Source organism: Lissotriton helveticus, chromosome 10, assembly GCF_964261635.1.
Source record: "Lissotriton helveticus chromosome 10, aLisHel1.1, whole genome shotgun sequence".
NCBI lineage: Eukaryota > Metazoa > Chordata > Amphibia > Caudata > Salamandridae > Lissotriton > Lissotriton helveticus.
In genome coordinates this window covers 131,083,017-131,941,724 of record NC_136071.1, presented here as the reverse complement: position 1 = coordinate 131,941,724, position 858,708 = coordinate 131,083,017, and the positions used below count along the sequence as shown (strand labels likewise).

Genomic DNA, 858,708 nt, shown 5'->3' with positions numbered 1-858,708 from the left:
ATTAATTCAACATAAGGCTAAAAAGGGCGCCCCAAAATACGCCAAAAGGAACTTGGACAATGTCTGAAATGAAGGGAAAAAAATACATTTTAGATGAATAGATTCAAATAGTAATTCAATATTCAGACGACCAACCACGTATCCAAAGAAACAACGAATGACTTAAAAAATACAATGTCATCAATTATTCACAACAGCCACAATAACAGAAAACCGTAAATGGCAAATTGAAGGACTTTTATTTTCTAACAAAAAAATGTAGAAGTAGATAATGAAACAAATATGCAGATGTGTTCAAACATGATGATCAAGGACGTGGAAAAATAGTGTAGATTATACACACATGGTACGTGAAGTGAGGCAGCATTCATTGTCATCTCAATAGACTGAAAACAAGTGTATGAGGGTTCCACACTTTCACTCCTAGTACACATGTAGTATATCAAATGGCGTTTTAATCCAAACTGAGCTGATGAATCATCAGGACAAAAAAGTAAAAAAGATCTGCAAACTAACAAACACGACTATAAGAATTGGGAGTAATCCATAGTTATTGAAAAGGAATGGGTATGTCAAAACATCTCTCGCTACATCCACACCAGTTTCACTGTTCTTCCCTCACCATGTCCACAAAAATGGTATGTGTGTGTTGGCATACACTAACACTTGCACGTTATCTCACGCTGGGACATCCAGAAATCCACCAGTGGGCAAGGTTCACTCATACTGAAATTCAGCTTTACTTGTGGAAATTTGCAAGCAATAAATCCAATTTACGCCAGTGCTCTGTGAATCCAAACTGGAAATTGGAGGCATTCATTTCCTAAATTCTTTCAGTCTACGAGCTGTCTCCACTGTCATGTCAGAAAAAATATGAAAAGGAACTTCATTATGGGCTGAACATTATATCTCCTTGAATAACTTGTCAAGAATGGCTTCCTTCGGCCTATAATCTGAGAAGTTCACCAAGATAGTTCTGGGGTACTTGGCTTGGGTGAGGGCTTGAGCAGAGATTCTATGAGCTCGCATAATATGTATTCTTGCAGAACATATGATTTTAACAAACTCTCAATGTGTGATCTAGAGCCCATGGCATCCTCTTTGTGTTCTCGTACTCCGGTGAGACATAGGTTGGAGTGTGTGGAGTGATTCTACTGTTTTTCTTGCTTCTCTCCGAGTGATAATAGCTCCCTTTCAAGTTGGCCAATTAACTCCAAAGTAGTGTGGATTTTATCCTTGCATTCTGACACTCACTATTCCATCGCCTCATTCCGGCCAGCAGCTTAACCATCTGTAAAGTCATGCTACCCAACTGTTCATGATATCTAGCTGGGTTGTTTTAATTTATTAAACGTCCTTCAGCACATCCTCTAGCATATCGAAAAATTGGCCCAGTGCTTGGGGGCCAATTTCCATTCTCCCTGTGGTGTCTGATGGATCTCCCTTTGTGAATATACCTCTAATAATCGCTGCCCTCCTAGAACCTGCTGAGCCCCCAGTTCAGGGCTGGTCAATGATTGATTGCTTGGTTACTCTAGTTGATTATCTTTGCCACTGCTGTTAATGGAAGTTTTTGTAGCAGCCTTATGAGGTTGGAATATCACAAATGTTATGCCCCTAGCGTTCCCCCTATTTCTATTTATGCCGGAGGCCCTTTTGATTGAGCAGGCAAAACGAAATACCATGATTTCGAGCTAAGGGAGTACAGGCATCTCAATTGCTCAACTGTCTACATGAAAAATGTGTTGTATAAAGAGAGATTTCAAATGTTCCACTTGGTTAAAGATGCTGCCAGTTTCCTGAGGGCCGTGGGTAAAATTTGACATTAACAAACCGATTTGGAAGAGGGGGAGAAAGAGATAGGAGGTGGGTACGGGGAGTGGTGGGGGGGTGCAGAAGTACAGGAACGTTTTTATGGTCTCAAGATGCAATAGCCAATTAAAGAGTAGGAGGAGCAGGAATAGGAGGTCAGGCGAAGGCCCCGCTCCAGCGCTCAGGTCCACCCTTTTGTAAAGCGCTCGGATATCCTTCGGGATCTTGTTTGCGCTATATAAAACTTTATAAATAAAAAAAATAAGGGTGGGTATTCTTGGATGAAGGGGCTGCAGTTGAAAGAGGGGGTAAAGGATGAAAACAGAAATTTGATGTGCGGTCTTGATGGGGTGCACAAGTTTGTGCGTTTAGATAAGAGCGACGGCAGATCATACTTTGGACTAGAAATGGTGTCATAGGTGATATGCATTTTTAATTAATTCTTGGTTTCGCAGCGCTTTACAGGCAATTGTTTTTGCTTGCGCCTACACAATGTAGTTTTGAGGCAGGATTTCTCTTTTATAATGTATAGCACTAGAGGCACTATAACTTTTAGACTGGGGCTATTGCGTCACCAGAGTATGGTGTATTGCCTAAGCTATTGGTGTTGTACACAGCTTGTCACTTTTATGAGCTTAAATTAAAAGAAATATTGAAGGCTTTTCATTGAATGTCAATGGTTTAAACAACTGGAGGGAAAAGCAAGCGTGTGAAGCTGGAATTAGTGGTCACAGCTCAACACGACGGAGTACCGTCTCCACCAAGCTGAAGGTCTGCCTGCCTGATTTATAGACGGGTAGACATTAAGTATGTCGGCGTTGGAGACTACTCCAGCTCCATATCGGACTAACTCTTCTTATGGCCATACAGAGTTGGACCCGCGAGAGGTTTGACCCTTTCACCAACCTTTCCAATTTAGAATGGCCAGTTTTTATTCTTCCTTACAGCTGTGAAAAAAGTGGTGGCCAGAGCAGTAAAAACCTTTAAATTATACCCACGCCATGGGAGACAACTACCATGATTTTGGAGTCACTAGTTCCTACTTTGGAATTTTGTTTTTGAAAAAACAAAAACATGTTTAAAGTTTGACGGATGGTACCATCTGTAAAACTATTCATACATTAACAAATCCTGCCATGTCGGCAGTTCCTGCCAATGATAAGAAATGTCCACTGGACATCTTTAAATTCGGAGAGCGGTTACTTTGTCAGGGCGATGGAGTGCTTTACTATAATCTGAAGTATAAATCAGGCCCTTACTTTAAATTTAAAAATGAACTATTTTGAAAAAATTAAGTTAAAAGTATTTTTATCAAGTTTAAATTAAAAATAAAATTCACTGAGAAAATAAGACATATTTTATTGCCTATCAATAATTATTAAAAGTGATATGTATAATGAGCAAACGGTAGTTTAATTATATTTTAATAAAACGTGTTACATAAATTTTTTTAATTCAAAAAAGGTTATTAAATATTTTAAAATACAATTGTAAATGTTTTATATGTCTGTTAATTTTTTATACATTAAAATAATGTTTTTATATTTTTATTTCGTTTTAATAATATAGTTTAACATTATTTCCTATGGGATCTATTTTAAGTCCCTACCTCCATAGTTTAACATTATTTCCTATGGGATCTATTTTAAGTCCCTACCTCCATTACTTTATATTGCAGAGTATTGCAGTAAAAAGTGATTGGCCATGAGGTGTGCTGGACTTACAACATCTCTAATGAAGTACATTTACAAATGTTTTGGGTCAGATCAGATAATACTTTATCGTGGCAGTAAAACAAACCCAAAAAAGCACAATTCAAACATTAAAACATCTTTAAAAACATATCTCATGACCTCATCAAAATACAAATCTAAAAGCAACAGATAAATATTTGTATATTAAAAACAGCAAAATAACACATTAAAACAACATAATAGGGGCATCCTGCCATGAGGCTCAATGCCCCATTATCATCGCTTAAACAAATCTAACTAATGACAACAGACTGTTAAAACGGCCTTTGTTTTCTCATAGCTATAGCACACTTTAGAAAAGAACAAATGCAACTACAGAGTGCAGGCAGATTTAACCCTCGGCGAGTCTTCAGATGGTGCAAGCTCTGATTAAAGGGAATAAAGACCTTTTAGAGTATGTCAAGTAAAATTTGGAGAAAAGGCGTTTTGCCAATAGGTAAGGTTATGCTGTAAATATAGCCAGCAGCCTTAGCAAACCTTTGAGAGGTTTTATATATAACTACAAGGACTCCAGTTTTCCCTAGCATCAAAAATAAATACCCATGGGTGGGTGCAACACGGTGACCTTGTAGAAACACACTTTTCATCTTAAGACATTTGGGGTCACAGAACATAGAGAAAGGTTTAGAATGGTTCATGAATAAGCTTAAGGACTCCATAAAGTTGGCAAATTCCTGAAAAAAAATGTTTAGGCTCTTATGTGTTCTTCCAAATAGAACTTCGTCATCTGTGTAGAGTAACGCCAGTACTTTTTTCTTACCCACATATGGTACATCTGCAGCGCAAGCAGAGAGTGCTTCCTCAAGACCGTTACTGTACAGTAAAAATAGTACAGGGGCCAATACGACCCTTGGCATACACCCTTTTCCAGCAGAAGCTATTCGCTCGCCGGCATGGCCATACCTTACGGACGCTGAGAGATTGAAGTGCAAGGTTGGAATAAAACGTAACAAGCCCCAAGTCCACCCCTATACCCTCCAGCAATGCCCACAGCTTAGATCCTACCACACTTTTGAAGGCGCTCAACAAATCCATGAAGGTTAGAAGATGGAGCCCTGCTTTGCGGTGGTACATTTGCTAATGAGCAAGTGAAAGTTTAAGCGTTGCTCCACAGTAGCCAGTCCCTCCGTGAAATAGTACTACATCTCGGAAAGCGGAATTGTATCCCTGACACAGGACAACAAGCACTCCAGCACAACCCTCCCTACAATATATACAGCAGAATCCAGCAGGGAAATTGGGTAATAACTGGAAACTGCGAGTTGCCCATTTTAAAAATAGGCACGATGGCAGTGTGCCATGATCTGGGGAGGCCAGCGCTAGTAAAAGCATTGATACAGTTTCATAATAATGGGGACTGATTATATATGTTCATAGGCACCCAATCAGGTCCTGGGGCCTTTTTAGCGTCCCAGACTTTCTCCAAGGTAAATTTCAGGTTAATTGTCAACTTCTCTGATTCAGGGCCTTCTTGATAAGTCAGAGCAATATGAGGCACTAAAATGGGCCACCTCTGCCTCTGAGCGAATAGTGGTGAGGTCCGTGTCAACACTGGATCCCGAGGAACCAATGTCCTTAACCACCTTCCAGAAAGTCTTGGCGTCCTTCGTTCTACAAGACTGAATAAGCATCTCCCAATATTTCATTTTAATCTCCTTGCGCCTCCTGCGCAGGTTACCTTTGTACTCAACTCTAAGCACTTGAATCTTTTGACTGTCTCTGGGGTTCTCCTTCTGCAAGTTGGCAGAGGTCTTCTTGCAAGAGGAATAAAATCACTTGGCCCATAGGTTGACAGATCTGATTAGCTTAATAAGGAGATTGATAATAGCTAGCAACTGTTTTAAGTCATTTTTGGCTGCAGTTACTTTAGCAATGTTGTTCATGACTCGCAATGGGCTTACTGTTTTGTATGTTGATAAATGCCCCTTCTTAAACCCCTCCTTGGTCTTTTCTAACCCCCTCCCAGTTAATAGAAAGAATGTCCCATTTAACATCTACTTCCCCGCTTCCTTTTACATTTACTACTAAAGGGCCAATTCTGATGTTATTCGGAAAGGTTCCAAATGGAATACAGTATTGCAGAATCCGATTCGGAACACTCGTTTCCGAACAAATAGTACACATTTCCGAATGACCGATTATGATGCCCAGAAACCGTTCGGGTAGTCCAAATCGGTTCCGAAAGGAATTCGGACAGCCCGAGTCTTTCGGAGCCGAAGCAGACCGCTCTATGGACATGGTTTCCGAACAAGCGATTACGATGACCAATTTGGACAGCCATTCTGATTGTCAGCCCAACTTGAAACGGCTGTCAAAATTTGTCTTTGGGGGGCCATTGGCAGATCCCCCTTAGCCCGGGGCCTTACGAGTCGGTCCCATGGGGGTACCCATGGGACCCCTCTTCACAACCATGCACAGTGTGGCAGGCACCATTGGATGCCTGCCACAGGTTGCAAGGTTTTCCCCAAACTTCCCTTTTTTCACAGGGAGCCTGTGTTCTCGTTCAGAACACAGGCTCCCATTGAAGTCAATAGAAGTCCGACCGGATGATGTAGGAAAGCATCATAATCAGTCGTTCGGACTAGCAGGACCCGATTTGTTCTGACACTATTCTGAGACAGATTTGTTCAGAACAGTTTCTGAACAACAACAGAATCTGCCCCATAGTAGTACACTTCCATGTGGGAGGATCTCCCAATATAATACAATAAACAGGAAAGTCTCCACTCAGAATAAATCAAAAGGTGCTATTAAGGTCACCAAAAATACACTCACCCTCCCGTAAGAAAATCAGAGAACACAATTTTGGGATATATCCTTAAATAACTTTTAATCAACAAATCATAAATATACAATTAATTAATTTTTGTAAATGCAAAATCACAAGGAAAGAAAATAACGCAAAGATACAACCCCACAGCACAATCATTCAAACACTCGCGCCATCTTGTATTTCTCATTCACTCAATCACATTCGTCCTGATCCTAAGGGATCCAGTCATTCAAATTAAATTAAAGTACTTCAGTCTACAAGAGGTAGAGAACCACAATTCTTAATAGTAAGCAAAGAAGACGGATATCCTTCCTGGGAACAATTTGTTTTGTCTAAAAATGGACACAAACTCAAAATTCAAATATTGTAGATAAAATAACAGAATCAATACAGTCTAATGAAAACTTGACACATAAACCAAGACAGTAATTTACAAAAATAGCTCGTCATGAGTAACAGTAGAGCTGTGCTCATGACGAGCTGGGCTCGTCACAACCCCGCCCACTGATTAATTCTCCCGCACAGGCGGAGAATAAATCGCACGTAGGCGGCGAGCAGCCATTATGACGAGCCCAGCTCGTCATGAGCACAGCTCCACTGTGACTCATGACCAGTTGGGCTCGTCATGAGCATCGAAGAGGTTAAATTTGCAAAGGCAAAAAACCCAACTTTTTTGATCACTTTCATTGAGCAATTAAGAATTTGACCCTTGTATGGGTCCCAGTGGCGGACAAACAAACTTATGAACGATCAGACTGACTACCCAGTCCAAACTGTTAATAGGCCACAAATTGAATTAGCAGGTCTCAGGACATAGCGTTATTCTTATTTACTAATGGCTCATGACAAAAATAAAGATGAGTGCTACTGTGCATAGGGAGTGTTACCTGACTTCCTGCAACCTCCTATTTTTCAATTCAACAGGTCCATATAGCTCTATGTTAGAGCTTAAGGCACCACACCTTTAAGTTAAGAAACTGATAACATAAGAATACATATTTTATGTTAGGAATTTAAAGGAATGTTACTTGGCCAATGGGTTAGAGAAACAATTCTGGCTGGATCACATAAGACCCATCAGAATAATCTTTCCAGTGCCACAGCATTTGACAGTTTTAATTACCTTGAGAAGAACAAACAGCTTTAGACTGATCTACTTTAAGAGCTCAGAAGAAAGGTTTACTCGAACAGAATTTGGAGTTATATTGAAGGTGCAAAAATCGGACCTTTTAGAAACTGTATTCATCATAACAATTCAATTACCTTCTAGTTCATCTACCGTTTTGGGGATGTATTACAGATGTGCCCTGGAGGCCCAACAGGGGCTGTATTATACATTGTGTCCTAGGAGTGCAACGGGCGAGTGTGCCTGCTTTGTGAGCCCCCAGGGCACAATGGTATTACAGAAGGGACCGCAGACAGTTGTGCGTCCACTGCTGTAATACTGATAGTGCTGGTGCACATGTAGCACCAGTGGTATCATGAGAGGGCATTCCCTCATTTGCATGGGAGCAAGCCCCATGCAAATGAGGGAATGACTGTCTCCGCGCCCATGCTATATTATGGTCACTGACGCAAAGGCAAACATGTCCTTAAGAGGCGGATTGAAAGTGTGTCACAAAAAGGTGGCACAAGTTCACTGAGTCATAAAGGCACCCCTCAGGAGGAGAGAAAGGGGTCCTATGGACCCCCCCAGACATCCCCCTGCAGGCTGGTATAGGCACTTGCTGCACCTGCCTGCAAAGGGATCTCTCTCCTTTCTTAAAAGCACAGGTGGCATGCCGCCTGCACTGCACACGCGAAAAACGGAGCAGCTTTGAAGCACCAGCTACGTATTTCACCTGGGTTCGCGACTGCCCTGGTGGCAGCACATTCTTTCTAATACAGTGCACTGTCCCCGTTTACATTGGCGCACCTTTAGAAAGTATAGAGAAAGTTCACTGTATGCATAATACGGCCCTATTTTGAGTGATTATTCGGTCACTTACACGGGGGTGTGGCTTCATGCAAATGAGGAAATCTCTTTGCCTATGTATTTGTGACGTATTATGCACGAGTGCATCAGCAAAGTAGCCGCCTGGAGGTGCACTGACACAAAAAGGAGGTACACGGTTTACTGCTGCCCCGGAGGGCAATCCTTTGTAGAGGATGAAGTTGATCCCATTGACCCCGCCCCCGAACATCCCTCTGCAGGCGGGTGCAGTCACTCACTATTCCCTCTCTGAGTACAGACTGATGCCCCTGCACAGTGAACAGCGGAGCAGCTGATTAAAGCAGCCCCTCTGTATTTCACTGAATGTGATGCTCCCCAGGGCAGCCCCGAGTTCTAACTGCCCTGAGGGCAGCGCAATTATTGTAATCAGGCAAACTGTTAATGTTTGCGCCCAGTGCGCCTGTTTTAAAGGAGAAAACCATGACTGAGCTGAGTAATAGCTACCCATTTACAGCTCAGAGGTTATTTCTGCAGCACTCGTTTATGTATTTTGGTCAGAATAGGCTCATGAAGAGAATTTTAACAATTTCACGCTTGTTGAATTTCTGTAGTGTGGAATTTGAGACTAAGTAGCAGGCGCTTTGTCACCATCACAATAGATTTGAAATAAAGGCACTTATCACCCTTTTAGACTTTTTATATAGGAGGTATTTTCCCGCTAAAGGTCCAAAATACCACAATATTACTTTTAACCTTCAAAATCTGCAAGGAATTAAAAATATAAAGATGACAGTGATTGTCTTGAATTGCACCTCTTTGGGTGGAAGTGCACATTGCTAAAGAAGTTTGGTCTCCGTCCAAATCTTGCATTTCGTTGAAGCAATCAACCTCTGGTCATAAACAGCAAAAAGTCTGCCCCTGCAGATAAAATATTGCAAAGAGAGTCGCCTAGTGCATGAGCTTTGAGAAGGATGTTCTCACACTCACATGAGGTGAAGCATCTAACTAAAGGAGGAGTATTGGGTAGAGTTACAGAACCTGAAGAACAAAGGCGTGAAGGTGAAAAGAAGCTCTATGGATCATAGTAAAATGAACCCAATTCAGCATTTAGGCAAAATGATGTATCATTTTAAGCTGTTTTTACTGAGTATTACCGGTTTTACTTCAGGGAATATGACAAATTAGCATTTCAATCTAGAAAAGTTTAAACCATGGAGAACTTACAATTCCAGATGTACGACGATGACCCACAACAAAAACATCTAAGGAGATTACACCGCAAAACACTAAAACGTATTGCCTTGGACATATCCAAGTACAACACAAGAAAGCTTTGCCTGCCTTAACATGGACAACAAGGAAATGTTACTATAAAAAAGCTTTTGGGTACAAAGCTGAATTCCAGGCCCTCATTGCTAGGAGCAGCACTGAATGATAAAGTTAAAGAAAAGTGGACATGGTTATTCACTCCCATTCTATGTACCCCTATTCAGCACTGTTACCCAGGGAGGACAATATTTGCTGAATATACACTGCGTTGACGTACAGTCCAGATAGATTCCCGTCTCAGAGCAGAACTAATCACCTCGTTCACAACACCAAATTAAAGTACTGCAACAGTCGCCTAGCAACGGTTTCAGAGCCAGGTTGCACGGCTGTGCCTACAACTCAACAGATGAGACTGCATACAGATGACCAGAAATATCTCCACAAGCAGCTAGGGCCTCGAACAGCCAATTTCAAATCTCAAATTCCCAGGTACATTGCAAACAGACGGAAGAACTGGCCACCCAATAATCTTTGTGATTCTCTACAGCATATCAGAAGCATAAAAGTTGGTAAGTGGCCAAGAGTCAGCTAAACTTGATGAACCAGATCCAGGCAAGAATGGCAAGGAGGGATTCCTTTTGGACAAAAGATGATGTGACATTCAGGAAAACTGCTAAGAAAGAGCACAGAGAGGGCTTGACTAAGCCCATAAACATGGTGGATACAAACATTAGGCTCTCTGATAACCAGCGCAACCTGGGAAATTAAACCTGAGAGCACTCGAAAGGATTGCAGGGAGGAGGCTGACACAGGGGAAGATAACTCGCATGAGATAAACTCATGAGGCAACCGAAGAAAGGAGCAGTGGTCCCGGCTAACCCTGATCCTTGATCAGCGCAGTTGGCAGCCCCGATGTCAGTCGACATCAAGAGGCAAAGACTGGGAGTATTCCAAGATGTCAGAGCGGGGAGGACGCCTTTCTAGATGCAAGAAAAGGTGGCGAGAAAGGAAAGAGCACCAGAAAGAGGCGAGACATGGCATGCAGAAACGGAAAAGGGCTAGAAATGACAAGCCTAAGTCAACATTAAGTGAAGGGAGAAAAACAAATTAAGAAATGACGCGCCTTTAGAAACTTGAGCTGATAATGATTGCTTTGGGGAGCTTAGCTGAAATGAAATGAAAGAAGGTTACAGAGATGACATTAAAGGAGTCTACCACCATTAAAAAATGTATGAAAGAGACCGATCTTAGACTTGTAAACTCAAAAATGCATAAGCCAGGCACAGATGGGTTTACAGCTGGTTAACAAAGACTCAAGAAAATAGGGAACTACATCACAGGCTGGTAACTTACAAGTGAAAGAAGTTCACAGGAGGAGAAGATCCCTGCTCACCTATACAAAAAGATCATGCTTTCAAAGCAAACACACTCTTGCAAGGGGGCAAAAGGTGATCAGAATAATAGGAACAGGGAACTAAAAGCATCCCCACAAACAGATGGCAAGACAGAAAGACAAGATGGGATTGAAGAAGGAAAATATAAAGGCATTACTGCAGGATCTAACAATATCTCTAACAAGAAATGGAAGCCATCAATATGTTATGTTATGTTATATATTTTTCTATAGCGCTCGGCTGCCCCAGCAAAGGGGAGTCCCGGTGCTTTCTACCAGAGACGGAAAGAGGACCACTGCAGCTGGAACTTGCAATTAACATAACATTTAGCAGAAGAGGTAGATTTTTATGGCTTTTCTAAAAGACAGGAGGTCGTTCAGTCCACGAATCTGGAACGGCAAATCATTCCAGAGCTTAGCTGCAAGATACCGGAAGGAACGTCCACCCATCCTGGCTAGCCTAATACGGGGGACAACTGTCAAGTTCTGTCCTTCCGAGCGCAGAGTGCGACGGGGCACATATGCAGTGAGAAGTGTACTTAGCATAGGTGGAGAGGCCCTTTTCAAGATGTTGAATGCGAGGCAGAGGGTCTTAAAGTGGATCCTCTTCTCCACCGGGAGCCAGTGGAGTTTGATTAGGTTATTTGCCACTGACTGATGTCGGGGGAGGCCTGTCAAAGCTCTAACTGCGGCATTCTGGATTTGCTGCAGTCTTACTTTCTCCGCTACGTTTACCCCTAACAATAGGGAGCTTGCATAGTCCAGCCGCGAGAGAATGGCTGACTGTACCACAAGCTGGCGTGTCTGATGGTCAAAGAACTTTAAGATCGGCCTAAGGTTCCGCAGGATCCCAAAGCATGTGGCAGCCACTTTTTTAGTCTGATGTGTGAAGTTGAGGGCGGAATCCACCCATACTCCAAGATTTTTCACATGGTTTTTAGGCTCAGGCAGTTGGCCCAATGCCTCAGGCCACCATATGAGCTTGACGTCAATATTGAACTAAGGACCAGCATCCCAAGTTTTGTAATATTTCTGTTTCAAGGTTGCCAACTCCCATGAAAGGGTCATAGCTCAATTTCCATTATTAATACAGAATTTCACACGCTGAGCAGTGTCAGGTCTGCAAAGATACAGATAACAATCTAAAGAACAATCACTGTGCGGCGTCAACTCGCACGCCCGCAAAAACGCTCTGACGACACTTCCGGTCGTCAAGCTCCCCATAAAAAAACATATCACATTAGTAAAATTAAGAATCTCCATTGAAGGGAGCTGACAATGTTCTACCAAAGGACCCGAGTTTAAATGCAGTAAATAGCTCTATTCCTTCCTTTTCGAATTAAGAACAGTGTAATAAGCGCACTCAGCCCATTAACCTTTGTCTGAAGAGAGGGGCAGCAAAAATAACTGCTTAAAACTGCGTGTTTTATGCCGAAGAGCAATTTTAGATGGGTATTAACTTTAATTACCAGCACTCATCCTTTTCTCTGTATTTTGCCTTAATGATAAGGAAAAAGGTCAAAGACACAACGTGTAATTATTCAGCATTCAAGTCGAAAGCTGTGCAGATATTAAACTAAAAATGATTTTCATCTAAGCTGTATGAGCCACAACTCACTTCTGGGCTTAGCCTGTGGTGCGCCTTATGACTTCCAGAAGGTCAGGCGCTTTAGAGGATAAAACTCCTCCCACACAGAGGAGGCCATTACCTGCACTTTCCAATGACGCACATATAATGCAGACGATAACATCAGTGACCGAGACATTCTGCAACAGTCGAGGTCAGCAAATACATTTAAGACAGCATGTACTGGTTTTTACCGAAACTGGAGGAAAAAAACCTGTTGTGTTTGTCAATATTCAGGCTCTCAACAGACAGCACTGAAAGTCCGCAAAGCACTTAAAATGTTAGATTATGTATGAAAGTCTATTTTGGTTCAATTTGTGAAAATAATACCAACTTTTCTGTCATTCCCACAAAAAATGACAAGTTGTCGGCAACCAGCAAAGATAAGAGCACCGGGCCCAGTTCAGCAATAAGACATTTAAAGTATGGGAACAGTTTGAGGGGCATATTTACTAGAAAATGACCCAGCGCAGCGCTGCAAGCCATCTTGCTGCGCCGATCTGCGTCATTAGAAAAGTGCAGAGATGCGTCGTGTTTACAGCGATACATAGCACCCCTGTGCTTTCCTCTGCACAGGGGCACAATTGGCTGCCTAGAGCCAACACAGGCACCCTAGCACCCTGGTGATCACCTCCACCACGGATTCTCTTACCACCACCTTTTAACAGTGCCTCTCAAGGCTCTATAACCACTCTCTTTCAGATGCATTTAATTAGTTATAAAGCGGTACTCATTGTATTGTATTGTAATTGCATTTACATAGCGCTTACTACCCCTAAAGAGGCGTCGAAGCACTCTTTCGGCGAGTAGCACGCTACTCCGGAACCCATAAAGGATTAGTGTTGAGTTAGTATAGTGAAATATGGAAGTAATTTGAGTGGTGGATAGGTTAGCCAGTTATTTGGATTCAGAAGGATAGCGGAGGAATAGAAGAGGGAAAAAAGGTTTGCATTTATATAGCGCTTGTTACCCCTAATGGGGTGTTAAAGCGTTTTTTTCGGCGAGTAGCACGCTACTCCGGAACCCATAAAAGATTACTGGTGAATTGAAAGCGGAACACCACTGTTGGTTTTTTTTTTTAATAAGAATCGATTTCTACCCAAATTAACCCTTTTTGCAACATTAATATATGCTCTAATCTATACTTTGCAGTGTGCATGCAGTTCTTTGATGACCGTCAATAATTCCCTGTTCTATATTAGGATTTTAATTTATAAACTGCAAGTAACAAAAGGATCTCTTACAAAACCAGTAACCCACTGACCTATTTAAATTATATGCACTTTGTGATCTGCACGGTGCACGTTCTTTGCAGCAAGCAAATGAATCCTCTGTGCTATTTTATGATCAGTCAAAACCTGAACTAGACATCACTCCAATCTCTCTCCAGGAAGAACATTAATCACCAGAGTTATCTTGACATTTTTATTGTTGCCTGGAAATTGCTGGAGGCAGGGGAACGCAGCAGCAGGTGCTTTTAAATCCAAAATAAACTTGCAAACCGGCGTCCCCTTAAGTCAGTACCTGGTGCGGTGGCACCGCCCTAGAGCTGGCCCTGGGCAGTCATATGAATATGTCATATGACTAATGTAGTAGCAGTGCTTAATTTGAGAAAAAATAATTGTTGCAGCCATTGTCAAGAGGCCACTGCAGCTTGCACCACTGTTTGCCACTACTAGCACAGCCAATATCAGTACCAACACAATGAATAACCTTAACAAACAACTGTTGTTGTGCAGGTCTTTAATTTAGTCAAACGCCGCCATTATGAGGCAGACTGTCATAAGTGCCGGTGTTGAGAATTAAGTGCTGGTGCCGAGCACCGGATCAAATTAAGCACTGTGTTGCAGGCTCTTATTAGGACGGTATGGAAATTTAGATAGCATGGTAATCCACACATGAGGTGTGGAGATATCAGCACAACTGAATATCCTCTGCAAATGCAAGGTTACTTTGACTCCACAGGGAAAACGTTTTTTGCAGTGCAGAAATCTCTTCACCTAAACCCAAGCGAAAACTAGGTGCGAGCCATTCCCCTTTCCATCCTGAAAAGTAAGATATGCCCACAAACGTAAGGTTGCAGGTGGTGCCAACATTCCACGACAAACCACATCTTGGAACAACCACATCCCAATCGATGAGGGGGATTTTCTTCTGTGGATTTGTCCACTTGTGACCGAGAAGTATGCAGTAGTGAATAAGTTACTTACCTTCGGTAGCACCTTACCTGGTAGAGACTATCTATACATCATAGGAATGAGGGATGCACACCCTCTTAAAATACGGTTCCTTCAATTTTTTCATACTTGTTCATCCTACGTTGCGTGCTCAATGTTACAGTGCCTTGCCCTGGTGGCACGGGAGTATTAAATTACATCGTTCTTGGGGCGATTTTGCGCCCTAAAACCAATGGCGCAGCCCAATGTTGCTTCTTCTATTTCTTTTGATTACTTTACTACTTTTTACTCCATGTACTCATATGTTTCATCACACTTTTCACTGTAAAACCAATTTGTTCCACACACAAGGTGATGCAATTTTCAATGGTTTCTCATATTCAAGATGTGCCCATCCGGACGGACGGTTTTGTTGACAGTTACCTCTGACGAAGGGCCCCAGAAGCCCGAAATGCATTGGGTCTTAATGAAAATTGTCCTGGATGAACAAATGCGTCAGTACGTATTCTTGAAGAGACGTCCGGATGCTCAACAGCACGGGAAACCAGACTCTGTGCTCAGTCCAGAGCCACAAGAATGACTTTGGAGCGGTCATTCCTGATCTTCCATGAGAACTCTGTGTAAAATGTAAATGTAAATTGATACTTGTATAGCGCACTACTCACCCGCAAGGGTCTCAAGGCGCTTGTACGAATACCGCTGTGGAACCCATCCTGGCTTTCCCTGTGAGGTGTCCACTCCTTGGCACGCCCAAGGTGGAGGCCAGGCATCCTTAGCGTTGTGGGGGCCGCTGTGAAGATTAAGCAAGCTATTGCCCAGAGTTGCAGAGTGGGACTCCATGATTGGAATAGGCACCGAGGCGAGAATTATCAGGTCCGTGGAATTTTGAGCCCAAGACCCGCCGAGGCGGGGAATTGAACCCTGGTCCCGGGCTAGACCTCTGCATCAGGGTCTGCCGCTCTAACCATTGAGTGTTATGGGCGGAAAGGTGTACAGGAGGGCTGAGCTACACTGGAGACGAAAAGCACCTTCGAGCAAGAGCAGTCTTGGAAACTCAAGCACACAGAACTGTTGAAATTGCATGTTCTCAGCAGTGGCGAACAGATCGAACCACGGCTCTCTCCAATACTGAAAGAGATCTTGCACTACCTCTTCAGCGGAGTTTGTCCGCTCTGGTGTTCAGAGAACTAGACAGATGTTGAACCACTAGGGATATGCCCTGCTGTTTGAGCCAATTCTAGATCCGCAGAGCCTCTTGACAAAGGGTCCACGGCCCTATTCCGCCCTGTTTGTTGCAGTACCACATGGCAGTGGTGTGATCTGTGGACACCTGCGCTAGTCTTCCCTGGATGGAGGGCAGAAAGGCTTTCAATGCCAATCAGATCGCTCAGAGCTACAACAGGGTGATGTGGAGTCCGGATTCTGCCGGCAAAGTCCTCTAATCTTCACCTCTCCAAGATGGCCGCCCTATCCCAGGAGCAGTGGCGGCTTGCACAGTTAATGTTGTGAGGCGGGGCGGGGGCAGAGCCGGTGGGGGGTAGTGGAGTTCAACATATGATGGGAAAGTGGAGAGTAAAGAAACAAATAAATAAAACCACTTACCTTGCGTTCGCCGTATCGCCAAGTCAGCGATGCGGCGAGCACAAGGTAAGTGGTTTTATTTATTTCTTTACTCTTCACTTTCCCATCGTATGTCAAACTCCACCCGGCCCAACCCCGCCCCACCGCGTTACTTATGTGAGCTGCCACTGCCGAGGAGTGATACATCAGTCACCACTGTCAGACCTGGTTGTGGAAGGGAGAGGGATCTGCCGCTGACCAAATTGCGGGTCGTAAGCCACCACTGCAGGTCCTTTGCAGTTCCCTCCAAGATCTGGACCATGACAGAGAAATTCCCCTGATGCTACGCCCACTGGAACTTCTGGTCGCACTGCGAAGCCCGCATTTGCCAATGGGCATGTGTCACAGGCAGGGTGTAGGAGGCCATGAGGACAAACAGCCTCTGAATCAGTGTAACTGAAATCCAGGATAGAGGCTGAAACATCAGTATCATAGCCTGAATATCCTGGACTCATCGATTGGACGATAGGCCTGAAACTGCATTGTGTCCAAAACAGCTACCATGAAAAGGAGCGCCTGAGAGAATATCAGGTGTGACTTTGGCACATTGATAGTGAACCCCAGCGAAGGTCCGACATAGTCTGGAGGTAGGAGAGGACAGCCTGGGGCGAGCCCGCCTTCAACAGCCAGTCATCAAAATTGGGGAAGAATGGCAACCCTGATATCTGCAGATGAGCTGCAACCACCACCATCACCATGGTCAACACTCAAGGGGTGCTGGTGAGGCCAAAAGGGAGTACAGCGAACAAAAAATTATTGTGGCCCACCGTGAACTGCAATTAACGTCTGTGGGCAGGCAGGACGGGAATGTGGAATTACACGTCCTGCAAGTTCAACACCACCGTCCAGTCTACAGGATCCTGGGCAGACAGGAACAGAGCAAGAGTGACCATCTTGAATTTCTCCTTCTTGAAGAAGAAATTGAGAAAGTGTGGGTCGAGGATAGGACAAAGGCATCCGTCCACCTTGGGCACCAGAAAGTAGCAGGAGTAACCACCACAACTTACTTCTAGCACTGGCACTCTCTCTATGGCTCCTTTGTGCAAAAGAGCCATCACTTCTGGTGGGGAAGAGATAAGTGGTCCTCCGTAAGCATGCCATAAGTAGGTGACATGGAGGGAGGGGCAGTCTTGAAGGGGAGGGAGTAGCCTTTTGGACAATCTGCAAAACCCACCAGCCTGATGCTATGGACTGCCATTGGGGCAGGTGAAGGCTAATCCCGACGTCCAATGGGTGCCCATGATGGTAAGGGTGCAGACTAGGAGGGTTTTCAGCCTGCTGGGGTGTTGGTGGACTGACCTGACCGCTGGCCACTCGACCCACAGGGCCAGTAGGAACACGTCCATGACCACATTGAGGCTGGAAAGTTTGCACGCTGCACTGGCTGGGTGGGTAAAGAGGTGGCTACCGCCCCTTTTGAGCCATCAAAATGAGCGAAAGGTGGATGGAGGGTCACAAGGGACCATAGAAAAGCCCATGGACCTGCCCATAGCCCTGTTGTCTTTAAAGCACTTCAGCACTGAAACAGCCACATCTCCAAAGAGACGGGAGTCAACAAAGGGCATGTCCATGTGTGAGAACAGAACATCCCCAGAAAAGCCAGTCATACTCAACCAGGTGGGGCATGAGGGCCACCGTCGACGAAACCACTCTGCCTTGCGAGTCAATGGTGTCTAGTCCACAGCGGATGGGGAACCCCGCAGCATCCCTCCCATCAGCAACAGCGTGGGAGAGCATGGCCTGGACTTCCTCCGGGACAACTGTATCCCACAGAGAGGGGAATAGTGGACCAAAAGGCACATGGTGTTCACAGACTGCAGAGCCAAGCTGGCAGAAGAAAACAATTTTCCTACGATTGTCCAGCCTTTTAGATTCCCAGTCCGGGGGTTGCAGTAGGGAATGCGCAGAGATTTACATAAGACGTGGAGGCTTGGACCACCAAGCTCTCTGGGGTAGGGTGTTGGGTGAGGAAATTTGAATCCCCTGAAGGGGTGCGGTGGACAATCACCCTGTTCATAGGAGCCCCTGTGTTGGGCTTGGACCAAGTACCAAGCAGGATGTCAGTAAGTGCCTCATTGAAAGGGAGAAGCAGTTTGTATGGATACACTCCCGGCTGAAGCACTTCCGTAAAGACTGCAGTCTTGACTGCCACCGATGGCAAGCTAAGGTCCAAGACCTCAGCTGCCTTCCACACCACCGTTGCGAAGGAAGCTCCCTCCTCCGTAGCCACGAAAGCATACCAGTATCTGGCAAAGCATCCAATTCACCCAGATCCTCACACAAGACCATTTGTTCCTCAAAAGGCTAGTATTTCCCAGGGTTGAGTGACCCCTCCCAGTCCTCCCCGAGTCCTAGCCAATTAAAATAGGGCTCTGGCTCAGTCCTGGAAGGCATGGCTCCAGTAGATGCCAGAGTCGGACGACACCACTATGGCTCCGTGTTGGGGAGGAGTATGGGGATGGCAGCGTGGCACTGGCCTCGGGATCGGTGCCAGGAAAGGTTGCGATGGCACAACTGCTGACGATCTGGATCCATCTGTGAATCCTTTAGGCCCTACTGATGCCGGAGTAAGTGCTGTGGAAACAGTATGGGCCCATCCCAAACCAACAGGGCCCAATGGCGCATCAAAGGGAACCAATGGCCCACAGATTTGGTGCAAGGCCTGATAAAACTCTCAATTGGGTGGGGTTCGCAGAAACTAGAGGAGGTGTGGAGCAGACCCAGGCGCTGGCTCAATCACAAAGCAAGGCCTCGACTAACACTGCTCCCTCGTTTTCGTCAACAGGCAAGGTGAATTCGAAGCACACTTCAACTTCATTTTTTTCTTCTGGGACTTGAACTTTACCTGAGTGGCTAGACAACTTAGAGTGTGGCAGTAACCTCGGGCACCGCAACTGCTTCCAGGTTCTTTCTCTCAACCGGGTCCTCGATGGTCGTGGCGTCGCACATCGAGCAACCATAAGCTTGAGGGATCACTCCCTCAAGGCCTAGAGGTGCATGACGCCGCAGTTTGCCTGAAGTTTGGGCGCAGTTTGGGCACGCCTTCAGGCGTGATCCTGCTCGAGGCACCAGAGGCATACAAGGTGTGGGTCTGTCAGTGACATCTGTCAGTGACAGGTGCCACAAGGCTTGAAGCCGGCCTTCTAGAATGACATTGCTGCCACACCAGGAGGCAAAGCCAAAAAAGACATTTACAAAATTTCAACAAAATAAATAAAGCCAAAAATTACTAAAGGTAGCTCTTCCTGGATCTGCGCTGGCTGGCGCAGAAAGAAAAGAACTGACATCATCACCCCTGGGTGGCACCTATATAGGCACTGCCTACGTGACTTCCGGCGTGGACGACGCCAACAATGCCACACGGAGCCCAGTGATGACACCTACTGGCGTGCCGGGGTACTGCTCCTGAAATATTTCCTATCCAGTCTGACGCCTGGGGATAATTCTAAGGTAAGGAATCTGCCGCTAGAAGTCTCTATCAGATAACGCTTTTACACCCAATCACTTGTCAATCCTAGCAGGCTTAAAGGAGGTATTCTCAACCATAAACTTATATTTAATGTTGAAAATGCCTTTGTGAAAAGGCCCCATAATGCATGGAGCAGAAGACAGCAAGCAGGCACACTCTGACTATACTAACACTCGAGAGTTGCGCCGACCTTCCAAAGGTCAATACAACCAATAAATCTCAATATATTGCACAGTGCACCAAACAGCTGCCATATGTGCACGTGTACACAAGCGTTACGGCATACACAGCAAGATGTATACACACATGTGCTTCATAAAGCGATGGCGTCCATTTTACTTTAAAGTAAAAAAAATAAAAATAAAAACAGGACGTTGTAAATATAAATGGAGCAGGCAGGTAACATTTTGCAGCTACAGTAGCAAGTAAAAAAAATAATTCAAATTTAGTGAGACGGAGAAGGGTCGGGCAGAACTGGAGAGAGTCAGGCGGGGTGGATCTCATATTTGTGGAGCGGGTGTGAACGTGGCATACTGAGGACATGAACTACTTTTTTCAGAAGTCAATGACTGACAGCCCTATAAAACCCTCAGTATGTTTGCATCCATGTATGTTAGTCTGTGTCTCTGTGCGTGCTTGTTACATGCAGTGACATAAGGTCTCACCAGATAGCTAAAGCTGTCTGTAGGCGAGACCTAAAGAGATGATACTTCATCTCAACCTTATTACCTGCTACTGAACTATGAATGCATCGGCCAAGTAGTGTCAAACTGTTAAACAAATGTACTATTTTTAAGGTTTGGCACCGTAATGGAATTCACATAGCTAATTTTCTGCTCGTATTCATCTCATTATGTGCCCATTATAGGCTAAAATGCAGGCCAATTATCCTCAAGTGTTGCATTCCTTCTCAAGCATTAACTGCAGTGAATGCAGAATAGATTGCTTGACTTGCATTTGCTATTTGTACTGGAAGATAATCAGCAATTCAGTGTGATTTCATGTCCTTAATTGGGGCTCAGCAGCAGCTTACTGTCACAACCTGGATTGTCAAAGCACAAGCAAAATATTACGGAAAAGTAGATGTTGTGTTATTCATGATACAAAACAGGTAAATGAATTCCTGTAAAGTATAAAGGCTCATTTGTAAATTGACAAACGCCTACAATTCCAAGATCTGTAACAGAATGTTTGTGTAGTAACATGATATGCCTGTGTATACATGGGCTGAGTGGACATGCAGTAGAATGTTGAGTGTGGATGCTGTGAGAATGGGGATGATGAATGGAAGAGAGAAACCCCGATAGAAGCTAGCATGTTGTGGCTGTAACTAAGTGCCTGTCATAGAATAGAAACTTACCTCCTACCAAAGCATTTTCTGACTTGTTTTCACTCAAGATTCTGCCCACCACCTACAGCAATTTGATTATAATAAATGTAAGCATACTATTTTATGAAAACAAGATTTTTTTATTTAAATGTTTACAAAGTAATTTACAGCCCTATAGAAGTTTCATTGCATAAAATAGGGCCAGACTTAGCGTTTGGCAGACAGGGTACTCCGCCACTAACGGGGAGGAGTATCCTGTCTGCCAAACTGGCAGTCTGTGCACTATTTTGAGTCAAGTGGACAGTCATGTTTCCAATAGTGGTACCAAAGCTGACTCTACAGACAGAACCCCTACACGTATGGTCTGACAAGACTTGAGGCTGTCAGTGTAGGTATGTGAGACCGTCCACCCTATTTTTCTAGTTTGGGACCGCCACTAAACAGAACAAAAAAAAATTGGCACTCACGCGATGGGAGAAAACTCCATGTCAGGGTCATTAGTATTTGTTTTTCAAAAAAAAGTTATTGATTTGGGAGGTTGTTTTTGAAAAATAGGAGAATTTACTGTGCGGCTGCTTGAAACATAGAAATTCCTCAGCAAACCTTCAGTGGCTTCAGAAGAAGGCACAAAGTTCTCCACAGGACCAGCGGAGATCTAACATTATGGTGATGGGAGGAGTCCAACCAGGGTGGTAAACATAATTACCTCTGCTGATGGGCAGTGGGCCAGCCTCCATAATCAAAATCAGGTCCTTAGTTTCAAATATTGGCCCGTCGGACATGGCAGCAGACAGGTCTTCAGTCTCTCAATCTCTTTTTGATCCCTCTCCAAATAGCCGGCTCTTTGGTTGGGGCTGCGGCACCCAAACTCTCACTGTCCTCATCGGAACTGCCCTCACTCTTTTTTGCAGGGTTTTTAGAAAGTGCTTGCTTTTCACCAACAGTGTCATTTTCTTCTTCCTTGTCTTTTTCTTTCTCATTAACATCCTCCTCACCACCATCTTCCACCTCCTCCTCCTCGTCATCATCATCATCATCATCATCGGTGTCTTCACTTTCATCAGTATCATTCCCTGTCACTGGCATCATTCTGGAGAAGAAATTGAGAAATTTAGGTTTAACTCAAAATGAACCCAATACATTGAGAATTGAAGAATTCCAGGTTTGTACTCCAACAGCAGAGTTTACGGAGAGTCACAGAGTAAAAAGTCACTTATTCTCTAAAATCTACTGACCTGTTGGGATTTGAAAATTCTTTTCCTGAATCAACATCAAATGGATCTAGAAAGAAAGAAAAAAGAAAACATATTCATTGATTTAGAAATCAGATCCACAGACAAATGGAATGAGCTCAAGGACTAAAACATAATTGCACAATGGATGTGGGGCTGAGCTGATCTGAACATAAGCTAATATTGTGGAACTATAAATCCGGTGAAGATGCATTACAGTATTTTGTTTTGGAAAATGCTGGGTCAGCAATAATGTGAATATGCCGTTTTCCACATATGACTTTGGCTTCTGAATATTAAAAAACTGGTCACATATTTTGAAACATTAGAATTCTTACTATTTGTTAACAAATTACCTAAAATGTTTTCTTCATTATGACAAAATTCTGAAAAGACTGACTAATGTTCTGAAAATCCACATTCAGACTACATTACAATGTCTGGAAACAGGACTGAAGTGAGTTGGCTTCACTTGAAAAATCTGCATTTCATCATTAAAGCAGTTTAAATAAATTTCAAGCAAAAATGGTGTAGATTTCCACACCTTATTGGCTTGTTCATTTTGTCTATTCCCCTCGCCAGCCATATCTATTTGAATGTTTTTTTTTTTTTAAATGTAATCTGTGTTTAACTTTCTATTGTGCAATCCTCATCGTTTTAAATTCTGTTTATAGAATAAGAATATTTTTTTTAATTATAAATATATGATTTAGATTTATGCTTTTTTCCTTTGATCAAGAAAGCATGTAAGATATTGAACCTTTTTAATCAGACAACACACAATACAGAAGTGCCCAATGTACTAAAAAACAGGCCACATATTGTGCACAAACATTTGTGACCTCTTGTTCAGTTTCAACTGCAACCAGAGTGAATCACACATTTTTCGACATTTGAAAGGAAGGGGTATTTTACGGTGCCCTGATAGCCATCTTTCATCAATGGTATCTCAATTGTAACCAAGACCTCTGATTAGAGGCCCAGAATTCTCATGCTGAGGTAAGCTAGCTTTTTCAGAAGCCTACTCGGAACATGGAACAGCAGCAGTTTACTCTCTGTAGATCTGAAACACCATTGAATGATAAAATCGGAAGGATTGCAAACAATGAAGAAGCAAACTGGTGCCCAGATACCTCCTCCCACTGGATTCTCTGCCTTGAGGCACCCCATTTCCAATCCAGTCATCCCACTACTACTTACAAAACAATCTCTGTGCACTGAGAATCCAGAAAGCGTGTGTCTAATCTGTGAGCTTCCTTGCATCAGCAAACTTATGTAGGAACAGTGAGTTGGGCACTCCAACATTAGTTTGAGATAATCTATTCAACTAGGGTGTGATGCCAGTTAGCCGGTGTTAGACCCAGCATCCTTGGCATGTTTTTCTCCCCTGTATTGCCGTCAGACGTCCTCTTTTTGCTGACTTTGTTTTGCTGGCCATAGGACTCTGCCAACCTGTTCTAGAGTGCTTGTGCTCTCTCCTTAAAACATGTTAAAGTGACTTATACCCGATTGGTGTATTTAATTTACTTGTAAGTCTCTAGTAAAGTGGCACTACACGTGCCCAGGGCCTGTAAATTAAAGGCTACTAGTGGGCCACCAACACTAATTGTGCCACCCGCTTAATTAGCACTTTAAACAAGTCTTAGGCCTGCCATTGCAGCCTGTGTGTGTGCAGGTTTAAACAGCCATTTCGACCTGGCAAAGAAAACCTTTTGCCAGGCCCAAACCGTCCATTTTAATACAGCCCAAAAGACGGAGTGCAATGTATTTAAATTCATTTTTCCCTAATTCAAGGCCTACCTTGCCCCCAGGATAACACTGGAGATGCCTTATTATATTTTATATGTGTCATTTGCAAATGGGAACAGGTAACCATTCATGTTTGGGGTCTCTGGTTTTGAAGCGAAAAATCCTAACTTATGGTGAAGTCAGATTGTAAATTACAATTTTGAAAATGCCATTTTTATAAAGTTTGCATTTTCCTGCCTTAGCCATTTGGTACCTGCAGCCTATTTCTGGGTCACATGTCTGGGTGTAGTTGATAATTAGGCTTTGTGTATTCCTTCATATATAGCCACACACAACTGGGAGCTTAGGTGTGACTGGGTGGGCCATCACTGGAGGATGAGACGGAGAAGCTGGGCCCAATCCCACTTACACTTGAATAAACGGTGTCCTGTCTCCGTAAAAAAGGGCTGCACACTCCCTGTAGTTAGTCTGGAGCCAGGGCAAAGAAGGTAGGGCACCTGTGTACTTCAAAGGCATGCCTCTAGAAGCTTCTCCCCACTTCAAAGGTGCAAACGTAAATACTAGACCTTAGACACCACCTCTTCAGGACACTTCTGGACCTTTAGATACACTGCTAGGAAGGTGGACTGCTGTGCTGCTGAAGGACTGCCACTGTGCTGGATTGCTGCTCTGAAGGACTGCTGCCCTGCTGTGCTGACCTGCTGTCCTTTTGCTTGGATGAAAAAGACTGGGCCTGCATCTCTTGAACCCAGAGTGATTCCAGGGGTTAGTTAGCTGGCCTCTAAATCTGAAGCCTCAGGGGCATGAAGCTTCAAACAACCTGGCACCTGTACTCTGTCATCTATGAGTCTACCCTGCCAAGTGGTGCCATCCCAGTCTTGGAACGTTGGAAGTTGGCTTAAGGTGCTTTGCCAGCCTCTGTGGGACCAGCAAAACCAATGCATCTCCTCTGCTGTGCAGTGCAAACCCAAGCAGAACCGACTGTTGCATGGACTGCACCCATCGCAACGACTCATATCGCATCGCAGCCCATCTGAACCACTGCTGCATGACACATCCTCAGCTTAGGCCCTTGCCTTTTGATGGCAGCCTTGACTAGAACGCTGGGCTCCGCATCGCAGCTCAAAACTTTTTTTTCTGCAAGCTTTCTAGCCCTAGCCCCCGCTCCTCTGTCTCCTAGGTTTTGCATCCCTCAGCGCCAAGAAAGCGCCTGGTATACGTGCGCTTAACAAATGTCTTTAAATTCAAATTAAATTCAAATCGCAGCCCTGCAGCTCTTTGAAACTGTCACATTGCCCGATGCCGGACTTTGCATTGCAAGCCCCATTAACAGGGTTCTTGACCACGATGCAGGCCCTTGCATCGCAGTCTGGCAGCTTTTGGAACCGACGCATCACTTCTACTGCGCGATGTTTCTTCAGCGCGGACCTTCCCAACGCTCCACAAACCAGGATTTAAGGTGCTCTGTTCAGCGGGGCAAACTGGGTCTATGTAGCCGGCCCACGCTCCAGTGCAGTCGGCCTGAACTTGTGACTTTGTCCTGGTCCAGTGCATCTAGATATCTACAGTTGGCGCATTGTGCTTTTTGGCGCTATTCTCCCTACAATGTTTAAAACATGCTTGTCTCAGGTTCTACTGATTGCATATTTGTTGTTTTGGTCTTGTTTTATTTATTAAAGGAAGTACTGTTTTTGTAACTTGGTGTGGGATCCTTTTTGAGTGGTGTTTTAACACTTTAGTACTCTTTGAAGTGCTCTGCAAATATGTTACACATTGTCCTTTGAGATAAACCGGACTGGTCTGTGCCAAGCTAACAGAGGGTGCAGCATAGGTTAGTTTAGGGTTGGCTTGTGTCTCACCCTGACAAGGATTGTGCTTGCTGCTTGACTTGACTAGGGCTCACACCCCAGTCAACCAACAACTCAATTTCTAACAGCCGGACATTCTTATTGTACTTTATTTACCAGCACTCTTCAACTAAGTAGGCAACCAGATTCTCCTTACACACCGATACGACTGGAAGACTGGTGTACAATGCCAGGCTCTATTTTTCACAGCTAGCATCTGTGCTCTCTCTTCTACTGGTGCCAATAGGTTAGATAGGCACATTTCTCCCCATAACCAACAAGGAAGTCAAAAGTGCTCCTCTCTAACACCTTGTTACTCCTCATCTAGCACCAGGACGTTCAATGATGAATTTCAAACATTTGAAGAACGGCATAGTTACTAGTTATATGTGTAAGAAAATACATTTGTGTTATCACCGGTCTCCAAAACGATCCCTAATTGGATGAAGTAGAGCAACCTCGTAACAAACTGCGAAAAATAAAATTTTCCTTCCATCAGAAGCACTCATTCCCAATCCTGTGCCTTCAACATACTTGTGACAATATTGGGTTAACACCCCAGCCACAGTTAATTTGGTGCAGTACCTTGCAGTCTGCTTTGCAATCCAAACAAAGTAGCTAGACTCCTCTTCAACATAAGCCACCAAGAGTACACCACTCCAGTTGTGAAATATCTTTATTGGATACAAATAGCTTGAAGCATCAATTTTGGGACAATCTTTTTGCTTGCAAAATATACCATAGCAAGGGTTACTCCAACTTCTTCTCAAGAATCATCAAATACCACCAGAGAAGGAAGGAACAATTACTTACTCTTAACTCTAGGTCTCGATTACTGGAACATTCAGAAACTCATAAAACTTTGATAGCTCTACCAACGTGCAGGATCCCAGAATATTTTAAGAGAAAATCACCTAACATGTTGAATCAAAGGCATATTACTCTTTAAATGATGGCAATTAAGTATATGATTACAAAACAAAGAGGCAGCAATCTGCACCTTTGCCTAATGTTTAGCTCTAAAATAGAAAAGGGAAGGAAAGTGTACAGATAAGAACTACAGCCTTTGAGAGAGAAAAACCTACACAGTTCCTTTCCTGCTCAAGCCTGATTCTGCAACTGAAGAGGGCACTGCTTTAAGAGCGGAGTGGCATGTCATGCTTGAATAAGGCATTAGAATCTTAAATGCCTCCCTAAGTCCAACCCTACTACCCCGGGCAGGCATGCAGATTGTTAATGAATGGAGTGAAAACTCTTGAGGGAGAACTAGGATTACTAGTAACTTTTTTTTCACTTTTAAATGATATTCATTAATAGTGTCCATCCCATCTTGCAGTAAACTCCAATGCAAGAGAGCAGAGAGGTGGAGGATATGTCATTAGGCCGATGCACATCTCCATGTCCCAGTTCCAAAATCTCTTTCACTTGAATACATATGAAGACTTGACAGAAGTCTTGTAGGCTTCTTTTAAATATTTAAAAAGGCTTCTGTCAGGTTTACTAGACTGTACTGAAGCTATTCAAGGGCTAGCAGTCCAAAATCAGATACTCAGTTGTGGTGCAGAATTCTGTCCTTTACCTTGGGTAGTAAATAGTGTCTACATAGTAATCTTCTGTTTCTTTATGTCAATAGATGAAGCGGTTCTGTAAACCACCATTTGCAAGGCCACCCTGAGGCAAGCTACATCTTTCTCATCTTGAACTCTTTCAGCTCTAACTTCCAGCTTAATGATCACATTTGCGTTTGGGTGAGATATGTGAAAAAGTGTAAAGTAATGTTTTTTCAAGCTCATCAAAAGAGCATTACACCCTTTGGTGGCTGTATAGTGGTACCTAAATGCAAAATCTTGACATTTTGCTTTCTTGTTGCAATTACTATAAGTTCTATCTGAGGTTCTCTCCACTGATGAAAGACTCAACTAAGAATGTCAGAGCAGAATGGACCATTTGCGATTTTGTGATGATTCTGCTTAGAATGTAATTTTGCCAATTCTGTAGTCCTGGCAGGTGGTAAGCTATGAGGTACTACATCTTGGTGATGAGCTACCGCCAGGTATCTTACTGTGCACTCAAGAGAGTGCCTGACCTCATGCTTTTCAGTTTGTTCACACAGTACAGTGGTGCTTTGCTCTTTGTTGGCATCAGGACAGAGTTGTCCGTTTCTACCGACCAAAAATAACTATGCTAGCCATTAGCCAAAGCATGTACATGTAATAAACAGCCTCCTTTTAAACCATACCATCAAGATCTGGAAGTTCCCAAAATATATATTGAATTGTTAGTGAATATAACGCCCCTCCAAGGAAAGATAGTAAAGCAGTCACCAGGAGGGTCAATTGTTTTTCTGGTTTTTTAAGTCCTGATTTTCCCCGCCCTATTATGCGGAGTTTCAGATTCAAAACTATGAAGACACAAGAGGCCATCAAGCCAAGAAGCAATAAAATCAGACATTTTTAATCAGGCTTCATGAATGACACTTCTTCCGAATGGAGAATCAGTGCCCTTTTGAAGGATACACCTGAATGATACACCATTGTTGGTTTTCCTGGTTTGCATGTTAAACTTCTGCCATTGAATATGAATAGTGATGATGCATCAGCCAAAAATGTTTCATAGCTTTGACCCAAACAATTGGTTATATGCTTGGCCTCGAGGAACTATTCTTCCATATAAAGGTAGATGAAAATGTATTTTCCTTATGGAGGGATGCCACTGCGGACAGGTACTTGCAAGAGAGTAGTAGAGCCATGTGTGAGGCTGAAAGGAAGGATTTTTGTTCACCATAGGTTTTAGAAGTTGCTTGTGGCTCTGTGCATCAGGGATGTTGAAATACAAACCATGCAGCTCTAGGACACACAGTCACATCTTACTGTTGAAGCTATGATAAAATCAGATCCAGTACAGGCATTCTCAATTATCTTTTCTTTACCCACATATATGCTGTTCCTAGGTCTGAGATGAGGCTATAAACATCTGAAAACCCTTGTTTTCACCCCAGGAAGTATCCTAAAATAAATGTTTTTATTCTTCGGATACTTTCATACAAACTCAATTGCCTGCAGATACTGTAACAAATGACCTCTCCGTAGCCGTGAATCTCTAAATGGTATTCCCTGGACCTTGTGGGAGTCTGCTTGAAGGAATTTTTTCAGTTTTCCAAATTTGATTGTTTTCTTATTAAGTCACTGAGTGCAAGACATACAAATACATTGACAATTACACCCCCAAAAATGAATAAATATTACATTGTCATACCAACGTAAGTCCCAATTCACAAATAAGCAAATACTTATGGAAAAATATGAAAATGAACATTAAAGTTTAGAAGTGTAGAAGCCTACTCTACAAGGGGAAGACTGACACACACACACAATGCCAAATATAAAACATATAGAATTGAATTAAGTACTTTTATCTGGCTTCACTTTCACAGTTGTAAAGAAATTGGATCTGCGCATGTGATCCACCTGGAGTTTTTTTGCTTTTTAATCAGCTGTTTCTTGTCCTTTTTACTGTGAGTGGTGACTCACTCACGGTAAACATACAGAGTATGTTTTGGGTTCCCGTCAGTGTCTGCCTTTTAAGATAGGCCGTTGTGATGCAGGCACTTGGATGGTTACACGTGAACATGTGTGCACCAGTGTGAGGGCAGCACGTGTGAGACTACCGTTGTGCGCACCCGGGTAACTGCGGATATGCGCTTGGCGTAGAGGGGACTCTGAAAGGTTAGATTCTGATCTGGGTTGGCTTTATGACACTCATAGGGAAAGTCTGTGTGGTTTACGGTCTTGTCTCTGCTGACAGTTTATTATACACACCGGTGAAAATCTGCCATAGAACGCAGCGAGGCTTCCCTTTGGTCTACAAAGTGAATCAACATATCAAAATAGAGAGAAATGTGCGGCAAGAACAAATTTTCGAGTTCATGGAAGGTAATTGTACATCTTACGATTCATCTTTCAAAGGGCTCGGGGTCGACACGAGAAGCCTTTTAAATTAAGAATCCTGGGAGGGGGTGTTCGTGGGGCAACTCACCAGAGCACAGAAGTCTCACGAATCCCATCCCCTGGGCTGGACTGTATATACTGGGGACCGGGAGCCCATCCCTGTGCCCCCCACCACCACCATAGGAAAACCAGAGGAGTGCCGTCGTGCGAATGCCCCCTCCCTCATCCCCACTTGTCTAGCAAGTACAAGGGCCCGAGAAACCATCACCGGGCCACCGTGGCAAGTGGCAACTGGGGGAGTACTATTGTGCCCCCCCCCCCCCCCCCCAGTGGAGAAGGAGGGGCCCTGGGCCCCATCTCTGAGTTCTGAAACAAGTTGGAGTAGAAGGAGTGCCTGTCCCTCACTCTCCGTGACCGTGTCGTAGGGGAGTAAAGCTACCAACACATTGTTAGTTCCTGCCCACCGCAGAGGAGAAGAGCTCCCGCAGCGGCGAAAGAAATGCTGCTTGAAAGTTGCAGCAGGGGGTGGGCCCTCCATCTGCCCCCAACGAATGGAGAAGAATGCACTGGCCCTAGATTAAGAGGGTCAAAGAAATTAGGACCACCCTAGGCATTACTTGTAATTTTCAAGTACTTCCAATATGGAGCTTTACAGCAAGCAGTGTAGCATCCTCTAAGGACTGGTTATGTGGCTGCAGGTTATGTGGCCTACAGTTGTTTAAAAAGGACAGACCCATGGTTCATGTTTGTCCAAGGCCTTATTTAAAAGTATTATTGACAATGCTCTTTTAAAGGTGTTGTTATTACAGTAATGTTTATTCCTAAAAGGCTGCAATGCTTTGTTAATTACAATGTGTGCGCATGGTTGCAATGCTTTATAATTTATAATGATCACAGATGGATTATGTTTACTGAAGTCAGTGATGAAATGAGCAATTCTGACATGTGATTTTGGTGTTAACATTGACCTGATATAAAGTGAAAACCCCATATGGGTATTTGCTGTACTGTACATGGAGGGGGGATACTGTGATGTTTGGGGTCATGACTCTTTAGGGGTCAAATGTAATGTTGCCATAGGTATTTCCACTAGAATGCACAGACAACGGGAGGGAGGGCAGCCGGGGGCGAGGGGAGAAGGCACAGACAACGGGAGGGCAGGGGTGAGAAGGCACGGACAACGGGAGGGTAGGGGGGAGAAGGCACGGACAACGGGGAGGGCGGGCGGGGGAGAAGGAACAACGGGGAGGGGGGGGGTATGAGAAAAAAGGCACCAAAGCACCTGGTGCCTGCAGTAGTAGAACCTCATTAAAGAAAATAGCGCTCACAGTCTAAATAACACGTGCCATGTAACAACTGAAGTAAGGAGGCCAGTCGCCATGGGAGGTGACAAATGAAAAGGTGGTGGTACTAAGGAGGGACTAACCAGCCTATCAACGAATCAGAAGCCAGCATTTAGAACAGACAATGACAAGCCAATAGCAAATATGGGCTGAGAGTGGCAGAGCTTCTATTCACCTGCTCCTCTACAATAAGACTAGTAGAGCAGAGTGTGCACATTGGCTCTAGGCTCAACCTAAAAAAAGGGAATTAGCAAGACCGTCGGAATCCCTAAATACTGTATACATTATTCTGTAAGCCTCATTGATTTTACCACAATTCAGACCTATTTCGGCGTCATCCCATTTATTTTGCCTTCTAGAAAAAGGATCTGCATTGTCTAGCCGTTAGAGGAGTGCCGCGCACAGAGACCCTGTTCTTCTTTCCGATCCTATCCACCCTTGATTTATTCATACTAGATTCTGATTTAACCAATTAGCTATAAATATTTAAAACAGACTCCTCCTTACACTAAAACAAAGTCGGTTTGTGTGAATTCAATTTACCGTTTAAAGGTGATGATTTAAACCTCTTAACATAGCCAGCCACTCCTCAAAATATACAATGGTCTTGGTTCTTTTTTGGCATACTTACAGGTAATTGCAGACACCCCTCCACAACAGTGGGTAATAGAGTAGGTGCTTCAGAGCAGCAAAGGCCTTCCCTATGGGCCATCGCTCCCCTTTGATAGGAAGATGTGACCTACAGGGAAGCCCTTTAATGAATTTGTATTACTTTTGCAGAGAAGATTGGTGCTAACAAAGCTGAAGATCACACAATTAGTTATAGCATTGTTCCAATCTGCTGCAGTGAGCTTTGCTCAATCCCTCTTACTTTTCGAGGCCTGCAGCTCTTAAGGGTTCAGATTTTGCATCTTGTCAACATGTGCATCAAACAGTGGTTTACCAGCAAAAGCCAAGATTCATTATTTTCTGCAGCACATTACTTTCAAGGTCTATAAGAATGTGGAGTCATGACATGTACTGGAAGTAAATGTTGTGGTAACAAATATAAACCAGCAGGTCTGCAATGTCTTCTTAGCACTAATGGTTTGTATCAAAATTCGCGTATTTCTGTTCACCAGTTCCAAAACATAACCCGATCATGTGGAGCTTCACTGAAAACTTCTAGACCGTCTCAAGAGTACCATATTTAATTAACAGGAGAACTCTCTGCCTTAATGGCTGTAGATTTTGTACCAATCACTAACCTGCCTTCAGTATCCATTGTGTAGCTTTCCTTCTTTGGAAGGGCTAACATCATTGACTGAAGGTATCCAAGATGGTTACTTTTTTATGAGATGCAGGAGAATATGACCTCAATCTGGATTTTGACACATTATCTCTTTTGAGAGCCCATGATATTATTGGAGCATAAGGAACAAAGGTATACTCACCAGGAGTATTGTCATGAGGCATTTGATCAGGATTCTCCCTTGGTATTTCTCTCGGAGGAGGCATAATACTGAATCCTTTCATAAGAATATCCATTTTGAATTACCCTTTTCATGGGTTCTTCACCAAATGGTTTTAAAGAAGTCCTGTTCCCCAACAACATTCTGCTGGGAGGCATTCGGTATAACTGCCTCTTCTGTTTGAGATCCTGAAAGGAAACAAACGACCAACTCGACATGGAAATGCTTCCCACCACATGCCTTCTTGATGGTAAGCCCCTTGAGGTAGAAGGTCTTGACCTCGAGTGGGATGACTTCTTTTCTTCAACGCTGAACATCTTGATAGAGCTTTGTGACATCAATCTGAGTGGAAATGTGGGACTGTTGTTCCCTATTATTAGTTCTCCTGTTATGCTTTTAAAATTGTTTTAAAGAGTGGTTACTAAAGATTCACTGAGGTCTTCTGGTGGTTGAAAAGTACCAGCTGGATGACCCGATGAGTGTCAGATCCTATTTGTGGGCCACAGAGATGAAATGTAGCAGTGAGCCTCAACCGTGGTGGTTGAGGTCATATGGCACTGGAGCCCTCGGAAAACATTCTGTTATGGCTCTGCAAATTGGGAGATTACACCCCTTTCACACTTGACTTTCAGGATAGTGGGGGCAAGCAGGAAATGGATTCTCAGTGAAGTAGTGTGGGGACAAGAGCTCAGAACTCATCCGTCCACAAACAGACAAAACCATACTGTCCAGCCCAGTGCTTATTTTTTTTTTTTTTAATAAAAGTACTTTAATCTCACAGCAAAATCTTCAGTAAGGAGCTACCACCCTCTTCAAGTACTTTCTCCCTACTTTAGATGACTACTAATGGCTATAGTCCCTGGTAGACTATATACGCACAGGAAGTAATTAGCCATAGCTGCAGATTAATTTAAGTTACCCTACTGATCAGATGTGATGTCAGTTCATCCCTTCCGTTCACTTGGGGGGAAATCATTAAGTCCATGAGTCAGATTCCTCTGCGCATTGTAGTCTCTCCGTCCGGTCTCAGGCTTAGCCTACTTCCACATGCTAGAACACATTGCAGTCCTAGGTTTACAGGGGGTGCGGGAAGAGTACCGGCTCTCGCAAAAGTAGCTTCACGTCTGTTGGGCCACAAGGGTGGGTTTTGGTTTTAACAGGGACCACTGGACGGAGTCAGTGTGGCAGGACTGCGCAGAAGCACTCATCTTTGACAGCTGTAGGCTTCTGGCTGGGTGCCGACAAGTGCTCAGATATGGCAATTGTGATTTCTAGGACGAGTCATCTGCGATGGTGTATCGTTAGCAGTTGCAGCTTCCGGGTCGATCAGGGCTTCTGCTTCAGTAGTACTGTGGCTCCTCATCCTGCCAGCAGTGGCAGCACAGTAATGCTTGTTCTCTCTGAGACTTGGTGCAATTTATAGAAGGAACTGTGCAGAAAATCTGGGATGATCCTTACAGCAAAGGCCACTCTCGACTCTCGGTGGCCTGCTTTTTTTGTAGGCTTTCCTCCCACCGGGAACATGCTGTTCTTCTCCTGGGCAGTCTCTTCTTCTGCAGGGTTAGGCAATTGCTTTCCCTTTCTCATCAGGGCGAGAGGCTTCCAGACACTGGGCAGCCATCAGCTCCTCCAGCAGAAAGTGCAGACTTTAGGTAATGTCCCGATCACCTGTTGAAAACTGCCTATAAGGGTGACACCATCCTTGGTCGCACTACGGTTCTTTCAGTACTCTGCTGAGCACTCCTATCCCTGAACAAGAAGAACCAGGAACTGGAACCACAGCTTAAGACTTCAGAACTGGTTCGGGTTGGTTCTCCATTTCTCTTTCGAATGTCATATTAAGGCTGTTCCTCAGAGATGGCTCTGTGTATGATTATGGTTCACAAGGCAGGTTCCAATGTGGCTGGCTCCAAGCAAGGGCATACAAAACAAGGACACAATGTAGTGTGAGGTCTCTGCACCTGTCTGTCATTACCCATCTTGAAGCAACAATCAGGCAAAGACTAAAGGAAAGGTAGTCTTCACTGTTACCAACCACCAAATGACAATGCAAATGCCAATGCCTTTTGTTAACAAGGTCTGCGTAGAGTTTCAAAGGGAAGCGCCGCCTCCATCCTCCGTCCCCTCAGTGTCCTCCCTCCGGCAACAGAATCCAGGGAAAACACTTCCAAAGCCGGTAAGCTGCCCTTATCTTCCATCTTGTGCCATGCTCAACTAGGGGCATCCCAAATTGATTTCACGGGAACTGGTACTTAGGCACATACCACACTGAGAGTCCTAAAACTTTACATATGATACACATTCACCACACACCCAAGCACTCGATCTGCACTTTGGGTGTAGGTGAAAGGTTCTGGGGAGATACATAATAGCAGAACTTTAAACGAGAGGGGCAGAAGACTGCACTCTCTCCGACAGAGAAAAAGTTCTTGCCACAGCACAGATTATTAAACAAGGTACTCTGCCACTACCGTTTTATGTTATTCATCGGATGCATGGACATTAGTTCTATTCCCACTGTGAGAGCATGCTTGGTGTGCCCCTCCAGGTCACAAAACAGGTTCCGAACCTCGCATTACCAGAGACAGGCAAAGGGCTCACCATACACACCAGATCAGTGTGGCGCCAAGGCCAGACAAAAAAATGTCAGGACACCAGTTTCACATGCAATTGGGCACTCAGGGCAGGAGTACACAACTGTTTATCAAGCAGGAGACATCCCTATCCCAACAATGCGTTTTTGGAATGTTTCTTACCAATTAGGGAAATAATCTTATGGTCTGTCGGTGAGCACTGTATAGTTCCTGACACACCTGAACCATGTGGGTGTGAGCAAAGCACAAGAAACACAGATCATAAAGGTCTTTTTTGCACTTCTTTCTCCCATTTGAAGGGCAGTTTACACACAGTAAAGGCATGAAGGGAATTTGGTGAAATGGTTGGTAAAGTTCAGTTAGACCGGTCAGCCTTAGGGTGGGCTTCCACCAATCTTTTAGCCTCCACATTTTGTAGAATCTTGTTGTTGGCCTTAGGACTTCGAGCACTTTACAATTGTGAACCAGTGCTAAAGTACTTCTTCCCTAAACATGTGTGTTTTGGTGCATAAACAAATAAAAAAGGGCCTGAGGGGGTTTAAAAACCTGCAGGAGACAACTCCCCTTTACCACAACTAGGAAACACAAGATAGGCCCATGGGTCTGCAATTGGTGTATACTCGATTGACATATTCAATGTACTTGTAAGTACAGTGTAAGGGGGAATACCATATACCCAGAGCCTGTAAATTAAGTGCTACTAGTGGACCTATAGCACTGATTGTGCCACTCACAGAAGTAAACTTTCAAACCTGTCTCAGGCCTGCCACTGCATTGCCTGAGTGTGAAGGTTACCCCCACTTCGACTTGGCATTTAAAACTACTTGCTAAGCTTTGAATTCCTGTTCTACTACATATAAGTCACCCCTAAGGTAGGTCCTAGGTAGCCCTATGGGCAGTGTGCTATTTAAGTAAAAGGTAGGCCATGTATTTGTATTTTTTGCATGTCCTGGTAGCCTATTTCCTTTCTCACTACTGTGAGGCTTAATCCTTTCATAAATTAGCATTGGTAATTTCTTAAAATATTTTTAATCTGTAATTCCTGATCAGAGAGATTTAGCTTTTTCATCTTTCATATGTTTGGAATGGTGTTGATAAATCCTACTTACCGGTGAAGTTGGATTTAACATTACTATTTTAGAAAAGCCACTTTTAGAAAGTGGACATTTATCTGCATTTACTACTCTGTGTGCCAGACAGCCTGTCCCCAATACACGTCTACAGTGGGTGACAACTGCACTTAGTGCATTCCCTCTAGACAGTCATAGCACAGGAAGGATAGGTGTATCTAAGTACCGATCTACATACATCTGTTTTCTGATAGCCTTACCTGGGCAGGATGGAAGAGAGGGGCTAATACTTCACTTGATTAGGTAGTGTCTTGTCCCCACAGAAAGTGCGTATTTACCCCCCCATAGACAGCCTGGCAGAGAGGACTGGGCTGAAAGGGGAACCTGTGCACACCAGAGAGCTGCTTTGAAATCACCCCCAGCCACATCAAAAGCACTTTTGGGTAGAATTATTGGGTCTCTGACCCCATAAAATCAGACACTACTGGACTTGTAACTGAAGCTCTGCCGCTTAAAGGACTCAATTGGACTGCTGATCTGGAAGGCCTGCTTTTCTGATTGTTGCCCTGCTGCCTGCTGCTCTCTGATTCTGTTGAAGGAGGGCTGGACTCTGCCTTCACTCCAAGTGATTTCCAAGTGTTTGTGGGCGTGCCTCTTGTTGCTTGAGGCTCAGGGAAATCAGAGTCTCTACCCCTTCCTCTGTGCCTGGCTCACTGGATGTGGCCCAGATACTTGCAACATGGATTTGAACACATCTCCTGTCTGTGTGTAACAGAACCGGAGCATCGACCCAGTTGCTAGAGTAAAAATTAGGGCATTACATCAGAACCTGCACTTTGCCTCCAGAGACTAACGCATCGGACTGCATATCATCACCAATGCAGCTTGGGGAGATCCACGCATCCTTGACTGCGTGGTAGAATCCAGTGCATCACTTTATACTTTTCGAGTCTGGCACCCGTTTTCAGAACGGACGCCTGGTGCATGGAGAGGATTGATGCATCTCGTTGCTTGCGACCAGGAAAGGTACTTTCTTCACCAGGCCCGGATTGGGTCCTGTAGCCGGCCTGCGCTTCCACAAGGTTAGCCCGAACTTTGACTTTCCCCTGATACAGCGCAACCTAAAGTAACCTCTTTAGCAATACTTGCTTCTAAGCTATGAACTGCATTTATTCTTTTAAAATTCAATATCTCAAATTCTGTACATTGGATTTTTGTTGTTTTAGTCTTGTTTTTTCAGAATATAATCTATTTTGCTAAACCTGTCTGGAGTCTTATTGTGGTGTGTTCATAGTGTTACTGTGTGTGTGTGTGTGTGTGTGTGTGTGTGTGTGTTGCACAAATACTTTACACATTGCCTATTTAGTTAATGTTATGTTATATGTTATAAAAGGTTTTCTAACGCACTCAAATACTCTGGAGTGTCCTGGCGCGATCTAATGCAGAGAGGCAGAAGGGATGAAGAAGAAAGTTAGAGTGCTATGGTGAAAAGATGTATTTTTAGTGCTTTTTTTGAAGAAAAGAATATCCTGAGTGGCACGAAGTTGCAAAGGAAGTGCATTCCAAGCCCTAGCTGTTTTTACAGAAATGGATTGTCCACCTAACCGAGCGCACCGGAATCGTGGGAGGATCATCCGGTACTGGTTGGCCGACCTAAGCCGGCGGTTGGGAACATACATGGAGAAGCGCTTTCTCAGGTAGTGAGGACCTTAATCATGAGTAGCTCTGGAAGATAGAACCAGAGATTTAACCAAATCCGTTGGGCCACTGGCAGCCAGTGTAGACTACGCAGATATTGCCGTACGCTAGACCTCCTCGAGATGTTAAAAAGAATTCTAGCCACAGCGTTCTGAATAATCTGAAGACGCCTGATCAGGTAGGCTGGGATACTAATGAACAAAGCGTTCGCGTAGTCTAACCGAGAAAGAATGAGGGTACGAGACACTGTTTCTTTGGCCTCCCTCGGAACCAAGGGGAAGAATCTGCGTAAGGCTTTGAGAGTGCCAAAGCAAACGGCTGTTAATTTTTTAATGTGGTCCTCAAATTTAAGATTTTCACTAAACCACACTCCCAAGTTTTTTGACGGATTTCCCATTGAGTTGGGGCAGGGAGCATCCGGTGGCCACAATAGTTCTCTAAAATTAGTAGGAAAATCACCATAGAGGAGAACTTCAGACTTTTCCTCATTGCACTTCAGTTGGGCAAGTGCAAGTCACGGAAAACCGATGAGAGGCAGAGCTGGACAGAGGAGGTATCCAGTTTAGCCAGACTGCTCTGTGCCAAGCTACCAGAGGGTGAGCACAGGTAAACATTTAGTGTGCATCTTACTTACCCGGACTAGGATTGTGGCTTCTGCTTAGACATGGTGCAGATCTTTGCCAACCAAGAACCCAATTTCTAACAAGTTCACTCACAAAAATATTGCTACAACAGAAAGAGTACACAAAGTCAAATGGTGTGAACATTGTCATATTAGACAAGTTAAAAAAAAAGGCAGTGCCCGGGTTTCAGGGATTCAAACTGCACATAGCATAAAAATGAACTACAGTGATTTCGGGACATAGGTCCAGCCATTTAATGCCACAGTAAAGTTTGACTGTAAGGTTGTACTGTCTACCTAAACACTACTTTCCATGTTTAGGTATTAAAAAAGCATCAGGAACTTTAATGGCTGCCACCTCTACCACGACAGTTTAATGTTTTAATTGCCTGTCAGAAGTATGACCCAGCCTGCACTGTAAAACAAATAGAATGTGGTGGGATACAGTGTGGGATATTCCATTTTCAGACACTAGAGGGACCCACTACACTGTAAAACAAAGCTCAATTTGAAATGCATAATGCCACTTCAAGCACGTATTGCATTTCTTGTGTGTTTTTTTTTGCAAAACAAGGACCAATATAGTTAAAATAGCGATGATCTTTTTTACTTTTGTTGGATACAGTGAAATGTAACCATTGTTTAAGAAAGAACACAAAGAAGAATAAAACTGGGAGCAATTTGAAATGAAACCCAGAAGGGGAGAGACTGAGCTTGTAAAAACACGAGCACTTGTGTAGAGTTCTCAAACACAAAGAATAAAGTAGCTCCGAAAATGGGAACAGCGAATGGACACAAGTACTTGGTCCATGTACTGGGCAAGGGCTAAACAGAAGAAGAGACATGACGCATGCATGCCATGGACAAAGGATATGAGGCAGACGATGGAGCGAGCAATTTAAGCCTATGGGAAGGCTGGAGCCCACAAATTAAACACAACGCGTCTCGTCAAGACAGCACATGCGCTGTTTAGCGAAGACCTAAAAAGCAGAGTTTGTATTCTATTATAAAGCATATATAGCCACTGAAGAGGAGTAAAATGGTTGTTAAAGGCCTTGACCCCGGGGTAAAAACGCTTCAAGGCTATTATACCATTCCACTCACTGTGGGTAGAAAGTTCTAAATTAAAAGGAGAGAAACTAAAAGAGAAACATTGAAATGCTGGATCAGACCTGCACCAGTCATTATTGGTTGTGAACCACTTCATTTTCTTCCATTGAGCTCTCAAAATCCCACTGTTTTTATAAAGCAATAATAAACCTCTCCATAAAATTATGTCCACAGCATGACATTGATTGTAATGCAAGTAATCGTGAAAAATATGAGCACCTATTACGTCAGTCTCTTCTTCAAGATCAGCAGCTAGAAACTCCTTCTCAACCTGCTTCACTTCCTCCACAGACTGACAAGCAGCATATTTATCCAGCAGATGTTTATTCAGTTCCAGGAAAACTTTTCCCCATTTAAATTTCCTTAAAAGTATGACAGCCAAATCTGTAAAACCTGAAATGAAGAATAAGAAAACAGATTAGGGAGTTTCTTCTGAAAGACATTTAGTATAATGTTTTACTGTGCTTTACAACATGGTGCTCTATAGGTAAGTTAAAAACTGCTGGCTATTCAGTAGATGTGTAAAGTATAACTAGCGGTACAAAAGGGGGTGGTGATGGACGGAGCATCTGAATCAATCAAACACTCACACCCAGTCAAAAGATCTGGGTTTAATCCATCACCGTTCTTTAGCCCACTCTGCCACCCCAGTTCTGACATGGCCATATGCAAATCAGTCTGACCCTGTGCCTCATGGGAACAGTCCAGCCCAAACTGCCAAGCCATGTCTTCCCTGGACCGGAAACAAGCTTCCGAGGACCGGTTTCTGGCCCAGGTCCCAGGATGCTTGTTTCCGGTCTTGTATGCTTGTATCGCTTTGTTTGCCCTAAGTGTGGCAGGGTATGCTCAGACGAGAGTCCCTTGCTCACTTGGCCACTGGATTCAAGATAGCCTGGCTGATGAGGATTATGAATCCGAAACCGGTCCAAGGATGCTTGTTTCCGGTCCAGGTAAGACATGGCTTGGCAGTTCGGGCTGGACTGTTCCCATGAGGCACAGGGTGAGACTGATTTGCATATGGCCATGTCTGAACTGGGGTGGCTGAGTGGGCTAAAGAATGGTGATGGATTAAACCCAGATCTGTTGACTGGGGGTGAGTGTTTGATTTGCTCAAACGCTCCGTCCATCATCCCCTTTTGTATCGCGTTAAAGTATAACTAGGTCTGAGGGATGTTCAGGAATGAAAAATACAATTTGAAATGAGTTCTGTCTCTGACACTGAAGCACATGGAAGCAAGAGCAGAAGATTAATTAAATTAATTGAGAAGAGATTGGTTACAAGTCTAGATGACAGAAGAGGAGTGCTCGTCAATGGACAGGAACTTGGAAAGTCTTGTGCAGGCACCATCAGTACTTGCCTGCAACAAAAACTATGCGACAGGCTAATTTCTTCATGGAGAAGACACAACCCATCTACAGGAGCAATACATAGGCCAGGACATGTCAGACCTCCAGCTCCCAACTTGCCTAAAGTATCAGTGGACACTGGAGAGGAGATTCCCCACCACTGCAGAGAGCGAGGCGTTTTCTCTTTTGTCATCTTTACCTCTGGGTCTCCTTGCAATATCTGCTTTTGATGTCCTAAAGGATCATTCTCAAACTTTTGTGCCACACTTACTTCCATGCTATACACTTCCTTTCCTTCTAGGGTACCACAGCACTGCTGGATGGTGGAGCTAATTAAGCCCCTTATGAAGCTGAGTCTGGATGAGTGTTAAGTGCAAGTCATAACAAATCTCCTGGTTATTAACAGTTATTACTATTATTTAGAAATATCTGGCACGTTGGCTCTCTAACTGTTACAAACCATAAATATCTTGGAGTTCTCACAGAGGACCCTCTGTCCAGTGAGGAGGACCTAAATTACACATGTAACTGTTTTAAACTACATCAGGCTGTGCCTCGGTGCATGCCACTCAGCGGATCACCTTTTGTTAGATCCTCCCAGTGGATTTGATGCAGCGGATAATTTCATCCTGATCGACCACCTTGTTGTGCTAGGCCTGCAAGCATGTGCTCTGTTTTGGTTTTGATTCCTCCCTTGTCCGATCCAGTCTCTGGCCCTTTTCCCATATCGCTGAAATCAGATGCCCGGATCTGGTTTATCCTGCATCTCCTTCAAGATCTGCTGAGGGACACTATTCACTGCTATTACGTGGGCTCAGCATTAATGCACACGACACTCAGCTCATCCTGAACTTTAATCAGTTTCCATATATACTTTAACACAGTTTAGAGTCCTGTTTACTCTATGCTTGATGAGTAATAAACAGCTGAATCTCAAAGTGTTAATCCTGGGCTTGGACAGATTGTGGGGCAACAGAACATGGCCAAGCAAGATGAAATCCACACTTTACAGTCGTCTCCCAGGTCAAGAATCTTGCCTTTCATTTTGACAAACACTTATCTGTGGGGAACATGTGAACTGAGGTCACCGCCTGCTTCCAATAAATATAACTGCTCAGAAAGAGCATACCCTTCATGGTTTTACCTATTACCCCCATCATTTGCATGCCCCACAGGTGGGACTTAATCAAAAATTTAATAAGGCAACATATGCTACCGAAGGGCTCCATCCAGCTGATCCAGAGGCTGCGGCGTTTTTAGAATATGGTGGTTGAGGTAGTCCAAGACATCCACAAAATTTGACGATGTTGCCAATGCCTTTCTTCTGCTTCACTCGCTTCCAACAGCACCGGAGAAATAATTTAAGCAATAATCAAGGCGCTTTGTCTTTTTAAGGCTCTTTTGGATCAGGCTCTGTTCATTAGGTTTCTGTTTTATGCTTGAAGGCATTCTCGGTGTTTACTTTCCGGCCTTTCTGCTGCCCTTCAGTTGGGAGTCAATCATGGAAGATTCTGCAAGTCTCACTTATTCTGTTAGATATTGCCTTTTACTTTTAGAGAGGCCACATCTGTTCTAGTCACAATATGCTCTTCAGCAAATCTTGTGATTACGAGGACTTCACTCACTCTCTGCGGAGCACAGAATGGCTGCATCACTTCACGACACTTTGCGACAATACAACTGCATTAAAAGTGACGTTACACTGCACATAAAATCTTTTGATCTCAATCTTAGCAGCGAAGTTGGAGCAATGACCGGTTGTTTGTTATAAGAGATTTGAAAACCCTCACAGTTCTTAGGTTCTAAATCTTTTCAGTGTTTCACAACAAAAGACTTAATCTGCTCTGTTCGGTTGAGGCTGCCACCAAGACCAGTCTTATTCCCATTTCTGCACCAAAAAAAAAATGCAGGCACCAGGATATGTCATTAACAAAAGTGATGGGGCTGGGGGTAGAATGTAGCTCACAGTAATTGATAGCAGCTTATAATAATTTACGAAGTCCACCAATCAACTTGTTGATTGGCTCAATGTGACACTCAAAATGTTAACAGTATGCCCAAACATCGGTCCAGTGACCAACTGAGCTATATGACTTAAGCTGCACCTCTCTGATGAGGACCAACAAGGCAGAGACTAGTCCGGGCACTGAAGGGAGCCAGTGACCCATATGGGCGAGTTAAATCGCTGAAACATGCCAGCAGAAAGAATGATGCATGAAACATTATCTTTCAGGAAAAAAACTTTTTTTTTTCTTTTTTTAACAAGTACCCTGTTTTATCCAGATACAAGAAGTTAATAATGAACTCATAACAATGGTTGAGTCCATCTGTGTGGTATTATCTTACCCGGATGAGGAGGAGGCACCCATCATGAAGCATGCAACTATAAAATTGTGGGTGGAATGTCTTCTGCTAATATCTTTGGTATCTGAGAGGTTCAAGGAGTCTAACACCATGTGGAATATCCATAAGTAAACCCATGCTCCATTTGCAGTGGATGAGACTAGCCAGGGGTTGCCGGTGTGGTCCTTCAGGGGGAGGAGGCAGATTGGGATGGACTGTTTTTACTGGAGCAAGAGCAAGGCTGATTTGCATATGATGCAGTGGCACAGTGATCAAAAATGATGGACTGGGACACACCCACAATAATTTCCAATGGGCGAGAAAAACTAGACATTCAACCAATTGCTTCTTGTTTCACTGAGAAGATTTCATTAGACACTCATTAGGAGTAAGGTGACAGCAAGAAGTGAGCCTTTGCAACACTGGGAAACGGAGTGTCATACTATAAAGCACATCATTACATTTAAGTATGCAGCTAGTCAACAGAAGCATGATTCCCATATAATCTGCCCCCCATGATGTTTTTAAATGACACATGTAGTGGCATTTAATAGCTTCTAGGTACAGTAAACATATTTCTAGGCTGTGGGGTTTTAGGTTTAAACCTATAATAACAGATAAAACCCCACTGAACGAGAAATAGCCCTCACCAGTGAAAACATATAAACACTGAAAAAACACCTGCACAACCACAAACTAAAGGAAAAAGAGTTAAAGAGTCATTTTTTTTCTTCCTGAAGGGGCCAATACAATGTAACTTTGTTATACAAGCTAGCAGTAAAAAAGACTGGGCTAACATTATTCGGCTTGAGATTAGATGTTTAGGGATGCCACTAAAATATTGTTTCTTCTTCCTTTTGCTTTTTTCAGTTTTGTGGTCTTTGGTCTAAAGATGCAGGGTTTAGAAGCAAGTTTTAGGTCTCGTTTAATTATTTTATAAACTGTAGAGCATCAGGAAATATCAAAAGCATATTTGATATTTTGGCTGTGTTTGATTCTTTCACTGATGGCTGGTTTCATAAGAATCTTTCCTAATATGTGTCATCACATTTACCCACAGAGAATAGGTAAAACCCCTTAATACATCAGCCCACAGTTTCTAGTGGGTCAGTATTGATAGTAGGTGAAATGCCAACACCTCAGGCTTTAAACATTCAACGCAAGGTATAGTGACAAGTATATTTATATAGAGCGCTATCACCAAGCATCTGGGATAGTGGTGAAAACATGACACTAGATGTTTGGTAAACATGGAGCGCAGTGTCACTTGAAATGCTCTGCAAAAAAGGTTCTTTCCAAGATCAACAACGATTTGAGTGATATTGTTTGTATTTGCAGTGATTCAGCTACATATATAACAAAGTTGTGTGCTGACCTGTCAAAATTGATACCCGAGCTGAAGTGATTCCCTGTAGGAGATCCTTGCCATTTGATAGATGGTGTGCTGAAAGCATCTTTACAATCTTCAGAGTTAATGAGGGATGCTGTTTACTTTTTAGTCCATTCTGGTACACTGTTTTCTTATGCACAGGAATTAAAATGCAAATATTTATCATTTCTTGCTTTGTGTGGCATCAAAGAAAGAGTCATACCAACTGTGTCCTTTAGCTGATTGTTCTCAGTCCAAGGGGCTACGAATGCTATATTATCCATGTGGCAAAGTTTACCGAATTTTTGCTGAGTGATAAAGACAAAGGCAAGCAATGTGAGGATCTTTGATCGCATATTGATAGTGATGTGAAAAAGTACACTCTACTGCACTATTAGATTTTTACAGGAAAACATAACTGCTGTAGTGGACATAATAAGAAAACTAGAGTCTGAAAAAAACCTTGTCTGCCAAGTGTTCAGCATAATTGGTGTAGATGTGAAACATCTCCTTGAGCGTTGGCTTGGTGACACCTTTAGTGACTTTGGCACTGCAACATGTTCCATGTTAGAGTGCTTGCCACTTGGTAAGCAAAGCAATGTTGAAGAGCAATTCAGAAACGTTTATTTTACAATGTATGAGAAATGGCTTGCAATGATGCATAGAAATGCCCCTTCCCCACCAATGGCATTTGAAGTCAATGAAATTGCACTGTGGTACTCTGTACAAGTTCTAGATCCCTTCAGTAAAGGGGAATTTCCTCCGTAGTTTCTAAAGTGCTGCTTCATTTTTTACCGCAGATGAAGAAGCAGAGCGAGGACGAGATAGAGCCAGTTTAGCCGCCATGTTTTGAATCCTCTGCAACTTTAGGATCAAGATCTTAGGGGCTCCCAGAAGTAGTGCGTTACAGTAGTCTAACCTACTGAGAATAGAACTACGAACTACCTCTGCTCTGGCTCCCCGGGGAAGTAGTGGCAGGATCTTACGTAGGGCACGAAGCAGGCCCATACAGGTCGCTGCAGTCCTATTTACAGAGGCATCAAGCTGTAAGTTAGGGTCAAACAGAACTCCCAGGTTACGAGCCGATTCTGCGGCCTCCACCGAGCCCGGAATGGAAGTTGGCCAAAAGTCATCAGGTAGCGCGCGGGGGAGTCGGTCTAGGGAGCAGTGGAGTACCTCCGTTTTTGACCCATTAAATTGGAGTGAGTTAGCTCGCAGCCACTCTGCTGTAGCCGACATACAGCGGTGAAAGGTGTCCCTCGAAACTATCTCAGTACCCTCAAATTAAAAAATCAATTGAGTGTCATCGGCATAATTGATGACTGATATGCCAAATGACTTTATCAGATCTACCAGGGGTCGGAGATATAAGTTAAAAAGGATCGGACTAACCGCCGATCCTTGGGGGACACCTTGGTTCACCTGTCGTGTGGCTGATCGAAAAGGTGGTAACGCCACAGCATGCTGTCTTTTGCAGAGATAAGATGTTAACCAACTTAAAGCCAGACCAGTTATGCCCACGCTCCGAAGGCGACCCAATAGAGCCTCATGGTCCACCGTGTCGAACGCGGCCGACATGTCAAGCAGCACTAAAAATGCTGACTTTCCCCTGTCGACACGCGTTCGTAAATCGTCCAACACGGTAACCAATGCGGTCTCGGTGCCATGGGCCGGTCTGAAGCCAAATTGGGCTGCATCCAGACAGGAGTTTGTTTCCAGGAAGTTGGACAAGGCTCTCGTGACCCACTTCTCGATGATTTTTATCGCAAATGGTAGGAGCGAAATGGGCCTATAGTTGGCCGAGCATAGAGGGTCCAGAGTAGCCTTTTTTAGCAGTGGTGTTACTATTGCCAACTTCCAACTGTCTGGGACTGATGCTGTGGTCAGCGACTGGCAGCAGATGGAATAGAGCGGGGGAAACAACTCATCTTGGAAAGCCTTCCAGATCTTATGTGGCATCTTTTTATTGGGTCAAGCGGTGAACCTGAGGAAACGCAATTTGCCAAGACGCAGAATTCCTCCAACGAGGGAATAGGAAAACAGGACAGCTGGGAGGACTCTTCCTTGTTGTCGTGCTATTCGGATTCCGAATAGCAGGGGAATTCCGAAGGGGGAGATAAAGACGGTGCAGACTGTCCGGATACCATGAGTCCGTTCAGAATGGTCCTAATTTTCTCCTCGAACGCGAGGGCCAGAGAATCACATAGTTCCTGAGAAGCCGGGATGGCTGGTACTGTACAGGACGGTTTAGATAGATTATTAACCAGCTTAAACAGGGTCTGCGATTTATTAGGAGCCTTCGCCAAGGTGTCTTCTAGGAACGTTGCTTTTGCACTCCTTAGCTGGACCTTATATTCCTGCAGGGCCGCTTTATACGCTGCCCTATCCAGCTCCTTATACCCTCTCCTCCAGGTACGCTCCGCCTGTTTACAACGGAGCTTGTACTGTCCAAGATCGTCAGTAAACCAGGCATTGGCTCCTCTACGTCTGTCCCTCACCCTTCGTAAAGGGGCCAGCTCGTCCAATGATGTCAAGATTTGCTGGCAAAGGACTGCATAGCTCTTATCCACACTATCCTCCACCAAAAAAGTCCTAGGCAGTAATGTGGGTCGAGTCGGCTCTCTAAGAAGGCGAGACCATTGTCGGTTGAACTTAGTGCCGCCCGGGTTGCTTGGTTTTAACGGAGCAGGAAAAAAAATAGACATAATAATCAGTGAATGGTCGGTCCAGCACTGATCCACGACCTCTTCCACTACAACCAGCTCCTTCTCGGCAAATACCAGGTCTAGAGTGTGCCCCTTCGCGTGAGTAGGTGACAAGACCAACTGTACAAGTTGAATATTACTACACGCTTGAAAAAGTTCTCTATAGGCCAGATCTTGAGGGCCGGAGGGCCAGAGATTAAAATCACCCAATACCAAAAATTTAGCATGGGAGTTTGAGAGGTCATAGATCAGATCAACCAGTGACTGAAGGGCCGTTGTGGTCAAAGAGGGTGGCATGTAGCATAAAAGACCTGCTATCAGAGTACCGCCCTGGGCCGCAATAGAGAAGCCCATGAGCTCGAACCCCAACACTTCTTTTACCACCAGCTGCGAAAGGGAGATTGAGTCTCTGAAGATGAATCCTACTCCACCCCCCCTACCAGAGACTCGAGGAGTATGTCTTATAAGGTAGCCCATAGCAAATGTTGCAGAACCTGCCATGAGAATCGCAATGTTCAAGTGCACCAGTGTTGGCACGGAAAGCTATGTCAGTGGCCAGAGTTAACAAATTGTGTGCTGGCTGTTTTGGCGTTGCCCGTCTCAAGTGCCAATGTTGAGAGGGCCTTTTCACAGAAGTTTACATGGGAAGGAAAGAGCGAGCGCACAGGATCATAGATTCACTGAACAAGTATTGTATGGTGTACTACAATAAGTTTAATTTGCAAAAATCTATTTGGACCTCATATACACTATAAATACACTGTCTATATACCATGTTCTATCAGTACAGAAAGCAAGCAATAATAAAAGTAAAATGTTGCATAAACACCGGAAAAACACTTTTTGTGGTTTTTTTAGTGGCGCGCAAATGTGTAACCACTGATGACCATTTTCCCCCACTGAGTAAAGAAACCTTTGTGTCCCTTCTTTCCATGGTCAAGTCAGGTTCGCCCTCCGACATTTGTCCTGCACACATTCTAAAACAAATTTATCTGGCCTGCCCCTCTCCCCCTCTCACTTTTCTTAATAACTCCCTTGCCCAAGGTATTGTCCCTCATTTCCACAAATCTGCGACTATCATCCCCATTTTGAAAAAACCCGGTGCAGACCCATCCTCACTAGTTAACTATCGCCCCATTTCTTTGCTCCCGTTCTTAGGCAAATTGCTGGAACGTCACGTCAAAAGTATACTTAGTGGCTTTGTGGAGGAGAATGGTTGTCTGGCTTCCCGCCAGGCCGGCTTCCGGCCCGGCGCACTCCACGGAGTCAGTAGTCCTTTCGGTAATGGATAACCTCAGAGAAGGCATGGACACCAACCAACCCCAGGCCTTGGTTCTTCTTGATTTATCCGCCGCCTTCGACACGGTGGATCATTCCATTCTTCTTTCCCGTGTCGGGCTGCGGGTATCAGGGGAACCGCTCTGGTTTGGTTGGCTTCTTTTCTGAGGGACCGTACCCAGGCCGTCCATCTGGCTAATTACTCGGCATCCTCCGTCAAGGTTCAGTGTGGGGTTCCACAAGCATCCTCTTTGTCCCCTCTGTTGTTTAATTTGTACATTTCACCTCTTATTTTGGCTCTTCAGCAGATGGAGGTCACTATTTACAACTATGTTGATGACCTCCAGCTTATTTTTAATTTAGCATCCTCCCCTGATTCTATTTATAATTTTCACTTTGTTATGCTTTTTATCAGGGATGAACCACAACCATCTGAAACTCAACCCTGACAAGACCGAGTTGGTCTTGACAGGTGGTTCCTCCAGTCCCTGGAATTCTCATTTTTGGCCTTCTTCCTTGGGTTCCCCTCCTATTCCCTCCTTTTCGGTTAAAACCTTAGGGATTAAACTGAATGCTCACCTCACTCTGCACTCTCAGATTAGTTCAGTTGTCTCCTCTTGCTTTCTCACCCTCCGCACTATCCATAAGGTGTCCCGCTTTTTTTCTTTTCTTGCACGCAAACTGATCTTGTCCGCGATGGTGATCTCCCGCTTAGACTACGGCAATGTTCTGTATACTGACGTCCTTGCTTACAATCTTAGGAGACTCCAGCTTGTCCAGAACCAAGCCACCCGACTGGTCTACAATCTGTCCAAGTCGCATCATGTCACTCCATTGCTAAAAGCGCTGCATTGATTGCCTATTCAGGAACGTGCCCTGTTCAAAATGGGCTGCATCACCTTTCTGGCTAAGGTGGGGGCAGCCCCTGGCTTCATCTCTTCCGAGGTCAAGGCCTATCTCCCCAGTAGAGATCTGCGATCGTCTTCGCAATCTCTGCTGGTTATTCCTCAATTTAGGAAGAAGAAGTCAGGTGGCGTTAAATTTTCCACACTAGCGCCCGCTTTTTGGAATTCCCTCCCTTTCCCTCTTAGATCTTCCTCTCACTATCTTGAGTTCCGCAAAGCGCTGAAAACATTCCTTTTCGCTCGAGCCTTTCCACAACAGTAGTCCGTTCCTCTCACTGTCCCATGGTAGTATCCCCAGCGCCAAGAAACCGCGTGGTAGTAGTGCGCTTTATAAATGTTTTAATTTCAATTTCATAACGGTTTTTTAAGATATTCAAATTACTGAAAAAACCCCACCAGAATTTACCAAAAATAGCAACTGAAAACAGGAAAGCCTACATATTTCTCATCAGAGCTGGATGTGAAATTCAGGTGATCTCTGCTAACCATCAGAAGAGACAGAGAAAGGCTTCCACCTTTAGACACAAGTTTACAAAGCTGGGATAAAGAGCTCACTTACAAAGCCTGGGTACTCGCCAATGCCTATGCCACATACAAGCTTAGTATAACACGCCTTTGTTCTTTTGCGTGCAACCACAAACTCAACATTCTTAACCTGCATTCACTTTGCTACACTTGAACGCTTAAATCACAGTTCTATGGGGTCCACCAAGAGCCACAAGGGTTCCATCATTGCCAACTCATACATCACTATATCTCACCCTCTGTTAAATAAAAAATAAAAAATGTTTACAAATATATACACAATCATAGTTCTTCAATGAGTCTTTGTAGCACTTTGATCACACGTCTTGACGGTGTCTTCGGAAACTGTGAACAGTCAATAGAAGTGTCCATGACCTGCATTGGCATTGTAGGAATAACAGCAGTCAGGGGATTTTCATTTGTCCTTTCAGACCCAATCTCTATATTGACATCAGTTCCTGACAAGGGATGAGCCACATGTCGAAAATGTGAGGAATCTTGTGTAATGGACTTCCCAGGACGTTGGACAGTCACCATGTGTCCTTTGCTGGTCACACCACTGCTGATCAGTGCTAAATTGCATATGCTCTGTGTAAATTGTAGATTTGACTGGTTATCCACTATTGGCATATTTGATTTATTTACTGGTAAGTCCCAAGTAAATTGCACTGAGTGTGCCAGTGTCCGTAAAGCAAATGCTACTAGTGGGATTGCAGCACTGGTTGTGCAACCCACGTGAGTATCCCTGGAAATGTGTCTCAGATCTACCACTGTTGTGTCTGTGTGTACAGTTAACTGCTATGTTGACCAGGTAAAAGCACCCACTTGCCAGGCCCTACCCTTCCATTTTCTAGCCCCTAAGGCAGGCCCTAGGTAGCCCTATTGGCATGGTGCTGTGTGTCAAAGGTAGGACATGTACTGGTGTGTGTGACATGTCTTGATCGTGAAATACTGTTTATTTTGTTTTTCACTGTTGAAAGGCTGTCTGCCCCATTGGCTATCATTGGCGCTCTACTGTAACATTTTACATGTGTAACTTTCAATTGGGACAAGATGGGAAAATGGAGTTTAGGCTCTCTGAGCTCAGAATTTAACAACACACCTTTTATTAAATGTGGTTTATAAAGTGTGTGTTTGAAAATGCAATTTTTAGAAAGTGAAAATCTTGCAATATTCCCTAGCTTTTTTTAAAATGTATTTGAAAAACAAAGTGAGAAGAAAAATCTTAAAAAGATTAAGAAAATTAAATTACTTGATCTTATGGAAAAGTGTTGATTGAACAATTCCAGCAAGGGAACATTGCAAGCTTTTTAATTTTATAGTGGTCCACCCCAGCTAATTCCAAAGGACCAAACCCTTTCTACGATAACTTTTAGAAAGTGGGCATTTTCTTGCTTTCCCATTCTGTGTGCCTCTGACCATTTGTGTATTCAGCGTCTGGTTTTAGAGTGACATGAGCTGGGGATCTGCATTCACTCAAGACAGTCACAGAGGGGGGGCGGGGGTTGCCTGGGTGGCTCATCGCTGGGCTGAATAGACCTGGTCTGCACTTAGAGTGGTCGGAGGAGTTTCGCCTGCACCTGAATAGGCAGTGTCTTCTTTGCAGAATGCCGTATCCACCCCCCGTGGTCATGCTGCACCAGGGAGGACAAGACTGGTTTGGACTGAGTTCAGACACACTTGCCACAAAGAGAACAATAACAAAAAGGGGGATAAGTATAAGACCTAAAACCCCAGGTTTTTAGATTACTTCAAGAAACAAGAGGACCCTGCCAAGAAGAGGAGCGGAAAGACTGTTAGGATCGTTGCCTTTTCTGTGTGAGGGGTGGGTTGGCCTGCAGTTGTGCTTCTGTTTGTGGTGGTGGACTGACTCTTTTTGAACTGCTTTAGTATCCTGCTTGTGAAGAAAATCTCCAAGGGCTTGTGTGCGCTGCCTCCAGTTGTAAGTCTCAGGGACATCAAAGACTTCATTGAAAGATGATCTTTGTTGGATCTCAAAGTGAACCTGCCTGGAAAGCACTGCCCCTGATGTGTGTGGGGTGGGACAGCCTACAGTTGCTGCTCCTGCGTGGAGCAGGCGAAAAGACTGGACTGATCTTTTACGAATTGGCCCAACAGAAAGTGGTTACTTATCCCCTAGCTCATCGCCAGTTGTAACATCCTCAAGCATGGGTACTCGCCACTGACTACCCCAGACATGGAGATTAGTAGAACATGTCTCTATTCTTCTGTGTGTAATCGCAACCTGAAAGTTTTAAACCTGCATTCTTTTTGCTACCCTCTAACGCTAACTTACACAACACAACACAATGGTCATGCAGTTGGTGAAGTTTGGTTTGGTGGCGGTTGTCTTGTCCATCAGGGAGGGGATAAGTTGGGTGTCGTCAGCTAAGAGATGCGGTTGATGCCTTGATATTGGATGATGTTGGTGAGCGGTATCATGTTGACATTGAACAGGGTAGGGCTGAGGGAGTATGCTTGGGGGACCTTAGCAATCACTTTGGCTGGGTATGGGATCAGAGAGATAGGTCTAAAGTTGCTCAGTAGTTCGGGTCAGCTGATGGTTTCTTGAGGGGGGCGTTGGCTTCAGCATGTTTTCCAGTCATCCAAGCATAATGTGGACGTTATGGAGGTGTTGATGATGTGGGGGATGGTGGTGCCGATTGGTGATGTTCCCAGGCTGTAGATGTGGGGGGGGGTGGGGGGGTGGCATGGAGCTGTTGGGGCGGCATGGATCTGTTGGGGCCCCCCTCCCCCCGAGTGGATGGACCTCATGATTGTCGTTGTGTCGCCTTTGGTAAGGGTTGCCCATTCAGTCAGGCAGCTGTCTTAGATAGTGATGGGAAATTTGGCTATGACATACATTCTCTTGAAGATGATAATAACTTCTGGGACTTGCCAGAAATTAGTCAGAAACTACATGGGACAATACCAGCAAATGAGTTGGTATTTATATCTCAAACATTGCTCAAGTACAAATACTATTTTTTGATACTCCGTTCCTTCAAAAGACTACTGATGGCTGTGCAGAATGCAGAAGAGTAGTTTGCCTTTGAAACCTTATAGGGCGTTCGCATGAATAATTTAGTTGGGATTTAGTTCAAATGTTCAATGCAAAGCTGACTTTCTCACTTCATTCTAATCAGGACCATTTTCTTATAATGCGAGAGAACAGATTTTTCATCTCAGGACCTGTCTTTGTTCTAAGTCAGCCTATTCACTGTGTACACTACAAGAGTGAGGTCTTCTAAAATATTTACTGTATGTCTACAGCTCTGGAAAGATGAGACTTGATGGTTATGAGAGGAATACATCAAAAACCCCATTAACACTCATAACTACAAAGACTGTGGCTGAATAATTATTTAAATACTTAGTGTTACCTTGAGACAATATCAATCACAATTTCCACTTTTTCAGAATAGCAACATACAGCTTTGTCACAGATTATCTTTCTGCATTCCTGCTCAACCCTAGTAGGACTCCTGATCAAAGTAAAACTTGTCTTTCTGCCCTCTTGCCTAAGTTCACAGGAGCCTGTATGTCTCTGGATCCTCTGGCTGCCACGGAGTCCCAGGATTTGGTCCAAATTCAAATTATGGTAAACAACCTTTACCACGAAGTTTTTACCACGCGGTACCTTTACCACGCGGCCGTTACAACGCAAGTCGTTACCACGACTTGCGCTGGAGGGCGCTGTGGGATAAGGAATTTTATAAATTTATATTCCAACACCTTCCCTACTGTTACGGGGACTGGTGTTGGAATATAAAATTATAAAAATCCTAAATCCGCGCCCTCCAACGCAAGTCGTGGTAACTACTTGCGTTGTAGCGGCCGCGTGGTAAAGGTATGCGTTGTTACAACCTGCGTTGTAACAACGTACATCCTCAAATTATAATGCCAACACAATAGGACAACTCTTTGAAAGGGATGGGATTTGATAGATTCCCCCTTTAAGTGTTCCAACTTCCCCCAGCATAAAGCAAAGATAACCTGTCAGTTATCTGTACTCCAGTCCTTTCATCTGTTACTTTCCTGAATAACAGCTCACCACACATGGAGCTGGATAATCAGAAGCGGATTACTGACACTTTTCATATCTCATCCTCGACTTGGCGAGGTGTAGAAAAAAGTGTTTACTAGTGTGCTGTTGAAATACAAAGAGCAGCATCATCTATAGAACGTTCTGGAAGCCTGTAAATTACCAAAATTAGCAATAAAAATCTCAATAAATCTCTATGAATCTAATTAATTGAATTTACCTAAACTAGTAAAAAGATACAAGAATGGCACTTGTAGCTGCTTTCCAGGCAAACATACAAGTGGTGGGAGTTTCAACTGCTCTGCCTTATGCTTTAGTTGCTTTCAGCTCGTTTCCTTTTACACATGCATATAGGCAGAAACATCCTTTAAATCTATATTCTGCAGCTGGTTCTTGCTTTCACGCAGCACTTTGAAAGGCAATTCAACTAAAGTAGAGTTTTTCAAAATGTGTGGTGTCCAAAAATCACTCCAATGATCTCACTGAGGTAGGAAGTGGGTATTTCCGTATTATTCCAAGGTGAATATAAGGCCCTTCATGATTCGAACCAATTCTTGACCCAATCTTAAACTGGTGGTATCCTAGGAAGGGATGAAAGAGCATCTTTTTATGCTCAATCATTTAAAAGTCAAGTAGATAAACTATGTTCGGAATAATGTTGAATTAGGTCACTTTGGTCTATGATCAGATCCTGCTATAATAGCTAGGGGATCTAGAGTTCTTGTTAGGGATCTTCCTGTGACAAAAAGGAAGTGACAGATTTTGTTTTATTGTTTCAGTTTACGCTGGGGTAGGATTATTTGAAAGATAAAACTTGTGTAGGCAGAAAGAAGTTTTATGAGTGAACTGACCTGCGTGCTTTGAGTTTATTTAATATTACTTTTGTTTATAAAGGAGGAATGGTGTCAGCACCCATTTGTTATTGTGGTTATGTGACTACTTAGAACAAAAGTAATGTTGTATTCGGTTATGCTGCTATGAGATGCAAAAGGCTGAGATCAATGCTTATCCAGATAGGAGCTCTTAATGGATTGGATGAAACAATCTTTAAAGATTATGCTTTCAAACATCTGAAACACACCACTGAAAATATGTTTGATATGCCTGGGATATGTGAAAGATGTTCTGACTTACGACCAGTGGGATGTATAGATTTGTAACATTTATATTGTCTCTGTAACGAATATGGGATTACTATCTGTTGTTTTTTGGCTAGATTTTAAGAATGTTTTATGTGAAATAAATCTTAAAAATGTAAATGATTTTTTCATCACTGCAAGGTTTCTGTGCATTTTACCAAAAGTCAAATATGGCAATTAAATTACACAAAATGGTTACTAAGTATCACAAGGGAAATCATGTGCTGTGAGAGTGCTTTAGCAACTTCTCCATAACCATAGGGCCGAAATGTCTGTATCTATGTCCATAAAATGCACACAATTTCCACGGAAAATATGCAACAAGATGCACTTTTACATCAAACCTTGTAAAACCCAGTGATAGGTAGAACCAACAACAAAAAAGTATTAAGACGTTTAATACAGGGGGCGTGGCTTGGCGCCCGGCGAGGACGGCGGCTCTAATGTGAGCGCTCCAGGTCCGCAGGGGTTTTCGCCTTGCTTTTCAGCTCCTTCTCGCCTGCTAAACGGCTCTTCGTGAACCGGAGACCACAGACATCAGCGGGCTCCTGGAGGCGGCTCTACAACGCGGCGGAATGCTCATTTTCGCTACTTTGTAGCGGACGCGGCTGAGCGATAGTCTCGTCCGCCATTTTGTATCCAGTCATCGCGTACTGCGGCGCTCCCGTTCGTGGCCATGCGAACATACCACGGAGCCCCTCAAGCCCACAGTTCCACCTGGTGAGATGACTTTTGCATTTTGGCACTAATGCTGTCGAACTTTACCTTTTGTCACCGTTTTTTTTCTACATAAGCTCTCAGCAAGCTTCACTCACGTCTGTTTAACCTGGGCGGCCATTTTAGAAGACTGGTGCTTCTTTTACCTCAGGCAACCTGCATGCACATATCAGCTCAGTCTCCTCTCTCTCAAGAACGTTTCATTTCATTGCGCTCTCCTTCTCACAGATGGTTACAACTTGCAGCTGTTTTACCCACTGTTTCTGCACGTTTTTTCTACATGCTCTTCTTCATTTATGATGTCCCTCTCCTGATGGACTTCTTCAGCACTACAATGTGCCGTTCTTCTTTATTTACATCCCAAGGTGCTTCTCTGCTTCCATTATCGCTGCACTAGCTTTTTCAACGACCCGATTACTGTCCCATTCAGCTGCTTAAATCCTGGACATTCCTGACTTTTGCGCAGGTAGCCTTCTTTTCCCTGAGAACCTGCTTGCCATCTTCCTGTCAACAGCTCCTGCGTACATTTCCAGCTGTCTGTGGGCTCATAGTGACTGCTTCTGAACTCCATTTCTCCTTACCAATACCTCCTCCTTATGGAAAAAAAGGCAATTTCTCGCACTCCCAAAACTCCACGACGTGTCTTTATTAAAAACTCAAAAGTTTTCTCAGCTTTGGCGCACCTCGAAAATTCTCAGACGCTCGCCGATCAGATGTCGCAATCTAGCACAGAGCGGCCTGCCCAGGCTCCAGGGAAAGCTGCGTTGAAACGCCTTAAAAAAACTCCTCCATCACCAACTGGATCAACCTCGACTGTCTCCATGGAGCTCTTGTTGGAGGAAATTCGTGCCCTTAAACCTTTCATGGAAGACACTAACTCAAAGTTGCAGGTTCTTACTGATAACTGGTCTCAGATGGATGCCAGGGTGACAACAGTGGAACATTCTTTGACTTCTCTCCAGGAATCTTCTTCCAAAGTCTCTCACATGCAGTCTCAGATTTCTTCTCTTCAAAAGCAAGTTGAAGAGTTGGAGAACCGAAACAGACGCAACAATCTCCGTCTCTACGGCCTGGCAGAGAATTGCGAAGGGACTGATCCCATCGCCTTCTTCAAATCATTTTTACCCACACTTCTTCATCTGCCTGAGGGTACTACGCTCAACATCCAGCGAGCACACAGGCTGGGCCGTCTCCCCTCTAATCCCTCTCCCACTTCACGGCCGAGGGGTGTCATCATGTACTTCCTCGAATACACTGACCTTCTTAAAGTCCTCTCAGCGGCCCGTGCCTCACCTCGTCTCCAATGGTCAGGATCCAACCTCTTCTTTGCACAGGATTATGCCAAAGCTACAGCCAGTCGTCGCAAAGCCTTTTTAGATATGCGCCCAGAGCTACGTGCTATTGGAGCCAGATACGGCCTTTTTCATCCTTGCCTGTTCAGAGTGACCCACAACAACAAGACCACGACCTACGAGGATCCTGTTCGTCTCAGAAGTTTTTTGAATGCTGCACAGTCGTCTGACATGGACTTCTCTGGCACCTCCTCAGCTTTTCCTCCGTGAACCCTGTTAATATGACTTCATTGTCTTACTCAATTTACATGTTTTATGTTTGATGTTTCCTGTTTTACAGTTTGCCTTTCCTAGGCACCTTAATGTTTTTCCATTTCTGTGTTTCCCTCTGACTCTTTCCTACCTCTCTCACATCCCTGCTGGATGGACAGGTAATTTTCCTTAGTGTCTCTACCTGTTGTCTCACTCTGCACCGTTGTTTTGTTTAATTTCTCTCTTCTTCACATTATTCCTTTACACCTTTTTATCTTTTAACGTTGTGCTGTTTTCTTCTTCCTTCAGTAGTCTCACTCATTTATGTTTTCCCTCCCTCTTTCTCGCAGGTTTACAATATGTTTGGCGTTTTCCCCTCGACTTGTTGGTTCGCTTGCATTGGACGCTTGCTTCCTTTGCCTGGCGCTCCCCTCTCACTCTTTCTTCTCGTCTCCTTTCCCTGGTGATCATTCCTCCCCGCCTCTACCCTCCGTAAGTATGTTTTCCCCTTTCTCCCGAATGTTCACTTTCCTTATTCTGATTTTTTCTCCCTCAAGTTCACTAGTTTCCTTTCTTCCACAGGTGTCTCTCTTTCTTATTTCTCGACAACTTTTCTTCTATCATCTCCTCCCTATCATTCTTGCTATTTCATGGTCTACCTTCTCATATTTCTCATATCAACTGCTTTTCTCTCTCTCTCTTTTGCTCTTTTTTCTTCTCCATCACCCTTCTCTTTATCATCCTACCGCATTGCCTTTCATTGATTTTCTCATTTTCTCTGGCTTCATTCTTCTTCTGGGTTCTTATTGCATTTTCTTTCTCTCTCATACCATTTTTCTCCTTTCTTATTTGCTATGTCTCTGAAAGTGATTACATGGAATGTTAAGGGCGTTAATTCCCCCATCAAACGGCAGAGAATTTTATCTCACCTTGCTCGTTTGAATGTGGATATTGCTTTTTTGCAAGAAACTCACTTATCTGCTGAAGAATCTGTTAAATTGAAAAGAAGTTGGGTGGGCGATGTTTATTACTCTCCTGGGGATGGTAAACGCAATGGTGTTGCTATTTTATGTCACAAAGCTCTTTCTTATTCCCTGCTTGCTCAAGAATCAGATGCTGAAGGCCGATGGATATATGCCAAACTCTCTATCAAGAATGTTCCAATTTCTCTCCTCAATGTTTATGCCCCTACCACTGGTGATCCCACTTTTTGGCACTCATTCTCCCAGCACATCACCAGATTCATTGATGATAATTTTATACTAGCAGGAGATTGCAATCAGCCCCTAGACCCCTTTCTAGATAGGAATTCCAAAGCACACTTCATCCCCAACAAATCTCATAAATCCTTTTCTCAAGCTATTTCCCAACACAAGCTCACAGATGCTTGGCGCCTATGTAATCCTGAACTTCAGGAATTTACTTTCTATTCTCCATGCCATCATTCCCAATCCCGAATCGATTACGTTTTTGTTACCCACAACATTGCCCAAACTCTCACTCATGCGGAAATTGGTCCAATTTTACTTTCTGACCATGCCCCCACATTAGTTCAATTGGACATCTTACCCAAATCAACAGGCCCCAAACGCTGGCGTTTCAACAATTCCCTCCTCTTGGACCCTAAGTTCACTACCTCCTTCACCTCCTTCTCACACGAGTTTTTCTCCCTAAATGATACCTCCCCTGTCCCGAAACACACCATTTGGGATGCCTTTAAAGCGGCGGCAAGAGATTTCATCATTGGCTTTGTTGCTAAAAAACGTAGAGCTGCTCGCGATTTTACCAAGGCTATCCTTCTGGATATTAAGAAATTGGAGCATTCTTATTTTACTTCCCGCTCACAGCAAACTTTAACCGCCCTGGTTAACGCTAAGATGAAATTTAACAAAAAATCTACGGACGATGCATCTCTGTACTTATTAAAATCTAGTGCCAAGTTCTATGGAGGCAAAAATAAGGCAGGCAAGATCTTAGCCAACTATCTCAAGGTGAAACACAATAAATTAAATATTGAATCAATCTACGATGCCAACTCAAATCTCAAACACACTGACGCAGACATCCTTGCTGAATTCTCTACCTTCTACAAGACCTTGTATTCTTCTGAAACTCAGCCTTCTTCCCACTCTCTAGACGCGTTTTTTTCCTCCATTCAAAAACCATCTCACTTTCCACTTGACCTTTCTCACTTAGAACTTGATATATCCCAACAAGAACTACTCAAAGCGCTTCAAACCCTCCAGAAAGACAAGGCCCCTGGGCCGGACGGCTTCACAGTAGAATTTTTTCTCCACTTTTCAAAACTCCTTATCCCTAGACTCCATTCCCTTGTTGGCACCTTCCTTTCCCTGGGTTCCTCCTCAGGCTCTTTTTCAGACGCCCATATCTGCCTCATACCCAAGGAGGGGAAGGATCCTCAACACTGCAAGAATTACAGGCCAATCTCTCTGGTCAATATTGACTATAAAATTTTTGCAAAGTCTCTTGCGGCACGTCTCGACCTTCTTCTTCCAGACCTCTTGAGCGAGGAACAGTCGGGCTTTGTCAAGGGTCGTTACATCACTGACAACACCAGACTCCTCTTCAATATTCTTTCCCAATCTCGCCTTTTACCCCATCCCCTAGCGGCCATTGCCCTGGATGCCGAAAAGGCGTTTGATAGGGTCGAATGGAGCTATCTCTTTCACACCCTACGCTGGTTTGGTTTCGGTCTTATTTTTATATCCTTAATTTCACTACTTTATTCTCATCCACGCGCAGCGGTTTGTGCCAATGGTCAAATATCCTCCTTTTTTGATTTAAACAGAGGTGTTCGCCAAGGTTGTCCCCTATCTCCCTTTCTCTTCAACCTGGCCTTAGAACCCTTCCTCTCCAAACTCCGTCAACATCCCTCCATCCATGGTTTTCAATTGTCAGATTCCCACATCAAACTAGCTGCTTATGCAGATGACATTTTGCTCTTTGTCTCCAACCCCTCTGTTTCCATTCCTGCCTTTCTCAGTGAAGTCCATGCCTATTCACACATATCTGGTTATAAACTTAATAACGATAAATGCGAGATCCTCCCCTTGACTAAATTCACTTTCAAACCCGATTTTGCCGCCTCTAATTTCACGTGGAAACCTTCCAATATCAAGTACTTGGGAATGCATATTACCCCTACCATCCCAGACACTGTTTCTCTGTGCATGTCCAAATGCATTCAGAAATTAACGGATCTCACATCCAAGTGGCATCCCCTTTACCTATCCTGGTGGGGTCGCCTTGACACTATAAAAATGATGTTGTCTCCCATCGTTCTCTACACCCTCTCCAATATTCCGGTCCCTGTCCCCTCCAAATTTTTCAAAAAGATCAACTCCATTCTAATGTCCTTTCTTTGGAATAAAAAGAAGCCACGAATGGCTCTAGTACGTCTGATTCGTCCTAAAACTGAAGGTGGGGTTAATTTTCCTGACTTCCCAGCCTACCACAAGGCGTTCCAATTGAGGCAAGCTTCTTTCTGGCTACAAGACCCTGAGACCTCATGTCCTCTATGGACCAAATTTGAACGCCTCCTTCTTTCTCCCTTCTCCTTTGCTGAATACCTCTCCTTCTCCCGTAAACCCGCTTCTATCTCTACTCCGATTCATAAGTTTACCACTAAATTACTCCTCTCTTCCACTCACTTACCTCCTATTACCATTGCTGCTTTCCTCTCCTCCCCCATATGGCATAACACGTCCTTACTCATACGTGCCAGACCCTTCTTTTGGAAAACTTGGCATACTCGAGGTCTTCAGTGGATCTCCCAACTTTTTTCTCAATCCTCTTTCTTATCTTTTGACACCCTTCGCTCCCTCTATGACCTACCCACTTCCTTTGCACGCAAATATCAATTGCTTAAAGACGCAGTCCTAACGAAATACAATAACCTTTCTCAGCCCTGCCCTCCTCCTCCTTCATCTACTCCCACTTCCACACTCCATTCCTTCTTACGCACTTCACCAAACGCTGCTGCTATTTACAAATACCTTCACGCTGGTGTGACTCCGAGACCTAAATCTAAAGTAGAAGAGTCCTGGGAGCATGATTTATCTGCCTCTTGGTCGGTTTCCTTCTGGGACAAAATCTGGACCAAACTTCGCAAATCCTCCAGAGCAGCAACCCTCACTCAGACTTTGTTTTTTATTTACAATAGACTCCTCTTCACACCCTCTGACCTTCACAAACGCTTTCCTAATACTCCCCACACATGCTGGTCTTGTACGGCGCCACAAGCTAATTTATTTCATATGTTATTTCTATGCATTCATGTTCGTAATTTTTGGCTACAGGTTTGGGCTCAAATTAACTTAATTTTCCACACTACTATCCCTTTTTCCCACACGCATGTTTTTATGGGAAGCCTCTCCCCTTGCTGGGATGACGTTGATCTAAAACCTCAGATTGTTGATCTATTACTTGCCGCTGCCTTCCAACAAATAACGGTCAATTGGAAAGACTTCTCCAAAATTTCCTTCAAGGCGTGGTGGTTTAATGTGTGCCACAACCACAGACTCGATACTGCTTATGTTTTCCCGGCTTGTATGGCTACTAAACGCATGGACTTATGGACTCCCGTCACACTTTATTTGGACTCATGTAGTAAACGCTTATTTCACCCTCTGCCTCCACAACAGGAAGTTCCTAAACCGCCTTAGTCGCTCGATACATTCCACTTATCCTCCATTGTACCATCTTGTTTTAATTCTTTCCAATGTTTTCATGCTTTTCATATTTCATGCTCAACGTGTTTTCTCTTTGCCTTTTCCTTTTCTCCCATCTTGTACTCAGATTTCTTTTATTATACTGCTTGCTTTTGTATGATCGTTTTATTCTGCTCAGAGTCTTTACCTTGATATCACATTGTACTCTGTTTTGACACCTGGTTTTCTCTTTTATTATTATCAAATAAAAATTTTCTTGAACTTAAAAAGACGTTTAATACAGAACCATCAATAGTAGCAACAATCCACCATTACAACTACCTGGAGTAGCATCACTGTGCTGGGACAATAAAGAAAATGGTGTGTTACAAATAATCTTTTGTACTGGGCAATTATTTTTCACAATTAAGAGTCGAAACCGTCTGAGGCGTTCTCTTTTTATCATAAAATTAGAAGAACAAAATGGATGATATTTTTGCCAGATGTTAAATGTTAGGAAGTATAGCCGCGTGGACGTGGAAAGTCAGTTGGTCAACAAAATGTGAAAAAGCAGACCAGGCAAATTCAAACTGAGCATAAAACCTGCCTGTTTCAGAGATGTACAGTAACCAATGGCCAGGTAAAAAATGGGAATTAGGCAAGAGCAGATAGATACCATTCTTAGCTGTGCTTACCAACAATGCAGAATGTAGCAGCATAGGCTTCCACACAAGACAGCTTGCTCGGTCGTCCATAGTTTGTAGGGTTAGCAGCGACTAGGTAAGGCAGCAGTCGCAGGTGACTACCTCTCATTTTAGCAAATGGTGTCTCTGCGAGTTTAGCCCATGAGCAGTCAATAACCGCTACCCCACTGTCAGCAACAATCTGTCTGAAAAAAAGGGAAGGATGTTGTTTCTTCATTGTCAAATCATACTCTGGGAACTAGGTACAACATCAAAAAAGATTTCGCTTTGCACAATAAGACTACATTTTCAATATATTCAAGACCAGGAAAGCTTTTCCATCTTCTAGAGCAGTGTTTCCCAAACTGGGGTCCGCGGACCCCCGGGGGTCCGTGACACATTCCCAGGGGGTCCGTAGGAAGCAGTTTTAAAAACACAGAAATGTTTCTTGTATAATTAGCAGCTTTCGAGCAACAATAAAAGTGTCAATAAAATGCCAGTGATATATGTAATTGCTGGAGAGAGACGAGAGATTTTTACAGTGGCAGTTCTGACTTAACTAATGTAGCACAGAGGGTTAATGTGCCTACTGCAAAGAAAATGTAACCTGCATTTTAAAAAGCAGTATTTTATGTGCATAAGTCTGTGGTTACTGCTTTTGTCACAGAGATTATTTTGTTACTGTGCACTTCACAAGTGACAATCGTAATCTAGCAGAGGGACCTATAAACTGTCATCAAAGAGCTGCTTGCAAACTGCATGGTACTAGTTAGTAACTTAGGTTTTTTCCCAGTCATTCATTATCCTGATGCTGCTAAAAAGATTTATTTGGGTGGAAATACATTGTTAATGCTAAAGTCAGTGCTAGCCACTGTGTTATGTTCTGAATCCTGAGTTTGTGCTTTTCCAGACCAAGCACTATTTAAAAATGCCTACCAGTATGAATGAATACTAGACCTTGTAGTCCCCTTTACCTTATGTAACATTTTCTATACACTGATTTACAAGTATGATTCATTGTCTCTATGTATGTGTGATGTGAAGTGCTCCGACATCCTACAATGGTATGAGAGATGCTATAAAACAAATGAAATACATGTGAAAGAGGGGCTATTCCTTCAATAGAAAATACTAAGGGCCAGATGTACGACCCGTTTTTATATGCGCAAACAGATTCGCAAACCCTCTTGAGCATGCAAAAACCTATTGGGCCATGTACATAGCCTATTTCGCGAGTCGCAATTTTTTTTCGATTCGCTAAATAGGTTTTGCAACTTGATATTTGGAAGGGGCATTCCCTTCCAAATAGCGAGTCTCAAAACCATGTACACATTTTTTGCGACTGCAAATGCGGACGCTAAACACTTGCGTAGATGGTACTTCAAGTAGATGGTAAAGCATTCGCAAATGGGAAGGGGGCCCCAGGGACCCCCTTCCCCTTTGCAAATGCATGCAAAATTATTTTTAAAGGACAGGCAGTGGTCCCAGGGACCACTGCCTACCCTTAAAAAATGAAACAAAAACGTTTCATTTTCTTTTCTTTCAAATGCCTGGAAAACGTGCTGCATTTTTAAAAAAGAAAACTGCTTTATTTAAAAGCAGTCCCAGACATGGTGGTCTGCTGAGCCTAGCAGGCCACCATCCCTGGGAGGGCTGGCATTCCCAATGGGCTCGCAAATTGCGAGAGGCTCATTAATATTAATGAGCCGCGCAATTTGCGACCCCATTGGGAATCCCAAACAATGTTAAACACACTGTTGTAAATTTCATTTAGCGACTCGCAATTAGCCAGTCGCAATGTGTCGCCAATTGTGAGGCGCTAAATGAAATGGTCGTACATCTGGCCCCAAAATCCATAGTACTTTGAGTATTTGTTTGGTGTGCTCATGTGTTTTTTTTAATTACCGTTTTAATATTTGAAATTGCTTGGGGGTCCCCGGCTTCCAGTGGTGACTCAATTGGGGTCCTCAGGAGTCAAAAGTTTGGGAACCACTGTTCTAGAGTACCCAGCAAAACAGGTTTCACTCTCCACTGATCTTCCTTGAACTCCTGGGCATGGATTAGCACCCGGAGCATCAGAATGCAGCTGCAATTCTGGATCCATTTGCTGTCAACACGTAGATTTTGCTCAATCAAAAGTAGTTTGTTACACCTCATAACTGGAACATGTTGTCCTCCTTAAATAACAGGCTGATAAACATTTTGCATTATTTTAAAACATTCAAAACAAACCTTTATTTGTAAAAAGGTTTTCATTGAAAACCATACAAATATTCATCATGCATTACAGTTTTGAACCACTTTTAAAAATCTCTGCAATTAAAACAGATGTTTGAATTACGTAATACTAGATGATTTTCTGTTTTGAAGTGAAGTTTAAAAGATATTTCCCAGGGTTCTATGAGGTCTGGGCAGATGAACTAAACATGCACCACGCATGGGCGCAGGAAGTGTGGGGGACGCACGGGATATATCCCCCCCCCCCCCAGATTTTGGAGTGGGGGGGGGGGGCGGGGGACGAGGGGACAAAAGAATTACCCCTCTCCCTTCTGTTATTCGCAAGACCATTAGCACGCGAAAGTGCTACCTAATGGCCCTGCACTTGACCTGCCTGGAGTCAAAGAGGCCACTCGCCCTCTGCCCTTTTTTATGCTGCAGGAAGTCTCAGCGTTCTAGGAAGGGCAGAGAAGGGGAAATAACTGTCTTTTCCTTCCTACCCATTTCTGTCTCTGTCTCGCTCCTCCTTAAGTTCTGATTTCAAGAGCTCTTATGTACTCTCTCTTGCATCTCCTTTTCTTTATTTGTTTCTCTGTGAAATGGACCCAAAATAGGCGGACACTTTGGCTGGATATTTCCTAATTTACTGACCGTTTTATAATTCCAAAGAAAAACCTTGGGACGGAGAGAAAAAATAAATGAAATACCTAAATTAAGCAATACAGAGTGGTCAGCAGACAGGCCAGATTGTTTTTTACACCCACACACATTAGAACCACTTTACAGAGTTTGCCATAGCGGGCCCCTTTCCCCCCCCCCCCAGACATGGGACCTGGGAGCATCTAAGAAGCCCCCCTACATATCACTGCACCATGTGACAGGCACCACATTGTGCCTGCCACGTAGTGCAGTGATATATGTAACATGTCCGTTTTTACATTGTGGCAGATGATGCAGCCATCAGCACCTGCTGCAATGTAAAAGATAGGCATTGCGAACGCCATAGTGGCGGTGGCATTGTAATGTCTATCGTGGGGCCGCCATCTTGAAGGCCAGCGGTCCCATTCCCCGATTCGATGGCGGACGGACTGAAGTCCGCCTGCCTTCGTAATCAGCCCCTACGTTTGCAAACTTCAAGGTCTCTGATTCATGCACAAACACTTTTAACATGTGCAGCCTTCTTTCAGGCCACTGGAGTTATTTGGCAATGGAGGCCAAAATTATGTTGCAGTGTTGACTAAATGATGAAACAATAAAAAGGCTGCAGCATAATGCGGTGCATTTTATGATACTTTATTATTTTAACATATGTATACATACCAACAGCCTCTGCAAAGCTTTTGCCTAATTAATACCTGTGTAACATACAAATGCAGCAGAGGGAAAGGTGACCAGTCAACCTTTGCAAAGGGCCCTACACTTCACAGCAACATAAGTCACATTTCTTTTAGTAATTTTTGATCCGTTTGAGCTACAAAATTGTTTTGGGTCAAATCGTTAGATTATGCAGCAGATGATGTATTATGTGGTAAATATGATACTGCCATAGTTGAGTGGTAAACATTTTTACACTTAACTTAATTTTGCCCCAGCATTGTAGTTGGCCAATTTATAAGTTCCCCAAACTCAAAAGTCGAGTTTGGGCACAATTTGCATTTTAAAAGAAGTCCTACGACACAGGGCTACTTTTAAACTGACCTCAGGCTTCAGCAGTGCGCACATGCAAACGCAGAGAGGGCTGCTGGCCTCTAAACTGCCATGCCCTATTATATTCTAGGGACTTAAAGGTAGTTCTAATCTCCCTGCCCTATTATGAACTAAGGCCTTATAGGAGAGGTCATGCCAATCATAGGGGTACCCTAACCCATAGTGCACCCTAGTGTATGTAGGGGTTTTCACCATATCTTTAAGTGTCTCTTTCAGAATAGCACTGGCCCTGTGCCTGTTCAGGCAGAGGCCAGGGTCGGTGAGAGTCAGGTACCACCAGTACCAGTCAGCTAAACGTTTGAGTGCCCAGGGCACAGGATGGCTTTGCAACACTAAAGAAGCACAAACTTAGAATTTAAAACATAACACCATGGTTGGGGGGTTTTCTTTAATAATCAGAATTGATTTCTATCCTAATGAACCCATTTTCCAACATTAGGATAAAGAAAGACTGGGGAAAAATCATAATGTTCTAATCTATACCTAAAAGTTTTCATGCAGCTCTTTGATGACTGTTAATAGTTCACTGTTCAATGTTAGGATTTTAACTTATATAAACTGCAAATACCAAAAGAATCTCTCAGACAAAAGCAGTAACTCACTGCCCAATTTACATGATCTGCATTTTGTGATCTGTGTGGTACACATTCTTTGCAGCAGGCATATTAACCCACTGCATATTAACCTACCTTACCAAGAGTCAAAACTTCCACCAGACAAACCTCCGATCTCTCTCAATAAAGAACATTAATCTCCAAAGTTATCTTCACATTTTTATTGTTGCCTGAAATTTGCTGGAGACCAGGAATGCAGCAGCAGGTACTTTTCAAATCATAATGCACTTGCAAACACGACTCCCCCACCCTAAGTCAGCGACCTATGTTTGCTTGGTGCATCAAGATGCAAGATTCATATACATGTTTTTTTAACATTTGGTCTGATTACTATGTGAATGAAAATAAAAATAAAGCATACATGAAAACTGTGACAACATGCCTGCTTTTCTCAATATTTCACTTCGAAAGTATGCGATTGTATTTGTTTAACAGGAGGTGATTTGTATAGGGTCACTGGAAAGTCCACAAGGTTGTTCCCCCCCAGAATTTTAGTATCTCCTACGCCCCTGGCACCATGTCTTAAATGAACGTTCACCTACAGGGATGTAGTTAGAAAGTCATCAACCGGGAAAAGTGGGAACAATCTTATTTAAACATTTAACATATATAGATTCTGGTTGAATGAAGCCAGTTCAGCATAATAGGAATTTAATGTTTTGCTTTCAAATAAGTTTCTTTAAATTTCACTTTGCATAGACATTTATATTTCACACTTAACAAGCAGTAGCATAGTGTTTTAATAATGCTTCAAGGACACTGTATGCATGGCTGCTCAAGGCACGAAACGGATAAGAAAAGTTACTTTTAAAGCTAGTTTCTAATCCTGCGAATTTTCACTGAATTCATTAACTGTGCTTTTCTCCAGAAGAACTACGTGCACCACAATAAACAAATGCTTCAATGAGATCCCTTCTCTTAAAACAAGACTCAACAGGAGTTCCACTAGTCTTTCTTTAAGCAAGCTATTTCCAGCAGTTACAAACATACCCATTTAACTATGATTCACTTTTTTATGCTTTATGTCAGAGTACCCTCTAGTGCAAAAATTTATTTATTTATATTATTTTATAAAGAGTGCACATAACGAAAAAGGTACACCTTTAGCGATAATATTATTAACCTCGATATGAATGTCAGCAGCCCTACATGCCAAGAACAGATGCTTACTGGTAAGTAGCATATTCCGTTCGAGGCATGTGGGCTGCTGAATTCATATCTGTGCATAGAATGTATAGCAGTCTCTCCCCTAGCGGTGGCTGCCTGTGCCAGCTGCAGCAGTCTGAAAAAGAGTTTTGAGATCAGCCTGTCCTACAGCTGCTTGGAGTGTACATCTACGCAGTAGTGTTTGGTAAATGTATGTATGGTTGTCCATGTGGCTGCTCTACATATTTCCTGTAGAGGGATGTTCCCTAGGAAAGCCATAGATGCCCCTATTTTGCGTGTGGAATGCGCTCTTGGGGGCACTGTTAAAGTACGTTTAGCTTTAATGTAACATATTTGGATGCATTTAACTATCCATCTAGCTAAGCCAGTCGTTGAAATAGGGTTACCTTTGTGCTGTGGTGAAAAGGCAACAAACAACTGTTTTGTCTTCCTGAAATCCTTTGTTCGATCTATGTAATACAGCAGAGCTCTTTTAACATCCAGTGTGTGCAGGGCTCTTTCAGGTACTGACTGTGGATTTGGGAAGAACACTGGCAGTTCTATAGTTTGATTTATGTGGAATTGTGATACTACTTTGGGCATGAATTTAGGGTTTGTCCAAAGCACGACCCCATTTGCGTGAATTTGAATGAATGGCTCTTGAATAGTTAGGGCTTGCAGCTCGCTAACTCTTCGAAGCGAAGTAATGGCTACGAGAAAAGCCACCTTCCATGTTAAAAATTGTATCTCACAGGAGTGTAATGGCTCAAAAGGAGGTCCCATTAGTCTGGTTAAAGCGAAGTTTAGGTTCCAGACAGGGGAAGGTGGGTGTCTTGGTGGAATCACTCGTTTGAGGCCCTCCATGAATGCCTTAATTGCAGGCACTCTGAACAGCGAAAGATGCTGTTTGTTTTGAAGATAAGCAGCTATGGCTGCTAAGTGTATCCGTATGGACGTATAGGCTAAATTGCAGCGGTGTAAGTGCAAAAGATAGCATATGATATTTTGAATGGACGCGTCCAGTGGGTTTATGTCGTTATTGTTACAATAAATGACAAAACGCTTCCACTTTGATGCATAGCAAGCTCTTGTCGTAGGCTTTCTTGCCTCCTTGATAATGTTCATGCAGTCAGGAGGTAAGTTGAGGTAGCCGAACTCTAAGACCTCAGGAGCCAGATTGCAAGGTTGAGCTGTTTTGGATCTGGGTGCTGAATGTCTCCATGGCTCTGCGTTAAGAGGCTGGGTGTTAGGTGTAGCCTTTGATGAGGCACCACGGAAAGTTCTAGGAACGTGGTGTACCACGGTTGCCTCGCCCATGTAGGAGCAACTAGGATTAGCGTCATGGAATGCTGGCGCAGTTTGCGTGCCACCAGCGGTATCAGCGGTGCTGGTGGAAAAGCGTATGCAAATTTGCCTGACCAGTTCATCCCTATCGCATTCAGCTGAGACTGCGGGTGTGGGAACCTTGCGGCGAAGGACCGGCATTTTGCGTTTTCCTTTGTGGCGAACAGGTCTATTTCCGGCTGTCCCCACCGTTGGAAGTATGGTTGAAGCACTGAGGGGTGAATCTCCCACTCATGCACTTGCTGGCTGTGTCTGCTGAGCAGATCCGCTATCTGATTGTCTTTGCCTGGGAGGTGTTCCGCCAGGAGAAAAATGTTTCTCTGGATGGCCCACTTCCACACTCTTTGTGCCAGATGCGACAGCTGTGGAGAGTGTGTTCCTCCCTGTTTCTGTAGGTAGTACATCGCAGTCATGTTGTCCGTCCGGATCAACACGGTCTTGTTGCAGAGATGTACTTTGAAAGCTTTCATTGCCATGAAAATTGCCATCAGTTCTAGCAGGTTGATGTGCAATTGTTACTGCTGCGTGGTCCATAGGCCCTGTATTGTGTGATGGAGAACATGTGCTCCCCACCCTATCAGGGATGCGTCAGTTGTGAGCACAATTTGTGGTACACGCTCCTGGAACAGTTGTCCCTTGCAAAGGTTTTGTGGTTTCCACCAATGCAGAGAGTTGTATGCGCGACTGGTCACCAACACTAGGTCGTTTAATTGGCCCTGAGCCTGGTTCCACTGCCGTGCTAGGCACTCCTGCAGCGGACGCATGTGAAGTCTGGCATGAGGGACTATGAAGATGCACGAGGCCATCATGCCAATCAGTTGCATAAACACTCGGGCTGGGAGAGAGTGTTGTGGCCTGAACTTCTGGATGAGCGTTTGGATGCTGTTTATTCTGGCAGGATTTGGTTGTGCTTTTGCTGCCAGAGTGTCTATTGTTGCTCCTAGACGTGGGCAGGCTGGAGATGGGATTTGTTGTAGTTCAGCGAGAAACCTAGTTCGTGCAGGAGGTGAATTGTGCGCGACATGTGGCTGGCACACTGCTGGGCAGACTGTGCTTGTATGAGCCAGTCGTCCAGATATGGATAGACATGTATGTGCTGTCTTCTGAGGTGTGCAGCTACTGTTGCTAAGCACTTGGTGAACACCCTTGGGGCTGTTGTTACCCCAAAAGGGAGGACCTTGAATTGGTAGTGTTGGTTCTGAATTGTGAACCTGAGATATTTCCTGTGTGCCGGGTGTATAGGTATATGAAAAAATGCGTCTTTGAGGTCCAATGTTGCAAGGAAGTCTCCTTGACGCATCAGTGGCAACACCTGCTGCAGAGTGATCATGTGTAAATGCTCTGATAAGATGTATTGGTTTAGGGGCCTGAGGTCTAAAATTGGTCTGAGAGACCCGCCCGTTTTGGGGATTAGAAAATACAGAGAGTACACCCCTGTACCTTGGTGTTCTAAGGCTACTAGTTCTATGGCCCCTTTTTGTAGCATGCTGATGACCTCCTGCTGCAATAAGTGTAGGTGTTCTGCGGACATAGGACGTTGTCTTGGGGGTATGTTGGGCGGTGTGGACATTAATTCTAGGCAATAGCCATGCTGTATAATTTGCCTCACCCACCTGTAGTTATGGTTTCCCAGACTGGCAGGAACTGCTGTAGTCTTCCCCCCGACCGGTGTTACATGGTCTGGGGGCAGTGACAAGAAGTCACTGTTTGGTGTTGGTGGAGGACCTGGAGCTGTTATTTCCTCGTCCTCTACCCTTGGTGTTATTGTCATGGTATCCACCTCTACTGTTCTTGTTGTAGGTGTTTTGCGTGTTGCTTTTATTATAAGAGGTTTGCTGTGTTGAGGCTCCTCTAAGAATTCCTCTGTTACCGGAGCGACGAAAGGAACCGCCTCTATATTGCTGTGACTGCAGGTCACCCATAGACTTGGCTGTCTCTGTGTCCTTTTTCATTTTGTCCAGTGTGGTGTCCACATCAGGACCAAATAAATAGTCAGGATTAACGGGTTGATTAAGTAAAGTGGTTTGAACTTCATTTTTAAACTTGGAGATTCGTAGCCAGGCATGTCGTCTAAGCATGACGCTGGTGTTGATAGCTCTGGCTGCTGTGTCTACTGCATCTAAGGCACATTTTATGGATGCATTAGATATGAGCTTGCCCTCCTGTATCAGGAATTCTGCCTGTTCTTTATAAAGTTCAGGTAGGTGTTGAAAGATTTGTTCCAGTGTGTCGTAGAGCGCCCTGTCATACCTAGCTAACAGGGCTTGCATGTTTGCAATTCTCCAGATGTTAGCTGCTTGAGCAGCGACCCTTTTTTCCGATGCCTCCAGGATTTTGGACTCTTTGTCTGGAGGTGGAGCTTCGCCAGATGTTTGAGAATTAGCACGTTTACGTGCATTGGAGACAACTAGAGAGTCCAAAGGCAGATGTCCCTTAATGTATGTAGGGTCAACTGGGATTGGTCTATACTTTCTCTCTATCCTAGGGTTAATGACCCGTGCCCTGGTGGTGTCTTTGAATATGTCCCCTGCATGTTTAAGCATCCCTTTCAGCATTGGCAATGTTTTGACGTTTTTTTCAGAGGTGCTAACAGTGTCAAAGAGGAAGACTTCATCAATGGGATCTGCGTGCATCTCCATGTGGTGATTATCAGTGCGTTAAAGGCAGCTGTGTCCTCTGTAGGCGATGTTTCTACAGGGTATGCAGTGTTATCAGGAATTGTTTGAGAATCTCCAGGATCCGCAGGGTCAGTCCATGGCTGAGTTTGTGTGTCCTGGTCATCCTCTGTTGGATAATTGTGTTTGTTCATTGTCCTCATACTCCCCATAGTCATATGTGCGTGTGGGCGAGTACGTATATGTTTCCTGTATATATGGTGTGATAGGTTCTAAGAGCACTGGAGATGTTGAAGTGTCTCTTTTCCTCTTTAGAGGTATTTTGTAGGACTCAACGTTAGTGTCAGGCCTGATCTTTTTTAACAGGGTAACCTTCCGGGGTCGACATACAGTTTAGACTGTTCTTCAGCTGAGGGATCCTGTTCCTCTGCTACTGTAGCTTTTTTTTCCCTAATCTTGGCCTTTTTGGCTGGGTCGGTTGGAATCCGCTATGTGTTTCAAGCACCCATGACTTGATATGCGGAGGGAGTCCAAATTTTATTGGTCCGAGAGGTTTTGGTTGTTGGACCGTTTTAGTAGTTTGTATGAGCTGTTTTGGCGCTGTGGTTATCGATCCAAAAGTTTTTGGTTGTTCGATAACATCTTGTGGCCCGGTGTCGACTTAGCATGTTGCTTTGAAGCGATGCTTTGGTCCCTTGGTTCGACGGAGTCCTTTGACTCGAGACTTGACTTTGGCTTAAGTGTCTTTGGCTGCACTTGCTTCGGTTGTTCGACGCGTAACTTCGGATCGATAACCGTTATCCGTTCAAGTCCTTTTTTAGCGTTGCCAGGCGTCGATGGGTCGACTGCCTTCCGCTTAACCGCGAACGTGGGAGTAGCGGCTCTGGCCTCGACAACCTTTGCAAGCGACCTCGATGGTTCGACGACCTGTTTTTGCTTGGTCGGCTTCGACGGATCCGCCATTTTCGGTCCGAAGAATGGGATGTCGATGAGTTTCGGTTTCTATTTGGTAGCTATCACTTTCGGTTTCGATTTAACCGTATTTGTGAAATGTCGTACCGACGGCTCTTGTAATATATTCGTAGCCGGGCTTAACTGCGGTGCTATAGAATCATCGTGCGGATCTTGGCTAAGGCCTTCCGGCGATGCCTCGACCTGAGCCTCTGGATCTGAACCTGCAAACATATTGGGCTCCGTACGCACGGTCTGCCCATTGTCTTCACCGGAGTCGTCCTCGACGGCTCCCATGCCTACCTACCTCGATGATGTCTTCCTCGTCATCGACGCAGTAGTTGGAGTCGTGTTCAGACCCCTGCTCCGACTGCTGATCTGAGTCCTCAGGCTCGACGACCTCTTTGTCGTCTTCAAAGATGTTCTCTGGCTCGGGTGCTAACTTCTGCATCGTCTGTCGCGCCGCACGTCGAACCCGAAGAGTCTTTTTTGACCTAAATAGAGTACAGGCTAAGCAGTCGGCTTCGTTGTGTTCCGGAGATAAACACTTATTACAGACTGGGTGTTTATCGATGTGCGGGTATTTAGAGTTACAGTTGAGGCATCGCTTGAAAGGACTTCGTTCCATCGACGATTGGCCCTGGTTTTGAGAAGGCCACGCCGCCCGAATCGACGTCCTGAGTAGAAAGAACAGGAAAAAGTTGGAGGTACCGATCGAAGATACAATACCGACACTTCGAAGGCCTTTTGGCCTTTCTAAAGTTACAAATATATATTTCCGAACTACATCCGAACCCAATGGCGGAAAAAAACAATCTGAGGATGGAGAGGATCCCCATGCGCACTGTAGACCAGAGGAGGAGCCACCTATCTCGTGATACTTCGAAGACTCTTCCAGGGCAACAATGTGCAATCATCCAGACCCAACACTAGGTGGCGATCTATGCACAGATATGAATTCAGCAGCCCACATGCCTCGAACAGCTATAGTTAAAATGGTGGTGCTCCCTAGGAGCTTGCTTATTTATTTATTTATAAAGCGCCATAATCGACTCCCGAAGGAGTATCACTACGCTTCGGACGGGCAACATAGGTGTGGCGATCTTGCGGCTAGATCAGAAACAGAAAAGGGTGGTCTTGAGCAGCTTCCTAAAGTGTAAGTGTTCAGGACGCTGTCTCAGGTACAGGGGGAGCTCGTTCCAGTGGTGGGGTCCCAGATAGAAGACTTATTCCACTGCAGCATGTGCTGCATCCCAAGTGAGATGCTTAAAAACTCATATCTGCAGCGATCAAGGTCGTATGAGGGGGGAGAAAAGAAGTAGAGTTAAGGTGGAAACATTGCCATGTAGATACGAGCAAGCCGGGTTTCGAGTCCCGGACCTTTAGGCATGCCATCAGGCATCGCAACTGCAATTCATGGCTGGGTACTATACTACAGGAGGAGGCACATTCAGAGCCCTAATGGAGGGAGTGAACGGACAATGAAAATAAACAGGTGGAAGACACCCCAGAGAAGAGGTGAACAACTAATAATAATGGCACTCCATGCCTAGGGTTTGGACTGGGTCAGTGGGAGTTAGCTTACCCGACTCCCAGGAAATACCTATATGGGAACTCCCCGAATTCAAACACATAGTCCTATAAAGAACTGTGTAAGGGTGCTGAAATAGGGAATGATGTTAGAAGGCTGGGTATCTGTAGGATAATATACCGGCAATAACTTGGGACCAGGAGAAGGCTCAATTTTTATTTGGGAAGTGACAGTTTTGGCACTCCTAGGCCATCCAGCAGGTGGCGGAGAAGATTTCAGGTATAAAAGAAGAGGAACCTTGGAGCTCAGCTAAGCTACGCTGACCCTAATATTGCAAACAGATAGGGACACATGTGTGATTACCCATATATACCACAGAATATAATAGTTGTTGGTTCTGTCGAGTAAACTGAATTTCTTTTTACTACCTATATTTGTCCTGATCAGTAGAAAAGAACCAATCAGTGGTACATTCCATACAGATAAACAAACAAACCGAGACTGACAAAAAATAAACTCCAGAAAGTGACCGTTATATTAGTCATCATATATAGTATCTCACATTATACATACAAATGTATACAAGCAGAAAACCATACAAAAACATTTACATACATAAAGATATGACATGTAGTATACAAGAAACAACATTCAAAATTTACAGTACATAGAGGGGTGGGAAAGAAAGGAATTTTCATTAAACATCTGTAGTGACTTGGCTCATTATTTATCACATATAGCCTTATCGTTGTGCATCACTATGTGAAATGTTAGTATGAGATGTCTTGCTTTAATACGTCGACATTTCGACGCTTTGGCAAATAGTGTTACAGGAAAACATGTCAGTGGGTCTTCTTCAGGACTGGGAATGTGTTGGGGAAGCCTGAGGTGGCCATGTGAATAGCTAACCGTACCGGTAGTCATGGAGCCCAATGAGTGGGTCTGCCAAAGATGCAATGATCGGGATATCTGGATCGATATTTGGGAAAATACTTGAAAGCGGGTTCCCTGAGGCCTTGATCAGCTTTAGGAGACAACACGACCGCGTCCGTCAGTAAACATGCCTTATCAGATTGATGCAACACTGGTCCGTTGGCAACTTCAATTTGGCTTTTTGCAAGAGACACACCTGGCCACCAAAAACATCTCTTGATTACAATTGAGAAGGTGGACCATACTTATGGTGCAGGCTTTTTCGCCTACACCCGACGCATTGTACTTTGGATTAGGACGGACTTCCTTACCAGATGGATGAGGTGATTGCAGATGCTGAAGGCCATTTAGTTTTGTTGAGGGGCCGACTAGATTAACAACCCCTATACCTAGGGGTGATCTATGCTCCACACACTGATTTTTGGGCCCAGCTCTCTACATTACCTGCAGATTGGCCAGTTGCTCCTTGGGTGGTGACTTTAATAGTCTCCTAGGCACAGATCTCCACAGATTCACTCTTCTACTACTATACTACCCTGCACTGCTTACCCAGATGCACCTTCGGCAGAGGCTAGTGCAATTGGACCTAGGTGACACTTCATATCCGTTATCCAAACCATTGCAAATTTTATTTCTACTCCCCCATACACAGGCTGCCTTGATTGCTTGGTCTGTTCACAATTGTTGAACACCCAGGCAACCTCAGTGTCCTATTATTCCACAACCCTGTCTGAATATAACCCCTTAAAATGAGAGATTACCCTGGGCAGTTTGCTTGCTCCAATCCCCACTTGGCGATTGTTGACTCCTATGTTGGAGGCTGTATTCTTCCATCACACGATGACTGACCATATCACCACTTTCTTCCCCAAGAAAATGAAGGGACCGCCTCATCCCCCATGAAAGAGTGGGAAACCTCTAAAGTAGTCATGAGAAGATTTCGGCATAAAAACCACAGTGGGCATTAGGTGGACCCTTGCCAGGGAAGTAGCAGCTATGGAGGCGTCTCTACTGGAGCTGGAATTCACGGTTTTATCCACTCCTGATAGAACTGATGATTATACACAGACAATCCATGATTGCCTGGAAACTCTGAGGTCATGTCTTTTCTGCATACCGAGCTTAAATTCACAATTAAGGGGACAAACCTAGTTGGCTATTGGTGCAATTAGTTAAACCTGCCCTGCAGGGACCACCCCATTCTATATTCGCCAAATATCGGGGGCCAGTTTTCATGCAAGCGTCCGTTAACAGCGCCTTCTATGATTACTCTAGCTCATTATAAGGTGCGCCAACGGCTGTACTTTTAGATGAGTATGTAGCTCCGATCCACCTCAGTCGTTTTTCAACAGAGACTCAATGCTTGTTAGATGCCCCTATTAATTCAGAAAGAGATCTCAAGTCTTTAACTAAAGGATCTTCCACGAGGAAGCATTCCTGGTACCAACGGCCTACTGGCTGAATTTATACCTTTTTAGGTCGAGGGACCTATAAGCTGCGCAAAGCGCAGCTTCCGGTCCGGAGATTTAATGCTACTTAGTAGGGCTATAGAACCCGCCTCCCTGCACTGTCTCTCCTCCATTGGCTGGCTTCCTAAAAGGAGCCCAGCCATTGGAGGGTAGATGCGTCACTCTGATTTAGCCCCGTCTTTTTCGGATTTGGGGGCGTAAGTTTTGCTGTTCTTTAGACAGTGACGTCATGCGTCACTCAAAACAGCAAAACCACGCCCCCATTCTGAAAAATTTGCAAGCCTGCGGCCGCCATTTTTCTTTGCCCTGCAGTGAAGGTGAGCCTCGAGCCTCTGCCTCTGTCCCAGTTTGTGCCGTTTTTAGTGCTCCGTGCCGTTGTTCTAGCTTTCCTTTATTTATTTAATTCACCGGGAGCCGGCCGGCTCTCCAGCAGTGGGCTTTCCGCAGGTGTCCGTGAGAGGGCCTCGCTGGGGGCAGTCATGCAGCGAGCGGCAGAGGCAGGGGGCTCCTTCGCCTCTCTCCGCTTCGATAACCTGGCCCTGCGCGCACTGCCAGTTTTGTGTATGTATTTAATTCACCGGGGGTAGCCGTTTCTCCAGCGTACTCGGTTTGCCGATTTTATTTATTTATTTAATTTACCGGCTGCCCCCGGTGAATTTATTTTATTTATTTATTTAATTTAACTAGAAACGGGACACCCCAAGATGTCTTGAAGTTAGAGGTTACTCCTTCCTTTGCCAGCAGTTGCCCTGGTATGCAGTAGCTTATCCTGACTTTCAGCTTTAGAGGTTTGTTTACTTGGATTGAAAGCGACTTTGTCCTTCCATTTTATTGAGACGTTTCAGACACTCAGGGTGGGGGGGGGGGTGCGTTTTGGAGTGATATATAGTAGTGAATGTTCGCTTGAGCTGCACACGGATATACTGAGCAGAATTAAAAAGAAAACACTGCAACCTTTTGTAAAGGTGTTTTGGAATCTTTTGAGCGCTGAGCTCTGGATTTTTTTTTTTTAGACGTTGGCGTATGGGTTAAAATTCAGGCCAGCTGTCTTGTTGTACTTAAACACTTTAACAAGGGCGGTGATAAGCAGCATGTTCTTCTGTTCCTGGAATTCGATTGCACCGGTCTGACAACACGAGCAAGGTAAATTCCAGCACGGACTCCAGTGACGTCAAGCCTTGCTGGACTGCTGGTCTGTGTTGGATTGTAATCTCGCAAGGTCGTTGCAGAATGCACCCCGTGCAGCACCATATTTACATAATCAATCATGTGTTTCTGGCACCTACACGAACGTGTCTACTGTAGCAAACCTGCTGCCTCGTGCTCACAATCCCACCAAGTATTTGGAGATTTGTATTAGAACATTAACTTCGAACCTGATGAGATTGCTGCTCTGGAGATATTACCTATGTGGCTTTACGTTGTTCTCATATCGGTGTGCAGGATTAGAGCTGTTTGTGCAAGGTGCTGGCAGTGGTTCTGCTTCTAGCCTTGAAGTAGTTTACTGAGTGTGTGTCTATAGTCTTCGACTTTGTTTGCTTAGTTGGCAGATCTGAATAACAGGACACAATCAAGTCACTGAGCTTGATTTTGTCCTTGTATATACGGGTTTGGATTGAATCTCGGACTGGGAAATGGCTTAAATGGATAGGCCAATATTTAAATTAAGTGTTTGTAGTTAATGGCGATCGGTTTAAGTTTGGATTGCTGCTTGGGTATTGGGAAATTGACTGAACCTGATGTATATGAGTACTGGGTGAATGTCATTCAGTTTACAACGAGCCCAGAGGCAGAGTAAAGGATTTGTAATAGGCATTCCAGTCATAAGACTAGATTAGTTATTTGCACAAATATGAAGGTATGTGGTCTTAAGGGAAACTTTAAACACTCTGATATCCTGGTGAGTGATAACAAGATAAAGCAAACTAACCATCTGATGTGAGCGGTGATCAGTGATGTAAAAAAATATTGGTGTATGGTGGGATCTAGGCTTAGTTCAGAGATTACGGTTTATACACACATAGAACTAGGGCACCCCTCATGGGCATACATTGAAGCTTATTAAAATGTAACATCCAGTTGCTGTTTTTAAGGAGCATAAGGGAGCATGGTGCATGATGAAGACTGGTTTAGGACCGCTGGGTAGGCTTGATTTTATTTTATGTTTCTTGTAGGCTTTTTAAAGTTTTAAAGAGAAGCGTGTGATTTTAATCCTCTGTTGTACTCTACTAAATCAAGTTTTCTGTATGTATTTGGGAAGCTTGGAATAGTGATCCATGATTCTGAAATCATAGGCGATAAAGGCATACATCTAATACCCCTCATTGATCCAAGAGACCTGAATGTACCCAAGTGGGTGCCCCTGTCTTAGATTGGTCAAGAGTCTAGCGTTTCATTACTGCATACATTTTGGCACCTTGTCGGGTGCTGCATTTTAGTAGTCTAACACAGGCCATAATTTGCTGGGCAAGTGCCATGGCGTGTGACAGGCCTATATTCTGTAGAGAGGCAGGCACACTACACCTTCCACACCCCACTCTTACCAGCAACTTACCACACCATTTTTCTTCTAACCCTGCTTCCCTGTCCAGCGTATTCTGTGCCTAAGCTTGGCTCCCCAGTATGAGCTACTGGTGGCCACTGTTCTTTTCTGATTGCACTTCTGTCAACACAGGGATCTTCTTGACTCGTCTGTTGTACTTCACTCTGCGATTGTATTTCTTCAAAATGCATTGCCCTTTCAAAAGCTAAATGAGGTGGAGATGTGGCCACTGATGGGACAAACCCATGCTTTCTTAATCTTATTTAATTAGTCTTGGGTGGATTCAGAATATTTCAGGTCCATCTTTGTGTCACATGAATGTGACTTCTGTTTTATGGCTGTCACCCGAGGCTGCTTACTGATCCCGGAGTGCCTAATTGGCTTCCCCAAATCTGGGTGGGTGATCGGTTTGTAGAGGAAACAGACTACTTTGCTTTCTCCTGAATGCACGTCTCTCTCGGACAAATGGGGCTTTACCGCCTTCTGGCAAATGTCAGTTTGGCACCTTTGGTGTAGGTTGCAGTACTGCTGAAGAGCGGTGCTAAAACCAAGGGAAGGTCTCTATAAGCGTGTTCTTTAACAGCAGACGTGTAACTCATTCTGCCTCATCACTCCCACCATTACGAAATACTACAGACTGCACTGTGTTTGTCCCTCTTATTCTTGCAGAGTTTATTTCGACTTAACAGACTGTACTTCCTGTTGGACTGTTTTGCCCATATTTATGCCGACTGTTAATTTGTAACTTTATTTTGGTTTTCTGCAGTGAGCAGTATTTGTTTTTGATTATTTTGTTAGTTTGAACAAACTGTCCTTTTTCTGCATCGGCGAATTCCTTCCATAATTAAGCTGCCAGTACTAAATAAGCATCTTCTGTTCCTTTCTGCCGGTCTGTGCTTTAGAGTCACATTGTTCGAATGAAAACTCCCAACTAATAAACATAGTGTTAACGACCATTAACCCGGTTTCAGATTCGTCACTGCATCTGCATCTGTGTGTGTGGGTGGCTCTCTGTGTGTGTGTGGGTGGCTCTCTGTGTGTGTGTGTGTGTGGGTGGCTGTGTGTGTGTGTGTGTGTGTGGCTCTCTGTGTGTGGGTGGCTCACTGTGTGGGTGGCTCACTGTGTGTGTGTGGGTGGCTCTGTGTGTGTGTGTGGGTGGATCTCTGTGTGTGTGTGGGTGGCTCTCTGTGTGTGGGGGTGGCTCTGTGTGTGTGTGGGGGTGGCTCTGTGTGTGTGTGGGGGTGGCTGTGTGTGTGTGTGGGTGGCTCTGTGTGTGTGTGGGTGGCTCTGTGTGTGTGTGTGTGGGTGGCTGTGTGTGTGTGTGTGTGTGTGTGGGTGGAGCTGTGTGTGTGGGTGGAGCTGTGTGTGGGTGGAGCTCTGTGTGTGGGTGGAGCTCTGTGTGTGGGTGGCTCTGTGAATACTCTACTACTCTCTAATGCTCACCTATTGCCATTGTAAATGACAATACCATTTATTTATGTTTTTAAAAAAAAAATGAAGAAAAATGTCATGAGCAATGCCAATAGCTCTACCTTTAATAATGCCGAGACCATTGCATTGTAAATGCTTGTTTTAACAGTCCCTCGGTGCCTAGGATGGAAGCCCTCTACAAAGTGATATTCACTGCAGGCACCCTCCTGCCTACCCGTACTGAAGCTCTCAAATCCACATTGATGAAACCACATAAAGACCCTTCTGATTTGGCCTCTTATTCCCCTCTGTCAATTCTGAACAGGGACTATACAATTCTTGCCAAGATTTTAGCTTATTGCCTGATCTAATCCATGAGGATCAGGCAGGTTTTATCTTGGGACACAATACCTCCCTTAATCTTCGTAGATTGTAGCACGTTAATGAAGAATCAGTTAATTACTACCCATCAGTTGCATATATTGCACAACACCTAGAGAAGGTTTTTGATTCCCTCTGTTGAGACTACATGCACATAGTGCTACGGCTGTTTGAATTAGACCCACATTAGCATAATTGAATCCAGAAACTGTACTCCTGTCCTTCTGCTCGGGCAAAACAGGAAAATGCATCTCAACCTCTTCAACCGTGGTCTGAGGCACCAGTCAGGGATGTCCTCTTTCTCTGCTGCTATTTGCCATGGTAGTGAAGCCACTGGCAACTTGTCTTAAGCTCCTCGGCGTACACTGGTTAGTGGTTCAATTCACGTGGTGTCTCCATGCAGACGATATCCTGTTATACGTCTGAATTGCAAATGTTGAGCTGACACCTCTTGCGCGTCTTTTTAATTTCACAGTGATCTCTGGGCTGAAAGTAAATTGGGCAAAATCACACATTTTCCCTCTTCACGCCTCCTACAAATTCCTCCTTTCTCTGCGAAAGGACCACCGATTTTCTCCGGCACCCACCATGTTTCAGTACTTCGGGATTAAAATGAATAATTCTGCCATTGACTTAATCGATGTCAACTTCGACAGACTAGATCTCTGCGGGCCCAACTGCCTTCTGGTCATGGCTTCCCTTATCAGTTGTGGGATGGATAGAACTGGTAAAGATGGTGGTATTGCCCCGTTCATTATATTATTTCGCAAATTTACTTGTGCTCATCTCCCGTTCCTTTTTTAAACAATCACATACCTCCCTATTCCCACCAACACTGATTGGCTCACCCAGGACAACTCTGTTAGAGACATGCAGTTGGCTTAACGACACTGGGTGATTTGTTAGTCAGTGAGTTGCTGGACTTTCCAAATAAAATGACAGACTAGAATTTACACCTGGGTCAATTCCTAACATATAAACACCTTAAACACTCACTGTCCACCATCTTCCGGGTCTGAAATTTAGCACAAGCTCAGCACAAAGTTTATCAGGCACTTTAAACTGTAGGTACTGTTGGTAAACAGATTCAAATGCTCTACCAAGCTTTTCTACAATACTTCGACCATTCTCTGCCTTCATTTCGTGCTCATTGGGAGACTGAAATGGGTCAAGTTTTAAATGATCCGGACCGGGCTAAAATCCTGAAACAGCCCAACAAAATGTCCTGTGGCTCCCATATCAATATATCCAATTTCATATCCTGAGCCACACAAGTCACACCGGCCCAAATCAATAGAATATTCCCAGCCACGTGCCCCAGTGCTTCGAGATAGAAGCTGAATTACTGCATATGCTCTACCCTTGCCCAACTCTCCCCTCGTATTGGCGGAAAGTTCTCACATTCTGAACACCAACCGCACAAAGGCTAGTGAATGCTCCTGAATCACTCAGCCTAGGTTTGTGTACCCAACCTAAGCCAGGTAAGTTCTCCACCAGAAACTTTATTTAGCTCTCCTTATAGCGAAATGCAATACAACGCTGCGCTGGGAGGCTCCTTGCCACCCCAACCTTTACAAGTTGGACTACGGTAACGCTCTCCTGGTTTTGATCACAGTGCTCCCTTCTCCATAAGGAGGAACGCGCTGAGCTTAGGAAATTTTCCATTCCACAAACATGGGATACCCTGGTGGAGGCCTTTAAACACTGCACTGAGGATGATACTCTACCCTCATATGCCGCCTGACATGATTTCTGCTCCTCTCACTGCACAAACTGAGCTATTTTCACATATAGGCGCATGCACCAAACAGAGGACCGAGAGCGCACAACTTTTACTATGTTGTAAAGATTACTTTGTCTCTCTGTTCTCTCCTTACCACCACAGGGACGTTAACCTTTGACTTCATTTACAGTTAGAAACAGCAGTGGTAGCAGGGTTGGGAAGTTTTTGTTTTGTAAGGGGTTAATAGTTCACTACAAAAGTAACACATCTTGCCATCAACTTGTTCCTGAACCTACTCAAGTACTGCTATTTGCTCTTGGTTTAGATAATTGTAAAACAATATGACTGATCATTCTTATGCTTTATACTTCCTGACAACATGCATCAATAGAAATGTTTTTAAAATTTTTTTTAAAAAAAGGATCGACACTGGCTCATGATGCCAGAGAGAACATGCCAATAACCTACTGAAGGTATATTTATGTTGGGATGGAAAAGTCCCTAGCATGGTGATGGACAGGCACCCCTGCCCTGAGTGCCCCAGCAGCAAAGATAACTGGATCCCTGGTACTGATTTCTGGTCATTGGTGAAAACGGATCATGTGTGTGCACCATGACATAGGCCTTTCTTACAGTAACGCAGTCTGTTTACAACGTCGTGAAGCTAGTGGGCTACTGTCCTTACCTGGTGTTAAGTGACATGAGCACAGTGGTGGCAGCATACCCTTTTTGTGTTCAACAGAATCAGTAATGTCAACATGCCTTTCTACCCGTGTAAGTTGAGTGGAGCCCATTGGTCAACTCACGTAAAGTTCTGTGCCTCTGTACGGAACTCACCCTTGGCCTGCATGGAGTGTGTGTTGCGCCGTACTACACATGATACTTGTGTGTACCTGCTGGGTTGCGTCAGTATGCCTTGTGGACGGTAGGTAACATGGAGGTCAGTAGGTTTTATATTGGAAGCCCAGGTCTTGAGGATGGAGAAGTGAGGTCTGCAACCCCTAGACAGGAGATGTGCACTGCTGACATTGTTGAGGGATGGGGTGGGACACACACATTGAAGGAAGAGGCGGGGAGCATATTCTGTGCACATAAAAGGGATCTTTGATTCTAGAAAAAGTCACTGGTCAGTGGTGCCTGGGCTCATTGTCAGAGAGTGGGACTGACAAGTTTAGCACTACCATGGAATTTGATATAGAGGAAGGCGTAGTCCTTTGAACATTTAGTAGAGGCAGATAGTCAGGTGTAATGCCCGGATGTTCCGGTGGGCTGTGTTGTGTGCCACCCAGAATTGTGGCATACTGTCCCTTTGACAAATGGCCTGTAGAGGACACAGTACTTTAAGGAGCGGACACCCCAACACGAATTTCAAAGGCCAGACACTAAATCATGTTTTTGGTTTTGGACTATAAAGATGGGAGTGTGTGCCCCAAACTTTGTTGAACAGCAGCACATCATCAGGAGAGTTAAGATCACCAAGACTTCTTGCTGCTGGAACAGGAACTTGGGACCAAGGACTGCCAATCTCCCATCTGGGAAAGGGGCCATCACCCAGGAGCCAAGAACACTTGCCCAGTTCCTTGAGCACAGGGGCGTTGTGAACTCACCACTTTTGCAGCTTAAGCGGTGTGGAGTTCTTGATGGGCCTCTCTATTTTCAGTTCGGTAGACAAAGGCACTTATATATTGTTAAAGGAGGGTGGTTGGTTGGTTTAGTGAGTGAAAGAACTGATGGATAGGCGTGAGTGAAAGGGTGGGTGGATGAATGAGTGAAGAGATGGATGAGTGAAAGAATAAATTGGATAAGCGAAAGTGAGGGTGGATGAATGGATACACGTGTGGATAGATGGATAAGTAAAAAAAATGGATGGATGAATAAAAGAGGGTGGGTGGATGGATGAAAGGTTGAATGGATAGATGAGTGAAAGGGATGGTGGATGATTAGAAAGGATGGATAAATTAGTGAAAGGGTGGCTGGATGAGTGGAGTGAAATGGTAGCTAGATGGATGAAAAAAGGATATAGATGAATTGATGGATAGATGGATGCTGGGACGCTGTGATCCCCCCAATTTTAGATGATGCAGCGGGGTGGAGTTCTTGATGTGCCTCTTCTGTCTGCAACTTGGCAGACAAAGGGAAGTTAGTGAGTGAAATGATAAATGGATGAATGTCAGTAAAAGGGTAGATCGAATAGTTAATGAAAGTATGGATGGATAGATGGATGAGTGAAAGAATGGATGGATGAGTGGATTGATGGATGAAAGAATGGATGAGTGAAAGAATGGGTGGATCAGTGAAAGGGAGGGTGGTTGGATTGATGGATGAGATGAGTGAAAGGGAGGATGGACAGATGGATGGAGTGAAAGGTGGATCGATGGATGGAGTGAAAGGATGGATGAATGAGTGAAAGGACTGATGGATGAAAGAAGAGATGAGTGAAAGAATGGATGATTGAAAGAATAGATGAGTGAGTAAATTGGAGGGTGGATGGATGAAACGGTGGATGAGTGAAAGAATGGATGAGTGAAAGGGAGGGTGGAAGAATGAAAGGGTAGATGGATGGACGAGTGAAAAATGGATGGATGAGTGAAAGGGAGGGTGGATGGACGGATGAGTGAAAGCATGGATGGATGAGTGAGGGGTGGATGTGTGAGTGAAAAAGCAAATGGATGGATGAGTGTTTAGGAGGAAGGATGAGTGAAAGGATGATTGATTGGATGGCTGAGTGAAAGGATAGGTGGATGAAAGAGTGAAAGGATGGATGGATGAAGGAGTAAAAAGGGAGGATGGACGGATAGAGTGAAACGGTGGATGGATGGTTGAATGATAAAGTATGGCTGAATTAGAGAAAGGGTGGATGTAGAGATCGCCGGGTGGATAGATGGATGGATATGTTTGGAGACACATGCATAGGTTTGAATATGGCTGGACGGAATAGTGAAAGACTGAATGATAGATGGAAGAATGAATGGATGAAAGAATGTAAAGGTTGAAATTATGGATATCAGCAGGAGGATGGAAGGATGAATGGATAGATGGTTGGATGGATGAGACAAAAGAGCTCATCTGGGAAAGGGTTGTGATGACTTGCTTTATTTGGTTGGTGTCATAAAAGCTTTGGTTCGAAGTGGGGGGAATTGTAATTTTCTGGCTACTCCGTTGCTGGAGCACCAGCCTTCTGCCTCCCTGCCAAGACCAGTGTGCTCTGTGAGGGGAAATAGAAAATCTGGATGGAGCAAGGTCCGGTGGGCATCCTGGCAAGTGGATCTCTGTGAGCAGAGTGTGATGTGCCGAATCCAGTCAGGACAGTGATGGGAGAGAGACATCCACTCTCTTGTGGAAGTAGGCATCCCCCGTAGGGGAAGCGGTGCAGTTGTGGGCCTTCACCCATCAGCACTGACCTCAATGGGGCTGGTGCATACGTCAAAGACCTCCATGTACCAGGAGGAGGGCCATTGGGATTTTTGGCGCTATCGCCTTCAACTGAGAAGGTGGGCCATCACCTGTCCAACTGAACCTGTGGGCCATCGCCCTTGTCTGTGAATACCTATTTGCTAAGAGGCCACTGAGACTGTTAGGCCCGTTGCCCGGAGGATCTGACATAATCGTGACGGCGCCCATTTCTGCAGACACTCATATGCCAGAAGGAGGACACTACAACCAATGGGCTTGTCGCCATGTCAGAAGTGTCTCTAAACAGCAGAAGGGCTCAGGGACAAGCCCAGAACCTGCCTGCAGGAACACGGCTTCTTCGGCGGCTTACCCGCATGCAGATCCTGCCGACCCTGGGAAGGGCTCAGTGCGAGCTGCTCAGTGTGAAGCGATGGGCAGAGAAGCACCCAGGCAGATGCAATCTTCTCAAGGCTACGGTTGGGGTAAGGTGGAAGGAGGGCCGTAGGCCCACATGTGACTTGTTAGAGCTCAGTGAGTGACTGCCCGAACAGCTAAAAAACTTTAAAGGCAAAAGCCCGACTGGTACGCATCGCTAGTGTGGGAACCCGAGGTCAGCTCCTAGAATCCGCCAGGGATGTAGAATACTTCCTGGAGGATGAGTGTGGAAGCGAGAGGATTCGCACTTTAGGGGGAATTTTGCCCTGACAAGTGCTTGATCGCTGGCCTTAGGAGACACCTGTGAGGATGACTTAGTGTGCTGTGTTTAGCATGTGCTATACATACCGCTTTTTAAAGTAAAAATTAGTATTGGACTTAATCATCACTCTATTGGGGTCACCAGAGGTATTATAACTTATGAGTCCTCGCATATCTTGCACCTACCTTTGACTGAAGAGCCTTGGACTGCTTGACCCGCGCTATCACTGAGGGTCAAGTGCTGAAGGGGGTAATACTTCGCCTAGTTACTCAGTATCCATAGTAGGCCGGGGCTTTGGAAATATGGAGTAAAAGACCACAACCCCCACAGTTGGGCCCAGTAGCTCCTGCTTGCCCCGTGGTCCTCTACACATGGTTCCGACAGCTGTGGGATGACATTTTAATTCTGGAGTTCGAAACCACTACCAAATAAAGTTAAAGACACAAAAAGGGCCTGGATATAGTGCCACTCTTTTATAAAAAACGTATTTCATAGATTCCAGTTCTGAAACACTATTTCTCCTGCATGGTCTTTTTTTCCTTCAAAATGACCTTTTACAGTACAAGTCACTTTTATTATACATAGGACTACTTGGAGGCTACTAGGAGTTGGAAATCTCGGCATCTCCCATTCCGAAACCTCGCTTCTTTTTGTTTAACTTCGCTCTCAATTAACAATGGCAAAAAAAGGAAGGGCGGGCGAACCCAGGAGAAGAGTTTGCCGTGTTTAAACTGGTGACATGACATGAATTTATTTAACAACGGGTCCAGTGGAAATAACTATTAACAAGGGCAATAGGTCATAACCAGTGAAATCTACTGGCTTTACCAATGTTTTCGTTTATACCTTTAGATGGACAATGCAGGCACGCATGCAGGTGCAGCGGCCATCTTGAAAGGATTTTTCAAAAGCAAAAAGACAAATCCTTCAAAGACATTCACCACATATACATCTGCATGCGTTGCTGCCATCTTTGAACAATTTTTCTTTGGCTTTAAGAAAAATTGTGTTTTTCAGAAAATGGCCGCTGCGAATGCAAATCCAAGTGTGGGGAGGAAGCTACCCGAAAGCAGCGCGCAACTGAGAGCCCTTGCAAAAACCGTTTAAAAAAAAGACAGTAAAATATAGAACCAAGAGAACATTCTAGTTAACAGAAGAAAGCACTGCACACCGAGGAAACGTGAATCTTATTTATGCTTTTACATAAGATAGAACAATATAGCCAATCCCTCTATGTCCGAGGCCAAATTCCACCTAGGCTTACGCGAAACAATGCTCAAAAGTTTGAAGTGTAAAAACTTTTTTTTAATAACTCTTTGATACCAGTGTGGAGGTCAATGAAGATTCGAATTACAGAATCATACACATACATAAAAAAAGAACATAAAACAAGTCCAAAAGAAGACAACTTTTTAATATTGAATATGCTACTTACCAGTATGCATCTGTTCTTGGCATGTAGGGCTGCTAACATTCATATCTTAGCATTAGATCGCCGCCTAGTGTTGGGCTCGGATGATTGCACATTGTTGTCCTGGAAGAGTCTTCGAAGTATCCTGAGATAGGTGGCTCCTCCCCTGGACTACAGTGCGCATGGGCATCGGCTCCATCCCCAGATTGTTTTTCGCCATTGTGGCAGGAGATGGAGTGAAAGTGTAAAGGATGTCCATGCTAATGAATAAATACAATAGTATATCTGCAGCTGCGACAGGCACCGGGGAGGAGGGCGGGCGATATGAATGTTAGCAGCCCTACATGCCAAGAACAGATGCATACTGGTAAGTAGCATATTCAGTTCGAGGCATGTGGGCTGCTAAATTCATATCTTAGCATAGAATACATAGCAGTCCCTCCATCAGCGGCGGTTGCCCGTGCCAGCTGCAGAAACCTGAAAAAGTGTCTTGAGAACAGCCTGTCCTACAGCTGCTTGCTGCTTGGAATGCACATCAACACAGTAGTGTTTTGTGAAGGTATGTGGTGTGACCCACGTGGCTGCTCTGCAAATATCCTCTAAAGGAATGTTCCCTAGGAAAGCCATGGATGCCCCCAGTTTGCGTGTGGAGTGCGCTCTGGGGGGTATTGTTAAAGTGCGCTTGGCTTTTTGATAACATATCTGGATGCACTTAACAATCCACCTGGCTATCCCTGCTTTGGAAATTGGGTTGCCTTTGTGTTGTGGTGCAAAGGCAACAAAGAGTTGTTTTGTCTTTCTAAAGGGTTGTGTTCTGTCTATGTAGTACATCAGCGCCCTCCGTACATCTAAGGTATGGAGCATTCTTTCCGCCACCGTTTGCGGGTTTTGAAAGAATGCTGGTAAGTCAATAGTTTGGTTAAGATGAAACTGTGACACCACCTTAGGAAGGAATTTAGGGTTAGTGCGTAGCACTACCCTATTTGGGTGAATTTGAATGAACGGCTCTTGTATGGTGAGCGCTTGCAGCTCACTGACACGCCTCAGTGACGTAATAGCTATCAGAAAGGCCACTTTCCACGTAAGGAATTGGAGCTCACACGAGTGCAGTGGCTCAAATGGTGGCCCCATCAGTCTGGTGAGAACGACGTTGAGGTTCCACACCGGAGCTGGTGGTGTTCTCGGGGGAATGACTCTCTTCAGACCTTCAAGGAAGGCTTTAATGGCGGGCACTCTGAAGACAGAGAGGTGCTGCCTGTTCTGAAGATAAGCCGCTATGGCTGAGAGATGTATCCTAATGGAAGTGTACGCCAGATTGCACTTGTAGAGATGTAACAGATAGCAGATGATGTTGGGAATAGATGCATCTAGTGGGTTGATGTCATTGGACGTACAGTAGATGACAAAACGCTTCCACTTAGCAGCATAGCATGCTCTAGTAGTTGGTTTCCTCGCCTCCTTGATGATACTCATGCATTCTGGAGGTAGGTTAAGGTATCCAAACTCTAGGACTTCAGGAGCCAGATCGCCAGGTTGAGCTGTCGTGGATCTGGATGCTGAATGTCTCCATGGTTCTGCGTCAAGAGACTGGGCGTGAGGCGCAGTCTTTGATGCGGCACCACTGAGAGTTCGAGGAACGTGGTGTACCAAGCTTGTCGTGCCCACGTTGGAGCAACCAGGACGAGAGTCATGGAGTGCTGCCTTAGCTTTCTTGCGACCAGCGGTATTAGAGGGGCTGGCGGAAAAGCGTATGCAAATTTGCCTGACCAGTTCATCCATATCGCATTCCCCTGCGACTGTGGGTGAGGGAACCTGGCGGCAAAGAGTCGGCATTTTGCGTTCTCCTTTGTTGCGAACAGGTCTATCTCCGGATGACCCCACTGCTGGAAGAACGGGTGGAGAACAGAAGGGTGTATCTCCCACTCGTGCATCTGATGGCTGTATCTGCTGAGCAGATCCGCCATCTGATTGTCCTTGCCCGGGAGGTGTTCTGCCATGAGGAAAATGTTCCTCTGAATGGCCCACTTCCACATGCTCTGAGCCAGATGAGACAGCTGTGGCGAGTGGGTGCCCCCCTGTTTCTGAATGTAGTACATCGCGGTCATGTTGTCCGTCCGGACTAGCACGACCTTGTTGCTCAGATGTACAATGAAGGACTTGAGCGCCATGAAGATTGCCATCAGTTCCAGATAGTTGATGTGCATCTTCTGTTGCTGCGTCGTCCATAGTCCCTGCACTGTGTAAGTGAGCACATGTGCTCCCCAGCCCTGGAGAGATGCGTCCGTCGTCAGGACAATCTGCGGCACGGGCTCGTGGAACAGTCGGCCCTTGCAAAGGTTGTGTGGAGTCCACCAATGCAGAGAGTCGTATGCCCGACTGGTAACCAACACTAGGTCTGTCAATTGCCCACGAGCCTGTGTCCACTGATTCGCTAAGCACTCCTGGAGCGGGCGCATATGTAACCGTGCGTGAGGGACTATGAAGATGCAGGAGGCCATCATGCCAATCAACTGCATGAACACTCTCGCTGGCAGGGAGTGTCGTGGTCGGAATCGTTGGATCAGTGACTGAATGCTGTCGATTCTGACTTGGTTTGGCTGAGCCATGGCTGTCAGGGTGTTGATCGTAGCACCCAGGAACTGCCGGACATGTGCCGGCTGAAGATGCGATTTTGGGTAATTTAGGGAGAAACCCAGATCGTGAAGAAGGTGAATTGTAGTCGACATGTCTGCGGCGCACTGTTGCTCTGACTTGGCTTGTACGAGCCAGTCGTCTAGGTAGGGGTAGACATGGATATTCTGCCTCCTGAGGTGCGCCGCCACTGTCGCTAGACACTTGGTGAACACCCTCGGGGCCGTAGTGACTCCGAAGGGTAGGACTTTGAACTGGTAGTGCCTGCCTTGAATAGTGAACCTCAGGTATTTCCTGTGTGACGGGTGTAGTGGAATGTGGAAATAAGCATCCTTGAGATCTAAGGTCGCTAAGAAATCTCCCTGGTTTAGCAAGGGAAGAATCTGCTGCAGTGTAAGCATATGGAAATGCTCTGACAGTATGTACAGGTTGAGGGGACGTAGATCGAGAATGGGCCTGAGAGAACCGTCCTTTTTTGGAATAAGGAAGTACAGGGAATATACCCCTGTGCCTTCCTCCCCCACCGGCACGAGCTCGATTGCGCCTTTTTGCAGCATCGCCACCACTTCCTGCTGCAATAAGTGCAAGTGCTCTGCGGACATAGGCCTTTGCCTCGGTGGGATGTTGGGTGGAGTGGATTTCAGCTCTAGGCAATAACCATACTGGATTAGTTGTCGCACCCACCTGTCTGTGGTGATGTTTCTCCAGACGGGCAGGAACTGCTGTAGTCTCCCCCCGACAGGTGTTAGGTGGTCGGGGGGCAGTGACAGAAAGTCACTGTTTGCTCGGAGTAGAGGTGCGGGAGCTGTTGTTTCCTCTGCCGCGACCTCTGTTGCTGTTATTCCTATAACCTCCCTTGTTCTGTTTAGTGAACGAGGATTGCGTCCCACCTTTGGAGAACTGGGATTGTTGACCCATCTGTCCTCTGGTGACTCCACGTGCACCTGAGCGACGAAAATTGCTGCCACGAAACTGTTGGGACTGCAGGGCCCCCATAGACTTAGCAGTTTCCGTGTCCTTCTTTATTTTCTCTAGGGTGGTGTCAACATCCGGACCAAACAGACTATCAGGATTGACTGGCTGATTCAGAATTGTTGTCTGAATATCCTGCTTAAACCCTGAGATGCGGAGCCAGGCTTGTCTTCTCAGCATAACGCTAGTGTTGATAGCCCTAGCAGCTGTGTCCGCAGCGTCAAGTGCACACTTGATGGCTGCGTTTGATATTAGCTTTCCTTCCTCAATAAGCATTTTGGTGCCTTCTTGGAACTGTGGGGGCAGGTGTTGTATAACCTGTTCTAGGGTGTCGTAGTGCGCCCTATCATAACGCGCCAGGAGCGCCTGTGTATTTGCGATGCGCCAAAAGTTTGCCGCCTGTGCAGCCACTCTTTTGCCTCCTGCCTCAAGCACTTTGGACTCCTTATCCGGGGGAGGAGCTTCACCCGTTGTCTGGGAGTTGGCACGTTTCCTGGCATTGGCAACCACAAGAGAGTCCAGTGGCAATTGTCCCCGGATGTAGACGGGGTCCGCAGGTGCAGGCCTGTACTTCTTTTCAATGCGAGGGTTGACCACTCTCGCCCTCGTAGGCTCCTTAAAAATGTCCCCAGCATGTTTGAGAACACCTTTCAGCATAGGAAGTGTCTTTACTGTCCTTTCAGATATGGCAAAGGTGTCAAAAAGGAAGTCTTCCTCAACCGGGTCGGCATGCATGTCCACATCATGATTGGCTGCCGCCCGTTCAATTAGTGCATGAAATCCTGCTGAGTCCTCAGTCGGGGATGCACGTGCATTAAAGGTCTGCGGGTCTTGGCCCCCACCTTGGGTGTTCTGGTCACCAGTGTCGTCGTAAGAATCTGGTTGTACATCAGGTTCATCGATAGGGAAATTGTACTGTTCATCCTCATCATATTCCTCACCCACAGAGTGTTCTGGGGAGGGAGTAGGGCTCCGTCTTGGAGGAGGCTGAATCGGTTCCGTGAGGCCTGAGGCGTCAAGGGGCACCCTCTTCTTTTTCAACGGGATGACGTAGGGGTCCACCGGCTCCGAAGTGATCTTCCGTTTATAGAGTGTCAGCTTGCCGGTGGCAGCATCGATGAAATGCTCTGATTCGACTTCCGATTCGAGTACACGACGTGGAAGAGGGTCAGGCAGCGAGGATCCCTGTTTCGGAGCCGATTTCGTCGAAAACGCTTTCGGCGCCTCCTTAGGTGGCAAGAGAAAAAGGAGTTTCCCAGAAGGCTTAGCCGGAGCGTCCTTTTGCGGCTGCGGCGATGGCATCGGAGCCGATGGAGCAAAGGCTTTCTCCCTGATCCTCTGCAGTGACTCCGCAATGGGGGACGGTACACTGGCAGTGGGTTTCGTCGCCGACAAGGATGCTTTAAGCGGTCCCTCGGATCCGACGTCCTCGCGGGCCTTGTGCGTTTTGGGCGTGGAAACCGTCTTCGGCACCTCCGAATCTTGAGGCCGGGGCGCCGACTTCTTGGGCGTAGCCTCTTTGGAGCCGACCTTGGCGGGCTTGGACGGCGCCGGAGCCGTTGATCCGTGCCGACCATCTTTCTTGGGGGCCCCTTCCTCGGGCGTCGGTTTCGATTTCGGAGCATCGGAATCGACAGACTTCCTCGGCTTCTGCGGACCGGAGGTCGACGGAGCCGACGGGGTGACGGGCACCGACTTCTTCACAGGCACGGCAGCCATCTTAGGGACACTCGAGTCCTTTGGTTTCAGTTTCGATTTCGGGTCGGCCATTTTAGGTGTCGACGACCCCGATGGTTTCAGTTTCGGTTTCGAAACAGCGTGCCCAGCAAGTGAGTCCGTAGCCGGGCCCGAAGGCGGGGCTGTGGCTTGCGGCAACGGGTCCTGGGTAAGGCCGATAGGCGATCCCGTGTCCCGGTCGGTATCCTCGTAACTTTCGGGGCAGAGCTCGTCCGCAGAGCTATCCGCCGCGGCCCCATAAATCTCATCGTCGTCTCCTACCTCTTCGACGTATTCGAGGACCTGACCCGCGACTCCGTCGTCGTCTCCCGGATCCGCCTCGACCTCCGTCTGTGATGGGGAGATTTGTAGAAGGTGACCCTGGACCTCTTCTTCCGGGTCGCCGAAGATGTTCTCCGGATCTGGGGCCGCTTGCCTAGCTTCCAAGCGCACCGCGCGCCGAAGCTTGAGAGTTTTCTTGGAGCGGAACTGTGCACAGGCCTTGCACTTGCCGTCGTCGTGGTCCGGTGAAAGGCACTTGTTACACACGGGGTGTAGATCGATGTGTGGGTACTTGGACCCACAGAGCGGGCAGTGCTTAAACGGGCTCCGCTCCATGTCCGTAAAGGCTTGCTGTCGTGTCGCGATGAGAAGGCCTCAAAGTTTAGAAAGCGAAGAAAACTCCGCTTATTCCGGCTTCAAGAGACGGAAGACTCGAGACCGAGCGCAGACAATACCGACGCAAGAAAATCGAGGCCTTTTTGCCGGTAAAAGATAGTGTTACTTGGTTCCGACAGTAAGACGTCGAGACCACATCCGAACCCAATGGCGGAAAAAAACAATCTGGGGATGGAGCCGATGCCCATGCGCACTGTAGTCCAGGGGAGGAGCCACCTATCTCAGGATACTTCGAAGACTCTTCCAGGACAACAATGTGCAATCATCCGAGCCCAACACTAGGCGGCGATCTAATGCTAAGATATGAATTTAGCAGCCCACATGCCTCGAACATAAAGTACTCAAATAAATTACGGGATTTCAGCCTTAAATACATTGTCTAAGAAAAGGCATTCGTTCATAGAAGGAACCTTAAAAGGCATACATACCTGTCTGCAGGAGAAACATACTGGGAACCCATGGGACTCAGGATAAGCCCATTAAAACGTTGGCTAATTCGAAGATTCCTCACAAGGCCTTTGCGCGCCAGCTTTCTTCCTGTGCACCTCTTTGGGTCACAATGACCGAGCTCCCACATAGCCAGAGGACAAGGAAACTTAAATGGTGGGGAATCTGCTTCATCTGTTCCATCTCTGTTAACGACGGCTGTCAAATACAGCACAAAACCAACATTAAAACTTTTACACCTGCCCTGTCAACTCCGACAAGATGTAACCAGAAGGAAAGAAAAACTAAGTCAATTCAGACATATAATACAAAAATAAAAAACTGATACCCAGTCGCTCACCCAAAAGCAGTTATGAAACAGAGATATGAAATCATTGTAAACTGATTTCACCAAGATATTACAGCTAGTTCTGTACTTCAGTAGGCTTCAATCCAAAAGTATGGAATAGTTTTTGTTTTTTTAGACATTTTTGCCTACTCTAAGATTGAATGATTTTTACACTAAGTTAAATACAGGTCAATAGCATATGCTTTGTCTGTAACTTGATACTGAGAAAAATATATGCTGTGATTTTTGTTTCCCATAAATTTATAGATCATATTGTGTTTTTTGTTTGTCATACATTAGTATTGCAGGAAATTCTAGTTCAATTTGTGTTTAGGCTAAAGGCACAGTTAATCTCTATTATGAAAAACGTCATTTTTCTATAGGTCATATGTAAATGGCATTATGAAAGTCACAGACTTGGTCATTTTATAAAGATGTCTGATGCAGTTCCACAAATCCATTTCTCTATCACCTCAACGGTTATGGCCATTAAGAGCGAGGAACGCTTTTGTATCTTACAAGCGGAAATGCGGAGGACTGCAAATAAGGAAAACCAGCACCCTTGTAGAATAATTACTGTAAATTTACTGATTCTAAGCTATATATGTTCCTATTTGTTTCTGTTTTCTCAAGTTGATCTGTTTTTTGATTTCGCAGAGATAACTTTGTATGAAAAGGAGCGTCAAAGAACCCTGTGCTGTTTGTAGATGTCAGCTTGTATCACTTTTTAGCCAAAAGCACTAGACACATTGTGGGGCTTGTAGATGGACTTTCCCACTGTAGGTTTCAGTTGAAAGATCCAATAATGCAATCTGTGGTTGAAGAGTCAGGATTAGCGGTAGATGTCACACACTGCATGGAATCAAAAACCTTTAGGAACAGCAACGACCAAACTTCTTACTGACCAAGACAATTTCAGATATTGTTAATAAACCATTTATTTCCGATAGGCAAAGCAATATCTGCATTGAGCACGTCTTACCCAGCAAAGCATCGTGAACTTCTTCAGTAAAAGTTTCCAGGCATCTTGGCGTACGCTTATGTCTAGCTTCCTTGCCCTTAGCAGAGGGGCGCTCAGGTTTATGCAGAGGCTTTTTCCGACCCATTAATGATAGTAGTTCCTGAAGGTTAGGAAAAAGTGAATTTAGACAAGTACTTAAAAGTTTGTACTACACAGAGTCCGAATTAAGCAGGCATTATATTCACATAGGCTGCCATTGGTCAACAGGTCCCACAATATGCATCTGTCTGCAGACTACAGAGGGTGATTGGCAGAAGAAACTAAGCCTGGTACTAAAGTGGGCACTTGCCCATCCGTGCCCACCGCAAGGGGGAGTTAAGGAGATGGGTGGATTAAACGGGGTCATGCATTCTCCGCACGCACACTCTAACGCACTGAGTAGCATTTCAAAATCATTGCTTTGTACTATAGATGTCCAATTAACCAGCTCTCAGAAGTTCATACTCACTTTTCATTTCGGATTTTAAATACACTATTGCTGGTCAGGGAAAGTACGATACTGAACTTACGAACACACATCCAAGGATATGCCCTTAATAAAACCTATTCTTTAGGCTCCTCTCCAAAATGATTAATTTAAAAAATCCCACTCCAGTCGGCTCATGTGACGTAGCGCCACTAAGTGATCGTTTTTTTTTTAAATTATGTGCTGCATAAGCTACTTACATGGTTAGAAAGTAGCACGGAACAGCAGTTGTGGCTGGCACGGTTCAAGGGTGACAGGGCGGGGTGGTGTAGAAAAATAAACCTACCTCATCATCAAGTCTCTCCTCCGTGCCTCTTCCCGACGAGTCCGGCCGGGATGGAAGAAGGAAGAACTCCGGTTTCCCTAAGCCAATTGGTCTGAGTGCCATGGTTCGGTGCTCAGACAGGGACTATAAGCCTATGCATGTTCTCCACCAGGGTACAGCCTGGTGGAGAACATGCTAAGTGCGCAGGACTGTTTGGTCGGCCCAAGAGTGCCGACCACTCTTCCCCCTGCTCTGTAAGCAGAGCTGCACAGCCCTGCAAAACTCGCTCAGCAGGAAAAAATAAAATGATAATGGCATAGTGTTATTTTTATTTTTCCTTTTTACACTCCTGAAAAATAGTGGGGTAACGCTCTTCAGTCTTAGCGAAGGAGACGCAACTGCTGAGCAGGGGGAAGATACAGGTGGCAAGAGCAGCCATGAACATTAATTTAAATTTATGGCAGTGTATGCACATATAAACAGGATTACAAACTCGAGATAGCATGTGCTCTTGCAAACCTCAATTCACGAACTGAATTAATGTTTCAAACATTATGTGCACAGGTAAACATGATCATCTTTTAGATACACAGGGCTGTTGTCTTTTTCTTTTAGGTGCCTTTCCGGGCTGTTCTGAAGACAGCCTTTGTGCAGTTACACTCCTCACAACAGGATAGTTCCTAGTAAATGTGGGCGAGCCACTGAAATCTCGAGCCAGGCTCGAGACTGGAGTCTGGCTATGGCTCAGCTCGAAGGCCTGTTGGAACCTTGTGCCCATAATGAGCAGAGCTTTCATATGGGTTCTGGCTGCCTCCTTCTCCTCTACCAAGGATGTGGCCTTAAAGCCAGAGATGCTGAATTTAGAACTGGTGAACCAGGTTCCAGCCTCGGCGTCGGCTTAACATCCTGTGATTCTGGACAAATCACTTAGGGCTAGATGTAGGTAATAGCAAATTACCGAATGGTAAATACCGAATTTTACCGATTCAGTATTTACTAAATCGGTAATTGCTATGTAGGTAAAAAAAAAAAAATAAAAAAAAAAAATAAAAAATAAATCGGTAAAAAAACCGATTCGGTAAGATTCGGTAATTACCGATTCGGTAATTACCGAATCAGTATTTGCCATGGATTCCGATGGGCCTTGAAGCCCATAGGATTTAATAGTAATTACCGAATCAGTAAAATTACCGATTTTACAAGGGGGACAGGGTGTCACTTTGACACCCTGTTGCACCCCTGTTTCTGGCTTGTGTGCCATGTGACACACATACATGCCCTTAGGGCATGTCTGTGTGCCACATGGCACAGGTGTACATGCACAGATGTGCATGTACACTGGAATTCGTTATTTACCATGTAATAGTATTACATGGTAAATAGTGGCACTGTTTTCAGTGCCACCTACATCTGTATTTACCGATTCAGTAAATTTACCGATTCGGTATTTTACAGAATCAGTAAATTTACAGAATCGGTAAATATACCGATTCTGTAAATTAAGCCTACCTACATGTCAAATCCCAAATACCGGTCGGTAACGGCCGAAATCGGCCGTTACCGACCGGTATTTGTCGACCTACATCGGGCCCCAAATCTCCTAATGCCTATAAACATTGCATGTGACCTAATGTGATTTACTGGCGCTAATGTAAAGCGCTCAGCCTTCGAGTTAAGTTTGCACTTTATAAAACTGCAGAAAAAATACACTAGGAGGTAAAAACAAAGTCCTATCATAAGATAAGAGACAGATACCCCATTAACTGGCTGATATGTACAAAGTGATACACGAAAGCTTTGATAAATCCCAGCTTCCTAGCTTTAATTGTGTGATCTTTAAAAAATATTTTATTTCACCAGCACTCTTTTACTCAGCCCAAGCCTCCTTCTACTACAATGTTCTCCCAAAAATACTTTTTAGACTCTTCCCTCTTATTAACCTCCATTATCCTTTTCAAACCAACTAACAGACTCACATGTCCACCACTCAAATTAATTCACATTTTCCCATCCTAAGTCACCACTAATCCTTTTTGGGTTCCGAAATAATGTGCTACTGAATGAAAAGCGCTTTGCCACTTTGTCTGCTGTAGCGCTATATAGATACAATTACAATTATCACATATGAATGCACTTTCAAAATTGTGGGTTCCGACTAGCAGTTGTACAAAACTATTACTTTTAATAAGTACTTCTCAATGCAGTTCTATAACGTGCCCCATTAATATAATCAAGTATCTGACTATTTAACGACCTTTACTTGCTTTTCTACCGCGTCTCGAATTACTTACATTTTAGACGTTTTTATCAATGTTTTAATTGTTTCAATGTTTATTGCTTAAAGTAAGGAGCCTCACTTACTCCTCCTCTTCAATGTAACCCCCATTTTGTCCTTATTCTGTTTACTTTCCCTTCCTCCGATGCAGGTCGCTATAGCATTGGACCTTAAAATAAACTTCAGTAAATCCTTTATTATGGTCTGCGGTCCGAAAAAAATAAAAAACTAGGAAATTTATTGTGAAGGGAAAAACTATTGAGAAGGTGCCCAATTTTACTTACTAAGGCAATGTTTTTAATAATAAATTGAATTGGGATGAGCTCGTCATGACAAGGTCACAATAGACCAGTAGATTAACAGAGGGGCTGTTTTGTTTCGCTTGTAAATTAGGACACAAGCCGGTAGCAAGTATAACTCTATAGAACTCAAAATGCTTATTGGTAGCTACCTATGGGTCCGGCGTATGGGGTTACCATAAGAGTTATCAGATTCAGGTTTTAGAGAACACATTTTTAAAAAGATTATTAATGATCTCTAATAGCTCTTCAACAATATTTTGTCATTCTGAGGTGGGCCTGGAATATGTGAAAGACAGGATAAATATTGCACCACTTATTTTATGGGGGAGAATCTGGTCCTCAGAAGATTTGACTTTCTCAACGAGTATCTTTAAAGATTGCATGAATTTGGATAACGCAATGTCACTCCCTTGGCTACGTTATGTTAAGGATACCTTTTATAAAATTGGCCTAGATGAATATTACAATAACCCAGACACCATCCAATTGAACATGAAAAAGCATGCTGTATTGAATTAAGTATGTCTAACCAGGACCGGGGAATGTTAGATTGTGGGGCGTTAAGCCACCAGCATTTTATCTGTCTTTTGCTTTGCATGTACAATTGCGGTTTTGATGACTAGATTTCGGTTGGGCACATTGCACTTTTTAGTGGCCGATCCTAAACAGGTTGGCTGGTGTGAGAGACTAGCCCCCTGTACCTGTAATAATCTGGCCAGAGTACAATGCACTTCATGCTGTTTTCTTCACTTTATACAGACCCTAGAGCACACTTTATTAAGCCTATACTGAAAGCTATTTGGCCCTGTTCCTATCAGGAGGGCTTTGACTACTCAAGGGCATTATCTACGGCTGCAATTTCAAGTGTAGTGCTTAGTTTTATTAGAGATGCATTTTCAATCAGAAAACGCTATGAATTGTGAAAGGAATCTAAACTTTATATTTATTCTAGGCACTACTAAGAATTAGTCAAATGTATCAATTTTGCTGGGGAAGGGTATGATGATTTTAAAGTTGATTAATTACTATTGGTATACTTAGATTTATGGAAGGGAACATGTGCAAACTCCGTAAATGTTTTTATTATGTATATATGTAAACTTTTATGATTCTGAAGAATCAAATAAAGTTATTTGAACTGACCTGACTAGGCAATTGCCCTATTTGACTCACACTTTATACCATCTTCATGTAATGCAAGTATGCAGACCGTTACCCATCTCCCACTTTCAGCAATGCAGCTGAATAATTTTAGCGTTTTGGGCTGTAAAATATCCCACAAAATGATATACTCAGAAGTTATTCCATCCTCATCGGGAGCATACCTGTGTGCACTTGACATATATTGTTTCTGAACATCATTCAAGCTGATGAAGTAAATCCCTCCTCCCCTCCCCTTTGCTGTTAGGTCTTCAATTGCTGGCCTATATAAATCCCTGCAGCCCTGGTGTACTACAGCCCATCATATTTAGAGACATCCATCTGTTTGTTGCAGATCTCTGTACAAGCACAGAAGAAAGTACTGTGGATCGTCTGAATGCATGGTACATTTGCGGAGAAGACACTAGGTTTCATGTGGCCTTTCAGCAAAAGCCAACGCAACTATGGAGGTATACACTAACTTTTATAAAAGGCTACACAAGTTGCAACATACACTGGACACAACATCCAGTCAGTATTACTTAAGAGGAAATAGCTCTGGCCTGGTTAAGTGTTGCTCAATGGGATTTAATGGCCTGCCCCATTATTGAGCGTGAAATCGATGAAACAATTAATAAACACCCTATTAGTAAGGCCCCTGGGTCTGATGGGCTTCCATAGGAGTGTATAAGACATATGCCGTACTACTGACGCCACATCTGCTGGAGGGATTTGCAGAGGCCTTAGACACTGGCCATCTCAAGCGTGAAGCTATCCTGATAACACTACTAAAACTATCCAAACCGGCAGCGAGCTGTGAATCATATAGACCCGTTATTCATTTTAACTACACTGTAAAAAATCCTGGCTAAGGTCACTGCAAACAGAATGCTACCAGAACTGCTACTGCTAAACAAAGCAGGATTTGTTCCGGGCAGATCCACCACCCCTAACCTACGCACACCATTTGCTATACTGCACCAAACAGACCAGGAGGAAAGTGCAATGGTGGTCTATTTGGACACCTAAAAGCCTTTAACTCACTCGAATGGCACCATCTCATGGAGGTGATGGGTCGAATGGGCATGCCCAAACCATTTCTGGCCTTAGTCAAACTCCTTTATACATTGCCAGATGCAATCTCGTCCTGAATGGTAGAATATCTGAGCCCATATCTAGAGCTTACGGAACTAGAGAGGAATGTCCCTTATCCCCAATATTATTTCCAATAGCGCTTGAGCACTCAAACTCCGGCAGCACTATGTGCAATATGCCGTGTGATTTATTAAAAGACATATATATATATATATATATATATATATATATATATATCCAAGCTCCCAGTTTGTCCATGCAAACATAGATGCAGCCAAACAGTATCTGCAGTCCTGACCTGTCGGTGCCTCTGAGGAAGGAGTTTGACACTCTGAAACGCGTCAGGCAAAAACGACGGGAAAGCTGCCAAAAGGGACGACATGCCAGTTCTCGCCTGTACTCAATAAATACAGCTTTGACTGCAGATACTGTTTGGGTGCATCTATGTTTGCATGGACAAACTGGGAGCTTGGATATTACGCGGCCGTCCTGCCGCGATAGATGCACCATCCCGGTAAAGTGGGGGCCACGAGACTTTTTGATACACGGGGTCTCCTTGTGGAACAGCACCTCGAGATAAGAGCGAAAACGGATGTCGGGGCTCATCCAGAGCCTCGAACGTACCAGCAGTATCAATTGTGCATCCATTAAAGGACGCTGGCACTACAAATCCCAACATGCCACGCGTCCTATCCAAGGGCGTGGTATTGACTGCTTAAAGAGTGGGTGTGTCAGGCTATGCACTTCCTGACCTGTCGGTGCCTCTGAGGAAGGAGTTTGACACTCTGAAACGCGTCAGGCAAAAACGACGGGAAAGCTGCCAAAAGGGACGACATGCCAGTTCTCGCCTGTACTCAATAAATACAGCTTTGACTGCAGATACTGTTTGGGTGCATCTATGTTTGCATGGACAAACTGGGAGCTTGGATATTACGCGGCCGTCCTGCCGCGATAGATGCACCATCCCGGTAAAGTGGGGGCCACGAGACTTTTTGATACACGGGGTCTCCTTGTGGAACAGCACCTCGAGATAAGAGCGAAAACGGATGTCGGGGCTCATCCAGAGCCTTGAACGTACCAGCAGTATCAATTGTGCATCCATTAAAGGACGCTGGCAATACAAATCCCAACATGCCACGCGTCCTATCCAAGGGCGTGGTATTGACTGCTTAAAGAGTGGGTGTGTCAGGCTATGCACTTCCTGACCTGCCGGTGCCTCTGAGGAAGGAGTTTGACACTCTGAAACGAGTCAGGCAAAAACGACGGGAAAGCTGCCAAAAGGGACGACATGCCAGTTCTCGCCTGTACTCAATAAATACAGCTTTGACTGCAGATACTGTTTGGGTGCATCTAGGTTTGCATGGACAAACTGGGAGCTTGGAGATATATATATATATATATATATATATATATATATATATATATATATATATCCAAACCACGTTCCCCTCCAAGGAAAAGAACAAGCCACACCAGTTCAACAGGTCAGAAACGCGCTTTATTAAGCATTCCAGGCATGACGCGTTTCGTCGTTTGACTTTTTCAAATGCCCTAATGATTAGGAAGTGCTTTCAGTGTCCACCTTTTCAAACCCAGCTGGCCTCACTGCGATTGGTTGACGCCTGCTGGCAAGCGTCAGGGAGCATCACGAAACTCAGCACTCCGAGTTTCACACAAGGCAGTCACGTTATGTCAGTACTCCCCCAAGTGGGCAGTGACTGCCTCCTCTCACCTGGCGCTCGGATCTTGATGATATATATATATTATTGCTCCAAACGCCACCAGCCTGCTGCACACTCGATATGCAGTTGCTGGATCAGCCCCTCACGCAGGAGATTAGCCAGGCCATCTCAATGATTGCCACGGGTAAAGCTCCAGGCCACGATGGCTAGCCAGCAGAGTATTATTTGTCATTCAGAGAGTTTCTGACACACCTACAGGCATTATATATGGAGGCAGTGGAGAAGGGAGGCTTTCAGTGAGACATTGATGTGGCGACAATCATGGTTATTCCCAAAACAGCCCCTCCCTCTACTTCGTGCTCGGCCTACCGCCCGATTTCACGTATCAATCCCGAAGTAAAACCTTATGCCACAATTCTCGAGAGCCGCCTTGAGAGGGTAACCACGACCCTAATACACCCTGATCAATTCCGGTTAATGCTCCGCCGTAGTACGAGACATTGCCGGAGATTTTTGCATGTGGCCTTGGCACCCCGTCATCTCCTTCCACCGTACTTGGCCATATTGTTGATAGACTTCGAGAGAAGGCCTTTGACACGGTGGACTGTTGCAACCTGGAAGCCATACTGATCCGTGCTGGCTTTGGCCTGTACTTCAGAAGACTGTTGAAGGTGTAATACTCCAATCCTTCGGCCAGGGTCCTGGCCAATGGCGTTTTGTCAGAAGAATTCTGAATAAGCTGCGGAATGAGGCTGGGTTGTTCCACTCTCCCCCTTACTTTTTGCACTATAGAACCTTTGGCCAGACTCATCAGATGTGACCCTCAAATCCAGGGATGGCAATGGAGCTCATCCCACGAAGAACATATTGCCCTGTATGTGGATGACATACTGCTATTCCTGGCACATCACGCTCGTATGGGCCCCTGATGCATGCAAATCCTTAACTCTTTTGGGAAGCTTCAGCCAAATCCACACTGGTCCCGCTACACATTTCCCGGGAATGCGCCGAGTGGCAAAGAACCTTCCAATCAAACGTCTCAGCTTTCACTACCTGGGTGACAATCCACCCGGAACTAACCTGGTCCCTTAACCTTGCACTACTGCTTAAAAGGTCCAAGGAAGACCTGCAGAAGGGGCAAACTCTCCCTTTGACCCGATGGGGAAAATTGCACTGTATAAGGTGATGATACTCCCCCGATTCCTATACATACTGCAGAATATACCTCTCCATCTGCTGCGGTATTGATTACGTGCCCTAGACAGAACATCAATCTCGTTCCTCTGGAGGAACTCAAGATCACGATTGGCACTGACCCACTCCCCAAAAACTCCATATGATGGGAGATTGGGAATTACCAACCTCTTCCTCTAATATTTAGCCACAAGTCTATCTATTAGTGATCAATGATTGGTTTTCTGGAGGGTGGGCAGACCCGGCATACCAACTAAAGCTTTAGTAGCTGGGATTCTCGCAGATCCAAGCAATTCTTTATGGCTCACCAATCCCCCACCATATCCCTGCTGTCAAAAGATCAGTCATCCTAGCTTGGTGCTCCCTGCTCGGATATACCCGCTAGGAGGCTAGAATGACATTGCATACACCCTTGTTGCAGGGTACGTGGGTGGGAGAAGTGGTGCGGTTGGAGGGATTCCAGAAATGAAACCTTACGGGTATCACCCATATCGGAGATGTCTGGAAGGGAGGCCAACTCCGAACATATCAGGACCTGCAACACACATACTCCCTTAACACTAATCAATTTGACACATACCTGCAGCTTCAACACGTGCTTATGACACAGATACCAAAGGGCACCACACTTCCCGAGTTCAGTTAAAAGCTAAAATCCTTATGGGGGAACTGGGAAAGGGAGTATTCCCCCAAATCCATAAATCCATCATTAATTACTCCCCCCCCCCCCCACATTAGATCACTTACAGACCTGATAGGATGATGGCTGGGACTTATGGAGGACGAAGACTAGAGGCACACCCTTATGGCCCCCCCGGGTTATCACCATCTCAGCTAGACTGCGACTGATCCAACTCTACTATCTCTATTGCACGTATCTCACCCCTGACAGGTTATACCGAGCGGGATGTTCTACTAACTCCAGGATGCCCACGATGGACGGAGGAGCCTGCTGACTTTTACCATATGACCTGGTTCTGTGCCCCATATTGAAATACTGGGTGGAGGTGGTTGGTGAACTGAGTGGAGTCCTGGGCATCCTGGAGGGTATAGGAGGCTCCAAGGCAGATAAAGCATTTCCTGGGTACGGCCACTGTGGTGGCAAAAAGGGACATAGCGACTAGACGGAAGCGCCCCCTCGCCCGCACAATAACCCAATGGAGGAAAGGCTTAGATTGATGCGCTGCGAAGGAACAACTAGAATATAGAGCTCGGGATGGATGTTCAGCTAAGTACAAACAAGTGTGGTGCAAATGGTTGGGACTGCTGGAACTATTAGGCAAGGCGAAATATGAGTAGTAACAAATCTTGACTCTCTGTTTAAATGTGCATCTATCAGTATTGTAAGGCAGGTGGCACGAGATATTCAGAATGGTCTGTGTCAAGCAAGGGTGACAGATTAACATGAACTGTTGTGTCTAATTTTTGTTAGTTAAAAACCCAATAAAATTTGAGTATAATTTTTTTTCTTTGAAGAAAAAGTGGGAGGAACTTAATCAAATACTTAGGGAATTCCTCAAAGTTCAGGAAATATCTACTATTACTATATATTAGATTAAATCTGCGATCTTTCCAATAATGTCACAAATTTGTGATAGAATACCTGCTCGAATGGTGTTATTGGATATTGAATATCCCCTATAAAATACCTGGAGATCTGGGTCAGCACCAACTCTGAAGAAAGAATTTCGCTCAATTACAGTAAGGCAATCTGCAAACTGGAACACCTGATAGCTAAATGGATTAAACTGCTACTTTCATTGGCTGGCTGCATCGGCCTTATTAAGATGGTTGTCCAACCGAAATTTCTCTAATACTTCATCAATCCAATTATAAGCAGTGTGTAATGAAGCACTGAAAACAATAGCCAGATCAAGTGACAATAGTTATCAATTCAATTCATATAGTTTTATAAGAACCAAAAATGCGCAAATCTGAGCACAGCCCATGAAACACTCTTCAGTCTGCAGGGCCACCACACCCCAGATTTCAAGCTGAGTGTACTAGAAAGAATGGAAGAAGTATTCGAAGTAGTGAGCCCCCATGGGGAGTAGGGAAGGTTGCATGTGACTATGAGGCGGTCAATGCGGGAGAGCCAAAGTGTACATGTAACGTGTTTTCTCCATTATTGAAAGGAAGGAGTTCGAGCAACACTCAGCCTCACCAGCAGCCAAGTACCTCAAAAGCAGCTTGGCGAATAGTGGCTTAAACCAGCTTTGGCATACCCCCACAAATCACTTAACGCTTAAAAAGCTGGTCAGAAAAACAGCTTTCGTGGGTTGAAGATAAGGCATCCCTCACGAAAAGGGCACACGCTGGGTGACTCTGAGCTCGTATTCCACACCAGCACCACAGAATTACTTAGAATTGGGCTATGCTAAAACTGTTACAATGAAGTTTTTAAAGTACCGGTTGGGCCCGTTACCCTGTATCCGGCATTTTCCTTACTGGCTAAAGGACAAGGCGGGCTTCTCCTGTCGATTATGCGGCTCAGAGCCAGAGGATATGCTGCATTTGTTATGCTCCTGCGATGAACTTTTGGAGGAATGAAAGCATCTGCTAAAATGCCATTTTAATCAGCGAGGAATACGTTCACGAAGACAAGCATTTCTTGCCTGCTTTACACCCCATGATCCACAGCTGAACTGTAGTCTTGTGAAGTTTATGAAGGTGGTGGAAGGGAAAATGCAAAGACCTGTATCCTAATTGCTTATAAGATAGTATTAAATGTCAAGACTGTACTGCTTTCCACCCACAGTTCCACAATAGTGTACATTTGATGATTTGTAAAAAAATGAAAAAATTGTGATTTATGAAATATTGGTTTTATTAATGTATGCAGATCTGCTTTTAAGTCTTAATGTTGGTATTGCAATGGTTTTAATTAACTATGCAAATCAAAATGTACTTACTTACTTACCATTATTGAATATTTCATAGATATGCATGTTTGAGCCCAATTAGTAAGCAGTATAAACCAAAGGAAGTGGAGGTGGGTATTAAAAACCACTCCGAATAATAATCAGAATAGTATTCCCAAACATGATATGTACTATAAAAATATATCTCTCACCCCATACCACATGTTATTATGATCTCCAAAATAACCCTTTCTAGATCCGTCCCTTGCCCATCCCTCCTTTGACTCATCCCACATCTCATCTAATATGATCTCCAAAATAACACCATGGGTACTCACAAACATTTTGCTGGGGGCCGCAATTTTTAGTCTTTGGTGTGACCGAGGGCTGCACTGGTGCGAGCGGGGGGGAGGGGTGTAAGTGGGTGTAAGGGAAGCAAATCAAGTATATCTAGGGGCTTAACTCGATTGTGCACTGTGAAACCAGAAAACCTGGGATGAATCCCGGCTTCTCCACTTGACCTAATTTTGTGACTCTGGGCAATTTATTTATTTCAAATTCTCTCCTTTTTCTTCATTATCACATATAAGAGGAACTCGAAAATGCATGCCTTCAGGATACGTGCTGTACAAAATCATCTCCAGTGCATGGAAATAATCACTAATGGCATTGTTGTCAGGGCTGGTGAAGTATGAACGTTTCTAAATTCATGTTTGAAAACAATCACTTTAAAAAAAAAATACTTCTGAATGCACTGCTATAATTTGATGTACTACGGTTAAATGGTTCTACAGGTAATGAAATACACTTTTTGTATTTTTACACGTTTGTTGTCTTTAAAAATAAAGCTGTTTTTAAGATTTAGGGCCTAGTTACTTCCTTTCCCTAACTAAAATGTACCTAATGTTAGTGCTGAGTTGATTAAAGAGCAGGTCAGTACTGCTGCTGCCCAGGGGGCCGCATGTAAAGGTAAGGAGGGCCGCATGCAGCCCTTGGGCCGTACTTGGAGTATCACTGATCTAGACTCTTCCCTCCTCTAACCTATACAAGCAAACTAACAGACGCATACTTCCACAGCTCAAATTAACAATTTATAGTTCCTTATACTAATCCACCACTAATACTTTGGGTTCCAGAGTAGCGTGCTACTCTCCGAAAAGCACTTCAACACCTAGTCAGAGGTAGTACATGCTATAAATACAATTACTACGCTCAATAAAAGTTTCTTTAAAATGCAGACTACTGCTGAGTACTAAACTCATTCGGCTAGCCTGGGCAACTAGGAAATCCCGAGTGCTTGGGATATCATGATGCTGCCATAGTCACAGGGGAGGTTTTACTGTCCCAAATAATTTTTACACCCAGGCACACTTGGTGCATCACTGGTTCCATCCTCAACCAGGGATCTACAATCAAATAGCGCTACAAAAGATACATTTAGTCTCAACGTAAAACTGTGTATCCCTATATGCCTCAGAGCTTCAGTCCTTACAGGCTTGGCTAGAGTAGTTTCAACTATGCATGCAGTATGCTTTGTGGGAAATGCTGGGATTTCACATGTCCTGGGTCTATACCTCCCATTTATGGCAATGGTAAGTGCCAAACTCCTATGTTACAGAGCATAACTACTGACTTTGCGTAAAGTCAGTGACACTCACGTTATCTCCCACGTATATCCTTTGGCTGAAATTAGAATTTTCCTAGCTCCAAAATGTTATGAGGTAATGTGTTAGCTACAAGTAAAACAAACAAACTCAAAAGTCAGAACATGGCTTCTTTGGTCGGGCAATGGGTAGGGGTCTGAGACGTTTGCTGTCCTTCTCAGAATTACAAGACTAATATGAATTGGCGGGTACACAAAACTTTAAATGCCTACAACTAAAACACGCACTGCAGACAAATTTCCTCTTGAGTACAGGATCCTGATGGCACCTCTATGTCGCCACGCAGCTTCAGATATACACACTATTCCTAAGCAATAGTAGACATCCCCAGACACACCTTAGAGACAGATGGGACCATGAAATGGCGATCTCGAGAATGCCCACTGGGAGGAGGCATGCAGGTACCCGAGAAAGATGGCTGTTAGACCTGGGTTCTGCCGGATACAACATAAGCCTAAAATCTTCTGCTGGTCATACTATACCAGAACAAGATTACTGAAGATGGGTATGGTGGGAACGGAGATATGCTTCAGGGGGTGCAACATCACTGGTACCCAACTTACCACCATATGGCTATGTCCAAACATCAATGCTATCTATGACGGTATAAAACAAAGACTCAGGGATGTCACAAAGGAAAACATTGACCCTAACCCACAAGTGGTAGTCTTGGGAATGTGGGGTGAGCAAACAATGTCAAGATACACGCTACTGTTCTGCAGCACAGCATTAACGGTGGCTAAACGGGAAATAGTCAATATAAGGGGATGCAAAACACTTCCTACAATAAGAGTGGTCCTGTAACATGAACCTGGTGCATGCGGGCAGATAAGGCAGTTTACATAGCATAAAAATTTACCCAAAAATGTGTTCAATATGGAGCCCATTGAAGAAAGTCAGAGGTATAATTAAGAGAGAGATAAATTCCGGTGATACTCATAGGCTCCTCATGTGAGATACCCCGGGAGTGCCAAAAGGCCAGCTTGCCAATTCTAGACTGTGCACTACAACTAAAAATCGTGAATTATTGCACATTATACTGCATGCTATAATGCCACTACTCTAAGATCATCAACCCAAGTTTAATGAGTATTTAAAAAAAAATAAAGAAAGACCACCAGGGCTTGTATAATATGATCATTATAATTGAATGCAAAACATTTGTGGGTTAATGTCACTCCAGAAAAGCACAAACAACGCAGGCACAATTTGTACATGTGTTACATGCCCTTACGTGCGCCATGGAAACAAGGCAAGACAATCTTCTAAGAAGGGGAGTGGGGGATTTTAAATGGATTATTAAAGCAGCTATGCAGCTTCCGACAATGCAATTTTATTCAATATTAACAAACAAAAATGTAAATAACAGTTTTCCATATAGATTTTACACAACTTTTTGTAATGTGCATGCTTACATACATATCATTGAAAACAAAACATTTCTGGACATCTCTGGGTTTATATCCATTTATCTGTAAAACATGTTTCAAAAGGCCGCTACCATATGACCTTGGGTATCGCTTATAATGGATTTGTCATTCTACTCATTTTCTGTGTAGAACTACTATAACGTTCAAGCCATCTTTTAGCAACCCGCTCCATTTTTAAATATACCATCCAGCTCTTTTTGGTTGGCGTTGTACGCAAAAGCAACAAAAACAATTTTGAACCACAAAACTAATACACACATTTAGGATCAAGGAAAAATTACATGGTCAAATGTTTGAATTTTCCGTAATGAACTACAAATTAAATACCAACAGTTCACTTTTATCTAGAAATTAAGTAGAAGATATTTGGCATTTTCTAATTTAATCTAATGATTGTGGCAAATACTTGAAAAGTTGCTATTTAACTGAAGTTAAGAAAGGCATACTGATTGGTAGGAAAATGCCCATTATTAGAAATACTACCATATATTTATTATCAAGAAGGTGTTCTATTACGAGTGTACTTCTTGGCTTTCAATGAGAACAATAAAACGGGAGTGTAAGGCGGTATTATTGAAAACCTCACTGAAAATGGGAGACGTGTGTCCTCACAGTTTCCCCGTTAAAGAGAAGTACATCTTTCATGTCATTCCCAGATCCCATTCACAAGTCTAAGACAGCTAACACAGTGTGCAATCTAGCCTGAACAGTCTAATGTACAGCATGTGATCTTAGCCACCCTTCCTACAGAAAGAAGGTTGTGAAGCAGAAAACTTATAATGGTTGAAATTTGGTAACAGTGGAAGAAAACAACGCAGTCTGTCACAAGCAGACTTTCAATAACAAATGTGCAGAAGATACACTGAAACTTGCCAAATATTTTAGGGTCATAACAAAAAATAATGTTGATCTTTGCAATGATACAACTAACACATCATCGTTCCTACTTTGACCTCATCATTGGGATCTGGAAAAACCACCATTATGGGATAACCAAGATCAACACCTGACAAAGTCTGTAGTGATAATAGCTTCTTCAAGTTCCAAAGGGAATTCCACCTTGGGCAGCAGCCAAACCCACCACTAAACTGACCACCTGCAGGGAGTGAAATTATCTACAATGATGGAACAAAATCTGAAGACCTATTTTAGTGTGTGGAGAGGACTACGGTAACAGAAATGTGTGGGGCATGAGGTGGGGGGTATAGATCATATGCAGTTGTGTGCGGGGGAACATAAATATGTGGGGCCTGAGATGGGGGGTGTAAGTCATATGCACTTGTGTGTGGGGGGAAAATCAATATGCAAGTGGCCATAAAGTTGAGGAAAGAAAATATGTCAAGCTGAGGCCTTCATAATAGAAAATATTCTCTTTTTCAAAGGATCATCCTTACTCTGACCCTGATCTGTGTCCTAAAAAATAAGCAGCTTGTCAAATAGATCTGGGTAAAATAAAATACATTTTCTTTTTGCAGTGCAATGGCACTACCGCGATCTTCAGTTTTTAGGCCAAATCAAAGCTACGCAGCGCAAATTCCATCCCCTATAACTGCTGCAGAATATTCTCTTAAAGGGGTACGAACATGAATTTGCCTTTTCATCTACTCGCTTCACTTATTTAGGTCAAAGGCTGAAATTTACTATTTTTCTGATTCCTTGTTGTACTAGTTGCTTGCAGGCGCTCTTTTCCCATTGATGGACACCTCTTGATATGTGTCGCTGGGGATTCTCCAGGAGGGTCAGGTGGCCATTTTTATTCTGATCAACTACCTTCGAGGAGTCAGCTTACGCCTTTATGTGATGAATCTCATTATACAATTTGGATCCAAAGACACTGTTACTACTGAAAGGAAGGGCTATAGGCTTCTGCTGAGCGCGTGTCTTTGTGTTTTAATCTGAGCCGTGAAAAGCGCTGCACGGATTTTCCGTCGCAATAGCCAAAAGCCGAGAGGTCAAATGTATCTCCTGCAGCACTGATGATATGGTTTGATACAAGAAGACCTTCGTTAATGATCTTCTGGAAGTCTTCCCGTTTTTCCATAGGAAGATAATCAATAAATTTCTGCACAGTTTCCCACAAAGATCTTTGATATCTTCCCAGGTCGGCAGTGGTATTTGCAGCTCTCATGCTCAAACATGATAGGTGACATATTTCTCGACCGATTTCATAGATCGTCCTGCTGTCATTTTTGGGGGGATACACAGTGCATGTAGAAGCTAGGTAGCTTTTTCTCACAGTTGAATCAATAACTGCCTGTGGTTGTAGATAGGAAAGAGGCTTATATTTTTTTATCAGACGTTTCATTGTCACTTTCCTCGCTGCAGATATTAAAGTGTTGATGGTGTGTCCTAGTTTCCGTTTTGGAGGACTTTTTAGTGGTGTACTCCTTGTAATATATTTCTTAAGTACAGATTTTTTGGGAGGCACAAAGTACAAATGTTTGTTCTGGTAGCTATTTTCAGAAGACTGAGAGGACCTTCTTGATGTCCAGGTCTTTGACAGCCTAGCTCTTGCCATTAATAGCAGAACTCTATTGGATGGTGAACTCCGTGACAGCATATGCCTCAATGCGGAGTGTCTCGATGTTGGGGGGCTCATTTTCGAGGACACTGATGAAGATGCTGGCAATGAGTAGTCTGGGGGAAAGGCGCTGGTTGCCTTCCAACTGGATCTATTGTGTAACATTCTACTTCTTGTGCCCCAGTTTTCTTTTACTGACCTAAGAGGAGATCAATTAAAGTGTGCGAAAACAAGGAGGTGAAGGCAGTGCAGAAGATGTATAATACAAATAATGCTCTAAAACAGTTGAATGCCGCTTTCTGAATTTAAATTAAAAAAAAAAACCTGTGTATTCAATATTCACTTTTTTTAATTGTGTATTTTTAAGTTTAGAGAGCCCACTCCACAGACCAAGAAAGGGAACCAACGGTCTTTTAACAGTCACTGCACTCTGGGAGAGGGACTAGTTTGGCTAGTTTACAAATATGGTACTTTATTATTATTTAAATAAACCTGTACTGTCCATCTGCTCACTTTTCCGTTTTGAAAGGGGGTGTTCCAAAGCTTTAGAGCTTGCAGATTCTAAGAGTGCTGTTTTTAGGATTTAGCGGACTAGGTTTAGAAAATTTTCCTTTAGGTAGGTGTGTTTGTGTTCTTTATAAAAGCAATCCCGAGGAACGACTCAAACAGGTAGAAGAGTCAATGTTTAGAAATACAATATAGATCCTCTAAGAAAGAGAGCAAAGTCTGCCACTCAGTGTGCAAAAGATAACGTTTAAATTATGCAATTTGTTTCAACAAAAAAATAAAGTAGTATGTTTTCACAAAGATTTCTGTATGAAAAGGAGTCCAGAAACACCTTAGTTATCAATGATGAAAGACCTGTATTCTGTAGTGAGTGCAAAGAAATTCTCTTTGATTTCTCAAAAACTCAAAATGGTGCTGACCATCACTCACATATATCCGGTCACTACTGTGTAAAGGAAGTTTCTCAGACTTCGAACCAGTTCTATTATGTACTAACCAGGAATTTCAGAAGCAGTCTTTGATACATCACAAAAAAAACAATTACAACGGAGGTCGTACCAGAAGTGAAACTACAGTAGTTTGCGCATATGAACACTTCTTTTGTGTAATGAATCACTAGAAACAGGCAAGTATTCTTAGTGTTCTCCGCACGCTCGCTTGACTGACAAAGATGCAGAACTTTAGTGATGCTACAAGTAGTCATTACAATTGATGAGTCAACTCAAGAGGTTTTGGCAAGCTTGAAACCACAGTCCAGTAGGAGATGTGATGTTGACCAGCACAGAACACATTTGTCACCTCTGCTTCGGGAACCTAAGTTTAAAAAGAAAGCAAACACTTGTTTTAGTGTTCAGCAGTAAATATCTTCACTATCTGTCAAGCATGTAGTTCAGTGAGACTTCAAAAAATAAATTAAACTCTGACATATTGCTGTGGTCAGGAGTTCAGATTTGCCAACTACAATACTAACCTGACAGCAATCTAATTCCGCATCCGAGGTAAATGCCATAAAGAGTTGCTCAGTACCAGCAATTTACCCCGCTGAACACCTCAGAGAAAGGTACCTTGAATCAGATTCGGTTCTCCGTCATAGGCATCTTCTTTCAATTCATAAACAATAAAACAGGTCTACTATACATGGGATTTCAGATCTTGCAAATCGAAACGGTTCTGTATTTTGACGCTTTTATACAGAAAACATACCTATCCAGACAGCTTGTGGCTCTTTTAAAAAAACATAATATAAGCTAAATCAGAATCAAAAACTGCAATTAAAAAATCCTTCGCAAAAATTAATTTTAAGGCACAGACGGAAACATTAAGAATAAAATGGTTTAGACAGAAGCTACTCGCTGGAAATAATATGACACTGACACTTATAAGCTTCAAGAAGCCCCACTGTACCAGTTTGCGAACCAGGGTCAGTTATGGCAGTTTAGTTTCTGGTTTACTTCAGTATCGGCTATGTTCTAGGTTCAATAAGAAAAGGGGGACTGTTTAGGAATCTCAAGAAGATATACCTGATGAAGGAGTACCATTACAAGGAACATATCCTTCTCCATCAGTGGATGTTCTTTTACATTCATGAGCGTTAAATAGAATCACAAGCTGGTCTCTGCCAGGAGGGCAGTAAACTAAGGGTACCCGAACACAAACATAACCAAGCTGATTTGTTGTGCAGAGAGGTTAGACTACTAGGGTATTGGACCATTAGCCAGTTTAGACAATGACCATGAAAGGAGTTTAATTAATATCCATGTAGTTGCTGTGCAATTTTCACAACTGGGAAAGTTCCTCATAAAAAGGTAGAAGTTATTTTGCAGCTAATGACATGTGCATAAGGTTTACCCTGATGATGCAATAAAGTTTCACATTACAATTTGTTTTATAAATATGAGAGAGATATTCCACAGAACAACAAACCACATTGGAAATTGCTCACATATCACAAACGTAGATTTGCTATTAAAACATTTGTGTTACTATAAAATTGCACAATTTGGTAACACACTAAGACTGTCTAATAAAACAAATATATCTAGCATGTAACTCACTGAAAACAATACACACATTCTTACTAATTACAGTCAGCAAACACAATCCCAAACTTGAGAATAGCAATACATTAAATATCCAGACTTTTCACCATCAAGTCTACGGAAGCACCTGGTGTTTGCTGACAAGGCCAACAGAGCTCAAAACCTCACAAACCTAACATACTGGTGTATTAATATCAGACTAAAACTGGTGTTGTAAAAGCATTACAAGATCTACTCAATACCTACTCACTAGTGGTACACCCAATTCCAGTTCCTAACTAAAACTACATTTTTCAATCACTTGCATTTTATCTTCATTAAAAACTGATCCAGCTAGCTGTGGGCTGTCTGTAATTAACTGACATAGGTATGAGACATCTGGAACACTACCTTCTACTGTAAACAAAGAGCAATGGATCCAAATTTCCAATAATGGATTGTGTGCTGCAACGGGAAGGGCCCCCTCATACCTTGAGACTCTTATCCATAAAAACATTTTTTTTTAAAGAGTTCAAGGCTATGGTACAGCCTTCTCCTGCAATCTTTACCAGAATGGGTATTGATTGAATTTGGTACACAGCCACAAATATGACACTCCCAACACAAAACGTAACAAAGACTTTTAAGCTTTGGGAAACCAAAGAATCCTGCGTGTGTTTTTTTAGCAAAAACCCATACAACAGGACCTTTGTATTTGGACATCTATGTCACTGGATTTTCTTAAAGACTTCATAGATTTTACTTGTTTCCATGTCAATGCAGTGGAACTACAGGAGTATGAAACAGGAGGCCCATTAGGATCTCCCTGGCATCCACTGCCGTTCCCAGCCACTGCTCAAATAACATCTGGAGTGCTGAATTCAGGTCATATTTTTTTGGATCAAGGATTTACATTTTTTTGTCCAACGGATAAGTAGGCCAGGGCCAACCCTGTGCAACACAAACCCTTTGACTGCCAGCTTATAGTAGTGTTGTAGGAGAGAGAACTGTGCCACCAAGGGAAGCTGTGTATCCATATGTATAAATTGTTTCAAAATTGTATACAAGATTAATTATGCAAAACATATACTACGAGGGTGAGCCCTCTAAGGAAATGCAGCGTGATGTAAGCTAAGCTTGCCTTATTGACAGGGGTTTTACTATGAAAACATGTCAACGTTTGCAAAATGTAAAACTTTGAGGTGTGTATATATATATATATATATATATATATATATATATATATATATATATATATATATATATATATATATACACACACACACACACACACTTTTTTTTGCTGAGTTGTGTATATATATATATATATATATATATATATATATATATATATATATATATCTCTCTCTCAAAGGACGGAATCTGATCGTAAGTAGTGATTGCCCATTGTGACACCATGTCCGCAGACACGCTGAAAGGACGTGAAGAAGCAGCTAAGTGCATGTTTGCCGATTCCCTGGCTGGGGAATGTGTACAAGGTGCGATATCCAGCATCCCGCAGGAATCGCAATGTAATATGAAAGAACTATTTAAAGCGCTTGGCCGAATTCGTCTTTCACAGACCCTCTCGTCTACTGTGCTGTGGCTGGTTTGCAGTTTTGGCCGCTCTCGCCTCTGGCGACTGTTTCTACCCGGAAGGAGTACAGCGTTGCCAGCCCCCCACGACCCGGAAGTCTACGGAAGTGCTTCTCGCTGCAACTCGCCGAAGGTTTGCTGGTTTCCGTGAGGAATCGTTTGGCTCGGAGGACCCGAATCTTTCCTCGCTGGCAGTGAATTAAGGTGAGCTTGCGGCGTTTGAGGCCACCGCTGGGAGACTCGTGGGTCTAAGACGAGATACGAGGAAAATATTGTTCCGTTTCTTTACAAACGCGGTGCACATTATACGCGATAGAGAATCTTTGAACTAGTGCTAATTATTGTATTCCCCGCAATTATAATGGCGATGGCGGCTGACATTTTCCGAGACAGACAGCAAGCAGCAGATGCTCTCTTTTTAAATTTACCGGCAGTTGCTAATGTAGGGGAAAAGCGGAAAGAACGTAACACTGAAGGAGATGATGTCAAATCAAAGTTGAAGAAATTGGAAAAATTGCTCCGGACGGAGCTTACAAAGTGGTGGGAACAAAAGAGCCTGGAAAAATACAAGGAAGCTGAAAGGGTTCCTCGAGGCTTAAGGATTTTAATAGCCCCATCCTTTGAAAACCCAAATCCCTTGATGTTGAAGAAATGGGCACAACATAACCTCGATGCATCCATGGGCATGGTATGCATATTAATTGAATACGCCGAAATCGATAGAGTTGAACTAATGACTCAGATCGAGAAACTCAATCTAGAATTGAATGCTATGGAACAACAAGAGGCAATTATTAAAGGGCGAGAGGACATAAAAAAACGTCTTGACAAATATGAAGAAACCATAAAAACTCGTAAAGCCTTTAAATTTGCCAGAGACAAAGCGGACTATGAGAATGGTAGGGTTTTTACCTTCTCACGGAAATTTGAATCAGTTAAAAGACAAGCTTTAACTTCATCCATACCAGCGTCAACCATGACAACACAGCCCCCTCATAATCAACAAGCGGTGGTCCCTGAGGGATCAGATACCGAGATGAGTTCCATCTATAGCAGTGGGGGGTCTGATGATGAAATGAATGTCCAGCATCCTGGGATTAGTAGTTTCACCCCATCTGAGGAATTGGTTTTTATGGTGGAAGATCGGCGGAACACCCTAAGGTCGAGAGGGACAAAACCAGCAAGAGGAAGAGGCGAAACAAATCCCGTAAAGAGAGGAGGAAACGGCAACAGTTACGGGAAAAAGAAAAAAGGACGGGGGAATGCCCAAACGAAGCAATAAATAACTTGTTAAAATTACCCACCACAAGTAATATCAATACCAATGGAAAAAATATAAATGAAGAAAAAAATGCTACAAAAGACAAAATCAATACAAAAGACTCAAAAGAAGGAAAAAATTCACAAGAAAAAGATAAAAATCCTATGAGCACTACCTACTTTGACAACTCTGATGTGAATAACACTGTGATCAATCTGACAGAAATTGATTTAAATGCAGCAGAAACTCAACTTCTTTCATTGGGCCTTTCTTACTGCCCCAACAATGGATTTAAGTACGTACAAGCCAGAATAGACACCTTTAAATTCATAAGGAAACTTAAACTTTTGAAATTTCACACCACTAATAAAAAAAGTGAAAAAGCAAGAGCAATAGTTAATGAATCACAAATTCACAAGAATTTTACTATTGCTGACACATTAGCTCTCAAGACCGCTCATTCCCTTGCCATTGATGATGATGTCTCTAATAACACCCAGGAGATATTAGGCACTATGGGTATCAGCAGTGGCAGTGCTGGCAACAGTCCCTTTTGCCCCAAATCTACATTTGTCCCAATGATGCCTCGGGATGCAATTGACATTTTTAGTGACAGTAGTGGAAGACTTGAAGGAGCTTAACAAAACTGTGGCTAAGAATAAAAATAGAAGAAGTTTCAGAGACAAACAATATTCTCTACTTATGCGAAAAATTAAATCTAAAGGTGACATCATTGTCAACAAAGCGGACAAAGGTGGCAATGTTGTTTTATGGCCACGTACTCTATATCTAGAGGAAGCAGAAAGACAACTAAAAGACCCATTTTGTTACAGGAAGGCCTCCTACAACGAACTTAACAAAGTAAAAACTCTTGTACATGCTAATCTTGCTTCTTGGAAGAGGGTGGGATTGATTAGCAAGAAGGAATTTGATTTCTTGAAAAAAGACTTTCCCATTACTCCAACGCTGTATCTTTTACCGAAGATTCATAAAGGCATTACTCCGATACCAGGGCGGCCAATTATCTCTGCCCAAAATAGCCTGTTGGAACCCCTCTCCAAATATGTTGATTTTTATTTACACGAGTACATGGAGGCTCTTCCTAGTTACCTAAAAGACACTGGTGACTTTTTGAGTAAATTGAAAGAAGTTGTTTGGAATCCTAACTATCAGTTTGTAGTTATGGACATTACATCACTGTACACCTCTATTAATCATGTTGATGGGATAAATGCTATTGAATATTTTTTATCAACTAGAGACATTAAGTTCTATGAACATAGCAAAATGCTCATTAGCATGACTGATCTTTGCCTTAAGAATAATTTTTTCCTTTTCAACAATGAAGTCTACCAGCAACTGCGTGGTGTAGCCATGGGTGCGTGCTTCTCCCCCAGCTATGCGTGTCTACACGTGGGCTGGTGGGAGAAGCACGTCCTAGGTGGTATCCGTAGTCTGGAGGAGGATGAAATTAGCATTGTTAAGATGTGGCGCTTCATCGATGATGTTTTTATAATTTGGCAAGGGTGCAGTTCATCAGCTAAAGAATTTGTTAGTAACATCAATAACAATTCTTTAAACCTTGAGTTTAGTGCCAATATTAGCGATGTAAGTGTCAATTTTTTAGATGTAGAGGTTTACATTAAGAACAATGAGATCATGACTAGGATGTATAGAAAATCCACAGCTGGGAACTCAATCCTACATGCCCAGAGTAACCATCCCCATCACCTTATTAAGAGCATCCCTTATGGGGAGTTTTTAAGAATCAAACGGATATGCAATAATGAAATTGATCTCATGAATTGTTTGAATGGATCTTACCAAAGATTTTTACAAAGGGGCTATGAAGTTACTAACCTTACCAACTCTCTCAAAAGGGCTTTATCAACTAGAACTACTGTAATGGTAGAACAACCTGCTTCAGACATTCCAGAAGAGGGTGTTGCTACAGTTAAAAAATCTGCCATTCGGCTAATTACTACTTTCAATAACCAACACAAAAAGATGAGGCAAATTATTAAATCCAATTGGCCCATCTTAAAAACAGATATTGTAGTAGGCCCTTTGGTAGGAGATCTTCCTAACATTACATTTCGTCGAGCACCCTCAATGAGGGATGCCCTTGTTAAGACCAGTCCTGAAACCATCATTAAACCTAACTGGTATTCCAGCAAAACAGGTTTTCGGAAGTGTAGTTCATGCCGGGCATGTAAATTCGGTGTGAACACCAGCGAATTTGTAGAGGCTTTTACAGATGCAGTAATTCCTATAAATAATGTGTATACTTGCAAAACAGACCATACGGTCTATGTTTTAAGATGTACGTGCGAGCTTTACTATGTTGGCAGCACTAAACTGCAAGTATTCAATCGTATTTTACAGCATCTTCGTGCTATTGTGAATTCTGACCCCAATTACCCAGTGGCACGACATTTCAAGCTGGTACACAATAATAACCTGAATGACCTGCAATACTTTGTTATTGATGCAGTCCCCGTGAACAAGAGGGGTGGGGATAGAGAGAATAGACTCAGACAATTAGAGAGTCAATATATCTTGAGGTTAAACAGTAAGATCCCTAATGGCCTGAACATGGGAGAAGATCTTAAGAATTTTCTGTAAATATTTTATTACATCATATGCATAACCTTTTTAGGTCTCGCCTGTCGATGCGCATGCGCATCGAGCAAGCGAGACTATAGGGGCTCATCCACACTTTATCTAACTTGCAAGGAATCGTGGCGATTCCTTGCAGTGCCCGTGACTTTTAAGCTCAATGCGCATGTGCATTGAGCTTAAAAGCGCGTGCACAGCCGCCCGCATTCCTCCGACACCTTTGAAGTGAAGCTTAGCTTCACTTCAAAGGCCCGGCTTCTTCACACCTACATGCCGCTCTGCCCCGCTCCGCCCCCTCCCCTGAGTCATCCTGCCTGCCCTCGACGTTCCCCCCGCCCCCTCCCGCCACGCAATGCCGAGAGCTTTTTTTGATTAGCAATGGCGGCTTTGCTCTTCAGTGAACTTCTCCCTCCCGCTTTGGCTTTCCACCAGCATTTGCATGCCCGCCGTGTTACGGTGAAAGGCTTGTTATTATTTCATATTGCCAATGCTTGTTTTAAGATTGCTGTGACTCTTGCTCGTTTGCTCGCACTCCCTTGTTCTCTCGTGTGTGTGTGTGTGTGTGTGTGATGCTTTTCCCCTCTGCTCCTTTCCCATGTTGCGTTGCCTCCTCCCACCCACTCCTCAGCAAACTACTTGCAGGCACTTAAACATTTTTTCTTTTGTGTATTTTTCGAAAAAAGAAATCATAGGCCCAGGTTATTTGGTCAATGTTCCAATCAGATGTTACTCAGCGAGGAGTTACTTAGCTAAAGCACTGCTTGTTTCCTATCACCCCCAGACGTCCAAAAATAACATCTCCGTCGAACAAATGTGACTTTTGAAGTCAATGGAAAGAAACAAATTGCGCGGCCGGTTTCTATAACTTGCAGACACGTCACAGCTCTCCACACACTCCGTTGAGTAGAGCCAGCAGCTTAGCTAGCGTTACCAGCTCTGTGTCTAATCCGAAGCTCCTGAACGTGTGTTTTTGGTTAGGGCGAACAAACCATGAAGCTGCGTGGTAAGGCCGCCCGGCTCTTGGTAAAAGACGAGTCATTGTTTTTTCCTTCTTTCTTTATTCTTGTTAAACAACCGACCACGGTAATGATTAGGCTCCCACAGCATGTTTCCTCCCCCCTCTCTGTGCTCCCCCTCCCCCAACCCGCACACTCATGCTCCGAGGCCTCCAGACCCCCCATCTCTCCTCCCAGCACGTTTTCAATTAGTTTCGGCCGCTCGTTCTTGCTCCTCCACTTCCTCTTTCACCCTCACTCTCCCTTGTTCTCTCTTGCTACTCTTACCTCTCTTTCCCGTCTACCTTCCCCTATACTGTCTCCCCGCCCACCCACTTCATTCTTCCTCTCTTTCCCTTCCACTATCTCCTCCCCGATTCCCCCTTAAGAACCCATAAAATGCCACAGCTTACTTTGCCTGGGTTACAGCAGTGCAACATATTTTTTTTTCCTTATGGTGTGATGTGTGCATGTGATATTGTTATTGTGGTAACTCGTGCATGTAGTTGTTACATGGCAGTGTGACATATTCGAAATGACATCTGTGGCAGTATTTTGTGTGTGTTATGCTATGTTCTGACGGACTTGTAGATGTAATGATGTACATCTTGGTCGCATGTGCATTTTAAAGTGTGCGTTTATTGGAATATGATAGAGTATGTGGCTCATGACTGTGACTTGTGTATTTGGTGAAGTACGTGGCAAAGTGTGGGCATGTGATGACACTCACTCACTCTAACACCTTCTATAATTACATGCTTGCCTCTCTTCACCCGTCATAATCTGAAAATCTATTCCAGCACTTCCTTTTTTAAGTCCCAGTTCTCAGCAAAAATTAAATGTATCAATGTTTAAAGATTTATTACAAAAAGTAGAAACAAAAAAATGTTTATTACACTTTTAATCTTCATTTTTACAAATATTATAATACGCTACACATTATCACAAAAAAAATAAGCTAGTGCCATTATAAATTAGTGAAATTATTATGTAATTATTAATTATTTATAAAAAATAAAACCCATTACAATTTGTCATATCAATACATGTACGTTAGGTAAATACTAATCATGTATATTTAATAATGCTATAGGTGTCACATTTGCAATTTCTAAAAAAAGTCCCATTTATAATAACAAAATTAATGCATTTGAAATTATAAAAACATAAACAAAAATTTAAAAATTACTACATTTACAAGACCAATAACTCACACTTTTCTAATGCGAGACCTATTGCATTTCCAATGCTTGTTATAATGGATTTTATACCGTTTTTACGTGGTTTTAATCTATTTTGATTACGTTATGGATGGTTTATGGATGAATTTATACTGTTTACTCTGATATTTAAAATATTTTAAAATATTTTAGGATTGAAGTTTGACTTTTTATACCCAGCTGTGTTATCTCAGTATTTATAGGTATATCCTATTGTCTGCTAAAATACATGAAATCTGTTAGATTTGATTGGTCCTGTTCCTCTTCCCCGTCACCTAATTAATTATTTATATGCACTGCCGGTTTTTTGAAAGTTGTACTTTATATGCACTTTTGCACTTTATTAGGTTTTTTATTCTGCTCTAGGTTCTTCCTGGATATACAATGTTTGCTGCTAATTATTGGGATTAAGCACCTTGCACTTTTTTCTTGGCACTTTAAAAAAACTTTTTGTGGTTATTATAACTGTAATACTGGTTTCATATTATGCCCCCACTGACATTAGCTTTTATCGTTCTGTCATAATATACAAAATAAGGTGTTATGATTATCCACTGGGCACTAGCCCTTTATGCTTTTCAACAGAATCTTTTATTATATTTTAAGACTGGTGAAAATGTATAGTGAATTTAGTGTTTCTTGCATTTAGCATTTATTTACACTGTACTTTGTATGTGGATGGAATACTTCTTCATTGAACGATTGTTCTTTTATGTCTATTACATTTATGGGCGGAGTTTCGTGTTGTTACCAGTATTTAATCACCTATGTCTCTGGGTCTTGTCATGTGATCAAGTCCGGGTTTCCCGGACGAAACGCGTCATGCCGCCATCCCCACTGATGGAATAAAGCACTCTATTTTTTCGTAAAATCCTTTGTTTGTGGTCTGTACCTGGCTGTGTCCGTTGCTGTTCGGCGTTCCAGGATTGTGGATATATCTCAAAGGACGGAATCTGATCGTAAGTAGTGATTGCCCATTGTGACACCATGTCCGCAGACACGCTGAAAGGACGTGAAGAAGCAGCTAAGTGCATGTTTGCCGATTCCCTGGCTGGGGAATGTGTACAAGGTGCGATATCCAGCATCCCGCAGGAATCGCAATGTAATATGAAAGAACTATTTAAAGCGCTTGAAAAGGCAAGTAAAACTGAGCAAGCCAAATGGTGGGAGCATTGCTCCCTTACGAGATACTTGGAGGTGGGCAGAATCCCGCGGGGTTTAAGGATTATGCTGGCGCCATCCTATGAGAGACCCAGACCCCCGCATGTTACTGGAATGGGCAGAAAGCAACCTGGAGTCCTCTTGGCCTTTAGCTGAAATATTGATTAAATACACGGAGAGTGACCGGGTTGTACTGCAAGCGGAGATTGAAGCTTTAAACTGTGAGATTGAAAAACTTCCAAGTACTCCCCTGATTGCAAAATAACGAAGAAATGATAGCACGTTTAAAACGGGAGGAGGAAGTAATTAAAAAACGGAAAACAAATTCCAGCGGGATCGTCTGGATTACGAGCACGGACAAATATTTACTTTTGCTAAGAAGTACGCTAACCTTAAGGCCAATAAAAAAACATTTCCCAACAGAACCACTTTGAAACAACCAGCTGGTGCTGAAGCCCCAGAGATTTCATTGGTCTCAGATTTAAGTTCCAATATAGACAGTGAATCGGATAATGACCAACAGAGATCACAGAGGTTGGGGTTTCGCAAATTTACTTTGGCACAGGAGCTCGAAGTGGTTCAACAAGATGGGAAACAGTCCCTGCGTTCTGGTGCACGAAGTGCAAACACAAACAAAGCACCAACTACAAACGTAGCGCAAGGAGGCGATGCAACAAACAACGGAGGCGCAATCAATAAAACTTCCATCAAAAAGCCATGGAGACAGTGGAAACGCAAGTAAGTCTTACGCAAGAAGATGTGCAAACCGTTTTTAACTTAACTGACACGCCATTAACTGACAATGAAACAAAAAGTTTGCCATTGGGTTTATCGTTCAGTGCAAAAAGCCATTTTGAATATGCCGGCACAAAAATTGATCTTTTCAAATATGTGCGTAAGCTCAAACTCCGTAAATACCACTCTTTACATAAAACAGCACCGCCAACATCAGTTAACTCGCCAGTTTTGAACTCGCCACCATTAACTGCGGGAGACTCCAATTTGTTGCATGAAATATTAGAGATGCAAAATGAATCTGATTTTCGAACAATAAGTAACAATAGAGGGCTAGACAACATCAGTTCCTACGCTTTCAAACCGAAATCTACTTTTTGCCCCCTCATGCTAAAAGACAATATTGATATGTTCCATGGAAAGGTGTCTCTTGAACTCAGGGCACTATATCTGAAACAAACTAAAATTTCCAAAAAACATCATTACCGTGACTTTGGATACCATCAATCGATTAATAAGCAGCAAAACAATGAGAACATTATTATCCGCCAGTCGGACAAGGGTGGTAATGTGGTGCTCTGGCCGAGACAAATGTACATGGAAGAAGCCCTTGGCCAACTCAATGATAGAGATTGTTACAAGAGGACTAACTTGAGTGAAGGGGATGGTTACATTTACTAACAGAGGAAAGTAAAGGGAGTAACTGATTCCATTTCAAACCTCTTTCACCAATCCATGTTAGTTCAACTGCTTTCAAACCTAATCCATTTTCAACCCCTACTTTCTTAGCATGTTGTCTGGTCCAAAAACTGAAACTGTGGCCAGCACACAAACCAAACCCTAACCATCTTGCACATACACAGACATAAGAATAAGGAAGACACAGGCAGACAAACAAATATATAAAGAGTGAGATGATTGGCCATTTGGAAACTATGGAGAAGGCACAAGTTATAGTTAATGTATTGTGGCCAGCAAGTTCATAACATAGTGTATGAGGTGCACAAGTTACAGTAATGATTCGGTAGGGCGCAAATTTTAAATTTAAGTTATAAGTATAATTTTTGCATTTCTAACGTTTGTGTAGTTTACGTTGGGTTTGTATAGAAATAATGCAGGAAGTTTTCCTAACTATAACTAATCTTAAACCTTCGTTTTTTTTATTGAAAATATTACATATATGCTCCCTGATTATATGCAAATACACACAGAAGCATATTAGCAAGATTGTTTGCTTTAAAAATGAGATGTGTATAAAAAATATATAACTTCGAATAAACAACTTGGAATACTATTGTGCAACATTAAATAATACTTCTGCGTATACGTAAATTTGGTGAGAGAAGGCGAATGCCCTTGTTGATTTTGTTTGTTTTCTCCAGGGTGAAAATATTTTTTCAACCCACACTTTTTTCCCTAACCCGGAAAAAGTCTTACTTTTGCCTTGGTCAGGAGTAAATTTCAATCTTCTACAGCCTGGAAAGAGATAGGAGAGCAGTTGGTGAAATCTGTACAGATAATAGTTAGTTCAGTTCTTGCATCATTTCACCCGGGGGAATTTGGACTGCTTTTCTTGAGGAGCCCCTTCAACAGATATCACGGTGCTTCTATCCCAGGCCAGTTGCAGGAGATTGCTTGAGACCCTTTACGCGGCTCAGGTATTTGACATGGGTAAGAGCAAGGTTGATGCGCAAGAGAGGTGGTAACATGGGGGCCCAGAGCAGTTATCAGATGCAGACTAAGGGAAAAGCATGTGCTCAAAATAAAACCCATCTCCCCCAAAGCACGTTTCTAGTTAATGCAATTTCATTACCTCCACATGGCCTATCTTACAACTTAAAAGTTAACCTAGATTTATCCCGGCAGAACCTCAGCATGCCCTAGATGTAGCATGCAAGGAGCTGATTTTTACATTTAGTACGGAGTTGCTCGAGAGTAGCAGAATTTTGGGAGGCAGTGGCAGCATGTCTACAAACAATGAAAATGGTCTACCGGAAAAGTTTTTGAAACTGTGCTCGCAAGGCATATTTCCTACCATCCGGGTCTTAAAGGGGAGGGTACAAATGGTAGCATTGGGCACAGTGTTGGCCAAGTGCCGTATAGCAATTCATTGGATGACTGCATATGAAACCTGGAAGAATGATTTACTTAACTGAGCAAGGGCTGAGGAGCACAATTTGAAAGCTACTAGAGGGATGAGAAACTAGCAGAAGATCTTGCAGATTGGCCTTCTAACTCAATTAATGTTTTTTCTTGCGCAAAATGCAATAAAGTGTGTGCACATACTCACAGGGCATTCCAGCTCTGGAACCAACATTTCCAGACTACTTTCATCTCCTGTATGTAGATCTGTATTTTTTTGGAGTTTTATATAGCGCAAACTTGACCCGAATGTATCTGAGCGCTTTATATGAGCACCAATTGTGTTACACAAGGACACATTCATTTTGTTAGGCACAGGGAGATTACGCGATTAGCCCAGAATCACAGGATGTTGAGCGTCATTGCCGAGACTCGAACAGGGTTCCCCAGGTTTGTGATCGACCGCCCTAGCCATTAGATGACATCCCCTCCCTAAGTTGGCAAAGTCAAAGACATGTCAGGATCCAAACCCAGATATAAAATTAGCTCTGGCATAATCACAGAGGCTATTATCAGAACTCGGACACAATGAGAGCACTGCCACTTCACTGCATGGAGTGAAAAAGGGACACGTGGGTTATTTAATAGGACAAGTAGATTATGAATTACACTGTCCCTCGACAAGTAGAAAATGAACAAAATTCCACTCTCATGCAACGGTTAATGCTTGGTATCTCAATTTTCTACAGTACGTCAACTATGCATATATTATGCTACTTTACTGCCTTCTGAATTTTCTGCCTGCTATTCAAGAAATTAAACTATGTGAGCTCTACTAAGAGTTGTGATTTACCCAGGCTGTAGTTTGGTTTTACATCTTCTGTAGCAGTCATTCTCTCGAGTTTTTTTTCCTGGTCACCTCTTACGATGTATAATGTGTGAGTCAATTTTACTTTTAAATCCTTGTCTTGTGTTTATAATTGCCCAAAAAATATCATCTAATTTGTATGCTTTGACAAATGATCGGTTGTGCTGTACATACCAGCTCTGAATTGGCTGACCAGATGCTTCCTTGTCATTTGGCACTTTTGTTCTTCCCAATCTCTCTACCCTCCTCGTGTGTAGTCACCCTCGACACAAACTTCTAAATAGGGCAATAACAGCAGTTCTGCGCACTCTGAATGTGCCAATGGACATTAAACATAAATGCGGCAGCTCTCATGCACGCTCGATAGAGGAGTGGTGCACTAGTGGAGGACATGAGAGGGTATTTAACAGTAGAGGCTGCCCCACAAAATTTGAGAAGGTAAAGTGGACCAGGGAGTAAACAACTGGATCTCATCTGAGTTCATCATGAAAAGATATAAGTAGCACTTTTATTGTCATTTATATAGATTGACTTTTTAGCATTAAGTCCTTTTCTTTTGCCGGCTTTTAAAATTGTCAGATGTAAACTATGCGGAGCGCTGAAGAAAAAGAATTGTTAATGTGTATAAGAAGTGTCTGTTCATGAAAAATGCAGAAGAACAATAGAACAGGTCTTTAAAAAACTCTCCCATGAAATAGTTCTAGATCTGGAGTGGTAATGGTACCATCTTCTCAGAAATCACACATTTTGCAGATTAGACATAACCTGCTATATACACATCATGCACTATTCTGTACTTTGATATATTTTTTTTTAAGTTCAAGAAAATGTTATTGATGATAATAAAAGAGAAAACCAGGTGTCAATACAGAGTACAGTATGATGTTAAGATAAAAACTCTGGGCAAAATAAAGCGAACAGACAAAAACAAGCAGTATAATAAAAGTAATCGGAGTTCAAAATGGAAGAGGGAAAAAGGCATTGAAATAACACATGAACATGAAATATGACAAGCATGAAAACAAGATAAAGAATCGAACAAAATGATACAATGGAGAATAAGTGGAATGTATCGGGGCTAAGGTGGTTTAGAAACTTCCTGCTGGGAAGGCAGAGGGTGAAACAAGCGTGCACTACATGAGTCCAAATAAAGCGTAACGGGAGTCCATAAGATCATACGTTTAGTTGCCATACAAGCCGGGTAAACATAAGCAGTGTCGAGTCGGTGGTTATGGCAGACATTAAACCACCACGCCTTGAAGGAAATCTTGGAGAAGTCTTTCCAGTTAACTGTAATTTGTTGGAAGGCAGCGGCAAGTAATAGATCAACAATCTGAGGCTGTAGATTAACATCATCCCAACAAGGGGAAAGGCTTCCCATAAAAACATGTGTGTGGGAGAAAGGGATAGTAGTGTGGAAAATTAAGTTAATTTGAGCCCAAACTTGTAGCCAAAAAGTACGAACATGGGTGCATGAAAATAACATGTGAAATAAGTCAGCTTGTGGTGACAAACAAGACCAGCATGTGTGGGGAGTGCTGGAAAAACGTTTGTGAAGGTCATAGGGTGTGAAGAGGAGTCTATTGTAAATAAAAAATAGAGTCTGAATGAGTGTGGCTGCTCTGGAGGATTTGCGAAGTTTGGTCCAGAGTTTGTCCCAGAAGGAAACCGACCAAGAGACGGATAAATCATGCTCCCAGGACTCCTCCACCTTAGATTTAGGTCTCGGAATCTCACCAGCGTGAAGGTATCTGTAAATAGCAGCAGCTCTTGGTGAAGTACGTAAGAAGGAATGGAGAGAGGAGGTGGGAGTGGAAGAAGGAGGAGGAGAGCAAGGCCGGGAGAGGGCAGAGTATTTCATGAGGACAGCATCTTTAAGCAACTGGTATTTGCGTGCAAAGGAAGTGGGTAGGTCATAGAGGGAGCGAAGGGTGTCGAAAGACAAGAAAGAGGAGTGAGAAAAAAGTTGGGAGATCCACGAAGACCTCGAGAGTGCCAAGATTTCCAAAAAAAGGGCCTGGCACGTATGAGTAAAGACGTATTATGCCATATGGGGGAGGAGAGGAAAGCAGCAATGGTAGGAGGAGGTAAGTGCGTGGAAGAGAGGAGTAGTTTAGTGGTAAATCGATGAATCGGAGTGTAGAGAGAAGTGGGTTTACGGGAGAAGGAAAGGAATTCAGCAAAGGAGAAGGGAGAAAGAAGGAGGCGTTCAAATTTGGTCCATAGAGGGCACGAGGACGCAGGATCTTGTAGCCACAAAGAAGCTTGCCTCAGTTGGAACGCCTTGTGGTAGGCTGGGAAGTCAGGAAAATTAACCCCACCTTCAGTTTTAGGGCGAATCAGACGTACTAGAGACATTCTTGGTTTCTTTTTACTCCAGAGAAAGGACACTAGAATAGAATTGATCTTTTTGAAAAATTTGGAGGGAATAGGGACCGGAATGTTGGATAGGGTGTAGAGAACAATGGGAGACAACATCATTTTTATAGTGTCAAGGCGACCCCACCAGGATAGGTAAAGGGGATGCCACTTAGAAGTGAGATCTGTTAATTTCTGAATGCATTTAGACATGCACAGAGAAACAGTGTCTGAGATGGCGGGGGTGATATGCATTCCCAAGTACTTTTTTTTTTTTTTTTTTTTTTTAATCTCTTTATTAGCATCAGATTGGTCCGTGCAAGCATACAATTACACATTAAACTGTGTACAAAGAAAACAGTAATGGTCATTATACAAAGGAAGTAAATGGAGGACTAGACCAATGACATTACAAGCATTGGAACACATTCTAGAGTCTTATTTTCACTTTTCCAATTCTAAAGGAATATTGCACACGTGGAAAGATGACACAAAGAGATATAATCATTTTCAAACCGAACGAAAACGAATGAGCCTGCGTGATAGAGAGAGCGGCAAGCAACACATCCATTTACAAGCATGACGGCAGTAGCATTGGCATAGGCAGACAAGGCCAGGTAAAACGACAAACGAAAAGACCAGGGTGAGGCAACCACTCCAGCCGAGGCAAAGTGTGCAAGGAAACGGATGAGGGAAACTACTCGGTCCCAACCAGCACACTATCTAAAATCAGCAGCACACGCACACCCCATCCCAATAGTGTGTATATGCTAAGCCTTGTAGAACGCAATAGGCAGCGCATGCCAGTTTGACCAAGACCACCTAACCCACCCCTTCTGGGACAATAGAGCTAGCAGCTTGGGAGTGTGTAGCCCGTGTAATCTTGCCAATATACTGCCGATATGGGCCCCAGATGTCGATCGGGCGTGAAGCTGTCGGGATCTGCGTGGAATATTCCACACTATTGGTGTTGCATTGGGCAAGGCTGCGCATCCAAGTCTTAGAATCAGGGATTCGCCTGGACCCCCAAAGTAAAGCAATTTCCCTTTTCGCCAGCAAGAAACCGATTGCAGCAAGCCTGCGCGTGGTCCGGGGGAACTCAGCGACATAGCCAAGCAGTGCAATTTCCGGCCTGTGTTGCAATTCGCATTCTAAAATGTCGCCCAGGATGTGGTGTACCCGCAGCCAGTAGGTGTGCAGTTTTGGACAGGTCCATGTGAGATGTGCAAAATCGGCATGTGGAGCCTTGCATTTAGGGCAGTGATGAGGCCTGGCCGGGTCGATTTTGTGGGCCAGCGCCGGGGTGAAGTATAGGCGCCTCAAAAATTTAAAATGTATTAGCTTATGTCTACTGTTGACAGACACTTCTTTAGTGGAGCGGCAACAGGCATCCCATTGGGCGTCCGTGATAGGGCCGCCCAGATCAAGTTCCCACGCCGCACGAACTTTCGCATCCGAAGCAGGAAGGGCCGCCACACAGATTCCATACAACCTGGAGACCATGTGGGCTCCTGTTTGTGACTGTAGTAGGAAAGTCAATGCTGCCATGTCGTCCGGCGACAGTGGGAACGAGGGAAACTGCGCTCTAAGCATGGACCTCACCCTAGTCAGGACAAAGGAATCCATAAACGTCCGGTCCGTAAATCGCGGATCCTCGGACACCGAAAAAACATGACCGTCCGGGAACAGATCCCCTATCGTGGCGAGTTGGTATTTGGACAACGTTCTGCGGACCACCGCTTCCGCGGTGATGGGGAGCCAGTGCGGGTTAGGCAATGGAAGAGCCGGGGAGTACAGCACGTCCAACCGAAGCAGCCTACGCAACTGCATCCAGGCCCACGATGTAGTGGACACAGTTTGTATGTCAAGTGGGTCCCGGGGCAAGCCTTTGGGCAATATCGAGTTAAGGGTAAGTGGTAGGACCAAGTCCGCTTCAGGTCTCAAATATGGGATCCGAGCGTCCGGATGGAACCAAGGATGCGCATAGGCGCACTGCGCGACTAGGTAATAAATATAAAAGTCTGGCACTCCAAAGCCACCCCGTTCATAAGGCAGCGTGAGAATGCGCCAAGAAACTCGAGGGTTCTTATCCCCCCACACTAATCGCAACAACAGAGAGCGTAGTTGGGCGAAAAAGATTTGAGTGAGCGGGATCGGTATGTTATTAAATAAATACAAAAAACGGGGAAGTATAATCATTTTGATTATGGCGATACGGCCGGCCATCGAGAGAGGGAGGCGAATCCATCGCGTAATATTATCCTCCAGAAAGTCCAACGCCTGTCCGTAATTGAGACGTATCATGGATACCGTGTCTAGATGAATGTGGATACCCAGATATTTCACCGAATCAGTATTCCACTCAAGCGGGAACGGGCAGTCCCAGCGAGCAGTGGAGGGGGTGAGCGGGAAGATGTCAGACTTGTGCCAATTAATGCGAAGGCCAGAATATTTCCCAAAGCGCTCCACCTCAAGCAGCAAGGGCGACAGGTTGGTCTCCGGAGACCTGACATACAGGATGGTGTCATCTGCGTAGAGGGAGATAAGTAACGGACCCGTCCGGAACTGGAGCCCGCGATGCAAGTGGCGCTCCTGAAAGTGTCGTACCAAGGGGTCCATGGCCAGAATATACAATAGTGGGGACAGGGGGCATCCCTGTCGGGTTCCCCGGGAAAGAGGGAAGCTATCAGAGAGCGTGCCGTTAAGGCGTAGCCGTGCTCTGGGGGCAGTATAAAGCAGCTCGACCGTGGAGACAAACAGGGACGGCATGCCCATTCGGTGCATGACGGACAGAAAAAACGACCATTCTAAGGAGTCAAATGCCTTCTCGGCGTCCAAAAACACCGCAGCCGCCGGAGTATCTGGCTCAATCCTGTGAAGTATAGAGAACAGTGTCCGCAGATTGAAGGAGGTGGATCTATGAGGGACGAATCCAGACTGGGCTGGTGAAATGATAGATTCCATAAGTAAAGACAGTCGAGTGGCTAGGACTTTCGCCAAAATCTTATAGTCAAGATTAAGTAGGGAAAGGGGCCTGTAGGATCCACACCTAGTGGGGTCCCGACCCGGTTTAGGAAGTAAGATGATAACTGCCTCCCGCAGCGTGGGCGGCAGAATCCCCGTCTCGAGCGCCTCCGCATACACCTCGATGAGGCGAGGAACCAGTTCCTCCTTGTATGCCTTATAAAAGTCGGCCGAAAAGCCATCCAGACCCGGCGCCGAGGAGCCCTTTAATGCATCAATGGCTTCCACAACGCAGTCCGGCTCGATAGGCATCGCCAAAAATTCCTGCATATGTTTCTCTAGGAACACCATAGAGATTTCGTTAATATAGGGGCCCGGGTCGCGACAGTCAGCCGTCAGGCCTGAGGTGTACAATTCCTTGTAGTAGGATAGGAAGGCATCGCAAATGTCAGGGGTGGTCTGATGACGAACACCTAAATCATCTACCAGGTCAGAGATGTATGAAGCCTGGCGGGGGGGGGACGGAGCAAGTGGGCCAGGAGCTTGCCAGGCCTGTCACCTTCGCCATATTGCCTAGCTGAGTGTTGTGTGCAGAGATATGTTAGTTCCCTGTCTGCAGTGTCCCTGAACTCTTGCAGCAGTTCGAGCCTCTTCGCCTCCACTCTACCGTCTGTGTCAGTGAGCGTGTCCATGTCCAGTGCGGCAATGTCCGTCTCAATACGGGTCAGGGAAGCACGGATCTCGCGCAAAGCCCCTACATGTTTGTTGATGCAAACCCCTCTAATAGTGGCCTTGAACCCCTCCCACAATGTAGCCCAAGTGTCCACCGAGCCCTCGTTTAACTCAAAATATTCCTCTATGGCAGTACGAACGTCCTCCTTGAAAACCGGATCAGATAACGCCTTGCCAGGAAAGCGCCATTGCCTCTCATACCCTCCCAACCTGGGGATCAGTAGGGTCAGCACTATGGGAGAGTGATCAGACAGCGTGCGTGGGAGTGTCGAATGGTCTCTCACCCAACCGGCCACCCCTGGGGAAAGGAGCCAATAGTCTATTCGGGTACTAGTGTTGTGATATCCCGAGTGGTGGGTGTAGGTGGGTGTGTTGGAGTGCAAACGGGCCTCAATGTCAATCAGTGGGTAGTGCGCGCACATATCCGCCAGCACAGCGCGTGAACGGGGCTTACAATCTGGGGAAGAGGAGGTGCTATCCCTGGCAGGGCACATCAGCAGGTTAAAGTCCCCCCCCATTATCATCATATCAGTGTCTAATCGCAGCAGAACATCCTGGAGACCCTGGAAGAAGGTAGGGGAGTCAGAATTGGGGCCATATAGTCCAACAAAGGTGACCTTGAAGCCCAGAAGTACCCCTATAACCACAACATACCTGCCATCTACATCAAATACAGTATCTGAGAGCACAAATGGGACGCGTCTGTGTATCAAGATCGCCACCCCCCTCGCATATCTGCTATAGCTAGAAAAAAATCTGTGTGTGCCCCAGCCTTTTGCAAAGGAGGACAAGTCAGCTCCCACCAGGTGCGTCTCCTGCAGAAACAATACATCCACCCCGTGTCGCGCTGCGTAGTTTAGAACTTGCCGTCTTTTCCTCGTGTCGTTCAAACCCCGGACATTCCAAGACATGAAGGTAAGTCTGGAAGGACCAGACTGCTGACCTATCTTAGCCATTCAGACTCGATGTAATCACAATAAAACATGTGCGTGCAGAGCCGCCGCCACTCTCCCGCAAAACAGGCATCATCAAAATAGCAAAACAGTGCGTGTGCACAAACAACAGAACCAAAGCATAAACCAACCCATCCCAACCACCCACCACCCAGCCACTCCTCAAGTCCCAGGAGGCTTCTCCCACCCTTACGGAGATAACCTAGAGCAACATACAATAACAGTTGTCCAACAATGTACCTGTAAAATAAAGACAACGTTAGAGAAAAGTACAGTACGGCTCGCGCCATGGGGGTAGGCAACGCTCCGCCATGCGAGAACCACAATCGGGGCAACGTTCAATTCTCAGCAATTATGGAAAGCACTGCAAAAAAGAGGTAACAGCATTGACAGATGCAGAATACTGAGGTAAATAGCCTGCAATGAAAAAGATGGGGTGGAGATAAGTCAACCCTGTCCGGTTTCAGTAAACAGGTCAGCACTAGCCTGCGAGTCAGTGTGTGGCGGAGACCGTCGTGCATCATCCGATGCACGAGGCGACCCTCTGTTTTTGTAGGATCGACAAAATTCCTGTGCCTCCGCAGGGGAATCAAAAATGCGAAACCGGCCATCCACGTCCACTCGGAGCCTGGCAGGATACAGCATCCCATAGCGGAGCCCCAGTTTACGCAAAGCAGCCTTGACACCAGTGTACTTACGGCGCGCATCTTGGACCATGACTGTGAAGTCTGGGTAGAAAGAGAGCACGTCCCCCTGCCACCGAACTTCACCCGCCTCCCTGGCAGCTTTCAGTGCCGCGTCTCTGTCCCTGAAGTTCATGAGCCTGGCTATAATGGGTCGGGGCGGCAGGCCCGGGTTAGGCCGGGGCCCCAGTGATCTGTGCGCGCGTTCCACCACGAAGCCAGATGTAAACGTGTCTCGGCCAAAAAGTTCGATTAGGAGGTGTTCCACAAAAGTGTCAAAGCGTCCGGTAGCTGTCGTCTCCGCCACACCAATTATTCGGATATTATTGCGCCTACTGCGCGCTTCTAAATCCTCGTTCTTGATTGCGACGTCTTTAAGGATCTTCTCCACACGTTCCAACCTTTTCAACGTCGACGCAGCTCCATCCTCGATGTCGGAAACTCTGGATTCCGCCAGGTCCAGACGCCTATCGTGCAGCTGAATCGTCGCGCCCATGTCCGCCATTTTCTTTTCGAGGGTATCAAAGCGGGAGTCCAGGGCCTTGAATCCAGCCCGCATCTCACCCATCATTTCAGCGACCATACCAGCGGTGTCTTTCGCCGCCGCCTGGCCCCCGGTGTCCGCCTCAGCTGCTGGCGAACCCGCAGACGTACGGAGGGGCGCCGAGCTGAAGGTAAGTCTCTTCTGGGAAACATCCTTTTTCACCATGGTGGAAGTAATGGCGGGCAAATCACCAGTGTCACAGGACCCCACGACAACTGCGATAGCCAAAGAGTCGAGCACAGCGACAGGGCACCCCGACAGCAAGGCGGTCAGGTCGGGACCAGAGGATCAGGGGTACTCGAAGTTGCCCCGCACCAGGGCTGAGACGAACCGCAGGAGCCTCAGAGTCGCCAAGGTAGAAGCACACAGGTCATCGGGATATCAAACTGGCTGGAGCCAAACGTCAGAGGCCCTGCGCAATACGTAGGGTCAGCAAATGGACGCGGCGATCACACAGCAGCAGCTGACAGGTCCAGGGCCTCGCCGAGGCAGGCAGCAAATGGTGGCGCAGTGTGGGGACCAGGTAGTCAGGGCCTCGAGGTATCAGCAGCACAGATGGGCAGAGGCTCGCAGGTCATGCAGCCAGCGCCAGCATTGTAAAGTGCACAGGCGTCCGATATGTCTGGCCAATCGCAGCAGCAGGAGATCAGGAGAATGTAGTCCTGGGTCCGCAGGGGGACAGACGCGGGTCTGGGGTGCACGTTAACGGTGGGGGCAAAGGAGACAGGCCCCCACCGGATGCAGCGATGTGTTGCCGTCCATAGAGCACCTAGGAGCCCGCCGGACACACCCCCCGCCAATCCCCCCCAACCCCGGAGCCCGCCGTCCGCACCCTCCGCTCGCCGCCGCACTTCCCAGGCAGCCCCCGAAAATCGAGGCCCCGGCTCCCAAGGCCGGACCAGGCCGCAAGTGCCGGTCGCGCACCGAGGGGCCGCACCCCTACCAACGGGCACCACCGGGGCCGAGCAGCGGACCCGGGAGGGCACAATAGCGACCCCAAGGCCGAAGGGGTCAACGAGGAGGCAAACAAGCGGACTCACCAGGCGCTCCGGCGCTGCAAAGTAACGGCCCGCGAGGCACAGCCGGCCTCAGCACCCCTCAGCTGTTCCGCCCGTTCTCGCTGTCCCCCGTCCTCCAGACTAGGCAGGCTGCATCAGGTGGCGTTAGGGGTCAGTTGCAGGCATATTACGACCCCAGCGCAGCGCCGGATCTCTTGCGAACGGCCCCGTTCCTCTCTCGCCCGGCGGAGCTCTACAGTCAGGCGGCCATTTCGTTCGCCTGCGTAGCCACGCCCCCGCATTCCCAAGTACTTAATATTGGAGGGTTTCCACGCAAAATTAGAGGTAGCAAAATCGGGTTTAAAAGTGAATTTAGTCAAGGGAAGGATCTCGCATTTGTCATGATTAAGTTTATAGCCAGATATTTGTGAATAAGCACAGACTTCACTGAGAAAGGCAGGAATGGAAACGGAAGGGTTGGAAACAAAGAGCAAAATATCATCTGCATAAGCAGCTAACTTGACGTGGGAATCTGACATTTGGAAACCGTGGATGGAGGGATGTTGACGGAGCTTGGAGAGGAAGGGTTCTAAGGCCAGGTTAAAGAGAAAGGGAGATAGGGGACAACCTTGGCGGACGCCTCTGTTTAAATCAAAAAAGGGGGATATTTGGCCATTAGCACAAACTGCTGCTCGTGGATGAGAATAAAGCAGCGAAATCAAGGAGATAAAAATAGGACCGAAACCAAACCAGCGTAGGGTGTGAAAGAGATAGGTCCATTCTACCCTGTCAAACGCCTTTTCGGCATCCAGGGCAATGGCCGCTAGGGAATGGGGCAGAAGGCGAGATTGAGAAAGAACGTTGAAGAGGAGTCTGGTGTTGTCAGTGATGTAACGACCCTTGACAAAGCCCGACTGTTCCTCGCCCAAGAGGTCTGGAAGAAGAAGGTCGAGACGTGCTGCAAGAGATTTTGCAAAAATTTTATAATCGATATTGACCAGAGAGATTGGCCTGTAATTCTTGCAGTGTTGAGGATCTTTCCCCTCCTTGGGTATGAGGCAGATGTGGGCATCTGAGAAAGAACCTGAGGAGGAACCCCGGGAGAGGAATGTGCCAATAAGGGAATGAAGTCTAGGGATAAGGAGGTTGGAAAAATGAAGAAAAAATTCTACTGTGAAGCCGTCCGGCCCAGGGGCCTTGTCTTTCTGGAGGGTTTGAAGTGCTTTAAGAAGTTCCTGTTGGGAAATATCAAGTTCTAAGTGAGAAAGGTCAAGTGGAAAGTGAGAGGGTTTTTGAATGGAGGAAAAAAACGTGTCTAGAGAGTGGGAAGAGGGCTGAGTTTCAGAAGAATACAGTGTCTGGTAGAAGGTAGAGAATTCAGTAAGGATGTCGGCATCAGTGTGTTTAAGATTCAAATTGGCATCGTAGATAGATTCAATATTCAATTTATTGTGTTTCACCTTGAGATAGTTAGCTAAGATCTTGCCTGCCTTATTTTTGCCGCCATAGAACTTGGCACTAGATTTTAGTAAGTACAAAGCTGCATCTTCCGTAGATTGTTTGTTAAATTTCATCTTAGCATTAACCAAGGCGGTTAAGGTTTGCTGTGAGCGAGAAGTAAAATAAGAATGCTCCAATTTCTTAATATCCAAAAGGATAGCCTTGGTAAAATCGCGAGCAGCCCTACGCTTTTTAGAAACAAAGCGGATAATGAAATCTCTTGCTGCCGCTTTATAGGCATCCCAAATGGTGTGTTTGGGGACAGGGGAGGTATCATTAATGGAGAAAAACTCGTTGGAAAAGGAGGTGAAGGAGGTAGTGAACTTAGGGTCCAAGAGGAGGGAGTTGTTGAAACGCCAGCGTTTGGGACCTGTTGATTTGGGTAAAATGTCCAATTGAACTAATGTGGGGGCATGGTCAGAGAGTAAAATCGGACCAATTTCCGCTTGAGTGAGAGTTTGGGCAATGTTGTGGGTAACAAAGACATAATCAATTCGGGATTGTGAATGGTGGCACGGAGAATAGAAAGTAAATTCCTGAAGGTCAGGATTGCAAAGACGCCAAGCATCCGTGAGTTTGTGTTGGGAAATAGCTTGAGAAAAGGATTTATGAGATTTGTTAGGGATGAAATGCGTTTTGGAGTTCCTATCCAGAAATGGGTCTATGGGCTGATTGCAATCTCCCGCTAATATGAAGTTATCATCAATGAATCTGGTGATGTGCTGGGAGAACGATTGCCAAAAAGTGGGATCACCTGTGGTAGGGGCATAAACATTAAGGAGAGAAATTGGAACATTCTTGACAGAGAGTTTAGCATAAGTCCATCGGCCTTCAGCATCTGACTCCTAAGCAAGCAAGGAGTGAGAAAGAGCCTTGTGACATAAAATAGCAACCCCATTACGTTTGCCATCCCCAGGAGAGTAATAAACATCGCCCACCCAACTTCTTTTCAATTTAACAGATTCTTCAGCAGATAAGTGGGTTTCTTGCAAAAAAGCGATATCCACATTCAGACGAGCAAGGTGAGATAAAATTCTCTGCCGTTTGATGGGGGAATTAACGCCCCTTACATTCCATGTAATAACTTTCAGAGACATAGCAAATAAGGAAGGAAAGAAAAGTCATAAGAAGGAAAGATGATGCAATAAGAACCCCGAAAAAGAAAAAAACCAGAGAAAATGAGAAAGTCATTGAGAGGCAATACAGTGGGAGGATAGAGAAAAGGGTGATGGAGAATACAAGAGAGCAAAAGAAGAGGAGAAAAAAGCAATTGAAAAGAGAAACATGGGAAGGTAGACCATAAAGTAGCGAGAATGACAATGAGGAGATAATAAAAGAAGAGTTGTCGAGAAAGAAGAGAGAGAGACACCTGTGGAAGAAAGGAAATTATTGAACTGGAAGGAGAAAAAGTCAAAATAAGGAAAGTGAACATTCGGGAGAAAGGGGAAAACATACTTACGTAGGGTAGAGGCGGGAAGGAATGATCACCAGGGAAAGGAGACGAGAAGGAGTGGGAGGGGAGCGCCAGGCAAAGGAAGCAAGCGTCCAATGCAAGCGAGCCAACAAGTCGAGGGGAAGACGCCACATATATGATAAACCTGCGAGAAAGAGGAAGGAAAAACATAAATGAGGGAAACTACTGGAGAAAGAAGAAAACAGCACAGCGTTAGAAGGTAAAAAGGTGTAAAGGAATAACGGGAAGAAGAGAGAAATGAGATAAAACAGCGATGCAAAATAAGACATCATAGAAAAACAGTAGGGAAGGTTACCGTTCCATCCAATAAGGATGCATGAGAGGGAAAAAAAAAAGAGTTAGAGGGGAACATAGAGATGGAAGACATCAAAGTGCCTAGAAAAGGCAATCTATGAAACAGCAAACATCAACCATAAAACACGTGGAGTGAGTAAGACAATGAAGTCATATTAACAGGGTTCACGGAGGAAAAGCAGATGAGGTGCCAGAGAGATCCATGTCAAACGACTGTGCAGCATTCAAAAAACTTCTGAGACGAACAGGATCCTCATAGGTCGTGGTCTTGTTGTTGTGGGTGACTCTGAACAGGCAAGGATGAAAAAGGCCGTATCTGGCACCAATCGCACGCAGCTCTGGACGCATATCTAAAAAGGCTTTGCGACGACTGGCTGTGGCTTTGGCATAATCCTGTGCAAAGAAGAGGTTGGATCCTGACCATTGGAGTCGAGGTAGAGCACGGGCCGCTGAGATGACTTTGAGAAGATCAGTGTATTCGAGGAAGTACATGATGACGCCCCTCGGTCGGGAAGAAGGAGAAGGGTTGGAGGGGAGACGGCCTAGGCGATGTGCTCGCTGGATGTTGAGCATGGTACCCTCAGGCAGGTGAAGAAGTTTGGGCAAAAATGACTTGAAGAAAGCGATGGGATCGGTCCCTCCGCAATTTTCTGCCAGGCCGTAGAGACGGAGATTGTTGCGTCTGTTTCGGTTCTCCAACTCTTCAACTTGCTTCTGAAGAGAAGAAATTTGAGACTGCATATGAGAGACTTTGGAAGAAGATTCCTGGAGAGATGTCAGAGAATGTTCTACCGTGGTCACCCTGGCATCCATCTGAGACCAACTATCGGTAAGAACCTGCAATTTTGAGTTAGTGTCTTCCATAAAAGGTTTAAGGGCACGGATTTCCTCCAACAGGAGTTCCATGGAGACAGAAGAGGCTGATCCAGGTGGTGACGGAGGAGTGTTTTTGAGGCGCTTCACCGCAGCTTTCCCTGAAGATTGAGCGGGTCGCTCCATGCTAGACTGCGACATCTCGTCGAGCACTTGAGAAGTTTCGAGGCGCGCCAGGGCTGAGAAAACTTTGGAGTTTTTGATGAAGACGTGTCGCGGAGTTTTGGGAGTGCGAGAACTTGCCTTTCTTTCCATAAAAAGGAGGTATTTGGAAGGAGAAAGTAAGGGCAAGAACAGTCACTGTGCGCCAGTATACAGGCGGAGAAGCACGTTGGAGTTGCTGACCAAAAGATGGAAGGTAGGTTCAGAAGGGAAAGAAGCTGTTTGTGCGTAAACCAGGAATGAAGCAACAGAATGGGACAAGAAGCAAGTCACTGGAAAAAAATAGCACAACAATAAAGGAGGAAGAAAATCACCTCAGCCTGTAAATAAGGAAGTGCGGCACATTGTAGAGCTTAAAAAGTCCTTCAGGAGAGGAGCCTCATATAGGACGAAGAGCACGGTGGAAAAAGGTGCAGAGAAAATGAGCCTAAAAGCTCAGAGTTGCATCCATCCATGAAAAGGAAAACGCTCTTGACAGAGAGAAGACTGCGCAGATATGTGCTTGCAGGTCGAATAAAGGAAAGGAGCACCAGTCCTCTAAGATGGCCGCCTGGGTTGAAGAGATGTGAGGAAAGCTTGGTAGGAGCTGAGGCCAAAAAGAAATAATGCAAGGAGAAAAAAAATTCGGCATCCTAGTGCTGGAATGCGAAAATCATCTCACCAGGTGGGGCGCTGTAGCTGAGGAGCTCCACGGTGCTTTCGTCAGGCCATGAACGCAGGCGCCGCAGTGCGCGGTATCCGGAGACAAGATGGCGGACGCGACTTCCAGTCAGCCGCGTCCGCTACAAAGTAGCGAAATGAAGCATTGCGGCGGTCGGGAAAGCCGTCTTCAAAAGCCCGCTGGTGCCTGAAGTCTCTGATGCAGGTTGAGCCGCGTAGCAGGTGAGAAGAAGTCGAAAGGCAAGGCGAAAACCCCTGCGGACCCGGAGCGCTCACATAAGAGCCGCCGTCCTCGCCGGGCGCTAAGCCACGCCCCTGTACTTTGATATTTAGCAGTATAAAATGGTTTACATTCCAAGATTAAGGCACTCTGCCTGGAACTGTCAAAACAGCACTTTATCCAGTCTTTTTTTATTTTTCATATTTTAAAATAAATGTTAGCTTTACACCTTTTTGTTTTAAAATAAAAGTTGAGGCCCCACAAACCAATAATGTTTCAGCAAAAATGGCTGATGTTTGGATACCTTGCTAGACTGACGTTCGGTAGTACTCAATTTATCCCCCACTCACCCACTCGGCAAGAACACATTAACAGACAAATTATGTCAAACACACACTTCTGATCTATCCCTATCATGAGACTATTTTATGCAAGGCCAAACACTTTGGTCAACCTGCAACACTGGAATTTTCAGTCTTTGTAATGTGCCTACATGACGCCTAATTTTAAATTTTTAGTCTACAATTGGCACGTTTGGGGCATATCTTGGATACAGAGTGAAAAGCCATAAGGAAATGTGACTGAAGCAGAATGGAATGTATGAAGCAGACAGGAAAATAATGTAGCAAAAGTCTTACAAGAATGACTATAGAGTTGCTTTAGTTGGCACAATAGGGTGTTTTGTGGCAATGAAGATTACGTGGGATTCTGAGTGCGGGGCATACAAAAGTAAAAAGAAATCGGATTACCCATAATTTCGCTCTCAAATATTGGCATGTGCTTAAGAGGACAAGAAATACTTATCACTTTCCTGAGACTTTATAAAATGCATAGTACATAATCAGTAACCCTGGTCATGGTCATACTGTAGTCGCTAGTCTCTGTACATCTAAAAGGTAACAGCCGTTTTGAACAGATTTAGTGAAAACATTGATTTGCAAGGACCATATCTAAAAAACATACAACAGACAGAATAGACTTGGTCTATTCCTATTGTTCTATTACACTATCCGTTTGTCCCATTATAACTTCCTCACTGAACTGTTCGCATTCTAAAATCATCAAAAAAATTAAGACGGAGATATTCCTGCTGAGGCCTAAACCAGAGAGGTTATGCAGATCTCTGCTGCACAGGCCCATGCTACTAGAGAACTGTGTGCCAAGAAATACAGGCTTCCCTCGAATCTTCAGGGGGGACCAGAGGAGGAAAAAAAGAGCTAAAGTTGCAATGACAGTAATGACTCTAGCTAGCAAAGAATACACCCTTTCGCATATGTACACATCCCACAAGTGTAATAAGTTTACTGTAGCTTCTAAAACGTGTGAGAAGAACGGACTACAAATAATGTTCCTCCAGTGCAAAACATGGATCAGGTCAGTTGCACAACAGAGCACATACTGTAGCTCGCAAATCACAGCTCCAGCTGGCCTGCTGCTGTACCTACCACCTAAAAAAGCTGCAATGTGGTTGATTCTTACCTTTATCAGGATGGGTAGATCTGGAGTTTGATATCACCATCAATTGGCAAAGATGCTGCAGATAGTGGTCACTGTTGATAGGTTCTGTTGATCTTTTGGTCAGGGATGCCGAGGATGACGACAACAGTGATTGTGTCTGCTGTCTTTCTGGACCAGAGGACTAATGCCTAACAGAGAATAAGACAGCAGTATTACCACTTCGTCCAGTTGTGAAATTAAATGAATTTGTACTTGTAAAGCGCACTTATACCCCAACCAGGGTTTCCTGGCGCTGTACGCATTCCGCTGTGGAACCCTTCCTGGCTTTTCCCTGTGAAATGTCCACTCCTGGGCACCCCCAAGGTGAAGCCAGGCATTCCAGCGCTGTTTGGGCCGTTGTGGAGATTAAGCAAGCTATTGCCCAGAGTTGCAGAGTGGGACCCATGATTAGAATAGGCATGGAGGCGAGAATTATCAGGTCCGAGGAAATTGAGCCCAAGACCCGCCGAAGCGGGAATTGAACCCTGGTCCCGGGCCAGGCCTCTGCATCAGGGTCTCACGGTCTAACCATTGAGCCACACTTCTCCACGTGATAGATAGTGTCAACTTTTCCATAGCTTTATAGTTTTCTTTATTTGGAGTAAGAAGCTTTTGTAACCACTATTAGGTGGTTTCAGAGCACTTTGGGTATGGGTACATATTACAGGGACTGCCAAGTTGAAATACACTAGTTTGCAAGAATGAAAGATTTCCTAGCTATGGTAACAGAAAGTTTCAATTCTATTAAGGTCACGGACACGAAGATTAGGCTTTACTTTCCTCACTTTAATCAACCAGCAGCGTTTTACATTTACCACTTTTTAAAAATATAAACTACATTTCCCATGAGTCCTTGGGAAAACAGAAAAAGCTGTTCATCCAATCGGAGGGCTGGAGCTACATATAAGGGTCACTGCAGACTCTCTACCCTCCTCTTTCATCTTGCAACACAACTGGTTTCTCCAGACTTAATTCTTGTTTAATGGTATCTGCTCCTGAAAGGAAGTACAAGACAGTGTCTGTCATCCACATCAAACTATGTGCCAACAGCAGAGAAGACTCCAACAGATAATTTGTACAGAACGCTAAACAAAAGATCAGATGTACATTTACATTTATTTCATACTCCTATCAGATTGAACTCTCCATAATTCACCGGGAGCATCAAATAAGTACCCCGTAAATATTGGGTGGGCTAATCCCCACCTCCGTGTCCTTAACAGAATTGAAACTTCCCATTACGAAAGCTAGGAAATTCTTCATTCTGTGTCAGGACTCTGAGGTGAGTATTAGTTTCATTTAAAGCTTTTCCAACACTAGGGTTCCCAGACTGGTAACTGGTTTAAAATAAAACCTTCTGAAAGTTGAATCTGAAGGCCTCAGCTTTGTTGATTATATCCTCCAGTTTAGCTCCCAATGAAAAAGTTTTAGATGGCATGGCACCTCTCACTAAGTGTGCCGCAAAGCGGGAAACATGGATACCTGCCTCTTGCGTCACCCATCTGGCAATCGTAGGGGAAGAAACCACCTTATGAGGTTTAGTGAGAGCAATCAGCTGTTGTCTTTCACCATGAGGGCGTAGGTCCTCTATTAAGGCTTCATACGTTTTGAGTGCTCTAACTACACACAATTTAGGTACATTTGGTTATAAGGAGTATGATACCATCTTTGAATTACAATTTGTACGACGAGCAATGTGAAAAGGCACCCCCTGCAGTGATTGTTTGGTGGAGGATAATTTTCCTCCTGTGGTGAATTCTCCACAACAAGCTCCTCAGGCTGAGCCACTTGCATCTGACTTTCACCAGATCACGTTGGGAGCAGAAAATCGCTCGACCATTCCAGGCCTCAATATGGGAGAACCACCATTAAATCTCCTTCCTTCCCTATGCCGAGAGCAGAACAAATTGGGAGTATGTAAGACCCCATTCGCGGTGAGATTTTCAGGAGCTAAAGTGGGCAATAGAGAAGAGGACTTGGGAAGATGACCTGAATGGAGGATGAGAGGAGTTCCACTATACATGCTAGTTGCCATGGTGACACCTGCGACTTAATTACACCGGTCTTGGATTTAAAACCAGTATACAGGTAGGATGATCTCATGAGAAATCAAGTACTGACTATTTTGGTGTCACATTAAGTCGATTAACATAACTAATGGAGAGCCCTCTGGTTCCTAAACAGGATTCAAAATTGGCAAGGATAACAGGATTGGAGGTATTTGGTACTGTTGAATAGTTTCTTACAAAAAACTTCAAGGTTTTGGCACACTGAATACCAGTTTTCTGGTGATGTTTTTGGATATTTCACATATGCACAAGGTATGCCACGTTACCCATGGTCTCACTGGATCGGCATCTATAGTTTGGAAATAGTATTAACGATTCCTGAGACTGTTTCTGCATGGGTTTCCACCACTTGTGGATAGTGATATTGCATGACCACCAATTCATGTAACTATCCACTGTATTATAAAATACACATAATTAGACAATGAGCATCTAGATATTCTAATTGTATAGCCTTGTGTTGCATAGAACAAACCGTTATTGTTTTGTAGCTCTGAAGAAATCTTCTAGTCCGAATCATGTGTTGGCTACAAAAACAAGAAAAGAATCTAAATGCGACTAAAAGAATGAAGAAACCAGACGCTACCGGAACAAAGGGCAACAACTTTGTCCAATGTGTATTGCTTGACTGTTAATCTAACTTGTATACTCGAGATAGCGTGTGCTCGAGACATGTATGTCCATACCTGGGACTTGGATAGCTTTCTTCTGAGTTCATGTTTGATCTTTGTCAGCTTGTGAGCAGGGAAACCGAGGGTGGCTTTGACCAGGTCTATGAAGAATCCCAGAAATTGTAGAGATTGAACAAGTGAGGACTTTGCCGTGTTGACCACAAACCCCCGAGATTCCTGGAGATAGATGGTCATCTGTAGGTGCGAGAAAAGATGCACCAGGCATTGGTTCATGATTAGGATATAGTCGAGGTAGACAATCATTCGCACTCCCTAAGTTTGTAAGTGTTTGCCCACCGGCTTCCTTAGTTTGGTGAAACATCATGGGGCGGAGGACAGACTAAAAGGGAGGGAGGTGAATTTGAATACCTGAGTTCCATCCAAACTATAAGAATTGCCTGTGAGGTGGAAAGATTGCTATTGTCAAATAGGCTCCTTTCAGGTCCAAAAACCATCCAGTCGGCCACCTGCAGGGTGTCCCGGAGGAGATGGATGCCCTCCATCTTGAAGTGGCAATAAACCAGCCACTCGTTGACCTCCCTTAAGCTGATGACAGGACGCTGTCTGCCCTCCCTCTTGTCCACTAGGAAAAGGTGTCTCAGAAAACCGTTGGTGTGCCAAGTGGTTTGGACAATAGCTTACTTTGCCAGAAGCTGTGCTATCCCTAGGTCCACTAGCCTGGATTGGTCCTGGGTGAAAAGTACGGGTCTGGGTTTGTGAGGTTGGACTGGAACACCATAAAATTCTATTTGAAATGCTTTCACTTTTTAGAGAACCCACAAATCTGGGAAAAGTGCTTCCCAATTGCTCAAAACTGCACCAACATTCCCCCTACTTGCAACCCTTTGGAGTTTGTGCACTCTCACCTTGTCAGTTGTTGTAGTTGCAGTTGTAAACCTAAGGAGATGACGGATGGAGCGCTGAATCTTATCAGACAATCACCCCCAGTCACAGATCTGGGTTGACTCCATCATCGTTCTTTAGCTCACTTCGCCACCCCAGTTCAGACACAACTATCTGCAAATCAGTCTGGACTATGTGCCTAATGGGAACAGTCTAGCCTGAACTGCCAAGCCATGGCTTCCCTGGACCGGAAACAAGCATCCTGGGACCGGTTTCGGGCTAACAGCCCTCATCAGCCAGGCTAGCTTGAATCCAGTGGCAAAGTGAGTAAGGGACCCATGTCTGGGCATACCCTGCCAACTTAGGGCGAACAAAGCAAACACAAGGAGATGATGGACGGAGCACTGAAACTTTTCAGAAACTCAACCCCAGTCACAGATCTGGGTTGAATCATCATTGTTCTTTCGCTCACTTCGCAGACCCCAGTTCAGACCCAAATATAAGCAAATCAGTCATGACCCTGTGCCTCATGGGAACAGCCCAGCCTGAACTGCCAATCCATGTCTTCCCTGGACCGGAAACAAGCATCCTGGGACCGGTTTCGGGCTACATCAGCAGCAGGATACTGTATCGTCGGATAGAGGTTTCCAAACTTAGAGGCTTGCTGAAAAGCACAGCCGGTGCCCCTACCACGACCAACTCCGACAAAAACAAGGGGAATGAAAATACGTTTTATAGATGTTTGAGCCTTGTCTAGGGAGTTGAACATATTGACAAACGTACCCAGATCTCGAATGAATGGATCCCCGAAGAAATTACTCTGAGCCACCATGCAGGATTCCAGGGTATAAAAAGCTTCCCCAACTTGGGGTCAATTTGTATCAAAAGCGAGCTACGATGCTCTGTGGAAATCGCACAATTGGCATCCCAAAGGAATAGGATGGCATGTTGAGCCCAACTGGATAGAGCCTCAGGTGATACTAGAGAGCCAGATGCTTTAGCATCCTCGATCATGTCCACATTCAGGAGTTTATCTTGGCAGGAGCGCCATGACCGGTCTATGGCCATCTTGGGATCTCGGACAAATTTGGCAGGGAAAGTAGTCATTTTTAGGTCTATTTCAGGTGTGAGGGCAATTTTACCCCCTAGAGATGGTCTAGGGCACTCTGCCCGTAGGCAGCTCGTTACCTTCTTATTATGTGGCTTCCTTAACCTGCCCGACATGTAGGCGGCCACCTTGGGTGCTGGGCATCATTCTGTGGACGCAAAAGATCATCTGGGTCCAACAAGTCCACCACAGGGGTGTTTGTTGTATCTAATATAGGATCATTGTCTGGGAATGGATTGGTGGACAGGCGCCATGGCCGATTAGGGTCCCCATCCCAAGTATTGGGGTATTGTCACAATCCCCTGTGTCAGTAGGGGGGAAGAGGGTATCCCCTGAGGTGCTAGGTACTTGGGGTGCATTCTGAGAAGGCTGAGAATCTATATATTCCATTTTAGGGTACAAATGGGGTCGAGATTGACTCCCACGTTGTCTGTGCGCTTGTTTGTCACTGTCAAGCGTAGCAGTCTTCGCTGGAGGTATGGGGGCTCTGGGCCCAGAGGTATCTTCCTTCTGTTCGAGAGTTTCAGGCAGTGAGCCTGCAGTTGTGTAATTTTCCTCTCCGGGGGCTACTACTTGTGATACAGCCCTAAACATGGAAGCATCCATCACCTGACAAATGATCATCTCTGGGGAGGTACGTGACCTCTTCCTCCATAAATTCCTCTCTGCCCACAAATCCCTCCGTGTATGGGGGATTCCTGCTGCTAGGGAGCAATTATAGGCAGGGTATGACCAGTTATATATGCTGTGTCCCACTGGGAGCAGGTATGCAATGATAGCAGGGAAAACTGGGACTTTCACCCACGTTTAGAAGGGTACCTGCCACTTGGGAATGTCCCCAAAATGTGCGTCACTGAGGTGGTTCTTACCCGCTGCGGGGCTGTCTTTCTCCAGGCGGTGGCTCTGAATAAAACCTGTTCAGAAGGAATACCGCTGCCCAGAGATCGAGGCTGCGATGGCCTAGAAACTTCCCCCGTACACAAAAATACACCCGGACGTGCTTCACTGCACTCACCAAATGAAGTTGGCGCGTGCCGCTCACCGGGAGGTAGAGACGCGCTATGTGCGAAAGGAAATCATGCGTGGGTCCCCTAGAGGTCGGCTGACCGCACCGCGCACCAGAGCCTGGCAGCCCAACGCGACCGCGTAGGAAACAAGAACATTCCCGTGGTCGCATTGAGAAAAAGAAACAGTCAAAGCATCACACAGATTAAACAAAGCTTCCGGTGGGCTAGATTAATCCCACACAGTATATATATGAACACATTTGCAGTTAAATAAGTAAGTTAATGAAGGCACTTATCTTGTCTGCTGCAGGAGAAGCGAAGAAAGAAGCGGGTAGAGAGTGGGCAGTGATCATTACATGGAGCTCCAGCCCTCCGATTGAATGAACTGCATTTTCTGTTTTCCCAAGGACTCATGGGACATGTAGTATATGTTTTAAAATTATAGATGCAAACCCCTGCTGGCTGATTAAAGTGAGAAAAGTAAACCCTAATACTCACCTCCGGGTCCTGACATAGAATCATGTTGAGGAGAAACCAGTCGATCTTCATGCAAGGGTGGAAGGGCGGAAGGGCCTATAGATAACGTTTGTTGAATATGGTCTGAAATTATGACAAAAGCTTGAAGAATAGCAACAGTCCCAAATGTCTGGGTGAACAAGGCAAAGCAGCCTATTGCACTGGACTGGCTATGCACAAGTTTCTTTGTTGCATGTGCAGCCGACATGTTCAAGACAAGCAAATGAGTTAATAATCATATCTCCCCCAATGTTAGCTTGTAAAAAAAGGAGCGATAAGTACTCCATCTGATATGTACACATTAAGGAGTCTGCATAAAAGGCCTGTGATGCGACATTAGGCTACTACCTACCCAGACTCCCCAATAATTATGTTTGGGGAACTGTGGGCCGGCTGGTAACCAGAAAACTATTGTGCAAAAGTAGAATCAATAACTATTAAATGCAGAGGATGTCACAACTACATCCTTCGCACAACATCAACAATACATCGGGAGATGAACTGTTAGGAAGGTAAGACTTTCTCCTACCAGGAGGTACTTTTCACAAATGAATTCCTGCTCTGATGTGGACACAGGAGAGTAATCCCCACAACTCTGTGCACCTCCCATGGCAAATGGCTTGTCTTATTACATTACCGATAAGGGAGGTTGAACCCATGTGGAGTAAAGGGCAAACCTCTGTCTCTTTGGGTCTGTACATCTCCTCTTTGGGAGGGACAAATGGGGGTTAACAATTTCTATGCTTTCACTGGGGGAATGAAAGGCCGATCAGAAATCAAGAATGTGTGTTTTTGTTTTTTCTATAACAAATTACATGGAATGGGAGGCTGGACTTCATGGCAATGGATTGTCTGTTCCTGTTAAGTTTTAACGGCAGAAAAGGCCTATTACATACCAAGACATGCAGATTTTGGTGCAGAGAGCATCTTAATCTGCCTATTGTGCCCCATTTTGAAGACAAAGCTCATGATAAGCAAAATGTATTGAACCCTATAAATTTCAAACTCAGGGGTGTCAGATTTAACCAGTTACTATGAATTCCATGTGCCCCTCTTTGGAACTCGTATTCAGGCCGGAAGGTTGGTATATGAGAACAACAGTTCTTTTTTCTGAATTGTCAATCTGATGTGACTTGATGAGCTGGCATAGAACTATTGCTTTTCTCTGACAGGACTAAAACGAATTGAGCACTCAAGTATGGTGAATAAGGGGCAATTATTTGCTAATTATATTTTCTTGGGAGTCAGCTGCCACTTGCTCACATACCTTATTTTATGAGTAATTAAAAACCTGTAAAAGCCAATGCTCTTTACCCTGTACTTTGGGAAGTGCCATGTAAAATGCCTGGCGGGAAACCTTTACCCTCAATATTTTAGTGGACAACCATCCTAGCCTTCTTGGAGAGAAACGAGCATCGACTGAGAGGTTATGCTTGCTCATTTTCTGAAATTTGGAGTTAGGATTACAAACATTTATATGACACTTTTGAACCCAGTTAAAGACTGGCAGCATTCCTCCCAGGACAGGACTCCTCTCCCAACCACCTTACACATTAGCCTTTCAGCTCCCACAGGGTGTGGTTGTTATGAGGTAGCATTATCCATCTTCTTTCGCACATAAGAGTTAAACTTCAATCAGTCAGCAGATAAGTTGTACTCACAAGACAAAGCATCTCTCTATCTATATGCCCTTTAATAACCATCTAGCTTTAAGCTCTACTAAGAGAAACGTGGGAATGCAAAATGATCAGACTTCTGCCATTGGCAGTATATTCTAGAGATTTACGTCTCATAACTATGAGGAAAATATATTTGTACCTATAGTTTGACATAAGCAGGGCATTCACAGTAAGAAACAAAAGTGTTAGGATCCATAAAAGCATCCCTACAGTGCATCCTATCCCACACACCACAAATGCCAGAGGCTGATCACGTTCATTGGGTGCTCGACGAGCTAGTCCAGAAAATCTGCAGCCAGCCTAATGGCTTGCCTCTGACCCAAATAATTTTTTTACTCCTTTGGTGTGGTTGTAGTTTGTCATTTTATGCCCTCTCAAACTTGGAGGACATCTGCTATAATCTACTGAATTTCCCAAAATTGTTGGTGTCCTATCCTATGAGTGAGTGTCCACAAGACCTTTTCTTTTGCAAAAATTCCCTGAAAAAATAAAAAATAATAATGTTCACATAGCATTAAGGGAATCTATAATTCAGATTGGTGCGCATGATACCCATTGTTAACTCAGTGTTTTGGGTACATTTCGAAAATATCTAGCTTTCCTTGATAATTTATGCTGGTTTTATTCCAATATAAAATGAATCATGGTTGCTACACAATGAAAAATCATCATGCACCATAGCTCAGTGCTACTGCGACTTTTTAAATTAAATATAATATTAGGGCTACTTTCCAAGACCCCTCCAGAGTAAATCATAAACTGTGGGCATCAATACCATCCCAATAGGTGGGGGGGAAAGGCTACATACCTGGCATGGATATCATTTAATGGAGAAAAAAATTATGAAATCTTAAGCATGAATTGCCCCAAATGTCAGGAGTTCAACACTGGGGAGTGGGGATTGGGCCTAGGCTCTTTCAGTCAACATGGACCAAAATCCAAGCTATCGCTCTTCTTGTTGCATCTCACCTATTTATCACAAAATGGTTCAAAAAGAAGGAGCACTCTGAGGCAAAAGTCTTACGTGGTCAATCTAAAAGGACAACACTAAATAATTAAATAAGCGATGGCTTGTGAAACCGTTAATTAAATTATTGGTACTATGACTGACTTAGGGGTGAGACATTTGATTCCACTTTGAGTTCAATATAGCCTGGGTCTTTTTGATGCGAGACAGGCCTTGAGAAATCTACTATGCCACTCGCTATGGCAAATTAGATTTCATCAGGGCCAGCTAGTTTTAGGGTCTACTGGTCATTATGATGAACTGACAAATAGCAGTCGTTCTGTTCACTCACAAAGTGAATGAGCACTAAATATGCCTTTAAATCTTGTTTGTATCTTGTCACATTTGCTCTGCATTAAGAGACAGAGGTCAAAAGTCAGTTGGTCTTCTTATATTTACTTTTCTTTCTCTGGCATCGAAGTTAAAGGATTTTGTAAAGTGAACTGTCTGACAATCGTGCTGTAAAAGCATGTGAAATTAAAGGCTGCGAGATGCCAGACTTTTTTTTTCAAACACAACATTTAAATAGCTAATAAGTGAACTGCACAAACATTTCAATATGAATTACATTTCAATATGAATTTCAGCAGTTATGAAAGCACATTTTTGCAATTACTTGTGGTGAAAAAAAAGATTTTTATATGATGAAAACAAATCAGAACACTTTACTTGGTGATGTGCAAATGATACATATGTTTGCTGAAACCATATTTCCATACATTGTTTATGTGCTATATGGTTTTATCAGTAGAATGCATGTGAGTGAGAACGTTCATGACCATGTCAATGGGAAATATGTTGTCTGTACATAACAGGGCACTGCCTCATCATGCTTTAGTAATATATTTATGAACATTTAGTTTTTAAACATGAACTAAGAAATATTTCTGCCCCAACCTGATAACGCATTTAATGAACTAAGAGGCAAGTCAGGGGTCCTGCGTTCCCTGTTTGTGGGCCAGATTCATATTGTATATGGAGCAAATAGTCTATTAAATAAAAAAAAGTTTTTATGCAGCAGAAATGTGAGCTCGCATATTTGAAGGTTGTCTCATATGTGTGTATATATATGTATATATCAATCAATAAAACATTTATCATTCATTCATATGTGAAAGAAGAAAAAGGCGAGTTCATAAAATAAAATATTTGCTTACAGGGATGTGGCATTCCTATAGCCCGAAACCCTGGACATATTTATAGGCCAAGGGCAACAAGTTTTCATGTTTCAATTGTCCTTGGAACAAGTAGGCCCAACCCTCTGCAGCACAAACCCTTTGGCTGCCAGATTACAGTACTTCATTATGGATCAAGGAAGGGCATTGTCTGCATTTAAGGTAATATTTGAGTCCATATGTAAATGTTGTTTGAACCTGCATTTATGGTTCATTAATACAAAGCCTTTATTATTAGGGTGAGCACTCTAAGGAAATGTGCTGCACTACTGATAGTGGTTTCAGTATACACACGTTTGCAAACTTTAATATGAAGCTTTGTATAATGCTTCCGGGATGCTCTCTGATTAAATACAAAAGCTTGAAAGCAAGATTAATGGTTCTTTGCTTTCAAAATAAAATGTTCATTAAAAAATGCAACTAGGAAAAAAACGTTTTGCTTAACTACTGTGTAATTTTAGGAGTCATTTCTTTGAAGCATCATTTAGTAAAATGTGTAGATGCAGCCTAGTATTTCCAAAAGTATTCATAATGGAAAATCAGTGTAACCAGTTGTAAGCAAAATTATAGGAAACCTGAAAATAAACCAGCATTGGCAAAGCCAATAGTTATGACATTGGTGGTCAGCTTTTTAGTTTTGTCAATGCGGATCTTCTAAAAGGCTTTTGTGAAACATTATTGTTGTGGGTGCTGCCGAGCCCTCATCATAGCAAACAATGCCAAAAGAAAAAATATTTTTGGTCTCAAAAATCACACATTGCTACAGTAGTATTCTAGCACTTAACAAGACTACTTTGGGTGCTGACATGCTCTTTGTGAAAGAGCAGAATGTTCACTCACAGTGAAGCCAGCCAGTAGACAGAGTGAGATAGAACTTTAATAAACAAGCATTTGCAATGCAATAGGTCTCGCATTAGGAAAGTTTGAGCTATTGGTATTGTAAATGGCAAAGTTTTTATTTATGTTTTTTTTTTTAAATACCTAAATTAATAGCTTTGTCATTTACAATGCCAATAGTTATAACTTTCGCAAATGTGATACCTATAGCATTTGTAATGCAATATGTTTTGTATTTACATGACTTAGATGTATTGATATTACAAATAACAATGGCGTTTAATTTTTTTAAATAACTAATACTTAAATAAAAGTTATTGTAATTTATAATGGCAATTGCTTAAACTTTTCTAAAGAACTTTTGTGAAATTATGTTCAGTGTATCAGAGAGCGCAATAATACGAGATCAGTGTGAGATCCTGAACACACCTGCTGCCAAGATGGATACCGCCCAGGCTCTCTGACTCCATCCACAAATGTGTGAGGGGGTCTCAGTGTGGGGAGCTCTAACCAGCTGAGGACAACCAGCAACAAGACTGGGCTAGTACCAGATATTCGGTCTCTCACACCATGCCTATTCCCACAAAAACCTTACATTTAGATTTAATCTGAGGGTGGGAACGGGGGTGCTCTTTCACTGTGCCTGGGCCAACCCTCAGTCTTTTTGCTGAGAAGAATTTGGGAGGTCTTGTCCTTTTTTAAAGCTTTGACAATCTAGCTCTTCACTGGGACCCCTTCTGGGGTGCCCCAGCATTTTACATAAAAGTAATGACATAACTTGGGGTTGCAACATCACTCACAGTTGTCAGAGCTTGGAGATTCCCTCCAAGTGGTTATTACAACTGCATTTGCTTATACATAATATACAACATAGCCACATTCTGTTTACACTGCTTAAGTGTCTAAGCTCTCGTTTCTGTAGCAGGATGAGAACTCAAGCTCAAACATGACAGCAAAAAGTAGGTACTTCAAAAGCCGAACATGTGGACTTCTAAAATAAGCATATCGTAGCGCATTAATAAGATACAATCCACAGTCATCTAGAAACATCCTCAAACTGAGTCTCGGCTGTCCATGCATACAAACAATTGATTCTTCCAACTCTCACATTTTGGGGCGCCTCCGGAGAGGCTTCAATAGGTTAAACTACCAACCTGCGGGCACCAATATGTAAATTTCTTAACCTCTATTAATAATTCACAACATTTTCTCCACACGCCCTTAAATATGAGGCTGATACTAACCTCGGGGCCAAGCATGACAGCAGGATCTGTGATTGTTGACATAACTTAAGCGTGTGCTGCAGTCGCGCCGCCGGCCTGCGACCAGGAAGTCAGGCAGGCCGGGCGGGACAACCGGAAACGGGAAGTAGGAGGGCGGGAGCCTACCCCGCCTCCCACGGAAGAGCCGCGATTGTTTGGCGCACCGGAGCAGGCAGGAGCCTACCCTGCGCCCCGGTGCCGAAGAAGGGAGGAAGAGTCCTGCTGCCGGTGAGAGCCGCTGCACCAAGGAAGCCGGTGAGTGGGGCTTCGCCTTGTTGCTGGGCTGCGAGGGCAGGGGGCATGTGTGTGTGCGCGCGTGCGGCGGCGGGCTGTGTGTGAGCGTGTGTGTGTGTATGTGTCTTGGAGTCTGTGTGTATGCGTGTGTGTGTGTGTGTGACTGTGGGGGGGGGGGAGGGGGTTGCCTGTCTGGGTGCCTGCGTGTCTGTGTAAGTGTAAGTGCGTGTGCGCGCGTGTGTCTGTGTGCATGCATGCGCGTTAGGCTGACTGGCTGGGAGGGAAGTGCACGGCGCGGCGCAGGACGGAACGTGCGCGTTCGCCCACACAAATCCAGGGAAAAAGCTCGTAACACCCTCTTGTCCTCCTTCCCTCGAGACAGGCAACATTAGGTCTCCAGCTGGACACCTGCATCCTTCGGATGCAGTTTACCAGCTCGACCTAAAAACAAAGGGTCTTGGTTAATGCCAGACCTAAATAGGGGCCATTATAACTGCCTTAGCTGATTCGCAACGCCAATAGGAGTAGCCTGTATTAAACGTATGTTCACTATTGTGTGGTAGGTTTGAATACCAGAGGCGCAACTAGAGCCAAATTTGGGAGGGGGTGTGGCTAAGAAAAAATTTCGGGGGGGGGGGGCTGAAACTTTAAGCAATAGGCAGAGTAGAGCTGCAGGGGTCTTAGAAGGGGTGAAACAACAACAAAGCCTCATTAACATGCAAATGGTCTTTTAAAGACCTGTGAAGTGCTTGGGTGCGGCTGTGTGTGCGCCCGGGAAGCTGTCTCATCCCGGGCTGCCACACACGAGGGGGAGCTGAAGCCCTTTGAGTCCAATGGGTGTTGCGCGCCTGTTGAATACAATAACAAAACTCACAGGAAGGCACTCAAACAGGTCGTAGGTTTGAGTTGGTCGTGAAAACGCGTCACGCAAAGAGTTACACATTTAAAAGCAGAATGTCACTCATACGTGTTATGTATAGCCTAATTGTCCACTTGTGGACACCGTATGTTTCATTACGCTTGTCCCTGCGAGGACACCGTACTAAGGGTCCTCTCACCAGCTGTCCGTTATGTTTGACAGTTGACAGCTGGTGACCAGGAGAACAGCTGCTGCATGCTCCGCTCCGCTTGGAGCCTGTGTTGGCATTTCACAATAAAGAACTTAACTTCAATTATACAAGTGTCGAAGTTCTTTACAATGGCGACGAGGGCCAACACCGGAATTAACCATCAAATTAAAAATAAGAAGGTGAAGGAAAATTAAAAAGTAAAAGGAAGAAAAATAACCTACAACAACTGAAGAACCGGAAAAGACAAGAAACAAAGGTTTGTTGGACTTTATTAAATACAAGCGTATGGCGAATGAAATTGAGGAAAATAAGAACAAAACTGGTGGTAGATCGTAACGAGAACACTTGAAGAAAATAAATGAGTGAAGAACGAGTGTGAAAGTAATAAAGTGAAACTAGGCAGCGGCGAGAAGGTTGAAGCATTGTCAACAAATACAGCGCTTAAGCTTCTCAACACAAAAATCACCTCAGAAGACTTTTGACAGTTCAACGAACTCACGAACTGTCAGCTGCAGCTACACGTCATCGGGAAATGCAAATTACGGCGTGACGTGGTACGCAGACGTCAACCAGCGGAAACAAAGTTTAGCAGTCTAGTTTCTGCAGTGACGTTATACGCAAACTGCGTGCAGCCATTTTAATGCTTGCCCAAAAGTAAACATTTGCCGATACAGACTACAGAACACCGCGCTTCATAGCAGTACTGGCAAATAAACGATACGGCAAAGAAAACGGAAACGCTTGTAAGGTAAATGCAAAATTAAAACCCTGTTATTACGTGGCAGAATAACATAAAAGACTGATGGACATATTTTATTTTGTTGTTTAATAGCATACGCTCAATGCCATGTTCAAAACAAAGGAATAACTTTAAAGAAAAAAAAAGGGTGTGCATGCTTGTAACCTATCTTCAAAAACAAGTACAATATTAGAAGAACACTGGAACAATACTGAACCAATATAAAGTACAACGGGTACAGAACTCACTATACACCTACACAAGGTCTTTGAAGTTAAAAGTCAGTTCTCAAACAAAAGTACATCTCTAAAAAAAAAAAACCTCTAGTTAAAATCGCATCTGGTTACGTATGGAATCTATCCCCACCACAACCATTTCTACCAGGTAAGGATGAACCTTTACTCAAATGGGAAGAAAGGAGGGAGTATTTTGAGAATTATATATCACAATTCGAAGATGACAATGGATTTACGTCATTAAAGAAATACAAACTCCTATTGCATTGCCTAGGTGCCGGTGGAATCAAAGTTTATAACAACATCAACAAAAAAACAAGAGGGGAAAGTGAGGATGACGTTTACAAAAATGCAATCGACGACTTAAACACGTACTACAATTCTAATGTGTGCGTAGGGGTGGATAGATATAAATTCTTCCACAGGAAAAAAGGGAAAGAAGAGACAGTGGATGATTATGTCTCTGCACTAAAAAACTTAGCACTGAACTGTCGATACGGTGATTTGCATGACGAGTTCATCAGGGACCAGATTGTGATGCAGGGATCTAATGAGAACATCCAAGACAACTTATGGGCAAAAGGAGAGTACCCACTCCAAAATATATTAGACATTGCTAGGAAGGCAGAACTAACTCGTCGTTGCGCAAAAGCTGTAATTGCAGAATGCAGTGTAAAAAAGAAAGTGCAACAGTCAACAGAGTGATGCAAGATAAACGGTTGGAGTAACAACACAACTAAACAAGTATACAACAGACATTCCTGCAGTGGAAAAAACGTTGTTATAGATGTGGTGACATATCACACTGGGCAGATGACAAGAAGTGTCCCGCAAGAGGAGTAAAATGCACGTTCTGTGGAGTCATAGGACACTTCCAAAAGGCATGCAGAAGGAGAAAACCACGATCCATAAAACTAGTCAATGATGAGGGCAATTGCCAACAAGAAAATTCTGATGAGGAGGATGTTAGTTTGTGTGTCCTCAGTATTGAAGACGAGCAAATAAAAGAGGTTAGCACAAACAAGACTACAAAAACTAAGAAACCGGTCTGTGAGATGACAATTGGTGGAGTCGGGATCAGCATTGTGGCTGATTCTGGCTCGCCCTACACAATCGTAAACAAAAGGGTTTGGGAAGAAAAGTTTTCACCCTTCATCGGAGGCCACCTAGATAAAGCAGACATTTCTATAAAGTCATTCACAGGAGAACCTATCAATGTGTGTGGTTTAAGAAAGCTCAAGTTTATTTACAAAGAAAGGGAGTCCAATGGAAAACTGTACGTAGCAGCGGTTGGCCTATCCGTGATGGATGGTTGGACCAGGGGGATTTAGGCATCATCCTTGACCCCAGCAAGTCTGACCCTGTCCTAATTGTACAAAACGGGAATTACTACACCAAGACGGTATTGGATATGTACCCTAGTGTGGCGCCGCGGCCAGGGCGACTGACGATGGAATCTGGGGACCACGGTTTGATCCCCGGCTCCGGCGGCAGGTTAGCCCAGCACCATGTGACTCTGGGCAATAGCTCACTTAATCTTCCCGACGGCCCCCAGCGCCTAGAGACCCTTACGGGTGATTGTGCGCTTTACAAATGTGGACTTTACTTTTACTTTACTACCCTAACGTGTTCAATGGCAAAATTGGAGCCTTAAAAGGGATACCAACACAGGATCCAAGTCAAACCACAAGCCACACCTGTTGTACACAACACAAGAAACCTTCCGTTTGCAGTGATAGACGAAGTAAAAACCAAATTAGAAAAGCTTCTAAGAGAAGGTATCATCGAACAGGTGGAAGCCAGTGAATGGGTTGCTCCTTTAGTTGTCGCCAAATGCCCCAATAGCAAACTTAGCTTGTGTGTGGACCTGCCAGACCTAAACAAAAGCCAGAAAAGGTCACCGCAGAGTACAACAAATGCAAATTTGCCTGCGAATCAGTGAACTACCTAGGACACGAAATCAATGGAAACGGTATCAGCCCGAAGAAGGACTTACTTGATGCTATAAACAACTCACCGTTGCCCAGGAACAAGGAAGAATTACGGTCCTTTCTGGGACTCGTCGAGTTTTACGCGAAATTCATCAGAAACTTTTCGAGTAAGACATACGCTCTACGACAACTAATGAAATTGAGGAGTAAATTCGAGTGGAGCGACACCTGTCAACAGGTATTTGACAAATTAAAAAAAGAACTGTGCAACGCAATGCCCTTGCAAGGATTCGACCCATTGCTCAACAACACAATTACAAATGATGCTAGTTCAATGGGACTTGGGGCAGTCCTAACTCAGAAGGACAACAAAGGAGCAGAATACACAATTGCATTGGCATCACGATCCTTGACCTCAACGGAGGAAAACTTCTCAGTCATCCAGAGGGAGGTATTGGCGTGCGTATGGGCACTAGAACATTTCCGCAACCTTGTGTGGGGAAACCACGTCACCCTATGCACCGATCACAAACCCCTCACCAAGGTGTTCACGACGAAAGGCCTGTACAATGCATATCCCAGGTTAGCACGATTAACTATGCGCCTTTTCGACTACAATTACAGCATACACTACGTCCCAGGGGTAAAAAACGTTGTTGCAGACTTTCTGAGCAGATTACCAGTGATAACTACAGATACTGAAACATCGAATGAGATTGAGGAGTATTGCATAGTCAATTTAGAAGAATACTTCCAAGGTATTTCGAAAGAAGAGTGGCTAACAACTTAAAAAGGACGCAGACATATGTGAGGTCATCAAAATGTTGGCAGAAGGTTGGACAAACAAAAACAACCTGTCTGAGACTCAGACATTTTTATGAAGTAAGGAATGAACTGTCGCACGAGAATGGTTTACTCTTGAGAGGGGGAAGGGTTATTCCTCCCAAAACTCTTAGAAAGAGAATTTTACACCTGTGCCACGAAGGACACTTAGGCATTGTAAAATGTAAAAACAGAGTTAAAGATAACTACTGGTGGCCTGGTGTAAGCATTGATGTAGAGAGGATGGTCAGAGATTGTAGCATGTGCTCAAACTCAGACAAAACCCAGGTAACTATAAGACCACCTCTCCCCCCCCCCCCCCATCACTTGCCCCGCAATGCCTTGGGAAAGGGTGGGGGTGGACATTATGGGCCCCATACAGGAACAGGGGGAACAGTGGTATATAATCGTCATCATGGACCATTTTACAAAGTGGCCCGAACTTACATTTACCACAAGGGCAGATGCAAAAACTGTGGTAGAGTTCTTAGACGGTGTGTTCATACGAGAAGGGCTCCCTAAACAAATGGTTAGCGATAATGGGCCACAGTTCGTGTCAGATGCCTTCAAGGCATACACTACTAGAAACCGAATAGAGCACAATACCACATCAGTGTACCACCCGTCAGATAATGGCGCAGTGGAACTCTTCAACAGAGTACTCAAGGGCACCATACAGCTAGCCAAAAGTAATAGGCTAAGTTGGAGAAGAGAAATCCTCAGAACGGTGTGGGCCTACAGAATAACACCGTGTGAAACTACTGGGCACAGTCCATTTGCACTCAGGACACCTCTCACCAAGGACAACGTGGGGTGGACTGTAGCAGCCAAAAGAGTGAACTGGTCTACTGACCAAGTGAGGGGAAAAAGTCAAACAAGCACAATACGAAGTCAAAACCCGGTATGATGCTAAACACAACTGCAAACCTGTGCAGCTCTCTGAGGGAGACATGGTAAAGAAGAGTGGGCACATAGGGAAAGGACAGGATAAGTACTCCCCACCTCTTAAAGTTGACGAAGTGTATTGTAATTCTGTTTTTTTTTTGGAGAACATGGCGGCTAGCAGCTTTGGCTAGTCGGGAGGCTCCGGGGGGCTCGGGTGTCCGGTTGATTCCGTCGTGCGTATGAGTTCTTACATGGAACTATAGGAGGTGAAAAGGAAACCACTGACTTTGCTTATAAGTTGAATTTCTTTTATTCGTGAGATTTTGAGTTGAAACGCTACACGTTCGGCAGCGGTTGGGTTCGCGCTGACTCTGACGCGGACTCAGAGGCGGGACAAGGCTGCAGAGCTGCTGGCGGGTCTTTGCCGAGTGCGCCGCTCAGCTCTTCTGCGGTACTTTGGTGTACTCTGTTGAAGTCGGTGGAGGGTTCGCCAGGGGGTTAGGATATCTTTAACCCCGCCAAGCTGGACCCGGACCTGGATAAGGTGCAAAGCCCCGACGCGGCGGAAGCCGCCACAAACGGCACCCCACATTCACAATCCCGTAGTAACAAGGTGAGAGGACATAACATTAATATCGTTGAAGGAGGGGTTGCGCGGTGGGCAAAAGCGGCCTCTGAAGTCAGAAGAGGGAGAAGAGCAGCATCTAGGATTTCGTATCTTGGGAGAGATTTCGGTTTCAAGCAGCAACGACTATCTAACCCACAATGCACTAGGGAAGGTCTTCAAAATAACTTGATAAATACTGGGAACACAGGCAAGGCAAGAAGAGTGGCTGGAGAAGCTGTATTTCGTATGTCAGGCAGTCAGTCACAAGGGGGCCAGGCTTCCGGATACACGCTCAGAAGCAAAGGAAGAAAACAAGGGAGTGGAGGTGGACAGACTGATATTTCACCACTGACATTAGCTAAATCCAAGGCTAAATTTTCCAAGAAGACTGGTAAAAAAATAATTCTAAAGCTCAGAAGGCCGTTATTAAGGTTAAACCACCACCCTCATTAAAGTCTTACTTTAAAGCAATTCCCGCAGTATTGGAACTTAAACCTTCAGTCGGAGGTTCTGCATTAGAGTTTCCAGAGGGTCTCTATACTCCCAATAGGTATCATCTTTTGGGTCAGGTAGAACAAGATCAAGATTCAGAGCACGCAGAGTCTTCAAGGATTTCTATGGTGCAGAGTCCAGGGATGGCCGACAATGAGCCTAGGGTGCAAGACAGTATCTTAGAAAGATCCGATAACGACGAGTTAACACCTATTAATAATTCTGGGATGGATCCTTCAGTTATATCGGCAAGGGATATTATCACTATCTCTTCTGGGGCTTAGGACAAGGCTGCTGAGACTGCGCTCAGCGATCAATCTGTTTTGTTAATACTTCAGTCTTTAAGCCGCGAGGTAAAAAATGGGTTTCTGGCTTCGCAGAAGAACCAGCAAGAAATAAAACTATTTTGTGAGAAGCTTGAAGAAAAGTTTGATTCCTTAGCGGCTAGAACCACTGAATTAGAGTCCAGGAGAAAATGGAGTCGCTAGAAAATGCACAAAGGAGAAATAATCTGCGCTTTCTTAAAGTCCCGGAAGGGGCAGAAGGAAGTAACATCAACAAGTTTGTTGTTAAGCTTATTTAGCAAGCGACTGAAGTCTAACTCTCAGAACAAGATCTGATGAGGGACATCCAACGAGTTCATAGGGATCCGTTTAGGCAAAATCCCAACAAAACTAGACCCAGGAAGATACTAGTCCACTTCCTGACCTACACCTTAAAGGATGAGATACTCAATAAGGCGCTTAAAAGCAGCTCCTTATCAGCTGAAGGAATTACTTTCCAGATCAGGTCAGATGTATCCTCGATCACAGCATCCAGACAGTGGGAGCTTAGCAAATTATTAAAACTGCTCAATTGAAATTTCCAGCATCTCTAAAAATAATGTATAAAACAAATTGAGAGTTTTTAAAAGGGTTGAAGAGGCAGAAGAGTATATCCAACTAGTTACAGTGGATAGCAGAGGGGAACTAGGGGAGAGGGACTAAGGGATTAACGAACTAACAATCTGGCTCAATGTTCTCCCAAGATTGGTTCTCATAAACAGACGAACTTTCGCTTTCCTTTGGTTCCTTTTTTTGTTTCCTTTATTCTTTAGTAGTTTCCATTGAAATATACAGTTCATCCGGATATCTGAGGATGGAGCCTCAAGGCCTTGAGGGAGGCCAAGAAGAAGGTGGGGGGTTCTCCAGGGGAGTACGGGGGGGGGGGGTAGGGTTGTACAGAGTACTGGAGGGAAAGGGCACTGGGTGGAGAGCATGTGGGGAAAAAAAAGAAAAAATAAATGTCCAAATCGCCAAATAGGATACCCAATCGTTTACGCCTACTAAGGAAAATATGTCACAGGATAGGATAGCCCCGCAGCTATATATGAAGGTTCTGACGTGGAATTTAAATGGCTTAAGGGTTAAACACAGAAGAGAGAGGGTATTTCAATATTTGAAAGATGCGTCTGAGCATATTTTTATTGTGCAAGAGACCCATTCTACGGAGCATGAGTTAAGGGAAATCTGTAGCAGTAAAAAATGGATTCAGCATGTTATAAGCACATTACAGCAAAGTACTATTAAGGGTGTTGCAATTTTGATTAAGTCAAACCCTGCTATTACAGTACTAGAATCAAGAGTCGATAAAAAAGGGAGATGGGGCATAGCAAAGATAAAATGCCACTCTTATAAATTTACATTAGCAGGATATTATGGGCCGAATTTAGACGATCCGCTCCCTCTCAGAGAACTGTTGGTTGAGCTCTTAGACTTTGATGATCCTTTAATTTTAGCAGGGGGTTTCAATCTAGTTCTGGATCCACAAATAGATAAATCATATAAACTTAAGACCACGCATAACCCTAAAACAAGATCCCTATTAATAAATGCAATATATCAGTTCGGCTGGAAGGATATATGGAGGAAGAAATGGGGCACAAAAAGAGAATTCACTTTTCCCAATAAGAAGCTGCGCCATAAGTCTAGATTCGATTTTTTTCTAATTTCAGATCAGCTTTGTGAGGTTGCACATGAAGTAAAACATCTGGGAGCACATATTTCAGATCACTCAGCAGTTTCTTTAGTCTTTAAACTATCGGGCTCGCAGAGCAATAAATGACGGACTATGGATAGGAGTATCCTGTTGGAGGAGGAGGTACTAGAGAAATTGACGTCAGAGTCAAAAGTTTTTTTTGAGAATAATTTGGGGACAGCCACACTTCCCGTTGTTTGGGACTCGTATAAAGCTTTTTTGAGAGGGATAGTATTGGCCATTCAGTCTTCCAGGCATAAAATATACAGGGCAAAGATTTCTGAGATTGAGTTAAAGATCACCACACTAGAACGCGACCTATCAGACCCAATTTTAGAAGCAGAAGCTAATATTCGAGAAGAATGGTCAGTATGAAAATCACAACTAGAGATTCTGGACGACAGACTTAGAAAGCGATGGCAGGCTAGCTCTCTCGCCCATTTTGAATATGGGGACGCCAGTGGTAAGCTATTAGTTTGGAAGGCTAAAAGGAATACAATTAAAGGAGTTCAGCTGGGCAACACGGGTGCGATCTCAGAAAACATTGCTGATATAGAGGAAGCCTTTTTCAAACATTTTGATCAAGTATATAAGGAAGACTTAGCTCCACAGGATGATTTAATTCATGCATGGCTTGCACAATATGCAGTCCGGCAAATTGATGATCAGGCATCTGCGAATTTAAACAGAGAAATCAGTTTGAAAGAAATAGTTGGGGCAATAGAGTCAGCTAAAAGAAGTAAGGCCCCGGGCCCGGACGGGCTACCCCCGAGCTTTATAAAGCATTAGCTCCAGTAATTTCCTCCGTTCTTCAGATGCTTTTTGCATCCATTTTTGAGGAAGGAGGTAAAATCCCTTCTTCTTGGGATGAGGCTACGGTCGTTCTTGTTCTTAAACCCCTTAAAATCGCCCTCCTAGTGTGAATCCTATAGACCTATCTCTCTGCTTAATTTGGATTACCCATTTGTGGCCAAAATATTAGCAGAAAGATTAAATGGGGTAGCTGGCAGATTATTACATCCGGATCAAAAGGGATTTGTCAGGGGGGCGGTCCATACAAGACCCGACGCAAGTATTAGTGGGGGCAATTGATCTCGCTTCCCAACACAAACTTCCGATGGCCATTATAACACTAGATGCCACTAAGGCATTTGATCGGGTAGATTGGATATACTTGGCTAAAGTGCTGGAAAGGTGCAGTTTGGGCAGGAATTTCTGTAGATCCATATCCGCATTTTACCATGCCCCAATAGCAAGAGTTTTGATAAATGGTAGCCTTTCAGCACCCATAAAAATCAATAGAGGTACAAGACAGGGGTGTCCTCTTTCACCCCTGCTTTTTGATATATACATAGAATCATTGGCCGAAAAAATTAGACAAGATCAGCGTATTCCACCATTCAAATATAAGAACTGGGAGAAAAAAAGTGTCTCTCTATGCCGACGACATGATGTTATATACCTCAGATCCAATTAAAGCGATCCCCCTTATTTACAGTGCCGCTGTTCAGTTTGGGCAAATATCCGGGTACCAGATTAATCAATCTGAGTCTGAATGTATGACCTGGAATATAACGACGTTAATTCCAATTTCAATTTTAAAACACAAAATAAGATACCTGGGGGTACAAATCACGCAGGATATAGAACAATTGTCTGACAGAAATTTGGCGAAAATTGAGAGAGAGTCCGCTGAATCTCTGAGAAGTTGGTCACTTCTTCCTCTGAATCGGGAGAGTCAATATCATTAAGATGATGCTGCTCCCTAAATTGATATTCCTATTCCAGAATATTCCGTTAGCCTTTAAAGAAGCCAAGCTAAGGAAAATTCAAGCTAAATGGAACTCCTTTGTATGGGCCTCAAAGGGCATAAGGATCGCATGGAAGAAGCTGCGAAGAAAGAAAAACAAAGGAGGGCTCTGTGCTCCAGATCTGAATTTGTATGCCTGGACTTTGCTAATGAAGGCGGGGATAATGCTATTCGATACTCCAGATAGGACAGAAACAGGTATTATGTTTCAGACGATGATATCAGGAATTCAAGGAGGGGCTCAGGGTTTGCTGTTGAAGTTCGGGGATCCGCTTTTTTTAAGAAGGTCCGTTTAAAGATGCTGAGAGATATGGCTTACGTCTGGGCTAGGGTAAGAAGATCGCTGAGCATCCCATATTACTCTGCCATGGCTCCAATTTGGGAATCACCTGGCTCTCCAGAGTGGACTAAAGATTCATTGATTACCCATCTCGTGGAGGCCAATTTCAAATCTTGGGGTCAGCTAATGCCAGAAGGTGTGTTGTTAAATTGGGATGAGATCTGTATTCTGACGTACAATAACTTATCCAAGTTCAAATATTTACAAATTAAGAGCTGGAGTCAGGCCATTACAGTCGAAATTGGCGTCAAGACAGCGTTGGAGGAACTCCTGCTGAGGAAGACCAGGCAGATAAAAACATCAATTCTGTATTGGACTATTTTGGAAGCGGAAGATGGAGAATTCTCTTTGCCTGCTCAACTATGGGGAGATCAAGTTCCGGATGCTGAGTTGCAGGAAATATGGCAAGTATCCTTTGACCTACTATACACCACAGTCTCTCCCACCAATTTAAAGCGCAACCATATTTTTTCTCTTCACAGAGTATATTGGTCTCCTGCTAGGCTGGCTAAAGTTTCTAAAGGTCCTACTCCCTGTTGCCCAAAGTGTAAGCAGGAAAAAGCTGACAACCTTCATATGTTTTTAACTTGTCCTGTTCTAAGCAATTTCTGGGCCATGGTAGAAGAAGCTGTTTCATTTTGATATACAGGTTAGTATATCTCTTGTTTTTTTGGGGAATTTTTTGCAATAATGAGGAACTTCCTCAAGACATAAATAAATGGTCTGATTATTTTGGCACGCAGAGAAATATGCTAACTCTGGGTTAAAGATAGTGCTCCTTCATACCTAGATTGGATTAAGGCAATTTAGTATACACTTAATTTAGATAAGGTGGTATGGAAGGGAAGGACGCATTTTTGGATTCCTTGGTACCTTCTGGTATCCTGTGGGTATCTGCAGAAAGTGCATCCATCAAGATCTTCAGAGTTTAAGGAGGGGCCTCTCCGCTGCGTAGTGGGTGGCATGGACCTGTTACTCTGAGAATATCCTTTTGACGTACGAGGACAAAAAAAAAGTGTATTGTAATTCTGCTCTCTTAAAAGATGGTAGAATGTGGCACTTTTCCGCTCTCTCTGTGTGTAAACCATCCTTAGCCTCTTCGAGGCTCATTACGAGCTGAGCTCATCATGAGCCACGGCGCTCCGGTGCTCATGACGTGCTGTGAAACGCTCAGGTGCGGGGAGAATTCCCCTCCTGTGCTGAGCGTTCCACGGGGGGGTAATGCACCTGTGACGAGCTGAGCTCGTCATGAGCACAGGAGCACCGTGCCTCATGACGAGCTGAGCTCGTCATGAGCATGTGGGCGCTGTGGACTTACTTCCCCCCGCAGCACAGCGGGGGAATAACCCCCGCAGCGAAGGGGTTAGTGAGCACAGACACAGCACCCTCTAAAAATTGGACGGTGAACAGACCTACACCCACAAACGCAGCTATGCACTGTCAGACTCCTCTGACAGCGAGCCTGACCACGAAAATGTCAAAACTAGAACAGACACACCCAATGCCGCGGCATCCACTACCATCCACGAAGGAGTCGCTGCTCAGAGCTCAGACACAGGCAGGGTAGTAAGGTTATTACCCCCTACACCGGAATGCAATCAAACACCCGCTGTGGCCACTAGCAGATGCGGTAGGAGATTGTTACCACCATTAACCCCTCCCCTGCTGGTGACGGAACCACTCCGTCATCAGCTGCGGTCGCGCTGTGCTGATGACGGAGCGGTTCCGTCACGGCCCGCTCGGCACGCCTGCGCGGCGCAGATTCTGCGCCTGCGCTGGGCGTTCCATTGAGCAGGGGGGGGGTGGCGTGACGGAACCGCTCCGTCATGAGCACAGCGCAACCACGGCTGGTGACGGAGCAGTTCCGTCACCAGCATGCACCCGCCGCGCGGCCGCCCCGCCGCCGCAGTGAAGGGGTTAAAACTCAATGACTTTGTGTGTGATTAACCTATAGCGTTGAACTTAGGTATACTGCTCTTTATTGTTATCCCTCATTCCCTCGCTCCTTCCTCCCCGCCCCCCTCCTCTTCTCTCCCTTCCATTATGTTCTATGTTCCTTCGGGGGAGAATGTGTTATGTATAGCCTAATTGTCCACTTGTGGACACCGTATGTTTCATTAAGCTTGTCCCTGCGAGGACACCGTACTAAGGTTCCTCTCACCAGCTGTCCGTTATGTTTGACAGTTGGTGACCAGGAGAACGGCTGCTGCATGCTCCGCTTGGAGCCTGTGTTGGCATTTCACAATAAAGAACTTAACTTCAATTATACAAGTGTCGGAGTTCTTTACAATACGCCATCTGAAACCATAGAAACGTCACACATAATCAATCTGCACGAATGTGCACTTTCCACAGACCATGAATGCCGTTGGGTAGCCACTTTGCTAGCTAGTACTAAAGCAAGCATTCTATGAACATTCTTTAATCGGCACGGCGTAACGGTTAAATTGCAGATATACCCTTATCCAGTCACAAGTTATTGCACAGAGCAGAGGAAGGGAAGGAAACAGCTGAACGCAACACACTGCATTCGAAGTACCGATCGGAAGACTCATACGACTGTCAGTGCTCTAGAGGCCACTGAGGACCTAAATCAGAGTAGACTCAGACTGATTTGGCATTACTGATTAACCCAACTACCACCACCATCATTCTCAGAGTACCTGCTAGCCAAAGTGCAGAATCCCTCAGAAGGGAATGCTCGTTGGGCCCAGGCTGCTTTTCAGTACAAACAGGACAGCACGCAGGGAAAAAAAAAACGTATCTTAAATACGCACGTCACGAAACACCGCCCACTGACGGGAGATGTAGTGCACTGAACTACATTGCAATGAGCTGTTTAATGGGCCTCACAGCCAATAGGCAACTGATAAAAAACCTCTTAGCCAATCAAACGTGAGGACGCATTTTTTGCATTCTCATCGCCAATTAACATCTGAGCGGATATTCCCAACAACCAATCCTATGTAGAGCTGCGTCAATTAGTGACGCGACGTCAGATTTCCCCTCCAGTAATCGTCACGGGACTAAACGACATCCGTAAACAGTAACAACGGACAACTAGTCCCAGGCTCTTCAATGAAGTAGTCAGTAGACGATTACTGTAACCTGGAATGTAAGCAGGTCGGTATGTGACAGCTTATCGCTCCTGTTCTGGATAGCCACCGAGCCAGTGCGGAGATCAGGATGGGGCAGAGAAGAACACCGTTTCTGAGCACAGTGTCACTGCTGCTCTGGACCTTCTATGGTAGGAGACTGCTCACTAGTACACACACGAACAACCTGTCAACACAGCTGCGTACCATAACATGATAACCCCCACCTCGGTGCTCATTACGCAGAATAAGACAAAAATATACTACCTTATTAATCACACGCCCTATATAGCTTGCTGCTCCACAAATGCCACAGAGCAGTATAGTACGTGTTCCACGTTCGGATTATCATGTTAAATTTAGGTCAACTTTAGGTTAGTCACTGTGTTTACGAGGTATACACTTCATGGCCTCGAATTTTGTATCTCGGCAAACGCAGTGACTTACTATATACACAATTAAACATATATTTCTATGCAAAGTATATTCACATTAGAATTTGCATATGTATTATTTTCCCCACTTGCAACATCTGCTGAGACACATAAAGTGGAACACTGTCAAACATACTTTACATGCTATTTAATTGTGAATGGATGCGTATTTTAAACTTGCAGCTCATCATTTATATAAAAATGCTCTTTTCTTATAAATCATTTCTTCATACTTAGGCTAACGTTGGTTTAATACTATTTTGTATGTAATGCTTTATTCTAAACTACTTCACATTTTCTTTTATGTACACAGGTTCTCACATTTTCCAGTTCCATGCGGAAGAAGGTTATCCAGTTCAGATTTTTTTTGTCCTTCGCATTTTGGGAGTAGTACGCCAGATTGTGTTATGGGCAGAACTGCATTTAACAGAATGCAAATACAAATTTACACTGGATGAACTATGCACGCATGGACCTGTGAAACTTGAGAGCGTTGCTATAACCAAACATACACAATAAATACGTTTGCCTATTATTATGCAAACAGAAGTGATTTGAGAAGTAGCGATGCAAAGGACTGACGTCCTATATATCAATGCATCCCTAACTTTGTACTCACTCATTTACGGACAGCACATTTTCCATTGAAATGACCAATACTTTTGCACAGACATACTATTTTTACTGATGAAACTTTATTACACACAAATGATGTTTGGAATTTGAGTTTCAGTGAATATAAGTGTCTCGATTTGTTTGGATCCTATTTAAAATCTTTGTTTTCTTCACACTTCAAATTAAGAAAAAGTGCCTAATTTTAACATTCCTAGCTGCTGAATGTGTTGTTGTTTACATTTTGTGTGTTACAGAAATTGTCACATAATTCACCTTACTTTTCTTTCTCTGACTGCAAAGTAAGAGGAGCTTGTAACCCCCAATCTCCATGTTAAAGAAAGCAGTAATTTATCAGAAGATCTGGTTGTCCCTTTAACTACATAATTGCATTTATATAGCGCTTACTACCCCTGACAAGGTGCCAACGTGATTTTTCAGCAAGTAGCACGCTACTCCGGGACTACAGAGGATTAGTGTTGAATTATTATAGTGAAACATGCAAGTAAATTTTAAGTGGTGGATAGGTTAGTCAGTTATTTGGATTGGAAGGATAGCAGAAGGATAGAAGAGGAAACAAAAAGGTTTGTATTTATTTGGCGCTTGTTACCCCTGATGGGGTGTTGAAGCACGCTATTCCGGAAACCTATAAAGGATTAGTAGTTATTTGGAGTGAGAAGGATAGCGGAGGGATAAAAGGGGAAGAAAGATTTGCATTCATGTAGCACCTGTTACCCCTGATGGGTGTTGAAGTGCTTTTCTGGCGAGTAGGATGCTACTCCAGAACCCATAAAGGATTAGTATTAAAAATTAGTATAGTGAAATCTGAAGTAATTTGAGTGGTGGATAGGTTATTCAGTTATTTGGCTAGAGAAGGGTAGGTTGCGGGATAGAAGAGGGAAAGAGGTTTGTATTTATATAATGCTTGCTACCCCTTGATGGGGTTTTGAAGCGCTTTATTGGTGAGTAGCACGCTACTCTGAAACCCATAAGGATTAGTGTTGAATTAGTATGGTGAAACAGGAAAGTAATTTGAGTGGTGTATAGTCAGTTATTTGGATTGAGAAGGGTTGGGTAGGGGTAGAAAAGGGAAAAAGGTTTGCATTTATATAGCGCTGGTAACCCTGATGGGGTATTGAAACGCTTTATTGGCGAGTAGCATGCTACTCTGGAACCCAAAAAGGGTTAGTAGTGAATTAGTATAGTGGAATATGGAATTTGAGAAGTGAACATGTTAGTCTGTTATTTTGATTGAAAAGGATAGTGGAGGGATAGAAGAGTGAACGATTTTTGTTTTGTTTTTGAGGTCATAGCAGGCTTTTGGATGAGTAAAAAGGGTTTTTTAGTGGAAGAGTCCGAGGGAAGAGTTTAGAAAGGTTTGTTTTGGAGGATCGGTATAGTTAAAGAGGTGTCAGATGATGCAAGGAGGGGTAGAGTAGGAGAGAGTCTAGAAAGGGTTATTTTAGGGATCATAGTAGTGTTATGGGGTTTGGGATAAATGAGAGAGTGGATGTAGAGGATATATTGATAGATGTATAGGGTGAGAGATAGGATAGTGCATTTGAAAGAGTATTGGAAAGAAGCTTGAGATGAGTCAGAAGATTGGGCTAGAAGATATATTGAGAGAAGTATTGGCTGAGAAATAGGGTAGTGCATTTGAAATGCTAAATTAGAAGAAAGTGATAAATATATAGATCCATAAGTACATTGAAAGTGTATAGATGCATTAATGAGGTAAGTATATGTAGATTAAAGATATTGATAGAGGTACAGGATGAGAAATAGGGTAGTGCATTGGAGATGCTTTGCAGGAGAAAGTAACAGACACACATATCCAAGTACATGAAAGGTACATAGATGCACAATGGAAGTAAATACATGTAGACCAAAGACGATTAAAAAAGAAAATGTATTTTCAACAACATAATTATTCTACATGTTTATACATAGCAATACACAAAGATAGGTACATATATTTAGTGAAAATAAATGCTTATATACAGAGGGATATGCTGTAAATTTCTGTTTGCATATGGTGCATATGTGGGGAAGAGCCAATTCTTGAGTAGTTTTCTGAAGATAAGGTGGTTGTCGGTGGATCTTATGTTGAGGGAGTAAAGAGTTCCATAGTTTGGCTGCTTGGACAGAGAAGGATGTGCCACCCATGTTTTTTTTCTTGTATCTTGGGATTTTGAGACCAGAGGCCCCTTTAGAGCATAGAGGTTCCTTTGTTGGATGTGTTTGGTGATTTTATTCCTGATGAAGAGCGGTCCCATTTCATGTATTGCTTTCTGAGTAATACAAAGTAGCTTGAGCATGGATCTTCTGGCAACCTGTAACATATGCAGGGCTTTCAAGGCAGATGAGATGTAGTCTTGCGGTTTGATATGCAAGAGTAGTGCGGCAGCCGAGTTCTGAATCCATTGTAGTCTTTTCATGGTCGTTAAAGGTGATCCGTGGTAGAGGCTATTGGCGTAATCAAGTTTAGACAGAACAAGGGAGATGGTATCTTGGACCTTGTGTGGAAATTCCAAATGAGGGAACATTTGTCACTGCGTTTTTATAGTGACAAAGCTTGATCTTGCTAGTTTGTCCTCTTGGGCATTCATCGACAGCTTGGAATCCATGGTCATTCCGAGGTTTCTTACTTCTTTCAATACTCTAGGCGGTGATCCCAGTTCATCAGGCCAGGCAGCAATCGAGTCGTAATGTTTTCAATAGCCACACATGAGTATTTCCGTTTTTGAAGCATTCAGTTTGAGATGGCTCCAAATCATCCACTGATCTATGGCTCTGAGACAACTGAAAATTGGGGATTTTCCAATGTCTTTGGGGCATTCCAGTTGAAGGAGTATTTGCTTGTCATCTGCATAGTAATAGCACGTGAGGTGAAGTTGATTGATCATTACCGGTAATGACTTCATGTAGATGTTGAAAAGCATGGGCAAGATGATAGAACCTTGAGGGATCCCCACTTTTGTGGAGTATGGTTTGGACGAGAAAGGTGGGGTATGGATGACGTAAGTTCTGTTTTGAAGGTAGGACGTAATCCAGCATAGAGCAGTTCCCTCTATACCGGCTTCATAGAGTCTTTGTTTCAGTGTCATCATCAACCGTGTCAATGGCAGCCGAGAGGTACAAGAGGAGTAGCGCAGCTACCCCATTGTGGTCAACTGTATTCTTCAGGTCATCCCAAAAGGCAAGGAGGGCAGATTTAGTGCCTCTTCCTGGACGGAATCCTGTTTGGAAGTCTTGAGAGTATGTCATTCTCTTCAATGAATTATGACATCTGGGCGAACACTGCTCTTTCTATCAGTTTGCCCAGGAAATGTCCATTTGTAATGGGTCTGTAGTTGTCAGGGTTCAGCGGGTCCAAGTTTGCTTTCTTCAGTAAAGAGCGTATGTGTGATTTTTTTTTTTTTTTTTTTTTTTAGTTCTTCAGGAAATATTCTGGTATTTAAGGAATTGGTGATGATTCTTCTTACTGGAGTGGCAGCAGAGGTTCAGCACTCTTTAGTACAGACCAAGGACGCTTCTGTCCAATGGCACTCAAACAATATTCAGTCTTTGTTTGTAGTAGACGGTATTCACCCCAGTCGCACAGGATGTCATTGGCCAAGGCCTTTCAGAACATTAAATCTGACTCTACAGAATTAGCAGATTCAGTTGTGCTTTAATTTGCATTCCAAATACAATTTTCTCTCTCCTTTGTGAATAAATGTTCCAAAATCAAATTCATTCCATAAGTCCTCAATCGACATTATCCGGTCACATGGCCATTTATATGCTACTTAGATACTTTTTTAAACTGCCTGATGCATTTGGGACGTCTAGCCCTTCTTCAAGGGCAATATGGCTAATCTGAAACCAAAGAGTTCCAAATCAAAGGTTACATATATTCCAACTGTTACATTTTGAGATCCCATCTCTTTTAGTCAAAGTGTCCACCACCAAGGTGATCCATGCAGTGGCCAGAAACCATTAAGTTCTCGCACCAAAAGCCATCATAACCACATGTCGAATAATATTACACTCCATTGTACTGAACACAATAAGAAAAACACAAGACATATGACACATAACAGAGGAAATCCGTAAGTCAGCCAAATGAAAGTATACCCGTGCTCACTGCTGGTGACTATTGTCTAAAGTAGACATATTAGCTGGCTATTATTAAGTGTTGCACTGTGGTATAGCTAAAACCAGTTAACGTTGTGAGAGCATTCATGGCAGTGTTCGAAACACATTAAGTACTTTATTAAGCAAGTAAGTGACATCTAAATAGTAAGAGGGGTCGGACATAGGGGATCTAATCCAGTTATCCAATTAGGACCAGGAATTGGGTAACTGACCTACAAACTCGTAATTTGATTCATATATCTAGAACTCTCAAAACTAAGCTATACAAATACAGTATTATCACAGCTAGTACATATCTCCCGAAGATATTCAATTGAACTATGATCATGCAAACCGATGATTCAGTTAAAGTTTTGCAGAATAATAACATTAGCATCTAGTCTCCTTGGATCTCTCTATGAGAATTTCCATCCTTCATTATTACCCCAATTGGAATGCACAATCAATTATTGGAGACCAATCATGGAGTGACGAAAACAGGATTTAGTTAAAGTTAAGTTTTTCAAAATTCTTAAAGGAGTGAATACATCAATCTCAATCATCTAAGATTTAAGAGTGCAGGCTAATCAAATCAATTTCTTTGATTGCCATTAATTACCAAAGCTCTTGAAAAGTATAGGAAGGGACATTAACCATAACAGCTCAAAAGTACTCTTTCATGCGGGAAAGGAGTCTGGGAATAGCACACACAGCGTATACGTCAGCCACAAGAAAAGCTAATAAAGTCCGCAAGGAAGTTCCAAAAAGTAAGAAAAAGCAAATAATTGTGTCTCCTTTCCGTCTCCCTTCCGTCGCATCAATGTATTATATATTCCTCAAGTTCCAGGGTGACACCTACTGGGTTTCCTCATCTGGTCAGACCACTCAGTCCATTGGTCAGTTCGTATAGTGTGATTGTCATGTAGCTTAAAAATAAACATATTATAGCAAAAAGGTAATGCTCATCTTGTAAGCTGTCAGTCCATCTAGTCTGTTTAGCTTCCAAACAATAGTCCTTTTGCAAAAGCACATGAGTGAGTTCAAGAGGACAGTTTCTCATGGCAGATGTATACCCAAAGTAGCGAAATTGTTGCAACCAGTCCTCGTATTATAGTTTCTCTTTCTATTGTAAGTTTACAGAGCCTTTCCATGAGAACAGAATCGAGCAAGTAAGGAAAATGCAGAACTAAATTGAATGACTCCTAAGACACAGAATATGAAATAAATAAAAATATACATTTCATTCATAACCTTGGGATTCTATATATTTCTTTCAACTTACTTGCACTCGTTAAGCATTTTGGTTTCATTGTTATTAACACTTTTAACTATGACCTATTACTGCATTGCCAAAGTACAAACATGCAAAATAATTTCAAAATATAAATTAATAATATAATTTCTGGTAATTCACATTAGTACATGTATGAAGATTATTCCCTAAAAGTTTCAGAACATTTGGTTTTAGTATAGACGTACAGCACCTTTCTCTCCTTACTCACTTGGTGCACAATGTCACATATGCAGATATGGAGTCTATAATGAGTCCTGAATAACACACATAATATCCTCTAGATGACATCAGTTTCATTAGTGCTTCATAAGTGTTCAGACCATATTAATTTATCACTTAACATTATCTCTATTATGTTTTGAAAAGATTCACTAATACTATTTAATAGAGTACAACCTATGTTATTCAAAATTACTAATTCTCATCTAATTTACTCTTTACGATGCAGTAACTAAGGGGCTCATTATGATGGCAGGCGGACATCAGTCCGCCGCCATCATAACGGTGCTGGGACTGCTCGCTGACGTGCGGCAGTCCTACCAGCCCAATTAGGATGCGCCCACCAGTATGTCAGGCGCATCCTGGCCTTTTAACACTGCGGACCATGCAGCTGGCTGCAGCACCGTTCGCAATGTTAAAATGCATGATGTGCATTTCCATGCACAACGTGCCAGGCAAAACCCGGTGCCTGCCAACGTGTGCATGGAAATGAAGGGGGGGTTACCATGGGTACCCCCCCAGTGCACAACTGGCTCCCCCACCACAGAGGGGGCCTGTAAATGGCACCCCGAAGTCAGCCTTTCCATGGCAGTTCCACCGCCATGGAAAGGCTGGCTGACTCAAGCATTGAGATCGGGCGGGTGGTGCTGCTAGGCACCGCCACCGTATCCCCGGTCTGCACCGATCCTGCACCGATCCGCCAAGCAATCGCAACGATTGCCTGTGGCAGAAGCGTGGCAGGCTCTCTTTGCGCCCGCCACGTTTGTGAAAAAATTCCCCCGCCGTCCTAATGTGTTGGGGGAAATGGGAGCCAGATGGCGGAGGGACCGCCACCGCCGGCCCCTCGGTGGCGGTCCCTCTGCCATCGTAATGAGCCACTCTTTAGGATTTTCTCATGTTTTTTGTAATGTACGATTAGAACAAATGGTGCATATTTGTCATCTTTTCTCTCAAATGTGTCATCCGTATTATGTCCCAGTTAAAGGGTTAAGAAGTTTATCTGCTTCATCACTTACACGGGTTTGTTTTAAAACTGGATTTAGGGGCCTTGTTTAGCACCTTTGCACCAGTGATACTGGAACAGTTTTCAGAGTGGAGGTGCTCATACCAATTTTACAACACTGGAGTCGTAGGGATTGTGTAAGAAATTCCTAGTTTCACACAAAGTGTAGGCAATGTATTTAGCAAGAGAATGGTAGGGATTTAATAAGTAGCTTGCATTTCAAGCACACTGGCACACATCTAATTCTAAAGCATTGTGAAAGTAGCACACTGTCATTTACAGACACCACATTGTACATTGAAATGGCCACTACATTGCCACATGCAGTTTTGTAACTGATAAAACTATATAGCGCACAAGTAATAATGTGTGGAAATTGGATTCAGTGAATATTTATAGTTTGCACATCCCCAAGTAAAATGTTCTGATTTATTTTGATCCTATTAGAATCTTTCTATCTCCATACACTTTAGAATGTGTTTCATTTTTGCTTTCCTAACTGCTTTCTCTGAAATGTGTGCAGTTCATGTACACGTGTTTACATTTTGTTGCGTTCACGCTACATGTACCCTAGTAAGATTGTCACACAGTTCACTTTAAAAACTCCTCTCACTTTCCAGTCAGAGAAAGAAGAGTAAACACCAATCTATATGCTAAGAGTAAGAAGCAATTTGTCAGAAGACATAGCTTGACATTTGACCTCTTTGTTTGAAGCACAGTAAATGTGACAAGATAAATACAATATGTAAAGCATCTTTATTAATTGTTCTTTGACGACCCACCAGAATTGGGCTGGCGGCCAACCAGTGGGTCACGACCCACAGTTTGGGAAACGCTGCAATAAAGGTAATAATCAAAGAAACTGTAAATGCTTTAGCACCGTATCACAGTGGTATCAACTGGCGCCACAGCACAGGGTCACTTGTTTGATGGAGCAGGCAATAGGATTGTGCTCCTGTTTCTTAATAAACTTAAGTACCAATGCCCGCTGTTTCATATTGTATTACAGCACAACTTGTATTGTCTGCAAAGATGAAAATTGTTGAGGAGCCAAACACTTTTGGGTAAGTGACACTTCAAGTTTTTCTCTTATAAACCTTTCTTGCCGAAAGAACTATAAGGGCTCTTGAGAACGGTTTATGTGGCGCCACCCCTTCTCACACATGTAGCCTGCCAATAAATAAAATGCATTCTTTCCCAATTTAAGAATATTTTTTTCTGATTAAGGCAGGGTACATATAGAAGAATTATCAACTTAAAGTATTTTGTTCTAAGTTCATGGCATAATCTTTCCTCCTGGGCCACAGAGCACCTTGTGTTGGAATTTTGTATGCAGTATTTTTGTCTACAAAGGCCATTCTCTTGCAGCTATCCAAGCTTCAAGGAAAGTGATCCAGACGTTACTGTAAATAAATTAAAAAACCAAATTAGCCGATCTTGCTCATTAAGACACATGCAGTGTTTCAATAAGAAAAGTATCTAGAAGAGTTCTTACGCTCTTGTCAGACTCTGGTTAGCCTCAACCCTAAATCTAAGTGAAATCACCTGCATCAAAGAATTAGTTGTATCACTGCTACTGTCCATATAACAGATGTGCAGCCTAGACAAAGAGGCTCACTGCACCAGCAGTAAACGCCTTCAAGTACTGGACCCACTGTATACCAAGGAGCCCACATATGTCCGTACCCTAAGCATAGAGCAGTCAACAATATTAAAGACCTGCAACTTCCAGGTAATTGAAGCTCTCTGAACTGAATGGCTACTTGCATGTATTTAAAGGAGAAGAGAAAGTATGAAACTGGAACGCTTCCTCCCACACTTAAGAGGCACTCCTTGTCTTGCTCTTGAAACCGGACAAAGCAGCAAATTTGTGCGACTCCTACAGGCCCCTTTCCATTAATAACATTGACGACAAAATGTGGCAAAAATGATAGCCAGTAGACTCCAGACCCTAGTACCGAACCTGGTACTCCCGGACCAGTCTAGATTTGTGCCTACCAGATCGATGACACAATTTGAGTACTATCTTTGCCACTTAGCATTACTTTGCTTTGGATTTTCAAGTGGTGCCTGTGCTGCTTGACGCCACAAAGGCGTTCAACTCTCTGCAGTGGTAGTTTATGTTCACTGTGCTGCTGTGAATGGGTCTGCCACCTTTCTTCCTCAAATGGATACACCTACTGTATGCTGCGGCACAGGCGTGGATACGCATGAACGGCTGGGTGTCTGAAGCTTTCCCTATAAAAAGAGGTACATGACAGGGATGCCCCCTGTCGCAAATGCTTTTTGCACTTGCATTGTAGCTTTTGGCTTATAAATTGCGTCAGCTGCATGCTCCAGCGGCATTGCGATTTCAACGACGGCCACTAGTGGTCTCGTTGTACTCTGACGAAATGTTGCTGTATGTTCGCAAGCCGGCTACGTCTTTACCGGAATTACTCCGCGAATACGTGAAGTTCGAAAGATATTCAGGTCTAGGCATAAATTGGCCAAAGTCGACGGTGTTTCCGCTGACGCCCGGTACCCGTGAAGTGGAATTGGACTTCTCACTGATGTGGTCAACTGACCGGGTGCGGTATTTAGGCATATGGTTGCATAGAGATCCAGATGTGGTGATCTCTACGAATTATGGCTGTGTCATTACTAAGGTTACCGACCAATCGTCACGATGGGCTAAGTAACCGCTTTCACTAGCTGATCGAATAGCAGTCACTAAAATGACGATTTTGCCCAAACTTCTCTATTTGTTCGTCAACATCCAGACCCGACTGAATATCGTGTTGTTTAATATGCTTCAGTCAGCCCTGCTGACTTTCGTATGGGGAGGCAAGAAGTCCAGATGTAGCTGGGATGTGCTGGTGCAACCGTTTGAGCGAGGTGGCTTTGAAGCACCTGACCTGCAGCTCTACTACTTGTGCGCTCAGGTGCAGTTCGCACATTTCTGGTACTTTCCACAGCGGTTCCAGCCGCACATTGCAGTTGAGGCACATTTGGTGCTCCCTGTGCCACTGGTGACGGCTGCTTTGTTGGGTGGAGGTGGTGAGCCGCAGGCCAAAATCAACCCTGTTCAATGCACTGCATGGGCATGGAAAACTCTTGCTAAAAGTGTGCAACTGGACTACCTCTATGTCCTAGAGCTACAGCTTGCTGCACATCCTGATATTTCTGCGACACAAGCAGACCGCCTTGAACACACTGGGAATTGTGGGGATTGCACGGCTGGGTGACCTCTATAAGTATGGCAAGTTACGGCCGTTATCCGATATACAGAAAGGGGGGGGTCACGGTATGATGTTGGGGTTCCCATATGTACGTGTGAGGCAGGCGGTGCAAGCTATATATCCTGATTATCCAGCAGAACTAAGAATGCTGATGGCACTGCAGGCGATGCTAGCAGGCGAAGAACATAGGGGTCTGATAACTAAATTGTATAATGCTTACCTGAGGGAAAGGGATCTTATTGACAATCCCTCCTACAATAAATGGAATACAGTACTAGGGGCCTCATTGTCGCTGGATGCTTGGAAGTTTTGTTGTACGCTGACGGAGAATTGTAACCTCCGCATTATACATTTCAAATACCTGCATCAGTTATATTACCTACCTCTTCAATTGCGGATATTTGGTCTGCTGGAGAGTGCATGCTGTATGTGGTGTGGGCAGGATGATGCAGATTTTATGCATCTTGCATGGAACTGCGCTGGTATACATGCATTCTGGATTCAGGTCACGAGTGCTTTCTGAGGTTGAGCTGGAAACTGTGGTGTGCGCGCCTGATGTCTGCCTACTGGGTTGGGTAAATAGCCTCAAACCGTGCAATCGGAGACTGGTGGCTGTCTCTACTTTGCTTGCCATGCGGGTGGTTGCGCAATGCTGGGGTGCTAAAGCTATCCCAACAGTGAAAAAGTGGGTCAGAGACTTGCTGTATTTCAGGGAACAATTGGGGACCTATGCGGAGGAACTGCCCGAGACCTCGCAGCCCAAGGACTTTTGGACTCCACTCACAGGGTACCTACATGGAAATCCTGATTTACAGTAGACCGATGTAATGATGATCTGGATGTTCGATGTGGTGGGATTGCGACCGCCGTTGAAGATTGTTGTGTGTATAGATTATCTACTGCACTGGGTTCAAGAGTAACAAATTCAGTGCCGGGTATTGGGGCTGGGGATGGTGGAGGGTCTGTTCTTTTGGGTACCGTTTGAAATGGAAAATGCTTGTATTGTGCTATTTTTCCAACTGACGTGATTGGTCCCGCCTTCGGGGCTATGTATCCTCTTGCTACAAGCTGATCAATAAAAAAAAAAGAAGAGAAAGGAGTGTGTGTCTCCACCCTGCACAACATTTAAATTTATGTCTTGAGCTGATGTGGATTTTTTGACAAAGAGTAGGGCCAGATTGTGGGTCTGTTGATAAACCGTGGAATCAACAATACCCTGCCCCTCCCAGTACATGCAGCACCCCGCAGTTATTACGATCTCCATCCCCTGTACTTTACTTTCCTTGTATCCCATTGTTTGCACAGTGCTGAGCTGCTTTGTAGCTAGAATCAAGCTTTCTAAATACCCGTTGTATGTCATGAACGTACTTAGTGTTGTAATGTGTGATTGTATAAGAGAGAAATGAAGATCTCCTCAACATACATGAAAATATCATTTGGCTTTCTAATAGCGCCCAACTACTTATGTCCTTTCCATTTATAAAATGTTCCCCCATCACATGCAAACTGTGTATTTCATTTTTATTAAAGGTGGTATAAACACATGTACTTGATGATCCCAATAAATATATGCTGTGTGACAGTATACCTTTTTCTAAATTGTCATTTTTTTTTTGTTTCCTATGGTCTAGGTTAAATAATCCATTTTTGCCACAGTCCAATAAACTGCAACCAAAGGTTGAACCTTCTTCAATGTCAGGTATCCAGCTGTCTTGGATTTTATTGACTGTTTTTAACATATGTATGTTCTAAAGAAATTTCATTATTTTCAAGGAGTACCTTCTTTTTCTTTCGCCTAAACATCAGGTGTTAGGTCATTAGCTAAACGTATACAGAGCAGTCACATATTGTAGAATTCAGATTGCTAATTTATATATGGTTTTTTAATAAGTTTTATTAAAGTGTTTTAATAGGAGGAATTCTTTGACACTACCAATAGACTCCCTCGACAAATTACGTTACTGAGCTCTGCTGGTGCCATGAAATAAATAATTTAAGAAACATAATAATAAGGGCAAAACATTGTCTGTCATTGGGGGGCACATGTATAAAAAAGGTTTTGCAGTTACAAATGAAGAAATGGGACGTTTGTGACCACTAATTAGCTTTTTGACCACTAAATAGCTTTTTGACATGTACTAACCCTATCTTGAGAGTCAGTAACCTATTACGGACTTGCAAAATAGGATGTGTGAGTCCCTATTAGGAAAGGGCATGTCAAGGGCATCCCTTACCAATAGCGAGTCGCAGGAGGATGCATAAATGTTTTGCGACTGGAATACGGTCGAAAAACATTCGCAGTTTACTGCCTTCTTCAAGTAGGTGGTAAGCCACTTGAAAACGGGAAGGGGTCCCCAGGGAACCCTTTCCCCTTTTTGAATGGTTACGAAAACGTGTTTTTTTTAGATGAAATTGAAACATTACATTTTTCCTTTTTGAAATGAATCGGTGGCATTTTTTTTTTAAGTAGCTTTATTTAGAAGCAAATGCAGACATTGTAGTCTGCTGTCCCCAGCAGGCCACCATCCCTGTATTTTTAATGTTTCCCAATGGGTCTCACATTGCGACCAACCTCATGAATATTGATGAGGTAAGTCAATTGTGACCCATTAGGAATTGCTAAATGTGACTGAGACACATTAGTACATCGTATTTTGTGACTTCCTAATTGCGGGTTGCAAAAAGTTGCAATTAGGAATTCGCAAAATGAAGTGGCCGTACATGTGACCTTTATAGTTTGCAAGCAGGTGGGGGGTAAAATTCAGCTAGCAAGTTACAAACAATTCTGGCTGGCTTATTGGACTTTATACCTTTATCTGTGTAAGTCTACTCATACCAACAAGGACTAGTCAACTGGTTCAATAAAAATACCAACAGAAACCTAAAAACTGCATTAACTAGGTCTGAGGTCCACTAGGATTCGCCCCATAACAGTATAGTAGACGTCCGAAAACTCATTTGCCAGCAACTGGATCAAGTACAAACCACTTCCAGCTGACCATTTCTCCCAGGGGCAGGGCCCTCATAAATAGAAACAATAAGAAATCTTAGGCAAGCTGGGGAGATGCTGACTATGGCTTGGTTAACAAAAGAGTACTAAGGGAGTCTGGGGTTATTGAATAGGATGCCTCAAAACGATAACAGATTCTAGAAAGCACCAACTGACATGGCAAAATAAAGTGGGCAGTAACGTGGGGTAGCAATGTCATAACTGATGCACCTCAATCCAGTCCAAAGGGCTCCAGAGGAAGAAGAAATAGTGAGTTAAAAATGTTACTCACTCTGAGAGACGAGTATAGTTTTTCAACTAAAGAGTTTGATATTATTGAATGTTTTTCCATTATAGCCAGCATATAGGCTTACATTGGAGGTAGCGAGGTACTCTTTACCTTCAAAGTTAATTTCCACAGGATGGCAAGTGATGGTGATTTAAACAATTCTTATTCATCATATAAAATTTATCTAGCATACAAGCTTAACCAGCATGTCTGCAGGATGGGAGTTTGTGGCTGAAAGAAAATGAAATTAAACTTGAGACTTGCTCATCATTAGTATAATAATCAAATTGTTTTATCTGACTCTTAGGTCCCCCGCATCTTTTCCGCCTGGCTGGAAAATGTTTTAATTTTGTGGAATCCACGTAAGTAACACATACTAGCGTTTTGTCTTTGACAGATTTTTTTTAATCTTAACACTAATTAATACAATTGATTTGGGGGATTGATGAGGTAACACAGTACTGCACTGTAGAAGCTCTTTTCTTCCATGTTTTTCAGATATAAATATGAATTTTGCCCTTTCCACAATGTTACCCAGCATGAACAGTCTTTTCGCTGGAATGCCTACAGTGGGATTTTAGGGTAAGACTTTCTGTATTTTAATCTATGATCCGAGAACAGTGCAAGATGATGCTTGACCCTTTTCATAGGTTTATTTGCTGTAAACGTGCTTCAGGGTATTGCCTGGTCTAAGAAGTAAGGCTGTCTAAATAATATAGCTATGGGGGCTTTACTCCACCTTAAATTGTCAACCCATAAACAAATGCTTGTTTGATGAAGGTTAGTATTTTTTAAACTTTAAAATATGTATTTCATATTTGACCTAATCAGTAGGTACCCATGGCTTCCAGCGTCAAGGAAGTATATCTGACCCCAGGAAGGGGATGACCTGCTAGGTGACTACACAAGGTACTGGGCTAGAGATTGAAGCACATTCTCTACTGGTAACTCTGTAGAGATCAGGAGAGATTGAGCTAGTGGCCTTGGGTAATACCCAGATTTTGGCACCAGTAGGAGTCTGTGAGGGGGAGGGCATTTGAGTGAGTAAAAGTTTCTGTGACAGTTGAGTATCTCTACATGGGCCACTGGATGGCAGTGGCCCATGTATCATTGTATCTGGGGTGGCATGTTGCTGATTTCATTATGAGGGTCAGTTTGTAGTCGGTCCATCTACATACTTTGTTGCTTACATGGCAATTCATAGTAAAGCGCAAACGTGTTATTTACAAACTCATGATAAAGTGATCCACCAGGGCAGCACTTGCCACTGTGAGGAGCCTCCCAATTTCTTCTTGGCTGTGGCACAAACTCCTGTGTTGGGCCGAAGGGCACCTGCGGGACCTTTGTGTGGAGGGTTGCAGAGGGATATCACTGGAGGGTAATGAGCTACACTTGTGTATCACACTTGAGGGCTCATTTAGAGCTTTTGCCCCCCCCCCCTCCCTGCATGCTGGAGACGTTGCCTCCCTAATGCCTTAATCAAGATGCCCTAGATGTGCGTAGATGTATATAAACAGCAGTGGTATACTTCAATAAACCATGTTATTTTCAATTCTTTTACACTTTAGTTGCACCTAGGAAATCAGTGACTTATTAGGAAACAAGAGCCATGCAGACAAGTGTATGACCAAGGACAATTGATATATATTTCCATTAACATTCGTTTTCACTTATTGTGCTAAAAATGCTTGGTTTTCATGCTGTTACAGTGAAGGGAAGCATATAATCTAGCATGTGTATGTACATAATATGAAACAAGGCAAAAACATCAAATAAGTAAGGGTGTTAGTACAACATAAATTGTATGCATCTATCATGTCTGTTTAGACAGTGTTGATATGATCTCATTGCTTGTTGTGTCAACTGTTTCAACCCTAAATAGTTTGAGTCCTCATTATGACAGGCAGATTCTGAGCGAAAGCAGCATCTGCATGGATGAAATGTTAAATTTATTGATGAGAGATTGCTGTATGGCACAGTTACTCAAATAATTAAGGGAGTGTAATATTTAAATGTACAACAGTGCTGTGGAAGTGAGGAAGAGGGCGTAACTTCAACAAGGAGCAAAGTTGCAATGAATCGATTATAAATAAATATCTGCTGAGAAACACCAATAGTGGATAGTTAAAGAGAAATTATTTAAAGGTCTGCAGTGTGGTACTTGCGAAGCGGTGATACAACAGAAGATGGCCTTAATACACTGGAATAGTAGAACAATGGTATATTCTAATAGATTCATTTCACATCCTCTATATTTAGAACCTGTATGCCGCGTAGGACCCATTTTTAGGTCGACACCACCAGACAGCACAAGCTGTCTGGTAGCAAAAGACCTATTGTGTATTTGATAAGAAATTAGAGTGGGTGTAGAGCCGGCCCACAGCTGTCATTTGTTGGGTGTATTGTCACTCTGATTTCTTTGCTTCTTATTTGACCGCTTTCCTTGTTAATTTTGTTAGTCTCTTCCCTTTCCCTTTCTCTTGAATAGCCAACTTGTGCCTTTCCGCCGCTCACTTTTAGGAACTACTTTTTCATTGTGGTCAAGAACTCCATGAGAGTGGATGTGTTTTCCAGCTCTTCCCTCGTCTGCTTCCCCACGCACTGTGCTGCATTTCTCTTTTGTGCACCCCCCGCCGTGCTGCATCTTTCATGCTTAACCCACACTTTTGGTTGCTCTACCCTAGTTTACTTCTTCACCCATCCTGCCCCACTCGCTTGCCCACTACCCATTGTCTCCCACATCCACTCCTCTGTGGAGCAGAACTGTAAAAAAAATATATATATATATATATATATATATATATATATATATATATATATATATATATATATATATATATATATATATATATATATATATATATATATATATATATATATATATATATATATATATATATATATATATATATATATATATATATATATATATATATATATATATATATATATATATATATATATATATATATATATATATATATATATATATATATATATATATATATATATATATATATATATATATATATATATATATATATATATATATATATATATATATATATATATATATATATATATATATATATATATATATATATATATATATATATATATATATATATATACACATACACACACAATCCTACTCCCAGGAAGAAGAGACACGAGGCATGAGTGGATCAGGCTTTTTATTGTTATCCGGGTCTCCCACGACCCTGCAGAAAAAGAGAGACGTGTTTCGCCTGCGCAGCAGGCTTTATCAATCTAAATGGCGCCATGACATTGTTGATATATATAGCCCTCCTCCAGGCATACATGGACATAAAGGATAGACTGCGAGGTAGACATTATTAATAGAAGACAAACTAGCCTTCAACATATGCGTGCCTTGCAAAGTGCAAGACAATTAGAGTTATAAATAACTGCATATTCCACTACAGACAAGTAATGTCAACAATAGTGCATGAACTAATTCATGAAATATAAGCAGAGACGATTATGCATAACAGTCTGTTTAGCCTGAAAGTCATGATAACATGCCAAGGTACTGTCATAATAAAACAACATGCTGGCGCCAAATGCTCTCCACGAGCGCTGCCTTCCTGATAATAAATCTACTGTGTATAAAGAGATTTAAAAACCTGCACAAATAGCAGGTTGTGCTGCCTGCATTAAAAATGCCTGCTTGTTCCCACTTGATTGTCACATGGTTCAATAATACAAAGTCTGTCCGTTGCAATTATAGGAGAAGACATGCCGAGTGACAGTTCATCAAGTAATGTATTTCAAATGTGCGCAAAAATACGCACTCTTGGTGAAGGCAATATGAAATAAAAGCGCTACCCTGGGGCTCCGAGTTGCACATGCTGTGCATATTTCCAACGGCGATGTCAGCCTATGGGTGTTGGCTGTTACTCCGAGTGGGACAACATCTCCCATATATACATATATACATACATACATACAGAAGACTCCACGAACGCCACTTCCTGATCCACCTAGGACCGGCGAGGCAAAGCAGGAGACGGACCACGTATTTCACAGGTTCTTACTTTTATTGCAGCTGGTAAAAACAGGAGGGCAATACGCGTTTATATATATATCCGCTCCAGGATTTCCCCCGAAAAGCAAGAAACGGCCGCCCTCGCGTGGTAAATTTTGCAGGTTTTCAATTTATTTGCACAAAAACAGGACGCGTTTCGGCATACGTGCCTTTTTCCACTGTGTCAACGTAAACAAACGCGACCGCCATTTTATACATATATTTCTCGCGTTAATTGCTCGGAACCTCTGAAATAATAAACATAGAAAGTGGACTAACGTTCATCATCACTGTGGGCGCCATCTTTAAATGTCAATATGTACAATATTTACATAGTTATATATACAGTATCGTTATCTCAATAACTCAAATTTCATCTTTTGATAATTTTCCATTCAGTGGCGCACTATATATATTTTTTCTTAATTAAATTTGTATGCCCAGAAACTGCTATTTGCTGCTGGGCTGGTCCACAGTTTAAAAAGTGCTTTCATACCACTGAAAACACTTATTTTTTATTTATTGATCCAAGGAGCTTCTGCCATCTTGAAGCGTTAAATAAAAATGAAAGGCACAATGATGTGGCCATGTCATTCCTTAGGCGAGTGCAAGTTTGACAATATGTGTGCCGAAGGAATGGTGTAGCAGTTTCAAACTCTTCATTGTACCTTTTTTTATTCTCTTTTTTGTGCTGATGCAAAGGCAAAAACCGTGTTGCTTTTTACCAATATTGTACAGCATTGCAAAAAGCATTGCCAAGGCGAATATGTCAGTAAGTTGAGAGTTGTTGGCTTTCCCAATGCTTATTTGGCCTTGACAACCGTTTTATACTGATCTATACTGTATGCTCTAAATCAAAATATAGACAAATCTTTGCATCACAACTTATTTCAGTCTACACATATATTTCCAGTCTCTCTTGATACTGTAAATACTTACATGATTCAGGTTTCATATGAAGCGATACCACTAGTTACTGACTCATTTTTATAAGTTATCTAGGAGTGTGTACATCCCCAGCACTGGTCCCATCTTTTGCAACTCTTTGTCTATGTCAAAATCTAGGTCACTTGTAATTTTTTACTACTGACAATGCATGCATGTCTAATCTTCATTTGTTGTTTTGACATATGACCTATCCGTCTTTGTGGTTTTATTGACATATTGTGTCGATGTAGACTAGTGTATCCAACCCAATCCTATTCTCTATTAATTTTTAATTAGAACACACATTTCCTCACTCTAAAATATTGCCAGTCACGCTATTCTTTGCTTTAATCTAAATTTTGGCATTTACTATTTTATTTACTCTACAGATTATTACCTCTGTTTTTTCCTGACCAGCAGCGGCCATTTTAAACACTTTTGTGTGTTCCTGCCCCAAGGCGTTAATTTAGCATATTCACAGATAGTCCATAATTCCTTTTTGTTATGAGTCCTTCTTAATGGAGCACATTTGATTATATTTGCTCACCCACTGTTTTAAGATATTTTCCGACTAATTGATGAGCGGTTAACCGTGCATTTACCAGGCATATCGCTAAATGATATGACATCCTGTGAATCTTTGTAAGTATGGCACTTATTTCTTTTTACTGAGCCACCTCTGTTCTCAACCGCTATTTATTTATCATAATAGACTCTTTGCTATGGTTTACCACCTTCTAGGCAGTACTTATTCTTCACATTTACACATCCACTTGCACGGCGCCTTTGTACATTTCATCATTTGCTAATCCACTGTGGCAAAAACACCCAGTGTTGAGACTTTCATGTTGACCAGCAACCTTGCATGGAGGCAGCTATCCATCGGAGGACATATTGCTGCTTTGAAATTTAATGGCAGTGGGCCATCATCATGCTGGGAATTTAGACTGATGAGGGAGTCCTGAATTAGCCCTTTCAAACATACTGCTGCTTTCAGAGCCAGTGTGTTTGATACTTCTTCTTGATGCTGCCTAAGAAGGTTAACAAGATAAAGGAGTGCTTCTTCAATTTTATTGTAAAACTTGCACCCTTCAAATAGTCAGAAACTCTTCTGTGAGAGTGGGAGTAGATATGGGATCTCTATAAGGATGAGTCCTTTTGATGGCCACAGTGAAGTTACGTCAACCCACATTGCTCAGCACAGACGAGAAAGTAACCTTTATTGAGGGAATATTGGAAAGATAAACAACAAACTTGAGACTGTGCCACTGCGTTGGCTGGCTCTTCCAAGACACTGGGGGAGGTTGAGTCCGCAGATTACACGCACCAGAAAGTGTGTCAAGAGTTTTCAGAGTTACAGAAGTACACCGCTTACTCTGTCCTGCAGTTGGAGGCTAAGGTGGAAAACCTTGTCCACATGGCCAACCAGCAGATACTGGGAAATCTTGCACTTCAGGAAGGTGAAAGTGTTGCCAACTTGGTTAATACATTTTTACTTTATGAGTTTCTGTCTGGGTAAAAATTGGACACGTTAACAGAGCATCCAGAGTATCGGATTCCTACCTGGGACCCAGGAGATACCTCCACATAGGCGTTCATTCATTGCATAGGGTCTGCTGAACAAAGGGGATGCTGTTGTCAAGGCTACAGATTGTTTAAAGTTTGTTGTGTATAGAGGTTTTTGTTGTGTATAGAGGGAGCTGGGTTGACATGTTCTAATAGTTGAGCAGAGAAATACTTGGAGGTTTGATCCGTAACACCTTACGAAGAAGTTCATCTAATAGGACCTTTAAGCAGCACTCTGATACAGTGAGTCCCAGGGTGGTGTATAAGCAGGTGCATGTGTTTTTGCAAGTGGTCTTGACTAGTTGTTGATTTGCTATGTTAGCTTTGGAGGTGGTTAAGTGGCTGACTCAGGGACTTGAGTGTATGCCCATGCTAGATGGCCAGTCGGTTGTGGGACAAGATGGTGATTTTTACAGTTTTGTAAATCTTGTAATGTGTATTTGTTTTAGTTTGCTTGCATTGAGGCATGCTGTTTGTTTTCCTGCCCCCTCTCTCGTCCTCCACTTACACCTTTCCTCCTTCCATCGACTAACACGTTTCAACCACCTTCATCAGGCCTTCGTCAGGATGGGATTCTTTGCTCAATTCTCTGTCACTGAAAATAATAGGTTAAAGTGGCGTTATAGTCAGGTACGGTAATAAGAGCTTAGTTTATGTTAACAACAACAAAAACAAGCATTTGCAATGCATTAGGAAAGTTAGAGATATTGGTATTGTAAACAACATTTTTTTTTACATTTTTGTGTTGGTTTTGAAAATAGCGAAATTATTAGCTGTCAGTTACAATGCCAATAGTTTTAACTTTCGCAAATGTGACACCTGTAGCATTTGTAATGCAATATTTGTTGTATTTACGTGACTTGGATGTATTGATGTATTGATATTACAAATAACAATGGCTTTTATTTTTTTTAATAATTAATACTTAAATAAAAGTTATTCTAATTTATAATGGCAATAGCTTAAACGTTTGTAAATAACTTTTGTGGAGATTATGTTCAGTGTATTTTATTGTGATGAAAATCCAAGAACAGAAGTGAAATATTAACATCTTTTTGTGACATTTGTAATTATGCTTGAAACATTGAGAGAACATATTTGAACTAGTTGTTGTTGAATGGTTGCACAGATTGATGTTGTGGTGGCGCTGAGTGATGTGGTGGCGACAAATGATGCGGTGGCGTTCAGTGATGCTGTGGTAGCGCATAGTGATGTTGTGGTAGAGCATAGTGATGTTGTGGTGCCCCTGAGTGATGCTGTGGTGGTGCTGAGTGATGCCGTGGTGATGCAATAGATAGATAGAGTGAGGGCGATAGATAGATAGAGGGAGGGCGATAGATAGATAGAGCGAGGACGATAGATAGATAGAGGGAGGGCGATAGATAGAGGGAGGGCGATAGATAGAGGGATGGCGATAGATAGAGTGAGCGATGGATTTGGGCCCAGATCTTTGGACTGGGGTGAATGTGTGACATTGATCTACATTCTGTCCATCACTGTTGTGTTTGCAATTACCGCTCTAAGTGTACTGGGGATGCTAAGACGTGAGTCCCAGGCACTCCACACCACTGGAATCAAGCTAGCCGGGCTGATGAGAGGTGTTATCTCGAAACCGGGCCGGTCCTCGGATGCTTGTTTCCGTTCTGGGAAGGACATGGCTTTTGTAGTTCGGACTGGACTGTTCCCATGGGGCACAGGGTCAGCGCTGATTTGCATATCGCCATTGTCTAACCCAGGGTGGTGTGGAGTGGAAAAACGATGGATTTGGGCCCAGATCTTTGGACTGGGGTGAATGTGTGACATTGATCCACATTCTGTCCATCACTGTTGTGTTTGCAATTACCGATAGATAGAGTGAGGGCAATAGATAGATAGAGTGAGGGCGATAGACTGATTCTGGGCAAACCACTTAATTTCCCCGTGCCTAACAAAAATGAATGTGTGTCCTCGTGTAACGTAACTGGTGCTGTGTAAAGCGCTCTGATACCCAATTCGGTTCGGTTCAAGTTCGCGATATATATAACTCTGCAAAAAAAATAGATAGAGTGAGGGCGATAGATACATAGAGTCAGGGCGATAGATAGATGGATAGAGTGAGGGCAATAGAGTAAGGGCGATAGATAGATAGAGAGATAGATAGATTGAGGGCGATAGATAGATAGAGGGCGATAGATAGAGGGCGATAGATAGAGTGAGGGCGATAGAGTGAGGGAGATAGATAGAAGAACATATTCTGGTATGCACGGCGAATTTCGTTTGGTTTAGTATGAGTGATTTTAATGGATATGGGCACAACATATTTAGGTGTATTTTTGTTTCTGATTAACCCTGGTATGACTTCCGCTTACTCCCTTATCATTTAGTATAAATGTGATTCAGAACTCGGCAATGCAACTGAGGAACCGGTTCTGCTCTCTGGGAAACGCGGGCTTCACAGGTGTTCTTGAAGTCGTGTACTTTATATGTACCAAAAAAAAAGACCTTAAAGTAGATCCGTAGCTTTGTGTCTGTGTTCCTAGAGCTGAAGCTACTTACTTCACACGGAGCCCCAAGACAGTTGTAAGTTATGTGTCTCTGAGCGATCTTAAGCAACGCTCAAAATGTATTTGACTTAGTGGAAAACTGGGGACAACTCCCCCCATGTGAATGAATATAAGCCTAAAGCCCGGATCACATTGTGTCAGGAAAGCAGGGCATTGCGAAATATAAGTGAAGACACGCAGAAAATAAAATCAAAAAGCGGTTGCCATTGCTCAAGGGCAACGTTCTGAGAATGGTGTGTGCGGCGGCCGCCATTGCGACTCAAATGAAAGTGAAAGTGCAAGTGCAGACGGCATGCAGAAAGTGTTAAGTGAGTCAGCATGTGGTGAAAAGCAATCAATGTTTAGGTTGGGGCTCCTGCTCCTAGATTAATAAAAGATGGTGACACAGATAGTGATCAAAGTCCTTCCTGCCGGACTGTTAAACGGATTGCTTGAGGGAATGTTTCCCACTAGGAAACAAATCATGGCAGCTGTCTGCTGTTTCTCCCTCCCGGGACTAAGCAAGCTACTTTGAAACGCACTCTTTTTTTATATATAGAACTTTCATTGTAGTTGTGCGCTTTTGAGCACTCGCGTGACTTTTCATTCCCATGTCACTAATGCACAAGTCTCATTTAATTAAGTAACAGTAACAGCGCTTAGACACGTTAGGAATGTGGTATGAAGTGTTATATAAAAGACGAGTTATTGATATTATAATTTGAAACTCAGCCTTTGCTCTCGCGTTGTAAGTATTATCAGTTAAATCAGAGCCACATTTCAAATATATTCTTCGCATTTCCCCAAAAAACACAGAATGATCAACAAGGCTATAAATATAACCCCTGTACAGATCTTGGCGCTCAAAAATTCCTTAAACTGTTCAGCATTCCACTGTACAATCTCATACCTTTCGTCTTCACAAACTCAAGAATACCGCAGACCATGGGATGTTAACGTGCTGTAATTACCTAACAATGACAATTTGTCAACCTTAGAAGAATAAAAGGCAGAGTCAGCGCTCACACGATTCAACCCGTCCACACCAGATGTCAGCAACGAGTGTTGAAGCCACTAAGCAAACTACTTTCAAACACACAATTTTTTTTTTTTTATATATAGAACTTTCGTTGTTGTTGTGCGCTTTTGAGCACTTGTGTGACTTTTCATTCCTGTGTCACTAGTGCACACGACCCTGCCCTCTGCAAATTTTATGAAAGAGCACTTGGTGGGTGAGTGGGCGCTAGGAGTGCCAAAGGGCCCGTGCGGGTGTGAGGTGGGAGGGCATCGCTAAAGGTGGGAGGGCATGGCTGGAGGTGGGAGGGCACTGCGGGCATCGCTAGAGGTGGGAGGGCATGGCTGGAGGTGGGAGAGAGGTGGGGGGGCACTGCGGGCTTCGCTGGAGGTGGGAGGGCACTGCGGGCTTCGCTGGAGGTGGGAGGAACATGGGGTGGCACTGCGGGCATCACTAGAGGTGGGAGGGCACGGCGGGAGGTGGGGGGCACTGCGGGCTTTGCTGGAGGTGGGAGGGAGGTGAGGGGGCACTGCAGGCATCGCTAGAGGTGGGAGGGCATGGCTGGAGGTGGGGGGCACTGCGGGCTTGGCTGGAGGTGGGGGGCACTGGGCTTCGCTGGATGTGGGGGGGCACTGCGGGCTTTGCTGGAGGTGGGAGGGAGGTGGGGGGCACTGTGGGCTTTGCTGGAGGTGGGGGGCACTGTGGGCTTTGCTGGAGGTGGGGGGCACTGCGGGCTTTGCTGGAGGTGGGAGGGAGGTGGGGGCACTGCGGGCTTCCCTGGAGGTGGGAGGGAGGTGGGGGGCACTGCGGGCTTCGCTGGAGGTGGGAGAGAGGTAGGGGGGCACTTTGGGCTTCGCTGGAGGTGGGGGGGGCACATACTCTAACATACTAAGTTTTAATTTAATGTGTACAGGATAAAACATAGCACGCAAGCCAACATTTTCAAATCAGATCACAGGGAAGAGGTATGTATTAAAAAATATTGAAAGCAATGTTCTATCTTACTATCTATCTAATGTTCTCCTCATGTATCAGTTCTGTTCCTATTGTGAAGCGCACTGACACCTTCGGGTAAAGTCCCTGCTATATAAAAACCCATAAAAAAATAAAACAAATAAACTTAGTGGGAGCGAATAGACTTAAAACAGGGTGAGCTGATCCTGCGTACAAAGGGCCTTACATTTTATAGGCAGCAAGATATAGATGGGAACAGTTTTTCAATGTAGTGAATGGTTTCATTCCACTATTGTGACGTCGCAGAGCCGAGACCTCTTCGCCGCCCTTTAAATGGTCATCAACAAGACAATGAGGTGGAGCAGGGCGGATAAAACAGGATTAAACGCAGAATCCGCGCTAACACTGCTAGCCGGGACGGCGCGGGTGCCATGGGTTAGACTGCGAGGTAAACAACAATGAGAAACTGCACAACAAGGGCTGATGAGAGAGGATGGGACAGGGGGGGATGAGGGTGAGTGAAAGGGCGGGAGTGCAGTGTGTGCTGTGAACAATGCGAACACGCGCACCGCTGACTGAGAGGGGCGGGGCAGAGGGGTCAAGAAAGGTGGGGAGAGGATGTAACAATGAAGAGGCGTGAGACCTGTTATGCGAAAAACATTGTGTAACTGCACGTACAAATGTGAGGAGAGGCACAGGATTGCTCGTAACAACGAACAGGGAGCTAAATGCATCAAGAGGTGAGACGGGGGAGATACGTCAGGCCAGACTAGCAAACGGAGGGGAGGAACTGTGCCAGGCCAGAGAAATACAAGGCCGAATCGGAAAAAGGAAGTGCCGCAGTGAGGTACTTAGTAACAAAAAGCTCCCAGAGAGAAAAGCTCAGCAGGGTCCAGTGTGATGCCTAACGAAGGAAAAAACGCTGTGAAAAGCTTAGCAGTGTTCAGTGAAATGGTATTGTGGCACAGCGAAAAGCTCCGCAGTGTGCAGCAGCACGTAAACCACACAAACAAAACATACAGTTCACTGTACTTCATGTCTTGGTTTCAGATGGCTTAGGAAAACATGGAGTGCTAGCTAATAAAAATAAGCTCTTTGCATTGGGCGAGGGAGCAGCTTCCTTTGAAGTCTGATGCCGAGGCTGTGGGTGTGCGATGTGCACGCGCCTGGCTCGCATGAATTGTACCTGATCCGCATCAGTTTGGGTAGACTTTTGAGAGCCTTACTATAATCTGGACAAACAGGCATTGCTAAAGCAATGCTGTAGGTCGAGACCTAAAAATCACAGAAAACAAAGGTTAAAGTACCTTTTATATAAAGATATTAAAATGAGATAAAAACTAACATTAAAGAACCACTGAAGTTCAGAACTTCGTTTACTGAGCTAAATGCAACTTGTACCCCTGCTATGCACTGCTTATAACCTTGTGGATTACATCACTCATGACATATTAAATTACATCAGTGCCCATCGGCAAGGTCCCAACCCCCTGCATACAGTCCTTCAGCTGTGCGCAGCTGGAGTTAGCCACAGGGCTGGGACTTAAGCCAGGCCCTGCACACAACTCCCTCCAGTGTCCAACGCACATGCGCATGTCCTACGGCCATGCAGCCCCAACCCACATTCTCTTCTTTTTTTTTCTCTTGTCTTTTTTTCTGTTAGCATGATACTCCTGTGGTACCCATCACGCAAACCTCCACCACCATGGTACTGTGGTACCCTGTGATGGAAGCTTGTACAGTGGTTCCATCAGAAGTACTGCTGTATCTGCTGTCCAAATGATTTATTTTTTTTTGGTCTGTTTTCTTGTTCCTTTTTAGGTCTCGCTGCGATTGCAGGCCAAAGGCCTGCTGTCGCAAAGCGAGACTATTGTAATCATTCCGGCTTTCAAGGACTAAATAGGAGAGGACAAGAGACTGGCACGCGCACGCAGCAGCCTGCTGGAATCGGGATCAGGTCGCGCGCGTCAACACGCGCTCCGATTCCGGCAGGCTCTTCACAACACACATACAGCCCCCCTCCGCATACACACACATACAGAATCCCCCCCCCCCCCGAGCATACACACATGCACACACATGCACAGAGAACCCCCGGCGCTTACACACACATCCCCTACCTCATCTCGTCGACTTCGCGCTCCCTTACCCCCGCTCCTCTGGTGCGCGTGCACCACTGGATTCGATTCACGCGTCGGCTCCTCTGTGGTGCGCGCGCACCACAGGTTTCTATTCCGTGTTTATTTAAACAGCCAATTAGGAGGCAGAACTCCTTTAAGACATGCTCCCTCTCTGGTCCGCTATCATTTTAACTGCACGGTGCGTCGTGCACCCCAGCAAAAACGGCAGCTGGGGCCAATCACCTTTGTTTTTGTTTTGCTTATTATTTCCGTAGGCAGCTTTTGGTTATGCGCAGCCCGCGTCACGTAGAGACACCCGTGCGAGTACTTTAAACGTGACTTGTCTTTCATGTATGCATATCTTGCTCCGTGCACAAAAGGCCCCTTCAATAAATTATCTCGCGAGCTACTTTACAAAAATACATGACCGTGGGATTCTTTCCCAATCCTTGAAGTTCTTTTGTTGGTGAAAATGGGTGCACCTTGCCGTATCACCAATCTACACCCACAGATTAAACTACCGACCGCTTCCAACAGGAGCACATAAATATTCTTCAAAAACACTTCTATTCGATGGAACAACCTACCCCCACAGTTTTCCTAGTCTCAGCCTAAAACCAGAATTCTAACCCACTTATTACCTACCCCATGGCAACTGATTCACCAATATCTTCCAAAGATCGAATGACACCACTTCATATTAAGCCGAAATTAACTTCCCTTTACTGTCTACTTGTTATCAGAGCCTATTCTTACGGTAACCATGTGTCTTACTACTTACTCAGACCGTCTGTAAACTCAGCTTAATGTCGACACGACGTCCGTTGCTGATCTTTTAACGAACCCGTAATTTTAGCTATTCCGGCGTGGCAAAATATCCCGCCGCGCAGCCTACCCCGATACTCGTCTGCTAACTTGTAAAGGGTATCCCGGATTGGACCATTTGCGGCAGATAGCCAATTCTAGCGCGCAGCACAGAATTTCGAAGTGTTTATTGGCTTGGAGTCAGTGCGTGCCCTCCTCCGATTGTAGGCGGGGGCCGCCCCGTGAGGCGCGTGCTGAGCTGTGCTCTGTCTCTACTTGAGGTAAGTTAGTCCAGGAGCTTGAATGGTGGCTTCTTGCGTTCTCAGATTTTAGACAATGGGGTACGCCAGCAGCGTAGTGGAATGGCTGACGCCGGTTGGTAGAAGGATGAGGCGGTGTTGCCCACGTTCCTGGGGTCTCAGGCCGAGGTTGTGGCCTCCAAATGCTCGGCCAACGGCCCGTAGGATACGGGTCGGCGGTTCTCGGAGGCAGCGTGGTATGGTTTTTAGCAGTTCCTGACTGAACGGGACTCTGGTTATAGTCGCCCTTTGCTGTTAAGTTCGCTATTACTGGTAGCCCATAGTGCGGGTCAGATTTTTGTGGTATGTCTGATTTGGTTTTTTTGGCATTTCTTATGGCACCGACGCAAACTACATTCTGCAAAGCACCCATGCAGAGGTCGCAATCTGCATGCCGCATATACCCCTGAGGATCTTCAATATTGCAGGTGTTCAAAAGAAGCACTCCTATTTGCGTTGCATTGCGCTTTTTGTTCACCCCTCCTCTCTTTGCAATTTCTTTAATGCAAGGGCGTGTTTGTGTTCGCGGAAGGGAATAATTATAGAACCCTGTTCCGCTCCGCTTATTCCCTTGCTAATACATTTTATTTTAAAAAACTAGGTAGACGGCGATGGCAGTGAAATGAATTTTTAAACCATTGTAATAAGTAGTATTTTGGCTTTTAACTTGACAGGCGGTGAACCGTGAGTTATCAACGAGGATCCTGTGAAAGCGTACACATCATAAAGTAGATTGAATTGCGTACATAACATAAGGACTTGTGTTCCTACCAGTAAACGATGGAAGCTTAAGGTAGATAGGGAAGGAGACAGACTATTTTAATAAGAATAGTATGTTTAAATAGTGCAGCACACACAATCTTAGAACTTCTTTGAACACAAACTTTACACTAGATTGATCCCTAAACTAGATCCATTACGAATGATTCACCAACCCGATTACATTTTTTCTTCAACTTCGGTGTGGATACTTTTTCTAGATCCAGTGCTTTAGGTATTTTAAGCCACAGTACGTCATGCCTACAATATTTGGAAAACAATCTGATCAACCTGTGCCTAAATATACCCTTGCTTAGATGGCTCCAAGTGGGACTTGCATTGGTATCACCAGTATGTCAATGAAGTAACGTGTTAAACGGGAGCATGCACTAAGGAAATAATTATTGCTCTCGTTGATTCATCATGCAAAGAGGTAATTAGCAAAATTAAATATGAACGACACGCATTATGTACAGGATTCAGTTGTAATTAGAATGTTTTACAAGATGTTATCTCCTCAAAACGGTGATAAGAAAAAAAATATATATAAATATAGCCCTGGTTTCATACGTGTCTGTGGTGCAGCCTTCGATTCCTGTGATTAAGCCAGACCGCTTAAAAAGGACGTCAACAGTTAGATGCAGTGTAAAGTTAAGACAATCTAGTAAGGAAACAATGTACTTAATGGGTTGAATGGTGTTTAAAATGTGACTTCAGTTTGGTGATTATTTGTAAGTGGATGATATCCTAAATCGGCTTTATCATTTCTCTCAATTTTGATCAGTACTCTTACAAGACCCATAAAAAAGTAGCCTACGACAAGCATTCCATCCTGGTCTGGAGCTAGGTGTGTGCAGCTTCCCAGGGCCCAGCACTCTACTCCTAACCTTAGGGCCTTGCACCAAAGCGCCATAAATTAACCTTTGCTTTCTCTTCAGCTCAGTCGTGGCTGCGAGGCCCAGTGGGTTGGAACCCTTTCAGCTCTAGGTCATGGTTGCAAGTCCCGGGGATGGGGGCTGTCATTCCCAGGGCCTAATAGTGTTAACCTATGGCTGTGAGGACCATGCATATCTCTGGTCTTTACAGCCCCAGGTCTTGGCTGCGAGGCCCCGGGTAGTGTCTCTCAGCCCCAATAACCTTCAGCACTAGACCATGACTACGAGGCGCAGGGGGAGGCTCTCCTGCTCCTTGCTGTACTACACCATGACTTCGGGCCGTGGATGGGGCCAACATCCCTTGGCCTCGCGGCACTTGACCATGGATGCGAGCCTCCTGCCCAGCTGGGCTTTGCAGTGCTGGGTCATAACTGCAAGGTCCGTAGAAGGGAATTCACCTCGTTGGGCTGCACAGCACAAAACCATACTTGTGACGCTCAGTGGAATGGGACCCCTTCTGATCCCTGTAGTGGTAGCCTATGGCTGTGAGGTACCGGGGGGAGGCTCCCCCCCTCTTTTTCTCCTAGGAGTTCTGGATCATGGCAGTGAAGCTCAGGGGAGGAGACAATCCTGCTCCTCTGGCCCTCACAGCGGTAGACCATGACTACAAGGCACAGGGTTCTCCAGTTCTGTGCCTCTCAGCGCTAGACCATGTGTGCGAATCTTGGGGACGTTGGCGCTCCTCCCTTGAGCCTGACACTGCTGTGCTGTAGCTTTGTGCATAGGCTCATGTTAGCGGTATGTTCTTCAATAGTGCAGGCTCTAATGGTTATCGCATGCCTAATGCACCAAAAGTCTGGCAGTATTTCTCTGCAGCCAGTGGTGGGTAGAAGAGCCCCTCTCTTTCACTGGCTGCACTGTAAAGGCATAATTTAGGTGCATTGGGCACCTGATACTCCTGGAGCTAGTGACCTCGGGTATTAGGTACCCAGTGCACCAAATCATCACACAGTTTTACTGTGAAGCCAGTGGACGGGTGTGAGGGGGGCTTTAACTTTGCACCAGGACCCAAGGCACCAAGCTGTGAAGCTTGCGCTTTTCCATTCACCATGCAGCAATGTCTGAGCACAGTGAAGCCCTCACTCTGGGCCTAGCAGTGCTCATCTCCGGCTGCAAGGCCCAAGGGGTGGGTAGTCCTCTCTCCTGGGCCTTACAGCGCTAAACCATGGGTGGGAGATCTCCCTAGGCCTGCTAATGCTGGGTACTAACTGCAAACCCCAGGAACTGTTTTCTCTAGGCCTCTGAGGCACAGTGATGAGGAGTCCATCGGAGGGCTCTATCTTTCCTCGGTCCCACAGTGCACAACCATGACTTAGATGCCTAGTGAAAGTGACAACTCCCATGGGCATCACAGTGCTGGACCGTGACTGTGAAACTTGTGGGATGGTTCCTTTCTTTGGGTATAGGTATGAATAGTGCAGTGGCATGTGGGCTTGGGGAGATTAGGAACCCAACACATTCAAATTATGATGGCGTTTTACTGACCAGCAAGTGCATGAAAATGGGGTAATTTACTTCTCTTGCATCTTGATCATGGTGCCCTTGCCATGACTCTGGCCACTCTATATCCCTCGCAGCGGCCGTGGCCCCAGAGTCAAGGGGTCCAAAGTACCCACAGCTGTATTCTGCTGTCTAACCAGTAGAAAGGATTACCTTGTCTGTATCAGGGCACATGATACCATTGCTACATCACTGTCCCCTTTCTCACCGCCCTTGCACCTATGTTGTAGCTTTACAAAGATTTATTTCTAAGAACAAAACTCTAATTGAAATATAAAAACATTAAAATATTTACAGCTCCACAGACAAGCCTACATTACATTTTTTAGACACATATCAACATAGTTAAGGTTCTTTCCACAGAACAACAAATCTAAAGTTTTGAACAAAACTAAAAGGTTCACTTCTGGATTAATTTGACATAATCTACGATTACAATCCCAATGTCAAAAGATTTAGTTGAAAGTAAAATGGCTCATGCATTACTCTATTCCTTGCACAGTATTAGTTAAAATTTGTAAGAACTTTTTTCCGCTCATTCAAGAAGAGTATACAGCCTAAGCAGCGAAGAAATATACAATATCTTTCGGATCACAAATGCATCAACCATTACTTTAAAAATTCTACTTTTAAGACCTGGAATTCTCCAACTAGGATTAATTTCAATACAATGCACTTCCCACTCATCTGAAATAAGCTCAAGATCTTTTGCCTTTTAGAAAAGATTTAAAAACTTGGCTCTTTACCATCTAATCTTCTGTGCTCTTTCTTATTTGGCAGTTGTGATTTGTTTCCGCTAGGCTAGCGCCTAGACTCCTTCGGGTCGTAGTGCGCTATATAAATGAATAAATAAATAAAATAACTACATTTGTGAAAACAGGTTCTGGGCTCCTTATCAGGAATACCATCAAGTTGAGGAAAAACCTTTTTGCTCCCCTGTAAGGTTTGCAGTGGAATGAGCTATAAACTTCTTTAGGGGCAAACGGGCCCTGCTTCAGCTAACATCGATTTTCTTTTTTTCTTTCTTTCAGAGAAACTATTTTAGACAAGAGAAACTAATTACCCACGTTAATAAGCATTGGCATACCCAATAGGTCTCGCCTTTGGGACGTTTATAAGTATTTAGTTATGCAGCATAATATCCTTGTTATGAGTTAGGCTGTTTCTATAAACAAAGGCATGTCCTCCCCTACCCTATCCACTTGCAAACAGTTTCTGAGAGCAGTACTGGACACTAAGGAGGCAAATCCCTCTGAAGACAAGATACTAGACTTCAAATGCTGGCAAGCCAAGAGGCAAACATTAAAAAGAAAATTCAGTTAGCCTTCTCAAATGTTTACTAGGCATGATGGCATCCTGCTATTACCAATCTGGAGACTTCACATGTGTCCTGTCTAGGAGGAATTGGATGCATAGTGGCTAAAAGTCAAATGATCTTTGAACAATCACCTCAACCGTATGGCAGTGATGAGAACTGCTCTCTTCTGGTAGCAGTTGTACACCAACATAGCCATAGACTTGCCTTTTCTTCAAGCACCATCTCAATTTGTCATGGCTACTCATGTTTCCATGAATTGTTGGGGTCCCCAGTTACAAGACCTGGAAACTAGAGGCAATTGGTCCCACCAATAGCAGTAGCTACACGTCAACTTATTGAAGATCAAAACAATACAGATGCAGCGTAATTATTTACTTCCAGGGCTCAGAAACTTCGCTTTTCTCATAAGGACGGAGAACACAATGTCCATGTTTTATGTAAACAAACTGAGTGAAAAAAGATTCTTTCTTAGTGCTCAATTGTGGGATGTCCATGAAGGCAAAGCACCTGTCTGAGGTCAACAATGTTTAGGCTGCAATATAACACCCAACCATAAGTGGGATCTCAGTCCGACCCAGATCAACAAGGTCTTTCGCCACGTGGGTCATCTGAAACTGGATTTGTTTGCATCTGCAAACAACAAGAAATAGTGGTAGTTTGCAGTCCAGTTTTGGGATCCTGGTTCGAGGGGCGATGCCTTTTCGATTTCAAGGTCTAGGACATTTGCCTTTGCCTTTCTACCACTTTCCTTATCCCACGGTTGGTCAGTTCAGCAAGCTCAAGAGAACTCTGTCATATGATCCAGATAGCGCTACTGTAGACCCACCAGTTCTCATACACCATCCTCTTTCAGTTGCTAGAAGCCCTGTGCTTTCTACTGTGTGTACAACCAACTTAATCTCCTACTCTGGAGCACAAGAGATATTTTCCATCACAATCCAGCATCACTCTTTTTTTCCCTTTTTAGGTCTCGACTATTCTATCCTGTTAGGGATTGAATAGTTAGCTCTCGACTATTCTATCCCGTTAGGGATTGAATAGGCGAGATTATAGTAAGCAGTCCGAAAAGTCTACCCAGCCTGCGGATCGCGTACAGTTCATGTGAGGCAGGCGTGTAAGGCAGGTGCTTGCACATCAAACACCATCGGCCTCGGCATCAGACTTCAAAGGAAGCCGCTCGCACACCACCATTTGTCTGAGCCTCGGCATCAGACTTCAAAGGAATCCGCTCCCAGGCCGCTCCCCCGCCACCCTTCAGACTTTAAAGGAATGCGCTCCCGCTCTCCCACCCCCCTGCCACAGCAATGCCGAGAGCTTGGGTTTTTTTTGCATCCATTTTGTGGGGAAGCCATGTTTTGTTTGGCGTTCTCTGCACCTTTCTCGTTTTTTTTCTGGACGAAAGTGAAAGCCTACCGTGCTTGTTTACAGTAGCCTTGCTCCTCAAATGCTGTTGCTGTGTTGCCATCTCTCTAGGGACACTTTGCTTGAAAACATTCGACTTGCTAGCTGCAATGCTACATCCGCTATGCTCTGCCTCTAGACACGTTGATCCCACGCAGACTGTGCTGACTCTGCCCCTCCTGATACTGAAACTGACCAACGCAGTCACCACGCAGTCTCTTCTCTCTGTCTTATGATGTCTGCCCTGCCACCATTTACTTCGAACCCTCACACACCCTCACACACCCTCACACCCTCACAACCCTCACACCCTCACAACCCTCTCACCCCCTCACCCTCACACCCCCTCACCCTCACACCCCCTCACCCTCACACCCCCTCACCCTCACACCCCCTCACCCTCACACCCCTTCACCCTCACACACCCTCACCCTCACACACCCTCACCCCCTCACACATCCTCACCCCCTCACCCACCCTCACTTACCCTCACTCACCCTCACCAGCATAGCATAACAAAACATAGCATAGCATAGCATAACAAAAAAAAGCATAGGATAGCAAAACATAGCATAGCAAAACACAGCATAGCATAGCATAACAAAACACAACAAAGCATAGCATAACAAAGCATAGCATAACAAAGCATAACAAAGCATAGCATAACAAAGCATAGCATAACATAACAAAGCATAACATAGCAAAACATAGCATAGCAAAACATAGCATAGCATAACATAACAAAGCATAACATAGCAAAACATAGCATAGCATAACAAAACATAGCATTGCAAAGCATAGGAAAACCTAGCATAGCATAACAAAACACAACAAAGCATAGCAGAACATAACAAAACATAGCTAAACAAAGCATAGCATAACAAAACAAAACATAGCATAACATAAAACATAGCATAACATAACATAAAACAAAGCATAGCATAACAAAACATAGCAAAACACAACAAAACATAGCATACATAACAAAACATAGCATAACAGCAAAACATAGCATAGCATAACAAAACATAGCATTGCAAAGCATAGCAAAACATAGCAGGGCATAACAAAACATAGCAGAACATAACAAAACATAGCAGAACATAACAAAACATAGCATAACATAGCATAACACAACATAGCATTGCAAAGCATAGCAAAACATAGCATAGCATAACAAAATACAACAAAACATAGCTTAACAAAACAAAGCATAGCATAACAAAACAAAACATAGCTAAACAAAGCATAACAAAGCATAGCATAACATAGCATAACATTGCAAAACATAGCATAACAAAACACAACACATAGCATAACAAAACATATCAAAACACAACAAAGCATAGCATAGCAAAACAAAACATATAATAGCATAGCAAAACATAGCATACCAAACACAACAAAACATAGCATAACGCATAACAAAACATAGCATAACATAACACATAGCATAACATAACATAAAACAAAGCATAGCATCACAAAACATAGCAAAACACATCAAAACATACCATACATAACAAAACATAGCATACATAACAAAACATAGCATAACAGCAAAACATAGCATAGCATAACAAAACATAGCATTGCAAAGCATAGCAAAACATAGCTTAGCATAACAAAACATAGCAGAACATAACAAAACATAGCTTAACATCACAAAACATAGCATTGCAAAGCATAGCAAAACATAGCAGAACATAACAAAACATAGCTTAACAAAACAAAGCATAACAAAACATAGCATAACAAAACAAAACATAGCATAACAAAGCATAACAAAACAGAACATAGCATAGCATAACAAAACATAGCGTAACAAAACATAGCATACATAACAAAACATAGCATTGCAAAGCACAGCATAGCATAACGAAACATAGCATTGCAAAGCATAGCAAAACATAGCATAGCATAACCAAACATAGCATTGCAAAGCATAGCAAAACATAGAATAGCATAACAAAACACAACAAAACATAGCAGAACATAACAAAACATAGCTTAACAAAGCATAGAATAACAAAACAGCATAGCAAAACACAACAAAACATAGCAGAACATAACAAAACATAGCTTAACAAAACAAAGCATAACATAACAAAACATAGCATAACATAACATAAAACAAAGCATAGCGTAACAAAACACAACAAAACATAGCATACATAACAAAAATAGCATAGCATAGCATACCAAAACATAGCATTGCAAAGCATAGCAAAACATAGCCTAACAAAACATAGCATTGCAAAGCATAGCAAAACATAGCATAGCATAACAAAACATAGCATTGCAAAGCATAGCAAAACATATTATAGCATAACAAAACACAACAAAACAAAGCTTAGCATAACAAAACATAACATAACAAAGCATAGCATAACAAAACATAGCATAGGATAGCAAAACAAAGCATAGGATAGCAAAACAAAACATAGCATAGCATAACAAAACATAGCATAACAAAACACAACACAAAGCATAACAAAACATATCAAAACACAACAAAGCATAGCATAACAAAACACAACACAAAGCATAACAAAACATATCAAAACACAACAAAGCATAGCATAGCAAAACAAAACATAATAGCATAGCAAAACATAGCATACCAAACACAACAAAACATAGCATAAAGCATAACAAAACATAGCCTAGCATAACAAAACATAGCAAAGCATAGTATAGCATAGCAAAGCATAGCATAGCATAACAAAACATAGCATAGCATAACAAAACATAGCATAGCATAACAAAACACAGCATAGCATAACAATTCAAAGCATAGGATAGCAAAACATAGCATAGCATAACAAAACTTAGGATAGCAAAAAAAACATGGCATAGCATACAGCATCACTTCGCACCACCACAGCATCACTCAGGGGCACCACAACATCACTAAGCGCTACCACAGCATCACTGAACTCCACAGCATCACTCGTTCGCCATCACAACATCACTCAGAGCCACCACAGCATCAATCTGTTCAACCATTCAGCAACACCTGGTTCAAATATGTTCTCTCAATGTTTCAAGCTTTATTACAAATGTAACAAAAAGATGTTAATATTTCACTTCTGTTCTTGGATTTCGTCACAATAAAATACACTGAACATAATCTTCACAAAAGTTATTTACAAAACTAAGCTATTGCCATTATAAATTACAATAACTTTTATTTTAGTATTAATTATTGAATCAAAATAAAAAGCCATTGTTATTTGTAATATCAATACATGTAAGTCACGTAAATATAACACATATTGCATTACAAATGCTATAGATATCACATTTGCGAAAGTTATAACTATTGGCATTGTAAATGACAAAGCTATTAATTTCGCTATTTTCAAAAACAAAAGAGAAATAAAAAATGTCATTTACAATACCAATAGCTCAAACTTTCCTAATGCGAGACCTATTGCATTGCAAATGCTTGTTTTATTACTTTTATGATCTGTGGAAGGGGTAGTCCCTATGGTTCCTACCTGCAAGTGCCGAGGGGGTCGGGTCTTTTCTTGTTCCTTTTTTTTTTACTTTTATGATCTGTGGAAGGGGTAGTCCCTATGGTTCCTACCTACAAGTGCCGAGAGGGTCGGGTCAGATTATTCCCTAACCGGAACCCTTATGCCGTTTTTCAAAAACATGTTTGCAGTGCACAATGACCTCGTCCTATAATGGTGGCAGCAACATTTTGTTAAGTCGAGCATTCGAGACCTCTTGTATATACTTTAGTATATACTTATATGTGTATTTACTTTGTGGGCTCTGGGGACCAGCCCTACGACTTGTCTGCTTCCGCCTAGGGACGTTGTTTTCTGTTCAACTACCTCTATTTAACGGTCTTGATAGAAAACGACCAGCAGAGGTCAGCAAAATACCAGAATTGCTTTCTGCTTAGGAAACTTTTTAAAAAAAATTCTGGCATCTGTCTATATTTAACTTTCATGATAGAAAATGACCAGCAGAGGTCAGTGAAATACCAGAATCACTATCGCATTCTCTAGATTCCAGTCCATAGAACTTCTCTTCCACGAGCACCCGTAGACAATAATATTTTTTTCAAATCTTGTATTTTCTGTGATATGACTACCGAAGACCCTGATTTTATATTAAAAACAGAGATTTGGACTATACCATTTCGCCCTGAAAGGCAATATTTCTCTCCATGTTTTCCCATACCTGGTGTGTCAAGCAGTTTGATGCTTACTTTCCCTCCATGTTAAAGAACAGTAGATGTTTCAGCACCCAGGGTAATGTGCTGCATAGCTAAATACATATAAGGTCCCGAATGCGAGACCGATTGCTCTGTACCTGGGTACATGTACTGCAGTAACTAAATGTTCTGCATGCTATATTAAGGCAGCGCTACTGCACTGGTAGCTTCTTCACTAACTCAACTGATGTTTGAGTCAGGAGGCACATTAAGTGCCTGGGCTGCTGCAGATCATCATCTGGGTGGACTATTTCCGATACATTCAGAAACCAATTTTTTGCCTCAGACAGTTATGTATTTGAAATACCTACAGCTAGTCTTCCGAATTTTTTATGCTGGATCACATGGAACATGCCTTTTCAATTCTGTTCAGTTTCCTGCCTGAAAAACGTTTGAAAAATAAAACATGCCTTTTATTAAAAAAAATGTGAATGTTCAGTTTTGGGATACCTTAAGAGGTGTCTTTGCTTTTCCTACAAAATCTTGGACATTTATTTTGTACTTATACTTTTAAGTGTTTTTACGAACAAGCATTGGCAAGGCCAATAGCTTGGCACTCACATTATGAACCTGTTGGTTTTATCAGTGCTTGATTACTTTTTATTATTATTTTGAATGTTTAATAAAGCTTAACTGACTCCAGAGAGCTGTGAGAATTTTACCAGCATGGATAAGCAAAAAATGGAATAAAAAATTACAATTAAATATTTCATTCGGTAGCGAAATTCAGCTTGAGGACAGGGAGACAATAAATTAAAAGCTAAAGGGGATAATGATCAAGAAAAAGTGCTTTAGATTTATAAATGTGATAATAGTGCATTTGGCATTGTACTGTTGAAAACACTCTTGGTTTAATGAATTTGGTGTTGCGTAATGTTTTGTGTAATATTTCATGTTTGAATCTAACAAGTTACTTTGGTGTGCTGTGTTCCAGAATCTGGCATGAGTGGGAAATCGAAAACAACACGTTCGCTGGCATGTGGATGAGAGAAGGTGATTCTTGTGGGAACAAGAACAGACAAACCAAGGTATGCTATTTTTTTTACAATGTGCAGGATTTTTGTTTCTGAAGCCTACACAAGTATAAAAGATATTAGGCGTGGTTGTGAAACAAAGAGTATGTCATTTTTTTTTTTTTACTACATTCAAAATAAAGTTAACTAAGTACATAATTATTTGTAATTAATTGTTTTAACTACTCTTTGATTTCCCTCCCTATACATCTGTTCTATTCTGACGAGCACAATCCTTTTTCCTCCCCCTGGAACAACCCTCTTTTCTGTTTTGAAATGTTCTCTACAGTGATCTGTGAGAATAACTGTGAGATTAAACGGTCACTATTCAAGCTATCTATGGTGCTTGTGTCATTTTGAGGATATACTTAATTGAATTGAGAAACAACTGGGGTACATGTATGATGTAACTTGAGTTCTATGTGTACCATGTTCATAGATTTTGACTTAGCACCTTCGCTGCGGCAGCTATTCCGCCGCAGCGCTAAGGGGGCGGGGGGCCGCGTGGCGCTCACACGCTGGTGACGGAACCGCTCCGTCACCAGCCTCGATTGAGCTGTGCTCATGACGGAGCGGTTCCGTCATGGCCCCGCCCGCTCAATAGAACGCGAACGCAGGCGGAAAATCAGCACCGCGCAGGCGCGTCGGGCGGGCCATGACGTCACCGCTCTGTCATCAGCACAGCGCCACCGCGGCTGATGACGGAGCGGTCCCGTCATCAGCGTCGAAGAGGTTAATGAATACCTTCCTAAGGAAATTATTCTAGGACTATTGTTTTCTATACCGAGCATTACCCAGGTCCATGGATTAGTATGGGTCACCCCAATATTTTGTAATGGGTGTCTACAGGGATAGGCTTCTGCTCTTGGGATCAAGCCCCAGTGCATGCAGCCATTCTGATCCTCTCTCGCAAGGCTGTTCCTGCTCAGCATCCATGCCCTCAGTCCACTGTGTAGCTCTTGAGTGTGCTGGGGTAGTTTCTCTGACCTCTCCTGGAATCTGTTTTTGTTCTATAGAGGGCTGTCCTCGCCTTGTTCCTCTCTCAGGGAAGAGACGGCTTCACCATTAGTGGGCCAGGTTAGAGGGTTCTTGTGCGTCTCAATGTGTGCCTCTTACTTCACTTTGACATCTCTCCAATGAATCCTGGTTCATACTATGGACTCCTCTTCATGCCATTTTTTTGCCCCGCTTCAGCATCTCCCTGGAGAACAGCGCTTCACACCAAGCGCTCCTTCATATCTTCTTCGGGGGGAAAGTGCACGTTCCCCTCTTGGTGAGCAGTCCAGCCGAGTCCTCATTCAAGGTGGCCAGTGCGGGTCTGCTATCTCCACTCTGCTTATCCTCCATCAGATTTGTCTTTCAGTTACTACCATTTTTGTTGTATATTCATGTTGATTGATTTCAAGAAGTTTTTTGCAGAAAAATGATCTAAGATGTTAACCATGCATTTGGAAAATATAGCAGTAGGAAAGATCAGACTGCTTGACGGGCAGGAACTTTAACAACCCAGGCCAGAGGGTATGGAGAGTTGAACATAGGTATCCATACCTATCCGGCAGAAATCCAGTTCGATTGTTGACTTTCCAGATACTAGGCAGGTTGATTGAGTCCCTCCAGACATCATTCCAGCCATTGAGTGGCGAACGTAGCCAGGCCTGCAACTCTGTATCTTGGGTATTTCAGGGAGTGTGATTCACGAAGTGTCAAAGACTAGAACAGGTGCAGGCAAAACTCAACCAGAGCTGCGGCTCCGCAAGGAAACGCTCCGACTATGATGCCCTCATCAGATATCTGTTCTGTGTGCTTCCCCAGTCTCACAATCTAGTCCTCCCTGAGTGGCCACTAACCCTCTCTCCATTCCGTGACATTCTGCCTTTTGACCCTTGTCCATGCCTCCTGGTGATGCCCCCTGATACTAAGGTAAGGGAAGAGTTGAGAGAGGGAGTGACTGCGTAATGCAAGGCTAATTATGGTTCATTATCGAGAACAGGCCCATGCCTTAACCACCTCTCCCTTCACACACTTCCTGGGTGAGACGGGAAATAGCCTTTACAGTGAGGTTTTTACCACATTGTGTCTTTACAATGCATGCATTTAGCACGCATTTAAGATACGTTGGGAGGTCTCCCCACAAATATTTTTATAAATATGCCTGGTATTGGCGTGCGTGGTAAAAGAATAGCTGTTCCAAAAACAAATGCGCTGTAAAGGCATGCAAAGTATTTCCCTGGGTTGTTCCATCATACAACCCATCATGACTGAACAGTAGGGAAGCTGCAGAGTAGAATCTGCCCGCCACTGCATGCCCTCTTTTTCCTGCAGCACCACCAGCACACCTCCTGCACCTGGCATCCCATCTCCACCGCACTTGTTTATTCTCTCTGCAGTTCTACTCTGCGTTTGTAGCTTGTAGGTGCTTCGGCACATGCCTGCACCGTGCAATTCCTTCACCATGCCTCTGTTCTCTATATAGCTTTATAACTGTGGGCCACCAATGATACCCTCTTCAGAGCCTTGATTCAGGGTTTGGTGAATTAGAAGATGCACTGCTCAGCAGTGCAGAACAGCTGCTTCCTTGGACTTCTCCATTTGTGTGGAACAGAGGAGTACTGTAAGTAAGAAATCTCCATAGAGTAAAGCTCCTCCGTGGGTCATATTTCTCTGGCTGTCCTCTTGACAGCAGTTTGTTTTTAACCTCTTGGGTGCGGCCGCGATTCTGCGCCTGTGCGGCGTTTTTCAAAGTGGGCAGGTTCATGACGGCCCCCAGCCGTCATTGGCACACGAGCACCGTGATGCATGATGGCTGGGGGCCGTCATCAGCATCGAAGGGGTTAAAGGGCATTAGCGTATTATCCTGTGCTTCCAGTAGAGACACTTGGGCAGTCCACACTTTCAGCCCTGGAAATGGAAATCAACTTCCAGTCTGCATCATTTTCTAAAGCTTGAGTTGATACTAGGGTGAAATATATGTCATCTTATGGGGAGAGATCTCGTCTTTGTAGTAATAATAAATATTAGAACATTGGAATGTTGGGAGCTCCATTGAAAACAATGGAGTGCTCTGGGCTTATAATGGCTGGTATAAGCCTGGAGCTCCAACATTCCAATGTTTCTTTGTTCACAGCTCTGGCTGTGAACAAAGGCTTCAGGGTACCTGAGGGGATTCCAATCCCCTCACGCTCCCAAAAGGCTTTGTTTTTTTTGTTAGAACATTCCGTCCTCTAGTGACAGAATGTTCTAATAGCCTTATAGCCCTTCGTAGATGGGCTATACCGCTATTAAAGTCCCTCTCCCTTGTTAAAGGCCCTCGCCTTCGGCTCGGGGCCTTTAACGCTGGAGAGGGCCTTTAATACCTTTAATAGCCGGTATAGCCCTCTACGGCGGGCTATAATAATAATAATAAATCCAGCTTTGAAATGCGCTACTTATCACCCACAAGCAGGCGGGCAACTAGAGCCAAATTTCGGGGCGGCTGAAAAATATTTCGGGGGGGGGGCTAATTCTTCCAAACATAGACAGAGTGGCTGTAAGAAGGGGCGAACACACAACAAAAGCCTCATTTACACGTAAATGGTCTTTTAAAGACCTGTTAAGTACTCGGGTGCGGCTGTTATTAAATGCTCGCCAGTCCGCGAAGCTGTCTCCGGCCGGGCTGACACACACGACGGGGGGGGGTGAATCCCCGTGAGCCCAATGGGTGTTGCGCGCCTGCCCCTAAGGGTATCCAGGCGCTGGGGGCCGACGGGGTAGATGAAGTGAGCTATTGGCCAGAGTCACGTGATGCTGAGCTGCCGCTGACCGAACCATGAACCCGGCGCTCTAAAGTCATACTCTTTGGCTGCTTCCCCGCACCGGTGATCGAACCGTGAGCCCCACGCTCTGGAGTCTGCTGCTCTGGCCGCTACGCTACACCAGGGATCGAACCGTGAGCCCTGCACTCCAGAGTCAGACACTCTGCCCGCTGCGCCACACCTCTCCCTCTAGTCCGTTAAAATAAATGTTTCAGTTTTGCATTGGCCACCAAGCTTCATATGACAGTTTGTTAGCCTCACCAAAATCCGGTTTTCACCAATCTTTGGCAGACGTTGACTGAACACAGCTAAATGAATTGCATATTACCACACATTCTTTACCACAAAGAATACAGACTGCAGAGAAATTGGGTGTAGGTGCACAAGCAAAACGGAACATCTACCACCATGACCAGCCCCCCCCCCACCCCCTCCACCCATCGACCCAGAAGACAACAGGCCGTTGTTTTCCTAAGCAACTAAGAACAACAGAACGCGGTACACTCATAAGTGCCTGAGATGACGTCAAAGTTTATTATTGTGAAGTTTTATAAAAGAAATCCTTTATTTGTTGCACAAATGTGATTTGATTGCAGCCTGTGACATGATCATAACGCTGCATGCGATTGATTTTGTCACAGACTACAATCGAATCACTATTTTTTGTGGCCTCCGTTACGTTCTTACCGCTTTAATTACATGTCTCTTATTTTCTACCCGTCTTCAGGTTCTCCTTGTTTGCGGAAAAAGCCATAAGTTGGTGCAAGTGTCCGAGCCCAGTACCTGTGTGTACTCTCTGACCTTCGAGACGCCTCTGGTCTGCCACCCTCATTCTCTGCTAGGTATGACAAGCAGGGCATGCGACCATGGTTGCTAAGTTGAATGACTTCTAAAATCCTCACCCCACCCATCCCTGAGGTTGAATGAAATATGATGGGAAGAGATTTTATTCGGTGAAGGACATAGTTCCTCATTTATTTCAGTGGTACTTTTATTTGTATGCACACACATTTAATGCCAGCTCTTTTACATTTCAGTGTACCCCACACTAAAAGAAACCCTGCGACGGAAATGGGATGACGCGGAACAGTCTGTCTATGACGAGCTTATTACTTTACAGGTGCCATTTCATACTTTCTCAAACACCCAACTTAAAAAATCTCATTTACTGCAGGCGTGTAAAGCCAGATCAAAGTTACATTTTCGAAATCATACAAAATTAGACATTTAAAGATAAATTAAAATATGAATACCTGTCGAATGATAATAGAATGTGACAATTATGTTTTGTTGATTGATAAACGCGTGGATTAAAAGCTATAGTGTAGTTGGCTTTTAATGCCCCTTTTCGGTTTTTTACACCTGCCTGTGTGGGGGGAGAAGCTGGCTACAAAATTGAAATCACGCTAGTCATCTAGGGAAAGATAAAGATTGGTTTATCTTCGTGCCAGACCATGATGCATATCGCAGCATTTATTGTTTTAATGAGTAGCAAAATATTATTTACCACTTTTTATGTGGCGCTTACAAATTAATGTTTTAATGAATAAACTTGCTACTAGATAACAATTGTAATGTGGTCTTGTGTTTTTGCTTCTAGGGATACAAGAAAAAACTGAAAGCAATTTTTGAAGAAGCGGGATATATAAAGACGGCGGTTGGAAAACAATCTGAGAAACAAACACAGACCAAAGTTGTTCATTTTGAAACACTGGAAACATGCAAAAAGGTAGTAAAGATGTTCTACCAAAATTGTCTCGAAATAAACACATTTATGATGTATTTCAATTAATGCCGCATAAATTAATGCAAAAACCGCAGGACACTGCCAAATCAGTACGAAGGGTGTGTCAATAGGCCACAGCAAAAATATGCTCCTGTACCCATTGTTGGAATTGTTATTTATTATTTATTTAAGTACATATTCCACCAATGCAGCACGTTTAGAAGCCAAGGAATAGCTTTCCAAACGGTTCCTAAGTGTCCATTGCAGAGTTCGATTCAGCCTGTGGATATGTGCCATCAGATAGAGCGAATCAGTGTGCCAGTGTTAGACTGTGTCATCCATGTTGTGATCTGGGTTTGTCGGATAAGGCCACCCATATGGCTGTACAAGGTCGCTTGCATGTCTTCTCACTCGATACACATAACCATTGCCCAGCTGATGTGCTGGGTGTGGCTCCCTGCTAGAACCACTCTGCAAGTATATTGATATATTCTTGAAGCCCTTAGCAGAGGCCACCCCCTCCTACCTAAGAGACACCATGCAAGTTATCAAACTCATGGATCAGAAAGCATTCAATAAGCACGATCAGATTCTGGTAACCATGGATATTGTCTCCTTATACACTAGCATCCCACAGAGACCGGCGTTGGAGTGTATGAGGAGAGTACTAAATGGTCGGGAGCAACCCACTCCAGTACCCACTGAATTCCTGATAGCACTATTAGAAATTGCAATGACCAAGAACTTTTTCATTTTCCAAAACAATTTCTTCGAACAAAGCAAAGGAGTAGCCATGGGCGCTGCCTTTGCTCCAGACCTGGCGATTCTCTACATGTCGGAATTGGAACAGGATTGCATCCTTTCACACCACAATCCATACAGGGAGATGATCACATCATGGCATCGATACATCGATGATGTCCTCATGGTATGGACAGGACAAGAGGAATCCCTCCATGCATTTCTTACCTGGCTGAACAATCAATCGGAAGATATTAAGTTTACCATGCAATTGAACAGAGAGTCGATTGATTTCCTAGACATTAGTATTAAGGAGAAGGAGGGGTATCTCTACACTACCCTCTACAGAAAACCATCCGAAAGAAATTCCCTCTTACGCTATACGAGTCATCATACAAGAGGATTAAGGGACAACCTGCCCTTCGGACAGTTTCTCCGCCTCCGGAGAAACTGCACCCTCAAAGAGAACTTCTTCAAGGAATCAGACGACCTCATCATTCGCCTAATAGATAGAGGCTATCCCAAACGTCTGGTCAAGAGATCAAGAAAAAGAGCATGGTTCCAGGACAGATCAACTCTACTCGAACCAAGAACAAGAACAACTTCACAAGAACGTATGATATGCGTTACCACCTTCTGCACTGAAAGTAATGCCATACGCAAAATTGTAAATAAACATTGGGGTTTGGTAGCAGACACTCTCAAGGTCCCAGAACCTCCCATGCACGCTTTCAAAAGATCCAGGAATGTCAGAGACTATGTGGTGCGATCACTGCTAAGAACCCCCCCGCCACCCACAATTCGGAATCTATGGAAACTACCGGAACTAGTGGGTCATTTCAAATGCACCAAATGCAAAGCATACCCGATGTGTCTGGAAACCAAACAAGTACAGTACAACAACCATACAATAGATCTTAAGTCTCTGACAAATTGTAACTCAAGTGGGGTGATTTATGCGATTCTGTGTCCATGTGACCTCATGTACATTGGACAGACACAGCAAAAAGTGAAAAGTCGCATCTTCCAACATTGCAGCAGGATCCGCTGCACCACACCGGGGGCCCCCCTGGTAGACCATTTCAAAGAAAGAAACCATGCACCTGAGTCCCTTCGGTGGCTAGTCATTGAAAAGATCTCCCTTGGACCACGAGGGGGAAACTTGAACTCCATCCTCAACACAAGGGAATGCAAGTGGATGCAGAAATTTCAGACCATAAGTAGGGGGTTGAACGAACTCGATGCCAATTTCTCACAAATGGCGGGCTTGAATCCAGAATAGACTATGGATAACCAGAACGTTCACCCTTTACTGTTTCAGAACAGTCCACTTACTATGTACTTACATTTGATCAACTAAACAAGTATATCCAGGTCGGGATTACATGGACCTTATGACTTATTTTCCAAATGTGCATTTAGGTTAAACGTCGGAAATACATGGAACTCTTGACTTTTGTAATTTATATCCTAATTTGCCTGCTAAATGTACACTGTGATTCAACGTGCATTATATGTATGCTTACATTATTAGGTTCATTCACGATCTAGCCAGGGTCTCCTTTGCGACTAACCACCCCACTCGCCCTTATCAGGGTTTTGCAACCCTCTCAGCTGTCCTTACAAGACTCTTTCCTTGAACCTTTAGAGACGCTCCCTTTGGCCTCGGAACGCATGAGTCACTTCCCTTTTTCTGATTGGCCCCGCGAGGCGAGCCCTTTCTGGTATCTAGCATCGAGCGCCTGCACCGCGAGCTCAGTCCGATGCAGAACGCCGGCGGAGCGGTATCTCTCCTGGTAGATCCCCGATCGAAGGTAAATACTAACTGAACCCTTTGCAAGCCAGCCACACTGTAGAGACAGCTTACTCGGCGGCTTCCCTTGATGCGCCTAGACATGTTTTATGGCTTTGAATTTTCCACTGCTCACAAGCCGGGCTTGACGTGACGCTTCTTCTCTTTAAACCACAGTAAGAAGCACATCACGACCCCAGCTGAGAGGATCTCACTGCCTGTCCAAAATGGTTTAGTGACTGCGTGCACGTCACGAAAGTAAGTTCCCTCTTTTCCTAAACTCTCCACCCCCTTTAATTAAGTATTTCAAATCAGGGCCCTGATGGCACTTTCCTGTATTATTTTTTCCAGCAATCTTCGGAGCTTTGTGTGAGCCCATCCTTAGACGGAATAAGTGGTGACCGTCTCATGATGTAGGTAACTTCCACATCCTTCCCCCATTTAATCATGCATTATCACCGCCCAGTACTGAATTCAAGTTTACATTATTCCATAGGCTCTCTCCTCCTTCCTGACGAAGACCCCAACATGAGGCCGCAATGCACCCTTTAGCGTAACCAGGGGTCGAAACGTAGAACTACGCCGCTTTTCTACACACCATAGGATCCTAATATGAGATTATTTCTCCTTGTCTATGTGTGATGTTATTTGGGAACCTTTGCTCATTAATTTGGTTGTAGAGGTTTTTTTGACTTTTAATATGATGCAATAATTATGTCACAACACCTTTACCCTGTCCCCTTCACTTTTTCACTCACCCCTTCCTTTTTCACTGAGAGCACCTAATTTGAATACCGTATGTAATGATTTGACAATTACGTATTACTACTTCTGTTTGTTATTAGGAACCATTGGCTGCAACTTGATCATACATTGACTTTGCATGAATAAATGCCAATGAAAATGAAATGAATAATTTACAAATTTTCTTTCAATCATTTTGAATTTGATGGTGATTGTGCGATCAATTAAATATTACAGTATTGTATGATTTTAATACACCTGTAACTCAGACCGTTTCTCTTTTGTACGGGTGGTTAATGGAAGCATGTGGATTGGTAGCGCTTGTAGATAGTTGCGTATTTGAGCAGTTTGGGTGTGCGGAGGGGGTTCTCTCTATATATTCTGTTATGGGTAAAACTGAGCTTCCAGTTTAACCAAAGGTTAAGCCATGCATCCAGAGCCACTCGACACGGTCTTCTTTGCACCGTCAGTGTAATCATTCAAGTGCGGATGATGCTATAATGCTGGATTACCAGCACTACAGTTTGCTTTCTGTGTTTCGATGGATACAGGCTTTGTAATGATCTTGTTTAGGTAACTGAGCATAAGGGTGAATCCTATCCTTCCTTTGGGCAGAAGGACACCTTCCTGGTTTTGTTTTATGCTTGTTTGCTGTGTTCCCCCAGTGTTGTGGATGTACAGAGTCCTTCACTATTACAGGCCTTGTCCTTAGTCTAACATCTCATGTTTAGGTGTACGAGGCCAGTATTTAATCTGCGCATTTCTGTCATGCTGTGCACCCTGTGCCTACAAAGGCCGACATGGCTCAACCGCATCCCCTAGGACCTTGTGCTCGAATGCTAATGAGTTTTTCAAAAATCACTGGGGGTAGATTCTGTTTAGGTAATCAGAGGCAGGAATCTGGTTCAATATTATTAAATGTACAAAGCCTCTGACACCATAGATTACACAGGTTATTTTTTGTTCAAGTCCTATTTATTGACTATGAACGCTATTTGTCTTAGCACATTATTTTAGGGTTCAAACAGGTACACATGGGGTGTGAACAACTCAGCTTAGAGTATCTCCTTATGACATAAAGTGCATTCACTATTTACAACAACATGTAAAAAACACAATTGCAAAATTACAGTGACAGAAATAATAAATTTAAACGGTCCACAAAAAAGAAAAGTGAGTTAATGTGACAGCAAAATCTTATTTACAAATGGTATTTCAAGGTCCTACCATACATCTAAGAGAGATTATGTTAGTGTCCCAGGGGAATATTATCAATTTATCCCTCCAAGGTAAAAGTTAGTTGTCCTGTAGCTTGCCAGGGACTGTCATGTATTCAAAGTTATAAGATGCCTGATTGTGAGATACGTCTCTCACTATATGTCCCAAGTATTTAATTGGATCATATGGCTTGTGTCTCTCCTGGCACTTGAGTTGAGCCTACGCGTTTCGACCTGGATAGAAATCTTGACAGGATAGGAAATTTAAGGCAGGTCTTCATCAGGGCTCACAGTAGGTGTTGGGGGTTAACCCCGCCTCCTGATACTTACCAGTACTCAACGAATCCAGTACAGACTTTTCCACACTCGGGTACGTGATCTCAAATAATTATCATTCACACTGATTTGTAAATATCACCTACAAGCACTGTAATTGGTCCTATGTCCAATATCCTATCACTAAAACATGCCCCTTATAAATCTCCCCCAGGTGTGACATGATGATCCCCAACACCTACTGTGAAAAAGACCTTTCCTTCCCACCAACGAAACCCTCCTCACTGGGCTCTTCCATATTAATAGCAGCTTGCAAAAGGTGGATTTTAGGGCTGGCATGGCACTTCTGCAACGCCGGGTGGTGATGGGCTTGTGGGATGGACGTTCCTTTTTCATCTCCTGAGGCTTCAAGTCCTTCTAACAAACTGTTTGGGTCGTGTCTGAACCAGGTGGCAGACACATCTTATCTGAACAGGTGACGTTGTGCATGTGTCTTATGGGTTTCAGTGAACATGAGCTCAAGAAATTAAAGTACACCTGAAACGGAGTGCAAAATGGCCTAAGAAAATCAAAATAAGTTCTGATATCCAGAGGCCAGCTTTAGATGCCAGGAGAGAGCCTAGCAAATGTATCTACAACATACCAAGCTGCAAACCGTTCATTACAGATCAGTTACCCTTTTCCTTCCTTCACTTACCACAGTTAAATACCAAATTATCACAGGTAAACGAAGCACCTTAACAGTTGCACACATAATGAAAGCTGGTACGGTAACCCTTTTCTTTGTTTATTCACTTGCTTGCATTTATGCTCATGTATCTAAAGTTCTGCTGTTTATTGCTCAGCCAATCCTACCATCATCATCTTCATCATGCAGTGTGTGTCACACACAACAGAACAGCATTGTGCACAATTGTACTTTTCCATTCTTGGTAGGGAGACCACAAAATACACTTGCAATGGTATTCATGTAGTTCAGATCACCAATCAGTCTGTTCCCTGTGTACAAACCCTTTGAGAAAACTAACCACACCCACAAGAGCTTTACACATTACACCTTACCAGCAAACGCCATGAGAAATATTAAATGGTCCACTTAACTGTTCATTTTTGTAGATGTAGATGTAGAATTCATCTTTAGCATCAAGAGGCGAGTGTGTAGATTTTATGTGGGAACTATATGTTCATGTGGATAAATCAGAAAGTGTAATTTCACCTATTTGTGTTACATTTTAGAAATATGAGGAGCTAACTAATGAAGTACAAAGGCTGAGAGAACTTTTAGCACAAAATGGCATTTCATATGGAAACAAATCAGGTGAGTAATATATATGTTTTTTACGGATTGCATAGTATATATTGCTTTTAGTAAAGTAGAAGACTGCAACGTAAATGGATAAATCAAAATGTATGGTAGCATACATTATTCATTCCAATTCTTGTTTTGTCAGTGGGCCATTGTTGTTCTTATTTGTAGTGGCTGTAATTAGAAATCCGATTAGTTATGACCAGAGTGTCATCACTAAATATATTATGGCAGTCAACAGTCTAACTATTGTGCTAAACTCCACGTTTGCTTCCTTTTGAATGCTTTCCTTTTCAAGGATAAACTTTAGGTTGTCAACCTCTTTACACAGATTTCCCCAGCCAGAACACAAAGTATTGTGGAAGTAAGCGCAAAGCATCATAAACTGCCCTTTGAGTAGAGAGGTTTGTGGTACTAATGGGAAAACGCTCAGCTTTACAGTTTGACCTTGATTGGTCACAAAAAAAGTGTTCCAGAGAGAAGCCTTCTCTGTTTTCTTCAGTGTCCTAAATTGAGTTAACTAGATAGTGAAGAAGTAGGTCTTCTTGTGATATGGTAAGCATGATTATCAAAGGATCTGGAGTTAAAGCTTCAAATCCTCCTCAGCTGTATGAACTTCCCAAATTGACCAGTAGTTCATGATGCTACCAGTGCAGGCAAGCAAGTTGTTCAACGTCTGATTAGCGTAATGATAATAGCAATAGCAACAAGAGATCCAGTTTGTGAAAATAGTGGGAGGAATAACCCAGGAGGAGACATACATGATAGACAAAAGATTTGTGTTGCAGTAGCTCCCCTAGAAAGAGGGAGTGGGGTTATTTTAGAGTGGCAGCATACCAGATATAAAGCTTCCCCATCATTGACACTGCAGTTATATTAGTGCACTCAACTAGTTCTGCCTATGTGCGTAATCTCAGAACACTTTAAATACACATGCCTGTCCAAGGGTGCATTCCCTTTTTAGGTCTCGCCTATTATATCCCGCAGGGATAAATCGGCGAGATTTATAGTAAGCGGTTCAAAAAGTCTACCAAACTGCGGATCGCGTACAGTTCGTGAGCTATGCGCGCGCACAGAGTGAGACACACCACCATTTTTCTGTGCCTCGGCATCAGACTTCAAAGGCTGCTGCTCCCCCGCCACCGCGTGCACATCGCACACCACCATTTGTCTGTGCCTTGACATCAGACTTCAAAGGAATGCGCTCCCGCTCCCCGCCCCCACAGCAATGCAGAGAGCTTGTTTTTTTTTGCATCCATTTCGTGGGGAAGCCATGATCTCTTCGGCTTTCTCTGCACCTTTCTCGTTTTTATTCTGAACGAAAGTGAAAGCCTACCGTGCTTGTTTACAGTAGCCTTGCTCCTCAAACGCTGTTGCTGTGTTGCCATCTCTCTAGGGCAGGGGTCTTCAAAGTGTGGGGCGCGACCCCCAGGGGGGCCGTGGAGTGATGGAAAGGGGGTCGCGCAATCCTGGTCACACTTCTGCCCAGGCCAAGGGATTCAGCCCCCCTCCTCCCCCGTAGTGTTTCTCAACTGGAGCTGCTGTGGGCTCCGCTGGGCTGTGTCTGCACTCTTATCTCCAGCACAGCCCGGCACCCCTGAGTTTTTCACAGGTCGTTAAAGCACATTTGCATGTTTACATTCCTTTTGTAAACTGGTTACTGAGGCTTAGTTTTTCCCACAAGGGAAACAGGCTCAGGCCCTCTCCCCCCCTCCCCCCTCCCCCCTCCCCCCCTCCCCCCTCCCCCCTCCCCCTGCTGCCTTCTCCTCTCCTCTTCATTTTTTCCCCCACATTTCATTTAAAGGATCAATTTAAGCTACATCTATTTCCCCATCCTGTAAATGAAGGCTCACCCTCAGTTCAGCAGCAGGGATGTTAAATTCTTCTGGCTTGAGAGGAAACTCGAGAAGGCAACCCACACAAGATGCCAGCCACATTCACGCAGACACACCTATGCATAACGAGAGGGTCATGAGCACGTCAGGAGGCCCGAGTGCTGAAAGCCAGGGAAGTCGCTCTACTGTCCAGACTGGGGGATGGGCGCTGCTTTTAAGAACAGGAAGAAGGACCCTCTGATGCCATGTATCTGACACCCGGAGGGCAGCAGGGTGGGCTCAGACGTCTCATCTTAGACTTGGAGCTACTTGAACAATAATAGTTGTAATTTTAACGTGCATCGTACATTTAAATGCACCAATGTTTCCTTTTGCCTGTTGCAATTCGCGGATAATTCCTTCTATCCACGATAATTCCTTCTTTACACTAGTTTGTACTCAGGGAAAGTACAAATATCTCAATCTTTTCACAAGCTGGAGGTTTAAAGCTTTTTGAGGCTTTTTCTTAACATCCTCACATTGAAGGTAAGGGAGAGCTCTGAGGAAGGACAGAATGAAAATGCTCAGGTGGAAATGGGTGGACGGATGAAGGATGGATGGATGGAAGGATAAAGGGTGGATGGAAGGATAAAGGGTGGATGGATGAAGGATGGGCGGATGGATGGATAAAAGGTTGCATGGATGAATGATGCATGGATGGATGTGTGAAAAGGTGGGGGGTGAATGATGCGTGGATGGATGAAAGAGTGGATGGATGAAGGATGGATGTATGGATGGAAGGATGAAAGGGTGGATGGATGAAGGATGAGTGGATGGATGGATGGATGAAAGGGTGGATGAATGATGGGTGAATGGATGGATGAAAGGGTGGATGGATGAAGGATGGATGTATGGATGGAAGGGTGAAAGGGTGTATGGATGTATGGATGGAAGGATGAAAGGGTGGACGGATGAAGGGTGGATGTATGCATGGAAGGATGAAAGGGTGGATGGATGAAGGATAAGTGGATGGATGGGTGGATGAATGATGGATGAATGGATGGATGGATGGATGAAGGATGGATGTATAGATGGAAGGATGAAAGGGTGGATGGACGAAGGATGGATGTATGGATGAAAGGGTGGATGGATGAAGGATAGATGTATGGATGGATAAAAGGCTGCATGGATGAATGATGCATGGATGGATGTGTGAAAAGGTGGGGGTGAATGATGGGTGGATGGATGGATGAAAGGGTGGGTGGATGATGGATGTATGGATGAAAGGGTGGATGGATGAAGGGTGGATGTATGGGTGGAAGGATGAAAGGTTGGATGGATGAAGTATGGATGGATAAAAGGTTGCATGGATGAATGATGGATGGATGTGTGAAAAGGTGGGTGTATGAATGATGGGTGGATGTGTGAAAAGGTGGATGGATAGATGGAAGGGTGGATGGGTAAAGGATGGATGGAAGGATGAAAGGGTGGATGGATGGAAGGATGAAAGGGTGGATGAATGGATGAAGGATAGATGGATGGATGGATAGATGTGTGAACGTGTGGGTGGATGAATGATGGATGGATGTATGGAAGTGATGAGGTCTAACAGGCGCATTTATGGTTGTCGATAGTTGTTGATGATGAGGAGTACCAGTTTCTAGAAACTGTTGTTGGAAGGGGGGGTCCTGACGCCTAAAATGGTTTTACAAGGGGGTCTCGGCATCAAAAAGTTTGAAGACCTCTGCTCTAGGGACACTCAGCTTAAAAACACTTGACTTGCTAGCTGCAATGCTACATCCACTATGCTTTGCCTCTAGACACGTTGATCCCTCGCAGACTGTGCTGACTCTACCCCTCCTGATTCTGAAACTGACCAACTTTGTCACCACGCAGTCTCTTCTCTCTGTCTTATGATGTCTACCCTGCCACCATTTAATTCGGACCCTCACACCTCCTCACCCTCACACCCTCTCGCCCTCACACCCTCTCACCCTCACACCCTCACCCACCCTCACACCCTTCTCACCCTCACTCACCTTCACCCCCTCACACACCCTCACCCCCCTCCTCACCATCACACCCCCTCACACTCCTCCTCACCCTCACACACCCTCATTCACACCGCATCACCCTCACACCCCTCACCCCCCTTACACCCCTCACCCCCCTTACACCCCTCATCCTCACCTACCCTCACCCACCCTCACACACCCTCACCCTCCCTCACCCTCACCCACCCTCACACACACCCTCACCCCCCCTCACCCTCACACACACCCTCACCCCCCTCACCCTCACACACCCTCACCCCCCCCTCACCCTCACATCCCCTCACCTTCACAACCCCACACCCTCACACCCCCACCCCCTCACCCTCACACCCCCACTCACCCTCCCTCTCATCCTCCCTCTCACCCACCCTCTCACACACCCACCCCTCACACCCCCCTCACCCTCACACCCCCACACCCTCTCCCACCCCCGACCCCCCTCCCACCCCCTCACCCACCCTCTCCCCCCTCCCACCCCCTCACCCACCCTCTCCCCCCCTCCCATCCCCTCACCCACCCTCTCACCATCACACACCCTCTCACCATCACACACCCTCTCACCCTCACACACCCTCTCACCCTCACAACCCCACACCCACCCTCACACACCCTCTCAGCCTCACACACCCTCTCACCCACCCTCTCAACCTCTCACCCTCACACACCCTCTCCCCCTCACACACCCTCTCCCCCTCACACACCCTCTCCCACTCACACACCCTCTCCCCCTCACACACCCTCTCCCCCTCACACCCGCCCACACCCTCTCACGCTCACACCCTCTCACGCTCACACCCCCTTACCCTCACACCCCCTTACCCTCACACCCCCTTACCCTCACACCCCCTTACCCTCACACCCCCTTACCCTCACACTCACACCCCCTCCCCCTCACACACCCTCACCCTCACACACCCTCACCCTCATACACCCTCACCCCTGTCACCCTCCCCCTCACTCACCCTCACTCACCCTCTCACTCACCCTCTCACTCACCCTCTCACTCACCCTCTCACTCACCCTCTCACCCTCACTCACCCTCTCACCCTCACACACCCTCACCCACCCTCACCCACCCTCACTCACCCTCACACCCACCCTCACTCACCCTCACCAGCATAGCATAACAAAGCATAGGATAGAAAAACAAAGCATAGGATAGCAAAACAAAACATAGCATAGCAAAACAAAACATAGCACAGCAAAACATAGCAAAACAAAACCTAGCATAGCAAAACACAACAAAGCATAGCATAGCAAAACATAGCATAATAAAACAAAACACAACAAAGCATAGCAAAACACAACAAAGCATAGTAGAACAAAACATAGCATAACAAAACACAACAAAATATAGCATAACATAACATAAAACATAGCATAGCATAACAAAACACAACAAAACATAGCATACATAACAAAACGTAGCATAGCAAAACATAGCATAGCATAACAAAAGTCAACAAAACATAGCATACATAACAAAACATAGCATAGCAAAACACAACATAGCATAACAAAACAAAGCTTAGCCTAATAAAACATAGCATAACAAAGCATAGCATAATGAAACATAGCATAACAAAACATACCATAGCAAAACAAAGCATAGCATAATAAAACACAACAAAACATAGCATAGCATAACAAAAGATAGCATAGCATAACCAAGCATAGCAAAACATAACAAAGCATAGCAAAACATAACAAAGCATAGCTAAACACAACAAAACATAGCATAGCTTAACAAAACACAACAAAACATAATAGCATAACAAAACATAGCATAGCAAAACAAAGCATAGCATAATAAAACACAACAAAACATAGCATAGCGTAACAAAACATAGCATAGCATAACAAGGCATAGCATAACAAAACATAGCATAGCATAACAAAACAGCATAGCATAACAAATCAAAGCATAGGATAGCATGACATAACAAAACAAAACATAGGATAGCAAAACATAGCATAGCATACTGCATCACTCCGCACCACCACAGCATCACTCAGGGGCACCACAACATCACTATGCGCTCACAGCATCACTGAACGCCACACCATCACTCAGCGCCACCACAGCACCAATCTGTTCAACCATTCAACAACACCTGGTTCAAATATGTTCTCTCAATGTTTCAAGCTTTATTACAAATGTAACAAAAAGATGTTAATATTTCACTTCTGTTCTTGGATTTTCGTCACAATAAAATACAATGAACATAATCTTCACAAAAGTTATATACAAAACTTTAAGATATTGCCATTATAAATTACAAAAACGTTTATTTAAGTATTAATTATTGAAAAAAATGTAAAAGCCATTGTTATTTGTAATATCAATACATGTAAGTCACGTAAATACAACACATATTGCTTTACAAATGCTATAGGTGTCACATTTGCAAAAGGTATAACTATTGGCATTGTAAATGACAAAGCTATTCATTTTGCTATTTTCAAAAACAAAACATAAATAAAAAATTTGTCATTTACAATACCAATAGCTCAAACTTTCCTAATGTGAGACCTATTGCATTGCAGATGCTTGTTTTATTTTATTATATTAAAAAGGGATAATTAAACATTATAGTAGACCATGTAGAAGCAGCATCTATAACGTTTCCTGATTGTTTTCTGAAAGTGAAAACATGGAAGAAAAGTGGTCAAAGTGATATACTGTAACTTTACACTAATTTGAAGTAAAGAACCCCTGGTTGGTTCGGAATTCCAAGAAAACACTGATTTAACAGCTCATTTTCCACTCTATGTATTTAACATCCCTGTACATTGAGCTTTGCCTTTTTTAGCATCTGGACAGACACCGCTTTACCTGTCGGTTGCAAATGCCGATGTGATCAGTATAAGTCTATGACCTGTCACAGATGGCTACACTGTGCAATTTACATTATGGCTTTTGTGATGGGACAAAGTAGTCCCTCACTCAACTCTTGGCAGCAGAAATAGCTTCTCCAGTGCTGGCAGGGCCTTCAAATCGTATGCTAGCAGCCCCGCTGCCTACTCTCACCCAGCCTCTTTTTGCTCATAGAGTTCCTCACAGAGTGCAAGCCAGACAGTTAGTCCGTATTGCCTCTAATGGCTGTTTTTTCAGGCCCAGGCAAAACTTTAATTACGCTGGCATGATTCACATAATTTCGGGAATTTCGTGTTTTGGTTGTTACGCAAAATTTCCAAAATTACACAAAAATTATACCACAGGAATAAGGCAAACCACCAGAACACAAGCAGCTGTTCTCTCCAATTGTAAGGCTTTTTTTAGTGTGCAATACACCGCAGTGTCAATTGGCGCGAGGGCCCATTTCACACTAACATATAGTGATAAATGACCGGTTTGCATTTGACTTAATTATGTGTATTTTTTCCCCCACGTTTTGCATAATTTATCAAAGCAAATTATGCGAACTAAGGACACTCATACTACTTTTGAGTCTCTTTTTTAATTGTACAAATCTTTTGTTGTAAGCTCTCTCACAATCATTTTAGTAAGTTTTGCTTTCTGTGAATGTTTTCACTAGAGAAGACTTGATGACTTTTCTGGTGGTGAATTACATCTCATATGGCGATTCTTTTTCTTAACAAAGATCCCCATACTTTGTGAATCCTGTGCCTCCTTGACAGCCTCAGTGTTCAGGAGTGTGCACTATGGTTGAAAATATCTGAGGACACTGAAAGGTCAGGAAGAATTTCACGTCAAAGTGTAATCACATTCAAGAGACTCCTCAGAGTATCAGTCACTTCTGGCCAATGCCTCATCACTTCTGTAAAGCACAATCGACCGTGCTCGGGAATGATCAAAGTAAAGGTTGAGGGACCACCAGTTGCATGACCCTTGTCTTTCCTGTTGGTCTCTCTGCGGTCTCATGTGGAGATCCTCAATACTGATTAAACCAACAACTAGGGAACATTTGGTACCGAACAAGCAAAAGCAGAACAACACTAAAGACTCTGAATTCCTAGGAGCCCTAACTTTATTACCAAAATCATATATTACAACTCCAGAAAGTGGTAGACAGAATGCAAAGAGGGAGGAGCCATCTCCAGGACTAATTCAGATCAGTGTCAATATATAGATATGTTAGCAGTGCTGTAGCTTCAGCCTCGGATATTTTGGAGTCTAGTATTTCTAGGACTCTCAGTAGGAAATGCGCAACAAAGAAAAAAGTTCCTTTAAGTCATTTGCAATCCTTAAAACACCTCAAAGTGAATTAATCTTGGAGGTAGGAAAAAAAAGAGCCAAACTTTTGTAGTAGTTGCCATTATTACAAAATAGCATATCAATGGGGTGGTTACAGGGTTGAATCCCGACAAGGGGTAGTGTTACTATGGGAGCTTGGGGAGAGACAATAAAGAAATCTGTCATAGCAAGTGGTACACCTAGACTGCCATATGAAGCTAGTGATAATGTACTCGACTTGTTTGAATATTTTACATTGTAAATAACATGGAATATTGTGGAAAAGGCAAAGGAACTAAGTGAGAATATGTAGATTCAATATAGAGTGCAATAAATTATGGAGATAAATTATGGAGACGCTTTAACAAGCGTCTCTTCCAAGCTCAGGCATGTAGCAATGAAAGAGACTGTAAATCCTAGACGGAAGATTGATTGAGCCTACCAGAAGCCGACACTCTGTCAAGAGGACCGATTACTGTTGAGGAGGCAATATCTAGCTCACCAGAGCAGTATTGGTATGCTCGCTCATGTTCCTAGCTGGAATAAGACCATATTGCTCATCTGAAACTATAGAACCAGCGGTAACTGGTAAACTATGAAAGAGGTGGGGGGTAAATGTGTACCTGGAGTAGAAACGAGTAAGCAAGGCCGCCTCTGTTGAAGAGGATTGACAGGGTTGTCTCCCACAAAAATAGTTTGAAAAAACAAAGCCAAATGGGGCATCTGCCAGATGCAGATTGAAATTCCAGCGCTTTTGTCATGTGCCAGGCACTTCTTATAGCTCACCGTCCCAAAGGCAATTGTGAAAAAACAGTGGCAAAATATTAGGTTTTTCAACACAGTTTCCCTAAAAACTTGGTAAGGAGCGGTATGTAATATAGAAAGTAAAACACTATGCAATATCACAAGGCCCCGCATTTATCAAAATGTACACAACACCTTCCTTCATTGTGCGTTCTTGCCTCTTCACATTGGGAATCTCAGTGCCCTCACTGGGCACTCATATGCTCAAACTTCTGCCCAATCAGAATTCAGGAGAGGGCTGAAGGCAAACCATGCTTCTTTTTTTGTAGCATTAAGATATACGCAATGTGGCATCCTTGTCTTTCTTTTAGAAAATTCCAATGTCTGTTTAACTCCAAGGGGGTCAATAGACAAAGCCATTTACAACTGAAGACCAATGTTTGTGAACATAAGGGATCCATTACCAGCTGACAGCTGTTCATAAAAGGATACCTCTCAGGCCTAAGTGGTTTTACTACTGCAAAACTGTATGCCACACTTCCGACAACTATGCAGTACGATATCCCATGCAACGGGTGGGGAATGGGAGGTTTAAAGTGTGTTTTTTTCTTTCTTGAAAGTTTGTGAACGCCTTACACTTGTCAGGTCACCCATTCACAAACTCCTCTCAGACTCTTCCTTTGTTAGAAATGGTCAGATTACTTCAGAAAAGGGCTCAAATAACTCCCTGTCCAAGGTGGGTAAACAAACCGAGCATCCCCAAACTTTGTGTTTCTCCAAGTGGAAAAAGAAATTTCAAAGGAAAAAGCTCTGGAAGGAGCAACGTGGCTCATGAGAGCGATGCCCATGGTTCAAGGAAGGGCAGCATAGAAAGCAAGAGGGCGTGCAGCAATGTTTCTGAAGGGTAGAGCAGAATTTGGTCAAGCGGAGTAGAAAAGCAGTCCATGGTCCAGTTAGCAAGGAGCAGCAATGTGTAGCTGAAGTCCGGGGGTACCGAAGCAGGGTCTAGGGTGGGAGCAGCACAGTATATGTGTACAGAGCAGTGTACATGAGGTGGAGGAGCCCAGGAATCTGGATGCAATCGGCTGTCACTGAACTGAGGTGTGCCCTTGCTTAAACATTGATATTGGTGTCTTAATGGTATGATCATTGGAGATGGGATAGTGGTGGCACTTTCATGTCATATTGAACCAGGCTGATCATTGAGAACCAGGGTTGTCTCATCCTCTTACTCTTTGATACATACAGGGGGCAGAATAGGATGCAGGTGAGGGGGTAGAGATAGAGTTCAGAGCTGTAGGCACACATGTACTGTGCACCAGTATCCATTTGCAGCATTATTTACAGTCGCATCAAGTACACTATTAAAGTACTGTGGGGTACACATCGGAGTCACTCTAGCAGGGACTCAACCTCCTGAGCCATCTCATTGTGCATCATCATCTCCACAAAGAGCTTAGAAAGTGGTACACCCAGTCTGTCTAAATAGATACTGCTCCTCTTTTAGTGGTTGAAAAGTTGATGCTGGGCACACCAAAATAATGATTAGTTGATAAAGTCAGCAGGCAGTAGTTACAGCACTATGTATGAGATGTGGTGCTGCGGCCAGGGCGACTGACACCTGCCGCTGGTGCTCACTGTTTGATCCCCAGCACCGGCAGCAGGTCAGCCCCTCACCATGTGACTCTGGGCAATAGCTCGCTTAATCTTCCCAACGGCCCCCAGCGCCGGGATGCCTCCGGGTAGCTGTGTGCTTTACAAATACTGGATTTACAATTTTTTTTACATATTGATGCACATACTCCGGATGCATCAACACACATCTGACCAACCCGTCCCCCCCCCCCTCCTGTTTCTCACCCTGGTTTTGTACCCCAAGTTAACAGCTGGTTATCTCTCTACTTCTCTCTTCTTGGGTACAAACACAGGAGGCCACACTTTCTTCGGAAGAGATCCCTTCCTCCAAGGTACTTCATTGCTATCCTCTGGAGCCTGCTTTGTAATTATTGCATATAATGATGTCTCAGTACCATTAATGTACCCTTCACGTTTCGCCTGTATTCATGTATGGTAAACCTATGTAATGATTTCTGAATATTGAAAACCCAATAAAATGGTTTAACAAAACAGGTATATCTATTGATGCACATGTGCGCCACTGCCCGAGCAGGGTAGATGGTTCACTCGCCCAGGCTCCCTTCTCCTTACAATTTGGAGCATTAAGGATTGAATCAATGACCACGGGCAAGGGCAGGTCAATATCAAAAACACTTCCACCTTCCTATCACGCCATCCAAGTCCTCATTGCAGCGAGCTGTAAAGACGAGCACAAGGACTTGCCAAAAGAAATCCAAATAAAATGATGGCACATGCTAACCTGTATTAGGACAGGGCCGACTGAGGAATTAGGGCAAAGTGTGCAACACCAACGAAATGGCAGTATGCCGATGCTGTGGCTCCAAATGTCATGAACAACCAGTACAATGAACCAATGGCAGAGAAATATAGGCTGATCAACCACTGACTAGGAGATGGGATGCCCTTTTTAACTTTCTCTGCATTGATCATATTAGCGCTGCAAGACAGCTAAAGCCATCTGTATTTTAGATACTTGTTTTGATACAATGTGAAATATTTCAAAGAAAATAATGTATGGGACCATAAATGCTGCCATTTTAAAATGTCAGTAGTTATACATGGCTAAAACCTTTTTCAATTTATTTGAAAAGCGGTTTGTAACATTCCCCCTTCACAATGACCCTTGGAACCCTGACTGCTAGAGTGACTTTGGCCACGGGACTATGGCTCCTTACCTGCTTATTTTTATGAATTTGTAATTGGTCCACTGTGTAATGACAGCCACTGATTGATTTACTGTGACAATACACAAAAACCCTGTGATGACGAACTTGATGGGTGACTCTTGCTGTTTTGCAGACGCTGCAAGCAATGAAAATGCGAGTGACGAAAAGGCAAAGCAGACAAATCTGGAAGTATTGAGAGAAAATGAGGGTCTTCGTGGAGATACCGGTCTTCGGGATGTCCTGCCACATTGACGAAATGTTAATGACGTATAAGAAAGATGCGTACAAATGGAATCCTAATGGATTGGTTTTTACAACCAAATAGTGACTTGAATCAGGATACATTCTTTAAATGAATTTGTTTGGCTGGAGAAACTAGTCTTCAGGACGTTGTACTGCAATGGAACATTGTTTATAGAAAAGTGACAGATTCATACAGAGGAGTATTTCACAGTTTCCTTGCATTGGTTTCATACAAAAATGCCCTGTGAGTGCAATCCACTTTGAAAGCTGAAATTTAGGAAGAAACCTGTGTGAGGTATATCCTGCATGTTCAAAAGATGGGTATATTGAACATTGATTGTGTCTCCAAAGAAAGCTTATCGGTTTACTCCCTATGGGGATAAGTTAGTAATTTAATATAAGATAACTAATCACACTACTATAATAAATCAGCACTGCTTGGCTAGGTAATGGCACATCCCACTAATAAACTATCAAAGCAATTCATGTTAGCTGTTAATTTAAGCAGGGAAGAATAAGCTGCTATTGCAATTCATATCGTTTTTTATTCAGCATTTGTCCGTTAGACGCAAGATACTAGCATCTATGATGATTTCTACTGACCATGTGTGGGTGACAAGTGACACCTTTGCAGCAGGGAAAAAGTAATTCCAGAATTGGAGTATTTAAGTTGTATGTGTTCAAATGATGTTTGGGCTGAAGCATTGTGCTAGGCCATAGCTAAGCACTAAAAACAAAGACACTATTGACCTCCACAGTCCAGGTTGGTTATTAAGATAGTTCACAGGTAAGGTCTGTGCTAATGCAAGATAGGACTTTGATCAGGTCTGGACCAAACAAAAACCTGGGTAAAGGTATGATGTACAGCCTGTTCGTTTACAGATTTATTTTTATAATCTACAAATGTTTGTAATGAACCAATAATTGTGAATGATAAAATAATTATTGTTCAAACATACCATGGCTGTATTAAACATAACCTTTGGTTGTGTGATTTATTGTGGTGTTATCTGGATTCAATCCACCAATAAAACTTGCAAAACTGCACTTCTGACAAAGTGTTTTCTAAACAATATATATCCTATGATATTCCTGTTCACTGTGCATGTTGCTTGACTGGAGCAGAATCTTCGAGTTAATGGAAAGCCCGATTGTAAGAGCGAAAAGTCCTCAAAAATCTCATATAGTACTACAACTATACTGTCCGTAATACAGAGCAAGGCTAGAAATACAGAAAGGGCTATTTAAGCCATGAACTGTACAGGTGAGTGATTTGCTGATATGATGGTGTGTCTGCTTAATAATGTTGTTTTGTTATTTTACCTTTGTTCCTGAAAGTACCCCTTTCCTTTGCTTTCCGGCAACAATTAGGGGGCTAATGTTCCTGAAAAATTCAACAGACATCACATTGGTGGCACCTCAGAAACTATTGAGTGGCAGACCATTAACTAGTCATCCCACCATGTGGTCTCAATGGTGGAGGGGGGTAGCCCCTCTTGGCTCACTCCACACTTGCCGTGGCTGGTTACATCAGCAATGGGGTTGCCTCCTGCCTTGCCTGTGCAAATTAATTCCAGAGGCTTGGGGCAGAAAGGGGGGCGCTGCATGTTTATTGTTTTTAAATGTTTGGGACAGTCATGAAAATTATGAGTAAAAAGTTTGCAATAACTTATCATGATCATTGGAGCACATGCTCAGATAAATGCTTTACAAACACTACTTGGGCACTTGTTGTTAGGGTTACCCGTAGCTATTGACACACTTTTGTGTGAATGCCAGTTGTAAGATGGAGGGTGGATGCTGACTACAGAAGACACATCCCTCCTTCCCCCTTTCTTCATCTGCCGGTATTTCTTTAGAAGGTTGTAGGGCGAGAATGCATGCAGCTTCCCTCCAGAGCAACCCCTGGAAAGTGTACCTGGTCTTCTGCATGTGAGCAGTGATCTCTGCATTGGATCTGGAGGAGAGGACCTTCCCAGACTATTATTTTAAGGAGGAAAAATGTCCCAACCAGATTTGCTGGACCCTCTAGGATCTGGAGGTTGGTGACTCGTAATAAGCAGTGAATTGGTCGGTGAACATTTTAATGTGGTATATTAACTATGTGATTGAGTTAGCAGTTCATGCTTTCAAGTTTGTTGATGTATTGGTGAATCCTACATGCATTGCTGCTGTAGATCTGACAAACGTGTAGCCCCCCCCCCAAAATATATTTATAGCTCGTCTACGCACGTCCCAGTGTTCAAACTCCCATTTCTAATTTTGCCTAAATAAGTTTTGATGAAGAAGGTGATAAAAATGTGACCCCCAATTCGGAATAAGTTCAATCAAAAGGAAGAAATAGGATTTGAAATAAGGATAATTCTGTTCTCCCTCTTTACCACCATCCATTGCTAGGAGATTTCCTGCAGGAACAATCAGAAAAAGATTCTCTAAAAGTATACTGGTACTTAAAAATAGTTTGGAGCCCTCCAGGAGCAATCATCCCTCTTGCAAGACTAGGCCTCACCCTTTTATGTATGCTTCAACACCTGCCACACCCAGTTCTTGTTTTTTTTCTGCTTTTCGGACAGAATGCAGGACCACCTGTGGCTCTTTTTACGCTTCTATTTGTTTATCTCATTTTTTACTCCCCAACCTAGAAGTGACGTGTTTTTTTTATGTGTATTTGCCAGCTTACCCTCAAAATGTGATATATTTTGTCTGCAGCAGCATCGTTTTACGAGTGCCCCTCTGATTTTGATTTTATAATTGTCATTGGCAAACTAACTCCTATTGGTGTCCAAGAAGAGATCCATACCAAAGAAGGTCCCTCTGATTTGTTGTGGGATGGAAGCCGTCACACACATCAAAGGCAGATTTTCTACCAGGTCTAGCATCTGAGTTTGTAGTGCCTATCAGTTCTGGTAAGATCGCCAACCTATTCCGGGACATTCTGCTGCATAATTAGGATATCAACTTCCAGTCTCACCTATTGAAAAGAATGTCAGTGCTTGAAGTCTTCTAGTATTTGATGATATGTCTGCTCATGACCCGGTCCGAATTACAATGCAGGTGTGTGCTCCTGCTTCAAAACTGGACCAAAAACAACAACAAAAGAGTGTTCGTAGCTCATCGGGAAGGCGAGATTCAGAGCACTAAGAGAAAAACAACACCCATTTGGTGTTATAGAAAGCCCTCACTCACCGACCTAGTCAGTGACATGCTTCATCATTGGGCCCCTCTGGGAGTGGCCGAGTGCCACCCCCAGTGTGCTTCAATGCCAGATTTACTGCGGAGCGGGTAATGTGAAGTTGTGAGTGGCTAGGTGGTTATATAGGTGAATAAAGGAAGTGTAAGTGGTGAGGTTAAAAATGTCTTAATTGTATCAAAAAATTCCTTTATTGCCTGATCAATAAGACTTATTAAAATATGTGTAGGAAAACTGAGCCAAATAGATTGAATGGCTTGTTTCCTATAAATGTACGTGCTGGTCAACATGTTTCTGCCAATGTTGGTGTTAATTTACCTGGCATTCGTCAGGACCTATGGTGTACTAAAGCCCGGCGGTATGGACACACTAAGGCCCACCCTACCAAAGGACGTGAAAGTAAAAAGTTTTGTCAAAAAAGTGCAACAAAATGATAGGTACTCGCAATTTTGGAGACCACGCAAAAATTAACCGGGTCCCGAGGGCAGTAGCAGGTACCAAGCGGGTGCTTGATGCTGAGGGCGGTGTGCCAATTGCGTCACCACCCCCCTCCCGAGGTCTATGGTGTGATAGAATCTCACCTGTCAAGTGCATTTTAATTTTTGCGTGGTCTCCAAAATTGCGAGTACCTATCATTTTGTTGCACTTTGTTGACATAACTTTTTACTTTCACGTCCTTTGGTAGGGTGGGCCTTAGCGTGTCCGTACCGCCGGGATTTAGTACACCATAGGTCCTGACGAATGCCAGGTAAATTAACACCAACATTGGCAGAAACATGTTGACCAGCACGTAAATGTATAGGAAACAAGCCATTCAATCTATTTGGCTCAGTTTTCCTACACATATTTTATTATGTCTTATTGATCAGGCAATAAAGGAATTTTTTGATACAATTAAGACATTTTTAACCTCACAACTTACACTTCCTTTATTCACCTATATAACCACCTAGCCACTCACAACTTCACATTACCCGCTCCGCAGTAAATCTGGCGTTGAAGCACACTGGGGTGGCACTCGGCCACTCCCAGTAGGGCCCAATAATGAAGCAATCACCGACTATGTCGGTGAGTGAGGGCTTTCTATAACACCAAATGGGTGTTGTTTTTCTCTTAGTGCTCTGAATCTCGCCTTCCCGATGAGCTACGAACACTCTTTTGTTGTTGTTTTTGATGACCAGTGGGGAATAAGAGTGTTCCCTTCTCCCTACCTCTCTCCTTGTTGATACTCAAAACTGGACCAAACAGACCTGCAGCATCTGGGGCTGATCAGGCTCCCAGGGTTAAATCCTCAAAGTTGGTCTACAGGAATTTTACGTAAATACTCACTTTGTTGATTAAGTCCAGAGCCCTAGTGCCAGGGTCCTGTACTTCATCACCAAAGTTATCTGAAAGAAACACGTTAGTGTTAGATTCCTTACCTTAGAATATCCCCAGGCATCAGACTGGATCCGGAAAGTTTTCGTCTGCAGTACCCCTGCGCGTCGGCAGGCGTCGTCTGCGGCTCCTCGTCAGCCTTCGGCGTCGTGATCGTCGGAAGACGTCGGAGTACTTAGACGCCGCCCTCGCGCGCTGACGTCCGTTCTTTTTTCTGCGCCAGCAAGCGCAGATCCGGGAAGAGCTAGTACCCTTAGTTACTTTTTGACTAACTTTTTTTACTATCTTTTTTGAGTCGTTTCGACTCCTGGTGCCGGTAGAGATGCCTGGATTTAAACCATGCGACGCCTGTCACCGTCTGATGTCGGTGACCGACCCCCTCCGCCGGTGTCTACTGTCTCGAGGCCGACCACGACGACAAGTCGTGCCCCAACTGGCGGGCCTTGACCGCGAAAGTTAGGCGGGAGCGGTCCTGTAAGCTTCTTGAGCTCCGGCAAGCAGCTGCCGTTCGAGGTCCCGGTCGAGGAGGAAGACGAGGGACCGGTCGCGGAGCCGCACCCATCTACGCTCGTCGAGCCATCACCACTCGTCGGGCTTGAAGTCGTCCGGTAAGTCGAAGAAGAAGTCGAAGAGGCGACATCGCTCTTCTGACTCCCCTCGCCGGTCGCACGACTCGGCCGAGGGTTCGGGTGGCACCACCCGCGTGGCACCGCAGGAGTCGCGTCCGGCCCCAGACCCTCCGGTCCCTGGGCTTCACACGACTTAGGGCGAGATTCGAGATTTCCTCGTGGCCATGAGGACTCTCTTTCCACCGTTGAGGCCCGCCAGTGCGCCTTTGGGCTAAGCGGACCCGACTGGGGGTCCTAGCGTGCCGGCGGCTTCGGCCCCGGCGCCGCAGAACACCTCGGGATCCAGGCCTGGATCGTGGTCGACCTCACGACTCCACCGCTGACGCCGACCCCTACGGTGCCACTCCCGGCGCCGTCCCCGGTTTCAGCCCAGGTCTGGGTCCGACGCCGGAGCGGCGCCACTCTGCACCGTCTCCGGCGTCGATGGGTGAGGCCTACACCTACGACCCGGCTCCGTCCTTTATGCCTGTTTATCAGGACATGGATGAAGGGGAGGACTGGGAGGGGTCTGAGGACCCTCTGGCATAACAGTGCCAGTTAAGTCAGGACTGGGCAGATGAGCTGGGGAGGCCAGTGGTCTTGACACATCGCCTGACACTGGTTTCATCCCTCCTTCCTCTGTGGCTACGGATGAGGGTGCTACATATGGTGTGGTGTTGCGTAGGGCAGCCGAGGCCTTGGCTCTTGAGCTCCCTGCTGCGGCCGTGAGGACTAATCTTCTCACTGAGGTGCTTCAACCGCCAGTAAGCTCCTCGGAGCCTATGATGCCGTTCAATGAGGCCCTCTCCGACGTTCTGATGGGCACTTGGTCCAGGCCCTCCACAGTGCCCCCTGTGGATTGGAACGTGGCCCGACGCCACCGCCCGGCTCCGGGCGACCCCTGCTTTCTGTCCGTGCACCCCACTCCAGAGAGCCTGGTGATCCAGGCCTCTACATCCCACACCGCATTCCCGTCCACTCCACCGGATCGGGAATCCAAAAAGCTAGATCAGTTTGGGAAGAAACTGTTCTCCTCAGTCAGTTTGGGGTTGCGGTCCATTAATACTGCATGCCTTTTGGGCCGTTACACCCACTCTCTGTGGGATACGGTGGCGGACGTGCTGGCTCAGTGTCCGGAGGAGGCCCGGACACGGCTCGCCCAGGCTCTTGCTGAGGGGCGAGATGCTGCACGGTATTCCATCCGATGTGGACTAGATACCACGGACTCGCTGGGCAGAGCGATTTGCCCCAGTATTGGAATTTTCATAGATTCCCATGCTTTGTATCATTCTCCGTCATCGGAATGGGAGCCTCGGTAATATAAAAAATACCATAGCAGTAGGTACAAAAGAGAAAGAAAGGCCTAGGCCTCATCTCATTTTGTAGCATAGCCACCTCTTTTTGTAAAAGAGACCACAAAATTGCAACAACCAATCAGAGAAGCCTCACCCCATAGAACCCTCCTGAGAGAGCCTCAGATTTTCTACCGCACATTGTGCTAAGGGAGTCTCCTCTGAGCTCTGCTCAGTTTTCATCCACAGCTTAAAAAACAACCTTATTTTCTACAAGATGTCGGATAAAGAGAGGAAAGCCTTGTTCAAAGCTTGTGCTACCTGCTCAAAGAAGCGTCTGTATGTGGATGACAAGCATACAGATTGCATTTATTGCTTGTACTCGGACCACAAGGCTACAGAATGTAAGATCTGCAGGACCTTCTCTACTAAAACATTGAGGGACAGAGAAGGAAGACTTCTGACCTGGCTGCAAAAGATGAAGTCTAGAAAGAAGGCCATTTCCAGCCACAGTGAAGATTCCTCTTCGGCTCACTCTTCAAAGAGATCTAAAAAGAGGGGTAAGTCTTCCCCTTCAACATCTGCTGAGCCTCCTTCTAAGACCTCTCAAAAGACCTCTGATAGGTCTGGTAGGTCTAGTCCCCGAAAATCTCCTCACCGAGGTGCAAAGGAGAAAGTGGGATTGAGTGCTGAGGTGGTTTCTTCTCAGAAAGGTTCACAAGTGCATTCTGTTACCTCTCCACCAACTGGGAAACCAAAAGGTTTTAAAAAAACCTGTTTCCCTACCTCAGGATTCGAAATCTGACAAGAAAACCCGCTCGTCGACGGTGACATCTTCAGGTACGTCAACGGCGAAAATCCATAAAACATCCTTTTCTGCCTCGTCGACGACTGGACCATCATTCTCTTCATCATCGGCGAGATTGGTATCCTCGACGACGATGACGCCGACCGTAGTATCGACGACGATGGCAATGACGACGACGGCTTTGATTCTGACGACGAGATCGTCGCCGATAACCCCTCCGCCGACTAAGGTTTTCTCTCCGTCGACGGCGCTCTCGTTGACGACTTCGATCCCGTCGATGGTGCAAAGAGTACGGATTTCCATAAAAAGACGCCAGATAACACCGGACATGACGTCCCCACGAAGGGTGACACCCTTACCTCCTGCCTTACTTTTAGAGGAGGATTATTCAGAGGAGGAAGATGATGATGACGATGGTCCATATGGAGATGCTTACAGTCCATCGCAGCTCCAGGTAAAATACCAGGATTCTGATTCGGATGGCTACTATGAAGAAGTGGGTCAACCTCCTCCCAGAAAGAGGATTCAAGAGCAATCTCAACAGGGTATGGTTTCGATGCCCTCTTCGCTGATAACAGACCTGCAAATTATGTTAATGGACTACAGAAGAAGGTTTCCTTCCCGAACTCCTGAAACCAGTCAGACGCCTCCTCCACCACTACCACCTTCCACTCCAGCGGAAGTGCAGCCAAGGGATCAGGAACCTGCGGAGGTTCGCCAGGTGATAACATCAGGTCAAGTGTATGGGGACAATGATGACGATTCCTTGGATGATGGAGGGAATGTAACGGAGGTCCCGAATCCGGATAGAGAATGGGACGAGTACATAATCCCAGATCCACCTTCTCCTTCACCAGATCCAGTAGATTCACCACCGGCTGACATCGGTGGTTTCCATAACCTCATGGAACGAGCTTCAAAACGGTTTAGCCTGCCAGTTCCAACAGTTCAATCGGACTGTTTTCTTTACGATTTCAAAGAGCCATACAGTAAATCCATCCGCTCTATTCCCATCATAAAGCATGTTTGGTCCAAGGGTGTGAAGGTTATGCAGTCGCCAGCAACCGTCATTCCGGTCCTACCGCGGCTGGAGAAGAAGTACAGGGCCCCTTATGGTAGTCCCGCGTGCCTGGTTGGCCCACCAAAGCCGGACTCCATGATCTCCCAGATGGCACAAAGGAAGTCAAAGAACCCTTCAGCTCCTCTGGCCTCTCCACCGGATAAAGAGGGTACACGCCTGGACAATGTCGGCAAAAGGTTCTCGTCAATGTCAAGCTTCCTGGTTCGTGCCTCCAATGCACTTGCAATTTTAGGACGATACAATCGCCAAATGTGGTGCGATATGTCTCAGTTTGTAGACCAGTTACCGGAGAGTGCTAAGGCGGATGCACGGAAAATCTTGGAAGAAGGGGAGCGATCTTCCGCTGAAATAATTGACTGCGCCATGGACATCGCCACAACTGCTTTTAGAGCTCTAGCAGGTTCGGCTGTCCTCAGGAGACAAGGCTGGCCTCGGGCTACCTGGTTTCGCCCCGAAGTGCAAAATAAAATATTGGATTTACCTTTTGACTGTGATATGCTTTTCGGAAAACACATAGATGATGCCTTACAGGATATCAAAAAGGACACTGAAACAGCCAGGTCCTTAGGCACTCTTCAATACTGTAAGGTGCCATTCCGAGGAGCGAAAGGCAAGAGTTATTCCAATAGAGGAGGATACCAACAACGTTATTCCTCGTATTCTCAATCATCACAAACCTACAGGCTACAATATTCACAAAGGCAGGGCCAATCTGCCTCTTTCTCTAGACAGCCAGCAAGAGGCCGTCAAGGTCACCAGGGCAGAGAGTCATCTAAACGGCAATAGCGGCCTTCTGGCTCTTTCTACTGTCCCTTCCCCTCCGGTGACATCAGTGGGGGGCAGGATTTCTCATTGTCTACACAGCTGGGGGATCATTAAATCAGACCAGTGGGTCCTGAATATCATTCGTTTTGGCCATACGCTGGAATTTCAACAGCTTCCTCCTCCCAGAGCTCCTCGCACCACCGAGGCAGAACATCTGCGACTTCTGTGTCTCAAAGCCCACCAGCTATTCATCAAGGGGGCTATAGAACCTGTACCTCGCTTTCAAAGAGGAACAGGTTTTTACTCCAGGTTCTTCCTGGTTCGCAAGACGGAGTAGAAGTGGCGTCCAATATTAGATCTAAGGGAGCTCAACACCTAGCTCATAAAGCTATCATTCAGAATGGTCACCCTTCAGGACATTCTTCGTCTACTAAATCCAGGGGACTACATGGCAACTCTGGATCTAGAGGATGCATACTTCCATGTACGGATCCATCCAGCTCACAGGCAATACCTTCACTTCACAGTAGCCAAGAGCCACTTTCAATTCAAGGTGCTTCCCTTTGGTCTCAGATCCGCACCACGGATATTTACAAAAGTACTTGCCCCAGTGGCGGCGTTTCTCAGAAAGCAATCTCTGAAGTCTTTCCCTACCTAGACGATTGGTTAGTAAAAATCCCAATCCTTTCAGGCAGCTTCCAAGGCAGTCAAAAGCTGTATTCAGCTTTTCAACCAGCTGGGTCTTCAACTCAACAAGTCCAAATCGGTCCTTCACCCATCCAGGTCAGCCAGATTTCTGGGGTCCATTCTGGATACGAATCGCTGCAAAGCTTTCCCTTCGGAGGAATGACCGAGAAAACATATTCTATCGGCTCGTCTTTTACAAAAGAGGAAATCTCTATCAGTCCGTCTGTACAAATCCCTACTAGGATCGATATCATCTTGCATTCCATTAATTCCGCACTGCAGGCTTCAGATGCATCCACTACAAGAGCAATTGGACAATCAATGGTGCCAGTCGAAAGGTTAATTCGACGACAGAATAAGAGTAACGCCAGTAATGAGAAAAGCGTGCAACTGGTGGATGATGGAGGCAACATCTCAAAGGGTTTAACTGTCAAGCTCTCTTCATCTCCCATGGTTCTGACCTGGGACACATCACTGGAAGGCTGGGGAGCAGTGTTAAAGGAGTTGCACGTGAGCGGTCATTGGACGCCCAAACAGCGCAAGTTCCACATCAATCTGCTAGAACTCAGAGTAATTCACCTAGCTTTACAAGCTTTCCTTCTGAGAATTCAGAATCGCACAGTGCTGGTTCGCACGAACAATATGACAGCCATGCACTATATAAACAAACAAAGCGGAACACGATCCCAGGTTCTTTCAAGGGAAGCTCAAGAAATTTGGAACTGGGCAATTCTCCACAAAATTTCTCTGACAGCTGAACACCTCGCAGGTTCACTCAGTACAACAGCGGATGCACTGAGTCGTCAAAAGTCTATCAGTCACGAGTGGGAATTAGATCAAGACATTCTCGAGGACGTCTTCTCAGTCTGGGGTACTCTGACCATAGACCTGTTTGCAACCCCAGAAAACAAGAAATGCCAGTTTTATGCAAGCAGGGTTCACCATCTAGGGTCATTGGGGAATGCTCTTTCGATAGCCTGGTCCGGCGCATTTGTTTACACCTTTCCACCAATACCCCCGATTCTGAGACTAATCAGGAAACTCAAGGCGGAACCTTGCAAAATGATTTTGATCGCACCAGCGTGGCCCCGACAGTTCTGGTACACGGAACTTCTCCAACTCTCTCAAGATCAGCCAATTCACCTGCGGCCCATTCCGTCTCTATTGACAATGTCTCAGGGTCAAGTGCTACATCCGGCCCGAGCCCACTCCAATTGACAGCGTGGCTCCTGAGCACAGAGAATTCCAGAATTTGAACCTCACTAAGGAGTGTAAAGAAATTCTGTCTCAGGCCCGTGCTCCAAGTACAAACAAGACTTACCGGATGAAATGGAAAAGATTCTGTCTGTGGTGCCAACGGCAGAATCTCCATCCATTCACTTCAGCTCCGCATCAGATTTTACCTTACATTCTTTCTCTGGCTAAATCAGGTCTGGCTCATTCCTCTGTCAAAGTGCATCTGGCAGCTATCTCTAGATTCAGACGGACGTCTCCAGGTCCTTCTCTTTGGTCTGCAAGAATCATCAAGAAATTCCTAAAGCGCCTCTTCAGGGTTTTCCCTCGAGTCCGGCCTCCGCCACTACTCTGGCAGCCTAATTTGGTTTTGGCTCATCTTATGAGAACCCCTTTTGAGCCTATTCACAAAGCGGATCTTAAATTTCTATCATGGAAGCTGGCTCTTCTTTTAGCTTTAACGTCAGCTAGGAGGATTAGTGAGCTCCCACGCGGTCACGATCGTGGAACCTTTTCTGCAGTTCAAAAAGGAAATTCTAATTCTAAAAACAAATCCAAAATGTATTCCAAAAGTCCCATCCGACTTCCATTTGAATGAACCTGTGGTTCTAAAATCTTTTTTCCCTCAACCGACTACACCAGCTGAGAGGTCGCTGCATTCCTTGGATGTTCAAAGATGTCTGAAATTCTATCTGGAATGGACAAAAGCCTTCAGGAAATCCTCTCAGCTCTTTGTCTCTTATAGTGCCCCGTGGAAGGGATTTCCGATTTCAAAGCAAAGCATTTCTCGTTGGATCTCTAATGCAATTCAGTTTTGCCATCAAGAAGCGCGCAAACCGCTGGAAAGACGTGTTCGTGCTCATTCAACGAGATCTGTTTCATCATCGGTGGCTCTATTCGCAGGAGTCCCTATCAAGGACATTTGTAGAGCAGCTACGTGGAGCAGTACCCACACTTTCACGAAGCATTACTGCTTGGATTCTTCCATGAGAAACGAAGCGGCTGTTGGACAGGCAGTCCTGAGAAATCTTTTTGAATGAGAGGTGAGCTTTCCCTACAATCCCTCCTTCCTGTATTGCACATGTTGTGTCAGTTATTGTATTCTTTTCTATGGTAACATTTTATGATTTGTTTTCTAGGAGGATAAGTATGATAACATGTGGTGATATGCATGTAACAAGCTGTGCTTTTATGGCTTACTGCTAGCTGCTCTGATACAAAGCATGGGAATCTATGAAAGTTCCAATACTGGGGCAAGAAAACAAGTTACTTACCTGTAACTTTGGTTCCCCAGTATTGGTAACTTTCATAGATTCCCATGCCCCCACCCTCCTCCCCTGGGAAAGCTCCGCCTTTTACAGATGTGGTTGCTATTACACAACGGCTATGAAAATCTGAGGCTCTCTCAGGAGGGTTTTATGGGGTGAGGCTTCTCTGATTGGTTGTTGCAATTTTTTTATCTCTTTTACAAAAAGAGGTGGATATGCTACAAAATGAGATGAGGCCTAGGCCTTTCTTTCTCTTTTGTACCTACTGCTATGGTATTTTTTATATTACCGAGGCTCCCATTCTGACGACGGGGAATGATACAAAGCATGGGAATCTATGAAAGTTACCAATACTGGGGAACCAAAGTTACAAGTAAGAAACTTGTTTTCTTCCACAACGGTGGCGATCCGTTGCCATGCCTTGCTGAGGTCCGCCAATGTTTTGGGGGATGTCCATATCACGCTCATGGACATGCCCTTCGATGGCCGTCGCCTTTTTGGCGACAAAGCAGACAGTGCGCTTGAGCGTTTCAAGGACTCCAGGGCTACGGCCAAGTGCTTGGGCCTGTCGGGCCAGCGCAAGCAGACTTCTGCTTTTTGCCCCTTTCAGGGCCAAGGAAGGTGCGCCCCCACACGTTCGTCCAGCCACAGGCCGCAGAACCAACCTCAACGCGGTCGCGGACGTAGTAACCGCTGTGGCGGTGCAGGGGGACAGAGGCCCGGTCAGTCCACATCCACTCCTGCAGTATCTGCCTCAAAGCCTTTCTAGTCCGAGCTTTAAGGCCCATTCAACGCCAGTGGGGGGCAGGGTTTGCCATCACCTACTCCACTCGCGCACCATCACATCGGAGAAGTGGGTGCTGCAAATCGTCCGAAGGGGCTACTCCCTCCCTTTCGAGGCAACCCCTCCAGCCATGCCACCGCGGTACCACCGCATGTCGGGGGATCACTTGCAGCTTCTGCAGGAGGAATTTACGGCCCTCTTGGCCAAGGGGGGCATCGAGCGTGTTCCTGGGCCAAAAGTAGGACGTGGTTGCTACTCCCACTACTTTCTGGTTCCCAAGAAGGGCAAAGGGGGCCTATGCCCTATCTTGGACCTCCGGAGCGTCAACGGTTTCCTCCACAAGGAGAAGTTCAAGATGCTGACTTTAGCTCAGGTCTTGGCTGCCCTAGACCCTGGAGACTGGATGGTAGCGTTGGACTTACAGGACGCAAATTTCCACATCCCCGCCCTGCCAGCCCACCGGCGCTACCTGCGGTTCACGGTAGGCCACGAGCACTTTCAGTTTACCGTGCTCCCTTCAGCCTCACCAGTGCCCCTCGGGTGTTCACAAAATGATGGCGGTGGTCGCAGCTCATCTGCGCAGATCAGGGGTTCCAGTCTTCCCATATCTCGACGACTGGTTGTTGAAGGCGGGCTCGCCCCAGATAGTCGTCTCCCACCTCCAGACTACGGCCGATCTCCTGCACTCGCTGGGGTTCTCCATCATTGTGCTAAACTTACACCTGTGCCCCTCTCAGAAGCTCCTCTTCATAGGAGCGGTTCTGGACTCAGCGCAGTTTCGGTTTATCCTCCCGAGCAGCGGGTTTGGGATATTCAAGCTCTTATTCCGATCTTTCGGCCTTCATCATGAGTCTCGGTCAGGATGACGCTGCGGCTCCTGGGGCTGATGGCCTCCTGCATCCTGCTGGTACATCGCGCCAGGTGGCGGATGCGGGCTCTGCAGTGGGACCTGAAGTTCCAGTGGGCACAGCATCAGGGCAACCTGTCCGACCACGTCCTGATCTCGGAGGGCACTGCAAGACAGTTGCAGTGGTGGCTCACGGACCGTGATTGGGTCAACGGCAGATCCCTCTCCCTACCCTAACCGGAGCACACAGTGGTGATGGATGCGTCCCTCCTGGGATGGGAGAGGCGGAGATCAGAGACCTCTGGTCTCCGGCGGAGTCCCAGCTCCATATCAACCTTCTGGAGCTGCGGGTGATCTGACTTGCACTGAAGGCATTCCTTCCCTCTGTCCAGGGAAGTGTAGTGCAGGTGTTCACGGACACCGCCGCCGCCATGTGGTACTGCAACAAACAGGGCGGGTGGGGTCGTGGACCCTTAGTCAGAAGGCTCTGCGCCTCTGGACATGGCTGGAACACCAGGGCGTCACCCTGGTGGTGCAACACCTCGCAGGTTCCCTGAACGCCAGGGCGGACGAACTCCGCCGGCGGTGCAAGATGGATCATGAATGGCGTCTGAACTCGGATGTGGCGCAAGGATTCTTTCTGCAGTGGGGAGAGCCTTGGTTAGATCTATTCACCACCGAAGGGAACGCGCAATGTCATCAGTTCTGTGCGTTGGAATTGCCAGGGCAGCACTCGCTCTGAGGTACTTTTCGTCGCGAGTGGAGTTGAGGTCTGTTGTACGCCTTTCCGCCTATACCACTTCTGCCCAGAGTGCTGAAGAATATCAGGCGTGATCAGGCCCAAGTCATCCTTGTGGCTCTGGACTGGACACGAAGATACTGGTATCCTGAGCTACTCAGTATGTCAGTCGATTCCAGATTCATATGCCTCTTCAGGAGGACCTTCTGTTGCAGCAACAGAGGACGGACCTCCACCCGAACCTGTCCAGTCTCCACCTACATGTGTGGAGATTGAGCGGCGACAGTTGAGGCCATTTGACTTGCCTCCTGAAGTCTGTTATGTGATTCTGGCAGCCAAGCGTCCCTCCACAAAAACGGTATACGTCTGCAGGTGGAACAAATTTTGTGGCATGGTGCACAGCAAAGGCTGTGGATCCTCTTTCTGCCCCTCTTTCGGAGGTTCTTTCTCTTACCCAACAGGGCTCTGATCTGGGCACTATCAAAGGCTATCTCTCAACCATTTCAGCCTTCTTAAGGCTTCCTGATCAGCCTTCTCTTTTCAAGTCCCCTGTTGTAAATAGATTCTTGAAAGGCATCACACACATATTCCCTCCTGTTCCTTTCGTGATGCCTCAGTTGGACTTGAACTTGGTGCTTACTTATCTGATTTGCGCCCCCTTTGAGCCACTTCATAATTGTCCTCTCCGTCTTCTGACTCTTAAAACTGCTTTCCTAGTTGCCATCACCTCTGCCAGAAGAGTGAGTGAGCTCCAGGCTCTTTCTTCTAAACCTCCTTTCCTCTGTCCATCCGGACAAAGTTGTTCTGAGGACTCGTTCTTCTTTCCTGCCCAAGGTGGTTACAGCCTTTCACATCGGGCAGTCCATCACCTTGCCCACCTTCTTTCCGCCTCCGCATCCCTTGAAAGAGGAAGAGAGGCTCCACCGTCTGGACCCAAAACGTACGCTCTCCTTTTACCTAGACCGCACACGACAGTTCTGGGTGGACGACCAGTTCTTTGTTGGTTACGTGGGTGCTAAGAAGGGATGGGCGGTGCACAAGCAGACCATCTCTCAGTGGGTCGTTTTGTGCATCAAGGTCTGTTATTTCTTGGCTAAAAAGTAGCATCCTGTGGGGCTGCGCGCCCATTCCACTTGGGCCACTGCGGCTACTACTGCCCTGGGTCAGGGAGTCCCCTTGCAGGACATCTGTCAGGCAGCTACGTGGCTGCACACGTTTGCCAAGCACTACTGCCTGGAAAGCCAAGTTCGGAGAGTTGGTTTTTTCGGCCGTTCCGTTCTCCAGGACTTCCTGGTGTGATCTTGGTTCGCAGGCCCACCACCGGGGTTGGTATTGCTGGGGTATCTATTCTAAGGTAAGGAATCAAACACTTAAAGTGTTTCTTTCAGATGCACAAGTTACTTAACTTCGGTAACAATATATCTGTAAGACCATTAGTTACTGTTAGATTCCTTTCCGCCCCACCCATCCTCCCTGTTCTGCAAACCGATATCTAGGGTTAAGGTATCTCCCTTTGAGGGCCCTAGTTTTATGGCACCAGTGTTGGTTTCTTGCATGGCTCTGCGTTCCTGGCGCGAAAAGCTATGTACAGAACTGACGTCAGCGCGCGAGGGCGGCGTCTAAGTACTCCGACGACTTCATCCCGGTGATCACGACGACGACTGACGCGGAGCCGCAGACGACGCCAACCGACGCGCAGGGGTACTGCTGACGAAAACTTTCCGGATCCAGTCTGACGCCTGGGTATATTCTAAGGTAAGGAATCTAACACTAACTAATGTTTCTTACAGATGTATCGTTACCGAAGGTAAGTAACTTGTGCATCACAACATCCCATGTTAGCTTTCAATGGTTGAAAAAGTCTTTATTCAGGATAGAGACCAGGATTTCTAGATCAAACTTGGTGTCACCCTTGGCTCCTGGACCTGCCTTGTGAGATTCTTCATCTTTTTAAGATGATATAAAACCCAGTTATGTAAACACATTTATGGTCTCAAAGAGAAGCTCAATCGACATTGATTATGCAGGATTCTATATTCCCCCCCCCCCCCGGACGATTCCTGCTTTTATGGGATCACTAGTGGCCTTAAAGCACACAGATACAGAGGCAATGAATATCACTCCAGACTAGGAATTTGATGAGTCACGATTTTTTAGTACATCAGTTTATTTTGGTTGGGAAATTAGTTCTGTCTGAATCATTTCTTGAGGTTTAGGTCACTCGAAGTAAGGCTGTAGAACCCTGTGCCTGATACTTCTAACACTTAAGGGCCAGCTCAACCAATAGAGCGACGATCCGGGCCAGGGAGATTCCTTCTAAAAGACCCAAGGTGGATAGTGATGTATCATCTGAATCAGAAAATTATATGGATAAACAGCCATTTAAAGCCCAGTTCTGTTGCTGAAAGCGAGGCAGACATCGGATTTGGTTCAAACCTCCACGTTTTGCTAATAGTCCCTACACCTTAGTGATGGACAAGAAAGCTAAAATATTTGGGTAACCTAGGGAAGAGGACCTACCCAATCATTGTTACCTAAGGCATGTTAATTCGAAAAGAGTAAATGTCTTTTTTTAACATTCAAATCTGGGTCAACTTAGAAATATTTACAGAAATTCTTCTATCTCAAGCTGCCGAAGAGATATCTTTTGTAGATATTATACTTGGTACTTTCTTCACTGACAAAATACAAAAAAAAATCCTGATACGACTTCCCTAAAAATTCCACAGCCCCAATCAAGACATCTTTAACGCATCCATGTGACAATACCCTCACCTTCAACACAACCAGTTCTTAAGAAATGACCCATTTACATGTAGGCCTTAGGCCCAGCGAAGCCAACACTGCTCTTTATGTCTAAATGCAAGCTACCATAGAATCTGCTCTTAAAAAAGGTTCTCTAAGCCAGAGAAATTCCTGTCTCTCTTTTAAAAAAAACAACAACAAAACTCCCCGATAACCCCCTCCGCACCTCACTTTAAAAAAAAAAAGCTAGTATAAATCTGGCAGATATTAACCCCCATTGCCAAACGATGGGACTCGAATGGATCTCTTAAATCTCCAAAAATTTGGCAACTGCTGACTTCTTGTAATACGCTCTTCTTAGGTTTTGAGATTATTCAATGAGCTTGTGAACCCTTCAGACAGACACATCTACCTGCAGGTTAGAGGAACGACGTTACCCCTTCTCTTAATCTGACCCTAATCCACATCGGACTGTTTGCAAGTATAACATAGCGAAATACATGTTAATCTGTGATATCTATTACACTCAGTAGTCCGGTTAAACTCTGAACCTGTTAGCTTTGCATTATCTTGCTGCATAACAAAAAACATTTTGTGCATTAAAGCCTGTAAAATCCTCCTTTTTGTAGCCTCTGTCTGTCTTTCTTTATCCTCTCCTCTGCACCCCTTTTTAGGTCGAGAACCGTAAGGCTGCGCTTGCGCAGTCTTCGGTGAGATATTTAATGTTTTCTAGTATGGGGGCTTGAACCCGCCTCCCTTTTCCATTGGCTGGCTTCCTAAACGGAGGCCAGCCATTGGAGGAGAGGGGCATTACTCAGTTCAAGCCCCGTCTCTTTCGGATTCGGGGGCGTGTTTTTGCGTTCTTTCGCCCTGTGACCTCATCCGTCACTCAGAACGCCAAAAACATGCCCCCGATTAAGAAATGTTCGGAGCTTTGCGGCCGCCATTTTGACACTCTTTCGCTGTCGTTTCCTGTCCCACCCAAGCCTGTCTCTCTTCTATTACTCTCTTTCGCTTTCTTGCCCTGCTGTTTTCTGTCCCACCCTTGCCTGTTTCCCTTCCTCCTCATATCCGCTCACATTTCCCGGTTTCTCCATACCTGCGTCGGCGTCTGCGTCTCTGTTCCTCTGTCTCTGGTTTGGTTTTACTCCCCTGGTTCAGTGTTGTTACCAATTTAAGTGTCTCCTTCTCCACCCCTGACCTCTCGCCTTCCTTCCCGACGCTCCTTTCCCGTCGCTCCATATTATCCTTGGCGCTCTCTCCTTCGCCGTCTCTCTCTCCCGCCTTCCCTCTCTAGTTCCCTGCGCCTCTCCTTCCACCGTCCTCCCTCTTCTCCCTCCCGTCTCTCCTCCCCCTGTTGTTTCGCCAGCCGCCTGCAGCCCACCTTCTGTCCCCTGCTCGCCTCATCCCTCCGGACAGGCTGCGTGGATCTCACCGGAGCTGGTCCCGTCGCTGGCACGGTCTGGGGGAGACTGCGGCCGGGTGGCCATAGACACCCTCCCGCTTTGTGCGTGTGTTTTTTTTCTTCCTGGGAGTGGCGGAAGGTCGGCGGGGAGCAGAGCCGCGGGACCCCGGATCGGAGGCAGGGGAGCCTCGGACCTGCACAAGTCGCGCGGAGGAGCGAGCCTTGGACCTGCCCGGGGACCGTCCCGCGGTGAGCCTGGGGGGCCGCGAGGAGGGCGGGCTCCGCGGGCTGCAACACTGCAGGTGCATTTCTGGGAGGATGCGAAATATCTCAGATCTGGGCAGCGGGGGAGAATGACATGAAGGTAAGAAGCTCCCCTTCTCCCGACTTGGCTTATATATAGGGGTTGGGGACAGACACTGCATCTAGAATGGGATGTTTTTGTGGGTGGGGGCGGCGTGGCACAGATTAACTGTACCCCTCCAGTTTTCACCAAAGTCCAGCCTCCCGTTTGAGACTGGAGCCTCCGAGCCAAGCGACGAATCTTGAGAGACTTTAAGAGCCTTATGAAGAAAATCCAGGGTCCGACCACAGCCGGGCCAGGTCTGGTGTCAGCGCACAGCCTATTACACTAATACAGCTCGCCATCGTGGTGGTTGTGTGCACAGCTCTTTACACAGGCGGATGTGTCGGCGCACAGCCAATTACAGTAATACAGCTCGCCATCCAGGGGGTTGTATGCACAGCTCGTTACACAGGCAGGTTTGTAAGTGCACAGCCTATTACACCAATACAGCCCACCGTCCAGAGCATTGTGTGCACAGTTCACAACGCAGGCAGGTGTGTCAGTGCACAGCCTATAACACTAATGCAGCTCGCAATCCATGGGTTTGTGGGCATAGCTCGTTACACAGACGGGTGTGTCAGTCAGTGCACAACCTATAACACTAATGCAGCTCACCGTCCAGGGAACTGTGTGTATAGCTCGTTACACAGGTGGGTGTGTCAGTCAGTGCACAACCTATAACACTAATGCAGCTCACCGTCCAGGGAACTGTGTGCATAGCTCGTTACACAGGCGGGTGTGTCAGTCAGTGCACAACCTATAACACTAATGCAGCTCACCGTCCAGCTCACCGTCCAGGGAACTGTGTGCATAGCTCGTTACACAGGTGGGTGTGTCATTAGTCAGAGGAAGATCCCTGGCTAAACACAGTCTTCGAGATTTACTATCGTTTCATGCACTATCAGTCCATGCATTCATACGTTCCTGCTTTTGCTAGCCAATCACTCACGGTACCAGTAAGTAGTTAAATTCCACACTAAAATTGAACGTTCACAGTCTTTTTAATTAAAGTAAAAATTTTCATAAAGATGACTTAAAATTTCAAAGAGTAATCCTTGAATATGTATCATAAAAAACAACAAATATTCATAAAAATTCATTAAACATTTTCATATTAGACATTAAGACAAATACAAATTCCATTATCTAACTTAATACATGTGAGACAAAAGACATTTTAAAATAAATATAACAATCAAAGATATAACACAAGAAAAACCCCTATCTATGGCCTTTGAATTCCTCTGCCACAATAGTTACTAGATCCAATGGTCCTCTCTATATAAACAAAGGTATAGTCAATAGTATCATATATATATGAACATCTACTGCTCCTCAGACCCTGTTTGGATTCTACACAAAAAAACATGAGTGCGTCGACGCGTTTCGGTGCTGTTGACATTTGATATTGTAGCACCTTCTTCAGGACTGCCGTTTCATTGGGGTCACCGGCATTAAAGACTATTGTTTGTCACCCTCGCTATTGATAGTTGAACACACGCACACTGGTGTTTTCTTTAGTGTATCCCCTAGATACGTTGTTTATCTGTCAGGGTGGCGTTCTTCCTTCTTGTTAGGGTGAGTCATAGGAAATAGTAGCCTTTCCACTTTCCACTTGTCTGTGGTAGTTTTTGGAGCGCTTCCACTCTTCTTAGTTGTTTTTCTATGTAACTTAAAAACAATGAGATAAATTTCAATGGACGGGCATAAATCAGCTTGGTTCCATGAGACACCTTGATACGTTCTCGTTTTTTTCGTAACCGCGCTTCTGCCTCGTCCGCATAGCTCGTTACACAGGTGGGTGTGTCAGTCAGTGCACAACCTATAACACTAATGCAGCTCACCGTCCAGGGAACTGTGTGCATAGCTCGTTACACAGGGGGGGTGTCAGTGCACAACCTATAACACTAATGCAGCTCACCATCCAGGGAACTGTGTGCACAGCTCGTTACACAGGCTGGTGTGTCATTGCACAGCCTATTACTCGAACACAGCTCACCATCCAGGGGCCTGCATACACACTTTGTTACATAGCCAGATGTGTCGGTGCACATATCGTTGCACGTATACAACTCACCTTTCAGGGGTTTGTGTGCACAGCTCGTTACACAGTCAAGTGGGTCAGTGCACAGCCTAGTACACTAATACAGCACACAGTTCTGGTGACTGTGTGCACAGCTCGTTATACAGGCAGGTGTGTCCGTGCACAGCCTAGTACACTACTACAGCTCGCCATCCAGGGCACTGACTGCACAGCTCGTTACACTGTCAGGTGTATCAGTGCACAACCCGTTACACTGACAACGCTCACCACCCAGGAGATTGTTTATTGCCTGCACAGGTCGTTACACAGGGAAGTATGTCAGGGAGTGCACAGCCAGTTAAACTATTGCAGCTTTCCATCCAAGGGACTGTCACTGCACAGCTCGTTACACAGGGAAGAGTGTCATTGCACACCCTGTTAGACTAATACACCCCTCCATGCAAGAGCCTGTGTCACTGTGCGGGTCATCATGCATGAGAGTGTGTCACAGCACAACCAGTTAGGCTAATGCACCCTTCTGTCCAGGGAAATATGTAATTTAACAGCTCGTTACAAAGGGAAGTGTGTCAGTGCACAACCAGTTACACTAATACAGGCCTCAATCCAGTGGACTGTGTGCACAGCTGGTTACACAGGAAGGTGTGCAATGCAGTCCGCCAACCTAGGGATTGTAATTGCACAGCTCATTACATAGGGAGATTTGTCAGTGCACAGCCCGTTACACTAATACAGCTCACTATCCAGGTATTGTGGCACTGCACCCACCGTTTTAGTAACGCAGCCCTCCAATCAGGTTGTTGTGGTAATTAATTCTCCCCACCTTCCTGTCATTGAGGCTGTCAGTTTGCAGCCGTCCCTCTACTACTTCTATCAGTGCACAACCCTCAGCCGAGGGATTGCATTGGTGCACAGCCCTCGTCAGAGGGCTTGCATCGGTGCACAGCCCTCATCAGAGGGGTTGCATCGGTGCACAGCCCTCATCAGAGGGGTTGCATCGGTGCACAGCCCTCATCAGAGGGGTTGCATCGGTGCACAGCCCTCATCAGAGGGGTTGCATCATGCACAGCCCTCAGCCGAGGGATTGCATCCATGCACAGCCCTCAGCTGAGGGATTGCATCAGTGCACAGCCCTCGTCGAAGGATAGGATCAGTGCACAGCCCTCTACCTTGCGAAACGTATCGGCACCTGGCCTTCCATCTGAGGGTTGCACCAGTGCCCAGCCCTTTATCCAGTGGTTGTGAGGTTGTATCAGCCCCAATCCCTCTATAACATAGATTGCACAAGGGCACATCCCTCTACCCGGTACATTGCATCTGTGCACATCTCTCCATCCACCCAGGGGACTGGATCAGTGCACAGCCCCATTAAAATAACACAGCCCTCCCTCCTGGGGGTGGTAGTGCTCAGCCACTTAAAAAGAGTCATCCATGCCTTCCGTCCTAGGGGTCATATGATTACACGGCCCTCCGTCCTGGGTCCTCTGTCGTTGGGACCGTATCACTGCACAGCCCTCCATTTTAGGGACAGTATCACTGCCCTACCCTTTGTCCTAAGGGGTCATATAATAGCACGACCCTCCATCCTAGGGGTTATATCATTGCACGGCCCTCAGTCCTAGGCGTCATATTATTGCACGGCCTTCCGTCCTAGGGGTCTTATCAGTGCACGGTCCTCCGTCCTAGGGATCGTATCATTGCATGGCCCTCCATCCTAGGGGTCATATAATTGCACAGCCCTCCGTCCTCTGCAGCAGTGTCTGTTCCCCTTCACCAGTGTCTGTTCCCCTTCACCAGCGTCTGTTCCTCTTCACCAGCGTCTGCTCCCTTTAACCACTGTCTGCTCCCTTTAACCTCTGTCTGCTCCCTTTAACCTCTGTCTGCTCCCTTTAACCAATGTCTGCTCCCTTTAACCACTGTCTGCTTCCCTTCACCAGTGTCTGTCGCTTAGTGTCCCCCCCTCCCCAATATCTGCCCTAACACCAGTTATCTTTCCCTCATACCAGTCTCTATCCCCATACATGTCCCTCCCTGTACATCTGTCGTCACCTACACAAGTGTCTGTTTGTGTCTGTTCCCCTTCACCAGTGTCTGCTGCTTAGTGTCTACCCCTCCCCCAATATCTGCCCTAACACCAGTATCTGTCCCTGATACCAGTACTATCCCCATACATGTCCCTCCCCATACATCCGTCGCCACCTACACTTGTGTCTGGCTCCTGTCGCCAGTGTCTGTTCCACTTCACCAGTGTCTGTCGCTTAGTGTCCACCCCTCTCCCAGTATCTGTCCCTCATACCAGTGTCTATCCCCATACATGTCCCTCCCATACATCCGTCGCCACCTACACTTGTGTATGTCTCGCACCACCAGTGCCCATCCTCACCACTGAGGTCTGCCCCAACACCATGTCCGTCCTTACAACAGTAAGCGTCTGCCTGTCTCCCTACGCTGGCACCAGTCCCTCAGCAACAGTGTCTGTCCCCAAATGTTGCAGTTTCTGTCTCAGCAAGGAGGGAGCACATATTAACAGACTGTAGACATGTGAATAGGTCAGCAGCTGTTAGGTGTCTGTGAACCACTAGGAATCCATTTCAGAAAGGGGCCAATGCCACCAGGAAGGCAACATTTTCCCTCTACATCCCTCCACCAGGCATACCCTCCACAGACATTTAGGAGCAGTTAGAAGTGTGAGTGCATGGAAAGGAATGTGGGATCTGCCCCTTACGGACACCAACTGCTGGAGTCGGTATCAAAGGGTCGCCTCTTCCCCGCTTTCCAAGAAGCAGACTCAGTTATAGGTGAGACTATATGTGTATGTGGCTCTGTGTGTGCGTGTGGGTGGCTTTGTGTTTGTGTGTGTAGTTTTGTGTGTGTGTGGCTCTGTGTGGATAGCTTTTTTTGTAGGTGGCTCTATGTGTGGGTGGCTCTGTCTGTGTGAGGGTGGCTCTGTGTAGGTGGCTCTGTGTGTGTGGGTGGCTCTATGTGAATGATTGTGTGGGTGGCTGTGTGGGTGTGGCTTTGTGTGTGTGGCTCTGTGTGGGTGTAAATGCAATAGGTCATGCATTTGCATGCAATTAAGCTATTGGCATTGTAAATGACAATGCCATTTATTTGATTTAAAAAAAAAAGTCATGAGCAATGCCAATAGCTCTACCTTTAATAATGCCGAGACCATTGCATTGTAAATGCTTGTTCCTCTCTGATCCCGCTTTGCACCCCTGGCCAGCCACCGCCCATTTTAGGAGTTCTGCCCCCCTTTGTTTCCTCTGCTTTCTCTTTTTGCAGCCACTGTCTTCCTTTGTTTGCCCATCTTTTCTCTCGGGTCCCTTTACTCTCTACTCACAGGGCCCTGCTGGTTCCCCGAGTCTGCCTTTCAGCCCAATAGCAGTGTATTCCTTGTTTAGAGCTAATGGTTAGCACTTGTGTTGCTAAACTGTGCTACTGTTCTAAAAGTGCAAAAACAACAGGTGATGGACAGAATGCAGAACATTGTCATACATTCACCCCAGTACAGAGATCTAGGCCTAAATCCATCGTTTGTTTGCTCACCATGCCATTCCAGTTTGAACCCAGCCATATGTTAATCAGTCTTGATTTTGTGCCCCATGGGAACAGTCCAGCCCGAACTGCCAAGCCAGGTCCTCCCTGGACTGGAAACAAGCATCCAAGGACCGGTTTTGGGCTTTCAGCCCTCATCAGCCTGGATAGCTTGATTCCAGTGGCATGGAGAGCACGGGACTCGCGTCTGAGCATACCCGTCCCACTCTGGGTGACAAATGCAAAAACAACAGGTGATGGACAGAATGCAGAACATTGTCATACATTCACCCCAGTACAGAGATCTGGGCCTAAATCCATCGTTTTTTTGTTCACCATGCCATTCCAGTTTGAACCCAGCCATATGCAAATCAGTCTTGACCATGTGCCCCATGGGAACAGTCCAGCCCGAACTGCCAAGCCAGGTCCTCCCTGGACTGGAAACAAGCATCCAAGGACCGGTTTCGGACTTTCAGCCCTCATCAGCCTGGATAGCTTGATTCCAGTGGCATTTAGGCCCAGATCTCTGTACTGGGGTGAATATATGACATTGTTCTGCATTCTGTCCATCAATTGTTGTTTTTGCATTTGTCACCCTGAGTGGGACGGGTATGCTCAGACGTGAGTCCCGTGCTCTCCACAACACTGGAGTCAAGCTATCCTGGCTGAAGACGGCTGATAGCCAGAAACCGGTCCTAGGATGCTTGATTCCGGTCCAGGGAAGACATGGCTTGGCAGTTCGGGCTGGACTGTTCCCATGAGGCACAGGGTCAAGACTGATTTGCATATGTCCAATGTCTGAACTGGGGTGGTGTAGAGTGCAAAAAAACGATGGATTTAGGCCCAGATCTCTGTACTGGGGTGAATGTATGACATTGTGGTGCATTCTGAACATCAATTGTTGTTTTTGCAACTGTTCTAAAAGTAGCATTGTAAAAGCAGGTGTTTTTTTTCTTTGTTTCTAAAAGTGGCATTGTAAAAGTTCATGATTTTGTTTTACATTCTCGCCTGCTTGAAAAAAATCAATTTTCCCGCCTTCTCCCATTTTCCAGTTTCCTCTTCCTACCTGCTCTCCAGGCACAGCTTGTGGATTAGAGAGTTGAACAAATCCTTTCTCGAAGTGCACTCATTTGCCTGTGGCTGGGCCTGCAGGTGAGCCTAAGAGGATGACTGAATCAACTGACCTCACCACCAGCCTTTACAAACCACCCCCTTTCCCCTTCCCAGGGTTTCTAAGGTAAGGGTGGAGAATACTAGTACATCACCTGTTAAGGCCAAATGACAGAGATGCTGCCTGTTTCACATCCGACAAGCATACTCCTTGACACAGCAGCAAACAGCTGTGCACACTAGCTCAAAACAGACACCAGTCTTCACCAACGAACAAGATTATTCAATCTTTCACTCGCAAAACTCTACCCAGGTGTATATACCCTTATAGCCACATACTACTACAGAAACCAATATTCGGTACTATAACACAAGCAAAGACACATTTGGCTTACATACCAATAAAACACAACACTCGCATATCTAACCTTGTATCATACCACCTGAACACACAGCCTTCCTTTTATTGTCAAACACACCCAATGTATACATTCTTTCAACACTCTCCTCTACAAATAAGGCACATTCATTCCCTACCCGGCTTACAACCATCTTTCAAAACTATTTGTTTCCCACCATCTCACTACACAGACTCTGTACTCTCAAACACAATCCCACCCCCTTTTCCTTCAACGTACTCTGCTAATCAATCTCTCTCACTTTCATCCTACATTTCAAGTCCCTACCTACACACCAGATAATACTACACTGAAGCAAGACTACACATGCACACAAAATGTATCTACAAAAGAATCTCACACATTCAAAAACTCCCCACCGTCTCAACATAACTACACACATCCACTCTTCTCTGAATACCAGAACAAATAATACACCTTTCAAACCATCTCTACCTCACTCACCCAATGCAACAAATACACCACTCGTTCAATCGACCACAAAACAACTACACTCGCACATCCAGCGTCCATTGCTCAGTTCAGAGCCATACCACATGATTCCCACCCGCCCTCACCCATATATCTTCAACTTCCAAAATACGCAAAAGAAAGGAACCTCACTGCACTCTTCATAACCTCGGACCCCCATGTCTATTGCTAAATAAATCTACCTCTCACACACAACTCCAACCCCTCAGTTTCAAGCACACTCACCACCACACACAGAACCAGACCCCCAAAAAATCTTGTAAGCCTTTTGGAGGAGGATATTGATAAACAAACACAACACTGTCCCTATCCACCAACAGTTAACAACACCATGCAGAACTTTGAAGAACATTACTCGCCCCCCGCAGCACAAACTTACACCACCTCCAACAAAAATTCTTTAGACTGTCTTCTGATAAAAGCTTGTTCCATAAAAAAAAAAAAAACATATTTGACCTATTGATAGACACAGAAACAGACTTACTATTCATAACTGAATTATGGCTCAGGATGTTATGGCACCAGTATTACATGAAGCTGATCTGCCAGGATATCAAACTTTTAACACAAAATCGCTTAGCCAAAAATGGATGCTGCTTAGCCATATCTTATATAAAGAAACAACAAATATCACCAAATCTTACAATGTTTCTTTACAAGGTTGTGCGACCCTCCTTGTCAGATCGAAACCTACCACTTCCTTTACATGTTACTTTCTCCTTCTCTACAGGCCACCACCAAGCAATGCAGCATTCCCAGACACATTGCTCAATACAATTGCTTACCTTTTTACAATATACTAAAACATATGCATTCTTGGTGACCTCGACATATGGTTTGACAAACCAAATATGCCACACACCAGAACCATTCTCACTGGCCTAGGCGCACACACAACCTACAACAGCTTGTTCCCAATCCCACACACAGCTGGACACACATTAGAAATCCTCTTCACCAGACCTAGTCCGGCTCCAAACAATTACTCCAGTCACTTAGTCAGACCACTTCCCTGTTACCTTCCAGCACCAGATTCCCAAACTCAGCCTTAACTAAAATAATCTTATCCTCATCTACATATAGACCTTGGAACAAGCTAAATTTGGACCAACTAGAAAACCTGCAAACACGGATCTGGTCACAATCCATGCTGTTTTCCTAATTCTGCTGAAAACATCAATGCATAATGAGCAAGTTACTTACCTTTGGTAATGCATTTTCTGGTAGAGACAATATCTAGCTGCAGATTCCTTACCTTTGTATTGCCCAGGTTTCAGGTTGGATCAGGAAACGTTTGCTCGAGCAATAACCCTTACACACGCAATCTGGTGGCGCAGTTCAGTTCCTTGTGACATCGTCATCAGCGTTGGTTATGATGTCACGGTCACCTGTATAGGCGCCACCCAGGCGTGCAGACATCTGTACTTTTCATTTTTTCCATGCCTGAAGCACAGAGCCACGAAGTAAGTGTCTTAAACATGTGCAATCTAGGGCCCTGAGAAAGGGAGTAACCCTAGCCCTAACAAAATTGGTCTGCAAAAAGGGGAGGCATGGCTGGGCCTGTAAGGAAAATGGAGCTAGATATAGTTTCTACCAGATAATGCATTACCAAAGTTAAGTAACTTGTTCATCTTATAGAGAATTCTAGCTGCAGATTCCCTACCTTTGAATCAGAAACCCAAGCCATACTCTCCCGGCGGTGTGCTGCGGACCAATTACTCACACTAGGAAGTCCCGCAGGACCGAACAAGCAAAATGCCTGTCCCTGCGGACCTGACTGTCCAAGCAGTAGTGCTTAGAAAATGTCTGCAAAGAGGCCCACGTTGCTGCCTGTCAGATGTCCAGCAACGGAAGACCCAAAGCCAAGGCTGTAGTCGCAGTCTTTCGCCCGGTGGAATGGGCCCTTAATCCCTCAGGGGGCCGCTTCTTAGCGAGGGTATAGCAGATCTTAATGCAGAGAACGACCCAGCGAGAGATGGTCCTTTTCTACACTGCCCGACAACGATTTGGTCGTCCACCCTGAACTCTTTTGTGTGGTCAAGGTAGAACGACAGTCTCTTCTTGGGTCCAGGTGGTAGAGACAGTCCTCTACCTTAAAGGGATGCGGGGGAGCAAAGAAGGTGGGCAGCGTGATAGACTGACCCAGATGGAATGAGATCGCCACATTCAGCAAAAATGAAGCATCACTTTGTCTGGAAAAGACATCATGTAGGGAGGTGTACAAGATAGTGCCTGCAACTCACTAACCCTCCGGGCAGATGTTATCGCCTCAAGAAAGGCAGTCTTGATTGTAAGCAGCCGGAGGGGACAACTGGGCAGAGGCTCGAAAGGAGCACACATAAATAAAGTGAGGCCCCACTGCGGCATAAAAAGTGGCGTGGGCTGAGACAAGTGAGCCAGCCCCTTCAAAAAACCTATTTACAGTTGGAGACCTAAAGAGAGAGGGTTGGTCTGGCAGCTGCAAAAAATAGCGGATGGAGCAGTAAGATAACCCTTAACCCCTTCGGCGCTAATGACAAAGCCAGCTCGTCATGGGCGTTACCTGCGCTACACGGATGACGAGCTGGCTTTGTCATAAACAAGCCATTTTTTAAATTCCCGCGCACAGCGGGAAAACGCGGTAGCGCGGTAGGGGTTAAGAGTGCCCAAAGCAGACCCCTGCTGGGCAAGGGTTAGAATGAATAGAAGAGCAGTGGAAAGAGAAGCAGAAAGAGGGTCAATAGACCTTTCTGTACTGTATAATACAAACCTCTGCCAACGGCAGGGTATATTCCGGCTTAGTGTAGGGCCGCCAAAATAACCCTACACACTGCAGGAGGTTTGTCAAAAGCCATCAACTGCAGCTGTTCAATCTCTGCACATGGAGGCAAAGAGTTGATAAGTTCGGTTGGAGGATCCTTTCCTGCTGCTGCGACAGAAGATCCTCCCAAAGGGGCAGCCTGATCAGAGGATCGATGCTCATTTTCAGAAGCTCTGGTTACCAGACTCTCCTTGCCCAGCCGGAGCCATAAGAATGACTTGGGCCCTGTCATTTCTGATCTTCAGAACCCTGGGCAGGAGTGGTATTGGCGGAAAGGCGTACAGCAGGCCTGAGCTCCAATTGCGACGAAAGGAATCGCCGAGCGATAGTCACCTTGGAAAATCCAGCACGCAGTATTGCTGACCCGAGCGTTCTCTTTGGAGGCAAACAGATCTAACCAAGGATCTCCCCAATTCTGAAAGAGACCTTGTGCCATCTCCGACTGGAGATGCCATTCGTGATCCGCAAGGAATCGATAGCTGAGTTTGTCCACCCTGGCGTTCAGAGTGTTGAATCACCAAGGTTATGCCCTGCTGTTCCAGCCATGTCCCGACAGAGAAGCAGGGCCTCTCAACAAAGGGTCCTCGACCCCACCCCATCCTGCTTGTTGCAGTACCACATGGTGGTGGTGTTGTCCATGAACATCTGCACTAACTTCCCCTTGACAGAGGGAAGAAATGCCTTCAATCCCAACCGAATCGCTCGAAGCTCCAACAAATTGATGTGGTGCCTCGATTCTGCCATAGGCCAGTGTCCCCTGATCTCCACCTCTCCCCAGATGGTCGCCCCTTCCCAGAAGGGACGCATCTGTGAGATCTGGTCGGGTGAGGGAGAGGGGTGTACTGTTGACCCAATCGTGGTTTGTCAACAACCACTGCAGATCTCTTGCAGTTCCTTCTGAGATCTGGATCACACCAGAGAGATTTCCCAATGCTGTGCCCCCTGGAACTCCAGGTCCCGCTGCAGAGCTTCCATACGTCACCTGCCATACTTTACTAACAGGATGCAGGAGGTCATGTGACCCAGTAGCCTACGAGTCAGTCTCACCGATATCCAGGATAGAGGTTGAAACAACGGTATCATAACCTGCGTATCCTGGACTCGTTGCTCGGGAGGATAGGCCTCAAACTGCACTGTGTCCAGAACAGCCCAGATGAAAGGGAGGGTCTGAGAAGAAGTCAGATGTGACTTCGGCACATTTATGGAGAACCCCAGCGAATGTAGGAGGTTTGCTGTAGTCTGAAGGTGGTGGACAACAGCCTGGGGTGAGGATGCCTTCAACAGCCAGTCACCGAGGTAGGGAAGGACTGACGCCACTAACCTGCGCAGATGAGCTGCGATCACTGCCATCACCTTGGTGAACACCAGAGGGGCACTGGTAAAGCTGAAGGGAAGCATGGTAATCTGAAAGTGCTCATGACCCACCTTGAACTGCAGGTAACGCCTGTGTTACCAGGCAGGAATGGGATGTGAAAATACGCATCCTGCAGGTCACACGCTACTATCCAGTCTTCTTGGTCCAGGGTAGACAAGGCATGAGCTAAAGTAAGCATCTTGAACTTCTCCTTCTTGAGGAAAAGATGGACTGTCCGACGAACAAAATGGGCCTCAACTCTTTGTTCTTTTTCGGAATCAGAAAGTAGAGGGAATAACAGCCCCTGCCTACTTCTGAATCCGGCACTCTCTATAGCTCTCTTGGCTAGGAAAGCTGTAACTTCCTCTTGGAGCAATACTAAATGATCTCCCGCCAGCCACTCTTGATTTGGCAGAATGGGAAGAGGAAAAGAAAGGAAAGGCAGAGAATAGCCCTTCTGAATGATCTGCAAGACCCACTTGCCCGATGTTATGGACCTCCAGTGGGGGCAGACGATGATGGATTCTCCCACCAACTGGAGTGATGTGGGCTTGTAGAGTCAGACTAGGAGTGCTTGGAGGCTGTGGCTTCCGAGGGCAGGGTGGCCGAAAACGTCTGGCTTCCATTCCTTGGACGGAATGAACAAGTTACTTACCTTCGGTAACGCTTTTTCTGGTAGATACTATATCTGCCTGTGGATTCCTCACTTTGTGAATATCCCCTTGCGTCAGCAACATTCGGAAATTCTTTTTGTAGCTTCGCGCCGACGTGGATCCGGACGTCACAGAGGCACGGCATCGCACGCGACCTCGCTGACGTCACCGGCGCCTATAACAGGCCCACGCCGGCGTGATGACATCAGTTCCGCCCTTTTTTCCGTGCCATCGAGGCACACGGACGGACCGATGATAGTAGAAATACACACAGTATACATAGTACAGAAACCAAGGTAACACACACAGTGTGAAGCAAATGCAATAACAACATTTGAAATAAACATTTCCATGACAATAAAATAACACATCATAGAAACTCTGGCATAGAAGAGTGGACAACGGGGAGGCGGGTGGGTCAGTGAGGAATCCACAGGCAGATATAGTATCTACCAGAAAAAGCGTTACCAAAGGTAAGTAACTTGTTCTTCTGATAGATACATCTGCCGTGTGGATTCCTCACCTTGTGAATAGAGTCCCACAGCAGTCCCCACTCCCGGAGGAGGGTGTCCACTCTGCTATACCAGGAAATCTTGGAGGACAGAGCGAGCGAAATGGCCGTCCCTCCTCACCTCGGTATCCAAGCAGTAGTGCTTCGCGAAAGTGTGGAGGGAGGCCCAAGTCGCGGCTCTGCAAATGTCCTCAACAGGTACACCTCTAGACAAAGCAGATGTTGCAGACTTTGCTCTAGTCGAATGTGCTCTAATACCCTCTGGTGGGTCCTTACCAGCCAAAGAGTAGCAGATCTTAATGCAGAGGACGATCCATCTCGACAAAGTCCTCTTATGGACCGCTCTTCCTTTCTTGCAGCCAGCAAAGCCAACGAAGAGCTGGTCGTCCACTCGACAGTCTTTAGTCCTGTCCAAGTAAAAAGACACCGCCCTCTTGGGGTCAAGACGGTGTAATCTCTCCTCCTCCTTGGAAGGGTGAGGGGGAGGATAAACGGTAGGAAGGGTAATGGATTGACCAAGGTGGAAAGGAGTCACCACCTTAGGCAGAAAAGCAGCCCTGGTCCTAAGAACCATTCGTTCAGCATGAATGGTCAGGAATGGGGGCTTGGAACTAAGAGCTTGAAGCTCACTTACCCTCCTTGCCGAGGTGATTGCAACGAGAAAAACCGTTTTCAAGGTCAGAAGCCTCATGGGACACTTGTGAAGAGGCTCAAAGGGAGCCCCCATCAAAAATGTCAAAACTAGATTCAAATCCCACTGAGGCACAACAAAGGGTGTAGGAGGGAACCTATTAGTAAGGCCCTTCAAAAACCTTAAAACAATGGGAGACTTAAAAAGAGAAGGCTGGTCAGGCATACAGATAAACGCCGACAGCGCAGACAGATAACCCTTCACCGTGGCAACAGCAAGCCCCTGCTGGGCCAGGGAAAGGGCAAACTGGAGCACATCAGATAAATGGGACCTCAAAGGGTCTATAGATTTCTCCCTGCACCAAACAACAAATTTAGACCACCTATAAGAATAGATGGACTTAGTGGAGTCACGCCTGGCTGACAAAATGACATCCACCACATCGTGAGGGAGAGAAAAAGAAATCAGGTTGCCCCGCTCAATCTCCAGGCATGAAGGTGTAAGGTCTGGAGGTGGGGGTGTAGAACCTGCCCCTCCATCTGAGAGAGGAGATCTGCCCTGTGAGGGAGACGGAGCGGCGGGTGAGAGGAGAGGTGGAGAAGGTCTGAATACCACATCCTTCTTGGCCAATCCGGGGCGATCAATATGACTTGGGCCCGGTCTTGGCGAATTTTCCTCAGAACCCGAGGAATCAAGGGTATGGGGGGAAACGCGTAAAGGAGTTGACTTTTCCAACTCAACTGAAACACGTCCCCCAAGGCTCCTTGCATCGGATACTGGAGACTGCAGAATGACAGGCAGTGAGCATTCTCGTGAGTGGCGAACAGGTCCACCCGAGGAGTCCCCCACATCCGAAAGATGTCGTGAACCACCTCCGGGTGAAGCCTCCACTCGTGATCGGCAGAGAACTGCCGACTGAGACTGTCTGCACGAACGTTCAGAACCCCGGCCAGATGATTTGCCATCAGACAAATCTGATGGGCCTGAACCCAGGATCAGAGACGCAGAGCCTCTCTGCAGAGACACTGCGACCCCACCCCTCCCTGCTTGTTGATGTACCACATCGCGGTCGTGTTGTCCGTCAGGATCTGGACTGACTGACCGCGAAGGGAAGGGAGGAAGGCCTTGAGCGCCAAACGTATCGCCCGCAATTCTAGAAGGTTGATGTGAAGCAACCTTTCCTCTGGAGACCAAAGACCCTTGACCTCCAGGTCTCCCAGATGAGCACCCCACCCGAGAGTGGATGCATCCGTTATCACTGTGGCCATCGATGGAGGAAGTTGAAAAGGCTTTCCTTGTGACAGATTGCCTTCCACGCTCCACCAAGACAGATCCGCTGCAGCTTCTCTGGAGATCCTCACTGACTCCCCGAGATCTCCGTTGTGCTGATACCACTGCCTGCGGAGGCACCACTGGAGCGCCCTCATGTGCCAGCGTGCATGGTTGACCAACAGAATGCATGAAGCCATCAAACCGAGCAGGCGAAGGACCTTCAGGACTGGAACGACCGCTCCATTGTAAAATAAAGGAATCATCTCCCGTATGTCGCGAATCCTTTGAGGGGGAGGGAATGCACGACACACGGTTGTGTCCAGTACCGCACCTATGAACAGGTTGCGCTGTGAGGGCACCAGGTGAGACTTGGGTACATTTATCGAAAAACCCAACCTGTGCAACAACTGAGTTGTCTCTTGCAGATGATGGAGCACCTTCTCTGGCGACTCCGCTTTGATCAGCCAGTCGTCTAGATACGGAAATACATGAATCCCCGTTCTCCTGAGATGAGCTGCCACCACTGCCATCACCTTGGTGAAGACTCGAGGTGCAGTAGTAAGGCCAAACGGAAGGACCACAAACTGGTAGTGCTGTGACCCAACCGTGAAACGGAGATACTTTCTGTGAGACTTCAAGATGGGAATATGAAAATACGCATCTTGCAAGTCAATCGACACCATCCAGTCCTCTTCCAACAGCGCCTGAAGAACCTGCGCAAGAGTGAGCATCTTGAACTTTTCCTGTTTCAGGTAAAGGTTCAAGATCCTGAGGTCCAGGATTGGCCGAAGCCTGCCATCTTTCTTGGGGATCAGGAAATACCGGGAGTAGCACCCCTGACCCCTTTCCTGCTCTGGAACCACCTCTATCGCACCTTTTCGGAACAAAGCCAGGACTTCTTCCTGCAGGAGAAGCAGGTGGTCTTCCGAACAATAACCCTGGCAAGGAGGGTAATTGGGAGGGAATTCCTGGAAAGGAAGAGCATACCCATTCTCTACAAGATTGAGAACCCAAAGATCCGATGTTATAAATTCCCAATCTTGTAGAAAATGAGTAAGCCGACCCCCTACTGGGCCCACATGATCCGGAATGGCGGATCTAGGGCTGCTTTGCTGCGTTGGCCGGGGGTTGGGAAGGAGAGGAGGAGGAGGAGGAGGAAGCTTGACGACCTCTAGGATGGTGTCTTTGCCTGCCTCTGTACGACTTGTACAGCGTATTCTGCTGCTGCTGAGGCTGCTGCTGGGATGATCTGTAAGATCGAAAGGAAGATCGGCCAAATCCTCTGAAGCGTCTTCCGGTAGTACCCCTGGATTGAAGGCCTAAAGATTTTGCAGTGGCCCTACTGTCCTTAAAACGCTCCAAGGCAGTATCAGCTTTTTTTCCAAACAGACCTGAACCATCGAAAGGTAAGTCCATTAAAGCAGACTGGACATCAGCAGAAAATTCTGAAGATTTGAGCCAAGCAGCTCTCCTAGTAGCCACAGAGGAACCCATGACTCTTGCCACCGAGTCTGCAGTGTCCAAACCACTCTGGATGACCTGTCTCGCAGCTGCTTGGGTGTCCGAGATTACTTCTTGAAAATCCTTCCTGTCATCCTCAGGAACCTTTGGAATAAGTTGTTTGACAGAGTCCATTAAAGCATGGATATATCTACCCATCAAACACGTAGCATTGGTTGATTTCAATGCCATGCTGGCTGATGAAAAAACCTTTTTTGCATTTTGGTCCTGTTTCCTGGATTCCTTGTCCCCAGGAACCTGTGGAAATGCTCCAGCAGATTTTTTAGAACAGGCAGCCTGCACTACCAAACTCTCAGGAAGAGGATGCGTTGTTAAAAATGCAGGATCATCCGGTGCAGCTCTATACCTTCTCGCCACCGTTCTAGAAACCGCTGGAGCAGATAATGGTTTCTTCCAGACCTCATATACAGGTTCAGACAACGCCTCGTTGAATGGTAACATAGGCTCGATCACAGATGAGGGTGAATGAAGTACCTCAGTTAAAATATTGGGTTTATAATCAGCTGTAGGCAGAGTTATGTTTAGTAAACTCGCTGCCTTCTTAATCACAGTGTGGTAAGGCACCACATCCTTAGATGGAGCATTCGATACAGAAGCCAACTCCCATTCAGGTGACAGCTCAAGACCACTGGCCTCACATAAGTCATCAAAGGGATCCTCAGAATCCTGTAATTCTCCTTCCTCAGTATCAGAATACCCATATTTCTCCTCTTCCAGAAGTCTCTGGGCCTTTCTCCGAGACCTTTCTTTCACAATCGAAGTCAAAGGATTCGGAACCGACTCCGACGGGGTCGCTGCCGGCGTCGAACCCGACGTCGGATGAGGCTTCTCGACACGAGGTCGGACAGAATCTTGCCTCGGAGTCACGGGTATCGGCGTCGATGGGATCGGCGTCGATGGAGCCGGCGTCGTGCGCTTCGGCGTCGACGACACCGGTGGTGTCGGAAAATGCCAATGCGGCGGTAGAGCCGGCATAAAGGGCATGAAGGGTGCAGGGGCATAAGCCTGCGGAACCCCTAGGTTAAAGGTCATAGGACCCGTGGGACCAACAGGTGCACCAGACGGGAACATTGCCCTTGAATATACACCATACATGGCGTTCAGGAACTGGGAAGGATCCTGACCTGGAGTCGGAAACTCAGGATATGGACCTCTCGGTTGTTCCCGGGGAGGCGGAGTCGATACGACGTCGACCTCTTCTTCGGGCGCCGGAACCGGAGTCGATGAACCATCGGGTGCCGGAACTTCAGCTCCACCAGCCCCCTGCTCCTCACCTTCATCCTCCTGACCAGAAGGATTGGACGGAATCGGAGAATGGATCTGTTCCTGAGGTTCGGGTGAAACCGGATCTTCATGTTCCGACTCCGAAACCTCCACTTCTTTACTCACGATCTTGATCTGGGACTTCGGTTTCGAGCAAGAGTCCTTCCCAGAGTGATGACGTGACTCATGGGACTTCCTTCTGTGTTTCTTCTTCGAAGACTTCGAAGCGTGAGCTGACGATGACTCCGAGTGTGACCTCGAACGAGACCTCGATCGGCGAGATCGAGATTTTGATGACTTCTTAGCTTTTTTGCTCTTGAGTTTCGCCATAAGGAGCTTTGTCTCCCTCTCTCTTAAGGCTTTTGGAGTCATCTTTTTGCAGCAGGAACAGTCCTCGACATCATGGTCGGAGCTCAAACACCATACACAACATTCGTGGGGGTCGGTGATTGACATGGTCGTGCCACATTCACCGCAGGCTTTAAATCCCGTCTTCTTCGACGACATCTTCGAAGAGAATGAAGAAAGACACAAATACGAAGAAACAGTAACAAAGTTACTGTAAGCTACTACACGATCCCTGAAAACCGTTAGCGTCGACGACGCGGAAAAAAGGGAACTGATGTCATCACGCCGGCGTGGGCCTGTTATAGGCGCCGGTGACGTCAGCGAGGTCGCGTGCGATGCCGTGCCTCTGTGACGTCCGGATCCACGTCGGCGCGAAGCTACAAAAAGAATTTCCGAATGTTGCTGACGCAAGGGGATATTCACAAGGTGAGGAATCCACACGGCAGATGTATCTATCAGAAGAACTGCGTTCACACTCCCGCACAAATTGGGAAGTCTGCACAGGACAGGGCTGGGGATAGGGCTGACACAGCTGGAACCCCCTTCCGTTGCCACGAAAGGGGCAAAAGCTACACTGGCCACGAGTGTGGAAGAGAGGCCCATGGATCTGGCTGTAGCTCGATAGGTCTTGAGCCTCCCAAGGGACGAGTCTGCCTTGTCCCAAAAAGATGGGATCTATCAAACGGCATATCCATCTATTTTGCTAGGACATCGACCGAGAAGCTAATTGTTCTAAGCCAGGTGTGGCACCTCAAGGCCACTGTCTATGAAATCGCTCTCCCCAGCGAACCAGTCATGTCAGGGCCAAACCGTATGGGGCATTTAGCTGCATCTCTTCTATTAATGACCACCTGAGAGAGCACAGCCCGGGCCTCCTCTTGGACTTGCGGAGTGCGAGAAACGGCCCAATAAGCATGCAGTATTCACAGACAGCAATGCTAGGCTGAAGGAAGAAAACATCATCTTCCCAAGTGATTCCAACCTCTTGAATACCTTGTCTGGAGGGGCGGAAGGGAACGCGCCCTGGGGGCTAGAAGCTTGCATCACCAAGCTTTCAGGGGTGGGGTGTAGGCTGACAAACTTTGGGTCACTCGGAGTCTGGCGATGTGCAATTGTCCTATTCACAGGAGCCCTTGTGCTAGGCTTGGAATACGTGCCTGGAAGGACATCAGTAAGTGCCTCATTGAAGGGCAAAAGGTGTTCAGAGGTGGAAGCCCCAGTCTAGAGCACTTCGGTCTGATTAGTCCTGACCTGCACAGAAGGCAACTCTAGTCCAAGGACCTCAGCTACCCTCTTGACCACCATGCCATAAGATGCCCCCTTCTCCGTAGCCACAGTTGGCGGAGAGAGCATGCCAGTATCTGGGGAAGTGTACAGTCTACTGGCCTCCCCAAGTTCCCCATACCAGTCCATCTGCTCTGCAGAAACATCCTGATGTTTCATAGGGTCCATAGACCCCTCCCAATCTTCTCCTGAGCTTAAAACATCATAAAAATGTTCAGGCGACAACATAGAATCCCTGAGTTCTATTGACATCAGAATCTGCGTCGATTGACGCCGTTCTGACTCGTGTCGTCAGGGATTAGGCTGGGGCTGGAACTGCTGGTGAGTACCGGCAGCCCCAAAGGCACTAACTTCGGGTCAGATGCCGGGGAAGGTCGTGATGGGACGGCTGTCGCCGTCCCGGGATAGAATCCCTGAAGTCCCTCTGGCGCCGTGGCCGGAGCAGACTGCATCAAATCCAATGGAACCCATTCCAACCCCGGGGGGCACGAGGTTTCACCAGAGGGGTCGGCTCACTCAAACATGTGGCGCATGGCCTCGTAAAACTCTTTGATTTGAGTGGGGATCACTATGGCTCAAGGAAAGGGAGGGAGGCGTGAAGTAGACCCTGGCTCTGATTCTGCAAAACCATGCCTAGAGTGTCTGTGCTCCTTACCTCGTTCGTCGACGGATGAGGTGAAGATGAAGTCCGCATGGACTTCCTCTTATGCCTCTTCCCCGAGTGTCCTGATGACCTTGAGTGGGATGAAGAGAACTTGGGGCTTCAGGAGTGGTCTCATGACCGCCTCTTCTTCTAACGAAATCGGGACCTCGGCGGAGTTTCGCTGGACGGTGTTGACTGTAAAGAGCTTCACAGCCCCCTCCCACAAGGCCTCCGGAGCATGGCCTGACAGTCCAAGCACAACTTTGAGTGGTGGTTGTGCTCGAGACACCAAAGACAGACATGGAGGGGGTCGGAAACCGACATCATGCGGTGACAGGCACCCCACAATTCAAAGCATGTCTTATTCAAAGACATCCTCACAAACGATAGAACAAAATCTGAATTCGACAAAAGTAGAAAAAGGCCTGCCAGAAAGCGACCAGGGTTGCTCTTCTCTGGATCGGCGCCTAACTGGCGCAGAAAGAAAAGAACTGACTTGGAGGCCGCACCTGGGTAAGTTGTTGATGGCCCATAAGCGTACGTCAGGTGCAGTGGTTAAAGAACATCGCCTTTCCCACACAAGCCCTGTAGTCCCAGCCCTCCAGATATACAACGCAAAGGTGGTCAGTGCTGCCCTATATGGCGCCAAAGTTTGGGGATAAAATAAAGTGGATGAGCTCTCCATAGCAGAACATAAATTCTTAAGAGATCTAGTGTCAGCCCCAAAACACATCCCCCTTGCTCCGCTATTTCTGGATATAGGTTGGCGGTCGATAAGTGACATAGCTAGGTTGCCCCCCTTACTATTCTGGGCCCGCATTAGGAGGACACCTGAGCTCTCAACATGTGCAGAGACACTCACTGAGGTCACTAGGCTTGATACTGGGGGGAAAATAGGCTGGATACGCAACACCAAAAAGATGCTTTCTGCAATTGGGCTCAGTGGTTACTGCGCCAGTCAGGAACCTCCAAGTGGAGAGGTACTTATACGCCTCTACTGGGAATGGGTGGACCAACGTGACATTAGAAGAACTAATATGGGTAAATTGACAACAGAGTTCTACCTACATAAGCAAAGTAGATACTTTGAACCCTACCTGGATTTAATTAAAGTGCCGAGAGATAGATTACTTTATATGCACTTCAGGTACGGCTCTCTCCCAGTAGGAGAGGTGACGGCAAAGTGGTCCACCAATAATGGAAAAGATTGCCCTAGTTGTCTGGCCCCTGTGGAAAGCATTGCACATAGCCTGTTTGCCTGTCCAGCATACAAATTATCGCGGGAAAAATGGTTGAGCCCGCTGCCGGGAGTTTGGAACACGGGATCACCATGTTGCACTTCGCATTCTCAAAACTGACACCAGACCTTTTATATCTTGTTGTATGGCAAAGTATCTGGGCCAAGCGTGGCTGATACAAAGAAAAGCACTTGTAAAGAAGATATAGTAGTTCTATCCGTTCAGCCAGCAGCCAATTTTATAAACTATTAACATTTACTGCTGAAAATACTAGCACTTACAAGCACTTTATTTTTATCTTTTTAAACATTGGCAATCCTCACAGCATCTTGAAGCTTTCTCTGTGTATTTTAAAGCTATGAATTATTTCCCTGTTTTAACTTGATTTTATGATGACTAATTGTATTTGTGTCACTGTAACTATTTCACTTTTTAAATCTATATGTAGTTTCGTGGCTGTTTCATCTTTGTTTTATTTTGCTTTTATGACTCTTGTGTCGAAATAAAGCTTGTGATGATGATGAAAAGAACTGACAGACGCATGCCTGGGTGGTGCCTATTTAGATGACCATGACATCATTAACGAACGTTAACAACCTCTCACGGAGCCACCAGACGGCACTTGCAAGGGGTATTGCTCAACCAAATGTTTCCAAATCCAGTTTGACACCTGGGAAATTTAAAGTTAAGGAATCTGCAGCTAAAAGTCTCTATTAGATCCCTTGGGTGAATGCAGAGTTAAACCAGATCAAAAACAATTTGCTGAACTTCAACACAACCTACTCAAAACATACAACCCTCAAGACAAGATTTGCCTACACAGACACAACAGAATATATGTCTAGAATCAAAAACTGTACTTTTTCACTTCTGTAGCCATCCCAGTCAAAGCACTCATCAACAGCTCCGCAACAACAGGAGGGAGTTTTCCCCAGAAGACTGAAAAGAGGCATACATACATGTTATTTAAAAAATAAAACCTACCCTGGACAATTGACCTGTACTAATACAGACCCGTAGCAAATAGACCATTCCTGGGCAACCTTATAGAGAGAGCTGCTTTTGCCCAGATCTCACAATTTATTGAAGAGATGTCCATGCTTTCTGGCTTTCAAACAGCATTTCATCTAGGAAGAGGCACTGAATCTGCCCATATCTCTGATGACCTTAAAAACCAAGTAGACCTCAACAGGGTTTGCTTTCCTTCTTTTCTTGGACCTTTCGTCAGCCTTTGACACAGTGGACCATGATACACTAATCCAAAGACTTGAGGATGCCGGAAGAGAGGGCACAGCTCTCTTACACAATAGGACAAATATTATACATACCTCTCGATTTAACTCTCTAAACAATACAGCGTTAAAGCAGGAGGCCCTCAAGGCTCAATCATCTCACCTCTGCTTTTCAACATTTTTATGAAATCCTTACCAGATCTGATCAATGGTTTTATCTTGACCTGCTATAACTATACAGAGGACATTCAAAATCTTCACTTGCCTCTGGGCTGTTGAGCAATGGATGACATGGAGCCCCCTAAATTGAATGTCACCAAAACAGAAATACCAACATGTGGTGACTGGAAAACCTATGACCCTCTCTGCGCCTGGCCTGATGATCTAGGACCACTGCCAAAAATATCCAAGGAAAACCCATGGAATTACTATGGATGCAAAGCTATCAAGGAATGCATAAGAAACAAGATAGCCTAATGAAGCTTTCTCGTAATGAAAACGCTGTATTGCATCTTCCCGCACCTAGGATTCAATCACCAGTTTCAAGCTACCATCTCACTTTACCTAGATAAACTGGATTACGCTAATGGTCTGTATCATGGCTCACCTCTGTCAACTATAAGAAGACTGCAGAGAATTCAGAACGCTGTCGCTAGACAACTCCTACGTCTCCACAAGCACATTTCTCCCCTGCTTTGAGAGCCCTACACTGGCAATCAGTTGCACAAAATCCACCTTTAAGCTGCTTTGTATTCACATACATAACAATACATGGCAGAGGACCTCACTTCCTCAAGAAGAAAACAATAAATACGGACATCAAAGGGACCTACGTTCAAGAATAGCTCAACCAGCGGTGGTTTCTGCCTGAGAGCGGAGGAGTTCCCCCCCCCCCTCCCCCTCCCCCTCTGCTGCAGCTGGGCTAAACTTGAAAAATAAAATGGCAATTCGATGATTTCATTGCAATACTTCTTACCATTGCAGTGCAGGGTTCATCGGGCTCCATACTTTTCCTACAATTGTTTAATATTTATGTTGAGCGTTAGCCAGACTTATGCACTCTCAAGTTCAGTTTTAATATGTATGCTGGCAACATACAATTTATTATCCAGATGGTACTGAGTTAAGGCAGATCTAGGACTGGATGACGGATCACTGGCTCATACACTTGAGGGGAACATCCAAATTTAAGTACTAAAGATCATCCAGAGTTTGAAAAATCCTATCCTCAGCCTGGTGTGAATTGTCACAGACATCCTTTTTAGCACCACATATTTCTTGAGGTGTTTGTAACTTTTCACATGTCTGCTGTTTGATGAAAATATTATCTGTTCTCAACTAAGCAGGCAAACAGCTCTCCCTTGTAGCTACAATAGATTTCAAGCTTGACTATGCCAAGTCTATCTCCCTGGCCCTACCCAAATACCAAGTGTCTAGATTTTCGGCCCTGCTAAATTAAGCAGTCTGCCTTATTGCCAATTCTCCTAACATTACGAATGTCACGATCCTCTTGAGAACCCTTCATGAGCTCCAACTTTTTGACCAAATACTATTTAAAACTACCTTGTGTATCCTTAAGGTAATTTTTGACCTATCAAGTGCTTTTACCAAGAACAAGATTTACCAAATTTCTACAAGACAAAGTCTTCGGTCGAAGTCCACTCTTCGCATCACTGTTCAGATATAAGAATCTGAATAGACTATCATCAATTCTCAGTCTTGATCCCTTCTGTCTAAAAAAGTTACCTCACTCCGCACATCGCTATTCTGTAATTGCCTTTATCTTTGGCAGGATGTAGACATGTTTTTGGCTTCCTTTAACGGCATAAAACCACCTTAGTGGGTGAACACTTTACAAGCGAACTGAAAGATAACCTAATTTAGGGATGCATAAAGGTGGAGTGTGTGTGCAGGAATACACAACTGCTTTTAGCAGCTTGCCAGAAACCTGTACCTTTGCATCCTATCACAATATGGATATGAAGAACCAATTCATGCTCAGGTGTTTAAGTGGAAAGGTCAGAGAGAAGTGACTTAAAAAGGATCTCACTGTAGATGAAATGATCAATCTGAAAATGACTTTACACATATAGTTGTATAATAGGAGATTGATAACGACATGACCAACGTGGGAAAGGATGAGATTCAAAGTTAAGAAAAGCTATATTAATTCCAAGGAGACCGAAAGAAGTAGTGATTAGAAGGGTGGACTTCAGGTGATTCTTCATATGTAATTGTGCATAGTATCTTATGAGCAATAAAGGTTGTCCTGAAGTTAGAGAGGTTTTTTTTCATGTGCTCATGAGGGATATTCTGCAAAGTGTTGGTCATTTTAGAAAGAGAGAGGCCAGGCTGGTTGTGGATAGGGAGCACACTGAATGGCAGAGACATTTAGAGCTCCATTCACAAACCCACCGGTGTACAGTTTTAAGGGGTAAAATACCTCTTTAGTTCTCAAGTCAAAACTGCTGCATATGCATAGGAAAAGGAATAGGCAGCTTTGAACCAGCAAACATGCTTTGGCACCCATCATCCACTTAACCATTGGGCAGTTGGTCTTGCTGATGTTTGTTGCTGGTTGTCATGATCAGTGCTAGAGCTGGGTATAGGGTTGGCCCACTGGTTAATTGAACGTGTTACAGATTATTGTTAAGGCCATAGTGGTGGGGGCCCTGGTCCACATTTGTTGGGCAAAGAGATGTTTTCGGCCAGAGATTGTTCTGACTCCTGCTGGCGAAATTGAGAGGGCCTCTAGTGAGGGGTGGCCTGTTGTTTGAATCAATGTAGGAAAGAATTGTATTGGTGCTTGTCTCTGCTGTTTGTTTCTCAGAAACAGTTGTGGGTGTTGGCTAAGTGTTGTCGAGCCCTTGTGTGAACACTATTAGATTATTTGAAGCGCAAGTTGAAAAGCTCATGGGTGTGTCCTCTGTGCACAGTCCCGCCTGCTTTGTATCCAGAGGGGCATAATATCCTGTTGTTTCTTGGCACAGTTCGGTGTGCATATACCTTCCGGGCTCTCCTTGTTTGCTTTGGATAGCTCGACAAGTGCGAGTATTGGAACGTCCCCAGATGTCTGTACATTGACCTTTAATGGCTCTGGGCCACTGATCCCTTGTGTAGTATCTTTTGCGGAACTTGTCACCACATTTTCTTTTCGCAATTCTGCTGGCGCTGTATCTAGAGGGGCGACATTTCTCGTTGTTTCTTGCCTACTGGTAAGTGTGTGTGTGTATATCTTCCATTCTTGGTTTAGGTGCTAACTCAAATATAGGAAAGAGCTTTGTGGGCCCCTGCCCGGTGTGCACCTGAAAAGTATTGGCAGGCCCTGAGTTCAAAGATCTCCTTTTGCCAGGCTTTGTTTTTTGAACTGTTTATTCAATTTATTTTTCGCCTTTCTTGTGAGGATAGAATTTTTTGAGGAAGATGGTTGTATTGGGCTACTTCACCCTCTTCGGTCAGGCTGAAGAAGGACGTGTCCACTGTAATGCAAAAGGTGTGAGTGGGCTGTGTTGGAGGAATGGGATCCCTTTTAAATTTCCTGGGGAGCCATTGTTATGTTATGTTAACTGGGTACTTATAAAGAGCACAGCGACTCAATAGAGTGTCCCGGCGCTTTAAGACCTCATGACAGGGCTGACAGTGTGCTTGCCTTGACTGAAGAAGGGCAACAATGAAAGTCAATTGGTTTGACTGGGACAGTTCTATTCAAGGGCGATTTGTTTGTATTTATTCCAGGACTGCAAACCTTGCTCTTGACGCTTACCACAAGTGACCATGTTATTTCAGGCAAATCGTTTAGTTTGTTGATCAATGGGGAGCATGAGCAAGGTTTATCTGCCCAGAGCATCGAATAAAAGTTTCCATTAAACTTAATCTAATCTATGCTGGAGTACAGCTGATCGTGTTGGAAATGGAGTTCTTATTCAACAAAGGTGCTGGACATTGCTAGTCGGGATTGTACAACCCAACGATCCATGCAATAATGTGGTATTATGAAATGTGAGGATTGTAAGTACAGCTGCTGAAGACTGGAAGAAAGAGCATTTACAAAATTGTGTAATCTTACAGGAAACTGTATGTCATAAATAGTAAGATGCACTTGGGGGGTGTGGAGCCCAAAGACAACATCATGCTCAGGGTTGATACATTAGAGCTGGGTGAAGTGAAAATGGAGAGGATGTTCCATCTTTTTTAATCCAGTTACTGTTATTTATTCTATGTGGAAAGTGGTGAACATGGAAAGGGCTATGGTGTGGAAGCATAATAATTTAATGCAGTGCTCTGGTTGTTTGAGAACTAGAACAGTAAGGCCTTTATGTACTATTCTAATTTGCAAATCAGGCATTTTCAAGAGGCAGCAGACCTTGGTCCCTCTATTTACATTGTCAAATGGGAAGCATTTTTTTAAAGCAGCCCTTGTACATTAAAGAGAACAACGCTTCTATATAAAAAAAATGTTTCTCCTTGGAAAGGACATTGAGGACAGTAGACAGTGGTCCTTTGCAGTTCTGCCTGCTCCCCCTTAATAATTCCCAAAAGGGAAGATATCCCACGTGGACAGTTTCCCCTTTGTGAATTAAATATCACCCCCTGTGTCTGTATCTGATGAATGGTTTGTCATCAGTTGCATTAATAAATATTTGATACGTTTTTCAGCGATAGGCGGGTGAGGCCAGTTTCCTGCTACCTATTTGCTATTCGAACAGGGTTGCACAATCTTTGACGAGTCAAAAAGAGTTTCAAACTTTTGAAATGATTTTGCAAATAGGAAAAAAGGTATTTTGAGGCGCAAACTCTGTTATATTGCCATTTGAAGGCGTTCGTGTCTCCAAGTGAGAGATGCCTTGGAAACTCCAAAATACAGTAGTACTGACATCTGACATTGTGCGTGCTCAGCTGTGGCAAACAGATGAAGCCAAGGTTCTCCCCATACGCAGATGAGACCTTGTGCCACCTATCGGTGTAACTACCACGAGTGATCTGCTAGGCGCCAATGGCTGAGCTCGCCCATACTGGCATTCAATGATCTTGTTAGGTGGAAAATTCCCTGGTGGTTCAGGCATTTCCAGAAGCGCTGGACCCCCTGGCTTAGGGTCAAGGACTCTAACCCACCTGGTTTGTTACAGCACCACATGGTGGTGGTGTTGTCCGTGAGCACCTGTTACACCCCTTGCTGGACAGAAGGAGGCAGATTGCCCTTCGCTCCAGAAGGTCAATATGGAGCCAGGACCAGAGACCTCGGATCTCCACCTCTCCCAGATAGCCACTCCAAGCCAGAAGCAATGGTCACCAATGTCAGCTCTCAGTGGGGAAGGGAGAGGGGTCTCCTGCTGACCCAATCATGGTCCAGCAAATACCAGTGCAGACTTTTTATAGTCTACTCCAAAATCTGAATGTGGTCAGAGAGCCCCCCTAGATGATGGGCTCAGTGAGACTTCAGATACAATGCAAAGCAGACATGCCACCTGGCATGCTTGACCACCAAGATATCAGAATTCCCAGCTGTCTCGGAGTCGACCTCACTGAAATTCAGGACAAAGGCTGAAAAATCGGGATCATAGCCTGAATGCCCGGGACTCTCTTTCCTGAGGGAAAGGCACAAAACCGAACCATGTCCAGAATGGTTCAGATGAAGAGGAACATCTGAGGAGGAGTCAGGTGGACTTCAGCAGATTTATAGTGAACCCTCTAGATGACGGTAGGTCCGCCATTGTCTGGAGGTTGTGAAAGACTGGCTGCAGCGAGCCCGCCTTCAACAGCCAGATATCGAGGTAGGGGGAAGACTGGAATCCCTGACTTCTGCAGGTGTGCTGCTATCACTGCCATCCTTTTCTTGAACAATCAAGTTGGCAAGACCAACTGGGAGCACAGCAAACTGAAAATGTTCCTGTCTCACTACGAACTGCAAGTAGCACTGATGGGCCTGTACGACGGGTAGATGGAAATTGGCATCTGCAGGTCTAATGCCACCACCTGTCTCCAAGGCTGAGGCACCAAGACCAGGGCCAGCGTGAGCATCTTGAATTTTTCCTATTGAGAGGGCACAGGTCTGAAATGGGACAAAAGGTTCCATCCTTCTTGAGCACAAGAAACCACAGGGATTAACAATGTGTACTGCTTCTGGCGCAGGCACCTCTCGATAGCCTGTTTGGCCAAAAGGGCTTGCATTTCCTCCTGAAGAAACAGATGGTCGTCCTTCAGTTGTTGGGGGACGGTGGAAGGTGCGGTGGCGTTAGAAGGAAAAGTAGGATACATACTATGTTATGGCTTGCAATCTAGCATGAATTGTCAGATCCTGCCTCCCACCGGGTGGATGTGCTCCACTAAGGGCATGCTAAAGGGGTTTGGCAGGTGGTACTACAGGGGATGTAGTGGACTGGTGGGCCCATTGACCATGACCGCGGGGGCAGTGGGCACTATGGCCTCGTCCAAAAAACTGCTGGGCTCCTTATTGGGGGTGGATTGACTGGTGCATGGGACACCTCTGCCCAAACCACAATAGGGTTGATGCAGTTGGGGAGATGGGGCAAATAAGTTCAGGGAGCATGCTGTGGCCCTACTCTCTTGAACCGCTCAATAGTGAAAATTGCCTTGTCTCCAAACAGGTGAGTCCCATCAAAAGGCATGAGGGAAGACCAGACATTGCCTGAAAAAATTATTGACCGCAGCCAAGCGCTGAAGCAACTAGCAACACTAGTTCCAATGACTCGTCCGATGGAATTGATGGTATCCAAGCCACAACGAATTGTGCACTTGACTGCATTGTTACCCTCATGTATAGCCTGGGCAAGAACATGTCAGAGATTTTCAGGAACACCTGGGAGGACTTCCGCCACTGAATCCGGATGGGCATACAAATAGCACCCTAGGAGGCAGCAGGCATTTAAAGATCTAAGTGCCAAGCTGGTGGACAGGAAGATTCTCTTTCCAAATGTTTCCACCTGTTTTGACTCCCTATTGGAGCGGGGAATATTTAGAAATGTGTTGGGATTAGTCCTGCTTGTAAATGCAAATTTTTAGTGGAGGGGTGCTGAGAAAAAAAAACGGGGTCGTCCAGGGCAGGTTGTTGGTGGCGTGCCATCTGGCGGTTGACAGGAGAGGGGTGAGAGCAAGGTTTGGACCATACCCCCAACAAGGTATTCATAAGTGCCTCATTAAAAGGCAAGAGGGGCTCAGTGGATGTTTGCCACCGCTGGAGGACTTCTGTCAGATCATTGGTCTTGACCCCCAAGGTGGCAAGCTGGAGGTCAAGGACTTAGGCATCCCTACACATTACCATGACCTAAGAAGGACTCTCCTCAGTGGCAGGACCAAAGGATAAGAGGCGCCCGACTCAGGGGAGGTATCAAGGCCACTAATCTTCTGCAGGCCATCATACCAATTCTCCTTGTGGTATGCCTGGCCAATTTCATCCACATCACAATCATTGTCTGAACCAATCCAGAACAAGGAATTCATGGTGTTTGGTCTTCTTTGTGGTGGCAGCAGATCCAGGGGAGGGAATGGGCCTCTACTGTGGCCGAGCATGGCTTTGGTTGAGGTCTAATCGGTGCTTACTCAGCACGAGAAATCACTTTTGGGACCTTCTTTTTCGGCATCAATATTCAGCATCATTATTGAAATAACGAGGACCCGGCGTGGACCATGGTGCTGAGTCAGGGCTGGAGGCAGCCCACGATGGTCTCGGAGGGTTCCTCTCAGCTCCAGGGGGCCCGCAGGCGTGCCAGATGGAGTGCGTAAGGATCCAGCGAGCCGGAGCATGGCCTTTCGAAACTCACAGACATTTGTTTGAGGCAGTCCTTAGAGGTGGCATTTCCCTTTCACACTAAAATAAAACATTTGTTTGAGTTAAGGGTCTCAAAGAGATGAGAGGTAGCTCCAGATCCACATCTGATGGCGTGGAAAAAAGGAACCGACAGCGCATAGGAGTTGCGCCAATGTAGGCTCCGCACGTAATTTCCAGAGCAAAACGGTGTCAGTGCAGAGCCATACAGTGCTATCTAACAACGCGCAGAGGTACTGCTGAAGAGTTTCCCGATACAGTCTGACACCTTGGGAATATTCAGAAGGTGAGGTATCTGCAGCTAGAAGTTTCTATCAAAAAAGAAAGTCCTGGAGGACAGAACAGCAAAATGGTCATTCCTTTATACTTTGGAATTCAAGTAGTGCTTAGCAAGAGTATGAAGGGACACCCAAGGTGTAGAGCATAGCACATCTTGAAGTACAGCATGTCCACCCTGATCTTCTGGACAGCATTTCCCTTCTTATTGCGTGCATATCCTACAAAGAACTGGCTATCAAATCTGAATTCCTTAATCCTGTCAATGTAAAAACTCTTCCTTTTTGGATTCAGCTTCTATAGTCTTGCCTCTTCAATGGTGGGATGTGGCGGGGGTAAATAGAATGAAGGGGGAAGAACAGACCCAGATGGAATGGGGTCACAACCTTTGGTAGGAAAGCAGATCTGGTTTGAAGGGCCAACTTCTCAGGGAAAAACAAGTAAAAACAGGATTGACACTGTTTTAATAGTTAATAGCGTGAATTAGCAGCTGTGAAGGGGCTCAAATAGATACACCATCAAAAAGTCTAAAGCAAATTAAGGTCCAACTGCGGCATTACAATGAAAGTTGGAGGACACATGTTTGTCAGAACTTTTCATAAAAGCAATACAATAAGACTTACACAAGGATGGCTGGTCCAGAAGGCAGAAGAAAGCTGAAAAAGCTGAAAGTATCCCTTGACCGTCCCCACAGCACAGTCGTGTTGGGCTAGCAATAAGGCGAACCTGTAGATGCAAGACACATATGCTGCCATCCAGCACCTCTGCAGGTAGCTGGGAAGAAGTCCGATATCCCAGCTCAATATACACACATGGAGGCCCTAGAGGTTGGTGTATAGAACCTGTCCCTCAGATTGGTAGAGAAGGTCTGCCCTGAGTGGAAGAGAAAGCATGGTCCATAGGGAGCGGTGTAGGTCTGCGTACCTCACCCTTCTTGGACCAATACAAGGCAATGAGATTGACCTGGGCCCAGTCTTGGTCACTGTTCTTCAGAACCCAAAAAATCAATGATGCAAGTGGAAACGCTTAGTGACGAGGAAAATTCTACTTGAATTGAAGCACATCCCCCAAGCCTACTGGCAACAGATACTGGAGGGCATAACACTGTGGGCAATCAGTGTGAAGTGGTATTCCACTGAGTAAAGATGAAATGGACAACCTCCGGGTGGAGTCGCGAATTGTAATGTGGCAAGGAGTCACTAACTGAGGCTGTCGGCTATGGTGTTCAGCAAGCCCTAAAGATGGTTCGCAGCCGACCCTACTGCTCCCTGCTTGTTGACGTAGGACTTTACAGTCATGTTGTCTACCAAAATCTGGACGGACCAACGGTGAAGTGAATGGTATGCCTTAAGTGCCAACCAAATACCCCTCAGGTTGAGCAGACTGAGCTTCTGATCTCCAGTTCTTCCAGATGTGCACCCCACCATAGAGTGGAGGCATCAGTCATCGCTGATGCGTGTTGGATGGAAATCCCTGCCTTAAGGTTATCCTCCACACCCCACCAGATCAGCTCCACTGCAGCGTCCCGGGTGATCACAATGGTGTCTGACAGATCTCCGCCTTGCTGGAACAACATCTTTCAGCAGCATCATTGGTGGGTGCTCGTGTACCAGTATTCATGCAAGACCTGGAAGAAGAAGAAAATCCAGCAGAACTACCAGATATATAACCATCAGTACTGGAGCTCTAGCACATTCCCAAAGCATCAGAATCATATCCCAAATGACCTTGATCCTTCAAGTAGAATGAAAGACTCAAACCGATGTTGTATCCAGTACTACCCCTATAAACAGGAGGCGCGAAAGGCATGAAGGTGGGATTAGGTCACATTCATGGAAAAACCCAGGTTGAATATCAGTCATGCTGTTGGCCTCAGATGTAAGGCCCCAACTCTGCTTTCAGCTGCCAGTTGTCCGGGTACGGAAATACGGGGATTTCAAGCCTTCACAAATGAGTTGCAACCACTGCCATCATGTTTGTAAAACCTCCAGGTGCAGATGCCAAACCAATAAGGACCTCAAATCGATAGTGTGCGGAGTGCACCACAAATTGCAGGTACCGCCTGCGTGTTTGTAGGATTAGTATATGGAACTACCGCTCTACAAGTCTAGGGACACCATCCAGTCACCTTCTTCCTGTGCCAAATGTACCTGAGCCAGGGACAACATCTTTAATTTATCCTTGCAAGCAAAGACGTTGGTTGCATTGAGCAACTTTAATGCCAGACTGCTACCAGAGAATAGCTTTTTACCTAAAGCCGCAAATTGTTTTTATTCCCTAACAGTGGTGGCTGTGGGAAGCACTCCAGGTGTCTGTTTGGTAGAGTACGAGGCCTGAATCACTAGACTCTCAAGTGAAGGGGGGAAATGAGAAAAGGTGAATTGCCAGCTGTAGGCCTGTTGGCAATGGAGGAGGTGGGTTCTTTCCCAGGACACTAAAACAGAGTCAGGGGGGATCACTGAAGGGGAGTAAGGGCTTTAAAGCCCGGGTGGATAGCTGAAGGACCTCTGTCATGCTGTTTGACTTTGTCTCAACTGAGGGCAATGGGAGCTCAGGCACCTCCGCCGCTTTCCTGATGACAGTGATATAAGCTAACCTACGATGGCGGGGAGCCAGTGACTATGTCTAAACCCTGCTCCAGTTAGGTATCAATACCTCTAGCCTCTGCTAGAGCTTGGATCAGTGACTAAGACAACCTGGACCTCCTCTGTATCCTCCTCCAAGGGTTCAGAATCAATTCTGACAAGGAAGTGAATTGTATCTGTACTAAGACTGATATCCATACTGTTTTATCATCACCCTTTGAGCTTCCCTGCGAGATATGATTAATGAAAGACCCGAAATCTGGAAGCATGACTGTTGTAGAGTAGGAAAGGGAGCCCATGGCACTGAAGCCGGCATCTGGGTTGGCACAGATGGCTTTGGGCTGGTGCTAGAGGTCAGTGAGTTGGTGCTAGAGTGGGCGCTTGGTGTGGCAACACCAGAGAAGGCACTGCTGCTGAAGGCAAGGGCAAACAAGAAAAACTATGCTTGCCAGAGGAATGACATAAGGCACTGTGAAGGTCCCTAGTGCTTAAGTATTGACCATGGCCCCTCTAAAGAGGGTAAACATGGCGTTAAGGAATGATTATATAGAGTCCAATCCCGGAGTAGGAAACTCCAGAAGGGCTGGCGTGGCCAGAGGTCTCAGAGCCAGTTCCTGCTCAAGACCACCAAAGTTGGTGTTGGGTCAGTGGTGCCGTATAAGATACGCTGCTCCTACTGGATACTGGAAACTCCACAATTTCAGCTCTGAAGACTAATCCTCTGGGGTCAGGGATTGTCTCGGGGGGGCTTTGGAGTGATGATGCTTAAAGACTCCCAATTTCTTGTGCCTTCTCCTCGACCTCGATCATGTTGGGCGCTGGCCATGAAGTGCCTGGCCTCTCACTCTTTTAAGGCCATAGCATGCATGCTGTGGCAACAGTCGCAGGCCTTGGTGTCATAGTTAGAAGCAAAACACCAGAGGCAACCTTTTGGGGCTCTGTGAGGAACATTTGTCCATCATATTTCTTACAAGGCTTAAAACCTGACCTTTTCAGGAGACATATAACAAAGCACTGCACCTCTAACAAGAAAAAAGGTTCTTCAAGGGATAAAGTCTAAGCGAAAATCTCCACAGAATGAGTTCTGCACTGAAGGTGCAAAAAGAAGTGACTGATGTCAATCATCCTGGGGAACTTAGGGGCTTTATGTCTTCATTGACATCCAGCGACGAATTGCTGCATGCAAGAGCTATGAAAATCCAGTTTGCCACTGGTGAATATTCAAAAAGTGAGAAATATGATGGTAGAAGTATGTTAGAAGAAACTACTTTAAATCGTAAGGGTTCTGAAAAAGAGGGAGTATTTCGTCCTTTTTCATTGTATCAAGTAATACCGCCTGGGGGCAAGAAGAGCAACAGAAAGTGCCCCATACTGAGTGGGGGGTAATTGTTGGAAGGACTGAGTGATCTAGAACCATGGATAAGCCAGCCCTCTACATTTTGTAGGACCAGATTGTTGCCATCTACAATGTCCTAGTTGAGCATCTGCCTCTCAATTCCCTCCTCATGTGGATCAAGGACTCATTTGTGCAGGAAGGTCAGCATAATCTCAGGTGACATTAAATACTGTGCGCCTACCTGTGGCTCCCAACTACATCTTTCAGACTGCAAAGTGATCTGTGTAGTAGTATCTCAGGGACAGCATGGCAAGAGGCGTTTGGTAACCAGCTGTGAGAACTCATCCTTCGAGCCCACAGGGACAGAAATAATTATAATTATAAACACAGCTCGCCAGCCTGTCTCTCCATGCTTCGACTAGTCCCCTGACAACATACAACTGCTGACTGACTAGTAAGCTACAGCTTTTCCAACTCATGCGATCAGTACTGGTGGCCATCAAAATAGTTTATACTCTGAACATACTCTACTCCCTACAGCAGTATGTCAGTCAGAAGGGATACCAGGCAGATCAAGATATTAGTTATTTCCCACTCAGTAACTGGCTCTTTCTCAGTGACATCTCTGTATGATGCTGAACGGCATACTGGCCTTTCAGAAAAATTGCATACCCCCTTTCCTCTGGCAAAGCTAGTGCCTTGGTGGACTCCTGCCCCACTTCATTTGATGTAAAAACTAGGTCTACCACAGACAATGCCATTATTGTACTTCTAAGTGAACCAAGGTGTGTGCAAAAGGGAAAGCTGTAGGATTGAAATAAACCAAAAAAGCAATTGCGAATGAAATGCATACCTTTATTCTTTCCCACTTTACTTGCCCTTCTGTGTGGCATTCAAGCAGCCTCAATGTGTCTACACAGGTTGCTACGGTTTACTGCACTAATTCACATCCTCATCACAGAAGGAGCATAGTGTGGATCAATGGAAAGAACGATCCCCCAGCCAGGAAACTATGCCTCCAGATCATGGGCCTACCTGATTCTGCTCGATTCATGTGCATTGTCTGGGTACAGTTTAAAGATTTACTTGTACCTAGCACTTCTTTCCCATTAAATCCCTCTTCCCTGTGATCAGCCCAGGAAGACAATTCATCACGTAACCAATCTTAATATTAAAATGCCGGTTCCTTTTAAGCTTAACCTATGGCCAAAGCAAGTCTACTGAAAAGACAGTCTCCGCTACAACCATTTGTGATTCTTTATTCCACATAAGCTAACCTGTGCCTTTGTAGTTTGTATGATTTAAACAGAATACTTTGAGACCAACTGGAGCTCAGCATCTCAGACTATCACCTACACAGCTGTAAGGAGATTGACAGAGATTGTAATGCAACAGTAGGCATCCACTGTAGACAAAAGTGTGGACTCCATGTTGCAACTCAAGAGCAGAGTGATACTAGATACTGTAACTGGTGCTCTGAAAGAGATGTATTACTCAGAATCTGGGTGCAATGATCTTAACACAGCAACCATAAGGCGAGAGATTCTTAATCGCGAGTTATAAGAGGCTCCCATGGGCTATTCAAGCATGCTGCAAATTCAGAGGTCATAGGACATCAAACAATGGGCCTACCAAACCTTAGTCAGGATGGAAATCAAGATTCAGAGTCCTGAGAATGACTGGTGAATGGTGCAGATACAACTTGTAGGGATGCCTTCAGACCTGGGCAATGAGGATGTCTCCCTAGAGTATTTGGGATTTCAAGTCAAGCTGAAGGTGATAGATCAAGGCAAGACTCATGTTGGGACCGGCTTGTTCCCTGTCCTCAGTGCTCTATTGCGGTTATCTGGTACCTTGGTTTTGGCCCAAGACCAATGCAAATCCAGCATCTACACGAAAGCATAAGCCTGCCTCTATACGAGTCGGGTACTGGACCATGAGGGTTGCACTAAGCACTCTCTCCATAGGGTTCAAGCATGTAGTGCAGTCATCATACAATGTTCTTCGGTGATCTAGTGTGACCAGGCCTTTTTAGCTGTCACAAGAGTGGTGGCCTACTGGCCCGATCATGTAACTTCTGTTGCTGCAGGTGAACCTGGATCTCTGAGCTGATATTCCAAGCACATCAATGTATGTAGCTATATGGCTTGCATGTAACACACACTGAGTGTATGTCTGACTGAACTAAAGTGTAGGTCCTAGTAGGTTCCATTTTGGAAACAGTTGGTCTGCTCATCTGCACAAGATGGAGGTGAGGTTAGTTTTCCAAACAGTGGAAGTGTATTGATGACATTCCGGACACTGGAGGGAAGAGACCTAGACAATGAAGTGGGGTAAAAAGTAGATAACCGCCCCATAAAAATTGAATTAGGTCCTTTTGATGCAGACAGCTGTTGATTATTCTCCCTGAATACCACCATTTGGTACATGACAGGCATGAAGGATCCTTTAGAAAGAGGCAGGCCTTTTGTTTTTCTTCCTAATTACGGTCAGATCTGACTGAAATAGCCAGAGGAGAATGCTACACCTCTTTTTACCTCTGGTGTGTGTACTCCAGCCCGGAGACATCACTATAGTCAAAGTTTGAGTCTCGCAAACAGCCTGAGAAGGGCACACAAAGAAGAACTGGGCCAAACTGGAAGTGCAGCCAGAGAATAAACATCCCCTATCAGCTGTACCTGTGTAAGACTGGGAGCTGTTGATCCACTTGTTCCAGTTCCAAGTTCTCTTTCATTAATGAAGGGGAGTTCCACAGGTTACCCAGATGACTACTATGCAACCAGTACTAATGTATGCCTGACAGCAAGCTCCCCAAAGGTGAGGAGACATCATCTGGAATCTTACCTGAAGGAAGAGATCTTTCTATCCTCCTGGAATGTCTAGAGGATCCTGCCTGGAAGGAGTGATCCAACTCTGCAGGAGAAGTGGACTGCTGGTGTCTGCAGGAATAGTTGACCCTGGTGCTGTGGGTCTGTCTGACATTGACTCAGCAAAGTGTTGAGTGCTCCACACTCTGACGTGGTCAGCATCTTTGTGGTGCGTCTGACCGGGTCACCAAGCCAATCTTGCTGTTGCTGAGTGGCACTTTTTCCAAAATGTTCCTCAGTGGTCTACATAGCTGAAAAAGAGGCTAGTGCTAACTTACAGCACTAGCCAAGTATGCCTGAACTGACTCTGGGGTGGCAGCTTCGATACATGCCCAAAGTGAGCCCAAGGGCTCTGCGTCGCTGAAAAGGAAACCAGTGTAAGCCTGTGGCACTTGGCTGAAGTGTCCCCAAATAGACTTGTATTGTGGCTAGCCCCACAGTACTTGCCCAAAATTGTGTCAATGTGGAATCTGCTGTTAGAAGTGACCTGCCGTCTCACAGCACTTACTACTGTGTGCCGGAGACACTGTGCCTTTCGAGGTGCAGACCGGAAGTCTACCCTATTAGACCAAACCACTGCTGCTGCACTAAAGCCACTTGAAGCGACACAGATGCTGTCCACCGACCAGTAACCAGTATCAGACTGCATTGCAGACTCGACCAGGGAGGCCCAAACCGCTGATTTCATGACTAACCGAATCCAGAAGGGAGAGCATACCACATGCCACAAGCTGCAGGCCCATCCACCTTCTAGTGGCTGGGAGAGGGTTTCTGACCAAAGGCACCTGCATGCATGCTGCTGTATCCAGACACTGCTGCACACTCAAGCGGTGTAGGGCAGTTGAAAGACCCACCTGCAGTCAGCACGTCTTACTGGACTGCTCGAGGACTAGGGCATAAGGAGCCAGAGTGAGGCCAATGACAAACCTAACTTATGGGTAAAACAAACAGAGATTGAGTGCTTGCTAGTGCTTACCGGACCAAAGGAGGGACCACTGCATCTTTGCTGAAACCTATACTGTGTACCTTTAGACTAAGGAAGGAGGAAGGGGGACAGAGAAGCATCCTCACTGGGAGGCAAAGCCCTGCATCTGAGACTCTGTGTACCTCATACTTTTGTGGAGTGTGTAGTATAGCATTTAACTATGTATTACAGTACTTTTTTTTTAAAAGATAAGCTGTGGGCTGGACAATCATGGTATTACACTGTTGGGTGTCTCTTCAGGGCTGACCCTTTTGTTATCCACATTAACTTCTTTTAGAATCCTGTGATTGTTAAGCATTGCTACCACATTGTCATGTGCTGATTGGTTTTACTTGGCCCAGTTTGCACAGCCACAGTTGGACTGACCTGGGACATCAGAGTCAACTGGCCCCAGCCCCCGTGACTATTGCCCAGTAACATTTCACTTGATCCCCCCCACCCCAAATTGGGTCTGACACGCATTTTCACAAAGAAAGAGCTGAACGATCCTTCCTTAATTGAGTAAATGGTATTGGTTAGTTAATTTAGCTTGCAATGTTGACAACCCTCGATTTTCAATAATTTTTGGGAAAGTTATTATCTAAGACTTTTGCTGCCATAATTAAGAGGAATTGCGGTATAGTGACTACTCTGTTCTATTTCATTCATTCTGCTATCTACCTAGGTTCTTCTAGAAGGTAGGGCATTTACATATTGTTGTGTAAATCCTAGCTGAACTATGTATAGCAAGGTATGTATCTTTTTTTAACACTTTCTGATGGATACTCTGATTTAACTGCAGATTACCTACTTTTAGAGTAGCCCCAGGTGCAAGACTGGATCTTGAGAATTCTTCCAGCAATACTCCAATGCGCAAAGGTAGGTAGTGCTGTATGGCTCCACACAATCTAGAAGTGACGGAACAGTGCCACATATAAAACCCACTCCAGTGCGTTGACATACGTTTTTGTATTTTTCTGCTTCTTTGTCTTGAGTCATGGAGTGTAGAGCAAATTGTCAGAGACGGTGTGCTAGATTCCTAACATGTGACCTTTTTAGATGGTCAAGAAGCCATTCCATGGAACAGGGAGGTGAGGTGACCGTGAGGAATCTGCGGTTATATAGAGTATTCATCAGAAAGTGTGTTCAAAGGTAGGCAACTCTTTCATCTGATTTATATGTCTAACCCCAGGTCCCTCACCATTAGAACAGATGCCACAGCAGTACCTCACAAAGGTGGATGGTCTGAGGAATGGACTGAAACCAAAAATGTTCTGCAGATCTAAGTGGGTGAAATGACCTTTCAGCAGGACCGGACTATAAAGGCTTCAGTGCTTAATGGACATACGCAGCAAAACACCCACATTGCAGCCTACCAGATGTCTAGAACATTTAATCAAAAAATAATTTGTTCCGTGATTTACCTGCCAGGAGATTGCTTCAGGTCAGACAGAGTATCCTTTGCAGGATTCACAGCCCCTCACCAAACAAGGTGGCATGCTTCATCATTGGGTCATGGGGTGGGCAGTGCAATGGTAACAACAAAAAAACCTGAAGGTCTATCAAGGTTGAGAAAAAGAAGTGGCCGTCATTTTAATCACTTACTTATTTCTTTGAGCACTGCACCCTATCAGTACCACTCTCAGTGAGGACACATCTTCCTTCAGTTCAGGATCAATTGGTACCAAGCAATTACTTGTGGGCTTGGCCATATGAGAACCTGCTGATAAGGTCCTAGATGACGATGTTCCGCCATATGGGTGGGCTGATAGGACTTCTTCATAACTGATGGTCTTTCACCGTTAGTCGTGATAGTGGTGTGTGTTATTTTCTTGTGGCCACTTCTTTTTCTCAACCTTGATAGACCTTCAGGTTTTTGTTGTTGTTACCATATCGTTCATTAGGGGTGTGAACTTGATAGGTCGGTAAATATTGTCCCCCAGACCCTCCTCTAACAGTCGTTTTCCCAGTGGGCAGTGCAATGTCAAATGTGCCCCTCAAGGTGGCATTTTGCCAGAGATCTTTTTCTCAGCATTATATAGCAAATATCCCAATTGACAATATAGTTAAAATTAGCTAAGGGCACCCAGAAATACTTTTATCCCAATAGGCAGCCCCTGCCAAGATTGAAAAACACAAAGAACTAATGGACTATAATGGTTCACCTGTTGTTTTATAAAGTCAACATATTTCTTGCCCTTTTAGCCCAAAATGGGTCGATGGCAATACTTACGGACCAAGTTGTTTGCGCCTGATCTAATGAAGTAGGCACACCAGAACTGTGTGCTTGGAGCTCACCCAAAGTGTCTCAACTGAGAATATTGAATAATTTCAATTTAGACTTACGCCACTATTTTGGAGAACACTTCCCAAAAAAAGGTTACACCCGGGTCCACAGTAGGCCGGACCCCTTTGGAAGTCGTCAGTGAGCTCACTTCCAGGTTGCTCACTTGCCCAAGTGACAAGTCACAGCGAGGAGCCTACCTGTCGCAGGCGATCCCGATGTCTAGAACAAGCACCCTTTGCGCCAAAATTATTGAAGGCAAAAAAAATAACTTGTGCCCAGTCTGTCTTAATTTTCCTGAGAAATCGGTAGCGGTGGGAACCGAGGACTTTGTTTTTTAACTTCGGCTGATATGAGTGTCTTGTATGAAAATCCAACATGCACAACTGCGGACAGTGTCCATTTTCTATGGTTAGGAAGAAATCAAGCCAGGATGTACCACGTTGATCGAAGTTAACTTGCGCCCCCCTCCCAGGGAGGAGGACTCCAGATGTGGTCTGTAAGATGACACCTGCTCAGTTTGTCTGTTATGGCATTCAAGATCTCCACCAGGTGATTGCCAACAAGAAAGGTATTCTGCTTGTCCAGCCACCTCTGGAGGCTCAGTGCCTCATGGAATCACACCGAGGACGCCACTGAACCCGTCTTGTTGCAGTACCACATGACAGTTGTGTTGTCCATGAGGACTTGCACCACCCTTCTTTTGATGAATGACGGCAAGGCGTTTAGAGCGAGGTGGATCATCCGAAACTGCAGAAGACTGGTACAGAGCCAGCTCTTTGCCGGAGAACAGAGGATCTAATTTCTAACCCTTCTACCTGCCTAATCAACTTAGCAGTAACATGCCTGTCACCTCTGTGAAATTTGGATGAGGAAGGGGGTTTGGTCTGCTGCAGGCAAGGCTGTTCATACGCCAGCAACCACTGAAGATCCTGTACCTTCTTCTTTGAGATCAGCGTGGAGTCTGATAAACAGCCCTGATGCTGGGCCCACTAGAATCTGAGTCAGCTGCTTGGGCTGCATGTGCCACCTAGTGTTCAGAATGAGGAGGACACAAGAGGCAGGAAACCAAGAAGCCTCCAAGCCATCCTTGTCGAAACCAAGGACTGATCCTGAAGCATTGGAATCATATCCTAATGACCTAGACTCGTTGCAGCAGAGGAAAAAACCTTGAATGCCAGTGTCCAGAATTGCCACAATGCATAGAATCCTCTGCGTGCGGTGCAGGTGTCACTTTGGCTCATCGATGGCAAAACTCATCAATGTCAGGAGATTGGGAGGTGCCTGTAATTAGTGTACTCTTAAGATACCTTGTTACCACTGCCATCACTTTCATGAACAACTGAGAAACCAGCATAAGACCAAAGGGGAACATGGGAAATAGAAAGTGTCCCAGGCCTACCTTAACCACAGATAACACCTGGGGGACTGCAGGATAGCCAAATGGAACTGAGCATCAGGTAAGTTCAAGGAAGCATTCTAGTTTACTGCACCTGGAGCTCACAGCATCTCCCTCAGAGTATTTTGAACATGTCCTTCCTCAGAAAAACGTTCGGTAGGTGGAGGTCCAATAAGGCCTAATGCCTTTGCTCTTCAGAACAAAGAGGTAGCAGATTTGCCATTCTTTCCCCCTCTGAGTCCAAACTCACTCAAAGATATTCTTGGACAACAGAAGGTTGAAATCATGCATCAGGATTGTAAAGTGCTCCTCCAAAAGTCGCTCCAGCATGTATTGGGTGGGGTAGAGATGAACAGAAGAGAATGGCTCCTCAGAACAATCTGTAAGACGCACCTGTCCAATGTGATAAATCTACAGCCAGCTAGGAAATGCCTCATTATGTCCACTAAAGCTTGGTGTATGCTGCACTGGGGAAGTAAGATTTGAAAATGTTCTTGCAGTGCCACGTCAGTGGCCTTCAAAGTATTTGATTGGCTGGTGCAGGTCAGATTGAGAGGGCTGGCATTGTCTGCAAGCTAGCCACCTAGGATAGCCTCTGAATTTTCTGCATTGGCGGGGAAATTACCTGGTAGTAACTACCCCAGCGATTTTGCTGTGGAGTGATGTCCCTTCAATCATTGTAGTGCCAACCCAGCTTTTTCTCTACAGAGCCTGGAGACATTGAATGGCATATCTATTTAGGATGCCTGTACATCTCCGGAAAACCTGGCTGATCTCCTTCAGGAATGCCTTCTGAGCAAGGTGCTGGTGCCAATAGCTTTACTGATGACCTTAGTGTGAAGGCCAACTCATAACACCTACTTGGCTGCACCTTGACCATTGGTATTGTTTTAGCCAACGATGCCCTTAGAGCTTCCAGGACAACCAGAAAGATATTGCTGGGCATGTCCCATAGTTAGTACTTGTACCTACCCAACAGACAAACTGCACTGCTAGATCTACAAAGCTAGACTAGCCGAAGAGGACATTTTATTTCTGAAAACATCAAGTCTTTAATTCCTTATACAGTGGATTGGTTGGAAAGAATTTCAGACTGATCTTACTCGTCAAAGCTTGAACAATCAGGATCTCCAGTTTAGGATACTTGGTCAGGAAGTATGGATTAGCAGGAGTCAGTCTGGTGGGCATGAGTAAGGGTGGTACCATGTAGCTTGCATGAAATCAGTAAGGGTTTTATTAAATGCCAATAAACTCTCAGAAGAAGGTATGCCTGGTTGATGAAACCCAGGTCCAAATGGATAGTCTAGCTCCCATTCAGAAGATGTCTAGCCCACTGTCATTGTTAAATCTGAATAAATAGCATCAGCAGTATAACGAGGAAGCATTAATCTGTCCATTCATCATCATTATCATCATCATCAGGGTCCAGAATGTACTGGCTTCTTGTACAGGGCCTGAATCGGAGCCAAAAACAGTGAATCCTGCACGTATACTGGCATGAAGACAGATCTAGAACTGAAATCCAGTTCCTTAACCACTGGTTACTGTTCAGTTATTTCATAGCGTGTCAGGAGTTTGGCCATCGTCAGGAGGTGCCTGGAATTCGTGTACTAGAACCGCCTGGTTCAGATTGGTAACCGGCAGTCGGTGTCTACATCACAACGAAAAGAATTGATGTGGAACTTGGCACCAGAGTAGATGTCAGTACAGCAGTCGGTATGGGTCGAGGGGAATATCCCAAGGGAGCAGATGGCTTTAAGGGACAGACAGGCAGAAGTCCACCTGGAAACCCCATGTGGATCCATCAAACCGGAGTAGACAGCAGAGCGAGTCTGAATCGTCCATAAACCTGAAAATGGTCTCTATGAAGGTCACTACTTGATGTAAGGTTCCTGAAGGCCTGGAAAACTCAGGACATGCCAGAACCAAGTGAGATTGGCTCAGAACCGGAAAACATCGGGTACAGCAATCTTTATCATGATGTCCTCCCGTCTTTTTTTACTTACCAGAAGACTTTGTACAGGAAATGGATTTTTCATGGGTGCAGCCTCAATACCAGGACCACAATTATGACTGTGAACTAGAACGCGACTGGGATCTCAGCTTCGATCTGGACCTTTTATGCTCAGTGAAGTAAAATTAAGCGCCACAATCCAAAATTACCTTAGGGTGCATAGGGGCACAGCTTGAAACACTCCTTACAGTTGTAGCCTGAGCAAAAGCATCATAGGCACATCTCACGTATGTCCATAACCGACATCTGTTTCCTGCAGTCAAGGCACAGCTTGAAACCTGTTATTTTCAGCGAAGATACAGTTCCCCAGCACGCTGCGAAAAAGTTGTTGGGAATTGTTGGAACACCAGCAAAGGTGGGAGAGGAGCTAAGAAGGACACGGAAATAAAGTAACTCATGTCATCCTGCAGCAGTAATGCTCATGTGTGGCTTTGCTCAGTCCCTTCTGGGCAATACGGAGCCACTACTGAGCCATACTTTACCATTACCACCTAACGGCACACAGGAGCATTACTGGATGTCTTCTTTGAATCCATCTAGGTCCCTGGGATATGCTACAGGCGAGAAATCTGTAGTTTGAAGTATCCATCAGAAATCTTGTATTCTTCATCCAGTCTGAGTAAATTAGAGCACATCTAAAAGCCCTGGTTGGACAGCATCAGGTTGGGTATGGAAGAATGGATTCATTTGGTTACAAATGGTTTCAAGACTGGGGTGCATCAAGCATACAATCTATAGTCCATACATCTTGAAAGTAACCTGCTATGATAGCAAGTCAATTTGGTGACTGTGGGAGTTAGAGCAGCAGTCAAAAAGCCCAGCATATCAATTAGTGCTATCTAATCTAGATTTACCAGGAACAATCATCTAGGATATGTAGTGATAGGAATGTTACATTGATGTGAACAGGAAAATGCCACTTCTATGGCCAGCTGGTGCTTTAAGGGAAAGTCCAAAATACCACACTCCTAGGTCCCAATGCTTTCTGCAGGACTGATCTGATAAAAAGGGGTCATGCAATCGTTTTGTGTTTCTTACTCCTGTAAGCCCATATCACTATCAAATCTCTTGGCTGAATGCATGTGGCGGCAGTTATCTTTTATCCACTTTACAATGAGATAATTTACCTTACAATATCATGACGTCAATGAGAGTTATCATCAGCTCATGGACACAAAATGACTGAGAAATCCACAAAACAGAAGTAAAGCAAGGGAAGCTTAGATCTGAAGTGTGCACGTACCACAAAATAGGAAATGAGGGTTTGAGAGAAAATAAGGACTCACTGAAGACAATTCTCTTTCATGTTTACCCAATTAATCACTGGGAGGGTTTTAACGCTGACCTGTTTTTGCTAGAGGGTTTCATAATTCCTTTATACCCATTCTAAGCACTTTAAATAATAAATGTTACTTATTACGTAATTAAAGGCTACTCAATTTATCAACCTCAGACTGGTAGAAGGCTAATTGTACACAAACTGATTACTATACAATTAGCAGTAAGTGCTTATCTTATTGAGCCAACTTGCCAGCATTACTGGCTAGAATATTACTTGTCATTTTCTAAATCCATTATGTTGTTTCACATGACATCCAAGAATTGTTTATTAATTTCTTGAAACACCCGGTGAAAGATCTGCATAACAAACATCTCACTAACCTTGGGTAATGCCCTTTTTGGTGGCTAGTCCGTCAAACAGCAGATACCTCACCTTATGAGTATTTCCTCAGGCGTCAGACTGATGGGGAAACTCAAAAGCAGAACTCCGGTGTGCCGGTACGTGGCGTTATGCAGCTCCGCCTGGATATTGTTGCACTCCCAAAGTGATGAGCAGGGCTGCATATAAGCAACACTCAGGTGCACAAATGTCAGTTGCTCTCCAAGGTTTGACCACTCCTTCAGACAAACCCCACCAGCAAATTTGCTTAACCAGTGTACGGCTCTCTGGGTTGGGACCTTTTAGATGACAAGAGAACCAATTCCACAGAAATGGAAGGCAGAAAGGTAGATGAGGAATCTGCAGTTGGAGTATCCACCAGAAAGTGCTAACGAAGGTAAATCTCTTGTTCTTCTCATGGATAGTTCTAACAACACATTTTTAACCATAGGAATAGATATCAAAGTAGTACCTCCCCATGCGGTAGGTCTGTGGAATGGCTCAGATCACCTTTTGCAGGACTGAATGGGCAAAATGTCTATCCCGATGGACCAGACTATCAAGGCAATAGTGCCATGTGAACATGTGCACTGATGCAGAAGTAGCAACCTGACAGACATCCTGGATAGGCACTCCGCTTGACAGTGAAAAGTAGAAGCCTTGGCTCGAGTGGACTTAGCCATCAATCCGTACATAGCAGATGTTTATGCAGAGGACTATCTACCTAGAGATGTTTTGTTTCTGATCTGCCTTGCCCATCTTTGCTCTAGAGAAGCCAACAAAGAGCTGATCTTACAACAAATAGCCATTAACAGTGCCCACACAAAACCTTGCTGGGCCAATGAAAACAAACAACAGTACTTCAGGCAGCTTACCTTGTAAAAGGTCAATCCGACGTGTGCCGAAAAAAGCCACAAACATGTCCTAGCATACACCGATTTTGTAGATGGCTGCCTTCCTCCAGAATCACATCAACTTCGAGACGACGATCAAGGAGACTAGCTGCTGCTCAATGTCAGAATTGAAGAGTGCAGAAGCTCTGGTGGAGGACCCTGCTTTGTTCCTATGACAGTGGATCCTCCCAGAGCGGCGCTTTCATTGGAGGATAGATGCTTTAGTGAGAAAAAAATGCCACCATTTCGTATTCTTAGCAGTGGCAAACACATTGAGCCAGGGTTCTCCCCACTGCTGGAAAACGCCCGGAGTCACCTCCGGGTGTAACTGCCATTCATGATCTTGGTAGGCATCGGCGACTGGGTTCATCCACTCTGGTGTTTAAAAATCCTGCCAGGTGGTTCACAACCAGGGAAATGTCCTGGCAAGTCAGTCACTTTCAAAAGCACAAAGCCTCCTGACACAGGACCCAAGACTCCACTGTTTATTGCAGTACAACATGGCAATAGTGTTGTCCATGAAAACCTGTATCAGACTCTGAAGGATGATAGGAAGACCTCCAACATGAAGCAGATAGCAGGCAGCTCCAGCAAACTGATGTGGAGACGGATCTCCGTCCATAGTTTTCTGAGCTCTACTTCTCCCAGATAAACTCCCTACCCCAGTACTGATGCATCTGTGACTACCACATGCTCTGGCCCAGCTGAACAGAAGGGTCTTCCACTGGCCCAATTGGGGTCTAGCATTCACTGATGCAGATCATTTTGCAGTCTCCTGCAAAACCTAGATGTAATCAGATAGGTTTACTTGGTGATGTGCCCTCTTGGACATTCTATCCCACTAGAGAGCCCGTATGTGCCATCTGGCTTGTTGGTTTGCCAAAGTAGGTTGCAAAGAAACCCAGCCATCTCAACACCATCCTCACTGAGATTCAGGATAGATGACGCAACACAGGATAGTTCCAGTGAATGGGAGCGTATGTGAAGGAAGTAAGTGTGACTTCAGCACGTTGATACCAAATCCCCATTGATTTAAGGAGGCTCGCTGTTGTCTGGAGATGGTCTATGACTGCCTGGGATGAGCCCGCTGTCAACAGGCTGATGATCCTGACCTCCGCCATCACTTTTATGAATACCCGTGAGGCAACTGGAAATGCTCCCGGCCTACTATGAACAGCAGATAAGGCCTGTGGACCTCTGCAACCCGCCTTATGACCATCGCAAAAGAGGCACTCTGCTCAGTTGCAGGACCAGGGGAAGAGACAGGTTTAGTGTCAGGAGAAGTGTCCAGACAACTGGCATCCTGTAGTTCGGCATAGCAATAGTCCCCATTGTATTGAGGAGTGAACTCATTGCCTTCATTGCAACTGTTTTTGTCAGAATCACATCCAATGAGCTAATGTATGGTATACGCTCTGCCACATGGTTATGGGCAAGGTATCTGAGTCTGATGGATTGGTTATAGGCTGCTCCCCACTGGGATCGGTTGGAGTTTAATTGAAGCCTGGCATCAATGAGAAAGGAATTGGCACAGGGAGTGGTGCAGGACCCAAACACAGCACCGAAGCTGGTGCTGAACCCACTGCAGGTTGAAGAAGCACAGATAGCGTGAAGAACAAACCCGCCAGGAGGTCTCTGTGGATTCTTGAGACCGAGAGACGCACCGCTTCACAGGGGACTAGAGGATGCCAAATGTGCGCAGCATAGCCTCCCAGTAATTTGGGTTACTTTGCAACCAAACTCAGAATTGCTTCCTCAGGAGATTGGAAAAGGAACTTTCCTTTCGTATTAAGCTGGTCACAGTGTGGAGTCTTTTGATGTTTGATGGCATAGGGTTTCATCCCACGGCCAACTGATTCATCAAAGCACAGCCGTCTCGGGCCGGGAGTAAGGCACCACAGCCATTCCTCAAAGCAATAACAGATATTTGTTTGAGACAGTCCCTACCAGATCTAAACCCGGTCATTTTGAGATATGACATACTGTCCTTTGCACACTGGTAAAGGAGACTGTAGGAGAAACTTACTCAAAGAGAAGAGTAAGCTCTTGATCCATGTCATAAAGTAGGGAAAGAAGGGAGCTGACATCAGCCGCCTGGTGGAGATTGTAACGACATTGGTGCAGAGCCGGACACCTGGAGGAATATTCATAAGGTGAGGAATCTGTAGCTATAAGTATCCATCAGAAAAAAAAATTTAAGAACAGTATTCAAATTATATTGGCATGTATGCATGGTTATTGCTGTACAATGGTAGAGTATTAGAAGGACAATGAATGAGAGCATACAAGGAGACAAGGGGGGTAGTTAGAATATCAGTTCTGCTTGCTAATGGGGAATAGTATATTCATTACACATTTTATTTTACATTTGTTTGCATTTTACACACTTCATAATATAAACATACACAAAAGCCAAGAGACAAAACAAAGATCAAAAATTAGTTTAATTTCAATGCTGATATTAAAAATAATTCCATGAATTCTGTAAACCATTGCATAAATGCTATATTGTAAAAATGTTTTAACAAGTGTTAACAATTTTGAACAATTCACTACAAGTAACTCATTATACATCATAAATAAATACACTTTGTATTTAGGATTCCTTTCCAAACACCATTCTTTTCTAAACACTCAGAACCATATTAGCCACTTTCATAAATTAATACATGTGAAAATTCCATAATATTCAATTAAAGTCTTATGCTGACTAATTACACAAATATACTGTGACAATAATAAGATTATTCCAAGTATTTTAACACTAAATAGGATAAATGCTATTTCTTAATGGCAATAGATAAATGATATGTTTCATCACTTTCCAAAATTACAGAAATTTTGACAGATCAATAATATGCAGGCGAGATCCACAATAAAACCCAAACAATGTTCAATTATTTACAGCGTTTAGCTGTATCTGCCCTGAAATGGTAAATACTATAGTATTTCTCAGGCTAACACAATTATACATTAGAAGCTAATGGCAATCACATGAAAAATATTTAATATGAGCCATGTAAAACACTGATGTGAAAATTATTTGGTCAATTTGTCTTCAGTCACATAACACAACCAGACTAAACAATAGTGTATATAAGTTCACATGTTCTTAGAAATAAAAAAGCATAATTTGACTTCAGTGCTTTTTCTATACAAATATTAGACACCTTTTGCATTTTCTGATTATCAATTCCCTTATTGAACCATACAGTATATTTCACCGAAATTTTACTATACTAGCATATATGCTGAGTGCAATATTTAACACAAAAACAAAGGTCAGTAAACCGTGATGCAATCATTTTCAAGTAACCTGATGTATATGTGCCTTCTGCATCTATACAAAAGTCACCACAACCACACTTACCAGGAGACTGCTAGGCATGATCAATGTAAACATACAGATTTCTCATAACAATTCATAAAAACACCATTGGTGAAAGACTCCGTTTTGAACAATTTAATCTGTCTATCTTAATTGAGAATTATGTAGGTGCCTCCCGCGAACAGAGAAATCATTTCTACTTAAAAATGGCAAAAACCTACATGTAAAACCATCAACGTACGCATTCCCCTAAAGGGCACGAATACGTCCACCTTCAGGAAGAGAGCAGAAAAACTCAAGTGGATTGTAGAAACACTGCTGAACTTCAAGATTGAGGATTACTGCCAAGAACAATTCATCTTGACTTAATACCACAGCCTAACATAATACTATTGTTTTGAAATATGCAAAAAATTGTGGTACGGCATTGATGCTTTTCAAACTAATTGGAACATGGCTTCCAGTCCACAAGTAACCAAACGGGTAAGAATTCTAAATATTTAGTGAATTTACTGGGTCGGCAAGGTTAGTATGTTAGTTATGAGGATGCCACTACGCTTAAGAACAGATGGCACCACCATTATATGATTCCTAGAAAATGAGGGTTCAGATATTAGGAAAAACAGCTTTTCAGTTAAGAATATTTTTACAGTGATACTTTTGGACCATAATTGTTCATGCATTATTCCTATGATAAAATGGCAACTACATATGAAGGGTCTGTGGGATATTCAAATGATTAGAGTACTCCAGACAAGTACTTTTCTCTGGTGCGTTTCATGCTCTCCTTTACTTGCAAAGATCTTTTTAGGAACAGGATATTTTCTGCAGATATTCTTTATTTCACCACCCTGTCCAATACCCATATGATATGCTTGATTGGGTGCAGTGCTACTGCATACCATATGGCTGACATGAATAAAAAATGTAAAAATTAAACCTGTGAAACCCAAATGGCTAAACCCAAGGCTAATAGGTAAGTAATCTGGGTAAAAGAAAAGAAAATAAGTAATAATCTTGAATAATACATTATGAGTGATTTGATAAGTTGAAAAATAAATATACTGACTGCTTTAAAGCGGAGTGAATAACAAACAAAATGAAGACCTGGGTTTACAAAATCAGAGTGAAAAGACTTACTGGACTCCAATGCCAGTTTTCTTTCCACAGTCTCTATTGTTCCTGTTTGGGCTTAAGAGGTGACAGCATGCATGAAACTTGAACCCCACAGACAAAGCTGGAGAATAAGGAGAGGTCGGACTCATTACAAGGTAGGGGAGTATGGGCAGTGTTGAGTGGAGGAGCAGATTTGGATTGTGATCTGGACATGAATGATTACCTTCACTATTGCCTGAGGCTTGAGCCGGGCTGCTAGCTTTTAAGAAACGCTCTGATTCAGATTTTAACTTGTTACTGTGATTATCCTTTGTGTCCTACCCCCCCCTGCAAGCAGTCACGGAATTTCGCGCTGCTCGATCTATTTACCGCTCAGGCGATTTAAAATACTGAGCTTACTCTCTGGAGGGAGCGCTGCACTTTCGCTCACCTGCCTCCTTCCCTGGGTGTACAGCCGTTTTAGGGCTGACTCAGGAGGGCCACGCTCGAGCACACGGCGGCGGCCATTTTGGATAGGGACAGTATAAAAACAGACGCCCATTGCTTCGCACAGCGAACGCGCACAGCGGGCGCGCCATAGTCGCGCCGGAGTCCAGCCAGAGTCCTGCCCGTCTGCGCTCGTCCGCGCTAGGCTGGGCTCTGGGCTCTGGCATACCCTTTATTGGTGAGTAAAGCCACTATATCCATCATGACTCTTACATACTCCTCCGAAGAGTTATTTGCGCTACGTGGTGCTCCCAATAATAACTGCTCCACCTACCCTTTTCCGCCTCACAAGTTCAGCTGTCCTCGCTGCAACTTTTCACTAAAAACCCCTACCACATGCAGATCCCTCCAACATCAAGGCAGACGAAAGAGACAGGTATGCTCTAGGACAACTTCCACTCGCCCCCTTTTAAGATTTTGGAGCATAAATTGCCGATCCTTACCACAACACAGATACAATATCCACGATTTTCTAGATCAAAATCAACCTGATGCTATATTCCTGACCGAGACGTGGCTCAGAGACTGCTCGGGCCCGGATGTGGCAGACGCCATTCCCTCTAACTACGCCATTCTTCGTCAGGATAGAGTTTCCGGTAGGGGTGGAGGAATTGCAATTATTTACAAAAATGTATACACTTGTAAATTGGTAGACACCACTCAAAAAGATTGTGAATCAGCCCTTTTTAAATTATCCATTACCCCCCAATTTACGCTGTCAGGGCTACTGGTATACCGTCCCCCTGGGACAGCGAGCCCTTGGATAACATCGTTACCGGACTTCCTAGCCCCAGTACTGCTTAAAGCGCCTAATTTCACAATCTTAGGGGACCTAAACATACATTTAGACGACCATGAGTGCCCTAATAGGAATCAGCTTCTCTCTATTCTGGAAGCTTTTAACCTTCAACTTCTAAACACAGGTCCCACTCATTGTGCCGGTCACTTACTGGACCCGATCCTATCTAACCTGTCCCTAGATTGTTCACATGAAGCCCTACAAATCACCTGGTCCGACCACTTAGCTGTCCCCTTCTCTTATGACATGGCTGATACAGTAGTAAGACCTGAGGTGGAAACTACGCGGCCAGTTCGGAACTGGGGGAAGATTAACTTGCCAGAACTCAATAAACTACTGATCAAAACACTTCCATGTGTTGAACTACCAACTGCCGCTCTCAATTGCGCCACTGAACTCTGGCTAACCACTGCAGTCAATACAGCGCTTCCAATGACATCAAAGCCCGCATTTTCACACCACCCTCCTGCTCCATGGTATTCGGAACAACTTAAAAGCCTCCGCTCACATTGTAAGACCTTGGAGCGTAAATGGAGACAAGGCTATTCTCCTTCACGTAAAGCCACATATAAAGAAGCCTTAAAAAAATACCACTACAGTTGTAAAACTGCTAAAGCAGACTACACAAGGAAAACTGTGACTGATGCACAAAACTGCCCAAAGGTGCTATTCTCTGTTGTCAAAAAATTGACTGGTGCTAACTCGATCCCTCCTCCCCCGGCACTTGATGGCACTCAGTGTCAGTCCTTAGCGGATTACTTCATAGATAAAGTTGATCTTATCTATGAAAATTTCACTACACCTCCAGGTACTATGTACACTGCCCTTGACATAGTCCAAAAATTTGGAAAACAATGACACTGATGCAGTAGTCACTACTTGGCAGCCCTTAGACGCCATTTCTTTCCTCTCCTGTTTAAATAGTGTGAGATCGGGCTCCCCACAGGACGCTCTCCCGGCCAAAATATTAAAACAATTAGACCCCCTCACTCATCCCCCCATCATTAAATTACTCAACGCTTCTCTGAGCGAGGCCCATGTCCCACAACCTTGGAAACACGCCATGGTTGTACCGTTATTAAAAAAACAGGGTGCAGATCCTTCAAATCCTGCTAACTTTCGCCCTATATCCTTGTTGCCAATTTTCTCAAAGATATTGGAGAGACATATAAATTCTCAGCTCTCCAAACTGGTTGAAAACACTGGATTTCTCCATCCTTCTCAGTCGGGCTTTCGGCCTAGGCACTCAACCGAGACAGCCCTCCTGGGGGTGACAGAGAGTCTTAGGCACGGTGTCGATCAGGGAAACACCATGGCGCTCATCCTGCTGGATTTGAGCGCAGCTTTCGACACCGTGTCACATTCCATCCTCATTGACTCTCTGAAATCTCTAGGTGTGGCAGGCCAGGCCTTGGCCTGGCTGGCGTCTTTCCTTAGTGACCGAAGCTTCCAAGTGTTTTCTTCTAAAGCTGCCTCCGCCATTTGTCCTTCCACCCGCGGCGTCCCCCAGGGCTCAATTCTTAGCCCTTTATTATTTAATATTTATGTTAAACCCTTGGCAACCATAGTCGAACAAGCTGGGCTAACCCTGTTTTCCTACGCAGATGACACCCAGATTGTCTTCTCCTTGTCAGGGAGAGACGTAAACAACATCTCCGCACTCAAGTCGGGCCTCACTCTTGTGGCCGACTGGATGCGGAGAAATTGTCTCAAGCTGAATGGGGAGAAGACCGAGGTGGTCATTCTGGGACAGAACAAACATCTTTGGGGTCCTCGCCATTGGCCCATCGAACTGGGAAATGCGCCTACACCATCTACTGCAGTTCGCAACCTGGGCGTCATTATTGACGACAGGCTAACTATGAGACAACAGGCTACTAAGGTCTCAGCCATCTGCTTTTCAACCTTGCGATGGCTTCACAAGATTTTGTGGATGCTCCCCCTCTCCTCTCGCAGAACTGTAGTCCAGGCACTTGTAACATCACGCCTGGACTATGGCAACATTCTCTATTTGGGCGCAGATAAAGCCACTATACATGTGCTGCAGGTGGTGCAAAATGCGGCCGCGCGCCTGCTAAAGAATGTCCCCAGACGCACCTCAGCCACTGCCGCTTTGCGTGACCTCCATTGGTTGAGCATCCCAGAACGCGTTAAATTCAAGGCACTCTGCTATATGTTCAAGGCTAAGCAGGGTAGCGCCCCAGTATATGTTCAGGGGCTGGTAAAACCCTATAGACCCCTGCGCTCATTAAGGTCATCGGACATTGGCAATTTCACAGTACCAAGATGGAAGCTGGCAAAAATGGGAGGCCGCTCCTTTTCCACTCTTGGTCCTAAATACTGGAACTCCCTCCCATTGGCATTAAAATCTGAGACCAACTTACTCCGCTTCCGTAAGGCTTTGAAGACCCTGCTCTTTACTAAGCGTGACCAATAGTCGGCAGAGGCCTTAAGTCAAGGTGACATTCTCTTTTCTTCTACAGTCTATCCCTGGCGCCGGGAAACCCATTGTGGGTAGCTGTGCGCGGTACAAGCTTAAATAAATAAATAAATAAATAAATGATGTACCCGATAGGCAGACATAGAAAGGTACATTGCAGAAAAGGTAGTCCCTCAATATATAAAGGAAATAAAAAGGGAGCTGAATTAAGGAGATTGTAATTGGGGTAACCAATAGAAAAATGAGACAGGAGGAGGTGTAATGAATGACAACTGGATATGAACTCAGTATAAAATACAGTTTTAACCCAAATCTCAAACTTGTACTGGATGACATGAGCTGGTGTTTACCGCAACACAATGGGAAAACACTGAACAGGTGCACACACGTGAATCCTGTGTGTATAATTATCTATTTTTTATTACTTTGAGTATTTAATTCCCGAGGCAACTATGCTACACAATGCTTCTATAAAGCTGTTTAGTATTTTTAAAAGGTGGCTCTAATCACTTACAGGCACTTGAATGGTAACCTTCTACAATTAGGGTATCTTTAACTAAACAAGGTGTGAACATCGACATTTGTGATGTTCAGAATAAGTGCCTAACATTATATATGTGAAATAGACATATACATTTAACAAGGAGTGCAAAATCAAAAGATATCTACATTTTTGCTGCCAGTTACGTAGATTGCTAAAATGTTATATTTATCCAAGCACGAGGGTCCAAAATTCATTAAAAAGAATGCTTAGACATACAAATATTGGGTTCTCCATCATAGGATGTGAAATTGTGCTCTATATATTGCATTTGTAACCTGTTCTCTAAGAATGGGATTAGACCATTTATTCAGTGTTATGCCTTAAAACAGTGGAACTGTTCCCACAATGAGGACGTCTAAACTTACTGGAGTATCTGTAAAGTACAGAGTCATGGTCAGATGTATTAATCCACATAGAAGACTGCTACCTGTTTTGGTCACACAGCCACTAAATTATGTAAAATAAAGACATGTCTTTAATATGATCATCAACAACGATCACATAAATTCAATTTTAAAAGTTTATATATATATACATATATATATTTCTCAAAGCGATACCTCTTCTAGGTAGTGTTAACCCCCAATACACAAACGTTTACGCTTTCATACAATCAAAAATATAAAAAAATAATTAGTTAGTAAACTCCTATCTTATATATACTCTTGAAGGAATATTTTGTTGCAAATAAAGCTCAGATGGTGTTAGTTAAGTTCTGCTTTAAGATTTCTACCATAGCCTGACGTGTATACTCAACTTGAGACAAATGCGTACCAACCACAAGAACTAAAACTATTTTGCGGATATCTGCGTAATATCAACCTTGAGTGCTCATGTGGCAGTTTTTCGGCTGGCATTCAGAGCACAAGAGTATGGATGTTAAATGTATTCTCTAGGAATGGATAAAACTGGCTACAAATGTCATGATTAAAGAACTACTTCAAGTAAGCAGCTGCTTTACTGAATATACTCATATGCCATTACGGATAAAGAGTGGGGCTGGAGATATCGTTGGACATCTTTCACTGGAAAGGTCTTTTTTACCAGGATACAATGGGCCTGCAAGGATAAGTCACAATACGTTTCTAATTTGAATGATAATGTTGAATAAAAAAAGAAAACAGACCCTTACAGAAACCTATGTATTTTCATAAGAATGTATGTATACTTGTACTTGGATTCATAGCACAAAGCTACGCAGCACTTTAGCAAGGGTATGCAATGCCATATTCACAACCCTGTACCAAAGATTATTCTCTTCTAGTTGAACCTACTATGTCAATAAAGTGAAATTCATAGCTCCTGATCTATTATTACGAACAACCTAGCAAGTTTACCCAAAAGAAACGTTCAGGAACAATTCACGGTGATATGAAGGCGAGCACCAAAACAACACAATTCAACGAAGTTGCTGCTTTCAATATAAAGTTGAGGGGAAAAAAACAATATAATTACTTTTTCACTGATTAGGTGACTGAACAATTAATTTACACAATTTAAAATGAGTATGCCCAATTCTGTTGTTCTGTATAAGTATTATTGACTGACTGATGATCGCCCTGAGAACAACTGTAGACCATTCTTCATCGAGTAAAAACAATATGATGCAATATATTTTCATAAATCTGTTCGTTAGAGAGAGCCCGATAGTACTTCATTATATTACATTACAAGTTAGAGAAGCTTTTGTATTTTTGGTAAACGTCCCTAATAAAAATCTTCCTAAGTTTGTTCTGATTGAAGACAAATCCACCTTGCTGTGCATATGTAACAGTTTAGTAACAATATAACACTACTCTGTTACTTTGAGGTCCTTGAACCAAAATATTATACATAGGTTGGAGATGCTAAGCCAATAGTTGCTTTTGGCTGCTCAGCCTCTGAATCATTCCACCAGAAGTGAGCAAATGCTATACAGGGATAGCTTCTTGTATGAGACACTATTTAAAAAAAAAAAATGCTCAAGTACATAAATATTTCTGGATGAATCTATTGTTTGCATAGTGCTCAGGACTGTTGCAGATTTGCTAGTTGTCACAGAGAGAAACCCATTCAACGTTTATGCTAAGTATTATAACACTGCTTCAAATCTGACTAGCTACAAGCAGCTAAAATGCCCTGCTCGATAAAGAGGCAATGAAACCGGCCTATTTGCCTTTCTTTTAGATAACCGGTGTACGGTGCAGCACTGAACTAAATGAAAGGTACAATCGCGCCTGTTGTTATGCAACTGAGCCCTTTCAGCATATCGTATTGGATAACCATATTCAATGCTAAAGCTATTCAATGAATATTCAAATGTACTAAGGCACACCTGCAAACAAACAGTAAAGCAAACACACTGACTTCTTAAGATTTTGATTACTCTCAGGCCTTTGTTCTAGTTCCAGCAAATATTTTGAAGAATCAAAAATGATCTGCTGGGAGTCCCATGTGGATAATTTGGTAGATCTCCTACAGGGATCCTATAAGGGTTGCAAAGCTTATTATATATCACTGGATAGACCATGAATGTTGTTATCTGGAAAGTGAACTAAGTCAAAATTGAAGATTCTCAAGATCAAATATCTTAAAACGCTTGAAGAATGTGACAGCTTGTTTTTAGAGTCCCTACAGACAAATGCTACAGATAGATTAGGAACAGCAAAGAAACTATACCTCCATCAAAAATCTTTTACATTATGGACAACCCATATTGTGGACAGCTCAAAAGTGTAAGAAGCCTGACTCAACAATACTTTGGAAATGATTTGTCTACAAAGTATTCAACAAAACAGTGATTACATTTGCCAAGAAACGTTCAGGGAAGACAACACAATCCTGCTATTGTATTGCAGTGGACTGGACATGCATTTTTTGAAACCTATGGACCCGTAATTGGCTATGAAAAGCGAGGTGAGGTTTAATTTTTGAGGGTGTGGGTTAGATTCATGTTTTTTTAGGGAATTTTAAAATATTTTTCTTGTTTTGGCTGCGAATAAGGAGATGGTAAAGGTTGTGGACATTTTTTTAATTTCCAGAAAAGGCACGTTTTTACTTTCGACCCTCAAGGCAGCCCTTAGACATTAAACATATGGTAGACCTGTTATTTTGTTGTAGGAGAACGCTATTGGTGATATCAATGGACCAGATCTCTGAAAATGTTTGCGATTGTGACCTTTTGCCCTAAATGATGGAAAGTTGCACTCTTGTTTTGCTGTAATGTCTGTCAGTATATTGCTGCAGTAGGGGCCCCCTGTTCCAGAATATCATTACTGTGTCGCGTCCCACAAACAATATTTATCTCAGTTCATGAAGTAAAAAATCAAACTAAAAAGTATCGTTGTTAAATTAACTTTGCCTACATCATCAACATAGCCCTCTCCATCCTGAGGTATTTTTCCCGAGGATTAGGAGAAAAAGCAGTGGGTCTGCACAACAATCTTCAATAATAAAGTCATACTTTTTAATTTCAATGATTCCAGACAACTACCTGAGAAATGTCCTAATTTGAATGCAGTGACCCTGGGAACGTGTGATCCTCAAGATAGTCTACAATCACAGGCAAGCTTTGCCCTGTTTTGCACCCATCAGTGTGTAGTATTTAACATGCACAATTTTGAGCTACATGCGGAAGAATTAAGAACAAAACTTCTCAAACGAGCATACCCACCAAGATTACTTAAAAACTCATACAAAAGGGCCAAATATTATAATAGAGATGCGCTTCTTAACAACGAGAAAAAGGCGAATTAGTCCAAACTGGTCTGTGTAACACGCCACTCCAATTACAACAACCAAATACGACAAATTGTCTGCTCTCAGTGGCATATACTCAACTCGGGATCAACAGGAACAGTTATCCCCAAACCGATTTTGTCATTCTGCAGAAATAAGAATTTAAGAAACCATCTAATCCATCACAGGATCCAATCCCGTATTGGGCACCCATAAATGTGGCCACTGCCACGCCTGTGAATCAGCTATCGTGTACTCTGAACTGACATGGGGCAAAAATAAATTTGCCGCCAAAGAGATGACAAACTGTAAATCATCGAACGTGATCTATCTCATTGTATGCCCTTGCCCCTTCGGGTATGTGGGCGAAACCAGTCGTGAATTTCGATTCCGACTGAGTGAGCATAAGTCAGCGATTAGAAACAACAAAAATGGAGCGCCATTGGTGGCCCACTGGCAGGAAAAACAGCATTGCCTCAGTGACCTGAGATGGAGAATTCTAGAAAAAGTTCATAAACCTGCCGACAATAATATCAATGGCTATAGAGCCATGAGAGAGGTGTTCTGGATCTACACTCTGCGTACTGCAGAAATTGGTTTGAATGAATTCATTCCATGGCAGAATGCCCTGACATGATGGCTTGCGTAGTGACACTGACTGGACTGGGCCATGTATCTGCATCTAGCTGAATCTCTGCTAGGTCTTCCACCTGGTGCAGCAGTAATTACTATTTCTATTCTTTTATTTTCGAGAATAGAATTTCCTCTTTTGTCTTGTTTTTCATTTTGCCTTTTTTATTTCGTTCCTTCTTAAATTTATTTTGGTTACTGTTTTTAGCATTATCAATTTGTTTTCATACGAGGCGTCGCGAAGTATTTCCTCTATTTTTACGATCTCGCCCTTGAGTGCAGCCCCTCTTGTTGCCTGGATAGCTTTGGCTGCAGTCCCCTTTCTATTGCCATGATCGCGCAGGCTCGTGGTTGGCTCCCAGGTGTCAGTAGTTATTACCGGGCGGGCACACTGTGTATTTAAGCGACTCCTTCTCCAAACTGTCCCTGGAATGTTCCGGCTCTACCGTTGGACGTTGGCCACGACTCTGCTTACGAGGGACGCGCTATTTACTGCCAGTAAGGCTCTGCTACCAGGACTTCGCAAATTAGGTTCTTTGTGTTAGAGCCTTTCCCCCGCTCGATTCCTAACTTTATTTTTCATTTTTCTGTCTGTTTGCCTTCAGCCCATATGATCGTTCAAGAATTCAGGCCCTCACCTATATATTGAAATATAAGTGTATCTGTGCGAAGGAGCCTGCTCGGGGTACGTATCCCGTTCGGTAGGTAGTGACCTATGCTTTTTTCCACTTCTTTACCCAGCCCGATCGTGGTATGGGTGGTCCCTTATCTTTTTACTCTGTCCCCTCTAGATCGGGAGGTGTCTCAACCCGAGATACCGTTAGAGAGGGTATAAGTGGACCTGATCCATCGTGAGGTGATACATCTATTGAACAAACCCTGACCTACGTCTCTTCAATCTCGATTTCAATTTCGGTAGGTCCGACATTTTTAAAGGGTGTAGTTGCATCACGTGTAAGACCTTAACTACGCCTCAGGTGGAGGGAGAGACTGAGTATAACTTCGTCATCTCTAAATAGGAGAAAGAAATAAGCAATTGCCCCGATGTATTTCCATGGGTACTGAGACTGTGGCCTGGGCTGACTATATTTCCGACGGTTAAACCTGTTACTTATGAGGAAAAAAGCATCGTCTTTGTTTGGACTTCTTAGATAGGAGCTATGTTACATTAACCACTTCTCTTGTTTTCTAGAGTCCTCCTCATTCCAACGGGAAGTATCCTGCCCCCTTGTATACCATCCACGCAATTCCCTGTCTGTTGATAGGGGTATGTGTTATTAATTTTTCTTTTAAATTTTCTCCATGGAAACACTGTGTATGAGTTGAATGAGGTCTATATCTAGCTATATATTCTGCCTCTGACTATATGGTGTTGGTCTGTCGTTTTCCTCTGATGCACTGTGCGAAATTGGTTTGAATTTATTTTCCCTTGGGGCTACATTTGGATACTCGACGGTACCTTCTATCCCTTCCATTTTTCTCATAAAATCATTTCTTCTCTTTCTCTAAACTATTCCGTACACGGTTTATGCATGTTCTTTTTAATTTCTATTCTTTTTAGGCCACTTATTTTCTTCTATCTTGGGTGCTCCATTCCAGCAACATTTATTATACTGAATGGCCATATTTATGGTGTGTCTTATTGTCCCTGCAGATATTGTCTTCTGACGGAATATTGTGATGTGAAGCGGCTGCCCCGAGTCTAGCTTTCTACATACAATTTATTGTATCTATTGATTTATATCTTGAACCTATGGATATGTTCTGAAAAGTTACAGAAGAGACTATATGTAACTGTCTGCGCCCTGACGAAGGATTGGTGAATATCGGTCCTGTTCCGAAACGCGCGTCGGCGCTTCTGTTCTGCTTTGTTTTGTTTTACCTTTGTATGTTTGTTTCTAATGGTGTACATTTTTGTAAATTGTTTGTATTTTTTGTATATATTGTTGATTGGTATGACTGACGATGGCTTGTATGGGTGTGATTGGTGGTTGCTATGAAGTTGTGAGAGGGCACGTGTCTCATATATTTTGATATGTAAATAGATTTTGTATATACATTTATGTCTCTATTGCTGTTGGATCTATAAATGAAAACTTCAGAAAATAATAATAAATAGATATATGGTTTTCAAATAATTACTCTCTGTGTGGGACTACAATGACGTTTTGTATGGATTAGAGTGTGTGCCTCTAAATAGATTTAGTCTTAGGGGGGGTCCTCTTGTTTGTGACTAAAGTTTTTTTCCCTGCCTCCTCCCCCTAGCATTTATTTTCAGGGACCCTCGTGTGTTTTTGACAGTATTTAACATGCCAACAGAAACGGTGCATGGAATTTAGCTCTACAGTAAAGTAGAATGTTTTCACCAAAGCACTACCTTTACACAGTTTTGAACTACCTGCAGCATGTTATTTTTTAGGCAGATTTTTGAATCAACTATGGCTATTGATACTCTGGTTTCTCTTCAAACCAAATAAAACTTTCACGTTTTAACTATGGCTATTGATGGTGGTGAGATGCTCATCTACAATGCTAATAAATCTGTTGGTATCACTGAACGAGTGCTTTCCAAGACCTTAAATAAAAATGTGAAAAGGAGCCCAGCTTTTACACAGTATCAAAAAACCTCAACCTCTACACAATGTTCCCGAAATACAAAGCTTTCTTTGTCCAGAAATAGGTTAACCAACGCATACAAAATATTTCAACTTGCCTCCCTACAGAACATATGTTAAAGAACTAGGGTTCAGAACTCTCTTTTTGATGGCGTAAATGTTTAGTGATACCTGCTCAACGAAGAGCAGAAGGTAAGGGCCCAATTTACAAAACAGACTAAATCTCTGGCAGTTTAGACATAGGCCTAGGCGTATGCCGATTTACAACAGTGTACCGGATTCATTTTTGGCTAACGTAAGATGAGCCTGCCATTTGTGTACATTTCCTAATTAATGCCTGTTTTTCATAACCCTCAGTGTACTGTGTGTTTCCCCTGAAGAGTCTCCTTTTATTTCTTTCTTTACAAGGAAACATTTTTCCAGATAAAGCTTTCCCATCTTGTACAAAGCCTGAGAAAATGGGTAAACAATGACCATTCCCACACTTTCTGCATCACTCAAGCCTACCTCATTAAACTGAACATTCTTTACAGCCCACACAGCATGCACATTACTCCTCTAAGTGAAAGTAATTCATGAGGGTAAAAGTGCACACATTCATATGTGATGTTGATGCATGCAACACTGGTTTTCTATATGTTTTTCATGCAATTTCTGATTTGTGCACAAAAAAAGTATTTGTGAATCGCACCCTAAGAATGTGCCAAGACAAGGAACCTGTGGAAGTCCACGACCTAAGGTATTAGAAACATGACATTAGGATTTTTTTTTTTTAACATGTTTAGGGATCGTATCGAAATAATACAAAGAGTAATTCGAAATTAAAAATACAAATTCAAAGCCAGTAAGCAATATACTGACTGAAATTCTAAACTCCACAGTAAAAACAAACCGATGTTGGTGAAGAGCTTTCAGTATCTAGGAACAGGTATATAACCTATCACTTATGTGATGGCACAAAAGATCAAATTTGCCATTAGTTTTTGTAAAACACATCTAAAACATAGTCACGATGTTGGAACAGACACATACTGAATAAAATAGCTTAGAGTTACTTCTGATATTCTTGACTTGACCACAGACCGTTCACAATAAATAAGAAACCGTTCACCTTTATTTCTAATTCCATTTAAACTGAAAAGGGGTGGCATAATTAGCCCCTACCAACCTTGGCTCGTGCTTGTACTAGAAGATTAATTGGCAAGCAGTAAAAAGAAAACTTCTACATGAAGGAATTGGAGGTTTGCATGTGTGATTCATTGTAAGATGCAGATTTTCAGCAGTGCTACATCATGCCCAACAGTCAACTGTGCTGATTCAAGCATCATAAATCAATTGCCAAACAATGCCCAATAGGGAAGCCAGGACTATGGAGGAGAAGAGCCAGTGGCAATAGAAAACTAGTAAATAGTAAACTACCTAAAGCAAAGTGGATATTTGTTGTATGGACTACCCTTTCCCTCTATAGACAAGTTAAATGACATAAAAGCAAAGTCAAACTGAATACTACAATCAATCTCTTTCAATGACTACAGATTGCGCACAAATATGCTGATACTCAGTTACATCTAGGTGCTTGAAGTCAGATGCAGGCAATACTGAACATTTCATGTGGCCTTTTATCACCCGGATAAAATGCAATACCTCAACTGAAAACATATTTTGCTTCATGCTCTAGAGTCTGGATTAAAAAACAGAACTAAGGGCTTCTGCTGGAGTAATTCGTTATCCTTTCAACCAAACCAGGAAAACTTGATACACTGGGGACTTGATTGGGTGTTAACCCGACATTTGGGTATTTGTAGACTGCCAGAGAACCCACACACAAGTAATTAGGATTTCAGTCTTTTTGCAATCGTTCAGCTTTCTCGTATTTCCATAAAGAAGAGTGTTTGCCTCCCAATTCTGTGGCACATAGGCCCCTAGACAGAGTTAACCCAATTGAATCTATGCATTTGTAGATGTAAATTTCAAGGACTAGTCCTGTGATGCCTTCTGATTTTCTTTCCCAGCTCATGCTCATGATGAAAAAAAAAGCAGAGAACTAATCCGTCCCTCCTCGATCATGCACAGCATGCTGCTGAGATGCTTGTGAGGATCATGTTTTTATGTCCCAACTTATTCAACCAAACTAACACAAAAACCGCCAGTACTGACACTTAGTTACCACATCACTCACACCATTCACACGTGACACTCGTAGTGATTGTAAACCTTAATAAATATTTTTTCTTTTTGTTCTTATTTTCTTATGTTGCTTTTTCAATTTTTTGCAACAAGGCATTCATGTTGTTATTTACATGAATATTGCGGATATTTTTAAGACCATGTTACCATTACAGACATATAACATCAAGTTAGACTATACCAAATAGCCCCCAACAACACATTTCATAGTTACAAATATTTACACAATGTGAGCACGATTAAAATCCATGAAGCAATAGAAGAAAGAAGAAAAGAAAAGTAAAGAAGCCCAAGGGAAAGGTAAAAAGATGTGGTACAATGAATTGGAGCAACACAAACCCAGGGGGAACTTAGGCCAAACAGTTATGTATTCAGGTCATACGAAACTTAAATTAATGAGTTGGTACACTATTCTTTTGGACCTGAGACGCAAAGTTTGTCACAAAATACTTGTTTGGACGAAAAAAGTAGTCTACGCGTTTCAAACCCCCTGATGTTTTGGGGTTATCCTCAGGACCTGAAGATTGAGTTTACGCTCTTTTTCTGACACCCAATGTGCCACATGGCGCCTCTGCCATCCGTCTGGACATCCGTCTTTCAGACGCTGGGTTTGTGGAGTGTGCACAAGATAAAACATGGCAGCTTAAAGAAAAGTGGAGTCCGGACACTGTGTCCCCCCAAGACAAAACTATAAGATTGTCGACAAATTTTGAGCCATGCTGTAGATGGTGTTAGACGCCTGAAAATCATTTCCAACGAATTCAAGCAACAGTGGTTTTACGCAGAGTGGCAGAGGAGCCAAGTGGCACATTGGGTGTCAGAAAAAGAGCTTAAGCTCAATCTCCAGGTCCTGAGGATAACCCCAAAAAATCAATGGGTTTGAAACACAGACAGCTTTTTGTGACAAACTTTGTGTATCAGGCCCAAAAGAATAGTGTACCAACTAATGAATTTAAGTTTGTATGACCTGAATACATAACTGTTTGGCCTAAGTTCCCCCTGGGTTTGTGTTGCTCCAATTCATTGTACCACATCTTTTTACCGTTCCTTTGGGCTTCTTTACTTTTCTTTTCTTCTTTCTTCTAATGCTTCATGGATTTTGAGCATGCTCACATTGTGTAAATATGTTTAACTATGAAATGTGTTGCTGGGGGCTATTTGGTTTAGTCCAACTTGATGTTATATGTTTGTAATGTTTACATGGTCTCAAAAATATCGACAATATTCATGTAAATAACAACATGAATGCCTTGTAGTAAAAATTTTAAAAAGCAACATAAGAAAATAGGAATAAAAGAAATATATATTTATTAAGGTTTACAATCACTACGGGTGTCACATGTGATTGGTATGAGTGATGTGGTAACTAAGTGTCAGTATTGGCAGTTTTTGTTAGTTTGATTATAGTTTGGTCCAGCCTTACTGACTAAGGGCCAGATCCCTTTTTTGATTCCTAACTTATTCAACTGCAGCGAGTTCCAGATTTCTTTTAATGTGCCTTTGTTCTTCTCTGACTCACAGGTCACAAATGTATAAAGTATTGGCACATTCCATAACAATATAGTTGATTTACAACTCTTTAATGCCCTGATGCGCTCTCATTACTTTCTGGCAAGTTCCTAACATCTGTAAGTCAAAGGAAGCTGAAGCAAAGACTTCTGTAAATCAGTTATTTGATCCAATAATAGGATAAATCCCCTCTGCAAGGCGAAGTCTGGAATTGCAGTCAGTCACACCAGATCTTTATCAGCTCCATTTTCTAACGGAAAACTATACTGTACACTTATGCTGCAGAATATTTAATCAGATCTATCCCACATACTATGATCATGCCCCTATTTATGAACTGCATTTCTAAACAATACCAGACATTTGGCCCACAGTTGCAGGCTATATCTAAACATCTCCTGTAAAATTAGAATTATTCATATTTGTTGGAGATTGAGAGCTCAGTACACCTTCCTTTAATTAAATAAAGTTTCTTTTGTGGCACAGTAGATGAGACTGATGATGCCAGCATTGATGCTGACATTCGTCTGGAAGAAGTAACCACTGTAAGGGTTTTTTTGTGGGGAAGCCTACGCCTCAATCAGATGTGTCATATTGGCTGTATTCTGCTCACTGAGCTACAACCTTAATGACAAAAATTATAAGTTACTGGCTGAACTGGCACACACACTAATGGACCACAAATTAACATCCAAAAGGTACAATATAGGACCAGCAACCGAGTCTGCAGGGTCAGTACCATATCTTAGTGGAAAACTAAAGGCTCTCCCATCTATCCTGGGGAGTGTCCAGCAAACCCGCCTTTTGGGAATATGGCTATAAATTAGTATTCAGTGAAGTCTCTAAAATGTAAATTTTTCCTCTTACATTTGAAGCATCGGGGGAATCTTCTAATGCATTCATGATATGGATATTGCATTAGATTCATGCCTATTGTATTAAATATCTATGCCATGATTTACGTGGAAGCATGACAGCTGCCCGTAATAATTCACAGTACATAAATTGCATCTTAAATGCACATTCATTGAATTTTCTTTTTTTATTGAGTGATATTCTGATATACGGTAATGGCCAGAAGCAGATGTTAGAAAACGAACACCTAGTGAAAAAACACCTGAAAGATGTGGCACAAAAGCATAAGGCACCGAGAAGAAATGTGTTGCACAGGAACATAGAATAATAGATATCATGCATTATGTTCAGAAAACTGAAGCTGCAGGAAACATGGTTGCAGCAGAAGATGGAAAAAAAAGCTATCTTGCGTACACGGTATGAAGTTAATGCATTTACGCAGTTAAAATATGGGAAATAAAAAACTAGAAATTAAAATAGCTGGTTTCGTTTAGAGTTTCCTATAATAAATGGAGGAGATTTCAAAAGGCTAAATTGACTGTGGGCTGAAGAATATTCAAAATGCTCCAACAAATTCAAGGATCGGTATGTTGGCAAGTTTTTCTTTGTCATAAGTGAACGCTTTTGGTTTATATTTCACATTTCATTAATGTGATTATTATAATAAAAACGGGCTACGATTTCTGACAACGTGAGAACAAACACCAGTTATCCACAACTAATCATTTAAGTGCTTGAAACAGTACTTGGTACATGTGTATTGCTATCTACAACGAAGTTCATACCACAAAATGTTCATACTGGGAGGCCCACATAAACCTATTTTGTTTGAGCAGACACCAAAAATGTAAAACGTCAGAGTACCTCTTACTTTAAAAATATCATTCTGAATTGAATGCTGTCCTCCTGGGAGTATTTGACTGAAGCTTTACACCATAGTCTGAATACTGTTGGCGAAGTTTTGAGCCTTTGTTATAAAAATAATTGCCCTTTAACGTCTTGCTTGCGCGCGTCCGCCATTGGCCGTCGCAAGCACTACCTCGGTAGCGCTGCGCACATCCGTTTGCCGACACAGCTCCGGCCACTCAATAGAACTCCCGCGGCGGAATTTGCACCATGGTTTAGGAGTTAAATGTCACGTTTAATGACACTATTATGTGCTGCTATAAGTCAAATAACATTTCTGAACAGGGACAGATTTTCAAGAAAGTAAACTTCTAGCATTGTGTTCAACCCAAACCATTTTGTTTTAAAATGAGACTTTATTGATGACCGTTGACGCCTTTCCACTCAATTGTGTCATCTGAATTATCTTTAATTTAAAAAGAGTAAATTGTTCAACTGTACCAAGAGTGTATGATATAATGACAATATATTAAGAAGCCGCAAAAAGGTGAGATAGCTATGGGGCCGAATCAAACTGAAGTGGGGAATCTTGATACTTAAAAAATATGTGGGCAACATCTGTTTATGTGCATGGGGTGCGTGTTAAACATTTGCCCAAAATGGGGGCGGGGTGAAGTGATGAGCTATACAATGCACACTGTGAATTCAATATTAGTCACCACCCAAGCTTCACTGCAAGCGGAAAAATAAAAATAGGTATCCGAAATGTGGTACATATTTTCAAATTCAATTCTGTCAACAGTGAATGTGTGCCAACAGAAATGAATCGTAAGTCCATGAGGGACAAGTCAACACTGGGTTAACATATCTTTCCAACTGAGGAGAACCAAAGATTTACTATTTCTTCAGTAGTTGTGCTATACAGAACACACTGCATTTTGTTGTGATCTAAATATTAAAAACTCTACAATTGAATGATGAAACCATTTATAAACATTATTATATATAATCAATCAAATACTTTCTATACCTCATTAAATTACCAAATGAAAGCATTTCTAAGGCCTGCATTATGAGTGGACCAGGAAGTCCAATGGGGCCAATAACAGGGATTATCAGTACTTAGAGAATTCAACCTTTTGAGGGAAAGTTGCAAGTCAGGTCTACTTCACCTGGAGACTTTGGCTGATGAGACAGGCAACGCCTCCAGGAAAGTACCCCAGACATGCAAGAATCTATACAGAAATACTATAAAACATGAAATGGCTATTTCAATTCACTGCTTATTTTGGGATTACTGTAGTAAATAAGGGGTGGGGGATGAAGTAATAATAAAAACATTTTCTGGTAACTCGTAATGATGACTTAAGTGTTTAAAAACCTCAGAATAGCATATGGACACTTTTAAATGTAAGCCACTTTCGTTGAAATGATCAAGGTAAGAACATGTGCACTGATAAATGCAAAATATAGAAACTATCCTTGCAGAATTTGAACTGCAGACTTAGTTTCATATTATACACAGACACACTCTTGTAAAAAACACATCTTAACAACATTATTTACAAATTAAATATCCACCCTACATTACCTTTCTAATTTGGTCACTTAAACTTCCTACCATGTGACTGTGCACTTTATAGCCAGAAATTCTATTAATATCCATTAAAAGTCTTTGGCAAAGACTACACAAAGTAGAAGTTCACTCATATTGATAGCAAAACAAAAGTGTGTTTATATCTTACGGTCTTCATGCTAAACATCAAGGTTGCTTTGCAGCCATTAAATAATACAATTCTTCGCCCTGGGAGCACTGGTGAGAAAAGCCAGAAAGGCCAGAAAAGCCAAGAAATGTAATATGTATTGTTTCAGACAGCTTGCAAGTTCTCCTCAAATGGGAATTTTTAGGGCTCACTTGAATCTCCAGCTTAAGTTTCAAGTCAAATAGACAGTTAGCACTAAAACCTATTTTAATGTCAAAGTGTGACAAATGATAAAAACCAATATTTTTTGCTACCCATATGACTGAATTTCTTCAGCTAAATGTAATCATATCAAGTTAAACATTATGTAACACAGTACTAGGTCATTTCAATGTAAGGTATTCGTGCGTCATTCATACTGGACAAAAAAAAGAGAAAAGGGTAATGAATTATTTTCACAAAGCACTGTTAAATGCATAATTGTATAAAGTGTAACAAGATACAGTGTTAACAAACTGTATTGTTTCGCTTGAATTTGCATACTCCTAATAATCAATAGAAATATGAATGAATAAAGGTAGGTTTGATGATTAATAGCTAGAGATACTATTTTAAAGCACCATTGCCCCATTTATATGTCTAAATCAATTCAGAGTTCCGGGTTCATTACCATATTAAAACATGTCTTCATTTTTTATTATCTACTGACAATAAATTATGAGGATTTGTTGTCAGTTGAAGCCAATGACCAGGTACAAATGTGGGCAGTAAGGACGGTCATTTCTATAAATAAACTTTCAAATTGTTAAATAAAAATTGCAGCAAGGGGTATGTATTTGAAAGTATATTATTTTCGATTATGGCATTTTAAACAGAAGTTGGTTAAAGGTTTAGGCATTTTGCTACATTAGTCATGTGATATTTAGTTTTTTATATCTCCTGGGGTCTACAAAATGCATTATATTTCTACTCTAGGGGTACAACAAAACATGGTCATTAAGATAAGTACAAAATCCCAACTTCATGAAAACAAGCACACACATTAAAGAACATTGTTTTCTTTCATAGAATGAAAACGGTGTCTCTGAATGTTTTAACATATATGTATTCCAAAACGGCTTTCTCAATTGTTTATTCTTATAAATACTATTAGTTTGCATTCAATTTTAAAAAACCTATGCATGTTTCTCATTCAGATACAAGTTCATTTAATAGGTACTAATTTCAGAGTATGAAATCTAACAATATAATTACTATTACTTAACAGTAATAAATTGACGTGAAACACTTTAAGTTCACAGTACACATGAAAAGCTTCATATAATCACTATTTTAAAAATTCCTAAAAGCAGCTTAAAGCAATTTATAATAATCTCTAAAAAAAAAAACCCTAGTTAACAAAGTGCGTTTACAAGAATTAAACTTCTTTAAATAACCTAGCAGACAATAGTGTTGAACTGTTTCCAAAATAGTTCCAATATTATTGTAAAATATGTCTTCAAAGTTCATACATTATTTATAACCTAAGGAGTATGATAAGTCATCCTAAACAGGTTAAGATTTAAAGAATGAATTCACATTGCCTTCTATTTTTTAAATGGTCTTTGAAGGCATAGTTTGCAATTGACAAGTTGAAATAGTAAAACATGAAAAATGCATATTTGATAGAAATAGAAAATTCTACTATAATGTAATAAGATGCAAAATGCACTTCATTCCATCCGTAATAAAGGGATCATTTAACTTCAATAGTAATTTCTTTCTTAGTACATATGTAAATGCTATGCTTTTTTTGTACATGATATCATTGTTGCTCCTAGGATGACTGTAAAATAGAATTACCCATGTGCATTTGTCACCAGTTGTTTATCTTTTCCTTGCAGAAAGGGCATTCTGGTTTGCTGGGTGCACAGTTTTTACAGAGCACATAATGTTGACATGGCTGCAAAACTATACTATGATCATGTTCCTGGCAAACTACGCATTTCTTTGAATGAAGCTGAAAAACCATCTGTAATTAAAAGAATATAATAGGTTAAAAACACAATGTAACTTTGCATTAAAATAGTTAAAAGCATTAAAACATTCAGAACAAGAAAGCAATGTTTAAAGGTATGCTAGAATGACAAGATAATTCAAGGAAAACCACCTCATCGATGTCATAATATTCACAGTTCTTTTAGTTCTAAAGGCATCACAAATTAGTTATTTTCTACAAGGTGAGCCACAAAGCAATTTTCCATAATCTTTGCACTGCAGTCAAAAAAATAAAAAATACTAATAATAAATCGGTGTGGCTGAGACATCTGCCTGGCCACTACAATCTCCTAGAGGTGTGGGGAACCAATTTGGAGATCAAGTTTACGTGCCATTGAGTTGACAGGGGGTGTGGCACCTGCTGTAGATCAGAACTGCTGCAGCGCATGAGACCAGCTGGAGGTTTAAAGCGCTGTGGGATGCTGAATCAGTCATTGAAAAGTGGAGAGGGAGAACAAACAGTCAATAGAGTGAGCCAAAAGGAGCACCCATAGGACCCTGAAGACATGAAGGGCAATGGTTCTGCGCGATACTGAAACTGTCACTAGGCTGGGCTCCTCCTGAGGGTCACACCTCTAGAGGTTCACATCCGAGGATTGCTGGATAGGGAAAGTGAAGCAAAGCCGGAACATGGTGGCAAGAGAGAGAGGCCATAGAAGAGAGTAAGCCATTTTAGAGATAGCTCCCGAAGATCTCAACAGCCCCACTGAAAGCATGCCTTAATGCAGCCACAAGACTTTAAAAAATCCAAAAAATTAGACCATATCTCTCCGCACTTGAAAGCCCTCAACTGGCTACCATTCGAAGCAAGAATTCATTTCAAGCTGGCATGCATCACTCATAAAGCTTTACACAACAATTCTCCAGTCTACCTTGCTCGGAAACTCACGCTTTCGGGAGGGACCCGATCCTCCAGGAGCAAAGCAGATCTACTACTGAAACCGGCTCGTTTCTGTAAGAAAATAACTTGTGACCGAGCGTTCTCAGGGGCAGCAGCGAGAATTTGGAACGCCCTCCCCCCTAACATCAGAAGAATTACAGACATAGCAACATTCAAAAAGGAGACAAAATCGTTTTATATGAGGAAATTTCATCCCTAATGTTTACAGTGGGTTTATTAACCTGTTACGTGTGCTTAAATTTCAAGCAAGCAATTCTCTATCCAGTTCTGGATTTATATATGCTTTCTATTGTGGTTTTATTTTTCAAAAGACTTTATGGTATCCTATCTCCCGACTAATATATATGTTATATACTTTCCGGAAGTGTAAATCTCGTAAACCAGTAAGGTGGTGTATTTGTAACTTTCTGACTGTTGAAATTGCACCTGTAAAGCGCTCTGACACCCTTTGCAGGGTCATGTCCGCGCTATAGAAAACACTAAATAAATAAATAAATAGCATCCACAAATGTCAGAGTCTGCCATGTAGAGGCTAGCCCAGTGCACAAAGTAGAAGAGTCTCTGAGTGAATGGCCTCTGGTCCACGAGCTACACCAGTAGTGGCATCTGAAATGCTAAATGAAAGCTCTTCTTGTGGGCAGTATGGCGAGCTCAACATGAGTGGAGGTGTTGTAATTTGACAGCGATTAAGTTGAGCATTAGCGAAAGACATCTTGGTTTTACCGTTATATTGACATTCTACGGCATCCATTTTAAATTCGCGGCCGCCACTTTGTCTGCCACACATTGCCTCGTGTCGACCACGTGCTTTGTCCTACCTTTCTGCTCATGGCCTTTGGGATCTGCCCGGCAACAGGCTATTAATAGCATCTCTCTCTGTTTTGCTGCTGACCATTAGGGTCCACATCTGTTAATTGTTAACCCTAGATTGGAATGTGTTAGCCGAGACCCCAAGACTGTTAGCTCCTCCCACTGATCGATTGTGCTTCTCGATATTACCTTGTATGGACATAAAATGTGCTCTTATGCTTTGTACCACCTTCTTTTGAGCCCCTGTGTGGGTATAAATAAACCATGTGTCCAGTAGCCCTTTGTGCTACTTCTCGCAGTACCGAAGGGTACTGGTTGAATTATAGCACCACCTCATGAGGTGTAATAAACGTTATGTTTTGTATTTCCAGTTTCCGTGCCAACTTTTTCCTTTGGAGTCTGAGGACTTTGTGCACAGAAGGACGAACCCCTTGCACTAGTGGGTCTGGCTGAGGACTGCACGACAAATTGGCGCCCGGCACGTGGGGCTCATCGGTGACTCGGATGCCCGAAGGATTGGTCGTGACGAAGGTTCGGAACCTCGCTGAGGACGCGATCGCTGCCAGAGGAGACTAGAGTCTTGGCACCCGAGGCGGTTCTTCCCTACTTTCCGATCCGACCATCCAGGCGGCGCCGGTCCTCGACTGAGATCTCTTCTGTTGGTCTGCCGTGCAGTGACCGTTTGGTCGAATTTAGAACTTGGCAGTTGGAACCTGGACAGCCTATGATTGGTAAGAGCCGTTTTCCGGCGCCTGTTGTAGGTTTTGGAATTTGGATGCCCTTGTGTGGTAAGGTTGTTCTAGGAAACGCTTGCCACAGCATATTTGTATTTGGGAATAGACTAGTCTACTTGGATGTGTATGTGTATGTGGGAAATATATGTGTTGCAACTCATATAGGCAGGTAATGCGAGGATTTTTCCTCAACTTTGATTTGTATAGCGCAACGTACTAAGAAGGTACCTTAAGCGCTCTTTCCCTATAAATAGTGTATATCTTGCACGGTTTCTTTTGACATGCCTGTTTTTAGCGCACTTCGAAGGTTGTGCTGCTTTTGTAAGGGTACCAGTTTACGACTTGAGGAATCGCAGCGGGCTCCCCCCGAGGGGACTCCTAACAGAGATATGTATGTGAAGTTTGGTCTTTCTGCCATAATGTACAGCACGTTGTGGCACAAATATACCAAGAAGGATCCTGAGTTACGTTGGCCACTGCATGGGTCATTTGATGCGCGAAAGGTTGAGTATGTGGAACGGTGTTTGTTTGAGCGACGGTCTAGACGTGATATGTTTGAGAGTTTAGATCGACCTCCACCTCCGTATGTTGTTCCGTCCGCCCCCTCCGGAGACGACGAGGACTCTGGTTCGGATCAACAGAAAGCGCGGGACACCCGATCTATGTTGTCTGTTGACCGTGCATCCCAACTCCGACAAGCTGCTCTTAAAGCATTACGTAGCGTTGATCCTGCTTCCGATCTTTTTGATACTATAAAGGATTGGACAGAAAAGGAGCAGATCTATTTCACTGCGACATTCGCTGATGAAGTTGTAGAAATGTTTTGAAAATATTCTTTAGTATTAGAACCTACTGATATAGCAAATGATCGTAACACTTGCGTGATGGTTCTTTTGTTTTTTTCCCAGTTAGAAGACATGATTAGACGACTGGTTAAAATACGAGATGAGGCGTCCAGTCTGAAGGAGCAGAAAAAGATTGCGGACAACGTTCCACAGTCCAATCCGCCCGGAGAGGCGCAGTCTCCTATCTTCGTGACAGATAAGATAATACCAGTTGCAATGAAACCTATGCGGGAAGCCACGCACTTGTATGTTCCTCCTAAAGGAGCTGGTGATAATGATGATAAAACGTCTGTGGATTCTAAAGGATATTTCATTTATAATTGGGTGTACACTCCTTGGAATAGAGCAGATGTAATGGCGCTTAAAACAGCATTGCCTGATCCGCGTAAAAACCCAGCCGCCTTTTATGAGGAAGTTGAGGGTGCTCTAAACTCTTATACTATGACCTTATGTGATATAGATTTGTTTTTCTGTCTAATTTTGCCCCCAGACATGTGGAGAACTGTTCGGAAAATTGATGGCCGTGTTACTTTTGGTGCTGAATGTAAAGATCTGGAACGGCTCGACGCGGATAGAGAGCCCGCCAACAAAACGCATCGATTAATGTTAGATCTTCCTGCCGCCATTTTGACAAAACTTAAAACGATTATCCCCCCTAAAAAGATTGATTGGACTGTCTTAGCATCGTGTAAACAAAAGACAGAAGAATCGGTTTCGGATTTTTTCACACGTTTTGAAGAAGCTTTTCATGATTTTAGCGGCCAGTCTTTAACAGATGATACCGGCAGACATTTGTTTGTCTATAAATATGTTACGAATCTGTTACCAGGGATAGCCAGCCGTCTAAAAGCTAGCGAAAGTTCTTGGACTACTTCCTCTTCGGCCTCTGTTTTAACGATGGCTCAATATTATGAGCGCCAAGAAGCGGAAGCGAAGGGGAATGAGGACGAGTTAAAAACGAAAGTTATGATGGCCCAAGTTTATGGTCCGCCTTCTAGAGGTTATGATAGGGGCCCTGATAGAAACTATGATAGAGGTGGACGAACATCTCTCCATACTCCCTACACCCGTACAAATGTATCTGTCAATCAATGTGCGTATTGCAAGCAGCTTGGCCATTGGATGCGTAATTGCCCATTATTACGCCCGCAGCAGGACGCCCGTGGGCGGGGCCAAGTGAGAAATGGTTCAGGATCCTCGGAGACTCGGGGAAATGTGAACGATCGTGCTCGATCTGATGCAAATGTACGTCAACAGTATAGACAGAACACTTTTGATAGACGAAATCAATATCAAATGTCCGATTATGTTCAGCCTGATCTGTATGATTCTGCTCATGCATAGGATTGCCTAGGATGGGGTAAGGAATCAGTTGAAGTTCCAGTAGATCAGACGGGTCCCTATGTTACAGCACTGTCCGCTCTGTGTAAGCAATTGGTTCCGAGGGCTCCCCTGTCTGGCACAACTATTACTTCGATAGGTTTCGATGGAACACCTTCCCTTTGCCCATTGTCACAACCACTTCCATTTTATGTTGATAAATTCAGTGCACCATGCCCGTTCCTGCTTTCTCCTAATACACCAGACAATATTGTGGGCCTTGATATGTTGAAGCATTTTAGAGCCACGATACAATGTTCTCCTGAAGGGGTACGAGTCATTTTAAATGATAACCATTCCGTTTTTGACAGAATTTGTCTTGTTAAGGAAGATGTCACATTAGCTATACTTCCTGAATCCCTCTGGGCTACCTCAGACACTGATGTGGGTCAGATGGTCATTCCTCCGGTTCAGATTAGCGTCAAGGAGGGAGCTGTGTTGCCTCGTTTGCCACAATACAGGATTTCACAGGAGAGAGAAGAAGCACTCATACGCATAGTACATGATTTGATCAGAGTTGGGGTGGTTGAGGAAGTTCCCTACAATGTTTGCAATAGTCCGATTCTCCCGATTCTGAAAAGAGATACTGACACTCTAGTTTACAGGTTCATTATTGATTTAAGGGAGGTAAACAAGATTGTCGTACCACAGTATCCCGTGGTTTCCGACATCACGACACTCCTTACTTTGGTTCCTCCGACTGCCACTACATTTTCCGTGATAGACTTGAAGAACGCCTTCTTTTCGATCCCTAATCATCCTGACAGCCGATATTTGTTCGGTTTCACTTTGAATAATCGATCGTACCAATTTTGTAGAGTTCCTCAAGGCTATACTGAGAGTCCGAGTATCTACAGTCAAGCATTAAAGAGGGAACTTGATTCTTTTGCATTGCCCGAAGGTGTGGCTCTCATGCAATATGTTGATGACATCTTGTTGGCAGCCGATACCCCAGAACAGTGTGAGAAATGTACTTTGTCTTTGCTTTCTTTTCTTGCTTCACGTCATCATAAAGTATCTCGGAAAAAGCTGCAATATTGTAGACCAAAGGTAACCTACTTAGGTCACCTTTTGTCTAAGGAGGGACGTGCATTGACATCAGATCGCATACAGGCAATTTTAGATACGCCATTTCCCACCACACAGAAAGGAGTACGTGCATTCCTGGGTCTTACTTCCTTTTGTAGACAGTGGATTTTGGGATTTTCACACATTGTTAAGCCTTTGTTAGCACTTTTGACGAAAGATACTCCAGTACCTCTTCCATGGACAGAGGAATGTGAAAATGCTTTTCGACAGTTACAACAAACTCTTTGTTCAGCACCAGTGTTAGGTACACCAGATTACACAAAGCTTTTCACTCAAGACGGATGTGCATTGTCAGTGTTGGTTCAGTTACACGGCGACAAACAACGTCCGTGTGCATACTTCCCAGCAGTTCTTGATCCTGTTGCTAGAGCATTACCTGGGTGCTTTCGCTCAGTTGCAGCAACAGCTGTGTCAATTCGACAGAGTGAGGGAATAGTTTTGTCACACAAATTGTTAGTGTTAGTACCACATGCTGTTGATGCCTTTTTGAATCAGACAAAGACGCAGCACTTAACGAGCGCTCGTCTCACAGGATATGAACTGACATTGCTAGCTCCCCACATTACATTGAAGAGATGTGCAACTTTGAATCCAAGGAAGAGATAAGGCGAACCGCTGCACTCCAAAGTAAAATCAGAAGTCTATAAGTAACACAACGTTCATGATTTTATAGGTGCTCGGGGAGATCACCTTCTGGTTCAAAAAGGTGCGAAGAACCAATGATATCAAGAAAGTCTTACAGGAGGTAAGAACTGACCCAGAGCACTCTTGGTGCACAAATAGTGCGTAGCAAAGTAATAAACTGCAGTAATATAACAGTCCTCCAATTGTTTTTAGAAGTTAAATTTATTGGAGTACTTCAGGTAAATCCAAAAGGTATCCTTAAGACATATTAACTTCATATGTTGTTTGGATTATGAAAATGAATAAATTCGAATTTGTAGCAATCCATTACATTATTCTTCTCGATTTGATTTAAAGCCCCAATGCAATTCGTGCTAAAAATAGCACTTCTTCAGGGGGAAATGTGTATCATTCACCAAGAAGAAATAAGGATATATCAAGTGAAACCGATTCAGTGTACGGGTTACGGCTCGGTTACACTGAATCGGTTTCACTTGATATATCCTTATTTCTTCTTGGTGAATGGTACACATTTCCCCCTGAAGAAGTGCTATTTTTAGCACGAATTGCATTGGGGCTTTAAATCAAATTGAGAAGAATAATGTAATGGATTGCTACAAATTCGAATTTATTCATTTTCATAATCCAAACAACATATTAAGTTAATATGTCTTAAGGATACCTTTTGGATTTACCTGAAGTACTCCACTAAATAAAACTTCTAAAAACAATTGGAGGACTGTTATATTACTGCAGTTTATTACTTTGCTACGCACTATTTGTGCACCAAGAGTGCTCTGGGTCAGTTCTTACCTCCTGTAAGACTTTCTTGATATCAACTTTGAATCCAGCCACTTTGTTGCCATATCCGGGGACCCAGCCTAAGTCACAAGAAACGCACGATTGTATTTTTCTGACTGAGGAACAGACAAAGGGTCGCATTGACTTACAGGATACGCCCCTTCCAGATGTGGATGGTGAATTGTGGGTTGATGGGTCCTGCCTGAAGCTACCAGATGGTACGACTTCAGCCGCATATGCAATTACCACGCTTGAGACAGTAGTGGAGACAGCTCGCATACCGCAGAAATCGGCTCAAGCAGCTGAATTGATAGCTTTGACGCGAGCATGTGAGCTTAGTGCTGGTTTATGTGTGAACATTTATACAGATAGCCGCTATGCTTTTGGAGTAGTGCATGATTTTGGCCTACTCTGGAAGGAAAGAGGCTTTCTTACATCTCACGGAATACAGATAATGCATGGAGAATTAGTGCATAATCTCTTGACTGCATTGACATATCCGAAGAAAATAGCCATAGTGAAGTGCAGCGCACACAAGAAAGTAACAGATAAGATTGGACAGGGAAACGCCTTTGTAGACCACGTAGCACGTGAAACTGCGATGCAGAGAAACACTACTCCCATGTATGTAGTGAAGTCACAAGCTGAAAGATGGCACGATGCTAGGCAAGAAGTACGAGAGATACAGAAAACAGCTTCTGACAAGGAACGTGAGCAGTGGTCTAAAGATGGAGAGTTAGATGACGAAGGTTGTTGGAGAAACAAGCAGATGGATCGATAGAAGCTGCCTATAGCTTTCGTACAGCCTATGGTTCAGATGGCACATGGGCTAGCACATGTTGGAGCTTCCGCAATAACAAGAATGCTTACGCAAGTTTGGGAGCATCCAGAAATTGCTAGCACAGCTAAGAGAGTAGTACAGTCCTGCTTGATTTGTTTGCAATACAATCCTGGAAAAGGAACACGAGTTCCATCTGGAGGTTTTGTCACACCAACTGCACCTTTTGAAGTCCTACAAATGGACTACATTCAGCTTGAGCGGAGTAATAATTTAAAGTATGTTCTGGTTTGTGCTTTTAGCAAATGGATTGAAGCATACCCCACGAAAGACAATACTGCAATTACTACTGCTAAGGTGCTACTGAAGGAATTCTTCCCGAGATTTGGTGTTTGCAGACTCTTATGAAATGATAACGGGACCACATTTTGTTGGGGAAGTTATGAAGTATGTCTTGAAGGGATTAGGAATCAAGCAGAAGTTTCATGCTGTGTTCCATCCACAATCAGCAGGATTGGTGGAAAGGTATAATGCTACTTTGAAGCTGAAAATCGCGAAAATCCAAGCTTCCACGAACTTGACTTGGCCAGATGCATTGCCATTAGAATTGTTGTCCATTAGATCAGTACCACATTCTAGGACGGGTCTCACCCCGTACGAGGTGGTATTTGGACGGCCAATGAATATATGGGGAGTTCCGAAACCGAGTTCTGTGTATGATGTACCTTGTGTTTTAATGAATGACTATTTGGCACAATTAACTGACAGCTTGGTTTCCATTCATCAACAGGTTCGAGAAGCGCTCCCCGATAAATCCCAAGGTGAAGGCCATGAACTCCGTCCTGGTGACCAGGTCATGGTGAAAGTTTTCGAGAGGTCAAGCAGCCTGGAGCCAAGGTGGCGTGGACCAGAACAAGTGCTCCTCGCCACAAGAACGGCAGTCCGGGTTACCAACAAGAAGAACTGGGTGCATAGCACTCATTGCCGGAAGGTCTTGTCGACCTTGGTGGAACCTGCTGTGCTGACCGATCATCGAAATATCCTGACTACGGAGAAAGGCCCTGCTGTATCACCTGACGGATCTTCGGAGTTCTTCCCGGACCAGACAACTCCTGGAGCAGTGCGATACAATTTGAGATCAAGAATGTGAATTTTTTGTAGTTTTTTCTTTGCGAGACTGGTTGAGCAACCGCTCTGGGTAGTGGACATGGAAATGCCAATATGACAAGGGAAGGGGATCAGCCCTGCGTAGTGTAGTGACACCTGTCTTGATCTGCGGTGAAGAAACCAACGTCTACCCAGGGTAAAGAGCTCATTGACTATTTTGTTTTTCTATTTTTTTTAGTTTGAAGATTTGACTTTGTGACTATGATAACCACTAAGAAAATGATTTTAGGAGTGTTAGGTGTTTTTGTTGTTCTGACAATTATGGCAGTGATCACTTGGTCTGTTGAAATGATGATTCCTGCTCGTGAGTTTGTTGTGGTTCCTACTACTCCTATTCCGGAAGAGCATCAGCATTTCACTCTTCCGTATCATGAGTATAAGCATCGAGAGTCCTATTTGAATAATACGTTTGTTCAGATGCTCCACCACACTCACAACGCCACGAACACTACAAATTGTTGGATATGTGGTATGCTTCCAGCTCATCAGAAGAAAGGTGGAACACCGTTTATTCCACTTCCGTTTTCGCATAATGGTTCTTGTCGAGCTTGGTATACTCTTCTCTTTTCGAACAGAAAGCCTGCAGTAGGTGGACTTCTTTTCCGTTTGAATAAAGAGTGTTACCAAGATGAACATGGGTATCCCCAAGCAAATGGAACTATATGGGAATGGGAGGAATACCGACCGGACAATGCTTCTACGCCTTATGTTTTCACTCACACAAGAGACTCTACCACAAGCAATGACACGGACAAAGGCAGACCTGTGTGTACAAAGTACTGGACGAATTCCAGTTGGAACTAGTAATTGTGTTGTTGTATTAAATATGGATGGAATAAATGAGAGTACTTTCTTAGCTTCACATAACACATATCTAGTACGTGGAAGCCAAGGATATCACAGATTGCCTGTAGGGTGGTCTGGCACATGTAATGTTTCCTTCTTATTGCCCCCTGTTTTTCTAGCACCTGCTTCATATCACCGAGATTTTAAACCGTTTAGGAACATTTCTATGAATCGTTACAAACGTGCGATACGGATTGATGATGTAGACCAGACAGACACTAGTCTGCAGCAATATGTTGATTTTAATTTAGGCTTGTTTCCTTTCGTGGGTACCGCATTGAACAGTAGGAAAATACGACGATTAACTAGAGATGTGGAAGCTGTCACTAATGAAACTGCTGTAGACCTTGGCAATATTACGGAAGAACTGCAAGTTGCTAGAATTGTAACTCTTCAGAACAGGATGGTTTTAGATGTTATGTTAGCAGATAGAAGAGGTGCATGTAAAGTCATCGGAAGTAGCTGTTGTGTTTTTATCCCCGACAACTCGCCTTCTGTATATGAAGCAATTCTTAAACTGCATAAAATCGCTTCTGATATTCATGTCAAAAATGGCACCTGGACTTTTACTGGATGGTTTTGGGCTCTGGTCTCTGCTTGGGGTTGGAAATTATTGACTATTCTATGTATTGCAATTGCAGTGATTTTCACCTGTTGTATGTGTATCCATTGTGGCCCAATGCTATGTTCTATGTGTATAACTGCCTGTATACCATCTAGGAGAAATGCCATGAAAGCACAACAGACATTGGATAAAGAAGTGACGAATATAATGTGTATAGATATACAAGATGAATGCACAGATTACCCCAAAAGAGCATATGTCTTTAGCTAACGCTAAAAGGGTCGTCTGTTGTAATTTGACGGCGATTAAGTTGAGCGTTAGCGAAAGACATCTTGGTTTTACCGTTATATTGACATTCTACGGCATCCATTTTGAATTCACGGCCGCCACTTTGTCTGCCACACATTGCCTCGTGTTGACCACGTGCTTTGTTCTACCTTTCTGCTCATGGCCTTTGGGATCTGCCCGGCAACAGGCTATTCATAGCATCTCTCTCTGTTTTGCTGCTGACCGTTAGGGTCCACATCTGTTAATTGTTAACCCTAGATTGGAATGTGTTAGCCGAGACCCCAAGACTGTTAGCTCCTCCCACTGATCGATTGTGTTTCTCGATATTACCTTGTATGGACATAAAATGTGCTCTTATGCTTTGTACCGCCTTCTTTTGAGCCCCTGTGTGGGTATAAATAAACCATGTGTCCAGTAGCCCTTTGTGCTACTTCTCGCAGTACCGAAGGGTACTGGTTGAATTATAGCACCACCTCATGAGGTGTAATAAACGTTATGTTTTGTATTTCCAGTTTCCGTGCCAACTTTTTCCTTTGGAGACTGAGGACTTTGTGCACAGGGCGAACCCCTTGCACTAGCGGGTCTGGCTGAGGCCTGCACGACAGAGGGTTTCAATGAACACAGGCAGGCAGGGGCCAATTGTGGAAGGCCATGAAGTCAAGAAAGATAACCCCATAACTAGCCTACAGCATAACACATGATAAAGGAAACAGAGGAGAGAATGATACGCAAGTGGTACTGTGAATTTGAGAGGAGCAGTCTAGATGGTTTGATAGAGGTTAAATGTCTCGAAAATTGCACAGGGATAGATGAAAAAAGGTTCAACCCCTCAACAGGCACACACGGTCGATACCCTGGGCCTTGTATACATGGCAGCTAGAAAGGAGGGCAATGGCCTCACAAAATCTTAAATCCAGTTTACGGAGTTGAATCTTCAATAAGACATGGCAGAATAAAAAAATAAAAAATTCTGAAGTGTTATGCAGTGGCTTAAGACTGATATGGTCCAACTGAATGTGTGAGTATCTGAAGTTAAAGAAGTGACGCTGGGCATAGCGAACAAGGGCAAATAATCAGAGGATAGATAAAAGAACTTAGAAGCCCAAGATGATAATCTTCACCCAAAGTCTAAAGACTTGCCGGACAGACAGAGCAAGACACCATCCAGGTTAGGAATGTAACAGAAGAGACAAAAGGCTCCAGTACATGTGAATATGTTCACCTGCTCTTAACCCCTTCCATGCTCATGACGAGCTTAGCTCGTCATGAGTTGCGCCGCTCGCATGCTCATGACGAGCTCAGCTCGTCATGTAACGCGGCTTTTTAAAAAAAGCCGCACAGCGCGAAAAAAGCCGCCGCACGCATGCGGTTAAAGAAAGACTCCTCAGGCATGGGGAGAACATACAGAGTGGGTCAGAAGAAAAATGGCAACTCAATACTCCACCGGAATAAATTAGTAACACCAACATGCAATACCTTGGGATGCAAGAAAGAGGTCCTTAGTGGCCTTTGTTAAAGAAAGTTTGACCTTAATCATAGACCCGGCACAAGCCACTTTAGGGAGGGGGGGGTATTGATGTCAACTGTGTACCTCCTCTACAAGAAGGAAATACAGAGGCTATGAAAATACCCTTGCAGGATGCATTTCCGAATACAGGGCAAAAATCTCCACAATCAGACAGTGAAGTAGTCTTTTAAGGCACTTGAGATTCCAAAGGATAATGTGGCACCATCTGATTTGCAGGACACCGCCACACAAAAAGCCACAAAAAGTTACTAATCTAGAAAACAAGGCTAGTTAACGGACAAGAAATAGATTGAAACTTAGGATTCATGCCATAAAAGCAGGTAATTGGCTGATTCTGGCCACTGGGCGACAAATTGCAACGGCTTAAGCGTCATGCTACTGTGGGATACTCACGCAAAAATGGCCTCAGGTGTAAGTACACTTTTCACTGGCAACTGAAGCCTCTGAATCATCCGGGGAAGAACTCGACTGCAGCAATGGTGATGTCTCGAAGTGCAGCTCGGCTGCAGACAGGCCTCTTAGGTTGCAGTGGAAATACCAGCTGGTACTTGCAGTTGAACTTGTTCCATATAGTTCAACAAATGAACCACAAAGGTGACCCATCTCAGCCTGGGTCGGCATGGGCGCACTTCTGAACGCAAGCCTGTTTCTTCTGTGTGCTCTTCACACCAGAAACACAGATAGGCTTCTACCGATGCAGACATGATTCCTTCTCTCGTAGCAGCTCTGAGTATTCTGCGTAGCACCCTCTTCCTTGGTTAAGAACTTGGAACTGGAAACAAGTGTGGTGGTTTGGGTCTCACTTTTATGCTGATTTCCAGATTTCTTAGCCACTGAATAAAGTCCTAGAACCGATTTGAGGTGGGTTTTATTTGATTGTCATTTATTGGCTGTAGTGCAGACAGCATCTGTGCAAAGTGACAGCTCTCACAGAAGGCAGCGATGAGACTGGATCTATGCATGAGTATCCAAACCATGGACACAATGAGGTGTAAAATCTCTGCACCTGGCTCTCATCAGCCTTCATGAAGGAATAAGAAGGGAAAGACAAAAGGGCAAGTCCTGCCTAGAAAGAACCTTAACTCTAACAAAAGAATCTGATGACTCACCCCTTTACCAGTCATCCACCATATTACATTGCTCAAGAAAAATTAAACCACAAACGCTGGTTAACCGGTTTTCATAGAATTTCTAAAGGTTTCCATCCTCCTTCACTTCAGTGTCTGGGTCTACATTCTCCAGCCACAGGAATATAGACAATATAATTCCATAGTCTGGGATATAATTGAATAATCAATCTGGGCGTAGGCCCTTGACCATGGTGAGAGGTCAACTGTGTATAGCGTTGGTTAACAAGTCTGGGCTCACTTAGCCCTGAAGCGTAGAGTTTAGGACACAGAGATAAGGCACATGGGCTATTAGCAAATACACTGAATGTCATGCATGGAGCGGAAGGAGGAAGAGGATTTCATTTATAATGTTGAAAATTTTCATTTCCTTCTAATAAGAAAGCAACGACAGGGGATCAGAACAGGGAGGGGAGCAACATTAGCTTTTGGATAAAAAGGCTTTTCTCAGCCCAACCATGGTCCAAACTGAAAGTTTAAGGTCTCCAACTGAATTTGATTAAATTAGATCTGTGATTATAGGTTTAAAATATAAATAGGCTCAGGGCCAAAATGGGTTGGGTAATGAATTATACAAGTCCTTTTTTTCTAAATTGGTACCTATAATGAAGAATGTACACCAGTCCTTTGCAGCGACACAGAGTTATTCTCTCCATGAAGGAGGCAGATAGGTTTATCCACAAGGCAGCAAAGGCTTGGTAAATTTTATTTGGCATATAGCTCTATTTCTCTACCAAAGATGTATGCGAATTGAAGACTTAAGCCAATGGACTGATAAAGAACATTGCTTCGCTGAGTCTGAAGATCAGACAGGGATCATGATGGGCTTTGATAACATCAGATATTACCCTGCCGAAAAAGTCAAGATGAAGATACTACAGCTTGATAGCCTTAGATGCTAGGAAGGCCTTTAATCAGGACCTGCTGGTCTTTAATGAAGCTCAGCCTTCATTTTGTGCTATACTAAACAAGTGGCAGTCCAACTTGGATTCCACTCATCCCAGTAATCATACTTTTACTACATATATGGAGTCTTGCTATCCTGCATATGCCACACATTCAAAATGTATTTGTGTACTGGACACACACACACACACACACACACACAGATTGTCAGCACAAAGGTCTGGGTTTTACATCTCAATGGGACCTTACATGAGTGGGGACTAGCCCCACATCCTCATTAACAGACAAAAGGCTGCTCAAAATTATGAATATCCAAGAATTGGAATGCTGCCCCAACCGTTGCCTGTAAACAACCCAGGTTCTGGACGTTGGCTTACCGTGGATAGGCCTAAGCCTTGATTTACATGCTGGATTAGCGTGCAGAATAAATCAGGTTACCATGCTCACATGCATTTTGGCCCATATACCATGCAGGTGACATTCCTGTACCAAAAAGAGAATATGAATGATTTAGGGTTGGTGGACGTTTGGAGACCGAATCATCAGATGGAGAGATACTTTTATTTGCAGATTGTCCTTTGCTCATACCCTAGGACAGACATAATACTTGTACCCTGTCATATAGCACAAACAATCACCAAGACATTGGTACAGTTCCGATCTCTATCGAGAGTGCGTGCAAATGAAAGGGTCTTTCGAAGACAAGGGAGATTGGCACAGCATATCTTGCAGGATGCACTTAAACAGAAGTGTCCAGCAAAACTGGTGAATATTTGGAAATGAATGATAGGCCGGATACACCACAGTTCTGCCTTGTGGGATGCCCTTAAGTTTATACTGATGGAGTAACTGACAGCAATTGTCATAGCAACTAAAAGAAAGCTACTTCAGACTCAAACTAAATAAGAGACAAAGCTGAAAAGCCTCACTTAGCCCTGAAATGTAGAGTTTATGACAGAGATAAGGCCCATGGGATATTAGAAAATAAACTGAAGGCCATCTATGAAGCAGAAGGAGGAATAAGGGAAGTGCATTTATAAAGGTGGAAATGTTTATTTCCTTCACATCAGAATGTAGTGACAGGGGATCAGAAAAGGGAGGGGAGCAACATTCATTTTTGGATAAACTGGATTTAAGGTCTCCAACTGAATTTGATTAAATCAGATCTGTTAATATTGGTTTGAAATCTAATAAGGCTCATGGTCAAAATGGGTACGGTGGTGAATTATACAAGTCCATTTCTTCTAATGTGGTCAAGTCAATTTTTTCTAATGTGGTCATTTTAATTGAAGTATGTGCACTAGTCCTTTGCAGCGACACAGAGGATGAGGCAGATGGGATTATCCACAAGCCAGAGAAGGCTCATTAAATTTACTTGGCATACAAGTCTATTTTCAACCAACGATGGATGAAACATGAAGAGTGTAGCCAATGGGTTAGTAAAGAACATGGCTTCACGGATTCTGGAAGACCAGATAGGGTTCATGAAGAGCCACCTGTCTTTGATAACTTCAGACATTATCAAAAAGGCCAAGATGAATATGCTACAGCCTGATAGTTTTAGATGCTAAGAAGGCATTTGATCAAGATGAGCTGATCTGTAATGGAGCTCATTTAGGCTATGTTTAGCTTGGGAGAGCTGTATATTAGCATGGTGAGAATCTTGCTGGATCGGTTGATTTCCTCCTTAAGGAGAACTAGACAGAGTTGATAGATGTCCCCATTGGGGTTTGCAATGGTAACTGAACCCTTGGGCATGACGATATACTTAGAGGGAATGATCAGTATGAACTCTTTTGCTGGCGCAGAGCAGAAGATATAGTCTGCTTTTCGAAAGTGACACACTCCAGCTAACTGTTCTGGCAATATTGATGTCATGTAGAGATACATTGGGCTATAGAAGCAATTTGACCAAATAGGAACTGTTACCCACAAATCTGACAGCGGAAGAGATGGAGGCCATCAAATATAATGTGTCATTTAAAGTTACTATCAGACCATTTAGGCATTTGTGTTTGACCTCATCACTGCAAGAGCTTTGCACTGCAAATATCCCTACTTTAATTCAAGTAATATACAAGAATTTAAGGGATTTATATGAATAATATACTTATTATTTATGACAGAGGATCCATTAAAATTAACATCATTTTGAAACTATTTGAGGTCCTATGGATTATAGTTAAAAGAAGGTATCTGATGACTTTCAGGGAGAATTGATAAAAGTGTATGGTTGGGGAAAACCCCAAGAGTAACATAGAATTTTCAGGAGGACCTAAAAAAGAGAGGAAGTCTGGGATGACTTATCACAGGATTGCTCAACAAAGGTTTATTGAGAACAGACACTTAAGAGAATCTGGTGAACAATGGCTCATTTGGAATCGAGTTGTAGCAGTCACTCCATATAAGGATATAATTTGTCCGTCTAAGACACATACCTAAATATGTACTGCAGCAATGGACCTAAATATTTTTTACTCCAGCCCGGAAGAGACTTACTTACTAGACATTGAAGACGGGAGAATGTTCAAGTATTTCTGATATGTTAATATCAGGGGTTTCCAGATGGGAGTAACCGTGTTCCGACGTATAGAGCAAGGGACAGTGAATCCATAATAGACTATATATTCTTATCCCCAGGACTTCTAAGTCATGTAATTTTTTATAATGCCATACCCTCCTCTTTTAGCGATCACAACCCGGTAGTGATTGAACTGGATAATGGCTTTCCCCTCCTGAATAAAACAGCTACGTTACTTGCAGCTGTTAACGAAAAAGTAAAAGATCAAGGGAGGAGACTAAAATGGAGTAAGGTCACCCCCGAAGATTTTCTTAACACCATTATAACAAAGGTTGGCACGAATTTAAATACATGTGCAGACCCTCTCAAATATGGGGGGGATGTAATTGCTTCATATGAAGCCACCTGTCTACAAGTAGCTAAAGAACTCACAATTAACACTCGAGTTAAAGCAAATCCTGCCTTAGGGTGGTTCGACCAAAAATGTACTAAAGCCCACAATTTACTTAAAAAGGCCCTTAATAAGATACCCAGGAAGAAATGCCTAGTTAAACAGCTTAGGAAAGAGTACTCCTTAATAGTGCAGGCACGTAAAAACGAAATTAAACAAGCTGCCTGGGCAGCACTAATGGATAAAGCAACTATGAAAGACAGTTCTAAGTTCTGGGCAATAGTCAATAACCCCTTGTTCACTGGTACCCAGATCTCTGTATTAGAAGTGAACATCGCAGAGGAGGACTGGTTAAGTCATTTGAAAACATCTACGGGAGGTGACGTAGCCTGACCTCGTCAGTGCCGGTCGCTCAACCCGCCGCGTGGCCCCTCCAGAAAGTCACCCGGTCCCCTGCTGCCGCCGCCTGATCGCATTTGCCGCCTTTTGTTCCCCGCTGTGGTTTGTACTGCTGCCCTGATTGTGTCCTCGTAGTTTCCCTCGCTGTGATTGCCGCCGTTTTTCCCGCTGCTGTGCTTCTGTACTGTCCTCATAGTTCTTAGTGGCCTTTCCCCCGCTGTGTGTTTTGTCCTGCTGCTGTGCCCCTGATTGTATTTGTCGCATTTGTGCTCTGCCCCCTGTTTTCGCCCTCTGCTCTAGCGCTTCTGGCCCAGTGGCCCGCTGGTCCACCCCGCTCCCTGCCGCTGCTGCCCCGCGGCCCCGCCCCCTCTCCTTCTGTTTCCCTCTACCCTCTCCCATTCACCACCCCGCTCCCACCTCCCAGCTGCTCCTCCCTTCTCCCGCCCCCCACTCTCCATTTATGGCAGAGTCCGCGCGTGCGGGCCGATTGTGCGCTGAAGGCGCGCCAAAGGCAAGCCCGTCTGCGCCTGGACCGCGCCCAGCGCCAGAACCCCTGGCCCCGCAGCTGCCAGCCCACCCGCCGGACTTACGACAACGCCACCCTCAACGCACTGAACACCGGCCGGATCCCCGGTTGCTACCGAGCCACCCCGAGACGCACCCACGGACCCTTCACCTGCCAATCCTGCAAATTCTCCTGCATACGGACCTGCACCGCACCCGCCAAGCAGAGCACCAGCAGCAACCACCTGAAGTGCATCCTGCTCAACACCCGCTCCGTCCACAGACACGCCGTGGAACTCTGGAACCTGCTCGACACCACATCTCAGACGTCGCCTTCCTCACGGAAACATGGATGAACGCCTCCTCAGCGCCAGACATCGCCATCGCTATCCCGGACGGATACAAGATCACTCGGAGGGACCGCGTCAACCAGACAGGAGGAGGCATCGCCATCGTCCACAAGAACACCATCCGCATCACAACCAACTCCGACGACACCCTCACAGCCGCCGAACATCTTCACTTCCAGATACACACCGACCTCAAGACCACACTCAGAGGCACCCTCATCTACAGACCCCCAGGACCTCACACACAATTCAGCGAAGACATCGCAGACTTCATCAGCCCGCACGCCCTCTCCTCCGCTGACTACATCCTCCTAGGGGACCTCAACTTCCACCTGGAGAACAACAATGACAGCAACACCACCACCCTGCTGGACAACCTCGGACTCAAGCAACTGGTGAACACCCCCACACACTACGCCGGACACACGCTTGACCCAGTCTTCTCCTCCAGCAAGTACATCTCTTTCAGCCACTCCACCGGACTCCACTGGACAGACCACAGCTGCGTCCACTTCAGCTTCAGAAGGACCACGACTCACCACCATCCGCAACAGGTTCCCCGCAGGAGCTGGAACAAGATCACCACCAACCAGCTCACCACATCCCTGAATCAGAACCCTCCCGCCAGCTCAACGGACCCCAACCAAGCAGCCAACAACCTCACACAGTGGATCACCAACTGCGCTGACGACCTCGCACCTCTGAAAAACCATCCCAGCAGGCCCGGCAGCAAGAAAGCCTCCTGGTTCAACGACGATCAAGAACTCCAAGAAGAACTGCCGTACCCTCGAGTAAGCCTGGCGCAAAGACCCGACTACAGACAACATGACCGCCCTCAAGCACGCCTCCCGCAAACACCACCAGCTGATCCACACCACCAAGAAGACAGCATTCAAGGAACGACTAGACAACAACGCACACAACAGCAAGGAACTCTTCAGCATCCTCAAAGAGCTCTCCAACCCCAGCGCCGGAAACGACATCACTCCCTCACAAGACCGCTGCGACTCACTCGCCTCGTTCTTCCTCAGCAAGATCGCCGACATACACACCAGCTTTGGCGCACAGTCCACGCACCCAACCACCGAACCGACGCCCCCCACCACCACCCTCCGCGCCTGGTCCCCGGTCAGCACCGAAGACACCATCCACCCGATGAAAACCATCCACTCCGGATCACCAACCGACCCATGCCCCCACCACGTCTTCAACAAGGCCGACTCCGTCATCGCACCCCAACTCCGGGACATCATCAACTGCTCCTTCAACACCGCCACCTTCCCGGAGAGCTGGAAGCATGCCGAACTCAGCACCCTCCTGAAGAAACCATCAGCAGACCCCACCGACCTCAAGAACTACCGCCCCATCTCGCTCCTCCCTTTCCCTGCCAAAGTCATCGAGAAGACCGTCAACAGACAGCTTGCCGCCTTCCTCGAGACGAATGGATCCTTCGATCACTCGCAGTCCGGTTTCTGAGTCAACCACAGCACCGAGACCGCCCTCATCGCAGCCACTGACGACCTCCGAGCCCTGCTCGACAACGGGGAAACAGCGGCCCTCATCCTCCTGGACCTCTCTGCAGCGTTCGATACTGTCTGCCACCGCACCCTAGTGCAGCGCCTCAGCAACATCGGAATCCGAGAGAAGGCACTAAAGTGGATCATCTCGTTCCTCGCCGGAAGAACGCAGAGAGTCCGCCTCCCCCCGTTCAGATCCAAGGCCACCAAAGTCATCTGCGTCATACCCCAAGGCTCCTCGCTCAGCCCCACCCTCTTCAACATCTACCGGAGCCCCCTCGCGGCCATCGCACGCCAACACAACCTCAACATCATCTCCTACGCCGACGACACCCAACTGATCCTCTCCCTCACCAACGACCCCGCCACCGCCAGAACCAACCTACACGAAGGGATGAAAGACGTAGCCGAGTGGATGATGAACAGCCGCCTGAAACTGAATTCAGACAAGACGGAAGTCCTCATCCTTGGATCATCACCCTCTGCCTGGGACGACTCCTGGTGGCCCCCTGCCCTGGGCAGCGCACCCAAACCAACGGACCACGCACGCAACCTGGGCTTCATCCTGGACTCCTCCCTCTCGATGACCAGACAAGTCAACGCCGTCTCATCGGCATGTTTCAACAACCTACGCATGCTCCGAAAGATTTCCCGATGGATCCCCACCGAAACCAGGAAGACGGTCACCCAGGCACTCGTCACCAGCCGACTGGACTACGGAAACACCCTCTACACCGGAACCACAGCCAAACTACAGAAAAGACTCCAACGCATCCAGAACGCCTCCGCACAACTCATCCTGAACATCCCCCGACACAGCCACATCTCCGGACACCTGAGAGACCTGCACTGGCTCCCCGTCAGCAAGAGAATCACGTTCCGACTCCTCACCCACGCACACAAGGCCCTCCACGACCTGGGCCCCAAGTACCTCAACAACCGCCTGACCTTCTACACTCCCACTCGCCAGCTACGATCGACCAGCCACGCCCTCGCCGCCGTTCCACGCATCCGAAGAGCCACCACGGGAGGAAGATCCTTCTCCTACCTGGCAGCCAAGACCTGGAACTCCCTCCCCATCCACCTCCGTCAGACCCAAGACCACCTCTCCTTCAGGAAGCAACTCAAGACCTGGCTGTTCGAGCAGTAGCGGACCCCCCCAAGCGCCTTGAGACCCTCCGGGTGAGTAGTGCGCTATACAAGTTTCTTGATTGATTGATTGATTGATTTGGAAACCTTTGTGGTACCAACTTTTGATCCCCCAATGACACCAATTAGTTTTACGATAGAGGAGGTAGAGAAAGCGATAGAGGGAACGGCAGGGCGTAAGGCGCCAGGCCCTGATGGTGTGCCATCCGACATGTATAAGGCTAATCCCAACTACTGGGCAAAAATACTGATGAATGTCTTTAACACATCGGCTGCTACAGGGTTCCCGTCATCATGGTCCCGTTCAATCATAATCCCCGTGTTTAAGAAGGGCCAAAGGGGAGACCCCATATGCTATAGGCCAATATCGTTATTGGATTCCTCTATCAAGATCTTAGGGAAGGTCATTCTAGCCAAAATATCAGACTGGGTTACGGAGAAAGATATTTTGGCTAATGTCCAGTATGGTTTTAGATCTGGTAGGGGGACGGAGGATCAATGCCTTAATTTTCATTTAATCATAACCAAATACATAAAGGCCACTAAGGGCTCAATTTTTCTGGGTTTCATGGACCTGTCCACGGCCTTCGACCTAGTTAATAGGTCGAGGCTGTGGAGCATGTTGTTGGACCTAGGCCTGGACCAGTCCCTGGCGTATTTTCTGGCCGAGCTACATAGAGATTTGAAAGCGTCCATAAGGATGACGCAGGAGGGGAAATGTACTGCTAGTTTCAAATCAGGTAGAGGGGTGCGCCAAGGCTGCATCTTGGCCCCTATGTTATTCTCCCTATACATAAATGCCCTGGAAGATAACTTGATAAAGGCAACACTAGATATTCCGTGTATGGGAGGAACGGCCATTCCTGTACTCCTATACGCGGATGCCGCTGTTTTATTGGCCCGGACCCCCCTTGGCCTACAAAGACTATTAGACTTCTTTGGGGATTTTATGAATTCACTGGACCTTCTGGTTAATAATGGTAAATCGCATATTATGTCTTTAGGCTCGAGGAAAAACAGTATTAAATCCTTCTATTGCAACAAGGTACCAATCTCAAGAGTGAAAGTGTTCACCTACTTGGGGGTTGTTTTTGATGATAAAGGACTCTGGACTCCGCAACTCTCGACTAAGGCAAATGCTGTGAGAAGCTCTTCAGCTGCAATACTAGGCTTCGCTAAAAGATTGGGGGGAAAACCGTGCGAAGCCATTCTAGCTATATATAAAGCAAAAACTATATCAATTGCTAGGTATGGGGCTGCAATATGGGGGTACACAAAATCTGATTCCATCCAAAGAGAGGAAAATACATTTCTCCATGCCCTCCTAGGCCTTCCACAATCAACAGCGACCCTTTCAGTTCACCTCGAGTTGGGGATTGGTTATATCTCTGATATAATTAATATGGCCCCAATCTTGCTATGGATTAGAACCTGGCTGAATCCTAACCTCACATTGAATCATAAGATTCTTAAGGATTGTTTGAAATTAGACAATATGACAGAAATCCAGTGGCTGTCTTCCATTAAAATGACAACTAGGAAACTGGGGCGCCCAGAGATCTTCTCCAACCCAGAGGGTCTGTGTAAAGGAGACCTAAGTTGGGTTAAAAACTAATTTCATTAGACTGAGTGAGCTAGAGCGGGAATCAGAAGAGTTAAGTAAACCCTCTGTTAGGGCCCACTACATGCTTATCTCATCTCTAGCCATGCAATCGTACCTTTCCACCGTGACGATCCCTTTTCACAGATGGCTACAGACAAAATTCCGATTCAACCAGATCCATTAGGTATTAAGTGAATCAAAGGGTTGGAGTAGGCCCGAGGAGGCGGCTCCTTGTAAATGCAACGATTTTCCCCCCCAAGTTACCATGCATTTTATGTTTTTTTGTCCCCTGTATTATGAGGCAAGAAAAAGGTTCATTTTTCCGTTGTTAAAAGAGAAGGCATTCTTACAGTCTAAACCTGCACTACTGTATTTACAAATAATGGAATTTCCAGTAATTATGTTTGGGGTTGCAAGTTTCCTTGTTGCGTGTATCCGGAACAGGAGGATTAGACTGGCAGCCCAACAGGAGATGGAAAATTTGTTATCATAAGTGTATCGAAAGTGACTAATTGATTTTTACTACGCAATTGTTTTTAAATGTTTTTAATGAAATTTTATGAATTCTGATACTATTTTTAAAAAATAAGTAATTATGTATAGTATACTTTTATGATTTTTAATAATCAAATAAAGTGGTTTCTGATTCTGATTCTGATATGTTAACAGGAAAAGATTAGTTTGTTTAAGGACTGTAAGAGGGAGTACGGGGTGGCTCAGATGGAAATGGAAAATGCTAGCTACTTACCCTGTTAGCATTTGTTTGTAGCGTGTAGGGCTGTAGATTTGCATGCAAAAAGTCTATAAAGGCACACAGTTTGGTTTGACTTCTCTTCCTGGTGTTCACTGCGCATGGGCATCGAGTCCATGTTAGACTGTTTTAACACAGCAGAGGAGAGTATGTGTGGACTGTGACTATAATGATGGTGCAGCAGGTGCAATATGCAGTGAAATACAGTAAGCAAGAGATATGCAACAAAACACAGGCTTCCGGGGAAGAGGGCGGGTGCATGTGCATCTACAGCACTGCAAGCTATGAACAGATGCTTTCAAGGTAAATTAGAAGCTAGAAGCGGTGGCTAGAGTGTGATGATGCAGATGTTTGGAATAAGGTTCTTAACACTGTCTAGCACACTATGGCGTGTTGAAGAGCTAACATATCCACACAGCAGTACTCGGTAAAGGTGTGTGGTGTTGACCAAGTGGCTGCTTTACAAATATTCACTATCAGAATGTATCTTAGGAAGGCTGTGGTTACTCCCTTCGTATGAGTGTAGTGCGCCCAAAGAGGGGCAGTTAGGACTCAGTTTGCATTGTGGTACCAGCTTTGGATACATTTGACTATCCATCTAGCTATGTCTGTCTTGGAGATGGGATGTGCTTTGTGAGGTGTTGCAAAGGCAACACAGCGCTGGATCAGATTTACGGAAAGGATTATTCCTGTTTATGTAATACATAAGAACTCTTTTGGCAACAAATGTGTGCATCACTCTTTCCGCAACCTAATCTGGTTGCAGGAGAAGGACTGATAGCTTGGTGGTTTGGTGAAGATGGAAGGGTGATCATACCTTAGGGAGGAATTTAGAATTGGTTCTGGAACAACTCTGTCCTAGTGCATCTGAACGAAGGGCTCTTGCAGCTAACTAATGCATTTAAATAAGGTAATGGCCGCCTGAAAAACCACCTTCCACAGAAGAACTGAAGGGGCATGAATAAATAGGTTCAAAGGGTGGTACCATGAATTTTGTGAGGACTATATTGAACTGGGAGCAGGAAAACTATAAAGAGTATAACCTGCTTAAGACACTCCATGAAGGCCTTTTGTACTCGAATTCTATACAGAGATGAATGTTCTCTATTTTGCATGTAGGCTGTAACAGCTGCGAAGTGTACGCGAACTGAGGTCTTGGCAAGGCTTGCTTTGCAGATGCAAGAGGTAGCTGTTAATGTCCTGGTCAGTAGGCTTCAGCGGGCCCAGGGTTTTGGGCATACAGTGGTGAACAAACATTTTCCATTTGGCAGCATAACAGGCCCATGTTATAGGCCATCAAGCTTCCCTTAGGATGGTCATATATTCTTAGATAAGGTTGGGTACCCAAATTCTAGGACCACAAGTGGCAGATTGCAAGGTTGAACTGCCCAGTAGTCGGATGCCGGACTCAACCTTACCACTGTGAGAGAAGGGCCTGCCTGAGTGAGAGCCTCTTGTGAGGGCTGACTGACACCTCCAGGTGGGTGGAGTACAGTACCAGGTTTGTCTGGCTCAGGTTGGACCTACTAGAATGAGCATTAGTGCTACTTGCCTTAACTTTCTCACTACGTACTGAGAGAGGTGGAAAAGCGTAGGCAAATTTATCTGACCAAGTCATCTACGATGCATTGTCCATGGACCACGGTGGTGGGTACCTAGAGGCAAAGTCTGGGTATTTTGCATTTCCGGAGTTGGCAAAAAGGTCTATCTGTGGGGTGCCCAATGTTGGAAGTACCAGTGTAGGACGGGTGGGTGGAGTAGCCACTCAGACTTGTTGATGAGCCCTACTGAACAGATCTGGAAAGTTGTTGCCTGTTCCATGAAGATGATGGGCTTTGAGTTGAATGTGAAGTACCCAATGCTAAAGCCTCTGTGCTTATGAAGACAGCTGAAAAGCATATGCTGCTCTGTTTTTGTATGCAATACATGGCAGTCATATTGTCTGTCTTGATGAGGACAACTTTATCACAAAGGGCCTGGAGTAAGGCTTGGCAGATGGTGTTGGCACAAGTGTTGCTGAGTGGCCAACAACCCCTGCTCATTCTCATCAAGATGCACACCCCACCCTATGAGAGAGGCATCTGTGGTAATGGTCACCTGCGGTACTGAGTCTGAGAAAGGGCTGCCTTGCAACATGTGGTTGCTGTTCCACCATTGCAGAAAGCGAAGTCCTGGCCTGTACCAATGCTAGATCTTCCCAGTGAACCTCTGCTTGGGATTAATTAAGCACAAAGCACTCTTGTAAGAGGAGCATATGAAGTCGAAATGGGGGAACAATGGTGAAACATGGGGAACAATGGTGATACATGAGACCACAAACCCTAGAAGGTTCATGGAAGTTCACACAGTGTGCTGAAGATTTGGCTGAAAAAGAGGTCGCAGCTGTTTAAAGGCTGCCTACTCTCTCTGCTGCTTGGAGTAAGCCTTCCCCGTGACTGTGCCCAACATGATACATAGAAAGTTTAGATCTACAGAGGCTGAAGGTGGGTCCTGGTGGCAATGATGGTGAACACGAAGCTGTGGACCAGGGACGCTGCAGTCTTTGTGTTTGGTAGACATTACAGCCTGCTGACACTCCTGATAAGCCAGTCGAAGCATAGAAAGATGTGAATAGCCTCCCTGTGCAACCATGCAGTCTCTACTGAAGGGCACTTTGTGATCATCCTTGGAGCCGTATTGACTCTAAAAGGGAAATGCTTTGAACTGATATTGTTGGTCTCTTACCACAAAACAAAGGTACCATCGAAGAGCTGCATGGAGAGCTATGTAGAAAGTTGAGATCTAGTACTGTCATATAATTTCCCTTTTGAAGAAGGAGGAGGAGGAGATCTTGTACAGTTGTGATGTGGAAATGTTATGATAGGATGTAGTGGTTGAGAGGCCTGAGGTCGAAGAAAGGCCTGTGGGAGCTGTCCTTTTGGGGGGGTTGAGAAAGTAAAGGTTGCCCACTTGATGGTGTGGCGGCACACTTTCTATAGCACCCTTCTGTAGGATGGTGTGCACTTCATTATGTAGGAGGGAGATATGTTCCTTGCTGAAGACTTCTGTACAGAGTGGGGTGTTGAGAGGGGTTGTGTGTAATTCGAGGCGTGTGATGGGGAGGAGGGGCTAGCTGGGGTGGGTGTAGGCAAGACAAATCATTGTCTGGAGGTGGTAGGTCCTTTGCTTAAGTCCCCCTTACCCCGGTTATAACCCCTGTGGAAGCTGTTGTCATACCACATGCCTGCTTTCTGGTGAAAGGGCTGCTGTTGTATCTGGTAAGAGAGTAGCTACTCCGGTAAGGTTGTTTTTGCAGCCCCCTTCCTCTTGTGCTGCTGTCTGCAAAAAGAAGCCCACATATAAAGTTGTTTTGAGCGCCCCCGTGGATTTAGCCGTCTATATTTTCTCCAGCATCTCATAAACCTGTGGCCTGAAGAGATGCTACCCACAAAATGGGAGGTTAAGAATATGCTGTTAGACCTCTCGAGCTTGAACAGTCCCTGACCCTTTTTTGTAATCCTCTTTGAGATGTTTAAGAAGTTCCTGCATTTCCTTATCATATCTAGACATGAACGCAACAGAATTGGCTATGCCCCAATGCGTTGTTGCTCCGACTGCTACCCATTTACACACTGCATCTATCTTTTTTCACTCCTTGTCGGGAGGGGGAAGCATGCCAATGGCCTGGACAAACGTACACTTGCAGGTGGTGTAGATGACCAAAGGGACCTGCTCCTTGATATGCTCAGGGTCAGTAGTGGAGGCTTGAAGACTTTTTATCTACTCTTGGGGTCACAATCCTTGATTTGCGAGGCTCCTTGAAGTTCTTAGGAGAAGACTTTAGCATGCCCTTGGCAAGCATTGGATGATGCATTATAATTTTGAGTGTTTCCACAAAGAAGTCGTCCTCCTGCTGGGTGATACGCACATCCATCTTATAAGAGACTTGGTCCTTTGAATTCCCTCATGATATGCTCCTGTGTCTTTAGGCCCATACTGGGTGGTGCTCTAAATCACGATCACCTAAGGCGTCTAGATTACAGTAGTCCCAGGGCCCTACAGAGTGTTCTAGTCCTAGGATTGCTTGTATGGTTCAAAAGGACCATAAGGTCTGTCTGGCTCTTAATAAGAAAGAGGGAATCTCTCAGGCAACTTTAATGGAGCCACTGGTTTCGTTTTCTATTGGGCAGTAACTGGGTTGCCGGTGGAGGGCGAGGTGAGGTTTGTGGCAGAGGACGACCTCTTTCAAGAAAGAGGCACAGGCGGCAACACTGGAGGTCTCTTTGCCGAAATCCTGGCTGTAACTGGCTAAATGAATAAGCAATTCTGTCTGCCATTGAGTTCCTGCTGTAGTCTTTCAAGAATCAAGAGCCTTGACACCCTTGATATAATAGTTGATACAGACTTCCAGGTCGGCTTTAACTCAGAACATTTTCAGCGACATCAAAGTTTTCTGCACATGAGCTACATCTGATGCAGTGATTTATCTCGGCATAGGAATTTTCTTGGGGCAGAGGCGTGGTGGTGGGGTCTCCGGGACCGATGGCACACTCACTACCCTAGATGTGGTATTGGTGAGAGGATTTCTAGTCTTCGACATCGGCTCAACATCCTCCATCTTGTGCTCCGACACACTCAATGACACCACCCCCGTGCTGAGAGAGAGCTGCGCAGCATAGGAGGTAAGACGGGCCAGCATCTTCCTGTTCTTCAGCACAAAGGGATCTTCTCCAAGATGTCCGGGCCTCGTGGCGCATTGTTAGTACATTGCTGATGTGCCCAACGAGGCTCTCTTTATTACTTCATGGTCTGGGCGAAAACAATTTAAACTGGAATCGGTACACATGCGCAAAGAACACCAAGTGGCGTGGCGTTCCCATACATCTCAAAGAGCAGAAGATTCAAAGAGGGGGTGGTGGGGCTTGAATGTTATTGTTACGTTTACTGCTGGATTATATAGTATTTACATGAAAGATTATTGTTAGGTGGTTTTTGCTTAATTGTTATATTTTAATGACCGCTCCATAATACCTTGAAAGTGTTACTAAAAATAGAAATTTAAAAACACACACACACAGGAACCACAAAGAATATTTTTTAGCCCTGCTTTTTTCAAAGTATCAATATTTGAATACGTTTAAGGGCAATCATTACATTTCATTTAACCATTACATATGTCAACTAATCATTTTTGACTTAACTTTCTGGGGGCTATTGACGTGACCTTTCAGTCAACAGCGCAAACCATCAGGCGTGGTGGTGGGGAGGTCCCACCAACGCACCCAACACCAAAGAAGTTGCTTCTCTTTGCAGGTTTGGTGCTCAGCTGTTACAGCCCTCTTGGCTGGAGCAGAAGAGTCTTCCACTCCAACCAGGTAGGTTGGGTACAGGGGACGGGTCAGGGTGCTGTGGGATCCTGCAATTGGTTTGATAATGTCACACATGCATTAGCTTAGTTGCCGGATCGGAATCTGGTAATTACTTTCTGTTTTCCCTATGGGCGCAAAGGGGGTGGAGAAGAGCCCTGTTCTATGAACTTGTCGGGCATTTCACTGCAAGAAAGAACACTTTAAACCGGAGACTTTTGTCTTTCCACCAATAACCCTCTTTTTGTGTAAAGTGGAGGCAATCCCAGTGCAAAGCGATCAATTGACAGTTCTACCAGGCATTTTCATAATGTTTTTTGAGGCGGTGTAGAATGCATGACCAGCTCACTCTAAAACGCAGATCTGCAGAACTCCCCCACTACCCCTAACGCCCATTCCCCCCAGCCCCACTTTCCCCCCTCACAAACCCACCCAATCTTGAACCCAACCTCCTCTCCAACCCCCGCCTCTCCCCTCCCCATACTAATAATGCAGTTTCTTCTACACCCCCATCTCCCTCTGAATTCCTCCTCACCCCACCCTATGATTCATTTCTCCCTCACCCTCCCCACTTAACATCCCCCCTCAGCCCCTTTCTACTTCCCACGTCCCCCCTCCGATTCCTCCCTCCCACACTCCCCTGTTCTCCCATGCAACACAAAAGACAACAGAAACGCCACCCCCCGATCTCCCTGTCCTGTTCTCCAAATCCACCACCCAATCTGAATGCCTCATCCCCGTCTATCTCTTGTGCCCCCGCTCTGCCCAACCTGAATGCCTCATCCCCGTCTATCTCCTGTGACCCCGCTCTTCCCAACGACGACCATCACCCTCATCACAACCCTCCCCCAGGCTATCCCCCCCGTCCTCCCTTCTATCTCAGACCCTTAGACCACTCCTACCCCTCTAACTTCATTAACCCTATAGAACCACATCACTCCTCACTTCTTACCCAATCACACCTTAATGTCGAACTTCTCCTATCATCCCTTGCCATTGAACTCACCTCCCTTAGAACTGATGTCTCTCTCCTCACTAAAGCACACTCCTTGGTTCATGCCCACACATCTATACCCTCACAATACACCATCCCCTCTTCTATACACTCTTCTATCCACTCCAACAACCCTCCCCTCAACCCCCCTATTAACTGCCCACATGGCATTGCTGCCAACACCGACACTGTTGCCAACACCAACACTCCTCCTGACGCTGCTACCAATACCGACATTCCCCCCTACCCACCCCTCCCCTTAAACAGCTCTACCGTACCTGAACCTGCTAAAATTACCAAAATCATCCCCCCCCCCTCTATGCCATCAATCATGTCCCCACCTTCACAACTTGACACCTGCAGGACAGCCCTAGAAGTTAACTCTCTTACAAGCTCTCCCATCTGCCCATCTTCATCCTTTCCCTCCACTCCCCTTAACCTTCAGTCCACTATCCCAGTTCTCGTTGGTACAAGTAGACTTCCCCTACTTCCAGCGTCTCCTAGACCCCCCCCCCCCCGACTACTCAGACCTGTCCCCCCCTGCCCCCCTCCCAAATGCCCAGCACCTCCCCCCTCTCGTGCTTGCTGATTAACTGCCGATCCGCCTCCTGCCATGCGACAGATTGCAGAAACCATTCTCCACGATAACATTGATATAGCATTCCTTACCGAAACCTGGCTCAACCATCACTCCACTCCTATCCTCGACCTGCTGATCCCACCTGGATATTCCATCATTAAGAAAGATAGAAGCGAACAAATAGGAGGTGGCCTTGCCCTTATCTTTAAAGAAGATCTTAATCTCTCAACATGTGCAAAACCCTTCCACATTCGAGTACCTATGCGCTGAGATCAACTTTCCTGGCTCCCCAGCCATTAGGTTTCACACTATCTACCACCCTCCTGGAAATTGTATCGCCTTTACTGAAGAGATGTCAGATTTGATTACCTAAGTATCGCTCTCCCACTCTAAAAATCTCTTTCTTGGGGACTACAACATCCACTGGAATAAAAATGACGACCCCGCAGTCTCCTTATTCAATGGCATCATGGACATCACTGACCTGACTCAACTCTGCAAATGCCCAACACACGCCAAAGGTGCCACACTTGATGCGATTCTGACCTGCAAGGATCTGGCCTCCCTCTCAACATCCTTCCCGTTGACTGGTCCGACCACCACCTCATCATCTTCACCCTGAATTGCTCCATTACGCGCCCCACTCCCATCGGCAATCTACCTCTGATACCTACTCGTAAACTTCACCTTATTCCGCCGGGCAAATTGGAATCCACTATTAAAACTCACTTACTCCTTGCCCCTCTCTCCCTTAGCACTAATGACCTAACCGACCATTATAATAATTCTATTACTGAAGCCCTGAACCACATTGCCCATATCAAAATCAAACAACAAAAAAACCTTCCACCCAAATCATGGTTCAATTCTGACTTCAATAACGAAAGACGGGCCCTCAGACAATCAGAACGGACCTGGAGCTACCATCCCTCCTCTGACAATCTGACCCTACTCAGAAAGGCCAGAACCCTATACAAAAAACACATCTTCAATGAAAAAGCCTCCTATCTCCGGTCCCAACTGGACCAGGCCAGAAACCGCCCCAGAGAACTATTCAACATTGTTAAAAAACAAATATCCTCTGGCCCCCTCAAAATGCTAGCGTCGGTTGAACGATGCGAAGAAATCGCCAGCTTCTTCTCTAATAAAGTTAACTCGATTGAACTCTCCTTCACCTCCACCCTTCTTCCTCCTCAACCTCCCCTCAATCAACCCCCCCCCCCCCACAACATCACCAACACTAGTTCATCCTCTTCCTTCCCGCCGCAAATTCCCCCTAATTCCCTAAATGGTCGCCCCCAACTTGTCTCCACTGTCACGCACCACCAGGCTGAAAACCATGCCTTCTGGAGCGAATTCACCCCTGTTTCCGAATCCGCGGTCACCAATATCATCTCAAAGCTCAAACCCTCCTCTCACACTAATGATCCTCTCCCTGCACACCTGGTCCAAGAACTTAAACATGGCATTGCTCCAGTCTGGAACAACATCATCAATTCCTTTCTTTCCACGGGCTGTGTTCCCGCTTCCCTTCAGCTAGGCCAAATCTCACCCATCGTCAAAAACACCTCCGCTGACCCTAACGACCTTAATAACCTACGTCCCATCTCTAACCTACCTTTCCTCTCAAAAGCCCTGGAAAAATGTGTCCTGACCCAACTTGATAACCATATCACCTCACTCAATCTCCTCGACATATTCCAATCTGGTTTCAGAAAAGGATGCAGTACTGAAACGGCCATGCTCAATATTACAGATGACATCCATCGCTCCTTAGACAAAGGCAAATCCTCACTACTAATCCTCCTTGACCTCTCGGCTGCCTTTGATACTGTCCATCATCCCACCCTTCTTAACACCCTTGAAGTTCGCTTCAGTCCAGAGGGCACCATACTCAAATGGTTCTCCTCATTCCTTCAAAATAGATCCCAACAAATTAAGCTCAGCCACTGCCTCTCCAAGCCTCAACCTGTCTCACTTGGTGTTCCGCAAGCTCCATCCTCTCCCCTTCCTTATTTAACCTATTCATGGAACCTCTCACCCTTAAACATGCTAAAATATGCTACCACCTCTATGCGGATGACACCCAACTATACTATAGGATTAAATCTCACAATGACATCTTTCACCTCAACAAGACCCTGATTAAAATCCAAGCCTGGTTCCATCTTAATCATCTCAAACTAAACCCCCCAAAAAACTGAAATCATCCTTTTTACTCCTGAAAACAACTCCCTCCCCATTCACCTCTGGATCAAGGATATTGCAGCTCTCAATTGCCCCCTCTCCCCCTCGAATACTGTCAAATCTCTAGGCATCAGCATTGACCATAACATGAACCTCATCCCACACATCAAAAATGCCGCCAAGGGTGCCCTCTTCACCCTCCACCACCTCAAAAAACTCAAACCTTTCATACCAGCAGACGACTTTAAAACCGTTGTCCAATCGCTTGTCCTTTCCCGTATTGACTATGGTAAGGCCACACTCGCTAGCACCGCTAAAGCCCACCTAGCACCGCTCAAATCTGTCCTCAACCTTGCCGCCAGACTGATCTCCGATTGTAAAAAATTAGACCAAATCTCTCCGGTCCTAAAAAACCTCAATTGGCTCCCAATAGAAGGTAGATCCACCTACAAGATTGCATGTATCACGCACAAAGCCCTTCACCTAAACACCCCCTCCTACCTGGCTGACAAACTGCAAAAAGCTGGATGCTCCAGGTCCCTGAGGAGCACCAACTCCCTTGTCCTAATCCCTCCCAGACTCAAGCACAAAAAAAAAAAATCTCGTGCTTTTTCTGGGAACGCCCCCACGATCTGGAACTCTCACCCCAAAGATCTTCGATGCAACCCCTCCTACCCTCTCTTCAAAAAAAGACTGAAAATACTCCTTCACAACAAATATTGGGGAACCTAACCTCACTGATGTCGGACTCTCTACACTCCTTGCTCCCCGATTCTCGCCTCCTCCTCAACCCCTTCCGCGCCCCTCATTCTGCCTCTCCCCTTTTCTTCACTCCCTTCTCCCTCGGAAAGTCAACACCCCCTCCCCCTATTGATCTCCATCGCCCCTAAACACCCAGCACATTCTATTACCCTATTTTATGTAACTCATGTTTTAATGCACATTATTTTACTTTATTGTAATTGTTTACCTATCTTGTAAAGTGCTCCGATACCCCTGGGTCCAGTAGCGCTATATAAAACCTTGGAAATAAATAAATAACATAAATAAATAAATAAGATGGGAGAAATAAACCTCACATAACTTACTCTGACTCAGTCATATCTGACAACCTGTTACAGTGGTGTCAGAAGTGGGACTCCGTGTTAAAATTCCTACAAGGCTGTGGATATGACTCAGCCCATTACCATGAAGGACATGATAAAACACCTGGTCGCGGGGCAGACACATTTGCAGCACATGCTGGAGCAACAAACCCAAGCTGCTCAGCAGGATAAGGAAAGGAATATGCTACTTAACAGTATGCATCTGTTCTTGGCATGTAGGGCTGCTGACATTCATATCTGTGCATAGATCGCCGCCTAGTGTTGGGTCCGGATGATTGCACATTGTTGTCCTGGAAGAGTCTTCGAAGTATCACGAGATAGGTGGCTCCTCCCTCGGACTACAGTGCGCATGGGCATCCCCTCCATCCCCAGATTGTTTTTCGCCATTGTGGCAGAGATGGAGTATAGTACAGTAAGAGTGAATGCTGCAGCTGCGACAGGCACCGGGGAGGTGGGTGGGCGATATGAATGTCAGCAGCCCTACATGCCAAGAACAGATGCATACTGGTAAGTAGCATATTCCGTTTGAGGCATGTGGGCTGCTGAATTCATATCTGTGCAAAGAATGTAGGGGAGTATAGCAGTATCTCCCCTAGCGGTGGCTACCTGTGCCAGCTGCACCAGTCTGGAAAAGAGTTTTGAGAACAGCCTGTCCTACAGCAGCTTGCTGTTTTGAATGTACATCTACACAATAGTGTTTTGTAAATGTATGTGTTGTTGACCATGTGGCTGCTCAACAAATTTTGTGTAAAGGAATATTTCCCAGGAAAGCCATGGATGCCCCTAGCTTACGTGTGGAATGCGCTCTAGGGGGGACTTTTAAGGTGCGTTTTGCTTTCAAATAACATATTTGGATGCACTTAACTATCCACCTCGCTATCCCTGATTTTGAAATAGGGTTACCCTTGTGTTGTGGTGAGAAGGCAACAAACAACTGTTTTGTTTTCCGAAATGTTTTAGTTCTGTCTATGTAATATAGCAGAGCTCTTTTGACATCAAGGGTATGCAAGGCCCTTTCAGCTACTGTTTGTGGGTTCTGAAAGAACACTGGCAGTTCTATAGTTTGATTTATATGGAAATGGGATACCACCTTTGGCATGAATTTAGGGTTTGTTCTAAGAACTACCCTATTTGCATGTACTTGGATGAATGGCTCTTGAATAGTTAGGGCTTGCAGCTCACTAACTCTTCGTAGCGAAGTAATGGCAATAAGGAAAGCCACTTTCCAAGTAAGAAATTGTAGTTCGCATGAGTGCAATGGTTTAAAGGGTGGTCCCATTAGTCTGGTTAAGACAATGTTTAGATTTCAGACTGGCGAAGGTGGGTGTCTTGGAGGAATTACGCGTTTAAGTCCATAAACGCTTTGATTGCTGGCACCCTGAAAAGTGAAAGGTGTTGCCTGTTTTGCAGATATGCTGCTAACGCAGCTAGGTGTATTCTGATGGAAGAGAATGCTAAGTTGCACCGTTGTAGGTGCAATAGGTAGCAAATGATGTTTTGAGTGGAAGCATCAAGTGGGTTAATGTTATTGTTATTACAGTAAATGACGAAACGTTTCCACTTTGCTGCATAGCATGCTCTGGTAGTGGGTTTCCTTGCCTCTTTGATAATATTCATGCAGTCTGGAGGCAAGTTGAGGTATCCAAATTCTAGGATTTCAGGAGCCAGATTGCTAGGTTGAGTTGTTGGGGATCTGGGTGTTGGATTTCGCCATGGTTCTGAGTTAGAAGACTGGGTGTTAGTCGCAGTCTTTGATGAGGCACCACTGACAGTTCTAGGAACGTTGTGTACCATGGTTGCCTCGCCCATGTGGGAGCAACTAGGATTAGCGTCAGCGAATGTTGGCGCATTTTGCGTGCCACCAGCGGTATTAGTGGAGCTGGGGAAAAAGCGTACGCAAATTTGCCTGACCAGTTCATCCATATCGCATTGCCTTGCGACTGCGGATGTGGGAACCTGGCGGCAAAGTACTGGCATTTTGCGTTTTCGCTTGTGGCAAACAGATCTATTTCCGGGTGTCCCCACTTCCGGAAGAATGGTTGGAGCACTTTGGGGTGAATTTCCCATTCGTGCATCTGTTGGCTGTGCCTGCTTAGCAGGTCGGCCACTTGGTTGTCCTTGCCAGGGAGGTGTTCTGCCATGAGAAAAATGTTCCTCTGAATGGCCCATTTCCACATTGCTTGAGCTAGGTGCGACAGCTGTGGCGAGTGTGTTCCTCCCTGTTTTTGAATGTAATACATAGCTGTCATGTTGTCCGTTCGGATCAACACCACTTTGTTGCGTAAGTGTGTTGCGAAAGCTTTTAGGGCTAGAAAAATGGCCATCAACTCCAGGAGGTTGATATGCATTTTCCTTTGCTGTACAGTCCTGAGTCCCTGCACTGTGTACTGTAGGACATGGGCTCCCCATCCTGGTAGGGATGCGTCCGCTGTTAAGACTATTTGTGGGACAGGCTCTTGGAACAGTCGCCCTTTGCAAAGGTTTTGTGGATTCCACCAATGCAGAGAGTTGTATGCCCGACTGGTCACCAACACTAGGTCTTTTAATTGCCTGTGAGCCTGGTTCCACTGCCTTGCTAGGCATTCTTGTATCGGACGCATATGTAGTCTGGCGTGAGGGACTATGAATATGCACGAGGCCATCATGCCTTTGAGCTGCATAAACAGTCGAGCTGGCAGTGAGTGATGGGGTCTGAACTTTTGTATCAGCGTCTGCATTCCCTGGACCCGTGCTGTGTTGGGATATGCTTTTGCTGACAGTGTATCTATTGTCGCTCCCAGGTACTGTTGGATGTGGGAGGGTTGTAGGTGTGACTTTGGGTAGTTTAGTGAGAATCCTAAACTGTGCAGTAGTTGTATAGTGTTTGACATGTGGTTGGCACATTGCTGGGCTGTTGGCGCGTGTATTAGCCGGTCGTCCAGATAAGGGTACACATGGATGTGTTGCCTTCTGAGATGTGCTGCCACTGTCGCTAGACATTTGGTGAAAACCCTTGGAGCTGTTGTCACCCCAAATGGCAGGACCTTGAATTGGTAGTGTTGCCCTGAATGGCGAACCTCAAATACTTTCTGTGAGCAGGGTGTATCGGTATATGAAAGTATGCGTCTTTGAGGTCTAAGGTTGCTAGGAAGTCTCCCTGGCGAAGCAGTGGTAAGACTTGCTGGAGAGTGAGCATGTGAAAATGCTCCGACAAAATATACAGGTTGAGGGGCCTGAGGTCCAATATTGGTCTGAGAGACCCGTCCTTCTTTGGAATTAGGAAGTATAGGGAGTATACTCCTGTTCCCTGATGTTGCAGTGGGACTGGTTCTATGGCCCCCTTTTGCAGCATACTGATGACCTCTTGGTGAAGTAGCGTCATATGTTCCTGTGACATGGGACGGTGCACGGGTGGTATGTTGGGTGGAGTTGAGGTGAGTTCGAGGCAATAGCCATGTTGGATAATTTGCCTGACCCACTTGTCTGTGGTGATATTTAACCAGACTGGCAGAAATTGTTGTATTTTTCCCCCGACTGGTGTTATGTGGTCTGGGGGTAGTGTGAAGAAGTCACTGCTTTGTGTTAGTGGAGGATCTATTTGCATTGCCTCCACGACCTCTACCCTTGGTATTGTTTCCTCTGTAACCACCCCTGCTGGTGTTTTTGTTATATGTGGATTGTGTGTTAGTCTTGTAGTTGGAGGATTGCTGCGATGGTCCTCGTGCTCTTCCTCTATAATTGGAGCGACGAAAGGAGCCCCGGTGTTGTTGGGACTGAAGAGCTCCCATAGACTTTGCAGTGTCTGCATCCTTTTTCATTTTGTCCAGAATTGAATCAACTGCTGGACCAAATAAAAAGTCTGGGTTGATTGGCTGATTAAGAATTGTAGATTGGACTTCATTCTTAAAGCCTGATATACGAAGCCATGCATGGCGCCTTAGCAGCACGCTTGTATTGATGGACCTGGCAGCTGCGTCTGCCGCGTCTAGGGCACATTTAATGGATGCATTGGTGATGAGCTTCCCCTCTTGTATAAGCTCATCTGCCTGCTGTTTGTATGGATCAGGTAAGTGTTGGAGAATTTCTTCCAAACTGTCGTATTGCGCTCTATCGTACCTGGCTAGCAAGGCCTGTGTATTGGCTATTCTCCAGGAGTTTGCTGCCTGAGCCGCCACTCTTTTGCCTGATGCCTCAAAGATTTTAGATTCCTTGTCTGGTGGTGCGGCCTCACCAGTAGTTTGTGAGTTTGCACATTTACGTGCGTTGGATACCACTAAGGAATCTAGGGGTAGCTGCCCTTTGATGTATGTAGGATCTGTAGGTGCAGCCCTGTATTTTTTCTCAATTCTAGGGTTTATGACCCGTGCCCTAGCGGTGTCTTTAAAAATGTCGCTTGCGTGTTTTAATACCCCTTTTAACATTGGGAGTGTTTTAACGTGTCTCTCAGATGTTGTTAGTGTATCAAAGAGGAAAGTCTTCCTCAACAGCATCAGAGTGCTTCTCTACATTGTGGTAGGTTGCTGCTCTATCCAGTAGTGAGTTAAATGCTACTGTGTCCTCTGTGGGTGATGGCTTAGTAGGGTATACTGCAGGGTCTGTAATGGGCAGAGTCCCTTCAGTGTCCGGTTCCCCGCCTCCACCCCATGGCTGTGTGTTTGGCTCTGAAAGAGGGTTTTGTGGATACCCAAAACCTACATCTGCGTCCTGATCTTCGTCAGGGGTGTAGTCAGAGCGTGCCGGTGAGGTTGGGGTATAAGGAGTAGTAGGCATAGCAGGAGTGATAGGTTCAAAGAATATAGGAGAGGTAGCACAGTCTCTTTTCTTCTTTAGGGGATCGTAGAAAGGTCTTCAGTTGCTAGAGGCCTTTTCTTTTTGGTATAAACAGTCACTTTACCAGTCTTTGGGTCAATGTAGATTTTAGACTGGTTTTCTGTGGAGGTGTCTGGGTGAAGAATTTCCTCTTCCACAGTCCTCGGTTTTGGTGCTGTAGCCTTTGGTTTTTGCTTTTTCGGTTCGACGCTTTTTGGGAATTCGATCGTTTTAGGTGGTTGGATCGGTTTTGGCTGTTTGTCAACAGGTTTTGTTGGTTGAACGTCCTTTGCTGGCTTCACAACTTGTTTCGGACCGAGCGGTTTTGTTGGTTCGACAGTCTCTTTATGTTGTTTCGGAGCCTGCTGTTTTGGCTCGACACCCTTTTTCGGCTCGATGGGCTCCGGCTCGACCGATTTCTTTTCGTCCACCTTCAGTTTCGGTTCGACGGTAGTTTTGGGCGTAGGCCTTGTTCTGTCGTCGACCGTTTTTTTCGCTTTGTCGATACTTGAGGCTGATTTGCTCGATTCGACGTGCTTTTGTTTTTGTGTCGAATCGACGTGTTTTGGCTTCGAGATTGACTCGACTGCCTTGGTCTTCCATGTCGACTCAACGGTCTTTGTTTTCGATGGTTGCAGTGTTACTGTGGCCTTCGGTTCGGCGCCTTTCGGCTTAGACACCTTCGGGTCGACGTAATTCGGTCCGAACACTGTTTTGTCGATTATTTTCGGTTTGGATGGAACCGATATCGTATGACGTGTCTCAGAGGGCTCTTTCGGTATGTTCTTAGCCGGGCGGTATTGCGGGGCTGTAGAACGAGGTTGTTGATCTCGGCTAAGGCCTGCTGGCGATGCCTCGACCTGAGTCTCTGATAGAGGTGTAGTGTCTATATGGGGCGGTGTACTCACGGTTCGCCCCTTGCCGTCATCGGAGTCGTCTTCAACTGCTACGATGTCTTGATCATAGTCCTCAAGATCGACGGTCAGTTCTCCCTCTTCGGGGTAATATTCGGAGTCGTACTCCGAGGATTGTCTGTCGTCTTGATCCGAGTCTTCGGCGCTCGCTAGATCTTCTTCGTCATCGAAGATGTTATCGGGCTCTGGCGCCGATCGTTGCATTTCTTGCCTCGCCGCCCGTCGATTCCGAATAGTCTTTTTTGATCTGAATTGGGCACAGGCTAGGTAACTATCTTCATTGTGATCTGGAGATAGGCATTTGTTGCACACTGGATGCTTATCGGTGTGTGCGGGAACTTTGAGTTGCACTGAGGGCAGAACTTGAATGGACTTCGTTCCATCGACGGTCGGTCCACGTGGTGTCGAGAAGGCCTCACGGCCCGATTCGACGACCGGAGTGCAACAAAGTTGTAGTAGCGTATCGGCACCGAGCGCTTGAACAATACCGACGGAACCGAAGGCCTTTGGAAAAGTTTTTCTTCATTCCAAACTTGGAGAGTAGGAAAGTACATCCGAACCCAATGGCGGAGAAAAACAATCTGGGGATGGAGAGGATGCCCATGTGCACTGTAGTCCGAGGAAGGAGCCACCTATCTCGTGATACTTCGAAGACTCTTCCAGGACAACAATGTGCAATCATCCGGACCCAACACTAGGCGGAGATCTATGCACAGATATGAATTCAGCAGCCCACATGCCTCGAACACGTAGATTATCCTGAAAACACAAGCCACAGAAACTGCCGATAATTAGCAAGCTCAAGACAAAGCAATTCTGAGAACCACTGATGCTATCGCGAATGCCAAAGTTCACCTCAATGTCCCAAGTTCAGTGTTACAGAAGTACCAAACAGGAGAAGACCCAGACGACTTTTACATCAATTTTAAAAGAGTGGCAACCACAGCCACATGGCCCTCTGAACGGTGGGCCAAGTGCAATTGGTGGATCAAGCTGCATATCCTGCTGGGACAACACCTTACGAGGACATAAAGAGGATCATATTGGAATCCTTGGGCTATGACACAGAGGGCGTAGGGTCATGACTGATTTGTATATGGCTGGGTCCAAACTGGAATGGCATGGTGAGCAAAAGAAAAAGGATTTAGGCCCAGATCTCTGTACTGGGGTGAATGTATGACATTGTTCTGCATTATGTCCATCATTGGTAACCCCAGAGCTCTGCATCACCGCATTCAGGTATTAGGGAACAGGTGGCTAATGACTAACATATTCTCCCTGGATGAAGTTAATATGGAGCAGTTCTTGGAGGCCCCACCAAGCACTACCCGAGCCTGGATCCCTCAACATCCCAATGTAACAGGCACCTCTGCAATCAACTTGGCCTGTGCCTTCCATAGGTCCCCCGATTTTAGCATAAGCTCTCCAAGAATCCAGCCTTCTCTATGCTCAAACTGGAAGAGCCTCCTGAGCCTACTCCTAGACCCTTTCAGGAAATCAAAATTGCACCCCAGAATATAGGGAAGGAACCATGGCAGGGACCCCAATGTTTTCAATGTGCAGAGTGCGGCCATACAGCACATTAACTGCCCATGGAAACCTCCTGCCCCAAAACCTATGGAAGTGGGTTACTCCAGGGGACTTGTTTTATGTCTGGGTGCGCCCCACAGAAGATATCACATAATGTTGGTACTTAACAGATATTTGGTTAGTGGATTCCGGTAGTCACTACTCTCACTCAAAAGTGGGAAGAACCCTGTCAGTTACAAACAGGAGAAGTGTCAATCACTTGTATTCAAGGGGACAGTAAGACGTACCCAGTAGTTGAGGTAACAATAAGGTGACAAGGGGTAACTCAAGGGTTGAGGGGAGGGGGGGTACAATCATGATTTGATTTGAAACTGCCCTCATCGCCGCCACAGACGACATCAGAATGCTCCTCGACAACGGCAAAACAGCAGCCCTCATCCTCCTGGACCTCTCTGCCCCCTTCGACACCGTCTGCCACCACACCCTCCGCGCTCGCCTCTTTGACGCAGGCATCCGAGATAAGGCCCTGGACTGGACCACCTCCTTCCTCACCGACAGAACCCAGAGAGTCCTCCTCCCCCCGTTCCAATCCGGAACCACCAAGACCATCTGCGGCGTCCCTCAGGGGTCCTCCCTTAGCCCGACGCTATTCAACGTCTACATGGCTCCCCTCGCACGCATTACCAGACTACACGACCTCAACATAATCTCCTACGCCGACGACACCCAGCTGATCCTCTCCCTCACCAAGGACCCCCTCACCGCCAAATCCAAACTGCACCATGGCATGAAGGCCGCCGCCACCTGGATGGAAGCAAGCCGGCTGAAACTGAACACGGACAAGACTGAGATCCTCATCCTGGGTCCCAACCCCTCGCGTGGGACAACTCCTGGTGGCTCCCCTCCCTGGGAGGGCCCCCCCCGACACCGACCAACCACGCACGCAACCTAGGAATCATCCTCGACTCTACGCTCAGCATGACCAACCAAGTCAACGCCGTCTCCTCCTCATGCTTGCAAACCCTCCGTATGCTCCGCAAGATCTACAGATGGACCCTGACGAACACTCGGAAAACAGTCACCCACGCCCTCATCAGCAGCCGACTCGAGTACAGAAACGCCCTCTACGCCGGAGCCCGAAACAAACTCATCAACAGACTCCAGAGAATCCAGAACGCCTCCGCTCGCCTGATCCACGACGTCCCCCGCAGAAACCACATCACCCCCCACCTAAGAGATCTACACTGGCTCTCCGTTAACAAAATAATCTCCTTCAAGCTCATGATCCACGCACACAAAGCACTACCCAAGACCGGCCCCGCCTACCTCAACAGCAGACTATCTTTCTACGTACCCAACAGGAATCTCCGCTCCGCCAATCTGTCCCTGGCCACCGTCCAACGCATCCACAGAACCACCTCCGGAGGAGGATCCTTCTCCCACCGCACCGCCAAGACCTGGAACGCCCTCCCCCTCCACCTATGCCAGACTGCAGACCTCCCGGCGTTCAGAAGACTGCTCAAGACCTGGCTCTTCGACCACTAGCTGCTTCTCTTCCCCCCAGCGCCTTGAGACCCTAGCGGGTGTGTAGCGCGCTCTACAAATTTCCTGATTGATTGATTGATTGATGATAGCGACCAATTATCTCCAGTTTCCTCCACTCCTGTCAGCAACCATGGGAGGTGGAACACAGAAAGAATGATTGGAAGAAGATCCCTTCTTCAGTGAAATACAAAATGAGGGTAAGCCTAAACAAAAGAGGTCCCGAACCGCAACACTTATCAATACGACATTTTTTGCGCTGGCAGTGGACGCTAATTCACCTTCTGTACCTTCCTCCACAGACAAGCAGTGGGAACATATGCGTAGCTTTTGAGACGCCCCAGAGAGAGGATAACAACTTAGATCAGGCATGGGGCCATGCAGTTATGGAGGAGGAAGGACAGGCAGGACCCTATTTTTATGTGCAGAAAGGACCACTGTATCGAAGAATAAACCTGGGTGACAGACACATCTCCCAACTAGTTTCCCTTCCGCAAACAAGTGTTATATCTAGCTCATTGGCATTTAGGGGGAGGACACTATGGATGGGAAAAGACTGAGGGGTATTTAATGGGAACGTTTTTTTGGCTTGGGATGTACTCCGATATCAGAAGGTTCTGTACTTCCTATTACCTCAGCCAGATATACAATCCGCCTAATGAACCCAAAGCTCTGTTAAGATCTCTACCCATTATAGATGTTCCATTTCCTAGGGTCGGAATGGACCTGGTAAGTCCCTTAGTTTCCTCATCCAGAGGCTATCAATACATATTAGTCCTTTTGGACTATGCCACTAGGTATCCGGACGAGTGGCCACTGTCTGGCATGACTATTTCAGCAGTGGCACAAGCAATCATAGAATTCTTTTGTTTTTTTTAGTTCCGATGGCTGCTATGATTAGTAATTGGTGCTTCAGCAGCCAAGTCCCCAGGCCCAGTATATACTGCGGTAAAATGGTTATGCCAAGCGGATATGGAGATATTGTTGGTAGGTGTCCTCGGTCTTACTGCCTCCCCCCTCACCACTAGAAGCCAAAACTGATGTGAGTCTTTCCTCATGCATGCATTACTAAGTTGGAACCAACTATCTTCCTCCCAGGCCCTTAACGCCTTGACTAACGTTACCTTGCAATTTCTTCTTGCCTCTCTTAGTTCTGGCAGATCAACTGCTCTAATAGCACCAGTCAGTTTAGATCTTGTAATCCTATATTCCTGGTTAAACCAGGTGGAGCCTGGTCTGGCTGGTTTGGGCTTACCCTGGGATCAATGGGGCATGCTAAAATAGGACGTCAGTTGTTTAAAAAAAAGCTGTGTGACATTCTGTGATCTTAGAAAGCCCATCCTGCTGCTCAAGCAAACTGCCCTGCTCACTAGAGCTATCCAACAGATTAGTCTTTATATTTTCCAGTTTTGCTACATCAATTGTGACTCGATTCCATTTAACTCTATTGTTATTTGAGGGGCAGATCTCGCTAGTTATAAGAGGAATACTTGGGACAGTGGAGGTTGTGGCCCATAGTGGAGACATTGTGAGCTCAAGAGGATTATAATCACAGTCAGTAGTTGTTCCATTCACCATATACATCCCCCAGGCCACAGTTTAACATCTAGTTAAATATAGTCAATAGGACTCATGTTAACTGTTCTATTATAAGTATTCGGCCCCATCCTGTCAGACCTGGTACGTCCATTTGCTGCCCTGAGCCCGTTTTCTAGTGTTAATGCATGAAGCTGCAATGCTGTTCATGTCCATTTTCTAATGGGTGGCAAATCAAGCAGAGGAACGTGCCATAACTCATCGAGCTTGCCAAAGTCACCTGCTATTATTAATAGAGCTACAGACTCCCTCCCCTCTAAACACTCTTCTAGCATTTGTATGGTAGATGACCTACAGCCAACTTTGGAGCCTCAGGCATAAACATTAAAAAGATCTAGTCCTATGCCATTCCTGCCCCTAATGTGAATAGCTAGAATATCTGGGCCATTAGTCTTTATCTCACGTAAAGTGCAGTGGAGCTCAACTTTGACCCAGATCAATAGCCCCCGAACAGGCCGGACTTGCTTTTTATTAAGTGCTGGGCAACAAAAGGTCACATACCCAGGAATAAAAACTGAGGTAGTAGACCAAGTTTCTTGCAAAATGCCCAGGGGGTCAGACAGGGTGGTGTGTTGGCCCCCACTTTGTTTTCATTATTTATCAATGGTGTGGTCCAATACCTAGCGTAAGTACCAGCAGACGCTCCTGTGTTGTCAAAGTAACAACTTTATTATGTGTGGACGACACATTGATAGTGTCCAAAACGCCTAGTGGTCTGCAACTGCTCTTAGATCACTTTAAGGCTCTTTGCGACCAAAGAGGTCTTAAGGTTAACACCTCGAAAACCAAATGTCGGCTAATGAATTCACATAGAACCTTCAAAGGTAAAATGTTGCTTGGGGGATCCCTTGAGAGAGTGGACACTTTTGATTATCTGGGCATAACCCTGTCCGTGAAAATGGTATGGAAAGATCACATTATGAAGCAGAACCTTCAGCAGAGGCAGACCATTGGGGCATTGATTAAGGAGCACAGAACTTCCCAACCCTCTTCAGATTTATGACCACAAGATAGCGAGTTCAGCTCTGTATGGGGCTGAACTCTGGGGATTCAAAAACATGGAAGGCCTGTTTATTACAGAGAATACATTTTTAAGATCTATATGTTCACTTCCTCAGAGTACCCCACTCAACCACTACGGCTAGATATGGGAAGACGCTCAAAGCTACGCCCCCTACTTTTTTGGCTGCGACTGAAACTAACCCGAGCTCTACCATTATGCTGCAGCACTTGATGAGGTTTTCTAGCTTGACCGCTTCAAAAAGATTGGGTGGTTCAATGAAGTTTGGTCATACTATCAGCGATAAGTTTGGGAAGCTTTTGGGAAACTAAAGACGTTAGCCAACAGCCAGGCAAAGAAGTGGTTAAAAACCAATACTGGAGCTGGGTATTACAGTCTTGTGTCGCTCAATCACCTGTGGGTCGTCTCAGGCTATAATTCATGGAATTCAAACTACAAAGCACTTTCGAACAGTATATGGAGCTCATCACCATTCCGCAGGATAGGAAACTCTTTAACCGATTTAGATTTGGTTCCCTTCCTATGAACTCCTTTACAGCTGCTTGGCGGCAGCCTTTGGCTACAACACAACACTGCCCGGGTTGTCCTACGATGATATAAACAATTGGCCACATTTTCTTTGTTTGCCCTCTATTAACTGGCACATGCATCAACGTAGGCTTTTGCGATTCCTAAAACGCGATTTTTAAGGAAGCGCTATTTAGGAATAGCAAAAGTCTATGCATGTAGGAATCGCTATAAAAAATAGCCATTCCTAAACATTCCTTAATTGCTACTCGCAAATTGCTAGTCGCAATTAAGGAATGCTGTCCCATTCATTCCTATGGGCCTAAAAGCCCATAGGAATGAATTGGAGATTGCATGAGCAACTTGCGAGTACCAGTAGGTACTCGCAAATTGCTCATGCAATTTCAAGGGTGCAAGGGTGTCAAAATGACACCCTATTGCACCCCTGAAATTGATCTCTGCCCATATGTTGCACACACACATGCCCTAAGAGCAAGTGTGTGCGCAACATGAAACTTTGAAAAATGCACAAAAGTACATTTTTCAAAGTTTTTGCAAATTACCATGACGTTCAACTTCATGGTAATTTGCTACTCCTATTAGCGAAATCGTAATTTTTTTTAACTTTTATGCATTGCATTGCATTTAAGGAATCTCAATTTGAGATTCCTTAATGCAATCGCAATTTAAGGAATCGCAATTTAGAGATTCCTTAAATTGCGATTTTTGCATTTGAGATGATGCATCCCAAATGCAAAAATACCAGTGGCAAAAGGGCGGATTCTGAGAATCTGCCCGTTTTCGAACAGTTTTTGGTTTGATGCATATGGCCCTATTGTCCCCCTGTTAGTAGATTGTTGGGAACTCGTTGCCACCAGGAAGAGCTTCATATCCTAAAATCAGATTGTAGGCCTTTTGTAGCATGGCGAGTTGCAAAGTTTCTTGGGAAAGAGTGGATTATTAAAAGGTACGTGTTTAATACACAATAGTCTGCATTTCATAATTTTTATTAAATTGTTACGCCCAGGCTCTGTAATAACTCTGCAACTTTTATTCTTGTAAATTGATCAAATTTTGATGTGCGGTGGATTCCTTATTAAGTGGCCTGGTTAAGCAGTACAATCGTATCATTAAGACCATCTTGAAAAAAACTGGTTTCAGACACCGGAAGGGATTGGGACAAAAAGTTACCATTGCTCCTATTTGCCATACTTAGTCAATCCCAGAGCTGTACCGGATTCTCCCCATTTGAACTGTTTTTTGGCAAATAACCTAGGTCTTTATTAGACATGGCTGTTGAACACTGGGAGGAAGAGCAAGAAAGGGGCTTAGAACTGATAGAATAGCTGCCAGTTTAAATCCAGGGTCAGCACTCTTAGGGAGAAAGTCTGGCTAAATTTAGGAACAGCAGAGAAGAAACAAAAAGCTGGGTATGCCAGACAGTCCAATGTTAGGTAACTGAGTATAGGAGACAAGGTTCTAGTGTTACTAACATCCTCCTCCGACAATAAATTACTAGCTAAGTGGCAGGGTCCATTTAACGTTCTGGAACAAGTCACATCGGTAACGTACAGGCTGGAAGTACCTCGTAGTACAAAAAAGGTCAAAATATGACACGCCTCTCCTCAAGAATTGGGAGGACACCAACGAGATGAACATCACAAGCAACCCTGCCCTTTTGCGACTGACTCGCAACTGCTAGACATTGCCTTCGCCGCCAGGAAACAAACTATACGTTTTAGAAGGTTCAAACTCGGGCCCCATCTTAGTTCTTAACAAGAAGATCAGATACAGGCCATGACTGGTCGGATTTTGGGGAAACCAGGGAGAACATCTCTGATCTAACAGGACATCTTCACAGCGAGTAACCAGATTGTAAGGATGCCACTCTATCGGATACCAGAGGCTAGACAAGGTGCGGTAGAAAGGGAGGTAGCCAGTATGTTAACATAAGGTATAAACGAACCCTTCAACAGCGCTTGTTGCTCCCCTGTAGTATTGGTCCCAAAACCCAACGGTCCCTTCAGGTTTTGCATTGATTTTGACCAGATCAACAGTATATCTAAATTTGACACAGACCCTATGCCACAAATGGGCAAATTAATAGAGAATCTGGGGAAAGTTGAATACGTCACTACCCCTGATCTCACTAAAGAATATTGGTAGATTCCCCTGATCAATGGTGCAAAAGAAAAGACTCATTCTCAACTCCCTCGGGCCTGTATCAGTTCAGGGTTCTGCCATTTGGCCTTCATGGGGCCCCCACGGCGTTCCAACGGTTAATGGACCTGAACTTGCCCCCGCATCAGCAATATGTGGCAGCCTATCTCAACAACATTGTTATATTCAGCCCTTCCTGGGAACACTATCTCCAGCATCTGGAGGCTGTTTTCATGGCCCTCCTATAGGCAGGACTCACAACAAATCCGCAGAATTGTACTCTAGCAACTGATCTGATTCGCTACCTGGGTTATCATATCCAAGCCGGTAAAACAGGCCACAGGTGGATCACGTCAAAGCCATTAGAGACATCCTTACACCTACCCATGAAATTAAGTTAGCTAATTTTTTAGGCTAGTGGAATATTACAGGTAATTTATCCCATGCTTTTCAGAACTGGCTTCTCCAACAGATCTACTACAGAAGGATCTGCCTATTAAGATAACCCACTGGACCAACGTCCAACAGCAGAACTTTGACCTGTTGAAGGAAAGATCGTGCAGGGATCTAGTTCTTGTATGTCTAGACTTTAGGAAACCATTCGTCTTACAGACTGATGCTATGCAAGGGTTTTGGGGTGGTCCTATCCCAGCAAGACCTCACTAACCATATACGACCTGTGACTTATCAGTAGGAAGCTGCTCGAAGGGAGCACATATAAGAAAAGTCAAGACCAAATTTAAAACCCATTGGGCATCATGAAAGGAGTCGGAGGAAACAAGCGAGTAAGGCCCGTAAGAAATCTGTTGACAATGGGAGATTTGAACAGAGGGCTGATTTGGAAGTCTTAGAAAGGCAGAGATAGCGAAAGATAACCCTTAAGAATGTACATCAGAACCTCCGAAAGAGGGGCAGAAAGGGAATCAACAGCCTTTGCTGTGCACCATGCCACTAATCTGTTCCATCTACAGGTGTATACTGTTTTAGTGGAGGGACTCCAGGCTGCCAAGAGGACATCATAGACTTCGGGTGGAAGGTCGTAAGCTGTCAACTGCTGCCACAACAGAAGATTCTCCCGAAGTGGGAGTTTGATCGGAGGATCAATGGCCATAAGAGGGCTTATAACACAGGCCCATGCGTGGGACGAGTCCTCCTTTAACAGCCAGTCATCGAGATAGAGTAGGAATGGAACCCCAACCACTGCCACACACGAGGGACACTGTTGAGGCCAAAGGAGAGCACGGTGAACCGAAAGTGCTCATGGCCCACTGTGTACCATAAGTAAAGTCTACGGGAAGGCAGGTCGGGGATATGGAAATAAGCATCCTGCAAGTCCAACGCTACTATCCAGTCTCCTGGGACTAGGGCAGAAAGGACCTGGGCCAAGGTGAGCATTTTGAACTTCTACTTCTGAAGAAAGAAGTTGAGGGTTCCGGAGGTTTAGGATAGGACGCAGGCCTTGGCCACCAGCAAGAAGAGGGAATAACAACCACAACACACTTCTGGCACAGGGACCCTCTCTATGGCCCACTTGGCCCCAGTAACTTCCTCGCGGAGAAGCGCCGAATGATCCTCTTAGGAGGGTGGCACGGAGGGAGTTAAAATGTCAAAGGAGAGTGTGTAGCCCCTTCAAACTATCTGCAGAACTCACCTGTCCGAAGTGATGGACTGCTGGCGGAGGTTATGGGGTGTGGGGGTGTGGTAGGTGCACGGGTGTGACCGCTGGCTCCCTGACCCACATGGACGCCAGGTCCCCCATCCGCAGCCACGCAGAGGCTGGATAGCTTGCATGACTCAATGGCTGGGCTGGACAGGACGTAAATGGGTGCCTCATCCGTAGCCACAAAAGGAGCGAAAGGCAGATTGAGGGGGATGGACTGTGCCATGAGGCTCAAGGACCTGGCTGGACCCAGAGTTTCCTTGAAGCGCTCAAGAGCAGAGTCTGCCTTTTCGGCGATAAAGCGAGTGCAATCAAAAGGCATGTCTATCAGAGTAGACTGAACATCCCCTGAAAAGCCAGTAATCCTCAACCAGGCGTAGCATCTTAATGCTAACTACACGTCAACCGTTCTGCCCAGTGAATCGGTGGTGTCCAGTCCACAACGAATGCCGAATTCTGCTGCGTCTCTCCCATTCGCAACTGCCTGGGAGAGAATGGCCAGGACACTGAGGCAGCACCTGCGCAACCGTATCCTAGATCGTATGGGTGTAACGGCCCAAGAGGCAAGTGGTATTCACAGACCGCAATGCCAAATTGGAGGAAGAAAACATCCTCTTCCCAAGATGGTCCAGCTTCTTGGATTCCCTACCTGGGGGAGCAGAAGGGAATGGGCCTTTGGAAGAGGAGGCTTGGACAACCAAGCTCTCAGGGGAAGGATGTGTGTAAGGAACACTAGGTCGCCTGGAGCGGGACGATGGCAGCAGGCGATTATCCTATCCACAGAAGCCCCTGTGCTGGGCCTAGACAAAGTGCCCAGAGGACATTAGTGAGGGCTTCATTAAACTGCAAAAGAGGTTCGGGTTAGAAGCCACAGGCTGAAGCACCTCTGTCGGGGGGTAGTCCTGACAACCACCGAAGGGAGTTCGAGGCCAAGGACATGGGCCGTCCTTCTCACCACCATTGATTAGGATGCCACTCCTCTGTAGCCATGGTAGGGGGAGAAAGCAAGCCAGTGTCAGAGTAAGTGTCCAATACTCTAAAAAAAGGTTGACAAAGGGTAGTCAAAAAACAGCTATGGGGTCTCTCCAGATCTGCGTAGGCTGGTGCAGAAAAAGAAAGAACTGATGTCATTGCATCTAAGCAGCATCTATGTAGGTTCAGCAACGTCATTGCGGCACGCAAAACGCCAACGACGGAAACAGAGCCGACTTATCCCACCTAACGACGCGCAGGGATTCTACTAATGGAAAATCTTAGGATCCAGAATGACGTCTGGGGGAAATTTTAAGGTAAAACAATCTACAACTAGAAGTCTCTACCAGATTAAATTGGACAATAGTTTTCAGACTTGGAGGGATCAAGTGAGGATTTTTAGTAGCAGCGGGATAACAGCATGTTTCCATAACTGTGGGACAATGGCAGAAGTAATTAAAAGATTAAGTAACTCAACGAGGAGAAGGTTTGCTAAAGGCTAGTGGTGAGCCTGATTTAATGGCAATAATGAGTTTACAGTTATATTCTGTCAGACAGAGGCCTGATGAAATGAGGGGCTGTAAGGAGGTTGGTGCTTCAACATTCTGAGCCTCGACAGGAAGCATTGCTTACATATTGATGATTTTTTACTAAAAGAAAGCGGTGAGCTCCTTGCATATGGTAATAGAGAAAGGGATACAGGGTGTCTTCACTACAAGACAGAGTAGATTGAATTCTTCAAGACGCAGACAACAGGTTCAGTCCTCTTCTGTTGTTCGTTAGGTCTAGCAGTGTTCTGAGGAGGGAGCCAGGCGATGCCACTTTTATATCTGGCACGATCTTGTGGGTGGGGTAACTATCCACTATTCAATAATTCCGATCTACCCCACTGCCCCTGACTTTAAAAATTCTAAATGGTGAAACCCTTCTCCCCTTCTGCAGAGCATGTGTCCTCCCAAAGGTCTGACTTAGGAACTCAGTTGAGTCCACTCTCCTTGACTGCACAGCCTGATTCTACGGGCCGTTTGCCGGATTAGGTAATCAATACCTTTCAGTTTGAGCATTCACACCCTGTCAAGATGACCCCCCTTTAACACGGAGTATCCAAATGTTTTCAGGTGCTCCTTTTGCACCGTCCTGATGAAGACCCTACTCTAAGGATGAAATCACCTTGAACTTCAAAGGGGTCGAAACGTTGACTACTACTAACTATTAAACAAACTCTGACGACTGAAATTCATCATCAGTGTCTTCTAATGCTATGTGTATTTACTGGAACATTTGGCCTGTGATAGGCCAGAAAGATTTCACTATGCAAATTTGATGTATCTATGATATACTACCTCTCTCTTGTCAATTACCCTCACTTAAATCCAGAACACCCCTACCCTTCCTTCCCTAACCACTAGAGCACCTTTGTTACAAATATATTTATGAGTCTAGATGCAAGAACTGGGCTGTCTATATAAATTGATTAATGCTTTAAAAATAAATCACATTCACTGCGGATTTTGCAAATTTGGTGTTGTGAATAACACTATTTATTTCATTTTGTTAAATTGTTGCTACTGTGACCAATTGTTTATTGTACTGCAATTTTGACCCGGGTCTGGTAGCATTTTGGTAACCCCATTGATACTTGAGGCTCATTAGGGGCCACAACTTATTGTTGGAACATTTTGAGGAGCAGACTGTCCCCCACCGATACCCATGATCTTAGAATGAAGAACAGGCCCTCACAACGCTGCTTCAAAATGGCAACAGGGGTACAGCTGCAGAGAATGTCGATGCCCGACATGCAACTGAGAGTAGTGCAAGAAATATCTTGGTCATAGCAAATTCAGAGCAGAGCTAACCTGCACCTGTAATCAAGGACCCTAACTGCCTGCGGTGGACAGGCACCAGAGGACCCTCTGCCTGTGCATCAGCAGTGCGGCAACAAGGAGAGCACCTGTGTTCCCACATCCCTGGGGTGATGCTCAGGCAGGTGGCAGAGGCCCCAGAACACTTCAACACTGATGCTCTGCTGGGATTTGGGGAAGAAGACAACCTTGGGGGGTTTGGGGGGGGGGGCAGCTGCTGAGAGGCCCTGTGACAAAAATGTTGGTGGTACCCAATTGACCTAATACATGCCTCCAAATGAAAAAAAGGCAATGAATATGAGGAACAGCCAAGACACTTTCGCATTAGAGGGTCCTCAGTATCAAGAGACATCTTTGCCAATATGGGAGATAACACTAATACAGGGGCAACTCAAAGGACTCGGGTAAGGTGCTCATTATGCATGCACTGAACAAAGTGAGTCACTGACCAGCATTGACCAAATAAATAGTGAACAAGGTGGCCCACTTTGCAGACCAAGCAGAATCGAGGGTCATCAGTACAGAAAACAGTTCAAACATTAGAGGGAAAACTGGCTTCGGCCAAGTACCGGAGACGGCTAAAGCGAAAGTACGGCAGAATGCCAAAATCGGAGAGAATGCTATGCAGTCATGATGAAAATGGAATCCCAAATTGAGATTCTGGAGTATGTATATATGTATGTATATATATCATTTAGCTTGTTTGATGAAATGTCTTCAATATCATCCTCCTCTTTCTCCTCAAAAGCCAATATATAGGTAAATAGTGGATCAGTCACCTTAAACAGAGAACAAGGAGGAACCTCAAGTGATTGTGGAATGGCAAAATATCCAAAATCCAGGTATAAACTTATTCAGGATGGAGGATCTGATTGTGATGCTGACTGTCATTGACACAGATGAGAGGATGCTTGTAAACTGAGATATGGCAACCTGACAACTAGATGACCCTCCATGATGATGTGTTGGTTGACAATGAGACAGTCGACACTGGTGCTCTCAATAAAAAAAGGCAGACAGTTATGCTATGCTCGACAAATTCAAAACTGTATATAACTCACTGTTGACAAGCTGCTGGCTACAATGGTTATTATGGGAGAGGTTAGAGGGTATCTGCTGCGGCCAATTTTTAAACCAATTCTTCAGGAAAAGAAATTAAAAAATGGCTTATCAAGAGAGGTAATCTGTTTTTGATGCAAATAATGATTTCTCAGTGGTTTCGTTGTTGATCAACTCAGGTACCGCTTATGGTTTCTTTTTAGCATCAAGTCCTTCAGGCATCTGCCCTACAATGGAGGGTCTTGGAGGTAAAGAATTTACAAATATCACATAAGGATGTCTTATATTTTGGATGAGTGTAATAAAACCATATTTAATTCAGATCATTGGTGAAGATTTTCTTTTAGACACAAGCCCAGAAGCTTTGAAGAGAGATTTTATTCTCCAGCCGGAAGGCAGGGAATACAAGACGGTGAATCTATCAAATGATCTAATGCTAGGAAACAGTGGTTACATGATCTCTGCAGGTACCAGAAAGAACATATTAAGAGTCCCAGAAAAAGGCAACCAGGTTGTCACGAGGAGGTGGTCCCTGTCATGGACGGACGGGGTGTGCCTACTCACTGTTCTCCGTTTCCGCCCCGTCCGCAGGAACCTCTGGACGTCTCATGGTGTTTCCCTACGCTGCCTTCCAGAACGCCGCCTCTGGCCCTGCCTTCCGTGACGTCCGGGAGGTGTTCCCTGGCGTTTCCAGCATTCGACCAATTGGAGCGTGATACGTCAGGAGACCCGGGCCAATCACCGGACACTGGGGCGTTTAAGGAAACCCCGTGTGCGTCTGCCAGCGTGGAACCTCTAGGAGAACAGCCGCGCCGTGAGGAATACGCCGACATCGAAGAAGACGAGAGAACCGTACCTAATCCTCCTGAGGCGGAAGCCGGGAGTTCTGTTTGCTGAAAAACTTGAAACTTATTGCTTTTAAAATTGTATTTTGTGTGTTTTTAAACCACTTACCACCCACTCCTTCACGCTTACCTGCTAACCCTAATCAGCCGATCCAAGCGCTGTCAGGGGCAGGAAACGCTTGCTCGCCGCCATCCCTCACCTCGAGGAGCCACGGGACACGCCCACTCCTGTTGGCCACGCCCATATCTCGCCAGTACTAAAGCGCGCCTGATTGTTAGTGCCGCATTGTACCTAATCCTCCTGAGGCGGAAGCCGGGAGTTCTGTTTGCTGAAAAACTTGAAACTTATTGCTTTTAAAATTGTATTTTGTGTGTTTTTAAACCACTTAGCACCCACTCCTTCACGCTTACCTGCTAACCCTAATCAGCCGATCCAAGCGCTGTCAGGGGCAGGAAACGCTTGCTCGCCGCCATCCCTCACCTCGAGGAGCCACGGGACACGCCCACTCCTGTTGGCCACGCCCATATCTCGCCAGTACTAAAGCGCGCCTGATTGTTAGTGCCGCATTGTACCTAATCCTCCTGAGGCGGAAGCCGGGAGCTCTGTTTGCTGAAAAACTTGAAACTTATTGCTTTTAAAATTGTATTTTGTGTGTTTTTAAACCACTTAGCACCCACTCCTTCACGCTTACCTGCTAACCCTAATCAGCCGATCCAAGCGCTGTCAGGGGCAGGAAACGCTTGCTCGCCGCCATCCCTCACCTCGAGGAGCCACGGGACACGCCCACTCCTGTTGGCCACGCCCATATTTCGCCAGTACTAAAGCGCGCCTGATTGTTAGTGCCGCATTGTACCTAATCCTCCTGAGGCGGAAGCCGGGAGTTCTGTTTGCTGAAAAACTTGAAACTCATTGCTTTTAAAATTGTATTTTGTGTGTTTTTAAACCACTTAGCACCCACTCCTTCACGCTTACCTGCTAACCCTAATCAGCCGATCCAAGCGCTGTCAGGGGCAGGAAACGCTTGCTCGCCGCCATCCCTCACCTCGAGGAGCCACGGGACACGCCCACTCCTGTTGGCCACGCCCATATCTCCAACGCCCATCAACGCTCCATAAAATATGTGCCAGCATAGGGAGCGCAGCCGGCGCGCCAAAGGCAAGCCCGTCTGGGCCCGTCCGGGCCCAGCCGGCCCCAGGCCCAGTCACTCTGTCCTTATCGGCCCGCAACGACCGGACTTACACTCGCGCGGACTTATTATCCTTAAACCCCAACAAACAGCCCGCCTGCTCACGCATCCTGAATGGAGACACCTATTTTTCTGGCTGTGACACCTGCGACCCTGCCAATCAATACTCGGCACCCAAGGGTTTGCACCTAGGCCTACTTAACTGCAGGTCGCTCGTAAAACACTCACACGAAGTGAACCTTTTAATTACAAACAATGCCCTAGATATTCTGTTTTTAACAGAAACCTGGCTTACCCCCAGCAGTGGCCCAGACATCGTTCTAGCACTCCCCCCCGGATACGTCATGTGCTCACTGAATAGACCAGAAGGGAGGGTAGGTGGACTAGCGATAATTCTTAAGGACACCCTCACCTGTAGAACATCTGATGGCAACATCAAGGGATACGAAAGCTGCCACTACACAATACAAATATCCCCAGTTACCTCGCTGTCAGGGACACTGATATACCGCCCACCAGGCAATCTAGGAGACTTTTCGAACAAAATTATCGACCAGACGTCCATCAAATGTACCTCCACCACTAACTACCTATTACTAGGAGACTTGAATGTACATTTCTTGGACCCAGATGACAAGCTGGCCAGTGAACTACTCCAGGATTTCACCTCAATGGGCCTTGATCTCAAAAACCCACGGGCCACTCATGAAAGAGGGCAACTGCTTGATCCGATTCTCTCCAATATCTCCAATCTGAGAACGCTCGAACATATCCCCCTTCCCTGGACGGACCACTTTTTGGTCTCCCTAGTATGGGACATCATCACTCCGCCCCCTCCACCTTCCAAAACCAGAACGTATACCAGACGTTGGCAGAGACTGGAACCAGACGTGTGGGCAGCCAAACTCAGGGAAAACGCCCCGCCTCCCCCCCACGACACCTTAGCAGGGGACAAAGAACTCAGTACCTGGATTACCCAATCGCTCGACGCCATTCTGCCTAAAACCCACTCTCTGAAATACATCAAGAGAGTTAATCCCTCACCCTGGTACACCCCGGAACTCAACCTTCTTCGCAAGATTTGCAAAAGGAATGAACGTATCTGGAGGAAGGAAAAAACCATGGAACAAAAAGAGTCATTCCGTTCCTCTGTAAAAACTTACAAAAAAGAGCTCCGTTACACCAAAACTAGCTTCTACGAGAACAGAATTAAAAACGCCGCTTGCTCGGCCCATGAAACCTATTCAGTTCTTAAAGAACTCCTCCACGCCCCTGACCCCCCACTCAAACCCCTCGACTCCAAAGAAGCTGAAACTAAATGTAACAACTTAGCCACCTTCTTTGACGAAAAGATTCAAAAAATTCTTCTTACAATACCCCCCCCCGATCAAGCCCACACAGAGCAGGATCTCACTGCCTCCTCTACCTATCCTCCTCTGCCACTAGCTCATCCCCAACCCTTCCTGGATGCCTTCGGCCCCGTAACAACGGAAGAAGTAGGAGCAACGCTGGCCTCAATTAAAAGTGGCTCCCCCCTCGACCCTGCACCCCTCCGTTTCCTAAAAAAAGTGTCGAGCACCATCATCCCCCCCCTTACGGCCCTGATCAACTCCTCTTTCGCGGAGGGCATAGTCCCCCCCAGCTGGAAAACGGCAGCTGTCAAAGGTCTACTAAAAAAACCTTCCTTAGACCCGCGGGACCTCACCAACTACAGGCCCATATCCCTCCTTCCTGGAAACAGCAAGATCGCAGAGAAGCTGGTAAACAAACAATTATCGTCTTACCTAGAAAGCAACAACCTCCTAGCGGTCTCCCAGACAGGGTTCCGTCCAGGCCAGGGCACGGACATCGCCCTCCTGGCAGCGGTAGAGAAGGCCAGAAGCATTCTGGACACAGGAGGATCAGTGGCAGTGATCCTCCTGGACCTCAGTGCGGCCTTCGACACTGTAGACCACCCAACCCTAATCCATCGACTGGGAGAGATCGGACTAAAGGGTACGGCCCTGAAATGGCTAGAATCCTTTTTATCAGGACGCTCCTTTCAGGTGCGGGAAAATGACAGCTGCTCATCCACCTTCCCCCTCCGGTGCGGAGTACCACAGGGCTCATCCTTGAGCCCCACGTTGTTCAACGTGTACATGGCCCCACTGGAGAAGAGGGTCAGCTCGTTCGGCGTGTCAATTATCAACTACGCCGACGACACTCAGCTGGTCGTAACCCTCTCACATCCCCACCACGCCCCATCGGATCTCCACAGCTGCCTCTCCGAAGTCCACCGATGGATGAACCTCTCCTCACTTAAACTGAATGGGTCCAAGACCGAGATCCTCTTGATGGGCCACAAGGGGCTCTCTCTACCATCTCACCTTTGGCCTAGTTGCCTAGGTGACCCTCCTACACCCAAGGAAGAGGTCAAGAGCCTTGGTGTGTGGATTGAGAAGGATATGAGCTTTAAAACCCAGGCTAAAAAAACGGCAGGGACATGTTTTGGGCTACTCAGAGCCTGCAGGAAGGTCTTCCCCCTACTCCCTGAGACCGCAAGGAGGCTCCTCATTCAGGGTCTAATCCTGGCAAGATTAGATTACTGTAACTCCATCTACCTGGGAGCCCCTGAAGCCACCCTGAACTCACTGCAAAAAGTCCAAAACGCCGCCGCCCGCCTACTCACGGGCACACCAGGAAGATCTTCCGCCAGGCCGGCTCTTAAATCCCTCCACTGGCTCCCAGTCAGAGAAAGGGTTGTCTTCAAGGCCCTCTGCCTGGCCCATAAAACCCTCAACAATAACGGTCCCCCCCTTCTCAAAGAACTCCTAATCCCATACAAAGCGGAGAGAGACCTCCGGTCCGGTGCAGAAAATCTTATCGCAGTCCCGAGAGTTAGAAAAGCCAAGACCGGTGGCCGTCGCTTCTCGGTTCACACGGCAAAACATTGGAACCATCTACCACGAAAACTCAGGACAGAACCGAACTACCTCCAGTTTAGAAAAACCCTAAAGACCCTCCTTTTCCCGCAGACATAATTTCATCAGACAGCTGAAACCCTTGGAGAATCAGGTCAGCGCTGGGATGCTCTTTGAGTTACTACGCGCTTTACAAAACCATTAAATAAATAAATAAATAAATAAATAAATAAATAACCGAAGACCCTCATCCCGGATTGCCGGTATCACGACTCGACAAGCCAGGAGGCCAACGAGACCACGCGCCGCCCTGCCACACTTCCAGGGGAGAAGTGTGGCTTCACAAGGTACGAGGGCGTTTGCAAGGGTTGTTGGGAATACGGGGTGGTACAGACTAGCGTGAGGGTGGTCCCAGGCACATCACGTTCACGGCATCACTCGTAGGAAAGACCCTATTCCACAAAGGTGACGGAACCCTGGTGAACCCTCACTCCCTTTCCCCCTCCCATTTCTTGTCCTCGTATCAGCCAGTAACGAGGCTGTTTGTTTCCTTTCTTTCTGAGTGCATCCCGGACCAGAGATGAGCGAGAGGAAGAGGTCATAGGACTACCCAAGAATCATCAAGAGAAGGAAGCACTACATCCGGAGGAAACCTGGTTACGGGACTCATTTCTGATCATTCGCTGTACTGCTCTTTTGAACTATTTTGACAATCTGTCAATAAAAACAGTTAAAAGAGTCCCACGGTCCTTAGTATCCATCCTTTCGCGGCCCAAACCGTCACACAGGTTTAAGCTCATTGGAGGTGCAGGGACACCTATTATTAAAATATGTTTAGCTGAAACAAAGTATGCATCTCTCTTATTCATTTAAAGTTTTCAAAGCTGTACCATACAACATTAATTTGAAAAAAGGTTTTAAACAAATGATTCTTAGTGATACTAATGCAATTAGATGATACATACCTCATCTATAGTTTCTAGTTCAGACATCAGTTGGCTTTGCAATGAATGAAGTTTTGGTAAAGAAAGCTTTTCTATGTCAGCATAATTTTTCATAAAAGAAAGGTTGGGGGATAGACAAAGGACATCAAATTCTTCTTGCAGCTCTTTTAACTTATTTTCAACTTCTTCCTTTTTCAAAAGAGCAAGATGTTTGTCTGCATCTGCGACTTTGGCACGTTCCTTTGCATTTTGAGCTTCCTTTTGCCAAGCATCACAGGCCTGGAGAAAATAAAACATACAAAATTGTGATAACAAATTAGACCGCTTTCTTGTAGGCATTGTTGCTACTATTTTTTGGTGCCACCAGGATCTTGTAAAAAAAGCATTCACAATGGCAAAATGTCTGGCTTATGAAAGTGCTTTTCACAATCACAGGGTCAGGCCTGCTATGTTTATTCTCATTTTTCATGCTATACAGATCATATCTAAGATATCAGAAATATTTTTTGCTAAAGAACCAATCATGTCTCTTGCTAGCTGTTCTCATTGGCTTGTTACCATAAGCAATTGGGGCCTCCTGTACTGGCGCTCAAGCTTTCCCACAAGGCAAGCTTCAGGCATAGAGTCGTACAACTAAATAGTAAACAAATTTATAGTTGGCAAAGCAAAATACTATCTATTCTAAGAGGGCCTAACAAGGATTCTGACAGTGCATATCTTCTGTACCCACGATTTGGCAGAGGTGGTAACCAGCACCAAAACCCTTGTCTACCACATTAAAATATGAGATTCCATGAAACTAAATATCTATCTGTAGGCATTAATACAGTGTAATAACAATCTACTCTTAAAAGCCCATTGACTTTAACAAATGCTTTACAAAATCGATAGAACTATGGTTACGTTTTTTTTTGTAATTTTTCATTATAAACAATCTGGCCTATAACATTTATCCCTGACTTGTCAACATAACAAACTCAGATTGACTGTGTGTAATAAGCTTTCCCACAAGACAACCATCAGGTATACCGTAATAAAATAACAAATCTCTACAAAATGCAGATGTTAAAACGATATATAAAAACTTTACTAACAGAGCTGAATAAGAATTATCATAATGTCTATCCCCAAGGTTTGTTTTGGTGAGCCTCCAACACCAAAGCCTTTGCCTACTATGGTAACTCCACGTAACAAAATACAGCGTAGTAACAATCCATCCTTAACGCCTTCCATGCGCCGGACGGCCCCCGTCCGTCTGACGTGTTGTGTTTCTGCCAATACTGATGAGACCATCGGCCTTGAATCTGGAGGTCCTGTAGATGGCCTCCCCATCCCTCCATTGATGCATCCGTGGTCAGAATGAACTCCGGGATAGTTTGAAGAAACGTGAGGCCCGGAGACAGATTGCTTTCTTTCGACCACCATTGAAGAGCTTGCCTCCTTCTGGGTGTGACTTTTATGCGATCGTCGAAAGATCCTCCTATTTGTTGCCATTGTTGTTGCAATTCCTCTTGCAGTGGCCTCATCCTGAGTCTTGCAAAGGGAGCTAGGTTGATCGCTGAAGAGCACATCCCTAGAAGAGACGCATATGTCCGGACAGAAAGTGACTTTTTTGCTGAGATTTGTCTTGCCAGCCTTCGGAGTCTGTCCTGACGTTCAGGAGACAAGAACGCTTTGCACTCTAGAGTGTCCAGTGAGGCTCCCAGAAAGGTTAACACCTGTAGGGGCTGCAATTGTGACTTCCTTGCATTTAGAGTGAGGCCTAGACTTGAGAATAGACGAAGGGCGCTTCTGAAGGCTTGTCTTGTGATCTGTTTCGATGGTCCTTTGAGCGGCCAATCGTCGAGGTATGGGAAGACCTGTATCCCCTGGGACCTCAAAGCTGCAGAAACTGGGGCCAAGCATTTTGTGAATATTCTTGGTGCCGACTTCAGCCCGAATGGAAGCACCTTGAATTGAAAGTAGACGCCAGCCACTGTGAATCGAAGGTATTTGCGATGTTTGGGGTGTATAGGGATATGGAAGTAAGCGTCTTCCAAGTCCAGAGAAGCCATAAAATCTCCTTTGTTGAGACAATTGAGCACATATGCCAATGTCACCATGCGAAAGCTCTGTTTCTTCAAGAATTTGTTGAGCTTGCGCAGATCCGGAATCGGGCGCCACTCTCCCGACTTTTTCTTTATTAGGAAGAAGCGAGATTAGAATCCTCTTCCTTTCTGTGAGATTGGAACCTTCTCTATCGCATTCTTGCGAAACATGTTTAAGGCCTCATTGAACAGTAAGTGAAGACGAGGGGGAGGGGGACCCTTGGGCGGGGTCGTAGGTGGTTTCTTTAAGAACTCCAGAGTGTGTCCTCTTTCCACTAAGTCGAGGACCCACCGGTCCAATGTGATGTTCCGCCATTGATGGTAAAAGGCAGAGATCTTCGCACCCACAGGGAGGAAAGGAAGTTGGACTGGCGTCCGGCCTAGCTCATTGACGTTTGTTTGAATCTCGTCCTTGATTGTTTGATCGTCGTCTCCCTCCCCGACGAGAGAAATTACTGGAGGTAGACTGTCGGTATGATGACTGGTAATATGGTTGCTTGTACTGCGATTGGTATAGCCTGTTCTGTTGATTAGGGGAACTTCCTCTGGAAGAAAGTCCACGACCTCTCGCTCCTCTAAAAGAGCCTCTCTTGTATTGCAGGGTACCAAGCGATTTTGCGGTGTCAGTATCAGTCTTGATGGTGAGCAAGGCGTCATCTATGTGCTTACCGAAGTGCGAGTCCCCGTCGTAAGCCATATCGAGGATCTTTGTTTGCACCTCAGGTCTGAAGGAGGTTGCTCTGAGCCAGCCCTGACGTCTGAGCACCGCAGCATCCGCTAACTGACGGAAATTAGTATTTGCGACGTCTAGGGCGCAATCTATTATTTCTGAAGCCGCCCTTTCTCCTTCAAGCACTATCTTACGTGCCTCTTGTTGACAATCCTCCGGTATCAATTCAATTAATTCAGATAGCTCGGACCACATCTGTCGGTCGTAGCGAGCAAAAATCGAAAGAGAATTCGCTGCCTTGATAGAGGATGCAGCATTGATGGAAACCTTCTTGCCTATTAGGTCCAATCTTCTGCCCTCTTTGTCCCGCGGCGTCGAGATTGGAGTGGACGGATTTCTGGACCTCTGTTGAGCGGCTTGGGATATCACAGAGTCCAGACGTGGGTGGCCCACCAAACAGGAAGGAGTTTCTGGTGGTGCTCTGTACTTTTTCTCAATACGAGGAAGGACTGCAGGGATGGAAGCGGGTATCTTCATAATTTTAAGACCTTCCTACCAAATAAAGTCTATAATGGGTATGGCCCTGGTGATCTTCCTATACTCCCTTTTTAAAATCGTGTAAAAAGCAGTCCAAATGTTCAATGGTAACTGGCAGTTCAAACCTTTTAGCAGCCCTTTGCATGATATTATGAAAGACGCCAATTTCCTCCGGTGGAGAATCAGAGGGTTGTGGCAAAGGAGGCGAAGGCTTGGGTATTAAGTAATCATCCCACGGATCCGCAGGTGTGTTGTCTTGAGGCAGCACACCTTCCTCTCTTCCGCCTTCATCCGAAAAGGAAGTATCCTGATCCTCTTGTGGTGCAGGTTCTGCAGTGTGTCTTGGTGACACTGGAGCCTGTGGTGGAGGAGGGGCAGGTACGTCCGCTGGTACCGGAGGTACACTTGGCGTGGACGGTGTCGGTGAGAACTTTGGCGATAGTCTGCCAACATAGCTTGCAAATCCTGTATCAACGAAGGAGGGAGATAACTTGTCTCCTCCGAACGTGGAGGTCTGTATGGCTGTCTATAGAAAGGTGCAGACAACTCCTCTTGGTAGTAATGTTCTTGAATATCCTCTTCGTCCTCTTCATCCTGGCATTTTATGTGCAATTTGGATGGATGGCGTGCAATCCCAAAGGGACCTTCATTATCTCTGTCATCCTCCTCAGAATCCTCTTCCTCCACATATGTTTCTAAAATCTGCGATGGTAGCAGTGGAGAAATATTGGAGTAGTCTTGCCTATGATAGGTCTTGAGCTGAAAATGAGTAAAGGCCACAGGTGAGACATGAGACACCTGAGGTAGAACAGGCCAGGGTCTTGTTGGCGGAGTCTTGGTGATAACTGGACTCCTTGTGGGTTTAGGCGTCTTAACAAGCTGCGCTGAAGGCGGCTGGCTCATTGTTGGAAGTGCCGTCGATGAGCTCGTCGTCGATGGAATCGTCATCAACGGTGGTACTGTAGATGGACTTTTCATCGTCGTCGACGGGGTCGTCGTCGACGGGGCTGTCACTTGAGTCACCTTCCTCCCTTCCCTCCACCCAGTTGGGCACACCAACGGTTTTTATTCAAATGTTTTCTGTAAATTGTTTTCATTAACAAAACTGTTTCAGGTGCTTAGTGTGATTAAATAACACTCCAGCACAAACTAAATGTTTCTGTATTTTTGGGGGATTTAATTTTGCACTACTATTTGATGCAATCCTACTGGGACCACCCCATTCTATACGGCACTATCCAAACCCGGCATTTCATAGGGGTAATGAAGACAGCCAAGCCAACAGCAAAATATACACAACGTTTTATAATCAATGACACCTGGAATTTAAAGTCTGAATGAATGATGTAGGTCTTATCATGCGCAAACTTAGCCCAATGGGCGCCAAGGCGCCTAAAACAAATAGTGCAGCTAGCGAATCAACCCAGCAATCCATCATTGATAAGCTTTGGTGAAGTACCACGTCTTCAGGGCTTTTTTGAACAGATCAATTGAGGGAAGTGATTTAACCTCAGTTGGGAGAGAGTTCCAAAGCTTAGGGGCCACTACAGAAAAGGCTCTTGCTCCCCATGTGGCTAGCCGTATACGCGGCACTACCAATTGGGAAAGACCAGCAGATCGTAAGGATCTAGTTGGAATATAATGAGAGAGCAGAGACCCAAGTGAATCATCCGGACCTGCCTTAAGCGCTCTGTATGTAAGACATAAAATCTTAAGAGAGACTCTATACTGAACAGGGAGCCAGTGAAGGTCTCTCCTGGCAGTCGTGGCAGAGGATGCCAAGGGAAGGGCCAACACAAAACGTGCTGCCGCATTCTGCACTATTTGCAGTCGATGAATAAGACCCTTGTTGGACTCCGCATACAAGGAATTGCAATAATCAAGCCTTGAGCCAACAAGAGCGACTGCAATCTGCTTGCGGGCCTGGAGAGAGAGATAGTGACGGATCCTATTCAGGATCCTAATCACACCCCAGCAGGTGGCCACCGTCCTATTCACTTGGAGCTTCATGGAGAGTGAGATGTCAAAAACCACACCGAGATTTCTGGCTGATTGGGAGGGAGTGGGGCAGGTGCCAAGAGACAGAGGCCACCACTCACTCGACCAAGCATCTTGGTCCTTCCCAAAAACCAAGACCTCTGTCTTATCGCCATTTAGCTTTAGGGAGTTGATGATCATCCAGTCAGCTACATGCTGCATGCATGACCTAAAGCTAATGGCAGATAGACGATCAGAGGAATGGGCCAGAGACACCATGATCTGGGTGTCATCGGCGTAGGATACCACCTCCATCCCCTGCGATCTTACTAGTCTAGCAAGGGGGGCCAGGTAGATGTTAAACAGGGTCGGGCTAAGAGCCGACCCCTGTGGCACCCCACATTGCAACGACTTAGCAGGGGAAAGGAAGTCTCCAAGCTTTACTCTCTGTTCTCTACCAGTGAGAAAGGAGTTAAGAAGATTCAGAGCCGGCCCAGAGACCCCTGCCTCCCTAAGCCGAGATGTTAGAATGGCGGGAGACAGGGTATCGAACGCGGCTGTGAGATCTAATAGGACAAGTATGGTAGTTTGGCCTCTGTCCACTTTACGGCGGATGTTATCTGCAACAACAGTGAGAGCGGATTCAGTACTATGACATTTCCTGAATCCGTGCTGAGTGCAATCCAGGTACTCACTGGTCTCCAGAAAAGTGGAGAGATGTAGATTAAGGTGTGCCTCCAGTATTTTCGCAGGCGCCGGGAGCAGGGAGATGGGCCTAAAGTTTTTAAGAATGCCAGGGTCAAGAGAGGGTTTCTTTAAAAGAGGCCTCACAATCGCCTTCTTCCAGACAGATGGGAAAGAACCCTGAATGATGGCACTATTCATAACTTCCAACAAAGGTGGGAGAATACTGAAGAGAAAGTCTGAAGACCAAAGACTAAAAGAGTGAACATCCTAAGGTGGGAGGGCAACAAATCTATTAAGTGCATGGAAGACAAAAAGGATAATCCATTACCAGCTGGACAATACCTGGGCTTGATCTGACTTTGAACAGTCGGAGCAGAGGTATGCCTACCGTATACCGTCCAAACTGAGACCCTGAATATATTAAAGAAGGGCATAAAGGGTTCCAGAGAGAAGAAACCTGGCCGTATGATTTTCCACAATCAAGTCAGTCTTCACCTTCACCGTAGGCAGGGGAAAACCTAGGAGTGAAGACGCCTTACACAACATTGAGTGGAAGTAGTGGATGTCCTCCGAAGTGAGGTTTGAAGTCACAGACCAAACCACTAGCAGATAAAACATAGAACTAGAACCCTTTTCACAGAGTCATAGAAAGTAGCAGAAACAGCCTTTGCTTCGTCAAAAGCACCACCAGAATAAGACACTTCGATAGGCAAGGTCGCAAAGCTGACACTGGAGACAACTGTCTCCCTATGCTAAGGAACAGGGGAAACAGGAGATGGAGTTGAGGAAGATACCATCCCCAGAGAGGATGCTGGCATTGAATCAGAACAGACCAACAGGACCACCATTGGCAGAACCAGAGCCATCAAGGTTGAAACGACATTGGCAAGCCCTGCGACTGGCGCTTATGCCGGAGCCACTGACGGGAGAAAGAATGAACCTAAGACGCCATGGGGCTCAACAGCAAACTGAACATCATCATCAATGCATGAGTGAATGCTACCCCATGAGCACAGTCTGTGTCCTTGCCTACTACGGTAATCTTCGAGACCCCATGTAACTAAATACCTACCTACTTTACAGGCTTTAGCACAGTGTAGCAACTATCCATCCAAAATCCAACTCTCTTTAACACATGATTTTCACAATAAGTAGGCCAGGCCTATTGTCCTTGTTATAACCTTTCATACTAAACAGCTCAAACCTATGAAATCTAGCAGGACTTTTCCTGACCATAAGGGAGTACTGGGCACCCAGCACCGACAAAGCCTGCCACTGGCTTCGGGCCTCGGCCCAACTGCGTAGGAGGAATCATCTTGTAAAAATTAAACTGAACTTGGACTGACACTACTCCTGCGGCCTTGACCTGCTATAATGGAAAACACAACATACATACCTCAAATGGCCTCCAGGTTTATTACTGAATACCTTTGTAGATTTTATGGCTGATCTGGACTTTATGGTAAATTAAGTCTATTTGGGACTTCTATGAGACAGACATGGTTCATGGAAGCAGTTATTATCCTCGATGAAGCACCAATTTGACAACTCTGCTGCAGCCTTGTTTCTTTCTTCATGCAAATTGGGGATGAAAACGATCCAAGATATGGGCATAATCTATCATGAGAAATGTATTTTAATCGCAACCTCTGGCATGGGAGTCTGGGGGTTATGTTAATATTACGAATCTCCGGACTTCTGAGAATGCCAGACGCACAAGTTACTACTTGTGTAACGATATATCTGTAAGAGACATTAGTTAGTGATAGATTCCTTACCTTAGAATATCCCCAGGCGTCAGACTGGATCCGGAATTTTTTTGCGTAGCAGTACCCATGCGCGTCGTTAGGCATCGTCCGCGGCTCCGCATCCGTCGTCGGCGCCGTGATGACGCCATCGGAGTACTTAGACGCCGCCTCCGCGTGCTGACGTCAGTTCTTATACACAGCTTTTCCGCGCCAGAAACGCAGAGCCATGATAAAAACCAACACTGGTGCCATGAAACTAGGGCCCTGAAAGGGGATGACCTTAACCCTAGATATCGGTTCGCAGAACGGGGAGGATGGGTGGGTCGGTAAGGAATCTATCACTAACTAATGTCTCTTACAGATATATCGTTACACAAGTAGTAACTTGTGCATCTGAAAGAGACAGGTTAGTATTAGATTCCTTACCTTAGAAAAGATACCCCAGCAATACCAACCCCGGTGGTGGGTCTGCGAACCAATAATTACACCAGAAAGTCCTGGAGGACGGAACGGCCAAAGAAGCCATCCCTCCGAACTTGGCTGTCCAGGCAGTGGTGTGCAGCGAGGCCCACGTAGCTGCCTGACAAATGTCCTGCAAGGGGACTCCCCAGCCCAGGGCAGTAGTAGTCGCCGTGGCCCGAGTGGAATGTGCCCTCAGCCCAACAGGAGGTTCCTATTTAGCCAAGGAGTAGCACGCCTGGATGCACAACACGATCCACCGAGAGATGGTCCGCTTGTGCACCGCCCGTCCCTTCTTAGCGCCCATGTAACCAACAAAGAGTTGGTCATCCACCCGGAACTGGCGTGTGCGATTCAGATAGCATGAGAGCGCACGTTTTGGGTCGAGACGGTGGAGCCTCTCTTCCTCTTACGAGGGAGGCGGAAAAAAGGTGGGCAAGGTGATGGACTGCCCGATGTGAAAGGCTGTGACTACCTTGGGCAGGAAAGAGGGTCTTGTCCGCAACACAACCTTGTCCGGATGGACAGAAAGGAAAGGTGGTTTAGAGGAAAGAGCCTGGAGCTCACTCACTCTCCTGGCAGAGGTGATGGCAACCAGGAAAGCAGTCTTAAGTGTAAGAAGACGGAGAGGACAGTTATGAAGCGGCTCGAAAGGAGTGCACATCAGGTAGGTTAGAACCAGGTTCAAATCCCACTGGGGCATCACGAAAGGAACAGGAGGGAACATGTGAGTGATGCCCTTTAAGAATCTGTTAACAATCGGGGACTTGTACAAAGAAGGCTGATCAGGTAGCCTTAAGAAGGCGGAAAGGGCAGAAAGGTAGCCCTTGATAGTGCCCAGAGCAGAGCCCTGCTGGGCAAGAGAAAGAAGGAAGAGGAGAACCTCAGAAAAGGGGGCAGAGAGTGGATCCACAGCCTTTGCTGTGCACCATGCCACAAATCTGTTCCACCTGCAGGCGTATACCGACTTTGTGGAGGGACGCCTGGCTGCCAGAATCACACTACAAACTTCAGGAGGCAAGTCAAATGGCCTCAACTGTCGCCGCTCAATCTCCAAGCATGGAGGTGGAGACTGGACAGGTTCGGGTGGAGGACCGTCCCCTGCTGCTGCGACAGAAGGTCCTCCTGAAGAGGCAGACGAATCGGGGATCGACTGACATACTGAGCAGCTCTGGATACCAGTACCTTCGTGCCCAGTCCGGAGCCACAAGGATAACCTGGGCCCGGTCGCGCCTGATCTTCAGCACTCTGGGCAGAAGTGGTATAGGTGGAAAGGTGTACAATAGACCGCAACTCCACTCGCGACGAAAAGCATCTCCGAGCGAGTGCCACCTTGGAAATTCCAACGCGCAGAACTGATGACATTGCGCGTTATCTTCTGTGGCGAATAGATCTAACCAAGGCTCTCCCCACTGCTGAAAGAGGCCTTGCGCCACGTCCGAGTTCAGCCGCCATTCGTGATCCATCATGCACGGACTGCTGAGTTCGTCCGCCCTGGCGTTCAGGGAACCTGCCAGGTGTTCAACCACCAGGGTCACTCCCTGATGTTCCAGCCACTGCCAGAGGCGCAGAGCCTCCTGGCATAGGGTCCACGACCCCACCCCGCCCTGTTTGTTGCAGTACCACATGGCGGTGGTGTTGTCCGTGATCACCTGCACTACACTCCCCCGGACAGAGGGGAGGAATGCCTTCAGTGCAAGCCGGATTGCCCGCAGCTCCAGAAGGTTGATGTGGAGCTGGGACTCCGCCGGAGAACAGAGGCCTCTGATCTCTGCCTCTCCCATGTGGCCCCCCCAGCCCTGGAGGGACGCGTCCGTCACAACTACGTGCTCCGGGTGAGGTAGGGAGAGGGATCTGCCGCTGACCCAATCGCGGTCCGTGAGCCACCACTGCAACTGTCTTGCAATGCCCTCCGAGATCAAGACATGGTCGGACAAGTTGCCCTGATGCTGGGCCCACTGAAACTTCAGGTCCCATTGTAGAGCCCGCATCCGCCACCGGGCGTGTTGCACCAGAAGGATGCAGGAGGCCATCAGCCCCAGAAGCCGCAGCGCAACCTGACCGAGACACGGGATAAAGGCTGAAAGATCGGAATCAGAGCCTGAATATCCTGAACCCGCTGTTCGGGAGGATAAATCCGAACTGTGCCGAGTCTAGAACCGCTCCGATGAAGAGGAGCTTCTGAGAGGGACACAGGTGTGACTTCGGCACATTGATGGAGAACCCCAGCAGGTGCAGGAGGTCGGCCGTAGTCTGGAAGTGGCTGACGACTGTCTGGGGCGAGTCCGACTTCAATAACCAGTCGTCGAGGTAGGGGAAGACTGAAACCCCTAACCTGCGCAGATGAGCTGCGACCACAGCCATCACTTTCGTGAACACCCGTGGGGGGCTGGTAAGGCCGAAGGGGAGCACAGTAAACTGAAAGTGCTCGTGGCCTACCGTGAACCGCAGGTAACGCCGGTGGGCCGGCAGGACGGGGATGTGAAAATAAGCGTCCTGCAAGTCCAACGCTACCATCCAGTCTCCATGGTCTAGAGCAGCTAAGACCTGAGCCAATGTCAGCATCTTGAACTTCTCCTTCTGGAGGAAGCCGTTGACGTTCCGTAGGTCCAAGATAGGGCGTAGGCCCCCTTTGCCCTTCTTGGGTACCAGAAAGTAGTGGGAATAACAACCACACCCTACTTCTGGCCCAGGAACGCGCTTGATGGCCTCCTTGGCCAAGAGGGCCGTAACTTCCTCTTGTAGAAGTCTCAAGTGATCCCCTGACATGCGGTGGTACTGCAGTGGCATGGCTGGAGGGGACGCCTCGAAGGGGAGGGAGTAGCCCCTTCGGACGATTTGCAGCACCCACCTGTCCGAAGTGACAGTGCGCCAGTGGTGGTGGTGATGGCGAACCCTGCCCCCCACTGGCGTCACTTGGGCCTGAAAGCACAGACTAGGAGGGTTTTGAGGCGGACGCTGCAGGGGTAGGTGTGGACTGGCCTCGCAGTTGTCCCCGACCGCCGCCACTGCTGTTTCCACGTCCGCCACCGCGCTGGATGGTAGTCTGCGGCCCGTGGCTGGCAGGACGTGTGGGGGCGCCCCTTCCTTGGCCACGAAAGGATCGAAAGGCAGCCGTTTGCTGGCGCGGGGCCGAGAGGCCCAATGACTTGGCCGTAGCCCTGGAGTCCTTAAAGCGCTCAAGCGCATGGTCTGCCTTGTCGCCAAAGAGGCGACGGCCATCGAACGGCATGTCCATAAGTGTGTTCTGGACATCAGCCGAGAAGTTGTCAGACCTTAACCAGGCGTGGCGACGAATCGCCACCGTCGTTGCCAATGCTCTGCCTAGTGAGTCAGTAGTGTCCAGCCCACACCAGATGGAATAACGCGCCGCATCCCGACCTTCCACAAGGGCTTGGCCGAGTTTAGCCTGGACCTCCACCGGGCATTCTGGCAGCACGTCCGCGACCGTATCCCACAGAGAGTGGGTGTAGCGGCCCAAGAGGCATGCGGTATTGACTGACCACAATCCTAAACTCAGGGAGGAGAATACTTTCTTTCCGTATTGCTCATACCTCTTGGATTCCCGGTCGGGGGGAGCCGACGGGAATGCGGTCTGGGAATTAGAGGCCGGGATGACCAGGCTCTCTGGAGTGGGGTGGGTAGACAGAAAGCAAGGGTCGCCTGGAGCCGGGCGTTGGCGCCTGGCCACGTTCCTATCCACAGGCTGACCTGTGGCAGGCTTGGACCAAGTGCCGGGGCCGAAGCACCCGGCCCGCGTGGGGACCCAGTCGGGACCGCTTGGCCCGAAGGTGCCGCGGAACCTGACGGAGGAGCGAGCGACCTCATGGCCATGAGGAAGTCATCAATCTCCCCCGGTGTCACATTCTGCCCAGGGACCGGCGGGTATGGAGCAGGCCGTGACACCTGCGGCTCCAGCGGAGCCGCGTTTGCGGTGTCGCCAGAACCCCCGGCCGCATCGCGCGAGCGTCGTGGGGGAGTCAGAAGAGTGATGACGTCTCTTCGACTTCTTGTGCTTACCTGAGGAGCCCGAAGACCGTTGACGACTCCCGGAGCCATGGTGGCTCCGACCCCGTGACCGGCCCCTCGACCTCCTCGCGGACCGGGACCTCGAGCGGCACGGGCCAACTGCCAGAGCTCGAGTCGCTTGCGGGACCGCTTCCGCCTAGCCTTAGACGTCAGGGCTCGACAGTCGGAGCAGGCCTTGTCATCATGGTCGAGGCCCAGGCAATGAAGACACCGGCGATGGGGGTCAGTAACCGACATCAGTCGGTTGCAGTCGGCGCAGGGTTTGAACCCGGGCATCCCTACCGGCACCGTCGGAGTCGTACAGACCTCGAAGTAGATCAAAAATGATCGAAAAAGTTTAGTCAAAAATAGACTAAGGGTACCACTTTTTCCGGATCAGTGCTTGCTGGCGCGGAAAAACGAAGAACGGATGTCAGCACGCGGAGGCGGCGTGTAAGTACTCTGACGACGTCATCACGGCGCCCACGACGGACGTCGCCTACCGACGCGCATGGGTAGTGCTACGCAAAAAAATTCGGGATCCAGTCTGACGCCTGGGGATATTCTAAGGTAAGGAATCTATCACTAACATGTCTCTTTCAGATTTGGGCGACTACTGGCAGTCCCAAACATTGCTCAACCTACTATTGTGAAGAAGAACCAGGGATGCATTTTCTTGAAGATCTCGTCATGCTTTGACTTCTCTTGTTAAGCCACAGGATATAAATGTGGTCAGAAACTCTAATTAATAGGCTCATAGTGAGCTACTGTATGGCTCTGGTCCGAGCCCTAGACATCCCTTGGTTAAAATATATCAAGCTTCTGTGTGATAAGTTAACAAAGCAGAATGTTTCAGAATTCCTTACAACAGTAAATAAAATAGATTTTAAAACTTTGTTTTTACAGCTGTTTGCAGAAAGTAGATTTAATAAAGAGTGTAACGAGGCAAGTGTTTGCCATTCTATTCTGCTAGTGATGGATGGTTTACAACTGAACTTGGAAGTTGTTAGCAACAATGAACAAACGTTTGTCCTTACAAGGTTCATGTGCAATGTAATACGCTTTCAGGTGTTTCCCAGACAGAAAGACTGGTTAAGAACACTAACCAACTGGCTGCTTTTTGTCCTGGGAGATGTAGTTCCCGGGGCAACAGTTGTCAATCGGTCCATGGGGATGGGGGCCCTCGGGCCATTACAGCACTCAGAAGGAGGGCCCAACATCCCCCTTACGTAAATATATTATTTCTAAAATATAGGATATGTTGAGCCCAGAGGGGTGGGGTATCTGGGGCCATTGGATAGCTCTGGAAGGAGGGCCCCCCTCTGTTCTCTCGAATAAATGTTAAAATGCACACCAAGCCTTGGCCCACCCTGGTGAGCTTTAAATTAAATAAAAGTGGGTGCCTTTTTCTATTGCGACCTGGAGGGACAATTGAGGGATCAGGATAGAAATCTATATATTTTGGTAAACTTTTAGTCCCTGGGGTGGAGCCACCTGCAAGTGCTACGGGGACAGGGTATCCATACTCTGCCCCTTTATGTGATTTAAAAAAAATATTCTCAGGGCAGGGTCCAACTCCCAGTCTTGTTAGGGCCACTGAAGCATTGGTTTTCATATTGTGGCCATATTGCTGTGTAGGATAGACAGATGTGTGTCAGTGCAGCAGATGGCTTAACATGTCTTGAACCGCTGATTAAAAAGGGCCTATTTGATTTGAGATGGAATACTGGACAATCAATGTTCACTTCGCCGTATAGCAAGCCCATGTAGTGGGTCTGCAAACTTCTTTCAGGAAGCCGATAAACTCCTGAGGTAGGTTAAGTTAACCAAAGTCCAGGAACTCAGGAGCCAGATTGCTAGGTTGAGCTGCCTGTGATCTGAATGTAGAACTCTGCCTTGGTTCTGTTTGAGAAGGTCCGGCCTGTTGGAGATTATCTTATAGGGAGAGATGGACATCTGTAGGAGGGCTGAGAAACATTGATGTCTGGCCCAAGTGGGATCCAGCAGATAAGCGGGAGGGATGTTTGCCAAAGTGTCCTCACTACATATGTAAGAAGTGAGAGAAGAGGAAAAGCGTAGGCATAGAACCCAGATAAGTTCATCCATAGAGCTGACTGACAGTGATGAAAAAGAGGCAGTAGCTGCTGAAATGTAACCACTCTGAGTGTATGGTTACGGTTTGGCGGTGACTGTTTAGAACAGTCCCTAGAAAGGACTGATTTTGAAGAGGTTGAAGAAGGGGCTTGGTGGTTACAACTTGGAATCCCAAGCAGCATGGGTGTGGGCAAGGCATTCCTGTCTGCTTGCGCTCTTGATCAGCCAATTATTTAGGTAGGGGAACGTGTGTATGTCGCTCTTCTGATGTAGGCGGCTATCACTGCTAAACACTTGGTAAAGCCCCTTGGAGCAACACGTTCAATTGGTAGTGCTAGCCACTTACCATGAAGCGGAGGTAGCACTGGAGAGCTGGGTGACTGAGCATATGAAATTCAGCCTCCTTGAGGTCTAGCATGTTCAAGAAGTCAACTTACGGCACCAGTCTGAGATTGAAAATTGGCCCAAGAGAGTTGTACTTTTGGAAAATGAGGAAGTTAAAGGATTAGATGCCTTTGCCAAATGTCCTGTCCCATAACCTTTTTTGTGTAAGGGTACTTCTTGATTTCCTCAAGCATTTCATCAACCTATGGGCCAAAGAGATGTTCCCCGTCAAATGGTGTGTTGAAGAGAAGCTGTTGAACCTCCGTCTTGAAATGCATATACAGATCCAGAACTGCCTCCGGAGTATGACTGAGGTAGTTACTCCTCTACCTAGGGATATCAGTTGAGCAGAGGGTACAACGTATGGTGGTATTAGGGATGGTTTTGCTTCTGGAAAAAATCTCATCCTGTTTTCTGAACTCATAAGGGAGGAGCTACAGCAACCCCTTTATTTCCTTTCACAGATCCCTGTGGTAGCATGACCGAATTGCTGATACGCCAGTGGGTAGCAGCCCCCTACTACACACTTTCCTGCTGCATCTATGCTTGCCCTGTTGTCCGGTGGGGTAAAATCGGCCTTCACAGCAGCGCAACAGAGAGCACAATGTACTACCAGGGACTCTGGGAGGACATGACCCTTGATGTATGTGGGGTCAGAGACAGAAAGTTTAAACTTCTTCTCTACTCTGGGTCTAACCACCTGTACTTTTCCCAGCTCCTTAAAGCTTTTGAGTGCACCCTTCAGTATCCCCGTCAATATGGGTAGGTACTGGAATAAGTGTTCTGTTCTAGAGACCATTATTGACTCAGCAAAAGGACAGTTGGGGTGTAGGACGTGTTTAGTCTCAAAGTCAGCTACATAAAGGCCCGCTACACTGAGGGCAAATGTGCTGCCCATCGACGTACCAGTGCATTGTAGTGAGGTTCCGTAAAAATTATTACAACCTTCTGGGCATTACCGAATATGGACGAGTTTGGTATCTACGAACCGTAAATGACGAGTTTGGCAAGTGTATGTATTTTCGCTACGCTACCTGCCAGGGTTCGTCTAATATTACGTGTTCTTCATCCGAACCCTTGGGTTCCATTTTAGATACGGCATCCATTTTGTTTCTTGCCCTCACGTAGTCAGCGAGCAGGTAACTGTTCGCCCCTTGACCCTCTAGTTCCCAAGCCTTGCGGAAAACGCATATTCCTTTCATGCGTCTTTATGGCCGGAGGAATGACACAGCAAAGGCAGATGGCTCAGCTTGAGGGTAATCTGGTCGTGCCGGCCTATTGTGACAGCCGTGCAGGAGATGGAATCCAACTCTTTGATCCTACGATCATGCTTCCGATATTACCCCCACACTCTTTTCTCTACACGTGTCTGACTTCCTTGCAGCTGCTCTTGTCTCTTCTTTGTCATTTACAACTCTAATGGGGGTGCCTAATGGTGGGAAGATGTACTTTTACAGTTAGGAACCGGCATTGCTACTGTAATTATATTGCGGGATTCTGAACACACGAAAGCGACCCTTTTGAAGTTTTACTGTGGGAACTGAATTGTAATCTTTTGTCCACATGTTGTGCAATGGCAACATTTTGTATAAAAGAGAGCGACCTACATATGCAATTTGAAGCAGACTCGCAGAACCTACATGTCCATGTACTTCTTATGACTCTTGTTTCCCTGCAGTAATAAACGCTGATCTTTGACGCCGAAGGAAGTGTCCCGTGTCTCTGTAGTTTGTGCGCCGAAACAGGTATCCCATGAAGGTTATAGGTGTTGTTCCCTGGCACCGCTGGTACTGTTAAAAGTCCAGTCCTTCAGTTGGCGCCCAACGTGGGGCGACTTCAGCGGTACCGGTCCAAAGCCTGATGATCGTGAGGAACTTCGTGTGAAATCTCCGAGGGAAGGTGCACCCCGCTTCATCGATCCTGTTGTCGAAATAAGTGGCCCGACGATTTTCCCTGCGAAGATTCCCGCCTCCTGACGGCTGCGACGGACCGATGCCCTGACTGTCGACCTGTTTTCGACGCCCGGTGCAGACCTTACGTACAAGCGAGATGATAGACGGGCCTTCCTGGTGACGCCATTGAAGTTCTGAGTTAAGTATTTGTGGGTCGCTCCCAGTCCTTAGTGGTTGTTCTAGCTTTTTGAAAGCTTTGTTGTAGCCTTTAAGGCTTTGTTGTAATAACTCACCGAGCTTTGTAATAGCCTCCTCAGGCTTTGTGGTTAGCTCTCCGAGCTTTGTGATAGCCTTAAGGCTTTGTTGTATTGCATGGTTCCATTGCATTTGTGGTTCTTAGTATTGGTTCTTAGTATTATTTGACAGTTGCAATTGCCAAAAACCGAGGGTTTTGACTTACACGAGGTTTAATTGCTTCGGTAATCCTTGAAGTTTGATACTAGGTTAGTGTGCACGATGCCTAGCCATAGTGGTTTGTTTCGTATTTTCAAATGTTGCGCAATGGATTCCCGATTGGAGGACTCGTGTCCGATACCTCCAGTTGGAACTCCGATACATGACCTTTATAGTCGACATGGGGTGGGTCCTATAATATATAATGATTACTGGATCCGCTATACAAAGAAAGACGGTGACCTTAGATGGCCACCACATGGAACTTTTGAACTTTCGATTTTAGATAATCTTGAGGCTAAATTATTTTTAAAGAAAGCTAGGCCAGCTATGTTTGATTCCTTTCGGATATGGCGTAAAGAGGCCAAGCAGAAAGAAATCAAACAACTTAAAAAGGATCAAAAGCAAGGGTTTGTTCCGATAATGTAAACTATACGAGAATGTAAACAGGCTAAAGAAGAAAAGGAAATGGAAATCTCTACTAGATTGCATCACATGAAAATAGATAAATGTTACCCGGTTTTACCGAGTAGTCTAGAAAAGAAAGAAGAAGATTTGAAGGAGGATTCCTTGTTATCGTATTTGATGACATCACCACCTCCTTATGTACAGGGTGCTACTGCTCCTGTAGCTGCTCCTGTAGTACCTCCTGTTGTACCCCTTGTTGCTCCAGCGGCTGCGGGTCGGCCCGCTGTTAACCCTACGTTTGTTCCACCACCTGTCCTTGTTCCTACTGCTCCTGTACCTGTACCTTCGCAGACTGTTGTTTCTGCTACTCCGACTACCTTGTCCGTTCCTACTATGCCTTCCTTCACCTCCAGTGTTGTTGCCCCTGTTTTTCTTTCCCCTTCTGTTCGTAAGCGTGTTCCTAACTCTGTTGCTACCCTTTATTCACCTCTTTCTGGTCCGTTATTTTCGTCTGATTTATCTAAAACTCCTCAGAGACGGAGTCAGATCCCTAGTGGTAGGGAGAAAGAGACGTTAGTAACAATGGCACATAGGTGGATAAGACATCCTGCTAATTACACTCCACGTGTGGTCTTCGACACGTTTTCTCAGTTTAATGAGCCTACGCAGAGATTCGTGTTTGAAGAGATGTGTAACTTTTTGAGGGAAGAATGGTATAACGATGATGTAGATAATGTACCGTCCGACATTATTGAACTTCAGAGTCACTTTTCGAACGGTATGATTATAGGTGAAGATGTACGACGTGCCGTGGAACGCTTAGTAGCGTTCAGATCCACAGCACATTCTCGGGTGTCATTAAATGATACCACTGAGAATTGGAAAGCGGTTCCTGGTCAGTATCCTATGAGAGAGGTTCCGCCACTTTGGGTGCCTGGAGATCTGCAAGCTAACCCTGTGGTTCTACCGCATTTTCGGAGGGTATGGATACATCTTCCATGGAAACGATCGGAAGTTTTGCAAGTGAAGCAATCATTGCCCGATCCGCGTAAAAATCCGGCTGGTTATTATAAGGAGTTATCACAACTGGTGGAAGCTTCTATTATGAACCTTGCCGACATCGACATGTTGTTCGGTAATGTTGTACCGCAACCAGTTTGGGCAAAAATTCGTCAAGCCGACCACGCAGTTGAACTAGGGGGTGATTGGGCTGCATTGATAACGGCTGATGGACTACAAGTTGGTGGGGCTAAGCCTGACCAGCTAATCTTGGATTTGCCTCAGAAAATAATTACGCTCATGAAAACTCTCATGCCAGCGATGAAGGTGAACTGGGATAAGTTATCTGCCTGTAAGCAAAAGAAAGACGAGAGTGTCTCGGATTTCTTCACGAGGTTTGAGGACGCGTTTGTCGACCACAGCGGCCAGGACATGGGCGCTGAGGGAGGCCAGCGGTTATTTGTTGACAAATTCGTGTCGAATTTGTTGCCTGAGCTAAGCAACAAATTGAAGAATTCAGAAAGTGCGTGGGCAGTTTCAACCCCTGCGCAAATACTAGCAACGGCCCAGTATTATGAAAATAGGGAAAAGGAAGAAAGTGATCGTGTAGAAAAGAAAACGAAGGAGCTCAAAACAAAGGTTTTGTTGCAGCAAGCATATCCTCCACGATCAAACCAAAATGATTCACAACAGCAGTATCGACCACGAGCACAGCCCGATAGGATACAGCAGCGCTCTGACAACTTTGATTATAGATCTTCACTTGGGTATAATCAGTGCGCATATTGTGGGAAAGAGGGACACCTAAAATATGATTGTCTTGCCTTACGGGACCGCCTGAATGGTGTGTCGACACGAGGAAACCGTGGTGGTGGTCCTCAACAGGCATCACGAGGTAGAGGTCGTGGTTCATCCCACAATCAGATTGATCGTCATCAAAATCAATCGGATGCGAATAATTGTTTTGACCAGCGAAACGCGGGGTCAGTCCGATCTGCACAGTATAATGTGGATGATTATTACGTAGAGCATGAGACTGTTGCAAACGACCATTACTAGGACAGCCAACGACAAAGAGAGGGAGTAGTGTCAGTTCCGGTTGATCAGAGTGGGCCTTACGTTGCAGTGGCTACATCGGGTGTAGTTGAGCCATTTCTGTTAGACACTGGTGCGACGAAAAGTTCCATCATGCATTCGAATTTCCCTGGCGCACCTTTGTCTGGCTTAACGAACGTTTCCGTTGGATTCTCTGGCGCCCCTGTTAGCAACCCAGTCTCTAGTCCTTTGCCTCTTATGATTGGACCTCGTGAGCTAACGGCTCCACTGATTCTATCTACAGGTTGTGGTGAGAATCTTTTGGGCCTGGATTTATTAAAACGATTATATGCAACTTTGTATTGTTCCCCCGAAGGAGTGGAGCTTACATTGGGACGGAGAGTGATCTCTCCCATGTATTTATCGGTCGATAAATTCCCACTGGAATTGAGTTCCCTCCCTGCGTCCTTATGGGCCACAGGTCCCAATGATGTGGGCCTATTAGACATTCCACCCTATGTGATTCAATTGAAACCAAATGCGCGGTTACCACGTTTACCTCAATATCGTATTTCTCTTGAGGGCGAACAAGCGCTGTTAGCAATCGTTCATGATCTCATTGGAAAAGGTGTTGTTGAAGAAACTCGTGGAAACGTGTGTAATAGCCCTGTATTGCCAATTCTGAAACGAACTGACCCAACTAAACCTCCTGTGTATCGTTTCGTTATAGATTTGAGAGAGGTAAATAAAATAGTGGTTCCACAATTTCCTGTGGTTCCCGACATTACGGCCTTACTAACAATGATTCCGGCATCTGCCTCCTGGTTCACAGTGATCGATCTAAAGAATGCTTTCTTTAGCATCCCGATTGCAGAGGAAAGCAGAGACCTATTCGGATTCTCATTAGGTGGTCGCAGTTTTAGGCTAAAACGCGCTCCACAGGGCTACTGTGAGAGTCCGTCAATCTACAGCCAAGCACTTAAAGGTCAACTTGATGCCTTTGTTTTACAGACAGGTGCGGCTTTGATTCAATACGTTGATGATCTTTTAGTGGCAGCTGATACAGAAGCTATTTGCAAAACGGCTACGGTATCATTATTACACTATCTACATGACTTACACCACAAGGTATCGCCTTCCAAGCTACAGTATTGTTGTCAAGAAGTTACCTATCTAGGTCACTTATTGTCAAGAGAAGGGAGAAGGTTGACCCCAGAGAGAATTGCAGCGATTTCCCGAATGACTGTGCCAAAAACCCAGAGAGATGTTCGTGCCTTTTTAGGTATTACGTCCTATTGTAGACAATGGATTCCAAATTTTTCATTGTTGGCAAAACCATTGATAGCCCTTACGTGCAAGGATGTTCCATCCCCATTGCCTTGGTCTGAAGAGTGTCAGAAAAGTTTTTCTGAATTGCGTGATGCGTTGTGTTCGGCTCCTGTGTTGGGCACTCCTGACTACAGTAAACCGTTTACACTATACGTTCACGAGAGGGATGGTTGTGCGTTGAGTGTTCTGACACAACCTTTTGGCGGCAAGCAACGCCCATGCGCCTATTTTTCTTCGACTTTAGACCCAGTAGCAAGAGCCTTGCCGAGTTGTTTAAGGGCAACAGCGGCAGCTGCGGCGTCCATTCGACAGTCCGCAGGTCTAGTCATGGATAATATGCTTACGGTGATGGTTCCGCATGCAGTTGACACTCTATTGAATCGAACGAAAACTCAACATCTGACGAGCGCAAGGTTGTCTGGATATGAGTGGACGTTGCTGGCCAGTCATATACGGATAAAACGATGTAATGTGTTGAATCCAGCAACATTGCTGCCGATCGACACAGAATCAAGTGGTGAAGCAGTACATGACTGCTATCTCAGAACTGAGGAGGAGACCAAGGGTCGTATTGACCTAAAAGATACTCCATTGACAGATCCCGATGGTACTTTGTATGTGGATGGTTCTTGTTTTAAGTTGCCGAATGGTGATGTGACGACTGCATATGCTGTGGTAACATTGAGAACGATTGTTGAAAGGGCAAGATTAAGTCAGAATTCGGCTCAGGCTGCTGAGCTGATCGCATTGACGAGAGCGTGTGTGTTGTCTAAAGATAAACGGGTGAATGTGTTTACAGATAGTCAGTATGCGTTTGGTGTGGCACATAGTTTTGGACGACTGTGGAGAGAGAGAGGATTCCTTACGTCGCATGGCACGATGATTCAACATGGTCAGCTTGTAAATGATCTTTTAGATGCACTCACATTGCCTAAACAGGTGGCCATAGTCAAATGTAGTGCGCATCAGAAAGTAATGGACGATGTGGGTCGTGGTAATGCGTTTGCGGATGAAACGGCTAAAGAGACGGCTAAAGATTTGACAAACAGAATGTATGTTACGAACTCAGTGAGATGGCCAACAGAGACTGGTATGTGTGAAGACACAATTGAAAGTGTGAAGGGAATACAGAATGAAGCCACTAAGACGGAAAGGACTAAATGGAGAGAGAGCACGGGAAGATTGGATGAGAATGGATGTTGGGTTGATTTATCAGAGAAGCAGAGATGGATGTTACCGGATGCGTATGTGCTCGCTGTTGTTACAATGGCTCATGGTATGGCGCACATCAACACGAAAGACATATGCAAGTTGTTGTCTCATGTATGGAAGAATGATGGGATTACTAAGTGTGCAGAGAGAGTGGTTAAGAATTGTATGGTGTGTTTGATGCACAATCCTGGTAAGGGCACCCCCACTCCTCCTGGCCATTTTGCCCCTCCTACATACCCTTTCGAAGTCATCCAGTTGGACTTTATCCACATGGACCGATGTAATAACTTGAAGTATGTGTTGGTTGTGGTGTGTGCATTCTCTAGGTGGATTGAGGCCTACCCCCTTAAGGATAACACGGCTTTATCCACGGCAAAAATTTTGCTCAAAGAATATTTTCCTCGGTATGGAATGCCTCGGGTCGTATGGTCGGATAACGGAAGTGAGTTTGTTGGGAGTGTGATGAAGAGTGTGTGTCGCGGTTTAGGGATTGCGCAAAAATTTCATAGTGCAAACCATCCACAATCAGCAGGCTTGGTGGAAGGATATAATGGCACTCTAAAACTGAAATTGGCTAAAATTCAGGCAACAACTGGTTTATCATGGCCCGACGCTTTGCCTCTAGCTCTCCTGTCGACCAGGGCAACTGTACACTCTCGAGTAGGGCTCAGCCCATACGAGATTGTGTTCGGCCGCCCTGCTAATGTATGGGGAGTCCCAAGACCTAAAGAATTTGATAGAATTGAATACCCTATGTTGATCGATTATCTCTATGATCTGACTGCTAAATTGAGTTTGATTCACCAACAGGTCTTTGAGGCTCTGCCGTCACAAACAGAGGGTCCTGGTCATCGGCTCCAACCAGAAGACTGGATCCTCGTCCGGAACTACGGACGAAAACGGAACCTTGAACCGAGATTTGTGGGCCCGTTTCAGGTGCAGCTGGCTACGAGGACGGCGGTTCGACTACACGGACGCCGGAATTGGGTCCACGCTACCCATACTAAAAAAGTCCCGTTTCCTTTGCCGTCGGACACCTGGATGAGAAGAGGTCTTTCTTCATCTGAGACCGACACTCCACAACGTTTCGTTCCATTCAGCGAAGCTTGGCTTGTATCTGACACTGTTATTGATTCCCCTCAAACAATTTCCTCCACGTCAACCTTGGAAAATTTGACTGTTGAACAATCGCCTGAACAATTGAACACTCATTTGCCATCCAATCCACTGTTTGAAGATCAGACTCGTCCTGGAAGCAGCCGATACTTTCTTCGTCCACGAACGAGCCACAAATAAAAAGATTTTTGTTTTTTAGGTTCTACGTTTGCCCTGAACATAGTGGACATTGTATATTGTGTATTTTTTTCCCTTTTTCGTACAGCCAGGAACATTATTTAGCTAGAATCTACCATCCAGGTTGACCGTAAGGCCGTGCGGGTACTTCCTTCTGTTTAGCAGTTATCGACACAAGGTCGGTTTCTTTTATCGATTTCTGGGAACTCCTGGGAATTGGTAATCGCTACTCAGAACGAAGTGCGTCAAGAACGTTGCGGACGGTCGTTAGGGGATGGAATCATCATTGTCAGAGCTGTCGAAAAGAGAGGAAATGTTGGCGCAAAGATCTGCATTGCATAAAATGTTTCATACGAAATGGTTTTTCTCACAGGTGATCGTACTGTTCCTCACCATATCTATGTTACTGGTAGGGGGAGTATACTATGGGTCCCAGTTCCTATTGTCTTCTGCTACACCTACTCTTCCATCTCATGATCTATATTTCGTTTCTACTGTCTCTCCACATTCCTTTTATCTTCTGCCTCAACACGAACAAGTCAGACGTGCGGAATTCAGAAACAACTCTTTTATCCAACTCTTGCATCAGCATCAGTTAGTGGTAAACACTACCAATTGTTGGGTGTGTGGGTTAATGCCACATACCATGGATAAGGGTATTCCGTACTTAGTTCTGCCTTATAGTGCACAAGGGTCAGCTCGAGCATTACAAACTATGTTCCGTAGCGCACTAGATTCCTACCCCCATCGAGAACCACGCTCAGCAAACTCTGGTCCTGGCCCGTACCACAAGACTCTGGCGAGAGCTATTGCAGACTTAGATAGAGATATTTTTGACGCATCGCTCATCCCAGAGGAAGAGGTGCGAGCATATAAGGAACTAAGTGAGGCTGAGTACAGCTTATCAGTGGGTGAGAGGCAGCTTAAAAGCTCGTCACCGATATGGATTGTACCTCACCTTGGTAATTTCTGCTTGAAAGGTCTTGGTCGAAATCCGAGAGCTCAGTTTGGGGAGAGTGCTTGTACCGAGACGTATGTCTTACCGACGCTCTCCTCCCCTGTCTTCCTGCCTGCCAAGGGTACCTACTTTGTATGTTATGATCGAGCCTATACATGGTTACCTCACGACTTCTCGGGTACCTGCTATATTGCGAATCTTTTGCCTCCGACTTTCACTGTGGCCTCTGATTACCACAGAACTAGAATTGTGAGAGGTGTGGTTAGTAAAGAAGATACTTCCGGACAAGAAGCGGGAGACTTCTTTAAGGGTTTCCTACCGTTCTGGGGACCGATGGTTAATAGCAGGAACCTGAGACAGTTAACTCGTGTAGTAGAATCAACTGCCAACATAACTGCAAATGCCCTTGGTAATTTGACAGCCGAACTCCAGGCGGATAGACTAATGACGTTGCAGAACCGTATGGTTCTAGATATCGTTCTAGCAGATAGAGGTGGGGTTTGTAAAGTCATCCATTCGAGCTGCTGCGTATTCATACCTGATAACGCTCCAACGGTTTATCAAGCCATCTCTAAGTTGCACAAAATTTCGGAGTCCATACACGTGGACGAAGGAAATTGGACGCTTCTTGGATGGTTTTGGGGTCTGATGTCGACTTGGGGTTGGAAGATTCTGATGATCATGGGGGTTGTTGAGACATTTCTGTTCTCATGTTGTCTTTGTGTGCAATGTGGTCCTGCCTTATGTGGCCTTTGTGCTACGACGTGTATAAGACAGCCCGTTGTCACCAAAGAGGCATTGAAGGATAGAATAATGTATCAGCAACATCTAAATGATCTGATGAGTATCGAAATCGATTATGATTCCGACTAGTGCTTGCCTACATGAGGGCAAAAGGACCGTCTGAGGTTCCGTAAAAATTATTACGACCTTCTGGGCATTACCGAATATGGACGAGTTCGGTATCTACGAACCGTAAATGACGAGTTTGGCAAGTGTATGTATTTTCGCTACGCTACCTGCCAGGGTTCGTCTAATATTACGTATTCTTCATCCGAACCCTTGGGTTTCATTTTAGATACGGCATCCATTTTGTTTCTTGCCCTCACGTAGTCAGCGTGCAGGTAACTGTTCGCCCCTTGACCCTCTAGTTCCCAAGCCTTGCGGAAAACGCATATTCCTTTCATGCGTCTTTATGGCCGGAGGAATGACACAGCAAAGGCAGATGGCTCAGCTTGAGGGTAATCTGGTCGTGCCGGCCTATTGTGACAGCCGTGCAGGAGATGGGATCCAACTCTTTGATCCTACGATCATGCTTCCGATATTACCCCCACACTCTTTTCTCTACACGTGTCTGACTTCCTTGCAGCTGCTCTTGTCTCTTCTTCTTTGTCATTTACAACTCTAATGGGGGTGCCTAATGGTGGGAAGATGTACTTTTACAGTTGGGAACCGGCATTGCTACTGTAATTATATTGCGGGATTCTGAACACATGAAAGCGACCCTTTTGAAGTTTTACTGTGGGAACTGAATTGTAATCTTTTGTCCACATGTTGTGCAATGGCAACATTTTGTATAAAAGAGAGCGACCTACATATGCAATTTGAAGCAGACTCGCAGAACCTACATGTCCATGTACTTCTTATGACTCTTGTTTCCCTGCAGTAATAAACGCTGATCTTTGACGCCGAAGGAAGTGTCCCGTGTCTCTGTAGTTTGTGCGCCGAAACAGGTATCCCATGAAGGTTATAGGTGTTGTTCCCTGGCACCGCTGGTACTGTTAAAAGTCCAGTCCTTCAGTAGGAAGAGGTTACCTTTGTATGAAAAGAAGTTGTCTTTTAGTGCTAGTGTAGCGCACTTCAGGATGAAATCTTTTGATGTTCGAAAATCCCAGGTGACTGAGTTGAGAGCAGTACCCAAGACTTTGATGGTATCGTCCTGCGGGATACTGGTATACAAGCTCTCTATATCCAGTGTGACCAATGTTATTGTATATCCTGTGAGGTCGAGGTCTTGAAGCACCTGGAGGAGGTTCTTGGTGTCCTTGAGATAGGTTGGAGTGCTCTGGACAATTGGTTTCAAGTAATAGTCACAGAAGCGTGATAGAGGCTCAAGCAAAGAACCTATGCCAGACACAATTGGTCGGCCGGGGGGAGGCATTCGGTTCTTGTGCGTTTTAGGCAATGTGTAGAAGTAAGGGACTATGCTTTCATTTGTGCTCAGAAAGTCTGCCTCATTCTTGGAGATTTCTCCATCTTCTTCTGCTTGCCTAACTAGGTTACTAATCCGTGTCCGAAGGTCCTCTGTTGGGTCTCTTAGCAGTGGGAGGTAATTTTTCTTGTCATCCAGAAGGGTTTGACAGGCCCTTTAGCTGTATTTTGTATTACCAGACCTCCGCCCTTGTCAGCTGGCTTAATTGCGATACTTTGGTCGTTTTGTAGTGCCTGCAGTTCATGGTATTCTGCAGTGCTGAAGTTGTTGTAGGTAGAGGGGTCTTGGCAGGTTTAAAGGTCCGGAAACACAGCCTGTTCAAAGGCAGTTATAGCAGCTGGAACTGTGTGGGGTGGGGGGGTAAACATCGAACTGAGTTTTAGTCCGGTGTCACCTTTCCTTGTATTTTCGTTGGGGTCTTCTTTGCCTTCAAAGAACGCCCTAAGTTTGAGCTTTCTGAAGAAAGCAGCGAGCTCACAGTGGAGCTTGAATTTGTCTGGGCGGGTAGTTGGGACAAAGCCAAGGCCTCTTTCAAGGACCTTGATTTCGGTTGAGGACAGAGTTTTATCTGAGAGATTGGTTACCAGGCTTATAGGCCGCTCACTCCTGGTTGCTTTTCTTTGTTGCGGGTATGATTGCTCACTGCATCGTTGTCTTCCCATGACACTTGGTTGGACCCTCTCCTCTTCCCTCTCCCTCTCCTGCCCTGTTCTAAAAAAGGCTGGTGGTATTGATGTTGAAAGTTGGGTGGTGGCATAAATCCAGGGTTCCAACCCATCATTGGATATGGAGGTTGTTGGAAGGGGAACTGGAGGCCCATTCCTGTCATCTCTGATGGTAATGGCCATCTTTGTTGCCGATTATGGTAGCCCTGTCGTCCTCTACCATTGCGATTACCTCTGTTGCCTCGTCTTCTGCCTTGTTTATGGGACCCACTGCTGGAACCACTGCTAGTGGTTGAATTGTTATCCGATGGATCAGTGTTGCTTTGGTTTCTTGTGGGTGGTGTGAAGGAGGCTGCTGAGTATGGGTAAACCTTTTCGAATTCAATTTTTTTAGGTCCTTTTGGAACTTGGTGACTTTGGCTTGCATAAGGTTGTCCTTATACTCATTTAATTCTTTATTTATTTCGTCCAGCTTGAGACTCAGTCTCCTGGATTTCAACCTGGAGGGTCTCTGAAAGTCTTAAGGCTGTCTTTATAATTAAAACGAGCCAGTCGCGGGTACAATGCCACGCGATCATGGCCCATTCCTTTCGGAAGATGGCGTCGTTCAGGAAAATACGTGGCGCATTCGTAACTAGTAATCCTCTAGGGGCCATGTTTTTGAGGAGATACTGTTTCAGTATTGTCCCATGGAGGATGGTACGTATTCTGTCACGTTTTACTTCCGTCAGCTTTTCCCATTCGGAAGTATGGGCTATCACCTGTGAAATTGCTGGATCAGCAAACAAATTGGAGTCAGACAATAAGTCAGCCACCTCTCACTCTGAATATGTCAGTCCTAAGTTAGACATAGTGACCACACGGTAGGGAGACACTGGAAGGTAAAATTCTTAAAAGAGCCAAAAGTGCGCTCATTAAGAACAGCTCTCACAGCTCTGCGCTGCTAAGTATCAATAAACAAAAGGCGAGATAGGGAGAGTAGACTGACACCCTTATTCCCCGGTTATAGTCAATAAACAAAGAGTGTCTTATGGTTGTACTTTAACCACTTTAGGGAGCAAAAAGAAGAAAGAAAAACGGCCTCACTTAACACCAACTAAGTGAGACATTTTAATTTATTCAATTTCACGCGATCGACCTGCACTATTAATTCGATCGCCAATCGGAAGTAAAACATCCGTTTTTATGTAACTTACAACCTAGCACATACCACAAATAGCACGTAGCACTTCTTTCTGGATAGTAGCTCAACCCAGGGGCTAATGGTGGTGATAACTGTACGGTTACAATACACCACTACTGTCTCTGAACCACCTTTTGGAGCACTAGATAACCATGGATACCATCACAACAAATACTAAATGTATGTCGTGTTCTATATGTTTGTCCACGTCTCTTTGTTTTTGCAGGTGCAGAAACCGAAAAGTTGAAGCCTCCTAAACCAGGAGTGATTAGGGAGACTATTCTTTCTTCCTAATTTTTTGCACTTTTTCACTGCTTTTTATTTTTCACATTCACGTCCCTAGGTAAGGGTGGGCCTTAGCGTGCTCATACCGCCAGGGTTTAGTACACCTTAATAGTCCTGAAGAATTGCCTGGTAAAATTACACCGTTTCACGCAAAGAAACATGTCGACTGATATCTAGGAATCTGCCACTCAACTAAATGTGGACTGCTTCCAAACACATAGATTTTAATACTAAGTCTTTAGTGATCATAGAATAAAATTTCCTTTTGATACACTACAGACGATTTTAAAATACCTTCACCACTCACTAGTTTAGTTTGCACCAACACGTCCTAAATCTCACTAACCTGCTCCGCAGTAGATCTGGCGTTGTAGCACACCAAGGAGACACTCGGTCCCCTTGGTGGAGCCCGATGATGAAGCATGTCATCACCAGGTGGTGAGTGAGGGCTTTCCTTAAACGTCCTAAGTGAGGCCGTTTTTCTTTCTTCTTTTTGCTCCCTAAAGTGGTTAAAGTACAACCATAAGACACTCTTTGTTTGTTTATTGACTATAACCGGGGAATAAGAGTGTCAGTCTACTCTCCCTATCTCTCCTTTTGTTTATTGGCACTATGAGGATGGCCAAGGACATTGTGCAGAGAAAGGATTTGAGGAGACGAATAGAAGCAAACTCTTTTTTTCGGATAGACTGTGAGCCAGTAATAATAAATATGGTGTTTTGCCTTTCTGTGGGAAAGAATGCCTTGTTTTGGAGAGTATCCAAAGTTGCTCCGAGAAAAGTTATCCGTTAAGAGGGTGTGAGAACAGACTTCTGGTAGTTGGCTGAAAGCCCAAGAGAGCGAAACAGTTGTATATGGCTTCCGAAGCTCGGTGAAGAGAAGGAGCCTTCATTAGCCAATCGTCGAGATGCAGGCCCCGTTATTGTAGGTGTGCTGGCACAGGAGCGCAGCATTTAGTACATACCCGAGGAGCTGAGCAGAGGCGGAAGGGGAGAACCTTGAATTGATAGTGCGTGCCTACCATAGTGAAACAAAGAAACCTTCGCTGTTTGGGATAGATAGGAATATGAAAACATGCATCCTGTAAATCAAGGCTGGACATAAAATCCGAATGGTTAAAAGCTGCAATATCTAATGGAGAGTTACCATGCGGAAGGATTTTTTCTGAAGGTAATTGTTGAGCTTTCTGAGGTGCATTCTCCTGACTTCTTCACAAGAAAATTGCAGGAGTAGAAGCCCATGCCCCTTTGAAAGCGTGGCACTCTCTATGGATCCTTTTTGCAGCATGACGAATGCTTCCTTCCTGAGTAACTGAAGATGGGATGGCAGAGATTTTTGTGGTGGATGGGATGGCAGAGATTTTTGTGGTGGAAGAGGAGGTGGTACTGTGACAAATCCAGGGTATGACCATACTTTATTATATCCAGGAGACATTTGTCTGTGGTAATTGTTTGCTATTGATCGAAATAACGTGCGATGCATTCCCCTCTGGATGATAGGATATGGGAGAGCGCAGCAGGTGCCAAGACATTGTCACTGTTTCCTAACAGCATTTCTGGATTGTACTGGTTGTTTACATCTGGGATGCCTGGGGTATGCAGCCTGTGGTGGTGCACAATAGGCCGGTCGCTGTTGGTAGGAAGGACAAAATGACTGATAGGTCTGAGGTCGGTATCTCTAGTAGCCCCACGAAATGAATAGGCTTCTCTACCACAAGCTCCATGAAGGTAGTCTTTCTGTTTTGGAGCGTGTCCATAGCTTTAGCAGTCTTGGTGTCCGCCTTAATAGCCTGTAAGGCGTCATCAATGTGCTTACCGAAAAACGCATCACCATCAAAAGGCATGTCTAGGACCTTATTTTGTACCTCAGGGCAGAATGTAGTTGCCCTCAACCAACCCTGACGTCCAAGGACGGCTGCTCCAGCGAGCTGATGAAAAGCCAGGGAAGCCACATCCATGGACGCATCAATAATCTCAGAGGCAGATCTTTCTCCCTCTAAAAGAATCTTTCTCGCCTCTAGCCTTTTGTCTTTTGGAAGAAGATCTGCATATGGGGCGATAGCGGAGCACATTTGGAGGTTGTATCTGCCAAATATCGCACAGTAGCTCCTGAGGTGGTGGTAAACCTCTTGCCGATGTTATCAAGATGCCTAACTTCTTTATCTAGAGGAGTAGTGACAGGCGCTGAAGGATTCCTTGACCAGCGTTGTGCGGCTTAAGTAATCACGGAGTGTGGTTTCGGGTGTCCTACCAGACAAGCTAGCACATCATCAGGAACTCTGTATTTCTTTTCTATTCTAGGTAAAACTGTGATCACTGTAGCAAGTGTTCTCATGACTTTCACAACTTCCGCCCAAACATCGTCTATTATAGGGATTGCTCTCCCAGTCTTCCGAGATTGGTCTTTAAAACCATAAAGAAAGCAGTCACACTCTTTGACTGTCATCGATAACTGAAACCTAGAGGTTGCTCGCTCTATTAATGCGTGGAACCCCCCCAATGTCCTCCGGCAGAGAATCCACTCCTTGAGGAGTTAGGGAAGCAGGTGTTGATGTTATATAGACTTCCAACTCATTGCTAGCTGGTCTAGCACTATGAATTTCACCTTCCTCTACATCCTCATCATCAGAGGTGTCATGCTGTTGCGGAGGTAGAACACTATCTGATCCTGGCGACACTCTAGGCGAAGGTTCAGACATGCGTGGCGGAGAGAACGGTGGAGGTGCACTCGTCGGAGGGAAAGGAGTACGATAATCCTGCAACATGTCTTGTGAATCTTGCACTAATGCAACATCTTCATCATCGTAATCGTCTTGATACTTGACATGAAGCTGAGAAGGACAGTAAGCAGGGTCAAACATGTCATCCTCACCTGACTCTTCCAAAAATTTTGAAGGAGGTAAGAGTGAAATTACAGAAAGATTTTGAAGAAAAAGCCTCGTCGATGGTGGTATCCATGAGAATGCCGTTGATGGATAAAGAGGAGTTAGTTGTAATGTTAGTTGTAATGTCGACGGTCTTTTAAGGCTGGCGTAGCATGCATTGTCAATAGTTTCGCAGGCGGGAGCGGTGTCTATGTCGTCGACGAGGACATAATGGGCATCGACAACAACTTATTGCCGTCGATGCACACACTGTTGCGATTGTCGACAGAGCAAGCCTCGTCAACGAGGAACTCATCGGCGGAGAGGGTATCTTCACCAAGGTACAGGCATATATGAAGCTGTCGTCGACTGTGGTTTTTTCTAAGACAAGATCAACGATGACGATGGAGGGGAAATATGCACGGGTTGTGATTTCTGCATTGACGGGGACCCAGAGACGCGGCCGTTGATAACACAAGCTTTTTACAGACTGTGATCTTTAGTAGATGGCCCTAAAGAGGGTATTCTCATGCATTGAGGCCAAATGGTCATTCTCCTCTACAGGAAATGAACGCTATCCTTTTTTGGGGGGGGGGGGGGCTGCTTCATGACATATTTTAGAAGGTTTTTTATTGCCCTCAGGAGTCCTGTGACCTCTTACTCCTTTTAGATTTTTCCAGAAAGGTATGTGAGGCAGAGCTTTGCTCATCCACTGAAACGATGTCAGATTTACTTTTAAGTCTTTGCAGCCAAATCAACAACCTACCCTCTCTATCTTTAATGGTTGTGTTTGAGAAAGTACTACAAATATTGCAGTCTAACTTTATGTTGGGGATATAAACAGTAAATACAGTTCTTATGGGGTTCTTCAACATGCAGCCTCTTCTTACCGCATGTTCTACACGACCTGAAGAGACCTTTCTTTGAAGAATCGGACATTTTCAAGAAGATATCTGAAGTTTGAAGGAAAAAACTGAGCAGAACTCAGGGAGACTCCCTGTCACACGGCATACAAAATCTGAGGGACTAAGCCTCTCTTGGGAGTGTTTTACAGGGTGCTGTCGCCTTATTGGTTGTTTAAGTTTGGTCCTTTTTTTTTTTTACAAAAGAAGGTAGATAGGCTATTGCAGCGACTGTTCATTAGCCTATGATAGTATTATTAACTGATTTTATAATGATACCGTGGGACTCCCACTACGACGCCGGACATGTGAATCTATGAAAGATACAATACTGGAGAAAAGAATATTACAATACTATGTTATCAGCAATAAATGATCTGATTAGACAGATCACTGATCTGTTTTGAGGATTTTTGATGAAAGCTGGTACGGCAAAAATGCCTTAACCCACTTTTAAGATTTGAACCAGAAAATCGTATTTTAAACTGGAGGTTGCCTTAACACCCAAGCCAACGGGTCTGCTATGAATCGCAGCCACAAGAAATCAATCTTTCCCGTTATGAGATTTTTTACTTGGGCTCACACTAGTCACTGGAATTTTGAGCTGGAGGTATCAGACATTGTTGAACTTAATCAGATGCAGCTGTAAGGTTGATCCCGCAAACTATTTCTGAGCTTCAAAACAAGTTGTTATTGTGAAAGTAAAATCTCTCACTGTGGCAAATGCAACTGCAAGGAATAAGAGTGGGCCATCAGGAACCTTATGCAAATCACTTTTTTTCATTGGTTGAATGTTTGACTATAGGTGGTTGACATTGATTTTTATTGTTAGTATTAAGTTTCACTGATGGGGTTTTTCACTACAAATGATATTTCACTGGATGTATTTGACACATTTAAAAGTAATTGTTGCTCTTTTATTTTAGTTCTTACTTTCTTGATATTTTTTTCAAATTTTAAGTACAGTACGTTTTTCCACTACAGGTTTACTGGCTTACGCTTCTCTTATTCAGAAAATGAAACCCCTTTTTGTTACTGCAGTTGAAAAGAGATATTCAGCACACTCTTATATTTACCAAAATATTAACAAAAAACGGCCAATGTAAAGGCCTGAGGTCTATGAAATCAACACTTCATGCATTTATTTCTTTGACAAGAATAGAATGATCCAGATTTGCAAGTTCCACTAAAAAAGCAGAGTCCACATCAATGAATATCTTCAAAGGACATGATTCTTTTATTTTCTTATTGACGGTGGATCCAAACAAAAATGGCAACAAGTGTTTCGTCTTCCCTTAGACTTTGTCAAGGCATGCAGCGAAAAAAATGTGGACAAAATAGTGTGCCCAATTTCGTGGTCGGCACGGTTCATGGTAGAGTTGTCTTCGATAAGACCGTACTTGTGTGAAAATTTGATCAAATACACTTATTGGCTTGAAAGAGCACAAATATTCTTCGTACTGGAGTTCTATTTAACACGATTTTCCCTTAATCACACCACCTCGCTATAACAAGGTAGAGGAGGTACGTTCATTCTCCTCCTTCCACCTTGAAATACATATATATAATGTATGCCATTCAATTTTAGCGTGAACGACACGTGAAACCTTGATAAGTTCCGACCAGAAGACAAAAGGATAAGAAGTGTTCTCCTATTCCGCACCGCGTCCTATCCGTCCTATTTCGCATATAGGACGCGGTGCGGAATAGGAGAACACGGCTACCCGCACGAACCGCATGACCCTTAAAGAAAACAACAGAGGAAAACTCTCTGAAGAAAAAAGGGCCTCACAAGTGTGCATGGTGTACGTGCACAAGACGTAGCAGGGAAACACAAAACATAGCCCTAACAAAGGCCCCGGACTCGATTGGGCTCCCAAAGAGGGCCGAAACATGTTGGCACAGGAACATGGGTACAACAGAATAATTGAATTCAATAGAACCCAAAAAAACCAAGTTTTTATCTATGCCCCAGGTACCCTTCAAATAAAGCAAAAGCCTTTGGATATACCTTGAGGTATTTTTAAGTATCACTCCTCTGGATCCCTGCTCATCCAGTTTTGCTTCGTCTAGGAACTCCCATTACATCTATGGTTGAATCCGCCCTGGTAGTACCATCTTACCCAAGTGTGGATACGCGCTGATGATGAAGCATGTCACGACAAGTGAGTGAGGCGTCTACTCCAATATCTTCGGATATCCCACATGTTTAGGACAAAGCAGAGTTAAGATCTCACATCCTGACACTACAGGAAATCTGGAGTTTCCTAGTAGAAATGTTATTGCATCAGTTTCTTTTGTGTGCGTAAGTATCTATAGCGGGAGAGTGCAACTTATTTGATGTCCTCTCGCTCTCCATAGTGATAAATATGCTATATGTATTTTCTGTGAGGTGTGCCTTGTTAAAGAGTCCAGTTGAGCACAGGTTATCCTCAATTAAACCAGCCTTTGTGGAATGGACGGTGAACATTGCCCAACAGGTATGCTTCCCACATATTTATTACTGTGCTTAGCCAAAGTTTTATTTCATGGCATTAAATGGGATCCGAGACAATTTTGTAAATTTTTTTTACCACCAGAGGTGAAGTCAGTTGCCATTAGTATGTTATTAAGGGCATCACATTTTATTCCATTACATACTTCGCAGGTATACACACTTGAACATCTGAATTAAAGGTAGGCTATACCACAAGTCACCAGAATGTGATGCTCATGGATGCTCCAGTACAAAATACATTTAATAAAATTATAATTGTACAAACTATCAAACCAGAGAACACAAATAACTTTGTGATTAGCGAGCTATTTAATTTAGCTGCTTTACTAAAGGTTAGACATCACCTGCTTCACTTGTTGCCAAGAATCTTCCCATCGCTTTATTTTTCTCCTGGCTTCGTCAAGCTCTTGCCTAACTCTAGTTAATTCATTGCTGTTAGAGTTTGTACTTGTTGAATGTGTAGAGGCACTGCTGAACACGGGTGAAGGAATAGGCGAAAAGCTTCCAGTGACAAAGTCCCAGATACTGCCGGTGACACCATTCAAGCCTGCAAAATTAAATATTGAATATATAATTAAATGTGGGTGCCAACAAAAGGGAGTAGATTATACAGACACCGTTGCTGGAGAACAGTGGGAAAAATTGAGTAAAAAATAAAAAGGAGAAAATCAGTCCTTAAATATCAATACAAACTTAAGAAAAGGAAATCATCATGGGTCTGATTCACAAAGGTAAACTTACACTTCTGTGCAGGTTTATTTGTTTTGTAATTCACTAAACTGCATTTTAATAGTACATTTACGAGTGCGGAAACTGCAGTCGGGGAAGAGAATTTCGCACATAAAACATGCCTATCTTTTTTTGTGCAGAGTTCTACGCCCGTCCTGCCAAGTCTCCGCACTCCTAAACTGAGAATTTGTTTCAATACTTTACTCGGTTTAAAACAACCATAAAAGCATACAATAGAACAATTTAAACTTCTACTCATAAACACTGTTAATCACACAATATATACGATTAGTCCATCTTGAAATATAAATACAAATAAAGTGCTTCAGTGCAAATTTAAAACAGTAAGATAACTAGCAAAACATTTCATTTAGTAGGATTTAAAACAAGAATACTACCTAAAACTCATCATTATTTCCCTACTAAATTCCTGTGTTTCATACCGTGGACAATAAAGATCATGCTACTTATCCAATAAGCAGCTGTTCTAGAGATGTAGAGCTGTAGATTCACATGCTTTGCATACAACTGCCATCTAGTGTTGGGTCCGGATGGTTGCAAGTTATTTTTCTTTGAAGAGGTCTTTTCGAGTCACGAGGTAAGGCGACTACTCCTTTCGCGATAGTGCGCATGGGCATTGACTCCATTGGAGATTGTTTCCCGCAAGAGGGTGAGAATGGAGTAAGTAAGAGCAGTATGGAGATGTTCTTGTGTGTGGAATGTAAATAATGCAAAACTGCAACAGCTACAGGTGCCCAGGGAGGCGGGAGGGTGCATGTGAATCTACAGCTCTACATGCCAAGAACAGATGCTTACTGGGTAATGAGCATAATCCGTTTGAGGCATATGTGCTGTAGATACACATGCTTTGCATAGACTATATAGCAGTATTCTTCCAAAGCGGTAGCTAACCAGTAGATGCCGCAGCTGTTTGAAAAAGAGTTTTTAGCACTGCTTGCCTTACATTGGCTTGTAGACGTGCCAACATATTCACACAGTAATGTTTAGTATAAATGTGTGGTGAGGAGCATGTTGCTGCTTTACAAATGTCAACTATAGGGATATTACCTAAAGAGGCCATAGACGCTCCAATTTTACGAGTGGAATGCGCTCTAGGAGGTATAAAGATTGTTTAGCTTTAGTGTACCAGGTTTGAATGCACTTATCAATCCATACTTCAATACCAGCTTTAGGAATGGGATTGCCTTTATGAGGTGTAACAAACGCAACAAACAATTGTTTTGTGAAAATCCTTTGTTCTTTCAACGTAGTACAATAGCGCTCTTCTGACATCAAGAGTATGAAGAGCTCGTTCTGCTCCCTATTCAGGATGACGAAAGAACACAGGAAACTCAACTGATTGGTTGATATGGAAAGCAGAAACCACTTTGGGAAGGAACTTTCAGTTGGTGCGAAGAACTACCCCGTCGCTATGAAGTTGAAAGAAGGGTTCTTCTAAGGTTAAAGCTTGTAGCTCACCAACTCTCCTCAATAAAGTGATCGCAATGAGGAAGGCCACTTTCCATTAAAGAAACTGTAGCGGACCGTTGTGTAACGGCTCAAAAGGCGGACCCATGAGCTGTGTAACGGCTCAAAAGGTGGACCCATGAGCTGTATAAGCACAATGTTCAGATGCAAAACTGATGCTGGAGGAACCCTGGGTGGTATTATTCTCTTAGGGCCCTCCATAAAGGCTTTAATTACTGGAACCTTGAAAAAAGATAGATGTTGTCTGTTTTGCAAATATGCAGCCACTGCTGCAAGATGAAAACAAATTATAGTGGAGGCTAAACGAGCACCCTGTAAATGCATAAGGTAACAAATGATATTTTGAGTAGATGCATCTAGTGGATCAATATTGTTAGAAGTACAATATATAACATATATTTTCCATTTAGCTGCATAGCAAGCTCTGGTAGTAGGCTTTCTTACTTCCTTAAGAATGGTCATACATTCTGGTGACAAGTTAAGTTATCCAAACTCTAGGACTTCAGGAGCCAAATAGCTAAATTGAGCGTCTTGGAATTTAGGTGTCGGACTACTCCATGGTTCAGTATGAGAAGACTGGAATTGAGATGTAGCTTTTGATGTGAAACTACTGACAGTTCTAAAAGTGTTGTGAACTACAATTGACGAGTCCAAGTGGGAGCTACTAGAATCAGTGTGAGGGATGTTTGCCTGAGCTTCTGAAACCAAAAATGGAAGGAGAGGCGGAAAAGCATAGGCAAATATCCGTGACCAATTCATCCATAGGGCATTGCCTTTGGATAGAAGGTGTGGGTACCTGGAGACGAAGTTTGGGCTTTTTGAGTTGTCCACTGTGGAAAACAGATCTATGTGTGGGAATCCCCATTCTTGAAAGTATGGAAGGAGAACCCGGGGATGAAGTTCCCACTCGTGAATTTGTTCCCGCCTTCTGATTAGGTCGGCGATCTGATTATCCACTCCTGGGAGGTACTCTGCCAGAAGATGGCCTTTGTGATTAAGTGCCCAACGCCAAATTGTCTGATAGAGGCGTGACTGTTGCAGAGAATGTGTCACCCCCTCACCCCCCTGTTTTTGAACTTGGTACATTGCGGTCATGTTGTCAGTGCAGACTAGGACAACTTTCCCTATGAGGAGAGACTGAAAAACATTCAGTGCAGGATATACAGATAGAAGCTCTAGATAGTTGATGTGCAGACCTTTGTATTTGTTGTCCCATAGACCTTGAATTGTCAAGTTGTGAAGATGGGCACCCCAACCTCTGAGGGATGAGTCTGCTGTTAGCATGATCTGTGGCTCAGGGTTGACGAAGGGCCGCCCTTTTGATAAGTTTTGTGTGTTCCACCATTGCAGAGAGCGATGGGTGCGGCTGTCTACCAACACTAGATCTGTTAATTTACCCCGAGACTGATTCGGTGCGGCTGTCTACCAACACTAGATCTGTTAATTGACCCCGAGACAGATCCCACTGACGTGCTTCGCACTCCTGTAGAGGACGAATGTGCAATCTTGCATGAGGCACTGTCGCTATGCATGATGCCATCATATCTAGCAGTTGTATGAACGTCCTGATTGCTAAGTATTGATTGGCCTGAATATGTATTAGCAGAGATTGAATATTTTGAATTCTTGCTGCATTGGGAGAGGCTAGGGCTGTACACGTGTTTAGAGTTGCTCCCAGATAAGACTGCATTTGTGAAGGCTGAAGGTGAGACTTTTGAGCATTGACCCTGAAACCCAATTAGTAGATTAAGTCTAATGTAGTCTGAGCGTGGTGTAGACACTTTTGGTGTGTTCTGGATTTGATGAGCCAATCGTCCAGATATGGGAAGACATAAATCTGTTATCTTCTGAGATGTGCCACCACTATCGTAGCAGAATTATGCTGCATGTCCCTTTGCACGAGCGTAGTACACCCGCATGGAAGATGTGAAAGAACTGCTGATTCACTTTCAATGCCGTAGATACAATGCCCAAGAGCTTGAGTCAATTGGGCTGCTCCATTCTACGCTACGGCGGTTTGAAAGACAAACGAGGACTAAATGACATGGACATACACGGGGAACATTCCTATGTGACTCCAACCTCGGTGGGTGCAACTCATGCAGAAATAACGGGCTGCATATAATCGCCTAGAAAAGCAGCCATCAATCCATCTTCCAGAAGCTATTATGGATAGTGTACTATTATAAGTTCTCAAAATATTTATGGCCTCCTGATGAAGGCTCAAAGCCGAAATGCGCATAGGATACATTTTTACCCAGCCTTGGCAATGATGAACATTTCTCCCTAGTAATACAGTGTTTCGACCCCATTATATCTTCCATAATCAATTGGAGATTCTCTATTAATGAGGACTCAAAATAACTAAAGAAATAATACATATTTAGAGACTGTGTACAAAGCATTATTGAAGAACTATCCATGAATGATTAATGTACCATCTCAATCAAAAGTTTGAACATAATTTCTTCATTTCCATTTTATAACATCTCTAGCATGTCAGGCACTGGATGAATGTGGGGGTATGCCTGAACATATGTACTAGGGACTATTGCAGAAATAGACCGATCATGTTTTTTTTTAGAATGGATTAGGCAAAAAGAAAAAAAGTTATATATACATATATATACATTATATATATATATATATATATATATATATATACATACATACATATATATATATACATACATACATACATATACATACATACATATATATACACATATACACACACACACAAGATGACAATGTATTAACCAAAAAAAGGAAAAATATTTTTGTATAAATAAATGTTTTTGATAAGTATCTGGATGAGTACATATTGCTATTGACATTTTGAAGGTCCAATAATTTATGAGTTTCCTAAGTGTTTTCTCATACATGTGCCGCCACTACTGCCAGACATTTCGCGAATACTACGGGAGCAGTAGTTACTTCGAATGGGAGTACCATGAATTGATAGTGTCTTCCTACTATCACAAATCTGAGGTATTTTCGATGAGTTGGGTGAACCGGAATATTAAAGTATGCGTCTTTCAAGTCTAGAGTGGACATAAAGTCACTTTGCAGTAGCCCTGGAAGGACCTGTTGAAGCGTGACCATGTGGAAATGTTCTGAAAGTATGTACAGATTTAATGTCCTTAGATCCAAAATTGGTCTTAACCCCTTCGACGCTGATGACGAGCTGGGCTCGTCATGGCGTAGCCTCCTCGCACGCTGATGACGAGCCCAGCTCGTCACGTAAAGTGCGATTTAAAAAATCTCAGCGTACGAGCGGAATTCCGCCCGCACGCATGCGGTTAAGGAGCCGTCCTTCTTGTGGATTACAAAGTGCAGAGAGTACACCCTTGAACCTTGGTACTGTAATGAAACTGGTTCTATAGCTCCTTTTGTTAAAAGAGCTTGCACCTCTTGTTTGAGGAGCTGCAGGTGCTCTGACGAGATTTTGTGAGTGCAAGGTTGAATGTTGGGAGGATTGCTGGTGAGCTCCAGGCAAGAACCATTGTCTGATGTTATGGATTGCCAAATGGGGAAAAATTGTTGAAGCATTACCCCAACAGGTGTTAGATGATCGGGGATGCGTAGACAAGTCACTGCTTATTGGGGGAAGGGGAGTTACATGTTGGTGTGCCCTTACGACTACATTTAAAATTGTTCCCTCTGTACCCTCCTCTAAAGAAGCTTCTACCGGAAGAGGGTTGCGTGTTGGACTTGTACGAGGAAGTGTTAGGGTCTGAGCATGTACTTTTAGACGCTGCTCTATGGAACGAGCAACAAAAAGAGTCTGAAGTGCTCCCATGGACTTTGCTACGTCCGTGTCTTTTGTCATCTTTTCTAAAGCCTCATCAACTGTAAGTCTGCATTTCTTTTATTTGTTATAAGGAGTGTTTTAAATAGATTGTTGGACTTCTGGTTTAAAGCCTGAAATTCCAAGCCAGGCATGCTAACGTAAGAGATTGCTGGAGTTAATTTCTCTCGCTGCAGTGCCAGCAGCATCAAGAGCACATGTAATAGAATGGTTAGAAATTAGCTTCCCTTCTTCAATTGGCTCTTGTGCCTTTTTCTTGTGCTCCTCTGGGAGGTATTGAAGTAGACCTTCAGTCTCATCCGAGTGTGCCCTGTCATACTTAGCTAACAGGCCCAGCGTGTTGGCGATGCACCAGAGATTCGAAGCTTGACCAGCTACCCTTTTACCAGATGTCTCAATAAGCTTTGATTCTTTATCTGTGGGAGGTGCATCTAGAGGGAGTTGTCCTTTATTAAAAACCGGATCAGAGCGTGATGGTTTACATTTTTTTTTTAATCAACCATAGTGTCAAATTTGTGCACGAACAGGGTCCTTAAAAATGTCATCTGCATGTCTCACCATGCCTTTTAACATAGGGATACTCTGACTAATACTGTGTGAAGACCCTAGGGACGCAAATAAAAAATCATTATCTAAGGCCTCTTTATGCAATATAACCTCATGATATGCTGCTGCTCTGGAAATTAGCTCCAGATAGGAAACATTATCAATTGGAGGTGAAGGTTTTGCAGGTTATAGGTCTGGATCATTATCTATGGGTGGATCAGTATTCTAATCATCCCACGGATCTGGAGGTAAACGAACATTGTCATCATCATCATCTCCATCTCCTAAATCAGGCTGTGTGAGGGGATCCCTGTGGTGTTATGTGTAATGGATCTGAGCCTGGCAGTATTGTTAAAGGTGAAGATGGTGGAGGGGATGGCAAAGTAGGATGGATAGGACTTGTAGCAATGTCCTTCTTCTTAAGGGGGATCTTGTATCCAGTGTCCTCTGAACTGACTTTCCTCTTGGAAGGAGTTTTGTCTAATACATTTGTGTCTGGATTGATGTAAAGCTTTTTCGGCTTTGGATCCAATCTGCCCTTCATAATGTCGGAGATAGATTCCAGGGGATCTGAAATATCTTCTTTGATGCCGAACCGGACATGTCCTTGGAAGCGGAAGGTTTTTGCTCCGAAGTGGACCTTTGTTTCGAGGCGGAAGGTTTCGGCTCTGAAGCGGACTTTTGTTGTGAAACTAGGGATATCGGCTCAGAACCAGATTTGCCTTTTGGAGCGGAATGTTTTGGGTCTGAAAACGGTCTGTCTCGGCTCGACCCAAGCCGGAAGGCTTGACTACTTGTTTTGGTGCCGGGCCAGATGGCGGCTGCATTAGAAAGGTCGTCTCTGTGCCGACCAAGGCCCGAAGGCAGAGGTGGTGCCAAAGCCTTATGTTTGGTAAAAGATGGTATTTGGGGTATGGGGGTTTTGGTACTCAGAACACCCTCTCCTGCTGGAATATCTTCGGACTCCATCTCGATCCTCTTCTTCCACAGCTGCCACTCCTTCCTGTTGGGATTCTTCTCCGAAGCTATCCGGAGTCTGTTGAGTGCCTTGGCGCTGCATTTCTCGTAGTTGAGCCAGACGATCTCGAAGAGTCTTTTTTTACCTGAACGAACGACAGGCCTCACAGTCTTCTTCCTTGTGCTCCGGTGATAAGCATAAGTTGCAGATGGTGTAGATCGGTGCGAGGTTACTTGAAGTGGTACAGAGGACAGAATTTAAACGGAGTCCGTTCCATCAGCAGAGGGGTGGATCAACGCAGCTAGGACCGAAGGCCGCCCGCGATGTTTTCTACCGAAGAGGAGAGATTTTCCCAATCGAATGGATACCCAGAGAGAGGAAAACACGTACGATAGCAATACCATCGAGGATAGAGTGAATTGCGCACTGAGGGGAACCCGAAGGACAGTTTCGAACAGGAGCAGAGCAATACAAGTCCGAACCCGATGGCGGAAAAAAACAATCCAACAATGGAGTGGATGCCCACGCGCACTATCACCGAAAGGAGGAGTCACCTTACCTCGTGACTAGGAAAGACTTCTTCGAAGAAAAACAACTTGCAAACATCCGGACCCAACACTAGATGGAAGGAGTATGCAAAACATGTGCATCTACAGCACACATGCCTCGAACATCTATATACAGATATGCATCTTGGCCCGTCTGCAGCAGTTGTACATATTCTAAAGCCTCTTTACACTTTCTAATGTTAACATTTTTCATAAGTGGCTTTAAGAACCATTTTCTCTGTTCTTTATAAAGCTCACGGAAAAAGAACATGTGCATTTGGGACCGGGGCGTAACTGCATTGCATGGGCACAGATCCAGGTTTTCAGCAGAAAAAACATTTGAATGTTAAGACACCAGAAAATGGGCAAGACCAAGTATAAACTTTAACAAAATTAATCTCTGATGAAGAGGCACCTTCAGCAAATATGGCTCGATAACATTGTAGTGTGCAATGGGAAGTACATCATCACCTTATCCTTCTTCTGCTCACCCTCCCACTTCTTCTCAACTATCTAGTGCAGTAGTTTGCTTTTAACCAGTAAACTGGTCTGACAGTTGATTGACGTTGGATTAGTGAACAACTCTTTCTTACCAACTGCGTGTAGTTCATTCTTCACAAAGGTCAACCACTTGATCTTATGGGACCTTGACAGTTTTAAACAGTCAAAGATTACCTTCTCTGTCAGCGCTGCCTCAAGTCTTGACCAAATTAAAAGCAAGAGTAAGATAGGTGTCATCTTTACAATATCACCAATATACTGCAGTACTAATTCCTCATGCATTATTGATGAGGTGGTACTACAGGGGAGTGACAATAGCCTGTACAAAAATGTGTTTTCACTGTTCTGTAACGGTGTAAAGTCTGTGGACCACAATAAGCCGGCACCACAGGCGGCTAATGCTATGGGTCTGGCTTTATAGATAGTGAGTGGAACATCCACTGGCATGGACCGTAGCGTAGAGACCAATTTAAAAAGGGCCGCAAGAGCCTGCTCAAACTGTGTGACCCTTACACTTTTTAGGTGCACCCACATGCTCAGAGTATAGAATGGGATCCCCAAATATGTAAAAATGGGAACGCTTTTAAGCACAGCGTCACCAATATGGAATGGAGGTAACATACTGCGTGGGCGCATAGGATTTAATTGTATTTGTTAAATGCCCTAAATCAGACATGAATCCCACAAACAGTCCGATTGTTTCTGAAGTCTCCTCCCTGTGCGGGCCATAAGCACACATTCATCTGAAAATATTCGGATCGGTAGCTGGCGGGTCCTTATCGGGGAGGGGGAGGTCTGCACTGCAGACGCTAACATCAGGTATTTCTCGAGCTTATTAATATAAAAGTAAAAAGGAACGTGGCCAACACACAGTCTTGCCAAACTCTTTTTTTCATCTTAAAGTAAGAGGTGCATTCCCCATATGGCCTAATCCTGACTTCAAATTGAGTGGTGTGGAAACCGCACTCGGTTGTCTTAATTGGCCAAAGGTGTGATCGTGGATGGTGCGCTGGAGTAATACTCCCTGTGCTAGGAGTCAATTATACCACAAAATGAGCTCTGTTTCCCGTGGGAGCAGAGTCCCTCCAGTGCACTCTGGAAGAACAAAGTTCTTGAAATGATGTAATTAAGGTTCTGGATATATGATATCAAAATTCATTTTTCATTCTTAGTAGATGTCGAAATTTCACATTATTCCTTCATAATGTTACATTACATTGTTGTTTTGCGCCCAATGCATTTCGGGCATTTGCCCTTCGTCAGGGGACTTAAGGTCTAAAAGTAACCAGAGTAAAGCATCTAATTAGATTATACATTTCATGCGTTGCAGTTTTATAAATGACGAACATTCGAGCTGTGTGCTAATAAAACATGCAATTTGTGATGAATTCATGTGAAACGGTGGAGGAATGCCCGAAATGCATTGGGCGCAAAACAACAATGTAATGTAACATTATGAAGGAATAATGTGAAATTTCGACATCTACTAAGAATAAAAATGAATTTTGATATCATATATCCAGAACCTTAATTACATCATTTCAAGAACTTTGTTCTTCCAGAGTGCACTGGAGGGACTCTGCTCCCACGGGAAACAGAGCTCATTTTGTGCTAATCCTGACTTCCACATCAGTGAGCAGCTGAGAAATAAGATGTACAATTTTAGGGTTGGCCACTTTACTCAGTAACATGGACCACAATTTCCCCCTCAAAACATGATGGAATGCTGCACTTAAATCCATGAATGCCAAGAAGAGACAGCCTTCCTTGGTGGTCACATATTTACAAAGAACCAAGTGGAGATTCAGGCACTGATCTACCATCCCTAAACCTTGTCTAAAACCATACCGTACTAATGATAAAATCTGATTTTCAGCTGCCCAGGTATCCAGATGATCCAACAAAACTCTGCACTATTTCTTTGTAGTTGAATCTAATAGCGAAACGGAGCGATAGCAATAAGGATTGATCCTGCAACCTCCCCCGCCTTAAATATAGGAACAACTGTTGCCCATGACCAAAACCCGGGGTCAGGTGTTGGGGGAGGGGGTGTAAGGGGAGGAGGGAGTCCTTCATCATGCTCCTGAGGACATTCACTAAGCCCGGGGCTCAAAAAGCCAAATTGCCCTTAAATCAACGGGGACTCCATCACTTTGAATCAAAACGCAGCTTTGTGAATTCCAAAACAAACGTAAAATTGCACAAGAATGTAAGTTTACCTTTGTGAATCAGACCCCATGTAATTATTACAACGCGTAAAATTATTTCTACACAAGTATTTAGAAATGCTTCTTGAATTAAAGCTAAAAAGACAATTTGGAAGAGAAGAGTTAAGCACCATACGCTGAGACCCATTTGCAAAGTTACAACAGATTAGGCACATAACTTAAGCCACTCCTGGATTTTTTTTGCAAAGACATCTCTTCAAGATTTGTAATGAAAAGACAACAACGGATGTCATGATGCCTTGAATTCAGCAAGCCTACAGTATTCCCGTATATTAGGTTAACAGAAGCCACCACAGCTGATGACAGCAACTGCATACTTCACGTATAGTAATAGGGCGGCCAGGGAGTATAGACATAGCAGTTAGTTAGAAAACCTCCTCTCAACAACTTAACAGAAAGAAGAAAAAATAAAAAAGTGTGCACAATACAAGAAGTGTACTATACTAGGTTAGAAACAACCATTTAATGGAGTCCCACGTCCATGAAGTGCCAAGGGTGGGATCTGGGGGGGGGGGGGATCTCTTGGGGGAGGGGGGGTGACCAGGATTACAACTAGGAGGCAGGGTGTTGCCAGTGCAAAGCAATAATTTGCTTAGCCACTCCCAACACGTGGGAGATTAAGTGACATTTTTCATGTGTCAGGGCGTGCAGGTGTTGGGGTCGAATACCAAGTAGCACTGTCAGATATGAATACGGGATCGGGTAGTCTATTGTCCCCCTAATATGGCTAAGGATTTCTTTCCAGAAGGTGATAATGCCAGGGCACGACCACCATATGTGTAGGAAGTCTCCTTGCGCCAAGATACATCGCCAACACATGGAAGAAGTTGAGGGAAAAATAGTGTGAAGTCAGGTGGGTGTGAGTTACCAGCTAGTCATGACCTTGTATGCAGTCTCACGTTGTGGTATGCTTTCAAGATCCACGGTATATCACACCATAGATGCTCCCTTACTTTCTTGGGAAGCTCTACCCCAATATCAGTGTACCATTGTGATTGGCAGGGATGTGGTTGGATAGGGTGGAATGTTGAGAACCTAGTATGTGCGCGAGATGAGCCCACGGGACCCGTTCAATGACCGGATCAAGGTCTCGAAAGCAGCTAGTTGGCAGGTGCCCCTGCACATTTAGGTGGGGTGTGGACACAGTGGCGGAGCTGATAATATTGTAGTCTGGTGGCCACAGGGTGCCAGAACTCCAGGTGACACTGTTCGAAATACTTGAGGGAGCCACCCAGAATAACACGTCCCGAAGAGTGCGACAGTTGCCCTCTCTCCAATGGCTATATGAATGGGGCTGCAGCGGGGGTGGGAGTTGAGGGGAGGCAAAATCAGGGTTGCCCGCCAAGGGAGTGTTGGGTGAAGGAAAAGTAGTTAGACCTCGTTTTACCGCAACTTGGTCCCATATTTCTAGGACTATTTTTGTGGGAATGGTAAGTTAGGCACTTCGTGGCCTCGTGTGTCTGGGGAGCCACGCGAGGTCCCAGAGGAGGTGAAAGGCCATAGCACAGTCCATATAAAACTAATGCTTATCGCTTGCATGTATCACCCATTCTGTAACAAAGCGGTGGTGTGCGGCCCAATATTATTCAGGGAGGTTAGGGCATCAAAACCAAACCCTACCCGGTCCACAGGAAGCATAAGTACTGTATTGGAGAAGCGAGGACGATTCTCCACCCCAAATAAAGGAGCAAATGTCTTGTTGGAGGCACAAGATCTTGTCCTGAGGGATCGGCATAGATAGGCATTGGAAGAGGTATAGGTTTTTTGGTAAGAGGGACATTTTGCCCTCATTTAAACGGCCAAGCCACGAAACCTGGAGGGGATTCTATGGGGGAAGTACCTCCAAGATGGATTTTCGACATTCAAGCCAACTGGCCTTCGACCAGGTTTTCAAGGTTGATTAAGTTGGAGGCCCACGTATTGGATAGATCTAGAGGCCCACATTGGATAGATCTAGAGGCCCACTGGAAGGGTGTGAGGGATTGGACCGCTGGGAAGTTTGCTGGGGGGATAGTTAAGTTTAGAGCTTGCGACTTGGCCACATTTAGACACACACACAGAGCAGGGCACACACTTGACCTGATCTTTGCCACATTTAAGGATATATTGATGGAAGAAGCTCAGCCATTGGTCTGGTCAGATCACTGGCTTATTCCCTTCTCAATAGTGGTAGAAGGCGTAGTGCCCATTAAGGGCAAACGCTCGTATCTCAAGAGGCAATGGAAAAACCTTACCCCGGATATTATGGGCCCTATTCTGGCGCAAGCTCCGCCCAAATTTACTAATAATGTAAGCGCTGATGCGCTGGCTTTAAATCAATGGATTGAAGTTATGGTGGAACAAGTGGCACCAGCTAAGAGGATGATGTCGCAGAGAGAATCGCCCACTACCCCGTGGTTTTCCGCCGAATTACGGCAGGAAAAAACAGCCTGTAAAAAGTTGGAGAGACTCTGGAGGTTGGGTTATTGCCCCTTAGCTAAAATACAATATAAAGATGCTATTAGATCTTTCCATAAATTGATTAAAAAGGCAAAAAAAAGCTACTTTGCGGCTTCTGTCCAACAGGCAGAGCATTCTAGCAAAGAAGTCTTCAAAATTGTTCGGTCCTTTTTTAAACCACGCTGCATTGAGAGAGAGATCCCCCCCCATCCATAACACTCTGTGACGAAATCTCTCTCTTCTTTGCTAATAAATAAAACAGAAAGTCTACGATTCTTTCGGGCCGCCCAAACCTACGGCCAAAGAGGAAATAGGGAGCGAGGGCCCGCTGACAGCCCCCCTTGGGAAATTTCAGCTACTCCCATTGGATATGGTGAGGCAAGAAATAATACGCTGTAAATCAGGCTCGCCCGAAGATCCCTGCCCTCCCAAATTATGGGGACTGTTGACAGATTCGATCGCGCCAATTTTGCAGCACATCTGGAATACCTCCATATGCACTGGGGAGTTCCCAGAGGGCTGGAAACATGCCACCCTTTTACCCTTAAAAAAAGAACCCAAATGGAGACCCAGAGGATTTGAATAATCTTCGTCCTATTTCCCTGCTGGCAGCCCCCAGAAAAATGCTGGAGAAGCTAATCCAGCGTCAGCTAAATGCCCATATTGAGGCAAACAATATACTACATGAAACCCAGTCAGGGTTCAGGCCCGGTTTCAGTACTGAGACAGCGCTGATTGAAGTGGCCGAGTCACTAAGATGGTCGTTGGATTCAGGAGAGTCGGCTATGCTGATGCTCCTGGATCTATCGGCCGCACTTGATACCGTGGATCACGATAGGCTGGTACATCGGCTTACAGCAATTGGGCTGCGTGATCAAGCACTTGGCTGGTTGCAGTCCTATTTATCGAATAGAACACAGAAGGTTGCACTAGGCCAATGCTCTTCGAGGCGCAGGGCGTTGAGTTGTGGGGTCCCACAGGGGTCGGCTTTAAGCCTCCTACTATTCAATATCTATCTTGCCCCACTTTTTACACTCATTGCCAACTGGGGAGTCACCGCTATATCATACGCGGATGACACCCAGTTGGTTTTCCCCTACTCAGAAGTGTCAGAGGTGGCCTTTGCGCGCTTTAAGGGCTGCCTCCAAGATGTGGCAACTTGGATGAATACAAATAAGTTGAAATTGAATCCGGGAAAAACGGAAGTGATCTTCTTTGGCAAAAGAAGCCCCCCCCCGGCAGAATTATGGTGGCCGGCTGAGATGGGGACCCCCCCCCACACCCAGCCACTGGGCAAAGAACCTTGGGGTAAAATGGGACGATAATCTGTCTTTCGCGCCTCAAATCCAGCAAGTCACCGGATGCTGCTTGAGTAAAATGAGGAACCTCCGACAAATTTTGAAACTACTGCCTGAGTCCTGTCAGAAAACGGTGATCCATGCCACAATTACATCGAGGCTGGACTATGCCAATGGCCTGTATATGGGTCTTCCTAAATATCTGACCCAACGGCTGCAAACTGTACAGAATGCGGCGGCTAGGCTGCTGAAGCATATACCGTTTAAAGAGCACGTCTCCCCCCATCTTCGTTCTCTGCATTGGCTGCCGATATCCAGCAGGATTAAATTTAAAGCTCTTACACTGGCCTTTAGGGCTCTGCACGGTTCATGCCCTAACTATCTGAGATCACGACTCCCTAGATACACTCAGACCCGCTCTCTTCGCTCGAATGATCGGGTTTTACTGAGTGTGCCACGAATCAAAAGGGCAAGACTGGGCGGTCGGACCTTTTCAGCTAACACGGCTCGACTGTGGAACACCCTACCAATTGATTTGCATAGGGCCCCGTCAGAACAGAGCTTTAGGAAACAGCTCAAGTTTTGGTTATTCTCACTGGATCATTAACTTTGCTCGCTTACCGGGCAGTCTGGCTTTGTTTTGCTCTCACAGCGCCGGGACACCTCCTAGTTGAGGTAGCTGTTCGCGCTATAGAAAATACAGTATTATTATTATTTATCTTGAAGCATGAGATTACCTCAAAAGTCTGGAGAGTGCACAAGAGCACCAGGAGAGATTTCTCTGACTGAGCGAGAGTCAGCAGGAGGTTGTCAGCTAATAAAGTGATATTGTGGGTGTGAAAAGCTGGGTTTCTGTTGCAGTAACCCCCCCTCCCCCACACTTTTTGCCAAACTACTGATGCACTTTAACTTGATGTGCCCTGGGTCCTTGCCAACCAGGTTTCCAGGGCATGTGTTCTTTCCCAAAACTGTACCTTGTACACCCCAATTGGCACTTTCTGGCCACAGGTCAGCCCCTGGTAAATGGTACCACAGGTACCCAGGGCACTGTGACCAGGGAAGGCCTCTAAGGACTGCAGCACTTATTGTGCCACCCTTCGAGGTCCTATACCTTTACACTCACACATTGCCTTTTCAGGCTGCTTGCTTTGGTGCAGAACAAAGTGAAGAGTCGACATGGCACACATCCCTGTTTACCATGGCTACAACCCACTGCCCTGGCATGGATCAGTCACCCCTCTAGCTGGGTGCACTATACCAGTGGTGAGGGTACCGGTGCATGAGCCCTGTACCCCTACAGTGTCCAAGTCAATTCTTAGACATTGTAAGTGCAGTGCTGCCATTAACAGTATATGGTGCGGGGAGTTTCTCCTTACGAACTCCACAGTACAAAAATGGCTGCAATGAAAACTGAGAAGTTTGGTATCAAACTTCTCAGCACATTAAACCCACACTGATGCCAGTGTGGGATTTAATGGAAAATGCACTCAGAGGGCATCTTAGAGATGCCCCCTGAAAAACGACCAGCCTCTGGTGGGTTCCCCGACTGTTACACACCAGCCTGCCACCACAAGACATGTTTCTGGACCCTTAGGGTGGGAGCCTTTGCTCCCTGAGCCCAGAAACAAAGCCTTTCCTGGGCGAGGTGTTCACACCTCCCCAGGCCAGGAAGAGCCATCTGTGGCAAGGGCGCTTCAAAGGCCTTGCAGCCTTTGTAATGAGACCCCCAAGCCTCTCCTGCTATCAGGAGCACGCCCCTTCCTGTCTCCCCTCCTTTTCAGCTGCAAGACAGGCGGAAAAAACTAGCCAGCCCAGAAAGTGGGCCAACCTCTGCAATCTCCACCCCTCAGGTGGGGGGAGGCACGTGAAGCCCATTCTTCAGTGACCGCCATCTTGCAGATGGCAGGCATTCCGCAATCAGTATTAGGGATTGTGCTCACACCCCCACGTGGGACAAGCACAGCACAGGTGTAGTCACCCTAAGGTCATTAGCCCATTGGCTACTGACCTCAAGACCCCTAAAACGCCCCCTAAATACAGTATTTAAGGGGCAGCCCTGAACCAAGAAGGCAGACAAGAACCAACTACAAGAAAAGAAGAAGGACTGAACAGCCGTCCCGAAGCTAACAAGAGGACGACGCCCACTGACTTGTCGCCAGCCCTACCGGCCTGTCTCCCCCTCGAACCTGCTCCTGTGAAATCTTGGTGTGACCTGCAGCCAGCAACCTTGAAAACCCCAGAGGACCTGCCTGCCTTAAACAACAAAGACTGTCTCCCATGAACACCGAATTTGTTCAACTCCAACCTCTGGCCCCGAATCCGCCCCACTCTGCACCCGCCATCCACGGTACGAGCACAAGTGGGCAAACACCACGAGAAGGTCTCCCCGGCGATCCTGACTCGAGATCCAGCGATCCCCGACCTGCCTCATGCCTCCAGCCGACGCCTGCAGCCTAAATCACGAAAGTCCCCCCAACCGCGATCAGGAGCAGGTAAGAAGATCCGAACCTAAAAGGCACCCCTGCACCAGACCCCACGGCCTTGGGTGGCCCAACCGACGGTGCCTAACCAACCCCCAACATACCTCTCCAAGTGGTGGTAGCACTCAGAAGCCTTCGTCCCTGAGCCTCCAGTGCTTTTGCAGACCAGAGACTCCCAACTGAAAGCTACAGGGCTTCCGACGCCAAAACAGCACTCTGCACCCGGCAGCCCCAGTGCCGTTGAGAGTGCATCTTTTGTGCTGGCCTAAACCCCCATTTGCCCTGCGCTTATGTCCAGGAGCTTTGCTCCCACAACCCAGTTGCCTGCTGGTCAGCAGCCACCAACTGAAGGCCCCCTATCCCCCATTGGATAACACTGGGCCTCAGCACTCTGCACCCGGCCACCCTAGTGCAGCTGAGGGTATAACAAGAGTGCATCCTTGACCCTGGGGGACCCCTGAGTCTAACCCCAAAATACCAACTCCCACAGCAAAGTACTTAAATTTGAACTGTTAACACTATTTTCCTCCATAGGAAAACATTGTCTGTTTTTCTCCGAAAAGTTTTTTAGTGTGCAGTAGGACAACCTAAAGAAATTCTTTAAAATTGTACTAACAAAAACGATTTTACTTACGGAAATGTCCCAGTGTAGTATCCAGGTATACTACACTGTGTAGGAAAGGTAATCTCAAAAGTAACTTACCTGTAAATTTACTAAAAATCCCATACAAAGTATATGTACTGCATTCTGAAAAGCATTGCATTATCAGTAACTCTACTGTAATCAAATCAAAATACATTTACAATTGCAATTCAAACTATGTACAAACTGCATTACAACTGTAAAGTATGTATTGCTTAACTGTGCCAGGCTTGCTTAGTTCTAGAAAATAAAATAACTAAAATAATATTTTTATACAAAAACAATTGGGCTGAAGTTCAGTCTTTGAGTGTGTGAAGTCATTTGCTGATTGAGTGTGTACAACAAATGCTTAACACTGCCCTCTGATAAAGCCTTACTGCTCGACCACATTACCACAAATAGAGAGTAAGGTGCTATCTAACTTTACCACTGCCTACCTTTGGGGTTCCACTAGACTCTGTGCACACTATATCTCACTTTGGTATAGTATATACAGAGCCAGATACCTACAGTGGGCACGTCCCCCAAAGGGTATCCCAACTATATCCTCTGTTTGTCGAATGGTACCCGCTAAGGGTTCCACCACTAGGGTAAACAGGAGGGGCGAAAGTGGCAGTCCTCTCTAGTGGTCCTCCATTATGAACGGCCTGGGACAGACTTGCCCTGACTCGAATTCTCGCAGCCAGGGAAGTGTAAGAGGCCATAATCCTGCCAACCATCACAGGGCATGGCCCTATCTGCTGGAGTACGGCCTTTAAGAAGGGCAAACTGACTATCAAAAGTCTTCTCCCCTTCAAGCGAGAGAAAGAAGGCTGGAATGGCATGGAGATAGGATTTCTCCACTAGGTGGGCCAAGCGGCGGATACAGTCCGTTCCCTGCCTGTTGTGGATGAAGTCGACCTGGTCCAGGTCTATAAGACCGAGGAGTTAGAGCTTCAGCCTGTTAGCTAAGATTTTAGAATACAGTTTTGCCTCGGTGTTTAGAAGCGCTATAGGACGATATGAGTCAGAGAACGAAGGGCCCTTGCGTGATTTCGGGATCAAAGAGATCTCCGCCTTGGACATAGTGGTGGTGAGCCCGAAGTAGCTGTGAAGGTGTTAAATAGGGACAGCAGTTGGTCTTGCAATTGCGGGAGGAACTTGCAATGAAAAGTTACATCAGGCCCTGGGATCTTACCAATAGGAAAGCTCTTCAGGGCCCGCTGGAGCTCCTCCGAAGAGATGGGGGCTTCAATAAACTCTCTGTGAGAAACGTTAAGGGGGTCGCATTGACAGCCCACCAAATAGTTGCCAATGGCATCAAGAGCGGCTTCTTCGCTAGTATAGAGAGACTGGAAGAATTCATGAACTGCCTGTTAAGTCATGTTGGAGGTAGTCCATACTCCTGGCACAGTCTGGAGCACGGGTCCGTTGCTGCCAGACCTTGGGCACCAAAAGTGTCCCCACTTTATTACCCTCTTCGTAGTACCTTTGTTCAAGCACAAGGAAAGCATGCTCTGCTTTGTTAGTGTGCTGCATACGCAGTTGACCATGCAGGAAGGCCAGCTGGGGTTTAGTGCGTTGAGAGTGGGCGTCATGATCCGTATGTTCCAGGTCTTTCATCTCCGAGACTAGACCAGTCTCAACCAACCTGTTTTCTTTCACACGGGTGATAAAGATAGAAGTAATCTCACCCCAATAGAAGTTTTGAACTCATCGCAGAGTGTATGTGCCAAGATGTCCGGGTGAGTGTTGGTCTCATAGTTCGTTATCGCAGTGCAATTTCTTCAATGTCCACAGAAGTTGTGGGGGAAGGTGCCAGCGTGGGCGGACGGAGTACGTCCCCATTCTATTCCAAGTCAGTTCTATAGGTGCATGGTCAGAGATAGAGATGCCAAACATGAGGGAGGAATATAGGTCTCGTAGTAGGGAATGAGTTAGGACGCAGTAGTCAATACCTGAATATGACTGTTGGACATGGGAGAAGAATGAAAAGTCCCTAGTGTCAGGGTGGCGGTATCTCTAGGCATCTACCAATCCCAGATCTGCTATTTCATGCTAAAGGGCTGCCGACATAACACTGGTTCCCTGGAAGGAGGCCATGCTGCGATCTAGAGAGGAAGTTAAAGTCCCCTCCCAGGACTGTATCGCCATCCTCCTAGGGCTGGTGATCCCTAAGGACCTATGGAATGCATCTTGCACCTGGTTGGGAGCATATGCATTCAGGAGTGTGAGCGGGCGCAAGCCACACTGTATAGTAAGTTTCAAGAAACGGCCCTCCGTGTCCCACACTGTATAGTAAGTTAAATGGCCCTCCGTGTCCCGAACTACCTGGAGGATCTTAGAGAAAAAAAAGAGCTTGCAGAAAATCCCAACTCCAGCTGTTTTGGAATTTGCAGAGGCCCAGTGACCAATGGGATAATTGGGATGTGTCATACGCGGGGTGTCCTGCTTGAAGAGGTGCGCTTCCTGCAAAAAAATATCATCAGCGTCCTGCTTCCTGCTGGAGGAGATACTGCCACACCAGTTTCCTTTTATTAGGCAAAAGGAGCCCTCACACATTGATTGTAAGGAATTTAACCCCAGTTATTGTGGTCATTGGGGAGGGTTAGAAGTTAGGGCAGAGAGCCACGTGTGAGTAAGCAGTCTGAGGTAAATAAGGAAGTGGAAGGGAGAGTGGGACAGCGCTACAAGTGGTAGATGGCCAGGGTCTGACCTCATGGGGTATTGCAAGTAGATGGGCAAAAGTAATAGGGCAGGGAGAAGCAACCCAGTCCCATCTGGCCAGGACAAGTAGTGCGATGAGTCAAAAGGGTGGGAGAGGAAAGGTGCCCCCAGGATGGCATGCGACCTAGATAAAAAGTGCACATTACGTAAAACAATAACATCAGGCCAACCGGGCCAAAACAGTTGCGCCACAGGTAAAGGGGGCCAGCGATGGCAACGCCAACCGACCAGGGGTAATCACGCCCCAAAACTCTGGATTCAGGGGAGAGTCTGACAGCGAGTGTAGGTCAGAGGCCCATCGGAACCCCAAGGCCCACAATGATCAGGGTCAGCAAAGCATCACAAGGTCACGCGGAGGGCGTCTATGTACACATGCACATCTGGTGGGGCGGGAGTCACTCACCCCTGGCCATGAGACAGCTGGTTAGTAGGCTGTCCCCCAGGCTGCAGAGGAGGCCGTCCCGTCAGCAAATGTCCGAGCCATACACAGATCTGTGATGCGGCACAGCTCAGGAGGCCGCCACACACCCCCTTTGTGGAGGTGTAGTGGAGGGCATGACAGATCTTACTGAGTCTGCTGTTGAGGGGGAGGGTGTGGAGGGTGCCTCCAGATTCCCAAGTACTGGATAATGCCCTTCTTGGGTTCATGTGACTGGAGGTCTCTTTGTTTAGAGGTGTTTCGGAAGGGCAATGTAGACCACAAAGGCCGCTGGGTCTGCCGGACCAGAGTACTGGGTGGGGACAGAGTACTGGGTGGGGGCGAACTATCAATTAGCAGTCTTCCAAGATCCCCATCCTGCGCCAGAGGGCTTCCAGCTCTTCCGTCTGGTAATCCAACATTTATTCCATATTGTTGACTCACTCACCAAAACAACTGATGTTGTGTTTGATTTTGTGGATGCTGATTTAAATTCCATTATAAGGAAGTCAATCCCAGCTCAGTTTGTTAAGGAAGTTATCCATGTAGGTTTGAGTGAGGAGAGCTAAAAAAGCTGTTGCCTGAGGTGCCTCCACCTTCGCTGTGGAGGTGACAAGCAGGTCTTTAGCAGCAGATCTAGACAGAGCTCTGGTGGATCTGCTTTGGAGCATGATAGGACGCCCACTCCCAGATGGTGGAATACCTAGGACATGTGTGGGGAGGCGAAGGCCTATAAGCAGGAGTCACAGGGCAGCAAGGTATCGCTCGGGGGGGGCCAGCAGCACTCAAAGTCCCAGGCCCAAACAACTTTGCAGAGCCCAGGCACTAGAATGCTCACCTCAGGTGATGCTGCAGGTCTTGAGAGTTTGGCGTGTTCACACACCGTGACTGGGCAGAGGGGAGAGGTGAGGAGGCCAAGAACGGCTCCCCTTCTGGAGATTCGGATTCAGCAGCTGTCTGCAGGACCCACTGAGCAGTCCTTCTCCTGGTGGCAGGAGTGGTACGCAGCAGGCCCGGGGAGAGGGATCTAGCAGGAGGACCTCAAAGGGGTCCAGGTTCACCTCTCCATTCAAGCCCAGGCCACTCCGGTACTACAGCAGAAAGGGCTTCAGGCTGCTGGAGGAGGGAGCTGTTTTATTATAGTCGAGGTATGGTGGCTCAGTTGTAGGGCCTGTTTATGCTGAGCCTGGCTCGTGGGACATCAGGGCCGTCTAAGCACTTGGGTACAGGGCTCTCAATCATTGGCAAGCTCAGGATGCCCCGGTCACCGAGTTTTCCATGGGCCCCAGTCTCTCGTCCTTGTCAGTTCCTACGCATAGAGCCAGGCACTCTGAAGAGCACAGCGTGGGTTCTCGTTGGTCCTGATGAGAACCCGACAAAGAGTTGGGTTCGAAACGCGTCTGCCTTCTTTTCCCTTTGTCAAGCAAACCATGTTATGTAATTGACTCATTTGTGTATTGAATTAGGTTTTGGATGTAGAAATTGGTGATAATTGAAAATCATTTCTGCATGCTATTTGAAACAGATAGGATTGTTTTTGGTTGTTTGTCCTTGGGATTCTTAGTGTGTTTCATCAGGTTCGGGGCCACGTAAAAGTCACCGTGGTCCCGCCCTGATGTGATGGTTGGATGGTGTGAGTGCTTGGTTTAAATGTTTGGCTGAATCTGTTTGAAATGTTTGATGCTTTGCATTGAGTGTGTGTTGGTGTCTCTGTGTTTTTTGAGTTTGATGAATTTGACCCTTGTGTATATAACTTCCCTCCTTTTGTATGTATTGTTGAAACACAAAATGTTGTTGGTACAGTAATGTGCAAAATATATGCTAAATAAAATAATTGATGGTGTAGTAAAAAGTGCGGACCTATATGTTTCATTCATAGGTTTGGCTAGGGAATAAAGTTTTGGAGTATTGCTCAGTATTGGCAATTGTTCCGTTTTGTTGTTACTGTGACTCAGCCTTACGGAGTAGAGTCAAGACCCTTTAGTGTCTCTTCTTCTGTCACAGCACCGCCCAGGGCCACCTGAGCTAAGCGCGGCAGCACTCTGCAGGGGTGCTGGCAGCCAGGCACGTCACACCCCGGGAGAGAAGGCAGTAGGGGTTGCCGACCTGATAAGGCCTGTGCCGCTAGTGTCCAGGGCCGACCCACCACAACGCTGATGACTCTCCGGTCCCCGAACTCCTCACGTCATGCACGGGACTAAGAGATATCAGGTAGCACAGCCTCTGCCACCCCAGCAACTGGGTGCCGGTCTCCGCAGGTAGCAGGCACCGTGGGCCCAGGCCGCCGGGGTCTCAAGGCCCAAGCAAGACAGTGACAGAGCTGTCCCTGCCTGCAGCACGAGGCAGGGCCACAGCTCACAGTTCTTAGAAGGATGTCCCCCAGTCACGCAACGTCCATTGGGCTCAAAGAGCTTCAGCACCCCCCCCCACCTCTGTCGTGTGGCAGCCCGGGCTGACAGCTTCCCGGGCACACACACAGCCACACCCAAGTACTTCACAGGTCTTTAAAAGACCATGTACTTGTTAATGAGGCTTTGTTGTTCTTTCACCCCTTCTTAGAGTCCCTGCATCTTCACACTGTCGATTGCTGGAAGAATTACCCTCCCCCACCACAAAAATTTTATTAAGGCTCCCCCCCCCCCCAAATTTCACTCTATTTGCGCCTCTGATCGCCACATACTATTAGGTCACAAAGTTGATCAGGTCCCCAATGTACTGTCAGAGGGGCATAATTGCAGTCCAAATGCAGAGTGTTTCGGCTGACAAGGCGTAGGGGGTTCGGAGCTTTAAGGAGAAGAGTCCTACACCATCTTGAGTCAGGCCATGCCACCCACTCCTGGAATTTTTATTACTCTATTCCTTTTATGATTAAAGAAAAATAGGAGTTCCTAAAGGCAAAATGCTGTTTGCAACAAAGCTAGAAGAAGTAAATTAAGTTATAACATGTAATGTAACTACTTGGATGCCAGGTTATTCTGATTTTTAAGTGGCAGGAGGACATCAATGAAATATTAATGAATACATTTGTAGGAAGCATACGAAGACAGTGATGGTTATACTGGGAATCAGGATAAGATAAAAAGTACAAGCAACATAAATAACATTTTGCTCTGCATGTCAAAACAATTTGGTATTCAGGTGACTTACCTAAAGAATTGTGAGAAGAAGCGGAAGTGCCTAAATTGTTATGTTCTGGTTTCTGAGACTGAGGCTGCTGTTGGTGAGGAGTCATACTGGATGAAAGGAAGGACTGGGACAAAGAGTGGGGAAGAGAGTTGAGCGGAGAGGTTGAAACAGATGAGGATGAATGTAAAGAGGAAGAACGAGCAAGAGAGCCTGGAATATTGACAGGAGCTGAACTTCCCAACAATCTGTGACCTAGACGTAAACAAACAAAAAAACAGATCAATGGATTCCAATCTTAAAACTTTTCGAAAATAAATATGCCCAATCAGATCAAATTAAGATGTTTTTTGTATGTTTATAGGTCTATCAATCATAATGACAAATAAAGATAGGAAAGAAAAAGTTACTTACTTTCCGTAACAATGTTTCTGGTGGAATCTACCCCCAGATTTCATACCTTACATCCAAGGAGCGTGAGTGGTCCGGAACTGCTTCCCAGCAATAGCTCTCCAACGCTGCCAGGTGGTGCCATTTGGCTTCAGTTGTGACTGTCTACCGGATTCCGCAACATGGAAGTATATTAGGTCGACTGGTGCAGGTTCCTGGTATCTTCTTCATGCCTCACTGAAGCATTTAGAGGAGCCAAGAAGGCATCAGCAATAATAAAAGTACAGAACATGTTTGCGTACCCTGGAAGAATATTATTATAAAGGCCAATACCACATCAAGGAAGAAGATAGAGCAGTGAAAAATCTGCCGAAGTAGTATGTATCCAGCAGAAATATTGTTACTGTAAGTAAGTGACTTTCTTCTGATGGATTTATCTTCCTGCGGATTCTTTACCTAAGGAATGAGTTTCAAAACAATACCTTTCCGAGAGGTGTAATGCTGATTAACTGTAGAAGTCCATCGCAGCCCAGGCAAAGTACCCATCTCTACATGCTTGTGCTAAGGAGGATAGAAATAGTTGGCAAAAGTAGACAAGTATGATCATGTGGTCGCCCTTACATATCAGCTACTGAAATGTCTTTAGGGAGAGCTGCGCCAGCAGCCATGCCGTTAGAATAGTGGACACAAAAGCCTTCCAGTGTGTCTTTGTTGGCTAAGATGTAGCATGCAATGATACAAAGGATAACCTAATAAGAAATGTTAAGTTTCGTCCCACAAAGATATGATCATTCACTCTGTCCTGTCGAGTGTGATTGATGTAGCAGGACACAGTACGTTTGGAGTCAGTTTAGGCAGCTGCTCCTCCTCTTTACCAGGAGGAAGAGGAGGAAAGAAGGGTGTAAGAGTAATGGACTGGATATGTGAAAGCAAAATAATTATGTCGGTAGAACAGACGGGCAGGTACAAAGGCCCAACTTATCCGGACAGAAACCCACAAAAGGTGGACAAACTCACATGGCCTGAAATTATCTGACTATACAGGCAGAAATTATATCCAACAACTTCAAAGTAAGAAGTTGAATGCGACAATTGTACATTAGCTCGAAAGTGAATGCAAGAGCAAGGCCAATACAAGATTCAAATCCCACTGGGGGAACATGAAAGGTAGTAGAAGGAAACCTGTAAATTTAACCTTTTAGAAAACGTCCCATAATGGGAGATTTTAAAAAAGGACGGCAGGTCAGAAAAATACATGAAGATGAACAGGGCAGCCTAAGCGTGTTTAACTATCACCCTGCCAGGCCCTTCTTGGCAAGTGATGCAGGATGTCAGAGAGGCTCGATGGAAAAGGGTTTAGGCCTTCCGACTCACACCACTGATCAAATATGTTCCAGCAAACTAAAAGAAAGGATTTCATAGTGGGTTTTTTCGGCAGCCAGCATGATGTCCACAACCCAGCCGGAAGGCAAAAGGCCCCAACTGGTACCACTCAATCTCCATACATGCAGCTGCAGCGTTGAGTAACTTGGGAATGTCCCTTGCCACCATGCTGTAAGAGAAAGTGGGTGGACAAGGAGTGGCCGAATGAGGAGTGCCAAGAGATAGGAGCACCAGATCCTACTTGCCCAATCCGGGGCATTCAATCCTCTACTCAGTCCTCTATTCAATCCTCCTGCACAGTCAGCAGGAGGTTTGACAGGAATGGAATTACATACAGCTGACCAGTTGAAACATTTAAGTGTTTGCTCAAAAGAATAAGTCACTTATCTTCCGTAACACTCTTTCCCATGAATACTCCAACTACAAATTCTTCCCCTTTGGAATACTCCCCAGGTGCCAGATAGGATCTGAACACTTTCAAAGCACCGCCGCTTCTTGCTGCTAGTTGCCATGTGCGGCACTGCGTTGGCTTTGCTCCACTGAGAAAGGGATAGAGCAGAGTCTCAAATAATCACAACTATGTGCCGGTCAGTTTCTTGCTTCACAATTTCCAGGTAGGTACCTCCAGTCATTTTGTGCTCTGCACTCCAGGGGTCTCTATTTTGAGACCTTTTTAGATGGTAAAAAGAGACAATTTCACAGAAAAGGGAGGTGGGAAGGTAGTAAGGATTTGGCTGTTAGATAATCACCAGAAACCGTGTTCCTAGAGTAAATTAACCTGTTCTTCTGACGGACAGTTCTAACCACAGATTCCTCACTTTTAGAGCAGATATCAACGTAGTACCTCCCAAGGTGAAGGAGCTGTGAAGCCAGTCAGACCGGACTATCAAGCCACTTGTGCTTCAAGAACCTGTGTACGGACACCCAACATTATGGCCTGACATGTTGATACGTGTGTACGGGGACCCAACATCATGGCCTGACATGTCAATAACAGTCACTTCTCGTGCTAATGCAGTGGAGGCAGCCTTTGCACTGGTTGAACGGGCCCCAACTCCTTCCTAAGGCGGCTTCTAGGCCGATGTGTATCGGATCTTAATGCAATGGACTACCCACCTTGCCCAAGTCCTCTTCTGACCCAACTCACCTTTCTTTGCCCAAGAGGTACTGGAAAAATTCGGAATTTAGAAATACGTTTTTTTATCAAATTAAAACATGAAAAGATACTGGTCATACAGCTGGGAGATATCGAAATATATCGGTTCTGCTTAATTACCGTGATGTGAGATGTGTTCGCATAATGTCCAGCTGTGCACTCCAAAGTTTAAGCCGGTTTCTTTTTGAAGGTACGGTTGGACCGTTTTAGACTTGCTGACGAGTTTTATCATCATTGACATGAGTCTACAAGTAATGATGCTCTCTGGCATTCTCCGTTACAGATCACAAAATATTCTATAATTACTGGGCAAACTTGACATAACATTGCAGCATACAAACTCGAAGCATATCATCCTGCGCATTCATCACATTCCCTCAGTCACTGATTCTCCTAACATTGTCGAGGAGAGCGAAGCCACCGAGACGCCCGACCCTCCCTGTGCGTGAGCGATGACTCACTGCCCGTCGCCAGCTCTGCTGCACCGTGTGGAAGTCTTGAAAGGCAAGACTTTTAAGTCAAGGCAGCTCCGCCGTCACGTGACCCATTCTATCCGCATACGTCACACCTCCAGAAACCGGTCCACTCGGAGGACGCAACGGAAATGAAAGAAGCCAGGTTCGAGGTTTTATGAGTCGGCCACCACAAGGGAGAAACTCAGCACACGCATGGTATGGGAAACCGAAAAACAGGCAAGGTTTATCGCCTGCATGCTGTCCTTCGAGTTGTGTCTGCACAGTTATAGCTTAATTGTGTAATAATGGAGCAACCCGAGCAATTATCAAAAATTCTTCTCTTATTGAGCACTGGAATGGAGTTGAAATTACGATACAATTACCCTCTAATAGTAGTTTGTAAATTTAATTGGTCATTTAAGTTTCGGCGGCTGTCCGAATGTAAAAACGTCTCGTAATGGGTGTGCACAGAAAATGTTACTTTTACAACAACGTTTATGTTATTTTATAAATGATATGCATTACTATAGCACGTTTCTATCATTTGCATGTCTGTAGTGCTTTCGGAATGTTAGTGCTCTCAAGTGCTGGGATTATCACTGACTGATGTCAAAATGATCTGCAGACATTGCATTAGGGTGCGTTCAGTAATTAAAAAAAAAAATCTAACTGCAGACTGTCTTTCAAGGTGAGGCTAAACAATGCATAGTTAAGCAATGGTTTATTTAAAATTGGCCGCAAAATTATTTTCCATGTCTGTGCAGAGAAATATGTGCATTGCATTTAGCAGATTTGTGGAGCTTCTACTGCTTGGTTTGGGCTGGCAGTTCGAATTAGAGGCATATTTAAGGATATGTGGCTCTTATGAAAGGATGTGTGCTAGTTTTGTTTGTATAAGTGGGTTAACATCTGAATTGTTGCAATGAAGCATTTGTAGAGCGCCACATGAAACTCACGAGTCTATGAATCATTTCTAGGTGGTAAAGTAGGAGGCTACTATGTTGTTGCACGTGATTGGTAAAGTGTTGAATAAAAGAGTGAAAGGAGCCATGTCACGAGGCACCAATGGATTGTATTAGCCATAAATTAAAAAAAAAATACAAAATTGATTTTGTTATGAGCCAAACGGACTCTGCAACTAAATTCACCAAGGCCAATTATGGCCTCCATGTTAATGTTCTTGGGTGCTTGGTATGAGTTAAAGCGCTATAGGGCAAATGAAAACGAGTTACTTACCTGTAACTTCAGTTATCCAGTATTGGTTTCTTTCATAGATTCACATGCTTAGAATCATCCCCGCCGACGAGGTGGGACTTTCGCGGTATAATAAAACATAGACATTATAGTCATAACAGCATTATACAATAGGCTACTGTGGACAGCCAAGTCACTACAATAGCCTATCTTAGCCCTTTTGCAAAAAGAACCAAACTCGGAACACAGCCAATCAGGCTGCAGCACCCTCTTAGAACCTTCCACAGAGAGGCAAACCCTCAGATTTTTGTAGCACAAGTGACAGTAAGTATGCCATAATGATAAGGTAAGCCTCTCCGGGGAGGAGGGTGGTCGCATGTGAATCTATGAAAGATACCAATACTGGATAAATGAAGTTACAGGTAAGTAACTCGTTTTCGTATCCAGTATTGGGGTATCTTTCATAGATTCACATGCTTAGAATTAGAATAGCTAGCAGTAAACAATACTTAGTTGTATAGTGGATGGTGGGTATCATAAAGAAAACACAATAGATACCTCGCAAATCCAACACAATAATGCAGTAACATTATAACCGTAATAAAGGGCCATTCATAAATATATGCATCAAAATAAATATATGCAATGATGAACATGTCAACTAGCAAAGCTATAAATCACATCCTTACAGAGGCTTACCTTATTTAAAAAGGTTTCGCAACACTGCTTGACCCACTGCCGATTCAGGATCTGTTGCCAGATCCAGGCAGTAATGCTTTGTAAAGGTGTGCACATTTTTCCAGGTTGCAGCACGGCAAATCTTCTCCAATGGTACCCAGGGAAAAAGAGCAGTAGATGAGGATACTGACCTAGTAGAGTGAGCCTGAGGTTTGTTTGACAAAGGATGTCCAGCTTTGAAATGGCAGAATTGGATAGTAGATGCAATCCACCTTGCAATAGTGGACTTCGTCACAGCTGATCCTGGTTGCTGACCACCATAGGAAATACATAATTGGTCGGATTTTCTGATGGACACAGTACGTGAAATGTAGAACTTTAAACATCTCTTGACATCCAAGGTATGTAAAGATTTCTCAGCAGAGAAAGACGGATTAGGAAAGAAAGAGCGTAATATAACAGGTTCATTAAGATGGAATGAAGAGGGAACTTTAGGTATGAACGTGGGATTAGTTCTTAGAAGGACATAGTCATTGGTAAATTTCAAATAAGGTTGTTTGATAGTGAAAGCCTGTATTTCACTGACTCTTCGAGCAGAGGTGAGTTCCACTAGGGGCGCTGTTTTCCATGAGAGATACTTTAAATCGGCTTTGTGAATGAGCTCAAATGGATGCTTCATTAGCTGTTGCAGCACCAGATTCAGCCTCCATCCTGGAGGAGGAGCCCTGATTGGTGGAAAAGTTCTGAAAAACCCTTTTAGAAACTGTTTAATCAGACGATTAGAACAAAGGGATTCCGCTCCTGTAGAGCACCTGTAGGTAGAAATGGCCGCTAGATGCAGTTTAACAGAAGCAAACATGAGACCAGATTTAGAGAACGATAAAAGATAAGGCAGAATCTTATCTGGAGAACATTTTAAAGGATGTATATTCTTGTTGCTACACCAGGAACAGAATCATTTCCATTTTAACGCATACGTTTACAAATTAGAAGGAGCTCTTGCTCTAGCAAGAATGTCTCTGCAGTCTTGAGGCAAATTTATCGCCTTAAACTCCGTGAATCCAGAAACCATGTATGAAGCTGTAACTGGACTGGACGAGGATGAAGAATCTGGCCTCTGCTCATTGACAATAGGTTCGGGATTGCTGGAAGACGGTACGGTTTGCGTTTGAATAGTAGGAGAAGCTCTGTGAACCAATGTTGAAGTGGCCATTTCAGTGCAATGAGAATCATGCAGCATGGTTCCATCTTGAGCTTGCGCAGAAGTGTTGGAATCAATGGGAAAGGGGGAAATGCGTAAGCAAAAATCCCCGACCATCTCATCATGAAGGCGTTCCCCCAAGAGCCCTTCTTCGGCTCCCAACTTGCAAACAATGGGCATTTCCGATTGTTCCTGGAGGCAAAGAGATCCAGATTTGGCTTGCCCCACTTCTGAAATATATTCTCCACAATTGTTTGCTCCAGCTCCCATTCGTGACGGGACTTTGATGTCCTGATTAGAGTGTCTGCTAAAGTGTTGTGGATCCCTGGTAGATGTTCCACCTTGATTTTGATATTGTGAGAAAGCAGCCATTCCCAAATGCTTTGAGCTGCTGGAGATAGAATGTGAGACCGGGTACCTCCTTGCTTGTTTAGGTTGAAAAGTTAGCCAGACTGAGGCATTTTTGGAACGCCTCCACCAGGAAAGAGTTTCTCACATAACTGGAGTTATTTGCACTAGGTCGTCGAACGATCCCGAGATTTGCAGCCACTGACTGTCCAGTTCTTCCTGAATTGGTCTCATTCTCAGACTGGTATGAGGTACTAGCAGAATTGCTGATGAAAGTATTCTCAGAAAGGATTTGATCATCCTTACAGAAGCGAACTTTCTTTTTAGGAGGTCTGACGCCAGAGAAACAAGTCGAGATTGCCTTTCTTTGGACAAGAATGCTTTGTCTCGGATGGTATCCAGTATTGCCCCTAGAAATGGAATCCTTTGGGAAGGATAGAGGACTGATTTTCACTCTCTACAGTGAAAATCAGAGAGTGAAAAACCTGCAGGCTTGTGGATGTTGCTTGAGAAGCCGGTCGAAAGGAAGGAGCCTTTATTAGCCTATCGTCCAGATAAGGGAATAATTGGATGCCATGCAGTCTGAGATGAGCTGCCACTAGAGCTAGGAATTTGGTAAAGACTCTCGGAGCTGAGCGTAAGCCGAATGGGAGGACTTTGAATTGGAAATGTACACCTGCCACAGTAAATCGAAGGAATTTCCAGTGTTTGGGATGAATTGGGATGTGGAAGTACGCATCCTGGAGATCCAACATTGTCATGAAGTCCGCATGATCCAAAAGCTGAAGGATTTCCTGAAGTGTGACCAAGCGGAAGGATTTCCTTTGAAGATATTTGTTCCGTTTTCTTAAATCCAGGATAGGCCTCCATTCCCCTGACTTTTTCTTCATTAGAAAAAAGTGGGAATAAAATCCCTTCACCACCTCAGAGCGAGGCACTCTTTCTAGCGCTCCTTTCGAAAGCATGGTTTTTACCTCCTTTCTGAGAAGAGCAAGATGCGGTGGATGCTTCTTCAGAGGTCGATGAGGAGGGGGGGAATTGATAAATTCTAGGGTGTGACCAAATTTGATAATGTCCAATACCCACTTGTCTGTGGTTATTTTCTTCCAATTTTTGAGATGCTGGGATATATTCGGAATTTTGTAGACTAGCTGTGGCAGATCTGGTGCAGGTGTTGAAATATAGTCACTGTTTTCTAGCTGAGTCTCTGCCTTGAGGTTAACGTCTTCTGCTCTGTTGTCTATGAAACGGCCACTGGGGGATTTCTATAGGACTGCTGCTATTGCTATCCATATCGACCTTGACCGCCCTGATGTTGGTATTTCTGATATCTCCACAAAATGAATATGAACCTCTGCCTCTCGCTCCTTGAAAAGGTGTTTTTCTGTATATTAAAGTACCCAGTGCCCTGGCGGTATCAGTATCTTCTTTGATTTATTGTAACGCCTCATCTAGGTGCTTCCCAAATAATATGTCCCCATCAAATGGCATGCCCAGAATCTTTGTTTGGACCTCCGGGCGAAAGTTGGTGGATTTCAACCAACCTTGACGTCTAAGGGTTGCTGCTCCGGCAAGTTGGCGAAACCCCAAAGAAGCCATATCCATAGAGATATCAATAGTCTCTGACGCAGCCCTTTCACCTTCCAGAACTATTTTTCTTGCTTCCTGTTTCTTATCCTCAGGAAGATATTCAAGATAAGGGGAAATGTCAGACCATAATTGGCGGTCATATCTACCTAAAATTGACAAAGAATTAGTGGCACAAACTGAGGCACCCGCCATGGTGGTAAAGCGTTAACCGATGTTATCTAAGCATGAGAGTCCCGCCCTGAGCTATCCACTGATCCTGCCACGGCTGACACGCAGTTCAACGAATGGATCACTTCCTCTCTCGATACCCTCCTCCCCAAAACTACCTCCTTTAAACACCCCAAAAGAGTATCGCCTACATCATGGTACACCCCAGAGCTCAAAGCACTGCGCCAAGAATGTAAGAGAACGGAGCGTTCTTGGAGGAAAAATAAAACGCTACCAAACAAAGAGGCCTATATGAATTCTCTCTCGAGGTATAAAACCATGATTCGGAAAACCAAAAGCTCCTTTTTCCAGGAAAGAATAGAGAAAGCGGCAAGCTCAAGCAAGGAATCTTACGTTATCCTTAAAGAACTCCTCAAAACCCCAGATCCGGGACCGAGACACCCCACAGACCCCAGAGCCGACCAGGAAAAATGCCAACAACTGGCCAACTTCTTCCATGAAAAAATTCAAAACATACTGGATACAATCCCCACTGTGGATCATTGCGAAGAAAATGACCTCCCACACGCCTCAATACCCAGCTGCCTTTCCTCTTGGGGCCAAGTCACGGTCGAAGAAGTAGGCAATACGCTACAAACCATAAAGAGCGGATCCCCCAGGGACCCCGCCCCACTTCGGATCCTCAAGGAGGTAGCCCCCACGGTTATTCCCTCTCTGACCCAGTTGATCAACGCCTCATTCCAACAGGCTGTTGTACCACCGAGCTGGAAGACAGCGGTCGTAAAAGCTCTATTAAAAAAACCTTCCCTCGACCCCGAAAATCTAGCCAACTATAGGCCCATCTCCCTACTCCCAGGAATCAGCAAGATTGCTGAAAAGCTGGTTAACAGGAAACTTTCCCAGTTCCTGGAGGACAATAACAAACTAAACAGTTCCCAGACGGGCTTCCGCCCAGGGCAGGGCACCGACATCGCCCTCCTGGCAGCGGTGGAGGAGGCCAGAACACTACTGGACGAAGGGGGGTCAGTGGCAGTGATCCTCCTCGACCTAAGTGCGGCCTTTGATACCGTTAACCACCAACTTCTCATCAGAAGACTCAAGAGAGTTGGTGTGGATGGCCTGGCACTCTCCTGGTTATCATCTTTTCTGACCCAACGGAACTATCAGATCTGGGAGAAAAACGCTCGCTCCTCCGAAATTCCCCTCCAATGTGGGGTGCCTCAGGGCTCCTCCCTGAGCCCAACATTATTCAATATCTACATGTCCACATTGGAGGAGGTTATCACCCCGTTCGGAGTGAGCGTAGTAAGCTACGCTGACGACACTCAATTAGTGGTGTCACTATCCCACCCTAGACAACAATCAGCTGACTTACTCAACTGCCTCACGCAGGTCCACGGCTGGATGAACAGCTCGGCCCTGAAATTAAACGGGACAAAAACTGAGGTTCTGCTCCTTGGCCCGAAAGGACTCACACTCTCTTCCAACATCTGGCCAGCCTGTATGGGCCCCCCCCCTGCTCCAAAAGAAGAAGTAAAAAGTCTTGGTGTGTGGCTTGACAAAAACCTCACGTTCACTACACAAGCAAAGACAGTAGCAGGGATCTGCTTTGGGCTTCTGAAATCACTGAGGAAAGTCCTGCCCCTACTACCGCTTAAATCCCAAAAACTGCTTATCCAAGGGCTAATACTCTCAAGGCTGGATTACAGCAACGTGATCTATCTGGGCGCCCCCGAAGCAACGCTGAACAAGCTCCAGAGAATCCAGAACACGGCGGCGCGGATTCTCACAAACACCCCTGCCAGAGCTTCGGCTAAACCGTCCCTAAAACTCCTCCATTGGCTACCGATAAGGGAGCGGGTCAAATTCAAGGCTCTATGCCTGGCTCACAAATTACTACGAAATCAAGGCCCCCTTGTCCTCAGGAAATTCATTATACCCTACAAACCCACAAGACCCCTCCGTTCGGTCACGGAAAACCTTATCATGACCCCCAGGCACAAGAAAGCCCGCTCTGGAGGAAGACGTTTCGCGGTCCACACTGCACGTCTCTGGAACCTGCTTCCCCATGACCTGCGACTAGAACCGCAATATCTCCGTTTTAGGAAGCTGCTTAAAACTTATCTTTTTCCCCAATGAGTCACTCTTGCCACATTCCTGACTATTCTGCCCCTTTTATCTCCCCCCCCCTTTCTTATCTCCCCCCCCGGCCTTTCGCACTTAGGAGACAGGGTCTACCAGCGCTGGGATACCTCTTGGTGACTACGCGCTCTACAAAAATAAATAATAATAATAATAATAATCTCCCATCCCTATCTGGTGGCGCCGTTACTGGAATAGATGGATTACGAGACTTCCGTTGGGCCGCCTGTGAGATGACAGAGTCTGATCTTGGGTGCTTAGAGAGGCAAGCAGGAGAATCATCCTGTGCTTTATATTTTTTATCGATTCTAGGGAGAATTGCAGGTATTGAAAACTGAGTTTTCATTATCTTCGTCCCTTGTTCCCAAATATGATCTATTATCGGGATTGAACGAACCGATTTTCTACTTTGATCTGTAAAATCGTAGAGAAAACACTCTATTTTCTGTACCGATACTCGAAGATGAAATCTAGGTGCTGCCCTTTCCATGATAGTGTGAAAAAATCCTATATCCTCAGGAGAGGAGTCAACCGCCTGAGGGACTGTTGAAGATGGAGTTGGAATTAAGTACTCATCCCATTCATCCACCGTTGTGGGTGAGTTTGGTATCTCTCCCTCTTCAGCCACCCTGTCACCATCATCATCCTGAAGGAAATGAGTAGGCAAAACCACCTGAGGCACCGAGACAGGGGCAGCAGGACTCGCAACCTGCAAAACTGAAGGGCGCAGGGGGTTGTTCAGGAATCGATACTGGTGGGAAGCGTGCATTATAATCTCTCAACATTGCAGTGAGATCTTGCATCAAAGCCGCAGGCATTTGAACTATAGGTTCTTGATGAAAAGATTCCTGGGGGCCTCTTAGAGATTCACAGGCTCATAATATTCCTCATCATCTTCGTCCTCCTGATATTTAATTCGGAGCTGAGAAGAATCATATGCTGGGCCACAAGGTCCTTCATCATCTGACTCCTCCAGTTAGTTGCTAGGAGGTAAAGGAGAAATATGGGAAACATCCTGGTAAAATTGTCTTGAAGATGACAATTTAGAAGTTAACACTGGCGTAATTTGCAAAGATGTAGGTCTTTTACGCTTCAGCGTCGGTTAAATATACATGGACGGCGAGTCAGTATCTGTAGAAATTGCCATTATAGAAGAGACCGTCGACGTTGAAATCATTGAGGTCGTCGACGGAAAAACCATAGTCGACGATGTCGTCGACGTCGCTGCCGTAGTTCATGGTGGGCTCGCCGACGAGAGTAGTATCGCCGTCGACCGTGGGCTCGTCGACGGGATCTGTATTGTCGTCAACGGTGTACCCGTCGACGGAAGCTGTATCGTTGTCAACGGTGGTGGCATCGTCAACGACATGGATGTCTACGACAGTAATAATCGACAGTGCCGTAGACGGAGTCTTCATCGACGATGGGACTTTCTTCGTCGACATCGAGGAATCACTCACCTTCTGAGGTGATTTCATGGTCGACTGAGCACTTTCCGACGTCAACGGAGGCTCAGAAAGGGATTTCTGCTGCTTTGAGGCAGTTTTCAGAGAAATCTTCACCTTTTCTCCCATTTTTAACTCTGAAGAGAATGAAGGCCTCTTTTTTTAGAGGAAGAGTGACCAATCTCAGAGTGAGATTTCTTCAGGATCTTACTCTGTCTCTCAGGGGGATCTCCAGATCTATCCCTCTTCTTGGCCTGAGGGGTGGAGCCCTGAGGACTTACGTTGCCTTCATCTCCAGAAACCACCTCCGATATAACCTTCAGCTTTTCCAGCCAGACCAAAAGTCTTCCTTCTCTGTCCTTCAAGGTCTTGGCAGGAAAGGTTCTACAGATCCTGCAATCCTTGACCTTGTGAGCTGGATACAGGCAGTAAATACATTCTTTATGTGGATCCTCAAAATGTAATCTTTTCTTCCCACATAAAGAACAAGGCAAAAACAAGCTTTTCTTTGAAGAGTCAGACATAATATCTCACAAAGATAGCTAAAGTAAGGAAAAAACTGAGCAGAGCTCGGGGAGACTCCCTGCCACAGGAGGTGCGGTTGAAAATCTGAGGGTTTGCCTCTCTGTGGAAGGTTCTAAGAGCGTGCTGCAGCCTGATTGGCTGTGTTCCAAGTTTGGGTTTTTTTGCAAAAGGACTAAGATAGGCTAATGTAGTGACTTGGATGTCCACAGTAGCCTATTGTGTAATGCTGTTATGACTATAATGTATATGTTTAATTATACCATGAGACTCCCACCTCATCGGCGGGGATGATTCAAAGCATGTGAATCTATGAAAGATACCCCAATATTGGATAACTAGGAAATGTATTCACTTGAGGTTCCCGTTCAGGTTCACAGACGTACTGTACTCCCTGAGACCATGAATGTGGAAGGAAACCTTCAATGTTCATGATTACTGGGAGGGCCCTTCCAGGTCTCTAAATCTCAAACCAAGGGAGCACGCACCCAACACGAGATCCACAGACCGAAAGTATACTTTAAAAAATAAAGAAAAGAATACAGATAGAGGAGGTGCAGGATCTGGCCGAAGGTCAAGCGTTGTGACGCTGGGCACATGGCAAGCTGGTGCAGGATGGCCACCCCGCTATGATATGCAACCATGATTGGGCACAGGGGAAGATTGCGCTTTCCAACTGAACCTGCAAAACCTTAATCACAGCAGTGGGAACATAAGTAGCAGACATTTCAAAAAGCTATGTTTCACATTTTGCCAGACCTGTTTATGTCAGATATTACTGTCATAAGCACTCATCTGGATACATATTGAAGTACAGACTTTAACAAGTAAACAGCAACAGTTGATGTGGTTCGCGCAACGTAAAATGCGGGCCTGTATTCAAGCAGAGAAACAGCCTATCATTTGTGATTATAAGTAGCATTACTAAAGTTAGTCTGTGAGTTGCCCAGCAGTCAGGGACAGATGTCCAAACTCCAGGTGCCATGGAGCTCTCCTTCCCAATCTGCTGAGCGCATGCCCCCAATCAACCCTAGTTACTGAAACCTTGGAGCAAATGAAGGACATGTGTTATTTCTCCCTGTTGTGAAAAGCCCTAGTGTTGGGATGTTGCACTTCTCAAATTGGTCATGAACCACTGTGTGAATTGGTTCCGGATCATGAAACTTAGACCTTGGACCTGCTGAAGTCATCCACGGTATCGTTCTTTAATCCAGAGAATGTTATGCAATCATAGATATGTTCTGTCCCGATGTCTTATGCTTCTCTGGACGGAGACAGAGACCTTGCTTCAGAATGTGGAACACTGTCATGGTACTGTCTGTTATCATCCAGATTGTACTCCCTGTGACTTATGCATGGAATGCTCATACTGACTTTATGTTAGTATATAGAATTAATTCGGTCTAGGAACTAAGCCCCCTGGTCGAGGGTAAGATCAGTGGTCTTTACCCACCGTTCAAGGAAGCATCAGCAATTACCATGACCTCGGAATAAATAAGGCGCAAAGATGTGCCGGTGTTCGATGTGGACAATGGATCGATTAGCCCAAGGCTGCTTTCATTTTGTCAGCGGAACCTATCTAGCAGTCACTTTAGCGGAAGCCATCAGGGCTGCAGGCACTATTCTACTGGTTACTTCCTGAAGTACCTGGAATTCCAGGGTGCATGAGGAGAGATTATATCCTGAGAAGGTTTGAGGAGGGATTTCCCAAAATTGACAGACAAACCCAGCCCTTGGAATAGTCAAGAGGCATGTCCTTGAGGGGGAACTCCACCTCCACCTTCCAATGCACTTTTACTACCAACCATCATGATGAGCCACAAAGGGTGCCTGACACTTTATGAGCATCTTGGGGGATGACCGCACTCATAACATATGGACGCCAAATGGTCAGTGCGGTCAGCCCACAGTGAACTTGATAAAGCTTTGATACTTATGAGGATTGGTGAATGTCAAAGTAGTCATCGTCGAGGTCCTGTGATGACAAAACCACCCTGAAGAGCTTCTTCAAGACAAACGTATTGATGAAGTACAAGATTATGATAGGGCAGGGGCTTTTGCTCTTCTTCTGCAAGCATATCTCAAGTGGTTGGTCTGTATTTTTTGTGTCCAGATACAAATTCATTTGGAATCCTACTCAGAACTCCATGACCGCTGCCTCTAGTCGCTTAAGCAGTTTCTCAATACCTCACAGTCTTTGCATTTTTGAGGGGGTCATTTTTTTAAATTTCTGAGTGCTCCAGACACCTCTATGTCCATCACTCACTTCTTCAAAGTGATTGCTTCCCACACGGAGGCCCTCTGGGAAAGGTCCTTTCTCAGGCAAGCAGGGACAGTGCTTCATCCTTAGACCCATCACACTTGTTTTTGTACAGGCCCATAGGTTATAATCACCCTCTCCCTAAAGTATTGCCTTGGACTGAAGCCATGCTTGACCTCTCAGGGAATTGATATCGATAAGATGGGTGGAGCAGAGAAAGGCCACTGATGAAAATGTGAAGTGAAAACCTCTGCAATTGTTTGAACCTGCCTCATGATCTTCAAAGAGAGACTGACACTTCAATGACAGTGCTACCATTGCCTTCACTGTGTTGTGTGTCAGTCTTAATGGACTGGACCGCTTTGCTGATCAATTCTTTGGTGCTGAAGGGCATGTTATACACTGTGTCCACAGTTCCAGTCAGAAACCAGTTAACTTCATCCAACCTTTGTTGCAGCGTGCCTGTCATGGCACATAGGAATGACATCTGTGTCTGCTAAACCTTAGGCTTTCATTATAGCCATGATCGAGAACAATCTACCCTTCCATCTTAATAATGGTTCCCATTAGTTTGAAGGGTGTAATCCTCGAAATCTTACCATCCATGTGCCCTCAAGGGTCCTTCTTTTTTCCAGGGACGCAGAGAGCCAAGACAGGGTACAAGGTTTGCAGGTGTATGACAGTCTCCATCACAAGTCCAACTTAGCCATAGGTTGTGGGCACGTGGGGGCTGAATCCTGGACCCTAGATTTATGTAGTTATGCTGAATCCTGGTCCCTAGATTTATGTCATAATGGGAATCTCTCGCACTGACACTGGATTCCTGAGCAGGATGTTCCAAAGTGATCTAGCAAAAGCAGATCCAAGCACAATCTAGAATTCCAGTACAGCACAAAGAGGAATCCTAGATCTTCAGTCAGTATGTTAAGGGAGGCATTAGCTTGGTCTTTAGGTCCTGCATCAAGAGTAGCATTGAGTATATCAAACCCAGTGAGGCTGGCGCCGAACACCAAGTATGACGGCTTCAAACCCATGACATAATCACCAAAGGCAATGTGCTCTGCGCTAAAAGGTCCTCTGAGCCACATACTACGTATGGTGGACACACTGTGGGCGGGGACTGACCACCTTGGTTTTCATAGTCCGCTATGAAAGGTTTAGAGTTCAACAAAAAGAAGAAAATGAGACCTCAATTGTTCAATGTTTGTCATTAACTGGTTATTTACCTGCGAAATACATCCTTTAACGGCTTTAGGCACTTTACATCGCGGCCGGCCCAGATGGGTTGTAGGCGACATGCTGTGTTAATTCAATGTTCCATCGTCTATGGTTACGGGGTATGATGACAGTACTTGTTACTGCTGCCGGCCTGCTTCCTCAGGTTATAGGCGAAAAAGCGGTGTACTACTCCTATGACTCCAATAAAGGTCTTAAAAAAAAAAAAATTTAAGGGGAAGAGAAAGCTCTCCATACCCCAAAAGTACTTTGATGAATAGTCAGGGCACTTGAATGGGGGCTCTGGGCTTTGTGTCCTCTGCTGTGGATTTGTCTGTAGCTCTTCAACCTTAGTGCTTGGGGCCTGGATTTTTTTGATAAGAGGGTAGTTTCTGATGCACATTCTGGCCATTTCTTCAATTTCTCAGACTTTATAAATTACCCTAATAGTCATCTTCTTTCCTGGTCTTTCTTTCTTTCTTTCTTTTGGGCATATGTAAAGCGCCTGGTGACGCCACTGGCGTGTCCCCGCGCTGTAGTAAGTGAAAAAGTGGCCGCCCTCCCTCCCATTAAAGGCTACCTGCTGAAAAGGTGAGTCTTAAGCTTTTTCCTGAACAGGGTTTCAGATGGTTCAAGACGTAGTTCTGGAGGCAGAACATTCCAGCATCTGGGAGCGAGATATCTAAAAGATCTCCCTCCCATACGGGCCTTCCTTACCCTGGGTACCATCAGCAGTCCGGTCTGAGAAGACCGTAACTTACGAGTAGGCTCGTAGTGGGTCACCAGATTCTGAAGCGGTTCAGGGGCTTTACCGCTCAAAATACGATGGCATGTGGAGAGGGCTTTAAACTCAACCCTCTTCTCCATAGGAAGCCAGTGGAGGGCTTGAAGAGCAGGGATGGAGGGTGATCTCCTGGGAAGCCTGAGGACAAGCCGTGCCGCAGCGTTTTGAAAACCTCACTAAACCATCCAATCGGTAGTAGCGACGGGCGGTGTGTACAAAGGGCAGGGACTTAATCAACGCGAGCTTATGACCCGCACTTACTGGGAATTCCTCATTCATGGGAAATAATTAGAATCCCCAATCCCTATCTTTGAGGAAAAGCTGGCACAGAACACATTCTGTAACAATTGTACAGAAACAGGCAATGTATAAACACTATAAGTGTGGGCAGTCCTCAAAGATTTTCCTCGGATTACATCATCCACAAGCTTAAAAGAAAGTAGTTATTGTGGTTTCATTTGAAAGTCTACACTTCCCCAGAAACAAAGATGCAGCTAAGAGATCAACTCAGCTTACCTTAGAAGGGCAGTGTGTCCATGCACTAACACATGTAGTAAAAATCTAAAAAAGGAAGATGTTACAGAGAGGAACCTGGAATGGCAGGGAGGGCAATGGTTACATAATCGTACCCATGCTTCATACTTCAAACACTCATTTTACCTTTGGTAAACACCCTGTCACCTACTCCACAATGGAGTGTTAATGTCCTTTTGTAAGTCATTTATGTTCAAGATGTTATAGCAGCTAATTAATAAATGAGTAAGGTAAGCTCAATTCACAGTAGAAAAGAATATGACTTTTGCTTAAAGACATTACATTTTTTCTTGTTTTTTTACTAGAAAATTCTCAGCTTCACATGAGGAAATATTTAACCAGCACCTGAATCTATACAATATCTAATGGTGGAGAATACATTTTAGTCAGTGTCTCGTGTTTCCACCCTGATTGAGGCCCTTTCCCCTTTCTTGCTGTGTTGCTAGACTCGTCCTTCATGCCTACAACTTCGTCCTCTGCACTTCCCAATTTATCTTTCTTGTCCTGCTTAGGTTTTCTGTTAAGTTTCCTTCTCTCATCAGTCTTTGGCGTTTTAGCTTTTCTGCTTCTTTCCTCTGATTTTTCTTTCAAAATCACGTGTTGCACCACCATTTCCCATGCTTTTTTTTGTTAAAGGAGTACCCTTGGTGAAACTCTTAGCTTTCAATGAAACATCAGCATAATTTTCAGCTGCAGGCCCCTCAGTCTTTAAGTGTGTAATATGGAAACAGCAGAATAGTCCAATTAGTGTAAATGTGACATTTTAGCACAGTCTATAAACTCTATGTTTTGTTGCGAGGATGCTGTTGGGTCAATTGCCTTGGAGCATGCTTTCTTTAGCCTTCCTCTTATCAAGAACATTGACTATCTGCTCTTCAGAGATAGGAAGCCACGTCTGGCATCTGGTGAACAACCTGGTGCCAACTTTTTGATGAATGTCAGGACTTTGGACTTATGGTGGTATTGCTCTGTGGTGTAAAACAGGTATTTCTGGGGTGTCCGGATGCATTAGTAGAAGGATGCACACATTCATTGATAACTGGAAGTCGCAGGCATGAAATCTACAGCACGTCATGTATGTGAAATTGTTTGGTTCCCTGAAAAGAGAATACTATAAACATCTGTCAGAGTATCCACAATGCCTAGTTCTGGAAAGAAGCATTTTCATTACCTGTCCAGGATGCTGTAGTAAAATGACTTTTAGTTTTCTTCTCATTGTGAAAATCTAACCTCATGCGGCAGGCCCCCATAATGTGCTTTACTTGGGCAGCTATGTCCCTAACTTCTTTGGGCTATCGCTGTGAGATAAAAGAAGGTAAGTGTTCATTGGTACACTGGAGGTAATTTGTGTTTGTTCTCGTTGATATAATTGAAATAGCACATTTGGCAGCATTTGCCCTCTCAATTTTATTATAAGTTTTATAGAAATTGTAATTCACATGCATATCACATCATCCTTCCACAAAACTTCATCTTAGGACAGACGCTTGCACTCTAAATCCAGTGACTGATCGAGCACTGACATCCTACAGTGCTATCTGTCTGATCTGCCATTGGTGCTTAAATCAGGTGCACTTTATTTAAAGCAATTTGAGGGTAATTTGCCATAGGCTTTAAAAGATGCCGAATTCAGGTAAGGCACTGATTTACTCACATTAGTCTATACTGTACCCAGGCAAAATACCTGTCAAGGCAGTAGCTTGTAGTATATGCACTCAAGTAGTACATACCTTCCTGCTGCATGCAAAAACTCCATTATAACCCTCCTCAGGGGGCACTCTTGCTGTGAAAGCAGGGTGGTGGGCACGATTTCTAACCAGGTTAAACACTGAATGCAGTCAAATATGCCAACTAACATGTAGAGTTCTGTGGTGCCAGGTTGTATTTTCACTCTAGTCTTGGCACAATTGTTACTACTATTGACAATTCTAGAAACATCTGGGTTGTTGGTTCTTCTAAACTGGGAATTAACGCTGCTGACAACAGAATTTCGCGAACTCACATGCCCCAAATACCTACGAACTCTCCAATTATCTGAGGCTCTCACACCCACCACTTAGGGGCTACACTGCGAAATAGCTCTCCCTAGAGACAGATACGATTATTTTCATGTCCACCATGTCAGGGGTGGTAAGGGAAAGGGGGATGGGGATGGGGAGTTGGGGGTTAATAAACAATTCACTGCATAGTGCCCCGGAAGAGAACGGGCATTGAGAGGCTGTTGTGGTATTATTTTGCTCCTTATGCTGATAAAATTAAAAAAGAAAATTAAACCATAAATTGGAAAGCAATAGTGAAACTCGGTTTTTGATTTTGGTGGTTCTAAAGTTATTACAAAACAAGTCCTCCCAGTAGTAAGTGTCTCTAACTCAATATCCAAAATATGTGCTGACCCACTGTATGAATGTCTTTAAAAGCCCACCAGTTATGCCATTGTGCTAGGTACACTTCACCCACTTAGCATGATTCAGCCCAGAAATCAGTTAATTGCATATATGGTCATGTCTTTAAAATGCGAGAGGCGGGCTTTACCTCTCAGCACAGCAACGGTCAATTGGACATCTGAAAACAGAGCATAACACACGTTTGAGTGGACTTAAAAGAGTATACTTCACTACTGCTTCGTCCTGCACCCCTGCAGTATACTGCATGAGAGCTGCCAGGAACCGGTGAAGTCATTTTTCCACACCAGCAAAACCATAATGCACAGTTCATAACAAATATATGCCATGACTGCACAGTAAGGAATGCGGAATTTCAGAAAAAACGATTAACTGAACAGTGCTTAGAAATCTAAACTCTGCGACGTCTTAAAACTAGGGAATAAGTCTTGGCCTATATACTAAATTATACTTAATAAAGACTATAAACTTTGCATGGTCCTCAGCATCTTTTTATCTTCACTGAACTCATATGAAAAGGCCTTATTTCTCCCACTTTCCGGCTGACGTGATGACCAGGAGTCTCACTTATCAGGAATTTCAGTTCAGCCCAATGTATCCGCTCAAAAGGTACGTTCACTACTAACAACAGTACCACATTTAACTTCATGACAGTGGTTGAGGCTGGTGAAAACATATGCAGCAGCCCAATCAGGAAATCTATTCTGTTTCTCCATTAGACTATTTTCCTTCTTCCTATGCCTAAGGGCTTTCCTTCTTTTCCGGTTTAATTTCTTCCGGTCTTACACGTCCTGCCTGGAGTCCTTTCAACTTCATCTGCCTTTTCTTCCTCCATGACGTCAGAGTCAACACTGTATGTATTTGACGCCTTTGATTAACTGGCATAGGCATCGATGCTGGGTGGGTAGGTGATCCCTTTGGTGTTGGCATCAATACAGATGATCTCGGGGGAGGAGCCAAGCTCGCGTCCGAGATGGCCGCGCTTTAGCTCGGCTCCGTCTACTTTCCTGTTCGAAACATAAATCCTGCTTTTATCCTGCTCCGGGAAGACAATTCTGCTACGCTGTGGATCTACGGCGATTTCTAGGCACTTACCGTCTGTTCCGGTTGTCTCTGGGTGCCGTGGTTCCGGAACTGTGCCTTCTCTCGCTTCGGGGCCTCCGGAGTGGACTGGCCTGAGTCTCCTCGGCGGCGCCCGGACGGGGCGCTACGCTATGGCCGGCCCTTGATGGCGCAGTGGGCTCGGCCGACGAGGCGGTTGTGCGGAGAGGCCGGTTGCGGCTTTCGGGCCTGATCAGGCGGTCCCGCGGCCTGGAGTGGAGGCGCTGCCTTCTGTTGACGGGGCTGACCGTAAATGTGGCTTGTCCCCCCCTTTGTTCTCCGGTCCGGCCATTTTGAGTGCCTCCGCCCGGACTCGGAGAACGGGGCCGGTGGCATTGGGGGGCCGGCGATCCTCCTTCTTCTGGTGGCCCCCCTTCCTGCTCTGGACGTGCCTCTGCTGGTGGTTGACTGAATTCCGTTTGCCTTGCTGCGGCCCGGTCGGGGGTCGAGGATCGCTGCGACCCCGCCGGGCTTCCAAGATGGCGGCCGACACTGTATATCTCAGCCGGGCCGAGATGAGCGGCGGTGGTCCACGATGTGGCACAGAAGCCGGATACTGTAAAGGTGTTCCTACACTTGCCGACATCCTCGCCGCCCTGCGCTCCTGGGGTACTCCTGTGGCCGCACCCGCTGTTAACCTGGAGGAGGCTCGTTTCGCTGGGCCGTTTGAGCCCCCCCTGGAGTGTGCGGCTACGTCGCTGCTGGGTGCGGCTGGAACTATCCTGGACATTGTGGACCCGGTGGCTGCCGTTTCTGCGGATATGCGGAGTTCCGCTGCCCTCCATCGTGATGTGTCCTCTCCTGTGCTGTGGGTCGGTGGGCCGGGTCCTGTCCGGGCCGGGCCGGGCCGGTCTTGGTGGTTTTTCCTGTTCTTCATCTCCTCGAATGGCCGAACGTAGATCCGGTGCTGACTCCGCTGGATGGCTTTCCTCAGATCCTCTTCGGAACTGTGCCTGCATTGTGTACAATGGTTTCTGACTGTTCTGGATCATCCGAGTTGTACACGAAACATCTTCTGCGGATTGAAGTTTGACCTCCCTGTTCTCTGCCTCCTGTTCCTCGTGGTCTGGTTCTTCGTGAGGCGGACTGCTACAGATTTGGTAAAACAAGGACAGGGATGAGACGATTTTGCCTTTGTGGACTGTTGTCTTGTAATGGCTGGATGATCGGTTGGTACGGTATGACCATGTCGGATTTTTGTCGTATTCCTGGACTGTATCCTTAGAATCTTTGTCTTCCCGTGGACACTGATGTTTCGGACGGGAGGGTGGGAGCATATGATTCTGTTTTATGGCCCTCTCCCGTGTTCTTTCCTCCCTCATTCTTTCTTTTCCCCCCTTTTTTTGTCTTTATGGTTCCATCTTGCTTTAGTTCTTCTATATTTCGGGTTCTGATTAGGGCGACAGGCACGCTGCTGGGGGGTAGGCCATAGTCTTCTGCAGGGGTGCAGGGTGGGCTTGCGGGGTGGGGGGGGGGTCTGTCATTTCTTTGGGGGGTTTTTTCTCCCCTCATTTTTCCTACTTTTTTGGTTCTATGGCTCTTGTGTGTCCTCTTTTTCGGGACGCGGTCTCAGCATGTGTCCCTCTGGGTGGGTTATTTTTGATGCACTAGCCGTCTGGTCTTACTGTGACTTTGGCTCACTACGTAATTTTGCTCCGGTTACTACTGGTTCTGTATACTGATTTGTGGTTTCCGGCCTCGTTTGCCATGGGGCGCGTGCTTGAGATGGCGTTCTTTCTTTTGCCTTTTGTCCCCTTTTCCCTCCCTTCCTCCCCCCCTCTCGTGGGTTTTTTTTTCCTTATTCCCTGGGTTGTGTGAAGGAGGGCTTTATTTGATAAGCTTTTTTCGACTATGTTTGATATGATACGTTCTTGTTGTGGTGGGTGGGCGCTGAACGGCGGTTGCCACTGTTTTTCTGGCGAGACTCCTATTCTGCTTTTACCGATATGTGTTTGTCATTATTGGGTTATCCTGTATCTTCTACCGCGGCTTGTTCGCGGCCCACCACGGCCCTCCGAGACTTTCTACCTGTTATTATCCTGTCATACCCGTTACTATATTAGAAAATCAACCTTCTCGTATCCTGCCCCGGCAGGTTGCTGTATGGCTTTTAGCCCTTATCTCCTGTATGATTTGTTGTGTTATTCTGTATGCGTTTCTGTACTGTTGACTATGTTCCTTATTTGTGGTGGCCAGCCCGCTGGGTTGTAGGCCCGTATTTGTGAGCCTTCTCTGTACAATAAAGGTTTAAAAAATAAAAAAAATACAGATGATCTCAATGCCGAGAGCGGGCCACATATTTTGGGGTCAATACACCGAATTTTGATGTTTGGACCAGGCCAGGTGACATCTTAGGTTAAAAAGGGCCCACCTTCAAGCTCAACATCAAAGGAACAGGTGGCACGAAATGGGCCAGTGCCAATGAATGGCCTTATCAGGCAGTACTGAGGGTCTGCGAAGGGAAGAGCATATTGAATGAATCAGAGATGGCGCTTAAGAGATTCTATGCACCCGTCCAGGCAGACTTGGGAAATGGAGTTTCAGAAGTATTTCTTTTCTTTCTTTCCACCGATGCTAAAATTCAAAGTACATTTTCTCAGACAATATGAATGGTCTGGTCTGATCATTCACTCAGATCTACAACTTTCTTTACACATGAAAGTAACTTTTAGATCAACAAACTGGGTTTTATCCTAGAAGGGACAAATAATCTGTTATGATCTCCATCTCTATCTGAACTGAAGAGTGGACAGAAATACAACTGCCACACTTCTACTTGACCTAACCGCTTCATTCGACAAAGTCCACAGGAACCTGGCATCAAGGGAAGCATCCATGACTGGATCTCCTTTGGCCTTTCTGACAGATCCAGCATCATACTGCCATCTTCATTAACATCACCTCCTTTTGGCATAAAGGCAGGTGTACTGCAAGACCAGACATTCAGATCATCCTACATTTGGAAAATCCAAGGAGCTTGACAACTCGGACTACACTACTGCCCCTGAAATATGAACCGACAGTTGCTGCACAAAGGCCTTAAACTTGACTCTTCCAAGCTGAGATCTCGACATGCAGAGATTGGAAGATCTAACCCCAACATCCCGACCCCAAGAACTAAGTGTATCATCAACGCCATCATGAGAATTCTGAAACCTCAGACTGAGATCAAGCATTAATATGCTACAAAAAGGGCCTTCTTTGCTGTTCATACCCTATGTCAAACTTTCCTGCAGTTAGGAATCTTCTATCTAGAAGTCAAGGTTTCTCTGCTGCAAAGTGCACAGAATGGAGAACACTATATCAAGTTAAGTTCTATAAGTCTATCTGCGTGATCACATATCACAGGCCCTCAAAATACTTCATGTGTCCAATCGCCAAATACTCAACCTACCACAGACTGTATTCCACACTGGACACAAACAGAATAGGTATAGATGCACAGGAAAAACACATTTGTGATATTATGAATAACTGAGAAATGCTGTCAAAGGTAGATATTGCATAAAGAAAAAACAAAGATATTTAGGCTTACCTGCTACAGATTCAACAGTATTACTAGAAGGATAAAATGAAAGAGCTTTGGCATTAACACTTGAAAGCGCTGTAGGGGATGAACTGTCTGAGCCAATACTGGATGCCAGACTGGAAGTTATACTAGAGGTTATACTCGAAGCCAGTGGGTTTGCTACTGAAAAAACACTGAGGTGGTTCTGTTTAAAAATAAATAATAAAAAGGATAATGCATTAAAAATGATAAGATCAATACAACTTAAATATATCTGAAATGCAACTTACAACAGCACATTCATCAAGTCTTAGCAGCCAAGATAAAATATATTTGAAAAAAGCAGTCATCTTGAAATGTTTTCAATATGTTCAGTGAAAAATGCATTTATACACAATTCATTACAAGTCTGATAGATTTTGGAACAGAATATTTACACCCTTAGTTGTTTGCTTAGTAGGCAAACAGTTCCATGATGCCACCCCGCAGTTTCTTTGGCGCTCTCAAACTTTTTGCACACACTAAGGAATTGGAATCAGTGGGCACAGAGCAGTTGGATTGTAAGTTAAGAGAACATGTGAGATCAGTGAGTAAATGGATGTAGTAATTTATTTTCAAATGCATAAGATACAAAGAATAACACGTGAACATTGCTTGATTGCCCAAAAACAATGTATGTGATTAAGCAAGGTTGCTCTGCTGGGCCAAAGAAAGGAGGAACAGTAGGACTTCTAAAAGAGGGGTAGAAAGGGGATCCACAACCTTTACTGTGCACCATGCCACAAATTTGTTCCACCTGCAGGCATATACCAACTTAGTGGAGGGACGCCTGGCTGCCAGAATGACATCACAGACTTCAGGAGGCAAGTCAAAAGGAATCAACTGCCGCAAATCAATCTCCACGCAAAGAGGTGGAGACTGGACAGGTTCGGGTGGAGGACCGTCCCCTGCCACTGCAACAAGATTCTCCCGAGAGGCAGTCGGATCGGGGGATCGATGGTCATACTGAGTAGCTCGGGATACCAAACTCTTCGACCCCAGTCCGGAGCCACAAGAATTACTTGGGCTCGGTCGCGCCTGATCTTCAGCTCTCTGGGCAGAAGTGGTACAGGCGGAAAGGAGCACAACAGACCGCAACTCCACTTGCGACTAAAAGCGCGCCTAGTGAGTGCCGCCTTGGAAGATCTACAGCGCAGAACTGCGGATATTGTGCGTTCTCTTCGGTGGCGAATAGACCTAAATAAAGCTCTCCCCACTGTCGAAAGAGACCTTGCGCCACGTCAGAGTGAAGACGCCATTCGTGATCCATCATGCATCTGCGGCTGAGTTCGTCCGCCCTGGTATTCAGAGAACCTGCCAGGTGTTGAACCACCAGGGAAATGCCCTGATGTTCCATCCATGTCCAGAGGCGCAGAACCTCCTGACATAGTGTCCATGACTCCACCCCGCCCTGTTTGTTGCAGTACCACATGGCGGTGGTGTTGTCTGTGAACATCTGCACTACTTTCCCCTTGACAGAGGGAAGGAATACTTTCAGTGCAAGTCAGATCGCCTGAAACTCCAGAAGATTGATATAGAGCCTGAACTCCGCCGGAGACCAGAGGCCTCTGATCGCAGACTCTCCCATATGCCACCACCCGCCAATCCCAGGAGGGACGCATCCATCACCACTCTGTGCTCCGGTTGGGGAAGGGTGAGGGATCTGCCATTGACCCAATGCCGATTCGTGAGCCACCACTACAGCCGTTGTGCAGTGCCCGCCGAGATCTGGACGTAATCAGACAGGTTTCTCTGATGCTGCGCCCACTGAAACTTAAGGTCCCACTGCAGAGCCTGCATATGCCATCTGGCATGAGGCCCAGCAGCCTCAGGGTCATCCTGACCGAAACCCAGGATAGAGGATGAAAGATCGGAATCATAGCCTGAATATCCTGGACTCGCCATTAGGGAGGATAGGCCTGAAAGTGCGTCCTATCCAGAACCGCTCCAATGAAGAGGAGCTTCTGAGAGGGAATCAGGTGCGACTTCGGCACATTGATGGAGAACCCCAGCAAATGCAGGAGGTCGGTCGAAGTCTGGAGGTGGAAGACGACTGTCTGGGGCAAGCCTGCCTTCAACAGCCAGTCGTCGAGATAGGGGAAGACTGGAACCCCCAATCTGCGCAGATGAGCTGCGACCACCGCCATCACTTTCGTGAACACCCGAGGGGAGCTGGTAAGGCCAAAGGGGAGCACGGTAAACTGAAAGTGCTCATGGCCTACCGTAAACCGCAGGTAACGCAGGTGGGCCGGCAGGACGGGAATGTGGAAATATGCGTCTTGCAGGTTCAACACTACCATCCAGTCTCCAGGGTCGAGGGCAGACCAGACCTGAGTCAGAGTTAACATCTTGAACTTCTCCTTCCGGAGTAAGCCATTGACGTCCTTGAGGTCCAAGATAGGACACAGTCCCTTATCCTTCTTGGGCACCAGAATGCAGTGGGACTAACCACCACGTCATACTTCTGGCACAGGAACGCGCTTGATGGCCCCCTTGGCCAAGAGGGCCGCGACTTCCTGTTGAAGAAGTGCAAAGTGATCCCCGAAATGCAGTGGTACTGGGGTGGCATGGCTGGAGGGGTAGTCTCGAGGGGGAGGGAGTAGCCCCTTCGGACAATCTGCAACACCCACCTGTCCAAAGTGATGGTGCACCTTAGGGGAGGGGATGGCGGATCCTGCCACCCACTGGCGTTTGAAGGGCCTGAAAGACCAGACTAGGAAGATTTGGAGGCAGTGGTGGACTGACCCGCCTGCTGGCCCCCTGACCCGCCTCAGAGGGTTCCACGTCTAGAGCCGCTCTGAGATTGTTGCTGCACAGGCTTGTGGCTCTGAAGCGAACGTGTCGGGGCGCCCTTTCCGTGGCCACGAAAGGAGCGAAAAGCAGCAGGCGGAGGAGGGCGCGTGGTGGAAAGGCCCAAGGACTTGGTCGTCGCCCGCGAGTCCTTAAAGAGCTCCAACGCACTGTCTGCCTTGTTGCCAAAAAGGAGAATGCCATCAAAAGGCATGTCCATCAGGGTGTTCTGGACATCCTCAGAGAAACCAGTGGTCCTCAGGCAGGAGTGGCAACGGAGCGATACTGTCGCCCTGTCCAGTGAGTCGGCGGTGTCAAGGCCACATCGAAACTTTGCTGCATCTCTCCCTTCAGCAATAGCTTGAGAGAGCACTGCCCGGGCCTCCTCCGGACACTGAGGCAGCACTTGCGCCACCGTATCCCACAGAGAGTGGGAATTAGTCTTTGGCGCCATGGCCCGACAGTCGGGGCACGACTTGGGGTCGGGGTCATGCCCCAAGCAGTAAAGACACATGCGTTGCGGGTCCGTCACCGACATCATGCGATGACACTCCCTGCAGGACTTGAAACCGGGCATCCCTACGGCACCAGGAGTCGATCAACTCGAAAAAAAGAGACAAAAAGGCCTTGAAAAACTCAGTCAAAAAGTGACTCGGGGTACCGCTCTCTCCGGATCTGCGCTTGCTGGCACGAAAAAAGAAAGAACTGACTTCAACGAGCGAGGGCAGCGTCTAAGTAGCTGCTGCAACGTCATCTTGGTAACCACAATGCCAAGGATGGACACGGAGCTGCACAACACCTACCGATGCTCAGGGGTACTGCTGATGAAAACTTTCCGGATCCAGTCTGACGCCTGGGGTTACTTCTACGGTAAGGAATCTATCACTACTTGTTTCTTTCAGATACTTTGACTAGGGGCACTATGGCAGTGCTGCCAGATGTGTTAGTGAGCGTGTGGTATTTGGGCATGTAGGATTATGTGTGCGTATGAATCAGATATATGTGTTGTGGGTGAATGAGAGCCTGAGCTGACTAGGACTTTTATTTAAAATGTAAGCACCTCAGTGCTTTAGTTCCTCACCCTGTGCCCCACCCTGGGCCATAAATCGGAATGAGCACTGCTCATTATCAGGCCCTTCTATTTGCAGATGGTTGAAAATAATGTAAAATAAACACAGCCTTCTCTTCACTTGAAAAGGAAAATGTGACTCTTTGCTTATTTAAAAATGAACTCAAGGCTGCGAGCTACTCTGAAGGTGTGAGTGACCGGTTGGAGACATCTGCTTTACACAATTAACTTAATTTTGAACTAGATACTTAATTAATTTAAACATATTAAATTACAATTAAAAATAAATCCCACCTAAAGTAAAATGTTTTCTTACAATGCTTAAAATTCACTCACAAAAAGTTATGTACAAAATTAACTTCAATTAATTTAATTTTTTTTATTAAACAAAATGTATGTTAACTTTTCAATTAAAAAAAAGTTAATTAAAATATGTCATCATAAAATAATGTGACACATGCTTGCTTTCTATAGGTCTGCCCTGCCTAATGGACCTTCAGCCGTGGGCTCAGCCGTGCTCAATCCCCAGCCACATCTTTTGATTTTTCGGTACTCTTCAGCTGTATACTGCGAGGTCTGCCAGTAGCGCCGTCAGTCGACTGCTTTTCAGGTCTTCAGAGACTGTATTTACAAGAGCGTGTGTATTGACTAAACTCTTTTCCCCATTCAGCTCCATTCTGGTCCCTGCATCCTCCGTGTTACAAGGTGGCAATTTTCTTTCCACCCTTTAGCCAGTTACTTTGTTGCACTAACTCACACTCCTCCAGCATTGACACAGTGTTCCTTTTAATCCCCCCCCACCCCAAAAAAACAGACGGGAAAAAAGCAGGCCGGGAGGTGGGAAGATATTTTTTATTTATTTTTTCACAATAAGAGTATGGTCATCAATACAGTTTACTTCCCTAAGCATTTGTTTTGTTCCTGGGGATCCATGTGAGTTAAGATGCTGTGGAACAGACCAAGATGTCAAAGACACCATGCTCGCTACCCACCTAATAGGCACAAATCGAGGAGTTTGATTAGATGGGGTTGACAATGGGCCTGGTTCCTCCTAATTCAGCAACAATAGCTATAGCACTGATCCTGGTGCTTTTCCCCTTGATTCCTCTATTTTAGATTTGTTGAAGGAGTCTTTGACCCCTTTGAGCAACGACATGGTATGTCCTGTGTCTGTTCCGCACCACTCCCTTTTGCCCAACTTCATTACTGGTTCTCTTCCCAACTGGAAACCAGTTCGGGGTACCACCCGCTCCAAATGCCCCACCCTCCATAACAGGTAAAATACACTTTAATCCTGAATAGACAGTACTGGTTGCCCTTTTTTCAATGTCAAAGTCAGAACCCTCATTTGTGCATTAACCACAACTACAAGCATATTCTCAATTGTGTCTTTAATAAATCTGGCCCCCTCACCCATCTCCTCGCAGCCCTCAAACAAGCGGTCAGATCGACTGGCGATATTAATTTGGACACAGGCATACATCATTTCTAATATGCTTAGATCCCAAACTTGGTGAACTATTTGCCAATCCCAGATTTGGGATTTTTGAGCAGCCTGACGCATTTCGGAAACCTCCTTCCTCATACGCAGATTAAAACAGCGTTTGGGCCACACTACATTTATTGCCTAAACTGCCTTCTGACAGGCTGCTTCAATAAGCCACAACCTGATTAGTTCACAGGCCCCTCTGAAATTCTGGGACATGTAGTGCAGCAATCTCACCCAAATGGGTGCTGTGTCCTTAGAGTCCTTTATGCGACGTCATCAGCAGTGCATTGCAGGGGCGCGAGTTTTAGTTAGCTGAACTAACTGCAACGCCCGAATTTCTGTGGTTTTGTACAAGTAAAAAGTCCTACTAACTAGAACGTCCCTGAAACCTGTGGTTTTTTTCAGTGAATTTCTAAAGTTTTTAAATGCTAATTTCTAACTATAACGTCTCTGAAACCTACGTTTTTTTCAGTGAATTTCAAAGGTTTTTAAATGCTCATTTCTAACTATAACGTCTCTGAAATTCATTGAAAAAACCATAGGTTTCAGAGACGTTATAGTGAGAAATGAGCATTTAAAAAACCTTTGAAATTCACTGAAAAAAAACAGTTTTAAAAGGTTTTTTTAAATGCTCATTTCTAACTATGCCCACAAAGGTAGGACATGTGAAGAAAGAGGAAGAAAAGCGCAGAAAGAAGCAAGACAAATGTAGAAAGAGGCAACAGAAATCCAGAAAGACAAATAAAAGTGCAGGAAGAAGCAAGAGATGTGCAGAAAGAACCAACAGAGGAACAGAAAGTCCTCCTTTGCCCCCAACTTTTTGCCGACGAGTACTGGTGGTAACTAACTCTGACTAACCAGGCCTAGAGCTAGTGCTATGCTAAAAGACACTTTGATTACAGTGAAAACACCTACATACACTGGGGAACACTATGCGTTGGGGTACCCCTGTGATTAGCATGACCTCTGTATTTGCCATGAGTTAGTGCCTGGGTCATTGCATGGGTAGTGAATGGATGATTAGAGTGCTGCAAGGACAGTGCATGGTGATTTTATAACAGCTTGGGTTTTGGCGAAGTGATTGGATAAGTACATGGTGCTGGCTGGGTGACTGGAGGAGTGCATGGCTAGTGACAATGAGATGGCTGGACTGCATCAGTAGTGCTCAGTGGATTGTAGAAGAGCATGTGTTAGTGCCTGGGTCATGGCATGAGTACATGGGTAGTGATTAGATGATTAAAGTACTGTAAGGAGAGGGCATGGTGAATTTATAAGTGCTTGTGTTTTGGCGCAGTGATTGGATAAGAACATGGAACTGGCTGGGTGATTGGAGGAGTGCATGGGTAGTCACAAGGAGATGGCTGAACTGCATGGGTAGTGCTCAGGGTATTGTAGCAGTGCATGAGTTAGTGCATAGGTACTGACTGGATGATTAGAGTACTGCAAGAAGAGTACATGGTGAATTTATACGTGCTTGGGTTTTGACGGAGTGATTGGGTAAGTACACACGTCACATCAGGCCTGCCCCCTCTCTTCACCACTGGCGGGTTTTAAGTTGGGTGATTAATTCCCCATGAATCGTGAGGGTCCCTGGGGGTCAACTAGCCCACCAGGTACCTCCAGTAAGCGCTACAGAGCTGCGTTACAGAGAGGTGGTCCAATGCCACTCCCCTTTTTACACATCTCTGCATCACAGCTCTGTGGCGCTTACTGGAGGTACCTGGTGGGCTAGTTGGACCCAAGGGACCCTCAGGATTCAAGGGGTCTTAATCCCCCAACTTACAACGCGCCAGAGGGTCCGTTTGCACAGTGGTGAAGGGAGGTGGTGGGGCCTGATGTGACAAGTGTGCAAACGCGCTCCGTGGCGTGATTTAAGTTGGGGAATTAAGCCCCCATGAATCTGGAGGGTCCCTTGGGGCCCAACGAGCCCACCAGGTACCTTCAGTAAGCACCACAGAGCTGCGTTGCAGAGAGGAGGTCCTTTCACCTCTTTGCAACATAACTTTGTGGTGCTTACTGTAGATACCTAGTGGGCTAGTTGGCCCCCAGGATCCCTAAGGATACAAGGGGACTTAATCCTCCAACTTAAAATGCACCACAGAGCTGCGTTGCACTGAGGTGTAAAAAGGGGCGTGGCCTCGGACCACCTCTCTGCAACACAGCCCTGTGGCGCTTATTGGAGGTACCTAGTGGGCTAGATGGCCCCCGCAAATATAAACTATAAATTGGGCAATGCCCACGGAAGCTTGCCCACCCTGGTGCCTCATTTAAATGAAGCGCGGGAGCACACGCTTCATTTTTTAAGAATAATTTGAGTGAGATTCACATCCCCAGCGCGAACTCTGCCGAAATTATTTTAAAAAAATGCTTTTTTTGGCCTTGGCGGTCCTTGTGGAACCCCCTGAGCAGGCCTAGGGGGTCAGAGTGTTTCTACCCTGCCCCCCTTTTCTTTTTTTCCCCTTTGTTTCACTGTTTTCTTGTGACTCGCTTCTACCGAGCCACATGCCAACACTTCCTAATTTGGAGTGTTGGCAACCAATTAGAATGAAGCTCGTGGTCTGGAGGGTTCGCGAATCGACCGCTGCCCCAGATATAGATATTTTTATTTTTTTAATTTCTCAACAACTAATGAACGGATTTACACCATTTAATAAAAGGTTGCTTACTGAACCAAGCACTACTTTTAAGCCACATTTGGGGTAATCTGGTTCAGCAGTTCGAGCTGTAGCCTTGGCTAAAGTTTCCTATGGAAATTAACATGGAGCAAACACTTTTTGGGAGCCGCTTTTTTCTCAGCCCCGCTTGACGAATCACCCCCAAACTTTTAGGATAGGAGCTGACCAGGATAGACCTTTTCTTTGGAGAAGTTCGTGAAGATTCGTCGAACGACGCCAAAGTTATTAGCAAATCAAAAAACGCATTTTCTATCGAAACTAGGTTCGAACTATAACTACCTACTGGCAACCGCTAGTAGGTAATATGTAACACACACATATATATATATATATATATATATATATACACACAAACACATATATATATATATATATATTTACCTTCCTTGACAAGGCACAGGTTAAGTCTTCTGAAAATGTTGCTTTTCCTCTCTTCACTCTGATCACTAGTCAACCGTTGATTCAAGAAACCAAGGGCCAAATGTAGGTAATCCCAGATTACCGATTCTTAAATACGAAATCATACCGATTCGGTATTTAAGAACAGGCAAATGGGATGTAGGTAATTTTTCCTAAAAAATTACCGAATCGGTAAGTTCCGGTAATTACCGAATCGGTATTTACCGATTCGGTAATTGCCATTCCTTCCTATGGGCCTGGAGGCCTATAGGAATGAATGTCAATTACCGAATCGGTAAATACCGATTCGGTAATTGGGGGAAACATTGAAGGGTGGCAGGGTGTCAGTTTGACACCCTGTTGCACCCCTCAATTGTGCATGGGTGCACATGTTGCAGACATACATGCCCTAAGGGCATGTATGTCTGCAACATGGCACTGTTGGAAAAGCAAAAAAAAATGCTTTTTCAAAGGTTTTCATTATTTACCACCAACTTCTAGTTGGTGGTAAATAACAAATCCTTAACTGAGGAATGCACTAACTTGAGTGCTTCCTACATCCTGGATTCGGTAATTTACCGAATCGGTATGTTAAGAATTCGGTATTTTACATAATCTTTAAATTACCGATTCGGTAAAATACCGAATCCTTAAAAAATGCCACCTACATCTCAAAAACCCAATACCGGCCGGTAACGGCCGAAATTACCGAATTTCGGCCGTTACCGACCGGTATTGGGCCACCTACATCTGGCCCCAAGTCTTCTTCCTCCAAACCAACAAAAAGCTTTTTAAAAAAAAATCTTTCTCTGGTAGCCCTGTTGTTGATTGCATCGGCCTATTCCTCCTGAGGTGGTGTGCCATAATATTTGACCCTTGGGTCCCACACACCGTTTTTAGTTACTACATAAACTTCTGGATGACTCCTCTCCAATCCCACTATCCTCTGCTCCAACCTTTTTTGCCATTAAACTCCGATCTACCTAATCGAGAAAACCTGGTAATGGCTCTGGATCAGAGAAATCATTCCCACATTCCTCTTAGGCACTATTAGAATATAATTTTTTAAGATTCACAAATAGGAAAAAGATCTCTATCAGTCATTGATCTCTAGGCTCTCAACCATTGGGTGTCATGCCAACACTTCAAGATGCAAGACATCCTCCATGTACAAATCACTGTCTTAGCAGGGAACTGTTTATTCACGCCGACCCTAAAGGGCACAGATGTTTTCTGATTCCAATTTGGCAAGAATATCACCTCTTTCCAAAGTTTCAGTGGAAGCACCATATCTGGCCGTTTTACCTGCCTTCCTTTTGCTCTGTTTTCCACTGCTCCCCTCCCCACCCCACCCATGTTTTATTATTTTAATGCATTATTTTTCAGAAACACTCACCCAACATCTAAACTAGACAGAGACAACCAAGAAGATGTCCCATATCTAGCAAGGACTGAGGTCCGCTTTTGCTGCCTATACTTTTCTGGTCTCATAGCCCTGCGTGCTACCTCCGTTCGGGCTATTATTCAAGGCCTTCTGCAAGATCAAGCCTTTCAGCGTTGGAAGGCCCATCTCCTTTGTCAAGGCTTTACATACTAAGACCACATCACAGTAGATGTAGATTCCTATGTAGAGATACGCTGGTTGTTTCTTAATATGAAACCTTGTAATAGCAAAGACCTTTTTGGTTCTTCATCGGATCAGTCAACAGCTCTGATGCAAGCAGACCTACATAGAGTGCCAACTTTGGAACTCTGTCAAACAAGAAATGAGCTCAGATGAAAATCCTGTGATCCCTTTCTGAGAATAAGCTCCACATCAACACCTTAGAACTCAATGCAGATACTTTTGCATCAAAAGGCATAGAAAACACAAATCTCACAGTTGCATTCTCCTGCAACTAGACAATCTACCCGCAGAATATGACAGGTCAACACGCATAGAGGCATGAGGTCTAAACCTCTCACCGATCGTTCCAAAGAGCTCTGAGAACATGGTCTTTGCAACTACTTCTAAGTGGTAGCAGAGTACCTTCCAGGTCTCTTAAACTCCACCATGTATTGGTTTTCAAGACAGTTTTGGGGATCTAGTACTTCTATGCTGGCCCTAAATATTTCTCATCACCTAACTCTTCTTTGGCCTGTCTGGAACTAGACCTTTTTTATTTTACTTACTTACTGAAACGTCAGCTTCTTATTCTTGGGAGATGGTGCCTAAGCCGAGAAGCCTGGATGACAAATGTCTTTTTTCAGGACTGGCTCCCGTCCTTAGGCTCTTTTTTTGTGCCAAAGGCCTCCGATTTGCTTGTGAGATGCTTTCTCTGAGGGATGGTTATGATAATCTCCAATGGCCTGATTCCCCATCTGCTAGATTGGGCTATAGACTTCCCACGTATTATCTTCCCACTTTAACTCTTTATCTGAGACCCATGGTGAAGGTTGCACATGACCTTGTAGTGCAGGGTGAATTTCACCTTGAGACTTGGAGAATCTGGGGATTTTTGCGATGACCAGATCATTGAAGATTGCTACAGACCTGGCTAAGTCCTGAGCCCCAGGAACCTGATGAGCCTTTAAGGCATGGCTTTGCTGGTACTTGAAATGGAATATGGATGCCCTGACTTCCTCCCTAGCCAATATCTTATCAATCCTTTTCACAAAAGAGTTCTCCTATAGAGCTAATAATGTCTATTGCGCCCCACTTGCTGCTCACCTGCCTCTTATCAACTCCATCTCCTTGGGAACAGACCCCTTTGTCTACTGTCTCATGAAGGGAATCTGCCTCAGGAGACTTCACCTGCTTCAATGCACTTCCACCTGAGAAGTCTCCATTATTCCTCATCCTCTTGTCCCAGAATTTCTTAACCCATCACTCTACCTAAACAATATATCTTTTGAGCTTTTGTCTCTGTTGTGCCATATTTCTTATAGAAGAGTACCAGACTTTGGGCCCCCCTCCCATATTCACGTCTCGTCTGAAGAGGCAACGTTTTACATTTGAGCACATACCATGATGGCTACCAATTCTATTCCCAGACATTATTTGCCTTTCAAGCTGTTTGTGTTGTCTCATGGAGTACATTTCCTGCACTTCTCTTATCTCGTCTAACCGCTTCAGGTCTTCTTTAAGAGCTCCAACAGATCAGACTCTTGCACTAGTTTGGTTCATTAGGTCAATCAGTCCATATCTGCCGCTGCCAGCAATACTTCCACCTTTGGGGCTCATTACACTAATGGAGCCAGATCTTCAAAGACGGTCTTTGGCTCAAGACTGTGGGACATCCTTCCTCAGCTGCGACCTTTGGCTTTGCTTTAAGCCAGATGTACATATGTCTAACCAAGTCCTCTCCAGACTTTTCTAACACTTCCTTATTTCAGAGGTTCCTCACAAATCTACCGAACCTTGCAAAGGTCATAATGCTTCTCGTTTTGCCAGCAACTTTTTAAGTTCACCCTTTGCACAGCTGTTTGGGATAAGACCATTTTTATTCTTTTCCAAGTTATCTAGTCTCCTTTTCCTCTTACTCCACTGTTTGGTAACAAAAGAGGGTGTTTGCTGCTGTGCTTTTATACTGCTAATGACATCATACTACCTTTGTTCATCATCATATTATTGCTGGCAGGAACAGAAAAAAGAGTTTGCATATTGTTCACCCTCTTTGTCTTTGAAAGAATCTTAAGGTTTCCTCTGAACGTGCACTAGGAAAATCACAATTTATTCCCATTGTTAGTGAATCATAAGAGATAGCTTGTTAGCAAGTACTCCGGTCTCCTTAATTTGAGCTGCCTATCCATGATTCAGTGCTTAATAGAGATACCAACAGCCCTACATAGGATCCTTGATGAATAGAAAACACTTGAAGCAATAGAATGGGTGTTCAGACATAGGATTAGTATCTGCCTCAACAACAGAACGTGGGATCAGGTGCCAATGGTCAAATTGGCCTTTAGGGTATCTACCAAGTATTTGACATGTATATTAACCAGAGCAACCAATCAGTGAGGTGAGTGTTATGACAGAGATACAAGGCTAAGCACTAAGCAGAGGTAAATGCCTAGTATTCATTGGTATTTCTTAGGAATAAGAAGCGTGACCAGTTCCTCGGATATGGCCCCCTCAAAAGTACATTTTATTTTCTTTGGAGGTGCTGGGGCTGTATGTTGCTGTGGTGGACAAGAAAGAACCTGTCTTGTCCGAGGATAGATATTCATCATTCTCTGCTCGACATCAGGCAGCTCCATAGAAGGAGTTGGTTCACTCGACTTGGAGACAGGTGTTGTAAAGCTTCCCAAAGCCGATTCTGGACTGGACTTGGGTACGAAAGCCACTTTATTGGTGCTGCAAGACTGATGGGACTTGGTTAGCTTTCAAAGGCTTAGTACGATGTGCTTGTGGCATCTTCAGAGCAGAGATGGGCTGTCAATGCAAAGCGGGCTTGAGGACAGTGGTCTGTCCCCACTTTCAAGACCTCTTTAGATGATCTTCAAATGTTGAGGTCTTTGATGCAGGTTTCACAGGGGACCCTGGAGATGGCTCATCTCCATAATCCAAGTCCTCGGAGTATACAGTATCTGGTTTCAGATTATTTTATCAGATGGGCTTTGCCTCTCCACATTGAACTACATTCCTCAACATCTTGGCACCGAGTCCGGTAGATTGCGCTGGAGAGCCTCAGCTCTGCATCTCCTAATGCGCATACTAACGTGACCGGATATCGTATAGTTGTTTTATTTTTGAACGCCTATCAGACAGCACACCTTGATTTCTCGTGATTCATTGGTAAGCAGAAGTTACATACCCTATACTTGTGTGACTAAGGGAATTTATTGCTGCACTTTAGGCAAAACCGGAAGGGAGTGTTCTCCATACACCTCCTCCCTCCCCCACAAGAAATTTGCATTAGACCTGGGTATGAATCAGGGACAGACAATATGCCAGGGACACCAAAAAAGTGGCCACCATTAGCGAATCGGGGCAGTTGTGGACGTGTATAGAAAAACTATATACGTGATTTGCCAGGCATGGGCGATTTCATACATTTGTGCTTGCTGTAGGTAAAGCTTGTGGTAATATTGGGTAAACCACAGTAAAAACCGTCCCACCAAAGAATAGAAGAGGCACACACACACACAGCTAAAAAAACGTCCCACACACTGATCGGTCAGGCCTACCCTCCGGACATTGCCACAGTGCCTTATATGCTAGTGAAACTCTGGCGAGGATGACAAAAATGCTGCTCTTGGTCAGTTCAGAAGCATGGTCATCAGACAGTGTCTAGTTTATTCGTTGGAGGCTAGTCAGGTGTTTGGAGTAGGACAACTGTCCTCTTGCTGCTCAACTATCTCAGACGATTAAATGCACGCCATGCTGATGCAGAAAATGAACAATCTGAGGTGGAATATTTGTTCTTTGAGAACCAAACTTAGACTTATAAGAAATATAGCTTTCAACGTCTGCACCCAACCCCAATGGTAGAAGAGGGCAAAGCATGATATTTACAGCAACACATACTACAAAGATGTATTTATGACAGGATGACTGTCTACAATTATATATGGAACTATAAATGAGAAAAGCACTTGATTTATGATAAGATGAACATTACACAATAAATATAAGAATTTTTTTAACGTATCCGTTTGACTCTGCTGTGTCCTATATGTTCTTGGGTGTGTCCCTAAGCTGGCTTGACTTTTGGTATTCTGTAAAACATGTGCCATTTTGGCTACTGGAATTCACAATGCTGTAACCCAGTAGCTATGGTATACATATTGCTGAACAAAATCCAAAAACAATTTTTTTTAAAACAATTATACCTGCTTATTCTTTTGTTCGTTAATTTTCTGAGCATTGTCTGTAGACAGGCACTTGTGATGGTTTGCCTGTAAAAGAAGATGACATAGTTAAAACCTAACTAAGAAGATTATGTGATTAAATTAGACACATAAGTCCTTTCAATAAAAATAGAAAATATAGGCAATGCGTGCCTACACGTGAATGACATGAAAGAACAAAGTCACATCATGACTAAGTCACATATGTGCAGAAGTTGTTTAATTCTGGAGGAAAAGTGCAGCCTGAGGTGGTGGATGTGGTGGCTCTTTCCTAAATATATTTTGAATGTGATTAACAGATCATTATATTCAGTGTAAGCAAGTTGAGTTATTGTAATTGTAAATATTTAGCTCTTAATATCCCTGCCGAAGCACTGAAGCATTCTGAACCCAAAGTTAGAGGTAAATAGGTTAGGAATCTATGCTTCCTTTCCCTAGTAGAATGAGTTGTGTAAAGTTTGTGCCAAATCCCATGCATTTACTCTAGTGTACTGTATACTGTTAGATCAAATGGAGTGAAGTAATCAAGGGAAGATGTGGAATATTAGTGGGATTGGGGTGTGTAGGTGTGCACCTTACGGAGATGAAATGGTATGTCTTGAAAGCATGTCCGGGAATCCATAGTACACAGAAAAGTTTGGGATGAGCCAGAGAGTGGAGGAAACTGATGTAGTTGTAGTTACTTCAGATAACTATAAATGGTGAATTTCAGTGGTCTTGTTAGTTTAAAACGGTAGTTTTTAACACCTACAATAACGTTCCTTTAACATTTTTTTCAGTGAAGTTCTAAGGTTTTTTTAATGTAAGATATTATTCCAATTCCCAACAATAACACTTTTGTTTTTTTCAATGTGTGCATATGTGTGTGTTATATGTTTGGAAAATGAGCGCCCCTCCCCAACACTTTCTTTCCAGAAAGGAGCTGAAGTGCATTAGATTTAAAAAAAAAGAAAGTTTCATGAAGATTTGTCAAATGGCGCCAGTTATTAGCAAACCAAAAAATGCTTTTCCTATGGAAACCGCAATCCTTACCCACCGCTGTCTACATACGAGCGGTTGACTGAAGGGAAGGTCACGCCCTGTGTCCGACATCACCTCCCCCAAGCACACAGCCAAAGGTAAAGCGTGACGAGGGTTTGGATTTACGTATGGTAATTAAATATTACTTTACCTTATAAAGCCCCATGAAATTCACTGGAAAAACCCCAGAAGTTAAAATAACGTAATAACGTTATAGTTAGGTGACATTTTCAGTAACATAATGTTTTAAACTCTAGAAACCACTGAAATTCACCAGTAATAGTTATAGTTATCTCAAGTATCTATAACTTGTGCCCCAAAGTACTTAATTCACGCTCCCAGCTCGCACTGCTAATTGCCACTCTTGACATCTTTTAGGACCTCATTGATAATATCACTGCAACATTTCCAATGAATTATTGACAAGAAAACTGTGCACGGCATGGGCGCGAGTTATAGGAGCGGGGTGGTGGAAGTGAGGAATTATCCTGTGCGTATGCACCAAGCACAATATCAGTGATCGCTTTGTTACAAGGTAGGTGAGGTTCAGTGGGCGCAACTCCCAGCTGAAGCACCTGTCACAATGTTAGTCTTGACAACCACTGAGGCAAAGTCAGTGCTGGGGAGGTGTCCAGATCACTGGCATCCGCCAACTACTCATACCAGTTGTCTTTAGCCTCATCAGGGAGGTTGATGTATCCATAAGGTTCCTCCTCAATCATACTCCTCAAAGGGCCGGATAAAAAAAAAAACAGGCCTTGGCTTAAACTCGAAAGGTGGAGTTCCGGATGGAGTGGATGTCAGGCTGCACCGATCTGGCTCTGTACCAGAGTCCGTATGATGATGGGGAACAACGTCGCTGAATGGGCTCCAGGGTGCGGGATGATGTTTTCATGGTTTGAAAGCTTGATCTAGATTCCTTACCCACTTGGGCATTCATGGACAGCCTAGAGCCATTGGTAACTTCAAGGTGTCTTACCTCCTTGGGTATTTTGGGATATTTAATGAAGGTATGGCACAACGCAGTTGACAGGGTGGCAAAATATTGACAACAATTTGTTTGATAAGACAGCGGTTAAACCCGTTCCTCTAGCAATAAGAGACCTCAAAGGTGAAAATATTTGACTTTCTGTGATGGAGCACATGCTGTAACAGAAGAATAAAACGCGTATGTTAAAGCAAACTCCTTTTTGGGAATATAGAGACAGATTTGTGTTCAACCACACCTTGCAATCCATAATCTCATATGCAAAGTGGATTGCTGGAGTTGCACTTCTCTGGAGCTGAATTACTGAGTAGGGGCTTCTGATGAAGCAGCACTTGGCATCTCTTTTATGGAGGAGAATGTAGTACTGCCAAAGATGGATGAGGGAAAAGATAAAGCATGATGTTTTTAAGCACCTTATTTGTTTGCATAGAGTAGTCACCACAGTACTCCAAGTCTCAAGCAGAAGGGCAGTGCCTTGAAGTCAAAGGCATGGTTGATTTTGTATATCGTTCTGCCATTGTAGGTCATCGTTGTCATGCGTGAAGTCATTCTTAACCTCTTGTATCTCTTCTTGACAATTAGTTTTTTGCTAGCAATGTCTTATCTAAGTTGAGCCCCTCAATGCTGAGAACAATGGAGAGAACCAATATATTTCAATATCTTGCCTATTCTCTTATTTATTCCCCTGAAGGGTCGGGTTGTAATAAAAAGTGTGGCTTAAGGAAGATGTATAACCTTCTGTGACCTAGAATTCTGTGACCCAGTCTCAGTGGCTTTCTTTAGTGTTCTCCTGCTCTCTCAACAGTCTAATTCACTCTCAGTCCATCAAAGTTCTCCTGTATATATTCTAACTAAAGTTTCATTCCCCCACCGTTCTGGGAGTATTGGGGGCGGGGGGGGGGGGGGGGTCAGGAGGACCAGATTAAATAAAGAGTATAATAGTTTTTCCTTCGAAGGAGGGACCCCTTATAAACAGTGCAGAAAGTCCAATTGCAAAAGCATTTAAAGACAAATCTCCTTCCCTTTCTTAAAGGCAGCTGGTGATATCCCCTGGGATAGGTGAAATATAAAACCTTACAAAAATCTGGAGCTTAAGCTAGGGCTCGGGTGAAGCCCAGGAACGACCAAGTAGAAGTCTCAATAAAGTAAAAGTAAAGTCTGAGATGGTAAACAGCACAGCTGTTTCCAAGAGCTCCATCACATGTGCTGTAGAACTCTACGTGATTGTGGTATCTAGCAGGAGCAGAGAGATACGTTCTTCAACCTTATGGTCTGTGATCTGGATTGTTTCAATAAGGGGAATGTGCTACTAAACAAACACAAATGATGGGCACATGGTAAGTTTAGCACCACTTATTGCTATTTTAATGTACCGGGATAACCAGTCTGAAAACAGGAAATGATTGAAGCATTCTAGGAAAGACACAACACTGCAGAGCTGAGACTTTAAAGGGCCATCCAAATAACTGTCCACTCTGAAAACTAGGAGACAAAACCTACACATTGTATTTATTCTGCTGTAGTGAACAGTCTCTGAAAAACAATATATGCCGCAAAGATTAACAACATCAATCTTTAGAAACCAATTGTGTTCTTCACAAAGCACTCTGCTTAGAATACCTGTCCAGGTGTTCCAAGTCTTGATCCTTGAGAGCATAATTTTCATTATTTTCTTTCTCGTAAACCTCAAGATTAGACGTCATTAGATTTAAATGTCAGGAGGCTTATGTCTTCATAGGCTCCTGAGATTGATTCCATTGGTCACTGGGCGGACCCAGAAGTGACCTCATATTGTATCTGGTTTCAAAATTATCTGAATCAGGGAAGAAAATGTTCTTCTCTCAAAGAAAACTTGTTCCACAGTGGTATTGAGACACACAAAGTTCTGAGTTGATACGGAAGGGTAGCTGTTTTATGTGAACTTCAGTTTGTATATGAAAGATAAAGATCCCTTGTTTCTTGATGAGAGCAGCTACTACTACAATATTTTCATAGAATACTCTAAGGGCTGATATGATATCCAATGGTAGTATCTTGAACTAGTAAGGATTTTAAAAATGTTGTTTCAGGCTTCAAATCAAGTCAACTGCAATGCGCAGTGGCAGACAAGCAAACCTATAAAAGGAGGCACCATTAATTAAACTGCTAGGATGGTTGTAAAGTCTGCTGATGCCCTTTTCATAAACGTTTTAATATTTTTATACACAAAGACATTTAAACCCATCAGTATGAGTTATCCTCAGTCAACAAATACATCTCAATATGATATATAATTTGCAACCTCAAAATGTCCTAGCTCTGGCATGGCGAATTTGACATACACAACACTATAAGCAGTAATGTTGGGTGGCAACCCATACTCCGTCATTACAATGCAAGGAGTTTGATACCGGTGGTGAGAGAGTATTGAGGAGGATAGAAGAAACCACAAACCAGCTCCCTCCATGTGGCTACATCCTACACAATCTCTGGGTCATTTCTGACTTCAAACCTATGTATGTAGGTCCTCGGAAATTCTAACATGGAACTGTGTATGAATTTTCTTGTGAAAATAAGCTATTAGACCTCGAGTCTTCCAGCTTTAACAATTCACTACAGCCCATGAATGCACTGTTGTACCTGATTTGCCCTCTGCCAATAGCTATTTCTGAAGTGAGAACAGAGGGGAGTGAGGATGTGTTGCACCCTCAGCCAAAGTAGGGATCTCAACAGATGTTTGGAATAGGTGCATGGATAAATGCAAGGTATGTTTGTCTCTGCCTGAATAAGTTAATGTTACTCAGAAGTTGTCAACTGTGAGTAGCCTGGCTCAGGATTTTCAAAAATCATTGGAGAGGAGTGGAATATAGAAGGTAAGAAGTGTGGAGCAGATGCCTTTAATCCACCTTTCTTGTGTCTCAGGGAAGATAGGCAATAAAGTAGAAGGGGAAATGTGGGATCCCCATGTAATTAAAGTAATTAGCTGATCCTTATCATTCAGGGACTTCGAAGACAAAGCACGCTGATGCATGTGGCCCTGTCTTTGACACAACACAGACCAATTTACCCTGAAAATATCATTTTTAACTGTATTAGTAAGGCCTTCAGCAGTTGGGGTAGGGGGCAAAAGAGGAAAAGCAGTGAACAACTATGACTTTAGTAGTGTGCATAGTAAATGTCCCTAAAATGAGGCAAGGAGCAAAGAAGCTACTCTGCCTAACTGTTCCAAATACATTACAGCTGAAATAAACTGTCCTAACCTGGTGAAAGATGATTATATCTGGGGTTTGAGAATGAATGTAGCCACCTTATGTAGAGGTGACAGCAAAAACAACAAGGTGATAGAAGGAATGCTTGAATTAATCGTAGCCACTCGCTCTGGGCCACATTCCAGACCATTGTGCTCACTGTGCCACTATAACCAAACTACACCGGACTTATGAGCCCCAATATGATTTGATTAAAAAATTTAGAAAGCGTGCAATTGCCAGAAGTAGTCTTGATGTTAGTGTGATTCTGAATTCACCAGACCATCAAAGCGAGAACATAAAGGGATTAAGTAGTGTGGCTCACTGGTTAGAGGCAGCAGGCCTGAGAGCAGAAGTCAGCCCGGGACCAGGGTTCAATTCCCGACGCGGCAGGGTCGTGGACCTTGGTCAGCGGACTGGATAATTCTCGCTTCGGTGCTTACTCTAATCAGGGGTTCCACTCGGCAACTCTGGGCATTAGCTTGCCTAATCTCCACAATGGCCCCACCAATTCCGGGGATGCCTGGCTCCACCTTGGGGACTCCCAGCAAGGGACCATCCCACAGGGAAAGCCAGGACGGGTTCCCCAGAGTTATACAGCGCCGGGACGCCCCGTTGCTGGGGCAGCTGTGCGCTTTACAAGTATACTACATTTACATTTACATAATAAAGCTGACACAACCAGGGTTTTAACGGTTTTTGGAAATAGAGAAATTGTCCTGACTTTTAAAGACAAGGGATGTCTATTCGAAGCTTAAAAGTGGAGTAAACAAAGCTCTGGCCTCCCCAAGTAGTTCTTCTAATTCTAGGAGTAATCACCAAACATGATGAGGCTGATCATAATAACCTTTGGGGGGGGGGGGGGGGAGGGTACCAGCTGAATTTACTTTAAAGGTACTCTGGTCCTACTCCATACAGAGCTTTGAGCCGAGCACAAGGGCTTGAAAATGATCCTCTTCCTAACAGGGAGCCTATAAAGCTCTCCCAAAGCATTAGATGCCAACTTAAATTTGGGAATTTTCTTTAGTAAACAACAAGCTATATTTTACAACATTTGAAGACTGTTTAATTCCCAAATAGAGGGAGTTGCAATAATCAAGCTTGGATAACACCAGGGAAATAACAACCAATTTTTGCAAGCAGGGTGGGCTAAATGAAAGTACATTCCTCAACAATTTTAAAATAAAGAAACAAGTTGAAGTCAGTTTTTGATCTGCTCAACAAATGACCTATCAGCGTTAAATAGGACACCCACATTTCTTACTTTGGAGACTGGTAAGGGAGAAGGACCAAGCACCTGAGGTCACCATGATTGGTTCCAGAAAGAGACATCGTTGCCAAAAAGGAGAACCTCTGTTTTTTGAGAATTTAGCTTTAAGCAATTCCTGTGCATCCAACTAACGGTGGCTGTTATGCAGCCATTAAACATGGCAGCAACCTCCTCCACATTACCCGAGATCGACACCACAATCTGGGTATCATCAGCATACACTGCTGAGGCAAAATCAAAAGAATGTATTAACTTGGTCAAAGGGGTGGCCACATAAATATTAAACAGCATAGGACTGAGGGATGACCCCTTGGGTACCCCGCAAGGCAGGGTAAAAGATTTAGAGAAACTTCGAAAGGATCACCTTTTGTTCTCGATCATCAAAAATTACGAGAGGAGATCCAAGACTGAGCCGGTAATCCCAATATCAGCCAGTCGCTCCAAGAGGACCACATAGCTAACCATATCGAAGCCCGGAAACAAGTCCAAAAGGACCACTGCAGCCTGCCGAGAATTGGCCAGGATGGATCTAACCTCTTCTGAGACTGCAACTAAAGCAGTGTCAGTAATATGGCCTGGCCTGGCCTGAAGCCAAACTGTGCCTCATTCAGGATTTTATATTTCTCTGGGTGTTCTGACAAGGTTTTGTTAAGGTGCTTTTAAATAATTTTGGCCAGTATGGGTAACGGTGATATAGGTCGTTAGTTATTCTCATTCAGAGGGTCCAAAAAGGGCATCAGGACAAAAAAGGTGTAGGGTTACTTGTGTTCCGGTTCAGGGAGTACCTGACTTGGCAGTCCGGGCTTTCAAATTGAAGTGGTACAGAGGGCCCCCCATGCAACTTTACTTTGGATCCAGCCTTATGCAAATCAGTATTGACACTGCCCCAGTAGGAACAGTTCAGCACAAACTGCCTCGCCATATCCTCCCTGAACCAGAACACATGCCACCCAAGGCTGGTTTTACCCTATATCAATCAAATTTATTTCAGTTCACAGAACCATAAAAGTGCAAAGTAAAACCATATGAACATACTGAGCTTCAGCAGATAAACATAAACCTCTAGAAGAGTCCTAGAGATGAACTCAAATAGAGTTCGCTATGCTATACGGAAGAATACTGTAAGGATCTGTAAAATAAGGAATAGATTAGGATACTTGTCTTATTTCATTATAGTTAAAGTGCAATGCATTAGAACACATTAAAACACACCTCTAAGTCTTTTTTTGTGTTTTGTCTGCATGCCTGGAACTGATATGCCAAATTGACCGCAAGTAATTGGAGATCAAAATAGATAATGCTACTCCTGTTGTCTGTCCTACAAATTCTTTTTCCAGGAATGGAACACTATATATTTGGTTTAACTACTATTTATTTCAAGGCCATGATATTTGCAGAAGAGACTAAACTTTTCCAGGAGGATACATAAGCCCATCAAAGTTTTTGAAAGGAGAAGTGGGTCTCCTGCAAATAATAAACTTGGAACTTTTAGTCTAGCCATTTTGCGGGAGTCATTCTCGCAGTCCAGGAAGTAAGGAATACAACCAATGATGAATAACAAAAAAGGTGTGCGTGCCAGGACACAGCGTTGGTGAACACCTCTTCTAATAGGGATGTTCTCCGTGATTTCCCCTCCCGGACCCCACCTGACTCTAGCAAAGTTATCTGTGTTTAGTTGCTGGATCAAAAACAATAGACCAGCGGGGGACCCCCATTTTTCTCAAGATCTTCTAGAGTTTTACATTTGAGGCAAAATCGAAGGCGGCTTATAGATCCACAAATACGACAAATGGAGCCCGATCTATGTCAATGTTTTTACATTTTATAGCCAGGAACCATAGCACCTGGTCAACCATACTTATCTTAGCTTTGAACTCTGCCTACACATATTGTGAATTGGGAGGCCTGTGGCTATTATCTGTGGTGTGCTCTTCCCATGTAGCAGATTCCTATCAAAGGATTCCTGAAAAAATGATAATATCTCTCTTAATGGTGATTTTTGGGAGGAAATTGGCACACTGGAGAAAAACTTTAGGTAATAATTTTCTTAGCAGAAGTGTTCTATGCTCAATTGTTTCAATGACAAGCTGTGATCGGGTCAACAACAAGCTTTGATACAGTCAACAATTTCTTTTTATGGATTGTATTGTGCAGTGCTCGATTTAATTAGCCTATACAGGAGGTATTATATTAAACGTTCCCAATTAACAAGGGGTAATGCCATGCTTGCCCCTTAATGACATCCCAGTTTAATATGTTATTAACTTTCCTGGTAGAACAGTTGACGTTTCTGAGAAGGTACCTACAGTGGGGTATCATCACGATATCATTCAGCTTTTCACAGGTGATGCAATTTAAAAGGGTCGCATAGAAAATGCAAAAGAACTACTGCTGGGTGAAACTTTTGTGTTACTGCACGGAGAAATCTTTTGTTATTAATTGGTTTAAAACCATTGTTATAAAAATGGGTAGTAAAAATACACACACAGTGCCATTTTCCTCTTCTTAGGTCACGAAAACCACGTAAATATTGCTTCTAATGACTGCCGGGATTTTAGATTTTGTATGACTGGCTCTTAGTATTCCCAGATTACAGAAAGTGAACTGCCCTAAACTCCTTTATTTGGAGGTGTCCTAAAATTTAACAACCTTTTAAGGTGTTATTCTGTATCAAAGGTTTAACTTGTTCAAGAGGTTAAATCAATTACAGCTGCATCTTCTGTAGTAGAACAGTGGAGCCATTTAAGCTGCTCTCAAATAGACCGAGTGGAGAATAGATACCTGGCGGTAGTTATGGCCAGGATTCCAATCATCCATTTAAAAACTGAAATAAGGTATACTGTACCAGTTTGTTGGTTGCCTTAAACCTCTTTTCTTCTGGGCATTCTGTGGTTAAACTCTAGCCTATAAACGTCATACAGCTGTGATTGTAGAACCCCAGTGCCACCTGGTTTGACCTGGCTCAGATATGTGGAGATCTACCTGTTAGAAATCTGATATGTTCAATATGTGAGCTTCTCCTGACTGCATAGCTTGGAGAGATCTCAAAAAACTGAAATCTGCCCAATGGTAAAGACAATGGTCTGTCCCTTAGAGGGCCACTCTACACTAGCAAAGAATGCTATTATTGGAAGAAAAACAATAGGTGGTACGCAAGAGTCAAATATGCATAAACAGGTGAGAATTAAAGAACAACATTTGAATGAAATGTTCCCCCATGCCTCGGACATGATGAAGAAACTCTTCCTAATATTTAGTCGAGGGGAATCTCATATATAACTATGCTGCAAGGACAACAGGACCCATTCCATTTATCATCCCATGTTTCCAATTATGATAATTTATCTATTAAATAAATGCTGCTTTACTTTCTGTTTTGTCTGCTGAAAGCTGGATTAAGGAAACAATGGTTGAACCCATCATAAATACCAGCACAAGAGGAGGATTATAGAAGTCTTAGTTTTCCTTGGCAGTACACGAAGAACGGGCGGAACGCCTGATACACCAATTTATGTGAAGAGTCTAAAAATATTAGGGCCATTAACGGTGCCTTTTAAAGGAAATTGCTTCTAAGGTTTACACTGCACTTACTAAGGTCATGATAGTTTAAATACTGCTGCTATCTGCTAGTTTTCTTTTAAAGAGAATTTCTTACTTTCTTTACAGGGGATAATGTACATTGGATATAGTACAAAATATTCTAATACTTTACTGATTAACTTGTGTGAGATACTTTACCTAGTGCCCTTTTATAATGCTTTGTGCGTTACATTGTACATTTTATATTGTAATAACGTTGTGAACCCTGAGTGTCAAGCCTTTTACTCTCCCTCTCTGATGGTGCAGAAGGCTTTGGTGTAGACATGTCTGCATCAGACACCTGTGATGACTGAATCCAATTTCAGATCTGCTCTGAGGAAATGCAGGTACTGTTTCGGGGGTCGATACATCTTCAGAAAACGTGGTGCCAGTGCTTTAACTGTAGCTAGCGAAAAAGTTGTACTCCGCTATTTCCTAACGGCCCAGTGCTAAGGGCAATAGAGAATTTGGTGCTGCCCTTGGTTGGAGGGCTTCAAGTTTTACAGACAGGACTGGTCTCTGATAAAATAATCACTTTAGTAGCTCCTGTTCCAAGTAACTCCTGAAATATCAGAAAGTCGTTCATCGGCAAAGCCCCGACAGAGGAGGGGAGGTAGGTGTGCATGATATTTGAAACTCATACAAGTACAAATAAGGAGATCAGGATCTTGTATATGAGATCCTTCATCTACCCACGGGAGTACTGTGAGGAGAGTTGGGTTTGCTACCTGTAGGCTGCTGTGGGAAAGTAGGCTTCAATTTTCTAATTTGGAGACATGAAAGTTGCTTCCAATGATTTCCTCGAAGGAAGTTGATCAAGGAGCCTTAGCCCGTTCTGAAATGGATCTAAAATGGGATGATTGGCTCTTTTGGGGCATTAGAATATGGCCACAACCCCAGATCTGGCCCAGTTATCTTATTGCCCAATAAAGCCAAAGTCTCCTCTCTTTGGGCCAGATGTAGGTAGAATTGATTTACCGATTCTTAATTACCGAATTTTACCGATTCGGTAATTAAGAATCGGTAAATCAGAGGGGTGGAGATGTAGGTATTCCAGATGTGCTGGAATACCGTATCGGAACAATTCGGTATTTACCGAATCGGTAAATACCGACTTTAACAAGGGTGCAGGGGGTGTCACTTTGACACCCTCTGGCCCCCCAAAACAGGCTCGGGTGCCATGTGGCAGGCATACATGCCCTAAGGCCAGGTCTGCCTGTCATATGGCATAGGTGTGTATGCACACATGTGCATGCACACCGGAATCGGTATTTTACCATCAAATTGGATTTGATGGTAAAATACCGATTCGGTAAGGCTTGTGGGACTCAGAAGAGTCCCACCTACATCTCAGATTTACCGAATCGGTAAAAATACCGATTCGGTATTTTACAGAATCAGTAAATTTACCGATTCTGTAAAATAATGCCCCTACATACCATTTCTGAAATACCGGTCGGTAACGGCCGAAAATACAGATTTTCGGCCGTTACCGACCGACCTACATCTGGCCCCTAGTCTCCTATTTGGAAAGGGTTGAGGTTGCATGCTCAGTTCAGGTCTAACTAGGTAATGTCCCCGAATGAGCCGAATGGATAAAAGATTGTGATATAGACCAGACTGTGGGAGATGTAGAGAGAGAAAATACATTGTCACTTCGACATAGATGTTAAAGCAGTCAATGTCAATCTTGCCCTTTGCACCGTCGACTGTGACAGTAACCAATGACTGGGGTCAATTTTTCAACCGAGATGAGGATTTCTTCAACACAGACCTTGAAGCACAAGTTACTTACCTTCAGTAACGATATGTCTGTAAGAAACACTAGTAGTGATAGATTCCTTACCTTAGAATTACCCCCAGGCGTCAGACTGGATCCGGAAAGTTGTCAGCAGTACCCCTGCACATCAGTAGGTGTTGTCGTGCTGCTCCGTATGCATCGTTGGCGCCGAGATGACGTCGCTGGAGCTACTTAAGACACACCCACGCGCACTGACGTCAGTTCTGTACATGACTTTACGCGCCAGGAACGCAGAGCCATGCAAGAAACTGACCACTGGTGCCTTGAAACTAGGTCCCTGGAAGGGATGACCTTAACCCTAGAAATCAGTTCGCAGAATGGGGAGGATGGGTAAGGCAATAAGGCATCTATCACAACTAATGCTTCTTACAGATATATTGTTACCAAAAGTAAGTAACTTGTGCATCTGAAAGAAACACATAGTGATAGATTCCTTACCTTAGAATAGATACCCCAGCAATACCAACCCATGTGGTGGGTCTGTGAACCAAGATCACACCAGAAAATCCTGGAGAACAGAACGGCCAAAGAAGCCGTCTCTCCGGACTTGGCTGTCCAGGCAGTAATGCATGGTAAACGTGTGCAGCGAGGTCCACGCAGCTGCCTGACAGATGTCATGCAAGGGAACCCCCCGTCCCAAAGCAGTATTGGCTGCCGTCGTAGAATGGGGGGCGCAGTCCCACCGGAGGCTCCTTTTTAGCCAAAGAATAACAAGCCTTTATGAACAGAACGCCCCACCGAGAGATGGTCCACTTGTGCACGGCCCGACCCTTCTTGGTCCCCACGTAAACAACAAAGAGCTGGTCATCCACCCGAAACTGTTGTGAGCGGTTCAGGTAGAAGGAGAGCGCTCGTTTTGGGTTCAGACGGTGGAGCCTCTCTTCCTCTTTTGAGGGATGCGGAAAGAAGGTGGGCAAAGTGATGGTCTGCCCGATGTGAAAGGCAGTGACAACCTTTGGCAGAAAAGATGGGCGAGTCCTGAGAACCACTTTGTCCGGATGGACAGAGAGAAAAGGAGGTTTAGAAAAAAGAGCCTGGCGCTCACTCACTCTTCTGGCAGAGGTGATGGCCTCCAGGAAAGCTGTCTTTAAAGTGAGAAGGCGAAGAGGACAGTTGTGAAGTGGCTCAAAGGGAGCACACATCAGATATGTCAGAACTAGGTTCAAGTTCCACTGAGGCATTCTGAAAGGAACACTAGGGAAAAGATGAGTAATGCCTTTTAAGAATCTATTTACAACAGGGGACTTGAAAAGGGAAGGCTGATCTGGAAGCCGTAAAAAGGCTAAAACGGCTGAGAGATAGTCCTTGATAGTGCCCAGAGCAGAGCCCTGTTGGGCCAAAGAAAGGAGGAATAGAAGGACCTATGCAAAAGGGGCAGAAAGAGGATCCACAGCCTTTGCTGTGCACCATGCCACAAACTTATTGCACCTGCAGGCATATACTGTCTTAGTGGATGGTCTCCTGGCTGCCAAGATTACATCACAAACTGCAGTTCAAAAGACGTTAACTGCCGCCGCTCAATCTCCACGCAAGAAGGTGGAAGCTAGACAGCTTCGGGTGGAGGATCGTCCCCTCTTGCTGCAACAGAAAATCCTCCTGAAGAGGCAGTCGGATCGGGGGATCGATAGCCATGCTGAGTAGCTCGGGATACCATTTATTTATTTATTTTATTTTTTCATTTGTATGGCGCGCAGCTACCCAACAAGGGTTTCCCGGCGCCGATGGCAAATTTTGAAGCGATTTTAAGGAAAGGTGGATTCATGACAGATGGATTATTTCTGGAAAAGCCAGGTCTTTAGGTGTTTCCTGAAGATGACATAACTGTCTTCCTTGCGGATGTGGAGAGGGAGTTTGTTCCAGAGCGTAGGCCCTAGGACAGAGAAAGATCTTCCTCCCATTCTCGCAAGCCTGAACTTCGGGATGGAGAAGTTTGCGGAATGTTGAGAGCGCAGCGCTCTTGAACCATACTCTTAGAACCCAGTCCGGAGCCACAAGAATGACATGGGCCCGGTCGCGCTTGATCTTCTTCAGCACTCTGGGCAGAAATGGTATAGGCGGAAAGGTAGTAGACCGCAATTCCACTCGCGACGAAAAGCATCGCCTAGGGAGTGCCGCCTTAGAAATTCCAACGCACAGAACTGATGACATTGCGCGTTCTCTTCGGTGGCGAATAGATCTAACCAAGGCTCTCCCCATTGCTGAAAGAGATGTTGCGCCACGTCCGAGTTCAGACGCCATTTGTGATCCATCATGCACCGGCAGCTGGGTTCGCATACGCCATCTGGCATGTTGCACTAGCAGGATGCAGGAGCATCAGGCTCAGAAGCCGGAGGGTCATACTGACCGAAACCCAGGATAGAGGCTGAAAGATCGGAATCATAGCCTGAATATCCTGGACTCGCTGCTCGGGAGGATAAACCCGAAACTGCGCCAAGTCCAGAACCGCTCCGATGAAGAGGAGCTTCTGAGAGGGAATCAGGTGCACCTTCAGCACGTTGATGGAGAACCCCAGCAAATGTAGGCGGTTGGCCGTAGTCTGGAGGTGAGAGACGACTGCCTGGGGCGAGCCCGCATTCAACAACCAGTCGTCTAGATAGGGGTAGACTGGAACCCTTGATCTGCGCAGATGAGTTGCTTCCACCGCCATCACTTTCGTGAACACCCTAGGGGCGCTGGTAAGGCCAAAGAGGAGCACTGTAAACTGAAAGTGCTTGTGGCCTACCTTGAAGTGCAGGTAATGCTGGTGGGACGGCAGGACGGGGATGTGGAAATATGCGTCCTGCAAGTCCAATGCTACCATCCTGTCTCCAGGGTCGAGAGCAGACAAGACCTGAGCTAGCGTCAGCATCTTGAACTTCTCCTTCCGGAGGAAGAGGTTGACGTTCCTGAGGTCCAAGATAGGACGTCGGCCCTTGTCCGTTCTTGGGGACCAGAAAGTAGTGGGACTAGCAACCAAGACCTACTTCTGGCCCAGGAACGTGCTCGATGGCCCCCTTAGCCAAGAGGTCCTGCTGAAGAAGCGCAAGATGAGGTGGCATAGCTGGAGGGTTAGTCTCGAAGGGGAGGGAGTAACCCCTTCGGACTATTTGCAACACCTACCTGTCCGAGGTATTGGTGCGCCAGTGTGGGAGATGATGGCGAATTCTGCCACCCACTGGCGTTTGTGGGGCCTGAAAGTTCGGACTAGGACGGCTTTGAAGTGGATGCTGTGGGGTGCAGGTGGACTGACCTGCCCGCTGGCCCCCAGAACCGCCTTGACGGTTCCCATGCCCGCGGCCGTGCTGATGTTGTTGCTGCGCGGTCCTGTGGCTCTGAAAGGAAATTGGTGGGGCACCCCTTCCTGGCCACGAAAGGAGCGCAAAGAGAAGGCGGAGACAGTCCCAAGGACTTAGCCGTAGCCCTTGAGTCCTTAAATCGCTTAAACGCACTACCTGCTGTAGTGCCAAAAAGGCGAATGCCATCAAAGTGTATGTCCATCAGAGTGTTCTGGACATCCCCCAAGAAGCCTATCGTTCTCAGCCAGGCGTGGCGCCGAAGCGCCACTGTCATGGAAATCGCCCTGCCCAGTGAATCAGTGGTATCAAGCCCACAACTGATGGTGAACTTAGCTGCGCCTCTCCCAGCTGCTATAGCTTGGGAGAGTACTGTCTGGGCCTCCTCCGGACAGTTGGGCAGCACATGCGCAACCATATCCCACACAGAGTGGGAATAACGGCCCAAAAGGCATGCTGTGTTCACCGACCGCAGCCCTAAGCTGGCAGATGAAAACAGCTTCTTGCCAAGCTGCTCCAGCTTCCTGGATTCCCTATCCGGAGGTGCGGAAGGGAATGAGATCTAGGAAGCAGAGGCTTGGACAACCAAGCTCCCAGGAGTGGGGTGTTGGGAGAGAAAGAGGGGGTTGCCCGGAGCCGGGCACACGCGTCGAGCCACGTTCCTGTCCACAGGAGCCCCTGTGTTAGACCTGGACCAAGTGCCCAAAAGAATGTCCGAAGGTGCATCATTAAAAGGCACCAAGGGCTCCGAAGAGGTTGCCGCCGGCTGAAGCACTTCTGCCAGGAGATTAGTCCTGACGGCCACTGAGGGGAGTTCGAGGTGGAGGGCCTCGGCCACCCTACGCAACACCACTGAGTAACTCGCTCCCTCCTCCGTAGCCACGGAAGGAGGAGACAGCATGCCAAGGTCAGGTGAGGTGTCAAGACCACTGGCATCCCCTAAACCCTCTGCCCAGTCCGGGTCATAAACCACACTATTGTGAGAGGGTCTTCAGACCCCTCTCAGTCCTCCCCTTCCTCCGAAGTCTGTGAAACAGGCTGAAAATAAGGGAGGACGGACATGGGGATAAAATAACCCCATCGGTGTCGGAATCTGTATCGAGAGACAACGTGGGGCACCGTGTCCGGTTCGGGGCTGAAACCGGGGTTGACGTCGCCAGTAGCACCGGACGACGTCGGAGGTGGTGCCGGAGGTGGGCTCGACACAGGTAGAGGTGTTATGAGGTCAACCGGTGTCGCCCAGGATCCGAGCCCGGATCCAAGGGGGTCCTGCGGCGCCGGGGCCAAAGTCTGTGGTGGCGCCAGGGCCGAAGCCGGTGGCGATGGAAGGGCAGGACCCCCAGTCGGGACCGGGGGGCTTGAAGGCACACCGGCGAGGCCAGACGGCCCAAAGAGTTGGGCCATGGCTGCAAGAAATTCTTGCACCTGAGCAGACCTCGCCGACGAACCCGGGAAGGACGGATAGGCCGGTGGCGTCGTCGCAGGCTCTGCCGGAGCGGACGGGTGGCACCACCCGCACGAGGAGCGACAGCGCTTCTTTGACTTCTTCTTGGAATGCTTTGACTTACCTGACCCAGAGTGCGAAGACTTAGATCCAGGCGAACGATGGTGACAGCTCCGCGACCGGTCCCTCGACCTCCCTCGGGACCTTGAGCGGCGGGGAGCCAACTGACGGACTTCCACCAACTTTCGGGACCGCTCCCGCAAAGTCTTTGGCGCCATGGCCCGGCAGTCGGGGCTCGACTTGGAGTCATGGTTGCGCCCCAGGCAGTAGAGACACACGTGGTGCGGGTCTGTCACCGACATCATGCGGTGACAGTCCCCGCAGTTCTTGAAGCCGGGCATCCCTACGACACCAGGAGACGATTGACTCAAAGAAATGAGACAAAAAAGCCTCGAAAAACTCAGTCAAAAAGTGACTGGGGTACTTGCTCTTCTCAGATCTGCGCTTGCTGGCACGGAAAAAGAAAAAACTGACGTCAGCCGCGCCTGGGCGCGTTTAAGTAGCTCCAGCGACGTCACCTCGGCGACAACGACGCACGCGGAGCCGCACAACGATGCCTACCGATGCACATGGGGGTAATTCTAAGGTAAGGAATCTATCACTATGTGTTTCTTTCAGATTGTCTTAACATGAACAAGGTTGTATGTTATCGATTGCTAGCCAGAAGGCTGCCCTTCGACAGTGAAATCATCAGCGCTGATGATCTCGAAGTCAAAGTCAATGTTTTAACTTCATTCTCTGGTGGTGACACAAATGGTGGTAGCATCTTTCTCTGCCGCTTGATTTGCTCTCTCTGCATCTAGCTCTATGGGAGTCCTCGTCAGGAGGAGGCAGACTTGTTTAGGCACGTTGGGAAACTGATCTTCCTAGCCTTCTCCCTTTCTCCCTCATATCTTCAAGTGTGGCTCTTAGTCTGATGCACTCTCATCGGTCAAATGTACAACAAATACACCGAAGCACACCACTCTTAATTTACACTAATCCATTGTGAATGAATGAATGAATTCTTTATTTCTGTGTTGATCAGTCTTTTGTATAAAATCAGTCTTTTGTATTAAATCAGTCTATTCTGAGAAGGGGGCCGAACGGCAGTCCCGGCAGTGCCAGCCTAGCGGCCTAGGGCGATGTGTCATCAGTTTAAAGCGAGAGAAGTGGACAAATTTACCAAAGTTGGCCATGTGCTTTACTGTGTCCAACGTGTAAAGGCGAAGGACTGCCTCCTGTGCCTTGCGAGTGCCAGGTTGGAGGAGAATTGGTCTAAGGTAAAGTCTGCGGGCTAGACACAGGGCCGGGCAGCAGAGTAAAATGTGGCCCAAAGACTTGCGTTTGTAGTTGCAAAGGCGGCACTCCGTAATGGCTGACCTTACTTTCCCGGTTGGATATAGATCTTTCAGACGGATGGGGATGTAATCTCGCAGCTAGAATTCTGTTTAAGGCTTGTCTCCCCACCGCCGGCGTAATATGGAGTTTGAGGCTGGGGAATGTGTGGGGGAGACTTTGGGTCTTGTGAAAACCTCTTGTTACTAAAGATTCCATGTCCATGATCCGGGACCGTAGACGTACTTGCATCTTTATTGTTTTTTTAATGATGGAGTATTTGATTATGCTTGGGTCGCAATTCTCTGTTGCAAGTTGCAGCAGATCTTTAGCAGAGGCAAGACAAGGGGACCAAGGATTGCCAGGTTGTTCAAAGATGCACTTTAGGACGGCTTTCATTGAGTTCTCCGGAGCCGCCTTTGTTTGGTAGAAGTACTTGCTCAGAGCCACCATCTCTTCCAGTTTTTGTTGGTTGAGGTTAAACTCTAGTCGAATTAAGTTGTTCCTGGTGCAGGTTGGTAGGCGAAATAGCTTTTTGTAGGCAGTGCAGTGTATTTGTTCTAGATCATTCCCAAATGTACCTGGAAAAGCCTGTTGGGCATAATTGATAGATGGTAATAGTTTCGCCCTTAGTACTCTTTGAATGGCGGTTGTTGTTGGAATATCTAGGGTGGCGTGCAATTTGCAGAGAGCGTAGGTGACCCTTTTCCCTTTCTCCTGCAGTTTTTTTTTTCATAAATCTTTTTATTATTTTAAGACAAAAACAAAAGGAAAAGACATATCCGGTGCCATATATACATATATAATAGTAGGGTGAACAGGGACAATAGCAGGATAGACGTGAAGCGACAGAAAAATCTCCAAGAGGCCTGCGCTAATGAATTTGAGACATGACTTGCAACATTATAGTCGATAAACAGTTTAAATGCGGACTCTCAAGACCCTCCCACCCGTAAAACCAGAACTGCAGAGATTCATGACAGCCAGATACTAGAATGTAAAAAACACAAAATCAGGATATTTCGACAATATTGCTAAAAGGAAAAACTAAGAAGAGATCGAAAAAAAAAAGGAAAAACCATATGAGCGATAACAAAAATAAAACAAAAAAAACCCATCCCCCCACCCTGCACCCCTGCAACGGCTATCGCCTAACCCCCCAAGCAGTGTGCCTGTCGCCCCCAACTAACTAGATTCTAAAAGAAGAAAAGAGAGACTGTGGGGGAGGGCATTTCTATATAAGCTCCCGGTCCCCTCTCCCCCCCGCCAGAAACCAGCACCCCCTATGGTGAAAAGTCAATAATATCAATAGTTACTGAGAATAAAACAGGGGGAGCCGTGACGCACCGCCCAACCTCCCGCGAGACAAACAGCCACAAACTCCACATTCTTTAGGGCCGTAACACCAGTTACCGTCGACCATATTCACCCCTGGCCCTTCCGAACCATTGTGTGGGCCCCTCCCATCACTTCAGCAGGAGAATCAAAGTGAAAAAAGAGTCTAGATAAATGCAATAGAATACAATTCAAAGTCAGCAAGTGGCCAAGAACTTCAGCAGCATAGGAACACTCCCTCACGGATGAATAGTCCCAATGTGGTTTTCTCCAAGATAGTAAAGTCACTAAAGAGGGAGAGGATGAAACAGAAGTCCAAGGACAGTCACCCAAAGGATTCTCCGGGGAGGGGGCGCAAATCGGTTTTCCCAAAGTCAGCAACGATGGTAAGTATGTCTATACGTTCAAAACACTGGGTTCAGGATTTTCCAAGAGACCAACCAAGGGTTGCTGCTCCTCTTGTCGCACGGGGTCCTCGTCCGGAATCAAAATGGTCGTAGTTGAAATCGCAGCTTGTGGTAATACCTGAGATGTAGCAGTATTACACGTATTCCATCACCAATAAGCTCGTCATCATTTTGTGGATCAGGGCATCCACATGTGAATGAAATGCCATTATAGTTTTTAACGACGGCTCACTCTCCGTCCGATCCATTGCTCCACGCTCAACAACGATCATGTTCACTTCCCCCGAGGAGCCGGCTTCCCCGGGGGGAACAGACAGGAGCGGAACGGACGGCGTCGGAGGGGACTGACCGGAGTCTGCGGCAACAATATGCACCTCGTCTGCGCGAGCGAAGACCCTGACTCGCCGAACCCTGGCGTGTCACACCGGGTCTATGGGTCAGGGACCTCCACTCCCGGACACTGTCGTGCCACATCACTCCTCCCTCAGTGTTGGTCAGGCAAAATGAGCGCCGTCGAGATCGGGCAAGGAAAAAACCTCCACTATGGTAGACCGGACCCTGACTGGCTCCCAAGGCCGATGTTGATCAACTACGACACGGGCAGATCAAAACTCGAGGCCCCGGCTCTCCTGCTTGATTAGGCTGCAAACTTCCACTCGACGCAACTTCGTCACCCAAGCGAATTAAATCTTCAGAATTGCACCATTGGAGTGAGCAGTGGCTTACACACACGGGGGTCGGGCGTTAAATCAGGATTATCGACAGGATCTTCTGGCAGGATACGGAGGTCGGCGGAGCCGGGAGCCTAAGCGGCCATCTTGCGTAGCTCCTCCACCTCCTGCAGTTTGTTAAGGAGAACCTGTGGGCGGCCCGTTTCACTAAGCCATGCCCCTAGATAGTTGTAATGTTGTACGCGATCCAAGGTCAACGGACCCAGCCTCCACATAGCCCCTTTTTTGGGGGATAGTGGCCACAAATCACCGTTTTTGATTTTGTTGGGTTAACAACCAACTTGTTCTTGGCATTGTAGACTGCGAGGGCTGTAAGTGCTTTTTGAAATCCAATTTTGGTATGATCCAGAAGAACCAAGTCGTCAGCGTATTGCATCAGTTGGATCTTTGTATGCCCGATCCTAGGGGTGGCTAAAGTGGCTCCATACAGGGCTTGACCCATGTCGGCTGTATATAAATTGAAGAGCATCGGGGCCAGAACACAGCCCTGTTTTAGCCCACAATCTGTGGAGATTTTCTCCGTGGCAAACTCACTCAAGAGTTTGACTCTAACCCAAGTTTGTGAATACAGTGATCGAATTGCTTGTAGTAAAGACGGACTGATGTTCCAACGTGCCAGTTTCTGCCAGAGGATGGTTCGATCTACCCCGTCGAAGGCTGCCGAATAGTCAATGAAGCAAGCAAAAAGAGGCAGGGTTCGATGGGTCACCGCTTGTTGGGCTAGGTATGACAGGGCAATGATGTAATCCACAGTGGAGCCCCCTGGTATGAACCCGGTCTGAAAGAAGGGCAAAAGGCCTTCGTTGCCAGCCCAGTCTGCTAGTTCCGCTAGGAGAGTGCTTGCATAAGCCTTGCCCTCAATGTCCAACAGGGCAATCATGCGGTAGTTCTTGGGATCAGTGTTGGGCCCTTTTTTAAGTATTGGGTGCAATAGTGATCCCCTCCAGGAATCTGGGACGTCCCCAAAGAACCTGCATTCGGCATATAGCTGTGTAAAGTTTTCCGTCCAGAAGATTGTCTTCCCTGAAGAGGGAGCCGGGGAGCCCATTGGGGCCAGGTGCTCCATTGTGTCGAATCTTCTTTAGAATAGAGCAGACTAATCCTTTACTTGCGAAGGTTGAGTCATTGAGCGGTAGAGTAGTTCAAGTTCAAAAGACCTTTATTCCAATTTCATAAAATTCATAAAAGTACCGCAGTTAAAAGGACAACAAATCATTACAAGTCATTTCAATATACATACATACAAAGAGTTTTACAGTTAAAAGAGAAATATCTTGATTTAAAAAACCTCATACAGTTCTGCTCCAGTGAGACTAATTTCTAATTTCAGGGACTTTCCATCGTTTTCCGCACTCGTGTAATCAATCTAAAAAAAGTGCTGGTGCCGAAGATTAATTCATCAGAATCCAGGGAAACTAACATTCTGTAAGACTCTTTTAATGAGAGTGGTCTATGTTTCTTAAAATAGGGAATTAAAAGCCATTTAATATATCTCAGATAAAATTTACAAAAGAATAAGAAGTGCAAATCATCCTGTGGGCTGACACCATCACAGGGGCATGGATTAAAGTCAATGCTGTGTCGATGCCCCAATGGAAAAGACAACAAAAATTTCACTGTACCCGCTCTTAAACTAAACAAAAGTGATCTCTCCCAACTAGTCATGGGGAGGGTGAGATACGGCGGGAGAGGTTGTCTACGCAGATCATTCCCTAGATATTTTGCAACAGTTGATTTCTGGGATTCTTTTCCTATTCGTTCAATGTTATAAAGTGCATACAGTGCATTTTTAACCTCAACCTTGTCCTTAAGTTCAATAACAGAAGGATCTGTGAATAAAATGCCTCTATCCACTGCGCTCAGTGTTTTCGAAACTTCTGAGAGCCATGGAATCGCCATCCCATAATCACAATTTAAACAATCTTTTATAATGTTTTGTGTAAGGGTGGCCGCATCGTTCCTCCAGACTCTAATCCAGAAAAGTGCTGGTCTGGCTCTAATAAAATCACTGATATATGGCTGGTTTAATTCACTGTGGCAAATATAATTAGAGGATGAGATTGGGGCACCCAATAATTTCCTACAAAAACGACTTTCCTCCCGTTGGATACATTGGTTATTTCCTGTCCCCCAAACCTCCGCTCCATATGAGGCAACAGGTAAGCACTGCAATTTAAAAAAAATTAAAATAGCTTTGGTTGCACCAATTTTCTGTGGGCGGGGAAGACTCATCACAGAGTTGATGGCTTTCGAGAACTTGCTCGTGGCGTGGGCTAAATGCCCACTCCACGAGCCGTTCGCAGCGAAAGCCAATCCTAGATAAGGGAATATAGGAACAGATTCAAGTTTATCTGTGCCTATCTGTATAGTGTTGAGCTTCCTTTTGCCAGGGCCGCAAGACATAATAAAAGATTTTTTTTAATTAACCTGCAAATCTAGACCCTCCATAAAATGAACAAAACTATGAACAAGCAGGCGAAGAGCGTTAGGTGTGCGGGCCATAAGCACCGCATCGTCTGCATATAAAAGCACTGGTAGAGGTTTCCCTAAGATTGTTGGAACATCCATAGTAACTTTTTTCAGGCAATTGGATAAGCCATTAATGTAAATAATGAACAACAGCGGTGCTAAAACGCACCCCTGTCTCACCCCCCTGCCTATGTCAATGGGTCCTGAAACTTCACCGCCAGTCCCTATTCTGACACGAGCTTTCAGGTCAGTATGGAGATAGGCGAGGAACCTGACTAGTGTCATCTAGCCCATTATCAGATAGGATTGTCCAGAGTTTGGATCTATTCACTAGGTCGAAAGCGGATGAAAGATCCATAAAGGCGAGGTAGGTTGGAGATGATCTTGCAATGCCGTACTTATCAATTATTAGTTTCAAATTCAGGCATTGTTCCACTGTTCCTACCCCACTCCGGAATCCCATCTGACATGAATCCAATAAGTCTGTGTCCAAGGTCCAGTCAAGTACTCTGTTATAAATTATACGTCCCAAGATTTTCAGGGTGTTATCTAAAAGGGAGATCGGGCGGTAATTAGCTGGTTCTGACCTATCTCCCTTTTTTAAAAATTGGGACGATGATACTAGTTGCCCATGTGGCCGGCATAGCCGCTAATGGCAGACTATTAAAAACATTAAGGAGAATAGGGGCCCATAAATCAGTGTTGTATTTAATAATATCTATGGGCAGTCCATCGGGGCCAGGCGCCTTGTTTCCAAGGCTCTCTTTTATAGCTGTTACAACTTCGTGAGCTTCAATCTGTAGACCAGCCTGTTGTCCAGAGTTAAAAGTGGGTTGCTCCTCAGGTGGGGCAGCATAGATTTTAGAGAAGTGGGTCTCCCATACATTGCTAGTTATATTACAGCTAATTGGGGTGAGCTTCTTACCCATCTCTCTTGTTTTCCTAATGGTACACCAGAAGGGACCACTGCCACCCAAGTTTGCACTGATCACCAGCAATTCCCACTGTTCTAAAAGCAGTGTTGCCTTTCTTTCTGCTAACTTAGTTTTATACTGTTTCCTGGCTATCTGGATGGTCAATTTACACCTAGGTTGGGCATTAAGTGCCTTTCTTAGTTCCTTATTCGGCAATGAGCAGGCTGAGTCAAACCACCTTGGGTCTTTACCTTCCTTGGGTAATGGGACTGACAAAAGAGATTTTATGGTAGAGCACAGTACTTCAAAATCTGCAATTATTTTATCATAATTAACATTCATAGACAGGCAGGGCTTAAAAAAGTGTGGGTGTGAGGTTTGCACACTATCCAGAATTGCCCCACAGTCAACCCCCCTCCACTTTAGTCGTAAGCCATCGATTGATGGTGTGATGTCCCTTGCACCATTCAATTTCATAAAAACAGGGCTGGGTGCTAGGTTCAGGGTGATTATCAATGGATTATGATCGCTAAGTGATGTTACTATCACTATGGTCTTTACTATACAGTCTAATAAGTGTGGTGACATAAATATATAGTCAATAGTGGAGGTGCTGTCCCTACTTATGAACGTGGGGGCATGAGGAATGCTAGAACTGTGGCCTATTCTCATGGCGTCGTCAAGGGCAAATTCAGTTAACATGTTATCTAATTCAATGCCCCTGCGTTCCGCTTGGTCATAGTAAATCTTATCCTCAATCCCATTTCTCTTTGTAAATTTTGCGTTGAAGTCACCCCCGATTAAAAATCCTGACTCTGAATCAGTTACCACACTACATTCCAATTTTCTTAAAACCTTTGACAGAGCCAGAAAGTTCTTGTTCGGTACATGATAAAAATCATTATTATAAAAATGTATTAAATAAATCTTGGTCTTTGACTTTAACTTATATTCAAGGATTTGGATATTCGGATTATCACTCGACAAATCCCTAATTGTACCACCAGCCAAGATCCTAATCCCGATGAACAGACCACCTACTGCTCGTCCGAAACTAGGTTTGGGTGATGTTATACTGAAGCAGTGGTTACCCTCTATATGCAAGTTCCCAACAGCCCATGTCTCCTGAAACAGGAGGATATCCATGCCATTAATTATCTCAGCCCATGCGGGGTCCGAAAGCTTAGGTTCCAGCCCTGCCACATTCCAGCTGAGGATTGATAAACCATGGATACTACGTTGCCTAGTGGGATTACTCACAACGCTCCTCAGTGTATCCCTATTAATACTAACTACTACAGGTGGAATACTGTTGGCATTCATGTCATTCACTAGATTATCTAGATTATTCCGATTTATACATTCTTCAGCCAATAGTGGATGCCCCTCATGTCTGTTATTTAAATCATGACTACTGGTAATACTCTCAACCGCTTTATCCAGTCAGTCCTGATCGTCGAAGTTGGAAAAGTATTCAAACCGGTTATAAGTAGGAATGTTAAATAACGACCTAGTTTCATTCGTTGGTATGTGTTGGTTAAAAATAAGTCCTGGGTTTGACCTTTCCCTATAGTCATAGAGGGGCATAATAGGGAATTGTGGGTAGTGCGGTTGGTATACTGGCATTTGGGCCTGGTGACGCCATGTATGGCCATTCAGATGGTTAGAATCCTGATTCTGTGAAAAAGGTGGGGATTTAATTCTAGCTCCGAAGGACAGATCCTGGTGCGAAATGGGGAGATTATTCGCCATGGTTTGTTTGGGGGGTATCAAATGTCTATAAAAATAACCAAGTGGAAGGAGGGTAGTGTTGAATTCCCATGGAGAGGGTAATGGGGCGCTAGACAATGTTTTTTCCGCCCATTGGGGGTTTTTAAAATTTATTGTTATGCAGTCCCCCTCAAACTTTTTCCTTAGAGGGCCTATCCAACCCACTCTCTGGGTATGGATAATCTCCCTTGCCCCATCTTTAGGAAAATTGCAATTTGCAATTAACCAATGGAGGGTTTTATTTTTAAGGGATGTAGAGCTCTCCTCTTGGTCCTTCCTTAATTTTGGGGTGTTGACTAGGACCAACACGTATGCCCCACACTCAGGCGGTAAATTAATACGTGATGGAATCTGCCTAGTTGTTTTTTGGGGAGGTTGAACCATGGGGGAATCATTTGGAGGGTCGTGCGATTGGCTTATAGGGATCCCCTTGGGTTGTTCAGTGTTTTGGACCTTCCTTGGCTCTAATACTGCATTAATAAGACTAGGCTTGACTGCTAACGGATTAGTACTAGTCCCTTTAGCCGAGGCCTGCGGGGGTTTGGATATTATAGGTGTCCCTTGGGAGTTTTTGGATTTAGTGCATGCAGATTTAGAGGGACTCGATTTGGCTCCTGCACCAATGTGGGCACCCTCTCTAGGGGTATTCTTAATAGAGGTACTTAATTCGGCTATTTGTTTTTCAATGCGTGTGAGCCTACTTTCTATGGGTGACAAATATATACTAAATAATTCGCCCATTCTTTCCAACAAACGATCTGTTACGATATTATCATCATATTTAGCATCATTGCCTAACATACCTTCTTGATGCTCCTCATTATCTACCCCTATAGCTTCCTCAATAGTCTCCTTTGACCTGATCGTACTTGAATGTGGGTTGGAATTAGGACCTTTTCTAACCTTTCGATTGTACGTGCTATGTTTCCTAACCTTAGATATGCAGGGCTTTAATGGATGTTGTGCATGTTTTTGTTTTTGGACAGCACCCTCCCGCCTACCTCTTTGTTGCCTTTTGTTAGCTACATCTGTTTCATCTGGGGTAGGGTTAGTAGGTAGGTTGGGGGTTTTCTCCAAGTCCGTGCTCGTGTCTGGTTCAGAATCTGACAGTGCAATTGAAGCAGATAGATTTACCTCACTTGGTATGGTATGGATATCAGCACGTACATCAGTTAGGGGTCTCTTATTACTAGCTCTAGCCTGGAGAGGTGTAGTTGCTGATGCAATAAGACCAAGGGATGAACATCTGGCTTGGGCTAGATCTTGCGAGACCCTGCGTTCCAAAAGTAAAATACCCTGGTCTATAGCATCATTGGCTTTAGTTATAAAATTATCTATAGGGCCAATCACTGAAGCTCCCCCAGCTGCGGTTTTACTTCGAGTGCCCCTTGGAGACATGATACAAGATAGGGGAATACTAGTATAGTAATTAGTTAGGCAGAATAGATCACAAGAGCAGCTCAAATCGGGCAGGGCAAAAGGAGATGGGTGCGGGTGATAGACCGAGCACCATATAAGTAGATAAGAGTCGGAGTTAGCAAATCATATGGATATAATGGGTATTATCGGTATAAATGTGTATGCCACAGACCATCCTCAAAAGTCAAATGTCAATAGGCAAAAAATGTGCGAGTTAGTAAAGTACCTTGCTTTGTGGTGTTAGAGGGGTGCGCCCGCCCCGACCTCCTCAGGCCACAGAGGGCCCGCCCTTTGCCCGGGCTTAGCCCGGCTGCACCCGCGCGCGTCCCGGAGTAAGCGCCGCTGTTAAATGCGCCTCCGGGCACCAAAGATCGCGTGTCGGTGGGCGTGGCGATCACGCCAAGGATTATGGAGACTGTGGTCCTCCCGCTCCGCGGCCGCTGATGGAGTGCTTTGCGGCGGCGGTGAGGTCCAGCTGTGGCTGCAACAGAGTCCTTGGGCAGCAAGTGTCCACCCCCTCAGCCTGGGAAGCAGCAGTCGCCTCCAGGCAACATACGGATGTGGCAAGTGAGTCCCCGCTCTGCCGAGGAAGCGCCGCTGTTAAAATGCGCCTCCGGGCGCCAAAGATCGCGTGTCGGTGGGTGTGGCGATCACGCCAAGGATTATGGGGACAGTGGTCCTCCCGCTCCGCGGCCGCTGATGGAGTGCTTTGCGGCGGCGGTGAGGTCCAGCTGTGGCTGCAACAGAGTCCTTGGGCAGCAAGTGTCCACCCCCTCAGCCTGGGAAGCAGCAGTCGCCTCCAGGCAACATACGGATGTGGCAAGTGAGTCCCCGCTCTGCCGAGGAAGCGCCACTGTTAAATGCGCCTCCGGGCGCCAAAGATCGCGTGTCGGTGGGCGCGGCGATCACGCCAAGGATTATGGGGACTGTGGTCCTCCCGCTCCGCGGCCGCTGATGGAGTGCTTTGCGGTGGCGGTGAGGTCCAGCTGTGGCTGCAACAGAGTCCTTGGGCAGCAAGTGTCCACCCCCTCAGCCTGGGAAGCAGCAGTCTCCTCCAGGCAAAATACGGATGTGGCAAGTGAGTCCCCGCTCTGCCGAGGAAGCGCCGCTGTTAAATGTGCCTCCGGGCACCAAAGATCGCGTGCCGGTGGGCGTGGCGATCACGCCAAGGATTATGGGGACTGTGGTCCTCCCGCTCCGCGGCCGCTGATGGAGTGCTTTGCGGCGGCGGTGAGGTCCAGCTGTGGCTGCAACAGAGTCCTTGGGCAGCAAGTGTCCACCCCCTCAGACTGGGAAGCAGCAGTCGCCTCCAGGCAACATACGGATGTGGCAAGTGAGTAGATTCAGAGGTAAAGTTGCCTGTTCCCTCCCCTGGTGTTGGTAGGCTAGTTGGAGGGGTTGAGTTGGAATCGTCCGAGTACAAGCTTTTCACATGGGCTACCCAAGTGCCTGCATCAATTAGATTCGCTCTATTAGCGGCCCCATGGGTAAGGTTGTTTAAGTATTGCCAAAGTTCTTGGGATTTACTTGGTGCCAACAGCTCAAAGATCTTAAGCCATTTTGCCTCAGTGCATTCACTTCTTGTTGTCCAGACCAGTTTTGAGTGGACTTTTGCGGTTGATTTAAATTGCATTTTGGCAGACTCTCATCCAGATTTCTGGTAGGCTCTGTGTTTGGTGTTTAATTGTTTGGCACTTTCCTTGATTGCTTGGACGTATCCTAAGGAGTGTGATGGGTCGGTGTGAATTCTATGTGTGCTGCCCCCCCGAAGCAATGCGGCTAATTCGTAGGCGAGGGAGTCCCATTCGCCTATGATGTCCCCAATATATGAGCTGGTTTGCCACCCTGCCCGCGTTTGTTTCCAAGAATCAAATGTATTCATTGGCATCGGCCCCCATTTGATTATTTTAAGAAGTTTATGCTGTTCTTCCCCTTTGGATGCCCCAATGCAATGCAGAGTAGGAAATGTCTGCTGTGATAGTTAGCTGGACAGTTAAGGCGGCATGGCCGCTTTCACTTTGTGGGTGCACACTGTAGTTTAGCATGAGTTTTTGTATTCTCTCACTTAATAAAATATAATCTATTGTGGTTTGATTATTATAGGTGGGTGCAAAAAAGGCCCCAGGGTTACGTTTTATGGATAAAGAGTGCGTTGTTGGCAAATTGTACGCCCACATAAGGGCGTTGAAGATCCTGGTGCTCCCTGAGCTGTGATTTTGTGAAGCAGGGTCCCCTATATTATGAGCATTTAAATCTCCAAGAATAATGGGTTCCATAGATGCAAACAGTATGAGCAAAGCTTCTATCTGAGTGATCAACTGGTTAAGCTTGTTGTTGGGACCAGGCCCGTGAGGGTTGTAATAGACGTTAATCAGAAGAATTGATATAGGGCCGTCGACCGTATTAAGGCCTTTAAGGGTACCAGCCAGAAACATGTCTGAAGGGTTCTTTACCTCTGTGAAATTTACTTTCAGTGAGCGCCTAATGTATATGGCGATCACCCCAGAGGGTCTCCCGAATATGTTGCTTTTAATGGCCGGTTTGGTATATACTGCATAGCCTCTTATTGGTACGGATGTAGTTGCCCATTTTTCTTGGGTACAGATAAGATCAGCGCCTTCGAGGAATGTGGATGCCTGTGGGCTCTGCAGAACCTTGGTGATCCCTGCAACATTCCAGGTCATGATTTTTAATGTTTGGATATTATCCGAAGGGTACCTGTGCTGAGCAGAGCTGTTTCTTAAGGGGTGCCGGGCCTCAGGTGTCACAAACTCCTTGTTAGCGAAGGGCCTGGTGTGTGGGGCAGGGGTTTAGGGCCCGTGGGAGCCAGGACCAGTCTTTGTTAATGTTCTCCGTAGCGGAACAGGAGCGGTTGCCCCCTTCTGCATGTGTTGTTATTTTAATTGAGCTGTCACCGGTCAAACTTCGTTTTGATCCACCTTTAGTACCATGAAGAATAGAACCAGTAGTTGTTGCTGGGCGATTTAAATCCTTTGTAAGCCTCCCTTCCTCCTTGTTCAGTTCCTGATTTCCCAGCTAGTCCTTCGGGTCACTACTTTTCAAGATCGCCGGGTCATGATTTTTATGCCCCAGTTTTCCAGTTGCTTGTTGTTTCCTCTCAGGGTCTCGGCCATGGCCCAATTAGCGAAAATTATCTCTGTTGTCTCGTTTGTTTCGCTTGGTCCAGGGGCAAGGAAGGACACGCTGTCAATGTCAGTTGTTTTTATTTTTTCTAACCCCTGAATATTTGCGCACAGCCTCAGCAGATTGCCTCTATTAAGGATGTCCCATTTCCCCTGCGAGATATACTCGGGATACAACAATACTTTGAATTTTTCTTGATCTTTTATTTCGTCGGTGACTGACGGATTTTGATGAGGAGTTTCCTTAGGCATGTAAGGATCCTCTCTGGAGTTACACGTTTCTAGAGCTTGAATATCCAGGTCATCCCTAGGCAGAAATGAAGTTCCTACCTTCCCTTGAGCATTATTCCGGAGCTTGTGTTGGTGGTCGTTGGCCGAGGGCAGATCATCAGTACGTGTTTGAATGGATTTTGTCTCCCTGTGATTAATGGATGTGGTTGTTAGATGGAGCTTTTTATAGTCTATTGCAAGAACACTTTTGTTTGTTTTGCATGGGTCGAGTTTTCCTTGATTAATGCTATTCGTGTTTGCATAGTCCGCAGTGGTCGCTGCATGCTGATTTAAGTTAGATTCCAGGTTTTTCTTTTGTTCAAGGGATGTTTCTTCAGCTTGTGGCCCTTGTGTGTTGTTGAAGTGCCACCTGGGTTCTTGGTCAGTCGTGTCCAGGGGTTTAGGTGGATGCACCATAGAGTGCCCTAAGGAGCCAAGAGGAATATTGTCACAGTAGGTTTTCCCGTGTATTTGTATGCTTGTAGTTTGGGATTTTTTAGCAGTCATCTTTTGAGGAGAGGTAATAACCTCACGTTGGCCTTTATGGTAATCCTCATTCTCCTTGGTTTCCAGTCCAAGCCAGTGTAAAATAGAGCCTTCATTGTGGTTTTACATTTTTCTTGATTTATTTAGCTTTTTCAATGTTTTCTTGCTTTTTCTGGACAAGTGCTGACTGTTTGAAGTTATGGACTTTGACTTGTTTATAGTTCCTGGGCCATTATCCAGGTTGCAACCGATTTTTATTTCCGGTTCTTCTGCCCTGTTTATTTGGTCAGCTGCGGCCCCTGTGGTTTCGCGTAAGACGTCCTTATTGTTGGATAGTGGGTCCTTCTTATATGTAGCCAATATTGTGCTCTGTTGGGGCAGGGCGTATGGGGTGTTTGGCCGCCTATTGACTTCGTTCTTATGGTCCTTGACTAGAGTGCTCATAATCTCTGGGAGCTTTTCTAGATTCTGAAGTATTGGACTGCATCCACAGTCTTCTTGTCTGACCATTAAGGCCGTAGTAGCCTGGGCTCTGTGAATCAGTAAATTTAAGTTTTCCAATTTAGAGTCTAGGCCAGCAATCAGTCCTGCGACTGTTTGCAGTATGTTTATTTGGATATCACGTTTGTCGGCATGCATTATGGCAGCATTTGCCATTGAAATCATGGCATCATTGATCAATGCTAGATGGTTCTCAATTTTTTGGGGGGGCTGCAAGTCAATTTCTGCTCCCATTTTCGGAGCACCTAAAGCCCAATGCTCATTTGCATGTGAAAAAGAGCAGCAATTTAAAGAATTAGGGCACTGTTTGGGTGAGAGTTGATGACTTGTGATCTCATCAGGGGCAGAAGAATCAAGAAGCTCCGTTTGGAGCCTTAAAGAAGTTCTGTATGTGCTTGTGTTGTTGCTTGGTTCTGAAGAAGAGTCCTTGATCATTTCTGGGATTGATAGACCGGGTGGTGAATTTGGTTGGTTAAAAAGTTCTCCGCTATTGTCTGTGTGTTTGTTAGCGCTGTAGGCTATTTTGGAAGTGGAGGAGTTTAAAGATAATATAGGAAGTGATCTCAAGGTTAACTGTTGTTTGTTTGCAATGAGAAGACTGGCTTCCTCGTTTGTGTGGTCTATTTTTGCAGTCCCTAAAATTTGAAATGCTACATTATTGGAACAAGCTGATCCTGGGTCCGCTGTGGTTTCCGGGGCTCTTGTTCCCGTGATAATGGTTATTTTTGAAGAAAGTGCAACTTCTGGTTGAAGTCCTAAGTTCTGGTCTGTGTTTTGCAATTATCTCCCAGCGGTCTAACAGTGATTTCTGCACGGGGTGTGTGGAGTACTTTGTCAGATTCCCCAAATTTATCTTCTAAAGTTGTATAGTAGAGATACGCTCTTATGTCACTGTTGCCAATGGTTTTGGTCATGGTCTTTCTGATGCTGTTGCTGTTGTCGTTTGTCATAATATGACTTGCATATGTGGTCTTTTCTGGTGAGATTGCAGTTGTTATTTCGGTTGCTGTTATTGATTCATCTGTCGGTGGACCCTCCCTTGGAAATAATCCGGGTTTGGAGCATCCTCTACCTAGGGGATACAGTATCTTGGACTTTTGCCGCCTTGCAGTTTTGTGGGGGCGGTGATTGTCCTGGTGCTGGACCAGGTTTGAGTTTCTGGTCTGCATGATTGATCCTTGCACTGGGTTCTGCGGTGGAAAGCTGATATGGTTCGACCTGTGAGCAACCGCCCCACAGCCTCCCGCGGCCTCCCTCTGCCCTGATGACCAGACCCGGCTCGGCGAGGTGAGTTTCCCTTAAGTTGCGGGTCTGGATCTGGGGCTGGGTCTAGGCTGATAATCAGGATCTCAAAAGGTTTGCCCAGTGCACTCGATATATATTGCCTTGATAAGAGCCCTGATGAGGCCCTGCTGATCTGATGATCTGGCGGCAGTCTGTGGGGCTGTCAAGCTGTCTGGATGTCCAATGGGGTCCGATAGTAATTACAATCACCTGCTGTTGCTGCTCTGAGGGTTGCCTAGTGGACCCTGGTGGACTCTGGCGGGGCTCTTATGGATCCTCTTCACCTCTCAACTTCCCACTGGGCCACCCAGCACCTGGCCACCTCCTGGACCCAAGTTCTGAGTCCCAGCCCACGTCTCCCTCGGTTCCCGGCGCCTTGTGCCCTGCTCCCTGCGCCAAGCTCCGACTGGGGAGGGGGAGTGAACAGGGATGAGCCGAAGGAAGCTGGGCGGGCAGGTGAAGCTGTGCAGCTTCAAGCAAATACCTGGGAGAGAAGGGCGGCAACCGTAGATCAGGTGTGATGATAGAAAAAGACTGCCGGGGGCTAATACGCCGTTGTCAGGACGTTATCAGGTACTCTCGGGCGCTCTGAGGCATGGGCAGGCGTGGGCAGTTTGAGTAGTTTTTCGGCGTCCTCCTGCTGCTCGCAGCGCTCCTCCTCGCGCCTCCTACGTCGGGCTGCCTGCTCCGTGCTGCGATCAGAGTGAAAGCACGGTTTTGGGAGTATCTGAAGGTGAGTTTGGGGGGCCGATGACAGGGGACAAGCGGAGCACACAGGGCGGAGACGCTGGCTTTCCTGAGTATGTTCAGGCCCCCGCCGCGGGCACACACTTGCTGAGACCGCCACCAGAAGTTCAGGCGGCCGCGCTTGCCTCAAGGGCTCGGGTGCTCAGGGCAGGCTCGCCGATGCTCACCGTCCGTCCGTCCTTAATCTTCTCCCCCGCCTGCTCTCCTTACTTTCGAATTGTAGCTCCACGAGGGGAGTGTTGATGAAAGAGGCGGCTCTAGGTTTTCGGTGATGCTGCGGTAACGGGTGCGCCGATGGGAAGCCTCCGCTGCTGCTGCTACTACTGTTGACGCTCCGGTCTGCTGCTCTGAGCTCTACAGTTTCAGTCTGAGTCAAGCCTACTACGAGCCTGTGGTTCCTTCTACTCTAATCCATTGTGCGTAATCAGCAGTGCAGCCAGTCAAAAGGGTTTCCTTCGAAGAAATTCACCACAAATGATGAGTGAGGTCACTGTAGGTGTTTTAATTCATTTCATTACAGATAAAACCAGCAGCCAACGCGCATTTCGTTCTCCATGTACTTCCTCAAGGCTTGAGTTCAAATCACTTGATGGCAGCTCTTTCAATATCTAGTAGTATATATATATATATATATATATATATATATATATATATATATATATATATATATATATATATATATATCTGGATTAAAACTCCCAGTATACTTCGAGTTGAAATCTGTAAATCCAAAAATATAAAGGAAAGGTACTTCCAGATAGCAGCTACTATATACTTCTGGAATAGTTGTCCGTGTCTCAAATCACGGGGACATATGAAATGGGCTCCGTTTTCAAAAAGTGGGGACCTTGATAAGTCCACCCTTTACGGTGCTGCATTCACAGCAAAGCTCTCCATCAGGAACGAGTGTTTGTTTGGTCAAATGTACATATGGGCCTGATTACGCTCAAGGACAGAGCCACTTTTTAGTGTGGTTTCCAAGGAAGAAAACTATTCAAAAAGGTGTAGGGTTTGCGTATGCAGCAGGGAATATTCAACAGTTTTTGATTCAAAGAAGATCCCCTGAATGCAGAACCAGAGTTTTTATTGACAAAAAGATAGCACTCAAAATATTTTTGTTTAATCAGCAAAAAAGATATGCCGCATGACTCTCTTTTTGCCAGAGGCGACAGTACCGGTGGTTGTGTTCTTAAAGTGGCACGGTTAGCTTTTCAGTCAGGATATATAAAGTCAGTGCAGAGAACACCATTTCCTCCTTTATGTTTTTTTTTTTAAGTTTTCCATGTTTTTACGAGATAGCGTATTTGGTAAAATGTACTTTTTTTAATCACTGATTTAGTTGATCTGATCTTGTAAAAAAAAACTGACGGAAGATGCTTTCTCCTATTTTCAAACTGAAAATGATTTGTATTTTACTATGAATGCACTTAAAGAGATTTATATAATGGATAATTAAAATCACATCTGCTTTATGGGAATAAAGTACAGGTAAAATGATGAAAGTAAAATTACCTGAAACTTCATAATTAAGCAAAACAGAAAAAGAACAATAATATTGTAATTCACACATTTCAATTTCACAGGTTATGAGGTGAACCTCTTCATAACAAAATGTATTTCAATAAAACGTAATCAATAGCATTAACATATTTAATTATCATACATGTGGCGCAGTTCACTATTTGGAAAATTGTTGTAACTTACATTTTGTCCATTGCTACTTAAAATGGTGTTTGTACAGTTTATATTGCAGCCCCACTCATTTGAAAGTCCTATACTCTCTGTAGAGTACAAAAGAGTGCCTTGCTTGGATTGGCAGGCACTCTGCATCATGAGTCCATTCATAGTATCTTCTGTTGATGGAATTCCTAAGAAATTACATTACATGATTAGAAAAAAAAACTGTCTGAATTACATTTATTTAAAAAGGCAGACAACACACCTGACCATCTTTTAACCTTGAATTAACTTCAGCAGTTATCCAGATCAGTACATGTCAACTTAAAAATATATAACTATTGTCAGATAGAATAGTCATGATATTTAGTGTAGATGAATGTAAATTGATAGACATTCAAACCTCATAGATACGTACTTAACATCTCTATATAAAAGAAAACCTAGTTCAATCAGCTAGCAATAACGTTTTTTTAAATCTTTGATTCCTTAGCAAATTAATATTTCTATGACGACAGATGCTCAATTACCTTTCTTTCAAATTCTTCATGCCACAATGAGCTTATCAAAACAACAATTAGCAATATCACTTATTATTATTCGGTTAAGTTGTCTGATTATCAAAGGAATATTTTGGGTTTATCAAGAACATACAGGGGATTGCTGTCCGCCCAATGTTTACAAGTAGTTGGCTTTACAATCTCACTTTTATTTACTTACATTCTATTGTACGGCTTTCCCTTTTTCAGCCTCTACATCTTGTGTTCATCCTCCCCTGGAGTATAGCCTCTCTACCACTTCTTTCTTTGGCTGGCTTCTATGATTCCTCTGCTTATTTTTAGATAACTACTTTTTTGGTGTGCATGTTTCCAGCGGTCTCCCTTATAAACTTTTCTTCCACCGCTCCGCATCGCTCTCTCTCACCCTTTGACTTCCCACCACCTTCACTTATGTTGCTCTCTTGTTGCTTTTTCGCCAGTGTTCTCTGATTTATGTTGCTTGTCCCCCACCCGCCGTGCTGCTTAACTCCCTGCCCTGGGTGTCTTAACCCCTCAACCGGCTGTGTACATATCATCCCAGCACACTGTTTTGATTAGGCCAACCCGCCCTGTGTTGCTTTACCGTACAAAAGTACACAGCGGGTGCTGCATCATTGTGTTTTTATTTCTTTTTAACCATGCTGCACAGCAGCCACAATGCTGTATTGCACGGCTAAAAATAATTGGCAAACACAATTGGCAGGACATATTGACAGTGTCAATGCTTGTTGATTTATGGAATTCATCATCATATCACTTTCTGCATATCAAACTTAAATAGTATATGCGATCAAGACTGTGGGTCTAGGAAAACCTCTAAGATATCAGAAGCCTAGGCATATGAAATATGAATGATAAAAACAGGGTCTTGACCAAATGGGCTACTCCTGTTTTTTCACTGGGTACTGAAGTGTTACATTGCTATGCTAGAGAACAGACAAGATATGAAGGTGAGCAACCCAATATACCCTTGCGGGCTCGGGCAATACTTGTTATAAAAGGAAGACCAGCAAGGGATTTTGTTCTATTATTATTTGTCAGCGTAGTTAGGACCTGTTATGAAAATCAGGGTTCCTAAAAATATTCTTAGTCAGTAGCTGTATCGAATTGTTAACTTCAGACAAAGAGTCACATAAGATCTATGAATAAAGTGTTACCACACTAACACAGTAAATAAATGAGAAAACCAGGATTTTATATTGTCTGAAGATTATTATTTGTTTTCAAGACAAAGAATCAAACATTTTTATAAAAATAGGGTACATACAAAAGTATTAGTTAGATATTCAAGGTGTAGGTTATTTCCTCCTTTGATATATCTAAGCAAAAAGTCCAGACTTCAAAACACAAAATAACATAATGATTTCAACTAAGAATCAGAAGAAAATCAAAGATGATACAATGGGTCACACGCAGACTTGGACTGGATAGTCGACGTTTCGGTCTTTTAAGGAATTTTTCATAAGACCATCATCAGGACAAAGAAATTCTACATACAGTAGATGACCCTTTTTACTCAAGTAGAGATAACTCCTTTCTTTATTCAAAAAGAGACAACAGCAATTCCAATGATTTTGACGATGAGGAACAAAGAAGTTAATCCTTTTGTGCCAGGATTACTCGTATTATAGACTGGAGTTATTTCAAATGTTCAACAAAGTACCCGATACTTGCTGTTCGATGAAGGGACAACCATTCGATTTTCACGATGATGAAAGGAAGAATCTCAATCATTCCCGCGTCGGACCACAAACAAATTGGGTTCTGGCTTGGGTCCTTTCATCATCGTGAAAATCGAATGGTTGTCCCTTCATCGAACAGCAAGTATCGGGTACTTTGTTGAACATTTGAAATAACCCCAGTCTATAATACGAGTAATCCTGGCACAAAAGGATTAACTTCTTTGTTCCTCATCGTCAAAATCATTGGAATTGCTGTTGTCTCTTTTTGAATAAAGAAAGGAGTTATCTCTACTTGAGCAAAAAGGTTCATCTACTGTATGTAGAATTTCTTTGTCCTGATGATGGTCTTATAAAAAATTCCTTAAAAGACCGAAACGTCGACTATCCAGTCCAAGTCTGCGTGTGACCCATTGTATCATCTTTGATTTTCTTCTGATTCTTAGTTGAAATCATTATGTTATTTTGTGTTTTGCAGTCTGGACTTTTTGCTTAGATATATCAAAGGAGGAAATAACCTACACCTTGAATATCTAACTAATACTTTTGTATGTACCCTATTTTTATAAAAATGTTTGATTCTTTGTCTTGAAAACAAATAATAATCTTCAGACAATATAAAAACCTGGTTTTCTCATTTATTTACTGTGTTAGTGTGGTAACACTTTATTCATAGATCTTATGTGACTCTTTGTCTGAAGTTAACAATTCGATACAGCTACTGACTAAGAACATTTTTAGGAACCCTGATTTTCATAACAGGTCCTAACTACGCTGACAAATAATAATGGAACAAAATCCCTTGCTGGTCTTCCTTTTATAACATGCTAGAGAACAGGCTTCATTATGGAATAAATGTGTTTTTATGGAATAAATGTGGGTTTTATATTGTGAGTGAAGTAACAGGCAAACAAGCTGCTGGTGGTGATCATACAGTCATATCTAAATAGCTTTGATCATTTCCATAGTAAACTTCAAGTTGGAGCCATTCAGACTCAATTCTCTTGGAAATGATTCAAACTCTCGCACTCTAGATTCCAGATGATGAACAAATCATTGATCCAACTTAATTTTCATTTGGTATCTCTCACTTCTAATGCGATCATTCACCCACTGCCCTTGTACTAGGGTTGCTTGTGGAACTAAACTGCCCAAGGTAGTGTCATACCTTTGTCTACAATAGTTTACATCAACTCTGAACACCATAATTGCAAGATAGAATTCAGTCAATTCTTTCAACTTTTGAGAAAAAGAACTAATTACACTTAACTTGTCAGGCAATTTCTGAAACGACTTACCACTGGAGGCATAAACATAGTTAATGCCATTAGACATTACATACCTATGCATGCACATAGAGCTTCATGATGGGCTTTAAGCATTGAATGATGTATTTCCTGAAGAGAACACTTGCTGAAAATTACTCTCTGCAGGCCCAGATGTCAAAACTGCACCCAAGGCTTCGCACACAGGGAACCCTACCATTTCTAGGCATGTCTGAAAACTAGAGACATAGTAGATCCTTAGCGGTGTGGTTTGTGTGGATCCCAGAACATTTTTCTAGGCAGAATGTCCTGTGTATCTCCAATTGATGGCTATAAACCCTCAATGTCCTTTCACTTTCCATGAGGGTTGCTGCATTATTTGGGATCTGCCTGTCTCCGTTTTTCTGATTTATTCTATGTACTTTCAATATTCTTTTTATTTCAACAATCATGTTCTTTGGGAAAACTATGAGTGATCTACACTAATGACGCCTTACTGAAGCCGGAAGTTTGTTTGCTTTTTAGAAATCTCAAGGCTTGCCCCACATGTATTAAAAAAACAACTTTGAGAATACATACTTCAGATGAGAATTCCATAATAGTTTTTTACATCTTTCTTTTGGCATTCTAACCACCGTTTCAAATGGATGTGTTTGCTATTCTACTGAGTTTTCATGAATATTGATAAAAAAAATATAGGGGTTGTGTAGAAAAGAAGTTATTACTTATTGTCAGTAATAACTTTTCTGACAGATAGATTCTGCATCTTTTGATTCCTCAAGTTTTGAATTCACCAGATGCCAGACTGGAACCAGAAACTTTTCCGCGCAATTGCTCATGCACTCCTATAGATGGCACTATTGGAATCTGCTGCTGCTCATCCTTCTTCTGGAACTGATGCAGCGGAACCATATGTAGACATCATCCCTCTATGTCAGTTTACACTAGATCATTCTGTGCCCTTAGACGCAGACCGTCAGTAACAGATTAAGAACTGTGACAGTGTGCAAAATCTATTGCTGAACCTTATTAACACCTAGAAGACAACTCCACGAATTGGGAGGAGAACAGGTTCGTGAGGAATCTGCAGTGGGAGCAGCCATCAATAAAAGTGTTAATGACGGTAAGTAGATTATTCTTCTAATGAATACATCTAACTGCAGATTTTCACCTTTTGAATAGATCTGAAAGGTCGACCTCCCACAATGATGAAGTGTATGAGGGGTCCACTTCACGCCATGAAACTTTGTAGGGTCGAGTAGGCAAAAAAGCCCTCAGCAGAACCCAGACTCAAAGCATTAGTATCTGGTGATGGTGTGGACGGATGCTTGTGTATCCGTCTGGAAGATGTTTGGCACATGAACACCCTTGGCCAAGGCCACACAACAGCCTTTGCTCTGGTAGTGTGAACCCTAAAGCCAGGAGACTCCTTTTGGCCCAAGGCATAACAGGGAATAAGGACTGTTTCTGAACTTCCCCTCCATTCTGAACACCAGATAATCACACAATCCACATCTACTTGGTAACCCTTCGCCTGATCAAGATAAAAGTTTAGGGCTCTTTGGCTTCCAACCGGTTCAGACTCTCCTCTTCCTTGGAGGAATATGACAAAAAAAATAACAGCAGGGAGCTTGATAGACTGCCCTGCATGAAAGGTGACACCTTTTTTGGCAGAACTTAAGCGAGAGTCTGGTGCACCACCAGAAAGAAGGTGGTATGTTGATTTGCGTAGGCAGTATATGCTGTTTGATGACAACGCGCATTAGTAACTATAATGAGGACAATTTTTAAATTTCAGTAACGGTAAAGAAACTGTGTACAGGCTTGATAGGTGTGTGTAGCAAAAAGGTAAAAAACAAATTAAGTTTGCACTGAGGTTTAACAAAGAACGCAGGAGGAAACACGTATGTAAGCCTTTTCAAAACAAGCATAGGTAATGCATCAGTTTTACCTACGTAATGAATAAGAGCTGTTTTCATCAATCGTCATCCAGGAGAAGGCAAGAGCTCCCTGACAGAAAACACGTGAGTTGAGAGGGTGAGGCGCGGCGGCCAGAGCTGCTGACTCGAGAGCCAGAGATCCTGGTTCGAGTTTCAGCAGCGCTGCACAACATCCTGTGATTCTATGCAAATCACTTAATCTCTCCTGGTGATAAATTGTTAAATAAGTATGCTGCAATTATGAAAGGCAAACTTTATGAAAAAATAGTTCCACCAAAGCGGATGTTCACAATATTTCGGCTGCATGAAACTGATAAGAGAAACAGATGAGGAACAAGCATTGGTTAACAGCCAGAAATGGAGGAAAGGTAAGTGGCACACACAGGAACCAATGAAAAGCCATGAAAGAGAGGAGGCAGATGGAAGTTCCTTTTAATATTATATTAAAAACAACAGATTTCTCGCTGTGCAGGCAAAACCTAAACAGTCATCACAACTGGTGAAATAGATATTGAGGGCCGATCAACAAATGTACCATTCAAACAAATTACTCTTAATGGTGCCCATGGCAAGGCCTTGCTCTGCCAAACCCTGGCAAAACAGAACATCAGAGAGCCTGGCTTGAAGGAGATCGACCAGGCAGTATTTATGGAATTTGTAGAAAACCGAAAGTCTTAAGGCACTGATTTGCCCTGTTAGACCTCCACCCAGCACCTCTATAGTACTAGGCAAGATCTCCACTTATTTGCCAGAGGCCACGCTGCTTCCACAGCGTCCGACTCCAGAGGCACTGGTTCTGAATGCGACCCTTACCCCAGTATTGAGTCTCCAAACAGAACAGCTTCTTTAGATCAAGCCAAAGAAAATTGTGCACACCATCAAAACTAAATAGTCTGCCATATCCTTTGACACACAGGTTCATACAGACTCCGAAAGCACTACAGGACAACAAAATTATTAGACGTGCACTACACAGTTGATGACATATTAATGACTGTACGGCAAGAAAAACAACACACATTATGGCTAAAGGAGAACAACCTTATAGACTGCATCGGTTAAGCATTGGAATTACAGTGATGTAAAAGAGAAAGAACAGCCTCTAAATATTCTATGTTTTTCCTAATAAGACATAGGATATTAAACTATTCCTCAAGTCCTTCAGTAGAAAAATCCAACGTGACCAAAATCAAAATGGCACTTTCTCATTATTTATTGAACCAATAAATTAACTCAACATATATAGTATTGCTTGAAAAAGTAAGTGCACCCAGTGATTCAGTAAGATATGAAACCACCTTTATCTGCAAAGTCCTTTAAGCAAAGGTTTGGTGGAAGAGTTGATCAATCTCTCATATTGCCTAGGGGGGATTTTGATCCCCTTCTCCTTACAAAGCTGCTTAAGCTCGATGACGATTGAGGGCATTTGTTAATAATGCTTAGCTCTCTTTAGGCAATGCCATTCAGTTGTAGATTAACTGGTGTGTTTTGGATGATTGTTTAGCCGCATGATTTACTTTTGTCTAAGCTTCAGATGTGGTTTTGACATTCACTTCCACAATGCACTGGTTCATAGAGGAATTTATGGTAAATTCAATGATTGTGAGGTGTCCAGGTGCTGGACCTGCCAAGCAAGCCCAAATCATGCCTCCTCTGCCCACCATTTTTGGCAGGTGGTGGGAGGATCTTGTAGTGAAACCTAGTATCCAATTTTACGATGTATACTACAGTCACACAACTTTACTTTCGGCTCACCTGTCATAAGGACTTTGTTCAAGAAGTCTTGCAATTCATTTAGGTGCTATTTTGCAAACCTAAGCCAAGCAGGAATTTGCTTTTTGGAGGACGGGTTTTCTCCTAACTACCCTTCAAAAAACGTGTCACTTGTTCAGTCTTTTCCTAAACGCAAAATGCTTAACATTTACAGTATTGACAAAAGCCTAGAGATCCCTGGACGTACCTTTGGAGTTTTTTGCAGTATCTAAAAGACGCATTAGATGGTCTGATGTTTAAGGGAATTACTGGGGCACCCATTCATCTGCAGGTTGGCAACTCTTTTAAAGTTTCTCTGTTTGTAAGTAATCGGTGTCACTGTGGAACGATGGAATTCGTATTATTTGCAAATTTGTTTTAGCACCTTTGAGCCCTAATTATCAACAACAAATGTTTCTCCAAGACCATAAGAGGTGTCTTTTGACCTATGGATGATGGGTCACTTCCAACCTATATGCTCCACCCCCAAACCGCCATGTTTCCTATTTTATATATAAAAGGGACTGCACTTCCTTATGGTCAAGTAATCATGCACACTTGCTTAGCAGCACCTGAATGTAACTACCTTTTTAACTAACAAGGAAGCAGTAAACAAGGTCTTTGTTATTCCACATAAGGCTGAATATTATTATTTTTGTTTGTTTAATAAACAATGACAAAGTGAAACCTATGTGTGTTATTTGTCACACGAAATGACATTTGTTTAGAGGGGAACTGGTGAAGATTAGATGAAAGTCATAAATACATTAATAAGTAAAACCACTGATTATTAGGAGTGTACTTTCTTTTTCGCATCACTGTATGTTGCCTAATCCATCTCACATTCACTGCTAGATATTTAAAATGAAGGAATATTCCACTGAATATACATAAAACATTCTACTTACTTTCAACATGTGCAAAAGCACAAAATGGGCCACGAGGGCAATATCCTGTTTGACGCATGTCATTGCACTTTGTAGATTTATATATCTAAAGAAAAATGAAATAATAAGCCTTACATTAATGCATGTTAGGCATATGAACGTATGCAAAATTAAATAAAGGAACTTGTAATATCTAGGTAAGTAATACTGACCTACCTGTACATTTTGATACCTCATAACCATATTCTGAGGTAGTCTCACATTAAATAGTCTCCCTTCAGTCACAAGAAGCATGGAAATTTCAGAACAATCACAAGGACTCAACGCCAAACGTCACAACCGGTCCACCCAAAGAAACCAGCTTTTTAGATCAGGTTAGGACCAGTTATTAAAAGTTTTCAGTTTGAGGCCCGATTAACACAGTTTTTTTCTTTCAGAATTTCCCAAAGCCAGACAATCTTTGTGAATTAGGGGGCTTGCTTTCAAAGCGTTCTCATGTTGAAGACTTCCCCAGGTTTACTTTAATACGTCCTCGTGGTTGCTAAGTATTGTTCAGAACTGATTTCACTAGATGTCAGGAGAAGACTATGACATTGTGCGCTGAGCAAATGAGTTGGCCTCAGACCTTTGCTCATATTCTGAGATCTGGTGGAGAATTTTCTAGCATCCATGAGTACACACTAATTTGCTGTGAAGAGATACTTACATAAAGGCAATCTCCTTATGAAGCATCCACTCAAGTTGACCAATGGTTTGGAAGGATGTATCGTGATGGACAGATGGTTTCTTTTCTGGGGGGTGGGGGGGTGACTTCCTGAAGTAGACAGGGCAGGACTCAGAAATAAATCTGGTGAGGCCACGTTGGAGCCACCAGGATTGACTGAGCATCCTGGACTATCCCTGGTAATTAGGAATCAAAGAATAGAGCTGTCCAGACCAAAATAAGCCTATCAACTAAGGAAAAGTCGCCTCTGGGTCTATCCATTCTTTTGGACAAATTCAACACTTTTTGCACAGAGTTTGACTTGGAAATGAACAGCAATAAAACAAAGTATATGGTCTCCGGTGGCCCAAAAATCTAAGGGCAAGCTATTCTTAGGGAGTAAGGCATTGGGTAGGGTACACAAACTTGACTATTTGGAGCGAGAATTGAGGATTCCCATATATGGGCAGCCCACATACAGAAAAGTGTTGACTCTAAAAAGCAGAGCAGGGTCCATTATAAGATTTGCTACTAGGGCGCCCTTTTGTCATCCCCCCCCCCACCCCCACCCAATGGAGATATATACATTTCAGCCTGTGGGGGAGCAGTGCATGGGGCAGATTTGTGAGGGCATTGCAATCTTAGCACCCTTGAAAAAGCTGATAATGCTTTTATAAAGACCCTCTTGAGACTCCCTATTAGTGCTCCTACACTTCCAATTAATTTTGTTCTAAATCTGATATCAATTTCTCACATCGCTATGTTGAAATCTATTCAATATTGGATAAGCTCTGGACTAATGAGGTCTTGGGACCCTACAGGGATTGTATTAGAGCCATATTACATTACAAGTCCCCTGGCTTGTGCACATAAAAACGTGATTATTCAAGTTGGGGCTGAAGGGTTTTTGGCTGCAGCCTTTCCCATTACCTCAAGATGCACATGACAAGTTAAAAATGTCCTTCTGGAACTTTGTTCTAGGAGCCAAACTTTCCGACGCAACTCCACGCACCCTTGTAGACTCCTTTTTGTTGTTTAAGTGTGTACAAGATCATGAGCCATACCTGAATTTGGCCATTTACCCTGCTGAACAATGCACTTCATGTAAAATTCAGATTAGCTATTTTACTGGTGGCTTGGTTTACTTTGTCCAGGATGAAAAAGGGAGATACATCCAACGTTGACGATGGGCTGCCAGCTAGTTGAGAATACCAAACATGTTATTTATTTGCAAGGCCTACGCAAAACAACGTTCATATTGGATTATTCCTCTTTGCAGACTCCTTGCCGTTAGGGCTTGCCACACAGCTCTTAGGGTATGCAAAACTAATACTAGAGACTGTGTTGTGTTGTTAAATGTGAGTTACCTTTCAGTAATATGGTATACCAGGTCAAATGCACTTACAAAAAAGTAAAATGACTGTGCGCATTTGTCACATTGAGTAGCTTAAGGTTATCTTGTCAGGCTTTGAATTTCATTTCCTTGCTGTTCTATTTTTAACTTATTTAATGTTTTTACTTGACATCTTCTGAAGTATTTTTAGCTATAGGTTTTGTTTTTCTTTTTAACAACTTCTACTTTACTTTTATGGATTTGGAAACATGAAAAAACTTGCATTGTTGGATTGCAATTCTTAAAATGAGTTGTACTTTTCAGGATAATGTTACTTTTTGAATATTAATTTGCATGCTTTTATAGTATTTCTTATCAAATGTTTTATTCTGCACCTTTTATGGTTCAATGGAGCTGAAATAAAGTAAATATGATGATGAATGAGGGAACCCAGGTCTAGAGTCCCCATGTTCATCTCTTTGGCTCGATTTAGAATTAAGGTGAGTGGCAAAGTTTTCTGTGGCTGGGTGGCTACCGGGCTTGAAGATGGAACTGACAAATTGTGAAGAAAGTGGAGATTCCTGCTCAAGTCATCTGCCCCGGAATTGCTAATTCCCACAATCTGGGAAACCAGCAGAAACATGTTTTCATTTATCCACTTCAACAGTTCTACTCCCATCTGGCGGAGGCAAAGGAGATCATGTTCCTGTCCCAGGGCAGATGCCCTGCGACTGAGAAAGAAGTGGTGTGTTGTTTGCGGCCCTGGGGACAACGCGGTAGGTGGCGGTAATTCCATGGAAACGCTGAGGCAGGCGCGGCTGCTGGGGTGCTAAACAGCTGGGACAGACCCAGATACATGCGGCCGAGCAGCAGGCGGTCTGGGGCACTGTGGGGTTTGCACGAGTTCCCCAGTGGCAACTACATACCAGCGGAGTGGGGCCCGCTCCTCATCCTGATAATGCAGACGCCTGTATTGGAGCGCTGAATGCCTCTGGAAAATATTGCACACCTCCTGGAGGTGCAGGGACGCTGACCATGAGCCTGAACTCACCACCCTTAGTGTTCGAGTATTTCTGGCGACCCACGTGGCGGTACTCTGAGGTGGTACATGAACATTATGGTAGAAACAACACTATTGGTGTGAGGCCACATCTTTGATCCTGGGAGCTCAGCCCCCTGTGACATGGAGCTGAGGGCCTATGGAAAGGACTTCACCCACGGCGGCCATTAACAGGCTGATAACTGCTGCTGATGCCGGTGGTACAAAGCTAGAAGTCAACGCGAAAGAGTGACAAGGGCACTTCAGAGTGACAATTAGGGGAGGTGGGAGGACCCCAGTTATGCAACAGCTGGGCACTGTCCCCCAGGGAACACTGCAGAGGGGACTCAGGAAGGGGTATTACCCGACGTATAGGTTGGAGGTTTTTTGAGGCTGGAGTAATTGTTCCTTTTCTAAAAAAAACCTCACTCACCACCTAGTGGTGACATGCTTCATCATCATCGGGGTCCACCCTGGTGGCCTAGCGTCACCAGGGTGTGCTTCGACACCTGTAATACAGTGGAGCGGGTTGTGAAATGTAAGTGCAAAAAAGTGATGTTAAAAATTGTCCTGGTTTAACTTTGGAAAAGTGAATTTTATTAAAAAGCAACTGGACAATAATAAAAATGGTAAAGTGTGAGATGCTGGAAGGGGGTTACGACCTACGTATCTCTGTATGTGTTATGGTGCATTAGGTCAACATGTTTCAACCATTAGGGAAGATTCCCGGTATTCATCAGGACCAAAGGAGATGGACGGTATGAGTCCCCTAAAAGACTCACCCTATCCTAAATCCTTTCAGAACCTATGGCATATCCTGGTCCAGGGGAACAGGAGTATTCCTCGTCCACCCTAAGTGGACACAATCCCTTACTCTCCCCTTTGTTTTCCCAGACTCAGGAAGGGGGACATGGGACAAGCCAAGCTCCCCTTTGAATCACAAAAACCAGGTAGGGCACAATCATACGACAGAGCCACTGCGACCACTGAATGGGGGGACACAGAGAAACTGGTCATTAAGATACGACTGCTACAGAGGCAAAAAATCCTTACGTCCAATTATAAGAAGCTTGACACACTTACCAAAAGAAAGGACACAATAACTAATACCCTCAAGAAATAGGAGAAAAGGATCACTGCAGCTGAAATCTGTATTTCCACAATGGAGGATGACAATTTGACATGGTGAAAAACTGTCAAAATCTTAGATGTCATCAAAGCCAAAAATGAATACCTGGAGGCTCAGGCCCGGAGCAATAATTTGCACATAGTGGGGGTCCCAGAATCCACAAATGTCGACAATATGGCAGAATACATCGAGACTCTTCTCATATCATTGCTTGGGTCCTAAGCGGGCACACAGATCACTTGAACTTACACACCCTCATGGAGTACAGCTTGGCCTGGTCATCATCAGGGCATTACAATATAAAGCTGGAGACATGGCACTGTGCTTAGCACAATGGTAATGGCACTAGTAAATGAAGGTAAATCTATGGCAATATTCCCAGACTTCGCAATAGCAGTGCAGGAGGCCCACCTAGTGTACCTGCCAGCAAAACAAACGTTACGGCAGGCAGGAAGTCCCAATGTCATGGTCTACCTAGTGTGCCTTAAAATCACTTATAGGGATAAACCTCATGTCTTCCTTAAGCCACAAAGTGCCTCACAATTTGCAAAACACCTTTTTGGCTCCAAAGCAGACTCAGTTAAGAAACTGAATATGTCAAGACACGAGGCAGGACCGAGATTTCTGACGGGCGGCACAGACTGTTCGACCTGAAGATATAGACAGCCTACATTGTGACACAGACATCAATTCCTCTTCTTAGGCGTGCTCAATGACTCAACTCTACTTCACCTGCAACCACTCAGAAAAATCGGGTTCCCGTTTGTCTGTGAGTGCTGCTCCGCCCAATGTAAGCGAGTAGGCAAGATCAATTCCCTTATATGTGGTTTTAAAACGCTGTAATATCCCCTGCTCAACGTAATAGTTAGTCTCCTCACTCGCGAATGGTGGAGGTTAAAGCGAGCATTTACACGCCTAAGAAGAGGACGCATAATCACCTTCATAGAAATAGTTGTCCTCTAGGTGACGCATAGAGTATATGGCAGACTGTTTGGGCACTCTTCAGCCTGATATTTTTCCCCGGACGAAGGCCCGTGAGCCTTAAATGCACTGGGCGTGCATATAAGAAAATTTAAATCAGTGATTATTACTACAAGAGTCAAAAATGTTGTTATTTGTATCATAACTGATCTGAAGTCAAGATATGTAGGACAATTTTTATGTATTGTGTTTATAATTTATGTGTTTTCTAAATTGAGAAACAAACAATGAACGTGTAATGTTTAAATGGGATTCATGTGTGATTAATTTAGTCTAAAAGTACAATACAATAGTAAGCGGCAACAGTGTACAGTGGTCAAGTAGTTATACTTGATTGCAGAAAGTCTTCAAGACATACATGTGAAACCTCTGCAAGGCCAAGCAATAAGGGGTTTGTGGAGCGCTACAGTAACAACTGACCAAATCTGAACAACAACTATGCACTCTCAGGACCACATACACAATCCAGAGAGCATCTCGATCTACTGCTGAGATGAGAGGTCTCCTTATTGAATATACAGAGATGGCAGACAAGAGATCAAACATTTACATAAATATGGCACGGCCCGGGCATATCGAGAGGTGGACAGAACAACGAAGAAACGCTGGCCTCTCATTAGCAACCTTGGCTGCCTCCACAGGATATCACCGTATTGGTATGAATCACACAGACACATTTGTCTTACATTCTCTATACATTGGAGTATGATCTAAACATCGCTTTGAGGTATGTTATAGTACCATTTTCCATCTTAAGTGCTTTGAATAGCAAAGAAAGTTCCCTTTAGGGACCAATTTTAAACTTTGTAATCATATCGTGTAGGACAAGACATCAATGCAACAGGTTGCCTATATCATAATTAATTATATGGTTACCATCCAAATGCTTATATTGGAATAAGAAGGCAATGGTAATAGAAATTACCATGCTTTGAATAGATCACTTCGTAATTTTATTGTGTGTTATGGATAGACTGATGGAAATCTATGATTTGTGTGTAACAGCTATAAATGATTTATCAATATCATCTGTATTTCATCAACAGATTTCGATTTGATTATTTGAGTGGTCATTTTCGTCTGATCCGGTCCATTTGTATTAGTGGAATCCATTACAATCCTCTATATTTTCATCTTGAGGTATGTTACACAACTGTATACATTTAAATATAACTGAGTTATAATTAAATCACTGCTCAGCTCGTAGTGTCAATGAGATTCGAATAGAACTTCATAGTATACAATTGAATGAACAAATGTGCATTTTCCTTGATCAGAAAAAAAAATTGATATATGCAATATGTTTTTCTCCCCTTGTCTAAAGTGTACTGTCACCTAAAACAAATGTTGTATCTAAGATTACGTCAATGTAACCTCATTAGCAAGCTAGCAATTCGGACAACATGTGCTATAAACTAAATCTATGGTAGATTTTTTGATCAATTATATTCTTTTTAAATTTCAATGATCTTTATAGTTGCTCATATGTTTTTGCATGAGTACATCCTCAAAACTGGTAAATTTGTACATTTGTATATATATGTTTTTTGTATTGTATTTTAAAACATTATATATATCGTTTTCTTTAGCCCTGTAGAAGTCTCGACAGAGACAAAACGCGTTGGCTAAAAATTTCTGATGATTTTGGATTTTAAAAGAGGTTTTTTGAAGTATAACAATAAAGAACAATTTCCTATCACAAGTGGATTTGGGACCTGCTCTCTTGATCTTCCGTTTGGACATTTGATGCTATGAAAATTGCTAAATGCTATAACTTTGGATGGGTGCTAATTCCAATTTGTTTTCTGTTTTTATTTGGTTTTTCCAAATAGGAGGTAAAGAGGGGTGTACTTCCTGGTTTTGAGCACCGCCGCCATACTAAATTAGCCATTTGTAATAGCTAGGTGCAAGTCCTATTGCCTCAACCTCTATCTTTTTTTGTTTCCACTAACACACCACTCACTGACAAAGGACAGCCAGGTTATGCAGACGCTACAGAGTTAGGGTGTCCAACAAATAAGTGACCCCCCCAACAGTCAATTCCTGATACCCTCTCCAGGTTCCTCGACAAGAGTGGAACCTGCTGCACTAGATACGTTCCATTACTACCACCTATGTAAAAAGCCCTATGTAAGCACCATTACCCTACATTTTCACAGGAACCCGCTTCCTACAAAACATTACCACTGCTCCTAGATATGCGTTCCAACATGCTACAAAGTGAGGACCCCATGGTTGCGCCGGAGGCGAAGGAAAGATGGAACACAAGTTGGGGGTGCGATAACAAACAATGAATGGGACAATTGCTGTGACCACATAGGTTTCCTCCATCCCAAATGACGGCTGTGAATAATACAATTCAAGTTCATACTGTAGGACGCTGGCTCTGGATATACTATACCAAAGGAAGGAATAGTGTGCACAGACTCAAGTGGAACGCCAAAGGTAGGCAGAGGTAAAAGTATATAGCACCTTACTCTCTATTTGTGGTACTGAGGGCGAGCAGTAAGGCTTTATCAGAGGGTAGTGTTAAGCATTTTTTGTACAATCTCAGGCAAGAAATTATGTCACACACTCAAAGATTCAAAGACTGGATGTGCACTGTTTCAGGCCCCCGAGAGCAGCACACTCTCGATCCAGTGTCCAGAAACATGTCTGGTGGTGGCAGCTGGTGAGCCTCCACACAGCCAGGACACGAGTTAGGATATTTTTCAGGGGGCATCTCTAAGATGCGCTCCGTGTGCATTTTCCATTATATCCCACACTGGCATAAGTGTGGGTTTAATGTGCTGAGCAGTTTGATACCAAACTTCCGAGTTTTCAGTAAAGCCATTATGGTGCTGTGGAGTTTGTAATGACAAACTCCCAGCAACATATACTCTTATTGGCATTACTGCACTTACAATGTCTAAGAATTAGCGTAGACTGTAGGGGTACAGGGCTCATGCAACCTGTACCCTAGCCACTGGCATAGTGCACCCAGCTAGAGGGGTGGCTTACCTATGACCGGGCAGTAGCTTGTAGGCATGGCACACAGGGATGTGTGCCATGTCTACTGGTCCCTTTGTTTTGCACCAAAACACACATCCTCCAAGGGCAGTGTGTGTGTTTAAAGGTACAGGGCCGTTAACAGTGGCACAATAAGTGCTGCAGCCCTACAAGACCTTCCCTGGCCACAGTGCCCTTGGTACCTATGGTACCATTTAAATGGGGCTTACATGTAGCCAAATAGTGAAAATTGGGCTTTGTATCAATGCAGTTTAGGGAAAAAGCATAGGCCCTGGGTACCTGGTTGGAAGGAATCCAGGGCACACTTAGTCAAAGTACATCCACAGTTTGAAAAAAAGTGGGGGCAACCATGCAAAAAGAGGGCACTTTCTTACACATACCCCAAACCCATTATACCCCGCTCAGACTGCACAAGGCCAAGCTACGTGACGATGCGAGGTGTGTAAGATGCCTCTTACCGGAAGCTGATTTCCAACACCTAGTTTGGTTATGCCTTTTAACTACCTGATACTGGATAGAGGTATTTAGTACACTTTCTGAAATGACCTGGGAGACTCTGACACAGTCTTCAAAGATGACACTGCCAAGATTTGCTATGGATTTTCCAATAAAAGTACAGACATTTATATCTGTGGCTTTGCGGATGGCTAAATGGAGGATTTCTTGTTTTTGAGGGAGAGGCATTCCCTACCATAAAATTTTTTTTTTTTTAAACAAGTGGGTGGAAGACGCTTTGTAAAAAAACGACTGGAACTTTACTATACTGTCCTTCTAGTGACAGAGAGACCCAAGGATATATGGAATCCAATACAACCCTCCTTGGTCACCCAGGGCACATTTATGAACTGATACGAACAGGACACAATTCTACCACTATATTGCATTTACAGACATCGATCTTGCGCGCAGGTTTCTTCAGGAAATCACAGGATACAGATGCACATAGCGAAGAAGTTATCTGTTCTGTTTGGAACAGACATTTCAATGGAAAATATGGGGAAAAGGAGGAGAGGTTTGATGGTTGGTTTTCAACCTTTTGTTCGTTGAATCCATCTGTAGTGGAAACTAAAAATTAAGTGGTTAAAAAACTAATTCTACAAGTTGAACACTTAAAACTCTTTCTGTGAGTATGGTTCATAATGACTACAATCAGGGTTAATATTAAAAAATATATATCTGTGGAGGTACTGCCAACTGAGGAAGCCGTGACCTGTAAGGGGTTGGATGTGAAAGCTAGAGCATGGCAGTTTTCAACCACTGAAAAGTGTCCAGCTCAATAGTTATTTAGGTCCAATAATGGTAGCGGGAAAAAGACCATCCCCTGCTACCCACCAGGAAAGCTTACAGAGAAAGTATCTATCAGAGTGGTGAGGCTCGAGATACTTCTTTGTCTTTACTGACTATGTTGTTCTCTTCCCTGAAGCATCTCCTCACTGTCAAGAGAACTCCGATGATTAGAAAAGTGCTTGCTGACGTAAATTGGCACCATAGTTCAGAAATCTCTTGCCAGCATGAAGTAGAATGTTGGTACCATTTGGATGCCACTCAGCAAACTGCCATTGCCTTGCCACTCGTGTGCTGCGTGAGAACCCTAATCATTTGCGGGATCAAACAAAAAGATCAATGGCTTTCTTCCAAGCCATTTATTTCTGGTCAGTAGACTTCGACTAGGTCTGCAGGAGCATGCAGACGTGAGCTCTTGCGCCTGATTGTGGTGTCACTGACATCCTGAGACCAATCGTTTCACCTTGGCTGTCTTTTCAAAGGCGAAGATTAAATGTATAGTCATCCGGGGCATAATCTGGGAGCAAGGATGTGCACTGATCAAACCTGGGCCACAGATGCAACCCATACCTGCCCTTACCAGCAGTAGCATTGTCTTGTCTGAGGGAGAAACTACCAGTGTAGGAGTGCTTTCTCAAATGTTTTGTAGCCTTTTGCCATTATGTCTAAGTGGGAAGACCGTGTTTTAAACTTCAGAGAAGAAGCAATCAGGACTACAGTCTAGGTTTTCTTGAAAGCCAAATACTTATTGGCAAGGAATTTGAAACTGCCAGCTCAGAACATGGCTGCAGCTCTCCTGACCCTTTTTAAGATCATGAGGCGCAGTGGCTCTGAGCAGCTTTAGGTAGGAGAAGTTGAGTGGATATTAAAGATGTTATGATTCTCTAGTGAGAGCAAAAGCAGAGTAGATAGGGAAAGTATGAAGGTGTAACCTTATTGGTCTGATGGATAAATTGATTCGGAAAAGTCCATCGTCTCTGAGTTGAAAGGACAGTGAGTTCCACAATTTACAGGCAGAGTACGAAAAGCTCCTACCGACCCACCAATCTTGTTGATTCTGGGGGTAGCCACTGTTTTGGCAGAACTGGACCTAAAGGTGCGACTGGGCGAGTGCCAGTGAAAAATCTTTTGAAAATAGTTAGGGCCAACCTTGTGAAGTGCTTTGTAGTCCAAGCGAAGAGCTCTTAACTTAATCCGGGGACGGACTGAAAGCCAATGAATGCCAAAGAGTGAGACAGGACTGAATTTCAGAAGTTTCATGAGCAGACGAGCTGCCACATTTTGAAGGGTCTTCAGTTTTTTCAGCAGGTGTTGCTGAATGCCAAAGAAAGTTGCACTAGTCTAGCCTTGAGATGACTAGTGCAAAAATGACAGTTTTCTGGAACTCGGAGGGGATGAAGGGAAAAATTTTCTTCACAAATCTGAGCAGAAAAAACAAAAGGACGTGCCCGGATTAATTTGGTCAGAGAAACAGAGCTTTCTATCGAAGAGGATTCCTAAATTTTTTGCTTTTTGCACTGGTGAGGAAGGTGGGGCGAGGTTTTGAGGGCACCAGCAGGTGTTCCAGAGAGAGATGTCAAATAGGAGTACCTCCGTTTCACGAATTATACATAAGACAGTTGTACTTCATCCAACTGCACATTTGCACCATGTTACATTAGTACCTCCAAATACAAAATGCACCAATGACTTACTTGTATCCTCGTATAGCTTTAGTTTTATTGAGGTTACCCTGCAGTCCTTTTAATATCGGATGGGAAAGGATCTGATTTCCTCAGGCAATGCTCGATTATCTCAGTTTTAGCCTTCAGATTCTTTGAATGAGCTGAATGTTGTTTGCCTGTACCTATTAAGATTTTGGAGAAGCATGTAATCAACATTCTGTCTTCTTTTATGAAATCACAATTAGTTTTGGGCCCAGTTTAGTTGGGTTTCCGACTTATGGAGATACAGAAACTACTTTGGTGGCAATAGAGTATGAGGTGCAATGGGTATTAGATGAGGATGGCTACGCAGCCCTTTATTCTTTACACCCATTGACACCATATTGCATGAAATCCTTCTATTTAGGTTGCAGTAGATTGGTGCCGGGAGACAGGCTCTACAATGACTGCCAACATATCTGAGTGACAAAAAACAGAGTTGAGATTGCTTCCTCTGTCAGAGGATTTCCTGTGAATTATGGAGTACCCCAGGGCTCGTCAAAGAGCTACATCGTTTTTAATATACATGTAATCCCCAGCCAAACTCATTCAAGCTAATGGGTATCTTTTCATGATGTATGTCGATGATATCCAACTTATTTGTCTAGATGTTGATAAAGAGTAGAATAGCGCATCTTGTAGAGTTGTTCTGTTAGCCAATGCCAAATGGATGATAAATAATATAATACAGAAAAGACAGATGTACTTTTTCTTGGTCAGAATAGGACTAATTGGACTGCTGTTTGGTGGAAGATTGATCTTGGCTTGATATCTACCCTGAGGACCGTGGTAAGAGTCCTAGGTGTCTATCTGAATGATAATTATTTGCTATCTCAGACAATCAATGGAATGGTGCCACATATTTGTTTCCAACCCCAAATGTTCAAAAAATATCTTCCCTCTTCTTTGTCATGAGGGCTGTAGATTAGTTGCACAGGAAAATCAGGTATTTGGGGGCTCCCAAGGCGCATATTAGGAAGCTCCAACTAGTTGAGAATATTACGGTCAAATCATTGTTGATCTTAAACGGCAATTGCATGTCTCAACTACAGGCATGCACTCCATTGGCTAACCGTTCAAAAAATGGATTGAGCTTAAATCCCTCTGTATGGTGCATCAAGCAGTACACAAAAGAGGTCCCCTCTATCTCGAGGATACATTTCGGAGATAAAGCCCAACTCGTTCTCTTCAGTCTGCTCTGGACCACAATCTAAGTCTACCGAATTTTAAGAAAACTATCAGTGAGGGTTGAGCATTCAGCTATTTTGCACCCACATTTTGGAATGTCCCTCTACGTTCTCTGAAATTGATGGAAGTATATTTTCCGTTTATGTAATTTTCCTGTTTGAGTAATCAGATACAGGTGAACAAGTTACTTACGTTCGGTAACGCGTTATCTGGTAGAGACTCTATCTAGGCGCCTATATACAAACCGCAACGTCATAACCGATGCTGCCGACGACGTCATGCAGAGCCGAATGGAGCCACCGAACGGTATGCACTAGGGGTATTGCTCAGCAAAAGTTTCTTGATCCAGCATGAGGCCTGGGAAATTCAAAGGTAAGGAATCGGCAGCTAGAAGTCTCTTATCAGATTAGGTCAGCATAAATTGGTGTTCTTTTTAACATCATGACCCGTCAGGGTAAGTAACAGATTGCACTTTATAAACCGATTAAAACAACAGCAGATAAGGAAGAGACTTCATCTGAGAAGAAAAGTGCATTCGAGGATGACTGGAGCAGCAAAAAGTCTAAGATATCATGAAAACCCCACATCCATTTTGAAAGTAAGAATGGGTAACTCCTTTAGGATATGTAGTTACAGTGGAGGGCTGTGTATAGCACCCTGTGTGATCCAATCCTTCTTTTAAATTGGACTATCCCGGAGTTTTCAATTACATGATGAACAACTTTTATATAGGCGTATACTTCCTGACGATAAATAATCTTCCTATGTCCCACCAAGAAACTTTAGATCCCTAATAGACTGTAAATAAAATCCTGGAGAAGACTATATGTGCTAAATTGAAAATTAGTACAATGAACTACACTTAAAAACATGCTCATGCAACAACAGAAGGGTGGCAAAACTCTCTTTCACGCATATCCCTGGACCAGCATGTTTCTACAGACACCCAGTAAAGAATCACTTCAAACAGATAGGATACAATACACTGATGGAAGGGTGACAAACACCACAAGAGGGACATTGACAAGAGAGTTCACAGACTTTAAAGCCACTAGCATAGGTGAGCAATACCTAAATACCATAACAGACCCTATGGATTGGAAACTCTTCATTCGATTTAGGGTGGGTTCACTGCCATCAAAACCATTCACAGCAAAATGGACCCCACAGTCACACACAACTTCACTTTGACAAGCTGCAAGAACACTAATGAAACGGAGGCACATATCCTATTTGCTTGCAAGGCCTTGACAGATTTGCAATCCACCTGGATCAAGCCGGTATGTAGGCAACTGGGAACCCGCCAACATGTTGTGGCCTTTAGAATACTGAGTTCCGACCATAGCTCCCTATATGCCTGTGCAGTCACCAGATTCTTAAGCAGGGTTTGATCCATACAGAGGAAGGCCTTATTGACCCAGGACTGAAACTGTAGGATATTGCCTCCACAAACTTTCACACTGAAATGCTTTATGGCTCTTTTGCCTTGAAAAACTGTATCACTACATGAACTGAAATTGTAGCCTTTCAATATTTTCGAGTATAAATTATTTTATTGTTTGGATTTTATGATGCTGAATTGATGTTTACTCAACTGCTGAAATTTTAATGAGCGTATAACTGGAACGAGATGCTATTTTCAGTGGCATTTTTTAACGTTACTGTTTGCTAAAGGAATCCTTATGGCACACACTGTTGTAATAGGGCAAGTCATGCTACCAAGCTGGGACACTTTAAACATTTCCAGAGACAATTCTTTAGTCTTGTCAAACTTTACCGTCGTCACTAGTAGAGTGGGATTTACCCAAGTGGAGCTCAGACATTTAGACTAACTGATGCAAGTATAGAAGCACATAGAGGACTTGAAATGGAGGTTTTTGTCCTCCTGTGACCGTTGTCTTTTCTCTTCTTATCTGTGAGCTCCAATCAAATGTGATCGTCATTTAAACTTAATGTCTTGGTCCTATGTATGTCTAACCACAAGGTTTCCATTTGTTCTAGGTTGCTATCAATAAGTTCTAACGCCCTTTGTCATACTGTGTCTTTTTCTTTAATCGAAACGCATATTTTTTGTATTACGTCTCTTGGGCATTAGTATTTTATTGCCATTCGGGGCTATGTTATATTTGCTCACTTGAGTTTTATTCTGCTTTTCCCCTTATTGTATTTTAACCTCAATGCAACTTGTAGCCCGCCTTAAAGTCTCACTGAATGAAGATGTGCATCCTGTTTTCTTTATGTCTGTACTTTTATGGCCTTGTGGGCGAAATAAAGTTTTTTACTACTACTACTACTACTTATGGAAGGGTGCCACACCTACCCCAAAGTGTTTATGTGGCTGGCAAGAGGCAATGTGAATGAGGTATCGGAAGGACTCTGGCTAAACGTAAAAATTATGGAAATGAGTGGGTAAGGACCTTCCTAAAAGTCCTGGAAACTGGACCTTGCCAATGTTGCACTTCAATAATCAATGGGGTATTAATGGACGCACAGCGTGGTTGTTGATAGTATTGAAGTTTGTAAGGTGCTCCGGAGTATCGCCCTCCGACGGGGAGCGTGTTAAATGCTAAAGGTAGCACTACTCGAAAGTGAGAAGTGTCCCCCGGGCTCCTTAATGGTCCTTGTATGAAGGTTTCACCAATATAAACAATATCAGAATTGTAGTTTGCAAATACTTGTATTTTTATTATTGTTCCATCTTGTTTTATTCACAAGGAAATCTTTTGTTCACATGAATCTTTCATTTTTGCAAAATGCACTCATAAATAAAGTCTAAACTAACTAGGACACTGTCCTAGTTAGTTTAGACTTTATTTTTCACGCGCAAATTTAACTGCGTTCACGTTTCGTAACGGCTATTATTCTACTATCGCACTTGTATACAGTCACGAACCTATTCACTGACCACTAGGCACCTGCGGTTTTAAATCTAACTTTGCACTATCTTTACTAGCACTCCTTCACGGACTTTTCATTTTTTAATCACTTTACGGTAAGGGTCTAGACATCGAGTATCTCACACACCCCCCGTTTTTCTTCTTCATTGACAGATATTTATCCCCTGGAAGAAGGCATTCACGTTATGCCGAAATGCATTGGGATTTATATGAGTGCATTTTGCAAAAATGAAAGATTCATGTGAACAAAAGATTTCCTTGTGAATAAAACAAGATGGAACAATAATAAAAATACAAGTATTTGCAAACTACAATTCTGATATTGTTTATATTGGTGAAACCTTCATACAAGGACCATTAAGGAGCCCGGGGGACACTTCTCACTTTCGAGTAGTGCTACCTTTAGCACTTCAATAATCTTCAGAACAGGAGATGGACTGCATACCACCTCCGGTGCGGTTATTCAGGACAAAACCATTAATGTCTGTTTTATTTTGCTCCAACTTTTTTAACTACTCATATACAACCATCTCCATAAAAAAGGAAGGTCTTAGATTACCCTAATAAAACGTTAGAAAGTTAGTTAAACAATATAATACACAATAAGGTTAAATGCAGGACAGTTGTAAACGAATAAGTTACTTACCTTTGGTAAAACCTTATCAGGTAGAGACTCTATTTGGCCACAGATTCCTTACCGTAGACTCATCCCCAGGCGTCAGACTGGATCTGGGCATTTTTCATGAGCAGTACTGCATTCTGGTAGCGGACGTAGTTCTGATCCCTGTGGTGTTGGCCGCACGGAGGTGACATGGGCAGTTACTATTTAGGCGCCACCCTAGCTCGCTCACGTCAGTTTCTTTTCATGACTTTACACCCCAGAAGCATAGAGTCGCAAAGAACACTGACCACTGATGTGGAAAATAAGGCCCTGAAAGGGGATAAGTCCTGCCCCTAGAAATCCGTTCGCATAGCAGGGAAGACTGGTGAGGCAGTAAGGAATCTGCAGCTAGATAGAATTTCTACCAGATAAGCCGTTAACGAAGGTGAGTAACTTGCTCATTTGACAGACTTCTAGCTGCAGATTCCGTACCTTACCCAAGCACCTCCCTGGAGGTCGGTCTGCAAAACTATTTCACACCAAAAAGTCGCCCAGGACCGAACGGGCAAAGTGCCCGTCCCGATGGACCCAACAGTCCAGGCAGTAGTGATTTGTGAACGTGTGCAGAAAGGTCCACGTCCTTGATAGTAGATGTTGGGGACCGGGACTCCACATGATAACACAGTGGGCGCAACGTTAGCTCTGGTGGAATGAGCACGCAAGCCTTCAGGTGGCTGCTTCTTGGCCAATATGAAGCAGATTTCAATGCAGAGCCCGATCCACCAGGAGATTGTCCACTTCGGCATGACCTTTCCCTTCTTCGCTTCGACATACCGCACAAAGAGTTGGTTGTCCACCCGGAACTCTCAGAGGAGGCCAAGGTAGAACGACAACACTCTTTTTGAGACCAGTCAGTGAAATTGCGCCTCTTCTTTAGAGGTATATGGCAGGGCATAAAAGGGAGGCAGAATGATGGACTGGCCTACATGAAAGGGAGTGACAACTTTAGGCAGAAAGGAAGCTCTAGTTCGTAGAACCAGCCTGTCTGGGTAGATATTGAAGTACAGAGGCTTGGAATACAAAGCCTGAAGCTCACTAACCCTCCGGGTAGATGATATTGCCACCAGGAATGCCGTCTTGATGGTAAGGAGCCTGAGAGTACAGTTGTGCAAGGGCTCAAAGGGAGCACACATCAAAAACGTCAGGGATAGATGAAGGTCCCACTGAGGCATGATGAAGGGTTAAGGAAGAAACATAAGTTGCAAACCTTTCAAGAACCTATGTACAATAGGGGATATGAAGAGGGATGCAACCTTAGAAAAGCTGATATAGCAGAAAGATAGCCCTTTAAGATACCCAGAGCAGAGCCCGGCTGGGCAAGTGAAAGACTAAATTGAAGAACCTGAGAAAGGGGAGCCGAAAGTGGGTCAAGTGTGACTTCGGCACGTTGATAGTGCACCCCAGTAAATACAGGAGGTTCGCCGTGGTCTGGAGGTGGGAGACAAAACCCTGGGGAAAGCCAGGCTTCAACAGACAGTCGTCGAGATTGGGGAAGACTGGCACACCCCGGATCTCCGCAGATGAGCTGCAACCACCGCCATCACCTTGGTTAACACCTGGGGGCCCTGGTCAGGCCAAAAGGGAGCAAGGCGAACTGAGACTGCTCGTGGCCCACCGTGCCACCATGAACTGCAGGTAACTCCCATGGGCAGGAAAGACATGAATGTGGAAATATGAGTCATGCGAGTCCAATGCTACCATGCAGCATCCCGGGTAGACAGAACTTGAGCAAGCATGAGCATTTTGAACTATTCCTTGAGGAAGAAACAGAGATGGCGCATGTGAGAAGTTGGCCTGATATGCAGTGCTCACTATTCTAGTGATCACTATGTATCAGTCCAAACGACCCTTATTGATGATTGGTTGTAAGTCAACCTGATAGACCAGCTATCCTAGTAGCATGGACAAGAGCAGTCTTTAGGCTAAACTCTAGAGGGCGTGTTAAGCCAGCTGTTTTACCATCACATTTACCCTTTGAACACCAAGTGAAAGGACACCACACAAGTTGTTATGAAAATAAAAGTATATTTATTTATAACAGTACTACCCTGAACTCTTTATGAGTCAGGGAGCTAAGCACAACACAAAACTCTTAAGAAAATACTTTAAGTCGCACAATTTACACAAATGCCCGAGGGGCACGAAAAACCATATACTACAAAAGTGGAATGCGAATTACTAGCAGGTAAGTAACTATTCTCAGAGGCTTTGGGATCGCTAGGACTAGACTACTGAACCTTTAGATTACAAGCAGGAGGCCTAGGGAGATCGGGTGCAGAGTGTGCACTCTCACGCGGGATGCGGAACAAAGTCTATGGAGGCTAGTAAATGCAAAGTTAGTGTTAGCGGACGAATCCGACTAGGTAGAGCTGAAACGAAAAAGGATCTGGACACTTAGATAGTTAAGCTATGCTGGAGCACCGAAATGCTTAGGTTACCTAGCCCAGGGGCTGCGGCTGCGGCTGCATAGGTCTGAAAAGACGTCGGGAATCCTCGTTGCAGTCTATGGAGCCTGAAAGAAGAAGTTGCTGGCAGGCGACCAGTGAAGATGTTCGATGTGATCCAAGCCTGGATCGATGAAGATGGAGACCTGTAAGCAGAGGGGACCAAGTCCTGAATCACTAGCCAGTGATTAGATGGGCACCAGGATGGCACCGGGTGAAGTCACCTCGACCAGGTGAGTGGGCGACGCTGGGCTCTGCAGTCTCTTGGACCAGGAGGCGTTGTCGGCGACCAGGATGGAGGTGCGAGCTGTCCCACGGTGGTATCTGCTGTCGACGTCGCTGGACCCAGGATTGGGGCAACAACTCTTGGCAAATGCAAGCCCACGCGGTGGACTCAAAATGGCGTCTGGAGTGGACCAGGAGGGTCAGGGGTGCTCCTCTGTTGGAGGGGAGCAAGGGCCAGTCTGGAGCAACCAGACCAGCGGTGTTGTCGTCGTAGTTCGTCGTCAGAAGGGCCACTAGCCAACGGCAAGTGTCCTGAACAACGCGGTGAGCAGCAAAGAGCAGAAGGGCCCCACGCAGATCTCGTGGAAGCTGGAGGGCTGGACTTCGGTGCTGGAGCTGCTCAGGGTCGGGGCTTCTCACACCCCAAAGCACTCACTCAAGGATCCCTCGGTGGTCGTGCTGAGCAAGCGTCGTGCAGTCTTGAAGATGGCTGGTCCCTCGAGGTCTCGTCACACCCACGAATCTCAGCTGGGCTGATGATGCAGGTAGAGGTCAGAGGGGCCGGGGAAGCCGGTTCTCGTCGAGCTGGGCAGTCTTGATCCAGAGGAGAGACTTACAGCAAACCGCGATGCTTGGTTGGTGCCTGCGGGTGCAGGATGACTAATCCTTAGTCACAAGGGAGAAATCTTAGGAAGAAGTCTCGAGTTCCTTTCGTAGAAAGTAGTTTCAGGATTCAAAGATGATCTGATTTGGAAGGGGGCCTGCTCCTACCTTTATCCTGAGAAAAGGGGCTGGCACGCGACTAAGTCCTGCCCTATGGGTGGGACTAGGAGGGGGGTGGTTACACCCCTCTCCTTTGTCCGGTCTCTACCCAGCTCAGGGGCTGGTGTGCCCCAGGAACTGGTTTGAGCCGGCATATGCACAGTGAGCACCGGGGTGCCACTTTCAGTCACCTTCCTCTATAGCCCTGCCTACCTGGGATACACAAAATCCTGTCTGGGATGGTGCTAGCACCGCCCCTGACAGGAAACCCTTTGTCCAGGCCTCCGTTTGCTGGAAGGACTCCCAGCAGCAGGAGGGCAGACTGGTGTCTCGGTGGCAGCATCCATTTTGTGGAGCTGAGGCTGTGTTTAACTTTAACCGGGGTTACAGCTACCAACATGTCTTCTCCCTCTAGAGGGGTGGAATGCTACCCCCGTCGCCAGAACTGGCGAGGGGGTAGTATTCCAAAGCGTATGACACCTTACACGACATGTTTAGATAATGTCAGACCAAAGTTACCATAACCGCGAGGACTATAAGGCACTTAAGAGTATATGGTCTGACGCTATCATGGAAACGGCTAAGGGATAGATCCCGAAGGCCGCAGACAGGCCCAGCTCATGCCAGAGCACTATCTCACACGATTCCAAGCACTCTGCCTCCAGGATTGTTAAGGCCTGCCATAGGAGTGACTGATAGGAGATCTGTGTGCCCATTCTAGGTTTAGATATAGGTATACTATATCTAAAGCAAAGGGTGATTACACCACCTTGCCCCAGCTGTCAAGCAGCCAGTTGTGTCAGTTTTGGATGGCCAGCCAGGGGTGGCATAATACATGGTTCAGCCCCTGGTAGGCCCTGGGTACACCTATGCCCTGGATACCTAAGGTATACTGTACAGGGACTAATAAGGTGACTCAGTATCCAATCAGATATGTACCTAGGGTACATGGAATCCATTTTAACATAGAGAGCAGTGGGCCTGGGGTCCTGAATAGCAGGGCCCCAGGTCAACTAAGTCAGAAAACCAGCAAAACACCAGGCAAAAAGTTGGGGGCAACCATAGTCAGGGATCTACCTTCCTACATAACCCCCCCCAAACGAAAGGAGATAAGGCTATCCTTGACCAGGTAAGCCTATATTGCCTAAGTGGCCATATAAGGAAGTACCAGCACTGGCATGGTTACCCCCTATTTCATGGTCCACTAAGCAATCCCTCACCCTAAGGGTGTCTGAGGGTCTCCACCATAGGGAATCTCTACCTGTGGTGTGTTTTGGCAAAGTAAAAGGCTGGTGCTGAGATGGAGTACTGAAGTGAGGCTCCACTAATTTTGGGCTCAGCTTCCTCCAATCATTATCCACCATAGAGGCCTTTCTTTCCAAGACTGAGTTGTGTTGGGCTCTCAGGGTCAACCTCTGGCGACCTAAAGCTGGAGGTTGGGTCCCTCTGTTTGGCTTACTGGAGGGACAGGTCAGGTTTGGGGCCCTTAGGTCCCAGGTTTGGCTGTGCCCAACAGTGTCCATCTGGGGGAGGTCCCTAGCTAATTTTAAGGGGGATCCCTCAGGAGTTTGTTTTATTTTCACTTGGCTAGGACTACTAGCTTCAGTGCCCTTAATCTGCTGATTGGGGAATTCTTTTGGACAGGGGGCCCTTTGGGGTCCACCACTGGCCTCCCTGGCCTCTACAGCCCTGGGCTGACTGAGGCAGGGTAGAGAGGGGCAGGTTACCTGCTCCAGACTGTGTCCCACCGTGGAAGGGTCCACTGACATCAGGGGTTCTGCCAGGCTAGGCCTGACTACCTCTGGGGCAGTTTCTTCACAAGGGGTCAGAACAGTTCCCTGAGGAGGCTGATCCTTTCCTAAAGTCTGGTGGGAGGGAGATTTCTCTTCCTCCTCAATGCTCTCTGTCTGAGTGGAGTGATCCATAGTTTCAGGCTTCACAACACTATTATCTGTCTGAGTTTGAGCTGTGGCCATCACAACTCTCCCAACCTTTTCAGGAGGGGACTCAGTTTGGGTATGGGCTGTTACCATCACAGCCTTGCCAACCTGTTCTGGGAAGGAATTTGTCTGAGATTGGGCTGTGACTGGCACAGCCCTCCTGACCTGTTCAGGGAGGACATCTTGGACTGGGGCTGTGGCTATCACTGCCCCACTAACCTTACCATGGAGGTTTACCATTCTGAAATGGGTTTCTTGCTCTACCTCAGCCCAGGCTGAGATCTCTAAATCATTCCCCAGTAGGCAATCTACAGGCAAGTTTGATGACACTGCCACTCTCTTGGGGCCAGTGACACCTCCCCAGCTGAGATTTACCACTGCCATGGGATGATCTCTCTGCACTCCATCAATATTGGTCACCTGGTATGTGGCTCCAGGTAAAAGTTGCCTTGAGGGGACTAGGCTCTCAGTCACCATGGTGATGCTAGCCCCTGTATCTCGATAGGCCTCAACTTTTATACCATTGATGAGGGGCTCCTGTCTGTACTTGCTCAAAGTGTTGGGACAAGCAGTGAAGTTGGCAAACCCCATGCCATTTTCACAGACAGGAGTATCTAAGTCAGGGGACCTGGTTAGGCCAGAGTCCCCAGGAACTCCCAAAGTAAATGCACCCAAATTCTTGGGGGCACTCTCACCACCTGGTGGATTACTACTAGTAGTAACAGGGGGCTTGGGAATGTTACTTGGGGGTATGTTCTCCTTATTGGGGTTCTTTGGGCAACTGCTGTCAGTTTTCCAATGACCCACCTGCTTGCAGGTTTGGCAATAAGGTTTCTTCTGGGTATTGGAAGGATTCTGGGACTCACCCCCCTCAGAGGATTTTTGGGGCCCTGATGTGGTTTGATCTGTAGATTTATTCCCACCCTTCTCTTGAGGCTTGGTTGATTCCTTCTTCTGGTCACCACCTTGGTTCTTAGGCCTAATCCTGGTTCTGACTCATTTGTCTGCCCTCTTACCCAATTCTTGTGGAGAGGTCAGATCAGAGTCTACCAGGTGCTGGTGTAATAACTGGTTCTGACAATTATTTAAGACTTGCTCTCTCATAATAAGATTATACAATCCTGTGAAGTCAGTAACTTTACTACCCAGTAACCAGCCTGCCAAAGCCTTAGTGGCACAATCAACAAAGTCAGCCCAATCCTGAGACTGAATTTTCTGGGTGACCCTGAACAGCAACCTGTACTGCTCAGTGGTTAAGCCAAACCCATCAATCAGTGTATTCTTCAGGACTTGGTAATTGTTAGCATCCTCAACTCTAGTAGTGAGGAGCTTATCTCTACCTTTGCCTTCAAAGGAGAGCCACAGTATAGCTGCCCACTGACTCTGGGGGATGCACTGGACAGTGCAGGCCCTCTCCAAAGCAGCCATCCATTTGTGGATGTCATCCCCTTGTTTAAAGGGGGGCACTATCTTACTCAGGTGTTTAGTGTCTAAACTCCTTTCTTTATCTCTAGGGATATTGCTGCCACCAGTGGGGACTACCCCACTCAACTGTTGCTCTCTAGCAAAGGCAAGCTTCTCTTTGGCAAGGGCAAGTTCTTCCCTTTGGATCCTCAGATTGGCCTGTTTCATCCTTGCTTCAAGTTCTCTTCTCTGAGGAGAAGTCAGTCTCCTCTGGGGAGAGATCATTCTCCTCTGGGAAGAGGCATGAGAGTGCACAGATCTATTGGAGTCCCTAGAAGGAGATCTATCTCTTCTAACTCCAAGGTTAGGCCTCATTAGGGTCAGTACTGGGGGTCCCCCAGATCCTTCCCTAAGTAGGTCTAAGTTGGCCCTAGTAAGTCTGCTGACTAGCTCAGGCCTGTTGTCTGCCTCATCCCCAGAGAGTTCCTCTTCTTCCTCCTCCTCAACTACATTTTCAGTGTCAAGGAGGTCTGGATCACAAAGAGTACCCTCTAAGGCTGGCATGTTCCCATCTGTATGAGAAGCTTTCCTAGCATCATATGTCTCTAAGAGACCTAACTGAAAGGGAGTGGTGGGGTTAGACCCCTGTTTCAGTTTCCTGGAGGTACACAATTGTCTCATCTCCTGGAAACTGAGAGCTGCAGATCTTGAGATGACCTGTGGAGGGCCACTAGCCACTAGGGGAGTCTCTGAAGACTCTCCATGGGTAGACATGCTTCTAGTGTGGTGTAAGTGATGCACCTACCTACACTATGGGTTTACCTACTGATCCCTTGCTAGAGTTGTAGTTTAGGGTGTGCTAAGCCCGATTACACTACAACAGCTGGTTCAGTAGAACTCAGAGTATTCTAAGCTAAGTTATACGTACCTTGGTACTTATGTGATCTTTCAAATGATATTCTTAGGATACGTGTGGTAAAACAACAGCAAGCTCAAATCCCAACCGCTGCTCACCAATGTGAGAAGTTGGCCTGATATGCAGTGCTCACTATTCTAGTGATCACTATGTATCAGTCCAAACGACCCTTATTGATGATTGGTTGTAAGTCAACCTGATAGACCAGCTATCCTAGTAGCATGGACAAGAGCAGTCTTTAGGCTAAACTCTAGAGGGCGTGTTAAGCCAGCTGTTTTACCATCACATTTACCCTTTGAACACCAAGTGAAAGGACACCACACAAGTTGTTATGAAAATAAAAGTATATTTATTTATAACAGTACTACCCTGAACTCTTTATGAGTCAGGGAGCTAAGCACAACACAAAACTCTTAAGAAAATACTTTAAGTCGCACAATTTACACAAATGCCCGAGGGGCACGAAAAACCATATACTACAAAAGTGGAATGCGAATTACTAGCAGGTAAGTAACTATTCTCAGAGGCTTTGGGATCGCTAGGACTAGACTACTGAACCTTTAGATTACAAGCAGGAGGCCTAGGGAGATCGGGTGCAGAGTGTGCACTCTCACGCGGGATGCGGAACAAAGTCTATGGAGGCTAGTAAATGCAAAGTTAGTGTTAGCGGACAAATCCGACTAGGTAGAGCTGAAACGAAAAAGGATCTGGACACTTAGATAGTTAAGCTATGCTGGAGCACCGAAATGCTTAGGTTACCTAGCCCAGGGGCTGCGGCTGCGGCTGCATAGGTCTGAAAAGACGTCGGGAATCCTCGTTGCAGTCTATGGAGCCTGAAAGAAGAAGTTGCTGGCAGGCGACCAGTGAAGATGTTCGATGTGATCCAAGCCTGGATCGATGAAGATGGAGACCTGTAAGCAGAGGGGACCAAGTCCTGAATCACTAGCCAGTGATTAGATGGGCACCAGGATGGCACCGGGCGAAGTCACCTCGACCAGGTGAGTGGGCGACGCTGGGCTCTGCAGTCTCTCGGACCAGGAGGCGTTGTCGGCGACCAGGATGGAGGTGCGAGCTGTCCCACGGTGGTATCTGCTGTCGACGTCGCTGGACCCAGGATTGGGGCAACAACTCTTGGCAAATGCAAGCCCACGCGGTGGACTCAAAATGGCGTCTGGAGTGGACCAGGAGGGTCCGGGGTGCTCCTCTGTTGGAGGGGAGCAAGGGCCAGTCTGGAGCAACCAGACCAGCGGTGTTGTCGTCGTAGTTCGTCGTCAGAAGGGCCACTAGCCAACGGCAAGTGTCCTGGACAACGCGGTGAGCAGCAAAGAGCAGAAGGGTCCCACGCAGATCTCGTGAAAGCTGGAGGGCTGGACTTCGGTGCTGGGGCTGCTCAGGGTCGGGGCTTCTCACACCCCAAAGCACTCACTCAAGGATCCCTCGGTGGTCGTGCTGGGCAAGCGTCGTGCAGTCTTGAAGATGGCCGGTCCCTCGAGGTCTCGTCACACCCACGAATCTCAGCTGGGCTGATGATGCAGGTAGAGGTCAGAGGGGCCAGGGAAGCCGGTTCTCGTCGAGCTGGGCAGTCTTGATCCGGAGGAGAGACTTACAGCAAACCGCGATGCTTGGTTGGTGCCTGCGGGTGCAGGGTGACTACTCCTTAGTCACAAGGGAGAAATCTTAGGAAGCAGTCTCCAGTTCCTTTTCGTAGAAAGTAGTTTCAGGATTCAAAGATGATCTGATTTGGAAGGGGGCCTGCTCCTACCTTTATCCTGAGAAAAGGGGCTGGCACGCGACTAAGTCCTGCCCTATGGGTGGGACTAGGAGGGGGGTGGTTACACCCCTCTCCTTTGTCCGGTCTCTCCCCAGCTATGGGGCTGGTGTGCCCCAGGAACTGGTTTGAGCAGGCATATGCACAGTGAGCACCGGGGTGCCACTTGCAGTCACCTTCCTCTATAGCCCTGCCTACCTGGGATACACAAAATCCTGTCTGGGATGGTGCTAGCACCGCCCCTGACAGGAAACCCTTTGTCCAGGCCTCCGTTTGCTGGAAGGACTCCCAGCAGCAGGAGGGCAGACTGGTGTCTCGGTGGCAGCATCCATTTTGTGGAGCTGAGGCTGTGTTTAACTTTAACCGGGGTTACAGCTACCAACATGTCTTCTCCCTCTAGAGGGGTGGAATGCTACCCCCGTCGGCAGAACTGGCGAGGGGGTAGTATTCCAAAGCGTATGACACCTTACACGACATGTTTAGATAATGTCAGACCAAAGTTACCATAACCGCGAGGATTATAAGGCACTTAAGAGTATATGGTCTGACGCTATCATGGAAACGGCTATGGGATAGATCCCGAAGGCCGCAGACAGGCCCAGCTCATGCCAGAGCACTATCTCACACGATTCCAAGCACTCTGCCTCCAGGATTGTTAAGGCCTGCCATAGGAGTGACTGATAGGAGATCTGTGTGCCCATTCTAGGTTTAGATATAGGTATACTATATCTAAAGCAAAGGGTGATTACACCACCTTGCCCCAGCTGTCAAGCAGCCAGTTGTGTCAGTTTTGGATGGCCAGCCAGGGGTGGCATAATACATGCTTCAGCCCCTGGTAGGCCCTGGGTACACCTATGCCCTGGATACCTAAGGTATACTGTACAGGGACTAATAAGGTGACTCAGTATCCAATCAGATATGTACCTAGGGTACATGGAATCCATTTTAACAGAGAGAGCAGTGGGCCTGGGGTCCTGAATAGCAGGGCCCCAGGTCAACTAAGTCAGAAAACCAGCAAAACACCAGGCAAAAAGTTGGGGGCAACCATTGTCAGGGATCTACCTTCCTACAGCGCAATTCTAGGACTGGACAAGGTCTGGGATGGGACAAAGCCCTCCGTCCTTCTTGGGCACCCGGGAGTAGCAACGACAACCTACTTTTTGGCATCAGCACTCTCTCGATGGCACCCTTGGCAAAAGAGCCATCAGTTCCTGGCGAAGCAAGGAGAGATGATCCTCCGATAGCCTGGTGCAAGCAGGTGGCATGGGTGGAAGTATAGTCACATAGGGTACAGAGTATCTCCTCAAGACAATTTGGGGCAACCATCAGTCTGAAGCTAGTGACCTACGGTGGGGCAGGTGATGGTGTAACCTGCCTCCCACCTGGTGCCTATGATATAAGAGGGCAAAAATAACAGTTGATGGACAGAATGCAGAACAATGTCATACATTCACCCCAGTCCAGAGATCTGGGCCTAAATCCATCGTTTTTTTGCACTCCACACCACCCCAGTTTAGCCTTGACCCTGGGCCTCATGGGAACAGTCCAGCCCGAACTGCCAAGCCATGTCTTTCCTGGACCGGAATCAAGCATCCTAGGACCGTTTTCTGGCTGTCAGCCATCTTTAGCCAGGATAGCTTGACTCCAGTGGTGTGGAGAGCATGGGACTCACGTCTGAGCATACCCATCCCACTCGGGGTGACAATTGCAAAAATAACAGTTGATGGACAGAATGCAGAACAATGTCATACATTCACCCCAGTACAGAGATCTGGGCCTAAATCCATCGTTTTTTTGCACTCCACACCACCCCAGTTCAGACATGGCCATATGCAAATCAGCCTTGACCCTGTGCCTCATGGGAACAGTCCAGCCCGAACTGCCAAGCCATGTCTTTCCTGGACCGGAATCAAGCATCCTAGGACCGGTTTCTGGCTATCAGCCATCTTCAGCCAGGATAGCTTGACTCCAGTGGTGTGGGAGGGAAGGGGAGGAAAGTCATTGGGTAGGGGTGGAGGCAGAGCGGGAGTTGTTATTTTTGCCTCTGCCTTTGCTGTTGTTACCCCTGTAACCCCCTCTCTGGCAGCCCTTAGTGTATGTGGATTGGCTAGGAGTTTTGTAGGAAGTGGAGGGGCTTTCGGAGGAGTAGCCTCTTGTGTTGCCTCTATATGATGAGCGACTAAAAGAACGTCTGGGAGCTTGCAACTGCAAGGCTCCCATAGATTTTGCTGTGTCTGTGTCTTTTTTCATTTTTTCTAAAGACACATTGACATTAGGGCCAAATAAATGTGTCTCATCAAATGGCTGATTGACAATGGAATTTTGTACCTCAGGTTGAAAACCTGAAATACGTAGCCAGGCATGTCTCCGCAAAAGGGTACTGGTATTGATTGCCCTTGAGGCAGTATCTGCAGCATCTAGGGCACAACGAATGGAAGTATTAGTAATATTTTTACCTTCTTGTATGAGTTCATTGGCCCTATTTTTATATTTGTCGGATAGATGCTGCATCATGGACTCCAGTTCATCATAATGTGCCCTGTCATATCTTGCCAACAACGCTTGGGTATTGGCAATGCGCCAAACGTTAGCTGCTTGTGACGCTGTTTGTTTACCGGAGGCGTCAAGGAGCTTAGATTCTTTATCTGGTGGTGAGGCCTCACCTGATGTTTGTGAATTAGCACGTTTACGTGCATTAGACAGTACTAAAGAATCTAGTGGTGCTGGACCTTTAATGAAAACTGGGTCTGTAGGGCCAGCTTTATATTTTTTCTCAATGCGAGGGTTGAGGATCCGAGCCCTGACAGGATCTTTAAAAACCTCTGTTGCGTGCTTGATGACACCTTTACCAAATAACACCAAAAGGGTTTTACAAATACGCAGTAAGGCTGCGCCACATATCAATCTAAACAAAACAAAATGCCAGTACTGCCAACCATATTCAACAATTTTCATGCACAGTGAGGTTAAACAACTGTCGCATATACACAAGACGCTAATGTGTCTGTAATAATTTTTGTTTTTATTTTTTCTTATTCTCAATTGACTTATTCAAAGGAATCAACACTTGTATTTTTGTTTTAACAGGGGGGGTATACTATGTACAATTTGGGGGAGAAGAAGAAAGTGGTGCAAGTTGTCACCCAAAATCAAAAGGTAAATCACATTCAAACACACTATATTACACATCCGTCATTTACACGTGAAGCTGTCATACCGTCATTCTTTTTGTCATTTATGGACACGCGCAGAATAATAAAAAAGTGGTTGGTGCAAGTGAAAAAGAAACAATTGAAAAGAAATAAGGGGAAGTGAATAAGGACAAATTAGGAAAAAACAAGGGGACCTCACCCAGGCTCAGAAGGAACCTGTTGCTCTAATTTGTGGGAGATGAGGTTAGGTTTCAGCAATATTTACATTACATTTAGAACAAGGCCATCGTATCTATTTACAATCTAAATATTCACAGTATACTTAAACATAAAGAATGGCCTTATGTACAACAAATCGCACAGAAGGGCCGACGCGTTTCGAAACCCCTTTAATGTGGGGATTCTCCTCAGGACCTCGTGGGGTTAAGTCCTCATCTTCATTAGGTAATGCGCCGGGTATCCATCTTGTATTAATAATGTTTTTTATCCTAAGCTCGATCGAGCTTAGGATAAAAAACATTATATGGCCATTCTTTATGTTTAAGTAGACTGTGAATATTTAGATTGTAAATAGATACGATGGCCTTGTTCTAAATGTAATGTAAATATTGCTGAAACCTAACCTCATCTCCCACAAATTAGAGCAACAGGTTCCTTCTGAGCCTGGGTGAGGTCCCCTTGTTTTTTCCTAATTTGTCCTTATTCACTTCCCCTTATTTCTTTTCAATTGTTTCTTTTTCACTTGCACCAACCACTTTTTTATTATTCTGCGCGTGTCCATAAATGACAAAAAGAATAACGGTATGACAGCTTCACGTGTAAATGACGGATGTGTAATATAGTGTGTTTGAATGTGATTTACCTTTTGATTTTGGGTGACAACTTGCACCACTTTCTTCTTCTCCCCCAAATTGTACATAGTATACCCCCCCTGTTAAAACAAAAATACAAGTGTTGATTCCTTTGAATAAGTCAATTGAGAATAAGAAAAAATAAAAACAAAAATTATTACAGACACATTAGCGTCTTGTGTATATGCGACAGTTGTTTAACCTCACTGTGCATGAAAATTGTTGAATATGGTTGGCAGTACTGGCATTTTGTTTTGTTTAGATTGATGACACCTTTAAGCATTGGCAAAATGGCAGTAGACCTTTGTGTGTTATCAAAAGTGTCTAATAGGAAATCTTCCTCCACAGTATCAGTGTGCAAGTCAACCCCATGGTACTGGGCAGCTCTCTGGACTAGTAGGTTAAAACCTATAGTGTCCTCTGGTGGGGAAGGTCTGGAAGGATATACATTGTCTTGTGGGACGTAAGGCACATCAGGGGTGTTATAATCATCCCAAGGATTAGGTGACTTAGGGGGACTATTAGTCCCTGCTGGGTCATGTGCAACCTCACCTGTGTCATCAGAGTCTGTATCCACATCATCATCTGGATTAGTGGATGGTGTAGGTGAATGATGTGGTGGAGGAGGTGTTGGAGGAGGAACAGTATTGGGAGGTGGTGGAGAAGGGACCCTTAATGGAGAGGTTGCAATGGCTCTCTTCTTTGGAGGAGGAGGTGCCGGCGCTTCTAGTGGTCTCTTCTTGGAGCTAAGAGCTAGTTGGCCAGTCTTAGGATCCTTCACAAGTGTTTTTAGATTAGGATCTGGTGCAAAAAGTTCTTCTATAAAGGGCAGATCCTTCGGCGTTGAAATGTCGGTTCCGGAGGTTTTTTCGGCACTGAGTCGGTAGCTGGTCTAGGGTCTTTGAGTTTAGAAGTGTGACCTTTTGAAATGTCTTTTACCGGAACATGTTTTTTCGGTTTCGGGTGTTTCTTCCGCTCCGAAGGGCGTGAATCGGGGCCTTTAGGCGGTTTTTTACTCAGCTCCGAGTGCGGTTTCGGCATCGATGAGCCACTGCCAGTCTTCGGCACCGTGTGCTTAGGTGTCGGAGCAGTGGTCGGCGTGGTTGAGGAAGATGGCTTCTTCTTTGGTGTCGGTATAGGATCGGCACTGGGAATAGGCTGACTCAAGCCCGAGCCGCCTGAAGGCTTAGTAGGTTTCTTTGCCGGGCCCAAAGGCGGGGCGTGGGAAGCAGTCTCTTGGTGTGCACCCGGGCCCGAAGGTGAGGGTGTGACCAAAGCCTTTTTTGAGGGTGTCGAGGAAGGGTTGGGGTTGACATTCTTACTTATGACCCGTTGAGCTGGAGTGATGTCCTCGACATCTGAGTCTTCGGCATCAGAGGAGCTGGCACTTTCTTCGGTGTGCTGGTGTTCTGGCACATCAAAGCCCTCTCCAAAGATGTCGTCGGGGATCAAAGCTGACGAGCGAGCAATTGTTCTTCGAGCTCGTCGGTCCCGAATAGTCTTCTTGGAGCAGAAAGAGGCACAAGCGGAACAGTCTTTGGCCTCGTGCTCCGGTGAGAGGCAAAGGTTGCACACCTCATGTACATCATTGTGGGGAAACTTCAACCCACACCACATTGAGGACACTTCTTGAATGGCGTCCTTTCCATGAGCCAGAAGATGAGGCGTAGGTAGGCCCGAAGGCCTTCGTCGACGACCGGAATCGAAGACTTCGAAGTGGTGAAGAATCGCGTTGATGTGGAGCGCGATCGAAACAATCCCGTCGAACTGGGTGAGGATTGCGCGCCGAAGGAAATTCGGTTCCAAACCGGAGCGCAAGAAACACATCTGAGCCCGATGGCAAAAAACACAATCTGAGGATGGAGCCGATGCCCATGCGCAATGTGGTCCAAAGGAGGAGTCACCTATCTCGTGACTTCCAAAGAACTTTTTCAGGACAACAACAAACTGCAAACATCCGGGCCCAACACTAGGTGGCGATCTATGCACATTTTGTAATCTGCAGCTCGTATGCCTCGAACACAACGTTCCCTCCAAGGCTTTCTCAGCCTCCAGCTTTAATTTAGCCAGCTCCAGCTTTCTTTCCTCTCTCCTGTCTTCCAATTCCCCAGGGGTCAGGCCCCTGGAAAACACACCGCTCCCTGCACAAGGAGGGATGTCCAGTCCTGAGAATAGGTTATCCCCTTCTCAACAGACTGAACCCCAAGCTCCACCTGTAGGCCCTGCTTAGATCCTTCCTCATCATTGGTTGGCGACTTGTGGACCTTTGCCTTCAAGGCCTTCATGAGCTCTGCTTTTTTAGTGCTCTTCTTACCGGGCAGCCCCGTCTCCAGACAAAACTCCTTGAGCTGGGCCATGGTGTAGCTCTCCAGGTTGGCCAGCTCAAACTTCATCTTTGCAGGGGAGGTCACAGACTAAACAGGCAGGCAGAGTGAGAATAAATTTGGAAAAAGCAAAAAGCCCAATCAGGGAGAATTTTAATTCAAATTGGTCTTCGATATGGGATGGCACTGTACACCAAGTCACTGAAGAAATAAGTCTGAGCCTCACCGCTGATCACCAATGTTAGAAACTGGGTTACTGGTTGACTGGGGTATGAGCCCCAGTCAAGCAGCAATCACATTCCTAGGCAGTGTAAGCACAAGCAAACCCCAAATTAACCTGTGCTCACCCTCCGGTAGCTTGGCACAGAGCAATCAGGCTTAGCTTGAAGGCAATGTGTACGGTATTTCTGCAACACTTCAAATAGAAGGTCTTAAGGCCATAAGGGGGTTGCAGGACACTCACTGCGTTCCTCTCGGAGCTTGTTTACACATGCTAGCTAAATTGTTTTTAGGTCTCGCCTATTCTATCCTGTAGGGATTGAATAGGCGAGATTATAGTAAGCGGTCCGAAAAGTCTACCTAGCTGCGGATCGCGTACAGTTCATGTGAGCCAGGCGCGTGCAAATCCTCGCCAGCCACATCACACTTCACTATTTGTCTGTGCCTCGGCATCAGACTTCAAAGGCTGCCGCTCCCCCGCCCCCGCATCAGACTTGAAAGGAATGCACGCCCCCGCCACAGCAATCCCGAGAGCTTTTATTTTTTAGGTCGAGCTAAAACAGCGCTTCTGCTTTTCCTGCATTCCTTTGTGGCCATCTGCTTTTCCTGCCCCTCCCTCTCCCCCACCACAGAGCAGCCTCAGGCTCAAAGTACGTCGCACGCTGTGCTCGTACCCAGCAGACGTTTTGTGTATTCCAGATAAACAGACACATGGTTTACTGGGCTGTTTTGCGAGACCCTTTTCCTGGAGACAGATTTCCTACTGGCTTTGTTTTCACCCTCTCACCTACCGTTAATCTTTCCCTTTGCCTCCGCGCATATTTTTTGTTTCCTCGTGTTAGAATCGGGGACCCCTGGTTGGCACAGGTATGTACTTGTGACATGCAGGGATCCTCTCCTCTAGGCAGGGCAAGGGAATCATCCCCTTGAAATAACCCCTGCTCAGCCTCTAGGTTGCGTGGCGCGAGCAGTCAAGGGTTATCTCAGAGGCAATGTAAGTTGAGCAGTTGTAATCACACACAGTAATCAAGTGACAACACTACAAATGGACACCACACAGGTTTTATATAAAAAATAGTAGCTTTTTATATAAGACTTAGCAAAAGACCAAGATAACGACATAAAGGACCCACAATACTGTTAGCAATGAAGAGTTCTTGTTACATGCTTGTTTTTAGAGTTTTGTATGGTGTGTACTCTTTGTCCGGCTGTCACGGCAATAGAAATACTACAAAGAGTCTAACAAGCTCAGCGGACTCGCCGGTCCGATGCGTATGGGATGTTTGTTCGAATCGTACAGTACCTTTACTTAGTTGCTTCCGGCACGGATGATGAGTTGCGAAAAGAAAGCGTTGTACGCGGTGTTGTCCTCCTGTTGAGGTGCGAGCGGCGGCTCGTTGACGGCGCTTGTGCGGGTCGTTGCACTCAGAGTCGTGTTGCTTGAGGGGACGGTGCTCGGTGTGGTGCGTTCTTCTTACGTTGCGGCGTACGTGCCGTACTGCGGGATCAGCGTTGTCCGGTCTTTGATGCGTTGCGAGGCGGAAACTCAGAGTCGCGTTGCATGTGGTTGGCGATGCTTGGCCCGGTGCGTCAGGCTGCGATTTGATCGGACGAGGTGTACACAGCTCCCGGCCTCGGCAGAGACTGAAAACAGCGTTTCCAGCAGCGGATTGCGAGGTAGATGAAGTCCATTGGTCCTGGGACTTCGTTCAGGGGGCAATCTCACTCACAAGCCCTTGGAGATCTTTTAAGCATAAGTTGAAGCAAAGTCTTGTAGTCTTTTTCTCCTCTCCTTCAGCAGCAAGGCAACCACTGCAGGCCAATCCCCCAGGTCAGGGACAGTACTTCTCCTTACAGCTTTCCCAGTTCCTTTTCCTCAGGCAGAGGTTTCTTCTACTCTGACTTCTCATTCAGGGAGTAGGCTAGAGACATCAGACACTCCACAGGTGGTGGAGCCAGCATTGTGGTGGCAGAACACAGCCCTATTCAGAGTCCAGGTGCACTCCTCCCACCCATCAGGATGTCAATCTCTCTATTCACCACCAGGCTACCTAGCCCTGCCCTCGGGGATTCCCCAGCCCTGTCACTCACAGAACCCAGACAGCGGATACACATCCTAGCAGAGGCGGGCTGAAATGGTTTAGGCAAGCAAATACCTACTTTCTCAAAGTGGTCTTTGCAAACACAGAATATTACAATAAACTTCACTAAAAGATGTATTTCATTATTCTGAGGTCAGGCATACTAAACTCGAATTTCTACCGCGTTCCCGGAGTCTGTCAGGATTATAGAATGTAGGCAAGATGGCGACCGTGTAGAACGGTCGTGAGAGATGGAGCGGTGGAGAGGAGCGGACAAACCTGATTAATGGAGGATGCCGAAGGATTCCATTACCACATTACCGAACTACGGCAACACACAAAACAAGCCCAGCAACCAGGGGGATTAATGGAATAATGGTGTCCTACCTGTAGTCTGTCTGCATCACGTTCTGGCATCGCATCGCATCGCATCGCTTGGTATCGCGAAGCTGCTCGAGTCTGGTTACCGGTGAGAGGTAGCAGGAGTCGGCGAAATCAGCTGCTCAGGTTGTTCGGCTGTTCAGCCTCACGGGGCGCTAACGAATGTTCCTGCCCATCTCCAGCCGCGGGCCCATTGGACGCCTGCTGCGGGAGCTTACGAGAGTGGTCAGAGCAGCGAGAGGGAGAATCTGTACAGCGCGAAGAGTCCAGGTGACTCCCGCTTCGATACCGGGGGAGAGAGAAGCCTCCACAGGAGTGAGGAGCCAGCTGTTACGTAATCCGCGGAGCCAACGGAGGAAGGAATTCCCGATAGTAAGCGGGAGCAGCTGTATCTGCGCTGTTAATCGGATTAAAAACACGAAGAGAACCATGGCACCTAAACAGAATACAGCGGCAAAAGCTGCAGCGGCCGCAAAGAGGAAAGCAGCAGCTGCTGAAGCCACAGCGGAGTCAGAGGATGGGGGCAGTCGCCAGGCGAAGCAGACACCGCCGGTAAGAAAAACTCAGCATTCAACCAAAGCTAAACCTGCAACTACCCCAATAACTGATATGTTTGCTAAAATAGGCAAAGACAAGCTCCTCAAAAACAGCGCAGTAGTTGTTGTTGATAAAGAGCAAGAGCAGGAGCAGGAAGGAACTGTGGAGGATTTTACCCCCTTTTTCCTCTGAAATAAGCACAAAGTCTCCCGGTCGCTCAATGGGGGCTAATGGAATTATTGATGGTATAACAACCAAATGCATTGACAAAGACTCAATGAAGGAGTTTACAGAGGATCAGGGAGGGGCTAGAGGTAAATTGGATGAGGCAGTGGAACTGAAAGATGTAATGGCCCAAGAGAATGCTGTGGACACTATGGCTGACACGGTTAACACAGGGGGGAATCCTGGACAAGATAAGCCAAGCGATAAAGATAAGGATAAGGATAACCCCCCTAGCGAATGCTTCTTCTCTGTCTCAGAGGGCGGTGAGTGGTCAGAGGATGATAGTTCAGTACAGGGAGGAAGTAACCTGGATACAGAAAGCGATCCGGAAATTGGACCGGATTCCCTTATATCCACAGCCAGACCCCCTGTTGGGGCTAAGACCCAAGAGCTTAGCTGGGACCACTTCTCAGACTCATTCTCAATTATTGGGCAGTCCACACGGAGAGGCAGCACAGATGTCACTTTTAGAGGTGATACACAAGGAGATTCTGTCTCACAGAGAAGAGACCCGCCAGGACAGTCGTAAGGCACAAGCGGCTGTCAGAAAAATGCAAGGGGCAATAAGGAAGCTGTCCAAAGTGTGTGTTAACCTTGGCGATCGAGTCACAGATCTAGAGGAAAGAGTGGTCTCGACGGAGGCGGAATCAACGGCAGCCATTACTAAGGTTGATGCCCAAAGCGCCCAGATAACGGATATACAATGGAAGCTGGAGGATTTGGAGAACCGGCAAAGGCGGAACAACCTTCGGGTCTTAGGGGTACGGGAGGGGGTGGAAGGGCTGGACATAAGAGCCTTCGTCATTAAGCTTTTTGAAAAAGCCTTTGTGGATCTCCCTGGCTGGAACTGGGCAGAGGAAAAAAAAAAGGATTATAGAATGTAATAATTCCAACAGCCCATTCTGGCCTATGAGAACAGGTAGCCTTGCAATAGTGAAAAACGAAAATGGCTGCAATTCACTATTAGGACATGCCACACACATCAGGGCTTGTCCTACCTTATACTTACAATGCACCCTGCCCGTGGGCCTACCATATGGGTGAATGATATGAAGAAAAGGGAAGGTTTAAGGACTGGCAAGTGGGTGCACTTGTTCAGTCAGCGTGACAGTACCAGACGGCACGCAGGTTCAGCAATGGCAGACCTTAGACACATTTTACCAGGCCGCTTCTGTGGGTGGCACAACCAGTGCTGCAAGCCCACCAGCGGCATTTGGATTTACAAGCCCCAGGCACTCCTGGTGCACTGTACTAGGGTCTGACAGGTAAACTAAATAATCCAATCATGGAAGTCAATCAACATATACATTTTATACAGGGAGCACTTGCACTGTGCCACTGATTGGCAGTGGCACAGTGCTCTGAGCAGCGAACTACCAGCAAAACACATGAGGCACAGTAACAAAAAGTGGAAGGGAGACCCACGCCAAGGGGCCAGGTCTAACACCTCGTCTCTCTTAAAACACCACTATATCATTTTCACTCTCCTTTTGAAGCCCTGCTCCCGCGATGCTGATTTTCCGTCGCCTTCTTCTTCCACTTTTTCCCCTCTTTCGTTGCCTCCTTTTCTCTGTCTCTTTTTCGCCCTGTCTCTTTTGTTCCCTTGCTTCCCGTCTCTCTCAGCCTTCTCATGTGTGCACATTTTCTGACAGTGACTGCAAGGAGGCTGCATGTTCTTTCTAGTAGCCTGGGTTGTTTGTGCATCAGTAATGTTTGTGTTTTATGTTTCCTCGCTGTGCGAGTCAGTGATGCACATTATATGGGACGTCGTGGGGTCTGCATTATCAATGCGTGTCTCGCCTGCCTGCATTGCTGTGCCTTTGAGATGTGTATTTTCATCAGCCGCCTGAGGGTGGGTAGTATAGAAATGTGTTATTTGTTTCTGGCAGCCTGACCTTTGTTGTGTGCGATCATTGGACGCCGGTTACATCGCAGACAGTATATCGGAGACCTATGATCTCCGGCAGCGCGAACTTGCACCAGAGATAGGTGCGCTGCGCTGTACCAACAGATGGTGTGCAGTGTTTTATTTGTATTCTCTCTAGCATGTATTGTGTACAGATGACGCGTGTGCCCTCTACCAGCATCATGCAGGTTTTCTTCTGCCACAGTGGCCGTGTAATTCTCTGTCCATAGGGTCCCAACTCCTTGTGAGATCTGGTGGTCGTCGGGAGATGACGTCACTCTTGACTTGAGTACCGCCAGAATAATGTTGTGTACTTCAAGCAGCGGCACATCGATTCTTTATTGCCATGCCGTCCCTGGTGCAGATTGAACCCTCACAACCCCTCACACACCCTCACTCACCCTCACTCACCATCACACACCCTCACCAGCATAGCATAACAAAACATAGCATAACAAAACATAGCATAACAAAACACAGCATAGCATAGCGTAACAAAAAAGCATAGGATAGCACAACATAGCATAGCATAACAAAACAAAACATAACATGTTTCTGGTCCAGGGAAGGCATGGCTTGGCAGTTCGGGCTGGACTGTTCCCATGAGGCACAGGGTCAGACTGATTTGCATATGGCCATGTCTGAACTGGGGTGGCAGAGTGGGCTAAAGAACGGTGATGGATTAAACCCAGATCTTTTGACTGTGTGTGAGTGTTTGATTGGTTCAGATGCTCCGTCCATCACCACCCCCTTTAGTACGGCACACCTAAGGCAAGCCTGTCTGCGCCCGTCCGCATCCCGGTAGAGGCTAGCGCCAGCCACGCTCACAGCCGGGAGCAAGGTTGTCAGGGCAGATTGTGTTATATGGGCAATGCCCTGTGAGATATCGATAGCCATCTCTGTCCCTGTAAAGGTAACTGGGAGGTTTTGGTTAGCAGTAACAAGGTATGTTTGACCTGTGTTTTTAGGCGGACTCCAAGCCTCGCTAACCCAGCTCATATCAGCATCCCCTCCCCAGAGTCCCTGAAGGTCCCCTCCATCACTGCAGACATGATCAATGTCAGATCCCTCAGGAAACATCAAGTTGAGGTTTTCGATCTCCTCGACACCAGCTCTCCTGATCTCTTGTTTATCACGGAGTCCTGGCTTGATGCCTTGTCTGACCCTATTGTTACTCTTGTCACTCCAGTTGGTCACAAGATTATTAGAGCTGACCGCCCAGAAGGGAGGGGGGTGGGGAGGATTAGCCATCTTTTACAAAGATAAGTGGGAGTTGCGGAGGGGAGACGTCACTTCGTGGGGGTCTGTGAAGTCTTTGACTTCAGCATTTGCTTTTCGGACCACTTCACGCTGGGAGGCTCGCTTATCTACAGGCCCCTGGGACATGCGGCTCTGTTCCTGCAGGCCTGTGGGATGCTATTGTAACTAGGGCCCTGAGATTCTCCAATTATGTTGTCCTTGGGGACCTAAATATTCATTTTGATCTGGTTCAGGCTACGGACACGTCAAGCTTTCTGGATACCATGCACCTGGCCCAATTAATCCTGCGGGTTGGGCTTCCTACCCATCAGGCCGGTCACATCTTGGACCCAATCTGTACCAATTTCCGCATCTCGATGAGGGACCCGTGTCAGGTATCCTGGTCCTACCATTTCCTGACTTATTTTTCTTGGGAGGTGCGCAATGCTAATCCCCCAGTGGGTCCCTTTCGCAAACAGGCTTTTTGTAAAATTGCCCCCAGTGCTCTCATTCATACTCTGGAACCCTCTAGACCCACTCTCTCGGGTGACCTGGAGAGTCGACTAGATGATTTCACCAGCTGGGTTTTAAAGGCTGTTAATTCTCTTGCCCGCTGAGCTCAATTAGGCCAGCTAGGGGATCTCCCTCTAAACCCTGGTGCAGCCTAGAACTCAAAGAATTAAAACACGAATGCAAGATTCTTGAGCGAGCATGGTGCCGCAGTGACTATGGCCTTGTGGCCAAGCTGAAGCTCAGAGCCAAGCAGAAAATCCATTATGAGGCCATCGCTCAGGCTAAAAGGGAGTTTTTCACTACACGTATCGACTCTGCTAAATGCAATGCTAAGGAAATTTTCACGATAGTACAGAGCTTTACGTCGCCTCTAGCCCAGGATAATGCATCTCCATCTTCAGTCGCCTGGTGCGAGACTCTTTCTAAAAAAATTTGGGACAAAATCTGCATGATTCAGGCGACTTTTTTACCAGGTGTTAATGAGATTGAGGCAATGACCTCGCCTCTTCAGGTGGGCACTATACACTGCCTGGATGCCTTTATTCCGGTGAACTTGGCTGATTCACTAAAATCCTGAAGAGCCTAAAGTCTGGCTCTCCTTCTGATCCCTGTCCGGCAAGGTTGTTAGCAGCAGCAGCCAAGACGATCAATCCCGAGGTGAATAGCATTGTCAATTTGTCCCTCCATACAGCTAGCGTCCCTGCATCCTGGAAACAGGCCAAGATCTTACCACTCATAAAAAAGCCATCATTAGACACTTGCAGTCCAGGGAACTACAGGCCTATCTCTCTATTACCTGGTCTGGCCAAGGTGTGTGAGAAGGTTGTCACCAAACAACTCAGAGTTTGTCGAAAGAGAGGGTCTGCTGCATCCCGGTCAGTCAGGGTTCTGAGCAGCTCATAGCATGGAATCTGTGGTGGTGGAGGTGGTGGAGGCCATCCGGGAGTGCTTGGATACCTGCGGGAGGGCAGCATTGATTTTGCTTGACCTCTCGGTGGCGTTCGACGCGGTTCCTCACTCTCTTCTCCTCTCACGTCTGGCCAGGATAGGTGTGTCGGGGACGGCATGGAATTGGCTAAGGTCCTTTCTTGAGGGTCAGGCCCAGCAGATCCGGCTGCCTCCATCAGCCTCTCTTCCTCAGCTTGTGACGGGAGTTCCTCAGGGGTCCTACCTCAGTCCCCTTCTTTTTAACATTTATGTGACCCCCCTGGTCTATCTGGCTGAGAGTTTGGGAGCTAAGGTGATGGCCTACGCCAGCGGTTCCCAGATTGTGCACCGCGGCGCCCTGGTGCGCCGTTATGAGTTGCCAGGGGCGGCGCGCACAATGTGAGAAAATAGCGTTTGGCCGTGTGCTGAGTAAGACTCTCTACCAGAGCCTGAATGCAGTGAGCAATTGAAGGTTATGCAGTGCAACATAAGGGGGAGTCACGGCTCGCTCATGGTGAACTCATTTATTTTGTCAAGTCGAGTTTGAAAGTGACATTAAATAAATGTCTGTTCAGAGGTCTACTGTCTCGTCGGAAAACAGGACAGTATCTCAAAGGGCAGGGCAGGCTCCTCGCAGAGCAAGATTAACTTTAAAGATTTAAAATATTGCTACTTCACACAGCCCATGTATATTTATATGCTGGCTGCTATTCCCGCACTTTATGTGAACTTGAAACACCGCGCCTGATTTTATAAATCCAAGATTTCAGTGCGCAAACTCGTGGCAGTGGAAATAGGCTGCACTGCAGCCAGGATTAATTTCCCAGCCACACTCCTGGCCCCAGTCTGATCCTCCGTACATTTTTCCATGTTTTAATTTTTTTCTGAGACTGGTACTACCTGTCCCTATTTCTTACACTTGACTAGCCTAGAGACAGTCATCCTCCCCGCCCAGGGAGGGTGAAAGGATTGTGTCCTCGCTGGTAACAGGCACGCACTGTGTCTTGTATGTACTGGAGCAGCTTCTGACCCAGAATTAAAGGACACAAGCCTCTCTAATTGAAAAGGCAGGGATATATCAGTACCCTCCGTACCCAATGCACATGAATACAGAGCAATCCAGAGATGTGAATGTGGAGTGTAATGAATATTCTTTAATTAGGGCTCTTGTATTGCAGGATATAATGCACAATTAGGCTGGTTCTACAATTAGGCCCATCCACTACTACTGTACTAGCCTCTCATGTCACTTCTTCTTCTACCCTGCTGTCTTGCCATGTGACTTGCTCAGTTAAGATGTACTGGACGGTGTGCAAAGTGACTTTCTCTCTCACCGAACAGCAGACTTGGCATGTGACAGGCTCACCACATGAACTTGCTTTGTGCCTGGCTCTAACCCAGACCTACTTGTCTGCCCTGCAAACAGAATTAGCTTGGTCCCCCTTATTCGCCTTCCAACTGACTTTGGCCAAGTCCTTCTTGCTTGTCATGTAATGTAACTGTGTCAACCACCTCCACCTTGTGCAACTGACTCTACCTTATCCATTCAAACATGCTACAAAACTGCCTCTTGCCCGTCCATTCTTCCTGCCATGAGACTGGCTCTACCCCAGCCCCACTGAGCTGGCTGGATCTTAGACAGCCCTGTCTTCGGCCATTCATCTCGTTCTGCCCCCAACCTTCAGCCCCTGTTACCTGAAATGTGCTTACTAGCTCTGCCAATGCTCTCTGACCTAGCCCCACTGACAGTATATTACTTGGTGTTCACCAACCCTGCCAGTCTTCCATACAACTGACTGCCCCATCCCTACTGTACTAACTTTACTAGGCGACTGACTCTGCCCGTGCACAGTGACATGGCATGCGACTGTCACTGCATCACCTGGCGTGCTGGCATAAACCCATCTTTGCAGTAACTTGACCTGACCTGTTTTGGCCTGCCAGGGAACCTTTCACAATCATAAAATACTCCAAAACATGATTTGACCTGCTTGTCATCAATTGGACAATCCAAAAGCGTACTCACAGAAATATTCAGAGTTGCCAGCTGAACAAAAAAGTTAGTGCTCTTTATTTCCTAGTCTTCCCTTGAAAACAATGTTGATTTTATTACCGATTGTACCCTGTCTCCAAATCAAGAAAGTACATATTCGACAACAATTTGAAAAATTAAATAAAGTCAACAGGTGATTGTATCGTTTCTCACTTAACGAGTTCTTATTGAACAACTGTTTTATCTGGAAGTACTCCCGAGGTCAGGCTTACATCCCCCGACCGGTAAAAAAATGGTGGGGAGCCACGGCCAACTGCAAATTAGGTCAAGGGAGCCACAGGTCAAAAAAGTTAGAGAACCACTGGCCTACGCCGATGATACACAGCTTCTCTTTACCTGGGACAGTGATAACAATTCTGTTGCCGCAGTTCATCACTGTCTCTCTTCCAGTTTCAGGTGACTCGCGGATGTTAAACTAAAATGCAATAACAAGAAATCGGAGATTCTACTGTTTGAAAATTCCCTCCTAGGTTATGGGAAGCTCTGTGGCCACCTGATTTTCACCTGCCCTCCTCTGAAGGAAGCTGGCGAAGAACTTGGGGGAATGGTTTGATGAGTCTTTCTATCTCTTTTCACATCACAAAGCTGGTCGGTACCTGCTTTGGCCTTCTCAAGTCTTTACGAAACTTTCTTCCTCTCCTGCCTCAAGCAGCTAGAGAAACGGTCACTTGTGCCCTCATCCTGTCGCGGCTGGATTATGCCAATGCACTATACATTGGCATTCCTGTCTACCTAATTAAAAAGCTGCAGGTAGTCCAGAACTCAACAGCTAGACTTCTGCTGGGCATTTCCACCAGACATAGCGTACAGCACCACTTGTGCTCCCTTTACTGGCTTTAAGTAGCTGAACGGGTAAAGTTGAAATCGCTGGTCCTAGCCCACTGAGCCCTTCACTGTATTGGTCCATCATATCTGCAAAAGCGTTTTACCTTCTACGTACCCTCAAGACTGTTGCGAGGCCCACCGACTCGCAATGGTTCCCCGATTTCAGTTCCAGAGGTTGGGAGGCAGGTCCCTGACTTGGAGGGCTGGGGAAGCGTGGAATGCACTTCCATGGCTTTACGCAATATTGAAGACCTGTAGCATTCGTGAAAAATCTTAAAATGTATATTTTCATCTGCTAATCTCCTGCTCCCGTAAAAACATCGCGCCGGGACACTCATGAGTAGCCGTGCGCGCTATAAATCAAAATAACATAACAGAAGAACAGTTAAAACATACGAAAGGATCCCACACCAGTTTTAGAAGATTAGAGTTATTTGTATAATAAAAGTCCAATGGGTAAAACCGAAGATATTCAATTTTAAAGTTTTAGGTCAAATCAGCACTAAAAACACAAAGCGCCAACAAGGGGTATCTGCTCGCGCCTGCCCGAGACTAAATCATAGGTTCAACCCGACTTCGATGGAGCGCGGGCAGACTACAGGGACCCAGTTAGATCCACTAAACAAAGTACCTTAAATCCAGGTTACAGAGCGCTGCGTGGATCGGGTCGAAGAAGCACCGCAAATCTGAAGCGATGCTTCGGTTGCAAGATGTGGCAAGACTGTGGTGCGAGATCCACTTCTGTCGTCATCGAGGATCCAGTCGACAGGCTTGCAATGTGAAGTCTGGAGTCGGGGATGCAACGCGCAGCTAGTGATGCATCAGTTCGGAGGAGCTGGGAGGTGGGGATGTGGAGTCCAGCGTCATCGTCGAGGCTGTCGCCGACGAGAGATGCGAGGTCTTGGGCTGAAGATGTACCGCACTGTCTGCAAAGGACCAGTTCCGAAGCAGCGCTCCAGTGGCCGATCCAATCCACGCGGCAGCGGCAAAGAATTGTTTCAGCTCAAGGATGCACCACTCTGCAGAGGAGATGAGTTGGTTCTGCTCAGGGATGCGCCGTGCAGGAGAGTTGATGCGCCAATTGCGGCAAGGTTGTTAGAAGCCAGTTATGTCCCTGAGGTTTTAGATCAGGAGACCAACCAACTAGCCCTTGGAGTCACTCTGGGTTCTGGGTCCAAGAGATGCAGGCCCAGTCCATCTAACTTAGGCAAGAGGGAACAGGTCAGCACAGCAGAGCAGGAGTACAGCGTTGTAGCTGTTCAGCAGGTTGGCAGACCTTTCAGCAGCACAGCAGTACTTCTTCCTGTCAGAATACCCAAAGGTCTAAAACAGTACTGAAGTGGCAATGTCTGAGGTCATTCTTTTATACACAGTTGTGCCCTTGAAGGGGGGAGAAGCTTCTATACGAGTTTAGGAGTTTTTCACTATCAGGACATGTAAAACTTAAAAGTACATATCCTGCTTTTTAAATACACTGCACCCTGCCCTAGGGGCTGCCTTAGGAATTACATATGTATTTAAAAGGCAGGTTTGGGCCTGTCAAAGGGTTCTTCTTGCCAGGTTGAAAAAGACACACAATTGATGGACGGAATGCAGAACAAATCAAAACATTCACCTCCAGTTAAGTGATCTGGGTTAAATTCATCATACTTTTGCTCACCATGCCACCCCAGTGTAGACCTGGCCATATGCAAATCAGTCTTGACCCTGTGCCTCATGGGAACAGTCCAGCCCGAACTGCTAAGCCAGGTCCTCCCTGGACCGGAAACAAGCATCCTAGGACTAGTTTTGGTGTGTCTTTTGCTTCCTTGCCCTAATGCGCCGGGTATGCCCAGATGTGGGTCCCGGGATCACTGTGCCACTGGATTAAAGCTATCCTGGCTGAAGAGGGGTGATACCCAGATACCGGTCCTAGGATGCTTGTTTACGGTCCAGGGAGGACCTGGCTTGGCAGTTCGGGCTGGACTATTCCCATGAGGCACAGGATCAAGACTGATTTGCATATGGCCAGGTCTAAACTGGGGTGGCATGGTGAGCAAAAGAACGATGGATTTAACCCAGATCTCTTGACTGGGGGTGAAAGTTTTGATTTGTTCTGCATTCCATCCATAAATTGTGTGTCATTTGCTTTCTCGCCCCAAGTGCGCCGGGTATGCCCAGACGTGGTTCCCGGGCTCACTGCCACTGGAATCATGTTATCCTGGCTGAAAAGGGGTGAAACCCCGAAACCGGTCCTAGGATGCTTGTTTTCGGTCCAGTGAGGACATGGCTTGGCAGTTCGGGCTGGACTGTTCCCATGAGGCACAGGGTCAAGACTGATTTGCATATGGCGGAGATGAAAAAAATAGTAAGGTCTGGATACACGAGGTCAACGCACATTTCGGTGGGTTAACACCAGACATGAATCACCTTCTTCAGGACCTTGTCCAAATCGGGCACAGTATCATACAGGCAAATACACAGGGGGGACAAATATCCTATATTGCAATTCCAATATCAGAGACTGGAACGTTGGAGTCTTTAATCAAGGGTGGTGGCCACTATGCCTATTCTTCAATGTTAAAATGTATGTGTGGCTTTCAGCGAGTCTTATATGAGTAATTGCAAGACCACGGCAGAGATAAAATCACAAATTATATCATCACATATATTGCTGGATCTTATGTCTATAAAATATGTTGTAGTACTGACAAAGACGTAATCCGCCTCTACAGGAGATGGCAACCCCACAGGTGGTCAGAATACTCGATAGTTGAGGCTTACGATGCCTATTTCAAAATTAGCCATAGAGTCCTGCAAAATGCTCCGCGTCCCTTGTTAAATGCAACCAACAAACAAGCAAATACAAGGGGGCGGCCATGGGCAACTACTTCGCCCCAACTACTCCAATTTTAAGAGGGGCTGGGGGGGAGCAGCAGGTGCTATAGGCACCTGAAATGTAACAATACACAAACTGTAGCATGTTGTTTCTAAGGTTTATTGATGATATTTTATTCATTTGGAAAGGGGGTGAAGACAAACTTAAGGCTTTCTTTTCCACTATCAACCAAAATGGCCTGAACCTAGTTTTCACTCTCAATTTCAGTAGGTAAACAGTTGAATTTTTAGATCTTACTCAAAATATTTCAAACTCATGTATACAAACGAGGCTTTTTAGGAAGGGCACTGCAGGCAACACACTAAACAAGCAACCATCTGCCTAATTTGTGCCCTATGGTGAATTTTTTAGAGCAAAACATAACAGCACAGTTGACAGCTATATCAAAAAAGGTGATGCGATGATGAGTAGGATCAGACAGTTACAATATTAAAATTTTGAAACAAACTTCTGATCAAGTTAATACAATTGATTGGGAATCACTACTATACAGAGATCATCACACCTAATACGGAGGAGAGTAGTGGGCCTGTCAGTTTTATTACTTCATTTAGCACTCAGTTTAAAACACTCAGAGATATCGAAGAGAAACACTGGGACATCATCAGCAACGATGAAGTACTGAAAGACAAAGTTGGTCCTAGCCTAGATTTTACTTATAAAAGATGTCCTTTAATCTGCGACAAACTTGACCAAAGTCATCTTAGCCATGTGACCCAAAACTGGCTTAATCCACCACAAGTTTTTTTGCCTTGCGGAAACTGCAAGCCGTGTTGATATAGTTCCAGCATTAAGAATGTTTTTCACCATTAAGTAAGCAGACACACTGTATCAACAAACATATCTCATGCAATACAGATTTTCCTGATTATGCCATAGTGTCCTTGTCCAAAGTGATACATTGGCAGTACGGGTTTTCCTGTAAAGAAGCATATATTAGAACATATAAGTGCAATACCCACAGAAAATATCACAGATGGTACTGTCAAACATTGTGTCGAATCACATAGCAGTAACTGTAAGGAACTCTGATAGTTTGGAATGAATATGGTCCCAAAGGACCCTCAGGGAGGTTACAGGGTCAGCGCATTAAGGATTTTGGTATCCAAATACATAATAAGAGCAGGATGCAACAAAACCTGTGGGTATGAATACCGGTAAAGAATTGCATGCCATTTTTAGGAATAAGTCATGAGTTTTGGTTGCACCCGATCTGCTGGGAAATATGAAAGTATTTGAAAAGTTTTTGAAAGGTTTTTAATTATCACTAGCCTTTTAGGTACTATCACTGAAGCCCTTTTATTAGAGCTGCAATTGGATAACTAATGTTGCTTTTTGTTTTTATTAGGACTGTAGGATCTGCTTTTATAGTTTCTCCCACTTTTTGCCTGGTGCTATGCTGTTTGACTAGTCTGACTGGGATCCTGCATACAGGACCCCTGTCTCTGTGCTTTCTCCCCTAAATTGGCCATGAGAAGTACTTAGGCACATCCCAAATTGGATACTGGTGTACCCTTATAAGTCCCTAGTATATGGTACTGAGGTACCCAAGGCATAGGTAGACAAGGGGTCCCTGATGGGCTGAAGCATGTATTATGCCACCCGTGGGAGACCACTCAAACTGTAACTACAGACCTGCCATTGCAGCCTGTGTAAGCTGGTGCTAACACCACTTATGACAGATATAGGTTTTCTTATATCTAAGGTCACTGCACTTAAAACTTATAAGTCACCCATAAAGCAGGCCTTTCAGTCCTGAAGGCAGGTGCTCGGTTCTAAGTGTGAGGGTGCACCTGCATGAGCAGGACACCCCTACAACCATACATTCTACCTGGTTGTAAGTGCACCAGTCACTATGATACATAGAGTGGCCATACGTCATTACAAGATGACCATCTCTAAACCCGCTGCAACGAACCCGGTCATGTTTGGTATCAAACATGTTGGAATCATACGGTGTGGGAGGTATGATTCCATGCACTGTAAAACTCCTCCGAGAGGCCCTTAGTGCTCCCGGTACCAGTCTTCCAGACCCAGACAGCACAACATGGCTGCTGTTGACCAAAGACACGATTCTGCCCTCCTGCTTCCGAGCCAAGCTCAGGCAGGGGAAGGCAGAACAATAAGTATCCTGACAGAAGGAGGTGTGACCACCTCTCAGATAGGGTTTAGTGTATTGGGGCCAGGTGGGAGCAAAGAGCGCAACTCAGTCTGCTTGAGGGGCACATTTGGTGCCATCCTTGCATAGTCCAGTTCGAACCAGCTCAGAGAGCCGTTGGCTCCCACTCTGGCGCGACACGAGAGAAAGGACACAGGAGTATCCTCCCCACTGTCAGACTCCTCCCCTGGGAGGGAACCTGAATCGTCCCAACCCTTTCCTTAGGGTACCTAAGGGCTTATCTGTAGGTGGGTCACTAGATTCGTCATGGGACAACATCCATATCAAGACGCCACATCCTCTTCGACCGTCTTGGCACTCTGTACTTGGCTTTGGGTATTCAGACTGCAACTGGGAAGATTCTTGCTGCTCCTGGTGTCGTCGCCCTGCTCATCTGCTGCAACATCTGTGCCTGTGCTCCACACAGGAACCTTCCAAGGTCTGTGGACATCCAAGACACCTGAAGGAATCTCCCTTGAAGTGAAGGAGTCACTTTCCTGCATCTGCATGCACCGCAACAAAGCTTACCAGTCTGCTGATCCTGGGCTCCAACGGACTCCGAAAGGCTCAGAAACACAGGTGGCATTTCTTCCCATCCCTCGAGGCCTGCCCTGTCCTCTTACTAAGTTTGAGGCCAGGATCCCTCGTCAGAGCCATAGGAACCGAACCCCTGAGCACCGCCTGGACTTGTCGTTGCAAAGGATTGTTGACTTCCTCCTACCACGATCTTCGGGCTCCAAGTAGCCTCAAGCATCTCCTGTGACCAAGTTCTTCGTCCTCACCGCATCACTTGAATCGAGAAATGCATCTTTTGTGAGTTGCTTGAGGTCTTCTTGTGACTCTAGCTTTTGGGTCCTCCTGAGGGACTTCTTTGGATTCAGCAGCCTCCCCTGATTGCTCAGGGCCTGCTCTGACTCCCATGCTTGTAGCGAGTCACCTGGACCTTGCTGGTCCAGACACTGCACCTTTTTAGCTTTCCACACTGGTTGCAGATGCAAAGGCTTGTTGGTGCTCCCAACGGACACCAACCCCTCAACTCTTGACATCCGAAGTGGGGCAGCTCGTGAATGGCTTCTGGTCTACCACGCGATTTGGTCCAGCGTTCTTGTTTCTTCCGGTCCGGACTGACACAGTGACCCAGTCCCTTCTTCGCCGCTAAACCGCTCGATTCAAGCCCCGCTTTCCTGCTCTCTGAATTCGACGACTCTTTCGCCAAATCTACACGGCTTTTCGTGAGTACCCCGACACCTTCGGGGCAGGGGGCCAGTGCATTTGTGGACTTTGAGCACCAGTAGGACACTTTGACCACGACTACGAGGGGGATTTGACTATTTTCGCTTTATATTCCAAAAGCCTGACTGCCATGACGTTGGTTGGCCCAGAAGAGAATCCAACGAGTTAAAAGGATTCGAAACGCGTAGGCCGATGGACCTGCCAATTATATTGCCCTTTTGCTAATTTGTGTTTGCAACTGTGTTGGCAATAATACACTGAACCTGGCTGTACATGTTCTAATCCAGTCATCTATTTGAATAGGATACAGTATATTTCCCCTAACAGCATTTTTGTTATTCATTTAATTGCTGGCAGACCGAGTACTCTACAATTTGGTGTATACATTCTCCAACTTGCTGGAGTACATGTTTGAACGCATGTATGAATGACTGTGACAGGTATGATTGTGATATGACTAATGACCTATGAATGATGGTATATGTGATTTTTTGGCCCACTCGTGTCCCCCCCCCCCCTTTTCTCATTATTGTTACACAAGTTTGTTGGAATTGTTTTGAACCCTGAACTATTGCTTATAAGTCAATCTAAATAAACCGCTATTTAATAGCAATCAGATGTATTGAACTGTAGTGTATACATTTTGGATATTTGTTTTGCTTTGAATTCAGTATCAGTATTGGCATTATCATTGTTGTTTAACTATATCGGCTCAGCCTTACTGATTAGAGCCAGCCCTTCTTTTGGTACTAGTTCTGGTCTACCACAGCATCGCCTGGTCTGCATAGCTGCAGCTCCAAGATCACAGTCACCTTTCCTGCAACACCTAACATCGGTGGGCATTCGTCTTCCGTGCCTCCTGGTCACTCCTGAGTGGCATAGACTCTGTCCCCTCTGCTTGCAAGTAATTCTCATCTTGAATCCACATTTGGGTTCCACCGGACACTTTCACCTTCTACAGCAGCGGCATCTTCCTGGCGTCCCCCATTGAGTTTGACGCCGGTTTCAGACGCCACTCCACACCTATATACCCGGTTTCCCTTGTGTAGGTATCCTGGGGTATCCACGGGTGGGGTGGCTCTCCAACCTTCTGTCTTCCAGGGTTTTTCTTCAAGGTCTGCTGGGTAGGGCCCTTCTTTAAAATTGCAACCTTGACCAGATACCGGTCCTCGGAAGCTTGTTTCCGGTCCAGTGAAGACATGGTTTGGCAGTTCAGGCTGGACTGTTCACATGAGGCACAGGGTCAGACTGATTTGCATATAGCCATGTCTGAACTGGGGTGGCAGAGTGGGCTAAAGAACGGTGATGGTTTAAACCCAGATCTTTTGACTGGGTGTGAGTGTTTGATTGATTCAGATGCTTCGTCCATCACCACCCCCTTTTGTACCGCTCCAAGATCACAGTCACCTTTCCTGCAACACCTAACATCGGTGGGCATTCGTCTTCCGTGCCTCCTGGTCACTCCTGAGTGGCATAGACTCTGTCCCCTCTGCTTGCAAGTAATTCTCATATTGAATCCACATTTGGGTTCCACCGGACACTTTCACCTTCTCCAGCAGCAGCATCTTCCTGGCGCCCCCCATTGAGTTTGACGCCGGTTTCCGACGCCACTCCACACCTATGTACCCGGTTTCCCTTGTGTAGGTATCCTGGGGTATCCACGGGTGGGGTGGCTCTCCAACCTTCTGTCATCCAGGGTTTTTCTTCAGTCTGCTGGGTAGGGCCTTTCTTTAAAATTGCAACTGTGACTTACTCACTGATCTGCATTGAGCCCGCGGTCTTGTTCCAACTGCACAAGGCCTCCATGGGGTTCCTGGTTCATTACCTTGAGAGGTTCCTTGGGTCCCCAGCAATTCTACGTCCAGTCTTGACTTGAGTCAAGGTTCGCATATCACTATTTTAGTATATGGTTTGGTCTCCCCCCTGGCGACCACTGTGTATTTGTGCTACTTACCTGTTTATTTGAAAAGTATCGTGTGCTTTGAGTATATCTCCGGGTAGGAGATATTTTTATTTGTTAGTGCGTGTCTTATAATAAATACATATTTTTATAAATACACTGAATGCTTCTTTTTCAGTTAATCTAAACCAATAGGATTATGCTCTGGTAAAACAAGCTGCTTTCCACTGCTTCTGGACTAAGCCTGAAGGCTGCGCTCCACAGCTACCTCTTAGAGAGCCTTCTAAAGCTGTCTAAGACCACTAAAATCACCATAAGGGTTGGCTGGATTAGTGCAGGGTGCCCACTTACATAAGTGTGCACAATATACTAAGGCAGCTTCTCACAACAACCATTTACGACAATTCTTTAAACTCACTTTGTGACTTTACATTTATTGGCCACAAGATGGGTATTTTAAGTCAAAGGTTATTGTGAATAGAAAGATGGATGTAGAAATAACTGAACAATATGACCACTAGAGCCTTTAGTTTTCACTTGAACTGTCAGAATACATATAATTTTACAATTCAAATTGATTCATGGAGTTATAAAAATATTGCTGATATCCTCAGCAATTTACACTGGTTATGGCGTTAGATCTCCTGAGGCTTGAGCCGGGAGAACACGGAGGCATTTGTTGTCTTGCTTGCACTTTGTTATTTGCACATTGCTCATTGAGACGCTGAGTTGCACAGAGTTCTGTATATTAAAAATAGCCTTTTTTAATTGATTTTAAATTGAAAACTACTGACTCACACGCAACTGCTGCTTACAGGGGCCAGTTCAGAGGGCTGATTCGGCTCAGACTCACAGTGTGCCGCCATTTTGGGGAGGAATTGGGTCAGCGGACTACGCTTTCCCTGACCTAAACATTAAAAAACAAGGATGGCACGAGCGCGCAGCAGACGCGCACAGGGGGCGTGCCACGGGCGCGCCAAAGGCAAGCCCGTCTTCGCCCGTCCGTGCTTGGCCCGTACTCCGTGCCAGGACCCCAGGCAGTTTTGGGCCAGGTAAGCCTCCTACCCGTTGTTATGGAAGAACAACACTGCTGGATCTAAATGGGGATGGCAAGGGTAGGGATTGTATTTGCCTTTCATTGGATGCACTGCCGGGTCCCATTCCAGAAGCACGCTCCAACTGTAGAATGTCCCTCCCCAAAATCATAGTGCATCCCATTTCCTCAAGGGTCAATAAGAGTTCAGGGCCAGTTGGAAGCGTTGATCATGTATTTAAATGCATAATACTTAATGCTAGGTCCTTGGTCAAGCATAGCTTGGAGTGCACAAGGCTTATAGAGGAAGAGGAGATAAAAATTGCCTTCCTCCCAGAATTATGGACGGATAATTTCTCTGGCCCAGATATAGTGAAAGCTACCCCTCCTGGGTTTTTATGTTACACTTTAGACAGGCCTCATCAGAAAGGTGGAGGATTGGCTGTGAACTACCATGGTTTGACCAAGGCAGCTTTCCAGCCCATCCCAACGGAGGCATGTGAAGCCTTATTTTTCAATTTCAGTCTATCTCACCATCATACTTTTAAAAGAAGTTTACTTTACAGACCACCAGGAGCCAGAAACTCCCTCATAGACTCACTTGGTAATGTACTGGAAGAAGGCTTATGCACGGATGCCTATACAAATATGGTATATTTTAATTTTTATTTAAAGGCACTTACTGACCCGGACACTATATCTCTGAATGATATGATGAATGGCGCCGACTCGAGGCAGCTGGTAACTAGTCCCACTCATGCGGCAGGACATACCTTCGATGGTATTTTCTAACCACCCATGTCTCAAGTTTATGGGGCTACTGCCACTCGTTACGTTGGATCATGCTGGCGTCCGATTCGAGTTGACATTGATGGTGCAGTGCTTGAGTGGGCAGTGCCCAAAAGGCTCTATAACAACTAGAGCATGGAACAAATTTGAAGGGACGGTCTTGCAGGAGCTTCTGACAGCCAAGGCAGGTCAACTGCCAGTGGGAGTGGATGAAGCTTCTATGGTTTATACGAAATGGCAGGAACAAGCCTGTGAGACATTAGCTCCAGTTAAGACTCTCTGCCCCAAAAGATCACAATCCTCTGCCCCATCGTTTACAGAAGATTTGAGAAACCAGAAACTCCTGTGCATACGGCTGGAGCGGAATTGGAGGAAGGGCGACAAAGAAACTGAGAAAACATCACATAAGCTCAGCCTACAAAATTACAGACGGAAGAGTTACTTGCATTCGGTAACGATATATCTGGTAGAGACACAGTCTAGCCGCAGATTCCTTAACTTAGAATATCTCCCCAAGTGTCAGACTGGATCCGGAAAATCTTTTTTCCCCAGCAATACCTCTGCACGCCATGAGGTGGCGTCGCCCGGCTTCGTCCTGACGTCGTCCACGAAGGGACGTCAATGGAGCCATATAAGCCACTGACGTCTGTTTTCTACAGGAAACTTTTCCGCGCCACAACGCAGAGCCATGCAAAAAACTGCAATAGCGTAGGAACAGTGTGTGTTAAAAAAGAGCAACATTGTTGAAAAACACAACGATAAGTAACATGAAAATGAGAGAATAATCATTTGGATGAGAAACAATAAAAAGTATAAAGGCACCCAGTACCCAGAGGGTCTGAAGGGAGCTCACAGAGCACTTGCTGCAAGCAAGTGCCCAACAATTTCCAAGTGGTGCCCTACCTCGAGGGGGGAAGAAGGGGGTGGGGGGGGCAAAGGCTGCGGCACAAAAGATATGACAAGCCAAGCACAGCTCGTCACCACAGGAGGGAAATGAAAAGAACCACAATTTCGAAGCAATCTGATGCAAGACAAGTGACTAGGGGTGAACAACCACCGGAAAGTTCACTACACACATCCTCCAGAGATTAAAAGACTGCAGCACCAAAGAGAACCCAACCCAACCGGCTGCCATAGAAAGAAGGGGGTACAGGCGGTGGGAGGTAATAAAAAACAGAATAACTGCACACAGGAAGAACACAGGTGGCACAACATGAGAAGGCAGTGAAAAGGAAGACTATAACCACCTAAAACGAGTGGATAGCCAAAGGGCTCGAAAGCTGCCAAAGGAGGGTGCAAGAGCACGCCACCAACCAAACACTGGGACGGAGGGGAGTCCGAAGGGCCCCACGTAGAACCACACACCCTAACCCAGAGTGAGGTGTGAGAGCACACCTCCGGAAGACCAAAGCCACCATAAAGAGGGAGGCTAGGTGGAAAGACACCATATGAAAGGGTTTTCGCCGAGTGGGGAGGATGGGCGGGCGTTAAGGAATCTGCGGCTAGACTGTGTCTCTACCAGATATATCGCTACCGAAGGTAAGTAACTCTTCAATCTGATAGAGACATCTAGCTGCAGATTCCATAACTTAGAATAGATACCAAAGCCATTACCCACAGGAGGAGGGTCAGCGAAACAATCACCAAGTTCCAGGAGAACATAGTCGTCAAGAGGCTGACGAAAAAACGGTGGGAACCGCAATGCCAGGACAAAGGGCATCAAGACTTTCAAAGAAGGATCCAGGCATCAGTCCCTATAACCCAAGAGGAACGAAGTACCAAGGGTCAAAACGACATGACAACGGTTGAGCATACCGACAAAAGGAATTGGTAGTGTCAAAAAAGTTGGTTGTATAGGGCACTATAATATTAGAAGTATTCAATCTGACATAGGAGTGCTATGAAGACCACCGTCACTCACTACCAAGGGTGACCAAGGCAGATCTAAAAGACCTGTTGTATCAAACATATGAAAAAGGGTCAGAGAAGCACTATCCTAAAAGTAACATTAAGTATGACGTAATAATTACACCAAATTTTAAAGCAAAACAATCATAGTATAAGAATGTTTCATGGAAGAAATCCTTCTTGGGACATGATGATCAAGCCGAGGTCTTTTTGAAATGATTTTCTTTTTATTCACAAATGTCAGAGAAACAGCCAACACGTGTTTCGTCGGTACACAATCCGTACCATGACTTTCTCAACGCTGTGGACATAAGAATAATGCATTAATACAAAAAAATATATAATAACCCCTAAAGGACATAGACACAAAAAAATTACAAAGTAAAGTGACTAACTGAAACAAAACCAATAAAAGAAAAGTTGGCGAAGTGAAGAAAAGGGAATTGAAGAGGGAAGGAACAGTTAACCGTGAGGCATATCGTAAAAGACACAGAACGAGAGAATGGATCTAAATTCACGGCGTGTTAGTAAACACTAGCAGTGTTTATAAATAAATAAATAAATATATAGCCAAGAAGACCAAAAAGGCATCTAGAAGTAGTGTGTGTGGAAAGAACAACCAGAGACCACAGTGTTTAGAACAAAAATAACGTCAATCATGCATTGAAAAGCCCAGTGTGTTGATAACATGAAAAAAGAGTGATGCAAAAATACTAATGTTACAAGCGTCAACCCTTGTTAAGGCGAGTAGAAGTAGTAGTACCCACCTAAGAATGATACAAATCAGAAGTCATATGATGAGGATGTGGTGTGGGAGCATCACTCAGAAGGTGGAATACTGTACAGTGTGGACACAGTAGTGAGCACAAAAAAATTGTAGCGTTCCCAACCTAAATATAAATAAGCGGCAGTAAGTAACATCGAAAAAAATTTAGATCAATAGTGATGGTATACAAACACAGAGACCGCAGTTAAAACATCATATTACAGAATGGGAAATCGAATCAAAAGATCAATCTAGAATTACCTAAGAGATCTAGCAAATTGATGAGTGTGATCATCTTGGACACAATGAACCAAAGTTACTTAAGACAAAGTAAAAAGAAAAAAGATGGTGCACACATTACAATTTCCCTGGGTTAGGCATAGGTAAAGCAAAAATTAGCATCATATGTGCTCACCGGAATAGTAAGGATAAGCCGAATCGTAGCTCTCTGTAGACCTAGGAAGAAGCCTCTGCATAGTGGATAAAGAAATAATGGGGCAACTTACAAAAGCTGCCAATAAAGAAATAATGGCCAACGACAGTGGAAGCCACAAGAAGCAGGGGACAGTCGGAAGACTGTTCGCACAAGAACCGGAGCCGCAGCATGAGGCCCCTGGGTGGAAGAAAAAACACCTTAATGTGTACTGCCTAGGACATGGGACAACAGTGGCAAGGCAGAGTCCAGAGCCTAGTGCCAACAGAGACAGAGGAGCCACCATTTGACCAAAAGCTCAGGAGGTAGGCATGCAGTCAAACAAATTAAAAGGCCCTATTGTGAGTGTATAACCTGCAAGGATATGAACACAGAGAACACTATCCTGAAGGAAAGAGTAAGCAAGAATGTCTGACACTAAGGCAAAAAAGACTTGGTATGCGAGCACCCCAGTGGCGTGTAGAATCCACGATATACACACACGAGAATGTCGACACATGTACGTACAGTGATAAATCCTAAATAGGGGAGTAATGCAAGTGGCACCACGGCACCAGTGTGCTGCATAACAGTTAAGAATGCAGAAAAAATAACAGGTCCCCAAGGGGGAAGAATCCTGGTCTCCCGTGAGACAGCGGAAACATAGACCACAAGATTGCCCATAAAGGATAGAAAGAAGGCACAGACAGAAGCCTGGCGCCAAAAGCCAACACCACCAAAGACCGACACAGTCTACCAAAATGGAGAACATCGAGAAGAATACACACTCAGTAATGCCACCTTAAGAAGCACTTGTGCCATAATGGGAACAAGAACTCACACCCAGAAAAACATCAGGGGTGGAGCACAGATCCAGAGGCAGAAAGGCATAGACCAGAGCCACTCCTTGAGAACTAGGAATATGCACAGGACAGGAAGGGACAAACCGGACCCCGTGTCCTGCAAGAAGCAAGAAACCGGAGATCTTGCCAGGGAAGACTTGCCCCACCCTCCAGGGGCGCATGTCCACCAATACAGAGGCAAGATGTGCAAAGCGAGGTTGTAGGAACACGCCAGGGTTACAAAACTCCCAACGGAGGCGGGGATGTATTACGGATCAATCGTAGACAACCATGGTAACCCTTTAAGAGAAACCAATCCTATGGCACTCACCAGAGGAGACATCCTACAACAGTAAGAAGAGTCTGCTTGCACCAAAGTTCCTGGGCAAAGAAGAGTAGCAATATGATTGCCAACAAATACCCCACATAGGGTAAGGCACAACCCTACAAAAAGAAGGGTCCCTCTTGAGACAAGCTCATAAGCAGAGGCTCAAAAGAAAGGTAAACACAGCTTAACCAGCTGTAACAGAATAAGCAAACAACACAGCTGAGCAGTCCCACAACCCAGAGCGGCAGCAGCCATCAATGGGTAACAGAAAAGAGACATATACAGGAGGCGCATGCCCGCCGAATCAGCATGGGTGTCAAAAAGATTGACCCCATTAAATGGTATATCTCTAAGCTGCACCTGAACATGCTCTGGGAAAACACCATCATGCAATCACATCCCGCTTTGCGGCGTATGGCAACCGACCTGGCCATAGTGCGACAGAGTCCGTGGTGTCCATGGCAGACCAAACTGAAAAGTGCACCATATCATGGCCATCACTGAAGAGGCGGGCCAGATCGATACGAGAGATCCCCGGCAAGGGGAGGAGTCGGTCAACAAGGCAAATGTAGCCCGAGCAAATACATACAACGTGTTGAGGGACAGGAGTCCCGAGCTGGCGGATGCAACACATCGCGGACATAGGACTCTAACCACCGAGACTCCCAAGTGGGAGGATGCAACGGAACAGGAGTGAAAGAGACCTGCCTGAAGGACAAGTCCTCAAGCTCCAGGATGGAGGGTCAAACAGAAGGGTCCCCCGAGAAGGGCCGTGCCCACGTTCCGAGAAGAATGTCAACAATGACTTCGCAAAAGATAACAATGGTGCCATGTTCCCTGCGCCCTGGTGGAGAATATCCAGCAAGGCTCCAAAGGACTCCATCCTTAAAATGTCTGCCGCCCTGCAACCAACCTGACGAACATCCACTAGCCTCCGTGGTCCCGCGAGGTGGTGGAAAGCAAGTCATCAGTAGGTGATGGACGCAAGCTAAACCGGCCACTTCATAGAGGCGCAGCAGTAGGATGAGGCCAACGCTCCACTGACGCCTGCTCCAGAGAGCAGTGAAATGACTCAAGGGTGGTGAACCCACCAGGATCACATCCTCCACCACTAATGATGGAGACGGTACCGGCGTTGAGCCGGCGTTGGAGACCCCTGAAAAAGCCCCGACTGGCAGAGTGGAGCAAGCGTCGGCAACCTCCGAAAAAGGCCTCGACCGCCCGAGTCGAGCCAGCGACCTCCGAAAAGTTCTCGACCCCTCGAGTGGAGCCGGCGTCGGTGACCTCCGAAAAGGCCTCAACTCCTCGAGTTGAGCCAGCGACCTCCGAAGAGGCCTCAGCCCTTCGAGTCGAGCCGGCGTCGGTGACCTTCGAAAAGGCCTCGAGCCGGCATGGAGTCGAGCCGGCAACCTTCGAAGGCCTGGACTCCTCGAGCCAGCGTCGGCGACCTCCGAAAAGACCTCGACCGCTCGGAGTCAGACCGGCGTAGACCCAACATTTTCCGAGGTGGAAACCTGCGGGAGAGTACGCCGCAGCGGTGTCGTGCACCGCGCCGCAGCCACCCCCAGCAATTTCGCAGGGAGCCTCGGAAGGCTGTGCGGCAGCGCTATGGAAGGGGTATGTCCTGACGTTGCGGCGACTCTGGTGTCAGAGTCAGGGCACTCGGTTGAAGCCGAAGTGGGTGGGGGCAGCTCTGGTTTTATTGGATCTGTCTGCTGCCTTTGACACGTACCGTCATGACATCTTGATGGTCCGTCTAAAGGCATGTGGGAAACTTGGGAAAGCCTGGGACCTTTTAAGATAGTTTTTATTAGACAGAAGACAATATGTTGCACTTGGAGATCATCAGTCAAAACCTTTTGCACTGCCCTGTGGGGTACCACAGGGATCCTCCCTCAGCCCCACGCTTTTTAATGTGTACGTTTCTTCCCTGGCTCCTATTATTAGAGTGTTTGGATTCAGCCTCACCTCGTATGCTACTGACACCCAAATTGTGGTGTCATTGCTACCCGGTAAGGAGGCAGGATTAGACAATCGATTTCAAGACTTGATGATATCAGTGGGGAGTTGGATGGCAGAGAACTGCCTATAACTCAACACTGGTAAAACGGAGGTCATATTGTTTGGCAACAATATTAACTTCTGGACTCCGAGTAGGTGGTCAGATTCGATGGGTTCTCTCCCCTCGTCCGACAAAAAGGTGAAAAACCTTGGTGTGACAATGGATGACAGTCTTACCTTTAGTCACCAGGTAAATTCAGTGGCGGCAAAAACCTTTTATGTGAGTAAAACAATCAGGAAAATATTGCTGTTCCAGCCCCCGAGCAGCCGGCAAACAGTAGACGCGACTCTCGTAATGTTGAGATTGGACTACTGCAACAGTCTGTATCTTAATGTTCAACAAAGGCTCCTGAACAAACTTCAAATGCTGCTGAATGCAGCTGCCAGACTGCTTTCGGGGACATCTCGGTTTGGTCCTATTGCCAAGGAAATAAAAAAACTGCACTGGCTTCCGGTAAGGAACTGAGTTCACTTCAAAGCCCTTTGTCTGGTTGTTAAGGCGTTGCAAGGCACAGGACCTGACTATTTAAAACAGCAGTGCCACTGGTACATACCGAAAAGACCACTTAGTTCATTAGGGGCCAGGTTGGTCTCAGTGCCACACATAAAACAAGCACTGGCATTGCCAATAGGTCTCGCAGTAGGAAATTTGGAGCTGTTTGTTTTGTAAATGACACATTTTATATTTATGTGTTGGTTTTGAAAATCGCGAAATTAATTGTTTTGTTATTTACAATGCCAATACTTTTAAACTTTTGCAAATGTGACACTCATAGTATTTCTAATGCAAATGTTTTGTATTTACGTGACTTAGATGTATTGATATTACAAATAACAATGGTTTTTAATTAATACTTAAATAAAAGTTATTGTAATTTATAATGGCAATAGCTTAAACTGTTGTAAATACCTTTTGTGAAGATTATGTTCAGTATTTTATTGTGAGGAAAATAAAAGAACAGAAGTGAAATATTAACGTCTTTTTGTGACATTTGTGTAATGTGAGAGAGTGTGAGTGAGTTTGAAAAGGGTGATTGATTGTGATATGATGTGTGATGCTGATAGGGTGTGTGAGTGTGTTAGTGTGTGTGATTTTTGAGACTGTTATTGTGGGTGTGTAAGGGTCTTTGAGTGTAATTGTGTGTGAGGGTGAGTGTGTTTGAGGTGGTGTGAGGGGGAGGGTGTGTGTATTCCGATGGTGTGTGGTGTTGTGAGGATGAAGGTGTGTGCGTGTGCCTTTGTATGAGGTAGAGGGTGTTATGGTGACGGTGTGTGTGTGTGAGGTGTTATGAGGCTGAGGGTGTGTGAGGCTGAGGGTGTGTGAGTGTCAGTGTAGGTGCGGCTGTGTGATCTGTGTGATTTTCTAGAGAATATGGCCTGACCAGCCAAAGTTCTGCTATTAATCAGTTGATTGAATCTGGACCCTTTTGGAACATCTGGATAGGTCATTTGGTGCTCTGATGTAGGTTATTTTGTAGTATCCAAATTTGGACAACGTTTGCACCAACTGGGGTCCATTCTTGCTTCGCCTGTAAAAGCCAAGGGACATTTCCCCCCAGCGGACACTCATGTATTGCCAGTTTCGAGTTCCCAATGTTTCACTTTTAAAAGTGAACGGTGATAATTTCTATCAATTTCTTGGGGTTTCGCCGTAATACGGTGTTACTTTGAGACAATATGTATAATTTGTGTCAATTTAAAGGGGGCTTCTGTATCAGTACCTGAATGTATTCGGGTACTTCGGAAACATCATAGAGAAATACAGCATGTTGCATGTTATTTCTACTGCAGGAAACTAATTACACCCTCGGGCTTCGGCTGTGAACATTTGGAGAGCTCTCAAATACATAGGCAGTCCAGTTTTATTTGCTCGGCATTGTGTGATTTGGTGTTCTAGTTTTATAATCAAAATAAGACTACCAGGTCGCAGAATACAAAGCAAACAAGACGGCGGGAAGGCAGAGAAGGGGAGGGGGGAGGAGAAATGCGACACGGCGGGCAGGGGAGGGGGCCGAGCGGCAATGAGGGTGTGAAGCAGCAGGGGCCTGGGGGAAGCTGGCTGGGGAGGGGGAGGAGAAATGAACATATGTCCGTGAGGTGTAGGAGGAAGAGAAATGAACCAAATGTCTGTGTTATATGTCACCACATATAAATACGTTTGTTATTTGTCCAATATCACTAGTGGTAGCAACTTAAGTTATTAAAAACGTAGAGATCTCTGAAAGTTAAACTGTATGGTGTATAAAAAGTTAGCATTCAATGTAGGAACAAACATCACAAAGAGAAAATTATAGGAGCAAGCTGTCGTGCAAAGGCATGGGTAAAATACCAGCAGATAAACATCAAGGGGTGTGCAGGCGGAGATACTTAGGGGGACAGTTTTATAGGTAACTTGTGCACATCGAACAACTGAAAAGATATTCATAAATAAGAGGCAGACAAGAGATTTGCATAGACTGGACAAGTTAACGCTGAAAAAGTACAGCCACTACAGAAAGAAGGGCTGTTTAATTAGAGTGAGATCTCGAGAGGGCGGACAAACAAACAAACCGTGTGGACGATGCCAAATGCAAGGAGTCTCGTCTTCGTTCACAACACCAAGTTGCAACCAGAGGAGGAGGAACAGAATTAGAGGGAGATCTCGAGAGGGCGGACAAACAAACAAACGCTGTGGACGATGCCGCTGCACCAATTACAAGATGCGGTCTTCAATATCACTAGTGGTAGCAACTTAAGTTATTAAAAACGTAGAGAACTCTGAAAGTTAAACTGTACGGTGTATAAAAAATTAGCATTTAAGGATTTTGGCTTTCGCTGCAGAGGATTATGGAAGTATACGATCCCCAACACGTGTGTGGTAAAAAACGAAGACATTCCAGCCTCAAGTTTATTCGAACATAACAGGATAGTGAAACGAATCTGAATTAAACAAAATGCGCTTTACGTGAGGGCAATGTGAGAACAGTCATGCGATGCATTAAAAATCAAGGGAGAGAAGAACACGAGCGGTGGAAGTACTGAAAGTACGGCCGGCCATGAATAATTAGGGGAGGAGAAGCCCTTTGATGTGCTGGGCTGGCCGTAAATGCGCGTGCTTGTTTGCTCACGTGATTCATGTGAACTTCAAGAAAACCGCAGCAGAAAGCCCTTGGTTTGACGATGATTTTGGCTACTTGAATTCTCGCTCACGAGACCTAAAAAGTTTGATGGGGAGCAGAAGCTTTACGTATGGTGCGGCGAAAGCCTGAAACGACTTGCCGTTTCAATTAAGAAATATCACGGACCTCTTGACTTTCAGGAAAAGCCTAAAAACCTGGTTCTTTGCCCAATAAACTTTCTTCCATTTCTTGCCAAAGGAGATATAACTAGCGCCAGGACACCCCCGGGTAATTGCTGCACTGTATAAATATCAATAACATTAACATGTAACGTAATTAAATAATACTGCAATCCTACAAAGCAATAAACAATGACAGCATTTACCCGTACTATGGTAAATGTACGTTCTTCTGAAACAAATCAACACAAAGGCACTGACATTCTGGCATACATGCCAACATTTTAGAAGAGTAAAGTGTGAGATTATTTTTTTATTTTAAATAATTGGGAGAATGCATTTCTCCAGTAGACTTTTATTGAGGCCTGAATCTAGTCTATTGTCATGTACTGGGACTAAATGAAAGGACCAGTTTTTTCCCTTACCTGTCAGGAGTACAGAGAAAGGCTATGACAGGCAGAGAGAGTGTGACAAAAGTGTTGTGCACTGGCCTGCAGGAGCAGGTTACTGTCAATGCATACTCTGAGCCACACAAGATCTGTCCCTGTCTGCAGAAGATTGCTGAATAATTGGGTTTTTGCAGACAGGAATCGGAAGGAGGGTTCCTAGCCTTGTAGGCGGTAGTCTCCCACCTGAATTGGGAGGGTTGGCATGTATGTTTAGAGTCCTATTTCTTTATCTATGATGGATACCGAGTACGATCCACTCAGGTGCTTAACAATTGGGCTGAAGAATGATGTTGTGTAAAGGAAGGGTCCATAATACGTCCTAAAATACTATGGGCAGGATTGTACTTAACATTAAAGTTAGGGCAAGCCAGGTATAAATCCTAATGTTTTGATTTAGGTTTATATTACAGGTTGTCCTTTCCACATCATTACGTACTTTGGAGGGATTTTCTACCAGGGAGAAATTGTTCAACACAGGTGCTGGGTCATTATGCAAGCATTTTATTGTAATGGCAGACGTTATGTGAACAAGATCCGTCTGGGTCGAAACCAGTCATGTTTTTTCGGCTCACTCCATCCGGACTGGTGGAGAACAGAGAAGTAGTGTGTGTGTGTGTGTATGTATGTATATGTATATGTATATGTATATATTGAGAAATGCTCAACAAAACCTCCAGCAAGCAAGCAAGCTTGCAACGCCAGCGAGAAAGGAGACGGACCACAGGATCAGGTGCAACGATGATTTAATCACACAACAGAAACAGCTACGCGTTTCAGGCTACACGAGCCCTTGTTCACACTGCAGGTCAGTAAAGTTTAGTTGCTTTTTTTTATATGCATTAAGGTGCTCGCCCTCACCAGTGACATCATACATCACATGATTATGGAGGGAGACAAAATACTATGGTTTGTCATCCCACATTTTAAAATACACTTATAAATGAATATATTTCTGTTATAAAAACATATAACATTTTCCTATGTGCATGTAATTTCAGCGAGTAATAGGAGAAGAAACAGAGGTGTGGATGGTTAATGTATAGTGATGTAGGTGAGTCGTCAACTCCTTCCTAAATTAGTGCAGTATTGGGGCAGTACTGATGGATACAGGGGATGTTGTTCCAGATCCTGGGTTTATAGATTAAAAAAAAAAGAGAGACAGTGGGTCTTTTTCAACACTTCTTAGTCTGCAGTCTACTGTTGTCCTGGCTGCAGGGGTGGTGAGAACCACCAGAGATGGTGAGCCTATCTGCAACAAAAGCAGAGGTGCTAGTTGTGATGGCTTTGTAAATGATGTAGCTAGTTTTGAAAATGGTGCGGTCCGGCAAGATGAGGCGATGTGATCATTTTTCTTCAAGCCCTGGATGAGACATACTGAGCATTTAGGCGGCCCCTCGGGCATGCCAGTGTGGAGTCTGGCAGGCCATGGAGCAATGCATTACCATCATTGTGTATAATGTACAAGAGCTTGAAAAGCAGTTCTGAAGTCGCTTTGTGGAAGAAGCCATTTGAATTTCTTTAGAAGAGCAAGCTGGTAACAGGTCAAATTTGTTTTTTTTGTAATGTGTTCCTTGAGGGAGAGGTTGGTGTCCAGTGTGAATGCAGGTGGTTTGGTGTTCGGGAAGAACTGCAGTCTGAACCCATCAAGGTTCATGTTATTGAGCAGGTTACACTGCATCTTATTTGTAGTTATTGGCCATTAATAGGAATTCTGTCTTGGCTGGGTTGAGCTTCAGATAGGCACTAGCCATCCAGCTCTGGATGATTTGTAAACAGTGTTTGAGGACCTGGATGTCTGAAGCAGTGGAGAGGCTTAGCTAGAGCTGTATATCGTCTGCACCGGTAGTTGGCAAGGTCATCAGGGTCTTGGAAAGGTTTCTTTGAGAGTTTGAGACTCCGGCCCAGTCTTGAGAGGGCGTGGGAAGATACCTCGAGTGAGGGAAGGATTAGTTACTTACCTGTAATCCTAATTCTCATCCAGGGGTATACTCAAAGTCATAATCTATGAATAATCCCCGCCCCTGTGCGGGATCCCATAGCATATCGAAAATATATACACATATATATATATATATATACACATATATATATATATATATATATATATATATATATATAGATACATACATATACACACATATGTGAAAACATATACATGCAGCCTAAAATATTTCCAAAATGGCAAAGATGCTGAAAGTAGATAGGTTTGCATAGCAGAACAAGTTAATTACCTTCGGTAACGCTTTTTCTGGTGGATACAGTATCTGCCTGTGGATTCCTCACCTTGTGAATATCCCCTTGCGTTAGCAACATTCGGAAATTCTTTTTGTAGCTTCGTGACGACGTCACAGAAGCACGGCATCGCGCGCGGCTCCGCTGACGTCACCGACTCCATAAGAGGTCCACGTCGGCGTGATGACATCAGTTCCACCCTTTTTTCCGTGCCTTCGAGGCACACGGACGGACCGACAACAGTATATATACACAGTACAAAATAGTCAAAGAAACACACACAGTGTGAAGACAATGTATGCAAAACACAATATTTCTGCAAATAATACATATACGTTAAAACATTGCCATAATCTTAGGTATAAAAGAGTGGACAACGGGGAGGCGGGTGGGCATGTGAGGAATCCACTGGCAGATACTGTATCCACCAGAAAAACCGTTACCGAAGGTAAGTAACTTGTCCTTCTGATGGATACATCTGCCAGTGGATTCCTCACCTTGTGAATAGAGTCCCACAGCAGTCCCCACTCCCGGAGGAGGGTGTCCACTCTCCTATATCAGAAAATCCTGGAGGACAGAACGCGCAAAGTGGTCGTCCCTCCTAACTTCGGAATCCAAGCAGTAATGCTTCGCGTAAGTGTGGAGGGAATCCCAAGTTGCCGCTCTACAAATGTCCTCTACAGGTACACCCCTAGACAAAGCAGATGTAGCAGACCTTGCTCTAGTAGAGTGAGCTCTCAAACCTTCAGGAAGTTTCTTACCCGCCATAGAGTAGCATATCTTGATACACACGACAATCCATCTTGATAGCGTGCGCTTGTGCACCGCCTTGCCTCTTCTGGCTCCAACAGAACCCACAAAGAGCTGGTCATCCACTCTGAACTCTCTGGTTCTGTCCAGGTAGTAGCTCACCGCCCTCTTAGGATCCAAGCAGTGAAGTCTCTCCTCCTCCTTGGAAGGGTGAGGGGGAGGATAGAAGGTGGGGAGGATAGAAGGTAGGAAGGGTAACAGACTGCCCTAGATGGAAGGGAGTAACCACCTTAGGCAGAAAAGCAGCCCTGGTCCCGAGTACCATTCGTTCAGCATGAATGGTCAAGAATGGGGGCTTTGAACTACGAGCTTGAAGCTCACTTACCCTCCTTGCTGAGGTAATTGCAATCAGGAAGACCGTTTTAAAAGACAACAGTCTCAAGGGACACTTGTGTAAAGGTTCAAAAGGAGAACCCATCAAGAAAGTAAGTACACGGTTCAAGTCCCATTGAGGCACAATAAAGGGAGTAGGAGGAAATTTATTTGTAAGGCCTTTCAGAAACCTCAAAACCACAGGAGATTCAAATAAAGACGGTTGATCCGGCAAACAGAGAAATGCCGACAAAGCCGAAAGGTAACCTATGACTGTAGCTATAGCAAACCCTTGCTGAGCCAAAGAAAGCGCAAACTGAAGTATGTCAGATACAAGAGCCCTCAAAGGGTCGATGGACTTCTCTCCACACAAAGAAACACATTTAGACCACTTATAAGAGTAGATAGACTTGGTGGAGTCACACCTGGCCGATAAAATGACATCCACCACATCATGTGGGAGAGTAAAGGAATTCAGGTTGTCCTGTTCAATCTCCAGGCATGAAGGTGTAAGGACTGGAGGTGGGGGTGTAGAACCTGCCACTCCATCTGAGAGAGGAGCGGAGGGCACGAGGAGAGGTGGAGAAGATCCGTGTACCACACCCTTCTTGGCCAATCCGGGGCGATCAATATAACTTGGGCCCAGTCTTGGCGTATCTTTCTCAGAATCCGAGGAATCAAGAGTATGGGAGGGAATGCGTAAAGGAGTTGTGAGTCCCAACTCAACTAAAACACATGCCCCAACGCTCCCTGCATCGGATACTGGAGGCTGCAGAATAACAGGCAGGGAGCGTTCTCCTGAGTGGCAAACAGGTCCACCTGAGGAGTCCCCCACGTCCGAAAGAACTACCTCTGGATGAAGCCTCCACTCGTGGTCGGCTGAGAACTGCCGGCTGAGACTGTCTGCACGTACGTTCAGAACTCCGGCCAGATGATTTGCCATCAGACAAATCTGATGGTCCTGAACCCAGGACCAGAGACGCAGAGCCTCTCTGCAGAGACACTGCACCCCACTCCTCCCTGCTTGTTGACATACCACATCGTGGTAGTGTTGTCCGTCAGGACTTGAACCGACTGACAGCGAAGGGAAGGGAGGAAGACCTTGAGCGCCAGACGTATTGCCCGCAACTCTAGAAGATTGATGTGAAGCAACCTTTCCTCTGGAGACCAAAGACCCTTGATCACCAGATCCCCCAGATGAGCATCCCACCCAAGAGTGGATGCATCCGTTATCACCGTGACCACCGATGGTGGTAGGTGGAAGGGGTTTCCTTGAGACAGATTGCCCTCCACGCTCCACGCTCCACCAAGACAGATCCGCCGCAGTTTCTCTGGAGATCCTGATCGAATCCCTGAGATCTCCGTTGTGCTGATATCACTGCCTGCGGAGGCACCACTGGAGTGCCCTCATGTGCCAGCGTGCATGGTTGACCAGCAGAATGCAGGAAGCCATCAGACTGAGCAGACGAAGGACCTTCAGGACTGGAACGATCGCTCCACTGTAAAATAAAGGAATCATTTCCTGTATGTCGAGAATCCTTTGAGGAGGAAGGAATGCACGACATACAGCTGTGTCCAGTACAGCACCTATGAACAGGTTGCGCTGGGAGGGCACCAGGTGAGATTTGGGTACATTTATCGAAAAACCCAACCTGTACAACAACTGAGTTGTGACTTGCAGGTGATGGAGCACTTTCTCTGAAGATTCCGCTTTGATCAGCCAATCGTCCGGATAAGGGAATACTGGAATCCCTGACCTTCTGAGATGTGCAGCCACCACAGCCATCACCTTGGTGAAGATTTGAGGTGCAGTAGTAAGACCAAACGGAAGGACCGCAAACTGGTAGTGTTACGAACCCACCATGAAACGGAGATACTTCCTGTGCGACTTCAGAATAGGGATGTGAAAATATGCATCCTGCAAGTCGATCGACACCATCCAGTCTTCTTCCAGCAGCGCTTGAAGAACCTGTGCAAGGGTGAGCATCTTGAACTTCTCCTGCTTCAGAAAAAGGTTCAAGACCCTGAGATCCAGGATTGGACGAAGTCTGCCATCCTTCTTGGGGATTAGGAAAAACCAGGAGTAGCATCCCTGACCCCTTTCCTGCTCAGGCACCACCTCTATCGCACCTTTTATTAAAAACGCCAGGACTTCCTCCTGCAGGAGCAGCAGGTGGTCCTCCTCGCAATACCCTTGGGAAGGAGGGTAATTTGGGGAAAATTCCTGAGAGGGAAGAGCATACCCATTCTCTACGAGATCGAGAACCCAAAGGTCCGATGTGACCGATTCCCAATCCCGCAGAAAATAGGTAAGCCGGCCCCCTACAGGACCCGCATGATCCGGAATGGCGGATCTAGGGCTGCTTTGCTGTTGTAGGAGGGGGTGGGTAGAGGAAGAGGAAGAAGAGGAGGAGGAGGAGGATGCCTGAAGTCCCCGAGAACAAGCTCTTTGCCTGCCCCTGTAGGATTTGTACAACGGATTTTGCTGTTGCTGCTGCTGCTGCTGCTGCTGTGACTGCTTGTAAGGACACAAAGAAGATCTTCCAAAGCCCCTATACCTTTTGCTCACAGATCCTCTAGTCTGCAACGCCAAAGACCTGGCTGTTGCCCTGCTGTCTTTGAACCTCTCCAATGCAGCATCAGCCTTTTTACCAAAAAGGCCTGAACCATCAAAGGGCAAATCCATCAAAGCAGCCTGAATATCTGCAGAGAACTCGGAAGTCTTCAACCAGACAGCTCTTCTGGTGGCAATCGAAGATCCCATGACCCTAGTCACTGAATCTGCTGTGTCCATACCGCTCTGTATGACCTGCCGAGCAGCAGCCTGAGTGTCAGCAAGCATCTCATTAAAATATTTTCTGTCCTCTTCAGGAAGTTTAGGAGTCAATTGCTTTACAGTATCCATCAAGGCATGGATATAACGACCCAGGAGGCAAGTGGCATTCGTAGACTTGAGAGTCATACTCGCTGAAGAAAAAACTTTATTCGCAGATTGATCCTGTTTTTTTGAATCCTTAACACCAGGTACCTGGGGAAAAGCACCTGCAGATTTTTTGGAGCAGGCTGCCTGTACCACTAAACTCTCTGGTAAAGGATGAGAGGACAAAAAGTCTGGTTCCCCAGGAGCCACTCTATAACGTCCTGCAACAGCCTTAGAAACCTCGGGAGCCGTAAGAGTTCTACTCCACACCTCCAGGATAGGATCTGTCAAGGCATCAGTAAAAGGAAGCATAGGCTCCACCACAGATGAAGGAGAATGGAGGACTTCAGTCAAAATATTTGATTTATACTCCGCAGTGGGCAGAGTCAAATTCAGTAGATCCGCTGCTTTCTTGATAACCACATGGTAGGGAGCCACATCTTTAGAAGGAGCATCCGATACCGAGGCTGAATCCAAATCAGGGGACAGTTCCAGTCCACTTGCCTCCCTTAAATCATCAAAATAATCCTCCGACTCTTGAAGCTCTCCCTCTTCAAGTTCAGCTTCTCTATACCTCTGCTCCTCTAAAAGGCGCTGAGCTTCATGCCTCGACTTCTCCTTCCGGAGCGTCGTCGTCAGTTCCGGAATCGACTCCGAAGGACACAGAGCCGGCGTCAAACACGGAGCCAGAGCCGGCGTCGAACACGGAGCCAGAGCCGGCGTCGAACACGGAGCCGGAGCCGGCGTCGAACACGGAGCCGGAGCCGGCGTCGAACACGGAGCCGGAGCCGGCGTCGAACACGGAGCCGGAGCGGGACCGGAGCCGGAGCCGGAGTCGAACACGGAGCCGGCGTCGAACACGGAGCCGGCGTCGAACACCGAGTCGGAGCCGGCGTCGAACACCGAGTCGGAGCCGGCGTCGAACACAGAGTCGGAGCCGGCGTCGAACACAGAGTCGGAGCCGGCGTCGAACACAGAGTCGGAGCCGGCGTCGAACACAGAGTCGGAGCCGGCGTCGAACACAGAGTCGGAGCCGGCGTCGAACACAGAGTCGGAGCCGGCGTCGAACACAGAGTCGGAGCCGGCGTCGAACACAGAGTCGGAGCCGGCGTCGAACACAGAGTCGGAGCCGGCGTCGAACACAGAGTCGGAGCCGGCGTCGAACACAGAGTCGGAGCCGGCGTCGAACACAGAGTCGGAGCCGGCGTCGAACACAGAGTCGGAGCCGGCGTCGAACACAGAGTCGGAGCCGGCGTCGAACACAGAGTCGGAGCCGGCGTCGAACACAGAGTCGGAGCCGGCGTCGAACACAGAGTCGGAGCCGGCGTCGAACTCCGAGTCCGAAGATCATGCCGACGTTCTCGAGGTCGGTCCGGAGCCGGTGATGAAGGTATCGGTGTCGAAGACCTCGGCGGCACCGAGAGATGCCAAGGCGGCATTGGCGCCAGCATAAACGGCAAGAACGGAGCCGGAGCATAAGCTTGGGGAACACCCAAATTGTATGCCAACGGACCCATGGGACCAGCCGGTGCTCCAGAGGGGTACATGGCTCTCGCATAAACACCATACATGGCATTTAAAAACTGAGAAGGGTCTTGTCCTGGACCCGGAAAAGGAGGATACGAACACACCGGCTGCTCTCGAGGAGGCTGCGCCTGTATCGACTCCTCTTGTTCCTCGGGATGGTGAGCCGGAGTCGTCGAGCCCTGAGGAACGGAAACCTCTTCCTCCTCCTGAACTGGAGGATCAGACGGAGCCGTAGAGGGATTCGACACCAAAGCCGGTGAATGCTCCGGCGACTCCACAGGCGAGGCTTCACCTTCCGTGTCCCGTACTGGAGAAGGAGATACCATATCCTTCCGATGCCTTCTACCAGGCGACTTCGTTCTCGAATCCGACTCTTTTCCTGAATGGTGCCTTGAACCATGCTTCCTCTTCTTATGCTTCTTTTTCGTTGATCTGGAAGCATGTCCCGATGACGAGATCGAGACCTCGACCTCCTCGATCGCGACCTCAAACTCATCTTGGCCTCTTTTCCTTTTAATTTGGCAACCAGGAGCTTCGCCTCACGTTCACGAAGGGCTTTTGGATTAATCTTTCTACAGGAATGACAACCCTGGACATCGTGATCCGTACTCAGGCACCATATGCAGTCATCTTGCGGGTCCGTGATAGACCTCATCTTTCCGCATTCACCACACGGCTTAAAACCAGTCTTCTTAGTCGACATCACAACAGGAGACAGTAACACTGGAAAAGATACAGAAACCACAATAGTAAAGTTACCATCAATGCTACAGAGGATCCCTCGAAAACCGTTAGCGTCGACAACGCAGAAAAAAAGGGAACTGATGTCATCACGACGACGTGGGCCTATTATGGAGTCGGTGACGTCAGCGGAGCCGCGAGCGATGCCGTGCTTCTGTGACGTCGTCCATGTCGGCGAGTAGCTACAAAAAGAATTTCCGAATGTTGCGGACGCAAGGGGATATTCACAAGGTGAGGAATCCACTGGCAGATGTATCCATCAGAAGTAGCTATACTCTCCCAACACCTAAGGAAGAAAGAGAGCAGTAAACATTTGTCATACAACAATGCTTTATTGCCATAGAAAAACCTGTAATTGCAGGCATTTGCCAGTAGGCTGCAGCAGAGTATAAAGAAACAAAGAAAACTGACACCTTGCCTTTAAGGCATTAGACTAGGGGGTACCGTGCCTTTAAGACCTGAAGGCGACCCCCTGCTCCCATGATGCACCACAGGTGGCAGTTAGGTCAGTTCTTTTTGGAGGTGCATAAACACCTGAGTAAATCCGTAAGTAACATACCATAACTTTGCAATAATGCTCCTCCGGGGAGGTGGGTGGGTCGCTTATGACTTTGATGAGTATACCCCTGAATGGGAACTAGGATTACAGGCAAGTAACTAATCCTTCTCATCCAGGGGATACTCATCAATAGTCATAATCTATGAATAGATTAGCAAGCCCATACCCAAAGTCTTGCGGACGAGCAATCAAGTATACAGCAAAAACATGAATCAACATCATATTTATAATGCAGTTAGGCAAACAAGGTCCCTTACCTCGAACTGTTATTTAATGCTATTTTACAGGGCGCCAAATTACCTGCCACATGGGTTGGAGCCGAGATTATACCAGTCTTCAAAAAAGGTTCCCCTCTTCTTCCGCTCAATTATCGTCCGATCAGTCTGATTGATGTGAGCCAAAAATTATTCTCACGTATCATTCTTGATCGGCTCCAGAATTGGATGGAAGAACGGCAGATTCTCAGCCCCTTTCAGGCGGGTTTTAGGGAAAAACTGCCTTTGATCTGGTGCCCCGTAAAATCTTGTGGGATGTTTTCGAGGACATAGGGGTACCTATCGATCTCCTTAACATAATTAGGAGACTCCATTCAGATAACTTTTCCCAAGTCAGGAGTGGTAAATGGGGCAGTCTTACATCTAAAATCCCAGTCAACAGAGGAGTCAGACAAGGGTGCGTACTGGCATCTACTTTATTTTGTCTCTTCATTAATGCTTTGATTGCCCACCTTAAAGGTGTAAAAGACATTGACGCCCCAAAAATGAGAGGAGAACAGGTGGTGGCATTAATGTTTGCAGACGACACTCTTCTGTTGTCAAAATCTCCCATGGGAATTCAACGTGCCCTGGATAGCTTTGCGAACTTTTTGTCCAATTCATGGTCTGCAATCCAACTAAGACCCGCTGTCCCAATCCCTCTTTGAATGGCGTAGCTTTGGACAGGGTCACTGTTTTTGACTACGTGGGTATCACTCTTACGGACAAAATGGACTGGGCCCCTCAATTGGCAAAGGCTAAACTGAGACTAGCCCAGATTACGGGTCGTATTTTAAAATTACACCGAGAGTCCTCTTCTAAGCCAGTAGCATCGATTATTGAAATCCATACAGCCCAAGCCAGGGGAGCAGTCCTATATGGAGCTGAATTGTGGGGCCATTGCCAGGTGGGTGGTATTAGTAAGACCGAAAACCAATTCCTAAGATCTTTGTTAGCCCTCCCATCTAGTACACCCCTCACCACGTTGAGAATGGACCTGGGTATTAGACCTTTAGAAGAGGAAGTTGCTTTACGCCCCATTGTTTATTGGCGCAGGTTGTGGGTGACCCCTGAACTATTTCATTTTAGAACAGCTTTGGAAGAGTTATTAATTCTTCCTGGGTCAGAGAGAATACCTTGTCTTGTTTTTATAAAAAAGGAATGTCTGAGATTAGACTTGCCTGGCCTCTGGTATAATCCTCATGTTGTCTGCGCCCAGCTGGCTCGTCTTGAATTGATCAAGTTGGACCGCAAAAAAAGACTAGAGGCCATCCTTGGTAATTCTTCTCTGGGCCAACTTACAGTTCAGTTTCTTAAGCTTAAAGGTGCTTATATAGTGGAACCATTCTTAGATGTAATCTTCCATCCTACAGCGAGGAAATATTATCTTCAATTTAGATATGGAACACTTCCGGTAAGGACCTTCGCCAACAAATGGTCGACTACCAAAACGATAGAATGTCCATCGTGCGGGGCAAATGAAGAATCTGAGGCCCATGTTTTCTTTTTTTGCCCGACTGCAACGTTGGCTTATCCAACTCTGTAAAAACTTGGGATTCAGACATTATAAGAGGCCCTCAGAATACTTAAGAGTAATACTTCTACCCCAGTCCTATTCTCAGTTTCACGCTTTATTGACGCCATGTGGCGAAGGAGAAGATCTTATCTGTAGAAGGAAATGATTTATGTACAGTACTTAACTCTTTTTAATGTTGTACAGTTTTTTTAATTGTTATATTTGTATTTATATTAGTGCTCCTTGTACAGTGTTTTTAAGAAATGTTTAGGATGGTTACTATGTATTTTTTATGATCTTTTCATCAAAATAAAGATTAATTGACTGACTGACTATAATGCAGTTAGGCAAACAAATTCCTCAAAGAGGCCTGTCCCACTTGGGCATCGGCCTGAGCACCTGAATCTAGGCAATAATGGCAGGTAAAGGTATGTACTGAACGCCATGTAGCCGCTTTACAAATCTCAGATATTGGAATGCTGCGAAGGAGAGCTGTAGTAGAAGCTTTCCCTCTAGTAGAGTGTGCATGAGGTTTGCCCTGTAAAGCTTGGTTAGCTAATTGGTAAGACAGCGATATACAGGAGACGATCCATCGTGAAATAGATCTTTTTGAAGCTGACAGACCCATATTAGTTGACCCATAATTAACAAAGAGCCGGTCAGATTTCCTAAATGGAAGAGTTTTAGCCAGGTAAAATTTCAGAACCCTCCGGAGATCTAGAGCGTGTAGAGACCTCTCCGGGGGAGTGATTGGTTGAGGAAAAAAGGTAGGCAGAGTGATGGTATGATTGATATGGAAGTCCGAGACCACCTTGGGCAGGAAGCCTGGATGCGTCCTCAGCACCACCCTATTGGCATGAAACACTGTGTAAGGTTCCTTGCAACACAGGGCCTGGATCTCGCTCACCCTATGGGCAGATGTGATGGCTACCAAAAAGGCAGTTTCCAGGTCAAGTGCTGCAAAGAGGCCTTATGGATAGGCTCGAAGGGATCACCCATAAATTTGGTAAGTACGATATTAAGCTCCAAGAGAGGAGAGGGGAACCTCACTGGTGGAAACACTTTCTTAAGCCCCTCCAAGAAATCTTTGACCACAGGCATGAGGAAGAATGAGGTCTGAGAAGAAGACTTCCTATAGGCTGTAGAGTGCTTCGACTTCAATGATGTCTGAGTGACCATTGGCGTTGAGCGAGGTCTCGATGGTCTCAACGTCGAACGTCCACGACGAGGTGACCTCGACGGCGATCTTCGGCATAGACTTGGTGATCTCGACGTCGATCTTCCACGACGTCGTGTCGACGGCGACCCTCCCTGGCGCCAGACAGACGTCGAGGAGATCGAGTGGTGGGATCTCAGCGATCCTCTCGGCGGCGGCACGCCAGCCGGCGGCGATATGTCAGCCTCGAGGGTGGCGGAGAGCGTCTCGACGTCGACAGGAGCCTCGACATTGACGGAGACTTGGTCTTGTCAGCAGCCACAGACTTCGAGCCCGAAGTGTGGTCTCTCGACGCCGACTTGGATGCAGTGGAGACTCTCGACATCGCAATGGTGTTCCTGAAGAGTGTCTGGGCTTCTTCTACGGCGACTTCGACGTCGGCTCTTCTTCCCTTCCTCTTCCTGGGGTCAGGAGAAGTGAACGTCGCCGTTTTTGGCCTTGCTTACTGGAAGACTCCATGGCCTCCCACCCGATGACTCTTGTCTTTTTCCAGCATAGCATGCAGCCAACTGGCAAATGCCTGCAATTACAGGTTTTTCTATGGCAATAAAGCATTGTTGTATGACAAATGTTTACTGCTCTCTATCTTCCTTAGGAGTTGGGAGAGTAGATCTACTGCTATGCAAACCTATGAAATTTCAGCATCTTTGCCATTATATATATATATATATATATATACATATATACATATACATATATACATATATATATATATATATATATATATATATCTCACAAGACTGTTATTCTGCCGAAGAAGGGACTTACCCGAAATGCGTCCGGACACCAGTATGATGCTTCATTGTCTGGCGAGGGCGTTTGTTCTTACCGAATAAAAGCTGATGGGGTTAAAGCTACTTTGTACCCGAGTGCTTCTTTACTGTTGGACCAACCCCGGAGCACGATATAGATATATATATATATATGTGTGTGTGTATTTTCTATATGCTGCGGGATCCCGCACATGGGCGGGGATTATTCATAGATTATGACTATTGATGGGTATCCCCTGGATGAGAAACATAGAAATATTAGCTAGGAATGAGAGAGTAGAGATGGCTTTGATGAAGGACGATGGTAAGACATCTTTTTCTTTAGAAGTGGCTTGATGGAAATGTAGTTTGCAAGCCAGATCTGGGAATAATAGGGCTTTAAAGGCTGACCCTTTCTGATCTTCCATCACTTTGGTACCAAAACTGTGAAGGTGTGATTTTCTGTGAAACGAAAAAATAAAACGGAGGAGGGAGCTGTTTGTCATAGCGCAAGCATTGCCTCGTTTTCTAGGTTCTACACACTATTTGCACTTCAGCTCCCTTTGAAAAAGCTCATTCGCTGCACTGCCTCTCTAGGAGATAGAAAATAAGTTACTTAGCTGTAACTGCAGTTATCCAGTATTGGTATCTTTCGCAGATTAACATGCTTGAATCATTCCCCGAAGTGGGAGTCCCATGGTACCAAAGCAAGCACTATGTATTTTACCATAGACCATAATGGCAATGGAAGTCACATTTATAGCCTATGTCCTTTTTAAAAAGGACCAAACTGGAAACATAACCAATTAGGCAACAGCACCCTCTAGGACACTCCAGAAAAAGGCTGAATCCCTCAGATTTTCGAGCATAAGTGGGAATAAAGGATGGCAAACTAGGAGGGGAGCCTCTATGGGGAGGTCGCATGTGAATCTATGAAAAATACCAATACTGGATAACCGCAGTTACAGATAAGTAACTTATTTTCTTATCCAGTATTGGATCTTTCATAGATGCTTGAATCAGAATAGCAAACAGTCAGTAACTTTATAGATACACATAATTATAAGCACAGAAAGTACACTTGAGGATGGTGGGTAACAGTGCAACATATCGATAAACATCTGCAAGTATGAATGCAACAATGCAAACACTTAAAATACTGTAATAAAAGTAGAAATCACTTACAGTTTCAGAGGCTCACCTCAGCTGAATAAATGACACAAACCTGCTTGTCCCACAGCAGCATCACCTTTGTGGGCAGACTCCAAGCAGTAGTGCGGAGTAAACGTGAGAGCTCTCCCACGTTTCAACGCGGCATATTTTGTCCAGTGGAACACCAAGGCAGCTGAGGTAGAAGCTGCCCTCGTAGAGAGCACTTTTGGTTTAGCCAAGAGGGATTTCCCAGCCGGACTGTGACAAAATTGAATAGTGACAGCTAATTAGCTAGCAATGGTAGCCTTGGTGGCTACAAAACCTTTTTGAGGGAGACCATAAGTGATAAAAAGCTGATCAGACTTTCTGAATTGTTTAGTTCTTTAAAGATAGAATTTGAGACAACATTTAATCTCCAAAGTGTGGAGAGATTGTTCAGCTGATAATTCTGAAGTGGAAAGAAAGTACGCAAAATGATAGATTCATTAAGATGAAACTGCGATAGCACCTTTGGAATAAACTTAGAGTTCATACATAATAGCACATAGTCATCAGTGAAGTGCAGGAAAGGCTCCTAAATAGTAATGGCCTGCAGCTCACTAACCCTCCTGGTGGAAGTGAGGGCCAACAAGAGTGCAACTTTCCAAGTGAGGAACATGAGACCTGCTCTGTGGATGAGCTTAAGGGGCGACTTCATGAGCTGGGAGAGAACAAAATTGAGCTGCTATTCTGGCGGAGGAGCTTTAACTGGAGGAAAAGTTCTGAATAATCCCTTCATGAATTGTTTGACTATTCTGGGATAGGGAAGGCAAACTAAAGGTACGCCTGTATCTAGATACTGCTGCGAGGTAAACCATTATTGATGAATGTACCAGTTCTGAACAAACCAAGGATAACATATGGAAGCATCTGTTCAGGTGATACTTCCAAGTGATGGATATTAAACGCTTTGCACCATAAGCAGAAACTTTTCCATTTTAATTTTTATGTCTTGTTCATAGAGTCAGCTCTGGCTTTGGCCACAATGTCTCTACAGTCTTGAGTAAGGTTTATATTGCGGAACTCATGGAATTCTGGAACCATGCATGCAATTGGAAAGATCCCGGCACTGGGTGCAGGATCTGACCCTGTTCTTCGTGAGGAGATCGTGCTTCCTGAAAAGACGGTTGGGATTGGCTTCCGAAAGTAGCAAACGCTCGGTAAACCAATGCGGTCTGGGACACTTTGCAGCTAGTAGTACAAGAGAGGGTACAAAGTTCCCCGAGAAGAGTGATGGAGAGGTGTGTGTGCTAGAGAGAGGGGGGAATCCCCTAGTTGGAATTAAAACCCTCACACACCCAGCAAGCTAGGTGTCATGCTTCATCATATGGGTTCTGCTCCTCGTCAGACTGGCGCTGCAATGTCTGACGGGCTCCCGAAACCGGGGCACTTTATCGGAGATCTTTTATTCCGGCCATATGGTGCATGCGTGTGAGAGGGCGGGAGGGGTGTGGTCGTGAAGAAGTGAAGTTTAAAAAGAGGTGAGTCGGTCCACAACCTATTTTATTCTTGTGGTAGACTCCCTTGGTTAAAAGGGGTGGGAGGGGAGCTAAATGCAATGGAGCTATCCTAGCCTAACAAGTTAACTACTACCCTCTTGTTTGGTCAACATGTTTCTTGCCAAAGTGGCAATTCGTCAGGACCTCGGTGTAAAGTACCACACAGTGAAAAAGTAAATCAGTGAAAAATAACACTAACAATCTGGTATACAACCTTAATCGGTCGGTAATACCGAGGCGCAGGCCGATTGGTCCTGCTGAGATAGTATGACCCCGAGAGATTCCCTGAGGTGCTTCGCAGACTGCTTCCGACGGACCAGTTGAATGAGGTATGGTACCTACGGCGGCTCACGGTCCTAGCTGACACACCTACCCCTCGGACGGCGTCTCGTTTGAGGCGCTCAGCAGCTACCAAAATGAGGCGACATCCCTTCATCTTCAATTTGGCGAGAATCCTTGGAATGAGAGGGAAGGGGGGAAAACCGTATGCATCAATCCCTGGCCATCTCATTGAAAGGGGATTTCCACACAACCCTGGGAGTGGGTATCAGCTTGCGTAAAATCGGCATTGGGTGTTCTTGTTGGTTGCAAAGAGATCACGTGCTGGTGTGCCCCAATGTGTGAAAATCCCATTTAACAACTGCTGATCCAGTTCCCACTTGTGGCAACTGTCCATGGTTTTGCTGAGAGTGTCTGCGAATGTGTTATTGATTCCTGAACCATGCACTGGCTTTAGGATTATGTGATGCGTTTCTAATCACTTGCCTCTTGAAAGAGAGACTATGCGCCACTATATTTGTTGACATAGTACATGCTGGTAGTTGTGTCTGACCGAACCACCACGGAAGCCCCTGCAATACATGTTTGGAAGGCTTGCAGAGGGAGGAAGATAGCCTTTAGCTCTAGGCGGTTGATGTGTAGTGATTTCTGGGATTGCGACCATTTTCCCTGAATGTCGAGATCCTGTAAATGGCCTCCCCAGCCCTCCAGAGGTGTTGGTGGTGACTATGTACTTCAGTGTTAAAGTCAGAAATGTCAGACCTTGAGACAGATGAGACAGTTGGGACCACCAAGTCAGCATTTCTTGCATTAAGGAAGTACTGCTTATCAAGTTGGCAAACGAGCAGTTGATTGGACCCATTGCAACTGGAGCTTTTCATGTAGTGGCCTCATTTTCAGACGAGCCAGTGGGACCAAATATATGGCAGAATACATGATGCAGAGGAGCGACTTGAATATCCACACAAAAACAGACTTTCTTTATGAAATTATTTAAGGCCAGGTTTGATAACCACAGTTTTCTGTCTAGCGATAGATAGGCCTTGTTGCTGGTGGTATTGGGGTTGGCTCCTAAGAAGATCCTCTTTGACTTCGGATAGGTGAGGATTTCGGGTAGGTGACTGTGAGACCTAGTTTGTGTTACAATGACAGCTATGCCGCAGTTGTTCTGGAGGCCTGGTGCAGAGTGGAAGTTTTTAGCGGTCAGTCGTCTAGGTAAGGGACTACGCGCAATGTGGCTGCTACCAGGGCAAGACATTTCGTGAAGATTCTCGGAGCGGACTCTAGTCCAAAAGGAAGGACTTTGAGTAGGAAAGAGTACCGGCTATGGTGAAATGGAGATATTTGTAATGTTTGGGATGTATGAGAATGTGGAAAGAAGAATCCAGGGAGGTCATGAGATCTCCGCTGTTCAAGAGATGGAGCATGTCGGAAAGAGTAATCATACTGAAAGACTGTTTGCACAAAAAAGTTTTCAACTTTTTGAGGTCCAGGATGGGTCGCCACTCCCCTGACTTCTTTAGAATAAGGAAAAAATGGAAGTAGAAACCTTTGCCTTTTTGAGAAGCAGAGACCTGTTTTATCACACTGTCTGCAAACATGTTATGATCTTGTTTCCTCAATAAGTAAAGGTGAGGTGAATGCGCTCCTTTTGGGTGATTGGCTGGAGATCTCTGCACAAATTCCCGGGTGTATCTGCACATTACAAAATCCAACACCCATCTGTCCGATGTTATCTCCTGCCACTGGGGGTGGTAGTTGGAGCTGTTTCCACCCACCTGACTGGAAGGAGGTAGCTGGTACCGGATTCTGGTCACGGCTTGTAACCGGTGTCAAGACCTTGGGGAACTTGCTTATGATGCGCCCCTTGCTTACTGTAGGCCATGGTGGGTGGTTGGCGGTAGGGCTGGTGGTAATTTGGTGTGTACTGAGACAGTCTTATATTGTTGAGTTGGTAGCCTCCTCTATAAATGGAGAAACTTCTCCCTTTGGCAACACGAAAGGGCAATTTTAGTCTGGATCACCAGTCTGAACGATGTGGCCTTGAGCCACCCTAGTGGTCGTAAAACAGCTGCTCCGGCCAACTGTCTAAATCCTGTTGAGGCGAAGTCGAGAGCACAGTCAATGATCTCCGAAGACGTGTGCTCGCCTTCGTGTATGATCTTTTGTGCTTCTGCCTTTTTGTCTTCTGGAATGAAGTCAAGAAGACTTTTGATATACGGCCACATTTGTCAGTCATAGCGCCCCATAATTGCTAGGGAATTGACTGCGCGCACTGTGATAGCTGATATGAGGGAGAACCTTTTCCCTATATTGTCTAGGTGCCTACCCTCTTTGTCTGGAGGTGTTGAGATGGGGGTAGATGGATTCTTGGAATGCCTTTCTGCAGCCTGTGAAATAACCGCATCTGGTTTGCGATGGTTAGTTAGGCAGGCTGGAGAATCATCAGTGGCCTTGTACTTCTCGTCAAGACGTAGTGGAGCTGGAGTGACCATTGCTGGATTCCTCAATTATTATTCCTTCCTCCCAAATATAATATATGACTGGGATTGCCTTTACCGACTTTCAAGCCTGTTCCTTGAAGTCATGTAAGAAACAGTCAGATTGCTTGACTGAAGTTGGGAGGTGGAACCTTGCAGCTGCTCTGTCCCTTTAATTATGAAAGCCCCCAATGTCCTCCAGGGGAGAATCTGCATGGTAGGGCGGGGAGGAGACAGAGTAGGGACAAGATAATCCCATTCACCCAGTTGTTGTTGGGATTCATAAATCTCGCCCTCCTCACGTTTATCTTCCGAGGTGAATGGTCCTCTCTTGGGACGGTATATTGGGCACAGGTGATATCCTGGATGTGATTGGTGGCGACTGATTTATTGGATTAACAGGAGGAACAGGTTGGGTAGGTGCCAGTGGTTGTTCTTGTGGGATGTCTGGTAATGGCCTATTGCAATCTTGTAGAATAGCTTGCAATTCCTGTAGTAAAGAGGTAGGGCATGCAAATTTCATCCCGCCTAGGTTGTTAATGGTAGTCATAAAGCTCATAATAATATCTTGGTGGAACACGATAAGATTGGTAGTGGACTTGATCATAGTTATCATCAGAGTCCTCAGCCTGGTATTTTACCCAAAGCTCTAAAGGACTGTAGGCTTCTCCAGAAGGTCCATCTTCATCAGAGTCCTGTATATCAAGCAAATGGCTAAGCAGTAGAGGTGACATCTTACAAGGTGTTAATACTCTCTTAGTAATTTTTACCCTTGTCGACGGTCCTGTTGACAATGTAAAAGGTAGCTGTGGCGCCGACTGTGGCAATCGTGTCGGTGATGATGGTGCAACATCTGTGGTGTCCTTGTCGACAGTATGTTTGGTAACGCTACTGCCGCAGCCGGTGTCTCTGTCAACGGTAAGGGTGCCGACGGCGTATCAGTCGATGATGTATTCGTCAATGGTTTGGGTGCCAACTGGGTATCCATTAATGATACCTTTGTCAACAGATTTGGTGCCAACTGCATCTTTATAGATTGCTTCGTCGACGGCTTGGGCGCTGACTTGGCATCTGCCAGTGCAGCTTTTTCCGACAGTGACTTGGAGGCCCGACCTTCCGTCGACAGTGCCTTCACAACTGTAGCTTCAGGGGCTGTTGTCGTCCCTGCTTTCAACGACGATGTCTTAGACCTTTCATTGTCTTTGCTGTCGACGGAGTCGTCGGTGATTTTGGTCATTTTAAAGTTGACCTCTCTGAGAAAGAAGATTGCTTTCGCTCCCTTTTCCAGTCAGAAGAAGTAGATGGTTGGGATGAGGCCCCACCCCAGTGGAGACAAGTTTTAGTTTCTCCTTTCTCAGGGGATCTTTGTTTTTTCAAGGCCTTTCTACTTCCATCAGGAGCCCCATGGTCAGAATCTCTTGACCTTCTTTGGGTTGTTTGGGAGGAATCGCTGTCTTCACCAAAAGCCCTTGGATTTCTTTAGCTATATAAGAAGACATCCTTCTCTATCGTGCAGGGTCTTTGATGAAAAGTTACGAAAGATTCTGCACTCCTTAACCTGATGTGGAGGGTAAAGGCAGTACAGGCAGTCCTTATGTGGGTTGTCCACATGCACTCTTTTTCCTACAGTACTTGCAGGACCTGAAGAGACGTGTTTTTGAAGATTCACACATTAAAAAGATATAAGTACAGAAGTAATCGGAAGAAAAAACTGAGCAGAGCTCAGGAAGACTTGCTTCACACAACATGTGGGAGAAAATCTGAGGGATTCAGCCTCTGTCTAGAGTGTTTTAGAGGGTGCTGTCGCCTGATAGGTTATGGTTCAAGTTTGCTCCTTGGCTCTAAATGTGTCTTCCGTTGCCATTATAGTATATGGTACAATACAAACTGCTTACTATGGTACCGTGGGACACCCACTTCGACAATGGGAAATTATTCTAGCATGTGAATCTATGAAATATCCAATACTGGATAACTTGAAAAGACCACAGGGCACCAGTGAACACATTTTTCTCTAAACAACATAAAAATGGTGTGTGGAATTAGGAATTCTACCTCTCTGGCTTCTAGCCACCATCTGCATTTCAGCCAACCTGGGGCAGGTGATCAAGCTTGTGGCCAGGAAGACACACAGCACACATGTGGCCAACTTTTTATTGTGAGTAGTATGGAACGTTGCATGAAAGGACGTTTACCATTCCCTGCAAATTCCGAAGTTTTCTGTAACCGAAATGTGACGAAATTGAGTTTTTACTCGGATGTTTGCAGTGAATTCTGGTGTAGAAGAAGTCATGGAATCCTTGCAAACCACATCACAATGGACTCTTCAGGTCTCCACTACGTGGGTTACTAGTTTTACAGGGAGAAGTGTAAGAATGGAAGATGGCATATGGAAATTTGCTACTATCCATTGAAAAGATCTATACTTCTAGTGTACATCACTGTGTACAAAACACTTTCAGAGAAAATAAACTCCCTCAACATCATTAGGTAGTATGAGTAACAAATCAGAAAAATTGATTATCCCCACTCCTCTCTCCCCATTTCGTTTCAACCAGTCAATGACTTGATCTCAGGTTAAAAAACATATTATAAATTTAGATTACACTGGTGATGATAGCACCAGTGGAGTTGCAATTAGGTTTCAAATGGGAAAGCATTTTTTTGTTTCTTTATTAACTTGGGCATTGTTTAAGAATCTGCCTGAATCCCCCCCCCATTAAAAAAATCATCTATTTGGCGCCTTTGTTGAACGTTTCACGCCGATTTGTCAAACTGGTTCCGTAAAAAGTGACGGGGGAGGGGGACGAAAGTTTGTTTTCCATTGAGGAAAAAAAACGCTGAAAAGAATTACACCAAATTTGTCGGTCGTTATCCCTCTACTAAGTAAGTGTGCTTTGTACTAAACTCGTTCAGCCTTTTACAAGAACATTTGCATTTGAAGAGAGGCTAGGGTTGGGCATGAAGGGGTTTACCCTTAAAAAAAGTTAAGAGATATCCAGAGGGTTGTCCAGCAGTACTGAAAATACAAAAATAGGGCCTCTCAATTGGCGGCAGAAGCTTTTGCTCCTATGAGCAATATCAGTACCACAGCACCCAAATGATCTGGTTTGGCTGGCTGCAACATGGAGTACTCTGTATCTATATTCTGAGTACCACACATAAAGGTGGAGTGAGCACGCCATGAACCTCAGGCCTATGGCGAGCTGTGGGAACAAGTGTTCCTGAGGGACCTTCCCTTACATCAAAATAAAAAAAAAATAGATCAGTTTTGATTGTGGGTACTGCGATACTCCGCAAGTCCTTTCCTATAGTACCAAGGTTCCAAGCTTGGTACTGTGGAAGCGGGGGCAAAAATGGAACGTCTGCTCACAGATCAATCCATGCATCCAACCTTAGGCTGTGTGGAGTAGGGGGGTCACCTGTCTGCGGTGGGTTTAGTGCAGAGCCAAACCACCATTGAGCACGGCTAAAGGCTGTGCGCAGAAGGGGAGTTGTGTGCCTGTGGGAGGTTGGTTGCCAGTGGGTGGTAGAGCCAGTGTCTGTGGCTAGCTGTGCACAGCAAGAGGTTTCGTTACGGGGGGGAGGGGGTTGGCAGTGCACATAGAGTTGGGTGAAGGGCTGACATGGTCAAATGTCATGATTAACAGGTTAGGTGTCTGTGGGGAGGGCTGGGCGCCTGCAGGGGGTTGGGAGCTAGGCCTGCCAGCCATGTGCTGTTCATAGCCAAAGGATGTGTGCAGCGAGGTCTGGGCGAACATTGACTGGGGGCTGGGCAACTGCAGGGAGCACAAGACTTGCTGGCCCTGGAGCCATCCCCTCCCCTTACTGCGCATGGCACAATGGGTGCATGCTGCAGGGGTCTGGTCACCTGCTTTCATTGGGCAACTGCAGAGCATTGGGTGAGGGTCCCGGCTAGAAACCAGGCGCAGTGGTTAACTCTACCTAAAAACTGCCCATGGTCATACACACCTGTAGGTATCGTGCTCACTAAATTTGGGTGCCCAAGAGAAGTTGGGCGCAGGGCCTAGCCAGATGCCATGGTTAACCCTCTCCCAAACGATTTGCATGACCAAGATGTCATCAATGGTTTCATTTAATATGTCAGGAGTAGTGTAATGCGAGTTCACAAGCAGTGCATGACTTAGGTGCAAGGTATAGTTAGTTCACTAAACTATAGCAAATTTCAATGTTTTTTTAATTTTATAAACTTTAGGTTCCCATCTCATTTCAACACATACTTATAATATTACTTAAACCAGTGTGTGTACATACAAATATACATAAACAAATCCTCGCCACACGCCAAAGCGCTCACAACCTGATTTCAGTTGAGAAATGACGATGAGCTGAAACCAATTCTGGTGCCAAACAAAAGGTGCTTTATTCGTGCATTCAAACGCCCAGCATGTCCGCCATGACGCGTTTCGCCTCTGCCCAGAGGCTTGATCACACTATGTGTTACCAGACACAAAAGAGGGTACTTATAGTTAAAAAGGAGGCGGGATATATTATCCTCCACTGATGCACTGAACGTATGGAAACTGAAAACATACTTATAACAGGTTATTCACAATGTAAATAAAAGACAAAGTGTCTTGAATCAGCATCCAACCATTAAGATTTCAACAAAATTGCAATAATATGTGCAAAATACGCAATATAGATGAATAAATATATAATAGTATAAATTTAAAATCATCTATATACAAACAGTTTCTCCACTGATGCACTAAACATATGGAAACTGAAAACATACTTATAACTGGTTATTCACAATGTAAATAAAAGACAAAGTATCTTGAATCAGCATCCAACCATTAAGATGTCGACAACATTGCAATAAATATGTGCAACATACGCAATATAGATGAATAAATACATAATAGTATAAATTTAAAATCATCTATATACAAACAGTTTCTCAATATGAATTTAAAGTGCTAATGCAACCCAAGTGAGTTTTCAATCTCTGTTGAACTTTGTCAACTTAATCTGTATGTAAACTATGTACACCCTCTCATAGTGTGGAACCAAAGTGCAAGTGTGCGCAAAATTCTGCTGTAACGTGATTTGTGCAAATTAAAAAATGGGACAAAGGATCAGCCGTTTTATAATCATGTTTTACATGGTGTTCATTGTTACTATTTGGATTTTCTCGACTGGCCACCAACAAAAGTGCCAAACCAGAGAAGGGAATTAAGATATGTAACATAGAATGAATATGCTACTTACCAGTATGCATCTGTTCTTGGCATGTAGGGCTGCTAACATTCATATCTGATGCATAGATCGCCGCCTAGTGTTGGGTCCGGATGATTGCACATTGTTGTCCTGGAAGAGTCTTCGAAGTATCACAAGATAGGTGGCTCCTCCCCTGGACTACAGTGCGCATGGGCATCGACTCCATCCCCAGATTGTTTTTAGCCATTGTGGCAGAGATGGAGTGAAACAGTGTAAAGGATGTCCATGCTAATGATGAATCTAGAGAGAGAGTATCTGCAGCCGCTACGGGCACCGGGGAGGAGGGCGGGCAATATGAATGTTAGCAGCCCTACATGCCAAGAACAGATGCATACTGGTAAGTAGCATATTCAGTTCGAGGCATGTGGGCTGCTAAATTCATATCTGATGCATAGAATACATAGCAGTCCCTCCATTAACGGCGGTTGCCCGTGCCAGCTGCAGAAGCTTGAAAAAGTGTCTTGAGAACAGCCTGTCCTACAGCTGCTTGCTGTTTTGAATGCACATCCACACAGTAATGTTTGGTAAATGTGTGTGGTGTAGACCATGTGGCTGCTCTACAAATATCCTGTAAGGGAATGTTCCCAAGGAAAGCCATGGAGGCCCCCAATTTGCCTGTGGAGTGCGCCCTTGGGGGTATTGTCAAAGTGCGTTTAGCCTTTTGATAACAGATTTGAATGCACTTAACAATCCATCTGGCTATTCCTGCTTTGGAAATGGGGTTGCCTTTGTGCTGTGCTGAGAAGGCAACAAAAAGTTGTTGTGTCTTTCTAAAGTGTTGTGTTCTGTCAATGTAGTACATTAGCGCCCTCCTAACGTCTAATGTATGAAGCATTCTTTCTGCTACTGTTTGTGGGTTTTGGAAGAATGCAGGCAGGTCAATAGTTTGGTTGAGATGAAACTGTGACACCACTTTAGGAAGGAATTTGGGGTTAGTGCGGAGCACCACCCTGTTTGAATGTATTTGGATGAATGGTTCTTGGATTGTGAGCGCTTGCAGCTCACTAACACGTCTGAGCGATGTAATAGCAATGAGAAAAGCCACTTTCCATGTTAGAAATTGAATTTCGCAGGAGTGCAGTGGCTCGAAAGGTGGACCCATCAGCCTAGTGAGGACTACATTGAGGTTCCACACTGGAGCTGGTGGTGTTCTTGGAGGAATGACTCGTTTCAGTCCCTCTAGGAAGGCTTTAATGTCAGGCACCCTGAAAACAGAGAGATGCTGCCTATTCTGGAGATAAGCCGCTATGGCGGATAAGTGTATCCGAAAGGAAGCGTACGCCAGATTGCATTTGTAAAGATGTAACAAATAGCAGATGATGTTAGGAATGGATGCATCTAGCGGGTTGATTTTGTTGTCTGCACAGTACATGACAAGCCGCTTCCATTTAGCTGCATAGCAAGCTCGGGTAGTGGGCTTACGTGCCTCCCGGATGATGTCCATGCATTCCGGAGGCAGGTTGAGGTAGCCAAATTCTAAGACTTCAGGAGCCAGATCGCCAGATTGAGCTGTTGCGGATCTGGGTGCTGAATGTCGCCATGGTTCTGCGTCAAGAGCCGGGATGTGAGATGCAGCCTTTGATGCGGTACCACGGAAAGTTCTAGAAACGTGGTGTACCATGGTTGGCGTGCCCATGTTGGAGCAACCAGGATGAGAGTCATCGAGTGTTGCTTTAGCTTTCTTGCCACCAGCGGAATGAGAGGCGCTGGGGGAAAAGCGTACGCAAATTTGCCTGACCAGTTCATCCATATCGCATTCCCTTGCGATTCTGGGTGAGGGAACCTGGCGGCAAAGCTTTGGCATTTTGCGTTTTCCCTTGTGGCAAACAGGTCTATCTCTGGATGACCCCATTGCTGGAAGTACGGGTGGAGTATTGATGGGTGTAACTCCCACTCGTGCATTTGATGGCTGTACCTGCTGAGCAGATCCGCCATCTGATTGTCCTTGCCTGGGAGGTGTTCTGCCATGAGGAAGATGTTCCTCTGAATGGCCCACTTCCACATGCCCTGAGCCAGATGAGACAGCTGTGGAGAGTGAGTACCTCCCTGCTTCTGGAAGTAGTACATGGCTGTCATGTTGTCCGTCCGGATCAACACGACTTTGTTGCACAGATGTACTTTGAAGGACTTGAGCGCCTTGAAGATCGCCATCAATTCTAGGTAGATGATGTGCAACTTCTGCTGCTGGGTGGACCACAGTCCCTGCACAGTGTAGTGGAGCACATGGGCTCCCCACCCTTGGAGAGATGCGTCCGTTGTTAGGATTATCTGTGGCACTGGCTCTTGGAACGGTCGGCCCTTGCAAAGGTTGTGTGGATTCCACCAATGCAGAGAGTTGTATGCCCGACCGGTCACCAACACTAGGTCTGTTAGCTGTCCCTGAGCCTGTGTCCACTGATTTGCCAAGCATTGTTGGAGCGGGCGCATGTGCAGCCTCGCGTGCGGGGCTATGAAGATGCAGGAGGCCATCATGCCTATCAACTGCATGAACACTCTCGCTGGGAGGGAGTGTTGTGGTCTGAATTTTTTGCACAGCGACTGAATGCTGTCGATTCTGACTGGGTTTGGCTGAGCCATAGCAGTCAGGGTGTTTATTGTCGCGCCCAGATACTGCCGCACATGGGCTGGTTGAAGGTGCGACTTCGGGTAGTTTAGCGAGAACCCCAGGCTGTGAAGGAGCTGAATAGTGTGGGACATGTCCGCGGCGCACTGTTTTTCTGACTTTGCTTGAACAAGCCTGTCGTCTAGGTACGGGTAGACATGTATGTTCTGTCTCCTGAGGTGCGCCGCCACTGTCGCCAGACACTTTGTAAACACTCTGGGGGCAGTAGTTACCCCGAAGGGCAGGACTTTGAACTGATAGTGCCTGTTTAGAATGGTAAACCTGAGGTATTTTCTGTGGGATGGGTGGAGTGGTATGTGGAAATAAGCATCCTTGAGGTCCAAGGTTGCTAGGAAGTCCCCTTGATTGAGCAGGGGAAGGATTTGCTGCAGTGTCAGCATGTGGAAGTGTTCTGACAGTATGTACATGTTGAGGGGGCGTAGATCCAGAATAGGTCGGAGGGATCCGTCCTTCTTTGGGATGAGGAAGTACAGGGAATAGACTCCTGTTCCTTCCTCCTCTACCGGTATGAGCTCGATTGCGCCTTTTTGCAGCATCACCAGTACTTCCTGCTGCAATAAGTGCAAGTGCTCTGCCGACATAGGACGGTGTCTTGGGGGAATGTTGGGGGGAGTGGATATTAACTCTAAACAGTAACCGTACTAGATAAGTTTTCTCACCCACCTGTCCGTGGTGATGGACGTCCAGACTGGCAGGAACTGCTGGAGTCTCCCCCCGACCGGAGTGGTATGGTCGGGGGGCAGTGACAGAGAGTCACTGTTTGTTGGCGGCAGAGGAGCGGGAGTTGTTGTTTCCTCTGCCTCTGCCCTTGGCACTGTTGCCTCTGTAACCCCCTCTACCCTGCTTGGGGTACGAGGATTGCGCACCACCCCTCGCATATTGTGTTTGTTGGCCCAATTGTCCTCTGGTAACACCGCGTGCTCCTGAGCGACGAAAAGTGTTTCCCCTGAATTGTTGAGACTGAAGCGCCCCCATGGACTTAGCAGTCTCGTTGTCCTTTTTAATTTTTTCAAGGGTGGTGTCTACATCTGGACCAAACAGGGTGTCAGGATTGACGGGCTGGTTGAGGATTGTAGTTTGGATGTCAGGCTTAAACCCAGATATACGAAGCCAAGCTTGTCGCCTCAACATGACGCTAGTGTTGATCCCCCTAGCCGCTGTATCTGCCACATCAAGTGCACACTTTATTGCAGCGTTGGAGATAAGCTTTCCCTCTTGTATGGGTGTCTCGGCTGCTTCTTTAAACTCATCAGGTAGGTGTTGAAGGAGCTGGTCTAGGGTGTCGTAATGCGCCCTATCGTATCGTGCCAATAGTGCCTGTGTGTTTGCGATACGCCATACATTGGCAGCCTGCGCTGCCACCCTCTTGCCTGATGCCTCAAGCACTTTCGACTCTTTGTCTGGGGGAGGAGCTTCACCCGTTGTTTGGGAGTTTGCCCTCTTGCGGGCATTTGCGACCACCAACGAGTCCAGGGGCAACTGTCCTCGAATATATGCAAGATCTCCAGGTGCTGGCCTGTATTTTTTCTCGATACGTGGGTTCACCACCCTGGCCCTGGTAGGTTCCTTAAAGATCTCTGGGGCATGTTTAAGGACACCTTTAAGCATAGGAAGTATTTTAACTGTTCTCTCCGAGACGGAGAAAGTGTCAAATAAAAAGTCTTCTTCTACCGGGTCAGCATGCATGTCCACATTATGATTTGCTGCTGCCCGTTCGAGTAAAGCATTAAATGCAGCAGAATCCTCTGTTGGAGATGTACGTGGCCCAAAACCTTGTGGATCATGTACCACCTGATGCCCACTTTGGTCCCCAGCGTCGCCATATGAGTCCTGCTGAACATCAGGGTCATTGTCTACTGGGAAATTGTATTGGTCCTGCTGTTCGTCATCATCCCCACCTGATTGGTTGGGGGAAGGCGATGGACTCCTTCTCGGTGGAGGCAGAATAGGCTCTACAAGTAAAGGGACGTCTAGTGCAGGCCTCCTCTTCTTTAGTGGAATAACATACGATTCCAGTGGCTGGGAAGTGATTTTCCTTTTATAAAGGGTCAATTTTCCTGTGTGGGCATCAATACAATGCGCAGATTGCTCCTCAGAAGCAAGATATGGATCCGAGAGGCCTTTTGGCGTTGATGGATCCGGCGGTTTTGGCACCGACGTGGTTGCGAAAGCCTTTGGGGCCACTTTTGGTGGCAGAGTGTAAAGAAGCTTGCTTGAGGACTTCTGAGGTGTGTCCACTGATTTTGGAGCCGATGGCGTGGAAGCCGTGGACGATAATGCCTTTTCCTTTATACGCTTAAGGGAGTCAGTAACCTGCTTCGTAAAGGAGGCAGAGGGTTTCGGAACCGACGGCCGATCTTCTGAGTCGTCGGTGTTGTGTGTTGTCGACGGTATTGGCGTCGACGAAGCTTCGGCCGCAATGCTTTGGGGCTCTGTTGAAGGCTTTGGCGCCGATGCTGCAGATCCCGCATCCTTGTGCCGATGCGTTGAGCTAGCGGCCTTTGGTTCGTGGCTTTTAGTCGACTTTGGGTCGGCCGTGCGTTTACCGGATGGCGCCGTAGCAGCGCCAGAAGGCGTCTCAAGAGGTTTAGGTGTCCGCGCCGGAGCAACCGAGGTCGACGGCTGGTGGACGGCCTTCTTGGAGGAGGTTTCTTTGTGTACCTTCTGCGGCGTTGTCGACTCAACAGCCTTCTTCGACTTTTGTGTGCCGGAGGCCGACGGAGTCGATGAAGGAGCAGGCTTTGTTATTTTTTGTCGGACGTCGGCCATCTTAGGTTTTGTCGAGTCCGTAGGTTTCGGTTTCGATTTCGACTGAATGTCGGCCATCTTGTGTCCCGTAGGATCCGAAAGTTTCGGTTTCGAAACGGGCAATTGCGTCTCCGCTTGAGTGTCCGTGGCCGGGCCAGAAGGCGGGGCCGGGGAGAGCGGTGCATGGTCGTGGGTAAGGCCGTGTGGCGATCCCGTGACCTGAGCCTCAACAACGTAGACCTCGGGGCATAGCTCTTCGTCCGAGCTATCTTCCACGGCCCCATAAACTTCTTCGTCGTCCCCTACCTCCTCGAAGTATTCAAGGTCGGGGGCCTGTCCTCCGACGTATTCCTCTGGATCGGCCAGGACCTCCGTCGACGGTGGCGAAATCTGGAGATGATGGCTATCGCCTTCCTCGTCGTGGTCGCCGAAGATGTTGTCGGGTGCCGGGGTCGCTCGCTGGGCCTCAAGGCGCACCGCGCGCCGAAGCTTGAGCGTCTTCTTAGACCTGAACTTGGAGCAGGCCATGAAGTTTTCTTCGTTGTGGTCCGGCGAAAGGCACTTATTACAGACCGGATGCACATCGATGTGTGGATATTTGGATCCACAGACGGGGCAGAACTTGAACGGGCTCCGCTCCATGTTAAGTTCGTCGAATCTTGCTGCGACGAGAAGGCCTCGATGTCCGAGGAGTTAGTCGACTCCGGAGATATCCGGCTTAGAGAGCCGGGCGACGCTCGAGACCGTACGCAAACAATACCGACGTAGGTAACGAAGGCCTTTTGGCCTTAAGATGAAAGTTTATCGGTTCCGACACGGAGCCGTCGAAACCACATCCGAACCCAATGGCGGAAAAAAACAATCTGGGGATGGAGTCGATGCCCATGCGCACTGTAGTCCAGGGGAGGAGCCACCTATCTCGTGATACTTCGAAGACTCTTCCAGGACAACAATGTGCAATCATCCGGACCCAACACTAGGCGGCGATCTATGCATCAGATATGAATTTAGCAGCCCACATGCCTCGAACACATATTCCTCTAGACAACTTACTTCTGTGGAATCTATATGCAAGTGTAAAGATCCTCACTTGCATTAAGACCTCCTGGAGTCTTACTGTCGAGTTCTAATATGTATCTAGTTTCTAGAAGGCGTAGTAACGCCTCCCTATTTCTACCTCGTTTCAATGGCATTACACAATCTATTACATAGTATTGTAAATGCTTAGGGTCACTTGAATGAATATTTTCGAAATGACGGGCCACCGGATAAGCTTGATCTTTTCCAACGATGGCCCTGATGTGTTGCAGTATCGGTTTATGGGCAGGCAGTCGGGTACTCCCCACATACCGTAACCCACACGGACACTGCAACACAAACTGCATAGTCAGTTTTGCAGGTGAGTCGTTTCTTTATAGGTACTGGTACTTCTTTGAATGGAACCGAATATTGGGTCTTGTTGCAGCCATAACGACAGGTCTTGCAAATAAAACACTTTTTAAAACCCTTGCTTAATGCCATCCAAGTACTAGATACACGTCCCTCTAGATGGTTATTAACCAATTTATCCGCCAAGGAAACAGATTTTCTAAAGGTTAGCTCAGGTTTTTTTGCTACTAACCCACCAATGACAGGATCCCCTGTCACCAAATTCCAATTCTTGTAGAAAATCTTTCTAATTTCATTTTGTTGTCTGTTGAATGTTATTATTGCCCTAGGTTGGATTTCTGATTTATTTTCAATCCGACCTTCTATAGTTGTTATGGGGTTTAGAGCCTGAACTCTTGTCAGTGCTCTAGAACGGTCCATTGCCCTTTTGAGAATCTCCTCCGAGTATCCTCTGGCTAAAAACAGTTTTTTGCTCTCTTCTTGGGCCTTATGACAAACCGGGTCTGAACTACAAATTCTCCTGATGCGCAGCATTTCCCCAAAAGGAATGCTGCATATCAGGTGGTGCGGATGTTGTCTAGCCGCATGCAAAACAGTATTGCCTGCTGTCGGCTTTCTGTGTAATCAAGTGGCCAGACCTGCGTCATCTATGTACACCTCTGTGTCCAAGAAAAAGACCGATTTGTCATCAATTGTATAGGTGAATTTTAAATTTTAAATTGTTAGTTAATTGCTCCACAAAAAGTTTGGCCTCCTCTTTGGATCCCTGCCAGATCATAAATAAATCATCTATATATCTAAGATAGATGGGTACATGATTCTGCATGATGGCCTGGTGTTGTCCCATGAGGACCTGCTCCTCCCACAGTCCCATGTGCAAACATGCTAGACTGGGGGGAAAACAGGCCCCCATAGCCACCCCCCTGATCTGTTGATATACTTGGTTATTAAACAAAAAAAAATGTTGTTCTAAATAGATCTGAATCATGGATAACAGCATTTTGTTGTGCGATGAAAAATTCATTGCACGTTTGTTTAAATAATGCTGTACCGCTTTTATCCCATCACAATGTTTTATAGACGTATACAATGAAGACACATCAAGTGTCATAAGTAAACATTCAGAATTCCAAACAACATCATTTAATTTGCTAATAAAAATCAGAGGAGTCTTGTACATAGGACCATAGGCCCTTAACCCAATCTTGCAAATAATAGTCTATGTACTTCGAAATGTTTTCAGTGGAGCTGTTGATGGCAGAAATAATTGAACGTCCAGGAGGCATGTCCACACTTTTGTGTATTCTGGTAAAATGATGGTATCACCGGATGCTCTTTTTTAAGAAAACCAAATTCCTAATTGGAGATAAGATTCCCACTTCTCCATGCTACCAATTTAGAATTCTGGTCCAAGCAGTTCTTATTGCTGCAAAATTGCTTTTTTTGTAACATAAGGAATCCTGTAGTTGATTCTCTGCTTCACTTATGTACATTTGGCGAGGCCACAACACAATATTTCCGCCCTTGTCGGCTTTTCTGACAATTATATCTTTATCTGATTCAAGTTTTTTAATTAAGTTGTTATAGCTTTGATTCATTTGGTTAATGGCAGCTTGTTTGTGGCTGTATATAATTTTTTCCAATCCCTGGTGATAAGTTCCTGATGTACATCCAAATTGGCGTGGGTTTTGATCGGTTGAAACACAGATTTGGGTCTAAATGGAGTTTGACAAATTCCCGGATCTATACTTTATGTTATTGATGAGACTCCTGTTGATGTCTCTGATTCTCTCTGTAAAGCCCAAATTTCATCAAACACTGTCCGATCCCCTGCTTCCAGTAATGATGGACTGCTGGGTGTCTCCATGCACTTCTTTCTATTAGGTTGCAGTAGAAAGAATTTATTCAATTTGAGTTTTCTCACAAATCTGTACGCATCCATCCTGGTGTCAGCATAGTTAAAGTCACATGGTGGGCAGTATGACAATCCTAAACCTAGGATTGTCTCATCATTCTTAGTGAGTTGCAGGTTAGTGAGGTTAAATATTGAGCTGAGGTGGATGTTTGTGCTTGATTGCGGTTTTGCTTGTTCCAACGCCCCCTTTGTGGCCTTTTTTCGCTGTCTGATTTTTCTTTCATGGCATTTACGCCTTTCACTGCGTTTGCGGTTTGCACTATGTTGCCTGTTCGTCCGCCCGTTTGAACCCGTTGTCTCAAGGTGTCCCGGCGGTCCTGGCACAAACAACTTACTTCCTGTGCCAAAGAGAGTTTTATAAACCCCACTGTAGGTATTCCTGCCAACTCATTCTCTACATCACTTTCTGCTGCCGAACTTACATCAGTTGATGATACTGAGACTGAGGTTTCCTCCGGATGATCTTGGCGAGTTTTTCTTGCTCGCGCTTTCACATTATCATATCTTTTGGCAAAGGTAAAAATTTGCCAATTAAGATAGTCAATACGGTCACGCTCAAATTTATACGCTTTGCGTTTTTTAATGATATCCTCATCTTTGCCCAGCCTTATCATCATGTCTGCTCGCATTTTATCCGTTAGTTCATTTTTCCCCATATTGGCTATTTCGATCTCCAGCTGTTCTATTTCCGTTTGAATTTTGCTCAGGTCACTCTCCGCATATTTTACCAGGTTGGCCATGAGTTTACTGGAGGACTCTAGATTTGTTTCAGCCCATTCAGTTAACATGGCTGGGTCCAGTCTCATAGCTAGGAGCCAGGGTTATGCGCAGACCTCTTGGCATTCGGCCAACTTGTAAGTATCGGGAAAGAGATTTGTTCTCCCACCACTTTGCCTGCTCTTTTTTCATCAACTACTCCAATTTTCTATATAAATCCCTTGTGGTAGGATTTGTTATGATGTTGGTAGCCTGTCAAACAAATATACATATACACACACACAGGCACACTCATATGTTTAGGAACTTACCTGTAATATAATGACTCACGATGTAGTGACATATAATGATCATGCCATGTAGGTATGGCCTAACGCAAATCTAAATGTGGAAAATACCTTTTCTGGGTGTCTACTTCCTTCACTGTCTACAAAATAAACTTCAGCTTTAACTCCAGAACATCAAAAAAGTTTTAGATATTTTGAAATGGACAAAGGAACTCCCCACTGTCATAACTACTGAAACTACTGTATAAGTTTACCAGCACATTCTGGAATCCGAATACTTGAGTGCAGAGAAAGGAAATTAAGGCTACCAGGTGGCATCCATTGTCTAAGGTTTCATCACATCCGGTTGGTATGGTTACATGCAAGTGAGACAACCTTGACAAAGTCCTTAAAGTCCAACTCCATCTTATTAAAGCCCCAACTCCATCTTAATCCATGGAAATCACCATCTTCCTCATCTTAGAATACGGGCACCACCATATTTCCTGATTAATACAGAATAATTGTCTTGTCTGCCTTTCAATATAGATGTCGCCTGACAGTATCCTTCTAAGATCTGTGATATTGTCAAGTTCTTCGATTAATTGAATATATAAAACATCTAGGGCGACATTCATATGAGGCAAATGTCTCCTCCTGATAAGGTGATGGTTTTCTAAGAAGACATACCAATATATTACCATAATAATGTAATCATGAATGTACGTCCCATAGCCTTATATGCCATAAGGAGACATCTGAATAATAATTCGATGCGCATAATCAGTCAGACATTCCTAAATACATGTCAGAAATTCCAATATTTGCATAGATTTAGAATATAAGACTGTCACTTGACCACTTGTCATGGGAGGTCCGTTGCCCAAGATTATCACCTGAGATTCTGCCAGAGATGGCTTCGCCTACTGCCAGTACACTTCACACTTTGAAGGAGGATGCATCTTGCCTGAAGCTGATAAAACCATGTCCCGGAGGCAGACCCACTGACTGCTACCACACTGGGTATTTGGCCTTTAAAGGGGAGTAGTGTCTTCACACCTCCGATGATGAAGGTATGCAGTGTGTCTCTTCTCTCTAAGACACTCTAGACTGCAAGTTGCTTTGCCTTTCATGCTCTCCTGGTACAGTGCATAGACGTAGGCATCAGGGTGTTAGGTTCTAGTTAACATTTTAATGGCACTCAATGCTAGAAATGTTCATTGTATTCTTGTTATTCAGAACGTGTCTCACTCCTGTTTTTATAATAAGTAGTTGTTTTAGATGTACTGAAAAACAGATTATTCCTGTAGTAATACATACTTTTAACTTTAGAGTGCTTGTACTTCTTAGTACAGTGCGTGCCATACTGTGAATAACGGAATAGGGCCTGTTGCACTTTTCACAGTGCCCCTGATGTCTTTATGGGATTGTTAGTAACCCAAAAGCAACATCTCTATATCAATTGCACACTGAGTAGTGCTGGGCTACAATAACCTGTCTTTCACATTCATCGCAGTGTATTGAACCAAGTTCACTCTTGTCACCCATGGTTGGGAAAGCACCATTTGTAGAATTACACCAAAGTCGTAAATTACGCAACACCCTGACAAATAAGTGGCATTACCCAGCATTAGCAGTTATAGCATTTGCTGAGGCCCTAGTCTGAATGAACAACTGCAAGAAGGAATAGTATCAATTAGGTAAAAATTAATATAAAGCTTTATAAAATGGTCAGCGAGTAAAAACCTTTTTTTAAGGAAATCATTTTCAGATGGAAATTTATGTCCAGGTTAGGGATCCTTCCTCCACAAACCAGCAAAGATGAACTGCCATACTGCACTGAAGTCTTTAATGCTGGGGGAACCTGCTGCCTTAGCGTAACAGTACGACAATACTCTTCGAAGAAGTATTTTTCGACCTATCCATATTTCATCAGTTTTCCTTTTAAAAAGGAAATAATAAAAAAGGCTTCAATAAAGATATTTGATCTCAATTCTAACTACAGATCTAAAAGCGGTAACGCCAGGACAGGTTCAGCGACAGACAATGTAAAAATATGTATTCTGAAAAGTGGAGATTTTCTATCAAATAATTTTCCAGAATATTGCCCATGTGAAAAGAAAATCTGTGTTTATGAAAAATAAAACAAACACCATGTATGGAGAAACATTTACACTTTTGCTGGTATCTAAAATACAAATGAGAAGAACCCTTTTTCTTTACCTCTGGGTGGAACTGCTGTTCAGTGCGAGAATGACAGTACTGACAGGTATCTGCACTGCCACACTTTGAGGGTTCTCCCCATTCATCCCCATGTTTAACACTGGGGCAAGGGGTAGACCTAAAGACCAAACAAGAGAAAAATACCTTAATACACATTTTTTCTCTTACAATCTCTTCATAGTAACAGATGTCATCTTGCATTATTTGTAGGTACACAAAAAAGGAAAATGACACTAAGCCGTATCGCTTGTTCTCCTATACATTTATTTCATAACAAATGACCTCACTAGAAATAATTGAGACTCCAAAATTGGACAGAGGTTCCATTGTAAAATAACAGTGCCCAAGACCCTCAATGATCGGCACAAGATTATTTTCCTAAATGCATTGATTTAATTACAGAAATTGCATTTAAACCCCTCGGTGAGGAGGAAGGCCTAGGGCCATCCTAAGCCACAGTGGTCATGTGCGGAGGATATCTGGTGACATACTGGGGAGGGAGGTAATGGGGGGTCATTTTCCCCTAGGTCTGTCTGGGTTCATGGAATCTACACCACTAGACCACCAGGCCTGTGTATTTTGCTGGGAGGTGTTCCTTTGGGCAAAGGTTTAATCCCCACTCATGTTTCCAGGGTGGCTCAAACCCCGCTAGATACCAAGAATTACATTTTTTTGATTATTGCAGGGAGTGACCTCTTGGGAGGGTATTTTGTTTTTGTTTTCGGTGTGTGTGGGTAGGGGGGCTTACCTCTATGTCTGTCAGTAGTGGGTTCCTGCTCCATGATCATGGGTGAGGCCACAATCGTAGAGCAAGAATTTACACCACTAAACCACCAGGCCTTTGTTTTTTGTTGGGGGAGTGGCCCTGTGATCAATTGGGGGCACGGTACACTCCCAAGAACTCCAATATGGCGGCCGCGCTGACCCTGCCCGGAAAAGAGGTCAGCACTCTAAGACCTTTGGCAATGCCGGGACAGGAAAAGCCAGAGAGAGCCTGCAAAGATAAAACAGACCCAACCACACGAAATGGTGAGGAGGAGAGAAGAAGCACGGGCGAGGGGCAGAGTTGATGAGAGCAAGGAGCAACGGAACAGGTGGAGACAAGAGAACTGGTCAAGGAGAGAGGCACAGGACGAAGCTGAGAGATACCGCTCACAGAGCACTGTGTTCAAGTCCAGCACTCCTACAGGAGAAGAGGAGGCGGTGACTCCCCTCCCCACGGCACCGGAGGGTCATGGGCTCAGACAAGTGAAGTGCATGCCCCGATATTCATTAAAGGGTTGGTGGGCAGGGTTGCGAGCCGCACCACCATAAAGTGTCACTCCCTCCCTCCCCCTGAGGCACGAAGCATGTTAGGGCACTGGTGAAGGCTGCCCACTACAACCCCCCCCACCCTTTCTATAGAGTGTTAATTGGGACACACCCCATACACAGTCTTTACCTTTGTCTTTCCAGTTCCTTTGGGAGGAAACGACCCCAACGACCTGGACCTCGGAAGTACGGCAAGGATTCAGACACACATCCCCCTTATGTCTATCTGGAAAACCGGACACACACTATACTCATTCTACAATACTTTTCTTGTTTTTCTTATCCTGTCCTCAGTTGGCCGTCCCAAGAAGCATTAGGACTGTTCTACTTTAACCAATAAATATCCCTAGCTCTAACCTCAGGCTGCTGGGTCATTTAGGGAGAGCCCCTCCAACACGTCGCTTGGGTCATCAGTCTCATACGTGGTGTCAGAAGTGGGTTTGGAGTGTCTAGCTGACATGAAACAACCCATAACAATGAAGGCCATCATAACCCAATTGGCAGAGGGTCAAAGACACTTGCAGCTGATATTTGAACAACAGACAAAAGCAGCTAAGAAGGAACGCGATGCCCTCCATTGGGCCCTGAAAGACCAAGCATCTCTCTTGACATCAAACCAGCAGGAACAGGACACGGCTATTCTACGATTAACCAATGTCATCTCAAACGCAAGAGTATACCCCAACGTACCGGGGAGCGTACTGCAAAAGTTCCAAGATGGTGATTATCCAGACTACTACTTTGTGAACTTTGAAAGAGTTGCCACTACGGGTGCCTGGCCACCAGAGAGATGGGGTCAAAACATAGCCCCTTGTTGTCAGGGGAACTTCAAGACGCATACCAAGCAGCTAATCGGCAGGGACTGCTGCTTATCCGGACATAAAAAGGGCTATGCTGGAATGTTTAGGTTGCAACCAGGAATACTACCGCAGCCGTTTCCAGAAGGAGAAATGGTCTGTAGGTGACAATCCACGAACCCTATATTATCGAATATGTGACCTAGGAAACCGCTGGTTACTGCCCACATCCTCCTCCAAAGAAGAGCTCAGTGAGAAAATCTACTTGGAACAATATCTTGATGCACTTCCCTCCAATACCAGGGTATGGATCAAACAACATCCCAACCTCACAGTCACGCTAGCAGTCAACCTCGCCTGTGCCTATCACAGGTCCCCTGAGTTTAAGGCTCAACCCGCTCGCCTTCGCATCAACCTCCCCACAATAAGAAGTAGAGCCACTACTCCACCCACCGACCATAATGGACCGCCAGGATTAAAACATCCTCTGAGACCCCCATTAGGAACATGTGACTTGCAGGGACCCAAGTACTTCCTTTTTGCTGAATAAGGACACATTGCTTGTCATTATCCTAGACATATCCCTCCCCAAGAACCTATGGAAATAGGGTATACTCATGGGCGTGTATTAGTAGCAGGAGAGCCCCCAGAGAAGTACAAAAAGAAAATACATCTTAACGGGAAGCCTGTACTGGCCTTTCTAGACACAGAGTGTCATTACACAGTCGTTAGTAAGGAATTATTACCGGAGGCCCTACTCTTAGGGGATGAAATTGAACAGGTCACATGTGTACAGGGAGAGGAGAAAACGTACCCCCTTGCGGAAGTGTTACTGGAGATTGACGGAGAACCCCAATTGAGAAAGGTGGGAGTGGTGCTTTCCTTACCTGAATCTGTCCTATTAGGCACCGCCCTCCCAAGATTCCATGAGTACCTGTCCTCCCTGATCTCCCCTTCCTCGATGGTAGGATGGTTAGAAAACGCCTCATTTGCTAGGGAAGAGATAAGTGGGTCCTCCCCAAAGTCCAGAAGTCTCTGAGCGAAAAAGGGAAGGAAGAGCCTTATATTGTACACTTGATCATGCCTTGCCTACACCTGTCCTCCTTCCTCCAGACGTACAGCAAACACCGAGTCGAAGCTTTCGAACAGCCCAGAGACACTAGGATACCCTACATCTCGCCTGGGACCAGGCTCAAGAAGACCACCCAGAAAAGGTAGGCCCCTTCTTTTGTGAAAAAAAGGCCTGTTATATAGAATTACCCTGGAGAATAACAACACCAAAGAGCAACTGTTGGTCCCGAAGGTTTTTTGGGAACAAGTACTGGATCTAGCACACAGTCACACAGGGAGTGGTCATTATGGTAAAGAACACACCCTTAGTATCTCTTAGACTGGTTCTACTGGCCAGGAATATACCAGGAAGACACCTGGTTGTGTGTTTCTTGTGTCAGGTGTCAGTTAATAAATACACCAGTCCTTTCCCGTGCTCCGTTACAACCACTCCCCACCATTGATGTACCGTTCAAAAAGATGGGTAAGGGGGGGGGCGTGGCTTAGCGGGCGATCATGGCGGACGTGGCTTCTTAGAGCTCCCGCCGGCCCGGTGATTATCCTACCAATTCTCCTGGCCCCCGGACCCGCAAAGCATATCGGAGTTGGGGCACAGGTAGCGGACGACTCAGGGTGCATTCCGGTGCCGGGACTGGCGAGCCGTGACCCTCCCTGGTGGTGCAGTGAGCTGGAGCGGCGGGCGGCCTGGAGCCAGTCGGACGAGCCGGGGCCTCGATTTTGGCGCACCCGGATCAGAGAGCCTGTCCTGAGGCCCGCGGCGCCGCTTCCCTGCCACGATCCGGCGCAGCCTGCAGCGGGCGGACCATCACGGGCCCCCCTGCCCTTCCACGCGGAGCAAGCCAGGAGAACTAGCGCTGAGGGGCGCCTCGGCGACGCTGCGGCCTACCTGGCCTTGGAGGAGCCGGGGCCTCGAGTTTGGCGACCCCTGCCCGAATTCGCGTACACAGATCCTGGGCCCGGAGGTGCAGGCGCCTGGGAGCCCCGGGGACCGAGGGGCCAGGGGCGAGCCCTGTCTGGTCTGCTGTCTCTCCCCATCCGGGGATTGCCGGAGCTGTGGGGCCCGGAGGCCTGGACTGCAGCGGCCCGTGCTGCATTGGGGGTGCCCGGCGTGGACCTGGTGCCGACCCTCAGCGTGACCCGGACAGTGAGTGTTGCCCCCCCCCCCCACAAATGGTGCTGTTGTGACTGCTGAGGGACGCTGTGCCCGGGGGGGTCACTGGGGGCCTGGCCCAGACTGCCGGACCTGGGGGATCCCCTGGCAGCCACTGGGACACGCGAGGTACACCGAAGCCAGCTGGCATAGAGCGGAGGGTGCCCCGGGAGAGGCTTGCACGTGCTGGGACCTGGCCTGCGGGGGTCGGCGGAGTCGCGTCTGGGGAACACCCCCCCTTAGCACCTGAAGTGTACGACAGTCGGGGGCGTGAGGAGGCCATCGCTGGTGAGGGTGTCCTGCTCTTGATAGCTGTTGGAGTGAAGGTTGCCCCGCCGTCAGCAGCCGCCGGCGCGTTTGGGGACAACTCGGCCGGACTCAGCCTTCGCCATGACCAGGGGGGGTGGAGGGCCCGCTAAGCAGGGGCCCATCGACAAATTCACGGAACCGCATGGCGGGCCCGGAGCACAGGGCGGCCAGGGACCGGGGCCGGACAACGCGGCGCTGATGGCAGCCATCACCCAGTCGAGAGACATGCTGGATGCTAAGATTGGGGCTGTTGGGGCCGATGTGACACTTCTAAGGCAGGACCTGCGCAATGCAGTGGAGCGCATAACTGAAGCGGAGTCCAGGGTCTCAGTTGTGGAAGACGATGTCGGGACCCTGAAGAGGAAAATGGCGGCGATGGAGAATATCCAGAAGGGTCTAGAACTTAGGGTGGAGGACGCCGAAGGGCGGACGCGCAGGAACAACCTTCGCTTTGTAGGTTTTCCGGAGGATTGTGAGAAGGGGGACATGGGACGCTTCCTTTCTCGATGGCTGGAGAGCTGGCTCCCTCCGGATACCCTGTCCAGATGCTTCGTAGTCGAACGCGCGCACCGGGCCCTGACGCAGAAACCGCCGACAGGTGAACGACCCAGGCCGGTGATCGCCAGGATTCTGAACTTTCACGATCGAGACGTTATCTTGCGAGAGGCGAGGGCCAAGGACTCTCTTTCCTTTGAATCCCACAAGATCATGGTCTTCCCCGATTACACCAAGATGGTGCAGCAACAGAGACGCTCCTTCCTGGACGCCAAGGCAAAACTCCGGGGCCTAAAGATACAGTACTCCTTACTCTATCCGGCCCGCTTGCGGGTGGTCTTCCAGTCTAAAACTCACTTCTTTGAGACGCCGGAAGATGTTTTCAGGTGGACAGATGAGACAGTGAGGGTCAGGCCGCATCCCCAACCGGGCCTTGATCCAGGCCACACGAGTGATTCCTCGCAAACCCAGAGTGACCACCAGGCCCGTAGCCGGAAGAGTAGGAAGTCCAGGTCCAGGCGCCGCAACGCCTCCAACACTGGGCGCAGTACCGCTGAGCCAGCTGATCCGGACGCTTCGGGGGGCTCTGGATGAGGTGCAATGGGTGGTCCTGACCGCCTACGGATACCAGCCGCTCCAGCGATGGCAGTGGTTCCACTGGTGACTTGCATACCTGACGACTGCATCATGTGTGTTGTAACATGCACTCTAAGTCCTTCAATGTGCTAACTGTTACGTTTTCTAACTGTCCCACAACAGGTTCAGACTCTGGGACGGGTTCGGGGTGCTCTGATACAGGGGCTGCTAGCCTCCTGCATAGTTGGGAGTAGTTAGGGGGAGGGGGGAAGCTTTAGAGTCAGTGGGTGTTCGGGATCCATTGGTATGGTAGGCTTTGGGCGCTCTGTTTTGGGCCCGAAGCCGCCCATATCGCGACAGGTACTTCAATGTTTGGTGAGGTATAAGGGGGGGGGGAGGGGGGAAGTTGGGGAGCTTGGTTGGGGGACAGGTTGGGGTTGGGGTAGTTGGGGGGGTGGGGGAGGGTGGCACAGTGTCTGCATTACTTAGGCTACTTTCTTGTGAGTGTGTGTGGCTCCGAGAGCCCGGGTCCTTACATCTCCCCCCCATTGACTATGGTTGATCACCAACGGTCAGGCCTACCAAGGGCAAAATTGCGAGTGGTGAGCTGGAATGTCCGGGGGATGCTGGATAAAATTAAGCGAGGGGCGGTGCTGCAGCTGGGGAAGAGGGAGGGGGCGGATGTCCTCCTCCTCCAGGAGACGCACCGTCAAGGCACCAAGACCCTTAGTTTACAGAGGTATGGCTATCAACAGGTGTTTCATGCCGGGTTTGCAAGGGGGTCCCGGGGGGTAGCGGTCCTGATACACCGAAGGCTCTCATATGTACACGAAACTCATTGGGTAGATGCACATGGCAGATACGTGTTTGTTAAAGGAATGATTGGGAATGAGCCGATGGTCTTTGGTAGTGTGTATGCCCCGCCCCCGCTGCAGGATGCCCTTATTGAGAAGTTGTTCGAAGTGTGGAGCGGTATCCCGGATGTTTTGGCGATTGTGGGAGGAGACTGGAATGATGTGATGGATGGGCGGATGGATCGCTACAGGCCCGGTAGGGAATCCCAGACAGCGGCGCCGACGAGGCTTCATGGCCTGGCACAGGGCATGGGTTGGACCGATACATGGCGCTACCAGCACGCCTTGCGCCGAGAATACTCCTATGTGTCGGCTGTGCACAAGTCCTTCTCTAGGCTAGACTACCTGTTCGTACCGACTCCTTGGCTGTCGAGGGTCGCTACCACGGCCGTACTCCCCCGTGGCGTCTCGGACCACTCCCCCGTGTCCCTTGACCTGCTGCTGGACAGGAGGCGACAGCCCTTCCGCTGGCGCCAATCGGCGTGGCACCTACAGCAGGATGGATACCGCACACGTTTGCGCGAGTCTATCTCCGATTTTTGGACAGAGAATGGCGGGCCAGAGGTCGACGCCGTCACCCAGTGGGAGGCGATGAAGTCGGTGCTCAGGGGAGTGGACATTGCCTGGTGTGTGGAGGCCCGAAGGACCCATCTGCGCGAGGTGGAAGAGGCGGCGGGGCGGGTTCGGGACCTGGAGAGGGACTGTACCGCGAGTGACACGGACGAGGCGGTGGGGCCGCTCCTGCAGGCACAGCAGTTGTACTCCTCCCTGGTACACAATGAGGCGCGCCAGCTTTGGCTGGCAACTCAGAGCAGGATCTATCAATGGGGGGATAAATCCAGTACCATGCTATATAGACTTTGCCAACACACCTTCCGGCCCCAGGCTCTGCCGGGCATTTGGGATGTTCAAGGTGTCCAGTTGACGGCCCCTGAGGCCATAGCTGCCAGCTTCGCGAGGTATTATGCCGATCTTTATGCCCCCCGTGAGGTCCTCTCAGCGGAAGATATAGACAAGTTTTTGGCAGATATCCCGCCGCGCGCCCTCCCAGAGGAGGCCAGGGATCGGCTAGACCTTCCCCTTTCTTTGGAGGAACTGGGCACGGCACTTGGGGAATTGAACACCGGCAAAGCCCCGGGACCGAACGGATTCCCGTGCGAGTTTATGAAGACCTTTCACATCCAGCTGGAGGGGCGCTACCAGGTGGCACTGGAGGCGGCCAGGGAGAGTGGACACCTACCAGCGGATTGGCGACACGCAGAAATTGTTGTTTTCTGTAAGCCAGGGAGGCCCCCGGAACAGCACTCTTCGTACAGACCGATTTCCCTCTTAAATTTCGAGGCGAAAATATTAGCCAAGGCCTTGGCCAACCGCCTTCTCCTGTACATCACTGACTTAGTACACCCTGACCAGGCGGGGTTCATGCCCCGTAGAGCAACTCGGCACAACATTCGCCGGGCGCAGGTGGTGGTGGAGACGGCCCGGGCCGTCGGGATCCCAACGGCGCTCCTCCTGGCAGATATCGACCGAGCCTTTGACTCTCTCAGCTGGGTGTACCTTAGGGCACTGCTGTCCCACCTTAATCTTGGGCCGGTTTTCCTCTCATACTTGAGCTTGCTCTATACGGACCTGACCGCGTCGGTGCGGGTGGCGGGAGCGACGTCCGAGTCCTTCCCCATCGGACGGGGCACCAGGCAGGGATGCCCTCTCTCCCCCTACCTATTCGCCCTGGCCATGGAGCCTCTGGCGGCGTGGGTGAGGATGGATGCGCAACTCCGGGGACTGGAATGGGCCATGGGCCCCTCCGACCGTATTGCGCTCTACGCCGACGATGTCCTGTTCTTCCTCACGGACCTCAATCGGTCCGGACCCAGGGTCCTGGAGATAATGAAAGTTTTCGGGGAGATTTCAGGATTGCATCTGAACGTGCAGAAGTCCAAGCTGTGGGCTCTGGGCGGCGGAGACAGGCCGGGTGATTGGGCCTTGACACTGCAGAGCGCGGTGGGGGGCCTCAAATACCTGGGTATCTTTCTTACAGATGTTCCGGACTTGGCATGGGAGCGCAATGTGGTGCCTGTGTGGGACAGGGTGCGTTCGGACATAAAAATCTGGTCCAGAATGCCACTGAACATATATGGCCGGTCGGCGATCTTTAAAATGGTGGCCCTGCCGCGCCTTCTATACCAATTGCAGAACCACCCATACCCCATTGCACCGCAGTGGTTTCGCCAAGTGAACGCCGCTCTCAGTCAGTTCCTTTGGGCTGGGGGAGTGGCGAGAGTGGCTCTCCGCACCTGCTTCCTTTCTACGTACTGCGGGGGTCTGGCCACCTCGGACATCTTATCATACTATCAGGCGGCGCACCTGCTGGTGCTTAACGACTGGTGGTATGGGGATCGGGGCGACCCGACTTATGCCCTGGAGCGGTACCTGATGGACCCAGACACGGTCCACACCATTCTTTATTCGGCAGCTATCAGGAAACGACTCCCCATGGTCACTCAGGTGGTCTTCCGGGTGTGGCGCGCTGCCTTGCGCCGTATGGGATGGTGGAACAGATTGACGAGGGAGACCCCGCTGTGGCAGAGCGGCCGTCTCCCGGAGCTGGCGTCCCTACAGGGATTCAGGAGCTGGGATGATATCGGTATCTCCACGCTCGGCAGCGTCATGAGGGGCACCACCCTTAAGTCTTTCCAGATGTTGAGGGAGGAATATGACATGCCCAAAACTCAATTCTTTAAATATTTGCAACTACGTCATGCACTGTCTCCCTCCCTGGTGGGCTTGGAATCTCTGCCCGAGTTTAGCCCCCTGGAGGCCAAGGTGTTCATGGGGGAACTAGAGGAGAAAAAGATCTCCAATATATACCAAACTCTGGTCACGCACTGTTCCTCCTCTCTTGATGGATTACGCTCTGCATGGGAGAGAGATCTTGGTGCGTTCGAAGAAGAGGACTGGAGAGAGGCCCTGGAGGCCCCCAAGGGGGCGGCCATTGCGATGCGCCTCCGCTTTATTCAGTTTAAATACTTACATAGGGCCTACTTTACCAGAGAGCGGTTGTGGAAAGCAGGTTTGATTGCCTCCCCCGAATGCTTGAGATGTGGCCGGGCGGTTGGAACGTTTGTCCATACTGTGTGGTCGTGTGCGAACTTGGCCAGGTACTGGGTGGGGGTCTGGGACTGTTTGGCTGAGGTTCTGGGCTGGGACCTTCCCCGATCACCGCAACTTGGCTTGCTTCATGTTATGGAACAGGTGGGGGGCAACATTTACAAGCGTCACTTACTGGTCCTGGGCCTTACTGTAGCTAAGCGGGACATAGCCAGGGCCTGGAAGGACCCCAGGGCCCCTTTGTTGGAGGTTTGGAGACGAGGATTGGACTTTTGCATGGGACTTGAGCGCCCGATCTTTGAGGCCAGGGGTTGCCCCCGGAAACATTTTAAGATATGGAAAAGATGGGCGGACTACAGGGGACTGTGGCTGGAACCACCGATGGCCCAGGACACTGGGGAAGACCTTTAACTACTGTACCCTGGGCGACAGGGAGTACGCACACTGGCTATTATTATATTCTAGGCCTTGAGATTAGCAGACACTGGGTGGGGGGCGGGGTTGGGTCAGGGGAGTTAGGGAGTTGGGGGGTTGGGTGTTTAATGCAATAATGCTTGTACTGAATGCATATCCTTTTTTCTTTATGCTTATGCTCATTGGTCCTGCGTTGTGATGCGGGACGATGTCCTTATGCTCTGTGTAATGTCAGTACTTGAAAATAAAATTTTGTTCTGAAAAAAAAAAAGATGGGTAAGGACCTAGTGGGCCCGTTGCTTCCCTCAGGCCGAGAACACCAACGCATTTTGGTATTAGTTGACAACGCTACACAATATCCGGAGGCAATACCTCTATCCAGTACCACTGTCCTCCGCAGTTGTCTTTCTTTTCTCGTGTTGGTTTACCTCATGAGATACTAACAGATCAGGGCACCACATTTGAGTCTAAAATGATGAAACAAGTATGTGACATTTTAGGGATCAAACCGAATCGAACAGCAGTATACCACCCTCAGACTGACAGTCTGGTCGAAAGATCTAACAAGACCATTAAAACAATGCTAAGAAAAGTCATAGTCAAGGCAGGACGCGACTGGGACCACCAACTACCCGTAGTCCTTTATGCCATTTGTACACACGAACAGAAATCGCTGTTCGGTCAAAAACCTTGTACCCTCCAAGACATCGCACTTGAACAATGGGTTGAGGAGGAGAGCAAACCCCTATTACAGTATAGCAAGGCACTCAAAGACATCCTTGCTACTCTCTCGGAGGAGGTACATGCCAATATGGAGAAGGCACAAGGTCAACAAAAGCGATATTATAACCAGAGAACCAAACTAAGGTAATTCCAGGTGGGGGATCAGGTACTCATTCTTCTGCCTAGTGCAGAGAAAAAGCTATTTGCCACGTGGCAGGGTCCCTATCGAATCCCAGAGAGGATCCCTCCTGTCACCTATCGCATGTCAGTACCCCACAGACCTCAAATAGGCCAAGTATACCATGTACATCTCTTGAAAGCCTGGGAAGGACCCCGGTCTTTGTCTCTATGCTCCACAACTCGTATACATCAAGTGACCGCGGAGAAACCCTTAGAAATTTCCCTAGCCCCAGAATATCCTAGCGAAATGAATCAGTGCAGTTCAGACAACAACTCACAGAGGAGCAAAAACACCAGGTCCAGGACCTTTTCGACTCCTTCTCCACAGTAGTCTAAGGAAATCCAGGGCGCACGACCTTAGTCGAGCACCAGATAGTCACGGGAGGAGCTGGTCCAGTAAGGTTAAGACCCTATCGTATTCCAGCCGTAAGAAGAGAGGCCGTGGACCAGGAAATAAAGTCCATGTTGGAAGCAGACATCATAGAGCCTTCCCATTGTGTCTGGTCATCCCCAATCGTCCTCGTACCAAAACCTAATGGAAGCAAAAGATTCTGTATTGACTTCCATCAGCTGAATTAAGTATCCAAATTCGATGCATACCCATTGCCTAGGTGGATGAGTTACTAGAGAGGTTGGGAAATGTCAAGGTGATGTCCACAAATGACTTGACTTAGGGGTATTGGCAAATTCCCCTGGCACATGAAGCCAAAGAGAAGACGGCTTTTTCCATGCCCTCGGGCCTATACCAGTTCAAAGTACTCCCCTTAGGGCTTCGTTGCACCCCGCCACCTTCCAGATGCTAATGGATGTTCTTTTACGCTCCCACCAGGCGTATACAGTTGCCTGGCTAGATGACATAGTAATATACAGCCCAGACTGGGAAACGCTTCTTCATTTAGGGGAAATCCTGTACACACTCCAACAGGCAGGCCTCACGATCAACCCTAAGAAGACCACATTCAGCACAGACCACAAAGAATATCTAGGTGATGAAATTCAGGGAGGATGAATAAGGCCACAAGTAAACAAACTGGAAGCCATCACCAAAATCCCTCGTCCCATCACTAGGAAAGATGTCCGTTCCTTTTTGGGATTGGTAGGTCATTACAGAAGGTTCATTCAACAGTTCTTGGATATAGCCAGTCCTCTCACAGACCTAACAAAAACAAAGATAGGAAAACCCATTATCTGGTCCGCTGCTCTGGAAAAATAGTTTTTCCTAACTAAACAACCCGTATGTAGCGCTCCTATTGTAATGTGCCCGGAATACGAAAAAACCTCCGTCCTACAAATTGATGCCTCTGATAGGGGTCTCGGAGCAGTGTTGACCCAACCGGACTGTAAAGGGGATCTACGTCTTGTTCTTTTCATTAGTAGGAAACTCTTCCCTAGAGCACAGCTTTCCAAACTATGTGGCGCGACACATTACTGTGTCGCGACCCATATGTAGGTGTGTCGCATCGGCAGAGTCGAGCTGCAGGGGCTCTTAGAAGGGGCGAAGCAACAACAAAGCCCTATAAACATGCACAAGGTCTTTAAAGACCTGTGAAGTGCTCGGGTGCTCGGGTGCGGCTGTTTAGATCACCCCCACGGGCCTTCCAGCAACAGGCAGAGTGGCGCTGCAGGGGCTCTAATATGAATAACAACAAAGCCTTATTAGCACGTTAAATGGTCTTTTAAAGACCTCTGAAGTGCTCGGGTGCGGCTGTGTGTGTGCCACCGACAACGGAGGGTGGGTGAGGGATTCATTTGTGGATAGTCCTTTTGGCAAAGGGCCCTTCAGTGGGTAAATACGGTGGGTTATTGGGTCCAGGGGGTTGGCCTGGGGCAGTCCCGGGATCGCGGTGCATTGGAATGAAAAGCTGCCAAGAAGCCCTATAGAAGCTTTCACATTTACATCATTCTGCACGCTGCGGCTTGTGACCTTACGAAAACAAGAACATAAACAATTTAGTTCAATGGAGAATGCCCGTGTGAGCCATGGGCATGGAGGAGTGCGGGGGAAGGAGTGGGGAGGGGTGCTGCGCACCTGGGCACCACCAATACAGGAAAATATTAAAACGATTTAAGAATGAAAGCAACATTTTTTCCTCTTTGTCACAGACCCTTATGGAACCCACAGAATATTTTGGTCGGGAGAGGGAGAGAGTGAGACAGAGAGGGAGGGAGTGAGACAGAGCGGGAGGAAGTCAGAGAGCGAGTGAGACAGAGGGAGACGGAGGGAGAGAGAGAGAGTGTGAGACGGAGGGAGACAGAGAGAGACAGTCAGAGGGAGAGGGAGTGAGACAGAGAGGAATGAGACAGAGAGGGAGTGAGACAGAGAGGGAGGGAGTAAGAGAGAGGGAGGGAGACAGTCGGAGGGAGAGGGAGTGAGACAGAGGGAGGGAGACAGAGAGGGAGGGAGACAGAGAGGGAGTGAGACAGAGAGGGAGGGAGACAGAGAGGGAGTGAGACAGAGAGGGAGTGAGACAGAGAGGGAGGGAGACAGAGAGGGAGGGAGACAGAGAGGGAGGGAGACAGAGAGGGAGGGAGACAGAGAGGGAGGGAGACAGAGGGAGGGAGGGAGAGAGATAGACAGAGGGAGGGAGACAGTCGGAGGGAGAGGGTGTGAGACAGTGGGAGGAAGACAGAGAGGGAGGGAGACAGAGAAGGAGTGAGACAGAGAGGGATTGAGACAGAGGGAGGGAGGGAGGGCGACAGTCGGAGGGAGACAGATGGAGGGAAGGGCCACCTCCGCCACTGATTCCCTCACTAGTACCCTTTAACAGTGCCCCTCAAGTCTGTGAGTGTGGGGTGTGTGTTGGGTGTATGGGGGGGGGTGTGGGTGTGTGTGTGTGTGTGTAGGGTGTGTGTTGGGTGTGTGGGGTTGGGTGTGTGGGGGGGTTGTGTGTGTGGGTGTGTGTGTGTGTGGGGTGGTGTGTCTGTGGGATGGTGTGTGTGGGGTTGAGTGTGGGGTGGGGTGTGTGTGTGTGTGTGTGGGGCCCGAACCCACCATAGGTGGTTTCGGCTCGCTCGCTGCGCTTCCTCGCGTTACTGTGTCCCTTAACATTTTTTCACAAAATGGTGTGTCACCAACATGAAAAGTTTGGAAAGCTGTGCCCTAGAGAGACCCGATATACGACCATAGAGAAAGAATGCCTGGCAGTAAAATGGGCCATGGAGGCTCTTCAGTATTACCTATCAGGGCGACCTTTTTGGTACTCACAGACCATGCCCCTTTAAATTGGCTTTCCTTACATAAAGACACCAATCCTAAAGTTCTATGTCGGTTCCTTGCTTTACAGCTATTCACCTTTCAGACTCTGCACGTTCCGGGTAAACTGCAGGGAATGTGGATTTCTTATCCTGGTACCCGGTTTCCGAATGGCCCTCACGTCCATTCACAGAGGAAAGGCAGTGTGACCGATTCGGGGCACGGTACGCTCCTGAGAGCTCCAATATGGCGGCCGTGCTGACCTAGCCCAGAAACTAGGTCACCACTCTAAGACCTTTGGCAATGCTGGGAGAGGAAAAGCCAGAAATGAGACGGCCGGAGAGAGACCGCGAAGATAAAATGGACCCAACCACGAGAAAAGGGGAGGAGGAGCAAAGAAGCACGAACGAGGAGCGGAGTCGATGAGAGCAAGGAGACAAGAGAGCCGGTCAAGGACAGAGGCAACACAGGATGAAGATGAGAGATACGCTCACGTAGCACTGTGGTCGAGTCCGGCACTCCTACAGGAGAACAGGAGGCTTTGACTCCCCTCCCCACGGCCCCAGAGGGTCGTGGGCTCATGCAAGTGGAGTGCAAGCCCCGATTTTCATTAAAGGGTTGGTTGGAAAGGTTGCGGGCCGCACCTCCGTAAAGTGTCACTTTTTCCCTCCCTTCCCCTGAGGCACGAAGCACGTTAGGGAAGTGGTGAAGGCTGCTCACTACAACGACCCCCCCTTTCTATTGAGAGTGCTAATTGGGAGACACCCTTACACAATCTTTACCTTTGTCTTCCCGGTTCCTTTGGAGGACACGACCCTGACTACCTGGACCTCGTAAGCACGGAAAGGAATTGGACATAGATCCCCCTTCTGTCTATCTGCAAAACCGGACAGAGACTATACTCATTCTACAATACTTTTCTTGTTTTGCATATCCTGACCTCAGTTGGCCGTCCCAGGAAGCATTAGGACTGTCCTACTTTAACCAATAAATATCCCTAACTCTAACCTCAGGCTGGTGTGTCATTTAGGGAGAGCCTCTCCAGCACGTCCCTTGGGTAACCAGTCTCACATGCCCCTTGGTCAAGGTTCCCTGCCCATGGGAGATAATTGTACATCCATGTTTCCAGGGGGTTTGAAACCCTGTAGTGTGGCAGGGATTTCATATTTTTGATTGTTTGGGAAGCAAACCCTAGGGGGCTAACTTTTTTTGTATTTTGCCACCATCCTCCCAGGCAGATTGTCTGTTTTAGGGCCGATCTGCACTCTGGGTCATGGGGAAGCCCACTAGGCCCCAGAGAAGAATGCATAAAAGAGGAGCGACCACTTGAGCAAGGGTCACTCCCCTCGCGGGATTGTTTAATATGCATTATGCATCCCCCCCCCCCTTCCCCCCCCCCAAGGCTCCGGGGAAATATGGGTGGGGGGGGAGTTGTTCAAAGTCCACTAGACACCAGGGAAATATGTGTGGAGGGGGAGAGACCCCTCGGGCAAGGGTCGCTCAATTAGGGTATCTCCCTCCAAATTGGCTGTTATTAGGCCGATCTGCACTTTTGATTGATATCATGTTATACTTTTTATTAGTGTTTTTTTGGGGGGGGGTTTGTAGAGCCAATCATTTCATTTGTCTTGGTGGTGAATCCTATTTGGGGTACAGCTTTGGCAGATCTGTAGTTTGTGGAGTTGCGGTTGGTAAGCATCTAATTTTGTAATATTTTCATCTAATGTGTATCCTTGGCCTATTTGAATAAATCTTTTTGACTGCTGCACTAATGTTTAATCTATAGCTTTTTGTGTGAGTGTCTTGTAAAGTAACATTTTGATTTGTGCACATTCTATACTGCCTTGTGATATGTGTAATGTGTTTTTTTCTGTTTTTCCATCCTAGTGGGACTTATTTGGCAATTGCTGCATCTGTAGGTGCAGTTGATTGATCCCTCAGTGTTGCCGTCTCTGGCAAGTGAGTGGTATTGTTTTTGAGTATATAGGTGTTTGTGTGCTTGATATTGATGGACTTTCCTTCCAGATTACTATATGCCAGTAGTTTTACTTTCTGTTTGATACATCCGCAGTTTATTTAATACCTATTTAACAGAGTTGGTTACTGTTAAATATTTGTTGTGTTTAGCGAAACGTAGAGTCTCAATCCACTGGCACCCAAGCACGCACATTGGCTTCAGGATGTAGCATACTGTCGCGACCAACTTACATGTTATGCTGAAGAGCTGCCAAGCACATCTAGACCCCGTGATACTTGGACTTTATTCACCGAATATATGATGACTAGAAAGGAGGAATAAGAATGTTCCATAGGATGATGTCTGATGTACTGTATGTTATTGCCATGAACTATGTTCTACTGTCACTGTCGAACTCTAATAAGATACAGCCAAGAATTGATGTGTATTCTGTAACCATGAGCTAACAGTGATGTATCCTGTGGTTGTTTAGTTATGAAAATCAATAAATAAACTAAGAATAATAAAAAAGTATTTGTTGTGTTACTTTTATTAGTAAGGAGTACGGCTAACTGCAGGTTGAACGCTTAGCATGTTGTTGGCTTGCTTTTCAAATCTTCCGCCCTACGGAAGAGAGACTGACTCTGCATCTGAGGTAGAGGGCGAAGTCCAAGATTCTGGAAGTTAATTTTTGTCCAAGAGGAAGCATCTGACGAAGAAGCCACTATCAGTGCGGAGGAAGTGACTGAGAGGAGAACACGAATATGCCAATAGTGCAGCAAGAGGAATCTGGATTGCAGCCTGGGGCTGAAAGTCTTCCCATTGGAAGTGCTGAACTCTAGCGTCCCTCAAACATGGTGCCATCTGTGTTGCCTGCCTTTAGTGGTGTTGCAGGGTGTACAGTCAATACTGAAAACCTTCTGCCTATACATTTTTTTCAGTTGTTTATGGCCAATGTATTTTTGGATGAGATTGTTGACCAGACTAATCTGTATGCTGAACAGTATTTGAGGGACAACAGGGCCAGACTTAAATCCCCCTCTAGGGCTAGCCAGTGGACTCCAACAAATCTGGATGACTTGAAGACATTTTTGAGTGTAACTTTTTTCATGGGATTAATAAGCAAGCTGTTGCTGTCTTCATACTGGTCTACTAATCCCATGATAGCAACTGCTATATTTCCTGCAACCACAAGTCATGATCGGCATTTGCTTTTGCTTCGGATGCTGCATTAAGTTGATAATGCTTCAGCATTGCTAAGGGATAACAACGATTTTTACTTTATCTTCAAGATTTGCCCTGCCCTTGATCATTCTGTAGCTCGTGTTTTAGAGGTCTATGTGCCAGGGAAAGAAATAGCTGTGAATGAGTATTTGGCCCTGTTCAAGGGCTATTTGCTTTTTAGGCAGTACATTCCAAGCAAGGGGGCACGTTATGGAATTAAGGTGTATGTGCTGTCAGAGTAGTAATGGATAGGTCTATAATTTCAGGATAGACACTGGTAGGGATTATTCTAGTGACACCTCTCACCCCAATGGTTGTCCATCCACTTTTGGAGTCAGTGAGAAAAATAAGGGACATCGTAAGATCACCATTTATACATAGTTAACTTCTACACTGCTGCGAAATTGTTCAATGAATTGTTCAAAGAGGACACTGTTGCATGTGGCACAATCCGCTCCAATCCTAAAGGTTACAGTAAACAGCTTCTATATAAAAAAAAAACTTCAAAAGGGGACAGTGCTGTTCCTTGCATAGTGATGAACATCTAGCTGTGAAGTTTTCAAAGAAGAGCGATGTCCACATGCTGATAACCATTCATAATGAAAGTACTTCACCTGTGACTGCTTGGGGTGACATTGCTGAACTGCACTAACCTGTGTGCATTTTAGATTACAAAAAGCACATGGGTGGTGTAAATAGAATACATTAACGGTTGCAGCCTTACTGTGCTGCTCGTAAGTCATACATTTGGTATAAGAAGTTTGCAAGCTTCAATGATTCACCTTATATTCAAGGATTGTACTCCACATTCAAAGATGACTTTTGTTCAGTATCAGCAGTCTGTAATAGGCAGCCTTGTTGTAATTGAGCATGCAAGTGTTCTTAGAGTTAGAGTGGTGGAGCAGGTGGCTAGACTGAAAGATCGACACTATCCTGATTCCATTCCTACAACACTCAAAAAAAACTTTCCCTAAAGGAGATGTGTTTGAAGAGGCGTACAAAAGGGAAGAAATCAAGTTACTTACCTGTAACTTTAGTTCCCCAGTATTGGTAACTTTCATAGATTCCCATGCTTTTGTATCATTCCCCGTCGTCGGAATGGGAGTCTCGGTAACTAAAATAATATAGCAGTAGGTACAAAAGAGAAAGAAAAGAGGCCCTTTCCCTTTTGTAGCATATCACCCTCTTTGTGTAAAAGAGACCAAACTTTGGCATCAGCCAATCAGAAGAGCCTCACCCCTTAGAACCCTTCCGAAGGAACCTCCGAGCCTCAGATTTACGTAGCCGTTGTGTAACAGTCACCATATCTGCTGAAGGCTGAGCTTTCCCCCGGGAGGTGGGTGGGCGCATGGGAATCTATGAAAGTTACCAATACTGGGGAACTAAAGTTATAGGTAAGTAACTTGTTTTCTTACCCCAGTATTGGAACTTTCATAGATTCCCAAGCTTTTGTATCAGAGTAGCAAGCAGTTATCAATAAGAAAACACATTTTGTGTCATACTATACATTGCGATAGCCAACATGACAAAGATACAAAATGTGCCAAATTACGGAAGGTGGGATAGAAAGGAAAGCTCACCAATTAGTGGAAGAGGTTCCTCAGGATTGCCTGGCCCACTGCCGTATCTTCTTGTTGCAAGCAGTCCAAGCAGTAATGCTTAGTAAAGGTGTGGACACTGCTCTAAGTAGCAGCTCTGCAAATGTCCTTAATATGTACACCCGCGAAGAGAGCTGTTGAAGACGCCACTGATCTTGTGGAATGTGCTCGAACTCTGCCAGTCAGTGGTTTACCTGCCCCAGAATGGCAATGTAGGATGGCACTGGTAATCCATCTTGCAATCTCCTGCTTCGACAGAGGGAGACCCTTGCTCGGACCACCAAAAGCAACAAACAATTGGGAGGATTTTCGAAATCCCTTGGTGCGATCCAAATAGAATTTCAAACATAGCTACACATCCAGAGAATGTAGCGATCTCTCCGCTGGTGTAGCCGGGTGAGGAAAGAAAGCCTTAAGAATAACCGGCTCGTTCAAGTGAAAGTCCGAGGGTACTTTGGGTATGAGCTTTGGGTTAGTTCTCAAGATGACGGTGTTTCTTTTGAATTGTAGAAAAGGCTCCTGGATTGTGAGCCAGCAACTCCCCAATATGCCTTGCCGACGTGAGGGCAAGAAGGATAGCCAATTTAATTTCCATGACAAGAACTTCATGTCTGACCGATGAATTGGTTCAAACGGGCATTTCATGAGTTGAGTGAGGACGAGATTTAGGGGCCAAGTAGGAGGCGGAGGCCTCACTGGTGGATAGACCCTAAACAAGCCTTTTAAAAATTGTTTAACAATTCTGGGGGACCACAACGAAGGTCCAGACTCAGACCGTCTGTATCTTGAAATTGCTGCCAAGTGTACTTTTATAGATGAATGGGCCAGCCCAGACTTAGCCAAGGATAAGAAATAAGGCAGAAGCTGATGAGGTTTCGAAGAAAAGGGGTCAATTTTCTCTCTCGTGCACCAAATACAAAATCTCTTCCATTTAAGGCGATATGTTCTGTTTGTTGAAGGAGCCCTCGCTTGGGAGAGGACTTCTTTAATTTTGTTTGGAGATGGGGAGATTCATAAATTCTCGCTGCTCAGGAGCCATGCTGTCAGGTGTAATGACTGTGGATCCGGATGCCAAATTTGTCCTTCGGACATTGTAAGAAGGTCTGGAATAGTCCTCAAGGGAAGGGGAGGAGCCAGCGACAACAGATGGAGTTCCGTGTACCAGAACTGTCTCGGCCAAGCAGGAGCTATCAGGATCATCCTGCATGGTTCCACCTTGATCTTCCTGATAAGCCTCGGGATCAGTGGAAAGGGGGGAAAGGCGTAAACAAATGCCCTTGACCAGGCTATCGAAAGCGCATTCCCAAATGATCCTCGGTGGTGAATCCTGCTTGCATAAGACCAGCATTTCTTGTTGGTGGGCATGGCAAAAAGATCTATAGCCGGTTTGCCCCACTGGCGGAATACTTCTTCTAGAACTTGTTGGTTTAGTTCCCACTCGTGACTGACTGAAGATAACCTGCTCAGTCTGTCGGCATTCTCGTTTAGAATTCCTGGCAAGTGTTCTGCCTGCAGTGACATCCCGTGAAGGATAGCCCATTCCCAGATCTCCTGAGCTTCCTGCGACAACGGGAGAGACGTGGTTCCTCCTTCTTTGTTCACGTAATGCATGGCCGTGGTGTTGTCCGTCCTGATGAGAACTCGTGATCCTCCTAGGTGAGGGAGAAAGGCTAGTAGAGCTAGTTTTATCACTCTGAGCTCCAGTAGATTGATGTGGAGCCGACTATCGTGAGGAGACCAATGGCCACTGACATGCAGGTCTTGCATCACCGCTCCCCAACTATCCAATGACGCATCCGTTGTCACTACTTGAGGAGACGGATCGCCTACGAAGGATAGACCTTGGGTCAAGCTTCTCTGGTCCACCCACCACAGGACCGCTCTTTTTATTGTCGGAGTGACAGTCACCTTGTCGTCGAATGATCCGTGAACTTGTTTCCATTGAATGTCCAATTGTTCCTGAAGAGGACGCATTCGCAGTCTGCAGTGAGGAATCAGGGGTATGCATGATGAAATTACCCCCAGCAGAGACTTGTAGCGGCGTACTGAAAGACACCTTCTTTTTCGTAAGTCCAGAGCCATGGTTTGCAGCTTGTCCCGCCTTTCTAGGGTCGGAAAGGCTTTTGAGAATTTTGAGTCCAGGATAGCTCCCAAGAAACATGACTTCCTGGATGGGACCAGAGATGATTTGTCCTTGTTCAACTTGAGTCCCAGATTCTGAAACAGGTTTGTACAAGCCTGAACAGCGTCCCGCGCTGCTTCCCTGGATGGAGCCTTCAGCAACCAGTCGTCCAGTTAAGGGAAGACTTGAAACTGATTTCTTCGAAGGAATGCCGCTACTGGCGCCAGCACCTTCATGAAAATCCTTGGGGCAGAGCGAAATCCGAAGGGTAAAACCCTGAATTGAACTTGGCTCTTGGCTACTGTAAAGCGTAGAAACCTTCTGTGTGCTGGGTGAATCGGTACATTAAAGTATGCATCCTCGAGATCGAGCGTGGCCATGAAATTCCCCGGATTGATCAGCCTCAGGATGTCTTGAAGAGAAACCATCCGGAAAGACAGGGAGATGAGAAAGGTGTTCAGCTCCCTATGATCTGAAATGGGGCGCCATTTCTCTAACGTCTTCCTTACCAGGAAGAACCTGGAGTAGAATCCCTGTCTTTTTTGGTCGGAGGGAACCGGCTCTATGGTGCCCTTGAGGAGCATCTGATGAACTTCGAGCCGCAGAAGACGTAGGTGTTTTGATGGAATGGCTGCAGGGGGCTTTGGTGGTGGGATTTGAGTGAATTCTTAAGTATGGCCCTTTCGAATGATGTTGAGCACCCAACGGTCCGATGTTATCTTGGACCAATTCTGAAGGTATTTGGATACCCTGCCTCCAACAGATGACTTCTTGGAGGAGGGTCCAGTAGGAAGAGCCGGGAGGCCGCTATTGGCGCTTGGACGCATCACGTCCCTGGCGAGCCTGCTTTCCTCTGTTGTTAGACCTGGAATAATTGGAGGATTGGCCCTGCCTTTGTTGGCAAGGCTGGCGGTACTGATGAGAACTTGATCCGTAGGACGAGTATCTTTGCTGTTGGTAAGATCCTCTGTAGTTTGTACTCTTACCCCTGGACCCTCTCAAAGGAGTTTTGCGGTACTGGAGAGTACCCAAGGATCTTGCGGTCTCAGTGTCCTATTTGATGTCTTGGAGAGTGTCGTCTATCAATTTCCCGAACAGTGCCTCTCCATCAAAGGGAGGATCCAGGATCTTATTCTCGGGACGAAACCAGGTCGCTTTCAACCACCCCTGGCGACGAAGGACCACCGCTCCTGCCAAATAACGAAACGCCGTTATGGCAATGTCCATGGCGCAGTCAATTACCTCCATTGATGTTGCCTCCCCCTCTTGTAAGACCTTTCTTGCTTCTGCTTTTGGTTCTGTCGGAAGCTGGTCCAGGAACGGTGCGACATCACACCAAAGTTGGCGGTCGTATCTGCCCAACATAGCTAGGGCATTAGCTGCCCGCACCAGAAGACTCGCCATTGACGAGAATCTTTTCCTGGCATTGTCCAATCTCCTTCCCTCCTTGTCCGGAGGAGTTGTTAAAGGAGCAGAGGGGTTGCGGGATTTTCTCTGCGCCGCTTGGAAAATCACTGAGTCCGGTCTTGGGTGGCCTGTCAAGGCAGCTGGAACATCATCAGGCGCTTTGTACTTTTTATCTAGACGTGGTATCACAGGGACCACCGTCGCTGGATTTTTCATAGCCTTAAGGCCTTCATCCCTGAGATGCTGTACTATTGGTATGTACAAAAGGGGGTGGTGATGGACGGAGCATCTGAATCAATCAAACACTCACACCCAGTCAAAAGATCTGGGTTTAATCCATCACCGTTCTTTAGACCACTCTGCCACCCCAGTTCAGACATGGCTATATGCAAATCAGTCTGACCCTGTGCCTCATGGAAACAGTCCATCACCACCCCCTTTTGTAGCGCTTTTGGCCGCCATAAGTGTGGCAGGGTATGCTCAGACGTGAGTCCCTTGCTCACTTTGCCACTGGATTCAAGCATGCCGGGCTGAAGACGGCTGGAATGCCAGAAACCGGTCCTCGGAAGCTTGTTTCCGGTCCAGGGAAGACATGGCTTGGCAGTTCGGGCTGGACTGTTCCCATGAGCAACAGGGTCAGACTGATTTGCATATAGCCATGTCTGAACTGGGGTGGCAGAGTGGGCTAAAGAACGGTGATGGATTAAACCCAGATCTCTTGACTGGGTGTGAGTGTTTGATTGATTCAGATGCTCCGTACATCACCACCCCCTTTTGTACCGCTTTTGGCCGCCATAAGTGTGGCAGGGTATGCTCAGACGTGAGTCCCTTGATCACTTTGCCACTGGATTCAAGCAAGCCGGGCTGAAGACGGCTGGAATGCCAGAAACCGGTCATCGGAAGCTTGTTTCCGGTCCAGGGAAGACATGGCTTGGCAGTTCGGGCTGGACTGTTCCCATGAGGCACAGGGTCAGACTGATTTGCATATAACCATGTCTGAACTGGGGTGGCATAGTGGGCTAAAGAACGGTGATGGATTAAACCCAGATCTCTTGACTGGGTGTGAGTGTTTGATTGATTCAGATGCTCCGTCCATCACCACACCCTTTTGTACCGCTTTTGGCCGCCATAAGTGTGGCAGGGTATGCTCAGACGTGAGTCCCTTGCTCACTTTGCCACTGGATTCAAGCAAGCCGGGCTGAAGACGGCTGGAATGCCAGAAACCGGTCCTTGGAAGCTTGTTTCCGGTCCAGGGAAGACATGGCTTGGCAGTTCGGGCTGGACTGTTCCCATGAGGCACAGGGTCAGACTGATTTGCATATAGCCATGTCTGAACTGGGGTGGCAGAGTGGGCTAAAGAACGGTGATAGATTAAACCCAGATCTCTTGACTGGGTGTGAGTGTTTGATTGATTCAGATGCTCCGTACATCACCACCCCCTTTTGTACCGTACTATTGGTATGGACCTTGTCATCTTCCTGTAAGGTTCCTTGAAATCGAACAAGAAACACTCTGAGGCCACCGCACGCATTGTTAGCTTGAACCTGCCAGTCGCTCTTTCCATCAGCGGATGAAAACCTCCTGTATCTGCGGGCGGAGAATCCACCGGATCCGGACACGGAGATGGAGGGTCCGGAATGACTTATTCATCCCACTCAGAGGCCTGATCAGCTCCATTCTCCAAATCATGATCCACATCCGTGGAAAAATCATGAGTTTCTGCTGGTCTGGAAGGCTCCCGTGGAGCTGATGCCTGTGGCTGAGGAGACACCTGAGCTGGTAATCCAGGAACAGCCGCTGAGGCTGGCGCCGGGACAGGCAAGTAATGCGCAACTGGAGCCGGAGCTGGCCCTGCAGCCTTAGACTTGTAATCTTGCAGCATTGTGTGCAGATCCTGCAGGAAAGAAGATGGTACCATAACCATCTCTTGACCAGAATATTTCTGTGGTTGGGCAGCATGATGTAGATAACCTTCCTCCTGGTCAGATCCTCTTTCTGAGTCCGTCTCCTGGCACTTGACCAGAAGTTGAGAGGGGCTGTCAGCATAGCCATACGAGTCCTGATCATCCCCTTCGGACTCATCCTGATCAAACAGCAGAGCTGGAGGCAAGGGGGTTACCCTCTTGGGAGATGTCATGTCTGGCGTAATTCTGGTCCTGGAAATAGTAATTCTCTTTTCCGAAGCCAAAATCGTCGACAGTCCCGCCGACAATGGAATTGAGAATGCAGGCGTCGTCGGCTTCGTCGACGGAATATGCTTTGTCAACACAAGAACACTCGACGACGAGATGGGCGGCGTCGATGCCGTCGACGACGAGACTGTCGACAACCTAGCCGTCATCGTCGTTAATGTTGCTGTCGTCGACGAACTCCTCGTCGTCGACACTGTCGTCGTCGACATCCTCGTCGACGATGCATTAGTCGGCGAGTCCCTCGTCGACGCTGATGTAGCTGCCGTTGACGAATCCATCCTCGTCGACGATCCCGCCGTCGTCGATTGTCCCGTCGACGAGCCCGTCGACGGAACCAGATTCAGTTTTAGCTTCGATTTCTTCGTCGACTGAGCCTCCACCGACGACGCCTTGTTCGTCGACGACTTGGAACTTCTGTCAGAAGCTTGGGAAGAGGGTTTCTTGAAGGCTGGATCAGTCTTCACACCCTTAGAAGGCGTAGATGGTCCTACCCTCTCCTTTTCACCATGGTGAGGAGATTCGCCTGGACCCTGGCTCTTAGACTCTCTGGGGGTCTTTTTTGAGGCTTTAGAAGGATGCTCCACAGAAGGAGAAGGGGAACCCCTACCCCTTTTCACTGACCTTCTTGTTGAAGACGCAGAAGCAGAGTCCTCACTGTCACTGGAGACAGTATCCTTCCTGGACTTCAACTTCTGGAGCAAGTCAAAAGCCTACCCTCACGGTCCCGGAGGGTCTTGATTGAAAAGGTGCGGCAGATCTTACAGTCCGCAGCTCTGTGATCAGGATAGAGGCAATAGATGCAATCCTTATGCTTATCCTCAATGAAAAGTCTTTTCTTGCCACAGGTGGAACATGGCTTGAAAAGGGCCTTCTTCTTCTCATTGTCTGACATCCTGGAAGGATCAGCAGACAATCTGAAGAAAAATCTGAAGAAAAATCTTGAAGAGAAAAACTCCTGAAGAGTAGAATGAGCAGAGCTTAAAGGAGACTCCCGAGGAGGAGCTTCGCGCGCATCCAAGATGGCCGCGTGAGCAAGGGGCTCCCGAGACCCTCGTACCCTCCCGCATATATCCTGTCATTGATCCTGTTTGCTGATAACATCTCCGAGTAGATGAACCACCGGAGCAGTGAAAGCTGAAAACCGCTTCCCGATCGGACCCCGGGGGCAGGAGTTGTGGTGCGGAGAAGTCTGCGGCCTACGTTTCCTGGAAGCCCGGCGCTTGAGTTGGCAGGGTGCCCGAGGTGTAATTGAACAACATCGGCACAGGTTCGCGGAGGCGGCCGGTCCAGTCTTACTTTCACTTTCGGATTTGGCACTTGGCCTGATCTTTGAATCGGAAGACGCCTCATTGTGGTGACGGCTTATACCCTGGATGGTGTTTGAGCGTTTTGGACAATATTCGATGTGTCGGACTCTAGCCTAGGGGGCACGCCTTCCTTTTTCGGGCTAATTCGAGTGTGTAGAGGGCCGTTTTGTACTCTCCGTTTTCCCCTTCTTTTTGACGTCTGAGCAGATAAGAGACATTGGGCGAATATCCTGGACGATAAATTCTATCTATTGCCCGCTAGACTGGAGACTTGTTCCCCCCCTCTCTCGATTTGGGATTGTCCTGAAATGGCAAGCAAACCGGAGGGGGACAAGCAGAAATTGAAAACCACTAGAAGGGGTGGCTATACCCAGTCCAATGTCATGGATCGATATGCCCAAGTTAAAGGGTCGCCCAGTGGACCGGGTAGGTCGCAGGAGGACGCAAAGGATTCCTCGGCACCGGCAACCGAACAGACGTTGCAAGACGTTCTGGCCGCCATTGACGGCATTAGGGCATCCCTTGGGAAGCAGATGGAGACCCTGGCGCATAAGTTGGACACGGTGGCTATTGATGTGAATCTGATTCGCACGGACCTTACAAAGACAAATAAAAAGGTCAAAATCGTTAGACATTAAGACATCGAGTCTAACGGATGACGTCGTCGAATTGCAAACCGAAGTCCGAAATCTGAGGGCCTCGAATGACAATGTTGTCCGTCGCCTGGAGGACTTTGAAGGGAGGGCCCGAATGAATAATGTCCGTATAATTGGAGTTCCGGAAAAGGCGGAGGATCGAGCGGCTGACCTTTTTGTCGAAGACCTTATCATCAACCAGCTAAAGTCCAAGGGACTGAGTAAGTTCTTTACTGTGGAGCGAGCCCACAGGGTCCCTGGTGGTAGACCGAAAGTGGGCACACTGCCGAGGCCTATTATAGCGCGGATCTTTAACTTTCGAGACAGAGACGATATTCTTCAGACCTCCCGAGCGAGTGGGCCCTTGAAGTTCGAGAACTCATCTACCAGTTTTTATCCGGACTTCACTCAAGTGGTTCAATAACAAAGACTCCGTTTTCTGGGGGTGAAGAGGCGACTTCGGGACATGGGTCTCAAATATGCCATGCTTTTTCCGGCCAAGTTGAGGATCGAGCATAACGAACAGACCTATTTCTTTGACGAGCCCGAAGTGGTGGCTGATTGGTTGGACAATTTGCCGGCCCAGCAAGATTTGGAGAGACAATCTGGTGGGGCTGAGGGTGGAAATATGGAACAGGAATAAGTATCCACTGTCTGGTTCCTGGGGTCGCTAGGGTATTTCTTTTGGTGTGTGGTTCTAATATCTAAGTGCAGTTTCACGCAGATGGAATGGGGGGGGTCACTGGGCTACCAAAGGGTCACTCTCCTCCTCAGCTTAACTTTTTGTAGTTTAGTTTAGATGTGGGGGCGACAGGCACACTGCGAGTTGGGGTGGCTCTATAGTTGGAAGCAGGGGTGCAGGGTGGGGGGTATTGCAACAGGTTGTTTGGGAGGGGGTGGTGGGGGGGTGTTGGTTTTCAGTTTCCTTTTTCAGCAAGGCGCTATATTACAAGACATTTTCATTGATGTGCTGGATTCGGAGGAGGGGTGGGTTTTCTTTCTGTTTCATGATGGGGGGTAGGGGGTTGAGGTTGATGAGCTGGAATGTTAATGGGTTGGGGGACAAGATTAAACGCGGGGTGGAAACGGCACTCTCCGGACGTGGTTTTACAACAAGAAACCCACTTAGTTGGTAATACATGTCACACCATGAATAGAAAGGGATATCGTTTGGTGGCGCATGCTGGGTTTTCATCCGGATCTCAGGGGTTTGAAATCCTCCTTAGGAACTCTTTTCCGCTCGAAGTGGAGTCAATGATCCTTGATGAGAAAGGGCGCTTTGTGGCTTTGTCGGGATGGTGGGAGGGCCGCATACTTGGTACTATCCGGGCCTGGCGGAGAAGGGTAGGCGTCACTGCAGAGACACGGGAGCTCGAACCTTAGCTACAGAGGCTTGACTCCTCGATGTCCATCCTGCCAGGCACTGCTGGTACAATTAACTATTGACCTCTAGGTATGGAATAATGCACAAACAGGTACTTTTCATACTGTGAAAGTGAATACTGATACTTAGGTAGATCAGAAACACTGCAGACAGCGAATTTATAGGTCCCGATGAATCGCGGGTGACCTTACCCAATGCGAGAAACATGTCGACCACTACCTCCACCCTGTAGCATAGTCTTGAGTAGGGAATACATTATTTTCCAGAACTCCTAGACTATCTATTGTTTTTAGTTAACGCATGGGACCAACAGAATAAAGTTCCCTTCTGGTACTCCTGCTTATTTTACATTCACTTCCCGTCTACAACTACCCTGGCCCTTCACCCACACTTCACCCACGGGCAGTTGGAAAAAGATATCTGCCAAAGAGCCCCTCTTTGAGGTGTTGCCCGTTGGGTATTGCACCGCCCACCCAACGAGGAGCATTGCCCATGATGAAGCATGACACCTGCAAGGGTCTGTGAGGCCACTATATCCAACAAAATGGATACCCACTGGATGGTTACTATTTAACCACCCTCAATATCCACTTCCTTTGACCTACACCTGTTACCCCAGGAACAACCCAGTCATCTCTTTGCTCAATAGGTTACTGAGGGCATGTACTGTGGTTAGGACCTTCCACTTGGTTTAAGTGGTAATTCTGCCCTCTTGATCTATCTAGATCTCACCTCCCCCATTTTTTGCATATAGGGCCGCATACTTTCCCTGGTGTCTGTTTATGTTCCTCCTGGCTTGCAGTCTACTACCTTTGCTGATCTGGGACCGGTTCTACTCGATCTCCCTGGGGGGTTTCGGATTCTGGGTGGTGATTTTAATGCAGTGGTATCTGGTGTGTTGGATAGGCACCCACCTAGGGATCTCAGGGGAGGTCACGGCTGGCTGCCTGACTTCATTAACACAATGGGCCTGGTGTACTGCTGGAGGTTGCTTCACACCACTCAACAGCAGTATACATTTCATTCTGGCACCCATGGTAGTCTCTCCAGGATACAGGATAGACTATGTGTTACTGCCGGCTGCACACGCATCCTACGTAGCGGAGGTCAGACATATGGCTCGGGGTATCTCCGATCACTCCCCGCTTTGGTTTCGATTTGAACTGGCGCCGGGTTCTAAGGGAAGGATAGCCCCTATTAACCCTTGGTATCTTCGTAATCCCAAGACTCGCAGTGCATTAGTTAAGGCATTGGAACACTATTTCCCGGAGAATGAGGGTTCGGTCTCTTCCTCTATATCGCTGTGGGAGGCTTTCAAGACAGTAATTAGGGGTCAAGCACTCTCTTAATTGCTGGTGTTAAAAAACAGTAGGAAGAGGATGTGGTGAGGATAGAGACGGAGATAGCTGATTTGGAATTGGAATTGGAGCAAGAGGTTACCCGCTCTAGATTGCATGTCCTGCTCCTGAAGCAGCTGGAATATAGAAAATTGGTAACGGATGGTGCGAAGGCCCTTAGTCGGGAATAACAGGGGCGTCTCTATGATGTTGATGACAAGGCTGGCAAATTAATTGCATGGCTGGACAGAAAAGACAGGGCTAGTCGTGTGGTATCAGAAATCGAGATAGAGGGTGGGGCTCTGGTCACCGACCCGCAAGAGATAGTGACATGCTTCGCTGATCAATTTCGCTCTGTGTACTCTGCCGTTTTGGATAGACCGGAGGAGGACTCATGCTTGTTGTTGCGAGATATTGCGCTCCCGTGCCTGTCTGAGGCGGACCGGGACCTTATGGATGGTAAGATCACTGCAGATGAGGTAGCGTTAGCAATGCGCTCCCTGAACTCTGGTAAGGCGATGGGTTCCCAACGGTCTTCCGATTGAGCTTTACAAGCTTCGCCCGGATAGGATTGCTCCGTATTTGAGAGACATGTTCCTGGAGTCCCGGGAGCGTGGTCTCCTCCCCCGTGATCTGAGATTGGCATCGATCGTAGTAATTCATAAGGAAGGAAAACCGAGGAATAGGTGTGCTTCATATCGGCCGATTTCATTGTTAAATCCTGAACCTAAGATTCTTGCTGGCTAATAGACTGATAAAGGTTATTAGCGATCTGGTTCACCCAGATCAATCTCGCTTCATCCCGCACAGGAATGCGGCGCTGAACCATAGGCGCGTGCACGGCGCACTTGTGAGGGCCTCGACGCTGCGTGAACCGGCCATTTTGGCATCATTAGATGCCATGATGGCGTTTGATACTGTTGAATGGCCGTATTTGTGGGCGGTGCTGGCTGAATTTGGTTTCGGTTCGGATTTCATTAGCTGGGTGCGTCTTCTTTATGAAGACCCTCTTGCCCAGATTGTGGTGAATGGTCGCGTCTCGGAGCCATTTTGTCTTGGGCGGGGTACTCGCCAGGGTTGCCCGCTGTCTCCTCTTTTGTTCGCGTTGGCCCTCGAGCCTCTCGCGGCTTGGATCCGCTGGGAGCCTTTGATGAGGGGTATTAATTGGTCTCCGCAGTTTGAAGATCGGATCTCATTATATGCAGACAACATTTTGTTGTATTTGACCTCCCCCAGGAAATCGTTAGTAGTGCTCTGTGACGTTCCGACTTCCTTTGGTAGAAACTCTGGCTTGGTCATTAACTGGGCGAAATCCTTCCTTTATGTTCTTAGTGGCGAGATACCGATCCTACAGCGTAACTGCCCTATCCAAATAGCACAAGCGGGGTTCAAATATCTTGGAATTTATGTTTCAATGGACCCCGTGGTTCGATACGAGAGGAACCTTCTCCCTCCTTTCACTCGGCTAAGGCTGGATGTTGCGGGCTGGCGAAAACTCCCATTGTCAATGCTTGGGCGGGCGGCCCTTTTCAAAATGATGTCACTCCCTCGTTTTCTGTATACTCTTCAGAACACGATCGATATTGTCCCAGCTAGTTATTTTCGTTTGGTGGAGGATCTACAGCGGAAGCTGTTGTGGGATGGAAGACCGCGAATTGCGTTGGCCAAATTAACGCTCCCGTGGTATGATGGGGGCATTGCTCTCCCTGATATTAAGAGATATTATTGGGCTTCGCAGTTGGGAGCCATAAATCATGGTATGTACGGCCCGGAGTTAAACCCTGGTTTCGCCATGGATAGGTGGATACTTCCTGGTGGCACTTATTATAGAGCGTTGTACTCTAAATCAGTAGTGAAGACTTTGACAGGGCCATCCAAGTTGGCTGTGCAGATCTGGCTCGACGCAACCAGGGTGGAAGGATCGTCTGACTTTGGCTACCCCACTTTTCGGCTCTGATAAGTTTGGTAAATTGTGGAACACTAAAGGGTTCGATAAGTGGGATCTCATTGGCATCTACAAGGTGAGAGACCTATGGGTGAAGGGACAGGTGAAATAGTTTCCGGCCTTGCAGACCGAGTTTGAATTGGGAGGGACGTAGTACATCCGTTATGCTCAGGTTCGGCATGCGCTAACGTCCGTTTTTCCGGAAGAGGAGGAGATACCGGAGTCTACCCAATTAGAGGATCGTATCTTGGATGGCCATATGCCTGATAGTACCATTTCCCTTGTGTCTAAGAAACTGATTAATCACAGGGTGGACCTTCTATTGCAATTGCGTGATCAGTGGACCCGTGATGGTCTCGAGCTTGACGATGAAGACTGGCAGTCGGCGATCTCCTCACCGAAGGAGGTCGCGATTCCGGCACGATTGAGATTAGTCCAGCTCAAAATATTACATAGGGTATATGTTACGGGTCCACGTCTTGTACGGATGGGCTTTTCTGAGGAGGGTCTGTGTCAGCGGGGTCGCAGTCAATTGGGGACGTTCCTTCATATCATCTGGGAATGTCGGGAAGTGTTTGACTATTGGAGTTGGGTCCATGAGGTGATGCAGGAGGTCCCGGGTGTGGCTCTCTTACCGGAGGCCAGACGCTGCTTGTTGAATGTTTGGGAGCCCACTGATCATAATGTGGCACAGACTCAATGGGTGACTTTAGGGGCCATGATTGCCAAACGGAACATCGCACAGTTGTGGGGGTCCCATAGGCCTCCTACTCTTGCTGTTTGGGTAGAAAATATGGATTGGTGCATGTTCCGAGAAAAAACGGCGTACATGGCTCGGGGTCGCCCCCGGAAATGGCATAAGATTTGGGGCCCTTGGAATCGATATAGAGGGGACATATGCGTACCACCTGTAGTTGGGGACCTTTATGTCCCGCTTTCCCCCTGACCCCTTATTGTTATTGATAATTTTCATAGGATTACTGTGTTCGCTTCTCCTCCCCCTCCCCCAGTAGAAAATCTGAGGCTCTGAGGTTCCTTCAGGAAGGTTCTAAGGGGTGAGGCTCTTCTGATTGGCTGATGCCAAAGTTTGGTCTCCTTTACCCAAAAAGGGAGATATGCTACAAAAGGGAATGAGGCCTAGGCCTTTTTTCTTTCTCTTTTGTACCTACTGCTATGTTATTTTAGTTACTGAGACTCCCATTCCGACGACGGGGAATGATACAAAAGCATGGGAATCTATGAAAGTTCCAATACTGGGGTAAGTCTTTTGTACTGCTCAGAGGATCCTTCTCATCCTAGGGTATGTGTGCCTGCATGTTTTTTTTTTGTTTTTTTTTAAACCTTTATTAGCATCAAAAGGATATACAAGTCTAGGCCTACAACAAATCGGCCAGCATCACTGTGTAAAGCGGTCAAAGGTTCCAAGGCAAACAGTACAGATTCAATCAATAAAAAGCAGAGGCAAAACAATCATAAAAAAGGGGAAAAAACACCTAGGAACCAGACGGCCAAAAAACAGGAGTAAAAAAGGTTAATTTTATAATATGGGGATAAGGAGTACGATAGGCTCACTTTCAATATAGAGGTGTCCGAAGTCCCAAAACCATCCTCAGCGACAATAAGGGGGCATGGGGCCGTAATACAGGAGAGGCAACACGATACACACCGGGAGACAGGGACATTTTAGACATAATCTACACGTGTTCATTATCATCTTCACACGCCACCACCCAAACCACAGCCAAGCCAGGACAGAGGGATCGGACAAACATTACATCAAAACTAACCCGTCATAATGACCCCTAGGGAAAAAAAAGGGGGGGGGGTTGAGGAAAAGGGGAGAGAGGGGGAAAAGAGGGGGAGGGGAAAAGGGCAAAGCGGAAAAATGAGAAAAGGAAATGAAACACAAAAACGAAAGAAAGAAGACCACGCCGAAACAGGCGTCCCGTGGCGAGAGTACAGGAGAAAACAGGAGCATCCGTAACAAGGAGGGTACAGCAATCGAGACGAAAAGTAACCAACCCAGAAGAGGAGGATCGACGAAGCCACACACCCCACACCGAACATACCACGGGATGCAAGGACAGACGCGGCATTACGAGAAGAGATACAAAAGGGCCATAGAACCATAAAACAAACAACAAATAGAACCCAGCCCACCCTGCACCCCTGTAGAAGGCTATGGCCTACCCTTCAAACAGCGTGCCTGTCGCCCTAAACCAGAACCCGAAATATAGCAAGAAAGAAAGAGAGAAGAACGAGACAAAAAGAAACAGAAACATACAGAAAGAAAACAGGAGGGAGGAGCATGAGAACAGAAATCAATACGGTCGGCCGCAGCCCTCCGCCCAACCAGACAATCGCAGCAAAAACAGACCAGGACGACACCATTTCAAGCGCCATAAAACTTACAGAGGAGAGGACCTCACACCTCACAATGGGTACAAACAATCACACCACGAAGTCGTACCGCAATAATCCCTAGGAGTCGCGCATATCACCCCCAGCCCTTCCGAACAACAAATCCCACCCACCACATGACAATGTAAAGTGAGCTACTCAATACCAAACCAGCACACAATCGAAAAAAAAAAATTCTGCCAGGTAGACAAGGGGGGTCAATCAATACGCAAGTGAGCAAAAGTCCAAGTAGAGAGTTTATAAACATCAGCAATCGCAGCACGGGTGATGAAGAGCAGGACATCAGTACCGCCATTTGGGAAAGCGAGGGGTTCTCTTAATAGACAAATGCGAAGCCATCGGTGCAGGCGCAGGCGGCAGTCCACCAATACTTCCGGGCATCCCAGCCAAACAGGGCCGCGGCACAATGTCCAAGTCCCCGGGGTCAGAACCTCGAAAAGCAGGGAGTCCCAAAGTCACCGGCACACAAAATGATCGTCGATCAGCGGCGGCAACACTTGCAGCAGTCGAGGGGGGCGAGGCAATGGAGTCTCTGAAACAAGAGGGAGGCAAGAAGAAACGGCTGCTCAAAATGGCGGCAGATCGTGGCGGGCTCCCGGGGACATCGGGGGCCAGGAAAGCGCGCAGGGATCGCAGAGCTTCCAGGATATCTCTGAGTGTAAGCTCCCGCTCACCAGACCAGACCCCCGCGCAATCAGGCAACCCAAGCCCGCCGCCACGAGGCGATACAGGTTCCAGATGGTCGGCCGCCATTTCGCGAAGGCAGCCCAGTCGCCACCCTCCGCGACTCTCAAAAACAGTTAAAAAATGTAGGACTTTACAGAGCTCCGGGGGGCTCTCAGCAATGGCAGCCTTGGTGCAGAAAGGATGTCTGCCCAATGCGGGTCTCCGCCTACACCAGCACCGGCGCCCCAAACAAGCAGAGTCCGGGCGCAGAGGTCCAGGGCCGCCGGACACAGCAGCGGCGGGGGGGACCCCTTCACAGAATCAGTCACCGGTGCATCTCCCCCACATCAGCCTCGCGGCCACCAGGGCAGGCCCGGATCAGGATCGCCAGGATATTCGCACAACGGCTCTCATCATGGGTTCACTCTCTCGACCGGGGCCGACAGTCGTCGGATCCCACCGGCTAGGTCCCGGTCTAGGTTCCACGAAGGCCCCGGTCTTGCGGAGGGCACAACTTCGGAACCGCTGCACGTCGAAACCTCCGGGCCAAACGGTAAGTACAAGTGAGGTGTTCCGTCTCCAATTCTCCGATAATGTGTCGTCTCCGGACAGGATATAATACAGGATATTCGATCAGGCCGGAGGGCTGCGGGAGCCGAGCTAAAAGGCGACCATTACGCTCGCGAGCTAGGCTCCTCCTCCTCCTGCATGTTTTTTTTAAATGTTATTGTCAAAAAGTAGATTCAAAAATTCTGATCCACAATAATACAAAGTACAAAAATACAAAGGTGGTAGCAAGGAGTTAAATAACAGTACAGTGTAAGTATAAATTACAGTATGAAAGTTCGGTATGCAAATTCACATCTGGTAATGAATGCTTTACACATACACAAATTTGCTGAAAAACAAGAAATGAAAAGAAAACAAACACATACCAATCCCATACGACCATCTGCCTATGCATCGTCTAAACAGCCCCATATACAACCACATTTTTGTAGGGCACGGATACCCCTAACTTTAGCTTGAGCCTTCCCTCTTTTGCAAATTTCCCTAACAATTAACCACCACTCCGCTACTGAGGAAGGCTTGGGTGAAATCCAGGCTCTAGCTATCGCCAGCCGGGGAGAAACTAACATAAATGAAATTATGGATTTATGACCACAACTATCCTCTTTTTAGCGGAGCATCTTCTCAGCTATCGTAAATGTATATTTAACTTCAAGTCGGAGTTTAATAACAAATAGTATCTTCTGCCAAAAAAGACCTAGATCTGGGAACGTGACAAACATATGAACCATATCAGCTGCATGTAGCCTACACTTAGGGCAGTTACAGACCGCCCCTCCATAAACCCCCGCTGCATGACCCCACCTTGAGACCATCTGTCGATCTTCTCCAGCGTATACTAGTGTGCGCAGATCGTCCGAAATTGCAGAAGTCGTAAATTAACCGAATACACAGAGCATTCTATATTCTCTAAAGCAGTCTTTACCTCTCCTAAAGTAATATTTATCCCTAAAGTCTTGCTCCATCTTAATGCTAGTTTTTCACAGCCATCCAGTCTGAACTGACAGAGAGATCGATACATCAAGCTAATGGCTGCCTTCCGGTTCTGCGCACACAGACACTCCAATATTGCGGAGCTTGAGACACTTCGAATAGCAAGGTGTCTAATGAAATAATGTAAACATCAAAGGAGGGAGTGGATAGAGGAAGTGTCCAGAGGGACACAGGGAGTGGATTCAATCTCCCCTGGCCATAATTACTAAACAAATGGAATCCACCCACAAGAATTCAAAGGTGTAAAAAGATGTATGGTCTTGCGGGCGATGTGTATCCTACAATGGTAGGAGACATTATGTTTTTAAAATACCCCTCACACACCAAAAGGGCCCTTGGTGTCATGCTTCATCATAGGGGTCTTCGCACTCCTCTACGGAGTGCGGCGTGCTACTAACCAACAAATACGCGGGAGCACTTGATGTAACCACTATGTGTAGTGTGTGAGGGTGTGAGTGGTAGGGTCTACAGTGATTGGGGAGTGAATGTTGCAAAATACCTGGCAAATGAGGACTAGAAAGATCTTTAATAAACCCCTATACTGGTATTATTAAAAGCAGTGAAACGGAGGTTTAACGCAAAGTACAACACCTCCTGTGTGCCTGTGTCAACATGTTTCGAAGACAAGAGCTTCTTCAGGACGAGTGCACAGATCCCTACCCTACTCACAGAAGACAGTAAGTACCATCAATAACATAGGGAATTCTATGTGTAAATTATATGTATAGTGTGCCTATTAGGCTCAATTGGTTTGGCGACAAAGTGAATATCTCTATCTCCTTCTGAAAAGAAACATAAAAGTATAAAGGTACATTTTAGCCACATAAAATAATCTAGACGTGAAGATCGTGACCTGTAAAGTAATACATACAGTGTCTAAGAAAAAACAGAAAAACTATATAGTGTCAGTGCAGTTTTCCTGTTAAAGGTGGACAAAGACTAGACATACACAACATGTAACAAAGCACACACACTATATAGGACTGTTCCTGTAAACCATTGGCAACGTTTTAGGAAAAAGGAGGAAATAACGTAAACTGTTGGAAAAAGATGGCATACTTGCTATCTAGAAGTTCAAGGCCTCATGTGTCTGGGAGGAAAACAGAGGGGACTCTGTGCTAATGAGCACTCTGTGAGGAAAAGGAACTGTATTTTAACAGAGAAATCCCTACTTACTTGGTAAGAGCAAATCGTGGTCTAGTTGAAGCGGCTGTGCCGTACTTACGAACGCAAGGGTACTACCTCACTCAACTGTCCCCTCCGTGGCTCCGTGGATACTGAGAGACCAGGAGGCGGTCGATGTTAAATACTTTACTTAATTGGCCAATTAAGTGTAGGTACATGCGTGTCGGCATGTCCATGTACAAGCCCTGACCGCTGATACCGATGATTGGCGCGGTGTTAGGAGGAAATGCTAATATGACTAGACGGCTGCCTGCGAGGCGTGAAGCGGTTACAGGGAAAGCGGAAGTAAGTCTAAATAAGGTACACTCAGTGATCTGCGCATGCGTCTTCTCAAGACGGTGTTCATGCTTCAAAGTAAAACTAGACCGCTAAATGATAGAAGGCTCGCTGTGTGAGCATATTTCGGAAGAAATCATTCCAATCCTAGATCGGGAGAGAAAATAACGTCCAAGTACTGTAGCGCTATTAGGAGTTTGGAAAACAGATTTAAAAGTGTGTTATTGGTGCTAGTATACTTATAAAAAAAAAAATTGCATCCAAATATTCCAGCGCTATTGGGAGTTAAAAACAGGTATAGAAGTGCGTTCTTGGTGCAGGTATGCTTTTGAAATCCATCATGAATGTTATATGCACATTAGGATCATAGTACTGCACCCCAGAACGGAATGTATCGTTTTAAGTGAATAGGAGGCGCATTTATTAGCGCTTGAGAAGAGTTTTAAAAAATGAGTTCAAAGCGCTGGCATAATTATGAGAAGGATAAGGTTGAAGGGAAAGGCCAACATGAAAATTGTGGGCAATCACTGTTGTACGCCCCGGAGGAGAAAAAAATACAGTTGGAGGGGTATTGATGGATGATGAGTTCCTTGTGTTATCACGAACTAGACGTCTTCCAGATTATGGAGAGGGAATGGTCAAAAAAAGGGGAATATAATGAAGTGCATACTTCCAAATGATAAATAGGTACCATAGCTCCCTGCGCATGTGGACAACGACATCCAGTTCAAATGAAAAGGTTCCACGGTATATCATTAAGACCTAAGGTATTAGTACCCAGACGAAAAACCCAGCGTTGTTCTTTTTCTAAAAGGCCACGGTCTGTTGCTAGTTGCTCTATTACTTTCCATCAGAGGTCATTCACTTCCTGGGTTTCTGACAGGTAATGTGTCGCCATTTCCATGGTGTTTTTTTTCACACCGAACATTGCTCTTATGCTCTCCGATGCGTACTTTGACCGGCTGTGAATATATTGGGATGTCATCCCAATATATTCCAAACCACATGGGCAAAATCATGTAAATGACATTGCGACTGTTGCAGGTGGTAAACTTCCTCTGCTCCCATTCACTGCCATTTCTGAACTTAATCTTAGAACTCTTGCTGGTTAGATGGCAAGTGTTGCAATTGCCACATGGGTGGCGGCCCTGGATTAGTTGTAAAAGAGGAGTTCTTGTCATTACTGTTGAATCAGCTCATGGTCGGGTGTGGACAATCATGTCTGAGGTTTTTGCCTCTTCTGTGTGCGTACATTGTTTTTTCAAGATTGGGATCTCCACAGTTAAGGATTCTCCAGTGTTTGTTCACAATTTTAGATATCATATTTGAATGTGTGTTATATGTGGTCACGCAGATCGGTCTGGCGTCTGGGTCTTTGAGCACCTTGTCTTCCAGCAGTGCCTCCCTGTGATTATTGCGTGCACTATTCATAGCTTTCTCTATAATGGGTAGAGTAGTTCCTATTAGACAATTTAGTCTTTAGGTCCAGAGCTTGTGTTTTGTAGTCTGAGGTTGGTGCAGTTGCGCCGAAGGCAGAGAACTGGCCATATGGGAGATTGTCCCTTAGAGGACGCGGGTGAAAAATGTCGTAAAGTAGCAGACAGTTTCTTGATGTGAGTTTGAAGTGTGTGGTGGTTTTAAGAACTCCGTTTTCTGGGTATATATTTAAGTCTAAGAACACCAATTGGTCTCTTGATACAGTACTGGTGAATTTGAGGAAAGGATTCTGCTGGTTACGCCAAGTCATGAATTGTTTCGTCGACTCAATGTCCCCCTTCCAAATGACTAACACATTATCTATGTAACGCTTCCAGGTACTGATGTTGTGCCTGAAAGGATTGTCCTGGTGGAGAATGTTGCTACTCTCCAGGTGGGGTACATAAAGCCCTGCCAGACTTGGGACGAAGGTGCTTCCCATGCTGGTACCGTGTTTTTGAACATACAGTGTGTTTTCATATTGAAAGACATTTTTAATTAAGGCTAGGGCAACGCACTCCATGACTACGTTCCTTGTTGTTTGGTACTTCCATGGGTTTGAGAATAAGACTTCCTCAATGATGTTCAGAGTCTCATCGGGGGGTAGGCTGGTATATAAACTCTCTACGTCGAGACCTAGGAGTAACTGTCTCTCAGGATCGAAGGTAAGTCCTTGTAATAGCTGCAGTACAGCGTTAGTATCTTTCAAATATGTATCGTTTTTTAAAATCAAAGGGCGTAAAAATGCGTCAGCAAATTAGGACAAAGGCTCGAGGATGGAGCCTATATCCGACACTATCGGACGACCAGGGGTTTGCTCCAGGTTTTTATGTATCTTGGGGATCGTGTAGAAATATGGCGTCCTGGGTGATTTTTGTATTAGGAAATCTCCCTCCTTTTCCGACACCCAGTCATGCGCCAGGGCTTCTTCCACCATCCACATGATCTTTATCCTCAGGGGTTCTGTTGGATCCTCCTGTGTGATCGCATAGTTTCTTCTGTCTCCCAGAAGTCTCCTGCATTTGATGTCATAAGCTACTGATGTCTGGATAACTATGGCACCACCTTTATCTGCTGGTTTGATTGTAATCGCTTTGTTATCTGACAGTTACTGTACTGCTTTTTTTTTCCAATTTAGTGGTGTTCTGAAAGAAAGTGTGATTTTCTGTCGTGATTCGTCCTAAGTCTTCCATAACTGCCTTCTCAAAGGTCAGTAATTCAATTGGTAGTGTCATATCAGGTGGGGTAAAGGCTGATTTTAGTCGTAAAGCAGTATCCGAGGCTCCAAATGCTGGGGTATTTTTCTCCTTGAAAAAAGCCTGTAGCTTTAGTTTCCTGATAAATTCCTGCATTTCTGCATGGATCTTGAATATGTCTAGCCTGTTGGTTGGTACAAAGCCTAAGCCTTTCTCCAAGACTCGTTTCTGTGTTGGTGTTAATTCCTGTGTGGTAATGTTTACCACTAGTTCCCCCCCTTGCTGGTGGACGGCTGGTTGTTGATTGAGCCGGTCATGCTCCGTGCCGAGACGCGGGGGTCCTCTGCTTCTCCCATTGTCCAGTGTACACTGTTGCCTCTCCTGTTCGTGCCTCGTCTGGGTCCTGGGTGTGATCCTAAAAAAGGCGGTGGTCCGTAATAGGTCTGATCATATTCAGGTACCCATTGGGAAGGCACCCCCATAGGTGGAGGTCCAAAAGGGTACTGTTGGTAAATTGGCGGTCCTTGGTAGTTAACCCAGCCCCTGTCTGGGGTTGTATGGTCATTGGTATTGTTGACCCCCTCTCTGATACCAAGAGGCGTTTCTCTTACTGCAATTTGAACTATTGGAGCTGGTGTCAGAGACGTCACTGTCTTGATCGCGGTTGAAATCTTTCTGTACATAACCGTCCCTTCTGTATGGGTAAGCTTTTTCGTGGGAAAAGCGTTCTTGATCTTTAAGTTTGTTGTATTTACTTTGTTTGAGGGTGACCTCAAACTGTCAATTGTTAGTTCAGTTCCTCAAGGCGTTTTTTTAGAACTGAATGGGATTGGTAAGTTTTCAATTGTACCTCCAATTTTTGAATATCTATTTTGAGTTCTTGTGCTATTCTGGTGGCGGTTTTTATAATCAGGACTAACCAGTCTCTGGTACAATGCCTCAAGATGAGTGACCAGTCCTTTTTCAAAACCTTGTCATTCTGAAAAATGAAAGGTTTATTTCGAACAATCAGACCTTGGGGCACCAAGTTGGCCCTCAGGTATTCGGTTATGAATAGGCCATGCAGTGCTGTTTTAATCTGTGTTCTTCTGAGGTTAACCAATTCATCCCAGTCTGCAGTGCTTGGGCCTGTGTCAGTGCTGCGTAGTCCTAAAAAAGGATTTATTGCTGCTAAGATTCTGTCGATTTCATCTTCCCCGAAGATGAGGCCTGTCCCCTCGGCGATAGTTGGTCAGAAGTCAGCTGTTTCTGAAGTAAGTGTATGTGTGTGTTAAATGTGTCCAAAAGTGTATGAAACCACCTAATGGTTGTTTTTATTAAGAAGGCTATAGTAAGAGGTACACTGTCAACTCTTAGTTATCAGCCTTGTAGCTCAAGTTATTGAAACCGGAATTACCGGCAAAAAACTCCCACAGCTGTGTGCCGTCTGAATATCGTAAATTTTAAAGGAGGGGGTGGAGAGAGGTAGTGTCAAGAGGGAGAAAGGGAGTGTATTCAATCTCCCCTGGCTATAATTACTGAAAACACCCACAACAATTCAAAGGTGTAAAAAGATGTATGGTCTTGCGGGCGATGTGTATCCTACAATGGTAGGAGGCACATTGTGTTTTTAAAATACACCTCACACACCAAAAAGGCCCTCGGTGTCATGCTTCATCATAGGGGTCTTCGCACTCCTCTACGGAGTGCGGCGTGCTACTAACCAACAAATCCGCTGGAGCACTCGATGTAACCACTATGTGTAGTGTGTGAGGGTGTGAGTGGTAGGGTCTACAGTGATTGGTGAGTGAATATTAAAAAAATACCTGGCAAATGAGGACTAGAAAGATCTTTAATAAACCCCTATGCTGGTATTATTAAAAGCAGTGAAACAGAGGTTTAACGTATTAAAGTACAACACTTCCTGTGTGTCTGTGTCAACATGTTTCGAAGCCAAAAGCTTCTTCTTCAGGACGGGTACACAGATCCCTACCCTACTCACAGAAGACAGTAAGTACCGTCGATAACATAGGGCATTCTATGTGTAAATTATATGTATAGTGTGCCTATTAGGCTCCATTGGTTTGGTGACAAAATGAATATCTCCATCTCCTTCTGAAAAGAAACATAAAAGTAAAAAGGTACATTTTATCCAAATAAAATAATCCAGACGTGAAGATTGTGACCTGTAAAGTGATGTATACAGTGTCTAAGAAAAACCAGAAAGACTATATAGGGTCAGTGCAGTTTTCCTGTAAAAAAGGTGGACAAAGACTAGACATTCACAACATGTCCCATCTGGCCATAGGACTGCGATACATAGCTCGGACCCATTTCTGGAATCTCTCCCTTACCCCAAATGCAGTAAGTGTTGCCCAGAGATAATACCAAGCCACCCGGTCAAAAGCTTTTTCTGCATCTAATAAAACCATGCCCTAGTTCGTTTTTAGCTTCCCCGCAGCATCGAAAGCTGCAACTGCCATGTTGACATGGGCAGTGGTATCTCTCCCTTGTATAAATCCGTGCTGCTGGGGAGAAACCAGGCCGGCCATCATAGGGGCTAACTGGATGGCCAGTATCTTGGCAAATACCTTAGCATCTGCATTTATTAAAGAAACTGGGCGATAGGAAGCCCATTCCTCCGGTGCCTTATCTTTTTTTTTTTTTTTTTTAAAGATATCAGCAATATTCCATGAATTTGGGAGTCGGCTAGTTACCCCAATTTGCTGGATTACCTCTCTTAGCACCGGAACCACCACACTTTTGCAGCTCTTATAAAATTCAGCAGGAATAGCATCCTCCCCAGTCGTCTTTCCCAACGGGAGCACTCCTTTTGCCTCCTCAATTTCCTCCAATGTAATTTTCTGCTGTAATAAGAGCGAATCTTCATCCGTAAAGCCGGAAGGTTATTCTTTTCCAGATAATTCTGCATATCGGTCAGATCCTGACCTGCATCTGGAGAGTATAGTTTCTGATAAAAAATAGAAAATTGATCAGCAATATCTTGAGTGCGCCTATAAAATGTACCCCTCTCGCCCTTAATAACTTTGATCATTGTCTTGAAGCGATTGTCCATAGCTGGTGAGCAAGTACTTTCACAATTCGATCTCTATACTCATATTGTAGTGTCTTATGTTTAATATAGCTCGCCGCTACCTACTCCTTTAGAACCCTATTTATTGCCACCCAGTCCTCTATTAAAGAAGCATACAATGAGTCCTGATCTACTGCCCCCTGAAACACCGCCTGAGGTTCGCTGGATATAAGCCTTTGTTGGCTTCCTTGCCTAACTTCGCTAGTTCCTTATTCTGTTGCCAAACAAACTGCTGGGTAACTCCTTGAATAGATGCCTTCTTTGCATCTCATACTATGCAAGGGGAATCGGACCCCAAATTATCTTCCAAATATTCCGATCATTTTTTAGAAATTAAGACCACATACTCAGAATCCGTAATCAGATAGCGTGGAAAAGAAAAAGGCCGGAATGTTTTAGGCCCAGGGTTAACCCGAAAAGATAGTAATATGGGGATATGGTCAGATGTAATCCGAGGACACACCTCCATATCAGAAATGCTATCTGAGATCCATGCCATGTCGATCCTGGAATACAGCCAGTGTGGAAGAGTAATATGTATAGCCCGGCACTGTTGGAAATAAAGAGCGCCACGCATCCTGTAATGAGTACAGATGCCCTAATTCTAAAATAGAAGCTCTCACCTTCGCCATCCTAGAAGTAGCCTGCATGTTTTATATAGTACTGCACACAACTCAAGTATTGGGAGCGACTGTGAGAAAAAGTGAAATGACTGGTATGTATTGTTTTAGATTTTTTTGTTACGTTTTACGGTTCACCTTTGTTTGATGTATTTATTTAGATCTGTTATTATTTCAGTCCTAGTTGGTTTTTCAACCCCTTCAAATTGGTTTGTGTATTCCTATTTGTTAAAAGAAAAAAGTGATGAGGTGTGTGCATACAGGCGCTTGGCTGGCAGGGTTTAGAAGGCAGTGTGTAGACTGGAGCTTGGATCGCGGTATGCGTAAACTAGCGCTTGGCTGGCAGTGTACGTTGACTGGTGTTTGGCTGGTGACGTGCATACACTGGCGCTTGGCTGGTGGTTTATGCACACTTACTCATGGCTTGCGGTGTGGGTGGACTGGCGGTGGGTCTTTACTGGCGTTTGCTTGGCTGGAGGTGTGTGTAGACTGGAATTTAGCTGGTGGTGTGCGTGGACTGGCTTTAGGCTGCCAGTGTGTGTTGTGACCAGCAGCAAGTCACTACACACACACACACTGCCACCAAAACACCAGTGCACATATTCCACCAGCTTCCAGGCAGTGTGATTGTTGTGTTTAAATTGGCATCTGGATTGTGGTGTGTGTGGGTGGCCTCCGGCTGGCAGTGTGTGCGCTGGCATTTGGCTGACAGTGTGTGCGTAGTGATGGGAGGCTGGTCACTACACACACCTTGCCAGTCAAATACCAGTCCGCACACTCCGCCAGCTGCCAGGCACTGTGATTGCTGTGTTAGCCCTGTGGAAGTATGAAAGTGATGGCCCTTACATGGCGCTGTTTGTTGATGTGAGTGTTGTAATGTGCTGGGCCCGCTGCTGGCAGTGTGTATAATTTTGTGTGTGTGACACATGAAAGGAGTGTGAATGGCCTGTAAAGTAGTTGGTGCCTTGTAGTGTCTTTAAAGCTCCCAAACTGAATCATTGGGTCAGTATTCTGAACTTTCAATTATATTATTAACAGTGAATTTAATTTTTTTGAAATCTTTGGTTAATAAAAATCTTAATTTTCAACTTTTCACTAACCCTCGTGCCAAGTCCAAGCAGTATGTGTGCGTACTTGAAGAGTAGATGGTTGTGCAGCAATATTTGTCTTTTCTGTCTTTCTCTGCCAGGGTAGATGTTGTCTCTAGAGAAAATCGACCTACTCTAGATGTTTTCATAAACTAGAGACCAAGGGGACTCCAGGATGGCTCACATGGATCCCTCAAAGTACTATAATCTGCTGGGAGCCTCAAGTTTCCTGCCAGACAGAGTTCCCACATATCTCCTGACAAAAACTGCACCTCACCTGTGTGGGAGGACCTAGTGCCCACAAAAGTGTGGGGGCCAAGATGCAATGTGGCAACATCAACAAAAGGGGTAACTGCAGTTTTCAGCCTGGGTTCCATGGCCACCCAGGAAACCCTACCAAACCCAGGCATTTCTGAAAAGTAGGCACCCAGTGGAGTGCAGAGTGGTGTGCCTCTCTTGGACCCCAGAAAGTTTTCTTACCCAAAATGCCCTGCAAAACTCAAAATTGACTAAAATTGCACATTTTCCATACATTTCTGTGATGTATTCTTTCGGAATCAAAATGAAGCCACAAAATTCTTACCACCCAGCTTTTCTCTACTTATCCCAGTAAAAATGCTGCTTCACTTGTGTGACTCGGCCTAGTGCCTGCGACAGGGACAGATCAAACTAACAGCAATGGGAGTTCTCACAAAGCGATACTCATGGAGCTTGGTTGGCACCATTTTGAATCGAGAAACTCGAGGGAGGTAGGAAATTAGTTGCTCCCTGCACATTCTAGAATGTTCATCAGAGAAATGTGAGGAAAATGTGTTTTTTTTAGTCAAAGTTTGAGCTGTGCAAGGGCTTCTGGGCAGGAAAACCTGGTGGGAGCCACACAAGTCACTTCACCCTGGATTCTCCTAGGTGTCTAGTTTTCTCTAGGTGCCAGCTGACTTAGAGCCCAAATTCCATTGCTAGGTATATTGAAAAGAAAAAGGGTCCTTTTTCAATAGAAAATGTGATGTGACCATGTGCGTTTTGGGGCATTTCCTGTCACAGGTACTAGCCCTACCCACACAAGTGACGTACTATTGTTATTGGAAGACTTGGAGGAATGTCAGGTTGCTCCCTGCAGATTCCAGAACTTTCCATCACAGAACTGGGAGGATAATGTGTTTTTTTGGTGTCAAAGTTTGAGGTTTGCGAGGATTTCTGGGTAAGAAAACCTGGTAAGACTCACGCAAGGTACCCTGCCATGGATTACACCGGTGTCTAGTTTTTAGGTCTCGCCTAGCGATGCAGCGCCATGCCCTGCACGCTAGCGAGACTATTGTCGCTGTGTAGCTAGCGAAGTGGGACATGAGATGTGCACGAGCTTACCAAAGCCATTGCAGACAATGGCTGTGACCGCGCGCTTTAGGAGACACGCGCTGTGAACGCGCGCGTCTCTTCTCGTGCTCTCCCACACTTTCACTTTCACAGCGCGTGTCTCCTAAAGCGCGCGGCCACAGCCATTGTCTGCAATAGCTTTGGTAGGCTCGTCAGCAATGCGTCCCCTCGCCGGGACACGAGGTGGATGAAAGACGTCAGGGCCTGCTGCAGCAGCTCGAGGCACCCCAGCGCCAGCTCGACATAGGCTTGACAACACTATCAGTAAAGGAGGCCCCGCAAGAGGCGTCGCAGCAGCAGCAGCGTTGACTAGAAGCACGTCATGGCCAAACTGGACACAAAGGTATTGGAGAGCTGTACACAAGCACTATTATATTACAAAAGGACACGTTGATTTTTCTTTTTTTGTTGCTAATCACAGGTGCTGTTTACATACAAACCCTGTGCTTGTTTTTTAACACAATGCCTCCTACACTCCAACACCCCTCCAGGCAAGTGTCCGTCCCAGGTCCATGCACAAGGACCCGCTCCAACCTGGGCCCCTCCTGCAGTTGCATTTTTTTTTAAAACAGGACTACAAGTCCCAGAACCTAAAGAAAAAAACCGAACCAGAGCAGTACATCAGGCGGGAGCTATGCTCCCGTGCTCGGAGCTAGAACGGACACCGGCGCAGGGTGGAAGTCCTCCCACAACAAGATTGCATAGTGCTTACCACATCAGGCAGTCGTGAGAGCACTTCGTATACATGTTCTGGCAGCTGTTGGGTCCAATATACATATATATTTAGATTTGCACATCTCCGTTTGCGGGGCGTGGAATCACGTTTTGGGCCATCGGGTAAGTAGCAAGTTACACCGTGGTGCAGTACGAGGCTGGGACAGTGTTCGGTTTCTGTTAGTGCTGTATGGTAAATGTTTTTGCGTCGTGGGGAGCAACCAGGGAGGTGCCCTTGTCTTGGGGTGCCATTGTTATAGTCATATCGAGTTACTGTATTTATGCGATGCTGAGGCTATTCCCACATAATTAAAAATGTACCACATAATCCCCCCCTGCTGCAGTGTTTACAAATGTCAATAAAATATTTACTAGATAGAATGCATTAAAAGCACTGCCACGTGTCGAACTCTGCAGTGGTGTGCTGTTTAGCCACAATAGTGTTCAAATTGACTTCATAGTGAAGCAGTGTGGGACAAAATATGCTGTTCATTGACCCTCCATGTTACTCCAAAATGCCTACAGACGGACATCCGATCTCATGCCAGCGGGAACACACATCACCAGAGTTGTCCCGAGTTGTTTCTTGTTGTCTGAAAACTGCAGTCCGCCCCCTTTGCCCTCTACAAACCTGGGAGTGGGCTGGGCAGGAGTGCACATAACAGAGGCAGGTTACCTCCCTTACACTCCATTATGTCCTGGAGCTGTGTGCCCAGCACACCAAACAACACAAACACCAAATGGACAACCACCATCCAATGAGAACACACCGGCCTTGGCTCTGAGACAGTGCTGTTTGTGCGGAAGGGGCACAAAAATTGCAATTGTGTGTTGCACGATTTTTTTATCATACAAGTAGCAGCAAACACCTGGGTAGGGCAAATGCACGAGAGTATTTGTCCAAGGTTTATCCGGAGCTCGAGTATTTAAAAGTACTTAAAGATGAGATAAATTCCCAAGATTACACAGGGTGTGCCTGCAGGACGCCGTAATTGTGCACAGTTATCGGGTTTTACAGTATGCAGTTCAGCCACTGGATGGGGGTAGGATTTGTAATGTGTGCCCAGGATCACACAGTGTGCTCATGCAGCGTTTTTATTGTGTACTGGACCTTAAAACAAAAATTGGCCCGTATACCAGTCAAATTGCTCTCCAATGACCCCAGGCAAAGCAGACACTCCCTCCAATAGATCACGAAGTGCACCAAGCTTCGCGCCGGCAATCAACAGACTCGTCAACCTTCATTGGAAATATGCACCGCACAAACAAGATGTCTTATGCCTCCCATTCTGGATGCATCTATTGTCCAACTTAACACTGCACTCACTTAATGTGCAGTGTTAGTGCTTCTTTACAGGCATGTCATATGTGTGTAATTTTATGTACAGTAGTAGTACTTTTTCATTTGCAACTCCAATAACTCAAACTTTCTCTAACGCAAGACCTATTGCATTGCAAATGCTTGTTAAAAATGTGCAGGTTTGCTACGTTTCCCTAGGTGCAGGATGAGCTAGGGCCCAAAATCCATAGCTAGGCATAAACCCAAAAAAATGTCAGTTTTCAGTGGAAAATGTGATGTGTCCATGTTGCGTTTTGGCGCCTTTCCTGTCATGGCCACTAGCCCTACCCATACAAGACTGGGACCATTTATATTCAAGAGACTTAGGGGAACACGTGTTATTACCAGTTGTATTTTTCTGCATTTGTGCCTTCCAAATGTAAGCCATCGTGTTAGAAAGAGGACCTTTTGAGACATGCCCTCAAATTCACATGCTAGTAAATTCGGAAATTAGCTAATAACCACGATTTCTAATCTCCATATTGTTCTGTCAACATAATAGAGCAGAGGAACAAGTTACTTACCTTCGGTAACGCTTTTTCTGGTAGATACAATATCTGCCTGTGGATTCCTCACCTTGTGAATATCCCCTTGCGTCAGCAACATTCGGAAATTCTTTTTGTACCTTCGCCCCGACATGGACTTGGACGTCATAGAGACACGGCATCGCGCGCGACTCCACTGACGTCACCGACGCCTACAATAGGCCCACACCGGCGTGATGACATCAGTTCCGCCCTATTTTCCGTGCCTTCGAGGCACACGGACGGACCAATGACAGTAGACATATACACAGTATACGCAGTACAAATATCAAGGTAACACACACAGTGTGAAGCAAATGCAATAAAACATTTGAAATAAACAATTCCTTGACAATAAAAATATATACATTACAGAAACTCTGGTATAGAAGAGTGGACAACGGGGAGGCGGGTGGGTCAGTGAGGAATCCACATACAGACATTGTATCTACCAGAAAAAGCGTTAGCGAAGGTAAGTAACTTGTTCTTCTGATAGATACATCTGCCGTGTGGATTCCTCACCTTGTGAATAGAGTCCCACAGCAGTCCCCACTCCCGGAGAAGGGCGTCCACTCTACTAAACCAGGAAATCCTGGAGGACAGAACGCGCAAAGTGACCGTCCCTCCTCACCTCGGTATCCAAGCAGTAATGCTTCGCGAAAGAGTGGAGGGAAGGCCAAGTTGCCGCCCTACAAATATCCTCTACAGGAACACCTCTAGCCAATGCTGAGGTTGAAGATTTAGCTCTTGTAGAATGAGCCCTTATACCCTCTGGTGGATCCTTACCGGCCAAAGAGTAGCAGATCTTTATACAGAGGACGATCCATCTCAACAAAGTTCTTTTATGGACCGCTCTTCCTTTCTTGTAGCCAGCAAACCCAATGAAGAGCTGGTCATCCAAACGAAAGTCTTCTGTCCAAGTAAAAGGACACCGCTCTTTTGGGGTCCAGACGGTGCAACCTCTCCTCATCCTTAGAAGGGTGTGGGGGAGGATAAAAGGTAGGGAGGGTAATGGATTGACCAAGGTGGAAAGGAGTCACCACCTTAGGCAGAAAAGCAGCCCTGGTCCTAAGAACCATTCAATCAGCATGAATGGTCAAAAATGGGGGCTTGTAACTAAGAGCTTGAAGCTCACTTACCCTCCTTGCCGAGGTTATTGCAACGAGGAAGACTGTCTTAAGAGTCAGAAGCCTCATAGGACATTTGTGAAGAGGCTCAAGGGGAGCACCCATCAAAAGGTCAATACAAGATTTAAGTCCCACTGAGGCACAATAAAAGGAGTAGGAGGGAACTTATTTATGAGGCCCTTCAAAAACCTTAAAACCACAGGAGATTTAAAAAGAGAAGGCTGGTCAGGCAAGCAGAGAAATGCCGACAGCGCTGAAGGATAGCCCTTCACTGTGGCAACAGCAAGCCCCTGTTGCGCCAGAGAACGGGCAAACTGGAGAACATCAGACAAATGGGCTCTCAAAGGGTCAATAGATTTCTCCCCACACCACGTGACAAATTTTGACCATCTATAAGAATAGATGGATTTAGTGGAGTCACGCCTGGCTGACAAGATGACATCCACAACGTAAGGCGGGAGGGAAAAGGAATTCAGGTTGCCCCGTTCAATCTCCAGGCATGAAGGTGTAATGTCTGGAGGTGGGGGTGTAGAACCTGCCCCTCCATCTGAGAGAGGAGGTCTGCCCTGAGAGGGAGACGGAGCGGCGGGTGAGAGGAGAGGTGGAGAAGATCTATCTACCACACCCTTCTTGGCCAGTCCGGGGCGACCAATAAGACTTGGGCCCGGTCTTGGCGAATCTTCCTCAGAACCCGAGGAATCAAAGGTATGGGAGGAAACGTGTAAAGGAGTTGATTTCCCCAACTCAACTGAAACGCATCCCCCAAGGCTCCTTGCATCGGATACTGGAGACTGCAGAAAGACAGGCAGTGAGCATTCTCGCGAGTGGCGAACAGGTCCACCCGAGGAGTCCCCCACATCTGAAAGATGTCGTGAACCACCTCCGGGTGAAGCCTCCACTCGTGGTCGGCAGAGAACTGCCGACTGAGACTGTCTGCACGAACGTTCTGAACTCCGGCCAGATGATTCGCCATCAGACAAATCTGATGGTCCTGAACCCAGGACCAGAGACGCAGAGCCTCTCTGCAGAGACACTGCGACCCCACACCTCCCTGTTTGTTGATGCACCACATCGCGGTCGTGTTGTCCGTCAGGACCTGGACCGAACGACCGCGAAGGGAGAGGAGGAAGGCCTTGAGCGCCAAACGTATCGCCCGCAATTCTAGAAGGTTGATGTGAAGCAACCTTTCCTCTGGAGACCAAAGACCCTTGACCTCCAGATCCCCCAGATGAGCACCCCACCCTAGAGTGGATGCATCCGTTATCACTGTGGCCACCGGAGGAGGCAACTGAAAAGGCTTCCCTTGAGATAGGTTGCCTTCCACGCCCCACCAAAACAGATCCGCCGCAGCTTCTCCGGAGATCCTCACTGATTCCCGGAGATATCCGTTGAGCTGATACCACTGCCTGCGGAGGCACCACTGGAGCGCCCTCATGTGCCAGCGTGCATGGTTGACCAACAGAATGCATGAAGCCATCAGACCGAGCAGGCGAAGGACCTTCAGGACTGGAACGACCGCTCCATTGTAAAATAAAGGAATCATTTCCTGTATGTCGTGAATCCTTTGAGGAGGAGGGAATGCGCGACATACAGTTGTGTCCAGTACAGCACCTATGAACAGGTTGCGCTGGGAGGGCACCAGGTGAGATTTGGGTACATTTATCGAAAAACCCAACCTGTACAACAACAGGGTTGCCTCCTGCAGATGATGGAGCACTCTCTCTGACGACTCTGCTTTGATCAGCCAGTTGTCCAAATAAGAGAATACAGGAATCCCTGACCTTCTGAGATGCGCCGCCACCACTGCCATCACCTTGGTGAAGACTCGAGGCGCAGTAGTAAGACCAAACGGAAGGACCGCAAACTGATAGTGCTGCGATCCCACCGTAAAACGGAGATACTTCCTGTGTGACTTCAGGATGGGGATCTGAAAGTACGCATCCTGCAAGTCGAGCGACACCATCCAGTCTTCTTCCAGCAGTGCCTGAAGAACCTGAGCAAAGGTGAGCATCTTGAATTTCTCTTGTTTCAGATAAAAATTCAAGATCCTGAGATCCAGGATTGGACGAAGCCTGCCATCCTTTTTGGGGATCAGGAAATACCGGGAGTAGCATCCCTGATCCCTTTCCTGTTCTGGGACCACCTCTATCGCACCCTTTCTTAACAGAGTTTGAACTTCCTCCTGTAGGAGTAACAGATGTTCCTCTGAGCAATATCCCTGGCAAGGAGGGTAATTGGGAGGGAATTCCCGAAAGGAAAGGGCATACCCATTTTCTACGAGATTGAGAACCCAAAGATCTGATGGAACCGATTCCCAATCTCGTAGAAAGTGGGTAAGCCGACCCCACACCGGACCCACATGATCCTGAATGGCGGATCTAGGGCTGCTTTTCTGTGGCTGGGGGGGTTGGAGGAGGTGGAGGAGGAAGAGGCTCGACGCCCTCGAGGACGTGCCCTTTGCTTTCCCCTGTATGACCTATACAAGGTATTTTGCTGCTGTTGTTGCTGCTGTTGACCTTGCCTATAGGTACGAAAAGAAGAGCGTCCAAAACCACTGAACTTTCTGGCCGTTGAACCTCTTACTTGAAGACCAAGAGATCTAGCAGTTGCCCTGCTATCCTTAAATCTCTCTAAGGCTGTATCTGTCTTCTTGCCAAAGAGTCCAGCTCCATCAAATGGTAGATCTAATAGCGCAGACTGCACATCCGCAGAAAAATCCGAGGATTTCAGCCAAGCTGATCTTCTAGTGGCAACCGCAGTGCCCATAATCCGTGCCACAGAATCTGCAGTATCAAGACCGCTCTGGATAACCTGACGAGCTGCTGCTTGAGTATCAGATAATACCTCCTCAAAGTCACCCCTGCAGTCCTCTGGAACCTTAGGAATCAACAAACGCATTGAGTCCATAAGTGCATGCACATACCTTCCCATAAGACAAGTGGCATTCGTTGACTTTAATGCCATACTTGCTGAGGAGAAGGTTTTCTTGGCCACTTGATCTTGCTTCTTGGCCTCCTTGTCACCAGGCACTTGGGGAAAAGCACCAACTGACTTTTTAGAGCACGCAGCCTGAATCACTAGACTTTCAGGAGAAGGGTGAGATGATAAAAAGGCAGGGTCCTCGGGAGCCACCCTATATCTCCTCGCCACACTTTTTGAAACAGCAGGAGCAGAAAGAGGCTTTTTCCACACCTCCATAATAGGCTCAGTTAATGCCTCATTAAATGGGAGTAATGGTTCTACAGCTGAGCTCGGAGAATGAAGTACCACTGTAAGAAGATTTGACTTAAACTCAACAGTAGGTAATGTCAAACCTAAATGTCCTGCTGCCTTTTTCATAACCACGTGATATGGCTGGACATCCTTAGAAGGCGTATCCGGACCTGATGGTAACACCCATTCTGGGGAAAAATCAAGACCACTAGCATCAGCCAGCTCTTCGAAATAATTCTCATCCAGTTCACCTTCCTCCAAGTCTGAATGAGACTCATAATACCTCCACTCTTCCAGGAGACGTTGAGCTTCCCCCCTAGATCTTACTTTAACATGGATCGCAGCCGGATCGACCATCGACTCCGACGGCGCCGGAGCCGACGTCGGTACCGAATCCTAAGGCTTAGAAGGATGCTCCAGAGTCTTGCTTGGAGCGGGCGACGCCGGTACTGGAGTCGTCGACTTCGGTCGAGCCGGTGTCGACCTCGGCGTTGACCTCGGTGGAGCCGGGTACTGCCACAACAGAGTCGGGGCTGGCATATACGGCATAAAAGGTGCCGGGGCATAAAAGTGAGGCACACCCAAATAAATGCCATTGGACCCATGGGACCCAAAGGTGCACCAGAGGGGTACCATGACCTCGAGAATACTCCATACATAGCGTTCAGGAACGCTGAAGGATCCTGACCTGGTGCTGGAAAAGGTGGATGATCACCCTCAGGTCGATCTCGAGGCAGATTCGAATCTGATTCATCATCAACAGGAGCCGATTCTTATTCCTCATTAGGAACTTCATTGACTTCTTCTTGAGCCGGAGACGGCGTCGGAGTCGGATCGGAAACCGGAGTCGGAGATTGAACTTGCGACTCCGAAGGCGAAGCCTCGCCTTCTCGATCTGAAACCTCTTGTGGTGGGATCACCTTCGATTTAACCTTCTTGTGTGACCTGGATCTCGAACCCGACTTCTCACCCGAATGACGTCGAGATTCATGTCTTCTTTTCCTATGCTTCTTATGCGATCTCGAAGCATGATCCGACGAAGACTTTGAAGCCGACGCCTCTCGAGATCTTGATCTTGACCTCGACTTCGAGTGGGATTTTGAAGACTTCTTTCCTTTATCGGCTTTCAGTTTCGCCACAAGAAGCTTGGTCTCCCTTTCTCGCAGGGCCTTTGGATTCATTTTTTGACACGACGAACATCCATCTACGTCGTGGTCGGAGCTCAAACACCAAATACAGTCCTGGTGTGGGTTCGTAACGGACATCATCTTCCCGCCTTCCCTGCAGGGTTTAAATCCAGTCTTCTTTGTCGACATTATAAGGAGACAAAGAGGCAAGAGAATAAAGAAACGAAGAAAAACAGTAACAGAGTTACCAAAAGCTACTGAGTATCCCGAAACCGTTAGCGTCGACGCCGCGGAAAAAAGGGAACTGATGTCATCCTCCGGCGTGGGCCTATTCTAGGCGTCGGTGACGTCAGCGGAGTCGCGTGCGATGCCGTGTCTCTATGACGTCCAAGTCCACGTCGGCACGAAGCTACAAAAAGAATTTCCGAATGTTGCTGACGCAAGGGGATATTCACAAGGTGAGGAATCCACACGGCAGATGTATCTATCAGAACTCTTTACATCTAGTGTGTGTAGTGCTCTTTCAGCCACTGTCTGTGGGTTTTGAAAGAAAACTGGCAGTTCTATGGATTGGTTGATATGGAACGTGGATATAACCTTTGGCATAAATTTAGGGTTAGTACGAAGCACTACCTTATTGCTGTGTATTTGCATGAAAGGTTCTTGAATGGTTAGAGCTTGTAACTCGCTCACTCGTCTGAGGGAGGTAACTGCAATTAAGAATGCCACCTTCCATATTAAGAATTGTAATTCGCATGAATGAAGTTGTTCAAATGGAGGTCCCATAGGTCTGGTGAGTACTACGTTTAAGTTCCAGACTGGTGAAGGTGGATGTTTTGGAGGGATGATTCTTTTAAGGCCCTCCATAAAGGCTTTGATTGGTGGTACTCTGAACAGAGACAAAGGTTGTCTGTTCTGGAGGTATGTCAAACCTAAATGTCCTGCTGCCTTTTTCATAACCACGTGATATGGCTGGACATCCTTAGAAGGCGTATCCGGACCTGATGGTAACACCCATTCTGGGGAAAAATCAAGACCACTAGCATCAGCCAGCTCTAGCAGCTAGATGTAAACTTATGGAAGAGTATGCTAGATTGCATCTTTGAAGATGTAACAGGTAACAGATAATGTTTTGGATGGAAGCATCTAATGGATTGATTTGGTATTATTGCAATAAATTACAAATCGTTTCCACTTTGCTGCGTAGCATGCTCTAGTAGTTGGACGCCTTGCCTCTTTGATAATGTTCATGCAATCTGGAGTCAAGTTAAGGTATCCGAACTCTAAGACTTCAGGAGCCAGATCGCTAGGTTCATCTGATTGGGATCTGGGTGTCTGATTTCTCCATGGTTCTGAGTTACTAGACGTGGCGAGAGGCGCAGTCTTTGATGGGGAACTACAGAAAGTTCTAGGAGTGTTGTGTACCAATGCTGTTTTGCCCATGTGGGAGCAACCAGGATCATTGTGAGTGACTGCGGACGTAGTTTGCGTGCCACCAGGGGAATCAGTGAGGCTGGTGGAAAAGCATACGCAAATTTGCCTGACCAGTTCATCCATATCGCATTGCCTTGTGACAACGGATGTAGGAACCTGGCGGCAAAGTACTGGCATTTTTAGTTTTCTTTTGTGGCGAACAGATCTATCTCTGGATGCCCCCATTTTTGGAAGAATGGTTGGATAGCTTGAGGGTGAAGCTCCCATTCGTGGAGCTGTTGGCTGTGCCTGCTTAGCAGATCTGCTATTTGATTGTCTTTCCCTGGTAGGTGTTCTGCGAGGAGAAAGATGTGTATGGGAATTGCCTACCTCCATATGCTCTGTGCTAGGTGAGACAGCTGTGGAGAGTGTGTCCCTCCTTGTTTCTGAATGTAGTACATGGCTGTGATGTTGTCCGTTCGGATTAACACAGCCGTGTTGTACAAGTGTTTCTGGAATGCTTTTAGTGCTAGAAATACTGCTAGCATCTCTAAGTGGTTGATGTGCAGTGTCTTTTGTTTTATTGTCCATAGGCCTTGAACTGTGTACTGAAGTAGGTGGGCTCCCCAACCTGTCAGTGATGCTTCCGATGTTAATACTATTTGTGGAACTGGCTCTTGGAACAGTTGTCCCTTGGAAAGGTTTGGTGGTTTGCACCACTGAAGAGAGTTGGGAGTATGACTGTCTACCAACACTAGGTCTTTTAGTTGTCCTCGAGCTTGGTTCCACTGCCGTGCTAGGCATTCTTGTAAAGGACGCATTGGAAGTCGGGCATGAGGGACAATAAATATGCAGGAGGCCATCATGCATATGAGCTGCATGAACACTCGAGCTGGCAGAGTGTGCTGTGGCAGAAACTTGTGAATGAGAGTTTGTATGTTGGCTATCCTGGCAGGATTTGGGTATGCCTTTGCCACTGAGGTATTTATTGTAGGTCCCAGATATTGTTGTATGTGGGAGGGCTGTAGATGAGATTTTGGGTAATTTATGGAAAAACAGACTGTGCAGCAGCTGAATTGTCTGAGACGTGTGGACTGTGTTTGGGAGGGATGGTGGGTGGAGTAGAAGTGAGTTCCAGACAATAGCCATACTGGATAATTTGTCTTACCCACCTGTCTGTGGTAATGTTGTTCCAGACTGGCAGGAATTGTGTTAATCTGCCTCTGACCGGTGTTGAGTGGTCTGGAGGGAGTGTGAGCAAGTCACTGTTTGGTGGCGGTGGAGGCTCTAGTGTTGTTGCCGCCACGTCCTCTGACTTTGTTATTATTGCCTCTGTAACCCCCTCTGTTTGAGCCTTTATTAAAGGTGCTCTGGGTGTTACCTTTAAATGTTGATGTATTTTGTGATGTGTTGCCTCTCCCTGAGCCTCTGAATGAGGAGCGACGAAAGGAACCTCTGTGTTGTTGAGACTGAAGTGCGCCCATTGATTTAGCAGTTTCAGTATCTTTCTTCATCTTTTCTAAGATGGTGTCAACTGCTGGGCCAAACAGGAAATCTTGGTTGGCTGGTTGGTTGAGAATGGTGGATTGTACCCCAGTCTTAAAGCCGGAGATGCGTAGCCACGCATGCTGGCATAGTAATACGCTCGTATTAACGGACCTAGCTGCTGTGTCAGCCACGTCAGGCGCACATTTAATGGAAGCATTTGTAATAAATTTGCCTTCATGCATGAGGTCGGTAGCTTTTTGTTTGAAAGGGTCTGGAAGGTGTTGTAGTAGACCTTCAAGCTCGTCATAATGTGCTCTATCGTAGCGTGCTAGTAGAGCTTGTGTGTTTGCAATCCTCCAGGAAATAGCTGCCTGTGAGGCTACCCTTTTTCCCGATGCTTCTAGTATCTTTGACTCTTTGTCAGGAGGGCGAGCATCTCCTGTTTGTAAATTCACTCGCTTTCGAGCGTTTGCTTCCACAAGTGAGTCTAAAGGTAACTGTGACCTGATATAAGGAGGGTCTACAGGGGCTGCTTTATACTTTTTTTCAATCCTTGGATTGAGTACACGCGCTCTGGCAGGGTCTTTGAAAATGTCAGGTGCGTGTTTCAGTACGCCTTTTAACATAGGAAGGGTCCTTACACTCTTTTCAGAAGTGGGAAAAGTGTCAAATAAAAAGTCTTCTTCTATAGGGTCAGTGTGCATGTCTACACTATGGTATTTTGCTGCCCTATCTATTAATTGATTAAAGAGAATGGTGTCGTCGGTAGGAGACGGCTTTGTAGGGTATGGGGAGGTGTCAGGGATGGGTTGTGGCTCGTATGTATCTTAAGGATCATTTTGGTCACCCCATGTGTCATCCTGTACATCTTGATCCTCGTGTTCTTCTTGAGGATCTTCCCTCATGTTGTTTGCCTCATCAAAGTTGGAATGTGCAGGAGAGTAAGGTACAAAAGGCATGTTAGGAAAAAAGGGAGGAGGAGTAAAAGGCCTTGAAGGAGATGTTCCAAAGTCTATTTTCTTTGTAGGAACAGGTGAAGAAGAAGTGTCAGTGTCCAATGGCCTCTTCTTTCTTGGGTAAACTGTAACGTGTCTTGTGTCAGGGTCTATATACAGTTTAGGCTGATCAGCGCTCAGTGGATCGGGATGGAAGAGTTCTTCCTTGACTGTCCTTGGTTTTGGCACCGATGGTTTGGACTTAGGTACTTGCTTGGGAGTCTTTGGCTGTGGAGTCTTTCGGCTCGACAGCTCTTGGCTCTGCGACCTTTCTTGGTTCGACGACCTTTTCTTTTTTGACTTGTTTTGTCGGTTCTACTGTCTTTTTTGGTTCGGCGACCTTCTTTGGTTCGACGACCTTTTTTGGATCGACCGTTTTCTTCGGTTCGATAGTCTTCTTGTGCTCGACGACCTTTTTCTTGGGCTCGATGTTCTTTGTCGAGTCGAAGGATTTCTTCGGGTCGATTGGCTTTTTAGTGTGATCTGTTTTTTGTGGATCGACACTCTTTTTAGGCTCGTCAGCCTTTTTCGGGTGGACAGTCTTTTTAGTGTGATCTTGTTTTTCTGGATCGACACTCCTCTTCGGCTCGAAGGCCTTTTTTGGGTCGGCCGGTTTTCTCGTATCTGCAACACTTTACGGATCCGGGCCCTTTTTCGGATCGGTGGATTTTGGCTCGATGACTCTTCGGTTCGACAGCCTTTTTGGGAAAAGCTTGGCTCGGTCCCGGGGTAACAGCAGGCTTGTGTTTGGTCTTCGGAGCCGAGCCAGAAGGCGGGGTCTCTGAAGGAGTGTGTCGATCTCGGCTAAGGCCTTTCGGCGATGCGTCGACCGGAGCCTTGTCTCGAGGTGGAAGCGGGGTGGGGGCTTTGGTACTCACAGTTTGCCCTGGTGGGATCTGGTCATCGGAGTCCAACTGGTCGTCGACGGTGACTATTTCGAGGTCGGAGTCCGCCGCTTCTGCGAGGTCTTGTTCATCATCGAACATGTTCTCCGGTTCCGGTGCTTGCCGCTGCATCTCTCTTCTAGCGGCCTTTGGTTCCGGAACGTCTTCTTCGAACGGAACTGAGCACACGCATCACAATTTTCCTTGTTGTGCTCGGGTGATAAGCACTTGTTGCATACTGAGTGCTTATCAGTATGGGGGAACTTGGAGTGGCATTGTGGGCACCTTTTAAATGGGCTTCTTTCCATCGACAACAGGCCCACTTGGCGTCGAAAAAGGCCCAACGGCCCGCGTCGATGACCGGATCGAGATGGAAAGTTTGATTGAGTCAAGGGGAACCGAGCGAGGGCAGTATCGTCGATGTGGAAGGCATTGTGGCCTTGTAAAGCTGTAAAGTTTTGATTCCGAAGTTGGAGTAGAGGAGTAGCATCCAAACCCAATGGCCCATGCGCACTTTAGTCCAAGGGAGGAGTCACCTATCTCGTGATACTTCGAAGACTCTTCCAGGACAACAAAGTGCAAACATCCGGACCCAACACTAGGCGGCGATCTATGCGCAAGATATGAATTCAGCAGCCCACATGCCTCGAACACTTAATTTACCTTTGTGTTGACCCAGAAGACTGAACATGGGTTAAAGTAGAACATTTACACTATCGGTAATTGCCTCCAACCAAGAGTTTGAGAAACCTATTACGAATACACATATGGTGACATGGAAGAAAGCATCTTTCAACAGGATGGAGGAGTCTCAAAAAAAGCCTCTGATGGCCGTATGAAGGCATTTACATAATGGATAACACACAACAACGATACTGAAAAATGCACCACTTGGTGTAAGAAAAAAGAATCAAGGAAACAAAAAAACAAAAAAACTAAGCGGTCACTACAGCTAATAAAGGCTGGATAACAAGGCCACTTCCTGCAAAACACCTCACCATCCAAAAATATAAATGCATGACTATTAAGAGATAATAGAGTTGATTAATTCAGGCCATTTATTAACTTTTTTTTAAATGACAGATTTTGCTTTCATATCAACAGTCTTTCGCCAATTAAGGAGGGACAAGAGTATTCCCATCAAATTTGAGATTTACCATCAACTTTACTCTTGTCACTGTAACTCCGAGACCACAAGAGGTATTTTGTGATGAAATTTTGGTATCCTTCAGGATCAACATATTAAATCTGGAGAAAGTCGAATCAGAAGGATTTGGACCCATGAATCGCGATCCGTGTCATTCAGAAGGAGTTTGTGGCTAGTCTATGCAGTACAGCGAGCGTGGTTGAGGCATGGAAACAGAAAGAACCAATATTGGGAGAAAGAATGGATAGAGGACCAGAACTGAGGTAGAAAAACCCTAAAGTGCAGCTCTCTGAAGAAAATATCTACTCAGCACCCTTCATGGCAGTCTGGAAGGCATGGAGAGTTCTAGAGCTTAAGAACAATTGTTACTTACCTGCAAACAGGTGGTTCTCCAGTATTGGTGTCTTTCATAGATTCACATGCTTGAATATTCCCCGTCGTCGAAGTGGGAGTCCCACGGTACATAAAGATAGCAATAATGCTAATATATATATATGTAATAACATAGTACATAATAAACTAGAGATAATACACACAGAAAAAACCTGTACAATGATTCCTCCATAGGAATGCAGTATCAGAGAAAAAATCATTTGTAACATGTCAGTGTCATTATGTTAGTCCAAACTGCAGCCAATCAGGCTCAAGCACCCTCTAGAACCTTCTCCTCAGAAGCTCAAGCCCTCAGATTTTCGTAGCACTAGTAATAATAGCGCATGAGGAGAAGAGAGCCTCTGAGGGGAGGATGGGTGGGTCGCATGTGAATCTATGAAAGACACCAATACTGGAGAACCACCTGTTTACAGGTAAGTAACAATTGTTCTTCTCCAGTATTAGGGGTGTCTTTCATAGATTCACATGCTTGAATAGAATAGATAGCAGTAACCTCCTAGAGCTGGGATTGCTAAACACATTCTCCAAAATTGAAGACAATAACATAAGCTTAAAAGCACATAGCAATCACAGAGAGAAATGGAGGAGGGTATAGAGGCTCACCTTATTAGAAAAGATGAGAAGCACTGCTTGCCCCACTGCGGTATCCGCCTCATTGATGGCCTCCAAACAGTAATGTCTGGTAAAGGTGTGCCTGCTGGACCATGTTGCTGCCCGGCAAATCTGGTGAAGAGGCACCCCAGCAAAAAAAGCGGTGGATGACGCCATCGCTCTCGTCGAATGTGCCTTCACTGAACACTGTAAAGGCCTGCCAGCCTGCTGGTGACAAAAGGATATGGCTGCCGAGAGCCATCTTGCAACTGTTTGTTTTGTCACTGAGTGCCCCTTCCGCATCCGTCCATATGCTACAAACAGCTGGTCAGATTTACGGAAAGGGGTAGTCCTTGAAATGTAAAATTTTAGGCAACGTTTGATGTCTAAAGAATGTAAACGTTGTTCAGCCGGAGATTTTGGATCCGGGAAAAAAGTCTTTAAGAAGACAGGTTCGTTCAAATGGAAATCAGTAGGTACTTTCGGCAAAAAAAGAAGGATTGGTACGAAGTGACACTCCATCGGGCTTGAATTGCAAGTAAGGAGGCTTAATCGTGAAAGCGTGCAGATCGCTAACACGCCGAGAAGAAGTCCAGGCCAGAAGTAATGCAACCTTCCAGGTAAGATACTTGATGTCTGTTCTGTGAATCGGCTCAAAAGGAGGCTTCATAAGCTGTGACAATACCACGTTGAGGTGCCATGCAGGAGGAGGGCGCCTAACAGGAGGAAACTTCCTGAAGAGACCTTTAAAGAACTGTCGGGTTATTCTGGATGAACAGAGAGACGTTGAACCATCGTGTCGAAAGCGCGAGATAGCTGCTAGAAAAACCCTCAAGGTGGCATGAGAGAGACCAGACTGAGCAAGGCTCAGAAAGAAAGGCAAAAGCTGCTCCGGAGAGGAGTTGATTGGATGGACATTGGATGCAGCGCACCAATGACAAAAACGCTTCCATTTTAGTTTGTACATTTTGATTGTTGATGGAGCTCTAGCAGACGCGAGAATGTCTCTGCATTCTTGGGGCATACCTAAATTTGCAAATTCGACGTATTCAGGTTCCATGCCGATAATTGAAGTGTGGCTGGGTCTGGATGACAAATTTGACCTTTGTCCATCGTTAGGAGGTCTGGACGCGGATGGAGATGAATGGGTTTGCACTGGGATAACAGAAGCAGTTCTGAAAACCATGCCTGTCTGGGCCAATGAGGGGCGATCAGTATTAAATGGCAGGGCTGCCTGCGCATCTTCCACAATGTCCTCGGCACCAACGGGAGTGGTGGAAATGAATACGCAAACAGGCCGCTCCAATCCATGAGAAGGGCATTTCCGCTGGACTCTGGGTGGGGATGCCAGCTTGCGAAGGATCGGCACTTCTAATTTACTGGGGTTGCAAAAAGGTCTATCATGGGATGACCCCCAACGGCGGAACACCAGGTCCAGAGTCGGCTGATGTATCTCCCACTCGTGAGTGGATGACGTGGACCTGCTCAGAGAATCCGCAAGGATGTTGGATACCCCCGGCAGATGGACCGCCGTTAAAGAAATTCGATGATGAAGAGCCCAATCCCAAATCCTTTGAGCCAGTCGAGACAGTGGCTGAGATCTTGTGCCGCCCTGTTTGTTCATGTAGTGCATGCTGGTGGTGTTGTCTGTCTGCACCAGCACAGACTCCCCCTGCACCACTGGCAAAAATGATCTGAGCGCTAGGAAGATCGCCATCAACTCCAGCCTGTTGATATGCCAGGTACGTTGTGTTGCCGTCCATTTGCCCTTGATTGAAAGGTCCAGGAGATGAGCGCCCCAACCCTCCATGGACGCATCTGTGGTCAACTTCAGATCCGGAGACTGGGCCAGAAACGAAGTTTCTTCGTCCAGATTGGATGGTTGTTCCCACCAAAGCAAACTGTTCTTCATGCGGGACGTTACTCTCACCAGGTCGTTGAAAGACCCAGACACCTGGCGCCATTGCAGGTCTAATTCATCCTGCATAGGACGAGTGCGTAACCTGCAATTTTGGATCAGTCCGATACAGGACGAAGCCATCCCCAGAAACGACTTTAACGTCCGCACAGAAACTGACTGTTTTGACCGGATGAGAGAGACCAGACGGACTATCTTTTGATGACGTTCGAGGGAGATGAAGGCTTTTGACAGGTCCGTGTCTAGAATTGCTCCTAGGAAGTTCCTGCAGCGGAGCAAAATGTGACTTCTCCATATTGATGGTTAACCCCAGTGACTCGAACGTCTGCTGACATAGACGTGTGTCGTGAGCCAACTGTAGAGGAGATTGGGACTTTAGAAGACAATCGTCCAGATAAGGAAAGATCTGAACTCCCTGAAGACGTAGATGAGTCATGACCGGAGCCAAAACCTTCGTGAAGACACGAGGAGCTGATCGTAGGCCAAAGGGCAGCACCCTGAACTGGTAGTGTGCGTGACCCACTTTGAACCTCAAGAACTGACGATGCCGATGGGGTATTGGCACATGAAAATAGGCGTCTTGCAGGTCTATTGTTGTGAGAAAATCTCAGCTCGAGAGAAGTCGCAAGACCTCTGATAGCGTCAGCATGCAGAAAGATTGCTGTTTTAGGAAAAAATTGAGAGCTCTCAAATCTAGAATGGGCCGCCACTCTCCCGTCTTTTTGAGAACGAGGAAAAACCGTGAGTAGAAACCTTTCCCTCGCTGAGATACAGGAACCACTTCGACTGCACCCTTTTCCACTAGAAGACGCACCTGATGTTGTAGTTCCTCGAGATGTGGAGGTGACGGGCCTGATGGTGGAGAATTTGGAGGAATCTCTGTAAACTCCAAGGCATGACCCCTGTGTACAATGTCTAATACCCATTGGTCCGATGTTATCATGGACCACTGGGAATAAAACTGCGAGATTCGCCCTCCAACTCTTAGCGGAACTTGAAAATCATTGACGCTTGGTATTGGAGCCCCTATAGGTAGTTTTGCCTCTATAGGGTCTTGATTGCTGTTGACGATTTGACTGTTGGTTGGAGTAACACTGGTTTCCTTGATTGTACTGGCAGAACTGGGACTGTCCTCCTCGAAAAGTGCTGGAAGTAGTGCCTCGTCCACGTGCGCCACGAAAGGGCTGCTTTTTGAATTGCAAGGATCCAAGCGATTTTGCCGTATCAGTGTCTTTCTTTATCGATTCTAGTGCCTCATCGACGTGAGAGCCGAAGAGAGACTCACCGTCATACGGCATGTCGAGTATCCTCGATTGGACCTCTTGCCGAAACGACGTGGATTTTAACCAACCCTGACGTCGGAGAGCCGCAGCACTGGCAAGGATACGGAAACCAGCCCCCGCAACGTCCACAGCACAGTCGATCATCTCTTCTGAGGCCCTCCTGCCATCCTGAAGGATCTGGTGCGCTTCCGCTCTAGATGGCTCCGGAATCAAAGAAACTAACGCAGAAATGTCAGACCACATTTGTCGGTCGAAACGACCTAAAATGGCCAATGCATTTGCGGCACGGACGGATGTAGACGCCATGGATGAAAATTTCTTCCCAATCGCATCCAAACGCCGACCCTCTATCAGGTGGAGTAGTGATAAGAGTTGCAGGGTTACGTGCTCGCCGTTGCGCTGCTTGGGTCACCACTGAATCCGGCTTAGGATGGGAGAGCAAGCAAGCGGGCGAACCAGTCGGCGCCCTATATTTCTTCTCTAGCCGAGGGAGTTGAGCAGGTAAGGAGTTAGGAGCGTGCATGATCTTTAAACCCTCCTTCCACACAAAGTCAATTATAGGTATAGTGTGGACCTGTTTATAAGGCTTGTTTTTAAAATCGTAGAGAAAGCAGTCTTCCTCTCGCTGTGCTCTTGGCAATTTGAAGCGTTCTGCCGCTTTATCCATCAAGATATGGAAGCTAGCGATGTCAACCGGAGGTGAATCACCGGAGTCGCCCGGCTGAGGAGAGGGCATCTGCGTTCGATAGTCATCGAATTCGGCCATATCCTGGTCTTGGTCGTCATCCGTATCCTGGAGAACTTCTCCTTCCTCTCTATCTGGCTCTGTCTCTTCCTCCACATCTTGATGAAAATCAGTGGGGATGGGTTGACGGGGCCCCTCTGGCAGAGCTATCTGCTCTGAAGGTCGGTGCTGGTGCCGAGTAGGCTCCGCAGACTCAGATGCAGTATGGCACGGCGTACCCTGAGGTGTTGGAGGAAATCTCCTATTGTAGTCGTCCAGCATATGCTGGAGGTTGGAAAACAGAGAGACTGGGAAAGTTGCCATTGGAACCTGTATACATTGTTCCTGCTGCTGGTCATCGTCCCCCTCCTCACCGTCTTCAGAACTGGAGTCCTGACACTTAATAATTAAATCCGATGGACTGTGGGCATCACCAAGAACATCGTCGTCCGCAATGGATTCCGTTTCCTGGTCAGTCGCGAACATTGGCGAAGGTGGTTGGAGACTTGGAGTGACTGAAGTGCAGATCCCTGGGAACCTCTCATGGAAGGCTCTGTAAAGACTGGAGAAGTTGAAGTGTCCAAAGGTACTAGGGGCATAGTGGCGAAAGACATTGCTCCTGTGGATGCTACGCCTGCCTGCTGCGTTCCAGAATGTAAAGGCAAGACAGCCGTTGACGGAGCCGTCGCCGTCGATGAGGTAGTCAACTCAGATGTTTTCCCTGGGGCAGCCGCCTTCACACTACGTGCGGTAGAAAATCTGAGGGCTTGAGCTTCTGAGGAGAAGGTTCTAGAGGGTGCTTGAGCCTGATTGGCTGCAGTTTGGACTAACATAATGACACTGATATGTTACAAATGATTTTTTCTCTGATACTGCATTCCTATGGAGGAATCATTGTACAGGTTTTTTCTGTGTGTATTATCTCTAGTTTATTATGTATTATGTTATTACATATATATATATATTAGCATTATTGCTATCTTTATGTACCGTGGGACTCCCACTTCGACGACGGGGAATATTCAAGCATGTGAATCTATGAAAGACACCCCTAATACTGGAGAATAGTCCCTTTGCAAAATAGTCCTCAGATAGGACTATGTGGATAACCTGGACAAGGATGCAAGCTTCTAACACAGTACACCTAATACACTCAGGCAGGAGATGAAAAGCAACATACCATGCATTTTAAAAGGAAGCTATCATTTGCACTGCTGTAATGCCTAGACATAGGTCTGTGTTCAAACATGCATTATGGTAACGCTTTACCCATCTTCAAAAATGCCAGTGGGTGGCCAATGTACTGAAGAGGTTCCAGTATCCATATTAATGCGCTTTGAGAATACATCTAAGATTTCAACCAAAGAAAGGACAGTAGCATTTTGATAAATGAAGTAAATACCTGTATAACCCAGCTTTTACAAACAGTACTTTTTTAAGGAACTAAATGACATCTACATGACTTGCTATTTTGCAAGAATTTTTATAATATTTTCAATATGGATGGGAATATTCTAATTATTTTGTTAGGCACATCTGTTGAGTCTATGACGCAACCAGTAAGGGAGATATCCATCACAAATAATTGAGGGCAATTACTAAAACTAAGAAATAGTTTAGACTGGTTTTCCAATTAATAAACAGGTTTAAAATTAATCGGTTTTAGGTAAACAGTGGGCTGCAACTGTCAAAACGTCTCCTGTGTGCTTTACCTGGTTTTTTATTTTTATTTCACCAAAACCACACTTCAGTATATTTCGTACTGCAACCTGCGGCCCAAAGCTCACCAAATCGGGAAGCTTGTTTCTACTCATTTATAAGCACCTGTATTTGAATTTTCTAGGATTTCTTCTTCTATCTCGGCTGTTGTGATAATGCGGGCATGCATAACCCTGGCGGCACAGTCTTGGTGGTTTAGTGCACTGTTCAGTCTTGTAGCTTGCCAACACAAAATTTGAATCTGGAAAGAAATAGATATATTTACTCAGAATTAAAAAAGATAGTTAAGTACAAAATATTTTATTTCATTTGAACACGAGTAAGAGCAGAGTCTTAGGATATTTTTTTAATTATAAATCCTCATTCCGTTGTGTGCTACAAGTTGTACAATCAAATACAAATACATACAAATATCAATCTAGGAGTTTAAACCTCCAACCATACTCCTTTTGTTTGTTCACAAAGACATCAACTAATATACATGCAGTTTAGGGATTGTTCTACTCATTAATGGGTGGTGTCCAGTGTAAACAATTAAACAAAACACATTATATAGCGTATATTCCAATAAAACTGTGTTAATAGAATGAGAGCATAAAGCCACACCATTAACTATGAACAACCAGGATGCTGGGCCATGCATTGCGTTATTATTTGGCAAGTGACTATACCCATTGAACCAGCTGGTACCACTGGAAGCCATCAAAAGATGCTTTAAATAACGAACAGTACTCCTATTAACACAGCAAGACTATGCACACCACCTCTTAGATGAAGCCCAACGTGTGGCTAGCGACCCGCAGCAGGATCTACCAGTGGGGGAATAAGTCCAGTAAACTGTTGCATTGACTGTCTCAGGGGTCGCTATACCCCCAGGTCCTGCCTGGCACTGCAGGTCCTGATGGGTCCCCTCTCACGGACTCCTCCGCTATTGCTGGAAGCTTTGCCATGTATTATGCAGACCTCTATGCCCCTAGGGAATGTCTTCCTTCAGATGTGATTGGTCGCTTCCCAGATGACCTGCTGCCTAAGGCCCTATCTGACGCAGTGAGTGCGGAGTTGCATCTCCCGCTCACGGAGGAAGAATTGGGTGCTGCGTTGGGTGACATGCAAACCAGGAAGGCCCCGGAACCGAATGGCTTCCCATGTGAATTTTTCAAACTATATTTTCTGCAGCGTAGGCCCCACTATTGCAGAGTGGTGGAGGAGGTAAGGGAGCAGGGCCGTCTGCCTCGCGATTGGAGACATGCGGATGTTGTGGTGTTCCACAAGCCTGGTAGACCTCCAGATCAGCACGCGTCTTACCGCCCTATAGCCCTTCTGAACGTAGAGTACAAGATTCTGGCTAAGGCTTTAGCTAACCGCCTCCGTCCCCATATTACATCATTGGTTCATCCCGATCAGGCCAGGTTCATGCCCCAGCGGACGACCCGCCACAATATTCGGTGTGCGCACGTTGCTGTGGCAACTGTCATGGGGTTATGGGAACGGGCTACGTTGCTACTTGCGGATATGGATAGGGCATTTGATTCCCTTAGCTGAGTAGATTTATTCGCGCTCCACCGCAGGCTGAATTTTGGACCTTGATTCTGGTCATAGCTGACTCTGCTCTATACAGACCTGACTGCGTCTGTGCAGGTGGGGGGCTCCATCTCCTCTACATTTTCTATCTGACGAGGCACCAGGCAGGGTTGCCCACTGCCCCCTTACCAGTCTGCATTAGCTATGGAACCCTTGGCGTCCTGGGTGCGGATAGATGCCGAGGTTACTGGTCTCGAGTGTGCGCCTGGTCTGTCGGATCCTATTGCCCTCTACGCCGATGATGTTATATTTTTTCTTGCGGATATAGACAAGACGGGGCAGCGATTGCTTCTCATCATGCAGATTTTTGGAGAGACCTCTGGCCTATATACGAACCCTCGCAAATCTACCCTTTGGGTCCTTGGGGATGGAGGGGGGGAGGTGGGTCTCTGTTCCTGGGCTTCCTCCGTTCAAGTGGCTTCTGGGGGGGGTTGAATTATCTGGGAGTGCTTTTATCGGATTCATCTGCTACATCTTGGGATAGGAATCTGTCCCCTGTGTGAGATCGTGTGCGGGAAGATCTTAAAACCTGGTTTCATATGTCCCTGTCTATTTATGGCCGGTCAGCCATCTTTAAGATGGTATAGCTCCCACGCCTACTTTATCAGCTACAAAACCATCCATATCCGATTCCTCCCAGATGGTTCCGACAGGTCAATGCGGCCCAGGGGCAGTTTCTGTGGGCTGGCGGAGTGGCGAGGGTGGCCCTGCCGACCAGCTTCCAGTCCACATACTGTGGGGGGCTGGCAACCTCTGATTTTATGTCATATTACATGGCCTCACATCTACTGGTCCTCAATGAGTGGTGGTATGGGGACAGGACCGCCCCGGCTTACGAGGTCGGGAGGCAGTGTATGGGGATCACACTTTACACACTATACTCCACTCTGCACCGCCACGTAACGCATTGCCATCTGCTACGAAACTTGTATTCCAAATTTGGCGGCAGGCGCTGCGGAGGATCGAGTGCTGGAATAGGCTGACCCGGGAGACCCCTCTTTGGCACAATGGGCGACTACCGCAACTGGCTAAATTGTCTGGCTTTCGGGGCTGGAACCATATCGGCATCTCTACTCTTGGGGACGTAATGCAGGGGCCGATCCTGAAATTCTTCAGGATTTACAGAAGGACTTTCAGATGCCAAAAACCCAATTTTACAGATACCTGCAGTTCAGGCATGCCATCTCTCTGCACATAGAGGGCATAGGGCGCCTGGCTGAGTTTAGTTACATAGAGGCAAAGGTCTTTATGGGGGACCTCCACGCCCACAAGATCTCCAAAGTCTATCAGTCCCTGGTTACCCATAGCTCCCCCATGCTGCAGCGCCTTAGGGAGGCCAAGGAGGGAGACATAGTCCCACTGGAGTAGGAGGACTGGACGGAGGCTCTAGCCTCCCCGCGGGGTCAGCCATAGTCGTAAGCCTGCGCCTTATCGAGTTTAAATACCACCACCGGGTCTATTTCACCGGGGTCAGGCTCTGGAGGGCGGAATTGGTAGCTTCCCCGATAGGTCTTCGATGCGAACATGAAGAAGGTACTCTACGGCACACTGTTTGGCACTGCTCTGCGTTTGCGAGATTCTGGAGGGGGGTTATGGCGTGCTTCTTCTAAGTGCTTGGTTGGGACCTCCCCAGCTCACCGAATCTGGTCCTTTTACATGTTATGGACGACATAGGAGGTAACATATACAAGCGCCATCTTATGTTACTAGGGTTTACCTTAGCTAAGAGGGATATCGCTAGGTCCTGGAAAACTCTGAGGGCGCCCTCGGTGTCTGCGTGGAAAAATGGCACGGATTCCTGTATGGGTTTGGAGATTTCTATATTTGTGGCCAGGGGGTGCCAGCTTAAGCATTTTAAAATTTGGAAGCGGTGGGGGGATTATCGCGGCTTAGAGCTGGAACCCCTCTCCATAGCCAGGTCCCCCCACCCGGCTTCACTCCCACCTTAGCTGACATATGATATTGCTCCTTGGGCACTGACAGATCATGTTTATTCGGACAATGCTGTTCTTTTTGTGATGCTGTTCTGGAGTAGGTGCAATGGGGGTGGGTTTGTGGGGTTCTTGGTTTTTTTCTCTCTCTTTTTGTTGATATGTTTTGCTTTTCAGTTGTCCTATTTTGCTTATTGAAACTGTCAAAGTCAGTTAAATGTACATTTTGTATGCAGAAGTTGCTGGGGTACAGTGCTCTGCGCTATATTTGTTATTTGGCAAATAAAATGTGTTCTAAAAAAAACAAATAAATAGTTGTCACTGGGTTTGCTACCCCTTGAAATCTGCATAAGGCACCCTCTGCCCCACTGGAATAAGAATCCACTTAAGAATCAGGTTTTTGATGGTCAATGGAATCTATCTCCCTTTCTATGCGTGTGGCAGTCTCAATTATAATAACGTAAGCATCTGTGTATGTATCAGGTGTTTTCATAGTTTTTATAGTACAAACCTAGTAAAAAAGCAGTGTTGTGCTGTACAAACTCCTAGACAAAGATACAGTAATTGAGTGATTGGAGGGAAAGGTGGATTTTGAGAATAGTGGTGAACTTTAACTTTATCGTAATTAAGAGATTTGAATAGATTCTTAATTGAAGCGTGGTTAGGGAACCCCCATGTTGTATCTTACCGAGGGTGCATAAATGGGAAATTGACTTTGCCTTGTTCTTCCATTGTTTGACTTTATCTCCAGTCTAAAGGTGTATTGGCTGTGAATGTGCCAGCAGTCACAGGAGGTAGTGCACTTGTCAATCGGATAGGTAGGTTTGCAGATGCACAGTTGGTTTGGAAGGTGGTGCAGGCGTGCAAGTAGAGCCAGTGCATGATAAAGAACGCCTCATCTTTAGGTCCTTGATGGGCCTACGTGGCATTTAGGATGCCCTTTAGAGGGGCCAACATGAATATGGTGAGGACTGGTACCATCTTAAACAAACAAACAAGGTGATGGATGAACAAGATACTTTCCTTCAGTAGTGCAATCTGCAGATGACAGATGACCTATTGATGTTGTTGGGTTTTACCACCAATGTACCGAATTCGCACCCAACTCCTTCGCAGAGACTCCCTTTCATTGGAGCTATCCTAAACATGGTGTTGTTTAGAGCTAGTCCTCCAACTCAATGAGTCCAGGGCATAAGGGCCATTATCCCGATGTTTCAGCCTGCAGTATAGGTCTCAGTGAGAGAAACTCTGAGATTTCTAGGTCTCTTGGCCTCCACCATCCCGCTTGTGGACAATGCCATGTGGCACATGCAGGATCTGCATCTGCTGGAAGGCAGGAGACTGGGCTGCATGCTGCCCATGCCGTCCAAGGTCACCGCGGCCTGGAGTGTCTGATGTGCTGGTTGCATGACTGTCTTTATAGCACTCAATACCAGAGTCTGCCTTTTTGAAAAAGAGGCAAGATCGCAGAAGGGCATGTCCATTAAACAATATTGGACATACCCTAAGAAGTCCGTAGACCTCATCCAGTCGTATCTCCTAAGGGACCCACTAAAGGCAATTGAAATACGATAGTAATCTGTGGTATCCACCCACTACAAATCATGAATTGTGCCACGTCATTGGCATCCTTAATGGCTTGTGTAAAGTTTGAGCGCAAGTCATCCAGCATAGCAGGCAGGATTGGAATAGCCCAGTAGGCAGCTGGCATTGATGGATCTAATGTTCAAAAACTGAATAAAGAATAAGACATCAAATCGGCCATACTACAGTGGGTTCAGCGAAGCTCAAGAGGAGGCAATATGGAAGGATTACTTCTCAAAAAGAGAACCAATGAGGATTCTTAAACGCAAAACAACAGAAAGTCAATACAATTTCATGGCAAAGACTCTTCAACAGTAGAGCTGGCACCCTCAACAAAAAGCTACCAGGGAAGTTTTTAAAGTAACTGGCATAGCGTTCATAGTTATTTACATATATTAACATTAAAAAAGAGAGAAAGCTCACCCATAATCTCAAACACTCCCATATAATAAATTATGGAAGACTGCTCCAACGCTTTCTATATCCTCTGTGGTTCACAGCTCCTTGCATGACCGCCAAGAACTCTCTTTAATGTAGGCCAGTCCATCACTCTGCCTACCTTTTACGCTCTGCCTCACCCCTAAACAGAAGAGGAGGGACTCCATTGGATGGATCTAAAAAGAGCATTGTTGTTCTACCTTGACTGCACAAAAGAGTTCCAGGTGGACGATCAATGCTTTGTGGGGTAGATCAGAGCCAAAAAAGGAGAATGTGGTGTGGAAGCGGGTCATCTCACAATGGGTAGTGCTCTGTATGAAAATCTGCTATGCAGTGGGCAAAAGGCAACCTCCTGAAGGACTGTGTATTCATTCTACCAGAGCCAAGGCTGCGACCACTGCATTAGCTCCAGGAGTACCCATCATAGATATCGGTCAGGCAGGAATGTGGGTCTTCCTGCATATGTTTATGAAGCCCTATTGCCTGGACAGTCAGATCCGGCGAGACTGGCATTTTGCAAGTTTGGTCCCACAGGAGTTACTAGTATAAGTCTGTGTTCCTATTCCACCTACAGGGATGTATTGTTCGGGTATCTATTCTAAGGTAAGGAATCGGTGTCTAGAAGAAGATCAGTTGAATAGGTTACTTACCTTCAATAACGAACATGAGCCTTGTAGATGTAGAGGCAGTGTGTTTGCAACGTGCGGTTTCCACAAGTGGTGATTATTCTATATGGACCAGATGTATACATTTGTGACGTTTTGGATTGAGGAAGTGCGATCCTCTGATGCTGCTTAAGAGGAAATCTGTTGGATTTGGGATTTTGTTGGATTGGTTAGCACAATAAAGTAGATAACCATACACAAGTGGAAGGTGTATATGGTAGAGGAAGCCCTGAGGAGACCTCACAAGTGATTTAGGGGTTGAAACGTCTACATACTTCACCAGATGCCATGATCACCTGACCTTCAGAAGGATGGTAAAGACCTGGCTTTCCCCCACTGCTAATTTCTCACCTTGCCTCCTCACTAAGTGTTTTTGCTTTAGCGCCGAGACGCCCCGATGCTGGGGCAGCCATGCGCTATACAAGTATTTTAACATAACATATATCATATAGTTCAAGAATTTTGAGTAAAACAACTATATAATTGGGAATTGTACAGTGTATTATATTATTCACAGGGGTATGAGAGGCAATATATTTGAAAGCTCTGTAGTATGTACATCAAGTAAATAAAGAATTAAGGAGTCCACGCCGTTGCTTGTATTCCTTAGTTTGTTTTTATTCGTGATGTGGTTGAGGTTCAATACAGTGTATTATATGTCTAGTTTCTATTTATGTATTTAAATGTGAGTACTGCGTCACCTGCACTATATCATTCACTTTTTCACACTTGAATACACTGTATGTTAATACATGTTGAATATTGCAATTAATAGATATATAGTGTCATTTATTTGGGAACCCAGAAGCTTCTTTTCAGTGTTCCCAACGTCAGGCATCCTACAGTAATTCATTGTTGCAATTAATTTGTGGAACAGAATTCATTAAAAAATGAGTGTTTTAAGATTTTTATGCATAAGGCTCTACACAAATGAGTCCCAAATGATATTTGTGATGAAACATGATGGTCGGATGGCATACTAAAGGGGTTTGGCTTGTGGTGAGGGGGGTGGAGGGGTGTGCAGACTGGCTTGACCTCTGACTGTCTGTCCCTGATTGTCTGTGGGAACTGCACTGCGCCCACAAAGCAATAGTGCGGTTAGTTGGCAGGGTGGCTCGGAAACTCCTTCCATTGTCACAAAAAGAGCAGATGGTGGCCTGGGGTTGACGGGGCCGTGGAAATGCCCTGCTCCGCCATTCTTAAAGCGCTGAAGCACAGAGTTCGCCTTCTCTCAAAACAACCAAGAACCATCAAAGGACCTATCCAGGAGCAAGGACTGGTTATGGACTGGATAGCCTCGAAAAAGTCAGTGGTTCTCAGCCAGGTGTGGCACCGATTGAAATCGCTGTGCCCAGCAAGTTTGTCATATCAAGTCCACATGTGATGGTGAACGTGGCTGCGTCCCTCCCATCAGCAATTGTTTGAGAAAGTATGGTTCAGGCCTCCTCCGAGACCATTGGCAGCATTTGTGCAACCGAATCCTAGATGGCATGGGGTTATCCACCGAAGAGGCACATGGTGTTCACCAACTACAGAGCTAGGCGGAAGAGAACATCTTCTTCCCGAAGGTAATCAGCCTTTTAGAACAACTGTCCGATGGAGTTGCAAGGAATGCGCTGGGGTTAACCTTAGAGGTGGAGGCCTAGACCACCAAGCTCTCTGGGGTGGGGTGCTACGTGAGGGAACTGGGGTCGCTTGGGAATAGGGAATGAAGGGGGCAACTGTCCTATGCACAGGAGCCCCTGTGAGGGCTTGGACCAGGCCCCGAGAACGGCATCCCTAAGGGCTTCATTAAATGGGAATAATGGTTCTGTAACTCACCTCGATTTCTTGAATCAATGCTCCCTCTAGTTATTTGTGACCATTTTAGTCAGTTGTATGTTGTACTTACTTTGACAATACTGTGGGGAAAGAGACCCAACAAGCCCTGGTCAGATCCAAGTAGCTCATTGTGTCCGGCTTTAGCTCGCCATATACAGTAACGGGTCCAGCCGAACATTTCTTTCCTTTCTTCAAACCATAATTTGGACATTCATCACTCAGCCGTCTACAGAATCACACACAAACTTGCCAAACATCAACCAAACACTTTCACTTATAAGCCAGACACACAAAAGTTGCTGATACTGGTTTGAACTTCTGTCGAGTGTGGCTGAGCCAATGAATATTATGATGAGAAGCCATTCTGAAGCCATCACAGGGACCTATTCAAGGTAAGGAGCTCTGAGAAATGAAGCTCAAGGCAGTGAATACACCCTGAGAAGGGAGGTGTGTCATTACATACGTATCTGAGAAACCTCTCAAATGAAGAAATTGGGAGCTTCAAGCTTTAGGTGTTACATTAGCAATTTAAGCTTTCCCCAAGCCAGCGGATGCCAGAGTACCCTTTTTGAAGGTGCAGTATTCGCGACCTAACCTACAGGTTTGTTTACTGGCTGGGCTTCATAGAGGACCACAAGCTGCCTTTAAAGTGGTCCTTGGTTTTTTTTCACCTTGGGTCCATTATTGGTATCCAGCCCTGCACTGTCATCGGTTGCTCATTTTCATTGTCTACTTGGGGGCTGTTTAAATATCAGGGTGGCATTGAATCTTATATTAACTACAGATAAACATATAAATAGATAGTAAATTCCTTATAAAGTTTTTATATTTCTGTGAATAATGGAACAGCAGACTAGAACTCTATCCAGAGCGAATGCAGATTTCTTTTTGTTTTGTTTCTTGGCTACAAGGATGAATCCAATAAAATGCTTCAACTATCTAAATATGCATGTATCTCAAGTGTTTGTACCATACTAACATGTTTCCATCAATTCCCTTCCTTTCTGCGCTCTTGCCCCCGTTATGAAGGGATGCATATGCTATTCTATCCATTGTTTATTAATATTGATGCTTATACTACCATACAGAAGAAATAGTTACTGATGCCAGTTCTCCATCCTGGCTATATTGATTACATTCTTAAAGACACACCTCCTCCCACCACTGCCAAAGGAACTTGAGCAGAGGCCCATTGGCAGCCTTAAAGTTGACACCACAGTTTTTATTCCAGGAGGCTGCATGCCTAATGATGACACATTCCTTTTCCTTTGTTCTTCTTACTGAAAGCAACATAAAAACAATGGTTTACACAGCAATGATGCTTTGTCAAGTCCCATTTTAGGTCGGATTTGACAGTACAGCTGGTACAAGACCTTATGTGGCTCTTCCCACATTTTATACCCTTAACTACAGCATCTGATTGGGCATTAACTGTTCTTTAGATGAACAATTTACTCGTATTACAATTTATGGCCTGTTGGAAGTCTTATGCATAATATAGTAGGCCTGAATTAGTTGTGTGACCAAGCCAATGACGCCATTTGTCAGGTGCTGTGTGTCTGAAATGTTATGACAAAGGCAGTTGGCCAGACTTTATTGCGGGGAAACCTATGTTTGGTACAATAGGTCTGAGGTAGACAGTGTGACAAGTTTTCCCAATGAACAATCAGGCATATTGCCTTTATCGTTGGCTTGACTTAGATGCCATATGTCAGAACTGTTTATTATGACAAGTTGCAACAAAGGCATTAGAGCAGACTTATCTATAGTGAAACTTCTAATATTAGAAGGACTGTATGGGTGGGTTTTCATTACACTGTGGTAAAACCTGTACACACGTTTTTGTTTACATTGGGCATCATAGATTATGAAAGTAAGGAAGGATTCTGATGTTTCCTGAAAAACTCTTGAGTAGAAGAAGTGCCCTGTGGAAATCCCCGATAGGCCTACTTAAGAGAAAGGTTTATTGTTTTGCCAACTGTAATGTAGTACATATTTTTATTATTATAACTGAATGCAAATGGTGGCCTTGTTGAAAAGCCTATGTTCAATACCGCAGGCCTGAGCTGTTTATGGTTACAAGCTAATTATAAAGGCTACCTGCCAGATTAGTTAAATGGGAAAAGTTAAGTTGGATGCCATAGGTCTGATCTGTTTATTATGAAAAGTTACAACAAAGGCAATAGGACTTACTTATTTCATTTGAAAAAGCCTGTTCAGGCCAACACACCTTTAAGGGTGGACTCTTGTTCACTGTGTTAAAGTAATAGGATAGGTATTGTGTTACACGGAATCTTACACGCTCCAGTAGCAGGCACGTTTTTTCCTGCTGGGTACTTCCGCGTACAAACACTAAACGGTAGAATGTCTGTATTGAGATGATCCGAGTTAGGCCCTCTTATAAGGACTTGTATATTGTTTTGCTAGCTCTAATTTTGTACAGATTTGTAATATTGTGACTGTTGTCTTGTGCTGAAGCTTCTGCTGAATGCACGAGGTCTGATTTTTCTTTTTTTTTTTGTCAAGCCAATGACAAAAGTTAAATGCCCGTTTGATTCCTTGGAAGCCCGAGGCTAGAGGTCGTATTTGTTTCTTATCAAAGTTTGCACCAAAGGTAGTAGACCAGACTTTAAATAAAAGCTGGAGACAGGTAATTTGTTACACAGAATCTCAAATTAGCATAACAGGCAACTGTCTTAGTGACCCTGACAAACTCTGGGATTGAAAGATGCACACTGCAATATTTCTAAACTGGCCTATTAGGAAGGGTTGCATATATTTTTGCCACATAATTATTTTTACATTTTTATTTTACTGAATGCCCCATGTCTGCCTTGTGTGAAAGTTAATGCTCAACAAGGTAGGCTTTAGTTGGAAATGCTAAAAACCAAAACATTTAGTATATAGCCTTAATTTGTTCAGTGAGAAAAATGTTGTCAGATGCCGTAGACCCGATCTGCTTATTATGAAAAGTTACAACAAAGGCTGTTGGCCTTATTTATCGTGGAAAAACACATTTTAAAGCAAATAGGCCTTTTATGGAGGTCTGTTATAAAGCCTGTACACATGTATTTCGTTACATGTAATCTTACAGATTGCAGTAGGAGGCAAAGAATTTGTTGTTGGTACCCCCGCTGGCAAACCTTCAAAGTAGAAGACGAGCACTTTGAGAATCCTCGTTAGGTCCATTTAGGAAGGGTTGTATATTGTTTTGCTAACTGGAATATTGTACATATTCAGAAAGTTATGCATGGATGCGGGTGGTTGCTTTATGGCAAAGCTAATGCTCACTACACTAGGCCAGTATTGGTTATGGTGGAAAGTCAATGGTAAAGGCAAGAGACCTGATTGGGTAATTAGAAGATGTTATGTCGGATGCCTTATGTCTGTTGCTTTTATTACAAAAAGCTATGACAAAGGAGGTAGGATCGACTTATTTAAAGCAAAAAACAAATTAACAACAATAGAACTGTAAAGGTGGATTGTTATCATACTTTGTTAAACCTGTAGACAAAGTTTATCGGGAATCTGAAAGATTACTGTAGTAGGCAAGAGTGTTGGATTTTGTTACCACCGCAGATAAGCCGGGGTGGCATACAATTTGCGTTTGAGAATCACTGTTACGTCTCTGAGGAGGGCTTGCATACTGTTTTGCCAGCTGTAATGTTATACAGGTTATATGTTTAGCATAGAATCTAGCAAGATCTGAATTAGTGTACATTTTTAGATCTGGTCCAAGAATTTCAGCTGTCTTCTAGCCTCTTGTTATGAAGACAAAATCATAAAAATACATGCAAACAGAGGGACTTTGGGTCAGCCATATTAAGCCATTGTAGCACTGCTATGTGCCTGACACATTTAGGTAGTAGCATTTTTCTTTTGCGGCTTTTATATTTTAACGTAGCTTGCATATGCTTGTTTGTGTGTCTGTGAGTTATGTGGATGGGTGAGTGGATGAATGTAAGAGTCAGTCAGTGGGTAGATGAATGAATGTTTGAGTGCCAGGATGAGCGACTAAGCGTATGTATGATGAGGTTTTGAGTAAGTAAACTCACCAATAACTGAGATACATTCACCTATAAGTCAAACCTAATAGCAGTGCAAATGCGTGTTCCGTTTTGATGGGTTATTCTCTATTTTCCTTACACATTTGTAAAGATTAAAAAAAAATACAAGGTAAATGTTGCATTTACATGGCCATTAATTTTTGCTTGACTTGCAGATTTTTCACTCTGTTGGTAAATGTTACATGATCCCGCACATGTATGGGAATTTTCAATTTTTACATATATTAATGACGAACACTTCTATTACATGCTGGTATACATGAATCCAACTGGAGATAACATTAATGTTTCCGAATACTTTAGCAATCTTAACAGCTTTTTATATAACTGGGTATAAATTCATGATACATCTAAAGCAATGGCAATTATAAGAGTTCTCTTGTGTTTCAAACAATAGAAGGGCATTTTGTGGCAAAACGTTCTCTTTGCTGCATTTAAGATAAACAACTTAAAATGTTACTGTCCTAGGATTGTTTTTTTGGGGTAGGTTTCAATTTCTCGATCTCATTTCCATCATTTGAAAAACATGTCACATATGTCATCTGGCCTTGATTTACTTTCATACCAGCACCGAACTCATGAGTGAAAATATAAAACAGCTATTACATTTTATGAGACATCACTGTTAAGTCAATGATAGTATATCACAGATTAATTCATTTTTAATTCACATACATCTCAGGAAAGGAAAATGCGACTTACCAGTATGCATCTGTTCTTGGCATGTAGAGCTGCAGAGTTGCACACTGTGCATAGATCGATACCTAGTGTTGGGCCCGGATGTTTACAGTTTGTTGTTGTCCTGAAAAGTTCTTTGGAAGTCACAAGATAGGTGACTCCTCCTTGGACCACATTGCGCATGGGCATCGGCTCCATCCCCAGATTGTTTTTCGCCATTAGGGAAATGATGGAGCTTTGCAAGAAAAAGGAAGGATGCCCGTGTAATTAGTATCCAATTAAGATAATACTGGAACAGAGAAGGGTAGTGGGGAGGCGGGTGGGCGTGTGCAACTCTGCAGCTTTCCATGCCAAGAACAGATGCATACTGGTAAGTAGCATTTTCCGTTCGAGGGGCTTTAGGAGGAACGGATAACGTCCGTTTAGCTTTGTGGTAACAAATCTGTATGCATTTGACAATCCATCTCGCTATCCCAGATTTTGAAATGGGATTACCCTTGTGTGGTGGTGAGAAAGACACAAAAAGTTGTGTTGTCTTACGAAAGGGTTGTGTCCTTTCTATGTAGTATAGCAATGCTCTTTTGACATCTAACATGTGAAGAGCTCTTTCTGCTACTGTCTGTGGTTGCGAGAAGAAAACGGGCAGTTTCACAGATTGATTGAGATGGAAGGGAGAAATGACTTTGGGCAGGAATTTTGGATTAGTACGCAGAACTACCTTATTATTATGCATTTGCAAGAAGGGTTCTTGAATGGTTAGTGCTTGTAGTTCACTAACTCTCCGCAGAGAAGTAATAGCTACTAGGAACGCAATTTTCCACGTTAAAAATTGTAATTCACATTTATGTAAGGGTTCTAAGGGAGGTCCCATTAACTGTGTGAGAACAATGTTTAAATTCCACCCTGGTGAGGGTGGTACTCTGGGAGGAATTATTCTTTTAAGGCATTCCATACAGGCTTTAATGGCAGGCACTCTGAACAGAGATAGATGTCTGTTTTTGCAGGTATGCTGCTATTGCGGCAAGATGTAGTCTAATAGACGTATAGGCTAAGTTACATCTTTGGAGATGAAGTAAGTATCCTATGAGGTGTTGAATGGACACATCTAGGGGATTAATATTGTTGTTGCGACAATATATTACAAATCGTTTCCACTTGGCTGCATAACATGCCCTAGTGGTTGGACATCTAGCTTCTTTTATGACGTTCATGATGTCTGGAGGAAGGTTCAGATATCCAAATTCTAGGATTTCAGGAGCCAGATCACAAGGTTGAGCTGAGCTGGGTCCGGGTATCTGATCTCTCCACGGTTCTGTGTTAAGAGGTGTGGAGACAGGTGCAATTTTTGGTGTGGTACTACAGACAGTTGTAGCAGTGTGGTGTACCACGGTTGTCTGGCCCACGTTGGAGCAACTAGGATGAGGGTCAGAGAATGCTGCTGTAGTTTGCGTACTACTAGTGGCATGAGTGGTAGAGGTGGAAAAGCGTACGCAAATCTGTTTGACCAGTTCATCCATTCCGCATTGCCTTTGGACAGTGGGTGTGGATATCTGGCGGCGAAGCTTGGGCATTTGGCGTTTTCATGGGTGGCAAATAGGTCTATCTGAGGCTGTCCCCACATCTGAAAGAAGGGTTGAAGAACTTGCATATGAAGTTCCCACTCGTGGGTCTGTTGTATTTGACGACTTAACAGATCCGCTATGGTATTTTTTACTCCCGGAACATGCTGGATTAGAAGGAATATGTTTTGAGGTATAGCCCACCGCCATATGTCCTGTGCTAGTTGAGAGAGTTGCAGGGAGTGTGTTCCGCCCTGCTTCTGTATGTAATACATGGCTGTCATGTTGTCCATATGGAGTAACTTTTGTTGTGGCGTCCACCTGCCTTGCATGGTGTGGTGCAGTAGGTGGGCTCCCCAGCCGGAGAGCGATGCGTCCGCTGTCAAGACTATCTGAGGAACTGGCTCTAGAAACGGTCGCCCTTTGGAAAGGTTTTTGGTGTTCTACCACTGCAGAGAGCGATGAGTTCGACCGCCTACCAACATTAGGTCTGTTAATTGGCCTTGAGCCTGGTTCCATTGACGTGATAAGCACTCCTGAAGAGGACGCATTTGTAGTCTTGCGTGGGGTACCATGAAAATGCAAGAGGCCATCATTCCTATGAGTTGCATGAACACACTGGAAGGGAGTTTTGTAGCTGAAACTTGTTAGAAGAGTTTGCATGCTGGCTATCCTTGCTGGAGAGGGATAGGCTAGCGCTGTTGAGGTGTTTATTGTGGCACCGAGGTATTGTTGTACTGTGGATGGTTGCAGATGAGACTTGGTGTGGTTTATTGTGAACCCCAAGTTGTGGAGCAGTTGGATGGTGGCATGAGTGTGTTCCATGCATTGACTGTATGAGCTGGCTTTTATGAGCCAGTCATCCAGGTACAGGAAGATGTGGATGTGCTGTCTTCTTAAATGCGCTGCCACGACTGCTAAGCACTTGGTGAATACTCTTGGTGCTGTAGTGGCTCCAAATGGGAGTACTTTGAATTGATAGTGCTGCCCGTCTATTACAAACCTGAGATACTTCCTGTGAGCTTTGTGAATGGGAATGTGGAAGTATGCGTCCTTGAGATCTAGAGTAGCAAGGAAGTTATTTTGTAACAGGAGCGGAAGGACTTGTTGGAGTGTGACCATGTCAAAATGGTCTGACTGTATGTATATGTTTAGCGGTCTGAAGTCTAAAATAGGTCTTAGAGAGCCGTCCTTCTTTGGGATTAGAAAATATAGAGAGTAAATTCCCTTGTTTTATTAGTGCAGAGGAACTGGTTCTATTGCACTTTTTTCTAGCAGAGATACTACTTCTTGCTTTAAAAGTGATAGATGTTCTTGTGACATTGGACGCTGTTTGAGTGGTATGTTTGGGGGGGGTAGATGTTAGTTCTAAACAGTAACCTGACTGGATAATCTATCGCACCCACCTGTCTGATGTGATGTTGGTCCAGGCAGGTAGGAATTGTTGCAGTCTTCCCCCCACAGGAGTGGAATGTTGGGGGGGGGGGGGAAGGAGAGGAAAGTCATTGGGCAGGGGTAGAAGCAGAGCGGGAGTTGTTGGTTTTGCCTCTGCCTTTGTTGTTGTTACCCCTGTAACCCCCTTCTCTGGTAGCCCTTAGTGAATGTGGATTGGCTAGGGGTTTTGTAAGAAGTGGTGGGGCTTTCCGAGGAGTAGCCTTTTGTGTTGCCTCTGTACGATGAGCGACGAAAAGAACGTCTGGGAGCATGCTGCTGCAAGGCTCCCATAGATTTTGCTGTATCGGTGTCTTTTTTTCATTTTTTCTAAAGACACGTCAACATTTGGGCCACATAAATGTGTCTCATCAAATGGCTGATTAAGTATGGAGTTTTGTACTTCAGGTTTAAAACCTGAAATATGTAGCCAGGCATGTCTACGTAGAAGAGTGCTGGTATTGATTGCCCTTGAGGCGGTATCTGCAGCATCTAGGGCACAACAAATGGAAGTATTAGGAATATTTTTACCTTCCTGTATAAGTTCATTGGCCCTTTTTTGTATTTATCTGGTAGATGCTGCATTATGGACTCCAGTTCATCGTAATGTGCCCTATATCATCTTGAAAGCAACGCTTGGGTGTTGGCAATGCGCCAGATGTTAGCTGCTTGTGACGCTGTTCGTTTACCGGAGGCGTCAAGGAGCTTAGATTCTTTGTCTGGTGAGGCCTCGTCTGATGTCTGAGAATTAGCTTGTTTACGTGCATTAAACACTATTAAGGAATCTAATGGTGCTGGGCCTTTAATATAAACTGGATCTGTAGGGGCAGCTTTGTATTTTTTCTCAATGCGAGGATTGAGGACCCTAGCCCTGACAGGATCCTAAAAAACATCTGTTGCGTGCATGATGACACCCTTAAGCATTGACAAAATGGCAGTAGACCTTTGTGTGTTATCAAAAGTGTCTACTAGGAAATCTTCCTCCGCTGCATCAGTGTGTAAGTCCACCCCATGATATTGGGCAGCTCTTTGAACTAGTAGGTTAAAACCTATAGTGTCCTCTCGTGGGGAAGGTCTGGAAGGGTATACATCATCTTGTGAGATGTAAGTCACATCAGGGGTGTTGTAATCATCGCATGGATTAGGTGACTGAGGAGGACTATTGGTCCCTGCTGGGTCATGTGCACCCCCACCTGTGTCATCAGAGTCTGTGTCTACATCATCGTCTGGATTAGTAGATCAACGATTGGTTATGGCTCTATATAGGTCATTTATAGCGTGGAAAAGCTTACAGCACGGAATAAAAGTTACCATAAGACAGTAAGCTTTACCAATTTTAAAACGGTGAGGATTATTCTTATATGTTCTCACGGGTCCTTAAGCACGCGCATTGTCATAGCACACATAGGAAGTACACTCACATTTAGGTTCTTTCTATTGTTTGTTTTCATTGGGTTGAGGTTTCCTTTTTTTCCCAAGTGCACACACATTTCTTTTTTGGAAAGAAGGCAACCGATGATGAGAAGTGGGCTTGCTGGCGAGTACCAGTCAGCGGCACCCTTGGTGTTGTTACCGTGAGGTGCTTTCTTTCCTCCCTACACTTTTTTCAGTTTATGGGTGGGCTTTTGATGGTAGTTCTGTATTTTAGAATTGGGATACACAACAGCAAAGTGACCGTTTGGACATAGGGGGTATTGTGGATGAGGTTATAGAGAGGAACCCCCCTCATGCTGGAAATAGTGTATCCAATCAGGGGCAGCCATCTAGTGTTTTTGAAGGTACTGAGCGGAGGGCTGGCTGTCCTGCTGTTTTTTCCCCCTGTAGCTCCTATTGTATTGATTAATAAATAGCACACCAAAAGTCACCTCTAACCTAACGGGACTGGCTTTAATTCCATTCATACGGTTTAAGAATGCTGGAGTAAACGGATACTTTACCAGCTGGCATCACACTACCTGGGAGGAAGAAGATAGATTGGATATTGTTTGCATACTTATCTGTGGTCTTCTCAGCTGACTATTCCATTGTAATAGCATGACATAGAAAAGACACAACATATTTACCTTGCCATCTTGGATCTTCCCCAAGTATTTTTTCTATCATTGCTTGACTTGCTAGAACACCAGGCTGTAGGTCAGGGATGCCATCGCTGTTTCCGAGCTGGCCATTTTGTAAGGCTTCCTGTGCCTGCATTTCTCTGAAACAAATTACATTCATTAATCTACTTGAACCACTAATGAATTGGTTAAAAAAGAAAACAGCATTTGCTTTGATAAAACATTCCCTAGTAAGGGGTTTGAAATAAAGTCAATGCCACTAGGCAGCAAGCTGTCACAAGACTAGCATGTTGAGTATGGTAATTAAGCTACAAAAATGAATGAATTACACACAACATAGTCTTTGTTTATAGTTAAGAAACTTACTTTTATTTATTTCATACATGATGAAATAGGGCTGAGGTTCAGCCAATCATCAGATCAGAAAATTCTGTATTCAGTGAAAAGCCATAAAAGACAAACACATAGATAAAATACAAATGCATAGATACATCTGTGACAGCCTAGTTTAGAAAGTCACAAATTATAGTAGTAGTAGTACATCTGCCTGAAGCTGATTTCCCAACCTTTTTTTCTCATTCTCACAGCAGGCAATAAAAATGTATAAACCGTTGAGCAAACAAATTCAGATTGAAGCAGCTGGAGATGCAGTAATGCGGCTCTACATGGTCTTATATGGAGTACCTTTAGAAGTGGTAGTAGGAACAGTTTCCTCAGTTCATCATGAACTCACAAAAGAAAATTAAGTTTAGCAGTTTAAATTGATCATACAGGCCTAGATCAAGCTCCAATGCCCTACAAGAACCACTAAGGTGGGAGACCAGATAATGAGCTGTGTCAAATCAAAAGCGAATTAAATAAAACCAGTGTCTGACATTTTTAATGAAGCCCAAACAGGGCTCCATAGCCTCAGTGGTTGAAAGGAAACAATTTCTTGCTGCCGACTTCTTGATCAATTTAAGGCATTCATTCCCAGCAAAAAAGATTGCTTTAAATGTATTTTTATAAGCTCCTTCCTGGATGTAGTGATGCACACTGGGTTGCTAAATTCTTGTCTACTTAACTTGGCAAATTGCTCTTTAATGTCTCGCAGCCATGAATGGACATTGCGTTATCGTGCCTCGGGCAGTCAAAAATAACAAGACTGTCACAATTAGTTTCCTCTTTTGACCAGATTGAGATTTAGAGTATTAATGGGCACAATTTCACAAAAACCCTCTATAAAAAAAAAGAAAGAAAAAAGACAGGGGATATTTTAGGTGGCAGGTCGAGTAACTGGTGGGGCCCCAATCTCTTCAAAAAGGTACTTTCAGATCGCTCAATGTGGTAGCATCGGATACACCCCCAGATACCTACACCATATGTAGCCACTGAAAAAGATTTATCTTGGTAAATGTAAATCATGGCGTCTAATGGTTTGAACCCTATCTTGTCTGAGAAGCAGAAAACTGCAGCAGTGGATTCTTAAGCTGGGACTTTCTTAACTTCAAAAGCTTCTGCCAATTACACTTTGCATCAAATCGGACCCTCAAAACAAGTGTAGGCTGGTATGCCCATAATCCTAAACTCCTTTATCAAATGCAGGGCTTGAGAAATCCCAATAATTGTACTAGTCCTGCAGGACTAGTACCTTAACAAATGTCCTCGACCTAACTGCAACCTTCTTGACCTCCGTCTCTGAAAGCGGAGCAAATGTGACAAGTTAACAAGATTTAAAGGCATCTTTATTGCTCATTAACTTTGTGAGCAATAAAAATACCTTTAAATCTTGTTATCTTGTCACATTTGTTCCGTTTTCACAGACAGAGGACAAAAGTTTGTTTGTTTTCCTACTCGCCAGAAAGGGCGAGTAGGACCTAAAAACAGCTCGACCTTGTTAAATTTAGCTCGACTATGCAAGCGGTCAAGTGAAATTTTCAAGCCCTGAAATGTGTTGGAATCTTTAGATTCTTGGCAAAACAGGTTATAGTAAATGATTTGGAGATGTTGATGGTTAAATTCCACCTGCCCACAAACAGAGTAAAAGTCTCCAGAAAAGCAGTCCTTGCCATTACGACAATTATCAGCATAAAGTAATATAGGGGTTTGTCTGTTTCCCACTTTCTGATTATCCACCCTTAAATTGGTCATCATGCGCTCCAGGTTATTGATATAAAAAGAGTGAAAAGTAAAGAGGCCAGGCCTTGCCTGCCCCCTCTCCAAATCCTAAATAGGCTGGAACACTCGCCACCTCAGTTGAATCTAACAGAAGTAGTGATATTATTGTGCAATTGTCGAAGTAGATCCACCAGAGGTTCCTCTACTCCAAATGAGGTCATCAGGTCCCAGAGCCTAGAGCGACTCACAAAATAAAAGGCAGAGTTTAGGTCCATAAAGGCGAGCTGGATAAATTCTTTTTTTGCTCGTGTATTGTTGAAAAGTAAATAAAGAGTCAAACTCTGGCCAATAGGAACAAAGTCCCTCACAGAACCCATACTGGGCTTCAGAGAGGATGGAATTGTCCTAGGCCCATGACTCCAATCGGTCTAAGAAGACTCTACCCAAAACCTTAGCTGTGGAGTCAATCAAGGATAGTGGACAGTAACATCTAGGGTCTGACCTGTCTCCCTTTCTAAACACAGAGACAAAAATCTCATTTTACCTAGATTGTGCAGGCCCCCTTTGAGCTGCCCTCCTCAGAAAACTGACAGAGGGGCCCAAAAATCAATAATTTTCACCCAAAATGTCCATATAGACCCAGTGATAGACTATCACGTTGTTCTGTGGGCTGCATAAAATTGCTGTGGACGCTTCTACTAAGTTGAAAGTTAGTTTGCCATAGATTTCCCTTCTACCTACACCAGAAATCGGACCAGTGACTCCTTCTATGGGAGGACATTTATAGATATTTGAAAAAAGTGAGATACCCATTTCTCAATAGGAATAGAGACATCAGAAACTGCACTGTGACCATCCCTAAAATAGGATGCAATCACGGTCTTCCAAAACCTGATACCAACAGCTTTTCCTCTTGAAACGCGTATCTTTGTACTGAAACCTACACAGTCTGATTTCCTCTGGGACACGCGGGGTATACTTGCGGGCGGCAATGCGTCGCTATTAAGCAAACTCCATCAAATAATTTCTTCTTTTAGTGGCTTCTGGACCTGAAAGGTACCATCATAAGTTTTCTGATAGTCTGACAGATTAAAATAAAGGAGCTCAACTGGATTGCCATCTTACCCCGAACAAATTAAAATGTCTGTCAGATTCAAATTCAGCAACACAGACAAAAACTGCAGAGGGCCAACTGTGGCCCATTTTGTTAATATGCCCCTTTTCTTTTGGACCAATCATATTTTGTGGTGGCTAATATGTGGCTAACTTCATTCAGCCTTTCAGAATCAAGTCTGGTGTGTGGCTAACTATGCACCAGCCCTACAAGCCATTCATTGTCTCAGTCCAAACCTGTGACCGAATGGGCAGTATCCGTATAGGATTTTTAGTGGCAAACAAGACATTGGATTCTTACACTTTTTGTAGATATTAGCCTGATAGTGTGGTTGCTCTGCCCAGGCGTGGCAAGCTTTCAGAGGCAATATCTCCAACTCTGCAGATATTCATGTAGTGAAAAATTAAACTATGCACGTCAAATAACTTATTCACCCACCTCATGCAAAAAAAATGGTCATTCTTTTTGACCCAAGTATTTATAACGAACAAGTAACTTACCTTCGGTAATGCATTATCTGGTAGAGACAGGATCTAGTAGCAGATTCCTTACTTTAGAATCTTCCCATGGTGCAAGACTGGACCCGGAACGTTTTTCCCCGTTGCACACCCGCCCGTCGGTAGAGGAAGTCGCGCAACTCCATATCAACGTCGTCCACATGATGCGTCATCGACAATGTCCATATAACTTCCTCACTGACATCAGTTTCTTCAATTACTATTTTCCACGCTCAAAACATGGAGCCACATATAGAAACTGCCTACTGAAACAGTGTGCTAAAATAAAAGGCACCCGTGTGTCGAATAATCACTGTATTCAGCTTTTTTTCTTCCTCTTCAGGATATGACTGACCATAATGAAATCTTTGAGACAAAAGAAGACTCAGTTCATAGAGCGGGGAGGGCGGGAGGGTTGTTAAGGAATCAGAGGTTAGATCCTATCTCTACCAGGTAATGCATTACCGAAGGTAAGTAACTTGTCCATCTCATAGAGACATCTAGTTGCACATTCTTTACTTTAGAATCAAATGCCAAAGTCATACCATCACTAGAGAACGGTCTGCGAACTCAGACCATAAAAAGTCTCTTACTATAACAAAACTGGTCCAGAACAAGAGAAAAAGACCCGACTTTCATAATAATTTAGAGGAGCATTAACCTAATCTCCTGCATAAAAAGCTGTGGAAGGAACCACAGGTAAGTAAAGTCAAAACACATTTAAACTATGGGACCAAAATACCTTTGTTACAATGACAAATCTGTGTTAGAAGCCAACTATCAATACCAGTATAAAACTATTAGCATTTCTTACGGGATCTGAACCATGCATTCTCACCGCACAATAACTGAACGGATTCACAGTAACAAAAGTCCTAAAAACATAAAACGCATGGAAATAACATTACCCACTGACAATAAAATTTCGTTACCAAATGACCCTATGAAAATAAACCCATTTGGACTTGCATCCATGCCCGACCGCATGTTAGAAACTGTGGAACACAGAACAGCAGGCCATGCACTGAGCAAAACCTTTATGCAGTATAAAGTTTCAGCCTAGCCAGTAAAGCCCTTCAAATTACACAGAGAAAAATCCATCTCCCATGGAGAAAGCATAAAGAATATTCTTATCAAAAAGAAGTTAAAGACAACAATAGCAATTATAGGTACAGAAGCAGTCTTTTCTATGTCAAAAAGAACTAGAAATGATATAAATACATAGAAGTAAAATAATTAAAAACGCCAACAACAGAAAATTTATTTTAAAAAAATAAAGCCAAATAATCTGCAGATAATACGGACATAACAGTATGGCACTTCAGTGGGATCATCTCATTTAGGAAAGCAACAGCCATCCAATCCGTCAGAGTAATGCAATTGCCTGAGACAGCACCATTAAGCAATATTAGTATAAAGTTGAACAAGATATTAAGTATGGCAAAGTACACCTTCATAAAGAAAAAAAGGTACACCATTAGAGGAAAATGTCCTTCAGAAAAGAAAAGAATCTTAAGTAATCACTCACAGCGTTATAACAATTTAAAAAGAGTCAAAAATGTTAAGTATCCTTCATAAGGATTAGAATTGAATTGAATGAGAGACTACGTCTTGTTGGAGACCTATAATAGCATGACATAATCCTAGGAAAACAAATGAACATGCTCAAGGAACATGTATAAAACAACAATGTCTACATGAAAAACATGTACTGTCTTAAAGCTCAAAGATGGTAAGCTTTTGCTTACTAATGTTCAAAATCTAGAAAAGGAAATAACTTTTACCATCAATTATAAGTAACAGCATCCATCAACTAAACATAAGACATATACCAGGGGTAAAGCTAACAATGTGGGCTACCAGCTATTTTCAGTGAAAATACCAGAAGGAATCTTCAAGATAGGCACCTCCAGTGCTGTACTATCCCATCAACAGTACTTCAGTCTATTGATGTATGGCCATAAATGAAGCATAAGGTCAAACAAATACCACATAAAAGTAGAAGAGACACTTCATCATATTAACCAAAACTAATAAGAGGATCATTGTACATAAACCGCACATCCAACGGCAGATTGTATACATTGAGACTACCATGGGTACAAATTTCAAAACTACCTAACAAGAGGTACCAAACTTCACAAATGTATGATATCATACATCCGAAAAATAACCAGACACAAAAGGTAGAACTCTAGATACCAAAATGTGAAACTACTAGCGCACAGGCTGAGCAATCCCAGCTCAAAGCACTGGGTGAGCCTCACCCAGTGTCCCCAAGTTGCAATCCTAAGGGTTCAACTACCCTTATTATAAAGTTCAAACAAATTTCACCAAATATTTTCCACAATTTAGGAATTTATTATATACTTTTTAAATCACAATCTTGTCAATCACATGTGAATTTCGTGTTATCCTTCAAAATTACATTTTCCTGTTGAAGTTCAACATGGCACTAACATAATCCCAATGCATTTCGGGTAAATACCCTTCTTCAGGGGTATGTTTCTCTGAAAAGAAAAAAGTCTAAAAATCAAGGGCTGAAAACCTCTTGTACAATGCAGGAATATACAATCCCATTGTGGGCGGCATTCTAGAACGAGGTGCTTAAACATCAAGAAAGTGTAATAAGTAAAAGAACAGAGAAAGCATCATCTTAGAGGCCCCAGTAAAGCATAGAAATGCGTCGTCACGTATACGAAAGGTAGAACAATCGTATGAACCGTGTTCTAACGTGGCATCAACAAAAGAAACATCATAGCACTATATATCACGGTGAAGCATGAGCTATGCCGGGTACACGTGATGAAACGTACATGTACAGCAGAGTGTCAAAGAAACAATAAGGAAGACGGAGTGCAACGGTGCGACGGTGAGACAAATTCAATACCGGGTGCATGGATAGGTGTTTCGACGTGCCTAAAAAACCTCTTGTACCCCTGTAAATAAAACCAATGTCCGAAAGGTGCTTGGCTATAACGTGAACTCGCAGGTATTGATGAAATAACAAACCTAGTGAATGCCATGGAAAGTTACCGGTCTGCCTCTGCAGTTCAGATACTATCCTAGACTGGAAACAAAGTGCGTGGTGTAACTACGAATAAAATTGGAAGAACCAATTGCCGTAATCTCGAATCAAAGTAGAAATAAATAAGGCTTACCGGTGGATCAAGTTCTGTATCTGGTCAAACCGTAACACTGATGTGACACCGGCATGAAAACGCCAGGTCTTATGGGTAATGATCCCTTCCGAAATAATCGAAACAGAAAAGGGACATTTGGACGAAGAGAACAGGTGCCATGTTGGGAGATGTGAACGTTAGACGGGTGCAATAAGAGATGAGGTGTAAAGTGAAATGTGGCTCTACAACGATATTCAGGGGGTTTAATAGGGTCATAACGATCATAAAAAAGAGCATATGTGCATGTGCAATAGGGTGTACCTGGGCGAAGTCAGTGTTAGAAACATAGATGTATTTTAAATTAAAACTCTTCTGTACACATCACTAAAGGGAGACAGTCATCAAAAAAAATCTAAAGAATAAAAGCAATGGTAACAGTATGTGAAAACAAGCATATTTTAAAAGAACACCACTGTACTCCATAATGTCATTGAGACCCTTAGGTTGCCCTGAGTCTTTCTGTGCACATCACTAAAGAGTGATAAAGTCATCTAAAGACTAAGAGCATTGGTAACAGTACGTGAAAACAAGCATGTTAAAGAAAACAACTGTATTCCTTACGGTCGTTTTGACCCTTAGGTTGCCATGAGTTACATTTTTTTATCCAAATAAACCCTCACTTCAGTAATATTTTTCCGTTGTCTACTCCTTCTGTAAGAGGAACCACTTCCAGTACTAGGAATCTCAGTTGGCTGATTTTGTGTCAACGTAGTGAAATGAACTGCTACAAGTGACTGCTCGGAGTGATTCCTAATGTTGCTTTGTAGTGTAGTTCCTATATTCCTAATAGGCTCTGCGCATTGGAATAATATAAACAGCAGTGTAGACGTAGGACTGAGGTCGACTAGGTCTCTACTGACTATATTAGACTTAATTAGTTTTGCCAGCTAGCTCAGAGGTCACTAGAACATTTCTCGAATAAACAAGGAGGAGTTCAACTTCCCTGGATAGACAAGAAGGGATTAGCTTCTGACAACCATAAACATGACAACTTTGCTTCCTCAGAATAAGAGTGTATCTCTAGAGTTGTGTGAAAACAATAGACAGCTATTTTACTCAGTCAATCGTGCATACTTAGTTTCACCAGAGTGCAGAGAATAGAGAGACGGGCGTTTTCAATAAAAGGTGTTATTTATTGAGCAGTCTTCTTTCTCATGCAAGAGAAATGAATTGCCACAATTGCAATACTTATCATAAAGTAAAGTGCGTACAGTAAAAGGAGTATTATAAAATAATACTGTACAAGCATTGATATGGTTTCTTAGCCATATGATACTTTAAAATGGATAAAATGGAATATGCTACTTACCAGTATGCATCTGTTCTTGGCATGTAGGGCTGCTGATATTCATATCTTGTGCATAGATCGCCGCTTAGTGTTGGGTCCGGATGATTGCACATTGTTGTCCTGGAAGAGTCTTCGAAGTATCACAAGATAGGTGGCTCCTCCCCTGGACTACAGTGCGCATGGGCATCCTCTCCATCCTCAGATTGTTTTTCGCCATTGTGGCAGGGATGGAGTATGATACAGTAAGTGATGTCCATGCTAGAGATTAATTCTGAGTGCTACAGCAGCGACAGGCACCGGGGAGGAGGGAGGGTGATATGAATATCAGCAGCCCTACATGCCAAAAACAGATGCATACTGGTAAGTAGCATATTCCGTTCGAGGCATGTGGGCTGCTGAATTCATATCCTGTGCATAGAATGTATAGCAGTCTCCCCCTAGCGGTTGCTCGTGCCAGCTGCAGCAGTCTGAAAAAGAGTCTTGAGTACAGCCTGCCCTACAGCTGCCTGCTGTTTGGAGTGTACATCTACGCAGTAGTGTTTGGTAAATGAATGTATGGTAGTCCATGTGGCTGCCTTACATATGTCTTCTAGAGGAATGTTTCCTAGGAAAGCCATGGATGCCCCTAACTTGCGTGTTGAATGCGCTCTTGGGGGAACTGTTAATGTGCGTTTAGCTTTTTGATAACAAATCTGTATGCACTTAACAATCCATCTGGCTATACCTGATTTGGAAATGGGGTTGCCTTTGTGCTGTGGTGAAAAGGCAACAAACAGTTACTTAGTCTTTCTGGAAAGTTTTGTTCGGTTTATATAGTACAGGAGAGCTCTTTTAACGTCTAGGGTATGTAGAGCTCTTTCTGCCACGGATTCTGGATTGGGGAAGAATACTGGCAGTTCTATAGCTTGATTGATGTGAAACTGGGATACCACCTTTGGCATAAATGTAGGGTTTGTTCGCAGCACTACCCTATTTGCGTGAATTTGTATGAATGGCTCCTGAATAGTTGGGGCTTGCAGCTCACTAACTCTTCGAAGTGATGTAATCGCCACTAGAAAAGCCACTTTCCACGTTAGGAATTGTATCTCACACGAGTGTAGAGGTTCAAAAGGAGGTCCCATTAGTCTGGTTAGAACCACGTTTAGGTTCCAGACAGGTGAAGGTGGGTGTCTTGGAGGAATGATTTGTTTGAGTCCCTCTAGGAAAGCTTTAATAGCAGGTACTCTGAAGAGTGAAAGGTGCTGCCTGTTCTGAAGATAAGCTGCCACCGCAGCTAAATGTATACGTATGGAACTATAAGCCAGATTGCATCTGTGTAAATGTAACAGGTAACATATGATGTTTTGAGTAGATGCATCTAGCGGATTTATGTCATTATTGTTACAATAGATGACAAATCGTTTCCACTTCGCCGCACAGCATGCTCTGGTTGTACGTCTTCTTGCCTCCTTGATAATATTCATACAGTCAGGAGGCAAGTTCAGGTAACCAAACTCTATGACTTCAGGAGCCAGATCGCAAGGTTCAACTGTTGCGGATCTGGGTGCTGAATGTCGCCATGGCTCTGCGTTAAAAGACTGGGTGTTAATCGCAGCCTTTGATGAGGAACCACGGAAAGTTCTAGGAACGTGGTGGACCATGGTTGCCGCGCCCACGTCAGAGCAACTAGGATGAGGGTCGTTGAATGTTGTCGCAGTTTGCGTGCCACTAGTGGTATGAGCGGGGCTGGGGGAAAAGCGTACGCAAACTTGCCTGACCAGTTCATCCATATCGCATTGCCCTGAGACTACGGATGTGGAAACCTGGCGGCGAAGCTTTGGCATTTTGCGTTTTCCCTTGTGGCGAACAGGTCTATTTCTGGGTGGCCCCACCACTGGAAGTACGGTTGCAGCACTGAGGGATGTATCTCCCACTCGTACATTTGGTGGCTGTGTCTGCTGAGCAGATCCGCCATCTGGTTATCCCTGCCTGGGAGGTGTTCCGCCATGAGGAAGATGTTTCTCTGAATGGCCCACTTCCACATGCTTTGCGCTAGATGGGACAACTGTGGAGAGTGTGTCCCTCCCTGCTTCTGTATGTAGTACATGGCAGTCATGTTGTCCGTCCGGATTAACACGACTTTGTTGCACAAATGTACCTTGAACGCCTTCATTGCCAGAAAGATTGCCATCAGTTCCAGCAGGTTGATGTGCATCCTTTTTTGCTGTGTCGTCCATAGTCCCTGCACTGTGTAATGGAGGACATGCGCTCCCCATCCTAGGAGAGATGCATCCGTCGTCAGCACTATTTGTGGTACAGGCTCTTGGAACGGTCGTTCCCTGCAAAGGTTTTGTGGGTTCCACCAATGCAGAGAGCTGTATGCGCGACCGGTCACCAACACTAGGTCTTTCAATTGTCCCCGAGCCTGGTTCCACTGCCGTGCTAAGCACTCCTGAAGCGGACGCATGTGTAGTCTCGCGTGAGGGACTATGAAGATGCAGGAGGCCATCATGCCTATCAACTGCATAACACCCGTGCTGTGAGCGAGTGTTGGGGTCTGAATTTCTGAATCAGTAGTAGAATGCTGTTGATTCTTACTGAGTTTGGCTGCGCCTTTGCTGCCAGAGTGTCTAGTGTTGCTCCCAGGTACCGTTGTACATGGGCGGGCTGAAGATGAGACTTTGGGTAGTTTAATGAGAATCCGAGGCTGTGTAGGAGGTGAATAGTGCGGGACATGTGGCTGGCATATTGCTGGGCTGACTTTGCTTGGATGAGCCAGTCGTCCAGATAGGGGTAGACGTGAATATGGTTTCTCCGTAGGTGCGCCGCCACTGTCGCTAGGCACTTGGTAAACACCCTGGGGGCTGTTGGCTCCCCGAAAGGCAGTACCTTGAACTGGTAGTGCTGATTTTGGATGGTAAACCTGAGATACTTCCTGTGTGCTGGATGTATTGGTATGTGGAAATCCGCATCCTTTAGGTCTAGTGTTGCGAGGAAATCTCCCTGACTGAGCAATGGTAGAATTTGCTGTAAAGTGAGCATGTGAAAGTGTTCTGACAAGATGTATTGGTTTAGGGGCCTGAGGTCCTGTATGGGCCTGAGAGACCCGTCCTTTTTGGGGATTAAGAAGTACAGCAAGTACACCCCTGTACCCTGTTGCTGTATAGGGACGAGTTCTATGGCCCCTTTTTGCAGCATGCTGATGACTCCTTGCTGCAATAAGTGTATGTGCTCTGCGGACATAGGACGGTGCCTTGGGGGTATGTTGGGTGGAGTGGAGGTTAGCTCTAGACAATAGCCGTACTGAATAAGTTGTCTCACCCACCTGTCTGTGGTAATGCTTTCCCAGATTGGCAGGAACTGTTGTAATCTGCCCCCGACCGGTGTTACATGGTCCGGGGGCAGTGACCAGGCGTCACTGTTTAGTATTGGCGGAGGATCTGATGTTGTTATTCCCTCGTCCTCTGCCTTTACTGCTGTTGCCATGGTATCCACCTCTGCTTGTTTTATTATAGGTGGTTTGCGTGCTCCCTTTATTGTATTGAGTCTGCTGGGATGCCTGGCCCCTTGTAGCTCCTCCGTTATTGGAGCGACGAAAGGAGCCTCCTCTGAATTGTTGTGACTGCAAGGCACCCATAGATTTGGCTGTCTCTGTGTCTTTTTTAATCTTTTCTAAGATGGTGTCCACATCAGGACCAAATAAAAAATCAGGGTTCACAGGCTGATTTAATAATGTGGTTTGAATCTCAGGTTTGAACCCAGAGATGCGCAACCAAGCATGCCTTCTGAGCATGACACTTGTGTTGATGGCCCTGGCTGCGGTGTCTGCTGCGTCCAGCGCACATTTAATGGTTGCGTTGGATATCAGTTTCCCTTCCTGTATCAGTGTTTCTGCTCCCTCCTTGTAGGCATCAGGCAAATGTTGTAGCAGTTGCTCTAATGTGTCATAGTGCGCCCTATCGTATCTGGTTAATAGGGCCTGTGTGTTGGAAATTCTCCAGATATTAGCTGCTTGAGCAGCCACCCTTTTCCCAGAAGCTTCTAATACTTTAGACTCCTTGTCTGGAGGAGGAGCATCACCAGTAGTTTGTGAGTTGGCACGTTTATGAGCATTGGATACCACCAAAGAGTCCAACGGCAGCTGTCCCTTAATGTATGTAGGGTCCACAGGCGCCGGTCTGTATTTTATTTCAATTCTGGGGTTAACAACCCTTGCTCTTGTGGTTTCCTTGAAAATGTCTCCTGCGTGTTTAAGGACACCTTTTAACATTGGCAATGTTTTAACTGATTTCTCTGAAGTGGAGAAAGTGTCAAACAAGAAGTCCTCTTCAATTGGGTCAGCATGCATGTCAACATCGTGATTTTGAACTGCCCTTTCTATTAATGGGTTAAACGCTGCTGTATGTTCTGTTGGCGAAGTTTTGACAGGATAAGAAGGAGTATCAGGAATAGTTTGACACTCCCCCTGGTCATTAGGGTCTGTCCAGGCTTGAGTCTGGTCATCCTGATCAGTGTCCGCAGGGTAAGAATATTGCTCATCATAGTCATACCCCATATCCTCATTAGAGCGTGTGGGTGAGTATGCAGAAGTGTCCTGGCCATGGTACCTTACAGCCTCGAAAAGGACAGGCGATGTAGAAGAATCCCTTTTCTTTTTGAGTGGAATTTTATATGATTCCAGAGGATTTTCCGGCCTGATCTTTCTTTGATAAACAGCAAGTCTGCCGGAGTCGATAAGTAGCTTCGACTGATTATCATAGGAGGGCTCCTGGTACATAACGTCCTCTTCCAAAGGATGACTCCTTTTTCCAAGTGACACCGGCTTGGGTGTTTCGACCCCTGTTTTCAGATCGATCGCCTTAGGGCGTGCAGTTGGGGGCAGCCCGAATGTTATCAGTGGCATAGCGTCTTTAGACAGACTGACCTTCTTCGGTGCCGGCGTCGATATAGGACCGACCGACTTTGGCTCGTCGTCGTGCCTCTGGCCTTGCGTCGACTACGGTGCTTGTTGCGTCGGAGGCGCGCTCTTTTGCCTCGATTCGACCTGCTCCTTCGAGGCGCCTTTGTGTTTTGGCTCGAGGGCTTTGACGAGCTGTGATCTGTCGACCCGGTGCTTTGGATCGAGAACCTTCCGAGACTCGATTCCCTTGTTTGTGTCTCTGTCCGTCGACGTCGACCTCGTCGGTTCGACGTGCTTGGCTTTAGCGATGGACTTTAGCGCACCAATCTTCGGCTCGACACCCTTTATGTTCGACCCCGCAGGATCGTCTACACTTTTTTTCTTCGTCGACTTCGACGTGTTCGAACTCTTCGATCCGAAGACTGTTTTCAGCAGTTTCGGTTTCGTTTTTGACTCGGTGGCTTTCGGTTTCGCTTTCAGTAGTGCGACCGATGGCTCGTGTGATATATTCTTAGCCGGGCCGAGACGCGGGCTATAGAATGTCTGTCATGATCTTGGCTAAGGCCTTTTGGCGATGCCTCGACCTGAGCCGTTGGAAGTTTTTCAGTGTCTTTTTTGGGCCCAGAACCCACTGCTGGGCCTGGTTCATCGCTCGAGTCGTCATCGACGGCTCCAATGGGGGATGCGTCGTCCCTTACCTCGTCGACGTTTTCACCATCGACGTGTTCTTCGTCGTCTTCATATTAGTTGGAGTCGTGCTCCGAACCCGGATCCGACGGCTGTTCTGGATCCTCAGTCTCGATGACCTCATCGTAGTCTTCATCGAAGATATTCACCGGGTCGGGCGCTGGCTTCGTCATGGTTTGTCTCGCTGCACGTCGGAGCCTAAGCGTCTTCTTTGACCGGAATCGAGCACAAGCTAGACAATTGTCCTCATTGTGGTCGGGTGATAAGCACTTGTTGCACACCGGGTGTACATCGATGTGCGGGTATTTAGAGTTACAAAGCGGGCATCGTTTGAACGGGCTCCGTTCCATCGACGATCGGGCCTCCGGTGTCGAAAAGGCCTCGCGGCTCTCTTCGACGTCCTGCTCGAAAAGAACTGGAACAAGAACTGGGCACCGATCGAAATAACAATACCGACGACCCCGAAGGCCGTTTGGCCTTGTAGAAAGTTTCCGAACTTGAGTAAAGAAAAGTACATCCGAACCCAATGGCGGAAAAAAACCATCTGAGGATGGAGAGGATGCCCATGCGCACTGTAGTCCAGGGGAGGAGCCACCTATCTCTTCCAGGACAACAATGTGCAATCATCCGGACCCAACACTAGGCGGCGATCTATGCACAAGATATGAATTCAGCAGCCCACATGCCTCGAACATATACATACATATATACATTGACTAACGTACTCAACTGGTGCTTCTAAATACGCCTACCCCGGTGTACCTGACCTAAGCCTAATACGTGGGAAGGAGTAAGTAAGTAGCAGTTTAAGTTAAGTTGGTTTTGCCAAGAATCTGAGTCAAGAATTCTCGTTAAGGGTTTAGTCAGCTCCGTACCTGGGTAATAGAAAGCAGGAGGTCTGGTATCTCTCTCTCAGAACTCGATATCCCAGCAATCCGCAAGGGCGGCTGAGAACACCGGAGCTGGATTTCTCGGCAGGAGAAAAGACAGCGTCTCTCTCAGTGCGTCAAAAGGGAGGGGTGGCGTCCGTGGGCTCTCGCATCAGCTGGGCTCTTGGGCAAGTAGATAGCCGCTCTGCTCCAAACCACCGTGTGTTTACTTAAGGCAACGTTGGTATATTTATACCTGAAAGGTGCCGGGTTTGATGTAAGGTTGGACATAAGACGTCAATAAAGATGTCACTAAGAACTGGCCGTTCTTACAGTGCTCACAGGAGTTCTAGGACAAATCAAAACAAAAGCATGGGGAATTCCCAGGTTGCTGGAGGTTTGGTTTGTTTAGAGAACTTGTTGTACTCTCTAGGAGCCTGGGGAAGTAGCCTTGCTTAATTTGGACTGCATGGGCTACGACTAAATATGGATATGATTCTTATGCCTTTATAAGGATATTATTTATTATAACCACATAAGGGCATAAATCAGGAATATCGAATTAGGGTCCTAGATAGAAATACAACAGCTTTTATGTTTTGTTAGACAGACTTTTATCTTTCTTTCAGTTTTTCCTACGTATGTCAAGCCACATGGGCACTTCAGTAGGTATATCAAGATTTTGAGTCGCATGTAGCTGTAGTTCGGAGTTTGATAGGGGTGCCTTTGGTTGGCTGTGTTATTGCGGTTCCCTTGATGATGTTATTACAATGTCCACAGTTTAAACATGGGACAGTACCTTTATAGGTTCCTTCAGAAGAGTGACACTGTCTGGTTAGCAATTCCTTCAGGTTTTTAGTGCGCTGGTACGCGAATAATGAATGTAAGATAAAAATCCCGTTGAAATCTGTCTCTTTGCACATCATTGGCCCATATTTCAACATTATTCTTTTAATTAAGTAACTTCTTGATGAAAACTTGGATACAAAAACAATTCTGTTGCTTGTATCAGCTTTCTTTTGGCTGCTTAATAATTGGTTTCTGTCTGTCTGTTTAACTCGGTTTATAGCACTTGCCAAAAACTGCCGTAGGGTATTTCCTTTCGTTAAATCTGGTGACCAATCTGTTCTTGTTCACCTCAAAATTTTCATTATTGGATGTAATCCTTCTAACTCCGAAGTGTGCTTGGCGGCAGGTCTGACCCTGCTCCGGCCCATTCTCCATAAAGGCGGTGGGGGGGAGGCAGGAGTCCAGAAAAACCCCTCCAGGCAGGAGACGCCGTGTAAGGGAGTCTGCAAGCAGATGGTGGCCCGCTGCCCACGCTCTCCTGGCACAGCAACTTATCAGCCCACCTGAGAGACCTGCACTGGCTCCCCGTCAACAAAAGGATCACGTTCAGGCTCCTCACCCACGTACACAAAGCGCTCCACGACATAGGGGAACCACCGCATCTTCCCACACAAGAACGATCACGGTCCCCCTTACTGAGCAAAGGGGGGCGCCTAGAGAAGACCTGAACAACAATAAAGGGGAAAGGAGAAGCGAACTGACCCACCCCGTTTTATAACTTAAGCCTATCAACCAGGATACCCAGCATGCCGACACAGTGACGCAGTGACACAACACCACCATAACACCATGGAGAACCAAAAGCTGCCAAAAAGCTGTAGGAGAAGCCCACCGAGACCGTCGGAGAGGTGCAGGGCCAACCCCAACGCTAGTCAACAAAGACAATAGAGCACATCCACACTCGAAATCACTCTAGGGGAAAGTAATCCAGGTACCCTACCTTAAGTCACACACAAGAGACACCAAAATGGCTGAAAGGGAAATGCGGACCCAACTAAAGAAGAGCACGAACGAACCAGGGCCTGCTGAATCGCCGAGCTATGGGGGAGATTGACTTTGGGCTCCCTCCTTTGACTTTCACCTACCCAGCCGGACTTCGGGCGAACGCGCCCGCTTCTCTCCTGACCTTACCTTCCCCCTCCACCTCCCCCTTCCCCTTCCCCCAACCCTTCCCCCAACCCTTCCCCCTCTCCTCTCCTACTCTTTCCAGCTTCTGTCCTCTGCCCTCACATGCCCTAGCCCTCTGTCCCCACCATGTTTTTTTGTGAACCTCTTCCCTCGCCACTTGAGACCAAACTATTTTGTCTGATCCCCGATGGACCTACCTGGTTTAGCTATAGGGGAGATGGGCCATGGATTCCCTCCTTGGTCATCACCTACCCAGTCGGTCCTTAGACAGACTTCCTTTCTACGGTTGTCTCTTCCCTTATCCTCACTTTCCCTCCTCGCCCCGCCCCACCTACCCAGTCAGTCTCTAGACAGACTTCTTTTCGTCTCTCCTTATTGTCTCCTCCATAGCTCCTATCCTCTCTCCCCTGAATCGCTCCCCTTGCCTGCTACTCTGCCTACCCCCTGTCCTTTTTGCCCTTTGACTAAGCATTCCTTCTCCCCTTGTTGGGAAAAGATCCAATATTTATACTCTGGAGTCTCAGCGAACCCGCTGAGTGAGTCCACTGTGCCTAGGGAGCCACTCACACTTGAGGTATGGTATGGCACCCCTTGCCAAAGCACTCCCTCTCCCCTTTTTGGGGAAGGATCCAGTATGTAGGCCTTGGAGTCTCAGAGACCCCTCTGAGAGAGTCCACTGCGTAAAGGGTGCCTCTCGCAATAGAGATAGGGAAGGGATATCACTTCACCTGGGATCACAGCTTACTGGACTTTGGACGTTGCCTTGACTCGTCTACCGGTTTGTGTCCCCGTCACCCTTCCCCTCCTCTCCCTATGCTGTGTCTCTCACCCTCCCCTCCTTCATTATCTGTCTACTTCCCCTACTCCAACCCCCTCCCCTGAATCTCTCACCTTGCCTTCTTTTCCCCTTACGTATTTGTGCTTATTGTTTATCTCGACCTTACAAGTAACTATGTTGCCATGCTCTAAGAACTGTGTAACCTTTGTAACGATGTAACCTGTAACTATGATCCGATGCTCATGTAAAGCGCTCTGATACCTCCGGGCCTAGCCAGCGCTATATAAAACTTTTAAAATAAAATTAAAAATAAATAAATAAACTGGGAGTATTGCAAATGTTTTTTTAAAGAAATTTGGTGGCAACTGTTGTAGTGCAAGGTGTTATTCCTGTCAGTGCTTTTTACGAACATGTTTGTTTCTAGTTTGTTACCATGCCTCCTTATAAGTACATCCAAGAATGGTACTTGGTGTGAATCGATGGCGTTGGTAAATTTGATGAGGTCATCAATGTTATGGATGTAATCCAAAAATTGTGTCAGCTCAGATCTTTGTCCCTTCCATATCAAAAAAATATCATCAATGTATCTCCGATGTGCCAACAAATTGGCACTCCAACTGGTCTTGGATAAGATGTTATTGATTTCAAAAAGGAGAATGTAGAGATTTGCATAGCACGGTGCTGCGCAAATGCCCATGGAAGTTCCAGACAGTTGAAACTTCCATGGGCATTTGCTAAACCGGATTTTGCACATGCCATGGTGGAGAGACGGTGAAGACTCCGACACCTGATTACACCTTTCCAGAAAGCCAGGGCTGTCGCCTTTCTCCAGAACCCCACCAAACTGAAAGTGATCTCCCAGGGTCGAACCTTGTTTTTTACCTCGGAGATACAAGCAGAACAGACCCTGAAATAAATTATCGCTGAGAAAACTGGGGCCTCTGGGAGTAACCGATAAACCTTTTTTTTCTCTTTTTCTTTTTTTGATATGATGGACTGTTGTGGTAGCACCTAGATACCTCTGTGTGATTTAACCATGAGTACTGCATGCTTTTTATGTATTCTCTGTAGTTTTTGGTTGTTTTTTTTTCACTCCAGCAGGGGAAAGGACAAGGTATAGTCGGGTAAATAACTAGGGCAAGACATGTGTGCTTTTTGTTTTAAGGTCATGGGGGAAGGGGGTGTGGAGAGTGGGTGAGGTTGGTTAGACGCTATCACAAAGGCTCAGGATTGAGCCTGGCGGCTTTGATAATGGTGGGGGAGGGTGGAGGAGAGAGGGTAAGCCCAAAGAGTTTCTCAAACACAAGATATATTTAAAAGGTGCAAGGTGGGAGGTGCGTCTCGGAAAGAGAAGTGTAATTAAATTAAAAAATACTAATACAGTAACGGATCTGTGGGCTAAACAAACATCTAGATGGCTAGGCTAAAAATTGCCTTGATTAATATATGTGGCCTTAATGATGTAAAGAAAAGACAGAAAGTAGCGGTAGGGCTACAGATGACTGAGGCGAACATTATTTGTCTACAAGAGACTCACATTGAGGGGTCGCAACAATATCTGGTTAAAACACTTGGGTATCGGCTCATCGCGGCTTCGACACAGGGGGCAGGAACAAAAGGAGTGGCCATCTTGGCAAAAGAGGGGGGGCTACAATTCACACGGTCACAAGCCGATAAATTTGGACGATAGGCAATGCTGAATGCCACTATGATAATGGGGAAAGTAAGGTGACATTGTGTACCATCTATGGCAATGTTAGTGACGATCCAGTTGTGTTGGTCAGCGTTGCCAATGAACTGGCGCATTGGCCCCTCTCTCTGATTGTTTGTAGGGATCTTAACTTACACTTACCAGGCAATTGAGCTCAGATTTTAAATACCAAGTCAGGAAGCTGAATGTTTTCCAGGCACTAAAAGATCTATGTATGTTACATGGATTGAGTGATGGGTGGCAACTAAAACATTCTGGGGATCCAGGATTCACATATTTTTCTCATCCGCACTCACGACATGCACGGTTAGACTACATACTCATCTAATGCCCTGAGATCTACCTGTGCAATAGAAAAACTACCAAGGGTCCTATCGGACCATAATCCGTTGTAATTGAGCTTAACATGCGGAGTAAATAAAACCATTGTAAGGACTTGGACATCTGAAAGAGCACTATTAGGGAATGAGAAATACTGTCAACACTTAAGGAATTGGATCTTGGGCTTTCTGGCGGATAACCTGGGCAGTACCGCAATTGATGTAGTCTGGGACACACTAAAGGCAGGCATCAGAGGGGAAACAATGCAATTTTCTTTTAATGCTAATAAAGAGGGCAAACAAAAGATGGCGATTTTGCAGCAGAATCTAGCTAGGGCTGAGAGATATCTGATTAAAGCTGTCCAGGAGGGGCAGGTAATGGATAACAAACTGAGTCTGGTGGCAATCGCTAAAAACTATATTTCTGAAATATTAACGGGGAGAGCTGTAGCCAAAGCAACAATCTATAAAGAAAAAATTTATGAAGTAAGCGAACAAGTGGGTCATCAATTGGCGATTCGTACTCGAGAAGAAACATCAGTGAACTTAGTGAAAGAAATCAAGGATCCAGAACGCGGGCTGAGATATGAATCCTCTGAAATAAGAGCTGCAATTCAAAAATGTTATCAGGAGCTATACGAGGAAGGTGAAAGTGATCAGGGAAATCCTGAAATAGATCTAGATCTAAATACAGCTGTTAGATTGGAGAAAGAGGATCAAGACAGTCTAGACAACCCTCTTTACTGGGAGGAGATCTTTCTCGCTATGAACATCCTGGCTAGGGGGAAAGCTGCAGGTATAGACGGGATCCCAACAGAGTTTTATGTCAAGTTCCTACCCCATCTCAAAGAGATAATCCTGGAACTATTTGTTAATATTTTTGAGGGGGGGGGAAGCCGCCTGCCTCATGGTCATTGACTAAAATCGTGGTCTTTTTAAAAAAAAAAAAACAAGGACCCTTTGGAAATGGCGTCAGATCGCCCTATCACATTAATAAACGGGGATTCGAAGATTTATTCTAAACTATTAGCTTCTCGACTGGCGCCAATTATACATAAAATCGTCTTAGACCGCCAGCACGGGTTTATTCCTGGGAGATCTAATACTGACCATGTTCAAAGGGTAATTTCTCTCTTTGATTACACTGAGGCAACAGGAGACCCTATGGCACTTATATTATTCAACGCTGAAAAAGCGTTCGATAGGGTCTCCTGGAAATTTCTGTGGGCAGCCATGTTGCAGAATGAAATTCGTGAAAGATTCATAAAAGCCATCCAAATGCTATACGTTGATCCAGGTGCTAGTGTCCTGATCAATGGGGTTCTATCTGAAAGATTCACCATCACTAGGGGGACGAGGCAGGGGTGCCCCTGCTCCCCTCTTCTATTCACGATCTACATCGACCCATTTGTCCGCAGGTTGGAAAAAAATCTGCTAATACCTCCCATTCGGGCACATAATCATGATACAAAAACGCTAGCATATGCGGACGACATTGCTCTTGTCACCAGCGACCCAATCAGGGCCATAAACGTGATAGAGGAGGAGGCATTGGGGTTCGGAGTAGTCTCCGGGTATAAATTGAACTCAGGCAAAACTCAGATTGTGCTTAATGATAAAATCAAAATGAGCGATAAAGCCACATACCTGGGAGTTAGTACAACGGCCAAAATAGAAAACATAGTTAGCAATAATGTTGAACCACTGATCCATCGCACAAAAAAAGACTAGTCCAACTGAACAATCTCCATTTAACTATAGGTGGCAGATGTAACGTAGTCAAAATGCTTTTTCTACCTAGATTTTTCTACTTTTTTAAGTCAATATGCTTGGAATTTTCTCCACAGCTATTTAAAACTATCGAGTCTATGTTCTCGAGGTTTATATGGGGATATAAGAAGCCTTGTCGGGCCCTCAGATGGATCACTCTGCCAAAAGAAAGAGGGGGTTTGGGAATGCCCAACTTCAAGCTATACTATTGGGCTTCCATATTAAAATACTGTGCCACACTCATTTCTGTAGATCCTAAAGGCGGTAATATACCTACCCCACAAGAACTTATCCTGGGGAAGGGTTGTGAAGGATGCCTCTGGTGACATATTAATGATAGTTACTTCTAAAAAGTCAAATTCAAGACCATCTCTGGTATTTACAAGGTGTGTGGGAATGTTCGGAAATCACTGGGACTTGGCCGGTATTCTCACTATATACCCTGTGGGCAATAATGATGATCTCCCAGAGATTTTCCGTGATAACTGTATGAAAGGATGGATCCAGGCAGAGATGGTCTAGCTTGGTTGTTTTTATTCATTGACTGGGTTAAAAACCTTTGATGAACTACGTATTGAGTACGATATTAGCCATAGGGTTTTTTTTTTAAATTTCTACAAATCAGAGATTTTCTCTCAAAAACGGAGGGTGGTTGGGTAAAATTTCAAACAAGTCAATCGATAGAGAATCTCTGTAAAACATCTACCCTAAAGATTGGGGAGTTATATGAGACTCTGATCTATTTATTACCAGATGACATGGACAAACAAACGGCCACCTGGCAGGTTAAGTTAGGAGTTTCACCCCAAATCCCCCTTCATGCCTTTGAACTATCTCAGAATTGCCTGATGTCAACAAAACTACAAGCTCAATTTTATAAGACTTTTTTCTCATTATACTACACCCCGTACAAAATAGCAAAATGGGGGACTGGAAAGGGTACATGTCCTCGCTGCACAACTTTTGAGGCGGATATTGTTCACGTTTGCCTCTTGCAATGTATTGTCAAATCTGATTGCAGAAATATCCAGCTTCTTAACTGAAACATTTCAAACAAGATTTAGCATCACCACGGAAGAGATCATATTAGGCTTCAGCAAATGATAGTCGGCCTAAACATATGCAAGGGCTGATCTTTGTGGCAATGGCCGTTTTGCGGCTATGCATAGCCTCATCATGGTTGGAGACAAACCCGCCGGCCTTTCTACAATGGAGGGCTAGGGTACTCGCAATATGTAGCCTTGAGGTGGCCATATATAAAAGCAAAGGCCATAATAAACGCAAAAGAGGTATGATGATCTGGGACCCACTGTTATAATGGATTCAAAGGCACACATAGGATACATGGATGTCCTTAACAGATATCTGGGTATATACTGAGAGATAGAAATGAAATAAGAAGTGTGTTTACTGTACTTTTTTTTCTTCTTTTTTTTTCTTGTAATGGGTTTATGGTAGGTAATCATTGTACACCTTCGTACCCAACGGATCACATTGTAGAACTATGTATTCAAAATGTGTGTTATGTTCTGTTTTGACATGGATCTTGGTCGCAAGAGGTAGGGGGGTTATGTGTAAATTTGGAAAAAGACTAATAAAGATTTTTTTTTTTTAAAAAGGAAGTTCCAGACTGTTGTTGGTTTAGTAAAAAGGATTCTATTGCTTCTATACCCTGCTGATGGGAATTGATGTGTACAGCAAGCATTAATCGATGGTGCACAATGTGATGAGAGCGTCTTCATCAAACTGTATGGTGTTCATTTTAATCAGGAAATCAGTGGTATCTCGTAGAAAAGTAGATATGTTCTGGACTAGCAGTTGCAGGTGTCAATCAAGATATTTACCGTTGGTTCATGAATGGTATTTTTTGTGGAACCAATAGGTCAGAATGGTTGTTTTTGTAAGTTTTTGTGTACCTTGGGTAGCATGTATAATGTGAGACTTTTAGGATAATCAAGCAACAGGTATTTCTTGTCATTCTCTGTGATAGTTCCCATATCACACGCTCTCCAGATAATGGTTTGTAGAACTTTTGGGAATTCTTCTGTAGGATTCTTGGATAATTTCACGTACACCGATTCGTCCTGTACGTGTTCATCAACACTTTGCTGGTAGAAGGTGGTATCTAGGATCACGAGTGCGCCTCCCTTATCAGCTTTACAACAACTTATGTTGGGGGTTTTGGCTATGCTGAGAATGGCCCGTTAGACTTATGTTTTTAATGTATTTCTCGGAGTTCTTTGAGTATGATGGTTTCATAGGAGTCAAGCATTTTGTGGCTCAAGGGTGCCATAAAGGTCTTATTAAGACCCACAGTAGTGTCCTGACTGGCAGGTGTTTGAACGGTAACCACATTATTAAAAAAAGTGTTTCAAATGTAAATTTCTCATGAACTTGAACACTGCAATTTCTGTTTCCAGTTCATTTGAATGATGTTTGGGTACGAAAGATGTACCTTTTTGCAATGTGTTAATCTGGAAGTTGTTCAATGTGGTGTTCGAGATGTTGATAATCAACGGTGACTCCGTGTTGACTTGGCTATTGGTTGGTCCTTGTTTTTATTGCCTTTTCCCCTCCGGGTTCGACGCTTAGGTTTTGGCCCTTCTCAAAAAAATACGCGCCTGTAGAGGAGCTAGTTGATGCTGGTGTGGTATTATTTTGTGTGTTTGTGTCTTTGCTGGGATGATCTCTGTTGAATCCTGGTTTATTAATTGACTCATTGGATGTTGAACTGTCTCCATCAGTAGATCTATTGGAGAATGGACATTGTTGCCTGTGCCGGGCATAAATGTCTGCCCAACTATAAACTTTGCTGAGTCATTAATTTTTTTAGTGTAACTGTCGAGTTGTTTGTTGATGTCATTCAATACTGTATCAAGCTCGTCAGCAGAAAGGCTGGTGTTTAGATCCCTTTTAATTTGGTTGATTTCCTTTTCTAAATCTTCAATGACTTTTGCTAGTTTGTCAACAATCAATTAAATCAAGTCGAGTGAGCATTTGTCGAGGATGGCATACGAACGCTCAGTAAACTTCGAATTGTTCCAATGATATGCAATGAGACAGATTTCAACGGGATTTTTTAATCACATTCATTATTTGCATACCAGCGCACAAAAAACCTGAAGGAATTGCTAACCAGACAGTGTCACTCTACTGAAGGAACCTATAAAGGTACTGTCCCATGTTTAAACTGTGGACATTGTAACATCATCATCAAGGGTACCTCAATAACACATCCAACCAAAGGCACCCCTATCAAACTCCAAACTACAGCTACGTGCGACTCAAAAAACCTGATTTACCTACAGAAGTGCCCTTGTGGCTTGAGATACTGAAAAACTGAAAGGAAGATAAAAGTCTGTCTAACGGAACATAAAAGCAACATTAGGAATCACTCAGAGAAGTCATTTGTAGCAGTTCATTTTACTACGCTGAGACACAATATCAGCCAACTGAGATTCCTAGTATTGGAAGTGGTTCCTCTAATAGAAGGAGTAGACAACAGAAAAAGATTACTGCAGCGAGATTGATTTGGATAAAAAAATTGGACTCATGTCAACCTAAGGGTCTCAACGTAAGGAATATAGTTGTTTTCTTTAACATGCTTGTTTTCACGCACTGTTACCAATGCTTTATTCTTTAGATGACTTCATCACCCTTTAGTGATGTGCACAGAAAAAGACTCATGTCAACCTAAGGATCTCAATGACCTTATGGAATACAGTGGTGTTCTTTAAAATATGCTCGTTTACACATACTTTTACCATAGCTTTTATTCTTTAGATTTTTTTGAGGACTGTCACCCTTTAGTGATGTGTACAGAAGAGTTTATTTGAAATGCATCTATGTTTCTAACATAGGCTTCGCCCGGGTACACTCTATTGCACCTGCACGTATCATCTTTTTTATGATCTTTATGACCTGTATTACACCTCCTGAATATCGTTGTAGAGACGCATTTCACTTTACTCCTTATCTCATATTCCACCCGTCTAACGTTCACATCTCCCAACATGACGCCGGTTCTTTTCGTCCAAATGTCCTTTTTCTATTTTGATTGTTTCGGAAGGGATCATTACCCATAACACCTGGCGTTTTCATGCCGGAGTCACATCAGTGTTACGGTTTGACTGGATACAGAACTTGATCCACCGGTGAACCTCTTTTAGTACTACGTTGATTCGAGATTACAGCAATTGGTTCTTCAAATGTTATCCATAGTCACACCACGCACTTTGTTTCCAGTCTAGGATAGTATCTGAACTGCGAACTGCAGAGACAGACGGTTAACTTTCCATGGCATGCACTAGGTATGTTATTTCATCAATACCTGCAAGTTCACGTTATAGCCGAGCACCTTTCGGACGTTGGTTTAATTTACAGGTGTACAAGAGGTTTTTTAGGCACGTCGAAACACCTAGCCGTGCACCCGTTATTGAATTTGTCTCACCGTCACACCGTTGTACTTCCGTCTTCCTTATTGTTACGTTGACACTAGTCTGTACATGTTCGTTCCATCACGTGCGCCCAGCATAACTCATGCTTCACTGTGATATATAGTGCCATGAGGTTTCTTTCTTTAATGCCACGTTATAACACTGTTTCATGCAATCGCTCTACCTTTCGTAAAGGTGACGACGCATTTCTATGCTTCACTGGGGCCGCTAGGATGATGCTTTCTCTATTCTTTTACCTATTACACTTTCTAGATGTTTAAGCACCTTGTTCTAGAATGCAGCACCCAATAAGATTGTATATTCCTGCATTGTATACAGGGCTCGACAAATCCACTCGCCCGCTCGCATTTGCGAGGGAGAATGGAGGAGGACGAGCTATTTTTAGGTCCTACTCGCCCTTTCTGGCGAGTAGGAAGACAAACTAACTTTTGTCCTCTATCTTTGAAAACGGAGCAAAAGTGACGAGATAACAAGATTTAAAGGCATTTCTATTGCTCACAAAGGGACTGAGCAATAAAGATGCCTTTAAATCTTGTTAACTTGTCACTTTTGCTCCGTTTTCAGAGACAGAGGTCAAGTTGGGTCGAGGGGATTTTCCAAGTTACTAGACCTGCAGGACTAGTACAATTTTTCAGATTTGTCGAGCCCTGTTATAAGAGCTGTCCAGCCCTTGCTTTTTAGACTTATTTCTTTTTCAGAGAAACATTCCCCTGAAGAAGAGTATTTACCCGAAATGCATTGGGAAGATGTTAATGCCATGTTGAACTGCACCAGGAAAATCTAATTTGGAAGCATAACACGAAATTCACACGTGATTGACAACATAGTGATTTGAAAAGAAGATAATAAATAAATTCCTAAATTGTCGAAAATAGTTGGTGAAGGTTGTTTGAACGTCATATTAAGGGTCGTTGAACCCTTAGGAGTGCAACGTGGGGACACTGGGTGAGGCTCACCCAGTGCTTTGTTAAGAAGTATCCAGTCCTGCGCCCTCAGCTCAGAGGGCATTACCCAACTGCACCTAAGTTGAACAACCTTATGGAAATACGCTCCTTTTTAAAAAAAAAATCAGTGTGCCTCTCCTTTTCTACAAATCTCTTCCATCCCAGCTCAAAACATATTTAGAACTGCTCATCATAGCATACAAAAGATACTCCCTATAGAATATGGTACATACCGTGAAAGTTTCAACTCTTGAGCTGGAGCTCTTCTTCAAAGTAAACAAAACTGCAAGATGTGTGCACCAGGCCTCAATTAAAAAACCAACACAAATAAACAGCTGAAAAACGGTCATCGAAAGCGCTGAAGGAGAAAGTCATGACTTCTCCACCAAGCAATAAATAATATTTTTTAAAAACACTAATCGTGGAATATACTTTAAAGAATAAGACTTTTCTGAAAAGACTTCTGCAGAATAGCTGCCCCATAATGTTCCTATACTCCTGACTGACTGGAACGAAGGCAAAGATGAGATGATGGACGGAGTGCTGCAACTTTTTAGATACTCCCCCCCCAGTCGCAGATTTGGTTTGAATCCATCATCATTCTTTAGCTCACTTCACCACCTCAGTTCAGACCCAGCTATATGCAAATTAGTCCCAAACTGCTGCGGATCAGCGTTGAAAGCACGAAAAGAAGGAACGGCCGCCGGCAAGAGAGTTATATGAACTCTATCGACATCACATCTGGTGGACGACATTGATATGGAAGCGCGACATTTCTGGATTAAGTCTTGCACCCGGGGAAGATTCTAAAGTAAGGAATCTGCAGGTAGATAACTATCAGATTAACAGGACTTTTTCACCTTGCTCCTAAGCCGGACCAGTGTTGAGATTTGGTTTTCATCTTTTAAATTTCCGCTTTCACATGAGATCCAAAGACGATGTTCTTGGAGAAAAAAGTTACTTATGATTTCTGCTGGACATTTTAAAATAAAGTATATAAGGTCTGATCATATGGAAGGTTGCAAGACAATACTAGCATACAGTAAGGCAAATGTTCAACTGTCTCCTTGCCTACGTGCTTAATTGATCCAAATTGAAATCCAAACGATTTCTTCAAAGTCCTCCTGACACTCTCTAAGGAGAAAGGCTGACAATGCTACAAGTCGGAGAAAGTTTAGTCTACTTCATAACTCCATGTCAAGCCCCTGTACTCTTTTTTTTTTTTGGCGTTTTCAATATTTATTGAACCATCGTGATTCTTTTTTTTTTTTCCAACTAGACTTCTCATTTTATTCACACAGTATCTGGAACAACAATTTTTTTCATCAAGAATGAACACCTCCCAGCTACAATACAAGAAAGAGGTGAAGACACCCATCTAAAAAGAACTCTACAACATGATGAAGTAACAGCCCATATCACCTCTCATAATCAAACTTCTTAAGGTATCAGTCATTGAATCTATTTTTGCCAGTTGACCCTGTACAGCGTCCAGTACCTTTTGGCTAGATTTACAGTATACATATACCACATACATACACACTAAGGTCCTGCGTAGGGATGTGCCCTGTCCCCACTGTTATTCACCCTGTACGTTTAATCACTGGCTGCAGAACATTTCTTTTTTTTTTTATTTCTTTTTTTAAAGATTTTATTAAAGAAAAGAAATTATACACAAGGCAATAAAATTGTACAGTTGGACATGTGCTACAAAAGGGGGGAAAAACCGCAGTACAATATAACATATAAATCATTAACCGCATGCTTGCGGGCGGAATTCTGCTCGTACGCGGAGATTTTTAAAAGCGCATGTTACGTGACGAGCTGTGCTCGTCATCAGCGTGCGAGGAGGCTACGCCATGACGAGCCCAGCTCGTCATCAGCGTGGAAGGGGTTAATGCAAAGGGGGGGGGGTCAGTGAGGAAACAAAAGCAGTAATCACATAAGTTACACAAGACGTGGAATGTCGGGTCAGGGGGAGAAGGGAACCTCTGGAGCCTCCACGAATGGAGGCGTACATATGTTAACATGGTAGGAGTTCCACTGGCTCCATATTTTATTCCACTTCCTAGGTCTGCCCCTAGCCACGTATACCGTCTTCTCTCTAAACATGCACCAGTCCATGTTCTCCTTCCATACCGATACCGTGGGCGGCCGCTGGGAACCCCACAACTGCGCAATGTCTCTTTTAGCAATCATATTCCCAAGGGTCGCCCACTGCTTCTGTGCCACACTGTAATCATTAGGCTCCCAGACATTCAACAGGCAACGCCTGGCCTCGGGCAGTAATGCCACTCCTGTGACCCTTTCCATCACTGTGTGGACACGATTCCAATACACCACTACCTCCGGACACTCCCAAATTATATGGAGGAAGGTTCCGATCAGTCCACACCCACGCTTGCATAACCCATCCAGGGAGTAACCCATATGAATCAAGCGCGGACCAGTGACATACACACGATGTAGGATTTTGAGCTGCACGAGCCAGAGACGGGCCGGGATCGCAACCTCCTTAGGGGAGGACAACGCAGACTGCCAGTCCTCGTCGTCCAACTCCAAGCCGTCACTGGTCCAAACCTCCCTGAGACGCACCAACAAATCCGACCGATCATTAATCAATTTCTTGTATATCAGAGAAATAGTGCTGTCGGGCACGTAGCCGTCAAGCACCCGATCTTCGAGTGGAGAAGATTCGGGGATGTTAGAGCCTCCAGGAAAAACCGAAGTCAATGTGTGGTGAATCTGTGCAGAACGAAAGAATTCCCTGTCACTCAATTCATATTCTGTCTGCAATGCCCCAAAGGTCTTGATTTTACCCTTGACCCAAAGATCACTCACCCTACTGATACCAATCATATCCCATTTTTTAAATCCTTTCGTCTTCCAAAGGCATCCCAGTCTTTCAGATGCATACAACGGAGTCGCTCGGGTCAGTCGATCCCTCCATCCCATTGCCGCATTCGCGTCATGCCACACTCGTACCGCAATCTTAGTAGGTCCCGATAGCTCCCTCCCCGCTGCTTTGGAATATAGCGCCCTATTGTAGTTCCCGCCCGGTAACAAATATTTATCCATCTCAAATGCAGGGTTAAAGGCCGGCGCGTACGTTCCATGATTAATCGCTCCTAGTTGGGAAGCCCAGTAATTTCGCCTGATATCCGGCAGTGCTATACCCCCGTCATACCAGGGGAGTGTAAGCTTAGGAAGGGCAATACGCGGGCGTCCATCCCAGATCAATTGCCTCTGAAGACTCTCCACCTCTCGAAAGTAACTCGCCGGAATAATATCAAATGTATTCTGAAGAGCGTATAAGGACATCAAGCCCCTGTACTCTTGCATCTGCTCCCTGGCCTCCGAGAACTCACAATAGTCTCCCCTTAAAGGGATCCTAATCACGCCTCATCATGGACCTGAAAAGAACAACACCAGATCAGCCTCATCATGATGCAACACCACTGGCTCCCCCTTGACAGCCTGCTTTAAAACAAACTGTATTCACTACACCTCAGTCTATATGGCTGACAAGCTCACAATTTCTGGTTTCTCTCGACATACCTACAGCCAGGTCACCAATAGACTGGTGGCAAAAAGAAACCAACAGACCTTCTTCGTCTATGTACAAGGATGGATCCAGAACAACATCCTCATATATATCAGGACTGTCCAAGGGTGCTCCAATTTAGAAACAAGCTGCAGGCACACCTCTTTAAAGAACACTATATAACAACGTATTAAGAGCTCTCTTCCAGTCTAAGACACAAGATAACATCCAATCACTCATTGACTATCTGTGCCTTTAACCCTGTACAGGGCTGCAGCTTTCGGGCACAATTTCTCTATATAAATAGCATATCGATACATGCATGCATAGAGATCAAGGAGGGCATTGGAAACAGCCAGGCACAGCGTCCTGGTTGTAGTCTTGCATACTTTTTGCCTGAGGCACTAACCAGGAGTCAAAATTTAGGTTGAATTTGAGCAGAGATACTAATTTAATACAAAGTAAAAGTCAATGGATTGCTTGAAAAACCTACCTGCACTCCCTACCGAGAATAGATGCGTAATGGTTCATCAAGCTACAGAAAGTATAGTCGTAATGATAAAGGAGGGATGCAAACAGCGTTGCTTAAGTCAAGAAATGTTGTTGCTGTCTGGCATACTTTGGAGAATAGAGTCTGAAAAGTGCAGTTACCTGGTGCTTCATTAGTGCAACATGCCTGCATCTTCTTTCTGAAATGTGTGGAGGCTCCAAATCTATACTTGTGGTGCAGACACAGCTGCGGGTTGTAGCAATAATGGTTAAGTGCAGGAAGAGGGCTATCTCCCTGCAGAGTATCAGGAGCTTAGCAGGAGGTGCTATGTGCTCCGATGAGAGAGACGACTTCTTGCTCCTCATCTTCCCACTCCCTGATAATGGTGGCTTACAGATGTACACTCAACTTTGGAGCAAGCAAGTTTATGGTGAATGGCAGGTAAACAGGAGTATGTTAAATAGTAAAGCTCCCAGTGTAAAAGGAGGCATTGAAAGAAAAAGGTGGTTTGATGCTCAACAGGTTGTTGGGAAGGGTCTCAATCCCAAATAAGAGTAGGAGTGAAAGCAATGGTTTTTTCCTATCCTAAAAAGTCCCAGTTAGCCTCTAGACAGGATGTAGATCTTTCAACCTCCTTATGGCATTCTCTTGATGAGTTTCTCACTGTGCAACATTGTTGAAGATTTGAAGACAAAATACACTAAAAGCTGTGTGCTCATCTTGTCAATTCCTCCTATCAGCACATAAAGAATATGGGAGTGAACAATCTTGAGCCAACTCATTAGCCCCCCCCCCCTTCTCTCCAATTTTCATGGAAGATTCCCTACTAGCATTGACGTGCCTCAAATCAGGCTCTCCCTCAGACCCAGGCTCCACCTTTATTCTATCCAAAGTTGCGGAGGCTATCAACCCAATTGTAAAGCAGCTTTTCAACACCTCCCTTTCATCAGCTACAGTGCCCAAAATATAAAAGCAGGCCAATCTTCACAAAAAATGTAAATCGACAGCTTTCGTTCTACTTAGAAACCAACAGCCTGCTACATGCTAGTGAATCGGGGTTTCGTCCCAACTGCAGTACTGAGACAGCACTGCTTGAGGTAGTCTATTCCATCAGACTTAGCCTTGATGCAGGTGACAGGGCGCTGCTGGTTATGCTAGATTTATCTGCCTGTTCAATACTATATCTCACCACATCTTACTGGCCTGTCTCTGTTCTGTTGGAATTAGAGGGCAGGCCTAGAATTGGCTAGCATCCCTTCTTGAGGAGAGGACAAGAAGTATGGTGCATCCCTTTCTCTGCCAATCCCTGTATATTGAGGGTGGGAGTGCCACAGGGCTCGGCGTTGAGCCCCACACCATGTAATGTGTATCTCACACCCTTGCCAGCCCTGGCAGAATCAAAGGAGCCAAAATTGTGTTATATGCTGATGACACTCAACTGCAGTTCTCTTGAAAGAACAATTAGGTATTTCGGAGTGAGGAAATCCGAAATTGCCTCAGTGTAGTCTTTGAATGGCTCTCATTAAATCAACTTAATGCTGGGAAGACCAAGCTCCTCTTCTTTGCCAAGATACCTCTGCTTCATGTCTAGTCTTTCTGGCCAAATGATGCCTCCCTCCACCGCTTACTCAAAACTCATCGGTGAAAAACTAAGGCATTAAATTTGATGGACAACTGTACTTCTGCTCCCAAGTCACACAGTGGTGGGCACGAATGTTGCCTTATTTCGTATGCTGCGAAAGTTTTTGTATCTCCTGACAATCAGTGACCCAAATCCTGATCCCACCGCGTTTGGACTATGGTAGTGGTCTCAAGTTAGGCCTACCAGACTACCTGATTGATAGGCTGCAGCTGGTCCAGAATGCATTTGCGCAAACGATGTTTGGGCTACCCCATAATTCCCACGCATCACTGCTTCTTCATGATCTTCATTGGCTCCCGATCAGGAAGAAGATGAGCTTTAAGATTTTGATTCTTACACTGAAAGCCTAATATGGGACAGGTCGATACTACTTACGATCTAGAATTAAGTTATATACTCCCCAAATAAACCTGCCCTCTGCCATGCTCTGTTATGCCAAAGTTCCATGAGTTAAGAAGGCATGGTCCGGGGGCACATCTTTCTTTTTTCTGGGCCCCTCTATGTGGAATAAACTTCAGCTGGAACTCAAAGACGCATCGAGGCTAACCCCTTATTCTGGAAAAAGCTCAAAACTTGTCTTTTTCCTCAATTCGAAGTCCATACCCACAATCTCCTTTGGTTAGCCCTTCTTCTGCATTAGCCCCAGGGCACTCCCTAGAGTAACAGTTGTGCTATAGAAATATTATACATACATCAGCACATAAAGGACACTGATCAACAGAGCCTGCCTAGTAGTTAGAAAGGTAACTGCAAGAAACCTAATAATAAAAAAAAGAGAGAACAAGCATTGGCATAGCCAATAGGTCTCGCCTTTGGGACCTTATAAGTGTTTAGCCATGCAACACATGATGTTGTTGCACCAAGGATATTGTGCTGGATAACTAAACACTTATAAGGTCCCAAAGGCGAGACCTATTTGATATGCCAATGCTGGTTTTCAGTGAATTTAGGACTTTGAAACCATGGCGTGGCATTTAATGCCCAATAACAATAGCCAAACACGTGCCACATAGACTAGGCATCTCTGAAGCCATAGAGACATTCTAGTCGGAGTAAAGAGCTCGCAATCGAGTAAGAAGGATTACCAGAGGCTGCATCACCAGTAACGTTACTGCTCACCGGTTGCATCATGTGGGACATGAGGGAGGGGATAAAGGCGCGCGCAACGCTGCGTACAACCGCAAGGAAGTAGCAACTGAGTGCTATTTGGAGAGCAGAAGTGTATTAAATCGACACTGCCTTAGAGATTGTTAGACTTGGCACCTTGACGTGGGTCTCCCTTCCATTTTTGCTGTTGCCTCATGTGTTTTTGCTGGTATTAGATGCTTTGGGTACTGTGCCACTGCTGTCCAGTGCCACAGTGCAAGTGCTCCCTATTGTAAATTGGTGTATGGATTAGTGATTCCATGGGGGCGTGGCTAGGCACGCAATGGAGAAGGTCGCACCCGGGTAGAGCTCCGAGCTGAGCTCCCTTTCCCCGGGCCGATTCTCCGGAATTTCTCCTCGGAGCCGCCAGAAATTGCAGGCGGACCAATAGACAACTGTTCTCGGCGTCCTAGCCGATTTTCGCATTGGAGTACCGTCGCAGCGACACCGGACTCTCTTAGGGCCTCCTGGCGGGGCTAGCCGCCACCCGGTCGGCGGGGACGACTGCGAGAGGCCGCGGCTCGGGCCTCTCCTCTGGGCCCCACCACGCGGCCTGTGACCCGGACTCGGCCACTCCCACCCACATCGGGACGATGACCTAAGGGCCGCCTGGACATTCTGGCTCCTGCGTTTCCCCCCCCCCCCCCCCCCGCCACAGAGCTCGAACACGCTGAATTTGGGAGCTGCGGAGACATAACCGGGGTGCCGAGAACACTTTGCCGACGGCGGCCGGGGACGCGGCTGCCGGGCTGTCTGCTCGTGCACTAGACGGAGGCACAATTCAGGGGGACCTGCGACCACCCGGTTGGCGGGGGCGGCTGCGGGGGTCCGCGGCTCGGGCCCACCGCCTAGGCCCCGTCGCGGGGCCCGCGGCCTGGCCTCCGCGCACCGAAGCCAGGACCTGGGGGTCAACTGGACTTGCTGACTGCTGCTTCTCTCCCCCCGCGACAGAGGGGTCGCGGGAGGCCCGTCCCGAACATAACCGGCATGACGCTGCCGCGCGACTGACGGCGCCCGGGCCTGGGTGGCGGTTGCCAGACCATTTACTCGTGCACACGAGAAGGTGCAGCCGGCGCTCACAGCGGTGACCGGGAGTCGAGGTGAGAGGGCCCCACCCACCAGGCATCGCGGGAAAGCTGTGACATCCCCCTCGCCCCACCGAGACACCTTCTTCTGGCGAGTGCGACGGAGCCGGGGGGGCGGTCGTCAACGGAGGACCACACTCTGGCAGCGCGGCGACCCCGCAGACCTCCAACTCCCATTGCGTAGCACATTATGTAGGGGGACAGCTTCTGGATCCAGGCGCTGAGGCCTCGCTCCCCCCCTGGGCCCCCTCGAGACAGACTGACCCGTGGGGCGCGGTGGCGGCTGGCCACCGGTGTACGCAATACAGACCCAACCCCACAGAGGCAGAGGGCTACGCGGTGCAGCCGTTGCGGGCCCGGGGTGGGGACGGAACCGTGTACCCCCGAGGAGACTCTGAGGCGCGATTGAACTACTCTGCAAAGACACTTGGGGATATACAAAGGCCGCAAACTGGTGACCCTGAACTCCCCGGCGAACGCATGGTGAAGACTGGCACACCCCACCAGTCCAGAGATAGACTAAGACCCTTGCGCCTGTGAGACCATTCCCGACTGGGAGATCGGTTGGCTGCTGAGACCGCAGAACATCTGAAGCTGGAGTTGACGACCTGCCACGACGCGCCACTACGCCAATCTGCCGCCAGCACAGAAGGCATACAAGGGTCCCACTGCTCTGCCACGCGACGACAGGCACAGGTGGCGGTTTTCTGCGAACCACAGACACTGCCGGACCCGAGTGGAATCGATCGCCTCGTCCTCTGGCCCCGCTGGACTACACTGTCGGCCACGTCACCCTGCACATGTCCGGAGGGGTGAGGACCCGCACTGGAAGCGGAGGGGCCCCGCCGAAGGGAAAATCCGACAAGTCGCTGCACAGGATGGCAACTGATCAAGTTACCACGCGGTTGGACAATGTGCTAGCCGCCATGGAGCGCATGGAATAGTCGCTCCAACTGACCAGAACATCTCTGGAATCCAAGATAGACAGCGTTGCCATAGACCTCACCCACCTGAGGGATGACCACAAGAAGCTGGCTGATCGGACCAGGACGCTGGAGGGAACAGTGAAGGACCTTGGCCCCGCGGTCACACAAACTGATCAACAGGTACAAGATCTCCTGAACAGGGTGGAGTTCTTAGAGGACCGCGCTGAAGATGCGGAAGGGAGAGCGAGACGCAACAACATCAGGCTCGTTGGGGTTCCGGAGAAATGGGAAGGCAACCGGCCGACTCAGCGAGTGGAGGACTGGCTGAGAGATCTTCTGCCGGAAGACACGCTCTCGCCCCATTTTGTGGTGTAGCGGGCACATCGTGTACCTACGAGACCTCATACCACCGGCTCCAACCCGAGGCCGCTACTCTTCAGAGTCCTGAACTACCGAGACAGAGACACTATCCTGAGGGAAACCAGACAACTCGGGGAAATCCGCATCGACAATACCACCGTGATGTTCTTCCCAGACTACACCATTCAGGTGCAACGTCAGCGACACGATTTCTTGGAGGTGAAACGACGCCTGCGTGAGGCCGGCCTCAAATACTCCCTACTCTTCCCTGCGAAATTGAGGGTAGTGGCGCGGGACAAGACCTACTTCTTTAATACTCCTGTGGAAGTGAGTGACTGGCTAGACAGCGGAACGGACACAGCGCCCAGACAAACACAGAACCCTGAGACAAGACCCCGAGGCCGTGGACCACGACGTCGGCGCCGTAACAGAGAGCACAGAACCGGCCGCCCGGAAGACCCGGCACGCCACTCCCCACCGCTGGACCAAGTGATCCAGGAGCAGCGGGATGCACTCCGGAGGGTCTCCCAATTGAGTGCTTCACCAACCTCAGACAATGTTCAAGCCACGAGCCCACAGCTGGTTCCGAGCGATGATGAGGCTATTTACGGGATACCGGACTCCCAATTGTCGGTGGAACTACCAGACGTTACGCCGCAAACGGCTGACATGCCCCATTGAAGTAACGCGTGCACACCTATTGGATGTTACCAGGGCGGCGGGGACGGGACCAGAGGCCAGACGATGGCTGCGATGCTGCGGCTGGGGGCCGTTGCCGGAGATGTCCCTCGGCGCCTTGGGGGCTGGAGGGGAGGCCCTGCCGCAGTGAGTACTCATCCAGATGTATAGACGCTGTGGAGGTGATGGGGAGGTGGGACCATCTACAGGGTTTCCCCCACTTCTCCAAGCTCATGTCATCCGCCCACATGGTCAGGAAACATTCCTACTCCAGGACCTTGGGGAGTGGGATTTGCCTCTCTCCCTTGTACATACATGGTTACCCTTGCGGCCACACTACTAGCGATGACACTACCTACTTGAACACCGCATTTGACTGCATGGTGGGAGTGACTTATGGTCCGGGGAAGCGTCGCTGACCACCTTCTCTTAGTTGGCAATAGAAGATCTGCCACACTTGTGCCTAGCTCAAGTTACCCCCTAGACTTGAATACTGTTCTTTTGCCCTCTTGGCGCGTTTGGACGGCGACATGTTACGTTGCCGACCTTTTGGTATTTACTGCTGTTTAGCACGGTTAGCACACCCTGTTTCATTTCCCGCCCTCCACCTCAGAGAAATACCTATACCCTTTATAGATATGTCGATGTCTGAAGTGGGTGGGGGAGGGGGACTGGGAGCTTTGTGGGGGCGATCACCTGGAGGGTGTCTCCTACCATGATAACAGATATGGCTGAGATTAGGATTTGCACGTGGAATGTGAGGGGAATGCACACACCGTCGAGACGTTACCAAATCTACTCATATCTACGTCGCCATAAATTTCATGTAGTACTATTACAGGAAACGCACCTAAACAAGACCGAGGTACACGCGCTGCGCCGACGGTGGCGTGGGCAGATCTATGCCACGGAGTACTCCTCCTATGCTCGAGGGGCACTCATATGGATACGGCCGGGCACACCTTGGGCGGTCATAGACACACAGGTGGACGCGGAGGGTCGGTATGTAATGGTACGAGGCAGACTAGATGGACACCCTGTGGTACTTACCTCCTTATACTCCCCGAACACTGACCAGGGCGGCTTCCTTGAATGCCTCTCCGCGGCACTGGCGCCCTGGCATGGGCTCCCGTGGATCCTTGGAGGCGACTACAATTGTGTACTGGATGTACACTTAGACAGATCCACCGCGCCCTCAGCCAATGCACAGACACACGTCACCACGAAAGCCCTCCTCAACTGGGCCCAGCAATGGCACCTACACGACGCATGGAGGACACGCAACGCCGCAACGCGCACATATTCCTACTGGTCAGGTGCACATGCGCTACACGTACGCTTAGATAAATACATGGTCTCCTCCGATCTCCTTCCATTGGTCCAAGACACACAATATATGGGCCGCACCCACTCAGATCATAATCCTCACACACTGGTCATCGCCTGGGACAACCCGCATCCTCCCATTCTCACCTGGCGCCTCCAACCAGACCTCTTACTTGACGCGACCTTCCGCGAATCCCTACTTACACAATCGGCTCAATACTTTGATCTCAATGCTGGCACAGCGTCCTCTCCCCAAACCGAATGGGATGCTTTCAAGGTGGTGACCCGGGGGCTCTGCCTGGGAACACAGGGACACATGAGATGCCAAATTGAACAAGACCTGACGCGACTAGAAACTGACCTACTAGACCTTGAGCGCGCCGGGGGGGGGGATGCGTCCGCCCGACTGACAGAAGCTAAGGCGAAACATGACCGCCTACTAGACCGTTTGCGAAGCGTCAACTTTGCAGCACACTCTGCCCGGGTCCACGGACAGGGTGACAGACCAGGCAAACTGTTGGCCTGGCCGATCGAGCGGGAGGATCGATCTGCCCCAATATCGGCCATACAGGCTGGAGACGGCGGATTGCTCTACTTCCAACGCCAAATACACGAGGCATTCACGAGTCATTACTCGAGCCTCTATCACTCCCGATTGCGCGTCCCCCTAGCTGCTATCACAGAGTATCTCTCCGACATACAGTTGCCTACCCTAACGGCGACACAACAGGATGACCTCGGAGCACCGCTAGACCCCGAGGAACTCCGTGACACCATCTTTAACCTCTCGAATGGCAAGTCTCCGGGACCGGATGGCTTGCCGGCCGAGTTCTATAAGGCCGCCTCGGACATCCTAATCCCACATCTGGCAAAGATGTACTCCGCGGCCATAGATGACTTCGCCTTGCCCTCAACACTTAATGAGGCAACCCTCGTCTCCTTACTCAAACCTGGCAAAGATAGCACACAGATGGGTTCTTACCGCCCTCTCGCACTCCTCAACACAGACTACAAAATCCTTGCCTCCGCACTTGCTCGCAGACTGGCCCCATTGGTTCCTGCGCTGGTACACCAAGACCAAAATGGGTTCGTACCGACAAGACATACGTCCCACAATATCCGCCGCCTGTTCCGCTTACAGGAATACGCCACGGGACAGTGGCCACGAGCAGGGTGCCTAGTGCTAGACCTGGAGAAGGCGTTCGACTCGGTGGAGTGGCCCTACCTGCGAGCAGTCATGGACAAATTCGAGCTGGGGGACGACTATCAAGCTATGGTTGGACTCTTGTACCGCAGACCCACGGTACGAGTCCGTACTGGAGCGTTACTCTCCGACCCTATTTGTGTGCGGAGAGGCACCAGGCAAGGTTGCCCACTGTCGCCCTTACTGTTCTCCTTAGCGGTGGAACCCCTAGCTGCGAAACTCCGGTCACAGGGAGTGGATTGGGGCATACCGATGGCAGACGGACTACATGTTGTGTCATTGTATGCGGATGACCTTCTCTTGTATGTCAATGACCTGAGCAACGTCCCGGCGTCCCTAACTGCCATTTTCGGCACCTTCGAGGAAATGTCGGGATTGCGGGTAAACTGGGCCAAATCGGGGGCTTACTCCTTCAACCCGAACGTTCCCGAGTGCGAAATACACATCGGGGGTGAGAGGTTGCAGTGGTACCCCAACACGTTCAGATACCTTGGGATACACATCTATCGAGACCCCATGGATATTTTGGAAGGGAACCTGATGAAAGCGATTGCCTCTACCCGAGCACAGGTTGGGTTCTGGAAGACACTGCCACTGAATGTTCCCAGTCGCATAGCCCTAGCAAAAATGATAGTCCTACCGAGGCTGTTGTACTACTTTGCAAACATACCGACTTATGTACCTACCCGGGTGTTCCGAGACCTCGAGGTCCTGATGCGTGACCTGATTTGGAACCAAGGTCGGCCTCGAATTGCATTGACGAAACTCTACATGCCCACTGCAGAGGGCGGACTAGCTGTTCCTAACATGGAGCTATACTATCTAGCAGCGCAAATGCAGTGGGTGTCGGGCTGGCTAGGTGGTAAGAATCTGGGAGACACGGCCACGGACGCCACTATCTGGTCCCTATTCCAGGTCCACGTGTTGTTTCATCCGCTGACACGGACTCCCCGACCGCCACAACTGTTCCTCGCGGTGGCGCGCAGGTGCTTCCTCCGCTGCTTGCGCCGGACTCGGGCGACGACACCTTATGCGCCGATATTGCCACTATTGGGTACCCCGACAATGGCAGGGACCCTAACAGCTGTAAGGTTGGATAGCTGGACCACCGCGGGGGTGGAAACATTGGGCGACCTATACTCGGACAGCGCCCTCCTACCCTTCGCAGATCTCGTGAGACACATCCCTCCCGGCTGGGCAGTTCCTATCACACGCGTCCCTCATTCGCGCGCTGACTGCCGCCTGGGGAGACATGTCTGGTGAGCCACCAACGCATCACTTCATGCAATACCTTCATGTCATGAGCAACGGCACTCACATCATTCATTGGTTGACGCAAGCACTCCTCCTACACACACACCCAACAACTGTGCAGCTGAGGGAAAAATGGGCGACTGACAGGGGGAGGGACTGGACGGACAAGGAGTGGGCTATGATCCTGGCTGGCCCAGTGAACATCCCCGCAACCCTCGCTTCAAAATCATACAGCTTTACATATTGCACCGCGCATATCTTACCCCGGCCAAGATAAATAGGTATTTTTCAGTCACAGACACTACCTGCGGACGCTGCTCCCTACTAGGTGCGGACCTCCTCCATATGCTCTGGCTCTGTCCTGCCCTCCAACAGTACTGGGAAGGGGTGACCATGATGCTCCGACATTGCACCAAGGAACAGGTGCCACACACGTGGGAAGCCTGCGTACTAGGATTGTACAAACGTATGCGACTAAACAAAGCCCAGACCAGATACTGAGATCTCGGACTCATCACGGCCAAGAGACTGCTTACCAAGCGATGGAAGGCTGCAACACCCCCGCACATCAGACACTGGAGCCTGTCGCTGACGAACTGGGCACGGGCAGAGAGCTCGGTCCTGAAACGGGAGGAGACAGCGGGGCTCAGAAAATTCCCCATCGCACAACACTGGGATGACATCCTACATTCCTTTCTGCAGAAATGTGTGGAACTAGAGATTACGTAAAGACATGTGTACTGCCCCCCCCCTCCCAGCACCGGTTCCTGCGAGCCACATACAGTTCACCATACTCCACATATCCGACCACTGTGCTCTGCCCAACATATGACACGTGCTTGGCTGTTTCATATTGGCGAATGCCTACCCCCCCACCCGGACGTGCGTCACCACGCGCGACGCCGCAACATAGACCCGGGCACTGCGGGACTGCACCGGAATGATACGCCCAACAGGTCCTTGGGGGGAACCCCCCCCCCCCGTAGCCTTGCCACGCGGAAAGCCTACACCCCCCCCCCCCCCCCGGTCTCCCACCTGCTTGCCCCATAAGACACGACAGCCTCCCCCTCCCCCTCTCAACGGTATGGCAATCTCTACCCCTATCTGCCTCTTACATAGCTCATGTTACTGTTTTATAGTTAATTAATATTCTGGTTTCATCTCCTTTTAGACCATGCCCATACGAATACAACTCTGCATTTCATACCACACGACGCCCTCGGGCGTGACAGCTAGGGCCTAGGCGCATCACCTGAGTGCTGAGATAAATGGAAGTCATTTTCGTCAGGGTGGGCGAGCAAGGCGGCCACGCGCTCCGAACACGCTTCGACACTACGCACCCTCATCACTCGTTCTTATAACGCCATATTCACCTGAATGTTGACCCACACTGATACCCTTCCCGACAACGCACGAACGACATGGTGGGTTCGACCGACACGGATGCTGTTGATGAGTACCAACCCAACGTAGCGACTCTAACCTCACAGACCCTATAAGGAAAATCCATAGACCCCACACTTTCGTAACTGAATGATTGTATGCATGCAGAGTTATGTGACATGTTGATATGCGCTGCCGAACCCCAGGGTTGTCGGCCTTGAAGCTGTGTTCACTTATCCCATCCAGTGCAATATTCATTAATTGCAGCTGGCCCGCCTGGGTTGTAAGCTAACTGCTGTGTAAAATGTATGTTCGACAATCAAGGTCTTTAAAAAAAAAAAATAATAATAAAAAAAAAAAATAATCGATTCGTGATTCCATGATTGGCTGGTTTGGTTTACTTGTCAGACCCTAGTACAGTGCACGGAGTGAGTGCACGGAGTGAGTCCACGGCTTGTAAACCAAATGCTGCTGGTGGGCTAGCAGCACTGGTTGTGCCACCCACAGAAGCAGCCTGTAAAAGTGTGTCTCAGGTCTGCCATTGCAGGGCCTGTGTGCATTCTGGTACTGCCATGTTGACTGGGCACGTGCACCCAGTTGCCAGTCCCTAAACCTTCCCTTTTCTTCATATCAGACACCCCTATGGTAGGCCCAAGGGCAGGGTGCATTGTAAGTATAAGGTAGGACAAGCCCCAATGTGTGTGGCATGTCCTAATAGTGAATTACAGCCATTTTCGTTTTTCACTATTGCAAGGCTACCTATTCCTCATAGGCCAGAATGGGCAGTTTGATTATTACATCTTATAATCTTAACTGACTCAGGGAACTAAGTAGAAATTCGAGTTTAGTATGCCTGAACTCAGAATGATAAAATGCATCTTTTAGTGAAGTTGGCTTTAACATTCTGTGTTTGAAAATACCACTTTTAGAAAGTAGGTATTTTCTTGTCTAACCATCCAAGCCTGCCTCTGCTACGTTGTGTATTCCTTGTCTGGAGTTTGAGCGACAGGGGCTGGAGGATTCCAGGAGACAGGGTGAGTCGGCACAGGCTGAATAGAGAGAGCTGCATCTAGATAGGTGGGAGGAGTGCACCTGGGACCTGAATAGGGCTGTGCCTTTCATCCACAATGCTGGCTCCACCTCCTGTGGTGCGTCTGATGTCTTTGCCCTGCACTGTGAAAGGAAAGAAGGAGTCATGTAAACAGAGTGCTCCAAGACTGACCAGAACTGGTTTGGACTAGGCAAAGGCCTCTCTGCCTTCAGAGAACAAAGAGAAACTGTATATAAAGGAGGCGACCCAAACCCCAGAGAATTAGATCACTTTTGGACAACAACAAGAAACCTTAGCTGAGGAGCGGAACCAGAGAGACTGAGGAGAGACTATCCCTACGCTGAAGTGCTGCTTGGGGGTTGGCCTGCAGTGGTTGCCTGACTGCCAAAGAAAGGAGAGAGGAACTTTGCGAGTACTTTCATCAACTTGTAAGGATCTCCAAAAGCTTGCCTCCTGCTGAAGTTTCAGGGACAACAGACTTCACCCACCACCTCCCCAAGAGTTCTTTGGAAGTGCCTACAGTTGTGTTGGGCTTTCTGAGGAACAGTGTGTCGCAAGGAGCTGCCGCTGTCACTTCACAACACGAATGCGCCTCGCATCGCCATCGCAGCAGACGCCGCGCATCACCGGGAAGCGTGTTGCAGGGCCTGTCGTGGCCCAGAAGAACCATTGAGTCATCACAGGGCCATCGAAGCGCTACGCATCGCCAGAGAAGAGGATCGACGTCGCAGCAGAGACCGCCGCATCACCAGGAAGCGTGACGCAGGGCCTGTCACGGTCCGCATCGTATCGCACCAAGAAAAAGACAACATCTTTATTTCTTTGCACCAAAATCTTCATCGCATCATGGCATTGCTCGCCGCATCACCATGGAGGCGAAGTAAGAAACCGACGCATCACCTCCCCTCGCAGAAAAGAACCAATGCGTCCCCTACTCAGCAGTAGGGAACCGATGCATCACCGTTCTTGCGTGTAAGGAACCGATGTATCACCTTCCCTGCAACACTTTCGTTGTATTGTGTTACGCATTTTAGGGTACATTGACTCAAAGTGTCGCATTTTACATCCAAGGAAGAACTAAGCTAATTCTACCATTTTAAGTACAGTATTGTGGATTCAATGCAGGGGGACTGGATTGTCATTAACTTTAGTAACCCTCAGACTGCTCGCTTTTTGGCTAGTCATACCCTTAGCCCCCAAGTGTTCCCCACAGGTGTCAGGGCCCAAACTTTGGACTATTGTTATCCCCACAGTCGTAATCATCACAGGTCCGCTAACATCTGTGCCCCAGTCACTAGAGCAATCAATAGTGGCTGCCTACCCCAGACCTCTTTTATTTAACATCCCAGTGTCGAATAGGTGCGGGATCCTGGAGGAGGTGGACTAACTGGTGTGGAATGGTGGATTCGATCTGAACAGTTACGGAACCAAGGGGTCCTAACAGTGGGCAGATGGTTCAGGCTATACAGTGTGGTGCTAGGGAGGATCCAGGGGTCTTGCAAACTGACTTCCGGCAGGGGAATCCACTGTTGGTTGTGCACGATTTTCCACTCTCAGGCGCATCAAGCAGTGGCACGCCTGGGGAAGGAGTGGAAGCTGCCCCTCTGGTCCAGCATGAGAATATCTTAAGCCCAGATCCCAATAGCCATTTCCCCTCTGGTGAACACTCTAATTCTGATCATAAATTGAGGATTATATCCTAGAACACCGCCGGAATTAAAAACAAACTTGACTCCCCAAATTGGGGGCTCTTTGTGGGTACCCATGATGTTTCGGGAAACCTGGGCTAGGGGTGATTTTGTGAGGTCGGGGTATGCACTCTTTAAAATCCCAGCTATACAAGAGGGGAGAGGAAGACCTTCTGGGGGCCTTAGAACCTGTGTGGCTACATATTTGGACTGCTGGGTGGACCACTTGAATACCCTGTCTAATGACATCCAGTGTACCATACTTACTTTTTCATCTAGCCTCAAAATTGCCTTTATTGATATTTACTCCAGCCCTGTAAGTATTTTCCACGAATCACAGACTTTTGAGCAATTGAACGCCTTTATCAGTACTGTTCCCCGAATAGAAGATTGGTTTTGGGGGGTGACTTTAACTGCCAATTCAAGTCCCTTGCGGTCTCTTCTGTTGTAAATTTTAGTGCAGAGGACTGGTTATGGTTAATCTCCGATCGTCAGATACAAACAATCAAGACCTGGACACCGTTGGCACTCCAGATCAACGCTGTTATACCAACTTATTCTTTGAGAGCTTGTAATGGCCGTACTAAGTCAGATAGACCTGGACAATCCTCCTTGCTGGATTATATTCTAGTTGAAGCAAGATAATGGAAATGGGTGGTTGATTTCGCTGTCCTGCCACGGGATGACAGCGATCATAATGCCCTGCGATTGGAGCTACAGCTCCCAAACTTCAGTAATCCTATGGATAGCAGCACCATCGTAGTTAGCAATCTAGCTCTTGCTAATAACAGGAGGAGAATCAGATGGGGAACACTAAAGCAGTCTCCGGATAAGATAGCTGCATTATTCGCTCTAACTATTAAGGCCCTCCAGGAAATGGGGGAGATTGTTGGAAAATGAATTCTCCCCAATATAACGACAGAATAGAGGTGCTGTACACAGAACTAACAACAAGTCTGGCCAATATATTTAATCCCCTGGTACATTACAAAGCAAAGGACGGTCTTAACTTGGTACAATGATACTTGTCGTAAGGCAAAGAGAGCTCTCCTTGATGCTATTAAAAGTAAGGATAGACAACTGATCAAGCAAATGAGGTGCTGCTATAGAGACTGCATTAAACAAGCAAAGAAGGTCTGGGAGTCAGATAGATGGGACGCCATCAGACTGGCTCTCTTTAATAGAGACATGAAGTCGTTCTGGTCATTAGTGTGCTCAGATAGTAAAGAAGGCCAGTCAGCCTTAGAGCCCAATATTTCAGCAGCGGCATGGAAGTCCCATTTCCAAACCTTATATTCTATGGAAATAGACACTGACTCAGAAGAACCTGGCAGCCTCTTATCAATCCCCTTGATGGCAGCTGACGAGGAGCAAGGGATCACCCTAGCTCAAGTCCTAAATCCAATAAGGAAGTTACCTTCTGGTAAAGCACCAGGTTTAGACAAGATTCCAGGGGACATATTTAAGGAGGAACCAACAATATGGGGTCCCTACCTCGGGGTAGTCTTTAATGGTATCCTGTGAGGTATGGTGATCCCAGGCACCTGGCTGGGTGCTGAAATCTACCCAGTTTTCAAAAAGGGCTCACCTATCTTACCAACGGACTATAGGCCGATCAGTCTGAGCGATGTCTCACAGAAACTGTTTGCTAGGGTCCTCCTCGATCGCCTTCAAGTGTGGATGGAGGAGTGTAAAATCCTGAGTCCCGACCAGGCAGGGTTTAGGAAAAACACCTCCACCATTGACCGAATTCTAAGGTTACAGCCATTCTACTGGAAGACAGCATCAATGGAGGGTGGCAGCCTCTATCTGATATTTGTCGACCTGAAAACTGCTTTTTATTTGGTACCCAGAGATAAATTGTGGGAGGTTCTCAAACAATTGGGAATCCCCCCTATCTCTGGACATTGATCATGAGACTGCATGAGGGCAATTATGCCCAAGTAAGGTATGGGAAATTTGGGGGATTAACCCCTCGTTTTGAAGTCACTAGAGGAGTAAGGCAGGGGTGTGCGCTTGCCTCAACCCTTTTTTACCTTTTCATTAACGCTCTGGTTGCCCACCTAAACGAGGTTGTGGACAACGACGCCCCTAAGTTGTCGCACAGCAAGGTCACTGCTATGATGTTTGCGGATGACACCTTGCTCCTCTCCAAGTCACCAATGGGCATCGAGAGGATTCTTGATAGATTTGTAACATTCCGTGCAACCAGGGGGCTGGAGATCAACACTCTTAAAACCAAATATATGGTTTTTAATCCATCTAAAACCCCACGTCCTAACACCCTCTAAATGGTACCCTGCTAGAACAGGTGACCGTCATTGACTGAGTGTCACACTGTCTGAAATGGTTGATTGGGGCCCACAGCTAGCCAAAGCAAGTCTCAAACTTGCCCAGATGGTAGGTGGAGTATTAAAAACTTACAGGAGCTCCTCTTGCAAACCAGCTGCCACGGTAGCCGAGATTTATAAAGTGCACATCAGGAACGCTGTAATTTATGGGGCTGATCTTTGGGGGCATTGCCATCCTGGGGGTTTGTCTAAAATCGAGAATAACCTCCTGAGGCAGTTGTTGGGTCTTCCTCTAAGTACTCCTCTTATCCCTTTACATATGGACCTTGGTATTAGACCCATAGCAGAGGAGATTGGCCTCTGACCACTAACTTTCTGGCGTAGATTGTGGGCTACCTCGGAACTCACAGACTATCAGATAGAATTTAAAGAGATTCTGGATCTTCCGGGTGCGTGCCATTTGCCATGGTTTGCCCATATAAGGGATGCATGCTACAAGTTAGGTCCTCCAAATCTTTGGAATAACCCGGAAGTAGCGTGCCAGGCCACCCTGCGCCTTGTATTAGTCAGAGCTTACAGATCAGTCAATTTGCCAAAATTCAGGGGAATGTCCAACTAGGTCGTTCAACAGGTTACTTTTTAAGCATCAAAGCAGAGTATCATTTTGAGCACTTTTTGGATGTCATCCAGCCTCTCTTGGCAAGGAAAGTTTATTTCCAGTTCAGGACAGGGACCTTGCCGCTTCGTGCCTTCACAAACAAATGGTCCAAAGCCTCCCCCTGGTATGCCCTGGATGTAATTGCACCAACGAGACAGATATTGGGTTTAGGCAGTTTGCAGGGGCATTTAGACCACTGTGAATGGACTCCCACCCACCAATAGTTTTTGCTGTTTCCCGCTTTTTAATTCTATGTGGCACCATCAGAGGTCATTGCTAAATTTAGTCTTGTAATCTCAAAAAGTCTTTTTACAAACATTATTTTGTAATTTTTTACCCATCTTATTCATTTTAATCTTTCAATATATTTTTAACTAGTTTAAATATTGACATTTCTGAACAATTGAAACTTGAAGCTGCTAACTTGACAAGGGGTAACCAGTGCTTGCTGATTAGCCGCATCCATAATTGACTAATCTCTTTTTGTCATGATGAATTTCTCGGAGTATTTAACGGAGGTTTGCTTCTATTTTAGGTCTGCATATTGTCGGTTTCATGTATTATTGTTTGTATTGTTCACTTTCAACGTCTTGATAGATCGAAATAAAGTTTGTTGGAATGGATAAATAGAAGCCTATGCATGGGGTTTTTCTATGTTCTCTGTATTCGATGGTTGATTTCCTCTAAAAGGGTGAGTATTATACTTGTACTCTATGTTGGGAACAAATCTGATTGAGCCTACCTTGCGTGAACAAAACCCATGCTTATCGCTCTTTTTTCTCTTATTTTATTGAAGGGCACTTATCTGAAGCACCTTCCCAGAGGCTATGCACACATGTGATGGATTATGCTTATCAAGTACCTATCATGAGTCACTTCAAGCCAGAAAGAATCCTTCCCTTCTTTTCCCAATTTTCCCCATTCCCCACATCAGTTCTCCAGTCAGCGTGGAGGGTTAACCATGAGGTGAGGGGATGGACTATCTCCGTTTCCGTGGTACCTGGGTTTCAGGTGAGTGGGATTGTGATAATAGGTATATCAATCTTTCAAGATTCAACACAGGCTCCTGTGGTAAGGCAATCCATTTACATAAATCATTCCCCTAGTGGTCTCAAAGGTTCAGTTAGATAGGTTGGTTAGATATGTTCTTAGTGGGTACGCCAGAAAGGGTTGGTGTGGACAGTGGAAAGTATATATGTGACACCCCACCTTAGTAGTTGGTGCTCTGTGGGTGCTGTCAGGGGTACTACGTGTTATGAGAAACAAGAGATCACAATTACAATGGTCAGAGACCTTGGGTATCAATGAGTTATGAACACAGTGGTCCCGGACAAGGACAATAGGAACAGAGGAAAATTAATATAGACTAGAAATCCGTACTATATTTGTGCTGCCAGCCGGACAGGATCAACATAATATTTTAAATATTTGCAAAAAATAAAGTGGGGACACCTCGGTCTGTAATGCACGGGTAACCTTCCTGCGCATTCCAGACCGAGGTTTCTACATCGATGCGCCTGGTCCTTTTTAATGGCTGATTGTACCGTATTCACGGTCAATCCCAACCGGTTCCCTATTTAATTACCCTGGTCCATTAATAGGCATTCTTGATCCCGTGGCCTGTTACCACAGGTCGCTTCCTACGGCAATTTTACTCAGGCATGTAATGTAATGTCCTGATGATGATCCCACAATTGCTTTCATGGGATCGAAGCGTCAACTCTCTCTACACCGTAAACGCAATTTAATTTGTCATTGCTCATGTGTAACCGTTTCTCCACACATCTATGCTTGTTTTATTTAATGTATGGCGCACAAGCATATGTTCTGCCTGAGCCTATGTTTTGTTTTGGTTTTGTTTTATGTATACTTTGTCGGATGCAGGATTGTGTCCCCACTTTATTTTTTGCAAATATTTAAAACATTAAATTGATCCTTTCCGGCTGGACAGCACAAATATAGTATTAATTTCTAGCCTAAATTCATTTTCCTCTGTTCCTGTTGTGCTTGTCCGGCACCACTGCGTTCATAAGTCAGGGGTATTACATCACTCCCCTGTAGGATGTTAATTTCACAGGGAGACGAGACATCAATACTATAGTAAACAAAACCCTTGGGGCCAGATCAAGGTGCACACAACAAGGAGCTACAGAGGGGAAAAGAAACAACCAGGTCATCCTCCACTCAATCAAATTCAAAACAAAAAGACCTAGTCTACAAGGCATCTCTCTAGAGGCCAACCATATTAGCAGAGGTAGGGATTTACAACATTTAGTTCCCATATACGCCTCTCTTTTCCATTGCGAGGTAGTAATCTCACGGTTTTTTGCCTTCAATTATCAAAAATAAAAACCGTTTTACAGATGGCAGTCACCACACTCTATTATCCCTGACCAGCTTACAGGAGGATTGATGTGAAAGGTGCATAAAACTGGAGCATCACAATCAAAAAAATTGTGAAAAGGCAAGATGACACCTCACTTGTGCACCACCAATCAAGCTCGCTGGTTGGTACTCACCAGCTGTACCCACTTTTATCATCGGTAGTCATCTTGCTTTAAAAAAAATAAGTGTAGTGTCCAAAACAAACAAAAAAGGTGCTGAGAAAGCAGTGAAGTGAATAAATCACATCCCACGATGCGACCATGTGAAACTAAAATAGAAATAAGATGCGCTTTACTCGATACCACTTTATTATTCACTGTGCACTTATTCAAGTAAAAATTGGTTGCTTGTCATGCATACCGCTGAATACTGAGCTGACATTTTTCATTGCCACAACAACTTCAGGGCAAATTCTTCAGGGCAGTAAAGTCACCTGGCACCAGTACTGGACACTTAAATATCTTTTTTCAGGGACTGCCAAATGTAAAAACATAACAAATACACAACCCATCACTCATATTCTCCTTTCAAACAGAATGTCTGCGAATCTCTCTTAACACTTGTAAAGTTTTTATTACCCTAAATGAGCCACAGTTCTTCATACCAGCTCTATCTTTTAGGTCACTCAAGAGACGCCCATCTGTGAGTCCTCTCAGTGGGTTAACACTCAGCTGTAATGCCAATCTACAAAGTGACAAGATCATTGTTACTCAAATGTAAACAGAATAGTTCACAACACGTTCCTTTCATACAAAGATCACTCTCATATGAGAGGCTATAAACCAGGACCCATATCGGTATGCACACTCGGTATGCGGGTCACACAGTAGACGTCATCAGGCATTGATAAAAACACCCACACGCGGTCCGCTAATCTTAAGTATTTTGATGCTACCAGCGTGCCACCACTTTAAAAAAACAGACCATTTCCAGTAATTTCTTGTTGTCATAGATATTATGTTACCCTTGTCCTGCATCTTGCACAACCTTACCGCACAGGGCCTCAGGGAGCGCATTGTCTCGACCGTTTGCTTCTCCCGGCCAGGCGCCTCGCATTTGAACTTCCGGGAGGCAGCCCGGTCGCGTGGGAGGACGGCAAATGTCGTGCCATTTTGGAGAGGGGTATTGTAGCCACCAAACAGATCTATTACACTTTGTAGCAGGAGAAACTGTGTACTTTCTCGGGCATCGCCCTAATATGCAGCCATTTCATGGTCATATTTGTTTAACATTTTTTTTTTTTAATTATTTTATGAAAAAAAGAATTTTGTTTTTTTCCCCCCAAAATAAAACTTTATCAAGGACTTTATGGAATTTGTATAACCAAAAGTCCCAGACTACAGATTCCTCATCCCGGCTCCCTTCACCGGAGCCTATTATTAAAGTGACCCCCATTCAAAAATACAAGCAAAATATAAGGTCACTCAAACGACTGACTCCTATATTATACTCTTCATAAGATAAAAGGTTACTGTCCTCGCCCTTTTTCTCGTACTGGAAAATTCATAGCTTTTCTCATTACAAAAGAGTGTCATAAACAACCGCCTTCCGCACTTAATGCATACGCACGGCCTGTGCTCATTATCATAGAATGGTGCGCTGTGGTCAAAGGAAATTTCACATTCTACACTCAAGGACACCAAAACAGGATAGATCTTCCCAACGTGTTCTAAGACAGAACTCAATACTTGACTTTATTCCATTCAATAAAATCATTAAGCCCAATCTGATCACTTTTCTCTTGAAACATTCAGCGTGCCTCTTTAGAAGCCATCGGTCGCTCAATGGTCTGCGGGTCCCCCACTACTTGCTCTAGTACCACCCAGGTGAATGAATGTTTCTACTCATGACAGTGTTGTACTAGTTTAGTGGTAAGCTTTCCTGTTCTAATGGTGCTCTGATTTGAATCTTTCTAGATTTAAGAGTCCTATATAGTGAAGACCGCATTGGCATGTCAACCTATAGACCACGTTAATGGTATTGCAATTACTGAATCGTGTCAGATGCCACGTCCTGCCAGAGTTCAGGGTTACACTGAAGGTCTTCTTAGTAAGGCCACATACCGAACAGGTCCCACAAGGATAACGTCCTGGTGGAACAGTTGTGTCTTAATTTCTGTAGTGGGCTTGCCAGAGTATGAACTAATTTGTCCTTTAGGTTACTGGACCTTTTGAAAGCAAATCTCGGGTTTGGGCATTTTAAAGTCGTTGGTAGACAACAATGCCCAATGTTTACGTATTGATTGTCGAATCCGGGTAGCCAATGGGTCAAAAGTCATCACCACAGGAACACACTTGTCTTTAGTTCTTTCCTTTTTCTCCAATAGGACACTGCGTGGGGTGTTTAAAGCCCTTGTCTTAGCTTGTTTGATTATCTTGTGAGGATAGTGCCTCTGCCTGAGCTTCTCACACAGCTCCTCTGATTGTTCAAGGTATGTTGCAGTGGTGGAACAGTTCCTGCAGTAACGCAAGAACTGTACCACTGGCAAGTGGTCTCTTAATGCCCTAGGATGATATGATTGATACAAAAGGAGTGAGTTCCTATCGGTAGATTTGTGATGGACTCCAGTGCACAGAGTGTTACTATCCACATTGATATCCAAATCGTAGGTATACCGCCTTTTGACTGCTATACGTCCATGTGAATCTTAAACTGGCATCTTGCTGATTCAGCCAATTAAACTCCAATAGGGTACTTTCCCCGCCTGACCAAATGCAGAGCACATCGTCTATATACCGCTTCCAGAGGCGTAAATTCCTCTGGAAGGGATTAGACTGATGGTAAATTATGTGCTCTTCAAACTGGCCTACATAGATGCAGGTCAGACTAGGCGCCATAGTTGCGCCCATAGATGTTCCTGTGGGTTGCAGGTACAGCTTATCTTTATAGCTGAAGTAGTTATGGGTAAGCGCCAGTTGCAGTACGAAAGACTGTGGTGCATTCTAGAACCACTGTTGTTCCCCCAAGGCCTAAGCTGCTGCCACCAGCGTGGCATCCTGGGGTATGCAGGTATAAAGTGATTCGATGTCAATAGTGACCATTCGCAGCAAGAATCAAAATGCAGACCCTCCAGAATGTTTCAAACCTCCATCATGTCTTTAATGAAAAAGTCAGCAAATTAGGATAGAGGTTCCAAAACTGATTGAATCTCTGACACAATTGGTCGACCGTGCGAGGGACGTTGCGGATTGTGTATTTTTGGTAGGATATAGAAAGCAGGAGTTCTGGGCTTATTGTTAATCAGGAACTCCGCTTCCTTTTACTGTTATCCATTTGTTTTCTTTTACAGTTCCTACCATATCTCTAACAATCTCCTGCAGTTCGTTAACAAGGTAACGATTAAGTGGATGAAAGTTATTACGCATCCCCAGCAGTCTAGTCACTTCAGCAACATAATCAATAGAGTTCATAACAACCACCGCCCCACCCTTGTCAGCTGATTTTGTGGTGAGCGAATGGTTGTTCTGCAGACTATTAACTGCATTCCAATCTTCACGGCTCATATTGCTGAATTTCTGAGACGTACTGCTATGTTCAAATGTCATAATATCCTGTAACACCCTATTTTCAAAGACCAGAACTTCTGGTCCTATCATCGTTGTTGGGGGGCAGAACTGAGATGGTTTCTTCAAAGTAGTGTTAAAGAGTGATGGAGGGTCCTGCGGTTTGTTAGCAAAAAACTTTTTAAATGTTACCTTTCGCATCGTCTCATGAAATTCAACTCTACATTTAAAAGCATCATGAGTCAGTGTGGGAACAAGCCCCAGTCCTTTATTCAATACCCTCTCCTCACTTATGGTGAGGGTATGATCAGACAAATTCACCACTATATTATTCATATCTGACTCCGCCAGCGACTGCGTGTTATCCTAGCGGAGTAAGTTTGCCATGGCTGGCTCTGATTGCCACGACCGCAGCCTCTGCCAGTCTGACCACCCCCTCTGTTGCCCCTTTGGCATGGCCTAAAAAAGAACGGAGTAGTGCACCTAGATCTTTGTTGCTCTTCTCTTGTTGGTTAAACCTCACGCTATTGGGATTAGTTTGCTGACCCCCTTCTTCCTCTTCACTTGAGGTACTGTTGAATGTCCAGTTGTTGGGTGTACGTCTAGTTTGTTGTCTCCCAACCTTGCCTGCCCCACTGAACGCTGTGGTTTTGGTTATACAAATTCCTTTAAGTCCTTAATAAAGTTTTATTTTGGGGGGGGGGGGAAAGAAATCATAAAATAATTTTATTTTTTAATTATTAAGAAATAGGACCATGAATTGGCTGCATATTAAGGCGACGCACGAGAAAGTACACAACAGTTTTTCCTGCTACAAAGTTTAATAGACATGTTTGGTGGCTGCAATACCCCTCTCCAAAATGGCGCCGACGTTTGCAGTCTTCCCGCATGACCGGGCTGCCCCCCGGAAGTTCAAATGCGAGGCGCCCGACCGGGAGAGGCAAACGGTCGAGACAATACGGTCCGTGAGGCCCTGCGCGGTAAGGTTGTGCAAGATGCAGGACAAGGGTAACATGATATCTATGACAATAAGAAATGACTGTAAGTGGTCTGTTTTTTTAAAGCGGTGGCACGCTGGTAGCATCGAAACACTTAAGATTAGCGGACTGCGTGTGGGTGTGACCCGCATACCGAGAGTGCATACCGATATGGGTCCCGGTTGATAGTTTCTTATAATAGAGTGATCGTTGTATGAAAGGAAGGTGTTGTGAACTATTCTGTTTACATTTGAGTAACAATAATCTTGTCACTTTGTAGATTGGCATTACAACTGAGTGTTAATCCACTGAGAGGACTCACAGATGAGTCCCTTGAGTGACCTAAAGGATAGAGCTGGTATGAAGAACTGTCGCTCATTTAGGGTAATAAAAACTGTACAGGTGTGAAGAGAAATTCGCAGACATTCTGCTTGAAATGAGAATATGAGTGATGGGCTGTGTATTTGTTCCGTTTTTACATTTGGCAGTCCCTGAAAAAAGATATTTAAGTGTCCAGTACTGGTGCCAGGCGACTTTGCTGCCCTGAAGAATTTGCCCTGAAGTTGTTGTGGCAATGAAACATGTCGGCTCAGTATGAAGCGGTATGCATGACAGCCAACCGATTTTTAATTTGAATAAGTGCACAGTGAACAATAAAGTGGTATCGAGTAAAGCGCATTTTATTTCTATTTTAGTTTCACATGGTCACATAGTGGGATGTGATTTATTCACTTCACTGCTTTCTCAGCACCTTTTTTGTTTGTTTTGGACACTAGACTTATTTTTTTAAAAGCAAGATGACTACTGATGATGATAAAAGTGGGCACAGCTGGTGAGTGCCAAAACTAGCGAGCTTGATTGGTGCTGCGCACGAGAGGGGTCATCTTGCCTTTTCACTATTTTATTTATTGTGATTCTCAAGTTTTATGCACCTTTCACATCAATCCTCCTGTAAGCTGGTCAGGGGTAATCGAGTGTGGTGACTGCCATCTGTAAAACCGTTTTAATTATTGAAAATTGAAGGCAAAAATGCGGGTGGTTACTACCTCGTAATGGAAAAGGGAGGCGTATATGGAAACTAAATGTTGTAAATCACTATCTCCGCTAATATGGTTGACCTCAAGAGAGGTGCCTTGTAGACCAGGTGTTTTTTTTTCGAATTTACCAGATGTAGGTGGCCAAACAGCGAGCGCTAATGCTAAAATTTGCAGAATGTCAGCGTTTGCGATCGCTATTTGGCAGCGAGCAATGTAGGTAAGTTGAAACCTACTAGGAAAATAAGGAATCGCAAAATTGTGATTCCTTATTTTGCTCTTGCATTTAAGGAATTGCAAATTGCGATTCCTTAAATGCAATGTAAGTAGTACAAAAGAAAGTGCACTTTAGCCTAAAGTAATCACCAATTACCACCAACTTCAAGTTGGTGGTAATTAGCAATTTCCTTTAAAAAATATTTTTTTTGCTTTTTTTTTTTTAAGTGCCATGTGGCACACATTCATGTAGGGCATGTATGTGCGCCACATGTGAAACACACAAGATGATGGAAGCAATGTTGCACAATGGCAAAACATTCACCTCCCGGCAAAGATTTTTTTGCTCCCCAAGCCACCCCAGTTCAGACATGGCCATATGCAAATCAGTCTTGACCCTGTGCCTCATGGGAACAGTCCAGACCGAACTGCCAAGCCATGTCTTCCATGGACCGTAATCAAGCATTCTAGGACCGGTTTCTGGCTATCATCCTTCATCAGCCAGGATAGCTCGACTCCAGTGGCTTAGTGAGCACGGGACCCACGTCTGGGCATACCCTTCCCACATAGAATGAACAGCAAAACACACAAGAGGATGGACAGAATGTTGCACAATGGCAAAATAATCACCCCCAGTCACAGATCTGGGTTTAATCCATCGTTATTTTGCTCACCAAGACACCCCAGTTCAGACATGGCCATATGCAAATCAGTCTTGACCCTGTGCCTCATGGGAACAGTCCAGACGAACTGCCAAGCCATGTCTTCCCTGGACCGAAATCAAGCATCCCAGGATGGGTTTCTGGCCATCAGCCTTCATTAGCCAGGACAGCTTGACTCCAGTGGCTTAGTGAGGAAGAGGCCCATGTCTGGGCATACCCTTCCCACATAGGGTGAACAGCAAAACACACAAGATGATGGACGGAATGTTGCACAATGGCAAAACATTCACCGCCAGTAACAGATCTGGGTTTAATCCATCGTTATTTTGCTCACCAAGACACCCCAGTTCAGACATGGCCATATGCAAATCAGTCTTGACCCTTGTGCCTCATGGGAACAGTCCAGACCAAACTGCCAAGCCATGTCTTCCCTGGACCGGAATCGAGCATCCTAGGACCGGTTTCTGGCTAACAGCCTTCATCAGCCAGGATAGCTTGACTCCAGTGGCTCAGTGAGCACGGGACCCACGTCTGGGTATACCCTTCCCACATAGGGTGAACAGCCAAACCCACAAGATGATGGACGGAATGTGCAACATTCCGTCCATCATCTTGTGTGTTTTTATGTGTGCCACATGTGCACACATGCACATTTCAGGGGTGCAACAGGGTGTCCTTTCAGAACCCTGGCATCCTTGAAAATGCACCCGCAATTAGCGAGTGCCCCTTGGTGACTCGCAAATTCCGAGAGCAATTCCTATTCATTCCTATGGACCTCTTGGCCCATAGGAATGAATGGGAAGGTATTCCTTAATTGCGAATCGCAATTTGCGATTCACAATTAAGGAATATTAAGGAATTGCAAAAAATATTGCGATTCCTACCTACATGGCATTTTGCGATTCCTTAATAGCGATTCAATAAAACTCGCTATTAAGGAATCGCAAACATGCATTTACCTACATCTGGCCATTGATAGGGAAAACACAGGTTTAGGAAGCTGGCTCTGTATTTACTACACCAAGGTAAGGTATAGAGTGCACAGAGACCAGGAAGTCCCCAGAGATATAGCAGAGACTATATTAGTAAGTACCAACAGCTCTCTTTGTCGCAGTGTGAATGTGCAGTTAGGATTATCCAGAGGTTGTGTTAAGCTTTGTTTGTATTCACTCAATCCAGACTGGTGGCACACAATCAGACTGAATCCAGACCAAATAAGTAAGTATAAAAAGGTATACTTGTTTTATTTTTAAAACCAAGCAGGATTGGTACATGCAAGTAAAATATACTCTCAAATGCAAGACTTTACAAGGAAATGCAGTTGTGGTTGAATCTGCAATCTTTACAGATTACTTTTAGATTACATCAGTGGTATGCCTAGATACCACGCGGGGATCTCACAATACACAGTAAGTAAGACTTTTAACTATTTACAGTGCAGTTACTTTTTTCCATACAAACGTCAGTTCAAGACTTAGAAAATTTTTACGGACAACACATTACATTGGTCCCTACGGAAGAAAAAAGGTTATCGGTTTTACAGGTAAGTACTCGACTCACTGGAGCTTTGGAGGTTAGGACCAAGGTTCCTCAAGGGCTAGGTAGGCAGTTAAGTTGCACCACCAGCGGCACTGGGGCAGCCAGGTGCAGAGTGCAGGGGACCAATGTTAGCCAATAGGGCTAACGGGGCCTTCGGTTAAGGACTGCTTGTGAGCAGGCCACTCAGGTGTGGGAGCAAAGCCCCTGGGGTTAAGGTCAGCACATCAGGGGCCAACAATCAGCACAGGAGTTGCACTAGCCGCAGCACAGGGGCAGTCGGGTGCAAAGGAAACCTTTGTTTTGGCAATTTGCTGCGAGCTCGAGCAGCAAGACTTCCTGAAGGCAACTATTTGCTGGAGAGGTAAGTTGGGTTCTTGGGAGATTCCTGGACACAGTCAGTTGGGCCACTAAGGCCATGGGACATCAAGCCCAGGGGACATCAAGCCCAGGTCGCGGGGACCCTTCAGGTTGATGCTGGAGGCATCGGCTGAGGCTTAAGGGAGATCAGGGATCAGCAGATCCCAGGGCAGGATCGCTGGGGAGACTCCTCGTGGTGTTGGGCTACTCGAACCCGGGCTGTGGGTGTCAGGAGCATAGTGGTGCAGTATCGCTGAGCCACCTGGATCAGGATTCTGTGGGTGAGTCTTGGCTTGAGCTCATCCAGTGCTCACAGAAGGCAGAGTCTGTTAGATGCGTGCAGGCAGGTCCTCTGGGTTGTGGGGGTTGCTGGCTGTTGGGTTTGCCGGGGGGTCTCACTGTAGGCAGATTGAAGTACGGACAGGCCGTGAGGGCAGGGGCCAAAGCAGTAGGTTTCCTTTTCTTCCGGGGTCAGCACGACTCTTCGGTCCTTCTTTCTTCCTCGAATGGAAGATGGCAAGGTTCAATAAATAATAGATTTAGGTGCGTTAAAAGGGGTGTGCTGGTCAGGGGTACAACCCCTATTATGCCACGCTCCAGTAGGAGGGGGGCATGAGCCTCTCCCTAATTGGCTGAGTCCCCTCATCTTCAACACGGAGGGGACTGAGATGTGTGCTTCACCTCGCCGCCCCCACCTGAGCTTGGTTTTCTCGCTGATTCTTCCACCCAAAGTGGGGGCAGAACCAGTGGGAGCCAGTTGTTGGGGGTTACAAGAGGCAGCCACAGCTTCCAAAGGGTCAGGCAATTGAAGCTTCCTCTTCGTGGACCACGCCCATCCTGGGAGAGGAAGCATGACACCTCTGCCCAGGATGGGCTTTGTTTCTGGATCCAGAGAGTGGAGGCTCTCTACCCAGGGGTTCAGGAACCTGCCTGCTGGTGGCAAATGGCGGGCAGCCATTCAGGAACCACACCAAGGCTGGTTGTTGTTCAGCAGGCATCTCTAAGATGACCTCAGAGTGCATTTTACATTAAATCCCACGCTGGAATCAGTGTGGGTTTATTGAGCTGAGAAATTTGCTATCAAACTTCCCAGGTGTTAGTAAAGACCTTATGGAGCTGTGGAGTTCGTATTAACCAACTCTCAGACCATATGCTCTTTAAGGCTTTACTACATTTAAAATGTCTAAGAATGGACTTAGACACTGTAGGGGTGCAGGGTGAATGCATGCAAAGAGGAAGTACACAACTAGAAGCAAGCAAATGAGTGACAATGAAGCCAACCAAACGTAAGCAGAGGGTAGGCTTTAGGCCCACCGTATGCTCACAATACCTCTCACCACAGATAGCACATGTTCTGTCTAATAGGCAAAACCTAAAAAATCAGTTGCAGGAACACACATAGAGGATCACCCTACGCATTGCAGAAATGGTGAGATCTGGTGCACACTGTCAGCCAATTTCACATTCCAAGCTGAATACAAACTTTGGTCAGACAGGGGTCCTTTCGGGAAAGGGGTAATCTGGGAGAATGTACACTGGGAAAACAATTAGAAAAGTGGAAAAATGTTCAGGTTTACCAGTCGATAAAAAAAAAAACACACATACTTCTGTTTCAAGTGTGAAATTCGTAATAAGCAATTGAAAAAAATGTCTGGTGTAATACTGTGACCATGGCTGGGGCAAATAGGCTCCAGCACATTGGACCCCAAGGTGGGAGCTCCAGCGACTGCTCCTGCACTACTGAACTACTGAACTGCTTGGGGACAAGATTTTCACAATGTGCGAATCATGCCAGGTAGAGGTGGATAGAAAGAGCGGTGGGAGAGAGAGAGAGAGAGGGGAGGGGTGGGGGAGGTGGAGAGAGATAACGACAGAGGAGCATTGTGATGTTAGTTCATGGACACCGTTCGAAGCTGCAACTCAGGGACAACAGGAGCAGATGGTTTCTTTCTCAGTGCAAATCTACAAGGGAAAAGCATGGAAGGGGGGCATATACGTCTTCTGTTGAACACTTTATATTATATAACAGAGTGACAAAGCAGGGCTAAAAACCAGACCAGAGGAAATGAGAAGAACAAATAAAGCAATACAACCTTCCAGTTTTGTGGGAGGTGTTGTTTTTAGTGAGTCCCAATGCAGCTTTATTGAATTAATGTGAGTAAATGCAGACAAATAGGTTGGTTGGGAAAGGAGGACTTACTGGGCACAAGTGGCAACCAAAATATCAAAAGAGGTGGATCTTCATCTCACAGTAAGTGTGGCATCATGGTAAGGGACAAAAAAGCAAACACACAGCACCTGGGAAAACTAGACACGTTTTTGTAGTTGATCAGGATCCCCAAGAAGAAACAAGATGGCGGACGGCTAGACTGCCGTAACTAAGATGCCTTAAGCTGCACAGAAGGACTGTAGAATATCGCTAGAAAATAAGATTAATGAAAAGAAAGTAGATGTAGACCTTTTAAGACAAGCCCTCTACAGCAGAATCGATAGTGACGGAGACAGAAGGGCATGTCTTCCAGCTGGAAGATAAAATGTAAAACATGGTTGTTTAAATGAATCAACTTCACTCCCTTACTACTGTATAGGATGAAAAAGCAGAAGATGCAAGTAGTATAGCCAAATCACAATAGAATACTGAATATCAGATAATTAGAAGGTAGTCAGCTCACAAACCACATAGGTTGGTGGCCTAATTTGCAAACTAGACACATTTATTAGAAGTATCTCAAAATTAGACGTCAGTATATTCTTGAAAATACATGAGTAGAAGTTTGCCCAAGATGCTGCGGAAGTAGGAAGAAAGCCTGAAATTGGGTATTTTACCTAGAGTTCTGGGATGTAGTTGTACCTGCTATGCCAAAGCCTGATCAACTTAAGGATAAATGTGAATCCTGTAGCCCTCTCAGTATTGAACACAAAGAACAAAATATCCGCAAAACTGCTAGTACACGCATATAAGGGTAAGTCGGAACAAGCTCATCCGATCAAAGTGGTGTTATGTCACAATTGTTGAAAAACACAATCCAATATAGGGGTCATCACGCAGTTTAAATTTCCCTTTCAAGCAATCGCCCTCTTGCAATTGACACAGAAAAGGCATTGAACTCCATGGGGGGGGGGATATAGATTTGAAGTTCTGGTCAAAAGCGGGACTGTCATTCAAGCTTCAGGGAAGGCGGGGGCGTGGCTTAGCAGCATGCCAAGCTAGACGCAAGGCTCGGGAGCTCCCGGCCGTCGCTACCTAAATCCGCCATAAATTTAATGCCACAGATTTAAAAATCACCACCGGATCTCCTAAAGGGACGCTGAAGCTGCGACGCTACCGAGAGAGGTCCGCTGAATCGCAGGAAGCCTGTATTCCGCGATTCCCCTGGTCAGAGACGGAGGAGGCGGCGAAATCAAGATGGCGCCCCGGGATCGGCGCTAGCCTCAGCCGGACACCGGACGACAGGGAGCGGAGCGCAGCTACCGGGAGGTGCTCGCACTGGCACTGCAGGGCGCGGGGCAGGAGAAGAGGGTGTTGTAGCCCGACTGCCCGCACGGACTGACCCCGAGTGACGGTGGAGCCGCGGTTGTTGGAAGAGGTGCTGGCGGCGAGGAGTCCGGAAGCCTGTACCGGGGGAGAACACCACACTGCACAGCAGACCCCAGCCGGAGCCTGAGACCCCCGGCGGCGGCAACCCACGGAGAGCCCCAAGTAAGAGGAGGGAGTCCCCCCCTCCCCCCGCACTGCTCCTCGGCCGCGACCGCACTTTACCAACATGGCGGCCTGACTTGCGGTCGGGGGCCCGGGATTGCCTGGGGGGGGACTTGGCCTGCCTGGGACCAGGGTGCGCTGCCAGAAGGAACTCCCCACTTGCCCGCAGAAGATCAGGCGCAGCGGCGAGCGGCCACGCACACTTTATTCAAACGGGGCCGCCCTTCACCAACATGGCGCCCAAATGAGGCAACCCCACGCCTGACAGCGACGCGCCTGGGAGCAGCATTGGTGCTGGCGCGGAGAGGGGGCGGACAGCAAGGAGCGGAGGTGCCGGCAGACCCTGGAGCTAGTCGGTGCCGGTCCGGGGGAGGCTGCTCACGCATATGCCGGCGAACACCGGAGTGAGGTGTCCCGAGTCGGGACACGACGGTGGGGCCCTGTGTTGCTGGGGTGGCAGGCCCAGAAGAAAACGGTGCTGCCCCCGACCTAGATTGTATCAGCTCACGGACCTGGAGACTTGCCCGTCCCCCCCATCCACATGGGCTTTATCCCTCATGACCAACTGCCCATCCACTACCATCGACGAGCGATTGGCAACTGAGCGAGATCCTCCAGGGGAGCGCCCAAGTGACCCTTGAGACTTGAGGGGCAATACGGATACCGTGGCGCAGCAGTGGCGATTAACCATCAGCCTACGGTGTGGAGGAAACCCAACGGGCAGAGAGCGGGACCACGTGGAGCTATCCCGGGACACGGAGTGGGCTCTGGCGGCTGATACGCGCAATCTTTAGAACCATACGGACTGCATCCACCAGTGCGCGGGGGGGGAGTGGAACTCACCGGCACCAGAGCCATACACCTCGTCGGTGGGCGAACATGGGAAAGAAGGATCCTGTCCCTAAAGCCCTGAAGCAAGGCCCTATGGACAATTTCGCGACCTCCCGCCCAGGAAGGGAACACCCCAACACAGCTCAGGAAGGCTCGCCGGACACAGATAGACTCCTAGCGGCCATTCAAGCCTCAAGATCCGACATCCAGGAGTCGAGAGCGGCGTTGGAAGTTAAACTAGGCGAGGTGGGGTCCACGGTCACCCTCCTCCGGCAGGATTTCAGGAACCTTTCGGCGCGAGTCACTTTAACTGAAACACGAATTGGAGAGGCGGAAGACTCCCTTACCACGCTCCGCGAAGAAATGGTGGAACTCCAAGCATCTCACAGACAACTCCTTTGGAAGGTGGATGATGCAGAAAATAGGGCACGCCGCAACAACCTACGCTTTGTGGGCTTTAGGGAGGGAATCGAGGGGAACGATATGGCGGCCTTCCTCCACACGTGGCTGACCACGACCTTCCCGACGGCACGCTTCTCGGCGTGCTTCGTAATCGAAAGAGCCCATAGGGCACTGCTGGCGAAGCCCCCGGAAGGTGCAAGACCTAGACCAGTGATAGCACGCTTCCTGAACTTTGCGGATCGAGATCTAATTCTTCGTGAGGCCAGGAAAATGGGGGAGATTCGGCTAGAGAACACCAACATCATGATTTTCCCGGACTATAGCCAGGAGGTCCAGAAACAGCGTCGCTCTTTCGACCTGGTGAAAGCAAAATTGAGGGCACTAAAGATCACCTACATGCTGCTCTTCCCAGCGAAACTCAAGGTTCTATACAAGGACAATTCAATCTTCTTTACACACCCTGAGGACGCTTGGCAGTGGCTGGAGGAGAGGCCTGTCCTCAACAGCAGAGAGGCGGCAGGACGCGAGGAATTGGACAGGTCACTGAGAGAGAGAGAGTCAGCTGAGGGCGCCCAAAACCACAAAGGCGGAAATCAAGGAGGCTGCACTCCCACGCTCCTGGGACGCCATATCAAGCCCGCACATCCGCGGGGGCCAGAAGAGGGCGATCGGAATCGCCGGGAGAGTCCTCCACGGCGGGCGCACGAAGACAAGTCCCACGCCAGTCGGCACTCTCGGACGGAGGCGGCGAGGATCGAGCGGAAGATGGAGAATCGGAACCTGAGGAGGTGGACCACAGTGAGGAACGGGACTCGATGCACCCGCTGGAGAAGGAGATCCACCATCTAGAACGGGACTCATCCGGCAAACAGAGCGGAACTGACTCCGCTACGCAAGACTCACACTCATGAAAACTGCAGAGTGGCATACCGGAGAAGACGGCCGGGAGGCACGAAGACACGCAAGTTGACAGTCCTCCCTTGGGTCTGTTTTCTTTCCCCGGTCCAGTGTACACGTTTTCTTTCCTTGAACTGGTTGAGACATTGGGCTAGAAACGACACCGGACCTAGTGCTCTCACAGCCTTTCGAGTTGGGGTGAAAGGTGAGGGCTAGTTAAGTTAAGGGGAGGAGTGGGTGGGCGACAGACCGTCTCCCGCTGAAAGCTCGGTCCTATATTGGGATGAGTCTGGAAGGGGAGGGTGGTGGGGAGGGGGGGGGCTCGTGGGGGACCGGAGTTATCTTGAGTTGGGGGAGGGGGGAACAAGGTTGGGGGAAGCCACAGTTGGGGAACACCCACGAAAACATACTCCACCACTTTCACAGACACACCCACCGTACGCACCGCTAACAGCTGAGAATCAACACACACGATGGCAGGTACACTAACAGCGCAACCAGGTGAGGAAGAGGCATTATCCATTTTAACATGGAACGTCAATGGCATCGGGTCGAAAGTCAAACGGGGTCTAGTGAACGCATATCTTAAGAGGCTAGCACAGGATGTCGTTCTCCTGCAGGAGACTCACCTTAAAGGTGACAACTGTGCATTCATAGCGAGAGGTGGGCTCAGGGTCCTGGCCCACGCGGGGTACACCTCGGATTCGAGGGGAGTAGCGATTCTGGTTAAAAAGTCACCACCATTCTGCGTCACACACACATGGAGCGACCCACAGGGCACGTACGTGGGGGTTCAAGGGACGTGGAGGAGACAGCGATACACTATAGTGTCGGTCTATGCGCCGCCAAAGCTTCAGCCACGTACACTTCAAGCGATCACGTCACTCCTCATCGACACGGCAGACACAATACAGATAGTGGGAGGTGACTTCAATGACGTGATGTCGGACGAACTAGACCGTACGGGGCAACCACGTAGAGGGGGACCACAGACAGTTCTGGCACAAACGATGACCACAATAGGACTCACGGACATATGGCGATGGCGACACCCCACACAACCCGCCTACTCCTTTTACTCGGGGGCACACAAAGTCTTTTCCAGACTAGATTATCTTTTTATGGCGAGGCAACACTTAACGGCGGGAGACGTAGTGGACTACAAAGCGAGGGGTATTTCTGACCACTCACCCCTGTACGCGACAGTGGGGGGGGCGAGACGGAGGAGAGGAACTGAATGGCGCCTGGCAGCATGGGACATCCAATCCCCAGAACTTGCCCGCGGCATCAGGGCGGACATTAAAGTGTACATAGCCGAAAATGAAGGGTCCGTTGCCTCTAAGATGACCCTCTGGGAGGCGATGAAACCAGTACTAAGAGACAGAATACAGGGTAGACTGAAAGAGGCGAGACAGAGGCAGCAGGAGGAAGTGGCGGTCCTAGAGGCCTCCATCCTGACACTGGAGGAGGACTATCAGGCACATAAGGGGGAGGACACGTTGCGGCGCCTGCTGGATACCCAACGGAAATATAGGGAGATGGTATCAAATGAGGCAAAGACACAGTCGCTGGCAACTCTAAATCGTCTGTACGATGTGGGGGATAAGTCGGGTAGGCTCTTGGCCTGGCTCAGCAGGAAAGAAAGAGATGCACGGTGGGTGGAGCAAATCAAAACGGGGGATGGTGGTGTGCGCTGCACCGACGCTGAGATAGCGGAGGCGTTCGCGACCCATTACGAGCAATTTTACACAGCTAGAGACCTAGGGGACGTAGCTGTGGCGCTACAATACCTGGAACAGATGGAGATACCAGCCCTATCTCCTGAGTCCAGTGCGGCCCTGGATGCCGACATAACGCTTGACGAGATTGCAGACGCCATAGCGAAACTAAAAACGGGCAAGAGGCCGGGCCCCAACGGGTTCCCAGCGGAATTCTTCAAAAAAGCGTCGGACCTCCTGACTCGGCACCTTAAAAATCTCCTTACTGAAGCTTTCCAACAGAATGCGCTGCCACCAGACCTTGCGCTGGCCACCATCGTGCCGATCCACAAATAGGGCAAACCTAGAGAAGACTGTGCATCATATCGCCCCATTTCCCTCCTTAATATCGAAGTGAAGGTGTTAGCGACCATCCTGGCAACACGCATGAGGGGGGTGATCTCAGACCTTGTCCTTATGGACCAGTCAGGGTTTCTCCCGGACAGGGCGACAAAACTAAACCTTAGACGCACCCACAACTGGCTGCAGGCGGTCAAGGGAAGGAGCGAACCACACTGGTTCCTCTCCCTTGACGCAGAAAAAGCATTTGACGCGGTGCACTGGCCCTTCCTTATGGCGGTGCTCCAGCGGTTTGGTTTCGGTCCGGCAATCTGCGGCTGGATACGGCTCCTATATCATGCCCCGAGAGCTCGAGTGAGAGTGAACGGGAAACTATCCCGCGAATTTAAGGTCGCACGGGGCACACGGCAGGGATGCCCGCCATCCCCCCTACTGTTCACACTTACCATCGAAATCTTGGCAATTAACATCAGACGGAACCCAAACATCCACGGCTTTTCACTAGACACCCCAGGGGCGATACAGGAGAAGATATCACTCTACGCAGATGACGTGCTCCTGTACATCACCAACCCCGACATAACAGTGCCAGAATTATTCCAGGAACTGGGCAGCTTTGGTACACGGGCCGGCCACACCATCAATTGGCACAAGTCGGTCCTATATGATCCGCAGGGGAGGGAGCAGTGGGGAAACGTCCCAGAACGCCTGGTCACGACCTCCACGGGTTTTCTATACTTGGGGATATATATCACCCGGGACGAGAAACTTTCCTTCTCCAAAAATATTGACAGAATCATGGGAGACGCGGTACGTGACATGGACAGATGGAAACGGTTACCGCTCACGCTCCTGGGCCGGGCAGCGATGTACAAAATAATCACCCTGCCTAAGTTCCTCTATGCACTCCAGAATGAGTACTACCCACTCCCGACCGATATGATACGGAAGATACATGCAGATCTCTGTACCTTCCTATGGCTGGGAAAGCAACCGCGAATAGCCCTACAGACACTCCAACGACACCAATACAGTGGGGGCATTTCTCTACCGAATCTGGAGGCCTACTACTGGGCGGAACACCTGACGCCCATAAACGATTGGATCCATGTCCCGGCGGACCACCCGACATATATGCTTGAAAGACACACGCTATCACACAGAAACATTCTATATTATTTGTATGGTGGAGGAATTGGGAAATCGGTGCTACCGGCGACGTCAATCACATTAAAGGCATGGCGGCAAGCAACCAAACGTATGGGATGGGAGGGAAAGCTCACCAGACAAACACCGTTGTGGCACTGCCAGTGGCTCCCGGAACTTGGTAAGCTCAGGGGCTTCCAACGATGGGACGACATTGGTATGTCCCACATAGGCGACATGATCTATAGGGGGGAATTGAAGGCGTTCCAGGCTCTCAAGACGGAATTTGGGCTCCACCACTCACAATTGTTCAAATACATGCAATTGAGACACGCTTGGAGGGCACAAAAGATACAACTCGCAGACATACCCGAGTATGCGCCACTGGAGGGTAGACTACTCCAGGGACACATATTGGGTAAAGCGGTCTCCCTCACCTATAAAACCTTGACTAATAATATGCTGGGCAACCTAGTGAGACTGAGGGGAGTGTGGGAGGCAGAGGTGGGTGAGATGGAAGATATTGACTGGGAGATGGTCCTTATGCACCCCCGGGAGGTGGCGATCAAACCCAGGCTCCGCCTCATCCAGTTAAACGTACTACACAGGACATATTTTGATAGAGTGAAACTGCTCAGGATGGGGAAAATAGCAGACTCCGCATGTTTAAGGTGCGGTAGTCAGCAGGGGGACTTCTACCACATCCTATGGCAATGTACAAACATACAAAACTACTGGACAGCCATCTTTACAGAGCTGGGGGAGGTTTTGGGGGCGGAACTCTCCCAGGAGCCTAAGCTAGCCCTACTGGGCTTGACCACTGAAGTGGACCTGCCTCGACCCCTGCTCATATTTCTGGTTCTAGCGCTAGTGGTCGCCAAGCGAGACATAGCAAAATACTGGGGAGCAGCAGAATCGCCGACCCTTGAGGAATGGAGACGGGGGCTCGACCTTTACATGGCAGCGGAGAGGGTGACCTATAAAGCGAAGGGATGTCCCAAAAAGTTCAGAAGGGTGTGGGCCAAATGGAGGCATTATCATGGTCTGGAGGGGGGGCAATGAGGGAGAGAGTCGAAGGGAAAAGGAGGACTGGAATGTGAACTGTGAAGTACCAAGACAGGTGTTGACTGTGCCACCCAACAATGAGGTACCTCTGGTACATGAGACCCCGTGGGGTAACAGAAAGGCTGAAATTAGCGGTTGCGGAGGGGGGGGGAGGGAGGGGTTGGAGTGGGAATGGTTGTAGATAGATTGGTCTATGTACGTGAAAAACGACTCTTGAAAACAACCCAAGGTGTATCAAGTGGCTGTACAGTTGACAAGTCGAAGGGGGGAGGGAGGGGAAGTTGAGGGTTCAATGGGTTCCAAGCCCAAACCACAAACGCAGATATTTACTGTGATATAGACTATCCCCGCCGGCTCAATTGGTTTGCCTTCAATATACATCTTGCAAACGCCGCCCAACCTCCGGGGTGTGGGCTGAACGGCTGTGTGACAAAGTGTTTTTTATGCATATTGCCTCTCCCGCATCGGCGACGGCAGAGAAATTGCGCACCATGCTGGTCTTTTCTGCAATAAAAATACTTTCCAAAAGCTTCAGGGAAGGCGTCCTTCCATTTATTATTTTATAGTTTTATAAAGCGCGAACCAGACCCGTGAGGGTATCAGAGCGCTTTACAGGATTAAGGGGGGAGGAATACAAAGCATAAGGAAGGGAGGGATCACATTGGGAAAGTTTGGGATGCATTGTGAGGGAGGAGCACGCAGTATATAGTTCAAGCTACATGTGGGGAAGAAAAAAAAAGAAAAAGCAAGTCGAATATATATAATGTGCGTGCCGTCAAAGGTCCAATCTACGTGTGGGATCAATATTAAGGTAGTTAAACAATTAAAGCAGGAAGGGATAACATACACGCATTCTCAGCTCTTGGGCGGCTGATTGAAAGGTATTCATTAGATGAGTATTTTCCCATTAAGAACGTTTTGGTCTCCTTTTTAGGGCTCGGGCGGAGCCCGAGATCCTATTACTACAGAAAGAAAAAAAAGTGTGTTAAGGCCTTGGGAAAGACACATTCCTGAATTTTTTTATTATCTGAATGGTCATTGGTGTTCGCGGTGATGTATTTTTAGTAGTCTTGATGCTATTGGGCAGTTGGAAATATCGGGCGCCATTTTGGGCATATTTCGTGCGGTTACGTGCTCGAAAGTGCATTCATCTTAATTAGGAGCTGTCAGGGTGGCCGTGTAATGCATTCCAGATGGTGTGCGCGCGTTCACCATCTAGCAGTGTGTTTGTCGGGCGCGCGTCCTCCTCACGTGCACACAGGCATAGACGCCGTGTGCGGCTCCTTCCTGCCGGCCCGGGGAGCTGCTCTGCCGCTCTCTGGCTCACCCCCCGTCTCCCCGCCTGATTTACATTTATTTTTTCAAGTGCGTGCTTTTTTTCCCCCTGGCACCCCGGCCCCTTTAACAGAGTAGCTAAACAAGGGCGTATTTATAGGGCCGGTAAATTACTTTATCCCGCGGTGTAATTTATACACAGTGTACACAGATTCCGCAACACTAATGCGGCCGAACAAAGTGCAAAGCAAGCGTAAAGAGACGGCGCCCATCCATCAGCGGCGCGGGTGCGTCGTCGCTTTTTTTAATGATTTGTTTATGATTTTATGACTGCGAAAGAGGCCGCGGTTTTCCATTAATCTGCCCTTTGTTTCCCATCGATCCCCCGGCGGTCAGCAGAGTCTCCCTAGTTTTTGAAGCCGGGAGCTTTATTTGACGTGAACGCGGAAAGACGAACGACCCTCGGAGGCAACCAGACCACGGAACATTACAGGGGCCAAGGGGGCATTTCCAGACTGCCACGAACTACGTACACCCTATGCACGCGGCAAAGCATGCATTTATTTAGCATCTGTGTTTATTTACTAAATATCTCGAAAGAAGGAAGTGGAAATAGTCCCTCAAATAACAGAAATGTAGCGGTGGGCAGTGATGCCAGCGAGATTTTGAGGGGTGGATGGCCCCTGCAGGGCCATTATAGCATTTACAATGAGTTTTATGTATTCGCACCATTAGGCTGTATTGTGCAGCGCTCTGCACTTTACTCCGACTTTTTGACTCGTTTAAACAAATGTGAATTCACTAGGAACGCAGCTTCCAGCATTTGATGACACCCAGCGTCATTAAGCAGTACAATGAAACTGGGTGTGGACGCTCTGAGACTTTCGGGTAATGTTCGTGCATTAGAAAATCGCATAAAATAAAATAAAATAAATATTTACACTTCGAGGACGCATTGCAGAGTCGGGCCAAGCCCTCGGGCAAATGCGTGTCACAAAACAATTTTCATCCATGTTCAACGTGAATAAGTCACAAATTACCACGGTTTGTCCGAGAACACGAAAGTGGGTTGAGGATACACTTAAAATTATCTCCACAGCTGAACCACTGAAAACACCGCTGGTTTAACGCTCCCCACACATCAGCCGGCGCCTTTACGCCACATTCGGCACTTGGAGGCCTTCATTTTGGGAAGAAATATTCATTTCGACAATAAAAGATATTGTTTGTCGCTTCCCATTTTCCCGTGTCGGTAAAAGTACTGAGTAGTGAGTACTGAGTAGTGAGTGCAGAGTAGTGAGTAGTGAGTAGAGTAGTGAGTAGAGTAGTGAGTAGTGAGTGCTGAGTAGTGAGTAGAGTAGTGGGAAGTGAGTAGAGTAGTGAGTAGAGTAGTGAGTAGAGTAGTGAGTAGAGTAGTGAGTAGAGTAGTGAGTAGAGTAGTGAGTAAAGTAGTGAGTGCAGAGTAGTGAGTAGAGAAGGGAGTAGTGAGTAGTGAGTAGAGTAGTGAGTAGAGTAGTGAGTAGTGAGTGCAGAGTAGTGAGTAGTGAGTAGAGTAGAGTAGTGAGTAGAGTAGTGCATAGAGTAGTGAGTAGAGTAGTGAGTAGAGTAGTGAGTAGAGTAGTGAGGTGAGTAGTGAGGTGAGTAGTGAGTGCAGAGTAGTGAGTAGAGTAGTCAGTAGTGAGTAGAGTAGTGAGTAAAGTAGTGAGGTGAGTAGAGTAGTGAGTGCAGAGTAGTGAGTGCAGAGTAGTGAGTAGAGAAGTGAGTAGTGAGTAGAGTAGTGAGTAATGAATAGAGTAGTGAGTAGTGAGAAGAGTAGTGAGTAGAGTAGTGAGTAGAAAGTAGTGAGTAGAGTAGTGAGTGGAGAGTAGTGAGTAGTGAGTAGAGTAGTGAGTAATGAGCAGAGTAGTGAGTAGTGAGTGCAGAGTAGTGAGTAGAGTAGTGAGTAGAGTAGTGAGTACAGTGGTGAGTAGAGTAGTGAGTAGTGAGTAGAGTAGTGAGTAGAGTAGTGAGTAGAGTAGTGAGTAGAGTAGTGAATAGTGAGTGCAGAGTAGTGAGTAGTGAGTAGAGTCGTGAGTAGAGTAGTGAGTAGAGTGGTGAGTAGTGAGTGCAGAGTAGTGAGTAGTGAGTAGAGTAGTGAGTAGAGTAGTGAGTAGAGTAGTGAGTAGAGTAGTGAGGTGAGTAGAGTAGAGTAGTGAGTAGAGTAGTGAGTAGAGTAGTGAGGTGAGTAGAGTAGAGTAGTGAGTAAAGTAGTGAGTGCAGAGTAGTGAGTAGAGAAGTGAGTAGTGAGTAGAGAAGTGAGTAGTGAGTAGAGTAGTGAGTAGTGAGTAGAGTAGTGAGTAGTGCGTGCAGAGTAGTGAGTAGTGAGTAGAGTAGTGAGTAGAGTAGTGAGTAGAGTAGTGAGTAGAGTAGTGAGTAGAGTAGTGAGTAGTGAGTAGAGTAGTGAGTAGAGTAGTGAGTAGAGTAGTGAGTAGAGTAGTGAGTAGTGAGTAGAGTAGTGAGTAGAGTAGTGAGTAGTGAGTGCAGAGTAGTGAGTGCAGAGTAGTGAGTAGTGAGTGCAGAGTAGTGAGTAGTGAGTGCAGAATAGTGAGTAGTGAGTAGAGTAGTGAGTAGAGTAGTGAGTAGAGTAGTGAGTAGAGTAGTGAGTAGAGTAGTGAGTAGAGTAGTGAGTACAGAGTAGTGAGTAGTGAGTAGAGTAGTGAGTAGTGAGTAGAGTAGTGAGTAGAGTAGTGAGTAGAGTAGTGAGTAGAGTAGTGAGTAGAGTAGTGAGTAGAGTAGTGAGTAGAGTAGAGTAGTGAGTAAAGTAGTGAGTGCAGAGTAGTGAGTAGAGAAGTGAGTAGTGAGTAGAGTAGTGAGTAGAGTAGTGAGTAGAGTAGTGAGTAGAGTAGTGAGTAGTGAGTAGAGTAGTGAGTAAAAAGTAGAGTAGTGTGTAGTGAGTAGAGTAGTGAGTGGAGAGTAGTGAGTAGAGTAGTGAGTGCAGAGTAGTGAGTAGTGAGTGCAGAGTAGTGAGTAGTGAGTAGAGTAGTGAGTAGTGAGTGCAGAGTAGTGAGTAGTAAGTAGTGAGTAGTAAGTAGTGAGTAGAGTAGTGAGTAGAGTAGTGAGTAGAGTAGTGAGTAGAGTAGTGAGTACTGAGTAGTGAGTAGAGTAGGGAGTAGTGAGTAGAGTAGTGAGTAGTAAGTGCAGAGTAGTGAGTAGTGAGTAGAGTAGTGAGTGCAGACTAGTGAGTGCAGACTAGTGAGTGCAGACTAGTGAGTGCAGAGTAGTGAGTGCAGAGTAGTGAGTGCAGAGTAGTGAGTAGAGTAGTGAGTAGAGTAGTGAGTAGAGTAGTGAGTAGAGAGTGCAGAGTAGTGAGTAGAGTAGTGAGTAGTGAGTGCAGAGTAGAGTAGTGAGTAGAGTAGTGAGTGCAGAGTAGAGTAGTGAGTAGGACATCACAGGCAGCAGCTGTGCAAGCTTCTTACACTCACAAGGAGACCACAGGCAGCTGAGGTGCAATCTTCTCCCACTCACAAGAACGACATCACAGGCAGCAGCGGTGCAAGCTTCTCACACTCACAAGAACGACATCACAGGCAGCAGCAGTGCAAGCTTCTTACACTCACAAGAAGGACATCACAGGCAGCACCAGTGCAAAGTTCTTACACTCACAAGGAGACATGCCAGCAGAGGTGCAAGCTTCTCACACTCACAAGAAGGACATCACAGGCAGTAACGGTGCAATATTCTCACACTCACAAGGAGATCACTGGCAGTACACACCACATGAACACACTCCACAACACATAGCAACAATACATTGGCATTTATAATGCCATTAGCTCAAACTCAAATAAATCCTAGCCCGATTGCATTTCTAATGCTTGTTAAAGTGTGCCAAGGACGGAAGTCTTCTAATGGAGGGTGGGAGAGAGTTCCAGATTCTTGGTGCACTCCAGAGAAGGCCCGGTTGTAGGTGTTTTTCTTCCGAAAGCGTGCTGGTTGCAGCAGCAGGTCTTTGGCAGATCGGGAGTTTCTGGTTCCTCCGGATATCACGAGTTTCCGTGCGAGAAATGAAGGGGAATTGGAGTACAGAGCTTTGTGAGTAATGCAGGCCAGTTTAAATTGTATTCTAGCCTCAAGGGGAAACCAGTTCAGTGCTTTGAGGTGGGGAGAGATGTGGTCAAATTTTTTTGAGCCTTTTAGTAGTCTGGCAGCGGTGTTGAGGCAAGCTTTCAATGGGGCCAGAGAGTTCTTGGGTAGCCCTGCAAGAGTAGAGCATCCATATTCCAGTCTGGAAATGACTAGGGCCTGGGTTGCCGTTTTAAGGTAGGACGCCTCGAAGAAGGGTTTTAGGTTTCTTAGGTAGCTCAAGTGGATTCTAGACGTTTTGGCCATGGAGTTTATATGGCCTTTCATATTCAAGCTGCTGTCAAGGGTTATTCGAACGGATTTCGCTGAGTTAACAATGGTAGGAGGGCAGTTTAGTGCCGTGATAGTCTTGATCCATTCCTGGATGTCTGGATTGGGTTTGGGAGGGGAAATCAGAAGAAATTCGGTTTTATTTGCGTTGAGTTTCAGCTGGTTGACAGTGAGCCAATGGACTGTCAGCTTCAGGGCTTCGTTAAGGGAGAGAACGTCCTCAGGGGAAGAGATTTTTATGTAGACTTGTGTATCGTCGGCGTACATAAGGGAGGAGATGTTGGCGGCATGAAGCACCTCGGTGAGCGGTTCAAAGTAAAGGTTGAAGAGGGTGGGCGAGAGGGTTGATCCTTGTGGGACTCCAACAGAAACCGGTGAGGGGGCGGATAGATCACCGTTGATGAGGACTCTCTGTGATCGGTTTCGGAGGAAGGATCTAAACCATTCAAGGACGGTGCCATCCAATCCCATCCTGAGTTTGAGGCGTTCTATGAGAATTTCGTGGTTCACCGTATCAAAGGCGGAGGAAAGGTCTAGAAGGATTAGGAGACAGGTTTTGCCTAGGTCTAGGGCTTGGAGGGCGTCATCCACAATGTGGAGTAGGGTGGTTTCCGTACTGTGCCCAGGTCTGAAACCTGATTGGAAATCATCTAGCAGGTGAAAGTTGTCGATGTGTAGACTTAGTTGCTGTTGCACACATTTTTCGAGAACATACTCTATGCCAAGATTGCCTCTGTCAGTAAAATCTTATTTATCCACGAGACCCCTTTGACTTCTGAGGGTTGTACAGGTGATTAAACCAGTGCTAATCCTGTTGGATGGTGAGAGAACTTCAAAGAGACGCTCAATTGGAGATGTGTAGCAGTGGTATGGCCTCCCCATCCCATGGTGTTCCGAAAATAGCAGCATTCACTGCCAGTCAGTACCTAGCAGAGCTTCAGCAGCAGGTGTTTCAAACCATACTCTTTACTTGTGTGGAGAAAGCATGGCAGAAAATAAGTTGTGGGTTTTGTTATTTTGGCACGTCTAACCAGAACTCCTCCAATGCCTAGGTTGACCTGGTTTCCTTGCCTAGCTATTGGCAGCGATATTGTTTTAAACTTGTTGGGAAATAAGTAATGTTTCTGGCAAAATCGATAGGAGTATGACCCTCCACTAGTTGATGAAGTCTTACATTTGCTCTTCAAAATAAATCGATTTTTTGGGAATAAAGTGATGCTAAGGATCTTGTCCTCAGTGTCAGTTTTAAAGCTTTGTTGAGATTTGTCAAGATGTTTTCCAAAGTGTGGACATCCAAGTCAGTGTCAACCAGGAGAGAAAAAGCCATTTCAGGCTGATGCAAAATGGACTTTTCCTTGCCTCGTCAATCTTCGGGTATCATGCCCAGTAATAGATCAATGTGAGGTCAGATTTGCTAGATATACTTTTTCACGATAATATGGGCTTTTGATACCTTCGCTGTTGTACTAGCATTAGAACAGGCATGGTCCTTCGCTGCCAGGGGGAACTCTGTATGCAATTGTTAAGCTCATGGAACATCTTGCGCAGCAGCTTTAGCTTTAGGACAAAGCTAGGTCTTCGGGGCTTTAAGCCCTTCCTCCAACAGGTCTTCCAGTAATTGAATGGACTTCAATTCCCAGGATTCCTTTTTTGAAGGCATAAAGAAAACATTTTCTTTGTCACATTGGAAGGTCAATTAGCAGTGTTGCAACTTTTCATTGGCGAGTAAGTCAACAGTCAGCACCCCCACTGAGCCTCTTTTAGCTCCATGTAATCATTTGCGTAGTGACGTACAGACCATCATACCTTTCTTAGACATCTATATAATCAACTGCATTATCATGCCCAGCATGGAAGTGAAGGGAAATGTATGCCAGGCCAGCACAAATTGAGCAAAGGAGCCCTCGGCGTTCCACAGGCAGTGGCGAGTCTGTGGATGATCATTACAGATAGAGGGGTAACCCAAAAAGTCAAGACGGACCTGGGTGCAGTACTGGAATGAAAAAATGGTCCGTGACCAATTATTTAAAGAATTAAATTCAAATATGAACAGTCTGTATTATGTGAAACACTACAACACTGTTATTTAATAACCTAAAGAAATTCCTTATGCATGCATTCAATTACTATTTATGCATACATATGTCCAGAAACCACACAGGAAAAAGCGCCAAACTATATATAGGATTTCAAAAAACAAACATTTATTTTGAATGAGTCATAAATTCTTTTCAATGGACATAGGTTGCGTGAAGGGGTAGCGGGATGGTGGTGGTGGGTAGTGAAAGTGCAAATCGTAGATTTAAGGATAGAACCAGTTAGATAATTTCAGAATCACTGGTAATCAAAACCAGGCAATGTAGACCTGTCCGAAGTATAACTTTCATTTACATGTACTCTGTAAATTACAAAGTGCACTCAAAGCATTTTCAAAGGTATGTCGGATCAGATGTAGGTACAGGTCTTGTTAAGAGGAGCGTCGACGTTTCGACTCGACTGTTGCAAAGCGGGAGATTGGAGCCTCAGCTGCAAGTCTTCATCAGGACTGTGTGTGGCAACCTAAACCTGGTGCCAGGCCTGGCTACTCAGGTGTAAACTCCATAAATGAGACAACTGGTCCAATATCACCAAGGGTGCAGCGACATCAATACCATGTGTCATAACCATCCGTGAATGATGATGAGAACCACTTCCTTGTTCTTGGATGCCGCAGATCATTCCATGTTGCTCCGAAGGGACAACGGTGGATGAGACTCAGCAGACAAATTGAAATTCAGACATGGGTGGCCACGTAGGGACTGGAGCAAGTCATTGCCACCTTGGCCCTCCACATCGTACATTCAAAAACATACAATGGAGGTTAAGTATTAACTTGCGATCCGTAGCATATCTCGGTTCTCGCATGGTACCTGCGTTCCGCTACCTTGAGGTGAATAGAGAACAAAGAACTAAATGTTGTTGATCATCAATGATACCGAAGCATGCACACATGCTTTAATAGCCCAGTACAAAAGTCCAATAGGCTGTAGAGTGCCAGAAAATTCAAGTGTATTTATTTCCGTTTCAGAGCATCACATGATTTCAATCAAGTCATACGAAAACTGGTGGACTGAAACAGAAATGAAGACACTTGGATTTTTTGGCACTCTGCCTGCTGGACTTTTGTACTGGACTGTATAAGTGAGTGTGCCCTTCGGTATCATTGTTTTCTAATACCTAGACCATTGAACATCATGCATTCATGAAGACTGGAGGGCAAAGTTAGTGCTACGGATAATTGATAGGTGGGACGTGGACACAATTCTTTTTATTTTTTATTTTTACACAAACCAGGATCTGATATTCCCTTTGTTAGACCTGTCTGGATTTTTTGCGTAGTCCTTCCTCATTATTATTTATTTTGTCCCCTTTTTGCCCCTCATACCCTTAATATTTTTGTGTCTACTACTTTTTATAGGTGTTGGTAAAGGGGATAGGTGTTCTTTTTCCCCTTATAATCTTTTACCTCAGGCCCAGAGGCCTGTTCTAACAGGGAAAGTTGGAGCCACAAAATGGTGGCTACCAACTGCCCTAACTGCCAAGTCCAGAACTTACCCATAGACCAGCATAGGGCATTCCAGAACCTTCTGGTCCATTCTGGACCACTGAAGGGCAGCCTATAAAAGGCGGAATGCGGGGCAGCCATTTTGTCTACCTGCGAGAGTCAGCTGGAGGACAGGCTATCTTGGAAGGTGGGGAGAGACTAGTGTGAGGGGTGATCTCCTGATCTGGGAAGCAACCTAAATAATCCACTCCTCTACTCCTCCTTTAGGATCCTTGTCCTGTCCCCGCTGTGGATGTTTAAGGGAGACCTTGGGCGCCTGACTAATCCCTAGCATGATATTAGTGGGGTGGGAACAGGAGAAGGAGACTGTGACGCTGCGAAGCGCAGTCCTCTGCCCAGTGAACAAGACTCAGGAAGAATAACCCTCATCCCTATACCCCAGCCTCCATCCAGGCTTAAAAAGGAAAAGGACTTTGCGAAGTGGGAGCTGAGGTACAAAATCGAACCAGCGCTGTTCCTACCTTCCGGGGTGCTGGAGAAGCCCTTGTGTCCTGAGAGGCCCTGGCCGGACATGCAGTCAGCCGATCCCTGGATTTCCGGTTGAAGGGTGCCGGGTTCTCTGAGGTAGCGCCGCCTTCACTGTGAGCGGGACCCCTGTGGTGCTGGTCGCGCACTGAGATAGCGCCCCCCCCGGGATCCACTGAGCCTGAGAGGCCTTGCAAGGCTTCCCTTTGAGAGCGGGACCCCGGGGGCACCTTCCGCGCTTCAGTCGCGTTGTTGAGTGAAGTCCCGGTTAACAGGGGAAAGCCTGGGCGAGACGCTACAAAAAGGCGCCTTCGCGCATGCCTAAACCGCTTTAGTTATTCCCTCAGGAGGGGCCTAGGACCGAGCAGGCCCGGGGGTAGTGCGTCCTTCCTGGGAGCAGGCGCAGTGTACGGAGGTACTGGCGCGAGCGCTTCTGCGCATGACGGAGAGATTAGTGGCCCCGCCGATCTTCAGGAGAAAAGCACCGGCTGCCGCCTGAGTGAGTGTCCCGCTCTTTTCCTTCTTCTCTCGCGCCACGCAAAGGAGCTGGCAGGGAGAGGGAGCTCAGGGACTCGGCGGCTCTTTGGGGGTATTGTGACATCGGCCCTGCCCTCCGCTCGAGCGCCAAAGCAGAGGAGCTGGCCCGAGTAGGAGAGAGAGCAGGGGAGCTTCAGAAGGAGCCTTAAAGTAACAGCGACGCGTGGAGACTGGGACAGCATCGTCTCCACGCTACAGTAAGGAGGTCATCTGAAGGGGGAAGGTGGCGCTAGAGCCTGCAATCAAATACTTATACATTAATTGTTGTTGTTTTTTCTCCTCTACTGTAATACATAAAGTGGGGAGGAACTTCAGGAAACCTTCTTTGACTGTGTGCTAGAAAGAGGAAGTTACTGGTACTGCATATTAACCATATCCAATGACTTCTGGAGTCTGATTAAATGCACTGTTAATGTTGATGATTAATTTAACAAATCTGAAAGTGTTATTACTGATTTAGGTGATTTAGGTGCTGTTCTTGCCAAATGTTAATGTAATGCTGTGTTTAGAAATGATATAAAGTAAGCAGAGCACAGTAAATGCTTAACTGAGTAAAAGGAAGAGTAAGAGCTACCTGCCAGTTTTGATTAAATGAACTGTCTATATTATAAATGCTAGTAGTTAATATGATTTAGAGCTTAAAGTATTCTTGCTAAATTCCAAAGAAACTGAAATGTAAATTTAATAGAGAATTCTAAAAGTAAAAATACAGAGATATTATTTTTATAAACCAGTACGTATTTTTACAACAAATTGGTGTAGTGTCCTTTTTAAGTGCTATTGCGTGGTTTTATTCTTGGGTGGTCTGCAACCTTCACACTGTGCCTCTAGAAATTGCATGTCTTACCCCTAGGCCAGGCTACCCTAGGTGACCTGGCATCTCAGGTTCTAACACCCTTATAAAAGGAACTGTCCACTTCCTGTTCTAGGTGTCCTGCAATATCTGATGGGGAAGTTCTACAGAAAACGTAACTGGAGACACAAACAACTTTATATGGATCATGGACTATGCAGGATGCAAAGACCCCCCAAAAAAATGTACATTGTTGCAGGAGTCTTCCAGTTGTTTGCCAGGATTGGGATAGATAGTAAGGTACAAGAGCACTTTCTACTATATATTTTTAATTGTTCGAATTTGAACGGAAATGCTGTTCATCTTTTTATGAAATTCTAAACTTGGAGACTGTTGGGGGCCATTTTCTAACTTCTTAGGATGGTTTTTAGGGTCCTTTTCATGAACTTGACGTTTGGGCAAAGATAGTCTTTTAGTAGTTGCACAACAACTTACGGTTTCAATTTTGGTTTCTTCTGAAGGGGTGTGGTTGGAACAAAGCAGGAGAAAAAGCGCTGTTGAAACTTACCAGTACTCTTCATGGACGCAATTTTGGTGAAATAGATTCTCTAGCTTTTGCAGGTGGGCGGGGCTTTTGGACTCCCTCGCCCTTACAATGCCCACTTTAGCGCGGAAACGCAAGCATGCCTGCGTATGCCAGTGACTGGAGCGCAACTAGACCCAGCCATGCTGGCCATCTTACTTCATGGGGAAAGGCATGGTTAGATATAGCAAACAACTGCTCTTGACTCTCAAGCAGCCAAAATGTGTTGAACATGTTAGTAAGGAAGCTGAGCTAGATGAAGCTTACAAATGCAAATAAAAATGTGGACTTACCAGTGCCCTACAGGTTTAACCTTTGGGTACGGCTAACTGCATAAATGCTGAAGAACATGTCAGTTAGAAGAAGTTACTTCCCTTAATGTTTGGTATTAAATCGGAGGTTGGTTGCCACCAGGGGCAGTGGAGTTCTAAGCCTATCTACCTCACTGGCTCTAGGGCATAGAACATAATAAGATGAGTAAGCTACAACCAGTACTGTACCACATGCACATACGTCACCTGAGATTCCCATGTTTGATGACGGGAAAATGACTTAGAATGTTGATTTGTTAGAGTTCCAAAACTGGACAACAAGGAAAATCCATAGATTGGGCGCTCTTTAACCTCAGCAAAATGAAACAAAATCAGAAGGTGATCAACTGTAGCACAAAAGAAGCTTGATTATCCCATCAAGCAATTATGGTCTGTTGAGTGCTTCTAGGTCAAGGTGACCTCATATATTCCTGTACAGGTCATCTACAAACTCGGGATATGAATATACAAGAGTGTTGTGTCTTGAGGCTAAATTCTCAACAAAAGCAGAGAAAAGTAGGTGGATTTAAAATTGTTGTAAAGTTCAGTCAAGATGATGACCATATTGCAGAACCGTTTTAGTATCTAATTAGAGTTCTGTTACTTGGCCGAGACTGTTGCAACCAATACAGACTATCGAACATGCATGGATATCACATTCCATAAATAAAGCAACAGCAGATAAGCAACAAAAACACAATGATCATTTCAGCTCTTTAGAAGGAAGGGGTATTCCATAACGCATATAGGCCTCAAACTCAATGCTCTACTGCCTAAGGTTATAGGATATTGGTCAGAATACTAGCAACAATCTAAAGAGGAATCGTTAAAAGATTATTTATCCACCTGGAATGAAAGGATGAACTGTGTGTTATATTGGTATGTTATATACATTTAAGAGTACAGCTACACCCACAGGGCTTTATTTCCCCAATGGAGAATACCACTAAATCAAAATGATAACCAACCATTTGCCCAACATCCCAGAAATAATAATTGGTATGTTTTTACAGATTTTCTGAAGAGTATTCGGTTTGCAGTCGTATGTATATTCACTGAGATAGAATTCCAAAGTTTAGCTGCTAGACTCAAAAAATAAGGCTCCAATCAAACTTTTTGTTACACTTCGGAAGACTTACCAGGAGTGCATCAGTCTATTATAGCATACATTGCAAGCCGTGATTAATAATTTTCAGTTAGTGGTATGCTTGTATAAAAAGTTGGAGTGTTATGGATAGTCCCTCTATTTGACTTGATTTGACTAGCCAGTATAACAACATAAAGACAGAGGAACAATTATCCCAATGCACAAGTAAAAGTCTGGCTAATGCATTTTGATGGGTCCTTCAAAAAACCAAATAAGAGATACTCAATTTCTAAAGGTATAATGACTGCTATGGTGATTACACTTTGTTTTGTGTTCCCAACAACATTCTTCCAAAGATGCTTCAATGGAGGCACCCCATTTAAGCTATATTTGATACCGTTGGATCTTGTTCACATTCACGGTCTAAGAAGCAGTGTAAGGGTTTTCCACTATACTGCTCGTCCTCGCACCTGACAAGGGCACAGACTACGCCTCGTCCTCCCTATTCTTTCATCCTCCTGCCATGCCCGGCATTCTTCGACTACATGGACACCATGGTGACCCTGTGGAGTCATTTTCATCTGCGGCGTTTCACCTTGATCAATTCCGCACAAGGGATTGTGGGGCGATATTCTCCTGCATCTTGGTGTCTTAGTAAACACCACATGCAAGAGGATTTTACATGATCCACGTTGTCTTTTAACACCTTTAGTTCTCATTCTGAAATAACATGAATTCAGTAATTTCCAGAAAATGGCAGTAAAATTAAACGTTTTTTATTATTTCTTTTGAGTATTTGTCCATTTATTGTACCCAATCCAGGATGGCAGAACCACTTCCGGGAATTTATAACATCCTGTCTAGCATTATTAAAAGTAGAATTCAACTGAGTTCAGTTGCATTGCAATTGTGCTCACTTCACTGCTCGCTCCTGCATTCATGGAATCTCCATCATCTCCTGGGTTTTCCTTGACTCCTCCTTGCTCTTTACCTTGCAGTTTGACCTGAACAGTTGGAAGGTTTTTCTGGTATCCAGTTTTTCCTTCCAGTTGGCATTTATTTTCTAGAGCTGTTCTAGACACTCAGTTCAAATCTGGCATCTAGAAATGTACTTACACAGAACTAATCAGACCAGTGTACCAGAACACACTGCGAGTGTTGCTTTCCAAGCACTAGAGCCTTCTTTTTTGCTAGGTTCAATGTATATTTGTTGAGCTATTAATTGATTAACTACTGTCTTGCACAGTGTTTGTTTCGCCCAGTCTTCGAGTGTTATTGGCATAAGTTGAACAATGATTTAAAAATATTAAATCAAGAAGATTTAAGAGAACAATGGGCATAAGTACTTATTAAAATAATCTATTCATAGGGACAGTGTAAATGTTTCTTCTTAAAAGATATTGAAAGAGACATTGATTATCTAAAGTGCTAGCTAGAGTGAACGTTGCTTTACTGGATAATGGAAAAAAGTTTATTTGCAAGTAAACAGTGATCAGATCTATTATGCCTTGAAACTAATTTATTATGGTTCATTTTTACAAGAGTAATACTATTAAGGTAAAGCATATTGCGCTCTCAAAGATAAAATATATATAGCCATGGCAAAGTACATTTGATGTTACTTAGGGACTTCCAATAATTCACGTTTTCAGCAGACCTGGAGGCCTCCGCAGTTTTCCCATGGAGTTAAACAACCTTTACGTTCCATTGTACAAGCTCGTCACCAAGCCCCACTCTTTTTAATGTCAATATGCGTCCCTTTGCCGAGACTGTACAATCATTTGGATTCTCAATCATTTTGAAAGTGGATGATACCAAAATATTGCTATCCTTCTCCACAGGGCACTGAACAAAATCACAACTCTCACCCAGTCTAAAGGAAGCGGATAATGGGATGGCCAGGTGCTGTCTCGAGCTTAAGGGTGGAAAAACCAAGATGATGCTGTTGGGCAACAACATTAACAATCAGCCGATGTTTGCCTGGCCAGACGGTTTTGGAAATCCAACTAGTCATAAAACCACCATAAAGAATTTTGGTGTCTGGCTAGACAATACACTCACAATGGAATCCCAAGCGAGGAAACTTTCAGCCAGTTGGTATGGGTTACTCAGAATGCTCAGGAAAGTATTAGATCTTCATCCGTTCCGTCCAAAAGGGTGATCGTACAGGCACTTGTGAAATCTCACCTGGACTAGGAGAACTCTGTACTTTGGCTTCTCACACTATGTAATTAAGAGGTTACAGATAATACAAAATGCAGCAACTTCTCTCCTTCTAAATATTCCTAGACTTCAATTGGTACAGAATGCGCTGGCAGAACTTCATTGGCTCCCGACTGAACAACGGGTCCAGTTCAAGGCCCTCTGCATCGCTCAGAGGGCCCATCACAAGAAAGGCCCTTGGCTGATACACTACTTAGTGCAGCCCTATATCCCTGGTAGGACACAGAGGTCCACAAAAGCCCAACTCAAGTTTTAAGTTTATTTTCATTCATGTGTTAGTTAATTAATATCTGTGTACTAAAAAACAGTTATTACAAACTATTTTAAAAAAAAGAAACATTCTGCAATATATCAATATGTAACTGTAAACAGAAACAATTGTTCAAAAGAGTCAGTTTAAAATGCATGGTGTGCCGGGCTTATCCGTACTGAAGCAGGGCATCATCGGCCCAATTCTTTCCAGTTTTCGTTAAAGTGGCAGTGCAGACAGAATTTTGTGCAAGCAAAAACGTTGTGCTTGTGTGCTCCGTCGTGTTAGCTGCCGCCTTTTTGTGTGCTGCTGGGGGTCGCAGTACAGAGGCTAGGTTAACATAGGTTTGGGTTAGGAGCATGTTCAGAGTGCACTGTTCTCCTCAAATGTGATACAGTCTGTTAAGCGATTCATTTTCTGTTGAAGTCTGATTGAATGCTGATCTTAATATCGTTCTTCTATCCTTCAGACTTGCTTTGCAAATGCAGATTTGGTGGACAATGGTCTCCGGGGATTTACCACAAAGTCGGTAAGCCTCTGTACTGATGGTTCGTTTCCAGGGTAGTCGGTATAAGAACTCACTGTATTTTGGCTCCTGCACTATGTAATTAGGAGGCTACATAGAATATAAAATGCGGGAGCCCGTCCCCTTCTAAATATTCCTAAATGTCCATCGCTACAGAATGCGCTGGCAGAACTTCATTAGATCTCGACTGAACAAAGAGTCCCGTTCAAGACCCTCTACATTGCTCAGAGGGCCTATCACAAAAAAAGGCCTTTAACTACTACACTATTTAGTGCAGCCCTATATCCCTGGTAGGACATAAAGGTCCAAAAATGCACAACTCAAGAAAGTTTCAAATATTTGTAGAGTGAAAGTGGGATGACACTCCATTTTCTTTACTGGAGTTAAGTTAAGGAAGCCCTTGCCGACTAGGCTGTGCCAAATGGACCAAGAACCTATTTTTAGAAAATCACTGGAAGCTTGGCTTTACGTGAAGTTGTCTGACCTTGGGACTTAGTGCTTAGATTCAGTGGCGGATAAGTGCCAGTTGGATATTAGGCCTCTGGGTAGCCATGCGTTTAATAAATCGAATAGAATAGAAGCTAAGTAGAATTTGTTAACAGCAAAGTCTTTGCAGTCTGGCAATGAATAGTGATGGAAAATCGTCCAGTTTCTGAGTAACACACTAAAATTGGGAGAGAAATCCGCCACCACACACCATTAAAAAACCCATACCTAATATTCCCAAGGAATGCGCAACCAAACCCACTTTGTCCCATAGAGGAAGTATACTTTTCATAGATGACAACGCTTGTAAACCAGGCAGGGAGACAAAAGATTAAACACAAACAAACCATCCAAACCAAATCCCTCCACGAAAATTGTTGAAAGACACTGCAGCGCCAAGGTGAGACACAATATCACAGCTCTTGCCTTTGCTGCATCAATTTCTGATTTGTAGGGGAGTCAATATTCAGCACTTCTAATCTCAGTGTCTTGTATGTGCACTACACTCAAAAGCTTAAAATATAAATACATAAAATTGTTCGACAAGACTCCACTCACAAAACACCAGAACATACCCTCACAATCACGGTATCACTTTAAAGGGGAATTACCTGCAATACATTGAATATTAAATGGTGGACTCCACAAGAGTCAACTTACAGTGGAAAAAGTGGAATTTGGAAGTGAAGTGCAATTACATCTACAGAAGAAACATCAATGATGGTCTTCTATACAAATTTGTGAATATCTTTCTTATTTTATTTAAAGTGGAAATTCAAATGTATGAATGGAGCCCATGTATCTACAATATCATTTTTATTTAATATCACATTTATTTATTTAATTCACCATATTTAAAATTCATACGGCTTTCCAATATCACTCAAAATAAACAAACGCTGCTTAGGAAAAAGAATGTATATTTAAATAAGAGACATTAAAATTACCTTATATCGTATACCGGTGGCCTCAGGTCATGAGGACCATGAGCAAAGGCACAATGGAGTCCATTCTTAACACAATGTCCACGAGCATCTGTTTCATGGATACATGTGCCAGTCTTGTAATACCTTAGGTGATATTTTCTTTCAGTGTCCCCTGTCGTACGATGTAAATAAGGACAACTGCAAAAGAGAAAACCTGTAAAATCACTTTCTTCTGAAAAATCAATATGAACGTATTAGTAAAAATGTATTCTTTTATTAAAGTGGTGGCCTTGTGCAAGTAGTTATTATTCAGAAATCTTCTTTGCCATTGGGGTAAAATTTCACTTTCTGCATAAAATTTGCATACTGCTACGGAAATTTGCTGTGATTAGCAAATAACAAAAAAAAAGGCGATCACAGAGCCATACATAAATGTGTGAGAATGCATCAGATTTGTTCTACAAATCTCTAAATATCACCAAGAAAATAAAAAACAGTACAAAAACATTATATTTAGGGTGCAAATTATGACGATATGAATCCATGTCCAATTATATGTAAATTATAAAATCAGAGGTCTTCACAAAAACTGCACCTGCCATTTCGTACTTAAGGAGTGTGGGCAACCATTACAATACGTTTCAGATTAAAAGTGTGCTACTGATGTCTTTGCTCTGTGAACTATCCTCTATCCACTTTCTAAAGGTTGTTGGGACACATTTGTCAGTCTGGTGTTGTTTCAGTTATTCTCCAGGTGTGCATAAATGGATTTCTTATGATCTACGGTTCGCCCATGGCTCTTCTCCCCCTACACAGATGAACCACAGGATCAGTTTAAATCTGCTCAACCATGACAGAATACAGATGGGTTAGCAGTTATTAAAGGGGACATTTTAGCCTCTGGTCTCCAAGTGCCTTTATGAACAACTACAATGATGCTATAGCTGTCTAAAATGTCTCTTGAAACCCAGTTTTGACCCATCTATATTACTATTTTTAGGTCTCGCCTACGCAGCGCGCAATCGCTGCTTAGGAGGGACCTATTTTCATCGCTCTGTTCTTTGTTGGAAACTCGTGCATGTTTTGCACTGTTTCCAATAAGTACTCGTGCATGCAGAGCCTTTGCTTTGCTGGAGCGAGCAGCGGCACCATCTGTTTTCAATTATTGTGCCTGCCGCTGCTCGCTCCCACAAGGCAAACGCTCTGCATGCACGAGTACTCTAACTTTTGCAGTCGCGCTTGCTTTACTTGTTCACATTTGTTTTGACACCATTAAGGTAGCTTGCCTCAGGCCGTCACGCCCCAGTGCATGCCTTCCAAAAGCCTATTTTTGTGCTCACACTGCCCCCTAATGGCAGCGCTTGCTCCCTGCACGTTCACTGCAGACAAGCATTCGCTACTAGGAGGGGAAAAGCAGATCTTCAGCTTCACGGTTCGTGTTCTGTCGTCACCACCAGGACCCCTTGTAAAGCTGGACCCAGGGACCTTGCTATGCACAGCTACGGGTCTGCCATGGGAACACCTGTCACAGGCTAGGGCTATGACGAGGGTTCCCAGTGCCTCACATGCATGTGGGCGCTTACCTCAAGTGGGCTGCAAACCCTTTTGCAGATGTGCTGAGGTAGTGAATTTGTCAGTGGTTTATTTTAGAAAAGAGCTCCTTTAAAATTGTCCAAATGTAATACCTTTAGACTGATCTCGAACGTGCCTGTAGATTTACATCGTAAGTGTGAGATGCTAATTTTCAGAAATTGTTCATACGTTCCTTGGCACCTCGGCTGAGACTCCCAGTGACTGCGTAGTTTGAGAATTTCAAATGGTGCTTTTTCTAAAGTTTTTGCCCTGAGTACGCCTTCAAACCTCCTCGTGACCCCAATTTCTACACTCTTTCCACATTCGGAGGAGCGGTCACTCAGGGTGAGCAGTAAAATGAGCTTTCATAGAGTGGGTTTCCAGCTCGTGTGTGAAGTGTCTGCATCGCGAGAGACCATGGAAGGTTTGACACATCCCCAGGACTTGCTGAGCAGCTCCAGGCGGCTTTGATCTGGGGCAGACTAGGTGCCCAGAAGGGTTGGTGGAGGCAGACCCTCGTCGCCAACAGCCCCTCCCCCCCTTTAAAGGCTGCATTATCGCCTTCCCCTTACCATCACCCGGTCTACATTGTTCCACCATTGGCAGGCAATCACGTGGCCGGACGAACCATGAAAGACATACAGTCAATGCAGATGTAACAGGCGTCTTAAATGCCACCTTTCCATAATGTGAACATTCTTCATGTACCGAGCATGACTTTTTGTGCATTGTGAGTATGTCATCCATCGAGTTCACTGCCGTGGAGCTGCTGTGCATGTTTGACTGCCCTTAGCTACTGGCATGTTGCAATGTCCCCTAGTCCTTGTAGTATAATAGTTAGAAGTTTACGTTTTTGCTGTGATCTTCACTTGTAATTGTGTGCCCATGACATCTGTGCATACTGCACAGTTATGTTTGTCACAAGAGGTCTGGTGTAACTATCTAACTCCCTCTCACTAACTCTCTCACTATCTAACTCACTTTAAAAACACTAATTCTAACTCTCTCTCTCACGGACTCTCCCTCTTCAAACTAACTCTCTAACTCGCTCTCTTTCTCTCCCTCTCTCATGGACTCTCTCTCAATAACTGACTCTCTAATTATCTCCCTCTCTCACTAAATAACTCTCTCACTAACTAACTCTCTCACTGAATAACTTTCTCTCACTAAGTCTCTCACTCACTCTCTCACTACCTAACCAACTCCATCATTAACAAACTAACTAACTCGCTAACTATCTCACGCATCCTGGTGCATCACAAAGTCCTTCACCCTGTAGTGGAGTTCCTGCGGAATCAAGGGGTACGGATGACTGTCTACTTGAACGACATCCTCCTCGTGGCACAGTGCCCTCAGACGTTGACCGCGCAGGTGCAGCTGACAGTTTCCCTTCTGCAGAGTTTGGGGTTCATTACAATGGGGACAAGTCAGTTCTCTCCCCGATGTAAAACATAATCTTCTTGGGGTTCGTAGTTGATTAGATCCGCGCATCTGAGTCTCCCGTCTCGGAAGATGGCCAAGATTCGGCATCTGTTGCGTCAAACAGTCTACAGGACCCATACTTCTCTCCGTCAGATTGCCTGGGTGGTGGAGCTGCTTTCCTCGTCCATCCAGGCAATCTTTCCAGGGCCCCTGCACTATCGTACGTTGCATCGCACCACCTCAGGAGAGGTTTCTCGCACGACCAGATGGTTCCGCTGTCGGACGAGGTCAAGGAGGAGAAGTCCTGGTGGCTGGCCCATATGGATGTCTGGAATGGCAGGGCCATTTTTTGGACCGCTCCGGACATTATCATCAAGTCCGACGCCAGCAGGTCGGGGTGGGGAGCTCGCTGCGGCGATTTTTCTACTAGAGGCGTTTGGTCGTTAGACGAGCAAGAGCTCCACATCAACTGCCTGGAACTTCTGGCAGGTTCATTCACGGTCCAGTGCTGGGACAGGGTTCGCTCATGTGTCCTACTCTGAATGGACAAAGTCTCCACGGTGCGTTACATCAACCACCTGGGGGGACCTCACTCTGAAGCCCTGGCGAACTTGGCGAAGCAGTTTTGGGGTTTCTGTTTGGCTCCCCAAATCTCGGTAACGGCAGAGTATATGCCGGGTCAAGCCAATCAGATTGCAGATTGGCATTCCCATCATTTGAGGGACTCCAGTCAGTGGAAACTGGATGCACAGGTTTTTAGGTGGTTGGTCGGTCTCTGGGGCCCTTTTTCGCTAGACCAATTCGCATCTCGCCTGGCCCATCAGCTTCCAACGATCTTCAGCTGGAGACCGGACCCTCTAGCGCAGCCTACGGACGCTTTCCTGCAGGAGTGGGGTCTGGAACGGTGTTATGCATTCCCTCCTTTCTCCAGGATCGTGAGGTTGGCGGATCAGCTCCGCCGTCAGAGGTGGTCCTGGTGACTCCGCTTTGGAGGTACCAAGTTTGGTTTCCAGTTCTTCTGGAACTGTCTTGGGATTTTCCATTCCTACTCCCCCCTCTTTCCTCATCTTCTTCGGAATCCGAACGGAGAACAGCATCACGTGGTCGCTCAGGGCTCTCTCCGCCTCATGGCATAGCGCCTTTCAGGAGACGCTGGTCACTCCCAGGACTTTCGGGACTGGCTGAGGACCTTTTGTCGAAGGCCTGGGCTAGCAGCACCTCTAAGCGCTATCGGTCAGCCTGGATGAAGTGGCTACGTTGGTGTCTTAGACGGGATTTGGAGCCCGTGGTCGCAGGAATCGTTCCTATCTTGAATTTCTTGGCAGAGCTGGCGTCCGATGGTCTGGCGTATGGGACCATCAAAGCTATGTGTTCCGCTATCTCTGTAGGTCACACACCGATTGATGGTTTCCCGGTGGAAGAACATCCTTTTGTTCGTCGATTCTTGCGGGATATACATTTATCTTTACCCCCGGAGCCGCGCTACTCGGTTTTGTGGGATGTCAATTTAGTCCTTAATCTGGTTTTGTCTTGGCAGCATAACAAGTATCTTTCCTTGAAGGAAATCTCGGCTAAATTAGCAATGCTCCTATGTTTAGTCTCTTGTCGCAGAGTTTTGGATGTGCGGGCATTGGACGTTTCAACACGAGTTTTTTCCCCCAGAGGGGTGACTTTTATGATTGGCCGGAGAACGGAATTTGCTTCCAGGACAGTTTTGTATCTGGCTTTTGTTGATATGCCCAAGCTATGTGTTGTGCAGTGCCTCAAGTCATACTAGGACTTAACCTCAGAATAACGCCCTCAGGGCTAAAGACAACTTCTTATTGCTTTAAGGAAACCACACAAGGCAGTCTCTTCCCCCACCATTGCTAGGTGGGTGCGTTGGGTCATGCAGGAGGCGGGTATAGACACAAAGCAATTCGGCGCCCATTCAGCTAGGGGTGTGTTGGCTTCAACGGCTTTTTCCTCAGGAGCTCCCTTAAAAGACTTGATGCGAGCAGCGGATTGGTCTTCGGATTCTATGTTCAAACGGTTCTATTTCAAACCAGTAGTCGATCTGGCACGTTTGGTGGTGAGTAAGCTTTAAAGTAGCATATTCGGAGCCTCCGGTCCGGACATAGAATCGAAATTTGCCTAGCTTAGTAACGGTAAGTTTCAAGTCTATGAAGGACACAGAGGCGAGGTTTATCCCACCCTCGGCACTGTGGTGCAAACCCGCACGTATGGCGGTAAGTAATTATTTTTCTACTTTGTTGCATAGTTTGTGTAATTCTGCTGGCAGTGTCTCTTGAATGCAGTTTGTATTTGGCAATACCGACTTTTCAGACTCTTTACACAGTATTTTTTTGTTTCAGGACATGATGGTTTCAAACAAGATCAGTGACTCAAAGGCGTACGCGCGAAGTAAGAGGAAGGACAACGTTGACGAGGGGTCTTTCTTGGAGTTGTAGACACTGTGAAAGGACTGATAGCTGATATTACCTTATGAACTCATGGATATTGTAGTTCATATGGATTGTTTTTTCCCCTTCAGTGGGATAAAAATGTTGATGACTGTTTTTTGAAGCTGCTGTGAGAAAATGTTATAATTAAAGCGAAGAAAGAACAGCATAATCCTCGCCTCCGTGTCCTTAATAGAATTGAAACTTACTGTTACTAAGCTAGGCAAATTTCGATTCTCCCAATCAAGGCTATAATTAGGAGTGTCCTGGAAGAGTGATCGATAATTATTGAATCAGATACAAACCGATACAATGGGGTTTGGTATTTATTGTGTTTAATAAGTAGTGTGCAGTTAGCCCCCCGAAATGGAACATTACATAACCTAATAATTTTGGTGTTTTCTACGCTGAAACCAATATGCTCCAGTACTTAATAGGACATTCTCATCTGTTCAATTGCATCAGGTTTAACTTGCTGAACTTTAATGGGAAAAAAACAGCAGCTGTTGACTATATCACTCTAATATCACTTGATATTAAACTGGATCAAGAAACAATACATTCATGCTTGATATTTTAGGTCAAGCCCCGGAAGCCAATATTATGCGGTAAATCCTTTATTGCCACTACTCTGAGGCATCTTTAAAGCTTCTAGAAATTAGAATCTTAACACAATCTAACATAATAAAAAACCCCAGCAACCAGTTCTCTTTCTTCTTTTATTGCTGCTGCTCACTCAGATAAGTTCTTATGAGGGGCACTTATTTATACCTGCGCGTATATTTGTTGCCTTTTATGTGTAATGGATTGCTTGTGTGATTTATGGGCATGTTTGTGATTTTCAATCAAGGACAAATGCTGTTTTATAAGTCACATACAGCGTGTGGTTGAATTGATTTGTTTTTTAACCATTGAGTCCGCTGCGCTATTGTTGTAGGGGGGGGAAGCGCTGGCCTTCATGGGGGAAGGGGGCGAAAGATTCAGTGATCAAGAGATTTCTTTTACTTGTATTTTAGATGAGGCCTATCTGCACTGTTTTCACATTTTCAACCGGTACTTTATATGGTTGATATCCGCAAACTGCCAGGGGCCTTGGCAACAGCTTTAACATCTAGACTGACAATTGTGGCTGTGTGTGCATGGTAGCGACCTTGGAATGCTAGACCGCGAACCGCTCATGCTTTGCAGGTGAAATTCTTGTTTGTCGGTTTTTCTTTACGTACGATACACTTCGTTAGTTGGAGTTTGTAAATGTGATCGGACGCTTGGGTAGTTTTGCTAGAAATATTTTAAAACATTTCAGGTATTTTTTATATCTGAAATGTCAACTTTCCTAGGAGTTGTTGAGTGCTGTGGTGACAGATATTTTAACAGAGTGTACATTTGAGGTTTAAGGATGGTTTAGAATTGAAGAGTGTTTTGGTTCAAAAACTTGCCAAATTAATTTTACAACCTCATCATGGAGCAAGGTGAGGGGTCACAGGATTTTTCTCTGGAGCATAAACTTAATTAAGTTATTGAAAAATAACTACTGAGGTGTCGCAAAGAATGGACAGAAAGTTAGAAACGCTGGCCTGAAAGACCCCTAACACTGAGGAAGATCATTTTTTGAGGCACAGTTGGTCAATAAATCTGGTAACAAGGCCTCTCGTAAGAGGAAGCATGTGACAACCAGTGAGGGTATGGCAAAGAAAAAGAAATCCACTTTGGTAGAACATGTTTGCTGTACTGACAGGCAATTGGATGATGCTGCAGGCATCAAGGAAGGGCAGGAAATAGGCACAGATTAGGTCAGTGCTAAAAGATCAAAAGGGCACAAACACAAAATGGTCATTTGTGACAACTCCTCCAGAAGTGTGTAGATGGAACTCTGTTGTTCTTCACATGTTAAGTCGGAAGATGATGTTGGCTCTATGAAAGGGAACAAGCCACCAGAGGGCAAGCTGAAAAAGGAGGATGGGACACTTTGACAGAATATGTCAACCATTTATTAGTTAAACCCCCATTATCTCTTGAGTTGTCACCCTCTGATCATGTGGCGTAATATATTCAATACTGGATTAGAAGCGAGATACCCAAGGAAGTTCGGGTCAGATTGAGGTTGGAATAACCGAAAACCACAGTGGATACGAAAGTTTTGGCGACACAGGAGCTAGATGCTAAGATAATTGCTTTCATTACTAAAGGGGGTTGTGACCTCAGGAAGGGCCTTGATAAGGGTCTACGGTCATGCCAGGACAGGATTTTAGACATAGTGAGTCCACTGATGAAGATTATGTGCTCAATCAATCAATCATTTGTAAGGCGCACTACATACCAGTGAGGGTCTCAAGGCGCTGTGGGGGGGTGCTACTGAGCGAACAGCCAGGTCTTGAGTACCCTCCTAAAGGTCAGCAGGTCTTGGATCTGTAGTAGGCTCAGTGGGAGGGTGTTCCATGTCTTGGAGGCGAGGTGGGAGAAGGATCTCCCACAAGTGGTTGTTCTACGGATGCGCGGGACGGTGGCGAGTGAGAGGTCAGCGGAGCGTAGCTGGCGGTTGCGGATGTAGAAATAGAGCTGTCTGTTGAGGTAGGCTGGGCCGTTCTTGTGGAGTGCCTTGTGTGAGTGGATGAGGAGCTTGAAGGATATCCTCTGGTTGACGGGGAGCCAGTGCAGGTTTCTCAGGTGAGGGGTGATGTGGCCGTGGTGTGGCACGTCGAGGATCAGTCGTGCCGAGGCGTTTTGAATGCGTTGTATAGTCGTTTGATGAGCTTAGTCGGGGCTCCCATGTAGAAAGTGTTTCCGTAGTCGAGTCTGCTGCTGACGAGAGCCTGGGTGACTGTCTTTCTTGTATCTGTCGGGATCCATCTGTAGATCTTGCGGAGGGTGTTGAAGCAGGAGGAGGAGACGGCGTTGACTTGCTTGGTCATTGAGAGCATTGAGATAAGGATGATTCCCAGGTTGCGTGCGTGGTCGGTAGGTGTCTGGGCTACCCCCAGTGCAGTCGGCCACCAGGAGTCATCCCAGGGTGAATGAAGGGTTGGGGCCAAGGATGAGGACCTCCGTCTTGTCTGAGTTCAGCTTCAGACGGCTGGTCTTCATCCAGTCGGCGACAACCTTCATTCCTTCGTGGATGTTGGCTTTGGCGGTGATGGGGTCCTTGGTGAGGGAGAGGATCAGCAGAGTGTCGTCGGCATAGGAGATTATATTGAGGTTGTGCTGTCGGGCTACGTGTGCGGCCAAGAACTGCATTGATGTGGAGGAGCTTTGACAGTGGATTCAGAGGACAATTTGCCTTCTAGGCAACCCCAGTATGGTATTGTCTAATGAAAAAAGGAAAAGCAACCTGTTAAAAATAGATCGTAAATTAGTAGACCTAGCACGCAAAGATCTGCTAATGGTCTGTCGTTGCCGATGCCTTTATTAAGGATCTTTCTAGATATGTGGGTGCTTTTAGCTCCCTTCAGAAATCTCAGACCGAAATTAAAGAGGTGTTTCAGGAGAGTGTTTTGGGAATGGCCAGAAGAACAAGGAGTCTTTTCTCCAGCCGTGGTCAAGGTATCATAAGAGTCTCCTTTACTTGAGGATTTAGAGGCCATCAGGGACAGTAATCTTAATGCAGAGGTGGATTTTACCCGCAGAGAGCTTGGGGAAGATACAACTGTGGGCACAGAAGGACAGAAGATCAATGGGTAAGTCAGGACCACTCTGTTATCCCCATAAAATTGGGCAGCAGACATGCCCAGATTTTTTTAATTGGTTGCTGATTACAAGGAATCCGTGGGTGTAAAGACTGTTTGTGGATTTCGAATAGTTTGTAGGAAGGCCAGGGGAAAAGTGTATGCCTAGAAGGCTGGTCTTTCCGGAAAAATCTAATGAAGCTGATGGATTTGAAGGTTCAGAAATTGATTGAAAAAGGAGTTGTGATGGAAGAAGAATGAGTGGATGGTTTTATAAGCAATATATTCCTTGTGGAGAAAAAGGACAAGGATATACGTCCAGTAAAAAGTTTGCAAGAGCTGAACAACTTGGTGGTTTACCATCATTTTAAGATGGAAGTGATACACCTGTTGAAGGATGTGTTGCAAAAAGGGGATTGGATGACATGGTTGGACCTGAAAGATGCTTATCTGACGGTTCCGATTTGGGAGAATCATTGGAGGTTTTTGGGGTACCAGTTAAGGAAGAAGTTGTGGAAGTTTGTGTGTCTGCCTTTCGGCCTCTCGTCGGCACCTTGGTGTTTTACGAAGAGCTGCTTGTTTGAGGGAGAGAGGTGTTCGTCTGACCATTTATTTGGACAACATTTTGATTATAGACCAGAACAGGAGTGAGAATATTTTCCATACAAATTTAGAAGTGAGACTTTTGGAGGATTTGGGTTTTGTGATAAACAAAACTAAGACGCAGTTTGTTACAAGTCAGCAAACACAGTTTCTGAATTTTATAGTAGACACAGTGGAAGGGGTATTGAGGTTACTGAAAGAGAAGCTGAAGAGGCTACGAAAGGAGATAAAAAATACTCTCAGGTCAACCAGTGTTTATCTGAGAATGTCAGCCCGTACTGTAGGCCTTTTATCCTCTACTATTCAAGCAATATTCCCAGGGCCATTGCATTATCGGGCCTTACAGATATGGAAAACAAGACACTCAATGGATGGATTGAGGTACTCAGAGAATGTCTGTCTTTCTTAGGAAGCAAGACAGGAGGTGATTTGGTGGTTGAGGAATATGGATGCTAGGAACGGATGCGCAATTTTTGGGGAAAATGCAGATTTGATTGTGTAGTCCGATGCAAATTTGGATGGCTGGATGATTGGGGTGTACGTTGTGGATGCTAAGAACAGGTGGTTGGTGGATGGAGCAGGAAAAGAATTAGTACATAAATTGTTTGGAGTTATTAGCATGTTCTTTTGCAATCAGGTGTTTTGCAGAGCAGACTGTCAAATGTTTAGTGGTTTTGAGAATGGACAATGTATGGGAAGTAAGATATGTCAACAGGCTGGGAGGTCCTTGTTCAAAAGGACTGGCAGATTTAGCAAAAAATGTTTGGGAGTACTGTATAGAAAAGGGCCTGAATGTTCAGGCAGAGCACATTAGAGAAATGTCAACCTCCGTGGTGGATTGGTTTTCAATGAATTTTCACAATTCCAGCGATTGGTTGTTGGAAAGAAGTGTATTCAGTAGTTAGGACCATTTGTGTGGGTCTTTTTCATGTAGATCTTTGTACGAACAGACTTAATTCTCAAGTGGAGAGATTTTACAGTTGGCATCCAGACCCGGTAGCAGCCAGGATAAATGATTTTCTCTAGGATTGGGGAGGTATTCAACCTTAAGCTTTCCTGCCTTTTTCAATGATTGGCAGAGTGACAGGGATGATTAGCAAATGGAAGTAGACAGTAGTGTCGATCACTCCCTTTTGGAGCTCTCAGGAGTGGTACCCAATTATGTTGGAGAGGAGTGTGGATTTTTGCGGTTACTGTTTTTTCCATAGAATTTACAAGGTTCTCAGGGGGTGCTACAGGAGGGCATATAGATTGCCTTGGAGAAAATGGCCCAGCTAGTGTGTGGAAAGGGAATTTGATCCTGTTTCAGCAGATAAAAGTACAAGTTATTAATTTCTTGCCAGTATTATTTGCTAATGACTTGGCTTATAGATCAGTGAACTTGTATAGATCAGCTATTTCAACAGGTCACATTTTGGTGAGCAGTTTTTCTGTAGGACAGGATGCTATGGTGAAAAGGTTATTAAGAAGCATTAGAAATGCTAAACCTCCAGGCACTAGGTGTTCATCCCTTTGGGAAGTCTCAGCGGTTCTGCATTTTCTAGAATCCCGGAGTGAGAATGGAGATTTCAATCTAAAGGATTTGTCTTTGAAATTGATGATGATGTTGTGCTTGCCATACTTCCGCAGGGTTTCAGATGTTCGCGCTTGGGAAAGGTCTTTTAGATCATTTACACCGGAAGGTATATGTTTCCATTTGAGATAGAAAACTAAAACAAATTCTTCAACAATTTTTTATCCATATTTTGATGAGAGGCAGAAGTTGTGTTTGGTACGGGTGTAAAGGAATATGGATGTAGAAAGACATGGTTAGGACCTTCTGGGGTGGAACAGTTACTTCTTTCTTTCAGATATCCACATAAGGCTGTTTCATCACCATTTCTGGCAAGATGGGTGAGAGAAATGATGCATAAATATGGTGTGGATGCTGGTATGTTTGGGGCGCACTCAGAGAGAGGTGCAGCTGCTTCTAAAGATTGCATGGTAGGTGGAAGTTGGCGTTGTGCCGATTGGTCTTCTGGATCTTTATTCAGACTTCTTTACTTTAAGCCGACTGGGAGTGCAGCTAGATGATTGGTGGATACGCTTTTAACTTGCATAATATTGGCATCCGGGTCTTGACATAAAATGTAGATTTTCCACAGCCAATGTGGAATAAAAATCTGGATTTCACTAAAGACAAAGAGGCTAATGTTATCCCTCCCAGACTGTCACCCATCCCTGATTTTATTTATTCTTTTCACTACAGGACAAGTTTAAAAAGGTTGCTGGAGTTTCAATGGAATTGTGTGAAGGTAGGAAGTGTTTTCTTAAAGAAGAAGTATTTCCTATCTTGAGGAACAATTTTGGGAGCATCTTTCCAATCCAAGTTCACAGTTCATAAAAGAAGGATTGCTGGGGGAAGGGAGGTTTATTATATTAGAACTTTTAAGATTCTAAGTTCTAGAAGCTTTAGAGATGCTGATGAGTGGTGGCAATAAAGGATTTACTGCAAAATATCAGCCTCCAGAGCTTTAATAAAATCCAAACTTTCAGCCCACCGTGGCTGTGGAAAATCTATATTATCCAGCTATTATATTTTTGACAGTGAAAATAAGGATATCTCCTTAACTTACAGAAATGATCCATGAAACAATAAGAAGTCAAAGAAGGTACAAACTTAAGGAATCAGGGAGGCTCAAAACAAAGATTGATATGTTCTTCGATAATTGCACTAGAAGACCAGATCAGCAGCCTTCCCATCAGTATCATTAACTAATCTATTAATACGTGCAGGACTGAGGAGGACAGTATGCCAACAAGAAGAGTATGCATTGAGAAGGCCTGACGAAGTTCTGGCATACCAAAACGTCCACTGAAGATGTTGCCATAAGCAGTCAATAAAAAAAGCCCACAAGACAAAAAGTATTGTTTTCCATTATCAGGGCACTGTTTCTGGACACATTATATGATGTTGCAACCCCCAGGAGTAGCCATGGCAATGTCTGGCCCAGAAGCCAAGTTTCAGCGAAGAACACCAATAACACAAATGGCTTTCAAGATGCCATTGGGGCACATAGTAATGCTTAGTGAGGTACAAAACGTTAGTGGGATTGAAGGGGCAGAGTCTGTAAAGAAGTAGAGTGACTGAGCCATCAGTAACTTCATTTTTTTAATATATTTATTTATTAAATGTTGTATCAGCAAACAGTCAATATAAATAAGCAATCATAGAACACAGTCCATCTTATTTGTACCGCTATGACCAAATTTCGCATTGTGCCAACATAATATCATTTAAATACAGTACAGCAGAAGTTCATGTGTTCATATCCATTTAGATAAAGGTGACCACAGCTTCAGACCCAGTATTTTCCTTCTTTTGCCCTTAGAATTGTAGACCGCGGTCTCTAAATGATATGAAGACAATAATCTGGATTGCCAGCTATGAAAAATTGGTGGTTCTGCATCAAGCCATTGAGTAGTTATACCTAATCGAAAGATAGACATACAGATAAAAATAAACCCTTCTTTGGCTTCAGTCCTAAGTCTGTCCACATTTTCTTGTAGACCAAAAATCACCAATTCCGCAGATAATTGCAGTCGGATATCTAAACTATGATTCAAAAAATATTCCACATCCTTAATAAAGTGACTAAGTTTAGGACACTGAAAACACATGTGAGACGCATCCGCGGCATTTACCCCGCATCAATTACATTTGTTCCCTCTTATAGAATTCCACTTTGCCAATTTTTGAGGGGTATAATATCAATCAAAATTAGACATGAAATGTTGGCTCTTTAGAGGGCCATTGAATAAAACGTTTATAGATAATGCAATTATTTTCTCTATATTGATGTTATCTATCCCTAATTTATTTTGCCATTTTGCCTCCCAGACTGAGAGATCATCCCCAGGCTTTTCAATAAATAGTTGGTATATAGGGCCCATTCTGGATCTTAATCGGATTGCTTCAATAACCTTAATCCTATTAGGTATAATCAGGTTTTGAGTTATTTTCTGTTCCAAAAAGCTACGGAGCTGGAGATATTTAAAGAATTCTGTTTAGGCTATTTTACATTTCTGTTGCAGAAAATGAAACGACGCTAACTGGTTCCCCTGAAATAAATCTCCCACTTGACAAATTCGGGCTCGATACCATCTAGCCATTACCTAATCTCTAAAAACCTCTGGCAACAGAGGGCAATTTTTAAGCGGGGTATAGAAGTTTAACTTAGAATAAAGGCCAATTCTCTTTTTTGTTTTCCTCCAAATTTCAAAAGCAGTCAAGATAACTTTACATTTTGTTTTCTTATAATAACTGGGTTTGAGTATACGCACTAAACATTGTCGGGCTTCTCCGCCCAATAACATCTCTTATATTGACGGGCTAGCAAATTCTTCCTTGACATCCTCCTGTAGAAGCAAAACACCCATATGTTGCAATAAAGCTATCCAATGATATAAACGGAAATTAGGTATCCCCCATCCTCCTCTAGATCTAGGAAGCATGCACCATTTGAGAGCTCTCCTAGACAGACGATAACTCCACAGGAACCTAGAACACATTCTGTCAATTCAGGAAAAGAAAGGAGTTGAGATGAGTAGGGGGATCGTCCGAAATATGTATACAAACTTAGGAAAGATAAGCATTTTTAAAACATTGCTACGTCCGTATAAGGGTAAGTGATGATTGTTGATCCTTTCTAGCGTCTTATTGGCAGAAACTAGGATTGGATCCAAATTTAGGCGAACAATATCCTCTACCTTAGCTGAGATTTTAATACCTAGGTATATAGCTTCTGATTCCAAATTTATATCAGTTGGGCGACCTGCTTCTGAGTGGATTAGTTGTGTCTTAGTGACATTTAATTTATAGCCCGAATACCTCCCAAATTTGTCAGCTGCTTCTACAATCTTAGGTAGGGTGATGCTGATATCAGACGTTACAATTGTAATATCGTCTGCGTACGCAAATACCTTGTATGCACAATTATGTATCACTACTGGTTTAATTTCGGCATTATTTTCTAGGGTATTTAAAAAAAGCTCAATATAAAGGGCAAATAACAGGGGGGAACAAGGACAACCTTGTCTCGTCCCCCTTGTTATTGCTATATTCCATGAGAGTCTACCCGAAATACGTATTAAGGCTCTTGGCTGAACATATAATGCCTGTATAGCCTTAATGAATTCCAGAGGAAATCCCTTCCATGCTAGGACTGACCACAAAAACCTCCAGGAAACCCTGTCAAATGCTTTTTCTGCATCTAATAGGGCCACTGCGACAGGGGAATTAGTAACCTGTGACCAGTCCAGCATGGAAACGATCCTTTTAACATGGTCTGTCGTGCCTCTATTCTTAATGAACCCATGCTGCCTTTTGGAAACTAAACTTGGCATGAGACCTATCTTTGAATAAATCTTGCTATCTGTATTAAGCAGAGAAATCAGTCTATGAGACCCCATTTCAGTATCCTTTTTCCCTTTTTAGGTCTCGCCCTGCGAGGCATCGCGAAGCGATGTCGCAGCGAGACCTATAGCAGTCCGCTCGCTTACAACGAGGCAAGAGGAGACGAGATGTGCACGCACCGCCTGCCGTAATCGGATGAGGTCGCGCGCGTTCACCAACTCCTGTCTCCCTTGCAAGCCTGCAACACACACAGGCACACCTCCCCCTGCTTTCGCACACGCACGCGCACAGAGACACACCCACACACAAGCGCACCTACACGCACGCACACACACGAGCGCACACATACAGACACACACCACACCTCCCCCCGCCGCTCCCGCCCCCACACACGAGCGCATACACACACACACATACAGAGACACACACCCCCCCGCCGCTGCCCCCGCACACACACGAGCGCACACAGGCACACATACAGAGACACCCCCCCCCGGTACAACTAACCCCACTCACCGCATCGGCGCCACTCCGGACTCTGCAGCCTTCGCGGGGCTCTCCCTCGGGCATGGGAGCCCCGCGTCACCACTGCTCCTCTCTGGGCCAGCCACTCCGTGGGCGCGGGCTTCAGAAGACATAAGTCCCGCCCCACAACAGGTTTCGGTTTCGCTCACAGCTTTCTTCAATGCTTGTTCACGACAGTTGTCGCATGAACTTTCCAGCAGTATTACTTTCTACGAGCTGTCCAGCGCTACTGCCCTTGGTACTGGTAAACCGGTGTCGGTTCAACATGCTGGGAAAATCAGTGCCTAATAAGCTCCAATAACATTTGGCCAAGCTCGCGCTATAAAAAAAAAACTGCAAACATACATTTTGCGCTATTGTTTACACTTCCTTACCATGTGCGGAGACTGGCGCAGGGAGCAGCCTTGAGGAGCCCAGGCTGGAATGCAGACAGCGGGGTAGGGGGACTGGTCCCGTTTCTCTGGGGTCTCAGGCTGGCCGTCCTGTTTGGCACTTGTGTGAGCCAGAGATAACTGGCTGTAAGTGTGAACAAATGGCCATGGGGCGGGGGGAGGGGCGGTCCGACGCCCATCACAGAGATGGATGAGTGTCTCATTCACTGGAGCCATATGGTCTGCATCTCGGTGGTATGCAAAGCGCAACTTTCAGCCAGGAGAGGTGTGTACCACTCAGATACAACCAACATAGCTTGCGTCCTTGGGTAAGCACATGTTCACTGTGTGTAAGGGATACCCTGGGCATGGGCAGATATGTGGCAGTGATCCTTGTCGCTTCAATGTATGCATTGTTTAAGGTCCGTGCTGAAAGCCACAGGCGTGAAAAGGATGTACTCACTGCTTGTTAATGTAAGTGTGTGCGGCGAAAGTTTCACACTTCTAAACTATATTAATGCACTTCCATGGTTTGTAGCACGTGCCGTGGAATTTCTACTAAACCAGCTGCAAACTATCTTGAGTACACGGCATGCACTGTGTAACTTATTGGCAGCCTTGTAAATAGCCATTATCAGATGAACTCCAAGCATGCCCAGACCCTAATACCCGGTACCTCTTCACTATTTGAATGGAAGTCACGAAGCGCGGTCCAAGAAAGAAGCTGGTAACTGCGTCCAATCCACTCACTCGTAGGAGCACAACGTCATTGGATAACACAGTAGAACTTACCTTCACCGCAAGACTGTGTACGTTTCTAAAACAATCCTGAGGCTCGCATAAATGAATCTCTATGGTTTAATACTAGCAACTTTATTGAAAAGTATCGTTCAGCACCAGCATCTACATTTACAAACCCAGTAAGTTTGTATTGCATTATTTATTTTTAACAAAACTGCCTAGCGTTATGTGGACAGTACGGTTTATGTGCAGGTTAGCCTACAACAATAGCATGTGCATAACTTGAATGACAGCTGGAAATACGTCTTTTTTCGTCAACAGCGCATCACATTGTAATTCATCGGGGCTTGGGGTGATAAAATTACACCAGCTGCAGGAATCCCAATACACCTATGTATGCCTTGCTAGTGCCTATTCCAACAATGCAATGCAATAAGTCTCGCATTAACGCGAGTTTAAGCTATTGGTATTGTAAATGACAAAGCCTTTTATTTATGTTTTAAAAACGAAAACGCCAATAAAAGGCATTGTTATTTGCAACGTCAATAGCTCAAACTCTCGTAAATGCAAGACCTATTGCATTACAAATGCTTGTTTCTTGAAGATGACAATAATTACTTCTGACCATGAATCTGGAGATATACCCTGGAAAGATTGTTGGCATACTTCTGTTTACTCATTTATAAGTACTTTCCTAAAAGTACGATAGAATTAGAGTGGAATACCATCAGGCCCCATAGCTTTGCCAAGAGCCAAGCCTAATAGGGCAGCCTCTACTTCTTCCCAGACTATGGGTGCAGACAGTAGCGTTTTTTGTACATCCGAGAGCTCCATGGTGTCTAAATCCTTCAGGTATTCTCCTTCATCCTGACCAGACGTCTCCTCCGTAGATACACTATATAAAGATTGATAGAACCTTTGAAAGGCTTCTAAAACACCCTCTTTAGTTTCTTGCAGCACCCCGTTTAAATCAGTGATCTTGGAAATATCGTTAAAGACTGCTTTCTGCCTTAATCTTTTGGCCAAGATTCTACCAGTTTTTTCACTGAATTCATATGAATCTTCCTTATGTTGAACGTATTTTAGTGCTATTTGGTCGGCAATATTAGAATAGGCTACAGCCCTTTTAATAGTTAGGTCTCTTTGAGCCTCGACTGGATCTAAGCCGAGTCTAATCATCTCAGCTAATTTCCGCTCTGCGAACATGACCGAGTCAGAATCATTTCTGTGTTTAGCCCATATTTTTTTACATCTTGTATTAAAAAAACAGAGTTTCTCCCCTGACTATGGAATTAAAAGTATCCCAAACGACTTTATTCGGGGCAGTTCCTTTGTTGAATTTGAAGAACTCCTGAATTATCTTAGCCATAAATTGATAATACTCATCATCCAATAATAAATTCCTTTCAAAGGACCAAACCCGGTTTCCCTCTCTTAGCTGGGGGCCCAGCATAAGATCAAGTATCAAGGGGTTGTGATCAGATACGAGTTTAGGCTGAATCTCGACATTAACCATTCCTGAGAGTAGTGATGAAACAAAAAAATAATCTAAAACAAAAGAATTTGGTATGCGGAGCCGGAAAAAAAAGTAAAACCTGGCTCGTCTGCATGTAATAAATTCCAAACATCATAAAGCCCATGATCTAAGATCAATTCCCGTAACGATGTAAATACCTGCTTCTTTCTACCTGTATATACCGTATTCTTTCTTGAATCCATATAAGCATCCAGATGAATATTAAAATCGCCGCACATCATTCATTACTGGTTGAGACCATTGGGCTAATTCTATATTCAAATGATTCATGAGCTCAGAATCGTCCAAATTCGGGCCATATACGTTACAGAGCGTAAATCCATATTGGCCAATCTTAAGTTCACTAATTGCCCAGCGGCCCCATTTATCTTCTGCAAGTTTTGTACATAAACCCAGGCCCCGTTTCATGAGAATAGCTACCCCTCTCTTGATCCCTTTTTGTTTAGAGCAGGCGACCAACTCTAGGCCTAAATTTTTCAGACACCCCCTATTGGCCCATGCAATGTGGGTTTCTTGCAAACATAATAGATCAATGTGTAACAGCTGAACAATTCTAGATAGTACATCCCTTTTCTTAGGGTCACTGAGCCCACATATATTAAGTTTGCAAATCTTTAGTTTCCTATCCATTTCCAGAAAACAAAAGTACATAACTAAAAAATCAATACAGGATAAATGCCATAATCGCTTAACATTTTTGTATACCCAATCGCTGTTTACTACTTTCTGAAAGAAAAGAACCACTTTAATAAACATCTTGGCTGCTGCTGATTTTTCACCCCCCCCACCTACACCCGACACCCACCACCTTAGCCCCACCCCTGTACCCCTTACCCATCACCCTTCCCTCCCTCCCCACCCTACCCACCATATGAGGTCCAAAGACTATCAGTCCCTGCAAATTATGGAGTGCCCCCCCCCCCCAAGTAGGAAAGAGAATATTTTCCATATTGAATCTACAGTTAAACAGATTCCCCTAAGCAAAAACACATACAGAAAGAACAAAAACTGATGCTACTACTAGTAATAATACTTGAGCCGATTATCTCTATAAGGACAAGAGAAATTCTTTAGCCTCAATTTCGGAGAAAAAAAAACCTAGTCTGACCTTTTGCTATAACTTTAAGCTTTGACGGATTCTGGAGATATACCGTTGCCCCATTACCTTGGAAACCAGCTATAAGCTGGCGAAAATGCCAGCGTTTAGATACCGTTGCCTGACAGAAATCTAGTCTAACGAAAAAATTACAATCTTTGGCTGATCTCTTTTTGTCAGGCCTGGCTAATGCATAAACTGCTTCTCTTGCGAGAAAATTATTAAAACACACAAGGATAGCTCTTGGACGATCTTCTTCTCCTTGCTGGGGTTTACTAACCGTGAACGGAAACCTGTGGGTTCTTTGTATTTCCATTGACCAGTCCCAGAGAGTCAATTCTGGAAAAGCTTCAGCAAAAAGTTCGCAGACGAATTTCCGGACATCAGGTTCCTCTTTTTTTCTCAGGGATACCCAAAATACGCAGGTTATTTCTGCATGCTTGGTTCTCCAATTCAGATAGTTTGAGACTAAGATCATCACGATGAGCTTTAATAGAGTCCATTTTTAGTTTTTGGGCAGCCACATCATCCTCTAATGCGGAGATTCTGGACTCTGCTTCCGTAATTCTGACAGCTGTATCAGAGCAAATTTTAATCACGCACCTAACAGCATTCTTCGCTTTACTACACGTTGCTTGTGTGCGCTTATTTTCTGCTTTAATTTCTGCTCTGTGCTCCATCATAGTATTATAGATTGTAGACAAAGTTATCTCTTGGGGCAAACTCTGTTCATCCGGTCTCCTTCCGGCTTCAGTCCTTGAAGTTTCAGACAATTCTGGTTCTGATTCTAGTCCCCCGTCATATTTTTTTAAATAGTGCCTTCAGGAAGCTGCTTCTTGCATTTGGCATGACAGGACCCTATTTTTCTCGCTTTTTTAATAGTAGAAACAACTGAGTTTGGAGAATCTACATTTAGCCTTAATTCGTCTTCCGTGCTGCTACCTCCATGGTAATCAATCCAATCTTTACTTAGATTAGTACTTTCATCTGACGAGGGATCAGACATGGAATAGAAATTATCGCCTATTTCTTGAGATGCTGTCAAGTCCTGTGAGGAGGCTCCCTCAGTTAGTGCCAATGAGTCTATATCTGATACAAGATTGTCCAAGCTACCGGTCATTCCTTCCTTGAGGGGACTACCGAGAACTCCATCTCCCATAATGCCCCTCTTCATTTATGTAATTCAAAACTTCTTTTCCCTGCTCTTTCAATTGTTCTGGATTGATGGTTGATACATTAATTGTGGTATCCGTGGTATCCGATACTGCTATATCGAGAGAGGGGGAAGTGCCTCCAGTTTGTGTATTCACAGTATTCACTTTATGCAAAAGTACCTGATTCGGTTCGGGTCTAGTTCGCACTATATAAACAAGCATTGGCATAGCCAATAGGTCTCGCCTTTGGGACCTTCTATGTGTTTAGCCATGCAACACTTGATGCTGTTGCACTAAGGATATTGTGCTGGAAAACGAAACACTTATAAAAGGTCCCAAAGGCAAGACATATTGGCTATGCCAATGCTAGTTTTGTTTGCAGTGGAGTGATCCTATTTTTATAGTGCTATTGCCATTTGTATAGCTTTGCGGTGCTGGAGAACCAGAAAATGAGCAATAGATTACAAGGGAAAGGAGGTGGAAAAGAAAACAAGCACATGAAAAGAAGAAAAAGATGCGAGCACAATGTGAGGGCTGAGTGCCACTCAAGCATTGTTACTTCGACTCCATAGCATTAAAACACAGCTTTGTTATTTCCGCGCTGTTTTACTCGCAAACTAGCGGCGGCGCGGCCCTTTCCGTGTCTCCTAGCGCTGTATGCACATCTAATGCATGCACAATTGTCCCGTCGATCTAAGTAGGAATTTACTTTCTACAAAGGTGTTCTATTAATGCACGGATGAAAATCAGTCCTGTATGAGTTAGGCACCCGGAGGAGACTGCAGACGCTGGGGCATTACACAGCATTTGGAGCGGGACGCAGAATATGACTTGTTTCACCGGTGATCTTTGGAAGTGCGTCGTGCACGTGCTTTGTGCACTTCCTTAGTTTAACGCGCGCAGACCGGGGTGAATCAAGTTAAAACATCACTGTGAACGGCGGAGATCAAGGCGGTATCAAAACACTGGCAGCATGGCATTGTGGTCCAGTGAGCAGATGCCCTTGTCACTTAGAAGCATGCTTGTTAGACCCGTCTGCTTCTGAGAGTCCCCTCACCACTATGATTTCTTTTGTTCCCCTGTACCTCCAAAAATTTGTCGCTTTTTATTTGTCTACCAGGACTTTTTATGTGTTGTCTCATGGGGTTAGATGTTCCTTGACGCCCAGTTGCTCGCAAGGTTTGTGGCACCTATTTACAAGGCGCCTGGCCCAAACCTGTGGCATTACAAACTGGGGTTGTCAACCTGTATAAATGAACTTAAAATGGTGGACACCCTTTTTCCTCATGTGAAGTGACTCCCCTTGGAGCCTTCATGAACCCTGGCCTTTTGAGGTTTTGGCGCCCTTTGTTTGGCGCGCATTTCTGACAGGAATTCCTTTATTTTCCTCTGGTACACAAAATGGCTGCTCTAGAACCCCAGTACGGTGGCTGTGAGTGTCCTAAATACCCCTCAAGAGTGCCATGTCATTGTCACAGCCAGAGAAGGTTCTAGAACCTTCTGGCTCGTGCCAGTACCCCAGGGCACTGGCTATATAAACCCCAGTCCCTGGCGGCCATTTTAGATTAGACTAGAGAAGAGGAGATTAAGAGATTCCAGACTTGACACCAGATTGACACCTGCCCTGTTGACCCCTGAGGTGGCTGGTAGCGCAGGCAGTAGAGCAGCAAAGGGTTGCTGGCGTTGTGTCTGCCTGGCGTTCCAGTCAGCTACGTGAGAAGTGATCTAGCGCCTACAGCGCCTGCCCAGCGAGTGCCTCATTGCCCCCAAAGACTGTGGCCAGATTTGTGTGCCTCTCCGCCCCCCCCGGTGGTGAACTGTGGTCGATTTATCGAGTCGCGAGGCGAGAGCAAGTTCACCGCGACCGCGATCGTCAGCTGTGCCCCCTTCGCGACAGGTGCCTCTAGAGGGGAGCTCGGACGTCTCCGAGCCCCACCAGCGTAGAGCGCTTCCTGCGCAGATTGAAGGTGAGGTGGTGCGCCGGGGTGGGGAAAGGCCGGCCTTCGTTGGGCGGGACTAGCGTCTCTGCCACTCCCCAGTGACCCGGGAGCTGTAGCTGTGGGCGGGAACCACCCTGAATGCGGAAGTCGGAGGGAGGTCCGTGGAACCCCTGAGAGCCCTGTCGCTAACGAGAGGAGTGCTGTGCCCGACTGAATCGTATCTTGAGTGCAGCCGATGTGAGGTGGTCCCGTTTCCTCATAGTGAATGCAGCGTTGTGAAGGAACTGTGAACCGGCATTTACTTGACTGTGCGCGAAGGTTGTGTGACCTCTCCGCCAGCCCGTTCGTCAGCCTAATGACTTTGAACTGGTGCCGCCTGTGCTCAAGTGGTGCTAAAGCCCATAGGCGCTCATAGACTTCACCAGCCAAGCAGAGATCCTATCCCGGTGACCGCCGAGTGCAAATGATGTATTTACTGTGTTTCCTTGCCTTCTAGATATACGCGCATACGCCTTGAGTGATTATTAAAGAGTCCCAAACCTTATTTTGTGCTCAGAGAAGCTGTATACCTGGTCATTGAAAACAGCATAAACTGTAAGAGTTATCATTCCCATTTGAAACGTATTGCAGATGTAATGATTCTAAAGTATTTAATTGGTGGCAGCGATACCAGAAGAAACATGTGGTTGTTTATTTAAATGAACCAATATTTATTCTGATATTTATTCTGATATTTATTCTGATATTTATTCTGATATTTAATGTGATACTCATTCCTGAAGTTATTCTATTTATTAATACTATTTATTACCAGAACTGTATGACCAAAAGAAATGTATATGTGCTTTCCCAGTCAACCCTATTTACAACAAAGAACTTTTATATAAAGGAATCGTATTTTTCTACAGTAGTGGTGTGGTGTCCTTCTTCTTGGTGTGGATGTACAAGGAGTTATTATTGGGTCAGAGCCGGCTTAACACTACAGCCTTCACTTGCCTTGTCACTTGAGCCAAGCTACCCCCTTTGTGCTGGGCTTGCCCATCGCAGGTCCAACATAGAATTGGTGCTCAGCGGGTGGGATTGCGAGCCGTGCTTGTTTTGAACCCCATAATAATTCAGTGTGCACCACAGGTACACACCCGGAGTTTTCTCCTAGCGGCCCTCAAATTCAACGTTTTGCTTTTTCCAAATTCTTTCCTGGAGGTGGGTGGAAGTGACCCTCAAAGTTCTTATCCTGGTCACCTACTTCGGGGTGGTGGTCCACACTTTTCACTGACAAGATGGAATTCGAAATGTCAGAGCTGGAGACCTATACTGTGGCACAGCTAAGGATTTCTGTCAGGAGAGGGGAGTGTTTGTCAGGCGAGGGGCCAAAAGAGAGGAGCTCCGTACTAGTCTGCGAGCATGGGTGGAAGCACACACGGAGGGAACGGTGGAGGAGGAGGAATCGGACAGAGGTACTGTCATTGATAGGACTGCGGAATGTCCCCCGGGGGTGGGTGAGATGTCAATCAGCCCCAAGGCAACCTCGCGGGAGGGCAGCAGTGTGTCATTGAGAGGGTTGTCAGAAACCGATTTAGCTGACAGGAGAGAGGAAAGACTGTTAAGGTGGGAAATAGCAAAAATGGAGTTGGAAGAAAGGAGGGAGGGGAGGAGGTTGGAACACGAGTTCAAGCTACGAGAACTCGAGTTCCAGTCCCCTAACATCACTCCGAAGGGTGTCGAGTCAAAGGAATTTGCCAGGGAGCCCAGGCCCCATTTACCCAAGGACGTAGTCGCCAGTTATACCGCTGGAGACGACATAGCCAAGTGGCTGGCAGCCTATGAGGTCTCCTTAAGAGCCCATGGGATCCATGAGAAGCATTGGGGTGGTGGATTATACCGGTACATGCCTCCGACAGGTAGGGATGCCCTATTGGCCCTAGACCGGGAGGAACAGGTTAATTACCCCGCCATGAAGGTGGTGCTCATCCGGAAGTTTGGGTTGACCCCCGAGAAATACCGGCAAAGGTTTAGGGGCAGCCACAAGCTGAGCTCACAGAATTGGGTTGACTTCCTGGATTTTGCCAAGAAAGCCCTGGATGGGTGGGTCCAAGGTAATGAGGTGGAGGACTATCGAGGGTTGTACGACCTGATACTCAAGGAACATGTACTCGAAAAATGTCTTCCCGAGCTGAGGCAACACCTGGTAGACAGCAAACTTACTTGCCCCCGTAAGCTTGCTGAGGAGGCGGACATTTGGGCAAGTACCCGAGTGTCCACGAAGGGGACGGGAGGAGATTCTCAGAAGTCCGGACAGGGCGCTCCCCAGAAGAGGGGGGAGATAACAACAAGCAGGAGTTCTCCAGAGGCCCCCAAAATACCTTTAAGGGGAAAAGTTTCTTCTCCACTTCTAAGGCTAACCCGCAGAAGAACCCCAATCCGGGCCAGAGTCAGCAGCCAAGGGTTAACCATTGCTATGAGTGCGGTGGTATTGGACATTATAAGGGAGACGTGAAATGCCCAAAGAGACCATCCCCTCCCACTGGAGGAAAGGCCCCGGGAGTCGCTAGTGTAGCGCTCGGGGAGGAGATGCCCTTAGTTAAGGAGGGGGAATGAGCGGGTGTCACCTTAGTGTCCATGGGTGATCGGGAGATGGTTCCAAAGATCCAGGTGCCCTCAAATACTACCAAGTATGGGCAATGGGTCACCATCAATGGCCATAGAGGGGAAGCTCTGAGAGATACAGGAGCCAGTATGACTATGGTAAAGAGTCATCTGGTGTCCTCAGAGCAGGTGATTCCAGGCGTACTTCATCCAGCCGCGATGGCTGACGGCAGAATGGGCCACTATCCTGTGGCCGAGGTTCCCTTTGAGTGGGGAGGGGTTGCAGGTTCACTTCGAGTTGCCGTAAGCCCCGCCGTGCCAGTCGATTGTCTGCTGGGAAATGATATGGAGCACAATGCTTGGAAGGAGGTGGAATACCGGACTCATACTGAGATGCTTGGGCCTGTGTGAGTACCAGGTCTGCGGCTGCTCGGGAGGAGAAGTTGCGTGGGTTGGAGCCTGGAATAATGGCCCAACCAGCTGCTGATGAGGGAACATTTCGAGGACAGGAGGAGCCTGCCTCGATGACCATGCCCCGTGAGACGGATAGGCCACCTGTGGAGGTGGACCCGGAGTCCGCGGAGGAGGACATGGTTCCGTTGGAGGACTTGCCTATCCCCGCTGAGTGGCGAGTGGAAGGAGGACCATCCAGGGAGGAACTGAGCAAGGGACAAAGGGAATGTCCCACCCTCGAGGGTCTGAGGCAACAGGCTGAAGCCCAGGCAGCAGGTAACGAGTCTGGGAACTATCGTGTTTACTGGGAGGATTGTCTCCTCTACAGTGAACCCAGGGCGCCAGTGCACTGATTGTCACGGGCCCTGGTAGTCCCACAGTGCTACCGAGCCTTCCTATTAGAGTTGGCTCATGGGATTCCCTTGGCAGGACACTTGGGTCAGGACAAGACCTTTGCCCGGCTTGTCCCCCACTTTTATTGGCCTCGAATGAGGGTGGCGTCCGACACATACTGTTGGTCGTGCGTGTCATGCCAAGCCAGTGGGAAAACAGGGACGAAGCTGAAGGCTCCCCTTGAACCACTTCCCGTCGTTGGCACCCACTTTGAAAGGGTGGGCATCGACATTGCTGGGCCCCTAGATCCACCTACATCATCCGGTCACAGGTTTATCCTGGTCCTGGTGGATCACGCCACAAGGTATCCAGAGGCAATTCCTCTGAGAACCATTACTGCACCAGTAGTGGCCAAGGCCCTGATGGGGATCTTTACCCGAGTGGGATTCCCCAAGGAACTTGTGTCTGACAGGGGGACCAACTTCATGTCAGCATATATGCGGGCCATGTGGAAGGAGTGTGGAGTGACTTACAGGTTCACCACTCCTTATCACCCACAGACCAATGTTCCTGTGGAAAGGTTCAACCAAACCTTGAAGGGTATGATCAGAAGTCTACCCGAAAGCCTGCGGAGGAAATGGGACGTCCTCCTACCCTGTTTGCTCTTTTCCTACAGGGAAGTGCCGCAAAAGGGAGTGGGCTTCAGCCCCTTCGAGCTTTTGTACGGGCACCCTGTACGTGGACCTCTCAGCCTGGTGAGGGACTCCTGGGAAAAGTCTCCCCGGAATGTTCCCCAGGATGTGGTGAGCTACATGCTGGCCTTCCGAAGCCAAATGGCTAAGTTGTGGAAGCAAGCTTCTGACAACTTGGAAGCCAGTCAGGCAGTTATGAAAGCGTGGTATGACCACAACGCTCACCCAGTGGAGTTGGAGCCTGGCCAGAAGGTGTGGGTGATGGAGCCTGGAGAGCTGAGTGCCCTCCAGGATCGTTGGACAGGCCCCTACGAGGTATTGGAGAAGAAGGGCAAGTCTACCTATCTGGTGGACGTAAAGACCCCGCGGCATCCGCATCGGGTGTTACATGCCAATCGCCTCAAGCCCCACTACGAGAGGCCCGAAGTCATGTTGGTTATGGTGACTGACGGATCGGAGGAAGAGGGCACGGAACCTCTCCCCAACCTTTTTGCGTCTCAAGAAAAGGATGGGTCAGTGGACGGAGTGAAACTCTCGTCAACCCTGACTCCTGAGCAGCAGGAGGAATGTCACCAGGTCTTGGGGTCATTCGCTCCTCTGTTCTCGCTTGTCCCGGGTAAGACCCACCTGTGTACCCATGACGTGGACACAGGGGACAGCCCACCTGTGAAGTCAAAGTCTTACCGGCTGTCTGACAAGGTGAAGGCCAGTATCCAAAGCGAAGTAGCTAAGATGCTGGAGTTAGGAGTCATCGAACCTTCAAATAGCCCTTGGTCTAGCCCAGTGGTGTTAGTTCCTAAAGCTGCCCCACCTGGCACCACACCAGAATTGAGATTCTGTGTGGACTACCGAGGACTAAATTCGGTAACCAAAACGGATGCTCATCCGATCCCTCGGGCGGATGAATTGATTGACCGGTTGGGAGCTGCCCAATATCTCAGTACCATTGACCTCACTGCAGGGTACTGGCAGATTCCCATGTCTAATGGAGCCAAGGAAAGGTCAGCCTTCTCCACACCTGATGGACACTACCAGTTTTGCGTCATGCCCTTTGGGCTCAAGAACGCTCCTGCCACTTTTCAGCGGCTGGTGAACACGATCCTCACCGGGATGGAGTCATTCTCTGCTGCTTACTTGGATGACATAGCTGTCTTCAGTAGCAGCTGGGAGGATCACTTGCAGCACTTGCAAGCCGTTCTCCAGACCCTGGAACGGGCTGGCTTGACGAGCAAGGCCAGCAAATGTCAGATTGGACAGGGGTCGGTAGTGTACTTAGGACACTTGGTGGGCCGGGGAACGGTGCAGCCCCTTCAGGCGAAGATTGAGGCAATCATGGCCTGGAAACCCCCCCCCCAAGACCCAGACTGAGGTCCGAGCCTTCCTGGGCCTCACAGGTTACTACAGACGATTCGTGAAGGGGTATGGCACTATCGTGGCACCCCTTACAGAACTCACGGCCAAAAAGCAACCCAGGAGAGTCATTTGGACGGAGGCTTGCCAGCGAGCCTTCGACACTCTGAAACAAGCATTGTGTAAAGCTCCAGTCCTGAAGGCTCCAGATTTTTCAAAAGAGTTCATTGTCCAGACAGATGCATCCGACATTGGCATTGGGGCGGTGCTATCGCAACTCAATGAAGAGGGTCTGGATCAGCCCGTGGTCTTTCTGTCACGAAGACTGCTTCCCCGGGAACAGAGGTGGAGTACCATCGAGCGGAAAGCCTTTGCGGTGGTCTGGGCACTGAAGAAGCTGCGACCATATTTGTTTGGTTCACACTTCCTTGTTCAGACAGACCACCGACCCCTTCGTTGGCTCATGCAACTGAAGGGGGAAAATCCCAAACTGTTGAGGTGGTCTATCTCCCTACAGGGAATGGACTTTCGGGTAGAACACCGGCCCGGAGTTGACCACGCCAATGCAGACGGTCTCTCCAGGTATTTCCGCCTTAGTGTTGAGGACTCCCAAGGGGTTGGGTAGCTCTCCCCACTTTCAGCTGGGGGGGACACGTGTTAGACCCGTCTGCTTCTGAGAGTCCCCTCACCACTATGATTTCTTTTGTTCCCCTGTACCTCCAAAAATTTGTCGCTTTTTATTTGTCTACCAGGACTTTTTATGTGTTGTCTCATGGGGTTAGATGTTCCTTGATGCCCAGTTGCTCGCAAGGTTTGTGGCACCTATTTACAAGGCGCCTGGCCCAAACCTGTGGCATTACAAACTGGGGTTGTCAACCTGTATAAATGAACTTAAAATGGTGGACACCCTTTTTCCTCATGTGAAGTGACTCCCCCTTGGAGCCTTCATGAACCCTGGCATTTTGAGGTTTTGGCGCCATTTGTTTGGCGCGCATTTCTGACAGGAATTCCTTTATTTTCCTCTGGTACACAAAATGGCTGCTCTAGAACCCCAGTACGGTGGCTGTGAGTGTCCTAAATACCCCTCAAGAGTGCCATGTCATTGTCACAGCCAGAGAAGGTTCTAGAACCTTCTGGCTCGTGCCAGTACCCCAGGGCACTGGCTATTTAAACCCCAGTCCCTGGCGGGCATTTTAGATTAGACTAGAGAAGAGGAGATTTAGAGATTCCAGACTTGACACCAGATTGACACCTGCCCTGTTGACCCCTGAGGTGGCTGGTAGCGCAGGCAGTAGAGCAGCAAAGGGTTGCTGGCGTTGTGTCTGACTGGTGTTCCAGTCAGCTACGTGAGAAGTGATCTAGCGCCTACAGCGCCTGCCCAGCGAGTGCCTCATTGCCCCCAAAGACTGTGGCCAGATGTGTGCCTCTCTGCCCCCCGGTGGTGAACTGTGGTCGATTTATCGAGTCGCGAGGCGAGAGCAAGTTCGCCGCGACCGCGATCGTCAGCTGTGCCCCCTTCGCGACAGGTGCCTCTAGAGGGGAGCTCGGACGTCTCCGAGCCCCACCAGCGTAGAGCGCTTCCTGCGCAGATTGAAGGTGAGGTGGTGCGCCGGGGCGGGGAAAGGCCGGCCTTCGTTGGGCGGGACTAGCGTCTCTGCCACTCCCCAGTGACCCGGGAGCTGTAGCTGTGGGCGGGAACCACCCTGAATGCGGAAGTCGGAGGGAGGTCCGTGGAACCCCTGAGAGCCCCGTCGCTAACGAGAGGAGTGCTGTGCCCGACTGAATCGTATCTTGATTGCAGCCGATGTGAGGTGGTCCCGTTTCCTCATAGTGAATGCAGCGTTGTGAAGGAACTGTGAACCGGCATTTACTTGACTGTGCGCGAAGGTTGTGTGACCTCTCCGGCAGCCCGTTCGTCAGCCTAATGACTTTGAACTGGTGCCGCCTGTGCTCAAGTGGTGCTAAAGCCCATAGGCGCGCATAGACTTCACCGGCCAAGCAGAGATCCTATCCCGGTGACCGCCGAGTGCAAATTATGTATTTACTGTGTTTCCTTGCCTTCTAGATATACGCGCATACGCCTTGAGTGATTATTAAAGAGTCCCAAACCTTATTTTGTGCTCAGAGAAGCCGTATACCTGGTCATTGAGAACAGCAAAACTGTAAGAGTTATCATTCCCATTTGAAACGTATTGCAGATGTAATGATTCTAAAGTATTTAATTGGTGGCAGCGATACCAGAAGAAACATGTGGTTGTTTATTTAAATGAACCAATATTTATTCTGATATTTAATGTGATACTCATTCCTGACGTTATTCTATTTATTAATACTATTTATTACCAGAACTGTATGACCAAAAGAAATGTATATGTGCTTTCCCAGTCAACCCTATTTACAACAAAGAACTTTTATATAAAGGAATCGTATTTTTCTACAGCAGTGGTGTGGTGTCCTTCTTCTTGGTGTGGATGTACAAGGAGTTATTATTGGGTCAGAGCCTGCTTAACACCACAGCCTTCACTTGCCTTGTCACTTGAGCCAAGCTACCCCCTTTGTGCTGGGCTTGCCCATCGCAGGTCCAACAATGCTACATGTGTGTTTCTTGTGCAAACTCGTGCCCAGTGGCGGCGTCTGCCCGCTGTGCTTGAGGAGTGCTGCTCGGCTTGTGAGGCTGTGGGAGGGGGCCGCCAAAGCTACAACAAGCACATGAAAAGAAGAAAAAGATGCGAGCACAGTGTGAGGGCTGAGTGCCACTCAAGCATTGTTACTTCGACTCCACAGCAATAAAACACAGCTTTGTTATTTCCGCGCTGTTTTACTCGCAAACTAGCTGCGGCGCGGCCCTTTCCGTGTCTCCTAGCGCTGTATGCACATCTAATGCATGCACAATTGTCCCGTCGATCTAAGTAGGAATTTACTTTCTACAAAGGTGTTCTATTAATGCACGGATGAAAATCAGTCCTGTATGATAGTTAGGCACCCAGAGGAGACTGCAGACGCTGGGGCATTACACAGCATTTGGCAGAAGAAAGAAGGACGTGCAGGCAGAAGTGGAGGGGTGGACGAAGGAAGTTGGAAAGACGTGAGAAAGGAAAGAAGTGAAAAATTAGAGAAGTGCGCCAGGAACAAGGGAAAGAAAGGAGGAAGGAAATGGAAGATGTGTGACGACTTCGGAAAAATGCGATGCCAGATAGGTAACGAGGTGAGAATATATGGAGACATGACGAGGAAATTAATGAAAGGCAATGGAGAAAGTGGAAGATGAATGATGAGGAAAACAATGATGCACAAGTACAGAACGAAGGCAGGAAGGGGGAAAAGGAGGGACAAAGTGGGAGCCGTGGAATGAAGAAGGGAAGACGTGGAATGCCAAGAGGATGAAGACACATATGTTTCCAATTAGACTGAAGTCGATGAAGGGGAGACATTAGGAACAAGAGCGGCCGGGAAACTGAAAGTACGGCCGGCCACCGGCCAGCCATGAATAATTAGGGGAGGAGAAGCCGCACAGCACACGCTGGGAGAAGCCCTTTGATGTGCTGTGCGGCCGTGAAAAAATGCAATTGGGAGGGAGGGAGGGAGGCTGATGCGCGTGCTTGTTTGGTCACGTGATTCACGTGAACTCAAAGAAAACCGCACGGTGAAACCCTTGGTTTCACGCGCATTTTGAGCACTTGAATTCTCGCTCCGCTCAATGCGCATGCGCATTGATAGGTCGCGAGACCTAAAAAAAAAAAAAAAAAATTGTATTTCCTCTCCGCCTACAGACTGTGGCAGAGCATTCTTAGACATCCGTCTCTCAAACAAGGCTGTGAGAGTCTGTGTCCCTTGTTTTGCCATACGCACAGCCGCATTTATTTTTTCTGAGCGTTCGCCCCCCTTTCTTTGAATTGAACTGAGAGCTTTTTAAGTAACACTTTCCCCTCTCTCACCCATTTCACCTGCGGCGTTTTCGCTGTCGTTCACTACAATTAGCTGCTCTTTTGTTTTTCCACTGCGCGTAGTTACTTTTGGCGGAATCCTTCTACGAGCCGCTACCTGGGCTCCTCCACGCCCGCGAACCACTCCTCGATGTAATCCAAACAGGAAGGCGGGGAGCCGCCAGATTGGGGCTCTTAGCGATCGGAAAAGGTGAAATCCTGAACCATCCGGACGGCATACACGGAGCTCCCGAAAGTCAATACGCTGGTATTCACGGAAAGCGAGAGACTCCGCCCAAAGCGCCGGAAAACACTCAAGGTAGCCTCCAACAGATTTGTTTTATTTTATCGATAATACTGGATGTCACCGCATTTGTTAGTATAATCAGGCCTTTTCACCAACGCGCATCTATCCTGAAATGCTTAGGGCGGCTGTAAATAGCGATTCTCTTCCCAAAGCCCGGAGCGAGGGACTGAGCTGCTCATACAGTCTGCGTCATGGCCGCCATCTTGCCTCTGAGCCATCAGTAACTTCAGGTAGAAAAAAAACTGGGGGAAGGGAGGTTTATTATGTTAGAACTTTTAAGATTCTAAGTTCTATAAGCTTTAAAGATGCTGATGAGTGGTGGCAATAAAGGATTTACTGCAAAATATCAGCCTCCAGAGTTTAATAAAATCCACATTTTCAGCCCACCGTGGCTGTGGAAAATCTATATTATACAGCCATTATATTTTTGACGGTGAAAATAAGGACATCTCCTTAACTTCCAGAAATTATCCATGAAACAATAAGAAGTCAAAGAAGGTACAATCTTAAGGAATCAGAGAGGCTCAAAACAAAGATTGATATGTTCTTCGATAATTGCACTAGAAGACCAGATCAGCAGCCTTCCTATCAGTATCATTAACTAATCTATTAATACGTGCTGGACTGAGGAGGACAGTATGCCAACAAGAAGAGTATGCATTGAGAAGGCCTGACGAAGTTCTGGCATACCAAAACTTCCACTGAAGAGGTTTCCATAAGCAGTCAATAAAAAAAGCCCACAAGACAAAAAGTATTGTTATCCATTAAACAGGGCACTGTTTCTGTACACAATATATGATGTTGCAACCCCCAGGAGTAGCCATGGCAATGTCTGGCCCAGAAGCCAAGTTTCAGCGAAGAACACCAATAACACAAATGGCTTTCAAGATGCAGTTGGGGCACATAGTAATGCTTAGTGAGGTACAAAACATTAGTGGGATTGAAGGGGCAGAGTCTGTAAAGAAGTAGAGTGACTGAGCCATCAGTAACTTCAGGTAGAAAAACAAATACTTACTTGATATAAACACCTCTCAGCACTGAGAGAAAGAATGATTAGAAGCAACCCGTAATGCAATTTGTTGCGTAGGTAGGATAAAGAATAACGTTTCTCAGCAATCTGTGTGGACAGACAGGTGCAGACAGATTTGCCTTTGGTACAACCTACCCATGGTGACCATTAAAAAGGCATCGTCTGGTAAGCGCATGATAGAGGAGACTAGAGTGAAACCAGGTGATTTTGCAATCCTAACAAATGGCATGTAAAGTATGAAGAGAAAAGAGACAAGGAAGCCAACAAAAAAGTTCAGTCGAAGAAGAACAAAGTCCAGAAGGGGAAACAATCTAAAATACAAAGTTTTACTGCATTACGTCTGTGACCATTGAAAATTGTCTTATTTTTGTAGGCTTGAGGGCATTATTAGCAGCTTTATTTGGGGATATAAGAAAGCTCGACGAGCTATAGCTCTTCTTAAAGCTCCTTATAATGCAGGTGGATTAAATCTTCCAGATATTAGATATTATTATTGGTCTTCTTTTTTAACTCGCTTTCGTAGTTTGCTGATCCCTGATAAATGTCTCTATTTTCATAAGTTTTTGTTAGGAGCAGATGCAACTATGTTTTTTTATAGATTTAATGACCCCAATTACTTTAAACGAGTTAAATTTAAGACGGTGCGGGATACCACTTACATCTGGCGTTCAATACTCACTAAAGGCAAGATATCTCTTTTTCATGATAAAACTCCTTTGTGGTCTAATCCTGGGTTACCGGAAATATTTCAAGATATAATAGGCAGGGCATTTTCCAAATCTGGCATTAACTCTGTTGGAGACTTATATGACCACAGGGGATTTTTATCGTTTGAAAGATTGAAAGCTTGCTATAAATTGCAAGAAGGGGCAAGATTTAAATAATTTCAAATCAGGGATTACTTTCTGAGGGAGATAGAACTCACTTCTTTGACTGAATCTGACATTTGGAACTGCTTATATAGGGAAGAAGATAAAGCATTGATTAGTATAGGGTATAAAATATTCTCTGGTTATAGTGTTAATGATGTACAAAAATTAGCTGAAAAATGGACTAATAAGCTGACAATGGAAATTACATCAGATTTTATTACTTCTTCTCTAAATAGCCTTAACCTTGCTGTTCAATCTTCAAATCTTAAATTACAATTGTTTAAAACTATATGTCAGCTGTATTACACACCGGATCGGATTCTCAAATGGGTATCGAATAATAATTTTAGTGATCGTACAAAATGTCCCAAATGTGATTTGAAAGGAGCTGATATCATTCACATGTTTTTTTCGTGCCCAAACCTTGCTGAATTTTGGAATGGAGTATCGAAAGTTATTTCTACTAAACTTGGTATTCCTATTATGTTTTCGTTAAAAGATGTAATTATAGGAGCGTCAGGGGAAAATAATATATTATGTGATTTACTGAATATCCTAATTACTTGTGCCACCTTGACTATTGCTAGAGACTGGGTTCAGAAAAATTCACCAAATGTTACTGAGTGGTGGAGCCTTGTAAAAGAAATACACAGCATGGAATATGCTTTGGCTAATACCAGGGGTCTACAGGCTAAACGGAAAGTGGAGAGAATATGGGGATTAATTATATTATAAAATTATTTCTGTGGCAAATTATTATTTCATCTATGTCTATAATATGTATGATGTACCCCTGTGATGCAAAATAATAAAAAGATTTAAAAAAAAAAAAAATTGTCTATAAAGTAAGGTGGAATAAACAAATTAGAAAATGCAAGCTCTCAATTGCAAATTATCACAATTTCATGAATCAAAATCAAGACATACAATATGATGTCATTTCAACTTGCTCTTATGGGTTCCTAGATAGCAGTAACTCGCATCCATGAAACACATACAAGATCCAAGTTCATCATTGCTTCTTAGTGACTGGTGCACCTCCAAATTATATCCAGCCCATCACTGCAACAGAATAGCGCACTTTTGTTGAAGGCGAGGAAATGTTAGAACTGTAAACTGAAATACTCATACCTCACACACATCACTTTTTATACGAAGCAAGACAACAGCAAGACAAATTGTGCTAAAAAAAACAAGTTTTAAACAATACATACTTACTCTAACTATGTTTCCTAGCACAAATGAAGGCAGAAACTCTAAACACCATCTGTAATGTCAGCCATTGCATTTTGTAAACACCCACGTCAACATTCTTTTGAAAGGAAAAATAAACATAACACACAACGGACAGAACAAACCTCACATTGTGTTAAACAACTTACAACCACAAAATGTACTAGAAGCAAATGAAAAACAGCAGAATTCTAGCTCCCAGACAGGAAAATATTAACTTTAACTACTCCAAATGGCACTCAGTGAACTTTTGTTGACATTGAATGTGTAGACAACACATGTCTCTAAACGCAGAGGAACAGGAAGTCAATGGTATCAAACAGAACTTTTCAAAAAACAAAAAAGCATTGCACCACGTATGCTGCTTTAATGAAAATCGAATGCAGTTGCATACAATGGATCTTATCTGGGAGAAAGGTTTCCAAAATGTGTGCATCTTTAAAGTTTGATCATGTATGCAATTGCACATTTACATTTCTGACACAAACCAAGAAGCTCACTGCCATTTTTCTAAGGAACACTACGGTCAGGATGTTTGAAATGCATGCTCAGTAAAGGCATGTGATGTTAAGATGTTCTTGTACACTAATCTACGAATGATATCAGATTTGAGGACAGACAGATCGATGTATAGAAAACAAACTTTTCTTTAACATTTTGTAGAACTTATTGTACGACAATTGTAAAAGAAAACGCTGCTCCGCCACAAGGTGTTAATGTGCCATATAATAAAATAGAGAAATAGTGCAAGCAAATTTCACAATAGTGCAATTAGTCAATTTAAAACAGTAGCTCAGACACAGAGCTCAGTGTATTACAACATATATGCAAAAAGTATGGCACACTTTCACATGAAAGGTCTCACTTTTAATTTTAAGAGGGGGGCTGCATCTTTACTATGCTGGCACGGAGTTCGACTTGTGTGCCTCTTCTGAGTAAAAGGCATAAGTATTCTAAAGCCTAGGAGACAAATGTTCACAGGTCTGACACTTCCCTTTTAAGAGGAACTAGGCATTCTTTTCCTAAGGAAGCAGTAACATATTTCCCCGATTCTTCTCGGCTTGTGCAGAGACACTTTTGCAAATGCATTTAAAGGCCCTTATTTGCTACACCTTTATAAGGCCCTTCTTGCTGGGGAGAAATGATCTTGTTCACCATAGGCCTACTGCACCCCTTGATGTTTATTTAAAGGTGTCTTACCGATTCCCAAGTATAGAGAAATGTCATAAGCTAGTTGACCACTGACTATTGATCCAACTGTTATGAATCTCTAGTCATGCAGGATGAAACAAATAGTTTTCCCCAGTTTATGGAGGTAAACAAAAATGTTTTGAAATACTTGGACCTGCTCTTCCACAGTAAGAAGATAATCAAAAATAAACCCAAGATTTCTAACTTACTACACAAGGGATATATCATCACCAAAAATGGTAATGCTCCTAGCAGTGATCTAATTGTGATTTGCTGCTATTTAGCAACTGATTGCTATCAAACACTTAGTTAGTCCTGTGCCCTGATCTACAGATTCGCATACTGAATGTGGGGCAATCCATTCCCACCAACATCTCAGTATCATGGGTAGCACAACAGTGATACTTGCCCAACTACTATAACATCCCACTGCAGCACATTCTAATATTCAAACTGCAGTACACTAAAATTTCAGAAAAAAAACATGTCATGTAACTGTATTTAAAATGTAACATCTGCACGGTTAAATTATATTTACTATTAAAAATAGTGAACTGTGGCAACAGATAAAAAAAGTTAAATAACAGCAGTCTTGGTTCTATATATTAAAAGGGCTTTATGAACCACAAACAGAAACGGGTTTGTGTTATATAATGATTTGCAATCTTTGAAGAAACATTTACCATTAAAACACAAAGTATAAAAAATGCAAACTTACTCATCACCGTCCGGACAAATCCCAGTAGTTTCATCATATTTTGTACAATAAACATCTGGACTATAGTTAAATGTTCCATCACGTCTCCGTATGGGTCTACGACGACGCTGATTTAGGAAATGCCAATGGAAGCAAGTAAATGGTCTGTGCTGGGTACACTTGTGCTGTAAAAACAGTGGGCACTGTTCTGTTCTAAACTCTTTAAGATACCTAGAAAATATAAACAGAATTACACATTGTTTAAGCTTTCAACTAGCGGACACTTCAAACACATACATATTTAGTGGAGACCAGGCATTTGGTAGACAACTTCAGACAAGTATTTTGATCTTAGCAATGGTATCCTTTCAAGTGTTTAAGTGACACATGTTCAAGAGAGCCCTGTTCTAAGTAACTTAAACAAAAGTTTCTCTGTAAAACAGATTTTTATGTATGAGTTTTGATAGTGCAGATGAAAAACAGACCCATTGCTTTTAATATACTTAGAGAGGGTTTCATTTCTGTCCCATTCAGCCATTGGCTGTCTATGGCTGCATCTTTCCTCTACAGGCAAAAGATTTGGTCAATCAAATCTTGGCTGAGCCCAGAGGAGTATTTATCTCTTACTTAATTCTACTGGCTATTTGGTGCATCCTTCCACCTCCACTTCAGCGCTTGCTTATTTTTTAAATAATAAAATAGTAATAATGACTGGACACTACAAATTTTTCAGTACATAACAAACCATCTTTAAAACATCAGCCAACGGGCCATTGGCAGTGACACTAAGTTTTAAATTATGGGAGAAGCGCACACCATTTATCTTTGCGATTGGGAGCACAAATGACATTTAGCTTAAGCAGCAACATAAAAGTAATTTGCATTCAAGTATAATAATCAGACGTAATACGACTCTCAAAAAAAGATAACATGATTTACTAGATGTTTAGGGTCAAAGTTGTCTATGCATGTGTAGCCGTCTATATGTGGTGTCTGATATTTGTATTCTTCGACGAGTTCAGTCTTGAAATAATAAGCGCGGCTAATAGATCGCCCTTTTAAAAGCCCAATTAAAGATTGTGCAACGGCTACATGCCAACAGACCAGATTCTAGTTAGACTCAATTTTTTAAACCCAAATATTGGATTTATTTTAGGTGTTTTCCAACTCCCTGAAATTCCCTTTACTTTAATGCACGCCATTTGGAAAAATCAATTCCCCCCAACTTATCTTCAAAATCTCCCTCTCGCCAGGTTTAAAATGATGGCATGTATGGCTGCGTCTCCACTCCGAAAAATACATACGTTGCCTTCCCAAAAAGAACAGGTCCTCTCCCCGAGTACCCTACATACATCACGGGAATCATCAGTCAGTGATCTGAAAGGACGCTCGTCCTCCTGCAGTTATACTACAGACGACTAGACAGATGCGCTGCATACTTAAAGGCATCAGTATATACATCTTTACTAGCAAAGTAGACCTTTAAAAAAAAGCGCGTCTCTATACTTAATCGCTGACCCCTCAGTGTTTACGTGTACTTTTTTGCACATAAAACAGTGATTCTCACAGGCGCAGACGAAAAAAAACCACATTAAAGCTGTGGTTAAACACCGCTCAACTCTTATTAACCAATGCGGCTGAGGGAAATTTATTAAATGCAACGTGTAGCGTGCTTCCTAATTTCTGCCTGGGTGGCCTCGATCCAGCTGGTAGTAGCACAAGGAATGTACCCCAAATACTCATTATAATTATAATGCATGCGTAATAATCGAGTATCTGAGGGGGAACTCCTTAAAGATGTGTTTGAAAATGCGTGCACCTTGCAGCGATTGAAAGGAACGTGGCATTTTTTGTGGCAAAACATGCATATTTGGTCAGTAAAACAGCACATTGCCGAGGAGCTGCCAAAAAACTCCCACTGCTGATCCGGACTTGCGCAGGAATTCACGAAGAGCAGTTAGGGTATCTGCTGAACGGAAGCCCCATTGGAAGCAGCAGCTGCTACGCTACGCCACCGCCGTAGAGCGCTGCTTGCAAATGGGGCCGAGGAAGGGAGGGAGAATTGAAGACGGGGACCGTGCACGGCAGACTCCCCGGCCGCTGCAAACGGCGCCCCGACAGCCCCTTCCCGGGCACCGACATGCTTTTTAAAAATCTGCGATGGGCCTAAAAAGCGCCCGCTGCCTCATTCCGTTTTCTAATGTCGTTTTTTGCTGGTAATTAACTGTCAAGAAGTCGCACCATTTTGCCCAGCAGAGGTGTACCCGCCCCCTTCGCTGGGGAGCCGCGCTGTATTCGCACATCTCTGTCTGCCCCGGGGGCCCTTGCCCCCTGGGTCTCTCCCCGCCCCCTCCTGCCAGCTGCACTTACGTGTAGTGAGACGGCTTCTCGGTTTGCGGCGAGGCGCTAAGCGCCGTTTTCGAAACCGACGGCATTTTCAGTCAAAACAATGGTTGGCGCATGCGCACAGCGCAGCGCCGTTTGGCTTTACACACCGCAGTAGGACAGCATGGGCCACGGGCGGGATAAACAAACACTGTCCCTCCCACCCCGACACCTACCTTATTTGCCACCCCGTGTCCCCTGGGCCACCTCGACAGCATGTCAGGCCATAGGTATGCACGCTACCCGCCCACACCAAAAGTAAAGTATGCCCCATTCCAAGGCAGTGACTTTGAATGCACGGGCCTCATAAAGTAGACTTCAATTCTCATTATATGTTTTATTTGATTACTCCTGTATCACTTATTGAGCGAGTTTCCCATTTTCATGTCTGATTGAACTGTAAAACCAGGCTGAAGATCACACCCAAGAAGTGACAGATAATGTATTCGGTGACATTAGCTACAGTTATTGACATTACTTTGGACACAGGATCATCTCTTTGGATACGTGTTGTTAATTTTTGTTTATGTTAAATCCTGTTATTTGTATAAATATGGTGATGTCACGAGCATTGCATTTGTGGAGCAAGTTATGGTTTGCATGGTGGGAGCAGGAATTATGGTTTGCACAGCTAAACTTAACTGACCAATGTCAAGGGTTTTTCTGTTTTGTTTAGTAGCCCTAGCCTCACTTTAATTTATGTTTCAAAGTAATTTTTTAAAAACAAAGTTTAATGTAGTCAGCCTAACCCTAACATAACTGTTAACGTTGTCTGTGTTTTTTTTTAAATACTTCACACCTCACCACTGAACCTGCTGCGTATGGCCTTCAGTATTAAACAGCCCACTGTGAGTGATGGGTCTGGCATGTAGCCAGGCCATGAGCCAGCCTCTCTGCAACTGAACTTGATAAGTCTAGCCATGCACAGCAGGGACTAATCTAAGCGCTCAACTCGTTAGGAAACCAACCCCCAATGTGCATGGTGAAGGCCCTGTGCCCTACATGCTGACCTGCCATGTGCAACAGAGGATGAGTGCAGGCAAGGGCCATTGTTTTGGCTGAGTCCAGGTTTGTAAGCCTGATCGCCATCAAGGCCAGATATGTTCTGACCTAGTTCGGGAACCCAAAGCTGGGCTCATGAACCCTGCATTAAAATTAGCCCTTGTATTTTACTTTTAGGGGGGTCCTTCTTGGAGCCTCCCACATGGGACTTCCAATTAAGCATTCTTGCCTCCTTATGGACCCTTTTATTTTAGTTTTTCATGTTTTTGGGACTAAGCTGTGCATACTATATTGGTGCCTGCAAGAGAAATGTTCCTTATGCAGCCTGCCAATCAGAGAGCCCGGACAGCAGGGTCTGTTTTGTAAATGTGCACTGGAGGATAGGAACATTGCTCCCCCTCATCCAATGGGTTTAGTTTATTTTTTTAATTTTTGATCTTGCGGATAGTTTCCAAATTTGGATAAGAGGAACAAGTTACTTACCTTCGGTAACGCTTTTTCTGGTAGATACTATATCTGCCTGTGGATTCCTCACTTTGTGAATATCCCCTTGCGTCAGCAACATTCGGAAATTCTTTTGTAGCCTCGCGCCGACATGGACTAGGACGTCATAGAGACACGACCTCGCTCGCGACTCCGCTGACGTCACCGACGCCTACAATAGGCCCACGCCGGCGTGATGACATCAGTTCCGCCCTTTTTCCGTGCCATCGAGGCACACGGACGGACCAATGACAGTAGATATATACATAGTATACACAGCACACAATAGTCAAGGCAAAACACACAGTGTAAAGCAAATGCAGGAAAGCAGTTGAAACATTTGCTTGACAACAAAATAATTACATTACAGTAACTCTGGCATAGAAGAGTGGACAACGGGGAGGCGGGTGGGTCAGTGAGGAATCCACAGGCAGATATAGTATCTACCAGAAAAAGCGTTACCGAAGGTAAGTAACTTGTTCTTCTGATAGATACATCTGCCGTGTGGATTCTTCACCTTGTGAATAGAGTCCCACAGCAGTCCCCACTCCCGGAGGAGGGTGTCCACTCTTCTAAACCAGGAAATCCTGAAGGACAGAGCGTGCAAAGTGACCGTCCCTCCTCACTTCGGAATCCAAGCAATAATGCTTCGCGAAAGTGTGGAGGGAAGACCAAGTTGCCGCTCTACAAATATCCTCTACAGGCACACCTCTAGCCAATGCAGAGGTCGAAGACTTAGCCCTTGTAGAATGAGCCCTTATACCCTTTGGTGGTTCCTTACCGGCCAAAGAGTAGCAGATCTTTATGCAGAGGACGATCCATCTTGACAAGGTTCTTTTATGGACAGCTCTTCCTCTCTTGCAGCCAGCAAACCCAATGAAGAGCTGGTCTTCCAAACGAAAGTCCTTGGATCTGTCCAAGTAAAAGGACACTGCCCTCTTAGAGTCCAGACGGTTCAGTCTCTCTTCCTCCTTAGAAGGGTGAGGGGGAGGATAGAAGGTAGGTAAGGTAATGGACTGCCCCAGATGGAAGGGAGTTCCCACCTTAGGCAGAAAAGCAGCCCTGGTCCTGAGAACCATTCGATCAGCATGAATGGTCAAAAAAGGGGGCTTATGACTAAGAGCTTGAAGCTCACTTACCCTCCTTGCCGAGGTTATTGCAACGAGGAAGACTGTTTTAAAGGTTAAAAGCCTCATGGGACATTTGTGAAGAGGCTCAAAAGGAGCACCCATCAAAAAAGTCAAGACAAGATTTAAGTCCCACCGAGGCACAATAAAAGGAGAAGGAGGGAACTTATTTATGAGGCCCTTCAAAAATCTTAACACCACAGGAGACTTAAAAAGAGATGGCTGGTCAGGCAAGCAGAGAAAAGCCGACAGCGCAGAAAGATAACCCTTCACTGTGGCAACAGCAAGCCCCTGTTGCGCCAGAGAAAGGGCAAACTGGAGAACATCAGACAAATGTGCTCTCACAGGGTCAATAGACTTTTCCCCACACCACGTGACAAATTTCGACCATCTATAAGAATAAATGGACTTAGTGGAGTCACGCCTGGCTGACAAGATGACATCCACAACGTCAGGCGGAAGGGAAAAGGAATTCAGGTTGCCCCGTTCAATCTCCAGGCATGAAGGTGTAATGTCTGGAGGTGGGGGTGTAGAACCTGCCCCTCCATCTGAGAGAGGAGGTCTGCCCTGAGAGGGAGACGGAGCGGCGGGTGAGAGGAGAGGTGGAGGAGATCTGTATACCACACCCTTCTTGGCCAGCCCGGGGCGACCAATATGACTTGGGCCCGGTCTTGACGAATCTTCCTCAGAACCCGAGGAATCAAAGGTATGGGAGGAAACGCGTAAAGGAGTTGATTTCCCCAACTCAACTGAAACGCGTCCCCCAAAGCTCCTTGCATCGGAAACTGGAGACTGCAGAACGACAGGCAGTGAGCATTCTCGCGAGTGGCGAACAGATCCACCCGAGGAGTTCCCCACATCTGAAAGATGTCGTGAACCACCTCCGGGTGAAGCCTCCACTCGTGGTCGGCAGAGAACTGCCGACTGAGACTGTCTGCACGAACGTTCAACACTCTGGCCAGATGATTTGCCATCAGACAAATCCGATGGTCCTGAACCCAGGACCAGAGGCGCAGAGCCTCTCTGCAGAGACACTGCGACCCCACTCCTCCCTGCTGTTGACGTACCACATCGCGGTCGTGTTGTCCGTCAGTACTTGAACTGACTGACCGCGAAGGGAAGGGAGGAAGGCCTTGAGCGCCAAACGTATCGCCCGCAATTCTAGAAGGTTGATGTGAAGCAACCTTTCCTCTGGAGACCAAAGCCCTTTGACCTCCAGATCCCCCAGATGAGCACCCCACCCTAGAGTGGATGCATCCGTTATCACTGTGGCCACCGATGGAGGTAGCTGGAAAGGCTTTCCTTGAGAAAGATTGCCTTCCACGCTCCACCAAGACAGATCCGCTGCAGTTTCTCTGGAGATCTTCACTGACTCCCTGAGATCCCCGTTGTGCTGATACCACTGCCTGCGGAGGCACCACTGGAGTGCCCTCATGTGCCAGCGTGCATGGTTGACCAACAGAATGCAAGAAGCCATCAGACCGAGCAGGCGAAGGACCTTCAGGACTGGAACGACCGCTCCATTGTAAAATAAAGGAATCATCTCCTGTATGTCGCGAATCCTTTGAGGGGGAGGGAATGCACGACATACAGTAGTGTCCAGTACCGCACCTATGAACAGGTTGCGCTGGGAGGGAACCAGGTGAGACTTGGGTACATTTATTGAAAAACCCAACCTGTACAACAACTGGGTTGTCTCCTGCAGATGCTGGAGCACTCTCTCTGACGACTCTGCTTTGATCAGCCAGTCGTCCAGATACGGGAATACAGGTATCCCCGATCTTCTGAGATGTGCTGCCACCACCGCCATCACCTTGGTGAAGACTCGAGGCGCAGTAGTAAGTCCAAACGGAAGGACCGCAAACTGGTAGTGCTGCGATCCCACCGTAAAACGGAGATACCTCCTGTGCGACTTCAGGATTGGAATATGAAAATACGCATCCTGCAAGTCGAGTGACACCATCCAGTCTTCTTCCAGCAGAGCCTGAAGAACCTGAGCAAGGGTGAGCATCTTGAATTTCTCCTGCTTCAGATAAAAATTCAAGATCCTGAGATCCAGGATTGGACGAAGTCTGCCATCCTTCTTGGGAATCAGGAAATACCGGGAGTAGCATCCCTGACCCCTTTCCTGCTCTGGGACCACCTCTATCGCACCTTTTCTCAATAGAGTTTGGACTTCCTCCTGGAGGAGTAACAGATGTTCCTCTGAGCAATACCCCTGGCAAGGAGGGTAATTGGGAGGGAATTCCCGAAAGGGAAGGGCATACCCAGTTTCTACGAGATTGAGAACCCAAAGATCTGATGTAACCGATTCCCAATCCTGTAGAAAGTGGGTAAGCCGACCCCCCACTGGGTCTACATGATCCTGAATGGAGGATCTAGGGCTGCTTCTCTGTGGCTGGGGGGTTGGAGGAAGCGGAGGAGGAGGAGGCTTGACGCCCTCGAGGACGTGCCCTCTGTTTTCCACTGTATGACCTATACAAGGTATTCTGCTGCTGCTGTTGTTGTTGCTGCTGCTGACCTTGTCTATAAGAACGAAAGGACGAGCGGCCAAATCCTCTAAATTTCCTGACCGTAGAGCCTCTGACCTGAAGGCCAAGAGATCTAGCAGTCGCCCTGCTGTCCTTTAATCTCTCCAAGGCCGTATCTGCCTTTCTTCCAAAGAGCCCCTCACCATCGAAAGGCAAATCCAACAAAGCCGACAGCACATCAGCCGAAAAATCAGACGACTTCAACCAGGCTGAGCACCTCGTGGCAACCGCCGTGCCCATGATCCTTGCCACAGAATCCGTAGTATCAAGCCCACTTTGGATGACCTGACGGGCTGCCGCTTGAGAATCAGACAAAGCTTCCTCAAAGTCTTTTCTGTTATCCTCAGGGACCTTAGGGACTAATGAGCGCATAGAGTCCATAAGAGCATGAATATATCTGCCCATAAGGCAAGTGGCATTAGAAGACTTCAACGCCATACTAGCCGAAGAGAAAGTCTTTTTTGCAATTTGGTCCTGTCTCTTGGCCTCTTTGTCGCCAGGCACCTGTGGAAAAGCACCCACTGATTTTTTAGAACAAGCGGCCTGAATAACCAAACTCTCAGGAGAGGGATGTGAAGATAAAAAAGCAGGATCCTCAGGAGCCACTCTATACCTCCTAGCCACACTTTTAGAAACTGCAGGAGCAGAAAAGGGTTTTTTCCATACCTCCATAATGGGATCTTTCAAAGCATCATTAACCGGTAGAATCGGCTCCACTGCCGAGCTTGGAGAATGGAGAACCTCAGTGTTGGAAATGGGGGTTGCCCAAATCTCCAAGGGGGTAGCATGGCATCAAGCGGGCAGGCCAAACTTCGAGGACATGTGAAGCATTCACGCAGTACCCACAGACGACACACCAATCACACCACAAAAGAGTCACGACACCACCTTTGGTTGGAAAAAGATTAAGTTTAGTTATGTCTCCAACCTGCAAGGTAAAAAGGAATAGAATAGTGGTTGTCACAACAAGGCGCCAACTGGCACCAGAGCCAAGTACTTCAGAGGGGGATTATTTTCATGGGACAAAAAGGGGTTGAGTCCAAAGTCCATGCTGAAAGGAAAAAGGTTGATTAAATGAACATTAGACCTGGGGCCAACCTGGCGGGACCAACTCAGGCTCTCATCCTCGGGGGTAGACTGTAATTGCAAAATCCAACATTATGCATAAATACACTTCATGCGTCATAACGCCAATCCCCACCCCTGTAAGGAAAAACAACATAGCATTACAGCACATACTAGACAGGAGCACTTGTCAGAAATCAGTATGGCAGGCTCATTATGAAGGGCTATAAACAGGGCCTAGAATAACTCGTCAGGCCAGCTTTGGCACACCTGCACTAAAGGGGCACGAAAGCACACCAACACCCATCAGGTGTAAATCTCCAGTATACCTGGACCTTATGAACCTTAGTGTAGGCATAACATTAGCATATTCTCATTAACAGGGTACACAGCCTACAATTCAAACTAGGCACGGAAGCGCACCACACCTTGACAGGTAACATGAAGACCCTGCGTTACCATGGGGCAACCAGCTTCCTAATTAGAAATAAACATAGCAAATAACCATTGCAGTACTCAGGGGTAAACCAGCCAGTAACAGACCGGCTGAGTCCCCCAGCCCTTCACTCCACAATGCCTAACACCTAGCCAGGGGTTAACTTATCCCTATACCAGTCCAGGTGGGGGGGGGGGCCTCAGTAATGTCCCAACCCAGTTTAGAAGTTTCAAAGGGGACCAATAGGGCCAACGAGGCTCAGAACAGTTTCCAGGGGCGAGCCCTAGTCCTGGGGTGAGCACCGACCCTGTGCCCCGACTTCCACACAGGATAATCAAAGCCCCACTCACCGGGATTCCTGCGAGTGCTGGGGGCTCCTCCTCCGTAGCTCCAGATGTTCTGGGGCAGGGCTCTCCTGACTTCTGGAGGCCCTACAATGACGTAATCCAGCTGCCCAGGCCCTTCTTCCTCACTGGGGCCAGGGCTTCAGGGCGGCTGATGGAGGGTTTAACTCAACTTCTTGGTCCCTCACTAGGGACAGGGGATGAGCTGGCACCGTCCCTGTGCCTCGTCGCTCCCTCTCCCCTTCCAGCTGCTCCTCCTCGTGGTATGTGGGCCAGGTAGGCACCAACGCTATGCCTGGGCAATCCTTGCCCGTCTCTCTCTCTCCGCACGGGGGGCTCTCCTTCTCCTGGGAGCCCCACCGACACTCTTTGCGGTCTCCTCCCTCCTCACCCGGCAAACGCGGACTCCCCCAGCGGAGGGGCCAGGCACCGACAGTGTGCCTCGCGGCCCCCTCCCTTCTGTCTCCTCCGACCGGCACGGCGCTGGGGCTCTCTTCCAGGAGGGGGCAGGCACCGACAGTGTGCCTCGATGCCCCCCTCCTCTCCCACGACAACCGGCACTTCACCTGGGTTCCCCCCTTTCCTCACGGGGACCCAGGGCTTCAGGAAGCTCCTCTTCCCGGGCTGCCGGATGACAGCCAATCCCTGCGCGGCCTTTAGGGCACACGGCCGCGCAGGCCAATCCGCTTGCGACAGTGGCGGGGGCGGCCCGATGACGCGGTCAGGCCCCCGTCACGTGAGGCAGGAGACAGCAGCCTCAGGGCCTAGCGCGGCCCTCTTTCCACTTCGGCGGCCCCCTCCTGACACCGGGGGTCGCTGCAACGATGCGTCACCCCGCAGGGGATGGTCTCCTCGCAGCGCCGGGCTGCGGCTGTGATTTTCGGCGCTGCCACACAGCGCGAGGACAGGACAAGGGGTAGGCTCCCTTTCTTGTTATAGAGTCCCCTCACAGTCTCCTCAGCACCCGGGCTGCGATGGTGATCTCCGGCTGCGATAAGGGGTAGGCTCCCTTCTTAATTAATTAATTATACGGCAGACAGCGCGCTGACACGAGGGTAGGCTCCTCCAGCGTGATTCTCCTCAGGAGAATGGCGCTATTCACAGCGCACTGCTCCTCCCTCTGCCCACTCAGTCCTCAGGGCCAACAGCACTTTGGGGGCCACACCAATCCCTTGGGGGCACAATCCTCCCCAGGCAGCAACAGTCTTTAGACACCCAGCGCTTAGGGGGCGATACTACAGTTTACGCCAGTCAGCTGTCCACAGCCCTTCACCATAGGCACCTCACAGCCCAGCGCTTCCAAAGGGCCTCACACCACCTCAGCCAGCAACAATTCCTTTGGGGGCATAATCTTCCCCAGGGTGCTTCAGAGGGGCAGACAGTCCCACAGCAATTCCTCAGGGGCACACTCCTCACCTCCTGGGCGCTTCTTCACACAGCGCTGGCGTGGTACCCGGTCAAAATAGCGTCAGTGACCTGGGTAGGGGCCCTCCCTTGTCAGGGGCCCATGGGGACAGCAGAGGGGGGGGTTTATAGGGGTGCAGGGCCCAGCTCACAGGCCCATGTGGCGGTAGCACCTCACAGCAGGTCCCCTCTCTTCTTTGTCCCAGCGCTGACTGACTCTCTGGTGACACTTCTCCCTATTTATACCCTCCTCCCAGGCAGTGCCAGGACCTTCTAGAATGTTGGCACATCTAGCCTAAACTGGTTCTAGGGGAGGGGGTGAGCACCCTGGGTGCCAGGCTTTCCCTCCAAAAGCTAGGGGTAGCTGGGTAATATTATCTAGTCCGCTGACCTATGTCAGTCCAGTGGCAAAACCCAGGGCCATGGCATCCATTTTAAAAACAATACATTTCAATCAGGTGCAGTTTTAAAATGGGGGATTTTACAAGTGCTCACATTATTTCAGGTAATTACATTTTTCTCCAGGGGTCTCACACCACTCATGGCCTATACAGGTTTAATCCCATGGGGGAGACAATCTAGATAAGGGGGTCAAAAGCGAAAAATTTTGGGGGAAAAGGCCAAGTCCAACACTCAGTCAGTAAATTCGACTTAAATTCGACAGTAGGCAATGTCAAACCCAAAAGTCCTGCTGCCTTCTTCATGACAACATGATATGGTTGCACATCCCTGGAGGGTGCATCAGGCCCTGAAGGCAAAGACCACTCTGGAGAAAATTCGAGACCACTCGCCTCTGCTAGGTCCTCAAAACAACTCCCATCCAGCTCGCCCTCCTCCACTTCAGAAGAAGACTCATCAACCCTCTGTTCATCAAGAAGACGTTGAGCTTCTCTCCGAGATCTCATTTTAACTCGAAGTGCAGTCGAATCCAACGCCGAATTCGACGGCGTCGGAGCCGACTTCGGAATCGAATCCGAGGGCTTGGAAGGATGCTCCATAGATTTGCTAGGAGTCGGTGACGCCGGAACCGGAGTCGTCGACTTCGGCCGAGCCGGCGTCGATATCGGCGTCGACCTCGGTGGAGCTTGGAACTGCCACAACGGAGTCGAGGCTGGCATATACGGCATAAAAGGTGCCGGAGCATATGAGTGAGGAACACCCAAATTAAAAGCCATGGGACCCGAAGGTGCTCCAGAGGGGTACCATGATCTCGAGAAGACACCATACATCGCGTTTAAAAACGCAGAGGGGTCCTGACCTGGAGTCGGGAATGGAGGATGCTCAGGCCGATCTCGAGGTAGGTTTGAATCTGTCTCCTCAACAGGATTCGAAACCTCTTCCTCAACAGGAACTCCATCGGTGCCATCTGGAGTCGGAGATGGAGCCGGAGACGGAGCCGGAGTCGGAGAATGGACCATCGACTCCGAAGGCAAAGCCTCACCTTCTTGATCCGACACTTGCGGAGGAATTACTTTTGACTTCATCCTCTTGGGAGATCTCGATCTAGAACCAGACTTATCACCTGAATGATGACGGGATCCATGCCTCCTCTTCTTATGTTTTTTATGAGAACCGGAAACGTGATCAGACGAAGACTTCGAGGCCGACGCCTCTCGAGACCTCGACCTGGATCTCGACTTCGATCTCTTCGAGTGCTTCTAGGATCTTTTAACTTTACTCGCCTTTAATTTGGCCACAAGAAGTTTAGATTCTCTTTCGCGAAGAGCCTTCGGATTCATCTTCTGACATGAAGAACATCCCTCCACGTCGTGATCCGAACTCAAGCACCAGATACAGTCCTGGTGGGGGTCCGTAACGGACATTATCTTCCCACATTCTCTACAAGGCTTAAACCCTGTCTTCTTTGTCGACATGACAACGGTAGCAAAGGGTCAGAGAATGGAGAATCGAAGAAATATTAAGTAACAATAAGCTATAAGCTACAGAGTATCCCAAAACCGTTAGCGTCGACGACGCGGAAAAAAGGGAACTGATGTCATCACGCCGGCGTGGGCCTATTGTAGGCGTCGGTGACGTCAGCGGAGTCGCGAGCGAGGTCGTGTCTCTATGACGTCCTAGTCCACGTCGGCGCGAGGCTACAAAAGAATTTCCGAATGTTGCTGACGCAAGGGGATATTCACAAGGTGAGGAATCCACACGGCAGATGTATCTATCAGAAAGCTGATTACTCCAAAACGACTGAAAGGGGAGGGGGGTACACCAAACCAAACAACTTTACTTTTCTAAACTTTCTAGTACATAGTATTGGGTTGAAGAGATGAGATCTCAGGGTGTGATTGAAGGATATACTATTTGTATAATACACACAACGGAGAAATATACTCTGTGCACACGGTGTAGGGAAATTTTGAAAATAATTAATGTATGTTTGTACTTCACATGTATTATGCATTAGGTAGAAGTTCAGTTTAAGTGGTTTTCTGTTCATAAGATGGGTAAGGGTAGTCTATATGGTCTAATTAGTTATATTTGTATTGTATTTTTTGCCTTTTAAGACTTGGGCCATTTTTCATGGTTGAGGTAAATTAACCACAAACTTTCACACAAAAAATATATCTTGAGCATAATATCATCTGGTAGCTAGGAAAGTCTGCACGTGGTTGTTGTAGGTTGTGGCTACTTGGTATTCAGAATCTGCAAATCAGTGTAAGATATTTGTGTCTATTCCCTAAACAAATCATGCAGTTAAAAGGATTGTTGTGGGTGAACATTAATGTATGCGGTAAAAGTAGACCACATTGTGTAAATGTCGTTAACATGGTTGCACATCCGCTTGTACTAATTGTTGAAGGGAGAGTGTAATACTTAGTAGGCAGCTGAACTGAGTACTCGCACCACTGCCGTGGGTGTAATTAAATACCTAGGATAAAACATTTATGAAGATTCATCTATGTCCAGTAAGATGTCAACTCTGGAAATTTGGCTTATTACTTGAAAATACCCAGAACCAACTGCTCCTGGAGACTTAATATAGAGGAGAATAACTTATCATTAAACAAGCATTTGCAATGCAATAGGTCTCGCATTAATTACGTTTGAGCTATTGGCATTGCTAAATATTGCAACACCAATTGCAACCAAAGTCTATAAATTGTAGGCCAAAAAAATGTATATTTATTTTTGTAGCAATGGTGGCATGCTGCGCTTTAGATGAATATCTTTAAAAGTAAAGTGCACCCTACTGCGATTGCTACAATAGTTAATTGTGGATGCGTTAACAATTGAAGTGTGCACTGATTGCTGGTGGTGTGTGTGCCTGTAGAAATTGTGCACTGATGGCTGGTGGTGTGTGTGCCTGGTGGAAGTGTGCACTGCCGGCTGGTGGTGTGTGCCTGGTGAAAGCGTGCACTGATGGCTGGTGGTGTATGTGTGCCTCTTGAAAGCGTGCACTGACGTCTGGTGGTGTGTGTGTGTGCCTGGTGAAAGCGTGCACTGACGTCTGGTGGTGTGTGCCTGGTGGAAGCGTGCACTGTCGGCTGGTGGGGTTTGTGCCCGGTGAAAGCGTGCACTGACGACTGAGGGTGTCTGTGCCTGGTGAAAGTGTGCACTGATGGTGTGGTTGTGTGTGTGGTTGTGTGTGTGTGGTTGTGTGTGTCGTTGTATGTGTGGTTGTATGTGTGGTTGGTTGTGTGTGTGGTTGTGTGTGTGTGGTTGTGTGCGTGTGGTTGTGTGTGGAGAAAAGGTGGCCAGTGAATCTTTGTAAAGACTGTTCCACTGCGCAGCAGCATGTGTTGCTGTGTTTTTACTAACTTTGAACCAGTTGAGCTAGAGACAATTTTTTGTTGTTGAAATCTACACATTATCCGGCAGATGATGGATTGTGTGGCAGATGCAGCAAATTCAAAATTATGTGAAAATGCCTTGGCCAAACAATCCTCATAATTCCAGTGGCCCTGCCAATAACCTGTTACCACCATCAAAACACTGGTAATAAATGCACAGGCAGAAGTGCACAAGTGTGTAGTGACAACCCATGTGATGGCAAGAACGTTTCTTTATAAACAGGTATGTGTAAATAGCTTCATGAAATACTCTGTATACCCTTTCAAAATAAACTTGACACAGGCATGTCTTTAAGTACATGTTATTGCAGTTATAAATATGGCAAGTGTGTCAGCAGAAGAACACCTCCTAGATAGTGCATGTTCGGGAATAGTGCACCAGTGAACCCTTCAACATCATAACTGCAGAGCAGTAAAACATGTCCATGACCTCTCTTCATGCAGCACCATCGCTCTTGCTTCACTCGTCTTGCTTGCTTCCTTGCGTCCAGCTTTATCAGTAATGCATAATAAGCATATTTTCACAAAGATATACTCTACCACATAGTAAACACATGTGCAAAATACCACGTAAAACCAATGGAAAATAGCACAAATAGACTCCAATCATGAATCCATGCTATGGACTGGTGCAATAAGCAGGTACAAGAATAGGCAGTGCTATGTACTTGTCCCTTATATCAGCGATGGTGTCCTGCCAATACATATCAATCCTGCAGTCCCTTCATGCACAGCCCGCCACAGCAAAAGCCCCAACACCTCTCCAATTTGGAACCGATCTGTGACAGTGTTGCATGTCGTTACCTGTACTTCGACAAGCACGGCTACTTAATACAGAATTGAGCTATAATGTGTCACTGAATTGTGTACCCCCCACCCGCCTTAGTACCAAAAGCTTTACCTGCCCATGCAAAATGCTTGGCCGCTCACAAGCTGTTACTGGTAATGAATGGCTCTATGATGAATAGCACTGAGGCCAGTGGAGGTTAACCCATTCCCTCTTCTTTTAATGAAATCACAAGGGGCCCATATGTCACGCTGTGAAAGACAGGATGTCCAAAGTTAGTATCTGGCATGCTGGCAGGCTAAGTGAGCACCCGGTCTGCATCGGAGTCTGTGACAGGGCTAGGCTACCAGGCTGTCTGCACCGTCTTGTTCTGCTGCATGCCGTATGCCCACAGTTCACTTTTGATTCCGATAAACGGATGTATAGCCGGAGAAAATACACTGGCAGATCTACTTTATAAATATGTACCGTGTGCAACGATTGCGACTCTCGTTTTGTTCCGACGCCGAAGCGATCCCTTTCTCCCATGACATCTGCCTCCTCCAGAGCTTGTCTCACATTGGTCAGCGAAGCCAGTTCTCTTCTCGGTCTGCTGTCCCTTTCGGATCTCCTGCTAAAGAAACACGGATTTGCAATGCAATAGGTCTTGCATTACTGAACAGTTAAGCTATTGGCATTGCAAATAATAATGCAATGCCAATAGCTCAAGCTTTCAGTAATAAAATACCTATTGCATTGCAAATGCTTGTTATCGTATTGGCATGTATTCTACCTCCTTAAGGTGCTCGAAGCGGTGTAATTTTTTTTCTAATTTAATGTAAGTTCTGAAAACCATTCACATTTAGCAGGCGTGAATGCAGTCTGCAGTCGTGGTGCCTCTGTTTAGAAGGCTGAGTACAATAAATGTATTTATTTTACTGCTATAAATATCGATGTGGCATCCTAAGAGCTGCTGTGGTACTTCCAGCAACGCGAAGGTGGAGCACGACACTGGAGCATAGCACCCAGAAAGGAGTTTACACTCTGTGCAGCACGGGCCCCCGCCTCCCCAGCACCGTGAAATGAAATGAAAATTTATAAAGCGCGGTGGGTACCCTGAGGCGTCCCAGCGCTATAGACTGTGCAAGCTGGATACAGAGAAGTTTAGTCAGGGTAAGAGAATAGTACAGTTTTCAGCTGTTTGCGGAAACGGAGTAAATTAGATTCTGAACGTAAATTGAGAGGAAGGGAGTTCCAAAGTTTAGGGGCATTATAAGAAAAAGAGCGGCCTCCACCTCTGGATTTTTTAATCCTAGGGACTGTGGCCAGTGAAGAGGAAGATGACCTGAGGTGTCTTGCTGGTTTGTGAGGGGTAATCAGAGGATGGTTTATGAGGGGACCAATTTTCCAATAGGCTTGGTGGGAAATGCAGAGGGCCTTGAACTCAATTCTGCGCCTAATTGGCAGCCAGTGTAAAGTACGCAAACCGGCCTTTATTGAGAGACGCCGGGGAATTTGAAGGAGAGTCCGGGCTGCAGCGTTCTGTGCCACCTGAAGAATGTTAAGGGTAAGTTGGGGGGCACCTAGGTACAGGGCATTCCCAAAATCCAATCTGGATAGGATTAAACCCTGGACCATCATTTTCCTTGCTTCCGTGGAGGCCAGAGCTCGGGCACAGCGAGCCACAGAGATGGAAAGTGAAAGCCTTGAAGATGGGGAGGGGCCACTGATGGGGTAGGGGCGGGCAAAAGGCGAGGAGGGTAAACCTTCTCACCCGAGAGGCGAAAGCGGAAACTGAAACAACTTCAATGTATTATTTTATTTTAAATATGAAAGCAGGCAATGTGCACATTAAAGTTAAGCACTTGGCACCCGTGAAGTGACTCACAAGTGACTTTTTGTTTTAGGATGTGAATATGAAGCCACAGAAATAGGAAGCGAAAGCCCAGGGGAGGGTGGGGCACGGGAGTGGCAACCGATGTGGTAGGGGCAGGCAAAGGGCAAGGAGGTTAACTTCCCGTCCATGAAAAGCGATAGCAAAAAGTCAAACAACTTAAAAGTATTGTTTTTTTTTTTAAATATAAAAGCAGGCGCCATGCTCAACAAACTGCAGCTCCCGGGTAGCAAATATGAAAGCAGACGCAGTGTACATAAAAGTTAAGCCAGGACGCAGTTAAGTGGCTTGTTGTTTTGAAATGTGAATACAGCGAGCAGAGAAACAAGCTCTTGGCATTGCTGTGGGGAGGGGGGGGGGGTAGAAATGCGAGACACGGCCCTGGCGGCCGTGAAGTGTGAAGTAGTGGGCGGGGGAGGAGAAATGGGAGACACAGCCTAGCGGCCGTGAAGTGTGAAGCAGTGGGCGGGGGAGCCCTTTGAAGTGACGGTTAGAGTTGCATCAGGAAAGGTAAACCAGCAGGCGGATGCGCGTTCACGATCACATGCACTTGTGGAAATCCGCCGGCCGGTTTAGGTTTCCTGATGCAATCCTATTACTCTCGCTATTCATTCCTTGCGGAATGGAATAGCGAGACCTAAAAACGAATTGATTGTAAAATATATAAAGATTTTTGGGTGTATGGGATGAATGGGCGCTCATATAGTAATTACCACTTCATTTGGTCTCCTCGGTAATCAGTTTGGTGCATCCAAAGAGTGGGAAGGGAACACCAGGCCCGGACTGGCCGTAGCGTGCACCGGGCAATCCCCCGGTGTGACGTACGGGTGGCGGCCGGTTTTGGTCCCCTGGGGACCGATTTTGTTACAGGGCCGTTTTTTGCTGTATAGCTGTAACCCTGTAACAAAATCGGCCGAAAACCGGCCCTGGCAAAGAGCTCGGTGGCACCCCCAACCCCCGGAGGGGGGTGGGGGGGCTAGCCGAGCACTTTGCCAGGGCCGGTTGTGGTTCCCAGTCCGGCCCTGGGGAACACCCTACTTCCCTAAACTCAATCTAAGATTGAACAAAGTAAATATCAATTCTTGGAGCACACAAGCACGGTCAAAAGTTCAGTCATAAATATGTGAATAAATCAGCAGAAAAAGTAGGATGGGCTCTTGTTGCTCTTTTCTTTAATTCCACCCCATTTCAATCCCTTTGTGCCAACGCGTTTCGCCGAGGTAGGGTTGACCTACTGCTTCATCAGGGCTGGAAATAATACAGATTACACATATGTAGTTATATACAGCAGCACTTAAATCAGTGCCAATAGAGCCCACATTTCTTAAACCATGTGCAAAGGAACTATTCAAAAGTCAAGTGAAAGAATTGTTTTCAGCGGTCCTCTGCTAGTGCCTTAAAATACATACATTGTGCAATGGAGATTAACAATTAGAATTTAGAATTTCAGATTCATTCATCACATTTCTGTCACATATAGTTCATTGTGGTGACGTGATCAGACAAATCCGGACCCAGGCTCCACCATGGAGTTATTATGTTTAACCCAGTGAAGAGTATTAAATGAGGTTTGCATCAAATTTGATGCCGGTACCTTTGATATGTCTCAAGAAGTACACCTGATAAAGTAGTGAAGAATCTCTTATTATTGACTGAAGCATTCGAGGCAAGGTATCAACAGTAAATTGCTAGTCTAAAAAAACCAAGAAATAATGTCTTCTCCTACCTCGCTGAAGTTCTCATGCATTGCTATCTCAGTCCACAGAGATCAATAACTCATGTAGTTCGCTTTCAATTACATCTTCTAAAATTATCACGAGCCAATTTACATATGGTCCAGTTTAAACGGGCGACGGGTTGAGTCTAAGATAGAATAATAGCCAAAGAAATCTATAAGATAAATCTGTTTGTATGCCCATCGTTAGATATAGCAAAGCCAGAAGGTCTATTTACCATGATACTTTATAAATAAGATAAGTTATTGCCGAAATACTCTCTTACCTTAAAGTAGAAAGAATTGTCGATCTACACAATCTCAGAATTATCACTAATCATTAGTGCCCAAGTCACTCCATTCATAGGTTAGACTCTTCTGTAGTTTAAGTATAACGTGTTCCGCCGCGTTTGACTCGGTTTCCTAGTAAAATATTGATAATAACATACAGAGCGTCGGGTTATCTTTACTCTTAACAAACTAAATTGCCTGTATCTCGCTAAATACTGCCGTACACCCCTCTTACCTCGTAAGTTATTCCAGTCTCCCGGACGACTCTCCTCGCCGTTCGCCCGAGTGCAGACAAACAACTCTGTCTCCCGGATTCGCGGTGATAAAAGTAAGCCGCGAACATTGAAAAAGGACTTGTTCTTCGCTTCTATTGTGGACGTCATCTTAAGTTAGTGAACTGAAACCTATTACTACACCTACTCACAATATGCGCAAGTAGAGTCTATAATCCCATCTATAAAGGTATGTAAATGTAAATGTAAATTGATACCTGTATAGCGCACTACTCATCCGCAAGGGTCTCAAGGCGCTTGTACGAATACCGCTGTGGAACCCATCCTGACTTTCCCTGTGAGGTGTACACTCCTGGGCACCCCCAAGGTGGAGGCCAGGCATCCTTAGCGTTGTCGGGGCCGTTGTGGAGATTAAGCAAGCTATTGCCCAGAGTTGCAGAGTGGGACTCCATGATTGGAATAGGCACCGAGGCGAGAATTATCAGGTCCGTGGAATTTTTGAGCCCAAGACCCACAGAGGCGGGGAATTGAACCCTGGTCCCGGGCTAGACCTCTGCATCAGGGTCTGCCGCTCTAACCATTGAGCCACACTTCTCCACTTCAGCATGGTTTCTAAAATCTGTAAATTCAACACTAAATACTGCGAGTACGCAGATTAAAACAGGTTGGATAAAAGGAATTTCTTGCACATTCCCATCCCTCCAAATAAATGAGAGGGAAACAAGGTGCAAGTATTGTTAGAAGCTCCCCCTTCAATGCCTAATTAATTCTTTGCCATTTTCTGTTGAGGAAAATCACAGCCTCAGCTCGCACAATCCCTAGTCAGACATTAACCTGATTCCTTATCTATTCCATTCACCTAGAAAGTATTGAAACTCCTGGTCAAAATTTAAGCTGTTCTCTGCAGCTTTTAGACGCATAATCCACCTTGCCTCGCACCTCCGCAACACAAGCTCTCTATTAACACCGCGTGGATCAGTTTTGATGTGTCTATGCCATAGAACCTGAAGCTCTTTGTTGGCATTTTGGGCTGCGCAGTTATGCACATCAGAAATCAGGTTCATCCCATACAAAGGTTTTACCTTCTTATTTAATTTCTGAAAAGGAAGTAAAAAATCCCCAGTGGGGCAAGACAGAAGACGGTGTCTGAGAAGGGCTCCACAATGCAGATAGCCATCAGACGAGATCCTGGTGAAGCTGTTGCCTCTTGGCAGGAAAGCTCCAAGCGGAAGAAATTCAAAATATGTGCCTAAGGAATGTCCTTTGCCGGCCTGATACATATGGCGCCTTCGCCTGGTGAAGATTTCTACCTTTGGTCTTAGTCAATTATTTTTAACTCTGATTCCTCTAGCAGAGCAAATCTAAAATCTGTTTCCAGACATGTCTTCAGGAGGCAGAATCTCATCTCATGACATCCCGCAGAAACTGGTTTACTGTGGCAAACCTCAGAGCGGATGCTACTTGAATCTTTGGCCCAGGTGCAACGACCCTTTGGATTGATTTGACAGGTTTGTGCTGGTGCTCCAGAGGTCTTTGGAGCTAAAATGTTTTGAAGTCCCAAATCTTGCAGGTTGTTAGGATGAGTACACTTTGACACAGCCAAGGGTCTCAGGACCTCAGGAACAGCACCTGGGAGGTCAAGAATCACATCAGCAGAAGTCACCATCGGGGCACAGGGCAGGTTCAGTTGGAACTACTCAGTTGGGCTCTTCAGGAAGGGGGCTTCTGCCCCTTTTTGTGCCCCTACGGCTGAACTGAAGTTCAGCCAGCTGACTCTTGGAATCCACTTCTTATCCTGTGCACAAGTGGCAGCAGGTCCATGCTTTCAGGGCTTCTAACAGGTCTCAACAGTAGGTGAAGTCCTTCTGTCTTCCACAGGTTTAGTAGTGTTCTGAGAGAACACATATTTACTGAGGAGTGTTTGAATTGTTACATTGTTGGCTGGGCAGGGTCCACTTTCACCTTAGTTTCATTTGTTTGTCAATTTCATTTGTTTTGAGTGCATGGTTGTGCTATTGATATACAGCGGTCACGCTGGCTGTTTTTTAATTGTTCAAAGTGTGTTTTTCTTGTTTGGGGACGACAAGCCACTTGTGGCCTAGAGGTTATGAGCTCTGACTCAGATCCTAAAGGGTAGGAGTTCGAATCCTGGCCCTTCAGGCTTTATGTTTGTGTGTTACTTTTTGGTAACAAATTTGTTGAGGCCCAAGAGGCTGCTAATCAAACGGTTTATTCAAGCGTTTGGAGATTTTTTTGAAAATTGTATGTTTTAGTTTCTGTAAACATATTTGGGAAGCAACTACATTTTTCTGCACACTTTTATATACTTGTGCTGTGACAATTAAGCTGTTAGGTTAACTTACTAAAGACAGATGCTTGTGGGTACTATTGTTTATCCCACTGGTGGGGGTTCAATTTTCAGGACAACAATTATAAAATGAGTGACCAAGGGGATACTGAGCACAATACATATGCTAATGAATCTAAGGAGGAAAGCTCTGGGAATTCATGGACACTTCAGTGTCTAATTCACTCCCCAAAGCTATGTCTGCACACTGTAAGTGCCGTGGCTTCGGATATTGTCTGATTGGTGGCATCCGCTATATCTAACTGATTAATGATAAGTGGGGGTAAAATAATTGTTGCAAAACAAGCTCATGAAGGTGTGATATAACATCCAGGAGCATGGAGCTTGGGATGGTTCATTGCTGCATGGTGATATGAATATGAATTCCTTATAGTATGATTCTTATATGAATCTAGAAGGAGGTCAGACGAAAAGACCTCTTGAAGTCAGCAATGATTTGTATATGGATGATTTTATGGTGCTATGCCGTATGATGATGATGGTTTGATAAATACTGCCAAGAAAGCAAAAGTGGATAAAGTCACAGGAAGTTATTCTGGATGCAGATGGTAACACAGTGGTTGACCCAGGATTTAATCAGCATCCTAATGCTGCGGAGTGGTTTCTGCCACCTATTTTATGACTATTAGAGCTAAGATAAGAACTCATATGGGGAGGGCCATGAGGTTCAAAATGTGCTAGACCAAAATAGCTCTGAAAAGGCAGCTTTGACACCATTGTTGGATCGAAAGGAGTAGGAGGCAAGAACGCCAGGAAAGTAGTGCACAAGGCCCAGTCTTCCCATCAGGATAAAATGCGGGATACTGTGGGGCCTCTTGCAAGAATTCTCAGTTCCGCTAAACCGGCAAAGAGCTCAGTGGAAGCTTTGTACCCTGAGAAGAAATCTAAATGGGCTCAGAGGGCCATTTGCTTTTTTGGGGACTGCCAGTGTAGTGCTATCAGTTTAAAGAAGAAAAAGCCTATTATTGAAGATAGATTTTAATTTGGCCGAATCTGGCCAAATTAGAGTTTGGCTCAGGGTTCCCTATTTGGGGGGATGATTTTATAAAACAAATTGGAAGTCATGGTGTGATGTGCATGCATTTTCTTCTTTGCACATTCCTCGTCAACTAAAATCTTTGATTGGGTTTCCTCCAGGGCTTGTGGATACAGGGGTCACTTCGCTTGCGGTTTTAGGTTTTCAGACTTTACTACTACAACTGCCAGATCAGTTCCTCTAGGGCTTTGTTCTCCCATAGAGAAGAAGGGAAGGACACGTTGGCTACTTACAATGAAAAACAAGCAGAGGCGGAACCCAAGGAAAGAGTTCTTTCCAATGGCAAAGGTTGAGGGCAAGTCACACCTTTTTTTCTTACAGGAGTTGCAACTTGTTTTCAATGACTGAAGAAACCCGCAAACAGTACGTTTTAAAAAAAAATAAACTTCTATCCCATTCTCTTTCAGAACAGACTTCCCGTGCCAGTGTAGTTTTCTGAGGCAGGAGTAGAATTATTTTTATAGAGGTTCAGAAATACTTGTTAAAAGGAGAAATAGAAAGATGTCACAGGCATCCTGCAGGCTTTGTAAGCAATATATTTCTGGTACAAAAGAAAAAATAATTCAGGCCTGTGATACAAATCAAATCAAAAAGTCCTTATTTCGATTTTTTTCAATCATAAAAGACAGTTACAACCTTAGCCATTTTCAAGAAAACTTTTACAATTTAAATTTTAAAATTACCCTTCGTTGACAGCTAGTAAGATCCACAATTCATTACTTCAACCCTCGATTTACAATTATTATTGGCCTATCGACAAGCATTGGGCCCTTAAATCACAATCATTAAATAAATTATGTTAAAAAAAGAAGAAAAGAAACATAAATATATAGTTCATTTCATTCAATACGAGAAAAATATACATTACTCACTAGGTACTCTTTACAATCTCATATAACATAGGCCAAAATTACTGTAGGCTCATTTTGCAGGCCCGAATTATCCACATCCAATGGAGAAATTTAGCTATAGCTATAACTACGGCTTGGGAGTTGTCAGTTCGTAAGATCCTGACAGCCTCACAACCCGTTTTGAGACCTAACTGTACACAAATAGGTTTTAACCAGGTTCTCCTAGGCACCTTGTATTCTGGGCAGGCAAGGAGAACATGCCCAATGCCTTCCCGCTGATCGGGACAAAAGGGACAGGCCGATCCTTGTCCCCCACGCCATTTTGCAGTGAGTGCGTTTAGTGGTAGCGTCCCCACCCTGATCTGGTGATATTTCTTCCTGTCCCCTGGGATGGTAATCCAGTCCCAATAAGCCTCAAGGGCCGGAGAATGCTTAAGTTGTAGGAAGTCTGCCGTAAAGGATGGTTCTGTAGGAAGGTAGATCCCTGACTATGGTTGCCCCCAACATTTTGCCTGGTGTTTTGCTGGTTTTCTGACTTAGTTGACCTGGGGCCCTGCTATTCAGGACCCCAGGCCTACTGCTCTCTCTGTAAAATGGATTCCATGTACCCTAGGTACATATCCAATTGGATACTGAGTCACCTTATCAGTCCCTGTACAGTGTACCTTAGGTACCCAGGGCATAGGTGTACCCAGGGCCTACCAGGGGCTGCAGCATGTATTATGCCACCCCTGGCTGGCCATCCAAATCTGACACAACTGGCTGCTTGACAGCTGGGGCAAGGTGGTGTAATCACCCCTTGCTTTAGATATAGTATACCTATATCTAACCCTAAAATGGACACACAGATCTCCTATCAGTCACTCCTATGGCAGGCCTTAACAATCCTGAAGGCAGAGTGCTTGGAATCGTGTGAGATAGTGCTCTGGCATGAGCTGAGCCTGTCTGCGGCTTTCGGGACCTATCCCTTAGCCGTTTCCATGATATCGCATACCATATACTCTTAAGTGCATTATAATCCTCGCGGTTATATGCCAACTCTGGTATCGCTTTATCAAAACATGTCGAGTAAGGTGTCATACGAATTGGAATACTAACCCCTCGCCAATTCTGGCGACGGGGTTAGCATTCCACCCTTCTAGAGGGACACGACATGTATGTAACCTGTAACCCCGGTTAAAGTCAGACAGAGCCTTAGCATCCACAAAATGGATGCTGCCACCGAGACACAAGTCTGCCCTCCTGCTGCTGGGAGTCCTCCCAGAACAGGAGGCAAGGACAAAGGGTTTCCTGCCAGGGGCGGTGCCAGCACCGTCCCAGACAGGATTTTGTGTATTCTAGGTAGGCAGGGCTTCAGAGGAAGGTGACTGCACGTGGCACCCCGGTGCTCACTGTGCATAGGCCGGCCTGAACCAGTTCCAGGGGCACACCAGACCCTGGCCTGGAGAAAGCCCGCCAAAGTTTAGCGCCGAGACGCCCAAGGGTAATTGTACGCGCTCTACAAATGGCATTAATAAATAAATAAAATAAATAAAGGAGGTGGGTGTAACCACCCCCCTCCTGGTCCCACCCATAGGGCAAGACTTAGTCGCGTGCCAGCCCCCTTTTCCCAGATAAAGGTAGGAGCAGGCCCCTTCCAAATTAGATCATCTTTGGAATCAAGACACGACTTTCTACGAAAGGACTTCAAGATTTCTTCTTCAAGATTCTCCCTTGTGGCTAAGGAGTAGTCACCCTGCATCCGCAGGCACCATCCAAAGAACACTGCGGTCTGCTGTAAGTCCTTCCTCCGGAATCCGACTGCCCAGCTCGACAAGACCCGGCTTCCCTGGCACCTCCGACCTCTACTCACCTCTACAGCCAAGCTGAGAACCGTGAGTGCGACGAGACCTCAAGGGACCGACTATTGCCAAGACTGCACGACTTCTGCACAGCAAGCCCGCCGAGTAATCTCCTGGCGAGTGCTTTGGGGTCCGAGAAGCCCCAACCCTGAGCAGCTCCAGCACCGAAGAGCAGCCCCCCAGCATCTCCACGATCGGCGTGGGGCCCTTCTGCTTTTTGCTGCTCACCGCGTTGTTTGGCTACTAGCCCGCTGGCTTGTGGCCTTCTGAACGACGCCCGACGACATCACTGCTGCTGGTCTGGTTGCTCCAGGCTGGCCCTTGCTCCCTTCCAGAAGAGGAGCACCCCGGACCCTCCTGGTCCACTAAAGACGCCATTTTGAGTCCACCGCGTGGGCTTGAATTAGCCAAGGCTTGTTGCCCAATCCTGGGTAACTTCGACGCCGACAGCTTCATCCATCGTGGGACAGCTCGCCTCTCCATCCTGGTCGCCGACAACGCCTCCTGGTCCGTGAGATCTGCAGAGCCAGCGTCGCCCACTCACCTAGTCGAGGTGACTACCATCCGGTGCCCTCCTGGTGCCCACTGACTACTGGCTAGTAGTCACGAACTTGGTCCCCTCTGCTTTCAGGTGTCATCCATCTTCCAGATCCAGGCTTGGATCAACTCGAACTATCTTCACTGGTCGCCTGCCAGCATCTTTCTTCCAGGCTCCTGGTCCAGCAACGAGGATTCCCGACGTCTTTTGAGACCTATGCAGCTGCAGCCCCTGGGCTAGGTAACTTCGGCATTTCGGTGCCCCAGCATAGCCTCACTATCCAAGGGTCAGGATCCACTGTCGTTTTCTCCCTACCAGGTCGGGTTCACCCGTGAACACTAACTTTAACTTTACTAGCTTCCATAGACTTTGTCCCGCATCCCGCGTGAGAGTGCACACTCTGCACCCGAGTCCCCTAGGTCTCCTAGAAGTAATCTAACGATTTCCTAGTCAAGTCCTAGCGATTCCAAAGCCTATTAGTACTGTACTTACCTGCTAGTAATTTCGCATTCCACTTTTAGAGTATATGGTTTTTCGTGCCCCTCGGGCATTGGTATATACTGTGCTAACTTAAGTATTTTCGTAAGAGTTTTGTTGTGTGCCTAGCACCCTGTCCTCATAAAGAGTACAGGGTTGTTGTGATTCTAATAAATACACTGTTTATTTTCATAACACTTGTGTGGTGTCCTTTCACTGGGTGTTCAAGGGGTAATGTGATGGTAAAACAGCTGGCTTAACACGCCCTCTAGAGTCTTAGCCTTAGACTGCTCGTATCCATGCTACTAGGATAGCTGGTCTATAAGGTTGACTTACAACCAATCATCAATAAGGGTTGTTTGGACTGATATATAGTGATCACTAGAATAGTGAGCACTGCACATCAGGCCAACTTCTCACATTGGTGAGCAGCGGTTGGGATTTGAGCTTGCTGTTGTTTTACCACACATATCCTAAGAATATCTTGTGAAAGATCACATAAGTACTAAAGGTACATATAACTTAGCTTAGAATACTCTGAGTTCTACTGAACCAGCTGTTGTAGCTCCTAGGGCCTAGCACACCCTAAACTACAACTCTAGCAAGAGATCAGTAGGCAAACATATAGTGTAGGTAAGTGCACCACTTATACCTCACTAGAAAAGCATGTCTAACCAAGGAGAGTCCACTGAGACTCCCCTGGTAAGTGTTGACCCTCCACAGGTCACTTCCAGATATGCAGCTCTCAGTTTCCAGGAGATGAGACAAGTCTGTACCTCCAGGAAACTGAAGCAGGGGTCTAACCCCACCATTCCCTTTCTGATAGGTCTCTTAGAGACATATGATGCCAGAAAGATTTCTCAGTTACATGAGAACATGCCAGCCTTAGAGGGAACCTCTGGGGATCCAGACCTCCCCAACACTGCCACTGCAGTTGAGGAGGAGGATCCTGAGGAACTCTCTGGGGACGAGGTAGACAAGGGTCTTGAGGTAGTCAGAAGGCTAACTAGGGCCAACTTAGACTTGCTTGGGCTAGGATCTGGGGGACCCCCAGTACTGACCCTAAGTAGGCCTAACCTTGGAGTTAGGAGAGATAGATCTCTTTCTAGGGACTCCATTAGATCTCTGCACTCTAATGCCTCTTCTCAGGGGAGAAGGAACTCTCCCCAGAGGAGATTGACTTCCCCTCAGAGAAGAGAGCATGAAGCAAGGATGAGACAAGCTAAACTGAGGATTGAAAGGGAAGAACTTGCCCTGGCCAAAGAGAAGCTTGCCTTTGCTAGAGAGCAGCAGATGAGTGGGTTAGCTCCCACTGGTGGCAGCAATCTCCCAAGAGATAGAGAGAAGGGTTTAGATACTAAACACCTGACTAAGATAGTGCCCCCCTTTAAGCAAGGAGATGACATCCAGAAATGGATGGCTGCTTTGGAGAGGGCCTGCACTGTGCAGTGCATTCCCCAAAGTCAGTGGGCAGCTATACTGTGGCTCTCCTTTGATGGTAAAGGTAGAGATAAGCTCCTCACTACAAGAGTGGAGGATGCTAATGATTACCAGGTCCTGAAAAATGCACTGGTTGATGGGTTTGGTTTAACCACTGAGCAGTACAGGTTGCTGTTCAGAGATACCCAGAAAACTCAGTCTCAGGACTGGTCTGACTTTGTTGATTGTGCCACTAAGGCTTTGGAAGGCTGGCTACTGGGTAGCAAGGTTACTGACTTCACAGGATTATATAATCTTATTATGAGAGAGCAAGTCTTAAATAATTGTCAGAACCAGTTATTAAACCAGCACCTCTGATCTGACCTCTCCACAAGAATTGGGTAAGAGGGCAGACAAATGGGTCAGAACCAGGATTAGGCCCAAGAACCAAGGTGGTGACCAGAAAAAGGAATCAACCAAGCCTCAAGAGAAGGGTGGGAATAAATCTACAGATCAAACCACATCAGGGCCCCAAAAATCCTCTGAGGGGGGTGGGTCCCAGAATCCTTCCAATAACCAGAAAAAGCCTTACTGTTATCCCTGTAAACAGGTGGGTCATTTAAAAACTGACAGCAGTTGCCCAAAGAATAACAATAAGG

General features: G+C 45.6%; 3 protein-coding genes and 2 long non-coding RNA genes across 9 annotated transcripts; 3 read left to right on the top strand and 2 right to left on the bottom strand.

The window, feature by feature from the left end:
* Positions 1–21,276: 21,276 nt before the first annotated feature.
* Positions 21,277–170,986, bottom strand: TSR3 (TSR3 ribosome maturation factor). Of its 4 annotated transcripts, XM_078664934.1 has the most exons (10): positions 170,855–170,986; positions 144,819–144,985; positions 141,116–141,254; positions 114,928–115,182; positions 96,929–97,067; positions 95,600–95,816; positions 63,103–63,296; positions 40,040–40,213; positions 22,393–22,438; positions 21,277–22,247 (listed from the first exon to the last, which is right to left on the bottom strand). In XM_078664934.1, the coding sequence occupies exons 5-10, from the start codon at positions 97,050–97,052 to the stop codon at positions 21,956–21,958; spliced, it is 1,047 nt and encodes a 348-aa protein (XP_078521060.1). In that variant the 5' UTR covers positions 97,053–97,067; positions 114,928–115,182; positions 141,116–141,254; positions 144,819–144,985; positions 170,855–170,986; the 3' UTR covers positions 21,277–21,955. The 4 variants fall into 4 exon arrangements, with proteins under 4 accessions (XP_078521060.1, XP_078521062.1, XP_078521059.1 ...); XM_078664936.1 differs by lacking the exon at positions 114,928–115,182; XM_078664933.1 differs by lacking the exon at positions 141,116–141,254.
* Positions 170,987–171,201: 215 nt separating this feature from the next.
* Positions 171,202–235,375, top strand: GNPTG (N-acetylglucosamine-1-phosphate transferase subunit gamma). The gene is made up of 11 exons (XM_078664932.1): positions 171,202–171,438; positions 179,977–180,031; positions 183,820–183,887; positions 185,774–185,828; positions 185,965–186,048; positions 210,800–210,893; positions 215,397–215,511; positions 215,707–215,789; positions 216,270–216,398; positions 222,402–222,483; positions 234,219–235,375. Exons 1-11 carry the CDS (start codon positions 171,378–171,380, stop codon positions 234,335–234,337), a joined length of 945 nt encoding a protein of 314 aa, XP_078521058.1. The 5' UTR covers positions 171,202–171,377; the 3' UTR covers positions 234,338–235,375.
* Positions 218,785–219,541, top strand: LOC144786018 (uncharacterized). Its single transcript, XR_013602076.1, has 4 exons — positions 218,785–218,950; positions 219,106–219,186; positions 219,280–219,341; positions 219,425–219,541. It is a non-coding gene; the product is annotated as an uncharacterized LOC144786018 (long non-coding RNA).
* Positions 235,376–319,200: 83,825 nt separating the features above from the next.
* On the bottom strand, positions 319,201–832,514 carry UNKL (unk like zinc finger). Of its 2 annotated transcripts, XM_078664930.1 has the most exons (14): positions 832,412–832,514; positions 830,063–830,272; positions 792,940–793,116; positions 707,400–707,533; positions 689,687–689,822; positions 622,759–622,876; positions 524,714–524,798; positions 516,658–516,821; positions 481,482–481,547; positions 467,234–467,411; positions 442,755–442,985; positions 419,159–419,361; positions 383,999–384,256; positions 319,201–324,678 (listed from the first exon to the last, which is right to left on the bottom strand). In XM_078664930.1, the coding sequence occupies exons 1-14, from the start codon at positions 832,474–832,476 to the stop codon at positions 324,523–324,525; spliced, it is 2,181 nt and encodes a 726-aa protein (XP_078521056.1). In that variant the 5' UTR covers positions 832,477–832,514; the 3' UTR covers positions 319,201–324,522. The 2 variants fall into 2 exon arrangements, with proteins under 2 accessions (XP_078521056.1, XP_078521057.1); XM_078664931.1 differs by lacking the exon at positions 792,940–793,116 and having other exon boundaries at positions 320,964–324,678; positions 832,412–832,504.
* Positions 446,238–798,515, top strand: LOC144786015 (uncharacterized). The gene is made up of 5 exons (XR_013602075.1): positions 446,238–446,330; positions 530,924–531,017; positions 755,486–755,700; positions 786,663–786,826; positions 798,267–798,515. It is a non-coding gene; the product is annotated as an uncharacterized LOC144786015 (long non-coding RNA).
* Positions 832,515–858,708: the final 26,194 nt, after the last annotated feature.

What these genes read in the sequence shown, in the direction of transcription:
- UNKL (XM_078664930.1), bottom strand. Translation starts at nt 832,476, where the DNA reads ATGCCGTCGGTTTCGAAAACGGCGCTTAGCGCCTCGCCGCAAACCGAG. An exon ending in TTCTTCTCACAATTCTTTAG is followed by an intron (nt 419,362 to 442,754) that starts GTAAGTCACCTG and finishes TTAATTTTGCAG; the next exon opens with GCTTGAATGGTGTCACCGGC. An exon ending in AACTAGAAACTATAGATGAG is followed by an intron (nt 324,679 to 383,998) that starts GTATGTATCATC and finishes TTTTAATTACAG; the next exon opens with ATGGTTTTTCAGCTTCATTC.
- GNPTG (XM_078664932.1), top strand. Translation starts at nt 171,378, where the DNA reads ATGGGGCAGAGAAGAACACCGTTTCTGAGCACAGTGTCACTGCTGCTC. An exon ending in GAGGAGCCAAACACTTTTGG is followed by an intron (nt 180,032 to 183,819) that starts GTAAGTGACACT and finishes CCTATGGTCTAG; the next exon opens with GTTAAATAATCCATTTTTGC. An exon ending in TTCATATGGAAACAAATCAG is followed by an intron (nt 222,484 to 234,218) that starts GTGAGTAATATA and finishes GCTGTTTTGCAG; the next exon opens with ACGCTGCAAGCAATGAAAAT.
- TSR3 (XM_078664934.1), bottom strand. Translation starts at nt 97,052, where the DNA reads ATGGGTCGGAAAAAGCCTCTGCATAAACCTGAGCGCCCCTCTGCTAAG. An exon ending in AGAAGAGACTGACGTAATAG is followed by an intron (nt 22,439 to 40,039) that starts GTGCTCATATTT and finishes CTTTCTTTCTAG; the next exon opens with ATCCATTTGATGTTGATTCA. An exon ending in GAATTTTCAAATCCCAACAG is followed by an intron (nt 22,248 to 22,392) that starts GTCAGTAGATTT and finishes TTTCTTCTCCAG; the next exon opens with AATGATGCCAGTGACAGGGA.